The 1,153,433-nt window shown below is 38.1% G+C and overlaps 3 protein-coding genes across 5 annotated transcripts; 2 read left to right on the top strand and 1 right to left on the bottom strand.

The window, feature by feature from the left end:
• The first annotated feature begins 193,048 nt into the window (after positions 1–193,048).
• Positions 193,049–719,751, top strand: St6galnac3 (ST6 N-acetylgalactosaminide alpha-2,6-sialyltransferase 3). Of its 3 annotated transcripts, XM_047534319.1 has the most exons (5): positions 193,049–193,188; positions 420,174–420,368; positions 526,365–526,774; positions 716,005–716,112; positions 717,178–719,751. In XM_047534319.1, the coding sequence occupies exons 1-5, from the start codon at positions 193,171–193,173 to the stop codon at positions 717,362–717,364; spliced, it is 918 nt and encodes a 305-aa protein (XP_047390275.1). In that variant the 5' UTR covers positions 193,049–193,170; the 3' UTR covers positions 717,365–719,751. The 3 variants fall into 3 exon arrangements, with proteins under 3 accessions (XP_047390275.1, XP_047390357.1, XP_047390410.1); XM_047534401.1 differs by lacking the exons at positions 716,005–716,112; positions 717,178–719,751 and adding an exon at positions 543,306–543,432; XM_047534454.1 differs by lacking the exons at positions 193,049–193,188; positions 420,174–420,368 and adding an exon at positions 472,148–472,243 and having other exon boundaries at positions 717,178–719,750.
• A 265,274-nt stretch (positions 719,752–985,025) lies between these two features.
• St6galnac5 (ST6 N-acetylgalactosaminide alpha-2,6-sialyltransferase 5) lies at positions 985,026–1,152,276 on the top strand. The gene is made up of 5 exons (XM_047538833.1): positions 985,026–985,209; positions 986,019–986,249; positions 1,126,881–1,127,290; positions 1,132,587–1,132,694; positions 1,147,790–1,152,276. Exons 1-5 carry the CDS (start codon positions 985,195–985,197, stop codon positions 1,148,019–1,148,021), a joined length of 996 nt encoding a protein of 331 aa, XP_047394789.1. The 5' UTR covers positions 985,026–985,194; the 3' UTR covers positions 1,148,022–1,152,276.
• On the bottom strand, positions 1,082,472–1,082,861 carry LOC124976109 (DNA-directed RNA polymerase III subunit RPC10-like). Its single transcript, XM_047538847.1, has one exon. It carries the CDS (start codon positions 1,082,831–1,082,833, stop codon positions 1,082,507–1,082,509), a length of 327 nt encoding a protein of 108 aa, XP_047394803.1. The 5' UTR covers positions 1,082,834–1,082,861; the 3' UTR covers positions 1,082,472–1,082,506.
• Positions 1,152,277–1,153,433: the final 1,157 nt, after the last annotated feature.

The raw sequence follows: 1,153,433 nt of genomic DNA, 5'->3' as shown, positions 1-1,153,433 counted from the left end.
TTAAGCTACTCTGTATGTTTCTCAAGTCCTGAAAGCAGAGTTTATATATTACATTAAACAATATTAATCAAGCTTATTATTCTTTTTAAGACTAGGATGTAAACAAGTAGAAAATAGACTAAAAGCACATTCTATAAGTGTTAATAAACAGATCTATTGTTTTATAAGCTATCATGTCAACAAATAGACAAGTACTATTGTCTTTATGTTCTGTGTGAATACCATTTGTTCATACTTAATCTTCATAGGTTATTTCCCCTATTTTAGGGTTGAGATTGATTATTAGCTGAAGTAACTTGCTAACGTGCATATTCATTCTCAGAGCAATAGAATGAAATACAATATTAAATAAAATTCAGAAATTTTGTCTTGGATTTTATATTTATAGAGATTATTCTTCTAAAAACCAGGAGAATATATATCAATTTGTGCATTAAAGGTACTTCAAGCTTGGTATGGCATCCTTGCCCCAATAAAATAAGGGGAAATATGGTTGTTTTATTGTTGTTTAGTAGTTTATGTTTCAGCCACCTTTTTATGCCATTCACAGAGTTAGCAGTATTACATGTGACAACCTTGGGTTTATATATTACTAGCATATATGTATTAGCATTTTTGAAAGGCACTCATGTGTTCCCTTTTTCCTTTTCTGCATTGTTCTTTAAATCACACAATTGATGTCCTTTTAGTAAGAGGAAATGATAACTTTGGATTTACTATAATACACTTCTACTAATATTACATTTAATCTAATAAATTCTGAAGTCTTTTTCTCACCATGCCAACCTAATAACTACTGTCATAAAAACCAAGAGTTTAGTTGTTTTCCTCTATTTTCTTTTTCTTTATTTTCTCAAAAATGTATTTCTAAGAGAAACAACATGTATCCCATTTGTTTACAATAAAAAATGTATTTCTAAAAAAAAGTATTTCTAAATTGAACTATTTTATTGAATTCTTAATAATATACATAAAAATTATAAAAATTGAAACATAAAGTCAATGAAAATCTCCTCTTGAGATATTCATGTTAGTAAATATATATAGCCTTTTAATATTTTTATTTTTAATGTACATAATGAAATAATATATAGGCATATTATTCTATACTTCGTTAATTTATAGAAATTGGATAAAATTACACGTAGTTCTATGAGTTGCTTTTAATTTATAAAATAATATATTATGGGCACCTTTGTATGACTGTGTGTAACAATAGCTCATTTTATGTACCACTTATTATATATTAGGCACTATTTAACATACTTTAGATATTAACTCCTTTAATATTTAAAATAACTCCACAGGTAAGGAGACTGAGATATAGTGCTTCTTGAGCAAGAATGACTTGCCCAAGTTGCTGTCTAATAAGTTGTAAAACGGGTTTGATGCAGGCAGGATTATCACTCATTAGTCCTTGAGGTAATTAATTTTACTAGATAGTTAAATCTATAACCTGACTGATCTAGTGCAACTACATTTTGTTAAGTGGAAGCATATCAGGAAAATCTCAGAGTACTAACTTAAGGATTGGGAATAAAGAACTGGTACAGCACAATAATAGCACTACACAAAGAAGAGGGCATCGCCTACCTAAGGAGTAGTGTCAAGGACAAATGGCCAGCTGAGTTCTTCTACCAGAGAAGCATTTTATAAGTAAATCATAAGTGAGTGGTGTGATTGTGTAGTATTGTCACCTAGATTTGGTGTTTTTATTATATATAATCAGTTCTTTTCAGTGCTTTTAGATTGATTTTTGGTTTTGCATGAAATAGACATGTAATTTTATTTCCCAAACATTGCTCTTTGTCATCCTTTGATCACTAAAATACTCCCTATGTCACATACCATATATATATATCTAATAAATGAACATTTCCGGACTTTCTGTGCATTAGATGTAACTATTTTCTTCTTTTTGTGTCAGTATTCACAAGAATTTTCTACTTTTATGGTCTCTTCTAATAAGCGGCGGTTCAACTTTACCCTCTTTCTATGATGTATCCTTTAAGATTGTTTTTGTATCACAGTCAAATTCTCATATTTGATTGAAACTGTACTTGGTACATGAATTAACATGGGGAAAATAAATATCTTTTTAAAGATGTTTAAATGAATTTTTCCATTTAGAAATTTGAGATGTCCATTTGTTTATTTAAATCCCCCCTTTAGGCCAGTCAATAAATTTTCATTATTTTCTTTACAGAAGACCTTAATACATTTCATCATACATTTATTCCTATGTATTTTATATTTTTTTATTTGTATTCAGTGTTCATATTTTCCATTATACTTTCTTTTCCTTTTTGGGCACTGGGAATGGCACCCAATGGTGCTTTACCTCTAAACTGTATCTCCAGCCCTTCTTATTTTTGATTTTGAAGCAGGGTCTCTCTAAGTTGCTTAAGGGATTTGCTAAATTGCTAAGGCTGACTTCAAACATGCATGCTCCTGCCTCGGCCACCTGCATCACTGGTATGTTTTCTAACTGGCTATTTATTACAGGACTATAGAAAAACTTTTGAATTTTACATGCATATTTTACTATCAAAAATCTTACTAGACTATTTTATTAGTTTTACTCTTCTCCAGTTTTTGCCATGCAGCAAGACATCTTTCATTTCCATGGCAGACTATTTCTTGCTGAACCTGAAAGAAGCTTAGGAATTCTTGACAGTGTTTCAGGTAGCCTCTACAAGTCAGTTGCAGATGGCAAGGATGAAGGATCCTCTTTGTTCTCCTTTCTTCTTGTTCTGTTTTACTATTAAGTGTGATCTTAGTTATTTTTGGTTAATGAAGTATTTTTATCAGTAACATACTAAATATAATCAAATGTCCTCTTTTGTTCATCTATTGATTTTATCGTATGATTTTCTTTCCTTTGGCCTACTCATATTATAGAATGATATTTCTTAAATCTCTGCCCTCTTTGAATTAAAAAATAAGCCCCTCTTGGTCAAGGAATCTTATTCTTTTAATATTCTCCTATAACTGAGTTGATACAATTTAGTATTTTTATTGCTATATTGATAAATGAGATTGGTTTGTTAAGTCTCTTTGTATTGTATTTGTCATATCTAGTTTATTAAAGCTAGATTATACTAGTTTTATAAAATCACATTTGTTCTTTGAGTGCAGAGTGTGTGTGTATATATATATATATATATTACATTTGAAAAACTTTAAATCTTTCCCAGATTATTGAATTATTTTTTCCTGTGTAATATTTTTATGACTTAAATGTTTTCAGGAGATTATTGATTTTAGTAGAATTTTAAATTATGTCTACAGGAGATTACACATAATACTCTCTGAAAATATTTATAATCTCCTTATAACAACTGTTATTTTTCCATTCTTAACTTGGTATATTTTTTTTTATTGTAAACAAATGGGATACATGTTGTTTCTATGTCTGTACATGGCGTAAAGGTATACCATTTGTGTAATCATAAATTTACATAGGGTAATGTTGTTTGATTCATTCTGCCATTTTTTCCCTTCCCCCCCACCCCTCCCACCCCTCCCCTCCCTCTATACAGTCCTTCCTTCCTCCATTCCTGCCCCCCTCCCTAAACCCAACTCCAACCCAACACTAACCCCTCCCACCCCCCATTATGTGTCATCATCCACTTATTAGCGATATCATTCTTCCTTTGGTTTTTTGAGATTGGCTTATCTCACTTAGCATGATATTCTCCAGTTTCTCCAGTTTTCTCCATTTGCCTGCAAATGCCATAATTTTATCATTCTTTATGGCTGAGTAATATTCCATTGTATATATATACCACAGTTTCTTTATCCATTCATCAATTGAAGGACATCTAGTTTGGTTCCACAATCTGGCTATTGTGAACTGAGCAGCTATGAACATTGATGTGGCTGTATCTCTGTAATATGCTGATTTTAAGTCCTTTGGGTATAGGCCAAGGAGTGGGATAGCTGGGTCAAATGGTGGTTCCATTCCAAGTTTTCTAAGGAGTCTCCATATTGCTTTCCAGAGTGGCTGCACTAATTTGCAGCCCCACCAGCAATGTATGAGTGTACCTTTCTCCCACATCCTCGCCAAAACCTGTTGTTGCTTGTATTCTTGATAATCGCCATTCTAATTGGGGTGAGATGGAATCTTAGGGTGGTTTTGATTTGCATTTCTCTTATTACTAGAGATGTTGAACATTTTTCCATATGTTTGTTGATTGCTTGTAGATCTTCTTCTGTGAAGTGTCTATTCATTTCCTTAGCCCATTTGTCGATTGGATTATTTGCATTCTTGGTGTAGAGTTTTTTGAGTTCTTTATAGATTCTGGAGATTAGTGCTCTATCTGAAGTATGATTGGCAAAGATTTTTCTCCCATTCTGTAGGCTCTTTCTTCGCATTGCTGATAGTTTCCTTTGCTGAGAGAAAGCTTTTTAGTTTGAATCTATCCCAGTTATTAATTCTTGCTTTATTTCTTGTGCTATGGGAGTCCTGTTGAGGAAGTCTGGTCCTAAGCCGACATGTTGAAGCTCTGGACCTACTTTTTCTTCTATAAGATGCAAGGTCTCTGGTCTGATTCCGAGATCCTTAATCCATTTTGAGTTTAGTTTCGTGCATGGTGAGACATATGGGTTTAGTTTCATTCTGTTGCATATGGATTTCCAATTCTCCCAGCACCATTTGTTGAAGAGGCTATCTTTTCTCCATTGCATATTTTTGGTCCCTTTGTCTAGTATGAGAAAATTGTATTTATTTGGGTTTGTGTTCGTGTCCTCTATTCTGTACCATTGATCCACCTTTCTATTTTGGTACCAATACCATACCGTTTTTGTTACTATTGCTTTCTAGTAGAGTTGAAGATCTGGTATTGCGATACCCGCTGCTTCGCTCTTGCTACTGAGGATTGCTTTAGCTATTCTGGGTTTTTTATTCTTCCAGATGAATTTCATAAGTTCTTGCTCTATTTCTGTAAGGTACATCATTGGGATTTTAATTGGAATTGCATTGAATCTGTATAGCACTTTTGGTAGTATGGCCATTTTGACAATATTAATTCTGCCTACCCAAGAACATGGGAGATCTTTCCATCTTCTAAGGTTTTCTTTAATTTCTTTCTTTAGTGTTCTGTAGTTCTCATTGTAGAGGTCTTTCACCTCTTTTGTGAGATTGATTCCCAAGTATTTTATTTTTTTCGAAGCTATTGTGAATGGGGTAGTTTTCCTAATTTGTCTTTCTGAAGATTCATCGCTTATGTATAGAAATGCCTTAGATTTATGTGCATTGATCTTATATCCCGCTACTGTACTGAATTCACTTATGAGATCTAACAGTTTGCTGGTGGAATTTCCTGGTTCCTCTAAGTATACAATCATATCATCAGCAAATAGGGATAGTTTGAGTTCTTCTTTTCCTATGCATATCCCTTTAATTTCTTTGGTTTGTCTAATTGCTCTGGCTAGAGTTTCAAGGACGATATTGAATAGAAGTGGTGAAAGAGGGCATCCCTGCCTTGTTCCAGTTTTTAGAGGGAATGCTTTCAGTTTTTCACCATTTAGAATGATATTAGCCATGGGCTTAGCGTAGATGGCCTTTACAATGTTAAGGAATGTTCCCACTATCCCTATTTTTTCTAGTGTTTTGAGCATGAAGGGGTGCTGTATTTTATCAAATGCTTTTTCTGCATCTATTGAAATAATCATGTGATTCTTGACTTTAAGTCTATTGATATGGTGAATTACATTTATTGATTTCCTGATGTTGAACCAACCTTGCATCCCTGGGATGATATCCACTTGATCATGGTGCACTATCTTTTTAATATGTTTTTATATGCGATTTGCTAAAATTTTGTTGAGAATTTTTGCGTCAATGTTCATTAAGGATATTGGTCTGAAATTTTCTTTCCTTGATGAGTCTCTGTCTGGTTTAGGAATCAGGGTAATATTGGCTTCATAGAATGAGTTTGGGAGGGTTCCCTCCTCTTCTATTTTATGGAATACTTTGAGAAGTATTGGAATGAGCTCTTCTTTAAAGGTTTTGTAGAACTCGGCTGAGAACCCATCTGGTCCTGGACTTTTCTTTGTTGGTAGGTTTTTGATGACTTCTTCTATTTCCTTACTTGAAATTGGTCTATTTAAATTGTGTATGTCCTCCTCGTTCAGTTTAGGCAATTCATATGTCTCTAGAAACCTGTTGATGTCTTCGAAATTTTCTATTTTGTTGGAGTATAGGTTTTCAAAATAGCTTCTAATTATGTTTTGTATTTCAGTCATGTCTGTTGTGATATTTCCTTGTTCATTCCGAATTTTAGTGATTTGGGTTTTCTCTCGTCTTCTCTTTGTTAGTGTGGCTAAAGGTTTATCAATTTTGTTTATTTTTTCGAAGAACCAACTATTTACTTTGTCAATTTTTTGTATTGTTTCTTTTGTTTCAATTTCGTTGATTTCAACTCTGATTTTAACTATTTCCTGTCTTCTACTACTTTTGGTGTTGGTCTGTTCTTCTTTTTCTAGGGCTTTGAGCTGTAGTGTTACGTCATTTATTTTTGAGTTTTACTTCTTTTATTAAATGCGCTCCATGAAATAAATCTTCCTCTAAGTACTGCTTTCCTAGTGTCCCAGAGATTTTGATATGATGTTTCTTTGTTCTCGTTTACCTCTAAGAATTTTTAAATTTCCTTCCTAATATCTTCTGTTATCCATTCATCATATAATAGAATATTGTTTAAATCCAGGTGTTGGAGTAGTTTCTGTTTTTTACTCTTTCATTTATTTCTAACTTCAATCCATTATGATCTGATAGAATACAAGGTAGTGTCTCTATCTTCTCGTATTTGCTGACATTAGCTTTGTGGCATAATATATGGTCTATTTTAGAGTAGGATTCGCTCTTGCTTGGATGCTATATTCTATAAATGTCTTTTAAGTCTAAAGTATTGATTGTGTTATTGAGATCTATGGTTTCTTTGTTCAATTTTTGTTTGGAAGATCTGTCCAGTGGTGAGAGAGGCGTGTTAAAATCACCTAGTATTATTGTGTTATGGTCTATTTGGTTTCTAAAATTGAGAAGGATTTGTTTAACATACATGGATGAGCCACTGTTTGGCGCATAGATGTTTATGATTGTTTTGTCTTGCTGATTTATGCTTCCCTTAAGCAGTATGAAATGTCCTTCTTTATCCCTTCTGACTAACATTGGCTTGAAGTCCACATTATGTGAAATGAGGATGGATACTCCAGCTTTTTTGCTGAGTCCATGTGCATGGTATGTTTTTCCCCATCCTTTCACCTTTAGTCTATGGGTATCTCTTTCTATGAGGTGAGTCTCTTGCAGGCAGCATATTGTTGGATCTTTCTTTTTAATCCAATCTGCCAGTCTATGTCTTTTGATTGATGAGTTCAGGCCATTAACATTCAGGGTTATTATTGAGATATGATTTGTATTCCCAGTCATTTGGTTCATATTTAAAATTTTTGACACATCTTGGTTCCTCCTTTATTTGACAGTTCCTTTAGGATAATTCCTCCCTTTGCTGATATGCTTCTTTGTGTTTTATCTCTTCCTTGTGAAATATTTTGCTGAGAATGTTCTGTAATACTGGCTTTCTTTTTGTAAATTCTTTTAGCTTTTGTTTACCATGGAATGATTTTATTTCATCATCAAATTTGAAGGTAAGTTTTGCTGGGTATAAGATTCTTGGTTGGCATCCATTTTCTTTGAGAGCTTGAAAAATGTTGTTCCAGGCCCTTCTAGCTTTTAGGGTCTGGATTGAAAAATCTGCTGATATCCGTATTGGTTTCCCCTGAATGTAATTTGGTTCTTTTCTCTCACAGCCTTTAAAATTCTGTCTTTATTTTGTATGTTAGGTATTTTCATTATAATGTGCCTTGGTGTGGGTCTGTTGTAATTTTGTGTATTTGGAGTCCTATAAGCCTCTTGAACTTGATTTTCCATTTCATTCTTCAGATTTGGGGAATTTTCTGATATTATTTCATTGAATAGATTGTTCATTCCTTTGGTTTGTTTCTCTGAGCCTTCCTTAATCCCAATAATTCTCAAATTTGGCCTTTTCATGATATCCCATAGTTCTTGGAGATTCTGTTCATGATTTCTTACCATCTTCTCTGTTTGTTCAACTTTGTTTTCAAGGTTAAATATTTTGTCTTCAATATCTGAAGTTCTGTCTTCCAGGTGTTCTATCCTATTGGTTGTGCTTTGTATGGAGTTCTTAATTTTGTTTATTGTTTCCTTCATTTCAAGGATTTCTGTTTGGTTTTTTTTCAATATCTCTAACTCTTTATTGAAATGATCTTTTGCTTCCTGAATTTGCTCTGTGAACTGTCGATTGGTGCGATCATTCAATGCCTGCATTTGCTCTTTCATCTCATCGTTTGCTTCCCTAATCATTTTAATTATGTACATTCTGAACTCCCTTTCTGTCATTTCTTCTGCCATGCTGTCATTGGATTTTATTGATGTAACATCTAGATTTGTTTGGGGCATTTTCTTCCCTTGTTTTTCTCATATTGTTCAGGGATCAGTGGGTCATTAAGATATTGCAGATTTCCTCTATCAACTTATAATGTCCCTGAAGATTGCTAGTATATCCCCTCTTATCCTTCAGTAGCCTGAAGTCTTGGAGGAGGTTGATAATGCAAAGCTCCACGAAGAAGCTGCCTCTCTAGGTGTGGTAACCCTCAGGTGGCGTATATTCCCTGCTAGTGGGCGGAGGTGCCTCCACTTGTTGACCAATGGTCATCCAATGGGGAACTAGACTGCGGGCTGAGGCAAGTCCTGTTTGTGCCTGTGTCTCTGGTTTTACTGTCCCTGTGGGAAAACCTCACCCGGCAGGGAAGACTCACCCGGTGGGGACGTCTCGCTGGTCAGTTGCCCTCCTACAGGTTCCCCTCAATCTACAACTACCGCCTGGGCTGGGCTGTCTTCCTCTGCAATGTTCCCAGGGGCCTGGACCTACCTCCTGGGCCTGGGAGCCTCACCCTCCGCAGGCGAGTCTCCTTAGGCTGCCTCTCCCAGTGAATCTGCCCGCAGCCCTGGAACCTTCGCTCCGCCCCTAGGCGTGTCTCTGTGCGTCTCTTCCAGCAAGAAGCCACCTAGTTCCTGGGACCCTGCTCTGCACCTAATCGCCTGGCTATGCAGCCCCTCCTCTGAGCCACCACCTGGAGCCCCGTACAATAGCTCCGAGACCCAGAGACCCGCCACACACCTCCTCCTCCGGACAGCCGCCCGGTTTCCAACACAGTCACTAGGAGTCCAAGCAACTCACTTTGCGTCTCCTTCTCCCGCCAACCGTCCGTAGCCGTAGGCAGTCACTCCAAGTCCAAGTGACCCGCCCTGTTCCTCCTCCTCCTCCCTAGGCAGTTACTCCAAGTCCAAGTGACCCGCCCTGTTCCTCCTCCTCCTCCTCGGGGTAGCCCCCCGGGTGTTCAGGAGCAGTGGCTCGGAGACCAAGTGACCCACCACGCTCCTCCTCCAGGCAGGCCACCGGTGTTCAGGAGTAGTCGCTTTTAGTCCAGTCAACTCACCACTCGCCTCCTCCTCTGGCAACCGCCTGTAGCTCTGATGCAGTCACTCTTAGGTCAAGCGACCCACTGCTCTCTTCCTCCAGGCAGGCCACCGGTGTTCTGGAGCAGTCGTTCTGAGTTCAAAGAGCTCACCATGCAGCTCCTCCTCTGGCAACCGCCTGTGGCTCTGATGCAGTCACTCCTAGACCAAGCGACCTGCCGCGCTCCTCCTCTTCCTCCGGGCAACCACCCGGTGTTCAGGAGTGCTCGTTCTGAGTCCAAACAACTCGCCACGCAGCTCCTCCTCAGGCAGCCGCCTGGAGCCCCAGTGGTTGCTCAGAGTCCAAGCACTGTGCTGAGCCGCCTCCTCTACGATGATCCCAGTTGTCCGTGTTTACCGCTCCAGCGGAGGGAGGGGCGTCTCCCCGAACAACTCTACTTCACAAAGTTCCCTGCATTCCGGGGCTACCGCCCCATCCGGGACGCCTTCCCAATGGGAGAGACTCACCCAGGGGCTTTGAGTTGGTCCCAAATCTCTCACTATCTCCTCTTTTGAATCTTGCGTCCTGGAGCAACCTGAAATGCAGCCGCCCTCTACTCCGCCATCTTGAAAACTCCACTTGGTATGTTTTGGTTCTTTTTTATTTCTGTATTCAAATTTCTAGAAAATTGTCTAATTGATTTTATTTACTCCCAAGGTTTCCATTTATTTGTTTACTTATGCATTCATTTAGTACAAACCCAAGCTCCTATGCAGAGCACTCTTTTGGGCATAGAGGCCTCTGGTGAACTGGTCAGATGTGCCTGTCTTGTAGAGCTTACAGTCTAGTGAGGGAGGCAGGCTATGAGCAGGTTAAGTAAGAAAAGCACTGGGATGTAATGGAAACATACAAGGAAGGGCTAATCCAGTATCAAGGAAACCTCTCTGAAGAAATAATGTTTAAATAAGATCTCAAAGAAACTAGGAAGCGTTGTTTAGGTGAAAAAAGGGTATGAAAATACCCTGAGGCAGAAAAAGAAAACTCAAAGAATCCAGAAAGGCTGAAGCATGAAATAATACTGTCTTCTTTCACTAATATTTTGATTTTGGATTTTATTAATATTATTCTCATTTTCTATTTCCCTTATTAATAGTTTCCTGACTGCTAATTTTCCTTTTCTTTATTATGTCTTTAGTTCAGTTTAATAAAAATAGTTACACATTTTCCTTTGAGAATCACCTAGACTACAATTTAATTAATAATTTTAATTTAAAATTAAATTAATAATTTTTAATTATTAAATTAATTAATAATTTGAATTTAAAATTATTAATTAGACATGTTATTTTCTAAATTGCCTCTATCTGTAGTCTTGATTTTTCTTTTGGACTAAGAAATATTAGGCAAATAATTTAAGGCAATGTATGTGTTGTAGGAGGAAAACAGTAATATCTTTTCCTCTCCCCTTGCAGGGTTCATGACTGAGACTCATAACAAAAGATTAACAAGAGAAGATACACATGCTTATGTAATATGAGATTTATGTAACAAGGCGGCTTCTGAAATGAAAACCCAAAGAATCCATGAAATCTGTGTATTTTTGTGGATAGTCATGAAGAAATAAGTATGATTGGAAGACAAAAAGATATGATGTAATAGTAATAAATTGGGGAAAACTTAGCAAGGTCTGTGCTCAGATTCTTCATAGGTCCCTGTGTGACATTCATTCCTTCTGAGTATGCATATAGGACACCTGTCATTCTTTGGTCTTCAGGAGAGAGGGAAGGTCAGAGTGTCCTTTCTAGGTTTTGTGGCCTGCTTTAGAAAAGAAGCATGAAGGGAAGGTAAGAGTGGCCTTCCTGCTTCTCCTTACCCATATCTTGTTGCCATATTTTGGAGTGGCATGTCCTAAACTCCATCAGTATTATAAAAAACTTATGAGGAGAGAAGAGGGTGTAGTCAGAGCCCTCATGATCCAGTCACTTCCCAAGAGCCCCACCTCTGAACTTTGTTACGGGTTTGATCTGTAATGTTCCCCAAAGACTCAGAGTGTTGAAAGCTTTTTCCAGTGCAGCAATGTTCAGAGGTGGGGCTCTTGGAAAATGATTGGATCATGAGGACTCTGACATCATCAATGATTAATCCATTAATGGTTTTGAGGTTGATGGCATTATTGGGAAGTGGTAGAAACTGTAGGAGATGAGAGGTTTAGTTGGAGAAAGTAGGTCAGTAGGGGCATACCCTGGAAGAGTATTTTTTGCCTTTGCTCTTCCTCATTCTCTGTCTCTCTGCTTCCCATTTGTCATGAAGTAAGCAGCTCTGTTTTACCATGCCCTCATCACTATCATGCTCTGCCTCAGCATAGGCCTATAGCAATGAAGCCAGCTGATCATGGACTATGAAGCCCTGATCCGAAATAAATCTTTCCTCCTTTAAATTGTTCTTCTCAGAATTTTGTCACAGTGATGAAAAACCGACGAACAATGTTAGTGGCCTAAGCAGGGAATGTTAACTGGGTCTACATAAAATAGGAGAGATCTTTTTAAAACTTTTTCTGACACAATTTTACTTGTTTTTATAATTTATACTTTTAGACTTCAAAAACCTTTTGTCTTATTGTCTTATGCCCCTTGTATAATCATTAAGTATAAATCTTCATCATTAACCAAACCAAAATATTTACTGAATTAACTTTTCTATATTTTCATCACATTAATTTATATTTACACTGATATGATATCAAATTGTATGTTATTAGATAGCTTTATAATTTTCTTTTTTATTTTCCAAAGAAAAACTGTTATTATATAGAGGTGAAATTAGTGGACTGTTACATATCCATGAATCATATTTTCCAATGTTAAATAATATTAAAATTCTCCTTTTTCTGCTGTAGATGAAAAGAGATGACTTCAGTGACTTTTCTATTATAATTCAGTGTGAAGCTAGCTTTAAGCTATCTTTAAATACAACTCAATGTGATGTGCCTGCCTGAGGCAACTGACATTTCAAATTGTGATTCTTTTCAACCCAAAAGCAAGAAGGTCTGCTCTTTCCTGTAGTTAGAGCTATTTAAATGAAGTTAATTTAAGAGGTCAGAATCTAACTTGTGACTTCTCAGATTCTTCATTTGCATTACAAATCATTTAAGGGAAAGGGGAGCAACTGGCTAAAAGATATTGAAGAAAGACTAGAGTAAAACATTATTAATCTGAACTCTCTTATTTTTGGATATCTGGTCATCTAGGCAGAAGGAATTAATGTCATTGGACAAAATAATTTGCCATGAAAATCAATGAGAGTTCATGAGGGAGATAAAACTCTTCACTAAAACAACCTTTTCAATGACTATCACTATCTGAGAATACCAGTTACATGATGCCCAAATCACATTATGAGTGAGAACTCCTTCCTGTTTTCCAGTTAGGGGTAAAGAAGTAAGGCTAGTGAAGTAAGACTAGTCTATCTTTTTAGTATAGCATTCACTCTGTTGGTTAGCATCACTGGTTGAATAGAGACTTGAAACCAAATATTATATTTTATCCCTACATCAACAAAATATAAAAATCTTTAGCCAAATTTTGTTCCAAATTAAACTTTCATATTTTGTTAAAATAATCTCTAATGAACCAGTTCATATTTGAACCTTGGATTTTTCTTTTCCTATCCTGTAATAAAACACAATTGGAAATTTGGAATGTTTGCCTGTGGAATCTGGAAAAAAGACTCTCAAAGGGAAGTTAGAAAAAGTGGGTTCCAATATGCTCACTCTAAGACTTGTACTATTGTTGGATTAAGTTGTTACTTAAGACCTTTAAAACTAAACTTTCCACCACCTAACCCAGCAACCCCCTCCAAAACTTCTGGTCATTGGCAAACCAGAGTATTGGATGCTAATGACCAAAAAGGTCACTTCTAATACTAATGTCCTATGGACTACACTGAGAATGGACCCCAAGTAGAGCCTTCTTGCCAGCTCCCCACCACCCTGCAATTCCGAGTTACTAGGTTTTTATCAACTGGTCTTAAGGAAGTAGATTGGTAGACTAATCAATCCATCATTTTCCCATTTTCTCCAACTCTGAACTTGCCAAGATAGTTAATGTTAGCACAAAAAGACTGGGATGGATGCAAACTTCACGAATCAGCTTAGCACATAGCAACAGGGGTTGCAGGGATGAAATGGTGTCTGTGGGCCCGCTTCCCCAGCGGAAAATGAGCCACTGAACAAAGAAAGGGGCTGGGTTTATTTAAGTTATTTTTATTTATTTACTTATTTATTTTTACAGACTGCATTTTGATTCATTATACACAAATGGGGTACAACTTTTTGTTTCTATGGTTCTGCATGATGTAGATTCATACCATTCGTGTAATCATACATGTACATAGGGTAATGATGTCTGTCTCATTCCACCATCTTTCATATATATAACTTATTTTTTAGGGGTGGTCTAGTGAGCATATCAGTTTTTCATGGGCACTCAGGAATTGGGGGTCTGTGAGAATTTGAAAATTTGTTTTTACTGGACAATACTTTTACTTGGAGAAGAAGGTAGGGTCTGGGGTCAGCATTCAGTGTTTACCTCTTTCCCTTCAGGGTCCCATTGTATTGTCACTGGGAAAGGATTTATTTGGGGGAGGCTCAATGTTTTAACTTCCTTTCTAGGGATTGTTCTGTCATTGGAAAAGAATGTACTTGGAAAACTATCAGTGTATGACTTTCTTTTTCATTCCCTTTTCTCAGGCCTCACTGTTTTGGGTTTTTTTCATTTTCCTTATCTAATAGTTAAGTGGTTTCCTTTATCTTCATAATTCACTTACCAGGTTTAAGCTGATGATTGGTTCCATTCAATCATCCCCACATTAAAAGTTTTGTCTCTGAAGGTCCTTTTTTTTTTTTTTGTTTTTGTTTTTTTTTTTGCAGTGCTGAGGATTGAACCTAGGACCTCATGCTTGCCAAGCAAGCTCTCTACCACTGAACCATATCTTCAGCCCCCAAGAAATCTTTTGTAAATTTAAATTTATGTTTTTACTGACACATAAAACAAAATTACATATATTTTTGAGGTACACAAATGCATATGCACATATATAATGTTTATATGTAGATTATTTAAATATAATGTTATGGTACTTATATATTATATAATCTATAAATTGGATTAAATGTATCTATCTCCTCAAATATTTATCATTTCTTTATTCCCTAGACACATTAGATACAGTAAAATTTCAGACCCAAATATTTGGTCTACAGAAGTGATACTGGTGTTGAGAATCAGGATCCCTGTCCCCATTCCCCTGGTGTTGAACACCCAAGAAATGCTGAGGCAAGAGCAAAAAGTTTTATTTAGAGGATGGAACAGAGAGAGAGAGAGAAAGAGAGAGAGAGAGAAAGACTCCTCTGCAGAGGAGGGGGTCCAAGGCTTGTGCTCAAGGGAGTGGGGGTATCCTTGCCCTTTTATAAATTTCAGATTTCCTTTGTTCTCATGCCTCTTCCTCCCATCCTGCCTACAGTGACCAAAAGTGGAGTGATCCAAGGGCAAGAAAGGAGTACAGGCAGGAAGGGAGTTACCCAGGGAGTGTTCATTAACAACTCCTTTCTGGGAGAAATAATTCCCTGGAGGCAGGTAACCTTGGCAACAGGTTGGAGGAGAGGGAAGTGCTCTGGAGGTATTAGCATTTTATTTCCTTTGAATCAGTCCCCATCTTCCTGACCCAATCATTTATTATTTATACTGTCCTTTTGATCTGGCCTCATTCATACTTGAAAGTTCCAATATAACCATAAACCCAAATGTTTAAAACAGAATTCATAATATTTCTTTACCAACCTTTCTTATATTTTGAGAAACACAGATAATTTGATCAGTTGTGAATTTTTTTCCCCCAAGTATTTTATTGCTAGTGGTAGGAGAAGTACATTCAAGATAATTTACTTTTATAAAAATTAGTTGATGCATGCTCTCATTCCATAATATTGTTATGCTTTCCTGAGTAGGAAAGAAGTAGGGCTGTAGTTAAAACACTGAAAATTGAACAAAATTCTGGAAATACCCATGAAAGTGTATCACATGTGAATTTTATCCATAGTACTTTATGACACAAGAAAGAAAGTAAAATATTGATCACTCTGAGGGTTGGATATATCTGTTATTCAGAAGAGAAATCTGAGAGATTTCAATTTGGGAGAAAATATGTGTAATAGGAGGGGCTGGCAAACTTCCTACATATTCCTAATCATCCCTTGCAGTCTATACATTTATTTCAAACAACCTTCACTTTCTCTAATCTTCACCCTACAATCTACCTTATCCTCTTTCACAGTCTTTCATCCTCTCCTTCATAGTGGAAATAGAGGCAACGCTGAGAAAACTCCCTCAACTGGAAGTTCCCCCAACACTTCACCTGTATAAGTTTCCTAAGGCAGACATAACATATTACCAGTCTGGATGGCTACAAATAAAATTTATTCTCTCATAGTTAGGGAAGTCAAAAGTTTGAAATCAAGCTACAGCAGGCTTGTTTCCTTTGGGAGACTCTGAGGGACACTGTTTCATGTTTCTGTCCTAGTTCTAGGGTAGTCGCTGACCATCCTTGGCCTTCCTTGGTTTGTAGACCATCACTCTATTCTCTACCTTGTATTCACATGGACTTCTCCCTTTTGTGTCATATGAATTTGGTTTCCAACCTCTCTAATGCCACTTTTAGAAATTTCAGATTGCAGGAACTCATAGTTGGATAAAGCTGTATTCTGTCCAGAATGAATAAAATTTGAAATGCTCAAGTTTTGCTGCATCTAAATTTGGTAGAACATTGAAAAGAATCAAAAGTAGCGTATTTGGAGATTGTAGTATAAAGGTACTTTGAATGATGACATAAAGATCGTGCTATGGAAATGTTTGGGCTGAAATGTCTATATGTATTTTTGTGGTGGCCTTCAGATGTGCCCTGGAAGCACTCTAGTCTCAGTATGATACCTGTCCACCCAAACTTCTTTCCTTGGTTTTTCAATTGGTTTTATGTTAGTTTTTCATCACTGTGACCAAATACCTGACAAGAACAACTTAGAAAAGGTATAGTTTATTTTGGGTTCACTATTTCAGAGGTTCAGTCTATTATCAACTGACTCTGTCACTTTGGGGCACAGGTGAGGCAGAACATGGTGGCAGAAAGGCAGTGTGCGAGGACAGTTGCTAACCCCATAGCCACCAGGAAGCAGAGAGAAGGGGAAGATGCCACAGGGAAGATGAACTCTTACAGGGTCCATCCGCAGAAACCTATTTCCTCCAGCTATACTACCTGCCTACAGTTACCACCAGGCATAGTAGTCCTTCCACATTAATTCATCAAATGCATTAATTTGCTATTAGGTTATAGCTCTAAGAGTATGAGCGCTGGGAGGGGGGCACCTTATATCCAAACCATAACAGTGTTAGACTTGCATCACAATTTAACTCTCCCTTCTCAGAATCTCTCCCTGCTATTTCTCACAGATATTCCCTTAATAAACCCTTCTATATTTAAACCCTTATTAGCAACTGTTTCTTAGAGAAGTGGGATTAACAGAGCATTTCATTTTATAAAACGGAATTGACAATATTCTCCATTTAGTGAAATTTTCTTCTGCTTGAGTTTACCAGGTACCTCAGCATCCTTAGAGTATTTTCTCAATAAATAATATTTTGGCTTAAATAAAAAGCTGACTGAGGTGTCAACACTTCAAATTTTTTGACCATATTATGAAAATGTATCATTCAAAAGAGGATATAGTCAAGAGTGAAAGGTAGTGCTAAGTACATTTAAATTGCATAAAATTTGAGGTACTTGCTGGTGAACAGGGTCCCATTTATAACCACTTTTCAAAAGTTATTTGTAAAAGTATAAAAATATATTTATATTTATACATACATAAAACATTTAATTTTTGTATTTATACATTTTTTATTTTTATATTTATACATATATAAAACAAAATTTTATTATACAAAGGCTTTATATTATCAGATCATTAAAAATAAAATAATATATTGATATATTCTTTCATAGTTTCTGAGACTTACCTGTTTGTGATATTATGTCATGGTTGTGTTTAATCATAATTTTTTTGTTTAGTACCAAGCTCCCCAGAGCTCTAAAAGCTTCTAGTTGCACTTCAATCAATATAAGGTGAGGTAGATGGCAACCAGGATGTGTCTGGGATTGGTTCTCTCAAGCTTAATGTGCAATACCCTACTTCATGTATTTTATGTGTTGTCCTTCTATAAGGATTGTCTTCTAAAAAACAAAGTTACTAAAAATATTTAAAAACTATTGATCATGTGTTATCTTATACTGAAGAGCGAAAGAACAAGTGTCTAAAAATATTCTACCATTTAAACCTTGAACCCTTATAAGTAAAATAAGGCTTTTTGAATTCCTCAATCCCTCTCCTAAATCTGAATTAATTTTAATGATTGTTTGTATCTAGCAAAATGAGGTGAATTGGGCGGGCTGCGAAATAGCTTTTGTAGAGATGGGACTTTTAAGATAATAATGTGCATTTAAAAAATTGGAGTGTAGTAATAAGGAAAAGATAATATGTACCCATGAAAATTAGTATATAAGACTAATGGTGATATTATGCTCTGGAAAATGGCAATACTAGAAAAAAACAGACTTGTGTTTTAAAATTCTGTTAAATTCTTATTCCAAATAATGCTTAAAATAAGCAATGAGTTCTATATACAAAATATTTAATCAAAAGAGAAATATAATCACAATTAGAATTTCATAGGATGATGAGAACAAATGTGAGATTGTAATTGTTTGGGTTATTATATTTGCAAAAGCGTTTAGTCTACATAAATTATACCATAGTAGTAACTTAAAACTCTACATTAAAGGGATTTATAATAGTACCGTTTTAAAAAAAATGATATTGTTTTCTAAAAAGAGATTATTTACAGAGTGGCATTTGAATCTAAAAACAGACTTACCATGTGATTTCAAGAAATCAATATATGGTACAATGTATTTTTTAAAATGCATGTATGTATATATCAATAGAAATAAATGTATATATATGCTAATGCTATTTCTTTCTTTCTGATATGATTAATGGTGACTTTACTTTTACTTTTCTTTGTTTTCTAAGTGTTTCAAATGTTCCCAGTGCACTTGTGTTTCTTTTGTAATTAAGGATGCATACTAAATTTTTTTGAAGTCAGTATTAATTTTCTGGTCATATTATGACTTTGAAGTTATCAACAATGATATCTAGGCTGGATTTGGAAGGCAGAGAGGTCAGAAAGGGTCAAACTGAAAGAAAATGGTACTAAAATTCCCCATGACTAAAAACTAGGTGAAGCAGGAGTGAATATATGAGAAAGCTGGGAGGATAGGAAGTTATGGTCAGGGAAGAATATCAGAGGTGGAAAAGTTCTATTGAAGATAAGTTACATGCTACAAGCTAAAAGTAGAGTTAAGGTTATTGCAGTTAAAGTGCAAATTTTATGACTAAGTCATTATATGAGTTGTGTATATTGATGTTGTTATGAAGATAGCAGAACTTAGGGCAAATAAAGAATATGAATAAAATTCCAAAATCTTTATTCATAAGGGGACAGTGAGGCAGTCTATGTATGACAGCAATGAGGAGGACTAAAGAATGTTGTAGTGAAATGACTTGAATTTTAGATGAGTGAATTCTCTTTCCCTCTCTCTCTCTTTAATAGGTTTTGTTTTCTCTCTTTAACAGAGTCACTGAATTCTCATTTTATGTTTTCATGCAAAATTTGTAAATATCATTTTACTAATGTCTTGTTTACATATCAATTCATAAAATGCAAAGCATAGACAAAGGTTGTAATTGACACCAAGTCTTAAGAAAAACATGCAACAGAATGAATCTAAACCCCTATCTCTCACCCTGCACAAAAATCAACTCAAATGGATCAAGGACCTTGGAATCAGACCAGAGACCCTGCATGTTATAGAAGAAAATGTAGGTCCAAATCTTCAACATGTCGACTTAGGATCAGATTTCCTTAACATGACTCCCATAGCACAAGAAATAAAAGCGAGAATCAATAACTGGGATAGATCCAAACTAAAAAGCTTTCTCTCAGCAAAGGAAACTATCAGCAATGCGAAGAGAGCCTACCGAGTGGGAGAAAATCTTTGCCACTCATACTTCAGATAGAGCACTAATTTCCAGAATATATAAAGAACTCAAAAAACTCTACACCAAGAATACAAATAACCCAATCAACAAATGGGCTAAGGAAATGAACAGACACTTCACAGAAGAAGATCTACAAGCAATCAACAGATATATGGGAAAATGTTCAACATCTTTAGTAAGAAGAGAAATACAAATCAAAAATACACTAAGATTCCATCTCACCCCAATTAGAATGGCAATTATCAAGAATACTAGCAACAATAAGTGTTGGCGAGGATGTGGGGAAAAAGGTACACTCATACATTGCTGGTGGGGCTGCAAATTAGTGCAGCCACTCTGGAAAACAGTGTGGAGATTCCTCAGAAAACTTGAAATGGTATCACCATTTGACCCAGCTATCCCACTCCTTGGCCTATACCCAAAGGACTTAAAATCAGCATACTACAGAGATATAGCACAACAATGTTCATAGCTGCTCAATTCACAGTAACCAGATTGTGGAACCAACCTAGATGCCCTTCGATTGATGAATGGATAAAGAAACTGTGGTGTATGTATACCATGGAATATTACTCAGCCATAAAAAATAATAAAATTAGGGAGCTGACCGCCCAGTGAGAGACTTTCTACATAGAACCAGCCACAAGCCCCCGAACCAACGGAGAGCCTCGATCTGAAAACAGCCTCTGGGATCAGGGCAGGGCAGCCAGAGACCTCTTCAGGCGGCACTGCCCACTCCGGCTGCAGGCTCTCTTCTCGGGGCGATCCAAGATGGCGGCCTAGAGGGAGACTGCACCCCCTGTCGCTCCAGAACCCAGGAGTTAAGAAGGGGAGGCATTGAGAGACTCGGACTGAAATAGAACCACGGGTGAGTCTGCCCACTGGGTAAAGCTCGGCCCGGGGGGCAGGCCCAGATAGAGGTGGCTTATCGGAGCCGGGCAGGGCAGCCAGAGTCATCCACAGGCAGCCCTGCGCACTCCGGCGGTGGGCCCCGCCCACACAGCCAGCTTCTCCAGGTTCTCAGAACGGAACTGGCCCGCTAGTGAGAGCCTTTCTGACCAGAACAAGCTCCGAGTCCCGGAGCCAGTGCAGCTCAGCGTACTCTGGCACGCAAGCAGATTCAGGGTCCAGACAGGGCAGCCAGAGACTTCCCCAAGTAGTCTGGACCCCTGCGGTGGGAGGTGCCGTTCAAGGCTACCTTCTCAGAGCTGACCGCCCAGTGAGAGAATTTCTACATAGAACCAACCACAAGCCCCCGAACCAACGGAGAGCCTCGATCCGCAAACAGCCTCTGGGATCAGGGCAGGGGAGCCAGAGACCTCTTCAGGCGGCTCTGCCCACTCCGGCTGCAGGCTCTCTTCTCGGGGTGATCCAAGATGGTGGCCTAGAGGGAGACTGCACCCCCTGTCGCTCCAGAACCCAGGAGTTAAGAAGGGGAGGCATTGAGAGACTCGGACTGAAATAGAGCCACGGGCGAGTCTGCCCACTGGGTAAAGCTCGGCCCGGGGGGCAGGCCCAGATAGAGGTGGCTTATTGGGGCCGGGCAGGGCAGCTAGAGTCTTCCCAAGGTAGCCTTCCACACTCCGGCAGTGGGCTCCTCCCACACGGCCAGCTGCACGGCGCAGGCCCACAGTGAGAGCATTTCCGCACAGAGCCAGTTCCAAACCGTGGAACCAGTAGGGGGCTAGGGGCAGTTTTCTTCGGATACGCTGCTTTATCAGATTCCTCCAAGACATCAGGCTATTGAAGGCTGGGAGGTGATACACTGGAAATTTACCGGGACACTATAAACCAATAGCGGAAAACTGCAATATCTCAGGGTCCCACTGACAACTGACCAATATGAGAAAACAAGGGAAGAAAATGTCCCAAACAAACCTAGATACTACATCAATAAAACCCAATGACAGCACAGCAGAAGAAATGTCAGAAAGGGAGTTCAGAATGTACGTAATTAAAACGATTAGGGAAGCTAATGAGGAGATGAAAGAGCAAATGCAGGCATTGAAGGAGGAGATGAAAGAGCAAATGCAGGCATTAAATGATTGCACCAATCAACAGTTAAAAGAGCAAATACGGGAAGCAAGAGATCATTTCAATAAAGAGTTAGAGATACTGAAAAAAAAAACAAACTGAAATACTTGAAATGAAGGAAACAATAAACCAAGTTAAAAACTCCATAGAAAGCATAACCAATAGAATGGAGCACCTGGAAGACAGAACCTCAGACATTGAAGAAAAATTATTTAATCTTGAAAGCAAAGTATGCCAAACAGAAAAGATGGTAAGAAATCATGAACAGAATCTACAAGAATTATGGGATATCATGAAAAGGCCAACTTTAAGAATTATTGGGATTGAGGAAGGCTTAGAGAAACAAACCAAAGGAATGAACAATCTATTCAATGAAATAATATCAGAAAATTTCCCAAATCTGAAGAATGAAATGGAAAACCAAATACAAGAGGCTTATAGAACTCCAAACATACAAAATTACAACAGACCCACACCAAGGCACATTATTATGAAAATACCTAACATACAAAATAAAGACATAATTTTAAAGGCCGCGAGAGAAAAGAATCAAATTACATTCAGAGGGAAACCAATAAGAATATCAGCAGATTTTTCAATCCAGACCCTAAAAGCCAGAAGGCCCTGGAACAACATTTACCAAGCCCTGAAAGAAAATGGATGCCAACCAAGAATCTTATACCCAGCAAAACTTACCTTCAAATTTGACGATGAAATAAGATCCTTCCATGATAAACAAAAGCTAAAGGAATTACAAAAAGAAAGCCAGCATTACAGAACATTCTCAGCAAAATATTCCATGAGGAAGAGATGAAAAACAATGATGCAAATCAGCAACAGGAGGCGCTAGCCTAAAGGAATAGCCAAATAAAGGAGAAACCAAATCATGTCAAAAACAAATATGAGTCAATTGACTGGGAATACAAATCATATCACAATAATAACCCTGAATGTTAATGGCCTGAATTCATCAATCAAAAGACACAGACTGGCAGATTGGATTAAAAAGAAAACTCCAACAATATGCTGCCTGCAAGAGACTCATCTCATAGAAAGAGACACCCATAGACTAAAGGTGAAAGGATGGGGAAAAACATACCATGCACACGGACACAGCAAAAAAGCTGGAGTATCCATCCTCATCTCAGATAATGTGGACTTCAAACCAAAACTAGTCAGAAAGGATAAAGAAGGACATTACATGCTGCTTAAGGGAAGCATAAATCAGCAAGACTTAACAATCATAAATATCTATGCCCCAAACATTGGCTCATCCACGTACGTCAAACAAATCCTTCTCAATTCCAGAAATCAAATAGACCACAACACAATCATACTAGGCGATTTTAACACACCTCTCTCACCACTGGATAGATCGTCCAAACAAAAATTGAATAAAGAAACTATAGATCTCAACAACACAATCAGCAATTTAGACTTAACGGACATATATAGAATATACCATCCAACAAAGAACGAATACACTTTCTTCTCAGCAGCACATGGATCCTTCTCTAAAATAGACCATATTTTATGCCACAAAGCTACTGTTAGCAAATACAAGAAGATAGAGATACTACCTTGTACTCTATCAGATCATAATGGATTGAAATTAGAAATAAATGACAGAATAAAAAACAGAAACTTCTCCAATACTTGGAGACTTAATAATACACTATTATATGATGAATGGATAACAGAAGACATCAGGAGGGAAATAAAAAAATTCTTAGAAGTAAACGAGAACAAAGACACATCATATCAAAATCTCTGGGACACTATGAAAGCAGTACTTAGAGGAAGATTTATTTCATGGGGTGCATTCAAAAAAAGAAGTAGAAATCAACAAATAAACGACTTAACACTACAGCTCAAAGCACTAGAAAAAGAAGAGCAGACCAATACCAAAAGTAGTAGAAGACAGGAAATAGTTAAAATCAGAGCCAAAATCAACGAAATCGAAACAAAAGAAACAATTGGAAAAATTACCAAAATAAATAGTTGGTTCTTTGAAAAAATAAATAAAATTGATAAACCCTTATCCACACTAACAAAGAGAAAGAGGGAGAAAACTCAAATTACTAAAATTCGGAATGAACAAGGAAACATCACAACAGACAAGAGTGAAATACAAAACATAATTAGAAGCTATTTCGAAAATCTATACTCCAACAAAACAGAAAACCTCGAAGACATCAACAAATTTCTAGAGACATATGAATTACCTAAACTGAACGAGGAGGACATACACAACCTAAATAAACCAATTTCAAGCAATGAAATAGAAGAGGTCATCAAAAGCCTACCAACAAAGAAAAGTCCGGGACCAGATGGGTTCTCAGCCGAGTTCTACAAAACCTTTAAAGAAGAGCTCATTCCAATACTCCTCAAAGTATTCCATGAAATAGAAGAGGAGGGAACCCTCCCAAACTCGTTCTATGAAGCCAATATCACCCTGATACCTAAACCAGACAGAGACACATCGAGGAAAGAAAATTTCAGACCAATATCCTTAATGAACATCGACGCAAAAATTCTCAACAAAATTTTAGCAAATCGCATACAAATATATATTAAAAAGATAGTGCACCACGATCAAGTGGGTTTTATCCCAGGGATGCAAGGTTGGTTCAACATTCGGAAATCAATAAATGTCATTCACCATATCAACAGACTTAAAGTTAAGAATCACATGATTATTCCAATAGATGCAGAAAAAGCATTCGATAAATACAGCATCCCTTCATGCTCAAAACACTAGAAAAAATTGGGGTAGTGGGAACATTCCTAAACATTATAAAGGCAATCTACGCTAAGCCCATGGCTAACATCATTCTAAATGGTGAAAAACTGAAAGCGTTCCCCCTAAAAACTGGAACAAGGCAGGGATGCCCTCTTTCACCACTTCTATTCAACATCGTCCTTGAGACTCTAGCCAGAGCAATCAGACAAACCAAAGAAATTAAAGGGATACGAATAGGAAAAGAAGAACTCAAACTATCCCTGTTCGCTGATGACATGATTATATATTTAGAGGAACCTGGAAATTCCACCAGAAAACTTTTAGAACTCATAAGTGAATTCAGTAAAGTAGTAGGTTACAAGATCAATGCTCATAAATCCAATGCATTTTTATACATAAGTGATGAATCTTCAGAAAGAGAAATTAGGAAAACTACCCCATTCACAATAGCCTCAAAAAAAATAAAATACTTGGGAATCAATCTCACAAAAGAGGTGAAAGACCTCTACAATGAGAAGTACAGAACACTAAAGAAAGAAATTCAAGGGGGCGGGCCAAGATGGCGGACTAGAGGGCGGCTGCATTTCACGCTGCTCCAGGACGCAGGATTCAAAAGAGGAGATAGTGAGAGACTTGGGACCAACTCAAAGCTGCCGGGTGAGTCTCTCCTGTTGGGGAGGCGTCCCGGATGGGGCGGTAGCCCCGGAACGCAGGGAATTTGTGAAGTGGAGTTGCTCGGCGAGACGCCCCTCCCCCCACTGGAGCGGTAAACACGGACAACTGGGATCATCATAGAGGAGGTGGCTGAGCAGCCGCTGGGGCTGCGGGCGGCTGCCTGGGGAGGAGCTGCGTGGTGAGCTGTTTGGACCCAGAGTGACCGCTTCCGAACACCGGGGGGTTGCCCAGAGGAGGAGGAGAGGCCCGGCGGGTCGCCTGGGTCTAGGAGTGACTGCATCAGAGCCACGGGCGGTTGCCAGAGGAGGAGCTGCGTGGTGAGCTGTTTGAACTCAGAGTGGGCGCTCCTGAGCGCCGGGGGACTGCCCGGAGGAGGAGGAGGAGCGTGGCTTGTTGTTTGACCTGGGAGTGACTGCATCAGAGCTGCGGGCGGTTGCCGAAGGAGGAGCTGCGTGACGAGCTGTTTGAACTCGGAGCAGCTGCTCCAGAACACTGGTGGCCTGCCTGGAGGAGGAGAGCGGTGGGACGCTTAGTCTGTGAGTGACTGCATCAGAACCACAGGCGGTTGCCAGAGGAGGAGGCGAGTGGTGAGTTGATTGGACTAAAAGCAACCGCTCCGGAACACCGGTGGCCTGCCTGGAGAAGGAGCGTGGTGAGTCACCTGGTCTCGGAGCCACCGCTCCTGAACACCCGGGCGGCTACCCCAAGGAGGAGGAGGAGGAACAGGGCGGGTCACTTGGACTTGGAGTGACTGCCTAGGGCTACGGGTGGTTGGTGGGAGGAGGAGACCCAAAGTGAGTTGTTTGGATTCCTAGTGACTGCGTCGGAAACCGGGCGGCTGTCCGGAGGAGGAGGTGTGTGGCGGGTCTCTGTGTCTCGGAGCTATTGTACGGGGCTCCAGGTGGTGGCTCAGGGGAGGGGCTGCATAGCCAGGCGATTGGTGCAGAGCAGAGTCCCAGAAGCTAGGTGGCTTCTTGCTGGAAGAGCCGCACAGAGACACGCCTAGGGGCGGAGCGAAGTTTCCAGGGTGGCGGGCAGACTCTCTGGGAGAGGCAGCCTAAGGAGACTCGCCTGCGAAGGGTGAGGCTCCCAGGCCCAGGACGTAGGTCCGGGCCCCTGGGATCATTGCAGAAGAAGACAGCCCAGCCCAGGGGGTAGTTGTAGATTGAGGGGAACCTCTAGGAGGGCAACTGACTAGCGAGACGTCCCCACCGAGTGACTCTTCCCGGCCAGGGGAGGTTTTCCCACAGGGACAGTAAAGTCAGAGACATAGGCACAAACAGGCCTTGCCTCAGCCCGAAGCCTACTTCCCCGTTGGATGACCATTGGTCAACAAGTGGAGACACCTCTGCCCACTAGCAGGGAATATACGCCACCTGAGGGTCACCACCCTAGAGAGGCAGCTTCTTCGTGGAGCTCTGCATTATCGACCTCCTCCAAGACTTCAGGCTACTGAAGGATAAGAGGGGATATACTAACAATCTTCAGGGACATTATAAGTTGATAGAGGAAATCTGCAATATCTTAATGACCCACTGATCCCTGAACAATATGAGAAAACAAGGGAAGAAAATGCCCCAAACAAATCTAGATGTTACATCAATAAAATCCAACGACAGCATGGCAGAAGAAATGACAGAAAGGGAGTTCAGAATGTACATAATTAAAATGATTAGGGAAGCAAACGATGAGATGAAAGAGCAAATGCAGGCATTGAACGATCGCACCAATCGACAGTTAACAGAGCAAATTCAGGAAGCAAAAGATCATTTCAATAAAGAGTTAGAGATATTGAAAAAAACCAAACAGAAATCCTTGAAATGAAGGAAACAATAAACCAAATTAAGAACTCCATAGAAAGCACAACCAATAGGATAGAACAGCTGGAAGACAGAACTTCAGATATTGAAGACAAAATATTTAACCTCGAAAACAAAGTTGAACAAACAGAGAAGATGGTGAGAAATCATGAACAGAATCTCCAAGAACTATGGGATATCATGAAAAGGCCAAATTTGAGAATTATTGGGATTGAGGAAGGCTTAGAGAAACAAACCAAAGGAATGAACAATCTATTTGAAGAAATAATATCAGAAAATTTCCCCAATCTGAAGAATGAAATGGAAAATCAAGTCCAAGAGGCTTATAGGACTCCAAATACACAAAATTACAACAGACCCACACCAAGGCACATTATAATGAAAATACCTAACATACAAAATAAAGACAGAATTTTAAAGGCTGTGAGAGAAAAGAACAAAATTACATTCAGGGGGAAGCCAATACGGATATCAGCAGATTTTTCAATCCAGACCCTAAAAGCTAGAAGGGCCTGGAACAACATTTTTCAAACTCTGAAAGAAAATGGATGCCAACCAAGAATCTTATACCCAGCAAAACTTACCTTCAAGTTTGACGATGAAATAAGATCATTCCATGATAAACAAAAGCTAAAAGAATTTACAAAAAGAAAGCCAGCATTATAGAACATTCTCAGCAAAATATTCCATGAGGAAGAGATAAAAAACAAAGAAGCAAATCAGCAAAGGGAGGAATTATCCTAAAGGAACTGTCAAATAAAGGAGGAACCAAGATGTGTCAAAAATTTTAAATATGAACCAAATGACTGGGAATACAAATCATATCTCAATAATAACCCTGAATGTTAATGGCCTGAATTCATCAATCAAAAGACATAGACTGGCAGATTGGATTAAAAAGAAAGATCCAACAATATGTTGCCTGCAAGAGACTCACCTCATAGAAAGAGATACCCATAGACTAAAGGTGAAAGGATGGGGAAAAACATACCATGCACATGGGCTCAGCAAAAAAGCTGGAGTATCCATCCTCATTTCAGATAAAGTGGACTTCAAGCCAATGTTAGTTAGAAGGGATAAAGAAGGACATTTCATACTGCTTAAGGGAAGCATAAATCAGCAAGATATAACAATCATAAACATCTATGCCCCAAACAGTGACTCATCCATATATGTTAAACAAATCCTTCTCAATTTTAGAAACCAAATAGACCATAACACAATAATACTAGGTGATTTTAACACGCCTCTTTCACCACTGGACAGATCTTCCAAACAAAAATTGAACAAAGAAACCATAGATCTCAATAACACAATCAATACTTTAGACTTAAAAGACATTTATAGAATATAGCATCCAAGCAAGAGCGAATCCTACTCTAAAATAGACCATATATTATGCCACAAAGCTAATGTCAGCAAATACAAGAAGATAGAGACACTACCTTGTATTCTATCAGATCATAATGGATTGAAGTTAGAAATAAATGAAAGAGTAAAAAACAGAAACTACTCCAACACCTGGAGATTAAACAATATGCTACTATATGATGAATGGATAACAGAAGATATTAGGAAGGAAATTAAAAAATTCTTAGAGGTAAACGAGAACAAAGAAACAACATATCAAAATCTCTGGGACACTATGAAAGCGGTACTTAGAGGAAGATTTATTTCATGGAGCGCATTTAATAAAAGAAGTAAAACTCAAAAAATAAATGACCTAACACTACAGCTCAAAGCCCTAGAAAAAGAAGAACAGACCAACACCAAAAGTAGTAGAAGACAGGAAATAGTTAAACTGAGAGCTGAAATCAACGAAATTGAAACGAAAGAAACAATACAAAAAATTGACAAAATAAATAGTTGGTTCTTCGAAAAAATAAACAAAATTGATAAACCTTTAGCCACACTAACAAAGAGTAGACGAGAGAAAACCCAATCACTAAAATTCGGAATGAACAAGGAAATATCACAACAGACACGACCGAAATACAAAACATAATTAGAAGCTATTTTGAAAATCTATACTCCAACAAAATAGAAAATTTCGAAGACATCAACAGGTTTCTAGAGACATATGAATTGCCTAAACTGAACGAGGAGGACATACACAATTTAAATAGACCAATTTCAAGTAAGGAAATAGAAGAAGTCATCAAAAGCCTTCCAACAAAGAAAAGTCCAGGACCAGATGGGTTCTCAGCCGAGTTCTACAAAACTTTTAAAGAAGAACTCATTCCAATACTTCTCAAAGTATTCCAGAAAATAGAAGAGGAGGGAACTCTCCCAAACTCATTCTATGAAGCCAATATTACCCTGATTCCTAAACCAGACAGAGACACATCGAGGAAAGAAAATTTCAGACCAATATCCTTAATGAACATTGACGCAAAAATTCTCAACAAAATTTTAGCAAATCGCATACAAATATATATTAAAAGATAGTGCACCATGATCAAGTGGGTTTCATCCCAGGGATGCAAGGTTGGTTCAACATTAGGAAATCAATAAATGTCATTCACCATATCAATAGACTTAAAGTCAAGAATCACATGATTATTTCGATAGATGCAGAAAAAGCATTTGATAAAATACAGCACCCCTTCATGCTCAAAACACTAGAAAAAATAGGGATAGTGGGAACATTCCTTAACATTGTAAAGGCCATCTATGCTAAACCCATGGCTAATATCATTCTTAATGGTGAAAAACTGAAAGCATTCCCTCTAAAAACTGGAACAAGGCAGGGATGCCCTCTTTCACCACTTCTTTTCAATATCGTCCTTGAAACTCTAGCCAGAGCAATTAGACAGACCAAAGAAATTAAAGGGATACGAATAGGAAAAGAAGAACTCAAACTATCCCTATTTGCTGATGATATGATGGTATACTTAGAGGAACCAGGAAATTCCACCAGAAAACTTTTAGATCTCATAAGTGAATTCAGTAAAGTAGCGGGATATAAGATCAATGCACATAAATCGAAGGCATTTTTATATATAAGCGATGAATCTTCAGAAAGAGAAATTAGGAAAACTACCCCATTCACAATAGCTTCGAAAAAAATAAAGTATTTGGGAATCAATCTCACAAAAGATGTGAAAGACCTCTACAATGAGAACTACAGAACACTAAAGAAAGAAATTAAAGAAAACCTTAGAAGATGGAAAGATCTCCCATGTTCTTGGATAGGAAGAATTAATATTGTCAAAATGGCCATACTACCAAAAGTGCTATACAGATTCAATGCAATTCCAATTAAAATCCCAATGATGTACCTTACAGAAATAGAGCAAGAAAGTATGAAATTCATCTGGAAGAATAAAAAACCCAGAATAGCTAAAGCAATCCTTGGCAGAAAGAGTGAAGCAGGGGGTATCGCAATACCAGATCTTCAACTCTACTACAAAGCAATAGTAACAAAAACGGCATTGTATTGGTACCAAAATAGAAAGGTGGATCAATGGTACAGAATAGAGGACACGGACACAAACCCAAATAAATACAATTTTCTCATACTAGACAAAGGGGCCAAAAATATGCAATGGAGAAAAGATAGCCTCTTCAACAAATGGTGCTGGGAGAATTGGAAATCCATATGCAACAGAATGAAACTAAACCCATATCTCTCACCATGCACAAAACTAAACTCAAAATGGATTAAGGATCTCGGAATCAGACCAGAGACCTTGCATCTTATAGAAGAAAAAGTAGGTCCAGAGCTTCAACATGTCGGCTTAGGACCAGACTTCCTCAACAGGACTCCCATAGCACAAGAAATAAAAGCAAGAATTAATAACTGGGATAGATTCAAACTAAAAAGCTTTCTCTCAGCAAAGGAAACTATCAGCAATGCAAAGAAAGAGCCTACAGAGTGGGAGAAAATCTTTGCCAATCATACTTCAGATAGAGCGCTAATCTCCAGAATCTATAAAGAACTCAAAAAACTCTACACCAAGAATGTAAATTATCCAATTGACAAATGGGCTAAGGAAATGAATAGACACTTCACAGAAGAAGATGTACAAGCAATCAACAAACATATGGAAAAATGTTCAACATCTCTAGTAATAAGAGAAATGCAAATCAAAACCACCCTAAGATTCCATCTCACCCCAATTAGAATGGCAATTATCAAGAATACAACCAACAACAGGTGTTGGCGAGGATGTGGGGAGAAAGGTACACTCTTACATTGCTGGTGGGGCTGCAAATTAGTGCAGCCACTCTGGAAAGCAGTGTGGAGATTCCTTAGAAAACTTGGAATGGAAACACCATTTGACCCAGCTATCCCACTCCTTGGCCTATACCCAAAGGACTTAAAATCAGCATATTACAGAGATACAGCCACATCAATGTTCATAGCTGCTCAGTTCACAATAGCCAGATTGTGGAACCAACCTAGATGTCCTTCAATTGATGAATGGATAAAGAAAATGTGGTATATATATACAATGGAATATTACTCAGCCATAAAGAATGATAAAATTATGGCATTTGCAGGCAAATGGATGAAACTGGAGAATATCATGCTAAGTGAGATAAGCCAATCTCAAAAAACCAAAGGAAGAATGATATCGCTAATAAGTGGATGATGACACATAATGGGGGTGGGAAGGGTTAGTGTTGGGGTTGGAGTTGGGTTTAGGGAGAGGGGCAGGAATGGAGGAAGGAAGGACTGTATAGATGGAGGGGAAGGGTGGGAGGGGAGGGGGGGAAGGGAAAAAATAGCAGAATGAATCAAACAACATTACCCTATGTAAATTTATGATTACACAAATGGTATGCCTTTACGCCATGTACAAATAGAGAAACAACATGTATCCCATTTGTTTACAATAAAAAGAAAAAAAAGAAAAAAAAAAAAAAAAAAAAAAGAAAGAAATTCAAGAAAACCTTAGAAGATGGAAAGATCTCCCATGTTCCTGGATAGGCAGAATTAATATCGTCAAAATGGCTATACTACCTAAAGTGCTATACAGATTCAATGCAATTCCAATTAAAATCCCAATGATGTACCTTGCAGAAATAGAGTAAGCAATTATGAAATTCATCTGGAAGAATAAAAAACCTAGAATAGCTAAAGCAATCCTCAGTAGCAAGAGCGAAGCAGGGGGTATTGCAATACCAGATCTTCAACTCTACTACAAAGCAATAGTAACAAAAACGGCATGGTATTGGTACCAAAATAGACAGGTAGATCAATGGTACAGAATAGAGGACACGGACACAAACCCAAATAAATACAATTTTCTCATAGTAGACAAAGGGGTCAAAAATATGCAATGGAGAAAAGATAGCCTCTTCAACAAATGGTGCTGGGAAAACTGGAAAACCATATGCAATAGAATGAAATTAAACCCCTATCTCTCACCCTACACAAAACTCAAATCAAAATGGATCAAGGACCTCGGAATCAGACCAGAGACCCTGCATCTTATAGAAGAAAAAGTAGGTCCAAATCTTCAACTTTTTGGCTTAGGATCAGACTTCCTTAACAGGACTCCCATAGCACAAGAAATAAAAGCAAGAATCAACAACTGGGATAGATTCAAACTAAAAAGCTTTCTCTCAGCAAAGGAAACTATCAGAAATGTGAAGAGAGAACCTACAGAGTGGGAGGATATTTTTGCCAACCATACCTCAGATAGAGCGCTAATTTCCAGAATCTATAAAGAACTCAAAAAACTCTACACGAAGAATACAAATAATCCAATCAACAAATGGGCTAAGGAAATGAACAGACACTTCACAGAAGAAGATGTACAAGTAATCAACAAATATATGAAAAAATGTTCAACATCCCTAGTAATAAGGGAAATGCAAATCAAAACTACCCTAAGATTTCATCTCACCCCAATTAGAATGGTGATTATCAAGAATACAAGCAACAATAGGTGTTGGCGAGGATGTGGTGAAAAAGGAACACTCATACATTGCTGGTGGGGTTGCAAATTAGTGCAGCCACTCTGGAAAGCAGTATGGAGATTCCTCAGAAAGCTTGGAATGGAAACACCATTTGACCCAGCTATCCCACTCCTTGGTCTATACCCAAAGGACTTAAAATCAGCATACTACAGAGATACAGCCACATCAATGTTCATTGCTGCTCAATTCACCATAGCCAGATTGTGGAACCAACCTAGATGCCCTTCAGTTGATGAATGGATAAAGAAACTGTGGCATATTTATACAATGGAATATTACTCCACAATGAAGAATGATAAAATTATGGCATTTGTAGGCAAATGGTCGAAATTGGAGAATATCATGCTAAGTGAGATAAGCCAATCTCAAAAAACTAAAGGACGAATGATCTCCCTGATAAGCGGATGAAGACATATAATGGGGGTGGGAGGGGTTAGTGTTAGGGTTAGGGTTAGGTTTAGGGTTAGGTTTAGGGAGGGGGGCAAGAATGGAGGAAGGAAGGACTGTATAGAGGGAAAAGAGTGGTGGGAGGGGTGGGGGGGAAGGGAAAAAAATAAACATCATTACCCTATGTAAACGTAAAAAAATAAATAAAAAAATAATAATAATAAAATTATGGCATTTGCAGGCAAATGGATAAAATTGGAGAATATCATGCTAAGTGAGATAAGCCAATCTCAAAAAACTAAAGGACGAACGATATTGCTGATAAGCAGATGATGACACATAATGGGGGGTGGGAGTGGGGCAAGAATGGAGGAAGGAGGGACTGTATAGAGGAAAAGAGGGGTAGGAGGGGAGGGGGGAGAAAAAAATAACAGAATGAATCAAAAACTATTACTCTAGGTAAATATATGATTACACAAAAGTTATGCTTCTACTTCATGTACAGAGAAACAAGATGTATTCCATTTGTTTACAATAAAATAAATTTAAAAAATAAATAAAACAGCTAATCCAATCAAACCAACATATCGTGAGTACTACAAAATACCTTAGGTCCTTAGAGAACAATTACCTTACTTAAATGTTTTCTTAATCTCTGATATTAATACATATTTAAATAATTTATCTAAAGTCTATATCCAGCATATTAAAAATTAGACCTTAGTAGAAACATATCTTAACAATGTTCATCCACCATATCCTAAAGGGTTTTGTTGAATCCATGTAACATGACTATTGATGCCACTAGTCTTTCACTGTTATAAGACACCAACTTTTTATCAGACTATTATAAACAATTTCTATTTTTATATATGTTCTTTAAATCATTACTTCATTGCTTTAGGTATTAATGCTTTATTGTTATTTTTCAACAACTATGCTCTCTCTCTCTCTATATATATATATAGAGAGAGAGAAATAGATATACATATATATTATATAGAATTGGTTTCAATGCTCACTGTTTGTTTAAAAAATATTTTCTCCATCTTAGTTTCTTTATTTGAATTTTCCCTTTAGTCCCTTGAATAAAATTTTAAAGTGATTTTAAGAAGGTTACTAAAAGTTTTACGTCTGAATCTTTGTATAATTGAAAATGTCTTTCCATTTGCACCCGAACAACAACTTGGTCATGTATTGCACAATCTTTCTCTTGAAAAGCTGAAACATTGTTTTCTAATATTACTTTTATGGGACCATTTTAGGCCATATTTTTGTTTTTGTATTTTAGTTTTTCTAATACTTGTATGATTCTTTCTTTATCCTTAAAGTGTTTTAATGTCATCAAACCATGTCTAGATGGTAGTCTTTTTTCAATGTTATCTGGTACCTGATAAACCTTGTAGATCTTCGGACTTGAGACACATAAAAAAAGTGCTCTTATTACTTCTCTTTGAATTCATTTCTAGTCTCTTAATGATATCATCATATGTCTCATTTTTTTCTATAATTTTGAAGCATCTTAAGTGTTTCCTTTACTTCATATTTCATTTAATATGTATTACATGTTTACATCTATATCTACTTATCTATCTAATCTTATCTATCTGTGTCTTATCTGTCTTATGGATCTATCTATCTATCTGTCAGACTAGTGTAAGACTACTATGCTTTGGGGATGAAACGAACAAAACAAGCAAGGTATTACTCTCATGGGTCCTCCCTCCTGAAGGGGAGGTGCAGAGATGGAAGAGCAAGTTTGAGTTCTTCCTTTATGTCCTCAAATGTGCAATATCCTCTCATCATCAAAGCTGCCTTTTTGTATCAGAACACAAAATGAAATTAGTTATAATTATTTTGTAGTCTTTTTGCTTGTTTGATTGTTTTACTTCAGGACTCCAGCTGCATTTTGCTTGATGGAAATTCTTGGGTTCCAACGGAATTTGCTCTTTTATTTTTTCCACTTATTACTTCATAAAAAGTTGGAGCAAATCAGTTACTTCTGGCTAGGTTTAAATTTTGTACCTAAGTTTCCTCTTTCTCCAAAATAATGAGGCTTTGGTATATTTTAGTTCTATTGCCTAGTATTTCTGATTTCTGTACAGCTATTTGATAACTGATTTTTTATTTTTTTATTTTTTATTTTTTTTTTTTTGCCTCGGTAACAATGTTGAAGCAACTAGGACCTAATTTGGCATGACATCTACCTGGGATTCAAAGTCACATTATGATAGGCTGGACCAAAGAACAGCTTTCTGAAAAACAGGAAATTTTAAATATTTTGCAGATCTGTGAATGCCTTTCAAGGAGTTGGATATAAAGTTGTCATATTATTTAGACTTTTTTTTCCTTCATATTTCCATTTCTTCATATCACCTTTTAGAAATACCAATGTTTCTTTTTGGCAGAGAACATAAAATCAGTATGTTTAGATACTTTCTTAAAATAAATTTTGTTTTAAAAATAAAATAATTGGTCAAAAAGCATATAGAAATGAAAAGATTATTTTGTTTTGGAATAACAGTGAATTTTGTCAGTTCTTGTCATTTCAGTGCTTAAATAAAAATTGATTATATGTATTTCTAACAATTTTCTTGAAAACAAATGGAAGAACAAAAGCTTTCTTTCTCTTTCAAAATGAGCAATTAAACAAACAAAACTATAAGCCATTAACTACCAAAAACGTCTGTCTATAATTCTTAGACAATTCTAAATAAGATGAAAAAGACTTAGAGCTTTGGTAATTGTGGAAGTTTTTTTTTGTTTGTTTTTTTATCTGAGTGTGTTTGGGTAAGTCTATTATACTGTGAATAATCATTTATGTACAAATGACTATCTTTTGGTAATAAGAACAAACAAGTAAGAGCTAGGAAGGGAGATAAAAAGATAATGATGGACCCAAATCAAAGAATTTTTAAGCCCATGAATATTGTACATCTCTGTTCTCCTTCCAGCATTTTGTTACATTTGTATTTTCCTGGGAGCCAACATTCAATTTTATAATGAAGAACAAGGTAGAATCCTTTGTGCTATCTGTGGTATTTGCTCAGTTGTGTTTTTAATTATTGAACAAATAGGGAAAAAGAAGACTTTAAATAATAAAGGATTGAGATGGTCTAAGCAATATATGGATGCAAAAAATCAGGACCAAATATGCTGCTCACCTAAGAGGAACACTTGTCAACCCTCACACATCCAATGAACAAATTAAACTTTACAGGTAAAAGATAACCAAGAAGCAGCTTTTTCTTCCTTATATTTTCTATATTTTTATTTTCCCATGCAATAGACATGATTTATATAAATACCATCTGTTTCTATTAGTAAAATGAGATTTGTATTAGAAATAAGCAAAACCTGGTCTTAAACATGTGGGGAAGGGAAAAAATAACAGAATGAATCAAACAACATTACCCTATGTAAATTTATGATTACACAAATGGTATGCCTTTACTCCATGTACAAACAGAGAAACAACATGTATCCCATTTGTTTACAATAATAAATAAATAAATAAATAAATAAATAAACTTATAAAGAGAAAAAAAAAGTGTGACTTGGGCAAATCACTTGGAAACTTCTTGGACCTTAAGTTCTCTTCTGCAAAGTGAATATGTTGTATCACATTTTCTAAGCTCTCCAAATCCTCTTCAAATCATCTAATATCTAGTTCATACTCAAATTTCCCCAAATGTTCTAAGACATATCTTTAGAGTTTTAAAAACATGAAACTCACACATTGCATTTAGTTTTTTGTTTGTTTGTTTGTTTTGTTTTGTTTTGTTGACCTTGGAACAGGTCTCAATTCATTCTGTCATGATCTTGACTCCATGATGATTATGGAATATCTGACATTCTGATTGTTTCCTCTTACTGAGTTTTCAGTTCTTTATCTTTTGTATTTTGTACAATATAACCTCTTAGATTCATCATAAGCATTTTTCTTCCAAGGCTCTCTCAGAGGTGATATTGAAGTATATTTTGTATCTTACTAGAAAGTACATAATGTCAGATTGCCCAACTTTTAATAAGGAAAACTTTGATCCTTGATTAAGATAGTGACTGCCAGACCAGATCACTCCAATTTTTTCCTTCCAGTTCTTACAATTATATTTCTTTGACTTTTGATGCTCTACTCTTGAATATCCCAAATAAACATTTAGCATATTAGTAGCTGTCAAACAAATTTTCTAATAATTTTTATTATCTCCTTGAAGCAGGCATTCTCAGGTGCCTTTTAGTATCTAAAAATTCTTAACCTGTTATAATACTCCTACAATACTTAATATTTCATGGCTTCCCCCCTAACCCCTTTTAGTTCCAATTGAATTAATTTTTGTCTTCTACACATGATTTGCCATGCCTACCCTCTGCCTTTAATATCCTATCTCCTTCCTCTAAGATCTCTCTTATGATTACCCTTGGCTTATGCTTATCACTTTCTTTATGATAGATCCCATACCCCTAACATCATCCTGTATTTTCAGTTTTTCTTAGTGATCCCACATTCTATTTATGGCATATATTTTTATAATTTTCAGTATGACGTTTCTTTCAACTGAAAGTAATAGCTTTTCAATATAGGAATTACATTGATTCAAAGTTATAGTTATTGAAAAAGTTGAAATAAGCTTCAAATGTGTGATAAAATTGTTTAAAGAACTTTTTTCTTTTTATATCTATGGCTGTCATCTGCTCAGCAGGTATGTGTGTCAGCATAATGGTAATGAACGAGAGTACTGCTCTTTAAAAAGTCAAGGAAGCCACCTTGAGAGCCTAGGTGATCATTCAGCTGCCTTGTGAGTTTTCCTTCCTAATTTCAGCTTAGGTGTGATTTTTATGTGGCCTATATTTCCGGAATTGGGCAGTTTGTTCCAGATGGAGCTTTTATGGCTATGGTTTGCTAGGAAATACTGCTGTGTTTGCAGATCATTCATTCACTGATAAACTGAATTGACTTTCCCATGTACTTAACTCAGTTTTTTAGTGTGATATAGTGAGAGAAAACTGGATTTGGAGTCCAAAGACCTGGGTTTAAATATTGATTCTGCCACTTACCTTAAAGGTTACCTTGAGCAAATTCTTTAACTTCTTATAACTTTACCTCATCTGCAAAAAACAACAACAAAATTTTTGTCACAACTAGTTCATAGTATCATTGCAAGACACAAATTTGGTAGCATGGGAAAAATCTCTGTGATTTATAAAACACTATCCAAATTAAAAGATTATTTTTTTTCAACTTATAAGGAGAGTAATAGTCTCATTTGGGAAGTTTTACTACTTCAAAATTATATATTTTTCTGTTTTTTTATTAACCAGAAAAATAGTTTTAATTCATTGCTTTTTCTTTTTGTAAAGCAATCAGATTGAAAATAAAGAGGAAAAAAGAATTCATTTTTATCTGAATTCTTTTTAAGACACATATTTCACTTTTTTCTTTTATCTTTATGACTTCCTATATTATGACATTGTGGACTTTTTCTTTTCTAATATTTAATAATATCTTGCTAATTTCTTTTACAGTGATCCATCTACTGTTTTAGGGATAGCTTTACTCAGTTGAACTAATCTCTCTATATTTTTTGAAGTTCTTTTTAATATTTTGCTGTAAATTATGTTCGATCAGTCAATTACATAATCAATATTTATGGCATAACTGCTATATAAAAGTCATTCTTCTGTTATCAATGCAAAATTTTGAAATGCAAAATACCTATCCTACATTTCATTTGCTCTATGCATGGTCACATAAAAATGGTTCCTATTCTCAAAACGTCTTCAAATATTAGTCTGGGAGACAAACAGAAAAGATCTTAATAAAATTGGGAATATGGAGAGGAGATATTGTGGATATAGAGATAGGTTCATTTTCAAGTTATTTCAAATGGAGAGATCATTCATTGTAAGATGTAGTGCTTTCAATTATATCAATTGCTTTAGGAATAATATTGTGACACTATTTGGGAAGGGATTTCATGATCTATTGCTATGTAATAAAATACCCCAATATGTGGTGAAAGTCTTTCTCTTCTGCAGTGTTCTGTTGATTAGAAGTAAGTCACTAAGTTCAACCCACATACGAAAGAAGGCTATTTAGACTCTACATTTTGTAAGGAGGAGCACTAAAGAATTTCCAACATGTTTAAAATCATCACAATCTACCATCTAGCCAAAAATTATTTACATGCTTCCTACATGCAACACATACTCAATCACTTCTGAGATCCTTCCCATAAAACCTCATCCATTTCAGCATCAGTTTAAAGTTTAGGACAACATCAACTATACCAATGAACTAGGTAGGAAAAAAGAAAAAGAAAATGAAGATGAAGGTTATCGTAGTCTTTCCAGAAAAAGTTAGCCCAATCCAGTGTTTGTGCATCTAATCTTACTGTTGAGATTCTAGTCATATTTCAAATAGAATTTCTATCCTTATTTTCTCAGTAGTGCCAGTACAGGATACAATAGGACATGGCCTCTCTCCCCATGATTTCCCTTACTATCTCATATGCTTGTGCTCCTGAGGTCATAAATGGGGGTGCAGCATGGAGAGAAAGGAGGCTTCACTGGTGATTGTCTACACTTTGAACATAAGGAAGCAAACCTCTTTCTTTTGACTAAGACCACTTCTCCATCAGATGCTGGCAACATGTACAGTAGCTCCTATCTGCAGATCATTCCTCCACATGGATGCAGCAGGAAGCAGGCCCCCATATCACCTGACTGATCTTAATATAGGTGATATGTGCACTTCTGCTGTCACCTGTCCTCAGGGGAGGGAAACCCAGGAGAAACATGCTCCCATGTCACTTTGACCCCATTCAAGAGACTGTACCATGTGTTCTCTCGGGTGTGTGGCTGTCCCAAGAAGCCTAATACTTCTCTGTGTTCACCTCCAAATTCTCAGCACCAAGGGGACTAGAAACTTCTGTTTCCCGCTTTCTGGAGTCACCAAATACTCTTATTCATTTGTATTAGCTCTATAACGAGCCAACTCTCAGCAACTCTTGGCCAGAAACAGTTCTTTGCCCTACCTTCCAGAGTCTGGCATTCTGATTGATCATTCTCCTGAGCCTTCCAGCTTTCTCCAGGGTGAGAGAAGGAGATATGTGGGACATCTTTGGCTTTCCCATATCCTCCTCCACCATCAGGAAATGGCAAAATGGAGAAAAGAACAAGTGTGAAACTATGATCCATCCCCAATTCTTTCTTTTTCTCTGTCCATTTCTAGCACTCTTTATGCAGATGATAAATTAAGTAGTATTATCAAATGAATTCTGCTGGAAAATCACAATGTAACAAAGTATGTGATGAAGAGTCTAGGACCTGTAGACTAATGAACTTTGAAAAGTGACAGAAATGTCCTTTGGTCTTAGCAATGAGATGTATCAAGGTACTTGGCACTATCATATTGGATTAATATGACCCACCTAAATTCTTGGGTATGTCATTGAAGATGCCCGTTATCTGAGTACCACCTATCACTTTTATACTCTTCCCCACCTATTCCCTGCATCAGTCATAAGAAGCCACATTCTGCTCCCACCACATCATATTCTTGCTGTGCTTTTATATTTTTCCTATGCTTTCCTGCTCCAAGACCACTCTTTCTTCCCCCTTGACTTCTCTCCATCACTCTGACCATATTGTTCTCCACTCCATTCTTGTATACTGGTTGAACTGACCCCTTCTTCCTCATATCCTCATTAAACTCTACACTCCACACTTAATAGAACACAGACTGATCTTCTTGAAGTCAGAGAGCATGTTTTACTCAATTTTGTAAACCTAGCACCAAGCACAATGCCTGACATCAAATAAGTGTGTATGAGTCACAGTTCTGACTCACACATACCATATCCAACCTATTTATTGCTTTTGTAAGTATCCCTATATGTCTCCTCTTCTATATTTAGTTTAGATTCATTTTGAGAACAGGTCATTTAAAACAACTTACATCATGTTCTCTCTGCATGCTCCAATTGCGTACCTTTCACAAGAATATTTTATAGAAAGTAATTCTCTTGTCACTCTTATGATGTAGGTCAGTATTACTGTATTGATTGAATAGCTTATTTATTGAGCTGCTGCTATTCTTCTTATATACCCTTTCTTTTAGAAAAATATGACTTTAAAAGATGAAGGACCTAAAATATCTATACATAAGAAAAGAAAAGAAGTAGTTGGCTTCTAAATTCCTGACACTGTAATAAGCCAACTTTGATAGCATTGATTTAATAACTAACCCAAGATAGATCTTAAAATCACCCAATCTTTAGCTTCTTTAAAACAAATAATTCAGACAACAAAGGCACATGAAATGAATGATTAAGCAAGGGTGATCAATACTATGATATTCATTCTGTGTCTTGAGTCCAAGAGAACAATGCTGGGATATTTTCTTTTCAAAAGGAAGCTGAAACAATTTATGTTTTGTGACTATGATGAGAAAGGCAATTGCATAGTGGTTTGTCCTACTATGTGCCAGGTACCATACTCAATAAATTATTTGTTTATTTGCCTCATTTAGACCATACTACCTTAATGTATTTGGCTTCTCTAGGGAAATGAAACCAATTATCTCTATTTATCTATGTATTTACGTATCTGTCTATGTATTTATTGCTTCATTTTTGTCCTAGAGTGTTGGAAAATGATGGTAAAGGGAGCTCTAATAAATTAATAAGCCTATGTCCCCATATGTTCCAATGTATAAATAAAATATAACCTTCTAGGGAATAAATGTCCTCATAGACTAGTAGCCTCATATCTATGTATTTACGTATCTGTCTATGTATTTATCTATGTATCTAACGTAAAGGTTGACAAGTCCCAAGATATGCAGGGGGAATCAGGAGGCTGGAAATCCAAGATAAGTCAGTGATTTAGTTCCAGTTTCAAGTCCAGCAATCTTGAGACCCAAGTAAAGCATTTCCATTTGAGTCCAATGACAGGGAATGAAACTCCCAGTTCAAATGCAGTCAGACAGGATGAATTCTCTTACTTGGGTATCATTCTACTTTTTTGTTCTATTCAGACTTTCAGTTGATTGATGAAGTCCACCCACATTAGGGAGGGCAATCTACTTTACTCCGTTTATCAATTTCAATGTTAATTTCATTCAAATACACTCTCACAGAAGCATCCAGAATAATGTTTGACTAAATTTCTGGGCACCCTGTGACCCAGGTAATTTAACACATACAAGGAACCATCATCACACCTATTTGTTAGTTCCATGACTACCCCTGCTTTTTAGAGGATGAAAATAAAAAAGGTACTGTAACACCCCTGTCACACACAACTGGCAAATGGCAGATAATCTCCAACCCAGGTCTTACTGACCAAATCACCTGTTTAAAAATAATAATCAGGGTTTGAAATTTTAAAAGTTCTGGCATTTTTGTGAGAATTAATTTTTCAAATGAATATAAAGCATGTACCACTGTGCTTAGCCCATAGACTCATTATAGGTGATAATACTATTAATGGTATTAGTATAAAAAGCATTATTATTATTAGTTTGTTACTATGAACCTTTCTCTTCTTAGTATACTTGATACTTGGGATGTCAAAGTGGACTTTAAATGAAAATATATTTGACCATAATAAATTTCTATTCTATTCCTTGGTTTTGTGGTATAAAGATAAAAAAATTATAAGTCACTAGACAATTAATTTCTCCAATATATCCTTTTGCAAAGATAATATTACCTTTGGCAGAGATATACTTTATTCCTGCTGATGTGATTAGAAAAAGACAAGGTCAACCAAAATGAGAAATTGACAGCATCTCTGTCTTTCCAGTTTTTAATAAGTATTGTCAAAAGAAATAATAATCAGTTCTGAACTTGTTTGTCCTTGAAGTACCTTCTAAAAAAGCCTCCTAGCAAATCTAATGTAAGATCAAAAGCAGTTGAGAAAAAATAGAAATCTCTTAAGTGTACTTCCTTCCTCTTTTCTATGTGATAGAAAATAAAACGCTTATTCACTTGCAATGACTTAGGCACTGGGATAATTGCTTCATTTTTGTCCTAGGGTGTTGGAAAATGATGGTAAAGGGAGCTCTAATAAATTAATAAGCCTATGTCCCCATATGTTCCAATGTATAAATAAAATATAGCCTTCTAGGGAATAAATGTCCTCATAGACTAGTAGCCTCATATCTAAAGTAAGACTTCAAAAAATTGTGAAACTTGTTATATGTGTTTTCTTCTTGCTTCTATTGGGTATTACTATGATTTGGATGAGTATCCCCAAAGGCCCATATGTTAAAGACTTGATCCTCAGCCTCTGGCACTAATGGGGGTTGGTGGAATCCTTAGGAAGTGGAGCCTAGGAAAAGGGAAGTTAAGTCACTCAGGGCATGTTTTGGAAGGGGCTATTAGGACTCTGGCCCCTTCCTCTCATTTTGCTTCCCAGCTGCCATGAGAACATCTGCCTCCACCATGTGCTTCCCACCATGATATTCTGCCTTGCCACGGTCTAAAAGCAATGGGGTCAAGCAATTAAGGACTGAAATCTCTGATACCATAAGTCAAAATAAACTTTTCCTCTTTTTAAGTTCATTCATCCTGATATTTGCTATGGCAACAAACACAGGTCTCCTGTCTCTCATCCTTTTCAAGGACCAAAATCCTGTTTTATTTTATGTCCACATTTTGTGTTCTTAGCAAAGGTTGTGCTAGACTCATAGCATTGAGATACAATGACTTATAAGAATTATTTTTCTCTTTCTATCAATCCCCCTCATAATTTAACAAGCTGTATAGTTTAAGGAACTTTAACTTTAGGCATCAGTGAGATTGAGGAGAAATTTTCTGTAATCAATGAGAACTTCCTAGAATTGCTGAAATCACAACATACAAAAAAAAAAAAAAAAGGCTTTCTCTCTCTTCTTCCCAGATATCAAGGTCAAGTTTGCTCATTTTTCATTTTCAGTCTCATATAGCTCTCAATTTCAGGCATTGACTCACAATACAAATCATCTTCATGTTAAATGTACTGGTGCTTTCTTTATCCCATCTCTGTATAGTACATGAGAGCTATTATCTCCACACAGAGTGCCTTCCACTCCCCTCTTGGGCAATACATGCCCAGCTTAGTCAATATTGTCATTCCTCTGAGGCAAGTGTTTTAATTGAGGAAATGAACCAAAGAAACACCTATGGAAAAGTATAAGGTCATATATACCCACAGGTATTTGTGTATGAGCTGGTGAAAGATTCATCATTCTAATGCTCAAAGAGTTTATCTTCCTATAAGGAGCACAGAAAAAAAAATATATAACTATAAAATGATGAGGAGGACGCTGACTCCTCCATGTCATCAGGGACCAGATTTCTTCCGGCTCTCTTCTGCTGTTTTCAGAGGTCTCATTCTTATAGTACAATGTGGCTACAATGTGGAGCTCCAACACTTGCATCCATTGTTATCAAGGGATATAGCAAGAAGGTGCAACAGGCACATACCAACCAACAATATTTTAATATAGTTTTCTCAAATTTTCCAGATAGAACTGCTGTTTATAAATAATTGGTGAGAATGTAGCTGATTTGCCACATCTACATGCAAAGAATAATGAAAAATGTAGTCATTATCCCTTTAGCCAGGTGACCAGTTAAAAACCAGAGTTTCCATGACACAGGAAGAGAGAAAACAGATATTGGGATAGAAAACTAGCTACCTCTGCCCTATGTTCCCTAGGGCAAGAGCAACTTTTGGTCTATAGGAAAAAATTTTGTCAAAGTAGGCAGTGTTGCAGAACAGCTTCCCTTCTGTTTTATTCCTTTGTAATGCTGAAACTCATAAAGCAGAGATTGTCTTCCAATCACATCCTGGATAACACTCCAGAAGGCAATCTTTCTCCATAAATATGACAAAAAATTATTTCAAACCTAACGTTTTCAAAACAGAGCATCAATTGCTTTAATTGGCACATCTCCCCAACACTTTTCCTCACCAGTTTTACCTCATGAAATGGGTAAATTCCTGCCCAAGTTCTCAAATCAAAAACTTTGGCATCATTTCTTTTCATTCTTGCCTTCACTACTCCCCCGCACTCCTTGCCTTCAATGCAATATAGCTCTAACTCCAAAATGTAAAACATATAACACAACCCTGTCCACTTATCTCCATTACTGCTACCTCCAACCTTTGTCCTAACAATCATCAACTCTTCCTTTGTTGCTAACATCCCTGACCTATTCTCCCAGTTTTCAACTTTACTGCCCCATTCTCTACAGTATAGACTGAATAATTTTTTTAAAACCCATTTTCCCATTTGATATTTTTCAAATTAAAATAGTAATATTTTTTCATCAGATAAAGCACAATAGTTCAGTGTGTATAAGGACAAATCTAGTCATTCCTCTACTGACCCAAAGCCCCCTGAGGTAGCATGATATAAAGAATGGGATAGGACAAGAAGGTGCAAAAAGCACAAATCAACTAAATATATATATTTAGCAAACATATATATGTGTATGTATGTATATATATACATACATACACGCAAATATATTTTGATTTATGTTTTTTTCATCAATTTCCTTGTTGACATGGACTTCACAAATACAGAGAGAGAGAGGGATTTTATTTATGTTTTCTGAAAAACAATAAGGTACTCATTACTTAACTTGTTAACTTTTATATTTATTTTTATTTTAAATTGTATCATGTCAGATTGATATTTAAAACCACTTGAATAGAAGGTATCAGAGAAAGAGAGGGAACAATTATCTTATGTGCATGTATGAATAGAGCATAATGAATCTTACTATTATGTGAATTTATAATGCACCAATGAAAATATAAAGAGAATAAACACTTAAATGTCTCCTCATGGCATTTAATAAGTTTTTTCCCAAAGAATTGTAAAGCATCTATTTAATTTGACAAGTAAGGTGAGTCTAGGGCAAAGATATTTTCTAGCAGGGTGTGTGTGTGTGTGTGTGTGTGTGTGTGAGTGTGTGTGTGTGTGTGTGTTCTGTTCATTTAAAAGACATTTGTCAGGTTCTTATTCTGAACTGTACCTTACTAAGTGTTTCATATTCATTAGTGTGTTCAGTCCCACAATAATCTTCTGAGGCTTATGTCATCCTTTCCTCTGTTTTATAGATAAGGAAACTGGTTTCAAAATGGAGCATGACTTTCACAGGTCTGCAGATCTGTTCAACCAGAAACCAGACTTTTTGAGCCAGAATCTCATTGTGTCTGTGTTCCATTTTCTGGGCCAGACCAGGCATTCCCTTGGAGAAGAAGCTGTTTGATTTCTCTTGTGTTCTTCAGGGTTCCATCATAGTTCTTTGAAGATCTATGTATTTGTTGAAAATGAATTGGTTGATTTGTTTGTTTAAAGGGATGGAAGCCTTGAACATGTTTCAAGGAATCAAATAAGGGTTAATATAGCTATTGAAGATGCTACGGTTGAAGAAATTATCATGGTTTCAAGATTAATAATCAATAAGTTTATTGACTATATATCCTTCCTTGTGCCTTCTATATATTGAAACAAAGTAGGACAGAGTCCATAAGAAAAGTTGCCTTCAGGAAAAGTTCCCTTTAAAAAAAGTTGGTTAGTTTCTTCTCTGAAAGCACAGGGGCAAATACACACACAGAGATGAAGCAAATATGTAGAGGTATACAAAAAATAGGGGAAAGGGAATCTATCAGCAGCCAAGGAACTCCCGGCCCGACAAACCAGTCTTGTTTCATTCAGTCCTGGGCAAGTATTTCATTTCAGCTATGACCCAAAGTTGCACATATATCTTCCTATCCCTACAGTGATTACTTGCATACCACCATAACTGCCATATTATGGAAATTTTGAAATTTTACTACCATTAGCTTCTACAGTCTGTTTTCTTTACTATCACATCTCTTCCATTTATCTTACATTTCAAAAAATCTGCAGACATCAGCAAGACCAGCATATTCTCATACTTAGTATTTATTTGTGCATACTAATTTTACAGAATGGTGGGTTTCATTGTGTTGAATTTGTATGTACATAAAAAAGTAATTTGATAAATTTCTCTCCTAAATACCTCCTCCACCTTTTCCACTTCTCTCCACCTGATCTCCCTCCTCTATCTTAATAGTTTCCCTTATACTTTTATGGTGTCCCTTCTTCTTCCTCTACACTTTCATATGTGAGAGAAAATATACTTTTTTTCTGAGTCTGACTTATTTCACTCAAAATTATGTTCTCCAGTTCCATTCATTTTCCTGCAAATGACACAATTTTATTCTTCTTCATGGCCAAACTCTATTATGAATATATACCACATTTTCTTTATCCATTCATCTTTTGATGAACACCTAGGCTGGTTCAATAACTTAGTTATTATGAATTGTACTTCAGTAAAAATGTTATACATGTATCTCTAAAGTATGTTGACTTTCATTCTTTTTGGCTATATACCAAGCAATGATATAGTTGAATCATATAGTAGTTCTATTTTTAGTTTTTTAAGGAAACTACCAATTGATTTTCATAGTAACTGTATTAATTTACTTTCCCACCAATAGTGTGTCAGATCCCCCCATCCTTGCCAGCATTTATTGTTACTTGTATTCTTGACGATTGCCATTCTAACTGCAATGAAATAGAATCTCAATGTAGTTTCGATTTGTATTTCTTTGGTGACTTAAGATGTTGAACATTTTTTTTCATATAGTTGTTGGCCATTTGTACTTCTTTGAGCAGATTCTATTGAATTTATTTGCCCATTCATTGGTTGGATTATTTATATTTTTAGTGTTGAGATTTTTTAGTTCTTTATATATTCTGGATATTAATCCTTTGTTAGAAAGAGTAGCTAGCAACTTCTTGGAGCAGGGACAGGCAGCAAGAGGCTTTCATGAAGAACCAGGCTCCCCCTTCTGGGCACAGCCAGGCTGCCCCTGGACCTGGTGGCAAGTTGGGACAGCAGGCGGCTTCTCAGAGCAGGGCTGGCCAGCGAGAGGCTTCCGCACACAACTAGGCTCCCCTGGCTTGGGTGGCAGGTCAGACACAGGCCCATATCAGCCATGCCCCAGCCTGCAGTCTAGTTCCCCTTTGGCAGACCATTGATCAACAAGTGGAGGCACCTCTGCCCATAGCAGGGAATATACCCCACCTGAAGGCCACCACCCTTAGAGGGACAGCATTTTTGTGGAGTACTGCATTATCAAGTTCCTCCAAGACTTCAGCTACTGAAGGTTAGGAGGTGATATACTGGAAATATACAGGGACACTATAAGCCAATAGAGGAAATCTGCAATATCCCAGAATTTCACTGATACCTGACCAAAATGAGAAAACAAGGGAAGAAAATGTCCCAAACAAACCTAGGTGCTATATCAATAAAACCCAATGACAGCATGGCAGAAGAAATGTCAGAAAGGGAGTTCAGAATGTACATAATTAAAATGATCAGGGAAGCAAATGAGGAGATGAAAGAGCAAATGCAGGCATTGAATGATTGCACCAATCAACAGTTAAAAGAGCAAATACGGGAAGCAAAAGATCATTTCAATAAAGAGTTAGAGATACTGAAAAAAAAAAAAAAACAGAAATCCTTGAAATGAAGGAAATAGTAAACCAAATTATAAGCTCCATAAAAAGCATAACCAATAGGATAGAACACCTGGAAGACAGAACCTCAGACATTGAAGAAAAAATAGTTAATCTTGAAAACAAAATTGACCAAACAGAGAAGATGGTAAGAAATCATGAACAGAATCTACAAGAATTATGGGATATCATGAAAAGGCCAAATTTAAGAATTATTGGGATTGAGGAAGGCTTAGAGAAACAAACCAAAGGAATGAACAATCTATTCAATGAAATAATATCAGAAAGTTTCCCAAATCTGAAGAATGAAATGGAAAACCAGGTACAAGAGGCATATAAAACTCCAAATACACAAAATTACAACAGACCTATACCAAGGCACATTATTATGAAAATACCTAACATACAAAATAAAGACAGAGTTTTAAAGGCTGCAAGAGAAAAAAATCAAATTACATTCAGAGAGAAACCAATACCGTTATCAGCAGATTTTTCAGTCTAGAGCCTAAAAGCTAGAAGGGCCTGGAACAACATTTTTCGAGTCCTGAAAGAAAACGGATACCAAACAAGAATCTTATACCTAGCAAAACTTACTTTCAGATTTGACGACAAAATAAAATCCTTCCATGATAAACAAAAGCTAAAAAAATTTACAAAAAGAAAGCCGGCATTAGCAAAATATTCCATGAGGAAGAGATGAAAAACAATGATACAAATCAGCAACGGGAGGAACTAGTGTAAAGGAATAGCCAAATAAAGGAGAAACCAAGTCATGTCAAAAAACAAAAATGAGCCAAATGAACGGGAATACAAATCATATCTCAAAATAACCCTGAATGTTAATGGCCTGAATTCATCAATCGAAAGACATAGACTGGCAGATTGGATTACAAAGAAAAATCCAACAATATGCTGCCTGCAAGAGACTCACCTCACAGAAAGAGTTACCCACAGAATAAAGATGAAAGGATGGGAAAAAACATAGCATGCACATGGATCAGTAAAAAAGCCGGAGTATTCATCCTCATATCAGAAAATGTGGACTTCAAGCCAAAGGTAGTCAGAAGGGATAAAGAAGGACATTTCATACTGCTTAAGGGAAGCATAAATCAGCAATACATAACAATCATAAATATCTATGCCCCAAACAGTGGCTTATCCATGTATGTCAAACAAATCCTTCTCAATTCCAGAAATCAAATAGACCACAACACAATAATATTAGGTGTGATTTTAACACACCTCTCTCACCACTGGACAGATCTTCCAAACAAAAATTGAACGAAGAAACCAGAGATCTCAATAACAGAATCAATAATTTAGACTTAATGGACATATATAGAATATACCATCCAACCAAGAGCTAATACACTTTCTTCTCAGTAGCACATGGATCCTTCTCTAAAATAGACCATATTTTATGCCATAAAGCTACTGTTAGCAAATACAAGAAGACAGAGATAGTACTTTGTATTCTACGAGATCATAATGGGTTGAAATTAGAAATAAATGACAGAATAAAAAACAGAAACTACTCCAACACTTGGAGATTAAATAATATGCTATTGTGTGATGAATGAATAACAGAAGACATCAGGAGGGAAATAAAAAAATTGTTAGAGGTAAACGAAAACAAAGGCGCATCATATCAAAATCTCTGGGACACTATGAAAGCAGTACTTAGAGGAAAATTTATTTCATGGAGCGTATTCAATAAGAGAAGAAAAAATCAACAAATAAATGACTTAACACTACAGCTCAAAGCTCTAGAAAAAGAAGAACAGACCAACACCAAAAGTAGTAGAAGACAGGAAATAGTCAAAATCAGAGCTGAAATCAATGAAATTGAAACAAAAGAAACAATATAAAAAATGACAAAATAAATAGTTGGTTCTTTGGGAAAAAATAAACAAAATTGATAAACCTTTAGCCACACTAACAAAGAGAAAGAGGGAGAAAACTCAAATTACTAAAATTCAGAATGAACAAGGAAATATCACTACAGACACGAGTGAAATACAAAACATAATTAGAAGCTATTTTGAAAATCTATACTCCAACAAAACAGAAAACCTCGAAGACATCAACAAGTTTCTAGAGACATATGAATTACCTAAACTGAACCAGGAGGATATATACAACTTAAATAAATCAATTTCAAGCAATGAAATAGAAGAGGTCATCAAAAGCCTACCAACAAAGAAAAGTCCGGGACCAGATGGGTTGTCAGCCAAGTTCTATAAAACCTTTAAAGAAGAGCTCATTCCAATACTCCTCAAAGTATTCCATGAAATAGAAGAGGAGGGAACACCCAAACTCATTCTATGAAGCCAATATCACCCTGATACCTAAACCAGACAGAGACACATCAAGGAAAGAAAATTTCAGACCAATATCCTTAATGAACATTGATGCAAAAATTCTCAACAAAATTTTAGCAAATCGCATACAAAAATATATTAAAAAGATAGTGCACCCCATCAAGTGGGTTTTATCCCAGGGATGCAAGGTTGGTTCAACATCCAGAAATCAATAAATGTCATTCACCATATCAACAGACTTCAAGTCAAGAATCACATGATTATTTCGATAGATGCAGAAAAAGCATTTGATAAAATACAGCATCCCTTCATGCTCAAAACACTAGAAAAAATAGGGACAGTGGGAACATTCCTTAACATTGTAAAGGTCATCTATGCTAAGCCCATGGCCGATATCATTCTAAATGGTGAAAAACTGAAAGCATTCCCCCTAAAAACTGGAACAAGGTAGGGATGCCCTCTTTCACCACTTCTATTCAACATCATCCTTGAAACTCTAGTCAGAGCAATTAGACAGACCAAAGAAATTAAAGGGATATGAATAGGAAAAGAAGAACTCAAACTATCCCTATTGCTGGTGATATGATTATATATTTAGAGGAACCAGGAAATTCCACCGAAAAACTTTTAGAACTCATAAGTCAATTCAGTAAAGTAGCAGGATATAAGATCAATGCTCACAAATCCAATGCATGTTTATACATAAGTAATGAATCTTCAGAAAGAGAAGTTAGGAAAACTACCCCATTCACGATAGCATCGAAAAAAATAAAATACTTGGGAATCAATCTCACAAAAGAGGTGAAAGACCTCTACAATGAGAACTACAGAACACTAAAGAAAGAAATTAAAGAAAACCTTAGAAGATGGAAAGATCTCCCATGTTCTTGGATAGGAAGAATTAATATTGTCAAAATGGCCATACTACCTAAAGTGCTATACAGATTCAATGCAATTCCAATTAAAATCCCAATGATGTGCCCTTACAGAAATAGAGCAAGCAATTATGAAATTCATCTGGAAGAAGAAAAAAACCCAGAATAGCTAAAGCAATCCTCAGTAGAAAGAGTGAAGCAGGGGGTATCACAATACCAGAACTTCAACTCTACTACAAAGCAATAGTAACAAAAACGGCATGGTATTGGTACCAAAATAGACAGGTAGATCAATGGTACAGAATAGAGGACACGGACACAAACCCAAATAAATACAATTTTCTCATAGTAGACAAAGGGGTCAAAAATATGCAATGGAGAAAAGATAGCCTGTTCAACGAATGGTGCTGGGAAAACTGGAAATCCATATGCAGTACACCCTGCACAAAACTCAACTCAAAATGGATCAAGGACCTCAGAATCAGACCAGAGACACTGCATCTTATAGAAGAAAAAAGTAGGTCCAAATCTTCAACATGTCGTCTTAGCATTAGACTTCCTTAACATGCCTCCCATAGCACAAGAAATAAAAGCAGGAATCAATAACTGGGATAGATTCAAACTAAAAAGCTTTCTCTCAGCAAAAGAAACTATCAGCAATGTGAAGAGAGGGCCTACAGAGCGGGAGAATATCTTTGCCACTCATATTTCAGACAGAGCACTAATTTCCAGAATATATAGAGAACTCAAAAAACTCTACATAAAGAATGCAAATAACCCAATCAACAAATGGGCTAAGGAAATGAACAGACACTTCACAGAAGAAGATCTACGAGCAATCAACAGATATATGGGAAAATGTTCAACATCTCTAGTAATAAGAGAAATGCAAATCAAAACTACCCTAAGTTTCCATCTCAACCCAATTAGAATAGCGATTATCAAGAATACTAGCAACAATAGGTGTTGGCGAGGATGTGGGGAAAAAGTTACACTCATACATTGCTGGTGGGGTTGAAAATTAGTGCAGCCACTCTGGAAAGCAGTGAGGAGATTCCTCAGAAAGCTTGGAATGGAACTACCATTAGACCCAGCTATCCCACTCCTCGGTCTATACCCAAAGGACTTAAAATCAGCATACTACAGAGATGCAGCCACATCAATGTTTATAGCTGTTCAATTCACAATAGTCAGATTGTGGAACCAATCTAGACACCCCTCAATTGATGAATGGATAAAGAAACTGTGAGATATATATATATATATATATATATATATATATATATATATACCATGAAATATTACTCAGTCATAAAGAATAAGAAAATTATGGCATTTGCAGGCAAATGGATAAAATTGGAGAATATCATGCTAAGTGAGATAAGCCAATCTCAAAAAACAAAGGATGAATGATCTTGCTGATAAGTGGATAATGACACATAATGGGGGTTGGGGGGCAAGAATGGAGGAAGGAGGGACTGTATAGAGGGAAAGGACAGGTGGGAGTTGTGGGGGGAAGGAAAAAAATAACAGAATGAATCAAACACCATTACCCTATGTAAATGTATGATTACACAAATGGTATGTTTTTACTTCATGTACAGAGAAACAACATGTATCCCATTTGTTTACAATAAAAAATAAATTAAAAACAGAAAAAAAAAGAAAGAGTAGCTAGCAAAGATTTTTTTTCCTTTATGTAGATTGTCTCTTCACTCTGCTAATTATTTTCTTTGATGTGTAGAAGCTTTTAAATTTGATACTGTTCCATTTATTGGTTCTTGCTCTTACTGAGCTATTGGGATCCTATTAAAAATGTCTTTGTATGGGTCTATATGTTGAATTGTTTTCCAACTTTTTTTTCTACAAATTGCAAAGTTTCTGGGTCTTACATTTAGGTCTTTGATTCATTTTGAGTTGATTTTTGATCTAGTTTCATTCTACATATGAATGTCAGGTTTTCCTGGCCCCACTTGTTAAAGAGGCCGTCTTTTCTGTAGTGTATGTTTTTGGTACCTTTATCAAGAATCAGGTGACTATAACATGCTCAGTAAAACTCGAGTGTGTCAGTACAATAAGAGGTAAAAATTGTATACCCATGTAATGCTTAAATGTGTATTTCTCAAAGAAGTAACTACCAGTAAAAAGTGCTGTAATAATTTGTCTTTAATTTTTCAAGTAGACCAGTATAATGTAAACAGGGGTCATCATGAGTGCAATGTTTCATCCCCTTACATAATCTCCTGGAGTGAGAATTAAGGAAGGGAAAGAAATGGGTAGGATCCTGGCCTCATGAACAAACCCCAGTCTAGTTCAGCTCTTTTAACCAGACAGGAAAAGCTCGATGCACGAATGAGGAGACCTACCCAGCATTTCCTTCTGAGGGAAGAATGTTGGGGTCCTTTGCCGAACTGATAGCATCTTTATGTGACTCATTTGGGTTCAAGAGAATAGTGTGACCTGAGGTTCCTTCACCCTGCTGTTGGTACACTGCCATATTCTCAGTATATTCCTAAATCTTAAACCCAACATCTTGAGTTTGATTTTTCTATGTTATGGTTTGGCACTTATCCCTGTGGACATAAATGTCCCTCTTTGGATGTCACATTTACTAGCATCTTAGCTACAAAGCTACAAAGGGAGTTCTAGTCCCCTGGACAAGTTTTAAATGGCCCATATATTACTCTAGTGAATATTCTAATGGTTGGGAATTATTAGACTACCAAGATTTGACTATGGAAATGTATGTTGAAATTGGCCAGAAGCTTATTGGCATTGGAAAGATTTCCACTTGAAAAGGGTCAAAAGATTACAAAAGAAGAGTCTCTTATTTTCAACAAGGAAAGCTAAACCTTTTTCAATATGTATTTCGGTATTGACTAACATAGGAAGTAGGAAAGTGAGTGGCTGAATAAGGAATTAGTCGGCTAGTCTTCTGCCAAATCTCTTAATATAGGTAGACATAAATAGGAAAATGTCAACTGCACCCAAATCACTGTCTGAATCAGAAAGGAAGTTCTGCATGCATGCCACTGTATTTAAACAACTTTCTTATGTGCATACCTATGATTCCTTAAGTGCCTACTCTAAAGGTTTTGCCAACTTATATTCCCATCAGTACTTCGTGTTAATCCGTTTCCTTCATCCCTGTTAACCATTGGTGAAAGTGGTCTATCCCTTTCAATAAATTGTTCACATTTTTTAAAAAGAAGTCAGATTGCCATGGCATACACACCTCCTTATGAGGACTTAGAGAAAATAATTGGGGGAATGTTTTCTAAATTTTCAAACTTTGTCTTTACAATTTAGTAGAAACAACTGAAAAATCCTAGTTTATAAGATTTGCATTTATGGTTGAGGTCTGGGTGCAAGAATTGGCTTTAATAGGTCCCTGTTTTACTTGAACAAGGTGGTTGTTCCATATTGGAGTTCACCGTTAGGTCACATGATGATAAATCAGCCAATTCCCCAAACCTTAAAAAGGATTACTGATTTATAAATTGAAAAAGAAGTATATTTGGAAATGATTTTAAAGCCAACAGTGAGAAATATTTCGTGTCAGTTTTCAGATAAGCATGACTGTCTATTAGCTCCCCTGGTCATTTAGTGAAGCTGAGCTATTGCCCATGAAGCTTTCTGTTCAGGGTCTGTGGAGAAAGCTCTGTATGGTTGAGTGAGCTGAAGAGTAGAATGTCCATCGTCTACATGTCTCAGAATCATCTGCAATGTCCAATTTTCCACCTGACCACACAGAAAATGGGTTTGGTTATAAATTATTGTTTTAGTGTCAGCAAATAAAGTTATCATGAGTCACATTTTTGTATATATACTGGACAGAGTTTTCATTTCTTAAAAATGTTTTTGCATAGTGTATTTTCAGTTTTTTTTTCCCAGTAAATGCTAGAAGGTCAGAATTGAACAGCTTCCCTCTGTTTAGCTGCTTTTAAAAAAAAATTGCAATTTCTTGCTGCATTTCATGAGAGTCCTAATATCCTAATCTAGTCTCAGTACAATGATTTTCATTTGTAGAATGAAATTGCACTCACCATACCAAATTTAACTACCTTTTAAAATGAAATCAGTGGCTAAAAATTAAGCCCCTGAATAATAAACATGTATATCTTCAATATATGTAATAACATGTGTTTAACAGATTGTAGTTAGTTTACAGTACCTCCTTATGCATATTTTAACCACTATCACTACAGTTCTTTGAAGTTGGTGCTATTTTCTTCCATATTTTGCAGATAAGAATTGGGTCCCCAAAAAAGTAACTTATCCAAATCAGACACCAATAAATAGCTGGTGGAACTGGAACTCTCATCCATTTTTTTTCAGATACTAAATCCTGTATCTTGTCTCTTCAGAGGAAGAAGCAGCATTGATTTTCTCACTGTTCATTTATTCAAGCATTCAACAAACATTAATGAATACAGCATTGGCACTATGCTGTCTTTTGAAATAAAAGAAGCAAGAAGACATAGTCTTGCTTTGGTGAAGCTTACTGTGTAATGGGGAAAGACAGTCAAGTAAACAGGAATTAGTAACACAGGAGGTCCATGCTTTGTTAGAGAAAATACAGGGACTGATTGGATCCCAAGAGCGGCACATTGCCCAGGAGGACAAAGGAAGTATTGGGATGGTAGTAAAAGCTAAAAGAGGTAATATTTAAGATGAATCAGAATAAATAAGTAAAATTTGTGGTGACGAGCAGGGAGCAACTTTCTGGACTTAGAGGTAGGCACGTGAAAGGCTAAGACAAGTCCTGGTGTTAAATAAGCCAGCATGGCTCAGTCACAGAGTGAGGATGGGATTTAGGAGTGTGTTGGAGGAAACTGAGCAAGCTGGGCCTTGAGCTCATGCTAAGGAGGTCTCTTGTAGATTTTTAAGCTGGAGAGTGATGCATTGGCTTTACTACTTGTATTTGTCTGCTCACAGTGAAATGAAAACATCACAGTCTTAGTGGCTTAAATAATAGAAACATTTTCTCACAGTTTTGGAGACTTGGAAGTCTAAGATCAGTAGGGTGTCAGTAGGGTGGGTGTCTGGTGAGACCTCTTTCTGGCTTGTGGGTAGCTGGTCACCTTTCTGCTGTCTCTTCACATTACATTTCCTGTGTGTGTGTGTGTGTGTGTGTGTGTGTGTGTGTATGTGTGTGTGTGTGTTTATGTAGAAAGAGAGAGACAGAAGAGAGAACTGATATCTTTTCCTTTTATTATAATGTTTTAAAGACACTAATCATATATGATTAGGGCCCAATACCTATGACCTCATTTAATTATAATTACCTCCTTAGTGGCCACCTCCAAAATGCAGTCACACATTAGGGCTTCAATATATGAATTTTGGGGGACATGAATCAATCCATAACATGACTTTAAAAAGTCCTCTCTGATAGGAGCATAGAGAATGAAAGGGAGAGAAAGTTAGACTAGCATATAGAAGGGCAGGGGATTAAAAGAGGTGGTTACCAGGTGTGGTGGTGCACACCTGTAATCCCTCAGCTCGGAGGCTGAGGCAGGAGGATCTTGAGTTCACCTCAGCAAAAGTGAGGTGCTAAGCAACTCAGTGAAACCCTATCTCTAATAAAATATAAAACAGGGCTGGGAATGTGGCTCAGTGGTGGAGGACCCCTGAGTTCAGTCCCCTGTACTAAAAAGAAAAAACAAAAAAGTAGTGAATGACAATGGCCTGAACTGATGTCTAGTGACTGCATTTATTCACTGAGGTATGTGGCATTTCCATTCTGTAAACAAAAGGCAGACCTGCCTGAGCACTGTTTAAGGCAACCAAAGCAACAACAGTACTCCAAGCATTTAAAACAACCCCAACAGCAGTCATGGGGACCCCAATAGAACCAATTCTTTCCAGTAGCTCAGCCAGTTAACACAACTAATCTTTGAATTGATTTGTCCCTTGCCTTATCCAGATATTCAGAAACTCCCTCCTGGATGGTATTTTCCCCTGCTTAGATAAAAACATTCTACTAATATGTGGCAGACATCATAGCCACTCTGACTAGTTTTATTTGATTGAGTTGTAGTTATCTGAGGATTAGACATGTTCCATGTCTTGAATTCTCATCAAATCAAAACTGCCAAAACATTGTCTCCCAAATGTGAAATTGATTAGTGAATAAATTGTAATTTGAATCTTTCAGGCTAGCCATGTTTAGAAAATGAAATTTAAGTAGAAGAAATTACGAACGAGATAGGGCAAACAATTGCTCTTCTGAAATAATCATTTACACTCACCTGGTATATGGCTTTGGAGTAGCAATGTGACAAATAAAAGGAAAATGCAATTGAGAAGTTACAATATACTCAGTTAAGCAGGATAGGATATCAATCACTTTTATTTACAAGGACAAATTCTCACCTTAGAATAGTATACAGGGTCTTTCCCTCCCAGTCCTCTCAGTTTTAAATTCTTCCCATGCATATTTCCCTCTTCATGAAATATCCTCTGCTTGTTGCCTATGGGTCAAATTCTGTTTATTCTACAAAACTTTGCTTAAGCATAACTTCCTCTCTGAAAGATTTTTCTGCCTCCCTTGTATCCTCACCCACTGAATTTATTAAACTTCCTTCCCTTCCATTTTGACTGTACCTTGTTTTGCTTCTATGACAGCAGTCACCCATTATGGATGCTGTCTTGATCTATTTTGTGTTGCTATTACAAAATACCCAAGGCTGGCATTTTATAAAGAAAAAAAGGATAACTTAGCTCACAGTTCTAGTGGTTCAAGAGCATGATGCCAGTATCTGCTTGGCCCTGGTAAGACCCTTGTAGTAGATCACAATGAGAGGACAGAAGATGAGATCACATGGAAAGACAAGAAGAAAGATTCAAAGGAGATGACTCACTTGCTTGTACCTACATTAATAGGACTTCCCACAAAAGCAAGCAACATACTCCCTGGAGAAAAGCATTAATTCCTCTTAAAACCTAATCACCTCTCACCAAGCCCCACTCCTTAATGACCCCACTACTTCTCAACATCACCACACTAGGAACCAATCTTCTAGCACATTATTCTGTGGAGAACAAACTCAAGTCACATCCAAGCCATAGCATGTATGTATATATACACACACATATATATATATATTTTTTCTTATTTTATATATATATGTGTATATATATATATATATATATATATATATATCTTCCTTATTCACTGATTTTGTTTTCAAATTTGCTTACTGACTGAAATTTGTCACTGCAAAATCAATAGTTGTAGCACTTTCGCAATCATTTGTGGACATATGCACAATGGAAAAACAATTGTCACCTAGCACACATGTTTCCAATTGAGGTCAAATGATGTGACATTCTGCCTTCTTGTTTCAGCTCTTATTCTGTGAACAAGTACTTACTTGTAGTCCGTTTAGTTCCATATTTTCTCATTCTCATGTGTTTTCCTTGGTGATTTCACTATTAACATGGACTCCATGCACAGTGCTGAAGGGCTGTTTAGTGTTCCTAAAGAATACTAGAGAAAACTTTGATGTGACTTACAGAGAAAAATATGTGTTAGGTAAGATTCACTCAGGCATTAGTTATAGCACTGTTGACCAAAAGTTCAATGTTAATGAGTCAACAATATATATTTTTTGAAGGTGTCTTGGAACGCAATCACACATTAAATAAGTTTACATATTGATCAGTTGACCAAAAAATGTCATCAGAGGATATAGGAACCTAACCCTATTTTTCAGTATTTGCTAGTTCAGCATTTGGAGCAGCTTTATGAAATACACCTGTCGTTAATAACAAGAATTGTCTATATTCATTTATTTGTTTGCCTGTAGATTTTCTTGAGAGATAATACCATCATTTTTGAATACCTGATATTAGCATTTTGTTTCTTCTTCACTAAGGAGCAAGCAACAATGAGATTGACTAAGGAAGAGTTTAGGTTCATTCACACTCAGGACCTCTTTTAGGTATCTCTCATTGCCCTTATCCCATGAAATCCATTCTGATCTTCTGATTTGGGGGTTCTCCTAATGCTAAGGTTTAGGGTGTTATTAGGATAGGCTAGGCTATACTGTGGTAATAAATAAACCCTAAATTCTCTATGTTAAAAAAAATAAACAATAGTTTATTTTTTTTTTAAACCACGTGTTTCACTTGCAGTGACAGGGGACAATGTTCATTAATGTTCATACATGGACCCAGGCGGGTGGAAGCTTTATCATTTTATAACATTACTATTTCAACAGAAGGTTTCAAGGTTTTCTGTGAAAGGGGAAATAACGTTCTTTGAATCTTAAATGTATCTGGACGGAAGTGGCACATTATTTATGCTCACATTCAATTGACCAAAAAAAGGTCTTGGCTATGCCAAATTTCAAGAGATGAGGAAGTGAAATTTACCAGTATTCCTAAATGGATAGAAGAGAAATATTGGGGCCTCTTGTAACCATATTTTAGATTCATTTTCCCCCCACTTCCAGGATGTACTTCTTCCCACACTTTCAAGAGTGAGAAGATCAAATCCCCCATGAGACAATATGAACTAAAAATCAAGTTATCTGTACCTCTCATCTTTCCCTCTCAATTGAATAGGGCTAGGGTAACTTCAATAACTTCATATTTGGTAGGAGGAAGAATGGGAGACACAGCAGTAACTAGTCTGAATCAATTCTGAAAATTCCTTGGGTCAGTGGATATTTCCTACCTTGAAGACAGAAATAATTCCTTGACTAAACTTTCCCTAGGAAAATTTCCGAGTCCATCAATCTTTACAGCCCTCTAGGAGTTCCTTCCTTCTGTTGTTATCCTTGGCCTTATATTTGAAATGGTATTGAATGATGCTGCTATCTCAACATGGGGCTTTTGGTATCTTTGTGGTAGTAAAAGTGGAGAATGAATGTCACATTGGATCTTAAATACTTCTGCAACGAAGTATATTATGACATTCCATTGACCAAAGTAAATACTTCAGTGGGAAAAGTTGTATAATCCTTTCAGGACAGAAGAGCCTAAATACACTGGAGACCCGTGGTGGTGTTTCAACACTTAGTTTCTACTTACGTGTTTGCTCAAAGTACAGGGTTCCAGAAGATAAACTAGAGTTCAAGGCTGGCATTGCTATTTGCTCTTTGCTTTCCCTGAGATCTTAGTATGTTTAGTAGATCTCAGTTTTCTTCCCTACCAAATAGAGTAGATAAGAATACATCCCTCCCCATACTCAGTGGCTTTAAGGATGAATACATGTCAAGTACCTAAAAAAGTGCTTATAGTAAGTACTATCAAGTGCTAACTGTGTGATCTTCCTGATCACATCATTTTCTGTTGGAATATTCTGGAAGCAACATTCTTTTCACAGAACTGGTATTCCCTGTTGTGGGAAGCTGCAGTCCTTTCCCTGGATTATCACTAGTTGTGGTAGGATGATGAGAGAGGATTTTTAAAGTCCCTTGTTGAGCAGGTCCTTTTTTTGAGAGTCCCCACTTGTGTGGCACCATAACACTTGCTGTGCATCTCATTAAACATCTTCCTGGCATAGTAGTTAGGGAAATGTCTATTTAATTCATGTCTAGCATAGCAAGGGTCACAGGGTCCCTGTAAACACCTGTATTTTATTGCTTGTGTCATTGTGTGCAAAAGGACAATACACAAGGATTTGTAAGAAATGGGTGATATTTAGCAAATTTAATAGAAATTTTAGGAAATCAAGGGATTAATAACACTGTGAGTGAAAAAGCATTTTGTGCAGGACGTTGTCCTTTGAGTCTTCTGGATGCTGTTACTGATTTGTCTTTCTTTACTAACTGGAAACAAGATTTCATAATAAAGCGTGGTTTTTAATTCCTCTGCACAAATGAGAAGCATCCAGCTGACTCTCACAAAGCAGTTGGAACTTTGTGATGTACTAAGCATTATACTTATCACCTGGAATACAAAAACATACATGATGTGGTTCTTGCCCTTGAGGACTTCCCAATCCAATGAAGAAAAGATGAAAATTCCATACAACATACAAAATATTCCAACAGAAGAATAAACAAAATACAATGGATTCTCCAACAAGGGAGTACCTTAGGTATGCCTGTGTGTTAAGATTTACTGTACAGAACTGACTCGATCATCAAAGTAGAGTTGATATTTGTTCACTGTGACCTGTGTATGCGGCCAAACCATGTTCATTTTAGTATCTTAGGAATTAGATAAACTAGAGTTTTGGTTTTTGATTTGCCTTGGCCTTAATATATATTATAACAGCAAGAATAGTCTGTTACATTCTATCTTGTTCTTAAATGTCTCTATATAAAATAAAATACTCAATTACTTTACATATTGGTATCTGGGTGTCCCTGATAAAAGACTATTCATGATTTGCATTTCTATTCTCTTCCTCTGGAAACTCAGAGATGGATTGATTAATGTTATCTACTGTTTTACCTTTCTTTTCCTTGGAAATGTGGAAATATATATTATTTTGACATGCTGAATTTGACCTTTTCCAGACCAGTTGTTTTGTCTGTCTGGGACAAAGGAAGTAACACAGGCTGTAAAAAAGCAGGTCAGAGGGGAAAATTACTGATGAGAAAGAAAGCTTGATTCAGAAGGGAGGCAATGGCATTCACAGTGTTTCTGAAGTACTTAAGTTATTGTTCTCTCAAGAGAATCTGTCTTCAACAGGCAAAAAAGAATGTCAGGAAATTGTACAGCTCTTGAAAATAGCTCTCCATCAAGGAGTGCTAAGAGTGCTCTCTGAAAGCATGAACTTCATGGAGTAGGGAACTGGGGTGATACCATGACTGTCATCTAGCAAACTGTCTGAGACTTTGGCCATTATTTCAAAGTCGAGAAAAGGGGACTAAGTAAGTAATTCAAAATGAATGTGGGTTGAAGTTCAACTGCCAGAAAATAAGACAAATCAAACTCCAGTACTTCATTAGACAAAAGCAGTCCTAGACAGAGCAGCCACACATCAGGTGCCACCTTGAAGAGGACATCATTTACATCATTGGCATCATAGACCCGAACATTTATTATTTTCTGGCAGATGGCAGTAAAGTGTCTTGTGCTAACAAGTCCATATGCTGGGACAGTTTTCTAATAGGTATCTTTAGAAAAGTATCTTGAGAAAAGGACTACTTTTCTGATTTACACAAAAGCACCATATGGGCTAGTGGCAGCCCTGGTTCCTGCTTAGAAATAATAAGTTCAGGCACATTCTCAGCATTCTCTGATGCTGTGTCCACTATGCCAGGATCATGTCAACAGATAAATTAATTAATTAATTAATTAATTCACTATTCATTCAAACAAATAACTAATTGGACATTGCCACACACTAGTCCCTCCTGTGGGCACTGGGACACAAAGGAACACAAAACAGGCAAAACTCCCTTCCCTCATGGAGCTTTGATTCCAAAGAGAACTCTGAACTGAATAGGGGAGAATAATAGAGGACACAAGAGTGTGATGTAGAAGAAGATCAGGCTTCGAAGGGAGAAAATTCTTGCATTTAATCCCAGTTTCACAGTGTGGTGGCCTTTGGTGCTTTGATTCTTCTCTCCTTATTCCTCTATAAAAAAGGTTAGCAGTGCTTTCTTCATTGGGTTTGTTGCAAAAGTTAAAGATAAAACATTTAAAAAACTTTTAGAGTGGCTTTTACAACATAGTAAGTATACAATTGATGGTAGTAATGATTATTATGGCTGCAGTTATTATCTTAGTAATGATAATAGAGTGGACAATCAGATACTGAGTCTACTCCTATACAGCAGCATCTGATGATCCTGGGTGCCCTGAGTTGGAGGGAGGGCATTAGAGCTGGAAGTTTTATTTTATTTCTCATGAATTTATTTCTCTCCCCCACTGTGTAAAACTTGTTCTCTAAACCTCACTGAAGAAGTCTAGTATTAGTGAAAAGTGGACCTCATGACCTACATGCAAAAAGAGAAGGAATTTAGACCCTCATAACCTCGGTGGGAAATGGACGTTGAAATGAGATTCATCTGAGATGATAAGGCCATGCTTAGTTATGTTTCTCCATGTTTCCAGAGGGGATGAGTTTTATAGGCAAGAGATTGAATCAGGAGGTTGTCACAGGTCAGTTCCGAGAGACTGACTCTGAGATGGAGATTTGCATGCAGGAGGATGATAGGATGTGCTCCTGGGATCAACATCTATAGGAAGAAAAGAAAGCAGGATTGAATAGAAAGGGAATTCAACTGTGATGTACTCAAACAGAAGCTTCAGTCAAACTTACAGGAGTCATGGAGCTGGGGTGGACCTTTCAGCTTGACTAGAATTGTAAAGAGGAGGCCAGGCCTTTAATCCAAATCCCCAAGACTGAACAGTTAATGCATGCAGGCTATCCTTGAGAAGGAGAGTGACCTGAGTGAGATGGCTGTCTTTACAGGAGGGTGAGCCTTATAGAGGAACTCAGCTGAAAGCTGTGAGATGCCAGCTGTCCCCACAGCCAGGAAATAAGTGCTTCATTCCTGGAGGGGGTGTCCTGAGCTGTACATCCATGGCAGGAGTGAAGACCACATCCAAGGCAAGCCCAGCCACAGAGAATCCTGCAGACAGATGAGTTAGCAGGACTTTTTAATCTATTCCTCATTATGCTACATTTAAAATAAAAACATTTTGTGTGGTGCATTGGGGAAAACACATTAGACTACTGTGGTCAGAGGCAGCAGACTCAGGGACTCTGGCTGCCACAGGGACCCCAAACCAGACAGCTCTGAGGGCTGAGAGAATCAGGGTTTTGGCAAGCTCATTCATATAAGCTGAGTTTAACTACAATGCTTGGGAGATGATGAATTAAGGTCTTAAAGGGAAAGACTTTTTTCCCATATTTTTAAAATTGGTATATATAGTTGTACATCACGGTAGGATTATTTGTTACATATCTGTACACACACACAGAATAACAATATAATTTAGCCAATATCATTTCCCAGTATTTCCCCTTTCCCTCACCTCCCCCTGATCCTTAAAGGGTAGGTTATGGTGAATGCAAAGACATTTGGCAAAAGCGCGTGTTCACTGGCCTATAGGATCATAGTTCCTGCTGTCACATTGGTGTAAGGCTCACTCTTCGTTTAAGCTCCAACTCATAATATCTTAATTTTGAACCCACCTCCCAACCCCACCCACATCAAAGGGTTTGAGATTCATGAAACTCCCTGAACAAGAGACACAAATTAGTTTCTTTGGGCCTGCCTACTACTTTGGAACTGAATTTAGCTCATGATTATCTAGTCTGATTGAGGTATTCCTAAAATGTATTTTTTATTCCTCTTCTCTTTCCTCTTTTCTACCTATCCATGGGAAGAAAAACAAAACAGTATAGTTTCCATCTATGTTGCTCATTACAATATGACAAAAACTGGAGAGTCATACTATGGATAGCAGTCATTACCAATTGTTGCTGTCCATCACAGATTCTCAAGTCATTGTCCTGTTGACACTTGTTATTAAGTAATGGATCTGGCATCATAAACTGGCCTTACATGTGTTTTGTTGTTTGGCCCTTATAGTGTTAGTTAATAAAGTGTGTGTGTGTGTGTGTGTGTGTGTGTGTGTGTATATATATATATATATATGCATATATATGCATATATATATATACATACATGGACATATTATACATTTATATACATGTATATATAATATATGTGGGTATACATATATATACATATATATAATAAACATCTATATATGTATGTATGTATATTAATGTTAAATTAGTTTTAGTTTTCTTTTTTTATTGTAAACAAATGGGATACATGTTGTTTCTCTGTTTGTACATGAAGTCAAGGCATACCATTTGTGAAATCATAAATTTACATAGGGTAATGTTGTTTGATTCATTCTGTTATTTTTTTTCCTTCCCCCCTACCCCTCCCACCCCTCTTTTCCCTCTATACAGATCTTCCTTCCTCCATTCTTACCACCCTCCTTAACCCTAACCCAAAACCTAACAATAACCCTAACACTAAACCCTCCCACCCCCCTGTATGTCCTCATCCACTTATCAGCGAGATCATTCATCCTTTAGTTTTTTGAGATTGGCTTATCTCACTTAGCATGATATTCTCCAATTTCATCCATTGGCCTGCAAATGCCATAGTTTTATCATTCTTTAAGGTGGAGTAATCTTCCATTGTATATATATGCCACAGTTTCTTTATCCATTTATCAATTGAAGGACATCTAAGGTGGTTCCACAATCTGGCTATGGTGAATTGAGCAGCAATGAACATTGATGTGGCTGTATCTCTGTAGTATGCTGATTTTAAGTCCTTTGGGTATAGGCCAAGGAGTGGGATAGCTGGGTCAAATGGTGTTTCCATTCCAAGCTTTCTGAGGAATCTCCGTACTGCTTTCCAAGGTGGCTGCACTAATTTGCAACCCCACCAGCAATGTATGAGTGTAGCTTTTTCCCCACATCCTCTCCAACACCTGTTGTTGCTTGTATTCTTGATAATCGCCATTCTAATTGGGGTGAGATGGAATCTTAGGGTAGTTTTGATTTGCATTTCTCTTATTACTAGAGATGTTGAACATTTTTTCATATATCTGTTGATTGCTTGTACATCTTCTTCTGTGAAGTGTCTGTTCATTTCCTTAGCCCATTTGTTGACTGGATTATTTGTATTATTGGTGTAGAGTTTTTGAGTTCTTTATATATTCTGGAAATTAGAGCTCTATCTGAAGTATGAGTGGCAAGGATATTCTCCCACTCTGTAGGCTCTCTCTTCACATTACTGATAGTTTTCTTTGCTGAGAGAAACTTTTTAGTTTGAATCTATCCCAGTTATTGATTCTTGCTTTTATTTTTTGTGCTATGGGAGTCCTGTTAAGGAAGTCTGATCCTAAGCCAACAAGTTGAAGATGTGGACCTACTTTTTCTTCTATAAGATGCAGGGTCTCTGGTCTGATTCCGAGGTCTTTGATCCATTTTGAGTTGAGTTTTGTGCAGGGTGAGAGATAGGGGTTTAGTTTCATTCTGTTGCATATGGTTTTCCAGTTTTCCCAGCACCATTTGTTGAAGAGGCTATCTTTTCTCCATTGCATTTTTTGGCACCTTTGTCTAGTATGAGAAAATTGTATTTATTTGGGTTTGTGTCTGTGTCCTCTATTCTGTACCATTGATCTACCTGTCTATTTTGGTACCAATACCATGCCGTTTTTGTTACTATTACTTTGTAGTAGAGTTGAAGATCTGGTATTGTGATACCCCCTGCTTCGCTCTTTCTACTGAGGATTGCTTTAGTTATTCTGGGTTTTTTATTCTTCCAGATGAATTTCATAAATGCTTGCTTTATTTCTGTAAGGTACATCATTGGGATTTTAATTGGAATTGCATTGAATCTGTATAGCACTTTTGGTAGTATGGCCATTTTGACAATATTAATTCTGCCTATCCAAGAACATGGGAGATCTTTCCATCTTCTAAGGTTTTCTTTAATTTCTTTCTTTAGTGTTCTGTAGTTCTCATTGTAGAGGTCTTTCACCTCTTTTGTGAGATTGATTCCCAAGTATTTTATTTTTTTCGAGGCTACTGTGAATGGGGTAGTTTTCCTAACTTCTCTTTCTGAAGATTCATCACTATGTATAAAAATGCATTGAACTTATGAGCATTGATCTTTTAACCTGCTACTTTACTGAATTCACTTATAAGTTCTAACAGTTTTCTGGTGGAATTTGTAGGTTCCACTAACTATATAATCATGTCATCAAGAACAGGGATAGTTTGAGTTCTTCTTTTCCTATGCGTATCCCTTTAATTTCTTTGGATTGTCTAATTGCTCTGACTAGAGTCTCAAGGACGATGTTGAATAGAAGTGGTGAAAGAGGGCATCCCTGCCTTGTTCCAGTTTTTAGGGGGAATGCTTTCAGTTTTTCACCATTTAGAATGATATTGGCCATGGACTTAGCATAGATGGCCTTTACAATGTTAAGGAATGTTCCCACTACCCCAAATTTTTCTAGTTTTTTGAGCATGAAGGGATGCTGTATTTTATCAAATGCTTTTTCTACATCTATCAAAATAATCATGTGATTCTTAACTTTAAGTCTGTTGATATGGTGGATGACATTTATTGATTTCTGGATGTTGAACCAACCTTGCATCACTGGGATAAAACCCACTTCATCGTGGTGCACTATCTTTTTAATATATTTTTGTATGCGATTTGCTAAAATTTTGTTGAGAATTTTTGCATCGATGTTCATTAAGGATATTGGTCTGAAATTTTCTTTCCTCGATGTGTCTCTGTCTGGTTTAGGTATCAGGGTGATATTGGCTTCATAGAATGAAGTTTGGGAGGGTTCCCTCCTCTTCTATTTCATGGAACACGTTGAGGAGTATTGGAATGAGCTCTTCTTTAAAGGTTTTGTAGAACTCGGCTGAGAACCCATCTGGTCCTGGACTTTTCTTTGTTGGTAGGCTTTTGATGACCTCTTCTATTTCATTGCTTAAAATTGATTTATTTAAGTTGTGTATATCCTCCTGGTTCAGTTTAGGTAATTCATATGTCTCTAGAAACTTGTTGATGTCTTTGAGGTTTTCTGTTTTGTTGGAGTATAAATTTTCAAAATAGCTTCTAATGATGTTTTGTATTTCACTCGTTTCTGTTATGATATTTCCTTGTTCATTCCAAATTTTAGTAATTTGAGTTTTCTCCTTCTCTTTGTTAGTGTGGCTAAGGGTTTATCAATTTTGTTTATTTTTTCAAAGAACCATCTATTTATTTTGTTAATTTTTCTGATTGTTTCTTTTGTTTCAATTTCGTTGATTTCAGCTCTGATTTTAACTATTTCCTGTCTTCTACTACTTTTGGTGTTGGTCTGTTCTTCTTTTTCTAGGGCTTTGAGCTGTAGTGTTAAGTCATTTATTTGTTGATTTTTACTTCTTTTGTTGCATGCGCCCCATGAAATAAATCTTCCTCTAAGTACTGCTTTCCTAGTGTCCCAGAGATTTTGTTATGATGTGTCTTTGTTCTCATTTACTTCTAAGAATTTTTTTATTTCCTTCCTGTTGTCTTCTGTTATACATTCATCATATTATAGCGTATTATTTAATCTCCAGGTATTGGAGAAGTTTCTGTTTTCTTTTCTGTCATTTATTTCTAATTTCAATCCTTTATGATCAGATAGAATACAAGGTAGTATCTTTATCTTCTTGTATTTGCTAACAGTAGCTTTGTGGCATAAAATATGGTCTAGTTTAGAGAAGGATCCATGTGCTGCTGAGAAGAAAGTGTATTTGTACTTTGTTGGATGGTATATTCTATATATGTCTGTTAAGTCGAAATTATTGATTGTGTTATTGAGATCTATGGTTTCTCTATTCAATTTTTGTTTGGAGGATCTATCCAGTGGTGAGAGAGGTGTGTTAAAATCACCTAGTATTATTGTGTTGTGGTCTATTTGATTTCTGGAATTGAGAAGGATTTGTTTGACATATATGGATGAGCCAATGTTCAGAGCATAGATATTTATGATTGTTTTGTCTTGCTGATTTATGCTTCCCTTAAGCAGTATGTAATGTCCTTCTTTATCCCTTCTGACTAGTCTTGGCTTAAGTCCACATTATCTGAGATGAGGATGGATATTCCAGCTTTTTTGCGTGTCCATATGCATGGTATGTTTTTTCCCATCCTTTCACCTTTAGTCTATGGGTATCTCTTTCTATGAGATGAGTCTCTTGCAGGCAGCATATTGTTGGATGTTTCTTTGTAATCCAATCTGCCAATCTATGTCTTTTGATTGATGAGTTCAGGCCATTAACATTCAGGGTTATTATTGTGATATGATTTGTATTCCCAGTCATTTGACTCATTTTTGTTTTTTGACATGATTTGGTTTCTCCTTTATTTGGCTATTCCTTTAGGCTAGTTCTTCCCGTTGCTGATTTGCATCATTGTTTTTCATCTCTTCCTCATGGAATATTTTGCTGAGAATGTTCTGTAATGCTGGCTTTCTTTTTGTAAATTCCTTTAGCTTTTGTTTATCATGGAAGGATCTTATTTCGTTGTCAAATCTGAAAGTAAGTTTTGCTAGGTATATGATTCTTGGTTGGCATTCATTTTCTTTCAGGGCTTGGTAAATGTTGTTCCAGGCCCTTCTAGCTTTTAGGGTCTGGATTGAAAAATCTGCTGATATTCTTATTAGTTTCCCCCTGAATGTAATTTGAATCTTTTCTCTCGTGGCCTTTAAAATTCTGTATTTTTTTTATATGTTAGGTATTTTCATAATAATGTGCCTTGGTGTGGGTCTGTTGTAATTTTGTATATTTGGAGTTCTATAAGCCTCTTGTACTTGGTTTTCCACTTCATTCTTTAGATTTGGGAAATTTTCTGATATTATTTCATTGAATAGATTGTTCATTCCTCTGGTTTGTTTCTCTAAGCCTTCCTCAATCCCAATAATTCTTAAATTTGGCCTTTTCATGATATCCCATAATTCTTGTAGATTCTGTTCATGATTTCTTACCATCTTCTCTGTTTGTTCAACTTTGTTTTCAAGATTAAATATTTTGTCTTCAATGTCTGAGGTTCTGTCTTCCAGGTGTTCTATCCTATTGGTTATGCTTTCTATGGAGTTTTTAACTTGGTTTATTGTTTCCTTCATTTCAAGGATTTCTGTTTTTTTTTTTCAGTAACTCTAACTCTTTATTGAAATGATCTCTTGCTTCCCGTATTTGCTCTTTTAACTATTGATTGGTGCAATCATTTAATGCCTGCATTTGCTCTTTCATCTCATCCTTCAATGCCTGTATTTGCTCTTTCATCTCCTCATTTGCTTCCCTGATTGTTTTAGTTTTGTGCATTCAGAACTCCCTTTCTGACATTTCTTCTGCTGTGCTGTCATTGAGTTTTATTGATATAGTATCTAGGTTTGTTTGGGACATTTTCTTCCCTTGTTTTCTCATATTGGTCAGATATCAGTGGGACTCTGAGATATTGCAGGTTTCCTCTATTGGCTTATAGTGTCCCTGTAGATTTCCAGTATATCACCTCCCAGCCTTCAGTAGCCTGAATTCTTGGAGGAACTTGATAATGCAGTGCTTCCGAAGAAAGCTGCCCCTAGCCTGCTACTGGTTCCAGGGCTTGGAGCTGGTTCTGTGCAGAAAGGCTTTTACTGGGGGGGGCCTGCTCTGAGAAGCTGGCCGTGTGGAAGGAGCCCACTGCCGGAGGGAGCAGGGCTACCTGGGGAAGACTCTAGCTGCCCTGCCCTGCTCTGAGCAGCTGCCCCTGTCTGGGCCTGCTGCCCAGGCCGAGCTTCACCTGTTGGGGGAGACTCACCCTGTGGCTGTATTTTAGTCCGAGTCTCTCAATGCCTCCTCTTCTTGAATCCTGGCTTCTGGAGCGACAGGAGATGCAGTCACCCTCTAGTCTGCCATGTTGGATCGCACCATGGAAAGAACCTCTAGTTTTAGTTTTAAACATAAAAATATTCAGAGATTTATGTAAAGAATCTGGAATAGGTAGGCCTGGTTTGTTTCTATATGGTGACAATTGGATCAAGGTGAGTTTTATTTAGATTTTCTTAAGATGGAGTAGGGGCTCTGGTTTGATTCAGTGCCTCTCTCCCCAGTTGCTTCAATCGTTTATGTTACTTGTTGATGACTATATGCATAAGAGTTTGACGTTTGATTAGTCACTTAGCATGATATTCTCCAATTTCATCCATTTGCCTGAAAATGCCATAATTTTATCATTCTTTATGGCTGAGTAATATTCCATTGTATATATATACCACAGTTTCTTTATCCATTCATCAATTGAAGGACATCTAGTTTGGTTCCACAATCTGGCTACTGTGAACTGAGCAGCTATGAACATTGATGTGGCTGTATCTCTGTAATATGCTGATTTTAAGTCCTTTGGGTATAGGCCAAGGAGTGGGATAGCTGGGTCAAATGGTGGTTCCATTCCAGGTTTTCTAAGGAGTCTCCACACTGCTTTCCAGAGTGGCTGCACTAATTTTCAACCCCACCAGCAATGTATGAGTATACCTTTCTCCCCACATCCTCTCCAATACCTGTTGTTGCTTGTATTCTTGATAATCGCCATTCTAATTGGGGTGAGATGGAATCTTAGGGTGGTTTTGATTTGCATTTCTCTTATTACTAGAGATGTTGAACATTTTTCCATATGTTTGTTGATTGCTTGTAGATCTTCTTCTGTGAAGTGTCTGCTCATTTCCTTAGCCCATTTGTCGATTGGGTTATTTGCATTCTTGGTGTAGAGTTTTATGAGTTCTTTATAGATTCTGGAGATTAGTGCTCTATCTGAAGTATGATTGGCAAAGATTTTCTCCCACTCTGTAGGCTCTTTCTTCACATTGCTGATAGTTTCCTTTGCTGAGAGAAAGCTATTTAGTTTGAATCTATCCCAGTTGTTGATTCTTGCTTTTATTTCTTGTGCTATGGGAGTCCTGTTAAGGAAGTCTGGTCCTAAGCCGACATGTTGAAGCTCTGGACCTACTTTTTCTTCTATAAGATGCAAGGTCTCTGTTCTGATTCTGAGGTCCTTAATCCATTCTGAGTTTAGTTTCATGCATGGTGAGAGATATGAGTTTAGTTTCATTCTGTTGCATATGGACTTCCAATTCTCCCAAACCATTAGTTGAAGAGGCTATCTTTTCTCCATTGCATATTTTTGGCCCCTTTGTCTAGTATGAGAAAATTGTATTTATTTGGGTTTGTGTCCGTGTCCTCTATTCTGTACCATTGATCCACCTTTCTACTTTGGTACCAATACCATGCCGTTTTTGTTACTATTGCTTTGTAGTAGAGTTGAAGATCTGGTATTGTGATACCCCCTGCTTCACTCTTTCTGCCAAGGATTGCTTTAGCTATTCTGGGTTTTTTCTTCTTCCAGATGAATTTCATAATTGCTTGCTCTATTTCTGTAAGGTACATCATTGGGATTTTAATTGGAATTGCATTGAATCTGTATAGCACTTTTGGTAGTATGGCCATTTTGACAATATTAATTCTGCCTATCCAAGAACATGGGAGATCTTTCCATCTTCTAAGGTTTTCTTTAATTTCTTTCTTTAGTGTTCTATAGTTCTCATTATAGAAGTCTGTCACCTCTTTTGTGAGATTGATTCCCAAGTATTTTATTTTTTTCGAGGCTACTGTGAATGGGGTAGTTTTCCTAACTTCTCTTTCTGAAGATTCATCACTTGTATATAAAAATGCCTTAGATTTATGGGCATTGATCTTATATCCTGCTACTTTACTGAATTCACTTATGAGTTCTAAAAGTTTCTGGTGGAATTTCCTGGTTCCTCTAAGTATATAATCATATCATCAGCAAATAGGGATAGTTTGAGTTCTTCTTTTCCTATTCCTATCCCTTTAATTTCTTTGGTCTGTCTAATTGCTCTGGCTAGAGTTTCAAGGACGATATTGAAAAGAAGTGGTGAAAGAGGGCATCCCTGCCTTGTTCCAGTTTTTAGGGGGAATGCTTTCAGTTTTTCACCATTTAGAATGATATTAGCCATGGGCTTAGCGTAGATGGCCTTTACAATGTTAAGGAATGTTCCCACTATCCCTATTTTTTCCAGTGTTTTGAGCATGAAGGGGTGCTGTATTTTATCAAATGCTTTTTCTGCATCTATTGAAATAATCATGTGATTCTTAACTTTAAGTCTATTGATATGGTGAATGACATTTATTGATTTCCTGATATTGAACCAACCTTGCATCCCTGGGATAAAACCCACTTGATCATGGTGCACTACCTTTTTAATATATTTTTGTATGCGATTTGCTAAAATTTTGTTGAGAATTTTTTGCGTCGATGTTCATTAAGGATATTGGTCTGAAATTTTCTTTCCTCGATGTGTCTCTGTCTGGTTTAGGTATCAGGGTGATATTGGCTTCATAGAATGAAGTTTGGGAGGGTTCCCTCCTCTTCTATTTCATGGAATACGTTGAGGAATATTGGAATGAGCTCTTCTTTAAAGGTTTTGTAGAACTCGGCTGAGAACCCATCTGGTCCTGGACTTTTCTTTGTTGGTAGGCTTTTGATGACTTCTTCTATTTCATTACTTGAAATTGGTCTATTTAAATTGTGTATGTCCTCCTCGTTCAGTTTAGGTAACTCATATGTCTGTAGAAACCTGTTGATGTCTTTGAAATTTTCTATTTTGTTGGAGTATAGATTTTCGAAATAGCTTCTAATTATGTTTTGTATTTCAGTCGTGTCTGTTGTGATATTTCCTTGTTCATTCCGAATTTTAGTGATTTGGGTTTTCTCTCGTCTTCTCTTTGTTAGTGTGGCTAAAGTTTTATCAATTTTGTTTATTTTTTCGAAGAACCAACTATTTATTTTGTCAATTTTTTGTATTGTTTCTTTTGTTTCAATTTCGTTGATTTCAGTTCTGAGTTTAACTATTTCCTGTCTTCTACTACTTTGGGTGTTGGTCTGTTCTTCTTTTTCTAGGGCTTTTAGCTGTAGTGTTAAGTCGTTTATTTGTTGAGTTTTACCTCTTTTATTAAATGCGCTCCATGAAATAAATTTTCCTCTAAGTACTGCTTTCATAGTGTCCCAGAGATTTTGATATGATGTTTCTTTGTTCTCATTTACTTCTAAGAATTTTTTAATTTCCTTCCTAATATCTTCTGTTATCCATTTATCATATAATAGCATATTGTTTAATCTCCAGGTGTTGGAGTAGTTTCTGTTTTTTACTCTTTCATTTATTTCTAACTTCAATCCATTATGATCTGATAGAATACAAGGTAGTGTCTCTATCTTCTTGTATTTGCTAACATTAGCTTTGTGGCATAAAGTATGGTCTATTTTAGAGAAGGATCCATGTGCTGCTGAGAAGAAAGTGTATTTGCTCTTGGTTGGATGGTATATTCTATAAATGTCTGTTAAGTCTAAATTATTGATTGTGTTATTGAGATCTATGGTTTCTTCGTTCAATTTTTGTTTGGAAGATCTGTCCAGTGGTGAGAGGGGCATGTTAAAATCACCTAGTATTATTGTGTTATGGTGTATTTGGTTTCTAAAATTGAGAAGGATTTGTTTGACATACATGGATGAGCCACTGTTTGGGGCATAGATGTTTATGATTGTTATATCTTGCTGATTTATGGTTCCCTTAAGCAGTATGAAATGTCCTTCTTTATCCCTTCTGACTAACTTTGGCTTGAAGTCCACATTATGTGAAATGAGGATGGATACTCCAGCTTTTTTGCTGTGTCCATGTGCATGGTATGTTTTTCCCCATCGTTTCACCTTTAGTCTATGGGTACCTCTTTCTATGAGGTGAGTCTCTTGCAGGCAACGTATTGTTGTATCTTTATTTTTAATCCAATCTGCCAGTCCATGTCTTTTGATTGATGAATTCAGGCCATTAACATTCAGGGTTATTATTGAGATATGATTTGTATTCCTGGTCATTTGGTTTATTTTTAAAATTTTATTTATTTATTTATTTTTTTGACACAACTTGCTTCCTCCTTTATTTGACAGTTCCTTTAGGATAATTCCTCCCTTTGCTGATTTGCTTCTTTGTGTTTTATCTCTTCCTCATGGAATATTTTGCTGAGAATGTTCTGTAATGCTGGCTTTCTTTTTGTAAATTCTTTTAGCTTTTGTTTATTATGGAATGATTTTATTTCATCATCAACTTTGAAGGTAAGTTTTGCTGGGTATAAGACTCTTGGTTGGCATCCATTTTCTTTGAGAGCTTGAAAAATGTTGTTCCAGGCCCTTCTAGCTTTTAGGGTCTGGATTGAAAAATCTGCTGATATCCGTATTGGTTTCCCCCTGAATGTAATTTGGTTCTTTTCTCTCACAGCCTTTAAAATTCTGTCTTTATTTTGTATGTTAGGTATTTTCATTATAATGTGCCTTGGTGTGGGTCTGTTGTAATTTTGTATATTTGGAGTCCTATAAGCCTCTTGAACTTGATTTTCCATTTCATTCTTCAGATTTGGGAAATTTTCTGATATTATTTCATTGAATAGATTGTTCATTCCTTTGGTTTGTTTCCCTAAGCCTTCCTCAATCCCAATAATTCTCAGATTTGGCCTTTTCATGATATCCCATAGTTCTTGCAGATTCTGTTCATGATTTCTTACCATCTTCTCTGTTTGTTCAACTGTGTTTTCAAGGTTAAATATTTTGTCTTCAATATCTGAGGTTCTGTCTTCCAGGTGTTCTATCCTATTGGTTGTGCTTTCTATGGAGTTCTTAATTTGGTTTATTGTTTCCTTCATTTCAAGGATTTCTGTTTGGTTTTTTTTCAATATCTCTAACTCTTTATTGAAATGATCTTTTGCTTCCTGTATTTGCTCTTTTAACTGTCGATTGGTGTGATCATTCAATGCTTGCATTTGCTCTTTCATCTCATCATTCAATGCCTGCATTTGCTCTTTCATCTCATCGTTTGCTTCCCTGATCATTTTAATTATGTATATTCTGAACTCCCTTTCTGTCATTTCTTCTGCCATGCTGTCATTGGATTTTATTGATGTAACATCTAGATTTGTTTGGGGCATTTTCTTCCCTTGTTTTTTCATATTGTTCAGGAATCAGTGGGTCATTAAGATATTGCAGATTTCCTCTCTTGACTTATAATGTCCCTGAAGATTGCTAGTATATCCCCTCTTATCCTTCAGTAGCCTGAAGTCTTGGAGGAAGTTGATAATGCGGTGCTCCACAAGGAAGCTGCCTCTCTAGGGGCGGTGACCCTCAGGTGGCGTTTATTCCCTGCTAGTGGGCAGAGGTGCCTCCACTTGTTGACCAATGTTCATCCAACGGGGAACTAGGCTGCGGGCTGAGGCAAGGCCTGTTTGTGCCTGTGTCTCTGGCTTTACCGTCCCTGTGGGAAAACCTCACCCAGCAGGGAAGACTCACCTGGTGGGGACGTCTCGCTGGTCAGTTCCCCTCCTAGAGGTTCCCTTCAATCTACAACTACAGCCTGGGCTGGGCTGTCTTCCTCTGCAACATTCCCAGGGGCTCGGACCTACCTTCTGGGCCTGGGAGCCTCCCCCTTTGCAGACAAGTCTCCTTAGGCTGCCTCTCCTCAGAGAATCTTCCCGCAGTCCTGGAACCTTCGCTCCGCCCCTAGGCGTGTCTCTGTGCAGCTCTTCCAGCAAGAAGTCGCCTAGGTCCTGGGACCCTGCTCTGCACCTAATCACCTGACTATGCGGCCCCTCCTCTGAGCCGCCACCTGGAGCCCCGTACAATAGCTCCGAGACCCAGAGATCCGCCACACACCTCTTCCTCCGGACAGCTGCCCGGTGTTCCGACGCAGTTACTAGGAGTCCAAGCAACTCACTTCGCGTCTCCTCCTCCCGCCAACCGCCCGTAGCCCTAGGCAGTCACTCCAAGTCCAAGTGACCCGCCCTGTTCCTCCTCCTCCTCCTCGGGGTAGCCCCCCGGGTGTTCAGGAGTGGTGGCTCGGAGATCAAGTGACCCACCGCGCTCCTCCTCCAGGCAGGCCACCGGTGTTCAGGAGCGGTCGCTTTGAGTCCAAACAACTCACCACTCGCCTCCTCCTCTGAGCAGCCACCCGGAGCTCTGATGCAGTCACTCCTAGACCAAGGGACCCACCGCGCTCTTCCTCTTCCTCCGGATAGCCCTCCGGTGTTCAGAAGTGGTCTTTCTGAGTCTAAACAGCTCGCCACGCAGCTTCTCCTCTGGCAACCGCCTGTAGCTCTGATGCAGTCACTCCTAGACCAAGCGATGCGACGCGCTCCTCCTCTTCCTCCGGGCAACCCCCCTGTGTTCAGAAGCAATCGCTCTGAGTCCAAACAGCTCGCCACGCAGCTCCTCCTCAGGCAGCCGCCCGGAGCCCCAGTAGTTGCTCCGAGTCCAAGCGCTGTGCTGAGCGGCCTCCTCTAGGATGTTCCCAGTGGTCCGTGTGTACCGCTCCAGTGGGGGGAGGGACATCTCGCTGGGCTACTCTACTTCACAAAGTTCCCTGCGTTCCGGGGCTACCGCCCCATCCGGGACGCCTCCACAAAGGAAGAGACTCACCCGGTGGCTTTGAGTTGGTCCCAAGTCTGTCTCTATCTCTTCTTTTGAATCCTGCGTCCTGGAGCAACATGAAATGCAGCCGCCCTCTAGTCCGCCATCTTGAAAAGCTATATCTTCTTGATGAATTGACACTTTTATCAATATGTAGTGATGTTTTCTGTCTCTTTTTACAGTTTTTGATTTAAAATCTGCTTTATCGGATATGAGTTTAGCTACTCCTGTTCAAATCTGGTTTCCATTTGCATGATGTATCTTTTTCCAACCCATCATGATTAGTTTATGTGTAGTTACCAGTGAAGTAAGTTTCTCATAGGCAGTATATAATTTTTTTTTTCTTCTCTATTCAGCCAACCCTGTGATTCTGGAAAGGTCAGTTGGTGATCCTGGACAGGCAGAGCTTCTTGTGGCTTCTCTAGTTGGCCAGGTTGCTGCCTTACTTCTGATGTTGGGTGAGACTGTTATCTAGTTGCTGCTTTCTGTTGAGACCACTGGCTGGATTCTGGTATCAGATGGAGCTTCCGGGTGGGTACTATGATGGCTTCTGGTCAGGTTGCTTACAGGATGTATTCTCTGGCCAGGCAATTCTGCTTTTGGGGACCTGAAGTTGTTTAGGATCGGAGGCGGGACTCTGACATTAGGCAGAATCACTATTTAGAGTTGGTAAGGTATTATGTTCTCCAGAAATGAATGATTGAGGATTGCTTCCCTGTCAGGGTGAGCTCTAGGGTGAGATTTTGGCTACACCAAGCATCTATATGACTTCCTAGGCTAAACAGGTTTGGTTCCTGTGCTTCTCTAAAATATGTGGAGGCTAGCATCTTCCTACTTGAAAGGGGTCATTGGAGAGACCTCTGAGGCTGAACATGGAGAAGATTGGCTGGCTAGGAGTTCAAGTTAGGTTGAACTTCTCTACCATCCTTCTGAAGGCAAACAACTCAGCTTTACAAATGGGCTATAGAGTTTAATGGTATCTCCAAATCAGACACCCCTACAGGCAGGAGCACAGAGGTATCACCAAACTCTGTGTACTGATCAGGACATTTGTCTTTGCCTCCTCTTTTTTGGGGGGGGATGGTGGAGGTCAAACCAGGCCCTGTTAGCTTGTGTGCTAGGCAAGTGCTCCACCATTGAGCCACATCCTTAGCCACTAACTCCTTTCTTGGTTTCTACCTGACCCTAGGCAGTCTAACCACACTGTTACCACAGTGTCCTCCATAAGGTAGGATCAGTGTTCTAACTGAGACTTGACTTCAAGTGCTGAGGATGTTAGAGACTGCCTTGTGTTCTCTTTCCCCCTTGTAGAAATCATGGTCCCAGGGAAATATAATCTTTCTGGTATCGTACCAACTTTTGGGAAGAGGGATAACATGGTCAAAGTGAGGCCATTCTTACCCTTTTATATTTTCATTCAATTCTGTGGACCAGGTAGTTGTTTCAGGCTTGTTTTGAAGTATTAAGGCTTTCTGAAAGATGTTCCTGTCTATGGATTGTTGCTAGTTGAACTTTTGTGAGGAACAGTGGAGCCAGAGACTTCCTGTTCTGCCATCTTGCTGATACCATTAAGGAAACTTAAAGTCACTTACAAAGACTGTATCATCTTCTCAGGAAGTACATGAGAAAAGAGAATAATTATTCCTCAAGAACAAAAACAAAGTCATATTTTTTTCTTTCTAATCTTTGGTATTTCCCTTTTCACCATCAGCTTGTATGTCTCTTTCCTTCAGAACAAAACAAAATTATAAAAAGAAAAACAACTCATCTTTAACCATAACATTCCTTGCAGAGGTAGTTTTATCCCTGCCTCCTTTCCTGTACTACTGAACTTCTAGATAGTGGCATCAATACTCATTGTTTCCACTCCAACACTTCCTACTCCCTCCTCAATCTCTTGCAATCTGATTTCACTCTCACTGCTCAATCGCAACTGTTCTTTGAAAGATCAAAATGATCTAATTGCCAAATCCATAAATCACTTCTTGTCATCCTCACCTTCCTTGAAGCACTATCGAACACTGTCCTATTTAAGACTCTTTAAATTTCCTTGATGTGTTCTGCCAGTTTTCCTCTTATATCTTTCTTTTTGCCTTTTTCTTTCTCTGTGGGTTATTTTCAACTTTTGGTCCCCTGAATAGATGGTTTTAAAAGGTTATTTTATTTCATACATATGAAAAAATAATGAAGGACTAAGCATCTATCATCTATAAAGTATCATAGCTATATTATAGCTTCACCTATACTATCGCTGAAGTCCCCTATGTCCTTTCTTGATTTTTTACTTTCTTTTCCCCAAAGAGGCAACCAGAGTCCTCAACTTTGAGGCTATCATTCTCATACATGTCTTCATACTGTTACTAAGAATGTTCATTATGATATTTCATATCATATTATTTCATGGTACACTTGAACACCTTGTATTTGAATGAGTCTAGGGAGGCACTATTTACAAAGGCTACAATAGGGAAAATGTGCCCTAAAATAGCGCCATGTCCAACCTACACAAAAAGATGCAAGACCTTCATTGTTTTGCCTGGTTTTGGATCTTTATAAATGATATTATACTGTATGTACATATGTGTGTATATAACTTACTTTTTTGCCCGAATATTGTTCTAAAGCTCAGGGAAACCATACAAGACCACTCGTATTTCTGACACCAATTACAAGTTCAGGGGGTTCACAACACCCTCCCACATCTGATAATCTGCAAATAAATTCTCTTATTTCATTGAAAGCTGTCATACTCACATTTAAAGTGTTTTATAGGGAAAGATAGGATCAGCCAAGGGCAGAGTTCTGGAAACTACCGAACATAGAACTTCCTAGCATCTTCTCATGGAGTAACAGACAGTGTTTCTTTCCCAGCAACAATATATGATAGTAGTTTTACTTTCCAGCAACCAGATATGACAATACTCAAGGAGTTTAATCAACCTGGGAAGTTCATCCAAACCTTGGTGTCCAGGGTTGACTGCCCATGTAGCTGAATCCTAGTCTCAGCCCATCTGGAGGTAGAGTGGATACTGAGGAGCCCAAAACCTGCATCATAAATCACAGTATTAGACTATCTGGTGGCAAATAAAGACACTTTCCTCAGCATGATATTCTAAGTGTCTAGATTTCTATTCCTCCTAGCCAAGAGCCAAAGCCACACGTCTCTTTGGGACAAGTTAGTTCTTCACTGAACAATTATGTTGGGACATTTATTCATCAGCAAACTTCAGGTTGCTGAATTTTTTGTTTGTTTGTTTCACTCTTAAAATATTGGGTGATTTCTGGGTTTTGGCTTTTAAAAATAGTGCTGCTATAAACATGTGAATACATGTATCTTGGTGCACATATGCGAGAGTCTCAATGGGGAGAAAGTTGCTAGAGCATAGGCCGTGTGTTTATTCAGATTTACTAGACAGTGCCAAACTGTTTTCCAAAGTACATTTACCAATTTGCATGCCAGCAGTGTATAAATTTACAACTGTTCCATGCCCTCTCACAAACTTGCAATTGTCAGATTTTCTTATTTTTTAAAATTTTAATGGATTCATAATGGTATCTCATTGTTTAAATTTGCATTTCCCTGATTACTAGTGAGTTTGAATCTTTTTTTTCCTTGAGAAAAAGAACACAGTTTTATTATTGAATAAACATTAAACCAAGAATGTGATATGCATCACAGGAAATCTACTAAGAGATTGAAAAGAGAAATAAATCTCACCCTTTTATATAGTTAAGTGAATTCAATCCATTACTGTTCATATTTTCAAGATAAAATTGCTAATTTTCTTACATCTTTATGACTAGAAATAGACTGCAATTTGGAGTCAAGCAACAGCTGATGAATTTCCAAATGCCCCAGGACCAATATTGTGCCCTTTGAGGTCCACACACCTAGAAATGAAATTGCTGAGTTGACTGATGAAATCACCTTCAGCTCTATTAGAAACAACTGTATCACTTCAAGTGACCCTGCTGACTTACAAACCCACCCAGTTTATTTACTTACCATCTATTTAGATATGAGTTGCTTTATTTGTTTATTTGTTCCTGGGGGTCGAACTCAGAGGTTACCACTGAGCTACATCCCCATGTTTTTTAATTTTAAGACAGGATCTCACTGAATTCCTTAGGGCCTTGCTAAATTACTGAGACTGGCCTCAAGATTGCAATCTGCCTCAGCCTTCTAAACTACTGGGTTTACAGGTGTGCACCACTGTGCTTGGCTTGAACTACTTTTTGTAATGTTATTGGCTATTGAGTTTTCAAAGAATTGCCTGTTTGTATCATTTGTTCATGTTTCATTTGAGTTGGCTTTTTTCCTTATCATTTTTATTATGGATACTATGCTTATGAAGTTACACAAATTATAATACATGCGACTTGTACATATTTTCATTTTATTATATGTAACTTAAACTGCAAATTTTAATATACTTGAGCATATTAATATTTGCCTTCATAGTTCATGATCTTTGTGTTTCATGTAAAAATCACAAATACCTATGATTCTAATTTTGAAAAGTTTGGTTTTTCACTTTCAAGTTTATAATCCCTTGGAATTTATAGTATGAAGTACAGATACACTTTTTTTCCATGAGGAAAACATTGTTTTGGCATGACATATTGAATAGCTTTTTTCTACCCAGTGACCTATGATGCTACATATGTCTTATATCAGATTTCTAGATATGCATGGGTCAGTTTCTGGGATTTCTATTCTGTTTCATTGTTCTTTTGTTTATTTCTGGCCAGTGTCACACTGTCTTAATTACTACAGATGGATGATAAATGTCACAATTACAAAGGAAAATACCTCACATCTTGTTTTGCTCCTTCAAAATTTTTCATTTCATTTCTCATATACATTTGAAAATCAAATAGTTAAACACATGAAAACATTTGAATCTTTAATTGAAATTATAATGAATTAATAGATAAATTTTAAGAAAATTGATTTATAATATAATATTCAGGCTTATTCATAAGCATTGTGCATATCTGTATGTGGGATATCTATAGTAGCTAATAATATGTAAAATGTCTTTTGCATCTTTGGTTTGGATTTATTCCTTATTATCATATGTTTATGTGTATATATATTTGTTTATGATTTTTTACTGTTCTTATAAATGGTATCTTTTTAAAAATACAGTTTTCTATTGGTGTTTAAAATGTAATTAGTTTTTATATAATAATATTACATTCTGTAATTTTGTAGGAAAATTGTAAATTATTAGTGATTTATTAATTTTAAATTTCTTTAAAGACAGCATCATCTTACTTTTGGTTCTTCATTTTCTGTTTGTCTCACTGTTTTAGCTTGGTCCTCTATTGCAAAGTTGAATAAAAGTATGGTAAAGCGTGTTTTTGTTTAGTTTCTGATTTTAAAAGGAATACTTCTAACATTATACCAGTGAGTATAAGGTTTTCTATATATTTTGGTAGACAGTATTTTTTATTTATTCCAATTTGATAAGTTTTCATTTATTATAATGTATGGATGTTGAATTTTATTGAATTTTTTTCCTGCATCTATTGAGATGGTCATTTTTTTGTTCTCATTGTAAAAATTGATAAATTACACTAATAGACTTTCTATTATTAATCCACCATTACACTCATGTAATAAATCTTAATGGATGATGATATTCTCTCTCTCTGCATACATACATACATACATACATACATACATACATACATACATGCTTTACTAAATAAGATTTGCTAAAATTATGTTTAAGGTTTTGTTTTTCTTTTTTTCCAAAGTGAGCTTGACAATAGCGGTATTTTGTCTTCCACTCTAATATCTCTCTCAGATGAACTTTAGATCATCATCCACAGTCTTGAGATAATTCCTGATCTCCAGACCACACATTTTCACTTGAACACTTCATTTGCACATGCTCAAGAAATCATCTTTCACCACTGGTTATTTTTTCTCTCACTTCCTCAATTAAAAAAATCATCTTTGATTTTCTCCTCTTTATTATATCCCATATCCTGTCAATTTCCATTATCTATTAGCTCTGTCATGTGACATCTTGACTCCCTCCATCTCTTCATTTCCCTCCTAACTGTCAAAATGTAGGTCCTCATCACTGCTTCCCTAGATTATCGCAAGGACTGCAATTAGTCTTTCTCATCCCCATTCTCCTATTCTGTACTACAAGTTGTGCCAGGTAATCCTTTATAAGTGCATCTCGTTAGATCAGTCTCAAGGGAATGCTGTGACTGTTCTCTGTTCATAACAATAGTCATGCACTCTGTGCTCTAGACTTGACTGTGTCGTAATGATTCCCATCTGTACTCCTCAAAGCCTGTCCTCCAGCTACATGGCTTATTGCTCCTAAACACAACCTAGCATTTCCAACTTCTAAGCTTCCCACATTGTATTTCCAATGTCAATGGCTCAAAATCCCAAGTGGTGATAGTTCATAGAGAGTGTCCACTGATGATTTGCTATTTTCCAGATAATAATCTAGTTGCTTGATGGACATCTCATTGCTGCATTTACTATGTGCTTGTATGTTTCAGGCACTATTCTATCATTTTATTTAACTTACACAACAACCCTATAAGAGAGTTTCTGTTATAACTTTATTTTATAGCAGAGAAGATGAGATATAGAGAGTGAAAGTGAATTTCCCAGCATTGGTACATAGCAGAGCCAGACTTTGATGTCTCCATGGAGGTTCTGGAGTCTCTGTGCTTTACCATTACAGGTGAGGAAACTGAGGCTTGGAGGCTGTGTAACTTGTCCATCTGTGCCAGGGTGTCAGATACATTCGTTAATGACTGTTTCTCTTCTTGCCTTATTCAAACTTTCACTTTCCCAGCAATTCTCATGTTTAGTGTGAAGTCTCATTTCTATACTATAAATCCTTTATTCTTATAATGTAACAATCGAATCCTGACACACTCAGTAATTTCTGGTTTATGCATAACTCTCATAGACATGATCTCATTTATTCCAAAGCTTCTCTGGGATTCAAATAATTATTTTTCTTTATGAGTCCCCCTAAACAAGAGTGCAGATGGTAAAAGATGAGGGAAATGCTCTTCCCGTAGTGCTCTCAAAAGCCTTAAGTGAGAAAATGGATACAAAATATAGAAGTCATAGCTCACACATTTGCCATATGAAAGTAATTCTGAACTTCCAGATGCTTTTTCAAGAAAGTGGAGGTTTTCAAGTCTGGAGGACAGCTCCTGGAGAGTGAAAATAAATTCTGCCACTTTCTGGGAGAGTTTTATTTCCTCCATATGTTTATGCATTTTTCTTTCCTTATGTTTGCGATTCATCTCTGGCTCGAGAGAGATGCGTGATACTGGGAGGACTGATAGCTGGGAGGGTTGCAGGAATGGTGTGGACTGTTGTTGCAGTGATGTGATGCAATTCTTGGCATTTGCACAAGGATGGAGAGTTCAGACAGCCGCGGGTGGTGGAAATAACTCTGAGAACCCTGACTTTTGCTGGGAAATCATTTTGATTTTACATGAGAACAGGAGATCACACACACACACCCAAAAAAAAGGTTGGGAGGAAACTTTTGTAACAATTCAGAAGAGTCGTCGTGGCTATGCATGAATACCTTTACTACCAGTAACAAGGATTTTCGCCCTTGATTAGATCATCAGTGAAGACTTCTGTGCTTGCTGTTCTCTTCTGCTTTCACGCCCTGTGACTAGGAGGACAAGATGTTCCTTGGGATTAAATCTTCTTCCATCCCTAGAATACTGCACAGGTAACAGAAAGGAGAGGCAGACACCCTAGGCCTGGTCTTGATTGTTTTAGGAGGTTTCTACAGTACACAAATGTGATTGAGTGCCCACATCATTTTGCAGGTATGAAGCCACGTAAAAAATTTCGGTTTCAGCCCTGATACTTACCAGCTATGTGACCTTGGGCAAATTATTTACCCTCTTTAAGCATAATTTCATAATAGAATTTTAATGTCTCCCTCATAAGTTAAACTCATAGGTTTAATGTGTCTCTCTTGAGGTTTGGATAAAATAATCTATGCAGAGCATCTTGCATAATGCTAGATTCAGATACCTACTAAATTGTGTGTGACATAACAAACTGGTGATTCACAGCTAAGCCAGAAATAATTCTAAAGGCATCTGACTTCTATTCTAATGCCCTCTCCACAGTAACTTTTTTTTTTTTTAACAATTATGTTACACTATGATCAATTACATATTGCCTGCATAACCCCATGCGATCGAGCAGATGCACGTGTTGTAACACCTCATCTGGTTGAAGTCTGCCTTCCTGGCTCCATTCATTGCATTCCAACCTTTGCATATCCTTCAAACTTTTTTTTTTTCCCCTCTATAAATCTGTTTTCTTCCCCTCAAGGCTTTCCTTCAGCAAGGCGCCTGTTTGTTGCGCCTGTTCGATGTGGACACCAGGTGGCGCCTGGCATTAGATTTGGAGAGGCAGTTTGTCGCGGGAACTGGGCCCTGGGCCAACTCAGGAGGTAGGATGGCTTTTCTCCTTCAAAGATGCTAATCCACACCAGAGAGGTTGGCAGGGCACACGAACCTTCAAAAATTCTCCTCTTGTCATTTGGGAGGGAAAGGAATTCTAATTTTTGTAAAAGGCAAACCAATTTTACAAGAAAGTCCATCTCTAAACAAGGTCCTATCATACCCAGCTACCAACTAAAACAAAATTGATACCTTTTTAATGTTCATGCGAGGCCTTCACTGGGAAAGACTGTCCAAAAGGGACCTTTTCTGAGGCAACAGGAGAAGGAAGTGTAACGTAAGCTCTAACAAGAAAGGTAGTTACTGAGGCAGGGATAAAGAGACACAGGGAGAACTGAATTGTAGCTTCGAATGAGAAATATTGTCACATTTCATAGAAGTTTAGATGTCTACCCATTGTTTTACTTGTACTAAGAAAGAAAAAAAAATCCTGTCAATTATTGAATCATTGATTGTAATAACCAGCCTGACTTCAGAATAAAACTTTGTCTTTGAATCAATGAAATATAGTGACTTTGAGGACAATATTCAGAACCAGTAGCCTCCCAGCTGTCTTAGCCTCCCTTGTAATCCATGTCTTAGAATACCCATGAGTGTGTTTGGAAACTCTCAAGTCTACTAAAGTTCCAGGAGAATGTTCTTGTACTTAGTGAGATTAATGCAATTTACTTACTTCCACTTCTCCTTGGAAAGGTAAACAAACCCCTGTAGTCTGTGACAACTCGCTACAGCCACTAGACAGGTATTGAAGAACTATGGTCCTTGGGTCAAATTGAGTCCAATGCCTGGTTTTGTATAACCCAAGCAGAAGAAAGGTTTGTACTCATATATTTAGTTTTTAATTTGAATTTTAATAATTGTGCTTGTTCATGTGAGTGCAGTGTAACATATCAACACATGTATATAACATGCAATATAAAGTCAGGGTTATTAGTATATCCATTGCCTAAAACACTTATCATCTCTTTGTGTAGAAAATATTCACAATCCTCTCTTCTAGCTATTTTGAAATTATTGTCAGCCATAGTCATGCTACTGTACTACATAACTCTAGAATTTAATCTTTGTAACTGTATTTTTTACCTGTTTAACCAATCTTTCTTTATCCTCCTCTACTCCCTACCCTTCCCAGTCTCTGGTAACCACTATTCTACTTCCTACTCCTATGAAATCAACTCTTTTAGCTTACACAATGAGTGAGAAAATGCAACATTTATCTTTCTCTTTATCTTATTTCATTTAATATAATGACCTTCAGATTCATGCATGTTACTGCAGATGACAGTATTTCATTCTTTTATGGCTGAATAATATTCCATCGTGTATTTATACCACATTTTCTTTATCCATTTTTCCATTAATGGACACTAAAATTGATTACATATTATCTTGCATATTATGACTAGTACTGCAATAAACATGGCTGTATAGCTATCTCTTTGGCATTCTGATTTACTTTCCTTTGGATGGAATACACAGTATCTAGATTGTTGGATCATGTGGTAGTTCTGTTTTTAGGATTTGGAGGAACCTCCATATTGACCTCCAAATGACTGAACTAATTTATACTCCCACTAATAGTGTGTAAGTGTTCCACTTTCTTTGCATCCTCTCCAGCATTCTTTTTGTTTTTTTGAGGATAGCCAAAAAATAGTTTTTACAGATGAACATTTGCAGTCAACTTGATTATAGAAAGCATTACCTAAGACTCCATTTAAGTGAAATATTATCACTCCTAAATGAATCCCATTCTTGTCATAAGTACATCTGTTGTATTAAAAAAATACTCAACTATTATTGTTATATTTTGAATTTCATCAATAATACATTTTGGAGATTTGTCTTTTCTTTCATAAATATCTACATAATGTTCTCAATTTTGCTGCTTTGCCTGTAAAATCTAAAATATTTACTATCTAATCCTTTACTGAAAAAGTTTACCAACCCCTCCTCCAGACCAAGATGGAAATTACACATTAATCTGCAACAATCATTAACAGGAAAACCAGGAAATCTGAGCAGAAGTTAGATCAACTGTTGCAAATGGTTAGAACCTATCAACAGATATTCATTAGGAATGTGGCTATCAAAAATTGAGATTTAAAAAACAACACTAGAATGAACACATATAAACTTGGTGCTATTCCACCCAAAGTAGATACCTGGACGAATTCTGTGGGTTTTCTCAGACTCTCAGAAGATCTCTAGAACTTGTTTACAAACTATGAAATAAAAACCCATTATATATTCCAACCAGAACGCCTTGTGTTATAGTCAGTTTTTTCGCTGCTGTAACCAAAAGACCTGACAAGAACAATTTTCAAGTAGGAAAAGTTTATTTGGGGGCTCTTAGTTTGAGAGATTAGTCCATAGATGGTCTACTGCATACTTGGGGCATAAGGTGAGGCAGGACATCAGGGCAGAAGTGTTTAGAGGAGGAAAGCAGCTGGAAACATCCCACTAGAAAGCAGAGAAAGAGCTCTACTCACCACAGACAAAATATAAACACAAAGACGCTGCCAGCATTGATCCAGCTGCTCCAGCCACACCCTGCCTGCCTATAGTTACCACCCAGTAAATCCCTATCATGGGATGAACACACTGACTGTTTAAGCTCTCATGACCCTATTATTTCACCTCTAACTTTTTCTGCATTATCTCACACTTGAGCTTTTGGGGGTATCTAACATCTAAACCATAACATCTTGAATATGTGCTAGGTAGAGTCTTAGACATTGAAAAGGGTAAAAGATTAACAATATATCCTGACTAGAACTTTATAGTCATATTTCATTTTGACCTCAAAAGATATTCAACCAATTTTAATCACTAGATTTTACTTTAAATGACTTTGAATGGATTTAAAAAATGCAGCATCGAGAGATTTCATTTCAAACTAAAGATATTGATGTACTGCAATTCCAAAAAATAATTATAAAGAAGTTTCAAAAATATCTGGAGCACTGGCACTATTACACAGCCTCCTGAAGTGATGGGAAAGAAATACTCTCTAGAAACTCTCCAACATTCACAAGCCTGATATTCTTGGTGAAAAGTTCATTGTGAAAACCTCCTCCAGAATACTTCTAGCCCTCATCAATGAATTCAGCAAAATAGCAGGCTATAAAATCAATACACATAAATCTAAAGCATTTTTATACGCAAGCGATGAAATAGCTGAAAGGGAAATGAGGAAAACAACTCCATTTGCAATAGCCTCAAAAAAAAAAAAATACTTGGGAATCAATCTAACCAAAGAGGTAAAAGATCTCTACAATGAAAACTACAAAACATTGAAGAAAGAAATTGAGGAGGACCTTAGAAGATGGAAAGATCTCCCATGTTCTTGGATAGGCAGAATTAATATTATCAAAATGGCCGTACTTCCAAAGGTGCTATACAGATTCAATGCAATTCCAATTAAAATCCCAATGACGTACCTTACAGAAATAGAGCAAGCAATCATGAAATTCATCTGGAAGAATAAGAAACCCAGAATAGCTAAAGCAATCCTTAGCAGGAAGAATGAAACAGGGTGTATCACAATACGAGAACTTCAACTCTACTACAAAGCAATAGTAACAAAAACAGCATGGTATTGATACCAAAATAGACAGGTAGATCAATGGTACAGAATAGAGGACACGGACACAAACCCAAATAAATACAATTTTCTCATACTAGACAAAGGGGCCAAAAATGTGCAATGGAGAAAAGATAGCCTCTTAACAAATGGTGCTGGGAAAATTGGAAATCCACATGCAACAGAATGAAACTAAACCCCTATCTCTCACCCTGCACAAAATTCAACTCAAAATGGATCAAGGACCTCGGAATCAGACCAGAGACCCTGCATCTTGTAGAAGAAAAAGTAGGTCCAAATCTTCAACTTGTTGACTTAGGATCAGACTTCCTTAACAGGACTCCCAAAGCACAAGAAATAAAAGCAAGAATCAACAACTGGGATAGATTCAAACTAAATAGCTTTCTCTCAGCAAAGAAAACTATCAGCAATGCGAAGAGAGAGCCTACAGAGCGGGAGAATATCTTTGCCACTCATACTTCAGATAGAGCACTAATTTCCAGAATATATAAAGAACTCAAAAAACTCTACACCAAGAATACAAATAACCCAATCAACAAATGGGCTAAGGATATGAATAGACACTTCACAGAAGATCTACAAGCAATCAACAAACATATGAAAAAATGTTCAACATCTCTAGTAATAAGAGAAATGCAAATCAAAACTACACTAAGATTCTATCTCACCCCAATTAGAATGGCGATTATCAAGAATACAAGCAACAATAGGTGTTGGAGAGGATGTGGGGAAAAAGGTACACTCATACATTGCTGGTGGGGATGTAAATTAGTGCAGCCACTCTGGAAAGCAGTGTGGAGATTTCTTAGAAAACTTGGAATGGAACCACCATTTGACCCAGCTATCCCACTCCTCGGTCTATACCCAAAGGACTTAAAATCAGCATACTACAGAGATACAGCCACATCAATGTTCATAGTTGCTCAATTCACAATAGCCAGATGTGGAACCAACCTAGATGCCCTTTAATTGATGAATGGATGAAGAAACTGTGGTATATATATACAATGGAATATTACTCAGCTATAAAGAATAATAAAATTATGGCATTTGCAGGCAAATGGATGAAATTGGAGAATATCATGCTAAGTGAGATAAGACAATCTCAAAAATCCAAAAGACGAATGATCTCACTGAAAAGTGGATGATGACACATAATGGGGGGTGGGAGGGGGGCAAGAATGGAGGAAGGAGGGACTGTATAGAGGGAAAAGAGAGGTGGGAGGGTTTGGGGGAATGAAAAAATAATGGAATGAATCAAACATCCTTACCGTATGTAAATGTATGATTATGCAAATGGTATGCTGTTACTCCATGTACAAACAGAGAAACAATATGTATCCCATTTGTTTACACTAAAAATAAATTTTAAAAAAAAGTTCATTTTGATATTTTATGATCACGCTTCATATACTCATATACCACGACAGACTACAACTTGCTTGCAGACTACCATTGCTTGTTTCAGTTTGAAGAAGGGCTGTATATAAGGAGATGGGAGAGTTGGGGAGACAATATTTTAATTCCTGATAGAGGTTTCTAGGTGCTTTCCATTTGAATTATTGTAGTGCTTCAGAATTAATGTTCATATAACTTTAAATTCCTCCTTCCCAAAACCTGAATTTTCAGCTGGTTTCCTCACCAAAACTCATACGTTGCCTGGGAGTCATTGAATAAGTCAATTGTGACTAATTCAGACCATATTTCTGAAAAGAAAGATTGAGAATAGGAAAGGAGTGAAGAAAAGATGAAAATATACATTGAGAGAAACCAAGACACAGAGAAGGATTGAGGGATATTTAGAGAGTAAATAAAAATGCAAGAGTCTAGTGTGTTCTGCATGTGCTTGGGAGTTGGGATTGGATTTAAAGTTTGATAAAAATGGGAGGGTCACTTCACCATCCTATTTGTCCTATTTATTGAACTAGGGATACAAATAGGCAGAAGTTTACATCCCCACTTACTGCAGCTCGACCTGATATACCGTCTAAACTGATTTCATCCTTTTTAGTAATTCTCTGTCCTTAATTTCTTTCAAAATCATGTCTCTGAAGGGAACTAGGGGAATGTTACAGTCAGGGACCACTGTAAATTCACTTTCATCAATTATCAGTTAGGATCTTACAGTCAGTAAACTTGGTGGCTCGTGGCTTTAGCTCACATGGTACTGTTATTCATCTCTGAAGTCTGTTTTGGGGGCATGGAGCCAGGGGTCTTCACCAAGTTTTTCTTAAGGGCCAGATATAGGAGAACTATAAGTATAATTATATAAAAAAAGTATGACTTTCTCAGGCATTTGAAAATTATTTTATTATTTAGGACTTCAAGGATACTTGTCTCAATTAGTTTTCTTTGTTAATCAACTTGTATTAAACAAGGCCTTTCATTGCAAATGTTATGGTAATAGGTGAAAAAGACCTTAAGAAAAGGTGAAATGTTAGGGAATGTCTGTCTTCCAGATCAAGGGGTATAATGCCCGTCAGCTTACTAATGTTGTGGGGAACGTGACAAGATGTATGATGTTCAAGCTATCAAGTATCAGCTCTTTCTTGGCTTTTCAGTATGGCAGTGCTGTCAAGATGGGGATGCAAACTTGCTGAACTCCTTGTGGTTTATTTCACTAAATTGGCAAAAGATCACCTTTTGCTTGCTCCCACAGAAAGGGCCACAGTGAAATAATACTTATAATAAATGAAGTCATGAATCTTTAATGCATTGGTCTTTCTCTGTCTTAAGTACATTCATGCTAGAGTACAAAACCTCACCAGAAGCACATTTCATGTTACATAGTCACCCAAAAAGGGTTTTCTTTAGGGAGATAATGATGAGTGCTTTGTTATGTTTTTGTTTTGATGTGTATTTAAAATGTTCTGCTGCATACCTATCAGCTATTCAGGAGGCTGAGGTTGGAAGGTTGCAAGTTTGAGGCCAGCATGAGTAACTTAATAAGACCCTGTCTCAAAATAAAAATAAAGGACTGGATATTACAGTGATGCAGACACATCAATGTTTATAGCAGCTCAATTCACAATAGCTAAACTATGGAAACAACCTAGGTGCCCTTCAACAGATGAATGGCTAAAAATATGTGGTCTATATACACAGTGGAATATTACTCAGCCTTAAAGAAGAATGAAATTATGACTGCGGAATGAACAGAGCTGGAGAATATCATGCTAAGTAAAATAACCAATCCCAAAGAACCAAAGGCCGAATGTTTTCTCTGATACGTGGATGCTAAATCACAATAAGGGGGTGGGTAGGGAAGAATAAGGGTACTTTGGATTAGACAGGGGAGTGAAGGGAGGGGAATGGGTACAGAGGTGGGAAGGACAGTGGAATGAATCAGACATTATTATCCTATGGGCATGTATGATTACATGACCGGTGTAACTCTACATCATGTACAACCAGAAGAATGAGAAGTTATACTCCATTTATGTATGTGTGTCAAAATGCATTCTACTGCCATGTATAAATTAGAACAAATACAAATAAATAAAGTAGCTTAGTGTAGAGCACTTGCATAGCAAGCATGAGACTCTGGGTTCAATCCCCAACATCACCAAAAAATTAAACAAACAAACAAAAAACAGAAAAAAAAAAGTCCTGTGCACAGAGCTGTCTGAAGCTGATTATTCATTGATGAATTTAATATTTTGATATTTTAATGTTTATACAGAAGATTCAACGTCTCAATAGATAAAAATTTCATATTTTATACATTAAAGATTTTATTTTATTTTTACAGACTGCATTTTAATTCATTGTACACAAATGGGGTACATCTTTTCATTTCTATGGTTGTATATGATGTAGATTCACACCATTTGTGTAATCATACATGTGCAGAGGGTAATGATGTCTGTCTCACTCCACCATTTTTCACACCCCTCTCCCTCTCATTTCCCTCTACATAATCTAAAGTTCCTCTATTCTCCTCTCACCGCCCCCCACCCCAATTATATATCATCATCCACTTATCAGGGAAAACATTCAGCCTTTGGATTTTTAGGATTGGCTTAGTTCACTTAGCATGAATTCCACATTAAAACATTTTAATAATTATAAAATGCAGAAAAATTGAAATGCCTTCTTTAAAAATTCAGATATGTTTTTTATTTCAATTTGGGAAAGTCTTGGTTACTTTGCTTTCTACTTCCACAGAGGCTCTGCGTGATGTGTCCTCTGTACACATGGTGCACAAGGTAGCAGCCTCTGAGGGTGGGTATCACTGAGAATAGGCCACTGGGATAGTCCTTTGATACATCTCTCTCTAATAACATAAAGGAATATTACTCTAACGGATTTTACACTATCTAGATAAGGTATTTATAAAGAAATCAGCACATAAAAGGTTTAAGTGACACCTGAAAATGTTAACAGCTGTGGGAGAGATAGAACTGAAAGTATAATGGTGGTTATGATGGCCAACTTAGAATATAAGGATATGATTTATTCTTTCATAAACTCTTCATAACCTACTATATATTTAAACCTTTCCCCTAATATCACTGAATAGGAAAGAAGGCTTTGTAGTGCTTTAGGTTTCTTCCTAACTCATCTCATATCTTACAGACCATAGAACATCCTCCTATTCAATATTCATAACTATTATTAAGATTGCATATGCTTTTATAATTTAAATTATATTATTGTTTGGATATATAAAACATATTGGCTAATTACAATATTATGTTACACATAATATATTGGCTAAAAATATATATTATTTACATATTATTGCCTACATAAAATCTGTAGTCACTGTTCCAAGTACTTTCCGTGTATTAATTATTTAAATCCTCACAACAACCCTGAGTTGTATATGTCTTTTTCTTTCCAAAGGAATGGATATCACTACCTAGTCACATACTAGTAAATGCTAGTAACTTATTGATTTATTCCTGTTTTTCCTGTTTAACTTTTGAACAGGGCCCACAGTGGGTGGAAATCTTTGGTATTGTAAGATGCTAGCAGAAGCATGGCAGATGATTCATTCTGGAATGCCTGAAATTTCATCCTCCTCCCTGTCATATTGGCTGTGCACACTGGCCTGGCATGGCAAATATTTCCTGGAAGACTCACAAAATCATGAACCATGGCTAAAGTGCTTCAAGTCAAGCAGAGCGTTTTGGTTCTGAAGGATTTTTGTCGCATTGCCTATTATAGCACTAGTGCTAGATTTGAGAGATAAAGATTGCCCACTTTTGTAATTTTTTTTTATTATTGTTTGTATAAAAGGGGGCGGTGGAAGTACAAAGTGTTATATAGTAAGTATACATTTTATTTAGCTAAGGTCAATGCTAATTTTTCTGTTTGAAAATTAACTATTATTAGGGTGTCATTTGAAATTTTCTAAAGGATGAAAAACAGCCTTAATGGAGACCTCATCTGCAATCATGCTTATAAGCAAAAGCAATCTCATTCTTTGACATCTATTCACATATTTGAAAATTACATAGGTTGGCCTTAGAAATCAATTTAGTGTGTCATTGTTTGAATATGACACATATTAAGTTTTTCAAAGGAAATATAAAATCTTTCTTCTTAAACTCATATTTAATCAACATCCCTAATCTAAAAGATCAGAGAAACTGGTGAAAACCAAGCAACCACCAATTTAACAAACTGCAATAGAAAATCTTTACTCAGAAAAATTTTCTTCCTAAATAGATTAATATGTAAATAAGCCAATCAAATGGTTTGCCTTAAAGGACAGAGTCACAGCATAATTAACCCCTCTGAGGTTGTTAAAAATTCAAATTTTGTGTTCTGGAGGAATGAATGTCTCTTTTTAAAATAAGATAGAGAGGGATGCCATCTTTGAAGAAAACTCTGAAAGTGAATCTTTGGTTATTACAAAAAACCCAGTGCTCATAAATTCAGCTGAATCCTTTTTGAATTCATTTTCTCTTTACATTTGGGATCTTTTTGTTTTAATTCTTCCTTCAAACTTTGCTTCTTCCCTTCTTGCCATTGCCCTTAGAAAGGCAAATATTTAGTTTCTTTCTAATTTTAATGAGATCTTGCTTTGCCAATAACCAAGTTACTACTTATAAATACAACAATGAAAATAAGCATTTTCCCCCTCAGAGTATTTTCATTCTTTGCCTTCTCATCCTTGAGATTGTTAGTTGGATGGAACTTAATTGTAAATCAGGAAAACATTTGGTTTGTTATTAAGGAGGGTCAAACTCCCAAGAGCTGGTCTGCAGAACTTTAGAGAATCCCTGAGAGAATTCAAAGGTGGTATTTTGGGCTATGTCAAAGAGGGATAAGTGTTCCTGGAAACAGCTGTCAGGATGTTGGTCTTTGGAGCTTTAATACCTTAATTTTCTTGTCATTTTATTTCCGACTCCCTTTTGCATTGTTTTGCCTGGACAAAATTCACCCTTCAGTCAAGAAACATTTAAGATAATAGGTGTTGTCAGGAAATCAACTTGTTTCCTGGAGGTTCTTAAAGTATTTCAATTTCTTTAACTATTCTAAATTGATGGGAAATGAAGTTTTTCTGGCTACTATACAATTTATTAAAATATCTTAAATTTGCTACTAAGTATGAGGAAGCCTTATTGCCTGTGGTTTCTTAACTAGATTTTACCATTGCTTAGTCAAGAGAGAAAACTGAGAAAAGTCTTAGGAAAACACATTGTACATATATTTGTTCAAATATACAAATACATGTATTTGTATTATACATAGGTTTGTACACCTGTCATTCTATTAGGTTGTGAATAAGGATAAGGATTGTGTCACATTCATTTCTGTATTTCTAGAACTGGGTCAGGGTTTGGCACCCAATGGGCAGTTTATGAAAATTAGTGAATTCATGTGAAGAGAAAGTCCTGGGTCATGCTTTAATTCTGATTAGGACTGTACTAACGGTATCCAAAAGACATGGTTAATGCATATCTTAGACTTAAAAAGTCTTTGGAAAGAAATAGCAAAATCATATGTAATCTGTAGCATGCTTACACACTGCACTTCCCAAAGCACTTCTACTCACACCTATCCTCAGACAAGGTGACATGGTTTTGATCCTGCTGGGCCTTGCACATAGAAGATACCCAATAAATGCTTAATGAGTGAAGGTCTAAAACCTTAGTAAATGAGAGAAATGAAACAGACATTAGTTATGAATGTAACTGACTTTGGATTATAGAGCAAGTTAACATTGATTTGGAACTAAACCCCAGTCTCCTAACCTGGTCAATGTATCATACTATCTCTTAGTGCATTTCTGAACTTATAGTCAAGAGAACATTTTTCCAGATTCTTATAAATTTATAGAGTTCATTAACAGTTTAAATGAGGGAAAAGTATAAACTTAGAAGTGATATTTCTGAAAAACTAGACTTTTATATTCTTGTAAGTTGTACCATAACTTCAGAATTGACCAAAATCCACTTCTTGCTCGCCTGCATTATTGTAATAACTTCCTAATTTCACCATTCCTGCCCTGCCCAGACTCAGTCCTGGGTAGGTTCTGTGTGGCTGGGCCTCTGTGCTGGTGCTTTCTTGGTGTCTCTGTACCCTCTCTTCTTGGCAGTCAAGCAGTCTTCTATTCATGGTGTGTCCTGAGTAGAGGAGTCCCTTCCTCTCTTCCAGTGGTATGAGACTTCAACAGGGAGCTATAGGATCGTGGGCTTAGAGCTTTTCCTATTTTTTCTCCATGGATGGAGGGTTTATTCTTCTGTCCTTCCTCTGGTAGCTATGGGTCTTTACATGTGAGTTGAGGAAGTGGCAGTAGGATTTACTGTCCTTCTCCATTGGTTTAAAGCTTTTGCTTCTTATGGGATAAGGACCCAGGAAGGAATTCAGATTAGGTTCTTTTGTCCTTAGAGTGAATAAAGCCCTTTCTGCACACTTGCATTAGCTCAGCTAGCTCTCTCTAATGTTTCCTCACATTTTCATGTGGCAGTTGGGTCCATGAATCTACTAGGAGCATCAACTCCCCCATGTCTGGGGCTCTTGAGGTTCGTTCCTGTCATGCTAGCTCACACTTGGCCTTTGGCAACTTGTTAACATTTTAGTTGATTTCTTCTTGCCCAGTTGCACAGGGGCCAGTGCCTCTTCCATCCGTGCTCAGCTGTGGGATGTCAGTCTGTGAATCTTACTCTCTTTGATGGGGCCTGCCTCTATTTGGAATTAGGGTAACTGTGTTGCCTTGCTGCCTCAGTTCTCGTTATTCAAATAAGAATGACATCATGTTTCTTGTTCTTTACACACCAGGTAGAATCAGAACATGACTCATTTTTATGACGGTCATTTGATCAAAATTTTCTGGAACACTTTTTGAGAATTCTCCTCTACATTAACTATCACTGATTTGTAGTAAAAACTCTTTGACAGTGAATTTACTTTTTTAAAAAAAGCCTAAAGTAATTTTGAATGAAATTTAGCAAAAAGGGAAAAATAAAGTGTAATCATGTTGGATACTGTTGCTTTTTAATAACCACAGATTCTTATGAATTTAGTTAGCAGTGACAAGAAAGAACTTTAAGAGTGACTTAGGTCAATACAGTTTTATTTCTTCTAAACATTGCTTTGATCTAATATTGAGACAGTTGAACTGACAATTTTGAAAGATCCCTGAGATAAGAGAAGAAAATAGAGGAGAGGAGAGGAGAGGAGAGAAGTGACTAAATATCTTTTAAGGGGAAACTCCACCTACCATTTGCCAAATCAACATCATTAAAAATTCATTGAAAAATTATAACAAATTGACTTTAGTTAGACTTTAGGAGGTAGTTAAATGCCTACCTCCTTTTATAAAGTGTGATGAAATAAAAAAACAATTTGAATTTAAAGGTCATCTCTAGTACCAAAAGTTGTGCAACCTCCCAAATTTAATTTCCCATCTAAGAAAAACAGAAGCATACTATACTTACAGGATTGTTATGAGCTCTATAAAAAAAAAAAAAATATGTGGAAGTACTTTGAAAAGACCTAATCAAATGTTATTAGTTAGTAATGAAATTTTATTATTTCATTCGTGAGAGACCTATCACTATCATAATTACTTCTAATGATAAATGTTTATTGAATATCTTTTACATTAAGCTATGAGATTAATAAAATTATTTTAATGGCTCTGCTTGACACTAAGACTTTTTTTTTTTTTTTTAAAGAAAGTATTATCAGCTCACTCTCCATTGGGCTAGGTCAGGGTCTTGAAAATTCCCTTCTTACTACCATGTTATTTGTAAATTTATAATATTAACATGGAAGTTCCAGATCAGACTTTTTATGCAGTTTTACGTGTTTTATACATTGGGAAACCTTTTATTATCTCTGTATATTTCTCTGTTATTTGTTTTGTAGGACTTGAAACCTATCTTCATTTGTCAAGTACTTTTAGAGAATATGGTAGTTTAATTTAGCTTTTTGATTATTTTTATATATATCTTATTACATGTATTTAATTGCACATAATGTTCATTATAACATTTATTTAATTTTGCTTGACTTTATATATATATATATATAGTTGGAATATGTCTTCACATATGTATATGAATTATTGAATCTGTTATATATGTTGATCTTAAATGCCAAGCATTATTCCTAAGCACTTTACATATGTAAGTTAATTTAATCATCCGAAAGTAGTAGTAATGGTTGTAGTACTCCTATTTTACAAGTGAGAAAACTGAGATATAGAAAGGTTAATAATTTGCCCAAATCTTATAGCTACAGAATAGAGGAACTTGACCTTACAGGCAGCTGTAGACTCTCTGCCACTAACAAGTTTGTAAACTCCTCAGGGGCTTCACAGGTGCAAAATACTGTGACAGGTTACTCAGAATTCCTCTTGGACTTCTAATTGTAAGAAGTTATCCTCCCTGCCCCACTTCTGTTTTCAGAATAGAAGTTAGTCTCTGCCCTCCTTCCAGGTGACTGGTTTCTGTTTTTGCATCCATGACAGGCTTGCCAGTAGGTGTTCAACCAGAGATTCAAATGAATAGAGACTTCCAGGTGAGGCCCTTTATAACCAAACCATGAATAAAAGCAAGTTTTGGTAATAAATCACTATCATTTTTGTTTGTTTGTTTCAATAAATCAGGAGGAACCCGGTCCTTCCTATGCACCAGAATCGGTCTTTGTTCAGGATGCAAAATGCAATGGGGTAATGATGAGTTTCTCTTTTTTTGATGTTAACGTGAGTAGATAATAGTGACTTGGTTCCAATGCCAAACTCAGAGGCAAACTTCAAAGTTTCATTTTTTAAAAAAATATTGAAGGGTACTTCAGATAGGTAATGATAGAAGGAAAGTTATGCTGAAGCACAGTAAAAAGAGGTATTAGATTTTTCTTTTGTCCATTTTCTAAACCAGTTTGTAAAACTATTGGCTTGTCCAATTTCAAGCCTGCTCAAACACTTGTCACCAACAGGCAAAATTGATGCTGTGCAATGATACGAAGTGAAACTTCACATCAGAATATAACATCTCTTCTTGGAAAACATCTCCAGCTTTTATGCATATGTCTTTTAATCCCCCTTTTTGGCTAAGTTTTGCAAGTGGTAACTTCATCTGATGCTGCAGAAACTTTGGTTATCTCATTTTTAACAAGTTTGCTTTCAATAACTTTCATTTTTAATGACTTCCATGATCTCTGGTAATGGTATTGGCTTAAAAAAACTTCTCTGAATCCCTCTAAGGAGGTTAAGAGGAGGTTTTCTCCTCTTTTTATTAATGAATTTTCAATTTGAAATAAGAAAGTGGCTACATTTTGTAGAATTTCGCCTGTTAAATTTTATTAGTGGAGGTCCAGGAGACAGCGTTTCTGGATTTTGTTCAGTTGGTAGCTTTGTGGCATGCTAAGCCGTCATTCAGAATCTGCCCCAGGGCTGCATCATGGTTCACCTAAGAAGCCAGTATTTTCAAGTTGCAAAACGTGAGGTTTCAGAGTTGTTTACGGTGCTGATTCAGTTGATGTTTAATAACATGGTCTGGTATCCAGTCAATGATATGTTTACAGAGTCTTGAACAAATATTTGGAGCAAAGAAATCCAAAAAGAAATCTTCTAAAATCTGCATTGTTCAGACCTAAGAGAACAAAATGTCTATGAAGAACTTTATTTCATGATGAAGCCATAGCCAGAGATATAAGTAAACATTTTCTCCTTTTTCCTGGGTAAAAGAGAATACAGATAAAGTACAAACCAAGAGAGAGAGAGATCTTATTGAATTTTAAATTAGTTGTTCCTACATTAAAAAAAAGAACAGCAAGAGAAGCAAATAGCTTGTGTGAAATTCCCTGTCCATATAAGGGTATCATTGATTAGGAAGAATTATCTTTCTTCCCCAAGGAACAGAGCAGCAAAGACCTAAGAGCAACCTTGCAGCAGACATGGAGGAAGCCTCTACCAAACTGGAAGCCCACTGAAAATAGTTTGGAGTTGTTAGTTTATTTCTGTGTCAGACATTTGTGTGTACCCAGGCAATGCCCAGGTGTGACTGAAGAGGTGGTCTTCTAAATAAAACAGGCCTCATATCAGTGTAAGTTCTCCTGTGGGAGGCTGCTAGGCCATCTCAGACCTTCCAGAATATGTTTTTATGTCCAGCTCTTCCTTGGCATTCTCAGAGGTTTTCAATATCTAGATGAGCCTGATAGATTCACATAGTAAATATCCCTCGAAGTACTCATCTACACAAGTAGGATAACATGAATTGCACATTGCAATTTTTAAAAAAAATCATATCTGTAACAGAAGAAAATGAGCACAGTTTCAGTATCAAAGTGATAAAGTACATTAGTCCCCTGGAATCACTTCATGACCCCTCCAGATGCTCCATGGTCAGTGAAGGGTGAGGAATCAACACCCCACCTGTCAGGGTCACTTCAGGAGCTTAATTAATGCCTTCTTTCACACAGCCAGGGGATTGAATGAAAATGCAGCCTTTCTAGCCTTTTCTAATACAGGAACCAAAAAATATCCTCTCACTCAGTTACCCCCTAGTAAAGGGGGCCTTGGCAGAGAGAAAGGATAAGTCCAGACAAATGACAAACTGCTATAAATAGAACAATTAAAGAAGCTGAGAGGAGGGTTTACAGATCTACGGTTAAGAGTGATCATCAATCAAAAGTTGTTTTACTCTGCAGAACGAGAGACAATTACAATTACATGAGACCGTAAAAGTTCTAGTACTGCCCCGAACTTGTGTGAGCCGAGAGACTCTCCATAGTGGTCACATGGTTGTCACCTCAAATGCACTCTCTCCATTGTACTCAAGTCACAAAGTTTAGAGTGCTGTCCCCCCAGTCAGGAAAACCCCTCCTTCTTCCCATAGCTATAGGTTCAGAGACAAATTAGCCCATTTTCCCCCTGCCTTGGTTATAGTTTCAGGAACAGGGAAGTCTAAAGACAATCAGGACAATGAGACTCACTGAAAGATTTGCTAGAGGGGTCTGGGAAGGAATATCATCATTCTTGAGACAACTTCTAGAAACCACCTTCATCTGCTGCATATGAACAAAGCAATGTGTGATATTGATTACTACTAGCAGCCTTCTATGTCCGTGAGAGAAACCAGCCCTAGGAGGACATCGCCTCTGTGCAGGAGAGTGGTGTCATAGAAAAAGAGCCTGGGTCTTTGATGACATCATTAGGGTCTCTGGATAAACCAATGTGGATGCATGCCTTAATTCTGGTCTGTTTTTTACATGGGCTGTTTTACATCCTGTTTTATGTCTAGTTTGAGTTTAACTAATGAATATTGCTTCAGAAAACATCCTGATATACCCATTTTTTTTTTTTTTTTTGTCAGCCTTTTAGGCAAACACCAAGCGAAATGATGAATCTCTCTGGCTAGGTCAACAATCAAAGAAAACGATGGCTGCTCAGTGCACGTGTGAGAGAGATTTCAGAGAGGATGGTAGTACACATGGCTGAGTCACTTAGTGTTTAAACATGATCTGGTGTTCAGTCACAAAAAATATTTCTTATAATTGATTTCTGATGTGGTAGGATTTGTAGTTCAGAAACCAGACCCATCTAGATGGAATTAATGATGAAGAGAGTAGCAAAAGTCTGATGGGATATTACTAGTTTTAAAACATTCTAACAGTTTTAATTTCAAACGACTTGGAAATATTGATAGAGGTTGTCAATAGCATGGCGGTGGTTCACAGGCAGTACAGAAAATCTGTACATATTGAGGAAAGGGGCATCACTGACAGATCTCCATTAAGGGATACCATAGAAACACTAGACTCAATGCACCTCTGCTCCAAGGCAAATGATACCAGAAAGTCATCTAATATTGGAGGTGACATGAACTTATGATATGTGATGCTCTTTACTGAGAAAATGTCTATTTAAAAAAAACACTAGAAGTCTCAGTAAAGGTTATACCCTTTGTATGTGCATGCTCTCTCTCTCTCTCCCTCTCCCTCCTTTGTCTCCTTAAAATTGACTCCCTTTTCTTTGCTTCTGTTACCTATTGAAAGAACTGATTCGTGGGATCGGGAATGAACCAAGCAAACTTCTGGTTGTTTTAAGACAAAATCATTGATGGACTGCAGCTAAAGCTATAGCAAAATGAACATATTATTTGGCAAGGCCCAAATAAGATAACCTTGAAATCAACATCACTAAACATTTTCAGTTTCCTTGAACCTCCCAGTGATAGACAATCATTTTATCCTTGTTCTCTCCTATACACCTTACCTGTATCTCTGTTGTAAGATAGATTTTATTCTGATTTACATATAGACTTTGAGCTGTTCTTTATGCATCTCTGTATCCTGGCCACTGGTATAGAGCTAAGTTCACAGCACATTTTGAGTTAATATGTGACCACAAGGATATGGAGGTGTTTAGACCTCACTCACACAAGTATCTAGTTTCTGACCACCTACTCAGTGCCAAGCACCGATCTAGGCACTGGATATACTGTGATGAGTGGAATAGTCAAACTCTCTGCCCTCGTGGAGGCTTCACTGTGGTGCGGGAGACTGTCAGTGTACTGTACGTATGTCATATAGTATATATAGACGCCAGGCAGTGAAATGTTAGTAAGGAAAGAAGGAGAGACAAGAGGATAAAATGGGTGAGATGGGATGGGAATAGATCACTATTTTAGGAGAACTCAGAAAGGATGACAAGAGGTAAAGGAAGCCATGCAGATATCTGGGGGAGGAGCTCCAACTAGAAGGAATAACAAGAGTGAAAAAGAGCAAGAGACCAATTTGACCAGCAGGAATGGTCAGAGAGGAGGTTGAGAACAGCAAAATCAGCTCATGGAGGATTATAGCCCCTGCAAAGATTAATTTTTATAGTAATTACCAAGAATACAAATAATAATAAATGCTGGTGAGGATGTGGGAGAAAAGGTACACTCATGCATTGTTGGTGGAACTGCAAATTAGTACAAGTGCTCCGGAAAGCACTATGGAGATGTCTCAGAAAACTGGGAGTATATGACCCAGCTATCCCATTCCTCAGTACATACTGAGGAACTAAAATCAGCATACTAGAGTGATACAACTGCATCCATGTTTCTAGTAGCACAATTTACAATAGCCAAGTTATGGAACCAGTCCAAATACCTGTCAATAGATGAATAGATTAACAAAATGTGGTATATATTCACAGTGGAGTTTTAATAAGCCATGAAAAAGAATGAAATTGTGGCATTTTCTGGTCAATGGGTGGAAATGAAGAATATCATGCTAAATGAAATAAGCCAGACCCAGAAAGTCAAGGGTAGAATGAATGACCTCATATGTGGAAGCTAGACAAAAATAAGAAAAAAAGGGAAGTGTTAATCCTATGAAAATAGAAGAGAGATCAGTGTGACAGTGGATGGAGATTGAGGGGAAAGGAGGAGGGAAGGGAAAAGGGAGGAATAGTGGAATGAAATTGACCAAACTATCCTCTGTACATGTGTGAATATACCATAGTAAATTTCCCCTTTATGTGTATCTATGAAGCACCAATTAAAAAATTATTAAAAGATTGGTTTTTAGTATGTTGAAAAGCCAATGGAATGTTAAAAGGTCATCCTGGATGCAGTATCCCAGGAGGGATTGTAGTAGGGTGTAAGTGGTGCAAGGAAACACATTGCAAAACGTGTTTTACAGAAGTAAACTGGAGTACAGGTGATGAGGATGGTGAACTGTGGTTAGAGTTGCTACATAGTTTGGAGTTCAAACTATCAGGACTTTTTAAAATTTTTTAAATTTTATTTATTAATTTTTATTTGTCATTTTTAGATATACATGACAGTAGGGTATATTTTGACATACTCTACATACATGGGGTGCAACCCATTATAATTTTGATCCTATTCTTGTGGTTGAACATGATATGGAGTTACACTGGTTGTATATTCATATATGAGCATAGGACAGTTATGTCCCATTCATTCATTCATTCCTATTCCCATTCCCCCATCCCTTCCTTTCCTTTACATTTGTCTAATCCAATGAACTTCTATACTTCCCCTCCCTACCCTCCCTTGTAATGGGTTAGCATTCAATATCAAAGAGAACATTTGACTTTTGTTTTGGGGGGCACTGGATTTTTTTCACTTAGCACAATATTCTCCAGTTCAGTCATTTGCCAGCAAATGCCAAAATTTCATTCTTCTTTATAACTGAGTAATATTCCACTGTGTATATATACCACATTTTCTTTTTCCACTCATCTATTGAAGGGCATCTAGTTTTGTTCCATATCTTAGCTACTGTGAATTGAGTTGCTACAAACATTGATGTGACTGAGTCACTGTGCTGATTTTAAGTCCTCTAGGTATAAGCCAAGGAATGGGATAATTGGGTCAAATAGTGGTCATTCCAAGTTTTCTAAGATATCTCCATACTGCTTTCCAGAGTGTTTGCACTAATTTGCAGTCCCACCAGCAATATATGAGTTAACCTTTCTCTCCACATCTTTACCAACATTTATTGTTACTTCTATTCTTGACAATTGCCATTCTGACTGAAGTGAGATGAAATCTCAGTGTAGTTTTAATTTGCATTTCTCTAATTGCTGGAGATGTTGAACATTTTTTCATATATTTTTGACCATTTATATTTCTTCTTCTGTGAAGTGCCTGTTCAGTTCCTTTGCCCATTTATTGATTAGGTTATTTGGTGTTAAGTTTTTTCAGTTCTTTATATATCCTGGAGATTAATGCTGTATCTGAGGTGCAGGTGGTAAAGATTTTCTCCCATTTTGTATGCCCTCTGTTCAAGTTCTTGATTGTTTCCTTTGCTGTGAAGAAACCTTTTAGTTCAATTCTATCTCATTTATTGATTCTTGATTATACTTTTTTAAAAATAATTTTTAATTATAGATGGATACAGTATCTTTATTTATTTCTTATGTGGTGCTAAGGATTGAACCCAGGAACTTACACATGTGAGGCAAGCACTCTACCACTGAGCTACAGCCCTAGCCCTTGATTTTATTTCTTGTACTTTAGGAGTCTTATTGAGGAAGTCTGTTCCTGAGCTGACATGGTTGAGATTTGGGCCTATTTTTTCTTCTAGTATGTGCAGGGTCTCTAGTCTAATGCCAAGGTCCTTGATCCACTTTGGATCAAGGCTGAGATGTAGGGGTTCAATTTCAATCTACTATATATGGATTTCCAGTTTTCAGGACTTATTTTGTTCTATTAAAATATCCTGTTGTAAAGTTTGCACTTTAACTCTAAAATGAAGACCAATACTTGACTTCTTAGCTGTAATCCAACAGAGTAATTCTCAAACTTTTAGGTCTAAAGGCTGTTTACACTTTAAAAAATTAAGGACTCAGAGGGCTTTTGTTTATGTGAATTAGATCTATTGATTAACAGTCTAAAAATTTATTGATTAAGTCACTAAAAGATAATAATAACTAATAAACTCATCACATGTTAATAGAAATAATGTATTTTTATGAAACCTAACCATATTATCCAAAACAAAATATTAGAATAATGGAATTGCTTTAAATTTTTAGAAATTTCTTTAGCATTGATTAAAAGGTAACTACCTATATTCTCATATCTGCTTCTGCATTCAACCTACTGTGACATAACACATCATGTACACTCTGGAAAACTTCACTGTTCTCTGTGAAGAATGAGAGTTAAAAAGGTAAAAATATATTGGCTATTATTTTTTAAATGCTTATCTTATAGACTGCCTCTCTGAAAAAATTTCAATGTACTGCATAGTTCCTTAGGCTGCACTTTGAGAACTGTTAGTTTAAAGGAAAGATGATCTTGGTGATAAGATTATAACTCTAGCTAAAGGATAGATATAAGCATCAATCCCATTAATTAGAATGATAAAACATTGAAGGATATCTTTATTATTTATAGTTACCAACATTGGAGATCCATAGAAAACCAGGTAACAATTTAAAAGATCACTTTAAATTAGAAGCCTGTTACTATTTAGCTTCAGATAAAGTTAACAGGGTAAAGCATGAAACAGCAAATATTTAGGCAGAGAATGAAGAAAGAAGAAAAAGAAACAGTCATAGACTAATTAGAAAAAAAGAAATGACAAAAAATAAAGGAAATATATTATGGGAATTGGGGAGTAATGATAAAAATTGCCTTTGAATGGCTCAGTGCCTCTGATATCCATTATCTATTCTGATCCAACGGGTCAGCTTTGCCTAGACAGCACAGTTCCCAATGGTGTGCCCTGAGGCCTTCCCCAGAGAAGGGCCCTGAAGGAGGAGACACTCATATGTCAAAAGCCATATGTTGGTATAACATTCATTACTCCACAGGGTACAAAAATAACCTCTGCCTAAACTTTTCCAGTTCAAATGCCAACATTTCATTTCTCTAAGTGAAACTCTGACTTTAATACCATAACTGTCATAAAAATTCACTGGAGGTGAGTGTGACCAAATGTAAAATAACCCAGTACCTCATTTGCCTTGATCAGAAATTCAAGGAGAATAATGAGACAACTTCTGGAGTAAGGGAAGAGAGGAAAACATCATCCTCTCCAAACAGAGCATAAGGCCAAAGTCAGTGTTTCCTTCCAGATATATAACAAATCAGTAAACAACATTTAAAACCAAAACTACATTAATGTTCAACTTTTGCTGTAAGGAGTCACAGGAATTCACAACATTGTTTCATTGCTTTGAACTTCAAGGTGCAAAGAGACATTCCACAATAGTTTTTAAGGGGACAGGAACAGGTTTCCAAAGAAGTTTCACTGGGTTCTACTCAGCATTATAGAACAAACTCTCAATCACTGGTAAAAGTGAAGCAGCTTGAAATTTCTTTGCTCCATAAATATAAGTCCTCTTGTGCTGGTCCAAAGTTTCAGCGACCTACTTACTCCTCTTGTTGGCACGGCACTTGGTATTCTGCCATACATCTGACACCACTGAGAAGGGTTATATAAATCTGTCAGGCTGGTGGCAAAAATCTAAAGGCCTAGATTTTTTTGAGCTAGAACATGTGTATCCCAATGGTTGTCATCAGGTTGTATGGAATTAATTAGTCTATTCCTTTTCATTTGACACATGTCCTGATCTTTGTTCTCTTTTAAAAAATGCAAATGAATGTGGGACTGATGTTTCAGGGCTCCAAGAAGAGAGAAGCCTGCTGTGCAGTGATCCGGTTCAGGGCAGGCACAAAGGGTAGAGAGAGGCACAATTTCAAGAGCAAAGTGCAAATCCACAGGTTTAAGAAGGCCATGACTCCTTTTACAACTTTTTGCCACCAATGTCATTTAAGTTTTTATAGGTTTTAACAAGAGCAATGTATGTATATTGTTCTCTTTGGGAAAATAAGCATGTCTGAAACATTCCTGAGTTTCTTGTAACAGTTATCACTTTGCTTTATTTGTATTTCCAGTTTGGTACAAAATATAACCTGACTGTCCCTGTTTGAGAAGATTTTATGTTGACATGGTCATTAGATGAAATTCTGTCCTATGTTGCCAGACTGGAAGCAATTAGCCACTGGTGGTGTTGTATTAGTTCTTTTTGGTTTAGTCTAGTAGCACTGGAGACATTCATGAAATGGGTTGCCAAGGCCACTTGCAGGGAAATGTATAAAGTAGAAAGAGATTCTCTTTGACTTACTTCCTCTTAAAGACAGTGAGTATGGTTTTCATTGTGAATTATTTTTTTGTCAAAATGTTAGAATTTTAATATGTAATCAGTATAATATTTATCAAAGTATCTTACATTTGTTTTTCCAACCATATGTTTAAAATTTTGGTATGCGCTTTATAGCACAGCCTAACTCTAGTGATACGTTTTCATCAGATAGTTTATAGCACAGCCTAACTCTAGTAATACGTTTCCTATCATGGAATCAAATTTGTTCTTAAATGTGCTACTTATTTTGCAATCAGAGAGACTAGTAACCAAATTCTATCCATCCATTTATTGACTTAATAAGTATTAAGTACCTAATATGTGGTTTACTCCGACCCAGGCATTGGGATATCTGTGGAAAACACCACCAAACATTGGTGCCCACCTGCCAGTCACCACAGCAGCCAGTATCATCCAAATAACAGACTCAAAACTCAACCTTATGCTGAACCAGTTTTGAGGTTATTGCTTTTTAGATGCAAACGTGCCCTTCTATGCACAACTCCATGGGGTTGGCCTGGAATTCTAAAATCTCTCTCCTTTGCCTACAGGCTTCCCGTAAGTGTTCCCTAGTATGGATGCTAGCAGGGCTAGTAGGAAGATGGAGAAGGCACTTCCCCTCCATGTTTTCTCATTGTTCTTCTCATCCCAGCACTAGCCTCCTTGCACAGAGACCAGCTGGTTGTGGTCTCAATTCCATTGGAAGTCTTAGATCCCCCCACCTCCACCCCAAATACTCATGTTTTCAGAAGTACTAACAGTGGCTGAGTCATACACTCCTCTTCAGAGGTTTGAGCCCCAGCTCTGTAGGACACTCTGAACTTTTGATAATTCCAAACTCTTCCTTGAAATAGCAACTGCTATTTCAGAATTACCTTGGTGATTCCTTTTGCCCATTCACCATCTGGGAAGTCAATTTCCCTGTGATAAAATTCATGTTCAATGCCTCGTGCTGTTTTGTTTTCTTGCCTACACCCTGACATACACATACTATACCAGTTTATTTCAGGACAGTTAAGATTTGTAACAAGGATGTAACAAGGATAATTAGTTATGAAGAACATCATCTTGCCCCATTCACCATTTTCAATAATGAAATAAGAACAAATGAAGTTTCAGTGTCATATTTTGTGTGATTTCAAAGAGAAAGAAGTACAAATATCCATGTTTCAACAAATCAACATTACATTTTTTGCAAAATGAAACAGGAAAGGTAGCTTTTCTTATACGTGTTTAGACCTATAGAAGAAACAATTTCTTGACCTTTTATCAAAAAATAAGATATTATAAATTCATCCTCCCCCACCTTATTTTTTTCCATCTTAGGAACAAGACTCTGCTCACTGTCATTTTTCAACCTCTTTTCTTCAAATTCATTTTATTTCTATCATCTCCTTACATGATTAAATTAACCAGAATATGTGTGGAATCTCTTGTAAAGAATACACTTAGCAATGATGATTAATACACCCATTAATATACCCATATCCCCTTTTAAGTTCTGCCCTATCACTTATTAATGTTAATTGCTAAAAATTTCCCTAAATGTGATGTGGCACGTAATGCCCTGGACTTTGGAAAACCAACTTCATTTACATAGAATCAATGTCTCTGCTGTCCTGATTCTGTCGTAATCATAATTATACACTTAATAATCTTCAACTATGAAATGAAAATTATCTATCTGAATATCAAGTGTCTATCTAAATTTTAAGCAAATTTAAAAGGTCATGTCAGCTTGTCATGACCTTTTAAATTTGTTTTAATATGTTTTAATAAATGGATGTTTGACAAGAAGGTAAAGGTCTTGGTTTATATGTAATAGGAAAAGCCTGAAAAGTACAAGTTCCAGTTTTGTCTAACTTTAAAGAGGCATAAAGTGCCTCTAGTGAAAGATTATAATGAACTTAATTAATAACTAATAGTCATTTAATAAGTCTCTGTAAAGATTTTGTGGTTTGCTATGTTCCCAGAAACGCAAATTGCTATAATGACTTGACAATGTACATAAGGAGTCAGAATTTTCACTTCCTTGCTATCAACAAAATTGAAGAGAACTCTTTGATTTGTTAGATGAAATGTTATTAAAAAATAATTGTTAATGATAGATCTTTGTGTGATTTTTGGCAACCAATTTAGGAGATTAAAAGCTAAGTAACTATTGTAACTAAATTTCATCTATTTCTACTGAATGATACCTCAGTACTTATGTGTATTAAAAGATCATTCAGATTGAACTGATATTTAACTTTGGCATTAAACAATATTCACCCAAACTTTTAGGTGAACTAAGAAAAAAATCTATTGCATTAAGAGGTGGTTTCTCAGTAGCATTTTACTTTTTTTGGTCTAATAATTGCATTTCAAAACTTGAGACATAGTTATATTTCCAGTCAACCATGTATAATGAATAACTGTTAAGAATACACAATACAGAAAAATAACTTAATATTTAGAGTTTCATACTTAAAAAAGAAATAATAAAAAAGAAATAATTTTTGTCCTCTAAATTTTACAGTTTCAAAATATATTTGTAACAAAGCAATATAAGTCAATTGAAAAAAATGTTTTCAGTTATAACACTGTATTACATTAGGGCAAAATTTTGTGAGGGAAATGAAATGGAAAAACTTCACAGAAGCAGTGTATTGTGTAAAACATCCAGTCATCAAAGCACGTCCATGTATCTTTGAGATTGGCAGCAGTGGATGTCATCAGGGAGACTGAGGAGGTCCTAGAATGGGGACTTTCTCAATTCAAGACAACGAGGTCCTTGACAAATGCTGTAGAGATTTTCTAGATGTGTCAGATCTTGAGGCACTGAAATTTATTTAGGAAATCAAGGAATACACATTCAAAGAAGAATGCAGAACTTCTGAAGTGTAAGACACTTTTTGGGTACTCAGGATCATATATATGTCTTTTTTTTTTTTTGAGTTGTAGATGGACACAGTACCTTTCTTTATTTTATTTATTTATTTTCATGTGCTGCTGAGGATGGAACTAAGTGCCTCACACATGTGAGGCAAGCACTCTCCCACTGAGCTACAACTCCAGTCCACTCAGGCTCTTTTTTTTTTAAAGGAAAATTGGTGAGAGGTGAGCACAGAAAAGTATATGGGATGACATTGGTCTTATGATTACAAGATGGTTAATGGTGGTCTGAAAGTTCTCAGGTTGATGTCTCTTCATGATCTGATAGATAACATTGGGAAAGTACCCTATGTTGTAGTTTCTGGGGAAGTATCCTATAGTATAAGTTTCATATTTCCCCTTGCTCAATCTAGTCTAAAAATGTACATATCAGTGGGCTAATTAACAGTGCACAGGGCAATTTTCATAAGTGTGTAAACTTCCAGTAACTTTAAGATTATGAATGAAGATTTATAGATTTCCAAGAAATTTGGGAGTGACAGGCTTGGGGAATGACAGGCGCGGGAGGAATACTGGCTCTGAGAGTAATGGTACGAAGAACTTTAGCACAAGGCTTCCAGACCAAAGTTTATTTTCCTTGTCCTTGCTTTATTCTCCTTTCTGCCTATCTTTTTTAAAATTTCTTCTATCCAACCTCAGTGGATATCAAATCATTTTGATATTTAAATTCCATTGTATTCATCTAAAAATACAGTGAAACACTTGCTATTAATAAATAAGAATATATACAATGTGTTGGAAATTGTGTTCTTGCAACTGTTTAAACTAATATTGAAATAATTTAGTCTGTGACTATATAGAGGGGTATCTAGGTTTTTATATTTATTTTAGGGGACATATGAACAAAACAATTTGAAGAAAACTGACATAGAAAGACCAGCAAGTAGCCAGTATGGAATACCTAATTCAGTTTTTTTTTTTTAATTAATTTTTTTTTATTTTTACAGACTGCATTTTGATTCATTTTACACAAATGGGATACATCATTTCATTTCTATGGTTGTACACTATGTAGATTCATACCATTCATGTAATCATACATGTACATAGGGTAATGATGTCTGTCTCATTTCACCATTCAGTTTTTACATAGTAAATGCTACCTATGCATCAAGAGATCCTGCATTTGGCAACAAGGGATTTTTTATAGGATCTCCTGTTTTTCAGGGGTCAAAATACCATTTCTTATAGGTCGATTACCATAAAACAATGTAATTATAAAACTGAATTTAGTATTTTTCTTTGATGGTGGTGGGGGTAACTGGGAAATGAACCCAGGGGTGCTTAAGCACTAAGTCACATCCCTAGTCCTTTTTATTTGGAGACAAGGTCTTGCTACTTTGTCCAGGTTGACCTGAACTTGCAGTCCTCCTGCCTAAGCTTCCTGAGTCACCAGGACAACAGGCGTGTGCCAGCACCTCTGGCAGCACTTGGTATTTTTCTTATACATACCCATAAAAATAACTTTTATAACTTAAATATTATGTGGAATTCTATTTTTAACACTATAGCAGTGTTCCTGTCTCATACACTAATAGTCTCCCATGAATCAACATCTTGGTGTGCTATTCTGGTCTAATCCATTAGTATGCATATTATACCTTGCTTTGCGCACAGAAAATAGCCAAAGAATGTTTAGTTTAATTAACATAAAGACCAGTTCTTTATGTTTTAAATAAGGCAGGCTTTCAACTTCAATACATATATATAACTCTAAAGAGGTGTAGAAAACTGGTGCTTCATTCCATAGCTACCATAGTTTAATTAACATTTCCAACCTAGCCAAGTTGAGCTGGTCAGGAGAGGAACACTGGTCAGCTGTTACTTTTCATTCTATGCCAGAACTGAGAGGCCACAGATACTTAGTTCTGAATGGAACTTTTCATTTCTCCAAGGGTTGTACACTGCTGAACCCAACAACCTACAAACCCAGAATCCTGTAAGATCATGCCTGAATTTGCAGACTTTCATCATAACAAAATAGATTGTAAAAACCATTATCCTGGGCAGATATACAATTTTTTTTGCAATGCACATAGCAACGGAAAATTAAATTTACAAATGTTATTGGAATACAATTGACAGCATATCCTCAATTGGGTATGAGCATTCACAAACTTGTTTTCTTTTGAAAGGCAAGACCTCAACTCTAAAAGACAAACGCAAAAAATGCAAATGGTTTTGATATCTTCTATTTACAAGTGTGTTTAGCATAGATTCTGTCAAAACCCAGAATCCAACTTGAGTCATTCTGTTTAAATAAGTCATCAGTATCCTCTCTTATATGCTCTACCAAGAAGTGACTCTATCCTTGAAACTGCTGTTCCATGAGGTTTTTTTTTTTTTTTTTTTTCATTTCTTGCCTCTGGCCTCAAACATTTTTGCCTTAAAATTCATTCCAAAAAGCAGCCAGAAAACAATACTCCTGGAAAGTATATTCTGTCCCAACTCAGCCTTTCTAAAATGCCAGCAATCTTTTTGCCTTGGATTCTGCATTCCCAGAATAAACAGCCCGTTGCTGAAGGTATGATACTTCTCACTGAAACTTTGACAAGGCTGCTGGGGCCACTGTTCACCAAAAATAATTTCACCAACTAGGATAGTCACAGTGCCTGCATACATATCAGGGTTTCTGTTAGTTGTAACCAAGAATTAATTCTTTATTTCCCTAACACAACCATGAAGGGAATCAGAAGATTGAGGAGGAGGACCCAGCATGGTGGCTGGGGTCTTTTGCAAGAATGATAGGCCAGGAGTCAAACTGTGGATTTGTCTTTGTCCTTGTATGTGTTATTTGGAAGGAATTTTCTTAAAAGTATTCTTATAAACACATTCACTTCTAACGAATCTAGTTTTGGTTTCTATACTGCCCACGTTTTCCATAACCTCTGTCCTTGAGTAACACATTTCAGTAGACGTGTTTGTTAGAAGACCAGGAAAGGGCAGCATTTCCAGCCTTAAGAGGACAAAAGGAACTCATTTTTTTTTTTTTTTTTTTACAGATATGTATTAATGGCTTTGAATTCACATGTAACAGGATAGAACTCCTTCCTCAATTTACATGACCTCTCGATGGCTTCTACAAGTGTCTCTCCTTCTAAATATTTCATTAACCAAATCAGCATTCAGACACATCTTCACTTAAGAATGGATTTTAAAGTCAGAAGTTCAAAACTATTAATGAGTCTGCTTGCAATGCTCCAAAGTAATGGAAATCCTTAAAAGACCCAGCTGGTTTGGTATTGGTTAGTGTGGGCAGGTCAGATGCATCAAGTAACCCCTTCTGCAAGTGACTTAAGTAGCAGTAAGATATGCCCCTAAGGGTCTGTGTCACAGCTGTTCCTGGCCCCATAAGAGGAATCAATCCTGACTGCAAACCCTTGACACTCGCTATTTTAACCACACAATGCTCCAGGAGCAGTTTAAGCTGCTCATCCACTGTGATGAGTTTCGAGGTGCTTGAAACTTCTCAGGAGAAAGATATTTTCTGGGCATCGATCACTGCATCAGTGAAGAGGAGCACGTGGCTACGGAGGTCAGAACAGTTAATAGTCTGCTCTGCTAAGAGGGGAAGGGATAATAAATTAGAGAGCACTTAATATTGACATTACTGAAGGTGGGATGGGAAATGACAGTTCTAGGGGTGAGGGAAGATCTCGTGCCACTATTAACAAAACCTCTGAGTCCTTAAGCTCTCTTCATAGAATGTTGCTTCCTCCCTTATGTCTTGGCTGAAGCCTGCTCTGCCTCTGGTACAAGACTGTCCCTCTGTCCTTTTCATTCAGGCTATTGTTTTCCCACAGTGTGCACACCACAGGTGGAAGGAAGGGAGGGTTGTGTTCCCAGGCACCCTGCTGCTGTGGCACACATGCATGCATTAGCCTTGTGTTAATCCTATCCTTTGGGGAGGTTGATACCACTAGGCTGTACCTGGTACACTGTTGATTATGGAGCCCTAATGTCATTCTAATTCACAAAATCCCTAGCTTCCATTTTTCATAATTACAGGTATTTCAGAATCCTGGAGAACAGATGTTCGACCCCTAGTAGGGTCTCACAGTTTTGCCAAACTTTCTCTACTCGTTCTACTTCATCCCTGTAGGTGGAAGCCTGTGGGTTTTCCTGGATGTTCTCCTTTCTACATCAACTCTCCCTGATTGCCTATTGTTCTTGAATTTGTCCTTCTACTCATGCCCCAGTTCAAAGTCTTATTTTAAGTATCTCTCTACTTCCTAATATGTTGACCCAGTCCTTTTACTGCCTAGCCACCCATGTGATATATTTTGTTCAAATATAGCCATGTCAATTCTTTAAGTTCTTTAATTGTATTTTCTATCGATTTTCTTCAGGACAGATTTCAAGATCTTTACCACTAGTCAACCCCATGAGCTGCTTCCTGCTTATCTCTCTAGTTTCTATCTCCATGTTTACCCATTTGTGCCTTCGACTTGTAGGTGGCAGCATTGAATGGCCATTTTGTGGCTTGTTTCCATGCTTTTACTCATGCTGTTTCCTGTACCTAAACAGCCCCTGCACTCTCCCCTTTCCCAAACTTCCATTTGCCCTTTCTGACTTCCTGTGTGATATTCACTGGGAAGCTTCTCACAGCCCATGAGCTAGATATTCTTCCAAGCTCACAGAATATGCCAGGCATCTATCCATCATTGCCCTCACTACTTCCTGCTTATTCACTTGTTGGAATTGTCTCCTCATGTTCTCTTCCCTCATCTCGTCTTGGGAAGTGTCTTATTCTAATTCCTATTTTAGTGCTTAGCACAAGGTGATTATAAGTGAGGAATAATGATAAAAATATAATGAGATAATGATACAATATAACGAGAACTGCTTGTATAAATATGAGACACGTGTATATCTGTCTAATCATGTTTAATACTCACCACCACTCTCAAAGATAGTGTTTATTATTCTCATTTTGCAACAAGGAAACTCAAATTCAGAGAGATGGAGCACCTGGACCAAGGTCCCCAGGCCAGTGAGTGGCAGAGTTAGGATTTGAATCCATTTGTCTGACTCCAGATCACACATTCTGTTCTCTACGACCACATGTGAGGTCATCCTATAAGGAGCCTCTGCTTCCTCAAGTATGATGAGATGGAAGGCAGTGAAACCTGCTGACAAGCACAGTGAGTGTCTAGAGGTCACCATATCCTAGGGCAAGTGCACCATTCCTTCACGATGTGTGTTTTCTGCATTCTTCATCCAGGACAGGCCTGACTGAGGACACCCAAACATATTTAACAGGCTGACACTGTCAAGTTTAACTTGGCCACAAAGCCAAGAATGGCATAGAGAATAAGCCATTCAGATTTCAGTGATGTGAGGCATTACAGGAAGGGGTACTTGCACACACCATTTCACTTGGAGTTGTTTTTTCCCATGATTTGTTAATTTACTAATATGAAGAATTCTTCAATATAAAATAAAAGTTATCAAAACAATTTTTATTTGAAGAGAATAAAAATCTCTGGATTCAGGAGTGTTCCAGAAAATGGGGAAAATATGAACATTGTAACTTAAAAACCACAGTGTAGTTACAGAAAGCATTACATTGATGGAATCAATGGGTGTTTCCAAACAAAATTTCTGTAACCTAAATTAGTATCTGACATGATGACAGCTGCAAACCATTCCCCAAAGCTTCTCATCTTTATGTGGATTCTAAACCAGCCCATTAGTCAGCATAGATCAAAATCCCTCTTCATGATACTAGCAAATAGATCTAATTTAATTGAGGAAATTCAACAAATGTTTACTTAACATCTGTTGTAAGACTTGAGCTAGGCATTGCAGATGATACAAAGATAGTACATCTCTCCCTTAAGACTCTTTCAAAACAATCACAGATCAAAAGTTAACTCAGAATACAAAGTATTATATTGGAAGAGAGTGGCACAGACAGTGGATAGTACAGATTCTCCTGCCTCAGCTTTATATTTCCTCAGCACTATTTCCTAAAGTCATGCTATATAAATATAAATATTAAATCTTTGTGTGTGTATGTGTATATACACATGTATATACATATATGTATATATATATGTATTTGTTGTAATTATCATGGTCTCTCCATTTATATTTTAAGTTCAACAAGGACAGAGACTTTATGTGTCTTGATCAAAAGTATATCCACAGCAACCATAACAGTGCTGGGCACATAGTAGGTGTTCAATAAATATTTGTTGATTAGATAAGTGAATTTGGAGAAGAGAGAAATTACTGTAAACAGAACTGAATAAGGAGAAGAGGTACCTGATGAAGTTCATGATGAATGGTGACTGCTGGGTAAAAGTCAGGGAGGCACTTCAGTAGTGGGTTTAATGAGGGCAAAGATTTGGGAGTGGAATAAGTTGTGGGTAGACCTGCCAAGCTGGAGGTGTGGTTCCTGTTGTGGATTATTTAGCCATAAGATCAGTAGGAGGTAAGATGACCAAGTAAGGAGTTTCCTCTGAAGTTTAGGCATTAGAACTATTTGAGACATTGACTCCTGTCAAAGCAATTTTGTTTCCCCAAGTTGGAGGCAGTCTGTCTAAGCTCATAATTATGGTTTGTTGTACCTACCTGGGACTATGTGTTCATTGTCTTGCTGATAGTAAATGGCTAATAAGGCCTGTGTAGAGCAAGACAGTCAGCACTGAGTTACTAAATGTTCTACTCCACTGAAAAATAACATTTCTTCACCAATATATTTTTTCAGAAAAATCCTTGAGTGGTAACAGTGGTTCTTTCAGTGTGTTTTAATTCTAATAAGTTCCTCTCATGCTAGAAGATTTAGCTATCTTGATTTTTCTCCCAAAGCACCAACGATTAATACTCAGCAATTTAGAGTTCAGAGTCCCAGTGTAGCTGGGAACTTCGCTCAGGGGCAGAATGCTTGCGTAGCATGTGCAGGGCCCTGGGTTCAATCCCCATTACCACACACAGACACACACACACACACACACAGTTCATTTGAAACCCCAGTGCATCCCATACAGTCCTCCAGATATTTCTGCATGAAGATTCAGACACCTGCCTTGCAAAGTCACTGTCATGGAAGTCATCCTTAGGGGGGATTAAGTTTATATATCTCCACTTTAAATTCTAACTTTTGATGATCCAAGCATTCCATGGCTCACTTGGGGCATATGTAGAAGCTCTAATGTTATTAATTTTCTGAACTCTTTTTACATTATTCTTTGCTCCTGAAGTTTTATCAAATTTGATTTTTGGTTCATATTCTTGCCTCAAGTTTTTAAAATGAAGTACACAAAAACTTCATATTTTACTTATAATGGTAATATTACAATTACCCAACGTATATTAGGTCTTAGGTTTGTGTTTAAAAACAGACTGTTGTTTGAATGGAATCCTCTAAGCACCGGCAATATGTAGAACAACAGATCAGAAGATACTAGCTCTGGTCAGGCAAATGGGCCAGAGCGCCCCCTGGTGGTTATTGCTCTTCTTCCTCCGGAACCTCACCCCATGGCAGACACCATTCTTGAATTTCACTAAATACCGTTTGATAGCCACAGAATTAAAATGATACAATTCAAGAATACTTGTGTCACTATAAGTACGTTCGTTCATCCAGGGTAACCTCTGTAGAGTAATTGCGCCTACCATACCCTTCTCCCTTGACAAATTATGCCAAACGCTTATTCTTCTGCAAAACACCCTCCACATGTGCAGGAATTTAAGATGGGAAAGTACTTCCTGCATCATGTTCTAACCAAACTTTCAGCATCCTAGCAACAATATAAGTGATTCTTATGGATAAAAACCTTTACACTTGCAAAATTCTTTAGATTTTGCCTGAACTCTTAACATTTCGATCCTTTAGTACAAATTGATAGTCGGTCCACAAAATGGGTCATGGATCTGAGTTAGGAAATGCGACACAGCCCTTTCAGTGGCCACCAGGCCCTCTACTGTTGAGAATCTCCTGTTGGTTACTGGTGCTGTTGCTACTCCTGTATAGATGGTGCATGTGGCTAGGGAGGCTGTAGAAAGAAGACAAGTCTTAAGATAGGTACGTGGTAGAATTGAAATTAGGTTTGGCTTTTACCCTTTGATCTTCTCCAAGAGTCATGCTCCTTTCATGTCACCCACAGTGACTTTAATCACATCTAAATCATAACTCCTTATGTAAAGACACTAGTTCAAAATAATTAAATAAGAATTTACCTATTTTTTTATTAAAATATTTTTTTATTTTTACCGACTGCATTTTGATTTATTGTAGCTTCACACCATTCATGTAATCATACATATACATAGGGTAATACTGTCTGTTTCATTCTACTATCTTTCCATCCCCCACCCCCATACATAAAAAAGAAAAGAATTTACCTAAATCACACATAACTTATTAAATCAGGCAAAGGGCAGCCCTGGGTTGAGGGGTAAACAAAGGTGTTTAAACCAGGTGACCCATAGGGTTGAGAGAAGAAAATATAAGAATATATTTAAATGTTTATAGTATTTCATTTTTTTCTAATTCTTATATCTTTTATAGAATAATTATTGTTATTATAGCAGCACAAGTACATAATTTAAGGATACATGCCTATATATGTATTGAAATATGTTCTTGAAAGGTTTTAGGGATAAGAGAACTACTTCATGTGGCTCTATAGAAAAATGATTTGCCACTTTATTGTTCAGGAGTTCAGATGAATACATAGCCAAAAAGAGGGACATAAAGATACAATGAAGACTTGGCACTGCAAAAACCTGGATTCAAATCCCAACTTGACTTCTGCTGTGGTTTGTTCTGTGGGGTTTGTTTCCCAGGGTCCATATGTTGGAGGATTTGGTCTCCGTGCAGTGATGGTGTAGAGCTTCCGGGATCTTCCAGAGGTGGGGCCTAGAGGGAGGTCCTTAGGTCACTTGGAGGCATGCCCTCTTAAGAGATTGTGAGACCCCCAGACTCTCCGATTTTCTGCTTGCAATCTGTTCTTTGCCTTCCACACAAGTTCCTGTCCTTTGCCCCACCTACCCACCTTCATTTGATTCAGTGAAGCTAAGAGAGCCCTCATCAGAGGTGACACAATGCCCATGCCTTGTCCTGGCACCTTCAAAACTATGAGCCTCTTTTCTTTGTAAAGTTAGCATTCCACGGATAGTTCATTATTGTAATGAGAAATGGAAGAATGCAGCTGCTTACCACCCTGGTTATCTAGGACAATTTTATATCTTTAAACATCAATTTTCTCATCTGTAGAAAAGAGATAATAATCCCGTTATTTTAAATGGGGCATTTTATTTAAAGTGTATACTAGAATGTTTGGCACAATAAATGTTAGCTATTATCATTCGTAAAATCCACTATTCAAGTCATCATCCAATTTGCCACATTTTCATCTCTGTTCATATAATATGGTTACACTGAAAACATAAATAATGTCTATTCCCTTCGACAAGAAAGAGACATAGATTTTCTTGTCCCTTTCAACTCTGGGACCACAAAGCCTACATCCTGAACCTTTTGTGTGTGGATGGAGGAGGTCTGTTGGTTCTTGTCTTCAGTGGGCTCTGCTCTGCTGTGTCCTGGCTAGATTAATGCATGTCCACATCCACTTACAGGATTCATTAAGAAAAGAAAAGTCAGCTCACACTATGTGGTTAAAGATAATGGAAATTTGCTTATTAGAAGTCTTCCGGAGAGCAAATTTCTTAATTACTTGCTTTTGATTAAAATGAAGGTAAATAGAAGCAATTCTGAAGTGAGCCTGTGATTGTGTTTTCCTGAACATAGTGTGGGAGTCTGACAATTAGGAAGTAATTTCCTGCAGTTCTCTTACATTTGTCTGAGTCTCAGACAGTTTACAATCAAAGTAATAAACAGAGAAGTCACCTCACATACCTTTTAGAAGAAGTTGATATACAAATATAGAGTTTATCAAGAACAAATCACACCAGATCAATCTAAAACATTTTATTGGGGTTACTAGGCCAGTTAGTCAACAGAATGCTATAAGACACAATGGGTCTGATTTCAGAAAGGCAATTGCAGGCTCTATTGGTGAACTTTGTAGTCAACATGGGAAATGTGGTACTGACCATACCAGGCTTAGGTATGGTCAGCACCACAGATTCCACTTGACAAAGGACATTAAGTGATCAATTAGGTAGCAATGCCCTGAGTGATTATTTTTAGGGAGACGGTTAATGATAAAACATTTTTGCACAATAGAGGAATCTATTTTTGATATGGACTATAAGAAGAAAGTTATTCTTCTAATTTTCATGTTAAAAGTGCTTCTTAAATTACTACAGGTTTTAGAAAACTCTGATTGCTTCCAAAAAAATACAGCCACGGAAGAAAATGTAGACAGACATTCCACACAAAAAGAGATCCAATAGAATAAAACTGTGGTACCTCCAGTACACTCAGCAGTCAAAAGAAAGAACTATCAAGCCATGAGGAAAGATGGAAGAAGTTTAAATACACATCACTAAGTGAAAGAAGCCACTCTGGAAAGGTTATATACTGTGTGCTTCTAATTTTATGACATTCTGGGAAAGCTAAAACTAGGCAGATATAAAGATTAGTGGTTGTAAGGAGTTTAGAGAGGGTGAGGATGAGAAGGTAGAGTACAGGGGATTTTTAGGGTAGGGAAAGCATCTGTACGGGTGGATGCAGATACTATCATGGTGTGTACACGTCATCATACATTGGTCCAGACACAGAGTGTACGCCTGCAAGGATCTGTTGTTGATCTTTTCAACACCAAGAGTGAACTCTAATGTGAATTATGGACTTTGTGTGATCATAATGTGTACACATAGGTCCATCTTTTGTAACAAATGCCCACTCTAGAGGGGGATGTTACTTATGGGGGAGTCTAGACGTGTGGGGAAAGAATATATGGGATATCTTTGTACCTTCTGTTCAATTTTTGCTATGACCCTAAAACTTCTCTAAAAATAAGTTTATTAAAAACAAAATAAATGCATAAAAAACAAGCACAAAAGAGCTCTGAAGTGTCCTCATCATGCAGTCATTTTGTTTACAAGCAAATTAGGGATGAGATTCTCCTACAGTAACCCATTGACAAAAAATGGTTACTATGGTTGAAGGCATAAGTGAAGACTATCACCATTTTTCTCATTAGCAATCAACGTCTTGAAGAGTCGTGTGCTGGTGAATATTTAACAGCTAGATATTTGGGGAAAAGTGCATGAGTATGAATACCACAGAAGTAAATAAACTCAAAATGAAAGGGAGATAAGTAGAAGAAAGGGTCCAGGGGAGGAAGGGGTGAAGTGCTGAGAAGTGATATTGGCCAAATTATACTGTTATATTGTGTATTGTGTATGTGGGTGTGTGTACTTATATGTATACCTTTATTGCATGTAACAACAAATCCTGTCAGTATGTGCAACTATAGTGCACCAATAAAAAGTGTGGAAAGAAAAAAAAGAAGTTAATAACCTCAAATACACAGATAATAGTAAAAAAATTAAGAAGTGATGAATTTAGAGTATATATTGCTTTGAAAGTACCTTTATTTTAGACTTTTAGAACTCCGTATTTAAAAATAATTTTAGTTTTACATAAGAGGGACAAGATAGTACCAAGAGATCCCATGTACCTTTTGCCCAATTTTTCCCTATTGTTAACACGTTTATATAACCATGGTTATTTATAAAAACTAAGAGAGTAACATTGGTTTAATATGTTAAATAATCTACAGACTTTGTTTGAACTCCACAAGTCTTTCTGCCATTGTTCTTTTTCTATTCCAGGATCTCATCCAGGATACTATGCTGCATTTAGCTGTCAGGTCTCCTTATTCTTCTTTGATCTGTGATAGTTTCTTAGTTTTTCGTGACCTTTAATATAATTCACTGGCAAGTTTATTTTTTATTTGGGTACTTTATATGTTCATAACTTATGAAAGCAACAATACCCAGGAAGTGATTTCATGGATCAACATCATATAGATAGAAGTTTCTAGGAATGTGCCCATGAGGATGTTGCTGATCTTTTCCCTCCAAAACTTTTATTAATAATTTAGAAAAGACTTATCACTGGCCATGAGAATCATATTGGCAGATGATAAAGGTCTGAAAGTATAACAAATATGTTAGATAATAGTCCAGAACCATGGGGACTACAACATGATAGACAAACCTAACAATCCAAAGTTTTATAGGGGTGAATGTATTACCCAACATTTGTGTACTCAAACCACCTCTATAAATATGCATGTGGAGATGTGTTTTAATAGTGCATGCTAAAAATATGTGTAGGGCTTTTTACTCATCCATGTTCCTTTAGTGAACAGAAAAGGCACCCTGGGACCTGCCAGAAAGTAACTTCGAGGTCACTGCACAGTTCAGGAGAACTATTATTCCTGGATATGAAAAATATATTTCCAGGGACATGTCAGCCCAAAATCAGATAAGAAATCTAAAATGTGATATAATAAGAAGGATATAATTTTCCAGGGAGAGTTCAGAATCACAAACAGGTGTTTCCTAGTGTGCAGAGGACTTTGAAAGGAGAGCCCAGGCAGAGTTCCCTTCGTCAATGGCCAGGTAGCCACAGGGACCTTCCATAGGTTTCCACAGCCAGGGGCAGGGTGTGCCCCAGGGCTGGAAGGCACTCTGAATGATAAAGGCATGAGTGACTGCAAGTACCACATGAGCCATGATGGAATTTGTCAAAACCTATCCAGTCTAGTCTGCAGCGTCTAACTCGGAGGAGCTGATAGTCTCTCTGTATCTATATTCATTGGCCAAATACGAAGTATTACATCCAATAATTTTGAACCCTGAACATTTTAAAGGAAGGCAGGTTGAGCCATCAGAGACAATGCGAGGAACATATGTTAAATCAGGATTGCTTAGCCTGGTGAAGAGAAGGTGACGAGGATCAAGATGGCCATTTCTGAATATCTAAACAGCTCAGCTCTCTATCAGGTGGAAGCATGATTGGACATGGATTAATGGGTAAGCACTACAGAAAGACAAATTTTACCTCAACATACATAAGAGCTTTTAATTATGACAGCTCTTTAAAAGTTGAGTGGGCTATTTCAGACTGAAGTGTTCAAGTAGAAGCAGAATAAACACTTGGAAGAAATGCTGTCTAGAAGATTGATTTAAGTCTGTTGTGCTGTGACACATGTTACTTAAAGTGACTTAGCTCCTAGTCAGCTGGCCATCAGTTTAACATATACTTTATGCTGGATATTCAGGACTTTCCCCAGCCCTTGGATGTTTTGCACTGTGACTAAATGCAACATGCCTCACTCTGCTGAGCACAGCAAGTCATGGAAAACAGGACAACTCCCTTGCCTTCAGCCCAGGGTCCTTGGGCTCAGTTTGACCATGGATGCTTACTTAGAAGTGCTTATTGTGCAATTCTTTCCAGTCTTTGCAATTTTTAAAACTTGGTAACCTTTCTCACACTACCATAAAATAACTCTTTTCTTTCCTCCCCTCTTCCTTCTCTCCCTCCCTCCCTTTCTTCCTTCCTTCTTTCCTTCCTTTCTTTTTTTTTCATTCTCTCTCTCTCGCTCTTTTTACATTTAGCATTTTTAAAACCATGCTAGTGTTTTTCTATAACTATTTTGTTAATGCTTTTATTTCCCATTTATATATGTTTTCAGGGACCTATCCTTATGTTTATTGTGCCCACAAGCTCAGGAAGTTTTAGTGTAATTTGGATGAGCAAATGATGATAGAACAGAATTGCTGTTTTAGATGAGTGATTGGACTCAGTATTGGGTCCCAATCCTGATTGCACATTATAATCACTGAAGGAGCCTTCAGAACTTCAGACTCCTAAGGCTCACTTCAAATGTCTCAGGGGCAGGACCTATGACATTGTATTTTTAACAAGCTCCTTTGCAGCCAGCCTGGAACCAAGCATGAAGCTGCAGTTTAGAATCACTAGACAGATGATCTGTGGCTCCACAATTCAACAATGCCACCCACCTCCCTTGACATCTATTAAGATGAGACATATGCTATCCTTGAATAGTAAAGCCACAAAATAAGCACTTCAACATTGATGTTGACAGCTGCCCCGACTGTAGGGAATTTTAGGTGTCAAGCACAGTGTGCATATTAGAGCCATGGACATTTTGCAAGATAAGCATCTCTGGTTGAAACAGCCTTGAAGTCACAAAAATCTTCATGTTGTTAAATTTTAGCTCTCAAGAACATTATGTTTATTGGGCAAATTTAAAAGATGAATTTATCTTTCAGTCAGTCAGAAATTTAAACAGATGAGGAATATTCTGAGACCAGAATGGAAATTGGGAATTAGACCTCAATCTGTAACTATTTTCATCCCAGTGAATTCTCCATCAGCTTGGGCGTTTTGACATTATTGGAAATCTTTATGTGCGAGAGTTGTTAGTAGAATAGGAAGGACCGGGGGTAGAGGGGGTCAGCATGGAGGTATGTTGACTCTGCAGCTGGTCATTGGCCTGGGACTTGCTCAAGTCAATTTTATGGCCATTAATTTCAATGCCCTGCTTATAAAATTGACTTCAAAGGCCATTTGGGTGACATCTACTCCCCATTTCAATCTTGTCTTTCCCCCTCAGTAAACATATTTCCACCATGACTGCTTAACTGACAATTTAAAACCGGCAAATCTGAACTTTCCACATTAAATAGGGATCTAACTTTTTAGAAAGTTATCTATAGCAGGGAAATGTTTTCTCAGTCTTGTACTAAAGCACAACTAGCAGCCGAGCTACAAGGCTGCTGCTGTTGAATCTTGATAAGAGAAATGCCAGGAGGTTTGAAGAGGAATAAGAAAAACCTGATATAAAGCTGCGCATCAGTACTTTCAGTAAATTATAGGAGATTTATAACCCATCCCTGGTTGTCCCATATGCAGCAGGCTTATTGTAGCAGAACAGAGATTATGCTCTTCCCTGTGGACTTCAGATGTTTGGTAAAACAAATTTAAAACAGGAAACTTATCTGAAAAATCAAAGATGAAAAAGTATTCCTTCTAAACATCTTGAAATGACTAGGCCTAGTTTGACAACTGCCTCAACTGCCAAAGAATTCACCTCATGTCAAAATAACTAGTGACATGGTCCATGCTGGACTTTCAGTGACTGGCCCCAAAGTCATCAACACCAACTCTGACTTTTTGATCTCATAGTCTTTACAATAATGAATCAAACCAGAATTGTATATCTTCAGTCATTTTCTAGAATGGCATGTGCACAAAATCGTACTTTCCTGGAGACATTTCTGAAAGTAAGACAAAAAGCCAAAGATTTATTCAAATAATCAGAAATGAATGATGTAGGAAAGGAAAAGGGGTGAAAGCAAATCCCTAGTAGAAGCCAGAATCCTTGTCACCCTCTACTCTGAACAACTAAGTGAAGTTAGGTGTAGAATTTTTACTGAACCCTACGTATTTTTAAATAAGCAAAACTGAAATGGAATTTTCAGATGTCTTTAGGTTACTTCTTCCTTTATTTTTATATTATTTTATTTTTTTGAGAAGAGGTCTCACTATGTTGCCCAGGATGGCCTAAAACTCCTAGGCTCAAATGATCCTCCTATCTCAGCGTCCCTAGTAGCTGGGACTATAGGTGGGTCACCATGCCCTGCTTTCTAGACTACTTCTTCAATAAAGAAAGGATCCTTATCAGGAACAATCAACTTAAAGATTTCACAGAAAAGTTACTTAAAATATAAGGAGAGGAAGAATTGAGAAGGTAAAAAAAAGGAATAAAAGAAGAGAATGGAAAGAGAGGACTGTGTTTGACACATTGTATTTTTTTTGGTGAATTATGTACTACATTTGATACACTATATATAGAAACTTCTTGGAAACATCACTAGAAATTGACTACTCATATTCCAGGAAATAAAGTTGAACACCAAAATAATTTTGTGGTTATTTTTGTTATTCTATTTGGAGTTCCTGCTGTTGCAATTAGTTTTCTAGTGTACTACCATATACCTAGTACAGAGTATATGCTCAATAAATTAAAAGTAAGTGAGGTAGCAGGTGATATTAACTTTTTTATTTCTAACTTCATTTTATTTTATTTATTTTTTTGACCTTTTTTATTGTAAACAAATGGGATACATGTTGTTTCTCTGTACATGGAGTCAAGGCATACCATTTGTATAATCATAAATTTACATAGGGTAATGTTGTTTGATTTATTCTGTTATTTTTTCCCTCCCCCCCAACCCTCCCACCACTCTTTTCCCTCCATACAGTCCTTCCTTCCTCCATTCTTGCCCCCCTCCTTAACCCTAACCCTAAACCTAACCCTAACCCTAACACTAACCCCTCCCACCGCCCATTTTATGTCCTCGTCGACTTATCAGCGAGATCATTCGTCCTTTAGTTTTTTGAGATTGGCTTACCTCACTTAGCATGATATTCTCCAATTTCATTCATTGGCCTGCAAATGCCATAATTTTAGCATTCTTTATGGCAGAGTAATATTCCATTGTATATATATGTCACAGTTTCTTTAACCATTCATCAATTGAAGGGCATCTAGGTAGGTTCCACAATCTCGCTATGGTAAATTGAGCAGCAATGAACATTGATGTGGCTGTATCTCTGTAGTATGCTGATTTTAAGTCCTTTGGGTATAGCCAAGGAGTGGGATAGCTGGGTCAAATGGTGGTTCCATTCCAAGCTTTCTGAGGAATCTCCATACTGCTTTCCAAAATGGCTGCACTAATTTACAACCCTACCAGCAATGTATGAGTGTACCTTTTCCCCCACATCCTTGCCAACACCTATTGTTGCTAGTGTTCTTGATAATCACCATTCTAATTGGGGTGAGATGAATTCTTAGGGTAGTTTTGATTTGCATTTCTCTTGTTACTAGAGATATTGAACATTTTTTCATATATCTGTTGATTGCTTGTACATCTTCTTCTGTGAAGTGTCTATTCACATCCTTAGCCCATTTGTTGATAGGATTATTTGTATTCTTGCTGTAGAGTTTTTTGAGTTCTTTATATATTCTGGAAATTAGCGCTGTATCTGAAGTATGAGTGGCAAAGATATTCTCCCACTCTGTAGGCTCTCTCTTCACATTGCTGATAGTTTCCTTTGATGAGAGAAAGCTTTTTAGTTTGAATCTATCCCAGTTATTGATTGTTGCTTTTATTTCTTGTGCTATGGGAGTCCTATTAAGGAAGTCTGATCCTAAGCTGACATGTTGAAGATTTGAACCTACTTTTTCTTCTATAAGATGCAGGGTCTCTGGTCTGATTCCGAGGTCCTTGATCCATTTTGAGTTGAGTTTTGTGTAGGGTGAGAGATAGGGGTTTAATTTCATTCTATTGCATATGGTTTTCCAGTTTTCCCAGCACCATTTGTTGAAGAGGCTATCTTTTCTCCATTGCATATTGTTGGAACCTTTGTCTAGTATAAGAAAATTGTATTTATTTGGGTTTGTGTCCATGTCCTCTATTCTGTACCATTGATCTACCTGTCTATTTTGGTACCAATAACATGCCGTTTTTGTTACTATTGCTTTGTAGTAGAGTTGAAGATCTGGTATTGCGATACCCCCTGCTTCGCTCTTTCTACTGAGGATTGCTTTAGCTATTCTGGTTTTTTTGTTCTTCCAGTTGAATTTCATAATTGCTTGCTCTATTTCTGTAAGGTACGTCATTGGGATTTTAATTGGAATTGCATTGAATCTGTATAGCACTTTTGGTAGTTTGGCCATTTTGACAATATTAATTCTTCCTATCCAAGAACATGGGAGAACTTTCCATCTTCTGAGGTTTCTTTAATTTCTTTCTTTAGCGTTCTGTAGTTCTCATTGTGGAGGTCTTTCACCTCTTTTGTGAGATTGATTCCCAAGTATTTTATTTTTTTCGATGCTATTGTGAATGGGGTAGTTTTCCTAACTTCTCTTTCTGAAGATTCATCACTTATGTATAAAAATGCATTGGATTTATGAGCATTGATCTTGTAACCTGAATTCACTTGTACTTTACTGAATTCACTTATGAGTTCTAAAAGTTTTCTGGTGGAATTTCCAGGTTCCTCTAAATATATAATCATGTCATCAGCGAACAGGGATAGTTTGAGTTCTTCTTTTCCTATTCGTATCCCTTTAATTTCTTTGGTTTGTCTAATTGCTCTGGCTAGAGTTTCAAGGATGATGTTGAATACAAGTGGTGAAAAAGGGCATCCCTGCCTTGTTCCAGTTTTTAGGGGTAATGCTTTCAGTTTTTCACCATTTAGAATGATATTGGCCATGGGCTTAGCGTAGATGGCCTTTACAATGTTAAGGAATGTTCCCACTACCCCAATTTTTTCTAGTGTTTTGAGCATGAAGGGATGCTATATTTTATCAAATGCTTTTTCTGCATCGAAATAATCATGTGATTCTTAACTTTAAGTCTGTTGATATGGTGAATGACATTTATTGATTTCTGGATGTTGGACCAACCTTGCATCCCTGAGATAAAACTCACTTGATCGTGGTGCACTATCTTTTTAGTATATTTTTGTATGCAATTTGCTAAAATTTTGTTGAGAATTTTTGCGTCGATGTTCATTAAAGATATTGGTCTGAAATTTTCTTTCCTTGATGTGTCTCTGTCTGGTTTAGGTATCAGGGTGATATTGGCTTCATAGAATGAGTTTGGGAGGGTTCCCTCCTCTTCTATTTCATGGAATACTTTGAGGAGTATTGGAATGCGGTCTTCTTTAAAGGTTTTGTAGAACTTGGCTGAGAACCCATCTGGTCCCGGACTTTTCTTTGTTGGTAGGCTTTTGATGACCTCTTCTATTTCATTGCTTGAAATTGATTTATTTAAGTTGTGTATGTCCTCCTCGTTTAATTTAGGTAATTCATATATCTCTAGAAACTTGATGTCTTTGAGGTTTTCTGTTTTGTTGGAGTATAGATTTTCAAAATAGCTTCTAATGATGTTTTGTATTTCGCTCATGTCTGTTGTGATATTTCCTTGTTCATTCCAAATTTTAGTAATTTGAGTTTTCTCCCTCTTTCTCTTTGTTAGTGTGGCTAAGGGTTTATCAATTTTGTTTATTTTTTCAAAGAATCAACTCTTTATTTTGTTAATTTTTCCGATTGTTTCTTTTGTTTCAAATTCGTTGATTTCGGCTCTGATTTTAACACTTTCCTGTCTTCTACTACTTTTGGTGTTGATCTGCTCTTCTTTTTCTAGGGCTTTGAGCTGCCGTGTTAAGTCATTTATTTGTTATTTCTACTTCTTTTGTTGAATGCGCTCCATGAAATAAATCTTCCTCTAAGTACTGCTTTCATAGTGTCCCAGAGATTTTGATATGATGTGTCTTTGTTCTCATTTACTTCTAAGAATTTTTTTATTTCCCTCCTAATGTCTTGTGTTATCCATTCATCATATAATAGTGTATTATTTAATCTCCAGGTATTGGAGAAGTTTCTGTTTTCTATTCTGTCATTTATTTTTAATTTCAATCCATTATGATCTGATAGAATACAAGATAGTATCTTTATCTTCTTGTATTTGCTAACAGTAGCTTTGTGGCATAAAATATGGTCTAGTTTAGAGAAGGATCCATGTGCTGCTGAGGAGAAAGTGTATTCCTTCTTTGTTGGATGGTATATTCTATATATGTCCTTTAAGTCTAAATTGTTGATTGTGTTATTGAGACCGATGTTTTCCTTATTCAATTTTTGTCGGGAAGATCTATCCAGTGGTGAGAGAGGTGTGTTAAAATTGCCTAGTATTATTGTGTTGTGGTCTATTTGATTTCTGGAATTAAGAAGGATTTGTTTGACGTACATGGATGAGGCAATGTTCGGGGCATAGATATTTATGATTGTTATGTCTTGCTGATTTATGCTTCCCTTAAGCAGTATGTAATGTCCTTCTTTATCCCTTTTGACTAGTTTTGGCTTGAAGTCCACATTATGTGAAATGAGGATGGATACTCCAGCTTTTTTGCTGTGTCCATGTGCATGGTATGTTTTTTCCCATCCTTTAACCTTTAGTCTGTGGGTATCTCTTTCTATGAGATGAGTCTCTTGCAGGCAGCATATTGTTGTATGTTTCTTTTTAATGCAATCTGCCAGTCTATGTCTTTAGATTGATGAGTTCAGGCCATTAACATTCAGGGTTATTATTGTGATATGATTTGTATTCCCAGTCATTTGACTCATTTTTGGTTTTTGACATGATTTGGTTTCTCCTTTATTTGGCTATTCCTTTAGGCTAGTTCCTCCCATTGCTGATTTGCATCGTTGTTTTCATCTCTTCCTCATGGAATATTTTGCTGAGAATGTTCTGTAATGCTGGCTTTCTTTTTGTAAATTCCTTTAGCTTTTGTTTATCATGGAAGGATCTTCTTTCATCGTCAAATCTGAAAGTAAGTTTTGCTAGGTATAAGATTCTTGATTGGCATCTGTTTTCTTTCAGGGCTTGGTAAATGTTGTTCCAGGCCCTTCTTGCTTTTAGGGTCTGGATTGAAAAATCTGCTGATATTCTTATTGGTTTCCCCCTGAATGTAATTTGATTCTTTTCTCTCGGGGCCTTTAAAAGTCTGTCTTTATTTTGTATGTTAGGAATTTTCATAATAATGTGCCCTGGTGTGGGTCTGTTGTAATTTTGTATATTTGGAGTCCTATAATCCTAGTATGTGGCTTTCCATTTCATTCTTCAGATTTGGGAAATTTTCTGATATTATTTCATTGAATAGATTGTTCATTCCTTTGGTTTGTTTCTCTAAGTCTTCCTCAATCCCAATAATTCTCAAATTTGGCCTTTTCATGATATCCCATAATTCTTGTAGATTCTGTTCATGATTTCTTACCATCTTTTCTGTTTGGCCAACTTTGTTTTCAAGATTAAATAATTTGTCTTCAATGTCTGAGGTTCTGTCTTCCAGGTGTTCTATCCTATTGGTTATGCTTTCTATGGAGTTTTTAACTTGGTTTATTGTTTCCTTCATTTCAAGGATATCTGTTTTTTTTTTTTTTTTTTTTCAGTATCTCTAACTCTTTATTGAAATGATCTCTTGCTTCCCGTATTTGGTCTTTTAACTGTTGATTGGTGTGATCATTTAATGCCTGCATTTGCTCTTTCATCTCTTCCTTCAATGCCTGCATTTGCTCTTTCATTCCCTCGTTTGCTTCCCTGATTATTTTAATTATGTACATTCTGAACTCCCTTTCTGACATTTCTTCTGCTGTGCTGTCACTGGATTTTATTGATGTAGTATCTAGGTTTGTTTAGGACATTTTCTTCCCTTGTTTTCTCATATTGGTCAGATGTCAGTGGGACTCTGAGATATTGCAGGTTTCCTCTATTGGCTTATAGTGTCCCTGTAGATTTCCAGTATATCACCTCCCAGCCTTCAGTAGCCTGAATTCTTGGAGGAACTTGATAATGCAGTGCTTCCGAAGAAAGCTGCCCCTAGCCCGCTACTGGGTCCAGGGCTGGGGGTTTGTTTTGTGTGGAAATCCTCTCACTTGGCGGGCCTGCTCCTAGAAGCTGGGTATAGACAGGGTCTGCCCTTGCCTGAGGGAGCCAGGCTTTTGGGGAAAGCCTCTCATTGTCGTGCCTTGGTCCCAGAAGCCACCTGCGGGCCAGGATCCACTGCTGGGTCGGGGGTTTGGGGTTGGCTCTGTGCGGAAAAGCTCTCTCTGGTCGGGCCTGCTCTGAGAATCTGGCTGTGGACCGGGCCTGCCGTGGGAGGGAGCAGGGCTGCTTGGGGAAGACTCTCGCTGCCCTTCCCTGGTCCAAGAAGCCACCTGGGAGTCCAGGGGCCCGCCGCTGGGGTCAGGGCTTGGGGTTGGCTCTGTGTGGAAAAGCTCTCACTGGGCGGGCCTGCTCCAAGAAGCTGGCTGTGGATCGCACCTGCCACCGGAAGGAGCAGGGCTGCTTGGGGAAGACTGTTGCTGACCTGCCCTGCTCCGAGAAGCTGCCCCCAGTCCCGGCCTCCCGCCTCGGCCAAGCTTTACCTGGTGGGAGAGACTTACCCCACCACTGAGTCCGAGTCTCTCGATACCTCCCCTTCTTGATTCCTGAGTTCTGGAGCAACAGGAGATGCAGTCACCCTTTAGTCCGCCATCTTGGATCTCCCCAGGATTACATTAAATTACATATGTAGGTGTATGGCACGGTATCTAGCACACAGTGATTGTTGGATGTTGGCTCTTGTCTAGGTCACTTTCTCAACAGTTTCACTTTTGTGGATAAAGTATAACCATAGCAACTTCAAAGAGACTTTTTACAAGAGGGCTCTAAACATTTAAAATCCAAACTTCACAGCAAAGTCAACTTTCTTCCCATGAGGGTTAGTATAGCCCAGTGTTTCATTAAACACTAACTTTTATTCTTCCCTTTCATCACCAACAGCACTTGCCCTTAATGAAAACAGAAAACTGACCTCCTAATAAACATTTTCAAAAATGTGACCCTATTATGCACAATTTTTAGTCAAAACATTTAAACATTTAAGAAATAGTCTCATAGGCAGAGAACTAAAAGCGACTTTGATTTCAGTGTTGGAAGGACTAGAAGAAGGTTCTATGAGCAAAGGATTTGTCTGTCCACAGTCACTGTAGCTCGGGCTTGGCACAGGGCCTGATGTGTGCTGAGCACTCAACAGAGAATATGTAAAAGAATGCCTGGTGGAGTTTCTCTCTGCCATACCAAATTACTAAGTCTTCATCCTCCAAAGATCACATGGTGTCATGTAAAGAACCTAAACTAAACGCCTACATTCAAAACATCTTCCTAGAACTGAATTGTGATCTTCAAAAAGAGAATCCTTCCAAGCTGACCCACAGTTTCCACTTGTAGAAGGGGCAACGCTTGCAGCACTGCTGGAAGAATGGGGGATGGGAAATATAAATATATCCTGAACATAATAGCACTCAATAAGGGTACTTACTCTTTTTAATGTTAACTTCCTGAAGGTTTTACTTTGCGTGCTTTCATCTAAATTTTAGCTTAGTTTATCTAAATCATTTTTCTTCTTCCAAATACATTTTTTCTGTGTGTGAACACAGAATAAAGAATAGTGTAATGAGCCTATGTTCCAGAAATCAAAAGGCCTAGGTTCAGAACTCTCTCTGACACATAGGAAGAGGGTTTGCTCCAGGGGTAGCAAAGACAGAAAAAGGACACTGACTTATCGTTTACTAGCTTGAGTGACCCTGTGTCAGCAAGGACTTAGAATCTCTAAGCCTTGATTCTGAAACGGAAATAATAATAATGACCTTAACTCACAGGGTTGTTGTAAGGATTAGAGAAGAGTTAAGGCTTTGTTTTATCCTCCCCTCCTACAGACAACCCAACGCAGTACCTGAGGTAATCAATATGGAGGATAAATAAATGAAGGAATAAACAAATGAGAGGGAAGGGAAGGATGAAAAGAAGGAGTGAGGAGAGGAGAAGGGAAAAACAATATGTCTCCCAGATATTTCAGCACACAGTATCTTTGAGCTTTTTATTTTAAAATGTAGGGTAGTGAAATCTTGAGGGCAGATTCTGAAAGAAATCATTTGTAAAAATTAGCACCTTCTATAGGCCTGTCATCTCATCCTTACCAGACCTCATTAAGCATCCAGAATACCTTGGAAAAGCACCAAATACCAAATCATGAAAAATGGGAGAAAAAAATTCCCAAGGCAAAAGGATTGTTTTCTATCTTCCCAAGCATCTGTTCCTTCATACTGAAATATTTCATGCAAAACGTATTTCATGTAATTCAAATAATTAACAGAAACAAATATTAAACAATTAACAAAGAGCAGCAAACAACAAATCTCTTCTGATTTCATTGCCATTGTTCTAAGCCTTCAATAAGAATTAACATTCTTGTATCCAAATTGCCAGCAAAATTAAGAACACATTAACACTTTTATTATAAAGAATTATTTGGAAGGAAATACTATTTGAGGTTTTTTTTTTTCTTTTAATCATAAAACAGCAAAACAAGCAGTTAGCACTGTGTGTTCTTTAATAAAAAAAGAAAAAATCATTATCAAAATCAATTAAATTTCTTTTGGTATGAAGGGAACATCCAATATGCATTGAAAATAGTCTGTTTTAAGCAGTCATAGTTTTCAATTTTTTCTTAAATGTATCAGACATAGATTTCACAGCTCATAATTAATTCCCAGTGCCCACATCACCATTAATTTTTAATCAAAGCACAGCTGCTGTGAGTGCTACTGCTATTTCATCAAGGTTAGTAGGGGGTTGTTTCAGGCTGAAAAACCCTTGCTTGTTCAGCATAACAGAGACTGATGTCTAAAACGATGGTCAGATGCACCCTGTAATCCCAGCTAATTACCTACAGGTGATGGGGACCAAGCTCTGCATCTTGACTCACATACAAAAAAAAATTTTTTTTTTAAAAAGAAAGGAAAAAAATCTAGCTTCATAGATAATTACACATTTACACAGGCTAGAGATTTGGGATTTCATATTCTCGGCGGTGTTAAGACTTAAGAGGTATTCATTGTTAGAAAGTATTTCCTCTATATGTATATAGGGAATTCTCCACAATCAATTTACCATCCTTATGCTCATAAATGTATGTTTCCAGGAGCTCCCCAGACAGCACAGTAACACTGCACCAGGGAGCAGATGTGATACAAGTTCACAGAACTTTTTTGACATAAAAATCACCAGACAAGGAAATGATTTCGGTGTGTGTTAAGGAAGGCCTCAGGCAAGTTATTCTCCAATCCAACATCAAACAAAGAGAAGCAAAACTGGAGGACTAATCCTCAATTTCAAACCAAGTAAGTATACTGAGTACAAATAAGTACTATCAACTAAAAAAAAAAAAAAGTATTACCATTGCAAGAAAATTTCTTAGGTTTAGTAACTTCACATAAAAGATGTAACTTGACCATGCAGATTTAAATGACTATATAAAGTTACAAAGTTCATATATTTATACATGTGTGTGTATGTGTGTGTGTGTATACAATGCCATCTTTTTAAAAACCTAATAAATGTCCAATAAAAAAAGTTTAAATATGGGTAACCCAATTTAATATAAATAAAAGCTAAACTTTTTTAGCATACTTTATAAGATACACAGATAACCCACACAAAGCTTTTTAAGGTATACATGTGTACATAAGTACACAGATTTTCCAAGATAGAAGTTTTAGCGATCATTTTAATTTTAATTTTTTATTCTCTGTATCTTCCAAATTCTTAATATAAACCAATAAATTTTTATAAGAAAAAATATTCAATATTTTCAGCCTTAAAATTGCAAGCTGATTCATTCCCTCATATGCCAAAATTTGAGATGTTCTATAAAATAAAGAACTTAGTTCTTAGTAAGCTACAAAGTAAAATTAGTCTCCTTACTTAATCATACCTCTTACTATGGAACCCTCCACAACACAGTAGTAAATATTCAATAAATTACTCACATGAGCTTATACAGCAGACTTACCTTACAAAGACACCAGGAGCAGCACCAGTGAACTTTAGTCCAAAGAAAATAGCATAAATAAGACTTTAACATGGGCCATTCCACAGAATCATGTGGTTCTCAATTAAGTTTAGAGTTTAATACAAGTTCAACATTACCAAAACTTCAAATAACGTTAGTTTTGAAGTCTTGTAAATCCAGAATTTATTAAATGAAACCCTCAATTCTAACTCACTACACATTTAACCCTCTTTCCAACACCTTTCCTCCCTTCCTGCCATTCTATGTAGCTTGTCTCTCCATGCATGGATGTATAAACCATGAAAGGCACTGAAATGTTCCCTTGTTCAAAATGTCACCTCCATGGACCTGAGAGAATGGGTGAATTTCCCATTTTTCAGGGCTCTTAGCCTAGGCATGCACATCAGAAAGTAAAGAGCCAGGACTTTTTAATAGTTGGGAATAAAGGCAGATGAATTATGAGAATGAGTTAATGAAGTTAACAAACGCAGAGAAGTGGAAGAGGAGAGCAGATGTCCAGTGGAATAGTGTGGTGCCCAACTGTAGAGAAAAGTGAGCCATGTTCACAAAGACAGTTTGGGGTCATGTTGTAGAAGACTCTGAAAGTGAGTCTGTGATGACAGATTTTATTGTGAGGATAGTAATTCATTGGAGAATCTTGACCACAGGATGACTTGATCAAGGTGGTGCTTTAAACAGAGGATGAATTGGAGCAGGAATGACTACTGTAACTAAGAAGACCCTCTAGAAGGAAATGTCAGTGGTTTAGGCGAGATACAATGAGGGCATGAGCAAATGGAAAAGGTGGAGGCAAAGAAGACAAGTTGTTGGGCACAGACCAACCTTATAGGACTCACATGTGACCTGAGCAAATAAAAAGGTCAAGGGAAAGGTTTTAGTGAGATGAGGGAGACCTGAGCATGCTTTAGGTTATGGGGGAGGAGCTAGAGGAAAGGAAGAAATTGAACCAATGCTCGTGGGAATAAGGGAAACAAGGTAAAGGAAAAAGACACATTTACTAAACACTTACTTGTGTGAGACAAGGCTAGATATTGTAAATAAATATCAACTCTCTGAAAGCAAAATCTGTATCTTTTCCAAGTTGGTTCTTCCAGTATGTCACACATAGGAGGCACTCAATAAATGTTTGCTGAATGAATGGCGCAGAGGTGAAAGGAAAGATTAGCCGGGGAGACATCAAAGGACACTTTCCCAGAGGCAGGGGAGGATGAAGAGAGTGCTGAAGAAAATGGGGGCAGCAATCCCAAGGGCTTATGAGATGAAAGTCAAGGTCTGTCGTTAAAAGAGAGGACTATGATGTGGATTGTGAGAGTGAGATCAAGCCCCTCAGAATGGAAAAGGGTTTAAATGGTTATTTTAAATAGTGAAAACTGGGCTCACCTATATATGTATAAAAATTTCCAAATAGCAGTGAAGTTCTAACTAATGATAGTAAGATCTTATGAGGGTCTATTTACTGACTTCCATCAGTAACAACTCCCAAGGCAAAGATAAAGAGCCGAAGAAGCCAGATAGAGTTCATTAAGTTCTTCTGGCTTTATATTCTCTGGTGCATAACTTCATCATGAATTTGTCACATTAGTTTGAGTTATTTTCCTTTTTTGGTATCTTCCAATACATAGACGTCCTCTCAAAGATAAGAGTTGTGTTACCGGTATGATTCTACAATATGTACAACCAGAAAAATGAGAAGTTATACTCCATTTATGATAGATATGTCAAAATGTATTCTACTGCCATGTATAACTAATTAGAACAAATTTAAAAAAAAAAAATCTTGTGTCTTACCTATCTGTGTATCTCAGTCCCTAATATGGTATCCAGAACACCAGCAGTGCTTAGTCAATATCGCTGGAACTATACTCCCTCCTTCATTAATTCCATCTCTTCTTTTCTGCCACTTCCTTCCCTGTAGCCTAAAGCACACTCAGGTCTCTGTCCTCTCTCTAAAAGCTTTTCCTTGACCTTCCTATTCCCTCAAGTCATATCTGAATCCTCTTTTAATGTTAATCTGTGCCCATCAAGAGCTGTGCACCAGCAAGCAGGAACAATGGAAGTTCAATGTCAAACAGCAGACTCTGGGGTGACAAATAGCATATCAGCCTGAAGCACATACTAGATGGTGTATAAAATGAAGATAGAATGATGTAAGTAGATTATAAGGACAGGGAAGGGAGTTGCCTTCAAGGAACAAAACGGTAAACTAAAAATGTCTAATAAAATAAGGACATTTGATGAATCACATAACAAGAAGGCCAGAGCTCAGGCAGTTCCAAGGTTGTTACAGTGCTCAATAAGGTCTAGGACTCAGAATTTTCCATATTTTTTGCTCAGATTTCTGCATATCATCAGCATTCACTCTTTCTGGTTGTAAAATGGCCACAGCAGTTGTAGGCATTATATTCAGATAAAACACATTCCGGTGAAAAAGAAGAAAAGCATTTCATCTTTGTGTCAGGAAGGAATACATTTTCTAGACCTCAGGTGCAGAGGTAAAATGGCATTGACCACATTCAGATCATGTGTCTATGCTGCATCTGTAAAATGTGCTGGCAACACCAGCATTTCCAGTTTCCGTGTTGGGGGACACCTGCTCTTTCAGCAAGGAAGCAACAGGGGTGGTGTAGGTGAGAGAAGCAGCTCATGGTAGCCAACAAGTAGCATCCTCAGAGGAGCTGAAGGATGGTGCTCACAGTTTGGTTCGACAGTCTGGGAAAACCTTAGAATAACAGTCTTGCCTACTGCCCCACCCATAATCCAATGGAATTTGCCAGGAGTGTGGATCGTATAATTCAGTCTTCCATAGTGGATTGATCTAGGGGGACACCCAACCAAGAGTCAGTAACCCAGATGACATGGCTCAAACTGAGAACCAAATCAATCAGATTTCAGCTACTTATACTAAGGATATTTGTAACAAGGATGATACATTCCCAAGCATATTGATGTGCTTTGTTTCCTGCATTTTTAATTGGTTCTTTTTAGTTGTACATAATAGTAGAATTCATTTTGATATAATTATACAAGAATGGAATATATTTTATTCTAATTAGTACCCCATTCTTATGGATATACATGATGGTGGGATTCACTATGGTGTATTCACATACGTACAAAAGGAAATTACTTCAGATTCATTCCACTGTCTTTCGTTTTCCTCTGCCCTTTCCATTCCCTTCATTCCACTTTGTCTAATTTACTGAATCTCTCTTTTTCCCCCTCTCCCATCTTATTGTGGGCTGGAGATTCCTGAATTTCTTGTAGTCTTTCCCTTATTCAGCAAGAGATTTGCAATGCCTCAGGACAGTTTGTATTGTTAAAGTAGGGATGCATATGAAAAGAGAGGCATAACTTTTTGATTATCTAGACACTTTACTTAAACACTCTTTTCTTAACAAACACTCAATGAATGTCTCTCTATTCTTTGCTATTAAAATCGCCAACTATAACATGGGTTTCAAAACATGGGTTATTTGAATGCCAGCTGGATACCAAATGACTCTGCAAAGAGAGAAACATCTGAATGTCAACAACAACAATAACAAACACTTGTAAGCACTTTGCTAAGTGCAAGAATGTTATTTCATTTAAGGCACAGAACAACCCCATGAAGATGGTGTAATTTATAGGAACCTCATTTATAGCTGCAGTTTGCAAGTGGTCTGGGAAGAAGATATTTTTGACTGCTTACCCAGCATCCACCTAATTATCTTCTAACATCACTCCAATGTCCTCCATCATACTCTAGCCTGAACCTCAGGAAAAGTCCCTCATGTATCTAAGGAACAATACCACCACCACCAGTATACTCAACACAGTAATTGGTCCCAGACCTATGATGATTAGCACTGGTGTTTCCTTAAACCCAGGGATTGCATCAAGAATGGGAATATGACCTAACCTAGCCAATGAGAGGCCAAGGGCAATTTTGCCTGGAGGTCCTACAAGAGTCTCCTTGCTCTAAGAGGACAGTCCTTGTAATAATGTACCTCTCTTTCTCTCAATACAGTCATCTTCAGAAACAAAGGTTGCAGCTGCAAGAGGTTTGTGCCAAGGAATCAGGTAGAGCTACCTCTGGCAGCAAATAAGTTTTCTAAAGAAGAGCAGCATATACAATTGGGAGAATTTGTTTCATGAACAGAAGGCCAAGAGTTAAGTAGGTACTTGTGAGTTAATCTAATGGCTCAGCAATAAAATAACCAATCCATGTTTTCCCATCATTTTTCTCTATGCTTAGCATGTTGACTTGATCCTACAGTTCCAAATCACAGGTGCATGCAGCAGTGTCTTCTGAGAGAAGTATCCTGTGTATCTCCTGTGTATCTCCGTTCAATCAGGAGAAGACTTTTCAATAATATTCCAAAAGACTTTCCCTTATTTCTCATTGGCCATGGTTATATCACATGCCTATGCCTAAACCAATTTCTAGCAAGAAGAGAATTGCCATGTTTGGCTTAATTAAAATTCCACTTCAGAATGCAAAGGATCTGACTTCCCAGAGTATTTAGAAAGATAAATGCTTTTTATCAACTCTCCAGAAAATAAAAAATGCTAGAATTGGGAGGATGATATACATGTAGAATCATCAAGGAGAAACAAGCCTGGAGACAAAGACATTGGACAGAGTAAGTCAAATGAACTTCTTGAGGGAGGGAAATATTATGAAGAAAATATTCAGAGTCACTGGATTAAACCTGACCTGAAGCCATCCTCCCTTGAACTTTCAGCTATGTCAATAGATTCCCCTATTGTCTAAGCCTCTCTGAGTCACATTTTCCCTTACCTGCAGCCCAAAGCATCCCAACAAACACAGTGGCAGAGGCAGAACTCAAATCCAGACTCGATGGGTCTTTCCTCTAGGCTGCTTAATTTGTAGTTCCTCACACAGGGAATAAAGGACAGCTAGTCATTTGGGGATATGAACTTCCAGGCCCTTTCCAGGTCTGGAGCTGGGTCCCTTTTCTTCTGTGACTTTCCTCTTTACTGTTTCATTCATCCCATTTCCTTCTCCATATTTTCCAGTATCATCTGAACCCAAGTTAGGCTTTTGTTTGAGGAAACAAAGTAAAATAATTAAATGGTGTTAAAAATAATCAAGAAAAATAAAACAGATTTGGTGAAAAGGAAGATAGTAAACTATTTTCTTTAGTCACTGGGGAAAATTTGAGGTCTTAATGTCAGTAGGCTGCGGTGAAGAAAAAAAAAAAAACCCTTTCCATCATACTTTATTCTATTCAATCTATTCAGCCAATATAAATTGAACACTTATTCTGTGCCAGACATTTGCTGAGCTCTGGGAATACAAGAATGAGAAAATCTGATATCGTCTGCCTTTCTGGAGCTTACAGTCCTGCTTTAAAGATAAACATTGATTAAATAATTAAAAAATATATAACTGCACTCAATACCATGAAGGAGAAGTATATAGTGAAAAGTTATTGCAAGATGGCAGTGAAACAATGAGCCAAAGTGACATAAGGTAAAATTATTGTAATATTGTATTAGGGTTCATACGTTTCTGTGTTTTACTGCAAGAGATTGGCTCACATGATTGCAGAAGCTGGGAAGTCCCATGACCTGCCATCAGCAAGCTGGAGATTCAGGAAGCACTGGTGTAAACTCCATGCCATCTGAAGGCCTCAGAGTCAGGAGCACGGATACTGCAAGACCCAGTCCAAGGGCAGAAGACTGAGTCTGAGCTCAAGCAGTCAGGCAGAGGGAGAGAGAGAGAGGGAGGGAGGGAAAGAGACTCTGAACCTTCCTCACCTTTTTGTTCTCTTTGGACCCTCAACAGGTTGGTGAATGTCCAACCACATTGGGAAAGGCCATCTATTTTGTTCCATCCACAAATTCATATGCTTATCTCTTCTACTAACGTCCTTGTAGACAGACCCAGAAGTAATGTTTAACCAGCTACATGGGTATTCTCTGATAAATTATCCCATAAAACAAGCCATTGCAATTACCTTACAAGAAATAGAAATGATATCACCTGTCTTTTAGGATACTGTCCAGTGCATTAGACATGTACATATCCAGTGCATTAGAAGAAAAATAATTGTAAGGAACCAGTCATGGACTCCAGTTTAACTTATAATTGTCTAGCTCTTATATAAGTATCAAGGAGCTTCCATGCATATATAGTTAGAAAACACTACAATAAATGGGGAACCTGGAATCTTCTATTTATTCAGCCATAAAGAATGACTTTATGACATTTGCCACTAAATGGATGGATCTGGAGACTATCATGCTAAGTGAAATAAACCAATTCCAAAAAACCAAAGGTCAAATGTTTTCTCTGATCTGTGGAAGCTAACCCACAATAAGGGGGTGGGGAGAAGAGACGTTCAGTGGAGTAGACAAAGGGGAATGAAGGGAAAGCAGGAAAGACAGTGGAATGAACCTAAGGTAACTTTCCTCTGTACATATATGAATACACCACAATGAATTTTAATATTATGTGCAGCCACAAGAAATTAATTTAAAAAATAAAATAGCTATGGGTAAATGGCAGAAAGATCCATAGAGGGAAGAGAGCAGGAGGTAGGGGAGGGAATGGGAAGGAAATGTATTGGGGACCAAATTAGAACAAGATATATTCCATAGTTTTATAATTATGTCAAGATGTATTCTACTGTCATGTAAAACTAAAAAGAACCAATAAAAAATATGAAAACAGCATTTTTTTTTAAAAAAAAAAAAAGTGTGTCTCTCATTCTCGCTTGGCCAAGGACATTGTCAGTACTATTGCATTGTCCATCAGGGAGAAATGAAGATTCTTATTTCGTTTTGTTTTAATATTATAAAATTTCACACTAACACAACAACTACTAAAATAACAGTGAAAACTCACATTTGCTATTCAACTAGGGAAGCTAAAGCTTTCCAATATAAAGAGAAAAGTACCCATGTACATCTCCCTTTGATCCCATTTCCTTTCCTAATACCCAGTTCTCCTAAATGCAATGTTTACCATCAGCATGGGTTTCTTTATACTTGCTATAAACATGAATAGTCCAAAAATATTCTGTTACATGGTTCTATACATTATGCTAATACAATCAGATTATGTACATTCTTCTACGACTTGCCCTTTCTGTTCATTGTTATATAAGTGTGATCCATTTACATAAATGTATGAAGATTGCTTGGTAATTTTCACTGCTACATAATATTCCATTATATTCACTCTGTTGCTCATGAAAATTTAGCAAGTTTCCATTTGAATCCTTCTGTCCACAAAAAAGGTATGTTTCACCTCTTAAAATAAGTAACTGAATCTTAACTTTATTTCTTCAAACTTACTTTAAAAAACATTCTGTGGAGGTTTGCCTGATGTCACAGAATAAGCTGTCAACTAATATTCTAAAAGTCTAGCTCCGAAACTATATGCTTCATGTGTTGCTTATGTAAGGATACTTGATCTGAGTATAATGAGAATGGATCTGGGAAATACATCTCTATAATTATTTTCTCTGTGAAACCCTTAAATATTTATTTCTTTGCTAGCACTTAAATTGCAATAGCATACAAGTGTGATTACTCTGTATACACAAGTGAAAGGAAATGTTAGTAGCTTTTGTTCCTATGTGGATATAAAGAATGTCAGAAAAGGCTATCATTATTTGAATTCATGACATACCTTTCTTCTAAAAGTGCTTTAAAACCATATAATTGAATTTATCCTGAAAGCACTCCTGAGAAATAGAGGTTCTTTTCACCCAATTTATTAAGTGACACTGAAGTGTGTTGGATCACCCCAGATCACACAGACTAACTTTGATTCTTGCTCTAAAATGGTCTATACTCAACTTAGCTGTCTCATACAGCTTTCATCTTTGATAGAATAGTTAAAGGTGATGTTATTATAAGTTCTGGCACTAAAAAGCTATTTCAGCAACTGAATTGACCAAGGCTCCAAATCCCCTTGGACAGTTTTATCAGTTATGGTCCATTTGGCTGGCAGTAAAAGAAACCCAGTGATGTTAACAATAGGGAAATTTATTATCTCACAGAGAAAGAAGTGTAGAGGTACACTACACTGTGGCTCTCGGGGTCCGTGAGGAGACAGATTCTCCTTAGCTCTGCCATGCCTTCCTCAGTATCAGCGTTCTCCTCAGGCTGGTCTCAACAGAGCTGCAGTAGCTCCAGGCATCACAGCCCAGTACAACAGCATTCAGAGGAATAAGAGGCATGTATCCTTATAACTCTCTGAGGAATGCTCTTCAGAACCCATCTTCTGTTCTCGGTCAGCAGGGGATGCCTCTCTGTCACTGGTCAGAGTTGTCACATGCCCATCATTGAACCAGACATTAGCCAGGGAATGATACACATGTCTCTGCCATTCAGGACCCCTCCTAGGGCTGGGATTAGCTTCCCCTAAAACACATGACTGCATGGGGGAGGAGATACCTAAATCAGAGTTCTGTAGGAAGAGAAAAAAAGAAAGGATACAGTGTAGGCAAACTAACAGCACTCCTCAGTGTCAATCCCTGGCAAACCCCAGGCTGTCCATTGTGAATAGATTTCAGGGACAAGGAAGTAAATTGCAGCCCTGCTTCATGACAGATTTTTACAAATTCCATGTCCAGCATCCCCCAAACTCCCCTACTTCAATCCCCAAAGCCTGTAGACTTCTGATCCACAAAGCTGGTCATTAATATTTGGCAATTCATGACTGGAAATAAAGAATTTGTGCCTGGATGTTAGAGTTGATTAATAATAAGAATGACTGTCATGACTAGTCTAACCACAATCTGGTTTGAGGAGTTAAGCATATTGCTTCTAATGTTAAATGACAGACTAATATTCAATATTTGCTTGAAGAATTCTCTAATGTTCAATGTAAATTTTAAACTATATGGAATTAAGTTAAATCACTGGAACCACTTCCTTTCATTTTCCCTCCCTCCTATTCCTCAAATTGAAATGGCTTCATTTCTTGGCCAGCTTGGCAAAAATAAATCCTTCCTTAAGTAGGTAGTGGAGATGAACTTGAACATTAGTCTTTTTTTTTTTTTTTTTTTGGAGTGACAGCTAGGTATTTGCCAAATACTATAGATAGACACATGCAGACATCCTTCAGGAAACTTGCCTGATGCAGAAGTTTGCATATACACTTCTTTTCACTGTCAAATGCTCTTTTAAAAGTGAATTTTTAAAATGATACCGATGTATCCGAAGATGCCAGTTCATTTTAGACAGAAATTTAAAAGACTGCCTCAATTTGAGTGAAGCAACTGTCAAAAATACGAAGGCACCAAGAAAATCTGATGAAGTTTTAGGCAAGTTTACTATAAAATCTTCTCAACTGCTTTTACCACCAGGTTTAGTTGCTTGTTAACTAAACTACAACTCAGCCTTTAAATTATAAGAGGCCTCCAAAACTGCAAAAGTTTCCAATATAAGGAGATCTCCGATCCCTAGGTGAGTCTTCCATCAAGCTTCCATAAGGCTCAGCTACCGGCAGTGTGTTATTGCCTCTTCTCCAAGTCTCAAGAGTGTTTAAAGTTTATTTGAAAATACACACAGTCTCCTCATACTGCTTTAGCATCAGCTCCAGGACAGCTCTCTTTCCATCTTGAAACAACTGCTACCTGTCTTTCTTTTAAATAAAGGTTGATTCTCTTGAAGAATCCAGAGTATTTTCAATGTACATAGAAAGAAATGACTTCGGACTTCAAGAAATTAAACCTGTAGATTTCATCAACGTATGTGACAATTGGCAGATTGAAAGCTGTTAATTTACTTTCTTTTGGAACTATTTGGAAAAGATATGCCTGGTTGGGGAAAAAAAAAAAAAAAAAAGCCAAAGGAAGTTAGTAGATTAGGTTCCAATAGAGGAAGAGAAAATATCCATAACCTCACACCACACCACCTGCACTATGATTTAAGTCATTTTACAGGTTAATTCCTATGACTCCTTTTGCATTCAACCACTGTTTCCCCCACCATACACCTTTCCAAAAACAAATCTGTGTCATTAGTAGCACAGTGGTAAGAGACATGTATGCCACATGACCTTTGTGACAGTCACCTATGGATGAGGGTGCTGGCATACAAGGTAGGTAGGAATTGAAATGTGATGGAGATAAAAATCAGAAGGTGAAGAGAGGTTACCTGGAAGCTGAATATCTTCTCTTCATTCTCCTATTTTCTCTTACTTTTTCCACCTGTTCCTGTCCCCCTCTTGAGTCTCTGGAACATAGGCAAACACTTTATTAATAATGTCCCTTAGGTAAAAGATAATGCATCAGTTAATGTTTGTAGTCTGCTCTCTGCCACCTCTCACACCCACATCCCCATCTACTAAACACCAAAACCCAATAAATCCCTTCCTAGGCAGAGAGGCTCCTTCTCCTTCCTGGCTCCCACCCCAACAACTCCACAGGGAGGATGAGAGCTGCCCCTGGGGTCATAGACAGAAAGAGAAGCATTTTTGCTATAAAGTATTAAAAGAAGAAAAGTTCAAGAAGACCTTAAAAGGGAGGACAAGGATGTCAGGGGCCCTCTGGCTGGACCTTAGCCAGTTTGAAGTTCAGATTTGAGTGCAAGGCCTGGTCAGGAAACTTGAGAGGATGGGAGATAGGCAAGCTCAAGGGAAACTTGGTTCACTCCAGAGCATGTCTGACATGTAAGAGACATTAACAAATATTATCCAACTCATGAATTAAGAACAAGAGGAATGGAAGGGGGAAATCTAAGTACAGTGGGATTATAAATCGGATCAACATGCATATATTTAAAAGTGTGACAAAAATTTGAATTCCTTTTAGTTAGCTTTGTTTGAAGGACTGGAGTTCTTTCTTTGAAACTGCTCTTTCTTGGATTCCAGTTGCATTCACACCTTAATGCTGGGACATTTCAGGTCATTTAGGAAATTTCTGAGCCAAGGTGAAAACTGGGTTTGAGGCTATTGGAGATGAGCAGCTCAGTGACAGGATACTGTGCTTTCTACATGTAAAGATGTCTCCCCAGGAAAACCACAGGATTCTTACCACTTGAGCATACTGTTTTAGAGTGGTGGTGTTAGTGAAAAAATGCAGTATTTCAAAAGGTACTAGGCTGTAGATATCTAGATGGAATGGGACAAGGCATAACACATCTGTGATGAAGCAGTGGACAGAAGGTAGAAATGGTGACACGCATTTACACTTCCACAAACACTGCTTGAACATCTGGGTGCCAAGAGTCACCTTGCTAGGAGCAAGGTCACACGAGGAAATGTGGGCATTACATGAGAAGATGAGAAATTCTGAGTTAAATTAGGAGCATGGAAGCCTTTCTACCCCTGTGAAGATGTAAGTTGATAATCAGATGAGGAAGACCTCTTATAAAATTAGCGACAGTGAGGTCAGAGCTTTCAATTTAACATCTCACTGAAGTCTCCCAGCGTGGGAGGTCACGCCACCCTCCTTGTGCGCATGCTAACCCCTTGCTTTGTGGAAGCTTCTCTCTCCCTGATTCCAGATACAGGAAGGTTCTAAGGGAAGCTGAATGTGATAGGACCCCATTCTTTTGGACACAATCCATAAGTCCAGAGAGTATGTGATGCAAAAAACCAGGCTATCGGAGGCTTTGTTTCCCACAATGTGAATACGTTTGTCTGGGAGGAAAAACGAAAACAAAAACAAAAGCATTGAAGCTGGTGTGCAAAAAAAATAAATAAATAAAAATAAAAAAGGCAAGAGTGGACTAGCAGGGTGAGAATCCCTGGTCCTTGGGTGCATGCCCTCAGCTACTCTCAGCTTGCCTCGGCAGACAATTGAATCTAAAAAATTCCTTTTTTTTTTTTTTTTTCCTTTGAGGTGAGGTCTTTTCAATAGTGATCAAAATATTTTGAACTAACATACTTGAAAAGTTGAAAGTGGTTTATGTAAATAAGCAAAGGCCTTAGTGAAACCAAAGAATTATTTTGAGTCTTATGAAAATAGACTTTGGAAACCAAAGCTTCTGGTCCCAAGCATATCATTTATTAGATGAGTAACTTTGGGTCACTGTCCTTGAAGTGTGGTTAGCATACAACCTGTAAAAAGATAAACACATGTTAATGATATATGATCAAATGAGATAATGAGCCAAAAGAGATAGTTAACATTAAACACCATAAATGCAGTTTGCTCCATGAAAGGGGGTCATTGTTTATCAAGTGATGAACTCCAGTTAGAGGAAGCAAGAAGCAAAAGTTACAAACATGCTGTTGCTACACTGGCCGAATGCAGCCCCCAGTGATTAAGGGAGTCTAAGAACATTCCTCAGTCAGATGGAGAGAGAATTATGACTTGTTACGTGAACTCAGAAATTTCAGAGCAAACTCAGCAGAATTATTTTGTCATAAGATATTATAGATAAAAGACCCAATAGAGCAAATAGATTATTTTTATAGAGGTAATGCAAAATAATGCAAAAGTATTTGGTGTCCTGAGAAAGTGAAAGAAACAACACTTCTAGAGGTAATTAACCCTTTTCTGAAAATGTCTGGGTTTCCCCAGTGGTCTCAGGATATCAACTGAACACATTAATTAGATTGTGTATATTACTGATGTCTATGCATAATCAAGAATTAGAGAAGTTCCACTTTTAGATTGCTGAGAACTTTGCAAATAATCTTAACTATTAAATTATGCAAAGGGTTCTGGGAAGTTGTTTTAGATGAGTCTAGTGCTAAAATTGTATTTGAAATTCTCAGTTGTATGTGAACCAAATGTCATACTCTTTGGATTAATGATCTACATTTCAAAATTTGGCAAGTGGCTCAGCCATTTGCAGAGGCTATAAAGGCATCATCACGATGTTTAACCAAAGTGTAAAAGATCATCTAGACATCCCAGATTACTGCCAATTGAAAACCATAAGACTGATCTAAACAAAATTTCTAAAATGCCAACTTGAACTCCCAGAAGTCAAATACTCTACAGGAGATGGAAAATGAACAAGTAGACCTTTCTCCTCACTGCACATGTCCTCCAACTACTCCACGTGACACAAACAAGCAAATGAAACACCTCCAAACATTGGAAATCACCTCCAGCCAGAAAACAACTGTTGTCCTCTGTGTGGCTTTCCCTGAGCTTCCACTCTCCCACTCTCGCCTCCAAACCAGAGTAAGATTTTTCCCTGCATGGAGTGCCTGTGACACGGTGTTCATTACCAACTCATGTGGCCCTTGTCCTAAGGTGTCACGGGCATAAAGGGAATGTCTGTCCCCTACATGCGAAACTTCATGCAAAGTACTAGATTGCATTTACTGTGCCTTGAGACCTGGACTTGGACTCAATAAATTTGTGGAATATGCGATTTTCCTCACAGGAAGGACATCAGCTCCCTAATGAGAAGTTGAATATTAAGTTGGGGCATTTTAAAAGAACCCCACTTTCATGAGGACTTTCAAAGAAATTTTTTTTTCTCCGTGTGTGTGCGTGTGTGTGTGTGTGTGTGTGTGTGTGTGTGACTAGTGAAGATACCTAATAAGAAGACAGTGATGTTTTCAGGATAACTGATTCCCTCCAGCTACATGGAAGAAAAATCATTTAATTAAAAAAAAAAATAAGTTAGTCAGTTAAGGTGATAATCATGGAGGATGGCCTATGGCAGGCAAGATGGCTTTTCAGAGCTAAAGTGGGATGTCCCTCTTTAAGGCTATTGGTCACTCTTGAGGTAGTGCCATGGATCACTTTAATTGGACTATTACATTGGGGCATTTAAGATATCCTAAAAGTCTGATTTAATTCAACAAAGAGAATGTAACTTCCTTGTGCATATACTAGAATATTAAGAGATTTTTGTAAAACTGAAATATTTAGACTGGTCTTAAAGATTCCAGATATATTCTATATATGGAATTTATATATTCCAGATATCTTACTGTTCTTCAAAGTGTCAAATACTCTATCATAAACAGTTTGTGGGTCAGGTTTTCTTTTATTTTTTTCCCTCTTTTACTTCAATAGTTTTTAAATTTTTAAAATTAATTTATTTTTATTTTTACAGAATGCATTTTGATTCATTATACACAAATGGGGTGCAGCTTTTCATTTCTATGGTTGTACACGATGTAGAGTCACACCATTCATGTAATCATACATGTATATAAGGTAATGATGCTTGTCTCATTCCACTATCTTTTCTTCCTCTGCACCCTCCCCTCCCCTAACTTACCTCTACACAATCCAATGTCCCTCCATTCTTCCCTTACCACCCCACATTATGTATCAGCATCCACTTATCAGAGAAAACATTCCACCTTTGGTTTTTTGGGATTGGCTTATTTCACTTAGCAGTATATTCTCCAACTCCATCCATTTACCTGCAAATGCCATATTTATTCTTCTTTATAGCTGAGTAATATTCCATTGTATATATACCACAGTTTCTTTATCCATTTATTTATTGAGGGGCATCTAGGTTGGTTCCACAATCTAGTTATTGTGAATTGAGCTGCTGTAAACATTGAAGTGGTTGTGTCACTTTAGTATGCTGATTTTAAGTCCTTTGGACATAAACTGAGGAGTGGGATAGGTAGGTCAAACGGTGGATCCATTCCAAGTTTTCTGAGGAATCTCCAGATTGCTTTCCAGAGTGACTACACCAATTTGCAATTCCACCAGCAATGTATGAGTGTACCTTTCCCCCCACATCCTTGCCAACACCTAAATTGCTTGTATTCTTGATAATAGCCATTAGAGTGAGGTGAAATCTTAGGATGGTTTTGATTTGCATTTCTCTAATTACAAGAGATGTTGAACATTTTTTCAGATATCTGTTGATCAGTTGTATATCTTCTGTGAAGTGTCTGCTCATTTCCTTAGCCCATTTATTGATTGGGTTCTTTGTATTTTTGGTGTAAGGTTTTTTAAGTTCTTTATAAATTCTAGAGATTAGTGCTCTATCTGAAGTGCATGTGGGAAAGATTTTCTCTCACTCTGTAGGCTCTTTGCACATTATTGATTGTTTCCTTTGCTGGAAAAAAACTTTTTAGTTTGAATCCATCCCATTTATTGATTTCTGCTTTTATGTCTTATGCTTTGGGAGTCTTGTTAAGGAAGTCTGATCCTAAACAACATGATGAAGATTAGGGCCTACTTTTTCTTCTATTTGGTGCAGGGTATCTGGTCTAATTCCTAAGTCCTTGATCCATTTTGAGTTGAGTTTTGTACAGGGTGAGAAACAGGGGTTTAGTTTCATTTTATTGCATATGGATTTCCAGTTTTCCTAGCACCATTTGTTGAAAAGGCTATCTTTTCTCCATTGTATGTTTTTGGTTCCTTTGTCTAGTATGAGAAAATTGTATTTATTTGGGTTTGTGTCCATGTCCTCTATTCTGTACCATTGATCTACCTGTCTATTTTGGTGCCAATACCATGCCATTTTTGTTACTATTGCTCTATAGTAGAGTTTAAGTTCTGGTATTGTGATAACTCCTGCATCACTCTTCCTGATCAGGATTGCTTTGGCTATTCTGGGTCTTTTGTTCTTCCAGTTGAATTTCATGATTGCTTTCTCTATTTCTATGAGGAATGTCATTGGTATTTTAATTGGAATTGTGTTGAATCTGTATAATGCCTTTGGAAGTATGGTCATTTTGATAATATTAATTCTGCCTATTCAAGAACATGGGAGATCTTTCCATCTTCTAAGGTTTTCTTTAATTTCTTTCTTTAGCATTCTGTAGTTTTCATTGTAGAGATCTTTCACCTCTTCTGATAGATTGATTCCCAAGTATTTTGGGGGGGCTATTATGAATGGAATAGTTTTACTAATTTCTCTTTCAGAGGAGTCATCACTTATGAATAGAAATGCTGTAGATTTATGTGTTGATTTTATATCCTGCTAATTTGCCAAATTAATTTATTAGTTCTACAAGTTTTCTGGTGGAGTTTTTTGGATCCTTTAAATATAGAATAATGTCATCAGCAAATAGTGATAGTTTAAGTTCTTCTTTTCCTATTAATATCCCTTTAATTTCTCTGGTCTCTCTAATTGCTCTGGCTAGTGTTTCAAGGACACTGTTGAAAAGAAGTGGTGAAAGAGGGCATCACTGTCTTGTTCCAGTTTTTAGAGGGAATGTTTTCAGCTTTTCTCCATTTAGAATGATGTTGGCCATGGGCTTAGCATAGATAGTCTTTACAATGTTGAGATATATTCCTACTATCCCTATTTGTTCTAGTGTTTTGAGCATGAAAAGGTACTGGATTTTATCAAATGCTTTTTCTGCATCTATTGAAATAATTATATGATTCTTAACTTTAAGTCTACTGATGCAATGAATTACATTTATTGATTTTTGGATATTGAACCAATCTTGCATCCCTGGATGAACCCCACTTGTTCATGGTGCACTATCTTTTTAATATGTTTTTGTATGTGATTTGCCAGAATTTTGTTAGAATTTTTGCATCTATGTTCATCAGGGATATTGCTCTGAAGTTTTCTTTCCTCAATGTGTCTTCGTCTGGTTTTGGTATCTGGGTGATACTAGCTTCATAGAATGAGTTTGGAAGGGTTCCCTCCTTTTCTATTTCCTGGAATACTTTGAGGAGTATTGGTATTAGTTCTTTGAAGGTCTTTTAGAAATCAGCTGAGAATCTGTCTGGTCCCGGGTTTTTTTTTGGTTGGCAGACTTTTGATGGCTTCTTCTATTTCATTGCTTGAATTTGATCTGTTTAAATTGTGAATGTCCTCTTGATTCAGTTTGGGAGGATCATAGGTCTCTAGAAATTTGTTGATGTCTTTGAGATTTTCTATTTTGTTGAGTATAGATTTTCAAAATAGCTTCTAATTATGTTTTGTATTTCAGTAGTGTCTGTTGTGATATTTTCTTTTTTCTTTTTTTCTTTTTTTTTTGTGGTGCTGGGAATTGAACCCAGGGCTTTGTGTTTGCAAGGCAAGCACGCTACCAACTAAGCTATATCCCCAGCCTGATATTTTCTTTTTCATCATGAATTTTAGTAATGGGAGTTTTCTTTCTCCTCTTCATTAGTGTGGCTAAGGGTTTATCCATTTTGTTTATTTTCAAAGAGCAAACTTTTTGTTTTGTCAATTTTTTGAATTGCTTCTTTTGTTTCAATTTTATTGATTTCAGCTCTGATTTTAATTATTTCCTGTCTTCTACTACTTTTGGTGTTGATCCATTCTTCTTTTTCTAGGGTTTTGAGCTATAATGTTAGGTCATTTATTTATTTGTTGACTTTTTCTTTTTTTATTGGATGCACTCCATGTAATCAATTTTCCTCATAGTACTGCTTTCATAGTGTCCCAGAGATTTTGATATGCTGTATCATTGTTCTCGTTTATCTCTAAAATTTTTTTTTATCTACTCTCTGATGTCTTCTGCTATTCATGCATCATTCAGTAGTGTCAGGTTTTCATTTAAACCTATCATAGGATAAAACATACTGTAATCTACCTTAAAAAATGAACAAAAGAAAGATATTTGCTTCCTATTGAGACAACTTATTAAGCAATTATGGAGCTTTGATAAAATCGGGATTTACAGAACCATGATCTCTGGAGAAATAAACTGAGTTATCTGAGTCCTCACAGCTTTGGAGCAAGAAAGTGTTCCTCCCTTTCTGGAATGGGACAGAAAATTAAAGAATAGTTTTCTCCTACCTTGGAATCTATGGCAGTGATCATACACAGAGGGCAGTGGGTCCATGGGGAAAGACCCTTAGTAAATTGATACCTTTGAAAACAGGACAAGTTATGTCAAGTTTGCTTCTTTGGTTAAAGATAAACAGAACATTAAATGTATGCTTATAAGAAATTAGACATATTATTAATTAAAATGTCACCAACATGAGGAATTTAAACTGCGGGCCAATGAGTGACTAATGGCTAGACTGTTTGACCAAAGAGGAACATTCTGACTTCTAAGTAGATGGTGGTTGCCATGAGACTTGATAACCATAATGAGTAGTCATCATGGGACTTGGTCACCATGAGATCTGATTTCTAAGGAAGTGTGTAATAATTCCCAAATCTAACAATGGCTTACGTGGTGAAAATTTCATATTTGATGCCCTAAAAATCATATATACTATCAGAAAACTCAAACCTGTGTGTGTCACTTTGCTGTCCTTAGATAAATCTTTGCCTGTGCCTTGCCTTCTGATGGCTCTTGAAATTCTTTCTGTGACTAGTGTCAAGGACCTGGATGGTTCTCCAAGTTGAGGTCCCCTTCTCTGAGGATCTCCTTAGACCCCCTCTGATGACAAAAGAGTCCCTTAAAATCCCACATTCAGTCTGAGGACTGCCCACTGTGGCCCTTTCCGAGAGCATATCATGAATGTCTGGTAGAAACACTCACACCTAAGGAAGGAGGTTCTTGCTTAATTTGTCACATTTGCATCAAATAGTTTCACTGGTATATCAACTCATCTGGGAGTAAATACTGAACTGATGGCATTGAGAATAAGTGGACATTTGTGAAACTCTCAAAGACAAAGCCCTAATTCTCAGTTACAAGACAAACCAATATCACCTCCTGGCAGAGTCAGTCAATTTTAGACTGTGAAATTATGGAGGAGGATTGGTCAGTTATGAATACAAAATACTAACTGGAAATTACTTCTCTGGCAACCCCTACTCCCAGAATATAGCCAGAGACTAGAAAACAAAGGCAAAAGACTCCCAAAAAGACAAAAGAAAAATCAAAGCCCTGTGTATTTCTCGAATGAAGAAGCTTGCCTTTTCCTTAATCTTACTGACACCTATTTTATAATCAAGATTTTAAAAACTGGTCATCAACAATATTTGGAACGGATGCTAGTGGGAAGCACATTAATAGACCCAATAACTGTTGCTGACCGGGAAGGAAAGAAAATTAAAAACCATTTTAAAAATCCCCAAACTGAAAGTCACCACAGTGTGGGAGTTAAAAGGATGAAGGCTCAAACCCGCAGGCCTCACAGTTATAAGGACATAGCTGTACTACAGCTTGTTAGTTTCCATCCTGCGACCAGTAGACATACTACTCATGAGTCTCAGTGAAAATCATTCAGTAATATTCTATTCACTGTTTTTAGGTGGGCAAGGATATTATCATATGAGAAAGAGGCCAGAGTAGGAGGGAGACTTGCCACTACTACCTTTTAATCTTTGAACCATGTTGTCTTAATCTGCTTCAGCTTTCATAATAGAATACTGCAGACTGGGTGACCTAAAATGCAGAAATTGATTTTCTGACAGTTACAGAGGCCGGAAGTGCAAAACAGAGGTGCCAACAGAGTTGGTCTCTGGTGAGGGCTTCCTGTATGGCTTGCACATGGCCACCTTCTCACTGTGTCCTCATCTGGCTTTCATATACATATATGCACCATTTTTCTTGTGAGGACACAGATTAGGACCCACCTTTATGACCTCAACTAGCTTTACTTATCTCCTTAAAGTTCCTATCTCCAAATATAGTCACATTGGGGATTAAAATTTCAATATGTGGATTTGGGATGGGAGGGATACAATTCAATCCACAATACAGGTGAATACATATTTTAAAATAAATTTAAGAGGCTCCTTACACGGGGCAATCCAAGATGGCAGACTAGAGGGTGACTGCATCTCCTGTCGCTCCAGAATCCAGGATTCAAGAAGGGGAGGCATTGAGAGACTCGGACTAACATAGAGCCATGGGGTGAGTCTCCCCCACCTGGTGAAGCTTGGCCTGGGTGGCAGGCCCGGACAGGGGCAGCTTCTCAGAGCAGGGCAGGGCAGTTAGAGTATTCCCCAGGCAGCTCTGCTCGCTCCGGCAGCGGACTCCTACCACGGCTACCTTCTCAGAGCAGGCCCCCCAGTGAGAGCCTTTCTGCACAGAGCCAGTTCCAAGTCCTGGAGCCAGTGGCGAGCTCCGTCCTGCAGGCAGTCTCTGGACCAGGGCGGGGCAGCCAGAGACTTCTCTAAGCAGCCCTGCTCCCTCCGGTGGCAGGCTCCTTTCACAGCCAGCTTCTCGGAGCAGACTGCCCAGTGAGAGCATTTCTGCACAGAGCCAGCTCCAAGCCCTGGAACCAGTAGCAGGCTAGGGGCAGCTTTCTTTTAAAGCACTGCATTATCAAGTTCCTCCAAGACTTCAGGCTACTGAAGGCTGGGAGGTGATATACTGGAAATCTACAGGGACACTATAAGCCAATAGAGGAAACCTGCAATATCTCAGAATCCCACTGACATCTGACCAATATGAGAAAACAAGGGAAGAAAATGTCCTAAACAAACCTAGATACTACATCAATAAAATCCAGTGACAGCACAGCAGAAGAAATGTCAGAAAGGGAGTTCAGAATGTACATAATTAAAGCAATCAGGGAAACAAACGAGGAGATGAAAGAGCAAATGCAGGCATTGAAGGAAGAGATGAAAGAGCAAATGCAGGCATTAAATGATCACATCAATCAACAGTTAAAAGAGCAAATACAGGAAGCAAAAGATCATTTCAATAAAGAGTTAGAGATACTGAAAAACAAACAAACAGAAATCCTTGAAATGAAGGAAACAATAAACCAAGTTAAAAACTCCATAGAAAGCATAACCAGTAGGATAGAACACCTGGAAGACAGAACCTCAGACATTGAAGACAAAATATTTAATCTTGAAAACAAAGTTGAGGGGGTTTCAAGATGGTGGACTAGAGGGCAGCTGCATTTCATGTTGCTCTAGGACTCAGGATTCAAAAGAGGAGATAGTGAGTGACTTGGGACCAACTCAAAGCCACCAGGTGAGTCTCTCCCATTGGGGAGGCGTCCCGGATGGGGCGGTAGCCCCAGAACACAGGGAACTTTGTGAAGTAGAGTTGCCCGGCGAGAAACCCCTCCTCCCGCTGGAACGGGAAACACGGACAGCGGGGAACTTTGCAGAGGAGGCTGCGCAGCACAGTGCTTGGTTTCGGAGCAATCTTCCGGGGCTCCGGCGGCTGCCAGAGGAGAGCTGGGCGGCGAGTTATTTGGACTCAGCAACCGCCTGAACAACGGGGGGGGGGGGCGTCCTGAGGAGGTGGAGGTACGCAGTGAGTTGCTTGGTCTCCAAGCCCCACACAGAACACGGGGTGGCTGCCTGGAGGAAGAGGTGAGCGGCGGGTCACTGGGGCTTGGAGCATATGTATGAGGCTCCAAGTGGCTGCTCAGAGGAGGGGTCGCATAGCCAGGCGATTAGGTGCAAAGCACGGTCCAGTCCGGGGACCTAGGCGCCCTTTGTTGAAAGAGCTACACAGAGACAAGCTGAGGGGCAGAGCGAAGGTTCCAGGAATGCAGGCAGATTCTCTAAGGAGGGACAACCTAAGGAGACTCGACTGCAAAGGGTGAGGCTCCCAGGCCCAGGAGGTAGGTCCGGGCCCCTGGGAACGTTGCCTGGGAAGGCTGCCCTGCCCAGGAGGTAGTTGTGGACTGAGGGGAACCTCTAGGAGGGGAACTGACCAGCGAGACCTCCCCATCGGGTGAGTCTTCCCCGCCGGGTGAGGTTTTCCCACAAGGACGGTAAAACCAGAGACACAGGCCCAAACAGGCCTTGCCTCTGCCCGCAGCCTAGTTCCCCTTTGGATGACCATTGGTCAACAAGTAGAGGCACCTCTGCCCACTAGCAGGGACTATACCCCACCTGAAGACCATCACCCCTAGAGAGGCAGCTTCCTTGGGGAGCACTGCAGTTTCAACTTCCTGTAAGACTTCAGGCTACTGAAGGATAAGAGGGGATATACTAGCAATCTTCAGGGACATTATAAATCAAGAGAGGAAATCTGCAACATCTTAATGATCCACTGATTCCTGAACGACATGAGAAAACAAGGGAAGAAAATGCCTCAAACAAATCTGGATGTTACATCAATAAAATCCAATGACAGCATGGCAGAAGAAATGTCAGAAAGGGAGTTCAGAATGTACATAATTAACATGATAAGGGAAGCAAACGATGAAATGAAAGAGCAAATGCAGGCATTGAATGAACGCACCAATCGACAGTTAAAAGAGCAAATACAGGAAGCAAAAGATCATTTCAATAAAGAGTTAGAGATATTGAAAAAAAAACAAACAGAAATCCTTGAAATGAAGGAAACAATAAACTAAATTAAGAACTCCATAGAAAGCACAACCAATAGGATAGAACACCTGGAAGACAGAACCTCAGATATTGAAGACAAAATATTTAACCTCAAAAACAAAGTCGAACAAACAGAGAAGATGGTAAGAAATCATGAACAGAATCTCCAAGAACTATGGGATATCATGAAAAGCCCAAATCAGAGAATTATTGGGATTGAGGAAGGCTTAGAGAAACAAACCAAAGGAATGAACAATCTAATCAATGAGATAATTTCAGAAAATTTCGGAAATCTGAAGAATGAAATGGAAAATCAAGTTCAAGAGGCTTATAGGACTCCAAATAAACAAAATTACAACAGACCCACACCAAGGCACATTATAATGAAAATACCTAACATACAAAATAAAGACAGAATTTTAAAGGCTGTGAGAGAAAAGAACCAAATTACATTCAGGGGGAAACCAATACGGATATCAGCAGATTTTTCAATCCAGACCTTAAAAGCTAGAAGGGCCTGGAATAACATTTTTTAAGCCCTAAAAGAAAATGGATGCCAACCAAGAATCTTATACCCAGCAAAACTTACCTTCAGATTTGACGATGAAATAAAATCCTTCCATGATAAACAAAAGCTAAAAGAATATACAAAAAGAAAGCCAGCATTACAGAACATTCTCAGAAAAATATTCCATGATGAAGAGATGAAAAACAAAGAAGCAAATCAGCAAAGGGAGGAGCTATCCTAAAGGAACTTTCAAATAAAGAGGAACCAAGTCGTGTCAAAAATAAACAAATAAGGGAGATTCAAGATGGTGGACTGCATCAGAGCCACAGGCAGTTGCCAGAGGAGGAGCTGTGTGGCGAGCTGTTTGAACTCAGAACGACTGCTCCTGAACACCGGGGGGTTGCCCGGAGGAAGAGGAGAAGTGCGGCGGGTCCTTGGTCTAGGAGTGACTGCATCAGAGCCACAGGCGGTTGCCAGAAAAGGAGGCGAGTGGTGACTTCATTGGACTAAAAGCGACTGCTCCTGAACACTGGTGGCCTGCCTGGAGGAGGAGCGTGGTGGGTCACTTGGACTCGGAGCCACCACTCCTGAACACCCGAGGGGCTACCCCGAGGAGGAGGAGGAGGAACAGGGCGGGTCACTTGGACTTGGAGTGACTGCCTAGGGCTACGGGCAGTTGGCGGGAGGAGGAGACGAAAAGTGAATTGCTTGGGTTCCTAGTGACTGCGTAGGAAACCTGGCCGCTGTCCGGAGAAGGAGGTGTGTGGTGGGTCTCTGGGTCTCGGAGCTATTGTATGGGGCTCCAGGTGGCAGCTCAGAGGAGGGGCCACATAGCCAGGCGATTAGGTGCAGAGCAGGGTCCCAGGAGCTAGGTGGCTTCTTGCTGGAAGAGCCGCACAGAGACATGCCTAGGGGTGGAGTGAAGTTTCCAGGACTGCGGGCAGATTCTCTGGGAGAGGCAGCCTAAGGAGACTCGCCTGCAAAGGGTGAGGCTCCCAGGCCCAGGACGTAGGACCGGGCCCCTGGGAACGTTGCAGAGGAAGACAGCCCAGCCCAGGCGGTAGTTGTAGATTGAGGAGAACCTCTAGGAGGGGAACTGATCAGCAAGACGTCCCCACCGAGTGAGTCTTCCCTGCCGGGTGAGGTTTTCCCACAGGAACAGTAAAACCAGAGACACAGGCACAAACAGGACTTGCCTCAGCCGGCAGCCTAGTTCCCTGTTGGATGACCATTGGTCAACAAATGGAGGCACCTCTGCCCACTAGCAGGGAATATACGCCATCCGAGGGTCACCACCCCTAGAGAGGCAGCTTCTTTGTGGAGCTCCGCATTATCAACTTCCTCCAAGACTTCAGGCTACTGAAGGATAAGAGAGGATATACTAGCAATCTTCAGGGACATTATAAGTCGATAGAGGAAATCTGCAATATCTTAATGACCCACTGATTCCTGAACAATATGAGAAAACAAGGGAAGAAAATGCCCCAAACAAATCTAGATGTTACATCAATAAAATCCAATGACAGCATGGCAGAAGAAATGACAGAAAGGGAGTTCAGAATGTACATAATTAAAATGATTAGGGAAGCAAACGATGAGATGAAAGAGCAAATGCAGGCATTGAATGATGAGATGAAAGAGCAAATGCAGGCATTGAATGATGAGATGAAAGAGCAAATGTAGGCATTGAATGAACGCACCAATCGACAGTTAAAAGAGCAAATACAGGAAGCAAAAGATCATTTCAATAAAGAGTTAGAGATATTGAAAAAAAACCAACAGAAATCCTTGAAATGAAGGAAACAATAAACCAAATTAAGAACTCCATAAAAAGCATAACCAATAGGATAGAACACCTGGAAGACAGAACTTCAGATATTGAAGACAAAATATTTAACCTCGAAACAAAGTTGAACAAACAGAGAAGATGGTAAGAAATCATGAACAGAATCTCCAAGAACTATGGGATATCATGAAAAGCCCAAATCAGAGAATTATTGGGATTGAGGAAGGCTTAGAGAAACAAACCAAAGGAATGAACAATCTAATCAATGAGATAATTTCAGAAAATTTCGGAAATCTGAAGAATGAAATGGAAAATCAAGTCCAAAAGGCTTATAGGACTCCAAATACACAAAATTACAACAGACCCACACCAAGGCGCATTATAATGAAAATACCTAACATACAAAATAAAGACAGAATTTTAAAGGCTGTGAGAGAAAAGAACCAAATTACATTCAGGGGGAAACCAATATGGATATCAGCACATTTTTCAATCCAGACCATAAAAGCTAGAAGGGCCTGGAACAACATTTTTCAAGCTCTCAAAGAAAATGGATGCCAACCAAGAATCCTATACCCAGCAAAACTTACCTTCAGATTTGATGATGAAATAAAATCCTTCCATGATAAACAAAAGCTAAAAGAATATACAAAAAGAAAGCCAGCATTACAGAACATTCTCAGTAAAATATTTCATGAGGAAGAGATAAAAAACAAAGAAGCATATCAGCAAAGGGAGGAATTACCCTAAAGGAACTGCCAAATAAAGGAGGAACCAAGATGTGTCAAAAAATAAATAAATAAATAAATAAAATTTTAAATATGAACCAAATGACCGGGAACACAAATCATATCTCAATAATAACCCTGAATGTTAATGGCCTGAATTCATCAATCAAAAGACAAAGACGGGCAGATTGGATTAAAAAGAAAGATCCAACAATATGTTGCCTGCAAGAGACTCACCTCATAGAGATACCCATAGACTAAAGGTGAAAGGATGGGGAAATCATACCATGCACATGGACTCAGCAAAAAAGCTGGAGTATCCATCCTCATTTCACATAATGTGGACTTCAAGCCAATGTTAGTCAGAAGGGATAAGGAAGGACATTTCATACTGCTTAAGGGAAGCATAAATCAGCAAGATATAACAATCATAAACATCTATGCCCCAAACTGTGGCTCATCCATGTATGTTAAACAAATCCTTCTCAATTTTAGAAACCAAATAGACCATAACACAATAATACTAGGTGATTTTAACACGCCTCTCTCACCACTGGACAGATCTTCCAAACAAAAATTGAACAAAGAAACCATAGAAGTCAATAACACAATCAATAATTTAGACTTAACAGACATTTATAGAATATACCATCCAACCAAGAGCGAATACACTTTCTTCTCAGCAGCACAAGGATCCTTCTCTAAAATAGACCATATATTATGCCACAAAGCTAATGTCAGCAAATACAAGAAGATAGAGACACTACCTTGTATTCTATCAGATCATAATGGATTGAAGTTAGAAATAAATGAAAGAGTAAAAAACAGAAACTACTCCAACACCTGGAGATTAAACAATATGCTTTTATATGATGAATGGATAACAGAAGATATTAGGAAGGAAATTAAAAAATTCTTAGAGGTAAACGAGAACAAAGAAACATCATATCAAAATCTCTGGGACACTATGAAAGCAGTACTTAGAGGAATATTTATTTCATGGAGCGCATTTAATAAAAGAAGTAAAACTCAACAAATAAACGACCTAACACTACAGCTCAAAGCCCTAGAAAAAGAAGAACAGACCAACACCAAAAGTAGTAGAAGACAGGAAATAGTTAAACTCAGAACTGAAATCAACGAAATTGAAACAAAAGAAACAATACAAAAAATTGACAAAATAAATAGTTGGTTCTTCGAAAAAATAAACAAAATTGATAAACTTTAGCCACACTAACAAAGAGAAGACGAGAGAAAACCCAAATCACTAAAATTCGGAATGAACAAGGAAATATCACAACAGACACGACTGAAATACAAAACATAATTAGAAGCTATTTCGAAAATCTATACTCCAACAAAATAGAAAATTTCAAAGACATCAACAGGTTTCTACAGACATATGAGTTACCTAAACTGAACGAGGAGGACATACACAATTTAAATAGACCAATTTCAAGTAATGAAATAGAAGAAGTCATCAAAAGCCTACCAACAAAGAAAAGTCCAGGACCAGATGGGTTCTCAGCTGAGTTCTACAAAACCTTTAAAGAAGAGCTCATTCCAATACTTCTCAAAGTATTCCATAAAATAGAAGAGGAGGGAACCCTCCCAAACTCATTCTATGAAGCCAATATTACCCTGATACCTAAACCACACAGAGACACATCGAGGAAAGAAAATTTCAGACCAATATCCTTAATGAACATCGATGCAAAAATTTTCAACAAAATTTTAGCAAATCGCATACAAAAACATATTAAAAAGATAGTGCACCATGATCAAGTGGGTTTCATCCCAGGGATGCAAGGTTGGTTCAACATCCAGAAATCAATAAATGTCATTCACCATATCAACAGACTTAAAGTCAAGAATCACATGATTATTTCAATAGATGCAGAAAAAGCATTTGATAAAATACAGCACCCCTTCATGCTCAAAACACTGGAAAAAATAGGGATAGTGGGAATGTTCCTTAACATTGTGAAGGCCATCTACGCTAAGCCCATGGCTAATATCATTCTTAACGGTGAAAAACTGAAAGCATTCCCCCTAAAATCTGGAACAAGGCAGGGATGCTCTCTCTCACCACTCCTATTCAATATCATCCTTGAAACTGTAGCCAGAGCAATTAGGCAGACCAAAGAAATTAAAGGGATACAAATAGGAAAAGAAGAACTCAAACTATCCCTATTTGCTGATGATATGATTATATACTTAGAGGAACCAGGAAATTCCACCAGAAAACTCTTAGAACTCATAAATGAATTTAGTAAAGTAGCGGGATATAAGATCAATGCTCATAAATCTAATGCATTTTTATACATAAGTGATGAATCTTCAGAAAGAGAAGTTAGGAAAACTACCCCATTCACAATAGCCTCGAAAAAAATAAAATACTTGGGAATCAATCTCACAAAAGATGTGAAAGACCTCTACAATGAGAACTACAGAACACTAAAGAAAGAAATTAAAGAATACCTTAGAAGATGGAAAGATCTCCCATGTTCCTGGATAGGCAGAATTAATATTGTCAAAATGGCCATACTACCAAAAGTGCTATACAGATTCAATGCAATTCCAATTAAAATCCCAATGTACCTTACAGAAATAGAACAAGCAATCATGAAATTCATCTGGAAGAATAAGAAACCCAGAATTGCTAAAGCAATCCTTCGCAGGAAAAATGAAGCAGGGGGTATTGCAATACCAGAACTTCAACTATACTACAAAGCAATAGTAACAAAAACAGCATGATATTGGTACCAAAATAGACAGGTAGATCAATGGTACAGAATAGAGGACACGGACACAAACCCAAATAAATATAATTTTCTCATACTAGACAAAGGGGCCAAAAATATGCAATGGAGAAAAGATAGCCTCTTCAACAAATGGTGCTGGGACAATTGGAAATCCATATGCAACAGAATGAAATTAAACCCCTATCTCTCACCCTGCACAAAACTAAACTCAAAATGGATTAAGGACCTCGGAATCAGACCAGAGACCCTGCATGTTATAGAAGAAAATGTAGGTCCAGAGCTTCAACATGTCGGCTTAGGACCAGACTTCCTCAACAGGACTCCCATAGCACAAGAAATAAAAGCAAGAATCAATAACTGGGATAGATTCAAACTAAAAAGCTTTCTCTCAGCAAAGGAAACTATCAGCAATGCGAACAAAGAGCCGACAGAGTGGGAGAAAATCTTTGCCACTCATACTTCAGATAGAGCATGAATTTCCAGAATCTATAAAGAACTCAAAAAACTCAACACCAAGACTACAAATAACCCAATCAACAAATGGGCTAAGGAAATGAACAGACACTTCACAGAAGCAGACCTACAAACAATCAACAAACATATGGAAAAATGTTCAACATCTCTAGTAATAAGAGAAATGCAAATCAAAACCACCCTAAGATTCCATCTCACCCCAATCAGAATGGCGATTATCAAGAACACAAGCAACAATAGGTGTTGTAGAGGATGTGGGGAAAAAGGTACACTCATACATTGCTGGTGGGGTTGCAAATTAGTGCAGCCACTCTGGAGGGACTATGGAGATTCCTTAGAAAACTTGGAATGGAACTACCATTTGACCCAGCTATCCCACTCCTTGGCCTATACCCAAAGGACTTAAAATCAGCATATTACAGAGATACAGTCACATCAATGTTCATTGCTGCTCAATTCACCATAGCCAGATTGTGGAACCAACCTAGATGCCCTTCAGTTGATGAATGGATAAAGAAACTGTGGCATATATATACAATGGAATATTACTCAGCCATAAAGAATGATAAAATGATGGCATTTGCTGGCAAATGGATGAAATTGGAGAATATCATGCTAAGTGAGATAAGTCAATCTCAAAAAACCAAAGGACGAATGATCTCACTGATAAGTGAATGATGATACATAATGGGGCGTGGGAGGGGTTAGTTTTAGGGTTAGAGTGAGGGTTAGGGAGGGTGGCAAGAATGGGGGAAGGAAGGACTGTATACAGGGAAAAGAGGGATGGGAGCGGTGGGGGGAAGGGGAAAAATAACAGAATGAATCAACCAACACCACCCTATGTAAATTTATGACTACAAATGGTATGCCTTTACTCTATGTACAAACAGAGAAACAACATGTATCCTATTTGTTTACAATAAAAAAGAGAAAAAAAAAACAACAAAGTTGAACAAACAGAAAAGATGGTAAGAAATCATGAACAGAATCTACAAGAAATATGGGATATCATGAAAAGGCCAAATTTAAGAATTATTGGGGTTAAGGAAGGCTTAAAGAAACAAACCAAAGGAATGAACAATCTATTTAATGAAATAATATCAGAAAATTTCCCAAATCTGAAGAATGAAATGGAAAGCCACATACTAGGATTATAGGACTCCAAATATACAAAATTACAACAGACCCACACCAAGGCACATTATTATGAAAATTCCTAACATACAAAATAAAGACAGACTTTTAAAGGCCCCGAGAGAAAAGAATCAAATTCTATTCAGGGGGAAACCAATAAGAATATCAGCAGATTTTTCAATCCGGACACTAAAAGCTAGAAGGGCCTGGAACAACATTTACCAAGCCCTGAAAGAAAACGAATGCCAACCAAGAATCTTATACCCAGCAAAACTTACTTTCAGATTTGACGATGAAATAAAATCCTTCCATGATAAACAAAAGCTAAAGGAATTTACAAAAAGAAAGCCGGCATTACAGAACATTCTCAGCAAAATATTCCATGAGGAAGAGATGAAAAACAACCATGCAAATCAGCAATGGGAGGAACTAGCCTAAAGGAATAGCCAAATAAAGGAGAAACCACATCATGTCAAAAACCAAAAATGAGTCAAATGACTGGGAATACAAATCATATCACAATAATAACCCTGAATGTTAATGGCCTGAACTCATCAATCAAAAGACATAGACTGGCAGATTGGATTATAAAGAAACATCCAATAATATGCTGCCTGCAAGAGACTCATCTCATAGAAAGAGATACCCACAGACTAAAGGTGATAGGATGGGAAAAAACACACCATGCATACGGACACAGCAAAAATGTCGGAGTATCCATCCTCATTTCAGATAATGTGGACTTCAGCCAAAACTAGTCAGAAGGGATAAAGAAGGACATTACATATGGCTTAAGGGAAGCATAAATCAGCAAGACATAACAATCATAAATATCTATGCCCCGAACATTGGCTCATCCATGTACGTCAAACAAATCCTTCTCAATTCCAAAAATCAAATGGACCACAACACAATAATACTAGGCGATTTTAACACACATCTCTCACCACTGGATAGATCTTCCCGACAAAAATTGAATAAAGAAACCATAGATCTCAATAACACAATCAACAATTTAGACTTAACTGACATATATAGAATATACCATCCAACAAAGAGCAAATGCACTTTCTTCTCAGCCGTACATGGATCCTTCTCTAAAATAGACCATATTTTATGCCACAAAGCTACTGTTAGCAAATACAAGAAGATAGAGATTCTACCTTGTATCCTATCAGATCATAATGGATTGAAATTAGAAATAAATGACAGAATAGAAAACAGAAACTTCTCCAATACCTGGAAATTAAATAATACGCTATAATATGATGAATGGATAACAGAAGACATCAGGATGGAAATAAAAAAATTCGTAGGAGTAAATGAGAACAAAGACACATCATATCAAAATCTCTGGGACACTATGAAAGCAGTACTTAGAGGAAATTTATTTCATGGAGCGCATTCACCAAAAGAAGTACAAATCAACAAATAAGCGACTTAACACGACAGCTCAAAGTCCTAGAAAAAGAAGAGCAGACCAACACCAAAAGGAGTAGAAGACAGGAAAGAATTGAAATCAGAGTCCAAATCAACAAAATGGAAACAAAAGAAACAATCGAAAAAATCAACAAAATAAATAGATGATTCTTTGAAAAAATAAACAAAATTGATAAACCCTGAGCCACACTAACAAAGAGAAAGAGAGAGAAAACTCAAATTACTAAAATTCGGAATGAACAAGGAAATATCACAACAGACACGAGTGAAATACAAAACATAATTAGAAGCTATTTTGAAAATCTATACTCCAACAAAACAGAAAACCTCAAAGACATCAACAAGTTTCTAGAGACATATGAATTACCTAAACTGAACCAGGAGGACATACACAACTTAAATAAATTAATTTCAAGCAATGAAATAGAAGAGGTCATCAAAAGCCTACCAACAAAGAAAAGTCCGGGACCAGATGGGTTCTCAGCAGAGTTCTACAAAACCTTTAAAGAAGAGCTCATTCCAATACTCCTCAAAGTATTCCATGAAATAGAAGAGGAGGGAACCCTCCCAAACTCATTCTATGTAGCCAATATCACCCTGATACGTAAACCAGACAGAGACACATCAAGGAAAGAAAATTTCAGACCAATATCCTTAATGAACATCGACGCAAAAATTCTCAACAAAATTTTAGCAAATCGCATACAAAAATATATTAAAAAGATAGTGCACCATGATCAAGTGGGTTTTATCCCCGGGATGCAAGGTTGGTTCAACATCAGGAAATCAATAAATGTCATTCACCATATCAACAGACTTAAAGTTAAGAATCACATAATTATTTCGATAGATGCAGAAAAAGCATTTGATAAAATATAGCATCCCTTCATGCTCAAAACACTAGAAAATAGGTATAGTGGGAACATTCCTTAACATTGTGAAGGCCATCTACGCCAAGCCCATGACTAATATCATTCTTAACGGTGAAAAACTGAAAGCATTCCCTCTAAAATCTGGAACAAGGCAGGGATGCTCTCTCTCACCACTCCTATTCAATATCGTCCTTGAAACTCTAGCCAGAGCAATTAGACAGACCAAAGAAATTTAAGGGATACGAATAGGAAAAGAACTCAAACTATCCCTGTTTGCTGATGACATGATTATATATTTAGAGGAACCCGAAATTCCACCAGAAAACCTTTAGAACTCATAAGTGAATTCAGTAAAGTAGCAGGTTACAAGATCAATTCTCATAAATCCAATGCATTTTTATACATAAGTGATGAATCTTCAGAAAGAGAAGTTAGGAAAACTACCCCATTCACAGTCGTTTCGAAAAAAATACAATATTTGGGAATCAATTTCACAAAAGAGGTGAAAGACCTCTACAATAAGACCTACAGAACACTAAAGAAAGAAATTAAAGAAAACCTTAGAAGATGGAAAGATCTCCCATGTTCTTGGATAGGCAGAATTAATATTGTCAAAATGGCCATACTACCAAAAGTGCTATACAGATTCAATGCAATTCCAATTAAAATCCCAATGTACCTTACAGAAATAGAACAAGCAATCATGAAATTCATCTGGAAGAATAAGAAACCCAGAATAGCTAAAGCAATCCTTAGCAGAAAGAGTGAAGCAGGGGGTATCACAATACCAGATCTTCAACTCTACTACAAAGCAATAGTAACAAAAACGGCATGTTATTGGTACCAAAAAAACAGGTAGATCAATGGTACAGAACAGAGAACACGGACACAAACCCAAATAAATACAATTTTCTCATATTAGACAAAGGGGCCAAAAATATGCGATGGAGAAAAGATAGCCTCTTCAACAAATGGTGCTGGGAAAACTGGAAATCCATATGCAACAGAATGAAATTAAACCCCTATCTCTCACCCTGCACAAAACTTAACTCAAAATGGATCAAGTACCTTGGAATCAGACCAGAGACCCTGAATCTTATAAAAGAAAACGTAGGTCCAAATTTCAACATGTCGGCTTAGGATCAGACTTCCTTAACAGGACTCCCATAGCACAAGAAATAAAAGCAACAATCAATAACTGGGATAGATTCAAACTAAAAAGCTTTCTCTTGGCAAAGGAAACTATCAGCAATGCGAAGAGCGAACCTACAGAGTGGGAGAAAGTCTTTGCCACTCATACTTCAGATAGAGCATGAATTTCCAGAATCTATAAAGAACTCAAAAAACTCTACACCAAGAAAACTAATAACCCAGTCAACACATGGGCTAAGGAAATGAACAGACATGTCACAGAAGAAGATATACAAGCAATCAACAGACATATGGGAAAATATTCACCATCTCTAGTAATAAGAGAAATGCAAATCAAAACTACACTAAGATTCCATCTCACCCCAATTAGAATGGCGATTATCAAGAACACAAGCAACAATAAGTGTTGGCGAGGATGTGGGGAAAAAGGTACTCTCATACATTGCTGGTGGGGTTGCAAATCAGTGTAGCCACTCTGGAAAGCAGTGTGGAGATTCCTCAGAAAGCTTGGAATGGAACCACCATTTGACCCAGCTATCCTACTTCTTGGCCTATACCCAAAGGACTTAAAATCAGCATACTACAGAGATACAGTCACATCAATGTTCATAGCTGCTCAATTCACCATAGCCAGATTGTGGAATCAACCTAGATGTCCTTCAATTGATGAATGGATAAAGAAACTGTGGTATATATATATATACAATGGAATATTACTCAGTCATAAAGAATGATAAAATGATGGCATTTGCAGGCCAATGGATGAAATTGGAGAATATCATGCTAAGTGAGATAAGTCAATCTCAAAAATCCAAAGGACAAATCGTCTAGCTGATAAGCGGATGATGACACATAATGGGGGGTGGGAGGGGTTAGTGTTAGGGTTAGGGTTAGGTTTAGGGTTAGGGTTAAGGAGAGGGGCATGAATGGAGGAAGAAAGGACTGTATAGAGGGAAAAGAGGGGTGGGAGGGGTGGGGGGAAGAGAAAAAATAACAGAATGAATCAAACAACATTACCCTATGTAAATTTATGATTACACAAATGGTATGCCTTTACTCCATGTACAAACAGAGAAAGAACATCTATCCCATTTGTTTACAATGAAAAAATAAATAAATAAATTTAAAAATGTAATCCTCACAGCCCCCCCAATAGATAACCTTAAAATTCCCATTTCACAGAGGAGGAGATTGAGGCAGAGAAAAGTTAAGAAATATGCCCAACATCCAAGGGAGGAGTGGAGATTTGAAAGCCTAGGTAGTTTATGGTGCAGACTGATAAAATGTACTTAACAAGTGCTCATTTGTCCTTTGATTTTGCCAATGTATATAAACATAGCATAGCACTCATTTTGCTTAATTTAACAGTTTTGCTTCAAGTCTTCCAAAGTTGGATAATTGTCCATTTTTGTTTTGAAACATTTATTTAGCCTCAACTACGTGCCAGACCTCATACCAAGTGGTCAACACAGAGTGTTTGGCAAACACTAAGGTAATGTTTATCTTTTTTATTCAGGTCCTACAATGTTGTATCTCCTCATGATCTTTCTGCAGAAAACTACAAGCTGGCTACAGAATATCAATGAGTCATTCCTTTCAGTCCTTTTGTGTAAGACATAATTCATATTATGGAAAGGGCTGGTTTCTAAGTTTAGGTGAGGTAACATAACACATGTGGGATTTGTTCTTGGTTTAATTTTTACAACTTTCTAAAATCCATATAAGAACTCCAGTGCATGTTGCTTAAAAAAGTTTTTTTTTTTTGGGGGGGGGGGTTTGCAAGATGAGCTAGAGATGATGTACGAATGAGGTCGCAGGAAGGAAGAGTCCATAAAAATTCAGTGACTGGCTTTGGTTATTGTGGTCAGGTACAATTGGACAGCGGTTAGGGAAGGACAATGGCAGCATCCTACCTCCTTCTGCAGCAGAAAAGTCAACCCTGAGCTGCCTGTTTCAGGCCACTCCTTATGGCTTTGATGTGCTGTGTCTGCATGTCATTCCCCAGCTCCAATCTCCAGCATTTCATAGTCAGACACTCTGCTGCCTCTCACTTCCATCATAGGGCCAGCCCCAGGCAGACTGTTCAAAAAAAGAAATAAGCCCATCTTACTCCTCTGCAGATGGAATATTTGACGGGAGAACTACTCCAGCTGAGTCTTTGCTCCACAGTTTGGATAAGAATGAACCAGTCTGTGGTTTAGTAGTGATTTGGGTCAGGAATGTGCTAGGCCTGTCAGAAGAACGGAAGTTATGGTGGGAATTTGTGAACTTCTGGTTTGGGGTTGACACAATATGGTCTAGTAGTGTTGATTCTAAAGTTGAACACAAGTTCAAGTTCTCATGTTATTTACTAGACTAGCACCTCTCTTGAGCCCTGGTTTCCTCTTTCATGAATTCACTCACAAGTTGATGCAAGAAGTAAAAGATAGCTCACATAGCTCACACAGAGTTTAGTATATTGTCTGATACATGCTGAGTGGTCAATTATTATTATTATGTTATTTTGTGTTTTTTTTTTTTTTCATGAAAAAGAGTAAGTAGCCCACTTGTTTTTGAATCTTCCACAGAAGCACAGTCACCAATGTCCCAGGAAGCTGCTAAATGGTGTTCCCACCTTCACATCAGTTCTCTTACTGCTTCTGTTTTTTCTAGTGTGCTCTGCCATCAAAGCATGTAAGTGTGTGAGAGGAACTTGATCAATGGCCTTCTCAGGGACACTGCCAATGATCCTCTTATACTGTATTTCAACAGCCTTCTCCCCTGTTTTCTCTATATATTTACTCGTTTTTCTGAAAGAAGTATTTTTTAAAAATTGTACTATGATGGATTTTAAATTTTCTCCTTGTTATTTTGTCAGGTTTACTTTAAATGCTCTGTGCTTATATTGTTAGGAGAATCCAAATTCGTATTTATTTTACTCCCTTGGAGTAATTGTAATTTGCTTCTGCTCATTACGCACAGTCCCTTTTACACTTTACTATTACTTTCTAATCTAAATTTTCTTTTGTCTAAAATTAATTTTGAGGCATCAATTTTCCTTTTTTGTACAATGAACTATTTCTCAGCAATAAAAAGAAATGAATTAAGGATATGTGTAACATGGATGAATCTCAAAAACATTACACGGCATGAAAGAAACCAGACACAAAGATTACATGCAATGTAATTCCATTAAAGACATAGAAAAAATGAATCTAATTTATAGGACAAAAAGCAGATCAGTGGTTGCTTGAGGCCAAGAATGGGATGGGGAAATTGCCTGGGAAGAAACATAGGAAACCTTTCATGGTGGTGAAAATGTTCTGTATCTTGATTGCAGTGGTAGTTACAGGTTGTGTTTATTTGTCAAAACTCAACAGACAATATACTGTCAAAATGAACATAAAATAAATTTTAGCAAAGTTGAGTAGTAGAGAAAATCTGAGTTGATGCTTTCTGTCTTTTATAATGTGATTTTATTTGGCCATCTCATAAATGATATTTTTGTTATCAGATTACTAGATTAATAGCATTTTAAATGTATCATTCTCCTATCTACAGATTGTTACTGGGGAGAATCCAGTCAGTACAATTGTTAAAGTGTCTCATTTTCCTTCTTTGGTAGGTTTGAAGACTTACTTTTTGTTTTGGTTGCTGTGCATTTTATGGATTTGTTTTTTATTTATCTTGCTTATGATTTGGTATGATTCATAAATATAATGACTCCTCTATTCAGAAAGTGCTAGAAAATTCTTAGCCATTACCTCTTTGGATTTTTGGTTCTTCTTCATCTTCTCTGTCCCTTACTTTTGGAATTTCTATTAAGATGTATGTTATAACATTCATGATTCTTAATATCCCTTTAATATTTCATACTTTCAATGTTTTATCTATTTTTATTGTACTGGTGCTGAAATTATTTCCTCAGGTCTATCTTACATTTCATTAATTCAATTTTCACTATGTTGGGATTTTTATTTCAATTAATATGTTTTTTATCACTACAACTTTAATTTCATACTTTTTAAACATGCCTATTTGGGTCTTATACTGTCCAGTTTTTGCCTCATGACTTCTGTTTCTGCCTTTAGCTCTCTGCAGATTTCAAATGTATTTATCTCTAATTCTCTTTCATTTCTTCCATTTTTCCACGTTCCAGTGTGCTATGCTCGTGCTTGTGTCTATATCCCATTTTCTTATGTGGTTTCTGATTTTTGATCACAAGTTCATTTTCAATAAGGCTTGTTTACCATGTGACTTCCATAAGGTTTGAGCAACTGAAGCAGTTTTGTGTTTGTCTCTCCCAGGTTCCTAGAGGTTTTACTGATCCCTGTGCAATTTTTATATTAAATTGCTATGGTAGAATATGTTTCTAGAGAAGGCCACAACAACATCTCCCCTCCAGAAAACACTTGTGCAATTGATCTTGCCACTCCTCTGTCAAGAGGTGGAATTTATTTCTCTTTCCCTTGGTTCTTCACTGCCTGTGACTGGTTTTGACTAATAGAATGTGATACTGTGTGACTTGCAAGACTGACCTTATGAGATTTTGAAGTTTTACCCTGACCACTTGGCCCATTGCCTCTTGGAGACCAGCCATGCAGCTGGAAGTCTGATTTCTCTGAGATCACCATGCTATGAAGAAGTCCATACTGTCTACACATAGAGGGAGAGGCCAAACAGAGGTGCACCAATGCAATCAAGCCTGTGAGAGACTTCTTGGTCCTTTCACCCTCTCTCAACCCAGTTGAGCTGACTGCAGATGAGTGAATGACCCCAGATGCAAATAAACAGAAGAACTGTTCAGTCAAGCTTGGCCTGAATACTGACAGTTCATGAGCAAATAATGTGACTCACCCACACCACCTTGGGATTCTGATTCCTACTATTGGTATTTTCCCATTCAATGTGTAGGTGATGGCAAGCTGACTTGTCTCATGGGTGCAGCCTTTTAAGTCCATCTTTCCTCAAGGTCCTATGTGTCAGATCAATTTACCAAAATGACTAGAAATGCAGTTTCATTCATTAGGACCCAGCCTAATTCTTGACTTCTCTAGTATAGCTGTTATGGTTTGGATGTGAGGTATCACCCAAAAACTCATGTGTGAGACAATGCAAGAAAGTTCAAAGGAGAAATTATTGGGGGCATATCTTTGGGGTATATATTTTGTATCAGGCAAGTGGAGTGTTTCTCTGTTTTCTGATCATCGTGTGAGCCGCTTCCCTCCACCACACTCTTCTGCCATAGTGTTCTGCCTCACCTTGAGTCCCAAGGAATGGAGCCTGCTGTCGATGGACTGAGACCTCTGAAACCGTGAGCCTCCAAAATAAATTCTTCCTCTTCTACAGTTGTTCTGGTTGGCTCTTTTGGTCACAGCAGCAAAAAACTGACTAAAACAAGTTTGATCATAATAAGAACAAACGAATAATTATGTCCTCTCATGACACCCCTTTGCCCACAAATAGATATTATTTTCCAACTACCAATAAAATGGAAGTTTTATTTTTTAATTTGAGATATTTTTACCAAAAGAAAAACCATTGTTTCCTATCTCACTGTTCTTTAAATATCTGTGATTAGTCAGATTGAACCACCTCCTCTTCCTGCACATACCCTACTTCACAGTCTGCCTCCATAATTTCGTTCACATGGTTCTCTTTGCATGAAATATTCAACCCTCTGGGGATCACATCTAGACCTAACTCATATTTCAGGCACTGGCTATAATAACAAATTTTAGATCTATAACTGTCTTGTAATTTCTACCTTCTTCTGATTGTAAAGCACAGTGGTTTAGAGAAGTTGATAAATGACAGTCCACCAGATAAATCCAGCCAATGTCTGTTTTTGAGAATAAAGTTTTATTGGAAAACAGTCACATTCAGTCATTGATATATTATCTGTGGTTACTTTCCCACTACGATGGCAGTGTTGATTATTTGTGACAGAAACTATATGTTTTGTAAAGTCTTAAATATTTACTAACTGACCAATTACAGAAAAATGTTTGCTGTTCTTTGGTTTAGAGCATGAGAACTAGACTTTGCATCACTCCTTAGCTTTGACCAGCTGTGGGATCCAAGCTTGCTGTGAGGGACAAGTGATGGAATATGAATTGGCTATTTTGGGAAATTTTAAAGCATGAAAATAGAGTACTACCATTGTTGCTGCTTTTGCCCTAACTTAAAGAGTGTTGTGGTTTTCCTCTAACTGAATAAAGGACACTCATAAAGAAATCAAAGCAGATTAGAATTGTGTGGCAGGATGTTAGATGTTATTGCATGCTTTTTACAATAGCACATACATGGGTGTATATATGTGCAGTACTCTACACATAAGCTTCATTAAGCAAATACCTAGTTTAAACTTAAAGAGATGGAAGAATTTCCCCCGTAAGCTCTAACATGCACACATTTTGCACATGGTTGCTTGTGCAAAATGTCCATCTAAAGATCAGTTTTAGAAACTGAAGAAGTTGACATGGCCATGTCTATCTCAGCTTTTGTGTTTCTGCAGAGCCAGATTTTGTAAAGCGGAATGTCAAAGGTTTATCAGTATGGGTGAAATAAATGAGAGGGCACTGCTACAGACAAATAAACATTTTAAAAAAGAAAGAAACTGATTATATACCAATAACCCAGAGAGGGTGGTATATGGAGCCCTCTTTCTAACCAAATTTGCTAGCCAGTAATTTAAAAGAAGGAATTCGTGTATCATCAGGAAATCTTGCCTCCTTAGCTTTCTGGGATGCTATTAAATTTTTTTCTACCATGAAGATCCCAGCAAACTACAAGTTGTTTTCTCTACAGTTTGTGCAATGAGATGATGGGTGGGAGGAGGGTGTGCAAGGAGTCACATTCTGCAGAGCATCAAGCCCTCTTTAATTAGTGTGAAGCTGTCAGGGAAGATGGACAATGTTCCCTTTGTTAGGGCAACACAGTGTCTTTCAAAATCATATATGTTTTTAAACTTGGTGTATTTGCACATAACCACGGTGAGAAACACAGTTTACGTGGCACATAAGAATCCGCATGGGAGATGTTTGCTTTCAAAAATAAAACAAATAATGATGCAGGGTTTTAGAAATCCAGAGTTGTAATGAGTGCTGTAAAAAGTTCACTCTAACTTTGAAATTTGCTGGTAAATGAGTTATATAGGCTTGAGGGGAACCATAACACACATGGATACTTTGAATATGAAAATGGAATAGAAACTATTCTCTTCTGACAGTAGAAGTAAATTTTATGACAATAGATTCTTAGTTGCTTTTTTTCTTTCTTAGGCATCTTCAATTCTAAGCACATTTATACAACCGTAAAATGCTATAAATAGTGAAAACTTTTCAATGTCTAGAAATTTCATTGACTTGGGCAAGAATGTTAAGAAAGGTTGCTGTCTTCCAGCAGCTTAGTGATGAAAGTCACATCATCCAAGAAATTTTATTATCTACAACAAATGGTCTATTATGACTACTCAGTAATATACTGATACCTTTATTAAATTTTCTCTTAGTGAAGTTACCCAGGGGCAGAGCCAGTTGTTGAGATTCAGCCCAGGTCACTGTGCATTTAAAATGCCTTACATTGTGCTTGTTTGTTTTAATGTAATTTTATTTTATGCAATGCTGGAATAACCAATAGGCAAATTGAACTATTCTAAAAGCATCAACAAAATAGTGGTGCTAAAAACAAAACAATTGGGATGATCAAGAAATGGATAATGTGTATATATATATATATATATATATATATATATCTCATAATATACATATTTTCAATGCTTAGCGCCTTTATGAGTCACAATCAGATCTGATAACATCTTAAATTATCCTAGTCCTTTCTGAAGCAATTAAAGAAAGAAAAGACACAAATCATTCCCAAAAAGAACCTGTGACCTATGCAAGTATGAGACATACATGCAGAGAACCATTAGGGATCTAGTCAGTGTGTAATTTAGTTATAATTGTCTTTGACATATTATGTGATTTGACTATATTGTTTACTTTTATGTTGATGGTGTACTTTTTAAAATTGCTAAATACCCATTTGTTAGAAATATAGGTAATTTTCAGTTACTGATTGCATGCCCTGAGAAATGACCCACCACACTGCACTGTAAGCAGATGATCAGAGAACATCTCATGACAACAGAAGTTTGCCTGGCTGTAGCCTGGTAGCCTAATGACCTTGGAAATAAGCTACAGGGTACCAAAGTAACTGGAACCTTCAAAAATTGGATTTCCCTCCTCGTACTTTTGTTTGATGATAAAGAAACCATTGTAGTGCTCAGTGGGCTGCTCAGTGGGCTGCCCGGTGGGCGGATGCATCGTGGCAGGTCCGCAGCTGTCGTTGAAGCGCTCTGCCAATGTGAACCCTCCTGGTGTTGGCTGGCCGGGGCAGGCAGCAGGCAGGCGCTGGGTTTGCCCTGCAGTCTGGCTCTCGCCTCGGGTCCCTGGCTGCCTAAGACCAGCACACCCTATGACCTCGTGGGGCTCCTTCCTGGGCAAACCGGTGCAGGACACACCTGCAGGGAAAGGCAAGGAGGCATGACAGCACCCCCAGCTGTCAGTCTTCCATCCTAGCCTGCTATTGGTCCACCTGTCAGTTTGTACTTGGCAGCCATTGGCTTAATTCGTAGCCCACGAATTTTAACTGCTGGGCAATTGGCCCCATGGTCCTTAGCCCGGCAAATTCAACTACTTAAGCGAAGCTCCCCCGCCATGCTTTCTCTGTCTTCAGGGCGACACTGTTCATCTGATAATAAAATCTCTAATAAAATCTCTGGATGAGTTCTCGCATCCAGAGTGGTTTGTCTGGGCGCCTTTTCACTTTTCAACCATGACAAGACAATAACCAGTTGGAGGCATTTTTCAAGTGCCAAAACATGATTGATTCTAGAACAGTCTATATTAAGCCCAACTTCTTAGCTCACCTCCATCTGTAATTTGGCTTAGTGAAAACTATTATTGCTAGAGATGACCCTGAAAGACCTTAACCTTTGAAGATATATTAATTTTGTTTGCACTGTTACATTTATGAAGTAGACAAGAAGACTCAGACATTTTTTTGAACCATAATAAATGAGGCAAAAGAATTTTCTATGAAATTCTTAGTTCATTTTACTGAAAACACAGTTTTTCTGATGTTGCTTTACCCCCACCATTGAGTTTTATAGTGTCTGGCAATGTACTCTGTGGCCTGACATATTTCTCAGGATTTCCAAAGGTGGTGACATCTCTAAACAGGCCTACCAAAGAGATCCATCCATAAGCCACGAATATGCCAAAAAAGGTTCTTTTCCAGGGAAAAGTCTTTACCAATGGAAAAATCTCATTGAGTTCAAACCTGAGGTTGGATGCTGGTCTGGAAAAGAATCACAGCATGATAGGAGAAAAAGCATTTGGTAAGCACCTAGTGTTTACCCACTGATATGTCCATAGTTTTTCATTTACTTCTCACAGAAACTGTGTTTCAGAGAAGAATGCTGCAACTCTATTTTTGTTACAATATTTAATCTGAATCTAATTATAGAGAAACAATCAGACAAATTAAATTTGTGGGACATTATGCAAAATGACTTTTTCAAAAAATTGTTCAAGTCAACTCTTCAGGGCTGACAGTGTAGCTCAGTGATAGAGCACATACTTATCATGTGTGAGGCCCAGAGTTCAATACCCAGTACCCAAACAAACAAACAAACACACTCTTCAAAATTGTGAATGTCTTGAAAGACAAAATGAAGAAGCGCTATTCTAGGTTAAAGGAGATGAAAGATAAATGATAAATCAAAAGCAATACATGCCTGTCTATTTTGGTGCCAATATCTTGCTGTTTTTGTTACTATTGCTCTGTAGTATAGTTTAAGGTCTAATATGCACTCTTTTTTTGTAATATTCACTCTATTTCACTCTTTCTGCTTAGGATCGTTTTGGCTATTTGAGGTCTCTTATTCTTTCAGATGAAGTTCATGATTGCTCTCTCTATTTCTATGAGGAATGTCATTGGAATTTCAATTAGAATTGCATTGAATCTGTATAGCACCTTTGGTAGAATGACCATTTTGACAATATTAATTCTGCCTATCCAAGAACATGGGAGATCTTTCCATCTTCTAATATTTTATTCAATTTCTTTCTTTAGTGTGCTATAGTTTTCATTGTAGAGGTCTTTCACCTCTTTTGTTAGATTGACTACCAAGTAATTTTTTTTTTTGAGGCTATTGTGAACGTAGCGGTTTTCCAAATTTCTCTTTCAGAGGATTTATCACTTATGAATAGAAATGCATTAGATTTATGAGTATTGATTTTATATCCTGCTACTTTGATGAATTCATTTATTAGTTCTAAAAGTTTGCTAGTGGAGTTTTTTGGATCCTCTAAATATAGAATCATGTCATTGGCAAATAGTGATAGCTTGAGTTCTTCTTTTCCTATTTGTTTCCCTTTAATTTTTCTGATCTGTCTAATTGCTCTAGCTAGTGTTTCAAGGATGATGTTGAATAGAAGTGGTGAAAGAGGGCATCCCTGTCTTGTTCCCGTTTTTAGAGGGAATGCTTTCAGCTTTTCTCTATGTAGAATGATGTTGGCTGTGGGCTTAGCACACATAGCCAGAACAATGGTACAGAATAGAAGACACAGAGACAAACCACAAAAATACAGTTACCTCATACTAGACAAAGGAGTCAAAAACGTACAATGGTGAAAAGATAGCCTCTTTGACAAACGGTGCTGGGAAAACTGGAAATCCATATGCAGCAAAATGAAACTAAACCCCTATCTCTCACCCTGCACAAAACTCAACTCAAAATGGATCAAGGACTTAGGAATTAGACCAGAGACCCTGCACCAAAAAGAAGAAAAAGTAGATCCTAATCTTCATCATGTTGGTTTAAGATCAGACGTCCTTAACAAGACTCCCAAAGCACAATAAATCAAAGCAAGAATCAATAAATGGAATGGATTCAAACTAAAAAGCTTTTTCTCAGCAAAGGATACAATCAGTAATGTGAAAAGAGTGGGAGAAAATATTTTCCATACACACTTCAGATAGAGCACTTATCTCCAAAATTTATAAAGAACTTACAAAACTTTACACCAAAAATACAAAGAACCCAATCAATAAATGGGCCAAGGAACTGAACAGACGTTTTACAGAAGATATACAGGCGATTAATAAACATATGAAAAAGTGTTCAACATCTCTAGTAATTAGAAAAATGCAAATTAAAACAACTCTAAGATTTCATCTTACTCCAATTAGAATGGCTATTGTCAAGAACACAAACAATAATAGATGTTGGTGTGGATGTGGGGAAAAATGGCACACTTTACATTGCTGGTGGAGTTGCAAATTGCTGCAGCCACTCTGGAAAGCAGTGTGGAGATTTCTCAGAAAACTTGGAATGGGCCCACCTTTTGACCCAGTTATCCCACTCCTTGGTTTATACCCAAAGGACTTAAAAATTAGCATACTACAGTAACAAAGCCACATCAATGTTTATAGCAGCTCAGTTCACAATAGCTAGATTGTGGAACCAACCTAGATGCCCCTCAACAGATGAATGGATAAAGAAACTGGTATATATACACAATGGAATATTATTCAGCCATAGAGAATAATAATATTATGGCATTTGCAGATAAATGGATGGAATTGGAGAATGTCATGCTAAAAGCCAATCCCAAAAAACCAAAGGCTGAATGAATGTTTTCCCTGATAAGTGGATGATGATATATAATGGGAGCCTGGGGGGAGGTGGGGAGTGAGAGAAGAATGGAGGAATTTGAGATTACGTAGAGGGAAATGAGAAGGAGGAGGAGGTGGGGGTATGAAAGATGGTGGAATGAGACAGACATCATTACCCTATGTACATGTATGATTACACGAATGATATGAATCTATATCATGCACAACCATAGAAATGAAAATTTGCACCCCATTTGTGTACAATGAATCAAAATGCAGTCTATAAAAATTTAAAATATTTATAAAACAATATATGCATGATCTTTGTTAAATCCTGATTAAAAACAACAATGCAGAACATTATTGGTGCACATGAGAATGTTAAAATATGAACTTAAATGTAATAATGATGTGGGGTTATTTTCTAACATCTTTTGGATGTTAGAAGAGACATGATAAAGTATTTAGGGAAGATGTTTCTTTGTTGAATCTTTGTGAAGCTATTCCTTGTATTATTTTTTCAATTCTTCTTCCGATTTGAAGTTTCTTAACATAAAAAGCTGGAGAAACCCCAAAGAATACTGAGTTGTAGAGAGGTAAAATAATGGGCTGCTAAATCAAGATTTAAACCCAGGTATTAACATCCCACCAAAACAAAAACAAAAACAAAAAACAACTCAGATATTTCTGCTTTACCTTTGTTCTCAACTCCCTGTATTTAAGTTACCTCCATCTGGATAGTGAAATGAGTGATTACCCTAAAAAAATTGGCTCATGAGATCCACCCACTACACTTTTCTTTTTTTTTCTCTAGCTTCCACATATGTGTATTCTCCTCACAATATGAAGAGGCATACCCTCACTTCCAAATGACTTAGAGTTACAGTAAATACCCTAACAGTGCAGAAGAAGAATTGAAGGCTGTGAGTACCAGACGCCAGGAACTCTATCTGCCTTCTTCAGGGCTACATGTCCAGCTTCTTGCATAGAGTAGACACTCACAATGCATCAAATAAATATTTCCTGTTGTGGTTCTCATCATGTGCTTTATAGCTTCCAAATTAGGCATTAAAGATGAGTTGAATATTGATTATTGAAAAGGAGAAAGGAAGACCATCCAAGTAGGGAGATGGCATGTGAAAAAATGCAGAGGTGGAAAGAAAAGTGAGGAAAGAAGGGTGGGAGAGAAGACTGCGTCAATTTGGTAACATTATTTTGTGGTTTACACTTCTCTCTTAACTCATGCTTAGACTTGAGGATGATTTTAGAGAGATTTTGTGTCTAAGTTTTATTTCCTTCTACACATTATTCTTATTCCCTCTTTCTCCCCCCATTCCCTGACATACACTTTAGGAATAGGAGAAGGAGTATTGCTTACTGCTAGGGTCAACTTGGGTTTTAGCCTTAAAGCATCCTGAACAAAAATAATATCTGGGCACAGCTGTTCTCAAGTGAGAGCTAAATGAAGGCTTTGAAAGACTCCAGGAGTATTTCATTTGACAGCATATCTTTGCTTTTTTCCAAGGTGAACCCTTGGTTAAATTTTATTTTGCTATTCCTAACCCGTAAAGAAGACACTTGAGGTGCCCCTAAAGAACACTAGCATGCCAATTGTTAGCATGGCCGGGTGGGTGCATGAAGTCACTGGCACTGCATCCCCCACGGAAATGCCAACTCAAATGCATCATTTTGCTAAGCACCCCCTGCTCAATGCCAACATTGATTTGTCTTCTCAATAGGCATGCTTCCTAGAAATTCCCCTTCAGTTGACCCCACAGCACACCACACGTTACATGCCTCGTGATGTCACTCCCATTCCCTGGCTGCAGACAACAGACGCCTGAGAAGAGGAGGAAGTCTACCATTAAAGGGAAATGAAGAGTGTTTATTTGATGGCTCTCATCAGAGGCTCAGTGCCAGACACACATTTCAGGACCCAGTGCAATGCATGTGGCGGATACACAGAGACTGTGGTGAGAGTGTGGCACATTCAAGTGGAATGTGGGGCTAGAGAGAGACTGGAAACTCTGAGTTATGTGTAACATAATAGCATTAATTTGTTGCAAGAAAAAAATCTCAGGTTTCACATAGATGAGGATTTTGGAAAGATTACAACTACAGAAGCCAAGGGTTCCTAAAGAATGTTGTAAAATTTCCTCCTCAAATATGATTTGTTCTCTTCTTTCTGAGGTAGATTTAGTTAAACCATCTTGCCTAAACTCAGGAGGCTAATTTAGATATCTGCTTAAGATACTGTTAAAGTTTGGATCTGTAATGTCAAAGGCGCCATATGTTCAGGCTTGGTCCCCAGCTGGTGGTACCCTTGGAAGGTGATGGAAATTTTAGATGGTGACCTAGTTGGAAGAAGTAGGTTATTGGGATATGCCTTCGAAGGGTAGATTTTATCCCTGGGCACTTCCTCCCTTTCTCTCTCTCTCTTTGCCCTTTTCTCCTTCTTTCTCTGCTTCCTGGCCATCATGAACTGAGCAACTTTGCTTCACCATGTGCTGCCCACCAAGATATTCTGCCTTACAACAGGCTGAGAAACAACAGAGCCCAAAGATGAGCCAAATGAATCTTTCCTCCTTTAAGTTGATTTTCTCAGGTATTTTGTCACAGTGACAGAAACCTGACTAATACAGACACTAGTAACACTTGTGCAGTTACCAGATTGGTGTAACTACTACAAAAAAATAAAATAAAATAAAAAAATAAAAAAAAACGATATTTTTGCAAATAAAAGGCTGTGTTATATTTACTTTATCTGGTTCCTTCCTGGGTATGGCAAGCAAAAAAAAAATTTTTTTTTTTTTTTTTAGTTTTCTGAAAATAAGAAAAGGGGAGAAATGTAATTTAGAAGGAAAAAAATCTACCTGGGAAATATGAACACTTTTAATGTTTATAAGACTATTAACTAAGTTATTCATCGGCAATTCAATCACCATTCTCTACATAGCTAAAATTTTAGTAATATTTTATGTAATCTCTGGTCAAGAGAAAGAATGTGTATATTTTTAGTAGAAAAAAATGGAAAGAAAAGTAAAATAAAGGATGTTTTTGGAGTCAGTGGGTAAATATTTCATTTTAATGCATGAAATATTTGAATAGACTATGATGTCTGGAACTTAGAGAAATAAAATATTATGGACTTTGGGTATATTTTATAATTACTTATTATGATTGTTACTTTTTAAAATTCTGCATAATAAAATGTTATGAGGCAACTCACATATATTCAACAAACAGCACTGAATACTTCTTAAATGCTTTTCCAGTTGCTTAGATTTATTAAAAACATGTACAGAGCACATGTACATCATTAGTCACAATTCATATTGACATGTATAACGAATGTGACTTTAGTAAGAAACAGTTCACAGTGGGTTTCTTATGTTTCTGTATATCTTGTGAAGATTCTACAGAATGCCTTTGTTTTGCATTAGTTTTTCAGGGATGTTTGCATAGATACCAGTCTTAGAAGAGAGAGAATTTCTCTCAGGTGCAAAGGACCAGCAAGCCTAACCCTATTGTAAAAGGTTTGAATTCCTTAAGTTCAGGGCTTTTCTCTTCAGCACAACTCACAATGGGCTGACCTTCTTCAAGTTGCCTTGTAGGAACTAGGACTTTGGTGCAAAATGTTGATTCCCTGCAAATGAGTAACTGCTATAATAAATGGGGAATGGGTACAAAATGTTGATTCCCTGCCAATGAGTAACTGCTATAATAAATAGTCCTATGAATGTAACTCATTAATCCTACATCTCTGATCCAGGATGGAGGTCTCATATCTTTAGTCAACAACCATAAAAATGTGTAGGTTATTTCTTAGTTTGCATGTAGGATCAAATTTACACCCTTCATAAATCTTGCCAGTTGCTTTGAGTATTTGCATTTCATTCAAATAAATATTTGAACCAAGCTAGTATTTTCTTAAGGCAAACTATCCCCCATAGTATTTTTCTTGTTAAATTTCAACTGGAAAGGGTTAAAGTCAGTTGTAAAAGAAGAAAGAGGTAAAATGCAGCAATAGGGACATTAAAAATAGTGGGGAAAAACATCAAACAAAAGAGTCAAGGATAAAACATTTTTATATATTTGGACAATTTTAAACTTCATATTCATCCAATGACTATGCTAATAGGTACACTTTTATTGAAAATACAGAGAGGTTACTTTATAGAGAGAGAAGTGTTATACTATTTTTCATGTATTTTTAAATAGCAAATTTTTATTGCAATTCAAGAATGGAGACAGATGTGAATAACTGTTTTAAAATGCAAGCTGATGAGAGAAGAAGGAAATAGACATTTTTCTAATGTTCAGATCATATAGTGCTTGTTCTAAATATTGTTCAACTCACCACTTGGAAGGAAAACTAATCGTAGAACATACCATTATTTAGTATGTAATGTTTTACTATGTCTTAATTATAAAGGTGTCAGCAAAAACTGCAAACTCAGTTATTTAAATGTTTGATGCTTTTGAAAATCTAGATCTCTTCTGATATTAGACAAAATACATTTATTTTTAAGACTATTCATTTTATTTTGTTGAAAATAAAGATGAAGTGGAGGGAACTGAAAAAAAATCATAGGATAAGTCACTAAATCATGCTTAATATTGGATAAACATGATGCACTGTGACTGATTAAAAAATACTGTACAGTGATTAAAAAAACTTGGTGGAAATAGGGCAATAAGGCAGCTAACTACTTAGAAGGAAAGCATCACTGATCTCTCGATTAACTGATAAAACCCACAGGGGTAATTATAGGCCACTCTTGTCATTAAAGATGAACTGAAAAATCCATTTAAATCATGTAATCACCCTATTGATTAAAAAAATAAAAGACAAAAATGATCTGATACATGCATTATAGAGAATTGTTAGACAATCTGACAATATCATATGCAATGAGGAAATTAATAATAAATCCAAAATTCTTTACTCAAAATTTTTGAGTGGCATTTAGAATGCTAAGACAATTTGGTTTTCAATTTTATAAATTTATGGTTGCTGACATCTTGTCACCTGGCATCCTTAGTTATCTCTTCAGAGTTGAATGAATCAAATCAAATTAATCAGCATTTACTGAGCATATGAGGAATTGTATTTTCTTGCTGGGGGCACAGAGAGGTGACAAATGCAAAGGGAAAAAAAAAGGGAAAGAAGCTTGCAATTTATTTGACAAGTAAGGCCAAAAATAAAAGCAAAATGAACATGAAATAATAGGTCAAGTTAATATTAGAATGAGTGTCAGCAGATGATATGTGATTAATTGCCAGAATAATTTTGCAAAGATTAGTTATTGGAAACCAAGGAGAAGAAGCTATGTTAGAAGAGAGTGACTTAGAAAGGCATCAAGGACCAAATAAGGTTTGATTTGGACTTGAGGAATGGTGAAATCTAGCTGAATCAAGAGTGCAAAGGTAAAGCCAGGGGTTGGCAAATTTGCAGGAACCTGCAGATTGTGTACTCTGAGGAGCCAAGAATGGATTGTGTGTTTTAAATGGTTGGAAAAAAATTAAAGAATGAAATATATATTTCAGTGTCCATAAATTAAATTTTATTGGAACATAGCCATTGCTCATTTATTTATATCTGTGACTGCTTTCATACTATAGTGGCAGAGTTGAGTAGTTGTGACAGAGACCAAATGGCTTACAAAGCCTAATATTTACTATCTCTTTACTGAAAAACTTTGCCAACCCCTGTGTACGAGAATAATGGGTCATAATGGTGGGAAGGAATGTTGCAGGACTATAAATATACCAAGCTTTGGTGACGAAGTGAAGCAATTGAGATTTCAATATAGGAGAAAGCTCATTCATAGTAACAGTACTTGTGTTTAAGGACGTCTCTAAAAGTGTATTTAGATGACTCCCCCTTGGAACTTTCTTCTTTGGATTGCTCAGACACAGACACAAAAAGTGAGGATTGGAAGCGGTTTCCTAGAAGATGTTGGTATTGACACACAGGATTACCAAAAATCTTACCTCTTTCTGGTTGGATTGTGAGGCCCAGACCACTCAAGGAAAAAACAAACAAACAAACAAAAACAAAACAAAACAAAAAACTGTAGGAGGCACCCAACTGTTAGACCCACTCCTGTGAGTGTTTTAATCAGATCCACCATGGATGCATTTCAAATACCAAATTTCCACTCTAATGTTTTCAGGGACTCATTAAGAGGAGACCTCACTCAGAGGAGAAATCTTAGATGAAGGAGAGAAACACATGGGAAGAACCTCATAAGAAAAAGAAAATAAACTCTGGGAAATGTGGTTAAGAAATATCAGACTCAATTAATAATGGAGCCTTCAATAGCCTTAGAGAAATCCAATACAAACCAAATTCAAACTACATGCCAGTGCTTCTGGCCATATTTACCTTCAATTGATTATGTTCAGGGGGGATTCCTTAAGAGAAACAAAGTTGGTTAAAATCTACATTTTTCTATGTAATGACAATTAGGTAAAGAACATTAATTTTAGACTTCTCTTTAAATGAAAAACAGATTTCTTATTTTTTTCTTTATTTGGTTCATTTAAATTTTTTGAGAAAGGATGAGAACTTACAATAGGAAAGATAGAACTAAGATGAAGTTAAGGGAGACTAACTGAATGGGGAAATATATACTATTTAAAAATGCGATTTTAAGTCATGCAGAACTTGTCTTGGAGTTCATCCCAGATGAACATCAGTACAGTCAGAGATAATGGTGAAATCTGAATTAGAACCGTGTAAGGTTTGAAATAGCAGTAAGCTCAAGTTTTGGGAATGCAAACTAGATAACATTTTGGAATGAACTTCTATCCAAAATGAAGGAAATGAAACTTAACCCCATATGCCACTATACTCTCATAATATACATCTTAAAGGCACAACCACGGAGGCACTTGGATATAGATGTGGATATAGACATATATATGGGTATGGATAGATAGACACCTGCTTTAGGATATCAATAAGTTCCTAGGTCAAAGTTGTTACAGTGCATCAGTTTCTAGGAAAAAAAATCATTTCCTATTCTGGCTCAGAATATTTAAAAAATGACTTTCCCATAACATTTTCTAATGGATCTTCCAGTCGCAGTCTTCTATGGAAGTATAATTGATGTAGTGGATGACAAGAAGAGTTTTATGATATCTGGAATTCATTTAAAATCTGTAGATGGGAAAAACTGAGATCCAATTAAAACCTTAATAAATGACTGTGTTGAATATAAATATATTAAATTAATATGTGTGCAGGATGAAATTGAAAAAGTTATGGGAGTCTGCATTTTAATTCTATCGGGGAACTGTATGTTATAACTCTGGGAATTACTTGGTAATGGGAATGTTTACAATGAAACTAAAATGAATTTAAATAGCAAAATTTAGCCCATGACTTGTCATAACTCATAAGGTCTCAGTCTTAAGGCAGGTTGAGATCTCACTGATAAGATAAGACAAGAAGAGCCCTTGAGGTTGATGTAGGGATAGGGCCAGTCTGCAAGGATCTCGCCATGAAGGAAGCAAGAGCAGGCAGGTTACTATGTGGCAGACCTCACATGTAGGTAAGATAAAGCAGTGACAGTCCTGCATGGGAAGAAAGTCTCGTGGGCAGAAGGTGGTAACAGTTTGGTTGGCCGGAGACCAAGCCAGAATGTGCAGAGTTTTTGTTAAAGTATAACCCAGGGGCTAAGGGTTGAAAAATACAAGTTTATCTATCATGCACATTCAGATATGAGTGCACCTATCCTCCATATACTTACATACTAACCCTGTGTTTTCTATCTGTGTATGTATCCTAGAAATATTACATATTACCTAAATGTTCTTATGACCAAATCTAGGACAACAGACTAAATCTGAAGGGTGCTAAATGGTAGAGACTGGCCTCCTAACATACTGGAAGAAGACAGACCCAAGCTGGGCATGGTAGGGCGTGCGCCTATAATCCCTATAATCCTAATTGCTCCAGAGGCTGAAGCAGGAGGATTGTGAATTCAAGGCTAGCCTCAGCAACTTTTAACAAGATCCTAAGCAACTCAGAGAGACTCTGTCTCTAAATAAAATATTTAAAAAGGTTGAGGATGTGGCTCCGTGTTTAAATGCCTCTGGGTTCAATTCCTGGTACAAAAAAAAAAAAAAAAAAAAAAAAGAAGACAGATCCAGAAGTCCCTGGGTTCAAGCCCCTGGTCCCCCATTTACCAGCTGCACATGACATCATTTACAGATGTTAGAGGGTCCGAGGAGACATTGCATCTAACTGCAGCATTCTTTCATTTTACTATTATTATTTTTGGAGAAATCTATTAGCTTTAAATTCCACAATTTAAGAGTTGAAAATTTATTCTACACCTATGGTTTAGCCTATGCTATTCCTGTAGTTTGGCTTGTTTTAAAACAAAAATAACCTGGCCACATGCTCCTACCCTCCCACCTTCATTCCCAGGTAGATTCAGAACCTGTTTTCATTCCTATCCAAAAGCTTTTTTGAGAGGTCCATCTGAAAGTGATTGTTAATACTATTTTGTAAAATTTATAGTCCAGATTTATTCTAGAATTTATAGTTTGTTTTTGTATTTTTTATGAATGTGCCTCTATTCCTAACTATATTTGGGCATAAGTTCTGGATGTTAGTAAAAATTTGTATTTTGGGAAGTGTAGACATGGTTGGTAGGAGTTTGAGAAAGCCTGATAGAGTTAGTCCTCATCATGGTATACCCAAGTCATAATGCTAAATGTTTGCTGCATCATCATTCACCCTTCTGAAACACCCAAGGATGGTAGTCGTCATCCAATTCAGCTTCTCCCGGAAGCTATCTTTAGTGGAAGGTTTTCTTCTTTAGATAATGAACTACCATTTTTAAAAAGTTCTTATAGTGACAGGAATTGAGTGAATGCATTCACAAACATTATTTTATTTATTCTAATTAGGATATACTATTGTGTGTATATACTATTATATAAGATAAGGATGATGAGGGGTCAAGAAACTTGGTCAAGCTCCCTAGAGTCTGATGTGCTGCTTTCCAGATATGTAGGCTTTCTGAAGAGACAATGCTGTGCTCTGCCCTTGCTCTTCCTTTCTTAGACCTTTGCTTCTCCTTTGACTAAGTCCTTTACCATGTTGTGTTCTCATGAATCTTTTATCTGTCCACTTAACTGTGAGCTCACAGTTAGGATGATATTAGAGAGCATAAAAGTCTTTCTCGTCTCCCTGACAGGTCTGATAGTACTCAATAAAGATTTTTCCTCCAGTTAGTCATAACTTAAAAAAAAGTTCATTCCTCCATTTAGTTGTAACTCAAAAAAGTTTGTTAAATTACTAAAGGAATGGATGAATGAATGAATGAAATAATTGAGTTTTCCTGGCCTGCTAAAGACCATGAGCTAAAGCAACAGTTTAAAGGTTACATACAGTTCTAATGAAGAAGTTCTTGCTGAAAATACACCTGATCTCCAAGGAAGAGGGAGTGCCAGGAAGAAGGGTTGGCAGTGCAGAGTTTGGTTTCCCAGGGAGACTGAAAAGAAGAGCTTCCCTGGGAGCAGCGAGTTTGACCAGCCTGCCTCTTTTCTGTGGTTCCTCCAGCTCTCTTAGGATTTTGAATGTTCTCAACAAACTACCAAATCCCTTGGACACCTGGTTTCTGCCTGGTGGTTTGTGAACCAATCTCATGATGCCACAGTCACTGCCAGCCCACAGTGCTTTTCCTAACTCCATGTGGGCAAACTGACCAGGGTTTCTCCAAGGGAAACTTCTTTGGGGTAAATATTTTGAGCTACTTTAAGATTTCTCTGACAGATCAGGTGGTAAAATCTGTGTATACATGCAGAATGCTCTCTCTTCTGTATGCAATGTTACTTTCTTCGTGGAAATAACTGCTTCCATTCGCTGGCTCTGATTTGGGAATCTGACTTTCCTTTTTTATTGTCAAAAAGCACCTACTGAGAAGGAGTAGAGAGGATTGGGAGCATCTTTTCCCTGACCACCTGGCTCTTAGGTAGCCCTGCCATATTTTCCTTAGTTTTAGTTATAGTTCAGTTTGGAAACTTGAAAAAGGACCTTTCTGGATTTCCAAGCCTATGGAGAAAGCTTATATCTAATTTTGTTATGAAGTTGTAACAAACTTCTTTAAAATCCTAAACCTGTTGCTGGGAACAGCAAAGTCCTGTGTATGTACATATATACACACTTCATATACAATCAATCAATCAATATATATATATATATATATATACCTATGTAATACAAGATATATGTATATACAATCTGTATATAGTGTGTATTTTTGAATAAAAACTTTTTTTCATAAGCTTGTATCAGGAAAGAATAATGGCGTATGTTATATATTGCACACATATGTTATGTATGTATACATCCTATATAGAAATATGTTTACACACACACACTCTCTCACACTCACTCTGTACCAGTGTATGGTTCGTGACTTTTTTCATTGCTAGATATTGCGCTCCCTGATCAACAGCAAACACATAATTTTAGGTAAGCCTATCACAAAAGTTTTGCAGAGTGAAGCCTCTGTTCTTTAGCAGCCCAGGGAAAACTTCCGTTGCTACTTCGAAGAATCCTTTCATGTCCCTGCCCAAAGCCTGCAGAGGGGCGATGCTAAACCCATTTAACTTTTATAAAAGTGTGAAATGTCTGTTAGGAGTTCTCTGATGTGTGAGAGGAGATCGAACAGAGAAGAAAAGGCCGCTTTCTCTTCCCAGAGGGACCCAGATCCCTGCCTGCTGCAGAACATAATTTGCATACATTGATCCACACAGAACGTTTACGCGGAAAAAAGAAGAAAAGAGGTAGCAGGCACCAAGGGCTGCGGCCGCCGGCGCCGGCGCCCGGGACAGCACGTGACCCGGGGGCGGGGCCGCGCGGGCCGCGGGCCAGTGGACAGGACCGGGGGCGGGGCCGCGGCGCGGGGGGCGGGGCCTGCGGCCGCGCAGCTCGCGCCGTGGTCCCCTTATTTGGATCTGCGGGAATGTGGGCTGGAGTGGTCCTGCCACGGTACCAGTCTCCAGCCTGCCTCCGGGACTGCCCCTGACCCAGGCGCGCCCGCTGCTCGGTGGCAGGAGGGCCGGCGGAGCGCCATGGCCTGCATCCTGAAGGTAACGACTCGGATCTGTGGCTCGGACGCGTGGTTGGCCAGCCCCTTGCTGCTAAAAGGCACCGAGTCAGCCGCGGTCCCACCGCATCCTCATCTCAGTTGTCTTTTCCTGGCGTTGATTTTCTTTTTGTTCCTTTGGCAAATGCATATGGAGGGAGATTCTGAAACATGCAGCTGGCACAGCTTCTTTTCCCACCATTCCTGCCTGCTCGCGCCTGCATTGAAGGAGCTGCAGACTGTTGGCTCCAGGGGAGAACAGGGCTGTGTGCCGAATAATGGGGATGGCAGAGAGGAGGGGTTCTCCCGCGAATCCCGCAGCTCTGTTGAGCCCGAGGCCTTTCAGGGGCCACAGACAGAAGAAGAGTGCCTGGGCGTGGGTTGTTGGTGGTGAGGGGCATAGCGTTTGGAATGGGGGGAGGGAGAGCGAGGGGAGTTCTACTGAGCATTTGATCACTCGAAGACAAAAACTTCTGGGTTTACAGATAGTCCCTTAGGAATGAGTTTTCTGTGAAATCTGCTAGCCCTCTGTGACATTAGCTCTACTTTGGAAAAGTTCATAGGAAGATGTATTAATTAGAAGAGGACCTTGGACTTCTATAGGCTCATAAATTTGAATGGACCAAATGATTTTACATCCTGTCAAAAAGTTCACCCAGCCACCTCTCTTTGGTTGAGTTCCTTCTCCAAGTCTAGGTTCTTCATCTGAGCTGAGTGTCTATCTGTGTTCACAGCCTTGTGGCTTCAGGTGGAAGGACTGGTGTGGGGGCTCCCTTAAGAAGAACTTTCTCACCATCCCATTGGAAGTGCCCCCTCCCCATCCCTGCCCCATTTGTTCTGCACTACTGTTTCTACAAGTGTCTAACCTGACTGCATACTCTGAAACATTCACAGCATGAAGGTTTCCTTGACCTTGACTGGAGAATGTGAAGGCCTATTTGTTCCCAGCTTGGGGAAGCTGTGTGTGAAAAACAAACAATATCAAAAGACAATGTTTTGGTTTTTGTTGTGTCGGTGTGAAATGGCTTTTTTTGTTGTTGGTTTTCTGTTAGATGATTTGAATCACCTACTGCTGTTCTACCTGAATCATCTTCCAACATGCCTTGGTGTTAATGATGCAAATAAGAAAGTAACCTAGTAGAATTTGTGTCCCTTTCTTGGGTGTAAAGGAGATCAAACATTTCCTGTGACTTTTCTGAACTTCCTCCATTTGTTTGAGAACATTTTCTGGGACATAACAAATGGTAGGAAAATCATGAGGAAATAGTATGTGGACATTTTAATATAGGATCTTTAACCTCAAGACTCTAAAAAAATGAACAATAATAATTTCTACTATTATTTGATGTTATTTGCTGAAGGGGAAATTAAGGAACATACATTTATTGCCCTTTTTGTATGTTCCCTACCTAATTCTGTACATTGTTCTTTTTTGTTTTGAGCAAATTGCTGGGGATGGAACCCACTCACACATGCTAGTCATGTACTCTACCACTGAGCTACACCCCCAACTCTTTCCAAAAATCTGTAATTCATATCATGTTAAAAGATCTAACCTTTTATTTCTTGTACCTCATGTAGACCTTAAGTATTAGGGCATATCTGATCTTCTTTTTCTTTCCTCAAAACTAATCTGGGATGCCGATATTGCAAAGAGCAAAGACTTTGGATGCAGAAAGACATTAGTGTGCAACTTAGATGATCCTGGACAAGTTTCTAAAATGGCTTCAGAATCTGTTTTCTTAACAGAAGATCAAACTAATAGCACCCATTAGTGGGGATGAAATTAGGAGAAGTGCTTTGTAGCACAGACATTTAATATGTGCCATTTTTCCCTGACATATAGCAACTATAATTAGTACTATATCCTTAGTGTGTTTCATATAACTCTTTTATTCTTACATAAAAAAACCTGAAATGGTAAGTATTGTTTTCAATTCCATTTTATAGATCAGGAAGCTGAGGGTCCTGAGTTCAGGAGATGTGCCCAGGGTCACATAGGGTTAAAGACAGTGAACTTGGATTCAGACTGAGGAAAGTCTGCCAACTTTCCTTATACTTTAAAGCTGTTCCCTGTACTTTCCCAGATGACTCTCTAAGATGTCCTAATACCATTTAGTACTTATGGTCTTTGGGCAACCAGTTAGTTATCTTTCTGTTTGATGGTCTAGATGGTCTGTGATAGGCCTTTTCCCTTGTTGTTCTGAAGGCTGCACATGGTAGAGGGGTGAGAACAGGTTTCAGTCTAGAGACCTTGGTTCAGTGCAAGCATGACATCATGCTATGATTTTAGACAGTCACTTTCAACTTGGAGCCTTCCTTTTTCCAAGTTGTAGTATGTGTACAATCATAATAATTTCTTAAAAGGGTAGTAGTAAGGTAAAATAATTTTATTTCTTGCTATAAAACATTTTCTGCTATATTCTGACCCTAGACAGGTGTTGGTATCTGCAAGGAAGGAAGAGGAAAGACTGTCTTAGCTTCCTTGCCTGGTCCTGATAATCAAACTGACAAAAGATTAACAGAAGAAAAGCATACAATTTTTATTTGATATTAATATTTTTATGTGTGCAGAGATGTCTTCATATGTATAAGAAATGAAGACCCAAAGAAGACAATAGGCTGATAACTTATACACCATTTTAACAAAAAATGATAAACTATGGAGCTGTGAAGAGACAAAGGTAAAAGGGGGTTTGGAGATAGAAGTGGTAAATTGTAGGAAAGAGATTGGGAAATATATAGGGAAACTAATGGAAAATAAGTTTCTTTCTTAAAAATAAGTTTGTACAGATTTATCGTAGTGTTGATCTTCCACCTTTGATGATAAGAATGTTCTCCTCCTCTTTATACAGGGAAAACACTTCTGTCACGGGAAATTACATGCTCTGTTTTGGTAGACAGGGAGACATTGCATCTGCTTTTTCTCCGTTGCCTTCAGCTCAATCGGTATTCCAAAGCAGCATATTTTTGAGTGGCATGTCCTAATTCCCTTCGTATCACAAAATATATAAACCATTGACCCCATTTTCAAGTGGCTTACAGTATATAAGGGAGATGAAAAGCAAATGATTACTTGTGTTATAATGTGAAGAATAAAATGGCATCAGTCTCTGGAAATATAATGGAAGATAGAGGAGGAGAGCAGCGGATGTTGTCAGGGGTAGTCAAGACAGGGTTTGTACTGATGATATTGGAGCTGAATAGGATTTATTGTGATGGAGCTTTTGTTTTAAAAATAACTTTTGAGACAATGTCAATTTTATTCTGTGGGTGAAGATTTTAATTTTCTCAAAAAATTATCAAAGTAGATTTTACCATTCATTTTTATATGTAAGAAAACCAAGATACGGAGATATCTATTGAAGTATCATTTTGCCTGTATATGATGACTCAAAAAATACTAATCTCTTACTAACTGAAAGGAGAAGCTCATGTGGTTGCTGTTGACATTGGTCTTGTATGGGATGGAATTGTTCCCTCAAGGCATTGTGCTCACCAAGGGCCCATTCTGTCCATGCTCAGGACTGGCTCTCATAATAGAGTGGTGGTCCCCTCAGTAATTTAATTGTGGGGCCCATATTCACTTCTTATCACTTGGGCCTTCAAGCCAAAAATAATATAGGTTTTAATTATGTCTTCACCACTTTTCACCACTTAATTGTAGAACCATAGCAGGGTTTTTTGGTATGTTTTTGTTTTTCATTTCATGCCTCAGTTTAATGGCAATGATGGGTGGGTCATTGTAGGGGTTAACAATGGGTTATTGTAGTAATTAAGTGAGGTGATCTGTATATTCATAATCCTGAAGAAAACAAAACCAAAAGACTCCAAATCTCAGTAGGTTTATTTCTTGCCATACTCCTCTGGTAGCTCTGCTGTAGAGTGAACAATCAACACAAGGGCTGGTCTCTTTCCACCAAATGACTGATGTCTCCTAGCACTCCAGAGTTCTCCACTGGCTTCTATTGTCTTCAGCTGCCCTAGCAAAGAGAGAGTGCAAGGGGATCTCATGGGGATATGTTTGATTATTAGTGAACATCTTTTAAATATATATTAGCCATTTGTCTTTCTTCTGTGGCAAGTTGTAGACACTTATAATTTTATGTGATTAAAACTGTGTGTATCTTGTCTTTTATGATTTCTACATTTGGTCAGCAAGTACTTTTTGAGCACCATATCTTGATAGTTTTGATATTTAAAAAACATTTGATGAATTGTATTGAATTTTTATTTGCTACTGAAGTGAACATTGAGTGGATATGTGGATGCAAAATACTTGTGAATTATCTTCCTTAAAGAAGATTATAGTTTTGCCAGGTTGATGAGGATTATGAACATGAAGCAGTTAGAATATAATACAGTAGATGCATGACTGAGCTACTATTATCTTTTCTCCAGTCATGTGTCCTTGGCTATTTATCCTGATTGATGGGAAATTGGATCAATTGTGATCTCAAGTTATGAACTTAGTGTCTTCTCATTAACTTTTTTTCCTCCTGCCCCAGATCTAATCCTTCACCATATTGCATCAATTCTATCTCAGGAAAATCATTCAGATCTGCCCTTCCCTCTGCATCTTTAATCCCTTTGCCTCATCATATTTGGTCTGACTTTTGAAGTAGCTTCTTTTCTTGAGGCTCTTAACAAGTGTGCCCATCTTCCTTATCAGTTTCAGAGTACTGTGTTATAATGCAAGGTCAACTAAGCCCTTTTTAGGCTTAAATGCTGATCTTGGCTGCCCAGCCCCTGAGTGATAAACCTGTTTAGCATGGGTTCAAGTTCTTTCAGAGTCTGGCCCCTACCCAGGTATCTGGCCTTACCACCTACTGCTCCAGACACTTATTTAAAGGTCTAACTGTATTTCTTCCCTTCACAGCTCTTTGCTTTTGTAGTATAGCATAGGAACTTGAAGCCTGGGCTCAGGATAGACCAGTGTGTTCTAGCAGTAAACTCACTAAGTCTCAATTTGCTTAGCTATGAAATGGGAACAAAACTGGTAGTTACCAGGAATAAAAGTTAATTTCTATAGGAAAGAACCTGATGTATATTAAGTCCTTGATAATTATGAGCTATTAGTTGATATTGTATACACTGTTTTCTCTGCAGAAAAGTACCTCTGCTATCAGTTTCCACCAATGACAAAAGTTCTACTCATCTTTCAGCTCCTAGTTCAGTGTCACATCTGTAGTCAAGCCTTCCCCTGATTAGCAGGCTTCATCTGTACTCCTGTGGTATTAACTTTTATCTCTGAGGTAGCTGTTATTATCTGTACTGTCCATGAGCTGTTTGCACATCCAACTCTTATGATTATAAACGCATAGGGGTAGGAGCCTTCAGTAGGTCAATGAGACTCAGTGGGAAAGCAAATAATTCAACTAGTAATTAAGAGTATACAAAGTACTGGTACATCTAGTGGTGTGGGAGTATAAGAGTGGGTGGTGGTAGTTCATCAGATAAGTCTCAAATGAGAAGAGGCCTTGTCTTATCCAACTTGATATCCCTAAGAACTAGCCTGGCTCTCAGTAAGTGATCTCTAAATGTTTGTTAAATATATTAATAGTGTTAATTATTTTTGAAACTCCAATTACAAACATGAGATCTTCAATAGACAGCTAAATTCCTCATGGATATAGCATGGATTTTTTTTTTTAACCTTAAGAGATAGTAGCAATTTAGAGTTTATCGATTAGTTTGCTCCTTAAATTCCTTCTCAGTGTGTTTCTTGTAGATCTGTTATCACTCCTTGTAGGCAATTTGAAATTTGGTGGGAGAGGAAGAGAGAACTGGACTGGATGGAAGACTTAAGTGTAGGAGTGGTGTAACTCTTCTCATGATCATTTATTTCCCAGATTAGTAGAAACATACAATCAAAAGAACAAATCAGAGAAAAAGCAAACATTCATGACCATGGAGGAGTGTGGTTTGCAAACTATGAGATCTCAGAGCATTTGAAAACTTCCCTGATCCTGGAACATTACACAGACTTTGCAGGTACACAGATTATAACTCTGAAACTTCTGGACAACCCCAGCAGGTAGATAAGACAAAGTGCTTTGTCTAATACATCAGCGATGACATTTCTTTCCTTTTTTTTTTCCCCCTGGTGTTAACAGGCTTTATTGATTTTCCTCAAATTTTTATTCCAGCTCAGATGAGAAAAAGTATTGCAGAAAGATGCCAAAGTACACTTTAATTATAAACTAAATTTCATCTTTATTTTCACTTTTATTCTAATTATCTTTAAAATTTTTTATTTATTTATTTTTGTAGAGCAGGGGTTGAACCCAGGGCTTCCTGCATGCAACGCAGGCTCTCTACCACTGATCCCCACCCCAGCCCTAAAATTTCATTTTTTAAAGAAAGAAAAATGTTTTGTTTGTCATATATATATATACATATATATTTTTAATATATATATTATACATATATATTTATATATATACATATGTATTTTATATATATATAAATATATAAACACATATATTTATATATATATACATATATATTTATACATATATACATATACATATACATATATATGTATATATATACATATATATATTTTTAAATTATTTTTAAATATTTTACAGACTGAATTTTGATTCATTATACACAATGGGGTACATCATTTTGTGTCAATGGTTGTACTTGATGTAGATTCATACCATTCATGTAATTATACATGTACATAGGGTAATGATGTCTGTCTCATTACACCATTTTTCGTACCCCGCCTCCCTCTCATTTCCATCTAGAGAAGAATGGGGGAACTTTAGATTATGTAGACGTGATGATGTTTCTTACTGCTGCTCAAGACGTCTGAAGTCTCAGTAGCTGCCTGGCCTAATTTCCAGTCTTTTGGTGACTGAAGAGATGTTGTTGCCATGAACATTAGTTTACTTTGGGGAGTGAGTGGCTATAAAAGTAGTGCTTTGAATGAGTTGATTACCATTTATTGAACAGCTAGAGTGTTCAGACTTGGTCCTGTGCTAAGGAAACTTACTACAAATAAAAATACTGAGGTTTAGGAAAACTAAGTAACTTGTCCCAGGTCCTGTAAGTGATGGAGGTGAGGTTAAATTGACTTTCTGTGGTTATGTAGGGTGTCTTCTCCCTTCATTGTTGGTGAAGCGAATGCTGGTAGGGCCTTTGAGTTTATTTCACTATCTTTCACTCTGGGCAATGCACAGTCTAGACAGCTTCCTAACAACCTCCTGGCAGGGGTCACTTTTTGCTATGCTGTTTTTATTTGTTCCTCTGAGTTTTCTTTGTGACAAGGGGAACTATAAAGGGGCCAGAGAGACTATGGCATGAGAAGGTTTTAATTCTGTGTCTAACACTGAATAATAGCCCCTTGACTCTGGGTAAGTCACATGAATGCCCTGCCTGAAGAACCCACATGTGCTGTCAATTTGGAGGTGGGCGTGGAGGCAAGGGAAGGGGAGGCGGGAGGGAGGGGGAAGAACAGAGTTGGATTTAAGTCAGGGCCCCTCCAGGGCTCTGGGAAGAGGCCCTAGCACTTTTGTAATTATAACTTTATATTTATTTTCTTAAAGAAGCCAACAGATTGTGTTAACTTCTGGCCCTTTAACTGAATCTGTCCCTGAGGTAATGTTGACCAAAAGAGAGAGTGCTTGTGTATACATTTTGCAAATCAGGTTGTGCTTGTACACATATGTAGTGGAAATGACATGTTATTAGTAACATTATTAATAATGAAAACAGTTGGAATCAATAAAATCTATATTGGGACCAGTGGGAGAAAGAAGGGGTTTAGATCAGAGGAGAATAGGGGAAACCTACAAATGACTTCTGAAAGTATGAAATCTCCTCTTCAGGAGGAAAATTTCTATCTGTTTGTGCAAACTTACGACACACTGGTGCCTGAGGGCTGGGGGCTGGATGAGTTCTTTTTTTTTTGTTTCCTGGCTTTAGGGATAAGTGGTAGAAGGCATTTCCCCTAATTGAAGAGAGTAGATTTACAAGTACTACCAGGATCCCATTACCAAAAGCTGCAGTTTGCTCTTGATTATTAAAAGACTCATTATTCAGGTTATGGATTATCCAGACCCATTCTCCAACCATTCTGATGTACACCTTTTATGCATTTTACTGCCAATTAGCACCTCTACCCAAGCTGGTGAAGGAAGAGGCACTAAACTTCAAATTGGTTAATTCAGCTCCTTGTTAGCAGCTCTCTAAAGGTTTGTCAGTAGGAAGGTGGGCGAGGGGAAGGGATTATCAGTACTTTCACTATTGCTTTCTCTTTTAGTTCAAAACTTGAAAGTGGGCTCTGGTTCTGATTTTAAACAAACTTAATGTTACTAAGTCAGAGACCTTGACCCAGGATTTCAGGAGACTTCAATAAACAGCAGCCTCGGGGTAGGTAACATTCTTTGAGAGATCCTTTGTCCCACACTCTGTATCTCCAGCCACTTTTTCATTTCCTGTGGGATGTGGAGGGGTGGGGGTCTACAACATCTGGTCCTTGGGAGAGTCGGGGAGAAGTTAACTCCTAAAGAGAGTAATGGGCAACCAAAGAGGTACCCTGTCCTGGGGTATTTGTGTAAAAACTGTCTGTGTGTATACACAGTAAATATAAATATACATCCACATTCATAGTCTCATTTCTTAATATTTACTCAGATTTTAAAACTGTTGCATGTAAAATCCTTTTCTGGTAAATACTTCTTTCTAATTTCAAAGGCTATTTTGTTTCTTAGTGAACTTATTAACTGTGCATTCATCAGACACAAAATAAAAACTTCCTTGGCTAGTTGTAAAAACTGTATTTGAAATCTTACTCTTAGAAGATCATGATCACAAAGAAATTGGAAGTATAATTTGTTCATCCAGAGTTGAATATGAGTCATGATCTGGGATTAAAAGCTGTTCCTGGAGTTCATGTTAGATTTTAAGAACTTGAATGAGCAAATGAGTTTTGGTGTGATTCCTCTCCTTGGGACAAGTGGGAAAGACACTTGTGGAGAGTGGGGTTGAGTTACCATTCTTGGTATCACTGGTTGGCCCTAACAGTGGCTGGGCTCAAAGAACATGAAAGTCTTTCAGTGAAGGTTTGCCCTATCAGTCAGGGAAAACTGTATCTGAGAAGAGAGGGACTGTTCTCTAGGGCATCAGCAGTGAGAAGACCATGAGGTGCAAAGGTCAGAACGGAACAGACTCTGTGTCTGATTCCAGCTTTATGATAGAGGTGAGTGATAAGTTTATTTAATGTTCTGAAGTAGAGCTAACAGAAATCTAATGTAGCACTTATGCAGCCATGTTTTTCTAAGAGCCACATTGAAAAAAAAAAAAAAAAGAAACATGTAGAATTACTTTACTAGTGTATTTTTTCTAACCCAGCATGTCCAAAAAAATTATAATTAAATGTTCATATTCCCTTTTTCATAAGAGGTCTTCAAAATTTGGTGTGCCATGTACAATTATAACATATTCTCAATTCAGATGCTAAATTTTTATCAGAATTACTTGATCGGTGTTTAGATTTTACTAATTTTAAATGAAAAGTAGATTCACATATTCATGCTCCCCACATGTTTAAACCTGCTCCAAAGACTGACTGGAGCATCAGTTTTTGAATATAAATTAATTAAAATGAAACTAAATAAAAATGGTGGTTCCTTAGTTGTACCAGCTGGACTTCAGTGCTCAGTAGCCACATATGGTTAGCGACTGTTGTATTGAAGGGCATGCATGCAGGTATTCCTCCTCACCATCAGAAGAGCCTGCTGAACTCAGAGATAATGGGAGTAGTGTGAGGGGATGGGGGAAGTATTGCCCACTGGGTTGGGATCAGAAGGGGAGGACACACCTGTTGGTTAGACTCTTGGCAAATAAAAGAAGGCAAATAATGAGCACATAATGAGTGCCTGACCCTGGGACATATTTCAGCTTTTGATGAGCCCTCAGAATCTCATCTAAGGATGAAGTCCTAGGTTTCTCCATATCCGGTTCCCAATTCCCCCATTCCCAGATGTTGTGCAGCTGTGAATTCTCCCTGGGGAGCTGCAGTGTGGGATGTGTGAGTTGGCTCTTTGGTCTCAGTGTGGTGGTGTGAACTCCTGGAGGCTTTGAGGTGAGTGATGGACTTATGCACTTTTATTGGAGTTGTTTCATTGCTCCAGGAGGGTAGTGCCCATATGGGAGCAATTTAGATGTCTAAAATAAACCACATCTTCTTTTAAGTCCAGAGAGTAAGGTGTTTGAAGTTCCTTTGTATATTTTGCTTATTTTTCACTGCTTATTTATATGCATATAAATTCAGCAATATGTTAATAGATGCATTTCCAATGGTGCTTAGAGCAAATAGATTTGTAAACATACAGCTGTTTTACTTACCCTTTTGCATTGTATTTCTGTCCTGCTCCAACACTTTTCCTATATTACAGTGTTAGCAGGTTCCTTCCTTCCTTCCTTTTTTCTTTCTTTCCCCTTTCTTTCTTTCTTTCTTTCTTTCTTTCTTTCTTTCTTTCTTTCTTTCTTTCTTTCTTTCTCTTCATTATAATAATGACAGTGGGTGCCATTTGCTGAGTGCCTTCTCTGTGTCAGGCAGTTTACCAGATAGTTTAAAGATATTTTTTCTCACAACAAACCTTCAGATAGGCAGTATAACTTTCACTTGACAGATGAGAAAGCCCTGGTTCCTACAACTCCATAACTTTACTTGAATGAGAGTACCAGATCAGGGTCAGCACACTAAAGCCCCTGGGGCAACACACTCACACCCCCACACACACACAATGAATGAAATCCCATGACATATTATTATATGAAATTCAAATTTCAATATTCATAAATAATTTTATTGGAACATAGCTACATTTATTGATTTCCCAATGTCTATGTCTGCTTTCTGCCACAGTGACAGAGTTGAGAAGTTAAGATGGGGACCATATGGCCTGCAAAGCCCAGGCTACTCTTTACAGATCAAGTTTGCCAACCCTGTTCTGAGAGCCAGGGTCAAGGTCAGTGTGGGTGTCCCATAGATGGCGAGCATTAGTCCTGGTGCTTTGTGCCATGAGTGTTAGGGATATATACTGAACATAAACCAAGTATTCTGTATGAAGAAGAGACTGAAGCTTAGAGAGGACAAGTAACAAAGTCACATAGTGGAACTGGAATTCAGACCAAAAGTCTGTGCTCCTAAGAGGTGTGCTGACCATAGCATTGTTCTATTTCAACTGCATCAGGAATCCCCAAGGGCTTATTACACTAGAGATTGCTAGGACCCACTCCCAGAATTTCTCCTTCCATTTGTCTAGTGTGGGACCCAAGAATTTGCATTTCTAACAGGTCCCTAAGTGGTGGGGACGATGCCTACCTGTGGGCCATACTTTTGGTAGTCCTACCATACTACATGCTGCTCAAAAGATAGTTGTTGAGTTATGGAAGCTACAAGCAGGAAATTGAACCTATGCATCATCCAGAAGAAATTGACTATAAATTTAGGTCAATTTAGAAATTTCAGTCCTATACTTCCCAGTCAACATTTGAGACAATGTAATCATTTTATTTTAAACGATTGTTGTTTTAAAATTGTTCTTTTTAAATTGCCAGCTTTCTGATTCTCTGGGGCTCACATCACATGCGTATTGAAAAGATTGTGTCTTTGTGCCCAACAGCAAGTGGCTGGGACAGAAATTAACCCCTCACTGGTGGTATCACTTGTGCATTTCTGGAAAATCAGTTTATAATGATTTATAAATGAAGGAATTTGGTTCCTGCTGACAGCGTGTTAAATCTCATTCTGTGCTACCCCCGCCCCCCCGCATTTCTCTTCTGGCTAACAGAAAAGATTGGGGGTTCAGGAAACAGCTTCTGTAGTTAACTTGTGCTGGCTGTAGTCATAAAAGTTAATGCCCTAGTGCTAGAGTTCACTATCTTAATTATTGCCCCAGTCAGTCTCATATTTAAAAAGTCATTATCTAGGGATTGGGAATGGGGAGAGTGAAGACTGAGGAGAGATGATACCTATTTTTTTTTTCCATGTTAACAATTCATAGCTTTGTTTGGGATTTTAATAAGTAACAAAGAACAGTGGAAACTTCTGATTTAATCTCTTTCTTTAAGCTCCTATTACTGTCAAGAAGGAGAAAGATCTGTAAAGTTTTCCCCCTTGCTTTATCCTGGTTCTCTGTTTCTATGCCTCTCTCTGTTGTGCAGCCATTTTTCTGATTTTCCCCTTTCATTGCAGGCTTCCACGCCCCTTTCTAATACTGGCATCCCAGGGATCATTAATTAGCTTAAAGAGCCATCATCTGAGCCCCAGAGCTTGTAGAACTCTGTAAACAGATAGGTAAAGCCTTCCTGCAGAGTGCTAGGAAGTCATCCCATTAGGAAATCTTCTCTGGGAAATGTGCATTATTCTATGCCTGGTATAAAGTTATTGGCTTGGTGTTTGTGACAGCCTGCGGGTGTCATCTCTCATACCTATACTGTGGCCTGGAGGCTGACTTTACTACTACTTGTGTTTGCTCTGTTATTGCTGACCTTCAAAACCCTGTCGCCTTCCTTCCTCCCTCCCTATTTTTAGGAGAAAATCCATTCCCCAGAGGCAGCAAGAGCTTGAACCATTGCTGCTATAAGGTTGTAGCTTTATTGATTTTTATTTCGTCTGGGAGTTTGAGAACCTCTCTCACCTACCTTGGTTTATGTTACTTAATTATTTGTTCTTTGGCTGGTTTCATGTCTGTTTAATTCTGCCATGCTGCTTAATCTCAGCAGCCTGGTTGATGTCTGGATTTGAGCCAAGATTTCTGCATGTGCTTTCTAACTTGTTGGTAACTTAAAGATTTTTTTTTCTTATGACCTGTATTTGACCCAGGATATTAAAATCTTATGATATCCAGACCATATACAACTCTAGATTTCTCTATCAGAACAACTCAAATTTGCTATATATTCTTTCAGATACGTGGGTCAACAGGGTCTGTGTTTGAGCTCTGCCCGCCCCAACTTATCTTTAGGAAGGTAAGTGTGTGAAAAGGAAGTTTATCAGGCACTTAGAATTCACTACCTGGAGGAGAGGTAGAAAGAATGGAGATGAAAGACTAGCAGAAGATCTGATTCCTTTTTAAGGGTATTATGGCCTGTATGAGTGATACTAGTACTGGTATCATTTGCTGAGTACTTACATGTATTTGTTGTTGGGGCTTTATAATTGTGCATTAGTTCATTTAATTCTTACAAATGTTTAAGATTGGTACTATCATAAATTCCTATACAGATGAGGGAATTGAAGCTTAGAGAGGTTGGCTTCCCAGTAAAAGAGGGGCCAAGACAGACATTACCTCCTGCTACTAGAAAAGACGTGCTCGGATTAGAATCCAGGAATTTGGCTATCATAAAATACCTTTAATAGAGTATAATTTTAAGTTCATACACAGAAAAACCTATTTTCAACTTTTCCACAATAGTAATAACTTTAATTAAAAAATAACAGCAAACATTTTCTGGACACCCATTACTTGGCAGGTACTAAGTTAAGCTATATACACGATTTCCTTTCATATTCAACAGTCTATTAGATAAGTATATTTGTCATGTCTATTTTTTCTGTGAGACAACTGAGGCTTAGAGAAAACTCACAAGTGTTTTGCTCAGGGTTCCATGGTAAGTGAGTTATAACAACAGTCAGGGTTGGTAGTACGTGCCTGTAATCTCAGTTGTTTGGGAGGCTAAGGCAGGAGGATCCCAAGTTCAAAGCCAGCCTCAGCAACCTAGTGAGGATATAAGCAACTTAGTGAGACCCTGTCTCAAAATTAAAAATAAATAAATAAATAGATCTGGGGATGTGGCTCAGTGGTTGTAAAGCACCCTGGATTTAATCCCTATTACCCAACAATAACAGCAAATGTCTTCGAAGACTTTCAAATTAGATCACGTATAGGAAGATGCACCAGGGGCATATTAGACCTGGCAGAATTAATTTCCTTGCAAAGGTAGTGCAAAGTGATGTAGTTTGAACTTGAGCCCATCGTTCTGAATGGGCAGGGCATACCAGGCAGTTTTTCTGCTCCTCCTGCCTCCCTCTTCTTCCTTCCTTTCATCACTTATCCCCCCATGTAATACCACAGAACAGCCAGAATGATCTTTTAGAAGTAAATCAGATCATGGTAGTTCCTTGTTTAAATCTTTTGGTTCCTTTCTATTTCACTTTTGAAAAATCTGAATTCCTTCATGGGTGCACACTGCTCATGATCTTGTTCTCACTTAGTCTTGAGAACTCTCCTGTACCTTGGTCCCCTGCCTGTTTTCATTCCACTAGTTCCTGGGCTCTATCAGATTCCTTCCTGCTTGCTGTCCTTGCCCTCAGCTTCTTCTTCAGCCTATTTTTTCCCACCTTTGAAGTCCCCAAATGTAGTTTACTGCCTTTGCTGATTATGCTACTGAAATAGATCTCTTCTTTGTACTCCTGAAACACTTCCCTGTTTATTAGTGTCCATAGCATTTTCATAATATGTGAATACATGCATATTTGTTTGCCTGTCAGCTCCAAAACTTAAAGGGCAGTGTTCATAACTGTCTTCTGTATCACTCTGTATCTATCATCTAGCACAGTGTAGTCAACAAACAAGGGAATGATGGAATGAATTAATTTCAAGCAAATAAAATATCATATGCAAAATCAAGGTGGCATGAAGGAACAAGACATTTTGGGAAAGTGAAAAATTGTGACTGGTTGGAACTGATTTTGAGAACTGAAAGAGATAATATAGTTGAGACCAGATCCCAAAGGACCATGTGGATTCTGTGAAGAACTGGAGATTTGTCCCCTAGCCATGGGGAAAGACTGATGGTTTTTAAGCAGAACATTAAATCAGTGGAGGTGCTGAGTAGAAGAGAATACTCTATTGTCATTTCAAGTACTCAGAGTCCTTGGGTTGACTCTGGTCATTGTTCTTTGTATTTTGAAATTACTTATCTCAATTATGATTTTACTACAGTGATTACATAAGCAGAATTTCAAACAGAACACTAACAATTGAAATGTGCCAAAGATCTAAGTGTGCTTGTTTGTGGAAAAGTTTGGAGTTATATGGATCAAATTGGGCAAGCCAAAATAAAATGAACTTAAACATTTTATACAAGTAAGTTATTAGTTTTTGTTCAAATTTTTGAATTTTCTATTTAATGAAGGGAAATTTAAGATTCAACATTATTTCTTGGGCTATTATTTCTTCTGACCTGAGAGTCGTTATTTGTCTAGCAACTGTCTTTGAGCCTTGGCTTACGAGAACAATATTACTGTCTTTGCAGCAGCTACTATTTATTGGTCAGTTACTATGATAGGTGAACTAATCATCTTATATTATGTGGGCAAAATGTTACAGCATCCCTTTGAGGTACATGTATCCTCATTTTACAACGTAGAAACCGAGGTTCAGGAAATCTATGTAATTCTGCCAGTTAAGTGGCAGTACAGCCAGGGAACCTAGTTCAGATCTATCTGACTCAAAATACCTTGCTTTTAACACTTTGCTATTGTAGAGAGGGAATGGGAATCCTGCAGAATTACTGAAATGAACTCAACATTAGTATATGTTGAAGCAGCTTATGGAAATAATTTTGATCCAAGTTAAACTGAATATTAAAAAATCAAGGAATGTCTTGAATTTTTTGACTCAGAGAACTTTCAAACTGGATTACATGTGAGGAGATACTTTTTTTATTATTGAGACATTATAATAATACATATAGTGGTATTCATTGTTACATGGTATTCACTGTACATGCACTTAATATAATTTGGTCAATTTCATTCCCCAGGATCTTTCCTTCCCCTCCCCACTTTTCTCCCTGACCCCATTCCTCTACTTAGCTGGTTTCCCAGGAAAGTAGTTTATTTAACAATTAGCTCAATTCTGGTCAGTTTCACCAATAACCAGTTACTTGAACAGAATCTTGGTGGATAGGTATGAGCACGTTCATACTAACTAGGTGGGATGGCTGTGCATTATTCATATGCTGGTCTCCCCCATCACAGTTTCCTCTTCTTAGCTGGTCGCTCTTGTATCTGTTCTTAGCACAGTACCCAGAAGGAACTTTTAAAAACTGCAGATTCAATTATCTCATTTCCTCTCTTCATTGGTCATTTTCTTTCCTTTTCATTTGGAATAAATTATATTCTTTTCATCATGACCACAGGCCCACATGACACCTTATTTCACTCCTAGTCTCCTCTGAAGCACTCAACTTCTCATTATCTCTAGTCTAACTATTCTGGGAACTTTTCAGCTCTTGAATCTAAAACATGACATTTGTGGAAAACAGTGGGTACTTCTGTTTGGCTGGAGCTTAGTCTGGACTCTAGGGAGAGGTGGGGTAGATTGAGCTTGACCTTGATATTATAGGTAATGAAATGCATATGCTTTTGAGACATTTTAAGCACAGCGAGTAAATTGTGGGAGATCCATTGAGTTGGGCAGTAGAATATCCTGTTGTCTTATTGTCTTTTTAGAATGCTCAGAGACCTTGGGTTGTCCCTACTTATTCTCTTTTGTATTTGGAAATTAGTGGTGTAATTATGGCTGCCTTAGTGATAACACAGGCATAATTTCCACCAGAAAGTTATAAGTTAAAGCATGGCAGTGGCACCTGGGTACAGTGCAGTCAGGCACATTTAAGGCACAAGCTTCTTGAAATGAAAGAGCTGGGCTGAAGTCTTACATTGGCCCCAGATCAAAGTCTGCGTGACTAACGTTCAGTGAGAATGTTTCATCTGAAAAGTGAGGGTAACTAAATACATCCATCTGTTTGAAAGTACTAGTAAAGAGTATAACATTCTTGACAAATGGAGGTATTGATACAGGTGTTGAAGTTTTCATTTGGTCAGAGCAATCCCAAGTTTGGAAGTGATCTTTTATACTTGGATTCTTGATGGACAGTTGAGGTTCTTTCTCATATGGTTGAATAGTCCATGCTTGGTATCTTAGGCTGCCATTTGAGGTGAGTAGGGTATTACTGGTTCATTGTGCATTTAATGCTTACTCTTTGTATCCCAATACTGACTTAGGGCATGGTTCCACATTATTGCCCTTAAGACAACTATTTATGAGCAGTAGTATGTGCCAGACCTTGAGCTAAGCATTGCACTTAGCAGTTAAAGCTTATGAGAACCCTGTGAAACTGTTTTCAGTTACCTTTGTGAGTTTGGATAGTTAATGAGGAAATGCACATGTGTAGAAGTTAATTGTCTGAGGTCAAAGAGTTGGGGGGTCTAGAACCAGAGAATCTAATTCAATTCTGATTGACTCCAAAACTTAATCTATTAACCCCAGCCCCATCAAAGACTTAAGACCATCCTACAGATAGGCTAGAATGGCATGTATATGAACAGAGAGAGAGAGAGAGATCCTCTCCTTATAAACCAGAAATAAAAACATCTCTTAGACCATCTTGTCTGAAGCCCATCTTTCTTTCCTGGGTTTGCTGCTTTGATTAGAGTCATACTTTGTTTTGCCTGATATGTTCTTTTTTAGTAAGAGGCACAGGAATCCATCTTTTATAAACTCAGGGTTAAAAAAGGAAGTTTGCTACTTATAGGATCTTAGGGCTAATTCCTTGGTAAAGTAAAGAATTATTTTGTAATTGAATATTAATGCTTTATTTATTCTGTTTCATAGGTTGACTTTCAAAAAGTGATAATGGACAAAGTTAACATTTTTTAATATACACCAGGTGCTTTTTCTTCTAGGCTAGGGTTGAACCTAAGGCCTTGGCACATACTAGCAAGTACTCCACCCTGAGTTACACCTCAAAAACTTTAGTAAACAGTTTTGACGGGACTTTATAATCTGATCCTCCCAGCAGCCCTTTGAGATGGGTGCTATTTTGGTGTCTATTTGACAGGGGAGGAGACTAAGGTGAGGGGTGAGGTGGCATATACTCTGGAATCCCACAAGACCCTGTGCTTAGAAGTGGTCACACTTGGTATAATATTCTGTAATTTCTGCCTTAAAATTCCTTTTTTAAGTTAGAACCATGGCTTTGCATTTTATTTTGCACAAGGTCCTACAGATTGTCACCAGTCCTGCCTCGGCCAGTTGTCCAAGGTCACTGAATGGTGTGCAGCAGCTGAAATTCAGAGCCAGAGTGCCTGGTCTCAAGTGTGTCCTCTTTCCCATTGTGTCCTTCTGCTCCATGTCCTCATATTCTGAAAACAAGGTCCCTGCAGCTGCTGCTCCTTGAGGACTGTCTTTGGAGGCAGGTGGTTTGACCCTTTGATTAATTATTTTAGTTTTGGGCTTCATTGTGTGCATACATACAATTTTCCAATTAGGTTTGTAAGACAGCAGCAGTAAAGATTTGAAAATCGGCAAGTACTGTGTGAAAAATCATAGCTTAGAAAAAGATGGGAATCAATGGGAAACACTGTAATGTATTTGTTTTGAACAACTGTAATGGGGGGACATGAAAAGGAAGCAAGCCCCAATGCATAAGGAAGGCAGGCAACCACGCAGCACGGCTTAGCTGTGTGTACTGCAGACTGGTGACACTTAATTACCACATATGGTTTTATGGACTGTTTTATGAGAAGATGCTCTTTAGTCGTGTGGATTGCAGTAAAGGGAACAGAAAGGTAGATGAAGATTTCTATCACTTTGGCAAAAATTGTACTTCTGTGTCCTGTATCTAGAGCCTGAAACTGCCCAAATTCCATCCCTCCGCATGTCTCGGGAACTTTCTGGGAAGAGGCAGAGGCTAGCCAGAACGAGAGCTCAAAAGTTTAAGACAGAGAAGCAAAACAGGCATTGTCACTGTAAAACAGGTGTCTTTGGCATAAAAATTATTTTCGAGCTGAAGGTAATGAAGAAGCAACAAATGGAGGAAAAGTTCTATCTCCCCACTTTTCTGCCTAAAGACAGCACATAAATTCTTTCCTGGAGACAACTCTAGATCTCATTAACCTAGATACAGCACTAAAGGAATCTGCAAACAAACCCCATTCCATTAGTTTCCTCCCATATATTTACCTTCCCACAGTTTCTTACCCTTAGAAACTGAAAACTGCATTCTTTTGTCCTGTCATTTTTCTATGAATTTATTGTTCTTTGCAGAAGATGCTGCATGATTCCAGAGTGCTAAGTCACCACTTCCAGTTACTTTTCATGGAGGTTTCTTCCATGCAGTTTGATGTAAATTCTCTGTGTGAATAAACTTGTTTGTCTTTTTCTTGTTAGTCTTTTGTCACCCCCTAGGGTCTACCCCAATAAAGAACTCATGGGGATTGAGGGAAAAAAGTTATTTTTCTTCCTGGACAATCACCACAGTGTTACTGGGGCTCAGATAGAGGCAATGTGGCTTCAGGAGCACCAGTAAAGTTCTGATCAAGTTAAGAGGAGTCAGAATCTCTGGGGAATTATCCTGGCAGAGAAGTGGGAAAGTGTCCTGATGGAGGGCACTGGAGGAACAAAAGCAGGGAGGCCAGAGAGGGTGGCCGGGGTGAACTGCAAGCGAGTCATAGATGGTGTTTGAGGGAAGGTGGGACTAAACACTGGTGGGTTTTGTGTGCTAATTTAAGGGGTGTGGATTTATAGTTATGATGATGATCATAATAACTAATATTTGTTGACACTTAGTATTTATTGAAAACTAACATTTATTAAAGAACTAGGTACTATTTAGCTTTATAATATCTTTATTCTTAATACCCCTTTAGGGTTAGTATCTAATCTTTGCAAAAAAAGGAAACTGAGGCACAGAGACCTTTAGTAACTTCCCTAATGTCATAATGGTGTGTTTCAGTGCCAGGATTATGAATCTAAGAAGTCTGACTTTTGAGCCTGTTTTCCTAATGTAATACTCTAGTAATTCCAGTGACCAAAGAGTTTTTTATATAGGGAGAAAATGTATATAATTTACAATTGTAATGCTTGTTCATGTGGAAGTGTGTCCCATTGGACGCAGGGAGCTCAGGTCTCTGGTTCACCACCACAGGAGGAGCTACAAAGGTGTGTTCTTCAACAATGCCTTCTCTTCCTCCTTCCCACCTTGGCATGCTACTGCAGTCAGTCTGGTTTTAAACAACTTTCCCCTCTTTTTCTCAGACTTCTCCTTTTCCCTCCCTCTGTCCCTTACCCACTGCCCTTTTGGCTTCCTAACCATCATTCAGCATCATTCACCAAACCAGTGTTCTTCCTTCTTTCTCTTGATACTGCTGAGTACATTATAGATGTTCATGTGATTTCTCATCACCTGAGACGATTCGGTATCCTGGAGCCAGGATTGGAGTCCTTGTTTTGTTTTTTTACATTCATGTGATCTTTGTACTTTATACTTTAGAGATAAAACTGGCATAATAATCACATTTGCTCCACTGGTGGTTATCAGGAGCAATATGAAGTAAAATCAGATACTTGTATCACTAGTGTTCATTGGTTAATTGTCTCTAGTGAAATAAATTTTACTACTATGTATACTCTTCTTATATCAGTCATGGCAACTTTACATATTGATTGTATCATTTTAAGCTGGAAAGGGTTAGGCCGGCAGTGGCTAATTAGTTGCCTTTTAGGAAGACCTGGTAAATTATTGCCAGGATGGAGATGGGGTAGACCTGGAGGCTAACAGTTTTTTCCAGGATGGATATAGTGGTGCAGGCCTGTAATTCCAGCAACTTGGGAGACTGAGGCAGGAGGATTGCAAGTTCAAAGCCAGCCTCGTCAACTTAGTAAGGCCCTAAACAACTTAGCAAGATCCTGTCTCAAGACTATAAAAACAACAACAACAACAACAAAGAACCCCCCAAAAAAACAAAAAAACAACAAATAGGGCTGCGAATGTGGCTCAGAGGTTAGGGCCTTCTGGGTTCAATTCCTGGTACCAAACAAAACAAACGAGCAAAAAACAAAAACTGAAAAACAAAGAAACAAAAAACTGGTTTTTTCTAGGAGAAGAGCTGGTCAGATTGCTCCCGAGGTATGATGTTGGAAACATCATTGAACCTTACTGAGCTTTAGTTTTCCCCAACTTTGATGACAAAGCTGCCTACTTAAAAGAAAGATTATATATATATATATATATATATATATATATATATATATATATATAATTTTTTAAAAAATATTTTCTTTATTGTGAAAGATAATGTATATTAAGAAAAGTGCACCAATTAAATAGGGCAATGATTTATTAGATGATATATGTATGTATAATATATATATATATTCTAATGCACACACAAATATATGCACATGGCAGGTATTCAAAGAATGCTATCATATTTTTATTCTGGAAAAGGAAGGAGTTAATCTTCCTTAACTTAATCCTCCTCACATAGGAGGAGTGGGGGACAGAGCATAAGAGGCATGCCTGCACTTCTGTTCCTCTCCTCTCAGTTGTCCCCTTCACTGTCTCCATTTCCAATCTTTTTCTCCCCCAAGGTTGAATGAAATTGGATGTCTTGTAAATGTGCGCAGCCAGTTGCCATGAGGCCCTTGGGTATGCCCTACTAGCACTCTGATATAATCAAAACATGAACAGCTGAGTCTTAGTTGAATTTTTTAACTTTTCACCCACTCCTGTGCAGGAATGGTGCCCACAGTGCTGGTGAACGGGCCTGGACAGATGAAAGAGCTGGTGCTGTGGGTGCAGGGCTTGGTTACCTAGGCAGCAGTTACCTAGGCTGATGACAAAGGGGCTGTCACCGCTGCCTGATGCATGCAGAAGTATATCAAGTTACAGGGGAGATGGAAAGAAACAGTTTTCCCTTGAAATGAAGTAGATGCAGGTGTTAATTTCTTTTGAATGGCAGCTAATTTTCTGTTTTCAGAGATGGAGGATAAAGCTTACACATAAACTTCTAGCTGAAAATACTCAGTTTATGAACCTGGCAGATCTCTTAAAAAAAAAAAAAAATGTCCTGGCCCAGGATTGTTAGGCTTCCTGTCTTTTCAGCAGCTTATTGCGTTTATTTTACTGCTTTGGGGGATTAGAAAATAGTCTCTGAAGGCCATTTCTTTAATGACTTGGAATATTAATGTGGAAAACTTGCTTGTTGGATAATACAGCAAATGCTGTAGCTTTTGTCTCTAATTGGCTATCAGGTCCTTCACTCCCCGAAGACTTTTTTTAAAAAAAAATTTATTTTCTTTATTGTGAAAGATAATGTACATTAAGAAAAGTGCATCAAACAATTAAATAGGGCAATGATTTATCATGAAGTGAATATGTTTATGATCATTACTGCTATCAAGGTCAAAACAGAACACTACTGTGTTCCTGAAGGGCTCCTCCTCCTCCTTCCCAATTCTCACCTCTCATGCCCCCACATGAGGAAACCACCATGCTGACTTTGAAAAGAAGGACAAAGAAGTTCTTATGGAAGCTTTATCAACTGATTGTATGTTTCTTTTTTATAATTTTTAAAATTTGTTCTAATTAGTTGCACATGACAGAATACATTTATACATTTTGATAGATCATACATAAATAGAGTGTCATACATAAATAGAGTGTAACCTCCCATTTTTCTAATTATACATATTGCAGGATCACGTCGGTCATAGAGTCATACATGTACATGAGTTAATAATGTCTGTTTCACTCTACTATCCTTCAAGTGGTTTACTTTTGTTTCTTTTTAAAAAAATTTTTGTGTAGTATTATTTTATGTCTGGCTTCTTTTTTTCTGCATGATGTGTATGAGGTGCATTCATGTTCTAGTGAATATGCAGCTGTATTTTATTAGGAAGTATTCTACAGTGTATTTATTCACGTGACTACTAATGGGTATTTGAGGTGTTTCTGCTTCTTAGCTCTTGTAAATGGTGATGTTATAAACATTCTTGCACATGTCTCTTGGGGGCAGATATGCATGCATTTCTTTTGATTGTGTACCTAGGAGTAGAATTGCTGGGGCATAGGATATGAAATGTCTTTGGTCTCAGTATGAAAGGATTTTTTTTTTTCCAGAAAGCAAAGTCACTCCTTTCATACAAATATAAAGTGAATACATGTCAAATATTTCATTGAACTCATTAACTAATGAGGGAACCAGGAAGGTGTTATAACTTGTTCAGAGGAGTATTGAAAGACCCACATAAATACAGGCAGTAAAAGAGTAGGAAGTGAATTAAGAGAGGAGGAAGTGAATTTATGAGTAGATGAAAAGTGCTGTTACTCACAGGGCAATAATCCATTTCAGTCCACCAGACACAGTGTGTTTGCATTTCTCCTGGACAAGAAGTTTTGGCATTCTTATCAGTTTTCTGCAATTTAACTAGTTATAGAATAGCTCAAAGACAATGAAAGGAAGGATAATGCATAACAGTGCATTTGGCTGGACACGCAGTCCTCTGTTTTGCTTTCCTGTTCAAAGCCTTTCACATTTTTTCCTGATGGCAGATAATGCTAAACTCTTTCCAAAGTGATCGTATCAATTTATCCTCCCACTGGAAGTGTACAAGAGTCCCGTCTCTGTATTCTTGCTGATAGCTGACATTGTCAATCCCAACCCCTTCCTTTCTCTCTCTCTCTCTCCCTCTTTCTCTCTCTCTCTCTCTGGCACTGGGGATTGAACCCAGGAGCACTCTACCACTGAGCTACAACCTTAGCCCTTTTTTATTCTTTGAGACAGAGTCTCACTAAATTGCTGAGGTGTCCTAGAACTTGTGATCCTCCTGCCTTAGTCTCTCAGATTTCTGGGCTTATAAGCATGTTGTCTGTGCTCAGCCAAAGGTTTAAATTTTTGCCACTCAGGTAGGAATTTAATGTTGTCTTTTTATTGTTTTAATTTGCATTTCTCAGAAATTAAATACTTTTTCAGATGTTTATTAGTTATTGGGATATTTCCTCCTGGAACAGCCTGTTTCAGTGTTTTTCACATTAATAAAAACTAGTTACTTGTCCTTTTAATTACTTTTATTGGAGGGTGTAGGATTTATATATATGTTCTCTATATTACTACAGTTTATATTTTCTAGTTACATGTGCTATAAATATGTACTTCAACTTTTTAACTTGTCTGTTCATCCCCATACTGGTGTCTTTGATGAATGAAACAATTTCAATGCAGCCTATTTTATTAATCTTTTATAATGACTTTTAAAATATCTGTCTATGAATTTTTTTACCAACTTGAATACATGAAAACATTTTAGCATATTAACTTATGGAAACATTATTTTGCCTTTCAAATTTCAATCTAAAACATTTAGAATTTACTTTGTTTTTGAATGGTGTAAACTAGATTATCAGCACGCCTCTCCCCACCCCCATGCTATCTGACTTTCCTGGCACCATTCATTGAAAAGACTGTCATTTCACTATTGCTCAGCAGAGGTGCCCCAGTGTTCCTGTATGTTTGGAGCTGTTTCTGGACTTCGTTAAATTCCGTTGATCCACTACTCTATACTTCCACATTAGTCTTTTATAAGCAGTTGTATAATAAGTCTTTATTTCTAGTTTGAACCAGCCCTCCCAACTTGTTCTTCTTTTATAAGGTCATTCTGGCTCTTTACATTTTCTTTTGAATTTTTGAATTAGCTCACAAAGTGCCACAAAAGCAATGGAGTTCTGTATATTGTGTTTTAAGAGTGCACTGAATCCTCGAAAATTTTACTCCTAGGTATTTATCCAAGAGAAATGAAGACGTATGTCTACAAAAAGAATAGTACATGTATATTCATAGCAACTTTTTTCATAATTGCTCCCAACTGGAAACAATCATCATATTTATACAATGTAAAATTGCTACTAAACTATTATATACTAGTTATTGTTTATATAAGGAACAAACTTGCACCCAAGAATGAGAGGATTCTTCAAAATAGTATGTTAAGCACAAGAGGTCAGACGCAAAAGAGTACCTGTATAGGTGGGCTTCTATCTATATGAAGCTTTCCAACAGCTTTGACTACTTTCTAGTGATGACAATCAACCAGTGGTTGCCTGGAGTAGGGGATGAACTACACAGGGGCATGAGGGGATAGATTGGGTGATTATAGGAGCCATTAAGCCATATTCTAAAAATATGACTTTTTTTTGTATTTCAAAGAAGTTTTAATAAAGTTTTTTGTTTTGTTTTGTTTTTAAAGATTCCTTTAATTATAGAATTAGAAAGAACTAACATTTTTACAAATTGAGTCTTCTATTCAATGAATAAGTTACATAAGTCCAAGTATTATCTTTAAATTCCCTCCCATGATCCTTTATTGTTTTATACATATAGCTATTCCACATTTTTAAAAGAAAGATTCTTTGGCATTTATTTTGGGTATTTTTGATGTAATAACAATTTCTTTCAAAAATTTCATTTTCTTGATAGCTGGTGTATAAACAGTAGTTCATTTTTGTTTACTGATCTTTACATTTAGCAGTTTTGCCCATCATTTACTAACAATAACACTTTAATTTTTTCTATTCTAATTGTTCAATTTTTAATTTCTTTTTCTTACCTGACCACAGTGTCTAGAGCCTTTAATTTCAATGAGAAAACATTCACCATTTCATCAATATATACCAGACTTATAGTAGGATTTCTGAAGATGCATTTTAAGGACTTTCCCTTTTATTTTTCTTTTGCTAAGAGTTTTAAATCATCATTTGGAGATGAGTGTTATAAAAGATGTTCTTGCATCTACTAAAATAATTATATCCAAATGTTCTCCTTAATTATGTCAATATGGTGAATAAAGTTAACAACATTAGAGAAACATGCATTTCCAAATGGGTTAAGGTTGATTAATATTTCTTTTTTAAATTCATTCATTAATTAATATTTTGCAATATACATACTTGTTTACAAAATATACAAAGACTGGACAACTCAACAGTCAGCAAATAATACAATTAAAAATAAAACACATAAACAGGTATTTCATTGAAGAGGATAATCAAATGGTAAATAAGCATATGAAAAAATACCCAGAATTATTTGTTGTTAGAGAATTTCACATTAAAACTGTAATGGAATTCCTAAGAGATTGCCTATGGTAACACACACACACACACACACACACACACATATGTATATATTATTTTTTGTTTGCAAAATAAAATGTTTTAACAAACAATAAATCTGTAGCTTTGTACCATATGATAAATTAGAGAATGAGCAATTGCTACAAAAAGCATTCCAACAATCTTCTCTCTGAGCCTGACATCAGATCTCTTCAACCCATTTTTCAAAATATTATATCACCAAACCTATCATTTACTTCATTTCAGGTGTTTTTTTTTTTAACAATATCAATAATTACTTTAAATATAAATGAACTATACACTGTAATTAAAAGATGTAAATGTTCAAAATATGTAAAAAGCAAACAATAACTATATGCTCTATACATATGTCACAAATTAAATATCAATACACCAATAGGTTAAAAGCAAAAGATGGGGAAAATAAGCTTGAGAAATCTGAAGTAGAGCTATTACTATAAAATAAATTTCAAGTAAAAGTATTTTTATGATAAAGGGGAACATTTCATAACCATAATAGGGTAACTTTTTCAAGAAAGTATAACAATCCTAAATGTGAATGTACCTAATAACAAAATTTCCAAATACCTAAAGTAAAAATTAATAAAACTAAAAAGACAAATTCACAATCTTATTTGGAGATTTTAAACCCACTCACTTTACTGGAAGGAGTAATGACATAGAAGACTTAACATTATCAGCTACCTTGACCTATTTGTTATTTATAGAGAGCTATACGCAGAAATGGCAAGTAGAAAATTAATAAGGATAGACTATATTTTGTCATAAAATAAGCTTTGAGAAATTTTAATAATCTGAAATCAATCAGACTGTTTCTTGCATGAAGACATTAGAAATCAATCACCTTAAGATATATAGAACCCCACCCCCACATCTCAACTACTTCAAAATTAAATGGCAAACTTGTAAATACCTCACAGATCAAAGAAGAAAGCACAAGAGAATTATATAAAAAGTGCTTTGAACTAAGTGATAATAAAAGCTTAAAATATCTGAATGGGACACAATAAGTTGCACACTTATAACTTGAAGTATCAGAAAGAAGCTAGATTAACAAGCAAATTATTTTCAAATTAGGTAGTAGGAAAAAAATAAGAGTAGGAGCAGACATATGTGAAATAGAAAAGAAATACTAGAGCTAAAAGTTGATAAAAATCTAACAAGTCTCATCAAGAAGAAAGCAAGAAAAAATATCACTGGAAAGGGAGCTATCTAAACAACCCTATAGTTGCTAAAAATGTATTAAGGTAATATTACAATAGTATAATTACAATTACATAGCTTACATAACTTGGTCTATTTTAGAGGATAGAAACCACTGCTTGTTTACGTGATCCATGTGAGTGATGTTTTTCCCCAATCTTTCACCTTCAGTCTGTGGATGTCTTTGCCTATGAGGTGAGTCTCTTGGAGACAACATATTGTTGGGTCTTTTTTTTTAATCCAGTCTGCCAGTCTGTGTCATGGTTTTTTAACATCTTCTCTCTGTGGTCAACTCTATTTTCTCAAGATCATGTGTTTGTTTTTATTGCCGGATTGATGAGTTCAGGCCAGTAATGTTCAAGGTTATTATTGAGATATGATTTGTGTTCCTGGTCCTTTTGGTTTATTTCTAGTTTTTAATTTGAATTACTTTCTCCTTTGACTGACTGTTCCTTTTGTGTAGTTTCTCCCTTCACTGGTTTTCACATTTTTTTTTTTTTTTTTTTGCTTCATTTCATCTTCATGGAATATTTTGTTGAGAATGTTCTGAAGTGCAGGCTTTCTGGCTGTGAATTCTTTTAATTTTTGTTTATCATGGAAGGTTTTAATTTCATCTTCAAATCTGAAGCTTAATCTTGCTGGATATAGGATTCTTGGTTGGCATCCATTCTCTTTCAAAGCTTGGTATATGTTATTCCAGGACCTCCTAGCTTTGAAGGGCTGGGTCGAGAAATCAGCTGAGATCTGAATTGGTTTCTCCTTATATATAATCTGATACTGTTTCCTTGCAGCCTTTAAAATTTTAGCCTTCTTCTGTATGCTGGGCATTTTCATTATGATGTGCCTTGATGTGGGTCTGTTGTAATTTTGCACATTTAGGATCCTGCAAGCCTCTTGTATTTGATTTTCCATTTCATTCTTTAGTTTTGGAAATTTTCTGATGTTATTTCATTGAAAAGCTTGTGCATTCCTTTGGTTTGTATCTCTGTGCCTTCTATCCTGATAAATCTTAAATTTAGTCTTTTCATGTTATCCCATACTTCTTAGAAGTTCTCTTCATAGTTTTTTAACATCTTCTCTCTGTGGTCAACTCTATTTTCAAGATCATGTGTTTGTTTTTATTGCCTGAGATTCTGTCTTCCAAGTGGTCTAGTCTGTTGGTGATGCTTTCTACTGAATTTTTAATTTGGTTTATTGTTTCCTTCATTTCAAGGATTTCTGTTTGGATTTTTTTCAGAATCTCTTATCTCTTTATTGAAGTAATCTTTTGCTACCTGTATATGCTCTCTTACATCATCCTTTACTTTGCAGATCAGTTTATGTACATTCTAAACTCTTTCTCTGACATTTCTTCCATTATAGTATTGATGGATGCTGTTATTGGAATATCTTGGTTTGCTTGGGGGCAATTTGTTCCCTTGCTTTTTCATGTTGTTTGTCTGTCTACCCAGCTAAAAGTATGGATCTGAGGCAGTAGAGTTTCTACCCTATGGACTTACAGTGTCCCTGAAGATTTCTAGTACCTTACTGTTTAGGGGAAGACAAATAATAACACCAACCAATGCAAACAATTTATAGCATTAAACCAAATAGTTCCTACTATGATGTCTACAATGTCAGTTATCACAATAAACAGAAATGATATGATCAGTTATTCCTATAATAAAAATAGCTAATTTGCAAATGGTTTATAATTTCAAATTGTGGACAGGGGGAGAACGGAAGTGATGTAATATGTAATGATTGTGAGGGAAGAGGAGAAAAGACAGAAGTAAGAGATTAAAGGAAGAGTGAAAGGGAGAACAACAGAGATTGACTATTAGCAGAAGAAAAGAAACAATCAAGAGAAACAGGTAGGAGAAAAAATATAAGCAAAAATTTAAATACAAAAAATTAAAAATACAAAACAAAACTAAAATTTACTAATCAAACATTCCAGTTCACAAAAAACTAATCCATGCAAAATAATTGACTTCAAAAATGCTGGAGATGAGAAGGAAAAAAAAAAGCGGGGGTTGAGGGTGGGAACGGTATACATGTCCATGTACCATTAAGGTCACAATTAAACAGTGAAGAATTAAAAAAAAAAAAATCTGATGAAAAGTAAAGAAGTCTTTCCACTGGAGTTCAAAATATTCTCAGCTTCTTTTCTCAGGAGTTTTAGGTGGCATCTTCTGGAATGTGGTGCTCCACCCACTAGATTGCTGGAGTGAGAGAGGTAACCCTGTAGGTGGAGTTCCTGGAGGCAGGGCGGGCTCCTCAGCTGTATGCCAATTGGTCTGGAGATTTTAAATCAGTGCACCTCCAGCGCCCAGTACTTGCTGGTCCACACTGGAGGACTTTACCCCAGGACTTCCCTGGGTTCCACTTGTGTGGTCGGGGAGCCAATATGTCACCGGCAAACTCCAGGTTTCCTGGTCTCGGGTTCATTCTCCAATCTCTCCTGCCCCCACCTTTCCAAGTTCCCAACCAGTTGTGTCTCTCTCCCTGCCAGTCCTGCAAGCAATTGGATTTGAGGGGGAGGGTTAGAGCTGGGTGGGTTTCTGCCACCAGTTGTCCCCTGTGTAAACCTCTCTCCACATTTGATTTTCTTCTGGTCACTGAAGCACACACTGTCATACAGTGTGTTTACTGTGCCTGTATTTTGGACCAAACTGGAGTTTTGTCAGGAATCAGCTTCCTCAGTTGTTGGCCCACAAGCCACAGCTGCAGAATGTTTCCTTCCTTTGTTCTCCACACAACACCTGGAGAGATGGTGGCTTCTTTCCCACACTTGGATGTCGTGCAGCAAGTCCTTCAGGTTTGTTGGGCAAAGTCCTTGGTCTCTAAATGGCTTGGTACTCAGACATGCCTCGAAATGCAAGTTACTTTAATTCCCTTATCCCTCTACTATGCTCACAGAGGGACCTCTCTGACTGGAGATTCTGGCCTGGCTGTGGCAGTGGCTGTGACGCTGGAGATTTCTTCCATATTATATCCAACCTCCTGTGTCCCCAATCTACTTCGAATGTCCAGTTTTCCAGTAAAGTACCCCCAACACACTTTTTTTTTTTTTTTTGGTTTGCCCACCTTGTGGAGAAGCTGCCTGTTTCACCCCACAGAGTAGCCAGGAATGTGACCTCCTCTATTCCATCATCTTGGATCTCTAACATTTCTATATTTTGCTGTGTTTGGTTTCCTAGTATTTTGTTTAAGCCTCTAATATTTATGTTCATGAGCAAAGTAGACCTGAAATTTTCTTTCCTCAAAAAGTTCATGTCAGGCTTTGGTTATGATGATTATGCTTAAAGTGAATTAGGAAATGTATTTTCTTTTTCTATTCTCTGGAGGTATTGAGAATTGTCAGAATTCTTTTAATTTCTCACAGAATTTTCTGGTGAAGTCATCAGGATCTGATGACTTTGTGTGGGTTTTAAATTGGCGTTACAATTTTTTTATTTTTTTTTTATTTTTTTTATTTTTTATTTTTATTATTTTTTTTTTATTATAAAATTGTAAACAAATGGGATACATGTTGTTTCTCTGTCTGTACATGGCGTAAAGGCATACCATTTGTGTAATCATAAATCTACATAGAGTAATGTTGTTTGATTCATTCTGCCATTTTTTCCCCTTCCCCCCCTCCCCTCCCACCCTTCCCCTCCATCTATACAGTCCTTCCTTCCTCCATTCCTGCCCCCCTCCCTAAACCCAACTCCAACCCCAACACTAACCCTTCCCACCCCCCATTATGTGTCATCATCCACTTAAGAGCGATATCATTCTTCCTTTGGTTTTTTGAGATTGGCTTATCTCACTTAGCATGATATTCTCCAGTTTCATCCATTTGCCTGCAAATGCCATAATTTTATCGTTCTTTATGGCTGAGTAATATTCCATTGTATATATATACCACATTTTCTTTATCCATTCATCAATTGAAGGACATCTAGGTTGGTTCCACAATCTGGCTATTGTGAACTGAGCAGCTATGAACATTGATGTGGCTGTATCTCTGTAATATGCTGATTTTAAGTTCTTTGGGTATAGGCCAAGGAGTGGGATAGCTGGGTCAAATGGTGTTTCCATTCCAAGTTTTCTAAGGAATCTCCACACTGCTTTCCAGAGTGACTGCACTAATTTGCAGCCCCACCAGCAATGTAAGAGTGTACCTTTCTCCCCACATCCTCGCCAACACCTGTTGTTGGTTGTATTCTTGATAATTGCCATTCTGATTGGGGTGAGATGGAATCTTAGGGTGGTTTTGATTTGCATTTCTCTTATTACTAGAGATGTTGAACATTTTTCCATATGTTTGTTGATTGCTTGTATATCTTCTTCTGTGAAGTGTCTATTCATTTCGTTAGCCCATTTGTCAATTGGATTATTTACATTCTTGGTGTAGAGTTTTTTGAGTTCTTTATAGATTCTGGAGATTAGCGCTCTATCTGAAGTATGATTGGCAAAGATTTTCTCCCACTCTGTAGGCTCTTTCTTTGCATTGCTGATAGTTTCCTTTGCTGAGAGAAAGCTTTTTAGTTTGACTCTATCCTAGTTATTAATTCTTGCTTTTATTTCTTGTGCTATGGGAGTCCTGTTGAGGAAGTCTGGTCCTAAGCCGACATGTTGAAGCTCTGGACCTACTTTTTCTTCTATAAGATGCAAGGTCTCTGGTCTGATTCCGAGATCCTTAATCCATTTTGAGTTTAGTTTCGTGCATGGTGAGAGATATGGGTTTAGTTTCATTCTGTTGCATATGGATTTCCAATTCTCCCAGCACCATTTGTTGAAGAGGCTATCTTTTCTCCATTGCATATTTTTGGCCCCTTTGTCTAGTATGAGAAAATTGTATTTATTTGGGTTTGTGTCCGTGTCCGTGTCCTCTATTCTGTACCATTGATCCACCTTTCTATTTTGGTACCAATACCATGCCGTTTTTGTTACTATTGCTTTGTAGTAGAGTTGAAGATCTGGTATTGCGATACCCCCTGCTTCACTCTTTCTGCCAAGGATTGCTTTAGCTATTCTGGGTTTTTTATTCTTCCAGATGAAGTTCATAATTGCTTGCTCTATTTCTGTAAGGTACATCATTGGGATTTTAATTGGAATTGCATTGAATCTGTATAGTACTTTTGGTAGTATGGCCATTTTGACAATATTAATTCTTCCTATCCAAGAACATGGGAGATCTTTCCATCTTCTAAGGTTTTCTTGAATTTCTTTCTTTAGTGTTCTGTAGTTCTCATTGTAGAGGTCTTTCACCTCTTTTGTGAGATTGATTCCCAAGTATTTTATTTTTTTCGAAGCTATTGTGAATGGGGTAGTTTTCCTAATTTGTCTTTCTGAAGATTCATCGCTTATGTATAGAAATGCCTTAGATTTATGTGCATTGATCTTATATCCCGCTACTGTACTGAATTCACTTATGAGATCTAAAAGTTTTCTGGTGGAATTTCCTGGTTCCTCTAAGTATACCATCATATCATCAGCAAATAGGGATAGTTTGAGTTCTTCTTTTCCTATTCGTATCCCTTTAATTTCTTTGGTCTGTCTAATTGCTCTGGCTAGAGTTTCAAGGACGATATTGAATAGAAGTGGTGAAAGAGGGCATCCCTGCCTTGTTCCAGTTTTTAGAGGGAATGCTTTCAGTTTTTCACCATTTAGAATGATATTAGCAATGGGTTTAGCATAGATGGCCTTTACAATGTTAAGGAATGTTCCCACTATCCCTATTTTTTCTAGTGTTTTGAGCATGAAGGGGTGCTGTATTTTATCAAATGCTTTTTCTGCATCTATCGAAATAATCATGTGATTCTTTACTTTAAGTCTATTGATATGGTGAATGACATTTATTGATTTCCTGATGTTGAACCAACCTTGCATCCCTGGGATGAAACCCACTTGATCATGGTGCACTATCTTTTTAATATGTTTTTGTATGCGATTTGCTAAAATTTTGTTTAGAATTTTTGCGTCGATGTTCATTAAGGATATTGGTCTGAAATTTTCTTTCCTCGATGTGTCTCTGTCTGGTTTAGGAATCAGGGTAATATTGGCTTCATAGAATGAGTTTGGGAGAGTTCCCTCCTCTTCTATTTTCTGGAATACTTTGAGAAGTATTGGAATGAGTTCTTCTTTAAAAGTTTTGTAGAACTCGGCTGAGAACCCATCTGGTCCTGGACTTTTCTTTGTTGGTAGGCTTTTGATGACTTCTTCTATTTCATTACTTGAAATTGGTCTATTTAAATTGTGTATGTCCTCCTCGTTCAGTTTAGGCAATTCATATGTCTCTAGAAACCTGTTGATGTCTTCGAAATTTTCTATTTTGTTGGAGTATAGATTTTCAAAATAGCTTCTAATTATGTTTTGTATTTCGGTCGTGTCTGTTGTGATATTTCCTTGTTCATTCCGAATTTTAGTGATTTGGGTTTTCTCTCGTCTTCTCTTTGTTAGTGTGGCTAAAGGTTTATCAATTTTGTTTATTTTTTCGAAGAACCAACTATTTATTTTGTGAATTTTTTGTATTGTTTCTTTCGTTTCAATTTCGTTGATTTCAGCTCTGAGTTTAACTATTTCCTGTCTTCTACTACTTTGGGTGTTGGTCTGTTCTTCTTTTTCTAGGGCTTTTAGCTGTAGTGTTAGGTCGTTTATTTGTTGAGTTTTACTTCTTTTATTAAATGCGCTCCATGAAATAAATCTTCCTCTAAGTACCGCTTTCAGAGTGTCCCAGAGATTTTGATATGTTGTTTCTTTGTTCTCGTTTACCTCTAAGAATTTTTTAATTTCCTTCCTAATATCTTCTGTTATCCATTCATCATATAAAAGCATATTGTTTAATCTCCAGGTGTTGGAGTAGTTTCTGTTTTTTACTCTTTCATTAATTTGTAACTTCAATCCATTATGATCTGATAGAATACAAGGTAGTGTCTCTATCTTCTTGTATTTGCTGACATTAGCTTTGTGGCATAATATATGGTCTGTTTTGGAGAAGGATCCATGTGCTGCTGAGAAGAAAGTGTATTCGCTCTTGGTTGGATGGTATATTCTATAAATGTCTGTTAAGTCTAAATTATTGATTGTGTTATTGAGATCTATGGTTTCTTTGTTCAATTTTTGTTTGGAAGATCTGTCCAGTGGTGAAAGAGGCGTGTTAAAATCACCTAGTATTATTGTGTTATGGTCTATTTGGTTTCTGAAATTGAGAAGGATTTGTTTAACATACATGGATGAGCCACTGTTTGGGGCATAGATGTTTATGATTGTTATATCTTGCTGATTTATGCTTCCCTTAAGCAGTATGAAATGTCCTTCTTTGTCCCTTCTAACTAACATTGGCTTGAAGTCCACATTATGTGAAATGAGGATGGATACTCCAGCTTTTTTGCTGAGCCCATGTACATGGTATGTTTTTCCCCATCCTTTCACCTTTAGTCTATGGGTATCTCTTTGTATGAGGTGAGTCTCTTGCAGGCAACATATTGTTGGATCTTTCTTTTTAATCCAATCTGCCAGTCTATGTCTTTTGATTGATGAATTCAGGCCATTAACATTCAGGGTTATTATTGAGATATGATTTGTATTCCCAGTCATTTGGTTCATATTTAAAATTTTTGACACATCTTGGTTCCTCCTTTATTTGTCAGTTCCTTTAGGATAATTCCTCCCTTTGCTGATTTGCTTCTTTGTTTTTTATCTCTTCCTCATGAAATATTTTGCTGAGAATGTTCTGTAATGCTGGCTTTCTTTTTGTAAATTCTTTTAGCTTTTGTTTATCGTGGAATGATCTTATTTCATCGTCAAATTTGAAGGTAAGTTTTGCTGGGTATAAGATTCTTGGTTGGCATCCATTTTCTTTCAGAGCTTGAAAAATGTTGTTCCAGGCCCTTCTAGCTTTTAGGGTCTGGATTGAAAAATCTGCTGATATCCGTATTGGCTTCCCCCTGAACGTAATTTGGTTCTTTTCTCTCACAGCCTTTAAAATTCTGTCTTTATTTTGTATGTTAGGTATTTTCATTATAATGTGCCTTGGTGTGGGTCTGTTGTAATTTTGTGTATTTGGAGTCCTATAAGCCTCTTGGACTTGATTTTCCATTTCATTCTTCAGATTTGGGAAATTTTCTGATATTATTTCTTCAAATAGATTGTTCATTCCTTTGGTTTGTTTCTCTAAGCCTTCCTCAATCCCAATAATTCTCAAATTTGGCCTTTTCATGATATCCCATAGTTCTTGGAGATTCTGTTCATGATTTCTCACCATCTTCTCTGTTTGTTCAACTTTGTTTTCGAGGTTAAATATTTTGTCTTCAATATCTGAAGTTCTGTCTTCCAGCTGTTCTATCCTATTGGTTATGCTTTCTATGGAGTTCTTAATTTGGTTTATTGTTTCCTTCATTTCAAGGATTTCTGTTTGGTTTTTTTTCAATATCTCTAACTCTTTATTGAAATGATCTTTTGCTTCCTGAATTTGCTCTGTTAACTGTCGATTGGTGCGATCGTTCAATGCCTGCATTTGCTCTTTCATCTCATCGTTTGCTTCCCTAATCATTTTAATTATGTACATTCTGAACTCCCTTTCTGTCATTTCTTCTGCCATGCTGTCGTTGGATTTTATTGATGTAACATCTAGATTTGTTTGGGGCATTTTCTTCCCTTGTTTTCTCATATTGTTCAGGGATCAGTGGGTCATTAAGATATTGCAGATTTCCTCTATCAACTTATAATGTCCCTGAAGATTGCTAGTATATCCCCTCTTATCCTTCAGTAGCCTGAAGTCTTGGAGGAGGTTGATAATGCAGAGCTCCACGAAGAAGCTGCCTCTCTAGGTGTGGTAACCCTCAGGTGGCGTATATTCCCTGCTAGTGGGCGGAGGTGCCTCCACTTGTTGACCAATGGTCATCCAATGGGGAAGTAGACTGTGGGCTGAGGCAAGGCCTGTTTGTGCCTATGTCTCTGGCTTTACCGTCCCTGTGGGAAAACCTCCCCCGGCTGGGAAGAGTCACTCGGTGGGGACGTCTCGCTGGTCAGTTGCCCTCCTAGAGGTTCCCCTCAATCTACAACTACCACCTGGGCTGGGCTGTCTTCTTCTGCAACGATCCCAGGGGCCCGGACCTACGTCCTGGGCCTGGGAGCCTCACCCTTCCCAGGCGAGTCTCCTTAGGCTCCCTCTGCCAGAGAATCTGTCAGCCGCCCTGGAATCTTCGCTCCGCCCCTAGGCGTGTCTCTGTGCGGCTCTTCCAGCAAGAAGCCACCTAGCTCCTGGGATCCTGCTCTGCACCAATCGCCTGGCTATGCAGCCCCTCCCCTGAGCCACCACCTGGAGCCCCGTACAATAGCTCCGAGACACAGAGACCCGCCACACACCTCCTCCTCCGGACAGCCGCCCGGTTTCGGACGCAGTCACTAGGAATCCAAACAACTCACTTCGGGTCTCCTCCTCCCGCCAACCACCTGTAGCCCTAGGCAGTCACTCCAAGTCCAAGTGACCCGCCCTGTTCCTCCTCCTCCTCCTTGGGGTAGCCCCCCAGGTGTTCAGGAACAGTGGCTCCGAGACCAGGTGACTCACCACGCTCCTCCTCCAGGCAGGCCACCGGTGTTCAGGAGCGGTTGCTTTTAGTCCAATCAGCTCACCACTCGCCTCCTCCTCTGGCAACCGCCTGTGGTTCTGATGCATTCACTCCCAGGCTAAGCGTCCCACCGCTCTCCTCCTCCAGGCAGGCCACCAGTGTTCTGGAGCAGCTACTCCGAGTTCAAACAGCTCGTCACGCAGCTCCTCCTTTGGCAACCGCCTGCGGCTCTGATGCAGTCACTCCCAGGTCAAGCAACATGCCGCGCTCCTCCTCCTCCTCCGGGCAACCTCCCGGCACTCAGGAGCGCTCGCTCTGGGTTCAAACAGTTTACCACGCAGCTCCTCTTCTGGCAACCGCCTGTGGTTCTGATGCAGTCACTCCCAGACCAAGCGTCCCGCCGCGCTCCTCCTCTTCCTCCGGGCAGTCCCCTGGCGCTCAGGAGCGCCCACTCTGAGTTCAAACAGCTCACCACGCAGCTCCTCCTCTGGCAACCGCCCGTGGCTCTGATGCAGTCACTCCTAGACCCAAGCGACCCGCCGGGCCTCTCCTCCTCCTCCGGGCAACCCCCCGGTGTTCGGAAGCGGTCACTCTGGGTCCAAACAGCTCGCCACGCAGCTCCTCCCCAGGCAGCCACCCGGAGCCCCAGCGGCTGCTCGAGTCCAAGCGCTGTGCTGAGCCGCCTCCTCTACGATGATCCCAGTTGTCCGTGTTTACCGCTCCAGCGGGGGGAGGGGCGTCTTGCCGAGCAATTCCACTTCACAAATTCCCTGCGTTCCGGGGCTACCGCCCCATCCGGGACGCCTCCCCAACAGGAGAGACTCACCTGGCAGCTTTGAGTTGGTCCCAAGTCTCTCACTATCTCCTCTTTTGAATCTTGCGTCCTGGAGCAGCGTGAAATGCAGCCGCCCTCTAGTCCGCCATCTTGGCCCGCCTCGGCGTTACAATTTTTGATGGACTATTTTTTAGAGACTCTTTAGGTTCAGAGCAAAACTGAGAGTTCCCATACACTCTCTGCCTGCAGGCACACACAGCCTCCCCATACCAATACCACTCCATTGGAGTGGTGCATTTGTTACAGCTGGTGAACCTATGTTGACACATTGTGATCATATAAAGTCTATAGGGATTGTTCTTTTAAAAAAATGCTTTTATTAGCACAGTATAATTAAACATAGTATTAGAATTTATTATGACATATTCATACATGCACGTAACATAATTTGCTGTATTTATTTTATTTATTTCCCCAGTACCTTCCCTTTCCCTTTCCTTTACTGGTCTCCCTTCTATTTATTTTCTTTAATTGGTGCATTAAAATTATATATAAAAATGGAATTGATTGTGCTATATTCACACTTGACAATTCAGTTGATTTCATTCCCCAGGACACTTTTTCTGTCTTCTGGCTCTCCTCCTCAATTCCTTTCCTCTATTCTAATGTTCTCCCTTCTAATTTCATGGAATCCTTTTTTTGTTTGTTTATTATCTCTTTTTTTCTCTTTAACTTCTGCATATGACAGAAAATTGTAGGGTTCACTCTTGGTGTTGCACATTCGACAGGGTTGAACAAATGTATAATGACATATAACTATCATTATCATATTATACAGAGTGGTTGCACTACCCTACAAATTCTGTGTTTTGCCTATTCATCCCTCCCTTCTAATACCTGGAAACCACTGATCTTTTGACTGTCTCCATAGTTTTTGCTTTTTGGAATGCCATTTGCTTGGAGTCATGCAGTATTTGGCCTTTTCAGATTGACTTAGTAAAATGCAGTTGTCTTTGCATGGCTGGATAGTTCACTTTTTAGCACTGAATACATTCTGATGTCTGAATGTCCTGCAGTTTATTTAGCTATTCAACTACTGAAGGACATCTTGGTTACTTCCAGGTTTTGTGAATTATGAATAAAGTGTCGTAAACGTGTGTATAGGTTTTTTTGTATTGATAAATTTTCAACTTCTTTGGTTAAATACCAAGGAGTGCCAGTATTTGAATCATACGTTTAGGTTTGTAAGAAACTGCCAGACTGTTCCAATCTACAGTCCCACCAGCAATAAATGAGAGTTCCTGATGTTCCACATCCTCATCAGTATTTGGTGTTTTGAGTATTCTGGATTTTGGCCAATCTGTGTATAGGGGTATCATATTTTAATTTGCATTTCCCTGGTGACGTGATGTGGACCATCTTTTCATATACTGTGTATCTTCTTTAGTGAAATGCTTGTTAAGGTCTTTGACCAACTGGTTTTCTAATGGATTTGTTTTTGTTCTTACTTCTGAGTTTTAAGAGTTCTTTCTATATTTTGGATAATGATCCTCTACCTAATATGTCTTTTATAAACGTTTTCTCTCGGTTTGTGGCTTGTTTTTCATTCTCTTTTCAGTGTCTTTCACAGAGCTGAAATTTCTGATTTTATTAAATTCCAGCTTATCGATCCTAATGGATCAAATCTGTAGTGTTGCAATTAAAAGGTCATTGCCATACCCAAGGTCCTCTAGATTTTCTCTTATGTTATCTTTTAGGAGTCTATAGTTTTGTGTTTCATATTTAGGCCTATGGTCCATTTGAGTTAATTTTGGAGAGGAGTGGTCTATATCTAGATTTGTGGTTTTTTTATATGTATGTTACAGTTAAAATTTTTATTGGCACTTAAGAATTGTATATACCTATGGAGTGCTGTGTGATATTTCGATGCATGTGCACAACTGTGTAATGTTCAGCCCAGAGTAAGCATATTACTGTCCTCAAATACTGATCATTTTTTACTGAGAAAAATTTCAAAATCCTTTTTACCATATTTTAAAAAACAAACAGTGCATTATCATTATTAATAGTCACTCTAGCACATAATAAAACAGCAGAACTTATTTCTCCTTAGTCCTTGTTGACTAACCTTTCCTCCTTTCTATCTCCCCTCTACTTTCCCCAGACTCTGGTAGCCATTATCCTCTTAAATTCTGTGAGATCAAAATTTTTTTTTTTATTTCACATATGAGTAAAATCATGTGGTATTTGTTCTTCTATTCCTGGCGTATGTCACTTAACATAATGACTTTTGTTTTGGCCATGCAGTTACAAATGACAGAATTTAATCCTTTTTATGGTCAAATAATATTCCATTGTGCATGTATACCACATTTACTTTATCAGTCACTTGATGGACACTTGGGTTCATTCCATTTCTTGGTTACTGCATGTATTACAATTTTTCAATAGATTTAAGACTATTTGTGTTTTAAAATTTTCATTTTATATTTTGGTCTATTTTGGTGAGATTTGTTTTTTTCAAACTTTACCATTGCATTTCAGTTTTCGTGTTATTAGCATTAATTTGTTCATAATACCTTCTTATGTATTTGATGCCTGCATATTCTGTGGAGAGGTCGCCTTTGGTATTTTGAATGCTATCTTCCTGATCAGTCTTTCAAAAGGTTTAGTATTTTATTTTTAATATTTCCCTTTGTTAATTGTTAATTTTCTATATTGTGTATTTCTTTTTCATTTATGCTCGTCTTTTTTTATTTCCTCTTTTTACTTTTTTGAGACTTGTTGATATTTATAACAGTCTTAAAATGAAAGACTTGATTTGTAGATTTTCAGTTTTCATGTTATGTAATATAGATTTTAAACAATAAATGTAATATAGATTTTAAGCAATAAATTTCCAGTTAAGTACTGGTTTTGTTGTGGGATAAAACTAAGTTTTTTATGAAATCATTTATGTAACTATATAAAATTATTTTATGATTTATATGAAATCATCTTGTTGTCATTCAGCTAAGAGTATTTTCTAATTTCTGCTGACAATTTCCTAGCTATCTTTTTGCTATCCATTTTTAGCTTCATAACCTTGTGAGCAAAGAGCATACCCTGCATTGATCACTACTTTGCAATGTGTCGAGATGTGTTTGTTTTCATAGCATATGGCCTATTTTTGTACATTTCCTGTGTGCTTGGAAATAATGTATATTTTCTAGTTCTATGTGCAGAGCTGTATACAAGTTTATTTGGTCAGCTTTGCTGTTTATGGTCTCCTAATTGCCTATTTCTTTATTGATTTGTCTTTTTTTAAATAAGTTTCTGAGAGAGAGCTGTTAAAATTTCATTCTGAGGGTAGACTTGCATTTTTCTCCACTACAAAGTGACTCTCAATGTATCTTGTAAGACTTTTTTTCTTAATACCTATTTTATCTGATATTAACAAAGTCATACCAATACCAACTATCTTTTGGTTAGGATTTGCGTGGCATGTGCCTGTGTGTGCATGCATATATGTATATATGCTGTACATATTGTAAGGAAAAATGCAGCTCAGCTCGGGACTCGCGGCCATTCCAGCCCTGCCGGCGGAACTGCTGCTTCGCACGCCCGTCTCAGTTGCGGCTCGACAATAGCTCCCAGAAAAATTCATGGTGGACACAGGGCCTCACGCAAGAGACTTTATTATGTGGACGACTAGTGCGTCAGCTCTGGGGCAAAAAGAAAGGAAAAGAGAAAGTTGGTGTGGATACTTCTCCCAGATATTGGAATCTCCCAGGCTAGAAGGAACCAATAGTGGAGGAGAATACTTGCAAGCTGACTGGTGAACCAATAGCTAGCTAGCATGTTAGGACGTAACGTGGGAAGCAGGAAATGGCTGTAGCGTAGGCCGGAAATTCCTGTAACGTAAGAGGTGGGCGGAGCACAGATTGACAAGTGGTTGGGAGGCAGGGTATCGGCTTTGTATTACATTCCCCCATTTTTGATTTTATAAGAAAATCTTTTTGGGTACATGGACGAAGGTCAGTCTTCTGTAATTGCTTCCTGCTGAGTGTGGACGTAGAGCTGATTCAGGGGAGAGATATTGTCGTGGCAGGAAGGAGTTGGGGACTCAATAGTTCCTCTGGGGGCACACCTGTAGCCGGTGTCCGATTTCTGTAAGATCCTGATATTCCTGTAATACGAGCTGAATGGTTGACATGAAAGTAGCACTCCTCCTATATAAAAAGACAGGGGGCTCCCCTTTTTCGGCTGGCATTCTATTGAAAGGAAAAAAATTTAGTGGTTAGGAAATTACAAACAGGAATCCAGTCCTCATGACTGGGTGTGGTTGTCTGGTGTTTCAGTTGTCTGGTTCCCAGTCTCTGGAATGGGAGAAAGGGTGGAGGGCTTCATGATCTTCAGTCTGAGATGAAGAGGTTCCACAGGAGTGGCCGAGTATCGATTGGAGGAAGCCTGTGGATTAGGAGCTAGAGAGGGGTTAGCGGATTGAGAATAGAGCTTAACCTGAGAAATGTGTAACCATCCTGGTAGATCTTGTACCTTGACAGCTGTTGACATGGCCAGGATCACTGTATGGGGTCCCTGCCACTTGGGAGACAGAGGGACTGTGACCTCCTGAGGAGGAGAAATAAGAACTTGGTCTCCTATTTGAAGAGATTGGGTAAGGAGGCCAGATAAAGGTTTAGGTAGGGTGGAGTCAGCATAACCCCCTAGAAATGTTCGAATGTGATTTAGGAGAGGAATGAATACTTGAGAAGGAAGAAGGGAAGGAAGGGGCACTATACCAGGGAGCAGGATGGGAAGACTGTACATTAGCTCAAAAGGGGAAATATTAGCTGGTTTCCTTGGGAGTGAGCAAAGACGCAGAAGAGCAAGGGGCAGGAGTTTAACCCAGTCAAGGTGAAATTCTAAAGAGAGCTTGGTTAAGACATTTTTAAGAGTTTGGTTTGCTCTTTCTACTTTGCCTGATGACTTTGGGTGAAAGGGAATGTGGAAATGCCAAGGGACCCCCCAAGAACCTCGGCAAGTTGTTGAGTAACTTGGGAAATGAATTCAGGTCCATTATCTGACTGGAAGGAAGTAGGCACTCCAAAGCAAGGAATGATTTCACGAAGGATGAAGGTGGAGACAGTATTGCCCTTTTGTTGGAGGTGGGGATGGCTTCAATCCATTCCCAAAAGGTGTCTATCATAACCAATAGGTATTTAGACTTTCTTACTGTGGGCATGTGAGTGAAGTCAAGCTGCCAGTCTACCCCTGGAATGGTGCCACGGGCTTGGTGAGTCGGAAAAGTGGGGGGCCTGACAGCTGTAGGATTTGTTCGCAGGCAAACTTCACATGAGGAGGAGAGTTCCTTCAGAAATAAGATGTCAGAGGAGGACAGTTGCGGATGAGTTTTAGCAAATTGTAAGAGTGAAGAAAGGTTGGGGTGAAACAGATGATGGAGGTAGGAAAGTATTTCCCTTTTGGGGGGTGGTGGAGGTAAGGGATTATGGAGAGCCATAATGGGGGCTGGCATGGACGACAGGTCAGCCCTTTTAGCCTCCTCATCTGCCTTGTTATTGCCTGAAGAGATGAATGATCTGTTTGATGGGCTCTGCAATGTACAAGGCCTATAGTTTCTGGGAGGCGAACAGCCTCAAGGAGGTTTAGAATGTAACTAGAGTTGGCAATGTAGTTTCCTTTTGAAGTAAGAAGGCCCCTCTCTTTCCAAATAGCAGCATGAGAGAAGATAATGTGAAAAGCATATTTGGAGTTGGTTGTGAGGGATTCTCCCTTTGCGAGGGTGAATGCGCGGGTGAGGGCCATTAGTTCTGCCTGTTGGTTGGTGGTGTTGTTGGGTAGTGGTCCTGACTCTACCACCTTTTCAAGAGAGACAATGGCATATCCAGCTCGTTGGATCCCTTCATGGAGAAAAGAGCTTCCATCAGTGAGCCATATGAAGGTAGGGTTGTGTAGAGCCCCTTCCTGGACATTGGAGGGGCAGGAGAGTAACTCCTCCAGGGTCTCAAGGCAGCTATGGGTTGCTGAAGCATGTATGTTGGAAGGCAGGGGTAAGAGGGTGGCTGGATTTAAAGGTGAGCTTGTCTTAAAGGAAATGGAAGAGTCCTCAATAAGAGCAGTTTGCAAGGCCAACACCTGACAGGATGGCAGCGTTTGCAGACCCTTATAAGTAAGAAGCTCAGACAGATGATGAGGTGAGAGCACTTCTGTGGAAGCCCCAAAGGAAAGTTTCTTTGATTCCTGGATTAAGAGAAATGCTGCAGCTAATACTCTAAGACATGGCGCCCAGCCTCTTATGGTGGGGTCTGACCTCTTTGACAGGTATGCTATTGGTCCAAAGGTGGGACCAAACATGTGTCCTAAGACCCCCAGGGCAAACCCACTTTTCTCAGAGACAAACAGGTAGAATAATCTGGGTAAGTCAGGGAGGTGTAGGGCTGGGGCTTGAAGAAGGGCTTTCCTTAAGGTCTGGAAAGGGGCTTTTACTGTGTTGAGGAGAGGTTCAGTGGGAGTACCCTTCGAAGCCTCATATAAGGGAGCTGCCAGGATGAAAAAGTTGGGGATCCAGGATCGTAAATATCCTGCTAACCCCAAAAAGGAAAGGGTTTCTTCCTTGGTGGATGGAGTGGGCATGTCCTGCAGCAATGCTTTTCTCTCTACAGAGATGACCTTAAATCCAGGTGAGAGGCTGACTCCTAAGTAAACAACCTGAGGCTGAGAAAGTGTACTTTTGCTGGAGAAACCCTGTAACCCCTGCCAGCCAGAAAGTTTAAAAGCTTAACTGTGTCTCTTTGGGAGTCCTCAAGAGAGGGACTACATAGAAGAAGATCATCAACATAGTGTAAGAGAAAAGAGGAAATGAATGTGAGAGAGGCAAGATCCTGAGATAGCATTTGGCCAAAGAGATGAGGGCTATCTCGGAATCCCTGTGGGAGAACTGTCCAGGTCAGCTGAGAAGAAATTCGAGTGAAAGGGTCAGTCCAAGTAAAAGCAAAGAGATCCTGTGAATCAGGGTGAAGTGGGACAGTAAAAAATGCATCCTTCAAATCTAGCACTGAAAAGTATGTGGTGGAAGAAGGGATAGAGGAAAGCAGGGTGTAAGGATTGGACACAATGGGAAAGATGGGGACCACTCACTGCTGAGTTAATGATGCGCAGGTCTTGCACTAAACAGTAAGATCCATTAGGCTTCCTAACAACCAGGATGGGAGGGTTATAAGGTGAGTTGGCAGGGCGCAGGAAGCCTTTCTGCCTTAAATCCTGGATGATTGGTTGAGGTCCTATAAGGCTCCTTTGGGGAAGGGGATATTGGGCCTGGGCTGGATAGGATGTTGGGTCCTTTAAATGAATGAATACAGGTGAACATTTGGCTACAGAGGGTGTATGGGTGTCCCAGACCTTGGGGTCAACCAGGGAGGGCGGAAGGGGATATGAAGACTCTGTTTGAGCTGTATATTCCTGTTGAGTCATAAGGAGAGGAATAGCAGGAGTCTTGGCTGAGGCGCATGGTGGGTGAGAAGGAATAGAGGCACCCAATTTGGTTAGGATATCCCTTCCCAGAAGGGGAATGGGACATGAAGGAATTATCAAAAAGGAATGAGTAAAGCCAATTTGTCCTATGTGGCAGCTTATTGGAGGGGTTTGTAGGGGGTTATATGGTTTTTCCCTTTACCCCAACAATAGAGGATTTGGCAGGGGAAGTGGGTCCCCAAAACTCCTGCAGCACTGAGAAGGTGGCTCCAGTGTCTATAAGGAAAGGGATCTGCCTGCCTGCCTGCCACCGTAAGGGTCACCCTGGGCTCCTGAGTGGTGATGGTCGTCGGGCACAGAAGTCCTGAGCCCCTTCAGTCATCCATTGCCAATCCCAGCATGTTGCCGGAGGGAGGGGCCAAGGATGACCTGGTACTTCACTGAGCACCAGGGCAATCCATTGCCCAATGTCCCAGTTGGTGGCATTTTGGACAAGGACTTGGGGGCTGCCGGGGGTTGGGGCAGGCTCGTGCCCAGTGGCCCTCTTGCTTGCACTTGAGGCATGGGCTTGGAGGTCTTCTGGGAGCTTGGGCGCCCCTAGCGGTGGACAGCTGGGCAGGTCTAGCTGGCTAAAGGGCTTTGGCCAGCATTTGGTATTTTAATTTTTGTTTTTTTTCTTCCCTTGCGTTATAAACCTTGAATGCCACTGCTAGAACCTCTGGCTGTAGGGTAAGGGGCCCCCTATCCAACCGCCTCAATTTAGCCCTTATGTTAGGGTAACTTTGGGAAAAGTAATAAGTCATAAGTAGCTGCCATCCCTCCAGAGTTTCAGGATCCTGGTTAGTATACCTGAGCATGGCCTCTGTGAGGCGACTTAGAAATGCTGACGGGTTTTCAGTTCTGTCCTGTATTACTTCTTGAAGTTTGTCATAGTTAATGGTGGCTTTTCGGAGACCTGCAAGGACGCAGGTTTGAAACTCATCCCGCCGCTGACACCCAGCCTTGGTATTATAGTTCCATAGGGGCTCCCTATCTGGTACTGCTTCAGCCCCAATGGGGTGGGTTGGGGTTGATTGATGAGTCTCATCTGCATAATTGTGTGCCTGTTCCCAAACTCTCCTGTGTTCCTCAGGGGTTAGGGTGTTGGACATGATCATGGAAATGTCATGCCAGGCAAGGTTATAAGACTGGGTAAGGTACTGAAATTCCTTAATGAAGTTTGCAGGGGTGGAGGTGAAGGGGCCTAGCTACTTCTCTATTTGGGACAGATCAGACAGTGAGAAAGGAACATGAACTCTGATTACTCTGTCCGTGCCAGCCACCTCCTGTAAGGGAGCTAGAACATGTGCACAAGACTGCGTGGTGGGAGGACTTGGTGGGCTGAATGGAGGAGCAGAAGGAGAAATGGAATGAGGTAAAGGAGAGGAATGAACAGGGGTTTCTGCAGCAGGAGGCCTCTAAGGGGATGATTCATCAGCTGGATCAAACTCAGAAGAGAAGGAAGGGTTAAAAGGGGGAGGAGAAGCCAAGAGAATGTGTTCAGGTTTTTGAGGGGAGCAAAGATTGGGTTTAGTATGAAAGAAAGGAAAAACACGAAGGAGAAAAGTCTCTTTCCATTCACCAGTCGCCCACATATGTGCTTAATTATACCTAGTATAATTATACATATAATTATACCTAGTATAATGCTGGGATCTAGGATGTCATAAATAGACCATTCTGATTTACTATCTAAAGGACAGGTTGGCTCTAATTCAAGAAATAAATGGAGGTGCTTGAGATTGTCTAATAAACATCCCAAGGGCGAGTTTGCCGGGGTGGGAGTCCTAGATCCCATGGAGAAGACTGAGAAACACCTAAGTTAGTGATCAAGGAGTCCCACGACCATGTGTTAGGTAAATACCAGAAGGTAGTGCAAAGATGCGGTTGTCACACACACCAGGGCCTACCAGGCAATAGCCAGGAGGGTTTGAGGACCTGATCAGGATTTCGAGTGTGAAGAAACAAATGAGCCTCAACCCTGAGAGAGAGTCTCCACCATAAAATCAGGAATCCACCTGGAAAATAAGAGCGACTGTGGGGACCAACCGTAACTTTGAAAGTTGTGACTGGGGGTACCCCCACACCTCGGCAGCCTCGAGAGCCCCGGATATTCAACGGCCACTTCTCAGGTCAGCAGAGGTGTGTTTAAGTGGTCTAGGGGACCTGCCTAAGGGAACTCACTGATTCTAAGTCCAGTGCTGCATGCAGAAAACTGGGCGTCCAGGTAAATGAAAGGTGAGCCTGTGTCCGCGGGCACTGGGGCATTAGATGGGGTTCCGCTTGCTTAGTCAGTGGAAGGACCCATCCTGAGTCCACGGCACCAGATGTAAGGAAAAATGCAGCTCAGCTCGGGACTCGCGGCCGTCCCAACCCTGCCGGCAGAACTGCCGCTTCGCACGCCCGTCTCAGTTGCGGCTCGACAATAGCTCCCAGAAAAATTCACGGCACACACAGGGCCTCACGCAAGAGACTTTATTATGTGAACGACTAGCGCGTCTGCTCCGGTGTGAAAAGAAAAGAAAAAAGAAAGATGGCGTGGATACTTCTCCCAGATATTGGAATCTCCCGGACTGGAAGGAACCAATAGCGGAGGAGAATACTTGCAAGCTGACTGGTGAACCAATAGCTAGCTAGCATGTTAGGACGTAACGTGGGAAGCAGGAAATGGCTGTAGCGTAGGCCGGAAATTCCTGTAACGTAAGAGGTGGGCGGAGCACAGATTGACAAGTGTTTGGGAGTCAGGGTATGGGCTTTGTATTACACATATTAATATATATTAATCTTTATGTAATATATATTATTATTTATGTAAATTATAAATCTTTTTTAGTTTTCACATTTCTGTAGCCTAAGTTTTTAGATGTGTGCAGCATATAGTTCTCTTTTTTTTGAGGTGCTAGGGATTGAACCCTGGGCCTCACATATGCTGGTCAAGTGCCCTAACACTGAGCTGCACCATAGCCCGTGTTGTCTTGATTGGAACATTCAGTTCACTTACTTTTAATGTAAGCTCACACATAGTTTGGCTGAAATTTACAATCTTCTTAATTTCTTTTAGTTCTGCTTTTTCCATGTTCCTGTTTCTCCTCTTTCCCTCCCTTCTTTTGAGCTGTGGTTATAATTTTTGTAATATAGTCTCTCCACGTTTTCTCTCTATGACCTTGCAAGTTTTGCATTCTCTTATTTTGGTGCTTACCCTAGAAATTACAGTGTGCACGCTTGGTTTATGTCTTAGAATACTTCCTGACAGTTTTCTCTCTGGCTTACATGTCACTGGTGTGTGTTTTGCCCCTTTCCTTTCCAGAGGCCCCAGGCATTTTTACTCTTACACTGCTTTACTCAAGCGTAGTGCATTTGGTTTGCTTGTGTATTCCTTCTCTTTGTGCTTTGCTTCCTGCCTCTGATATTCCACCTGGGATCATTTTCTTCTTGTCTGGAGAGCACCCCTTAGTGCCTCCTCTATTGGAGGTCTGCTGCTAACAAATTCTTTCAGCTCTTGTTCATCTATAATGCTTTATTTCATGACCATTCTTAAGAGTATTTTCTCTGGGCATAGAATTCTAGACTGTTAATCATGTTCTTTCAACACTTTAAAGATTTTTTGCTTACTTTTGGTTTCCTTTATTTCTGTTGATAAGTTAGCTAGAAATGTAATTTTTGTTCCTTTCTCTCCTGTGGGCTGATTGTAGTTTTTTCTCTTTGTAGTTTTAGCAGTTTTATTATAATGAGCCTAGATGAAGTTTTCTTTTTATATATCCTGCTTGGGGTTTTTAGGGCTCCTTGTCTTGGTTTCTGTGAGACCTGATACCTTCTTCAGCTTGGGAAAGTTCTCAGCTACTTATTATCTTATCGCATGTTGCTTTGCCCACTCACTCTCCTCTTCTCCTTGCACTATAATTACATATGTGCTGTATATCTTTTCACCAAATCCAAAAATGTGTTTGATCCTATTTTTTCCCATCCCTTTGTCTTTCTGTGCTTTATTCTAGTTTTTTTTTTTTTTTCTGGTTTCTAATTCCTGCTTTGACTCTTCTATTCTTCTGGAGTTAAATTCATTCAATAAGTTATTAATTTTAGTTAATGTGTTTTTAGGTCTCAAGTTTTCATTTGACTCTCATTTTTGAGTTTACCATTTATATTGGTTTCACAGGACTGATATAACAAAATACCAAAACCACACAGCTTATACAACCAGGACTGTATTTTCTCACAGTTCTGGAGGCCTTTAAGTCAAGTCTTTAGCAGCCACACTCCTTCTGGATGCTCTGGGAAGAATGCATTTCTTGCCTCTTTCAGTGTCTGGTGGCTGTGGGCATTCATTTGTTTGTGGCCATGTCTTCACATTACTTTCTCCTCTGTGTGTCTGTCTTAAAACCCTGCCACTCTCTTATAGAGATGTGATTGCATTTATAGCTCATATTGAAAGTCCATGATCAGCTCCTTCTCTCAGCATCCCTAATTTAGCTATATGTTTTTCCATAAAAGGGTGTATTTCTATTTCTGTTATTTCTGCTGGTCTTTGTTTATATCCTCTTATCTCTCCGTGTGCTTGGGTATTTGTAATTGTGTGAGATTATATGTGTATAGTGTTTTACAGATAGAATTTGATATGTGTGGTACTAGCTTTCTGGAAGCCCTGTGCTTCAGTTTTAGAATTAGATAGAACGAAGATGGTCCTTAGTCCTCTATGAGGGCCTACTAGCCATCTGTTCTCCCTTCCTGCTGGGGTTGCAGGTCTGTGGGGATCCCAGTCCAGAACAAATGGTATGCTCAGGTCTATTCTTTATCCTCAGCAGGACTTAACCCAAATCCCCTTTTTCTTAATTCCTTAAAACTTCCATAGTGGGAAAACAGTTTCCAAATGCCATGTCCTTTCTCTGGATTTCTCCCTCCCCCTGCTCCTGGCTTGATGCTTTTACCCACCCTCCAATCTTGTTAACTTTCACATGTTTTAAAGCATTTAATAAGTATTTTGTTTCTCTTTCCTACTTGTCTTTGATGGGAAGACTTATCTGATATACCTAGTGGGTCATTGTCAAAAGCAGAAGTCTCTCTGAAGCTCTTCTCCTCTTAAATTTTTATGATTAATAATTTCAGATGTCACAAAAGCAGGGAGAATAGTGAGAGGATCCCCCCTCTCCATGTCATCACCCAAATTCAACCTTATCAAGATTTTCTTACGTTTGCATGAAAAGCTTTTGTAATGTAAAGGAAGAGAAAGTCATAAAACAGGGCAGAGTCTCTGCTCACCTCCATTTCCTTGGAGGTCTAGCATCAGACCAGGTGCTTCGACCTGGTGTCTGTGATGGCCTCTGCCCGTGACACAGGGCGTGCCTGGTGCCTGGACTGTGCTTCTTGTTCTGTTGTGGAATAAATGTAAATTCCCTGAAGAACCAAAGATTGTTGAAGCTTGAAAGGGTCTTAACTTGTCATGGTGAACCTCAGTTTACAGATGGAGATGCTGAGATGCTGAGATCTGGGATGTGCTGTAGGTTACCACGGAGTATAGTGGAATTAGGCAAAGTCCAAGCTCAGGGCCCTCTCCTCAACTTGCTAGCTTGTTTAGCCACCCCTTTTTCCTTTCTTCTGATAACACTGCAGTTTGAAAACATTTCATTTTGTGTGATGATCTAATATGGCATTAAGATGTGACAAGGCAGGTTTTATTGGCCATTACTACTTGCCATGAGTGAGTGGGAAAGCCTTTGACTACTCCAGGCATATATTAACAGCTCCATAAAATACATCCTGGATTCCTGGTGCTATTATCATCTGGCTATTATATTTCCAAAATTATTGTACAAGTACCACCTCAAACAATTTTCATTCATTCTTTTTAAACTGGAAAGATTAGCTTACTTTTATGAGAGTCAATTCTTCACATGATAGAGAAATAGAATTGTCAGGTATTGGAAAGAAGCTGAGCTTTGGAGTCAAACTGGTCTTTGTTCAAGTATTTGCTCTGCTATCTACTAGCTCTGTGGCATAAAGCAAGATTCTTAACCTCTCTGAGGCTCAGTTTTCTCCTCTGTCAAATAATGACAGTGGTATTTGACTTTCAGAATTCAAATGTACAAAAACACCTAGGCAGGAACATAATACGAGATAATTAAGTATGGTTTATTTTGTTTTGTGATAGTGATGATAATGAAAGCAAGTGGGAATTTCTTTTGATTAATTGTTTTATTTGTAAGCTTAAAAATTGTTGTTATTGTTATTATTAACAGATCATTCTCTTTCAGAGCAAAAATTCCTTGTTTTCTGTTTAACCTTCATTCCATGAATATTGAACTGAACAATGTTAATGGGTGCAAGAGGGGCTGACAGAGCAGTTTGGATAAGTTAAAATGACCTTGGAAACTGCTATTCCCCTTCCTACGTATGCTTCTTGGATGTTGTGCTTTGACTTTAGTGCTACACCTTGGACCTGGGGGCTACATGTCGTCCATGGATTTTGCTGATAACCTCCAGAGCTTTGTGCAACCCAGTTTCCCAGAGTTCACCACACTGGATGGGGAGAGGCAGAGCAGCAGCAGCAAAATACATTCTTTTTCTTTTTGAATTAAATGAACAGAAAAATCCATAGTTTGCATGTGTGAAATGTTAATTGGGGGATGGGAGAGAATAGATTTAATAAGAACAACATCAAAAATCCAAGTAAAATTTATCTAAATAAAAGACTGGTCCCATCTGGAGCGCCCACCCTGCGATGCAGACACAGGCATGTATTTCCCTTTGTCCAAGACTCGTATATTCTAAAGAGCCTGAAGAAGTTTCCTTGCTATTTGCCTGAGAACTTAGCTTCTCTCTTTTCTTTCCTGTGATCCAGGTAGTCATCATCACATGCTCCCATCATGACTTTATGGGAAGAAACACAGCTTCACTCAGGGTAGGGTTTAATTGGTCATGTAGGGAATTCTCCTTGTTGGTTTACAGCTGTAGCACATACCTTTCTTCAAGTCTGAGGTAAACTGAGCTCCACTTTCCTGACTAACTTCTTCCCTGACTAACCCAATGAGTACTATGGCCGATGGGAATGATCGCAGCTATTGGTAATAAGTACTAATCAAATACACTGTTCTTTAAATGCATCCTCATTTTATCACACAATAATCAATAATCCAATGAGATCTGACCTATATGTCCCATTTTTATTGCTATTTCACTGAGGAGTAAACAGTGGAGGATATAACTTGCCCAAATTCACACTTTTAGGAGGTGCAGCTGGCCTCATCCCCAGATGGGTCTGCCCGTTGAGTCATGTTCGTCATTCTTAACCACTATATTATTCTCTCTTGATACCATGATAGTATCGTCTAGCCTTAAAAATATTCTTGTCTGTGGTATTATCCTTGTTTTCTTAGTATGCAGGGTCTGGCATAACATAAAGCTTACATAAAACAGTTTCAGATGCATTTTAAGGGAATTCACAGATCCTTTGAAGGCCCTCAGAGGACCCCAGCTGGAGCACCTAGCTTTGTGTTGTGCCCCATCCTTGTTTAATCACATTCTAATCTCACCATCAAGACTTTTTTTCCATTATGATCAAAGATAGAAACTCAGTCCAGACTTGATGGAACTGTGCGTTTCATCAAGTTCTGTATGCTTACCACTGAAATTTTATGAGCTGGTTAAGAAAAATAAAGTAACCGTGTTAACAAGTCCTGGTCAGCAAGGTGTCCTTAGCAAAAGCTCCATCTTCATTCCAGCTACAGTCTGAGCCTTGGTGTAGAGGATGTCTAAAATATTTTATGGGACATTTAAAACCCTGATTGAAACAAATATTGTAGGAGGGAGGAAAAATAAAATATCAGTAAGCAGGTTAGGTATTTGCAAAAGTCTTGGTTATTTTGAAAAAATATCAGTACAGTGAGTTCTCAAATCTGTAGGGGCGTATGTGTGTATGTGTGTCTGTCTGTCTGTAGGGGTGTGTGTGTATGTGTGTGTGTGTGTGTGTGTGTGTGTGTGTGTGTGTGTGTTTGTCTGAAGAAAACGAAATTTTTCACATCTAAAATAAAGGAGCATTTTCCCTTTGGGGTTTCTTGTTCATAGCAATATGACAGCTAATCAGAGAGCTGCCACACTATGACTCTGTTTTCATATTATTTAATTAGGTGATTTATCGTTTCTCTGACAGATCTGGTGCAGCCTCTGTGTTCCTGGAAGGGATTGTATATAACTTGGAGTCTGAGACTATAGGGAGAGAACAATAGTCAGTAGGCCTCACTTTCTGCTGTGGTTTATGTTGTTGACTTGATAGGTGTGACTTCCACCAACAAAGATATGAGTGGGCTGATGGCAAAAAAAAGAATAGACACTTTTTGTTTTTGTTTTTGTTGTTTTTAATTTTTGCTGACTTTCCTCTTAATTGCACACCCATTCCTCACCCATGCCTCCCTCCTCAGTAAGAGTAGTGGAGAATTCCTGCACTAAAGTGGTACTGTTTTCATGTAGAAAATCAAAGCCTCCTCTAAACTGAGCTGAGGGTAGGGGGAAGGGCATGAAATCCAGCAGCAGAGAGTTGGTTTCTTATTGTTAGCAGCTGTAGCATAGTTGGTCAAGGGGACTCATTGTCTAGAGCTACCTATATGTTTTTTATGTTATTTTGGAATGCTCTGCTCAAAGGAGAAGCAGCCAATTTCTCTCTCCTCCTGCCCAAAGTCTTCAGGGGATCCTGTCCATTGGGCAGCAAGCATGTCCTGATCTATGTCTGATAGTTTTGATGTAGCATGTGGATAGCCGAGCTTCCATCTGGCCTGGTGGGTCAGTTCTCAGGCTCAGAGGCACAGCACAAAGGCTAAGCCAAATCTGCATTGCTTTCTCTTGGCATTGCCTGTCTGCCAGGGCACCACACAGAGTCTGGGCTTTCATGCACACTTCGATTGAAGTCATTCTTCCCTGAAAACCAAGATAGGAAATCATGTAGGAACTGATGAAGAAAGTTAAGCACTGCTAGCTGAGAATTAGACTGGGGAGTGTGTTCTTTCAAGCATAGGTTTAGGGAGGGATCACATTGCTCTTCTATTGTTTCCTCTACTAACAAATTATTAAGATAAATTTCCATGGAAAAAAGGCCAGTATTTGAACATGTACTAAATTGCATATCCATTTTTCAAAGGCAGACTATGAGAAGACCATGCAGTGAGCTGGGAATTGTCATGGAAGCTTAATTGTTTTTTTGTTTATTGAAATCTGGATGGAAGCCTGTAAGCTGGCTGTTCTCAGTTCCTCTTTTTCTTTCTTCTGTCCAAAGAGCTTATTCTAATTGTTTCCCATTTTTCTAGTATCCAAATATTCCTCACACCATTTCTCCCCCAGAAAACCTGTTATCAGGAAAGAAATGGATCTAAGTTACTATACCTTATATACCTTACTATTCACAAAAGGATATTGTGAAACCTGCATATTAATACTCCCAGGGTCATTTATTACTATGATATAGAGGACTTTACCTTCTTCACAAAGGATGTAGAAACTAGTACCCAAATATATTTCAAACGTAAGCATGTGCCTTTTATGCTTTGTTCTTTTTGAATTGTCTACATTAATACTGTGACTCCATGAGCTCAGAAATGCACATGAGGAACCTTTGTTAGTAGGACTGTTCTGGGAGAGATGAGGACCTGTGAAAGTCTGACTTGCCACTAACTTGCACTGTGGCTGTGGAATGTCAGTTCACTGCACTTCTGTAAAATTAGAGAGTCATGTTAGGTAATCTCTAAGTATTTATCTTTTTTTTTTTTTTTTTATTTTGATACCGGAGATTGAACTCAGGGCCATTTGACCACTGAGCTACATCCCCAGCCCTGTTTTTTGAGCTAGGGTCTCACTGAGTTGCTTAGTGCCTTGCTGTTGCTGAGACTGGCTTTGAACCCACAGTCCTCCTGCCTCAGCCTCCTGAGCCACTGGGATGATAGGTGTGCCCCACTGCACTAGGCTTTAAGTATTTTTCTAGACCTGAAAGTCCAAGGATAAAATTGAGTCCTGAAAGAGCAGGCTGTGTAGACAGATTTCAGATGTACACCAGTGGGGACTCTTAGAGTAGAAGAACTGCCTCATTGTAATTTTTGGTCCTTACAAGGCCAAAATACAAAGTAGAAAATGGTATGATTTTAACAGCTGGCACCAGACTTTTCCTGGTTTGTTTGGGAAAATACCATGATATGTTATTTGGAGTAGATGGTAAAACACTGAAAATATTGGTGTGTGGGGACCAAAGCCACAAAAAGAGATGGTTTATTTTTTGTACTTGAGAAAGTGAAGGGAATTTGTGATTTGTTCAACTCTGGACAGTGGTGGAAAAGAAAATGGAGGCGCAAAGACAAGAGAGGGAGGTGAGAGAGAATTGGGGGAAATGGCAGAAGACTTGATGCTGTGTCCTAAAAGGCCAATAAGGGACACTTAGAGATACCAGGGACTATAATGTCCAATGTGAGATTTTTCAAGTAGTTTGCTGTGTGCTGTGCTATCTGATTTATTATTATTATTATTATTATTATTATTATTATTATCATTCTTTATTAACTCTACATTTTACTCACAAAGGACTTTTGAAAGAATTATTTTTGTGGAAACTGAAGAAAATATTCAGATTTTGTGTCTTCATTAATGGGAATGGGTGAAACAGAGATAGCAAATGTGAAAGTAAAATCTTGTAGGCAGAAGTGACAGAGAACACCTCACAGACCCACCTAGAGCATGGTAGATGTCTTAGTTATTTAAATTTCCATTGAATATAGAGTTTTATACACCCTCCCAATCTTATCTAGATTTTATGGGGCCAGGCAGATTGAGGAGCTTTCCAAATGATATTGTTATGAGGTCTTATCAGCAAACCCAAACTCTGTGATAAAGTAAGGACCTTTTCAACGAATTTGCAAGACGCTGGATGAAAGAAGAATAATTGGGCATGTGTTCTTATGTACTTTCCATTGTGCCTTTGAGATGAAGTGATGACCTCATCTTGCTCACCATACTGGCCTCCTTTTGGACAGGGATTTTTCATTTGCTTCAGAAAGCTACAGAAAACACAGTTCCTTGATTTCATCTGTGGCCAATTGTAACTCAGTGAAGGTCCTCTTGCTACCCATTGTTTTCCTGGGATTTCTGAGGGAAATTCTGAGACAAGCAACTCCCTTGTTTGTGAAACAGCTTTGGAAAGGACAAATGAACTTTCTATTGCAAAGCAGTATGCACTGTCTAACCCTGCTGGGTTAAAAAATAATGTATACCCAACAGTTGCTGTGAAAAAATATAGGAAACACGACCATCAAAATATTAGCTAGAATAACAGGTCCCATCATGGTTTTCATAGCATCCTATTCTGGACTTTTACATGGTGGCATGTATGAGAATCGAAAGTCATTACTGTATGGTTGGCTATCAATTTCTTTCCTGGAATGGGGACTGTGTGTCCTGCACCAGGCCCAGAGTAGTATAAACAAAACCTCTGAGTGGTAGAATGAGAGGTGCCTATTTTCTTCTTTCTGATTTTTTCTTAGATTTAGTTTCTACAATGAATGTATTATTTTCCCTGATTACAAAATGTGAATCTTACTGAATAAAGAGTACATAAGTAGTGCTCTGTTACTTTTAAGAAATTACAGTTATGTAGTTGAACAAGAAGCCTCCGTGGAAAGAACTGGCAAAGAAAGGGGCAAATTGTGGAGTGTATAAAAATGGTAGGTTCCACTCCTGGATCCATGAGCTAGATTAGTAGAGGAGATATCCTGAAGAGAGTCCAAAGTGTACTGAGAATCAGAACAGTCCACACCCACAGTAACCAATAATCCAGGTGGCAACTTTGTCTTACCTTGAAAATAATGATAGGCTTTGTATTTTGTGTTCTTTACCCTTTAGAATGGAACTGCTACTATAGGATCACTTGTTAAGTATATTATGTTTTAGAATATATTTCCAGGCACTGGGTAAGGGAAATTTAACTGAGCTTAGGCTTATTTTTGTTACATTTTTCTACATGTCAATATATTTCAGTGCATCTCCAAGCAAACTGGGAAGAACCCAATCCTCACTATCTCACCATCTCACCACCTGGTATGATTCATGATTTTTGGGGGGTGGTGATAATTTTTTTTAAATGTCAATTTGAAGGGAAAGAATTTTATTTTAATATATGCCAACCATATTCCAAAGCCACAGTTAGTGTTAAAACCACAGAAGGAGTCATTTACATTCAGTGGGAGCCGTGGGTCTTAAGTAATGACTGTGTGGCGATATATCTTTGGATTTTATGCTAAAAAGAACTTTGATGTTTGGGGATTTCTGGTTTTCAGATGAGTGGCTAATGACCTGTTTTTGGAAAATCACTGGGATGGGAGCACGTACTTGGCCTCCTCCAGCACAGCAACTCTGCTTCTTGGTGGACCACAGTTTGACTTTGTTTTCGGGGTTGCCTTGTTGTAACAAAGCGTCCCTTATTCCTTTGGGATGGTCCTTGCCAGCTGTCACCTGCCAATTGGTTCATGTCTCTGTAAGTGTTTTGAGTCGGAAAATGAGGCGTGAGAAGTACTTTGTTGAATTCTAGACCACTTCTCCCTTTTAGGTACTATTATATTCGAAAGTTCAGGACTTGGCCTAGCTCACTTGTTCACTTTTTCACTTGAAAATATGCGTTGCATTTTTTCGAGCATTTACCATCACAGGATACTGAACTAGATACTACAGAATTAGATACAAACTGAAAAGGCAGGCTTTGCCCTCACTAGGCTTATTGTATGATAGGAAAGCAAAAGAATTCAGCTCAGAAGCTGCTGAGCCCTGTCACTGCAAGTTGTGACAGTCTGCTCTGGAAGAGTGGCCCCAGGGGGTAGAAGAAGATAGGCTGAGAGGAGGTGCGGATGGGGGCAGAGGGCAGAGGTGACCTTGTATAAGGCCTTGACTTCAAAAGAGGCTCCATCTGTGAAGAGATGAAGAGAAACTCAGTGACTGGATCCAAGTGCAGGAAGATGAGAGTGCTCTAAGGGGGCAGAGTGGAGGCCAGGGTCATATCCTGAGGCTCCTGGGCCATGGTCAGGACCTTGGATGACATGAAATAGGAGGTTTCTGCCCACTTAAGAAAAGTGTCTAACTCAGGAAGGTGTGGAGGGGACACATGTTAAGGCGCTGACCTGCAGCCTGACCACCTCTCCCTCAGCCTCCCTTCCTGTTCTGGAAATGGTGTCTGTTATTCTCTCTCTAGAGTTACCATGAAAGCAGCCACATGGCTTCAGATTGGTTTTGTCCCAACCACAGTTGATCGATCTAGGGTTTTTTCTTTCTTGGTTCCTTGGGGATTGGAACTGGAGTTGAGAAAGAGAAGATAGTTTCTTGCCTGGTGGCTAAAACACAGGACTTGCAAAGTGGAGAGCTATTGAAGTCATGTTCTGTCAAATGGCCAGAGGAGCTGAGATGGAGGAATGAAGCAAATCCATGGAGAACTTGAGAAGAAATCAGATAGAGAGAGAAAGTGTATTCCTGGGTTTTCCACGTGCTTCAGGCCCTGCTTCTAGCTCTTTCCAGCATATATTCAAGTCTTGGATTCTATAATATAATAGTATTCCTCCAAAAAATATATGTTTTCCACTTTGTGTTTATACTATTCAGTGTTAGTTTCATTACTAAGCAAAATTATTTTCTCTGTGTATGCAGATATTTGTAGACAAATATAATAATTCTGCTTCAGGTTTATATTCTGATTTTAAAGGGCCTCAAAACTTGGTTATTCATGGAAAGTCAGTTGTCTTCTACTTTAGGTTGACAATATATACAAAGGATTAGGAAAAGTTAATTTCATGTCATAGTCTCAAGAATGGAAGCATAATGGAAGGGAACTTTGCTGCATAAACAGAAACACTCGAAGAAGGTAATTTGTGGGATTGAGTATAAAAACTTAATAAGAAATGAATTTTTATCTGTAGCATTCTGAGTCTTTATAATCCACTCAAATCTTTCTTTTTTTGAAGGTGATGCAGACAGCAATAGTATCAGCATAAATGTGTGCATTTGCAAGTGTGAGCAACTTTATTTTCCTAATGCTGTCTTTGCTGCCTTGTCAGTTCTTGGAGGAAGCAGCTTTGCAAATGGCAGGGCCCCTCCTGCTGGACTGTCTTTGGGCCTCCTAGTATGAATGAACAGAATCTGCCAGTCACTACTGAGCTTTCAAAAAGTCCAGCCTATGGATGGGCAAATTAAAACCGATTCCACATTGTGGTGTGATAATCAACTAGTCCAGGTACCCAGTGTCTGAGCTAATTGGGAGTCAGTGTAATATAGAGGACAAGAGCAGGCTCTGCGGATTCAGCCCTGTGTAGAAATCCTGCCTCTGAGTGACTTGGCCAAGTTATCTGATCTTTCTGAACTTCAGCTTTCTTATTGTTAAAGTGGGACAATAATAGTATCTACTTCATGAGAATATTATGACTGAGTAAAATATTATTCATGAGGCACATAGTAAGTTTTTAAGTATCAGCAATTATTATGGATATTTGTAAAGCAGTTACTCCAGTATCTAGACTTTGATAAATGCTATGGCTCTTTTACCCTCAAAACATATATATCCATATCTTTAAAACTTCAGTGTATAAACATCTCCCCTGACTTACCTGTCTCTTGATGGCAGGTTAAGAATCCCTGGTGGGCACGTGCCTATAATCCCAGTGACTCTTGAGGCTGAGGCAGGATCACAAGTTTTAGATCAGCCTCAACAATTTAACAAGACCCTGTCTCCAAATAAAATAAAAAGGACTAGAAATGTGGTACAGTGTTACAGTGTTTGCCTAGCATGTTTGAAGCCCTGGGGTTTCAAGCCTCAGAAGTGAAGGAAAAAAAAAAAGTTGGGTTATGGGGAAAACCCTTGATACAACCCACTGTCCTCATTTTGTGGGCAGGGAGATTAAAACCCATAGAACCACAGTGTCTCAAGGTCAGGCAGTGTCTGGCAGTGTTGGGTGAGTCCAGGGGCCAGTCTTCTAATTCAGTGCTGAATTGACTACCCTGCTTATTTCCTGGGCAGAAGACCTGGATCTTTCTTTGACTTCATTCATTTGTATGCAGAGGACACATGACATTTGCAAAAGGTACAGTTAAGAGACCTTTGCCAACCTCCAAACTTGTGAATATGGAAATATTTGTATGGCTCCTTGTTTTTCCCAAATCGTTTTTCTATAAATATTCTTGTGTCTCTTGTGCAAATCCTTTTATATGAATGAAATTTTACTAAAGTATTTCCTTTGCTCAATGGCAAATTTTTGTAAGGAAGCTGAGTTTGTAATTACTTTAAGGGTGTTATTGTACCCAAGGACATGGGGGAAATCTCAAGTTTTTTTTGCCTGAAAAATGCTGGGCCCTTGGGACCTAAATAGCTATTCCAAACACTGGCTGTGTCATCTGGAGGATCCAAATTTATACTTAAGTGAAGTTTTACACTAGACTGTCATGGCTCTTTGAAATTTTCTGGTGAATAATTGAAACAATGATTGTATGCAGAGGACACATGACATTTGCTTTAATGCTAAATATTTGCTCTATAATAGTCCCAGTATACTTGACATTGATCAGACCACTGTGTTCCATCAAGGGGCATATTTTAAGAGAACTGTGTAAAACACACAAGTACACATGAGAAAATGCAATGAGAACAGGAAGGAGTTCTGAGAGTTATATGAGGGAGGGGAAGGAAATTGGCTCTGTTTGCCCTGGAAAAGAGATGAAAAGGGGTAATGAAAGTCTTCAAATATTCTAAGTTTGTTGGAGGAGGAGGGATTTGAGTTACTCTGTCATAATGGAGATTTCAGAGGGCATATTTTTGACCGATTTAAAAAAAATGGGTGAAAGTTTAAAAACAGTAATAATTATAATGATTAAGGCACCTAGTTACTGAGCTTTTAGTGAGTACCATGCACTATGTTAAGTACTCTCCAGGGATTGTAATCCTAGTTCATGGATGATAAAACTGGTTTGGTAATTGATGGACCTGCCACTTAAGGGACCCCAGCCTCATCAAGAACAAATAACTTCCTTCCTGAGTAGATGAGAAGTGGTAGGAAGAGTAGTTGCAGGGCCACAGGCCTGCCCTGTGTTCCAGGCCACATGGTGTGTCCTGCACTGGGCTCTAAGACCCAGCTCTGCAAATGGTTGCACAGTGAATGAACGAATGAATCCTATATTTTGGGGAGCTTGGGGCTTGTCTCATTGGATTCCGAGACCCTTTCAAACTCACTAATCATTTAGCAGGAAATAAAATACACATGTCCATTGCTTGGCTGTTGGATGTCAGCTTGTCACAGTTACAGTCTGGCAAGGCTGAGCTGGAGGAGAGAGTCGCTGGTGGTGAAAGCGCTGAGGGTGGAATTTTCCTTACAGTTCAATTAATTGGACATATCCGTAGTGATCAGGTGTTTCCCTGAAAATCGTAGCCATTTATTGCCCTAAGTGCTGCTCTCTACATTCTTTGGAGCTTGATGAGATGTAATGAGCTTTGTGGAGACAGAAGACTTTAAAAGATCTCTGTGAGAAATCACTACCACCGTCTTGGGTTAGAGGCTGATTTATCAGAATAACAAATGCCTTATGTTAGTGACTCATTGTGAACACTTGCATAGAAGTCTCCTTGAATCCTTGAGGTAGAGAAGGAAGATTTAACCTCCAGTTTAGGAGGACCCTGATGCTCACAGGAATGAAGGGACGTGTTCAAGGTCACGTGAAGACTTTCTCTGGCCTCCAGGGTTGGTTATCATCTGCCTACTTGGTGTCTCCACTTGGAGTGATAATGGGCCTCGAAGATCCAGCCTGACCTCAGCAGAGCTCCAGACTCCTGTTCCTTTCCCAATGCTCTCTGTCTCAATAACTGGCATTACAGGGAACCCAAGTGCAGTAGTTTCCTTTTGCTGCTGTTGCATAAAGCAATATAAATTTATTATTCCACAGTTCTGGAGGTCAGAAGTTTCCCATGGCTTGGCAGCACTGTGTTCCTTCTGAAGGCTATGGGGGAGCTGCTGTTTCCTGACTTTTCCATCTTGTAGAGCCTTCTCACACTCTAGCTCATGGTCTGCATCCCTGACTTTTGCTGTCATCAGCACATCTGGTTTTCTGACTCTGTCCCTTCTGCCTCCTTCTTTCCTTATGGGGGTCCTGTGAGGATGTTGGTCCCACCCAGCTAATCTGGCTAATCTCCCTAGGCCAGGATACTCGTCTTCATCATGCCTGTAAAGTCCCTTTTGCTGTGGAACATAACATACTCACTGGCGTTCGAGATTAGGAGGTGGGTATCTTTGGGTGAATTATTTGCTTGCTATGCTAGGTTCTAGGGCCCAAACCAAGCGTCACCCTTGGTTCTTTCATCAATCTATCAGCATATCCCGTTGGAATCCCTGTTACCACTTCCTGGCTCTCTACCCCTCTCACCTGGACTATTTATGACAAAACTTCCCATCTGCTTCCACCCTTGTCCCTCCACTGCCTGTTCTTGCAGCAGTACATTAAAGTGCTAATCAGACCACTCTACTCCCCAGCACACAGAGAGTTTTTATGTCTTACTCAGAAAGGAATACCCAATCCCTTCCCCTGGTCCTGAGACCGTTTGGCTTTGCATTTCCGCCCTCCTCTCATTCTCTCCTTGCCTCCCTCACTCTACTCCAGCAACAACAGCCTCATACTGTTTCTTAAGCATGTCTGGAACATTCTTCCTTCAGATGCTTGCATGGCTATGTCCTTTCCAGTTCTTTCATGTCTCTGCTCAGATTTAACCTCCTTAGAGTCACCTTCATGTCACCTTGCCCACCCTGGCACTCTGACACTTTGTCCTGCTTTCTTTTCCCATTGAGCACTTGGCACCCTTGTGTACATTGTGTTTCTGTTGCCTGCCAGTGCACCACCTGCTGTCCTCTCTGAGAAGGTGGTTACATGAGGGCAGGGAGTTTGCCTTTCCTCAGAACCTGAAATGATGTGTGCTCAATGAATATATGAATGATATGTAGGTAGAGTGTGCTTTCCCCTTTCCTATATTCCTCTTCCTAGGAGGTCAAGGAAAGATATGATTTTGTAACGTCAGCAAGATCTTTATTGTCCTCACACCTTCAAATATTAGTCAAATATGCCCTATGTCTGCTGGGAGGTGGACAGGTGGACAGGTGAATGACTTGCTGTTTCTCAAGCCAGTGAAGTCCTTTCCACTCTCTGGTAAAGTATTGAGCTGCTTACTGAGTATTTTCCCAAGTGAGCCTAATGGCTCCTTTTAAAGCCTCCTTTGCTGACTATGTGCCACTTACAATTGTGTGCACATGTTAGCCTCTTGTGGAAGGTACACCCAAAACACAGTGTTTTCAGACCTCAGGGTTGCTCCCTGAATAAGCATGACTTTTTGGGTGAGCTTAAGGTGGGGGTGATTATGCTTGAGAATGCTTGCTTGACTCCATAGCATCTCCCATGTTCTGGCTGTGTGGACAAGGAAGACATGAGCTCTGGGAACAGGTAGCATGATTTCCATCAGTTCAGCTGGATTATGTTGAGCATCCACTATGTATCAGGGACTGAGAGGAATACTGGAGCAGAGTGTCAATAGCTCTAGTTGTTGTTCTAGAGAAGCTTTGGTTTACCTCAGTGCCTCTTAGAGTGTGGTTTAGGGAGCTTCAGTATCCGCATCATCTGGAAATTTGTTAGAAATGCAGAATCTCAGGCCCCACCCCTGATCTTCTCAATCCAAATATGTATTTTAGCTAGATGCCCAGGTGATTCATCTGCTTGTTGATGTTTGAGAAACATTGCTATGGGGGAAGTGATAAACACATGAATGGTTTATCATGCACAATTCACTTGTGTAAAGAATGGGAGGTATTTATCCAAAAGAACTGAAATCAACATACTTTAGTGACACATTCATACCCAAGTTTATAGCAGTGCAATTCACAATAACCAAGTTATGGAACCAGCCCAGATGCCCATCAACAGATGAATAGATAAAGAAAATGTGGTATATATTTAGCCATCAAGAAGAATGAAATTATGGCATTTGCTTGTAAGTGGATAGAATTGAAGAACATCATGCTAAGTGAAATAAACCAGACTCAGAAAGTCAAAGGTTGACTGTTTTCTCTTATACGTGAAAGCTAGTGGGGGGTGCGGGGAGGAATAAAAAAACCAGAATTTCAATAAAATAGAGGAGAGACTAATAAAGTAGAGGGAGGGTGGATAGGAAGGCATGGGGAAGTACTGGGGAACACTATCTACCAAATTATGCTATGTCCACGTGTGAGCATTGTACAGTGAATCACATGTATGTATGTATATATATATATATGATGAATTAATTAATAATAATAATAGAAGTAGAAGTAGAGTAGAACAAGTAGGTCAAGGGGAGAGAAAAAGAAGGAAATATGACTGATCAAATTATGTGCATGTATGAATACAGCATATTAAATCCCATTATTATATATAATTATAATGTACCAATAGAAAGATAAAAATTAAAAAGAATGGGAGGAGTAAATGCACTCGCCCAGGGAGGGACATCAGGTCTGTGTCAGTGTGTGTGTACATTTTTTGTGTGTGGCAGGTAGGGAGTTAGTACAATGAGTGATCAGGAAATCTAGCAGAGTGAGGTAAACTTTGAAGGAAAGAGTACATATTTTAATAATATTACTAATCACAGTTTTCATTTATTGATTACTGCATAAAGGTGTAGTAAATACTAGCAATCCCTAGTGTGGTTTTCAGCATGCTTTGGGCCCAATTCTAGTCATTTTAATTTCTCATGCACCATTTTAGTGCATTAACTTATTTTAATCTCCATATCTGTGTAAGATACACATAGTCAGTCATCATCCTGGTTTCTTAGAAAAGGAAGTTCACTTACTGTGGTCAAATAACTGCCAAAGGTCACATAACTAGCAGATGTTAGCAATGGGACCTGGGTTTGTCATCAAAGCCTGGTCTGGTAACAGATGACCATTATTCTGTCATTGTTAGGGGTGTGCCTGTGTGTGTGTGCACACTCACATGTACGTGTGCCTGAGTGGGGGTGAGAGCATGAGAGGGAGGGAGTGCCCACCGGCTGCGTAGTATTACTAAAGTACAAAATAAAAGAAGGTACAGACATGTTGGCGAGGAGGTTGGAGAGGTGGACAGGAATCTGCTTCCATTTTCCAGACTTAGGGGTCAATGTTTTGCTCTTTTGTTCTCTCACAGGTGAAAGTTTCAAACAAAACAACTTTGGGGGTTATCTGAAGAGAAAAGGAATATTCTTGGTTTTGGGTGCACCTGTGAGGGGCTTAAAGCTGGAGAAGAGAGGAAGCAGACTGTAGCTGGGCTCCTGAGGGATTGCCGGAGTACCAGGTTCTCAGCAGGGTAGTCCATTTGCCTTCCTCCTCTGGAGCCTGCCTTGTCGGAGGTAGGGAACCCAAAAGCGAGTCCTACTACCATCCGCATGATGAAGAAATTACATTCATTCTTTCAAAGTCATGTGGAGATAACTAAAGGATTTCAGGCAGTGCCAGAATGAAATCTTAGGTGGCATTGATGGGCCAGTGTGGGGCCTGTTTCCTTGGGTAAGTTGCAGTCCTCCTCCACCTACCCTTGCATAAGATGGCATGTCCCTTAATGGGGACATGCAGTACCTCACCTACTCTATATATTAAAAAAATGTGTTGACTTATTTCTAACAGGAGACTGGCTCCAACTTCCATTTCACAATAGCTGATACGTGCTATACCATTCAGCAGAGAACACAGGGTCATTCTGTCCCCAACGTTTTTTAACTTTCACAACAGTTAAAAAAAAAAAATTCCCCTATATCTAGATTTGATATTCTGTGTGCCTTTCAGAGTGTTCCTGTTGATTTTGAATTCATCAGCATTTTTAAAATTTGCTTAATAAAAAATTTGAGACTAGATGAAGTGCTTGTGTAACTGTGAATCACATTGTCCAGCGAGGTAACCACTGGCAATGAGTAGCTACTGTGAGCAGTGGTAATACGGGTATTATGAACCAGATGTGTCAAAATAATAAGACATACTAGCTTACAAAGAGGATACCAGAAATGTAAAATACCATCATGTTAATATAGAGGGTAAAATATCTCAATAATTTTTATATTGATTTCCTAATCAATATTTTAGATATAGGGGTAGAGTAAAACATGTCAAAATTAATTTCACTCATTACTCATTACTTCTTGTTAATGTATCTACTAGAAAATTTAAAATCATTTGGGAAAGAGAAAATTACAGATCACATATTTCTCAACCTGTTTGGCCAGGAGCAGCCAGATAGCTTTCTGTCAACCAAAGATCAAGTAGATTTAATTCCTCATCTAGGGCATCTCCTCCCTTCTCCTTGCCAGTTCCCTGGACCCACTAATCAGATCCTGTTGAGTTTGGGGCACTGAGGCTGTTGCTCACCCAGTGGCTGCTGATTGGTGCTTTGCCTTGTCTTCCTCATCCTCTGGCCTCTCTGGGGTTCCTTGGCAGCTCCTAAGTGCGAGTGAACCTCATGGTGCTGACCTTTCCACCCTGCTTGCTCTTCGGTTCCCCTCGTGTAGTTCTGGACTCAGATTCACACTGAACCCTTTTCAGCTGGCCGTGCAAGCTCTGTGGTGCATCTGGAAAGAGCCATAAAGCATCCTTTGTCATCTTATTTTAGTACCTAGAATAGACTTGAGAAGATCAGAAGCCCTTCTCTGTATAACAAGGCATGTGTTTCCCATCAACAGACGGCAGACTCTTGTAGCTGGGTTTAGAATCTTTGTTGTTGGCTGCTTCTGGCATCTTCTCGGCTTTTGCAGATCTGGGGATGATCCCTTTTTAGTTTCTCTGCCTTTAACATCAAGATCGCCTTCATCCTGATATGTTTTAAATACCAATGAGGATATGCCACTTGTGTCCATGCCCAGTGTTCCCTGACACCCCCACACCAATCTCCTACTTTATTCCCTGCTTCTATGTTAGATCCTATTTAGATGGATGGAGCCAATTGAGCGGGCCCTGCGGAAAGCCATATTCAGTTAGTGTAAATCTTCCTGCTGCTGTTGGACATAGCAGGCTCCCCTGGGATTCTGTCTGGAAATCTTATTGGATTTGCAGGACTTAAGTTGATATAGAAACCCCCCAAATAGTATAGGGCCTCATTTCTTTGCCTTGAAAGATGTTTTTAGAGTTCTGTCTCAAGAGTCCTGCTGATAAGGAAGTTAGTTCTAATATTTCAAGAGAAACAAAGAACAAAAAGTCTTGTATTTTCTTAATACTCTTTCTCTCCATGTACCCTCCCTCTCTAGTACCTCTTTCTTGCATCTCTTCTGCATTCTTTTTCCAGTTTCTCTCACTCACACATTGACCTTATGCCCCTGTTTCAAATGGAATTAATTACCACGAAACTTGGTAAGTGACAGCTTAAGGATAAAGCCCACCCCGCTTTCTGTCTCTTTTCCCCTCTATCTCCTTCCTCCTTCTCTCCCCTCCCCCTTTCTCTCCCCCCTCCCTCCTTCTCTCCCTCTTCCTTCCTTCCTTCCTTCTTTTCTTTCTTTTTTCCTTGTTTTTCTTCTTCCTTCCTTCCTTCCTTCCTTCCTTCTTCCCTCCTCTCTCTCCACCCTTTCCTTCCTTCCTTCCTTCTAGACATATGTGAATTTGTTGTGTGGTGAAGTGTTTGTTCTTTTTCTCAATCAAGTCAGCGTCCTCCTTACTCACATGAAGGATACTGTTCACTGTCTGTTGTTCTGGGAAGAGTATGGACCTTGGATAAGAGCCATGGGTTGGAACCATAGCTCTCTCCCTTTGTCCTGGGCAAGTGATACCACTTTCTCCATTAACATGTCTGTAACACAGGGATGATAATCTCTACCTTGCATGTTGTATTAAGAATGCAAGGACACATAAAGTGCAAATACCTAGTGGACATTCAAACCATGATTCCAAACAACTCCCACAGAATCTTTGTCTTGTCTCAACCTTCTCAAGTCCAGCAAGGATGTAACCTTAATCCTGGACTCTTATTAGGCAAACACAAAAAATGACTACACTAAAGTTCAAAACTGGTGAGTGCTGTAGTGGATGTTTTGAGGTGGGAAGTAGATTTCTGAAATCATCTTTAAGATTTTTATGTATTTATTGTCATGTACGGAATTTAAGAATTCCCACCCCACAGAGGATGGCATAGAGTATAACAATGCCAACCACCTGCCCTCTAAGATGGGTGTTTGTGTAAATGAGGAAGCTGGTGGCTGGTGTCATGGCACCTGAGTGATACAGAGGGGCCCCAACCTTTGGCTGTGGAAGACTGACTGCCCTGGTGCTTTTAATCAGCATGAAAAGCCACCATGGGGCTCCAAGTCATTAGTAATATTTGTATTGGCACCAGAGAATACTGTAGATATTTGCTTAGCTTAAAAACATAAACTTCCTGCTCCTTTATGACATATGTTGGTGAGGGGTGCATGGAACTCAAGGTTATGACAAGAACTATTTTACTCAGAGTGTAGATTTTCTGAAATGGAAATAAAATCAAGGCTCTGTTTTTATTTATAATAAATTTTGTGTATTAAATGGACTTGTCTATTCTTAACATTTTACTGTGACAAAATAATAAACATTTGTTATGTGTAATGGCATTGACTGTGTTTAATATTTTACATGGATTATCTCGGCTTCTTCCTTATTCTAATTTACTATTTTCAGTAACATTGAAAGGTTGGAATAGAGTCTGCCAGGGAGCCTGGTGATACATCAGTAATGCACATCTTCTAAGGTGGCAGTGATAAAAGGGCTGACTACTGTCCATTTAGGGAGAGAGCCGTGTCTTCTGTTAGTGCCAGGAGTCATCACGTGTGCCTGGAGAGTCCATCAGCACAAGGTAGGTGACCACTTGCACATCTTCCAGTTATACTTGTCACATCAGAATAGCATCTGCAGACTTTACTCACCTTGAGGACCTTGCATGATCCAACTTCATCTTCTGTTCTCTCCATGTTCTTCTTGTTCCTTATCCTGCCTTGCGTTATTGCTCTCTGATATTACGTTATGTGCAGAGCGGGAAGGCCCAGAAATCCCATTTAAGAATTCCCACCCCACAGAGGATGGCACAGAGTATAACAATGCCAACCACCAGAAATAGGAGCCCAATAGCCTGAGCCCAATGTATTACCTGTAGGCCTGGAGACCCCAAAGAGGACTCAGCACATGGGGCACTGGGTGGAACAATGATTTATTCACAAAAAGGAGAAAAGACACAGCAAAATCAGCACTGCAACATGACTGTCTCCATGGCTAGCAGGGCCCTCCAGCTATCATAGAAAGATGGACCCACAGGTGAGCACCTCATTCCCTCCTGAGGGGGCAGGTATACAATTGGGGTAGGCCCAGTGCCAAGACATTCACTCATAAGCAATATAAGGAAATTGCACATCCAGAACAACAAAAGATTTTTTCCTAACAAGGAAAAAGAGTCTGGAAGTTAGTGGCAGCTCCAGATGAAGGACTCTTCTAGGTCCAGGGTACCAATTGGGACAACGACAGGAAATGTCTGCTTCCCCAACAATCCATTCCGTAAGCCTCATTGCAATACATGGGGAAAAAAAAAAGATAACAAAGCATGTTGCACCTGCTAGGTTCAACAGCCAACCTGAATATGGTGTACCATGGAAGATAGCAATGTCTTTGGTGTGTTTGTGAGTGATTCACATGGTTCAGAGTCTTCGTACCCAACTGAGGTGGCACTTACAGCCTGATAGGACCAGTCTGAGGAGGATGACTCCATCTCCTCTGCCTGTCTTCCCTGAATAGTGGATGTGCACACAGCAAGAAGTGTTGACTTTAACACAGATCCTGCTCTGTCCTGCCAGTGGGTACTCCGGGTCAGTTTGGTTATCCATCACTGTTTTTGTTGGCTAGTTGAGTGTGTCCTGTTGGTCCTGAATGGATCAGAGCCTTAGTGTTAACAATTTCTGCCATGGTCAATGAGAGTTTTCCTGTCATCTTTCTAGTGTCTGTATGTTTGTGTCTTTGGACAGGTGAGTGCATCCAACTGTTGGTTTTGCCCCTGGGAAGGCTATCAGGTGCCACCCTGCAAAGGACAAGCAAAGGGGTCCCCTCTCTTTCATGTGACCCTCTCTTTCATGTGGACAGTGCCCCAAGACAGCAAGACCCTTATCCAGGGGGAAGGCATTTCATTGCCCCTTGAGGTCCATAAAGAAACATATATCTTGGGAAGTTATATGTGTCTCTGTTGTGGCTTAAAGAGAAAAATGACACATTGATTGCTGCCCAAAGTGCCAGCATGAGTCAGTAATGCCTGACCCATGTGGAGTCCTTTCCATTCATATTATATCTGATAGCAGGTCACACTGGAAAAATCCTACATCTGGTCTTACATCAGTGGTGTTAGTTGGTTGGTGGATTCACTGATGGCCTGAGAAAGTGTTTTGTCATGTGTTATCCATATTGCCACAATTGAGGTCTGAGATGAAAAGGCTTCCAACTTGGGTAGCAAGCCTGGCTTTGTTTCAGGTCACCCCTCTTCACTATGGCCATGTTGATTTTGATTAGGGGTCTTGTGGGAGAAGGAAGAGGGAGAGAGATCAGCACCCTCATTCCAGCACACACACAACTGCATGATTACTTTCAAGACCAGAGAAGCTCCTGTCCCATCACTTGAGATATGCAGTGTCTGGGGATGATCACCCAGGCCACCTGTTCTAAGCCAGGGGCCACCACCTCTACAGGAACACATTAATTTTGCTGTTTGCCCAAACCTGTCATCCCTAAGCCTCCAATCCAGGCAATGAAATTTTGTCCTATACAAATTTTGCATGCTGGTAGTTACTGATGCTACCAGGAGGATTCTGCCATTGTGGTGTCCTGTGAGTCTTTCCTCCTTTCCTCTGGGATACAAAAGGAGGTAAGCACCCTGGGACAGCTTGACCTCCAGGTTAGGTTGGAGGGTGGGGAGGTCTGTGTCATGGAATGCTAACCACCCTGGGCAGAGTGTACTAGAGGGAGAAAAGCAAAAGAATGGATGGATATGCTGAGTTTGGCATTCCTCAGGCCTTGCCTAATCAGCAGACTGCCTGGTCCTCTACCCCCTCCAACTCAGTGTTCCCCAATACACATTCAGACACTGTGCTTTCCTTTGGTTGGAATGCAGTGTGGGTGTCTAAATAGCCTTAATGAGGTGAGGACACTACCCTGCTAATAATCTTTATTGATGTCTCTTTTTAATTACAGTTGATTATTCCATTTCACTATTCCATGGCCCTATTACCTTATGGAGAGTATTAAGTGTGGAGAGCCCAACATGGATTTGGGCTCATTTTTTTGAGCCTTGTGCTATAAAAGAAGTTCCCTGATCTGATTGGATTTTGGTAGGGAAGCCAAACTCATAGCAAAGATTTTTTTCTTTAGGGCAACTACGGTGATATTGTCCTCTGCTTGCTGCATGGGAATGATAGTTCTATATCCAGAGTAGGTGTCAACTGCTGTGAGAAACCAGCCAGAACCAGAGGAACCCAGACTGGGTGTTAAATGTGGTCAATCTGCCAAAACCAAGCCTGTTGGCACCCTTTTCCAGTATGTCCTAATTCTTGTCCTGCTGGGACTTTTTGGCAGGAATTACAAGACTGTACCACATTCATGGCTTCTGCAGCTTCAAGGATTAGTCCCCTGCAACAAGCCCATTTCTGCACTTGAGGTGGGCTTCCAAGAAGGGTTTGCCAGTGCACCCAGCAGATGACCATGCAACATTGTTTTGCAAGGGCTCTGTCACCTAGGGATCTCTGTTGGAAAGATCCTTTGCTGTGAGCATCCACAAGAGTGACCAAGATTGTATCTGATAAGCTATTACCATAGTCTTTGTCCTCACACAGGATTCTTAATAGCCCAGTCACTTAGTCATCAGTATCCTGACCAAATGGCTAGACTATTTGCTGGGACCCAGGTATCATAAAATAGGTTGTGGGCCGAGAAGACTTATACTGCCATCATTACCACATGAAATGCAGCCTATCAGGCCAAGCTTCTTCCTCTAGTTACAGTTAAGAAGTGGCTACCCTTGGGGTGCATGGCAATGGTGGCCTAGCAGACTTCATCAGTTTTCAGTTTTGTGGAACCATCTGTAAACAGGGTATTCCTTTAGCAGAACCTGTCTAAATTATGGCCCCAGGTGACTAGGGGAACAGGCAAGGCTCTGTAACCCCAGCAGTGCAGCCTGCTCATGGAGTTGACTGACCTCTTGACTTCCTGGCCTGGCTCAGTCTTGGATATATCATTTCCATTTGATGATGCAACTCCATTGGGCTTGTTCAGTTTTGTTAGTGAGACTGTGAGAACACAGGTAAAGATGGGCATCTCTGGTCTCAGAGTTCCATAATATGCTTTGGTGATGAGACATTTTGTCTCCACCAGAGCCCACGAGCAAGAAAAAAGCCATCAACTAAAGGGTATATGTCAGGCAGAAGCTTCAGGTAGTTTATGTGTACAGAATCAGAGAGGTGGCCCTTTAGTGGTGGTTTCCACATCTGGGGTTGCGGACAGCTGCAGTACCACTGGGTCAGCAGGCTTCAAGAGACACAACTAGAGGCAATGCCTCGCCCCTGATTTGTTGAACAGCTTCCAATTCTCAGGATTTATGGCCCAACCAGCATAAGACCTCGCACTGATGGTTGAAAATCCAAGGCCAATAGTTTCTGTCACCTAAAATCAAGATGTCATATGTATATAATGTATAAGGAAAATCTGTTGTAAGACTTGGACATGCTGCAAATTGAGTTCCTCCCTATCAATGACAAGTGGCAGGGCAGTTAAGGGATCCTGGGGGAGGACAGTGAATGTCTTGCAAGCCATTCCACTGGAATGCAAATCGGTCTTGATCTTCCTTCTGCCAGGAAATTGAGGAAAAGGCATTGGCCAAGTCCATGATCACATTCCAATCCCTGGTATGTGCTGTCCTTGATGGGGAAACAGTGATGATATCCAGCACTGAGCTGCCAAGCTGCCATTCAGCCTTTCCTTGTTTGTGGCAGCCTTCATGCCCTGGAGGCCTTTTTGATCAGACTGTTAAAATGTTACACAGTTTTCAGAAGTACTCTGCTTGCACCAGGTCAGGTATTAGAAGACTCATGTCTTTCTCCCGACCACTGTAGGGGATAGGCAATTCTGGGGAGGGGACAGGGCGTGTCTAGCCCACAGGGCTCAGGTATTGTCCTGGAGAGGTGCATATCTATGCATGTTCCATGTCCCAGGCTGTCCAAACATCAGTACCTATAATGCCTACAGTGATGGGAACTGTGGCCATCAGTGCCTGAAAGGATTCCACTCAACACATGCCTGTTTGTCCTACTAGAAGTAGGAGCCCATGGACTTCTGCCCACTGCATCTCCTGTGAGTTCAAAATCTCTAAGGACTCAGCACATAAATCTGGAACAACACTTTACTCACAGAATGAAGACAGGTACCTCCTGGTAGCCAGTGCAGCGTGATGGACTGCATGCAGGGCCCCATAGGCTGCAGGTGAAGATCCTAGTTCTCAACCCCTTTCCTTGTGTGGGCAGATATAGACGTGATGCTGTCCAGGTGCCCTTGTCCCACCACTTGAGTATACAAGGAAGTTCTTCACTGTGTGCCTACAATAAGGAACTATTTTTCCTAATAAGGAAAAAAGACTACGGGACCAAGGGATGGTTCAGCACTTGGCCTTTAGAGGAGAGAATGTTCCAGGCCTGGGGCCCTGATTGGGTGGTGGTAGGGAATGGCGGACAGGTTGCAGGATAGCTGCTTCTCCAACATCATGCATCTATATCGTTGGCTCTCCTCACTATACATCCTCCAGGTAGGCAGGGGCTTTACCCTCAGCTGGCTCACAGTTGACACCCAATTGAAATCATTGATTGAAACAAGAATAAGTGAATGTCACTGGTCTTAGGGCTTGAAGTTCCTCATCTATGAGACGAGGACATCAGAGAGATGACTCCCTCGGTTTCCTGTGATTGTCTTGCTACATCAGTCAATGGTTGAGTAGGAGATGGAGGATTTGGTTGTTTTCTGCCCCATTTCCAGAAGTTCTTTTCTTTCCCTGGTTGCTTCCTTCTTGCAAGCCCCTGGCTATGAGCTTCTCTGGGGATGGCCACTGCTTGTTCCCATCGTGCTTAGTGTATACTGGCTGCCTGGAGAATGGTGTTTGCCTTGTCTCTGTCTTGAAAACCACCCATCTTCTGCCTGTCGTTTTCATACACTCTCAGGTTTAATAACTACCAGTTACTAAAATCATACAGTTTTCTCATTATAAAAGCAGTACTTTCTTCTTAAAAGAGACATTGGAAAAGAAGAAACTAATAGCTCCTCCATATAGAGGCAACTTGGCTAAGATTTTTGTGCGTTTCCTATTCTATTTTGTATATATGGTTATTGCCAAAAGTTGTATTTGTGCTAGGTTTTTTCTTATGTTTTGGAGCTTAATATGTAAGTATTTTGCATGTTGTCACATAACTTATTTTAAAAAGGAGCCAAATATTAAGGATCAACTTACATGGTAGAAATTGAATTGGATGTGTTTACATGAATTAGCTCATTTACTATAGCACTCTAATGAGGTAGACATTATTATCCCTATTTTGCAATTGAGGAAAATAAGTCCTAAAATGTTTTTGTCATTTGCTCAGACCATATAGCTAATAATATCGACCAGAGTCAGAGTTCATCTGATTTGGGACTGACTTCAAAAACCTATGTTCTTTTGACTTTGGATTTTAATTTTATAACACATCCCATCTAATTAAGCCAAATTGTGAACTAAGCATCAGAAGAGGGGTGCAAACTGGAGCTGCCCGCCACCTAAGACAGAAGTGCTTCCTTCCAGCTGCTGTGTCTTCAAGGCCCTTGCCAGCGCACAGACACATGCGTAGAAAGGTGATTGCTTTCCCTCCTAGCATAGGTTTCCACCCATGGGCCTCGACTCTAATCTTGGGTACACATAATTGATTCCAGGTGTCACATGTGTCCTTGTGTGTGTTGTCTTGAAGGAGCCCCACAGCAGTGTGCTTGAAAGGCTGGGCACTGAGTTGTGCCCTCGAATCTGTGATTTGATTGCAAACCCCAGGCTTTTCTGCTCTAGCTGCATTAAAGACCTCTGCTCAGGATGGGGGCCCTTTTGAGGTCAGGCCTTTGTGCTTGCTCATGTGTGGTCTTCTGGAATCAGCTGCAAGGGCCAGAAAGCAGCATTGCTCACAGGCTCGAGATAGAATTTTTAACACAGGTGCTTTATTTTAGAAGTTTATACTCTTCATTGTAAATAGCTAATAAAAAGAGACAGCTACAGGCCATTTATAAATGCATTTCCAGAAACCAAATTCAGAGGGTTTTGTAAATGGCAGGAACCTGGTCAATAGTTGTTTTAAATGCATTTATTTCTGTCGGGAGACAAACTTTCTCCAAAATAGCTTTGTTGTCAATAGACTCTTTGTTCCCTGATATACAACTTACAAATAAATGCATTTATAGGACTTGCTAATGTGAGAGGGTTTTGAAATTAGTGCTAAATTTGCAGTCTGTAATGTATCATCTAGTCATCTTTGACAAACTCAATTTTAATCTCATTAAGTGCTATCTTTTGCGATTCTGTGTAGAGATCCCTAAGCTAATTCTTCCCCCACTGATTTTAATGGGAGAAAAATAAAATTCTGAAGGGTACTGATCAGCTCTGTGTGTGTGTATGTGTGTGTGTGTGTGTGTACACATGTGTATGCATGCTTTTGTGTAAATATCCTTTTTAGTGAAGCAAACCCAAAAATAACTTTCACAGTTGGCTAAGTACCAGAGTTAGGGAGGCATCTGACACCCACATTATACAGCATCTCAGTGCATGCCAATTCTAGGAAGCTTATTGTTGCTTAGAAAAGGTTTAAATGTTTGGAAAGTTATTTCTTCTTTTCACTTCCTTGGTTTGGATGATTGGGAATTGCATTCTTTGTCACTAACCCCTTTGTGAGATTTTTTTTTTTTTTCTCCCAAAATCTGCCAAATCTATAGGCTTCAGAAATGGCAGTTTCCATACAAATCCTAGCATTGATTCTAACATTATTTACTCATTGTGAGTGTCAGTTCTAAGTGCTTGAAAAAATAACATCTTATTTAATCTTTACAATAGCTTATGAAGTTGCTACTTTGAATTATTTGATATGAAAATAAAAACCCAGAATGGTTCATGAACTTGATCAGGGTGACAGAGCCAAGATATAATAGAGGAGGGATTCGAAACAGTTTCTTCCTACTTGAGAGCCCTTGCAGTTTGTGTCTTCTGCCTCCTGCTCTGCTTTGTTGCCTGTGCATGCAGAGAGGAGGTAACCACTAGGCTAAACGGCTATTTGGCAAAGAACTCCCTGGCATGGGTCCTTTTTGTTTTATCACACCTGCCTGGGATACCTGAGTACTTTCAGAGATTGTTTCTCTTTTTTCAGTCACCATCAGCCATTAAAGGCTATGCTGATCTGATGTTTGGGGGAGTTCTGGGGATCCAGTGGTGAGTTTCACTGAGATATGACTTGCTCTGAATAAACACATTCTACAGTCGGGGTATGTTGATAGAAAAAGATTTCTGAGAATCAGGTGATGCAACATAAGAAGTGTGAAATAGGTAGAGATACACAAACAAATGCAAAGAAAGTTCAGGATCTTTTGCTGTAGGCAGAAACTTCTAGTAGAGTAGAATCCTGCTCTCATTCACCCCCAATAGCTCAAAGGAGATTTTGATTTATTAGGCCGCAGTTTTTATAATGTCTTCTTCAATATTTGAGCAAAAGACTTTTCTGGCTTTCTGTCTCACTAAGTTGTAGCTGTGCCCCCAAAGGGAACTAGTTTGTGTGCAAGCTGTCATTCAGGATGCTAGTCTCTAGACTGAAAATCTTCTTTTCTTTTTTAATTTTTATTTAAAAATTTATTTTAAAATTTTATTTTAGATATACATTACAGTAGATTGTATTTTGACATATTATACATACATGGAGTATAACTTATTCTAGTTAGGATCCCATTCTTGTGGTTGAATAGGATGTGAGATACACTGGTTGTGTATTCATATATGAGCATAGCAAAGTTATGTCCCATTCATTCTACTGTCTTTCCTAGTCCTGTTCCTCCTCCTTTCACTTCATTCCCCTTTGTCTAATCCAACAAATATCTATTCTTCCTTACTCTACCCTTTTGCTGTGTTACCCCACCTATATCAGAGAGGACATTTGGCTTTGGTGTTTTGGGACTGGCTTGCTTCACTTAGCACAATAGTGTTCACTTCCATCCATTTACCAGCAAATGCCATAATTTCATTCTTCTTTATGACTGAGTAATATTCTATTGTGTACATATACCACATTTCTTTATCCATTCATCTGTTGAAGGGCATTTAGGTTGTTTCCATAACTTAGCTATTGTGAATTGAGCTGCTATAAACATTGATGTGGCTGTGTCCCTGTAGTATGCTGATTTTAAGTCCTTTTGGTGTAGACCAGGGAATGGGATAGCTGGGTCAAATGGTGGGTCCTTTCCAAGAGTTTTGAGGAATCTCCATACTGCTTTCCAGAGTGGTTGCGCCAATTTGCAGTCCTAGTAGCCTGGAAATTTTTCCAAGGAATTCACTCCTTTATCTCAAGCCAAAGTGCTTGTCTAGATGAGCATAGAATGTCTATTTGAATATAAGTTTTCTTGCTTTCAGCCATGGCTCTGAATTCACTGGTGCCCTGAGAAAGCCTTCCATAACTCCTTGATCCAAACACTCCTTGCTAAACCACTGGAATGGCCCAGGTGACTTAGAGCGTTACTCTAGATATTGCTGCATAATTGTGAGAACATACCTTCATTTTGACTTCTTTTGTGGCAAAACTTCACTCTGCATTTAGGCATATGTTAAGTCGTACCTGTATTCACTTACCCATTTGTCCCATCATCCCAGAGATGGAATACCTATAAAAACTAAAATATAGTAATATAATGTATAATATAACAATATACTAAGAATACAGTTATAATAATATTAATTAGTTATTATAATAATATATACAAACTTGAGATTTTAATTTGTAACCTTTTTTTTTTAATGTCCTGGTGTCAATTTTGTTGGAATATTTGCAGAACTTGAGGCTCAATATGTTAAACATATGCCATACTGGGAATATAGAGCTAAAATACATGGACTTTGTTCTCAAAGATCTTACAGTCTAGTGAAGAAGACCATATTCTGAAGTCTCAGAAGTTCAAAAAATGCTGGTTGAAAAGATGTCACCTTTTCTTAAACATGAGAAAAGAAAAAAATCGGTTCCAGAAGGGCTTATGGAAGGAAGATCTCTGAACCTTTAGAAAGAAAGGTCATTGAATCCCTATTGCTTTATCAAGATGACAGAGTGATGTGTCCCCTGCAAGCTTCTTCCTGAGGACATAGGGTGGGGTGCTTCCCAAGGACAATATTGATATTGCTTGCCTGAGCCTGGTGAGGTTGAGAGAAGCCAGGAAGTTCAAACAAATGCATGATTCAAGACCAATATTTAAAAGAGGCTGCATCTGCCTCAGGACCGGAGCTGTTGCTTAGATCCTTGTGTGTCACAGCTGTCCTAACACTCTTGGTGGGCACTTCCCCAATCTGGTTGTTACATGCAATTCAAGACAGCCTTCTGAATAGAATTCTTGCTGCCCAGCTCAGCAGGTATTCAGTAGCTTCTCTAAAATAGGGACAAGTGAAGCCTCCAGAGCGTTCTACTTGTGCCATCGCCTGTCACGTTACTTCAGGCCTGTTTGTTACTTGGTGTAGTACAGTGGGTTTTTTTTTTTTTTTTATCTACCAGCCACAATGAAAGGACTACAGGTAAGTAGACCCCTCCTGCCCTCCCCCATAAACTCTTCAGCACGAGGAGGCAGAGCTTTTCAAAGGCAGCCAAAAACAGTTTATGAAGATTTTATTTCTTCTTTCTTTCCCCTTCAAGAATATAAAGTTTTAATACATACACCTGCACATGTACTCAGTCACACAAATAAGCACAAATATATGCACACTTATATAAAAACCCACGCAAAGGACACTCACACACGTCACAACTCTTAGACACACATATATAGCACCTATGTGCTCTTACACATATATGTGTATACATACAAACAGGTGCACATATAAACACACACTCTCACATGTGTACTCTTTCCTGAGAAGAGTTGTTCCTTCAGTGACAGTGACTTCTGATCCTCTGCAGATTTGCTCCTTGGCCTTCATCTCTGTAGGAAGCCAGGCTGAAAGTTGTCCTGGTAGCCCTATCCTGGCAATATAGATTCTCAGAGACAGGGAGAGATATTAAAGGAAAAGGGCCTCTAAGAAAATCACAATCTTTCCTAAATAAGTATGTGTCTAGTGCCAGGTCTCTGGGCTCAGAGTAGATTAGGATTCACTGAGTGAGAATCCAGGGCCTGAGTTCTAGTTCTGGTTTTGCCATGTGACAGCTGGACAAGTCACTTACCTTCTAAGCCTCAGATTCCTCACCTATAAAATCATGCTCTTCCACATTTTAACTCTGAAATCCCGTGCGTGTCTCTTTCCCAGAGACCGAGGAAGTACAAAGCAGCACAGGGTGAGACTAACCCATGAATAAGATCTAATCTTCACCCATCCTTACCTCACCTAACTCAGGAGGAATAAAATCAATTCCAATACCCAAATGACAGAACCTCTTTATCCTCACTGTTTTGCTAAGTGCTCATCTTAGATGTCGCTATCCATCATTGCTTGATTCATATGGTGCCTCTCACTGTGAAGTTTAGGCTCTTGAACAATGTAATTAGTCTAATTTTGGTTCTCTGACTTCAGAAGCAGATGCTTCCCCTGCCTGTCTCTTGTATCAACTCTTATTGATTTTGATAGTGAAAGAGATTAATCCGAAGCTCCAGGAAAGTAGATATCAGGATCTCTTGAGCACAAAGTTTTGCATTCTGCCTGTTTGGCGTTTTCAAGGTATGTCATTAACACTGTGGGTGATTCATACCCCTTTTCTTTTGGCTGCCCTTGCAGTGCCTCTGAAGGATGGCAGGCCTTCTTTTTGCCTGATAAGGGGAAAAAAGAGTCCAAAGCCCACCTGGGGCCTGACGGGAGTTGGGCTGCTGTCTGCTGCCCCTGCTAACCAGATGGTCCCTGTTTACCTTTCTGTCTCCAGCTCTAGCTATTCCCATTCATCCCTGAACTTCTTTTAGCATAGTGTTTATCAGAATACATTGAAATTATCTGCTTATTTCTGTCTCCTACTGAATGGTGAAACCTTCAAAGATGGTCTTTGTCTTGTTTCTTTATTTAAATTTTTTTTACATGTTGATAGACCTTTATATTTATTCATTTATTTATATGTGGTGCTGAGAATCGAACCAGTGCCTCACACATGCCAGCAAGCGCTGTACTACCAAATCACATCCCCAGCCCTGTCTTGTTTCTTGCATACTTAGTAATTTGCCTACATTAGGTACTCAGTGAATATTTCTTGAAGTAATTAATGATTTGAGTTTATCTGAATGGAAGCAGGGATAGATGGCGAGTATTTTTTGGAATACTGGAGACTTGGTTTCCATGCCCCCTGCTGGGATGTTCTGGGCAGCTCGTTCTACTGAGCGGGCACCAGGTGCTTAGCAGTTTCTTTTGGGACAGGTATGGAGAGTGTTCTTGTTAGTCAGTGTGGTTTATTTTATAATGCTGAATTGCAACACTCTTCGTAGCCAGGAATTTTTATGGTGAAGACTAGTTCTAAGGACTGACTCCATTCCCAGAGTAGAGAGGTTTCCTCTTGTCCATAACCCAGAAGAGAAATGAGTTTAGATGTCCATCTGCCTGGGGTGATGCTGAGAGATGACCTTAGAAACTGGTGTGCCCAACTCAGAGAGTCTGATATTCCTCCCTGGCAACCCACAAAGCCAACTGCCCTTCCTAGGAGCCATAGGCTCCTCTGATGCTTCTCCTCAAGTGATTTGAACTCCTAAAAATCAAGATTAGAGGAAGGGAGTCAGACCCAGCCAAAGATAGCATGCATTTTAAAAGAATTGTGAAAGATTAAAGGTTACTTTTTATACAGATGGTCAGCATCATGTATACTTGTAGCAAAAAACAAACCAAAAAAACCTTACGAACCTAAAAAAAAATAAGTCACATGGGGACTTTTGCCTTTTGAAGCATTTGTTAAAACCTTTGTTTTATACCCAGATTTATAACAGATTTCAGGGGGAAATTAAAACATCCAGACTCTCCCATCCAGAAAAGAAAGGAAGAACAATAACAAAAAATATGGGTCAAGCAAGAGACTTCAGCATAATAGGGACTTTGTTTATTTTCAGTACCAGGGATTGAACCCAGGGACGCTTAACCCCTGAGCCACATTTCTAGCCCTTTTCATTATTTTTTTGAGACAGGGTCTTGCTAAGTCACTGAGGCTGACTTTAAACTTTTTGTCCTCCTTCCTTAACCTCCCCAGCCACTGAGGATTGTAGGCAAGGACCACCATGCCTGGAGGGACTTCTATTTATTTGCACTGAGATTGAATCCAGAGGCACTTTACCACTGAATTACAGCCCCAGTCCTTTTTATTTTCATTTTGAGACAGGGTCTTGCTAAGTTGATGAGTCTGGCCTCAAACTTGCCATCCTCCTGCCTCAGCTTCCTGAGTCACTGGGATTCCAGGTGCGCACCACCATGCTTAGTTTACAATAGGAATTTTAGCATGTCCTTCCGTCTCTTCACAGTAACCAAGATTTAAGAATAGGGAAAGTAAAAGGAGTCTTTTCTCCTGCTCTTTTCCAAGCCATGACTAAGCTCTGGAGTTGAGATCCAACCAAGATTCCTGCCTGGGTCTTAGACCTTCTCCCTGTATGTCTCCACCCTCCCATGAAGACCTGAAGGAGTGTGGCACTCAGAGGAGAGTCCTGCGCTTGTCAGTACCTGATCAAGGGCCAAAGCTTCAGTTTAAAAAGGCAACAGAAGCTCCCTGAGAGGGAGGGGGGAGAGCCTGGGACTTGGAAAATGGAACATTGGTCAGGAAGAGGACATCTCAGCAAGGGGCAGGTCCTCCTAAATGCAAGATATGGAGATAGCAGAGAATGCTGGGAAGGGTGGAGAAATTCTATCTTTGTTGGCATAGGAGTCGAGAAGGGGTGAATTTATCGAGGAAGAGGTTAAACTGTTATAACAGAGAGATTAAAAACACCTGTAGTTTAATTCAAACAACTCTGTTTCTCTTTCACATGACAGTGCAGGGGTAGAGGGGTCTGGACGGAGTAGTGGGCTCTGCTCCAGCTGTCTCCGGGAATCCGGGCCCCTTTCATCTTGACTGCACTGTCTCCTAGGATGTTGTCCATATCCTGTAGTCACAGCTGGTTCTCCATGGCTGCCACTAGCTAGAGGGAAGAGGAGAGAACACAGCCTTCTTTTAATAATGAAGCGTGAAGTTTCAGACGACACTGTCACGCTGCACCACCCAGAACTGAGGTGTAAGGACACCTCTACCTGCATGAGGGACAGGAATATTGCCCCGAACTAGGTGAAGTGGGAGGATTTGTTTCTAGAGAAAAAAGTGACAGACATCTCTGCCATCATGAGATGTGTAAGATGGGAATAAACCCTGTGAAAGTCCTTTGACGCTTAAGTGAGAACCTAACAGTCTTACCAGCATTGAAGAACCACCTTGTGGACCATGTCTGTCAGTGAGCGGTGGCCAACCTTGGCTATCTGGTGAAAGCAAGGAGCAGAGCTTGCTGGTGGAGGCCACGCTTCACTGTCTGCAGTGCCTGGCTCTTTTTCTTTTACATTTTGCAGGTGCTTCAGGATCACATTGCTGTGAGCCACATCGGGTCAATGCACATGGAGGATTAGATCTGGGTGCACCCTGTCTTTTACTTCTTTGACTTTATTCTGCTTGAAAATGTTGGCCTGCAGCCAGAGCAAGGAGAGGGCAAAAGAGGGATTACTTTCTTATCACAAGGAAATTAGATGCCTAAGCTAGTGATATTGTGATTTTTTTTTTAAAAAAACAATTTTTAGGAAAATTGAACTCATCCCGTTTACCCTTATGGCAGGCTTTTTGGGCAGTGGGAAGGAACCTATTTTTGCACTTAATGAAATGGATCTTGGCAGTAAAGGGTTTAAAACTAACTTTGGATTTATTTAAAAAGTAATCTCCTTACCACTAGCTTGTCGTCTGTCCTTAAAGGGAAGAGAATTTTTATAGTGCTTATAGAACATGCAATTCTTTCCAGCTATCTGACAGTCCCATTAACAAACTCATTTGTCAAAGACTTGCTAGGTGATTGCAAGGATGCTTGTCCAAGACCTAAACTGGACCTTCTACCAAGTCGTGTATGTGTGTGTGTGTGTGTGTGTGTGTGTGTGTGTGTGTGTGTCCATCTGTCCACATGTATATTTGAAATGGGGTATTTAGGGCACATTACAGTATAGACAAACTTACTTCACTTATTTATCTTCGAGTGGACCCCTATGAAAAAAGTATGTCCTGGATGAGGACTTGAAACATTGGTGGAGAAAATTCATCCAACAGTTCCTTTGGAATATAGTATCAAATGCTATTTTTTTTTTTTGCCTCTACATGTTCCATAAATATTTTTCAAACAATTCAATAAATTAGTCTTCAGCCCACTCCCATGCTGAGAGAAAAACTTTTGGAAAGAAAAATTACTACTTGATAGCAGTGTGGGGTCGTTGTTTGAAAAGAAATCAAGTCTCTTTCCTGCTGACAAGTGTGAGAACATCTCTTTACAGGCTTAGGTGCCACTTGTGTCTTGAGATGCAGGCTGTGCTTATGATGGTAGGGCAAGGATGAATGAGGGGCAGCTTGGAGCGAGGTGAGGGGACGGGCTCCGATGCCAGGTTGCCAGGTTTCAAGCCTGCATGGCCACTTCCCACATGGCTGCTGTGGACCTGTCTCTAGTCTTCCTGGGCCTCACTCTTCTCATCTGTTTGATGGTGAAATACCACCTCAATATAGTTGGAGGAATTTGGCTCAGCGGTAGAGCATGTGCTTAGCATGCACTAAAGCTCTATGAGAGAGAGAGAGAGAGAGAGAGAGAGAGAGAGAGGATTCATTGGTGCAAGAACTAAACTAAAGGAGCTAAAGGAGCTGATCCCTGTGAAGGGCTCAGAGCAGCATTGAACACATGGAAATGCTCAGTAATTGAGCCAGGTTTTCAAACTTCTGAGCCCACATTTTTCCCACTTTGACACTTAGAAACATGGACTTGGGAATAGCGGGAGGCTCTGGCACAGAAGGAGAGGAGAGGGAATCATACTTCTTGGCCTCAGTAGTAAGAGGAAAGTCAAGGAGCAAGGTCAGGAATGCCTGCTCAGAGGCCAAAGAAAGGGAAAGGAGGAGAAAGCAACCAAAACATCAAATGTTGCATGAGCAAGAAAACTTAACTTTCTTTCCAAACAATTGATTAAGAAAACAGATGCAAAGCACTTGAGGTCAGGGACTACATCTTTTTTTATTTTTACATTTATAGCCCTGGCTCCTAATAGAAGCTCAATAAAAGTTGCAGGGTGTTGGCCTATTCCTGTTCACTCATTTGCTCAGCAAGAGTTATCAGGTATCTAGCACAGGCCAGTCACTGCCCCAGGAGTTTACAATCAGCAGTGAAGGGAACAGCCATGGGGAAATCCCCATGCCCTGGCTCCAACTAGGAGGGGAGATGGACAGGGAGCCCATTCTAGCTCCTCATTCTCACCACTTCTTTTAATAAATGCAACCGCTCCCCTCATTTTTTTAAAAGTAAACTTCTCTACAATTCCTGATATCTTCCTTTGTCAAAGTTCTGATCTTGATGAGAATTGTATCCCAAAACCTGGCATCTTCTGTAAATTTCTCAAATGTTGGTTACCAGTAAAAGGTTGGGGATCACCTTGACAATAGGTGTCATTTGGGAAAATGACTCCTTTTTTGTAGTGAGAATATGTCCTGTGTTTGTACCTTAGTTCTGTGACCGGTTGAATGACCTTGGGCATCTTTTCAGTTTCTAGTTCCTATTGCAAAATGAGAAGAGTGCTTTCATTGCAGTGGCTTGTTCATAACTTGTTTGGTCCTAAGAATATGCTGGGTAGTGATGAAAATCAAAATCCTGAACCTCAACCCAGACTCACCTAAGAATCTTCCACTTTAATATTAGTATCACAGAATAGACAGCTGTTCACCAACTTGCACTGTCATTCCAATTTCCTGTTTCTCCTCACCATTTTTCCTCTACATTTTGCACATGTGATTTCAGAACCTGGGCCTTTGAGTCTTCTAGATGGCAGGGGTGATGGTGCTTTTTTGGAAAGTCCAACAGGAATCACTGTGCAAACCAAGAAAATAACTTGGTCTCTTTAAACCAATCTAATTCACCAAACCATGTGGATATCCTGAAGACCTAGAAGGTGATATGTTGCTTGGCTGCTCAAAGTGTGCGGCATGGACCAATGACCTGCCCTTGTCAGAGAAGTGAACTCCTAGGCCCCATCCTGACCCCGTATCAGCATCTAAATCTGAACAAGTTCTCAGTATGCTATCAGTGCACTGTGTGAGATACTCCAGTCTATTGAAATATCTCTACACCAGAAGACTCTTCAAGTGTGTTGCTCTTTTTAGTTATGGTTTTAATTAGTGACTTGAAACTCACCTCTGATTCAGTACTGCACAGCTATTTAAATTGACATGCATTAATGCTATGATAATGACATCACAAAATGATGGCATTTATGAAGTAGAAAGTAAATGCTGTATGTTTTGAAAAATTAGATAAATATGAATTTACATGTCAGTTCAATATTGCCTTTAGAATTTGGGGTAGAGGATTGAACCCAGGGGTGCTTAACCACCGAGCCACATCCCCAGCCCTTCTTTATACTTTATTTAGAGACAGGGCCTCTCTAAGTTGCTTAGGGCTTCACTAAGTTACTAAGACTGAATTTGAATTCACAATTCTTTCGCCTCAGCCTCCTGACTTGCTGGAATTACAGGCATGTGTCACTGTACCTGACTGACTTTAAAATTTTAACATATACAAGTCATTGTCTCTTTCTCAGTGGATTTTACCAAGCAGTGGGAACATTATAGTTTTAAAACATGGACTTCTGAGTGATTAATTTACAAATTTGCTCTCTGATTAGGAAGTGACATTGATAATCTGGGCCTGTATCTAAGACAACTTGGCAAATAAACAAAAAATGGCTTATTAGTTCTTTGCTTTTTAAAACTTACGGTCATCTGAAAGGCATAAAGGCAATTTTATAAATACAGACTACCTGCTCAACAGCCAAGGAAAAGAGGCGCTTGAATTATGAATGTCTGTGTGAGTGGACAAAGCGTACTTTTCAAGATTAATGACTTAAGATGTTCTTTACATTCTTACCCTGATTAAACAAGGCTTGAGTCTGAACAACACCTTCTCTGTGCCTTTGCTTCGTCAGAATTCACCATCCTTATCCATCCCTTCAGGATTGATTGCAGGGTGATCTAGGATGGAGCCTGTCTAAAGCCTTAACTTCTCCGTTTTTATAAAAGGAAGATTATCCCTTTCTTAATTCCTTGTTTTCATTGCTGTCAGATGGGAGGTGCTCAGAAGAGAGTTAACATTCACTGTACCTTCCCTGAAGGTGGCTCAACTTTTGATTGAGATGTTCTTGAGGATTCTGTGTCAGTGGCTCTTGGCACCCTCCCGTCCTCTCTGACTTTGACAGTTCCTCCCTCCTCCTGCCCGCCTGCCTGCACTCCTGTCCACCCTCCCCATCTAGTGCCTGCCAAAGCCTGCCATTCAGTTCTCTCTCTCATCCATCCTCCTCTCTTTCCAGTTTTTAGGATTTGATGACTTTCCCTCTTGATCAGCATTTCACAAGGTTCATGTTGCGACGTTTTAATAGATACTCTGTCTCCTCCCTCTCCTGAACAGATGAAGTAGACCAGAAAGAGTGGAGAAGGCTGGTTCAGACAGAATTAAACGTAATTTGCTTGTTGGTTTATCAGTAGGACAAATCAGAACCTTTAAAATGCTGCCAGGAAGGGGTTGGGTGGCTGTCTCTTTCTAAATTTATTCCCAGTAGGTTGGTCTCTTGAACTATCTAGCAAGACCAGTGTTTGGTGAATGTACTTTCTGACCCCCTTTTGAGTACCTCTCTGTCCTATAATGTCTAATGCTTCCACTTGCTGCTTCAAATTTAGCATCCTCGAAGGCACCCCCAAATTAAACACCACCCACAACAGCTAACTTCTACTGATCACTCACTGTCCCTGCCAAGCCTCTTAGGAGAATTTTCTCAGAAAAGCTCCTTTGGCACTTTGATGTCCATGAAGTCAGGTTCGAATGCTTTAACCTGCTATTTAAGACCATGTGTGTTCTTGGAACAACCAACTTGCAAGCTTCCTTCCACCTTCTCCCGCATTCCTTATCCTCTGTGCTTCCTTTTTCTTCCTTGGGGTAAGCATTATACCATCCCTCCTAATATACTTGCCACTTACTTATTTATTTTGTTTACTATCTGTCTTACCTCAGCTAGAACATACGCTCCGCGGGACTGGATGTCTGTTTTGTTTGTGTTGTATCCCAGGCACCTACAACAACGTCTGGCAAATAGGTGCTCAGCAGATGTTTCCAATGCAGGTTGAATGAATATGTGGGCTTTTTCCTTTCTGTCTCCTGCTGGTGCTCACTCATCCCTTGTTCCTCTGTCCTTGCCTTGTTCTTAGTCCTCAGCCTTCATTTGTCATCATCTGTCTCTACTCGGCAGAGTCTAATTCTCTAAGCGACATTTCTTACAGAGTCTTCTCTAATCTCTTTGTATGGTTTTCTTCTCTTTGGAGTGTTGTCATTCGTACCTGCCTTTATCAGGGAGAACATTCTGCCTTGTAGCAAAGTTACTTCTTAGTTGAAAAAGGATAATGGGGTATGCATGTTTGCCTCTTACATCGCTGTGGAACATGCTCAGTAGATTTACAATGAATGGAACAGCCCAGCACTGTACCTTGTCTTGTGGCCCCAGTGGTGTCTGCTCCTTTGGACCACTGCAGGATCCCGACGATCTGCTTCCTCAATTGAGCACTTAAGATGAGTGCCTGAGATCCTCAGGAGGCTTTTATTGGGGATTTCTACTTCCCTGGTGTTTCTTCTTCCTAAAAGGCATTTCATTAATAACAAAGCTCTGTTGCAAATATTTCAGCAGTTTGCCACAGAAGAACAGTCTTGGGATTCAGAGATGGAGTTTGGAGGGACTTAAGGTTCATATTTTGGGGGGTTGTTTTATATTTTATCTACTTTTTCCACTTTGGGGCAAATAGATTGCTCTCCTTTGGGAAAATCTGTTTTATTTCTCCCAGTATATGTACATATTTCTCTCTTCCTTCCTTCCTTTCTTTTTTCTTTCTTTCTTTCACTTCTCTTTCTTTTTAATTATTTGCTTTCCCTCCATTCTCTATGAGAATTCAGATACTAGCCACAGTGGATAAACAAATGCTGGGAAAAGGCAATGCTATTTTTGCACAGTAAGCCTCATGTGTATCAGGCTGCTGACACTGGATTTCCAGCCAGCCACAGGAAAGTGTGTCATTCTTTTCTTCTGTGGCAAAACTCCTGTCCCCAGGAGGCTCAGCAAAGGCCAAGCAGAAACTTGTCCTCTCTCTCATAAGCCCTCTCTAATCCCCCAGACCTTCTAGTACAGCTTTTCCATTTATTCTCATATCACCACCTGAAATTTTTTCTGTTTGAATGGGGAATTAACTAAATGAGTGAAATTATATATTTATTTGGGAGGTAGGTTAGGGAGACTGGACTGCAGTCTCAGTTCCTCCCACTCACTAGTTGCATGACCACAAGCACTTTACTACAGAGCTACATCCTCAGCCTCCTTTAAAATTTTATTTTGAGACAAGGTCTTACTAAGCTTCCCAGGCTGACCTTGAACTTGCTACCCTACTGCCTCAGCCTTCTGAGTAGCTGGAATGACCACTATGTCTGGCATCTGGCAGTATTTCCCTTTTCTAAGTCTCGGTTTCTTCATCTGTGAAATGGGAATAACAATGCCTGCCTCATAGTGTTCTTGCTAGAATAAGATTAGATAATTAATGCAAAATTTGGAAGATGGTCTATGGTAACTGGCCAACACTCTTTCAGTGACAAAGGTACCCCTAATGTTGCTGTTTTTGTGGCATGTGGGGGCCTCAGTTTCAAATTGTTTTCATTTCTGTGCATTTCTGTGTGCTTGACACATAAGAGTCAAATAATTTTTCCTTGAAAGACAAATATGCAGAGTTTTACCATAACCAGCCACTCAACCAGGTACAGTGAGCAGCTCATGGTTCTACCAGGTCTAGGCTGACACATGAAGGTTGCTCGCTGGAGTGCAGTGGGGGAGAGTGTATTCCTGGGGAGCCTGGCATTTCCTATGAGTCTATAAACACACCTGTAACAAAGGAGCAGCTCCCTGAGAGATGATTGACAATCGTATGTGTTCGTGGGGTCCACCATGGTGTTTTAATGTATGCATGCGTTGTGAAGTGATTATCACAAAGAAGCTAATTAACATGTGCATCACCTCACGTCCTTATCCTCCAGGTTAATCCCTCTAGGTGCAAATGAGAGGATTTTCTCCTTTAAAATTGAATAATACTCTACTGTGCATTTAGATCAGGTTTTCTTTAGCCATTCGTTGTCCATAGATACTTAGGTTGATTCCCTCTCTTCACTGCTGTGAACAGTGCTGCCATAAACATGGAGTGCAGACATATCTTTGACATACTGACTTCATTTCCTTAGGATGTACACTCAGAAGTGGATTGCTGGATCATATGGTAGCTGTAGGAGCTGTTTGATGTGTTGAGTGACATTTCCTGAGTTATATAGTGAGATTTTTAAGAACCAGGGGTCTCTGAGGGTTGGGGGAAGCTAACCTGAGTTTCTTCTGGGAGTGGAACATTGCCACAAAGAATGAGGTGACTTGGCCCTTCAGCGTGCTGACAGTCAGCATCACACGTATTGCATTTCCTTCTCTGCACAACGAGGAGGCTGGATCAGATTATCTCTAAGATCTTAGAGCTCTGCAGATCCTATACTTTTATTTACAGTTCCTATTTAAGAGCCTCTTTATTAAAGTTCCCAGTAAGGGCATCTTCATGAATCACTGCCCTGATGGGCTGGCTTTTACATTGAGTGTTGAGTGCTTTGGTGTGAGAGGCATTCTTTCAAGTTAACTCTAATTTTCCTCTTTGACCCTTTCTCCTTTGTTCTTGCTTACTTTCTTCTTAAATGGTGTCAGGTAAGGTCAACAGTGATAATCAGGTACACTCTTCTGTTGCATGTTGGAAACCCACCCATGGACTTGGTTTCCTCGAGGCTCAGTCTGGGTAGATGTTAGTTCCTACTAACTGCCTTCTACCTTTTTATTATTCGCATCTCCTGCTTTGGTATTTCCTTGAAGTTTTACCATATTCTCCCCTTATTACATCCTTCCCCTGTGAATTCAGGTTTTCTGTGGATAATTCCAGTTTCCTGCTGCACAGGGCCCGGTAGATTCCCTCTGAGGTGGCTCATGTGTTGGTAAGACTGGTGGCTTATGTGTTGGTAAGACTGAAACATCGCCCAGTGTGTGAGTCTGGAGGGTGATAAGCAGGGTCCACTCCCTGCTTGGGTCCCACCTCTGTGTGTCATCCAGACCATGGCAACTAAAGCATCTCCAACAGGCACAGAGATTTCTCTAGGAATAGGCTAGTGGTGGACTATGTACACAGCAGACTGGGGACAGAGGTGGCTATTTCAGAAGATTCCAGCTGCAGTTGAGCTTTTGTGCCCAAATAATGATAGTCTGGTCTCTGTGAAGCTCTGCGTTTTGCATCACTGTTGCTGACTCCTGCTCCAGTGCTCTTCCCCTTGTCTACTCACAGCAGAAATTAAAATTTGTGGTGATTCATGAGTCATTCTGTACTTGATTCATGGAACAATATTTTCCTTCCCACCATGGATTCCTTTGTCTTTCTCTGAGTGAAAAATTGTCAAAGGGATTAACTCCTCTTTGAGAGCCAGAGACAGCAAGAAATGGCTGAGTGTATAAATAAAGTCTCCCAGGAAGATCACATTTTTTGAAGGCATTTATTATTCATGTCTTTTTGTCATTGTCACGTCTTAAGTGTTTACTTGGGCTTCTAGCTTTTTGCTTTTCCAAGGACACTGCTGATCCATTCTAGAAGAGCCCTGCAGCCATTGCCTTAATGAGCGCTCATTACTGTCCAGGTTATTTGAGATGTTGAGGAAATATTTATCACAGAGGAGCAACTTCTAAACATGCCCCATCAGCTGGGTGTTGAGGTACCTACCTGCCCTGTGTGGGTCACACTTGGGAAGCTCCTTGAGATGAAGTGTCCGGGTTGTTTAGAAGGTATTGCCAGGTAAATCTGGGCTTCTTCTTAGATTGTGAGATGCCCATAGGCCTTTGGCAAAGCTCATAGTGAAGCATTTGTGGGTCCTCCATGCCTGTTGACTGTGGCCTTCTGGCAGAAACAAATGACCCCTGAAGCCCACAGTTCTTTAATTTGGAAATACAGTGCTCGTATATGATTCTGAACTTGTAAAACTACCTAGAAACCAGATAGGTCATTTGGTCTTTTGGGCAGAGATTTCCAGTGATGGGATTAGCCATATAATGTGTCTACAGATAAGTGGAAAAAGGTCTGAAGGCTCCAACAACACTTGTGTTAATTCTTTCATGCTTTTTGGTAGTTGAAATCTGTCTTTGTTTTCTTATTTATCTGGAGCCACACATTTAAATCCCATTGTTCAATCATTCATAAACTTTTGGAAGGGGGATATTCATGTTGGAAAAGACTGTTCAATTTTATTTTAGAATTCCCAAAGGGAATTGCCAGGTCTTAAGATATGCGCATTTTCTAAGGTATTGGATACATCTGGTCTCCAGAAATGGGAACCCATTTTTACTCTCCTGGTAGTAGTGAGTTCTGGTGTCTTGTTCCTCAGCTCTGTAATAATGGATATGTCAGTTTGTCATTTTTTTTTTCATTTTGCCCTTCTGATGGGTGAAAAATGATATAACATCCTTACTTTAATTAGCATTTCTTTCCTTGACTATCTTTGAGAATATTTGTGTGTGTGTGTGTGTGTGTGTGTGTGTGTGTGTGTGTAGCTACTGGCTGTTTTCATGATACGAAGTTGCCTGGAAGCATATGAGTAATGTTCCATCCCCAGACCTTTACTCTCTTGCTGCTACAGTAACCTAAACTAAGCCAGGCACTCCATTGCTTCTTTCCCTGGACTCCTAAACTTATAGGCTTGCCAGAGAGTGCGTGTGAGCCCCTGGAGAGAGGTGCCACCCCAGAGCTGCTTCAGCTCCAGGCCTCACCTATGTGTACATGCAAATTAGACCAATGGCTGTATCCAGCTAGCAAGCCTATCTGGGGGAGGGAATTTCAATCAGGCATATTTAGTATTCCTTGTCCATTTCAATAGAACCTGGAATGAATTCAGGCAAAGGAGGGCTCACTTCTTATGTTCCAAAATCAGAATTTTCTGGTTTTGCTGTTGCAACAGTTTTCCTGTGTCTTTAACTTTTAAACAATTATATTTTGTGTAATACATTTGAATGTGGCTGTTGGAGTAACTTGTTTTTGTCCTCTAATGTGGTGACTGAGACAGGGGACAGTTAGTCATTTTCTGCATCAGGCAAAGCCTCTGAACCCTCCACTTGTCATTTTCCTCTGTCTGAAATGATGCTCCTGGCTGCTGGGTTTTGGTGGTGTCCAGAGTTGAGGCTCTCGAAATGGGCAACTTTTCCTATTTCTGTGTATTCATTAAGACTCTCCCCCTGACTTAGTGTTGGCTTGGTCCTTGTGAATGGCACTGAGATGTCAGCCCTGAGATCTGCAGCAAGGATGGTTATTTTAGTGATGAGGGTGAGCTATACACCCAACCAAACACTGACTGATCAGGAGAAAAGTGAAACCACTGCCCCCAGCTCCCCCCAGTCTGCCTGAAAACGGGTCTATTCTTTTCCCACAGGAATTTTCTTGTGCTTGTGTGGGTAGACCATTCTCTCTTGGAACACCACAAGGATGATGAAGAGGAGAAAACTGAGAGCAGGAACCAACTACATGAATTTGAGGAGCCTGCCTTGACCGTGAACAGTGTGCCTGGTGGGGCACAGGTTTGCACCCTGCATGCAGGGCCCAGTCTCCCCCACAAGAGGGCACTCTCGTCACTCTCAAAGCAGCAATAGTGGGAAAAACTCCGGTTGTTTCTGGGTTGAAGTCCTTAGGAGCACACTGCATTTAAGATGCTACGTTGTGTCTCAGCTTCCACTTTCCAGGTGCTGTGAACATGAGGACACTCTCCAATCCAGCCAGGCTGGGGAAGACGAATGTCTGGAAACTCCTGTTGTAAATTAAGCAGTCCCTGCTTATTTGTGTTTCATTAATGAAATGTGATTGTAACCCTGGGGCTTTCTGCACTTGCAGGAGCATCCACATTTAGCATGCTCCCACCGTCTGCTCTTCTCTTTCCCTCTTCCCACGCTCCTGGTTTAAACGTGGCAGTAGCATGCTGGTACGGAGATCTGACAGGAGATGAGTACTCAGTGTGTTGTTCTTGCTCATTTTGGGAGAACCGGAGTGCCCATGGTTGGTGTGATCAGCTTCCCAGGAGATTTCCCACTTAAAAGGGAATTTAGACTTCAGCTGAGGTAAATATAAGCTGTGATGCACTCACTGGGTACAGTAGGAGTGCTGTTCTTGAATGAAACCATCACTTTGACTCAGGGTTTCTAGGTCATCTGGCAGTGTCCTGTGGGGTCAGTTCCTTGATGCTTGTTCCTTCTGCCTGCAAAGCATCTCTTGATTGAAATTTGTAAATTTCCACTTTTACGGGAAGGAGATCAACGCTTCCAGTTCTTTTGCCTTAGAGGATGTGGGGGTGATCTTTCCTCAATTCGTGGAGATGGGGAGTGCCCTGCTCCCTAGAAAGGCTCCAGTGTTGATCCATAACTTTGCTGGCGACCCTGCCATTCCTGGTGCAGGGTTTGCGATCCGTTGTCCTGTGGTGGCTTCACAGTAACTGCTTTTTTCCCAGGTGTTTGAACCTAAATTTCCATGGAAGAAATTAAAGGATTCATTTAGCAAGTCCTCTCCACCCCAGCCATGAATACCACCACCATTGCTATGGTTTAGATGTGCTGTCCCTCAAAAGTTGACATGTAAGACAATGCAGGAAGGTTTGGAGGAGAAATGATTGGGTTACAGCTTTAACCTAATCAGTGAATGAATCCTGGATGGGATTAACTGAGTGGTAACAAGAGGCAGGTAAGGTGTGGCTGAAGGAAGTGGTTCACTGGGGGCATGGCTATGGGGTATATCTTTATATCTGGCAAGTGCTTTCTGATCACGATGTGAGCTGCTGCCCTCTGCCCCACTCTTCCACCATGATGTTCAGCCTCACCTTGAGCCCTGAGGAATGAAGTCAGCTGTCTGTGGACTGAGACCTCTGAAACTGAAGACCCTCAAATAACTTTTTCCTCCTTTAAAATTGTTCTGGTCAGACAGATCTTTTAGTCACAGCACCAAAAAAACTGACTAAAACCATCACTACCAGATAATAATATATGGAAGTTCTATGTGCCAGGGATGGTTTATTTTTGCTTGTTTAAGAAACTTTGTGTTTTAAAACCGTTTTAGATTTACAGAAGACCTGTGCAGACAGTGGAGTTTCCCATTTTCTCTATTAACATCTTACATTAGTGCAACAAATTTGTTACAATTAGTGAACCAATATTAACTTCATTAATAACACTCTAGATTCAAAGATACCAAGCTGCATTAGTTATCATGTCTCCTTAGGATCCTCTTGGCTGTGATGGTTTCTCAGGTTTTCCTGGTTTGACCTCCTTGATAGTTTTGAGGCACACAGGTCAAGATATTCTGTAGAATTTTTCTCTGTTGGAATCTGTCTGAGGTTTTCTCATGATTAGACTGGGTGAATGGATTTTTGAGGAGAGGTTCACAGAGATAAAATGACATCCTTAACACATTATAGTAGGGAACATGTCATCAACATGACTTACGTTGTTGGTGTCCCCCTGTAGAGTTGCTGTGTCCCCACTGACCCTTTTTACTCTGTACTTCCAGAAGAAAGTTGCCATGTGTTGTCCAAACTCAGTGCACAGGGAGTTATTCCCCACCTTCTTGAGGGCAGAGTATCTGCACAAGTTCTTTGGAATTCCTTGGCACAGGAAATTTATCTCCTCTCCCTCATTTATTGACTTAGTCAATTGCTTATTCTATCAGAATGGATTCATGGAGAATTATAATAATCAGATGCTAATTTGTATTATCAAAATATTATAATTTAATATTTTGGGTTTTAATCATATATAACTTTATTTTGTTAATTTTGTTCCAGCTTTAGCCACCGAGAGGTTTTTCAATCGGCTCCTGTGTCCCTTTGACATGCTGCCATCATTGTGGGATTTTATTTGGTTTTGAACACTTTCTTACTTTCTGGCCACTCCAGGCTCATCTGACAAGTGCATCTCCTGCCCTAGTCCAAGGAGTCTTGGCTTCTTTAATTAGATGACAGTAACAAAGATATGGGGTCTTGGTGGCTTGTTGGTACTGGGGTGATATTGTTTATGAGCCCTGAGAGAACAAGGAAATATACATGTGCATATCAATCTACAGATGCATGTAGAAAACATGAGTTCATACGCATATCTCCGACTCTAATCCATGTATCATACATCATTCCAGCTTCTCCTCTTGCTTCTCTGTAATCTCCTACTCCCAAATGATAAACTCAACTCCCTGCAACTGTCATGCATGTATGTAATTTTTCAATTTCAGTATACATGTTTACCAGTATCAGAATTGTTAGCTCACACCCCTGTGGGAAATAGCTTTGTCAACTGGAGTACAGTGCTTATGTGCAGTTTATTTTGCTTTTGGTTTTACAGATTCCACTCATTTCCAAAGCTACTTACATAGCACCTTTCCCTGCACCTCATTTAGTGAGGGTAGCCTCCTAATTTGTAATACAGTTAGATTGCATTTCATTCTTGGGTTCTCCTGACCCTCTAAGTATTTTTTTTAATCTTACATATATTAAGGTTTACTCTTTGGGCTGTGGATTTCAGTGGGTTTTGACAAATGCATAGTGTCATGCAGCCACAATTGTGGTAATAGGCAGAATGCTACGCCACTTTAAACTTTCTCTGTGTTACATCTCCTCACCTGTTCATTCAGCTCTCCTCCAACAGTAACCACGTGCCTTTTCACTGTCTCTATGGTTTTGCCTTTTCCAGAAAGTCATGTAACTGGAATTGTATAGTATGTAGCCTTTCCAAACGGACTTCTTTCACTTAGCAATATACATTTAAGATGTATCCATGTCTTTTCATGCTTGTTATGCCTGAATCATGTTCCATTGAATGTATATACCCAATTTGTTTATCTCTTCTCTCATTTAAGGACTTTTGTTGCTTCCAATTTTAGTGATTCTGAATAAAACTGTTGTAACATTTGCAGGCAGGTTTTTGTGTGGACATAGTTCTAAAATTTTATGGGTAAATAGAGGTGCAATTCCTTTATAAGGAACTGCCAAACTATTTCCAAATGCCTGTACTATTTTGCATTCCCATCATGATGAATGAGGTTCCTGTGACTCCATTTCTTTTCTAGCAATAGGTATTTTCAGTGTTTTAGCTATTCTACTAGGCATGTGGTAGTATTTCATAGTTATTTTCTTTCAAAATTCCCTGTGACAAATGAACCTCAACATTCTTTCATTTGCTTATTTGTCACCTACATTTGTTCTTTGGTGAGTCTCTGCTTAGATCTTTTGTCCATTATTGATTTTCTTATAGTTGAATTTATGAGTTCTTTGGATATAAGTCAGTTATCAGATACCTGTTTGCAAATATTTTCTCTGGGTCTATAACTGTTAATTATTTTAACAGTATCTCTTGTAACATGGATGTTTTTCATTTTAATAAAGTCCAACCTAACAATTTTTTTTTCTTAAACGGATCCTGCTTTTGGTATCATATCTAAAAACTCATCTCCAAATTAAAGGTCACCTGTATTTTCTCCTTTGTTCTCTTCTAGAATTTTATAGTTGCATTTTACCTTTAAGGCTATGATACAGTTTGAGCAATTTTTGTGAGATGTAAGGTCTGTATTAGATTGTTTATTTATTTTGTGCATATGGATGCCTGAGTGTTTGAGTACATTTTTGTTAAAAGGACATTTCTCCAGGAATTGCCTTTGGTCCTTTGCCAACAGGCTGGTGCCTTTGTGTGACTCTGTTCCTGGGCTCACTATTCTGTCCCATTGATCCATACATTTATTCTTTTATCAAAACCAGACTGTTTGAGTACAGTAACTTCATTATCAGTTTCCAAACTGAGTAGTGTTGTTTCTTCAGCTTAGTTCTTCTTCAGGGTTATGTTGACTGCTGTGGGTCTTTTGCTCCAGGCATGGTTTTAAGTCCTTTAACTGTATTGAAAAGAGTCCCAAGAAGTTAAACAAACTGCTCAATCACAATACTAGTGAATGGAGCAGGAAGGGCCTAGGCCTAGCAGGGTGGCTGCAGCTGGTTCACAGCCACCCACGGATGTCCTCTGAAGGTCATACAGGTGGCGTGTTACACTTTGACAACTTAGTGAAAATATTTATGGGATGATTTCCTGGACCCATCTCTTTGGCAAGTAAGCAGCATAGTGGGGAGATTCCAAGTTCTTGCTTTAATACTAGTGACTTGGCTTGTCACCTGGCTTCACAATTACAAGCTGTGGAATCTTGGGCAAAAATGGGTTCTAAGGTCAGATCTTCACCTGTAAAGTGGGAATGGAATAGATCCTTCTAATGGTGTCTTTTTGGTTCACTAGACAATCCGTTTTCATAAATACAGTGTAGTTCTCTTCCTGCTTGTCAATTGACTTCTCTAGCCTAGGGATTTGAAAGCATGAGATTGGGCTCTATCTCACTAGTGACACTCCTCAACTTGAAAACTTACAATGAAGCTACAATACTCAAAACATTGGCAGGAGGTGTTTTTTAAGTCCACAGTCTGGAGGGTGGGACCACTTGCACCTGCTGCTGCAGCTCCTGGGACCACCTGGAGTTATTAGTTCTTCGAGCAACTCCAGCATCTTTAAAAAGTTCATCCTCTCTCCCTCTCCTTGTCCTTGCTTTGGCTGCTGTGTTGTTCTTCTACTTTTGTTCCTCCTCTCTCCCTCTCCTTGTCCTTGCTTTGGCTGCTGTGTTGTTCTTCTACTTTTGTTCCTCCTCTTCCTCCTCCTCTTTCTTCTTCCTTTAGCTTAAGCCAGGCAGAATCAGCCTCTCTTGGTCATGGTTAACTTAATTACTGTGGGAGATGATGGCAGCTCCTCCGTTGGTTATAGGATTAACTAAGATAAAGCACAAAGCACTTAGCTTAGTGCTTGTCAGTGAACAAGTACCTGGTAATTAATAGCTTCTACCGACATCTAGTAATAGCTCTTGCTGTTCACTTAGTGCTTTGTAATATGAACTACCTATTCCTGTGTTGCGGGCTTATCCCTGTAACATGTGGATGGAAATGCTTCCCATGTCACCGATGAGGAAATGGTGATATTCAGGGCTTTGCCCCAGATCACAAAGCTGGTCAGTGGATGAGCCAGGAATGCTGCCAAGGCCCTTTGCTGGTGAGTCCAGGGCTCTCGCCACTGCGCCGGGCTCCCATGTGTTTGAAGCAGTGTCTGAGAGATGATGGTCAGGAAGCGCAGGCAACTTTCTTTTGCATTTTCTGGGACAACAGTGAAGGTGGAAAAGCACAGATGCTTTCCAGGGGACAGAGAAGAGAATAGTCTGAGTTGAGGGTGGTGGCTGTTTAGATATGTGGCTTAAGGTGGGGGATGTAGGCCTGGAGTCAATTTCCGAAGGACCTCAGATGGTGCCTGGAGTCACTCAGTTCCTGGTTCCACCCACCTGTATCCTGCTGCATTTCTTGTGCAAACATTTTATTTAGTGCCTTTGCACCAGACACTGTGCCAGGGTTAGATATGAAAGGTCTACCTTCTAAAAAGCTTACAATGTGTTAGATAAAACAGACATGAAAACAAGTAAAATGCACTATAATATCAGAGATGTGGTATTCACTGTTTTGGGACACAGTAGCTTAAAGAATACTCACTATATGTTGGACACTGTTCAAACACTTTACATAGATTCAATTAATCCTCACATCAATCCTACAAAGGAAGTACTGTTATTGTTACCATTTTACAGAAAGAGGAACTGATAGATGTTAAATAACTTGCCCAAGGATGTAGAGATAGGAGTTGTGAAGTTCTGGAATTAATAATGTTAATAATGATGTCACTGACATGCTGCCCTGCAAGGATCTGGACAAAGTCCATTTTGGGATAGTTGGTGAAACTTTCAAAGTCATTATCTGAATGGGTAAAGGATGAATTCAGTGGACAGAAAGGAAAGAATATTTGAAGTAGAGGAGCAACGTGAGGTAAAGCACAGAGAGATTCAAGAATGTGATGTGTTCGGGGAGTGCCTGATAATCCCAGGGGTGAAAGGGGGCAGAAAATAATTGGTGACCAAACTCAAAGGGTTAGGGTTAGACACTGGGGCAATCTCAGAGGATTTCAAGCAGGGAAGTGAGTGTTTAGAAATGTTTCAAAAAGATGCTTGGAGCAGTGGAGGCTGACTTGGGTTAGGTTGGAGTCCAGGGGCCCACTAGAGAGTGCTGCAGTAGATTAGGTGAGGCTGGGCATCAGCTTCTGTCTGTGACAGTGGGTCTCTTCTGGGTGGTTTTGTGGGTTGAAGCTTCAGGTGTGAAGAAAGAAGTGTTAAATGGTCATTGGATCCTATGTGCCTATCTATGTAGAAAACCCAATTTGCTGGGCAAGTGGAGCATGCTTGTAATCCCAGCAGCTCGGGAGGCTGAGGCAGGAGGATCATGAGTTCAAAACCAGCCTCAGCAACTTAGTGAGGCTCTGAGCAATTTAGTGAGAACCTGTCTCAAAATAAAACACCAAAAGGACTGGTGATGTAATGGTGTGGTTCGGTGATTAAGCACCCCTGAGTTCAATCCCTGGCATAAAAATAAATAAATAAAAAGAAAAGAAAAAAGAAAACACCCAATTTATTATTTTCTAACAGTGCTGCACAAAGTGACCTTTCTATAAACCCTTTATTGCCATTTGGATTAGGAGGGTCTTGCACCAGAATGTAAATCAGTGTGCTGCTTCTTTCACTGAGCGTCTATTGCGTGCGAGTGCCTGCTCACACCCACGTGCACACAACCTACTGAAGTGAACTGTGTGCTAAGCGACACACGGGCTTTAGATCCTAGAGCAAGCTCCTCTCTCCCTGCAGACTAATGACAATTTGTGGCTCTTCACCAGTCCAGAGCCAAAATTAAATAACACTGCTATGTAATCAATTCATTTTATTTGTCACATGGAAGCCATATACTTTAAATATCCTTTTCTTTAAATCTGAATTCAGTATATGAAAGCTTTGTTTTAAAGTCTCAAAATTTAAGTTTTCCTTTCACTCCAGGCAAGTTGTTTATGTCAGGGATTTATCTTTTAAATTTTGTTTGTAACCTTACATGACCACTTAACCTTGATTAAAAATGGACAGCGCTTTCCACGGAGATGGGCAGTGACCTCTCTCTCCTCTCGTATTGTTAAGATTGTTAAGAACTGATGCCTGTCAGACTTCAGGCTTTTTCCAAACTCCAATCATCAGGTTTTGATGATTCTTTCTCCAAGGTTCTCAGAGGTACTAGAGCACTGGAGAGGGAATGGAAGTAATGATTTTTTTCTAGCACTTGAGTGTAAAGTGTAAACTCAATTGTCACTTGGCAGTCATGCTATGAAAGTGATTCGGCCATCAGTTAAGTGTCTGGACTAATAAACCTTAAATATTCTTTGCCACCCTGACATTCTCTGAGTTGTCTGAGGTCATTGAGCTAGTGAACAGCAGAATGGGGTGGGCATCTAGGTTTCTTGCCTCTCTGTCACACTGTCCAGTATTGCTTCCCAGGTCCCCACCCTTGTTCCTTTTTTGAGAGCTGCAGGACAAGTGACAGTTTCCCCAGAGGATGGAACAGTTGGTGTGGGTCTTCATTTAATGATGGGAACTTCAGAGGTTTTTCTCTTTGCTAATGATCATAGCTTTAAGATTTCTTTGCATCCAGAATTGAAAGCTAAACTTACTTTGCGGGTGGGCAGAAACTCACGTTCCAAAGTGCATGCTGGGAAGATAATCCCTGATCTCCTGAGGAAAGAGTTATGAAATTCAGTTTTACTGGGAAGCTAATCCATAACTTGGCTCTTACAACCCTGGCTTGCCCTAGCATTGAGCCATATAATTTGCCTTGAAAGGCCACTCTTGAGTTGGACATAGTCTGAACATACCCCAGTTCCACAGAGTGACTATTGCTGTGTCTTTGCATTTCTATTGGTCTACCTTTTCTAAATGGTGTTTAATTCTAGCAGTGTCCATTAGTGTTTCAGTTAAATATTATCAGGGTTTGGTCAAAAAACATTCCCTGAAGATTGGGGTTGGTCAGAAAAAGTTGTTGGAAATTGACATTTCTCATTGTCAATTTGACCAAAGAGTCAGCACTCACATTGGGGAATAGCGCTGAGGAGGGAAATCTTCTAAAATCCACTGTTGGTGCATAGTTGCTCAATTTATAGTTCACCATATTGTCTTTGCTGCTTATCAGCTGTGTGAGTGATCTTGGTACTTAGCTTCTCTATTTCTCCATCAATAAGGTAGAAAGAATAAGTTCAAACCTGGAGTGATTGTGAGAATAAATAAAATAACCTATGTAGGTGCTTAGCCTAGCGCATGGCACATGGTAGGTACCCAAACAATGTTCAGTTTGAATCTGCTGCATATGCGTTGTCCATGGCAGCCAGATAAGCCTCCTTGCACCTGGAAATGTCCCTTCCCCTCTACTCGCTGTGTTTGTCTACTAGCTGGAGGACTGGAGGCTGTGACCTAAATGGTTAACAATATGGTCTTTGGTGGTAGGCACACCTGGCTGGAGTCTTACCTTTTCTCTTGTGGGACTTGGGTAAGTTAATTAGCCTCTTTAAGCCTCAGTTTCTTCAATTCAAATAATGGGGGAAATAATGGATTTGGGTTTGTCATACTGAGGATCAAATGAGATAAGGCTTGTGAATGTTTAGTCCCGATAATCAAAAGCCAACTTGCAGGGCTCCTGTTATGTGGCAGCTCTGGAGGCACAATGGTGAGCAAATGGGACAGTCCCTGTCTTTATAGAGTGGCCGGCTCTAATAGATGTATAACTGTGAGCAGTTACAAGCCTTGAAGTAAATAATTATAAGAATTACAAAGTGACAAAGCTTTGAAGTGCTATGGCATCATTTAACCAGGAGCTCATTCTTTTCTGGGGATCACATAAGGCTGCACAGAGAATGTGGTATTGAAGGTTGATGTCAGGAACAAAGAGGAGGGAACAGGACCCAGAGCTGGGGGAAGGGGAAGGCTGCGGCAGGCAGGGGGAACAGTACCTGCTTAGAAGTACTGTTGTGCTGTGCTTTAAAGAGCATGAGGCTGGTAGGTGTGGGTTATTATTCTAGATCCCCTCTTGGGCTACTGCAGCCTAACTGAATGGGGGGGGGGTGGGTTTCCATAATCTCCTTGTTTTCCCTGTTTAAGGAAGATTTCTTTGACTTGCTCAGAACTGATTCTACTCTACTTTAAAACCCTATGGCATTCTTCTCATTCCAGTCAGGATGGCAATTATAAGAACACAAATAATAATAAATGCTGGTGAGGATGTGGAGGAAAAGGCATGCTGATACATTGTTAGTAGGACTGCAAATTAGTACAACTGCTCTGGAAAGCAGTGTGGAGATTCCTTAGTAAACTAGGAATGGAACCACCATATGACCCAGCTATCCCACTCCTTGGTATATATCCAAAAGGTCTAAAATCAGCATACTGTAGTGATACAGCCACATCAATGTTTATAGCAGCACAATTCACTATAGCCAAATTATGGAATCAGCCCAGGTGCCTGTCAACAGATGAATGGGTAGAGAAATGTGGTATATATACACAGTGGAGCTTTACTTAGCCATAAAGAACAATGAAATTATAGCATTTACTAGTAAATGGATGGAAATGGAGAATATCATGCTAAGTGAAATTAGCCAGACTCAGAAAATCAAGGATCAATTTTTTTTCTCATATGTGGAGCAAAATAAGGGAAAGAAGGTGGGCAGGGGTCAGGGCTGGGGAATGGGATATCATAAATATATAGGGAAGATCAGTAGAGTAGAAGGAGGAGATCCAGAGGGAGGGAGGAGGGATGGCAAAGGAGAGGAAATACAGAGTGAAATCACATTATATACATACATAAATATACCATGAGAAATTTCACCTTTATGTATGTATAGGTGATATACATAAAGTGCCATCAAAAATAAATAAATAAATGCCTGTAAAAAAATAAATAAATGAGGAGAATAAAGATCAGTAAAGGAAGGAGAATAGGGAGAGGGTAGAGGGGAGGGAAAGAGGGAGAGGAATGGGGGTTGAAATCAAATTCCTTCAAAGTATTGTTTTGTTAAAATGAACCCAATTACTATATATAGCTATAATGCACTAGAAAAAAACTTATGGAATTTATGTCTGTGGTACATATGTGGTACAATTTTAAAATCGTTCACAATGTTTTATATATTTTTCTTGAGTCGTAAAATTGGTAAAGATTGTCAGTGGGAACTTTCATGTTTTGCAAGTCTCCAGAAGCCTTAGCACAATGCAGAATCTGCAGTGACCAACCAATATGCAATGTAAGATGTTCAAAATAGATCATCTACCTAAAACCTTGTAGTATACCCTGGGCAGTGTTGGGAGGTTGTGTCCTTGGGATCCAGGTCAACGATGTCACCATTTTCTGTGGGTATAATTTTCATAAGTCACTCTTTTCAAGCTTCAGTTTCCTTGGGAAAAAAAAAAAAAAAAAGAAGATACTACCATAGTTCATTGACTGCAAGGTTCATTCTTTTTTCTTCACATTTTGACATCTCTAAAACTTGGATGTGTCTTATAAGGAAAGACATGTTATAGATGACAGTGTTTTTTATTATTTCTTGGGGATATGTAAAATTATGCTGTCTTACATTTACTGGCATTTTAGATTTGATGAAATATAATAACCTTTATACTTTAGGGTTGTTGTGAATGTGCTCAATTCTTCTGCCCCCAATTCATTTACATGATGTTGCCATAATAGTTTAAAGGTAGCTATAGACTATAAAAACCAATCCCATGACCAGTACAAGCTTGTAACCTGCCAAAGTTAAAAACTGTTATGGCATGTTCTTAGTAAAGCATGCCAAAGCTCCAAGCTACCGCACTTAACCTCAATCCCTAAAAATGTTTTTGCCAGTTTTGCATATTGTTAAGGTTCATGGCAGAATGTTTGAATTTGGGGGGCGTTGGAAAAACTCTTACCCTCCTACCAAATTGAGAAATGAGATGAAAGAACCAGCAGATGGAGTATCAAAATCTCACCATTGCAGATTGGAGTGAGTAGCTTATACTCATGGTTCAGTGGGTTTCCTGGTACTGTAGTCCAGGATTACCTATGCAGTCACTGGTATGCTGAAAGATCAGTCAAATGGATGAAAAAAATTAGCCTGTCAGCAATCTTTACATAGTCTATTCAAATTGTGTAGTTTCATCAAGCTCATAATAATCTGGCATTGCAAACATAGGGATTGCTATTGTAATCTTAAAAATAGAAATAGTGGGAGCAAATAGATTAGGAAAGAGAAAGAGTGATGATAGTCAATGCCAAGGATGTTTTTTGTAGAATCAGAATAAACAATATATTAGATTGAAAACTGGGCACATCTTTTTCCAGTGCAAAAAAACACAGATAATGGTTATTAACTGCATTCCTGGAGGAAACAAAAGCATTTTAAAAAGAAATTGTTTCAAAGGTCTATGTAAAGCTTTGGATTCTGTAAAGCCCAGTTTATTACTGGCTTATTTATCTCTGCACCAGCCAGGGTTTGGCATGGGACGAAAGACCAGTGGTCCTTAGAATAAGCCACAAGTATGGTATGCATTGCACATGGTTTAGCTGTGTTCCTGTATCACACAAGCTCGTCTAATTTACAAATGGAGTTTTGATCCACTCAGGATTGTGAGTAAGTGTTGGGGTGGGTGTCTGGGGGAAGCAGACAAGCCACAGTAGCTCATTTCCTTTTATTGATCTGAGCACAAAGCATTGCTCTTGCATCTTAGAAATTAAAATCCTTGATTCACAGAATAGTCTGCTGCAATCTGGAAAGATGTTGTGGTCTCTCAGGAGTAAATAACATGAATTTTTAAACATTCCCCAGGAATAATTTACATGATTTCGAGTGTTCTAAAGCAACAGGATATGTAATATTTCTTACAGTAGAGCAAACAGCCAAATGCTTTGGAAAAATAGGAAGGTAGAATTGTATGTTTGTAGGAATGCCTTTTCAAGTACTTTTGTTGTTCTTAATCAAACAGTTATTTGTGAGGTAGGGGTGTGTGTGTATGTGTGTGTGTGTGTGTGTGTGTGTGTGTCCATGTGTGCTTTGGGGAGAGCATTACCCCAAAAAACATCATATAGAGGAAGCTACAATTCACACTTGCACACTCTCCACCCTTCCACATGAGGACTTGTGTCTCCCACCCTGTCCTGCTATTTCTCTATTGGACTTATTGGTATTTTTGTTTTTAGTGTTCTGTATTAAATTTTTTAAATAACCTTTTCTAAGTAATTACAGAATGTCCTGGTTAATTTTGTGTTTAGTACAGAAATCCTACAAATCATAGAAAGCACACACACACAAATAAAAACCCAGAGTTAATCACTGTTCACATTTTATGAATATTTTGAAGATTTTATATATTTTGTAAATATATAATCAAAGACATTATATTGCTTATAATATGTTTTACACATATGTTTCCTGTTCTTCCCCCTGACTTTTTTTTTTTTTTTTAGCATAAACCATGAAGATGATATTTTTCTATGCTGTATTACTTAACAGTACTTTGTATATTTGGGAAGTTCTTTTATTTACTTAACAATCTGGTCTTGCTGGACATTTAATTTTCAGGTTTCTTTATTATAAATATGACACCTTAACATCTTTACACATTCATCTTTGTGCATATTTTCGATTGTTTGCTTTGGTTCTTAGTAGTCAATGAGTCAATGTTACACTCACATTTTTTTTTTTAAGATTTTGGATGTGGATAAGTGAAGTTCCTCCAGAGAGGTTGAACCAGTTCACACTGCCTCCAGGAGTTTTTTTTTTTTTGCCTCCAGGAGTAATTTTCCATACCCTGTCACACTGCATAATGTTATTCTTTGTGTTACCATTTTTAGCTCATTGGATGACAATGTATTTTCATATTTTTATTTGCATTTCTTTGACTTTTTGAGGCTAAATATTTCAAAGTTATTATTATAGATCCAAACAGAGAATATGATATCTTGATTGTTCTGTATCCTGGTCTGATGCATTTACTTTGAAGGCCCTGAGCTTGGCTGCCCTGAAGGATGACAGGTCACTGGGGGGGGGCTTGACCAAGGCGGGAACCCAGTTAGAAAAGAAGTGAAATTATGGTAGTTTGAGAGTATCATGTCCTTCTGATGGAAGTACCAGAAAGGGGGAGAGAAATACAAAATGCAAAAACAAATAAATCAAACTTTTTTTTTTCCTTTAAAAATTTCCCCTAGGTTAAGGCTTTGTCATGAAAAGGAGGAAGGAAACTTCTTTCTAGTTCTAAGGGGCATTAGCCCTTGACCACTACTCCAGAGGTCAGGACAGACCATTTTTCCTTTACTTTGGCTACTTATGGATGAAATTTTTGTGTGCTCTTTTTTTAGGAGTAAAGATCCCAGTTACAGTTTTAACATGGGTGTTCAAAAAAAAAATATTTCTATGTTACTAACTTTGGGAACATAAGTTATTGATCATTTGACATACCCTCTTATTTTTCTAAATTAAACTTTAACGAAGGCAATCTGAGCTTTGCCTTTTTAAAAAATTCTTTTGGGTAACTTGATTCCCCAATTATAAATAATGATTATTTAATGTCTGTTAATTCTTTCACAGTTTAGGGTGAATTCTAATTAGCTATCTCCTTAAGATATGTGGTTTGTGGCTTGAAAGGTTTTCTAATGCCTTCCCTCCCTAGAACTAATGACTCAGAACCGAGAAAGACTGACAAGAGCTTCATCTTGTGCTGGGCCTGCAAATGCTCCAGAGAGCACCCACGCCCTCCTGCAGGCTTGCTGTTGGATGAAGACAGAAACCCACCACCTAGCCTGCCTCTGTACTGCACCTACTCAGTTCTTGAATAGAAAAGCCCTGGTTTGACTTATGGTGTGCTCATTCACGGGAGCCCACAAACCCTTTTTGGGATGGAGATTTGGGTGGTCATTTTTCCTAGTGCTTTTAAAGAGATTAAAATATGGTTTTATGGTTATTCATCTCCCAGATACTTGTGAAAACAGCTCTAATCCTAATTGATGATGGAAACTGATTCACAGAGCCAGTATAGAAAGATTTTCGTTTGCAGCTTCTAATTCATAATCGGCTAACTGTATTGATTGGTCACTCGTCAACATTGGCTTCTAGAAATCTGAGGATTAAACATGACTTTCTGGAACAAAATCATAGTCTTTCCTAAGCATAGTTTATAAATCAGACAAATATGAAGTAAAACCATAAAAGAAGATAGGCCTAATTTAACCCTAGTAAGAAAAAAAACAAAAGGAAAACTCAGCCATTTTCTTTAGAATGAGGATTTCTATTTAGTGGAATTTTCTAATAAAGAGTAAGAAAGAGGGGAAATGGTAAGTTACTGTTTATGGTACAGAATTTGAGTTTTGCAAGATGAAAAGAATTCTTGAGGTAGATGTAGTGATGGTTATGCAGTATTGCAAATGTTTTGTGTTTTGTGTGTTTTAGCACAATTTTATAAAAAGGGGTCAAATGGGGACCTCTATTATAGAACTTTTTGGTCTGAACTTTGACTAAGTATATTGTACATTTGTTGGATGTTTGAGAGTCATTATTCTGGATGCCTGTTCTCATTTCATAAAACCAGAGAAGACAAAATATGTTTTAGACTCAGAATGTGATTCAGAAAGAGCTAAAAATTTCTTTTTTGTTGTAATGCATTCCTGTGATACATCCTTCTCTGAACTATACAGGGAGGAAAGTAATTTGGATCTTAATTAATTGGATTCCAATTTATCTGGGTACCCAATTTAAGGTATATATTAAAAGATCAGTGACCTAACGTAGTATTTCATTTTAACGGGTGTTAAATACAGTAACGGGTGTTACTGTACAGGAGAAAAAGGGCTTACAAGCGGCTTCTTTCGTCTCCATGTCTTCCCTCAGCCTCTGTGCTTCACGTTCTCAAGACTTAGTAAATGTTTTTGAAGGTCAGCTCTGGTGCAGAGGAGAATTAATATTAAAATGCATTTAATAAATAAGCTGTCAGATGATTCCCTAAGATACCGTAAGCAGCAGAAAGTCTTCTTTCCTTTTCTTCCAGGTCCTTGTGTGCAGAGGGAGTGATGGTTGATGTGGAGTTGCTGGCTTCTAAAGGGGCCTTCAGTAATCATTTCTAGCCCAGCTCTGCTCTGCTGATTTCATCCCTCTTGAGTGATGGAGCCATTTTCTCACAGTATACGTCCCCTCCCTGGGAAAGAGGGAGCTGAAATAGTCATCCAGAGTGTAACAGTGGAGAATAAAAGGAAAATAATGGATTCAGCAGAGAAGGCCAGCACAAAGTGACTCAGTGTCCCTTGAAGTCTGAGTGGAGTGTTGGGTTTTGGTCTTTTCCCTGAATTATTGTTATTTAATGTCAAACCTGTGGAGGATCATGAGCCTGTGATTTTTAACTCTGCCTTTCATAGGCTCTGCCTCAAGGCACAAACAGGAAGATTAAACATTAATTAAAGTATCTACACAGGGGAATAAACAATACAAAGAAATAGAAAAATATCTGGCTCCCCTCAGGGACAGCAATTTTGAAAGAGTGGTCTTGTATTGGACACTGGAGACGGATGGAACAGGGCTTCCCTAGACCCAAGGGCGGGAGTGATTTCTTGGAAAGTATTCAGCCTCTGATTCCTCAAAGAAAAATTGGAAAACTCAGCAGATGTTGGACCAGCTCAGAAGCTCCCATGGTACAGACAGGAAGGAAACCTGACCACGCTCAAGCTACCAGCTGTCCTTGCAAAATCACTGGGTGTTTCCAAACCCGAGTTCCTTCCCTCCCTTTAGGTTTTAATTCAGTATATCTGATTAGTCCTGATAGGTTTTCTGCAGACTTCACATTAAATGGTCCCTGTGCTTCCATTTGCTAAGGTAAAAATCTTCAGAGTCATTCTTACCCATCTTTTACTCCCACATTTACATAGTACATTCTTCACAATTTACCAGAAGCCCTCTATTTTCATAACCTCCATTTTTAGCATCCTGGTCTGAGCCACCCTCCTTCATTGTCAGTGCCCTGACTCAACTACCAGCTTCTACCCTTGTTCCTTGAGACTTTCCCCAGCATAATCATATGATCCTTTTACAACATAACTCAGGTCTCTTGCATCTTTGCTCAGAACTCTTGTCTCTTAGACTCCCAACCAAGGCCTTTATAACTGAGTCCTCTAAAGCCCATATCGCAGAGTCCTTTTAGGACTCCATTGTAAAGTCCCCCAGCCTGATCTCTCTCACCTCCTCTCTGACCTACTGGTCCTTGATCACTCTGCTCTTGACATAAATTCCTCCTTGCTATTTCTCCCTGGGCCAAACCAGCTCTGGACCACTTCCTGTATTTTCTCTGCCAAAGGATTTTTTAAAAAATCAGGTATTTGTGTGGTTCCCTTACTTTTCTTCAAGTGTGACTAATTTTGCCTTATTAGAAAATTGGTTCCAGACCTGCTTATGTGAAATTGGAACTCCCTGTTAATTTAATATTTTGTCTTTCCCTTACTGTTTTATTTTTCCGCATGGCATATTCATCATCTGACATTCTGTTTGTTTTTATTGGCTTATTATTTACAAAGTACTAACAAAAACATTAATACGAGCTCTGTGAAGACAGGGTCCATACTTTCTTCGTTGAAGACCCCTCGTATCTGGAAAAGTATCTAGCACATAGTAGGTGTTCAGAAAGTATTTATAATTGAATGTATTATTAGTAAATTTGGGTTTTAAATTCAGTTTTGTCAATTAATTACATGATACTTGGCATTCTCAGAGTTCATGTTTTGTCATTTATAAAATAAAGATAGCTGTATTTTGTGGAATCGTTGCAGAATAGAATGTATGCTTGTTTCCCAACTAAGTGTTAAATTAAGTTTGTACTAAAAATACTGTAGCTATTATTACTGTTGTTATTGTTAGTACTGACTGAGCTTTGATTTAAGTCTGAATTTATTTGGGCATGAGAGCTTCCCTGGAAGTGGAATCCAGGAACTGGCTCTAATCCTGTGTGACTTTTCTGGAAAGTTTCAGTTGCTTCTGCTTTATCTGAGAAGAGTGTGGGCTGCCTGTTAATGGTTCCTGGGTTTCTGCTTGAGTGGTCTTTGACTCCATAAGGGCTGAAGTATAAATTTTTCCATTATTCTTAGGCAAGTCATTAAAATTAAATAACGACAGAATGGAGAATAGTCTGTTCTTTCAATTACATAGGATTTGTTAAGACATTCTTTGTCTTCTTTTATTTAATCAATATGCAATATTTTATGTACTTTTATCATTCTTGTGTTAAGAAGGTAATATTCACATTAAGTGACTGTGTTTTACATTAGCAAAATAAATGTGGGTTAGGGCTCAATTCTGTAAAGAACATGCATGCAGGTACTTTGCTTGTTAACCAGATTTGGTGTCAGCCACACACTTATAATACTAATAATTGCTAGCTATTAATATTGTAAATTTAGTTCAAATATTTTAAATGTCTCTTCTTCTAAGACTGAATGTTAAGATTAGAATTTAGAATTGAGTACAAGTATGTATAAATCATTTTGAACAGAAAAAATGAATGCAAATCAGAGACCAGCTGGAGGCAGATTTGCATGATTATTTTAATGCTATGACAGGACACGAACACTCAGAAATTCGAATTAGAATTCTTATTTCTCATGCCTTTAAGGGTCACTGAAACTTTCTTACAATGTGGCCAGTATCACCCTGCTATCAGCACACCCTACTGATAACAATTTGAAAGTCCAGTATGAAACTTACTCTGCCTATTTGTTTTCTCTGCTCCCTGAGTTTGAAGGCTGAAATGAAATAAGCATTTTCACTATAGCGAGCTCTGCTTATCATGTACATTATTGGTATTCCTTAGAGATTGCCCCAGGGTTTTTCAATAGATAAAATGGCATCTGATTATCAGCAATCACTTGTCCTAGCAGAATCTAAATACAGAATATCCACTGCACTGGCCAGCCACTCTGAAGAGAGGATAAAAAAGTAACAACAAGGTCATTTTTGCAGACAAGTCTAGACATAGTCTCTTCTGCAGCATGAAACTAATATCTGACTGATTGAATCTTGCTGCATGATCGTTTCTCATACATGTACTAAATCCTTTAGTGCTATTCATAAAACTGTTCATAATGAAGACTTTATAAGAGATTTTTTTCTTTTTAGAGATTTTTTCTGCTTTCAGATTACCCTATTGTGCTTATAGTATGTGGTATGAGTGCACATGACTGAATGCATGCAAATCGTGTGTGTGTGTGGGGGTATACTCTTGTCTTTTGCAATTATTTTCATCTTAGTTACTCAAATGAATGGCTGATTAAAAATAAAATTTGATAGTCAGGTGAATTGGAGCTGATTCTGGTTTAAAAGAATAACTAGGCAGGTATTTCTGAGAAATAAATAAATAAAGCAATCATGCTGTAAAAAATAAACTGATATTTTTAAGGAATAGAACAACTGATGCATTGGTTGATGCTTCAGTCTGATATGGTATTTGAAGAACATAAAGTTGTAACATAGATTTTCATTTTAATGGAAGTGGTGTAATACCCTCATAATTTTTTTCACTTCTCATTAGTTTTTACAACCTATGAATTACCTAAAACAACTTCAGTCATTTGAATTTTGACTTACCACTTCTTTTACTATGTGAAAAATTGTCATTTGAGAAATGGAGTATGTATTTATGGTATTGGTGTCTAAGGCTAGATGTTAGGCCTATTACAGAGTTTGCAGACGCTGCCTGTATAATGCAGTTCTGTTTGGGGGGTCTGTTCAGTGATTATGGAGAATAGAAAAGAGTGACATTGAAGGAGTAGTTAAGGCAAATCTCATGGTATTATAATGAGAATTCAGGAGATTTTTCTGTATATCAGTTTAGTTCTACTGTTTTTAGTCTTACCTGGAGAAGATCTATATAGTATATATTAAGCTTATTTTTCCAACTCATTCATTCATTGGTATATTATTACATTATTATTGACTTGGAAAATGACCCAGACCATAAGACTTGAAGCCTTAATATCCTCTTTTCTACTATTGTTGATTTCCACACTTAATTTCAGAACTGCCTTTCTTTTTTCCTGTTGGGTGTGTGGAGGCAGATAATGACTACACAGTCTGCTCTCTATCTCTCCATATCTATGAGCTCCACACCCAAGGATTCAACCAACCATGAAACAAAAATATTCAAAAAATTGTACCTGTACTGAACATGCACAGAATTTTTCTTATAGTTTTCCCATAAATAATACAGTGTAACTACTATTTACATAGCATTTATATTATGTTAGCTATTATAAGTAATATAGTGATGATTTAAAGTATATGGGAGGATATGCAAAGGTTACATGCAAATACTATATCACTTAATAGAAGGGATTTGAGCATCCATTGTTCTGGTGTCTGTGGGTGGTCTTGAAACCATGCCCCTGTGGATACTGAGGGATGACTATATGTGTGATTGTATGTATCTCACACATATGAATTATTGAAATATATGTGAATTATTAAGTACATAAGTGTGTGTTCGAGTGGATGGAGGTATGTAACAACTATATGTTACATATATGTTTTATCTATCTTATTGAAACCTCAGTTCATTGCAGTATATACACATATATGTAAATATATGGTTCTACTTATGCATTCAGGTAAAACTAGACCTACTGATTTTTGTGTTAGTCTCTCTTGTATCTGCTTGCCACTTCTTTCTCTACCCTGAGCCCATTAATGTAACCCACTTTAATAACTACTTATATATTCTTCTATAATTTTCTCCCTTTCAGTTTATTTGCAGCCACTATAATTATTGATCACATCTCATGTGAACGAAAATCATCTCAATGGGGATGTTTCACTGAGAGAATCATTTCTGCCTTGTTGTAGCCTTATCAGCTTATCCAAGTTACCAGAACGAGTCAAGAAAGTGCAGACTTCCCAGAGGGTTCTAGCTCTTCAGAATTTGTCCACACCTAAAAAATAACAGAAGTGTAGAGTTGAGCATTGACCATTTTAGAATGGTCACCAGGAGCACACACCAATAATGAGGATGAGCAATGGGAGCTGATACAGTTCAGATTTGGGCTTGAAATCAGGACTCACTCCAGAGTGGATATTGCGACTGTCACACAAAATAGATTCTGCCACCCTGGATGTGTGTGTGTCTTCGTTTAGACATGGAAATCAGTGGGGGAAATTCTTACGTATTAAACTGTCTTATTTTGAGTTAAAAGTTTTACAGGTGAGGATTTGCTCTAATTTTCTGCTCACACTGTCCTACTGAGCAGTCATCTGTGCTCTTGTCTGATGAGGAATAATAGTGATAATGATCATGAGAGTATCAAGTACCATTTATTGACCACCTAGTGCCCTTCTCTGTACTAATTATGTTAAAGGAAGCCCCTCTTTTAACCCCCTCTTGAACTCAATGCCACCATTTACACTTTACAGATAAGGAAACTGAGGGTCAAAGTGGAAAAGTAACTTGCCCAAGGTCACCAAGCTGCTTAGTATTAGCTCTGAGACCCAAGTCAAGGCCCACAGTACTTCCTGTCTCAAGTCAATGTGCTTCCTGACCTTTTGAGTTTAGTTAAAAAATTATTGTATTCTTCCTGTGGGCCTACAGGCACTATGACCAGCACTGAAGATGCCAGCTGACCAAGACATAGGCTCTGCCTGGAGAAATTCCCAGGTGAATGGGGAGACAGACACATATACCATTTAATGTAATGTAGATGAATGTCCCCAGAATGTAAGCTCTAGATGATGAGAACTTTGTTTTGTTCTGAAGCACTTTACCCAATTTCAGTAATGTAGTAGATGCTTAATAAATCTTTGCAAAATGTATGTGTGAGCATGCCATGAATTCCTGTTCTGAGGTGCAGCAGTTTTGGCTTTACCTGTGGTTTTTGTTTGTGTGTTCACTCTGAACCCAACTCCTGGCAGGATCCTGATCCCTACCTAGATGACTGCCAGTAGCTCCTAGAACACTCTGATATATTTCCACAAGTATTCTGTGGAGCACATCTGTGTTCCAGGCATCATCCTGGAAGTAGGAACTCAGAAATGGACCAGACTGGACACAGTCCCTGCCCTTATGTAGAAATACTTTTATGCTTGGTTCTCCTTCAGAGTTCCTGATTCAATCTTGCTTCTCACCCACACATATGATCTGCTGCCGTCCCTGGCCTATCATTAGCCTCGTTGCTTCCTAGGTGTCTGAATGGCAGTGACAACCCATGAACCCCAACTCTGACTTGACCAGATAGCACACCCAGGAGTTCTTTATCTAGAACTCCTGCCATAGATTACAAATCTGCTTCTTGTTTACATAGGATGCCCGCAGTGGAAAGAAGCACACAGGTCAAAATACATCCAGTGACTACTCAGAAGAGAAAGGATATTAACTCATGTGAGCCACCTCCTCTGTGGCAGGCAGTGTTCTGGGGCTTTTCCTCCTTTATTCAACTCTCAGGCTAAACCTGAGAAGGAAGTGGTGTTTTATTTGTTTTTCTGGGTGACACCCCATGAGGTTAGTAGGGTGTCAAACTTAGCTAGTAAATGGTAGAGCCAGGTTAAGAAATGTAGGTTGATCTTCCTGCAAGCATGCTTACCTGGGACTGAGGTGTATTCTCAAGGCCAGAGGAAGGGACCAAGGAAGGTGGGAGAGTGAGCTGCCTTGTGGTGCCTATTTATATCTATGCCCTGGAAATTGTACACGTAACTCATTACAGCAGTCGTCTGCTTTCCGCACCCTCTTGGGGGGCCTTTCTCGTGTTCCTCTGCAGATTTATGAGCTCGTACGTGGCACCTCCACTCCGCAGCAGTCTTTAGAGTTCCCTGAGGATTCTCGTAGAGATCACAATTATTTAGGTTCTCAATTACCCTTGTCCAGCTTTAAGCAGATGAACAGTATTTTCACCCCCTAAACAATGATTCCTGAGGCTTATTGCTGCAATAATATCACATTTAGTTTCCAAGGAAACTGCTTCTCTGTCCCTTTTCCCCCACCCCTCCCACTTCCTCAAGCCTGAGTTTTTTAAAACTCAAAATGTGCCATTTCAACCTCTTTGCCATTGTTAAAGTTTTAATTCTGGCACCCGTTCCTAGGAAATTACAGTTTTCCTTCTGATCTTCTTCTTAATGTTTTGGATGCTTTTCTGCAGAATAGCTGTGCATTCTAAATGGCATTGAAATAAATTACTGCCTTCATTATGACACACAATAGATGAATGTATCATGCTTCAGAGTCACAGCTTCTTTAACCAAAATACCCTGGTTGTTTTCCATCCTGTAGTTCTATAATTACTTACTTGATATTTCATTGTGTGGCCTGGGAATAAAGTAAAGGGTAGACTACAGTGTATATGCATATTTTACTCTCAGTATGTATGTGCATTCCAGTTAACTGGATAGGTTCAATAACTTATAACCTCTAGGTAAGTTGATTACTGAATCCAAGCATCATTTCTGTAGATTATCCTACTGGTGACTAAAACTATTTTTGGGCATTGCGTAAAACACTCAATACAGGCAGCCATGTTTAAGGCAACAGGCAATGAAGTGTTTACTTACTCTAAAGCATTGTGTTGTATTTTGTACTCCTGCTGGGAGCCAGGGGGAGATTTATGGCCTAGCCATGTGACGTCATAGGATGTCAACATGCAGTCCCACTGCTTAGGCCATTGGACTTAGGCATTGACTCTCTTCAGTCCTCAGTTTCCCCACCCTACACACACCTACGCATACCTACACACACATGCACACATACACACATACTTCCTGTTTTCTTTACTGGGACCAAAAGATCTGACAAGAATAATTTTAGAGGAGTTAAAATTTATTTGGTGCTCGAGGTTTCAGAGCCTCAGTCCATAGATGGCTGGCACCATTGCTCTGGGCCCAAGATGAGGTACAATGTCATGGCAGAGGTGTGTGGTAGAGGAATGCAGTTCAGGACATGGTCATCAGGAAGCAGAGAAAGAACTGTGTTCACCAGGGACAAAATATAAATACCAAAAGCAAACGCTCAGTGAGCTACCTCCTCCAGCCATACCCTACTATAGTTACTGCCAAGTTAATTCCTATCAGTGGATTAATGCACTGACTAGGTGAAGGCAGTAATGACCCAATCATTTCCTCTCAAAACTTTCTTGCATCATCTCACACATGAGCTTTTGGGGGACGCTTCATGTCTAAGCCATAGCACTTCTCATCTCAGACAATGGTGGTTAGCCACCCTGGCAATGTCTGTGCAGCTCATTTGTGATCGCTGTGTTCATTCCAGAGTTGCTGTGAGCCTCCAGGCCTCCCTAGCCTCTGAGCTTTTGATATAGAGACCTAACTTTAGTCCCTGCCTGCCTCATAAAATGTCTCTGAGACTACTCTTAAGGAATGTAGAGCTTGGGATCTAATTTGTTTTCAAAGAAAGGAATATTGGACAACCTGTGAATAGATAGACTTAGGTTCAGAAACAAAGTTATGCATTTGTAGATTAGGGTTAGAACAATAATTTGGGTGCACGTGGAAGGAGGAGGGAATTAGCACATGTGGGATTAGATTTGTGAGATCTGTTATGGGAAACTGATCTACAGTCTCCTTGTCTTTTAAGCATGTGGGCCTGGCTAGGATTCTTACCAGAGACTAGCTGCTGGTGGGCAGCAGGCATGGAGCCAGTCTCTCCTGTACAGCTGGATGGTGGCAAGAACATATGACTCTTACTCTCCATCCTTCCCAAGGAGAATGGGAAAGGGAGCTTCCTTCAGTTATCCTATCCTGCCACACTGTATGAACCTGCAGGAGAGTGTGGGCTACTGGGAGAATACAGTGGCTATGTCTGTATTTGTGCAGGAAAATTCCTAAGTTGTTTTCTACAGTAACATGATTTGTATCCTTGCCTGTGAGTACCAACATCCCTTCTGTGATAAGTGTACAGCTCCTCAAACCCCAGGGCAGGAGGACCTTGCTGCTTTTTTTGTGTGTGTCCTCTGTATGCAGTCACTCTGGACTTCTTGGTGTCCCTCACTTGGCCTGAGCTGAAGCCAACACAACAATAGATAGTGGAGTGAAATATGGATGGACTCGAGATCACTTAAGTCACAAGTCACTGATTCGTCAAATGTTGTATTCTGAGACAAATATACCCTTGGAAGGGCAGTGAGCAGAATGAGTAATAAGAGATCAGAAGCCTGCAAAGAGTAAATCTAGTAAGAAGAGTCAAGAGTGAAATTTCCTAAGCTTAAATGGGAATGCTAGCTTGTTTTGCAAATAGGTTTGTCTTCTTCTGCCCTCTCCTGCCCTCCCAGATCCCTTGTGGAGGGGGAGGAGGGAAGACTCTTGAAAGAAGTGTCAGTTGTGCAAGCAGGAAGTGAAAGGGCCACATTTCTAGAGACAGGTGGGCCAGGTTCACCTACAGCTCCAGAAGGATCTTATCGTCTAGGCTACAGTGTTTATGCCTTATCTTGAAGGACCCCTCAAGGCCATTAAGTGGGGACTGACATTGTGAGACCCCAACTCTGGCTGGGGATATGAGTTTCTTCTAGTCATTCAAACCCAGTGAATTGTGACTTCTGAGAGCTCAGTGGCACATTAAGGAAAGTCCATCAGATGGGTACTTATTTCCTTGTGAGATGGGGTAGAGTTGAACAAACCTCCTTTTAAAACAATTCATTGTCTAATTGGTAATTAATGCAACAAAAACAATGTAGTATATGACACACATGACATTTCACCAATAAGGTCATTCATTGTTCTATGATAAACTGATTGGATGCCGGGTCTGTTTTACCTGACATTCGCACTAATACATTGGAGGTTAGAGTCGGTGAGAGGCAGACTGAGAGATGGGAAGGAAAGATTTTTGCATGGCAAAAATTGTTAGTAAAGTGCATGGGGCCTGGAGCGGTGGCCCATACCTCTAATCCCAGTGACTTGGGAGGCTGAGGCAGGAGGATGACGAGTTCATAGCCAGCCTCAGCAACAGTGAGGTGCTAAGCAACTCAGTGAGACCCTGTCTCTACATAAAATACAAAATAGGGCTGGGGTGGTGACTCAATGGTCAAGTGCCCCTGAGTTCAGTCCCTGGGTACCTGCCCATCCCACCTCCCCAAAAAAAAAGAAAGTGCACGGGACTCCAGCCTTTCAGTCTAGTGTCTTCTTGCTGCTTTTGAAATGGTTGATATTTCCTTCTTTGCAAGCTTTGTGATATGATGCCTAGACGCTGGAAGGATTTGGTTTACATTGTACTGAAAAATAAAACAAGACAAGCAAAGTAAAATAAAACAACATTAAAAAGTAAAATCCATAAGCAAGCACAAATAAAATGATTTGGTGTAGTAATTTCTAGGAATTTTCAGACTTTTCCACAAATGTACAGAAATGATTTTTGCCTGTGGTCCACAAAGGCTTTGAGACTTTAACCTACCCTTACTGACCAGATTTGTAACCAAATGGTTACATGGTTTGTTGGAAACACTCCAGTTGCTGGATTTCTGGAGTATTTTGTTGACCCACAGTGATCTACTCTGTGACATAAAATGGGCTCACCATCCAGTCCCAACCCTAGAACTGAAATGCTGTTTATCATTGCTCTTAAGGACATGAGATCAGTAATATTTATTTAATATTTATATTCCCATTTCTAGAAGCCCATTTAAAAAGCGATATTAGTTTCAGTAGCAGAAATAAGGAAAGCAAAATTAGAACGCAGAAACTTAACCAAGTGAGGTCTGCAAAAAGCAGGTAGTGTCATTATCTTCCTGGAGTTTGTTAGGAGTTTGGAATCTCTGGCCTGCCCCAGATTTCCTGAATTAGAACCTGCATTTGACTGTGGTCCTATATGATATGGTTACCCTAAAGTTTGAAAACCATGCTGTCGGCCAGGCATCGTGGCTTACCCTGTAATCCAAGCAACTTGGGAGGTTGAGGCAGGAAAATCACAAGTTCAAAGCCAGCCTCAGCAACTTAGAAAGGCCCTAAGTAACTCAGTGAGACCCTGTCTCAAAATGAAATATAAAATGTGCTGGGAATGTGACTCAATGGTTAAGTGCCCCAGGGTTCAATCCCCACTACAAATTAAAGAAAGGGGAGGAGAGGAAAGGAAAGGAAAACTGTGGAACCATGGTGTGGACTGTCCTTTGAAGAAGGCTGCTGCACAAAAAGTGGGATGGGTGTGGAGGAAGTCCTAGCTGGCAGTGGGGCACAAATCAGGGCACAGGGACATGTTCGTCCTTATAAATGAAACCTTTGGCTCTAAGAAGTTGAAGGAGAAAAGAAGAGGTGACTGAGGTCCCTGTGGAGCTGGAGGGACTGAGATGCAGGTGCAGGAGGGAGATTAGGTTAAACTGGGTGAGTGGCACTTGTTCTTCTGAGGTGGCCAGGAAGGATGGAAGGGTGGAGCTACCTGTAATTTAGTGTGTGTGCTGAGGTTGGAAAACTGAGAATAGTAAAAGATAAGGGCTTATTTTACTGACAAAGTGTTGTCATTTCCTGAGTGTAAAGAGCAGACCTGGTCATGAGACGTAAGTGCAGGAGGTCCTGTAGGAACACAGCGACAAAGGACCTAAGAGTAGAGAAGAGTTACGCCTTCATTGGTCACACTCTTAGACCATTCAGAATGTCTTCTAGATCTCTAGAATGTAAGCGGTCCCCTTCATCTATGTATATCGAACTCCAGCTTTGAATGTCAGGTAATTGAAGAAGCCAATGTAATACTGGTGCCTCTTTTGATTGTTGTAATAATACTTTTTCTAAAAAGTCAGAGTTTCTTTGCAGATGAAATAATTTTCTTCAAAGGCCATCATCCTTGTGTGAGACCTGGAAAACTCTGGATATTAGAAACAGCAAATTTTCCCCATGCTCATGAACTGAGATTGCTGCCAGGCTCTGCTGAACCCTGACTGCAGGTTCCTTCTACCAGGCTGCTGACCTATCATGATTTGTCAAGAACCTGCACTCTACTAGACTTGGAAAAAGAATTTTTGAAGAATCCTGCTCTCACAGGACATCTGTGGGAATGTGGAAGGAAAAGGTAAAGAGAGACACTTTAATATTTTATTTTCTTGACATGGAGCTGCCGAGGTCCCCTCCATCATCTCTGCCGGCAGGAATGCATGGCTGCTTTCATCTCTCTGTTGTCCCCTTGTTGCTGGGGCCTGTTTTGGTGAGAAGACGTTTTGTTACTGAGGACAGGTAGCTAAAATACCCTGCTTTAACTGGAATAGTTGCAGTTATGTACTCTCAGTCCTGTGGATCATTTTTCAAAGCTTTCCATTGCTTCTGCTCTTTGATCAGGAAAAATCACTTAACAGTGAGACTGGAATCCACTTTCATAGACTCCCGTGTGTCCTTGTTCTCACCTACTGGTCTTTTCTTCTCTGAAGAGTCTGACCTTACGAATTTAATTTTTTTCTGATTGTAACATTAGTCAGGTGAATTGGGAAACTGGGGACTTTTGTTTATTGATCCTTTTATCTTGAGCCTTTTTTGCCTGTAAAGGTCATTTTTCAATTTCCCCAGAAGGTAATTCTACTTCTCTTAGTAATTCTCAACCAACATTGAGCATAAGACATTTCTACAAAAGCCAGAATAAACATTAAGTTTAAAAGTGTCATATAAAAACTAAAAACAAGCTTTTTGTGGTTCTGAATGCAACTTAAATTAGGTAGAAAAAACTATCTCATAATGGAAATAGTCAATTCTTCCACCCGTGAGGGGTCCATGAAGCGAGAGGTGCCTCTTTTCTTTGGGAGTCTAGACATGAAAGATGTCTATTCATCTTTTTGTGACGGCATAAATGCCACTTTCTCAAAGATGCCTTCCTTGATGTGTAACACCCAGTGTAAATTAGTCTCCCTTTTCTTTGAAAAAATTGCTTAGTTTTAATTAAATATTATATATATTGATCATGTATGATAGATTATTTTGAAGGATACATATGCTATGCAATGTCTAAATTAAGCTATTAGCATACACATACCTCACCTTAGGTCTCCCTTATTTTTCTTTTTCTCTTAGTGTCTTTGATTTCTTCCCCAACGTTTGATACCATTATAGGTGTATACTTACTTGAATATTCACTTGTTTAAACATCCATTGATCTAGACTATGTACTCCATGATGACAGGAGCCTATAACTATAGTAGATAATAAACATTTGTTGAATGAATAATAATAATAGCAGAATATTTGTTGTGCTCACTGTGTACCAGGAACTGTGCTAAATGCTGTATCCATCTTACCTTACTAATTCTTAGTTTGCTTTGACTGCCATAACAAAATACCAAGGACTAGGTGGCTTGAACAAGATACATTAATTTTCTTACAGTTCTGGAATTTAGAATCCAGAATCAGGGATCTGGCAATAGTTATAGTAAGGGACCTCTTCATGGCTGCCTTCCTGTTGCATCATGTGGTGGAAAGAAAGAGAGAATGAACTCTTTCTGGTGTCTCTTTTAGACATGGATGCTAATCCCAGTAGATCAGGGACCCACATTTATGACCTCATTTATACTTAATTACTTCCATACTCTAAATATAGCCATACTTGTGACTAGAATATCAGTATATGAATTGGTAGAACCCTATGTATGTATGTATGTATGTATGTATGTATCTATCTATCTATCTATCTATCTAACACAATATATTATAACATTCCATACCTGACAACCCAAAATTCATGTCCTTATACACAAAATACATTTATTCCATTCCATTAGTATCAGAAGTCTTAACTCATACCAGCATCACTCTAAAGTCCAAAATCTCATCTAAATATCAGATATGGGTGAATTTAAGATACACCATCTTGAGGCAAAATTCCTTTCCAGCTCTGAGCCTGAAGTCAAACAAGTTATGTGCTTCCAAAGTATAGTGGTGGGATATACATTGGATAGCCATTCCCATTTCAGAAAGGAGAAATTAGAAAGAATCAAAGAATGATGTGTTCCAAGAAAGTCCCAGACCTAGCAAAGAAGATTCTACTAGTTCTTAAGGCTCAGGTATGAATGTCTTTGGTTTGATACTTTGCTCTTGGACCCATGAGCTGTCTGCCTTCTCGTACCTAGGTGGTAATAGCCTGGCTTGTTGAAACCCCTGCTGCTGCTGGTGTCTCCACCTTGTGAAACTGAGGTGGAGACAGTTCTGATGATCTTTGAATCTTTCTCTTTCTTGAAGGATAGTTCAGGTTCACAGCTTAACAGCTCTATGGTCTTGTTCTCTTCAATCCCAAAGTTTGACAGCCTTCCTTTCATCTCATCTCTATTCCTTTCAGTTCAAATTGTCATTGTTTCTGCTCACAGTATCCCTTAGCCTCTTTATACAGAGTCTAGCTGCACCGTGGATGTTATGTTCCCTATGAGCAGGTTGATAATATTTCAAATCTTTAACTTCTGATTCCTTTTGGCTTAATAATTCCATTTTCCATTTATCTTTCTCCTCTCACTCTTTGTCAGAAGCAGTCAGGAGGACTAAACTGCTCTTTGAAAATTTTGCTTAGACATTTCCTCAGCTGAGTATACAATTTTGTTTAAAAATTCTACCTTTCACAAGAAACTATAACACAGTTTAAACAACTTCTTTGCCTCTTTATAATGAAGACTACTTGTCTTCCAGTTTTCAATAATATGTTCCTTTTCTGTTTGAAACCTCACCATATTTGGTCTTCAGTGTTCATATTTCCATCAGCATTCATGGTTATTATGTGTTCTTGACAAGATGGATACTTTATCACCAGCTCTCCTCTTTTCTTTTTGATCCCTCACCAGAATCATCTTTTTTTTTTTTTTTGGGGGGGTGCTGGGGATTGAACCCAAGGACTTGTGCTTGCAAGGCAAGCACTCTACCGACTGAGCTATCTCCCCAGCCCCCAGAATCATCTTTAATGTCTATATTCCTACTAACACTTCCTTCACAGTAATCTGGCCTTTTTCTAGTATGGACCTAGAAACTCTTTCAGCCTCTACCCACCACCCAGTTCCAAAACTATTTCCATATTTTTAGGTACTTATAGAAGCAGCATCCATTTCTTGGTACCCAAATATGTGACAAGGACTGCTATAATAAAATACCATAGACTGAGTGACTTAAAAGTAGAAATTTGTTTTTTTACAAAAGTCCAAGATCAAGGTTCTGACTGATTCATTTTCTGGCAAGAGCTTTACTTCTGACTTGTAGATATCTCACTGTGTCCTCATATGGTGAAAAGAGAGAGTTCTATGGTGTCTCTTCTTACATGCACCTTAATCCTGCATCAGAGCTCCACCCTGATGACCTCATTTAACCCTAATTGCTTCCATACTCCTAATACAGTCATGCTAGAATTCAGCATATGAATTTTGGTGGTGGTAGGGGGGCCACATGCATCAGTAGACAACCTGTTCCCTATAGCTCTAAAGAAGTAGGCACTATAATTATCTTTGTTTTGTAAATGGATATTCTAATGCTTAGAGCAAAGAGTTTTCCCAAGACCACCATAGTAAATGAACAAGCTGGACAATACAGGTCATGAGTATTCAAACTTGGGCTTATAAATATGTGAAGATCTGAATTATGTTTCATGTGCTATGAAGGATTACAGAGTAAAGAAGTTCCTTGAGTGGAAATCAGGGAAGACTTGGAAGAGAAATAATTGGAGCTACTGAGTAAGAGCATAAGGAGGTATATTCAAAGAAGAAGGTCTACAGGTTAATAACAGTAGTTCTTGAACACTCTGTGTTAGGAAATCTTTACAGTTTAAAAAAAATATTGAACCTGGCATGGTGTCACATACCTATAATCCCAGTAACTCAAGAGGCTGAAGCAGGAGGATCACAAGTTCGAGGCCAGTCTCAGTAAACTGGTGAGAGCCCATGCAACTTATTGAGACCCTGTCTCAAAAAATAAAAAGGATTAGGGATGTGGCTCAGTTGTGAAATTCCCCAGTATCAAGAAAAAAAAATATTGAAAATCTCAATACTTTATATGAACTTCTGTTTTTATGAGTCATATCCGTTGATATTTATAGTATTAGAAATTAAAAATGGGAAGATTTTAAAATATTTATTAGTACATTTAATAGTAATAATAATAAACCCATTATATGTTATCACAAATAATATATATTAATGAGAAATAATTATATTTTCCAAAATAAAAAAAAATTAGCAAGAGTGTTAGCATTTAAAACATTTTTGCAAATTTAATGTCTTCCGGTATGGAAGACAGCTGGATTCTCATATTGCTTCTGCATTCAATCTGTTGCAATATGTTGTGTTGGTGGAAATAGATGGAAAAAATTCAGCTTCACATGGAAATGTAGTTGGAAAAAGGAAGTATTTGAATTGCCTTTTCAGATTATTGTGGACATTCTGCTTTTTACTACAGCATGGCTCCACTTGGTAGTTTGTTAAAGGTTAGTTGCAATGTGGAATCTGAAAGCAAATCAATGAACTTTTCATTTTCTGTCACTTTAAAATCCATTGGTCTAGCTTGCACTTTGGGTTTTTCACCCATGTATGATTTGGTAGCGTCTTGCATGGTCATATGAAAATACTGGCTCACTGAGTTAATGTAGATCTTTCAAATGTTGACACATTTCATTCTATGCTCTCTCTCTATATATATCACATCCCTTAATATCACTATTCAAGTATCTCATCGGAAAAGAATTTAAGTTCTGAAAAGTTGCCAAGCTCATGATGGCAGATACAAGCTTTATAAAATCCTAATTTTCATTTGAAAACTTGATATTTTTCATTGGCATCAAATTCTATTAGTTGTTTTTCTTAAAGTAATGGGATTACTTCATTCATTTCCAAGTAAACATCTGCCAAAAGGCCCAAGTCTAAGTAACTTTACTTCATTAGTTTTCCTTTCAGTAAAAATTATGTTCAATAAAAAGCAACTAGTTGAACTTGTGACTCAAACAATTATATGAGAGTGTTTCTTTGTGACAGTTTTATTTATGTATGCAATAGAAGTAGTTTATGCATTTTCCCATTTCATCACGCAGAATATTAAAAGCATGTGTACTCAAGGTTTAATAAAATTAATAATTCTTACTACTGCATCAAGAACATCTTAATTGAAACCAGTACTTATTTTATTGAGAGTACATGACCATGAGGAACACAATGGCTACGAGTGTAGTTTGGAGCTGCTGTAGTAATTCAGGCCGAGGTGCTGGTACTTCTACCCACCATTGTTTTGTATCCTTCATACAGATTTCAGCATAGCAACAAACGCAAATAAACCTTTGTGTTATCACAAAAACGTTTTGACCTTGTGGTCCCCTTGCAGGGTCTTAAGGATCCCCCTGCTTTCCTCAGGGATGCATTTGAGAAATGTTGGGCTAAAGAAAGTAGGTCATGGGATGAGTTCTCTACAGGAATTAAGAAACAGGCATGTATTTGGTGTGACTGTAAATTTCAAGGGTCAGGAAATCTGAAATGAATATGGGGTGAGGGACAGAGAAGCCATAACTGAGGTTGGTAAGAGGGAGAAAGATTTTGCAAGGAGTCCTACTGCTCAGAAGGCCAGATTCTGGCTAATTTATCTTCATGGGAAATCAGGAGTTTCTATAATTTGTTGAGAAGAATAACACTGTGTTTCCTCATCAGTGAAATAGGAGTGTCATAACATTATTTTTGTGTGATTTAATGTATAAACAACTCAGAATGGGGTTTGGCACATAGTAGGTCTTATATAATGCTATTATTTATGAACATGGAACTTTGCACTTGTTGTCTGATGTTCTCACACTTCAGCCAGTAGCAGGATGCTCTGGAAAGCTTGTTAAAACAGATAGCCGGGTCCTGCCTTTGGAGTTCCTGATTAAGAAGGTTTTAGACAGGGCCATGAATCTACATGCCCCTCAAGTTCCTGGGTGATACTTATTCTGTTCCTCTGGGTAGCACATGATAAGAAACTGAGTCATAGGAATTCATATGGCATCATTTTATGTCTGTTATTCATGTCCATGGATGGAAAGTAATGTCCACTGATTCTTTCTGTTTCACTTGATTGATTTTTCTCAAGAACTGAAAATTTCCCTGTGTTTTATTTTTATTGGAGCAATAAGTTGGGACAGTAACTGATTCAAAATTTGTATTTTTTCTAACATGTTCTATTTCGTTGTGCTTAATTGCCATTATAGCCAGATGACTGAATTCCAAAAATGTGCCTGACTGACCACAGTTTTACTCACCAGCATGATTTTTACCCGCCTTCAGCTTCCTCAATGTCACAGGGCATCTTTGCCACTTTCTGAATTTATTCCAGCTTACTTTCTTGTGGAGCCTGGGATACATACTAGTTTTCAACATTGCTGAAACAGTTGTGCTAAATGGAAAATGTTGGTACTTTGAGGAAGTTGATTTCAAATCATACATTCATTGAACAAATATGTGAGTGCCAGTTCTGTGTAAAACTTTGTTCAGGAAACTGAGAACCAAATAGAGTACAAGATAGGTAGGGTTTCTTATTTGTAATCTGGGGAGACGCTGATAAGTCAACAGGCAATTATAAAACAGTATGATGACAAGGGAAGGGCAGAGAGCTAACTGGGCTGATGGGGCATCTAAATCATGGGGCAGGGTCAGGTTCCCAGGGTAAGTGATGTCTGAGCTGAAAGTTTAAGGGAGAATTTTAATTAGGTAAAGAAAGCAGTATGAGCAGTATTCCAGGCTGCATGGGCAGTATGTGATGAGACAGAGAGAAGGAGAACACAATGTCTTTGAGAAGGTTAATTTGGCTCATGGAGTTCAGCTGAAGGTGGAGATGTAGAAGGGAGGGAATGATAAGAAGGTAGAAAGATCAGGCAGCACCTCCTCTGCCTTTTGGGTTTCTCATTCTCAGTACCATTGGCATTTTAGGATGGATAATTCTTTACTGAAGTTGAGGTGGGGGCTGTCCTATTCATTGTGGGATATTTAGCAGTATCCCTGGGATCTGTCTTAGATGTCAGTAACAACTCCCACCCCTTCAGTTTTGATAAGTAAAAATGTCTTCAGATATGTCCACATATCCCTTGGGGAAATAACATTGCCCCTGGTGAGGATCATTATTAAATAAATTTGTGTTTATTTTGAGAACAATGGAGGGCAATTTTAAGGTTTGTTCAGATGAGTGACATAACCAGATTTACATCTTTGGAAAGTTACTATGGTTGGTAGCAGTGTGGAGGATAAATTGGAAGTAGGCAGGATTCAAGTTAGGGAAACTTATTAGGAGATTTTTGCAGTTGGGTGGAAAAAATCAGCCTGGTGTAAGGAAGTAGCTGTGGAATGGAAAGAACTGTTAGGCCTCAGGACAATGAGACTTAATAAGGTTTTGGTGTCTAATTGGATGAACTGGTAAGGAAAGAGGGTAGCAAGGCTGACCTAAGGTTTCTGGCTCAGGCACTAAAGTAGATGGTGGTGCTGTTCACTGATGCAGGGAGCACAGGGGGAAGACTAGAATTATTTGGAAGGATCAGATGAGTATGGCTTAGGTTTTAAATATGTAAAATTAGAGGTGTCTCCCGAGAGCCAGCGGGAGATCTTCATCTATTGGTCAAGTTCTGGTTCAGGAACTTAGAAGTCAGATCTAACTCAACCGGCAACTAGATGGTTGAACTCTGAACAAGACTGAGAGAGATGCTTTGAGTGGGAAGGGCCAGAAATTAAGGGTAGGTGCTGGCTGACACCAGGTAGAGTCTGGCAAGAGTAAGAGGGGCTGGCAGTGAGAGGGTAGTGTCGAAGAGCCAGCTCAGTGAAGAGAAGCACACTTTCCATGCATGGTTCAGAGTCCTTCCTTTCCTTCAATGGATGAAAGTTTCTTGGGTCCCAGTTGCTTATTGGGATCATTTTGAAGTCACTGGACCCCCGAGAAGGGTATGACTGGTTGCAGAGATTGCCACATTTATCTCTGGTATAACCCAAGTGGAAGCTCTGATTATAAAATCTAGAGCTGGAGGACAGATGCTGTGCCACCACAGGATTGATGCTGAGCCATGATGATGAATTATGTGGGGGACTTTGTAATGGAGATGTATCACACCAACAAAAAAATCACTTGCCACTTCTTAAAGAGAATTCCTTTTGAGTTGATAAATGGTGGACTGTGTTTCTGATTAATAAAAACTACTTCTGATGAAAAACTAATAATTTTAATTTAAGATTGTATAACTATTGCTAAAGGGTTGTGATGTCATATAACTAAGTCTCAGATATCAGTGTTGTACAGTATTGTATAACTTTTTTCCTGAGTTGTATGTGCTCCAGACACTTGACCTTTGAAGGTACTAATGTATTATTTACATGAAACTAAGATCCAGTGCATTCTAAATGACTGTGATTTATCAAGACTATTTCAGAATTGGGTCCTGTGGCCATATGCTAATTTGACTTCAAGGAAATTCTGTGCGGTGTGCTTGAATTTCATGCTTAAAAATTTCAGCAATAGTTTCAATGCTCCATTAATTAAAGTAAAATGCTTCATAAGTTTTTCTGCATAATATGGAATGCATTCATAGCTCATACTTGAATTAAAACCCTTAGAAGCCTTACATTTTCTGGTCTGGCAACCTTTGTTTTTCTAATTTATGTTTCCCATTTGTCCTGAAGGAGTTGGGAAGTTGAGATTTACAGTCATCCCAACTGGGAGAGTTAAAATTCTTGATTAAATGAGAGCTTGTTTGTGTATTCAAATGGAAAAATGTGACTGAACCAAATAAAATTCACATTAAATCTGTTGTGGATTATCTCCTGAACTTAATGCAGTTTTCCGTTTTCTGATCCTGTACCTGAATAGCCATGTGGTAGGTATGGGAAAAAACATTTTCGTATAATGCAACTTTTTTTTTTTTTTAAACAGTTATGGATTGGATTCAGGTTATTGTAAGGAGCTCATCCATCTGGGGCTTTGTCATTGGTTATACCAGATTCCCAGTATGTCTTTCTGTTATGGCCATTTTCTGCCATAAGAGTAAAGAAACTACCAGGTGCAGTGGCATATGCCTGTAATCCCAGAGGCTCGGGAGGCTGGGGCAGGAGGATAGCAACCTAGTGAGGCCCTAAGCAATTCAGTGAGAGCCTGTCTCTAAATAAAATATAAAAAAGGGCTGGGGATGTGACTCAGTGGTTTAGTGGCTAAGTGCTCCAGGGTTTAATCACTGGTACCAAAATGAATAGAGAAACTGAGAGATCATGTCTGCAGAAATAGAAGAATGAATGGAGAGAAGGAGAGATAAATGAGAGAGAAAGAAAGAGGGAGAGGATTCTCAGGGAGTTCTCTGTGACTAGAAAAAAAATGATATCTCCAGGATAGGAAGCCAGGATGTGGTGATGGAGAAAAAAGACCACAAAGAAAAAGACATTTCTACTATATTTCTGTAGAGTCACTAAATTAAAATAATAGGTGGGGGTGGGGGTAGGGGGAAGGAGAAAAAATCAGAAGGAAAAGGGAAAAATTCTGTAGAGAGGAAGTGTTAAAGTGCCTTTTGTATTGTTCTTGGATTCTGATGGGAAGATACTTAAAGGACAAGATCTCCTTTGAAGCAGAGTGGCAATCTCACATTTATAATTACTAACAACCCCCACGTACATAGCATTCTACATGTGCAAAACATATTGGTAAATTCATTAGTAAAATTTAACTATCCTAAAGCCTCTGGGAGCATTGGCTTGGTAAAATAATGGAATCTGCATTAAAGCAAAAGTAATGAACTGACTCAGCACTCCCGAGTAAAGTGACCCGATGTCAGAGGTACCACTGAAGGATATGAAGAACAAATCAGGTGAATTTTCTGGTTACAATGGAAAGGGTAACACACAAAGCCAAAACTATGCACACGATTTTGACTTTGAGTTAACTGAAAGAGCAGAGAGGAACATCATTGATGTTTCCAAAGGGATCCTTTAAAAGAGCAGGGGTGGTGCTTATATATTGTGGGGTGTGTGTGTGTGTGTGTGTGTGTGTGTACACACACATATATATGCATATGATTAGTTTCAAGATATTTAAGGTACTTACTGTGAACTTTAATTGTGCAAGTTTCTGAGGGGATTCACACATAGTAAAGCCTTAAGCCTTGCTGAGAGTCATGTGAGAATACAGTGTGCCCCCACCACCACCCCAGTCTCTCTTCCCAGGAAACCCTGCAGTTGGAACTGATGAATGCTAAGTTATTGGAACAGGAAGTAGAGGTAATGTTTAGGCAACATGGAATGAGAGGTGCAAAGTGTCAAGTGTTTGCAATCAGAGATTTCTTGTCAAGTCTTAGAAGCTGAGATTTACTTTTTTTCAGAGAAGAATCTGCATACAGTCTTAAAATTCAGACAATTCATCTATATGTGACCTTAGAGCATTGCATTTTCAATATACTGATTTATTAGGTATATATTTATGTGATTTTTAGCTCCTTGATATTAAAGATGGAGATCCAAATGTTCTTCAGTTCTTCTTAATTAATTAATTCCTGTCAAGGAAGTAAATACTTTAGAAATAATCACTCTGCAGCTTATAAGGATCCAAGTATGGTAACTTTTAACATACAATTAGACATTATTGGTTCTGATTAATTTGTGTGAAATTGGAATTAGGGTTTAGAATATTTTAAATGAAATTGTTTTATTATATATTAGAAAAAAACTTATGACATCCATTATGTATGAATGCTGGGCTAGGTCCTAGGGTATATGCCAGAGAAATGTAGGGATATTCTCAATCTTCATGTTAGAGTCACTTGGAACACTTCAGAATTTTGAGATCCAGGCAACACTCAGATCAATGGAAGAGGCACTCAGATCAGTGATGGCCACATTCAGATAAATGAAAGTGGCACTCAACTTATTAAATCAGAATCTCTGCCAGGGGACCCAGGCATTGCTGTCTGATAAAGCCCCCACATGATTCCCCTGTTCAGTTGAATGTGAGAGAACTAGAACACCATTCTGGGAAGCTTTAAAAACCACCCCAAATCAATCTACATAGAAATTTTGGGGGATTTGGTTTAAGTTGACAAATTTTACAGGTTCTGTGGGTGATTCTTATGCACCTGGGTGGTTCAGAATCAGCGATGTGACCTTGCCCTCCAGATGATTACAGTCAATAAGGGAAAACAATGACTCATGTGTACTTTGTTGAAGAAAAGTACATGAAAAAAGTACATGAAAGTCTATGCTTGAATGCCAAAAAATGAACCAAACACTACAAAGAATAAGAAAATATAAGTGGTAAATATTTAATGAATAAATTGAAATAAGTTGTATTTAGCATGTCAATTCAGGTAGAAGTTGTTTTTTAAGTATAGGAATTCTTGGAAATACTTTTATCCAGTATACATTTTCACCATGCATTCTGTCTTAAAGAGGAAAATGCAATTCTCTTAAATGTCAGAATTACTTGAAATTCTAAAGTGGAAGCATTGGAAATGAGAACCAGGTACTTCAACTGACCTCTCTGAAAGCCTGGTGTCTGTTTGCAGAGGGGAGCAACATGGAACTGGGTGCTCTGGGGGACTGTGATGGAGCAGTAGGGTGAACATTTGCAGCATTATTGCTGGGGTGTCCAGGAGTTATGTGTCCTATTGCAGTGTGTATATCATAATGCAAAAATCAGGTAATTGCAGATTTTTTCTATGTGGTATAGGGAGATTTGACAGAAATCTGGAAAGAATTTCTCTCATCTTAAATTTTACTTCCATAAGCTTCTTCTTGCCCTAGGCAACAATTGCTTCTGGTAGTTTCTTAAGAAAATTGAGTGAGAGATGCTATGGGAAAAGTCCTTGACTTTTCATAGCACTTCATCTGAGTCTTGATAGCCTTGAATTCTTATAAAAGACAGTACTCTACCTCATACTTAGTTGACTTGATATATGCTGACTCAGATAAATTGATACATGAAAATGTGGAGCACACACTGAGCACTCAGTGAATGTGAGCAGTTCTACAACTTCCCACCGCTGCTGTTCTTCCCACCATAATTTGCTTCCTGAACTGCAGGGTCTTTGGGGGCAGGCAAGAGCTTCTCCTTGTCTTTATTTTCCAGTCCCCTTACATGAAGCTTGACCCAGATTTAGCACTCTTCAGTGTGTGCCTAGAGCAGAAGTAAGATCAGATTTAGCCCCCAAGACACTTATGAAATTATTTTAAGTGTAGTCTATCAATATTAATGATTTATAGCTGAGTGAAGAATTCCATATCTTCCAAATGCTCTGTCGTGTGAACTCTAGAGAATGGCTGCTTTAGAAGAAAGGGCCCATCATATACTTGGGTGTCCACAGCCTCCCTTTGACCATCCTCATGTAAGCAGGCCACTACATCTCCCCATCTATATCCCTGCCTGCTCAGAGGTCCCCAAAGCACAGGTCAGGAGACTCACTGTTCCCTGCAGAAGAACTGACCTCAGGACCAAAAGAGTGATATATATGATAGAGGAGAAGGGGAGAGGGAGAGTACTAGTGATGTGCTAGCCATCGCTAAGCCCCATTTCAAAAGAACATTTGTTTGGTCCCATCAGGCAACCTCAGAGGAAAAGTTAGTGTGCATTATGAATGGGACCCTTGTTGCTGCTTTTATGTTATAAAGGAGGAGAGAAATCTAAAATGGCATTGAGAAATAATGAAAGTACATATATTTTTTTTCTCCCAAAGAAGCCAAAAGCATTTCCACAGCTATATTATCCAATGCTGCTGAGTTTATGCTTCAAATAATTGAGAATGAATACCTGGCAGTAAGTACTAAATCTGTGTGTGGTGACTGACAGATTAAGCATTAGGGATGTTAAAGGAGATTAGACCATGGATTCCCCAACAGTCAATGTCAGTGTTATTTTCCATCTTAGAATTGAATGAAATTGCCTTTATGTTTTTCACTATACTGTCGTCATTATCTCCTCCCAGTTTGGTTCTTACATTACTTCTCTCTTTAGAACATCATTCATTTATTAAAATAATCTTTCTTGAGTTCCTTCCATGTATGAGTTGCCAAGAAGGATATCACAAAGTGGGAAACCTGGTCTTTAAAACCTAGAAGCTTGTATTTCAAGAAACAGAAAAATGAGACCATAACATAATTCCAGCAGGCCTATGTGATGAAGTGCTATGTTGCCTTGGTGAAAGGATCCTTTGAAGTGAGGGGAACAGCACATAAAATAATGCCACTTTTCAGGATGAGCACAGCTGTGCCTCTTCTGTTGTCAGTCTGAGACTGCAGAGGCTGGTGACTTTTAATTCTCTAGGTTGTGGAGGCCAGCAGAGGGGGTGGAAGGAGTATGGTCGTGAGAGTTATTTCTGGATTCGAATCCTGACCCTGCTGCTTCCTAGCTGTAGGATGTTAGGCAGGTGACTTGATATTTCTGAACAAAACTACATGTACAACTTTCAGAGATGTGAAAGAATGTCATTTAAAAGGCCCTCAATATGTGGTGACTGTTAACCATAACTGATAACTGTAAAGATATTTCTTTTGGGCCATTAAGCTCCCACTTAAATGGGAACTTGCAGCAAAACAACTCCATTCACCTTGCTCAGATCCAGCTGTCTTTCTTTATATTAGTGATTAGTACCAATCTGGGGGTTGCACTTCCTCAGTGACTATCTCTGCTCCTGCCTGTATGGAATTTAGCACTATTTGGGAGAATATACATTAAAGGTGGTCCCCACCCACTTCCAAATCAATGTTAAAGAATGGATGTTAAATTCGTCTTGTCTCCAATGTTGATTCTCCACAGTCCCTATTCTGTTGAATTTTCACCTTACATGCTCCAGTTTGCCTAAAATAGAAAATGACCTTAAAAGCTTCTTCAAGAAGGTGCTGCACCATCTTTACACAAGGGCAAAAGGAGCCAGGGCCTTTGCCCTTGTCTGTGCTGCAGAGCTACCTGTATTAGTCATCTTTTGGCTGCTCCATTCATGAATGATCCTCCTCCCTAGGGCCAAGGAAATGGCTTACCTGTGTCCATGTACCATGGGAGCTGGACCCAGAACTCGCCACTTAAATAGCCTTTACTCAACTCAGTACTTGCAGGGTCCTTTCCCTGGGTCCACCCTCCTATAGTGTGACCAGGCAACACTGGTGGGAGCACCCCTTGCCTGAGGGGTACAGGTAGCTATTGGGATAGTGCTATAGCATCAGACTGTCCTGATGATCATGAAGAAAATGATTCTGTATGACAATGCTTTGCAAATGATAAGGTATCATACAAAGTTAGTCCATTCGTTAATTCCTACTTTATCCACAAAAATTCATGTTTATAACCAACAAACATTTTGTTGGAGAATTAGTCAATGAAAGGATGGGGTCTAGTAGGCTGCAACCTACTAGAAGCAGAACAAAGTCTCAGACCATGCATTTCTCCTTCCAGAGTCTGCCTCTTAACATAAAGTTGATGTTCTAGATGAAAACCGAGGGATTTTCAGGCTGACTTTCTGAGGGAGGCATTCAGGGGATGTTTTAGTGTTAGTCTTAGCATAAATAATAACTCCTGTCCTGTATCCAGAATGACTACTTCCCACGTCACTTGTGACCTGAACATCTCACTTCGCAAACACTAATTTGAAGACACATCCCGAGAGTGGGGCTGGATGTGGTTCTGATTGGTCATCATCACATAGGAAATCAACTTAACATCAAGCCATTGGTTCACACCTCAGAATGCCGAGAGTGGGCCCAAGTGAGTCTACCATATGAGGGTCTGCAAAGATCAGTGGGTTACCTCACCTCTCTCCAAACTCTTATGTTCAGGTGGGATCTGAGCCCCACTGCATTGTATAGAGCAGGATCCTCTTTCCATTATGATGATACGTTTCTAAAGGAGTGATTTTTTTAACATTTGCCTCCACCATCTCCAGTCACAGTTCACCTGGAGTCTCTGGTGTCATAAATATCATAACTATTTTTCACATTAAACAGCCTCTTCTATTGGTTTTACCTAAATTCTATAGGTCTTGTTTTTTTTTTTTTTTTAAATATTTCTCTGGAGTTAATTAGTGCTGATAAGGATTTTATGAGTGTTCTCTCTCTCTCTCTCTTTCTCTCTCATGCTTTTAAATCTTCTTGACTCAGTTTCAACATTCTTTGGTCTCCAGAAAGCGTCCATGCTTCACTTTGAGAGGTAAATTTATCTTTTGTAGTTCTCCTCTCATAGCTTTTGCATTACTGGTTCATTTTGCTGGAGCTTTCTCAGGCCTTTTATTGTTTGGCCTTGCTATTCTCAGAGATTTCTTAGAATGTGCAGGCTTTTACTATAATGTTTACTTGGTAAATTGCTATGTTACTTTGTCTTGAGAATAGGTTCGTGATGCAGGGCCAGTTAGAATGGCTGCTTTCATTCAGGTCCGTGTGCTGTGATAAAAGCACAGGTGTTTTACTGTCTCATCACACGATGGCTCACAAAGCTGAACAGGCTCAGGTTTTTACATTAGTTTCTCCTACAGTTGTGCAGATTGCATCCTGTTCAAGCTTGTTGGGCCTCGGGGCCAAGTGGGAGCTGAGAGCCAAGCCTTGCACCTGGTGCAGGGCTGCATCTTTACGGGGACACCTTTGCCTGATACTCATGAAGGTGTTGTCATGTGGCTAGTAGCTGTCCTCCCCTAACTTAACCATGGACCCTAAGGGGAGAAGACTGAGGAAATGGTGGTGTTTCTCCTGGTGTGGTGTTCCTCCAAGCTCTGCTTCCTCACCAGGAATCTTGGAAGATGAAGTTATTAGAGACAAAACAGCAAACAACAAAAACCAAAATCTAAAGCCAATACAAACAAACAAAACCTTTAAAGAAGGTTTGAAGAACTGGCATAGCATTTGCCAGCATTTTATATACCCAGGATGATTTATCAGGTTCCATCAGCTATTCTTTGCTTTGTGGGGAACTTGTAGGCACAACTGCAGCTCTGATCTCAGCCTGTGTAGCCCCTGGGTCACTCTTGATACTAAATCAGGGTCACACTCTCTCTAGGGAATTATCCTGGGGTTTATTTTGGCTTCTGGCCCTGAGTCAGAATTGCTGCCCCTCACATTATAATCAAACAACTCCATTTCTATAACTATGTTCTTAGGGGCTCTGACCAGCCACCTCTATTTTCCAACCTGTTTGGTCAGTCAGTGCCCAGAGCAAGCCCACTTACAATTAGGATAGCATTTTCTAGAAGCCAGCAATGGGTGATTTGACAGCCTTCTTTGGCACTCCATAGTTGTAGCTGAGATCTGTATCATGTATCTTAGTTTTTTGTTTTTGTTTTCCTCACGTGAGATGCAAATACCTTTTCTATGACTAGTGTGCCAAAACGATAGTACACTAGCTTTTGGAAGATGCTTCCTGGTGGTGCCCTTCATTCTGAGATCTATGACTTGAACCTTATCTATATTAAACTGAGTTTGATATGTGCTCACTGGACACTTGTGCTAACATAGTTGTCTTTATGTATTCACCTTTATGTTAATGTGGTAGGGATCATAGAAACCCACTGCATAGACCAGGCATCCTAAACAACAGAAATTTATTTCTCACTGTTCTGGAGGCTAGAAGTTAAAGTTGAAGGTGTTGGCAGGCTTGGTTTCTCCTGAGTCTTCTCTCCTTGGCCTGCCAAGGACTGTGTTCTCTCTATATTCTCACATGACCTTTCCTCTGTGCATATGGATTCCCAATGTCTCCTCCTCTTCTTATAAGGCCACTGCCTCTATTGCATTGGGGCCCCAAGTCTAAAACCTCAGTTAATTTTAATTAATTCTTTAAAGGTCCCATCTCCAAATACAGGTACATTGGGAATTAGCTTCAACATAGGAATTTGGGGGAGGGGACATAATTCAGTCCTTAACAACCTTTGCTTGCTGGGCTTGCTCATTTAAACTTGTCCAGTAGGTATTAAAACAGCAGCAACACTTCTGTTTCACCCTTTCTGACCATTTGGGCTCGGCAGCCATGTTGAACAGTTTATTTCCACTCCCAGAAAAACACTCCATTTAGTAATAATTATACTTTGGATCCTGCCCCCTAGACAGCTTCCTAATTGTTATATCCAGAAACCTAAGCCTCATTTCTGGAAACTGCTCCCCTATGTTAAATGTAGTGAAATGCTTGCAGACAATCTCATTTTGTTGAAATTAAATTGGTGTTTTCTGGACCGCGTTTGTCCCATAAGAAGCATTCTCAAAGGGTTCAGCAGGCTGGTGCCCCAAGCCTGTGCTTTCAGTAATCACGTTGATTTTTAATCAAGAGCCTTCTTTTGGCAGGTTCTCTTTTTTTGATTGCTTGAAAAATACTTTTTGATGGCTTGGAGTTTAGCATCTCGGGTGTTAGATCACAAAGAGGTTGAAGCTTTATTTTTTTCAGGAAAAGCACCCAACTGGTACAAAATATTAATGTGCAATTTTGGTAATGATGATAATGAAGATGATTTGATTATCAACCCCAAACCTCTAAATATTTAGGGAGCATCAGGATGTTTTTCCACTTTAGCATCCAATATTAAAGAAATTTCAGCAATTGAATTTTTTTCCATATGAGGATATTTTTCGGGTCACTTTGGAATTGCAGGGTCTTCATTAAAAACTGCATATTATTTGAGGATTAGTCATGACATGTTTCAGAGTTTTTATGAGGAAGCTCCTCAGTCTAGTGAAATAAGGACTACTCTTTCGATCTATTTATACTACTTTGTATACATATATTGCTCACTAGATAGCATTTGTGGGTACCAGTAGCAGGTTTAAGACACAGAAGAAAGACAGCTAAGGTTTATGTATTAAAGTTAACACATTCTGTGCTGGAAATAGTTAAATTTACTTCCTATGCTTCAGAGGAATAATTGAATGAATACATTGATGATTTCATTAATTCAGGCTGGCCTGTTTTCCAAATAATTCAAATTAGTGATAATGGCAGAGACAATGCTGCATGTTCCCTTTCCTCCCAGGCACACTGCTGGAATTGCATAACCCACTCTCCTGTGTCATCGGGTAGGGCCATGGGATTGAATTCTGATCAACTTCAAAATCTAAAAATCTACTTCATGACCCTCCGCATCTTCTCTTTTCCCTTATCTTCCAAATGGATGCAGAAGGCGCAGTGGTAGAGCTATAAGATGGAAGCTTCCTGGGTCCCTGGAAGCACAGCATGGAACAGAGGATCTATCTACCTACAGAGGCTTTGATGTGATTTGACTAAGAAATAAATTTTTTGAGGGGGAGGTTAAGCCACCAACACTTGACATGGGGGTTGTTAAAATAGGTTGCATTGCTTATGAAAAGTTTCATTATATTTCAGTTTTCCAGTATCATTATGCTGTAAAATATTGAACCCAAAGACAAAGAATGCTACAACCACATCTAACTATGCCTCTTTCTGTTCCATTATAAAACAAATGTCTTTTGCTTAACTTATTATTTCTAGTATAATCAGGAGGGTGTACTAATTTACAGGCCAACTGAGCATTTGTCACAAGCACACATTGAAACGAACACACTGGGCACAGTGACTCACGCTTGTAATCGTGCAACTAGACAGGGTGAGGCAGGAGGATGGCAAGTTTAAGGCCATCCTGGGCAACTTAGTGAGATCCTGTTTCTAAATAAAATCAAAAGGGTTGGGAATGTAGCTCCGTGGTTGAGCACCCTGGGTTCAATACCCAGTACTGTAAAAAGAAACAAACATACTCATACTCTTAGAGAGGTACATGTGCCAGATGTCTGTTCTGATTGAAATATGTCCAGGAACTTGCCTTCCCCAGGGACAGCCCAGGAGATGAAGTCATCTACCTCTGGTGGTCACTACCATCTCATTAAGGAAAGGTAGGAACCAGTTCAGACACCTTCTCTTAGATTGAAAACCAGAGGCAGATTTTCAGAGGCAAAGTTCGTGAATTCCATGTATGACCATGCCTGCATCATTTTAGGTCCCAAGTGAAAGCTTATGATTATGATTATACTAATGGCCTACCAGTTTCTTAGAATGTTTTTGGGAAAGAGAATTCAGTGTCATTGAAAGAAATCTTAGAAAAAGCAATGACCAAAAGCCATAGCAAATGGATTTATACAGTTTTGTTTTTTTCTTCCTTTTAGAGTGTTAATTTAGTAGATTCCTCCAGTGCTGTGAAACCCAGTATGACAGTCACTCATCAGATGTGACAGATAATTTTAGATTAATTAAAATTAAATGCAATTAAAGCTTTATCTTCCCAGTCACTCTAGTCACATTTCAAGTGCACAGTAGTTACATGTGGCTAGTGGCTACCATAATGACAGCACAGACATGAAACATTTCTATTGTTTCTGGAAGTTGTTAAGACAGCGCTGCCCTAAAAAGCTGGTTTTGGTATTTTCATCTTTTCATGATGCAAGCAAATTCCCGGAATTTCTCACTTCCCAGATTCTTAAGAGCACTATGTTGTTTACTTAAAGCAGGTGAGATGGTATTCAGATTGTTGCAATACAAATTCTGGAAAAGGTTCTGAAACAAATTATAAAAGGTTGATTTCTGAGTACTTACAAAAGGAAGTTGTGATAAATAGAAGCCACCAAGAGTTCACTGAGATTAAGATATGACAAATTTACTTCATTTCCTTCTGTGATTGGCATAACAATGTAAGCTTCAGTGAAAGAGGGATTTTTTTTTTCATGTTTTCTTCTTCATTGCTGAGTCCTTAATATTTGCAATGCAGGCATGCATTAGATCCTTAATAAATATTTTCTGAAGGACTATCAGAGAAATAAAATTGATGTGGTTGGTTTCAATTTTATCAGTTAAAAGGGAAAAGCTCTCATGCTATCCTTGACAAGATGACTGCTGGGTAAGAGGGCAGTTGGATGAGTTGTTGATTAATTAACCAACGATGAGAAGCAGCTAATGAAGAAAGCATGAGACTTGGACTCAGATATAGACTTCTCTTCAATTCTTGGCTTGTGCTTAATTTGTGTGATCCCAGGCAGTCATTTCACTTCTCTGAATCATTTTTTCCTTCTCTTCAAATTGGACGTTAACAATATCTGCCTCAAAAGGCACTTGTATCAAGTATGGTGATGTGGAAGGCTAAGCATGAGCACGGTCCAGAAGGAAGTCTGTGGAGTTCTGTGGTATGGCCCTACACTCTGGCCTAGCCAATGTGTACCTCTCCGATGTCAACAATAATATACAGACTGACTTTGTGGATAACTCAAGTTGAAGAAAGAGTCAGAATTCAGAAGGACCTCAGTAGGCTAAATTAAATCCTTTTATGTTGCTTTTGATTCAAAAGCAGAAATATGATGATTGCTTTTGATTCAAAAGAAGTTGTAACAGTAGTGGACAGAGGACACATGGCTTAACCTCAGTGTATATTAAATTGGGGCTGAAAAAAAAATTGCATCATTCACCCTGTGAATGTGTGGCTCTCAGAACTTAAGCTTTAGCAATGGAAATAGGGCAATCCAGAGTTACCTATTGGAACTCATGGGATGTTAAAATCATGATGGCTAGGTCATTGACAGAGATTCTGAATTAGGTGGTATGGGTATGGTTAATTTAGTTTGGCATGGGAGTTTTTAATGCCCCCTCCCCATCCTAAGTGATTCTACTGTGCTCCTAAATTTGAGAACTAGTGATTTAGGCTGAGGGAGACCCTTCCTACTTTTGTTCACTTCATATCTGTGCAGTCTATAAGTGTTACTTTCATGGAAAAATGCATGCTATCTAATTTCTGAATGCCCCACCCTAGCCTTGGAATATATTTAGGAATTGTGAGGAGAGTGTGGACTGGCAACTCTAACATTTGAAGGAAAGAGTTGAAGAAAACAGAGATTTGTCTTGGAGAACAATAGAAAGAGGTACAGTCTTGACTCTCACTTACTTGGATTGTTTTAGGAAGCCAGATTTAGTTCTTCACTCTGACTGTTCCAGAGTAGAAAGGGATCTATGCAGCAGAAGCCTCAGGAGATGGATGTGGGGAAGTACTTGCTGGCGATAGTGCTTTCTGGAGATGGTGGGACTGCCAGGCCCTGGGAGTTTACGGAATCCCACAGACTTATTCATTCAAAGGAACTTTAAATTCTTCCCTTGCCTTAGCCACTGTGGTCTCCTGGATGTTATTTGAGACCTCCAAGTACCATTTCAGGATCTTCTAAGTTGTTTGGTTATCTTAGGTCCTTTCTAGTTACTACTCTTCCTCCAGATACCTGCTCAGTTGATCCTCAACTCCTTCCAATTTTTGCTCATATTACAATCTCTCCCTCAATTCCTTGTCCTCCCTACCTTTTTTATTTTTCTCTATCATCATTTGAAATTACACACACATGCACACACACACACACACACACACACACACACACACAAATATGTATTCACTTGTGTGTCTTCCACTAATAGAATTCATGCCCCACATTGGTGAGCACTTTTTTCTGATGTGTTTGTAGATGTATCCAGGCTGTACTGGGGTTTTGGAGGTGCTCAAGAAGTATTTGTTGTTGAAGATCTACTTTTATGGAATCTCACCAGTTAGCTTAAATTCCCTGTTCTGGTCTGGGTAAGGTTCCTATTCAGGAGGTCACCTGATCTGTATCTTCAAAGATGAATTTAATAATATGTGGGTAGAATGACCACTGTCTAGCCTTTCTCCTTTCTTCTTTTCTCTCCCCACATTAAGGCAGGGACAGTCTCTTCTAAAGACAAAAACTTCATTCACTGTTAGCAGTTTTCAGGCAGCCATTGAATGAAATCCAATGTGGAAAGGAAATTCAGAACTTTACTGCAGTGTAATTTGTTTCTTCTGAGCTGCTTTGTGTACAGTAAAGGTCAATAATGCACAGGAAAGCTGGGTTTAATTTCTTTGATGTGTAAAAATTAGTGCTTCATCATCAATTACAGTTTCAGGAGGACAAATCACTGGCACATTAAGTTGTTCCTGCTACATAAATTACAAATCTTGTTAGGAAAAAAATATTGGCATCATCCTTTGTTATTTTAGAAATGCCAGCTCTGATAAACAGTCAGCCTTGGGCATATATTAAAATCCTTGAATTGTACTAAAATAAATTTAGCCTTTTAAGATAACACCTCATTTTAATTTCATACATGATTAAATCCATCAATTCAAAGGTCTTTTAAGATATAAGTTTTGAAATCATAATAGTACCCTTTACCCTTTAACTCACTGTGGGAAAAATTTAAAACCTCCCTCTACTTCTTTAATAACAGTCTTTATTGACAGAAATGTTTAAGAAATCCTCAGTTACTTTGTTTTGTGTTCCTGTGTGTTTTTCTCAAGGAGAAGAGGAAATTAAATTGTGATCCTAAATCCCTTTCATTTTTAGAAGTAGGTTTTTCTTTTAATCATAGTCCAGAAGGAGGGTGAAGAAGCTTTGTGAATCAAATATTTTATCTCTCACATGATGGGGTAGTGTAAATTGTTGTTCCAATCCAGCAATATCTTTATTCCTACACCTGGTAGAACTTGTGAGTTTTTCAGGCCTAGCGTAGTAGTGCCTCTTTTATATCCAGGGTGACTGCTCCTCAGCTCCATTGTAACCTGTAATTTGAAAAGGCAAAATTGGTGAGACCACTAAAGGTTGGAGTTGGATATGATTCAGATGCCCCCCTCCTCACCTGGGAGGCCATGGTGGACCAATAGCTCTGAAGCCCAGCTGGGAGGAGGCAGCCTCCTGCCTGTATCGGAGACCATGCAGGCTGGAGTAGCTGTTTTTAGGTTCTAACCAAAATCTCCTGCTGAAGCTCAATCGATAAATCTTTATATTGAGTACCTTGAGCACATCAGATTCTGTGCTGGGGGCCAGAGATACAGTGGCAAGGAAAGCGATATCTTCAATAAATACCAGACCTAAAGAACCAATGCAACGTTGCATTACTATTTCTGGAGAAAGAAAATTGTTTACCATTCTGCAGAAAAATCACACACATATATATTCCTTTAGTTTCATATATATCAGTATTTATCAAATATTTATTTATCTTGTTCTTTCCCTGCTTCCTCTCTTTTTTCCTACATCCTTCACTTCCTTCTTCTTTCTCTTCTTCCTTCCTCCCCTGAATTAATCCATTCCTGCATTAATAATCTTATTAACCAGATAGTGTTATTTGCAGATGTATGGGTCAAGAGCAAAGACTTTTGAGTTGAGCATACCTGTGTTTGAATCTTTTCTCTATCACTCCATAATAATGTATTTGTTACTACACTATTATCATTATTGTTTTTATTTTTATTATAGACAACAGTTACTTCTGCTATGTATATTTATTAGTCACCATATCAGGCATTAAGGGATTTGTATGTATTTTACATTTAATCCACACAATAATCATTTGATGTAGGTAATATTTTATCCCCATTTTTGGCTTAGGAAACTGTGCCTTGAGATTTTATGAAAAATGTTTGCCAAGGCCACATAGTTAAGTAAGTAAAGGAACTTAGTGGCTAACTTGGGGTTTAGACTATTCTAAGATTTGCTTCTTCCTCTCTAAAATGGAGATACTCACTCCTGTCATAGGAATTGGCTGGACGAATTTGATGAGATAAAATAATTTGCATCTGCAGTTTGATTCCTGCTACACAACATGTGCTCACAGTATATGACTGATCCTGCTTCACTTCACCTGAAAGCTTTAAGGTGGAATGATCTGCTCCCTCTCTTCTCAACTATTTTCTTTCACTTAAGTTTGAAATTATTCTTTTTGTTACTATAGAGAGTTAAATGGAGCCAGATGTATTGAGGACTCCTCAGATGTTTTCAGGGTTCCTCTGGTTCTGTGACCAAGATGGAGGGAGAACAAAGTTAGACCTCTGTGTTCCTAGATGTGAAATTTGGGTCAGGTGCTTTCTCAAGTCTGTATCTGCAGCAGAGCAGGGGCTGGGGCCCAAGCCGTTCCTTCATGCCAGCAGTCCTCTGTGTACAGAAGTAAGCTCTCTCTGGATGCATTGTGTGGGCTTCTCCTGTGACCAAGGGCCCTGAAGCATGAAAGGGTTTCACCACATGCAGCTAACTGTATTTTGGTAAGTAACATGCTGCAGCCGTGGGTTGGATATGGTGGACATTTCATGACATATGAAGTAGTCTTATTTGATAATGTGCCAGTGTCCTTCTGTAACTGAATCAAATTCCATAGTGGAAAATGACCCATGCATAGACTTGATCTCTAACCTAGTTATAATTCAAGTTGGGTTTGGAGAGTTGGATTTCTAGAGGACAGGAAAGTGGTTCTGGAACTTTCTATGAATTTCTGAGTTGATGCGCATCCCAGCCCTGAGAAATTCCTGCAATGCTTGACAATTGTTACAGAAAAGGTACCCCAAAATATTTCCTACATGCACTTCAGATAGAACACTTATCTCCAAAATTTATAAAGAACTTACGAAATTTTACACCAAAAATACAAAGAGCCCAGTCAGCAAATGGGTCAAGGAACTGGACAGACACTTCACAGAAAAAGACATAGACATACAGGTGATAAATAAATATATGAAAAAGTGTTAAACATCTCTAGTAATTAGAGAAATGCAAATTAAAACAACTCTAAGATTTCATCTTACTCCAATTAGAATGGCTATTATCAAGAACACGAACAATAATAGATGTTGGCATGGATGTGGGGAAAAAGGCACACTTTTACATTGCAAATGACATTTTTGATTAAAAATTTAAGCAAATGGATGAAGTATAAATGATTTTCCTCATTATTTGCTTTTTTGGTCATAATTTTATTTTGGGGGGATTTTTAACATTTTACAAGGTCTCATCTAATAATCTTGTAAAGTTCATCAGAAGTATAAAAGTAGAGTAAAACTTTCTGAAAAATTTTCCCTGCAACTGAATAGTCTGTTTATGGAGGATTTCTTAAATAACTATCTGCCCTAATTTTGTATTTTTTTGTGAGACATTAGAGATAGAAGAAAAATAGTTTTGAAAACCTGCTTATTATATAAGGAAATGTTTGTTGTTTACAGTTATTCTTTTGAAAGCAAGCATTTTATACAGAATAAAAGCCTTTCAGCAGTTTGGTTCATTTTTTTTTTCAAAATATATCATGCCTGGATGCTTGATTGGGTCATTCATAACACTTAGCTATTATTTGAGTGTCTACCATCATACTGGATAGTAGGACTACTCAGGTCTCACATTTTTTGTAATCTATCTATGTTAATCAGGTGATTATAGTTTTGGGGAAAGCATTGTGAGAGTACATGTTGGGTTGGTCTGACTCTGACTTGGAAGAGGGGAAAGACTTCCTCCTGGAAGCAGTGAGGTTTGAGCTAAGTTCTGAGGGAGAAGTAGGAAATAACTCTTAGGGTAGAAAAGGAGTTTGGATCTAAAAGAGTAGCTCATGAGGATACCTGGAAGTGGAGCAAATCTTTATGTCATTGGGGTCTTCTCTGAGATGTTTAATAGAGCAAGAACTTCAGGTCATTCTTATTTTAATTTTTTAATTTGTTCTAATTGGTTTTACATGAGAGTAGAATGCATTTTGACACATTGTACACAAATGGAGCACAACTTCTCAATCCTCTGGCTGTACATGGTGCTGAGTCACACCAGTAGTGTAATCATACATGTATATAGGGTAATAATGTCTCTCATTGTACCATCCTACCCATCCCACCACCTTCCCCTCCCCTCACTCCCTATGCACAAACCAAAGTTCCTTCATTCTTCCCTATACTCTCCTCCCACCACCAACCAACTATGGATCAGCATCCACTTATCAGAGAAAATATTCTGCCTTTGTTTTCTTTGGGACTGGCTTATTTCACTTAGCATGATATTCTCTAGTTCCATCCATTTACCTGAAAATACCATAATTTCATTCTTTTTAAGGCTGAGTAATATTCCATTGTGTATATGTACCACATTTTCTTTATCCATTGATCTGTTGAAGGGCATCTAGGTTGGTTCCACAGTTTAGCTATTGTGAATTGAGCTTCTATAAATATTGAAGTGGCTACATCCCTGTAGTATGCTGATTTTAAGTCCTTTGGGTATAAATGGAGGAGTACTATAGCTGGGTCAAATGGTGGTTCTATTCAAAATTTTCTGAGGAATCTCCATACTTCTTTCCAGAGTGGTTGCATCAATTTGCAGTCCCACCAGCAATGTATTAGTGTACCTTTTCCCCCACATCCTCACCAACACTTGCTATTGTTTGTATTCTTGTTACTTGCCATTCTGATTGGAGTGACATGAAATCATAGAGTAGTTTTGATTTGCATTTCTCTTATTGCTAGAGATGTTGAACATTTTTTTCATATATTTGTTGATTGATTGTATTTCTTTTCCTGTGAAGTGTCTGTTCCATTCCTTAGCCCATTTATTGACTGGGCTATCTTTTTTTGTTGTTAAGTTTTTTGAGTTCTTTATATATCCTAGAGATTAGTGCTCTATTTGATGTGTGTGTGGTAAAGAGTTTTTCCCATTCTGTAGGCTCTCTCTTTACATTATTGATTGTTTCCTTTGCTAAGAAGAAACTTTTTAGTTTGAATCCATCCCATTGTTTTGATTTTTAATTTTACTTCTTGTGCTTTAGGATATTGTCAAAATGACTATACTACCAAAAGTGTTATACAGATTTAATGCAATTCCTATTAATATCCCAATGATATTCTTCATAGAACTTGAAAAAGCAATCATGAAATTCATCTGGAAAAATAAGAGACCCAGAATAGCCAAAGCAATCCTTAGCAAAAAGAGTGAAGCAGGAGGCATCACAATACCAGACCTTAAACTATACTACAGAGCAATAGTTGCAAAAACTGCATGGTATTGGCACCAAAATAGATATGTAGATCAATGGTACAAAATAGAAGACAGAGACAAACCCACATAAATATGGTTAATTCATTCTAGACAAAGGTATCAAAAACATCCATTGAAGAAAAGATAGTCTATTCAGCAAAGGTGCTGGGAAACCGGAAACTGGAAACCATTCTAGTTTCGACAGATGCAAAGTCTGATTATGTCCAAAGTAGAACTTGTCACACAGGTGGTCCCTATATATAACAAAAAAACCCATTAAGCAGCTCATTACCACCCATTGACCAGGTTGGTTTTGGTGCAATTGAGGCAGAGGGGAGTAGCCATAATTAGCATAGTTTAATGAATTTCCCAAGAAACCTTAAAACTATAGTTATATTGCATCATAAAATCATATTTTTGTTTGTTTGTTTGGTTTGTTTTGACCAAAGAAGCCTGGGAGTATGAAAAGTCTGAAAGGCATGGGTTCAGTTCCAACCACATGCCCTGGGGAGATTATTTAATAAGCTGTTGTGAAGCTCTTATTGTACACCATAATAGGTTTGGTTGTACTGAGGTCGGCTGTTGGAGATTAGATACCTTAAAATGATGTTGGAAAAAACTGACTCACTCAGCTCGAGTCTGTTCCTGGGTTTCATAGCTTCTCTTCCCCAGTGTTCCCTGGAATATGTCATTCAGGTCATTATCCATCCATCATTCCAAGTCACAGTCCCTTGTCTAAGAGATTCTATAACCAGGACTGTTACCCTATTTTTGCCTGCTTTCTCTCTTCCTTTCATTTTAGCAACTCAAAATAAAATGGGTAAAATGTCTGATATACATTTCTTGTCACACTTGAATACAAACTTTGGAAAGATTGCCTTTGTTTTTGTTTGTTCCCCCAAATAAGTGATAGAATCCTGACAATTTTACCTAAGTGCAAAGATTACTATTAAGCATCATTAAAATAAAAATACTTTAAAATCTCTGCTATTTCATATTCTCTTTAAAACTTTATTATCCAACTTTGATGTGTTGAAAGAGTAAACTTGTTTTTTGGCTCCATAATATGAGTGAAGGGGAAATGATCTCTCTGTTGTTGGGAGGCCATCTTCTTGAAGAGATTCTGAAATTTTCTTTTTATCCCAGTGTATGTGTTATTGTTTTGTTTTGTTTTCTGCTTTTGGTTGTAGTAAAAACTCTACCTCTGAGTTTTAAAAATTAAACATATGAAATGTGCTTTTGGAAGTATCCAGGCCAGGTCAGAGCTTATATAAATCCATGTTACTGTCTTGCAATTGTCAGTGCAATTAAGAACCTGTGCAATGGTCTTTTCTGGAATATTCCAACAACTTTCTGTCTTCCTGACTACCAATTAATCTTTTCATTCTCTCCTTAATGTGGTATGATTTTTTTCCAAAAGAATTTTTATTATGCAGTCCTTGCTGGCTAAAACCTCTCTACCTTTATTATTGCCACTAGCAGCAGGAATTTGCGAACTTCGGTCTATGAATAACAGTCAAAAAAATTGGTGTAAAATTTTATGTGAAGAGAATCCAGAGTTAGGATCAGTGTCTCCAAGCCCTCCTGGACTTACTCTAGAATATCTTAAAATTTTAGTGCAAAGCTCAGCTCTCCAGCTTCACAGTACCATCAGCCATCATACGATGCTCCCTGCACACTGACCATTGTACAACACTTCCTATTTTGTCCTTCCATACCTCTGCCTTTGAACCTGATGCCGATTCTTCTTGTAACATCCTTTCCTCCTCAATGGCTTTGCCTGTTGAACTCCTATTTTATCTTCAAATTTTCACTGCGGGCTGCCTTGTCTGGAGAGATTTTACCTACTTTGTCAGAAAGTGTTGCTCTCTCTTCTTTTTACCTTATTTAGGGCACTCATTACATCTCCATGCTAAGTATGAGAACAAGAATGCATTTAGTTGATCTTTATATCCCTAGTCCACAGGATGATGATGTTGGTCCAAAGTAAATGTTCATTAAATATTTGTTGAGCATATAGGGAAAAGGATAGAAGACACATTCTTCACTCAGATGGAGTTAAAGTAGACTTGGCCAGAATCAACCTGGTCTTGTTGCAGATGAGCACTTTGTGAAATCTGGACATTGGTTGCCTGTGCCCTGGATGAAGTATTTTGGTCCCTTATATTAAATAATAGCACATCGATTCTCTGCTCAACACAAACAAATTATAACAAATACCTCTAAGTTTTATGAAACAAAAGATTTCTGGTGCTAGAGATTGATTTTGGTAGTTATAAGCTTCTCAGTAAATCTCTAAAGGGATGAAAGGCCTATGTGGATAGAAAGATTTAACCTAAATCAGCCTGATAAAAAGTTCTGCATGGCAAGATGACTTTGCCTTGTATTAAAATGCAGTTTTCTCACCAAGTGATTCAGGCAGGATGGTGAATCCCTTAAGAATAGAGAGATCTGGTCAGGAGTTGCAGTCCCCTGGAGATTTAGTTGATATTTCTAGGCATCTGATGACAGCAGAAGACCCAGGAGTGGTTTATTTCAGGCTGTGTGGATGTCAACCTGGTGTTAAGACAGGGCCCTGCCTGGGCAGATGGCTGCTTCCTGCCTTGTGGCTTGGGGATGCAGGCTGAAGAAAGGCCAACACAATGACACTTCTAACACTTTTATGAAGCTCTTTTTTGTTTTTGTTTTTGTTCTACAGAGAAATGGTACCCAACTGTCTATCCAAAGGCAAAGTCATCTTATTTCAAAGTATATTTGATGCAATCAAAATTCATTATGCTGGAAGACTTTAAAAGGTCTCTAAATTTCCTGAAATGGGATTTAATCTGATGTTTGAATCTTATGCCTTCTATCCAAAGAACGATTCCTGCTCAGACTCCATTCCTGTATATGGATGCCAGAAATTTCATAATTACAACCTCGTAACTTTAACTTAGGCTTGGTCCCCTGTGAAGAGTGCATTATGCTTTTTAAGTGATACATGTATTAGTCCAGATGAGTCTGTAAGTTCCTTTACTGAGATTAGCCTTTGATGGATGCAAGAAAGCTGGTACAGAAATGGGAGCGGGGAGAGAACCATTAAGGAAGGGAAGAACCCCCTCCCCTTCCCTGCCCAGTGGCATTTAAGGTCACCCAAACCAGCATTTGACTATGTCACTGTTTGTTCTGGAGGCAGTTTCTAACCTGCCATATGCTTCACTGGATTTAGAGCGCCTAGTTAATGTTCTCTCATTTTGTAAGGAAATAATATTACTTAGATAATAGCTTGTGGAGAAGTAGGGAAAATAGTTTGCTAATAAGTTGTATGTGTCTATGAATTGCACAATGGAGAGGAAATGATGACAAATTGGGATGAGAGGACAGTGAGTTTTATATGGGAGCAGGCAAGATTTAAGGTCTGATAGGAGCCATTTTATTTTAAGAGCCCACTTCCTCTTCCTGTACCCACCATCCTTGAGTGGGGGCTGTATTTACCCATCTTAGGGTAAATACACTACTTACTTGTCTCATTCCACCCCATTCTACCCACCCACACACCCATCGCCAGGAATATCACTAAGTGTTTCCCTTTAACGTTATTTTTGTATTTAATCCTCATGAAGGTTAATAAAGTCCTCTCTCTCTATGTGGTATGAAAGCATAACTGATGACTTTATTGGTGCAAATATATTATGGCCGCTTTGACATTTATGTTTTCAGCCCTGATAGATGAATGATTCCAATGAAAGTAAATCAATTGCACCCAGACTGTGGGTATAAAACACCACGTTCAGGGTTTTGCTTCTTGTCTGGCAGATAGTAGAGGGTGTGAAATATTGAAATTTGACTTAATGCTGTGTGTTTCTTCTGAAAAAAGGAATTCACTTTGTCTCCTAGAATACATCTATGATCAGTGTTTGGACTGGCATTTTGTGCCAACCCAGGAACAGGATGCCTCTCTTAAACAAGGAGCTTGTTTACTCTCCAGGGGAGCCTCTGTGGCTTCCTGTGGCCTAGTTGGAATGACTTCTTTTTTTTTTTTTTTTTTTTTTTTTGAAGAGGCTTGCCTTGTATCAAAAGTGATTACAGATATACTTATTAGGAATGTTGTTGGGGACAGTGAATTGAATTTTACTGCATTCCCAACAACTGGAAAACCCAGAGAATGATTCTAGTTCCTAGGCTAGGTGGGATTTAACTGACATTCATGATAAAAAGAGAAATCTTTTTTTTTTTTTTTTTTTTTCCTTTTGCATTGCTGGGGATCAAACCCAGAGTTTTGCACATGCTAGGCAAGAGCTCTGCCACAAAACCACATCCCAACCCTGAGAAATATTTCTTGATCATGCAGAAATACAGTATTTGTTGTTGCATCCCACCCACCAAAAAAAAAAAAAAAAGATTTGAGTGCACAGTGAAGTCAAAACCTGATGCAACTGTAAATATCAACTGATGGTTCAGACAGACAGGTAAACTCAGGGACTTTATCCCTATTTTTAAAAATTCTATATGCTGGAAGACCCACCTTTATGGGCCTTCCACATCTGCATTCAGGATGCTATGACCCGATGAATCAAAATGGATGTTGGCTGTAAACAAGGCCTGTGGTGGTGGTTCCATGGTTAAATGTCAGCCTTCCCTTGACCTTCCTGGAAGAATTAATTGAATTTTCATTTGTGAAGTCTGAGACCTTCAAGATCATTTTCTCTTGTGGCAGTTATCACATTGTATTAAAGCTATTTGTTTGTCATGCTTACTGTGCCTCTAGACAGTGAAGCACTTGAGGGCAGGGACAGTATTCACCCATCTTTGTATCTTTATCAATGACCTGGTGCCCAGGATAGACAGCATGCAGTAAATATTTGTAAAAATAAATTAAAACTGTAGAGGATATTTAGTAATTTTATTCTAAGATAATGCAGGCATGCCAGTGTGTCTTGAACATATCTGTATTTAAATTCCACTTAGTGAAATGTATTGTAGCAGAAATTGAGTCTGCTACCCTAGTATTGATTGGGTATATATCTTATATTTCAAAAATCCCTAGGGAAAATTCTAAAACCTCCTTGTTGCTCTTTTTAAATGTTCAGTGACAGTAATAATCAGCATGTACTAACTCAATGGGCTGTTTTTACTATTATTTGTTCTTGAGAGACCATATATTATAGTATATATCTAAAGTGTTGCAAGAGATTTAAAGCTGTGACTATATGGAAAACTTGGGAAATATTGTGCTGAGTTTCTTTTGAAAGGGATGTGCTTTCTAAAATTTGTTTGGTGGGAAGGAAAAAAAAAAAAAAAAAAACCTAAAACCTGCAAGTACTCATTTGTGGAACATTTAATTTCATTACTTTGTTAACAAAGTGTGTATCTGGAGGTAAACACCAATCAGCTGCAATTATGCTTCAGGCCCGAGAGAATTGAGGTTAGGATGTCAAGGCAGAAAGATGTCTATTGTAGCAAAATACTTTGCTCTAGACGAGGATGGATTTTCCTATTGAAGTGTGGCAATGGACCATTTTATAGAACTTTGCCTACCACTTAGGAATTTTTAAGAACATTATGGTTCAGGGGTGCCAAATTTTAAGCAAAGCCCTGTAGTTTCAGTAATACTATGAATAAAATCATGGAACAATCTCTACCTCTAAAATATAACTCTCACACATGCAGATTCTCATATTCTAGCTCTGTCTTCCGTTAAACTAAAAACTTATGGCACAAATATGATTCTTTTCCTCAAACATTTGTATTAATTAGATTAATTAGTAGTTGATCCAGTAACCTTAGGAAGAAAGGTCATTTTGAGGTGAAACTATCTGAAGTCCTCTTATAGATTCATTTTTGGTCTCCTTCAGGTCTGACACTCTACTACATTTCCTGGTCTACTCTGCTCTCTGGGTCAAACCACAGCAGCACATTTTAAAACTCAGTAGGAAGTGGGTCTCAGAGCTCCGGAGGTACTATTATGTCAGTCTTACAAATTATTTTTTAATTATCTGTTCCTCAGACATCCCATTGGTTTCCTTTTAAGAAAAATGTTACCTCTGTAAATGAGAAGTGCTTTCTCCAGTCAAGAAACATGAAATGTTTAGCTGAAAGTAGATTTTGATTCAAATTGTTTGCCATGTGTAAGTTTAAAGCAACATAAATAATGGTTTCTGCTCAGAGGGGCTCACACAAGTCAGGATAAAAACCCTGTGCATTGATGATCATCCTCAGAAGATAAATGTTGATAGGCACCTGAACAGATATAGAGGCAGGATGGGGAAGGGAGCCATCCTCCAACAGGCTTTATCAAATTCAAATTAGATTCACCAGGTTAATGCTCACTGCTTCTCTGGTTTCGTTGAATGCCGAGAGGCTAAATATACAATGTCCAGACCATGTATAATAACAGAACTTGACGCACTACTGCAGCATCCTGTCCAGGACATCAGCCCCTTATCCACAGTCAACTGCCCAGGAAACTAGCCTGCTATAAGCTAGTCATTAGGAATTCAGACTGCCATCTCGAGTAACAATGCTGGTAGCTATACAATAACTTCTGTAATGATTGGTCCCAAATGGCCAGAATTTGATTAACAACTGGCAACTCCCCTAATTTTTCTCTCCACATTCAGCTTAGGACCAGCCAGAGAAAGCCTAACCCATCACACAGGACGCCCCCCTGCCCACCTGTAACTTCCCTTTGTCAGCAGCCTCCAATCAGGGCACACTGGGAGCTTTCTTTTTTCAGGATAAAGCTTTCCAACTTTCCTGGCTAATTCCCTGGCTACAGTGAGCTCTGAATTATTTTGCTTGTTCTCATTTGGTTGGTTTTCATTTACTTCTGCAGGGCCTTGCTGGGTGGGCAATGATATTGTCCAGGAGCACTTTTTAATTTTGTGGTTTCTGTATGTGAACAATTTCATGTCCTATTGTTCCTTTGGTTACATTAGCATATCCTAGCTCTGGAGGGGAGCTGTGACTGGCCGGAGAGAGATGCACCAGGGGCTTCCACTTGCCATTCCCAGTGTGAAAAGGTCTAAGCAGTGAAGTGCATTAATAAATGTCAGTGCATGCATTAGGCATTGCTGTCTGACCCTGAACCCATTCTCATGCTACTGAGTAGGGAGGGGCACCAGGCCTCTTTGTGACAGAAATCAATGGCCAATGGCTCCCCCGCTCCCCGCCCCCTTTTAATGTAATTGTATAAAGGAAAACCTTTTCAAACTTTATCCTCAAAAGATTTGGAAAAATGATGTCTGTCTCATTAGAAATGAAAAGTTGTACCCTATTTGTGTACAGTGAATCAAAATGCAGTCTGTAAAAATAAAAAAATAAATAAATAAATGAAAACAAAAAAGATTTGGAAATAGGAGAGCTGAGCTTAACAGGTCATCAAAAGGTTAGGGCATGCTTATCTATGTGTTGACCTAGAAGTTCCAACTGTCCCATGCCTTTGTTGTATGGGTAATAAGACCTGGTACAACAGGAGTGAGAAACAGTTGTTCTTTTATCTTTTTCTAATGAAAATTCAATGACATTTCAGCAATGACTTCTCTCAAACCTTAAAGACTATGTATAAATGTTAAGATGAGAAGTTGAACCAAGTGCCTAAAAACAGTCTGAAATCACATTGCACCTTATTTTAGTATATTTGGTTTCTTCTGCATTGAGTTATTATCTGTATTCACTCTGCAATTTCTATACTTAAAAACTGTAATTATGGAGCTTTAATAGGATGAAAGAAAAGAAGGAATCAAAAATACTTATACATGGTTAATAAGCAAAGATCTACATTATTTTTGAATAATCTTTTCTTTTATTAGTTGAGCCTTTAGAATCCTCTGGACCCTCTAGGGTCTAAGTATTTTTTCAAATTAATTTAGTATATGTGTTTATGATTAGGTGAACCTACTGAATTGAATCAGTTTATGGAAAAAGTATGTGATTAGCATTATTAAATTTCATTTTATGGCATTTGGTTTGCATTTTATTTGTTTAGAATTTAGTTTGTGAAATACAGACCCCTAATTGTAACTAATGCCTTTTCTTCCTCTCTGATCAGAAGAAATATATTGGAATGTCTCAGAATCAGTCTGTCAATTTGGCAGACATTTCTGGAATTTTAAGAATTGTAAAAACAACAACAGAAGCAAATAAATCTTACTAAGTGCTCACCTTGTGTCAGTCACTGTTCTTAATGCCCTAAGTGGTAGTTTATTTGTGAAGAGTTCTGTAATAATTTCTTCCCACATTTATGCACGCACATTTGCAATGTAAATTTACTCTCTGCCCTTCTCCTCTTCTTGAGGGAAATCTGTTTCGCCCCCTCCTTGAGTTTGAACTGGCCTTGTGACATTCTTTGACCCACAGACTGTGGTGAACCTGACATTTTGCAACTTGTAAGACACGGCCTCAAGAGACCTTGCTGCTTCCTCTCTCTCCCTTTTGGAACACAGATCTGGAATGAAAGACTATGTGGAAGTGGAGGCCTAGCTACCAGCTAGCACCAAGCCCCTGCTATGCAAGAGAGGCTGTCTTGAACAACCCAGGTCCAGCTGAGCTACCAGATGGTTGTGGGCAAGGAAGAGCTTAAATTGTTTTCCACAGAATTAGGAGTCAAGAAAACTGTTGCTTTTTAATTTAAATTTTTATTGTTATTTTATTTTTACACTTTGGTAAAATATACAGAATGTGAAATTTACCACGTTAATCATTTTAAGTGTATAATTCAGTAGTGTTAAGTCCCTTCACATTGCAGTGCAACCAAGCTCCAAAGCTTTTTCATCTTACAAAATTGAAATCCTAGCTGTTAAATAACTCCTATCTTCTCCCTCCTACCAGTCCCTGGCTACAACCATTCTACTTTCTGTTTCTATGAATTTGACTGCTATAGATGCCCCACATGAGTGAAATCATGCTAGAATGACTGCCTTATTTCACTTAGCTTAATGTTCCTTAATATTCATCCATGTCGTAGCATGTATCAGAATTTCCTTCATTTTTAAGGTGGAGTAACATTCCATTGTGTGTATATATCACTTTTTATTTTTCTATTCAACTGTCAAAGGACATTTGGGTTGCTTCCACCCAGATGGTTATGGGGAATAAAATTTCTATGAACCTGGGTATACAAATATTTCTTTGAGAACTTCTTTCAGTTCTTTTGGACATATATTATAGAAGTTCAATCAATGGGTCATATGGAAATTCTATTTTTAATTTTTCGAAGCTGTTGTTTTAAGCCATTAACACTCAGGCTGGTTTGTTGTATGTGAAAGCTGAAACATCTAATTGAATCTTGACAATCCTTATATGTTGATACTCTCATCATTCCCATTTTACAAGGGAAAACTTGACTTATCCAAGGTTTTATGCTTTATACAGAATAGGGCCAGGCTTTGATGCTATGAAGTATGGTACCAGAACCTAATTCTTTACCACCTTGTATTATTTTACAAAAAAGCATGCTCAGCATTGCTTAACCTATAGTGGTCAACACTGTACAGAGAGAAGCATTAGCAACCAGAAATATTGAGAAGATGTCCGTGTGTGACTGATGTGGTTTAAGGAAGCATCTTATCCATCATATGTGAACTTGAGTTCATTTCTGTGTTGTCAGCAGCTTTACATTGTTGCAGGTAGGAATGATACTGCATGATCTTCTGGGAGATTCATTTACTCTCCTCTAGGGCTGCTGGATATAGTTGGGCAGGTTGTGCCTGAACCAAGGCCTTTATAGTAGGGAGCATAAATGGGCTCAGAATCCCAGCCCACATTCTACTCAGATGGGACCAAACCTGTGGCCTGGTCATCTGAGTGTACGGGGCCCTTTTTTGATTGGGCTTCTATAATTTGTGTAGTTCATCTATCAGAGGAGCTCCTTTAACTATGTCCCTCTAATGTCCTGCTTCAAGTCACTCTTGCTCAGGATATCAGGGCTGTAGTTGGATGTGAATAAATTGTTTCATAACTTGTTCTCCCCTCCACTAAAAAGTCCCTGTATTCCAACATAGGGTAACTGTTGTTCCCCCTCCATCATGAGGAGTGTCTGCATATAGGATCAGACAATGAAGTCTCAACAGGATTGGAAGACTACCTACTGCACAATACATGTTTGCTATTGCCTCACTCATTCCTCCTGGTGCCTTCCCTCCCTCACCTCCTTTCATACTCCTCTCCATTAATAATATTAATACTGCAACAGTTACGGCTAAAGCCCCTCCTACTAATTCTTATAATGTGAACATTGGATGAGGCCAATTACATCTAGTGGTATCCAGTATAATTAAAGAGAGTTATAAATAAGGATCTGCTTTTGATTCCAAAGATTCACCCAAATAAGCATAAAATGCATGAGATGAGGACTAACCTCATCTATATATAAAATACTTGTAAGATTTAATTGAGAATCATCTAACAGGCATTGGCCAAAGAAAGCACACAAGCAAGTGAAAAAAATGAAAGTGGTGAAGGGCATCCACCAACCAGAAGAACAAGTAAGATGCGGGTATATAATGCCTCCACAGGAGAGTGAAGAATTGTGACCTGTAGTTTAGTCTGCCTCATGGGATATGCACTGCTATGGTTGACCAGTTGTTTAAGGTGTTTATCCCTTCTAAGTGGGCAGTACCTGTGTGATCAGTAAGACCAAGGTAGAGACTATTGTTAAATATTTTATGTGTTGTTCCTGCTGCCAAGCTGTGTGCTAAAAGTTCCATTTACAGTGTATCATTTACTTTTAACAACAACCATATATAGTGTGCATTCTCAGTGGGGTAATACTGCCCTTGAGGTCAAAAATGATTCCTCAGAGCAAACAAGTATACTTTTTAACGTATAAAACACAGATAAAAATATAGTATGTAAACAGGTCAATGTTTTATCTGTAGCATTAAAATTTAATGAGGGGGCAATTAAAAATATGTCTAAAGGGCTCCTTAGGGGGGATAATAAGCAGTCTAAAATATTATTATTTTTATCAAATGGATGTGAAAATGTAGACTGAGAGCTTAAATAATTTGTCAAAGAACATAAAATTATCCGATGGGAAAGCTCAGACTCCGATGTGGGTCTGTGTGATGCCAAAGCGTGTGTTTTATCCAGGGACCATGTTCCCTCCTGGGAGCTTGCTGTTCCTTCTGCTCTCTGATCTTCCTTGTCCCTCCAGGTGGTTTTCTGTTTTCTTTCCTCCCAAATTGCTCTGCACCCTCCCTTAGAAGTGGACTGGGTCCTTCTAAACTGCTATTTCCCAGTGTAGGCTCTGAGACTCTATGTAGTTAGCTTCATTTTCAACTGAGGAATGCTCCTATTATGGTTTAGATATGAGGTATCCCTCTAAATCTCATGTGTGAGCCAATACTAGAACATTCAGAGGTGAAACGATTGGGGTATGAGAACATTAACCTAATCCGTGTGTTAACCCACTGATAGGAATTAACGGGGTGGTAACTGTAGGCAGGTAGGCAGGAAGAGGTGGGTCACTAGGGGCATGCCTATTTTGTCCTTGGTGAAGGGAGTCTCTCTGCTTCCTGGTGGCCATGTTCCTAGCTGCTTTCCTCCACCACACTCTTCTGCCAGGATGTTCTGCCTCACCTCAGACCCAGAACTATGGAGGTGGACATCTATGGACTGAGACATCTGAAATGGTAAGCCCCCAATAAACTTTTCCTCCTCTAAAATTGTTCTTGTCCGGTATATTTGTCACAATAGAGAAATTGCTAACTAAAACAGTTCCCAGGGTAAATTTTGTTCCTTAGCATAGTTGAGACCCTGGATTCAATCCCCAGTACCAAGAAAAAAAAAATTAAGCTGTTAGGTTGGAAGAATTAGTGTTTACATTTTAATGCCCATATAGAGGAATTATCAAAGAACCGTGTTTTCCTAGTGGGATTTCAGGGTCGCTCTCAGGCTGGTTGGAAGCACTTTAGAACTGTGTGCTTTGTACACCCATGAAAATCATAGCAAGAAGGCAGATTCCTATCTGTACTGAAGCCCTGTATGCTCCTGTATCTTCATCTGACCTCTTTTCTAGCATCCCCTGCTGTTATTCTATAAACTGGGCTCTACACCTGAGTTTCTCTGTGTAGCAATTCCAAGAAAATTCAATCTTCAAAACACATTTTGTAGTAAACAGAGGCAGTCATGAGAAACACTTTGTTGTTGCTTTTAAAGGTTATTGTTTGAAAGAACTGAATAGTCAGTCTCAGTTTCTTAACTAGGTTTTCTAGGACCAATTTATCAGAAAGGAATGGATTCCTTTCTCTTCTTTCCAAAGGATCCTTGGAAGATGAAGAATTTGAATAATAGCAAACAATCAAATTTACATTGAAAAGCATCCTTCCAAAGAGTAGCTTGAAGGTCTCTATACAATCAGATCTGATGTCTCCCACCACCCAAATCCAGCTGGACCAATCAGAAAGAGTCAGGCTTGAGCTTCTCCACAGAGATTCAGGTGCTTAAACCCCAGTTAGTAGGGCGTGACACTTGGGCACTTCCTTGCAGGATGCCAACAGTCAGTCACTCGTCGGATGGTTTTTGGCTTTCAAGGGAAAAGTAAAACCTGTTTGGAGCTATTGTTCAAAAGGGAAGAAGATTACCTCACAAATTTCATTGCTCAGATGCACATAGGTGAGTGTCAAGTGATAAAACTGGCCTGCACTGGTTGCCTTAAAAGCAAGGATTTTTTTTTTTTTTTTTTTTTTAGAACTTTAAGTAAGTAGGTATCTCTCACTGAATATAATGGATAAATCCCTGTGCCTCAGTTTCCCCAAGTTGATAATGGGGTTTGTGTGAATACCTACTTTACGAGGGCTGTTGTGACAAAGTACTATAAATAGGTGACTGAATGAGAAGTTGATTGTGTTACAGTTGTTGAGGTAAGTCCGAGGTCAGAGTGTTGGCAGGGCTGGTGTTTTCTGAGGTCTTTTCAGAGATCTGGTGTCCTGATCTCTGCCTTCATCTTCACATGGTATTCTCCCACTGTACCAGTCTGTCTCCTAATTTCCCCTTTTTATAAGGAAACCAGTCATATTGGATTAGGGGTTCATTTTAGTCCAGTATGACTTCATTTTGATTTAACTAATTACACTCTAATGTCCTAATTTCCAAACAGAGTCACATTCTGAGGTCTTTGGATTTAGGATTTCAACATTTGAATTTTGAGAGATATAATTGATTCCGTGATACCACCTCACAGGGTGAGGTTTGAATTACATGAGTATAATAAGCCCTGTGTAAGTTTGCACTAGTTACTGTTGGTGAGGAGAAACCTTGAAGGAAAACAGCGTCCATGATTATCGTTGCTACTTTAGGACTACTGTTGGACACTGGATCGATCTTCTCTCCTCTGACCCTCACAGAAACCTTCGGAGGACATTCTTTATCCTAGTGTCCCCAGTTTACAGATTCCTCAACTGATGCTTAGAGAGGTGGGATGATTTTGGTATGGCAAAGCCTTCACAGTTTCTTTTTTGATTATAAAGAAGACTGTTTACAGGTTGTATTCTGACTTGAAACTCTTCTAATGATGGCAGACTATTTCACAAATTCATAACTCTCTACTTTAGCTTTTGTATGTAAATGCAATTTTCCGAATAATGTATTGAGTTTGTATAATCAAGGTTCTACCATAATTTTGAGATAGGAAGTTCAGTTGTTGCATAAAAACTGTTAATTAAACAGACATAAAGTAGTCACTGTGATCTACTAAGTAATGTCTTTAAAACAGTGACAAGTTCCTGATTCAGTTAACATGCAGTGATCAGAGTCCCAAATCCTTTGTTAAGAATGCCCAGACCAATAAAAGCTGACTCCTGTCTTCAGAGAACTTGAGTTTCGGTTCAGGAGTGCCCTGAAAGGAAGGGCCCCGGCCAGGTGAGCATCTGTGAGACATATGGAAGCAACTGGGTGCAGCAGGGCTGGAACACAGGAAGAAGAGCCAAATTAATGGCATCTGGGAGGTGTGCTGAGGCTCACGTGGAGTCAATGAACCACTTCAGACATTCTTATTTTAAGGAGTATCTTATTTTCAATGCAGCAGAAGGAGGTGAGGGCCCATTTAGGCTCATTAAAGGAACTATTCAACAAAGCCAAAAAGTTCAAGGTATACTTAACAGTATCCATCCATGACTGCTTTTCCAGAATTATGGTGGAAGTTAAATGTGTGTCATAGGCTAAGAATTCCTTAAGCTAATGATTGTAAATGGAAGAAAGAAAACCAGTTTTCTCTTGGGGCTGTCCCATGGAAATTCAGACTAGAATGGAATGAAGTATGAGGATATTAAATTTACAATCTCCCACTAGGATTCCAGATAGAATGAATATGCTTCTGGAGATGGGAATGCAGGATTTGATGTCATTTGAAAAATTCTGTTGGGGACCTAGCATGTGTGAGAAATGAATACAGTGTGGTTCTTACTTTGGGAGAACCTATATTTCAGCAGAGGAAGATGTATACTCTGAACTTTCCACCTCACTTGCCTACATATGAAATACTTCCTGCTTCTGAATGAATTATATTAATGTTGATTAACGATAATGGAATAATATTACTTTGCATTTGTAGTATGCTTTTATCTTTTCAAAGTGCTTTTCATACTGCTTCTCCTGTCAGACTGTCAGACAAGCCTGGCGAGGACGGAGACTGGGCTGAGGCCAGAAATGACACGGGCTCCCAGGAGCCTGACCTGGCTGCTACTTCTCTAAGGACGATGGCTCTGCTTTGCAAATCCTTCCCGGCCTGCATCATCTCACCCTTGTCTCCATTTCCCACACTGTGCTTTCTTTGTTCTGGTCTTCCTTGCTGTTGCCTAGGAGTCTCTACATATCCCACTGTGCTCTTTGGAACAAAGCTATTACAGAAATCTAATAAATAATAAATTTCATCACTCAGACAGATCAATAAAATGCATGAAAAGAAGAGGCCATTATGGAAAATGAAAAATGCACGGGAAGATGCCCCCAGCCTGAGGCAACCTTCAGCCAGGAGAAGCTGAGCCTCCTGAAACACCGGCAACCAAGCAGGCAATCCTGGGGCATTCCCGGGCCTTCATTGGTTTGTTCATCCACAGATGTTGGTGGAGGGTTTGTTCCATGCCAGGTAGGTGCTGGGCACTGGGCAGAGCTATCCTGTGTCCAGGAGCTCAACAGTGTAGATGAGGAGATGGATGCTGCTGCTAAACTTGTTGTGAGGCTGTATCGCAGCCTCTATAGACAAAAAACAAAGAGCCCTTAGAGTTCAGAGGAGGAGGAACCAACCACAGAGTGCAGGGAGAGGGTTTCATTATAGCCACTGCTTTGGACTTCAGCCACAAAGGATGAGTAGGATTTTTTCAAGTGCAAGAGTTGAAGTAGGTATGAGAGGAAGATATTCGAAGGGCAGAAAATAGCACATGCAGACTTGATAACAAGTCTAGGGATCTTTTTGTACAGATTTATCAGGTATTTCAAGTCTTTTCAATCTGGGGTATTTTAGGTAACTAACTTTACTTTCTCACTAATACTACTCCTGTATCTTGGAATTTTACTGTTCAAAAAGAAATAAGGAAGAATTGAGCACAAGAACTGGGGATTCTGGGCTTCGATGGCATTGGCACAGCTATCCTGGTCACAGTATCCTAGGGTTTTCTGGGCTAGAGCCCAGGGACAGCCCTCTGTCCTTCTGCCTTCACTGACCTCCTAGAAAGAAAAATCTGAAGTTCTGACCTTATCATTACTCAGGCCACATGGAACAGCAGAACAAAGGGACACTTTGCCTCAATAATGATTTTTTTTTTTCTATCTTCTGAATTTCTGAGTATGTGGCCCAAATCAGCACCATGAAACTTAAGCAGCCAATGGTAATACTCCTTTCCATGGGGTAGGAAGGGAAGAGGAGAAAAGAGGGATCCTGAATTCTCCATAAGGAAACATCAGCTTCCAACCACAACTTCGTTGGGCAACCTGATGCAGGGCTGAGATGAGATGCAAAGAAGCCCTGTGCTAATAGGAGGTTCTTCTATCACCACCTTCCATCTTCCTCTTCTGTATTCTGCTTCCTTGTTTTGCTGACTATTTCTACTTCTCAGGCACAGGGCCTCATGTCTGCCTGTGGCTAATAGGGTGGCCATTGATAAATTAATTCTGGAGGAGGAGCATGCACTTTGGAGTCATGTGAATTCAAATCTGGGAACTACTGCTGGCTTAGCTACATGACCTTGGGAAAGTTACTTAACCTCTCTAGTTCTTAGTTTCCTTAAATGTAAATTGAGAAATAAATTTGTGTCTTTAGATTTTTCTAGGAAGATTAAATAACATATCTATGTGTGTGCGTGCATGTGTGTGTGTGTATATGTATAGTATATATAGCCTTATAGTCCAGACATTCAACAAATGGCAACTACATATATATTATTTTATATATATATTTTTTTCATTGCTAGTTCTTTATTATTGGTGTGGTATGCTGGATAAAGCTTTAAACTGAGAGGCCGATTCTGAAAGTTATTAGCTGTTTGTCCTTGGACAACGTCTTTATCCTTTACCAGTTTTAGGGTCTTTTCTCCTCTCTCTCTCTCTCTCTCTCTCTCTTTCTCTCTCCCTCCCTCCCTCCCTTCCTCTTTTATGTAAAAAGTGCTTTAAAATTTGAGCCCCCTCCTCTTCTTTCAGGCCTATGTGAAGTTTCTAGCTTACATGTTTAACCAGCAATTCTCTCAGTTCTTGGCAGGATTGTATCTAGTTAGCCAACGTTGAGCACAAACTGCTGGCTGTCCACCCCAATCCATTCTCTTGTTCTTTGGTCTGACCATCTTCACTCCATTTCTGAGCCTTTATCGTCCAGTGTGGTAGCCTGAAGACCCATCACCAACTGAATGGGAATGGGAGTGATGTGTGCCACCTCCACACTTGGCCACTACCTTCCTGCCTGCAGTCCTTGGCGCACTTATCTTCCTCCTGGCAGCTGGGATGGGGGTGCCTAGAACAACCTTGGGAGTCAGCCAGTTGAGCTGCCTCCTCAGCCAGAGGCTCTGAGTAATTGGTGAGCCAAGTCCCCTCTGCCACCACTAATGTATAAACATATGTGTGGGCTAGTGTGTGCATGTGGAAATGGAATATTTGGAAATAAACCATTTCCTTTAAGTCATGTAATTTTGGGTCTTTCTGTTCTGGCAGTTTAATCTTCCCTTCATACTCTTTTTTTCCCTTCTGTCTTCAAGTTTGACTGAGATAACTGGGAAAACTCACACTATAAAGCACTTTTGAAAGATTACTGAATTCAGAAGCGGAACTAGGTTTACGATGGTTTTGTACCCAACAGCTGTATGATCTTCCTGTTTATTAGTCAACCTTCTCTGTATTAAAAAGAAAGAAGGTGCTATTCTATGTGATTTTAGTGATCCACTTAACTTCTGGGGCCTCAGATTACTCACCTGCAAAATTCATCATAGAGTTGTCATGTATACAAATTAGGATGATGCATGTCTTCATTTAACGTTTGTAGAATGCCACAGAGTTCACCATCCAAAATGGTAGCCACTATATGTTGCTATTGTACACAAACACACAGACACACACACACACATACACAAAGTTTAAGGCATGTTGAACATTTTAAAATTAACTACCAATTTAAATGAAAATATTTTGGATATATTGGATTAAATAAAATCAATTGTTGAAATGACTTCCCCCTTTTTCATTTCTAATGTGAATACTAGAAACATTTAAGATTACTACTGCATCTCATTGTATTTCTATTGGACAGCCTTTTGGCGAACACTAAGTTTTACTATTTAGTGCAAGCTGATGTCCTATAATACCTCTGAATGTGGGTTCTGGGTCATGGGGATTGAGAAGCAAGATGTATTTAAATGGAAATGATAGTTTTCATCTTGCAGGGTGGTTATTGGGATTCAGGATCTTACACGTGCAGTGCCTGGTACACAGAAACTGCTCAGCAAATGGCAGCTGCTTTGATTCTCCCACCCTTTTCTTTCATCCCAAAGCAGCTTCCACAATCAGAGGCTACAGTGGCTTTGAATTTTCTCTTTAAGGAAAACATTCTTTTATTTCCTCTTTAAAAAAAAAAAAAAAACCTTCAAAATGTGTTTGCAATATCAGAGCTGAGACTGGTTTTGTTTCTCTTTTCAGCTTTTGTGATGCATGCAGTTATACCAGCTAACCTCTCTTTGTATCTAATCTTAGGAAACTGAGAGCAATTAGCTTCTTTGGTACTAGGGAAATGGGTTTCGAGTCTAGCAATCTCTACTTAAAGCCCTTTGCTTAGCTAATGCTTTTCTTTAATCAAATCACTGCCCCTTAGGTTCTAAAGTAGTGGGGGTGGAACTAAACAGTGATTATCTCAGATTGAAGAATGTGTGATTTTTCTTTGTTTTTGGTTGAAGATCCATAATTTTGATTGTCTACGTGAAGCATGGATTTTTGAGAACTGTTGTCTCAGAACTGAATAAGCCTTTCCCTCTTTAACCTTGTGTTCCCTCCTCACTCCTTTCCCTTCTCCCCTTCCTCTTCCTCTACCCTGTTCTCCCCTTCCCTCTTCTCTCTTCCATTCATGCCTTTTCCTTTGTTCGGAAAGACAAGAATGGAAAGAGAATGACACATTAGAAAGCTTAAAACCGCCCTATGTGAGGCCACCTGGAAACCTGGAGCCACCAAGACCCCACACTAACAGTGGCTTCTCAGGGGTTGTCTTGCTTCTACTGATGTGACTGTCTAGGTTCTTTCGAGGCTGGTGTCCCCTCTTATGTCCTGAAAGGAGACTATTCATGTTTTTATGTGCAGGGGTGACCCTGAGAGAGTAGGGCATTTAAAAAAAAAATAGCTTTCTTGAGATAGAATTCACTTTATATAAAATCCACCAGTTTAAATTTACCACTTAATGAGCTTTAGTATTCTCACAGTTTTGCAGCCATCTCTAATATCTAAAGACCAAGCAGCTATCAGCAGTCATTTCCTAATCCCCTCCTCCCCCAGCCCCACACAACTACTTATCTACTCTCTGACTCATGGATTTGCCTATTCTGGACATTTTCTATAAATAAGATCATTTAATAAAAGATCTTTTTTGACTAGTTTCTTTCACTTAGCATATTTTGAGGTTTATACATCTTATAGTTTGTATCAATACTTCATTATTTTTATTGTCAAATGTATTCCACTGGATGAATTTACCACCTTTGTTTATCCATTCACCTGGTCTTAGTCACTTCTAGGATATAATAATGATGCTGCCACAAACATTTGTGTGGATGTAGGTTTTTAGTTCTCTTGGGCATATATTTAGGATTGGGATGCTGCATCATTTGGGAGCTTGATGTTTAATTGCTAAACTGTTTTCAGAAGGGGCTACATCCTTTTACAATTCTTCCAGAAATATTTGAGGTATACAGTTTCTCCACATACTTGCCAAAACTTGTTATTGTCTATTCTTTTAATGTTAGCTCTCCTAGTGAGTGTGAAATGGTGTCTTGTGGGTTTGATTTGCACTTTTCTGTTGATTACTTATACCTTCTCATGTTTATTAGTCATTTTTATATCTTTAGAGAAATAACTATTCAAATCTTTTCCACATTTAAAAAAATTGAATTGTGTTTTTGTTGTTGGGTTGTAAGAGTACTCTATATTTTATATACAAGTCCCACATTAGATATAAGATTTGCAAATATTCTTTCCCATTCTATGAATTGTCTTTTTACCTTCTTGATATTTTTGAAGCATACTTTTTTAAAAAAACATTTCGATGAAGCCTACTTTATTTTTCTTTTGCTGTTTGTGCTTTGGGTATCACATCTAAGGAATCATAACCTAATTCAGAGAAGTCTCAGATCTTTAATAACAGATACACAAAATGGGATGGTTTGTAATGTCTAACCAGCTCTTGTCAGGCCTCAATGGCTCCCAGACCAAGTTTGGCTGTGCTATCAAGGAAGTGTTAAAATCTTATTTTCATAGCTCGCTGGTGGTGTGAGGATGGCACAGCTGCTAGGCATTTGGACACTGCAGCAATCGCTTTAATTGGACATTCCTCAACCCTCTCGTCTGACTTGTTAATGGCTTTTTAAGTGAGACACACCAGCCAAGTGAATTAGACTACTTGGCAAGTCAATTCCTGCTCACTTGGAAGCGTTAATCCATGGAAAATAAGCAGAGGCCTTCATCCAGGAGGAAACCTGAATTGTATTTGCCGAGGTGAAAGAGAAAGAGCTGTTGTCTCTTTCCAGCAGTTTCCAAGTGCACTTCCAAAAGCTGTGTAGAGGAGGCAGAGCTTCTTAGCCCTAGCTGCTCTCTTGATCTCCCTTTCTTCAGTTCAGTTCTGTTTCTGAGTGTCTATAAGCCACCAGCTTGAGGGCTGTCCTGGAGTCTGCCTTGAGGAGCTTCTATTCAGTGGAAGAAATAGAATATACACAGATGAAGCAATTGGAAGTAATTTGCTGATGATGTAAAATATTGTACCCACTTCTCTGTTTAGTGTATTCCAACATCAGTCAACCACTTGAATTGTTCTCTCAAAGAACGGTGACAGTCACCAAAAAACTCTTAGGTGCCAAACTTGATGATTTTCCAAGTCTGTGCATATAGCCTGACCTTCCTTCTGGACTCCACCCTGAATTTCCACCTTCCTCTCTCACATCTTTACACAGAAATCTTGGCAGTGCTAATTCACATACCTAAAATCAAATTTCTTTTCTCTCTTCTTTCCGACTCTTCTACTGCCATCCATCTGTTCTCCTCTGATCATGGCCTAACCACCTCCCTCAATGACCGTGTCCTCCCACTTTCAGTCTCACATCACTGCTGTAGTTATGTATGCTATTCAGTTCAATTCCCACTTTATATCTTTCCTGAATATTATGATATAGGGTGACTTCTTACAGTATAAGTCTTCTTTCACATCCAGTTTCTTCCCTAATCCTTTGTCTACATTTCTGCCAAAATTATTTCCAAACCATGATTCTCACCCTACCAGTCCTTTTTTAATGCATCTTTGTTACTTTCCAGTGTCTGAATTTTGTACAGCTTATGTAGACCACCACTTCTTGCCTCAACCTCCCTTCCTAGCCATGTCTACCTCGTTCATATCCTTCACTGTTCTTTCATCACTCATTGGTACAGTGCCTCTTTCAGAAGGGATGTTCCACAAAGGTCCTTAGGGATGGACTCGCTGAACCAAGTATGATTCAAACAACTCTCCTCACCCACCTAAAGGCAAACGTGTCCAATTTTCAAATTAATCTACAGTGTGGTTTAGGTACTTTTAATGTGATGATCTATTGTCATTTGTTGGTGGAGGGAGTGGTTATGGCAGGAACAGAAACCAGAGGACTCAATGGTTAGAAATGAAGTGATACTGAACTGCCCGCTGAGGCCCCTGCCAAACCTGGAGTGGCTCATCTGATGTTGTGTGCGGTGCCCATCAGGGTGGATGGCATTGTAATATGGTGGACACTGGCTTTAGAGTCAAAAGAATTTTGAATCCATGTTTATTGGTCTCATATGAGAACATCTGACTAGCTTATCTGAACCACAGTATCTGCCCGGTGATAAGAGACAAACACTCCCCACAGGGTTTTGTAGGGATAAATAGGATAACAAGTGTGCTGTATTTAGCCAAGCCCTGTGTGTGGCAAGTGCTTATCAAATAGAGCTGTACCCTGCTTATGTGTAAGGGAATGTGTTTATGTATGTGGGGGTGTTTGTGTGTGTGTATAATATAACTAGTTTTGGGGGAAAAGATGATATTTCTGATATATCTAGCCAGTTCCCTTGAGGACAGTCCTTTTTCTTTATTTCTTAGGCTGGGGTCTGAGATTTCCTTATGCTACTAGTGCTGTGAGGGACGTGCTGTTAAAGCCAGTGAATTGAAATTGTACAAAGTGAAATTCTTCCTCGAATTTATCTTTGAGGGTATTTAAATAGCAATGTCCAAGGCTGTAAACACAGCTGAGAAATGCTGTTATTGCATTTAAGACTCTCTTTTCTGTAGTATTAAGACATCTTGATTTAATTGGTAAGCTGCTCTGTGATAGCGTTCAATTTAAATGAGGTTTGTGGAATGGAGAATCATAAGGCAATCTCTCATGGAGCAAAGATTGCTGATGAAGTCTACCTTATTGCCGTGTGTCAGAAATTAAATCACTGTCTATTGTCATGAAGCGATCGATCAGATTCTCTTTTTGATGGTATAACGCTAGTGGGGAAGATAGAAAAAGTAAGGATATAAAATAGACTTTTACCACTTTTGTATTGTGCTGCTTACTTTATGGTAGTGGGAATGCTCTTGGCTTGCTATACTGGAATATAAGTCAGTATTTTCATAGGACACAAAAAGATAGACACACACAAACATACTAAAAGCTCAGAAAAGTGAAGGAATTGTAGTATGGAGAAAAGTACAATTCTGTATTTTAAAATATCCTAGCAGCCTTGGAATTCTATGACTAGAATCATTTTTGATTTACACAGTTTTCTGCATCATTCTTCCTGTAGTAAATTGGGAATAAAGAATCTGCCTTTTTTTTTTTTTTTTTTTTCCCTGAAGAAGTAAGTGGAAATGAGTGTTCACTGAGAACCATGAAGTCCTGGACAAGAAAATACTGTCATTACTGTCTTTGGCTTGCACAAAGATGAAGGTGCTTATTTAAAATGTGAAGCCATTTGCCATTAAAGCTTCCCATGAACCTGAACTGATATAGAATCAAAGGTTTTTCAAGAGTATAATGGAGAGACTGCCTGTGTCAACACTGTAGGTCTGGAAAATGTTGCGAAGCACTAGACATCTTAGGATATTCCAGTGCACTTGTAGGGTGTTTTCATATTTGCTCAAATTATAGAATTCTTTCATTGTTTCTTCATTAAGATGGGCTCAATTGGAGCATTCCTTGCAAGGAAAAATTATCCATTAAGCCACATTAACCCTGACCACCGTGGTGCTGTCTAACTTGCTCTGTGCTCAGCAGAAAGCACTGTAAGGCAGTGAAGCCATGCATCCTCAACTCTTCCAGCACAGGCAATCCTCTCTGCACTTCCCAGTGTTTGAGCAGATGGCCTGGGTATGATCAGCTCCCTATGTACTGACTGACTCACATCTTCCCATGGGATTCTGTGAGTGAAACACAGACCTTGGGATTCCTCAAATTCTCAAAGTCCCTCAGTGACCAATCAGCAGCTTAGAGAGAAATGGTGGTAAATGAGGTAGAAGCCCTCTGTGAATGGAGCAATGGTCTGGAAGGGGCTATAACTTTGGATTCTCTTTCTAATAATTTTCTCTATGACCTTGGTAAATGACTTTATTTCTCTGCCTTTGCAGATGGAAGGAATCATGAAAATGCTTCTATGAAATCTTGAATCCATAAAATGCTCTAGAGATGTTAAATATACACCATTTATTATGCAGTTTCCTGTGTTCTTAGGACAGTTACTATTTCTAGACCTAAGTGGATCAGAGGAGGATAGTGCTCTAATGCTCTAAGAAAATGAATGTTAAGCTGGATACTGGTGTGCTTAGCTGCAATTAAGGAAGCTGCTGTGGAATTAGTGACTCACCCTTCATCAGAATGGCAAAGCTGTCTCGTGCCATGTTTTTGATTTTTCTCCCCCGTTCAGTTTGTTAGAAATCTCTCCTTTGTGATAGGAGAAAATGACAATTATCATCTCCTTGTATTGTTTCCATTTTTGGTAAGCAGTGGGCAGAGTTGACATTGAATAAAATTTCAAAGACTGTTTTGTGAAAAATCATTCCCTCCTGACAATGGCAAAATGGTAGGGGAGAGACAATTGCTGCTTTTATTTTACCATGTTCAATTTTCTGCAAAGGTTATATTCAAGACTGTCCCATAGACCTTGGGAATCTGGTTATTGTCACTACCTGCATGTGAATTTATGGCCTTAAAACTGTTGACTTGTGATGTGTCAGAAAACAACATTTGAATACATTGAGTTGAAAGATCTAATTGACTTTGATTAGCAATGCTTGAATCCATACCTTGTATGAAATGGAAAAGTGTTGCCCTGGGTGTGGTAGAAGGGACAGTTTTTGAAAATGGTTTGATCCAAAACAAGGAGAGAACACAGTGCAGAAAAGCAAACAAAACAACAACAACAAAAACCCCAGATTGACTAACATCATGATATTTCATGTTGCTTTCTTTTCATAGGTTAAAGCGGAGGCAGCTTCCTTATCATGCTGACTCAGGTGACTTGGCCCTTTCTGATTGCTTGCTGTGAATCTGCTTTTTGGAAAACTGGCTTGTTTTTGAGTTGAGTTTGATTGCATGGCAGCTAGTATGAATGATTCCATTCTGGAAGGATCTGGTCTGTAGGGGCCTCATACAGGAACTCACTCCAACGCAATGACCACCTGTAACTTTCATTTCCCAGATGTTGCCTATACCCCTGTGTCAATTGCATCATTTAAGTCTATTCATCACCCCGCCTCCCATCTCCCATAACTCAAAGAGTTGTTTGTGCTTTGGAGGAATCCATTTTAAATACAGGGTTAATATGAACAAATTTTAGTTAAATGATAAATTTTATAGAAGAAGCAGAGCATGCTGAGGCCATCTGCATGCAAATTTTGGATTATCTGCTCTTTTGTGTTATCTATGCTATAATACTTTTGCATTGGTGCAGATAAAAATGAGTCCATTGAACTCCCTCTTTGGAGAGAGAGATAAAATGAGAATGGGAGTAAAATCTTGCAGAGGTTGCAAACTAGTCTGGCAAAGCTAGACCCTTGTATGTGTTTTATTCACTTGGTACAAATTTAAATATAAATGCCTTTAAGAGGCTTTCAGATTCAGTTTGCTACAGTCCTCCTTGTTCCTTAATGTCTTACATGCTGCCTGTTTCTTTGCTTTACTACATGCCTGGTCCTCAAATGTTATTGAGTTTGTAATTTCTAGTTTAAAGATTTGTTCCTATCATGAAAATGTGGGTGCTTAGGCTAATGACTTAATTTTTCTCTTTTTCATGGCAAGAAAGTTTATCTATACAAGTACAATATAATTAGAAAGTAAAAGGGTCAGAAGAATGAGAAATTACACTCCACTTATGTATTTATCAAAATGCATAAATGCATTCTACTGTCATGTATAACTAATTAGAACAATTTAAAAAATTAAAATATAAAAATATAGTGGAAGGAAAAGAGGGATAAAACCAAAAAACAGTACAAAAGGTAGGCAATAATGAAATGAGGAAAATATAATAAAGATTCAACTCACTTTTTATTATGAGAACATCTATAAAGGAAATGGAAAAAAAAGAAGTAGAGTGATACAAGGTAACGTTAAAATTAGAGAACTATTAAGACAGTCAATGGCAACACATGCAAAAGTACAATTAGGAAAAGCTACAGAGGAGTAGCCAGTCTAAACTGAAAGTACGCAATATTTTAGCAATAAAAATTAAGGTACATTATACTAGTTTAAAAATGTATTTCTACTTTGTGTACAGCTGCACTGTTTGACTTGTTATAACAAGTATTAAATTACCTGTGTAATTTAAAAAAGAAACGAAATAGGTAATGGTCTTCCCTCCCACCAATTCTATTTCAGAAGAGCCATTGTTAAATAGATTGCAAATCTGTGCACTTTTCAAAATTGTAGTAATTTCAAAAGACAATCCTCATGTAAGAGAAGGCCAGGTATTTGGAATATTCCTTGATCATAACAAAAAGGCACTGAAACTTAGAGGCAGCAAGAGACCCCATTCTGGGCGCAAAGAGTAGCAATGGAAATAAAAGTGGATTACTGAACGAGTTGCCTTCCAACAGGGTAGGTGTATGTTAAAGTAGCATCGTAAGTGGCATCCCACTGCTTAGTGAGTTTAGACTACATCAACCAAATATAAAATACAAGCCAATTTAAAAAATGAGAATTTGGAGGATACACATGTTTAAGTTAGAGGGTTTTTGTTCTTTTGTTTTTTAAGTAATATTTTAAAATCTCTTGGTATTTATTTTGGTTTTGTTTGATGGTGGCAGACACCTTCAAGGAATGATGTGGTTGGAGTACATCAAGTTCTGAGCACATGAAAATACTTGGAATTAAAAAAAAAAAAAACCTCCAGGAGATTTGAGAAAATAAAAATAAGTGCTGTGTAAGTTATAAATGAAACACACTGAATAATGTTTTCACAGGAACAGGAATACTTTCCCAATCACAAAAGTTAAAAATTAGTGTAACACAAGGCATTGACAGCATTTTGAATAGCCTGTCCATATTCAGGTTTATTGATTATATTATCTAAGTTTTTTGACTGACAGTTGGTTTTGATGAACCTCCAAATCTCAGCAATGAGGAAATTTGACAACTGTCAGAAACCAGTTAGGTGTTTCAAGCAAGCCAGGGAATTTTCTTATCCACTGCAAGGGTAGTAAGGTATTGCACAATAATGTCATGTTTATAAGGAAGGTTTCAGAGCATATGGTTTAATCCCCCAGTTTTTAAAAATGACAGTTCATTTTCTTGGATGTTGAAAGGTGCTTTACTACTTATGTGAATATGGTTTTATTATCACCAACCAAAATGTCTTGTTATTTCTTAATTTAAAGAAATTCATTTTATAGGAATTCCATCACCAAGAATTCACACTGTGACATGGGTGTGGCTTAGTAGTGGCTTTAAAATTTGGATGTACATCAGAGTAATTTGGGGGGACTTATTAAATAAGAAGTTTCTGGGTACCTCTCCAGCCCCTTGTGATTCTGGATTTAGTAAATCTAGAGTGGAATCCAGGCATCTGTTTTTTAATAAGCACCATGACCATTCTGCAGCATGTCAGGTTTAAAGAGTACTGATTTAAGCAGAACTGATTTATTTAAAAGAATCTTCAAGCGTCCTGAGTTGTGCTTTTCAGTAATAGTAGCTCCTCATACTACCAGGTGTATTCCATTAAATCTCTTCACCATGTAGTCTTTCATTGTCCCACTTTCGATTCTTCTGCTCGGTCCCTATCTTTTTTAGTCTATACCCACTGTTCACTAATGAAAGCCGGTAGCTTCTAAAATGAGCTGAGATTCACAGTAGATACAAATTGAGAAAGAGTGACAGGTTATTCTGCTGAATGATATTGGAAAAAAAGAGAGTGTGATAGAAGCCTAATGATGTTATTTTATTTTTCCCAGTATCTTTTACACTCTCGGTTGCTTTTCCTTTCACCAAATAGCATCTTATGCAGAAACCCACTCTATAAAGTAGACAAAAGAACACAGAGCTGCTTGGCTGTCAGCCCTGCCCTATTGGCCTCTTCTGATTCAGGCACTGCTATCCCCAGGATCCTCTGCCTCATGTGAACCTGAAAACTGCTGTGACTTTTAATTAAGCTTTTGTGTCTCGTTAAAGGCAATAAGCATATTGCAGTGGCCTTTTCATGTTTAAGTAGTGTAGAATCACTGTTATGTTCTCAGTGTAGAGTTGGTTGTTAATTTAAATGATTCATGTGTAATTTAAAGTGTTTTCATCATAAACCTATCTCTGACTTTTATGGGGAATTTCAATTGTAAAATAAGATTAGGTGTTAAGTTTAATTTTTTTAGAAGGAAATATTCAATAACTACTAAGCACCTTCAAATTCAGGTTATAAAGTACAATATACCTTCTTGTAGAATTGCCTGATCTTTAAACTAGAAGGCAGGCCATTCTCATCAAATATTGCTTTTTCTGGTCCTTGTTTCCTTAGCTCTTTAAAGAATTGGGCACCTTTAGCACGGATGGGTTTATATCCAGATGATAATTCCAGAGCCATCAGGCCTTCAGGTTTGGCCAGGGAAAGAAATCAATTTTACTGTCACTTGAAGGCTCCCCTGGGATGTAGCAGTATTGAAGAAAGCAGCGTATTCTAGAATGTCAACTTTTTGGAGGTTTGGAGTTTGCTTAAAAAGTAAATGATGTTTGACTTAATTAAACTTTGAGTCCCTACTATATACAGGTGCTGTGCAAGGCCTGGGCCATCATGACATTGTAGCGTGTGACTTCGACCCTCAGGGCCTTTGCAGTCTAGCTGGAAAGAATATTCTGGCAGGAGGAAAACCCAGTGGTGCCCAAAGGAAGGGGTCAGACTGTGCACTACAAAATGCATACTGTAATTGAAGTAATTGAAATCACCAGGTTGTATCACAAACTTAAAAAATCCAGCAAGTCTTTCTGTATATACTTGTGATCCTCAAAATTTACTTCCTTCCAAATTTTCTGGTGAAGTCAGGGCATCAAAGAACTCTAAACTCTTTCAAATGTGGTGAGAGTGTTTGTCTTGTTTCTAGGAAAAGATTTATATTCTCCCTGTCTTTTCAATCCTGTTTTCCTTATATGCTATAAACCAAACTTCATTCAGGAAAATAAAAGATGAATGCATGTTCTGAAAGAATACAGAATTATGATGCTCAGCTGAAATGGCCATGATTTCTTTTAGGAGATGAAAAAATTAAGCATGTGGGTGAGAAGCATAAGAATGAAATTCTCTAGGTTGCCATGTGCTTAAAAAAAAAAAATCAAAGGCAGCTGCAGCGATGGCAGAAGAAACCAAATGCCATATGCAGGAGGGGGAAAGACTTTGGAGACCTAAATGGATGGTAATGAAGGGGAGAACGTATACACTCTGAGGAGAGAGAGCCTGAATAGACATCCTGGTCCCATCACTGACTGGAAATGTTACATGACCTCTCTGTGTCCCCATTTCACGTGACAATATCTATCACATGCGTTGTTGGGTAAAGCACTTAGCATAATGCTTGGCGTCTAGTCATTATTCAACAAATGTTAACTGTTCTCATCATCACCACCAACGCCATCATTCTCTAATAAAAATTAAGCCCTTCTCTCTTAGATAAGCCCATAATTTAATACCATTGCCTTCTTTTAAACAGTTTAAAAGCACCAGCACTTTATAGATTGCAGTGGGGAAAATGGTAAGAGAAATGGGTGCCATGACCTATCTGGAGCTGAAAACAACACCTCTCTCTATTAGTACATAAAGACTGGTGCTGAGTACATATACTCCAAAGTTGAATTCACTTGAATTTGGGGCAGTAGCATTTTCAGTGCTAATGAACTTTTACTTATTTGCTCGAGTGTACAAGGGTGCTGGGATTGTCTTCCCAAATTTAAAACGATATCCTTCCTTCTGTCTAGAACCCTGGGCAGAGGGTGAATGGAGATGGATCCTCATCTTCTTTTCCTCCTTCTTGCCCTAGTTTTGCTTCTTCCTACCTTTATTTTCTGACTGAAACATAGAATATCTGGACTGTGTTTTTTGAGCTAATTAACCTCACTGGCTTCAGGGCCTTGGGGGCCTAAAGACCTGTGGGTGATCTGTGATAGTCCAGGCACGATGCTCGGGGGAATATGCTTCACATTTGGAAAAATCCTGGTTTGAAAATGTGGGAGGGAAGCTGGGCAGCTTGAGAGCACCATGTGGCTGCCTAATCAGAAAATGTTGAAATGGAAAGATGTTGGAATAGAAAATCAAATGTCATTTATTCATCGGCCCACGCTTTCACAAGTACCTTCCTGGAAGCTTAAGCATATTCTTTGTGGTGGTGGCCTTTTAAATGTCAGACTGCAGAAGGATTTCTGTTTTTAGTAAAGGCTGATCTCTAAGGCAATTAGATAATGGTTAAAGTAATAGCCTCCCCATATTGAGCACTTGCTATGTGCCAATTCTGTGCTCAGCACTTTTTTTACCCTGTTTCATTCAATCAGGACAATATTCCTGTGAGAAGTAGGACATTATTGTCATTTTGTAGTAGAGGAAACTGAGGTTTAGAGATGGGTAAAGTGTCCAAGGTCATAGGAAAGAAGTCTCTGAGATGAGACATGAACCTGGGTCTGTCTGACTTCAAAGCTTGTGCCCTTAAACACTTTGCTGTATTTCATGTACATATCATGGGGTGCAGTTTTACTGAAAGGATGTTTTAGTTTGAAGATAAATCAGGCCAGGCTGAAAGATAATTAAGTGTGGACTCAGATTAAATTTAATATATTTGCCTTTTTCTTATGCTCATTTATTAAAAAATATTTTCTAAGGCGTTCTTTTGTTTTTTATCTTGATGATATACTGTGGCCATCCATCAAGGTTAATTTGTATGTGACTTTACAATTTTTTAAAAAGGCTTAAAAATTTTTTCGTTGTTGTTGTAGATGGACAGCTTGTCTTTGTTTATTTTTATGTGGTGCTAAGGATTGAACCCAGTGCCTCACACATGCCAGGCGAGCACTCTGCCACTGAGCTACATCCCCAGCCCCTAAAAAGGTTTATAATTGACAAGTAAATTGTATATATTTATGTTCAACATGACATTTTGATATTAGTATGCATTGTGGAATGGCTAAGTCAATATAATCAACATATGCATTACCTCAGTTACTTTTATTTTTGTGATGAGATCACTTAAAATCTAACCACTTTACAATTTTCACATATACAGTATATACTTGTTATGTAATGTTATGAACTATTGTCCCTTCATTGTACAGTAGACCTCTTGAACTTACTCCTCCTAACTGGAATTTTGTGTCTTTTGACTAATATCTCCCAAGTTCTTGTGTTTTTTTTTTATTTTTTTTTCTCTTTTTTCTCCAGTGCTTGGGATAGAATCCAGGGCCTGGTAAGTGCTAGGCAAGTGATCTATTAATAAACTACAGCCCCAGCCCAGGGTCTCTGTCTTTTAATGGTTCTGTAGAACATGGTCTGGTTATACTCATATTTATCTAATTATTCTTATATTGGTTTGGATGCATTTGTCCTATTCCTCTGGAGAACCCTGACTAATACAATGATTAATCCTGAAACTCTGGGAAAAATGACAAAATATTTATATTCTGCAAAACCAGATACCTTTGTGGCAATGGAATTGGTTTAGGTTCTCAGCTCCAGAGTTTCATTCTTTTGGCAGTTGCTGGGTAAACACATTTTGCCTCTCTGAACACCACCTTTCCTTCTCTGTTGTTCAACCTAGCAGTTGACATGCTGTCTCTGTTGACATGGTAGACTTACTTGTTACCTCAGTCAGGGTCACCCTTTGTGTGGGCCTGGGAAGGACTCTTCTTCACCTCCCATCTGTTGATGAGCCTTTGTGCCTTAGTGGCATCTTGCAAAGAATGACTTTTAGTCTGGGTAGAAAGAGGTTTGAACTGAAACAGCAACTGAGAGGCATTGGATGGACAAGTTATATTAAATGTAACTGCTGCAATCAGGGTAGCTGAAGTGGGAAGATAAGAGGAGGTTGCCAAAAGTCCTGTGTCGAGTTGGATAAGATGTTATTTTGCACAACATACGGGAACCAGTGTGTACTCATACAGATGGGAGGAGCCTTTACTCCCCGCCCCTCATTTTACAGATAAGGAAACTTCTTAGCAAGTCAGTAACAGTCTGAAATTCTGTTACCTAGAGCAAGCAGGGAGGTATCAGGAAAGAGTTGGGGTTACCTTCAGGCAGCCACATCTGCAGAGTACTGGTAACTTGAATTTTTTTTCTTATTACTGCCCTGGCTTCATTTATTGTAATGGACCTATCTATCTCTCTATATTATAGTCATCAAATTATCTTAGTAACTATATAGGTGTTATTAGTTTAAACCTTTAAGACCCATGAAAATACTTCAGTTCACCAAGCACGTTCGCCATGTGCACTTAAGGAGATTCATCACTGAATAGTAATCGTGGTTGCCGCTGCCATCCTCTTGTAATACCTCCTATAGAAATAATAATTTGCGCTTCAAATGTCTCTTTCTGTGAGTTGTTCAAAGTACCTTGCAGGAATCACTTACTTAAATCCGTCTTTCTAGATGGTACGTGGAATAGCTTCCAGGGGAGCGGCTCAGTCAGAGCTGGGATGAGTGCCAGGAGTGCCTGGAATCTAAAGCTAAGCCTGGTTTTGCTCAGACGTGATCCTTACTCATCACTTAGAATAACAACTTCTGTGGTCAAGCTCTTGTGTTTATTGTCTTAACTCATGGAACCCTGCCCCCAATTGTAGATATTATGACCAATGATTAAAAAAAGATGAGCAAGTCATTTTTGGACCCCACACCAAACCAATTGGTGATGGAACCTTACCTGCAGACTCTTGACTGTAAATGTAAGTCAGTGCTTTTCTACTGGATTTCAGTCGTATCTTTAAGGAATGGTCTTCATCCCTCTGGTTTACAAAACATCAGTTATCTATTCCTACTTATATGAAGCCAGTTAACAGTTTCAGGAGCATCAGGACACAATTCACACATCCAGCAATAGAACTCAATACCATTTTGCTCTAGGAGTGCTTATACAGGGTGACATTTGACAGTGACAACTGCCTTGAAGAGGAAAAATAGGACAATTTTTTACTAGAGTAAATATAATTAAAAAATTGGTTTGGTAGCTTCTGTGAGTCTGTATGTGTGTGTGTGTGTGTGTGTGTGTGTGTGTGTGTGTGTACATATGTATGTGCATACATCTGTTTTAGCACAATTCAGTATTTTGAGACCAACTGTGGCTATACTGGCCATGGAAGTTATCCGTATGGGCAATGGTTATGTGGGATTGTACTTCTGGTACAGTATCACGTCCTAAGTGTGTTTGGGGGAAATAGCACAGTCTTGCTAAATATTTTCGATCAAGTCTACAAAATTCAGTTGTAAAATTTCACTTTGGTGAGCAAACATTGTACTCCTGCATGTTGCCATTCTCCTCTGTTTTTTTTTTTCTCCCTTACTGCCCCTCATATTGACAGGCTGTGAGAATACACATGTCCACTAAATGCAACCTTATTTCCTCTCAGTTCTTCACTACAAGCATATACTTTAAGCAAAATTAAAGAAAAATAAGACTGAAAATGAGACACAAAATATTGCACTTAGTATAGGATCTGTAACTGGCATTCACTTAATTCATTCCAGTTTGTAAGAGTAGGGTTTTGAGCTTAGGCAGACCTGGGATGGATCCTGGCTCAGCTGCTTACTGGCCATTGTGATCTTATTTATGTCAGTTTCCTTATCTATGAAATAAGGAGGCTTATTCTTGCCTCCTAGGGTGGTTGTAAGGACTCTCTGAGACTATGCATGAAGTCTCATGCTTAGTGTTAGAAATGTACTATTTTTCAATAACTGTTAAGTCTCAGTGTTTCTCACATTGTGGCATGTTTGAGTATCACCTGCACTGCTTGTGAGAACTTCTGATTCTTATGCTTACTCCTGCCACATACACACATACACCCAGAGACTTTGGTGCAGTAGGTCCCATGAGGTCCCAGGAATCTGCAGTCTTACCGGTGAATGGTCTGAGGATCATAGTCAGGAACACCATGCTTTTGGTTCTAAGCAAATGGGCTGTAAAATGAATTCTTCAAATTTTTCTGGATCATGGTCAAATTCCACAAATTTTTGCAGAGGAAGAAATTGTAACATTTACCAACTATAAATAGATAGTAGTAGAAAACTGAATGTTGTAGAATTCATTCATTCATTCATTCACCAGGTATCATTGGGCACCTTCTCTCTGGCAAATGCTCTCACTGCATGGAATACCCTGATAAAGAAAGCAGCCCAGGAGGCAAAGGACTAAACAGGCTTCCTATCCTGGGAACCCTCACCTTTATTTCCCAGGACATGCTATCTTCCTCAGCTTAAGGATGAGTCTCTCAAGTAGTCCTGTAGACACTCCCAAGTCTCCACTGTCAGAACTCTTGCCGTTGCTTCAGAAAGGTGGTGGGTCTCAAAGGAAATTGTCTCAGGAAGGCTGAAGCCCTGTATTTTGGGTGCCAAACCCTGCATCCTGGCTGAACCCAGCTGTACTTGTATACACATGGAGTACAGGCTCCTGGGACAGCAGATGTGCTTTCCTGCCTGTATAGACAAGGTCCTCTAAAGCCTAGATGATGAGACTTGGTCCCTCGGGATTAAAGAGCAGCGGATGCTCCTAGAACATCATCTAGCAATTGGCTCAGTGGGTCCTATATACAGTTCTCATCCATCTGCTCCATCTTCTTCTAGTTACCCTTCTAAGCCTCCTGCTGCCATCCTTCCAGTGAGTATCCCAGTCACCGACTGTGTTCCCTTCTGTCCTACTCGGGGCACAGATAATCCAGACTAGAAAATTTAAAACTAACTGATTTCTCAGTCACACATCTCTCCATCCATGGATTAGGTTTTGTGGCAGCACATAATCTCAGTTTCAGCTGCTTATCAGCCCCAGGGAAGTGACCCAGGGAAGAATTTTCTTTGAGTTGTTTCCAATGTAAGTCCAGGTTCAGGTCTTGTTGAAAGGCAGCATGTGAATGGTAAGCTGGCAATACAAACATGAAAGTCCCTCTGTTCTAATTTACTTCCCAATCTTGTCTGGGTACCAAGTCATGCAAAAGCATCCCAACTTTCCTTCCAGTAGTACTCCAGATCATGACAACCGGTGTCCACTGGGATCTCTTTCCTCTATTCTGGTGATTCTGACCCAGGTCTCTGATTCCTTCCCCAGTTATCTTCCTCACGTTATGGATCCTCAAGGTCCAACTTCTCCATCGTGATCCCTTGCTTGTGCCTCCTTCCAGGTCTCACTGACCTTTCTGGACTTGGTCATTAGTACACTTAGGATTTTGTTAGGTTGCCTCCTCTGTCACCTCCCTTCCCATCCTGTCTAAGATCCATCCAAAGTCAGATGAAGCAGAGCTGTGTCCATCACTGAATTTTTCCTTCTACTTTGCTTTTTCCTTCTCCTTGCTATAGAAGAGCACCTATAACCATTTTTGCTGTATTTCGTCAGCACCCACATGAAAATACAATACAGATTTTTGAAGAAAAATATGTTAGCACTGAGGCTGAATAAGAATCTGATCTTCATAATCCTTACATTTGAAAAGAATACACATTTTCTAAAGAAAAGTAGACTGTTATCTTAATTATCACCTCTGTAAAATTGTGAACGGTCAGAAACCCAAGAAATAGCTTTGCTCTGACTATGTGTAATATGCAAATGAAATGAATTCAAGGCAACTGAGACCCCAGCTTTAAAACCAGCTCTTTGTGAATCAAAAGCAGCCAATATTCTGTAAATCCTCCCTAGATAGGATTTCTTACAGAAAGACTGGCTGACTCTGTAATGACTGTGGCTGCTTTGATATGAGGATGTAGTCAATATCTCATGAAAAAAGATTTCAACTTTCTACTTTCAGCAGTATAAGGGAGAAGGGAAGTATGTGATGTTCTCATGTCCACCTGACTCAGCGACCAAAATGCTTTATAATTTTTTAATTGATTAATCTGAAAAGTCTACTCCCAGTAGCACTCACAGATCTCCATTTATGTGGGGAAGAAAATTGTAGTCCCGTCCCCACAGCTGCTTGAAATTCCATTATTGATGTGATGAGCTCTTTGTTCCTCATTTTGATACAGATAAGATATTGAACTGAAGAAAATGCACGAAATACATCTTTCTCCACTAATAAACCAAGAAGTGGTAGCAGTGCTGTTTGTTAATTCAAGATTTGTTTTGCTTTGCTAAATGGATTTGCCATTAATTTCACTGAGGCCACACAAAACTCTCCATCAGTGACATGGAGAAATAGAGGTGGGATTGTTGAGCAGTTGCTGAATCTGTCTTGATGATGCTTGATGGAGATTCAAGAGCAACGGAGAGTAAAAGCAATCCATTCCACCAGGGTGCTGAGGCTGGGAGGACAGGCTGGTGCTGTGAGCCCTGCTGGGGAGCAGTCAGTCTTACCTTCAGTATTTCATGAAACAAGTGGGGTCACCCATGCACCAGTGATCTTGATTGGAAGGGAGAAAAATGAATTGAATCCCAATATCTCAAAGCTGCCATCCTTATGCACTAAGTTCTAAGGGGACATTTTATTCTTAACTAGCTTAATATTTCCCATAGTAGTTTGACAACAATCCAAATTAAGAAAATACCTAGGAAGCAAAATAGACTTGCTAGAAATTAAGGGCATTATCTGATGACTGAATAAATTTTACCCCCTTTTCTCCTATGGTTTTTGACAAAGTCCTGTGTTCTTTCAGGCAGTCTGTGGGCTGCTCTGCCTAAGCCTGAGGCACCTGTCTTATGAGGCTTGGTTGAGGGACGCTTTGTCAGACCTCTGTATCTTAACATCTTTCTCATTGCTCCTTGATGCCACTCTCCCACCTGGATCAATCACTCTTATCACTAGAACCTCACATTTGGCACTGTATGCTGCCTTGGATCATTCTATGTTACATGTTTAATTGCTTCATGGGATTTAATGTTATTAATAGAGTAAAACTATTTTAGGATGAAAATTTGACCTTTGGTTGTCGTTGTTGTTCTTAGACTATAAACTATGGTGATCTGTTAAGAAGCCCAAAACCAATTTTACAACTAGAGAGCAAAGCATGCAGACCTGTGTGATGAACTATGGATCATGACTCCATTCCTGGCTTCATCTGATTATTTCTTCTCCATCTTCCCCCTTTTTCTTTGCTGTTGATCTTTTCTGAGCTTCTTTCCATCTGGTTAGAAATTGGGAAGAGCCTTCAGATGCCAGTCAGGTGGCGTCATGTTCAGCCCAGGGAAGAGGGCCTGGCTCTCCGCCCAGCTGCACTCACTGGTGTTCACACTGGAATGAAGGTCACCTCATCTACACACTTTTTTGGTACCCCCTCCAACTGGAAGAAAATATTGGAGGGCCATTTTTAGCTTGTATGTCAGAGAAATTTGGAGTGTATCTTCAGATTTAAAGTTTTAGTTGGTAGCTAACTAGTTATAGTGGAATTTGCCATTCTACCATGACTCCTTTAATACAAGACCATGCATATTCAGTCACTTACCAGGTGCCATTTGCTGATCAGCAAAAGCTATTGAAGGATTCTGAAAGTAATAGAAAAAAATGATAGCTAGTTACCTCGTTCTCTAGAGACCCTGGACTGGGTCACATCCACTTGGAAGACACCTTCCAAAATTCAAGACCTTGATAATGAGTCTTTCTTTTCTCCTAGATCCTAAGCGCTCTGGAGTACTGACTTAGAGGGGACATCGTAATGCATGTGTGCCTGACATCTGGGGGGTGGGGGGAGAGAGAGAGACTCAGACTCTCTTGTGCTCTAATGTGAAGTGTCCCGTTAGAATCACATTCCGTCTTCCCAGTGGAGCATCACACTGAGATCTCGTCATACCAGAGAAGAGATTCAGAGACACTGACATCAATGCTTCCCAGTCACTGGTTCCCAAGGAAATTTCTATGACATACAACAAACAAGACTTTTGTAAAATTAAAATTATTAGGCTCATTTTGAGATTATGTACCTTTATATTTTTTTTTTCTTGTGAGTGTGCCAAAATATGCCATCAGTGTATTTGAAATTGACAGGATAGAAAGTTGGCAGCCATCTCTCTTTATCCATTTTATTTCTAGATGGTGTTGGTCTGTGAAATATATGTCTGTGACCAGACTTGAGCCAGATTTGAGTCAAAGGCAGGTTGGAAAGCTGGAGGGAAGGGTGGGAATGGCCAGGGGCAGCAGGTGCAGGTGAGAATGTCCTGTCTCAATGAGATTGGTCACCTTTGCAAGGGCTGTGTGTCCTCATTCAGCCCACATTTGAAAGAGATTTATCCAAGAACTATTGCAAGCAGCTCAGGTTTGAGGGGATTTGACCTTTTGTAGTCTTTGGGAGAGAATGTATTACTCTTGAGAAACAAAAGATCTTATTGTCTGTGTATTTGAATTCAGCAAACAAACCTGGAGATGGCCTCAAGGGATGAAGGACTTAAAGAACATAGATGATACCATGTAACTTTGACCTATTTCATAGGAGCATGCCCAGTCTGCTCTTGGACCTGGCTGCCTTGTTTGTTTTATAAAATTGATTCTTGTATCTATTCCTTATTTGATGGCTGAGGAAAAGAAGTCTCCCTCCTATTTCAACTTGGGTCTTTGTAGACTTGTCACATAAAATTCTCTCCAACCCTTGCTGGGAATTTTGCAGGCTGTTGAGAGGGTATAGAGCAGTTGCCTGGAATGGGAGAAGAATTTCTATCTCCATTTTGAGATGCAGCTTCACTGATTTAACTTCTTAGAACCAGAAGAATTTATTGTAGGAGAGAGAGAAAAATCTTATTTACAGATTTGAATTATTCTGTTATTTGTTGAGGGAGCACTCTGTGCCATGGGCCATAGTAACCTCTTAACAAAATAGACAAAAATGCCTGTCCTCAGTGATTTTACACTCTTGTGGACTGAAAGGATCCAAAACAACTCAAAACTCACAGCATAAAAGAACATCACATAATATTTAAAAAAAATTTTTTTAGATGTTGTTAGACCTTTATTTTATTCATTTATGTGGTGCTGAGAATCGAACCCAGTGCCTCACATATGCTAGGCAAGCGCTTTACCACTGAGCCACAACCCCAGCCCCACATAATATTTGAGAAGGGGACTTTTCTATCTGGAAATGGGGTCAGGCAAATGTGATTGGGAGTATGGAAAACATGCTATTTCAACAGGGAGACCAGACCAGAGTAATAGTCTCTTATTAGGTGAAATTTGCATGACAACTTTATGCTTTAAAAGACCATTCTGGGCTGGGGATATAGCTCAGTTGCCTCGCAAGCACAAGGCCCTGGGTTCAAATCCCTAGCACCACAAAAAAAAAAAAAAAAAAAAAAAAAAAAAAAGACCATTCTGGCACTTTCTGATGGAAAAGACTGTGGCATAGCTAGGGTGGAAGACCCATTAGGGACCCACTGCAGTGATCCTGGCCATGGCTGGGAGCAGGGTGGTAGCTGTGGGGTCCTGAGAAGTGTTCAGATTTCAGGTGTACTTTGAAAGGAGAGCCAGTGTGGATTTTGGAGAGACTGAATACATTGATAACATTGGGAGGGACTTTAGAGATCATTTAGACCCTTCTGAGACCAAGTAAGTAGCACAAGTGAGTGAAACCAGCTGCATGACAACAATAGGGACTTCTAGAAACCAAGTGCAATTTCCTATTATGTTAAAAAGTTAAAACGCCATTCAAGCCCAACTAAATATCTTGGCATGATTTGCTTGTGAAGTTCCAAACTGTATTCTCCACTAGTCAGGCTCATTCATTTTACAGATAAGACACTCAAGATGCCATTAATTTCAATGACATCTCCAAGGTCATTTGAGGCTAAATCAGGATGGAAGCCTCAGGCTTCCTCATGAAGAGTCCAGTGTTCTTTCATTACACCTGTACTTGAACCTTGAATAGCTTTCCTACCTTAGTGACACTCTCTGAAGGAGTGCCAGAATGTTCTTTTTTCCCCACTGGGGCAGAATGATGAGTCCATTTTCATCAGGTGCCATCCTCTTAAATGGCGAGCCCTTGGCTGTCCCAGGAATCCCACAGAATGTCTTGAAACTGACTGACCTGATGTTTGTGCCCTAGGAATTGTGAACAGTAGGAGGATAGGGGGAATTCAATGGCCTCACAAGTTTGATGGGTCACTGCAGTGATAGAATAACAGAGAAAGCCTATATAAAACAGGAGCTGAGAGCTATGCCTGACTTTAGACAACTTGATCGGTGGATCACTATTCACATAATGTAGCAAGGGTAGGTGTGAGGAGAGGAGTGGCCATTTAAAAAAGCAACAAAAGGGTTCAGTTTGTAGTCCTTTCAGTGACAAGATTTTCATTACATTTATAACCTTAAAAATAACAATTTTCTCTTATAAAAAAATACCCTGGTATATAGAATAATTTAGTCTATTCAATAAAGAAGATATTGCCAGAAAAAAAATGTTGAGAAAATTAGATATCTGGGGAAACATCAAGTTGTATTTTCATCTCATTTCATTGACAGAAATAAAAATCTACATGGATTAGAATTTAAATGGAAAAAAAATCATAAAAACCTCCAAGGAAATTTAGTGAATATTTATTTGATCTCTGAATAGGAAGGGACTTTGAAAGTTTAAAAGCAAAGAAGAAATAGGAAAAGTCAGATAACATTTATCATATTCAAAATTAACATGCAAACCAGAAAAATATTCACAATAAATATTGGTTAGTAACCTTAATGTAGACAGTTTATGTATATATAAACTTAAAGATATCTATATATGTATCTATATATTTTTATCTAGTTGAAGAAAAATACCAGAACATAATAGAGCAGAAAGGAATAATTCATAAAATAAGAAATTCTAATATGGTAAATAAAATTATAGCAAAAGGTAAAACCCTTCCTAGCAATCAAAGAAGACAGAAATTAAAAATGATGACCATTTTTGTTTGTTAAATCAGTAAAGATTAAATAGAATAAAATAAAATATAATGCTTCAAGTTAGAAAGTTCAGATGCACCTTTTATGAGTTCTTGGTATGAATATTTGCCAGAATAGCAATATGGAAAGCAAAACCACAACAAACATAGGAACTATAAGATACTGATATTACTGATCCATTGACCTAACTTTGGGACATTATTTTTAAAAATAAAAAAGTAAAATTTGAGCAAAAATATTTATAGCCTTATACATAACAGGGAAAACTGAAAACAATTCATAGATCCACTCTTCAGATATGTGAGTAAATTCTGCTACACTTCTGTGATAGAATGATGTATGTAGAAGTTCATCTTCCTCATAGACCATGTACTGTCTATGCCATCCTGTGCTTCATGTTCTGTGCAAGGCTATTGCTAAACTCTCTGGCTGCCTTGTCACTGCTTCATTCAGCAGTAACGTATTATATGGCCTGGAGGCAAGAGCCCCATTTATCACAGGATCTTTGAAACATACATAAAACTAAAAGGAAGAAAAAGACCAACTTATAATCTTGACATTCAAAGTCAGACATAGTTAATATTTTACTATTTTCCTTTCTAATTTTTTTTTTGCAAAATATGTTCATAGTTCTAGGGGGTTTTGCTTAGTTGTTATCTCTGAATAATGTAAAACTCCTTCAAACTATTCATTGATTATACATGTTTGCATGTGTGGGTAAATTACGTGTATATATAAAATACATAATATATGCACGTATAAGCAAGTTTACATCCTTATTTTCCAATTTAATATTAGATTCTGACTGAACCTATTCCAACTCATCTTAAATTTTTAAAGGTTTTATAAAAATTCTAAATTACCCACTTTTAAAAATGTACTTGCTGTGCAAAGGTAAGATATAGGACCACGCTGTGAAGTCTGTCTCTGTAACTATTTTAACAGCACAGTGGCTGGAGCAAACCTGGGGCAGTCTTTTATGAGTTTGCCTCCATCCTCCCCGAGTCCTAGTATTTTGGGCATTTCACTTTGCTCCACCTTATCTCTGATCAGCTTCCTCTCCCATTTCTCATCATTCCCTATCAGGAATCCACAAGTAAGCAATTCCAGAATCTTGAGTGGAACATGAGTGAAAGCTATTTCTGTAGCCCAAACCTCTTCAATCAATAGAAGAATGTCAGCAGTTCTCTAGTCTGAACTTATTACATTCTGATATTATTCTGATATTATTTTTAAAATGCTAGCACCAGTCTTCTGGGTCTGATTTCTAATCTCTGAAGGAAACGGTAAATGCAAACAAGGGTATTTTAAAGGATGGGAGTGGAGAGGGGGTGCTTTCCCATGGTGCTTTCTGAACCTTTTCCTAACAAACTCTTGTGATTTAAAGTTTCTGGTAAAACCTGTGACCAATGTTTGTTACTATGACAGCAGAAGTGCTCAAATTCAGGGAATGTTGAACTTCATCTTGGGGTCAGTTCAAACCTGGCAGAAGTCCATTGTTTCACGAGAAGATGAAAAAATGCCACACTCTCTGAGGCCTCAAGAAAAGCAGCCTAAGGCCCTGCTTTCTCTGCTGGTGAGAGAATGATGCTATGGCATCCCTGTAGACAGAAGCTGACTGTGCTATCTGGAGACGGTGTTTTCCAACCTTCATGACTTCTGACAGATATTCCTCTGGAATGTTCATTGCTCAAAGGCATTTAGGAAAAGATTTAGCTACAAGACTTTAATATGCTAAAGCGTATTATCAATCAAGTAACACAGATTGCAATACGCAACAGTGAAACCTATGTGATCATGAACCCTTCTTCAAGGAAGATGAGTGCCTTCCAAGGTCTACTTCAGGAAAATTCATGGTTAGGGCTCTGCCTATGTAGTGGATTTGAATATTGGTTCAGTTATGCAAGAAATAGCACATTTTTTGAAATATTGAATTATTTTAATGCCCCCATCCCTCCCACATGGCAGAAAACAACCTTGACCTTTCTTGGTGTTCTACCCTCACCTGGTAGTACAAAGTTCTGGTCGTTATTCTTTTGTCCACACTTGACCAGCTATCCCTTGTCTCGGACAGTGCCCAGGACCCATGAGCAATACCTGAATTTTTTTTCTTTTTTTACTCTTTCCATGAGTTTGCTTCTTCTCTTCTTGAGTAGGCCAGGCACTAACTGTATTGCTTTGTTTTCTTCTTAGTTGACGGTTTTCTTAGTGTTTAAGAAACTTGCTTACCTTTAGTACTTATACATTTTAGACAATAAGGAGGTTTACTGATCCATGTGTTTCGGTAGACAACAGGTAGTGTGAGCTTCAGGTTTGGTTTGGTTTGGTTCCTCGGTTTAGCATTCTTCCTCTATGCTTTGTTGACTGTAATATGACATTAAAACTAAGAGCTTTTCCTTTATAAGAAAGAAATGGCAAAAACATTTCCAGGCATTATGTTTTTATATCATATCTTTGCAAAGTAGAGAGACACAGTACGTTTGGTTACCTTTTCAGAATGTGAAGAATCCTCTGAAAATGACTCCCATCAAACCTCTCCTAACATCTTATTGGCTTTTGCTGCATCCTGTAAGTCCATCAAAATTATTTGTGAATATTTTTATGCATATAAAATAATATGCACAATATACAGTGTATGTGAAGGATATGTAATGCAAACTCGTGAGGCTACTACACACATTAGGAAATGGAGTCTTACCATTTCTTTGGGAAACTCCTTTCAGAGCTCCATAGCTTAGTTTCCTGTTTTCACTGCCAGGGGAACGATTTCTTCATGTTTTTTAGTTTTCTGAATAGTTTTACCCCATATGTATATACTTCTAAATAGGGTGTTTATTAATGTCTCATGGTTTTGAATTTTGTATTAGTGGTATCATTTATGTTTATTCTTCTGAAAGTCACCTTTTTCATTCCACAAGGTTTGTGATATTTGTCCACGCTGGTGCATGAATCGGTTTTTCAGTTTTACTGTGGTACAGTATTCCATTGTGTGATTAAGTCACAGTGGATTTGTTTATCTACTGTTGGTAGACCTCGAGGTTAGTTCCAGTTTTGGACTATTCTGAATAATGCTGTAGAATATCTCTTGTAGTTCTAGTGTCTGCATAAAAGGGAGGTCCCAAATGTATATTCAAGAATGACATTGTTGAATGAGATTATGCACAATTTTAATGTTACTATTTAATGCAAAATTATTTTCTTAAATACAATACAATTCCCTTTTTCAAGAATATGATTCTTATTAATATAAGCAGACTATAAGAAATCCTGGTCCACATCTTTGCTAATACTTGCTTTTGTCAGCATTTAAAAAAACTGTCAACTTGGTGTGTATGAAATTATACTTTGGTTCAACTTAGCTTTTCGTCAAATTAATTAAGCTTGGGAGATTTTCATTTGTTTATTGATATTTCTGTTTCATCTATTGTGAAATGTCTATTCATAACTTTTACCTAGATACGATATCTTCTCTCAGTTTGTGTTTTATATTTTCACTTTTAAAGTAATGTCTTTTAATAAATTAAAACATTTAAGCTGGTAAAATTATTAAACTATTCCTATGGTTTATATTTTGGTGTCTTACTAAAAAAATATTTTGTACTGAAATTTAACATGTGTGTTTGTCTATGTGTTTGTGTACATATATATGTTGGCAATGTGGTACTGGTACAAAGACAGATAAACAGACCAATGGAACACAGCAGAGAGGCCAGAAATGAATCCATGCATATATGGAAACTTGGTAGATGACAGAGGATCATTATAAATCCCTGGGAAAGGATAAATAATGCTGAGATAACTAATGGCCATATTCAAGATACAGATAAATAGGACCCCTCGTTCATGACAGGTTTATTAAGGACATGTGTGTATGTATGTGTGTGTGTGTGTGTGTGTGTGTGTGTGTGTAGATATATATATATGTGTGTGTGTGTGTGTGTATATATGCATATATGCATGCATGTCTGTATACACACAGGTATATATATGTTTGTGTGTATATATATTTATATCTGTGTATGTAACAATATATTCTATACCTTTAAACTTTAAATAAGCTTTTAATAAGCTTTAAATCTGATGAGATAGGTTTCCTTCCATGCCTTTACCCCCTTCACCTTGTTCTTCAGGAATGTCATGCACATCTGTTTACTTTTCTATGTAATTTTAAAATTGGGTTAGAAATTTCTAATATTTTTTATTGAATTACATTAAATTTGTAGATATAGAGAATGAATGATGAGCGATAGATAGCCTCTTCAACAAATGGTGCTGGGAGAATTGGAAATCCATATGCAACAGAATGAAACTAAACCCATATCTCTCACCATGCACAAAACTAAACTCAAAATGGATTAAGGATCTCGGAATCAGACCAGAAACCTTGCATCTTATAGAAGAAAAAGTAGGTCCAGAGCTTCAACATGTCGGCTTAGGACCAGACTTCCTCAACAGGACTCCCATAGCACAAGAAATAAAAGCAAGAATTAATAACTGGGATAGATTCAAACTAAAAAGCTTTCTCTCAGCAAAGGAAACTATCAGCAATGCAAAGAAAGAGCCTACAGAGTGGGAGAAAATCTTTGCCAATCATACTTCAGATAGAGCGCTAATCTCCAGAATCTATAAAGAACTCAAAAAACTCTACACCAAGAATGTAAATAATCCAATTGACAAATGGGCTAAGGAAATGAATAGACACTTCACAGAAGAAGATGTACAAGCAATCAACAAACATATGGAAAAATGTTCAACATCTCTAGTAATAAGAGAAATGCAAATCAAAACCACCCTAAGATTCCATCTCACCCCAATTAGAATGGCAATTATCAAGAATACAACCAACAACAGGTGTTGGCGAGGATGTGGGGAGAAAGGTACACTCTTACATTGCTGGTGGGGCTGCAAATTAGTGCAGCCACTCTGGAAAGCAGTGTGGAGATTCCTTAGAAAACTTGGAATGGAAACACCATTTGACCCAGCTATCCCACTCCTTGGCCTATACCCAAAGGACTTAAAATCAGCATATTACAGAGATACAGCCACATTAATGTTCATAGCTGCTCAGTTCACAATAGCCAGATTGTGGAACCAACCTAGATGTCCTTCAATTGATGAATGGATAAAGAAAATGTGGTATATATATACAATGGAATATTACTCAGCCATAAAGAATGATAAAATTATGGCATTTGCAGGCAAATGGATGAAACTGGACAATATCATGCTAAGTGAGATAAGCCAATCTCAAAAAACCAAAGGAAGAATGATATCGCTAATAAGTGGATGATGACACATAATGGGGGGTGGGAAGGGTTAGTGTTGGGGTTGGAGTTGGGTTTAGGGAGGGGGGCAGGAATGGAGGAAGGAAGGACTGTATAGATGGAGGGGAAGGGTGGGAGGGGAGGGGGGGAAGGGAAAAAATGGCAGAATGAATCAAACAACATTACCCTATGTAAATGTATGATTACACAAATGGTATGCCTTTACGCCATGTACAGACAGAGAAAAAACATGTATCCCATTTGTTTACAATAAAAAGAAAAAAAAAAAAAAAAGAGAATGAATGATGATGTCTTTATAACATTATAATATTGAGTCTTCTGTCTGTATCTCTATCCGCATCTACTCACTTAAGTCTTTAATATTTTTAGTTGCTATTGTAAGTGGTGTCTTTCAGCATCACTACTCTGTTTTCAATGGACTTTAGTGTTTACTTAAGTCAAGAAGAGTTGTTGACATCTGGTTACTTCTTTCTGAAGGGCCCAAATTGTGCAGACAAAGAATGATAGGGTTTTCTTACCTACTTGAAAGGAAAAGAAAGAACAAGGAAAAGAAAGAACAAAGAAAATGGGTGGGGGGTAGAATAATGTGATTTTAAGGTAATTTTAGTCAATTTGCTTGCCACACCTATGAGCTCCTATTTAATCCTCACCACAGCCTTTCATGTTAGCTGATATTTCTTTTATTCTGTCCCCCATCCTCCATTTTTTTTTTTTTTTTTGTGCCAGTGATTGAACCCATGGGTACTTAACCACTGAGTCACATCCCTGGCCATTTTTATATTTTATTTAGGGATAGAGTCTCACTAAGTTGCTTAGGGCCTCACTAAATTGCTGAGGCTGGCTTTGAACTTATGATCTTCCTGCCTCAGCCTCTCGAGGGAGTCTCACACTGCACCCAGCTAAGTGTTATTTCTTCTATTTTCATGAAAGGAAACCAAGGTTTAGAAAAGTCAAGTAACCTGATATAAGTCACAGAGCTAATGTATTTATGGTAAACCCAGATATTAAAACCAGGTGCATTTTGCTCCAAAATGTTTCTGTTTATCACACTGTGCTTTCCCTCAGGCAAAAGGAATGTTTAGATTTTTCTAAGCATTGAAGTCAGTGTCTAGAATGGCTAATCCATTCTGTATCCCAATTATATAACTTTCTCCTCCCACTTCTAAAATCAGCTGAGATTTAATAACTACTTTATCCATCCACTTGTCACTGTCACTGGCTGAGGAGACCAGGTGGTCCCCAAGGAGGGTTTTGTACAACTGAGGCTTTTCCTAGACTGCATTTTGATGCACACAGCCAAACCAGAAAATGGAATTGTAAAACCACAGTCTATGTGAAGTCCTTTAATATTTACTTAAACAGTGAGCAATGGAAAACTGATAACAACAAAAGTGAAAAAGTTTGGCAGTGAACAGGCTTCTCTGTGGATTTGCCAGGAAGGAACTCTCTGCTGAATGTGGCTCTGATGCCTGAGCCCAGTGTTCTTTCATGAGAAAATTGCCTCAAGTCATCTCCTGTCTGCAATCCTCAAGGGTGGAATCTGCTGGAAGACATGCTTGCTATCAGTCAGCCTGCACTTCCCAACAACCTCAAGAGCTTGGAAGGATAACAGTGGGTGTTGCTGTAGAAGAAATGGGGGAAAAAGAGCCTTTTGTGGGAAAGGAAGACCTGCATTCTTCATGGCTCGTCAGAGGCAGTAGTGGCCACAGTCAAGTAAGCACTGCATTTTGAGCTGGTTTCAGAGTCACAGTGCCCAGAGTCATGTCCTAGGCAGAAGTGGAGTCCACATAGACACTTTCCAGGTGGCCTCTTCACTTTCTAGGACTGGAACACAGTTACTGTACCAGGCAGATAGGACATCAGGAGCCTCCCTGATTCTCTGCAGAGTTCAAAAATAAAATAGCAAGTCTTAGGAAGAAGTGTGTAAAACACAATAGAGATCTTCACAGATGCCATTTGATATGGGTTACTCAGCTGGGTGAGTTCTGTTTGCCTGTCATTAAGAGTTTTTAGAAATGGGTGCTCAGTAAACACGGTTCTGTCTCTTCTTTCTTTACTCTCATCTTGTGCATTCTCTATTTCCCCTCTCCTTTCTCATATTTTGTTCTTATTCATTCTTCCCTTTATCCCTCCCCTATGCTTACTTCTTCCCTCTCTTGCTTCTTTTTCTGCTTTTCTATTTCTCCCTCCTTTTCCCCCTTTTCCATCTCTCCATTAACTATATTCTGAATCAATGATTCCTAAGTAGAAAGTGGGAAGCAATTTCAGAACTCCTATTTATATTTTATTTCATCTGTTGTAAATGTTTATTTTTTGTTTGAGTAATATGGAGGTATGGAGTTATGGTCTCAAAAATGTGTTGTTACTAAGTAAAGAATCACTGGAGAGTGATGCTCTCAAATGCCTCTATTTTCATCCCAGGGCTGTTATACCCTTTCCTGTTTGGTTGATGAATTATATTTCTTGTCTAGTACTTTCAGCGTTTATTATTATTTTTTAAAATTTTATTAATTTTATTTTTACAGACTGCGTTTTGATTCACTGTACACAAATGGGGTACACCTTTTTGTTTCTATGGTTGTACATGATGTAGATTCACACCATTCATGTAATCATACATATATATAGGGTAATGATGTCTGTCTCATTCCACCATCTTTCATACCCCTGCATGGCTCCTCTCTCTCATTTCCCTCTGTGTAATCTAAAGTTCCTCCATTCTTCTCTTACCCCCGCCGTCCCACCCCTATTATGTGTCATCATCCACTTATCAGAGAAAACATTCAGCCTTTGATTTTTTGGGATTGGCTTATTTCTCTTAGCATAATATTCTCCAACTCCATCCATTTAGCATTTATTATTTTTTTTAAAATATTTTTTAGTTGTAGATGTATACAATATCTTTATTTACTTATTTATTTTTATGTGGTGCTGAGGATTGAACCCAGTACCTCACACATGCAAGGTAAGCACTCTACCACTGAGCTACAACCGCAGCCCCAGCATTTATTATTTTTAATAAATGAATACCTAATGTGCTATTTGGGGAGCTCTATTCATGCCTGTTACTTTCAGGAGGATGATGACCTTCTGCTCCACATCCCTGTTCTGGCCACTGGAGACAGAGGGTTGGGTTGAATGCACTATGGGATGTGACAGAAGTGGTTTTACTGTGAATACCATCATTAATATGTGCATTGTATGGTACAAAGATTTGAATTCAGATAGATTTCTGCCCAGATTCCAGCTCAGTAACTTACTAGCTATGTAAACTTGGGCAAGTCTCTTTTTATTCTATTTGAGCCTTGGTTTTCTTTTCTATAAAATGGGATAAGTAATATCTGTTTACCTGTTGGTCATAAAGGTGAATAAGATAATATATGAAATCACTTCACAGACTAGATGCTCCCTGAATATTGCCTTCCTACCCTCCAGTGAGTCTTTTCTTGGGTCCAATGGTGTGTATATTTATATTTATATTTATATTTATATTTATGAAACACTAATCTAATGCTTACTTTGTGCCATGTACTGATCTAAGCAATTTATAAATTTGATCTGTAATATCAAATAAATCTTGCAGTACTTTTTATTATTATCCCATGTAGCAGATAGGGAAGCTGAAGCACAGAGGCTGGATCACATGTCCAAAGCCATGTGAGCAGTACGTAGCAAGGCCACTAACTGATATGCGTGTGATACCTTAATTCCAGTTTTTTTTTTTTCTTTTTTCCTCTTCTAACTGAGGGTATCATTGCCCTGAGAAATTGCCTTGAAATCAATATGGATTTTTCTCTTGGGTCTGCAAATTTTCTGTCTTCGAAGCCTTAGGAAAAAACAACATTAAGTGAAAGCACACTTACTTATGAGTTCATTTTCTGTGTTAGTAAAGTGGTGAATAAATGGCATAAAATATATCCTCCTTGGGCTGCTGTCTGAGGAAGGTGTCGGATTGCAGCCCTGGCTGTGTCTCAGCAGGGAAGCTGGCCAGAGATGCTTGCAGCCTGCAGCAGGCTGTGGCCAGCACCCAGCAGTATGCCTGTGCTCCTCATCTGCACAGAGCACACAGTGTTCAAAGGCACACAGATGGGAATTCAAGTGGGGTCAAGTTCCCTGGGAAAACTGTTGGAAAATGAAATCTGACCAACAGACAGCGCCCTTCTGTTCAACCAGAACACTAGAGCAGGTCTAAAGAATAATGACTACAAACTGGTTGTGGCTTGGCCTTATTCAGCATCTTGTTTTCATTTTCAAATGTTTGATCCTTGGGAAGGTCCCAAACCTCACTGTGCTACACAATTACAGTGCCTGTTTAGGAGTTTTCAAGAAAAAGTTAATAGACGTGGCCTGGATCCATTATTATTTAAGATCCTTAACACAATTTTAGACACAATGGACAGCAAGGAAAGGGAGGAAGGGAACATGTGATGAGACTATACCAGGGAAGGGGCTGTAGGGGGCACTGCTACAACTGTTAGCTTAACCAGTGATGGGAACAAAACGGAAATGTCTTCAGACTGTAATGGAAAAGGTAGGAAAGGACTAATGGAGAAGGTAGGATCCATCTGAATTGTTTTAATTCCAAAACCACTGCCTCAAGTCACCTAAGGGGATTAGAAATAATTTATAATTACCCTGGATTTGAGAATACAAAAATTATGCGTTTCTCATCTTTTTTCTCCTTCTACCTACTGAATGAGTTCTTGCTACACTTGTTCAGTTCATTTCCGTCCTTTTGTCCTATCTTGAGAGACCGATTATATTAAATTTTTGTGATGAATCTTGAGAGAGAGGAAAAGAGGGAAAAAGAAACGTACGGAAACATACATATTCATGTATGTATGTGTGTATGTGTGTAATAAATATGATATCATATACATGAAAAATGCATAATTGCATAATGCAATTGAACCTTAATCTTTTATCATCTGTTTAAAGTGTATTATGAACATTTTCCCACATGAAATCTTTTAAAATCACAGTATTATTTTTAGTATTGCCTAAAACTTTATATTGAGTATTCGCCAATATTGATAATCAGGTGTTTAGGTGGTTTCCAGTTTTAAGCTTTGTCAATAATGCTGTAAGAATTTATTTTTAAATGGTGCAAAATTCCTATTTCTCAGGAAATAAGTTTTACTAAGGTTTTTCTAAGGTCAGAGGAATTACCTATATTTCCAAACCAATTTTTTTTAAGCACTGGACACATTCTTACAAAACTCTCTTGTGGAGAAACCTCTATATGAAACCCCTAATAGTGGTATTTTCCTACTTTGTTTCCCCTCACCCCACACCCCAGTGACCTCTGGGCTTCCACACTGTTCCAGAGTGTTCCAGGACACTGGCAAGACCTTTGAGCTAGATTCTAACTTTTTACTCCCTTTGATATTATTACTTAATGATGTTATAGAGATTTGAAAATTTGGTTTTTCCTATAAAAGAGAAAACTACCCTTTCTTTTTAAAATTCATATTGAACTCTGATGTACTACTTTGTCAACTGAATTGATAATAGTATTTCTTGTTCTTTTTCTATCAATTTAATGTTATAATGGAAACTTTCTATTTAAATGAACTCAAATACACTCAGGTACTCTGGTCTAGAGCTCACTGAGGTATACACATCTGAGCCGCACTACGAAGTCCAATCAATGTCTTTTATCCCATCAACTTAGGGGAAGGCACAGTAGGTCAAGACCTACTGTATTTTCTGGAAATTAGGAATAAAAGGAAGATCTAGCCTGGTTGGTACAACTGTACTTCTCTGTATCTTGCCATTTTTGATTTCCTGCTTAAGTTTAAGTTTGAGAGGTCAACTTTCCACATCTTGTAATGAATTTAAATGGTCAGATTCTTTTCTAATGCAAGAAAACTCCTTTTCTCCCTGGTTTTCTGTTTCTTCAGTGCTCCTGAGGCAGGAGGAGGAGTGAAATAGAAGCACAGGAGTCAGCCTCAGTGTTTCTGTTATAGACTTTCGTTTGTGTTCCCCAAGGTGAACTTCTCTGAATAAGTCTGGTCATATCTATCCAATAAATAAATGTGTGGGTGTCTTTTCTTCAGGTATTGGGATTCAAATTGTTTGGAAATTTCACAGATCGAGCCTAATTTATAGACTTCATGTGACCATGTATAAGGAACCTTCATGAATATGTTATTAGGAACCTAATCTCTTTGTCATTCATTCTTTCTGTGCCCTTGCCTCTTGGAAGATGAGAATTTTATGATTGGTTCAAACCAATGGAAAGGCCAGAGAACTGAGTTAGATATGCATAGGATGTTGAAAGGACAGAAATTTATGCTTTAAAGTATTACCATTATTAGATTTATAATTTTAATTTTTTCCTCTGGTCTTAGATAAGGTGAATTGTTCACAAGTCTCTGAGACCAGAAGGAAATTAGGAGGTAAATGTGTGCAGGTAACACCAAAGGATCAGAGAGGGAAAATCCATTAACAAATGAAAGGAAATAGGAAGAGCACATCACTGTAGGCAGAAAGTGGCAAAAAGGAAAGTTTGGGGCCAGAAACACCCAAATAATCTTTCCAAAAGTAAAATCTTTTTAAAAAACACATTGGACATTTTTCTATTTTATTGGGGTAAAGGGAGATAGATAAAGTATTAACAGGTGGGATTTACTTGTTTTTCAAAGGTTTAATAAGAAAAAAAAAAGACTTTTTTAGGTCCAATTAGCAACATTAAGATAAGTTTAATGTGCTGGCTTCCTGGGATTTGCGCCTTCAATTTACAAGCTTTGCTGATAAAGAAGAAAATCAATTTCATTTTATTCTATTTCCCAGGGAGATAGCAAAAGGCTTGGGGATTTTTTTGGGGGGGGAGAGACTTTTTAATTAGAACTATTATAAAAACAAGTTTAAAAACTGAATATCAAACCTAGAAACTATCTCTGGAGGATATGGTGTGGATGACAGTTGGGTTTGGAGGCAAACTATTGTTAAGAATTCCACTAAGTTTTCTTTGTCTTCACAGGCACAGGTGATCAAATCCAGTTGCTTGTGACTCACACCATGTGTCCTTGTCCTGTCAGTCCTCCAACCAGACAAGCCCAGCGATATTGCATATGAGACTCCAGGGCCTCCTTAGAGAAATGGTACAGCCATGGCGGGCCTCCATCATGTGTTTGGACAGTCCTGCTGCCTTCACCCAGGTAGCTTCCTGGGCAGGAAGGCAGGGAACAAGACGGGAAGGAGATTGGGATACTTCTTGGGTTTTCAGCTGCCTTCTAAGGCAGATGTTTGGAGGACTAGACCTGGTCACAGGAGACTTTATACCTGACCAGAACCTATAGTATCCAGGAACACACTTAGCTGATTTCCATCCTGAAGCTCTAACCACCTTAGATCTTAACTTTCCAATATAAGGAAGGGATAAGGGTTACCACCATAACCTGTGAGAAATAAAAGAATGTGTAGGGAAAAATTAGCATTAGCTCTGAAGCCCAGAGCAAAAGTGGACTAGCTGACCTTGCATACAGTTTTCTAGGCTGGGTCAGCAGACCAGTGTTCTGGTTGAGAGAGAGAGAGAGAGAGAAGAAGAAGAAGAGAGAGGGAGACTGACTTTTCACAGGCACGATGCCTTGGACCCACAGCATTTTTTGGGTTCCCTTGAAATGTTCTAATTTTAATTTTTTTTTATTGAAACAGGAGGGAAAAATGAATATACATTAATGAATCCAGCCTGAGTTATATTTGTCTTATACTGATATAGTCATAAACTATATTTTAATATTCTCTTCTATGATGGAAGGGGCTCATGGAAGCAATAGTGCCCAGAGCCAGAAAAGTCATCATGTGGCACTGCTTGCTGAATGACCACGAGGAAGGCACTGACAGACGAACTGAGAGAGGTGGAGAGGTGCAGAGAGGCACACACAGGAGAACAGAGCCAGGAAGGTGCACGTAGAGTAAAAGAGAATAATAGAAACAGCAGGAAATAAAGACAGACTTACCTGGAGGGAATCAGACACACACAATCACACACATACTTCCTAACAGAAACAGACAGGCAGAGAGGGACCCAAAGAGATGAAGTGGTAAGAGAGAGATCCAGAAGTAGACAGACACCAGCAGAGATTTCTCAGGGAGCATTCTTCATAGAGGCAACCATCAACTCTATATGATTTGGTTCCACCGTCCCAGGATCAAGCATGTCTGAAGGGCCACAGGGCTCTCCAACCGCTCACTGTTCCCAGGCATGGAGAAAAAAATGAGAGCAAAGAGAGAGGGTCAGCCTCCATCCCAAGGCCTTTGTTTTCTTTGCTCCCAGATCCATGTGAGTCAGAGGCAGGTTTGATGTCAGTCCCTGCCCTCAACCTTGGGCAACACTCCCCCATTTTGTGAGTGAAATGAGATGCAGTGACTTGTCCCCTTTTTCATGAAGTGCCTTAGCTGTTGCTATGAAGTCACTGACCTTGTAGCCATGCTTCAGCCAGGCCAGCTTGAAATCAGGAAGTAGAAATGGACTTGGGAAGGAATTGCCCAGACCCGAGCGCCAGGAGGGCTGTCTCGATTGTGTGTGCCCCAGAAAAGGAGGACAATTGGAACGTGCAGACCTTGTCATTTAATTGAAAGTCACACAGTTTCTTTTAACCTTATTGTCTCTGGAAAAGTGGGGTTGGGTAGATGGGGGATTGTTTTTAAGAGACCCAGAGAGCTACGCTCTATTTTAAATGCCCTACAAGAACCCAGTGAAATGAAACAATTTATACTAAAAAGTATATGTACTTCAATCTACTCTAAATTCCGAATTCTGGTCTTCTAGCCTTGCCAGAGATGTTTGTAGAAATAAATCAATAATAGTTTTTTTTTTAAAGAAAAACATTACATTAGAGCTAACTCAGCTTTCCCAACTTTCAGGGACAGAGAAGAAGCAATAGGCAGCACATTCTGGGGAAAAATGTACCAGTGTTGAGAAAGTAGCATGCTTGTACATCCTTGGTCATGGAAAGTGTTTTTAGGTGAAGTGATTTCTCATTTTGCATAAATGATCACAGCATGTGTCTGCCTGCAAAGTTAGACATAGTCCTCATCCAGCATCATTAGGAAGATAATTTGCTCAGTTAGGGTAGTTGAAGTTATTTATTACTTTGCTTTTTGTCATTTGCAAGTCATTTTTCTGCGGTTTGTTGACACCAGTATAGTGTGGGGTGGTACATAAATCCCATCACAAATAGAGTTATCTGGTCACAGTAAACTGGGGCCTCCCCGCCCCCAACAAATAACAGCAATTACTTGGGATTCATTTTAGCAGGTGAGAGAAGCTCATCTGTTTAGAAAATGAGAAGTTTATTTAGGATCCTCTGGTGGCAGCAGGTTAATTAAAGAGGGACTCTCTTTTTTAGCCCAAATCACAGGCATTATAAAGGCAAGCTCATGTGATGAGTGTTGTTTGAGAAATATGTCACTGATATCCAAAGAACTAAAGCATTGTTAAAAGTTAGACCATTGCGTGGGTTTGTTCTTCCTCAACATTATGCATACATAAAAAGCATTGGCTAGTTCCTTCTTTTCTGATTTTATGCACTTTTGCAAACAGTAATGTAGCTAGCAACATTGTTCTGTGTGCCACATTTAATTATTCTTACAACTTATGAGGTAGGAATACTATCATTATCCCATTTTACAGATGAAGAAATCGAGGCACAAAGTTAAGTAACTTGTTCAAGGTCACATGGCTTGTGAACAGCAGAGCTGGGTTTAGCAGTCAACCTGCTGTGGAATCATTGTCAATGCCTGTGCTCCATTGCCCAGCTACAAGTGGCATGGGAAATTACATCTCCTGCTCTGCTTTGGGATATTGATTCATTTTTGGCCTGTTGGGCAAACTCTTCTGCTTATGGAGATTTGAATCTGCAACTTTGATGACTTATGGTCTGAGCTCTGACTGTGTCTAGAATTTTAGGAGGAAAGATAACATAACAATGTAAAATCATTGTGGAAACTGTGTAGAAATGTTGATCATTTGATCAACTCTAACATTATATCCCTTATAATTATTTTAATCCAGTGGGCTGGTTTCTGCTTGCAGAGAGAACATCTGGTGGGAGAGGAGCACATCCTAAACAACAGACCAAGTCAGACATCAGTCCCCCAAACATGGCATCTGCTGGGGAGTCACTCTGTATGCTGGGTCTGAGGAGAGTTCTCAGATGTGTAGATTCTACCAAGGACCTTGTAGTCTAAGAGAGGAAGTGGCACACAGAATTATCAAATCAACCTATATAGCAAAAAGATTCAGATGAATGGGGGACACAATTAATTCTGTAGAAGGTGGGATGAAGGACAAAGTGGAGCTGGCTTAGTCGGCAAGGTCTATATGAAGGAGCAGGATGTGAGCTTGTCTGAGGTTGGGATGAGATTCAATTTGAGATAGATTCTCAAAAACAGGTCTCACTTGAATTACTGGAGAGAAGCATATTCCTTATGCAGTCGCTTGTGAGCAAGACTCTGGGAATAAAAAGATTAGGCCGAACTGGGGAGGTGAGCGCTATTTTGGGGGTACTGGGCCATGAGTTGGAAACATACTAGTTGACACAGACTCTACTATGGGGAGCAGAAAAATGAAAGTGTTGTACTTTTGTCACTTGGTATACGAAGATGTGGGGCTCAGAGTTTTTGTGTGTGGCATGTAGAAACAGCCTTCACTATCCCAAGTGTATCCTGAGCTATTGTATATGCTCATCTTGTCTAAGAAGCTATATTTTTCAGTGCCATAAACCCCAATAAAAGCAGGGTTGCTTTTATTATGTTTACAGGACCCTGTGTTACTTACACTCTGGTGTGTTACCTTTAATCTCAACCTCTATTTCTACAAACACCACCAAAAACTGACAGTTTCATTTGGGATAAACTCCATTGATCTCTCTCTATGAGACAAGATATTTTTCTCAAGTGTTCTTGGGCACATTTTCTTTGAGGCAGCATAGGGTAGTGTTCATGGGCACAGATAGAAGCCAGACTGTCTAGGTCTGGATCCTTGCTCAGGCGCTTAGTTTTGGAGAATTTGGAGTGAGCACCTACCTTCTTTGTGCATCAGTTGCTCTTGTTTTTGAAGTTTAAACATGTTGATTCAGATGTAATGCTTTAAGTCATACCTGACATGTAGTAAGAAAACATTAACACAAATCATGTGTTCTCAGTGGGGTTGGTGTCACCCACAAGGGGACAAAACTAAATTTTGTGATTAGTATGACTAGGAAAACATTAACTAAAGAGGTTTTATGGGGAGAGTGTGCAAAAAATTGGTTGGGAAATGCTGGATTAAACTACATTAGATCCAGTGTAGTCCTGATAGAAAGAATCCCCAAAGAGGTTCAGATCTCCTATTCTGAGGTCCAACATCCAACAGCCATTTACCAAGGGCCTGTTGTAGACTCAGCCATGAAGTCACTACATTCACTTTTTGGTCACCTGCACAGTGAGGTAGGTGTTGGAAGCACACATCCCCTTCTAAAGGTTCTTCCTTGTAGCCTGTGGTGGGATAATGACTGGGGTGGGGCTGAGTTGCTTTGCCTCCCTTGTCTGCATGGGTGTGTGTGGTTCGGCCTGGGAGGGCTATGGGAAAAGTTTACATCTGCCCAGCATTTTCTACTTTGCAGAGTAGTTTCACACACATTATCTCAAAAGCACACTTTTCCTTTTAAAATGATTTTAATTATACATTTAGTAAAGAAATACATAATTTCGTAAGAAAATTGGAATATTACAGATAAAAGTAAAAATTCTCTTTGAGTAGCACTTCCATTTCCAATTTCCTGCTCTTCTCCACAGGGCTAATCACTGAGAATAGTGTGTGTGTCCAGCACTTTTTTCTATTCATTTATATACAGGTAAATCTGTAGGGAAAAAAAGGTACAGTGTATTGCTTTGTAGATCTTTTCACACTGACAATAACATTATAAATAACTTTTTACTACAAGCCCGCATGTCTGCCTCCCCTTCCTCTGCTCTCCTCCCTCCCTCCTTCCCTCTTTTCCTTCCCTTGTATCTTTCTTCTCTTATATATCTTAGAACTCATTCCATCATAAAAACACAGATCTACTCCTCCCCATTAAACTGCCACAAGCCTACAGAATGAATACCCATGATACAGTTAGCTATTTCACCTTCTGGTAGATACTTATGGTGTTTTCATTTTCCACCAGCTAAAGTGCTGCCTCTTTAGGTTTGTGGCTATGTTTCTACAACCACCCCTTAAAACATATTATTATCTTACAGCAGGGGACACTGAGGCCCAGGATGTGCCACAGGCAGTGAGCAGTAGGTCCAGGACCAGATTTTTTAGGCCAGGATCCAGGCTTGATGGGTTTTATTCCCCTCCCCTCCCACAGCTCATCCCAGGCTGTGTCACTGGTGGTTGGCAGCCTGTTTCCTGATAGTAACATCCCAGGTCTTCCGAGGCATTGCTGCTTCTCAGATCACTTCTGAGGATAGATGAGCTTGAGTGCCCTCCTAGAAGGAGGTGGATACCACATGTGAGTCAGTGGAGCGGGTGGGAGTAGGGGTGGGGATCTCACAGGTGTCTGACCTAGCCTATTTATCACACTGTTGTGCAGCACTGTCTTCCCCACTTATGGCTGAAGTTTGAAAGGTTCAACTGAGAAATGTCAAGAGGAAGTAACACTTAAATTATTAAAGGAAGAAGGTCATAAAGTGGATGGAGAATAATAGCCCATGAGACTGACTTGTTTTCAACAGGAAAGGAGGAGATGGATGTCTAAATGAACATCATACTTTAAAATAAGAGGGGTTCCTGGGGCCCTAAAAGTTTAAATTTCAGACACTCCAAGCTCCTTTTTGATGAGTCTTCTTCAATATCTTGCAATGGCATGTTGAAAGAATTTCTTACTTAATTAAAATCCTTAGCACATCTTCGTGGTGGACTATTGGGATAGCAGTGCCCAGGGTCAGAGGCCCCACCTCTTTGACTATCCCGCTGAGGGGGTAGCCCTGCAACCCTGTCAGAGGAGATTCCTGCTAGAGCAGATGCTTGTGACAGCATGGGTCCCAGCCAGTTCAATGTGGCCTCACTGTCCCTGCCCAGCCAGGGCACTCCCCAGGACCCAATTAGCAGCTTGGAAATAGCATCCAAGTGTGTTGCAACCACTAAGTTAAAGAGTAATAACACTCATGAAAGATTCAAATGGGAAAAGAACATTTTGGATCCTGAAAGAGCAAGTTGCTTGTCAGAGATCTAACGAACCGAAACAAAATAAGTTGCTGCTCCTTAAGCCTCTTTCTAATACTGCTAGAATTGGTTAGCTTAGGCGAAAGTACCAAATTGCAAAAAAGGAATAAAAAAGAAATACTTATTGTTCCCCAAATACTTACTGTTCCCATGTTCAATTTCTTATTTAATAACTTTGTGTTTTTTTGTTTTTGAAAGGATTTAATAAAAAAAAGGGAGGGCATCATTAATTTTAGAGTCTGCAAGAAAATGAAAAATGATCTGCTGATTAGTGATATGCAATTTGTTCCTTGAATGTCTTCAATAATGTGTGAATGTCACATTACATAACACTTATAATGATTAAGCCAGAAGATGAAATAAGATAGGATAGATCTTGTGTTCTTCCCTTGACTAGTGGACAACTCATCTCATTAATCTCTCTTGGGCTTGCAGCCTTAAATTGAATAAGCAGTGTTGTTGGGTGAGATTTATAGCCAAAAGACTTAGCAGCCTCACTGAGGAAATCTTACAACACTATTTTGAGAACCCTCCAAGATAATTCTTGGGATTTGTATTCATTGTAGCCTGTCATAAAACATTGCCCTAACCAGTAATGAGCAGTGAACCTTCTCAGGAACTTAATATTCTGACAGCAACATTAAAAATGGGCAATTGTTGATGCTCCATCTCATGGGAAGTTGAAACATTCTCAGTCCCAATTTTAAATTATTTTGTTAGAAATGGTGGTTCCAGTATAGTGGGAAAAGAAACACTGGTATGATTTGGCTTTCTAGGTCTCCTAAAAAGCTCATGTGGCAATGCAGGAATGTTCAGAGGTGAAATGGTTAGATTATTAGACTATGATCAGTGGCTTCTTCATTTGATGGATTAATAACTTGATCTATGGGGTGGAAATTATGGGCAGGTGGGGCATGACTGGAGGACAAAGGTCACTGGACACATGCCCTTGGGGATTATTTCTTGTCCACCATGAGTTGACAGCTCTTTTCTGCTATGCCCTTCCACCATGATGCTGTGCCTTACCTCAGAATCAGAGCAATGGGGTTGGCCAACCAAGGACTTAACCTCTGAATCCATGAACCCAAAATAAACTTTCCTCCTCAGAGTTGTTCTTGTTGTGTATTTTGGAAAAGTTGACTGACATGGCCATTCTTACACCTGGGCACTGAGGAATGCTCATGAAAACAGTGAGTTTTCCACATCACAAGGGCAAGGCTGCCTGCAGCAGGTGTGAGGAGGCCCTTACAAAACATTTGCTGAAAGAATGAATGAACAGGTAACAATAATCCTCCTTTATCACTTTAGTTCTCCTTATGACCTGACACCTCCTGTCTAAGTACCTTTAAGTAAGATTGGCTCATTTTATGCAACTTTTAAAGGAAGTGCCTTCCCACATCTTAGACCAGTAGCCTAGAATAAAAGTTGAAAAAAGAGATTGAATTTAACAACTCACCCCAAATAAAATTTCCCTTTAAAAGTCATTAGTAAACCTTGATAATTTTCTCCTTTGGGGTGTTCACTATCTCTCAAAGTAGTGTGTTTATTATTGAAACCTAGGCTCCTTGAATGCAGGTCTGTAGCCCCACACCTCAGTTATACCTGGGACCTATTAAACATGCTATAAATGTTTTCTGATATGTGAAACCAAAGTTATTATTAATATAAAGTTAAAATTCACATCCTTGAACTTTTATTCTACTTCGAAGGCCTATTTCTACCGTTCAGGTACTAATCAGGTCAGACCCAGAGATCAGAGGAGATCTGGCGTGTTCAGGGTGGTATGGCTGTAGACTGGTAGACCTATTTCTATCATCTACACAAAAGAGGAATACATCAGCTGTCATTTCTTTGATATTTCATCATTCTAGGTCTTGGAGGAATGATTACTTCCTAGTCCCCTAAATTAATTATTATTATTATTATTTTTTGCAGCTATGTCAAATCAGTTTGCACTTCTTGGTCAACTAAACCTCAGTTCTTTCTTCTCTCAAGTGATATCAAAGCAGTATCAGGGAAACATTTCTACCCCTCTTTCCACCTATCTTTTATTGGAGCAAATTTTCTTTTTTTGGTGGTGGTGGTGGTTCTGGAAATTGAATTCATGGACTCATGCATATAAGGCAAGTTCTGTACCACTGAGCTACACCCCCATCCCAGAGCAATGGTCTTAAAAAATGTTTTCAAATACTGACTTATCAATTAGTTATTGCCATAGTGTTGTATTTTTTGCAGATTTAATCAACAGAGTTAGTAACAAAAATGTGGATGGTTTGATAGATGCTGCTGGGGTCTTTTCTCCCCTGATGGGAGCATTGATCTATCATGTTATGTGATCATTAGGCTGGCACACATTTCCATATGGGGCTAGAAGTGACTTAAGGAAATATTAGTTCCATTTGTCCTCTCTACTGATTTTATATCTGAGGAACTTGAGTCCAAAAGGGCCCATGGCCACATTGCTGGTTAATAGAAAAACCCAGACTAGAACTAAAGCCAAATGACAGGGAAGGCAGGTTGCCTTTCCTCTATATCACAGCTGCCACTCTTCATGTCATTTGCAAGGTCAATTCAATAAATGATTTTGTTGAAATCCCAACCTACTCTGGTGAATTTCCTAGTCTTTTATATGAAGACTAGCAATTATATGCTAAATTGAAGGTGAAGGAAAAGTAGTGGCCTTTTCTGTATTCTTCTAAGACTGCCAATAAAATTTCTTTTGTTTCTAAGCACACTGTTTTCAAACAGGATGGGGTGGTGTTTCCTAAGGGAAGCACAGGAAGTACAAATATGTGCTTGTGCATATGTGTGTGAAGGGTGTGTAAATGCATAGGTGGATGTGCAGGATGATATTTGGGTCAGTGAAAACTTTTAACAGGAAGGCAAATTGGTCACTTTTTTGAGACTATTTTGGGGCACATAGTCTTGCTTTGTGTTCACTCAGAAAACTCTGTTTTGATGAGGGACTGTACATTTGTTCAATGAAAAGAAAAGCACTCTTTGTACATTGCTAACAGAATTGCTAACCATTCCTCAGTCAAAAATCTCATTCTTCTCATTATTCAGTATTTAAATATACATAATGTCATGTCTTTACTGCCATTAGTCAGTGTTTTCAAAAAGCTATTTTCCTGAATTTCTGAAACCCAGGACCCAGGAACATTTTTCTCTTGGGAGTATATTATTATTGGTTAGAATAGAAACAGTCAGTACCATTTCCATGTCAAAAAGCACTGAGACAAAGAAAGTTTCCCTTACTTCTTAGAACTTTAGTATGAGAGTAAGTTTTCTTATGAACAAAAAAAAAAAAAAAAAAAAAAAAGAAAGAAAGAAAGAAAGAAAGAAAACCCAACCCTTTAAAAAATCTATTGTTTCATCAGAATTGTTTGTAGGGAAAATGTAAACCTCAGTATCATTTAACTGTGGTCCAACAGAGGACTATCATACTGCACTTCTAATCAAAAAATAAATTGAACATAGTGGTAGGCTTACAGAGAAAGAGAGAATTAGATTTGATTAGATTAGCTTTAACCTGCCTGGAATAAAACTGTCTGCCTTTCCTGTTATTTGTCAGTGTTTATAGCAGATTTCGTCTACAATGCTTTCACTATTATTTCCAGGCGGTAAAAGGCAGTCAAGCAGAAAAGACACTCATAAATGTCAGAAAAGAGTAAGTTTTTTTGCATTTCAAGGGCTTCGAAGGTCAAGTTCAACCCACTTATGGGAGGCAGAGTGATGGGTATGTGGTAGTGTGTTGTTAGCTGGTTTATTTAGGCATATAACTTATGTGAAGTTAATGTACTTGTCTATCACTCTAAGGAAGCAAAATGTCCTGGGAAGATTCTATTTACTTGGTATATTTTGTTTGCCTTTTACATGTAAAATAATTCACATTTCCATAATTTGTGATGAGCAAGGGAAGACGTTCAGCTTACTAAGAACTGATCAGGTTATGGAGTACTGTCATTCTACTTCCTCTTGTTATAATTTGGATCTTCTGTCTGGCAGCTACTCCTATCCATGTTATGCAAAGGAAGAGCTCTGTTAAGAACTTTTGCAAATCAGTGAGAGCCCCCCTCCACCTCTGTAAGCCTTTATTGAAATGTTTTCTTCTTCTTTTTCTTTATGAGTCTTTATTTTTTTTCCCCACTAGGGAGCCTGAGCAATTATAGTTTAAAGCTACCAAAAATAGGTTTGTTCTTTGATATCAAAGAGCTTCTTGAAGATTTTTCAAACTAAAGAGACCCAAAGGTTGCATTTCAAGGTGCTGCTAGCATGGTCCTTTGTAGTTAAAAAGTCTGAATGTTCTACCAAGTGTATTATTCTTTGTTTGGAGATATTGTCTTTAGTATTTAGCACTTCATAAAAGGTAGGATGTTCGTGTATACATGTGAATGTGTGTGTGTGTGTGTGTGTGTGTTTCTGCCTTGGCTCAACTAAGTCTCAGTTATAAATTATTTTCATCGTGATGGAGGATGAATGCAGAAAAGATAGGGAGTAGTGAATGAAATGGACATGTATTGAGTACTCACTACATGCTAGATATATAATGTATGTAGGGAAGGCAAAAATTTATCTCTATCACTGTGATTTTTATTTTCTGCTGGTTCTGAGAATCAAATTGACACAAGATGGATCAACAGGAAAAAAAATGTATTTAATTCAGGTTTTATGTGGCACAGGAGCCTTTATGAAGAAATGACCTGGACACACAAAGTTGAACACATATATTAATTGGACAAATAACAGTAAATGGTGGTAAAAGCAAATTGCTATGAAGGGAAGGCTCAAAGTTAAAATTTATTTTAATGAGATGTATAGATGTTCTTTCAGTCTGGACTTGCCATTCTTGAGAAGAACCGGGTACCTGGCATTCACAAGGGAATCTCACATCCTGCTTCTAAAAAAACAGAAGGAAGTGCATGTGATCTCCTTGCATGTGCTGGTTTCTTTAATTGTGTTCAGCTCAAAATCATTTATGTGCCTAAATGGCATGTTTGGGGGTGCTTTGCTCAGAACTCTGTCATGTATAGGACTTCATTTAGTCCTCACTTTAGTCTAAAAGTGGCAGGTTTACTATCCTCATGTTCCAATTAGAGGTTCAGGGAGGACAATTTGCTTGTCTAGGGGTCAGACCCAGGATTCTCTGACATCCTTATCTACCCCACCAGGGTAACATCTAGAGAGGAGGGATTAGAGAAAGAGAAAGAACATTTGGAGAGCAGAGCAGACTCCTTGGGAAAAGTATGTGGGGGAGGTGGGAGGAAGAAAGGCATCCTCATGCATGGAAATGCTTTGGGAATTGTAAAACCCCTAGATGTAACAGTCCAGATGGTCCCCCACCTTTTTTTTTTTTTTTTCAAGGAAATGTGTTTGAGTTTCTTCAATTCACTTGCTACTTTCTTGGATGTCATTTCTTTTATTGACTCTTTTTCTCCTATTTGCTAGTTTTTAATTTGTAGATTTCTGTTCCTCATCATCAGTAGAAAATGCAGTTCTTTTCCTTTTTGTCCTCCATTTCCAGAACATACCTTATCCTAGCAACCCAAAGTGCCCATGGTATTTTACTAAATAATGATCCCTGAACGTGTAGTCAAGACGGGTGAGTGGAGCCACCGGCAGATCAGATGTCCTGCTAGGGTGATGCAGAAGCAGCCCAGACAGTTCCAGCCCCTGTGATTCCAGCCCCGAGGAGGACAAAAGGCATTGCATTATTGTATAATAAATACCTGCTATTTTTTATCCTTTATATTTCCTACTACTCTCATTCAAACTCAGACCCTGTGAACTCAAACCTACACTTTCATAGTGTAGACACTCAATAAATGTATGCTGATTGGTAGAAAATACAAAATCTCTTTAACTCTCATGTTTTCTTCTTTTAAAAGTACAGTGATGTTTTGAAATAAATGCTCTTAGAAATATCACCAGGTGTGGTTAACCATCAACATCAGTCTAGAATTTCAGAGTTAATGATGAAAGGGATTTTTATAGATTACATCAGGGTCATGTCACATAAATCTGTGAGGAAGGACTCTTATCTCCATTTTTAGAGTTGAGAAATCTGTAGATAGGACCTTATTTGTTCAGTGTGGAGATGAGATTGGAATATAGTTTCTCTTATCCAAATTTTCTTTCCTTTTGACTATATTGCCTCATGAAAATGATTAAAATGAGACATCAAAAGATATACCAACATATCCATTTTTACTCACAATAATGATAAACACAAAGCAAATTATTGTCTTCATTCAATTTATTGATTTTCTATGTGCCTGGTATGTGCCAAAGAATGAGTTTTCAGGGCCAGGGATAGAAGATGTAGACCTTATCTCAAGGCATTACACAGTATTGGAGCAGGCAGATGTAAGACTAGATAAATACAGGATAAGGTATCCTTAAGATATAATTGGGGGGATCACAAGCTTTTTAGATGGTTTGAATCTTGACATCATTACTTTCCAGTTGCTATCCTGAGCAAATCATGTATCCTCTTTGACTAATAGTTTCCTCAACTGTAAAATAAGGGTCAAGGATATTTACATGCATTATAAGGATTAGAGATGATATGTGTAACGAGTCCCACATAATTCATGAAACGTAGTAGGTGTTCACTTAATGACACTACCATTATAATCTGAAATAGTGCAGATTTATATGTGTGTGTATATATATCAGATTTCTTTTATACTTTTATCCTCTCTTTACTGATTTAGTCAGCTTTTTCATCACTGTGACATAAAGATCTGACAAGAACAACATAGAGGAGGAAAAGTTTATTTGGCTCATTTATTTGGTTTATTTTAGAGGTCTCAAGCCATAGAGAGTTGTCTCCATTGCTGTGGACCCAAGGTGAAGCAGAATATCATGGAGGAAGGGTGTGGAGGAGGAAGGCTGGTCAGGACATGACAATCAGGAAGCAGAGAGAGAGGTACCTAATCAGGGACAAAATACAAACCCCAAAGGCATGCCCCCAGTGACCTACCTCCTCCAGCCACACCCTACCTGCCCTCTGTTACCCCTCAGTGAATCCATATCAGTGGATCAATCTACTGGTTACGTTAAAGCTCTTATAACCCAATAATTTTACCTCTAAACTTTGTTGCATTATCTTACTCATGAGCTTTTGGGGGGATATTCCATATCTGAACTATAGTACCCACCATCTCTGTTGCTGTTATCAACTCTTCACCTGACTATGGACTCCTCAAGAACCTAGGAACTAATTTCCTGATTATAAATAGAAAAGCTAGAAGAACAATCAGAGGTTTAAAAATATGGAGTCTAAAGACAGTATTTTCTCCTCCAGCTGAAATTTTGCATAGAAAAACAATTATACAGGTTGAGTAACCCCAATTCAAAAAATTGAAATCCCAAATATACTGAAATACAAAAATTATTTGAACATCAATATGAAGCTTAAAAACGTTGAGATTTTGGAGCATTTTGGATCAAATTTTTGGATTAGAGATGTGTAACAAGTAAAGTCTATGTAAATATTCCACTCCAAAAAACTCTGCAATCTGAAACACTTCTAGTCCTAGGCATTTCTGATACTCTACTAATATGCATGGAGATCAAAAAACAGGGAGTTTACTGAGAGTCTCAAGAAGCTTACTATGGCTAAAGTGTGGGGTTTGAGTTGGGGGAAGCTGAGAGATGTGGCTGGATGGAGTCAGAGGTCAGGTCACAGAGGAACATTTTTTGTATCATTCAAAGACACTCCGACTTTACCATACAGACAACTTCCTCTCACTTGAAGACAAAATGGCAAACTGGGAATTGAAATACTTGAAACAGTATATCATGGTTTGTGAGATTGTTTCATGGAAAGAAGAGGAAGTTTACTGAAAATTCATCCCCAACCCCCCCCCAAAAAAAGATATATATTGAAAAAGAATCCTTATGATTGATGGACAGTGGAGAGATGAGATCGTTATTAAAATATGCTATCATTAGGAAATATCTTAAACTGAATCCCGGAAGGAGTGTGCAGTGCCGAAATGTCCAGGCCAAAGCACCCTGGGGCAAATTTTGTCCTTTACACAGCAAGTTCTGAAAAGACAGGAATAGGACCCTGAGTGCCTGAACCCCAGATGGAACACTTGCAGTTTTTCTCTGAAAGTCAGCATAAATATTTGATATTGTCTCCCTTCCTGTGAAGGGGCCCTCTCTCAGTGGGGGTGGTGTCTGGCATCCCTTAGCAGAATTATTTGTTTTTTTAAGCTTTTCTTTATGTCTTAGAGGTAGACTCTAAAAGCTCTTAAAGTATTTTGATTTTGAATCCTCACAAAAGTATTTTTTCTTTCACAGTAATTCAATATAAAAGGCAATAAAAGTGATATATTCAGAAGTATTCAGGACCTGCTATCAGCGCCACATGGGAATAAACTATCTTGCCACTTGCACATCCCATGGGAAAAAAAGAAGCACAATTCACATATAGGAAATATTGTGTGTGTTTGCCTCCGTTTTGCTCATATTGTCTGCTCTGCTGAAAGGCAGATTTTTTGCAGATAAAAGCTGCCCTGTCTTGCTGAACTTCTCATCTATTTTACTCAGGAAGAAAAGGCTTTGTCAAAACAGGAGCAAAGCCTGATTTGCAGAATATCACCTAAAAATAAAACACATAAAAATGTCAAAATATGCTAAGAATATGGGCCAGACGTCATGCTTTGGAAAATTACCTAATGACTTTGGTGAACACAGTTTGTAAGTGAATGTGAATTACATGTTTTCTAAGCATCATTGCGTGAAGTGGTGGTTAGACGCTAGAGAGGAGACAGGGTGTGGAGGTGGCTGTTCTTACTGCACCAAAGAGATAGATCTGTGGTTAACACACACTGTGCAGGTAACACTCAGGCCTAGAAACTGCTTCCATATCTGGTGTGTTTTCTAGGTTTGTATACTTGTGGCTTTGGCTTGATTGTTTTACCCATGAAGAGGCACCAGTGAGGAAAACATACAACTTCAGTTCTTGACCAACTCATAGCCCAGCTGATCATTGCAGTGGTAATGAGAATGTGTGTCAGTGGTTCAGGGTGCTGGTGGTTGGTCCCCTGGGGGGATTGTAGAAGTTCAGTCATTGTGACCTAACTCTGCAAAAAAGAATTTCCACCAAGCCTGGACACATTGAGAGTATTGAGTACCAGAGTTCATGTTTTAGTTAAAATATTAAGATCCAGCACAAACTAAATTCTCACTAATTCAGTCTGTTTTCCAAATTTGGAGAAATGGACTTTGTTTCTTCAGAACTATTTTTTGGTAATTCCTTCCTTGGGAACTAGCTTCATGTATATTTTCAAGATAATGTTTACTGAATAAATCTGAATATTTGGCTTATGGAATCAACAGATAATCTCCAGAGAAACTTCCATTTTTATGCAGTCTTCTACAAAATACAAAACTAGCTTTCCTTCCTTATTTTAAGAAATAAGCATAGAATGGAAATTCTGAGGCTCTTTTTGCTTTATGTAGCTCCATTTCCATGAAGATTGCAAGCTTTCACCAAACTGGCTCAGTGAACATTTAAAGTTCCCACTGTGATTGCCAGGGCTTAGTGGAAGTTGTTTGGCCATGTGTTTTAACCCATAAGTGTCCACCCACATATGAGAGAATGAACCCAATATCTAGTCTGTATAACTGGGCAAAAAAAAAAAAAAAAATAGAGACTTGCTCTCAGCCAAGGGTTAAAAAAGAAAATAATCTCTTCTGCTGCAAACTTTTTCTCAGCAGGTGCAAAATAGCTGCAATCAGGTAGGCTTTGGTAAGTGGCAGCTGCTATCTGCTAAGTTGAAAGATCACAAATTCTTACCCCGTTTCTATTTCAATTACGTAGACACCTAGACACCAGCTTCAATTTGCAAGTGTCTGTAGGCATGCCTAACTCTGTGATAAGAAATGAACCTGGACTCAGAGTGGGAACCATGTGCAGAGCTATGCTGTGAACTTTCCTTGTTAGTGACAGCTCTGGACAATCAGGGTGGGTCTTTATTACAGAGTCATTAGAATTGGGAGCCTGCAGAATTCTTAAAAATATGTGTATTGATGAGGAAATCTAGACCCAGAGATACTTATGGTTAAACTTGTGATCACATGGATTACAGACTTATTAACGTACAACCTCTGGCCTTAAGCTGCTACCTGTTTAATGCTGAATGGTAACTTGGTTAGTACCACTAGTGATTTGGAGCCTTGTGTTTGTTGAAAGGATTCTGAAATTGTATCCTGACTGCGGGGAAATGGTGCTGTGGTTGATTAGCAATGTCTGTCCGAGGAGAAGGAGGGGACATGGAGTGCTGTAGATTTGCTGAATTTGGTTGAATGAAGGTTGATTGGTAATTGGATAATTACAACATGATGTGAAGTATGTTTTGGTCAGAACAAAGTGCTTTGAAATCTTCCTGGAGGGGCAGGCCAGTTTCTAAAATGACATTTGGATTTAGCCTTGAAAAATAAATAACAGTTTTCCTGAAAGAGAGGAGGAAGAAAAGGAAAGAATATGTTCCATGAAGAAAGAACAGCTTGTGTAGGGAACATGATATGTGAATTTAAAAAAGAAAATTAATGATCATTAATTGCCTGCCTTGTGCTTGGCAGTAAGCGAGGTCCATTCTGTGTTCTCATTATTTAATTTTCATATGATTTTACAGATGAGGAACCAGAGACAAAGAAAATTAAGATGTCCAAGGTTATATAGCTATTAAGTAGAGTTGAGATTTTAATTCTTGGGGCTCCAAAGTAACTTCTACAGGAGTTACTCAGAGGGAACATTATGGGTAAAGAATATTGGACTGGGGGTGGGCAGATCATTGGTTTGGATTTGGACTATTGAATTGGAGTTGTTCCAGGACATCCAGATTAAGGTAGGTTAAAAAACTACCTTAATATAGCACTGATAGATTTGGCGGTGATAAAAAAAAAAAAAATCAAAGGCTTGCTGGTAACAGACCTTTTTCTTATAAGCCCCAGTTTAATAGTGGAAATCTTTTTGACTTTGCTATTCTAGCACAGGAGACTGTTAGTAATAAACTAATATGCTTTATGCTGTATGAACAATTCAAATTACTGCCAATGCAATATTAAATCCAGAATTGATAGGAAAACTGTCCTACTTAGAAATTCAAGTGTTCTTGGCATAATAGTATTTATCATCACCATGAGACCTGTGCTCTAGCAAAACTCTGCTTGTGTTTAAATGCAAGACTGTTTAATATGTATGCTTTACTAAGGTTCAACTTTGACCTACAAGAGGACAGTGCATATTCCTTAGAGAGATACTGGGAGGTGCCACAGTTGACTTCTATACATAGGGGTGGGGTAGGATATGCCTGCATATGCAGGAGAAGGACAGAAGGAGAGTTTAAACCATGCTCAGAAACAGTTTTTTTTTTTAATTCTTTTTTTTTTTTCAGGTGCAATCTCAACAAGAAGAAAAAATACCCCAGTGGCTATTTCACATTGATGAATTCCAGTGTCTCAGATAGCTTTAGGACTCTTTGTTATTCTTTCCATATTATGCATCCTTTAGGATATGGGATGAGGGATAATGTTTAAAGTAATCCAGGCACCATCCCTGATTCTCTTTGTTCCTTAGGGGGTTGATGATAATGATGATGCTGATTATAACTTCACAACCATGATAACTGCTGCCATATTTCATTGATTCTTAAGATGTTCTCCCACATTTTCACGTATCTGGGAGTGGAGTGTGTCTTATCTCAATACCACCTTGCAGTCCTTATCAGCCGGCAACAAAGTTTAATTCTTCCAGAATTCTTCCTCAAACAGCATTGGTGTTGTAAACAGGTGGTGGCTTGGTGTCACAACCCATCTGAGACCATTTAAAAATCATATTGGTAATATAAACGTATCAAAAACCTGCGTGAGTAACTGTTTGTGATTCAAATTCTTGGGGGAGATTAATTTTTCTCTTTCTCTTCTTCTGCCTCTTGGAATGGCAGGTTTATTCTGGAATATTCTAACTCTAAAGGAATAGCCATTTGATATTATAGCTTTTTGCCGAGGTCTCCTCTCAGACTCTCCATGATATTTTTCTTACTGTGTTAAAAGTAACAATGTGACCAACAATTAATAGTGTCGCCGGCTGATGAAATATGGTAATAGAAGCTTATATTTGCTGAGCACATTCCTTTTTGCCAGTAACTCATTTAAATAGTTAATAATCAAATAATATATACTGGTATTTTCTCCAATTTCAGGTAAGAAACCAAAGGTGCTATGGGGCTAAGCCATATGACCAAGGTTACAGGTATTGATCATTTAGTTTCACTTGGCCACCCAGAGTTCACAGGAGTCTCCTGGTGAAAATCCATATTTATCCCTATAAAGAGTACTTGGCATGGTACCTGATACTTCGTGAGCACATAGCATACTACTGCAAGTCTCTCCCCTTAGAAAATGGGCCGTTGTCCTTGTCAGAAGGACAGGATATTCTTTTGTTATCCATTTCTCATTCTATGATATGAGGTTCTAGTTTTAAGTGTTATCACCCTCAGACAAGAGTTGATTTTCTAAAAAATATGTATTCTTGTAAGTCTTTTCATTATATGCCATATAAAGAATGTTGCTGTAAGCAGGTTTACTAGTTTGCTGCCATTCAGATTTACAAGTTCTTTCAGGAACTTCAAAGCAGTTTCTCAGTGAAAAGTCCAGTTTAGCAAATACTCAAATTTTTATTCACTTTATATTCCATATCCTAAAGCTCCCCTGACCCTGACCTTCCTACCACAGTCATATCACATGCACACAGAAATTGCCAAAAAAGGAGAAAAAGAAAAAAATAATTAGCATTTTTTCTCTTTATACAAAACACTCTTTTTTTCCTAATAATATTGTAATGTGAAGCATTTCGGGTAATTTAGCACTTATGTTAGAAGAGAATAACCTTTAGTCCCTCCATCCTTCCTTCTTTCTCTTCCTTCTTTCATTATTTCCCAGGTATTTGCTACCTTCTAAGTTCGAGACATCGTGCTTGGTGCTGTCATTTAGGAGATGTTTCTCAGACTTTGTTTATTTCAAGGAATTTTCAAAGACAAAATTAAATGGCAATCTTTCTGTGCTAGTTTTCTCCTCCTTCCTTCTCCATTCCCCCCATGACCCCCCACTCTCACGCATGCACCGGGAGCCTGTGGGGGGAATGAAGAAGACTCCGAGGAGGAAACTATTTGAGCTGAGTTATGTTTGACCTTGTAGAGCTGAGGATGGTGGAAAACAGCAGCAGGCAGGGAGAAACGAGAAGAACAAAAGCCCAGGATGTATGGGCAGTGGGGCTCCGGAGAAGGTGACAAGTCCAGTAAGAAACATGGAGTGCATGGAAGGGAGAGGGGAGAGATTTTTTCAGCACTTCTTATTTCACTGGTGATTGAGACTTACGTAAGGTGACAGTTTTGAACGTGTTTGAGAAGATAAATGCTGTATAATGTAAAGGTCATGTAGATTCATATTAAAATAAGAGTTCTTGGTTGATGTCCTCCTCATTGTCCCATTGAAGTCATTGTCATCATTATGATGGTTCTGGGCAGCACTCCTTCTCTAATGACACAGGGCTACCAGAATTAATGCCTAGGATTCCCCTTCTGTGTCCTGAACACCTTGAAGTAAGAATTGGATTCTAAGAGGTAAACTTATCTCTTAAAGAGAAAAAGATGCCAAGCAGATATTTGCATAAGCCAGAACAAGCCAATAAAAACTGTAAGGTGGTTGAGAATTAAACCAAGGCCTGGGTCTGATCACCTTATTACCTTCGTCCTCCCTGGTTACTCAGCACCTCTTTTCCCTCAGCAGAACACCAGGGGCACAGAGAGTTGCTCAGTGTGGTAGCAGGTTCTCAATGTGGAACAGGATTTAAGGAAAAGAAAAGTAACTCTGGGGTCATCTGCCCTGTTTCTGCTGTTCTTCTCAACACTGGAACTAACGCTTTGGGTTAAATTTCTGTGTGTCTTTTTGTCCAACCACACCAGGAGACTTTCCCTTCTGGGTGCTTCATACGGTGCATTTGGTATTGATCTTTGGTTCTATCCTCTGTTTTTGATGAATTTTGATTTCTTCCTGCTATATAAAAGAACATATACTGAGGCATTAGGATAAAGATAAACAGGCATAGTGAAATAAACTGGTTTCTTATCATTTTACTAAGTAAAACAAACTCAGTGAATGTGATCATGATGATTTTCATGTGGTATTTTTTTTTTCATTATGGTTTTAACATAGGTGTCAGAAAATTCAGTGTGGCCTCTTACGATGTCATCTGACAAACTCGTAATGCTCATGTCAACTTGATGTTTGTAGTCACGGGAAGTCTTTGGGAAAGAAAAATCTCTGAGGAAATTCGGTCCATCTTTGTGTTTTCTCTAGGACTAGTTTCTGCACAGAAGAGTTGATGCCAGTGGTGCCCAAGAGATTGCTGTTGTCTTGGTTTTTGTTGGATTGGTAATTTTTACTGACTGTACCCATGATGGAAGGTGACATGTTGACATGTGTTCCCAATTCTTAAAGTAGATTGCCAAGTTGCAGATGTTCTATTGCTTTTAAACTTTTTTCTTATAAAACCACCAAAAATTTTATTGTTTACCTATTTATTTAAATAAAAGGGTGATAGAACTGAGAAAGGAAGACACCCATGCCCTTAGTTAGAGACCTACAAACTGCCCACAATAAGACAGAGAGTACCTAGTGTTCTCCAATAGAAGTGGAAGCATAATTGCTACATTTTCCCTGAGTGTTAACCGAGGGTAACCTGTAGTTGTCTTTTTAATTCTGGGAATAAAGCCAGATTTAGGCAAAATGAATTAAATTTGTCCACAATTACTGATTTTGAAGTAAGTGTAATTACCGTGTTTCACATCGGCCTCTTAATTTTCCATATGAATTAGGTATTGTGTTTATTGACAAACTACATTACCAAATCTACTTAGGGCTGGTACCAGCTCTTAAAATTTCTGAATTGGTTCTTTAAGAGCATTCCCATTGGTATGAATAACAATCAACAACTTAGTCATTTCACACACTAGAGCATGGTTCTGGAGTTAGAATATCTGAGCTCAAGTCCTGTTTTTACATTTCTGTGATCTGTGACCTTGGACAAGTCACTCAACTTCTCTCTACTTTTTTTTCTTTGCCTGGGAGAAGGGGATTATATAACTATTTCTATACTGGATAACACTTATTAAATATTATCTTCTGTTAATCCTGTGATAATTATTCATATATTTATACTCTATTTCAACTTATTCCACTGCAGGATACCCCTACCTGGGAGAAGAAAAGTCAATCTCTGAAAGTAATAATTGCTGGTTTTCATGCTGATAATTTCATGATGGTTGGTGGTTTCTAACACAGTATCCTCCCCACAGCCCTCTACATTGAAATTTCCAAAGTCAGACCTGATCTTGTCTATATCACAATCAGGCCCCTTCGGATTCTACCTTGTAAATTCTGACTTTTGGCATGACACATGAGACCTTCCAGGATCACATCTCTTCCTCACTCTCTAGCAACATTTCTTCTGCCTTCTTCAAAGCCTACCCTCAAAATCTGTTTACCATACTGCATCCTGTCCATCAGCCTACTGCTCTCTCACATGCTATTAATTATCTATTGCTCTTTTTTGACATTCAAGCTTTCTTGTTGATAACCTGTGCCACCTGAGGCTGCCCGCATAAGCCCTGCATGGGCTTGACCATCAGGACCTCTGCCTTTTTAGTACCCTCCTTTCTTGACCTCTACCCCACAACAAATGAGTGAGATTTTCCCCAGAGTTCACTATAGTTTAATAAGCAGGATCCTAACTGATTGTTGATTCAACAAATAAAACAAAACAAAGGGTAACCCTGTTTATATACTCTGAGCTTTGTTAATTTATCTTTGTGCAAATGGCAGGAAGCCTTATGGTATTTGGGGAGAACCAGATTTAGAACTTGAGCAAAGGTACAAGGTTGAACTATATTGATGACATGATTTTTTAGATAGGAGAAGAATTGACATTTGAAAAGATCAAAAATAAGCAATGTGTAGGGATGCTCCAATATGTAGGGTGACTGAGCACTGCTATAAATAATCCAGTTGACATTGTATCTAAAATTTATTGGATAAATGACAGCAAATAAACAAAATTAACTCCATTTTACCCTGGTAAGTAACTACTTCAAGTTATTCGATATTATCTAAATACAAAAATATACCTTTATATTGTTGGTTATCATTTATGGAAAAGCAAATTTTAAAAAAATCTAACAACTGACTAGATTAATAGTTAAAGAATATTCTGTAACAAATGATTAATCCTGTGGTAGGAAGAATAAAAACATCAACAAGTCAATATAGTTTGCAAATTTGCTAGTTTTACATCTCTGCAATTGTCTTCTGTCCCAAATCATGAACTCTCTATAGCAGAAATAGGCCTTTTTTCCTATAAAGTATGATAAGTTATATTCTAACTCTTAAGGAGCAAGCAACTAGAATGTCACATTTTTGATGCATATTTTTGCTGGTCAAAGGGGATTAAATTCTAAATGTCTCAGCTGTTAAGGGCCCCTTCAGATTTGCCCCAAGTGAAGAACAAAGAAGGAGAAAGCTTTCCCTAAAGCAATTCATCAAATCTATTTGGGTGTAGTGACATTCTCCAGGAGCTTGCATGGATACATTACACTGAATAGTTCAAGGGTTTGCAGCTGCTTGGAATATTTGAGAAGAGATTTCTCTAGTTCTTATCATGCAGTTCACATGACCCAACCAGTGCTTGCCAACTGGCTGCTACCCATCAAGGATCTAACAACTAACAATTGTATCATGATAGCATCTTCCATTTCTTGAGTGCTAACTTTGCGCTTCAAATATGCTCTGTGCTTTCCACTCAGTGTGTTATTTAATGTTCATACTTCTGATCTTAGGGGAATGGTTGCTTATTAAGTTTATGTCTGCTTTTTGCAGTTTGAAAAATTTGTTAAACCAAGTCTGAACCTTTATAAGCTGACAAGTACTAACTGTTTCCTCTAACCTAACTGGTGGCTATTGAATCTGAAGGATGTTCTGATGACTTCCATAAAGGCAACACTGATCACTTCCACAAACAAATTGTTAGACACAGTTCACAGGTCTAAATAAGTGGAGGCTTCCAATTTTCTGGGCATTGATGGACTCAAAACTATTACTAGAATGAGCTGTTGATGATGTACATTTATTGATGGAATAAGTCAAACAACTGGAAACAGGGCATTATGTTGTGTTGATCTGGTGCATTTTCACTTGACTGGAAAAGGGAAGATATTTTAGAATTATAAAACAGCACTTTCATGTATTCATTTTTTCATTATCTGAATATAAAGTAGATAGACTAGATAAATGCATCCCCTTTAATATATTTGGCTGATTGTTTTTTTTTTTTTTTTTAATTTGAAGTATATTTAGTATCATCTCCTGCCACATGGTATCTATGTAGCCTTCTTACCAAATGACTTGGAGGTGTCTTTCTTTCTTTTTTTTTTTTTTTTTTGGTACTAGGGATTGAACCTAGGAACCCAGGGGCACTTGAACATCCAGCCACATCTCCAGCCGTTTATGTTTGATTTTGAGACAGGGTCTTTCTGAGTTGCTTAGGGCCTTGCTATGTTGTTGAGGCTGGCTTTGAACTTGCCATCCTCATGCCTCAGCCTCCGAGCTGCTGGGAATACAGGTGTGTACTGCCACACCTAGCTGACTTGGAGTTTTCTGATCAATTATGAACTTTCAAACCACCGTTCCTGTGCCTGGAATGCTCTTCCTGTCTTCACACTGCTGCCCCCTTCCCCCGCCGCCGCACACACACTACAGGCAAGCATTTCCAGAATTCTCCCTCTCACAGCACTTCCCTGGAGATCCCCAGTATCTTGTGTATATCTCCCTGTACCTCATTTGACACATGATATTTTACCAAGTCACTAAAAGTCACTAAGTGATTCTTGGGAAGCATGGACTGTCTGTTATAGTTCTATTTCTGTTTTTCAGTACCTGGCCTCGTCTACACAGAGTATGGATCCAATGAACAACTGTGACTGAAGATGTAAATACACTCATGTAGATCATGTGTATTAGTACTTTGTCCACTTCCCCACCTCCTGCATCACACACACACACACACACACACACACATAGAGTACCAAGCTATGTTTAGATTTCAAAGTGCCTTATCCATGGTTTTCACTGTAATTGCTGAAGCTCAAGGTCACTATCAGACCTAGGAGAATGCAAATTTGTATTGGGTTCTGTTAACCTTGCCATCTGGAGCATAGAATGTGCCTCAAGTTCCCCCTCTTCTAGTGGAGTTTCAGGGTGGTTTTGTGGCAGCACCGTGAGAATGCTTTCAGATTACACAAGGATATCGAAACACGAACCAAGGTGAATACTAAGGTCCAGGCAACACAGGGAGGCTGGCTGGGCTGGAGGTCTGAACTGGGAAAGGAACACCTCTGTCCTCCGTAGAGTGCCATTCCAGGGAGAGCACAGAGGGGCTGGTGCCTGAATCCTACTCAGCTGCTTCCCCACCTTCTCCATGCTCATTACTTGGTTCCCTTTGAGAGAACACAGGAGGAGGACGTGGATTGCCAGGGAGCAGGCTTTTACCACTGTGATTTCATTCTATTTTGAAGTTTCTCTCAAAATGGTTGATTTATTTTCCTCTCACATATGCATTGCGTGTGTGTTACTACTCGCAGTCAGCAGATTCATAAAGGCATGCCTTTGTCCCCAAACCCCCAGTCATGCAATGCAATATAGTAACTAAAAGAACCAGAGAGCCATGCTGGGCTCCAGAATAGACAAAAGCACAGATCCCATCTGGGTCTCCTTCAAAGCAAGCTGCTGTTTTGTAACAAGCTACTGGATGGCGATTGGGAAAAAAAAAGGGTTCTTACCTGTTTACTTAATGGGTGACTGGCCTCTTTGCTTTTATTTAGCCATCTGTTCTGGTCTATGTCCCTTTAAACTTGTAAGATCCATCACCTCATTTAAGCTGTTACCTTGACACATTGCAATGTTGTGGACATAATGATTCCACAGAGGAGCAAATTAAAACGGTTTTTCATGATTAGAAGGTTAAATGAGGTAAGGCTGTGGTAGTTAGTGGTGAGATAAGGGGTTTTGAGGAGGCAGAGCTCAAGGGACTTTCAGGTGATTAGAAAATTAGGCTGGCTAGACAGAGGAATGTGGGTTTTACAAATTACAGAAGCCAAACAAGAATGAAGACTTTCTTTGGGCGTCTCTGACTTCAGGTATTGCTGCCCAGATAGAGTCTGTGACCCTGGGTCCTTGGAGGATACAGGGGCTATCTTTGAGTTTCTTTACTTCCTTGGGAGATTCTGTGAGGAAAAAAAAATGAAGTTAATTACACCCAGAAGTGGCAAACTCAAAACACAATCACAACAACAAATAGTCATTCTCAAAAAGTTATTTGGCTTTCCTTAAGTTTGAAGAGAAATGAGAGGCCAAGTCTAACTTCATGAGGGGATATTTCACTGTGTCTTTGCCCTGCACTCTGTGGCAGAGATGTTCCTGAGGTCTGCTCTCAGCTCATCTTTCTTCTTGCTCTAGCATTGACCTTCCCCCTGACTCTGACGATTTCATGAGGATGATCTACCAGACCCTGAAAATTAGCAACTAGAAAGCTAAGGTCATTGATAAATTCCCACTCTGGCCACTCTGGTGTCTCTTGATATGACTAGTATTATTGCAGTCCCTTAGGCTCAAAGTCTTAGACATGTCTGAGTTTTGTGTCTGCCACGTATGTCTCATTCATAGCCAAGTTCTATTCCTTCTGTCTAAATTGAGTCTTTCATGTCTTTTTTCACCTTTTTGTTTCCTCTGCCTCTGCCCTAGTGTCCATCTCTCATTACCTCTGCCCTGACCAAAGAGAACAGCCTCCTAACTCTCCGTACCTTTATTCTCTTCTTGCTCCAAAGCATCTTAAACACTGGTGTTTGATTATAAGTGTTACCGTTAGCAAAGTTATAAATAAACCAAAAAAAAAAAAAAAAAAAATCTCGTTTGGACTTTCCATTGCCTGGCAAACTCAGCACAGGTTTCTTAGCTTGGTGTCTGAGGCAGTCCACCATAAGGTTATCATTTGTATTTCAAGCTTTTTCTCCTTTGTATTGTACAGTTAAGACTGCTCTGTGCCTACAAATTACCCCATGTTTTCTAGTCTGTTCTGTTCCCTCTACCTCGGTGCCTACACATCCCTACCAGTTAAAGCTCCTTTATTTTATCAAGTTCAATCTCAAATACATCTCTACTTTCTCCCACCTTGATAAGACATTGGCCTCAGCATTTATTCCATGACAGAATGTTGAGCAGAATGTTCTTATGCTGCTTGCCCTGAAATTTTTCCTCCTTTTGTGGTTATCATTTTGATGTTTAGTTTTGCACAAGCTTTATTTAGCACAGATTGTTTCCTGCACGTGGAGGATTCTAGATAAAAACAAACAAACAAAAAAAAAAAAAAACAGAAGAGTGAACCATAATGAGACTGTGTACAAGAATGTGAAAAAATGCATTAATTCATTCATTTCACTCAGGTGTTTGTTGAGTGCCTGCAGCATTGAGGTCCTGCATTAAGGACCTGGCATACAGAGAGTTAGATGGCAGAGTACAACCCAGTTCTCCAGGAACTCACAATCACGTGGAGGGAGAATTCCATAAACACACAGTGTTGTGCAGTGAAAACAGAAATGCCTTTAAAGAAAGCAGGGGAGTGACGGGCCTCCTTCCTCTGTTAGTGGGGAGGTAGGAGTAAAAGGCTGTGGGTGGGAGGGATGGAGCGATTAGGAAAGGCTTCCTGCAGGTGGAAATGTCTGATTTGGGTTTTGCAAACTGAATAGGAGTGTGCAAGGAAGATAAGAAGGTAAAGAGGAGCAGGGACAGAAGGAAAGAGCACAAGAAAACTGCTCTGCTTGCTCTCAGAGACCCAGCTCACAAAGGCGACCTGGTCACCAAGTCATTATTTTCTATCTCTGAGTGAAATATCCTAAATGATAGAATCCTTTGATCCTTATGAAAGAAAAAGAGAGAGGAATAAAGGAATCTCCCTCTGTGACTGCTTTTAGTTGAAAGTCATTCACTCTTTTTTTTTAATGTTTTGTAGAGAAAGTCTGTGATTGCGGTGAGCTTCATAGGTGCGTTCCTCTTCCTGCTGGTCGTTCGCCTTGTAAATGAAGTGACTTTCCCATTGCTACTAAACTGCTTTGGACAACCTGGTACAAAATGGATACCATTCTCCTACACACACAGACGGCCCCTTCGAACTCACTATGGATACATAAATGTGCGGACACAAGAGGTAAGACCCCAGAGGTTACCTAGGATTCTGCTTGTATCCATGGTAACAGCTTTTCTTTAGGAGCAAGGTAGCTTCCAACTCACTGAATTACTCCCTCTGTCCCAGAGAGCTTATGTGGGCCCTTGACATCTTTTTCCTCATTCTTAGACACTTCTGACACGTGTCTAAAATCTGCCCCCCTCCTATATCAGATCTTCCAATTCACTGGCTTCATATGGAGTTGAGGAAGCAATTACCTGTTTTCCTGGTGGTTTGTGGCATAACATATATGTCTTTCCATTTAGAAACTCTGATCAGCACTAACCAGCTGGAGGACTGGCTGGCTTTATTTCCTCTAGGCCCACTGGTTGGGGACAGCTCTTTATAGAACTTCAGAAAAGCATTTGTACTCTTTAAAACTCTGTAATCCTTAGACCTGGAGCTAGAAAAAGCCAAGCTAATTTCGAAATTCTCAGTGGCTGCAGAGATAATGAGATTTAAAGAGTTTCCAAATTTAAAGGGGTTAAAATCATTTAAATCCTATAATCACTGAAGCTTTAAATCTTTGTAGTCAACTGGTGGCACAGGAGAGATGGCTGTATGTTGACAACTAGAAAGTGCACTCTATGCTAGCAATTTTGCCAGTAAATATTTGTCTCATAAAATATGACAAAGAGTATCAAACATCAAAAAAATGTGTGAAGAATATAGAAGTGGTTAATAAAATTGTTTTCACTGTTCATTTCTGTGGAGTGGGATAAATGTGAGGCTAATATCCATAGATGCAAAGTTCAAGCCTGTTTGATAGGTAACAAAGAAGCAGACCACTGGTGTGTATATATTCCTCTGGGGAGAGGTTTTGGATCAGATCCTTTGAAAGGTCATTTTATGAAGATAGTAGGGAGGAGAGTGGCATGCAGGAGGCTGCTCCTCCTGAGAGTTATTCTTAGCATCCTGTGAGCAATGTTGCAAACTGGCTTGGTCTGTCCCTTTTGTTGGCAATATCATACCCGAGTCATTGCTTCTGGCTAATTTGATTCTTTGAAAATTGTTCCTGTATCTACAGGATTTACAGGCTTTTTATTAGACCTTTATAGTTGGGGGGAAAAGTACCATTAATAACACATAAATTCTTAGGAGCCTTGCTTGATGTTTATCCTTTAATTGGTTTTAAATTAATTTTTTAAAAGTGTCTATTGCTTAAATTTGTTGAGTGTCCTAATAAATTGATTACCTATATAAAATGTATCTCATAGAGAATAGTTTGTATCACTCTCATTTTTTTGTTACTTTTATTTCTGGCTGTCATTTAATGTTCTACAACTCCTCAGGATGGTGTTACTCATTTCACAAGTGCCTGTCACAGGCTGAAAATGAAACATGTGACTAAAGTGCTCCGTGAATTACTCTCATAAGGGAAATCCCACCACATATCAAAGACCCTTTCATTTGTTTAAATATTTGTGAATTGGATTTTGAAGTGTCAAAAGAAAAATGAACCTAGGGATTTGGTTATTTAATTAGTTATATTAATCAGGCTACCTTTGAACTTCTTTTGATATAGTTTTTAATACAATGACCTTACCAAAGAATATCGAGCATCATTTTGCCCCTGTATGGGTTTTTTCTTGTGAGGAAACATGATTACTGAAAACATCTCAGGCTTTGGAGGCACACAGGCACGGTTTGAGTTTTCACACTGAGGTGTACATACAAAAGCAGTATGTTTGTTTTTGGGTAAATTTCTTAACCTTCAAGTCTCAATTTCTTTATTTGCAAAATTTGGATAACAGCATCCAAATTTGGATGCATTTGTTTATTAGGAGGCTTCAGTAGAACAAAGTGCATGAGTACACAGCTCCAAAGTGACGTTCAATGAATGGGTGTCCTTTGCTTCCCTTGAACATACCATTATGACATGAAGTGTTCAGAATGATTCCTGTCCAAATACCAAAGTCCAGAGTACCAGAATTTATATTCACATTTCACAGACCCTGGACTCAGGTCAATGAACCTGAGTAGTCTGCATACTGGAAATTAAAATCACAAAGAAAAAAAAATAATAAAGCACAAAGAAATACCCCTGTGCTCTAAATACCAAATTGGTTAAAAAAAAAAAAAATCAGAAGTCTGACAATATTGAGTGTTGGTGAGGATGTGGAACAAAAGGAACTCTTATACATTATTAGATGGAGAATGAACCAGAACAACCACTTTTGGCAAAGCCACATTCACATTATAAAGTAAAGTTGAAGGTCTGCATTCTCTATGAGACAGCATTTCCAGTAATCAGTATGTCTCTACACTAGAGATGTTCATGAACTCAGGCCTGGGAGGCATAGGCAGCACATATGGCACAATGGCCAGAACCTAGAGTATACTCAGCTAGCTATCAACAGAAGAACAGATTAAAATTCTGCTACATACACTGGAATACCATACAACAATGACAATGGAGACACTGAGGCTGTATGTGACAAGTTGGAGGGTAAGATTGTGCACATGGACTGATTCCATTTGTAGCTCACAGGAAGAAGCAAAACTAAATGACTTAGGGACACATAGAAAAAGGAAAAATAAAACAGGCAGGGAAATTATCATTAAAGAGGTGAGAGCAATTACCTCTGAGAGGAATGCGTGCTTTGTGGTCGGGCTGGGTTTCTGGGGCATCAGCAATGTGCAATCTCTTGATCCTGTTGGAGGTTACATATGTGTCCACATCCAAATTATTTGTTAAGCATGCAATTATGTTCTTTGCATGCAAATATCATAATAAAAGATTAAAAATATCTCTGAGCCCAGGTAGGATTCTTATCAGCCACTTGCTATGGACCATGAATCCCACAAAGCATTTCATCTAATGCTAATGCAACAGCAAGAAATTGCCAAAAAGAAGCAATAGGATTATTAAGCTACTCAAAGCAAATCAGAATTATTGAAAGAAGAAATTTCAGTTCTCATAAAGACAGCATATTGCACAACTTATTCCTCTAGTTCTGGTCTATGCATGATAGACTAGGAGGCCTCATATTCTTGTTATAGATGAGTGCAAATGATGAGGGGAAAATTTTACATTAGAGTTAAAAAACAAAACATGAACACTTGAGAGAATGGCAAATTTTGTCCTGAACTCAAACAGTGCCAGGCTAAATGGGGAGTTTGGCGACTTTCTGACCACCTCCCTTCTCACTGATTTCATCTTTCTTCTTGACAGTCCTACCACACATACCCCCATGTCTGGGCTCCACTCTCCTAAAAGTTTGTGCGTTGGTCCTTTCCAAATAGTGGTCTGAGGGGCAATTCTTTTCTTTCTTTTTTTTTTTAATTGGGTATGTGCTTTTTATTTGTTATTGTGAAATGCATGTAGTTTCAGAGAGTGGTGGTCAATTTTTTCTAAAAGGAAGCAAACAAGATATGTGAAAGAGATTATCCTTGAAAATAACAAAAGTTATTGAAAATAAGGGTTAAATAATATGGGTTCAAACAAATAGTAATTCAGTCAAATGAGTGATGAATTGGAATAAAAATTGAAAAATAATCTAATGCTACAATATGGCACTAATGATAAAAAGTTAGAATGTAATATAGCAGCATACATTGCTGGTAGAGTTGCAAACTGGTGCAGCCACTCTGGAAAGCAGTATGGAGATCCCTCAGAAAATTTGGAATGGACCCACCATTTGATCCAGTTATCCCACTCCTCGGTTTATACCCAAAGGACTTAAAATCAGCACACTAGAGTAAGACAGCCACATTACTGTTTATAGCAGCTCAATTCACAATAGCTAGATTCTTAGAACCAACTAGATGCCCTTCAATAGATGAATGGATAAAGAAACTGTGGTATATGTACACAATGGAATATTATTCAGCAATAAAGAAAAATAAAATTATGGCATTTGCAGGTAAATGGATGGAGTTGGAGAATACCATGTGAAAGTAAAATAAACCAATCCACTAAAACCAAAGGCTGAATGTTTTTCTCTGATAAGTGGATGATGATACCTAACAGGGCTCATGTGGCAGGCGGGGATAAGAAAAGAATGGAGAAACTTTGGATTGTGTAGATGGAAATGAGGGGAGGCCAGGGGTGGAGGAAGGAAAGATAGTGGAATGAGACAAACATCATTACCCTATGTATATGTATAATTACATGAATGGTGTGAATATACATCGTGTACAACCCTAGAAATGAAAAGTTGTACCCCATTTGTGTACAATGAATCAAAATGCAGTCTATAAAAATAAAAATAAATAAAATTTTTTAAAAAATTCATCCATTTATATGCAAATGCCATGATATTATTCTTCTTTATGGCTGAATAGTATTCCATTGTGTATATATACCAGTGTTTCTTTATCCATTCATCTGTTGAAGGGCATCTAGGTTGGTTCCACAATCTAGCTATTGTGAACTGAGCTGCTATAAACATTGACGTGGCTGTGTTACTGCATTGTGCTGATTTTAAGTCCTTTGGGTATAAAACTGGGAGTGGGATAACTGGGCCAAAACGTGGGTCCATTCCAAGTTTTCTGAGGATTCTCCATACTGCTTTCCAGAGTGGCTGCACCAATTTGCATCTCCACCAGCAATGTAAAAATGTGCATTTTCCCCCACATACATGCCAACAAAGAATAATATCATGGCATTTGCAAATAAATGGATGGAATTGGGGAATATCATGCTAAGTGAAATAAGCCAAGCCCAAAAAACCAAAGGCTGAATGTTTTCCCTGATTTAGTGGAGAATGATATATAATGGGGGTGGGGAGTGGGGAGTGAGAGAAGAATGGGGGAACTTTAGATTATGTAAAGGGAAATGAGAGGGAGGGGGTATGAAAAATGGTGGAGTGAGACAGACATCATTACCCTGTGTACATTTATGATTACACGAATGTATGAATCTGCATTGTGTACAACCATAGAAACTAAATGATGCACCCCATTTGTGTACAATGAATCAAAATGCAGTCTGTAAAAAATTAAAAGATAAATAAAAAAAAATTCCAGGCAAATCTTTTTCAGAGAAGGTTTAAATAAAATATTCAGAATGGAAAAGCAAGAGTCAAAGTTATATAAGTAAAATTGTTGGTGGTAAATTCAACATTTTGGGGCACATAGCTTCAATATTGACATTCAAACCATGCTTCTATAGGGATGGAAAAGGCGGGCATCCATTTTCTTCTCATCATTAAGATCATGGGCAACATCCAATAGTCAAAGACAGGTTAGCAAGAGAAAAACACAGTATATTTATTTGATCATATTTTATGTGGCATGGGAGCCTTTAGAGTGATGATCTAAAGACCCAGGGTGGACTCTGCATTTTTATCTTTGGGTTTGATGGACATACAGGTAGAAATATGATTGGAAAGAAAGTGTGATCCAATAGTAACAGACTGCAGAGGGAAGTTCAGTAAGGCTTGACTTTCAGGTTCTTCTTGGTCCCTTGGGTATAGCATTTCTTCCTCTTTGGTATGGGGCAGGACCCTTCCTGAAATGGGGAGCTAATGACTTGCCAAACAAGGTGGGTCAGAAAATTTCTTTACGGTCAATTTTTATACCAAAAGGCAGGGTGAGTTATAGTAATATTTTTAGGTTTTATGGCTGACTTTGGGGAAAAGCGGTTCTGGTTTCTATGGCCCGCTTTAGGGGAACGCTATAGTTTCTATTCCTTGCTTGAGGGAGAAGAGGTGAGAGAGAGAGGTGCAGGAGAAGGTCGGAGAGAAGCTTTGCTGCTGGGACCTTCACTTTGAGCTGCACACCTCAAAGGCAGCTGCATACTCCTGTGCCCGGTTCTCTCTACTCTGATTCAGAGAGGTGTCAGTAGCCTTAGCTGGACTGATACAGGTACACTGATCTACTTACTCCAAGGTCTTGATCCTTAAGGTTTTCTCAGAAGTTTTTTTCTTCTGTAATATATATTTACTGGTTTTCTAGAAACTACTCAACTTCCCAGAGTTGTTGTTTATTATTGTTTTTTTCATCTGCACACGTTAGTGGAAGATGTCTTTATAGCAGATGCTTCATCTTGGCCAGACATTGCTGGGACTGGACATAGATGTTTATGCGCTGAAATGATTACAAGAAGGAATATCTCTTCAGTACTGTCTAAAACAAGGTGGCAAAATTAGATCAAAGATTTAGTGTACACTGTGGAAACTTGGGCTACCCTAGAGCAACATTTGATTCTTTGATTATCTATAATCAAAATTCTTTGTCTATAATCCCTTTGGATCCTCCCAACTGGAGATATAGGCTGTCTGTGAATCTATGACTCTGTCCTGAAGATCTCACATATAGTAAATTATGCTCAGTTAGAGCTCCACTTCATTGTATCAATTCATCTGGTTTTTGAATAATTTTCTTCCAAGGGACATGGAAAAGGTAAAAGTACAAGGAACACAGGAAAGATAAATGTGTGCTTTGCTTATATTTCAAATTGAATATATGAATCCAGACTCATAAAAAGCGGTGTGTTGTGAAGACTATAAGAAATGAAAGAATTAAAATAGTCCCACTGTACTAATGACAATCCAAATGCAGTTGGTGATTGGTTCCCCTGCTTTACCCAGTACCTGTTTGCTTTGTCAATCAATGCAAGCTATAGTTCTTCTCCTGGGGGGAGGAGAAATCTTGAGAAGCAAAATGAGTGCAACAAACTAGGTGAGTGCTTGAACCTTTGAAACTCTGCTGGTCACAAAACCCAGAATTCCTCATTGGTACTTATGTTTGAGCTAACAACAACAACAAAGTGTTACCAAACTGAAACTTGGACCAGGAACAATATTGATTTTGCAATGATTACCCTTGCACCCTACCTCTCCTTAATTTCTGACCCATTAGGGGCTCAGGCTTGCCCTGCCATTTCATTCTTATATCAATAATGCGACCCCCTATTTCTAACAGTACTGAATGTAGAGACCCCACCTTAGTATTATGGCAGAGTTACTGTATTGTCAATTGACCTTGGACGGGGCAAAAAGTATGTCATCCTCATGTGGTTAAGAAGCAAACAAAAAACTCAAAGCAATCCTTGAAAATATATTGTGAACTCACTTTTCTCCTTAACACAAATTTTAACTATTCATTTTAAATTAAAACTGATAGGGAAGGTATAATGGATTTAGGTACCCTGGGGCTTGGTTCAAGGTATCATTGTTTCACCCTGTTGAGATCATGGCAGATTTGGGGAAAAAGAGGAAGAAATGAACTTCAGGCTAGGTTATATCTGTAGCTTCCCATCATGAACTCAAGTCATTGTGTTGTGCTTTTCTGTTGTGTGACATGGAGGGGAGACATTGCTCAGAGCAATCAGCTTGCGACTTGCTTGCATTTACTTTTAGAAAAGAGAATCAAGCTCTGATGATCAATGGGGTGCCACATCCAGTTCTTTCTGGTGATCAGTGGGGGTGACAGATGTCCCCCTCAGATCTGATAGGAGAACCATAGACTGCTGAAGCTGTGAGGGATTTCTGGTAGTAGGGGAAGGGCACACTCTCACACCTAAATATGTGCTGAGTGGAGAAGCACAGGATTTCCAGAACACAGCATTCAAGTGTAGGGCTTCGTTTTCATTTGCTTAGCAATTTAATGAGCTGAAGCATGCCTCTTTTAAAAATGAGGACATTATAAAGCCTCAAGTAGACTAAATAAGAATATTTAGGATCAGTTGGTGTGACAGACAGGCCACACTAGCCTAATTAAAGATGTGCATAACATATTGATGTTGCAATAGAATTTCCCAAATTATGGTTATAGTAACAATTAAGAAATAGAACTGACTTTCTTGGCCATAAAACCACACATTACACACATTCAAATAAATGTATACATGTAACTAATGCTGACATAAATGAGTCTTCTATATTTGGGAATATAAGCTTTGGCTTTTACGTAAGTATGTGGAGAGCAATTATATGCAAATGTATGTTCCAAAAATTTTTAATGGATCAATTTAATTGTTAGTTAAAATCTGAATATTTTCATTTGTGTAATTTTAAAGCAAAAAAATTTCAACTATTAAATTGCTTTAGAAAAAGAAACAACTAAATTAACATATAGTAAAGATTACTTATTTGACATGGGCGTTAATTGATTCATCATTTTAAAGATTCATCATTTTTCTAACTACATGAGGGCATATATTTGTGAGTGGAGAAAAGTTGATTATATTTCTCCATCTAGTTATGAGATAACAACTCTCAATCAATGGCCACATCTCAAGACAATGTATAAATGTGTACCAAATGGGAGGGACAGAATGTGGGTTGGAATAATCCTAGGAAGCTTTCATGGGAGAGATAAGATGCATGCTTAGGAAAAGATTTTCCTGGGACACAAAGAGAAAGTGTATAGTTGGAGAAAAGAGCAAAAGAGTTCAGAATACACACTGTACGTTTTCCCTGAGCTCTGTCACTCCCAATGGGCCAAGGGCTCTACACCAAAAGTCACAAACTAATACCTGTACTGGTAATCAGATTGCCTCACAACCCACAGATCCATTTCTCACCTTTCTCTAGATTAACTACTTTTAATTCTAATCTTATGGCTCTTTGCTTGTTTGACTGGCTACCCAGTCTTGGAGTATCCCACCCTGGTCTAGATGCAAGCAACAGAGGGACCACTTTTAACAAGACTCACTCTGTATCCCTGTGGACACAGTGCCCTGTGTGCGAGAGTTCCTGAGGCTCTGCCTCAGGACTACATGACGCTCTGATTTTCCAGAGAAGGAAATCAGACACATAGGGGTCATAAGTAGGTCAATTCGGCTAGAATTAAACTTGCTGTGGGGTATGAAGAAGATAGAAAATGCATTCTTTGAGTAATTATTCTCTAGGATGTGAATGAACTCCACGGAAAAGAAAAGACCACACTCATACGTGCAAAGAGAATAATCCAAGCATACATGCAATATGTACATACAATCTACGTTCATGAACCAGTATATGCACAAATACAGAAAATTCATGTGTGCAGTATACACATGTGCACATATTCCCTGAAAATTTCTACTTTTTTAAGTACAAACATATATAGAATATATGCATACACACTACATTACATAATAAAGTGGCTGCTGTATAGAAGTAGTGAGGTAGGTAGATAGAGTGCCTTTTATGCTTATTTACTCTCTACTTCCTGTTTATTAGAGAAAATGGTCTCTCTCTTCTGACTATGAGGGTGAGCAGAAAGACTCATAATGGGCTATTCTCAGCCCTTCTGGGATGGTATTGTTTGTTTGCTTGTTTCTTTTTCTTTTCAGTCACATTGGTAGGAGGGACCCTCTTTTCTTGGGTAGTAGACTTATCAAGAGGCAATTCTCTGGATCCCAGTGGCTGTATTCCTGGGAAAGAACGAGACCAAGATGCTGAGAGGAGCAGAAACAAGATACACACAGCTATCCTGAGGTCCTAGACTATATTCCAGATCCTAAGCCCAGCTATTTTTATAATCAGCCTCCCCACCTCTTTGGTTTGTGTATATAAACCCATGCATTCTTCTTTTTCTTTTCTTACTTTTGCTGTTTTGAACTGTGTTTTTGACGGTTGAAACCAAAAGAGTCCAGACTGATACACCATAGTCATTTACAACAACTGCCAAACATTTTGTACCTAATCTTTCAGCAAGTTGCCACCTGCAGACAGGAGTGGCTACCTCTCCAGATCTGTACTCTCAGACCTGGGAGTCTAATACTGCAGTCACATTCGTCAGTCAGCTTAGGCGTCCACAAGGGGTAAACACTGTATCTTTCTGCTGTGGAACACATTGCCTAGTAAACTAGATTATCCTTTTGAGGGAGGAGAATGAAGGTCACAATTTCCCAAGGTCACACCACCAGCAAATGACTGGATGAGACTGATTACTTACTGAACTCTACTGATGAATCACTTAGTTTTAATATAATTATCAGATAAAATTTTACTATTGCTAACAGGCATTAGCAATCAAAGGAGATTGATTTTCACTTTATGCATCATATCTGTTATTGATGAAAGATTCATTATTATCATAGTTCTTAATGTAGTAATTGCTTCCCCTGGAAGATATAAGGGAATTTTATTCATAGAAGAACCTTGGGTAGAAAAATGCCCATTTGCCAACTGCAGTGTTAACATTCTTGAAAGGAGCCTATTAGAAATGCAAATATCAAATTACATCATTTGAGGCAAGCAAAAGAAACCAAAGTAGTGTATCTATTGCACATAAACTCAACTGAAGGGGTGTAAAGAACAGAACTAGGGTTCTGACGGTAAAAGTTTTTGTTTAGCGTTTCTCAAGCTGATAGCCTGGCAAAATAACTAGTAAAAAGAGCATTCATCTAGTGGCAGTTAGTATTAACTGTGAATATTAGTAAATGACCAAATATTTAACAAGTGCTTACTCTCCTCCAGACTATGTGCTAAGGACCAGCAATGAACTCTACTTTATAAAAATAAAATTGGGGTTCACCAAGGAAGAGAACATATGGATTAGGTTACACAGTCTCCTGGAACAATACCACCTAGTGGGCACTGACATTTCAGCATAGAATTATGAAGTCTGAATCACAGTGATCTTACATAACAGATTCATTCTGCTGCTGCTGAGAATAGTGAACATTCAAATGATTTCAATTAAACAATTGTACTCAGTGTCTGGAAGATAATTTGTCACTAAGTAGATGGCATCAAATTGTGATTTCTCATTTTTCAGAATAAGCTGTACAAAGGATTACTCACAAAAGAAAAACATTCATTGCTGAATATTTTATTTCAAAAATAACTTTATAAAGTCAGACTCAGAAGTACATGCTTGCAATTCCAGCCTCTTGGGAGGCTGAGGCAGGAGGATTGCAAGTTTGAGGCCAGACCCAGCAACTTGGCAAGACCCTGTCTCAAGATTAAAAAAATAAATAAATAAAGAGGACTGGCGGTGTAGCTCAATGATAGAGCAGTCTTGCGTGACCCTCAGTACCAGAGGAAAAAATGTAACTATATAACTTCTATATCAAGTATTATCAACAAAGCTTAGGAAATGATATATCTGATTTATTGAGCCCTCTGATAGTATACATTTTCCAAGTGCTATAGTGTAAATGAATGTACCCTAAATGTCTATGTATTAAAGGCTTGTTCCTATTGGGCACTATTGGGAGGTGCTGTGGATCTTCAGGAAGTGAGATCTAGTGGAGATCTTTGGGTCATTGGGGCTATGCCCTCAAAGGGGATTATGGAACCTGGGTCTGTCTCTCTTTCTCTTTAGCTTCCTGGCCATGAGGTGAGCAGTTGGCTCTACCACGCAGTCACACTATGATACCCTGCCTTACCACAGGCCTGCCCAAACTTGTACTGGAACCTATGAAACTATAAGCCAAAATAAATGATTTTTCTTTGTAAGTTATTTATCTCAAGTATTTTGTTATACTAACATGAAACTGACTAGCCCATCAAGTATTTAATAAATAGATTATTGACTTAAAAGGAGAATGAAATTAAGAGTCCTAGTCTGGCAATACATGATCTAAGATGATCTGACAACCCACCTGCTATAACAGATAAAACAGATAATAGCTAGCCTTGCCAGAAAGCAAGAACATCTTTGTGTTTCAGAAACTGAGAAGGAAGGAAGGAAAGAGAGGCAAGCATAGACACAAACAATGTGGCTTCCTGAGGGTTGGTTTATCAGTATCCGAAACTAAGGGAATTGGCTCCTATCAACCCTCCAGGACAGGAAGTGAGGCCTGAGTTCAGGAAAGAAAAAAATAAAAATGAGTTCCCTCTTATACCTACCAACCTAAAGCAGAGCCTTCAGAAGCTAGAAACAGCAGAGTAGCACAGAGAACAAATGAGGAAGCTCATTTGTTTATTTGGTCTCTGAATAACAAAAAAAATTATCCCTGGGAATTCAAAATACTAGGCCTGTATTGTAGTGTGTGCCTAGATCGAATTTTGCTACTTGAATTTTTAGAAACCTAGCAAACTGAGAAATACACCAAAAAGAGATCCCAGCAAGTGATGAACTTAGGCTAGAGGCATTGAAAACTCCTCTAATGAGGACAGTGTTCCCAGACTCAGGGATTCTTAAAGTGCACCATCCAAAATTAGAGCATGACTAGAAAGCAGTGTATTTATTGTGATTAGGCATTTTTGCTGCAGAAAATTTTATGGTTTGATGGCAACATGTTTCCCCATACTCTACCTTAATGTTTTATAATATGCTGTATCTTTGCTCTATTGTCTTCTCCAAATCTGAAAAAAATTTGAAATCTAAAATGCACCTGGTCCAGATGATTTAGGATAAAGGAATGTGGACCTGTGCCACAAACTCTAAAATAATTAAGAATGAATTTAGAAAAACCTGGGAAGCAAATATCTAGTAAAAGAATCACATAACTTTCAAAAATAATTGAATGTGCCTAGAAATAAATAAATGAATTAATGTATAAAAAGATGGATAAATAAATGAAAATGTTCCATTGATGAGTTAAATGACAGTCACTGCATTAAACAATTTACATGCATTTTTCTTTCAACCCTTACAGGCATGTCCTATATCACTGATGGGACTAATTTTCCAAGACCCCAAAGTAACATTTCTATGCCAGTGACTCTGGTCGTCCTGTGTGGGCAAAGAAAGAGTCTGAGATTGTCTTGCTCTGTTTTAAATGGTTCCTCTGGATATGTTCACAGAGTCCTCATCAGATCATGAAGTCATTAAGTTCATGGAGTCACGTTTGCTAGGCACTGTGCTAGGTTCTATAATTGTAAAGAGTAAACATGTTGTCTAAAAGTACGTAACAGTTTTTCATAATATTAAGTGGTAAATAATAGAGTCATACATCTAAAGGATTATGCAATTCTTTAAATTTAGTCACAGAAGGAAGGTTTGGAGAGAATACTTCAGAAATGAACTGTGGTGGTCCATGGGCTATGAATTTTAGGTGATCTCTCTCTTAAATATGTTATCCAATTTTTCCACAATGAATATATATTGTATTTATTACTAGAAAAATATTTTTAAAGCAACGTCTATCTCTGAAATACTCTGGAGCTGTTCCTGTCTTCAGAAAAATGTAACCTAAACTGTCTAGATAGACATAATTTGGAATGCTTTTAAAAGTGGGTATTCTCCCACTCCTTAAGTGTGAGTTGTTCATAGCAACTCCCTGGCAAAGAGAACACTATGAGATGGCAAAAGTAATAAGCTTACAGTGGGACACCTGAAAATACTACCCCACAGGTGACGGAGGTCAGCATCAACAGCAACAACTGTGTTGGCAGGATGCACTGTTGGTCTGATGTGATGGAAACGTTGCTTTACCTCTATAGCATTCTTTCTCAAAACCCATAAACCTGCCAAATCATAATGAAGATGCCACACAAATCCAAATGAGGGACATTCTACCAAACATCTGACCTGTACCACTCAAAACTGTTAGGGTCATCAAAAGCAAGGATTCCGGAAGCTGCAAACTGCAGCTGAGAGGATCCTAAGGAGACATGACCACTGACTATAATGTGGTGTCATGGGTGGACTGCTGGAACAAAAGAAGGATATTAGGTCAAAACCAAGAAATCTGCCATGTGTAGTAGTACTTGCTTATAATCCCAGTGACTTGGGAGGCTGAGGCAGGAGGATCACAAGTTCAACGCCAGCCTCAGCAATTTATCAAGGCCCTAAACAACTTAGACCCTGCCTTAAAAAATAAATAAATAAATAAATAAATAAATAAAAAGTAAAAGGGACTGGGAATGTGGCTCAGTGGTTAAGCACCTCTGAGTTCAATCCCTGGTACCAAAAAACAAACAAAAACAAAACTAAGGAATCTGAATCATGCTTTGACTTCAGTTAATAAGTTTATTAATACTGGTTCATTAATTGCAACAAATGTGTCAGACCAATACAAGACGATGATGATAAGGGAGACAAGGTGGGGTATATGATAACTGTATGCTATCTTCTCAATTTTTCTGTAAATCTAAAACTGCTTTAAAATAAAGTTTATTTTTAAAAAATGACTTTAGGTTTTTGAAAGATGGAAATGGCATTGAATAAGATAAAGAAGACCACAGAAGGAGATGACTGGAAATAGTGTGAACTATTTTAGGCTAATTCTCTAGGAAAGGGGTACATGAGACAAATGTATTATGAATACTTATCATTGTCTCAATTTTCCATACTGAATAGTTGTGGGGAAAAATGTTAGTATTCTAAAAATAATTGCCACCTGGCTTGTGAAATACAGGTTCTTCAAAGAACCCCCAATAACACAAATGGAAGTTTGTGAGAACTTTTAACTCGTTCTTGTCTATACTCATACACTATGACAGTTTCTTGAACTAAAATGTAACCCATATTTTTGTACTGTAAATCATTTGTGAAATTACTAGGAAGGAAAGGTACAAAGTAAATAACTTTTTGATGGCTCAGTATTGTATTTTGCCAGTAACTGTATCTTTGTAATAAAGTTCAAGGTAATTTATTGGATTGAGGACTCTAAACTGTCTTTCAGGTATTTTCAGGTATCTTTTCCAAAGTTCACAGAGTATTTTCAGCATGTCCCAGAAAATGCATTCCTATACATCAGTGACAAATCTACTGAAAGAGAAATTAGGAAAACTACCCCATTCATGATATCTTCAAAAAATAAAAATAAAATACTTGGGAATCAATCTAACAAAAGAGATAAAAGACCTCACAATGAAAACTACAGAACAGAAATTGAAAAAGAAAGGAACTGAAGAAAGAAATTGAAGACCTTAGAAGATGGAAAGACATGCCATGCTCCTGGATAGCAGAATTAGCATTGTCAAAATGACCATACTACCAAAAGTGTTATACAGATTTAATACAATTCCAATTAAAATCCCTATGACATTCTTCATGCAACTAGCAAAAGCAATCATGAAATTCATTTAGAAAAATTAAAAACCAAGAATAGCCAAAGCAATCCTTACCAAGAAAAGTGAAGCAGGAAGCATCACAATATCAGAACTTAAACTATACTACAGAGCCATAGTAACAAAAATGGCATGATATTGCCATCAAAATAGAGAGGTAGACGATTGGCACAGAATAGAAAACAGGGACAAGCCCACATAAATGCAGTTATCTCATACTAGACAAAGGTGCCAAAAACATATATTGGAGAAAAGATAGCCTCTTCAATAAGTGCTGGGAAAATTGGGAATTCACATGTAACAGAATGATATTAAACCCCTATCTCTCACTCTGCATAAAACTCAACTCAAAGTGGATCAAAGACTTAGGCACTAGAGCAGAGACCCTGCTTCTAATAGAAGAAAAAGTAGGCCCAAATCACCATCATGTCAGCTTAGGATCTGACTTCCTTAATAAGACTCCCAAAGCACAAGAAGTAATATCAAGAATCAATAAATGGGATGGATTCAAACTGAAAGCTTCTTCTCAGCAAAGGAAACAATAACATGAAGAGAGAGCCTACAGAATGGGAGAAAACTTTACCACATGCACCTCAGATAGAGCATTAATCTCCAGGATATATAAAGAACTCAAAACACTTAACACCAAAAGTAAACAACCCAATCAATATGGGTTAAGGAACCGAACAGACACTTCACAGAAGAAGAAATACAGTCAATCAACAAATATAAGAAAAAAATGTTCAACATCCTTAGCAATTAGAGAAATGCAAATCAAAACTACTCTTAGATTTCATCTCACCCCACTCAGAATGGCAGGTTTCAAGAATACAAGCAATAATAAGTGTTGGTGAGGATGTGAAGAAAAAGGTACTCTCATACATTGCTGGCGAGACTGCAAATTGATGCAACCACTCTGGAAAAGCAGTATTAAGATCCCTCAGAAAACTTGGAATGGTATCACCATTTGACCTAGCTATCCCACTTCTGCATTTATACCCAAAGGACTTAAAATCAGCATATTACAGTGATGCAGCCACATCAATGTTTATAGAAGTTCAATTCACAATAGCTAAACTATGGAACCAAAGTAGGTGCCCTTCAACAGATGAATGGATAAAAAAAATGATGGAATATTACTTAATCAGAAAGAAGAATTAAATTATGGTCTTTGTGGTTAAATGGATGGAACTGGAGAATATTATGCTTATTGAAATAAGTCAATTCCAAAAAACCAAAAGCCGAATGTTTTCTATGATGTATGGATGCTTATTCACAATGGGGGTGCTGCTGGGGAAGAATAGAGTTACTTTAGATAGAGGGATTGGAGAGAGTGGAGAGAGTATGAGGATAGGAAGGATAGTAGAATGAATTGGGCATTATTACCCTGTGTACATTATCTAACTATACAACCAGTGGGATTCTACATCATGTATAACCAGAAACCATACTCCATTATATGTGATGTATCAAAGTGCATTCTACTGTCATGTATAACTAATTAAAACAACATTTTAAAAAATTGAAAAAATAAATAAATACTAGTTTTTAATCACTGCTGCTTGTGAGCTAGATCTGCTTCCTCTTTGCTCATCTTCCTTCGGGAGTCTCTAATAGGTTCACTTCTGTATTAATTTTAGCATCATTTTGTTAAATAAAATAGGAAACCTTGGGCCTAGGGATAAACTCAGTGGTAGTGTTTATCTTGCTTATGTGAGGCCTTGGGTTTGCTCCCTAGCAGTACCAAGAAATAAGTAATGATAATAAATGATACAAAATGAAAAATCTTGGTTGTATTGAACAACTCTCTGCATAACGGTGCAGAAAAACAAATCACCCCAACTTGGTGACTTACACAGCAATCAGCTGGAATAGGGCCAACACAATCTATGCCAACTGGACTCAATCCAGAGCTGCAAGTTGGTTCCAGTTCTGCTTCATGTGTCTGTATTCACTGTTGACCTTTGGGCTACCTGAAGCATACTCTTCTCATGGTGAAGGCAAAAGTCCAAGAGATTAAGCCCCACTTTAAAAGCATATCACAAGCTTCTGGTGGTCTGATGTTTGCTAACATTCCTTCACCAAACTAAGCCCAAAAGGGTCAGAAGAGCACATACTACCCATCTTGATGCCAAGGCAAGTGATAAAACCACATCCAATATCAATGGAGTGGAAAGTGCACCCCTCCTATGGAGTTCAGCATGGAGAGAGTGAATATTTGCCAAAAATAATATCACCTACAATACTGGTAGAAGTTAACATAAAAATAGACATTGCTATAACAATTTATCCTTCTATTAAGACTGTATTATTTATACAAGTAATTGTTATTTGCTGGAAAATGATCATAAGTCTACATTTTAAGCACAGTTCAATTGGGGATTGAACCCAGGGGTGCTTTATCACTGAACTTCAACCTCAGTCCTTTTTAGGTTTTTATTTATTTATTTTTTTATTTTGAAAGAGGGTCTTGCTAAGATGCTGAGAGCCTTGCTAAGTTACCCAGGCTGGCCTTCAACTTGTGATCCTCTTGCCTTAGCCTCCCCCATCAATAACTTTACAAGTGAGCACCACCCAGGCATAAATGATGGTAGTTTTATGTTTTTCTTGCATTTGGGCATGTGAGTTTCTAATGAAGTTTTTCTAAGTTTAGTTTAGATTGTTTAGGTGTGCAATCTCAATTTTAAATTATATTTTTCTCATTTCCTTTCAATATAATTTATCAAATGATAATAACAAACAACAGCACAAGATATTTAAAGAGAGTGCTTCTAATGTTTCATTTCTCATTTGACCTGACTTAGTTTTCTTTTTTTTTTTTTTTTGCGGTACTGGGGATCGAACTCAGGGCCTTGTGCTTGCAAGGCAAGCACTCTACCAGCTGAGCTATCTCCCCAGTCCCTGACTTAGTTTTCTTTACCACATTAAGGAAGAATCCAAATGTTTAAAAGATCACTTCCCTAAAATACCTATGCCTATACATGTTTAATTTTATCAAGTGACTTTTGGCATCTATTGAAATGACCATATAATTTTTCTCTTAAAACTTATCAAGGTGGCACTTCCTTATTTTGAATCACTTTTGCCAAATAATTTCTTTATTTTTTCATAGGGTATGTGTTAGGGTGCTCCAGAGAAATGGAATCAACAGGATGTGGTGTGTATATGTGTGTGTGTGTGTGTGTGTGTGTGTGTGTGTGTGTGTGTGTGCTTGTAAAGAGAGAGAGATTCAGAATTGGTTAATGAGACTATGGAGAACTGGTGAGTTAGTATTTGATGGGGTCGGCCAGCAAGGTGCAGACTCAGGAAGACTTGTGCTTTCAGTCCAAATTCAGTCTGCCTGCAGAATTCCTTCCTGCTAAGGGAGACCAGTCTTTGTTCTTGTAGGCCTTTACATAATTAGAGGAGGACTACCTGCTTTATGGAATGTGAATGGATATACTCAACGTCTACCAATTCAAATGTTACTTTCATCTAAAAACTTCTTCATAGACCATCCAAAATAATCTTTGACCAAATATCTGAGCACCATGGCCTATTCAAATTTACATGTAAAATAAACCATCACAGCTACATAATTCTTTTATTGAATCATTGAGTTTGAAAATTTCTCACAAATCCTCTTTGGGTTGTGTAAAATTGACATTCCAGATTATAGATGAGGAAATTGAGGCTAGGACAAGTTCTCGAACTCACTCAGAATCATACACGCTCGATCAAAGTGGCAGTGATTGAGTTTTGAACCCTGACTGCAGAATCCCAGGTTTTAGATTCATGATCAACTGCAGAGAAAGAGCATCCAGTGTTCAGGCACGTTATTCTCTCGATGATCCTCCTTCCTTTGCTCAGGATTCAACTGCCTGTGACTCATATTTGGTTTAATCTTGATTGCTTTTGTTGAATCAGGGAACTTCATGGACGATGAGCACAGGAGTTGAGGTTTTTACTTTCTGATGTGAGCTTCTGTTAAGTCGGTTATCTTACTGCAGTCCACAGCTGGACGGAGTACAAAAGCTGAGCTCTCCTTCTGCCTTTGTACTGTATTGTACTGGTAGGAATAACAACCACAACAACACCATTCTTGGCATCTTGCTGATGAATTGACCTCATATTTCTCTCCCTACATTTTTCAAAAGAAATGGTGCTGTTCTGAGTTACTTAAGCCCTGTTTCAAAAGCAGTGTGGTTGATAACTCTGTTTTATCCCTGGCTGCACTGAGCCTTTTAACCCTGTATTCTTGAAATAATATGAGCTTTCAGACAGGATGTGTTCAGGACAGCATTTCAGAGTGAAAATGTTGGCTTTCCTAAATTAAAGAACTAGTGGGATATGGTAATATATGCTCTTGATTTTAAATTAGGTGGAAATTGACATCATTTGTCAGAAATCCACTGAGGATAAAAATGAGGCAAAGTTTTAGGTGCTGAGCTGTGTGCCAAATAGCCCTTGTGTTTCTTTCTTGAACATCTACTTCAAAGAGGCAGCTTTGTCTTTGATATCCATCAGAGCCACATGAATATGAACTGACTCCAATTGCCTTCATCATTTCCAGAACTTATTTATTTTTTTTTTAGTGCAAAGGCCCATGGTCAATTTGCTTACTTGCTTCTCAGACCAGCATGATCATTATAATTCCCTTTTTCATTAATAACTTAAGCCTGTTGTTATTATCCCTATGTGGAGTTTGGAAATGGACTCACCTAACACGAGGTCATTCTTCTCTTCAGTGAGTGATGTGTCTGTGTCAAAAATTCTTATGTTGACAAAAACACAGGAATTGTGGCAACAGAATAATATTCACCATCTGAGCCACCTTGACATTTTCCTGCTGGTAGGAAGCGTTCTTTTTTCTCTTTTTCTTTTAACACAGAAAAATGCATCTTGAATTCTGTAGGCTACATAATCATGCCCACGAGCCTTCTCTTTTCAATACATCCTGCCCCCATAACCATTTTTCTCTGTAAGTGATGTTAACTATGCAGAAAGTCAATTAGGAGATTTCACTTAGCATCCCTTTCCTTAACTGTTTCTCAAAGCACATGTGGCATAAATGCTAGACAGAAATGTTAGAAAATAATAATATATCATATGTTGACCCTTCAGTTCCTCACTGTTGTGTCTTAGTTCAAACTGGTGATTTTCTATATGACATTTTTACATGTAGAATATATACTCATTCCTAAAACCCAGTAGAGATCATCATCTTTGTCCATGGTGGTTGGCAATTATTATTATTATTATTATTATTATTATTATTTTATTTTTTTTTTTTTTGGTCAGCTTTTTCATTGCTATGACCAAAAGTCCTGGCAAGAAAAATAGAAGGAGCAAAAGTTTATTTGGCACTCATAGTTTCTGAGGTCTTGGTCCATAGATGACTGACTCCATACTCTGGGCCTGAGGTGAAGTAGAACATCATGGCAGAAGGGTGGAGTGGAGAAAAGCAGCTCAATACATGGACACCAGGAAGCAGAGAGCATGAGCTCTGCTCACCAGGGACAAGATACACACCCCAAAGGCACGCCCCCAGTGAGCTACCTCCTCAGCCACACCCTACCTGCCTACAGTTACCACCTGGTTAACCCATATCAGTGAATTAAGCCCAAGGTTAAGGCTTTCATAATTCAATCATTTCACCTCTAAACTTTCTTGCATTGTCTCACACATGGGCTTTTGGGGTCACCTCATATCTAAACCATACCACTGATTCTCCTACTTAGCAGTCATGGCTTTCTCCTGTGAACTGTTTGGCACTTTTTATTATAATTAATAATTATACACACTTGTACAGTTCTTTGTGTTTTCTAAAGTCCATAGACATTATTATCACATTTATTAAATAATCACATGGTCTTGATTATATGACTGTGTCCTCCAATTTCAATCACAAATATTAAATAAACGAAGACCAAAGAAATTAAGCAATTCAAAAATGCCACATAACTGTCTTCTGCTTCTGACATTAAATTTCTTCCTTTAGTAGCTAGACCCTATTAGTCTCCAATTATTACTATCTTAACTAACCCTTCCTGAATACTTCTCTGTGTCAGGCACTCTTCCAAGTGGTTTATATGGAGATGCTAGTAATAGGTAACATCTTGCCAGATATGCAGACTTCAAAGCAACGCTATGCAATAAGTACCATTATTATCACACAATTTATAGATGACAAATCCAAGAGACCAAACAATTAAGCCACTTATTCAAGGTAGTAATGGCAAGAGGTTCCTGAGAGTGTCAGTTTTTCGTACATCACAATTGTGGCGTCTAGTCAGTGAAAATGCTGCAAAATCTTACAATTGCCAGAAGCCGTCCTTCAGCCATCATTCTGCAGGAAGATTGATTCTATCTCCTGCATTTCAAATTTTGCAGTATTACATTCCATTGGCAAAATCTAAACAGCACCAAATACTCTACTGGCAAGAAAGTCTAGGATATGTAGTTGTTAGATTCCTATTGCTATGCAGAATCAGAGGAGGAGTAGAGAAAGTAAAAGTGGAGATTGTGTACCAGTAGATGATACCTAGCATAGCTGTGACAATGATCGGACTCTGCTGGCAGGAGACCCTGTTAATTTGACCACTGAAGTTGTCATTCAGTTATGCAGTGGTATCACCTGATCACTAGGGGGCGATGAACAACTACATAGTTTGATACTTTAAAGAAAGATTACTTGTTAATGAGTAGTGGAAAAGGAATGAAAAAGATGTGGATGGTGTCTGTGGTTTATGAGAATTTTTCTTATGCTAAGAAAAATTAATTGGACCAACGCCCAGAGGGCTGAATCTAGATGTGTTTCAACTTTCTACCACTAAGTGGATGTGCAACCACCCAAATATTTCCATAATCCTTCAACTAAGAAATGATTGAATAGAACCTTTGTTCCCCCTTTCCTGTTCAAATGTTACTTCATTAGAATTATTTCGTATTCGTAAGCACCATTTACTAAGTGCTCCGCAAATTGATTATTTAAATTCTGGGTAGACTGCTATCAGTTCCTCATCTGACCAAGTCGTTCTTTTCACCCATTGCTTGCAGTTCTGTATTCTGGTAACAGTTCTTGTATGAAAAGTTTCCTGCTCTGCATTTTTTCTTCCATCTTCAACTGATTAGGGCAGAATTTGCTCTGCTGAGCTTGTATCTCCAGTGGGCCTTTGCTCCAAAGACTCCTGTTATGGTGAATGAATATAAATGTAAATGTAGATATTTATTTACCAAAAAGAGTGGTAAACTTAATATTTACTAGGTAATAATCACTCTGTTTGTCAGCGCATTGTGTCTTTTTTGATTATTCCTCTGTTTTTCTGAAGAGAGCTGCCTCGACTCTATCATGGATTTTTCTCCCGTTAAGTGTGCTTTCTTGAAGTTTCCTGGACGATTGATTGGAACACAAGGATTTAAGTTTATGGCACCCTGTTCATCAGCTCAGATTTGTTAAAGTCATTAATGTTATAAATTTCCTTGTACTCACAACATCTCTTACCCAGAGTTAATTCTATGGCAATGTGTTGGTGTGGGCTGAATATCTTCCACCAACTCTGTGTTTTTAATGTAGCTTACTAAGGTTAATGACAATAGGGATCCCCAAAAGGGACCACACACTTGGTTCAGATGTCTTGTGAGAGCTGAACCTGCTAGAATGCTCTTTTGGGCTTTCATCCCTAATGTGCCAACAACTGAAGTCTGCTTTCCATTAATTCCTCTTCACTGAAGCTGTGAGATGTGTTGCACTTTCTTTATCTAACAATTCCTTTTTTTTCTGGTTTTCTAATTTGGGAAAGGGACATGGAAACATTTAGAAAAGTTGGAGCTTGGCAAATTGTGAGATTGATTTTCCCAGGTGCATCCATAGTGCTCAGATTGAGATAAGGTACTTAACTTCACTGAGCTCTAAGTTACCTTCTATAGAACAATATCGATAGCACTTTTTTGGAAAGAAATAAGGCTGTGATGAGCCAGGGTTTTACCATGCAGAGGCTGCACTAAGTGTTTCAGGGCTAATGGCATTCCACAAGGTCGTGGAAGTTGGTTACAAGATAGAGCCTGTGTTGTGAGTCTATCCACATATGGTCTTTGAGACTGTTCATTCTGCAGATATCTGCCCACATTTCCAGACTCATCTCTTCTTTGTACTCTCCCTGTGGTGCTCAATGTTTGGACTGTTTTGAATCACTTTGAATTTTAAAATTCACAAAATGCTTCATACCTTTCTAAATTTTCAAATGCTTGTTCTTCCCCTCATTTGCCTGTTGAACTATTTACCTAATAGGCCTTTTCTAATTGCCTTATTTTGGGGTTCTAAGTTCTTAGTATAGCCCTGTTTCTAGAACAGCAATGGGTATATACAGACATAAATATATTATTATTATTTTGCCATTCCTCGTGCATAGATTGTCTCCCTGTATATAACCATAAGTTCTTGAGAGTTCAGACCCTCTTTGTATCTTACGTTCCTTTCCTCATATCCTTCCTTCCAATGGTGCCTCCACTTGGGATGAGCACATCCCAAAATACTCTGGGATGTGTGCATTTCATTGCAGTATTTATTTCAATCCTAAGAGAAACTAAGATGAGTTTTATCTTAGGATTCTTCTAAGTTATGGTATGTGACTCTCCTAAGTTATGGTGTGTCTGATGGGTAAGAATGCCTTAGCATGATTTACATTTTATAAAAACCACAGGAAGTAGGCTAGTGATTAGAAGGTACAAAGGCAGATTTGAACTTAATATAAGTAATAACTTTATGGTCATTAAAACTCAGAATATGCATCACAATCAGAATATACTATCATGTCAGATAGTACCCATGACTGGAAATATTTGCACCAAGTCTCACAGGAATGCTATCATATGTGTTTTCAAGTTGGTGTGGGTTAAGTGCTTGCCAAGATCCTTTCTAATCTTAAGATTCTATTTTTATGTCTATAATCCAGTTCAAATATCACTACCCTCTTATAATTATAATTATAGTTTTGATAGACATCAATTTATCTCTGCTATCACTTGAAATATTTTTAATAATCAAAGCAAATGAAAGCAATTATATTTTGCCTCATTTCCCAGTGAACCTGGAGGTCCTTGTTTACCCATGCTTTCTGTCACTTCTCTCTTTGTATCATAGGGTTTATAAGATTTTCAAAACTATCTATCAATATGTGTCAAGAAATACTTGAACCATGGACTGCATGCAATATGTGATTGCAAATATATATATACAGAAGCTATGATAATAATTTTGGTAGTTCAGTGGTATCAAGTGCTCACTGGCTTTTTCTTTTTTTTTATTTATGAACTCATGTTTTTCACAAAAATAGTTTATGGTAGGTACTGTTTTCCATGGTAGGTACTGTGTACAAAGACTAAGTAATTTCCCCAAGGTTACTGCCACTAGGTGGAAGAACATAAGCAATCTGATCTAAAATCTGAACTATTAACCATTAAACATTATTGCCTCTTGATGAATTAATTTAATAAGAAGCTCTCTTTCCATCAAAGATGATTCCATCTGGTGGAATTGCATGTGTTTAAAACCAGTCTTATTCCAGCACTGGGTGACCAAATCCATGTTTATCTCGTCTGCACCATTACTGATGTTCTAAGCTTATCTAAATACACATCTTAATTTTGAACTCATAGGATTATGTTAATTATCCATCCCTGAGACTTCTCCATTCATATTTTACTTTCATGGAAACCATAATACCATACAATAACGAATGGTTTCTTAGTTTGGATATAGTTGTTTTTCCATGTTACTGCAATAGATGTTACTTTTCTATGTTACTGGAATACATGAAGAATGTATTCCAGGAGGAAGTAGAAGATGTATACATCCAACAAAGGGTGCTATGTGAGAAGTATAAATCAATATTGGACAAATGAAGGAAAATAGCCAATCACAAAAGTGAGCTTCACTAATATGCTTTATGAGTCTCCACTGGTATTCATTTAGAACTGCTCATCATGTTGGTAATCTCACAACTGGCAAATAATAAATTATAATAATTCTTTTCAATGTTGACTGATAGACTCCTATAAGAACACTTGAATTCTTGTAAAATATAATTTAGAGGAGTGATTTTTCAAGTTTTAACATGTTCAGATTCCCCTGAAGATTTAATAAAAACACTTTTTGCTGGCTTCAGCCTCAGGGTTTCAGATTCAGTAGGTCTGAGGTCACTGTTGAGAGTCTACATTTGTAACATGTCCCCAGATCATGTTGCTGCTTCTGGTTCTGTGATATACTCTGAGAACTGTAGATTCACAAGCTGGTCTGGGTCCCTGGAATCAATATATTTAAAAAGATGCACAAACATTCTAATGCACATGCAGGAGTTTTCTATATTTGTAGTATTATTCCAAACCTTTCAAAGTGCTTAAATGAATCTCCTACAATTCTCTACTGACTGTTTGGTCTAGAACATTCTGTTTTTCACTATTTGATAAAGTGCCTGCATCTACTTGCTTTAAAAAATCATTTGGGAGTTGAACTCTGCCTGAAACTTATATAACAAAGACCAAGCAAGCAATTAGTTGAGGGTTTTAGAACTTCCTTTTCCAGTTGTGTTTTCCACTTAAAAACATTGTGTGGCACATAGTAGATGCTCAAGTAATTTTGTTACAATAAAATTTAAAAAAATATTCCACCAGGCTAAGTTGACTGACCACATATCTGTAACAATGTTGGAATAGGAGTAACTTGTTCCTGGTAAATGTTATTAATTTTATTGATCCAAAAAGAGCCATGTAAAATTGTTTTCTCTTCTTGCTTGCTATTTTCATTTTTCCAATTTGGGCTCAGCCAGCAGTGCCAGAGCTGCACAGACTACATGGATTTTAATAAGGACTCATATTTCTGGGAAGGATAATAAGCAAGTCTAGAGGGCAGGTCACATTCTCAGAGCCTTTCTGACAGGAGGCAAAGATTAAAATGCGTGAGCAGGCTGAGAAGGCCGGAGGAAGCTGCAGTTTCTCACTGTGGATTTCCTCAGAGTGCCATTAGCTTACCAAGAAGAACACAAGGTAGATTGCATTTACATGAGGGAAGCAAGGTAGAGCATGGTGATCTTGAATTTTTTTGGCATCGTTTCAATTACTTGTTGGAAAATAGAACTTTGACCCGAAACATGTTTCTTCGTATCATGTTGATTTGCTTTTCCTTAATGATTGTCAAGGAATGCTCTTGAATTTAGTGTGTAAGTGAATCCCAAGACAGCAGCCTAGAAGTCTCCAATTCCAAGTCCCTGTATACATTTGTGATCTAAACCATGCTTACAATATTCATATGATTCCTTATCATTGATGAGATTTCAGGACATTGCACCGTTTATAACACAGTCATATACTTATCTGATCTTCATTAGAAATTCATGAGATAATCATTGAGATATTAACCCCATAATATAGGTGAGGAAGTTAAGTCACTAGAAGTTTAAATGGCTTGGTCTAAAATAAAACAGCTCATGAGTAGTGAGGGCTGTGGCAACATCTCAAGTTTTCCCCCTTGCTAAACACCCTGTTTTGATACAGAACAAGTTCCCCCAGCATCTTGATTAGGAGGACCTCTTTTATCACTAGTTATTTGACAAGAAAAATATGAGACAGGGGCAGCTGAGTGACATGGTCAAGGCCAGAAAGGGAGACCTTGTGACAGCTGATTCAGGAATTACATCTCCCGATCTAGGCAGAATCTCCCTGGCATTGCCATACCAATGGATTTCTTAGTTATCCCCCCTCTTCTTTTGGTCTGTGGAGTGTTTGTGAACAGCAGCTGCATTAGCAAATAGCCAGGGCTTCCTCCAGATGAGCTAATGTGCTGGCAGAGTGGAGCCAGGCAGGGCTCACTTCAGAGGCCCAAGAGGACATCTGCATTTGCCTCTCAGCCCCAATTATTCAAATCTGCTCAGACTGGAGGGATGACAGGTCCCTCATGCAGAGCCCAGCCTCTAATTTCTGGGCTCTCTGTTCTCCCAGATCCATCCCCTCCTGTTGCTTAAGCAAAGGCCAAGCTGAGCCCCCTTGGACTTGAGCACATTCCCCAAGTGCTCTCTGGCTGCTGTGTCAGCAACTGGATGCTGGCCCAGGCCCTCCAGTATTCTAGAGTCTGGAGCTGCTGGCCTGGAGGCAAGAGGACAGCCAGGTGTGCCTGCTAACAAATGGCAGGAGCTACTGTGTAATCAGAGTGACACAGAAAGAAGTCAGAAATTATCTCTTCACTGGATATGGAATCCAAGGTAACCGAGGCAACACAAAAACTTATGTTGCGGTGCAAGGTGCAGCCAGTGAACCAGTGGCCTGCATTCAGAGGTGGTCTCCTGTTGGAAAGAGGCCTTTCTGAGCAGTCTAAAGGGTAAGGCGGTTAAAAGCAGGTTGTCTAATACTATAGCGTGCCCTGTGAGCCACCATCACCTGGTACCTGATGGAAATGTGGCATCCCAGGGTCCATCCCAGATCTACCAAGTCAAAATCTGCATTTTAACAAGATTGCTGGAGGATTTATTTGTGTTTGAAAAGGCCCACAATACTAATGAGCCTATTGACAGAGACAGGAGACCCTTGGGTCTGGGACACTTCCTATATACTTTTGTAGTACACACTTCTGACACTTCTAGTGGGCATCTCCCCCTAGAATCTGAGGTAGGGTGTTATTAACCCTCTTGTCTCCTCTGGTCCAGACTCACATATTCAAAGGGGAGAGTTGGGTGGTACATGTTCAGACAAGAATCAGCAGTCACAAAAGCGTGACAAAGCTTTTCCTGGCAGTGCCTGAGCCACATGGTCCTCAATGGAGCTGCTGTGTACTGTATTGCACCTTATAGTTAGAAAAGCCAACAGCTGCCCTGCATGGGGAACCAGCATAGCTAATAAAGGAACAGCATACTGAAAATGATGTTGTGGCTATTAACATTTTTATGGGTGGACTGCTTTGCAAAGCCAAAGGAAAGTATTACTCTTCTAGGATTAATATATTTAACAAAAAGTGTGCCAGGAGAGGAGGCTTTTGCTGATAAATATAATTCAGCTGTTGATTTATCTAGTAATAGAGACTTGAAATTACAGGAATCAATGTGTATGTGAAAGCCATTGTCATTTGGTTAATTATGTTTTGCCAGCAGGATGGGAAAGCACTTTATGCTTGGTGCCGCCAAACGTCTTTTAGCCTGAATCCTATATTGTAAATGACAGGCACCTAAATGTAGAAAAAGACAAAGACTCTGATAATGCCAGATTCTTGAACAGTGATGCCTCCAGAGGGTTGACTGCCCCGCCTCCTGGAACATTTGGCAAGGGTGGATCTGATTCCTCTATAGCAGTGGTTTTTACTGGAGTGATTATGCCCCCCATGGGACTTTTATAAATGTCTGGGGACATTTTAGTTGTCATAACTCAGGAAGAAAAAATGGGCACCAAAGATGATGCCAATTCTAAATTTCCTAAAATTCATAGAATATCCCACAACAAATAATTATCTGGCTCAAAGTGTCAATAGTGCTGAGGTTGAGAAACCCTATTCTTTAGCACTCCTGCTTGTGAGTCTGATCCAAAGAAATGGACCAGGTCTGGATTCTGTTTGTCAACAGATAAATAAATTAGGTGTTGGAATCACATCTGGTTATCTAGTATTATCTTTTGGGATATATGCCCAGGATAGGAATAAGATGAGTTTATAATACAAGAGACTAGAATGGTGTCCATCCACTGTCATCTGCATGGAGAAGTCTGACATTGTCCTTGGTTGCCATTCTGCCATTAGGGTCATCCTAGCCTTCATTTCCCTTTATTCTGATGAACTGGCCATGGGTTAGAAACCTAACCCACACTATGGGCTCAGTTTTGCTATTTATTATGTCTACTGTTCAACCTTGAGGGTGGTAGACAGAGTAATGGTTCCCAAATATGTTCATATTCTAATCCCTGGAGCCTGTGAATATGTTACCTTTCATGGTAAAAGGGATTTTCATATGTTATAAAGTCAAGGATATTGAGAAGCAAAGATCATCCTGGATTAGCCAAATGGGTCCTTATTAGTGGAAACAGGAAGATCAGGGTCAGCGAGGCTATGATGCTATTTCTGAAGATGGAATGAAGATGGAGGAATGGGCCTTGCTTGAGCCATGAAACATGAGAAACTTCTAGAAACTGGAAGAGGCAAGGAGAGAACTTGTTCCTAGAGCCCCCAGAAAGAACACAGTCACCTGATACCTTGATTTCAGTCCATTTCATACTTCTGACCTCTGTAATTATGAGATTAATATTTGTATTGTTTTAAGTCATTGAGTTTATTGTACTAAGTTATAGCAAAAATAGAAAACTAATACACTGAGAAAATAATTTTTTCTCTTGAATTTGCCACTGTAAAATAAGACTTGGCCCACTATAAAATGAGCCTTGAGCATTCCTTCATTCCTTCATTCAACAAACATTTGCTGAGTGCCAACTATGTTTCCCTCATTCTAGACACTTTGGATAGATTAGTGAACACAGACCAAGTTCCTCTTCTAATCTAGTGGCAGGAGACTGATAATAAGCTACCAAAAACATGTAGATAAATATGACATATAAGTGATAAATGTTGTGAAAAAAGAAATGAAGCATGGTAAGGAAGCTGGATTCTGTGACTATTTCTTATGAGGCATTTGAGGATTGTGGAATAAGGTACCATTTAGTAAAAGCTGGAAAGAAATGAGAAATATAGAGATGTGAATATCTGAAGGAAGAGTGTTCTCCTCAGAGGCAACAGCAAGGGCATATGCCTTGAGCTAGGAGGGGCTTCAGAGACTCAAAGAATAGAGAGGGCCCTACTGTGGATAATGATAAGTAAGAATTGCCTCGCTAGGCTATGGTGAGAATTTGGGGAAATATACATAAAACCCTTGCATGAACCTCAAAGCACTATGCTATTATTAGTTGTCATTGCTGTGGTCCCTGAGAGTACATGTGTGGGCCTGACAAGTAACCTGTAGGATGACTTTTTTTTTTTTTAATCTACAGTAAAGTGAAGAGAAATGAGCTGCTTGGCCAAGGGCCCTGGAAATTGTGCACAGAGCCCAGAAATCAGAGTTTTTTTTTCCCAGCATGGAGCTGATGATGACTCTATATGTACCTTTCACATAGCCATCTTCAGGTGGTGCTGACGGGAGAGGGCTGGCTTTGTGGCACTCACACCTCCATGTCCAGCAGGGCACTCCCCACCGGTCAGGTGGGCTCAGAGAAGGTCTCTCACAGGAGCGTACAGCCATTCCAAGAGACAAATCATCAAGGAATTCAAGACCTCAGCCTTTCTTGGCCAAGACCCAGTGAGAAGCACTTAGGATGGCCTCTGGTCCAGCCTTGCCAGTAACTGATCTCCCAGAAGAAATCAAAGCTCTGCCAAAGGATGAAATTGAAGTATTTGAAATTTAATCCATATGCTACTTTTTCTAAGGCAGGTGTGAAATGGTCTGAGTTTTTTTTGTTTTTGTTTTTGTTTTTGTTTTTAAAGGCCGAGAAAATTAAAATGCTAAATTTTTGTGTATGGCTTTTGTGTTCAAGAGCAGAACTTTCTTGCAAAACTGTGGTGGGATTAGAGGAGGCTCAGACTGTGGGGCACCCAGAGGGCTCTCAAGGCCAAGAGCTGGCCTATCTACACACCCATTAACACTTCAGTTTTAGGAACTCTTTCAATGCCTTCTGCACCTCTAAGAATGACGAAGGCCAGGCAAGGCCAGGGAAGAGGTGTGCATACTCTTTCCTTTATGCTGGAATATTCATTTTTAGATGAAAGCCTTTTTTTCTCATTAATTTGATTATCATAGGAGACCTTTTTTGTTCCTAAATGAGTTTCTCTAAACTTTCTCTACTTTTTGATAAGATGAATGAAATATTTCCAGAACTGTTAGAGTGGGAAAGCTTTCCCTTTCTATATACATAGTAATGAAAGCAAAATGGACATCTTTAGCTCTACCACTGCTTCAGCAACAGAACCTCCCTAAGTAACCTGCACTTCAGTATCAATTGCCTCTGCAGCCTGGAGGCGCCACAAGAGGAAAGTACATGAAGACCAAGCAAGATGGGAAATTCCAAATCTGCAGAAAGGAAAATAGAAAGAGGGTCAGATCAGTATGTTCTGTGAGTTCCGTGGGAGTTGAATCTGTATCCTAGAAAGCTCAGGAAAGTAGTCCAAACCAGAAATAAACCAGGCATGCAGCCAGGATGAACAGCTAGAGACACTCTTTGGAACTGTGGCCTGTCAATTGCTGGTGCACATGCAGCCTCCCCTGCCCGCAAGGTCAGAACAAACTCCTACGGTACTTCTCCTTTCTTCTCCTTCACATCGAAAGCAAAACCCTACAGAGTACAAAGGGGGAGTGAGGACCAAACACGGCCTTCTAGCTCCGAAGTGCTTTGATAATCTTTGCCTTTTATTTTTTTAAAGCCTCAAAAGTGTGTTAATGGCATGGAATAGCAGGATTCCCTAGTTTTGTATGATAAATGTGCTACTGAAAAGCAACTGTAAGACAAGTCTTTACAGAGGAATTAAGACAACTAGGAGAATTGCTTCAGATGGTGTATTCATTCATTTATTCATCAAAGTGTTGTGGCATCCACTAGGTGCCCGGCCTTGAGCTGAGCATTGGATGCGGAATGAATGTGAGACAAGACCCTCTCCTGGGACTTGTGGAATTCATAATGTAAATGGTGGGGAAGACAAATATGCAAATTAAATTGCACATTGTTGAAAGTGCTCTGAAGGAAACAGGCATAATATTAAGCTAGAGAGTTAAGACCGGCAGACAGAGGATGAGGGAATCAACTTTAGATAGAATAGCCAGGGAAGACCTTCCTGAAATTTAATCTGAGACCTGATGGGCAAGATGGAACTAGGTGTATTATTATAGGTCAGAAATGGAGACAGTTTTCACTCTGGCTATCCTGGGAAGACACAAAAGCATGTGTTTACAAAGAGAGATTTTGATTTACAAGTTCACCTCATCTAAAGAGGAGATTTTCACTCCTATGCTTCTGAAGAGAACTTTCCTGGTTCTCTTGCCTCTCTGCCTACATTTCATGTTTCTTTTCCCTGCGTTATTTTTTCTTCCTTGATGTTACTAATATCTGACATACTCTCTAATTTACTTATTTATCTGGTTTGTCTCCTTATATTAGTCCATTGTGTTGCTATAACAAAATGCCTGAGGCTGGGTAAGTTATCAAGAGGTTTATTTGGCTCACAATTCTGTTGGCTGGAGGGTCCAAACAGCACAATGCTGGCATAACATGGCAGAGAAGCAGAAAGAGAATATGCTGTGTGGCCTAGGAGTCAAGCTCACACAGTGGCCTTGCTTTATAAAGACCTGCTCTTTTGATAAATTCATATCATGAGACCAGCACCTTGGCAGTGCTCCCATCACCTAAGCATCTTCCAGTGGGCACTGCCTCTTAAACTTCCTCAACTGCCACACTGATTACTAAACTTCCAGTGATGAACCTGAAGGGAACACACTCAGAGCACATCCAAACCCCTGCACCCCACCCGTGGACTGTGAGCTCTTTGAGGAGCTGAATTCATCTGTTCTGTTGGTAAGGACTATGTTGTAAGACTGGAAGAGTAATTGGCACAAAGCAGGTGCTCAGTGAATGCCATTTCTACTCTTCTAAGCTATTTCTGTTGGTCCCCCACCTCCCAAGAGGAGAGTGATATAGAAGAAAGATTACGAATTTTGAAAATGGCCATATCTGGAAGAACATGCTATGCCTTACAGAGTTCTTAGATTAAAATGAGAAAATGTACAGAAGAAATGAGTTTCATGCTGGTATAAAAGAGGGCTAACTAGATATCATTTTTGGAGGTTTCCCATTTGTTTCTTTTCCAGCACAAACTGTGAGAGTGAGAGTAATAAGACCCCTTGTTGGGGTCCTCCTTTCAGTGTCTTCCTGCAGCCTCCGTCTGTCACACAGACCACCCCATCTCTTCTCTTTCCTCATGCTGCACCACATCCTACCTGTCTGTCTTCGTAATTCCTCAGGATCCTTGGCTCTGGTTGACAAGGGAAAGCTGATTAATCTGCAACCAGTTTGTGCTAAACCCTGAGTTTGTTTGCTGGTCCTTGGTCCTGCATGAACAAGACGGATGCAGCATGGATTGGCACCACCCTGCTGCTCACGGGCTCCGGCTCCTGTTCTGCTGGGTGTGAGGAGACACTGCAGGTGTGTGTTTGCCTCATGACTTTACTGTTTTTCAACTTGACTGACTAACCTCAAGAGCTTTTTGAATTCCTTTTCCTCAGGAAAGGAAAAGGAAGAAAGCAAAGCTAGCGACTATGGAGGAGTAGAGAGAGCACAGAGAGCTGAGAGGAAGTGGGGGAGAAAGGAGATAAAGGAATGAATGAAACAAAAAAAAAAGAAGAAGTAGAAAAGCGGAGAGTAAACAGAATCTCTTAGGTGGTGGCTTAGCTTTTATCTTAGAGATGTTGACAGCAAGTTCCATGGAAACCCTAGTGTGGTACAATAAATTGCTCTACTTTATAATAGCATTTCTAATGATAAAAGTAATAGCACAATATCTTTCATCAAACACCATGCCAAGAGTTTTGTGTAAGTTATCTTCATCAAATGTTCCTTTCCTTTGAAGGCAAATCCAACCATGCTTCTGCTTAAAATTCTTTAATCTGCCCCATCTTACTGAGAGTGAAAGCCAACATCCTAGTGGTACCTGTCTCTGACCCCACCTCATGCCCTTTCTCTGCCTTCCTTCCTTCCAGGCACACTGGCCCCCTTGCTATTGTTGAGCAAACTAATTGTCCTGCTACAGGACCTTTGAACTGGTTGTTCTTTGGCCTGAAATAGTCCTCTCCTAGATGTAGTCATGACTTTCTCCTTTGCTCTTTTTAGAGGAATCCTTTTCCTTCACTTCTAAACAAAAATTCCCTGGACACACCTCATAAAAGTCTGCTCCCCCTACTGTCCTTTCCTACTTTTTCTGTCTCCTTACTTTGCTTTAATGTCCTCTGTATTTCTTAGCACCACCAAACATACTATATTATTTTACACAGTTGTTTCTCTTTGTCCTCTGAATGAGTACAGTGACTATGACAGATTTCTTTGTGATTCACTCACTATTTCCTAGGGTAGTAGAAAAGAAAAATTAAGCCCACATCAGGCAGTCAAGTTTTCAAGGTCATTGATAAGAGGTGGCAAAGCCAGGCTTCCAGTAGAGCTCAGCCTGTGTCCAGAGTCCCTACTCTTCACCCCTGTCCTAGAGAGCTCACCAGGGGCTTTCCATACTGTCAGGACCCCTGACCCAAGGGACAGGTTGGTATTAGGATATCCTGTTCACAGTTAAATGTGATTGTGTAAATCAAAACAGGAGGAAGAGACAGAAAAACCTGGATGGTGAGGCAGGGTGTGTGGCAGCACACATGGTAAAGCTTTGCCTGTCTGATTTATTTCAGTCATAAACCAGGGAGGCAATGGTGTGTGGCAGGTAGTGATGTGGGGAGATAGAAGTCATGGATTCAAATTCTTACTGTTCTATTTCTTAGTTTTGAGACTTTGGCCATGTTATCCAATACTCCTGAGCATCCATTTTTCTAACTCCATGTGCAGAGGCAGATAAAAAGGAATAATGCCCACACTTAGGATGAATTTAAGGATTAAACAGGACATGACACACTGTTCTCAGCACAGTACCTGGCTTATGTAGGGCTCAGTGAGTATTACAGTTTAGATATTAGGTGTTCCTCAAAAGTTAATGTATGAGACTATGCAAGAAGGTTTAGAGATGGAATAATTGGGATATGAGAGCCTTACCCCAATGAGTGAATTAATCCCACGATAGGGATTAAGTGGGTAGTAACTGAAGGCCTATAGAGTGTGGCTGAAGGAGGTGGGTTATTGAGGAAGTGCATTTGGGGTATATATTTTGTCCTTGGGAAGTAGAGTCTCTCTCTCTCTCTCCTCCCTGATTATCATGTCCTGAGCCACTTTCCTCCACCACACTCTTCCACCATGATGCTCTGCCTTACCTCGAGCCCTGAGGAATGGAGTCCACTGTCTATGAACTAAGACCTCTAAAACCATGAGCCCCCAGATAAAATTTTCCTCCTCTTAAATTGTTCATGGTTGCAGCAGTAAATAAGATGACGAAATAGTAAACACTCAAGAAGCAACTGTTGTTATAATCATTATTGAATTTATTTACTACCAATATACTAAGAAAGTCTGGTTGTATGTACATGCGTATGTGTGTAGGTGTATGTAGTGTGTGTTTGTGTGCAGAGGCAGAGAGAAAGAGACAGAGGGAAAAGAGAAAAAAGGAAAAGAAAAGAAAGGAAAGAGGAGAAGGCAAAGGAGAGGAGAAGAAAGAATAACGGTTGTTTAATATAGAATGATCTACTAGGAAGAAATTGGTTAGTATATTTAAACCTTGGTGAACTATACCAGATACCTAGTTTCTATGCTGCTACTCCTGATTTAATTGAATGCTTATAGTAGAATTTATTTTTGCTTACTACATAGGAGACAGTATATCACAGTGGTTAAGAAGTATGACCCTGGAACCTGTATACCTGGGTCTAAGTGTTTGCTCTGCTCTTATTAACTCTGTGATCTGGGACAAGTTTCTTAATCATATCAACAAAATATTATTTTGAGCAATAAGTGAAATAACACATATACAGATGCTCCTCAATTTATGATGGGGATAAATTCTGATAAGCCTATTGCAAGTTGAAAACTTCAAGTCAAAAATGGATTGGATCACCTAACCCACCCAATAGCATTGCTTAGCCTGGCCTACCTTAAAACCTGCTCTGAACACTTACCATAACCCCCAATTGGGCAAAGTCATTTAACAGAAGCCTATTTTGTAATAAAGTGTTGAATATTTTATGTAATTTATTGAACAGTGTACTGAAAATGAAAAACAGATTGGCAGTCCAGTTGCACTTTCTCATCATCATACAGTAAAGCAATTTTAAGTAAAACTATCATAAGTTGGGGACCTTCTCTAAAGTGCTCAGCATGGGATCTGATCCACGATGTTTAACAGATGTTACTTATGAATTGTGCTTGATTTTTATTTTAGGAACTGAATGAAGGAACTTTGAAAATTTATTAATCTTGATTTTAATACTCTCTCTGCAAATTCTTGCAATAATTGTACAATAAGACAACATTCTTCCTGCTTTACATAGAAGCCTGCCAATGAGAATCTCTGGAAGCAAGTGTTTACCATGAAGGATATTTGGTTCTTAAAGAACCCTACAAATTAAAAATAACCCATGCAGAATGAATTTGAAAAATGGCCTCCACAATTTATTTTCTAACTTTCTATACTGTGTGGCTGGCAGAGATAACTTATTATTTAGCAGTGACTGGTCTAGTCTGTAGTTTTATTGTCTTGTGCACTTTCTGACCCTATTGATTTACCCTGAAAGTCTAATTTAGTGTGAGAGACCACCTGTGATTTTTGTACATTTCAAAATGTGGAAGTATCTTTCCCAGCAACTTGTACATTCTGGTTTTCTTTGCACATGAGAGTTGATGTAGAAAAGGCAGCTGAGCAGAGGTTGGCAACCTTTTAGAAGTGCTATGCCAAGTCTCCATTTATTCACTCTAATTTAAGGTTTTCAGTGCCAGGATGAACCTCCTCTCTTCCAAACCGCTGGAGACTGAGGACTCCCAAGACAGAGGGAGGCTACAGAAATTGAAATTATCATTGTGTGATGGCTTTTCTAATTTCTTTTCTTTCCTGAAAACCAAAAATTTTGAAAGCATTGATGCCAATTTTATGCCTTCTAGGCAGAATGATGGCAAGGTGACTGGAGGAGATTGTAGTTCTGAAACCTCTTGAAGTTTTGCAAGCAACATTTATGCACTCATTTAATAGTCCACTGATTAAATCGATGTTGATCTCCTGATAATATGCCAGCCTCTGTGGTTATGGCATTACATATTCAATACGTAATTCTTGAAAGATAAGTAAGACAGTGTATTTAATGCAGCCAGCATAATGCTGGCTCATAGTAGGTATTCAGTAATGAAAGCTCTTAGTTTTAATCTCTCTCTCCAATTTTACATAAGTAATAAATGTATATAGTAAATGGTACAGAAGGGTTGTTGGGGAAGAAAGCAACAATTCCTTATGCTACTTCTACTTTCTCCTAGTCAGAGTCTCCAGATTCTTAACTTTAAAATAAAAAAAAAAAAAAAAAAGAATTATTCAGTTCTTCTGATACTCTGCACTAAATAGTACAAGCACCAGTGGTGGGGCACCTTCTCCTGGACTCTCCTAGGGAAATTCCCTGCTGGTCCAGTCTAGGTTCATCTTGGCCAGGGGTGAAGTTCCCTTTTTCAGGTGGGATTCTCACAGGCCTGCATGACTGCCGGATGCCAGAACATTTGCCTAAGGAAATGATTTGGCATGGGAAGTGCACAGGGGAGGACCACCCATCTTCCAAGTCCATTCTGCACTGCTTTCCAAACTTGCTCAGGCAATCTCCTTTTGTCCCTCTGGTATGCCATCCCTTGCCTTTTGTTTTGCTTCCCCTTGTCTTCTCTCACACCTTTCTTTATGTTCTGGGGTCTCCAACAAGAGAAATCCTTAGACTTCCTGGTCTGCCTCTTTAATATGGTTTCCCCTTTGATATGAACTAGGAGAAGATGCATGGGGAAGAAAATAGCTTTTGGGTACAGATGACACAAAAGCTCTGGAGGGAAATGCAGAGAACAGCTAGATCAATATTTCAAGATAGGACAATCCTGCTAGCCCAGTCCCCACTTATCCACAGGAGATATATTGCAAGACCACCAGTGGGGTCTGAAACCAGATAGTCTGAACCCCATATATAGTGTTTTTTTTTTTTTCATTTTGTTTTTTGTTCATTTGTTTGTTTCTGTCTTCCCTGTAGTGTCACTACAGAGGACCAGAACTCTTACATGTTATATGCACTGGTGCTTCCTTTGCGGCACTGCTCTTTTGCATTGGAGTATTATGAAGTAAAACAGGTGTTACTTGAACACAAGCACTGAGATAGGGCAACAGTAGATCTGGTAAAGGAGATGCCACTGAGGTGTTTAGCTATGCTGCAAGGATGCTCCAGGCACAGGGCTGAATCACATCCGGGGTGGGGCAGTCAGACCTCCTGAGGTTTCATCCTGGTCACTCAGAATGGTACATAATTTAAAAATCCATGAATTGTTTATCTCTGTGTTTTTTTCATTTAATATTTCAAACCATTCTGTTGACGGTAGGTGACTGAAACTGTGGAAGGTGAAACCTCAGTGTTAGAGGGATGGCTGTATTCTCTTATTTTACTGCTTATTGATTTATCAACTTTAGACCTATATATGTTGATGCCTCTAAAAAAGGGGGATTCAGTTCATACTTTCTTCCTAACTTCCTTTACCTTCTCTTCCCAAAGTTTGATAATGATAGTAGTGTTTTGATTTTGATGTTTTCCTTTGTAGCTTTTAGTGATGAACTGAGATCTCGTGTCGAATCACCTAAGGCAGCCTCTCCAGAGTGTCCACCTCATGGACATTAGCTTACTATTCTGCAGTTTTCTTGTTTTTCATTGTAAAGCTCACCAATGTTGAGTTAGGGTTGTGGCTTGTGTGTGTTGGGCCTGGATTCCATCCTCAGTACCACATAAAAATAGAATAAAGGTATTGTGTCCACCTACAACTAAAACAAAATATTTTTTTAAAAAGATCAGTAATGTTCTGTTGTACAATGATATTTAAAGTTTATAAGTTTTATAACAGCTTTATATGAAAGGTGAAAAATAGGAAATGGGATTTATATTGTTGTTTTGATTCGCAAAATTTGAAAATGGACTGTATATTAGAAAATATTATTTCATTTGATTTTTCTGAATTTGTTAAGTGTATTGTACTTATGTAAAGGGCTATCATTAGGGTTATGATGTGCCTCCTGAAAGATCATGAGGTCTGCAGTATATTTTCAAGTAGTTTAGCAAAATATGTTTATATAAAAGATAAGAAAAGATCAAGTAAAGTAAATGTGGCAAAACATTAATTCTTGGTGAATCTAGGTGTAAGGGGTACCTGTGTATCACTCTCTTATTCTTATCCCTTTTCAATTGGCTTAACTTCTTCAAAAAAAATGAAAAAGAAAACCTAATCCATTTCAAACTACAGATGTTTGAACAAGTTTAAAATAAATGAATGTAAACAGGCTTATATCCCCTTTACACAATTTACTAAGTACTGGAATCAAAGGGGAATATTTAAGGTTTAACTTTTTAAAAGTATAACTATCAATAGTTATAAGATTAAGAAAAAAGAATGTTGAAGTGTCCTTTGAATGACACATTTTAAAACATTAGCTTGAATTAGATTTCTTCAGCCCAAGTGCAATTAATAATCTAGGAATCATGATTTAGATGGGTAAAATGTGAATCATGTCTTAGAATTTTAAACCAAGACAGGTTTGAAAATAAACATGTTTTCTAGCTTCTTGGATAATCTTTCTATTATACCAGCCCTGACATGGGTTGCATTTGTGATAATGGATTAAAATAATTGGTTTTTCTCATCTAAAACATGAAATATTAGTGCCATCATATCTTTTAGGGTGTGTGCTATTATAAGTCCTCATGGTTGTGGAGAAAATACTAGAGTCTTAGAGCTTTCCTAAGCATTATTATACTGATAAATGATCAGACTGTTTTCAGCACATCTCAATTTTCTTTATTTATTTCTGTGGCACTGGGTATTGAACCCAGGGCTTTGCCTGTGCTAGGCAATCGCTCTACTGCTGAACTATACTCCCAGCCCCACATCTCAATTTTCAGTTACATTTTTTCACTTTCATAATTTGAAGGATTTTTAGCATCACATTCTTCTCTCACTCTTTGCTCATGTGACTGAGAAGAGTGTTAAAACTGAGTACAAAAGACCAGAGTGTAGGTTAGTGTTGAGAAGCAAGGCAGATTTCATCCTCAATCTTATATACTAAATAACTTGTGCTGAGGTGTTAATTCACTAAATTTTCTTTAGGATGACTATATTCGTACATGAGACTGGGTGAGCATTTTCTGTATTGTGTATTAGCTTTGTCAAGTTTGGCATCAGCTTTATGTTGGTTTCATAAAATGAATGAAATAACTCTATCTTTTCAGCTTGGGAACAGACCATGTTGCATAGTTGCATTATGTGTTTTTAAGGATTTAAAAGAATTCTTTTTCAAGGGAATGTATAGGTCTAAATTTCTTTTTGAAAATATTTCATTGAAAATACTTTCAACTTCTTTCATGATTGTCTAACTATTATTTTTCACTTTTCAAGTCAGTTTTAAAAATGTACACATTCCTAGAAAATTATCTTTTTATCTAGGTTTTCAAATTTCTGAGTATAAAGTGTTATAGGATTCTATGATACATTTTAAGCCCATTGTTTCTGTTTTCATATTATTATTATAACTTCTGATTTGCTTATTTTCAGTTTTTCTCTCTTTATTAGATTTTCCACATTCACCCATTTTGTTCTTTTTTTCTGACAAACCAAGACTTATATTTGTCTGTCCATTTTGGAATCATATTGTCAATTTTCTCTTTAACATTTTCTTTATTTCTTTCCAGAGTTCATGATGAGTACCCATCCCACTTGGCTGGGGTATTCTAGTGTATTCCTCTGACCCAAGGTCATGACCAGTAGCACCACCTTTCTTCTAAAAAAAATTGTCAGTTGGAAAACAAACTAGATGGTCCATCTAATGACAAGTGAAGTGTATAATTTCCCCTAAACACGTGTTAGGCTTTGGTTATTAGTTATCCCCCAAGAGCTTATCAGAGCTATAACCTAATAAGTGGATTAACCCATTTGATGGATTAATAATTTGAAAGGACTACTGTACTGGGTGGCAACTGTAAGCAGGTGGGGTATGCCTGGAGGAGATTGGTCCTTGGGTGTGCCTTGCCTGTGGTCCCTTCCCCACTTCCTCTCTGTTTCCTAGCTGCTGTGTCCTGAGCTGCTTCCCTGGGCCATGCTCTTGTACTCTGATGCTCCTTCTCATCTCAGTCCAGAGCAATGGACTCTGCTGACCATGCACTGAATCTCTGAAACCATGAGCCCCCCAATAAACTTTTCCTCCTCTAAGTTGTTCTGGTCAGATATTTTTGGTCACAGGAATACAAAACTGACTATCACGCAGAGCAATGGCCTATAATTATAATGCATGCATTCTCTACCTGGGTGATGTCACATCCATAGGGGAGGGAAAATTGACTCCCAGGAGGTTGGGGGGATGAGTTACAAGGTTTTTGATATTATACTTTGTGCCATATAAAGGGCAATAATACATAAATAGATACATAGTTAGCAGCATACACAGATTTAACCAACCATCAATTGAAAATATTTGAAAAAAATTTCATCTGTATTGAATCGTTACAGTTTTTTCCTTGTCATTATTTTCTAAACAATACAGGATAACAACAATTTACATAGCATTTACATCATATTATGTATCATAAATAATCAGGAGATGATTTAAAGTATGCAGGAGGATGTGGGTAGGTTATATGCAAATATTACATGATTTTATATAAGACATTTGAGCATCCCAGATTTAGGTGTCCATGAGGGGACCAGTTCTCTGGCAATGTAAACCGTATGGTTTATCTATGATATTAATATTTCATGAGGGTGGGGGAAAGGTGGCCTAAATCAGGCCCTTGAGAGGGACAAAAGTGAAAGGAAAGTTGAGAAACATTGTCATAAAGCTGTCTTTAATTAATTCATTTCTTTTCTTTTTAAAAAACTTAACTGGTATTTAGGCATTTTATAATTTGTAGGTAACTGTAACTTTTTTAAAGAAATGTTTGTTTTATTTTGTGGTAGTAGGGTCAAACCCTGGGGCCTTCTCATACAAAGCATATGCTCTACCACTGCGCTGTATCTCCAAACTCCAAAAGGCTTATGTCTCAACACTGAAACACCCTTGTGGACATCTTCAGTGACACCATCATTGCCCACACAATTGTCCCTTCTGCATCCTTGACTGACTTCTCCTTTCTAGAATATCTGACCAAATTGACTACTTCCTCCCATGAATAATACCTACCTCATAGGATAAGGTGAATTTAAACAATGAAGTGCTTAGAATTGTGCTTGCGTCTTGGTTTTCCCTCTGCCTAACTGACTATTTTCAGACCTGGCTTGCTTTTCCTCCTCTGGCTAATACCTAACTGCTGATATGCTGAAAGCCTGAGCCTTCTTTTCTCTACATTCCATTCCTAGGTGATCTCATCTGATTTCATGCTTTATATCCTTCTATATAACTTTATATCTCCAGCCATGATGAAACCCAGGGAAAACCTGACTAAACCCTCTAGACTTAACCCATTTCACCTGCTCGTAGTTCCTGACTAAGCCCTGTAGACTTAATCCGCTCTTAGTTAACCTCCAATCACCTTTCCCCAACCTCCGCCCAGAAATATCCTTAAACCTTATCTTTGGGGAGGTGAATTTAAGCCTAGCTCTTCCATCTTCACATGCTTGGCTGCCTTGTGAATAAAGTCTCTTTTGCAAAACTCGTTGCTTCAGTGATTGCATGCTGTGTGATGGGCAGAGCCGGTCTGGCTGGTAACACTTGACACCTGTCATGAGCTCGTGACTCGCACATCCCATTGCCTGCTGGGCATCCCCATGTGGATGTATGATAGTTCCTTAATTAGGTATATTCAAAACACAATGTTCTCTTCACAACTGCTCTTCTCCATGCCTCCTCATCTCAGTAAATATTACTGACACCTACTGAGTTTCTCAAGCCAGGCACTAAAATGCATCCTAGAAAGTTTGCTGCCCAGGCTTCCTCCACATCCCATCCATCGGCATGCCAGCCACTTATATCTCCAGACCTGTGTTCTCTTGATTTTCCATGTTCCCTCTAATCCACAGCACCTTCAACTTTCACCTAGGTACCTGACTAGACTCCTGATTCCACTCTCATCTCCCAGCCCATCCTCATAACGGATTCCCCACTGAGCCATCCAAGAGACCTTTGAAGGCTATGAAATATAAAGATTACTTGACTCCCCTCAAAATTTCTACTGCCCTTTCACTGCAGTCAGAATAAAGGTGGAGCTTCTTAACATGGCTATTAAGGAACCTGCCTGCACCTCCCTTCCAGCCTCACTGGCCTCTGTCTGCTCCCAGAACGTGACATGCCAGTGTCTGCCATGGAGTTGCTGGCTGTTACTTCCATCCAGACACTTTAGGCCCCCTTCTCCAAGGGGCTGGCCATTCTTGTCTGAGAAACTTCAATTTATACATCATTCCCTCAGAGACTGGAGCTACCGCTAATGTCATTTATTCTCCTCCAGTGACTAAGTTACTCTGTCCAGTGTGTTTGTTTGTTTTGAATAAGAGTATTTATTGAAGAAATTTGCCCACAGTTCTAGCTGGGTGGCCCAGCTGAGGTTGATCTGGGCCCCTGCACAGGGCAGGGCAGTTAGTCAGGATAGGGCGAAAGGAGCGGACTGAGTCTGGGTCTGAGTTTTGAGATGGTGTTTGAGGAGAGGCCTGTGTGGTCAGGCCCACTCAGGGCCTGCACTATATGCTGCCCTCCATCACTCTGGAGAAGCTTGTGAGCCTTCATCCCAAAGAGTATAGGCAACAAAATCATCTAGTCATAAAACTATCTCCTTCCCAAAGGCCTCAGTGGGGTCAGCCTCAAGATGAACTTTGCCTTATGTATTATGGGCTTATCCCTACTAGCCAGTCATAAGAACACATATCCAACATGGACCTGAACCCCCCAGTCTTCAAAGGCCTAGACTACTCCAAAATCCTAGCAGGTGTATTTTAAACAGTCAGGGGAATGCCTCAGGGACTCCAAACAACACACCTTTATTGCCCTGATACAGCTTTATCAGATTCACCTGGTCACCAGACTCCTCTTCAAATACCACCAATACCAGTGGGGCTTATCCCCACCATTATAGAGGCCATGGCTAGGGGGGCACTACTGAAACTGAGCATACCAGATATCTGCCTGACTTTTCCCAGTAACTGTCCCCTTCCTGCCAACCACCTCTGCTATGACTCCACGATGGTGGTCCCAGTGAGGACCATGCCAATTCCACATCTCAGAGCAGGTATTCCCACTAGCTTCAGTTGGACCCTGAAGCCCACTGTTGTGCCCGCTTGGCCAGGTACAGCCTGTCCAGTATGGTCTTCTTAGAATTGCCTTAATTTTTGGTATAGCTCCATCTTTTTTTCTTGGCCTCCCACTGTGTTATGTCAGCTTCTTGAAGGGGCTTGTTTCTGCATGTACAGCACTTTTTTTTTTTTTTTTTTTCTTAGTATCTCAAACAGTGCCTGTATACCTACTTGTGTGTACTTTTTATTTTATGGACTTTGGGCTTAATTCTCATAGTCAGATGATGACTAGGAGATCATTCAATGCTGAGAGTTTACTGTATTTAGAGAGTTTTGTTGATTGATGGATGTGTTGGTTTTAAAATCAAGTAATCTATCATTTATATGAAATTTTGTGGAATTTGGTGAGGTGTGTGCTGGTGTTGGTGAATATATAGGAGAGAGGTTTCTTTTTTACATGCTTTCGGATGACTAGTTATGCTTTGCCAGTAGTGCCCAAGACCTTTGAGGAATGTTGGTTTAGGGAAATGTATCTAATATAGACAATTCTATGTTTATTTATTCAGATATCAGGTTGGTTATTAACCTCTAAGCAAATCTGCTATTTTTCTTTTTTATTATGGTCCTTTAAAACAAAGCAAAGCAAAGTTGGGCGTGGTGGCGAATGCCTGTAATCCTATAGACTAGGGAGACTGAGGCAGGAGGATCAAAAGTTCAAGGCCAGCTTAGGCAACTTAGCAAGACACTGTCTCAAAATAAAAATAAATAATAAAGGACTGGGGATGTAGCTCAGTGGTAAAGTACTCCTTGTGTTCAATCTTCAGTACAAAACAAAACAAAACAAAACAAAAACAAAACTGTTTGGGAGATAGTCATTGAGATAAGAAGGGAAATTTTAAAGAGGTTAAAACACATGAAACAATTTGAAATAATTTTTGCATGCAGAGTTTGACTTTATTGACTTAAACAGAATTCAAGAAGTATCTATGAATTTGATGTTATGTACTTAGCGTCACATCTGGGTGATTAGAATTGCCTGTGCTTTAGTTGTTTCCAAACCAATCATAGATTCCTTTTTGCTTAAATTCAAAATGATTTAGAATGAAAGGCATCTCCCCCACCCCATGGATTAATTTCTTCTCTCAGTGGAGATGTAATGTTGTCAGAATTTCTTAAAAACAACCCACAAGCTTATCCCCAAGCAGCTTTGGACCAGTGAACATTCATTAAAGAGAACCTTTTATTTTTTATTCTAATTGGAGAATAATATATATTCATTGTAAAGAAATAAAATAGAAATTATGTATATTCCTATGAAAGATAATTTCCATTTTAGTGTATTTCCTTTCAGTTATTTTTCTGATGTATGATCATTTTGAGATATGCATTGTGATTTCCCTGTGTGATAAAGAGGATAAATCTGCTGGCTCATTTCCTTTTATAGACTGCCACCTTCTCTACCAAGCAAGAAAAAGTGAATTCTGGATTTTGCTTGGTTTGAAGCAATTTATGCTGGAAGAATTATAAAACGTAGAATCTGTAATGTGAATTTGGCTCACTATGTATCAGAAAAAATAACATTCACCACAGCCAGAGAGGAAACTTTACATATCACCCATAGAGCCAATGCTTTTGATACATATTTCATGATCACGACTGAGACTTTTCCAAATGCATAGTGCTGTATCATTCATTCACTCTTTTAAACTACAAGATTATTTTTGGCTCTTCTTGTTGGCACGTAGGCCTTCCCGTTACTGATCTGCATGAACCATTTATCAAGTCGAGGGTTTAATCTATCAAAGTCAGAGTTTCTTTGTTCTGCCTCTCTCTGTCTCGCCTGCCCATATGCTATTGTCTCACATGTGTACACTGTTGGCTTAAAAAAGGTTATTTGGAATGCAGAGGTTTACCAAGTTTCTTCACTTTTTCAAAGCAATACATTATGGAGAGAAGTGCTATTTTATAGGAAATGATATTATAAAGTTGATTAGTTTCTAGAACATTAGTTTATGCCATTCCAAGTCTGCTTCTTTGCTAGAATTCATGGCTCTATTTTTGCCAGTAGCTCTTATTTGTCCAAGTCATTCAGTATGAAACCCTGAATCATCTTTGAGTTCCTTCTCTCTCCTCTTCCAAACATTCATTGGACAGTCAGTTCCTTTGGATTCTGTCTCCTGCCTATTTCTTGAGTCCACCCTCTGTTGCCTTTGTTTCCTGGACTCACGATGTTGCCTGCTGTCCTCGTGGAAGGAAGGCAATCTACTAGGATGCTTTTGGTGGGATCCATTATAAAGACCAAACGAATTAAATAATTAATAACACTGACTGCCTGACCAGTGCTAAACTCTTATCTAGACTCTGGGGATATAACAGTGAGCAACAGAGTTAAACAAATAATAAAATTACCTAATGGGGTTTATATCCTAGAATCGAGAGAGAGATAAGAGAGAAACAAAAAGGAAAGAAAATATAGTATTTGGATGATGTTAAGAGGATGAAGAAAAGAAAAGCAGTGAAGAACCATAGGGAGAGGGGCCGGGCGGGGGCAGCGTGATGGACAGGGAAGGTATGGATCAAAAGCAGGTCATGGGAACGACAATGAAAAGTTAGAGAAAACTCAAAGGAGTGTTGTGAGCAAAAAGAATACATCAAAAAGCATCCTGATTCTATCACTCAGTTTCTTGAATCTCCATGTCCTGATACCAAACTACAGAGATCACCTTTGCCCAAGCATAATGCAATAGAAACTACAAATGCTCCTTGACTTGTGAAGGGAACAGCTGATAAACCTACTGTAAATTCCACATACCCTAAGCTGAAGAGGCATTTCATGCACCTGACCCACCAGACGTCTTAGCCTAGCAGTGTGGCACTGGAGGGAGGAGGGTGAGAAGGAGAACGGCAAAAGATGAACTGTAGGGAAAACTAGGGGCCAGACTCTGAAGAATCTAGTAAACTGGGTTAAGATAGGCATGGTGGAGCACAAATGTAATCTCAGTGGCTCAGGAGGCTGAGGCAGGAGGATCGTAAGTTCAAAGCCAGCCTCAGCAACATAGTTAGCAACTTAGTTCCTAAGTAACTTAGCAAGACCCTGTTTCAAAATAAAAAATACAAGCTCAGGAATGTATGAGAGAGAGAGAGAGAGAGAGAGAGAGAGAGAGAGAGAGAGAGAGAGAGGGAGGGAAATGTAGTAAACCATGTTTAAAACGTTTTGGAATTTGTGCTGGAGACAGTGAGGAACCTTTAGATTATTTTAAGAGGAAATGACAGGATCATGTTTACATTTCGCAAGTGTTATGGGTTGAATTATGTTCCCTCATAATTTGTTTTTTAAAGTGTTAACCCCAATACTTTGAAAAGTAACCTTATTTAGCAACAGGTCACTGCAAATATAATGAGTAAAACAAGATCATGCTGGAATAGGGTGGACACCTATACCAATGAGTCTGGTGTCTGTATTTTTTAAAATGCTGTGTGGGAGAGAGAAAAATGCACACGAGGAGAATACCATGTGAAGATAGGGTTATGATGCAACAAGCCACAGCCCCATCAGAAGCTGTGAGGGAGGTCTAGAACCGTCCTTCACTAGCACCCACAGAGGTAGCTTGCTCTGCCGGCATGTTCATCTCAAACTTCTAGATTCTCAGAACTGTGAGACAGCACGTTTATGGTCCTTTGGTAGAGCAGCTCTGGCAATCTCATGCATTAAGGACAATTCAGAGCAGGCAAATGACTTGAAAGTGGGCAAACTGGATATAAGGAGATGATCCGAGGCTATTAAAATAAGACATGACAGTGACTGTGGGGAAGTCACTGTCTAATTAGAAAGCTAATTAGAAAGAAGAATCAACAAGGTGGGGGAATGATTCAACTTGCAGAGAGAAGTGACTTGAGGAGGATAGAGGATTTCAACTCTCATTTATTAACTGATGACTTCCAGATGTCCACCTTTAGTTTCGACTTCTCTCTAGTCCTCCACATTTTCATATCTGAACGCTAATGCAACTCTACTTGGATTATCCATAGTCACTGTGATAATTAATGACTAATAATAAGGGTTACCATGTAGATGAGAAGACTTACACTTAACTTCTCTAAGTAATTGTATGTTAAAGGGAGGCATGCATTCGTTCTACTTAAAAAAGAAATTTTAATCAACCACAGCTCCCAAAAATGAAATGGACTCCCTTGGAGTGTAGATTTCTATCTCTGATGTCAGTTCTGAATAACCATGAGTCCAAGATTTTAGTCTGTTTATCCTTGTCTTTTGCATTCTGATAGCTCTTTGTTTATCGTTCTCATATTGTTCTGTTTACATTCTGATTATATAAAGGCCTAGTGATCTTCTTCATTTTGTGGCCGAATTTCTAAGAGCAAAGACCAAGTTTTGTTAATTTTCCCAGCACCCAGAGCCTAATGCAAGCTTTATACATAATTGCTTAATAACTGCTGCTGTTGAGAATGCACAAGTTTGAACCTCAATTTCAAATATTCTCTACCTCAGCTATTTCATTCAATATTTTACTAATAAATATGCCTGTCCATTTCCTTGCTTAATAATGAAAATACAAAGTGTTGAGATAAAATATTTCTGCTAGCTAATCAATATTCTTGTTATCAATTATCCATGTGAAATCATATTATGCATTAATTTGGTTCCATGCTCTGTAGTATATGGTCTATGTGTTATGCAAAGGCATAATTGCTTATGTTCATACATAATAAGTAGATTGGGGAATTCTTCTGAAGGTATATCTCAGTTATTAATAGTGATCGTCAAGTGTACATTTCAAGTTTAGAACCTCATTGGTCTTCTGGGAGTTTGTGCCTCAATTTCAAGGAAAATTTAAACCTTTCCTTTCATGTGCTCCTGTTCATTTAATCCTGTCAAAATACAAGATTTTTGTGTCTAAGAAAAAAGAGCTAGAGGCTAATTAAAAGACTGAAGGCAAAGGTTTCATAGCCTTCTGCATCCTCGGCAAACAAGCGATAAATGTAAATGAGTCAGAAACATACCTTAGGTTTTTTTTTTTTTAATTGGTTTAAAAACTTGTAATACAAAACTTACCATCTTAACCATTTTTATATGCACAGTTTAGTGGTGTTAAGTATATTCACATTGTTGAACTGATCTCCAGGACCTTCTCATCTTGCAGAGCCATTAAACAGCAACTCCCACTTCCCCTCTCCATGCCCAGTAACTGTTGTCTGCAGTGTTTGCTTGAGATGCCTCTTCCATGTGGAATCATGTAGTATGTGTTTTTTGATGACTAGATTTTTTCACTTAACGTGAAGTCCTCAAGGCTCATTCATTTCCCTCCGTGTGACAGAATTTCCTTCCCTTTTTTTTTTTTTTTTTTTAGCAGTAGATCCAACACACATTTAATGAGCACCAACTGTGTACTAGGGACACAAAGCTAAGACTGAGGTCCCTGCCCTAGAGGTTCATAGTCTGCTGGGAGATACAAGTAATTTACATCATTGGGGTTTTAAATGTTGAATCAGCAACATGCAAGAGTACATGGCGGGAGGGCATGGACTGCTTTAGAAAAGGGGTGGGGAGGATTTCCTTCCTTTTTAAGTCTGAGTAGTATTTCATTTTGTGCATTCTTCTGCCTACAGGTATTTGAGGTGTTTCTACCTCTTGGCTATTGTGACTTTTTTTCAGCTAAGTGTGCTTGAAAATATAAAGTTCCATTTCTATTTCAATCCATTTTCAATTTCTCCTTTATAAAAAGGAAAGAAGAATATTTCAATATACTTGAAAAATTTCTAAAACTGTTTGTCACTTAACACTTCTTATTCTAAATTGTTATCCTCTGGTAAAAAGGGTACCATACATTTATTTAGGCAGAATAATATTGTGAAAATTAGTATAAGAAATATTTAAAACTCAGAAAAATAGATATTAAGTATGGTTGTCAGATAGACAAATAGATTGTGGAAATGAATACTTTTAAGCTCTTGAAGGACCAAGGACACTTGGAACAGATTTTTTTAAAGATAAACCTATCCTTTAAAAAGAACTCCTTGAAATTCAGTTTCTTTTCATACTTGTGGAAGGTAAGGACCTTACTTTTGCCTTAATACAACAGTGAGTATAATTTTCTGTGATATCTTAGCTAATTCCATGAGCCAAGTGACTGTACACAGAGACCTGTGCCGTGGAAATCAATGCCTTGTCACATAATCATGATCTTTTCTAAGAATTCACAAGGGTTTTATGTATGTAAAAATAAGCCCTATCATTCTTTTATAATAATTACAAGCACAATCTTTCAATTTTTCATCTTCTGAAAATTGATAAGCTAACAGCACCATTTACCTAGTCTCTAATCTTCTGAAGATTGGTTTCATTAATTTAATTCATGGTTATAGCTCTTGTGTCAACTGTTTTGATGTGGCATCAGTAAGCATAATCTTCCACTTACCCTCACTCTTCCATCTCTACTCTCTCCCTCAGTCCCTTATATTATCCACAGTTCATGTCAGTATGGATGTTGGGTATGAAGACTGGGAATTACTATTGCCTCGCTAATTCAAGCTGAGTTTCTCCCTTTTCGCTTTTTAAATTGAATTCTTTTTTCACTTAAAAAATTAATGTCTTGAATTCATTTTCATTGAATTCATTTCAGAATCCCTTGCCCCTATGTCATGTTTCTTTATAAATCAACCTATGCATAAAATATTCAACATTCAACCCAGTTTAATTTTGTCCAATGACCTTTTTTTGCTTCCAAGGCAGTTAAGAACTCTCTGAATTCAAGCCCATGATCTTCTTTTAAAAACTTGATCTGATTGACCCTCCAAATTCAATCTTTTTTTCCTGGCTCTTAATTTAGCCAAAAAATGAATTGTCTACTTTTTTTGTTGTTAGAAGTTTGAAAGTAGATCTTAAGTGCAAAAAATTTGCCTAGTCAATTCTAGTTTATTTCTGATTTGTTGAAAGAATAACTCTGATATCTTCCCCCAATGAAGTCTTTACCCAAAGCATTAAATGACAAGAAAAAGAATAAACATAAGGCTACTGTTTGCAGACTGCTGTGTGCTGTCTTTCTCCCATTTTGAACATTTTTTTTTTCTGACAAGTTTCCTTTCCTATTTGGCTTGATTTCTATATAATCATTGTATAATGACAAAACAGGAAGTTCCTACCCAGCAAGTGTGAAGGTGCCCTGATATCGTAACTTGAAATCAATCAATAAACCACTTTCTCTACTGAGCAAAAATTGTCTTCTGTTCTCCCTGGCCTGGCAAAAAACACAGGTCCTGAAAACATAAAATGATAAAATCAGCTAAATACTGCCATTGCCAGGAATAAAATTTGGAAGCCAGCACACTGCAGGGCAAATTAGAGTAAATTAACTTCCATAGAAATATTGTAGTTAAAGCTCTATAATATAAATTATGAACCAAAGCTTATATAACAGAGAGATTGAAAAGGCTTCATAGTAAGTACTGGAGATTCTGACATAAGGAAGTGACCATGCTAGCGGGTCAACATTAAAACACAACAGCATTGACTTCCAAGGTAACACTAGGTAGGGCTGCAAAAGCTGGGTAAAGAAAGACAGAACTAGATGACACCAGCAAACATCAGGGGTGCCACCAGGCCCATTCCTTGGTGTGCAGGAAATGGGAGTTGATACCAGAAACATATGGCTTATTATTCATGTAATTATGTTGGTTAACTATTAACTATATACAGAATTCTCATTCTGAAGTATAAAACAGATCATGATTAGTTTTTCCTTTTTTCTTAATAGATTAAGTAAATATACAAGGCAAACATCAGGCTTGGAGCAACAGTGGTGAAAAGAATGTCGCCTTCCTCTCAAGGATCTTGCAGGAATGGGGCAGACAGGGACACTATGTGGGAAACAGAGTGCCCTGTGAGAGCAGCAGGTGGGTCACCAGTGTGAATCTGTGGGCAGAGGCAATACACCGGAACCAAGACCAAAGTATGGGAGTGTTCCAGGAGAACAGAGGAGAGGGTTCCAGGTAGAAGCTGGTGCTAAATTTTGAATGGGGCAAAAGTTCACTGAACCTTTTGTTGTTATCATAAAACTCTGAAGTACACATTATAGATTGCTCTCAAAACTAGATGAATGTCAACAGTGATTTCAGTCACAGCTGATGTTGGGGCCAGACAGAGTAAACCATCCCCTTCAGCATTTTGTTTAAGAGGTCTGGTGATGCAGGTCATCAGATAGTGTACTTATTCTGCATGTTGCTAGAAATTTGAGCCTACCAACTAGAAACAGATCTCAGTCTTAGTGGCATGCAGTAAGTTAGTGCCCCCCCAGTACCTTGGATAAAAATATTTTCTACAAACAGTTTTCATGAAGTGCAAACATAAAATCGTGCTACGAAAACACCTCTTCCTTTCCTAGTGCCATGGGGGCAATTGCTGCAAATCTGACTTGTAAAGTGTGCAGAAAAGTGAAACTGTCGATTCATCCATTTTACTTTATACTACTGTCACCCAGCACTTGAGTGATGTTGAAGGAGCTGTGCCAAGAGGTTGCTCACTGCCCCCAATGCTCTAGCCCAGGGTAGGTGGTATTTTCTACAAAGAGCAAGTGCAGCTAGTAAATATTTTAGGTTTTGTTGACCTCCTGGTCTGTCACAGCTATTCAATTCTGTCATTGTAGCACAAAACCAGCTATAGTACAGACTGTATGCAAATGAATGGACACAGTTGTGTCTCCATAAAACTAAGTCCAACAAGGTCTAGTTTATTGATCCTGTCTAATAGCAGTCTTTTAAGGCACCATGTCTGAACCCTAGCATACACTGTTTTCATGGTTTGGAGGGCTCCTCCCTCTCTCTGTCTAGCTAAATTTTAGTCATTCTTCAGCTCTTGGTGGAAATCACTTTTTGAAGGTAGAATCTGCGCTGATGCTCAGATATGGTGGTAAGCCCCTGCCCCAGATCACGACAAGATTCCTGGCTGACTGACTGGGGACTCGTCTCTCTCTGAGCCCCAAGAGGGCATAAATCTGCTTGCTTTTTCTCCTCCCTGTGTCCCTGGCACCTAATGTGTCCAGTGGCTGGAACACAGGAGAGGCTTAATAGATATTTGTTTAATGCTTAATAAATGGAAATTTATTAAGCAGGTGAAATTTATGTACAGCTCTACAGTTTAAGAGCCACATTGCCATTTGACTAAACTGCAACAAAACAAAGGCTTGCATTCAGTAGCATTCAGAAGGCTGTGGAAATCATTCACTTTAGCACTCTATAGCCAAGTTAAGACTGCCCTTCTGGCAAATGACTTTGCCCCCTACTCAGACAACCCTGTTCTGCGGCTTTGCTCTCTCTGGTGGAGAAAGCACTCTCTGTTCCTTTCAGTGTGACTTTCGCTCTTTTTACAGGGGGCCCAGCTTAGAGCAGTCTGTGCTCTGGTGTTCTACAGAATGTTTAGAGAAATATCTGTTCTTTTTAACGTACCTTCACTATCATCCTGGTACCCAGACAAGTACTTTTGATCAGCCTGCAACCAGAATTAGATGTCAGAAGAAAAACAATTCCCTCCACCCAGTGCTTTTTTACTGGGCCAAACCATTGCCTGGGCCCTTGGGAAGTGCTATTCCTAGGAAACTTCTCCAACCTTCTGGGGCACACACTTCCAGGTCCTGCCCCCCAAATGTTAACATGCCTAACCACCATTCTGAATCCTAATGAGCTAGCTGGAATCTTGGCCACTCTTTTTTTCCTCTCCCTCTTGCAGGGGGAACAACAAGTAATAATAAAAGCTTCATTTATTCAGAAATTTACTATCTGTAAGGGATTTATTTCACCCTCATGGAAACTCTGTCACATTGTTTTTATTTTATCAAAGAGGAAATTAAGGCACAGAGAGGTTAGTCATAGTGCCTTAAGACACTCAGCTAGTAATTATGGAGCTAGGAACTGAACTTGAACAATCTAATTCTGAGTTGGTGCACTAAACCCATGCTGGCTGTCACAGTGATTGCTGACTGATGGCCCCCTCCTCTACCCACAGAGCATACCCAGCCTATAGTCTACAATTTTTGAGGATCTCAGAAAATAGGAATGAAGGAGGGGCAGAAAAAACTTATGAGCATTACTTACATTAAGAGGCTGAAACTTAACTGGAAATGTTCAGAGGCCACATTGGATATTAGGCAATGCAATGTCCATAACAGGTGGACAGTTCCAAGCCCAGGATATTCTAAGCTTTGCAAATCACTAGGGAGATGGAAATGCCCATGACTGGCTGTGCAGTTGTTTTCTTTTCAAAGAATGAGCTTGGAACACCAACAGGGTATTCTTATTCAAAAAGTGCTTCTTACTATTAGAGACTGAAGGAGAGTTTTCACTACATATAAATGTGTTGCCTAAAATTGAAATCAATTTGTGAAATAATGTAGAAAATATAGTGCTGGCAGGGACCAATCATGAGAAGCAAGCCCCCCACCCCTCACCGTTGGGCTTCACACTGGGTGCACTCTTCCTTCCAGACAGGGAGATATGAAGCAAGTCTCACTAATCCATGCTGCAGATGAAAATGAGTAAGTGGGTATTGAGAGGTTTCATGAGCTAAACTGTCACCCAGGAACTGGCCACTTTGAGTCTGAAGATACCACATTCCTGTTGCTTAGTGAAAACCATCTTCATTTCAGACTTGATTGGAGGGAATCAGGTAACTCATCCATCCACAACTTAAATGGCTTCCTTCCCCTGCAACCCCCAAATTTTTCCTTCTCACAGTTCCATCTTCGATTGTTTATTCTCATTCTCTTTGTAGGAGTATCCCCAAACTAAGATATGCTCTCTCTGACCCAAAGAGACTGTTTCTTCACAAACTCTTAGGAATTAACATATTTTTTGCATGGTCATCAAGAGTGACTTATTTAGGGGCATCTGAAGTCAGTATGGCAATAAATTGAGAGTTCAGATTCTTTGACCTTTATTTTTCTAAGATTATTATGGATGAGATGAACCATCACCTTTTGGCCTCTGAAGGTGATTTATATATAGAATAGATAATGGTCTTAGGAGGTTTATTATCCCACCAAAAAAAAAAAACAGTTTTTTTTTTTTTTTAACAGTGTAATGAATCCATTCACCAAGTCATCTACTCATCCATTCATCCATCCATCCACCCATCCAATCTAATTATTCTGGCCCTTTCTATATTCCTACTCTGCTTTATTTTTCCTCCTTGCACTTACCATCTTCTGCTATTTATACAACTTTTTAAATTTTGTTTATAGTCTACTTCACACTTTGGAATGTCATTCCATTAGATCAGGAATACCAGTTCGTCTTGTTCATGACATATCCTCAGTGCCTAGAATAGTACTAGGAAATTAATGATAACAAATTTGAGGAATATTGAGTGAATTTTTGTTAGATAAATATTTCTTTAGCATCCACTTCTTTTAAGGCACTGGATTGAGTGCCAATAAGGGTCTAAGATAAAGTAGACATGGATCCCTGTCATGGTGATTCTAGACCAGGAATGTCATCTCTAAAATTAATCTTTTTAATGGCATCACTATGCAGGAGAAAGATGTTTGCATTTGAGAAATATAGTAGAAGTATTATTCTATACTTCTACCAGAGAGAAAACCTTCCCTGAAGAAGTGGCATGAGACAGATATTGAACAAAGGGAAGGAACTGAAATTGGGGACTTGCAGTGGAATGACTTTCTAGAAAAAAGTTTCAATAGGAATTAACAAGAGTAGGTGGGAATGCAGGGTATGTAGCAGGTGGAAAAGCAATTGTTTCAGTTTAAAGTAAGCCTAGAAACCTTGCAGATTGTAATGCAAGATCTACTGGAAAGAGCAGTTGGACCAGACTATGGAGGATTTTGATGCTACCTGTTGGAGAAGGTGAATTCAACCTCTTAGTCTCCCCTACATCATAACTTCTGAGTGACAATATTTTCCACTTCCTGTTTTGGGTTTCAAAGCAGCCACTTGGGCAACCCAGTTTGCTAGAGCCTGGAAGGAATCTTATGTGAAATGCAGATTTGGTCTTTGATCTACATTTTGTAGGTCAACAAGCTCAGTTACTTGGCAGTAATTACAGGGCTCACAAGGATGTTGCTCTTGAATAATTTATCTAATATATTAGCCACAAACAAACTCTCATTGCTGAGCATCTCACTTCCTTGCTCCAGCTTATCCTTGGGGAGCAATGAATTGTCCCCAGTTCCTAGAGATTTGTGCGAAGTTGATATTGACTACTGATTCCTACCTTCACAGACATTTAGCTTGCAGCCCTAGGGCTGTGTCATAACAGAGAGTGTTTTCCACGGCTAGCCTCATTTAGGGAGGACACCAAAGGAGTGCTTCTATTTTGGCACGTGAGCCTGTTGAGTGCGGCCTTGTTTCATAAGTGTACTTTGGCACCAGGAAGCAAAGACAGCGGCTTTCAGAGTGATGGGGAAAGCAGGCGATTAAGAGCTCTGCACAGGCGGACAGTACTAAAGCTGTTTGCATCGTCCTTGCGGAAATCACTTTAGTTTGGGCTTATTTTTCTTTAAACTTAATTTTTTATTTTTAATTGACAAAAGATAATTGTATATATTTCTGGGGTACAATGTAAATTTTTGATACATGTATACATTGTGTTGTGGCATTATTCCCAGTAACCAAGACAGTTTGAAGGTTTTAAGGGAAAAATTTCCAACTTGGGATCGTTTGATAATTTTATCATTTCCCCCTTTCCAGTTCCTTTCCCTCTTGGTTTCATTACCTGTCCTAGCTTTATAAGGATACTTCACATTTGACACAAATGTCAGTGTGAAAAACTGACATAATAGCATAATTTATTTTAAATAAATTTAAGTAATTTATTTACTTAAAAGTAAATAAGAACGAAAGACCAGCATTAATTTCCACTGCAAGGATTTTGATTTTTTTTTTTTCAGTTCATCTTTTTCCATTCTTTTCATTTCTATTTCTTGAACAAATTCTGTAGGGGAATAATATCCATAGTAATCAGAGAGTGCTCGCTTCTTACACTCTGCTAGATGTAGTAAATCTATCTCCTCACAAAGACCCTCAAATTCATTTCATCATGACTTCCCTATCAACAGCCACATGAGCTCTTTGCCTCCTCTCCACCAGCACATCCTAACAGGAAGGATGCTGTGTTTGTTTTGCACTGCTCTTGCTGATCTGACGACAAGGGTTTTAAAATATCATCCTTGTTGAAAGAGCTCAGTTCTGTGGCCAGACATACCTGGGTCCAAAGGATGGCTCTACTACCTACCTGGTAGCTTGGGACATGCCACTTGACCTCCGTGGGACATTTTCTAATACTTAAGATGAAAATAATAATAGTCTTCTTTGGGGGATGTTGTGGAAAGTAAATGATACACAAAGGCACGTGCCCATAGTATGGGACCTGGTAAATAAGTGGAAGCTTTTACTGTTGTGTTGTTATTTTACTAGTACTAGAATGGAAGATTCCTCAGGGGCAGAAACTGCACCTTATACACCCTGAAAGGTAATTTTTTTGATAAGCAGAGCTGAGCAGCAAGGGTACAGTGTGACCACTAGCTGTTGAGTTTTCTTAGCCTCTGCTTTTCATTTTCTAGTCGATTCTTAGTACTTTGCCTCCTGGCAATGAGGAGGGGGAGAAGGCAACTCAGATGAATTTGGTTCAGGTAAATCGTTTTTCATCTCTGGACCATGGATGTCTATTTGCAGAGACACAGTATGTGAGAGCTAAACATTTGCCTTGTTTTCCAAAAGGAAGCTAAAAGAAACAAGGTCTCTTTAGGTTTGACATCTGAAAAGCCTTTTCACGAAAGAGGGTGCTATAAGTATTTTCATTTCCTTTTAAACATCCTAGAGGCTGAAAATGTGTTTTCTAACCACCTCCCAGCACCAGAATTCCTTTCTTTTGGTGCCTGTAGAAGATTACATTAGGGCAGGAAGGAACACTCCAGGGTGCCCAATTGCCTGCTTTCAGGGGCCACAGCTGAATTTCTAAATTCTTTCTTCTGTGATTTATGTTGCCTATAGTTTGACTACTGCTAGTTAGAGAGAAGGAAAGCTCACACATTTCTCAGTGAGCCAAGGTAAAAGAGAACTCTTTTGTCAAGGTAATAATAACACTTAGCACTTATATAGGGTTTTTTATCTTCAAAGGGCTTTCCAAACATTAGCTAATTAAGAAGTCTGCTCAATGTGCAGCAGCTGTTGAAAAAATAAATGTGATGCTTGGGTGTATTAAAAACGGGAGCAAAAACATGAGGACATCCTATATCAAGCAGCTGTGGTGTTCTGTCTAATTTGTTTGCTTCACCTGGTGGAATAGATCAGACGTTAAAATGGTCCTGCTGCGCAGAGTCATAATGGTGAGGGTAAGGCAGAGCTTGCACATAATGGAATATTGCAAGGGTTACAGAATATTTACCCAATGAAGAAAAGTCAAAGAGAAGCTTCACCTCCTAATTTTTATTAAATTTTCATAACCATGGACACATGCAAAACTAATGAAATAGACACATTGGCACAGGGCTCTAAGAAGAACCCATTATCAAGGAACAGGTATTCTCATGTATTTACTCAAATTCATTCAATCAATATGTACTGGCCACTTACTAGACACTGGAGATGTATCTTTAAAAATTACATAGGGACTATTGTAAAATGATTGTGCATACATCATGGTGCATGTACCTTAACTTTACAAAAATATCAACACACATGCAGGCGTGCACACACGTACATAATCACGTGAAATCCAATCAACATTTTTCTTTGTTGATTAATTGGCAGAAATGAGCTAACATCCTAGGGCAAAAGTTGAGCTGCACCTATGTAATGAAAACTAAATTAAAAAAAAAATGCTTTTTTTAAGCATTGTAGCTTTCTGCAATGGGCATTGAGAAGTGGACAGCTTTTCTTTTCCTCTTTCTTGTTTTTTAGAGCAGTCTTTATTGATCTATACCTGATATTCTGTTTAAAGTGTAAATTCCACAGAGATGAGAGAAGGTAGTACATGAAAAGAGAGAGAAGGATCATATGATGCAATAATCTAAGTGCCTGCACCCCATTCGTGTGTACACCATATTATTAATACATGTTTATGCATCTGCAAGACGTATTAGAACACCTTCCTTCCATTATATTGAAGAAGAGAATTATACTTTGATTTAGCTGCTTGTCAAAATGGGGTTTGTGGACTGGGGATATAGTTCAGTTGGTAGAGTTCTTGCCTCGCAGGCAAGAGGCCCTGGGTTCAATCCCCAGCACCGCAAAAAAAAAAAATGGGGTTTGTTATGCTTTGGGTCTAGACTGTCCCCCAAAGTCTCATGTGTTCAGAGGCTGGACTTTTGGGAAGTGACTGGATCATTTGGAATCAGAAGTTAGTGGATTAATTCACTGATGACTAAATGAACTACTCAGAGGTGGGATCTGGTGGCAGGAAGTAGGTCACTGGGGTGTTCAACAGTGGAGCTGCAAAAGCCCCACTGTACTGTTTACTGATCCCAGAAAAAGAACTTGGAGAACTCCATGGAGATGGTTTGGACATTTTATTACTCATGTGTTCCTCAGTGACAGCAGGCTGGGACAAAATAGAAGGCTACACTGAGCCTACAAAGCAGGAGCAATGTATAGGACAGGTCACATGCCACTGAGCAGATGAATTTCTTCAGATGTTTTATGATTACATTTTCTTACTTTTCAAACAAGTTTGTTCTGCTTTGATCCCCACCTAATATTGGAGATCAGCAAAGTGACCAGTATCCTCTCTCCATTTCCTTCAACATCACATTCTTTGGAGTCCTTCTTATTTTAGCACCAAGAACAATAGGCCTTCCTAGGCACGGATTTGTGTCTATTTGAACATGGGGTGTGCTTATCTTCTCTCCACCTTTCCCGCCTCTCCCTCCTGTTCTGTCTCTCTCTCTCTTTCTCTCTCTCTCTCACTCGCTCTCACTCTCTCTGTTCATTTCTTGACTGTCATGAGCTAAGCAGCTTTCCTCTACCATGCTCTTTCCACCAGGATACTCTACCTCACCTCAGGTTCAAAGAAATGGAGTCTGCTGACCAGGGACTCAAGCCTCTGAAACCATGAGCCACAATAAATCTTTTCTCCTCTAAGTTGTTCTTGGCAGGTATTTTGATCACAGCAACAAAACGTTGACTAACACCAGATTTTTCTTATAGAACATTTATTTCCCCATTCAAAGAGGACGAGTCATAAACGAGGTGGTAGGGAGGTGATAAAGACCAGAATGTAGTCTAGGTACTGGGAGAGAATTCAGACTGAAAATGTTCCTACTTTGGAGAAAAATGTCTGACAGAAATCCTAAGTAGGTTCACTTTTTTTTTTTTTCTTTTCTTGTCTTTCTTTCTTTCTTTCTTTTTTTGTGGTACAGGGCATTGAACCCAGGGCTGCTTAATCACTGAGCCACATGCTGCCAAGCCCTTTTTTATATTTTTTTTAGAGGCAGGGTCTTGCTGCCTTCAAGGGGCTTAGGATCCTTCTGCCTCCTCCTCCTGAGCTGCTGAGATTTCAGGCATACCTCACCGTACCCAGGTAATAGGTTCACTTTTGCTAAGGAAAAGTTAGAGTACTAAAATAAAGTAAAATAACAACAACAAGATGCCAGGTGATGTAGAGCCTTGGCCATAATCATGAAGACAAAGAAGAATCAGCTTAGCAACTCCTAAGTAAACAGCATGGCACCCTGTGAAGTGATTGGAAAGCCTAGACCTGGCTCCCAGGAGCCCAAGACTAACCATTGTGATGTGAAGACACTTGGATGGGATGGGCTGACATGGTTAGAAAAAAACCAATTCAGTGATCACTGGTTTACACTGGAACATTGTTTATAATAGGAAATATTGAGAAATAAACCAAATGTCTCTTTTGTATTGGATTATGATTTTCTGTGGAGAAAGGGTTGAACAAATAAATCAAGATTTATCCATATATTGGAACACTATGCAGCTAATAAAAACAAAGAGCTTTGTCACTGCTGAAATATCAAATGTGAATTAATTTAAAGAAGGTGGGAGAAAGTGTTGTTATGGTTTAGATATTAGGTGTCCCCCAAAAGCTTATGTGTGAGACCATGCAATAAAACTTAGAGGTGAAATGATTAGCTTATAAGAGCCTTAACCCAATCAGTGAATTAATCCCCTGATGGGATTAACTGGGTGGTATCTGAAGGCAGGAATGGTGTGGTTGGAGCAGGTAGGTCATTGGGGGTGTGCCTTTAGGGTATATATTTTGTATCTGGAGAGTGGAATCTCTCTCTGATTACTAATCATCATGTAAGCCACTTTCCTCCACCACACTCTTCCTCCATGATGTCCTGTCTCACCTTGAGCCCTGAGGAATGGAGCCAGCTGTCTATGGACTGAGACCTCTGAAACTGTGAGCCCCCAAATAAACTTTTCCTCCTCTAAAATAGTTCTTATCAGGTCTTTTAGTCATTGCAGTGAAAAAACTGACAAAAAAGTGCACATAGTGTTAGATTTTCTGTAAAAACTATAAATCTATGAGTGTGTACATCCATGCATGTTGATATGTAAAGAGAGTATATCTGTGGAAGAATATGTAAGAAAATGGTCAGTGGTCACTACTGGGAGAAGAATGGAAGGATTAGGAGACTTGTCAATGGGAAATATGCTTTTCAGTATGCATTTCCTCCTCCAACCTTAAAAAAGAAAAAGAAACTTTCTAATTTTAGATAATTACAGATCCCCATGCTGTTATAAGAAATAATAGAGAGGACTGGGCATTGTAGCTCAGGGGTAGAGCATGTGCCTAGTATGCATGGGGTCAATTCAATCAGAAAGGAAGAGAAGAAAAGAGAAGAGAAGGAAAAGGAGAAGGGAGGAAGGAAAGAAAAAGAAAGAAAGAGAAGGAGGGGAAAAAGGGAGTGAGTGAGTGAGGAAGGAAGGAAGGAAGGAATGAAGGAAGGGAGAAGAGAAGAGAAATAATACAGAGATCTGATACATCTTTCATCCAATTTCCTCCAAAAGTAATATCTCGCATACCTTCAGTTTAGTATAACTAGAAAGATGACAATGATACTATCTACCTCACTTGAGTTTTATCAGTTTTATATGCATTTGTGTTTGTGTTTAGTGTCTGCAAACGTGTCATGTGTTTGTGTAACCAATAACATAATCAAGCTAGAAAACAGTTTCATCACAAGTTTACCTTGAGCTACACCTTCAGAGTCAAAGTCAACTCCCTCCTTCTCTCCCTACCTCACCCTTGGCAACCACTGATGTATTCTCTATAGCCCACAATTTTTGTCCTTTCAAAAATGCCTTATAAATGGAATCATACACAATGTGACTTTCTGAAATTAACTTTTTAAACTCTGCAAAATTCCCTTGACATTCATCCCAGTTGTTAGATGTATCAATTCTTATAGATAGAATATTGTTGGAGTGTTGTTTTTATTCATTCTGAAAATCTGAATTTTAAAGGGGTAGACCATTTACATGAGGTAATTATTAACTTGTTAGGACTTCAGTCTGCCATTTAATTGTTTTCTGTTCATCATTATCATCTCCATTTCTCATGTTTCTGTTTTTCTTTTCCCCATCTGTTTGAGGGTTGCTTGAACATTTTCTTAGGATTCTTTCTTTATTTATTTATAGTGTTTTTAAATCTATATCTTTGAATAGTTTTCTTGGTGGTTCCTCTAGGTATTATAATATACATTTACAAATTAGCAAATTCTACTAGTATTACATTCCCTTTTTTACCTTTTGGTTTATATTTTATTACCTACAAGTTAAATATTAGAAAATAAATAAAACTAGCAAGCCAAAACACTCCCCCATACATACTCACTCAAAATAAATGAAAGAAACAAAAACTCACCTAGGTACAGTCAGGCTGTAGACAAGGAAGATAAGTGAAGATCAAGCATTTCAGAAGGAATGTCTCAAACAAATCCTGATTAAGAAGAAAGCATTAGAGAGATTTTTCCAGGGGATGCTTGAGAAACAAAATCAAGGGCTACCCAGGATCTCTGAGGCATGGAGCTGAGTACCAGGCCTTGGGTCCTTAGGACCTACCACTTACTATCTGGGTGATCTCACTCCATTCCTTAAACCCCAATTATAATAATGGAACTTACCCCATAGAATTGCTGTGAGGATTCACTGAGGAGATGTATGTAAAGTTCTTTGTGTCTTGTCTGTCAATGGATAGACTCAAACATATTATTGTTGTTATACAACTGATCCCTGGGGCCCCCAGGTCGCAGGTACACGGGGACATGTGCCATTCCTCAGCAGGGGAAGACAGCATCCCCAGACATGCATTAAAACACTGGTCATTCCTCTGACTGTGTGGATGGCATCCTCTCTCCAGTATTTCCCATGAAGACCAGATTTTACCATATCATATGCTTGGAGTGAAGAAGGATTACTCTAGGCCTTTTGACCCATTTCCCTACTCTTAGATTAATAGCTTTGATAGTTGATATGTGAAATAGTAGTTTTGATATGAAAAGAAAGAGTCAAAAAAAGTTTGATATGAACTCATATTTTGTTACCTTGGGAGGATGAGAAGAATTTGTCAGAAATTTTTAACCTTGTCCCTAGCAATAAGAAGTCTGATCAGTCTTTTCCATCTTCCCATGCATCCTTGTTGACAGATTGTTGGAAAAAATCTCTTGCAGAAAATATGCAATGTTTACCTATTTTCTACAGGACCCTGGATATATACAAATAATTCTTTGAGTTTTTTTAAATTTGTTTTAATTTTTTTTTTTTTTTTGGTGTGGTATAAAAAATGGCACTTTAGTCAGAATAGTTATCCTAGTCTCCTTTGATGACAAGAAGGCACTTCCTTGAATGGTCTTTCTTTTATTCCCCTCATTTCTTACTTGATACACAACTTTCATGGTGTGAAGTCCTGACTCATTTCAGACCAGCAAAAAAAATCATCATTGGGCTTAAGACTATTTTTCTCTCTTTGGGCCTTTTCCCCTTATGGGCCTTTATCCTTTTTTTAAACAATTCTAATTAATTTTATCTATCTACACATTTTCTTTCCAGGGCTGTTCGTCCATACATCTTTCCAAAATCTCTAATCCCATCTCACTCTCCACCAGACCCTGCTAAATCTCCTACCATGAATTTTATTCCCAGGTTAGAGGTTTGGCCCCATCTTTCATGTTACTGAGCAAACTGCAGAAAGATTAATACTAAGGGCAGTTTAGAGTCAACAAGAACTGAAGAAACTTGCAGCTGGTGGTACCATCTGTGCCTGTCAAACTGTGGCCAAGTAGTTTTCCATGGTGGAAAAAGGCAGAGAATCTGATAATGGCTTTTGCTTTGGGGTTGCTGAGAAATGAGCCTATTCTGGAGGAAGTTTGGGAAGCTGGGAGGCAAAGTGTGGCTCATCTCCCAGAAAAACAAGCTTCTCCTGGCAAATGGTCAAATTTGGTATCTGAGACCTAAAAGTGGCCCCCTGGGGGTATCCTCTCTCTCCTAGTCCATCTGCAGAATTCAGTCCATGCCAGGTGCCCAACATGGCATAGGAGATTGGTAGAGTCATGAAAAGGAATTTTTTAAAAACTCAAAGAATGTACACGAATGTCTGAAGGAAGCTTCCCAGGCTTTGGTGATGCAGACACAGGACAATGGTAGACAGCAGTAGTAGGGGAGGGAAGAATACCTGATGGCCGCCTCAGTTCCTAAGCTCTCTTTTATCAGAGAGAATCTGAATATTGGAAGAAGCAAAGAGATAAAGAGTAAAGTATGGTATCCAAGCCATGTCACTCTACATTAAGAAAAACAAATGAGAGAAATTTGAGTGAACAGTGGAAGAGCAGAAGGGATTATTAAGAAGTGTTCTTAGAATGGGCAAGAAATGTGAACAGGTACTTCACAAAAATAGAGAGTGAAATGAACAAAAAATAAATAAATGGGTACTCACTGATACTACTAATCAAGGGAATGCAAGTTAAAAGTCTAATGGGATAGAACTACTCCCATAATTGCTAAGCCAGGCATGACTGACAAAATCACGGGTTGGTAAGGATATACAGGAACTCTTTAGCACTGGTGGTATGAGTATAACCAGTATGACCCCTGTGGTCAATATTTTTCCATCTGTTAAAATTGAACCTATGCATATCTTACAACCTAGCAATGTTACTTCTATGTGTATATTCAAACACAGTGAGTATAATACATAAATTGTTTTAGTAGCTTTATTCATTATAGCCATATTTAGAAATCATAAACGTTTTCATTGACAGTGAAATGGATAATCTGCATATCTGTATCATGAAACTCTATGTAGTAAAAAATACAGACCAGTTTCACAATGATAAGAATACAAAAGGTCAGGTGTTTAAAGTGAATGCTGTATGATTCCATTTATACAGAATTCAAAAACAGACAGAGCTATTCTGTGTTTGGGATAATTGTTACCTTTGGGGAACAGGGAGAGGGTAGTAACTGGGAAAGGGCCTATGGGGTTTCTGCAGACCTCAGAGCATTCTGTTTAAAAAATTGGGGTGGTGGTTGCATACCTGTGATCAATTGAAATGATCCATTAAACTATACACTTATGACTTCTTTTTCTGGATTGTATACTTCAGCTTTATCAAGGGAAGGAAAGGATGAAATTGTGGATTAGATTTCTTTTTATTTATTTGTATATTTATTTTTGAGATACTGTACTTAGAATGGGATTGTTTTAATCATGTATTTGTCAAACTCTATTCCTTGCAATCCAATATCCCATGGGACCTAGAAGGTCCACCCTTCTGTTCAGCATGTTGGCTTGTTGGTCTTTTCCCTCCCTTTTCCTGTCCTTGCATTTTCACACTGCACATTTCTGGATCCTTCTCTTCAACTGTGAAGAGCATCCTGAATCAGAGCTTTTTGTGAGTGTACAAGATGACTCTGCTGTTTTATCTGTTGCTGGTTAATTCTGGAGGATAAATAGGGTCAGTATTTGGGGCATTACATGTGTTGAGCACATTACTGAGGTAGTATAATAACTTGGATTCTGGTGAGCACTAAAGAGATGGGAGTGATGTGTAAAAATCACCAGATATTTGGTTGAACCATTCTGGACCTTTGTATAATGGGACCTAAACAGGATAAAACACTGGGTAATGTTTCTCAAATTATGGCATTAATGTTTATTATTTTTCTCTAAGGGATGTGGTGTTCTGAAATTTGTCACTATTTTGACAACAGTTTTCTTAATATAGATTACACAGTGCTCTTGGGCTCCATGAGTAAAACTCAGGAGTGTTTATCTGTTATTCTGTCAGTTTATCTATCTATCCATCTGCTATAGGGAAGGTTGGGATAGAAGTGAACAAAATAGGCATCTTTGGATTCATTTCTTGGGGATCTGCACAAAATATTTCTTGAAAATAGTTTGGGCTGCTAACATAAGACATTAAAAGATTACAAGGCAGCAGGAAAATCTGCCATATAAGGCCAGCTAACTTAAAGCAACATCTGTATACTGCAGTCCCAGGACAAGTGCTGAAATAAAGAGCATTGGAATTGGGATTTGGAGTAATGACAAAGATATCCCTGACATAATTCACTAAAAGATAGTAACAACAATAATATCAGTAAATCTTTATTGACAATTTACTATCATTTAGTAGAGTTTGCTATTTCTTATGCATTATTTAATCCTAACAAGATCACAGTGCTTGTAGTCATGATGGAGTAGCTGTTATCAGACTAACCTTCCCACCAGGAAACTGGATAAGCTACCATTTGAAGCGATCAGAGGGCACCAAAAGGGCTAGACTTGGAAAGTCATGACCACTGAGAGAAGGAAATGCACTAAGATGAGGAAGATCTCTGTGATTTTTTTTCCTAAGATACATTTGCAATACATAAAAGGGGTAAAAAGACCTGAACAGAAAGTAGTGGCCTAGATATGCAGGAATTCTAGCGGGATTAGTAGACAACATGAGGGTCCAAATCCTTAGAAAAGGGAACCACAGAGATCTGAGGCAGCATTCTGCACTTGACTTCCCTGAGGAATCTGCCAACTTCTGCCTTATGCAGGAGCAGACAAAGACACTGAGAAACCAAGAAGATGCAGCAGTTAAAAACCCAAAATTCTAAGCAGAGAACTGCAAAATTCTATGCAATCCCGTAGAACTGAAGGGAAAGAAATTGCAGTCCAGAGTCCCCAAGGTAGAAGGGTACCAGTAAATGTCACCAACTCTCAACTGAAATCCTGAAGAGCCAAAATCTAATAGTAAGGGCAAACTGGAAACAGACCATTTTCTACTGAATCAAGATAACTTGCTATGCTATGGATTCCAGAAAAAAAAAAGGGAACCATTCCTGTAGGAGGGTAACATTATCCAGAAAATACAAAACTGTTTTACAACATACAATAGTCAGTAGACAATTACCAGGCATGTCAGATAACAGGACCAAATAACTGAATTTCTAAAAGAAAATAGAAATAAATTATAGATTATTGATAAAGTGAGATTACCAGATAGATTTTAAAATAACTCTAATTAATATGTTTAAGAAAATAGATGTAAAGATTGATTTCCTTCACAGTTGGAACCCATGGACATCCTAGAATTAAAAATTTTAATAAAGAACATAAGAGATGTGTTTAGTATCAGATTACACATAATAGAATCAATGAAGAGTAAAGCTGAAGATGTTAATAAAAATAACAAATTGAAGAATCAAGAGTAAAAGGATGAAAGATAAAGTACAATAGACTTATGAGAAAAACAACGGTAAAAAATCTGACACGGAACTTCTTAAGGTGTGATCCTGAGACCATTTCTAGTACTAAGAAAGATAAGAAAATAGGTAAATGTGTTTTTAAACAGCAAATGATTGTGCCACATGTTTAACAAATGTTATGACATAATTAGTTGACAAAGGACTGTAGATAAATGGAAAAACCATTTGTCACAAATTGTTTGAGAATCAGTACATCATCATTATATTTGGAGTCCCAGAAATCAGAGAGCAAAAGAGTGAGGCAGAAGTAGCATCTGAAACTGAATTGACTGAGGATTTTTCAAGACTGATAAAAGGTACAACTTCAGAATCTCCATGAATCCTAAGCAGCATAAATACAAATGAAACAACACCTTGGCACATCAGAACAAAATTGCTAAAAATATGGAAGAATGATAAAAATTTTAAAGTCTGCCAGAAAAACAAAACATCGTCAAAGGAATAATAGTAAGACTGAAACAGTATGATCCAGAAGTCATTGGAATAGCATCTTAAAAGGGCTGAGAGGAAATAACTGCCAATCTAATTCTACATCAACTGAAAATATCCTTCAAAAAGAAGAAAAAAATAGAGACATATGCAAACAAACAAAAGCAGAGAGTTTACTGCAGACCTGCCCTAAAATATTAAAAGGACTTGATCAGGCAAAAAGAAATGATCTCACATAGAAGTCCCGAAATGGCAAAAGCATTGAAGAGCAAGAGACTGGGTTGGTATAAAAGAAAACAGATGGGCATTGTGCAAGACAAAAATGATAATGTCTGGTGAAATTAAATAATGCAATAGTAACCAAAATGCAGGAGCAGGGTAAGGTGTGGAAGTGTTATTGGTCCCTGCAATGTTTGGGTATTGGTGAAAGTACTGAATTATACAGCAAACCAAGATGAACATGCAGTTTCTAGTGTAATCACTGAAAATAATTTGAAAAAAGAGGGTAGAAGTAACAAAAATGGCAAAATTTATTTAAAGATACTTGATTAATTTTTTAAAAGAGAAAACATACGAATAAAGAACAAATAGAAGTAGAAAATGAAGAGGAATGTGGTAGATTCCAATCTGAATCTATCATATATACATTCAATATTTACATGAAATGCCCTAAGTATTCTCATTACAAGACATATTGCTCAACTACATAAAAATAACTTAGGGTATCTAATGAGATACACTCTTAAATACTAGGACACATAAAGGTTGAAAGCAAAAGAATGGAAAAAGATATGCCATGCAGACATTAATCAAAGAAAGCTGGCTTACCTACACTGGTATTAGGCATTGCAAATTTTAAGGAAGGAAGTCATACTAAAAATGAAAGAAGCCCTGTCACAGTAACACAATGAGCAATTTGACAGGATTATCCAATAGCACAAAATGCTTAAAGCAAAAAATGACAAGACTCAGAAGACAAGTAGGCCATGTGGTAACCATAATTGGAGATTTTAAAGTACCTTTCCCTCTTTAACTGCTAGCATTAGCAGACATATTATGAATAAGGATAGAGTAGATTTTAACAGCACAATTTTAAAAGTTCACCAAAATGATATATCTGCACCCAAAAGCTGCAAAATATGCATTCTTTTCAAGTAAATATAAAATGCTTAACAAAATTGATTATATACTGGTCAATAAATTGTCTTTAGAAAAATTCATTGGATTTAGACTGCACCCTGATCACAATGGAATTAAGCTAAAAATCAATAACAAAAAAGATAACAAGAACATATACATATCCTTTGACCCAGTAATTCCATTCCTAGGTACCTAGCACACATGGGTACATTTGACATGAAAGGAAATGTACAATGATGTTCATAAAAACTGAAAATAACATTGTGCACATCAGCAGTGGAAGGGAAAATTTGTACATCATATTCACATGGTGGAAAAATGAATGAACTACAACTACACACAGCAGCTTGTGTGAGTCTTGCAGATCCAATGATGAGCAAAGCCAGACACAGAAAATACATCCTGTATTAATTCATTTACAAATTCTAAAACAGGTAAATTGAACTATCGTGAGATAAGTCAGAATAGCCTTTTGTTTTCTCTGTATACATGTTATTGTTCATTAAAATATAGTTTTTAAAAACTCAAACCAAAATATCTCAAGATTTCAAAAATGCAGAAATGTTTTCAAGTGAAGAAAGATGGCAAAAACTACAAATAGGAAATTTTGTGGGTGCAAGTTATATATACTCCACCCCATAATATTCTTAGCTATTATATGCTATAGAAATCAATATACCTGCTAATGGTATTATTTCAAATATTTTTTCTCCCCATCTAGATTACATGTGGGGTAGCACAGGGAACAGTTAAGGGCATAGCCTTGGAGACAGACTATGTGGATTAATCTCAGTTCTGACATTAAGGCAAATCCCTTAAACTCTGTGTCTCAGTTTCCTCACTGCAAAATAGAAGTAATAGCAATAGCAATGTCCTAGTGTTGTTTTAAGAGTTAAGTGAATCAATAATTATTTAAAACAGTATCTGGCACAAGCACTCTCTAAATGTTTGTGATTGTTGCTATAATTACCTTGGCAGATTGGATCATTTCTTATATTTGTTTTTAATCCCTCTAATCCCTAGAACTATACTGAGCAATCAGGATGGGCTTTCTGGAGAGCTGGAGACAAAGATATTTTGGGAACTGACTGTTTTCTCGCTGTGGATGAGGATGAGTTTACACTGATGACAAGTTTGGCTCATGAACCAGGAGCTTACATAGAGCTGCATAAATTGGTGTAAGTGTTAGGAATAAGATGTGAAGAATTTGTTTTCTCAACCTTGGCTGACCCCTGGGATGCTGGAGAGGGTCCTGAGCAGCTTAGTAATGTTCTGCTAAGGTAACCAAATGGTGACTGTCAGGGAGGTGTGGCCCCAGAGCCTCCCTACACAGTCACTTCCTGTCACCACACTCTTCATTCATGACTGAGCTAGGTAGAAACATCTAGAAAGGGTATGTGTGTCATTTCTGAAAATATTCAGGCTACCTGGACCATGAAAAAAGTCTGTGGACTGAATTGAATCGAATTGAATTGTACTGATTGGGACTGAAGTGAATCTTGAGAGATGAGAGAGAGAAAGACTTAGTAGTTCAATTCATAGGCTTTGGAGTCCAGATAGCTTTGAGTTTGACTAACCACATACGTGAATTTTCACAAAACACTTTAAATTCTCAGGACCTGTTTTCCTCATCTGTAATATGTAGCTAATAATCATAGGAACCCCACAGGAATTTTGTAAGGGTTAAATAGGAAATGTGTTTGGTATGTTTAAGTATTTGGTAAATCATAGCGATTACTATTACTGTTCATGCTGTTCTTTTTATTTCTCTCAATCAAGAGGGTCAGATCAGGTTGAATGCAATTGTGAAAATTAACTAGGTAAGCTTTCAAATGTGTCCCTTTCTTTAAAAAATAGTGCAATTTAATTATACAAAACAATGTATTTCATTGTGGCATATTCATACAGGCAAATAATATCTGTATTTGTTTCCCTGACAAAGCTGGGGAGAGGGTAGATATGTTATGTGCAATGAGCCTCTCAGACAACAGAGACAAAGATAAAGGGGTTTGCCTAAAATCTCCTGACTATTGATGTTATAGATGAACCTAGAGCCCAAGGGTCCTCGATGCCAACTTTGAGATTTTTATTCCTTTCTGTACTATCAACACTCTAATTTCCTAATACAGCTAGTAAGAGACTATTCATCACCTCTATGTGGACAATTCCCGAAAGAGGGGTATCATCCTAAATTACTAGCAAAAGGAAATCTTATTTATTTAGATGTGGTAGTTATGTATTTGTTTTAGGTTAGTAGAGCTTCTTAAGAGGTCTGAGAGGCTTGGTGTCCAAGTCCCCTTTAAGGACCTGCTGTTCTCAACCTGCTGCACTTGGGCTCATTTTGGCTTTAACCTCTTCCCAGCAGGACCTTTCATCTTGTTGTATTCTTCTCACACCTAGGTGGGCTTCGGGTTCTCTCCCTATCTGACTGAAGACTATTATGTTACATTTCCCAAGACAGCTCCTCTTCATTTCAAGCCATCAGTTGAGACTCAGCAATGATTTTTTTACACTGGGGACTGAAACTTTCCTTGAAGAAACTTTAAGTCAGTAACACACACTCTGTATTCTTTCACAATAGACTCTGGAGCTACAGGAAGTGTTCTTCAATCTTCCCTTTAGCATTAAATGTAAGCTCCATAAGGACAGGGACATTGTTTTCTGTCTTCCAGCAGAATCTCCCAGGATACGAAACAATGAGGGCTCATTAGATATTTGCTGAATGAAGGAATGAAGTTCCAACTCAGAAATCCCTCACAGGTTAATTGCATATGTTTTTTTAATCATATACATTTCAGATATCCTGATTAAATTCCATTTAGGTGCTTTTTGGTTTGTTTCTGGTATAGCTTGGGGTGGCTATAGAATTACTCTGAGTTTGATTTGGATTTTAAAATCCCTAGCTTCCCAATACATTTTCTTTACTATCCCTTGGTCCAAGTGTTCATGAGCACAAAATTACCACTTTGGAAGATTGGATTTTGTAGTACATAAATTAGAAATAATTATTACTTCATCTACTTCTAATACTAAGTTATTTTAAAAAATTGCAGATACTGAGTATTCTGTTGACTAAAGTAATAGGATATTCTTAATTTGTTTTATGTGTAGCTGCTGAGTTGCTACATTCTGTTATTCTTCCCAAATCATATAGAACAGCACTTGCTACTATTAGATGTATTTGATTTTCCCTGACAGCACATTTGGCAGAAGCAGACTTTCTGGCCAAATAAATAGATAAGCCTAAACAAACAAACCAATGAGAGAAGTAGTGAGCCAGCTTGCCCTAAGTCTCCAGGCAAGTCTCTGGTGGATTCTGGACCAGAAATCACAAGTCTCTTCTGAATCCTTTGCCACCTGACACCCTCAGAGGTACAAGGGGAGATTTGCTCTATTTTCCTCCTGTGTCAAGGCAGTCTGAGAAGCTTTTAATCCACTCTATTTTAAACAGTTGCAAGTAGAGAAAAAAAAATGTCATGGGAATATCCCGACTTGGGCAGATAACAACCCTACTCTTTACATCCCACTTATTAATCCATAGGAAGGAAGGGGGAAATGGTCTTTGGACGTTAGCTATCCACACACAGTGGTCGGATGCTGAGCCCTTTTCAAATGTACTCAGAATAAAAATGAAACCCTACTACTTGTTTTGCCATTAGATACCATTATCTCCATGGAACACCAATTCATATCTCTTTGTGCTGTGTGTGATTCTCACATATGGGATTTTAATAACCTCCATGCTGTGCTATGAATTTATAAGCAGAGCTGATAGAGGAAAAGCACCACAGGATTTTATTTTTTCATTATTACTCTTTTGAAAAACAGAGTCTGCCTCATTTCTATAAGGTTCCTCTGACAGCACTGGCGATGTTGTGGCTAGAGGTATAGTTGTTACTATGGAAAGGAATAAGCACTTTATTTGCTATATATTTTTTCCTGACTCCCTTTCTCACCCCATCCTGCCTTTAGCCACCTCCATAATATCCTATGGCATTGTGCTTGCAGCTTCAGTGAACTGATTGAACAGAAATAGGCCCTGTTCTGCTGCTCTGCAGTTCATCTTATTTTCTGATTTCTTTTCCTGCACATCCTTTTAAATGTGGTCACATTTCTCTTCTGTGTAGTTCTGCATGTTCCAGAAGCCTGTTTAGTGCAGCAATTAAGAAAACAGGCTCATCTGGTCCTAGATGTGAAGACTGGCTTTGCCCTCTGATCCTTAAGAAATTATTTGGATTTTGTCAACATTATACCTTTATATTGGTAATGACAAAACTTCCTCTAAGGTTGGAGTGATTGTTAATTGGTTTATTTTCTATGAGCTATTTAGCACAGTATTTGACATTGTTAATGGTCATTATTATTAGTCATTCAACAAATATTTATGAAGTGCCTACTAGATGTCAGACAGTATTCTGAGTGGTGGAATTGTACAGAAAAAATAATTTCCTTGCATTTATAAAACTTACTAATTATTATTATCATTAAAATTGCAATTGAAAGTGACTTTGTGCCTTTTTCAAATAACACTTAAAAATCTCCCTTTAGTCCTTATTTTTTGGCCTTGAAACCCTTCTTCTCTTTTCATGTTGCCCATTTGGACTAACCTGCTCAAATAAGAAATATTCTGTGATCCTGGCCTCTCCAGTTATCATAGCCTTTTTATTACAAAATGAAGTCTGTGATAAATTCACTCCCTGTAACTCAATATTGTCCTTTATCTGAAATTTCATATTAGGTCTCTTGGATGTTAAAGGAAAATGCAGGTTATGAAAACAATTTTTGAAAATTTTAGGGTAAGAAAGGACTTGGATGCTAAGTCCTCACATATCTACTTCAGGACAGTCTGTCTAGCAGGGGCCCCTGACTAGGAATTAGTTTATAGGTGTGTTTTGATATGTGTGCTCATATGCTCATATACATGTAGACGTGTATCTTGTGGCTTAGTCACTGACTATACTGAAGATATTTTATGCTATTTCTCAGTTCAATAGGAAGTTGATAAACTGGATGGCCTAATGGTAGCAGACATATCCCTATTCTTGGAGGCCTCAGAATTCACTGTACTTGAAAAACAAAACAAAACAAAAAATTTAAATCATATGATCTGAAAGATATCACATACTGTGCCAATAAAGTGGTACTTTACTTAACACCGATGTTGGGTAATGGTGTTAAAAGCACTCTATTGGTAAATACATCTGATCTTTTAACCAGAGTGATATTTACAGTGCATCGGACTCTGCTCTTATTCATTCAGAAATACTTAGTGAACATCTGCTTTGAGCCAGACATTTGGTTAGTGTTGTTGATACAGTGGGAAATGAAATGTTCTCTTCTAAGAAATCTGATGCCTAATGGGAGAGACTGGCCATAGACAACTGAATGCAACAATAAGAATTTGATTATAATTACAATAAATATCTCCAAGGATGAAACCGAGTTCTATGCAAGGGCCTAACTCTGAGCACTTACCCTGAACTTCATTGGACAATTGGGAAAAAGCTTCTTGGAGAAGCTGATGTTTTAACTGTGTCCTGGAAAATGGGATGGGGAATAGAAGAAAAAGAACTCCAGAAAAATAGACAGAATGTGCTAAGTTCTTAGACTGAGGCAACAACAGGGCATGACTGAGAAACCTCAAGAATTACGTGTCCTGGTTCACTGTGACTGAGAGGGCCAGAGTCTCGGACTCCTGAAAGCACATGAAGGGTTTGGAGTTCATTGGACACACCTTGAAAATCTTGTTGATTTTGGAGTTAACATGAGTAACACAGCGGTTTCCTTGAGATTTTTTCCCCCTACCAAAAAATGCCGGAGAGCTGTGTCTTGCTTTGTGTGGTTAGTGTTTTGATTCATTTACTTTTATGGACAGATAAGCCTTATGAGAGTAAGAGATGTGAATTCCAGAGTTTAAAATCTTCACATTTATTTTGAAAGCTAATTACCACAAATATGTTTTTAATTGGTAACTGTGTATCTCAGACACACTTCATTACATTTAATCTTTCATATCACTTTAACTTCATCTTCTTAAAAGAAGTTCTCTTTTAAGAAAGTATGGCACACATCAATGACATTGTAATTAATTTCTTCTGGAAGATTTTTGTATTGGACACAATTTATCTGTCAAGGAGAAAAGTGAAAAAGAATTATCATACTTTGGGAAAAGAACGCATAGTAAGGCCAAGTGCCAAATAGCTCAGTGCATTTGTTTTCTGGATGATTTAGAATTCGACAGCATTTATACACTCAGCCTTAGCTTTTGGGTACCATTTATTAAGAATGTACATAGCTTAATTTTTCATAATAGCCAACATTTAAAGCAACTGGATATTTGCTTTCTCCCCTATGAATAATCTGCTACCACTTCCTATCATTGTATCACACTGACCTTTAATCCAGTTCCTACATGCAAACTCAGTTATTTATATGTGTAAATATATATAAATGTATATATATGATTCTTGTTTTAATGGGTTTTGATAGATTTCCCTGTGATCATTTCTTGATAGAAACGATTTATTATTTATTTTGGTTTCATGGTGCTTTTATTTATGTGGGTTTTTTTGTTGGTTTGGTGGAGCCTTTTCATATTTTAACAACTATTTCTTCATTGCATATGCATGGATTCTGGATAAGCTGTTCCATATAATTAATGTTCATAATTCTTTCTTCTATTATCTGCAGCTATTATCTTTAATCTCCAGGTTTCTTTACTTTTGAAAGGAATGTATTGAGTCAGTGAGAGGGATGTTGGTATTAACTAAATAGAGATGATTGCCCCTCTCTGACATCTACATTATTAAAATGTAATTGACTACCAAACTCACGTGACACTATGATTCTTCAAATTTCAAAGTGTAGCTACAGTTGACTAAAACCTCTACTCCTGGTAATCAGCTTTTTACCTAATGAAGCGTATATTGAGTTTTTGCACAGAGGATGGTTCCCTCCCAAGGGCTCTTGGCTCTGAAGTCTAAGTGTTGCTTGGTGGCTTTGGCAGGACTCAGAGGAGCCTGGCTGCTGGGAACTGAAGTGCTGAGTGCTTGCCAACCTGAAGCCATTGTATGCCTCACAACTCCCCCAGTGCCAGGAGTTTCTATGCCAAGGAAACAGAAACCTGTCTAGAAAATAAACTGTTTTCTCTTGGACTTGTCCTCTAGGAAAAGTAGGAGAGGGTGAGCCTCTAAATTGTTTTATGGTTAGGAAATAATTTAGGACTTCACATTGGAAGTTTGGTGCTGTGACTTCACACATAAAACCAAATGGTGTATTAGTTTGCTCTCCAAATCATTTTACTTCCAATTACCAAAATGTCTACTGATTTTTTTAAATGACCATTGTAGTTGTTGTGATGACAGTCATTTCGGCCCTTGAACAAAGGCCATCTCTGTGTGTGAAGCTCTTCTGGTGTGCGTGTGTGCCGAGTTTGTAGCAAGGGATGGAGTAAACAGTAAATTCATGAGCTAACACAACTTTTGTAGAATTGAAAATTCTTTAGAATAGGTTGTAAAGCTATTAGGAGCATCCATCTTTCTCCCTCCCTCCTTCTCTTTCTTTCTTTTTCTTCTTGACCCATAACATTAGAATTGACTCTACTCACTTTCATTCAACCATCCTATCTCCCTTTCTTATTTGTCCTAGGTTTCTCTACTTTTTCCTGTTTCTCCACCGGTACATATTTTTCTCCTTCCAGTTTTCATTACAAGAAAAAATGTTCTACTTAACACAAAACTGAGATATAAATTTCTGATCATATGAAATTAAGACGACCTATCTTTAGTACAATTAGTATTATTCTCAGAAGGTAAATTCTTGTGGGGAAAAAAAAAAAAGTCAACAAAACTTGGATCAAAAAGAGGTTGATTTCATGGCACTTAGGTAGTCTAAGTTCATTACACAGATTGCCAAGTTACTTATGAGGATTCCTTTCTTTTGAACCTGGGTTTCCTAGCATCAGCACTGTTGATGCTTTGAAGTGGATAACTCTTTTTTGGAGGATTGGTGACATGCTCTTTATTGTAGAGTGTTCAGCAGCATCTTTGGCTTTTACTCATTAGATGCAAGTTAGTATCCCCCAATTTTAATGCTCAAAAAGTCTGCAGACATTGTCCAATGTCCCTGCAGGGACAAAATCACTCCCAGGTGAGAACAGCTATTTCAGATCTGGGTACTTGGACAAATGATAACATAAACCAATAAATTAAGAATAAATTTTATTTTAACAAGTCATATTTTTTAAAATATTTTTTACTTGTAGATTGACACAGCACATTTATTTTACTTATTTATTTTTATGTGGTGCTGAGGATCGAACCCAGTGCCTCACACATGCTGGGCAACCACTGAACCACTGAGCCACAACCCCAGCCCAACAAGTCATATTTTAAAGACTGAATTTGCCCCATCTTTGCTTATTATTTCCAACAGCATTCAAATTCAAAAGCAGATGTCCAATGCTAGTAAAGTCTGAATAGATAGAAAGTAAACATCTTCCTTATTAGATAAGATGTCCAGCAATGAAAATCCCTGGATTTAAAGAGCTTGTTAAGATGTGTTATGTCAGATGAAATGTGCTATTTTAATAACTCATTGTTATTCTTAGCATGGACCTTTTATTTTAGAAAAATGGATAATTAGCATTTTGGCTTATCACTTTCTCTCCATGAATACAAATAATTTGATAGACAGACAACTAAGGGAAGCTTCATTAAATAATAGGTCTAATCAGCCTGGACTGGAGTAAATTAGAGGTGAGACTTCCAGCCGGAGAGCTGGAACTTAGGGTTTGGTATTAACGTCATCTCATTCATTCAGGATATTTTTGTTGATTGAACTAATGTTGCAGTAAAAAAAGCAGAACACAAGTCAATTGATGAGAAATACAAGTCAAAATTCAGCTTGGGACATTATAGGCTACACTGTGCTTAACTTGCAGCTGGATAATTGCAAGAGCCCATTCAAAACATAACTACAAGATGGGTAGTGTTCGGACTTAGCTGCTTCAATTTCTAGATAATGGCCCACTATTAATGTGGAAGTATTAGAAAGTTTTCCAGGGAAAAAAATATCAGCTGGGAACCATTCCTCTTTGCATACATTATAAATTTCACTGCCATCTGTAGCTATCTATAATACCCATAACACCCTACCAGTTTTCCAAAAAGGACCACAAATAACAGTTTATATTTTGAGAACAGTCTTCCTTCCCAACACCCAGCCAGGAAATCTATTTTAAAATTAATTTTCTTTAAAAAAAATTGAGGGTAATGTATCATTTTATATTTAAGAAACAACACCCAGTGCTCTGTTTGGGCAGTGATTTGTAACTATCTTCTTGTCATGCAGTGGAGACAGGTAACAGTTAGTGGAGTCTTCCAGGCCTTGGTTGTCTTTTGAAACTTTTTGTGCAATCTTAACTACGGATCAGTATTCTTATTTAGGATTTCCTCTGTAGGGCAATGGGAGAATTTAGATCTGACGAATTATTCCCATCATGAATTGGAGGAATGATTTCATTCACAATTCGTACTCAACATTCATTATCCAACTCACGTAAAAGCCTTCATTCTGTGTATCCTTAAGCTGCAGCTGACATTTTATCTCCCAAGTAGCATTTTTCTACCAAGCAGACTATGTGTAAAAAATGAAGGTATCAAGTATATTGTGTGTTCTGAAACACATTTAACTTTATTACTAGCATCTTCTAAGAAAAATAAGAGTGATAAAACAAAAACAAAATGATTTTATAAGTCCTGAAGGGATCCTCATGTGATAACAATGCAGGAAATTGAAGGGACATACTTCCTCTTGTAGAATGTGTATGACTGCACTTTTATTTATGAATCATATGATTTGTTATTGACAAACCCTAGTGTCGCCTAAGAAGGGTGGGTCCTGGTTACTAGGGAGTCTTTAGTATGCTGAATAACTGACAGCTGTGAGGTTACAAACTTGGGAGAAATCAGGAGAACTAAATGAGTTTATAAAGAAATGGAGAGGGCTGGGTTGTAGCTCAGTGGTAGAGCACTTGCCTAGCATGTGTGAGGCACTAGGTTTGATCCTCAGCATCACATAAAAATAAAGAAATAAAAATAAAAGTATTGTGTCCATCTACAACGAAAAAATTTATTTTACCTGGAAAGAAATAGAATATAGGATGTGTGGCTTAGAAGAAATGAAGATCTGGGAGGACAGGTCCTTTTCCATATCCCCACAAAATCTTCAGCAAAATTTATACCATCTACCATCTACCAAAATTTATACCATCTCAGTGGGTTGGTTTTCCTGTTGAGGGGGATGAGTAGTAGTAGTGACTGTTCCTCATGGTTACTGTGGGGCAAGTGCAGAAGCTGCTCATGGGTTACAAATAAATGTGTTGCAGAACTTAGGCAATAGAGGTGGTGTGAACTCAGTGTGAAAGCACAGAGCCTGACAGTGCCAGAGTGGTACTTGAACATGTCTGATGACAGAACCAATGCTTATTTTTGTTCTTCTATACTGCTAGACACTAATTGTGTTCGTCAGCTTTGTGTCATTATGTCCCTTTAAGAAATATGGGAGATAATCTACTTCTCTGGAGAAAAGGTTTGTGTTGGCCCACTGGCCCTTTGAGCATGTGGCACCATATCATGGTGATAGTGTGTGCAGAACAAAATAGCTCACCTCCTGGCTGGAAGTGGAGAGAGGAGGAGGAGGCATTGGGTTCCCACAGTCCCCTTCGAGGGCAACCCCTGGTGACCTGAAGGCCTTCCACTAGGCCTGCCCCTTAAAGTTCCCGCCACCTCCCAATAGCACCACTCTGGGGACCAAGCTTTTAGCAAGTACATGGGTCTTTGGGGAACATTTAAGATCCAAACTGTGGCACTGCTTCTAAGATCGTTTTCTCAAAACCTCAAATCCTTGAGATAGGAGAGAAGTGGAGTATGATGAAATGTTCAAAGTTGTATTGAAATTATTCTATATATATTGCATATTTCTTTCACATTAAATTTTCAAAGCCCTGGTATTAACAGCTATTTTAAAGTATATCTTCATTGTTTAATCCATACTGGCAATATGGCTTATGAGCAAATATATGCTCTTGCCTCTCAAAAGATAGAGAAAAGGTGTGGCCATACTATCTTAATTTTTTTTCTTCTCTACTAAGAAATGCACACTTATTTGAAATAAGTCTCAGTGTTTGAGGTGTTACCTCTACTCTGCCTAAAACTCTACGCTTGATAATTAGTCATAGTCATTTGTAACAAACAACCAACAAGCACTTATTCATTTACAGTAGTTATATACACACACAAGTTTTAATAAAAATTACAACTTATTTTTCCCAGAAAAATTATTTGACTTGTCACAACTCACCACTTCACTTCCCCCAAGGAAATAAAAATAAAAGTTAATTTACATTTTGGATTGACTATGCTTTAACATTTTATGGTAATTGATCTGGTTTACCTTAAGGCCCCTTTTTTCTTCATCTTTCAACTTGAAGTGACTACAGTATTCAGTTAGGAGATCCCACTATTATCCTTTATAAAAATTATCCTGGGTGAGTCATAAATTTGAGTTCTATAACATTTATATGAGGCCATTATTTTGGACTGAAACTACACTAGGCTTCAATAGTCACTTGTGCTAGGTGTCAAATTCAAACCGAACTCAGAAACAGGCCAATTTTCCAAAACTTTGGAGTTTTAAAGCAGCCAAACCAAAGGGGGCCAGTCAACCTGAGCAGGCATGATAAGGAAGTCCCCTTTATTTTAATCCTGAAGGAAACTGACTTTGAAACCGTAATTTGCTTCTTGTTGTTTCCTCTTCTGTCAACCCTATTTTACCTATAAAACCCAACCTTTCTGCTCAGCTCGCTGGAACATCTTTCCGTTTTGCAGATGAAGATTACTTGGTTCATGAGTAACTAATGAAAGCCATTTTAGATCTTTGAAACTAAATTTGTTGAAATTTTATTCTTTGACACTGCCATTACTCTTTGACAAAATTATCCCATGGAGAGATATCAATTTGAGGTTCATAGATTTGAGAGAATATACCAAGAAAGTCTCCTGCTGTGGTTTGAATGTGTCTCCCAAAGTTGGAAACTTAATCCCCAAAGCAAGAGTGCTATCATTGTGGAAATTGGGTAGTTACTTCCAGAGTGGTATCTGATATAAAGGATGAGTTGGGCCCCTGTCTCTCTCTCTCTCTCTCTGATTCATGCGTGCACATGTTGTGTTGGCCTTCTGCCTTTTGCTTTCTGCGTGGGATGACACAAGCAAGAAGGTCCTTACTAGAGGCAGGCCATTTACCTTGGACTTTCTAGACTCTAGACCGTCAGAAATGAATTTGTTTTTTTTGTTTTTTTTTATAATTATACAATATCAGATATTCTGTTATAGCTGTACAACACAGATTAAGACATCTCCTAAGTATGAAATCTGTTTTTTTTTTTTTTCTTTTGTCGGGGGAGGTACCTGGGATTGAACTCAAGGGCACTCGACCACTGAGCCACATCCCCAGCCCTTTTTTGTGTTTTATTTAGAGACAGGGTCTCACTGGGTTGCTTGGTGCTTTGTTTCTGCTGAGGCTGGCTTTCAACTCATGATTCACTTGCCTCAGCCTCCCAAGCCACTGGGATTACAAGCAGGTGCTACTGCACCCAGCTGAAATCTGCTCTTAAGCCTCTGGCAAGTATGCACCACAGCATTGGACTCAGCCCTTTGGCTCAATCATCCTGTGAATGATCATTCATTAATTGTATGTTCTTGATCTTCTAAACTCTGAGTGTAGTTATAGTTTGTGTAGTTTCAGCAATCTTGGGTAGTAGAAGGATGGCCATTTTCAGTTTTAGCTAATAACTATGCTTTACATGGTCATAGGGACTGAGCATTTTAGAATGCTACTCCATTAAAGCACTAAAAACACTGTGGGCTCAGTAATTTCATTTACTGGGTCAATAACCCATGATATCTAGAAGGAGATTTAACGTAGTTTAAAAATTAATTATTCAAACAAGAAAGGAATTTCAAACTATAATTACCATGGCAGCAAAGGAAGAGGAGATGACAAAGCAAGCATAAATATTACACGTAAATCTTAATGTCTGATTCTTTTTTTTAAATATTTTTTCAGCTATAAATTGACCTTTATTTTATTTATTTATATGTGGTGCAGAGAATCAAACCCAATGCCTTACATAGGCTAGGCAAGCACTCTACCACTGATTCACAACCCCAGCCCTTCAATGCCTGATTCCCATAACTCAACAGGTTAAAGCTCTTCCACATGTAAAGATCACAAAATCTTAAACCTGAAATAAACTTCAACAAACATCTAGTCTGGGTATAGAGATTAAATTTTTTGCTTAAAACCCTTTAAAAATTAAATATCCAGACTGATACCCTGTTGTAACTTGTTCTTATGTAAGGTGCTCATTTTTCGTAGAGCATTATAGAGCATTTGCACATTTCTTATTCAGTTTGTCCCCCTGTGGTTTGCATTTTTGTTTCCCATAATGTACACTGGATTTTTCTTTTTTTTTCTTAATTTTGTTGAAGTTCTGTTAGTGGTTTTGTGTACCCATATCATAGCTGATCACCATTTTTTATGTTCTATTAATTATAATGATTTTCTTCTGACTTGCTATATTTGCAACGAAAACTATCATATTATCCATAAATGACAATGACGTTTTCCTCCTTTTTCTTGTATTAATACCTCCTTTCTGCCCACTATTGGATTTTTGTTAGTACATTGAGTAGAACTTCTAGAACAATGTTAAATAATTTCAGTATCAGTGGGCATTCATGTCTCATTCCCAGCCCTAATAAGAATATGTCTAGCTCAGAATTTCCAGTTTATGATCCAAACCATTATCTCACAAAATGGTAATTGGTTTCTTAGTAGGTGCGGGAGGATGAGGTTTCCAAATAATTTTCGGAAACTGAATTAACCAAAATGAGACCAATTTCTTCAGTGCATGAGCTTTTTAGTTTTTAGCATTTAATATATATTGTTAAATCTTATTGAGAAGGAGAAAGTATTCACCTTTTCCCAACATATTTATCCAAAGAACATCATTTTTTTTTTTTTTTATGGTACTGAGGATTGAACTCAGGCACTCACCCACCACTGAGCCACATCCTCAGCCCTATTTTGTAGTTTATTTAGAGACAGGGTCTCACTGAGTTGCTTAGCACCTCATTTTTACTGAGGCTGGCTTTGAACTCAAGATCCTCCTTCTTTGGCCTCTCAAGCCACTGGGATTACAGGTGTGCACCGGCAAAGACCATCATATTTGAAAAAAACAACTACTAACGTCTTAGAAAATAATATACCAGTACTGCTCTGGTACTGTTAATTGTGATTTTGGTTTTGATTTCAAAATGATATTCTTTAATGTGTGAAGAAAATATCCTGCTCTTAGCTACTACTATAGTTATATAAATAGTACCTTCTACTATGTGCACTTTTGTATCTGGCTTTTGCTCAACATGATGTTTTTAAGATTTATCCATGTTTATTTTCAATGCAGGATAGTATTTCCTTGCATAAGTACATTGATAAAAATTTGAGGTGTTTGTGATTTGAGAATGCTATCAATGATATTGCTCTGAATATTCTTGTACACAAATTCTGGCACATAAAAGAATGGATTTTAATAGGATAGCACACTGCAAAATTCCTGGGTCACGGTGTGTGTGTGGTAGGAGGCAAAGTATAAAGCCACAATTTTCTGAAATGTTAATGGAAAATTAGTGCTTCCACCAGACATTGCACTAGACCTCTGGTCTCTGTTCTGTTAGCCTTCCGTGTCATCAGACATTTTATTTTCAGGCTACCTGTAGATGTGCAGTGCCATCTCATTGTTTTAGTTTGCTTTTTCCTGGGTACCAATGATTACACACCTTTTCTCATGCTTATTTGCCATTTGAATTTCCTCTTTAGGAAATGATTGAAATTTTTTCCTCTTTTCTACTGTTTTGACCTTGTACCATCTGTAGGGATTTATTATACACACACACACACACACACACACATATACATGTACATATATGTATATATATATTTTTGTATGTATATATTTTTTCTCATATATATGTCATTATATATATGTCATATCATGTATGTATATATATTTAAATTTTGCTTATTTGTTCTTTTAGATGAAAGTAGAGTATGTTTTGACATGTTAAACATAAATGGACTACATTTTGTATATCTGTCCTTTCTAGACTGTGTCTTCTCCCTCCCCCAGTCTACTTTTTCATTCTTTTAATGATTCGTGAAGGACAGTTATTCTTAAATTTAAAAATGTTCCTTTTATCAATGTTTTCATTTACTGTAAGTGCTTTTGTATTTTGTTTAAGAAAAAATTTTCCCTACTCTGAAATTATGAAAATCTCCTATATTTTCTCCTCAAAGTTTTATTCTATTACCTTTCAATCATAGTTTCCAGTTTGCCTGAAACTGTGTGTAAGTGAAATTGATTTATTTTTTTCCATGAGATTATCCCACATTTCAACTCCACATTTTGAACAGATTGACTTTTTTCCCCACTCTTTTGCTTGACACCTTTGTCACAAATTATCTGGGCTCATTATTATGTCTCTCCGGGTCTCTGCATCTGTCCTTTTGCCTGTACCATCTTGTTCTTCTTGATTAAGGCTGATTTAGCTTTCTTGGCTCTTTGCATTTCCATAAAAATGTTAGAATCAGCTTGCAGAGTTCCATGGGAGAAATTTGGTGCGACTTGGGGATTTAGATTGAGATCACCTCGAATCTATAGGTCACTTTGAAAGTTTATATGCTTACATTATTGAGTTTTCTATTCTATGTATATATTATATATCTTCATTTATGTAGATCTGTTTTAATATTTCTCAATATAGCTTTCCTATTTTCTCCACAAAGATCTTGTGCATGCTTTATTAGATATATTCCAGGGTATTTTCTATTTTGAGGTAATTATAAATGATATCTTTAAATTTTTATTGTTATCAGTATATTAAAATACAAATGATTTATGCTCTGATTTGGATGTAGAAACCTTCTGTTTCTAATAAAAATTATAACATTATATGTGAGTTTTTTGGTGCCAGCATATCATCTGTGGATAATTATATTTTGTTTCTTCTTTCCCAATCCTTACTCCTCCTTCCCCTACTCCCAGGGCCTCAATATAATATTGCACAGTGGAAATTATTGTTTTTTTCCTGATTTCAAAGAAACAGATTTCAATATTTTAACATTAAATGTTCGGTATAATGTTTTCTATAGAATTTTTGTGTTTTAGAAACATTATATTAGATTAATAAAGTTCCTTGTTGCTATCCAATAGTTTTTTTAACCATGATTTTCCTTTTATTTATTATTTTTATTATTTTTTATTTTTTTATTATTATTGTATACAAATGGGATACATGTTGTTTCTCTATTTGTACATGGAGTCAAGGCATACCATTTCTGTAATCGTACGTTTACATAGGGCAATGATGTTTGATTCATTATTTTTTTTCCATTCCCCCCACCCCTCCCACCCCTCTTTTCCCTCTATACAGTCCTTCTTTCCTTCATTCTTACCACACTCCTTATCCCTAACCCTAAACCTAACCCTAACCCTAAGGCTAACCCCTCCCACCCCCCATTATACGTCCTCATCCACTTATGAGCAAGATCATTCGTCCTTTAGTTTTTTGAGATTGACTTATCTCACTTAGCATGATATTCTCCAATTCATCCATTGCCTGCAAATGCCATAATTTTATCATTCTTCATTGTGGAGTAATATTCCATTGTATATATATGCCACAGTTTCTTTATCCATTCATCAACTGAAGGGCATCTAGGTTGGTTCCACAATCTGGCTATGGTGAATTGAGCAGCAATGAACATTGATGTGGCTGTATCTCTGTAGTATGCTCATTTTAAGTCCTTTGGGTATAGGCCAAGGAGTGGGATAGCTGGGTCAAATGGTGGTTCCATCCCAAGCTTTCTGAGGAATCTCCATACTGCTTTCCAGAGTGGCTGCACTAATTTGCAACCCCACCAGCAATGTATGAGTGTTCCTTTTCACCAAATCCTCACCAACACCTATTGTTGTTTGTGTTCTTGATAATTGCCATTCTGATTAGGGTGAGATGAATTCTTAGGGTAGTTTTGATTTGCATTTCCCTTATTACTAGAGATGTTGAACATTTTTTCATATATCTGTTGATTGCTTGTACATCTTCTTCTGTGAAGTGTCTGTTCATTTCCTTAGCCATTTGTTGATTGGATTATTTGTATTCTTGGTGTAGAGTTTTTTGAGTTCTTTATAGATTCTGGAAATTAGCGCTCTATCTGAAGTATGAGTGGCAAAGATATTCTCCCACTCTGTAGACTCTCTCTTCACATTGCTGATAGTTTCCTTTGCTGAGAGAAAGCTTTTTAGTTTGAATCTATCCCAGTTGTTGATTCTTGCTTTTATTTCTTGTGCTATGGGAGTCCTGTTAAGGAAGTCTGATCCTAAGCCAACAAGTTGAAGATTTGGACCTACTTTTTCTTCTATAAGATGCAGGGTCTCTGGTCTGATTCCGAAGTCCTTGATCCATTTTGAGTTGAGTTTTGTGTAGGGTGAGAGATAGGGGTTTAATTTCATTCTGTTGCATATGGTTTTCCAGTTTTCCCAGCACCATTTGTTGAAGAGGCTATCTTTTCTCCATTGCATATTTTTGGACCCTTTGTCTAGTATGAAAAAATTGTATTTATTTGGGTTTGTGTCCATGTCCTCTATTCTGTACCATTGATCTACCTGTCTATTTTGGTACCAATACCATGCCGTTTTTGTTACTATTGCTTTGTAGTAGAGTTGAAGATCTGGTATTGTGATACCCCCTGCTTCGCTCTTGCTACTGAGGATTGCTTTAGCTATTCTAGGTTTTTTATTCTTCCAGATGAATTTCATAATTTCTTGCTCTATTTCTGCAAGGTACATCAGTGGGATTTTAATTGGAATTGCATTGAATCTGTATAGCACTTTAGGTAGTATGGCCATTTTGACAAGATTAATTCTGCCTATCCAGGAACATGGGAGATCTTTCCATCTTCTAAGGTTTCCTTTAATTTCTTTCTTTAGTGTTCTGTAGTTCTCATTTTAGAGGTCTTTCACCTCTTTTGTGAGATTGATTCCCAAGTATTTTATTTTTTTCGATGCTATTGTGAATGGGGTAGTTTTCCTAATCTCTCTTTCTGAAGATTCATCACTTATGTATAAAAATGCATTGGATTTATGAGCATTGATCTTGTAACCTGCTACTTTACTGAATTCACTTATGAGTTCTAAAAGTTTTCTGGTGGAATTTCCAGGTTCCTCTAAATATATAATCATGTCATCGGCGAACAGGGATAGTTTGAGTTCTTCTTTTCCAATTCATATCCCTTTAATTTCTTTGGTTGTCTAATTGCTCTGGCTAGAGTCTCAAGGACGATGTTGAATAGAAGTGGTGAAAGAGGGCATCCCTGCCTTGTTCCAGTTTTTAGGGGGAACACTTTCAGTTTTTCACCATTTAGAATGATATTGGCCATGGGCTTAGTGTAGATTGCCTTTATAATGTTAAGGAATGTTCCCACTACCCCAATTTTTTCTAGTGTTTTGAGCATGAAGGGATGCTGTATTTTATCGAATGCTTTTTCTGCATCTATTGAAATAATCATGTGATTCTTAACTTTAAGTCTGTTGATATGGTGAATGACATTTATTGATTTCCGAATGTTGAACCAACCTGCATCCCTGGGATAAAACCCACTTGATCGTGGTGCACTATCTTTTAATATATTTTGTATGCGATTTGCTAAAATTTTGTTGAGAATTTTTGCGTCAATGTTCATTAAGGATATTGGTCTGAAATTTTCTTTCCTTGATGTGTCTCTGTCTGGTTTAGGTATCAGGGTGTTATTGGCTTCATAGAACGAATTTGGGAGGGTTCCCTCCTCTTCTATTTCATGGAATACTTTGAGGAGTATTAGAATGAGCTCTTCTTTAAAGGTTTTGTAGAACTCTGCTGAGAACCCATCTGGTCCCGGACTTTTCTTTGTTGGTAGGCTTTTGATGACCTCTTCTATTTATTGCTTGAAATTGATTTATTTAAGTTGTGTATGTCCTCCTCGTTCAGTTTAGGTAATTCATATGTCTCTAGAAATTTGTTGTTGTCTTCGAGGTTTTCTGTTTGTTGGAGTATAGATTTTCAAAATAGCTTCTAATTATGTTTGTATTTCACTCGTGTCTATTGTGATGTTTCCTTGTTCATTCCGAATTTTAGTAATTTGAGTTTTCTCCCTCTTTCTCTTGTTAGTGTGGCTAAGGGTTTATCAATTTTGTTTATTTTTTCAAAGAACCAACTATTTATTTTGTTAATTTTTCCAATTGTTTCTTTTGTTTCAATTTCGTTGATTTCAGCTCTGATTTTAACTATTTCCTGTCTTCTACTACTTTTGGTATTGGTCTGCTCTTCTTTTTCTAGGGCTTTGAGCTGTAGTGTTAAGTTGTTTATTTGTTGATTTCTACTTCTTTTGTTGAATGCGCCCCATGAAATAAATCTTCCTCTAAGTACTGCTTTCATAGTGTCCCAGAGATTTTGATATGATGTGTCTTTGTTCTTGTTTACTTCTAAGAATTTTTTTTATTTCCCTCCTGATGTCTTCTGTTATCCATTCATCATATAATAGTGTATTATTTAATCTCCAGGTATTGGAGAAGTTTCTGTTTTTTATTCTGTCATTTATTTCTAATTTCAATCCATTATGATCTGATAAGAGTACAAGGTAGTATCTCCATCTTCTTGTATTTGCTAACAGTGGCTTTGTGGCATAAGATATGGTCTATTTTAGAGAAGGATCCATGTGCTGCTGAGAAGAAGGTGTATTCATTCTTTGTTGGATGGTATATTCCATATATGTCAGTTAAGTCTAAATTGTTGATAATGTTATTGAGATCTATGGTTTCTTTATTCAATTTTTGTTTGGACGATCTATCCAGTGGTGAGAGAGGTGTGTTAAAATCGCCTAGTATTATTGTGTTGTGTCTATTTGATTTCTGGAATTGAGAAGGATTTGTTTGACGTATGTGGATGAGTCAATGTTCGGGGCATAGATATTTATGATTGTTATGTCTTGCTGATTATGCTTCCCTGAAGCAGCATGTAATGTCCTTCTTTATCCCTTCTGACTAGTTTTGGCTTGAAGTCCACATTATCTGAAATGAGGATGGATACTCCAGCTTTTTTGCTGTGTCCATGTGCATGGTATGTTTTTTCCCATCCTTTCACCTTTAGTCTATGGGTATCTCTTTCTATGAGATGAGTCTCTTGCAGGCAGCATATTGTTGGATTTTTCTTTTTAATCCAATCTTCCAGTCTATGTCTTTTGATTGATGAGTTCAGGCCATTAACATTCAGGGTTATTATTGAGATATGATTTGTATTCCCGGTCCTTTGGTTCATTTTTAAAATTTTATTTATTTATTTATTTTTTTGACACAACTTGGTTCCTCCTTTATTTGACAGTTCCTTTAGGATAATTCCTCCCTTTGCTGATTTGCTTCTTTGTTTTTCATCTCTTCCTCATGGAATATTTTGCTGAGAATGTTCTGTAATGCTGGCTTTCTTTTTGTAAATTCCTTTAGCTTTTGTTTATCATGGAAGGCTCTTATTTCGTCATCAAATTTGAAGGTAAGTTTTGCTGGGTATAAGATTCTTGGTTGGCATCCATTTTCTTTCAGGGCTTGGTAAATGTTGTTCCAGGCCCTTCTAGCTTTTAGGGTCTGGATTGAAAAATCAGCTGATATTCTTATTGGTTTCCCTCTGCATGTAATTTGATTCTTTTCTCTTGCAGCCTTTAAAATTCTGTCTTTATTTTGTATGTTAGGTATTTTCATAATAATGTGCCTTGGTGTGGGTCTGTTGTAAATTTGTGTATTTGGAATCTTATAAGCCTCTTGTACTTGGTTTTCCATTTCATTCTTCAGATTTGGGGAATTTTCTGATATTATTTCATTGAATAGATTGTTCATTCCTTTGGTTTGTTTCTCTAAGCCTTCCTCAATTCCAATAATTCTTAAATTTTGCCTTTCATGATATCCCATAATTCTTGTAGATTCTGTTCATGATTTCTTACCATCTTCTCTGTTTGGCCAACTTTGTTTTCAAGATTAAATATTTTGTCTTCAATGTCTGAGGTTCTGTCTTCCAGGTGTTCTATCCTATTGGTTATGCTTTCTATGGAGTTTTTAACTTGGTTTATAGTTTCCTTCATTTCAAGGATTTCAGTTTGTTTTTTTTTTTCAGTATCTCTAACTCTTTATTGAAATGATCTCTTGCTTCCCGTATTTGGTCTTTTAACTGTTGATTGGTATGATCATTTAATGCCTGCATTTGCTCTTTCATCTTCTCCTTCAATGCCTGCATTTGCTCTTTCATCTCCTCATTTGCTTCTCTGATTGTTTTAATTATGTACATTCTGAACTCCTTTCTGACATTTCTACTGCTGTGCTGTTGTTGGGTTTTATTGATGTAGTATCTAGGTTTCTTTGGGACATTTTCTTCCCTTGTTTTGTCATATTGGTCAGCTGTCAGTGGGACCCTGAGATATTGCAGATTTCCTCTATTGGCTTATAGTGTCCCTGTAGATTTCCAGTGTATCACCTCCAGCCTTCAGTAGCCTGAAGTCTTGGAGGAACTTGATAATACAGTGCTTCCGAAGAAGCTGTCCCTAGCCCCTCTAGGGCTAGGAGCTGGCTCTGTGCGGAAAGGCTCTCACTGGGGGCCTGCACCGTGCAGCTGGCCGTGTGGGAGGAACCCACCGCCGGACTGTGGAAGGCTTCCTGGGGAAGACTCTAGCTGCCCTGCCCTGCTCTGATAAGCCACCCCTATCTGTGCCTGCCACCCAGGCCAAGTTTCACCCAGTGGGGGAGACTCACCCCGTGACTCTATTTTTGTCCAAGTTTCTCAATGCCTCCCCTTCTTGAGTCCTGGGTTCTGGAGCGACTGGAGATGCAGCCACCCTCTAGTCTGCCATCTTAGATCACCCCCATGGAAAGAGCCTGCGGTCGGAGTGGGCAGAGCCGCCTGGAGAAGTCTCTGGCTGCCCTGCCCTGATCCCAGAGGCTGCTTGCAGATAGAAGCTCTCCATTGGCTCGGGACTTGTGGCTGGCTCTATGTAGAAAGGCTCTCATTGGGCGGTCTGCTCCGAGAAGCTAGCCTTGAAAGGCGCCTCCCATCGCAGGGGGCCGGGCTGCTTGGGGAAGTCTCTGGCTGCCCTGTCCTTTTCCCTGAAGCCGCTTGTGGGCCAGAGCACGCTGCACTGGCTCCGGGACTTGGAGCTTGTTCTGATCAGAAAGGCTCTCACTAGGGGGCCTCTTCCGAGAAGCTGGAGAAGCTGGCTGTGTGGGAGGGGCCCACTGCCAGAGTGCGCAGGGCTGCCTGTGGAAGACTCTAGCTGCCCTGTCCTGCTCCAATAAGCCACCTCTACCTGGGCCTGCCACCCGGGCCGAGCTTTACCCAGTGGGCAGACTCACCCGTGACTCTATTTTAGTCCGAGTCTCTCAATGCCTCCCCTTCTTAACTCCTGGGTTCTGGAGCGACTGGAGATGCAGTCACCCTCTAGTCCGTCATCTTGGATCCCACTAATAGTTTTTAATCACCAGTCAACATTAACTTTTATCAGTCCTTATACTTCATTTTTAGAAGATCATATGATTTTATTTTTCAGAAGGTCATATGATAATATTGTTGATATTGCAAGTCACACTGATTTATTTTTTTCTCCCCAACTTTTTTATTTTGAAAATTCATGATGAATTTCAAGTTTCATTGAACACCACTTTCACTTGAAAGAACAGCCATGGGACAAACTGCAAAGATTCAGATTTAGGTAGTTGGCAGACATTTTCTCAAAATAAGTGAAGTGAACATGTTAATGCTACTTATTAACAAGTATATAATAGGCAGCATATTTTACCTTTAACACAAAATTAGCACTTTGGATAACTTTGTTTCATCAGCTTGCTATTTTCTCAAAACTTAAAGACTTATCTGATGAGATTGGTGATAATATCAATGAATATGTTTAATATTGCTAGACCCTGAATGTTTTATCTCCCCCACCCCTGCCAAATTTCATATGTTGAAATCCTTATTCCTCTGTTGATGGTATTAAGAGATGGCACGTTCTAGCAGGTGATTAGGGTATGGGGGCAGATCCCTGGTGATTGGGACTAGTGCCCTTGCAAAGAAGGCTCAGACAGCAAACTAGCCTCCACCACGTGAGGACACAGCTAAAAAGTCTCATCTGAGAGACAGCAGGCCCTCACCAGACACAAATCCAATACTTTGATCTTGGACTCCCTGCTTCCAGAACTGTGAGAAATAAATTTTTGTTGTTTTTAAGCTAGCCAACTTATGGTATTTAGTTATAGCAACCTAAACAGACAAGACTGAAAAATGAAATAAAATAGAGTTTCAACCCTTAGGATACCTGCATAACTCAGTGGACTTAGCATTTTTCAAATGACCAACGTGTGATATTACAAAATCATACATTAGTAAAAGACTCATTCAAAAAGTATAAGGCAGACCAATGGATTTTAATGTAACAATAGAACATTTTACTGATATCATTTCAGATTCCACATTATAAATAAACTTCAAGAAACTGCCACTTGTCAAAATTTGGCATAAATTTAAGAAGAATATCCAGAGTTATCTCCCTGTTTCTACTACATATTTATGTAAAACTGGATTTTCTTCATCTACTTTAAAATGACATGTCACAATGGAGTGAAAGCAAAAATAGAGCATTCAGTTGATTTCAATGAAGCTAGATAAATAAATTTGCAAAAAATATAATACAAATAATGCAATTTTTCCACTGTTTTGGAAAATACGGTTACTTTTATAAAATCATTATGCTAACATGAAGTGGGAATATTATTGTTATTTTTAAATGAATTAACATATTCTATTTTTTTCACATTCAAATTGTTAAATATCAATGTATAGTGAAGTCATAACCACAAAAAGGTCTTTAGAGCCCTCAGTAATTTTAAGAGTATATGTGGGATCTGAGACCAAAAGTCTGAGAACTAAGCTCCATTGTCTTCTTCCCATGACAATGTAAGAACCTTAAAATAAAGTATTACCCTTCCTAAATTAAAGCCTTTTTAAAAACAATTTAAGTTCCAAAATCTCCTCTTTGTTTTTGTCTTTATGAGTCTTCACTGTGATATGTTTAGATGTGGTTTTATCTTTATTTATTTTGTCAGGGAGTCAGTGAGCTTTTTAAATTCTTGGACCCTCAGAAATTCTGGAAAATTGTCTGTCACTGTCCTCTATCTATTGTATCTCTCCTCTTCTTCTGAGAGTTCAAATTGAAATCTCATTGTATTCTCTGTTTCCTACCTTTTTTTAAAATCCCATGTTCCTTGCTTTTACCTTCTACTCTATTAATTCTTTCTTTAACTTTATCTAGTTTGTTGTAAATTTGTTTATTGAATTCTACATTTCATGTACACTTACCAGTTCTATAACTTCTAAGTATCTTTTTTACACATATGTTCAATTGCTTTTTATAATTTTTATTTCCCTGCTATAATATTCATTTGAATTTTATCACCTTCAACATGGTGAACAGTTATTTTAGTCTATTCTGTAATCCTATATGTGGCACTCTCCTGAGACTGCTTTGGTTGCTTTTTCCCAATTATTTTTTTTCTCATTTGTCTAATATTTTTGTGCATCAGGCATTGTACTTGAAAAATTATTTGTAGCAAAACTTTATGCCTGGGACAACATTATGTTCCTACTGAGCAGATTTTTCTTCACTTGTGACAGTTGTCTAAAGTCATTAGAAGTCCAGAACCATGTAATATGATTTCTAAAACAGGTTTTCAAAGACAACAAGAAATGTATAATGAAGTGGCAAAGTTTGTAAGACTTGTTTATTTCCAGTTCAGTCTTAATTTTAGAACACATCTTACAATTCCAGGAATCCTAGTACAAAGTGGATGTTTATTTACCCTTCTTGGATTCTAGATTCTGTCTAGATTTCTGTCTCTTGGACTGTAGATTCTAATTCCTGTGTTCCCACTAAGATATTCATACTTCCTCTCCTTTCCATATATACATTTTGCCACCATTTTCTTCTACTTTCAGTTTTAAATTCATATTTGCTAGTGCCCATGACTATATGTAAGATTCAAACTTTGAGTACAGGAATTGCCATAATCTTCAGACCTAGATCAAGCTGGGTAGCTTTATTCCTGTTTCTGTGCTCCTGAGCACTATTGGAAAAAATACATATCACAGGAGGTTCATCACACTTCTATAACTTCTAAGTCCCAGCTGAGACATTGCTTACAGTCCTTTTTATTCTTAACACCCTTACTCAAAATATTCTTTCTCAAAAGCTCATCCTTCCAAAGCCTGTTAACCTTGCTTCTAAATACACCCTTTCTCAATATTTAATCCTTACTTGCTTTATAGGAATATAAGGGAATCAGGAGTAAAATCTAATAGCAGTCATCTCTTGTAAAATCATCTATTTCTCCTCACTTTTCTAGTTGTTTTTATTTTCCTGTCTTATCAAAAGAAGCAAGTCTTCCTTTTTAAAGGTTATCTATCCAACTATGATCTTAAATTATCAAGTCTTATCTACCATGTTCTTATCCCACTGGTGTACTCTATAAATCACTACATCTCTACAGGCCCCTTTGACTCAAATTCCAAACCCAAAAATGTATCTTCCAACTAAAAACAAAACAAAATGAACCAAAGATTCAGATCTAATGAATGTCCATGAATGCATAAGTTACCACTAGTTTCATATGCTGAAGGAATGGAACATGACAGTTAAGAGAATTTATAAAATAACGTGATTCTTCTCATTTCCAAAGGAAATTCTAGCCAGAACATAAAATGAAACTCTAGTGACATATAAACAACAATGATCTTGTGGGAAATAAAAGTTCTTAGACTTAGTGATACATGTTAGTTTCCAATATCTTCTCCTTTTGCTCTTCAGAATGTCTGAGTGATAAGCACTGATTCTACATGTAGCAGCTGCTCACCAATTTTGTTGTATTTGAGGTATAATTAGAAGGATTTCCTACCCAAGCATCTTCCCCATATAGGGATGCACATTTACCTTTTTTACTTTTCTATCCCTTTGATAACATAGTATGGTTTCCTCATTTCATTGCAATTCCTCTAGGAAACTGTTCCTGAAACCCAAATGCCCATAGGAATTATGTGGAACTTTTAAGGAAAACACTAATGGGCAGGTGCCAACCACAACATTTGTCTATGTCATTTTGCCTGAGATGGATTCCAGCCATTATCATTTATAAAGGATCTCCTGATCATTATACTGTGCAGCCAGTTGAGAACCATGTCCCTAGTTGAATGACATGTTATGACACTAATACCATAGCAAAGCATCAGTTTTCTTACTTTCTTTACATAATGTACTTGGATCATACGTTAGCAGCAGTTTCTGAGTTTTCTTCCTGAAAGAAGAGAAAAATAATACAGAGATAAGCTGGCCACTAAGCTACCCAACTTTTAATATGTCCTGATTGTGACAGTAGAATATCAGGTGCTTCTGTTATTCAAGGCAATAGGAGAAAATTTCTTTCTGGTTTGAGAAGCCTTGTTTATGCCTCTCAGTCTGGAGGAAGCAAGCTGTTTGCCTTTGGCACACCTCCATGATTACACAGATCCATTCCCTCAAGGAACTTCCAAATAAAGGGAGCATATCAACTATGGCAACTGAGAAACATAGTTTTATGTTTCCTGTTGTAGAATTATTTCTTGGCATTAACATTTTTATGCACCCCCATATTAAGTTTTATGCTTTGGATATAATGCCACCAGGTAGAAACCAAGGTAAATGCCATATCCCAAATCCATAGGGAGTCGGAGCCAAACAGTGGGTTATCAAATCTGTATTTTTATATGCTGTTTCTTGTACTGTGTGATTTATACACACTGTTTTTGAAAGCTGTATTAACTGGAAGATGCTGGTTTGTGGAGGGGCAAAGAAGTACATTTATAGGCTGGCTTGGCTGAACTGTGTTGATTTCTCTCTAGAACAGTCTTCACAATTCTTTGCTCACAGTTAGAGGTCTGCTGAAAGTGACTCAGTGTAGATGAAAACAGCTTGCTTAATCATTCCTGAAACACGGGAAAAATTAAAATACATTTTTTTCTTTGTTAAGCAATAAAAACAATGCCAGATTGTTAATGCCTCTTTTGTACCTTTCACTTGAAAGACCTCAAAAGAACATCAAGGAGAATAAAGGCAAAATCTATTCCCCAATGGCATCATTATACATGTTGAAGCCTCTAAAACTAAAACTCTGAAGACATTCAGGAAGAGTCGAGGAATAAATGACAGCAAACTGAAGAGTGTCTCTGGAGCTTTGTTCAACCTGCTTTGTTCGAATTCATTCAAATTGGATGATGAAAAGTAAAGATCTCATTTGTTCCAACATTAAAGTAGTAAATTAGTGAGTGGCGAGCTGCTAATTGTCCTGTAAGGCATTAAGGTGCCATGAGTGCCCCATCTCCCGTTTTTTAAATTGCATTCTTACGGTTGAAATGAAAGCAACCATTAGAGTTGTGTAAAACAATGTTTTTAATAATTTAGGCTGGTTCGATTCAAACATGATTCTTGTTCTGAAATATTTATTGAAGCTCCTGTTTTTATTTGAGATGAGCAAGTTTCATTTTAGATTTCAAGACATCAAATGGAAATTCATTTTCAGTATGGGGCTAAAGTAGAGGAAAGATTAGAGCTATCCAGCATTGACTTCCACCCTGGCTATTTCTGCTTTTTATGAGGGTATAGAATTAGCAGGTTTGGTTAAATTTTGCTTAGATTTGGGTGACCTTTTCTAATCCTGACTGTTTCATAATTTAATGTCTTGACCTTCATTTTCCATAGAGCCACCTTAATGATAAATGCAGAGATTTAATAACTAGAACTAGTTGACAGGTGACCTTTTACACGTGGCCATTCTTTTTTTGCTGGGGAAACCACACTGTTTTGTAGGTTTATTCCACAGATTTTAAATTGTCTATTCTGTTGTCTATAAGCTTATTCAGAGAGGAAAAAAGTAAAGGTTAAATATTTCATTCTTCTTAATGATTAAAATGTAAACTGTTTGACAATTGTCCCAATATTTCATTCAAAAAGGATAGGGCAATTGTCAGCTTCATACCCCAGGAAGAGACAGGAGCATTTTCCCAGGTTTGTTGGTGAGGAGCAGGATGAAGAGTGAGCTATCCCTTCAGCTGAATCAAGATGTATCATTTTGTACCCACATGTGTGTGCAAATTTAGAACAGGGAAAGAAAAGAGTTACTTAACTATATGTGTACCAAATTGAAGAAAGTGATTGAGAGGTGAAACTTGCCAATTAGAGTGAATGATCTGTTAGTTTGAACCCTGATCTCTTCTTTACTTCTTCTTCTTTTTTTTTTTTTTTTTAATCAGGCAAGGATACATTGTGAATATTATGGTAAATTTATTTCTGTCTGGAGTCTACATGCAAATATTGTTTAAACACAAGGAAATAAAGCTGACTGATTATAAAAATTCCATGGACTGTTACAAAAAGGATCTATATATTTATACCTTTCCTCCCACCCATGGTATCAGGAACATAAGACTTTCATAGGGTATCACTTCCCTAGTGCATACATTCTTAAGCATTTTAAAAAAATAGAATTTATTTTTATACCCAAGACTCATAATAAAATAAAAATTAAAATATGCATGGTGCAGAATAATCTGTAGTGTGAGCAGATGATCCCAGTGACCCTGTTCCTCATAAGTATAGAGTAGAAAGCAATTAGCTCATGAGTTAGAGGAACGGTTGAGAATCTCCAACTACCATGAATTCCTAAGGACTTGAAATAGGCAGCGAGGGTGTCTAAAGAGAACACCTCAGGGAGGTTTTTGAGCAAGGAGAGGCATTTGCTTTAACCATGGGGACCAGCCTCAAAAACATCATCTGCCAAGATCTGTTGTTCCCCTCAGACATTGATGGTAATCATTTATTGCTTGAGAATGAAAAACAACTCACTGCTGTTGTGAAAGAAACATTTTGAAAAGCAAATTGAGTAAGCAGATGTGAAGGACCATTTTAAAACTAATAAAATTGGTCATGATTAGTTTATCTCAGACTGAAATTTCAGCCATATTAGAAACTGAAAATATTGAGGAAAAAAATACTCACATAATTTCTTATACCATGCTAGTATTATTGCCAGAAAAGAGAGGTTGTTTTGCTTATGAACAAACCCTAGCCTGCCTGCGGAGTTGTTCATCAGCAGAGGGACTTTGTTCTGTTCTGGTGAAATCCTTGGCTAGCAGCATGTTTAAAAGAATTAATTTATAATTTATTATAAGTAGTTTTAAGTGATACTGGCTAATATTTCAGGTGCTTTCATACATGTATATTAAGCATAAGGCTAATTGGACTGAGGTATAGTTCAGTGGTAGAGCAATCACCTAGCACATGCAAGACCTGGTTCCATTCCCAGCTTTGCAAAAAGAAAGAATATCGTAAATTAATAATAGCTATATCTTTAATATCCCCCGCTTCTTAACGCTGCTGCAAATTCATGTCATAAATGATAACACATACTATCATATTTTTCATATGAAAGATCTAGTGTCCACAGGATGTCATATTTACCTTAATTTCTCTAACTCTATAATGGGAAATAAAAAATAAAAACAAACTAACTTAAAAAATCTATTTTTGAAAATTAAGTGGGATGATATAATAAAATGCTGAGAAGAATGACTATCCCATAATAAGCACTCAATCACATGTATATCAATAAATATGATACACTATACTTTTATGTCTGTCTCATACCATTTCTTCTCTTCCTTCCTTACCCTCCTCCTGTGCTCCAACCAACAATCAAGAAGTTCTTCCCCCATACCCGTTCCCCTCCCTTCGCTTATTACCTCATGTACATATATATGACTGCATGACCAATGTAATCCTACAATATGTATAATCAGAAAAATGAGAAATTACACTCCATTTATGTATGATCTATCAAAATGTATAAATGTGTTTGTTCTACTGTCATACACAACAAATTAGAACAAATAAAAAAATTTAAAAATAAGTAAATAAAGAAGTTCTCTTTTCTTGTAATAAGGCAAAATGTCAGTTTTCATTTTACAGGGAAATGCCTTGTTTTTCAAGGCAATTCCTTAGGCCTTTAAAACAGCACAGGGGTTAACCCTAGTTGGTGACAGAATGTCTCCCTCACATCTCAGAGCTGTTCACTGAGATTAAATTTTACCTTGATTAGAATTTTAAAATTATTTTACCCTTCATAGAGCCTTGTGCACAATAAGAAGTAGATAAAAATTATTTGATTATTCAATAGATGTCACCAATTTTTCAACTCTTCCCAAAGTGTTTGTAACCAATATGTTAGTATCCAGTTAGTATACTTTCACCAAGGAAGAAAATATCTAAAACAAATATAGTGCTGTTACCATTTAAAAGATCAGTATTCTAGATCTAAAATAAAGTGAAGTGTTGACATTTTTGGACTTCCTTTACCAGGGATATAGTTCCTCAGACAGGATTCATTGAATATTTGTGGTGCTCTTGGTTTATAGACACAGTTCAAGCCCAACCAAAGTATCTTGAATGACATTTTGAGTGTACAAGAGACAAGATAAAAGTGACAAGTTTTTTTTTTTTTAATGAAAATAAACAAGAATAGGAATAATTCAGTTGAAAAGGAGAGTTCAAAGTTAAGGTGAAGCTTGATAAATTGGAACCAGATAAATCTTAAAGGTCTGAGAAAATTCATGTCCTCAATCTGGGGAGATGCAGGGGGGAGGGAGGGAGAGAGAGAGAGAGAGAGAAGAGAAGAGAAGAGAAACTTACTGAGGCAGAACTGAGCTAGTAGAAACATATGGAATAAACTTTCTAGTAAGGCCCCCAAATTAAATAATATGAGTGAGTTCAAGAAATAGCAGTACATTTCACAAAGAAAGTTGAGATCAAAAGATGAAACAATAAAGCTGATAAAAGAAATAGATAACTATATAATGTAGCTCTTGGGTCAGACCATCCATTCGTACCAGGTATTTCTTTTTATCATAGGTTACTGTACTTTGAAGGTGCCTTCAAATTTATAAATATATCCATTTGTGTGCTCTTTGTGAGGCCTAAAGCTTCTGATTATGATTAGGGAGGTTTTGTTTATGGGGCCCTGCACTCTTACCATGCTTTAAAAATGGTTCCTGCAACCAAGTGGTAAATAAAGCAGTTATCATATTCAGTCATGTCTCCTGGTACCTCATGCAGGAAGTCAGATGACTAGGCAGGACTATGACCAAATACACACATGTGAGTCTCGTAAGACTCTAGCCATGGTGACCATGTGGTCCAGTGAATAGTAAAAAAGATGGGCACAATTTAAAGATCATCATCAACCCCCTAAGTCATTGCATTTATGGTGTTCTTCCCAATTACATATTTATCACATAAACAAGAAACTGTTCCCAGTATTTGCCCTCAAGTTGTTAGTCAGCTGCTGACCTCATAATCTGCACAGCTGTGGTATCCCAATATGTTGTCATGGAACAGATTGTGATGTCTTAATTGATCACTTTCAGAGGTTGCAATTGTCAAGTGAGACCAGTATGCTGATTCTTATTAGTTAAATTAAGCCTTGTTACGGCAGAACTGGCTAATTCACTCTAATGACTGGGAAATCCAACACAAATTGCTGCATTTTATAGAACACATCCAAGGCTTTTTCTTTCTCCTTTTTGATTTTTTAAAAAATTTTGTGGAGTCTCTACTCCAAACATGTTTTTATTATACAATGAAGGTACTTGTTGGAATAGTAAGTGGAACATAACCTCCCTACACCATATGCATCTTGGTGATAAGTTGGAGTGTGCCATATGACACACAGAGTTTAAATTAGACATTGATTTGCGTGACTCTGAGTGAGCTTGGGGGACTTGGTTATGTGTGATGAGTGTCAGGCCCTGCCACAAATTGCCTGACCAGAATATTGTGTTCTTCCTTGATGTCCCCCAAAACCTAGGCTCCTAAATGAATGAAGGAAAGTACTAGATCAACTCCTGGTCCTAAGAGGCATGTTCTTGGGCCTCCGTCTGGCCATTAGTGAAGTCTTCACTATGGCCCCAACCTATAAAACCCCACTTCCAAGTCCTAATATACTCACCCACTCTGAATGGCCTATTCTGACCTAGTGCTTGGACTGCCAGCGTCTTATAGCAGCAGAGGCACCAGGCAGCCCCTTTTGTAGCAGAGTCTTAAGACGCCTCATAAAGGGACGTTTGTGGGTTCTGCAAGTCATGTTTTTTGAAATTCTTCTTTTTGACAAATCAACAGATGTCTTTGTCAGTCTAGTATATTTTTTAGGGACACAATAAAACTAAATTAAAGAAGCAAGTCTAAATTAACATGTTAGGATCCAAAATACAGAAGGAAGCACAGGGATGTTTATCAAAGCATTTTTTATAGTAGGATAAAATTAGATAATAGCTAAATACCCAGCAGTATTAAATGAATTAAATGAAACACTGGTGCTGCCAAAAAGGATAAATGATATTTCTCAACCTATCTAAGGTAATAGAAAGAGGAAAATATAAGAAATATTTGTGGTGGTTGTCAAGTTATAAAACTTTGGGAAGTTTTTATTCTTTCGTCTATTCCTTTTTAATTTTTCAAATTTTCTACAATGAGCCCATATTACTTTAATAATCTGGTCAGGAAAGTTTTTGAAAGCAGTGTAAGTAGTTTTGTGATAGTACTTGCAACAGACTGTGGCAGGTGTCTCAGATTTTTACTGAGCTGGGGAAGAGGCCCTCACTTTTCTTTCTAGTCCTCTTCCTGAAGCCTTCCCTTCCCCTTCGCAGTTAAAGGTGGCTTCGGGCCTCCAGTTGCTTAGGCTAATCCCTAAAGTTGTTCTTTTTTTTTTTTTCCTTTAGGGAACTGACTTGGCTTCTTCTTCTTTTTTTTTTTTTTTTATTGTATACAAATGGGATACATGTTGTTTCTCTATTTGTACATGGAGTCAAGGCATACCATTTGTGTAATCATACGTTTACATAGGGCAATGATGTTTGATTCATTATTTTTTTTCCTTCCCCCTCCCCTCCCACCCCTCTTTTCCCTTTATACAGTCCTTCTTTTCTTCATTCTTACCAAATAAATGACAGAATAAAAAACAGAAACTTCTCCAATACCTGGAGATTAAATAATACACTATTATATGATGAATGGATAACAGAAGACATGAGGGAAATAAAAAAATTCTTAGAAGTAAACGAGAACAAAGACACATCATATCAAAATCTCTGGGACACTATGAAAGCAGTACTTAGAGGAAGATTTATTTCATGGGGCGCATTCAACAAAAGAAGTAGAAATCAACAAATAAACGACTTAACACTATAGCTCAAAGGCCTAGAAAAAGAAGAGCAGACCAACACCAAAAGTAGTAGAAGACAGGAAATAGTTAAAATCAGAGCCGAAATCAACAAAATTGAAACAAAAGAAACAATTGGAAAAATTAACAAAATAAATAGTTGGTTCTTTGAAAAAATAAACAAAATTGATAAACCCGTAGCCACATTAACAAAGAGAAAGAGGGAGAAAACTCAGATTACTAAAATTCGGAATGAACAAGGAAACATCACAACAGACACAAGTGAAATACAAAACATAATTAGAAGCTATTCTGACTTGGCTTCTTGAAGCCTTAACCTCATCTCATGTAAAATGCGGATAATAATAGTATCAACCTCATAAGGCTAGTATCATAATCTTAAGAGAGGATATTAATATATGTAAATAAATACAATGAGTGAATTGTAGTTTTGTTCTGATAAATGGATTAGTTTTCTTACTATTCATATCTATGCATATGAAACCATCAATAGGACAAAAAAAGAAAAAAGTGTGAAATGTCACACATTATCTTTGAATACCATTCCAAATTCTTTAGAAGCAGGAAACGACATTGAGATTTCTGCAGAACACTAAAATCACAAAAGTATCCATATAAAGGATAAACCTGGCTTATAGTCAGTGTTCAACTAATTTGGAATAAACCAATTTAAAGAACTCCTTAGCTATTGGGTATCTTCATGAAGTTTATCAAACCATTATATTAGTTTATCAAACCATTATATTAGTTTATCAAACCATTATATTACACTGTATTAGTTTCCTGAAGCTGTTATAAAAAAACACACACACACACACACACACAGAAAATAATTTTATCACAGATCTGGAGGCCAGAAATCTGAAATCTTGCAGATTACTACAGATTATCAGAGGAAATAAGCTAACCAAAATGCTTGATTTTATGTAGAATTCTAAACTGATAGACTTGACCTGAGGACATTGGCTCCTTGCATTTCTTTTCTTTTTTTTTTTTATTGTAAACAAATGGGATACATGTTGTTTCTCTGTTTGTACATGGAGTCAAGGTAAAGTTGTTCTTGATCCCACATTTTCCTTCATACCCCACACTCACACATCCAGCCTGTGAGTCAGTTCAGTGGGTGGTACAGTATGTCCAAATGTGTCCAGCTTCTCTCCACCTCCTTTGCTGCTCACCACATTCCCAGCCACCATGCCATCTCATACCCTCGCCTCCTTTTCATCAGTGTTCCACACAGCAGCCAAAATCATTCAAATACGACTCAGGTTGGTCACTCTGTTTAGAGTCCCCCACATTGCACAGGAAGTCAACGGTGCAAAAAAGTTCCTAACTGATTCTCATCCTCCATGCCTGGCCCCAAGGCCTACTCACTGTCCTCTCTGCCCTGCCAGGTCACAGCCCTCTTCCTTATTCCTGTTCTACCTCAGGGTATTTGCATAAGCATTCACATGGCCAGCCCTTTCTCCTCATTCATATTTTTCCTCAAGTATTTTCTCAGTAAGCCTTTTTTTATTTTTAATCAAATCTCTCCTTCCTTCCCTTCCTCGCTCTCTCCCTGCCCCCTTCCTCTCTCTCTCTTCCTGTCACACACACAAACATCCACACCCACACACACACACACATACACACACAAACTTACACACACATACTTTCTAACTTCCTTCTTTGTTTAAATTTTCTCTAGTTAGAACTGATCACTCTTGAATATATCTTACAGAAGGCTGATTTATTTATTTTTCCCATCCCCAAATTGAATATAAGTTCTATTATGTCAGGAATTTTCCTAGCTCAATTCTAACTCTTAGAATTGAACTATGCCTGATGCATAGTAGGTGCCCAATAATTACTGCAAGTACCTACCATGGCTATGAAAGGTGACTTGCTTCAATTGTAGGGTGATTGTCAGATGATTTTGCTGAGGATCTTACCTCTCTGTTGAACCACCTGGGTTATGACACCTGGATTAAGTCTGATATGTTCTGGTATGTTGATAAGTTTCTAAATCAACAAGTCTAAAATAATTGGAAAAGCCCATTTCTTCACTGGTATTAACTTCAGTGTTCAGACTCCTAATAAATTATTTTAACTCAATTTCTTTCATTTCTTAACTTCACCAAACACATACTATATTCCAGAGTCTTCTGGGAAGTGAGGTTAAAATGAAGAATATATACATTGTTCTTAGAGAATTTATCTAGAAGACAGACATAATTAAATAATATAGTACAATATCAAGTAAAATAAGAACCCTATATGAGAGTGCTATTCCCAAGTAGGCACAATAAAAATTCAGGATCAAATTCAGGATCAAAATGTGAACTCTCATAGAAGGGAGAAAAGGAAGATGAGTATCAACAAAGTATGTTTATTTATCAGTGTTGAAGATACTGTGAGTTTTTCATGTGGGAGAGAGGCAGCAAAAGTAATATATGAACTGTATTAGGAGGAAATAAGGCAGGGGATAATGGAATGAGCAATGGGCTTAGAGTTAGAAGACTTGCATTTAAATCTGCCACTGCAACTTTATCATTTCTAAGTCCTGAAAGCCAATGCTTCACTTCACTGAGTCTCTGTTACCTCCATGGTTAAATAAAAGATGGGAGAATGAGACAGACTCTAGAGACTATTTGTGTACATGCTTTTCCATTATTTTTAAAAGAGGACTTTCCTATCCATCTAGAATAATTAACATGGTGACATGAAGGAATTTTTTTGAGACTGTGCAATATTTTTGCCAGTGTTGTCTTACGTAGTTATGACTTCTGAAAGTCTTTAAAACCTCATCACATGCTATTTTTATATATCTAGCTAAAATGCAGAATTGATACCTGGATATGTTTCATTTGCATTTCTTTTATAGCCACCAACCACCTTATTACTGAGATCAAATTTTTCCATATTTCTTTATTTCATTTGAAATTGCAGTTCTGAATTTAAAAATTCATCATTTAGAGTGGAAAACAAATGAATATTTTTCCACGATTTTAAAGCAACATGTAAGGATACCAAAACTTAAATTATTTTAAGAGTATACATTTTCTTTTTTAATGGAAATATTCTGCTAACCTCTAGCAGAGACTGTAAGATTGGTGTATGTATTTCAGAAATATTTACATATTCATAAATTATGATGTATCTGAAATTTTTGTCTTCCCAAAAGGACTTATTTGACTAGGTGAATTTACCACCTGCTTTCTTTCTCTTTCTGTTTTTCAGCCTTTGCAATTGGACTGTGACCTTTGCGCCATAGTGTCAAACTCAGGTCAGATGGTTGGACAGAAGGTGGGAAGAGAGATAGATCGATCTTCCTGCATTTGGAGAATGAACAATGCTCCCACTAAGGGTTACGAAGAAGACGTTGGCCGTATGACCATGATTCGAGTTGTGTCCCATACCAGTGTTCCTCTTTTGCTAAAAAATCCTGATTATTTTTTTAAGGAAGCAAACACTACTATTTATGTTATTTGGGGCCCTTTCCGCAATATGAGGAAAGATGGCAATGGCATCGTTTACAACATGCTGAAAAAGACTGTTGATGTCTATCCGAATGCCCAAATTTATGTGACCACAGAGAAGCGCATGAGTTATTGTGATGGCATTTTTAAGAAGGAAACTGGGAAAGATAGGTGAGTCGCCTCTGAAGCAACCTTATTTTCTTTTATGTTAAATCTTTTCTGAGTCCTTTTGCCAGCTATCAAATGAACAGAGTTATTTTTTTAAGCTGATCGTTGCGTGTTTTTGACTATTATGATTACTTGATGAGCCAGCAGCCAGGTCCCATTAATTCCACCTACACTACCTTCTGTTCTCTCCATTTTAATTGGCTTGATGCTCCTAGAAATGCTGGATGCTTCTCCAAGATAGCTTTAGATCTTTTTATAATGTGGCTCCATTTGCTATTGATTAAGTTGGATTTCAGCTGAAAGAGGAAGTCGACACATTTCTGTTTCAAAACATAAAAATATCAAGGAACTTCAGGAATATGCATTGACCTAAATGCCTCTAGAAATTGTGGCAAAATTTTTACCTACACCATAAAAAGAACAGGCTATTGATTCTCAATAGATTGCAAAGGGCTGGAGATGTAGCCCCGTGGTGGAGTGTTTGCCCAGCATGTGTGAGGCCCTGGGTTGATCCCCAGCAATGGAAAAAAAAATTGCAAAGCTTCATGCATGCAAATAAATTCTGTGATCTTGAATACCATAACTTGGTATCTAGCACGTTAAGCAAAATACCATATTGAAATTATGCATTACTTAAAATCATTAGCAGTTGGATTCCTGAAGAGAAATGAGGTATAAATATCCTTCACTCAATTATCCTAAAACCAATTTGCATTTTTTTTATTACTTCCATTTTTTCTGCAGCATGCTGTAAACCGTCTTTTCCTTTTTTTCCTTAGGTCCTACTTACCTCATTCTTCTTCCATCCCCGCCTTCTCCTATTTCCTCGTTGCTCCCCTTTCAGCCCCTTCATCATGTGCCTTTTTTTCTTCCTTTTCAGAAAGATAACCAGTAAAAGGGAGAGAAGCAGAATTACAAATTAATATGATCTTGGTTCATATGTTTAGCTTTAATAAAGAACTATAAAGGGAAACTATTGAGTGGCTAAAGTTTTAAAGTATCTGTGAATTTCTCTTATTTGTGACATGGCATCAACTGTAATTCCAATATTAACATTCTGATTTCCTCAAAATGTGTATCTTTCCTTATTCAGTATTGTCAAATTTACAGTTTTAACTATATTAGGGTATGTTCTTGAGGATGGCAAGTTCCAGTATCTCTAGATGTAATTTCAATGCTGTTAAGTATTTTAAAATCTTAGATAGATCAACTCTCCTGTTGATAATGTGGGTTGATTTGAATTTAACATTTTATGCTTCTAAGCACTAAAATGCACAATTTCATGTGGTGCAAGACAGAAAAAAGTATGATACAGGTCCCTTCTACTGGGTAAGTTTGGAAAGAACAATCCTAAAGGTTAGGTGTGAATCAGCATAGCATAAACTGTCCAAAGAGACAGGCAGGAGAGATAAAAAGAGTGAGTCTGGTTGCTTCAAAAAAATGCACTCATGTTAGCACCATCCGGTATAAATATGACCATTCTCAAGAGGTTTTGGAAACCTCTGGTCTCTCACTAGCCTGGAGCAATGCAATTAATTAGATATATTTGGTTTTTCATTAGAGTAAGTCCTCAGGGTATCCTCCAGTCATAGCTCCAAGCTCTAGAATCATTTGTGGGTACCAGAGAAGAGCTTAGTACGGTGCTTGTTTCTATGTGTTTGTGTCATGTTGGTTTTTGCTGTGAGCTTTAAGCAAGGCAACATTGTCACAGATGTGTGGATTGTACAATAAGAACTGGGAGACAACAGAGTGGGAGATTGTTTTTCTACTGACTATGATGAGAAAACTGTTGTTATAGTGAGCAAATTACTTGGCAATATTACTTGCTTGGTAAATTAATTTTCAGGTATTATTCAATTGGTAGAATTACCAAAATAAGTTTTTTAAAAGGCCAAAACAGTTTTATGATACATTCTTGCTGTTGTTTTTCATTGAGTCTGTTGCTGTATGGTTGCTTTGCTGGGTACTGCAACCAGATAGAAGTCAACTATGTGAGTGTTTTAGCAAAAGGTGGAATGGATGATTTGAATTAGAATCTGGTCAGACAATATATGGTTGACCAAAGTAACCTCAAAGTCTACTCTCCCCACTTTTATTTAAATCTACATGCTAACGATATGCTGGAGACATATGTCTAAGGCTTTCCCATGGAATTTTGAAATTGACAAATTTCAACCAACAATATCTACAAAAGTTTTAATGAAGGAAAGCATTGAACTTATAAAGCAGAGAGACTAGGATTACAGTGATCTTCTGTTTAGCAATCACTTAGCTTGATAATTATCAACTCATGCCTGATGATATTCCATCTATTCTGTATATACTTTCTCCCTCTCCAAGCTTTTTGAGGCAAATCTCAGATATATAATTTCATTCATAAATATCTTAGTGTATATCTGTAAATGTTAATAAAAATTTCAATGTGACTGTCCTACTTAAAAATTAACAATATTTTCTTATTATCTGTTTAGTCAGTTTGAAGATTTCTTCACTTGTCTCATTAATAAATTTTTAACTGTTAGTCTGAGTCAAGATTAGAACAAGGTTCACAACTTGTGATTGACTGATATGTTTCCTGCATTTCTCTTAACCTATATGGCTCTTTTCTCCACATTCTTTTTTGGTTATTAGACATCAGCCTTAGGTCTTCCACAATCTAAATTTGCTAATTGTACCTCATGGTATGTCTTCTGCATTAATATTTCTATATTGGGACTTGATTGGATTCAGATTCATGTTTTCTGCCAAGACCATTAGTGGTACTTCTATCAGTAGTAATACTTTCTTACTATGTTAGAAGTCATTAATGATCATTGACTAGACCCAATAATTTATTAGGGTGGCAAAATGGTGACACTTCATCATAACTTTTCACTTATTATATGATATACTTTATAAAGAGAAGGGTGCCCTAATTAGCCATTTGGTTACCATGAGAAGAAGACAGTACCAATCTCTTTATTTACTGGTTTTGATGCACCAGTTTCTTAGCATCTCTCAAACTCCACCTGGGATTTGTTATTGTTAATATTTATGTATTGACTGACAGACTTAAACATATTTGAAGTACAGCATTTCAGTTCATTAAAATTATATCCTTATGCTCAAATTGTCCTACTTTGGCCTATAGCAACCTTTTCAAATTGACTTTGAGTCTTTTCCATGTCCCTAAGTAATTTTGGATCTCTGCTTCCTGGTGTTAGTTTCTGCTGTTCCTGAATATATCCTGAAGCAGACCTGCATTCAGACATTTTTACAAAGGACACCAGTTTCTTTCAGTCATTCAAAAAGTATGATTTTGACACTTTTGGTGTTCATTATTACTGGGTTGGTATTTATTCCATAGTCCTTACAGTAGATGAAGCTATAATATAAACAACATATGCTTTGTATATTGTTTACATGTAAGATAATTATGAGCTCAAATTAAAATTTTCTATTCAAATTCTGGGCCACCAGGTTTTTTATTCATCTGTCTTTTTCATCTTTCCATCATACCAACAATCACAGGTCCAAGAGACCATACTGTAAGTTTTCATCTACTTCATCCTGCAACCCATGCCCTATAATAATCTTAGAAAAGAACAACAGCACAACATGCTATAGGATTATTACAAACACTTCAAGACTATTGTGCATCAAAGAGGATGTTTTAATGTCAGGCATTCAAGTAGGGCTATACTTCCAGGGTATGTGTTGGTTATAACTCAAAAAAAAGTTCCTAATTTTTTTTTCCTAAGTAACTGGGAGCAAATCAAGTGGTCTGTATCATTGCAGGAAGGAGGGGGTCAGGAAAAAGAGGTGTCCATTCGATTTTACTTTTGTTGTAAAGCGTTTTTGCTTGGTTAGCCTGAACTTATTAGAACTTGTCAGCAAGTTCTCATTTTTATCATTGTTTTCTATGGAGAGATCATGTCACCATTATGTATAATTTATACAATTTAAAAAAATTTATGTCACTAGTAAAGTGATTCATGATAGAAAAATTAGTAGATGGAATTTCTCAAAGAAAAATATTCTTCTTAGCGTCTTCAAATTGTCAAAGTCCTTTTAGAAAAAACAACTTTCCCATCTAAGGTGGGCATCTTTTCACTTTTCCAGTGGTTTTATTTTTGTCTTGAGGGATTCCTCACTAAGGAAACACAGAAATACTAGAGGAAATGCATACACTGTTGAATTTCTTAGAATAAATCTAGACCAAGCATGGTGAAATTCTTTTTCAAACCAGATGAATCTTAATTTGTTTTCTTTTTAGTTCTGCCTACAATTATCTGGCTTGTCAATTAGGGAGAGTGGCTTTATAGGGAAGGCTGGCAGAGTAAAAACAGCAGGGCACTTGCCCTTTATATTTTAGGACTCAGTTTTCTTTGGAATTCTAGGTTTTCTGGGCAGTGGTCACCTTTATAATTTCACTTACCAAATGTATTTCTGGAAAACTAGAATTGTAATTTCTATAGAACTTTCATTCCTTCAGAAAGTTTTGGAATTAAAGGTCTTATATTCAAGACAATCTAACCAAAATGGATCTTTCTTTCCCTTTGAATATTTGTATGCATAAATAATATTAGCCTGCTGAAATTTATACATTTGCATTAATACATCTTAAGACAGAAACACCCTAGAGGTGCTGGAAGGGCTGACAGCTGCACATGGTGCCACACTCAACATTGAAGAATGTGATTATGTGCCCAGCATGTGCGGATGCAAAAGGAATGTTAACTTTTCTAGAAAGGCAATAGAGAGCCAACGTGAGGTATTTTGCTTACCTATAGCAGGTGGGCAATTTCAACTCACATTGCACTTTAGGAATTCGTTGGCAAATGTAGGCACATTATTTAATTAGGTAATAATTGAGAAAACTATAGTCCCTATTAAAAGAGGAAAGCTAATTCTAGGCTGATAAAGGACTCTGCACTGCCCTAAATAGGTCTTAATTAGCTGGCACCAATGTGGCTCCGCCTTCAGGGATGGATGAAATTAATGAAAGCTAGCAGCAAATAGATCAAGGTTTCAAGATGTTCCTGCCTTAGGTGAAGTGGGTAAGAAGAGAGGGAATCACTTTTAAGGATTGTTTAGGAAGCAAGATGCACAAGTCACTTTTGGAAAACTCAGACAAAATGGGACGATGATTCAAACATATCAAGCTTTCTACCTGGCTCCTCTTTGCCAGCATGCTCTATCCATTCCCACTCAATCTTGAGGAGAAAAAAAGAAATCAGTGATGTGTCATTCCTCACTGCTGTTTATGGTGACAGTTTTATAATCTAGCAAGGGTTTGAAGTGCAGCCCAGGTTTCGCTATTTCAGCTTGGCCATTTTGAAAGTTTCTTGTGCCATTGCGTTGATTGACTGTGGAATTAAATTGGCTCACATCCCTTAGGTTGGCAAACTCATAGTAGTTTCTAGAGTGGGAAGGGGTTTCAAGTCTTCTCCCCTGAGAACCTGGGAGCCCTTCTGAGTTCCTCTATCAGCACATGAGGCAAGCTGTCTCCACAAGCACAATGGAGCAAGTAGGAAGAATAAAAAACAGACAAACAACAACAACTGTGTCAGCCCTGAGAGTCCACCACAGGCACAGACATGTGCCAAGTTTATGCAAAGGAATATTAATACTGGACCTGGACTCTGAATACAAACATGTAGTTATTCCAACTTCAAATAAATAGCCCCTAACCCTAGGAAAACCTGGACCAAGAGAAAACAAAGTAGGAAAAATCTTGGATTTGAAGACAGGACACAGTGCTAAAAATAGTATCCTTTTTTTCTTCTTTTTTTCATTTTGAAGACTGTCTTTGCAAATATAGCATCTCAGCACTTTTTTAGGAGCATTGTTGACACTCCTCTGTTAAAATGAATTAATGTTCCCACCCCAACGGATATATTTGGCAGGAGCAATAAGTTCACATAGCAGTTGTGGACAGACCCATAAGACTCCTGAGTCAAAAACCATACTAAGGCATCTAGGACTGTGTTCTCATTGCTAACAAACATTGGGGAATAGGGGACTTCCTTTTTCCCATTATTCATGATGATATTCAGTGACCTATATTGAGCCTCCTCTGTAATACACATGTGTTAGAAATTAAAAATTCAATAAATAGCAAAGGTCTGTTTTAACAGTAGGAAGATAGAAGGGATGGTTGTGATTTATCAAGGCATCAGTACCAACCTTTCATGTTTAAAAACATACATATACTTGTGCACATGCACGTGTACATGCACACTGGTTGAAGCTACATTTGACAAGACATTCATTCAAGATTACGACAAATTCAATGAGTATATTTTTAAAAGGAAGACTGGGCAGACCACCAATAGTTGTGGAAATCAAGACTTGCAACCAGTCCACTTAGGGAAATAAGGTTCTTCCAGGCCAGATGATATGCCTTGACAGCCAACTGAACACACAGACAGATAATACTGCATAGAAAGCCTCAACAGACACCCGTGCTAAACAGTCCCCTCCGTATAAAGACTTTTCCCCCCCTTTTCTTCTTTTTATTGGATAGAAAATCAAGTGTAAAATACAAATGAATATATATTTGAACATTGCCAAGAATGTGACGCTCAAAGACAAATATGCCTTAAATTGAAAATCTCATTAAAATATATCCAAACTTTTAAATTTTATACAAACTTCAATCATTAATTTTCTGTCACGAGATATACCTGTTCAGTTGACTTACCTTCCTTTTTCTATAATTTGGATTTCTCCTTTCCTTTATTTAATGATTTTCTTTCCTTGGACCATTTTCTGTCTTCAAGATTAGATCAACATTTAAAAAACTAAAAATGGTATATACTTTTTAAAATAATGCATGAGCCAGAAACAATCTATTTCTTTCCCTTTCTAATCTTGTAAATCTTGACTTTTTTAAAGAAAGAGATGTTTTGAGTACTTTCATTTTATATTATATATTATGTCCATCTATACTACAATATTTTTAATTGCTTAGACAAACATTCAAAATATTCCAAAATAGACTTCCCTACTTAACTTTTTTTTAATGAAGAATATGTCCTTTTAGATCATAATAGTATTTTTCAAGCCTTAATGTACATCACATTACCTGTTGATTCAGGTGATCTGGGACAGGGCCTGGGAGTTGGCAATTTTAACAAGATCCATGACCAGTCCAGTGCTGCTAATTAGCAGTTACTGTGTTAATTCTGCTATTTTAGATTGCTTTGAACAAAGAGACAAGACAGTATTTTATTGTTTCTTAGAGAAATACATAAATCAAGCATAGCTGTTTTGCAAATAGGCTTGGTAATCTGAAATTGAATTCCAATTTGTGACCCTGTCCTATTCCTAAGTCACTTAATGATGAGGCTCAGAAATTCTTAAACATTCAACCAGGGACTTACTTATCAGACTTCTTATGTTACTTTTCCATTTCTTTCATGGGACTATACACTTCTTAAGGTTGGTGACTGTGCCTACCTCCATCTTATTCTTAGACCTAGCATAGGACCTATGCCTCCAATATGCAAAAAAAAAAAAAAAAAGGGGGGGGGAGGGGGCGGTTTTCCTCTGCTTTGTTTACCTAAGTGACCCACAGTTTTTTCAAAGTTACTTCACTCTGCCTAAATTGTACTTCCTCTATCATGATAATGCAAATATAGCCCAGACTTTGTGAACAAGATCTGAGGCCACATCAAATGTTAGTTCTTTCATGAAATCTTTTGTAATATCCCTAAATAGAACTCATATCCTTTGAAAACCTCTAGCACTATCAACCTGTATTTTTATAGGAAAATTACTTTTTACCATGCATTATTTCTATCTATGTCTAATCTCTTCAGGTGATCTATAAACTTCTTAAGAGAATGCTAACTTTTATATCTTTGTTACCCCAAGTTCTATGACATGATGCTTGACTGTAACAGGCTTTCAGGAAACATTTGATGGATGAATGAGGAAAAGAAATACCACCTGATAGTTTTTCAAGTTTAAGAATCTCTTTGTCATTTGGTGAAATACTTGTGAATTTCAAAACACTTTAATTCAGTAAAGAAGAGTCACGCAATGCAACAAATTCTAAGATTTGACTTTGGTAGAAAAGTTTCCACTGTTTTTATCAGAGAGATCACCCTTGCCCTATCTTGCCCAAAGGTTGTCAAATCCATTACCTTCTCCAGGATTTTTGTGACTGGGCACTGGGTTTTTAATAAGTCACTGACAGAGCCATTCCTCAAATACAGGTTTCCATTTTAGTTTCACTTCAATACTGAAGCAGTTCCCAAAACTTCGTTCATAATTCTGTTAGCTATCAGTTGCCTACTAAAAACACAAGTCATAGAGCCAAACTCAAAGTTACACTCTTGGGTCTTGAGAGGTAAATAAAACTACCACTTCAGAAGGCAAAATCAGAAGGCCCATATGGAAAAGAACTGAGAACTACAGTAAAAACAATCTGAACTTCACTTCCCAATTTTATCTTTTAATTGTCCCCAAAAAAAAAAAAACCAATGAAATATTCTTTGATAACAAAGAATGTGAATTGCCCTAGTGAGAACCCTTTTAAAAAACTTCATGATGAATGTAAAGAAAGGAGAAAAATGGAAATGGAGTTTTCCAACCCCTGTAATAAATGGCTAATGAATTTGTACATAGACTTAGAGAAAAATTAGTGAAAGCATTTTTCACATAATTCAGATTATGTCATGTTTCCTCAAAACCCTTCAGTAGTCCCCTTTTTTCTTAAAATAAAAGCACAAGGTTTTTAAGGCTTACAATGACTACCCTGGTGATCAAGCCCTCTGTTTCCTCTGACCTGTGTTTGTGCACATGTACTAATGTCCTCCAGCCGCTGGAGGACATTGGGCAAGCTCTTTTGGGGACCTTTAACCTGCTCACTGTCATACACTGTTCCTCCCATGTGCTGCATGACCAACTTCTCTAGCCTTTGGTATTTTCACCTGCTCAATAAGTCTACCACCATACTACTTAAAATTGAAATCTTGCCTCACATATCCAGCATTCCCAATTCTCCCTTACCTTATTCTGCATTTCCTTTTGTTCTTCATGGCATTGTTTACTTTGTAATACTTCATATAATATACTTACTTATTTTATTGTTTATTGCTTTTTATGTGTCTCTTCCACTAAGTAGAAGTTCCTTAAGAGAAGAGATCATCACCTGTTTTGTTCAGCAACATAGCATAAGCATCTAGAATGGTATACAGTAGGTACTCAGTATTTGCAAATGGAATGACCTGGATATGGAAAACAATTAAGAACTAAGGAATGCAGGCAAACTTGCAAAACTTGTCATGCAGGCTCTAACAAAGCAACTTAAAGAAAGAAAGAAATTGTATATTTTCATGAATAGTGCCATTAAGTTACAGGTTTAAAGCAATTTGTTCTGTTCTTGTTCTACAAAGGAGTACTAGAAAGGGAGCTCTTCTATTCAAAGATAACATCATCTCACTCAAGGAACTGGACTCACTGATTTTTATTCTTTGGTGTTTGAACCAGTTTAAAGAATTGACCAAATTAATTTATTTGTTATCCAATAGAAACAGAAAAACTCTCTCATTTTTATTTGGATTGGTACAGCAATGGTTTTACATGAGCCTGCACCAGAATCAGCAGAAAAGCTGATTAAACACAGATCACTGGGCTTACCCCTAATTTCTGAGTTGGCGTCTCTTTGCTAAGGCCCAATAATTATGCATTTGTAACAAATTTCCAGGTAATGCTGTTTCTGCTAGTCCTGGGGCCACACTTTGTGGACCAATGTGATAGAGGCAGACTTTAAGATATCAGGAATCACATTCACTTATTTTGAAAGCATTTGGTCCTATAATATTTTTTACTATTGGTATATTGTGTAAACATCTACAGTTGTTTTTTGCTATAATTTTAATGACAAGACATTTTTAACCTCCAGTGAATATCCTCTGGTAGCTTTGTCATTGTATCCCTCACTTTCTTAAGATCTTGCTCCTCTGTAATCATGCCAGATGGTGCTGTTCATTAGCTTATAAGGAAGTGATGCTTTATCATTCTGGATAGAGATACAAATCATTCTGTTCTCTGACTTTTGAGTAAAGAACCAACATTTGGGTGTATGTTCAGCCTACTATTTGCTTTCCAATTTTGCTCATTAGGTATTTATTACCCTGACAATGTATGAGCTTGTCATTTTCCCTCTGTCATGTACTTCCTTTAAATTATATTCATTTAAAGTTCAGATTGACAACTGCCATCATCACAGCATTACCTCCACTAATATGTAATTTCTATTTTGCCTGAATGATCTGGGTGAGGTGGTTATCTAGAAAGTATATCCACAAATTTAAGACATTCTCTGACTCATTTGTTACAAGTGGATCTTGGGGGCCATTCCCCTGGAGCTTTCCCCTCTGGGGTTGCATTCCTGACTTATGAGAAATAGTGAAAACCAAGGACAAAAAGCCTTATGAAAAGTCAAGCATTCTTTGACATTTGTTATATGTTTTCCTTATGGGGAAGATGGAATGAGGGAAGTATATGATTTAATGAAAAGCATTTGAGAAAAACTGAAACCCTTAGACACTGGCAAAGTGGATGTGAATGGGAAGCATTTTCCAGAGGCATGGAAACCATGTGAAGTAGAGAATTGATTAGAATTCAGGACATGGTGAAACAATCCTGTATGAGATATTCCATCATTGGAGCAAAACACATTTTCTTTTTTTTTATAATGTGCACTAAAAGGAAAATTAAAATTATTACTAGATAATTCATGCAGAGACACTATCATAGTCATAGATGTACAAAGTTTTAAAATTGAACTTGTGAAATTTTCTTGGTAGAAATGTGAAGAGAATTGAATTGGGGGCTTCCAGGAAGGGTTACCAATCTGGCTTAATTTTTCTAGTTGAGAGTAGATCTTCGACCATGAGACCTTTCTTAACAATATGTTATCATTATAATGAAATGAGTGTCCCAAGGAATTGTGGAGACACCTAAGTTCTGAGGGTAAATTCAAAACAAAGAATAGTTGTTATTTCAAGGTGACTTTTCTGCTCCATGTTTGTCATTTCTGATATGATTCCATAGTCCCAATCTGTCTGCATGTAACAAATATAGTTAGTTTTTATTTAGGAGTGCATTAATTTTTCTTCCATCAATGGAGTGTATTTCGCTTATGCTCCATGGTGACTGTAATTGATTTGCCCTTTATCGTCTCTTTGTCTTCATCATAACTCATCTGCTAGCTCACCATCCTGCCTTAATTAGGAAAGAAGACCCTTCCAAAAGTGAACCATTTGCAACTCTGTCACCTGGAAAGAAATACCTGAAATATGTTAAAAACAGAAATGACTATAAAAGTGGCTCATCACATTTCCTTAGCAGGTGGATTCTTGGTGGGTAGAGTGTTTTTCTGGTGTTTTTGATGCCAAACACATTGTGGGTGTTCAATAAATATTAAATAATAAGAAGAATTTCCTAATTAAGATGAACATTTCTCTCTATTAAGCAGATGGTACTCAATAGGAGTTGCCCATTATTTACAAGTATGACACAAGGTGCTGGTGATCATCTGTGAAATGTGGCTCTCACTTCAGATGCTGATTATCTGTTAAAGCAAACTTTTGTGTCAAACAGCTTGATCAATATTAGTTAGTGTTTGTGATAAAAACTGTGAAGAGAGATGGACTTTGTGTGTATATGTCTGTAATCCTGCTGTTTTTGATTATTAATATTGGCTTCAACTATAAAGTCTTTCTTGCTATTTGAAGCAAAACGAGTTTTGGCAGAGCAGTGTATACCTGGTTTTATACCATAGGCTCTCCATTTGATTTGAATTCTCATCATTGCCTGATTTATAGCGACATTTTCCGTTCAAGTCTTTTGAGCATCTCTGCGGTTACCAAAGCTACATGGGAACACCTCTATGATATTTGCAATGCTTATAGCCATAGCTGAAACCTCGGTGGAACTAAGGAAAGTTAATTAGGTGTTCCCAAAATACACATCATTTTATGATTTTGCAGATCACCCCGATGAAAATAACGGTCTAATTTCGTCAAGTCATGTAAATTACAGTGAGAGGGATGATGAGAGTAGGCAATTCTCAGTTCTTTGGAGGAGTTAATTTTGTTGTCAGCACATCCACATTTCCAAAAATCACAAACCATAGGCAGAACTTTCTAGCACAAGTGAGATTTGGTGATCAGATACTATTTCCATTTCTAACGTCTGTCTTCTATAAAGGGTCTATGCAAATAGGGGCTTTCAAGAATGTAAAACTAACAGCTTCCCCTATTAGGAGCTTAGCAAGCAGCTGCCATGCTTTCTCATAAAAGATAGAAAACATCCTGTTTACTAACATAACGCCCATATGCCCTCTCCCACACACACTCACACCAAGCTCTTCTATTTAGGGGGAGTTTTTATTTTGGCTTGAGACAGGCAGCACAGAAATGTAGCTTCATTCAAGTCTTTTGCAAACATTCTTTGAGCATATACTCCCTGGGTGCTAAGTAGGTGTCAGACATTGTCCTAGATGGGAAGAATCCACTGATATTTGAGGCATATTCTCTGGCTTTACTGGGAATCTCTTGGAGGTTCTGGAAGTGTTGGCAGGTTCTTTGCAGCCAGTCTCACCTCCTTATTTTTAATATTTATAAACTATGCTCATCAGGATGTCAGTAGGTAGGAAATGAAAGTAGCTGAGAAGCCCTGCCAAGGCAGAACAAATCCCAGAGTGAGCTAAAAATATGCAGCCCACAAGGACATGCAGCAAACCACGATATGCTCTTGAAGCCAAAAACTAAGTATTGTGCCAAATTCCAGGTTCTGACCTCATTGTCAGACAATCAGTGGGCTACAGATTTCACCTGCGTTCCCCACAGACCTGTTAAGAAATCAAGACCATGTTCTTTTTCTATAAGCCTGGAATCTGCCCAGAATATGAGCTCATTCATATGTTAGCTTAAGTAAAGCTCATGATAATGCAGAAGATGAATCATCTTCCTATTTTGAAATGCATATATTCTATAACTCATATATTTCTGGAGTCCCTCCAGATATCTACATGAGTTTTCTCCTTTGTTTCCTTTAGGTCTTGACTCAAATGTCACTGTATTGGAGAGTCCTCTCTTGACAACAACTTCCACTAATCCACCCACAACCTGTTTACCAAACTGCACATTTTTTCACATCACTTATCATGGTCAGATATGTTCTGGTGTGCTCTTGTCAGTCTTCCCTCTAAGACTGTAAGAGTCCTGTGAGCCAGACTTTGTCACCTAGTACTGTATCCCTGTACCCTCAAAGAGCACCTGCCACATAGGTGTCACCCATTACCCAGTTTTTGAGGGGATAACTGGGGTGGCTGTTTGGATTGTTAGTTCACTAATTTAAGAAGCAACACTAGTCAAGAACTCGTAGGGTTAGATCAGAATTTAGGAATCTCTACATCCCTGTGTTCCAATATCTTTGCCTCCAGTATTCCTTTATATGATTTTACCACTGTGATCTTTATACTTTGAAAGGTGTAACCTGGACACTACATTTGTTAAGTAGCATTTAATTCTTTCTCCATTTTTATAAATTTGACACAAATTTGACTGCTGTTAGAGTTCTGATACCGAGGGACCACATGGAAGTGATGTGGTTCTAGCCCCAAATGAAAGTGCACATATTTCAGTAAGTTTTTCTTTTTTTTTCCTTAAGTTTTGTTAGATCTCTATGGTCATACTTAGTAGTTGAGCTCATCCTGACAAACTCAGACATGGATGGAAATGGATTTCAGTTCATGATTGTGCCTTTTTCTCTTCCCCTTTTCCCTTCCAGCCTCCCCATCGCCTTCTCTTTACTCTACTATTAGACTTATTTTTGCTTTTCTATTAATTTGTGATTTGATTGATTCTTTATGTAATCTTATCCTTCCCTCCCCTTTCTTTTATTTTACTCTAGCTTCCACATGTGAGAGAAAACATTCAACCTTTGAGTTTCTGAGTTTGGCTAATTTCACTTAGCATGATCAACCCAGATGCCCATCAAAGATGAACAGATTAAGAAATTGTGGTATCTATATACAATGGAGTTCTACTCAGTCATTAAAAGAATGAAATGATGGCATTTGCCAGTAAATGGGTGAAAATGGAAACTGTCAAGAAGTTTTTTTATTGGGTAAATAAATGACAACATTTATCTTGCTTGATTGTGTGAGATTTCAGATATAGCTTAAGAATCTCTATTGCCAGCTTCTTGGGCCCTTGGTCATAGAGACATCTTGGTAAAGAAACTGGAAATTGAGCCCAACACACTCATTTGATGGGATAGAAAACCTAAGACCAGGCAAATTTAGTGACTTGCTCAAAGTCCCTCGTTGTGAGGCTTCACTGACAGGGTCTTCTGAATCCTAGGCAGGAGCTGTGTTTATGGGTCCGCGTGTCTCTCAGCTATCCAACTAAGCACCAGCTTCAGTGTTTCTCAAGGTGCTCTGTGGACCACCTATTTCAGAATCTTCTGGAAGGTCTTGCATAGCCTTTTGGCCCTGCAGATTCAGAATTTCTGGGAAGAGGACCTGAAACTGTCTTTTATCAGTTTTGTAGGTATGTCTTACGCATACCAGAGTTTGAAAAAAAAAATCACTTATTTATTGTGTGCAAGGATTCTTGATTTTTCTCCACTGGGATGAAAATTTAAAAATTTTTAATCATATCACCAAATAATATTAATGCATATTTGTTGAGCACTTTGAGCCACAACTTTTCTCAGGAAGGGAAAATAGCATGTCAAAATCTGGTTATCATCAAATTAGGTGATATGACTAGTTCATTAATCTTGGTAGCTCATTAATTTCTTCTTCAGAACTTGTAGGGTGCAGAGTGCCAGGGATTCACAGATATTTTTCCCCTAGCATAGTTGGTGGAGAGAGGCCTGAGTTCCCAGGGCTACAGGATAAAGTAGTACAACTAGCAAAGGCTGGGTGTTTCTTCACATACTCTAACATCTCCTCAGATCCACCAAATAGTCTGTCTTTACCCAAAGAATAGGGATGAAGTCTTCTATTTAAAAACAAAACTATTCATTGTGTTTTTGTTACTACTATTACTTTGCAGAAGCCATTTCCAGTCCCTTGGTGCCATAATCACTGTCTGGTTGTATCACCCCCTGCCTTTGTCCTAATAAATTTCCCCCACTCTTCATTGTCTTGGGGGTGAATCATACAGTTCGTCAGCATTTCACTTCTTGACATACAAGCCTGAAATTGAACAATTCAAAAAATTTTCCAAAAATGGCCTTTGTAGGATTTTAATTTAATTCTCTGCATGGTGAAAACCGCTGAAGACATTTTTCAAAGCCTAGGCTTTTGAATATTTTATACCGTGGAAACTGTCTTAGGAAAGAGTTGGGGACTTAAGGCCACAAAAAATGAGGGAAAATATACTTGAGGGAACCTTGTAAACTAGAACTTCTCATAAGAATATTAATATCTCATTTTCCCCATCTTGAAATTTCCTCAGGCAGGTGCTGAATGAGCTGCTTCATGGTTGTAGTTTTGTTGTTCTTTCCATGTTACTTTGAAATTCTCCCTGTGGCCATCATATTGATTTCAACACTGTGGTCATCATTATAGGAAAATGGAGGCATTAATAACTTGGTCTCTATGGACAGATTGTAATAGAAAACCTTATAAATAATTGCCCACTAATGGGAAAATTGAAAATATGCACTGTATTATATTGGTCATAATGTAATCATTAAAATTACAATTATGTGACAATGAAAGAACTCATTATGCATTAGTTTATCTTTACATAATGTTAATAGCTAATGAAAGTGTGACAATTACATCTAATTAAGCTTAACAACATTTCTGTACTTCTTATAAACTGGCTATATTTTTCTCGAAATAGTTTATGTGGAGACATTAGTGAAGCTGAGGTCTATCTCCAATATGAGTTTTGTAACGTAACCATAGGTCCCAGGAAACACTGTAACTTGGTGCTTTTTTATCAAATGAACTGAAAATGTGAGTTCTTACCATTGATAACTTATACAAAGATTTCTCCAATTGTGTCATTATAGTTTAAATATCCATTAGCCTTTTCCCTTCCACTAATCTGTCTGTGTACTTGAATCATCTTGCTTCTGTTTTTAGCAATAGATTTGTTAAACCAAATTCTGAGATTAGAGGAGGTTTACCTAAATTAAGGTTAGTGTTACAAGGGGCAGTGTTGGTTCTTGCTGTAGATTCTGGGGGACCACTTTTCACCACATCCTGTACGATCCAGACCAAGGGTAAACTTAGCGTTTGTGTGCTTAAAGTGAGGATGGCAGTAATGCTATCTGGTGTTAGCATGTTTTTAATCATACTAAATATTTGTAAATTTCATAGCCACTTCCTGGTATGTGATAAGCATTAGTAAACAGTATTATTACGAATTAGTATGTCCATATTATAATATTGCATCCATATTATAGTATCAAAAGTACAATTCCTAACTACTGTCACATTTTACTGTAATATTTCATAGCATATTAATCACTATGATTTTTATTTTTCTCTCCTTTAAAAATTCATCAGATATGTAATAATGGAAACAGCACAGAGTCCCTCAATCTACAACTGGCATTTGTGTTCTTCAGAATGGGTTTTGAAGATTTGAACTCTGAAAGGCATTGGCCAAGTCACCAAGTTTTCCAACAGCTCAAGTCTCACTTTGAAGATGGGTAGACTATGGGGCTCCTTCGGGACAGAGGGATAACCTGTGGCCACTAGCATTAGTCTTGTATCATCAGATCGTTCAGAAAATCCAAATAGAAGTTTGCAAACTTAATTGGTTTCCTCTATCCTTCCAAGAAGCCCTGATACTGGTCTTTATTTTTCTTTTGTTCCCTTTAAATGTTCATCCCAAATAAAACATTCGCTGCTCAGGAGGACTCATTCACTCCCATGGTGTCAAGGGCTAATATTATCTCCCTCTCTGATATGCTCCTAAACATTGGTGTCTTCTACTAGGTTGGCTGTTGGGCATTTTCTATGTGGAACATAATCTTTCTAAGCTTGGATCATCTTTCCAAGTCTACTCCAATTGAGTTACCAGGTCCACAACCACTTGCTTCATAATTTCCTATGATTATAGGCTTTATTTGTATTTCAAGGGTCTTATCTCACACCTAACTTGTCATACTATTCTCAACCTTTACTCATTTCTCATCTTTTGACTTTCAATCCACATTTTATACACCTACCAGAATAATCTTCCTAAATCTCTTTTCAATCCACATTTTATACACCTACCAGAATAATCTTCCTAATCTCATTCACCTACCCACAACACTTTGATGGCTTCTCATTGCCTATAATCTTTCAACTGGCATTCTTGTCCTTATGCAAATTTTACTCAACCATCTCTCTAAGTTTATGACCATCCAGTCCCTACAATAGTCTGTAGCCTGAAAAATTGTGCCTGCTCATGATTCCCCAGGACACAGTCTGAGCCTGGATCATGGCTGGTTGCATTTCCCCAACTGAAATGCCCTGCCTTCTGTATTCTTGTCATATAAATCTTTTAGGGCACAGCTCAAGAATCAACCCTTCCATGCAGCTATCTCTAACAGCCCCATTCATCTCTCCTTCCTATGAATGCTTCAACACTTCTTTTTCCTGCCCTGTATCTTGTACCTTGTACAGACTTGTTTTGCTGTCCATCTTTTATAATTCTGACTGGCCAAAAATTTTGACAAAATTGAAAGTCCCCAAGGCCGTCTTTCAGAATACCTGGTGTATATTAGTTCCTCAACAAATATTTGTTGATGAGAATGTCAATTTTTCAAGCACTTGGAAGCAATACTCAAAAGCCTTTTTGCAACTAGTAGAATCTGCCTGAAGCTGATTTTATACTGAGAAGTAATGTTTTCTGAGCCTTGTTCTTACAGAAGTCTTGTAAAACCTCTTGGTAGAATCAAGCACAATCCCCTTTGCCCTGAACTCAAAGACCTTCTCCTTGGGGAAGTATCATTTTAGCTGAGACTTTATGGGTAAGGACAGACAAGAAGGGATCAGCATCACAGCCTGACAATCTCTCTCCTTCTGAGGATAGCTATCTCAATCACCCATGCTAGGAAGGTCCTTAGCTTCCCTGGTTTCTGCTAGAAGCAGGTGGTTTGTAGGTCATTTGTTGCTGATGCTACTTAGTGAATCCCAGAAATAAATACAAGGGAACACTAAGAATGCTTGCCTCTATGAGCTAAGATTGGACAGGTCACATCACACAGCTTCAAGGTTTCATTTCTACTACTTCAAAATGGGCAAAGAGTTCCAGAATTAAAACTCAATGATTAAGAAAAAAAAAAATCACAGCCTGGATAGATTCAACTAAAATGAAAATGGCATTTTGTTAAAAATATAAAATTCAAGGCAAATCCACTTGATTTTTTTATTATTTTTACAGACTGCATTCTGATTCGTTGTACACAAATGGGGTACAACTTCATTTCTATGGTTGTACACAATGTAGATTCACACCATTCATGTAATCATACATATACACATGGTAATACTGTCTGTTTCATTCTACTATTTTTCTGTCCCCCACCCGCTCCCACCCCATTTTCCTCTACACCATCCAAAGTTCCTTCATTCTTCTTTCCCCCCGCAACCCCCACCTGCCACCTCCCCTCATTATATATCGTCATCCACTTATCAGAGAAATCATTCGGCCTTTGGTTTTTTTGGGCTTGGCATATTTCACTTAGCATAATATTTTCCAACTTCATCCATTTACCAGAAAATGCCATAATTTTATTCTTCTTTTTCACTGAGTAATATTCCATTGTATATACATACCACAGTTTCTTTACCCATTCATTAATTAAAGGGCATCTCGGTTGGCTCCACAATCTAGCTATTGTGAATTGAACTGCTATGAACATTGATGTGGCTGCATCTCTGTAGTATGCTGATTTTAAGTCCTTTGGGTATAAACCAAGGAGTGGGATAGCTGGGTCAAATGGTGGGTTCCAAGTTTTCTGAGGAATCTCCATACTGCTTTCCAGAGTTGCTGCACCAATTTGCAACTCCACCAACAATGTGTGAATGTGCCTTTTTCCCCACATCCACGTCAACACTTATTATTGCTTGTGTTCTTCATAATACCCATTCTAATTGGAGTTAGATAAATCTGAGGGTGGTTTTAATTTGCATTTCTTTAATTACTAGGGATGATGAGCACTTTTTCATATATTTGTTGATCACCTGTTTATTTTCTTCTGTTTCTTATGGGCAGACACCTGATTTTTTGGGGGGTGTGCTTGTTATTTCATAGAGGTAAACCATTACAAATTCGCCCTCTTACTCCCCTCCCCCACAAATACAACATACAAAATTTTCTACCAAATCAGTTTTTCCCAGCAATTTCTTCCATTCTGTGCTTTCATCTGTGAGGAAAGAGTTACAAATGAAATAGAACATAGAGATAGGAAAAGAGGCTGACCTCCTTTTAAAATGTGTTATGTATTTATTGGAGGGTCTGCTTTTTCTAAGACTTTATTTTCTAGAGCAGCTCATGCAAAATTAAGTGGAAGGTACCGAGATGCCGCATATGCCCCCTGTCCCTACACATGCTCACCCTCCCTCATTGTCTACAACCTCACCACAATGGTACATTTATCACATCAGCCTGCGTTGACACACCATGATCTCCCAAAGTCAACAGTTTATATTAAGATTCACTCCTGGTGTTGTATATTCTGGGTTTGGACAAATGCATAAAAAGGTATCCACCCCTCCAGGACCCAAAGAGTATTTTCCCTACCCTAAAACTACTCTGTGCTTTTATCTGTTCATCCTTTGCTCTCTTCCAATCCTGAGCAACTTCTGATCTTTTTATGTTCTATAGTTTTGCCTTTTTTAGGTTGTCACATAGTTGGTATCATTTAGTGTACATACTTTTCAGATTGCCATCTTTCACATAGCAATATGTGTTTAACATTCCTCCATGTTTTTTCATGACTGGAAATCTCATTTAGTTGAAGTATTGAATAATATTCCACGGTCAATACCACAGTTTATCTACTCATCACTGAAGGGCATCGTGGTTGCTTCCAAATGTTGTCAACTGTGAATAAACATTCCTCTGCAGATTTTTGTGAGGACACCACTGTTCAACTCCTTTAGGTAAAAATATTTTATACACTGAAAAATTTCAGCTGACCTATGTGGCTAAATGGCCTTCTTTGATTTTTTTTCTTTTAGAATGCTGAAAAATCATTCAGCATTTACCTTTATATACCTTTATTTGACTGGAGGATAACAAATATAACCATCTTTTCCTTCATTCGTACCATCAAATATGTTTTTTTTTGTTTAATGAAAATTTTTTAAAACAGGAATCTAGCATTCCCCAAGCTTCCGTAGCTCATCCTAGAAGCTATGGGGTATCTTTCTTCTCCTGCTGCTTTCCTTCTTATGGCAAAGATCTTTTGCCATCTCTCCTGCTTCTACCTCTCATGCTTTGTCTTTTCTCTCCTCTTTCTTTCCAGTACCTGCTCACTCTGCCCCTCTGTATCTCTGTTCCTCCTCCGAGTTCTTGCCTCTGCCACTTAGGCTGCTTCGTGCCATCATTTTTGGAGATGGGCAGAGTTGATTCGTTTTTTTCTAACTCCCTTTGAAATCTTTCTCTGTCATGAGTATCTTTTAGATTCCTGGTGATACTTGTCTTTCTTACTAGATTTTGTTCATGTGTTTATTTCATTTTTCTTTAAGTTTTTTTGTTTGGTTGGTTTCCTGGTTTTTGTTGTTGTTTTGGTTTTTTGTTTGCTTGTTTTTCTAGCTGTAGTAGAGAGAAGGAGATTCTATCCCCATCCTTTCTCCAGGTTTTCCTTCATTGTATTTTGTAATGTGGGTATATAATATGTTTCAAATCCAAAAGAATAACTATAGGTGGTGGGGTTAAGCATGATTTCTGCTTTCTTTGTCACAGGATTCTATGTTGTCTGAAATTGTTTGGTGGTACATGTATATAAATATAGGTAGCTAGAAAACACAGCCAAATTATTTCTATTTTGTCCAGGGGAAATTTAAAAAAAATTATTGATGATACTGGGGATTGAACCCTGGGTCTTGTGCATGCTAAGCAAGTGCTCTACCACTGAGCTACACCCCAGCCTCAGGGAAACAATCTTAATGAGCACTTGGCTTGGGTCTTGCTTCTAGCTCTCCCTCAAACCTCCTTTTTCTTATCTGCCTTCACCACCAAACACAACCAATGACTGGCCAAGCTGGATATGGACAGCAGTCCTTGGGAATTGTGGAAGTTATCTGATGGTTAGCAGGAAACTACAAAATGGCAAGTCATGGATCACTTCTGTTGATTCCCCAAGGTTCAGCTCCAGCTGCCAGTTGTTCCTAACTGGAAGAAACACAGGGAAATAGCACAGACTGTCTTATGAAATCCGGGACTCTTAATCCAATTTGACAATTATTTATAAAACTGCAGGTGATAGCAGATAGGGGTGAAACAGTATGATGCTTATGCATTAGAAGTTGTCACACTGTGATTGCAGAGTTTATTTTTATTTTATTTATTCATTTATTTAGTTTAGCATTCTTATTAACTGCTCTTATTGACTACTGCATGCTTATTTAGTTGCACGATGAGTGTTGCAATTGCACTCCTCACAGAGAGTGAATAGTGAATAGTTCACCTCAAATAGTGAACCATGGCCAATCACCCAGGAACTACAGGGCCTTGAATAAAATGTAGGTTCCCAATTTTCCTTCCAAAGGGTGGAATCATTAACATTGGTTAGCTCTTTTCCAAGGAGGCAGGAATCAGAGACAGAGGTACCTTGGCCAGGGAGCAGGTCCACTTCAACATGCTTACAAAAGTGATTGTCACTCCTTGTACCCAAACTCCATTATGAATGTGGCCTGGTATTTCATGACAACCAACTATCCTGTTCTAAGAACTTTGACTGGTTGGAGTGTTAAATAAAAGTAGACTTCTGTCCACAAGAATCAACTCACATATTCTCACAAATCAACATTTCATTTATTTATGCAACAAGCATTTATTGAGCATTTACTATGTACTAAAAATCCTGAAATAATGAGTAACATGGAAATTTCCTTAAAAAACTTCTTTCACTGAGGAATGCAGACACATTAGTGAATAAAAGGAAAGCAGAGTTATAAAACAGTATTTTAGAAAAGGTAGCTATTTATAGGAAGGAGTGGGAGAGGTTAGAGTTAAAAGGCTATATAAAGCTTTCTTACATTGTATGAACAATATCATCTTTATATTGAACTCGCTACATTTGACTAATATATGTACGTATCATGAGCTATCACTGGAAGATACCTTTTTTATTGACATTTCATATTTTGCTAATTCATATTTAGTACTCCTGATCACTTTGTTTCTCAATATCTTAGTCCCCTTATCTTTGAAGTTAATAATTTATTCAATATTTTACAAATATGTAGATTAGGTAAATTTTAAGTATATACATATATATCAAAGAGGTAATTGAAAATATCAAGTAAGACTATGAATCTAAAAAAAATTGAGAATAGTATAAAATGAAAGGTACATATTATAATTATTAACTTGTATGTGAGGGGGAAAAATGATAAAATCAATATACACATAAAAGAAAAACTTATGAAGTGGATATATACATAAGACAAATAGTGAAAAAAAAATCTAGTGTCTCTATTTTCAGAAATAAGGAAAACTCTTATCCATTTGCTACACCAGGGCTAAAGGAAGTTTTAGAGCTTTTAACATTTCAAAGTCTGAATAGTAGATCGTAGATAATGACTATCCTGGATGCTGGGTAAATAATTGAATAAATCTAAAAATGAGAAATGCATTATCCCAAGGCCCTGGTAATACTCTCCCTAAATAACGTTACTTAGCCAAAGCTAACAAGACTTAATTTTAATTCCCCCCAAATTAATATTTTTCTCCCTTCTGAAAAAGTAGTTTCCAGATAATTCAGGTCAATAGAGCAGTATAACTTCAAAATAATAATTGTTTTGATGTGTTCACAGTTATATTGGTAAATTATTTTCATTGGTGGCTAAATTTCTGTGAAACATAGGAAATATAGATTAATAACCACCTTGTTGTTACCGTATGCTTCACCTTTTTCTAAAAATCCTCAATATGGAATAAAACCCAAAAATCCTTTTTTTCATTTTAAAAACTCCTTTGAATGAAACTTATAACCTATTCTCTGTTGCATTAAACATTTGAATGAAAAATATAATTTTTTTCTGTCAATATGCAATCTTCTAAACTCACTTAAGCTGCAACTGCTAATAATCACATGAGATCCCGGTCGTAAGTAGATTAAAGGACAACTGATTGAAGAGGGCAGCAATTCCTGAAGGACCTGAAGTTCCATCAGAATGTCACATTTAGGAAATTGCTGGCCATTAAGCCATTGAGTTATGAATTCAAGCTTAAAGGGACATTGCTTTCTTTTAGAATAAATTAACCATTATTATTATTGAGGTACTCTCAGTCCCAGTTTTTTAATTCAGTGAAAGCTATGCAACTCTTAAGAAATCAAAGTCAATATTTTTATGTCTTACCCATTTGTGGTACACCAGTCATCATTTAAAGTGTTAAATATTGGAAATAAACTCTTAACCAGTACTATGGTTATATGAGTATTAGGGATTTTTAGAAGCATTTAGTGAATCCTTGACTTTATAGTTCCAATTATTTTCTTACATTATTTCATTTAATTCTTATAGTAACTTCACAAGGGGAAAAAAATCCTTCTTTCGTCACAGATGAGGGAATGAGATATAATGACATTGTCCTGGATGCTGGCTAAGTAATCGAATAAAACTATGCTAAGTACTTAACTTTTTCTAAGGTGTGATATACAGCATAATCAGAGATTCCTTTTCTTTTCCTTTTCTCTTTTTATTTTTGTTTTTGCAGCTCTGAGGACTGAACCCAGGGCCTCATGAGTCCTAGGCAAGTGCTCTATTACAGAGGATCACCTTCAACCCTAAGGATGCCTTCTCTTAGTTAACAGTTGTCCCCATTGTAAAAACTGAAAGAACTTTGATTATGTCAGCATCTTTATTAGAAACTGAATTTTTGCATGTACTAGGAATTTTATCCCAACCTCCAAAATTCAAGTGGCCTGTTAGAAAGCCAACTCTTATTCTGAACAAACCGTTAGCCCAGATGAGCTTAGATGAACACTCTTATTATTGTCAACACATGTTTTATTTATTTATTTATTTATTTATTTATTTATTTATTTATTTAGTACCAGGAAATAAACCCAGGGGTGCTTAACCACTAAGCCACAACCCCAGCCTCTTTTTTTTTTTTTTTTTTTTTTTTTAAATAGGATCTCACGGGGCTGGGGAGATAGCTCAGTCGGTAGAGTGCTTGCCTTGTAAGCACAAGGCCCTGGGTTCGATCCCCAGCACCCAAAAAAAAAAAAAAAAAAAAAAAAATAGGATCTCACTAAGTTGCTTAGGGCTTTGATAAGTGGCTGAGGCTGGCTTTGAACTTGAGATCTTCCTGCCTCAGCCTCCTGAGCCTCTGAGATTACTGGTAGGTACTACCACACTCAGCTAAACACAGTTTTTAAAAACTCTTTTTTAAATCTAAAATCCCATGCAACTCTGGGTGTACATAGCTAACTGAGTGCATAGGGCTTCAAAATGAGAGAATTTTCTTTCTGATACTTGTTTCATTATTTTTCCTGAAGTCTTCACTTATGGGATGTATTTCATAAAATCAAGTCTGAAGGAAAAAGCACAATCCCACGTACTGGAAGAAAGGACTATGTACATGGAAGGTGGCTTCTTCAGTCCAGCTTTCTCAGTACTCTCAAGATGGTGTTTATAACCCTTTGTCTGAAACTCCTCACCCTCAATTGGAGCATCTCTGTCAGATTTCATGTCCTTGCCTCTTAGTTACCTTGTTCAATAGGATTTTTGGTTGTCTGATTGTTCACATGATCAAATATGTTTTTCTGATTTCCAAGTGAATATTTTTCTCTGATTAATACAACATTCTTTGGTTTGCATTTAGTATCTAATGAAGTCTTTTTTTTTTTTACTTGCCAAATCACTTATTACAGAAAAATACATATGATTTCTATGTGAAAATAATATTTTGTTTCATTTGGAACTCTCATTTTTGTATTTTTTCAATTTCTTAAAATAAATTCTATGAATTTACTTAGTAAATAATAGATTGTTAATTATTTACTTAAAAAATTAAGCTCAAAATGTGAAGACCTAAGTACATTAGGTGTGACAGAATCTTAATTCAAACTTATTTTTGTCTAAGATCATCATTCCTCTAAATATTTTGAATGAAATATTGATATCAATTTTTTATTTATTAGCTATACATGATAGTAGAATGTATTTTGACATATTATACATATATGGGGTATAACTTTTCATTCTTCTGGTTGTACATGATGTAAATTACATTGGTTGTGTAATCATATATGTATACAGAATAGTAGTATCCAATTCATTCTACTATCTTTCCTATTCCCATTCCTCTTCCCTTCCCTTCATTCCCCTTTGTCTAATCCAAAGTACTTCTACTCTTCTCTAACTATCCCCAGCCATTATTGTGAATTAGCATCTGCATATCAGAATAAACATTCAGCCTTTATTTTGGGGGGAACTGGTTGTTTCACTTAGCATGATGTTCTCTAGTTCCATTCATTTACTGGCAATTATCATAATTTCATTCTTCTTCATGGTGAATAATATTCCATTGTGTACATAGACCACATTTTCTTTATCCATTCATCTCTTGAAGGGCATCTAGGTTGGTTCCATAGTTTAGCTATTGTGAACTGAGCTGCTGTAAACATTGATGTGACTTTGTCACTGTAGTATGCTGATTTTAAGTCCTTTGGGTATAAACTGAGGAGTGAGATAACTGGGTCAACTGGTGGTCCCATTCAAAGTTTTCTGAAGAATCTCCATACTGCTTTCCATGCTGGTTGTACCACTTTGTAGTCCCACCAGCAATGTATGAATGTACCTTTTTCTCCACAACCTCACCAACATTTATTGTTGCCTGTATTCTTGATGATTCTGACTGTAGTGAGATGAACTCTTAGAGTAGTTTTGATTTGCATTCTCTAATTGCTAGAGATGTTGAACATTTTTTCATATATTTGTTGATCAATTGTATTTCTTCTGTGAAGTGTCTGTTCAGTTCCTTAGCCCATTTATTGATTGTTATTTCGTTTTTTTTTTTTGCTGTTGAGTTTCTTAAGTTCTTTATATATCCTGGGGATTAATGCTCTGAGGTGCATGTGGTAAAGATTTTCTCCCACTCTGTAACCTCTCCATGTTCATGATTGTTTCCTTTCCTGTGAAGAAGCTTTTTAGTTTGATTCCATCCCATTCATTGATTCTGGATTTTACTTCTTGCACTTTTGGAGTCTTGTTAAGGAAGTCATGAAATTCATTTGGTAAAAGAAGAGACCAAGAATAGCCAAAGCAATCCTTAGCAAGAAAAGTGAAGCAGGGGGCCTCACAATACCAGACCTTAAATTATACTGCAGAGCTATAGTAACAAAAACAGCATGGTATTGGCAACAAAACAGATACCTAGACCAATGGTATAGAATAGAAGACCCAGAGATAAACCCACATAAATAGGTTGTCTCATACTAGACAAAGGCACCAAAAACATACATTGGAGAAAATATACCCTCTATAAGAAATGGACCTGGGAAACTTGGAAATCCACAAGTAGCAAAATGAAATCAAACCCCTCTCTCCTACCATGCACAAAGCTCAGATCGATGTGGATCAAGGACTTAGGCATTAGAACAGAGACCCTGAACCTAACAGAAGATAAAGTAGAACCAACTCTCCTTCATGTTGTCTTAGGAATTGATATTAATTTTTCAAATGCTGATAAACTGTGGTCCATTTAGGAAGCTTAAATTTTTTCTTAATTCATTCTGAAATCATTAAATGAAATGTTACCAAACAGCATTCTTATCTTTCTAATAAAATATTTACTTTCATTTAACTCCTATAGTCATCTACTTTTCTCCTCCTTGGCATTATTTATAACCCATGGCTATAGGCTCTACCTTTCCTATGTAAGGTAGGACAATTTTTTTTTCTTTCTCTTCCATACTTTCTCTTCCTTTTAAGTCATGAATCTTCCTGTGCTCCAATGTAGCAATGTTTTAAGTTTCTCTTCTTCCCTTTCTGCACATGAATATTTTTTCTTCTGCCTGTACTTCCCATTCCCACCTCACCAACGCCTTTCCTCTCCACCTACCCAACTCCAGTGTTTCCTTGATGCCTCAAAGTGGCTCTGCTGCCGTAGATCCTGCCTGCCGTGTCTGTGTCTAGGCAGAATGGTTCTTTCTTTCATCTGGGCTATCACATTTCTTGAGTACTGACTGAACATATTGTAGAATAGGATAATAATTTGAATGAATGTCCTCATGACCAGTTTGAATAAGAGGCTTCTGGAAAGCAAGTGGCAGAAGTTATTCTTTTTGTATCTGTAACATCATACTCAATAAATATCAGCTTGGGAATCATAAGAGTGATATTATGATGAGTTCAATGCTTCATGGTTCACTTTTTAATTTTTGAAATACTCAATTGTTCGTTGCTGCATACTTTTCTTGAAGACTGAAGTGGATATTGAGATGTTATGTTTGAAGATATCTGATAATTTTTCCATAGCAACATGAAGACTCTACCTAAACCATTGGTCATTTTTAGTTTTCTTCAGGGGAGGGCATCCACTGTCCTATATCCTTTGTTTTCCTGTGACAGCCAAATGGAGTGGAGGGTCCTGGAGGAATTGTACAGTAAACAGTCTTTGTGAGAGTTACTGTCAAAACTGAACTAAGCTGTTTTGAGAGGCTATTAACCCTCCTAATATGTATGGCCTAAAAGAAAATGTAACATATAAAAAATGAAGAAAGGAAGTTTGTTTTGAAGGTTCGGGACTTTGAAAAGCTGTGTGTTATGTTTTCAGTCTCTCCTTGTATGCTTCAGTAACTCTTCAGGATTTAGAAGTGTGTAAGGCATTTGGTTATTGCATGGGTTGAAGGATGCACTTTTACAAAAGAGTGCCATCTCTAAAACAGTTTACGTCCTTTCGTCTGCCCACTCTCATTTCGATTCTGTTGCTATTGCACTCCTGTTTTGTAGCCAACTGAAGACACAGGAGCATACATGATGTTAGGAAAATCTGCAGAGAATGTAGCTATATTTTTCTTTCATGAATTCATGCAGTTAAGACACCAGCCAATTATGAGGTTCAGTGCTAGGCACTGAGGATTCAAAGGCAAATGAGAGAAAGAACTCATAACACATCAGACTGTAACAAGCACAAAAATGGCAATATAAACAAGATTCTGTGCCAGAGGAGAGAACAGAACTAATTCTGACAGACGAAAGCAGCTTCCACTTACCCTCAGAGTGACTATGGCACATTTCTTAATGTCTATGTGACTCACTTTTTTCTTCTGTAAATAGAGATGATAATAATACCACCCCACAGAATTATAGTAGAAATTAAATTAGTCTATGTGTTGTAAGTGCCTAGGCTAGTATGTTCTTAATATGTACTCAATAGAACATAACCACGATAAGTTTTACAAAGGATACTGTGCACTCTAGGAGGAAAATGGGAAAGGACTTTCTCCACAGAGCTTAATAACCTGAGTAAAACACAAAAGCATGGATGTATGGAGTGTGCTGGAAGAGCTGGGTCAGTGGAAATGTCTTCAATGGAAAAGACTGGAAAGATGTCCTGGAAATGAAGGTGGACATCAGGAAGTACATTGTTTGATGGATCAAGAATGTGTGACCCTGGTTCAGGTACAGTGGCACATGGCTATAATTCCAGTGGCTCAGGAGGCTGAGACAGGAGGATTTTGAGTTCAAAGCCAGCCTCAGCAACTTAGCAAGGCCCTGAGCAACTTAGCAAGACCCTGGCTCAAAATTAAATAAATAAATAAATAAAATAAATTAAATGAGCTAGGGGTGTGGCTCAGTGGTTACTTGCCTCTGGGTTCAATCCCTGGTACAAAAAAATAAATATCTGTGACCCCAATGTTTATTATTTTTAAAAACTGAGCTTTCCGGTCAATAAAACAATATAATGTTGTGACAAGGCAAGTCAAGTCACAAAGCCCAGAAGGGATGATGTTAGAGTTGAGTGGGCCAGAGGGGGACATGCAGTCATAATTACAAACATGAACTAGGATTTTGAAGCATAAACTATGCTATGGCCAAAATCCTCGCTATAGGTGTATCCTTTCTCTTTTCTAGAAAATAGAATTTTATTTGATAGAATCTTATTGTTTTTTAGCAAATTCTATTTTAGACTTTTACCTTCAAACCACCCAGGAGCATTATAGCCTCATAAACTATAATTGATTAATTTTATGATTCACTATTTAAAGTAAATGGAAATTTCAAACACATTTTTATCATAAGAGTCCTGTCTGGCAGGAACTAGGCAGAGAAAAGAAGATGAGAGAGAGACTTTTTTCAGAATCTGCAAGTAAAATGAGAAGCAAAAACCACGTAGCCTAAGACTTTAAGAAAACGTGAAAGACGGTAGGTTTGCTCAACAACTACTGACTTATGTGTGCAACACATAATTATTATTGCTTTTATCACAAACACCATTTACTGAAGCCATGACAAATACTGGGTCATGGTTATATGCTTTAGCTCATTTGATCCTCTAAATTACCTGAGAGGCAGGTGCAACTATTATATTTATTTTATAGCAAATGAGCCACAGAAAGACTATGTTCCTTGCCTAAGCTACCAAAAGAGCAACTATAGGAAGAAGGTTGGTCAAGGCAGGATTCAAATGCATTCTGATCATAGCACACATATTTAACTGTCCTATACTGAAAGCCCCCAAAACACTCGCATCAAATCCAGTTCTTTCTCTCATCAGGCTCCCTGAGGATCCACTTTGAAACAGTAAGCTTCTCCTAATGTTAATCACAATCTTCAAAGCATTTTAATTTCTGTAAACAACACTTCGAAAGTGTCTTGCTCATCAATTTTCAGGGCCTTTTGTGGGCTTATTTGTGTTCTTCCAGTCCCTGGTGGTAAGTGCATTTGCATGGGACAAGTGATATAACTGGTGAGAAATCAGAATCAGAGGTATTGGCCAAGTGTGGCGATGCACACCTGTAATCCCAGCAGCTTGGGAAGCTGAGGAAGGAGGATTGTGGGTTCAAAGCCAAACTCCACAATTTAGAAAGGTCCTATGCAACTAGTGAGATCCTGTCTCTAGATAAAGTATTTTTTTTAAAAAAGGCTGGGGATGTGGCTCAGTGGTTAAGCACCCCTAGGTTCAATCTCCCTTCCCTGCAAAAAATGAATCAGAGGTATTGTGTGTCCTGGGTTAGGTAAATTAACTTCAGTTGTTCTTTCCTCTTCTGTTAAATGATTTTATGTCTTTCCCCCTTCACAGTTTAATGATTAGCCAACTCTAAACTTTCCACATGGAATTTATCTACAGAAATATTCCATTCTAGTTTAATGTATCCCTCCTACCCTAAATTTTTCCTCTATCAGTTGATATATACATAGGAGCTACACACTAACTTCCACATTCCCATAACCAAAGAACACAGGTACACTGATACCTCTCAACTAATACTAAATATTCTATAATCAAAAACAAGTGATTTTCTGAGTTTGCACTCAGAGAACATCTACATCACTGTTTGCATTCATTAGCCTGACAGTTTGGAGTTGATTCTATTAGATTTATTCCAAATATGTCCAAGTGACAGTATGCTGTGATATACTTAACCCATTTCAGAGTTTAATGAGTCGTGGTGTGGACGAGGGAAAGAAATATGAGGTACTTCTTTCTTGACCATGAGCATGCCATGCTTTTTTCCAAGTGTTCCCAACAGTTGATCTGGCATTCGATAAGAATCCCTGATTCGCACCCAGCCTAGTGTTTGTCTCTTACTGCTGAGCGAGATGCCTGACTTAGTGGAGCACCTTGACATTATCCTTTTCAGAACCCCCTTTTTTTAGTTTGACTGACCCAAAATGACTGAAAATCAGAATATGTATTTCTTTAATGGAATTTAAAATTCAAAAATTTTAGTTGAAAGAGCTTAGCTATTCCTCCTCCATCAGACTCCTGCTGAATTCAGCCCTCATTTTTTCATACCTAAGACAGATAACAAAGATCAAAATGATCTCCTACTGTGTTTAAGAGTTTTACTTTTTTCTCTTTAAAGTACTGGCTTTCTGTAACTTCATTCTCTGATCTCTGACATCTATAGTATCACAATTATGATTACTCAAGATTTCTTGTCCTTGAAGTCTCATGGCTAATGTCTTGAGAGTGCCGGTCTTGGTTTATTCCAGCATATTAACTAATACACGTTTTAATTGTAAGATCCAAGTGATTTGAGGAAACCAAAGTCAAAGACAGACCTGTCATTATTTATTCAGAAGTTTCTGGGACAGGTAAAGGCAGTAGCATCCAACTTGGCTTAAAAAGTGAGGCCACCATCAGTTAACTCAGTCTGGAGTTGGGAGGAGTCGATTTCCTGTCTGAGCATTCTTTGGCAGGGAACAAGGTGGGACAGTCAGAAGTGCTGACAGGCACAGGGGACCCGTGACCCCTGTAATTCCTAGGTATCTTTTCCCTTCTCTGCTTACTCTCACCAAGAATTCTAGCACCAAAAAGGATTTTGCTTTCTGTTTACATTATCTTTGACTAAAGTGTGAGGGAGAATGTGATTCAGCTCTCTTGAACTTATCACATCTTAAAACACTCAGTCTGATGCTCTGTAAAAATTATTTTGTGAATCTTGAAATAAAATTATTTTAAAATTAAAATATTATGATAGAAAGTAGCCTTCTAGTTTTGTCTTATGCATGACAAAGAGGTCAAGTTCCCACCCAAGAGAGATGGCAAGAGAATTTTATTTCCCATAATTACTGTTTAACTCTTGAGAGATTCTGTAATGGTATTTAATGAAATCTGGCATCTTAATAAATGTAGACGTGCAGAAAAGAGCATTTCTAACTATTTCTCAATAGAAATTTTTGTTAGAGTAGTTGGGGTCACTGTTACAGGTAAGTGGAACTGATCTAATTCTTTTTCCATCAGAAGCAAAGAAGTTGGCACCTTTCTAGAGAAGGAGGGTCATTGCTTAATTAGTGAGAGACTTGACCAACTATTGGCCTTCACTGAGTCCACACTCAGGGTTTTTCCTCTCCTGAGGAATCACTGATAAATACTAGCATGGTAGCCAGCCTTTTACATTTACCTCTCTAAAAATGGACCTGGTTATAGACCTTTAGAGTTAGAATAAGGACTATCAGAAGATTATTTTTCAACTTGCTAATGCTGTAGGAAAGAACATCTCTTGTGTCCTTTAGACACAAGTTGCCCAACCTGATTGTGGCTACACGTATTTGACAATTGTTACTCAATACTGATTTCAGACCAGACTCTATGGTAACCATACAGTCCAGGGAGGCACAGACAAGTCCAGGAAACACTGATGAAACCTGGAGGACAGCCTGTTCTGTTTTTGTCCATAAGGAAAATTTTAAAAGGTTAGAGTAAGAGAGAAACTAACTGGTTAACACATGAGCGGAGATTCATTTTTCTATTTCCTTAACATATTATGTACCTAGGGGTGCTTTAAATGTTGCAGGGGCTGTCTAGTGTGTGGCTCAGTGTGTGGACTCTGGTGTGGGGCTACTAATGTTCCTTCTCCTCTTTCCACTTTTGCCTCTCCTCTGGAGAAATGAACAGCGGAACATCATCACATAGTCAGCAGGGAGCTGCCCTGGCTGTCTTGTAACCATCTGGCAAGTGTGTGCCTTCTATTGGACTGAGTCAGTACTCCCTCTCATCAAAGATCACAAACTTACTATGAACACTCCCAGGCATTTTTAGCTTGGAAGATTCTGTTTGTCAAATTTCTATTCTTAAGAATAACTTTTTCATGAGTCCATTTCCTTCTCCTATAAAAGTGCTAAACACTGACACTGATTTGTCTGAAATATTCAGTGCTGAGTAGAAAATTCCAGTCCACAGCAAGAAAATGTTGTGTTCAGAGTCAGTGTGGGCAACCTTCTCATTGACAAATCAGAGATTTCCTTTAAGATCTGTCAGAAGCTTTCCAAATTTGTGAGAACTGTTCAGAGACTACTAAGAAACCCTAAAGATGTAACGGGAACATCTCCAGCAGGAAGCCTTGCCTCGCCTCCATGCTGAGAAGGTGTTATCTGAGGCCCCTGTAGGTAACCATCTCCATGTGTAAAGTGGAGTCCTAGCCCAACTGCAGCTACAGCCCCAGGAATGTGTTGAAATTGAAAATTATTAGGCTCTAACCCAAAACTGCTAAATCAGAAACTCTGGGATGCAGCCCCTGAATCTTTGTTTAAACAAGTCCAACAACTGATTCTGAAGCACACACAAGTTCAAGAATCCCTGCATCAGATTAACAAATTCATCCTATTAAAACTATCAGTTTTGTATGTGGCTTCATACTGGATTGGAAGTTTTTTGAGGGAAACGAACATTAATTTTTGTATTCACTATATATACAAATTGTGTGTATATGTGTTAAAAATGGAATTACACAATATCTATACTCTTTTTACTCCCTTTTATTTTTCTGGTGACAATATATTGTGGACATTCTTTCTTTTGGATGCAGATATTTTTCAATGTTATTTGATGAATATGTTGTATCTTAGTTCATTATTTATTTCACTAATTTCTGAATTCTCTATTACAGGACACCATTAAGTTATTTATTTATTTATTTTATTCATTCATTCATTCATTCATTTATTTTTGCTGGGCTGGGAATTGAACCCAGACCCTCTTGCATGCTAGACAAGTGCTTTACCACCGTGTTATCTCCCCAGCCCTGAACTTATTTTTTTAATTTAACATTTTTTAATGAAAATAATGCATGCACACACTTAAAAGTATGTTTAAAAATAGCAGCCTTCTGCAACTCATCTTTCTTTCTTTTAGTGGCAATCACTTCTCAGACCTTTGGCTGATGCTATTTATCTCCATTTTTCTAAGTGGCATGCATATACTTCTTTTGTGTCTCAATTTTAGATATTATCTATGAAATTTCTTTGATGGCATTTGAAAATTGATCTCTCATGTCCCCACACACATTATTCTCTCCTTTTCCCAATATAGCTTTATCATAATTTTCAGTTAAAGCAACAGTTCAGTGTTTATAACTGTGTAAATGTTATTCATTGAAAGAAGCAGGCAATATGCTATGGTTATATTCTTTTCTTGAAAAACTTTCTTTGCGTGATATTAGTTGTTTGTTTGTTGGTTCTTTTTAAGATAGGGTTCATCTTTTACAGCCATTTTAGGTTCACAGAAAAACTGAGAGGAAGACACAGAGATATCCCGTATACCCCTTGTCCCACACATGTTCAGCCTCCCACAATATTCCCACCAGATTTGTGACAGCTGATTGACCTACATTGACACATCACTGTCACACAAAGTCCATAGTTTACATTTGAGTTTCACTCCTGGTGTACCTTCTGTGGGCTTATATAATGACATGTACCTATCATTATAATATCATATGGAATGGTTTCACTGCCCTAGACATCCTTTGTTTTCCTTCTGTTCATCCCATCTTCCCACAAACCCCTAGCAACCACAGATCTTTACTGTCTCCATAGTTCTTCCTTTCCCAGAATGGCATGTATTTGGAATCATTCAGTGTGTAGCCTCTTCAGACTGGCTTCTTATTTTAGTCAGCTTTTTTCACTGCTGAGACTAAAAGATCTGACAAGAACAATTTTAGAGGAAAAGTTTACTTGAGAGTTTATGTCATTTCAGAGGTTTCAGTCTGTGAATATTCAACTCCATTGCCCTGGGCCCAAGGTGAGGCAGAACATCATAGCAGAATAGTAAACTGGAAGAAAACAGCTCAGATCATGGAACCAGGAATCAGAGAGAGAGAGAGATTTCACTCACTATGGACAAAATATATACCCCAAAGTCACATTCCCAATGACCCACCTCCTCCAGCCACACCCTACTTGCCTACACTTAACTCTCAGTTAATTCCTAGCAGGAGATTAAGTCATTGATTCAGTTAAGACACTCACAACTCAATCAATTCACCTCTAAACTTTCTCACATTATCTCACACATGAGCTTTTTGGAGGGATACCTCATATCCAAACCAAAACATTACTTAGTGTTGTGCATTTAAGCTTCCACATGTCTTTTCATGGCCTGATAGCTGATTTCTTTTTAGTACTGAATAATATTTCATTGTTTGGATGTTGTACCACTGTTCATTTATGCATTCACCTACTAAAGAACATCTTGAGTGCTCCAATGTTTTGGCAAGTATGTATAAATCAACCTCCTTGTACAGATTTTTGGGTGTTTTTAAGTTTTAAACTCTTTTGCCAAAGTATCAAAGAGCACAATTGCTAGAATCTGTTTAATTTCATAAGAAATCTCTAAACTGTCTTCCAGAATGGCCATACCATTTTACATTGACTGAGTCATTTTTTAGTAACTGAGTTTGTCTTACTGCACAACCTCACTAGCAATTTGTGTTATCAGTCTTTGGGATTTTGGCAATCTGATAGATGTGTGGTGTGATCTCAATGTTGCTTTAATTTGAAATTCCTTAATTACATGATTGTGAACATCTTTTCATAGCTTATTTACCTCCTGTATATCTTCTTTGGTGTTTAGATAATTAGACTGAATTTTCTTATTGTTAAGTTTTGTAAGTCTTTAATATGTTTTTGATAACAGTCTTTTTTCAGATTTTTTTTTCAAAACTGCTTTATTGAGGTATAATGGACATATACAGATGTATCTTTTGTAAGCATTTTCTCCCAGTCTGTGGGCTTCTTCTCATCTTCTTGGTAATGTGTATAGTATATATATATATATATATATATATATATATATATATATATATATATATAAAGTGAAAGCTTTTAGTCTTAATGAAATCCAGCTTGTTGATTATTTATCTTAAGCATTGTGCCTTTGATGTTGTATCTAAAAAGTTTTCACCATACCCAAATCATCATGGTGTTCTCCTATGTTAACTTATCATAGTTTAATAATTTTGCATTTTAAATCCATTTTGAGTTAATTTTTGTGAATGTTGTAAGCTCTCTTTCTACATTTGTTTTTTGGGGTAGATTTCCCAGTTGTTCCAACAATCTGTTAAGAGGCTATCTTTGTTCCATTGTATTGCCTTTGCTTTTTGTCAAAGGTCAGTTGACTATATTTGTTTGAGTCTATTTCTGAACTCTCTATTCTCTTCTGCTGATCTATTCCTTCATCAATACCACACTATCTCGGGCTGGGAATATAGCTCAGTTGGCAGAGTGGGTTCAATCCCCAGCACCGCAAACAAACAAACAAACAAAAACACACACTCACACACACACACACAAAAAAAAACCACTGTCTCAACTACTGAAGCATTATAGCAAGTCTTAAAGCTGGGTAGTATCTGGTAGTCCTTTTTGACTTTGTTCACTACTGAGTTGGTTCTTCCGTGTCTTTTGCTTCTTCTGTTTCCCTGTATTGCCATGCATGCTATTATTTCCCATTTCCTTATTTTATGTATATTTGGATTTTTGGCTTTCATTTTGGCAGATTTCCTCAATTTATGGTCATTTTCTGCTGCTGATTTATATTTAGGAATAAAACAAGGAATAAAAGTTGCTTAAAAGCTGTATGATGAGTGGAGGGTTTTGTGTTCCTTGCAGTTTGGTCTTGCTGAGTTAGCTCCTTTAGAGGACTCCTAATTTAGTCTATGTAGATTTTACTCCAGGGGGACATTGAACTTATTCAGAAAACACCACAATCTCCTGCATGTAGGCATAACCCTGGCTGTTCGGATGCCATGATCTTTCCATTCACTGTGCAGATTTGGAGGTTTCTGCTGCAAGGTTTCACCCCTATCCTTGGTTGTGCCCACTGTTCTCTTTATTTGTTATTTTGCAGAGGAACCCTTTGCTTCCTCTCCGGAGTTATAGAACATCAGTGAGTATTCTCTATGTTACAACCTTCAACCAATACCCCACCCCTCTCCGAACCCAGCATTTTGCTTTGCCTTTTAGGGTAGCTTTGACTCTGAGTCAGACTCTTCGTATCTCTATAAATGAAAATTGCTTAAATTTTCTGATCCTTCTCACACTCATCTGTGAAATCACAACCCCACAAGGACATCAGCAGTATGGAATGAAAATAAGGTGTAAAAATACTTTGGCAAGTAACTCTAAAGCACAATACACAGATTGCAACTTCTAGGTGACATTAGACAGGACACTAGAAATTTTCCACCAGCAATGCTAGTGTCACATGACTGCAAATTTGTGTGATCTGTTGCAGTTCACAACAGAGACATGTAAGAACATGTCTGTAAAGGCAGAGGAGAATGTACTAGTCCTTTCAGAGTCTGGAGGTTAATGAGAAATTTCTTTTGAACCTTATATAATATTAAAAATTCACATGGATCTTGCATTTTACTCCGTAATGAGTCTGTTTTAAGGTGAAAATGATGTTTTTTACATCCTCTATTGTGGAGTGAGACTGATGATTCAGGAAAATAAGTAATGATCATTTTCCCTAAAATCTATATACCATCTAGCATGTTTGTCCATATCCCTGTGAATTCATATACCTCTAAGTTGTAAAGAAAAAAAAACTTCTAAGGCTTCAGTTCTGAGAAATTTGGCTCCTTTCATTACCATATTTTTAAACTTAGATCCAGGATGGACTGACAAATTAAAAATAGTGTCCTTGGACACTAAGACATCACTGCTTAATATAGAGAGAAATATGGGGATAGAATGGAATTCACTGTGGGCTGCTGAGAGTCATAGCTGATTACAAGTGTGTAAGAATGCTTGCTCCTCTGTTGTTAAACAGAACAATAAAAATTGATAGGGGAGTAGAGAAGAAAATGAACAGTGTCTCCATACTGTAGAGGAGAAAAGTGAGGAGGCAAGGAACAGAAATTGAAGGCTAGCTATGCTCATTTAAATGGAGATTATGAAACACAAATCTGTTGAGTACACAAAGTCTATTATATTCTCAGTGCATCTACTACAAGGAATAATATTCCATATTGATTACTTTACATTTTAAATCTGGCTGTCTCTATAAGGTGTTTTTTAACATTGGTGGGGACATGGGGTGATTTCCTTATTTTGCCTTTCCTTTGTTTTCATCCCCAGATTTTCAAGTTTTATTTTATCATTTTAAATTTTTTTTCTCTAGACCCCTTTCAAACAGGTGCTACCTTACCTGCTTCCTTCAGTTTTTAATAGAATTTCTGGAGCTGCCATAGGGCTGTGTGTGTGTGTGTGTGTGTGTGTGTGTGTGTCTGTGAGCTTTTCATCACTGTGAGCAAAATACCTGATCAAGAACTACTTAGAGGAAGAAAGATTTATTTTGACTCCCAGTTTCAGAGGATTCAGTCCATGGCCATCCTACTCCGCTGCTTTGGGCCTGAAGTGAGGCAGAACATCATAGTGGAAGTGCATGGTGAAGGAAAGCTCCTCAGGTCATGGCAGCCAGAAACCATAGAGAGCATGGGAAGCAGGGGTGTCAGGGAAGAAGGAAGGAACTGAGTGACTGGGGAGAAGGTAAACCCTTCCGGAATATTGGACCATGACCCACTTTGTCCAACTAGGTCCCACCTCCCTATCATCCATTCAACTATGAATAGATTGATCCACACATGAAGTCAGAACCCATGTGATCCAATCATTGCCAAAAGCCCCACTTCTGAACCTTGCTGCATTGAGAACTGTGCTTCAGTATGAGGCTTTGAGAGCATTCCAGATCCAAACCATAACAATGTGTATGTTAAAATGCAAATGCTATAAAATGTACTATTTTAAAGTGTACTATTCCATAGCATTTAGTACATTAATAGTATTGTGTAACCATCATCATGATCTGATTTCAGTGCAGTTTCATCACCCCAAAAGAAAATGTCACACCCACTAGGGGGTTGTTCCCCATGTCCCTTCCCTTTGGCCCAGGCCATCAACTCATTAATCTGCCTTCTGTCTCAGTGAATTTGGCTGTTCTGGATAGTCCCTAAGAATGGAATCATAATACTCCATTATATATATATATATATATATATATATATATATATATATATATATATAAAACATGATATACATATATATAACATGATATATATATATAATATATATATATATATTATATATATATCACTTTTTTACTGAGCCATGAAGAAGAATGACATTATGGCATTTGCTGGTAAATGGATGGAACTGGAGACTGTCATGCTAACTGAAATAAGCCAGCCCCCAAAAGTCAAAAGTTGAATGTTTTCTCTGATATGTGGAAGCTAATCCGAAATAAGGGCAGAGGATTAAAAAAAAAATTGAAGAAAGATCAGTGGAGTAGATGAAGAAGATTTAAGGGGAGGCAGGAGGGATGGGATAAAGAAAGAATAGTGGACTGAATCACACCTAACTTTCATATGTACATATATGAATATGCCACAGTTAAACTCACCATCATGTACATCCATAAGACACTAATTTACTATATAATATATATATATATATGAATAAGTAAGTAGCAGAAGATCAGTAGAGTAGAAGAAAGGTAATGGTGGGAGGAAGGGTGAGGAAGGAGAAACACTGGAGACTGAATTATAAAAAATTATATTCCATGCTTTTATAATTATATCAAAATAAATCCTAATATTATATATAACTAAAATGAACCAATAGAAAGAAAAAAAATAGAACAGATCAAGGAACATGAAAGATGGCCTTGTAAGCCTAATGAATGTCAATTATAAGCAAAAAAAAAGGAATCATAAATATCGGCCTTTTGTGTCTGACCTTACTTAGCAGGCTGCTTTCAAAGTTCATTCATATTTTAGCACATATCAGTATTTCATTCCTTTTTATGGGCAAATAATAGTCCATCATATTGATATGCCACATTTTGCTTATTCACTCACTAGTTGATAGACATTTAAGTTGTTTCTTCCTTTTGACTATTGTGAAGAGTGCTGCTGTGAACATTCTTGCACAAGCTTTTGTTTCCAATTCTTTTGGATGTACACCTGGGAGTGGAATTGCCAGACAATATGGTAATTGTATGTTTAACTTATTGAGAAAATACCAAACTATTTTCTGCCATGATTGCCCCATTTTACAGTCCTTCTAACAGTGTAGGAAAGCTCCAATTCTTCCACACCCTTGCCAAAACTTGTTATTTTTCACTTTGTTTATTTTTAATAGCCATCCTAATTAGCATCTTGTGGTGGTTTTGATTTGCATTCCCCTAATTACTAGTGACACTGGACATTTTTTCATGTGCTCATTTATCATTTGTGTATCTTCTTTGGAGACATGTCAAATCCTTTGCCCATTTTTTAATTGGGTTGTTTGTCTTTGTGTCATAGTGTTTTAAACATAAAACTTTAGACAAAATAGGAGTTACTCACTGGTAATTTTTTTAGAAATCATACAACTTGAACAAGTCTGAGGGGTAAAGTTTCCCAAATTTTTGTCCACTATTCACTAAGAGATCCCTTTCCTAATCATTTCTCTTTGATCATTGGTCCTCTAGTTTCACCTGTCAAGAAACAAGGCAGTCTTTGATTCTAGCAAATAAATGAAACACTACAGAACTGAGTCCCATTATTGCCTCTGAAACGTCTCTCACTGTGGGTTTCCAGGAGTCAGCATTGCCATCAAAGACAATTGCTAAATGGCCCTGAGTTCATTATTCTTCATTTGCATTAGCAATTGCTCTAAGCAGTAACAAGATTATAACCCAAACCCTCAGCCCGTTATCTATCATTTATTTGATTTAATACGTAGAAATGGATGTCTTTTAAAGAGCATTTACTTTTCTTCTTCACATTCTCTTCCAAAATCATTCTCAATGGAAACATTTAGCTTGATAATACGGACGAATTCCTTTTTTATGTCCAACAACTAGGTGGTAGACTCAGAATTTCTGATTTTTTAAAGCATTTTGAGTAAATGGGCAAGAGGGAAATGGTGACAGGTTTTACAATGGTTGGGTTAGACTTCTATAGGTTTCGGGTGAGGTGAGTGGAAGTAATATTTGTGATCATTTTATTTGAATGTCTTATTTATTAAAGTAAGTTCATAGCATGAAAAGATCCAGCTTAGGAAAGCTGGAGGCAGAAATTGCAATCTGGGAGTCAAGATTGGTCATTGTCTTATTTAATCTAAGTCTGCTTTATTCTTCTTACTATAAAATTGTTCTTTATGATACTCTGTATCTGTTGGTAGTTCATATCCTTCACAGAATCCTCTAAATATTCAAAACACATAGTGATCAGCGATCAGTTATCATTTGGATCTTTGTGCAACTTTAATAAGCTGTGTTTTATATTTAAGCAGTTTCTCCCCTAGTGGTTGCTCACGGCAGACTTTGGAATCCGATAGCTCTTCACTCCTTCTTTTTTATATTTCATCTCTAAGTAATTATAGCCTCTGCCATTTAAGCCTCAAAAGCATCAAAATATTTAAAACCACAGTTAGGTACTTTAGGTGACAATGTTAGAACTTCAGGAAAAGACTTTCACTTGAAAACAGTGGTACTCCCTACTGGACACTTAATTCCACTTCCTTCCCAGAAGACTTGGAGCTGAGGTTTCTGTCTCCACATGGACATCTGTGGGACTTGTTAGAAGCTCAAGGTGACCCTGTCTAATAATGTGGGATGCTGATGTGCAAAGGAGCTCTTGCCACCAGCTCTGAGAGTGTAACCAGATGATCTTGGTGTTGACAGCAGTCGTATAACAGCAGTGACCATGTGTTGTGTGCCTGGTGTTGTGCTAGACTCTTCATGTACGTGGTCCTGCCTGATCCCCATTGAAACCCCATAGGTGGTGTTGTTACCCTTTTGTTTTACAGATGGAAAGACAGAGGCTCCAAAGGTTGTTCAGGAGCATTCAGGTAGTTCACCATCAGAATAAGGATTCAGACCTAGGTTAAGGTTATCTGACTGCAGCCCTGAAAAAGACAGTTTGGCAGGTTCTTGAAGGTCCCTCTACTGTCATGTCCTCTGGATGGGGTACCTGACTTTCCCTGTCAGACTGGTTGGGTGGCCGTCTGTTGCCTCAGCACCCTTGCACATGCCCCTGAGAAGCTGTTGTCATCAGCATAGTAGCCAGCTCCAAACTCACCTTCATTTTCCCAGACCATGGACTTGTGAGCATGACCCTGTCTTTTACCTCCACACCTTCAAGACCCAACAAAGGATGGCAGCCTGAAAGTCTGACATGAATGGGTAAAATATATAAAGATGTGCATGTGTAAATTAATAGGTGTTTCTTACCATCTCTCCCAACTCTTCATATAGAAAGGGTACAACCATTTCCATGGGTCCCACAATAAATGACTACCTTATTTCCCCTCTTTAATTCATGCAGTCCCCATTGTTTTTCTTTTTTTCTTCCGGACTACCTTGTGCTTTCTTATTTCCTACAGTTGGTACTTACAGATGAACTAAAACAAAGCAAACCTTTTGAAACTATAGGATCCTAGCTGTTAGTAACTCTTAAAAAATTAATTTAGTGGATGATGGAATTTTTCTTAAAGGAAGCAAGTAGAAAAGAATACAAGTTATCGGCATGCACTGCACTTAAAAAGACATAGTGTTTGTTTCAGATGGATAATTAAATAGCACTGATTAAATATAATTCATTATGGCAAGTTTTTAAGCAGGGTAAATGTCACTTGGGAAGTTTATTTAAGATAGAGTTTTTTGAAATGTTTGATCACTAAAAACATATTTGATAGTGAAGGGCTGGGAGTGTAGCTTGGTGGTAGAGAGCATGGGTAGCATGCACCATTGTGACTCAGTACATATCTGAGTATATACTAAATTGCTATGTGAACTATATTGCTTATTAGTTGAAATTCACTGCCTTAACTGACATCCCAATGTTTGACTTATGGTTAAACAGCACTTGCCCTGCTTCAACAGTTTCTAAAGTCTTATAGTTCATCAAAACTATCGTAAAACTTATCATCAAAGTTTTAAAAGTTTAATCCAAGTGCAATTATTTCAATGATGTTAAAATATAAATACTGCAGAGAAACTAATAGGAAAAAAAAACACTATGGAAAGTTCTAAAAATTTTAATAGTGAGAGCTTAACTTTGCAATTTGCAGAATTATTTCATTTTGTACTCTTCTTTAAATTTGCTCTTCCAAATGTTAACCTAAAAGCCCTACTGCTTTAGGTAAATTGTGGGGGCTCCATTTATATCAGCCAATGGAATTAGGAGAGGATTTAAACTTTAACTTGCTGTGAAGGAGCCAGACTTTTCTAGGGAATGCATTCATGTGCAGAGCCTCCTTGCACAGCTCATTGGAGATAAGACAGTTTTGACTTCACATGCCAAACTTTTGTCACTTTGTCTATTTTCATATTTCTCTATGACTCTGCAGAGACATGCTTTTGATCGGTTGAGCAGCAAATTGAAAATGCTCTTCTTAAAAAAATCTAATACTGAAGTGAATACCAAACAATGCTGCCTGTCCTGGACCAGATATTTGTTGAGTGCTTACTCTAAGCTGAGCAATTGCTGGACACTTGGGTTACAAAAGTGAACAAGATTCATTCTCTGCTCTAATAGATATTTTGGTCCAGGGCTTTCCCACAATAGGGTGTAGACTCATCTTGTCTGGGTATATAGGTATAATGAAGATTTTCTGTTTGCCCTCCCAGGCCCACTCTGGGTGTCTCTACCTTCCTCTCTTCCTAAGACATTGACCCCCCCATGGATGGGATGCATCCAAGAGCTCTCTTCTGTCTGGCTTCTAGTTGGGTTTAACAAGTGGGAACATGATTTAGTTCATTTTCTGTTGCTATAACAGAACAAATGAAGTTGATAATTTATAAAGCAAAGATGCTTACAAGGGCACACAGTTCTGGAAGTCCAGAGCATGGCACTAACATCTACTGAGTCTAGTGAGGGCCCCCATGGCTTCAACTCATGGCAGAAAGTGGAAGGATAGAAGTCACCTGAGAAAGAGATGAAACAGGATGGGCAACCTTTTATTGTAACAACCAGATCTCATGATCCATTTCTAAGAGTGAGAATTCACTGGTCTTTGTGAGACAGCACTAATTTATACATGAGTGCTCCTAACCCATGACCCAAGCACCTCCGATTAAGCCCCACTCCCAAAGCCACTGCTTTGGGGAATTAAGCCTTAGCATGGGTTTTAGTAGTAGAACATAAGCAGGAGAGAAAGGGAAGAAAAGTAAGATTGGAATATGTACTCTCCCAAATCCCTCCTTGCAGGGTCACTGCAGGCTGGCTCTGTCTCTCTATGGGTACCCTCTCCATGCAGTCGTTTCTGTCTCTGTGTCCCAGTGACTGTCCCACTCTTCCTTTTGACCTTCTGCCCCACACTGCTGCTAGGCCTGGAGTACTGTACCACCCCTCATGGTTTTGCTACACCTGGTCACACCTTGCTAAATTACCCCTTTGGCAGGGACTGACACCTCTCTGAGCATCACTTAAACTCTAAGCCCAGGACTTAAGCCTTAGCTCATCTTTTTGACAACACAGTTGAAACAATTTCAAAAGACTTATTTATTTGTATATGTTTCCAGGAAACCAGCTCATTAATCAATATGGGAAGGTATTTAAAACCACAACCTCTGGTTTCTCAAAATATGCTTTGTCTCTAGCCAATTGATACATGGAAAGCTCAATAATTATTTGCCATTGTGGGTGATGGTGATCATGACCCAAGAAGAGGTCAGATCCTTCATTGCTAATTACCCGGTTCACTGGGCTTTGTGGACAGGCTGGAAGTAAATGTCCTCGGAGGAAGAGTCTTGCAGAAGAGTAATGGAACTCAGCACCTTGCTGACAACTGACTGCTAGCCTCCACTCTGTGAGTCCTATTTTAAGTGTGGCCATCTGATCTCAGGGAAGAGTGGAAAGAAAGAGGAAATGATTTAAACCTCTAGCTACAGAAATAGCAGAGTTAGTGGCCATTTATTTATTCATTGTCTTCTATATGTCAGACATTGGATTTGATAGGTACATTAGTCAGTTTTGCATTGCTATTACCAAAGGACCCAACAGAAGCAACTTAAAGAAGGACTGACTCTCAGTTTCAGAGGTTCAATCCATGATCATCCAACTCTGTAGCTATGGGCCTGAGGTGAGTCAGAACAACATGGCAGAAGGGCGTAACATAAGGAAGCAACTCAGGACGTGACAACCAGAAAAGAGAGAGCTTTGATCACCTTGGACAAAATATAAACCCCAAGGGCACACCCTCAGTGACCTACTTCTTCCAGTCACACTCTATCTGCCTAAAGTTACCACCCAGTTTATCCATAGCCAAGGATTAATCCATCAATTAGATTAAGGCTGTCATAACACAATCTTTTCAACTCTGAAAATTCTTTCATTGCCTCACACGTGAACTTTGGTATCTAAACCATACCAACAAGCTTCACACTAAAATCTTTAAATTATTATCATATGTAATATTGATAATACTCTATAAAGTAACTCAATTTTATTTTATAGAAGAAGAAACAGGGAATGATAAGGATACATTTTAGGCACACACATCTAAGATTTTTCAGGGTCAAGATTTGAACCCAGCACCATCTAACTCAGAAGGGTTTCTTCCACTCATTCAGCTTCTATAGCCTGTTTGGGGCATCAACTTTGTGTCATGTTTGGCATCATGTTTGTGCTTATCAAGTCTTCAAACACATTTTTAAAAATGAAGCATACTATAAATTAAAAAAGAAAAAAAAATCCTTCTCTTCCAGTGGAAAAGAAGTAGAGGGCATGAAATTGAGGAAGAAGGAGGAAGAATAAATGAACTGCATATTAGTTAAAAAGAGAAAAAAAAAAAAAAACTTCAGAAACCCACAGTGAATAACAGTCAGAAATTGAATTTTCTGCGTTTTAGATTTTGAGTCATTTGCTCTAGGACCCAGCAAGCCTGTCTTCTGATTCCAGATTTTAACTTGTGTCCTGAGGGAATAAGAGGAATTACCATTGCCTGGCCGAGTTACTTCTATGTGGTTTTAGAAAAACTCTACCTAACTTTATTCCCTTGACATAAGTATTTCGTACAGTTCCTGTACTAGAGGAAGGACTGGGGCTACAGAAAAAGAGAAAGCCAAGGCATCTATCTGCAAACTGTCACCTCATCTCAATGGGGAGTAATGATGTTTTGACTTCCCTGAGAAAGCAAAAGAAAGCAATCCAATCTCTTATAAATTTAATTTATGAAAATAATACCACAGACCTCAAGGCATTCAACAGCATAGTCATTGATTCCTTTCTCTAGTTCCTGGGAGAGCAGTTACTGTATTTGATGTGGTGGACTTCAAATTGTCTTACTTTATCTTTTAAATGTCATATCAGCCGAACACTGAGGGGTTGCAAATGTACTGGGAAAAGACGGGAGAACATTTCTCATTTCTTTGAAGGGAAAACAAAAAACAAAAAAAACTTGCTTGTTTGACAGATTTTCCCTATTGGTGCAGATTGATTCTTTTTTCCTAATTCTTTTCCTCTCCTTTGTTTTCACCACAAAATTGCATTTCCTTGGTTCTGGGCGAGGCATTAGAAAAGGGTAAAACGTGATGTTCCGGGTCCATGGTCTTTCTTAACCTGTGGGATTATTGTCTTTAACAGAATTGTTGGAAAGTCTGCTGTTACCTGCCAGAAAATAAAACAACCACTTTTTCATCACAACTTAAATAAACATTGAAAAATCAGCATTCTACAAGGACCATTAGCTTATGTATTACTGTAAAATATTTTATGACTCTTGGTATAAAGGATGCTCATATAAAAATAAATTGTGTTGTAACAAACATGTCTCCCTGTCATGGTTTGTAATAGCCCTAATCTCAAATAAATCTAGGTTGAATGTTGTTAGTCTCCAGAAAAACTGACCTTCAGTTTCAAATAGTTGGATTAAATCATTGTGATGATGGCACAGTCTCAAATATAAGGAGATACAAACTCATCAACTCCCTGGATCATCTTTTATTTAGTAGAGATGTCTCAATGAACTGGAATTGCTCTTGAGTGACCCATTTTACTTCTATATCTGTTTATTCTAGCTACCAGTTCACACACAGAGCCAAGGAGAATTTTGCATATAGCTCTCCGGAGTTCTTGAGAGAGCAACCCATAGATATACATAGATTAAAAACCTTGAGCAATTACCATTTTACATCTGTCAAATGAGAAAACATTTTAAAAGTGTAATACTTCCTGATGGTACAATATTGGTGAAGCTTCTGGACTCATATACTATTGTTGGCAAAGTAATTGCTTTGGAGAAAGTATTTGGCAATACATGAAAGTGTCCATATCCTTCAATGTTATAAGTATACTTCTAGGAATTTCACATTAGGAAATCACTTAAAATAATTTAAAAAGCTAAGATGTTCATTGCAGAATTTTTTACATAGTGAACTGTTAGAAATAACATAAATACTCAGCAATGGAGATGTTTTTGGTCAATTTTGTAAAACCTATTGTGTTATTCCATGAAGTTTAACTGGTGATGTATAAAATATCATGACAGGGTTAGTTAAAAAGTATGAGTACAGTTATGTAAAATTATTGCATACACATGAGGAATGAAATTTGCTAAACTATATTTAACATGTGTATTAAATATATATTTAGCATTTCAATTTCATTTTACTGTTATTTTCTATTTAACAATAATTAGGATCTAAAAACTATTTGACTATGAAGAGTAATAGCAATGGAAATTGTTTTTTTTAACTGAAGCTTTACTTAGATGAACTTTTGAAGCCAAAACTTGTCAAGGACTTGGAGAATTAACATTTAAATAATTAAATTTACAAAAAAAGGATAAAAAGAAATCAAATAAATGAATAGAAGACGGAGATGTTCTTTCAAAATAATCAAACCTCTTATTTGTTTTTTTGTGGGGTTTTAGTGTTGGCACCTGGAATCATCAGATAATTTAGACTGAAGTCATTTCCTTTAACATGTTGAAACAGTATAGCTTGTGGTCATGAACTTTGAAGTGTCTTGATATTAATGGGGTAAATAAGCTTTGTGGGATGAAATGTATCCCAAAGAACTATTAGACAGAAAGGAAAAATGAGTATAGGTGATCTTTTCCTGACCGTCTTGAATCAGACTTGTAAAAATCTCATAGGAAAAAAAATCTTTCAGAAATAATCTAAATACACAACAACAGGAGTTCGGTCAAGTAAAGCATGCTCTACTCATATGGTGACCTATTAAGGAGGCGTTAGAAATAAAATAAACAAATATATTAATTCGAATAAATGTCTATAGTGAAGTTATGTGAAAGGGGAATATAAAACTATAGAATAAGTTTCTAGTTTGTATATCCTCACTTAAAGAAAAAAATTAAAATGACGTAAACTTGTCAATAATGGTCATGTGAACATTGGGTAGCAGAAAACTAATTCTCTATTCATGTGTTCATCCTCCAAATTTTTTCTTCTACACATGTGCATTTTTAAAAGAATTAGAAGAAAATCGTTTGTAATAATTGGTTCTTGAACAAAATTTAATACCGATTCCCAAAAACATAATGAATGAACTGTTGCTTAAAATAAATTTAGAAAGAGGCAGCATAAAAATTACAATAAAATGAAATACAATTTTAATTCCATTAGTTGAATAAAAGTCTATAGCAGTGTTCAGGTATGGGTTTTCCTTGTACTATAACTCCACTGGTGAGTAGCTTGCATTGAAATGTCAAATATTGATATTTTTTAATATACAAGCTCTTCCTGACAATCTATTTTTAAAAGTTTTCTAGCAAAAAAAAAAGTTATGTTTTATATATACACCAAATAATTTTTCTTTCCTTTCTTCCTTTCTCCCTTCCATCCTTTTTTCCATCCTTTTTTCTTCCAGTTTTACAATTATAGGCAGAGTGAGTGGGGTGAGTTTATCTCATTTTTTAAAGGTCTTGGGTTCATAAAATCCTGGGGAGGAAAAATGATGTAGCAGGCAGCAAAGACCCTCATTTAAGTACTTACTGGCTAGCAACTAGATCAGTCTTTGCCCCTAAATGCCTAAATATAGTGCTTGTGATTTAAATGATTATTTGGGGTGCATTTTCATTAGACTTCTGTCACTGTGATCATAAGACCTGGCAAGAATAACACAGAGGAGCAAAAGTTCATTTTGGTGCAGTTTCAGAGGTTCAGTCCATGGCTGGTCAACTCTGCTCTCTGGGTCTGAGTAGAGGCAGAGTCTCATGGCAGAAGGGCAAGGCAAAGGAAACCAACCAGGAAGCAGACTGCTCGGCTCACCAGGGACAAAATATAAACCCTAAAGACACACCCAGGCGACCTAACTCCTGTAGCCACACCATATCTACCTACACCCTACCTACCTACAGCTACCACCCATATCAGTGGATTATTGAACCCAGGGGCACTTTATCATTGAGCAGTGTCCACAGTGCTTTTTATATTTTATTTTGTGACAGGATCTTGCTAAGTTGCTTAGGACCTCACTAAATTGCTGAGGCTAGCCTCAAACTTGCCATCCTCCTACCTCAGCCTCTTCGGTTACTGGGATTACAGGTGTGCGCCACCAAACCCAGCAAGCTTGCCTTTTTTGTTTGTGAAGCTCAAACATTTATTGAAGGATACTAGCCTCCAAATTTGTCAGTTTATCATCACCAAATATGCCACCCCTGAAGTTAATGAAATGATACAAATTCTAAAGGCTGCCTTCACACACTCCTCTGAACATACTGATAAGTAGGGAAGTTTAGTTATGGTTCTGTGCCTGTGCTTTACTCAGTTTTTACCAAAAGATATTTGTTTTTCCTTATAATATTAAGAATCTAAATTTCTGTTATCCCAATTGAGGATAAAGAACTTTAGGATTCCCTGGTTCAGGGCGTGATGGGCCAGTGTACTTAATCATTAGAAAAAATTTATAACCAATATAATTTGACCATAGCAACACCTATGGAAATTCCTTCTTAACTCTTTGTTGGTTGGAGGTAAATATTTACGAAACAAAGGAAGGAAGGGAAGAAGGAAGAAGGAAAGGAGGCAAGGACGAAAACATTTTAGAGTCACACATGAAAATATAAGCCTTTGCTGGGTGCAGTGGTACACATCCATAATCCCATCTACTCTGGAGGTTGAGGCAGGAGGATCACAAGTTTGAGGCCATATTGGGCAACTTAGTGTCCCAAAATAAAATATAAAAAAGGCTGGGAATGTAGTTCAAGGGTGGAGTGGCCCTGGTTTCAATCCCCAGTAGTGGGGGAGGGAGGGTCTTTCCTTTCCGCTGTGTGTGCTGATGTAGACTTATTTGCTTTTTCTACCTTGGTTGTTTAAAAAAAAGAAAGCCTCAAAAATGTACCTTATGGATTATTATAATATCGTTTTCTTGATTGGAAAAGATAGTTACTTGTACAGATGGCAATTATCGTGTCTGGTTTTTTTGTTTGTTTGTTTTTAATTCTCTGATTATGTGTTGCAATGCTTTAGATTAGAGGTGAGCCAAAAATGATTTTTTCTCCCTAATAAAAGACTTGATGAAAGGCTTCTTTCCCCCTATTTAAAGCTATCCTCATACAGCTCACCTCCCCCTGTTTTTTCCTTCATGCCCTCAGCAATTGCAGTTTTGTTGCTTCCTTGTGGATTTGAAGGATTATCTAACAGTACAAAATGTGGGATTGCCCCGGGACCTAAGTGCCTTGCATAGTGTAGGTGTTCAGTAAATACGGAATTAATTAAAGTCAGAACCCTGAAGAAAAAAGTCACACATGTATCAAATAAATCACAAAGAGACATTCCCCTGACAGCTAATCCAGTTAACTGTATTAAGGTAAACTGAATCCAGAACAAGTTTCAATCCATTTCTCTTCTTATAAGAATTCTGTTTAGTTGCTGGAACACTTGTTTCTCAGTATGTTGATCGAATGTGACTTGTGCCAGAAAGATTCACAATAAATAACACCAGGAGGTTTATGAATGATGTATAAAGCCCACAAATATAACAATAGGTAAGGCAGAGATGAGCAGTTACTTTATTTCAGAACAGCCAAAGTCTTGGAAACGTAATGCACCCAGGAGAATACTGAGTGGCTGTGACCAGCTTGTAGTTAGCCCCTAGAATGAAACACGTTTGATGGGTATTTGATGTTTTGCATTAATGGAGCCCTTGCTTCAGGTAAGCACAAATGAAAATCACTCCTCTTGCTCCTCTAGCCCTTGCTCAGTGGAGGTTATTTGGGTCAGCTGAGTGGTATTTACAGTATTGGACATTTTTTACTTGCAGTGAAACTCTATTCCTTCTATGTTTAGCAACATTAATATACTAAGATTTTAACTACTAACAAAATATCTTCGTTATTGTTATTATCACTGTAATTTAAGACTAGATGTCACCATCTGGAAGAAAAGGGTGAAAGTTAACTTTCTACTCCATGTAGATAGGAGCCCAGATTAATGGTCTGTTGACAACAGTGATCCAGATCCTACAGCTAATACTTTTTTTTTTCTTTTACCAACAGGATCCTTTATGACCTGTTTTCACTCTAAAATCTAGGTTCTGCAACAAATTGTCCAAAGGATTTAGTGCATGCTTCTGTGTGCCTAGCTCTGTGTGCCTAGCTCTGTGATTCTCTGTGACTTGCCCATTGAAATATAGGTCATCATTTCAGGAGATGAATCATGGCTTGTGGGTGAACAGGATTCCACAGGAAACTGTTTGCTGATGTCTGAAGATGGAAACAATATGGTAGATAGGCAATCCAAAGACTGGGTTCTCTCCTACTGGACCATGCTGTTTCTGTGTAGAAAACCAATTGCCTGTTTTTATGTTTATTCATTAAATAAATTTCTTATTGTATCAGTCAGGATCCTTTTCGGTTGGAAGTTAGAAGTGAAGAAGATATTGTGTCACAAACATGACATATGTTTTCTCCTCTTTTGCCTCCATTTTCAAACAGTGTTTCTCTTAAGGCTCTTTAAATTCAATGGGGAAAAATTACGGGTTTTTCTTCCCCAAAGAGTTTGAATTAAAACCTCAACACCTGATCTCAGTCCAAATTGGGTTATAGTCCATCCTAACAGCCATCACTGAGGCTAAGGGACTGCCTGGGCCACAGTCCTCTGGACTCATCTGAAATGAGGGTCAGCTCTACATGAACAGGGCAGACATGACTGTGCCAGGTGCTTTTAGCAGAAGCAGAGGCTGGAGACTGTATGTCAATGACAGAGATACTGTATACTTGCCAAAGTCTGCAGATCATTAATACAGAGGCAGACATGACTTGATCTCCTCCCCTCTTGGAATCTCACCCCATAGATAACTATTGCCCAGTTACCTGCTTATGTCAGAATTCTAACCCTGTCCTACTACTCTTCAATAATGTTGCTGCTTCCTTATTACCTATTAATCGAAACACTAACTCCTTGGTTAACCTCCTTTTTAACCTACCTACCAATCCTGGAAAAAGCAACTGGTAATGTATCTTTGGGGATCTCCTGCATCTGTGACTTTGTCCTGGAGCATCTTTCTCCATGCCTATCACCAGTACTCTGAATCTCTTTAAGGTCCAGTTTAGATATTGTTTTCATGAAACATCCACTTCTTTCTGTCTAATGTCTGCAGCACTTAGCATGAATCTATCTTATAATGCTTAGTGTTTATTTAGCAAATATTTGGGAAATGCTGACTATGTACTTACTGCTGTTCTAAGTGCTTAAAAGTATGTTTTCTACTTTGTATTATTGATCATGATGTCTTTGTCCCCCACACCCTTAAGATACAAGCTCATTGAAGGAGGGGGCCTTAAAAGCAGTGACTTCTGACCCATGGTGGACACTCAGCATCTGCCTCATGAATGTACAAATGTTCATCCAATTCACACATTTAAAGAGCAACTAGCATTTAAGGCCTAAGAGAGCAGAGCTCTCTTCTCAAATCTCTCTGCACATAATGTGGTGACATGACTGTGGTCAGCATACAATAAACATTTGCTGATGCCCCAAGTGAGTTAGAAATGTAACAGATTCAAATATCTAAGAATAAACTATTTCCCTTCACTTTTCATTTTTTAGTTTTTTGGCATAATTTTTGAAACTCTGGTCATTATACTTTTCTAAGCAACTTTCACAAGGAGGTCTATTTTCTGCTTTTTAACTTGGGCAGAATTTGACCTTTTTATTTTTTCTGAACAATGGTACTTCTCCCAATAATTGTACATGCCAGTCTGTTGACCCATTATTAAAAGACTTGGTTTTATAAAGTGCATCTCATAGCCAAAGGGTTTTCTAAGTCCATATTCTGTGATATTATTGAGTTAAGAATTCAGCAGCCCTAGAATATGGCCATTAATGAGGTAAGCATTGGGTTTGTAAGGTCACTTGTGAGTATAATTGGGAGACTTGCCTTCATTTGTGAGTTTGTGACTGGAATTGACTAACATTTCAGGTGTAGAAGTTTGGTTTAAAATACCTGAAGCATGGGTAAGAAAAAAAAGATTCATTTTCTTGGTCTTCACCATCCTGGACAGGACAATTTCCCTGTACAAGAGACTAGAAACTTCTTTCTTCTTTTTATTTCTTTCTTTCAAATCTCTCTGTTGTTCCTCTTCACCCAGATTTTTCGACAGCATTAGATGAGGACCAATTGATATTAATTGATATTGGCAACTAGCATGGAGCTGGTGACCTGGAGAGCAATTCCAGTGGGGAAAGCAGAAGGCAGACTGCAGTGGACTGAACAGCATTTAAGTTAATAATTTGGTGAAGGAGTCATAAGGCTCTGGAGCCAGGACACTCAGGTCAAAACCCAAACTCAAACTCTCACTCCTTAGTTGTTGATTATCAGCAATATACTAATGTCTGTCTCTGTCTCCTTGTCTTTCTCTCTCTGACTCTGATTCTCTCTCTCTTGTCCTCCTTTTTATTCTAAAATGGCAATAAAAATAGCACCATCTCAAGATTGTTATGAGTAGCAAATAAATTAATGTGAGGAAATGCTTAGAACAGTGCCCAATTATGGATCCTCAGTAAGTGCTAACCATTGCCTTTGATGAATATGATAAACTTGCAAGGTAAGACCACTTTGGAAGCTTGATTATAAAGATTGGAGAGAAAATGAGGGCCAAGTTGGGTAGTGGGCAAGGATTAGGAAGTTAGTACTCCTGAGAGGTGAAGGATGAATGTTTCTTTTTCTGGAGGAAAAGTGACTCTCATGGAGTGGAAGGTTGACCATGAAGCCCGGAGAGAGATTAATGAATAAAGTAAGATGACTGAGAGGTGAGGAGGATGGAACTCAGAGAGAAGATAGATGGATAGGTGGGTGAACTTTGGGTAGGAGTGGCTTTTTTCCCTAAGGCTAGGGTGAGGGTAATAGAGAAGGAAAGCTAAGAATGCATGTCCAGTGAGTAGTGAGCAGAGAGTTGGAAGCAATCCACACCAACAACTTGTCGTCCTTGTAAAATAGTATTGAGCTCATCTGGTGGGAGACAAGAGGTAACAGGAGGGAGGAATAGGGTAGGACTGATAAATGAAGAAGTTATACAGCAGTCATTGCCGGAGACAGGATGACACTAGCCAGAATGTGTAGTCTGACAAGAGGAGTGAGAATTCTGGTTTGATAAGAAACTCCTCACAAGGTGAGACACTGGTGTGTTCCCACAGGTGGCACATTTCTGGGTGATGACAAGTCTAAAACCATTTGACAATGTTTGCAATCTGCAGTGTGAGGTTGGAATCAAGTACTAACATTTCTTTAACCATAGATAAATGATTGTTATTTCTTGATTTCTTGATTTCTCTCTCTCCTACAAATTTGCAATACTATTAGGATGGTAGACATTAAAGTTGAATTAAATCCTATCTCTATTCCTCCCAATTCATCCTTGAAAATGCTCATAGACAGGAAGTTCACCTTTTATTGAGTGGGTCATCTATTTTTAAGTAGACTGGAATCCATTCATAATAGAAAAACATATGATTTTATCTTGCAGTGATCATACAAAAAGCCCTCTCATCCTATATGCCCTCTTGAAAAGCTGTTTTGTCACTCTTTCTTTCCATCAGGAAGTGGAGTCTGTGTCCTTTCCCCTTGAACCTCAACTAGGTTTATGAACTGGTTTGATCAAGATGAGGCAAAAGTGACAAATCATGACTTCTGTTCCTGGGCCTTGAGGGACATTGCAGTTTCTGTTCTTGCCCTCCTGGAATCCTGAGCTATGTAAAACTTCCTGAACTTCCTGGAGAGAAAGAGCAGCCAGACAGAGGCCCTGGTGGATGCAGCATGGAGAGAGAGAGGGCAAGGAAGTTCCAGCAGGTTCAGTTACACCCTAGCAGAGAGGCCAGATGCATTAGCACCAGCTCAATTCCCACAGAGCCAAGTCCAGTTGCCCCAACCAACGATCTCGGTTCATCATGCAGAACAGTGAGCCAGTAAGTAGTGGCTGTTGCTTTGATCTGAAGAGTTTTGAGACCTTCATTATGCTGCAATGGGATGTGAAGGGAAAGAGTCTCCAGGGAAGGTGGAAAATTAAAGGACTACTGACATAAGCCAGACTGCCAAATAAGTGAAAAGTACAGAAAGAGAGGTAGAGGAGGTGGCAAGGTTCAGCATGATCTGGTGATGGAATCAGGGGCAAGGAATAGGCAAAATAAAGATCATTATGAAACTCTGTGACTAGGAAAATAATGTTGTCATGGATGGACAGCAATATAGCCTAGTAAAGACCTGAATTTTTGAGGAAGATACCTCCAGGGGGCAGTTGTTATTTCTTGATGTGATAGCACAAACACAAAAAAACATGGAAAAAAATGCTGCTTCAGCAGTTGAAGGGGCAGGCTGGGGGCAGAGGGTGGAGTAGGGACTGGGCTGTTAGAGGCCTCAGACAAAAAAATGCAGCTGGCTCTTCTTCCCTGTTGTAGTAGCCTAAGACTTTCTAGTTCCCTTTGAACTCCTATTCAGTAGTAAAAGTCGAGGTAAAAATGAAGGTGGATGGAAGGGAGAAAGAAAGAGAGGGAGAAGGACTCAAGTGAAGAGAAAAAGCCAATCTGCCACCTCTTGGCAGGCATCATTGCTGAGGCAAAAATAAGGAAAGCACACACACACTCTCAACTAAAATTATCATTACTCAAAGGTTTGCCCTTTAAATAGAACCCAATGAAAATAAGAAATCCTAACCTCAGCTTTTTAATTCACAATGAAAGAATAAAAGACACTTTCTCTTTATGGATTTTAGAATCTTTAAAAAGATCCTTTTGTTCTGGGTGTGCACAAGGCGGGTGGCAGATGCAGAGGTGGTGATGTTGCACCCACCCACTCCCCAAATGGTGCAATATTTGCAAAAAGAGTGAAGATTAAAATACACCCTGTCTCTGTAGAGGGAGACACTGCAGTGTACAGACCACACTGTTGTCCAGCTGCTCATGCTGTGAGATCAGACCAGCTAGACCCGAGTTCAAGTCTTTGTCCTATTGCTTAGTAACTGTGAGACCTCAGATACGATCTTCATTCCTCTGAGTCTTAGTCACTTTCTCTGTGAAATGGGAAGAATGTACTATCTGTCTTGTGGTTGTTTTAAAGGCTGAAGGAGGTACTGTATAAGAAGCACTTAATCTGAGATGAGAATAACACTTTGTAACGATAGTCATTGAAATTAGTCACAATTTGAGACTTCCATGTATTGGGATTACCATGGAGACCATTTTTCAGTACTGTTTAGAACATAGTGAAGTCCAGCTGCATTTTGTTCAATGATTTCAATGTGATCGATGTTTAATAAAATATGAGGAATATAATATTACATGGCAACAAGCCATTTTGCAATTTATAAGTGTCATAAGATTTCCCTCTTGGAGGACCAATTGTTTCACTGAATTTTTGTAAATCTTCAGGCAAACTGAAACTGACATACTGGCTACTCCTGTTCATTTTTTTTTTTTTTCATAATTTTAAACAACTAAAAGTTGTAAGAAGAAATAGTGTTTTAATCCAAGAGTCAGCAAACTTTTTCTGTGAAAGACCAGATAGTCAATAATTTAGCCTGGTAGGCCACAAATGATCACTATTGCATATTATTCTTTGTAATTTTTCCAAACCCTTTAAAAATGTAAAAACTACTCATAGCTCTTAGCTCAAAAGAAGCCACTGGTTGAATTTGACCCACAGGCTACATAGTTTGCTGATCCCTGCTCTAGTGTGAATTTATCTTGTACTAAGGTGCTTACGCCAAGAAGTATTTTAAAAGAGGGAATGAGAAAATACATTAAATAACATTTAAGAGATTCAGACATATGCTGAACTGAAATGAGACCGTGGAGTGTTTTCCTTGATGGGATAGGACCATCTTCACTGAAATGCAATGCGATTAGGTATGATTTTTGAGGTGTGGGGACCGCTCACCATATTAGTTCTAAACAATATCCTTGCACTTTGCACAGATTTCTTTCTCTTCCTCAGAGGAGCAGTTTGGATGCAGGGCTTTATGGCATGAGGCAGAGGCTGCCATTAAAACCCTAAAGCGAAAATCACACTGCCCTTTATGCAAATGAGCAGCTGGTCGGCCCCAGCCCACTGCCCACCCTCAGCTCTGCTTGTGTTTTGTGCAAGTAGCTTGAACATCCCTTCACAATCAGGAGTTTTTAGGACATTTTTCTATCATCCATTCGGAAGACATTCCTCACCCACTAGCTCGCATCTGTTTCGTTCCCTGCCCTTGCCTTGCCACTGTCCCTCAGTGGACCCAGGAGTGCAATATAGTCCTGGAAGCCATGATCCAGGATTGCTTTCCTTCCTTTCTTCCTTCCTTTCTTTCTCTTTCTTTCTTTCCTTCCTCCTTCCTTCCTTCCTCCCTCCCTCCCTCCCTCCCTCCTTCCCTCTTTTCTTTCTCTTTCTTTCTTTCTTTCTTTCTTTCTTTCTTTTTTAGGACTGGGGATTGAACCTAGAGGGCTACACTACTGAGCTATATCCCAACCCTTTTTATATTTTATTTTGAGACAGGGTCTTGCTAACTTGTCCAGGCTGACCTTAAACTTCTGATTCTCCTGTTTCAACCTCCTGAGTACCTGGATTTAACTGGTGCAACACTATATCTAACCAAGATTCTGTGATCTTTATTTTCTTTCTGACTCCTGTCCCAAAATACTTCCCTGGGGTACTGGTAGGACCACACCTACCCTGCCTTTACTCTTTTTCTGCCTTTTCCTCTATTTTCTATTGACTACAAAGATACGTAGAAAGAAGAAATAATTTTAAAGCACATCAAGTACTCCAAAATATTTATCCCTGGACATGCTGAAATAAGATTAGACTCTTATCTTTTAATCCAGCACACTTTTGATGAATGCTGTATTTTATGTTTAAAAAGACAATGGAACCATGACTCACAATCTGCATCTTCTGATCCTGCCCAGAACAGGCAGGCAACGGGATACCTTGGCTGATGAATTGGCTCCTTGCCTGAATGCAGGCCTCTGTGAGCCAGGCTGGACCTGGAGAATCTGGGTGGATTGGTTTTAATAGAAGGTAGCTGGAACAAAGTAGGTCACACAGGCTTCTGGTCCCTTTTGCCCTCAGTCTACACTGGAGCCTGGCTTTTGGCATCTTACCAACCCAGTAGTGAAGGAATACTGTCTCAGGAAAAGCACTGTCAAGAAGAGAAGCATCTCAGTACCAAGTGAGCCTAAGAATGTCTATCCCTGTGCCTAGCACAAAGCTGGCCTGGTCTGTCACACTCCACCTTCTTGGGGCTTTTCACCCCAGGTGTTCTGGAAGTGAGGGGGACACCAAGGGACAAGGCACCCTCCTGGTTCCTCTCACTGATGCATTCGGTTGTTCATTCACTCAATACAGATTTGATGGGTATCTGTCATGTGCCAGATTCTGTGGTAAGTACTAGTGAGTAAGCAGTGAACTTGAGGGACAAGGTATCTGGTAATTTTATTTCATACCTTATTCTGAAGATACTGCTTTTCCATAGACTATCCTTGATCACTTTTGTTCAGCATTATAAAATATCTGAACCTGTGGCCAAGAAAATGGTCTTTGAACTGGACATATTTGTGGCCTGGCCATCTTTGGAAGGGTAGGTAATGCCAAGTAGAGAGAAGAGAGCCATGAGCTACTCCTGTATAGAGACCTCACTTCTTAACCCTGGCTATGCGAGCTCTCATTTCTACTGCCTCCAGGTCTGGAGAACCTGTGCCCTCCTGTGTTTTTCCTCTCCTAATCTCCTCTGCTCGCCTGGTTGTGGACTAATTGCCCTTTTTGTCTGCATTATGATTTTTGAATTAGGTCTCAGCCTTTGTAGGCCTAGGCTGTCTCCTAATAGCAGTGGCCATCTTCACCATGATCTGGCAGCCCAAGGCTGTTTCCTTTGAGTCAGGGAAGTTACTTTACTGGATGGGATACCACCTGTCCTCCTCTTTAAAATATTTCCTTTTCTATTTTGTGGAGTTTCTTCTTCTTTTTTTTTTTCTCAATGAAATTCTGTTGACTCAGAAGCTAAACCAACACTTGACCTGTTTGCTGTATCCACGCTTTGCTCTTCCAGGTGATTTATTATAGCTAATTTCAAGACAGACTTCAATTGCTCAGTGAAGTCAGGTTCCTTACCATCAGACCGGGTTCCTCTAACTTCCATTCAGACAGAGACTGGATTTTACTCCACAAGAGAAAATGTCTTAGTTTTCCAGTTCTAAAATCTAGATACCCTCAGGACTATCATTTTTTCCAGTCATGTGCATCTAGATGCTTTTTCTCTGATTGACCTTCTTCTTCCTAGTCAGATTTATAGCTATAGCCCTGCCCCTAGTCCATCAATTCTAATACCTTCCCCAGAACAGTATTGACATGCTTAAAATGGTACTGTGGAGACATAAAGCAGAACTGAAATGCTTTCCATTCCACAGGAGGAAAGAGTATTTTGGTCTACATACTTCTTCACATCACTAGAAAAAGTTACTTCAGGAAGCAGGTTGTGGGGAGGGACCATTGGACTATAGAGAAAGACAAAAATCAAAACGCCTCCCTCCTCCCCAAGACTCATATAGAATCATACAGTTAATCAAGATCTTGGTGACCTTTTGCCAAACTTATCTCTTTGGCTGGTCAATCCACACATAAAAATTTCACATTTTCAAACCATAACATACTAACCTGAACATAGTAAAGTTATGTGTAACTCTTTATTGATAAAGGCAGCTGAACTGACAGTTCCCCTGTATGTAACTGAGTCAAACTAACAAATAGAAATAATAGAGAAAGATTTCTTTTTCTTTACCAATCATGTTGTGACATCAATTTGTATTAATTGAGAGAATGAGAACTTAGGGGATTTGCTTTTCATTCTAGTGCAACTTAACATTCAACTACCAAACTGAAATTGATTTGCATAAGAGATACCACTACCAATAATCATTTGGAATTCATTTTACCCAGATAAATTAGAATCTCCAGTGATATCAGCAAAGACTCATCTTTGGCATTTCTGAAAAAAGTTAAAATGATAGCAATTTCTAATGACTGGATCTTGAGGTTTGACATATAAACCACATGTGACTTTCCTTATCTGATCTTAAATTTCCTTTAAGTGTAAACATAAGTAAATGCCACATGAAACAAAATGTGAAAATGATGTTAGATAGACAAAAGCCAGAATATCACAGATGTGAAGGAGATGGAAATGTCACCTAGCCCAGTCTCCTGGTAGGGACACAGTACTTCTAGCTGCTATCAACACTTGCTCTCCAGGAACAAGAAAGAAAAAAACCCTTCACTAATCAGTAGTAGGACTCCTCTCATCCCTGCCTGAATACTAGTCTTCCATACTGTCTTTATAGCAGTAATTTTTATGTATATTTATATCTTAAAGTAACCTATTTGCTAGAGATGATAAAGGTGGTAATAGTGAGCATTCACTATCTTTTTTATTATCCTGAAAATGTTATATATAAGAAGAAAACCAACCACAATGAGAACACCATATATGGAGTGTTTCAGTAGGTAAGATACTCTTGGGTCCTTGTTTAGCAATTCTATTAGTACCCATGGCCAATATCCAAGAGCATGTAGAGAATTAGAGAAGATAAGTGATTTGCCCAGTTCCAGTTTGTAAGAGACAGAGCTGGAGTTCAGGCTCAGAGCGCACATACCAATCCCTTCTACTCCTGCTTCTTGGTAGAATAACAGCCTCCACTGGAAAACTCAGGTAATGTCCCCTGTGAGTTTTCTGATCTCGGAATGATTCTGCATACCTAATGTGGTGTCACAGTGCTATGTTCTAGCATTAATCATTTACAGAGGTGCATGGTGTGCATTTACTTTAATTCTGTCAGGAAAATGGGCCTAATAGGTGGAAATTAGGGTAATTGCAATTCCCTGATAATTAAGCACTAGATATGTTACTTAGGAAAGTTTTAGAGTTTTCTTTTCTGAAAGTCTGAAAGAAAATACAAATAGAGTTTGAATGAACTCCAAGTAAGTCCTCAATTTCTTTATTTGTAATATGAAATGTTTGGCATAGGTGATCTCCTCTGAGTCTCCCCCAGCCCTACAGAACTGTAACTTTAAGTAGGGATTGTGTGATATAACCTTTCAAGGTCCTTTTTAGACTTCTGTTTTTATGCTTGAATGATTTTTTACTTTTCATTGGTTCAGGTCCACATTTTTAAGTTTCTTTCAAATGGAGATCTCCTAAGAGCCATTATTTAACACTGTCCCAAATGTGCAATGTAGAGAATTAAATGTAACTTGTATTTTGGACTTCAACAGTCATAGCTCATCAGCACTCTCTGTTCATTCTCCTATGTGATTGAGGTTAAACAACAAAATGGTATTTCCTCATCAGGTTGCATTTTAAAGTGCATTGTGTATGTGACAGATGGGATCTTATAAATGTATTAGGCTTGCTAATTTTAATATCTAAGCATATGCAAAAGTTCTAGAAATATTTTACATGCAAATGTCTGGGGCTCCACAAGGGCCTATAATAGAAATCCATGCTCTGTGACTTCAAAGCCTTAGTCTCAACACCTAATCACTTGACTATTTCCAAATCAAATTTCTTCAAACAAATCAAAGGCATTTGTCCTACCCAAGAACTAAGTTTGGTGGCACGTTTGACATTTGAAAATCAAGCTGCTTATTGAGATATTCATGTACTGAAAAAGGCACCCAAAATTTCTTTCAAGGGAAGAGAAACACCTTTTTTTTTTTCATGCTCCAGTGACTCAGACATTTGTCAAAGAGAATTTTATCAAATTTTCTTCATACAAAAACCTCACCTTTGCAGTAAGATTCAGCATTTGGAATGTTAGCCCAAGAGATTTTTCATTTTCTGAAAGGTTATGAGCCCCTGAGATTTCACTCCTTTTGGAGTTATAATCACCATGTTGCTTCTGAGTTGTTAACAATAACACTGATTAAGAGCAGAAAAAAAAAAAAGAAAAGATATTTCACATCCTGATATTAAGCAGGTTCACCAAGGAGAAATATTTCAAACACTATAGCATTTGTGCTGAGTAGAATAAAGTGTCTGATTTCCCAGGAAGCACAGCAGAAAAGAAAAGAGGAGAAAATAATAACAAATAACTAACCTGTACCCAGGGCTTCCTATGCACAAGATCCTGGCCAAGGGCTCCACATGCATTGCTTTGTGTCATCTACCCAGCAGTCACCTGGTAAGGCGCATTTCTTCCCCGGAAACCGAAGTTCAGAGACAGAAAAGTATACTACTGGAGTCACACAGACCAAACCCAGATAGGGCAGATCCAAAGTCTTGTTCTTAATTGCTCAGCTACCCTACCATCTTCTCCATAAGAATAGAATAGGAAGCCTAGGGAGGAACAGGTACCTAAGATCCACAGGACCAGGGTATGCTTCCACTGGATAATTCCCTAGTGCCCTGATTGACCCTCTAGTTATAATGGTCAGCTCAGAGTCGACACTTAATAAATATTTGTTGAGTGAATGACCATATGGATGAAAGCAAGATAATTTAAGACAACTTAAAGAACAGGCATTCAGGTCCTTCAGTTCCCACAAGTCATCCTTTCTAGCCCATTTGAGCATTCATCTATTGTCCATGATTCTATAATACAGTTTGGCTTACACTCCCAGCAACACTTGCACAAATATATAAAGAGCAAAATGCTTGTTTGGCATCCTCTGCCCTCTCTCATTCTTTACTAGAATTGCTGTTTTCTGAGCCCATGCTGTCCTTCATGCTGGCCACTGGTCGACCAGAATTCAGCAGGCACAGGGAAAATCCCACTTGTGAAAAATCTATGGTCATCTTTCTTCTCCCCGACTCAAAATTTTAGCCTTTCTGGAAGCAATTGCTTGTTTTCTGGTCTGCCTTCCCCTTTGAACAGTAAGATCTGTGAAGACAGGAGTTTCATCATTGTTGTATCTCCAGTGCCCAGCATGGTACCTGGAAAAGTTTTTGTTTAGTGAACATTTATTGCACGAATTAGTGGATGAATGAGTGAATGCAAACCTTGCTTATGAAGATGGTAGGTAATTAGATACAATTGCCATGAATAATTGCTAGCATAATATCTTCATTTGGAAGTATCATTTAAGAAGCTTTATAGATTCCAGAGTTGTAGGGTGTGTGTGTGTGTGTGTGTAACATGCTATTCATTTATTTAGGAAATCTTTTTTGAGTACCCACTTTGTGCCAGGACTCTTTTGGGCATTGATGTAAATTATTGTTGACTTTTATCAGTTGACAGACAACTTTCATCTCCCACCATTCCTTTCAATATTTTGGGGAAGGTGTTTTCATTCCCTGCTCTTGGATTAAATCCTAGTAGGCTGTATTATTTCTGTGCTCACTCATGGAGAATAGACATCCTAAAATGCCCCGAAGTCTCAAATGTGGTCTCAATTCCATTAACTGTCATTATTATCAGTTCTGTGGAATAACGAAAATTTGAACTTGAGATAACATTATGTCTTCTTTCCTCCCCAAAGTAGGGCCTAGATTCTCTTGGTCCTCTCCTTGTTCACTTCTTTTCTCACCGATAGCTGCTGTTCCAGAGTCCCCCAAAACAGTGTTGGAAAAGGCAGGATAGAAAAGACAGTAAGTAATACCTTAGTCTCAGTTATTACTTGACTGAGTCTGGCAGATGTTTCAGACTGATGTGCCTGACTGGGGAAACGTTCATGGGCTCTTCAGAGATTCTCCTACTGTGTCCCTTCTTTTGAGGGCTCATATCCTAAGCATCTGTTCTAGTCTAAAAGGTCTCTGTTGGCTCTTCAATCACCACCTATGAGGTAGAGGACACATATTTGGTCTTCCAAGCAGGATTTTATGGATGATATTTTTTAAATTCCTTATTTGTTGTCTCCTACTTGATTTATTTCTGCTCCATGTGAAAAGTTCACATCTTGCATACAGCCTCTGGGGGGACAGGCTGATTAGTCTGAGGCTGGTTGGGCATCAGTCTGCTCTGTCCCCTGACCATGAATAGTGGTCTACTGGTCTCCCAATGACCCCTGGAAGATCCCCTTACCATACTTGGGGAGGTGGAGATTGTCAGCAAGGCAAGAGCTTTATGATGAGATCCTTCACCTGGCTCCCTCTTACCACACTCTCCACTCACTTGGGTTCTCAAATAGAGAAGTTAGTTCTAGGATTTGGGAACTTTTTTTTTAAATCTATATATGGTGGATCAGTCTTAGAAATTCTCATTTTTGTTGACACTTCGATTTTTTAGCAGACCATTGTACTGTAAACACACATACACACACTATGCAGGTATGTATGTGTTTCAATTGTGTTGAACACAAACAACTTATTTTGTCACCTTTCCCTTTAGAATATATTTAATTCTTTCTCTGCTGCTGAATGAAAGTTTAACTTGGGTATTTCTGTGGCGTTTCTGATCTTTTTCCAGGTAATAAAAAGTATTCTTGTTACTTTAAATTAAAAAAAAATACTTTTACAGTTTGGTACCTTAAATATCCAATCCCTTGTCATAGTGAAACCTTCCAAGTACGTTCAAAATTGCAGCTACTTTCTATTCTCCCAGTGGGCCCACAGCCTGGGAGTGTGATGCCTTTGGTTTCTTTTTTCTCTTTCTTGCTAGCTGCTAGCTGGTAGCTGCTATTTATAGACCATTTGGAGTTGAAGCAAGAGGTAAGGATGAGAGGCGAGTTCTTACATCAGTGGTTCCGCTCTAAGCTGGCCTGGTGCCCTCTGGACCAGGCCAGTATTAAACCTGTTTCTCATGGGTTCTTTGGGATCCTCCTCCCATCCTAAAGCTGGGGACTTCTCAGGTGCACAGTTCTGATTCAGGTAACCCATTTTCTTGTGACTCATTCCTTGCTCATCAACAGTCCCTAGGAATTATCTGGGGGCAGCTATTCACCTCCAGCTTCTAGCTGCTGAATTTTCAGTTTCTATCTCAAGGCCTCTCTTGAACAGAATGGCATTAGCACAACCTCATTCTTGTTCCCTCATTTACTTGACCAATGCTTAATCTAAGGAAACACATATATCAGGAGCCTCTAGGAGACACTTTGTCATTGTTGCCAGTGGTGATGAGATGCCAGGTCACTGTGTCTCCCCAGCTGCAGGGGAGAGATAGTGCATTTCCAGTTGGTCCTGTTGAGCCAGTTCACTAGAGCGGAAGCAAGGAGACAAGTACCACCTTTGGGAAGGGACCTCAAGGCACAGCTCTTGCCAAAGAAATTCTCCCTTGAATTCTTTCCTCTCTCAAAACTTTTACGTCTTCATTGTGGCTGAATTACTTATGAACCATGTAATTAGTTTAGTTTTCTCCTTTTCAGTCCTGCAGGCTAATCTTTTCATAAATCACTTTGATACTAAATGTTTGTGTGAGCTGAGTGTTCAGTCAAAACTTTCAGTTTAACACCCTGATGTACCTATGCAGTTAGATGCACATAGCTATCCTGGGTCATCAATAGCATATATCATCATTTTTATTTCTTACCCATGACTACCCCCTACCTGCCTATAAGTTAATTCATTGCCCTTCTGAGAATGAACTGGAGGCTCTATGAGAAGGTAAAGATGTGTAACCATAAAGGTGTCATATAGGCCTGCATAAATACTAGGAGGACATAATATCAAATAAATAAAACCCCTAAGAAATTGGAAGTAAAGTAAAACAAAATAGTAGACTCAATGATGGTTTATAATTAATAGACTTAAATGAAAAAAACAGGCTTATATGAAAAAGAAACAAAACTACAGACTTAAGAATATAAGAAAAATCAAAATTAAAAAATCACCTATTAGTGAAAACAAAACAGCTGATTATTTGATAATAAAATCTTAATTGGGTTTGTTGTTTAAAATAAATGATGATGATGATGATGATGATCAATAGCTTATCATCAATAATCGATTCTACTCATGCCATAAGAAGTATTTGGGGACATCAAACTCCCCCATATGTTATAACACCATGGTAATACAAAGAAGTATATGTGTGTGTTAGTCAGCTTTCCATCACTATAACAAATACTTGATATGATCAACTTAAAAAGAGGAAAGGTTTATTTTGGCTTACAGTCTTGGAGGCTCTAGTCCATGATGGATGGACTCCTTGCTTTTAAGCCTTTATTAGGGAGGTGGCACATCATGGAGGGAGTGCATAGTGCAGCATAACCCCTCCCCTTGCAACAGAAGAACAAAAGTGAGAAAGAGCACAAGAAATAAAAGCAAGAATTAATAACTGGGATAGAGTCAAACTAAAAAGCTTTCTCTCAGCAAAGGAAACTATCAACAATGCAAAGAAAGAGCCTACGGAGTGGGAGAAAATCTTTGCCAATCATACTTCAGATAGAGCACTAATCTCCAGAATCTATAAAGAACTCAAAAAACTCTACACCAAGAATGCAAATAATCCAATCGACAAATGGGCTAAGGAAATGAATAGACACTTCACAGAAGAAGATCTACAAGCAATCAACAAACATATGGAAAAATGTTCAACATCTCTAGTAATAAGAGAAATGCAAATCAAAACCACCCTAAGATTCCATCTCACCCCAATTAGAATGGCGATTATCAAGAATACAAGCAACAACAGGTGTTGGCGAGGATGTGGGAGAAAGGTACACTCATACATTGCTGGTGGGGCTGCAAATTAGTGCAGCCACTCTGGAAAGCAGTGTGGAGACTCCTTAGAAAACTTGGAATGGAACCACCATTTAACCCAGCTATCCCACTCCTTGGCCTATACCCAAAGGACTTAAAATCAGCATATTACAGAGATACAGCCACATCAATGTTCATAGCTGCTCAGTTCACAATAGCCAGATTGTGGAACCAACCTAGATGTCCTTCAATTGATGAATGGATAAAGAAAATGTGGTATATATATATATATATATATATATATATATATATATACACAATGGAATATTACTCAGTCATAAAGAATGATAAAATTCTGGCATTTGCAGGCAAATGGATGAAACTGGAGAATATCATGCTAAGTGAGATAAGCCAATCCCAAAAAACCAAAGGACAAATGATCTCGCTGATAAGCGGATGATGACACATAATGGGTGGGAGGGGTTAGTGTTAGGGTTAGAGTTAGGGTTAGGGAGGGGGACAAGAATGGAGGAAGGAAGGACTGTATAGAGGGAAAAGAGGGGTGGGGGGGGGAAGGGAAAAAAATAACAGAATGAATCAAACAGCATTACCCTATGTAAATTTATGATTATACAAATGGTATGCCTTTACGCCATGTACAAACAGAGAATCAACATGTATCCCATTTGTTTACAATAAAAAAAAAAGTGAGAAAGAGGGAGGGAATGGGGCCCACTCTTCTTTAAAAGGCATGCCCCAATGACCTGACTCTCAACTCTTACAGGCTCCACTCTTACAGGTACCTGCCATTAGTGCTATGGGTGGGGATCAATTCTTTAACATGTACCTTTGGGGGACATTCCAGATACAATCTGGAAGCAATGTGCAAACCTAACTTGAATATAGAACTAGGCCATGGTGTAGTACTACCCAACATACACATAAAACATTCAAGGAAAGTGCTGAGCAAGAATATAGCTGTACTCCAGCTAAAAGAATGACAAAAGAGGGTTTAAGTAGGAATTAAATAAATATGTACAATTAAGCTCATGGTTGGAGAAGTTTCAGGGTCCTGCAAGTCTGTCACAGGGTAATGTCAATAATGTCATTCGTGAATAAACTTTCTTCATCTGTTCTACCAACTAGCTGATTTTCTCAAATGCAAAGGTCATTTCTGGGTACCCTGGGATTGGAGCAGAGTTTTCTAATCCTACAAGCTTACACCACCTTGAGGCTTGGATCGGGGGAAACAGAGTAGACATCTTCTGATGCTTGTTGACATATTTTGTTTTTCTTTTTCCACATTTAAAAAAAATTGTTACATTATAGTTGTACATATTGATGGAATTTGTTGTTACATATGTATACATACACAAAATATAATGATATAATTTGTCCAATATCACTCTCCAGCACTTCCCCCACCCTCCTCTCCTCCCTCCTCTTGGTTCTTTTCTTCTGCTGATCTCCTTTTGTTTTTCATGAGATCCCTCCCCCTTCGTTTTCTTTCTTCCTCTCGGCTTCCACATATGAGAGAAAACATAGGACCCTTAACATTCTGAATTTGACTTATTCTGCTTAACATGATGGTCTCAAGTTCCATCCATTTTCCTGAAAATGCCATAATTTCCTTTTTCTTTATGGGTGAATATAACTCCATTGTGTACTCATACCACATTTTCTTTATCCGTTCATTCACTGATGAACACCTAGATTGGTTCCATATTTTGGCTTATTTTTAAAATATCATTAGACTTATTTTATTTCAATGTTAGGTTTCTTATTCATTTGATTATATTATTCAGCAGTCTTTCAAAATCAAATGCTGTCTTTTGAAGTAAATAACATCTACAACAAAACTACTTTTGTTGAAGATTTTTCAAGTAGCTAAAGTAGAAGATGCTGCTGTGAAGCATTGGCAAAATCCAAAAGACGGGAACTATGGGCACACCAGACCTGGAGAAACCAGAGAGATGGTACTACAAAATAACCTTTGAAGGGAGATTTATGGGCAAGAGAGATTTAGGAGATAGCAGAAGTAACAATGTGATCCTAGTATGAAAGAAAGGCAAAGAACCTACAGCTCTAATCCCTTCAGTCTGCAGTCTCCTGTCTCAAGTCTGCCCTTTGCTCCTGATATTTTGCTCTGATCTGAAAGCACTAATTGCTGATTTTGATTAGCCATTTCTCAAAATGTTCTCCTCTTATTTCAAAATCTTTTTGCTTTCTAAAATGTGCTATTCTGGGCCATTCAAAGGGAATGCTTGCTTATCTCTCTGCTTCAAATGGGATAACAGATACAGACATGTTTTTAGTTCTTCAGAGTTTTTATTTTATTTTATGGAGACAATGACAAAGCAGAAAGCCCTGCTAAGTAAATACTGGGTGTGATTTCTATTTTTTATTATTCAGTCCTGTCTGACTTTAGTACATATGGAACATGTATTGATTATTTACTTGGCCCACTTTGTCATTTTTAGCATTGTACTAACGAAGAGATGTTGTTTTCAGTCATTCAGAATGTTTTAAAGTGGATATCAACAAACATATCGAGACCCTTCACAGCTGGACCGTGTCATGTATGCCTGGCCATTTCCTTGGGGACTCTGAGCAGATTCTTGCAGAGGTCCCACACCTCCATATAGTTGTTCCTTTTCTCGTCAGGACTCCTTTTCCATCCCTGCCCAGCCCTTCGCAGGGCTCTCTGCTCTGTCAGTGTCTCCATAAGCTTCTGCACTGTGTCTCATCACCAACTTGACTCAGTCTTGGCAGCAAGATTTCTGGTGCCATTTTCGTAATGTTTCTTGTCCATTTTGAGAACTAAAGGACATCCTGACCACATCTCCACGCTTTCTGAAATCGGAACCACCTGATCCTCTGGCAGTCTCATTTCTGACATTCTACTAGGGGAAGCCCTGTTTTTAAGCTGCTTTTCTTTCTTGGAGTAAAGCTTAGTCTTCTCATCACAGTACTTTTGCATATGAATTAGGATGATAAGATTTCTTGTTCTCGTTGGAAAAATTACACTATGACTTCCTTTGTGACCTTTGACTGGTGTGAACATGCTCAAGTATTGGGGTAAGTAATGCTAGGTACTCTAATAATCACTCCCTAGTTTAATAAAAATTTATTTCTTACTTTCTTCACAGTCTAATAAAGGTCAAGAAACCTTATTATGTAGCTTTACTTCCAGTTGGAATTTCAGGTCCCTTCCCCATTTTTATGTATAAGCTTTTAAATCAATGAGTATTTTGTAGTACCTTGAACCTCAAAATCACATTATTTAGTTGATGACTGGCTCCTATAATTTAGAAATTGCTGATGTTGGACAAATCGTTTTAATTCCCTGATGATTTCTTAGGAACCCATTAGGAAGAGACTACAGATTGAAATAGTAATTTCAACATTCAAGAACCTTTGTTACTTGGAGTATCTTCCTTAATGGAGAACTTTGGAAATACAGACTTGTTATTCCAGTATAGCTGAGGAAACCCTCCAATCGTGTTTTGGGTTCAAGTACCAAATTTACATCATCAAGCTAAGTAATCTGGACAAATAAATAAAACACGCTGGGCCTTATTTTCCTCATTTGAAACTTAGGATGCTAGCCATATTTTTTTTCCAAGTTCACCTCAAAATCAAAATTGCAATTATCCTAATTGGACACACCTCCCTTTAGATTTGGTTCAAAGGCAGTCTACTTGAAGCTATGAGACACAGTGAGAGGATGGTATATGGTTCCTCCATTTGTATGACAATTCATCTGGGATGTAGACAGGTTCATTCAAAACAGTAAGTCCCCTGAGCAGAAATCATGGTCCAAAAAGTGCCCTGTAAGATCAATGCTAAGTTCCCAGGTCTCATTTACGTAGTATTGGCGGCTTGTCAGTCATCAGGTGCCAGAGATTCAGCTGGAAAGCTGAGGCAGAAGGCGATTCTGTAACCCCATCCCTGTTACAGAGCTGCATGGGGGAGGCATTTGAATCCACTCCAGGCATTCTGGATTCTGGTTATATTTTAGTGCTGGATTAGATGTCATTTTAATCTTTATCTTTTTCAATCTATTGGCATTGTTATATTTCTGAGCTCCACACAGAATACAGATTCACTCAAAAGAATCCTAAGAACTTGCAGCAGGAGCGCTGAGGGCTGACATAGTGACAGGCCCTTGCTGTACCTTATGCACAATGCTCTGGAGGAGTCCTATGGACACTGCTGAGGAGCCTCCCACCTGCTCGTGCTTTGCTGCAACCCCAAGGGAAGCCACCCATCTCGACAGGTTTCCTTTCCTGTAGAGCGACAGGTATAATTAAATTGTGTCCCAGCAGTGAAGGTTCCTTAATGATGATGAGCCACATCTAATTGTATTGATTTGTTTATCACTGGCTTAGGAGGCCCATCAAACAAATGGACTGAGACTATTTCCATATTCTTATCTGTTGGGTAAATGAGGAACAAATGACCTCTCCATATGTCTGCATCCAAAGTCCCTGCTCTCTAAGACTGACTGCTCAATGGCCTCTGGTGGGAGTGTTCTTCAGTGTTGGGGCCACTGTGTTGTCTTGCTTCTTCAGATGGATGAAGAAACTGAGAAGCTTGGTATCCATTCTTTTATTTTTCACTTATTTGGGGGAATTAGTTTTTAATAAGAATAAGTTGGATTATTGCCAAAAGTGCCAGATGGTCTGCTTTCTTCAGGAGACCTGGTCATGAGTATTAATAACCCTAATTAGGGATTCTCTAAGGAAGCAGGAACCACAATTTCTGGAATGACAGGAAATAAGGAATCATTGAAATCAAATGAAGTCAGAGAAAGGAATTCTCCATTCCTGGCCAGAAAAGTATTACTATGGGCAGGCATTTTTGTGGGAACCACAAGAAGAAAAGAACCTGCACCTATGTACCCAGGCTGTTGCTCCACAAATTAAGAAAAATGGAAAGGACTAGAGGAGGAGTCTGAAGAGGACCGTGGTAAAGTCCAGGATTAGATTGTTGGGTTTAGGAGAAATAGCATAAAAGAAATAATAAAATTATCCCCCCTTGCCCAAAGGGGATATGTTTTAAGAACCCCAGTGTATGCCCAAAACTGAAGATAGCCCTGAACCCTATACAGTTGTACCTCAGTTTCCATGGGGGATTGATTTTAGGATTCCCAAAGAATATAAAAGTTCATCAATGTTCAAGTACCTTCATAAAATGGTATAGTATTTGCATATAACCTGTGCACATTTTCCAGTATATTTTAAACCATCAAAGATTACTTATAACACCTAATACAATGTAAATGCTATATAAGCAGTTGATGTACTATATCATCTAGAGAATAACATCAAGAAAAACAGTCAGGGGGCTGGGGTTGTGCCTCAGTAGTAGAACACTTGCCCAGCGTGTGTGAGGTACTGGGTTTGAACCTCAGCACCACCTTAAAAATATACAAATAAGATAAAGATACTGTGTCCATCTATAACTAAAACATATTTAAAAAAAATAAAAAGTTAGTACATGTTCAGTACAGATGCATTTTAAAAAACTAGTTTTGATCCATGGTTGGTTGAATCCATACTTACGAAACCTACAGCTACAAGGGCCAACTGCATATACTGTGTCTTTTCCTATACATGCATATCTACAATAATGTTTAATTTACAAAATTGGCACAGTAAGAGATTAACAACAACAATAATAAAATGGAGCAATTATAATAATGTACTGCAATTAAAGTCATTTAAAAGGCATCAATTATTTATCTCTAGAATTTTCCATTTAATATGTTTGGACCTTGGTTGACCATGGGTAACTGAAGCTGTGGAAAGTGAAACCACAGATCAGGGGACAACCACTGTATTTAGCTTCAAAAATGTGAATCTAAATAGCAAATGGAGGGTTGATCTGCAATTTAGGTTTCGAGAAGATGAAAGTTTTCCACGTTCCCTAATGCCTCTTATAATCAATAAAGCTGGTACTCTATTTTGATCGTCAATTGACTTCTCCATCCCTCAATTGGTTAGTCCCTAGAGAGGAGGAATGAGTGCTTAGGTTTTTTTCCTAATCACCAATCTGTATTACTAATGAGACATTTGGAGGAACTTCCTGAATGTGCAGATCATTTGTGTGGCCCAATGGCTTAAGGTGTCTGGAATGGTTTAGGGGAGTTTTGATGCTAACAGTTTTAGAGAAACCTCTCTTAACCTTACTTTAAAGCCTAAGTAGTTGTTTCCCTAAATTTGCATTACTTTTTACCTAATTCAAGGGAGGTATTCATTATATAAAAACACTTTACATTTTATCATCCACTTATAGATCTGAACTACTTTACTATTTATATAGACCATGTGGATCAAGAGTCTTTGATAAACTTTGCCTCATTCAGTTATCAAGACAGCAAAAAGAAACAGAAAGAGGAGGGAAAAGTTTCCTCTTTGTAGAGGAGGAAAAATATGGAAGTTTAAATGACTTTTCCAAGGTCACTTGACTGGTGAGTGGCTAGGATGGAAGAGTTTTCTCTATTCATTCTGTATGCATTAACCAACTAGCCTTCATCTACAACAATACTTCACAAACTCCAGAAAATGTATTTTTAAAAAATGATAGATTTGATGACATCAGAATATAAATCTGAAGAGCCATAAGTATTAAGTAATTAAATAACCTAAAGTGATAAATAACAAACTGAGTAGTAATTTGCCCCATTTGACTAAGAGTTAGTTTGCTAATATATCAAGCTTTTTATAATATCAATTAGAAAAATATAAACAACCAAATATGAAATAGGCAAAGAAGAAAACATATCATTGGTCAGAGACCATGAAAAGATGCTTAAACTTACATAATTAAATTGAAATATTTTTTGCTAATTGGCAATAATTAAGAAGCTTAATGATATGAAATGTTGGTGAGGCTATGGGGGAAAAAACATTGGCAAGTATAATTTGAGATAGCTTTTCTGCAAGGGAAATGGCAGTGTTTATTTTAAAGTCTTAGTAATGCCCACATTATCTGGTAGGATGTGAAAGTCAAGTACCATCACCAGAAATAAAATATTCATGGAGCTTAGAGGAGGGAGCAAAACACATTTTCCTCTTCCCTTTGGGACATTTATCAGACTACACAGAGTCTAACTCAGATGAAAATAAGGAAGCCTCTTCTCTAATCTCTTTTTTTATTTCCTCTCTTTCCAGTGTCTCTCCCTTCCCAGTTGGTCTTTTTAATCCTTCAACAATTCCCCTGGGTTTGCTCAGTTCTCTTCAGTTATTCCCTGATGGGATACTGTTGTGCTCTTTGGGTCCTAAGCTTTAGTGGAGGGGAAGGGTCCCTATGGCCTTATAAGTGAAAATACATAAGAAAATAAATCATTTCCTCTGCTGATAATGACGACCACTCACAATGTGACTCCAATACACTTTACTTACAGCACCAACATTTTGGTGCACAAGAAAGAAAATAAAGGAGTGGAAAATTCTAGTCCACTACAATATGAATTGACCCAAAAATGACCCTTGGAGGCACTTTTTCCGTAGACATCCTTGCAAGAGCACCTGAAACACATCTGAGGAAAGTAATTACAATCTTGATGGTAACTATAGACATGAAATGTAAAAGGTCATCAATAAACTGACAAAATAAAGCATGGTGCATCTCTGTGATGGAATACAATGCAGTCAGAAAATATGGCAAACATTCCCTTCTGTTTTAACAGAATGCTGCTTAGAATATAGAATAGTCTCATATTTTTCATCGTGGAGATTTTTTTAAAAAGGCTTTAACCAACTGAAATACAAATGCTTTTGAAGTTGTACATGAATTTATCAAATATGTATTTATATTTAATTTATCAATCTAGTCATACATTCAAGGTTATACTTAGCTATCCACTTAGTATACAGTTATACATCTGTGCATACGTAGTTTTACATTTAAGGTCACATGTGATATATTACTTTAGAAATATTTCTACTTGATTCAGTATTATGGCTATACTTCAATGCATCTTTGACATTAGTCTCTTACAAACTGGAGCTGCTTTCTGAATCATCTGACATTTTTCAGAGTACATTTGCCTATTTCCCTCTGTTACTTGAAATGCACCATTCATGGGTACACATACAAGTGTCTCCCTAGAAATTTTATCCCAAACTACAAGTAACATTCATATTAATAGCAGAAAATTGTTTTATTATAATTCTTTCTGTAGGTGTGTATGCAGAATTTCACAATACAACTACTTATTTTATTGCTTATTAAATGATCTTTAGAATTCTTGTTGCAGTCTTAAATTTTTGACTTCTTAATCCCAGCAGTAAAAACTAATCTATGATACATTGTTTGTCCCCTTTTAATCAATGTTATCAAGCATTCCTAATAAGTGTCAAAACATATTGCTTGAAGTTTTTTCAGACTAACACATCTTTCCCAGACAACAACCTTTTCTTCAAAATTAAATAATGAAGAAATCTTCCTATAATCTCAGAGACTCTGAAATGATTCAAAGATGATTACCTTTCCTTTGTGAAGAACAGTTTTAGGAAAGTAACTTCACTTTTTACAATTATGGAATTATATAGAAGTGAAAAAAGCATCAAGATATATTCTCAAGTAGAAGAACAGATTGCAGAATATTTACAGTGAACCCATTTATACAAAATTAAGAGGCCATGCCAGTAAATGTTACCTGTGATTATATGTGACCACATATTCACAGACCTTTTCTGGAATATTGCATTACACAGTGAGGGGAAGACCTCTGGAGGAGGTAAACCCTTGTTCCAGTGTTTGCAGTGATGTGTTCAATGAAAATTAGTTTAGATACACTCCTTTCCTTCCCTTCTCTCCCCTCTTTCCTCCTACACTCCATTTCTCATTTTGGAGATTTGCTTGCTATTACCTTGAGTCAAATTAAGCCACTGACCTCCTGGTGGAAAGGCCAGAGCCTGTTCAGTGACTCTAGCCTCCCTCCCATTCATTCTCTGCTACAGCCATTCACCAAAGCTCTGGTCACACTCCATCTAATCTGCAAATTCCCAAATGTATACACCATGGCTTAGGAGGCAAATGATTCAAAAGGCAAGGTCCTTATCCCAAGAGCTTACACACTCCAAGTCTCACACAAACAAACACTGGGGAAGAAGAAATCATTTTGTTGAGCTGAAACAGCAAGAGAGCAAGTCAGTTTGTGGAAAATGGACTGAAGGAAGCAAATTTTATGAGGCAGGTCAAAGAAAAAGAACATGCCTGATGGGCAAGCAGACTGCAGTGTTCCCAAATAAATGAAAGCAAAGGTGGAGAAGCAGGATATCAAGGCAGCCTAAATGAGCATGCATCAAAAGGAAGAATGTGGACCAAAGCTACAGAAGCTGTGCCCTGAGAACAAAGGGGCAAAGGACCCGGTGTTGACTGAGTGCTCACCGTGGAGCAGCCGCCTTCAGCTCACTCTGAGGACCCCTGACCAATAGTGCACAGGCAATAGACATCTGTCTCTCTCTCTCTCTCTTTCTTTTTCTTTTTCTTTCTTTCTTTCTTTCTTTTTTTTTTTTTTTTTTTTTTTCATTATTCAAGCCATCCGGATGCAGGCAGTCACTGGTATCGATTCAGCAAATCAATGAAATCAGAGCTCCCGATCGGTTCAGCATTTCTGTGATAGTTTCGGCCTCTTCCATGTCCACACGTTCTGAGGCAGCTGCAGCAGCATCAGGCACTGCATCCTCCCACAATCCACTTCGAAGCTTGAGATGAAGGGCGACAAAGGGCAGCGCAGCTCCTCCGGTGCCCCTCTTATCAGGGGAAAAAATATCTTCCTCAGAATCCCCAGCAGCTTCCCTGTACATCTCTTCAGCCACCACAGGGTCATGTGCTCATCCCATTTCAGGGATAGCATCGACCTTTTCTAAGATCAAGGAATCTCTTCCTGATACCTAAAGAAAGATCAGAGCTCTGTTAGCAAGTAAGAAGCAGTGGTGGGCTTGGAGAAAACTCTCAGTCTTTGGAGGCATTACTATTGCCATTTGTATTAGTTTGGTAGGCCTGCCATTGAAAAATACCACAAACTAGGTGACTTAACCATCAGAACTTTACTTCTCATAGTTCTGAAGGCTTAAATTTCAAAATTAAGGTGTCAGCAAGGTTTATTCCTTCTGAGGGCTGTGAGAGAAAGATGTGTTCTACAACTTACTCCTTGACTTGTGGGTAGGAGACTTTTCCTACCCATGCCACTTTTCATTCTCTTTCATTTCTGCATGTCTCTGTGTTCAAATTTTCCTCTTTTATAAGGACCCCTTCATATTGGATTAAGGACCACTGCAACAATTTCATTTTTACTCCATTACCTTGTTAAACTCTGTCTCCAAATGAGGTTACATGCTGAGGTATTGAGGTTGTAGATCAATATATAAATTTTGGAGGAAAAAATTCAACCTAAAACACTATCGCACAAAAGAAATTGAGGCTAGTAAAGATTTAGATAATCTGCTCAAGACCACTATGGTCTCTAAACTAGCTATGCCTTACTACTAGCTTGTGTTCATTTCTCTGGAACACATTAAAACAAGTCAATGCATGAGAAACGGAGTGAGTGAACAGAATTACAATATTTCTAATACGTGTGACTGAATGACTGTTGGAATATTATAGGAATGTGTGGCAAAAAACTAAAAACATTTGAATTAATATCTCAGTGTAGATACAGTTCAAATTATAGTTGTAGATCAGATAACTTGAAACATAATTTAAAACTTGTATGCTTTGAGCTCTATATTCTAAAATAAATTAAACTAGTGAAAAAAAATTGAAGGAAGTAGAAGCAGGAAAATAATTGGCCCACAAGACACCATGAGCAAGCTGGATTTGCCAAAGATGAAGAATCCAGTGCTGAAAACTCTCTTAGAGCTCATTGTCCTTTACTTGTTTGGTTGGGTTTTTTTTTTGTTTTGTTTTGTTTTTTCCCCAAACTTGTGTGTCACTGATCATCTCATCCCACCCACTCTCACCCTGCAGCTCCCCTGTACTTGGTTTAGCTCTGCTTCAGCCAGACAGGGCAGGCACCACACTGTGGCCTGTCCATTTGCTTTCACACCACTGTCACTTAATATGCCTCTCTTTCCTACCACCAAATTACTGGGTGTTTTAGTCTGTTTTTTTAGCTGATGTAACTAAAAGACCTGAACAGAACAACTGTAGAGGGGGGAAAGTTTATTTGAGGGCTCATGGTTTCAGAGGTCTCAGTTCGTAGGCAGCAGGCTCCATTCCTCAGTGGGCTCAGGTGAGACAGGACATCATGGCAGAAGAATGTGGTAGAGGGAAGCAGCTCACATGATGATCAGATAGCAGAGAGACCCACTAACTAGATACAAAATATATACCCCAAAGGTATGCTCCCAGTGATCTACCTCCTCCAGCCACACCCTATCCATCTTTGGTTACCACTCAGTTAATCCCATTAGGGAATTAATTCACTGATTGAGTTAAGACTCTCATAACCCAATCATTTCTCCTCTGAACCTTCTTGCATTGTCTCACACGTGAGTTTTTGGCATTCCCACAGTTCCTAGCCATCACAGTAGCTTCATAGGTTATTCCTCCCAATGTGACCACAAACTCTCAGAAGAAGGAACTGAGGGTTTTCATTTCCGTATGCTCAGCACCTGGCACATTGCTGATATTTGTATTAGGTTTCTGGGTTGCCATAATAAATTACCACAAAGTTGGTGGCTTAAAACAACAGAAATTTATTCTCTCATCATTCTGGAGATTCTAAGTCTGAAATCAAGGTGTCTGTAATATTGGTTTCTTTTGGAGGCTCTGAAAAGCAATTTATTCCATGACTGTCTCCTAGCTTTGCAGGCTCCTGGAAATCCTTGCATGCCTGACTTGCAGCGGCATAAACCCTGCCTCTACCTCCATCTTCATGTGGCATTTTCCTCTTCTCTGTGTGTGTTTCTTCCTCTCTTATAAGAACTTGTCATTGGATTTCAGGCTCACTTAATGCAAGATGATATTGTCTTAAGATTCCTACCTTAATTACACCTGCAAAGACCTTTGTTTCTTGTAAACATATTTTTGGGGAAGGCAAAATTCAATCCACTATAATATTAAATAAACATCTGAGGAAAAAAATGAATGAATAGTCAATATGGATTTAATACATAATGCGAAGAAATGTACTATATGAAAGTAACATGCACTGAAAAGTATACAAAAAATTAAATACAAATCAAATATACAAGTAGCATAGAACACCCAATGGGTGCTCAAAGAACATTTAGATGCTTGTGTTAGAGGATACCACCATGCTATTTTATTTTAAGTCTTCACTGCATGGAGTGATATGTTTGAAAGAGCTTAATGTAATTTGTGACCCAATAATATGATGGATCGTATTAAAATGAGGTTTTACAATTGCTAAAGATATATTATTTGCCACTTGAGCTTTTTTAAACTACTAAGTACTAACTGAGTGTACCTGGGAGGGTGAGACAGGAAAATGGCAAGTTCAAGGTCAACCTCATCAATTTATTGAGATCCTTAGCAACTTAGCGAGACCCTGTCTCAAAATCAAAAACAAAAGGAAATGAGCATGTGACTCAGTGGTAAAGCACCCCTGGGTTTAATTCCCAGTACCAGAAATAATTTTTTTTAAAAAAGAACTAATAAATAGTACTCTCACTAGTATGATACCAGATATTTAGTTATTTTTTAAAGTTTTAGATTATAGAAAGGCATTCTAATGAATGGAAGCATTTTAATAGGATCATGTCCATTGTAATTTTTTTTTCTAGTTTACTTCAGGTGTGGCCCCATTCAAGGACAGAGAGGTTAGGGGCTCTAGCCCATCTTCTCTGTACTGTAGTTTCACATATGAACCCCAACACATGCAATTAAGAGACAGGTATCTTTACATCATAGTCCTAATAGACAGAAAACTGTGTTCTATTGAGTAACATGGTAGATATTTTTCAGGTACCTATGAAGTGTTAATATTTTCATTAATCATATGCTACTTAGGATACTTAGAGAAGAAATGAGCAGCCAAAACTATTATTGGAAAACTCAGGGTAATACGTCAGAGCATTTCTAGACATGTAATCAAACTCGAGCTTGTCCTACATCAATTATTGACATTACAGGGAATGATTGTTCTTCACTTTATTAACAGAACCAAGCAAAACTCAGACTGAGTCCCAGATTGGCAAGACTTAGTCTGTTTAACTTAAGAATTTAATTCCAAGGAAGTAAGGTCTTCAATAAGTGTAGAAGTAGAATAACCTCTGCATCCCTAGAGGAGCAGATCTAGTCCCTCTGACTGGACATTTGTTTGAAATGCAGCATAGTCTATTAAAGGAACTGAAACTAAAGCTCAGAATGGAAGACCTTAGACTACCCTATTGTGATCTTCCACCTTTGCCAATATTAACAGTCAAAAATTAATTTTATGTACACATGTAAAATGGTATGTGTGCAGGGGAAGGATTTATCACTTAGTTTCAGTGCCAAGCATTGTTGATTTTACTGTTCCTACTTGTCCGTAGTTGCTGATGTGAACCTCCTTATTGAAGGACACAGGAAAAGAAATAGTTCAACTCCTACCTGGAGACATGATCTTCGTTTCATAAAGTGCTATATAAGAAACTTGAGGATTATTTAACACATCATATGTTAATTACCTCTAAAATGTTGCTGAGGCTCTTTGCAGTGGAGCCTGTGAGATAGTAATGGGATTCTGCTGAGTTGACACATAGTCCCCTTCACACTTTTGAATCCTGGGGTTCTCACAAGTTTTTATTAGCTGCTGTAAACCTAGGGTGGAGGAGGTAGAAACCACTTCTAGTACCACTGAACTATAACAGAAGTTCAATTGTACTAGAGTGATACTGCATTAACATGGAAGAAAGACAGTATTCATGTCCTAGAAAGGAAGGAATCTGGTCACAACTGTGAATTAAGAGAAAGATCTCTTACATCAAAACCTTGTATCTTCTTTAACAGTTCCTTTTTCTCTCCCACTTACACAAATTGCAGTTGCCTTGAAGTTTCCCTGACTCTGCATCTTCTAAGTCAACTTTGCTGAGATTATGAATATAGCAAAACCCTGCCTAGGTTGTGCCACATGCTTCAAATTTCCCTAACCCACTCCTAAAAATATTATTTAATAAGTATTGTGTTGGACTTGATATTAGGAGATACACCTAGGGTATATCAATATTCTTTCCTTTCCTTCCCAGATCACATTAATATTTAGAAAAGGTTTTGTTTTGTTTTTTTTGTTTTGTTTTGTTTTGTTTTTGTTTGTAATGGGGATTGAATCCAGGGGAATTTTACTATTGAGCTACATCCTTAGCCCTATTTATATTTTGAGACAGGATCTAAGTTGCTTAGAGCCTCTCTAAGTTGCTCAGGCTGGCTTTGAGTCACCAAGATTACAGGTGAGCACCACCTGGTCAATTCTACTTATTCTAAAGTAGAGATTAATAATGGGGGTTTGGCATCTGAGGCAGGTGATTTGGCTATTGAAAACTGTAATCTTCAGATAATTTGTCTTAGATCAGAAGACAACAATCAGATCAGGTCATGGCTTTATGTAGGTCATGGCCATGGAGAAATGACTAAAAGTCAGAAGAAGTAAATACATATGGATATTGACATAGTGGAGTGTAGCCTTAGAGCATGAGTGGAAAGAAACAGAAATAAATATTTAAGGTGAACATTTCTAAGACAATAATGAAAAATGGCATGCAGTCGACTTTGACAGGAGTTTCAGGAAGAAGTCAGCAGAGTCAAACAAATGCTTCTGATATTTAGTATTTCACAAACTAAACAAAACAAATAAAATTCTGGCCAGTCTAGAACTGGATCTCTCATGAACTGATGCTGGTTTTGATCCTGTCAACCCTAAGTAAAACTAGGTGGGGCTGGAGGTAGAGGTGGCTGGAGGAGGCCATATGAACAGTTAACCATTGACAGCTCAGAAAGTAAGATTGTGTGAAACATCCATTCCTTCTCCTTCCTATTAAGACATAATTTACATGCAACATAATTCTCCCATCTGAAGTTCAGAATCCAATAACTTTTGATATTTCCAGAGTTGTAAAATCATCACCATAATCAGTTTTGGAACTTTTGCATCCAAAATGAAACCCCATGCCCTTTGTCCATCCTTCCTCGGTAGCTCTGCTTCCAGCACCTTCTAGCCTTAGGTAGTCACTCATCTGCTTTCTCTGTATAGATTTGGCTACTCTCAATATCCCATACAAATCTCCTTTGTGTATAGTTTCTGTCAGTTGGCATAATATTTAAAGGTTCATCTATATCATAGCTTATGTGAGTGCTGCATTCCTTTTATGGCTGAATAATATTCCACTATGTGGATATACCACATTTTATTTATAATCTCATCTGTTGAGGGACATTCGGGTTGTTTCTATTTTCATCTGCTATTAATAATGTTATTATGAAACTCTATGTACAAGGATTTTCTGTGGACTCAAGTTTTCATTTTCTTGAGTAAGTATTAAGGAATAGAATTGCTAAGTCATATGGCAACTGTAGACTTTTGAGAAAGCGCTAAACTGTTTTTTAAAACAGCACCATTTGACATTCCCAGTTAGCAGTGTATGAGGGTTCCAATTTCTCCACATTCTCATCAGTACTTGTTTTCTCTTTTTGATTTTAGCCATCATGGTAGGCATAAAGCAGTACCTCACTGTGGTTTTGATTTGGATTTTCCTGATGGCTTATAATACTTATTGGATTCTTCTATTTCCTTATCGTAGTTAGTAGACCTGTGTTAGAGGGACTTGACCCAGCACAATGGAGATGTAATGACAGGAAATTTTCAATCTTCTAATCTCTACAACAGCTCTAGGGTCTCTGCAGAAAGACCTAGGAAAGTTATGTCATCTTTGCAGTTTGCCACCTGGCCCCACTATTGCTGAGTAAGGTAGGACCTGAAGAAGTCTGCTCCTGTGCGTTAGAGTTGTTGGGAGGCACCTAAAAGAGACTCCAGAGAGGGTAGGGAGTAGGGCTTGCCAGCAAGCATCAACCAAGGGCTGAAGCAGATCCCAGACTCCTGGGCGAATATCAGGTAGCTTGTACCCCATGATCACCTTTCATCCTCCTTTTATACTCTAAAATTTAACAGCTACTCAAACACACTGACACTTTTATGTTATGGAAATGTTGAAATTTTTCAACTGATTTCGGAGACACTGGGCATATTTCTCATTTAAGAACCAATAAGAAAGTTTTCTGTCACATAAAAATACATGTAAATTGCCCAGATAAACCAGATGGCAAGCTTAGAGTGTCAACTTATTAAGGACAATATACATTTAGAATAAATACCTTAAGTAGGACAGAATTTTCTAGATCTGGAAAGCTTCTAATATAAGAGTCTAAGAGTTGAACAGCTTGTCATCTTTAAACTTAGTGGAGAAATGGGATGGAATTGTTTATTCTAGAAAGACCAAGAGAGTTTTTCTTCAAGTTTTGATTTAGTGTAAAAAGATTTGAATGCTGGTGATCCAAGGAGGTATTTTTATAACTCAATGCTGCCCGCCCCACCAAAAAAATAGTCAAACAGAGAAACACAAAATGAAAGGTACAGAAAGGGGGTGCGGAGCAGTGAGGGTACTTGCCATACAATTTGCATTCAGGAATGGTTCATTAAAGAGAGAGAGAGAATATACTGGCAGGAATTCAGAGAATCAATATGAATCAAATTGAGTTTAATATTAAAAATGGGAAATTTATAATATTGGGATTGTTTTGGTTTATACTACAGTCATATCTTGTTTAGAATCATAAAAAAATTAAAAAAAGCCATGCTAATTCTGACACTTCAAAAGGTAAGAGCAGTTCTTGAGGGATTGGAGCTTCACCCACAGGAACAAAGAAACTGGGAAACGATCTGCGCTGAGTATGTGTGACTTGGGTAAAGCGTTATTTTCCCATTGCTGTGGTAACAAATTATCATGAACTTCATGACTTAAAACAGTACAAATTTATTTTCCTGCCATTCTGAAACTAGAAGGTAGTTCTGAAGTTCTGAAGCCTAAATGGGGTTGGCAGGGCTGCGTGCCTTATGGAAGCTGTGAGGGAGAATCTGTTTCCTTTCCTTTTTCCAGCAAAAAGATCATAACTGTCCACTTTACCTGGTTCATGGCCCCATTTCACTGTGACCTCTGCTTCCATCTCCACATCTCCTTTTCTGACTTTCCTGTCTCCCTCTTCCTCTTTTAGAGACCCCTGTGATTAGGCTTCAATAATCCAGTATAATATCTGCAGCTCAAGATCCTTAGTTTAAATCCAACTATAAAGTCCTTTTTGCTATGCAGGGTAACATTCACAGGTTTCAAGGGTTATGGTGGGAACATCTTCAGGGGGCCATTATTCTACCCACCGCAGGGAGCAGGGATTTTCTCAGTCTGTTTGAAGGTGTTTTTTGAGGACTGAACTGGACTCTACAGGGACAGTTAAAACATAGCAAGCTGCCCTGAAGTGTCATCTGCTGCTGATGAAGGCAAAGGCTTGACTGGCATAGGCTTTCTATGTTACAGTAAAAGGTCACAATATAAATATGGGCATGATTTAACCTGCAGCACACTAGGAGCTGTGGACAAGAACTTTAGAATGGATGTTCACACTAAGTTTAATTACTTTACATTTTAAGGCCTTAAGCTAAAAATAGTATGTGTAAATATTTCAGCCTTTGATTCATGCTTTCACCAAAAATATCTTGAGCCCCTTGTGTGAAGTGATGTGCTGGGTAGGGGGAAGGAAATACAAATGAAATACTGGACACCACAGTCTGGAAACCTGCAGCCAGAGATGCACATACAATATCAGAATACGTTAAGACTGGAACAATAGAGTGAGCTGTGGGACCAGAGGAGGTACATTAGGGGGAGGATGGTCCTACAAGTGGAAGCAGAAAATATAAAGAGACAGAGAGACAGTATGGTGAATGCAATGATAATAGCTACAGTTACACAATGTTTCCTACATGCCGCATGCTCTAGGATCTTTCTTTATGTTAGCTCATAAAATCCTCCCAGCCCAAGTCCGGTGAACTGACTTCCTAGAGAGGTTTCTCAAACACCTCTCCACTTTCCCACCCTAATGTTGCCACTGTAGTTCAGAACATCCGTCTTTTGCCACGTTCCTAACTGATGTCCTTACCGCCTTCTTCTAACCCACACCAGAGTGATCCATTTATAAAGTAAATCTAACACTGCAACTTAAAACCTTTCTAATCTTGCCCAGAATAGAGCCTAAAGCCTTTAACTTTCCATCTGAAGCCTACAAGAGTCAGACCTTGGTCCACCTCTCTGGCCTCACTTTCAGCCCTCCCTTTCCCACCTGTGTCACCAAGTACAAATCAGAGCAGGCTCTGCCTCCCTGCAAGCAGTCCTGCTGTTGCATGCCCATGTACCTGCCCTCCACCTTCCACCTTTTCACCCTAGCTGAATCCTGCAGCTGTCCACTTCCCCAGCCTGCCTGCCTGCCCCTCCCTTTTCCCCACAATGTCCTGAATGCAGCTCAGATGTTTCCCCAGGATTTGAAGATTCTCCAGGTGAGGACATGGAATTTTTTTCTGCCCTTCTCCAGGCCTCAGACAGGACTCGGCACACAAAAGCCATACAGCCAACATTTGCTGGATTCAACTACACCCAGCAGGAAAATGTCGTCCTTTAGTGTGACTGTGCTTTTTGCCAGAGTGGTGGTACAGTCGTGGGTGATTTGAGGACACTTATAAATGGAAGGTTCCACATTGAAGACCTCTCAAATGTCATGAAATGGATTCCAAAATCAATATGCTGCTCAGTTTAGGGATATGAATAAATGATTTCAAATGAATTGAATTTTCCTCTCAACATTAAGTGGTAGAACAAAATGAATTATTAGATAACATATCTGAAGTAATAGCTCTCTGCTGGCTTCCCTGACAATTTGTTTTTACTTCTTTCATAGACCTCTATATTGTGTGTCATGGCAATCCGAGAAACATTTCTCTCTCCTAACCTCCTAAGGGCGAGCTCTGCAACTTAGGCTCCATCTTGGCATTAGTCTCTTCTTTCCTTGTGCTTACAGAAAATAGTTCCTTCTTCTTTAGTTTTTTTTTTTTTTTCTTTTTGTAACATGGAAAACATCGTACTTGAATATTTTGATTTTTGCGGGGAAGGAGTACTACTCTGAAAAATAGAATAAAAAACATGAAAGTCTATCTCCAGTTCTTCAAACCCATGCTGCTGCGTACAGGTCACCCCTGGCAAGACTCTAGCACTGCTTCTGTGCACATGCACACACATGCACACTCAAGGCACTTACATGTGCTGTTTGTTCCTTCTGCTGCTTCTGCTATTCTGCCATTTGAATACATTTACATATTTGTTTAGATATTACTATATTTTAAATATTTTAAAATGTTATTTTAACTATGTCTTGGACATTACATAGAGCTAACCACATATATAAATAGACAGAAATAATGATTATATATACATGCATTATATATATATATATACACAGACATATTTCTTTTTCTCTTCTATTTCTTTTTAATAAGTATGTGGTTTTTCTGACTTTGTTTTTGCTTAAATTATTGGAATTTGTTTTCTATAACTAGTGACTAAAAAAAATCCTCTCTACATTTTTTGCTATTACTGAGAATGTATGACTTTTGGATCGCTGCAAGATTTTTGATGGGAAACATTCCTAGAAGTGAGATTGCTAGATCAGGGAGTATGTGCATTTTATATTTTGATAGCTAGACCCTGACAGATTTCTTCTAAAGGAACTGTGCCGGGATGGTATTTGATCTTGCTGTTTTTGTCACATTTTTAAAAAACTTGAGCAATTTTTCTTTTACATTCTCAATCTACTGAGCAAGTTACTCTCTTTCTTATTGTGATTTTATTCCCCTGTACTAGTGACCTTAACAAGCAAGGCACAATTTTTAGCCCACGTACTTATTTTCTTGTCTTTTGTTCAGATTTCCATTTGCTTGTCTCTATATTTTTTAAGAACTCTTGAAAGTGAATATTAAAGTTTTATGTCATACGTGCTATAGCCTTTTCCTTCTAGTTATCTTTTAACATTCATTCATTGTTCATTGTAGCTTTCTCAATATAGAAATTTTTAATATTTGTATTATAAAAGCTTTCAGGCTTTTCCTTTGTTTGTTTTAAGTCTTTTTATCATTCTGTTTTAAAATTTGATTTCTACTGAGGCAGATCCTGATGAATTATGTTTTAATCTCAAAATTTTCCTCTGAATTCTTACACATTTTATTTTTTCAAATAAACTAAAATACTACTGTTTAAGTTGATTAATAATCACAGGATTTAGATTGAGATTTTATTGACTCTATTGCTTTATATCAGGAGAATCAACACATTTAAGATATGGAGACTTCTCCCTCAAGAACATTGCTTCATTTATCCAAATCTCCTTTTATGTCTCATAGTAAAATTTCATCATTTTCTTCATGTAGGTCTTTCACATTTCTGGTAGCTTCATAGTTTTAGTGTTATAGTGACTATGCCTTTTTAAGTGTGCTTTCAAAGTTTTATTTTTGGCACATAGAAAAGCTAATTATTTTTAATTTTGCTGTACTTATAGTTTTTCATTGACTTGTCAATTTTTTGAAGATATTATTTATTCTTGCAGTGTCACTTTTTGCTGTGATTAATCAAATCTATCATTTTAAGATTTATCATCAATCATGGCTATGTTTACTTTCAAACCTTATAAATTATTTTCATTTGCTTATTTGATCAAAACATAAAGTTGATTATTTTTTAAGATTTTTCCTTATTATTAATCAGTGCATTTTAAGGTTATGCTTTTTCTTCTAAGTTTATCTTTGGGGTAGCCCACTTTGATATATATTCACTTCTAAACAAACTGTGATTTTAATTGTGATTTCCACCTTAATTTATATTAGCTTCCATTATTCTGAAAAAGACCTGAGATAAACCAATTGAAAAGAGAAAAGGCTTATTTTGGCTCACAATTTCAGAAGTTTCAGTCCATGGTCAGTTGGCCTGTTGTTTCTGGGCTATGGTGAGGCAGGAGCATGTGGTGGTGGAACAAGCTGCTGCCCTGCCTGCAGCCGGAAGGTTCCAATATCACCCTCCAAGATCTCCAGTGACACACTTCCTCTCACAGGGCCCCACCTCCTACAGGTCCCACCATCTCCTAATGGCACCACAGGCTAAGGACCAAGCCTCAAGACATGGGCCTTTGGAGGAAATTCCAGATCAAAACTACAGCAAGCATGATTTAGTGTATATATATATATATATATATATATATATATATATAGAGAGAGAGAGAGAGAGAGAGAGAGAGAGAGAGAGAGAAAGAGAGAGAGAGAGAGAAGAGGGAGAGAGAGAGAGAGAGAGAGAGAGAGAGAGAGAGAGTCATAAAATGTAGGCCTTATTTTCTACTGTTTAAATTGTATGAGATTCTTTTGTGACCTTATAGAATAAGTTTCTATAAGTAATTTGTGGATATTAGAAATAAGTCATTTGTGTTGATAGGGCATAATTTTTATTACTGAATAATCTATAATACTATTTATTTCTGACTACTTCATTTTTCATCTTTGAGAGAGGTACAGTTGCAGTATCCAAATATAATTATAAATTTGTTTAAGTTTTCTTATAGAATTCTGCTAGGTTTACCTTATTTTTGATGCATGTTGCTAAGTACAGTCAGGCCTCTGTATCCACAGATTCTGCATCCTTTAATTCAACCAACCACATTTCAAGTGAATTTGAAGAAAAATTGTGTCTATGCTGAATACATACAGACTTTTTTCTTGTCATTAAATCCCTAAAATATACATTATAAAACATAGTTATATATAATATGGAATAAAAAATATACGAGAGGGTATACATAGATTATATACAAATACTAGGTCAGCTTATATGAGATTGACAAGACGTCTTCATTAATTAGTGAAACTTTATGTTCAACTATTGTGTGCCATTTTAACATAAGTATGACTATAATAAAAGACATATAAGTGAAATTATTTTGTGTATCCTAAAAGTCTCCTATTTTAAATGAAGCATTCTATTTAATTTACATTTTTCATACTAACTGAAATATTTAATTTTATTCATTGTTTCATTTTCCTCCTTTTTTATATTATCTTGGTTTCATCGCACTTTCTTTTTCTTATTCCTTGTTTGATAGTTATATATTTCATTTTTTCACATAGTATACACTTGCTTGTTTATTTATTCACTTATTTGTTTACTTATTTCAGTGCTAGGAATTGACCCAGGGCACCATTCCTACCAGACAAGTGCTTTCTCACTGAATTTTATCTTCAGTCTCCTTGTGTTTAAATACACTGTATAATCTTAAAATTTTCATTTTTATGTTGACATTAAGTACTTTCTTCAACTGCTCCCTCTGAATTAGACCCTTAATACATTTTCACTTCCCTTCCACCTTCCTTCTCTTTCCTGTGTTTTGGTGAAATGATTAGAGATTACATGTTCAGTTTGTTTGTTCTTCCAAAAAACATTTTAGGAATTATTTTAGAGAAATGCCTTCAGTATTATAGTCTTATTATTACCCATTCTTTTTAGGACTCCAAGTACATTCTGATTAAATTATTACTCATCTTTAATTGTATCTCACAACTTCGTCCTTTTCAGATTCTTTTCATTTTTGGCAATATTGTTGTTTTTGTTTTTCCTTGAATGTATCTTCAAGTTCTCCCTTCAGAAAGATCCTATGGGATAAAACATCTTGAGATCTTGCATTTGAAAATGTCAGTTCTATCTTCACACATTAAAGATGATGTAAAATTCTAGGATGAAAATCATGATCATCAGAACTTTGAAAACATTCTGCATCCAAATTTTCTGATGAAAAGAATGATGTCAGTCAGTTCCCTGTTTCTTTATAAGTAATCTCTTCTCACTGCACTGTCCAAAATGGCAGCCACCTATCACATGTGACTCTTGAGCCTTTGAAATGTGGGTAGTAGATTGAGGAACTGAAGTTTTAAAACTGATTAAACATAATTGATTTTAAAAACCATGTGTAGCTAGTAACTATTACATTAGTGCATCTTTATAATCATGGAGATGTATTGTGCTGCTTATTAAATTTTACTGATGTTCAGTATTGGCTTTCATTTTCCATGAGTTTTATCTTCTTTCAATTCTTCAACCCTTTTCCATTTATACTTTTTTCTAGAGGAGTCTCTCATTTTGAACTTCTAGTTCATTATTCAATTTCCAACTCTTCTGCTGATTTATCCAGTTTATGCTAATTATGTCTTTGATTTCTGAGACTCTTCCCATTTATTTTTGATTGAAGCCAGTTGCTTTTATCATAGATATTTATTAACTTTTAAAGTATATAAATATATATGTATCTGTAGTCTCTCTCTCTCTCTCTCTCTCTCTCTCTCTCTCTCTCTCTCTCTCTCTCACACACACACACACACACACACATACTGTTTCCTCTATTAACTTCTTTTCCTTGATTAATTCTTCTTTTTATTGAGTCAATGACTATTTTTTCATTCTGTAGTTCCCTCAATTGTTTAGCAATTCATGGATGTTTGCTTATATTTGTATATGAGAATCTTGATTGAAAAGTATTGATAGTGACATCTTATTTACTCAGCACAGATGAAAATCCCTATTGAACTAGTAGCAAATATAAACTCCAATAAGCCCTTGTTGTAAGGATTAGGCAAAGGAAAAGAGATACATAATGAGAAAAGTTCTTTAAGGAGATTTCATAGCCTCTCATTTTAGCACAGGAGAGCATAACTTATCAGAAGAACTTTTCAGAATTCCCACTTATAAAATCATATTTACAGTATAGTTCTAGAAGCATACATGGAAGTCAGCTGCTCTGAGAGTAGGAGATTAGCACAGTACATATATACACACACTCACACATGCACACCCAACCTACTACTTGTAGCCTTCACTACTACTGCTGATCTTGTAATTACTTAAGAGTTTTGTTTTCATTTGGTTTGGATTTTGGAAAAATTCACTTAATCTAAAGACTGTCTATATAGTATGGCTTTTAGAATCCAGAATCTTACTAAGGATTTTTTTTAATTGAATATATCTACAGTTATTATATCTTCCTGGTATTCTGACACTATTTTATAATAGTTCTAGTAATACTTTTTGTTTTAATTTTGACTAACATCACTACAGTTTAACTTGTTTAGATTAGTAGTTTCATGATACATTATACCCCCTTACTGTTGTGAACACATTATTTTAAAAAATTTTAGCCTTAAATTATTCATCTTTCATTTGGATCATTTTGTTTATTATTGTACTTATCGATCTGTTTGGGTTTCTATCCAATCATTATTATTTTCTTACTATTTGGTCTATCTGTTTTTTGGGGGGGATAAAGTACTGGGGATTTAACCTGGGGCAATTTACCACTGAGTTATATCCCCAACATTTTTTATTTTTTATTTTGAGACACAGTCTCCCTAAATTTCTTAGGGTCTCCCTAAATTTCTGAGGCTGGTCATGAACTTGCTATATTCCTGTCTCAGCCTCCCCAGCTGCAGGGATTAGAGACATGCACCACCAAGCCCAGCCTATCTAGAGTTTTTTGTTTTTTGTTTTTTATTAAATGTCCTTTGCTTTCTTGCTTTCTTTTGGATTAATCAAGTGATTTTTATCATTTTTTTCATTCCCTTATTAGGTTTATATTTTAACAACTCTTGAAATGGTTTAGAGGTCAAAATGTGCACCCATGACTTATTATAGCCTAAAGCAAATGATTACTTTTACCTCTTTTACAGTAATGATAGAACCTGACAACACTTTAACTTCATTTATCCCTAGGGTTTATTGTTATCAAGCATTTTAATTCCCTCTATATTTTAAATTCACCAGACATAACCATTGTATTATTTTATGCCACTAATATTTAGGTATATTTTGCATATTTATTTTTGTGTTCCTCTTTATTTATTCCTCCATTTCTACATTTTCCTCTATGGTTAGCTTCTTTCTGCCTGAAGAATTCCCTTTACTATTTCCTTTCTTAGCTCTTTAGCTCTCTCTACTATGCACACCTTCAGCATTTGGTGAACATCTTGAGGTGAGTCAGTGGCATCCTTGGGCTCCTCGGTGTTTAATTTCGTGACTTCATTCCATTTAGATACCAGAATGTCTACTGTTTCCTCTTTCTCTGACAGTGACCCTCCTCTAGGTGAAGGCCCAATTTCCCAGGCGACTGATGGCAAGTATAAGCCTAAGCTTTTAGGAAAAATGAAACTAGAAATCATGATCACTCTTTTCCAAGAACCTCCCTTTCCCATTATTTTAGCCTCTTTCATCCTTATTTCCTCAACCATTTTTAAAAATATACACATATACATTTATATTTAAAAATATACACATATATATTTAAAAATATACACATATACATATATATTTAGTTTTAGATGGACACAATACCTTTATTTTATTTATTTATTCAGTTTATGTGGTGCTGAGAATCAAACCCAGCGCCTCACACATGCTAGGCAAGTGCTCTACCACTGAACTACAACCCCAGCCCAACCTCAACCACTTATAATATAATTTAAACATGATTTTTGTGTTTATCTTAGTTGGTTTTTTCCTTCTTAAAATTCTTCTCAGCAGGTAAATTGACCTAAAGAAAACTACCTTAGTCTTCATGGAATTAGTAAGCTCATCAATCTATTGCGTCTTTCCCAAAGTCCTATCCATATGTGCTCTACTTCAGAGTAACCAGTTTTCCAGTCTTGCCATGGTGTTTACAATGGTTTGTTAAAAGGTCTTATCAGTGATAACTTGAGAGGGAAGACAGGTAAACATGACAAGTAAACATGACTCTCAGCAAGCCACATTGAGATACAAATCCCATAGCATTTTGAATCTTTTGCCCTATTTTACAGTACCTGATAATATCTGTCTCTACAGCTATATTATAAATTTGTTAATGGCAAAAAAATTTTTAAATGTTAATGACAAAAACTACATGTCATGCCAGGCACAGTGGTGCACGCCTGTAATCCCAATGACCTGGGAGGCTGAGGCAGGAGGATAGCAAGTTCAAAGCCAACCTCAACACTTAACAAGACCCTTAGCAACTTAGCAAGACCCTGTCTCAGAATAAAAAAAATAAAAACAAAAAGGACTGGGGAAGTGGTTCCATGGTTGATTGCCCCTGGAATCAATTCCTGTTAACAACAACAAAAATGCTATGCTATTCATGTTTATTCTTACCATAACTCTTTATCAAATGTAGTCATATATAGTAGGTGTCCATCATTTATTTATTTATTTATTTAATAATTATGAAATAAGAAATAAATGCCTACATTTATGCCTACATTTATAGTCAATGGTTTGGTATTTTTCATAGAGTGAAAAGTATTACTTTTAACAGTTCATAATATTATATATAACATTAGAAAAATGGGAACAAATATTTTGATTCATTACAGACCTAATATATTCTGTCCCTAACAAAACTTAAGCAATAATGAAATATATCTCTAGCTTCTGAGATTTCTCAAAGCAAGTTCTTTAAAAATGAAGGACTTTAATCATCTGATCCCTCCAGATTTTTTAGTAGTTCAAGAAATATATATATAGATGTGTGTGTATGTATATATAAAATGTGTTATATATATGCATAATCTTATCTATTTCAGTTCTCTCCTATCACTTATATTTCCCTTTAGAAAATAAAAAACAATCACATGAAAGAAGAAATTGAAGAGAGATGTTACCTAACACATAAAAAGTCATGCTTTTCAAAGATTATATTCCCATTTCTACATAATATACTCTCATTATGAAATCATCAGTGCATTTTTTTGCCATAAACAAGGCACTGAAAAGAAAATGAGTAACAATGTAAATGACTTTCTGGAAAATGACATCTACTCCAATTTCAGAAAAAAAGTTAACTGTCTAAAATATTAATTGATCAAAATGAGGAGTCCAAAACTTTATCTGTACAGAAGAGCCAGGGAGCACTTTCCCCAGGTGTGTAGCTTGTTATGAAGGTACTTCAGAACTCTGACTTTGAATTTAAGTTGAAAAGTAAATAAAAATAGATCAGAATATCAGCCTGCCCACTTTTGAAGAACTTCAACAAAGAATGCAATGTCTGTTCCTTTGCAATTCAAACAGAGGAAGAAGAAACACAATTCTGTTAGGAAATGAAATTGTCCACGTTCCTGGACAAAAGGAAGGAATCCCAGAAGGGTCATAATGCCTCTTTCCTCTTCCTAACTTGGAAATGAGTCACTAACAGATCATTGTAGGAGTCAAGGAACAAATCTCCATTTTTCTTTCCTTTTCTTTTTAGCAGTATTCCAACGCTAAGGACATTTTTTTGTTTGTTTGTTTTTGTTTTTGTTTTTTTGGTGGGTAGGGGGATACTGGAGATTGAACTCAGGGGCACTTGACCACTGAGTCACATCCCCAGTCCTATTTTATATTTTATTTAGAGGCAGGTTCTTACTGAGTTGCTTAAGGCCTCTATTTTACTGAGGCTGGCTTTGACTCATGATTCTCCTGTCACAGCCTCCTAAGCTGCTGGGATTACAGGTATGAGCCACTACACCCAGCTAGGAGATGCTCCTAATCTAATGTCTCTCTCACAAATGGTTCAAGAAGAACCACTACTATCTACAAACTTTCCTGCTCCTTTCAATCCTTGCATTCTGTATTTCTCTGATTTTTCCACACAAATATATCATTTTTCATGAAACAATTATTTTTGTCACTTGTTTTCAAGGATCAAGACACTTCACAGTATATTCAGCGTAGTTCCTCCAAACACCAAATTTGGGTTTCCAGAGAGTTCAAATGGACACCTCTCTCAAGTGAGCCTAATATGTGAAGGTCTTAATGATGGACAAATTCCAAGCTCAAAAGCAAAAGCTGTGGACTTCACAGCATTCCTAAAGAGATGGCTGAGCTCTCTTCATCTTTCATTCTCTTCTGAATTCACTACCATTATATTTCGGACTATAAACTTAGTGGAAGGAAGGCCTGTCTTCTCCCTTCCTTTGCTGTCTCACCATGGTGATAGAATTTTCCTTTCTCTTCACTGCTTACCCTGACTTTATCATTCACAGCACTCGTAGATCAATTGACTAGTGGGTACACAGTTTCATTCCCAGCCCTGCTTAACAGGCAGTGAGCTACAGAATCAAAGGGGGACAATTTTTTTTTTTTTTTTTTTTTTTTTTTTTTTTTTTTAGAATCTAATCCAAGAAACATGAAATCCTTGTGGTTACAGCTTCAGGTGGTTTTAAATCCAAAAAGTAAGTTACAGCTCTCTCTAAATATTCATGCATGAAACTCATTAATAATTTTCTTCTCTCAGTAACTGAAGATGAATCCTTTAATTTGAAGTGGCCTTAACACTAATGAGTCATGTCATTACTCTGGAATCCTTTAAGTTGATTTTTTTCTCATTGACTCAGTGAGGTAGAAATTAAAGACAACTCCCATTAGCTCTATATATTTTCTGAAGCATCTGCTCATGGTTGCAAATTGATCCATCCTAAATATTTATTTGTCTGAAAATGCCATTGAGTCAATTCTTCACTTTAGACTTGTCTCTTTCTTTTTTTTACCCAAACACAAATTTTCTTTTAAAAGTTCCATCAATAACATCATTTGCAATTTAAATGCCTTAAAAATATAATCCTTCCTGCTGTGTTTTCAAATACTTCCTTCATATTTAATTGCTGTAGACACTTTAGTTCCTAATTAAACTTTATTGTTTATGATGTTACAGTCATTAATAGATAAGATAGCAAAAAAAAAAAATCTAATTCCAGCCAATTCTTAATACTTCCCATAGTCACAATGAACTCATGGGGCTGAGAGGAGGATGGGTAGATAGTGAGACACAAAACAAGTACACAATTCATGTTTCTGAGGATTTACTAGATGTTCTGGAAGACGAGCTTGAATTGGACTTGAATTGAATTGGACTCCTTGATTTGTAGGGGAGATTAGCTTAGAAATAGCATCTCAAACAGTTGCAAGATGAATATCCTCATTTTTCAAGGTTCTTTTTTTTTTTTTTTTTTGTGCTCATCCCCAGGTTTTGCATTGGTGACAGAGAGAAGCATATATTGCACACACAAAGCTTGCTTCATCCTTAGAGTCTTAAAAGACTTTTATTGTGAGGGAATGAAGACACTTGATGAATCTGATGAGTTTTGGTCATGGAACGATTCACTATGAACCATTGCATCAAGGTTGAAATGCCCAAGAGGCTGACAAGCTTATTGCCCATTTCAGAGATTAAATAGTTTTGAAAAAATTTTATCCCCTGGCAGTTGTAATTGTGTCTGTAAAATAAGTGTTCATCCTGCTCAGCACTATGCTTTGAATGCTTCCCTCTCTTTTTTCTTCCAGTGGACAAATTCTTAAAAAAAAAAAGCCTACTTTTTTAGATGTGGAAAATTAACCCATGAACTTGACACCACCTTCCCCAACTCCTAATAGCCTTGCACGTCCCCTGCCAAAAGGAAATCAGAGACATTGCTATGCCCCTTTATCATGTATTATCTTAGTAGCTGTTTGAAGTGGTTGGTGGGGGGAAGGAGCTGAAAAATCACTCTTCCAAGTTAATAATGTGGTTATAGGAAACAGGCAAAAGCAAACATTAGGAACCTTTGGAGTCTTATGCTGCCAGAGTAGCACTCATGAGTAGGTAAAGTGACCATTTATTTGTTGGATCTTCCAAGGCATCTGAAAAGCCCTCAATTGCCCCCAAATAAATAAAATGAGGATAGCTTCCCAAGAAGAGGGAACAGGGCAAAAGGAGAAAAATGTAGGCTCATCATAGACAAATCATCTATTGCCTGACTTTGCCCAGGGTCGACGTTGCATATTAGTCTGCTAACTGCTGACAAGTATCTGACCTTTTGGGTGATTTAGAGCACTTCTGTTGCCAGCCTGGTTGGATAAAGATCCTTATGTGTTAATGCAAACCACAGTGTATTCCTGTTTCACAGGCAATCATAGTTAGAATTCCTGGGTTTATCATTTTCAGGTAGTTTGAATATCAGACCTTAAAATGGAATGTGAGACTATCAAAGATACCTGGAGATAGTAAATCATATTTACTTCTGAGTATTCACTATATCCCCCACCTGTGCTAAGCCTATGAATGATTATTTAATCTTGCAACAATTCTAGAAGTAGGTTCTGAGATTATTCTGTAGAAACATGCTCAGAGAGAGCAACTTGCCTAAGGTTGCACAGTTAGTCATTAATTTAATCAGTTTAAGCTCAGGTCTTCCTGATCCTAGAATATGAGTTTATCAGTATTGTCCTTTGCTGCCTTCCCTTTAATCTTTAGCATCCTGAGAAAGCAGAATGAGCTGATGCTAGAAAGAAGATGTTTCTTCACTAACTAGACATATGCACTGTATGTCAGTCTGATTTAGGTTTGATTTTAATGTCTTTCTATTAATGGGAATGCCTCCAAATGACAAGGAAACAGAAATCTATACTGAGCACAGCTAAAAACATACCAGATGTTAACATAAGGTCAATTTGTGTTGTCGTTGTTGTTTTGTTTGTTTGTTTGTTTGTTTTTTAGAAAAGTAGGAGTTGGGGTGGGAACCAGGACTTGAAATGTAAGTATGCAAATAAGAGGAAAATTTATAACCAGAGCACTTCTTAATCAGTAGAAATGGCCATTGATAGGGTCAAGTGATTGAGGTGCAGGCATTTGATGTTGAAGATGCAGCTTGGTTGCTGTTTAATTGTAATTTAACCAATCAGAGGTGAATACCTATCATTATGTAGACATTGCATGTTGAAAGTTTACGTGTCACAGACAAACCTCTCCAAAGTCAGAAGATGCTCCCTTCACATTCTCTCCCTCCAAGTCTCTGTCATTCTTGTCTGCATGTTGCCTTGCTTGGTTTATTCAATTCTTTCCTTCCTTCCTTAGATGGCCAAGTGTTTAGATACCAGATGGTAGAGAGGTCAGAGGTAGGATCAGGAATCTTTCCTGTCTGACATGGAAGTTGTCGGGATTAATGAACTAACATATTCTAAAATGATTTTAAAAGGTGAAGTGCAATATAAGTGTCAAACATGATTAACTAGCAGCCAAGTTATTAGGCACCTGAATATTATGCATCTTTTCTGAATTTCAGAAAAATGGATGTACATATTCATTTTCAACAGCACTATTATTTGAATGATATTCAGACACTCAACTAAAAGTCTAGCCTGATCCTAATTATCTCTACTCTTCATATCAGTCATGTAAACCATAAGATGGCATATTTATGCAACTATGAGTAAGATCCAATTACCAATCTTGTAGAGTTTTAAGTGCATCAAGGAAAGATGCAGAGTACAGCGCAAAATATGAGTTGCTTTTTGACAGATAGCCCGTACTTCTGGTGCAGGCAAAATGGAAAGGCAGCTTGGCTTGGTGGTTGGCATTAGGAACTCTGGCCCAACCCTACCACTAGTTATGTGACTTTGGGAAAGTTGATTTTCTTGCTCTGCATCATTTCACTTACCTGAAAACCGGAGATAATGATAGTACCTATTTCACAGTCCATATGTATGAAATGTTAAGAAAGCAGTTTATGACATAAAGTAATCAATCGCTCCTTCAGTGTTAAGTATTATCATTATAGTTGTCATTGATACTAGACTCAGCAATTTTTACTCTAAAATCGAGAAATAATAAATAGAATTTGATAGATTTTTTTTTTTTTTTTTTTTAGGATTCATATATAATTTTTGAAGTTTTACAAAACACAGTCAGCACTACTACATACCAGGACCTGCATACCTAGGTGTGACAGGTCAGTAGAGGGATAGTTTTATTTGCATCTTATTTTTCTCAGCAAGGATTTTGTTCCTATTTTTCTGCTAACTCACTCTGGCCACTATCTTTCACATGTTGTGGTGGACATGACTCTATGTCTGATTTTCCTATTTTATCCATCATCCCAGATGTGGAACACCTATAAATACTTTAACTGAGCAATAAATGTACCACTTACTGTAATTTTGAAATAATAATTATGTTTTAAAGGAGGAAAGTAGTAAGTGAATGATCAGATAATTTGAAAATATACATGTGTACATATATTTTGTTTAGATATGAAAATTTATATGAAGGATACATAAGCTATAGATTATGATTTTTCATCTATTTTTAAAGGACTTTTGTCAATTTTGTTGAAATATTCACAGAATTGAAAACTTGGGACTTATGGTATCAGGGCCCTATTATCCTACAATAAACATGTAAACCAATAGGGCCAACCTGGAACACTTTAAATAAGCATTGGATTTGAATGCAAAGAATGAGCACCTTTATCAGTGGGTTTATTATGCTGCAGGAATATGATATTGAGACTAAAAGAGACCCAGTGCACAGCTAAGTGAAGAAGGTATAGCTGCAGTGGATGAGTGTGAAGTCAAGCGGAGATGAGCTGAGTGAGACACGAAGGAAGAAGTGAATTCTGGTGGCTTTACTTTGATCCTAGCACTTGAGGCCTTGGTACCCATACTTTGATTTGTTCAGATAGCTCAATAACCCTCCTAGCCACGTGGACCAATAAAGATATTCTTTGTGTTTCTCTTAAAATAGTTTGGAGTGAGTTTCTGTCTCTTACGACTTAAAAAATCTTTAGAAGACACCCATTTTATAGATGAGCAGATAAAGGTCCAAACAGGTCAAGTGACTTGTTCATGATCATATTACAAGTGATTTTTCAGAGCCAGAACTTCATATCCTATGTGATGACCTCAAAGATTCCAGTCAAGAAAGGAGTGTCAGACTGCAGGAAGAGGGCACTGGTTTTTAATGAAACAAATAGAAAACTATAGGGCACCATCAAGTCATGGCTAGTCTCAGCTAATTTGTTCACTGGTTTGTCAAATATTTTGGGGGGCACTAAGAAAAAAAATTAGGCAAGTTGTTTAGAAAGTGAGTCGTCTGCAAGTACCACCAGCCCTTAAGGGTGGTGGTCTGCTCAATGATACCATGCACCCAGTAAGAGGTGAGAGGCTGCAGAGTCAGCCTATCCTGCTGTTCATGGTGCTATTGCAGTGAATGCAATATTTGCAGAACATGCCAAATACCTGGGCCTTTCAGAAAATTGATTATGGAGCTCACTCCTTCCTTAAAAAGCAAGCTTTTGTTTTTATTAGCATGAGTAAATATGGAATAACTTTCTAATGCAAATATGGACATTTTATTTTTCTGACATGTTTGAAAGCAGCCCGGGGCAGGGTGGCAGCGAATCAGTAAACATCACGGGTACTACACTGGGAATTCATCAACTGTGCACAGTATTAATGGGCTTATGCCATATGTTCCATAATAGCATGTTTGCTAACATGGGATTGGGCTGCCTAGTTGTATGACAAAGCTGCCATGTCAGTTTCTTGATGTATAGAAACAGGCTCTGTTAGCCAGACATAGAAATTTAGCAAGGTCATTTTCGGAGTAATTTCCATTTTGTGTGCTTTTTTTCCCCCTCATTGACTGTAAGAGAATGTGATCTGCTTCATTACAATGTGATTCCAGGTGCAAAACACAATAATGACCTTTATGCCAAAGGCAGAAGTTCACAAAATTGATAAGATAGATTCAATTCAGCAATGTTGGAAACTTAGCTGGAAGCAGGAGCCGTGTTAACTCCTTGCCATCAGAGGTCAAAGGTCAAGGGGAGGGCCTGGGCCACAGCCTGAACTCGGGTAGAAAGAGGAAAACAGTACTGCCCAGCAGCATTGGAGTTTGCAGCCCTCCCTGGGAAAGTCAGAGGGATGCTGGGCCATGTGGAGGGCTGAGAGGACCTTTATCAGCCAATTCCCACTCCACAGTGAGCTTGAACCACAGCCTCTCCAGGCAGGGATGCCGTGATGACCATCACCTGTTTCTCTTTCCACATCCTTACTGATTTCCTCTGCCTCACTTCTAACCCCAAATTGAAGCACTGATTCTCTTTCCTCTGGATTCTTGATCATTGGTGCTCAAGTGGGAAGTCAGGAATTTGTTGTAAACTCTTTACAATAACTTGGGAAACTTGAGGATTCCATTTCCACTTACCCAGGCAAGAGTTTCCTGCTAAAACCAGGGGGTGGTTTGATGTCAGTCTTCTTGAACATGCACTTACAAGAGGCATCTGAATACTAATGCTGGGCCAGATCTTACAGCCCTTCCACAGCAGCTTTGCTGGAGTTACGTAAGGCCAGCTCTTGAGTCCCCTTTACTCAATTGCAGTTTGAGAACAGAGTTTTGTATCCCACACACACTGCAAGAACCCAGCCCTAACAGGAAAATGGGCAGTGAAGGGAGAAAGTAAAAAGTCACACATTATTTGAAAACTGGAACTTATAAGTAAAAAAGGAAGTAAAAAAGAACTAGAATGTATTTGGCAAGAAGGAAAGAAGTGTGAATTTGAGAGTAGTAGGTGGAAGAAGAAAAGCGATGAGAATCATGAAATTGTTTCATCCCTAGCATTATAAGTATCTCCGTTCTGACCTTGGGTTCAAGATATCAAGGCGGGGAACTATAGGGTATGTCTACCAATGTTTAATTTCCAGAGTTTCTAGCCCAATGAAGGACAAAGGCTCTATGTTCTATGGATGCTCATAGATTAATAATGCCTTTTAAAAATATTACCAATTCTGCTGTCATTTCAGGACCCTAGAGACTCTGCTTATTAGGATGGCAGGCAAGCGAAGAAATGAGGTGGGCATAGAGGTGGCAGGGGTTAATTTCATATTTATCATGAGATCTTGCATGATTTCCCTAAAAGATATTTAATTTCCACTGGGCATAATAACTTGCAGCTGCTGGATTGTGCTGTGTACCAGTGGTGAGTTCTTGTCTTTGGAGATTTATGCAAGTCATTATTTAAAAATAGAGATCCGGGAGTTACAGCTGGCTAATTAATCTACCACTAAGGAAAGCTAAGCAAGTGACCCACTTAACTGCTTTTGGGAACCATGGCTACTCAGAAGCAAACTTTTTAAAATGTCCTGAACAAAAAATCAAACTAATACATCCCTATAGCATCATGATCTTCTCAGGGACTGCATCTGTCCTATCTGTTTTTGGTTGCTATAACATAATACCTGAGACTGGTAATTTAAAAGGAAGGAAGTTTATTTAGTTCATGGTTCTGAAGGCTAGGAAGTCCAAGGACATGGCAATAGCATGGTGAGGGCTTTTTTAAAAAATTTTTTTTATTTGTTCTAATTTGTTGTATATGACAGTAGAATGCATTTATACACTTTGATAAATCATAAATGAAGTGTAATTTCTCATTTCCCTGATTGTGCATATTGTAAGATCACATTAGTCATATAGACATACATACATAGGAGGTAATAGTGTCTGTATCACTCTACTATCCTTCCTACCCTCATACTCCTTCCCCTTCCTTCAATTCCCTTTACTTAGTATAAAGTAACTCTATTCTTCCCTTGTGCCCCCCTTCTTCCCTTATTGTGAATTACCATCCACATATCAGAGGAAACAGTCATTCTTTGGTTTTTTGGGTTTGGTTTATTTTGCTTAGCTTGATATTATCCAACTCCATCCATTTACCAGCAAATGCCATAATTTCTTCTTCTTTAAGGCTGAGTAATATTCCATCATGTATATATATATACCACCACAGTTTATTTATCCATTCATCTGTTGAAGGGCACCTAGGTGGGTTTCATATTTTAGCTATTGTGAGTTGAGCTGCTATAAACATTAATGTGTCTGCATCATGGTAGTATGCTAATTTTATGTCCTTTGGGTATAAACCAAGGAGTGGGATTGCTGGGTCAAATGGTGGTTTCATTCCAGATTTTCTGAGGAATCTCCCTACTGCTTTCCATAATGGCTGCACCATTTTGCATTCCCACCAGTAATGTATGTGTGTACCTTTTTCTCTACATCCTGACCAACATTTATTATTGCTTGTTTTCTTGATAATTGCCATTCTGATTGGAGTGAGATGAAATCTTAGAGTAGTTTTGATTTGCATTTCTCTAATTGCTAGAGATGTTGAATAATTTTTCATATATTTGTTGATTGATTGTATATCTTCTGTGAAGTATCTGTTCAGTTCCTTAGCCCATTTATTGATTGGGTTATTTGGGTTTTTTTGGTGTTAAGTTCTTTGAGTTCTTTATATATCCTGGAGATTAATTCTTTATCTGAGGTGCATGTGGTAAAGATTTTCTCTGATTCTTTAGGCTCTCTCTTCACATTATTGATTGTTTCTTTTGCTGAGAAGAAGCTTTTTAGTTTGAATCCATCTCATTTATTGATTCTTTTGATTTAACTTCTTGTGCTTTAGGGGTCTTGTTAAGGAAGTAGGATCCTAGGCTGACATGGTGAAGATTTGGGTCTACTTTTTCTTCTAGAAGTAGCAGAGTCTAGTACCTAAGTCTTTGATCCACTTTGAGTTGAGTTTTGTGCAGGGTGAGAGATGAAGGTTTAATTTCATTTTGTTACATGTGTTTAAAAGCCCTCACCAAGGACTGCAGTTGGTGAGGGCTTTAATACAGCATCACAGCATGGAAAAGGAGAAAAGGCAAGCAAGTACCCACAGAAGAGAAAACATGAGGGACATTCTCACCTTACAATATCTTGCTCTCCAAATACCTAATTCAGTCCTGTGAGAGTGAGAACTCACTCCCATGAGAAAAAAGTTATTCTACTCAACGACTTAATTACTTCCTAAAGGCCGCATATTCAATATTGCCACAATGGCAATCAAATTTCAACATGAATCTCAGAGAGAACAAACCAGATTCAGACCACAGCAATGCCCCTTGTTCATCTTTCTCACTACTAATTTAGGCCCTCGTCTGTACACAGTTAAAGGTACACAGCTCAGGTTCCTAGATGCCTTGCCATCTTGGTCTTTCTTCCTGAGAATACTGCCAGACTCCTCTTTATCTCTGCACCACCCACCTGCTTTGGAACTCTACTTGAGTTCATGTTTTCTTCCACATCCTCTCAGGCCTCTGTCTGGCTTCTGAAGATTCTTCTAAGAGGTCTAAGCCTCATATTCATCCACCTACCTCCTCCACCGTCTCCATCACAATTCCTTCTCCAAGGACAGCAGGTCCCTGTCATCTCATCCTGTGCCCTCATCCTGAGGGCCTTTCTCATTCTTCTCTTAGCCTGAATATGGTCCATACATCCTTCCAATTTCTACCATGTCTATTCCAGACCACCTCGAGTTTTTTTCCTTGGACTTGATGACAGACAGTTGACATAATCAGGTCAGGAAACCTAGGTCTGCAAGGATCCTGATTTTGTTTTTCAGTGAATTGATTAATTATGGCACTGATTATATTTATTCCTATTCCTTTACCCCCTCTCTGCATAAGCAAGCATTCCATTATATTTCTTATTCTTTCTCCTCTCCTTCCCCTTCTCTTTCTCCTTGTGCTGAGGATTGAGTCCAGGACCTCATTCTACTATGTTTTATGTGCATGATTTTTATTGCATACATTCTTCCCCCAAAAAAGCATTTTGTTAAATGCACATTTGTGTTAATTTACATAAGTGACATGTTAAAATTCATCTGTTTATTCACTCATCCCTATGCATTTAAAGTACACCCCTGTCTCTGCATCTGCAGCTGAGGCATGCTCCATGGAGGCGACCATCACACTCACCTCTACTCTCTCCACAATGCACACACTCAGATTTAGCCCACTTCCTGGATGTCCCTGTCTTAGTCCATTTTCTGCTGTATTCACAGAATTGCAGACTTGGTAATTTATAAAGAATAGAGATCTGCTTGACTCACAATTCTGGAGGCTGGGAGTCCAAGAGGATGGTGCCAGAGTCTGGTGAGGGTCTCTGTGGTGCTTCACAACATTGCAGAAGGGCAAGCAAGCAAGCATCACACATACTGCAAGGAAATCAGATGAAATTTGCTTTTTTAACAAACCCAGTCTGTCTCCTGACGACCATTCCCTCAATACATCCATTCGTGAGGGTGGATCCTCCTGACCTCATCATCTTTTAAAGATTCCAACTCTCAATTCTGTTAGGATGGCAATTAAATTTGAGCATGAGTTTGGGAGGGGACATTCAAACCATAGCATAGCACTCCCTTTCTCTGAAGTCACTTGGTATTTATTGACTGCACAATTAAGTTCATAATGGTATTTCATGTTTTCCTATGAGTATTTCATGCCTCTCCTGTCTTTTATGTACCACCTTTGAGATCAAGGATAATTCTTTATACCTCTCTCCCCCCTACTTCAATGAACACTACCTCTGAAGAACTTCTCTGAAGCTCAGTAATACATGGGCTCAATATATCCCTATTTACTTAGTGATTTGAATAGCATGACTCAATAAGACTGAGTGTATTCTGTCTTTATAACCATATCCCCAGTGTATAAAATGCCTGGCAGGCCCTAGGTAGTCAGGAAACAGGTTTGAAGAAAATGTTTCTCATCTTTCACATAAGAAAAGGATTATGAAATAAGCAAGTTATATAGGGGGTCAGGATACTTGTGTTCTAGATTCTGATTTGCCACCAGTGAGATGTGTGACACTGATACTTCAGGGAGCTTCTTTGGGTCTTGGTTAGAACATGTATTCTCAGATCCTTGTCCAAGACTGTGACTTCCTAAGAACTTTTTCAACATGAAGCAGGACCATCTACAATATGAAATCATCTCTATGGAATACCGATGAACAACACTTAAGGCAGCAGGCTATGGGAGAGGCAGTATGTTCCACCATAGAACATGCTCTCAGAATGGCTGAGGGAACAGAACAAGCTATAAAATGCTTAGAAAAATTTCTGGCACACAGTAAGTGCTGTGGAAGTGTTTACCAATATTTTTATGCATAAAGAAATTCTGTGATATTCTTTGTGATATTTCTCACCTGGCATTTGAAGACACGATTATATATAAACCAGGACACCAAAAATTCTAGCATCACGGTTGAACTTTATAAGTGTCTTTTACAGAACGACACTCATCAGACAACAGAATAACTTATTTTAGGTCCTGACTATTTTCTTTCTGGTAATAGACGAATTCAATTTCCATGACTTTTGCAAAGTGAAGGAAAAGAAAGAATATTGTCCTTCACAGTTGCAGAGAAACTAAGAAAGATGTTGGAACCAGAGTGCTGAGCTCTGTATCTACCCCAAAATGACCGTTTCTTCCACATAGCAGTCACTTAGAAATGGAAATGGAATAAAACTGTGAATTTATTGATATTGTATGCAGATGATATTTTTCCCTTTAGTAAGGAAGTACTAACTAAATAATATAATTTGCTTTCTCTTATCCTTAGGGAATTGAATCCAAATATTGAACAAACCATTATTAAAATTCTGAACAGCATTTAAAGCATGAGCTTGTTTGTTGCTATAAGGCTTCTTTTTTCTCTAGGTCAAAAGGTAAAACTATTTGTCTCAAAGAAAACACATTAACTGTATTGATAATGGGCTGCAGGTTTTATAACTTAACTGTATTTGCTTCATGAGCAAAAATAGCATTTGATAACCACTATTCTACTGGGCAAAAGAAGTCTTAATCAAACATCATTTCAGTTTAATGTTTTTACATACAAAATCCAATTTGTGAATTCATCTGCCATCTAAAAGTTAATCAAAAAATCAGATAAAAATACAAAATGAGAATTGGCAACTCCATATGGACTAGAAATTTTTGGATGAAGGAAAGATTAAAACTTCTACTGAAAAGATTATAGAAATAGATAAAATACTCCGTTATCAAGAACAACACAGGAAAATGACCACAAACTATTTTAGAGCTCAGAAACACTGGAGCAAACTATAAGACTTCAACATGGTGAATTAGGATTTCTTGTTTTTTAATTCCTGAGCTTAATTTTGGAGAGTCCCATAATTCCTTATTAAAATAATGATGGGCTGTGTTCTGATAGTCTTTGTGCTGTGTTGCTCAGATGGTTCTCAGCTGAAGCTTCCCTTTTTTAATAAATTAAAATATGCAGTTTACTATGTGTTAAAGGAGATGTTAAGTAGAAAGGCAATTTGAAAAATTTCAAATCCTATACTCATATTTGTTTATGTTAGTTTTTTATTACATAAAAATCAGAAGAGTGCCTATTATGTCCCAGAATCTGCTTCAGGGATTCATTGAGAAATAATAATATAGATCTTTGTCCTTAAAGATTTCATACTTATATTGGAGAAACAGATGCATAAACAGGATGTTCATGAAGTGTGGTAAGCACAACTATAAAAGACATGGCAAGGTGCTTGGTGGCATAGAAACTGACCCCACTAAATTTTAGAGTCAAGGAGTTCAGAGGAAGTTAGGAGAAATGGGGGAAGGGAATCAGGATAGGAGGGAGGTGGCAAAAGTGTACCTTTGAGGTTAAAAAGAGCATGGTGTATTCTGAGTCATTAAACCCATCAGTGTTACTAGAGCTTAAAATGTCAAGTAGAGAACAACAGAGGATGAGTCTCTAGAGGTCAGATTATAGGAGGTCTGTATCTTAGGTTAAAAGTTCAGATTTTATCCTATTGGTGATGGAAATTCAATGAAACAATAATGATGGTTATTCAGTGATAATGTGGTCTCTCTGGGGGAATATGGAAGGTGGATTAAAGGGTCAGGAAGAATATAGTGAGGAAGGTATTGCTATAGTGTAGGTGAAAGAGCCTGAATTAGGAAGAGATCGTTGAATGAAGCAGAGATGGCTAATTTAAAAAATAGCTTAAGAAAGCCATGCATGGTGACTGATTTTATGAGCAGAAGTTGTCAGTACCATTTCTTTCCCCTAAAACTAAACGCAGTGATTACACAGGGGGACCCCATTTTGAGCAGTGTCTTACCATCCTTTTCAAGATTCTTTCTCACCAGCTGTTTTAGTCAGTTTTTTAATTGCTGTGACCAAAAGACCTGATAGGAACAATTGGAGGAGGAAAAGTATATTTTGGCTCATAGCTTCAGAGGTCTCTGTCCATAGTCAACTGACTCCTTAGCTCTGGGACCAAGGTGAAGCAGAACATCATGGTGGAAGGGCATGGCAGAGGAAAGAAGCTCTGGGCATGGAAACAGAGCTCTGCTCACCAGAGACTTATATTTTTATAAAACCCAAAGGCACAGCCCCAGGGTCCTACTTCTTCTAGCCATACCCTACCTGTCAACAGTTACCACCTAGTTAATTTATATCAGTGGATTAACCCACTGATTGGGTTAAAGCTCTCATAACATAATCATTTCACCTCTGAACATTCTTGCATTGTCTCACACATCAGCTTTTGAGGACACCACATATCCCAACCATAACTCCAGCCATTAGAGCATTCTCCATCATTCACTCATATTTCCATGCTACTTCCTAGAGTCTCCACCCAAGCATTTGGTCCTCTCTCCCATCTCATGCAAAAGTTTTACTCCAGCAGTGCTGGAGACCCTTTGCCCCCACCATCCTCCTGTTAAAATAGTCACTAAATGCAATATTACTCAGCCATAAAGAATAATAAAATTATGGCACTTGCAGGAAAATGGACGAAATTGGAGAATATCATGCTAAGTGAGATAAGCCAATCTCAAAAAACCAAAGGACGAATGGTCTCGCTGATAAGCGGATGATGACAACTAATGGGAGGTGGGAGGGAGGCAAGAATGGAGGAAGGAGGGACTGTATAGAGGGAAAAGAGGGGTGGGAGGGTTGCGGGGGGAGGAAAAAAAATAACAGAATGAATCAAACACCATTAGTCTATGTAAATATATGATTACACAAATGGTATACCTCTACTTCATGTACAGAGAAACAAGATGTATCACATTTGTTTACAATAAAAATAAATTTTAAAATAAAATAAAATAAGAGCTCACATCATTCAAAAACAAAAGCCACTGATTTCATTATAAACTATTTCATTTTAAAATATCAGTATCTGTTACCCCACCAACAGGGTCAATCTCCTTAGGAGCATCTGCTTTTTCCACTGGCTTTCAGGACCCTTGCCTTATCATACCCACCCCCTCTATTCAACCAGTCTCTCCTTTACTCCATCAATACATCCTCTTGCACTGGTCATGCAAAACTTTTCACTTTTCCAAAAAGTGAAGCACATGGTGTGAAAATCAAATGCCTGGAATAATTATAAGGACAATCAAGATTTTCTAAGGTGTTCCCATTGTCACATCTGATGGAGAATTCCACAGACAGTTTTGTGCAGCGGATGCTACTGTTTCTGAGATGGCATACTTCAGTACACATTACCTTGATTCGTCATGAGTTTTCAGATAAAGATGAGGCGTATTAGACACCTCTTTTCCTTAAAAGAGTTAGGAAATTTTGACTCAGTGCTACTTTTCAGTCTTTACAGTTATTTGCAGATTACTGTTAACAATCACAGGCATAAAGGCAAAGCCATTTCATCCTAAAAATAATAGTGTTTTCCATTATGTCCAAACAAAATACAAACAAATATAATATTCAATAAATATTCATCCAAATGAATACCTGGAGGCCTTAAACTAAGAGGTACAACTATGTCCAGTCTGATAGAATGGGCTAGTGCTAAAAATGCTCTGTTGTGTCTGGACCTAAAATGTACAGGTTTATGATTAAGGGTACTAGTTTTAGAATCAAACTGATTTGCTTCCTGATTATCACTTGCAAGTTGTGAGACATTGGTTATTATTGTAAGGATTAAATGAGATTGTGAATTTAAAGAACTCAACCCCATTGCCGATACGTAGTAAGTGTTCAATAAATGAAGACTGTTTTTGAATTTATACTACTACTAATTTATGTCCTAATTTAAGAATTGCCCGGTTTAACCAGCTTCAGGCAGAGGTGGGGCTGCTTTCTCATCCAGCCTCAGCTATGCTCGTGTGAAATGGAGTTTCCTGTTCAGATACACATCTATTCGCTTCTCTCTCGTCACTGATGCCCACTCCTCGGCAGTCAATTAATATGACCAGCCACTTAGGCTAATCATTTCCCTAAGAACCAAATGCGCTTATATTTAGTGGCACCCCCTATAATGCAATTAATTTTTCCCAGTAATATCCTTCTGATAGATAGGCACATTATAAATGAGAGCTGTAATGGTAAGCTACCTCCTGTTTGCTCATTTTGAAGAGATTCATTAGGGACAGTGGTCCTCAATGTTAATGAAATGGCACAATCCAATTAGAGAACTGCAGTTGCATGCAGTAGTGCTGGAACGAGAGGAATTTCTACCTCTCCAGGAAGGTCTGTCTGTGCCGTCCTCTTGCCTTCCTTTATGTTGCCTTTACCCTGGTCCACGTCTCTGCCTTTCCTTGGGCCTCTTTTGGGATTCAGCCCTCCTCTGAATGCTGGTGAATGCCTCAGCTATAAATGGCTTGCTTTTCTGTAGAGCAAATTCATGCCAAAAAAGTTGATAATGAATTCAAAATTTCTTTTAATGGAATTTTTTTTTACAACACAGATAGCAAATACCCCAGTCATACGTAACTTTGACAAAGATGACAAGCAATTTTATATTATTTGGAGAACATTTGACAAGTGTGGGACCCTCCAGTTAAGTATGACTGCTTTGCTTTTGAACAGAAGTACCTGTCAGCCACTTACTAAGGGGAGGTTGGGGACCGGAACATCCGGATCCCAATAAAATGTGTGATACAACAATCCAAGTGCTAGAATGCAAGCTGCTGCTGAGAATGTCAATCTGATTGGCTGGTTTAGAATCTTGCTTTTTCTAATCAATAACCCAATATTATGAATTGGAATACTATACAGTCAAATACGATATGGGCACAGTTTCACTGTAAATAAACCTTTCTATCTCTAGAATTTACCAGCAATCAGACAAAATTATGCAACTAAATTCCTCCAAAATGCAAAACTTAAATTTGACATGGATACTATATATATATATATTTTTTTTTTCATTTGTGCACACTTAAGAGTTTTAGAGACATGCCCAGAATGCAGAGCTCTGGAAGTTCTAGAGCTTTAATTAAATTAAAAAAAAATCCATCCCAGAAAGCAGAGATTCAGCCCACTATTAGCTTTTTCTACTAGCACCTCCCACAAGCTCTAAAGGACCATTTTTTTTAACAGTTTTTTTTTTTTTTTTACTCATTTGGTATTTGTTTTAGTTAGCTTTTTGTTGCTATGACCAAAATACCTTACAAGAACAATACAGAGAAGGAAAAGTTTATTTTGGTTCAAGGTTTTAGAGGTTCAGTCCGTGGTACCCCAAAGGCACACCTCCAGTGACCTATGTCCTCCATCTACAATCTACCTGCCTACAGTTACCACCCAGTTCATTCAGATCAGTGAATTAATCCACCAATCAGTTTACAACTCCCATAATGTAATCATCTCACCTCTGAAAGTTCTTGCATTGTCTCGCACCTGAGCTTTTGGGGGATACCTCATATATAAACCACAAAAATATTGCAGTATTTACAGGACACGTACTATCTGTAGCTACTAAAATGTGCCCTGGGAATGCAATGAAAAACAAGCTAAATACAAATTCTAAAGTATCATACAGTCTGATGGGGGAGATAATCTCAATCAATTATATTAATATATATATGTATTATATATATATATATTTTATATATATATATATATTTGTACATAATATTGAGATACGTTCCCTAATAAAAATAAACATCATGCTCCATAAGCACGCAACACATCAATTTTATATGGACAGAGAGCGTTAGGGAAATCTTCCCCTTTAGAATTGATGCTTGTAGTTAACAAACCTGAGATGATGCAGGGCCTTGTAGGCAGTGGTAGGGATTGCGAACTTTATGCTTAGAGTAATAGAAGGTCATTAAAGAATTTTAAGCAAGATTAATGTTTTTAAAAATTCCTCCAGATGCAATTAGAGAATGGATTGAAAATAAGCAAGTGTACAAGAATCAATTGGGATGAAATTTCAGTGACCTAGATATTACTGGTATGGTGACCATGGTGCTAGTCATTGGCTGGATTGGAAACATATTTTGTAACTAAAATCACTGAACCTCATTGATAGAGGGAGGAGGAAGAAAGAAGTGTACAAACAGAGAAACAACATGTATCCCATTTGTTTACAATAAAAAAAAAAAGGATACTTCCTATACACCTGGAGTCCAGAGCAACTTGCCATTTAATATACCAGTTGCTGACACTGAAAACCAAGAGGGGAACAAGTTAAGGAAGAAAGTGTGAGTTAAAGATTCCTTTCGGGATTTGATAAATTTAAGGTGCCTGTGAGATATGGAAGGCAGGAGGGTGTTCCTGTGGGAGGTCTAAGGGAGCATCTTGCTGCTAGACATACTTTTAGGAGTTATCGGCATTATCAATGGTATTTAAAGCTATGGAAGATAAACTTTCACAGCAATACGCACTATGGAATTTATTTCAAGACCCAATCTAAGAGGGGATATCATCAGAGCATCTTTTTATGAAAGAGATGACATTTTAACACCCACAAAATTGAAAGAGCACAATATCAGTCCTTTAAGTTAAGAACTCTTGGTTGCATGAAATCCTGTCTCCACTGGCATTATTCTCATTTTGCTACAGATAAGTGAAAACTTTGTCATGGGACAGCAGATGCTTACCACTACCGTGGAGTTTCTGCAGCTACCCTAGGCAGAAATTACCTCATTTTGGTAGCAGAAAATCTTATCCACACCCAGCTTTACCTGACCTCTTAGACTCCAAGCTTAAAATGCACCTGGAGTTTCTGAATCAATTTAGTATGAAATCAAATGTCAAGAATGGTATAGCTCCTACAACAGGACATTGGATTCTTCCTATCCTACAACACAGTCTATTACCTCCTATGCACTTCATGCCACTCCCAAGTCAGAAGACCACACTGCACACTTAGCTTAGTCATGTGTATTTAGCAGGGTCAATAATCACTTGTATAAATATCTCCTCTTCCTGTCCACCTATGATATTGGCATTCATCACAGTATTCTTTTATACTGAACCTACTATAGGTTTCTGAATTCTCCTGTAATAGTGCCCAACATAGCCCTGGTGAATCAGATTGAATATGGGAGATTATAGTAATTAATAATAATAATAATGATTTCATTATTATACTTACAGTTACTATTATTAATGACAACATTCTCTGAGTTGTACACTGCAATAAATGTTGTTTAGCCTCTAACTTAGAACACTGGTGCCAATTTACAGATGAAGAAAGTGATGCTGAAAGATTGATATTCCAGGTATATATTTCCTTACTCTTCTTACATTTTATTAAAATCATATGCCATCACCTGTTACAATGGAAATTCGTTGAAGACTAGAACACTCCATTTTTCCTGTTCAGAATCTCTACCTAACAAGGCTGGGATCATTGAAGATGCTTATTAAATATCAAATTATGAAAAACTTTACTCTGTAGAGAGAGAAGCCTTTTGAAGGGCAGTAAGTGTGTCTTACATGATTGGGATTCTCTTAGAGTACCTGGCATGATACTCCGTAAGTATTTGGAAGGTTGAATATGTGGATTTAAAGTTGGCTGGAAAACTCTAGTAAACTAAGAAGTTTCAGAGCAATGATGCTAGTGGAGGGATTACTATTCAAAGAGGATTAAGATGTGCCACCTAATATATTGTTGCCACAACTGTGGTTCTGACTGTTATTTAAGCATTCTTATTCATGACCTGGATGGAAAAAAGGAAGAAGCTGCTGTTTTTTGGAATTCACTAATGATCCCAATTTGGAAAGTATTGCAAACAGCTCAGGCAACAGAAATAAAATGTAAACGACCTTTGAGACTTGAGGTATGTAGGCTGGGAATAATAACTCTGTGAGCATTTGAAAAAAGGCAAGGCAGTGAATACACCTGGGGAAAGAGAATCCAAACACAGAGCTGTTCTCTGGGAAGCAGACGCCAGATCGCAGAGATGCCAAAGTAGGCCCGGGAGGCACAGTGGTCTGCAAATTAAATTCAGGCCAGCCATGCAGTCTGGCAGGATGGAAGAGAAGTCCAGGTTGAGGCTGGCTGTGCAGAAGGACGCAGGATAACAGTTCCTCTGTGGACAGTTCTAGCTGAGCGGCACCTGGCACCACACATTGTGTTCCCACCACTTCATTACTAGGGACGCTCAAGCAATTTGGAGGAAGTGCAGAGAATAGCAACAAGAGTGAAAAAATTCAGGAGCCTGAGGAAAGAATGCCCATGAAAGATTAAAAGGATTAGATAGCTATAGTTTAGCAGCAGAAAGCTAAGGGGAAGAAAAAGGAGAGGCCTGGAAACTAATACAAAAAATCCAGGTCTGTTCCAAACTAGCCAGTAGAAACTTGCAGAATACCCATCAAATTAAGATTTTTTTTTTCAGATGAAAATGGACATTTCCTTCCAAGCAATAGGCTTCTTGCGGGCATCGGCACTCTGCCTACCCAGGTGTTCAGTAAATACTATCTTATCAAATCACCTTCTTTTGCCAAAAGAGTACAGGTTCCAAGAACTAGATCAATTGGAAGCACATTAAAAAATCAGCCAACCCATTCCTTAGTGCCCAGTGAGGACAGGATTAAAGGAACTAGATTTTCGTTGTGCTATTCAGGTCAGGCTCTTCAACAGTGAAGTTGCCTCTTCCCATTCAGACAAATAACAGCACAAAATAGAAACCTTTGTAACACAGGGAATGCCTCAGATACGGTTGGCTAGGCTGTGTTTAAATCCTATCATTGCAATTTACTTTATGTCAAAGAGAACAAGATGCTAATCCCCCACCTACCACCCCACCCTAGGCAGTTGGGAGGGAGTGGAGAAGGTTGTACTTCCAGACTCAAGTAGGGCTTGGCAGACTTCACTTTCAAAAGATCAACCCGCAAATATCCAAGTAGACAATTAAGAATTAAGGGTAATTCTTTGTTTCATAGAAAGGAGTCTAAAAACAGTAACTCCCCTTGGTGCTATTGAATGGGTCTTTGTTTACAGATCATTAACTGTACTGTTCTTAACCTAACACCTCAGAGAGTCAAATATCCAGCTTCCCAGCCAATTACAAAGCACTCACAGTGCCATTATTAAGCACCTGGCTCAGTGGGCTTCCTTGAGTTCTTCAAACGTGCCAAGTCTCTGAAACATTCTGTTCCTCTCTCTGCTGGTGTTCCCTCCCACCTTCTTGTTCCTTTCCTGCTTTCTGCATGGTTAGCTCTCTCCCTTCTTGCCTCTCAACTTAAATGTCACCTCTTCTAAAAGCCTACCCTATTTTTGTGTATGTTTGGGATAATTTGAACTGCAAATAAGAGAAAACTGTACTAAGAGAGGCTAAGTCAGTAGATATTAATTTACTTGACTGAAAAGAGTCCAAAAGTGGTACCACAACTCATCAGTCACCCAGGACCTAGTGCCCATCTATTTCCTGTTCTACTCCCACACTAGTAGCTTCCAACTTTATTAATTCTTCCAGTGGGTCTTTGCTTTTGTATTTAAGAAGGGGCATTGTAGGGCTGGGGAGATAGCTCAGCTGGTAGAGTGCTTGCCTTGCAAGCACAAGGCCCTGAGTTCGATCCCCAGTACCGCCAAAAAAAAAAAAAAAAAAAAAAAAAAAAAAAAAAAAAAAAGGGGCATTGTCCCCAGAGATACTGAACTCTAGGTAATTGGTTAGAACTATATCACTTACAAGGAATCTGCAAAGTCATGTTTAGCTTTCCAGTCTCCCTGGTGGAGACAGGCAGAGAAGGGTATGCGAATCGCTTTCAGACCCCCAAACCTCAGTGTCTTCCAAGGAACATGCCTCCCCCACTTCCCATCCCACGGTCATTGTTCCCTACCTCTTCTCTTCATGGCATCTATCATGATTTGTTGTTGCACATTTATAATTTGGAATTATAAGTGCACAAGAACAAATCATGATAGATACAGATATAGATTTATAGACATACTCTACATCAACAGCTGGTTCTGTCGCCACTGTATCCCTAAAACCTAGCTGCTAGGTCAGACTTGGATGAACATTCCCCAAAGGTCCTCGTGTTAAAGCTTGGTCCTCAGGGTGGTGGTATTGGGAATGCTATAGACCTCTAAGATTAGGGTCCCGGTGGGAGGCCCTTAGGTCATTGAGGATAATTCCTTGAAGAGGATTGTGGGATCCTGCTATAGCACCTGTCTATCTCTACTTCCTGGCTCATGACCTAAGCAGTTTGCTTTGACACATGCTCCTACAATGATGTACCACCCCTGCCAGAGGTTCAAAGCAAAGGGGCCACCCGATCTTAGCTTTAAACCTTCAGAACTAAAGTAAACTTTTCTTTTTAGAGGTAATTGTGTCGGTTATTTTTTATAGTAATGCAAAGCTGACTAATACACCTGTTTTGTGCTGATGTGTGGCAGGCATTGAACATTGCATCATTTGTGGACTAGGTGACATCTAGATGATAAAAGGAGGGAAAGCTACCTCTGAAATTATCATACAATCACAACCACCGGAGAGAATGGGAATCTACTAATTAAAATTTGGAGACACATTCTTCTTTTGTATTTGTCATAAGACATTTCAAACATAAAAGAGACATATATATGAAATAAAATAATGAGCATTAAAATATCCACTGCTCAGCTATATCAAATTCACAGATTTTACCCCAGACGCTTTGGTGTTGGCATCGTATTTTAATAAATGAAATACTTCAAATGCAATTCAAGTCCTGGATCCCTTTCCCTAGTTCCATATCCCTGTCTTTCCTTCTGGAAGTAACCAACACCCTTAAGTCGAATCAGTGTACTATGTGCTTTTGTACTACGACAATCTGTGTAAATATCCAAAAGCCATGTGAAATGTCAAGATACGATTTTGCACATTTTCAAGTGGTATGTAAATATTATGTCACATAAACACTATAAAATAAATAAATATTAAAAGTCTTATCCTTTTAGTCTAACTTGATACAGATGTTTAATGATAATTTTGCATGTTTCTGTGTAGTGTTTTATTGTGATTATACTGCCATTTATTTTTCCATTTTTGTATTGATAAACATTTTGATTGTTTATAGTCATTCCCTATTGCAAATAATATGACATGCAATTAACATTCTTTTAAATATTTCCCTGCCACACCTGTGAGGGTTTCTTAGTGGATGGTATGTACCTATAAATAAATTTACAGGGCAAGAAAGAGACTTCTTCAATTTTCTTTGATTTTGCCCAAAGTGTTCTATAAAACAGTTGTTCTAATTGATACTCCCACAAGCACTGGATGAGAGGAACTTGTTTCTATCCTCAAAAGCTCCTATTATCAAATAGATTTTTTGTCAATCTATCAGTGTAAAATAACATAACATTGGTTTCTATTTTGTATTTCCCTGAAAAGGGGGAAGATTGAATAGCTTTCAACAGCTATGTTGACCAATTAGTTTTCGTTGCATGAAAGTTACTTGTTTCATTGCCCTTCTTGAGGGAATGGAGGATTTTTTCTCTTATGGATTCATAAGTTCTTTATATATTCTGGATAGTGACCCTTTGTTGTTCAGACACATTTTCAGATGTCTTTTCCCAGACTGTATCTAGGTTTTTCATTTGTTGCTAGGTTTTGCTTTATGAATTGGAGTATTAGATTTTAATATAGCAAAATTTATCAGCCTTACTCCATAGTTTCGGTTTCTATTATATCTTTATTTATATTGACACTTAGTAACTGTACATATTTGTGGGATACAGGATGGCATTTCAGTGCATATATAAAATGTGCAATGATCAGATCAGGGTAATTGGCATTATCTATCACCTCAAACTTTTATCATGTCTTTATGTTGGGAATAGTCAAAATCCTGACTACTAGCAATTTTGAAATATTCAATTTATTTTTGTCAACCATAATTATTTGCTGTGCTGCAGAATGGAGAAGTAATTCCTCTTATCCAATCATACTTCTCTATCTGTTAATCATCCTCTCTTCCCTACCTACTAATTTCCCAGACTTTGGTAACCAGTCTATCTGCTTTTTTAAGATCAATATTTTAGTGTCTGTATATAAGTGAGAACTTGGGTGTTCATCTTTCTGTGCCTGACTTTGTGTCACTTAACATGATATCCTACATTTCCATCTAGGTTGCTGCAAATGACAGAATTTCACTCATTTTTATAGCTGAAAAACATTGTGTACATATGCTGCATATTTTTATCCCTTTATTGATAGGTACCTAGGTTGAATTCATATTTTGGCTATTGTGAATAGTGATGCAATGAACATGCAAGAGCAGATGTCTCTTCAACATAATGATTTCAATTCCTTTGGATACGTACTGAGTAGTGGGATTGTTGGATCATTTGGTTGTTCTATTCATTCTATTTCTGGATTTTTGAGGAACTTCCATACTATTTACCAGCATAGGTGTACAAGTTAACATCCCGTCAATGGTGTGTGAAAGGTCCCCTTTCCTCACATCCTTGCCAACATTTGTTATATTTTTTTGTCTTTTTGATAATAGTCATTCTATCTGGGGTGAGATAATAACTCAGGGGGATTTTCATTTGTATTTCCCTAATAAGCTCAAATACGTGATATATATTTGAGTTTCTTATATATTCTGGGACTAAATCCCTTGTCAGATGAACAGTTTGCAAATATTTCCTCCCATTCTTAGGTTTCCCCCTTCACTTTGTTGGTTCCCTTTGTTGTACAGAAGCCTATTAGTTTGATGTAATACCATTTGTAAATTTTTACTTTTGTTGCCTGTGCTTTGGGGTTCATACCCCCTCCCCAAAATTATTTGTCTAAACCAATGTCCTGAAGCATTTCCCTTGTATTTTCTTTTAGCAGTTTCATAACTTTGGGTCTTACATTTAACTCTTTGATCCATTTTGAGTCCCTTTTATACATGATAAAAGAAAGGGATTTCATTTTTTTCATCTACACATAGAAATCCAGTTTCCCCAGAACTATTTATTGAAGAGACTTTCCTTTCTCCTGTGCATGTTCTTACTGCCTTTGTTGGAAATCAGTTGGCTGTACATATGTGTATTTATTTGTAAGTCCTTTATTCTGTTCCATTGTCCTATGTGTCTGTTTTTATGCCAGTAGCAGGCCATTTTGATAGTATATTTTGAAGTCAGATATTGCTTCTTGTTTTGTTCTTTTTGCTCAGGATTGGATTTAGATACTTGAGGTCTTGTGTAATCCATATAAATTTCAGGAGTGTTTTTCTTTTTTCTATTTCTGCAAAGAATGCTATTGGTATTTTGATAAGAATTGCACAGAATCCGTAGATTGCTTTGGGTAGTATGAACTTTTTAGCAATGTTAATTCCTCTGATCCATGAACATGGTGCACACATGTGTGTGCTTGTGTTTGTGTTCTTCAGTTTCTTTCATCAGTGTGTTGGAATTTTCATTATAGAGATCATTCACTTCTTTGGTTAAGTTTACTTTCTATGTTCTCTTGTTGTAACTATTGGGAATGAGATTGCTTTCTTGATTTTTTCTCAGCAATTTCCTTGTTGCTGTATTTTTAAAAAGCTACTGATTTTATGTTGACTTTGTATCTAAAACCCCACTGAATTCATTTATCAATTCCAACAGTTTTTTGGTGGAGTCATTAGGTTTTTCTACATATAAATCATCTTGTCTTCAAACAGGGATAATTTGTTATTTTAGGTAGCTTTTTCATCACTGTGGCCAAAAGAATTGATGGAAAAAATTAGAGGTGGAAAAGTTTATTTGACAAATGTTTTCAGAGCTCTCAGTCCAAACACTCTGGGCCCAAGATGAGGCAGAATATCATGGCGGAAGGTTGTGGCAGAGGAAGAGAACTCAGGACATGGCCACCAAGAAGCAGAGAGAGTTCTGCCACCAGTGACCTTCCTCTTGCAGTCACACGATACCTGCCTATAGTTATCACCCAGTTAATCCATTAGGTCATGAATCTCACAATCTAATCATTTTTGCCTCTAAACATTCTTGCATTATCTCACACATGAGATTTTGAGGGACACTACATATTCAAACTATAAAATTTGTATTTCTTTTCTATTTGATGCACTTTATTTTTTCTCTCTTGTTTTGTTGTCATGGGTAAGACTTTAAATAAGAATGGTGAAAGTGGATTTCCTTGTTTTCTTCCTGATCTTAAAGCAATTTCAGTTTCTCTCCATTTGGTATAAAGTTAGCTATGGACTAGTCATATGTAGCATTGATTGTGTTGAGGTATGTTCCTTCTATGCCTAATTCTTTAAAGTTTTTAGTTAGAAGCATTGCTGGGTTTTATAACATGATTTTTCTATATTTATTTTTCTTGTCTTATGTTTACAGAGGTCTTCTATTTTTAGAGGAGTAGCAATAGCTTTTAAAAAATGGAACTTTTAAAAAATGGGACACTTAAAGCTTGTATAATACTACCAAAAGGTATGAACAAAGGGAAATGAGGAAGGTGGAAATGTCTGCTTATTTGGGGCCATGGTAGTGAAGGGTGAGTAGTACCTTCTCAGCAATTCTTCTGAGACCTCAATATCTATCAGTCAAGGAATTCTGGAGTAACTTGGTCCAGTGCCATAATTACCCTATTTGCTGATGAGGTGAATTATGCTGGCACCTGCTGATAAATGCATGCAGAATCATTTAGTATATAAACCCTTGCTCAAGGTGATTAGGTTCTGTTTGTGAACTGGGTGGGCATGTCTTCTTAGAAGTTGTCCTGGGTGGCGTTGGTGATAGCTTGCAATGGAGAGTGGCTCTGCTCTTATTTTATATACTTATATACACATAAAATCTTTTGTAGTTTGCATGCAACTACAGCACAGCAACTATGTTCTGCTCAATAATTAGAACTTCAGTATTACAAAATTATTTCAGTGTAATTGCTCTTGGTGGTAAAATGCCAAGCCAATGTAGAAATATGGTTTTGATGGTTGCTGAGCAGTTCTGTTTCTGAATATCTGTCCTAATTACATGCACATATTCATACAATTACTGAGAAATTACTGTACCAAAAGAACTGTGTACACAGTGATAATAATGTGATGACCTGGTCTGTTGACTTTAAAAAAGATTTCAGAAATTGATTAGAACATTTAATACCATTCCTTCATTCAAGAATTTGTGAACCAAAGACCTTATTCCAATTGAAAACATGTTGCAAAGAGAATATTCTTTTCTCCTTCCCCCTCATCATGTAGAACATAGGGAGAAAGATACCAAACTCCTGGGAGTTATCTCCTTGATTAACTGTGAAGTAATAAACATAGAAAAGCAGCAACAATTCATGCAGTTGGGTACTAAATCTCCACCTTTATGGCCTGCATTTGCCAACTGTCTCCATATTTGACAGATAAAGTGCATCTGTGAATTTTAAGCTTCCCAGGTTACAGTTAAGATATGTAATTAGATTTCCAGATATACATCTTCCCCAAAACTTCTGCTACAGGGGGGAAAAGCCAATTAAGCCAGCTTTACTAGGCTTCAAGAAAAAAATACTGCAACCTGAAAATTGATGGAAGAGCTTAGCTAATGAGGATGCTTTACGTGGGTCATGTTATTTCTTGAGAGGAAGTATGCTCTGGGACATAGGCTCTTCCTTCTCTGGAGACTGCAGTCAGGAGATTTACTTGGTTAATAAAACCAGCTCCTTTAGACATGTGGCTTGATGTGGAGGTAGGTGGAAATTAGTGTTTTCTAACATTTGTTGCATATACTTTTCTAAGCATTTATACTTATTGGAAGAAAGTTAGCAATCTGGTAAACTCTATTAACTCAAAGGCTAATGAAGAGCTACTTCAGTGCCCTGGAGCAAAAATACATTCCATTCTTTGGACTGCTGAGAACTAATTCCAGCCTAGAACACTTCCAACATCCATAATGACTATGATGATAAAATTAACTAATATTTTCCTGGGAAGATATGACATGCAAGCACTCACTAAACACTAAATGAGTATTAACTTATTTAATACTTAAGAAAACATGCAGGGTAGGTACTAAGTTATTTTACAGTTAGAAACTGAAGTTCAAAAAGTTGAGTAATTTGCTCTAGGATACCTAAATGTCTCCTTGAGCAGATTAAATCCTTTCTCTTCTGTAAATTGGAAACAGACCAGTTCATTACTGTCATTCATAAAATAGCCTAAATGCTCTTAAAAGTAAAAGCTTCCTTGAATAATATAAGGAGACAATTCAGGAAAGCACTAGAAATGTAAGCTTATTAGAGTTAAGTACGTATTTTATTGTTAACAGGCACCAAAAATAATCACATGAAATGAAGTTACTATAGATCTTCAAGAAGATTATTATCTAATCAGACAGAAAAAAAAAAAACAAATGCAGGAGGAATTATTTGAAATAATTAAAGAACAAAATGTCAACAAATGCAACGTAGGTAAATACTAGGAATTGAAGTGTAATTTCTCTAGACTTCATTATTATGAGCAATAAAATGATGGGGGTGGGACGGGAAGCTACTTTCCTTAAAGATTCTTTCTTCTCTCAAACCTCAGTTCATTACTCCAATGAGTCCAGATGAACAAATCAATAGAAGAATACCCAGCAAGTGCTGAATGGTTAAAATAAAGTGAGTCTGGTTATTACACTTCTCCTGGAGATGAGGTTCATGGATCCAAATGTAAAAGCCACAGCTATAGGTGGTAGTCAACTGCTGAAGAATTTTGAATGTGAAGTGTGATGAACTCTTAGATTTGTGTAAGAAAAAACACTCTTTCAACAAAATGTTGTTAGGGCAACTGCATATACATGTGATACAACGAAATTGGACCCTTATCTCACACAATACACAAAAAATTAACAAAGGGACCCATCAACTTATGTAGGAACTCAAATTATAAAATTCCTAGAAGAAAATACAAGAGTAAGTTTTCATGGGTTAGGCACTGATTTCCTACATTTAACACTAGAAGTGAAAGCAACAACAGTTTAAGAAATAGATTAACAAGACTTTATTAAAATTAAAATATTTTATGCTTAAAAAAACACCATCAAGAAAGTGAAAAGACAACTCAGAATGGGAGTAAATATTGTCAGATTATGCATCAGATTAGAGCCCTGCATTGATAATATATAAAGGATTATTGCAACATAATTTTTAAAATGGTTCTAAGATATACAAGTAACCAATTCACACATGAAAAGATGCTCAACATTATTAGGCATCCCAAAAATGCAAATCAGACCACAATGAGACACCTCTCCACACCCACTACATAATAGGTAGCAGCAAATATTGGCAAGGACGGAGAACCTGGAGCCTTCATATGCTGCTGGTAGAGATGCAAAATACCACAGCTGCTTTGAAACAGTCTGAGCATTCTTCCAAATGTTATGCATAGGATTTCACCCATGATGTATTAATTCTTTTTTCAGGAAACAATAGAAACATGCCCGCACAAAAACTTGTAGATGAATGCTCATAGCAGCATTATTCTTCATAGCCGAAAGGTATAAACATGTCCATCAACTCTTGAATGGATAAAAAAATGAAGCATACCCATATAATACAATAGTCTTCAACAATAAAAGTTACTGATACATGCTAAAAACATAGATGAATCTTGAAAATATTATTCTGAGTGAAGCAAGCTGGTCACAAAAGACTACATAGCATGTGATTCTATTTACAGAACAGACAATTCTATAGACACTCAGGAGGCTGAAAAGGGAGGATTGTGAGTTCAAGTCCAGCTAGGATAACATAGTGAGAACCCATCTTAAAAACCAAAACAAAGCTGGCCATGGTGGCTCACACCTGTAAGCCCAGAAGCTCATGAGGCTAAGGCAGAAGGATCACAGGTTTGATGGCAGCCTCAGCAACTTAGCCATGCTGTAAACAACCTAGTAAGACCCTGTCTCCAAGTAAAAATATTTTTTAAAAGGGATGGGGATGTAGTTTAGTGATTAGGTACCCTTAAGTTAATCCCTGGCCCAAAAACGAAAACAAAAACAAAAGAACAACAAACAAAATAAATAAATAAGATTAGATTGCGGTGATAAAGGTGCAATTGGGTGAATATACTAACATTTACTAATGCATTTTAAATGGGAAATTATATGGTGTGAGAGTTATATGAGAATGAGACTGTTAAAAGGAAAAATAATCACTAAGTATTCCTAGTGGAGGGCAGGACCTAGGAATCATAGACAAAGAAATGAGCAAAGAAAAAATGTGGGCATAATCCAGGGCCCAAGTTAGCATAATCGCAGTGGGAATGATAGAGTAGAAACAAATACAGGTTTATGTGGAAGTAACTAGGCAGACTGTCTCAACATCATCAACCTCAACACCATCTCTGTTGGGCACTAACCACCACTTTATCAAAAACACCCAGAGCCAGTGTCTCTCCACCCCCACCTGAGTTAGCCTACCTAGCTAGAGGATCATTTTAACTGATCTTGAGACAAAATTCTGTAATAACCACCCATTATCTTTAATTCTGCCTTGTTAAAATAGACATTTTATTACGATCACATTTGAAAACTTTTGTTAGTTTAATAAGTGATGGAGATCTGTTGCGGATTAGAGAATGAATAAATCTTTGCACACTAAAGGTCAGAGAGACAAATTCTCCAATTAGCATTCTATTTTTGAAAATCTAAACTGTTAGTCAGATGTGCAGATGAAGGAATGGAGCCACATGTGGGGTTGGACTCCGGGTTGTGCATAAAAGGAGGAGTCACCTCAGTGCTCTGTGGGGTTTTCACTCATGGCAGCCTTGTGGAGTACTGAGAAGGTACTATCGATACTCCTGCCATTCAGCCTAACCAAGATGTGACCCTTTCAGGCAACCTAACAATATGTTTACATTACACAGACAGAATTTTTCTCTTCAGATTCCATTAAATATTTAACTAACACCACTAAAGAATAATACAACCAGCAATGGAGCTGTAACAAAATGGGAGATCAATCAGTTTTCAATCTTGTTTGGCAACTTCTCCCTAAACCAGGTGGGCAGGAGACCTGGAAAACAGGAGGATGGGATGTTAGGCCTTGAGCCAGTGATGAAATTAAACCTTTGTTGATGCATCTGTTTTGAAGTCTGCATCCCTTTCCATGTGCTGATAAAAGGACAAACTTGGAGAGGCCAGTGCCTGATGTCTCTTATCACAGAGATATCTCAAGAAGTCATAGTAATTGTTTCTGGAACTTTCTTTCACCCATACAATTTTCTTCATTATTCCCCAAAGAAAGATAATACTTGGATTTTCAAGTCTCAGCAACACTCTGATGGCAAAGTCAAGCATATTTAGAAACCAATTTAGCTTTCATGCCCCAAAGCAGTAGAAATAATAACAACAATAACAGTAATAAAATAGTTTTACATTTATTTAGCAGGGTATTATTACAAAGGAGTTCATACATACTGTCTTATTCATTTACCCCATGGAGAAAACTGTGTTGTTTTGCTGTTCAGGATAGGTTTTGTTTGATTTTATTATGGAAAAATACGAAGCAAAAAATTCTTCTCCATAGAAAAACCAAACTCCTAGAATGGTTATTGGCATGGCTTCTGAGAGAATGCTCAGCAAATTCTCCCTTTTGCCCCTTGAAAGATACTTTGATAGGAAATGTTCCTAATACTACTTCAGCATTACAAAATAGTTATTATTTGCTCCAGTTTGTGCAAGAAAGATCCATCCAGCACTCCAAGTCCAGGAAGGAGAAAAGGGTGCCAAGAAGTAGAGAAAGGTACAGGAGTGAGTTCTTGATGAACTTGACCCCATGCCCCTGTCTCCAACAAGGACAGTCATGCAAAGGAAGCAGCTATGCTCTTCTGGTCTGTGTTTGCTCTAATAAGACCATAGACTTAACCTTGTGGCACTGGTTCCTGTTGAAAACAGGATAACCTACAGAGATCCAGAGATTAAATGTGAAGCTGATGTAGTTTCAGCATCAGTGCCCCTCACTTGCAAGGGTCCCATGGGAAGAAAAGAGATCTCAGAAGAAAAAGAACTGAATCTCCAAGTCTCCAGTAACGTTCTAGGATTTATTATTTAACTCTAAATATTGTCATCTATACCTAATTTTCACTTGTAGTTGTTTCTCTAATGACCTTCACTTCCCCCATCATATAGACTTTAGGTCCCCCACAAACTGAATCTACCCCTGCAGGGGACTTAAGGCCAAAGAATACCCAGAAAATGTCTTTAGCCTTGACTGCAAGACCAGACTCAGGATTCAATGCTAGCCCTGTGATGGACCCACTGACAACGCCAAACTGGTAAGATAAAAAAATAATTCACCAGACCCAAATACACAAAGTCAATGCCATTTCTTCATTTTCCTGGAACTGATCCCATTTTCATGAGCATTCATCTACTTCCTAGATAATAGAGAAACTTCAACATGGTGGTTGTCTTTGTTTTCTTTCCATTTAAAATACTTATCTGCAGGAAAATTCAAAGCCTTTTCAGAATTCTTCTCACCCTTCCAAAAGATGGTGTCTCAGTATGGTAGGCATGGTTCTGGGTCCAGGGGACAGGTACCCCTCATTGATGGTGCTGGTGTGCTTTTCTGGATTCCCATTGGCTAAGCAAGCTCTAAAGAGTGAGGCCATGCTGGGAACAACTGAAGGGAAGTTCCCTCAAAGCTCAGCAGACACGCTACACCTGTGCTTTGGTTCCCTAGAGTACAGAAGGATGCTTCTGGTAGCTGGTACATTGACAGGAGTTGAAGAAGACTTTGAAGATCTAATCTCAGTCCATTTCACTTAGCTAGGGCCACTATTGTAGTCTCCACCCACAGCACAATGGCCCTCTTTCCCAGATAACAAGAGGACAGGTATTCTCTAGACTCCTACCTCACTCTTTCTGCTTATTCCCACAGAGAAATTCCTCAGGGAAAGAGGAGCTCCTTTACTTTCTCTTTCTCTCTTGAATGGACCTCTAAGTTATATCCTTCTTCTCAGGACACCAACCCTTACAGCTCAGCTGAAGTGGCAGAAAAGGTGTTCTTTCCACTTTATAGAAAGGACACAAACATGTCTGATTTGTGTTTATGTCCTAGTTCTTAATATGTATGTTAGCCAGATTTCCATCACTGTGACAAATTACCTATGATAATCAACTTCTAAGGAGGAAGGGTTTATTTGGGCTCAGTGTTAGAGGTTTCAGTGCATGGTCTCTTGGCCCTGTTGCATTAGGCCTGCGGTGGCATAGTACATCAAGGTGGGAGCACATGGAAGAGGAGATCTATTCACCTTATGGCAAGCAAATACAGAAAGGAAAAGGAGAGGCCAGGGCCCCATACCCCTGTCAAGGGCATGCTCCTAAAGTCCTAACTTCCATTCACCAGTCCTTTTCTCATAAAGATTCTACCCAGTAGTGCCCCAGGCTAGAACCAGGCCTTTTAACAAAGCTTGGCTTTATATAATATGTTTGACTTGGTGACATTCAAGTTCGAAACCAAAGCAGTCTGTTAACTGAAACCAACAGATCCTGGGCAGTCCTGGTCATTTCCAACAGAATAGGTTGTTTAAAACTATTGTCTTGTTGCCAGTGCCAAAAATCTGAATGTCCAAACCCACAAACCAACTCCCCTTTTACCTTTGTACTCCTGCCCAACATGCCTAATGCCCCCTGGGTTTAGCAGCTGGAACAACATGGGGGCATGCACAAAGACATTCAGAACAAAAAGAGCACATTAATATAATTCAAAATTATTTTCTCTACCATAACACTAGTCAGAAGGCTTTTTTCAAGTTTTCTTTTGAAATTGTTTCTGTTTTGAACAGTGCTTTATTTTAATTTCAGTTATTGTTCCAAGTGACAGTTTGGTATTCTGATATCACTTAGAGACTAGATCAGGAAAATCTCATTTTTTTATTTGGTTAACAAAGATTTTGTTTCTGAACATTTTGTTTTGTAGTGGATATTAGGTAGCAGTGAATGGGGGTGCCCTCTGAATCCCTGAAGCAAAGGAAAATCCCAAACAGCAAGTATCCCCCAGATTTTATTCTGAAATAGTAACATATCCCAGTATACAGAGTAGCTTGTAAGGGGGCCTGGCTCAACAATTAGAAGATTAAAAGAAATTTATGACTCAACACGGTGGCACATACCTGAAATCTCAGTGGTTCTGGAGGCTAAGGCAGGAGGATCATGAGTTCAAAGCCAGCCTTAGCAACTTAGTGAGGCGCTAAGCAACTCAATACACTCTAAATAAAATACAAAATAGGGCTGGAGATGTGACTCAGTGGCCTAGTGCCCCTGAGTTCAATCTCTAGTACCATAAAAAAAAAAGCAATTTATGTTCAGAGGAATATGACACACTACTAATTAATTTCCCTGCTTCTATTCTTCCTCCTGGTTTATTCTCTCCACAACCAAAATATCTCCCACAATGATGTTAACCCTCCAGTGGTTTCCTACAGGACTAAGAAGGAGGGCTCTAGCTCTGCACAGTGACTGGCAGGTGCTGTATCCTACCTCCAACCACCCCTCACTCTACTCCAGCCACATTGGCCTTCTTCCTCTTCCTTCAGACTTCTAGCACACTCCTGCCTCAGAGTCCTTCACGACAAGTGGACGTTTCCCTGTGCTGCCCTTTGTCTCATCCCTTCTCTTCCTCCACACCTGCTTAATGCCACCTAACCAGAAAACTCTGATCATACCACCCAGAATAATAAAATTTTCTTGCCTTACCCATCACTCTCTTCCTCTTATCCTGTTTTATTCTTCTTCATTGCACTTATATTGTTAGAGTTTCTTTTCTTTCCTGGTTGGAAAGTATCCTACATGATGAGAGAGGGTCTGCTTTATTCATTGCTGAATGTCCAGCTTCTAGAATAATACCTGGTACATAATATGTCCTTGTCCATCCATCTCATCCCAGTTTGCCCAAGAATTTCTAGGTTTTAGCAGGGAAAATTCCACATCCTAGCAACCCACTTCAGACAATCCCAGAGTTGCCGCCCAACTCTCAATAAGGATATTGAGTGAAAGAAAAAAAAAAAAAGGAGGAGGCCAGGAAAGGAGGGAGACGGGGAAGCCAGAGAGGACAAGGGGGAGAGAGCAAGGGCATTAACATTTTACTGTTATACGTGAGGAAAGTAAGAGATATTTGTTACTTTATTTTCAGGGTATGCCTGGATCAAATTAAATATGTTGTTTATAGCTATAAGATCTTCTTATTCTTGGTTTTGATGTTTCATAGTACCATAACACATCTGATTGGAATTTCAATACCAGGTTTAATATACCATGAAAACTGGAGTAGGTTCTAAAATTATGCATATTCATGAGATCAATCACACCCTTACATTTGAGATGACTGGCAAGGTAAGGTACCAGCAAGAGAGCAATAATCAAAGAAACAGGGGGGAGTATCAATTGTTATTTACTTATGACATTTTAGTAGAAAAACAAGCAAAATGGAAGATCATTTCTAATGATATACTAAAACTAACAAAACATGTTTTAAAATGTCACATTTTCTTTCCTTTTATGCAATAAAGCATTTTAAAGCAGCACCATGAGGCAGACACTCCACCAGATGCAATAATATCCACACGTGAAGGTAGTTAATAATATTGCAGTTTTAATACCTTTGGTATTTTCAAAGACATCTTTTGAACAGCCCAAATCAAATCAAACTGATACTTATGGGAAATAGATATCTCTCATGGATATGTCTTTATATTTTGGTTCCCAACAACCCACTGTGCACTTGGGTTAAGTACCTTGACTGCAGTTTGTCCAGAGTGTGCACGATGTGATAAGGGAGAACCTGCCTTTCCAAACTCCCAAGCTTGGAACTATCAATTTGGTGTCAGGACCACAGGTTCTCAGATGAGTAAATGTTCTATTTGTTCTGAGCAAATAATTCTATATCTCTGTGCCTCAGTACTTCCATCTGTATGGTAAAAGTTAGATTATTGCCACCTTGAATTCTTATGACAATGGAAGAAGAGGCTTTAGAAATTGAGGAAAGAAAACTATTTAAACACAAGACAGGTATCCTATCTTACTCCACCGTGCCTGGAGGAATACCCAGTTGACTCTCTGTGGATGTGAGGAGGTTCCTTATCTATTATGTAGCTACATCTTCTGAGCCACCTTGTGAAGCAGGTGTCATTGTACCCTATTTGCAAAGTTCATTAAGGTCTAGTGTCTTATCCAAGATCAGACCACAAGTACACAGTAGGGGTCTGATTTGAATGCTGCCCTCTAACTACAGTCTGTCACTCTTTCCAGTCATTTAACTGATCTGTATGTTAAGCATTTCACATTGTTTTAACACACCAAACCTATCTGCAGAAATGTTCTGGAAGGTTTGTGCACAAACCGGTTTCTGTGTCATGTGTATACTTTCTTCCTGGCACTCTCTTTGCGGACCATCTCTGTCTCAGCATGAGAGCTGTCTATAAACCCTGTGCAGTCGCATCGTAATTTGGAATCTCTACAGGAGCCCAATGACACTGAACCAATGCATGGATTAACACCTACTTCAACACCCACAACCATTCCCCATGCTCACTAGCAGTTTTTACCCAAAAAAAAAAAAACGATAGCAGACTGAGGTTCTACATTGTAGAGAAGAGGCGATGGAAAGGCACCGTGGAAACATTGACACATGGTACATTCCTTAGCGTGCAGGTGCATTAATGAGCTGTTGCCTCAAATCCCAGGTTTGCCAAGACTGTCACTGCCCATGCATCAAAGCAGTCATCTCAGGTGTGAGTGAAAATATTAGTCATATCCCTGCCTGCACTAAACATTTCCTAGGACCCATTACAAAAGGTTCATTTTCCAAATGGATTTCGTTAATTTAATTTATTTTGTTCTTTTTGCGGCTAGAAACCTAGAGGAAAATTGAGAAGAATAAATGGGGTTAAGGTGCCCCAGGGGATGGCTTGCCTGCAAAACCATCCCCAGCATTCAAAACTGCGTACAGAACAGACCTTAATGACTACTGCTTGTCAGAGGATCTGATATGCGTTTTGCAGGAAAAAAATAACTCCTTTTACAGCAGTTGATAAACCATTCTCTAGGGAAATGAGTGAAAGGCCATATACTCCTGTCTCTGCTGCCTAAACATATACTTGTTTGAAATAAAGACAACAAAAACAAAGCAAAACAAAAACCCTGCTGGTTTCTCTACTTTTAAGTTATGTTCTCTTCCTAAGACTTATTTTGTTGGATTGGTACAAAATGAGTTCAGTGAATGCAAAGTTGGAGGAAATATTCCAGCCCAAGTATGAATTTTGACTTGGCAAAACTGAGGTAATTGAAACATGGCAGGTCACTTATTTAACCAAGGATAGGGGTTGCAAGATGAGCCTTGTGTGAGCTGAGACAACTAAAGAACATTCTGTGTTTGTCCTGCTGCAAAATTAGCCCAGGCAAATCAAAACAAGACTCCTAGGCAAATCAAAATGACATGTTCAAAATAAAATCATGTTAATGCCAGTTGCAAATGCAACTTTATTAGCAAGTCAACTTTAGAAGAAGTGCTGCCTGGATATGAAAATCTGATTGCCTGAAAAACACACACATTCATTCCCTTCCTAAATAATTACTCTCCTATTAGGACTACAATTAAGAACACGTAGGGCTGCACATAAGAAGCTTCTACCTACTTCTTTATATAATTTTGTATATTATTTACAGTGAGAGGTTTGGTCATACCCCCACATGCCATATTGCTGAATAGAAACAACGCTGAGTAATTGGGTGCTGTAGGGTCTACCGATTAATATTGAGTCATTTTGATTAGGTATATATTTTATCACTTGTGCTATTAGCATCAGAGAATTTTCCTAAGCTATGAAACTCTTGTGTTTTTGAACTTGATGTTCAAAAAATTACAGAAATCAGTTTCTATCATCTTCCTTTTAAGAATGGAGTGACTTGACATCTCATCCATGTCAAGGCGGTCTAAATCAAAGACCATTTCTGTCTGAGGCAGGGTATGAAACTGATCCATTTTCTGTAATAAGGCAGCAAAGTTAAAAAAGGGGCCACGCCATGCACTGAATATGGAAGGAAGGGATCTAATTTAGAGAGTTAATCCAGCCATTTATGAGTAGTGTGCACTCAGGTTGGTTGAGCTAATAATGTCCATCTTAAATCAATAAGAATTTAAACCTTTATAAAATATCTTTATAAAATATCTTTGTAAAATAGAAAGCTTTATGGAATATCATTAAAAATGTATGTATAGTAATGGGTGATTCTTCACCTGCACTGCAGATCATCTGCCCTTAGACCAAGGGGCCTTATTTTATCTCCCTTCTCCCTTTCTTTCTTCAGTTACTTCTCTGTACTATTGACTTTTTTACCTCTTGCTTCATAAAAAGTTCCTTGATTCCATCTATCTTTGTTAATTTTTATTTTCCCAATAATGCATTATCCTCTGTTTACCATGATAAAACTACTTCATACTTCAAAGCAAGCTACTTAAAGAAGTTTATGAAGTATGTACCTCCAGTCTCCTTTCCTAAATATTCAGTCACTTTCAATCCATACAACTGGATTTTCATACTGCCACAATAAGTTTATCAATGACATGGACATGAACATTTTGGTTTGTTTGTTTGTTGTGGGTGTTTGCTTTTTCTTATCTTTTGAGGGCATTTGGCCCACCTCCCTTTATCAGAATGCTCTCTTCTCTTGCCTTGAGGAATACCAGTCCGATTGTCTTCATCTCTCTCTCTCTCTCTCTTTTTATTCTTCCTCTTAATCCAGAAATATCATTCACAGGGTTTTCTTTGGCTTCTCTCCTTTTCTATTCTGTACCAATCTGTGGATGACTTCAAGCAGGCTGTGGTTGCAGGTACTATTCATCCCTTCATGTTCTAACCTAAGCCCACTTGCATTGCAACCCAAATATCAGTGATCTACCTTATACTAGGGATGTGCCTTATAGGCAACTAAAATTAGAGCTGTCCAAAGGTGAACACATGTTCTCCTCTTCCAAAACTGCTCATTGTCTTATTTTCCTAAACTTGCTGATGGGAGAGGCTTCTATCCAGGCCAAAAGCCAGAATCTCAGTTCTCCAAATTTCTTCTAAGTTTTATCTTCTACATTCTATTTTAGATCATATCTTATTTATACTTCCTCATATCTGTATACTTTCCTCCTACTCTCCCACTTTCTCTCTTGTGTGTGTGTGTGTGTGTGTGTGTGTGTGTGTGTGTAATTAAGATCAAAGCCCAGGTGTGATCTACTACTGAGCTACATCCCCAGCCCCTTTTATTATTTTTTTTATTTTGAGACAGGGTCTTGCAGATGACCCTGCACCTATGATCCTCCTGCCTCAGCCTCCCTGGAATTATAGGCATGTGCCTTTCTTGTTGCTGATGGTGGTGGTGGTGGGTTTTCCCTTTTGTTGTTTTTGTTTGTTTTTTGTGGTGCTGGGGATTGAACCTGGGGCCTCAGACACGCTAGGCCAGAGCTCTACCACTGAGCCACATTCCAGCCCCGCCCACTACCTTTTCATTGCATTTCTCCACTGAATTCTACAATATATTCTGAAACATTACTCTTGATTCTGGTATGCCCACCGCCAAAGTACAAACCCAATCGCATCACACCCTGTGTTAAAACTCTCTCAATGGTTCCCTATTATTCCTAGACCTTATTTTAGCATGTGAGACTTTTTTTAAAAAAACTCATCCTGAACTTATCTCCTGGCCCCCTCGCTCTTTCCCCTATCCCTGCAGCTGCACCAACTACTTTTATGTTCACAAGTATGTTTTGTTTTTAATCACACTGTCTCCTTTTGCTGCAAGGTAACTTATGTACTTCAACCTTTTTTATCTCTCTTCTACTTCTTAGATCTGCCATCACTTTTACTGAGAAATCTGGTTTAGCGCCCCCTCTGCTGTTCACATACCCCTCTTAGCACTCTGAACTTCCTGCAGTCCTTAACAGGAGAATGTCCTTCGCCTTCATATCCTTTCATCTCCGACAGCTAGCTCCTCTAATATGTTTAGTGAGTGTTTTTAGAACAAAGGAACACATTAATGAAAGACTGAATAAATGACTGAGACTGTCTTTAACCCTTTTACCAAAAATATCAGCTACTCTGTATCCATCTACTTTTAAAAGGGATAATTTCCACATCTGTAAAGGCCAGTAGACCTTGCTCCAGTCCAAGAACTTTCAAAGCCAGGATTTTATCACAGGTTGTAGAAACTGGATCTTCTTTCTTTTAGAAATCATGTTTTGTTAAATTCTTCACCTTCATTAACCTTTGTTTTAAACCTTCAGAGCCCTAGAAGTATTTACTATCTTATAAATGCAAACATTTTTTTCCTAGATAAAAAGAATACAAAGATAACTAGGATCATAAATAGGAAAAAAGGGTTCACTGTGCCTGAGCAAAATGATGTTTTTATTTGTCATATATAGAGTGCACTCATTACCACCCTGCTAGATATGTGTTAATTTAAAACTCTTGTGGTTTGCACTGCACTTTGGACTATTTGGTTCTAATGGTTTGTAATGTAATGATTTATTCAACAACTGGACAGGCTTACCTATTCCAGTAATATCTCAGCATCTAATTTATTCTGTAAACTAAATATAGATACTTACTTAATCCCATAGCATTCCCTTTTCTCATTTATAATGAAAGAAGAGAGTTGATTTGGGTGACTGAAACAGTACCTGCCATGTATTGAGGTGCTTATTAAGTGCACAATAACTGTTTCATGAATGAATGATCTCAAGCCATGTGTATCATAAGGACAGAACAAAATTAAGAGTGAGACCATGAGTGGTGGTTTTTTTCCCTTGGTTTCCATCATCTCTTGGTAGTCTCCCCAAGAATAGTTAAATTGTCCATATGACAAGGACTTTATATCCTTGTGTCACCTGCTTCTACTCCCTTCCCCCACCAGTTTTGGAAGAATTTTTCCAGATCACCAGATGCACACTGTTAGCTACTGAAGAATCTCTTGTCTATCTCTTTAGTTTCTCCATAAATACACACATTTCTTCATTTGTTTTTAAGGCAATGCTGTATGTGTAATCATGTGTGAATCTTTATTGAACACTTATGGAATGAGCCACCTGTTCTCACAAATTAGTTGCGTTCTCAAGAAGACCCAAATTAGTGAATTAGTTGATGAAGGAAATTTGTTGCAGAGACAGCAGACAACTAAGGAATTTCTCTGCTTGTCAAAAGCATTGTTAGTCTCACAGCTTGGCAAGGAGACAAGAAGATACCATCATGAACAATTGTAGGTAGTGACTGAGTACCTTAAACTCACTAGGAGAAGAAAATGAAATTGCTCGCCTTATCATTTAAAGAGAAGTTTTACTGATCTCAGGCCACAGATCAGAACGTTAACCAAGTTTTGTAGAAGTGATCATTTTTCCTCCGCAATCTTGTGGCTTGATTAGCAATGAGTCACCAGGGGACTTTTGGGAAACAGGTTCCCTCCTGCAGTTGTGCTCCTGACTGAGGGTGATGCTGAACCAACCTGAGAGGTCACTTGGCCATGTCTCATCCAGGAATTGGGCAAGGTGTCTTTTGATTCCCACCGACACTTTTCAAGTGATTGCCACTACCAGTGAGTGGAACCACCTTTCAGGTCTGAAATGTCCAAGGCAACATAAACCTGCTGATAGGTCATGGTGTCACCTGCCCCCTCCTTCCACACGAGAAATTCCATTGTTGGTTGTCATACAGCAATGTGTGTCACATAAACGTCAACATAGAGTGGTGTTCTTCTGAGGGAGCAGGGCTCTGTGTGTGCCTTCTACAGTGGAGTGGGGGTCAATTCATGAAGGGGCCCTAAGTGCTTAGCTCCCACTGTGTCTAGATCACTGTGTGATTCTGTGACCTAGGTCACTTTGCTTGTGCTTCACCTATGCAGGAAAAAGGAAAAATATCTCTTGATTCCATCTTTCCAGAGACAATGACCCAGTTTGTGTGACAGCATTGCAAAGACAGCATCTTCCCCTTTCCTTTCCTTTTATTTTTGTATCATACAGGTAATAAAATTTCATTTCATAAAGGAATTATTAAAAATGGGAAGACGCAAAGAAAAACATGACTGAATTTTGTATATACACACATGCATATGCATATATATGTTTGTGGATATATAGATATATGTCATTAACATTTTTAATTTATCTTCGGGTCTTGTACTTTTGAGAGATTTTTAGTAGTCTAGTCACATTCTAGGATTCCTTAGAGCAATTTTGAGTGGGCATGGGTGGATGGCAAAGGCAGTGGAGAAAACTCCAAGAGAGATATTTGCTCTGGATAGATACCTTTATCTTTTTCATTCAATCTTGTGGGTAAGAAAATTCTCATAATTCAATAAATATTCATTGAATACCTACTGTATGCCAAGGACTGTGTAGATACTAGAAATACTGCAATGAATAATGCAAGATTGCCTTGGTGGAGGATATAGTCTATGGAAAGTGGAAGAGAGAGGGGAGAAGAACAAAATTTGACAATCTGATAAAAATTTTGTAGCCAAATTGCTTTAGATAAGCACTTACAGGACCTGGTATCTGGCACAGTTTTGAATGATTAAGTGTTAAATTCAGAATCAGGAATTTTTATCTAAACTATATGTCTAAAATAGTAGATTACATAAAGATGAGACAGTCATATCAGTCTTATTTCTAGATGATATTTTACAGCTTTTGACAATAATTTAAGTCTACACAGAGAATTTATCACCAATTGAATAGAATCTATTAGGATCACAGAATCTCAGGGATGAACTTATGTGGTGCACCCTCCCTATTCCTACCTACCCTACACTCTTACTCCCTGTGGCTGTCCTTTCCCTAACCTATTAACCTGCAATTATCAGCCTATTCTTGAAATCTTAGCACAGGAAGCTCTCTACTTCTTTAGGCAGCCCATTCTTCCAGGCAGTAGCTCCAGTTTTTTAAATGCTTTTCCTATATTAATCTGAAATCCACAGGCCCATAGTTTCTTTGACTGAAAGTAATATACAGGTCCCTGGGATCTGTCTCTGACAGCAGAACTGGGGATTGATTGCACATATTTTCTTCCCAATCTTCCAAGTTTAAATAGCCAAGAAGAGCTCCTATACCCTTATAAGATGCTAAATACTTCCATAAAACTAGTGATGAAAATAATAGAGTATACCAATGAACACCAGTGTCACATGGAAGGACTGGTGATGATATCAGTCATTGGTTATGGCCAGACCAGCTGAATCACTTGGCTAGTTGAGAAGGTGACCTCTTTCTCCCTTGTTTTCTGGGTGATGCTAAGGCAAAGAAGTTCTGGACTCTTCCATTGGTAAAGGATATTTGAACAGCTGAATCATTTTAGTAGAAACTCTGAATATTCAATTGCACTTAAAGCAGCCAAAATACCTATTTATATGTCTGGATAAAGACTCTTAAAATGCAGAACATATTATCATGGAGAAGCCAGGGGTGAAATGTCTTGATTTGAGTCATAGAAAAAGTTTATCTTTATTTGCAAAGAAAATGGAAATCCATTTTAATTACCAATGGAAAGATAATCATTCTTAGGTGCCTTACCAACATCCATTTCAAATGTACTAACAGTTTCATTGTTTCAAAAAAAAGAAAGAAAGGTTCTCACTCAATTGTACAGTCTCCAGTAGCACCTAAAAACTAGAATAATATAATTTTTTGCTTTAAATGACCAATGAGGAGAAAAACATACTTTATTCAAAATTTGCACAATTGATTTATTCACCAAATGTACTTTGAGAACCTAGTCTGTGTCACACACTGTCATCCATACTGAGGATTCACAGACAAATAAGACAAAGCAGTACCAATCTCAACCTCCAAAGGAGCCCATGGAAAAGTCAAGTAAAGAGTTATTTTAGAGGTTAGCACAGGAGAGGCAAGGCCTCTACAAGATGTGTGCACAAGGACAAGCCAGGGTAACTAAGAAGGGAGTGGCATTGGAAAAAGCTCTTGCATCATCTGAAAGCCTACAGTTACTGAAGGGTCTGGAGGATGGGAATCACAATGGTGGGTTTGTATTTCACAGCAATCATTTGTACTAGAGAATCTAAAGACAATTAAAAGGAAGTAAGGTAAAGGCAGGGAGAGCAGGTACAACTAAGAATAAATTGCTATTTTCTGTTATCCAAAGGAAAATTACAAGCCTAAAATAAAATAGTAGAGGGTAGGTGGATTAGAACAGACAGGGTTAGAAGACAATGAGGAGGATATTTGATGGTAACTAATATTGGCATGATAGAGGTTCAGGGAAAATGTGCAGGCTTTTCAGAGGGGAGGTGGGAGATGAAGGTAGCCACCCAAACAGGTAAGAGGTTGTGTTGTGAAGGAGTAACATACTGAAGGAATTCTGCAGGAGGTGACCAGTGATTTGGATAACAATGATGGTGTTGGTGCCTTAGGGTCCAGTAACTTCTCTTTAGTTGTGAAAGCCCAGGCTTAATGGTGGAACAGACTGCCTAGTAGGGGACTAGAATATTTTCTTTGAAGCATCCACCTTCCTTTTTTAAATAAGAGCTCCTGGTTAAAAGCTGTGTGTCAGATCCCATATGGGGGCTCTAAGATCTAATTTTACTTAAGGGTCCCAAGGCACAGAGGCTAGCCAAGATTCTGAGAAGATATCAAATAAAAATCTTGGAACCAATGGAAAGCAATTTTCATAATTAGGAGGAACACAGCACCCCATATATCATCGTTAGTCTGAGACAAGGAACAGAAGGTTGGTGGGGGGAAAGGATGGTTTTTCTAAACAGGGAACAGGTGGCCAGTGCAGTCAGGGCCAGCTAGGGAAACCTTAGGCATCTCTGCTCAAAGAATTTCTCTGCTACTCCCCTGGGGACTGTCAAATGCAGCAGAGAAAAGGATTATTAGTTATTTGGTGATGGGCATTTCTGATCATGATGGTGCTTTTATTCTTATAGAAGCACAGGAAAAGATCAAGGAATAGAACTTAATGGCACCCATAGACATTATGGAAAATGAAGTGTTTTTGCATCTCTTGATAAACCCAAGTTTCGATATCACAGAATGTCCAAAAACAAATTTGGCTTTCATTGAATTGCTTCCTGCAAACTTAATTGTTTACTCCCAATCCATAATTGATGATAGCTTTTCCCCTGCTGCCATTAGACCAAGGAATCTTGGCAGCCAAGTGCTATAGAAGCCAAACACAAACAGGTAGTAACACCCCAAGAATAGCTGAAATATTCGTTTCCCAGGACTCAGGCTTGCAAATTTCTCTGGTTTACAAAAAAGATATCCATTACATCTCAGAACCTATCTCATAGACTTAGTTTTGTAAGATCCAGTAGGATCTCTTGCCAAGAGAGGCCCCTCCTTCTCTTGTAAAACTGTCAAAATTCTATTGTCTTCAGTGCCCTGCGCAAGCCTTAAGTCTTCATTTCTTCACTGAGCCCTTCCTGACTGCTGTGGATGTCCTTGGTTTCCTTCTCCCTGAACTATTTAGACTCTGCATGTCAACACATACGACATCCACTTGGAGAGCTTGTTCTGTCAGGATTACTTTCCCTTCCCCACCTACACTGGGAGGCCAAAACCAGCTCTGATGTTACTTCTCCAACCCAGTCTAGAGGTCTAGCAGGGAGTGAGCATGCAGTGTTGAATGACTGAGCAACAGCCACCATGCACCTTTTGCACCCCCCAACCCTTGACAAAAAAAAAAAGAAGAAGAAAAAGAAGAAGGAAAAAAAACAGAAACTAACCAAGACAATACAAAATACCCATTTCTGTGGCTCAAAGATTAAGATCCTGGCTTTATGCCAAGTTCTTTGCATCTGTGGACTTTCTGCATAATGAATGTGATATAATGGCAACAAAAAGGGGGGGGAGTTGTGCTAAGTAAATATTTTTAAATGTTTTCACTTCTTAAATTTGTTTTGCTTTTTCTAATTTGTGCTCGTTAAGTCTTATCCAAGAACTTGTTTGTCTTCCCATTGCTCTGATTTTGATTACAAGACTCTAGAGTGCAGAATTTTTTGATTCCTCCAACTGAATGGTTTTGTAGAAAATGACAGTGCTAGGTTTCTTTCTCCCCTGCCTCCTTCTGCAGGGAAGGTAACCTTTAGCAAGAGCTATGGCCCCTTAATCCTTTAGTGGAAATTGCTCTTGTGAAAACGAGGCCCGATAGTATCTTGGCTCACTAATTCATGCCATGTGGGCCAAAATTAAAGCATTAAAATTTCATAGATATAATATCATTTATAAATCATGTCATAAAAACATTCATTTTCCCACAGACCTTGAAAACTGGCATGTCTTCTTCCCCCAGCTGTTGCTTAAAGTTCATTACAGCACAGCAGTATTTGTTGAAAATAAAACAGTAGTACAATGGGGAAATATTTAGCATCAGCTCCCTCAGAACACCCAGGCATTGTCCTCCCATCTCTGTCAACCTGCACACCTTGTCCCTGATAGCAGTGGTGCAAACTGCAAGCACACTGTGCAAGGAGAACCCCAGCAGACCTGTATTAACAGAGCTAGCAGCTCTGTGAGGACAGATGTCTCATTATTTTTATGCCCTATTCTTTTTGGTTGGAGGAAGAGACTGTTTACCATTTTCTCCAAGTTTCTCCCCTATAAAATTTCAATATGTTTAGTGGCTGAGGACAGCAGACTAATGAAGTAGATGGTCAACATTTGCCACGTTTCAAAAAATGACAATGACAGACCATTCTTTTCTAATACCCTTAGATAGCAGATGGGGAGTTGATAATTGTTTAAGTGACAGAAATAACTTGCCCTAGTTTACTACCCAGTTTTGTGAAAGTTGTCATTGGCTCCGCTTGGATAAAAATCCTTTTGTGTGCTTGAAATAGTGAAAATTAGACCATCCTCATGGAGGAGTTTCTGGAAGGTATGTGACATATCTGTTTGGCTTGCTGATGCTAATGGATATATAATCACATTTGCCAACCATAAAATCCCTGTTTGTTAAACACTTTCATCTGCAATAATCCAGGACTGTCATGAAACGTTCTAATTTGCTCTAATAATGCAGGAACCCATAAGGGTTCCTGTGTTGTGTAAACAGCTAGATGTGGCAAACAAAAGGAAGGAAGCTATTATATCATAATCATATCATATATCATATCATATTATATCATAATATTGCTTTTCAGGAGTTTAGGGCTTTTCATTTGCTTGCATTTTCTTGCTTTAATTTCATTGTGCCAGCATTTTATAGTGTACTATGAAGATGGTGCTTTGACCTTTAATATGAAAAGTAGGCGAACCATCTTTTTATTGCCCGATTTGTTGAATTGTAGAAGGTTCTACATACTCAGCATCAAAGTGTAAACCCAGGAAGCTTAGAGCTAGTCTAAGGTGTAGAATTCCTGGATCCAGTGCATTTTCTCCAGGCTGAAATTGACCTAGACACAGCCATTTTATAGAACTCCCTTAATCTTTGAGACACAGTGTCTGCATGCCTATTCACATGGACACATTGTATAAACACTAGCTGCCCGTGCCACCAAGATCATTTGTCTGGTACATAATTCGGAGAGTGTTTTTGTGCTAATTGAAATATTGGTTCATTTGTTGTTAGTCTGAGATGCCTTCTCTGACAAGGTTAAAAATGTTTTCAAGCAGAATATCAATATTATGCATCTGGGGATGAATCTATGCATACATAAATTTGTGTGTATATGGACATACATATATTCTGCACAAAAGCATGAGGAGAGTGTGTGCATTCCCACTTGCTTTTTATCATGCTTACGAATTCAATGTAGATTCTTCCACATTAAATATAGCTATGAATCTGTGAAAATCAAACCATTTGTAGGTAACTTCACTGGAAAATCTGAAAGAGCATAAGTTAGACAGTTCTTGCTGGTCTTTTGCTTATAAAAGTGTATACCACCATTAATTTTTCCCTTTATTATGGAGGAATTCCAAACATACACCCATGTAAACAGAATAATATATAATGAACCTTCACATGTTTATCACCAGCTCCAACTAACATTAACTCACTCATCAGTGTCCCTGCCCATCAGTCACATCTCCCAACCCTCATCCCACTCATTGTTTGGAGGCAAATCCCAGATCATATTAGTCAAGCATCACTTAGTAGCAAGGATGCTTTCTTATTTAAAAAAAAAAAATTATTTGTTCTTTTTAGTTATACATGACAGTAAAATGTATTTGTATATACATTTGTAAAATTTTATTTGTGTGTACATGGAGTATAACTTCCCATTTTTGTGGTTGTACATGATGTGGAGTTATGCTGGTCATATATTCATATATGAACCTGGGAAAGTTATGTACAATTCATTCTACTGTCTTTCCCATTCCCATCCTCTCTCCCTTCCCCTCACTCCACCCTGTCCAATCTGGTGAACCTCCACTCCTCCCACCACCCCCCATTGTAAGTCAGCATTTGCATATCAGAGAATATTGGCCTTTGTTTTTTGAGATCAGTTTATTTCACTTAGCAGTATAGTCTCCAGTTCCATAAAAAGGATGTTCTCTGAGAGATTCATTGTCAGGCAACTTTGTCATTGTCCCAACATCATAGAGTATGCTATGGCTGTGATGTCACTGGGAAATACAATCTTATAGGACTGACATCACAGATGCACTCTGTCATGACCAAAATGTCCTTATGCAGCTCATGACTGGAATTAATAGTTAGATCTGGAGTTTTGATAATATTCAGATTTGATTGTTTTGAAAAGACACCTACATATTCATATTCATATTAATCATCAGATTAATAGGAAACACCTAATACCTGTGCCCTGTTTGGAGAGGTTAACTGTTGACATTCAGTGCCTAGATCCATTAGTTCAATAAAGATTACAACATGGTGATATTAATTTCTTGGATTTTCCTCATGTAATATTTTTATAATAAAAACTTCCTATATCTACTTTTTGATTAACAGTGGTATAATTAGTGTAAAAAAGGGAAAGTAAATTCTCAATTCTGTATTTTACAGTTTTGTGTTAGTTCCCTAGCAGTCTCCAACAGTACACAGTAATTTTTATAATGAAAAAATGGATTTAAAATTTATCAAGATATTTCGGTCTCTTATGCCTATGCTCTCTGTTGCTTCCCAAATTATTCCATCTTCACCTAGTTAGGAGAGCTTTTATATTTTTCCTTTTTGCATTGCTGGGATTAAAGTCAGGGCCTTGGTATCTCCAGGTAAGTGCTCCACCTGAGCTGCATCCCCAGCCTGAGAGGGCTCTTCACTTAGCTGCTGAATCCTTTTGACACATTCACGTGTACTCTTAACTGTCTTGGATATCATATCCCAGGGGCTTTGGAAGTGGCTGCTATTCTCTCCCTTCCACTCAGCCTCCTCCTCTGTCTCTTGCTCTTTGCAGGTGTTCTGTCACATGATTTTAACTTTGGGATAGCTCCTGCGGGAGTTAGTTTTAAAATGTAAATTATTGAGATACACAAAAGGGCCAGCACGCATTAGTTTTTAACAACCTGTTTTATTCTTCTCACATTTTACCTTATCTTAGGGAACCAAATTTGCCTGGTGTTTGGAATTCTAATTTTTGGTGGTCCCTTAGCTCCAGGTTGCAAATTGCTGCCTCTTCTGGACTTTTGTATCTTCATCATTGCCTGACAGGGTAGTCACTTAATACTTGCCGAATGAATCAGTGACTGAAAGAACAAATGAATAAACCAATCCTTGATCTCCTTTTAGTTTGAGGCATAAATCTACTTTTGCATATTGTGCTGAGACTGAGAACCAATTTAGCTGGACTAAGACTTCAGATTGCAGGAGCAGGTTGAGAGTTCATTTCCTGTGACATTTGGGAGGAAGTCTGCAGAAAACTTTCCCTTATGGTAAAGCATTCCCTGTGTGGTCATTAGGACACAAATTTTGACAAGAACCAAAGCAAGACACATGCTTTGGAGTGTTAGAAATTTTGTGCCAGGAGGTTGAAATAATTTAATGAACCTGAAGAGAATGGAGGTGGCATAGGATTATGGTTGCTTATCCATTTTTTTCTGATCTGTTTAAGTGATTTATCTATTCAGATTTCCCTGAATTGTTTAGTGCTGAGATTTCATGGAAATAGGTGCTCTAAAAGCCACTAAATATTGTTTTTTAATTACCTCACGGCCTCAAAGGAACAAGTAATCCTCATCTTCTTTTTATTGGCACTAAAATTCTCTATAACCACCAACTCCCATAAAGATCATTCTTTTTAAAGCCTTGTTTTTTTCCTAAGGAATGTTGATTTTCTAGATAGATCACTGCAGAATGGAGTCAAGCAAAGAATAATCATCGTCATTCAAGTCAGTGTTTCATAGTCTACCAGGGCACTAAGAACCACCCTGATTGGAAAGGGTCCATGCATTATAGTAGAATTATTTATGTCTCAGACAAAGAAAGCAATGATTTTGTAACATGTCATGTATCAGTTTTCTCAAATACACAAGAGATAGGGTTGGAAACAATGATGCATATTTTCCTGTGTACTTAAAATAAATCCATGTTTATCAGGTGTCATTCTTTGAACCAGTTGTCTATCTGCTTTTCTTTTTTTTTAACTACATTCACCCTAAAGATAAATAATTTTTCAGCATTTAAGCTCAATGAATGATGCTGACCCATATGAAATTGACATTTTGAGGGTCAAAAATAGTTGAACAGGGCACTTTCACATTTTTGTGAACTTCTGTTCTTATTTATTATTTATTAATATGCATAGATATTCTACTATAACTAATTAATATACCCAAGCACAATAACACTTCAGGTGAGAAACAAGCAGATAGTGAATATAAATCTGTATTTCAGATAATTTCTAGGGGAATTTTCAGATTGTTCTGATCCAATCAGATCATTACAGCTTTGACTTTGGCACTGTGACTAGCTAGAAGCTTGACTAAAGACTCCTGTCAGCTCAGCTGGTTTCTTCTTGTGTCCATGAGCTTGCATTGTTACTTTATTTTGTCAATCTGTGGGTTCTTTGTAGGAATCTCTTTAAGTTCATTGTTTATTTTGAAAGAAGGGCAAATTAATGTCGAAACTAAGTAATATAATAAATATATAAGCAAGTTTGACTAGACCCCCTAAATCAGAATATGCTGTAATATACTCAAAGAGAAATGTTAAGCATGTTTACTCTGATGTGCAGATGAATGATGGCACCACAGTCAATTGGGATATTAAATTTTAGTAGAACTTAATTTATTTCTAATTTTCCAAATGACAAAATGAATATAAATGAATCTGTACACTTAATTTCAATTATCTTGCCCACACGTGATCTTTGCATGCTCCAATTTTTCACAGTATGGTGGCTCAGTTCAGAGATGGAGACTATCATAAAAGTCTTCAAGAAAACCAGGTGGATATTATCGTGGCTCCTATGATCTAGACTTGGAAGTCACATAGTGTCACTGTCACATCCTTAATTAATGAAATCAATTACAAACCCACCCAGATTCAAGGAGAGGGGATTCTTTATGGAAGGAATGTCAAAGAAGGTGTGGCCTTGATTTATAAACCAATATCCTACTCATATACAGAGAGCACCATTAAAAAAGGTCATTCAATTTTCACCTCCAGAGATGCAGAGCTCATTATAATGGAATATAAACTATTTCTTTGCTAGTCATTAAGTATTAGAAAATCTCATCTCAAATGGGACAAAATATGCTTCCTTATCATCTCTAATTTTTGTTCCTTCTGGAATAGGACAGAGCAAGTTTCCCCTTTATGCTTGAAGACAGCTTTGAAGTGAACTGTGTTTTTTTGGGGAGCTTCACATCCCTCCTTTCTCTGACCAAGTTTACTACATCCCTCATCACCTGGTTATCTTCTCAGCAAGCAATAGCTTATCATTATCTGCTTTGAAGTGCTACTAAATTTGAACACATGTTCCATTTAAAACTGCCCCTTGCTGCCTGAGTTATTTCAATAGTATTTGTATTTGAAGTAGTTTTCCCCAAAGAAATATCTATGTATTTATAGAATATTCATTAGACCATATTATTATTAATACATAATTTTTCAGATCCGCAGAGTGCCAGCATGCTCTGAGCCAATGAGAGCTGATATGGTAGACTGTACTAGATGCTTTCCGGCAGCAAATGTCTATGCCCCATATGGCAAATGTTCTCAGCCAGTGAACACTCTACTGCACCATACTGAGTTGAAAGTGTTCATCAATGTGTTATATACCCTCAGGAGCCCTCTCTTTCTGCCATATATTTTTGTGTTCTGGTGAACTGTTTGAAGCCATAATGGAAGACAAAATTTATGCAAGTGGTAGTGCTGGGGCTGAGGCAAAGTGCAGGGAGAATATCACACTGCGTGTTAGCATGTGGGGCTTCCAGCAGCTTGAGGAGCCTTTGATGGAAAGGTCAAGGCAACAGATGGTAAAGATCAGCAGGAAATTAGGGATTGGTATAAGTCCTTTTGACATTCTGAAGGGCATTGTAAAGCATCCCTGTAGTATTGGCCAACATTTATCAGAAAAAATTCGTAGAAGAAACTAAGGCTAGCACATGCCATGACTTCTAGAGATTTAACAAAAATGGAAGAGTGACTGACACTGTGATGCTAGGAACTCGATTTCACAGAGACTGTGTGCTTGGGACCACGTGTCAGGCAGGGGCAGCAGGTACACCTTTTCCCAAAATGAGTGTTCCACACCAAAAAGAACATTTCTCTGTTCTAGGTAAGTTTTGACCAGGGAAAACTGAAGTAGAATTAATTATTTTGCAAGATATAATTTTCCCTCTATTATTTAAGTTGACTTTAGCTCTTCAAGTAACTACATCACACTATGGATCCATCTTAAACTTCTTCAATGAAGACCACAGTTTCAGATGCAACTGTCCAAAGCCTGGTTCCCTTCCTCAGTACCACTCTGAGGTATGCCCTGGTTGTGGTGGTGATGAGGACTACGATTAGTGTTTACTGGGCACTTGCTATGCTCCAGGAACAATTCAGTGCTTTTTTTTATTATTATTATTATCTCAAGAAGTCTTCACAGCAATCCTGTGAGGTAGTTACTTATATTCTCCCCAATTTATGTCTGGGGAGGAGAATAGAAACTGCATAATTTACCTAAGGTGTCAGTAAATGGGAGATCTGGGATCATGTAGCAGTTGGGATGATGTTAGATGTTGAATATACTATTTAGGATGCCAGTTATCCCACACAGGAGGTCTTTGAAAATTTCATGAGAGCAGGATTCAATATGGTACAGTGCTTACTTGGTTCATAGTAGATAATGATGAATGAATGATTTTTCTAGAAACAAATCATGTCTATCTTTTTTTTTTTTTTTTTTTTGGCACTGGGAGTTTAACCCAGGGACACTTTACATTGATCTACATCCCCAGCCCTTTTTATTTTTCATTTTGAGACAGGCTTTCACAAAGTTGCTAAAAGGCCTTGCTAAGTTATCCAGGCTGGTCTCAAACTTATGATACTCCTTTCTCAGCCTCCTGAGTTGCTGAGATTGCAGGTGAGCACTACTATGTCTGCCTAAATCTGTCATTCTTAATGTATGCTGCAAATGTTTTTCTGAAATTAATCTCATAATTGTGAGATCCTGGGAGGGCCAAAAGCACCAAGGCATGTGATCCTTCTGTTCAAGACATGTTAGGTATTTCTGCTTTCCAAATATCTAAAAAGCTAACAATTAAAGCTAAATTAAATTATTTAGCAGTGATTTCTAAAAGGAGGAAAACCTGTTTTAAAAGAACATACAAGAAATCCTACTTCTCGTTCTCAGTGGAAATCACTTTGATTCATGTCATCTCCACAGAAATATGGTATCCATCACTGAAATCACATGACAAAACAAACTGAACTGAGATAGTTGAGTTGAGCTTTCTTAAAGGACAATTGACTTATTTTGTCCAATGGCATGAGAACAGAAGTGATGTGTGCTACTTCCAAGTAAAATCTTTCAGAGGCCTTTTAATACATTGCCAAATGGTTTTTCTTTGCAATAATGCCAACAAGGTGCCAAATATGAATATTCCATTAGCTCAGAGCCCAGAGTGTGATTGACATCTAGCGAACCCATTATTATCTTGTAAAAATAGCAAGAAATAAGTTGTTATAAGTTATTGAGGACTTGGGGTATTTGTTACCACAGCATGCTTAACCTAAACTGACTAATAAACTATGAATATACTTGAGGAAATCTAGGCTACTGCTAGAGAAACGTGAGGCCTAAGAGCAGGTCGCAGTCCCAGAAACTTCCAGCAGTGGGAAAGCCTGAGTACAGACAGGCACAGTCTGAGCATAGCTGGACAAACAGGTTGGAGGCAGAAAGAGAGGATGCAGTCTATGCAGGAATAGGAACAAAATCCGAGTCCTGAACATAATATGAAAAAAGATGGTATCTTCCTTCTTGTGACAGAAAGTATATAACATTTACTTCCGTTCTTATTGCTTCTTTCCTATCATAACTAATTTCACAGGACTTTCTTTCCAAAATGCTTAGCTCTCTACCACCTGTCAGTACCTTAAAATCATTACAGTATCTGAAAGTTAATAAAACACTAAATGGATTTTTATTTTACTTATTGATGTGTTAAGATAGTAGTTTTATGTTGTGTGTTGCAAAGTCTACTGTGCCATTGAGAAATTGGGTCTAGCTCACCCTGCCTCCCTGTGTAAGTTAACTGACCTATTCCACTTCAATTTATTTCAAATATTTGGCCTCTAATTAGATTTTCTTTATACAAAGGTCTCTGCAACCAAAAATGCGGGAAAATCACTGCCTTAGAGGAGGCCATGAGAGTATTTTAACTATTTTGAATGGTTATCATCAAATTCTGTGGACTCTGCCTTGGTCTGTCCTAATCTCAACCCTTGTTTTCTGAGCATGTGGCAGAAGAATCTTTGCTACATAGATAAATATTCATGTGCATTGCATTTTGCTCACAGGCACTGTATAAACTATATTTAGAACTCTGAATGTTGAGATGTACTGTGTCAACATTGAAATTTAATTACTGTGATGGACTTTAAATCCATGTACCTCCTTGCACTGTAGAGTGAATATTACCTCCTGTGTTTGTTCTTTTTCCTTTACGCTTCTATAGGAGAAGGTTGCAATCTGTTTAACCAGAACACCCACCTGCCCTTCTCCTCCAAATGAATGAAACGAACTTGCAGTTTTACGACTGTTTTATCTTCATATTGTGAAAAAGAAATATTGTCTTGCTAAACTCTTTGGACACTTCCCAATATGTGCTATCTCTCTGCTACTCCTATTATCACTCATTCTGGTAATAAATGATAATGTTCATTGCTAGGATTTGTAAAGTGCTGTCAAGTTAGCCTATTATTTTAAACTCAGGTTAAGGTAAGGAACTTAGATTTATATAAGCCCAGTGCTGTTTCATTAAGAACCAAAGACATTTTAATTTTTCTCTGTCTTTAGGCAAGGATTTTACATTTCTTAAATGTTACATTAATCAGTGTTTTAATATTTCTTCAAAATGTATCTATTCTCTATATGCTATTTACTATCTTTGTCAAAGTCAATGAACAGGAATAAAAAGTATCTACATGATATAGAAACTGCTGCCTTTTTTGCCCTGTGTAATAGTTAAGTGGATGCTGTTAAAATGAATCTATCCATGGTGTTTTTTTTCCCGATTTCTGTGTAGGATTTTGATTTCATTTAAAATGAACAGCATAAATCCCTAGCCTGAAAACTAATAGAATTTCTGCATTTACCTACTGATCCATAACCTTTAGGTTAGATTATGTGTCAGTTTGCAGTCAGTTAGTTGGATGAAGCAATGCTTTCAAACTGAAATGAAAAGATTTCTGTTATATTCCAGACACCAGATATGAAGGCCAGTTTGGGTGGATTATTATTAGAATGATTTTATATTAGTCCTGATAAATGATACAAAATAAGCTGTGCGAAGTAGATACAGTCCCCTAGATGAGAGGAGACAAGGAAAGAAATATGTTTGATTACCTGACATGGATTTGTTCTGTGAGATGGAAGGCTAATGAGAAGCCCAGGGACTGGGCAGCATGTTGTGAGTCCTGGTCAGTACACAGTGTGTGTCTGCTCATGAAGATGTTCCTGCCCATCCAGTTCTCCTCGGGTTGTGTGTCCACAAATCTGACTCTGGCTTTACACGGTTAAAGGACAAAGTTCTCCAGATGCAGAGAGCTTGATACAAATAAAGAGGAACCTGCAGAATTGCTGCTGTGTCCTGGTCCTGGGCTGCTGGAGACAGTATAATGTGCACATGCACACAAAGAACACAGTTCAAATTCCACTCTGACTTACTGGTCAGAGACTCTAAGCAGCTTAATCTCAAATCCATCTCTGCCACTGTAAACTGCTATTTGTGTGAAGATTACGTGAAATCATCTGAATAAATTGTCAAAGTGCTGGGCACATCATGGCTCTTGGTATGGAAATTCTAAAGCAAGCCTGACCTTCAGGTGGTCCTAGTTAGATTTAATGAGCTCCAACAGGACAGGAGAAATGGCACATGGGTGGCAAAGCCTGGAGGCTGGGATTGGTGAGAGGCAGGTTCACAGCATTGCATCACTGGATGCAGACAGATCTCACTACTGCTGCGGCAGCACAGCTCCTGGGGAGCACCTGCCAGGGAGCATCTGCCAAGGCCTCAATGACCCTGAGGAGGGCACTAGGGGAGCTATGCCTGGGAAACCTGGCATGAACCAAAACGAGACAGAGGATAATGAACACCTGCAGTATACTCTACTCCTTTTCCCTTTCTACCACAGACACTCTGCTCATTGCCAGAGCAGACCTAGCCTAGAGCCTGTTTCTCTCCATTCTCTGTGCAGCCCTAACACCACCTAAAAATGAATGATGGACCCAGTGAATGCACAATAGTCGCACGTATTTTCCTTTCTTTTACTTTCTTCTTTTCCTTTCCTTTTCCTCCCCTCCTCACTTCTTTCCCATCTTCTTTCCTTCCCTCCCTTGCTCCCTTTCTTTTTTTCTGTTTCTTCCTCCCTCCCTCTCTCTTTCCTTCCTTCCTTCTTTCCTTCCTTCCTTTCTTCCTTCCTTCCTCTCTCTCTCTCTCTCTCTCTCTCTCTCTCTCTCTCTCTCTCTCTCTTTCTTTCTTTCTTTCTTTCTCTCTCCTCCCTGAATCTAGAGTCTGTCAAAAGAAATATAACTTTACAAAGAAATAGAGCATCCTGCCTAGGTTATTTGTTTATTTATTAAATGAAGCCCTATCCAAATAAAATGCACAACACCTTCTCCATCTATCTCCCTTAGTTCATCCTCCAGATCTCTGCTTTTCTACCAGAGCAAACTTCAGCTTCTGTGTGTTATACAGGGCACACAGGACGTATCAATAAAAGTCACTAAGAAACCAAAACAAAGCAAAGAGAAAGTGAACTGAGTTTCCAAGCTTATAGCACAAAAGTAGTGGGACTCTGTGCTCAGCCTGTGTCTGGACAATTGCCAGCGTGTCCTTAGACTCATTTCCCACTCTTTCTCCACTCTCCTATTAATCATGGCAAATACCATTTGTCAGGTTCTCTTGACAGCCAGTTTCCAGGTGGTTCTGACCATAATAGGATATGTCTTAGTCTGTTTTGTGCTGCTAAACAGAACACCTGAAGCTAGATACTTTATAAAGAAAAGAGGTTTACTTTACTTTATAGTTCTGAAGATGAAGAGCATCCTACACCATCTGCTCCACTCTGGTGAGGGCCTCATGGTGGATGGTTTCACAATGGCAGGGATGTATGCAAGAGAGGTGAATGTTACATGCAAACGAGAGACTTAGGGGGAGGTGCCAGGTCTGCTTACAACAACCCATTCTCAAAAGAACTACTACAGCGCACTAGACCTGCCTTAATCCTTTTCAGAGGAAGTGGTCCCATGGCCTAATTACCGTCCACTAGGCCCCATTTCTTAAAGGTCCCACCATCTCAATACCACCACACTGGGGAACAAATCTGCAGCACATGAACCTCAGGGGACCAACTGTAGCAGGGTACTAGCAAAGCATGCTAGGAGAGGAGAAGTTGAAGTAATTCTCCCGCTGCCTTGGAGAAGCATCTCCAGCAGAAGCTATGTCTCTTCTGGCTTCACCCACACTGGACCTTGCATCCATAGCCCAGCTTCTGCTGGGCAGTCTCCAGTCTCCACCACGGTACTTGTTCCAACTTGATCATACCAGTTGATGAATATGCCACTTCCTTTGGGGGTGGCTTCCTGCTGTTTCATGCCTTTAAGTTGCCCCATCTTCTCTGATTAGCTTTTCTGGCTTTCTATTATCTATGCAACTAATTCCAGGTATTAAATTTTCTCTACCTGAAGTACTTATGGTAGTTTCTATGTCCTGTCTATATACTCATTACGCAAGTGATTTGAATCTATTTCTGCCCATTGAGTCTATATAATGGGAGAGTCAATATATCTAAGTGGATATGTGTCTTTACAGCTCTGAATAAATAAAAACAAGAATACACAAGTAATGTACCAAAACATTCCATCATAGCAAAGCACTGCTTTGTTCTTTAATATTTCATGCCATTTATAAATATCTCCCTTTTTGTTATTCTGGAGATTTTCATTCGGACTAAACTACTTCATGTGACAGTTGAGTATTTTTACAATAGTTTGCAAGAGTTCTACATTTTCTCTGGTTACAAGAACGGCTCTGAACTGAATTTTCTCTTCACTCTGTGCTTCCGTTTCTTATCCCTAGAAGGTCTTCCCATTGCCCCGGTGTAAAGAAATTTCCCTAGCCCATAGGAAAAATGTACCCTGGCCTGTTTTCCATCATCTTCAAGTCAGAAACCTAGAGAGAATTTTTATTAAGAATAAAACTTGCTAATTCTTGTAAGAATCCAGACAATGGATGACTTATAAAATGGACCATTGAAATAATTCATGTCTGAAATTTAGCATTGATATGATGCAACAAGTCAGGTGGGGAAATTGACTCATCAGAGCTCTACTCCTGACTGCTCAGCTTCAGGAGTAATATTGGAAGAGCACATCTGAAAGCAGGGAATAGAAATAAATTAGTTTGAAAATAGTAAAACCCCACCAAAAATAGATGAATTGGGCATTGAAATACCCAGTGAGTTAGAAACCAATCGTTCCATGCAACTGGTACCCTTTCGTGCACACAGGTTCTTTTACCTATCAAACTTGGGAAGTAGGAAGCAACTGTAGTTCTTACTCTCTCCTGGAGAGGTGAGAGGTGGACTGTAGTTCTGTCCTTTTAGTTCATTTTGTATTCCACTTCCACTTCACCTTTCTTTTCACCCTACAACTGAGTGCATTTCAGTCAACTCCAGCTGAGTCCAATGGCAGTAAATGGTCTTGGAAGACATGCTCCATGTCGCCATGCTGCACCCCTGTGGTCTTTCTGTCTTCAAGATGCACCTGGGCTCTGCTCCCCATTAACTGAATCTGTAGAGCTCTCTGCATAATCAAGACCCAGACTCTACTAAACAGCTACCCAGCATGGCCACACTTCATCTGCCATTGCTTTTCAGTGTCTCTAATCAGAAAGAATACATCCATTCTGTAGGAGAAATAGGATTAGGATTTTAAGAAGCCTATAAAATAATGTTACAGGAAATTCTTCAATACCCAGTTGTCAGATATGTTTCATTAAATTGCAAATATCAGATTACTTTTTTAATTATTTCAAACTCATACCAGGAATTATGCAAGAATCTTATATTTGATAAAAAGCTAGGCTTGCATTTTCTATTGTTAGACTCCAGGCACCCCCATGGATCTTCAGTAGAAATTTCAGCAACACTGTCGATACTGACTTATTTCCAATCAGAGCTAAAAGATCAAAAAAGACAAACCCTCTGTGGATCCACTCATATTTTTTTAACTCATGTTTAAAATTGATAATTTTCTTAGGCATTCAACAGTGAATAATAAAGCTGAGTTCATTTATTTAAAGTTTTTAAATTAGCTGTAGATACAGCTGTGATACAGGAAGCAGAAATCCAGTAACCATCCCAGAGTTTCATCCCTGACTGTATAACCTTGGGCAAGTTACCTAATAATACTCAGTATCCATTTTCTCTGAAAATGCATGTAATAACAATGTTTACCTTGGCTAGTTGTTATGAGGATTAGATCATTCACTCATTTATTATTCAAGACATACGAACCTCCTATCTAACAGATATGAGCATACTCTGTTAAAATTATGGTTTGAAAGGGAAGCTAGAAGTTAATCATGTGATTGTATACAAATATAATTATAGATGGATAAAGTCTATCAAAGGGAGATATTTGAAGCTAAATGAATACGTGACAGAGGAACTTCACTTAATCTGGGTGAGGTCCAGGGAAGGTTCTCTGAAGAAATGCAAATGAGATATGAAAGATTCGGAAGAGCTAACTAGGCAGGAAGTGTGTGTGGGTGTGTGCACGCGCTAGCACATGCTCCAGTTCCCTATGGAAGCCACAACACTGAGGCAACCATTACCCCCCTTTCCAGTTATGTTTAGTTTTATTTTTTAGCAAGATGAATTTTATTTCGATCAAGAAATTTGTGACGTTCCCTTGACATTAGGTGTGTGTGTGAGGGGGACAAGTTGTTGCCTGGAGATGTGCCTGCATTTTCTTGAGAGTACAGGGCAAGTGTGTATAAAGCAAATGTATCCTGAACACATATGATGAGCACAGGTTATCATTCATTCAGAAAATATTTATCACTGCATGCCAAGAACTACCCTAAACACTGAGGCTGCACAGATAAACAAAACCATGGTCTGTCTTTAAAAACTTAATCCTTATTTTAGTGAGAGGAAGAAATACCAATGCATCTATTTATACAGTGTCTTATCAGAGCTGAGCATGTGAGATCAGGAAATTCTGGTTGCATGGAAAATGGCGTGGCCACCTCTCACCAGGAGGGTCAGTGAAGACTGCACAGAGGAGGTGATGTGTGAACAGAATTTAAAAGAAAGCCTGAGAAGGGCATTCCAGAAAAGCATGTGCAAGGATTCTGCACCTGTATGGTCCTAGAAGAATGCTTGGCACTTAGTATCTAAAGAACAAGCATCTCTTTTAATTCATAAATGGCATCGTAAGGAGTGCTACACACTATTCCCAAAGGATCAAACGTACCATGAAGTTGGAGGAACAACCTGCAGATAGGAGGCCAGAAGTATCAGCCGGGATGAAATTCTAAACATTTTCTTGCACAACATGAAGGACACTGGCTCATATTCTGTAGCCTAGGTGGTAGAAAGCAATCGAAGCATTTGAAGTGGAGGATGTCATAAACAGACCTGTATTTCAGAAAAGTCACGGAGGCAGCAGCTTATAAATTAGGTAAGTGGAAGAAGAGGCCATCTCGAAGTGATTATAGTTGTCCAGAACAGAGGCAATGAGGTTCCAAGTAAAAGAAGTTGGAAGGAATGAATTTAAGAAACATTTTAAAGTAAAATCTAGCAGTAATGTAGGGGAATTAGGGAGAACAAATATGATGATGAAGAAATGTTTCTGGCCTACAGGACTCTGATGTCATGTTTTGGGATGAAAACACAGAAATTGGGAAATGGTTGAAGAAACAGGCAAAGGTCCATTTGGGGCATGTTGTAGATGAGGCACTGGTGTGTACATGAGGGAAGTGCCCAGGTGGAGGACGCATCCAGATATCTGTTGGGGGCTGGGAACAGAGTCCAGTGGTGGAGAAAATGCTTAGTATGCCAAAACCCTGGGTTCAATCTCAGCACCAAAAAAATGAAAACAGAAAGAAAGACCCTTTGGAACCCAACTCCTGCTCTGTCATCCCCGACCTGTCTTCATCCTGGGCTCCTGGACATTCCTTTTTACTCTCTGAAGATCTTGTAAACTGGCTCACATCCCCCTCTGTCCAAATGCCTGCCCTTGCCCAGCATTCTCCTTGGACAGATTAGCTATCATGTGTTGACCTTTTAAGGACAAGAGAGCCAGTAAAAATGCTGAGGCATCTTGCCTTTCTGCACAGCTGCTGGGGATAGAGAGGAGAGGAAGTTGCACCTTATGTAACTTGGACTGGCAAGGATTGGAGAACCTGACAAAGAAGCCAAAGAACATTTTGTAGCACCCATCTATTTTTAAAATGGCAATTCTTTTCCATGCTCAAAGACACAAAGATCACAAAATATTTTGTTTTGTTCCCTTCCTTGTTTTAATGCATATCCACTCACAGTTGCTAAGAATTAAAATTGTCAACATGATTTCTCCTAAATAATTCCTTAGGAAAGTACTTAAGGCTTCCCATTTATTTTTCCAAATGTAACTTGAGGACAGGAACAGAAGAATTATTTCAGAAAGAAAATAATCAATGAATCATTTATCAGTTTTCCTGCCCTTTGTATAACAAACTGTAATTAGTATGATGTCTTTGTTGGCAAGTGCTTATCAGACAGAGTGCAGTATAGAAGCAAAAGAAGGTTCTGTAAGGAACTGTGTTGTTTCCCAGACCTAATTGTGATGCTATCACTGGAATTTTGTGTGGCTGCTTTGTTAATTTTTAATTTGCTATCCTTAATAACAACAAGGTTATTAGCACCTACCTAGAGCTCTGAGTGCCCACACTAGATAACAAAATTTTGGCATGGTGAATATGTGGAAATAAGCATTTGTCTAAAATCAAAAAGGGACCCAGAGGCTCCAATGGCCTTGGATAGGACATGATTTTGAGAAACTGAACTTGACCAAATCAGAAAAGGCTTTATCCAGAATCTTTCTACATGATTTGTATATTTCCCCCTTTGGTAAAAAGTATCAAACCCTGTCTAGGGTTTTACAATCATCTCCCAGACACTCTCTGAGACCATTTGCTCTCCTTCCCCAAAAGTTCATTTTCCTTCCAAGAATTAGTCATTAAATGCCTACTAGTTCTAAGACTTGGGAAATCAAAAATAAATGAAACCCAGTCCCTATTCTCAAAGTACTTGCATGGGAATCCAGGTCTGTAAACAAGTGGTTTCTGTGTTATGCAGTGAGCATGCTGATGTGGTGGGTGGTGGGGACAAAGCTGGCAAAGGAAAGGGGCCAACTCATCTGGAAGAAGCCACCTAGTCACCGTGGAAATCTCCAGATCCTTACAGAGCCTGTCACAAAGAGCACAGGAAACAGCACAGGAAGTGGGGGGGCCTCACACTGCCACTTCCTCCCTAGTTCATCCATAAGAAGCCCATAGACTAGCTCTAAACACGGAGTAGTTTTCAGTGGTTACTGAAATTCAGTCATATGACCACATGAGTTTAGTTGTGGCTCTTAGGAAAAACATACTTTTCTGAGAATTATAAAGAATGAAAAAATACTAACATAAAATGAAGCTATTTTAAAAAATGAAGCTATTTCTACACATCCAGAACTAATTTTTAAAAATTTAAACAGGTAGCAATCTTGTCAATCACTATTAAAAATTAGATATCTTATGATTTCCATCTGTAATATTATTCATGATAAACAGAAATGAACACACCTCATCTACCCAACTCTAAAGGTTATATACCCTTTTCTTAGAAAGAAATATGTTAAATTTATCCCTTATCTCAATAGCTGTATTAACTTTTTGGACTTTCAAAAAATACTAGAGATCTCAAATACCCTCTTTTTACTTCTGATTTTTCAGAGGATCTTCATTACCAAATCAAATTCTAATACAATATTCTTAACAGCATTCTAATATTTCCCTCCCATGAAGGAGAATCTCAGTAACAATAGATAAATAGATGGGCAGATGAATCCATGGAGAGATCCATAGATAAATTAGATAGATATATGATAGATAGGTAGATGATAGATAGATAGGTAGGTAGGTAAGTAGATAGATGAAGATAGAGACAGACCAAGAGACAAATGCAAGCAATAGAGAAAGTTGCCCCTTTGGGCTCTTTGATCATCTTAGAATAAACTATGATACCACTGAATTAACCCAACAAATACCTATGCCACCACTGATACTTAAACTAATTTAGGAGACCACTCAATTGCTATGCCTGACTGTATAATGACTTGTCATCTGTCTACACCTTCCCAAGAAGGTCATGCTGCAATGGTCAATATCCATCAGGTGGCAGTCTTACAACAGACTCACAGTTCTCCCATTGCCACATGTAAAATCCTGGGGACTGGACACTCTAGCACAGGACATTCAGCCTGCCAGCCCAGCAAGGCAGCACCAGGCTCTCCTCTTGGGGGATCACCTTGAAGAAGCCACATGGCCTTCCTTCCAGGAGCAGTTCTCTTGGCTTCTCGTTGACTGCTTAAGTGTAAAGAAGTGAACCCCATGTCAGGCAGGTATGGGAGCTTCCTTGGTTGAAAGCAACATGCCTTTTTGGAGCCCATATCTCTTGGCAACTCTCAGGGATAACTTTTATGGCCTCCCTCCCAAGGATCATGCTGGTTAGAAGTGGTCCCTACATTCAAGGAAGCTCAGGCCTTGACTTCCTATCAGATGTTTATAGTCCTCCCAGCTCAGATGCAATTTATCAACCCGGTGTCATTTTATCATAAGCAATGTTGGTCTAGCAACATAGTTGATATTCTGTCTTATTAGGTTATGGGGGAGAGAGCTATGATGTTAACTGAAGGTCAAAATCTTACATAGTGGAAAGGTGCCACTGAAGGATATATGTCATCTTTAAAGATAGAAAAGGGAGATTTTTAAAGAGAAACTGAAAATGTTCATCAGTCTTGGATTTACAATATAGTGAGAACACTGTAATACAGTTTTTATCCCACACCTAGTTTTCTCCCACACCTTTATCCCACACCTAGTTTCCCCTATTGTTAGTGTCTTATATTTTTGTCATAGTTAATGACCCAGTATTTACATATTATATTATTATTACTTCCACACTTTATTTAGATTACCTCAGGATTTTTTAAAGGGGTATTTTAACTGGTAATTTAATGCACTGCACATTTAAAATGTTCAGATGCCTCTCAGGATAGTTGAAGGCAGGAATCATTTCAAGTACTTAGAACCCTGAAGTCTTTAGCATATGAGTCTTCAGGTCTACATACTGATGTGTAACTCTTAAAGTCCAGCCAGCAACAGTCAATAAACATCATTTATGACTATCAATAATCAAACCTCAAATAGGCATTAACAATTGATTTTACCTTGACTGCAGTTAGGTCTATAAAAGTAAATTTGTGAATTTTAAACCTTTGTGTATACTTTCTTTTCAAGGATACAAATAGTTCTGCTCCATCTTTTACTTCCCCCACCGAAAAAAAAAAAGTTCCCCTAATAGGGCATAGACAGTGTTTATAGTACTGGAAAGTTTTTCTCAATACCAGTGACACAATTAGAATCACCTGGGAAATATTTTTATCATGCTGGTGACTGAGGCTCACTCCAAGGATTCTGGTTTAATTGATCTGTGTAATCCCTTCATCCCCATTTTTTAAAAGGTCCCCAGATGACTAACATGCAGTCAAGGCCGGGCACCACTGCATTGGAAAATTCACATTTATCTTTCCAAGCCAGATAAACATGCAAACTGTGGGCCCTGTTTATTTACATGAAGCCTGGAAGACTCCTGGAATGCTCTTCAAGGACCTCTGCTTCAGCTTTTGTTTCTCCTTTGCTGCCCAAGCATAATTAATTACTTCCTCCTTAATGATTTATTCATGCCTCTTTTCTTTTGCTCATCATGTGGAATTATAATCATTTTTTCAGTGCTTGTCTCCCCATTAGACAGTCAGTTTCTAGGATAGAGACCATGTCTTGTTAATGTGAGATAGTCCACTCTTCAACACAATTCTGGCACATAGTAGTTGCTCGGGAAGTGTCCCAGGAAGGGTAAGTGAACTTGTGTTCTGAGAAAAGATACTTAGTTTTGTATTAACTGAAAAAATTCTTCTTGGAAAAACACTTCTAATTCTAAGATATCATCAAAGACATATTTGTATACTCTTATACTGTTACTGATATTTGTCAGAAATATAACAACTATCAAATTTTTGATTTAAAGAGTTTAGCCCAGTAAATTAATTCTGAAAGCAAAGCTGACTGGGGTCATCTGGGGTTCCACACACAGGGAGATAGATGAAATGCCATTACTTAGTCTTTTTAGGATCCCATTCAATTTTGAATGGACATGTTTACACTTGTGAACCCATAATTATCCTTGACTTCATTTTAAGAGATAATTTCAAAGGTTTCCCTTTCCCATCTTACTACTATGATGTTTTCAGAGAGATTTACTAGCCTGAAAGATTTCAGAGGACATTAATAAAAGATAAGACCCAAAGTTTAGTCTGAAAGCATAAGGCAGGGGAGTGCCGATTTGTTTTTCACTGATTACTTTCCCCATCTGAACCTGAAGGAGGCCTGCTAAACAGCAAAGAGAAGTAGAGAGAAGCTCCAACATGGTCACAGAGAGCCAGGTGTCCCCATTTGGCCAACTGGTCATTTAGAATCATATTATTCATCCAGTGAAAACATGCTGCTTGCTTATCATGTGCTGGGCCTGGTGACAGTGGTTGTACTTCCTTCCCTTTCTAGTGGGAAGCTGTAACTACATGGTAATGGAAGTTCTCCCACATATGGCCCAGGCATGCACACAATGTCCAAATGTTTGCCTCCCCACAAAATTCACAAGGTGAAATCCTAACCCTTAAGGCGATGGTATTAGGAGAGGGGGCCTTGGAGGAAAATGGGTGCTCTTAAAAAAGAGACTTACATAAACCCCTGATCTCTTGAGCCATGTAGAAGACCACCATCTTTGAGGAAGAGGTCCCTCATCACTGAATCTGTGGGAATCTTGATCTTGGGTTCCCAGTCTCTGAAATGGTGAGAAACAAATTTCTGTTGTTTATAAGCCACCCAGCCTGTGGTATTTTGTTATATGAGCCTGAACAGATGAAGAAAGCACATGCACACGCACCCCACTTCGCCTCACTGTGCCTTACAGAGCACATGGATGACCAACTTGTCTAAACCATCTGGTTTCACCCTCAGAGGAGAAAGGCATAGGAGCCAGGATCTTTGTCTTTTCATGACACTTTTTCCAAAATATGATGTTTGTCTCCAACCTGCTTCTGTCTCTCTTTATCTATGTGTCTCTGCAAAGGATACCAGAACTCTTGAAGGATCCAGAATGCCCTTAACCCCTCCCACACACATGCTTTTTTTCTTATCGTGGATCATATTTTACACACAGATCGATGTCTGTCACTGCCTACCTCACTTCCCAAGCAAGCTGATTTGTCCTTTCTACTATTTCCTTGGAACTTGTCTTAGAATATGATTCATCTAATAATTGCCCGAAGATAAAAAATAAGGGGCAAAACCTTATCTGCTATTTTGTAGGTACTTCTCTAATTTAATTTATCTTCATGCTAACCTTATGTCCCTACTTGGCTATTATTATTAGAATGCCTGTTTACAGATGAAGAAACTGAGGCACAGAGAGGCCATCACCACACAAATTAGTAAAGGGCAGAGCTGGGATTTGAGCCCACACAGTCTCTGATCCAAAGTCTATGCTAAATGAACTGACTCTCCTAGAAGGCAAATTAACAAGGAATTCTTGAAATGTAATACTTGATCCTGTTCAAATGAACCAGGGAATGTAATCAGCTAGGGAGTGAGAAATCAGTGCAGGCCACTTCTATGACATCAGTAAACAACCCCTACTATATGTGGATAATGGCAACATTGGAGAGTGCAAGAGGGACATTCATTACTCTAACCTTCCTAAGCAGATTACCAGAAAAAACTAGGAAAAGGAATGCTTCAATCACTTTGCAGCAAACATACTGATAAGAACTTGAAAATAATAGCAACCTTGGATGAAAGGAATGAATTGGTGGAGAACCCCCGGCAGGCTTGTAGGCCCCTCTGCTCTCCATTTGGTAGGAGAAGTAACCTCTTCTTCCCCATGAACACAAGATAGGCTTGAGAAAAAGACAGGATGCTGTTTTGTTGTTGTTGCTTATTTTTTTATTTAACATGGATTACATGGATCAGTGATCAGACACCCATTGACGATAGGGATATCTGGGTGGACACCAGCATAAAGGTGATCAGGACCAAGAATCAGACACCACTGCATAAACCTCAGAAACAAATATGAGGCATGGGGTGATGACAGGTTGAATGAAAAGCCCCTGAATTGATTGTGATTGCATTTGTTTCCTGGAAAAATGTTAGTTTAACATAAAAATTAAGACATGTATTTCTTAGACGTCTGATTTTGTGTTCTGAAAATCAGACACACTGTACATTAACCTAGGAATGGCCAAGCATGGTTTAAGAAACTTGAAGAAATAGCTGTTTTCCTGTGCCAGGGATGATTCCATGGTTCAAAGACTGCTCATCTCTGCACCATATGAAAAGATGGAGTAGGCACTGAGAGAAGAAACTTTAGATGGTTGCACCCTCTTGGAACATTGTGATCATAGTTAGTGGTGAGATGACATGAGTGGGATTGTTTACCTTTTTCCTCAGAGTTTTCATGAACAAAGGAACACTATTTTGAATACGGTGACTCTCAAATGACATGTATAAATACAGAAGAGAGAGTTTTCCTGATTTTAGACTTTGAAGAGTCTGTTTAGATGACCATTTGAAATAAATTTAAAAATTGTATATTTTGAATTTAAGCAAATGAATCTCTGAATGACTTGAAAACCAAAAATATTAACAAGTAGAGGATTTAGGTATTTTTATTTGCTTTTACTAAAGAAGCAATTGAGCTCAAAGAGGTTCAGTGAGGAGCTCAAATACCTGCCAATAAAATGTCGGTGCTGGGATTGGAATGGGGGTCTGTGGTCTTCCCACTGAGCCATTCCTAATGTGATTCTTAATGTCAATGATGGTGTTCTTTGCTGGGCATGCCTCCTCTCCAGGTCCTGGTTTTAGTCTTCCAGATGCAGTTAACATGCACCTAATTGTTTTAGTCCATTTTTGGTGCTAAAACAAAACCACTACAGACTGGATGTCTTAAAAAACAGAAATTTGTTTCTTACAGCTCTAGAAGCTGAAAAATTCAAGATCAAGTCTCCTGCAGATTTCTGTGTGACTAGGGCAAACAGACAGCATCTTCCCACTGTGTCCTCAGATGGTGGGAAGGGGTGAGAGAGCTCTCTAGACTCTCCTTTAAGAGGGCATTAATCCACCCTAGTGCCCTAATCACATCCCAAAGGCCCCGCCTCCTAATTCCATCACAGTGGGGATTAAGTTTCCACAAATGAATTTTTCGGGGACATAAATATTCAGTGTACAGTCATAACCAAATGATTTCTCAATCAAGATGGCAGATTCTTCTTGAGCAAGTGCTTTTCAGACTCCAGCGAAGCAGTGATTCCAAACCATCGCATGCTTCTGTCCATCCCACAGCATCCATAGCTGATGACGGGTTAAGCTGTGCTCAGATACCAAAAGAAGGTCTGGGATCCAATTGACAGAAATATTTTACAAAATGCTGCTCAGATTCAGAATTTAAACTGATGATGAGGACTTAGGAAAGAAATATGAATTTTAATCCTATTTTGATATTTCTGGACCAAAAACCCATTTTGAATGATTCCACTGTATTCAGTGATGGGAGAAAGTAAAAGACCTTCTCAAACACCACTAATCCTTTTACAGATTTCTTCCATACTCATGATTCAGGTTTTCTTTATAGACAAGCATAGATCTTCATTGCTCATTCCTGCCTAAATGCTTCACAAACTATAAAATAAGTGCTAAGCCTCTATTAGATCTGTGACAGAGAAGGATTCTTTTCACCAAGTGTTTAAGCAAGAACTGATTAGAGCATATCTTCAATAGCATTCATTTCTACCGTGTATCTCTTCCTGTACCTATATAAAAAATAAATTTCTGACAAAAATATAGGAAGTCTAACAATTGTAGCAAAATATATGAGAATCTAACAGTTCTCACTGTGTTTCTGTTTTTTATGCAAAGAGAAAATAACTTGATAAAACTTTGGTATTGAAATATATACTTTCAAAAGTAATCTAGCTTTATTAGTATTATTTGCTTCTGTTTTTTTTTTTTTTTTTTCACGGTTATAGGTTCATTGTATTGCTTTTTTTCTTCTGGGTATTTTTATGATTGTTTATTTCCATAAATTTAATAGAAGAAATATCATTAATACTTCTCATTTATTTTTCATTAGCTGTTCACATTAAAATAAATTATCTTTTGTAATTCTCTTATGCATACAAATAATTGAAAGGTTTATATAAGATTTCTTGGTAATTTTTTCAGCTTTAGAGTATGGGCTTAGTGTAAAGGAACTATTATAAACTTTTCATGGTGAAAAGCAGCTAAGTGTTATATTTACATCTGAAAAATAAATATCCTTCTACCTTGAAGGATGAATTAGCTACACTATTCAAGTAATTATAATAAAATGTATTGTTTATTTTATTACTCCTCTCATTTTTAAGCCCTTTTTTATGGGAGGGAGGAATGTAGCTTAGACAATGGAATAAATTCTTCATTATATTTTCTTATTTTGGGTGCTATACATCAATGAGATTATGATCATTGACACACAATTTTCAGAACATACAATTTTATGTTCTATATGTTTTGTTTATTGTCTGAAGCTAGAAAATTGATAGGGTGGCAAGAGAGAAACAGGTAGGCATTAAAATCTACTTTAGAACAAAGTTCATTTTTAAGGTAGATGTTATAGACCAAATATTTGTATAGCTTCCAATTCTTATGATGAAATTCTATCTCCCAAGTGTGGTTAATACCTAATGGAAGTAGGGCCTTTGGGAAGTAATTGGGATTAGATGAGCTCATAAGGGTGGAGCCCTCATAAAGAAGATTAATGCTCTAATGATTCAAGAGAGTTTGCTTCCACTCTCTGCTTTCTGGCACCAGAGGAGAAAATGAAATAAAAAGTGAGTCCAACACCTAAGAGGGCCTTTGCCAACACTCAACCATACTGGCATCTTGATCTCAGACTTGCAGCCTCCAGAACTATCAGACATAAATTTTTGTTGCTTATATGACACAAAGTTAATGTTATTTTGTTACAGCAGCCTACCTGACTAATACAGATTAGTCTAGAAATAAGATCAAATGAAAAGTCATATTTCATTTCCATTCTCATACTTAGTCCAATTCTCTCTAAGTACATACATTTTGCTGGGAACTAGGAACACAAGAACTGATAAGACAGGATCTTTGCTCACTTTGCTCTGCCCCTTTCCTTCCAAAAAATCTTGAATCTGAGTCTATGCCAGTCTCTACTTCATCTAGTATATAAATTTGTTCTGACCCTGCAGCTATTTCACTGTTCTGTGAGTGCATTGTGCTGCATCTTGAAGATGTCTGGTACATTCTAAAACATGTCAAGGTTATTATAAAACAAATGCATCAAAGAAATACTTTTGCCAGCTTTCAGCTTATGCATATGGATTGGTTTTAATAATTGGATTAGAACAATACTTAGAACAGTACTTCAGAAGCCATTTATCTAATGTATTTTTCCAAATGCCATTTCACTGAAAAATTTCCTGGAAATGGTTATCTGCAAAATGGACAAGACATATCAAGACCAACATACCACTTAAAATGTCTTCTTTCTCAGAAAAACAGAATATTCAAGTTCACTAATTTTAGTTTTATTTTCTACTTGTCTTCAGAACACAACTGATAAATAGTAAGAATTACATGAAATGAATAAGGTTATTTGAGGGATGTATATGGTTATTTTCAGATCAAATAAAAGAATTAGGACATTGGAACTTGGTTTCAAAAGATATAATTATAGAATAGAAGTATCTAAATCGTTAACTTAAGAAGCAAAATAAATTTATTTTTCAAAATTCAAAAAGATTAAAGAAGAGGAAGTTACATTAGAGGATTTAAAAAAAAGCAAACTTACCCATATAGAACTCCTACCATGTGCCACTATGAAGCTTAGTTTCAAACATCATGTTGTATGTAACCTGGCAACAATCTTATGGGGTAGGGGTCATTTTTTCCCCTCCATTTACAAGGACACTTGACTGAGAGATTCCTTGTCTTTCTTGCTAACACTGGAACAACCAGTCAGTAGTCACGCCAGAATTCCAACCTACGTCTCCTAAGAAAGGCGGTTTGGAATCTGTTATCTAGAAACTGAGAAGTATGAAGCTAGTAAGGAAGGAATTGGAAAGGAAATAGAGATGATCACAGTGATGAAAGTGACTAGCTAAATATATACTGAAAATAGTAAGGAGTGGAGAGATTTCCAAACAAGAAGAGAAAGTCAAGTTGGAAGTAGGGGCCTCAGATATGATCTTCTAACTTCTAGAAGGTGTCTTTCTACCCAAAATGAGTGAAAACAAATAACAGATGCAGAAAGTTGGAAATGTGGGAAGTCAGGGAGGAATACATTATAGAGCCTTTTAATTTGTCTCTGATGACTTTGCAAAGTAAGAGATGAGGTCATCATGAGAGAGATAACCTTTATTGATGGGGCTTCAGGAAAGAGAAAAAGGATTTGAGAAAAAGAAGAGAGAGCTAGGCTAAGGATTATTCATAGCAAGCTGAAGTGTGGAAGTTTGATGATACCAGTTCACTTTACTTGGGAGGCAGAACTGGAGACAAGTTTGATTGGGAAAAAAAGAACCGGGACACATACAATGCATGTGTGTGCCTGTGGGCATGTGTGTACGTGCACGTGCACATAGAAGGAAATCATGAGTGTTTACAGGTTGGGGAGAGAAAGTGTTCAAGTGGATAAATCTAAGGAGGGACAGGAAGGGTAACAGCAGTAGGAAAAAACAAGAGTAAACCTGAGACCTCCCAAGCCTTTTTATTTGTAAATTGTTAGCGTGATAATATTAAGTTGGTAAAGTAATAGATTTGTGATTTTAAGTTACAGGACAAGCAAAGCAAATGTGCTATAAAAAAATCTTACACAATGTGTGTGTATATATATAGATCCTGATATATATACACACACATATATATATATCACATCATATATGTATATAGATATATATATATCACATCATACCCCATAAATATATACAATTGTAATGTGTTGATTAAAAATAAAATGATTTTTTAAAAAATCTTAAATTAGATGTCAGATTAGACGTGAATTTCTTAAAAACAGCACCCATGCATAAACTGCACAGGAAAAGACCAATACATGGGGTTACTTTTGTAAATTTATTTTTATTAGTTTTATTAAGACATTATGTAATGTTTTATTTTTATTTAATCATTTCGACTAATTTTTAAGATGTAAAGTTTCAAAGAAAAAAAGAAGACAAACTATACGGAGAGAAGATTTATAACACACTCAAACAGGAGTAGCACAAAGCACAACTAAAAACAAACAATCCATTTGAAAACAATAAACTGAACTGGCATTTCTCAGAAGAAACATGAATTGCTAAAAAACATGTGAAAAGATTTTCAACCACATTAGTAATAAGGGCAATGAAAATTCAAACCAAAATCAAATATAATTTTATACCCACCAGATTGGCAAAAATTTAAAGTTTGAAAATACATATTTACTGAAGATGAAGAACAGCAGGAGTTTATATATGCTGTTGATGGGAGTATAAATTGGTCCCGTCCCTTGGAAAACAATTATCTTGTAGTTGAACATTTGCTTACCCTTCCTCCTAACAATTCTACTCCTGGATATTTCTCTAGAGAAACACTTGTACAGGTGTGTGAATGTTCATAGTGGTAATGTTTGCAAGAGGGGAAAGAAACAGAAAGCCTCTCAAATATCCATTCACAGAAAAATGGGCAAATAAATTGTTATGTACTCATATGAATTTAGTGTGATACTTAAAAAAATGAATGAAATATGGCCATGAGCATTAACAGAGATCAAGCTCACAAATACTAAATGAAAAAAGACAAATCATAAGCATACACACAAAATTATGTCATATATGCAATGATGAAAAACAAAACTAAGTAATATTTAGCTCACAAACACATTCATCTATAATAAAACTATGCAGGGAAAATATGAATGATAGATCCTGAAACTAAAATAGCGATTACTTCTGCCAGGGATATTGGATAGAATCATAAATGTCTGAATTGATAATTTCTTAAGCTTGAGTGTTTATTGCTTTATGGACCCATGAACACATTATGTATGCATGTTGTTTAAATGTAAAAAATATTTCACGATAACAATAAATGCAGATCTAGGCAAAAATTAAATGGGAGATGAAAAGTCACCCATGTAAAAGAAAATGTGGTGATCGTCTGTGTACATACTCTGGTTCAAGGATATAAACCTATGTGTGTCTCACTTTACAGTACATAAAGTACTGGTTGAACCTTGGAAAGTCTCAGTTCTTTGAAATAAGGGTTGAATATTTGACCACTAAGGTCAAATCCTCTCCGTGTTTCGTTTTTATGAATTCAGAAATACTTTATCTGTCAATTTAGCTTCTTTAACAAAAGATTACCAAAAGAGTAGTTTAGTATTTTTCTAAACTATGTTCTATGAAACACCAGATGTTAAAGATTCTATAAACAAATTTGTTCTGGAAATGCTGGAAACTGTAGACACTGTTAGAAATTCATTAAGCACCTATTATGCCTACTGTATTAGTTTCCTTTTTATTTTAAAAAAATTAATGAAAACTCATAGTGTTTATGAGAGAAGATGAGTCTATAAATGTAATTTCTAGCAAAGCAAAGAGAACCATTCATCAAATGACATTTCTACCTTTGTCTTCTCCATCTATTCTTTGACTTTTTGCCTGCTCACACATCATATGCTTGTGTCCCCTTAAAGACTGATTTCTTGTTCCTCTTCTCTTCTTGATCTTTATTCCTCCACATCCATAATCTAAACATATCAAGATCTTTCTCTATTCAGGCTTGACTTGTCCAGATGCATATTCTTAAGTTCATCTTGGAATTTCCCAAGCTGTGATCCCAGACATATCTCAAAGTAAACACTAGACTCCCAGTGTTTTCTCATATTCTAAAATAACTAAAGTCTACATTTCCATTGTGGGGTCATTATCTCACCAGGATTTCAAACTGGAAATCACTTCAGCTTAACTCTGCTGCATTCAATTTGCTATTTTTTTCAGGAATGTTCTGTGACCTGGCCCTCTTTTCTCTCTAATTCTTTTCACAACTTATTTCCCGTTTTTATACTATCTTAATTGGGCCTTCTATCTTGTCATTGTGTCACCAATGTTTCCCAAATGCAGCTCATAATCCACATGGATTATCATAAAAGTCTAATCATGTTATTCCCTGTTAACATGAAATAACATGTTATGTTATTCGTCCTCTAATGGAGTGCCTAGCTCTCCCTTGCTTAAAAGATATAATTCAAACACACAAGCTTAGCACAGAAGACTCTTGTGTAGTTCAACATTTCAAAATCTTTCTCTACCCTCATTTCCTGCTACTCCATCATATATATAGCATATGGTGTGGTTAGGTGAAACTCCTCATCGTCCCTCGAATGTGCCACAGTTTAAACTTCTCTGTCTTTTAATCATATGCTCATTCCTCTTTTGGGAATGCTCTTTCTTCAACCACTAGGAAAACTTCTACTCATACTTTAATACCCCAAATTATCAGTGTCAAACACCTCTCCAATATGTCCAAAAAAAAGATGATCGCTTCCTTTTCTAAACTACTAAAATCCTGTTGTATCCTGCACATATCATCTAACACACAGTATAGCCTCATATTTCCCCATAACCTACTGGCACTTGGGAGTATCTCATTAAATGTGTCAATTCACAAATAGAAAAATCGATGGTACTTCTGTAACATTTTTATTATCAATCTCAGTGAACTTTGGGTTTAAACTTATTCAGTCATTCTTAAGGTTATAATCCCAAGATTGAGCTCACTTTGATATCTTTGTTCAGAAAAGTTCTATATTTTATTAGGCTTATTGAGATCTATTAGAATGAGATTTATCTATCTTAACTGTGCTTTAGGAGTGGCTCTTCTCAGGACCTTTCCTTTTCCCTCCCAGACAACAAATGTTCTAGCTGTTGAATTGCTGATGATTTCCTTTTGTCTCTACCTTCTGAAATAACTTACTCAAGAAAATCTTGATAATGAGCAGGCCCAACTCTATCACATCCCTAGTCTTTTTGTACAAATGAAAAAGATACCCTTCCAAGCAAGAGATTAGTCAAAGACACCTAAAGGAAAAAATTGTTTCTCTAGACGTAAAGACACTTTTTCTGATGGCAAATGTGTGAGATCTTTTTGCACACTCAACCAATTCTCAAACACCAGCCAGGTATCCTACAATGTTATTCAATTCTGAATCTACCTACCAAAAGTTTGTATAGATCCCCACCAAGGTCTCAGTCCCACAAAACTGAAATGCCAATTGCAATTTCTTGTGCTTCTGACCAGCATCTATAAACTGGGGTTGTCTATCTATTAGTAGGTTTAATGATTTACTAGAATGGCTCATAGAACTGAGGAAAACCATTTTCTTGTTATTACCTGTGTATTATAAAGGGTAGAACTCAGGAAGAACCAAATGGAAGAGATGCACAGGGCAAGGTATGTGAGGAGGGGCATGGATTTTCCACCTTCCCATCACCTCCATGTGCTCACCAACCCAAAAGCTGTCTGAACCCCTTTGTTTATAGATTTTATGGTGATTCTGTTATGTAGGCATGGTTGATCAAACCATTGCCCATTGGTAACTGAGTTCAATCTTGTACTCTTCTGATTAGGGAATGAGGTTTTAAATTGAAACCCTCTAATCACATGATTGCTTCCTCTAGCAACCAGCCCCCATCCTGAGGTTTTCTAGGGTCCCCAATCACCAGTCATGTCATTAACATACCAAAAGGCACTCATACCACTCTGAAGATTCCAAGGCTTTTGAAACTGTTATGTCAGGAATCAAGAACTAAAACCAAATATTACAACAAAAGATGCTCCTATCATCCTACACTCAAGAAATCACTTGAACTTGAACTTGAACTTGAACTTGAACTCTATGCCAGGAACTGGGGGAAAATCTGAAATATTTATTTCTTATTTCATCATAATATTATGGCATTTCTTCCTCTGGGTTGATGCAGCCAGAATGAAGGAGCAAATCTTGGCAGAGTACAGGCAGGATTTTAAGACACATATGTGTCTAGCCTCTGTCCTGGTCTGTACCTTTATGTAGGGGACAAGCTGCCCAGTCAAAATCTGTGGCTCTGATTCTGACTCTGCAGTCCTGTACCTTATATGGTCCTAAGACTGCCCCAACCAAACCTAGGATGGGCAACAACTCCTCTTAAACTACCAAGATGAGATAGATAGTCTGTCCAAATGTTTTTTTTTTTGGATAGGTGTATGATGGATTCCCATTAAATGTGGTGTTTACCTGAACTTTAAAGTTCTGCTTCATATAAAATTAATTCCAATACAAAATAGCAAGTTCATTCCAACACAAATAAAGTATTTTTAAATACACGAATTTAAGGCATGAACATGCTGATATGAATGAAAAAGACTGTCACACTAATACATTAGTCAAAGTGTCCAATGAATGTAGGAAATACTTAGAATTATTAAAGGAGAGTACATGGTATTCATTCACTTAATCAAAACATATTTATTGAACTTCTATTATATGATGATTTTTACTCTAGATCGCAGGAAAACACACATTGACCAAATAAATGACACTCATGAACTCTGTAGTCTAATGAGAGGAGAAAAACAAATGATTTAAAACCTCTCTACTACATCAGGTGTTGATGAATAGTTTGGTGAAAAATGAAGTCAGATGAAAAAACCGGAGCAGCCACCCTAGTGGGTATGGTTGGTATCTGATGTAGGGGTCAGGAGAATACTTACCAAGAAAGTACACTTGTCAGAGTAAAACCAAAGGTCCTGAACTGGAAGTGCCAGGTGGGTACACAAGCCCACTCCTACAGTGTATGTCCCCTTTCATTCACTTAATAAAGCAACTTTTATGTTAAAAGCATTAACCCCTCCAATTCCATGTGTTAACAACATTTTCTCTTCATTTTATCAACGTGTTTTCCTTTTTTATGACTACTTTCATATCAGTGGAATTTTGATCAGAATTGCATTTAAACTTATTAATTTAAGAAGAATTAACATATCTTCCAATTCAGCAAAATTTGGTAGTTCAGTCTTGAAAGTCCTGCAAAGTTTTATTAAGATTATTCCTCAATACTTTTCATTATTGTGCTATTATTATAAATTTAAGGTTATTTTGGCACATTCTATTTCTAACTATTGATTCTGGTTATAAGAGAAAACTATCAGTTTTTAAATATATATTTTGTATTCAAGTTATCTAACTCTCTTGTTCTAATAGTGTTTAGTTTCCTTCTTATTTTAGTTGGTGCATTATAGTTGTACGTAAGCTGTAATTTGTTGTTACATTTTACATGCACACAGTGTAACGGTATCTTTTGGCCCATGTCATTCCCCAGGATTTCCCCTTTCCCTTCCATCCTCCTTCTGTCTAGTCCATTTCCTCTAATCTACTAATCTTGCTTCAATTTTCATGAGATCCCTCATGCACACATTTCCTTTCCTTTTTCCTCTCTAACTCGCACATATGAGAGAAAACATATGACCCTAGACCTTCTGAGTTTGGCTTATTTTGCTTAACCTGATCTTCTCGAGTTCCATCCATTTTCCTTCCTTTTACTATTTTTCATTTAGATAGAATTATTTCATTCAGATTGAAGATTCATTCAGATAGACGATTTGTTTCTTTCTATTGTAAACAATTATGTGTTAATTCCATTCACTAAAGTTTCCAGAATGTTAAAGAGTAAAACAACAGTATACATATTTCTTGTTCCTGACTCTTAATGACCTATCTCTAACATTTAACCATGACTTACAATGCTGGCCTTTATTTTAATAGAGGTGTTCTTTATTGAGAATTAATGAAAACATTTTAGTCAAATACTAAAACATTTTTATTTGGGTTAAATACTGAGTTTTATCAAATTCTTTCTGTCATCTGTTGAGGAAATGATGTGGTATTTCTTCGTTAAATGAATAATGAATACAGGATCCATCAAAAAATGTTTGCCAGAGACATTCATTCCACAGACTGGTCCATGAAAAAAATTGGGGGAAGGAATCTATTGTCTGGACTGAATAAGTTAGGGATATGCTACTTAATATATTCTCTTCTTATAGATTGCATTAGCTCATAATATGTATATGAAAGCTGTTGGAGATATCCAGCAGCCAAGAAATCCAGTTAATGTTGTTAAACTCTTCATTTTTAAACATTTTGTGTTTCTCCCTCCTTTATATAAGGCCTATTGGCATCCCATTGACAGGGTTCAACCTACCACATGTGGGAAGTGTTAATAGCTTTCCTTGTATTAAATCTTCCTGGCATTCCTGGAGTAGACACTGCTTGGTCATAGAGTATGACCTTTTAATTTAGTGCTAAAACCAGTTAGTTAGGTTTTAATTGAGGATTTTTGAGTCTGTAATCATAAATGAGATTGTACTGTCATTTTTTTCCCTCTACCCCCTTTTGGCTCTTTCTTGGATTTTAGTATCAGTGGGATGCTGGATTGGTAATATGAATTGGGAAATGCTCCATATTTTTCTGGGCTCTGTAACAACTTAGGCAGCATGGGAATTATCACAGGATTTTATTTTCTTAATTTGAAATATTTTCTATAAAATAGCCAAGAGAGAAATGAACCCAAACACAATGCTAACTGGTTGTCAGTGAGCTTGTAATTAAATTCCCCTGTTAGCTTTATTTTCTTTACTGATGAGGCTTCAAGTGTCTCCATTTTTCCTCACTTTAGTAAACACACATGCTCTTTGCTCCAAGGGCTAACCGTGCGGACAGCCTACTCTGCTTAGAAGCAATAACTCCTTGCTCTTGTTACTCCAGTTCAGCACAGAGCAGGGAAGCATCAAAGTCGGGTCAGGGAAGCAGAAAATGATAGAATCCCAGGCAGGAGAAGCTTGATTCTCCGTGGGCATGCTGTCCCCGATGCTGGGAACAAAGTGAGGTGACAAGTTTGCAGGCCTGAAGGGAGGGAGGCAGCAGAGCCAGGTGAATCGTGAGGCCTAGAATCCCAAGAAGAAGGTCGAAGAATATTGATCCTGTTTTTTAAAACACTTTCTTTGAAGCGGCATTGAGAGGATGTTGGACATTTGTGGCCTGTAAGAGGAGAGAGAGGGTGTTAATGCCACTTTTGAGACCAATTCCTCCCTAAGTCACAGAACCCTTTATTCAGAGAGATGTCATATTATTATAGACAAAGTGCTTCATGGATCTGCTAAAGGCCCAACACAAAGATGTTCACGCGCTTTCTTTCCCGATGCGGGAATTACTCCACACTGTAAAGCAAAATACCTTAGCCATGCGGTGCCTGACTCACAGCAGGCTCCTTGCTATGTGCTTGCTGTCTGTTGAATAAGGGCATCGTGTTTGCTAAATAAATACATGTGCTTTCATCCTTCAATTTTGTGCAATATTTGTGTTCCTAATATGTAGGGTGCAAATTAAATTGAGAGGAGTGAATCCTATTCTTCAGGTGATTATACCATATAAATGTATAAATATAAATACTATAATTACACATATAAACTATATATTACTATAGCATATATTATACTATACAAATATGTAAATATATATATATATATCTATATAAAATGCCTGAACCATTAAATATATTTTTGATCCTATTTTAGTTGTTGTGTTTTTTAGCATGAAACTTTTTCACTTCTTATCACAGAACTCTCAATGTATAATGGTCTTCAATATTCAACATACTCAGTAATATTAAATTTTGAATATGAATATTTTTTCTATTTATTTCTTCATATGCTGGGTAGGCTACAAATACAAATAACATACCTCCCTCTAAAACATAAGTTGTCCATGAAACAATTCTTTAATCAAAACGATGTATTGCTTTTAAGACAAAAAAGAAGAAACTGCTGAGATTACATATCTCTGAGTTACTCCCAAAATAAGAAACATGTATGTTTGAGAAAAATAACAGTTATCAGTAGGAAAGTGGTTCCCTGTCCACCCTTCTCCACTCTTCAAGGAAGCAAGTGAATTGTTGGGAGCAACTAATGGTCCACCTATCCACCCAGGGATCCTTCATTAGTAGTTTTGGGGCTATGTTTCACATACTTATTAAGTGGTACTGCTTTTCTAATAGTGTATAAAGTAAAAAAAAAAAAAAATTAATTATAATCAAACGCAGATTTTTGTGGCATGTTGCAATATGAAATTGGGATTTGAATGACTTTAATAGTTTAACCAACACTGAATTCTTTGAAATTCCTTGATTATCACAAAGCTAAAAATCATTCCTCACCCTTGATTAGAGAAAAATCCGATTTTCCTCTTGCATTGCCTTCTTGAAAGAGATGATGTGGGAAAGTACCATGATGAATTGTCGAGGCTGAATCAAACAATATTGATTTTGTGTCTAACCCAGCATGTAGTCTCTCAGTTCTAACACCTCACCTGGAAACACATTGAGGCGGTTTCCACAATAAAGTCACCTGTGACTGCAAAAAAATTACTGGGGAAAGAGATAGGAGAACACATCTTTCTCCATAGTAATGCTCAAGTGTAATTCTTTCTTTTTCAAAAATGTACCTCTTTCCCCACCTTCAATTTTTGTGATTTTTAAAGACTGTGCCACAACTGCAGAGGAACTCTGTGGGAGAAGATGGCTCCCTGGGACCTGATTCACTGTTGTCACCAGTTCAGTCCCACCTTGTTCCCCAGTTAAAGGTGACTGTAGATTCCATTATGCACCACAGTGGGCAGAGGCACTAATCTGAGGCCTAACCCAGCCTCCCTGTTACCAGGGTTTTAAAGTAGCAGTGTAAAGCAAAGAGAGAAACTGAAGCCAATGACATGAAGAAAGAATTTGAAGCACCAAGAAGAAAGAAGGTAAAGTCAGGGTTACATCCATATCCTGGAAATGATGATGCCACAGCTAAGCAGACTAATGGATTAGTAAAATCGCCCAGAGAAACTCAGGGACTGAGTCACTTATAACCTAACATGTTTTTCGGCTGCTCTGACACCATATTTCATTCCTGAAGTGGCAGCAAAAGGAAACAGCGCTCATTCACACCACGATTGTGAGCGCTTAGTGTTTCTTCTCTCACATTGTGCAAACTAGCAGTTGAACTCTTAAAAAATCTCTTCAGCAAATCCAGTAACAATCTCAAATGCATTAGTCCTATTAACAGAAGGTTTATATTGAAAAGTTGTTGCAAGTTCAGCCTGAGAAGAATAGCAACTGCTCTCATGGTCAGGGTTTTGAAAAAAAGTGGCAGGTCCAAAGCCATTTAAAACTGTAAAGTGGCCTTCTGATGAATAAAATGACATTTCTGAGCTGGACATAATTGAAAGAGCTTTGTACTAACAGAAAAGCTAAGGAAGCTTTCCTATGGGAAGCTGGTGTGCAAAAGTCATTTCTGGCCAGTGTGAAACTGAAGGCCTCAGCAGCAAGAGGCCAGCACAGAGGCAGCAAGGGTAGAGAGGAGCGAGCTTCTCCTTTGTGTGTGGAATGACCTAAGATCAACTGCCACGAGACCCCATTGGGTGTGTGCTTTCCTACTCCAGGATGGGACAAAAGGCACTACTAATTTTCTGAGAGTTTTCTTTGCAGTGAAGATTAAATTGAGTTAAATTGATATTTTACCTCATCATCTCAGGGATTCTGCAGTGATTAAGCTTTGTGATGTTGACATATCTTCTGTGAGTGAAACTAACTGTGGAAACACATCTTCATCTGGAGCCTCATCTTTGCTTCTTCTTTCTATTATATATACAGTATGTGATCAATCCTTCACTACAATTTCTTATTTATAAAGAAGTGGAGAGCAAATTTCAATCCTAATAAAATCGTGTCTGAGCTATGGGTCAACTGACTAAAAAAAAGGAGAGTTTAGAACTTGATTCTGGAGGTAAATGAGGACAAGAGCTGCATATGAGGCTTATGGGACTTAGAGTGCTGACTTGGCCTGTAGCACTGGCATATCCCTGATATATCCTCAGACATATCTGACATATCAGTATCTGTTACACCATCGTTGAGACAATATCAGAAAAATGTTTTAAAATCTTTAGGGAAAAATATGTTGACAACTTCCTACTTGGAACAGGCTACTGTCCCAAATATTATTCAACTGAGCTGGACAAATTGAGTGACTGCTATATGCTAGAGATGGCTGACTCAATAGATGGGGCACCTTTGCCACCAGCATCCCTCCACTGGCAAGCTTCCAGTCAGGTTGCAGCCTGGCCATTTATAAACTGAGACACATTTTCCTAAAGAAACCACTTTTAAAGTAGTGGCTAGATTCTCAGGCCAATTCTCAGAAGCTAATTTAACTCATAATAAAGTGGAACTCAACTTCTAATAGAATCTTCAAACCTAGCTACCATTTACATCAGTGATTCTCAGCCCTGGCTGCTATGCACCATGCTATAATCACCTAGGAAGTTTTTTTTTTTTTTTTTTTCAAATATTTTAATAAGTACCAATATCCAGTCTATGCTGCCAGGACAATAAAATCTATTATCACTAGCAGTTGTGGGAAGTACAACTGGGGAAAAGGAGAGAGGACTCAGAAACAGTACCTCCAGGGAGATGGGGGCTGTCACCAGGAGGTAGAGGCCAAGGATCCAGGGACTGAAGGGTGAGGTCTGAAGGGGGAGCTAGTTAAACCTCCTTGGTCAGCACCCCTCTCCACTTCCTTTGTCAGGCTCATGAGGAATGAAAGAAGCTACCTTTAATCCATGTTCTTACTTTGGGGTAAGACTTTCATAAAATGTTGTCTCCTGTTTCACCCCTATGTAGCTCTTTTCATTTTTTTTTTCTTTGATTATAGCAGAAGTAAGGGGAAGGAGAGGCGAAAGGAGGGAATACAATAAGAGGGCTCCGAATATAGTTATCCAACAGCTTTCAGAGTTCAGTAGTTCTCCTGGTTACTTCCCTGCAACCCCTTTAGACAGAATTTTAGAGTGCAGAAACATGAGCATAAAGCCAGACGGAGGATCTCCTTCCCTGTTTTATTGAGTCTTCCTCATTTTTATAGTTGGGCATGGAGATTTCTTTTTCTGACATTCTGTGACTGTTGCAATATAGGAAAATCTGTGGCCATACAACATTCTTGCATTTTAATCAGTTGCTTTCACATAAGGAGCATTTTCTAAGTTCCATTTTGTATTTTCCCCCCCTTGGCATTTCCTAGGATATACTGCTTTGGCTCAGCGTTCTAGTTTCCTCTTTATAGCATTTTGGCTACTCTGGATCAACAAAAATATAGCACTTGAAGAATTTCAGAGACACTTGAAAACTATATCTTCAGTGTGAAGAATTATGGCTCTCATCTTCCTCTGGCAGAGAAGTGAAGGACTGTACCTTCTTAACATTTCTATAGTTCTAATTTTTCCCCTGATTTGGGCAGAATAAATTATTGTGAAAAGGGGAAGGTCGCCTACATTTCTGGAGGTTCTGGTGGTTGCCAGGGTGTGTACATAAGAAAATCTTCTCAAGTACATTTACTGTAGGGAACAAACACAGGACTTTCCCAACTGGTGGTCAGCTGAGCCGTGGGACGGACACTACCTCCACCAGAGATTCTTCCCTTCACCCAACAAGAAATTTAGATCAACAGGAAAATTTGGATGGATCACAAATGAAACATTTTCTGCTCTTAAGGCTCATTTCAACAGGCATCTAAAAGATAGAAGGGAAATTTTTTTAATTGAAATTTCTGGCAAATTTTAATTGAAATAGCATTCTGGTATGGTGGAAGAGTAGTTTGTTTTAATAGGTGAGAATCAATTACCCTGGACAATTTCAAGGAACGTTCCATCACTAAACTTGTTTAACTTCAGGTATTCAGATGGAACAGCCAAGCCGGAGTAGAATGGTTAGACCAGCACCTGCTTTGATCAGCTCATGATACCTTAACATTTGGCAAAGATCTTACACATAAGATAGTCAATTAATGTCAGCATATGGGGAAAATGACAGACTTTAAAGCCTCTTCTTTAGGTTAGAGGCTCTAAAATTCTAAATGCCTGAAGACTCATATGTCAGTTGTTGCTTCTGACCTTTTTGAATTGAATTATCTTCCTTTAGTGAGCCAGATAAAAACAATTTTAATAGACGGTGGAAATGGGGACTTAGCTTAGAGTTTCCCATTGAAAATAAATATTACCTTCAAAATAATTGGTTCCAGGACTTATTGAGCCATGTAACTCAGTCATAAATATGACAATAGCTTTGGATAAGCAAGAAGTGACTGCAAAATTAGTCTTTTTCAATCAAAGGAAGGTCTGACCTGCTTCGTATTTTTTAATCTCATTGTTAGGTGTGGCTGATCGCTTTGGCTCTAGCTGAGGTCGGTTTAATAGTGATCTTAGAGGTACTGGAGAAACTAGCAAGACTTGGACCCCCAGTTTCCTCTCTGGGGTAAAACAACCTCAAACCACTGTTACAGATTCTTGTTTAAATTTTTAGTAATTTAAAAGTTGTTTTTTAAATGTAAATTTTCATCTTAAAAGAGAATAGAAACTCAGAAAACATTTTTGTCAGGAGGAAGTTTCAGTCTTTTTCTCTGCTAGAACAATTTATGGAGGAAAAGCTTGGTTTAACTCAAGCTCTGGTTATGTCACAAAGTTAGGGGAAAGTAAGTCATTTTATTTCTCTTCCAAAGGAGGAAAAAGGGAGGAAAAGTTCTTTTATCTGTTTAGACATATACCTCCCTGATTATAATCTCTCTCTTTTTTTTCTTAAGTCATAAGGAAAATATATGCAGAAGGTATGGCTGATAGGAGAGCTGCAAGAGAAAGACCAACCCTTCCTTTAATTACATTTATCAGGTTAGCAGAGAACAGGCACCTGTGCCTTAGGTAGAGAAGCTGATTAGCATTCAGAGTACTGAAGCCTACATCAATTTAGGAAGGGCATGATTTCAAGATAAGTTGAAGGGTAAGTTAGGAAGAAGCAACTATTTTAAGCCTAAGTATAAAAGTAGGATCAGATCAAAGAAGGGTTGCTAATAAGAGTCAAGGATTAGTTGAAAGTAAAGTCCCTAATTATACCTAAAATATTCTATGGACTCAGTTGTGCTGGAAAAGATCTTAGAGGTCAACCGATCCAACTTCAATCTTTAGTTGCAAAGAAGAGACTCCTTCTTCAGCTGACACCAACCAAAGAGGGGGATTTATTAAATGTTGATAGAAACAAAGAACTGGAAGGAAGTCAGGGGTGGGGAGCGAAGTGGGTCCAGGAACTTCATCTTTACTTCAGGACTTACCTCTTTATCTCTTTTAGTAGATGTACATATCCACATCAGTGGCATAAAACTGTTGTGTGAACAAGTCTAAAGCTAAAATTCTAAAAGTGCTTTGAACTGAAGTTACAAGCACGAATCTATGAAGTGGTGATACAGCTCTGTACTAAAAATAAACTATATATTTACAATTTCTCTAACATGACTTTTATAGAATTGCACCTAATGATGAAAGACCCTAAGCAGATCTTCTAATTCTACTATCAGAGAAGCCATAGTCCAGGAAGAAGTGATATATCTAAGAATTCTCTAAGGGTTAATAGTGGAGCCAGAAGGACTGAGATCCTTTGCTGGCTGCTGTATCAGACATGCAATGCCTCATACAACACTAAGAACAGTGACCAAGAAAGAACTTATTTAAGAACCTGAGTTTAGATTATCCTTGGGCAAATATAATACTTTGTACAACCTTGGATGTTTATTTGTTTAATGGGAATACTAATATTCTCTAGAGGGTGGGGTTTTAGAGTATTACTTCTGGAGAATAATGCATAGTTATGACAGTTATAGGTCTGGTATATATCAATTCTCTGTAAATAATAGAAATTATCAGTTGAAATATCTGAATCAGCTTTTAGTGCCTGACAGATAACTCTAAAACTCAATGACTAATAAGAATAGTTCTATTGCCTACTCATACATCCCTGAGCAGCTCTACCTCCGCTAAGCTCAGCTGGATTTGGTTTTGATTTCAGCTCATGTCTGTACCATGAGGTTCTTCATTCCAGGACTGAGGCTAAAGAAACACTTACCTTAGATGTGTTGTTCTCATGATGGAGCAAAGAGTATAAGAAATGGGAACCATGTGATGCATCTTAAAATCCCTACAGGGAATTATCACGGTATTTGTTTCTGCTCATCTTCCAGTCTGAGAGAGTCATTTGACCATGCCCAGAGGCAGTGAGGAAGGGCTACTGCACTCAAAAGCAAGCTATGCTCAGAGAGAGGACTGCCAATACCACCTTGCAGAGGAAGAAAGCACTAAAACCTTTGGTCATTGTGATAGGGTCTGTAGAGTAGCCTGAGTACTATGCAACTCATACCCACACCAACTAAATGAATGCTGTGAATCTTCAAAGTCTGGGATCATGAGGGAAATCAGAGATCCAGGGAAGATAACAAAGTTATTTAGGATAGAGATTGGGTATGAAAGTACATAGCATCATTCCTTCTCCTAGAAACTTTACTAGGTGGATGAGATATTTACAGGTCATTAAATTAAATATTTCCAGGCCCGAAAGATACTACGAGGCATTTACATGCTTAGAGGAGGAGGCACATACCTTCATTTCCATATAAGTAAAGTAAGAGTTTATGTAAGAACTGTTTCCTTTGCCAACGCAACAGGTCATGAGCTTCCAGGTATGTACTGAGGAAGCCTTCCTGGTGATAAGTGGAGATTAGATGAGTTTGCTAATGATTTGTAACTTAGTTTATAACACAGATGATCACTACTAGGTGCATCCATCACCACACATTTTGAATTGTTTTTATTCTTCGTCATATGTTGTTTACATTTGTTCTCAATTCTGAATTAATGAGAAATTTAATGAGGAAGAGAAAACATAATTCTGCCAATTTTCTTCTGGATACTTTTCTCCAGATCCATAAATTTCCTACATTTGAAAAAAAAACTGTAAAAAACATCAAGATATTTCTAATATTTCAAAACATAATGTAACACAGAAAAATAAATCAGGTCTTCTTATGCATCCTGTCTCTAGCCCACAATGTAGTATGGAAATAAACACTGAAGGTATTTTGAGGTTCATTTCAGATTAGGAGACAGATCCTCACTAACCTATATTCCTGTTATTTTGTATGGACCCTCCCCTTAGCCTGGGAGACCTGCTTTCTTCTCTTTTACTGCCTACTTTCTACTTGATCTTCATCTCTAGTTCAGCCCCTACCTCCTGTTAAAGAAGGAATTCCACAACTCCCCCATTGTATTTCTTGCTCTTCCCTTGATACTCCCATAGCACTTACAGAATTACACACTTGATAGCCCTAGTTTTGAAAAGTCTTCAAGTCTGCCTCCCTGACATGAGCCTGAGTTGAGATGGGTAGGGGCAACTTGTTATTTCTATGTACCCAGTAATCTTTTGGATGTGTGAGAGCAGGCAGATTTGAAGCTCAATCAATTAGAAACTGGAGAGGTCATTTCAGGAAGAGGAAAAGCATACACAAAGATTAAGAGCCAGAGGTTAGCATGCACTAGGTATGTTTAAGGAGCCATAAGTGGGCCCAAATGACTGGAGTAGAGAGTTCAGGAAAAAGAGTCCTGGAAAAAACAATGCAAGTTTAGATTTGTTGGGAAAGGGCCTTGCAGGATACCCACTGTCTTGATTTGCTCTGGCTGTCATATGTCAAATTACCATAAACTTCATGACTTAAACTACACAAATTTATTTTCTTATAGTTTTGAAGGCTGGAAGTCCAAGCTCAGGGTACCAGTACTATTGATTTCTGGTGATGGCTTTCTTCCTAAATGTAGATGGCTGCCTTTTTGCTGTCCTTCATGTGGTGGAAAGAGGCAGAACTCCAGTGTTTCCTCTTCTCCTTACAAGGAAACAAATATCATCATGACACCCTCATAACCTCACCTAAAGTTATTTATCTCCCAAAGGTGCTATCACCAAATATTAAATATATCACACTTGGGGGTTAGGATTTCAAAGTAGGATTTGATGGAACGCAGTTCAGTCCATAGCACTCATCCATTCTGAGTGGCTGAGGAAATGGTCACCAGTAAATGAAATGGACCAAGGAGATCTCCATCAGCCATCCCTGCCTTTCCTGGGGTTCCATTGTTCATTTAAGAAATCCCAGAAATCAGCATCTCCAATTGAAAGGGCATTAAAGCCCCAGGGCAAGAATGAAATAACCTTTTAATTTTTGAGATGAATGAAAAAAGTAATTTTTGTGAGTGGTATCTTCTTTTTTTTACAGTAGCCATAAATCATACCTTTGGGAGCTGTGCTATTTTACTTTTAAATGTACATTTTGAAAAGAACACAGTCATTTCTTATTACTCTTCTTTTGTACAATTTCATTGCATTCATCACTAGTCAGAGGGTCCTGTTGATTCTGTGGCAGGAAAACTATTTACTATATTCCCAGTGCAAATGCCTATTGATTAGCACAGGCCTTCTGCATCAGCTGAGGGGGACAGCAGTATAGTCTTCCTCTAAGATCTACTGCTTTCTCCTTTTATCCATGGTAATTCTGATTGTTTCCCAGGCCTGAATTTTCTTAGCGTGGTACCTTCTCTTAAGAAATACCACCATAGTATGATGTTTTTATCCATTTGAAAATTTTATGTCCATTTGCAAATGATCCAAGCTGAGACTGAGAATTCTGGTGCCTGAATTGCAGAAAGTTGTTGGTGCCTAAAAAATTTGCTGGGCATGTCCCATTGATAGATAGTACAAATACACAGTGTTAATATAATGGGCAAACTCTGGAGCATTTCCATAGCTTTTGACTGTTGAATAATATACAAAAATATATGACTTGGGGACAGCTGATATTGTTTCCACACTTTGAGCTCTGCTTCCATTAGACTGGTTCACAATATTAGATTGAATCCCAAGGTACTACTGATAATCATCAGCTGTTTTTCTTGCCTAGTCTCTTTGTTTAAATGTGTTCTTTCATTATCCATGTGCTTTTGAAAAGAGTGGAGGAAAGAATGATTTTAATTGAATAATCTGTATTCTGCCAAGTATTCCTTCTTCCTAGGAAGGTATCTGGAAACTTACTTTGCTATTTTTATTTATCCTGCCAGTGTAGTATATTGATGAGAGAACTGAGGTCCAATAATGTTAAAATAAGACATGAAATATTGATTAATTCTTTTTTTAAATTCCCTTTTTACTCCAGAGTATTGCAGATTTCAGAAGCTACTGCCAATACTGTGCTCTCCAATAAACCTCCATTATTGGGAGGGTCTTGATCTCCTTCAGGCCTTGATAAATGCTTATTATGCTTCTTATGTGTTAGCTCTGAGTCTCCAGGCTTGACTTTCATTGGTTCCTGGAACAAATGAGAAATGGCAGAACTGACATTGCAAAGCTTGAGTCAGAGACCCCCAAAGGAACCATTCCATAAAGGGAGGCAGCCACAGAGACAGAGGCTCCCACCTGAAGCTGCTTTCCTTTCCCTAGTGTGCATCCTCCATTGCAGATCAAGACTGGCCCTTTGTTCTGATCCAACACTAGGATTGCTCATTCCTAGTGTTGTGTGAAAAGATAATGGGTCAGGATGGGTCAATCCTGAATGGTTTAAGAAAGACTTATAAAAGAAAGAAGGAAGAAAGATGCCAGTCTGGATGAGGAAAGTCTGAAGGACAGTGAGAAGACAGAATAAGAACCATAGCTAAGGAGAACTTGACTTTTCAGGGTCAGGGAACCCTCAGAGGAAACCACACTTTAAGAGGAACAGGCATGGGAGTCACAGGCAAGAGATCTACTATCCTATTAGAACCCAGGTGAGCTTGGAAAAGAGGGGAATCTGGAAAAATGAGAGAACTGCACAGGAAAACCTCCCACAACAAAGAATTATCTTATCCAAAATGCCAAAAGTGTTGAGACTTGAGAAACCTTGAACTAGAGAAAGTGCTATCATTTTACCCATCAAAGTAAAAGCTTCTAGAGTTCAAAACCCAAGTTGTGGAAGAGACAGTTTTGAATAATTAGCAGAGCATCCTGTGAACAAATAATAAATTTAGCATGATCCAGTTTTATTTTGAAGAGTAACCTTTGCAGAGTACTCAGTTCCTCCTCTAAAAGTATCCAAAACAAAAAAGTTACTCTGTAGAGTTTCTGGTTTTCCAGGGAATAGGAAAAAAGTGCTTCACATTGTTTCCAGAAATAAGAAGAGGTGTATGCTTAAAAGCAGGCAAAGGAAAGATGCTGACAGCCAGTATTGTGATTGGTAAAAATTAGGATAGTTTGACAGACAACAAATCCTTGTATTCAGGTGATGGCCTTAAGTTATCACGGAATAAGGGTAAACATCAAGGAGTAAAGTTGCTTATATTTTATCAGTAATAAACTAGATGAAAGATCATATTTTAAAAGATATGCCTTCAAGCATGTGCTACATCAAGGTGTTGACAGCATCATTTTTCCAAGGGATGCACAGGTATATTTAAGTGGTTTCCAGGTTATAAGTATCTTGATTACCAAGGAGCAGTGGGAGGCAGAGCTGGCCGGTGGAAGCAAATGATTGATAACTTCCTGGTAACTCTTCTGCCTTTATTTTCCCCTGCCTGGCTCACTAGCTCATTATTCCACTGCATTAATTTAAGCTTTTCTATTGTACTGAATTAGGAGCTTAAATTCTCTTATCATCCCTATGGGAGTCTTGATTGCTTATTTGTGGATGATAATAATTGCTTTTATTGATCCTTAAATGTGGAAGGTATAAAAAGTAGTATGGTTGATGGCCAGCTGGTACATAGTGCTGTGGGCATGACAAATTACAATATTTGGCCCCAGGATACACTCCTTAAGAATTTTAAACCATTTGATAGTGATCGCTAGGTCTCTTCAAACTGAAAAATATAAACAAATTCATGTACATCAGTTCAAGTCTTTTTGTGTTGTTTTATTGAATCCTGAAAGGTTTACTTGGGTATAGTTTATAATCCTTTGTAACACACCCACACAACAACACAGGAGAGTTTGCATATGGTACAACTACAAGAATTCCCAGAGCCAGGGCCATCCAGACCAGTGCATTCCTCCAGGGACTCAAAACACCAGCTATTTGTTTGGAAGAATTCTAGCATTTGCTAGAATACTAGCAGTTGCTAGTATTCCATTCAAGAATCTTTGTGAGGACATTAGCTTTGAGCATTTTGAGAACAAAGCACTCTGAAGGTCTCAGCATGTACTGTAGATAGGAAACCTCATGCCATTTCATATCCCAAATATATCAGAGGCATTAGGGGGAAAAATGCAACTGTCTAATTAAGTGCTGTTTTTTAGGACAGGACACTTGGGCAGTATGAGCCTCCTGCGTCTGAATCAAATGCAACACACATTGTTGGAAGAGCTTTTGGGCTAATTAGCATGAACTGTCTACTCAGAAACAATATAAATCAGGTTAGACCTAAAAGGAATCAAGTAACATAAATACCATAAAATTTCCTTATTAGGTGGTAAGGTGGAAAGATATTTGACCAGATGCCAAAGCCTGCAATTCCTGACCCCTTATCCTGTGGTCAAGTGAAGACAGATAGAGGAGCCACTGAAAGAGGTGTGTCCTATTACCCTTTGAGGGCTCCACCCCAAATGCTTACTGTTGAACTCTCAGAAGTGACTATCTGGTCTGGACCAGAATAAGTCAGGAGAGCTTCTTTTGCACAGTTGTGGTCCATATGTCCCACAAAGGATCCCCCTTTATCTTGGACCTGGAATGCCATATGGATCCTTGACTGTTGACAATTTTGGGGAGGCACGATGTCAAAGGAATGACCATTTACCCTGACTTATATTTATCCTCATTCAAATTAAGCTTCACCCTCAGCACTATGGTCTAGTTAAGTCCTCAGCCTTGGACAGTCATTTTGCACTTTCTGTGAATGGCAATGTGAACAGGCAAACACAAAGTTCCTCCCCTAAAACTTTTAGTGATTACCATTGCAAGGAAAAACTTTCTAGACACTTTATTTTACATCTATCCCATGCATTTTGTGTCATACCCAGCACATAAGTGAGCACTAAATGTGATCTGACTAATGCAATTGCTAATTGCAACATCCAGCATGCAGAGAGCATGGTACTGCCCAATGGTTAATGCTTAATCACAGATTGATGATGGAGGGTGACAATCACAGAATCATCTATTTTAAAACTGGAGGAAACTTTACTTATGACTTAGTTCAATCATCTCATTTTAGAAACAAGGATACTGAGACTCAAAGAGGCTAGCTGTCCACAGCCTCTCATTCAAGTAGTGACAGAGCTGGAACGTGAGATCAGGCAACTTCACTTCAGTTCTGTACTCCACTCTGTACTGACTCTGAAATAAATGGGCCTGTGCTTTATTGTATTGTATTGTGATCAATTGTATTAATGTGTGTTCCTCCTCCATTAGATCATGTGCTCCTTAGGAAAATATTTATCAACAGCTTCTAGCACAGTCAGTGACACTTAATAGGATACCAATAAATATTTGTTGGAAAAATAAAATAAGTGGGTGAAGAAGTGAGACATATTTTTCTCATTATGTTCAAGCAAATGCTGTAATTTTCAGCGATCTCTACCAGCGCTTATGTAGACTAGTAATGAAGAAGGATAAGAGGATATAAAGGGAGTAAAATGTGGAAAAAGTAGCATGAGAAAGCAAGAAGAGAAGTTATACAGTACATAGATAAAATGCCTGCATTCACTTTGGAAGTATTTATTTATTTGTACAGGGGATTGAACATGGGGCACTTAACCACGGAAGCACATTCCAACCCTGTTTTTGTATTTTTTTTTAGAGACAAGGTATCACTGAGTTGCTTAGCACCCACTAAGTTGCTGAGACTGGCTTTGAACTCATGATCCTCCTGACTCAGCCTCCTGAGCCTCTGAGATTACAGGCATGTGTTACCTCGCCTGGCCACTTTGGGAGATTTTTGTCAAGACATTTGCCTCTTCTGACCTCTCCCACTTTTCAAATTAGCAGATCCTATCATTGCTGCTCCTTCTCAGACCCTAGACTGCAGAATGAGAGCAGGCTAAGTCACAGAGTAAGCAAAGCTGCCCCATGGTCTGTCTTACCTTTCTCTGGAACCTCTTCCCACCCACATAGCACATACTACTGACTTGTGTTGGTGCTCCTATTCTTATCACAAAGGAAAGTGCATATAACTCAATGTGGTCCAATTTCTGGAAATCAGTGTCCCCAGTCAGTGCTACATCTAGAGGCATTGGCTGCCCTTCCACTTCAACAACTGTGCTTCCCAACTCCTCATTGGACATACCAAGCACACTTTCATTTTTGTTATTTTGCCCTTGTTGGTTCCTCTTCCTGAAATACTTTTCTCTGGTATGGTCCACATGACTTCTCATCTGCCAAACACTCCTAACCCCACCTCCACTCACAAACCTTAATTTTTTTTTTTTTTTTTTTTTTTTACATTTTTACCCCCATTATCAAAAGAGCCTCCCCTGACCAATGTTTATAGCACAGTTGCCTTTAAACCTATTCCTCCATGCTCCATAAAGGCATTAATTTGGTGTTTGGACAACTGCTATATTTCTAGCCTCTAGAATAGTGATTAATGCATAGTAAGGATCCGATAAAAATGTGTTGATGAGGTTGGTAACATAGGTCTTACAAGGGAAAAGTCCTATCTTACATACCTGAAAGACGGTTTAGAGAAACTTTGGATGCTTTCATAGATTAAGCCACTCACCTACACTGCACCCTATTGACACTTAAAAACCCAAGAAGCCTTCAAGAAAGTGATCTGTCCAGGTAAGCAAGGCAACACCATTATCATTCAGTTCCCATCTGGGCTCCACACAACTTTTAGAAAACTCTGTTCTCTGATAGAGAGCACTAATTTGTGTCTTATGGAAAATCAAATAAATTATTTTTCACCTGAAGGGAGCAGGATTATTTGACTTCAGATATTTGCCATATGGCTTCTCTATCACATAACATAGCTTTGAGGCTTAAGGTAGTAAGAGCAAGAGCATGTCTATAAATTATTCAGAGATAATTCAAAATAAGTGTGCATCCTTGACAGATTGTCAAGTTTCTTAATGCTTCTTGGTAACAAGTGCTATGTTTCTGATAAAGTGTTGCTTGTTTCTCACCACACTTCATTTTTGTTCTGTGTATGTTTTCTGTGTTGTTTTGTTTGTTGTTTTTATTCCCCACAGAGTCCAGTCTGGCTCCTACCTCAGCACGGGGTGGTTTACCTTCCTTCTGGCCATGGATGCCTGTTACGGCATCCACGTCTACGGGATGATAAATGACACCTACTGCAAGTAAGATCACAGGAAATTATTTTTATGCAGCTCCAATTCTGATATCTTGTCAAAATATCACAATTCATTTTAATGTCATAAATCTGAGAAACAGATAAAGCAACAATTATTTCCTGGTGTTCTTTGCTGACATGACATTTTATTGTCAGTGCATCAAGTTGTGACTTTTAGGGGTGATAAAAAGAAAAATATTTACCACAGACTAATGTCAAATGTCAGAAGGAACACTTTTCCCTTAATCAGTGGCGTGTCAGGGACTTGTAGCTTGGAAATTTGGAACAAGTTTAGTGGCAATTTAATTTGCAAAAGTGAGTTTGTCATCTCTGTGCTCTAATGGCTTGATGGATGGCTATCCACTCAATAGTTATATTTGATCATGAAGGACAAAATGTCCTGAAGCCTCAGAGAAACTGACAGCTTAATAAGAATGACTGGAAATTATATTTCACTAATAAGTGAGTAATCTGCTAGATCCTTATTTAAAATGAATGTGTTTATCCATAGTATATCCTAGCTGGGGCATAGTTTCTAATTAGATAATAAAACAAACCCTCCATGCTTCATCAGGGTAATGAAATATATTCTCTACCAACAATTGACACAAAATAACTCAGAGACTGTTTTAATCATATTGTCAAAATGGTAATACTCAGCCACAATCTTCATGAAAAAATATTTCTAACCTAACTGTATACATATAGTGGAGCACAGATGAACCCAAAGTTTTACTGTTGAAACATCACAAAATTTCTTTAAATTCTGTAAGAGCATCAGTCTGGCCAAGTTTGCTTCCATTATACACCATTTCCTCTTTCAAAGGACAGCCATATGTTTGAATGTAATTGGTGTGATGTATAAATTTTCCTCGATCTATGAAAGCACTAAAAACCTGGTACATCTTCCTAAAAGCTTTCATACATAATAGCTTTTAACTGAGTTCATCAACAAGAATCATCTATGGGTTTTCAAGTAAATGCATTTACTGGGCACCTAATGGATTCTTGTAAGTGAATGCTTCATTCTTCATCTCAATCTTTCTCTCCCTTTCCTTTTTTTCTTTTTTAGGACAGAAGGGTATAGAAAAGTCCCCTATCATTACTATGAACAAGGAAGAGATGAGTGTGATGAGTATTTTCTTCATGAACATGCCCCATATGGGGGACACAGGTTTATCACTGAAAAGAAAGTGTTTGCTAAATGGGCCAAGAAACACAGAATAATATTTACACACCCAAACTGGACAGTGTCTTGATGTTGATTTTTCTGATCTTGCCACATCACTTGTCCTGATCGTGATATAACAACTGTGATGCTGGTGATGCCAATGACCATGAAGGTGATGATAAAGACGACAGCAACAATGCTCAAGTCCCTGTACATTCTTCGATATGGATGGTGACTCTGCTAGAAATTTGAACCTGGGATTCCGTGGAGGGTGGTGGTACACATTATGTTCTTTATGAAGGTTCAACACTACATACTGCACTTTATAATTTAACTGGAATCGAAATGAAGGCCAGTGATATGATAACTGTGACTTAAGAAATGGAAGATTACCCTTCAAGATAGCTGCCCAGAATTGTTAAACAGTAACTTTCAAAAGTTATAGAATTTGGCCTCATGAGGAGGGGTTACTGAGTCTATGGGCAGCAACACCCTCTTGAAGAATGGTTAACTGTCAAACACTGTCCCAAGAAATGCTATCAGGGTACAAGTATCTTATCACAGTTTACTAATTAACCTGAGGAAGGGAAGGTATCTCTCTGATATGCCATCTTCCCTCTTCCTGTGGTCCTTCCAATAGCTGAAGCCTCAGGCCATCACCTAATTAGCAATGAAGACATCATGGAAGTCCTACAGATCAGGGTCACTTGACTATCTCAACACGTAATCCAAAATGTACCAAGTAGCAAATCTTGATGAATCTCCTCTCTGACCACTTCATGCTTACTACTCAAAACATCATAACTAAACATAGTATCGGAATAATGTTTAGTTATTTTGACTGAGTCCTAAATACTTCTGAAGACTATTTAACATGTAAGATACCAACTTCAACACTGTAATAACATATACTGTGAAACTTTCCTAAAACATAACCAAAGGGTTTCCTAACTCTGCTTCAACATCCAGCAACACAAAATTACATGCTTTTTAAAATCATGAAACAGGGAAAGCAAAGCATATTTTTACATCAATTTGTATCCTATCATACTTCATAGTATATATTTGTATATTAAAATTTCTATTTTATAGGCCCAAGATGTGTCTTTCCATACATTACAGTATCATTGCCAAGTGCCGACTGTTAGACATGAGTGATTCCTTATATTACTTCTGAACAGAACTTTTGCCTTCTTGGGGTTAATTTTCCCCATAGTTTATCAGTTGTTATACCATAATAACAATAATAATGACCTTAATGTCCAAAGTGCTTTGTCATTTAGAGTCCTTTCACATGCCCTATATCATGTGATGCCCGTGACCACCTCATTGAACTATTGCCTGCATATTCTGCCATCTCTTTAGTAGTTGATCTATAATTTGTTGATTGTTCTGATATACACCATATTTCTTTTCACTTGCTAATATTTGCATAGACTAGCATTTATATAGATTAGTAACCAATTGATTGCAATGCCAAATACAATATATTATATCAAGGTAATACAAAAAGTATCATAAAGATGGTCTTGGCCATTGGCTAGGACCCCCATGAACTTAAGTACTTTTGATTATTTTTCTTTTGTTCATTTGTTTGTTTTTGTTAATTGCTCTATTTAGATAGGGAAAAGATAGGGAAGTAGGGACAATAGGAATGAATGAAGGTAGAGAAATACTTTCCTGTCCTAGGCTTAAGCAACTGTTTTCTGTATCCTCATTGCTCATTAAACATTAGAGGGTTCATTTGCTGAGAGGGTAGCTAGGAGTCCAGGTACTTCCTTGCAGAATGATTTAAAAGTCAAAAGCCAGGCTCGACTTAAAGAATATTTAAGAGGCTGGAAGTGATGATGCATTGCACCTCAGGAAGAGTTGGCATGTATTTACCAGTACTAAGTATCAAGATGAATTATCATTAAAATGTGCTGATCTGGGTAAAAGCCTCTCTCCTGCTCCTCTTCTGCCCATTTGATACCCATGTCCATAAAAATTCCCAAGGTCCAGTTTCATCATTGAAGTGAGTTGGTCTTATTTCGTTGTTTCCTTGTGTGATTTTCAGATCTCTGAATATTTTTTTGAGCTAATGATGAATCGAAATGTCCACGCAAAAATCAACAGATACAAATGTTAAAATTGTAATACAGTGTTTTTCTCCCTGTTGTGATACAGAAATTCCACTTTTAAATAAAAAGGAATCCTTGATTAATCAGAAAGCTTTGGGGAATGCCATGACCTAATTTATTTAATTTCCTAATAAATGGAGGGTCAACTCTTATTTGGTTTTGCTCTTACTGATGAAAACCTTTTGAAAATATGGTTGCTCTCTGGCCTCATTCTATGGTTCCCTGATGAAGGAGGCCCCAGTGCTCCGTCTCCTCACTCCACGTGTGCAGAAAAGGCAGACACCAGACTTGCAGTGCGGAGATTGCTCCTCTCTTCTGCTCTTCCTTCCCTACTCCCTTTCTCCCTCTTCTCTTCCTTTCCTTTCTTTTTCTTTCTTTTGTTTTTAAACAAAATTCCTACTCTGCATTTTTCATTGTTGTTGTCTTTCATCTCTTTTTTTTTCCCCCCTAAAATCAGAAACAGAAAAATTTTATTCTCAACTTGGAGACCCAGTTGAATTATCTCCAGTGTAATTGCGATTTTGGTAGAAACTCTTGACTTCCTTTCCTCTGTAGTCTTAATTTTCTGTGCTACCATTTCCTAATTCTTATTCCAGCTTTCTAATTTTAGTGGAAATGCAGTTGAATTTCTCCCATGTTTGGAAGAAATTTTTCATCTCAGATTTGCTGATAGAGAAGTATGAGGCAATTTCTAGACATTTCCACAGGTTGTGGTCAACTGAAAAGGATTTCATCCAGCATCTAAACACTGGAATATGTAAATGAACTCACTCATCACTGATGTGCACCTATCCTGGACATTAATTAATATCTGTGAAAAATAAAAGTGTTTTAATATGACCCAAGGCTCTAGGCAAAACTATGAAAAATGCCGTTATTTTCTGAAATCAGTATAAAAGCATGTGTTAAAATAATAATAATATTATTAAAATAATATCATTAAAATAATAATAATATTTCTAGTTCTGCAGAAACCTAGTAAAAGCAAGTTTAAAAACAATTTTACAATGAATGTTTGAATCCTTTCTAAGTTAACCTAGTGTCAAGTAGTGATGATTTTTATTACGATGCTCGCACAGTTTTACCAGAACTATCAAATAAAATAAAATTTGGTAAGATTTGGGGTGATGTTTGAACATTTGGACATAGAGTCCATTTGTGTATGAATATAATTATTTGCATATATATATACTTATATACTTATAACTATGTAACTATATATGAAAGCATACATGTGATCCTATATTCTTCACTGATGTATGAATCACAAAAAAACCCTATTTTAGACTCCATCTGAAATTTGTTGGGTTTCATTTTGAATCCTATGAAAAAAGCAGAAATTCAAAGTAAAAGTACTGATTGCTGAGAGTACATAAAATCATATTCAATAGCTGGCCAGAAGGATAAAGCTAGATAAGACGCTAAATCTAGAACCGGGAACACAATTAGATGCCACAGTTGTCACAAATCAGACTTGTAAGTATAGCAATCTGTATCGTAAGACTCTGCCGATTGCAGCTTAGCTAAAATCACATTGAAAAACATTGCATCAGGCTTCATTCATGCAGAAGTAAATGAACACTGGTCCCCCTATTCAAATAAGGCAGTCTTTAGCATAAGCAGGACTCAGATTTGCATGATTTTTATTATATAGCTAGAGAACTGTGACCATTGTGAAAAAAGGAAATTATATAAGGAGATTGCTCTTTGAGGATTGGGTATGAATCAGCTGGTCTGGGAACAAAAGTATGAATTGGGGACCTGTTGACCTTCCAAGAAATATAAAGCCATCAGAAGAGAATCATTCATGGCTTCCTTAGAATAAAGACAACACTTGAGTACTTCACCTGGTGGTGTTAATTGGATGCTAATTATGAGATGAGTTTAATTTTGATAGGCAGAAAAATATAGACAGATGACTTACTTTTTTAAAAAACATACCCATCTAAGCTTTAACATGGCATGTCAAAGGCAAAGAATCAACTTTGTTGTCCAGTTTCAATTTGCATGTCTTAGCATAGCAAATGAATTAATGTCCCTGGAACACAAGGGAAGAAATGCTTTGAACTTAACTCCATTTGTAAATGGCAGGATCTCATTATTTTGATAGTGTATTGAAGAAACCAATGACTGAAGAAACCAGTGCCAGGCTTTCCAAGTAGTCTGGACTTTTAGAGCTGAAAATTCTTTAAAGACCCTCCAGTCTATTTCCTCCACCTTAGAGTGAGGACCAGACCCATATAGAGTGAAGCGATTATCTATGACTATGAAACAGACTGTTGGCAGTGCTGAGACCCAAGCTTTCATCTCCTGCCTCCTTCTCTAATACTTTTTCTACTACATTTTTTTTCCTTCAGTAATAGGGATGGATCCCAGGGCATTGTATCACTGAGCTATATTCCCAGTCACTCCCACATCTACCCCACCATCACATTTTTTTTTTTTTTTTTTTGAGACAGGATCTTGCTAAGTAGCCCAGACTGGCCTCAAACTTATGATTTCTTGCTTCAGAATCCAAAGTTGCTGGAATCACAGGTGTGCATTATCACACCCAACTCCATTGTATATTTTCAAAGTACAGAATAGCAGCTGGAAAAAAAATGCATATGGGTACATTAAAAGAATCTATATTCATGGAAACAATGTACTCCAGTTAGTGTTGATTCTACTCAGAATCAGAGAATCCCCTCAATGAAGTATATGAATATTTGCATAATTGAAGGAACATCTCCTAGTAATTGTCTATATTCTCCATTCTCTATGTTTGTTGCTAAGACTAGGCCATGTTCTCATATCAAGAAATTCTAGCTAGGCATGGTAGCACATGCCTGTAATCCCAGAAATGCAGGAGGCTGAGGCAAGAGGATGGTGAGTTCAAAGCCAGCCTTAGCAATTCAGGAAGCCCTAAGCAACTTAGAGATACCCTGTCTCTAAATAAACTATTAAAATGGGCTGACAAATGTGGCTCAGTGTTTATGTGCCCCTTGGGTTCAACCCCCAGTACCTAAATAAATGAATGAATAAATAAATAAATAGAGAAGAAATTTTAAGACCAGTGTTAAAAATACAAAGATGGCATTGAAGACATTTAAGCCATGGGTGCACCGTGTTATGGTCTGGATATGAGGTGTCCCCCCATATGGAGGTGAAAAGATTGGATGGTGAGAGCTGTAATCTAATCAGGTCATTCCAGTTTGAAGGGACTAGGTGGTAACTGTAGGCAAGTGAGACATGGGAGGAGGTGGGCCATTGTGTGCATGCCCTGGAATGATTAGACTTCTTACCTGCCAACTCTCTCCTCTCTCCTCTCTTCTCTCTCTCTCTCTCTCTCTCTCTTTCTCTCTCTCTCTCTCCCTGCTCTCACTCCTTCATGAGCAGAGCAACTTCCACCCCACATGCCTTTCCTTCATGATGTTCTGGCTCACCTTGGATTCAGAGCAACGATGTTGGCAGACCATGGACTAAATCTCTGAAACCATGATCTCAAATCTGAAAGTAAACTTTTCTTCCTCTAAGTAGTTCTGATCAGGTATTTTGGTCACAGAGATGAAAAACTGACTAACACACACCAAGAGCAGTTGGGTGATGAAGGTTACCTGATGAAACTGTCAGGTGCTACTGTTGACTATTCACCAGAGTAGAAGAGTCACTCTCAAACCACTTCAGCTGCTTGGGTTAGTAAAATTGGGCATCAGCAGTGGCCAGTGAAATACTTCTCTTTGGTTTCATTGCTCATCATTGCAATGCACACACTCTCTGTGTCCACATACCCTTCAGAAAGGTAAATACCAGCCCTAAATGTCCCACAATGTCCCACAAGACTTAATCAGCATGCAAGACTGAAAGGGCCTTCTGAAGTATGTTTATATATAAGTATATTTAATATACATACTGATAAAATTATTTATATATCAATAGATAAACATTATATATCAAGAATATTTCTCTTTATATATAACACAATTATATATGTTTTTTACTAATATGATACTGCTAGGAGTGAAGAATTTTGAAATTATATGCACTGGGGCCTGAAAATGGTTCCTGTGGCTCAGAAATAGTGTATTGTTCTGGTGCTTGTTTTTGCTGAACCTTAGAGATACCACCAGAATAAAATTGCATGTAAATTGCTAAGGCACCGAATTGGAACTGTCCTTGGGCATTGTAACACTGCAGAAAACCTCACTTAGCTGTTTTTAAGTTCTCTCCCCATCTATTTACTTTTTCTTTTCAGAATATACACAACTTGTTTTTGAGGTAGAAAAGCTCTTCTTTCTCCATATGTACGTCTCCTTTTGTTCATGCATTGGAGACTTCAGAAAATTAGAAGCTCACTTTCATAAAGGTAGAGAAGATCTTGATTAATAAATAGCCAACTTCCAAATTGAAGCATTTGCCTACAGAGAGCAGTTTCTTCTAAGAAACTCCCAGGGACCAGAACCAAGGCATTTTATGGTTCCTCGTTACCCAACCTAAAGCACTAATTTCCTTGTGTTTAACTTTGTTGTCACTGCTACGGAGTAAATACCCATTTCTATTACACATAGTATATTTTATGCTTCACTCATTTTTCTGAGTTCACACATTTTTGCTGTAGTCTCTCATTCACTTTTAAAACCAGTAATCTTCGTCTATTTACAGAGGAGACTGTAAATGCACAGCTGTACATTAGGTGAGGGATTTTTTTTTTCTGGGATCATATTGCTTTCTTTATAGGCACTTGTCTTAGAATACAGCTTTCCAAGTGTCAAAGGGCTGTGAGCATTTTTCAGGGTTTTTTTTTTTTTTCTTTTACAACAGGACAAGTAAGGATATGTAAACAAAGCCAGAGACTATTTGTCATTGAAAGAAAAAAGGGTGAAAATATTCAGTATGTTCAGTATTTAATGTAGAAAGGTATCCAAAATTCTATTCTGGACAATAACAAGAGTTCTCAGAATTTTTTTTAGTCCACATTAGCTATCTTAGGCTGAGAGAAATTTCCTTCCAAAGTCAGGTTAGTACATAAGCCACTTAAACTCCCCACTTCTATCTCTCCATTTAACTATTCTTTATTTATATTTGCATAGTTCCTCATTTAAAAAATCAGTTTCTATTACTTGCTCCAACTCACCACGTATTTGGATGAGGTATCAAAATAAGAGTATTTGGGGGTTTATGTTCTTTTGCAGGGGCAGGAGCAGGTACTGAGGATAAAGCCCTGATCTACATAACTCCAAGTCCTAAAGAGTCTTCTTTGGAAATAAATAATAGTAACTTATATGCCAGGTTGACTAAAGGACTATACACCTCATCCAACCCCCCCACCAAATTTTATGAAGTACATATTGTTATGGTCATCATTTCACATATAAAGAAATCAAAGCACAGAAAGGTGAAGTAGTTAGCCCAGTGTCACACAGCTATTAATGGATTGAGGTTTGAACAAAAGCAGTTTGGCCTAAAGTCTATGTCCTATTGGGATATGCTAATAGATGTAACCCAGAACTCCAAAATTTTAGCAGCCCAACTAAAGAAGATTTGCTTGTTTTTAAAGCCTGTGTTCCACATGGGGGGTCCTCTCCAGTCAATCAGTTGCCCTCCAAAGGCAACTCAGAGATGAAGGCACATTCATCATGTGGCTTTGCCCTCTTTTTGGCCTTTCAAGTTCTCTCTATTTGACCTGTTAATGCAGAAAAGCAAAATGGATCTGACGTTGGAGGGTCTCATGCACGAGCCTGTAGGTACTGAACATCACCCCCTCTGCATTCCATGTGCCAGATTCAGAAACATGGTCTAGCACTTAGGTGGGTTGTGTTGTCTAATTGCAGGCCCAGTAGGAATAGGAAAAGGATTTGATGAAGATGTAACAATCTCTGCCACAGTATTCTTGTTCATGAAGACATACAGCCAAAAAAGAAATAAAAAATCATTCAGTTTTGTGGACCTGTTGCAAAGAGTTGTTTGCATTAGTATTTCTCTGCATGGATGTCAGTACCCACACCTGAGACAGAATAACCCAGGGAACAAAATATCAATCTAGGTTTCATTATGCCAAAAAGAGAGATATGATTTCTTTTTCAGAGGAAGCAAAGAAAGAAACTGATAAGCAGGAAACATTTTTAAGTGATTATAGCAGACCAACAATAGAGGACACAACTTTTAATGTCTTAATGATCTGTGGTTAAGGTGGGGCAGATCCACTCTCATCTCTGACGAACTTCTTCTGTCTATCTCTTCCTTTGCAAGATGACACAAACAATGGCCTACTCTACTTCTACTCTACTTCAGGTCTATGCAGTGCCACAATAATTTTTTTAAGTAAAAAGTGCAATTGCTGGTTCTCAAATTTTAACATTGTAAATATCCCTTTCTCGCCCCTCTTTCTGTGCTCTCATTGGCATATGAACTTGCTCAAAAAAGAAAAATTACCAGTGTGCCATAAATTAATGGGCCATTATCAAAACATAAGGTACATGCTTAAGAAAAGAGGTGCCAATGCTTTCTCTCTCCCCTACACTTTCTACCAGTTGACATAATTTTCTTCAATATATCTAGAAATCTTTTTCCCTTAACACAAACAGAACTTGGCATCCTAAAGTTCTTTTTTGCCTAATAGGAAACTATTTGCTGTCTTGGGAAAAAGTGCTTTGCATGTTAGCATATAAATTTTCTTAGTTTGCCCATGAGAGAGATTAGCTGCAAGTCTAAAAGCAAAATAATTAGAAAAAGGAATCTGCCAGTGTTTACCTTCTTCAGATCAATGAGAAATTCCTTGTAAGGACAAGAAAGTACAGTGCTTGGTGTTGGTAAATGACAAGTTTGACTATTTCTAGGACTTATAATTAGTGATAAGAATATATTATTCTTTTTTTTTTTTTTCTTTTTATTGTAAACAAATTGGATACATGTTGTTTCTCTATTTGTACATGGCGTAAAGGCATACCATTTGTGTAATCATAAATTTACATAGGGTAATGTTGTTTGATTCATTCTGCCATTTTTTCCCTTCCCTTCCCCCCTTCCCATTTTTTCCCTTCCCCCCCTCCATATTATTCTTTACAGGGATAAATTATTCAGTTTTATCAGAGTGGTATCATCACTATCCCTATGCCCATAGTTAAAATTCTTGAGTAATACAATGTATACCAGTAGAAAATTGCATTATGCTTTGAGAGTTCTTGAATTTATAATTGATAAAACTTTTCAAATATACAATTTTCCATGCTTACGAAATCACTTAAAAAATCTGTATAATCATCCAAAAATTTCTACCAAATGCCTAAATATCTCTAGAAGTATAACACATACAATGAATGTACATAGAATGGTCTTTCATCTTCAGTGGCAGTTTTACTTCAAATTAGAACAGTTTAGCCAACACATCATTTGCCAACACTGATTATGATGGGTTTCCTCCCTAGTGAAAAAAGAATATACTTCACCCTCTTTGATAGAGAAAAGGGCATTAGTGCTGGATAAGGACATTAATGTAATGCAGATGGAGCTGTGAATCATGTCGAACCGCGAGGGGCTGCTGCATATGGGCGGCTGCATATGGAGAAACAGAAATAAACTAAACAGTGTTCTATTGCACAATATAAGAATTCAGGGAAACTCGATGATACTTGATAGGAACAAATATAAATCTGGGACACTTTAGTTAAAAAAAAAAAAACAGGAGCATGACTTAATAGCAATAGTTACGAAAAACGTTTAGAGATTTTAGAATACTCCATTAGGAGAAAAAACAATTTAAAATGTCAGATACCCTCTTAATACCCTCAGATATTAAGATCAGGATATTAGCATCACCAAGGATAGGAATGATCAGACCATTTCTCAGTATATTTTTAAAATTAACTTAAATTTTTGATTTGAAAGTAAGATATTAGAATCTGCAAGAAACAAAAAGGCTATAATGTCCATGTTCTCTGTCCAGTATTCATCTAATATTTTTCTATAGATATTATTAATAAAATTTACATGTATAGGTAGTTTATAGCTTTCTTTGTCTCCTTAATAAAAAAAATTACAAACATTTTCCCTATGTCATCAGATTATCCCAAAACATTCTCAATAGCTACATTGTGCCATAATCTATTTGACTATTTCTCCCTTCTTACTCTTCCCTATGTGGTAAATAACTGTGTTCATGAATTTTTGAACACTTCTCTGATTTTTTTTCCTTTTATTTTACTAGCATATAGTGGTGACTGCTGTCCTGAACTCTTGCCAAAAACAGTAGGATTTTTATTCTTGCCAACTTCATATGTACCGGCCGAGGGGGTGGGGGGGCAGTAGTTTATAGTCTTTTAATTAGCATTTAACTGATTACCATGGAAATTAAGTTTTTGCATATTTATTGGCAATTTACATTTTTTTTCATGAATTAGCTCTTCCTCTATGTTTGGTCCATTTTTCAATTGCAGAGGGAGTCACCACACTTTAAAGATGCAGACAAATGAGAATCATTCAAAAGAGAGGAATAAGGTTGAGAACAACCAGGATCCCATGAGGGAACTGAAATTTCATTGCACCAAGAGTTAGAAACACGTGATCAGCTTAATAGAATGTTTTAGAGAGAACTAAATTCAAATATTTAAAAACATTAATTCAGGTGCAGAATTAAATTCTGTGGCTTTACTGGATAGAATTAGAACCAATCAATAAAATTTCAGATTTTGTCCCAGGAGGACATTTAGAGGAGGAGTCCAAAATTAGGGTGTGGATTTTTAGAATGGGTGAAATTGTGTGAAGTGTTTGTGGATAGATCAGATGACACCATTTTCAGTGATTGCATTGATTAGAGAGTTGGACTCAATAGCCACTAAAATTCCTTGTACAAGCCACCAAAATGGTATGAAACAGGATGAAACTCCCATGTGTAAAGGCCACCAAAGCTCTGAAAATTGTGCCCAAGACATATAGGCTTTGGGAGACCCTCATCTTAGCAGCAACATATTCAGAAGCTATCTCTTAAAACAGGTCATTTGCTGATGACAGGTTTTACTCAGTTCATGTTTAGAGTTGGTTTCCCAAGTTTGGGAGTACCTTTGATTAAAGGTAGGTAAACACACACACACACACACACACACACACACACACTCCCAAGAATGCACACACCTCACACTACCACCATCTTTACAGCTCCATGACTGCCTATCACTGACATCATTCTCAAGAAGGTATAAATTCCTTCACTTCCCACGGAGGAAATTCATTCACAGTTCATACTTCCGTATTTTTATAAAATTACTACTATGATATGTCTTTGAAATATAATGACTCAAGAAAATTGCATTTAGTATCACAGCGTTCCTCATGTTGGTAATTTATGATAATGGATGTCACTGTAGATTTAGGAATCATTTATATTTTCCACCTTTGCCTATTTCTATTAGAATAAATAAATTCTTCATATTGAGTTTCACTGCATTTTTCAGTTTTCTAGTCTGTACCACTCACTTTCAGTATATTTATAATCCTTTTATCTGGTCTTTGTAGTTTCAAAATGATGCCTTGGATATTTGAAGTTTTAAGCAATCAATGGCCTTTTCAAATTGCCCTCTTAAGGTTTTTGTAAAATAATATTTTCCATAATACAACTTTAAATTACCTGCCTTTTCCTTTGCTAAACTTAATCCAAGAAAGCTAATTGAACATTAAGCATTTTAATCATCACACAGTGTCAACCTGTCTTCTCAGTATGGAGAATTGGAGAGGCCATGAGCTTAACGGTATTCCTAGCAACGCAAACATAGTGAAAGTCTGATAATATGCTCAGTGTATAACTGGGGGGTTAGTCCCAGTCTCTATCATATCAAGAAATATCCAATGGATATAATCAAATTCATAGTACTGCATTAGCGCTTTGGAGGATACAGAGATGGGTAGGCTGCTGTATTTATCTTTATGAAGTTTTACTAAAGAGTTAAAGAAAGTCAAAATTCTAAATTACTGCAAGGTGACTCAGAATAAGGTAATGCACAGAACAGTGATGCAACCAAAAAGTATCATGTGTAATACAGAAACATAAGAGGCATAAGGAAATGATGATTCAGATATAAAAATTGTCATTGCATCAGGTATATGTTCAGGTAATGTTCCAATATACCTATAGGGTGATTCAGACTCTCAGGATGACACAGTACATGCTGGGTCTCAGGAAGTACATCTTGAACTTCTATTAGCAATGCCTTATTGAAATGGCTAATATAGGAGACAGCTGCCAAGACATAAAAACACTTTCATCTAACACAAGATGAGGCTTTCTGACAGCAGTGTCTTGTAGAAGAGCAATGTTTATTTGAAAATGTAGAGGTTATTTTTGAAAAATTAAATGAAAACATCCATAGTATAGTAAAATGCTAAGAATTCTTTCCCATCTTCTCTGGAATTTGCTAGGGGGGCCAGGGTTCAGTTAAGGCTCTGGTACTATTTTTACATGTATTCATTGAACAAATAGCACCTTTCAAAGCATTTCAAAGTAAGCTGTGAATTCAAATAGCACAGGATGTGGAACCAATTTAGGTGTAAATATGGATCCATTTTATCCCTTTTATCCATGTAGATCAATTAGTCTTGTGTTATTATTCTTGATATGCATTCACTCTCAGCTTTAGGAGTTACCATGAATGTGAATTATCCTGATTATGCTTTTCTTATGATGGTTTCATCTATACTTATCTACAGAGCTTGAATGAAAATTTCCTAATGTAATGATAGCTGTATGCATCTAATTGGAGACTTCAGCAGAACTTAGAAACAAATTGGGAAGGCAAAAATCATAATATGTCCCTAACCCAACTTTTATCTGTCACCAAAGAAAATCTAATGGAGAAATTACCTTCTTTTATTTAATTAAGTGGATTGCATGTTCTAAATAACCTACTTCTAATCTTCTTTTAAGTGACCTTTTAGGTCCCAGGAAAAATTAATAATTCACTATGAGTGGAGAAGAAGAGGAAGGGAAAGGAGATAGTTACTTGAAAGATCATAAATCGATATCTTTCTATGCCTTTTCTGAATTTCTGCTGACCTCTTCTATTCTTCCTAAAGATCCTTCTCTACTCCATGTCAGTTAAAGGGCCACCCAGCTGATTTCATGAACTCTGACCATTGCTGTACCCTGGAGTCCAGAAATAGATCCACATATATTTGGTCAAATGATTTCCTATAAAGATGCCAAGGCAATTCAATGGAAGAAAATGTCTTTTCAACATCTGGTGCAGAAACAAACAGATATCCATATGGAAATGAATGAATATCAAATTCTTACCCTATGCCATATGGAAAAAATTAACCTGAAGTGGATGATTAACCTGAACATAAAAGACAAAACTCTAAAATTTCTAGAAGAAAACAAAGGATAAAATCTTCATGCTTTGGAAATAGGGAAAGATTTTCTAACACACACACACACACACACATACACACAAACACAGAAAACAGAAATTATGAAAGAAAAACATCGATAAATAAACTTAACCAAATTTAAAAACTCACTTTTGAAAGACACTCTTAAGAAAATAAAAAGACAAGCCGTAGACTGAAGAAAATATTTGTAATACGCATATCTACATCCATCTAAGAACTCTTAGAACTCAATAATAAAATGATAATGTCTCAGCTAAAAGTAGGCAAACAATTTGAATGAAAACTATTCAAGAGAAGAACTATAAATGGCCAATAAGCACATGAAAAGATGTTCAACACCAGAGTGAACAGGAAATACAAAAGGAAACTGAACACTCTAATAGGCATAGAGGATCTACGGGTGAACACTTTCAGCCTTTCAGCGTAGTTTCTGCTTTTACAGAGTTTACAGTGCAGTGAGTGATTCCACAAGTAGGCAGCTCTAAACAATGGCTTCAGTACTTAACCGGGAGAAATGCAGGTGCTTTGGGAGTGTTTGCCTAATGTAGGAAGTCTTCACGTGGACAAGAGGGTGGGTATGCAGACCACCCAAGATGATTAAGACAGACTTCCTGAGGAAAGTGGTTTCAAACTGAGACCAGGATGATAAGCAGGAGTGAATCCAGCAAGGGGAATGTGAAGAGGCAAGCATGGACAAGAAACAGCATGATGCCAGGAAGTTGGGATGAAGAGAAAAGTGTGACATGTTCCAGAATCTGAAAGAAGTTTAGGATGGCTGGTTGGAGGAAAACCTCAGAGGTGAGAGGAGGAGGGTGTTAGAGATAAATGAGCAATGTGATCAGAGTCCAGATCATCCAAGTCTTACAGGCTGCAGTGTGAATGTTTAACTTTAAGAGCACTGCATGCAAAGTGTGGAAAGTTTCCAAATAAAGGAATCTTATATCTTAACTATTGTTAAAATCAGCATATTACAGAGATACAGCCACATCAATGTTCATAGCTGCTCAGTTCACAATAGCCAGATTGTGGAACCAACCTAGATGTCCTTCAATTGATGAATGGATAAAGAAAATGTGGTATATATATACAATGGAATATTACTCAGCCATAAAGAACGATAAAATTATGGCATTTGCAGGCAAATGGATGAAACTGGAGAATATCATGCTAACTGAGATAAGCCAATCTCAAAAAACCAAAGGAAGAATGATATCGCTAATAAGTGGATGATGACACATAAGGGGGGGTGGGAAGGGTTAGTGTTGGGGTTGGAGTTGGGTTTAGGGAGGGGGGCAGGAATGGAGGAAGGAAGGACTGTATAGATGGAGGGGAAGGGTGGGAGGGGAGGGGGGGAAGGGAAGAAATGGCAGAATGAATCAAACAACATTACCCTATGTAAATTTATGATTACACAAATGGTATGCCTTTACGCCATGTACAGACAGAGAAACAACATGTATCCCATTTGTTTACAATAAAAAAAAAAAAAAAAGGATTACACAGAGTGGGGAAAGAAACCAAGGGTAGTTTACAACTGTGTATGGGGCTTAAACATTGGGAGGATGCTGATATCACAACCTGAAATAGGAAACAGAGGAGAAGATACTGTTTTAGACATGGTCAGTAGTTTGAGGAGCATAAAGGACACTGAAGTGAAGATTTACATACAAAGATCAGGAGGCAGGACCAGCCGCCCACCTCTCTGTCTCTCTGTCTCTGTCTCTGTCTCTCTGTCTCTCTCTGTTTCTCTCTCTCTCCATATATATATATGCTTAGTGTATAATTGGGGGGTTAGTCCCAGTCTCTATCATATCAAGAAATATCCAATGGATATAATCAAATTCATAGTACTGCAATAGAGCAGTACTATGGAGGATACAGAGATGGGTAGGCTGCAGTATTTATCTTTATGAAGTTTTACTATATATATATATATATATATTTTACTATATATATTTTTTACTATATATATAGTTTTATATATATATATATATATATATATATATATATATGGTTCCTCTGCACAGTAGAGAATAGGTTCTGAAAATTCTGTGATAGAAATATGTACAGAAATGTCATAAAAGTACAAAGGATAGAGTGGACATTTCAATTAATTATCTATCTATTGCTATGCAACAAATTACCACAAACTTGATTGTTTAAAACAACATGTATTTATTATAGCACAGCCTCTCTGGGCCAGAAACACTAGCATGGTACATATGAATCCCCTTCCTTAGTGGCTCTCACAAATCTACATCGAAAATGCCAACAAGAGCAGATATTTAGTCTGAAAGCTCAACTGTAGAGGGATCCTTTTCCAAACTCACGTGGCAGCTAGCCATGGTCAGTTCCTCAAGGGTTGTTGGTGGGTGCTACTCTACCTCCTTGCCATGTGTACCTCTGCTAGGACAGCTCACACCCTCAACACATGAAAATCAACAAAGGAGAGTGTCTGCTGATAAAATAACAGTCACAATCCCTTATAATCTTATCTCAGACACGACACCCCCTTAGTGTTGTATTCTACTGGATAGAGGCAAGCTCTTTAAAAGAAGGAGATTGCATGAAACCAGAAAGCAGAATCATTGGAAGTCCCCATGGAAGTTACCTAACATGTCATGTATATCTAGACAAGGTTAAAAAAAAAAAAGCCTCCACCCTAAGGATGACACTTTAATCTGAGAGAAGATATGAACTAGTCAGTAAAATATGAAAGGTAAGAAAAATGAAGGCTTCATTACCCATTGACATCGATTAGTAAAATTTCCATATTTCTTTATGTCCGTAATGATGATAAAGCAAATTTACCAAAATATACAAAGCTGGAGTAAATCTAGTGGTTTAGTCAGCTTTTTCACTGCTATGACCAAAAGACCCAACCAGAACAACTGTAGAGGAGGAGAGGTTTATTTAGGGTTCAAGGCTTCAGAGTTCTTAGTCCAAAGAAGGTTGGGTCCATTCCTCAGGGCTTGAAGTGAGGTTGAACATCATGGCAGAAGAGTGTGGCAGAGGGAAGCAGCTCACATGGTGATCAGAAAGCAGAGACAGTCTCCGCTTGCCAGATACAAATATATACCCCAAAGCCACGTCACAATTCCTACCTCCTCCCAGCCATACCATAGCACCTCAGTTAGCACTCAGTCAATCCCAATCAGAGAATTAATTCACTGATTAAGACTCTTACAACCCATCATTTCTTCTCTGAACCTTCTCACATTGTCTCACATTTGAACTTTTGATACACCACATCTAAACCAGAACATCTAGTATGTATCTTTTTGAGGGGGAGGGTACCAGGGGCAGTTAACCACTGAGCAACATCCCAACCCTTTATATTTTTTATTTTGAGACATGGTCGCATTAGTTGCTTAGGGCCTTGCTAAATTGCTGAGGCTGCTTTTGAATCCACAGTCCTCCTGCCTCAGCCTCCCAAGTTGCTGGTATTACAGGTGTGTGTCATCACACCCAACCCAGTATATATCTTGAGAGAATGAATCCAGTGAGAAATAATCCCATGGAGTTGACTTACAAGGAAAACAAATATCAAAAGGGGGAAAAGGACTTTTGAGAAGCTTCCCCATTTACAAAAGTATAAATGATAGTCGAAGAGAATGCTGCATATTTTAAATGGAGATTTGTGCAGTCCACAGGGGTCTTAGTGAAGAGTGTAGGTAAGAATGAAGAGTAGTAGTTTAGAATGTATCAAAAGTTAGAGGAGATTCCAATTATGGATTGTTTGTGATCTGGCTTCCTAAACAAGAGCAATCACATTGTGAATTGAAAATCCCCAGCACACTGGCACTGGGTGTTTTTTGAGATGATGGAAAGACAGGAAGAATGAGAAATGCATTCAAGTTTTTAAAATTGATGTGATGTCAAGAATGTTGTTTCCAGAAATGCATGAGCCACAGGCCAGAAAAAAAAAATAAAATGCTGAAATAGCATTTTAAAATTAGAGCGAAACATGCATATAATGTTGTATATAGAGGGGAAATTGCAAGATCTTCAAAAAAGATGAAGCAAATCTTTGGTATTTGATATTCTGAATGAATAATATTTATCAGGGACCAATTATTCCTTTATTCACCTAACAAATATTTACTAAGTGTCAGTTAAAAGTTTAAGTAAAAATAGTTTGAGACATTTTTTTGAAGAAAGAAACTATAACATTTCATATTAACACTCAGGCCTGGTGCTAGGTTATCTATATCACAGCTGGAATGTGGCAAAGGGATGGAGAAAAAATGAAATAAAGAGTTTTCAGATCTCCACCACCTATGGCTAAAATGAAGTTGAGATTTCCTTTTTGGCTCTAATGATAGAAAATATTCCTGACTTGGGGACACAAAGTGACAATTCAGAACTCCTGACAAAAAGAAGACAGTTAAGTTTAGAATATACTGTAAGTAATAATTTCAGAAACTTCTCTGATTGTGACCTTTCTCAAAGGAAAAACTTAGTGGCTGATATAAGTATGGAACTGAATTTTTAATATATCAGATACTCAACCACAAGATAATATAGGAAAATAAACTAGGGTATAAGACTTCCACTTGTACCCAATATTAATTTGTAGTAGCCATTATTTTCTTTAACAGCACAAAATTTTTTTTTTTAATTTTCCCTCTCTGTTCATCTACTAACAAACCATAAGGAAGGTCCCTAATCCAGGATAGGTCAATCTTTGAATCATATCATAGTTACCATGGTGATTGCTTCAGAATGGGCATCTATCCCAAGTATGGATAATTGGAACCCTTCCCTTCGATCAATGTATAGATTCTAGGAGAAAGGAACTGTCTCTTCCCAGGGATGTTGTTATAAAGGAAAATTGATAGCCTGTCTGGCCAACTGTTATCTTCCCCTTACTGAGAAATGTCCATGCTGCATGGTAAGTGAAGAGACAAAAAGCTAGTTGGGTTATTTTGAACCCCCACCACCACCCCACCAATACCACCACCAAACTGTCATTGATGCCTATTATAGTATATTTTCCCCAATTACACAAGCAAATAAATGTTCTCCCCCCATGACATACTGTCTAAAACATGAAATGAATTTTTTTAATTTTGCTATTTGCTGTTCAAAATAACCTAAACTAAGAAAATCTTCCAATACCATCAACACTTTGTGTTTTGAAAGATAATGTCTGCTGTATTGCATTTATTAAGTTAAAAGTAATTTGTTTTACATTTTTAATAACTGAGAAATTCTACAACTATTATAAACTTGTAGTCAGGATGGGAACACTAGAATTACTAATTGACTTTAATCCCAACTAAAAGGAAAGAAGTCCCATGCTTTGTTAACTTAATTGAAGGGAAACTTAAGACTTCTTTGAAGTTTCTTGAAATATTACAATAGTTTTAAGACCTACATGACTTTCTGTAGCTCACTAAAAATTTCAGAGACCTCAGTATTGGAAACCAAGCTCATAAGGGCAAATGTCTCATATTGCACTTTCAACATTTTAGTAATAGATGTTTTACATGCCTGTCTCTTTTATTAAACCTAAAGATTTTTTTGAGCTAACAGGAGTGTGATATCTACTTTTTCCATTCTTTCTTGATTACAAAGCCTTTTTTGGCTAGCTATAATATCATTTACCCTCATGGTTGTATGTGGCCATATTATTAATTTCTGGTCAATGAGATGTAAGCACAAGTGTTGTATAGCATGAACTGGGAATTTTCTTAAGAAATAGCTGACAATTTGGGCTTCCATTTAAGAAGTGAGTACAATCCACTCTCTCCCATTAATTACAACTAAAATTCCAAGACACAAGCATATAAAGGAGCTACCTGAGAACTTTGAAAAATCATTGATGACATTAGATTCAGGATGGAAACAATAATTCGAAGACTATTCCATATATCAATGAATTTCTCCTTCTTGTTTTTCTGTGAAATTTTTCTTCTCCTATCTGCTGAATTTCACTTGAGGGTAGCAAACTCCAAAATAGTATATCATACAAGGCTGGAAATATCTGTGAGAAAGATAGTCTCTCTCCAATCAGAGGACCAGAAAGGCAGGCTCCGATAGGAAAAAGACTGAATTTTTCATTTTGAGGTGAACCCAACTAGAGGAAGTAAACAATAACACAGGGAGGCTGAAGGTCTGGATCTCTAGACAAAGCACCAGAAAAGGTCCCCTGGACACAAGAGTGTGTGGAAGAAATCAGAGAGAGGAAGGAGGTGGAAAACGGAAACCTTTAAATGTTGTAAGGAAAAGAGCATATACCCAAGACATACAACCGAATATCATGTTGACTGCTGAAAGACTGAGTGCTTTTCTCCTATATTTGCTAGCAAGGCAAGGATGTCTGCTTTCACTTTTTCTATTTGTCATTATACTAGAGGTCCTCACCAGTGTGATAAGGCAAGAAATGGAAATACATGACATAAGAAGGAAATAGGAGAATAAAACTCTCCTTTATTCTCAGACAACAGGTTTTTTATGTACCAAATTAAAAAAAAAAAAACATCTTATTTAAAAAAAAAAAAAAAAAAAACCTCTAGAATTCACTAGTGACTTTACTAACATTTTTTTTGGGGGGGAGGGCAGTAACCAGGGATAAACTTAGGGGCATTTGACTACTGAGCCACATCCCCAACCCTATTTTGTATTTTTTCAATTTAGAGATAGTTACTTAGTGCCTCACCATTTTTAAGGCTCGCTTTGCACTTGCAATCCTCCTGCCTCAGTCTCCCAAGCCGCACGGATTACAGGCAGGCACCACTACACCTGGTGACTTTAGCAATATTGCAGGAAAGAAGATCAACATACAGAAACCAGTCATATTTTAAACATTGACAATAAAACTTTTAAAACTGAAGAGAAAAATGATCATTTACAACACTCACAAAAATGTTTAAATATACTTAAGGCATAAGTTTTTGGAGGCAATTCTTTACAAACATCTTGCAGTTTTTAGTATCTTGCAAGCCAGGCACCGGCTGCCCTTTATTCCAACCTATCCTTTCAAAGGCATTTATATATTTAAATAGATATAAATTTAAATACCAGGGTTTTTGTACATACAGACAAACTAATTCTAACATTTTATGGAAAGGCAAAGAAACCATAATAAGTAAAATAATTTAGATAGAGAAGAAAGTTGGAGGACTCAAACTACTACTTACTACATTTCAAAACTTACTATGCAGCTACAACAATCAAGATAGTATGGTATTAGTTAAAGGAGAGAAACAAATCAATGGAATGGAATTGACAGTCTAGAAATAAACCCATACAAATATGTTGAATTGAGTTTTGTCATAGATGATAGATGGAGCGACAATTTAATGAAGAAAGGATAGTCTTTCAAATAAATGATTCTAGAATAGCTTTTCATCACAATACAAAGGCAAAACAAAGAACTTTTTTTAAATTTCTCAAATGGTATACAAAACAATTCTAAATGAATTACAGGCTTAAACCTGTAAAACTCTCAGAAGAAAATCATCATGTCCTTGGGTTGAACAAATAGTTCTTATATTTGACACCAAAAGCACAATTTGTTGTACAAAAATTTGAAAACTACACAGGTACAACCATCATAAAGTGGACATCATAAAAATGGGAAAATTTTGCTCTGAGAAAGACATTCTTAAGAGCAGTCTAAAAATGATTCACAGTTTAAGAAAAATACTTGCATATCACACATCTAACAAAAAGATTTTTATCCAGAATATATAAAGACTTTTCAAAATTCAAGAAGGCACAAAACATTCAATGTAAAATTGGGTAAAGGAGTTATTCAAGGTTTTCCAGAGAAACGGAACCAATAGAATCTCTCAAAGAATTGACTCATCTGATTATCAAGGATGATAAGTGCAAAATTTGTAGGGTAGGTTGTCAAGTTAGAGACACAGGGAAGAGTTGATGCTGCAGTTCAAGTCTGAAGGCAGCCTACTGGCAGGATTCCCTCTTAAGTTTTTTCTTAAGGCCTTCAATGGATTGGAGGAAGCGCAGTCACAATTATGGAGGATAAACTTCTTACTCAAAGTCTACTGATATAAATGTTAACCCTCGTAAAAAAAGAAAAAATCTTCACAGCAACATCCAGATGTGTTTGATGTACCAAGTAATTGGATACCACAGCCTAGCCAAATTGAAACATAAAATTAACCACCATAGGCAGATATTTCTCCAATGAAGATATATGGCATGAAATAAGCACTTGTAAAGATGCTCAACTTCATTAGACATTAGAGAAATGCAAATTAAAACTACAATGAACCACCACCACATACATACCTATTAGAATGGTTAAGAAAAAATACAACAACAAAAACAAAGCAACAAAATATCACAGTATTATGTGCTAATGAGAGTATGAAGCAACCTGAACACTCATACACTGAAGAAGGGAATGAAAAATAGTACAGACACTCTGGAAATAGGTTAGCCATTTTATAACATTAAGCACATACACTTAGTCTATGACCAAATGCATTAGGGAAATACTTTATCAATAGAAGGAAAATATGTACATGAACATTTATATCAAGAATACTCATAATTATCCCAAACCGGAAGTAACCCAAATGCCTGTCAATGGGTGAATAAATTAATTATGGCATTTTCACTCAATAAAATATTGCCCTTCAATGAGAAGAAAACTATCCTTCACACAACATGAAGAACTCTTAAGTACTTAATGCTGTATTTAGAAGATAATACTAAAAGGTTACGTAGATATGATTCCATTTGCATGACATTCTCTAAAAGGCAAAACTATAAGGGTAGAGGTGAGGTGAGTTGTTGCTAGGGGTTGAGTTAGGTAGGTGGAAACTACTGGGGCAGCATGATTAATTTGGGAGATAATGGTATTGTTCTAAATTATCTTTATGGTGGAGGTCACACAAATTTATATGTGTATTGAAACTCAAAACCATGTGCAAAAACTAAATTGTATTATATAAACTAAAATAATCATATTTAAAAGTTTAAACTTGACAGATGACACCCACCTTTGCATGTCTACTTTGTCTAGGTTTGTGAATGTCTGTTGGGCCATGAAAACATTTTTTTAAAAATCTCTGGAATTGAACATATTTTCCCTGGGCTGCCTATTTCTTGGGGATTTTTTATACTATCAGTGAAAACTATTCTAAGTAACAGTCGCTATTGTTCATTTATCATTTCCCAAGAATTTTGTAATAGTAGTAGTCACGTTGGATTACCAAATAAATCACAGGACAAAGAAATATTAATATAATGAAATTTTACCTCTTAATTATCAAAACAGCATATTTCTCAGTTTGGCCTGATATAAAATATTATTAAAACCATTTCACCAGTGAATTGAAAGAGAAATGTTTACCACCATCAATTTTTCCTGGTAAAATGAAGGGCTTGGTTGAGCTCATCTTGTATCTGTGGACTGAGCACGCCAAATAATTCACTAAACTTGTTTAAAACCATTCCATCAAAGGCAGTCAGATGCTCTACTGGCTCAGGTTTCCTGGACTGACTTGTAAGCTGATTGGTCAATGTGCCGAACCTTCTTTACTGAACCTGGAAGCAAATTTATATCCCCCAAATAGAATCCCCCTGCCCATGTTTTTGTGGGCTATTTAAATTAGATCAAAACTCCCTTTCAGAGAGACCATGAGTTCCCAAATCTTGAATAATTTTTTTCTTTTTGATGTAAATAGGCAAAAATTCAGAGGTGCTTTTAATTTTATAAATCTTATAAACCTATAGGATGATGTATATATCATTTTTTATTTGCAACGTATAAATATTAGGAAGCAATAATATATATCTGGTATATATCATATGATAAATGAGAGAATAAACAATTACAACAAAAGCATCCCAACAATCTTCTCTCTGAGCCTGACAGCAGAATCATTCACCCTGGGTTCCAAAATATTACATCATCAAACATACCATTTACCCAATTTTCCACTGACCTTCGAGTCAGGTGTTCTTTTTTTTTTTTTTTTTTCCTATCAATGTCGATAATTAATTTAAATATAAATGAACTAGATGTTGTAATTAAAAGGTATAAATGTTCAACATGTGTAAAAAACGAACAATAACTATAAGCTCTATACATATGTCACACTTTAAATATCAATACACCAATAGGTCAAAAGCAAAAGAAGGGGGAAATAAGCATAAGAAATCTGAAGTAGAGCTATTCATATAAAATAAATTTCAAGAAAAAGTATTTTCATGATAAAGGGGAACATTTCATAACCATACTAGGGTAACTTCTTCAAGAAAGTATAACAATCCTGAATGTGTGTGTACCCAATAACAAAATTTCAAACACATTAAGTGAAAATTAACAAAACTAGAAAGACAAATTCACAATCATATTTGGAGATTTTAAGCCCCCTTACTTTGCTGGAAGGAGTAATGCTATAGAAAGTTTAACAACATTATCAGTCACCTGGACATATTTGTTATTTATAGAGAACTATATGTAAAAATGACAAGTAGAAAGTAAGGATAGACTACATTCTGTCATAAAATAACCTTTGAGAAATTTTTAAAATTTGAAATCATGCAGACTGTGTTTCCTGCATGATTTATTATATTTGAAATCAATCACCTTAAGATATATAGAACCCCATCCCCACGTCTCAACTACTTCAAAATTAAGTGGCACACTTATACATATCTCACAGATCAAAGAAGAAAGCACAAGAAAAGTAAATAAAAGGAGCTTTGAACTAAGAGATAATAAGAGCTTAAAATATCTGAATCTCTGGGACAAAATAGTACTCAGGTGCACTTATAACTTAAAGTATTTGTAACAGAAAGAAGCTAGATTAACAATCAAATCATTTTCAAATTAGGTAGCAGGAAGGAAAAAATAAGAGTAGGAGCAAAAATATGTGAAATAGAAAAGAAATAACATAGCTAAAAGTCAATAAAAATCTAACAAACCTAATCAAGAAAAAAGCAAGAACAAATATCAACGGAAATGAAAGGGAGCTATCAAAACAACCCTACAGATACTAAAAAGTATTAAGGTGGTATATTACAATTGTACAATTACAATTATATAGCTTACATAACTTGGCCTATTTTAGAGGATAGAACCCCTGCTAGTTTACACAATCCAAGTGAGTGATGTTTTTTCTGATCCTTTCACCTTCATCTGTGGGTGTCTTTGCCTATGAGGTGAATCTCTTGGAGACAGCATATTGTTGGGTCTTGTTATTTAATCCAATCTGCCAGTCTATGTCTTTTGATTGATGAGTTTAAGCCATTAATGTTCAAGGTTATTATTGAGATATGAAATACGTTCCTGGTCATTTTGCCTTATTTCTAGATTTTAATTTGAATTAGTTTATCCTTTGATTGAATATCTTTTGCTGTAGTTTCTCTCTTTGATGGTTTTCACTTTTTTTTTTCCATTTCATCTTCATGGAATATTTTGTTGAGAATATTCTAAAGTGCAGGCTTTCTGGTTGTGGATTTTTGTTTATCATGGGAGGTTTTTATTTTCATTTTCAAATCTGAAGCTAATTTTGCTGAATATAGAATTCTTGCTTGGCATATATTTTCTTTCAGAGTTTGGTAGATGTTATTCCAGGATCTCTGAGCTTTGAGGATCTGGGTTGAGACATCAGTTGAGATCCAAATTGGTTTCCCCTATATGTAATCTGATACTTTTCTCTAGCAGACTTTAAATTTTTGTCCTCATTCTGTATCCTAGGCATTTTCATTATAATGTGCCTTGATGTGAGTCTGATGTAATTTTGCACATTTGAGGTCCTGTAAGCCTCTTGATTTGCTTTTCCATTTCATTATTTAGCTTTAGGAAATTATCTCATATTATTTCATTGAAAAGATTGTGCCTTCCTTTTGCTTGTATCTCCATGCCTTCATTTATCCCAATAAATCTTAAATTTGGTCTTTTCATTTTACCCCATAATTCTTGGAAGATCTGTTTATGGTTTTTTAACATCTTTTCTCTGTGATCAACTCTATTTTCAATATTATATATTTTGTCTTATTGCCTGAGATTCTGTCTTCCAAGTGGTCTAGTCTGTTATTATCTTTCCTTCCCTGCTCCCCAATCATCATTTCCCTCTACACAATTCATCCTTTCTCCATTCTTCCTTACCTCCTGCCCCCGCCCCCATTTTGTATCATCATCCACTTATCAGAGAAAGCATTCGGCCTTTGGTGTTTTTGGAATTGACTTATTTCACTTAGCATTATATTCTCCAACTCCATCCATTTACCTGCAAATGCCATAATTTTATTCTTCTTTATGGCTGAGTAATATTCCATTGTGTATATACTACAGTTCCTTTATCTATTCATTGATTGAAGGGCATGTAGGTTGGTTCCACAGTCTAGCTATTGTGACTTGAGCTGCTATAAACATTGATGTAGCTGCGTCACTGTAATATGTTGATTTTACGTTCTTTGGGTATAGGCCAGGAGTGGGATAGCTGGGTCAAATGGTGGTTCCATTCCACGTTTCCTAAGGAATCTCCATACTGCTTTCCAGAGTGGTTGCACCAATTTGCAACCCCACCAGCAATGTATGAGTGTTCCTTTTCCCCCACATCCTCGCCAACACCTATTGTTGCTTGTATGCTTGATAATTGCCATTCTAATTGGGGTGAGATGGAGTCTTAGGGTAGTTTGATTTGCATTTCTCTAATTACTAGAGATGATGAGCACTTTTTCATATATCTGTTGATGCTTGTATATCTTCTGTGAAGTGTCTGCTGATTTCCTTGGCCCATTTAGTGATTGAGTTATTCGTATTCTTGGTGTAAAGTTTTTTGAGTTCTTTATAGATTCTGGAGATTGGTGCTCTTTTTTGAAATGATCTTTTGCTACCTGTATTTGCTCTCTTACAGCATCCTTTACTTCACAGATCAATTTAACCATGGACATTCTAAACTCCTTCTTGGACATTTCTTCCACTGTGGTATCTATGAATTCTGCTATTGGACTATCTTGGTTTGCCTGGGATAATTTGGTCCCTTGCTTTTTCATGTTGTTTGTTTCTACCCACCTAACAGTATGGATCTGAGGCAGTAGAGTTTCTACCCTGTGGACTTATAGTGTCCCTGAAGTTTTCTAGCATCTCATTATAGAGAAGCTGCCTGTCTGCTTTCTTGATTTCACACCATGAAGCAACCAGGAATGAGACAGCCTCTATTCTACCATCTTGGACATTCCTTAACTTACCATCTCAATGTGACTTCAGATGAAACACTAAGCACTATCTGCAGCAATTCAAAATTATACTCCAACAATATTCTAGAAATCCATTTGTTCATCCAGTAAGCACACTTTTCTAAAAGGCTTCTATATGGAATTCACAAGTTGGCTCTGGTTTTACCCTCTTTAGGCTGTTTACTCTTCATTCTGTGTATCATCATCATCATCATCACGTGCACACACACACACACATACACACACACACATCTCCCCTATTTTGGGAACAAAGATTCTATTACTATTTTTCACGTTCCTCTCTGCATGCATTTTCATGGTAGTTAGACCAAGATAAACATTAAGTATGTTCCTTAAATGAACAATGATAGCAAAAACTGTAATTCAAAGACTTAAATATTGTTTCTGAACAATAGAAAATCACTAAGTTATGCCAAGTAACAAAAGAAATGGAAGAAGGAAGTGGACAAACATTTTCAGCAACACATCTATCGTTGTCTGCCCCTTGCTGGGCCTTTGGTCTATGCATAATGATTCCTCTGGTTCCATGGCTGCTGTTGGACTCTAGAGATTAGGCCTCTTTCTGAAATGGATCAAAACCTGATTATGGTTTTGGATAAAAATCAGAGGAGCACTTTGAGGCCTTAAGGTTTCTGCACTCCAACAACATGAGAACGTTGGATCAAAGTGTCACTAGGAGAACTCCTATTTCATGTAGAATGAATAAATCCTGGAGAGTTAAAGGTTTTCAGAATTTCTGTGTCTGACTCTCTGACATTATTTTAAAACTTTGATGTAGTTTAACTGGTTCACTTTTCTGAGTCTATATTCATTTATCACAATGACTCTCTTAACTCATTTTATATGAAATTTTAACTCCCGAATAAAATGAGTTCAGCATTATTCTTTCATGGGGGACTCCCAATTAAAAATTCATTTATTCAATCAGTCTGTATGAATATCCACTGTATGTAGGTCAAGGTATTACAAGTACAAAGTATACCTACCTTCTAGGAATTTACCACCTAGTAGTAAAGATAAACTGTCTACATCAAAAATTTCAATTTGAGAAGCATGAGAAGAGTTTCCAATTCCAGTGATGGCATATTAACTTGCACAAGACTAACCTTTACTGCCAAGAACAACTGGGAGGGCTGGATAAAATATGAACAAAAAAAAATCTGTTGGGAAACACCAGGGAGCTATCAAGGAACAAAGATATTAACAGCAAAGTTTCTAAGAGACAGAAAGTGCAAAGAGGTAGGCCTGACATTCAGTTCAGCTTTTCCCTTGAAAGCATTTGCTCATTACTAGGCTGGGAAGCTAAGTAAAATTGTCAGCAGTATCGTAGAACTGGGGAGCAAAATATTTCAAGTTCAGGTCCTGACAAAGAAAAGGGGTTCTAGCAAACATCTGAGGCCCGGAAGGACTACTCACTAGAAGAAAGGCTAACAAGAAACAGATCAGTCCATTGGAAACAAAATTCTAATCATCTCATTCTCAAATTTAATTAAAGCGATCTGCTGCCAGCCTAACTGTCTGCCAAGAAAAAATGAATCCTCTCTGAAGGAAAATAATATGATCCAGAATCAAATTATTTCTATATATTTTCATATGCAAAAGTTAAAAAATTAAATTAAAATTGGTCAGGCAAGCCAGTGGAAGGGAACAACAAGAGAAATAACAATGAAAGTGAACTTATGATAATACAAATATTAGACTTATCATACAACAAAAATAACTGTCTAATATTGTCAAGAAAAATATGGGAAAATGAACAATTCACTGGATAACTAAAAAAATGAAATGGAAATTACACAACAGAAACTTCAAAACTAAAAATAACTCACTAGATAGGCTTCACAGAAGGTTAGACATTGCTGAAGAGAGAACAAGAAAACTAACAGATAGGTCAGTGGTAAACATTTAGGCTTCAGCAAAGTTAAAAATTTAGTATATACAAAACTGAAGTCCTAGATGGGAAACACAGAATACTGGATAGTAAGTAATCAATTTTTTTTTCTAAAACAAGAAAGACATCAAACCACAGATTCAAGAAGTAGACTAAATTCCAAGAAAGATAAATACAGAGAAGAAAACCACTCAGGCACCTCATACTATCACTGGGGAAGGGAAAGGGTAATGAAGGCAAAGAGAAAAATCTTAAAAGAAGTCAGAGGGAAAAAAAGACACATTAATTTCCAAGCAGCAATAAGCATACTGACAGTTGACATCTCATTAGAAATGATGAAATCAGGACAAAATGTAAAACCATTTCTGAAGGTGCCAGCCTTAAATTTTTATAGCCAGTGCTAATATTCTATATATATGGAGTCAAAAACAAAGACATTTTCCCCCAAAGAATTTCTCACCAATAAACCTGGGCTAAAATAAATAGCAAAAATTTCTTAAAACAAAAGTAAAGGGCTGGGTCCAGCTCAATGGCAGAGCACTTGCCCAGCATATGTAAGGCCCCAGGTTCAACCCCCAGCACCACCCAAAGGGGGGGAAAAAAAGACAGGACATAAAATACCTGACAGGAAACAGGAATGAAAGAATACATATGTTTAAAAAGTGAATGTTGATGGCATAAAACAATAATAATAATAAGTTTGTAGAATTTTAAATATATGTTAAACAGAAATGCATGCACAATAGCTAGTAGGCTTGAGTAAAGGAAATAAAATTTCTAAGTTCCTAAATTTAAGGAAAAGGTAAAAGTACAAATTTATACTAGATTTTAAGAAGTCAAGATTGAATTGCAATCGTGAGACAACTACTTAAAAATAAAAATAAAAGATTATAAAATTAACAGACTAACAGAGATGGTAAGATATTACTTTAAAAATGTAAAAAATGAAAAGTTAATGATAGATGAAGAAAGGACAAAAGGAACAAATGTAATTCAAATAGTAAGCTGATAGGTTAAAACTCCAGTATATCAGTAAATAAATTGAATAGACTAAATGACAAGGAAAGAATATGCACAGGAAAACATACCTTTTATAAGAGATACATCTTAAATATAAGCATGTGACTAGCTAGTTATAAAAACATAAAAACAAATATACCGAGCTGAGCATAACACTTGTTTCGAGAGCACTGATATATCCAGTCCAGTAGCAAGGTAGTATACTTAAAGGCAAAGAATAAAAGTATATAGAGATAAAGAGGACATTTCATGACAAAATGATTAATTCAACAAACAGAACTGTTTTAGATTTGTATTCACTTAATAACAGAACCTCAAAATAAAGAGAAAAAGCTAACAGAAAATGATAAGTGAACAAGTCTATAACCACACTTGGATAATTTGACAAACTGTGCTTGGCAACTAATAGAAAAAGCAATTTAAAAATCAGCAAGATTCATAATTTTTGAACAATATAACTAACAAAATTATCAGAATTGAAATATATAGAGCCTTGTATCTCAAAATAACAAAATATATTTTCTTATAAAGTATACAAGTAAGTTTCCAAAGCATATAATAAACCATGATACAAGTCTTTAAATATTTCAAATGATTAAAATTATAGGGTAGTGTTGTCAGAGTGGAATAATGCTCTAAATGAAAAATAACAAAGATAACTAGAGAATCACTAAATATTGAAAATTTTACATATATACATATATATGTGTGTATATATACATATGTATATATTTAATTTCCAAATAACCCATGAGTTAATGAGAACATTCACAATGGAAAATGGAAAATAATTTAATATGTGATATTGGAGATATGACATATTAATATGCATGTGAACTAGCAAAAGATATTCATAGAAGGAAGTGTATTTCAAATGCATATGTTAGTAAAGAATAAAACCTAAGAAGCTGTGGACTAAACATCCATCTCTAAAAGAGAGAAAAAGAATAACAAATAAACCACAAGGGAAGGATGAGAACAGCTTTTAAGAAAAGAAATAACATAATAAGTAAATTGAAAGTAGAAAAAGAATAAATACAAACCAAGATAGTCAAAAGTTGATTATTTGAAAAGACAAATAATATTGGTAGGCACTTTTGATTTGTGAGAATTACCAAGAAACAGAGAGAAGAACCAAATTACCAGCATCAAGAATAAAAAAGGGCATATCTTACAGATAGTAGGGAGTTAATTAAAGGATATTATGAACAACTTAACGCTTAAATGTTAGGCACTGAAGATGAACTAGATTAATTTCTACCAAAAGGTTTAAGGAATCCTAAACCCCCTCACCCACTCTGAGAATGTAGAAGAGGGGTTGATGGATGAAAAAAAGAATCTTGTGTAGGAAATTAGTTAATAAATGTCTTTCTTATCATTGTGTTTGCCTCTCTACCCTCTTTTTCCCCCATGGTGGATGGTTTCTGTCTTTCAATCCCAAATCCAGTAAGAAGGACATTAGGAGAGTTCTGAAATCTATTTCCTGAAGTTAAGAAAAACAGATCTGGTGCCTATCCAACCTAAGACTGCCAAAGCAGAGACTGCACTGGAGCCCAATTTCTAGTGGAAAACTGGAGGATGAAAGACTTCCTGTCTTCTTTGGTGGCACAGCCATGCAAATAAATCTGTATGGTGATATGCACCCACTCTCATAGCTTCTCAGAGCAAGGGGACCATATCACAGAGATTCATCAGTCAGGTTAAGATAACCACAGGAAACCAGAATCCTGTGGGAACCTTTGGAAAGCTCCATAAAAAGAGAATCAGTTAGTTAACATCTTCCAAGCCAATGGACCTGGAAGCCAACCAGCCAAATATAAGCAGGTGCATTCTGTTTGCAAATGATATAATTCTATATTTAGAAGACCCAAAATCTCCAACAGAAGACTTTTAGGACTTATTAACCAATTCATCAAAATGGTATGTACAAAATCAACATACAGAAACAGTAGCTTTCCTATTCACCAATAATAAATCCACTGAAAAAGAAATCAGGTAAACAATCCCATTCATACTAACCTTAGGAAAAAAAATTAAGTTACCTAGGCGTAAATTTATTCAAGGAGGTAACAAACCTCTACAATAAAATTAGAGAATTCCAAAAGAAGAAATTGAAGAAGAACATAAGAATGTGGAAAGACCTCCCATGTTCATGAATAGGCAGAATTAATATTGTTAAAATGGTCATATTTCTAAAGAGATATACATATTCAATGCAATCCCCATCACAATACTAAGGAAAATCTTCATAGAACTAGAAAATCCAGTCCTAAAATTTACATGTAAGAATAAGGGACCTACAATAGCTATTGAAGTTCTAAGCAAAAAATGTTATATGAGGTATCACAATACCCAACTTCAATTATGCTACAGAGCTATAGTATCATAAACTGCATGACACTGGCATAAAAACAGACATAAAAATAGACCGTTGGAACAGAAGACACAGAGACAAACCCACACAGATACAATCATCCAATCCTTGATAAAGTTGCCAAAAACAATAGTGGGGAAAATGTAGCCTTATGTAAAGCAATAAAACTATATTGCTATCTCTCACCCTGCACAAAAGTCAACTCAAAATAAGGCCTAGGAATTAGACAAGAAACTACAAGTATAGAAGAAAATGTATGCTCAACACTCTAACAAAGAAATATAGGCAATGACTTCCTGAATAGGACACCTAAAACTCAAGAAATAGTACCAAAATTTAATAAATGGTACAGCCATCAAATTAAAAGCTTCTGCACAGCAAAGAAAACAAAGCACAAAGAGGAAATCTACAGAATGGGAGAAAATATTTGCCAGATACTCTTCTGAGAGTGAGTTGATATCTAGAATATATAAATAACTCAGTAAACTGACTGCCCAAAACCCAAATAACCCAATCAATAAATAGGCAATGAACTAAACAGACCCTTCTAAGAAGAAGAAATGCAAATGACAAGCAACTATATGAAAAAATATTCAACATCCTTAGCAATCAAGGAAATACAAATCAAAACTGTACTCACTCCAGTTAAAATGGCAATCATCAAGAATACAACTTCAATAAATGCTAGCAAGGATGTGGGAGGAAAGGAGCACTTATACACTGGTGATACAATTGATTATAAATTAGTACAACCCTTATGAAGATCAGTATGGAGACTCCTCAAAGACTAGGCATGGAAGCACCACATGACCTTCCTCAGTATTTACCCAAAAGAATTAAAGTCAGCATACCAATGGCAATATAGACATAACCATGTATATAGCCACACAATTCACAATAGTCACAACCAGCCTAGGAGTCTACCACAAAATGATAAAAATTATAAAAAAGTGCATATATGCATAATGGAGTTTTATTCAGTCATAAAGAATAATGAAATTATATCATTTGCAGGAAAATGGATGGAACTTGAGAACATTATGATCAATGAAATAAGCCAAGCTCAGAAAGTCAAAGGTCATGTGTTTTTTTCTCATTCATAAAAGCTAGAAAGAATAAAAGAGAAGAAAACGAGGGAGATCTCATGATAAGAGAAGACCAGGAGAGTAGCAGAAGGGGACCAGAGGGAGGGATGAAGGGGAAGTAAAAGGGAGGTAATGGAGAAGAACATTAATCAAATTATGGTGTGTCATGCATGAATATGTGACAACAAATCCCACTACTATATAAAAATATAATGTAGCAATAAGATTGTTTAAAACAGAAAAACCAAACCAAAAAACATGCAGAACAGAGTCCAAATATATCAATAATCACAATAAACATACATGAATCTGGAAAAAATGCCCTACTGTATTACCTTACCCCTGCCCTGTTCACACAACCAACCCATGACTTAGCGGAGAGTCAAACCACATAGCAAATGGGAGAGGAAGTTAGCAGCAGAACAGGATGAAAAAGAAACTAGCCTGAAGCAAGGAAGATCTGGGGAAGGGAAAAACACTTGAACGCTAATTCATATTCAAATATTGACTGACTCATAGAACAAAAATAATTTTAATTTCTGAATTTGGGCTTGTTTTTCATGATTTAAGTTTTCAGATTATAATACCTGAAAGGGACTAGAAAATTATTTCCTGTCTTAATCATCATCCTAGGGCAAAGGAAAAAGTCACTCTCATTCAACAAAGTTTAAAGGGACTATAGAAGACACAAAATTGTATGTTTACCATAATATCGAAGTGCTTTTTCAGTCTACTGGTTACTTCTAGATCACAAAGAATGATGACAACAGCTAAGATGGTAGAAAACATAGGAGCCTCAATGCTCTGTGAATGATGAGGAGTTACCTTAAGTCAAAAGATTAAAAAAACAAAAAAAAAAGAATTAAAAGAAATGGTCATGGATAGAGTCAAATGGCAAAAATTTCATAGGAAGAAGGATACAAGGGTCTAAATGTTGAAGACTTGTAGGATGGTCCTTATAGAGCCAGTTCTACTTCTTAGTCATAAGTGTAAAACAGGATAAGGGACACATAGAAAGAGAGATGGAATGAGCAATATCCAGCGGTCCCTGACTACATTTTAGCTCCATTGTTGGATTCAGAAGACTTTAGCCTTTAGTCTAAAATTGAAATCTGAATAACTCATGGCTGGGTTGAATTTAGCAATGTGAGGTTGAGAAACAAGATCCCAGTAGGAACTTCTTAGTCTAAAGCCCAACTCCATTAGCCTGATGTTTTACCCAGGCCTCACATCCCCACTCACTTACCCATTCTGAAATGCAGCCCGTATGTAAATTCCCCTTTAGGCATTACCTTGGAGCTCTTTTCAGCAGCCCTCACTTCTTTAGAAAGATACCTCTTACATACAACTCAGATATCTACTGGATACTGGCACAGTGAGAAAGCCCTACTATCAGACCCTGAGTTCTTAACAGATGGAACTCCTTGGAAAATGACATTGCCTCAGATCAGTTAGTTTTGCACATGTTCTGGACTTATCTTAAAGAGTCTTTCTCTTTGGTCAATTTTACTTGCTTTCTCCTGCCCCATGTCAGTCACCATGTCACCCCATGTCAGGTATTCAGACCCACAAAGCAAGTTTCATGGCTCCAGCAGTTGAAAGAAGATGTGGAACAGAGTTAGGATAGTAGGCATGCTTTATTTGGAGATGGGAGCAGCTTGTAGCTAGCTCCCCCCCATACACATTCCAAACCATTTTCATAGACCTTTTTAAATATGCAGGCCACACAAAGAAGGCACATTGCCAACAGTTTACATAAGTGAGTGCATGCTCACAAGCAAATGTTTATGACCTTGAGTACATACACTAAATCAGGGTGTCTATGACCTTGGCTACATATTAAAAAACATAGCCACCAGAAGCCTCAGCAAGGAAGCCTAACAATAGCCATCTTGGGCTGGCCCAACACACTCCTATTCCTCACTCTGTCAGTCCTGGCACACAACCAAGTACTATGATTTCCAGGCAGAAAACTATAAGGAAATCTGTGCAGACAAGGAAGAAGTGTCTACAGTTAATGTAAGAAAGTGATGGAAGATCTCTAAGAAAAAGTGAAGAGCACAGAAGGCTTTAAAATACAAGCTCCTAGGAGGTTTCAAGATGGCGGACTAGAGGGCGGCTGCATTTCATGTTGCTCCAGGATGCAGGATTCAAAAGAGGAGATAGTGAGAGACTTGGGACCAACTCAAAGCCGCCAGGTGAGTCTCTCCCGTTGGGGAGGCATCCCGGATGGGGCGGTAGCCCCGGAACGCAGGGAACTTTGTGAAGTAGAGTTGCCGGGCGAGACACCCCTCCCCCCACTGGAGTGGTGAACACGGACAACTGGGAACATCGTAGAGGTGGCGGCTCAGCACAGCACTTGGACTCGGAGCAACCACTGGGGCTCCAGGCGGCTGCCTGAGGAGGAGCTGCGTGGTGAGCTGTTTGGACTCAGAGTGATCGCTTCTGAACACCGGGGGGCTGCCTGGAGGAAGAGGAGAAGCGCGGCGGGTCACTTGGTCTAGGAGTGACTGCATCAGAGTTACAGGTGGTTGCCAGAGGAGGAGCTGCGCGGCGAGCCATTTGGACTCAGAACGACCGCTTCTGAACACCGGGGGGCTGCCCGGAGGAAGAGGAGGAACGTGGCAGGTCACTTGGTCTAGGAGTGACTGCGTCAGAGCTCCGGGTGGCTGCTCAGAGGAGGAGGCGAGTGGTGAGTTGTTTGGACTCAAAGCGACCACTCCCGAACACCAGTGGCCGGCCGGAGGAGGAGCCCAGCGGGTTGCTTGGTCTCGGAGCAACCACTCCTGAACACCCGGGGGGGGGCTGCCCCGAGGAGGAGGAGGAACAGGGCGGGTCACTTGGACTCGGAGTGACTGCCTAGGGCTATGGGCGGTTGGCGGGAGGAGGAGACAGGAAGGGAGTTGCTTGGACTCCTAGTGACTGCGTCGGAACACTGGGCGGCTGTCCGGAGGAAGAGGTGTGTGGTGGGTCTCTGGGACTTGGAGCTATTGTACGGGCTCCAGGTGGCAGCTCAGAGGAGGGGCCGCAGAGCCAGGCAATTAGGTGCAGAGCAGGGTCCCAGGACCTAGGCGGCTTCTTGGTGGAAGAGCCACACAGAGACACGCTTAGGGGCGGAGCGAAGTTTCCAGGACTGCGGGCAGATTCTCTGAGGAGAGGCAGCCTAAGGAGACTCGCCTGCAAAGGGTGAGGCTCCCAGGCCCAGGAGGTAGGTCCGGGCCCCTGGGAACGTTGCAGAGGAAGGCAGCCCAGCCCAGGAAGTAGCTGTAGATTGAGGGGAACCTCTAGGAGGGGAACTGACCAGCGAGACCTCCCCACCAGGTGAGTCTTCCCCGCCGGGTGAGGTTTTCCCACAAGGACGGTAAAACCAGAGACACAGGCACAAACAGGCCTTGCCTCAGCCCGCAGCCTAGTTCCCCTTTGGATGACCATTGCTCAACAAGTGGAGGCACCTCTGCCCACTATCAGGGAATATAACCCACCTGAGGGTCACCACCCCTAGAGAGGCAGCTTCCTTGTGGAGCACCGCTTTATCAACTTCCTCCAAGACTTCAGGCTACTGAAGGATAAGAGGGGATATACTAGCAATCTTCAGGGACATTATAAGTCAATAGAGGAAATCTGCAATATCTTAATGACCCACTGATTCCGGAACAATATGAGAAAACAAGGGAAGAAAATGCCCCAAACAAATCTAGATGTTACATCAATAAAATCCAACGACAGCATGGCAGAAGAAATGACAAAAAGGGAGTTCAGAATATACATAATTAAAATGATCAGGGAAGCAAATGATGAGATGAAAGAGCAAATGCAGGCATTGAATGATGAGATGAAAGACCAAATGCAGGCATTGAATGATAGCACCAATCGACAGTTAAAAGAGCAAATACAGGAAGCAAAAGATCATTTCAATAAAGAGTTACAGATATTGAAAAAAAAACAAACAGAAATCCTTGAAATGAAGGAAACAATAAACCAAATTAAGAACTCCATAGAAAGCATAACCAATAGGATAGAACACCTGGAAGACAGAACTTCAGATATTGAAGACAAAATATTTAACCTTGAAAACAAAGTTGAACAAACAGAGAAGATGGTAAGAAATCATGAACAGAATCTCCAAGAACTATGGGATATCATGAAAAGGCCAAATTTGATATTATTGGGATTGAGGAAGGCTTAGAGAAACAAACCAAAGGAATGAACAATCTATTCAACGAAATAATATTAGAAAATTTCCCAAATCTGAAGAAGAAAATGGAAAATCAAGTTCAAGAGGCTTATAGGACTCCAAATACACAAAATTACAACAGACCCACACCAAGGCACATTATAATGAAAATACCTAACATACAAAATAAAGACAGAATTTTAAAGGCTGTGAGAGAAAAGAACCAAATTACATTCAGGGGGAAAAATACGGATATCAGCAGATTTTTCAATCCAGACCCTAAAAGCTAGAAGGGCCTGGAACAACATTTTTCAAGCTCTGAAAGAAAATGGATGCCAACCAAGAACCTTATACCCAGCAAAACTTACCTTCAAATTTGACGATGAAATAAAATCATTCCATGATAAACAAAAGCTAAAGGAATTTACAAAAAGAAAGCCAGCATTACAGAACATTCTCAGCAAAATATTCCATGAGGAAGAGATGAAAAACAAAGAAGCAAATCAGCAAAGGGAGGAATTATCCTAAAGGAACTGTCAAATAAAGGAGGAACCAAGTTGTGTCAAAAAAATAAATAAATAAATAAAATTTTAAAAATGAACCAAAGGACCGGGAATACAAATCATATCTCAATAATAACCCTGAATGTTAATGGCCTGAATTCATCAATCAAAAGACATAGACTGGCAGATTGGATTATAAAGAAAGATCCAACAATATGTTGCCTACAAGAGACTCACCTCATAGAAAGAGATACCCATAGACTAAAGGTGAAAGGATGGGGAAAAACATACCATGCACATGGACTCAGCAAAAAAGCTGGAGTATCCATCCTCATTTCAGATAATGTGGACTTCAAGCCAAAGTTAGTCAGAAGGGATAAAGAAGGACATTTCATACTGCTTAAGGGAACCATAAATCAGCAAGATATAACAATCATAAACATCTATGCCCCAAACAGTGGCTGATCCATGTATGTCAAACAAATCCTTCTCAATTTTAGAAACCAAATAGACCATAGCACAATAATAGTAGGTGATTTTAACATGCCTCTCTCACCACTGGACAGATCTTCCAAACAAAAATTGAACAAAGAAACCATAGATCTCAATAACACAATCAATAATTTAGACTTAACAGACATTTATAGAATATACCATCCAACCAAGAGCGAATACACGTTCTTCTCAGCAGCACATGGATCCTTCTCTAAAATCCACCATATATTATGCCACAAAGCTAACGTCAGCAAATACAAGAAGATAGAGACACTACCTTGTATTCTATCAGATCATAATGGATTGAAGTTAGAAATAAATGAAAGAGTAAAAAACAGAAACTACTCCAAAACCTGGAGATTAAACAATATGCTATTATATGATGAATGGATAACAGAAGATATTAGGAAGGAAATTAAAAAATTCTTAGAAGTAAATGAGAACAAAGAAACATCATATCAAAATCTCTGGGACACTATGAAAGCAGTACTTAGAGGAAAGTTTATTTCATGGAGCGCATTTAATAAAAGATATAAAACTCAACAAATAAACGACCTAACACTACAGCTCAAAGCCCTAGAAAAAGAAGAACAGACCAACACCAAAAGTAGTAGAACACAGGAAATAGTTAAACTCAGAGCTGAAATCAACGAAATTGAAACAAAAGAAACAATACAAAAAATTGACAAAATAAATAGTTGGTTCTTCTAAAAAATAAACAAAATTGATAAACCCTTGGCCACACTAACAAAGAGAAGACGAGAGAAAACCTAAATCACTAAAATTCGGAATGAACAAGGAAATATCACAACAGACACCATTGAAATACAAAACATAATTAGAAACTATTTTGAAAATCTATACTCCAACAAAATAGAAAATTTTGAAGACATCAACAGGTTTCTAGAGACATATGAATTGCCTAAACTGAACGAGGAGGACATACACAATTTAAATAGACCAATTTCAAGTAATGAAATAGAAGAAGTCATCAAAAGCCTACCAACAAAGAAAAGTCCAGAACCAGATGGGTTCTCAGCCCAGTTCTACAAAACCTTTAAAGAAGAGCTCATTCCAATACTTCTCAAAGTATTCCATAAAATAGAAGAGGAGGGAACCCTCCCAAACTCATTCTATGAAGCCAATATTACCCTGATACCTAAACCAGACAGAGACACATCGAGGAAAGAAAATTTCAGACCAATATCCTTAATGAACATCGATGCAAAAATTCTCAACAAAATTTTAGCAAATGGCATACAAAAACATATTAAAAAGATAGTGCACCATGATCAAGTGGGTTTCATCCCAGGGATGCAAGGTTGGTTCAACATCAGGAAATCAATAAATGAAATTCACCATATCAATAGACTTAAAGTCAAGAATCACATGATTATTTCAATAGATGCAGAAAAAGCATTTGATAAAATACAGCACCCCTTCATGCTCAAAACACTAGAAAAAATAGGGATAGTGGGAACATTCCTTAACATTGTAAAGGCCATCTATGCTAAGCCCATGGCTAATATCATTCTAAATGGTGAAAAACTGAAAGCATTCCCCCTAAAAACTGGAACAAGGCAGGGATGCCCTCTTTCACCGCTTCTTTTCAATATCGTCCTTGAAACTCTAGCCAGAGCAATTAGACAGACCAAAGAAATTAAAGGGATACGAATAGGAAAAGAAGAACTCAAACTATCCCTATTTGCTGGTGATATGATTATATACTTAGAAGAACCAGGAAATTATACCAGAAAACTTTTAGAACTCATAAGTGAATTCAGTAAAGTAGCGGGATATAAGATCAATGCACATAAATCTAATGCATTTTTATACATAAGTGATGAATCTTCAGAAAGAGAAATTAGGAAAACTACCTGATTCACAATAGCATCAAAAAAAATAAAATACTTGGGAATCAATCTCACAAAAGAGGTGAAAGACCTCTACAATGAGAACTACAGAACACTAAAGAAAGAAATTCAAGAAAACCTTAGAAGATGGGAAGATCTCCCATGTTCTTGAATAGGAAGAATTAATATTGTCAAAATGGCTATACTACCAAAAGTGCTATACAGATTCAATGCAATTCCAATTAAAATCCCAATGATGTACCTTACAGAAATAGAGCAAGCAATTATGAAATTCATCTGGAAGAATAAAAAACCCAGAATAGCTAAAGCAATCCTTGGCAGAAAGAGTGAAGCAGGGGGTATCGCAATACCAGATCTTCAACTCTACTACAATTCAATAGTAACAAAAACGGCATGGTATTGGTACCAAAATAGAAAGATGGATCAATGGTACAGAATAGAGGACATGGACACAAACCCAAATAAATAATTTTCTCATACTAGACAAAGGGGCCAAAAATATGCAATGGAGAAAAGATAGCCTCTTCAACAAATGGTGCTGGGAGAATTGGAAATCCATATGCAACAGAATAAAACTAAACACATATCTCTCACCCTGCACAAAACTAAACTCAAAATGGATTAAGGACCTCGGAATCAGACCAGAGACCTTGCATCTTATAGAAGAAAAAGTAGGTCCAGAGCTTCAACATGTCGGCTTAGGACCAGACTTCCTCAACAGGACTCCCATAGCACAAGAAATAAAAACAAGAATCAATAACTGGGATAGAGTCAAACTAAAAAGCTTTCTCTCAGCAAAGGAAACTATCAGCAATGCGAAGAAAGAGCCTATAGAGAGGGAGAAAATCTTTGCCAATCATACTTCAGATAGAGCGCTAATCTCCAGAATCTATAAAGAACTCAAAAAATTCTACACCAAGAATGCAAATAATCCAATCGACAAATGAGCTAAGGAAATGAATAGACACTTCACAGAAGAAGATCTACAAGCAATCAACAAACATATGGAAAAATGTTCAACATCTCTCGTAATAAGAGAAATGCAAATCAAAACTACACTAAGATTCCATCTCACCCCAATTAGAATGGCAAGTATCAAGAATACAAGCAACAACAGGTGTTGGCGAGGATGTGGGGAGAAAGGTACACTCATATGTTGCTGGTGGGGCTGCAAATTAGTGCAGCCACTCTGGAAAGCAGTGTGGAGACTCCTTAGAAAACTTGGAATGGAACCACCATTTGACCCAGCTATCCCATTCCTTGGCCTATACCCAAAGGACTTAAAATCAGCATACTACAGAGATACAGCCACATCAATGTTCATAGTTGCTCAGTTCACAGTAGCCAGATTGTGGAACCAACCTAGATGTCCTTCAATTGATGAATGGATAAAGAAACTGTGGTATATATATAGAATGGAATATTACTCAGCCATAAAGAATGATAAAATTATGGCATTTGCAGGCAAATGTATGAAATTGGAGAATATCATGCTAAGTGAGATAAGCCAATTACAAAATTCCAAAGGACGAATGATATCGCTAATAAGTGGATGATGACACATAATGGGGGGTGGGAGTGGTTAGTGTTAGGGTTAGAGTTAGGTTTAGGGAGGGGGACAAGAATGCAGGAAGGAAGGACTGTATAGAGGGAAAAGAGGGGTAGGAGGGATGGGGGGGAAGGGGAAAAACAACAGAATGAATCAAACAACATTACCCTATGTAAATTTATGATTACACAAATGGTATGCCTTTACGCCATGTACAAACAGAGAAACAACATGTATCCCATTTGTTTACAATAAAAAAAAAGAAAAAAAATACAAACTCCTAGGAGGGATTATATAGGCATTAACTTGGTAGTTTATTAAACTATTTTTCTTCCTTCAATTGTGTATGTATTGTCTTTAACAATAAAATGCATTTTTAAAATACAGTTTAGGGAAATTTTGACAATCATCTACATATAGTAAAAAGGAAGATTGGGGAAATAGGAAATTTGCTGAAAGTGAGGGAAGGGCAAAATAGGTGATGAGTTTGGGCAAGAGAAATTACTATTAGCAGGTTAACACTAAGGGGAACAGTGACTTAAAGAGTATCTATTATTTAAATCACAAGACTAACAGCAGTCTTTGTTTTTATCCTTAAATCAACTCAATGAAGTAAATGCTATTATTATTATTCCCCCTTTACAGATGAAGAAAGTTAGTCCAGCAAGTTAAGTTGCTCAAGGTTACACTTAGTTGTTAATCAGCAACTAAGCAAAATTTTATCCCAATTCTGGCTGATATCAGAGAATGGACATTTACCAAATTATCAAGTAGTTGAGCAGGGGATGTGGCTCAGTAGTACACCATATGCCTAGTATGTAAAAGTACTTGAGTTCAACCCCTAGTGGCCACAGACAAATTATCAAGAAGTATAAGTTTAGAAAGTGACATGAGAAAGCACCTTGAGGTCCATAAGAAAACTGAGTTAAAAAGTTGGTGCAAAATTGTTTGGAAAGCCCCATCATCATATTCTGATCCTGTCTGGTTCCACGGCATCCTGAGGGCCCTGATTATGTCAGGTACTGGTGCTCTTGCTCTGAAGGCTCCATCTTGCCATAATCTGAGAGCTCTTCCACTATATGATCATGGGAACATTTGTCATATGTAAGACGTGGGTGAAGCAGAAAAGGGGATGGGAAATTACAGTCCTTCTAAGGATAATAACCAATAGGTAAGCAAACTAAAACATATACTAAGGAAGATCATGGAAAGTCAAAGAAATTAGAATATAGGAAGTAATACTTAGGTATAAATCTAACAAAATATGTATAAAATCTATAGAGGAAAAGTATACAACTGTAATGAAAGACATCAAAAAAAGTCTAAATAAATGGAGTGATAGTCCATGTTTATGGATAGGAAGACACAATTGGTCAAAATATAACTTCTTCTCAATTTGGCTTATAGATTTAATGCAATCCTAATCAAAACATCAACAAGTTATTTTGTGAATATTGGCAAAGTAATTATAAAGTTGAAGAGAGACAAACAAACTTAGAAGAGCCAACAGTTTTGAACAAAAAGAACAAAGTCAGAGGACTGACAGTACCAGTCTTTAAGATTTACTATAAAGCTACAATATTTAAAAGTGTGAAACTGATGAAAGAATAGAAAAATAGATAAATAGAACAGAATAGAGAGTCCAGAAAGGATCCACATAAGTACAGTAAACATGTCCATGATAAAGTATCAAAGGTAACACAAAGGAGCAAGGAGAATATTTTGAACAAATGATACTGAAAAAACTAGCCATCCACATGAGGGGAGAAAGGAAGGAAGGAAGGAAGAAGAAAGAATGAAATTAAAGAAGGAAGAAAAGGGGCTTAAACTATCTGCAAAAAGTAATTAAAATGAATCACAGATCTAAATGTATGATGCAAACTACAAATTCCTAGAACATAATAGAAGAGAAAATGTAGATGACCTTGGGTTTGGCAATGACTTTTTAGATACACCACTGGAAGTAAAATCTGTGAAAGAGAAACTTGTTAGATACACCACCAAAAGTATAGTCTGTGAAAGAGAAACTTGATAAACTGGGTTTCATTAAAATTTAAATTATCTCTTCTGTGAAATTCACTGCCAAGAAAATGAAAAGATAAGCCACAAAATGGGAGAAAATATTTGCTAAAGATATAATATGAAGTACTATTATCCAAAATACACAAAAAAAGTAGAAATCAATAGCATGATAACAAACATCCAGATTTTAAAAAGAACCAAAGATCTTAACAGGTATCTCACCAAAGAAGATATATAGATAAAAAATAAGGATATAAAGCAATGCTCCACATCTTATATCATCAAATAAATGCAAATTAAAACAATGATATGCCTATTAAAATAGCCAAAATCTTGAACACCAAATGCTGGCTTTTGGTATTCAAGGCTATGGAACAAGAAAAACCCTCACTTGTTCTTGGTGAAAATGCAAAATATTAGCAGCACTTTGGAAGACAGTTTGAAGGTTTCTTATAAAACTAAACATACTGCTATAGTTTAAATGTTAGGTATCCCCCTAAAGTTCACATATGAGGCAATGAAAGAAAGTTTAGAGGTGAATTGATTGGATTATGAGGAGCTTAACCTAATCAGTGTTTTAAGCCCTGATAGGGATTAAATGGGTGATAACTGTAGGCAGGGAGGGTGCGACTGGAAGAAGTGGGTCATTGGGGGCAGGCCTTTGAGATATATATTTTGTTCTCATTAAGCAGCTCTCTCTCTCTCTCTCTCTCTCTCTCTCTCTCTCTCTCTCTGTCTCTCTCTCTGTCTCTCTCTCTCTGTCTCTCTGTCTCTCTCTCTCTCTCTCTCTCTCTCTCTCTCTCTCTCTCTCTCCTTCCTGGTTCCATGTCCGAGCAACTTTTCTCCACCACACTAAACTCTTTTGCCACAATGTTCTGCCTCACTTTGGGCACAAAGCAATGGAGTCAGACATCTATGGACTGAGTCCTCTGGATTCATGAACCGCCAAATAAACTTGCTCTCCTCTACTTGTTCTTGTCAGGTCTTTAGGTCACAGCAGCATTTGTATTCATAATTGGTCAAACTTGGAAGCACCCAAGATGTCCTTCAATAGTTAAGTGGATAAATAAATTATGACAATGAAAAAATCAAGCCAAGAAAAAACATGAAGCAAGCTTAAAGGCATATTAATAAGCAAAAGAAGCCAACCTGAAAAGGGTGTAAACTATACGATTCCAACCATGTGACATACGTAAAAGCAACATGATGAAGATAGCAGAAAGATCAGTGGTCACCAAGTTAGGGAAGAGGCATGGATGAATATGAGGAGTACAGAGGATTTGGGGGCCATAAAATTACTCTGTAAAATACTATAATGGTAGATACATGTCATTATAAACTTGTACAGATGTATATAATATACAACACTGAGAATGAATCTTGATGTAAACTATGGACTCTTGGTAATAATGATGTAACAAATGTCCCACTATGTTGGGCAGCATTTATAATGAAATATGTTATGCATGTGTTGGGGTAGGGGTTGAATGAGAAATCTTTACCTTCAGCTCACTTTCGTTTTGAAACTAAAACTTTCAAAAATTAAGTATGTAGAAGAAGAGGAAAAAAGAATGAGGAAGAGAGTATAAGAATTCCAGCAGTGAAGTGGGAGGGAAAACTCAGATCATTCCTTAAGTGGCAGCAGCATCAGCCCTTGGGTGCAGCCTGGAGGAGCTAGTCTGTAAAGGATAAGGGTTCAAGCGTAACAGCTCCAACCATTGTTGCTTTGGTTTCTGCTCCTGTCTGCCTGTCTTTTTCTCTCTCTCTCTTTCTCTTCTCATCCTGGCTTGATGCATTATTGTATTCAGTGTTATGTTTCTTTTGTTCTCCTATTTTTTTTGTTCTGTGATCCTTGAAGTCATCAGGAAACTTTAAGAAATTCCACCCATGCATAGCAGGGTCTATGACCTTTCTGGACATATCTCTCTTCTTGGTCTTGCTGACTATATCATCTGCTCCCTGAACTGATCAGCTAATGGTCATGGAAGACTACTCACTACATTCTAGTCATTACATTTCCAATCAGACTAATATCCACAAGAATTTCTGATGGCATCCCATGGATTCCTCTTTAGTTGGAATGTCATCTGCTGGTCTGCTCTTAGCACAATATCTTTTCTCACATTCAAGGTACAAAGGAAAAGTTTCTGGTGAACCTTTTATGAAAGAGCTTGCTCCTTCTTGAAGCCATGGATTCCCTCTCCTATAATTTTATTTTGCTTCATTCATCTTCTAAATTTTCCTATTTGTCAGATCTTTCTGCCAAAAATTGAAGCCATGCCTCTAATCACATCAAAGCTTGTATGAAATAAAGAAAATGGTAATACACTGTATCAGATAGGTAATAGATTTAACACTTTCAAAATTATACCAGAATATCAGTGGTTAAAAACAAAGGCTCTAGATTCAGAAGGCATAACTTGTAAATCCTGGTTCCAATTTACTGTGTGACCTTAACAAAAACACCGATGATAACAAAGGTGGTGCTTATACACCATGGGTTTGCTTATCTACCATTGGTGCTTCCTTTGGGCTAGGCACTGTTAACTATGAACTTCTTACACAATATCTCATTTAGCGCAAACAATCAAAGGTAGCTCTTTAGCTCCCACATTTTCAGGTGAGAAAACTGAGACTTTTTATATTTATTAATTGTAAAATACACAACTTTTCTTAGTGAATCTTATCTCTCTAAGCCTCATCTACAGTATCTAATTTCTGTAGCTATTGAAATGATTAAAGAGTAGATGAACATAATAATTTTGCTCTTACTGAGCCCTCCAAATTTATCTGCCAATACTATTATTACCCTTCCTTTCCTCATATGTGAATTACTTATGTATGATATAAAGAAACAAAAAATTATCAATTTGATGGATCCAAGAAACACAACCAAATTGAACTAGTTCAACCAAAATATCATTTTGATGTAGATTTTATCCATTTTAATTTCCAATATAAAAGCAGAATCAATCAAAGGTACAAATATAGGTGTCAAGTTATAGATGGGCAAATATTCTAAGATCTCTTATAAAATGTCCCTGGCTTGCCTATAATAATTAGGCAGAGACAACCCTTTCCACTTGCTTCCTCATTCCCACTTCCATCCTATCTGAGGAAATTCCAGGTGCCCCAACCCTTAGCCCACTTCATATCCTGTACTGTATTACATCAAGCAACTCTTCAGCTTTCTCACTGAGGACCAAACAAATGGAGCCACCCTCTCCTAGTCCTTTTGTTGTCACTTTGGCTATCTTTGGTCTCCAAACTCCAGAGAAAAGAATCAACACAATCACTACTCATTTTCATCTATCATGACACCTCAAAGAGCTGTCCTTCAAAATGACACTGTCTTATTTTAATGCTTCACCCTATGTATTCTTTTGTCTCACTAATAATTTTACTGATGATGATAAAGTATGTTCAACTTGCCTGTCTGTGGTGCTGATTTCTAGTGATTCCAATTATGAGCAGATGTTTTCATAACCTCTTCAACCCCAGACATTTGTGAAGGAAAAGAAACATTCTTGATTTCACTTCTTGTTGCTGATAGTGTGCTATTTATGGGAAAGATGATTAGTTCCATTTTTCTATGTGGCTACATGTTTCATATTTCTGGTTCTAAATTTTTTTAAATTTAGCTGTTAAATGATCAAATAGTATTGGCCAGCACACATGCCAAAAGTACCTTTTATCTATCAATAAATTACATAAGTTCAAGCTCTCTTACCTTTATATATACATAAGTTTATATTTTCAAAAAAGTAAATTTAAAAAAAAAGGAATCTTTAAAGACTTATGTTCTAACCAAGATAATAGGAGTCTCGGTTTGATTTTCTGCCTGAAGCAACTAAAAAAATAAAACTTCAACATAAAATATTTGTGTTCAGACTCTGGATGCCAGGCAACAAAGGACAGTGATCTCTCAGAAGTGGAAACAAACAAGGTGAGCCTTGTTACCTTGAAAGAGTTTTCGGACCACATCTTGGGGATGGAAGCCCAGGCAGAGTCTGGTGGACACCCTGAATAGGGAGAGGAAGCTGAGAGTCCAGAAAAACAAGGCCACCACCAGGGATGGCAACAGAATAAAGGTGGAGAGACTGGTAAAAGGAGCAAGGTGGCAGATGGGAGAAAGATGCAGGCAGAGAACTGTGGAGATTTGCAGAGGGTCCCTAGCCCTCAGTTGTGTGTTCATCAGCACATACATGAGAGCTCAGGGAATTAACCAGCAAAAAGGATCGGAGGGAACCATTGCCAACGTTCATGCAGGGCTGGGAAAAATGCCCATTCTCACCAGCAGCTAGAAAGTCTCATAATTTATAGGGCATTAAGTAAATAGCTCAGAAATTTCTTAACTGAGTAATGGGAAACGATTAACCCTAGGTTTAGTAGTGCCCTGGTTCCACCTATGAAACCTTAAGAGCAAAATCCAACATATGAAACTGCTTCCTAGTAATTTAAGCACATCCAAAAATAAGACTTAAGAATACTTAAAGAGTTACAAAGATGTCCAGTACCCAAAAAAGTAAAGTTAACAAGGTCTGGAATTTTTTTAAAAATGCTAATTATTCAAAAGCAGCAAGAAAATATAAAGAAAAAACAATTTTGAAAGACCCGTAATTGATACAGATGTGAGAATTAGCAGAAAAGGACATTAGAACAATTGTTCTAAGTATTTTCCATATGTTCAAAAAGCTAAGTAAAGACATGAAAGATATTTCAAAAGTCCTATATAAATTTGCAGGAATGAAAATTACTATGCATGAGATTCAAAATACCCTGGATAGAATTAATAGATTATACTAACAACAGAAAGAAAAGAAAAGAAAAAAAAAACAGTGAACTTGAAGATAAACTCATAGAACCTATCAAAGCCAAACACAGAAATAAAAATAAATAGATGGTGGTCAGAGTAGATTTCACTGAGAAGACAACTTTTAAGCAAAGATTTGAAGGAGACAGGGATGTTTGGCATGTGGACTTCTGAAAGAAGAATGTTCCAGATACTAGTGAAAACAGTGGGGCCAGGGATAATTACTGTGAAGTATCCACATAGTTGTTAGCCTTTAATACTCAATTTAAGGACAAAATTTTTCATAGATATAATCACTTGTAATTCTCACCAAAGTCCTGTAAAGAGGATAATCCCAACTTGTAAAGAAGAGAGCAGGGATTTGAGTAGTTGAGATATTGATGGAACATCACCCAGAGAACAAAATGAGACCCAGTTTTCTCTGAGTTCAAATCTTAGACACTTTCCATTAGTCCACAGTCCTCATAAAGAATCTGGAAACTTGAAAAGTTAAATAAAAGTTCCAAGCTCCCGCACAGCCCTGTTTTGCTCAGAAGTCACAAATTCAAGTGGCGCTACCATGACAAAAGTTGTAGGCGGGAGAGAAGAGGGGTGAGAAGCTATTAGTCAATTCTTAGTTGAGATTGACATGATTGGAGACAGGCCCAGGGTTGTTTGGACTTCACAATATTTCCCAAGAAAAATAAGAAACCTATACAATTTCTTTATTTTTAAATTGTTTGTGAAATTTCTTTATTCTTATAATTTTTCTGTTGTTAGTCATTTGAAAGATATAACCTATGGTCCTAAATCTGGACTTAGAACCATGCATTTACCACCTCTGGCTTAGATAATTCACTAATTACATAAATATAAACTTACTATTCTAATTTTAATAAAATAATCAAAAATATTCAAAAAACACATGAGTATAAAACTTATAGGAAAACTTACTAGAATTTCTACAAGTAATAATGACTATATCCTTTTAAAGTATATTTTTTCAGGGATAATATATATTGTATTAATTAGTTATTGCTGATCTTAAAATAAAAGAACTTGAACAGACACTTCTTGAAAGAAAGAAGATATTCAAATGCCCAAGAAGCAAATGAAAAAGGTATTCATTATGTTCACTATCACAAGTCAAAGGGAAATGTGAATCAAAACCCCACTGAGATATGACTTCACACCCAAGAAGATGACAATTATTAAGAAAGAAAGAAGAAGAAACAAGGAAATGACAAATGTTGACGGGAATGTGAAGGAATTGAGAGTCTAGTGCTTTGCTGGTGGGAATGTAAAATGCTGTAGCCACTGTGGGAAACAGTATGAGTATGCCTCAAATATTCAACATAAAATCACCATATGTTCCAGGAATTCCACATCTGAATATATACTCAAAAGAAAGTGAAAGAAGGGACTCAAACAGAATTGTACACTCATGTTCATAGCCTCTTTATTCATAATGGCCAAATGGCTTAAGTAATCCAAGTGTGCATTGACAGATGAATAGATGAAAAAAATGTGGTACACACATACACTGGAATGTTATTATTCAGTCTTAAAAAAAAAAAAAAAAGGGCAATTCTGGGGCATGTTACGACATGATCCAACTTTGAAGACATTATACGTAAAATAAGCAAGCCACATGAAGGACTTCCCTTAGGTGGGGTTCATAAAGTAAATGGTGGTTGGCAGGAGCTGGAAGGAGGGAGCTGGAGGGAGAGAGACACAAGGGGAGTTAGTGTTTAATTGGTACAGTTTCAATTATGGAAGATGAAAAAGTACTAGAGATGAATAGTGCTGATGGCCACACAACAAATTGAATGTACTCAATGACACAGTACTATATACTTGTAAGTGGTTACGAGGGTAAATTTTATGTTGTGTTTATTTAGTACAATAAACACAAATACACACACATGTGCATGTGCACATGCACACCCCAAACCCAGTGACCTATCACAGCATTTGTGTTCATCCTTATAGGTCTGATGGTAGGCTGGGGTGTGGAGTAGCTGCACTACCCTGGGCTTGGCTCCAGCCTTGGGGTTGGAATCAGGTCAGCTCTGTGTTTCTTTTATACCACAGGATTAGCAGCTCACTGGGGCATGCTCTTCTCATGGTGAGTGACAGAAGCATAAGAGAATGAGCACAAGCACATGATGCCTTTTAAAGCCTTGTCTTTGAGCTGGACCCCTTTCACTTCAGCCAGCATTTCGTGGGCCAAAACAAGTTAGACGGCCAAGTCCCCCATCAGTGGAGCAGAGAAACTTTCTGACCACTCTTAGGAGATGTGTTGTAAAAACTGCATGACATAAGTTGTGGTTTTAAGATTATAACACGGAGAAGTAAAAAACTGAGAACAATAATTCAATCTATATGAAGATATATTTATACATTTATATAGATATAGATAAATAGATATATTTATGTAGAGTCACATACAAGGCATCCTGTGTGTCTAATACATTCTTAATAAGCTACACAATTGGAAAAATTTGATTCCCATCTTTAAAACTCCCAAACACTATAAAGTTTACTAATAAACTTGGAAAGATACAAAAAGGAATAAAAATCACAGCTTCTTTGATTTTTGCTAAAAATATGAATTTTTTATTTGCTACCTTGCACTTGTGGGTTTCCTTAGAGAACAAAAATAACAAACAGGAATCAAAATAAACAGTGGGGCAAGTAACCTAGATAGTAAGGAGGAAATATTATGCATGGGTAGCTTTAACTTTCCAGAACCTACCAAGATACACTACTCTTTAGGAAGAGAAGTGAAAACTGTATATGGTACTAGATCAGATGGGTTTCTGGAAGGAAAATGGACTGTATTTTCACGATATCCTAAACCCAAGGGGCTCAACCTCAAATGAAAGGACTGAGCTTAAGACATAAAAAAAAGAAGGGATGGAGAAAAGGAGGTAGAAACATGAAATTTTCTTCTTCAAGGGAGACTTTTAGAAAATGCTTCCATTTGCCCAAGGTCAGAAACCAACAAAAGAGAATTTCAGATCTAGTATATTCAGGTCAAGTAAGAGTTTCTTCATGCCTAAAATATTTATTTCCCATCTAGATTGTCAGACAGCAGGAGTAGGAAATATAAATCTTGAGCCGTCAGATAGCCTAGTTCCTATTAAAATAAAATATAAACTATTGATAAAATTAAGCTCAGTTTGGGGTCCATTGGGGGCCTAACCTTTGTCCTGAGGGGAATTTTAGAGAATGGTATCAGTTTATAACAGTGATGGTACAACCCTTTATCTTCTCAACACTCTGGACACAAAGACCATGGCATTAATTACATACTGTGAGCAACAATTCATGAATATTTAACATACTCATCTATACTTAATGAATAAATTTGCATTTTGACACTATTATTTAATGTGCTTTAAGGAAATACTGCTCATTACCTTTCAATTTTGCAGATTAGTTGAATGTAATCGGAATGATAAGGCAGGCAAGATATAGTATTATTTAAATAACATTGTTTTTTATGACTGCTTCTGCTTCCATGAGTTTTTTTCTCCCCTTTCTTTTAAGCAACTGGGTTTATTTCATTCCATTCTGGCCATTCTGTCTTAATCATTTTGCCTCTGCACTCCTTGCAGAAGGGAGTTTCTTTATATTCATGGAAAAACAATGCAAATTAAATAATCAGTGTTTTGCTTCCCTCTGTGTGTTCTATAACAGGGCATTCTCTCACACAAACACCCCAATGCAATTGGCAGTAATTGCATCCTGGGCTGGCTGTCCAGCAAGGCTGCCACAACCTGCTCAGCAAGCAGGGGGAGCTGCATAATCAGTGGCAATGAGCAAGGGTCTGACTTCCCCTACCAGCCTGAAAAAAACTGGCAAGGATTGTCAAAGATAAGCTTTTGTGATTGCCTTTTGATCTTTGGCTTATTGTGGGGGCTTTTTTTCTCATAAGCAATGGGTCTTCTGTTTGTGAACTGGGCATATCCACTTAGGGTGTTGGGCATGAAAACTTGTCTCCAGGAATGCTAATTGCATGAAGGTTCCCTGCTTTTTGAACTAGATGGCCATGCTTTTAAGAATCAGAATTAAGACTTCCTATTATGGTTTGATCTGGAATGTCCCCCTGAAAGTTTCATGTGTTAAAGGTTTGGTCCACAGAGTAGCAATGTTCAAAGGTAGGATTTCAGGAAATGATTGGATTTTAGGGCTGTGATCTCATAAATGAGTTCATCCATTAATGGGTTCATAGCTGAATGGACTATTGTCAAGTGATGTAAACTGTAGGAAGTGAACCTAACGTAAGAGAGTGTATCCTGAGGGCATGTTCTTGGGAACAGTATCTTGTCTTGGGTTCCTTCCTCCCTGTTGCTTCCCATCTGCTTTGAGGTGAGCAACTCTGCTCCACCACACACTAACCACCATGATGTTCTGCCTCACCACAGACCTGTATTAATGGTGCCAGCCAACCAAGGATGGAAATTTCTGAAACTGTGAACCAAAATAAATCTTTCCTCCTCTAAGTTGATTTTCTCAGTATTTTGTCACAGCAATGAAAAGCTGACTAACACATTTCCTAACAAATATCAAGGACAAAATAGGACAAAAGCAAGAGGAAGGCAAAAGGAAGTGAAATCTAGATGACAGACATTGCATCAAATGCTTACATATATCATCTAATTTAATTCTTATCTGTGAGTTTTCTGTACTTGTCACTGTTGTCATAATCATCACCATTAATGCCATGTTACAAATGAGAAAACTGAGGATCAGAAAGGATAACATGGATAATAAAAATTAAAACTAGGATTTGAATCCAGGTCTGTTGAAACCTAAAATTCACACACTTTCAACAGTTTTCTACCAATGGAATCTTCAAAGAATTTTGCTTTCAAACCTAGTCAGTCACCTTGGTTTAATTAGGCTCTTAGAACAGAATGCCAATTAGACCAAGTGGCTTATAAATAACAGAAATTTATTTCTCACAGTTTTTAGAGTTTGTGTAGTCCAAGATCAAGTTGGAAGAGGTGAATGAGTCATCTGGGGCCTCATTTACAGAGATACTACTTCATTCATGAGGGCTCCACTCTCAACCCAGCCACCTCCCAATGACCCCACCTCCAAATACCATCCCACTGGGACTTGGAATTTCAACGTGAATTTGAAGGGGACACAAACATTCAGTCTGTAGCAAAAATCTCATTTCTTCAGAGAAGATTCAGTGAAGAAAACCATAATGCAATCAAACCCTGGATGGAGCAATGCTTTGCTCATACAGAGAAGAGACGATCAAGAACAGCTTCACTAGTGGCTGTTGGTCCCCTATGGCCATCAGCCACAGGGCAGTTGGCATGCATGTACCTCTCTTGTACTGCAGCAGAAGAACCCACTTCTCACCTCAGAGGAGAAGAAATAATCGGGTACAGTATCAGTGTTCACCAGGTGCTATACGATACACATATGAAAAAGGAATATGAAATTGACAAGTAAAATGTGGTATAGACATTAAAAGAAACATTACTCAGCCTTAAAAAGGAAGGAAATTCTGGTGCATGCTACAACATGGCAGAACTCTGAAGACATTACAGGTGAAGTAAACCAGTCACATTCTGCTTAAGCAGAGTGAAGGGGTACACATTGAGTCTGAAACAGGGAAAGATATTTCCACACAGTATGACAGCTCAGCACAGACTGTGAGGACTCTACAGTTCTTCATAAGGAAGTGTTACAGGCTTGAAGCCCATTTTTATACAGCCTGGTAGAATCGAAAACTGCATGCAGGAGATTGCCTTTCACAACAGAAGTCATCTGGTATCTGAATGAAAACAAGGTTTCTGTGCCCCAAGTAACATGAAAAAAATTGAGACAGGACTAGTTTTTATAAAGAACTAAATATATACACATTTGCTTCAAAAAAAAAGTCATAGGTGAATGCATCCCATTTATCTCCCCTTATAGTCTCAAAATCTTTCACAGTAAGAAAATTTAGCATCTCTGTTTTGGTGTGGAGATGAGGTGTCCCCCAAAAGCTCTTGTGTTAATACAGGAATATTCAGAGGTAGAGTGATTAGATTATGAGACCTATAATCTGATCAATCCATCCTGGGTTGAATGGACTAACTGGGTGGTTACTGGAGGCAGATGGGTTGTGACTGAAGGAGGAGGATCAGTGGGGCTATGCCCAGGAAAGGACCATCTTCCCTGCAGTCCTTCCCCTTTTCTATCTCTGCTTCCCAGCTGCTGTGAGTTGAGCAGCTTTCCTTCACTGCTGCCCTTCTGTCCTGATACTCTGCCTCACCTAAAGCCCAAAGTGATGGAGCTGACCAACCAAGGACAAAGACCTCTGAAACTGTGAACTCGGAGGAAACCTTTATTCTTCTAAGTTGTTCTGGTCAGGGATTTTTGTTACAGTAATGAAAAGCTGACTAACATAATTCCTAAACAGACAAAACTATCCCACAACTGGATAAGTGTCTTACCTTGGAAAAAATTGGAAATAAATACAACCTTGAATAACTCAAACCTATTGTATAAATGTTGTTGTATTAAAATAAATACATTTCTCTATGTAAATTGCTTATGATTATCTTGGCATATCGTATCGAAAAATCTGAAAAAATTAAACTTCCAGTGTCAAATTTAAATCAGGAATTGATTGTAGGTTTACGATTTAAGTTGAAAACTCTATAAGAGTTTGACTAGGTTCATAAACAAATTGGAATGTTCGTGTGAATTTGAAATTTCCTATTTACATAAATTTAGCTTATTAGATTTCTAAGGATTACATAAGTATTAAGATATTTTGTTTACTATGACTTTAAGTTTGCTCTTTTGGACATTTTAAGTCCTTAACAGGAAATAATTGCATTAAGTACATAGATGAAGTTAAAAAAAAAAAACCTAAGCATATCATCTAAGGAATTAGTTCTGTAAAGGAGACTGTTTAACCTACGTGGTATCATATGGTCTACCAGTGAGGGTCCAATTGCCACCTCCTGGAGGGCATTCAGGATGCAATTCAAAGTTTGATTAAATGAGTTACTACCTATAATAAGGGATGGAGCAATAAGAGAAGTTTAGATAGAAGCAAAAAAAACTATAAATATATAGGAATTGCGGATGAAAGAAAGAGTCTTACCTTAGGTGAGATCCAGCACGTAGGAAAAGGAAAATTCCATCCTGAGGCCGAGATCTTGCTTGTGGACATGACCATAGCTTACTGGACAGCAGAAAAGTCAGTGTAGAGGTCTACTGGTGGAACTTTCTGGAAATCTGCCCTCTGGAACTTTCCAGAAACCCACTCTCTAAGATGCCAGCTGTTTATGAAGCATCTTGCCAGAAGCATGGAGCGATAGAACCTCCCAAGAGGATGCTGGGGAAGCCACTGTCTGCCAGGTGCGTCTGGCTGCTGTGCACTGTGGGGGTCTGGAGGTGGAAAAGCCACCTGTACCAAGAGTTCTAGACTGGAGTAGGAAACCATCCCACAGTAGCTGGGCACTTAGAGAAGCCACACCTGCTGCAAGAGGCTTCCAAGAGGAACACACTGGAACCAGAGAGAAAAGCCCTCTCCTGCTGCAGCCACTCCAGTGCACACTTCTGACAAAGTTCAACATCATTCCAGTTGGCAAAGGAAAAGGTACTCACAGAGCTCATTTAGGATGGATTTCTGAAAAACAAGAAATGAAGGTTGAGGGTGGAATGGTCCAATTGGTCACAGTCACAGTGATTTAATTTGTTAACTTGAATTAGTCAACATTAATAATTTTTAAAAAATTTTATGCCAAAATCAGTAAATTCATAAACAGAATAACAAGACTTGAAGTTCAATTTAAAGGCTTAAAGAATGGTTTGAATACTTTAAATTATACTAATTTAATTCAAATAATATTAATTTAAAACCCAGGTAATCATAAATAAAATCGAGTTCTTTCTATGCTAAAATGATACCTTTGTATATAAAAAAGTTTCTATTGACACAGAGATTTCACTTATTCTGAAGAGACCTTATAGGTCAAGGCAGTGGGTAGCCAGGGGCAGGGCAGTGGACAAAGCAGATGTGTAAAGAGAGAAGAATGGGGGAGGAGAAAGCAAAACATAAATCATTATAGTGGTGATGAGAATGACCAAGTTTTGAGCAGAAGGCTCAGCAAGCAACCAAGGGTGTGAAAAAAATTGAAGAACAAGAAGGGAATTTTGATAAGTGTTTCTGTTTTGAATAGGATCCCTTTTACTGTGCTTTAGACAATGCAAGTAAAAATCAGAACACTTAAAGTACTTTTTAGCCATTTTGGTTGCTGGATTGTGTTTACATGAAACACTGGTGAAACTGAGTTATGTGAAACTCCAGAATCTATCTAATATAATTTTAAAAATTAATTCTGACTAATTATTTATTTGAAAAGCAAAGTCACTGCAGAAACCCTTCCCAAGATGGCGACTTCAGCTCCCTGAGGGCTGTATCACTGACAGCATCTACCATTGAGGGTGTGGCTTCTGGACCCCCATTTATATATCATGTGATACAGCATAAGCTAATGGAGTGAGAAAAAGTCACTCTCCTCTTGTCCATGAGGATTGCTTGAAAGGACCAAGGAAGAAGTTCAGAACCGAGGAAGAAGATGACCCAGGGATCAGATTATTGATGAGATTAGTGATTTAGGACTACTTATTCTGGGAGCATAGGAATCCTTGCACAGATTTAAATAGATGTGGCTATCCACTCACTGGAAGTGCTGAATAGTCATAGGCTTCCCCTGGAAAGGAGAAGCAAAGCAGAGCACAATATATACTTTTTGTTAACAACCGTCTCTGTCTTCCAGAGAGAGGAAGGTGCTGAGTCATGGCACCATGCAATGCCACCAAATACATCAATTATTTGATATTCCTTCAGAAGGCAACATGAAGCTGGAGAAATGAGGTTCTGTTCAGATATTCCCTAATCTAAGGGTCAATGGGGAGAGTGACTATTCCTTGGGAAAAGAAATGGCCCTTTACTAACCATAGCGGGTAATTTAGACTTTTTCCCCGGGAAGACTCTGACTGGGGTCAGTAAGGGAAGGAAAGTACAAGGTCATTCTACACTGACATCTGAAAATCCACTCTCCTCCTTTATTCCCCACCCTAAATCATGTCTGGTCACAGTGTCTGATTTAGCAATTCTGCAATGAGGTTACATGACCTAAAGATGTTCCAGTAACAACAGAACTGCAACCTATTTGAGTTTAAACCTCTTCCTTTATGAAATTCCCAAGAAGAAATTAAATTCCAAAAACTAGAAGTCCCAAAGAATCAAGGGCTGTGCAGAAAACTAAGGACTCTTGTCCTCCATTGGGCCCCTGCAAAACATCTGCCCAGAAAAGACAGGAAGAACCGAGTCATATCTGTTCTGATCCTTCTTCCCAATTCATCAACCACAAAACTCTAGTGGGGGTCCCCAAAGGATAGCCCCTCCACCAAACACACACAAACCATGTGCGTAGGGTAGCCCAACCACCTTCTCCAAAATTATTATACCAAGTCTGATATTTTATAAATAGGCAATTTAAAAAGATAATCATTTGCATAGAGTTTTGCATACATTCTCCTTAGATCGTCCTGTGTTCTATTCAGCTACCCTATTCCTGCTTTCCTTAAACCTAGGAATCCCCAACTAGGACTGCCCTTGCCTTCCCTGTCCTGTTCCTGAATTTGGATGCTAATTATCACTCTCACCAAATCTCTCAGTCTGATCAGCCCACTACCAGATCTCAACTTCTAATAAAATTAACCAACAATGCTAGATGCAATTACATGCTGTGAATTACACTAGATACGTAGTTTCAAAGTTTTTCCTAAACCCCAATCTTTTTCCATAATGAAGGGAAATACCAAAACCTGTATAGGCACAAAATTCTATGTTTTGATTTTAAAATAACTTATAATGTGACCTATAAACCTTTTTATTTCTCTTTGAACAGACTACCTTAGCAAAAAGAAAAAAGAGGGGTGTTGATTAACCTACAACAATGATTCCAGATTCTAGGACCCTGGGTCCCAGGGACAGCAACATGCACTCTAAGCTGCAGTGAGTGTTTCAGGCAGCAGTAGCTCCCCTAGAGCTCTTGAAGAACTCTTTTAAGAATCATTGTAATGCTCTCCTAGTACCTATTCCAGTAATCCTTCTGACAATAGTGAAAGCAATCCAGTCCCCCATCATCAACTCTGTTTCATTTTAAGTATTCAGATTGGTTCTGTTTCCCAGATGAATCTTTGATCAACTCATCATCCTTAGCTCTAAAACCACATAGCCTATCCAGCTGCTAACTCCCTTAATACTAATTCAGTCACCCATTCTTCTCTTAGAACTTCGCTTCTATTTTTGGAATTGATGTTGCGCACTCTTTATCATCCAGGTTTATTCAAGGCTTTGGGACAATGATATTTCTTTGTTACCACCTACTTCATCTTAGTGAAAGAGGACAACATCTAAAGTGACTTTGCCATCAATACTATTCAAAGCAGTAGTGTGGTTCCCACTATACTAAGCAGCCAGGGTGGGTCTAGAAACTCTTTAACCTTCACAGATATTTAAAAACTGATCCTTTAAAGAATTTAACTTCCAATAAAGAACTACTCTTCAGCAAATGTTTACTGCACATTTTTAAAAACTAATTAGTTGAATCATATTCATAAAACAACCCAGGTGTCCATTAAGAATGAAAGGATGAACAGAATGTGGTCTTTACACACCATGGAATATTATTCAGCTATGAAAAAGAATGACTTTCCATATATCCTACACATGGATTATTCTTGAGAAAAACTGTGCTAAGTTGGAATAAGCCAGACATAAATGGACAGGTGGTATAGAATTCTGCTTACGTGAAATATCCCTAGTAGGTATATTCATAGGGACAGAAAGTAGACTCAAGGTTAACAGACTGAGAGGTAGGAAAGATGATGAGTCATTGTTTGATAGTCTGTAGGGTGATGAAAAAATTTTGGAAATAGTAGAGATGATTATGCAATATTGTGAAAGTAACTAATGCTACTTAATTTAATTGAAAACTGAAAAAATAGCTAAAAGAACAAATTTTTGGAAATAGTAGGGATAATAATCTTACCAACAGCACAACAACAAAAGACTAAGTAAATGGTAATTATGGGTCAAAGCAGCATTTAATTCCCTAAGGTTTCTGGTAACAGCTCTGGAGCATAATGATGATAAAATGCATTTTTCACCAAAGACACAGCTTCGTAGGTGGAGAACATCTCTGTAAAAGGTGATGGTAGAAGTCAGTCTTACCTAGTAAAACCCAGCCCATTAGAAACTTAAAATCAGCAGCCAAAATAGTCTTCAAAATGTGGGAGGAGGACAATTTACTTAAACAAAAGGAACTTAGAAAAATTCTTTGCCTTGGAAAATGTCTTTCAATCTCTCTCAGATCAAAATACAAAGCTTGATTTGCTTACCCGCCCACATATTTTTCCTTTTTTAATCTTAATATCAGGATAGCATAATAGCCCTCAGATAAATCTCTCCCTGACAAAGAAGCTTTGTCATTATATATGCCAGTGCTGGACCAAACCATAGTTCCTGTAATGTCAGAATCTCAAGGTTAAGTAGGTTGTTAGTCATTGCATTCTAAAAATAAAAATGATATTTCTTGAAATTCATCATGCTTTTCATGCAGCTGAAGGTAATTTTCTCCAGATTTGTAAGGTTCTTTAGATTGGTATTCTAATCACTGACCTTAAGCCCCACAGGTGATCTCTGGGCTGGAGGATTTGTTGTTTAAACTATGCAACTGGCTGCTACCAAGATGATATTTTTTCCATGTGACCTATTAATGTGGGATATGACGGAAAATACATCATCCACAAGCTGCAGGATTAATAGGGGTGCTTCTGCCTGGTACCAAGGGGACTCTAGTTTGCACCCAGCCCCCCAAGTTCATTTACAAAGGAAGACTACCTGAGTGTGGCTATTGGATCATTATTGTGAAATCTACAATTTGTAAAATTTACTAAGCCCCTAACAAAGGGGAAATCTTATAAAGTAAGTCCCTTCCCAAAAGCATTTTTTTCTATTTAAAATATTTAAAAAACATTTCTCATTCTCTCCACCTTCTTCACAACCCCCAACACACACACACAAGCACACACACACACACACACACACACACACACACACACACAGTAATGACCTAAACTAATTAAGGAATTATTCTACAACCTGCTCCTTTGAGTGGACTAAGTGCTTTTGTATGACAGAGACACTATTCAAAGTGATATGTGACAACCCTACTCCATTTTAAGTTGCTGAATTTTAGGGGGGTGGTTAGGATAACAAATATATCCAAGGGACTATCAGAGGTGATGTGCTGGTGACAAACCCTAGGTGAACAGAATAATATCGTACTTCAGACTCAATAAGTTATTGCAGAGGTAGAAAGACCTTGGAGAGCAGTTTGCACTTCATGTTAATTTCTCATTTTGAAGAAGTTGAATAGTGTATACTTTGGATGTGGACTGTCCCCCAAAGGCTCCTGTGTTAAAAGACTTGGTCCTCAGCTTGGTGCTGTTGGAAGGTGGTGGAATCTTTAAGAGGTAGGGCCTAGTAGGAGGTTTTATGTTGTTGGGATTATACTCTAAATAGGATTGTGGGACACTAGTCTCTTTCTCTCTGTTTTGCTTCCAGGCCACCCTGAGTGAGCCCACCATGGGCTCCTGCCATGATGTGCTCACTTGTTACAGGCCCAAAAGCAATGGGGCAAAGACCATGGACTGAAATCTCTGAAACTGTAAGCTAAAATAAAAGTTCCTCTTTTTAAATTGATTATCTCAAGTATTGGTTACCTTAATGGAAAGCTGACTAAAATAATGAGGCTTAAAGAAGTGGAAAGGCTCCAGTTCAGGCCAGAGCACTGACTCCCCGTGAGGAGCCCCTTCATAGATTTGAGATGCTGTAGATGGTGTGTCACTTGTTCCTGGATGCCATCCATGGGCAGCCAAATGTTGACTATGTGGCACTATAAGGAAAGGATGACGGAATGAGACAGAGGCAGAACAGGCATGCGCCAGTCCCTTGTCCTCACAGGCAAACAGACCACTGTAGAGGTGCGATGTCCTCTTGCGTACCTACACAGTTTATGAATTCTGACCTGGTGGGCAGAAAGTATAGATTCTAACCTTGGTTAATACTCCTTGCCTGTCCTTCCTTATTCCCTGTTCTAGAGTTCTCCCATCTTCAACACCCAACATCCATAGCAGGCAAAAAAAGAGAATAGATTCCTAGCTAACCTTCATCTGGTAAGCAGCAAAGCACTTCATGCATGAGAAAAAGAATTAAAATTCACTCTGTCATTTAACAGGATGAAGAGAAAAGAGATTTCTTCTGGAGCAATACAGTGGGGGGCGGTATTTCATACTGTGTACAAGGGCTCCCTTTCTTGAGTTTACGAAATTTACTGAATTCAAGAAAGAAGAGAAAGGAGAGGATAAAGGATTGGTGAGAAAGTGTGTGTGTGTGTGTGTGTGTGTGTGTGTGTGTGAGAGAGAGAGAGAGAGAGAGAGAGGGACAGACCAAGAATTGCTAAGATTTTTAATCCAAAAGAAACTTTATTAAATAATTTTATTCTGCTAAATACTAAATCGAGTGCTCAACCCATGCTATCCCCACCCATGCTATGAACCTGCCCTGCTTGTAAAATTTCTCAGGATGTTTGTGTGTGTGTGTGTGTGTGTGTGTGTGTGTGTGTGTGCGCGCGCGCGTGTGCTGTGTATGATAACTCCCTTGGAGAGGTCATTTAACTTTACATTGAGTTCCAAGCCGTGCCAGGTGGCATTACTGTGACATTGCACAGTGATCATTGTCATTTGAAGCAGTCCTGCATTAACTGCCCTGATGAATCTCGGGGAAGGACCCTCAGGTCTGAGTGATGCTATCTCCATCTGATCACTCTGCTCTTGTCAGCAAAGGAGACTGACACCTTGGTCTGTACATCATCCTCACAGGAACACAATCATCTCAAGTGGGATTCTTTTCTTCCAGTATTCATTGAAACTAATTTTAGACTCACTTAGTATTCCATCTCCAAACACAAAGGAAATGCCAGGCAGACTGTGGTCTGCTGTTTACCCACGACAAGGAGGCTGGTCAGAAAGACGAAATTCCTACCATCTTCCTACCAGCACTGCTCCAATGGGATTGCTCAATATCATACGTGACATTTCTGTTTCAGAGAGAAATGTGAAGTTAAAAAAGCTTTTTCTTTCAGTGCTAATTAGTGAAAGATGTTTAAAATGGGAGCAGACTTCAAATAACAAACTACATTTCCTTAGAATGAAATCTGGGTTCCATTCATTCAATAACTAGTTACTGGCAGCCCACGATTTTTCAGGCCCTGTTCTGGGAGTTCTCTCACTTCCCAGTTCTGTGACCTGGACATGTTATTCAATATGTTCACACTTCATTTAGACCAAACCTCTTTGCAGTGACAAACTGTCCATGGCAGCCCAGTCTCAGCACCCCTGGTGCCATCCTTCTTCCAAAGATCCTTGGCCATTGTCCCTGTGTGAAAAGTAAACAGAGGCACAGGTCAGCTCCCTAGGGCAATTCCTGCTACTGACTCTCCTTCCCAACCCCCCTAACACCCTGCCTAGGAAGACAGACGGCACAGTAAGATGGAAACAGGGACAGAGACCCTACGTATGTAAAGTCTGGGTCAATAGTTCCACTTTTACAAGTTAGTCAGAAAGGTAACTGGACTGGAGAAATTGGGAATGAATTCATCTATGCATATATAAAACTCCAAGATCTGTATATTTAGCCTTACTAAAGAAATCTGTCTCTCCAGTACTGGGGTCGCTTACTACATATATGACCCTACCTAAGTTATTTAATATCCACAGACATCCATGGGGCTTATTGATGTTTTCATCATCATCATTTTTATCATCCTTATTGAACTTTCTGGTAAAAGAAACAAAACAAAACATAATTTGAAAACTGTACCTCTGGGTTCTCCACCTTTTCTGGGTGGTCAGATTACCTTGGTGTGGTGTGAGATTCCATTCTCTTCTTGGATACCTCAAACATGGAAAGACTGTCTGCCTATCAGAAATCTATTTTGTGGATACCTTCTTTGAACAGATGCAAAAATTTAGGAATTAATGGGGGTCATAGCAATGAGTCCCAAGCAGAGCTCCTCATTCTTCTTTTCAACAGACAACAACTGGCCTGGTCACTGGGTATGACAAATACTAAGAAAACCACAGGAGCCCCCACTTTAGGATAGTCCCCAAGGATCTGTGCTCTGACTCTAACACTGGAGGTGCACGAGGGTTTCACTGTACTTTACATCCTGGAGTGAAACTGAGAGGAGACTTCCCAGTCCAACTCCTGCTCTGACAAGATCTTTTGAGACACATGATTGTCCAACTCCTACACCAAATGTGCCCTCCAGGAGTGCTGATAGCTAAGGAAAAGAGCATTTTCAGTTCCTGTCTCTATACTGATAGTCCCCAAAATTAATTTCTACAGGAAGATGGTGTCAGGGGCATTGGCACTAGGAGCAGGAACCTCTGATCTCCTCCTGCTGGCCAATGAACCCTGTATTTTTAAACTCATGTGTGAAAGTGCTATTGTACATCACCCCCATTACAGTGAATGCTTGTTTGAGTTTTTATAACCAAAAGGACAATCCTGGGACCATGAGGGTATGGTCTGATGTCGAAGTCCCACCACTGGGGGAACTGAGTCCAAGTTGGGTAGTGGGGGATCCAAGGTGGGTACAGTGTAGGATTGAGGTTGTACCACACTGTGAAGGTTCACACAGTGGGTGGCCTAAGCCTGCTATAATAAAAGTTTGTATAGTGAAACAAGTATTGCTACTTACTGGGATTTAGTGTTTAGGCCTCTTTTTTAGCATATTAGAAACCAGTTTGTTATCCTTGAAAATTAATAACACTGATGTAAGTAGCTTAGATTGATAGAAAAGATGAGAAGGAAGAAAACAAAGAACTGCAAGGAGGAGATTTGGTCTCTTTGAATAACAGCTTCTTCTCTGTGACTAATAAGTCACTCTGCAAGACGCTATAGAGGCTTTCCACCCCCATGACATGCCCTCACCTAAGCAAGGTGTCATTTCAAATGTCTGTGCTCCCTATTCCCCTTCTCAAGGAATCTGCCCAAGTCCATGGTTTCTGTCAATGATACTGCCATGCTAAATGCCACATGACCTCACTGTGTCGCAGTGGATGATCCAGAGGTGGGCATTTCTCTCAAAGGTGGTCCAAACTGAAAAGACCATTGACCCAAGATTTCTGGGACCAGGTTCCAAATGTGGAAGACTGGATCAATAAGATTCCTCTGTAAATAATGGAACTGGGTAACTGGAGGCTACTGATACTTACCAGGAAATAGAATAATGCAAGTCCAAGGTGACCCCAATAGATTAGGTGTAGAGTGAAGTAATGGGGTGGATACAGGACCATGAGTAAACAGAGGAAAGGTGATGATGGAAAGAGGGACAAGGAGTAGGAAAAGGTAGAAAGAAACCATGCCAGAAGGGAAAGAGGAAGAGAGACTCCTGGGCTCTCCCTAAGCCCATGTTGTTCCCAGCTTTCACCTTCCAGGCACCTCCTCTCTGCTTGCAGCTAATACACACATGCTGTATGTAAAGCACCACCTCTGGCCACTCCAGGGACAGGCTGGCATGTGGCAGGTGATGCATCAGGGCAGCCCCTTGGAGGCATGCCTGTCAGCTCCCTGCTAGATGGGGATGTCTGGTCTCTTACATGACATGGTTTTATTTTCTGTTCTTCACCGGCAGAAAGTGCTTATGCTTGCACACTCTTGACATTAAATATATGGTGCAGGCTTCCAGGTCAGTTGGTGGAAAGTGGTGGCCTTTACCCCAAAAGCTGATTGTTTGATCACAGACTTATTAGAGTTGGAAAATATCACTTTTGAAATGATTCTTTGCTGCAGTCTCGACAACAATCTCATTTTTCTTCCTGAGGGACACATTTTTAAAAGCCAGATGCTGCATATGCCGCATCGGAACACTCTGTTCTCTCTCATCCCCATGGGTGAGTCTTGCTTTCTTTCATCCAGAGAAATATTCATGTGCATTTGTTTAGCACTATTCCAAATATCTCACTTGGCCCTCAAGCAAGGAGGTGGTGGAAGCTGATGAGGTATTCCTTCTCACAAATTGAAAACTAGGGACCCAAGGCAGAGAAATACAGGGACTTACAGAAAGTCACATAGTGCTAACAAGTAGCAGAACGGACTTGAACCCACTCCTTCTAATGAATATTCAGTGTTCTTAGCACTTCTATTTTAGTTACCATTTTTGCTGCTGTGACTAAATGATCTGACCAGCACAATTATAGAGGAGGAAAAGTTTATTTGAGGGTTCACCTTTCAGAGGTCTTAGTCCATAGAAGGCTGGCTCCATTCCTCAGGGCTCAAGGTGAGGCAGAACATCATGGCAGAAGAGAGTGGCAGAGGGAAGCAGTTCACATAATCAGGAAGAAAAGGGAGAGAGTCCACTTTCCAGTACAAGTATATATACCCCAAAGTCACGTCCCAATTCCTACCTCCTCCAGACACACCCTACCTATATCCAGTTACCACTCAGTTAATCCCATCAAGGATCAATTCACTGATTAAGTTAAGATTCTCAAAACCCAATCATTTCTTTTTTTATTTTTATTTTTATTTTTATAGACTGCATTTTGATTCATTACACACAAATGGGGTACAACATTTTCATTTCTGTGGCTGTACACAATGTAGATTCACACCATTCATGTAATCATATATGTACGTAGGGTAATAATGTCTATCTCAGTCCACTATCTTTCCTTCCCTCATCCCTCCCACCCCGTTTTCCTCTACACAATCCAAAGTTCCTCCATTCTTCTCTTGCCCCTCCCACCACCCCTCCTTTGTTATGTATCATTATCCACTTATCAGAGAAAGCATTCGACCTTTGGTTTTTGGGACCTGGCTTATTTCACTTAGCATGATATTCTCCAACTCCATTCATTTACCAGCAAATTCCATAATTTTATTCTTCTTTATGGCTGAATAATATTCCAAAACCCCAATCATTTCTCCTCTGAACCTTCTTACATTGTCTCATAAGTGCGCTTTTGGGGGACACCTCACATCCAAACCATAACAACTACAATGGCAGGTGTTACTGGTTTGATTTTCTACCAGATGTTCTTCAATAAATTAAAGACCCTAAAGTATGATTAGGTTGACCCAAAGTCCTTTTACCTTTGGATAGAATATCTTTAAACATAGGTATATGTTGAAGAGTACAGGAACTCCTCTCTACTCATCTCTAGAGGCCAAACAGAACTCAAACCCACGATCCTTAGTTGACAATATATGAAAAAGCATTTGTATGCATAGCGTTAATTGTAGCATTCTTTCTCTTATTCATGCATTAATTCATTTAAATAATTCTTATAGGGTGCTTTCTACATACCAGGCATTATTGTATGAGCTATGGGTAAACATGTGAATTGAGACAGTGTCTTTATCTTTACAGAACTACATTTTGTGGGGAGAGAGACAGTTAAAATAATCACTGGATTTGATATTATAGTGATGAAAAAGCATTTAATGAAATAGAGAGTACCAGGATGATCATAAGGTGGTCAGGTGAGGACTAAGGAGGTGATGTTTGAGTAGAAACCCGAGAGAAGTGAGGAAGAAACATGTGCAAGCATATGGAGAAGAGAGGTCAGGAGGAGCGAGCACAGAATCCCTGAGCAGGGAGACTGCTTGGTGTGTTGGAGGAAGCACAGGAAGCCAGCAAGGCTGGGTCTGCCCATTGCAGAGGACAAGTGGCAGGAAATCTGGAAAAAGAGTAAGCCAGTGAGATCTTCTAAGTCAAACAAAGGATTTTGGATATTGTTTCAGTGTTATGGGGAGAGACCATGACATGATTTGAGTTATGATTTATGAAAGTCGCACTCAAGGAATATTTGGAGAAAAGATTGGAGGATGCAAGTGAATTTAAGGAAACAATTGAGAAAAGCCCTCAGGCAAGAGAGGGCGATGGTGTGATCACCCCCATTAGCATACAAGCACACTGGCATCCTTCTGTCTCTCATGGCCCTTGTTTCCCCCAGATACTGCCTTATTTCTGGGCCCCTCTTTGAAGCACATCTCCTCCAAAGAGCTGTCTATATTCAAAGTCTACTATTCCTGTGAGCTCAATCCCTTCGACTCTCAACATTCATGTGTTGGTGACCACTCTTCCTACAAAATGCCTCCTGTGCAGGTAATTAATGGCATCCACATTGCTACATTCAATGATCAATTCTTAGTCTTTATCTTATCATCACCTCTGAGGAGTCTCGTGTTTAATTGTGCTGACCCTGTCTGCAGAGGGGCTCCAAAATAGGGGAGATGTGGGGAGGGGGAATTTAGGACACGATGCATTTGCTGAGTAGCAGGTTTGAAGGATCCCGTCTACCAGAAGAGGGTGTCTTCTCCTTTACGTGAGGCACTGTCTGGATGAGCAGCAGCGGTATATTAGCAGCTCTTGGCAGAGCTACCTCTTCCTTCTTCCTTAATACACTGTCTTTACCCAGCTTCCAGAGCCCAGCACACTTGGTTTTCCTCCCAATTTACTGGTTGCACTTCTCAGTATTTTTCACTGGTTCCTTGGTGGACATATTGAAGTAGGAATGTGTCAGCACTTCGGAATCTCCTTTCTCACACATTCACATTTATACCTATGTGGTCTCCCTGTTCCTTCACTTTCATGACATTTTTACCCCATGATCCCCAAAATTTTATCTCCAGCCCAGGACCATATTTTTGGGCCTCTCTCTGAACAAGCTCTTAAATCCAACTGAATTCTCAACAGCATATGCCAGGGGACTACCTTCGAGATCTCCACTCGGATGTTTAATAGAGATCTTGAACTCAGTGTGACACAAAGTGAATCCTGATCTTTGCCTCCCGACATCTACTCCACCCGAGTCTTCCCATCACAACAAAGCTCGAGTTTTCCGGATGCTCCTCCCTTTCCGGATGCTCGAGTTCCCTTTCACTCTTTTCTTTCTCTTGCACACCACGTCCATTCAAAAGCACATACCTTTGGGACTACCTTCAAAATCCACATAGAATCTATCTTCTGCCCACCTTCATGATCTTGCTCTGGTTTGAGCCATCGTCACTCTTGCTACTTCACTTGCTACCTCACTGGTCTCCTGTCTCTGCTCCCACCTTTTCTCCTTGTGTCTATTACTGATCTTGCCCTCAGGCAGATCCTGTGGAAACAGGATGGTGTCACTCTGCTCAGAACACTCCAGGGCTCCCAGATCTCTTTATGAGGTCTTCTTATTCTCCCCCAATCTTCCCTCATTGCTTCTCTGACCTTCTCCTACTCTTCTCATTCTACCATGCCTGGTCTGGTCACCTTTCCATTCCTCCAACATATCCATGATACCCTGACTTTACCGCCATTGCCCTGAGTGATTCCGCTGCCAGAAACTCTCTCTCCAAAATGTCTATGTGGTGATATCCTCTTTTCCTTCATGCTTTAAAACCACTGTACTGTTCCCTATTTCCCTATTACTCTCTGTCCCCTTTATCCAGTCTCACTCTCTTCCATGGTGCTGTCAGCTCCAAACATTTATTTATTGTGCTTGATTTTGTGGTCTGTTTCCCTCACTGCAATTCAAGGTTTTTGAAGACGATCATTTTGTTTGTTCCTTGATGGAGTAGAAGTATCTAGAATAGAGTCTAGCACATAGTAATTGTTCAAGAATAATTATTGAATGAGTGAAAGAACGAGAATTTGTTACTAAGTGCCATATAATTTTTACTCTGATGTATCAAAAAATGTAATGCCAAGCCCTCATGTAAATTGTAAGAACATTTAATCGTTTGGAATGCTGTTAACAATCTAGTGCTGAAGTTTTTACAATAAAATTTCAGGAAAGTAAGTACAATATGATCAAATTGTTATTTAAACAATGCATTCACTTGGATTAAAAATTATGAAAGAAAATACGTATGTGACAAATATTTTTAAGTGCCTATCATGCATCAGGCACTGTTGCCAATTCACTCTCCCCCTGGCATGAGATTATAAATTGTTATTATTTCTCCCTCTTGTCATCTCTTAATTTTATAATAAAAATCATTATACTGCATGCTTTTATTTTCTTATGTACTTTTTAGTGGTCTGTCTTTGGGCAGCACATTTTCATATCACTGAATGGTCCTACCAGATAGTAGTTTACTGAGTATTAATGACATTCCCTACTAAATTCCACTAATTAGAGAGAATCCCAAATCTCATTGCTCATTCAGGCAAATGTAGAGACAGCTATGACATCAGCAACCAACACTCCTCCAGCAAGCCGGGAGGTGTCCTAGGCAATTTATAAACCACAAGGATCAGAGTAGACATTTTGCCATTGCCCACCCATTTTGGTCTCTCTGCAATTTAATTGCTTGTTAGTAAGACTCTTAGGAAAGCCTTGAACATGAGGAAGACAATACACAGTAAATTCAGTATAATTTCCTTGTATTCATTAAATCATCACCAATTTCAACATGATTTCCTCTGCACAGAGTTGCTCTATCATTTCTAAGAGTAAATTCTATGCAGAGGTTCGAAGAGCAAACTTTGTCTGGAGTTTATTCCCTGGTGTATTTCTATAACATGCTATTTGAAGATTCCTCTCTTTCAATTTTTAAAGACTCCATCTGCAGATGCTGTCCTAGACTGTGAAATCCTCAGCATTAGAGTGGGACAGATGTTTCTCAATGCTGACTTTTTTTTCACTGTCACTTTGTGCTTTGTTATATCAGTCAGATAATGAAATGCTTAATTAGCTCTTTTCTTTGCCACAAGATCATTTTATAAAATAGTAAATTAAGAGCTTTGAAAATGAGACATCTCATTTAGCACTCAGGTTTCTAAGTCCAGGTGTGTCCCCTAGCTATTTTTTGTCTAATTAAAGTACTCATGTGGGGTCTCTTCTGGTTAGGCATCAGACACATCTATATAGGTAGGTACCAGTTGCTGGGGATGATGGCCATACCAACTCTTCTTCCTGAGCAGCACAAATATTTCTCTTCTTTTCTTTTCTTTTTAATAACCAACTGGGGGAAATTAGCAAGAATGATTCTAGTAGTTGAGCAACCACTTCCACTGAAGCTCACTCTAGAAGCTTTGGCTTTCCTAAGACGTTAGCAGTATAAGTTCTCACCCATCTGTGAAACTGTGTTGAACAATCCAATGGAAGAGTCTGTAGCCCTTTTCAGGGGGTTCTTGTGCCTCAATCGAAACTCACAGGTACAATCTAGTCCCTCGATTACTCTAACCTTAAAAAGGAGAAATTATTTTTCTTCTCTCACCCCACCTGTCACTATGGTACCCACCTTTGCCCTTGTTATTATGCAGACAATGTGCTCAGCCAACCACCTGTCTGTGCTTCCTTTTGCACTTAGCCTTTTTGGCCCTGGGAGTGAACAAGGGTATGCCCTGAACAGGTGATTATTTTCTCTCTGATCACGCTGGGACTTCTGGTATGAGATTTTTCGTCCCCTGCCTCTCAGCTACCAGATATTTGTTGGGCAGAGTTAGTGGGCAAATCAGCTGACATATTGCCTGAGGTGACCAGTCTAAACAGGAGGCCTTCTCAAGGTGTTGCTATAGCTACTGTTTTAAGCTAGAGGAAACATTCCCTCTGATATCAAATAATGGTAATTTGGTTGGGTTAGGTAGCTCCACAGGAAGCAGAGGCACAACACTGATCACCATTAAGCAGTCCTAGGATGATGGTACATGCGGTGATCAGCAGATTACATTAATGTATCAGCACATTCATTTAATGTAGTCAAGGTCAAGGAGGTCTTCTTCTCTGTGGCACAAGACAGGAAACTCAAAATATTATGTATGCCAGCAACAAGTGCCATGATTGATTTTTGTTATGAAATTAATTTGTCAAGAGTTGCAGCTTCAGGAATGCTGCCATGAATTATATCTCCTGTTTGGCTGGAAGACAGAGAAAAGGGCTAAGCGATCACTGGCTACCTGCCTTAGTCAGAGCTCGGTTAAGTGCTGTTTCTGCTGCTGCTGTTAAGGGGAAATAGGTGTGAGGGCTGGAGCTAAACATTATTCCATTTAAAACGCAATGAAAAAAGACCACCCCACTCCCCCCTCCTCCCTATAGTGACAGCCAGGCCAAATGTGGATGAAATATGGGATTTAGTTTCTTAACTTCTGAGTTCTAGCTTCAGAGACTAACTTAATACATGTGAGTTGAGCAGGTTTTTATTGTTGGTGTTTTTATTTTGAGACAGGGTATTGCCAAGTTGCTTAGGGCCTCACTAATTTGCTGAGGCTGTCTTTGAATCTGTGATCCCAGTGCTTCAATCCCCACCCAGCCTCTGGCATTACAGGCCTGCGCCACCACACCTGGCTGAGATGTGCTTTTTTTGTTGTTGTTTTTTTAAAGTTGCAGAACTTTTGTTTATTCCATTTAGTTTATATTAAGATGGGAGTTTCATTTCAAAATTTTATGTTGGTTGCAAAATTGATTAAAAGGAAGTGAAAGAATTTTCTTTATCTTGTGCTCCTCCCCTTATATACATGTAATTGAATTTCTATTTTGTGTTTAAATTTTTCATATGTAGAACTCTCCTGGTATGAATTAACTGAGTGCCATATTAAAAAAGTGTGGATACATCTGATAATAGGGCTTTTTTTTAATTGTAAACAAATGGAATGCATTTTGATTAACAAGCATCTCAGGTAGTCAACAGCTTTGCTTAGCAGTAGGTGTAAGGCATTGGGACTTCAGCATGGTTAATGGTGACTGATAGAGTTTGCATGTCATACTGTAGACTTGTGGGGGCTCTTGAGGGGCATCAGGCCAGGGGGAATAGGCATTCTAGAAGAAGCATTCAGGCAACAGTACACAAATGGGTTGGACTGTGGGAAGGCTAAGGCAGTGAGAGCGGCAAGGAACTGCCATGAAACCTCTCTCCTTTCTCCCGCCTGACCCCAATGAGGCTCAGTGTTCATAGCAAAGGAAGGTGGTTCACTGCTACCTCAAATGTTGCCCATTATTTCTGGTCTCATGTTATTCAAAACTATAATGAAACATGAAGAAATCAAGGCTCAGAGAGGTTAAGTTGTCAAAGTCATAGCCTTGGAGGACACTTAAAGTCATTTTATAGACTGATGCCCCCAAAATGAATTTAATTTTGATTGGCATTCCTCTCTCCTTTCCACTTCTATCCCTACTGTTCCTAGATGCCAAATATTGAGTTTGGAGGTAGTCAATTTCTTTGGGGAGTCAGAGTAATTATTCAAATGATTGTTCAAGTATGCTTTTAATTACTACTAAAAAAGGTGTTCAAAGATTATTTTAGAAAAACATGGTTTGCTGTTTTGTTTTTAAGAATATCTTATTCAGTGATCAACTGGAAATTTTCATCCAGTTTGAGGAAGGATATAGAAAAACATGATCATCAGATCTCAAGAGGAAGATCCAGTATTGATCACCTAAACAAACTCATGGAAAGTAGGAACATCTACAGCAACCCCTCCAAAAATTACTACCACTAATGTCTAAAACATACAAAGCAGCTGGGCGTGGTGGTGCACACCTGTAATCCTGGTGGGCTCAGGAGGCTGAGGCAGGAGGACCGTGAGTTCAAAGCGAGTTTCAGCAATTTAGCAATGCCCTAAGCAACTCAGCAAGACCCTGTCTTTAAATAAAATATAAGAAAGGGCTGGGGATGTGGATTAGTGGTTAAGGCCTCTGGGTTTAATCCCTGATAACACACCCCGCCCCCACAAAAAAAAAAAAACTGTACAAATTACTAAAGCAAATTACATTTGTTAATTATTTAATCCTCACAACAACCATGTGAGATAGGCACTACTCTTGCTCCCATTTTAAAGGTGGGGAAACAGAAACAAAAGGCACAGCTTGTAATGGGCAGAGTTGGGATTTCCAATGCAGGCAGTTTGTCTCCTTAATGATTATGCCACCCTGCTGTAAATGCAGCAATGCAGGTGTTGCTTGAATACACTCCATCCCAGCACAGGGTACTTCCAGTTGACCACTGTTACCTGACTCTGAAATAGCATTCTTGTCAGTTCTGCTGCCTAGACATGTCTTCCGATGACCTAAGGTCTTCTTCTTGAATATTTCTGCACAAGGAGCTTTGCCAAAAATATTTTTTTCTGGAAAATCAAACTTGTCCCCCAAGATCTAATTCATATGTCATTTCCTTTGTAAAACTTGTGTGGTGACAGTTAAAAACAGGTGCATTTTTTTTTTCTAAGAAGTTCTGTCGGCCCCACTCTGAGTGTGTATGTAATCACCACTGCATTTGCATGTGTGATGATGGGGTTTCTTATTTTTGAATCCTAACAGTAGAACTTTAAACATTTCTTTGTTAAATTTCCATCAAAGTGGAGCCTATTTGCTGCAACCTATTGAGATATTTCTCTCTCTGTTACACACACACACATGCACACACACACACATACACATGCATACTCCTATCTCAAATATTGCCCATTAGTTCTGGTTTCATGTTATCCAAAAATATAATGAAACATAAAGAAATCGAGGTTCAGAGAGGTTAAGTTTTCAAGGTCTTAGAAGAATTTGCACCCCATTATCTGATTTAAAAATGCAAGTGAATCCCATTGCATGCTCTCACTAACAGTTGTTTTTCATGACATCTGTTTCCAACTCCCTACACGCCAGCCTTGTCCCTTCCTGCTAGTAGAAAGGGGCTGACTGGCAGATTTCCTCTTTTCAGCAGCCACCTCACTCTCCATTCCTCATTTTTATTTGACTTGAATTGTGAGAAGAGGTGTTGTCCTGATATATTGCCTCATCACAGTGTAGTTTTTGGCTTGATACTGACTCTTTTAGCCATCTCAACTGTATTATCTGTGATTATGCATTTTTTAAAAAACTTAATTAAATTCAAAATGAAATTAATTCACTGCTAGGCTAGTATTCAGAAAAAGTTATTCCAAAGACCAAAGTGAATTAGGAGGAGGGTTTTTAAAGCTCTATTATTGGTGTGGGGGATAATACAGTCAAACTGCCAGCATTATTTTTTCAAGGCAAAGTGATGCTTAGGAAGGTATTTGCAAGTTGTATAAACTAGATAGAAATATGCAACTGTCAAGCAGCATGACAGCCTGTACTAAGAGGAAAGGGTGCAGTGACAATGGAGATCACCTCCAAGATCACTTTGAATCCTAAAAATAAGGACAAGGATAGGAAAGAGAAAATAGAATTCTCACTGCAGGATCTTGAGGTAATTTCCAATCTTCTCCAATTTTTCTCTTCCTTCCCCATCACTAACATGCATCTGTGAACTTAGGACATTCTTTACCATTGTTTTAGAGCTGCTGGTTACCATTTTCATCTTAAATATTTCTTTACATCCTTTCTTCTCTAACCACCTTATCAAGGTTTGATCTGTACCAATCTTACAACTGTGCTAGTGACTCTAAATAGAGAGTTTATAGAAATATAACTGTAATACCTTTCTCAGAATTTTAAATCAACTGCTAAGACAGAGTATGAGAAAGGAAACAGCCCACCTACCTGCTTATATTTGGTATATCATACCAGGCTGAACTCATCATGCCAGATATATAGGTAATGAGAATTCATTTTTCCTAAAGACATTTAATGAATTCCTGCATGTATAGGATTCTGGCAGAGGCCTGCAAAAGCTAGTGGGACAACTACAGCATAGATGATCAGAAACGACCACAAGTTGGGCTTTGCATTGGACCTTGAAAGACAGTAGGATTTTCCTATATGGACAGTAGAAGAGAGCTAGTAAAATATCATATTTCTGCACAGCAGGAGAACAAGAGAAATACAGGAGGGTGATAAGGCACATCTCCTTGTTTTATTAAAGGGGGATTGCAATGTAGTGAGAAAACCAGCCTGGTTAATAGGACCCTTTGGCTGAGGCAGTGTGGTCACTAGGATCTTATGTTCTGGAAAAGGTACAGCAAAACACTGAGCCTTACTACAAGGGAAACCTAGAGCATTTATTTATTTTTATGCCTTGGATTTTACATATACATGCATTTTGTGACATTATTTTATATACATTTGAGTCTTAATAGAGTCCACCCACCTCCCATATGCCATCATAATATCTAGGACCCAGAGTAAAACATTTAAATATGTACAGTTTATAAATCATCTAATAAAATGTTAAATGAAAACTGTTATAACATCCTACCTTTAAAAATATACCTTCATAACACCTTGGAAGACCAGTTTTGAGTTTAAGAGTTCTTAGAATCTTCTGAGTTCCATGTTGGAATATGGTAGTTTAGAGAAATCCCATCAACAATCCTCTGCCTGCTCTTCCCACTCCTGATTTCTTCCTACACAGTGGGATGTTCAAACACATCTGGACTCTTAACCACCTGCCTAGTTCCATCACACCAGCTACCCACTTACTTATCCATAGGGTGCAGAGGGATGCTCATTTGAGGTAAAGTCTACTCTTGGGAAGATAGAGTCAGAAGAGAGCTTTGGTATAAACCTTTATAATGGGCTTTGAACCATGGGTCTTGGGTACCCAGAATGTGGCCTAGAAGATGACAATGGTGGGATGGGGGAGATGCAGGTTCTTAGGGGTCTGAACATTTCCCTTGGGACCCCTAAACCAGTAAAGAAGGTATAGACAAAGAAGGGTATAGACTTTAGGGGCCAGTTAGATCTTCTGAAGTTCAGGATACAGAACAAGAGCATCTCTCACCTAAATCTGAGGGTAATACCTCCCCCATCTCTTTGTACTGGTTTCAGGAAAGCCCTGATAGAACTAAGGACTCTTCATAGTGGATATTCCCAAAGTTTCCAAAAAGAGGGCACTTTCACCTATCTATGACCTTTTCATTACCTCCTGCAATTGCATCCAGCTTCTTCCATAGCACTGCTAAGAACCCATTTATACATGTGGGAGGGAAGAGTCAGGTAAGAATTCACCTTTTTTTATTTTTTTACAGGCATTGTGTTTCATTAATTATCAAACATTAAATTCTTTTCAAACTTCTTTAGTTTGTATTTCATCACATGATTCGCCATCACTGTGGAGAAGAATATCTTTTTTTCCCCAGTGATAGCCATCAAACCCAAGGTCTTGCATATACTAGGCAAGTGGCCTACCAATGAGTTGCAGCCCCAGCCCTCAGAATAAGTCTTTTTGCCATTGAGACTGCAAAAGTAGTAAAATAATACAGTTTAGTCAAAGAACAAACAAAAGAAAACTCTGTCCCTTCTGGCTTCAAGAAAATGTGAGCATTTTCTTGAAATGTTTCACCCAAGGAAAGAAGGGGTGGTGTGAGAGCACTTTGCCTTGAGGTGCATCCTGGGAGGAGGAGGGTCTTTAGATTATGGACCAGAATTGTGAGGGCACAAGGTCTTTGGCTCCACTCTCTTTGCAGGCTTCACAGGTTTTTGCAAACCAGCGTGGGCACCACGTCAGAGGAAAGGTGAATGTGCAGCAAGGTTAGCAGAGGAGGAGAGCCTGAGCACAATTATCATTCCCCCTTCTTTACAGCTTTTTTATGACAAATGCAGAACTCAGCACCCTGAATTCTAGCAACTAGCAAAAGCTACCGTCTGGCACCACTGATTCATAGTCTTAAACTTCCATCAATGGAAGTCTTTTTTGTCTGTTCCTGTCTTTCCAACCTATAAATTCTGGAGTGTTTTATGACTCAATCCTCAGACTTCTTTATTATTTTCAGTCTTGGTGTTATCACATCCAGTCTCGTGGTCTGAAAGATTATCTAAATGCAATGATTCCAAGATTTGCTCTTCCATGTTGGATCACTCCTCTCATCTCCAGACTCATAAGTTCATTTGCATATGCGCATTTGCTTACCTAAGAGTTTGTTTGGAGGTCTATTATTAAACTAAAACTGATATTGGCAATCTACTATCATAATGAGGTGTTTAAACATAAAGTTATTGATAAGTGTTAGCATAATTAGTCAAAACTGAGGAAGGAGAGATGAAACAGGACAAAGAATGTTTTAGAAATAGCAAGAAAATTGTACCCCTAAACTCCAGAGCACATATTCTTTTCTGGTACACATGGAATATTCATGAAAACGAATGATGTTTTGGGCCATAAAGTGAGCCTCAATAAATTTCAAAGGATTAATACCAACCATAACTTATTTTCTAATCACAATGCATATATTAGTTAGAAATCAATTTTTTTAAAAAAACTAGAAAACCCTAAGTGCTTGGAATTTAAAATCATACTTCAAACAACTCATACTTCAAAAAAAATTACAAAGGAAATTAAAAATATTTACAACTAAACAATAGTTGAAGCAGCATTTATCAAGACTCCTGGTATATAGCCAGAGCATTAGTTAGAAGAGAATTTGTAACTCTAAATGCTTACATTTATAAAATAAGGACAGCTAAAAATTAATAAATTTATATTTAAACAATTTATTTAGAACACCAAGATACACCTAAAAAATGCAGAAGGAAATTTCTATGAAGAGAATGAGAAAATCAAATATTGATTCTTTTTTTAGTTTGACTTTTTAAATCTTTTTTACTGGTCCTTTTATTTATACATGACTGTATAATTCATCATGAAATAAATATATAGTCATGGGATATATATTATTATAATTAGAACCCAATTTTTAATGATGTACATGATGGTGGGATTAACTCTGGTGTATTCATAAAGGTACATAGGAAAATTATTTCAGATTCATTCCACACTTTAGAAAAGTTAGGTTTCTGCAAATTAGGCAAAGCTTTGGAAAAATAATTACAAAAGGAAAGTCACAACTGAGTAATTTGAGGAGGCAAAAGCATGATACACATACCCCTGAGAAGAGAGGTTAAGAAACAAAAAGAGAAATGTATAATCAAATTTGTGCCAAAAAGTCTGAAAACTGAGATGAGATGGTAAAATTCCTAGGCAAATATGTTATCAAAATTGACTTACAAATAAATGAGAAAATTGAATAATCACATAATGAAACTAAACCAGAAATTTTTTTGCACCATTAAATACTCAAAAGACAAATTTTTCTCATCTTATAGAAAATATTCTTAGAGTAGAGGAAAAAATAGGACACTCTGTTTATTGAATCTGGATAATTTGGATAACAAAATTTGACAATGATAATACAAAAGGAAAATGTTACAGTTCAATATCTCTTATGAACATAAATGTAAAAATGTTGTTACAAGCAACAAATTTCAGACCATGATTAGATATAATATTCATAACCAAGATGAATTTATCTAAACTATTCAAGATTGGCTTACCTTTGGAAAAAGCCAGAAAAAAATTCACTTACTAACAGATAAAAGAGAAAAATTGGTATGATCATCTCAATGACTGCAGAAAATACATTTGATGATTTTCAACAAAGCAAGAAACAAGATCGTAATCACATATATAGACAAAAGATTCTAAGTTATTAAAGTATTTTCAGCATTTCTATACATCAGTAAAAGCTGGCTAGAAAATATAATTTTACATATATATTTATAATGCTGAGAAATATATATACTAATTAGTAGAAATTTAAGATAATATATAAAATATTTTCAAGGATGAAATTGTAAACTTTTATTGAAAGTCTTAATTTATACAAAGTAAATGGAGAACTTACTATGTCCATGGATAAGAGATTTCAAAATCATAGAATTGCTTTTTTTCCAAAATAGGAAATTAGAAAGTTTCCCCACAGGGTATTTAACAGAATTATAAAGCTACAGGCATTACTAGCTTTGTGTTGACTCAGAAGCAGATAACCCCAGAGAATAGCAAGAGTGTCTATAAACAAATCCACTTCATTCAGAAACCTGATATATGAGAAAATTGGCATTGAAGGCTAGTGGAGCAATGATGGATTATTAATAAAAGACATTTGGAAAATTGGTTATTCATGCAATAATAAATTCAGTTGGGCACTTAACACAAAGCAGAAACAAAAATAAATTTCAGATAATTTAAATATTTACATGCTAAATGAGAATTTCAAAACTTAACAGAAGATAGGAGAATACCTTTATGACTTTTGCTAACAGGGATTTCTTAAGACAGACATAGAAATTCAATTTGCAAAATAAAGAACAATCAACTTGGTTACATGGAAATACTTCAAATTCCTTTTCACCAAAAGACACAATGAGGAGAATGAAATGAGAATCTAGAAACTGACCAAAAGACATTTACTACATTTATCTCACAATGAATTAGTATCCCCAATAAACAATAGGAAAATATCCTATTGGTAATTATGGGAACAATGAGAACTGTCAAATACAGCTGGTAGAAATGTAAATTGCTATGACCTTTTTGGAAAACTGGCATTACACAGTAAATTTGAACATGCCCATTATCTATGATCCAGTATTTTGACTCCTGTCTATAGCCAAAACCAATTTGCATCTGTATTTTAAAAGGAACATACAAGGAAACTATGGTAGCAAAACCCAGAAACAATCCAGTCTCCATCAATAGTAGAATGAATGAATTGTAACACATTCAAAATATGGAATAATATAAAGCAGTGAAATGAATGGACAAGAGAAATGCACTTCATATGAATGACTTTCGAAAAAATTTTGAGCAAAAAATGTCATTGATATGCTATATGACTACAATATATGAATTATTAAAAATAGCAAAATAAAAGAATATATTTCTTCAGAGATATAATCTATTACCATCTAGTAAAACTATTTGGAGGCAAAGGAAATGACTAACATAAAGTTCAAAGTTCAAGATGGAAGTTACCTGTGGAGGAAGTAGATAGCATGGTGAGAAGGGGAACACACTGGTGCTTCTAGCGTACGAGTGATCCATCTCTAAAGCTGAGTAATCGGTTCATAGTTCTTCATTGTAGATATGTATTTTGATTTGTTTGGTATAATTCATCATTAAAAATGAATAACGATGTCTTGAAAAACTGGGTCAAAATAAGTCACTTCATATCCATACTCCTTGTTCAATGCAGTATTATTCACAATAGCCAAGATAGGGAATCAACTTAAGTGTCTATCAACAGATGCTTGAATAAAGAAAATGTGGTGCACATACACGACAGAAGACTATTCAGCCTTTAAAAAGGAAGTTCTGCAGTATGTGACATTAATGAACCTAAATGTCATGATAAGTGAAATAAGTTAGACACAGAGAAAGAGAAATACCACAGAATCTAACTTCATTGTGGATTTCAAAAAAGCTGACGTCATAAGAGCAGAGTAAAATGATAGGTAGCAAAATGTTGGGGGTGAGGCAGTTGGAGAGATATTGGTCAAGGAATTCAAAATCCCATTTAGGAGGAATAAGTTCACGGGACCTATTGCACAATGTGGCAACAACAGCCATGCTAAGAACAATGTGTTCTATTCTTGGAAATATCTAAGAAAGTATATTTTAAGTGTTCTAAATAAAAATAAATAAATAAATGCAGAAATGCGTATATTAATTTGCTCAATCTATCCCTTCTTCAAAGCATACATATTTGAAAATGTCATGTTGGAATCATGATAAATATGTATGCTTCATTGACTCAAAAATGAGTAAGTAAATTTTAAAAAGGAAAGAACAAAAGCAACAAAAAAGGAATGTAATTAAACAAACTGTGAAAAAAGTATTAGATGTTTATCTAATTACCTTTTTGCTAATACTGGGCATGTATAAACAACACAAACATTCAACAGCACAGGTTTGGTTTAAAAGATGACAGAATAATCAAATCCATAGTAACAGAAAGTAGACTAGTGGTTTCCAGGAGCTGGGGGAAATGGGGAGTGGCTGCTAAGGCATGCAAGGTTTCTTTTGGGAGTGAGAAGTGTTCTAAAATTAGATTGTAGTGATGGTTGCACAATTGTGTGAATATATTAAAACCATCAAATTGTATACTTTTTAAAAACGACTGTCAAATTGGATGGGGAAGAGACAATTTTAAAAGATAGTTGGAAATTTGCTTCTCTATTTTAAGAAAAGAGAGGCTGAAATGATTGTAGAAAACACATGGTGGATATAGTTTATGCAAGAAAGATAGGAAGTACTTTAATCGATACATCAATATACAAATGAAAGTATAATCTTTGAATTTATATTAAAAGTTAAAAAAACAATGTATATGCATGTGTTTTAAGTTAAAATACTGTCTATATTTTTATGATTTCCTGCCTTGCTAAACTTTTTCAAATAATTATCAAATATTGATAAGGATCACATCATTTTAAAGAGATATATTAATCAGTGATTTTCACGTTTACTTCTATTTTACTTATAATCTTTATACTTAAAAATAATCCTTTGTCAAAAGGAGATAGTCTCTAAAACTTAAAACAGAAAGTGTTGGAAAAGCCAGCCCCATGATGGCACCACATGGGCCACCAACCACAAATGCCCTTCACCTGTCCTTTGTCCAACTCTCGAATTGGATCCCAGGTTAGCACTCTCAGATAGAAGCAAAAATTAATCTATCATTTATAAAGTTTAAACAACAAGTAGATAAAATTTATATCACTATAATAAAGTATTTACATAACAGATAAAAGAGCAGATGTCTTTTACTCTTTTCTCTCTCATTTTTTTTATAATCTAAAACCTTTGATGTAAAAAATAGCCAACAAATGAAAATTAGAATGTCTTTGCCTCAATATAATAGAGACTATGTTTTAAAAATACACAGCTAATTAACTTTTCATTGCTTTGATGAAATACTTGAGACAGACTAACTTTATAAAGAAAAAAGTCTGACTTAGTTCACAGTATTGGAGATTTCAGGTCATGGCACTGGCATTGACTCAGTTATAGTGTGGACCCTCCTGGTTGCATCACATCATAGTGAATGGCAGAGGCCACAGGGACCACCTGTGGGAGGCAGAATCATACCGCCAGAGAGGAAGCAGGGAAGGACTAGAAGGAGCCAGTTCAGGATTTTGTAACAATCTTCATGAGAACTAGCCAGCATCCTACAAGAAATATCTTATTCCCTTTTGAGGATCTGCCCCCAATTGAACACCACCACTGACTAGCTCCTATCCCTTAAAGAATCTATCACCTCCCAACACTGCCACCCTGGGGACCAATGTTTGTGTTTGAGGGCACAAACCATATCCAAACCATAGCAGAAGGTTCTGTGGAATTGCACCACTAAGTTGAACTGAAACCTCATTTCATTTTTTTTCCTATTACCCAGTGAGTGGCAACTGGTGAAAAAGAGTGAATTGAATATAGTTAAAACATTTATCTGTAAACAATGTGATTGAAAATGTTAAATTTTGTTTGTGTAAGTACTTTCTGTTTTCTGGGACTGCATATCTAACTTGAATACCATGTCTATTTAATCATTGTTGACTATTATGACAGAAATCACCTGCTTTTCTCCTAAAATGACTTCTAGAAAACACTTCCCAATTCCTTACAGCTGGATATATTCACATGACTAAGTTTTGATCAGAAGAATAGAGGTGTAGATCATGTACACAACTTCTGATCCTATAAAACACCTACCACCAAACTTCACATATAGGATCTTCTGTGATAACCCTCTCCTTCCTTCTGACTCAGAAGGAGATGACCCTACAGTGTAACCTGGGAGCCCAAGTAAAGGCAGTGGAGTTTTAAGATGAAAGAATCCTTAGTCACAGACATAACTTGCCTAAGAACCGGCCTGAGCAGGCACATCTACACTAAACAATGCTACAAGGAAGGAATAAATTCTGCAATAAGGTGCCTCAGAGGTGTTGGGGGTTGTCTGTAACAGACATTACAATTCACTCTAGCCAAAATGAGAAATGCTATTTCTTTTTTTTAAAGAGCAAGAATGAGACTACAATTGATGTCTTTCTCTTCTCCATACAGACCATGTCTGGGGAAGTTCCATATCTACCATCTGGTTGGACAGAGCCAGGAAAGGAAGAGGGCAACTCTGCTCATTTGCTGCCCAGTGATCTTTATGAACTGTAGCAAAGTCATCTGTAACAAAATTATATTGTTACCATGGGCCCCATCAGTCAACCAGTGATGTGACACAGGGCTATTAGATGTTTGAACTTAATTGACATGTCTTCTTTAATTCAACAAATATTTATTGAGGAACAACATTTACCTGTCAGAAACTGGAAGTTTCTGAGGATACACTACTGTAAAAGTGCTTTCCAGAGTGGAAATACCCATATAAATATGGCACCAGTATGTGTAATGTCAGAAATATTGATAGTATCAGATTTAGAATTCATCAATCCCCAAGCACTACATACTTTTGGGTGAAAGAATGATTTCTTTATTTTCTTTAGGTACACTTTGGACTTTGCTCCTCCCCACACCCATTAGAAATACGTAATTCTAATCTTTCTTAAGATATGACTGAGAATGCTACTACTAACAAAGTATCCATAAACTTCACTGAATTTTTCTACCCAGATGCCCCTAGGTGGTGTCATGTGACTAATCCCTGCTACTGAAGGAAGTCTGCATCCTAATGTGATGGCAACAAAAGTGGACTGTCTTCCTCACATGCACTCTTTCTGTATTCTAGTCAAAAGGTTGAATGCAAAGGATTCTGAGATTCCTGAGTTGCAAGATGGAAATCAGTTGGTCCCCAAGTCACAGCTTGGATGAGAGCCATTCAGGATTGTCACCTGGCTCCCATTGGACTGTGTCCTGAGAGCAATAAACATGGATTGTATTAATTTAAAGAGACTTGGGGCTTTATTTAGTGTAGCAGGATTCTGATAAATACAAATGACTGTGCTATGGACTAAGATAAAGAACAGCAGTAAACAATGAGTGGGATTTATAAAAGGACTAGAAAAGAAACTAAAGAAAAAAGTACAATCTCAACCCCACTTGTATGTTGCTGAAGAAGCCTTTGCTGAAATTGGCAAATGAAGGTGCAAACTTAGCCCCTTCTAACACCTGAGGAACCTAAAGAGCTTCCTCTTCCTTTTCTTATGTCTGATCATAACGCTGCACGTAGAAACTGAAATGGAAAGGTTTGCATCACCACATTCAAAGGCCTTATTTATTTACCATGTCTCTGTGGAAGTGTGAAAATTCAGCATTGAAATAATTGAAAAATTTCGCGAGTCGATGTGGAATTACTAATGATTTCTTTTTAGCACAAGGGAATTGATTTAACTGCAAAAGAGAATTAAAATCCTTTATTAATGTTACTAATATAATTATCATTAAATATTATTAATACACCAGTAGTGATATATGCAGTGATATTCTATAGGGAGAGTAAATGGGGAAAAAATAAAGGCCTTACTTAATTTGTTAGTTTGAAAGGGCATAGCTATTCCTCAGTGCAGGAGTTTTTGTATTATATTTATAAAAGAAATATGTTCTTTTCTCAAAGTCTGCTAAAGATAAAGGAAGCCAAGAAAGGGTACATTGGATGCAAACAGCTACTTTCCTCACCATGAACACTGAATGCAAGCAAAGAAAATATTGAAAAGATGATGCTGCATATTAATAGAGTTTCTCTGCTTCCCTTTTCTGTAAGCAGTTTACTTAAATCAGTGCCATAGGCTTGAAGGAGTCTTCTGAATGGTTTTCCCTTACAATTTTTTAAATTTTTCTGTCAATAATCAATAAATCTTCACTATTTATTCACAAACAGCTACATTTGTTATTTTTAAAATATGTGATTTCTCTAAGAATTATGCTGATATCACTCTATTGATAGCTGTATTTGTGAGCCAATTCAACATCCAAAATATTTACCTTGAATATTAGCTACAGGGCATATGCATTCACAAAGGTATGTAGTTGCAATATAATCTCCTGTTTCTTATTTATCACCTTTCTGAGCTCCTCATTTGCCAGCATTTTACTTTATTTCTGCACTTTCTAATCCACAAAATACACTTCCTAAAGGGAACAGCTTGTGCCTTTGCTTCATGACAGCAAGTCAAGTGCAAGCAAGCACAGTTGCTGGGTACTTTCAACCAACTCCTACTGTGATATGATAAAATGTGTCTAAACATGGAATCATGATCTGCAGAGGTAGGCTAGGGCTAGCTTCGCACTTCCAAAAATCTCATCATAACAACCTAGGATGGGACTGAGTTCTGTTGAACAAAAATTTGCCTAAGTTCCTCAATAATCACAAACCTTATCTTACTTCTTCAAATGTTCCTCAGGCTAAGTTCCTACTACTCTGTGCTGACGTGCCAAGTGAAAACAAGCTTTTGGTGTATTCAGAAAATCAAGGATTTCATTGTTGTACTTAGATATTAATTTGCCTTAAACGCGTAGATACAGTGTGCTCAGGCAACAAAACATGTCAGATTGAGGTGTTGGGTTTTATTTTTTTTGCATTATATGGCATAAACAGCATTGTATTGTTCAATAATTAAACCCACAGGATCATAAACCTTTAGATCTATAAATATCTTCATACTATTATAATTGAATTCCTATATTTTATGAGTGGAGGGGGGCAGCCCAGGAGGGCTCAGTGACTTACTCAAGACTACTTAGTTCAAAATGGAGCCGGGACTAGAAACACAGTCTCCTTGACTATGACATTTCTATGATGCATTCATTGCACAAAGTTGACCAGCTGAGTCCTGAGTGAAGAAAAGTCAGTTCACAGGGATACCTGCAATCAGCACTAATGGTTGATTTGCCATGGGCGTTTGGAAAAGAACTTAAAGATGTACTTGTCTTTCAAAACTCACTGACTTGTATTCAATTAAACATGCTTATCAAGACTACATAGCCAGGTACAGTGGCACACAGCAATTTAGGGGGCAGGAAGGAGGATTACACGTTTGAGGCCAGCTTTGATAACTGTTTTGTTTTCGATCTGAGGTGTTCCCCAAAAGCTTATGTATGAGACAATGCAAGTAAGTTTAGAGCTGAAATGATTGGGTAAGAGAGCCTTAACATAATCAGTGCTTTAATACCCCTAATAAGGATTAACTGGACACTAACTCCAGACAGGAAGAATGTGAGGAAGAATGTGGGTAGAGGAAGTGGGTCATTGAGGGTGTGCCTTTGGGGTCTATATCTTGTCCCTGGTAAGTGGAGCGCTCTCTCTCTCTCTCTCTCTCTCTCTCTCTCTCTCTCTCTCTCTTTCTCTCTCTCTCTCTGCTTCCTGGTGGTCATGTCCTGAGTTGCTTTCCTTCACCACACCCTTCCACCATCTGGATGCTCTGCCTCATCCAGGACCAGAACAATGGTATCGACTGAGACCTCTGAAATTGTGAGCCCAAATAAACTTTTCCCCCTCTATGTTCTTCTTGTCAAGTCTTTCGGTCAGAGCAACTAAAAAATTGACTAAAATAGCAATTTAGTGAGAATTTGTCCCAAGTTCTCTCACTGGCAGAGCAACCCTGAGAATCCCAGTACTAAAATATATATATATATTTTTTTATATAAATATAAATATATATTTATTTTATTATATATTTATATAATATATATTTATATATATTTTTATATATTTATATATTTATATATATTTATATAATATATTTATATATATATTTATATATATATGGTATAATATTATACTAGGTGAAATCACAGAATCAGGGAATTTTGACACTTTCTATTTATTATTGAATAAAGCACTTTAGAACACTGTCATGAAAACCACACTATGTCCTCTGCATATTTTAATTTGCATATGTTCCTCCAGTTACAATTGAGCAATAGAAAGCAAAAGGACATTTTAGTTTTTGAGAAGAGGAGAAGATAGCAAAGGGGTGGTGAAGGAAGACCAGCCTCTTCATGGATACCTAGATAGAAGGCCTGTTCCTTTATCTTTTTTAATCCCCCCTCCTTTTTTTTTTAATCCTCCTTCCTCTCTCTTTTTCTTTCCCCAGGGCATCCCAGAAATAAGTGGAGGTCTAGAATAGTTTCTTTTTTTTTTTTTTCTTTTCTTTTTCAAGGCTCCAGGTATATGCAAATAACAAAGCAACAAATCAGGAGATATATACACACACACACACACACACACACACACACATATATACATATACACATATATATAAAATGCTGATATTTAACAAATTGACAATTTTAATACACACACAATGCAATATAATTATACCATTCATAAGATAATTATGATATTTGAAAAGAATTACTGTATTTCATTGCACAATAGGCACTAGGATCTGAAACTATGCACAAGTCTCAAATTGTAGGATGGATGCCCTCTTTTTAACCTGAATTTCTAACCTCCTTCTGTACTGTCTCTGTGATCAGATTAAAGAAGCCAGAAGATTAAATTTTAGTACTTTTGTGAACAGGCTGACCAAGTACCCCTTTTTCCTCTCCTAACCCACCTTAGGCCTCATTCTCTTTTCCTTTCCTTCCATTACCTCTTCCCAGGATACCAGAATGCAGTCTCAAAATCACAACCGTTCCTAGGTCCCTTCTCTGAGTTTCAGCATCTAGCAGGGGAGCCGGGGTAGATATTGTTTGGGCAATTAAAAACTAAAAAGAAGGATCAAGAGAGAGTAAATAGCTATTCAGGGGAATAATATCTAAGAGAAAACTGGGTCGGAATTGTTGGAATTGGAGAATATCATGCTAAGTGAAATAAGCCAATCCCCCAAAAATACAAAGGCCAAATATTTTCCCTGGTAAGTGGATGATGATACATAATGGGGGAGGGGTAAGAGAAGAATGGAGGAACATTAGATTACTTAGAGGGAAATGAGAGGGGAGAGGGGGCAGGGGTATGAAAGATGATGGAATGAGACAGGTATCATTACTCTATGTGCATTTATGATTACGCGAATGGTATGAACCTACTCGTGAACAACCACAGAAACGAAAAGTTGTACCCCATTTTTGTACAATGAATCAAAATGCAGTCTGTAAAAATATAATAAAATGATGCCTCCAGGATTGTGAAAAAAAGAAAGAAAAGAAAAGGAAAGAAAGAAAGAAAGAAGAAAGAGATAAGCAATATTTTGATTTCAAGAGCAGACCTAAAGTCCAAGGAGAAACCTGAACAATGAAGAGTGGAGGAATTGGGCAGCAGGATGGACATTGAAATCAGAGCAGAGCAGACGCAACAATGCAGTGCACCATGGAGACCCCCAATGGGACTGGCCTTTTCCACCCATTTTTATTGGCCTCTCTGAAATAAGGATGTCTCATTTTTTTCCCATCATCTTCAACTTGGATGAAGAGAAGTTTGGTTCAGAGGTCAGACAACGGTTGTAGAAAAAATGGACAAAACCATTCTCTAATCTTTCATTTCTTCCTTCTCTCAAGACTAATAGTCAACTTTCATTACTAGAACTGGTCATCCACAGACCTCTCTCTTTGTCCACTGACTGGACATTCTGATCTCCAATTCTCTCTCTACCTGTGTAAACATGGGAAAAAAGAGAGGGTGAAATTCAAACCAGCCAGAATCTGACTTGGTAGGAAGGCTAGGAAAACTATTTAGATCTAATCATATGTTTTAACTATACAAATGTAATTCCCCACTCCCATTAGCCTTATTAATCAAACCTTTGAGAACTGGCAGTTGCAGAAGCTTTATTTGGACAAAGGACTATAAAATTTGATATTGCTACTTCCTATATAAGTTTCAGTCTAGGACTACAGACTTCCTACTAGGTTTCTAGCACTGGAATTTCATGTAAAACCAGTATATATGTGCATTTGGGGGAGGGGTGATTATCTACAGAGTCTGTTGGATCTCCAAAACAAGTCTATGACCCTAAAATTATAAAAATATCTTATTTTAGAGCCTCATATTCATTGTCTGCCCCAAGCAACTTCTTTCCAGATTAAAAGATAATTTACTTTGTTCTTTTTACATATGTCAGACATCAAAATATCCTAGACCAGACAGAACACACTATTTAAAACAGCCTCCTCCCACATTAGCTTGTTATGTGGGGCATACTGAGCACAACAGGCTTCAAGCTCCAAGCAGGTGATGGGACTGCAGCATAATGCACACTGCAGTAGGTAGGACTTCCACACACAAGAGTGTTCCAGGCAAGTGGAGTTTCAAGTCTGTTACCATGCTTTAATCATGTCCCATAAAATTAGAGTATAGTAATAGGAAAAGGGAGAGACCTGAGCTCAAGTTTCAGGTAGACTTTTCCCACAGAAACAAATGGACCGAATAAACACTGAGCCTTCCATATTGAAAGAATTAAAATAAAGGCATCTCTCCCCTATTCTAGATAGCTTGAGAATGGTCCTGCCAGGGAGTAGGAGGCGAGATCAGAGGACCTCCTCAAGGGTCTCTGAATTCCCAGTATTCTGTGCAGTTCAGGCATTTAGTGTACATCACTCCAGTCTACCTTGGAAATGACTAGAGATGACACTTGATTATGAGAACATAGCTTCCCTTTCAAAACCAATCTCTGGACAGGTGTTGAGATCTTGAGGGACTAAGGTACTTAGGACAGTTTTCTTATACTTCATCTCCACCTTAGTGCTCAATCCCTTGTCTAGATTATTGTTTTCAAGCAGCCTCATGTTTGACGGTCTCCTAGGGTTCTGATGACTACATTTGGAAGGAGATAGCTGAAAGTGGAAAGGGCTATATAAATTGCACTTAGAAGTGTATGTATACATTTGAGAATGCAATGGGACACATCCATCACTCCCAGACACTGAAATGATGATTTCATAGATCATGTAATTGTTCTGAACACCTTTTCTTGACATCCCACATCTCTGAACTTGTAGATGTTTCATTTATTGCAGCTATTTGAATCAGTTAAAATTTAGCTCACTTTTCTTCAGGTGATTTATTTAGTGCTTATAAGGCCATTTTGACACATCTTCTTCCATTTCTTCCACCAAAAAGATCTCACCCTTATGGTCGTAGTGGAGACATCATTTACAGCTAGAGAGGCATATCTGAAAACGCATTACCTTTAAATAGTAGGATTCATCATATCTGAGTTCATATGTCTGATAGCCAAAAAGTGTCATTTCATTTCAGAAGAAAAATTGCTTCTGTCAGTGTAAACAGAATGCATTATCCCCTTTTAATAACCATTCTTAAGTATGCTGCTGTATTACTTTTTCACAGCTGTATTCCAATAAGCTGTAGAGTAATTGCCAGTTCTCCTGTCTAATAGGTTCATTATTCTTTTGCCATAATTGCAGCCATTAAATGTTCAATTGTTAAATTTCCACTCCTACGTTTACTTAGTGTTACATTTTATAATGGGGCATGTCATTACAGCACCCCAGTGGCCATGGCTATTGTTCAAAGCATTTCAAAAAGTCAATGAGATCCCCATGAAATATGTCTTTGTTTTGTATTTGTTCAGATATCCACCTGTTCTCTCAAACTGCCCTTCCCTTTTTAGAACTTCTAGAAACAGATTCTCACAAATTGATAGATTTTACTAGATATCTGAGACCATGATCAAGGCTAAGAGTCATAAAGCTGAGTCCTGGATGTCTCTAAGCACTGCTTTCTCACTTCAATGCAATGATTCATATATAACAAGGTGATGTGGAATATTTCACTAAGGAAATTAACACTGAAGAGTTGAGGTTTTTCAAGAGCTCTGATTTATCTTTTGTCATGTTAAATTTGTGGGGCTTTTTCCACAAATGGAAGACATATCACAAATGGGTTGCAGGATTGCTAACCCAAGGTCAATGATGTTCATGATAATCAAGTGAAGTCCTTCCCTTTATTGCTTGACATTTCTGCATTATGTCTCTTCCTATGGTCTAATTTCACCTATTCTGTCTGATGCAGCAGATTGTACTACACTGGGAGGTTATATCAATGAAGATGGATAGGGAAATATTAAGAGACTTGAACTTTTTGTATGTAGTTGAATTTCTGTTTGCTTGGTTTTGTTTCATTTGCTTGTGGGTCTCAGTGTAAGTGTGAAATGTTTTTTATAGGACATTTAGTATTTCTTAAGTACTCAAACATTAACAACATTAACCAAAAGCTTTGATCTAGGTCCTATTTCATTTTTAAAGAGTTTTCTAATCATCTGTTCATCAGTTAATCATCACTTCCAAGGTTATTTTATTTCACTTCCATTCATTGCATCAGCTTTTATTTCCTTCTGAAGATGAAAATAAATTTTACAGTTAATGGATTAGCATTATAATTTTGTCCAACTAATTTCAGCCCTATGTTCCTTTGGGAATCTTCTATACTTTGGATTTAATTTTTTGGTATGCATAATAGAAGCCTTTTTAATAACAAGTTTCATGGTATCAGATGTAGCAAACCTCAAGTTTTATCCTTTACACCATAACTACCATTACACACATCCAATCCTCTGCTCATTTGCCCTGATGTTATTAACAATAATAGCAAATATTTCTTGAGTATTTACTCTTTTCCTGACTTTGTACTAGATGATTATCTGTATTTTCTCACATAATCCCTAAGAGGTAGGTACATTTATTATTCCCACTGTATAGATAAGGAAACTGAGACTAACTTGCAAAAAGTCATAGCTAATAACTCTTCAGTCCAGAACCAACACTGACTTCTCTTTGACACTGTTGTAACTGGGTTACTGTTATGAACAGTGAAAGGAGCTTAAATGTATTTATAAAATAGAAAATGTTAAATAACTTTGAGGAATTCTGCCACTTGCCTGGGCAGACAGATGGGGAAAACAACTTGCCACAGCTCACTAGGCAAAGCTCACACCCAGGAAAGAATTCTTCCACTGTCAGCTTCCATCCACAAAACCCTACTCACAAAATAGGCTTTTGTGAGTTTATACTTTATTGACCACAATAACCTTCCTATAAAGAAAAACAAATTGACAAACATATTTAACACATATATGTCTTATCAAACCTGTCAAATTGTCCCATCCCCAAATCTCTACCATATCAAAAACTCTGTCGAAATGTCAGGGTATTCCTGTCATTAATATTTTGGTAATACAAATCTTACTGGTATGATTTAATGGCTGATGATGAACACTAAATGATGCTTCTTTTACTCTCCCTTGACTGTATTAACTTTGCACCATTACCAAGAATGAACACTTGCTGTTGCCAACAAAGCAGGCAGTTGTGTCACTTTGGAAAGAGATACATGGAGTAGGATAGTGTTACTCTGACAATCATTTTCTTCCAAAGCAACACCGCAAATGCATCTTATTTTACCGGTCTACCCACAACACCAAAACAAAGATGGGAGAAGAAAGCACAGCAGAGGTGTAGGGTCGATAAGAAAGCCATACTGTGTGATTAACAAAAAGAGGGACATTACCTGATGAAGTCAAAGGAACCACCCAGAGAAAATGCGACTGAAATGACTGCAGAAATAATTGGAGAAAGAGCGAAATGATGAGCATTCACACGTCTGAAGGCCGTTTTCCTACCTGTCTCATTACATAGGTGATCTTTTGGTGATAATGCATTTTAGAAAATGGTCAGCCACCAAAGTAGCAAAAGATTTGTCAATCAGAGAATAGCTATCATTAGAGTTTGTACAGTGAAAGAGAAAATTAGCTAATCAACTCAAGTTTTCTGAAAGGATTTTTGCATAAAGTAGCTATAGAAAAGGGTCTTCTCTGTTCAAATTCTCTTTATCATTTGAGATGTCATAGAGAACTGAAACAAGTAAAAGAATATATACACAAGACCCATCAATATAATGTACTTAGTACATTCAAAACCTTTCATCAGATCTCTGAGAGAGCTCCAGTAACAAACATTGTGATGATTTGTTTAAACTAAATATTCTAAATGGCAGGTGTTGGTAAAAGTACTTATTTCAGATAAATACATAGGGAAATTATAAATGATGAAACTGAGAAAGGAATCCTTTGGTGATCTCACCCCCTTCCCATTTTATAGCAACACTGAGTGATTTAAATCCTTCTCATATCCTTGTTTCTTAAAAGATAAACAAATACATTCACGTTAAATAGGAGAGATTAAAGAGGTTTTGAAAATTCTAATGTGATTTTTCTATTAGAAGAAAAACTTTACCCACAATTGATTCATTTTCCAAGTTCAAACCTGGAGAGATCCAGAAACCACAGAAGATTCATAGTCCCCAAATGTTACAAAAGCAATGTGAGAAATTTCTGGAGAGATGGGAAATAGCTGGTTCCTGATGGGTGTTGGGGTGGGACGGGATGGAGAAGTACCTAGAGTAGAAGACAAGAGAAGACGTGTGAGAAGTTTTGTGGAGTTTATTTTACCCCACCTTACATTGCCCTAAATAGGGCAGAAAAGCAGCAGCTCTAAAGTAACTGAGGATTCCATTGCTGGTAAAGAAATGCAATTTTTTTTCCTATATTGATCTTATATCCTGCTGACTTGCCAAAAATGTCTTTTTTTTTTCTTCCTAAAGGTTGTTTTATTGTAAAACCATAAATACAACACTGACATGAACTCATTTAAGCAACCAATTCTCTCAAACCATGAAAATGATGCTTTGCCTTGGTTTCAACCAACCCAGTAGAACGTGGTGAGAATTCGGGGGTGGGGGAGGTACTGAATCCTGGGCTGGGGTTTCTGGTGACTTAAGGAACCTGATAGAACCTTCCTCTTCTCCCTGGGAGTTCCACTTTCAGACAAGAACAGACAGGTAAAAACAGCAAAAAGTCTTATTTTTAAACAATGCCACGGTGTACCTTTTTACACATTTGAACATCTCTGAAGTTGAAATGAATCTTAGAACCTGAATTATAATCATTACTTTTAAGATAACAGTCATCATCGCCTACAGATGAGTGAACGTGGTCATAGTAACTTGTGCTAAGTGTAACTGTCGATTAAAATGTCTTTATGACAAGTACCCTATTATTAGGTTTTGGAAAGAAAATTTATTGAGAATATGAAAAAGCATAGAAACAGAGCAACAGAGCATAAACTAGATATTAATTTTCATTTTGGAAGTAAAAATTGAAATATATTCACTTATAAAATAATAATCAAATATCCAAAAAGAAAGAATAATACCCGTAAGTGGTGAAAGTTGTGTGACGTTATTACTGCCATGAGAGCAGACTAATTATCTACCACATTCAAGTAATAAAACTAAGGTCAGGAGAACTTTCCTGAACCCTACAATGACCAGAGAAACTGATGAATCTCTCTCTACAGAAGAAAAACTAAATCACACAACTTGCAGGACAATTGCCAAAGCAGTTTCAGAATTTAATTGGTATTTTTTCTTTTTTAGTTGTAGAAAATATGATGAGTTTTAATTATTGATTTAAAAAATTATAGACTCAGAAATGATGAATTCTAATAGTGTTTTTTATCATAGTTGGAAAATGACAGCTGTGTTTTCTTTATTTCCTTTTCCTACCTTATTGTACTAGCTGGGATCTCCAACAAGTATTAAAAAAAGAGAAAATGAGAACCTGTTTCCTTTTGTTGGTTTCAAGGCAAAGCTTTCAACATTTCACTTTAAACATGAGGTTTGGTAAAATTTTTCATAAATACTTTTGTGTGTTAGAAGCTTCCCTAGGAATAATAGAATCTATTGGATTAGACAAAGGGAAGGGAAGGAAGGGAGGAGGGAAATAGGAAAGACAGTAGAATTATCTGTCATAACTTTCCTAACCTTGTATTTGTATGCACAATCAAAGTAACTCTACATCATGTACAACCACAAGAGTGGAGTCCTAAATAGAATAAATTACACTTTGTATATGTATAATCTGCCAGAATACATTCTATTGTCATGTATAACTGAAAAGAACAAATTTTTTTTAAAAAAAGAGAAACTTGCCTTGTGTTATGTTTTGAATCTGAACCGCTTCCACAAAGGCTCATGTGTTGAAGTCTTGTTCTCTAATGCAGCAATGTTCAGAGATGGGCTTTGGGGAAGTGATTGGATGGGGGAGGGGAGGGGTTCCAACCTTGTCAGTGGGTTAATCTATTAAGGGATTCATATTTGATAGCACTATTGGGAGAAGGTGGAAACTGTATGTAGTGGGGCCTAGTTGGAAGTAGTGGATCACTTGGGCCATGCCCTGGAGAGTTTATCTTGTCCCCAGTCACTTTCTCCTTTCCTCACCCCCTTCCTTCCTTCTTCTTTCTCTCTCTTTCCCTCTCTCTCCGTACCCATTCTCCTTCTTCTTTCCCAGTTGTCATGAGCTGAACAGCTTTGTACCATCGAGCCCTTCCACCCTGATGTTCTGCTTTACTTCTGGCCCAAAACAATGGAGTTAGTTGACCTTGGATTTAAATCTCTGAAACCATGAGCCCAAACACCTCATTACTTTCTTAAGTTGTTCATGTCAGTTATTTAATCACAGCAACAAAAGCTAACATATCTAATTTGCTCAGTTTAAATCAGAAAAAGATGTCAGGTTTTGTCAAACAATTTTTACGCATATGTGGCAATAATCAAGTGGGGTTTTGTTCTTTGTCTGATGATATAATGAATCACTTTAATTAATTTTTCTAAAGTTAAATCAGTCTTGAATTCTTGGGTCAAACCCACAGCAGTGATGATGTACCTTCTTATGTATTGCTGGATTCAATTGTTAAAATGTTGTTTAAAGTTTTTCATCTGTGCTTATAAGTGTTCTTTCTCCTTTCTTGAATAATCCTTTTCCATTTTTAGTATGAAGCTTAAGTTAGATTGAGTTTGAGAGCGTTCATTCCTCTTTATAGTTCATGAATGGTTTGTGATTGTGATTGGAAATACCTTTTCCTTGAATGCTTGGTGAAACTTGCCAGTATAAAGCCATCCAGTCCTTGAGTTGCATTGTGGGAAGAATTTTGATTACTAATACAACTCCTTTGATATTTACAGTTCACATTTCCTCTTTCTTCTTGAGTCAGATTTGATCAGTTATGTTTTTCTAGAACAGTGCCTATTAAATGTCTATTTTTATACTATTCATATTGTACCTTATCTTCTTAGTAGAACATAAGCTATATCATCTATATTTTCTAATTTATTTTCATGAAACTGCCTGCAAGTTAATTAATAAAAATTCTCTTTCATGTGTATAGTTTCTGTGTTTATTCCCTTTATATTCTTAAATATAGTTTGTGTCATTTCTTCTTGTTTCTTCACTCCTACTTACAAGTCAACTGTCTTACTTACAAGTCAACTTACTTACAAGTCAACTGTTTTAATCTTTTCAAAGAATCTTTTGTCTTATTTAATAATACAAAAGACATAAATTTTAATTATATTTATTAATTTCTGCTCTTATGTGTTTTTGTTATTTGAGTTTATTTTGCTATTATTTTCTATTTTTAATTCAGTTTATTGATTTTTTTTTAGTTTTTCTTCTTTTCAAATTTCAGAATCTTTAGACTTTAAGGCTATACATCTCACTCAAAATAATTTTTATTGAATGCTAACATGATTTCTTTTTGAAACATGGGTTTATTTAGAAGTGTTTATTTTTAAATTTTAAAATACTATACATATTTTTAAAACTATTGATTCCCAGGTTAATTTTATTGTGATCATAGGATGTCTGTATGATTCAGATCCTTAACTACCTGTTGAGACTTGTTTTCCCAAACGAGAAAATTTTGAAATTTTTCTTGTGTTTGAAAGAGTTTGTTTCATGTAATGATTGGACATGGTGCTCTCTATACATGTCCACTGTATGAATTTTGTCAATCCTTTTGCTTAACTCCAGGAAAAATCAGCCAATCTAAGTGTAACTCTGTTGTCCTCATTGATGAACTGTATGGCAAAGACGGGGACTGGGTTAGAAGTTACTCGCAGGAACTGTCTTTTACACCCTCCAGCAGCGTGTTCAGGCCTCACCAGTAATGTTGCAGAATTATGGTCATAAACAATGTAGACCTACTTCCAACTGTTCTTCTCCCGCCGCAGTCAATCTCCATGGCAAGAGATTTTAGAACAGCATTATGTTGTCCTGACACAAGAATTTTTTTTGAAACATGAGAAAAGCAGCTAGTACATGTTAATTAAAAAGACTTTAACATCATACATTGCTGTGAACAATACCAATAAAGCAAGATGTGATACAACACAATGAAATGCCATATTTTGCTATAAGCTGTTTCAGAAACAACCAAACTAAAGTACCTTGAGAATGCAAGTATTTCCCACCTGACACCTGCTGAAAACACATTCTCCCATCATTCCAATCTGAGGAAGAATCTGAAATTATTGTGCAAGAAATGAAAGCTGAGTTGCAGATGAAATTTTCATGTGACTTTTCTTTTCATCTTGAAAGCTAATCACATTGTTGCATTGCCTCATTCCTAAACCAAAGTTTAAAAACAAATGTTTTTTTTTTTCTCAATTTTACAGATGTAGAAAAAAGTAAAGGCAAAAATATTAGAAGGTTAAAATACATCAGTAAGGATGTTAACTTAAGTCTACTTTTGGAAACGGTCAAACATAATCTTTTTTCAGCAGTACCCCAAAGCTTTAGTTTCCCTCACTGAAACTGCATCATCGCTAGAACGAATTTTCAAGTCTGTGAGTTGAAGTGAAACTTTGTCTTTATAGTAGTGCATTGCCATTAGAAAGGAAGGAGGGCATGACAAAATTGGCTCCAACATTTCAATCAGAGAATATAATATGTTCCCTATGGTACTGGCAGATTAGCAAAATGATATCTTGCATCTCATCTGACCCTAATTCAAAGTGTCTATTGTAAAGATGTAAAATGGTGACTGTAGTGTCACCCACAGAACTGATAGTAATCAATGCACCAAGAAATGTGTGCCATTTCAAATGTTTAAAAGTTGGTCCCTTAAATTTGTAATAGTTAAATTATGATAATTACATTTTTATATGCAATTTCAGATTTTATTCCCATGTAATAGAATTGATTGTATTCTGATGGCATTTATGTTTGGTTACAACTTTGGTTGAATATTGATTTCAAAACCCTGCCAAATGTACATTTACTGTGCCTCCAGAATGTAAACTAGAGAAATACCTGTTTGTGTGCATCCAAGGTCACGTTCAAGATGGCTCTTAACAGCACTGCTCATAATGCTAAAAACATGAAAATACAAATGCCAATCAATATGAAATTAAATAAATAAGCTGTATATTCATATAATCAAATACTACTTAGAATTGAACGCAAACTATAGATATACACAATAATAGGAAGGAAGCTTATAAACAGTTTAGTGGGAAAAAAAAGTTGCCAAGGAATACTTGTATAATCCATCCATATAAATTCAAAACCAAACAAAATTAGATATATATTGTCTGAACATACATATGTAGTTGGTAAAGCTATTTCTAAAAAGAGGACAGAAAGAATAATACAACTCAGGATCCTGAATAATACACAACTCAGGATACCTGTGTGAAGGAGGCAGTAGACTGGAGCAGTTGAGGAGCACATGAGTTAGGCATTGCATCCATAAGTTTCATCAAATCAGTATGAAATGAAATGAAAATAGAGGCCTATGTGTGCCTAAGTATGGTAGAGTACCATAAACCAAATATGATTAACACAATTCTGTGTACCTGGGACCCGTAGGAAACACAAGAAAAATGGGGAATGATTATTAAGATCAGAACTGGTATGTTAGCCAGCTTCTCATTACTACAAACACCTGACTAGACCAAAGAGAAAAAGTGTATTTGGGGCTCACAGATTCAGAAGGTCAGTCCATAGTTAGCAGACTCCATCACTCTGGGACTCAGGTAAGAAGGGAACATCACAGTGGAAGGGAATGACAGAGAAAAGCTGCTCAGTTCTTGGCTGCCTGGAAGCAGAGAGAGAGAAAGAGAAACCACATATAAGGCATAGCCTAAGGCCATACTCTCAGTGACCTACTTCCTCCAGGCACACCCCATTTACCAACCCATAGTCCATTCAAATTATTAATCCATCAAATGGATAAATCCACTGATGAGATTACCTTTGAACAGTGCTACATTGCCTAATACATGAGCTCTTTAGGGGACATGATAATAGGGCTTCCCAATCATGGCTACTACTAATGGATGAGAGAAGGGGCCATGATTGACAGTTTAGGGGATTGGCAATATTCCAGTTCTTAGTCTAGATGGTGTGCAAGGTTTCACATAGTAATATGGGTTAAATTTGCCTGTATGTTTTACATATTTTCTTGTGTGCATAAAGTTCCATAACTTTGAAAGGTAAAAACACACACTGAGGTATGCATTCAAACACAAGGACACATGGATAGTGTTTTTTCAGTTGTATATGTTAAATACACTGGAGTAAGTTTTGTTGGAAATGGACATGGCAGGAGTCAGGAGTCTGCAATTTTGTGTTATGCAATAAGCTAGTGACTTTGTCAATTTCCATTTATGTTCCATCTCTGTAACTGGTGACTATATGAAGACAATTTTACACTTAATGCTCAGACTTAGAACAGTTCCATTGAACTCATATAATCAATGTGACCACTCTTATTATAAAAGATAATTTATTTTAGACATATTTATGATGATTCCCAAGCTAAAGCAACAAAATTTTCAAAAGTACTAGATAGCATTCCCTCATATATATTCTCTTTACCCATTATTTACTAGTTTTATATTCCTTGACAAGTTATGTTTCCATTACATTTTATTTAAACATGTTTATTGTTTATAAAACTCAATTTTGAAAACTAAAAAAAAAAATATTCACAAGTCTTACAAACTAACATAACTATATATGGTTTTGTACATTTTCTTTCCAATTTCATGCACATTTTAAACAGATGCAATTATAATTTACATAATATCTTAATTCCACTATTTCCTTTTAACATCATAACAGAAGCATTTTTCCTTATCTTTCTTGGTCTTTATAATTTTAATGGCTGAATAATATTCCATAGGCTACATGTTTCATAATTTACTAAACAATTTCACAACTGTTTTCTACAGATATTGTTTCTCAGAGACTTTTGTAGTTGTTGTTATAAAGCTGCTGCAATGAATACTTTCCTACATAAAGATTTTCTGCTTCTGTGGAATTATTCTTTAGGATACATTCCCCAGGGTGACATTGTTGGGGTGAGGCTATGACCATCTCTACAGTTCTTACTTTGTGTTGCCATATTACTTTCAAGAGGATTATAGTAGTTTAAAATTGTCACCATCAATATAGAAAAGTGCCAATTTAAATGTAACCAGCTGCCATTTGTGAGATTAATCATCTCTGCTGTCCTATATTTTTTTTCTCCCAAGATAGTTTTTGAATTTGCTTTTCTCCCCTTTTGTAAAATTAAAACTTGCCTGAATCCGGTTTGTCCAAAGTTTTTCACCAATTATATTGACTGACAGCACTATAGTTGTTTTTCTTTTCTTTTCTTTCTTGATTTCAGTAAGGTTTATTATACATTGATATGACATCATATTTGTGTATGACAATGACCTCACAGCTATACATAGCAGTTATGTTCATCCTGACAAATCATGCAGCAGTTTTGATATGGCCTAACCAAAACCATGTCGTTTCCCACCTCCCCACTCCCCCATCTCCACTAGGTGCTGTTCTTCTGTGGTCAGAGCTCATACCAGATGCCAAGAGGCATTTGTTATCATGAATTCACATTGCACAGAATTCCTCCCTCATCTAACTGTATCTGAACAGTTTTTAGCAAGATTTTTCAAAAACCTTCACTCCCAAATGGACTTTCTTCATTGACTAAAGTGCTTGGTTTTCTATCTTAAATCTTGGACCTTCACCTCTCTCTACACCACCTTTAGCTTATACTATTGAAAAATATATTTCTTTTCAAAGGTACTCTCCTTTTTCTACCAGTCTTTCCACATGCTCAGGGGTTATTTGAAGCTAGCACCTGACCATTGTCACTTTCTGACATCCTCATTTTGAAATATCACACAGCACTAGAGGTCAGAACCACAGTGCATGGTGCGCTGACTAAGCCCATGCTGAGCTTCTTTGTTCCAGTGACAACTCCATCCATAAGCATTCTGGTGGCATTGACTCCCTGTTTCTTGGGCCCACCCAAAGTACCTCAAACATACACCTGCTAGTAAAACTCAAATGCAAAAATATGCATAGCTAGTGGAAGTTTAGAGAAGGCAACAAAAATGACATCAGAAATTTGGAGGTGATTTTATCATTTTCTAAGGATAATTCCTAACTACATTAATTCCTAAATACTCTCATATTTTATTCCATTGTGCTCTTCCAACCTTTTTTGTGTTTTCTCTACTTCTCAACAATACAGTTGAATTCTGCCACTTTTTCAGAGCTCCCGAAGTAAACAGAATCCCTAATAAACTCTTTTCAGTCTAAAGACTCATGGCACTGAAAACAGGTCATGTGGCAGCCAGAGAGAGGGACACCAAAAAATATTGCTGATCAAAGTATTTAAAAGAATGTTTCATTGTACATGATGTTAAAATTCCAAGAGAAGATGACTTATCCTTTTTTTTTCACATTCCATGTGTCAGATCAAACATCTGTCAGAATATGCTATAGTAGAAGGATGTTGTAACTTGCATATAGAAAGCAGATTCTTACAAAAAACATGTACCCCAGATTAGTTATCTTTTTTCCTCACTCCTGTTCAATCTTTGGGAAGTGAATAACCACACCTTATTCTCAGCATACTAGGTTAATACACACACACACACACACACACACACACACACAAAGTCACCTTAACTGCTTTTAATCAACAACTGTGGCCTTTTATAGGATGACTGCAGTTTTGATAATATTACATAATTTGAGAACAACTCACAAAATGAAAATGGGCATAATAATGCTCCCTTTGACACCATTATCACCCTCTAATATCATTCCTCTGTGTCTGTTTAAACCTCAGATTAATTTTTATAGACTATAACATTTACCAGTAAGTATATGTCATTTCTAGTTTGGAACTGTGTTTCCTACCTGAAACATTTTTCTTTTAGAACTAGCTGTAAAATTGATATGTGATTTCAGATCATTTGTATACTGAACTGCAAAAACCTATAAATTATAGTGGATAGCTCTCTGACAACTCTAATACTTTATAAGGAAGTTTAAGCCTATTTTTCTATGTAGAGCAGAAATTATTGTTAATAAGTTAATACATTGTTAAACATAGTATTATTAAATATGTTAAATATTGTTAAATAACATAAAATTGTTATTTGTTGCAGGGCTCAACACCCTGCAAAAGTAGGTAAGAACCATTATCAGACTGGAAGAGGAAGTTCAAAATGCCATAGCAAGGAGGATCCAAGTAGAAATAGGAGGGATGGAGGCAGGCTGGGACATCAGAGAAATTCTATGTGTGACCAGGACACACTCAGAAAGATCTGAGGGGAATCTGTTTTCCATTGTTTTTCTTTTTTTTTTTTTTTTCCATAACACTAGAATTTTTAAAATGTATTTCTCCATCCTCTCCCATCAAAACAATTTCATTTTGGTTCATGAAATACATGCATTTCTGAGTTCCAAGAGAAACAGAAAATGCTAAATGTTTCTAAAGAGGTAAAAACAGACTGTCAACAAATTGCTACTAGAAATCTCATACAAACACTAGATTCTGAAAAACAATAGAGTGCTATCTTTGAGAGATATCTCTGTTGAACATAAATTTGTTTGCCAAGCCAACAAATGGAAAAAGGAAAGATGGGATAGTTTCAGACATGTGAAGATTTGGAAAGCATACCTCCCCAGAACCATACCTGACAAAATAAACTTCAGCAAAATAAGAGTATATCCAAGCAGAAGGAAGGCATGGGGAAATGGGAAAAAATGTTGACCAAAAGGTCAATAAAATAGAATGGCCTACATATGTGTTAATTAAGGCATTCTGAAGCTTTCTGGGTAGGTGATGACTGGATAACAGTTTTATCTTAATTAACTGGAAAACCAGGTAAAATATACAAAACATCAGTTTTCAGTCACTGGAAAGGAGGCGGTAGAGGTTAGTACTGGCTAAGAGTAAAAGGAGGGAAAAAATGAACAAGTCTTAGAATTTCCTAGTTTATGCATGGGGTGAGTTTCCAGGCTCAGTCAGCAAGGGAGAAGCAAAATATCTCAGTTGTTTTGCTGAACTGGAGAGACATTTCATGATTCAGACTTGCCAAATGGCAAGAATTTGTGAAGCAGAATAGCAGAGAGGAGAGACTCACAAAGCACAGCATCAAGAGATCTGCAGAGAGGTTCCATATCTTTGTCTGAGTACCAAGACAGTCATGCATAGGAAAAAGCAAATTTCTAAATCTGGAGAAGTAACAATGGAAAGGAGTAGATGGAACAATCCTAGAGTCTCACAGGACTAGGAATAGTTTGGTTCTAACCAGTCAGAGGGGAACCCTGTAATACCTGGGGCATTGGGTAGAACCCTCAGGACCACCTGAGTAATGAATGGAGTCATCTGTGATTAAAGACCATTCTGGAACTACAGTCACAGAGCTTAAGGGTAAGTCCAACAAAATGTAAGGGAACTCAGCAGAATCCAGCACCTAACATTATAAAATTCAAAATACCTAGTTCTAATCAGAAATCATGAGGCATTCAAAGAATCGGGAAAATATAACATTTAGCAAGAGAAAGATCATTAAGGGAATGACATAAAAAACAATAGAGTAAAAAAATTCAAATTTCACCTCTCCATAAAAGCAATAATAACAACAAAAAAAGAGACTGGCAAAAACTTTCAGAATTAACTTTTCAAGAACTCTGGGAATTAACTTACAAAGACTTACGGCAACCTGGGGATAAAGGTAGGACATCTCCCAACTTCACTTCTGGGCAATTCTGAAACTGGCTGAGTCAACACTAACTTTTCTGTTTCTCTGATGATGCAGTGTTTAATTGTAATTAAAAGTGCACTGCCTTTTCTCAACACCATCAGGAAGAAAGTGGGATTGTGACCACCTTTGTTCTTTAGCAAGACATCCCAGCATAGTGCTTTGTGCTAGCCTAGCTCTTGGTGTGTAATTACCTGTCACCTGCAGGAGCTATTAGTTTCCCTTTCCTTCCTCAAAGGACAAATGTGAAACACAGAAGCATCCATCAAAATGAGGGATTAAAAATATTTTAAGAGATGTCATTATTTACATACCACATGGCCCTCAACCAGGATGACGGATCCAAATAGTAGCCTAGTGAATTCACGGCTTGAAATCTCAAAGCTTTATCCACCAAAGACTGACAGTAGCATTTAGTGGACAGAAGGACAGGTGACAATAGAGAAAGAAACCTTGAAATATTTTGGCCTCTACCCACGTAGATATGCCCATGTAGAAATAGGCTTCAGGGCAAGAGTGTTAGACTGGTTATGTACACCAATCAATGAAAGCAATGGAGAGAAGAAAATGAATGTTCAATGGGTGTAAGGCACTTTTCAGAATGATCACATCTGTTCTTTACAACAGCTCTGTAAGGTAGGTAAACCTACCTCCATTCTGCAGATAACAAAACTGAGATCCTGGGAGAGACAAGGTGACAGGATTCAAAATCATTTCTTTCAGACCCAGGATTCAAATCATTTTTTCCTTTCCACAACTCCTACTCTCTCTTAACATTCAGCACTTATTCAGTATGTACAAGTTTTTCCCAGTTACTATCTAGATATTTCAGGCAAAACAAGGTTCCCACATACTCCTCATCCTGAAGATATTTGTCTGAGTGAAAAGGTGATGACTTAGATTCTGAATATCACTCTCTCTCTCTTTCTCTCGTTCATCACTAGTCGACAATATATGAGGAGAGATGAAGGGAGTAATCAGAAGAAAGGGTGGAAATAAACTATGAGAAGGCATGGAAGTCAGATTCTGTACTTATAATTGGTCTCAATTGAGAGTTAAGTGCATGCGAGGAAGTGTGGACCAAGCCCTTTATGTATAATTATCAGGAAACTAATTTCTTCAAGAGGACACCTGGTTACTCTGTGTCATTGCTCCTGCCTGAAACCCAGTGCTGCTTATTTTCATATTTTAATAAGATTTCACCACAGTTCAGACAACATAACCCTTACATCTATGAATAAACCACTGAATTCCAGACTCTACTGCACATTTCCAATAATTAGCTAATTCCTACTACTGACACAATCCTGGGGGAGGTAAGTGATTTTTGTCACTGGTGCTAGCAAGTAGAAATGTTAAATAGCATTACCACACACCACAAACTACTTGGTAGCTGTTTTTCTAGTTTATCTCTTGGCCTTTCCTTTTTCTTTTTCCTTTTCCTTTCCTTTTTCTTTCTCATTCTCTCTTGTTTCTTTCCTTTCTCTCTCTCTCTCTCTCTCTCTCTCTCTCTCTCTCTCTCTCTCTCTCTCTCTCTCTCTCTCTCTCTCTCTCTTTCTCTCTCTCTCTCTTTCTTTCTTTCTTTCTCTGTCTTCCTTATTTTCTGCTCACACTGTCTTTTTGGTCTCTCCCTCTCTCTTTCCAACATCAACCCTGCTAGTGGTTAATAGAGTTTTCTCATTTCTGATTTAAAAAATCCAAAAGTTCATATGGGTTTTCTTCTTCCCAAGAGCCCATTGCTAGATTCTGCCCATACATTGCTTACCTTGGAATAAGTTAACACCTCAAGCTGATCTGAATAAACTTTTGCTAGGGTAATGGTTTGAACTCCCTGGCTCAAGTCATTATCATCTGTCTCAAGGACCACTTTAATGAACTCTTTAGTGGCATCCCTAGTTACACTGCTCGCCCCTGCAATCAATTCTCACTCAGCAGCAAGAGTTTGGGGTTTTTTAAATATAAAAATCCATTCTTGTTATTTCCCTACTTAAAACACTGCAGTGGCTTTGACCACACATAGAAAGAACTGCGGAGAACAGCTAGCCCTTTTTCTCCCCCTCCAACCTCATCCCATATTTCTCTCCCTGTCCCATTCACTGCAGCTGAGGCCATTTCAGTTCCTGCAGCCCACCACCCTGGTCCTCGCCAAACATTTGCATTAGCTGGTATCTCTGCCAGGAATGCTCTTCCCAAAATCTTCCCGTGACTGTTTTTTTTTTGTTGTTGTTGTTGTTTTTGTCATTCAATCCACTGTTTAGTGGTATTTTGTGAAAGAGGTCCCCTCTGTCCATTCAAACAAAAGTATCTCTCAAGCTTCGTCCATCACATCAGCCTGCAATGCTTTCTTCATATTTTCTTGATTCTTTATTTTCTCTCCTCTTTTCCCCCTCTCCCACTGGAAAGAGTGCCTCAAAGAAGTCTGAAATTTGTCTTTTTTTGTCCACAACTTATGCCTAGAACAGTGCCTGACACATAATAGGTGCTTAATATGCAACAGATGAATACACATCCATGATATCATTTTATAGGCCACAAAATAGTATATCTTCATTTTCTAACTGTAACCATGCAACCATGTTGTATGCCTGTGTGTAGCATGTATATGTACAGAGAAAATATTAAAATAGCAAAAATGGTAACAGTGGTTAGTATCTCTAGATAATTACAAACACTTCTCTTTTTAGTCTTTTGTATAATGTTTTAATTTCTAAATGTTCTTCAATTTCAATTACCTTGTATTACCAAGTCAGGTCTTACTCCCTAATATTTCTGTCTTATTTTTTTTTTCAGTGTTAGTAATGGAACCCAGAGCCTCATACATGCTGCCACTGGGCTATCCCAGAACCGCCCCCAATATTTTTGCTGAATTCACCTAGTGGTTCAAAGCAAGAGCCAGTCTGGCTCTAAAGTCCAGTGGCGTCCCCCCCACAGGAAGATTATGGCACCTGAAAGACCAGTCATTAAGTGACTCTCCTCAGTGTGGCTTGTGGGAGAGCACAGATGACACAGTAACACACTATGACAACCACAGATTCAAGCAGAAATCTAGCTGACAGTGAAATGCCTACCCCAGGAAATATCCCAGTGGGCTTTCAAGCACAAACAGAAACAAGGTGTATACAAATCACACAAACCAGAGCCCCTAGCAGAGAGCTTGAAGCGTGCATGCACTCAATAAACCTCTGTTGAATAGAATGGAATATTACAGGGTTTATTGTCCACAATAAAATAAGAGACAGAACACACAGCTTGATGTCCCTGTCTTGGAACAGCTCCAAGGTCTGTGCCCTTGGCAAAATGACCTCATCAACTGGTAAACTTTTGTGATTTGAAGAGGATGGAAATTGTGCAATGAAAGTAAAGGTAGCCATGGCCCTGGTGTCATTTTGCTGTCACTTCCAAGATACCTACTTCTCACTTCGCAAAGAGGAGCTGGCAAGACAGCTCAACTGGAAAGAAAAATTAGATGCTTTTGAGTTTTGTCTTTCTTAACAGTTCTTCAGGGGCCCATGGCATTCAGCTGCGACCACTGTCATTTTCCCTTTCCCAGTAATGACAGCCAAATCAGCTCTGGTTATGCAGTTATGCAAAATCAATTGTTCAATACCATAATTATCAGCCATACTGGAGAAATTGAATTTAACGATGAGCGTCAGCAAGCCCAATGCATATGATATATTGGGGAGAAAAGCATGAGTTGTTAACTGTTCAATGAACATACTCAGGCCTCTGCAATTTTCATTATGATGAATTGTTGACCCAGGAGAGATTTTCTGGCCTGCCCGCTATCATATCGTTCTGCTAGGGCAATTCCAGAGTAGGCGATGGTGGCTGTTACTGAAACCTGAAGGGGGAAAATGAAGCTAAACATTACCAAGCTAAGGCACAGCCTGTTTTCAGATCAATAATCAGCACTTGTGCAAGTGATGTTGGAATATATAGAATGAGTCTCTCTGGCTCATTTTTATTAAGGTGAAGTGGATTTTATTGCAGCTGTTATGATCAATTGATGGCAAATAAGGAGAGGGAACCTCCACAGAGGAGAGGGGGGCTCCTCTCAAGGGCAGCTCGGAATCCATCACATCAGCCGGATCACTAGGATCCTGGGAATTCTTGCACCAGTGGGTTTCCATCTGGACAGGAGCAAAGGGAAGAGCGTAAACTTCAAAACTGCAAAAAGTTCCCTGTGAATTTCTCATTCCACAATCTTACTTAAAAGCATTGTGTGAGATAACACAGTGAACGTTGTTATGGCTGAAGTTGGAATCATAATCACACGTTTTCCACTCAAGTTCAGCATAATTATACACAACTCTACCCCATTGGGTCGGGGTGAGTCTGTAAACAAAACAATACAGATTCTTGGAGAGAAATTGAAGCAGATGGGAAATGTATGATTGCTTCTACAAACACGACAATGAGGAACCGATAGGACACGGGACTCAAGCTCTCTCACCTTTGTGCCACCTCAGCTTTAACTTGTCTGCAGAGGACATAAATGATCCTGATCACAACAGCTTCCGGCGAAGCCTCATTAAATCCATCATCACTTATTTCAAGTTTACCGAATTTGGAAGTGTTCTGTATTTGACATTCTCTTGCTTCCTGCTGGGCTACAGTGCACATGCCCCAGCACCACCCTGAGGATGCACCTCCTGCCTCATCCACCTGCTGCTGTCCGCCTTCACTGTTGGCTTCATGCCTTTCATGCACCTTGAGATGGCTCTTGCTGGGCTCTATCAGAACTTCTCTCCCATTTCCCTGTCCCTAGTATTACTCCTTGCCCAGTAACCCTCCAGAGTCTACCCTGCCACTCACAAGCCATGTAAGCATAAGAAATGACTTAACCTCTCAGAGTTTGAGTAATATAGGAATAATTACAGTACTGCTCTCACCAGGTTTCATGAAAATTAAATTAGATAATATAAAACACTTAGCACCATGACTTATGAACATTAGTTTTTTTTTTTCAATACATATTACTATTGCTCTCTTTCTTTTTTCATCATAGAATACAATTTTCTTTTAGGAAACCAATTTCCTCTACTGTTCAATTCATTGGCTCAGGAAGGATTGACAGAGAACCCCATGACTCCGTTCCTTCTCTCTGGCACGTGACAAGCCAGGTTGAATGGGAGCATCCCGCCTGAAGGATTTAAGGATTGTTGCATCATTGCAATTCATGGGGGACAATTGGGAAAAAGAAGGTTTCTTTCCACTGAATTTTCTGAGTAGTAAGATGTAAGTTTGAACCTGTTGATTGCTATCAAAAAGAGCTCTTTCTAGAAATGAAGACAGCACACCTAAAATCATTGGGAAAGAGAGGGCATGCAACAAAGTCTGGATCACATGGTTTGAACACCTTGTCCATTTGTGCCTAAAAATAATCACTCTAAGAGATTGGCAATAGAAAAAATTCTGATTGTCAAGCTGCTCTCCTTCTTGCATCTCCAGGACATTAATGGGCAAAGTGTGACAGCATCCACTATGATTAATTATGCAAAAGAACTGCTCATTGTCTTAACTTGTTTTTAAGACCCCCCAAACTCAAATGCTTCCAGTACCTGCAGCAGCATGTCCTCAGTTGTCCTGGTGCTTTCCAACCAGATTTGCCCTATGATGAGGCAGCCCCTCCTTGCAAGGTAGACAGTGGCCTGATGGTCACATCTTCTCCCATTTCCAATAAGAAGCCCCTCCGCCACTCATGAAACTACGCTGGACAGTGAGTTCCCACTGTAGAGCCCCTTAACCATCCTCTAGACCCACATACCATCCCGCAAGACGGAAGTGAAGAGCTGCCTTATAATCTGAACCATCAAGCTTTCACTGACCACTTTCCTTCCAGAGACAATGAGCACTGCTCCAAGTGTACCTCACATCTCTGACTTCCTCCCACACCAGCTGATAACCAAGTTGATCATTTTCATTCATCTCACCACTTACTCCCTTTTCTCCTAAAATGTTCACAGTGCCCTCTAGCATCCAGACTATCAACAATCTCCCCATACCTCAACTTCTTCTCTGAAACTTCTGGCTCTAAGTCACTGGTCATCAGAGCAGGGTCCATGAATCAGCAGCATCAGCAGCATCTGGGAACGTTGTAGAAATGCACATTGTCTGGTCCTACCCCCAAACCTGCTGAATCAGAAACTCTGGGATGGGGCCCAGCAATCTGTGTTTTAATTAGTTCTGCAGAGAATTCTGATGCTCTGCATGAATCAGGATCCCCCCTGAAGATGATGCTTTCCTATCAACTCTCCCAAGATTGGAGTTTCTCCCCTTTACCTACCTTACCCTGTATCTTGGGCATAGGAGTAGGTGTCCTGATTGCTCCACTTTGCAATTCCCAAACCAATTGTTTCCCTTTTCCCCAGACCCTTTAAAGCACAAGTCATCCAAATCTGGCACCTTCTATTCTTCCTGGGTGCCACCATCTACCAACATCCATGTCCCTGCTCCTTAGTCATGGTGGCTATAACATCTTAATGTCTGTCTTCATCCGCACCTCTGATCCTAAAGTCATTCTAATGAACTTTATTATCCCCAAGGAGGATCAGTAGCAATTCCCTATCCTAATATCCTCCGCCCTCCACTTCAGCACTTCCTTTCCTCCTTTGACCCTATAGGAATGACCCCACACCTACACTTTTTCACTTTCCTCATGATTTTCATATCTCTATCCTCAATCCTGATCCTGCCATGAGTCACATAAAGTTAAGACTACCTATGAAATAGCTCAAACTTAGTATGTTTTAAACTAAACTTTTTTTTCCTCAGTGTTCCTTAAACTTAGTAAGTAGCACCACCATCTAGTAAATTCAAACACAAAACCCCAATGCCATTGTCTTCCATTTTTCTCTTTTTGACATATTCTTCATTCAATCCTCAGTAAGTACTGCAGACCTGACTGTTGGTGCACATTCCAACCCAAACAGTACTCACCATCTCCAGCTTCTAATCTTCTGTTTGCTCTTATTTAGATAAATGCATTGGTTCTGAATTGTTTCCCTGCTTCCTTTTTAGCCACCCCAATTCCATCCTCCAGACTGCATGTCCCTACTGCTTACATTAAGTCACATCATCCACCACTGTCTTTCCATTGCAAGGGTATTAGGGAAGGCTTAATCTCCTGCCAACCTCATCTCCTCATTCTCTTTCTCACTTAATATATTCTAGCCACACAGGCCTCCTTTCTGTCCCTTGAACACATCATTATCTCTATCATGCCTCAAGGTCTTTGCACGCGTTGTCCTCTCTGCCCAGAGTCCTCCATCTGCCAAATATTAGTTTGACAATCCTCTTGTCAGTGTTCAGATCTTAGATCAAATCCCATCATCTCAAAGAGTCCTTTGCTAATACTCTAGAGAATCTTCATTCCTCTAGGTACTTCCCATTCTAACTCCCTATCTGGTATATTTTTAGTATTTAGTGAAACAAAAATGTGTTGTTACAATAAATCTTCTAAACCATCCCCACATATCAAAATAATGAAAACTCTATGAGGTCAGGAACTTAGAATGTGTAGTTCCTCCTTTTCCCAAACCTAGAACAGTACTGAATGCAAAGCAGATTCTCAATAAGTATTTGTTGAAAATGAAATCAATAAAATTAAATTGAGAAAATGGCCTGCAATTTAACACTGTACTGACAGGTAAAGTGGTGTGCTTCCAGAAAATGAAATACATACATTAAATTTCAAAGAGGATATTTGGGTGCATGATAGAGCAAGTTTTGGAACACTTTTGAAGCACCCATTTCCATATAAACTTTGTGATGGTCTAAATGGTTATGATATTTCAGTTTAATAGCTATAAAGAACTTGTTTATTTCTTTGTTATGGCAGGACAGCTATCCAACAGCATATTCTGATGTAACCCAGAGCTAGCATAGTGACATTTGTAATTGTTTGGAGAGACTCAGAGTTCAGACATTTTACTAATCATTCCCAACTGGAAGTTTTACTGGACATGATCCTTGTACTATATGTCAATATGACAAGGCTTATTTTAAATACTTAACACTGGGACATTTAAATGAATATTTCAAGGATGCACATGCCACCAAGGTGGTCAAGGATAGCATGCCAAATATTGGTTGGCAGCCTCCACAATTTTAATCTGTCATTTTTTTTCAGTACATGTTTATAGAGACATAAAAAAATGACTGATGAATTGTTGAAAATCATTAGCTAACAATTGACAGAGCTTGCCTGGAGCTGTGCATAGACTGAAATTGTAATGTCTTTTTAATCAATGTTTAAATGTACCCTGTACCACGAGTGTTTAGATGGTACAAGGACATGTTTGACCGTATTCATTTTTGTTTAGAACCTGAGGAAAATATGAAAACACTGAGCAGAAGGGAATTTCTGTTTATAGTCAGAAACAAAGATTAGTTCTTAAAATGATATCCTGTAAAAAAAAAAAATAGGGTAAATCTCCCATCATAGCCTCTCCTCGTCCTTCCATAACTCCCTCTCTTCGTACAGTTGACCACCCTCAACTCACCCAGGCTGAAGCATTGTCATTCATCAGCATTCAGCTCTCTCCCGCCCTCTGAGTGCCCCTTAAGCTGAGATTTCTTCCACTTCATTGGTTCTTACCTGAGTTTTTCTCTAGCATTGTGCAGATTACCTAATTAAATTAACTGTCTGCCTTCTGTACCCAATTCTCCATATCCAGGCATGGAGGTTGGCAGTGGGAGGTGATGTGTGGCAGAGAGACAGGACTGAGTTCCTAAAGGCATGCCTAACACCTCAGTAGCCTCATTAAACTTGCAGGTAGAAGGACCCAGTGAAGAGGGCCCTTGCCCTTGCCCTGTGAAATTCCTCAGTGAATGGTGAGATCATCCAAGTCAGGTAATCTCCATTTAAAAAGAAAAAAAAAAAAAAACTTTTCACACAACGGAGCAGAAGCTTCTCCTGACGCGCACTCCCCTCTCCTATGGGAAGTTAGGTCCCACTACCCTCTCCCATGCAGCATCTGGGTGCAGCTTTGCCAGGGAGTTGCCTGCCACATTTATGGAATTAATGTAATTAAAACTTTGTCTGAGTTAGATGAGCCCCAAGGCCAAATTCTTTATCATCATTTTATCCCCAGTGCATATACAATGCCTGCCTAATGCCCGATAAGAACATAGGTTAACACCTGATATGTAACAGGCATGCAATGATGACTTAATCAACTAGTGATTGCATGAGTTATTAATTAATCAAATTGTTCATGAGATAGGAGATGGCATTAGGGATTTAAAACCTGCTTTTTCAAACACACAGAAGATGTGATGTCAAGAGTTCCAAAAAAGAACACAAATAGTCAAAAATCTGGAGTTTCTTATGAAATAAAAACACTAATGGTTTAAAGAACTTCATTTTTATATATTAGGACATACACACTGTCTAAAGTATATGTTTCCTGCACTATTTTTTTAAAATACATTTTTATTAGAGCATCATAATTATACACAGTAATGGGTTTATTTTGACAAAATAATATATGAAAGGAATTTGACTTGGAACCCCATTCCCCCTTTTCCTCTACCCTATTAATCTTTCTTTCTTCTACATATACTTAAAAGTGAAGGGCTGGGGAGATAGCTCAGTTGGTAGAGTACTTGCCTCACAAGCACAAGGCCCTGGGTTCAATCCCTAGTACCACAAAAAAAAAAAAAAAAAAAAAAAAAAAAAAAAGTGAAATTCCCTTTGGTGTCTTTATAAATGAACATGACATGATTTGCTAAATCCATTCCCTTATCATTCCCTCTCCCTTCTTTTCTCCCTCCTTCTCCTTCTACTTCTCTGCACCCTTAGTTGGATGCATTCATTCCATGCTTCTTCAGAGCTCAGTGAATGGTTGATTCCAGACAAATGCCTTTAAATACTCAAGGTTCTCTAATGATTCAACAAATCTCACCACTTCCACTCATTGCTTTTTCTCTCTAACACACGTCTTATTCATCAATCCATTCATGCATTTGTATACTTTTTAAATAAATGTCATTGCTCTTTTGAGAATTCTTTTCATCAGATAGTAAGATCTCAGTATCAATTCAGAATTTTCTCTAGCAATTGATTTCATCTTTTTGTGGTAAGAATGTGTAGTATGAGATATACCTCCTTAACACATTTTTAAGTGTTCAATACATTGCCATTGATCATAGGTATGATGTTGTGTAGCACATCTCTATAGTTTGTTTATCTCACTTCATGGAAACTTTATGGCTTCCAATTAGCAGTTCCCCATGTCCCTCTTCCCTTGGCACTTGGTAACCACCATTCCACCCTGAGTCTATGAATTTGACCATGTTAGAAATCTCACAAAGAGTTTCATCATGAGTATTTGTCTTAGTCTGTGTCTGGTTTATTTCACTTTACATAATGTACCCAAAGTTCATCCTTGTTGGTACATATTACAGAATTCCCTTCTTTTTTGAGGTTGAAGAGTATTCTGTTTTTGTGTGTGTGTGTGTGTGTGTGTGTGTGTGTGTACACATGTGTGTGCATGCATGCTACAGTTTCTTTATCCATTCATCCTTCTGACTGTTTGGTTTGTTTGCATTTCTTGGCAATTATGAATAGTGCAGCAATGAACATAGTACGAATATCCCTTCAAGGTCCTGATTTTAATATCTTTGTAAATACCTAAACATGGAATTGCCAGATCATATGGTTGCTCTATTTTTAATTTTTTGATGGATTGCCATACTATTTTCCATAGTAGTGTACCATTTTGCACTCCTACCAATAGTGTGAAAGGGGTTCAATATCCACCACATCCCCAATAACATGCAGGGTCTTTTTGTAGTTGTTGCTCTTATTTTTATATAAACAACCATCCTGATGGGTGTGAGGTAATATCCAGTTGTAGTTTGATTTGCATTTCCCTGATGATGAAGGACCTTGTTTTCTTGTATACCTGTTGGCCATTTGTATATCTTCTTTGAAAAACACATGTGCCTGGTTGTTAGCCCATTTTTAATTGGGTTTTGAAATTACTCTTAGTTTTCATTTTATTAGATTCTTTAAACTTTAAATGTTACAGGATTTCCTTAAATACTTTAGAGTTTAACCTTTTATTAGTTATATGGTTCCAAATATTTTCTCTCATTATGTAGGTCACCTTTTCACTTTGTTGGTAATTTCCTTTACTGTGCAGAAGATTTTCAGTTTGAAATAACCCCTCTTGTTCTATGTTTGCTTTTGTTGCCTGTAATTTTGGTGTCATGTCCATGAAATCACTGCCAAGACCAATGTCATGAAGTTTTTCCCTTGCGTTTTCTTCAAGGAATTTTATGATTTCAAGTCTTGCCTTTAAATCTTTTGTCTATGTTATTTGACTTTTGTTTTCATGGTATAAAATAAAGTCTAACTTCTTTCTCTTGTATGTAGATATCCAGTTTTTTGAACACAATTTCTTGATAAGCCTATCCTTTCTCCCTTGTGTATTCTCAACACTTTTGTCAAAGATCAGTTGATCTTATGTGTATGGATTTATTTTTGAGCTTTCTATTCTGTTTCATTGGTCTATATGGGTGTCCTTATGCCAGCACCATACCATCCTGATTCATGTAGCTTTATAAAACATTTTGAAATGAGAATATGTGATACCTTCAGCTATGTTCTTCTTCCTCAAGACTGACTTTCATACTTATATTTTTGTGGATCTATGTGAATTTTAGAGTTGTTTTGAAGATTTCTATAAAAATATTTGAGTTTGCTAACAATGGTATTGAATTTATGAATTTCTTTGTGTATTACCTGAGTCTATTCTGAATGCAGTCACAAAATACCATAGACTGATTTACAAACAACAGAAATTTATTTCTTAGTTCCGCAGGCCGAAAGTTCAAGATCAAGGTGCCAGCATCTTGAATGTCTGTTCAAAACTCAGTTACTCATAGAAAGTCCACCTGTCACTGTAACCTCACTGGCAGAAGGGGTGAGGGATCTTTATATGGTCTCTTTCATGAGGTTACTAATCCCATTAATCAGGGCTCCCTCTCTTTATTGTCCAATCACCGCCTAAGACCATCCATCTTGAGGTTAGGATTTTAACATGAATTTGGGGGCAGGTTATATAAATATTCAGACCCTCTTAGGCAATTTGGAATTTGCAAAACTTCTTTACCTTTCAATCCATGAACATGAGAGGTTTTTTTCATTTATTTGTGGCTCATGTAATTTCTTCCATCTATATTTTGTAGTTTTCAGTGTACAAGATTTTAACTTCTTATATAAGTTTATTCCCAAATATTTTATTCTTTTTGTTAGTATTCTGAATGAGAATGCTTGCCTAATTTCCTTTTCAGGCAGTTAATTGCTAGTGTATAAACTGACTTTGTAAAAAAAAAAAAAAAAGTTGGTTGAGTTTATAAAGTTTTCTACATTTAAGATCATGTCATCTGCAAAGAGGGTTTTTTTTTCCTTCTCTTCTGATTTTACTTCCTTTTTTCCTTTATTTTAACTAATTGCTTTGACTAGGAATTCCAGTATTATGTTAAGTAGAAGTAACAAGAATGGGCACCCTTGCCATGTTCTTGCTTTTAGAGGAAAGCTTTTAGTTTTAACCACTCAGCATATTAGTTATGGACTTTCCATATGTGACTTTTATTATGTAGAGATAATTTCCTTCAATTCCTAGTTCACTGAGTTTTTTTTTGTTTTGTTTTGTTTTAATTTATTTGTATTGCAAACAAATGGAATACATCTTGTTTCTCTGTTTGTACATGAAGTAGAGGCATAACATTTGTGTAATCATACATTTACATAGGGTAATGGTGTTTGATTCATTCTGTTATTTTTTTTTCCTTACCCCCACCCCTCCCACCCCTCTTTTTCCTCTATACAATCCTTCCTTCCTCCGTTCTTGCCTCTCTCCCACCCCCCATTATGTATCATCATCCGCTTATCAGTGAGATCATTTCTTCTTTGGTTTTATGAGATTGGTTTATCTCAATTAGCATGATATTCTCCAACTTCATCCATTTGCCTGCAAATGCCATAATTTTATTCTTATTTATGACTGAGTAATATTCCATTGTATATATATACCACAGTTTCTCTATCCATTCATCAACTGAAGGGCATCTAGGTTGGTTCCACAAACTGGCTATTGTGAATTGAGCAGCTATGAACATTGTTGTGGCTATATCTCTGTAGTATGCTGATTTTAAGTCCTTTGGGTATAGGCCAAGGAGTGGGATAGCTGGGTCAAATGGTGATTGCATTCCAAGTTTTCTAAGGAATCTCCACACTTCTTTCCAGAGTGGCTGCACTAATTTGCAACCCCACCAGCAATGTATGAGTGTACCTTTTTCCCCACATCCTCGCCAACACCTATCATTGCTTGTACTCTTGATAATCGACATTCTAATTGGGGTGAGATGGAATCTTAGGGTAGTTTTGACTTGCATTTCTCTTATTACTAAAGATGTTGAACATTTTTTCATATATCTGTTGATTGCTTGTAGATCTTCTTCTATGAAGTGTCTGCCCATTTCCTTAGCCCATTTGTTGATTGGGTTATTTGTATTCTTGGTGTAAAGTTTTTTGAGTTCTTTATAGATTCTGGAAATTAGCACTCTATCTGAAGTATGAGTGGCAAAGATTTTCTCCCACTCTGTAGGCTCACTCTTCACATTACTGTTAGTTTCCTTTACTGAGAGAAAGCTTTTTAGTTTGAATCTATCCCAGTTGTTGATTCTTGCTTTTATTTCTTGTGCTTTGGGAGTCATGTTAAGGAAGTCTGATCCTAAGCTGACATGATGAAGATTTGGACCTACATTTTCTTCTATAAGATGCAGGGTCTCTGGTCTGATTCCAAGGTCCTTGATCCATTTTGAGTTGAGTTTTGTGCAGGGTGAGAGATAGGGGTTTAGTTTCATTCTGTTGCATATGGATTTCCAGTTTTCCTAGCACCATTTGTTGAAGAGGCTATCTTTTCTCCATTGCATATTTTTGGCCCCTTTGTCTAGTAGGAGAAAACTGTATTTATTTGGATTTGTGTCCATGTCCTCTATTCTGTACCATTGATCTACCTGTCTATTTTGGTGCCAATACCATGCCATTTTTGTTACTATTGCTTTGTAGTATAGTTGAAGGTCTGGTATTGTGATACCCCCTGCTCCACTCTTCCTGCTAAGGATTTCTTTAACTACTCTGGGTTTCTTATTCTTCCAGATGAATTTCATGATTGCTTGCTCTATTTCTATGAGGTACATCATTAGGATTTTAATTGGAATTGCACTGAATCTGTATAGCACTTTTGGTAGTATGGCCATTTTGATAATATTAGTTCTGCCTATCCAAGAACATGGGAGATCTTTCCATCTTCTAAGGTTTTCTATAATTTCTTTCTTTAGTATTCTGTAGTTCTCATTGTAGAGGTCTTTCACCTCTTTTGTGAGATTGATTCCCAAGTATTTTATTTTTTTGAAGCTATTGTGAATGGGGTAGTTTTCCTAACTTCTCTTTCTGAAAATTCATCACTTATGTATAAAAATGCATTGGATTTATGAGCATTGATCTTGTAACCTGCTACTTTACTGAATTCACTTATGAGTTCTAAAGGTTTTCTGGTGGAATTTCTGGGTTCCTCTAAATATATAATCATGTCATCAGCAAATAGGGATAGTTTGAGTTCTTCTTTTCCTATTCATATCACTTTAATTTCCTTGGTCTGTCTAATTGCTATGGCTAGAGTTTCAAGGATGATGTTGAATTGAAGTGGTGAAAGAGGGCATCCCTGCCTTGTTCCAGTGTTTAGGGGGAATGCTTTCAGTTTTTCACCATTTAGAATGATATTGTCCATGGGCTTAGCATCACAGAGAATGTTGAATTTCGTCAAATGCTTTTATTCTGCATCCATTGAGATGATGGTGTGATTTCATTTTTTTATTCTGGTAATATAGTATATCACATATATTGATTTTCATATGTTGAACCATCTTTGCCTCCCAAAGATAAATTCCATTTTCTTATGATGTATGATACTTCTAATGTGCTACTGAATTTGTTTTGTTAGGATTTTATTGAGAATAGTTATATCTATCTTCATCAGGAAGTTGACCTTTCTTGTTTGTTCTTTCTTTCTTTGCTTTGATATTGTTGCTGTTGTTGCGTTGCAATAATGCTGGGGACCAAGTCCAAGGTCTCATATATGCTAGACAAGTGCTTCACCACTGAGCTACACTACCAGCCTCTTAGATTTCTTTTCTTATGATCTATTTCTGGCTTTGGTACTAGGGTAATGTTGGCCTGTAAACTGAGTTTGGAAGAGTTCCCTCCTGAGTTTTTTGGAAGACATTGAAAAGAATTGGTGTTAGTTCTTTAAATGATTGGTAGAATTCTCCAGTGAAGCCATCTGTTCCTGGATTTTTCTTTGTCGGGAAGTTTTTTTTTTTTTTTATTATGAAGGCAATTTCCATTTTATTTATAGGTCTTTCAGATTTTCAAGTCCTGATTTAAGACTGATATGTTGTTTGTTCTAGAAATTTTTCTATAGTTTCTAATGTATTCAGTTGGTTGGCATTTAATTGTTTATAGTAGTCTCTCATATCCTTTTTATTTCTGTGGTATTTGTTGCAGTCTCCTCTTTGGTTTCTGTTTTTATTTGTTTGAATATTTTCTTTTCCTTTTTCTTAGTGTAGCTAAGAGTTTGTGCTATGATTTAAATGTATTCCCCCAAAGTTTATGTTTTGGAAATTTAATCCCCCAAACAATAATTTTGATAGATGGGACCTTTAAGAGGTGGTTAGATCATTAGGGATCTGTCTTCATGAGTGAATAAGGCCATTATCAAGGGAGTGGTCAGTTACTATAGGAGTGGCTTCCTCATAAAAGGATGTTTGGCCTTCTCCCTTTCTCCTCTCTCTCTCTCTCTCTCTCTCTCTCTCTCTCTCTCTCTCTCTCTCTCTCTCTTGCATGTACTCTCCTGCCTTTCCTCTTCCCCCAAGAGAAGAATACAGCAAGATGTTCCTTGTCAGGTGTGGGGCCCTGGACCTTGGACTTCACCACTTCTAGAACTATAAGAAATAAATCTGTTCTTTATAAATTATCCTGCCTCAGGAATTCTGTGATAGTAGCCCCAAATGGACTTAAACCATTTACCAATTGTGTTTATCTTTAAAAAAAAAAAAAAAAAAAAAAAAAAAAAAAAAAAAAAACTTCTAGTTTCATTGGTTATTTTCTGCTGTTTTTCTATTTCATTTATTTCTACACTACTCTTTATTTCCTTCATTCTTCTAACTTTGGGTTTATTTTATCCTTTCATCTTTTTTAATTTAGCTGTTGATCTCTATGAACCTCCCTCTTGACACTGTTTTACTGTGTCCATTTTTGATGGTTTTGATTTGTTGTAGTTTTTGTTTCCATTGTCTCATATATTTTCTAATTGACTTTTTGATTTCTTCTTTAATACAATGAATATTCAAGAGTATGGTGTTTAATTGTCACATATTTGTGAATTTTCTAATTTTCCGTCTGCTATTCATTCCATTGTGGATTATATATTTGATTTCAATCTTCTTAAATGTGTTTAGTCTTGTGTTGTGACCTAACACGTGATCTATCCTGAAGAAAGATTCATGTGTACTTGAGAAGGATGTGTATTCTGCTGCTTTTGGGTAGGATGCTCAGCATTTACCTTAGATTCATTCACCTTACAGTATTCTTCAAACATTCTGTTTAGTTATTGATCTTCTGCCTGGGTATTCTGGTCCATTACTGAAACTGAAGTATTAAAGTCTCCGATTATTACTATGTTGCTCTCTATTCTTCCAGTTGTTTCAGTGTTTGCTTTATGCTTTATATATTTAGATGATCTCATCTTAAGTGTATAGGTTCTATCTTCCCAGTGGATTGACACTTTTATTATTATAAAACATGTAACAGCCACCTCTTCTGTCTTTTGGTTACCATTTGCATGAAATATCTGTTTCCATCCCTTTACTTTCAGACTGTGTGTCCTTAAAACTAAAGCAACTTTCTTGTATATAGTATATTGTTGGGTCTTTTATTTTATTTTTTTTAATTTATCTATTTTGATTCATTGTAAACAAATGGGGTAAAACTTATTTCTCTGGTTGTACATGAAGTAGAGTCATACCATTTGTGTAATCATACATGTACATAGGGTAATGATGTTTGTCTCAATCTGTTATTTGTCCCTTCCCCCTACCCCTCCCACCCCTCTTTCCTCTATACAATCCATCCTACCTCCATTCTTGCCTCCCTCCCACCCCCCATTATGTATCACCATCCGCTTATCAAAGAGTTCATTCGACCTTTGGCTTTTTGGGATTGGCTTATCTCACTTAGCATGATATTCTCCAACTTCATCCATTTGCCTGCAAATGCCATAATTTTATTCTTATTTATGACTCAGTAATATTCCATTGTGTATATATACCACAATTTCTTTATCTATTCATCAATTGAAGAGCATCTAGGTTGGTTCCACAATCTGGCTATTGTGAATTGAGCAGCTATGAACATTGATGTGGCTGTATCTCTGTAGTATGCTGATTTTAAGTCCTTTGGGTATAGGCCAAGGAGTGGGATAGCTGGATCAAATGGTGGTTCCATTACAAGTTTTCTGAGGAATCTTCACACTTCTTTCCAGAGTGGCTGCACTAATTTGCATCCCCACCAGCAATGCATGAGTGTACTTTTTCCTCACATCCTTGCCAACACCTATTGTTGCTTGTATTCTTGAAAATCGCCATTCTAATTGGGGTGAGATGAAATCTTAGGGTAGTTTTGATTTGATTTCTCTTATTACTAGAGATGTTGAACACTTTTTCATTTATCTGTTGATTGTTTGTAGATCTTCTTCTGTGAAGCGTCTGCCCATTTCCTTAGCCCATTTGTTGACTGGGTTATTTGTATTCTTGGTGTAAAGTTTTTTGAGTTCTTTATAGATTCTGGAAATTAGCACTCTATCTGAAGTGTGAGTGGTAAAGATTTTCTCCCACTCTGTAGGCTCTCTCTTCACATTACTGATAGTTTCCTTTGCTGAGAGAAAGCTTTTTAGTTTGAATCTATCCCAGTTGTTGATTCTTGCTTTTTATTTCTTGTGCTTTGGGAGTCATGTTAAGAAAGTCTGATCCTAAGCTGACATGATGAAGATTTGGACCTACATTTTCTTCTATAAGATGCAGGGTCTCTGGTCTGATTCCAAGGTCCTTGATCCATTTTGAGTTGAGTTTTGTGCAGGGTGAGAGATAGGGGTTTAGTTTCATTCTGTTGCATATGGATTTCCAGTTTTCCTAGCACCATTTGTTGAAGAGGCTATCTTTTCTCCATTGTATGTTTTTGGCCCCTTTGTCTAGTAGGAGAAAACTGTATTTATTTGGATTTGTGTCCATGTCCTCTATTCTGTACCATTGATCTACCTGTCTATTTTGGTGCCAATACCATGCCATTTTTGTTACTATTGCTTTGTAGTATAGTTGAAGGTCTGGTATTGCAATACCCCCTGCTTCACTCTTCCTGCTAAGGATTTCTTTAACTACTCTGGGTTTCTTATTCTTCCAGATGAATTTCATGATTGCTTGCTCTATTTCTATGAGGTATGTCATTGGGATTTTAATTGGAATTGTACTGAATCTGTATAGCACTTATGGTAGTATGGCCATTTTGACAGTATTAATTCTTCCTATCCAAGAACATGGAAGATCTTTCCATCGTCTAAGGTTTTCTTTAATTTCTTTCTTTAAAGTTCTGTAGTTCTCATTGGTCTTTCGCCTCTTTTGTTAGATTAATTCCCAAGTTTTGTTTTTTTTTTTTTTTTTTTTTGAAGCTATTGTGAATGGGGTAGTTTTCCTAAATTCTCTTTCAGAGGATTCATCACTTATGAATAGAAGTGCATTAGATTTATGTGTGTTGATTTTATCCTGTTATTTTGCTGAATTCACTTATTAGTTCTAGAAGTTTTCTGGTGGAGTTTTTTGGATCCTCTAAATATAGAAACATGTCAATTGCAAATAGTGACAGCTTGAGTTCTTCTTTTCCTATTCGTATCCCTTTAATTTCTTTGGTCAGTCTAATTGCTCTGGCTAGAATTTCAAGGATGATGTTGAATAGAAGTGGTGAAAGAGGGCATCCCTGCCTTGTTCCTGTTTTTAGTGGGAATGCTTTCAGGTTTTCTCCATTTAGAATGATATTGGCCATAGGCTTAGCATAGATGGCCTTTCCAATGTTGAGGAATTTTCCTACTATCCCTATTTTTTCTAGAGTTTTGAGCATGAAAAGGTTCTGTACTTTATCAAATGCTTTTTCTGCATCTATTGAAATAATCACGTGATTCTTAACTTTAAGTCTATTGATATGGTGAATTACATTATTGCTCTCTGGATGTTGAACCAACCTTGCATCCGTGGGATAAAACCCACTTGATTGTGGTGCACTATCTTTTTAATATGCTTGTGTATGCAATTTGCTAAAATTTTGTTAAAAATTTTTGCATCTATGTTCATTAGGGATATTGGTCTGAAATTTTCTTTTCTTGATGTATCTCTGTCTGGTTTTGGTATCAGGGTGATATTAGTTTCATTGAATGAGTTTAGAAGGGTTCCCTCCTCTTCTATTTCATGGAATACTTTGAGAAGTATTGGAATGAGCTCTTCTTTAAAGGTTTTGTAGAACTGTGCTGAGAACCCATCTGGTCCCAGACTTTTCTTTGTTTGTAGGCTTTTGATGGCTTCTTCTATTTCATTACTTGAAATTGATCTATTTAAATTGTGTATGTCCTCATGGTTCAGTTTAGGTAATTCATACGTCTCTAGAAACCTGTTGTTGTCTTTGAGATTTTTCTATTTTGTTGGAGTATAGATTTTCAAAATAGCTTCTAATTATGTTTTGTATTTCAATCGTGTCTGTTGTGATATTTCCTTGTTCATTCTGAATTTTAGTAATTTGAGTTTTCACTCTCCTCTTTGTTATTGTGGCTAAGAGTTTATCAATTTAGTTTATGTTTTTTAAAGAACCAATTATTTATTTTGTCAATATTTTCAATTGTTTATTTTGTTTCAATTTCATTGACTTCAACTCTGATTTTAACTATTTCCTGTCTTCTACTACTTTTGGTGTTCCTCTGTTCTTCTTGTTCTAGGACTTTGAGCTGTAGTTTTAGGTCATTTATTTATTGATTTTTTCTTCTTTTATTGAATGAGCTCCATGAAATGAATTTTCCTCTAAGAACTGCTTTCATAGAGATTTTGATATGTTGTACCTTTGTTCTCGTTTACATGTAAGAATTTTTTTATTTTCCCTCTGATATCTTCTGTTATCCATTCATCATTCAATAGCATATTATTTAATCTCCAGGTGTTGGAGTAGTTTCTGTTTTTTATTTTCTCATTGATTTCTAATTTCATTCCATTATGATCTGATAGAATACAAGGTAGTGTCTCTTTCTTTTTGCATTTTGCTATGAGTAGCTTTGTGGCATAACATATGGTCTATTTTAGAGAAAGATCCATGTGCTGTTGAGAAGAAAGTGTATTTGCTCATTGAATGGATGAAATATTCTATATATGTCTGTTAAGTCTAAATTTTCGTGTTATTGAGATCTATGGTTCCTTTGTTCAATTTTTGTTTGGAAGATCTGTCCAGTGGTGAGAGAGGTGTGTTAAAGTCACCTAGTATTATGTGCTGTGGACTATTTGGTTCCTGGAATTGAGAAGGATTTGTTTGACATACATGGATGAACCACTGTTTGGGGCATAGATTCTTATGATTGTTATGTCTTTTTGATTTATGCTTCCCTTAAGCAGTATGAAATGTTCTTCTTTATCCCTTCTGACTAACTTTGGCTTGAAGTGCACTTTATCTGATATGAGAATGGATACCCCCACTTTTTTGCTGAGTCCATGTGAGTGGTATGTTTTTTCTCACCCTTTCACCTTTAGTCTATGGGTATCTCTTTCTATGAGATGAGTCTCTTGAAGGCAGCATATTGTTGGATCTTTCTTTTTAATCCAATCTGCCAGTCTGTGTCTTTTGATTGATGAGTTCAGGCCATTAATATTCAGGGTTATTATTGAGATATTGAGATGTGATTTGTATTCCTGATCATTTTGGTTTATTTTGTGTTTTTAACTTGACTTGGTTTCTCCTTTATTTGGCTATTCCTTTTGGGTAGTTCCTCCCTTTGCTGACTTATATCATTGTTTTTCATTTCTTCCTCATGAAATATTTTGCTGATAATGTTATGTATTGCTAGCTTTCTATTTGTAAATTTTTTTAGTTTTTGTTTATCATGGAAGGATTTATTTTGTCGTCAACTCAGAATGTAAGTTTTGCTGGGTATAAGATTCTTGGTTGGCATCCATTTTCTTTCAGAGCTTGAAAAATGCGGTTCTAAGCCCTTCTATCTTTTAGGGTCTGGGCTGAGAAATGTGCTTATATCCATATTGGTTTCCCCCTGAATGCAATTTGATTTTTTTCCTCTCACAGATTTTAAAATTCAATCTTTATTTTGGATCTTAGGCATTTTTCTTATAATGGGCCTCAATGCGGATCTGTTGTAATTTTGTACATTTGATGTTCTGTAACCTTCTTGTAGTTGATTTTCCATATCATTCTTCAGGTTTGGGAAATAGTCTGATATTATTTCATTGCATAGGTTGTTCATTTCTTTCGTTTGTATCTCTGTGCCTTCCTCAATCCTGATGATTCTTAAATTTGGTCTTTTCATGGTATCCCATAGTATTAGAGGTTCTGTTCATGATTTCTTACCATCTTCTCTGTTTGGTCAACTTTATTTTCAAGATTAAATATTTTGTCTTCATTGTCTGAGGTTGTCTTTCAAGTGATTTAATCTGTTGGTGATGCTTTCCACTGTTTTTTAATTTTGTTTATTTTTTCCTTCATTTCAAGGATTTCTGTGTGTTTTTTTTTTCCAGAATCCCTATCTCTGTTGAAATGATCTTTTGCTTCCTGCAATTGCTCTTTTAACTGATTATTGGATCATTGCCTGCATTTGCTCTCTTATCTCATCCTTTGCTTCGTGAATCATTTTAATTATGTATAATCTGAGCTCCTTTACAGACATTTCTTCTACAATGCTGTCATTGGATTTTATTAATATAGCATCTTGGTTTGTTTAGAACACTTTCTTTTCTTGTTTTTTCATGTTGTTCACGTATCTTCCCCTCTAGCAGTGTGGATCTCTGGTATTGCAATTTCCCCCCATAGACTTACAGTGACACTGCATGTTTCCAAAACCTCTTCTTTAAGGGGGAGATCAATATTAGCAGCATCCAGTATGGACAATATGCAGTCCTAAACCAAATAGTCCCTATGAAGATATTAACAGTATTGTCCTAATAAACAGGATGAGTTTGATTATTATCTGCAGTATAACCAATAGATTTGCAAGAGGTTTAAAGTTTCTAATGGTGGATGAAGAGGATGGGGAGGGGTGTAGGATGTAACTGCTAATGGGATAAGAATAGGGCATATAAAAGTACTAGACTGTAGGAAGAGTGAAAGTGGAATCAAAAGAAGTTGGTCATTAGCATGAGAAAAGGGAGAAAGAGACTCTGAGGAAACAGGTAAACAAAAGGAAAATAAAGCAAGCAAGAAAAATAAAGAAATAAAAAGTTAAAATTTTTTCAAAAATGAGAACAAAAAATCTACACTATAACAGTCATATACTATTCAAACCTCCCAGTATTCAGTAACCTGATGTATGCGAGGTACCTGACAATGAGCTTCTGATCTCCAGCAGGTTTCTAAGGATAGGATTTGCCCCACCTAAAAATAGCAGCTTCCACTTTTAGGATTCCATTTCCAAGATTGTTGCACTGGCTTCCAAATGTGTTGGCAAATGGGGAGCTGCACAGATGCTGAGTTTGCGTGGGGCACAGTCCATTGGGTCCTTCAGGTCCTGGTTGTTGTCCCAAAATGGTGGTAGCCATGTGTAACCAAACCTATGGGTACTATGACAATGGACTTCCAGGCAAGAGTGGGCAGCCGCAGTCTGCAGGCTACTGGTGGATGATTGGCAGGTGGACCTCAGGTGGTGGGTGATGGGAAGTGAAAGGCAGGTGATGGGCAGGCAAGAGGCAGGCAAATGGGCAAATAGTGAATGTTAAGTGGCAGTGAGCCATCCGCACTCAAAAAGTAGGTGATATGCTGGCAGATGGTGGGTGATTGTGGTGGACAAATGGGGTAAGCAGGAGGGGATCGATGAGCAGCAAAGACTGCTTTACAGAGAAACAGAATTTCCTCTGCTTGAAACCTTAGTTACAGAGTGACAAAAAAAGCAGCCTCCCCCTAGATCACCATCTTGGATCTCCCTCTTCTTTTGAGTTTTATTAATTTTTTTAACATGGTCATGCTTTGATTCCTTTCTTTTTTTCTTGTGTACCTTCTATGAGTGTGTGTGTGTGGTGTGTGTGTGTCCATATTAGTGTATGTATGTGTGTTTGTAGCTACTATGGGGCTTACACAAAATATCTTTTAGTTGTAACATTTCATTTTATGGTGATAACAACTGAAGTTCAATCTCATACATAAATTCTATACTTCAACTTCTCCCCTTTCCACTGTATGTTATTGGTATGACAATTTACATCTATCCATACATACACATTGTGTATTCTCAGCATAATTTGTCTTTTAGTTTTTATACTATAATTAAAATTAATTTAGCCACCAACATTACAGTAATATAGTATTCTGTATGTATATGTGTGTGCCTCTTTGTGTGTTTGCACACTTATTTATTAATATGTTTCATGCCATTTTATACTATGGTATTATTGTATAACATTCTTTCACTTCAACTTTTAGAACACCCTTTAGCATTTCTTGTAAGGTATATCTAGTGGTGATGAACTTCTTCAGCTTTTGTTTCTCTTTGAAAAACACATCTCTTCTATTTTTGAAGAAGAGTTGTTTTCTTGTTTCTGACATTATGATTTTGGTAGCAATTGTTTTTTCTTTTATTAGTTTGAATATTTGATACTATTTCCTTCTGGGCTGTAAAGTTTCTGCTGAAAATCTTCTGATTATCTTACAGAGATTCCCTTGTATGTGAAAAATCACTTTTGCTGCTTACAAATTTCTCTTTAATCTTTCATAATTTGATTATGTGTCTCCGTGTCAATTTCTTTGTGTTCAACTTATTTGGGTGTGTGGTGGACTTCTTGGATCTGAGTTTTTCATTCACTTCCCAGACTTGAGAAATTTCCAGTCCTTATTTCTTTGAATAAGCTTTCTGTCCCTAACTTTTCCTTCTGCTTCTATAATGCTTATATGTCCATTTGATTGTGCCCTTTGGTTTTCTTCCCTCTTTTTATTTCTTTTTCCTTTCTATTCCCCTGATTGAATTTCAGTTACCTGTCTTCAAGTTTCCTGATCCTTTCCTCTGTTTAATCTGATCTGCCATTGAATCTTTGTAGTGAATTTTTCAGTCCACATATGGTGTTTCTCCAGGTTCATGATTTCTTTTTGGTACTTTACAATATTTTCTATAATTTGCTGAAAGTGTCACTTTCCTAATATATGGTTCTTTTAAAACCTCAGCACTCTTGTGACATTATTAATTCTCTGACAGGTAAATTATGTAACTTCATTTCATCAAGATTATTTTCTGGAGTCATATTTTTCCTTTATTTGAAATATTTTTGATTGGTTCTTTGTTTTTCTTTTTTTTCTGTGTTAGTGTCCACATGTTAGATAAGTGAGCTCTTCTTCTAGTCTTCAAAGACTGAACTTGTGGAGAAGAAGATCCACCAATAAACCCATTGAGGTCATGAGAACTTCTGTTAATTCTTTTCCTAAGGAAGAAGGAGGTTGCTGTGATTTTGTTGGTTTGCTCCATAATGAAACAAAGGGGGAGTTATGCAATCTACCAATCCAAGCTGTCATGTCTATTTTAACACCAGAAAACTAGAATGTAAGGCTTATTGAAGACTCATAGCTGGTGAGATAGATGTTAGTTTTTTTAGGTAGTCCTAGAGAAGTTGAATTACTACATATGTGGATCAATGCCTTCTCTTTCCAGGGCATGTATGAGACCTGAATTTCCAACCACTCACTCTTTGCTAAGCAGGAGAGAGTTTAATATCATTTACTGGTTGAAATTTACTGAGCTTCTCCAGGTAGTTCTTCTGTACAATCACCATCAAGTCTCTAAGACTGTCAAAAAAGAGAAGCCAGGCATCTAAAAAGTCTTGCCAGGGTTGAAATGCTAAGCATGTTAACCAAGTTCCTACCTCCCCTTGGTGAAACTCCAGGCTACATAGCCTTTCCTCGTCATATAGTACTATACTGGATACAGAGGTCAGAGGGTACCCCAAATTTCCTTACTGGCTTTGGGGAGTCTTATTTTACTTTAACTTAAATTTCACAGCTTTTCAATTAGTTTCTGATTTCTCACAAAGGTAATTTGCCCATGAATTGTAGCTGAATTAGTGTTCTGTGGTAGCAAAGAGGGTCCAGGTCTTCCTGTTTCATCTTGTTACTGAAATCACTCCCAGGACATTTATAACAAGCACATACTGCAAGCCCGGCATGATAGTCATCATTTTAGATGCATCATTGCATTTGATCATCACAATGTTCTCACAGGTGGGGCTTTTATTATCATCCAGATTTTGCAGACAAGGAAATTTAGGTTTAGGAAAGTTGAATAATTTGTTCAAGATCACAAAATTAGCAAGTGACAGCAGGAATTCTAATCCAAATCTGTCTAACTACTAAGCCATGTCTAAATCCCCATGATATTCTGCTTCTGCACAGAAGGTAAAGAAAAGTACAGAAAAGAGAAGGGAGATAATCCATCAATTCTACAGAGCACTTCTCTGATGCCTTGGGTTAGTACCAATATTACCAATCAGGTAAGGGTTAAATTTGATATTACAGATAGGACAAATCCCCCTATAGATAACGTGGAGCCCCAACATGGATTCTGTTGATAAGAAATTTCCCTACTCCGAGTATGTCATATACATACCATGCGTATATGCCTTGAAGTGTGTTATATGCTGCAAGAAACAGGACCATACGTAGTACTTGCACTGGAGAGTGACTTAATTGAAAATAAGTATATATTTAGAATTCTCAAGAAATACTGGGAACAGTCATTTGATACAGTATGGAGTCTAGAAAGTCTTCCTAAAGAAGCTAATGTGTAGGAGTTAGGTATCAGAATAAAATTGATAATGGATTTCTAAGCTTAAAGAACAGGATGTACAAAAACTCAAAGACTTGAAATTATATTGTGGGTACAAAAACCTAAAAATACTTATGTATTGCTCAAGTCTTTAAATTAGAAATTAGACTGAGTAGATCAATAGGAAGAGCATATGTCTAGGTTCTCCTGAGATGGTCTAGTTTTATTTCTGTTATTCCAGCTCAGTTATCAATAGCACCTCCCTCCACGTCATACTAAAAAGTATCTTGGTTTGAGTTATAAATTATACAGTCAACATATGATCACCCTGTAGAAGAGATTACCTAGTGAAACAAAAGTCAGATCACAGAGACATTTACATTATACTAAGCAGTTTCTAGAAGTGTGCAAGATTTACCACTGATAAAGGAGAGATGATTTTAGGTAATATAAATAACTTTTTAAATATTAATAGTTAACATATAAATTTTAATGGATATTAGGGAGAAACATAGCTAACATTCAACTCATGATTTCACCAATTTTCTAGTCCCAGATAGACTAAAATACTTATTGTACTCATAATGCATCCTCTCCAAACCCATGAATTTCAGACTTAGGAGTCTGAGAGGAAATCTTGAAACCAAGTGATATTTCTCTCACAAGTCTTTGGAAGGCTGAAAAGAACACATGCTCTGACTTGGTTGTATAGAGTGTCCTATGTTGAATGTCTGTGTATATCGATATACTATTTTCAAGAAGACACTGAAGATGACTTTCAGTAGTATAAGATGGCGGTGACATAAAGAAGAATGAAATTATGGCATTTACTGGTAAATGGATGAAACTGGAGACTATCATGATAAGTGAAATAAGTCAATTCCCAAAAACCAAAGGCCAGATGTTCTCTCTGATATGTGGATGCTAACACACAATAAGGGGGAGGGAAGAATAGAAGTTTATTGGATTATACAAAGGGGAGTGAAGGGAAGGGAGGAGAGATGGGATTGCGAAAGACAATAGAATGAATCGGACATAACTTCCCTATGTTCATGTATGAATACGTGACCAGTGAAACTCCACATCATGTACAACCACAAGAATGGAATCATAATTAAAATAAATTATATTCTATGTATGTATGACCTGTCAAAATACACTCTACGATCATGTATATCTAAAAAGAACAAATTTCAAAAATTAGAAAGAAGACACTATAGCAACAAAATGCAAAGATGATGGAAATAACTGAACTCTATCTAGGAAGCACTGCAGTTGGAGGCAGGGAGCTGTGGAAGGGTTCTAACAGGGATTTCCATGGTTATCTCTTGACTTTACTCTCCTGATTAAAGTTCTTCATGTTGGTCCTAGGTTGGCAATAAGGAGGAAATACTGAGGGGAGAAAATCTGGGAAATAAATTATATTAATAATTCAGGTAAAAATATGAAAAAATGTTTTAAGCCAAAAAAGTGGTGGTGAGCTGAAAAGAAGAAAAATCTTTTAGATATAATTGAAAGGAAAAAATCAATAGAACATGACACGTGAGAGAGAAAGGAGTAGTATAATTTGAGTCCTAAGTCTCTGACTTAGACAACTGAGCAGAAAGTGGTCCACCAACCAAGACTGGGACTGTAGTCTGTGGACTATAGAAGCAGCAGGTTTAAACTGGAAGACAGTGAACTCACCAGCTCTCCAGGCACAACATGACCACATAGAAAGAGGAAGCAGATGAGTTGTCTAGAAAAGAACATAAGATTTAGACTCAGTACAATTTGGTTCAAATTTTAGTTTTGCCACCTACTCTGAGAAAAATGTGCATAATATATTAGAAGGTTGTTGTGAGAATTAAATGAGAGGCTATGTGTAAAAGCACTTGTAAATTGTGAAGTGTCAGTTGTTATTTTGAAGTAAATAAACAGAAGTGATAATGAATTCTAAGAGTTTGGAGATTATAAGGCTCAAAGGCACACTTAGGGAGGCAGACCACATGGTCTATTCTTACTGTGCTGTACTTAAACTACCTCCCACCGATGAGAATCTGTTTTTTTAACTCCATAGAGAAAGTAACCTTTTTAACACATTTTAGAGTTTTAAAATTCTCACTATTTAACAATATGTTGCCTAATTTTATGGTGTTTCAACTCCTTTTATTCCAAATTCTTGGGCCCTTTGTGACCTTTACTTCAGGGACCAAATGAGACTTTATCTTGTAAGCAATCTATAAACTATTGCATGTATGTGTTTCTCAGAGTAGTCAGATTTAAGAATTAAGAATTCCTCACCACCCTAAGTCCTTTATGGAAAAAAAAAAAAGCAGCTTCTGAATAAGGAAAACTTACTGCATACTGTTTTTTTTTCCCCAAACCTAAATATCAAACTTTGCCACCTATACTTTATGTGAAGTCAGATCAGTTGTAAACCATCAAGCTTAAGATTCTTAATCCACTAGAAGTGGACTCGGTGATGTCTGCTATCACTCTATCACAGGTCAATGGTGGTGCTGGGGTAAAAAGAACTAAAAAGAGGAACGAAGGAAATGAAGGCACTTGGTAAATTGTAAATACCTACACTGTGCAAGAAATGTTTATCATGCATTATCTTCCCTGACCTTCTCTACAGCCTCAGGAGGCACATTTGCACCTATAATGTCACCATTTCAGAGTTAGGAAAAAACAGACATGAAAAGGTCAAATCATATGCTCAAGATCTTATAGCCAATCAGTGATGGTGCCAAATCCCAAATCTTCTCGCTCTTATTCATGCATTCACTCATTAAATGTGCTCTTTTGAGCTCTTGCTATATGTGATACATTAGATGCTTGGGAAAAAATAAAGACCCTGCCCTCCCTGCTGACTCCCCACCCCTCACCAATTCTCACTGGCTAGTAGGAAAAAGAAATATATAAGACCCTTGAGATTTAGGAATAATTTCCATACCAGCAAGTTTGTTAGAATCTGGTTATCTGTATGCTTTATATATCAGAAGCTTGAAATAACTTCTGCAATGAATCATTTGGAACATCAAAAAATTTTAATGAATTTGGAAGAAAATTGTATCCCAAGTTATAACTTGAGAAAAGTACAAGTTGCCTGACCAATACCCTCACCAATAGAGCCAAGAAGATGGCCATTTGCTCCTGTTTTGACTGAAGATAAGGAAATAGAAATCTACTCGGTTTAAGATTTTAGGAAAATTTGTGTTTTCCTGATAGAAAAGGAAAGACTTCACCAGCATATCTCTCTTCTTTCCTTTATCTCCCCTCAATTACCCCACCCCAGCATGGTTTCATCTTGGAATTGAATGTGATGCCCAGAAGGAAAAAAAAAAAAAATCTGTTGAGCATAAGGAAGAAAGTCAAGCAGTGGGGATGTCAAATCAGAAAGGTGGGCAGAGCCTGGGTTCTAGATGACATCATCTAGATGCTTCAGCACCAGCATATCTGCCTCAAAACTTCAGTACATAAGAAAAACAAAGCACTGTTCGGTTAAACGAGTGAGGTCAGGCTTTTGTTACATACAGCCAGACACAATTGCCCGTATAAAAGCTACCCTTGTTTGATTAGCAATGAGGGGACTAACCAGCATTCTCTGACATTAAAGAACATTGACAAATGAATTTTGATTTTATTTCTGTACTATGTTGGCAATTTAGGAGAATAATCTATGATGATAAATGTTCTTCAATGAGAACTTTATAATTTCAATTGATAGGGCTGCTAGATCACAATTCAACCAGAAATGGTGTAACTACCTCAAGGGTGATTGGCTGGTGTTCGTGAAGAACTATTCCCTGTGTGGCTTCCCCCTATTTGTGTGACGCTCCACTGATGTGACACTCCACTGATGTGACGCACAGAGTGTCTTTATTTACTTCTGGGTGTATATAGATATTAAGAGACCCAGTATCTCGGAACAGATGCCTATGTAGTCTGATGATAGGGATGCAAGACAGGTTTTCTCCAAGATTAGTCTATTTACATGGAGTTATAGATTCACACCATCTGGATTCAAATACAAGCATGCTTTAATGTCTTGGTCCTGCTGAGATCCAGTAGAAAAGAGAATGAAGGATCCCTGCCAAGAAAGAGATTAAGGTTTCAAGTTTCTCACCACTCCAGGCAGGGTGTGGAGCATCCTGCTGGTGGGTGATAACCATAGTCCTCTGAGATCTGAACCACTTTTTCAGTGGGTCCTATCTGGTAGAGAACAGAGAATGGGCTAGCTGAGTGTCTGCTGCCTCAGGCTCTCCTGGTGAGTTGGCCATAGCACCCTCCTCTAATGAGGCTCACTGAAGGTAGCGCTGCCCCTTGTCAGAAGTGGCCAGGGTGAACAGAGAATGGGTGTCTAGTTTCATCAGCAGAAGCTAAGTACTCATATGTTGTACTGACATGTCTCGAAAGTGGCCAACTATTCTAGGACAAGAGGACTTGACCTAAGTAACTCATTCTCCAAGCTTTTAAAAACATATCCCTAAAAGTCAACCATACCTTGCTTTTCAAAAATAGAGTGGCGACCAAAGTTCAAACTGATGTATTACATTCTGATGGCAATAGTTGGTTTTATACTCAAGACCAAAATTGTATTAGTTTTACACCATTTTAGGGTTCAGTCTGATTAGGGGAAGGAAAAAAAAAGAAGATTTCTGTGCCTTCTTACCCAGACAGTGCCCAATAAAAAAAAAAAAAAAAAAAAAAAAAGCTAAATTAACCTTTTGCAGATTTTCAGTGAAATAAGGAATCCTTACTTAAATACAGAGAAAAAATCATTTTATTTAATAAATATTTTTGAATGCTGATTCTATTGGACCTGGTGCTTTCAATTTTATCATCAGATTATATGGTTCATTCTTCACTGTGTCCATGAGAATTTTGCATCATAGAGGTTGTGATTGGCAAGTTTTAAACCCTGACCTGAATCTCTAACCAGGCAACATGCTGCCTGGCTGCTTCTTTTCCCCTATATTTTTTCTTTCCCTTTCTCCTACATTCTTTCCATCTAATCCACCTGCTGCCAAATATCTTTTAAATGCAGAAGGAATACACTCTAATTTTACTATTAGCTTAAGCAAAGCAAATAAGATGAAAATCCTCTACCAAAGAAGTCATACAGTGCATTCCAAGTCCCAGTTACATGTGCAATTTTAAAATGATGTACTATTTGGTGTGATTCATGGCTCTGTTCTCTTTCCATTAATTCAGAGTTAATTATATAACCTCTTCATTTCCACACCTAAGATTCTAGAATTGAATCCAGCCTGCTCAGGGACCCTGTTGTTCTTTGCTACTGTCAACAGCCACTATCATTGTACTAAAATACACAGGAAGTCAAATTGTTGGCAGCCCATCCCCAGTTCCACAAGCAGTTTGTTTGGTGTTTGTATATGACCTTCAAGAACTAAGTTGAATTCACAAGATACAGGCAACTCCCCAGATCACCAAGTTCATGTGTCAGTACAAAATTTCATAACGACCAGATAAAAAGATGATGGAATCTCTCTGAAAACAACATATAAAGGCCCAAACTGATCTCCAGAGATAGAGCATCTCATAACCCAAAGTTTGTACCTAGGAATTCTTTGAATGCAATTAGTCTTCACTGACTCTCCAAGTCTCTCCCTCTCATTCTGGTATCTGTTTTGGTTGTCTGGGTTAATGTTCTCAGGCATTTTTCATTCATCTTTATCTTTTCTTCTGCTTTTTCTCCTCCTTCTCCCCTTTCTTCTTTCTCTTTTACTTCTTTCATCCTTCTATTCCCAATTTCTTCAAGTCCTATGACTTTTTTTTGCCTCAAATGATATTTGTGAGTGCTTTCAATTTAAGTCCAAAATTTAATAGTTTGGCTGCATATGGAGATGGTATGCATACAATGTTGGCCAGTGCCTTTCTAATATGTAAATCTGATCATATCACACTGCTGCACAAAATTCTTCAATTGCTGTTATTATGCACTTTAAATAAAATCAGGTTCCTTAGCATGGACTACATGTATCCACTCAATCAAACAAATGCATTTTTACTGAGAGAATGTTATGTGTCAGACAGGATTCTAGCACTCAGAGATATAATATTAAGCAAAACATCCCATTTCTTCACGGAATTTATACTGCAATAGAAGACAGACAGATAAGCAATAAAAATATATGAGTAATACAATTTCTGATATGAAGAATGAAAAAATAAAGAAGTTACAAGGGAAGAGAGTGACTGGGGTGGGCCCTCTGTAGTTTGAATGGTTAAGGGAAGACGTCTTGGAGGCAGTGACTCATGATCTGCCTGAGAATAAACGCTTAAGATCAAATTGTTAACTACCTGTGAAATCCAGTTGTGTGAATGAACTCGGTGCTTTAGGATATGAACTTTACTTTGTAAGAATTGTTTTGAGCAGCAATCTAACTTGTTCATTTCTATATACTGCTTCTTGTAGACAAAATTTTTGTATTTGTGTGTCCTTTAAATTAATAGAATCTTAACAGTCTGAGAGAGAAAATTCTCCCTCCTCCTTGCAGTAAGTCCTGCTACTCAAAGTGTGGGCCTATTGGGCTTGAAATCTCTAAGTGTTATGAGACCTGGTGTGGCTGGATTTTCTTTTCAAGTAGAAAATGAAAGAATCTAATGTGTAAGACCCCTTCTCAATCTAAAACGTATAAAATGTCATCATTTCATTTTGAGTCATATGGTTGCTATCTACAGAAAACTAGCACCTAAGTAGATAAAAATATATATTAGCTAAGGAAATAATGTCTTAAGATCATGGAAGCTATTGAGCTTCTTAATTAATAGCATATTAATTAATAATGTATTAATAATACTTGAATTTACGAAGTTTCAAAAATTAATTTGTGGCTTAACTTATTCTAGGTTATCTATGCTAAGAGACTTAATGCTTCAATGTTTTAGTATTTTGGTTCTTTATGAATTTCAGTGGTGATATTTTTAGAGAAACTGAAAGAATGATCTTAACTTTGAATTTGCAAATGAAATAAATAAGGGAATAACAATATGAATAATGATAGCTAGCAGTGAATAAGATCTTATGAAGAAGTCTCTGTTCAAAGTTTCTATATGTGAAAATTACTTTATCAACAACATTAGGGTAGATAATCATGCCCTTATTACATGTCAATAAATCAAAGTTTGAGATTTTAGTAGTCCAAAACTATTCAATAGAAAATCCAGGACTGATACTCAGCATTCTGATGTTGGAGGTTATACTTTAATTACTATACAATAGTATACTTTCAGGCACTAAAGAACCTAGCTAGACGAAGGCAAGTTCACACTTAATAGAGCTATGCAAAAGAAAGGAATTATAAAAGTTCTTACTTTTATAGAAGTTTTTATTTTAAGATAAAAGTATCTCTACACCAGCAGTATTTACTTTATAGTATGAGCTAAGTACCTGATAAAATACCCTTTTTACATATACAGATAAAATAAGAGAAAAATGAAATTCAATAACTCTTCAAGACCTTAGTACAGAAAAGATCAAATCACAACTGAAAATGACAAAGCAATAATTAACTTCAAAGATAGGGGTAAAAAGAGGAATTCACATCCATGCTAAAATGAGTTATATCTAGGGTCAGTTTCTGGTTCGATGGGTATAACTTAGTAAAGGTGTGATCAGTAGACTCACACCAAAGAGCAGTGAAATGTTATTACAGGTACCATATTACATGTGTCCAGTGAGTGTCATGAAATATTAGGCTGAAGCACAATTGTGTATAAGAAATAGATGCCAATTTCACACAGGGTTGTTGTCTTTTATACCCATTAAAGGAAGGTGAGACCCTAAGAAATAAAGGGTATGATATAGAGCATATGCTACTGGTTCTAGGAAATACTTAAAAAAAAAAAAAAAAAAAAAAAAAAAAAAACAGGGAAAGAAGCTTCTATCTACCCTGATGAAAAGGGGAAATTGCACTGGGTCCACTACAATAACTCACCAGAAGAAGAGAAGACCCAGCAGGCACTGAAATCCAGACTATTATTGCTCAGCGAATAGACCCTGATGGCTGATGCTTAGAGGAGGGATTACTGCCATCACTCTGGCTATTACTGACCAGTGGTCTGGACCAAACAGGCAAATCCTCATGGGGAACATCTCCCTGCCTAAGTCCTCACAATAAAAGGATACCTATTGACTGTTCCCCCCAGTGTTTTTCACAGATCCACAGTCCACAATCAGCTTAGTCCATGTTGTTTTCTTGCAGCCAGCTAGAAAGGTCTATTTACATCCTACTCAAGTCAGTTTTATAATCTTTACTACGTCCAAGGCATTTGATAGTGGACATTAGCAGTAGGATGCAAAGATAAATAAAATAGTCTCTGTTCTTAAAAATATGATCGAAATATATAAGCATAATATAAGACAAAGTGAAATTCATTCTAATGGCATTCCTACAGAGAAGCTATAGGACAGAGTGCTGGGATCCTTTAAATTTCATGTGTCACATGGAATTAGAATGCATCACTCAGCTGCATCGGACAGTTGACAGACAACTCTGGCAACTGTGAGCAGAAAAAGAATTTAATAAAAGGATATTGGGCAGCTTACAAAATATCTAGGAGAGTCAGGCATGGCAGCTCTTCAGACAAAAGCAGTGTCCAAAATCACATGCTGCAAAGCTGGTCTGCAAAACTGATTCCATGATGTGTTCTTCCAACCCAGGGGTGGCAGATACAGCATTCAATCCACAGAACCATTTTCTGCTGCTTCTGGAAACTGGACGTTGCCTCTGCCACTCTCACCAGAGTAGTCTGTGCAGTCCCTGCCTCTCCCCTCAGGAGCATCCAGAAACAAACCTGAAGTAACTATCTGTCTAGGACAGCGACTGGGTCATGTGCCCACACCTTAGCATCCAGGGTCTGGGAAAACAATCAGATTGGCTGTCTCTCTAGTAAGAACCAGTTTTTCACAATTTGATTGCAGTTTCACACACACACACAAAACATGAAGAATATTCAGACACTGAGAGGTCAAAATTCATTGCAATAGTTCACTACATTGAGTTGGACACCCCACTTCAGGGGAGGAGACCTGTAGGAAAACTTTTGGTTTGCCTGTTCTTTTTCTTTTGTTGCATGAGATGATACTTTATATCGTATGTTGCTACTTTTTATTTCCTTTTATCCTGGAGTATTTTCAGTGTCCTTTGGCGAAATAATCTGAGCTGGAACTCTCAGATTTATTTAATTATGCTATTTTCATTTGTGCTAAGAATGATAAGTGAGACTATACTGAAGGGCCAAATATTTAATTAGAGGAAAAAATAGTATTTTTTTTAAATTAGAAGAGAGTATGGAAGAAAAGTAGATATGTATTTTCAAATTAACAGTTGAAAATGATTTATAGAGGTAGATACTTCATCTCCCAACCAAGATGCATTTGAGGCTATAGATGTAGAGGTGACACAGCTATTTGTTTCCTGGGAAAGAAATATAAAATATGAATATATAATAAACATAAGGAGGTAGAATTATTTCAGGTAATGGGAAAGTGCAATAACAGGGAAAACTCACCTATGCATTTAATAAGATAGTATGGACCAGTTTTCCCTAACAGGCTCTGAGTCACTAATAAACACTCCCTTGATGTCCATTAAGTGGAAAACTTTCACTAACTAAAAGAATTTAAATCAAATGATCACAGAGCACAAAGGATGATATAGAAGAGTCAAGGCATTCCCTCTGAATTTCAGACTCATACATAAAAAAAGTCCTAGAAATTGTTCTTGGATAACCCCAGTGCATAACTCAACACCCCCTTAACTGAATTTGTTATCTTCCTCCCAATCCCTGCTTTCTTTGTAATGTTTCCTTGGATGTCTGCATGTTCCCAGGCAACCAATCAGGTACTCGCAGGTTACCAGCAGGTCTCCCTTGTCTAATCTGTCACAACTCTCCTCAAATTTTATGCCCAAATATGTTTTTTCTCTCTGCCCTCCTCACCACACCCACTCAAGTCCCGGTCCCAGCCATCAGGACTCGTGCTCATCCTCGCCTCTCCAGCTCTGGACTTGGTGCTCGCAGAGCCATCTCCACCCAGCAGTCAGAAGCATTAAACAGATCTGATCATGGGTCCTCCCTCTGTGTGTTTGTGGATTCAGATGAATCTGGTTTTGAATGCTGACTTCTCCACTGAGTAAGATGGTCTTGGGCAAGTTACTCAACCTCTCTAGGCCTCAGCACCTACATTTTAAGATGAAAAATGAGGCTTTTCAAAATAGAGATTAAGGATTAACTGAGGAAAATGTGTTAAAAGTGCCTAGTCAATTAGCCGGCATAAAGCAAATCCTTTGGTGAAATTTTTCATAATCATTATCAAAAATTAAAGTCTGGTGTGAATTCTCAATCAGAGGAAAATTCTAATACACAGGTTCTTTTTTTTTTTTCTAATAAAGGAACAGAAAGGACAGTGAATAAAGGATTATTTACATGCCATAAGGAGTGCCTTGTAACTAATGACACCCTTGGAATCTCCTAAGGGAAAAGGGGGCTGTTTACTCCTTAGAGGGAACAGTGTGCCAATGCAAAAAAAAAAAAAAAAGGGAAAGAAAAAAAAATCCACTGAGATACATGAGGAGTGACAGCAGCAACAGCTGCAGCACCATTAAATGTTTTACAGGTATTCATTCATTTATGTATTCATCAAACATTTATTAAGCACCTACCATGTGCTCCGTGCTTCTTGATAAGAATACCAAGACTGGAATTTAAAGCTTGCTCTTAGAAGAGCTGATAGTTTGGTGGGGAAAATCACCATTTAATGTGCTTCATATGACAAGAGAAATATGTCTCACATCCTTTGAGACCTTCCCTAGGGAGGGGAAGGAACTGACGGGAGTGACAAGAGCATGAGGAAGGTGGAAGGGAAGGAAGGACACCCAAGATAGCAGCCCACTGGCAGACCCAGATATGGGAGAAGTTCTGGTGGACAAGACAGCAATGGGTCAAAGGTGATGTGGCTCAGGCAGTGCACCCCACTGTCACAAGCCCCTGGTTATACTGGGACACCAGTCTGGGGCAGTGTTTAGTACTAGTGCCTCTGGAATGCAGGTTCATCTGAGGTGCCCTCTGGATCATCCAAGCTTGGTTCTCTCCAGCATCCAAGCTTGGTTCATTCAAAAGACTAATGTTCTTGTAACCCCTTTGTCACCAAAATGCACAAGAGGGGTGAAATTAGCCCTTTTTGAGGGCTGCTCTAAGAATCTGTTTCCACCTGACCAAACTCCCCAAAAGACTGAGCACAGTGAGTTGTTGGAGGGATAGCAGAGGCCAGGAAGAAGGGATTTATAAAGGGTCACATTTCAATCAATTGAGTTATATCCTTCTGCCAAACAATGGGAGAATTTTCCAGACTGTCTCAGTGCCTTCCAGGGATTCTCATTCCATTTGTATCTGAGATCTTTCTCTGTCTCCTTCTGCTCCCTTTCTTTCTTCTTTCCCTACCCACTCTTCTCCACATCATTTCCCATATCTCTGTTCAGTTACCCAGATGATTGTTTAAGAAGTAACCTACTCCCCATCAAACTTCCTCCTGTATGTTCTTGCTCCAGTTACTTACAGCATTCTTTTAGCCCAGACATTGAAAGTCTCAGAAAAAAAAAAAAAAAAAAAGGAGGGAATATGATTCCCTCAATTCCAATCTTTCCTCCTTCTCAATGAGAACTGCAGGTCCCCTGATTTTTTATATCACAGTAATAATAGCTAAATTTTAATTCCAAATTCGCCTCTACCTGTAAGAACTTCAGAAACTTACTTAATCTCTCTGCACCCCAGTTTCTTCATACATAATGTGAAGAGAATCATACTATCTACTTGACATTGTTACTGGATTGAATAAATGAATACATATAAAGTACTTGGAATAATACCCAGCATATGGTGGATGGTAAATATTATCATTATTTCCTATGAAGTAAGCACACTTCAAAGAAAAACAATTATTAATTTTTATCAGAAAAAAAAATCCATATTTTTGGAGGAAAGAACACTTGGATTCACCCCCTAGGTTCCCTGTTGTAACCATCACCGCACCTCGCACTGAGAAGCCCTTGGGCTGTCCCTACTCTGCCAGACCCTGGCTGAGGTGTGAGGCAGACCAACATCTGGACATTCTCCTTGTTGCCCAGGAGGAAAGACTATAGCTGAGATGCTACAATTCACATTAAATGCTTTGTTCTCTTAGAGCCAGTTTATAATATCTTAAGACCATCATGAGGGCCTATGGACCATAATAGGGAACTCAGATTTTAATCCAGAAATAGTAGGTACACCAAGATTCTTGAAAGAGAAAATGATGATCAAAGTTTCATTTCAGAAAAGGAATTCTGGCAGCATTTGATACAGAATTGAAATGAAGGTAAGAGAAGCTGGAGGCAGGGAGGCAGCATATAAATTACTTCTGGAATACTCCAGGCAACAGATGATGAGATCTGGCTCAAAATGGCAAAAGAAATGGATTTCTTCTGAAGTTTACATAATAGAACTTAGATATGTAAAGGAAAAGCAGGAAATTCTCAGCTTAGCAGAGTGGATAGTAGTGCTTTCAATTGGAACAGGAATTAAAAGTATGTGAAGGATGGATAACTAGCCCTCCTTTCCTCATGTTGAGTTTGACGTATCTGTACATGGAGATATTGGAAATATGTATCTGCCCTTTTGAAAGATCCAGGGCAGAAAGATGTAAAAGGTATCACCATATAAGGGAGGGTCAATGTTACCAAAATGAATGAGATTGCCCAAGAGCTAGATGCAAAGTTGGAGAGAAAAAGGACCAAGGATGAAATTCTTATGTTCCAGGTATATGAAGTAGATCAAGTGCAAGTAAGAGAAGGTTTGGTCAGGAAGAAAGTAGGAGAATCAGAAAGGGTGGAGTTATAGAAGCTAAGAGATAAGGGACATTCAAATTCATTCATTCAACCCAGTATTTACAGAACTACTATGAGCAAGTGCTACTAGAGCTACTAAAACTACACCTGCAGACAAAGAGAATGAGTCCCTGCTCTCTTGAAATTATATCCTGGGGGAGACAGATAAGGGATGAGTTGATACATGCTTCAAAAACATCCAAAGCAAGCAAGGAGATTGAAAATGATGGGAAAAGCTGGTTCCATTTTAGATAGCAGTGTTCAGAGAGGGCTACTTCAAGAAGTGATGTTTCATAGAGATCTGAATGAAGAAAGAGCCATGCAAATATCTGGGAGAATAATGTTCAAGGGGCAAGGGTAACAGCATATGCAAATATCATGGAGTAGCACTTCTGTTTGCAGAACAGTAGGTAGGCCAGTGGAGTCAGGCAAAAAGTAAGGGAGATGGAAAAGGAAATGAGACAAGAGAGTTGGCCTTCGGCCAGACCATGCAGGGTCTCCATGAGAGGTCAAGTACAATGACTGAGAAGATGCCATTGTATTCAACAGTTAACAGAGCATTGATGACCACCAGGAGAGCCATTCAGACAAGTGTTGTGGAAAGAAGCCAAATCAATGCAGGAATTGAACAGTGGATTGCACAAGAGAAAGGAGAAAGGCTCCTACACACTCTCCTTCAAGATGTGTCACCACCCAAAGAAGAAAAGGCAGAGCCTAGTGGGAGTGCAGCCTGAAGACACGGCTGGCAAAGTCCTTGCTAAGAGCAAAATGACTGGGTACGAGAGGTAAAGTGAGGGGAAAAGAAAAAAGGGGAATTGGCCTGAAATGAAGGAAGGGGCTGGGAAAGTGGCAGCCCACACCTCAGGCAGAAAGCCTATGAGAGAGTCTGAGAGTCTCTGCATCCAGTAAGGGCGGAGGCAGAAACTTGGGAACTGGTCAGGCCAGAAAGGACATCATATAGTAAATGGGAAGAGACAAGAAAGGAATAAGTGACATCTGGAGAGCTGATGCCCAAGCACTACTGAGAACCTCTGGTGTGAAGAAATTGGTGGTTAACAGGGAATCCCACCCTGTAAAATCTGTATGCGTTTAACCTTGTATATTCACAACCAATTAAATCTATGCACAAATTGTCCACATCCAACTATTTCCTTTGTGTCTGGAGTTCTGGTAAAGCAGCTCTTTCAAACACAGTTGACTGATAAATACTTAAAATTGAAAGTATTTCAGCTTCAGTTATCAGGATGTTATAGAATCAAAACTAAGAAACTCTGGCACCGGACTGCCTAGGTTTGAACCCTCTAACATTTACCAGCTTTCTGGCCCTTGAATAAGTTATTTAACCTCTCTCTGCCTCATTTTTTCCTCACTATAAAATGGGAATAATTATTATTATCTTAGTATTATATCTACCCTCATTGAATTGTTATGAATATTTATAAATCACTTAGAAAAGGATCTGTCACTATCATTGCTATATAAATGTTTGTTAAAAAATAAAATTCTCCTCTTGCTGGGTTTGACCCTCAGTACCACAAATTTTTTTTTTTAATTCTCTTTTGGACATTAATTTGCCTAATTCTCATTAAAAAGCTATACAAAAGGTTTTACTCTTCCCAAATAAAAATTAATGAAGCAGAATGGATAAGTAAGTGACTACTATAGTCTGAATGTTTGTGTCCTCCCAGGTTTCACGTGTTGAAAACTAATCCCCAGTGGGGTAGTATCAGAGTATGAGAGGAGGCTTTGGTTGTGATTAGGTCAGGAAGGCAGAGCCCTTGTGGGTGGGATGAGTACCCTGGGGCCTGAGGGAGCAAATGCTCCCCTTTCACCACATGAGACACAATGAGAAGGTGCCATCTGTGAGGAACAGGCCCTCACCAGACACTGAACATGAAAGTGTTTCCCTCCTGGACTTCCCAGCCTTGAGAACCAGGAGAGGTAAACGTTTGTTTTTCTTAAGTCACCCAGTTCATGATAGTTTTGTTGCAGCACCCTGAGTGGACTGCAACATTGAATTTTCCAAGATCCCACAGCAACAAAGAATGGGAGTTGGGATTTGAACCCATGTTTTACCTGCTCTTAAAGCAAGTCCTTTACTAAATCCTGCTGCACTACAAAGCTTTCCCTTGCAAAAGCTACATCTATGTGGTAAATTCCAGATACAGAAGGTCATTTATGTGCTTAATGCTATTTCCTTTTGAGTGGTCTATGTGATGTTTCCATGTACATCCTGGCTATCAAATCCAAATCACAATATACACACATACACACTTGCATGAACACACACACACACACACACTGAGTTCCACACTGAATCACAGCTCAGGTTTTGAGGTTAAGTTTACAGTATTTTAGTTTTGGTTTGGTTGCTTTAAACCTTTAATGGTATTTGATACATTAACTTTCTGCAACCCTGCAGTATTTTCAAAATGTCAGCTGAAATGATTGATTTGTACTCACCTTTTAGAAGGCTGCTCAAGCCCTACCACAAAACATAGATGACTGATGAGAAAAATGAGCCAATTCCCCTACCTACCTTCGGAATTCCCTCCATAAACACACAGCACATTTTCGTTCTGGACCTCTTGCTGGCATATGGGTCTGCAGCTACAGTCTGGGCTTCCTAAATCTAGTCCAGACTGCCCCAAGGATGTTATCACAGATCTGCATCAAAGGAGGAGAAGTAGGATAAAAACATCTACACACACTCACTCCCAGACACATCTAAGTAAGTTATATGAGGTTTCCTTATAGGAAAGAATTATCTAATCAGAAATTTGAGATCATATGATGTTCAGAATCACAACATCATACAGTCTCCAGAGGCCTGGCTTGTGGATTTAATACCCAGCCCCAACACCTAACAGCAGATAAACCCTGTCAACTTTTAAACCCAGTACTTCAGTTTCCTTGCCTATGAAATAAAGATTGTTTCAATCTTACAGTCTTTTGTGAGGAGTAATTGAATTTATACATATAAAATATTTACAACATGTCTGGCACATAACACTCCAGACACATACCCCACTAGGGCACCATGACAGTTTTCTCTTTCTATCCTTTTGATTTTGGAAATATCCTTTACTTTCAGATACGATCAGATTAATGTATGGCTATTAAAGTTGTTTATATTTTTTGGTATGTTTAGTCATTTGTTTTCATATTCCTACTTGTAAATTTAAAAGTTTAAATGATGTATCTAGCATATGGTAGTTGTTGATTCTTGTTCGTTTTCTCAATTGCTATTGTTTTAATTTGCTTACTCAACAAAAGGAAAGTTTACACATCTCTGTCAGTCTACAAATTAATTTTTAATATTTATTAGACCATAAAATCCCCAAGTTTGGGTTATCACTATTCAACCTTGGAAATTCCTTCAATAAAATAGCTGTACTGACTGCTCATGTGCGGCCATGAGTTGCAGGACATTCAATTTAATTCAAGCCAGTGGGATAGAGGAATACAATACAGACAGGCTAGGGTAACTCCTGGGACAATTTTGCCAACCCATGTAATTAAAGGCTGAAGCAGTTATTCGGGCAAGCAGAAAGATTATCATGAGCTTAAGTAATGAAAGTAGTTTAATAATTTGAGTATTTGAGAATGCAAGAAAGCAGTGTGTCCATTTGCTTTAGAAAATATATGGTTGGCCTAAGAATTTTCTTTTAAATGCAAATGAACATCATGGTTGTCTGAATTAACTCTACCCAGAAAAATATAGAAAATCTTCTATTGAACACTAAACTTCTTAAAATCTTAAACTTCTGTGAATATGTTCATTGTCTGCTATAACTACTATTATGGTAAAACTGTTAAATAGTATTTGTTCCTCAAACAGTATTCCCTTGAATACTGTTAGTTTCCTGGGGCAACAATAACAAAAGTAGCTTAAACAGACAGACCCTGCCTGGTTCCGTAGACTGGCAGTCTGAGATCAAGGTGACAGCTGACTATGCTCCCTCTAAAGGCCTGAAGACCTTTCTCCAAGCTTCTGGAGTTTCCTTGGTCTATAATAGAATAACTTCAATTTTCCCATGGCATTCTTCCTATGTCTGTACCTGTCTCTGCGTCCAAATTTTCACCTTTGAAAGGATGCTGTCACATTGCATTAGTTTACCCTACTCCAGTATGACCTTGTCTCAACTTACTGTATATATACATGCAACATCCCTATTTCCAAAGAAGACCACATTCTGAGGTACTGGGGGTTAGGGCTTCAATACATGAATTTTAATTCAACCAACACCAAATACTCTTGCAAAACAGGGTTCTAAGGACAACATTATCGGAAATTTTTGTAAATTCTAATTCATTACCCATCCACAAAGTAGATATATCAAGTCACTTACAATAAAATACTTTGTACAAAAAAAAAAAAAAAAAAAAAAAAAAAAAAAAAAAAAAAAAACTATAAAACTCAGTGATTCTCAAATTTAGTTGACTTGGGAATCTATGTTCCTAAGGGATACTCATTTAAATCCCACTAGTGTTCCGTGGAATTCTTCTCAAAAGACACAGATTTCAAGTAGCCCAAGATGAGAGCCCCCTATGACTTAAACCATGCTCACTGTCTATAACAGCAAAAATAAATTCCAGGCAAGCCAACAAGCCTATGACAATCCATAACCCTCTCGCCTACTCTGGTCTCTTTGGGAGGACAGTGAAAGTGTTACAAAGTCCTGGACATAGAAGCTCTTCGAGGCAATTACGACAGATTCAAAATCAAGTGGCAAAGAGAGACGCCATCATTAAACGAGGAAGAGAAAAACATGACGCTGACATTCCGCCAAAGCTCTTTAAATGAGGTCGTGCACTCGAGTGCAGACTGTTGCTGATTACTGGCAGTGCAGGAAGAATTGGTAGGAAACAATAGAGCCCGGTGGTAGCTGTTTCATAAGTGGAAGGAAAATGAGAGGCGGAGGGCTCCAGAGCTGCCCTTGCTGCTGCCGCTAATCAGATCCACAGCTGGCTGCCTCGGGCAGGCGCAGCAGCAGGTCCCGGGGCCCCAGGCACAGGCGGACCAGAGCCCGCTGCCGCCCTGGCAGCCGCAGCGCTGTGGGTTGTCGCCCGGCTAATCCTGCTCTGCACATCCCCCTGCTTGACGGAGCAGGAGAGAAGTCACTGTGCAGTGGCTGTTGTGCTTTCCTTTTCAAGCAGCTGCTGCTTTATTGGACGCCTGACTTTGCGATTAACTTTGGCTTATTTTTTTGCCATATGCCTTTCCCAAAGCTGCTTTAGTTCCGGGTGCAAGCTGAGCGCGTGCGATTTCATTAATCCGGTACTGTCTGCTCTCAGCAGCTCGGTTCACCACTGCGTCTGCAATTGGCATTTTGCTCGCCTCCTTTGGCCTGGCTAGAACAATTGCTGGCCTATTTGTCTCGACAGGCTCATTATCGATTTAGCCCATGGACTCATATCAGACTCTGCAGAGGCACCGTCTTCCTCTGACCTGACAGAAAAATATGCTAAATATGACAACACCTGTGGAGTCTTCTTTGGTCCTGATGTGGAAGGGGGAGAAATGAACAATTGCAGTGCAGAGAAGAGAGCCAAACAGGGACATTTAATTGAAAAACACTAGCCTCAGGTTTGTGAAGATGTGGGAAGTGATATTCGAATTTTGATGAGAAACAAATATTGAATAAATCATTTGTGAACAGATGGGGAAAGAATAAAGTCTTTGTTAAAAAAAAAAAAAAGAAAACACTCAACTAAGCTTTTCCAGGTACACATAAAAGGGGATATGATCCTATAATTGGCATCCTCTGGTTAAAAATGAGGCTTTGTGAGCAAACTTCTGGGGCATTCAATTCCTCCTCTAAACCCCAAACATATCCAGATGAAACAGCTGCTTACCAGGTTAAACTATTAGCTGAGCAAAAATGTGATCAAAGATTGTGATGCCAATAAAATGTGTCATGAAACTCAAGCAAGCAGCATCTGTAAGATAAGACTGAGCTCCCACTTGCCATTATTTGAAGCCATACAAGGTCCATTTGCTTCTCCAATCATGCACCCCGAAGACTCTCAAGTGCACACACCCATATATACACACACATACATATGCATGCACACACACACACACACACACACACACACACAAAGAGAGTAACACAGTTGGGATTTCTACTGCCCCATTAAGAAAAAGAAGGAAAAACATGTGCTGCTTTTGCAAATGAGTGTGCATGTCCCTGTCTCCCCCATTCATTACACCTTAAGGGAGGATATGGACCAAAATAAACATGGAACATATTGGGAGAAACTATGGAAAAATGTTACTTGGTCCTTCTGGTGAGCAAGACCATTGCATAAAATTGAATTGTTCTTCGGTCAGCAACATATTGTAAATTCTGCCTAAGAAACCAAACCAATGTATTGCAGAAAGCTCAGAGACCAGGAAAGAAAACAAAACACAGGAGGGTGGTTAGTGATTCCCTCCAACTGGTCTAGGGTGTTCTTTAAAACAACATCATTACGACAGCCTCCCTGCAGGGCTTTTTCTAAGCAATTCCTTCTAAATGCCTCAGAGTCGAAACATCTTTTCAGTTCAAGGAAGAATGAATATCTGAAATGGAATACAGAAACTCTTTGGGATCTATGAACCAGAGGGTGGTGCAGGAGGACATTTGATACTAGGCATTTGAATTACTTCAAGAGATGAAATATGGTGGAAATTCAATTTTGTTTTGGCAAAGTTTGCAATATTTTGTAAAGTTTTAAAAGCAAAGAGAAAAAAATTATTTCTAACTGCATGTCTCCTTCCTGCCACAAAGTCACCCATTTTGTTGTTGTTGTTGCCACTAAAAAGACACAACAGCACAGAAGAGCTGAGATGGTGCATTTTGTTACTGAGACTAAAAAGTAAGTGTGTCATGCTATGGGCCCCTCTGATGGCTTTCAGAAGGCAGTATTCTCTAATCCAATGGTTTTCAGTCTTGGCTGATCATTGGTGTCACCTAGGAAGTTTTATTTAAAAAATAATAATAATGTGACTGTATCCTTCCAACCAGAAGGATACAGGATATTGTGGTTTATAATTGATCTGGCACTGGGAATTTTTTAAGCTCCTAGGTGATTCTAATTTTCAGTCAAGGCTGAGAACCAATTCGAGTCTAACCCCTAGCATTTGGGTTTATAATTCTTTCAGTTATAATCTTCTAGTATCCTATTCTAGCCCTTCCCCATCCCTGCTCCCAGGATTCCACATGACCCTCTCTCCTAAACCACCTCCAAATCAAGAGCCTCTGAGTTGAAACACAGCGAATGATCTGACACACTTTACAACATGAACAGATCCTGTTTTCTACTACCTGATCTCTCAGTCTCCCCAAATTCAATACACCAATCTGTGTACCAGACAGACTGAAATTTGACAGAAGAGTTAGGGCAGTTTCAGAGAGCAGTTACAAATCTAGAAAAGAATAGAAGGTTCACTAAAGCAGGCTTTCCTGATCCTTGAGGAGGGTATCCCTCCTGGGTGCTTTCCCCCACTATTTACCAGAGCTCCCCAACATCATGTAGCAAGCTCCTTCCCCGAAGGCCTGCCTCTAACACCTCTCAGTAGAGATCTCTGTCTTCTCCAGGAAAACTCAACCTCCTCCCACTCGCAGATCCTCCCCATGCCCATCTCATGTATCATAGCCCAAACAGGATTCCTGCACTTCCTTGAGAAATAGCCATCTGTGTACACCAGGGGAGGAGTGAGGCTCTTAGCCTTCTGGCTTCTTTACTTGTCAGGGGAGAACTGGGGCCTAGTCACACAAACAGGGAAGGTTCTGGATGGTCCAGCTGTTTTTTTTTGGGGGGCAGTGCTGGGGATCGAACCCAGGGCCTTGTGCTTACAAGGCAAGCACTCTACCGACTGAGCTATCTCCCCAGCCCCCAGCTGGGTTTTTTTTTACCTGTAACTCATCACTACAGATATGGTTGTACAGTGACCTCAACTAGAGCTTCTCAATTAGGCAATTTATCCCAGTGGAGACTATTTGTCTCTCCCTACTCCCTACACATCCCAGGACAGTCTTAGGCAGGGCTCTCAAACATAAGTGACTTCAGAGTTGCCTTCAGAATGACAGGGAGATAAGAAATGAGTTGATGATGAAAATTACTGTGGCATTCAAATAAGGCACAGTTTATAATGTCATCACACTGTACCCAGCTTTTGAACTCTGATCTACATATGTAGTGAAAAAAAAAGTGTATTTCCTCATTCGACCTTCAAGGCATATGTCCTAGACTTGGAGGCCATAGGAGTTGCTACTGAGCTCAGAAAGGTGTTTTCTTGCTCCTGCAGAAGGAGACGAGGACACCTGAATCATCAAAGGGTTATACCAGCATGGGTACTCTCTGTCCTCTACTCAATGGCTCTACATTTATCTTCAATTTCTGCTCCTTGATTCATCAAACTCCCCACCTCCCCTCCCCTAACACCGATTTGTACATCAGGTCCCCAATTTAAGTGCTATTTTTTACACCATATCCTCTCTGCCACACTTTCAGGTTAGTTTGGACCTCTCATGACACTTTGTATTTATGGGTTCATAGGACACTTCATAATTTCAAATATCAGCTCTAGGTACACTGATCAGTATAGAAACAATTCAAAAGTCAGATGATACTGTCTGTCAGTGAGGTCGTATAACAAGATAAACTGTTCAAAACTGTTGGACATAGTAATAACATAGAAGTTCAATTATGTGGTATAAACCACAGAGAAATTATTTCAAATATGTGCAATTAAACTGATAAGAATGTGCATAGCTGTATCATTATTATGTACATCACAGGTATACATGGATAATTAAATCATATTAATTACAGTATATTCATAAAATGACCTATTATATAACACTAATAAAGAAAGCGTCAAAGCTACATATACTAAAGGATAAATCTTGTAAGCAACTCTAAGAAAAAAAGTAAAGTCTTAGAAAACTATTTGCAGCAAGATATAATTTATATTTTTATTTTTACAGACTGCATTTTGATTCATTGTACACAAATGGGGTACATCTTTTCATTTCTATGGTTGTGCATGATGTAGAGTCATACCATTTGTGGAATCATGCATGTACATGGGGTAATGATGTTTGTCTCATTCCACCATTTTTCATACCCCACTCCCTCTCATTTCCCTCTATGTAATCTAAAGTCCCTCCATTCTTCTCTCATCCCCATTGTATATCAGGGAAAACATTTAGCCTTTGGTTTTTTGGGATTGGCTTATTTCACTTAGCATGATATTTTCCAATTCCATCCATTTATCTGCAAATGCCATATTATTCTTCTTTATGGCTGAGTAATATTCCATTGTATATATGCCATAGTTTCTTTATCTATTCATCTGTTGAAGGGCATCTAGGTTGGTTCCACAATCTAGCTATTGTGAATTGAGCTGCTATAAACATTGATGTGGCTGTGTTACTGTAGTAAGTTTAAGTCCTTTTTATATAAAGTTTTAGTATACGTAAAAAATTTCCGCTTGTTTAGGAACATATACAGACATAGTAAGTTGTTTTACTTTGCTAGGGCAGCTGTAACAAAAAGTACTATGAATGGTTGACTTAAACAACAGAAATCTATTGTCTCACAATAATGGAGACTAGAAATCCAAGACCAAGTTATCAGTAGGATTGGCTTTTTCTTAGGTTGCAAGGAAAAATCTCTTTGCATTTCTTCTAGCTTTGGTAGTTTTCTGATAATCTTTGCTATTTTTTGGTTTGTAAGTGCATCAGCTCAACATCTTCCTTCATTTCCACGTTATTGTTATTCTCCCTCTGTGTGTGTGTGTATGTCCAAATTTCCCATTTTCATAAGATCACAGTTATACTGGTTTGGGCACGTGCTAATGATTGAGTCTTAATTTGATCATTTGCAAAGAACTTGTTTCTAAAAAGATCACATTCAAGAGATAGGATTTAAACATCTGAAAGGGGGTGCATTTCAACTCCCAACATAAATGTATAAAGAAATGCATGACTACTTGGGGTGTAGCTCAGTGGAAGAGTGCTTGCCTACCATATATAAGACCCTAAGTTCCAACCTCAGTACTACAGAAAAATTATGGTAGAGATAAATGGCAAATTAAGGGAATTAGTTACTTCATGGGAGAAGGAAAAATAGGTGTTCAGAAAGAAGTTAACAGGATCTTCAACTGCAATGGAGATATTTTATTTTTAAAAAAAACTGTCCATGGGACTAGGGTTGTGGCTCAGTGGTGGAATGCTTGCCTAGCATGTGTAAGGTCTTGGTTCGATTCTCAGCACCACACAATAAATAAATAAAATAAAGGTCCATCTACAATTAAAAAAAAAAAAAAAACAGCTGGCCATGACTACATAAGTGTTCCCACTATTATTCTTTATAGTTCTTTTTTAAATCAAAAATTCATCAAGTTTATTATAAAATATGTACTTCATGACAATTCAACTACATCATACTGTAAAATATGTGAGGGTAGGGTCATAGTATCAGAGGCCCATTGCAATGCCTGGTGCATAGGAGGCATATGTGTTGGTCAGCTTCTGCCATCATGACCAAAATACCCAACAAGGACAACTTAGAAAAGGAAAAGGTTATTTTTCTCATGGTTTTAAAGGTTTCAGTCCATGGTCAGCTGGCTCCATTGCCCTGCATCTGAGGTGAGGCAGAATATCATGACAAAAGGGCATAGCAGAAGAAAGTTATTTTACCTCATGGCAACCAAGAAGCAGAGAGAAAATACAGGAGCCAGAGACAAAATATATAAACCCAAGTCTTGCCTTCAGTGACCCCTTCTTCCAGCCATTCTCCACCTGCCTACAGTTACCACTCAGTAATACATTCAAACTATTAATTCACCAAATGGATTAATGCACTGTTAGGTTATGGCTCTCATATTCTAACCATTTCACCTTCTGCATTAGCACAGGAACCTTTACAGGACACCTCATATCCAAACCATAACATTCTGTACCTGGTTCCCAAAAGTGCATGTGCTTCTCACAGTGCAAAATGTATTTAATCCATCTCCAACATTCCCCACAGTCTTAGCAGTTCCAGAATTATCCAAAAGTCTAAGTCCAAGTCCAAATCCATTGTAAAAGCTCCTCTGAGACTCAAGGTAAACTCTTGGCTGTGAGCCGTGTGTGTGTGTGTGTGTGTGTGGCAGGGGGTGTGTGGCTTGCACACACACACACACACACACACACACACACACACAAAAAAAAAAAAAAAATATATATATATATATATATATACCATCACACAGAGTAAATATTCCTATTTCAAATGGAAGGAATAGGAGGATAGAAAGAAGAGATGGGAGCAAAATAAGATCGAAGCCCAGTCAGGAAAACAGTAGGTCCTGTAGTTCTATGTCCAGCATCTGGGACACATGGAGGCAAACTGTGAGTTCCAAATGGCTTGTGTAGTTCCATCCCTATGGCCTGGCTCATTTCAGTGCACCTGGCCCCTCTCTTAGCCTGTTCAGTCAGAAGCTTTCCTCAGAAGATGTTCCGTGTTACTGGCATCTCTTAATCTGGGAGGTTTCCACTGCAACTTCAGCTTCCCTCAGAGTTTTATGCATCATTCTCTCAGGAGCTGCCTGTAGGGATTTCAATCCTGCTACACTTTGCCTGTTTTCCAAGGTATTCCTTCGAAAACTTGATGGAAGTCTCTTTGACCCCCTAACTCCAGCATCCTGCATTCCTGACAGTTCAGGACCACATGGATGAAACCATGGTCAGCCACCAATTTGAGTAGTGGTGGAGTTCCCTTGGACCATGACTGCAATGGTCTCTAAGAAGTGCCTGGGTATCTGAGCATGGTGAATTGAATCCTAGGGAAACAACTTTTGGGATGCCCTTGTGTGAACAGGATGTCTCTTCTCAGGAGTTTTACAGTTTACATCCTTGATCCTGTGGCATGTTCTTGCTGATTTCTGAGGTGCCCCCAATGCATCTTTCCTAACATCTCTGTGTAAAATAGTTAGCTTCTCTGTGAAAGTGGTAATCTCTTCAACAACCACACCTTCCTTGGTACAATTTTACATGCACTTTTCTGTCCAAATTTAAGTTTCTAAAAATTTTGCTCTCTGCTTTTTGTTCCTGATTCTCCCAGTAAACCTGACTCAAAATTACCAGCAATACTCAGGCCCCTGCCTAAATGCTGGGCTGCCTTAAGACTGCCACTAGATTAATTACTCTATCATCTTTAAATTCAGCATAATACAATGTCTCAGGACATGGGGAAAATGCAGACAATTTCAATGCCAATTTCTTGTAACCTGTCATCCAATTCCCAATTGAGTCCTCATTTCCCTCTGAAATCTGATGAGCACAGTCTTTATTGTCCATATTCCTAGTGGCATTCTGCTCTTCTGAGTTCACACCAGAATCACCATTAAGCTCCACTTAAAACATTCTAATACTTCTCTGTCCTGCATTTCCAAACTTTTCCAAATTTCTCTGAAAAACCAATCCCAAAAGCTTGTAAGTCACATGATTATGTATGTCACAGTAACAATTCCTGCATTAATCAGCTTTTCATATCTGTGACTAAGATATCTGACCAGAGCAATTTAGAGGAATAAAAGTTTATTTTGAGCTGATGGTTTCAGAAGTTCAGTCCATGGTCAGCCAACTCCTTCAATCTGGACCCAACGCACACAAGAGAAAAGTTGCTCACCTCATGATAACCAGAAAGAAGAGACAGAAATAGAAGCTTCAGCAACAACATATATAATCCCCAAGGCATGCCTCTAGTGACTCATTTTCTCTAGCCATGCCCCATCTGCCTACAGTTACCACCCAATTTATCCATTTAAGTTATCAGTCCATGAAATTCATTTAGGTTACAGCTCTCATAATCTAATCATTTCATCTTTGAACATTTCTGAATTAACACAGAAACTTTTATGAGACACCTCACATCCAAAACATAGAGGAATATAACAAATCTTCAAATTAATTAAGGACATCATTATCACTACCTATATATAAGGAAACTGAGGAATAAATGAGGAATCAGATTAGGGCATCATTATTGCACAGGTGGTCAGCTGAGTTCGAACTTTAACTCCAGTGGTCTAACCTTCCAAATATCATCATCCCTATTTCTTGGTATGTAGGAGAAAAACTTAAGTCTCCATAAACCTGAAAAGACATTGCTTATTTATTCTTTTCACTGGATACTCAGTTATTTGGGCAGAGATACACAGACATCCACAGGTCTTGGCCTCTTACTGACAAACCTATTATTCAAGGAAGTTAGAGACCAAGATATTAATATGTCAAAATCCATAGCTACCCTAATCACAGTGCTTGTTCCCATATGAATCTGGTCTGGGTGCAGGTAGGCAGCCTTAAATAATTACAGTGATCACATCTTTCTTATAACAAAAGCATATAAATAATTTACTGGAGGTATCTAGAAGGAAGAAAAAGGTATCATATAGCACATCACTAGGAATGAGGTAGCTAGTAAGCGTTTAATTATATCTTCACATTTGGAAATTGTCTCTTGGTCCACAGAAGTAACTTTTCTCATCAAGTTTATACTATGTGTCTTAAATGCCTCTGATTTGGTTGATTAGACCAGGAATGGACACCAGACCAAAGCTTACCTAGTAGATGTAGAAGAGAATCTGGGTCTGAGAAGTATCAGTCTCTGAAGCTGGATTGAACTGCAGTATCTGAATTATAGATACTCTGGGGTATCTAGATTCTACCTGTTGTATAGAAAGTATAGAAAAAGGGTCTTCAAAGAGAAAGAGAATGAGAGCAGGCATGCCAATGACTCATGATAAGATAAGAGATAGAAAAAGGAGAGATGCAAAGACTTCAAGTGCTCATTCTAGGTCCTTCCTCACCATTCTAGGTATTTCTTTTCATGGTGCTATTAAAGATACCCATATCCTTATAAATTTTACTTGAGCAAGATCAAGTTAGTTCCTGTTACTTAAGCTCTTTGGTTAAAGAGACCTCACTAATATAGCTTGGCAGATGGTGGTAACAAAGCACAAAAGAGAAAGAAACTGACTTTTGCAGTTAGCAGGTGGTGGGAGGGATGCACCCCATCTCATTCTTTCAGCCTCGCCCACTCACTACCTTTACATCCCACTCAGCAGACAAATTTCCATTTTTTTCAATGCAGAGTGAGAAACAAATGAAAGAAACAAATCCTTCTAAATTATTAGTCTAAGCCAAATGGAGCTGGACAGCCTCCAGCTACCCACTCAGCCACCTTCAAGCAGCTGTCCCCCAGAGCTATATGGGAACAAATAAGCCAGTAAGAATTTTACTTTGGGTGCACACAGGATCCACAGAAATGGGAAACAGAAGCAGTCAAGGAAGTGCAAAGAGTTTTAGGTTAGAATGGCAAAGGTAGGAACTGGCAAAGAGAGGCAGGAGTGGGCAGAACCACCAAATATCTTCTTTAACTTCATTAAGGGTCATATTAGTCACTATTGAATGAGTCAGTGAGAGTTTTCAGCCAAAAAAGAAAAAAAGCCAAATGCATTTATTGGTGTATTTCCACATCTACCAAGTACCCCACTCATACTGGCAACAGGCTTATTGATAAGCAGTGTTGTCTTTAAGGAATTACACAGAACTAAACTATGTTGGAATGACGAATACCTATAATCTTCAATTTTGTACTACAGTTACTAGTCTGATGTCTGGTTTAGATTTGGTACTTAGTACCTGCTTGCTGAATGTAACTAAACCAAACTGAATGTGCTATTAGGATGTTCAGTTTAGACATGTCCTCTTGACTTAGCCACTAAAGGTGAATGTTTAATATTGATAGACAAAGCCCATGTTTCCCCAAAAAAGAGGAAAAAACAGAAAGCTACTTTTCTACCCCAAATATTCAAAATGCTGTTCCCTACACTGTAGCATAACTAGAAGACAAAAATATAGAAAGATGTCCTGAACCACCCAGATTATAAAGAGACTGCTTCAGCACTGAGCGAAGTAAGACAAAAAAGCATTCCCTACAAAAAATGGGAACACAGTGCTTCTGCACTATGCAATCCACCCAGGCTCCCTTCCACACTCTCCATGCATGTGCCAGCATCAAAAATTCTCATTGTTTGGTTAAGAGAGCTTGTGAGGGGTGGAAGTGTAGCTCAGTGATAGACCACTTATTTAGCATGTGCAAAGCCCTGGGTTCAATCCCCAGTACCCACACATACAAAAAAAAAAAAAAAAAGAGGGCTTGTGAGAGCCCCAGAGGTTTGAGACGTGGGGGGAATGCCCAGTGGAACACTTCAGAGGAAGCTCAGCAAAGCTGCACTTCTGACAGAAAACCCACCAATGGTAGGTGGGCTGGAAACCATTACCAAACAGACCTCACCAGAAATCAAGGACAATAAAAGGACTAACATGACCGTAGCCAAGATGATGAGCAGTGCTTCCCAGAATCCTGGTGGATGGTCTGCATGATTGGTCTTGCTTACCTGAGACCCCATTCCATTGTTGGGGGCAGCATTAGGCTTTTGTTGCTGTCTCCATTTCCCTACCTGTGGCTTCCTTAGTAGGGACCCTCCCCCAGCTCCTTCTCTAAGCCTACATCCAATTCCATTTTCTATTCCTCTCCAGATCTCACTAACCCTTACTTCAAGCCAGTATGGTCAGGACCATCTGATCTTTTTGCTTCGCTTTCCAGTATGACATTTGGGATTCTGGAATAATCTTTATGTCCTGCATGTTTGAGAGCTTTCCTTGTAATTCCCAGCATTTTCTACTTACTCATCCATCATATCTCTGTATTTCTCTCCCTCAGTACTGAGCATGGATCCATGGCTCAGGCATGCAGAGGGCAAACGCTCTACCACTGAACTGCACCTCCAGTCCTCTTAATTAATCTCTAGTATCTCAAAAATAAATTTGCCTTTCAACATGTTTCAACATGTTTCTGCCATGGACTCCAGTAGCCTCTTTTGTAAGTTAAAAACCTCCAATTGACCCTTTTCACTCTTTGCATTTCTGCTATAACAATTCTCATTTTTTTTTCAAGGTAGTATAGATGCCTCCAACACCCTAAAGTACATTTCATTCATTTTCAAGGAAATTCTAAAGACAAAAGTAAACATTTCTTGACGTTATCTTCACATAACATCGTAACAGGAATCAGGACACTAGCATTTTGTGAGATATTTTGAAGGAAGAAACCTTAGTAATATTATTTCTATAAGATTATACCTAAAGGGATTTCAGAGCAGCGCTGTAAACAGGAATTTTAAAAGGCTGTAGTCTCTGCTAACACTTCGTAAACAGGATCTGAAGTCCCTGGATCGCAGGTCCTTTTTAGACTTCTAAGTTACAGAGAGACTCAGGAGAGGCCTCAAAAAGGAAGGCCTTAGTCACTTGCTGGATTTTTGCTCCACTTTTTTACTCTCACACATCTTCTAATAATGTGAACTAATAATGTGAGCTAATATGTATGAAAACTGCAAGAATAAATTTTCAGGCAAAAGTCAAGGATAGATGTTAGGGTCACACCTTCACCTGACAGCCTTTAACTCCTCAGGCTTCCAAATGATGATCAGCCTAATAAATGAGGTATCCTCCAGTATCAGTGGAGACAGAAGGAATGGGAATGAAAGAGAAGAACAGGGGAGAGAGAAATGAGGAAAAGACAACTTTTATGTCCCCTTCTGTCCTCCAACTGAGTTACATCCTTATCAGAGAAACCCCACTGTGTTTGACTTGAATGTTCTATGTTGTCCTTTATCAAACTAAACTTCCTTTTCCTTGAACTGCCCACTGGGGTTGCCCCTAGCCACCTGTGGCTATTTAAATTCAAATTTCAACTAAAACTAAATTTAAAAATTCAGTTACTTGATCACACTAGCCACATTTCAAGAAGTCAGAGGCTACATGTGACTAATGGCTACTCTTGTAAAGCACAGATACAGAACATCTCCATCATTACAGAAAATACTAACAAACAGTGGTGTAATTTAAGCAATAGAGATAAGAAAAGGGTGGAGTTCTGTACAGTATAGTAAGTATGACTAGGAAGGTTTCATCACAAAGCTGATTCAGTGTTGGTGGTAGTGGTCGTCATAGCCTGTCATTTATTGAGCACCTATAAGTAGATACAGGGGTTGTTTCCATTTTACAAACAGGAACAGAAAAGTTATATAATATCCCCAAGCTTACACAGCTAAGAGTAGTAGAGCCAAGTTTGAATTCAGGCCATTGAGGTCCAAGAGCGCATTCTCTTAACCACTATGCTCTAGTGTGTGACATAGAAAAGGATCCATAGAACCAGAAAGAAGAGTTACTTATACCAATTCAGACACAGTCTATTACAGTGGTATTTTAAAAACAAGGGCTAGGCTTTTCCAAACGTTAGCTACAAGTTTCCATCACCTACTTAGAGGGAAGGGTTCAAATACAAGGACCAACACCCAGCAGTATGTCTTTTATGCATGTGTTTTCAGATGTCAGTATGTTATAAAATGCATGTTCATTAATTTTCCATAATCTCCAATAATCCTTTAACTGTCATCCCAGACTTCCTAAATTTTAAACTCTGTGGAGATGGGGATTAGGTACTCTTTGACATGACTGTATCATCATATTTAAGCCAGTATTTAATGGTGTATAGAATAGGTAGTAATCTCTTTAATTACATTTTTGCAAGAACAATAAAGGAAAAAGTAACACTAATCTCACCAAATTTTGTTATGCATAGATATGTGATAGTGAGATTCACCTAATTATTTAAGTCAGATGGTGGTGTGTACTACAGGCAAAACCATGCATTTAGTACCATATTCAGAATATCTTTTAACTTAATGGATATTTATTGATTAGGCAATTCTGTCTGCATTCCCCTTCCTATGGTAAAGCAGTCCAGTTCCTATTTGAGAAATGACTTCTTCCACATTGACAGACTCGAATTACTGTCAGTCAAGGAAATGTATGTGTCCTCTTCTAGTTGAATAGCAAACCAACTTGGACTAGTCAAACTCTCAGACTGAGAGTGCTGAGTAGAGTAGCACACACATAGATAAGCATTTGAAACAGATTCACTGTAGCTATGAAGCCTCTAAGATTATTCTTTGGTTACCATTCCTGGATCCCTGGTGATTTCTTCATTTCTGCCTTTTCTGAAACTGTTTTCTCAGTTTTTCCTTCAGTTCCATGAGTTCCCTGTATCTTGCCTAAACAAAACAAAGCAAAAGAAAATAAAATAATTTTCTAATTAGCCAAGTTGATTTTACTTTCCTTATACCAGAAAATTCAACCAGTGCCTCTATGGAGACTTTTCCCTATTCGCATGTGCTCAGCATATCAGCACCAGCACACCACCTAGGGCTGACTATGTAATTTGAGGAGTCCAGTGCAAAATGAAAGTGGGGGCTACTTATACAAGTCAGAGGAAGAGTATTATTTAAGATACTGAAACATAAACCTATTTTTCTTCGATGATCTCTCTGAGCACTCGTCATGGGGTTTTTTCCTTTTCTATTTAATGTTCCAAGTAAAGAAAAATCATGATCTTAAATAAATTTTATCATTTATATTTATTGTACAATGTCTTTTTAAGGCAAATATCAGAACATTTAACCCATATGCAAAATTACAAAAATTATACAACTCTTATTCCATGGCTCATACATGTATCAGAATAATGGAAACATGGTAGATCCACCCTAATTCTATCCTGGTGATGTATTAGAAAGGCTACGTGTGGAGGGAGTGGCATAGAACAATAGAAAACACATACTTCCTTCATTTTCTCTGCTCACACATCTACACCAATATCCTACTGAATTTAGTGAAAAAAAATTATGTCCAAAGATAAAATTATTGAGAATTTCAGGACAGTAACAGCAGACTCTAACTTCTTCTAGGCATATGACTGTAGGGTAAATACTATAAAAGTCAACCCTAATATTAATATTTTCATTTGATGTAATAGAAGTCAAGCCACCTATCTTCCCATTGGCTTCTGTCATAACAACTGTTTGACCTGTGATCACATCATTGCAAGGAGGTGTCTCTGTCTGGTGGTTCACTCCAGTATTCTTTTTACAGAATTCAGGAAGAGTAAAAGGAGATGGGGTTTCAAAGAAAGGTTATCTGTTTTTCCTACTTAGGTGAGTTGCAGGGATGTTTCTATAACCCCACTTAAGAAGAAATGGGGAGGAAAAAAAATCCCTGAATATTCTTCTGCTTTCTATAACTGCAAATGAGGAGTGATTTTGTATGGCAGGAAAGGATCCAGCTGTGGCTTGCTACTAAAAAAGATAAGATCATTTCAGAAAGCAAACTCTGCCAAAAGGCCAGAGAGCAACACTCTTCATTCCCAAAGCCTCAGCTCTGCCCTCTAATGGCAATTTAGAGTCACTTAAGGTGCATTTAAATCCCAGAATTACATGATTTTCAATTGGAAGGGAACTTGGAAGTATCAGCTCTATCATTTTGCAGATGAGGTGAGGTAATTTTCCTGACAGCAGGTGCTATTTAATAGCAGTGTCAGGCAAAGACCCTCATTCTTAACTTTTACCTCATCATTAGCCATGGCATTCTTTCTCCTGAGGATAAAAATTATGATTTTATTTATACAATATTCTTGACATGATAAAATTATAGAAATATAGGACAGATTAGTGATTAGTACTACAGTTATAAAGGACATTTGTTGGAAAAACCTGGGCAAAGTATACTACTGGGTTTTTTTTATATCTTACTACTACATTTGTGTCCATAATTATCTCAAAATTAAAAGTTTAATCTGAAAAACTTAAGGGTACATTTACGGTTTGACTTCATTCATTTAAGATAAATAATAATGGAATTCAGATACTAAATTGTTGATAATTTAAATATTTTATTAGCCCTATTCTTTTACATGAGTCACTTGGGGTTATATTTGGACCGTAATTTTGTGTGCTATTCCTGAGTTTCATATCATTATTATTAAGACTTGTCCTTCACAGTTATTTTGCTTTGTAAGCTATCAGACAACATAATTCCCAAAAGGCAAGAAATCCTAGACCCAGATTATACACAATGGAGGTGACCTCACTATCTCTAGTGACCAAGAATGTTTATATTGTGTCAAATCCAGAGAGATGGCAAACATCAGGCAGCACATGTAGATAACATTGTTTCATCTCTTCAGGTGTCTCAGTACAGGAGAAGATAAAATTTTAAAGAATATCCATTGAATACAAAATCACCTAACAAAGTTTATTAAGGCCATTTGGGGCTGTTAGAACACATCCCCAAAGAGGAGAGAATAATATTAGAGTGTCCCAAATTTGTCAGAGTATTAGTCCATTTTCCTTTGCCCTAACAAAATACCTAAGGCTGGGTAATGTATAAAGAAATGATTTATTTAACTCAGTTTTGGAGAAAGAAAGTCCAATATCAAGCAGCCCCATTTGTTCAGTTTCTGATAAGGGCTTCATGACAGATGGCATCGTTTTAGGAACAGAAATGAGAAGGATCACCTGGTAAGACAGGATTCTAGGGATTGGGGACAGGTGAGTCCTGCTCTATTATAGCAACCTCTCTTGAGGGAACTAACTGGGATCCCACGAGAACTATGCTAATCTTTTCCAAAGGCTGCATCCCCAATGACCTAATTACCTAACTGCACTAAGCCCTGCATTGGGAGGTTCCATCACCTCCCAAAGTCACATTACTGAGGACCAGTCTTCCAACACATGAACCACTGAGGAACAGACTCAAACCACAGTAATCAGTCTCCCCTCACATTAAACAAATCATGATGGTGCCATTTCCCTGAGTGAAAATAGTCTCAAGTCAGCCATCTGTACCAACTACCACCAGAGAAGAATTATTCATTCCTTGATCAGATACATCCTCCATAATAGGCATTTTAGAATGTAACTTTAAAGAAAGAGAGAAAGAATGGAGACATTAAAATTCACAACAAGAATAATGAATTGGCTTCAAAGGAAGTTCTAAACAGAGAAGCTCTTTGTTCTACAGAATTCCCAGTGGGTCAACTTTGATTCCATCTGGAGGTAGAGCTACAGCATATTCACTAAGAGGCAGAATATATTCAAGGATGACTGTGAACTGCCTTTTCACAGACAGGATTGCATTATCAACAATCATGAAGCAGAGGTTACCTATGTTATTAAAATTATTGGGAGCATGACTACATGAACAAAAAGTATCAGTGCACCACTTGGGCATTTTTCCTAATTTTTATTTTATTCTAGCGTTTGGGACAAAATAAGGATTGTTCGGCAAATTGGGATCACTTAAGGAAAATGAAAAAAACCTTTTCCTCCTAAAAGGAAAAGGAAACAAAACATTTGACTTACATATCCATTTGTTCTGTTTTTACCAAACTACTCTACATAAGCACTCTACTAAGCGATGGGCTACAGTTGTAAAGAATAATAATAGCATCAGAAACTCACCTAGTTTACATGGGCATCAGGTGCTATTCTAACAAATACTAAATCCTGCAGTTCTTCCCACAGCCCCGTGAAGCAGCTATTACTATCATCCTTGCCATATGGCTCAGGAGACTGAACTTCCCCAAGGTTACAGAGCAACCAGGTAGTGAAGCTGAAATTTGACACTGTAATCCTAGCTTCAGAGCCAAATTCTTGACTACTACACTTCCTCAGAGATTGACTGGAACAGTCTCAACCTCATGAAGTTTGCAGTTTATCAAGGGAGACAGACATTAAACAAATCACGTTAATAGATATTAAGCTCTGAATATTCAGTGTATGATGAGAATGAGCCAAGGGGATTAATCCTCTCTCTTTCTCTTTTCCCAGAAAATCTTGGCCCTCCTCTTTGGTACAAAGTCCCTCTTGCATTCATGATTTGTTTTTGTTTTTGTTTTTTCACCGATTAAACTGAACATGGAGCAGGTATTTGCCTTGTGTTGGATCTAAGCTGTCTTTAGCATGATACAACTGGAAGTTCATACAGTCTCCACAAGAAAAAATTATCTCTGGTCCATGTAAATAGCAAAACTGTGAATGTGCCTAGAAATCGGGTATTTGTTTCCTAGCTACTTCTTGTGGGCATTTTTAAATTTTTCTGTTAGTATTTTATATTTTCTTGCTGCTGCTATTTCCCTGGAAAACTGTTTTATTAATGTGAGAATTCAAAATGACAATGAGAAAGGAGAATTATTTAGTTAGCTTTTTCATATTATAAAAACCTTCATGTGGAAGTGATGGTTAGAACTCAATCTCCATGACTCATTGTGGATTCACAAGTCTAATTAACACTGGCTTGTAATCAAGGCTATTCTTCTAGTGGCTACTTTCTCCATGGGTCTGCAATACAGCACTTCTGACCCTGCTTCATGTTTTCAAGTTCACACAATAGATCTTTTCTAAAATGTCTCTTTTTCCCCTATGAGAATAAACCAGTGGTATTAGCCATCTCCCCCACTGATTTTCTTTGCACATTCTTTTTTTTCCTTTTCTTTCTTTCTTTTTTTTTTTTTTTTTATTCCTAGGACTCTCTCTGGAATGAAAGTACTTTTTCTATTTTGCAAAGGCTTCCTTTCACACTGGAAAAATTGGAGTTTGGTACTAAGTAAAGTGGAGGCCCTCTGACAGTAAAATGATTAGAAAGCACTTTGTTCAGAATTCTAATCCCCTGCCCCACTGTGAGCACAGGATTACTCCCCAGAACACGTTCAAGGGGCCCTGCAGGGAAGTGGAAGGACACAGGGCTCAGAGTGAGATGGATTTAATGTCAAATTCTAAATCTAGCACTTTTCAGCTTGTGACCTTGGAAAAGTAAGCTGAAAGAGCAAAGCCTCAGTTTCCTCATCTGTAAGATAGAGATACTAATGTCTACTTTGAAGAATTGTTTTTAAAATTTGGTGGGTACAGACAGTGCCTCCTGCAAGTGCATTCTTTTCTTTTTGTGAAAGCAAGGGAAAGGTCAAGGTCAGGGTATTGGGTATCAGGTAGAGAGTTGAAGCAAGAGTGCATTACAAAGAGCAGGAGTCTGGGAGTCTGGGTGTCAGTGACCACGGGAAACATGGTCACAGCACAAGCACCAATGGAGGTCTGGGGCAAGGCTTTGTGAGGAAAGTCACCCCTGGGATCCGAAGCAGACATACCTGGGTTCCGTCAAGTCTCTGCCCTTTACTGGTTGTATGCTCTTTTCTTCTCCAATAGTTTGGGGGAATTGGTTCTGTTTCAAAGGGTTATTATGAGAATTAAATTGGATATGTGCAACGTGCTTAATGCAGTGTGTGGCACATTAGTAAGCTCTCAAAAACTGATAACTCCTTCTACTCCTTTTGGAAGCAATTAGATATCAGTTTTATCATAAAATTTCTAAATCTTCTCAAGCTTTAATTTTCTTATCTATAAAATGGGTGTAGTAGGAGCTGTCTCATTGCTATTGTCAAACTTGAGATAACTCATTTAAAAACTGATGACATTGTACTTGACACCTGGTGGGTAGTGAATAATTGTGTCCCCTCTTTCTCACTCTGAGTCACAATACACCTACAGGCTTCCCTTTTGACTTCATGAAAACGTGCCTGCATGAATGAATGTCACTTACACCCATGTCTCACAAATTCTCGTTCGATATTTCTCTCTGCCTCTTAGAACCTCTGTTTTCTTCCTCTGTTATTCTCAGAACATGGAAGATGTGCCTGAAGTTTTCCAGAAAGATGGTCCTTTCCAAAACCACGTATCCTGCACTTCTGTTAGGAATTTCCTCGCCATGTTCTCTACAGGATAAAAATTCATTTCAATACTTCCATTGCAATGAGTTTTATCAGAAGACTTTTCTTCTTGACAGGAAAACTCAGGATTCTAGTAGATACTGGATGCTGCAGTAAACAAAGGGTTTGAAAGAAGAAATTTCACAAGGAAATGCAGGAGGGGAAATTTCCTAAAGGACCCAAACGTTAGGAACTTTAAAAAATGGGCAAAGTCCTTCCAGATGTAACTTCTGTACTTCTCCCTCTGTTTCTGTCTCTCTCTCCTCCCCCACCTTTCTTTCCTCTTTTCTCCCTCCTCCCTATTTCTTTCCCTCCCTTCCCTCTTTTCCTTCCCATTCTGATTGTTTTTCTCTATTCAAACGACTACTGCTGTCTTTTTGAACTCAGAGTGTTTTCGACCGCTTCCCATTTCCCCTCCTTAGTTCAGGTGTAGTTTTTATTGCCTTTGCAATTCAGGTGCTGACACAGCATCACCCCCTCCTCCATTTCCCAGTTATTTCAAATACTATGCAGAAAACTCATCCCACTCAGTGCCAAATGCCACAACCACTTTGGATGTGCATTACTTTTGTTCAGGATAGCTTTCACTCTTTCCCATCATCATAAACCCCCCCCACCACATTACCTGATCAGTAAATCGAGAAACTGCCTATTCTCCGTACCCTTTAGAGATGCATGGAAATATTATATGGTAAAAGCTACAAGAGTTCAGGGTGAATCAGTGCTCAAAAGCTAGGAAGAATGGAAGCTTTTCTAATCAGATTTTTTTCCCTGAAACTTATCCCAGTATTTGAATTTTTTAAGTGAATGAATAATTTGGTAAGAAACAGATTTCTCGGAAGATTTTCATAGTCCCCAGCCTCTCTTTAGGTTGAATTTTTCAACGTAGAACAATCTTTCCTTCTGGCAGTTGTAGATTCAGGTCCAGGGAAACAGAATAGACTCACTACAGAATAAGAATGCACACATAGCTGAAGGAAACACATGGACTTGCAGAAATATTCAGGGAGTCTGTAGTCACCTCCATTTAAGCCCAGTACAGAGATCTTGTGTTAATTGTCACTGGATTGAGGAGCTAATTTGTAATCTATGACCAAAATTATTACAGAATCTACCTGTAAAAGTTTCCCCACACTCTGATCCCAAACAATAATTCTTCGGAGACACTTTGATGGGCTGACAGATCTGGCTCCATGAGAATGGTATAGGCCAGACTCTAAGGGAAATGACTAAACAGACTCCATTTTGCTCTGAGACTCCATGTTATGTAGGAAATAAGTTTCTCCCATGGGAACACCCTACCTCTGTACCCATCATCAGTTACTTGGTGTGACATGTTTAATAATATACAATGGCAACTCCTAGGTAGTAAAGAATTGCTCTCTTTTCATTCCTATTGCTCCTAAACAATGTACCATGTGAACAGTGATTGTGTGGATGTTAGTAATCGTTCTTTAGTTTGTACCTAGGTAAGGGTCATTTTGACCCACTTCCCCCTCTGTCAATGATCTCATGATGTTAATGTGTAATTTCAAATCATAGCAACAGACATTTATGATTGATGTGGTTTTTGGTATAAGAACTCCCACAACCCTATGGATGGGGCTGTTCTCCCAATAGCCATTTTTTGGGGCTTTGTGTGAGACAGTCAGTCGGCCGGCTTAATAAAGACTCTCAAATTTGGACTTCTCAGTGGTGATCGGTCTGTTCTTAAGTTGCACCCCATAACAACACCAAGAGTGAAGTGAATTAGTATATAATAACTATATTTCTGTGCCTCTGTACATATACTTGCTGGCATTTAGTCTCCTTGCAGGTAGTTTGTGTGTTACTAACATTCATCATCTCTGAATCCCTAGCCCAGTGCACACAGGATAGCCTCAATAAGTGCTTTTTCAGGTAAACTAAACTAAGTGGAAGTTAACTGAGCCAATCTTAATGAGTGACACTCAAGATGAATTGATTAAAGGTTCAAGTTGCAACAAGTCTTGTCATATTCCGCCATATACTCCTGCCTTCTTTTCCCCCCTTTTGTAACAATACCATGCATGTTACATCTATTTGGTCTGTTGCTTCACTGAATTGGGCATGCAATGCAATATCAGCAGACTGTGAATTCAGACGGTCAATTTATGTGCAAGCTGGAAAGATCCTGGGAAGCATTCATGTTGCACTGAAACAGTTTTGTACTAAGAGGACATTTGTAATGAGCTCCATCATTCCCAGCAAGACTGGCCTTTCTGAGTCCAGAACATGGCTATTCTTTGGAGCATCATTTCTTATAGGAAATGAAGGAAAATTGAGAATCTTGGTTTCCACTTCTGTCTCTTCCCACACTTGACTTTTGAACCTTGAGCAAATCATTAAACCACTATGGACTTATCCAGTGATACCTCAAATCTGTGTCTTTACACGTTGTCTTTTGTTTCCCTTAATGAAATTCCTTAAATGAGATGTTGCTATTCTTGTCTAGAGATTCTTCAGCAGCACACATTTCTTGAGTTCAGCCATGAGCATGGCACTGTTCCAGGTGCAGGGAGGGTCAAATTGAAGACGAGAAGTTTTGTAGTAAGGCCACCACCTAAAAACTTCTTCCATTGTTAATGATCTAAGATTTTTAGTTAACCTTTTCACTGAAAACAACAAAAAGTTGGGATGATATATAAAAAGCATCTTTTTAAAGTGCCTAAGAGTTAACACCCCAAGAATGACTCAGTCACAATCTAGAAGGAGCTGAAGATTCAGAGAAGTAAATCCGGCACTCAAAGTTGCTTTTGTCTTCAGCACTTGGATGACAGAGCTGCAAAGACAAATTGTGGTTCTGATGGCCTGGAAAGATGGGAGGAAAAATGAGACTCCCATGCTTACCCAGCCTGGGAAGTCTGACAATCTTCCACATTAACATGGGAACCCAAAGAGCTCTAGCCTCAAGAGTGAGCTAGAAATAAACCAACCCTTGCTGAACTTGCAGCCCAGGTGTTTAGCAACTAGGAGAACCATGGAGCCTCAAAATTTAAATTCCAATTAATGTTATTCAAGATCAATATTGCCCCAGGCCTCACGATGAGGTCAACAAAAATTCTCTTTGGAGGAAAATATTATTTTCCTAGATATTCAGCAACGTATAAATATTTCCTTAAATATAAGATGCAGTTCAGAAATATAATTAGGCAATAAGGAAACAAGGCACTATAAGCAAGACAAGCAGCAGAAAGAAAAAATAAACAACAGAAAGACTCACCATTTTAATGTGGGATTCAGAAGTCAGGATTTGAGTGGAAGTAGCCTGCGGGGAAGCTGAGAAGAGATGCAGGGAAGGGGAGGGAAGGAAAGGCAGCCAGCAATGGTTATACTGTCAAGCTAGTTACCTCTAGCGGGGGTTGGAGTCAGTTCTGCTGGAACACTCCAGGGTCAGGAAAAACACAAGCCACAGATTCATCTACCTTAGGGAAAAGACAGCAGAGGCAAAGTGAATGAAGGTGATGATAGCTGTCCAGAACTCATGGGTTAGGGTATTAGGGAAAACATTCAAACAGATGCAGATGTTGGGAGTGAGAGGTTTGGACTGGTGTCCACTGAAATGGTAAGGTCTGCAGGAATAGGGAAGGGGCAACAAGGGTGTCTTCTCTACTCTCAAAGAATTGATATGCCTAAATTATCAGAGATAAATGATGAAACAACACCTTATGCTTACTGTATTTAAAGAAATAAAAGGCATGCTAGAAAATAACTATAAGAAAAAGAAGCTATAAAAAGATTTGAGAAGAACCAAATAGAACTGCTAAAATTTTAATTATAAAAACCAAAATTAAGAGCCAAGTTGTTGTATATAAACTATGTTAAATCCAGCTGAAGAAAGTATTAGTGAACCAGAGGAGGGATCAGAAAATATTGTACAAAATGTAGCACAAAGAAGCCAAAGTACCATGGTCTAGGAACAGATAAAATACATAGGAACTACAGTGAGATCATCCAGCAGACATTTAAATCAGATTCCCAGAAGGATAAAAGAGGGAGAATGGAAGAAATATTTGAAGACAATGGCAGCTGATTTTCCAAAAATGGGGAATTAAACTCAAGGCCTGTGGCTCCAAATTGTATGTGCCTTTTTTGTATCTGGAAGAAACTTAGATATCTTCACCATGGGCTTCTTTATTTGACTTTCCCTTATCTTTTCCTTCATTTATAATCCGTATTGCCTTCTAAAAAGTCTGTAACATCCTGATCCTCAGAAGAATGGAGATGACGCAGCTCCTCAGACCCTTTTAGAAAGAAATGAGGTGGAGAACTTAGTGAGTGACTCAGCACAGGCTCACTGTGGTCAATGCCAAGAGACAGACGCTTTAATAAAGTGTCTTTTTAAATAGTGCTGTAGAGGACATAGATCAGGAAGCAAACCAACTCTGCTTTGGGAGCTTGAAAAGCCTTCATTGGGAGGTGAGATTTCAACTGTTCACGCAGAGTCAAAGAATTATCTGCCTAATAAGGTGGAATGGACATCCTAGGCATTCTAGGCAGAAAGAAGATGGGTGTTGACATCAAGACATTATCATTCATGAATTGGAGAATATCATGTAAGTGAGATAAACCAACCTCAAAAAACCAAAGGATGAATGAACTTGCTGATAAGCGGATGATAACACATAATGGGCAGTGGGAGGGGGGCAAGAATGGAGGAAGGAGGGACTGTATAGGGGGAAAAGAGGGGTAGGAGGTGTGGGGGAGAGGAAAAAATAACAGAATGAATCAGACACTATTACCCTATGTAAATGTATGATTACACAAATGGTATGCCTCTACTTCATGTACAACCAGAGAAACAAGATGTATCCCATTTGTTTACAATAAAAATAAATTTTAAAAAATACATTACCATTCATGGAATGTTTAAGGAAAGAGAAGCAATTCATGTGGCTAGAGGATAGATTACATATAGGCGAGGGGATATGTCTGCCAAGAAAGTAATGTGACATTTAATGTCGTGGCCACCCCTTTAAGGAATTAAAGTATTAATTCTGCTAATACTCAAGACCCTTAAGGAAAGATCCTTGAGTTAGAGAAAACTCATGGGATGAAAAAGTTCTCAGAAAACATTGATGTAGCTGTGTCACTGTAGTATGCTGATTTTAAGTCCTTTGGGAGTAGACTGAGTGGGATAACTGAGTCAAATGGTGGTTCCATTCCAAGTTTTCTGAGGAATCTCTATACTTACTTCCAGAAAATTGGTTGCCCCAATTTTCATTCCCACCAACAATGTATGAGTGAACCTTGCCAAGATTTATTGTTACGTATATTCTTAAAAATCGCCATTCTGACTGGAGTGAGATGGAATCTGTGTAGTTTTTAATTTGCATTTCTCTAATTACTAGAGATATTGAACATTTTTTATATGTTTTCTGGCCATTCATATTTCTTCTGTGAAGTGTCTGTTCAGTTCCTTTGCCCATTTATTGTTTTTGTTGTTGTTGTTGTTTTTGCACTAAGTTTCTTGAGTTCTTTCTATATCCTGGAGATTAATGTTCTACTAAACTGCAGTGGTAAAGATTTTCTCCCATTTTGTATGCTTTCTGTTCATGTTCTTGAACATGAAAAGAGTTTGCTGTAAAGAAGCTTTTTAGTTTGATGCCATCCCATTTATTGGCACATCAATGTTTGTAGCAGCTCAAATCACAATAGCCAAGCTATGGAACCAACATAGGTGCCCTTCAACAGATGAATGTGGTAATAAAGAACATGTGGTATATATACACAATGGAATATTACTCAGTCACAAAGAAGAATGAAATTATGGCATTTGTCAATAAATGGGTAGAACTGGAGAATATCATGCTAAGTAAAATAAGCCAGGTCTATAAAAACCAAAGCCAAATATTCTCTCTGATATGTGGATGCTAACCCATAACAAGGAATGGTAGGGAGGGGATTGTAGAAGTTCACTGGATTAGACAAAGGGGAATGAAGTGAAGGGAGGGGAATGGGAATAGGAAAGACAGTAAAATGAATCAGACATAAGTTTCCTATGCTCATACATGACCAGTGTCACTCCACATAATGTTTAATCACAAGAATGGAATCAAAATTGTAATGGGTTGCACTCCATGTATGTATAATGTCAAAATACAACCTACTCTTGTGTATATTTAAAAATAAGAAATTTTTTAAAATTCTCAGAAAAGGTTTTCCTTCACATTTTGATGAGAATCTAAATAAAAGAAAACAAAAACACACAAATGAATACACATATGCATTAGATCATTTAATTACTGCCATATTTGGTGTCCATGGTTACATCATGGTCACCTGGGATGTAATGTGGGGGTTGACTACACAGTAGATTTCATTTGTAAATAAGTGATCATGTTTGCTAAAATAGTCAAGAGTGGTGGGACCCACATATTCAAGAGATTCCGTGCCTCAGCATAAAATATTCAAATGTGGTTTCAAAAAGTGTAACTATGCAGTCCGAACAAAATACTGCCCCACCAGCTTGCAGCCCTGACCTAAAGTGACAGTCTTTAACTGTTAATGGGTTAGTAAATGTCCTTGATTGTATGGGGTGAGATCAACATGTCCAAATGGCAAAATGATCTTAGTCCTATACTGAATTCATTGTATTTGTGTGTAATTATTTTACCAGTTTAAATGACACTGATAAATAAAATAAGACACGTTTTCCTAGAATGCGATTTTGTCTCTTCAGGTAGACAATAAATGGGGACTTTAATGTGAAATTGTGATAGCAACTCTGCACAAGGAATGACTCATTTTAAGTGTTTCTGGTTTATAACAAAGGAACAGAGAAAAATTCATGAAGTTAAATGCTTATTTATGCCAACTAAAGGCCAAATTATATCCTTGGACACTATATAAAGGAAGTTTTCTCTGGTTTGAATATGCTTTCCTCCAAATTTCAGACACAATGGAAATAGTGACAGAAAATCTGATTTATGGTCAAGTCATGCCAACGCGTTCTGAACAGGACACTTATAGTATTTACTGACATCTTTCCTCTGGCTCTGTGCTGGGGCCATAAATATCTTCTCAACAAGTATAAGAAACAAAAAATAACTTGAAATATTATTTTTCTGTTCATAAATCTTATAATATTGGATTAGGTAATCATTTAGTACAGACTTAAATATGCCATAATGATAACCTTATCTTCAAGCAAACAAGGTAGTCTCACAGGGATCAAGGGACAGCTCATTAAAATTGGAAATGATTGCTCTACAGTCAGAAATAGAATAAGAATGTGGTCTGAAAATGCTAAAATAGTAAGCAAAACTGTAATGATGCTTAACACCACCGTGAACAATCTTCTTCAGTAAACAGCATTGCTCTCTTTAGTATTTTAAATTAAAGATACAGAAACAAAGATACAACATGTAAGTATACAAAAATTTTCTTTTCTTTCTACTATTAATCTTTCACACTAATGTTAATTAAAATTTTATCAGTTTTGTCACTTTACTTATATCTAATTGTATGCATTCATACACCACATGCCATTTTGATCAATATTAGACCCACCTAACACAGTAGTCCCTTAAGATTATATCACCTAGTGACTTAGCTATCTTAGTTTGTATTCTGTTATATTCACAAAATGGTGAAATTGTCTAATGATACACTTCTCAGAATGTATGTCCATCAATAAGCAACACATGATTATATTTATTTTTGGACTTAGATTTGTATATCACCTCTGAGAAATAAAAATTGTTGCACGTAGTCTTACATCCTTATAGATTTCATTAATGTTGTAATGAATAATTTAAGTCCACTGAGAATCCGAAAATTTTTTTTTCCTTTAGAGACACTAGTATAGGTTAATTGAAAGATTTAAAGTGGGGAACATATAGGTGATCTGACTTTTATTTTAAACTTACCTTCAGAAAGTATGTGAAGGTCAGAATGCAGACAGGCACACCATGAGGCAGCAGTTCGGTTAGGAAGCTGTTGCAGTTTTCCTGTTGAGAGGTAATGAGATGTTAACAAAAGATGTTGCTTTGAGATACAGAGGGTAGGCAAGGAATGTGACATGCCAGGTGGGTCCCTTGTGGCTCACCTCCTGCTATGTACAATGAGTTGAGACATAGTTTGCAAGGGCACATGGCAAAGAATAAGGAATAAACTTTACTGGGAACACAATAACTTACAAACTGGGATAAGAAGTCAAGAAACGAAAGGGTCTCTGCATCTTAATACTGTTCCACAGAGGATTATGCTAGGGACTAATCTCTGCCAGATATGCATTTTGGGTTTATGTTCCAGTGGAAATATGCCCCTAATTTCCATGAGTCTCTCTCCTTATGGAAAATCTTGAGAAAACAAACTTGCCACTAGAGGAATATACAAGGTACCTGGTACAAGACTGCCTGGAAGTGCCAGTAGTTTAGCAATTGACTGGAAATGCCAACTCTTGAGAATCTGGAAGGCTGGAAGCAACACATGGTGCAATTGACCCAAATGAAGAGAAGAAACCTCTTGATCTAAGGGAACTAAAGCTTGGGAGAAGAACCACTGGTTCCAACTAACTCGTTGTTCAAATAAAGGTGAATTTCAGGCATTACTGTTGGGCAGTTCTGTTCATTACACTACAATTCAGAAGGTTTTACATAGAAACAATTAGGCAGACTTGGTTATTAATTTGGGGTGTCTGTGAGACAGGGGAAGAGGAGTGGAGAATTACTTTGAAGTTTGCACTTTGGCTAATTGAGTGTATGATGACTTCATTCACCGAAATAAGAGATACAGGAGAATAGGCTTCATGGGAGGAGAGATGACACATTCACTTTTGTATATGCTGAGTTTGAGGTTTCTATGAGACATTTCATTTGAAAGACATGGAGGCCAGGGGATACCAATTTGAAAGTCAGACATATTAGTCACAATTGAACTAATTAGTTACAGTTGGAAGGAGAATGACAATGACTTCATTCTACATAGATGGGGAAGCAAAGGGAATTTTAACATTTAAAAGGCAATTTTAGTGAAGTAGATCAGCTGTTGAGTGGGGAGGAGGTGGGGCATGAAAAAGGAAAAAACACAATAAAGATTTTAGATTTGGGAAAAAACATTATTTTAGAAGCCAAAGAACTGTCAACAAAATGAACCATTTAGACAATGTGAGAATTTTCAGGAAAGTAATGAAAGCATGTTCTGCCATTGTTTGAGAAATGGCTGAGTTGGAATGGAGATGACTTCTTTTCAGGAAGTTTGCTGATGAAGAGGAGAGAAAGAGGGAAGATGAGCTAGGAACCAAAGGGGAGGGAAATATGTCACTTATGTTTCCTTTATTTATGAGACTCTGGGGTTCACAGTATGTCAGAAATATGGATGAAAGTTAAATCATGTTTGCCTGCCTCCAGCTTTTTATTTTAATGATAATTATTTTTCAGACACCAAAAAAAGTTTACTTCACATGTAAGACAGATCTTCAAAATAGTTTCTCTATTTCAGTACTCTTCTACCGATCTCCTTGACTTCATTTCAATCTATCTAAATCAGTCCTCCCCTAATTTTACCAAGACCATGACAATCTATTAAAAGTAAAAATCTAGCCACCCTATTCAGGTTTTCCATGACCTGGTCCTGGCTCAGATTCAAATATCCACTCATCCTTGTGCAGTGCAGGGTGAGAGAAGAGAACTGAATGAGCATTTGTACCACAGCGTGGTGCAGCTACCACAGGGAGGAGCCTCGCAAATCAGGCCTACAGAGTCCTTCAGCATGGTGTTGACTGAACTGAGATCCAAGGGAGTGTCAGGAATTGCCTGCATCTTCTGTAAAATACCTCCATTCTACTTTGGACTTTTACTTTCAGATTTCCATGCCTTTGTATGTATTGTGCCTTCCAGTTGAAATCTCTGCCCTTATCCCCATCAGTCTGAAGAACTCTTACTTATCTTCAAGACATCACACACCACCTTTTCCTTGAAATCTTCTCTTACACCTACACTTCTAAGCTGTATTCAGTGCCCCAACTTTGTGGTCCCAGCAGAGGCTGCAGCTCCTTCTGCATGGACCTTGTCACCACATATATCTATGTGTATGCTCTCCAGGGCAGGGTATGTCTCTCATCTCTAACAGCTCCCTGCTAGTGTGATGCCTGGAATACGGTAAATGTTCAGTAAATGACCAAATGAATACAAGTGGCTTGACAAGTCTATTCTAGAACATTTTAGGATTTGGGACAAAGGAGTGATGTGACCCTTGGAAAGTTTATTAATCTCGCTGATCTTCTCTAGCTCTGTGCTTGACTATGGATTACTAAGATCCTTTACCACAATAAAATCTTTTTACTATTTGATTCTGTGTCTATGAACACACATAATATCTGATTGCTGAAACACATCTTCTATGGCCGAGTCTGATGACTTAATTTATTTGACAGTCAACTAACATGAATATTAATAAATTAAAAGTTAGAATCTGTGCTTAGTGTATCGGTCAAGGAGATAAAGGACGTATCCTCATGGAGTTCATGATCTAGGGAGGGAAAGAGAAAAGACATAAGCTTATACAGGTATGTGATTTGGGATAAGAGTTAGAGAAGAAAAAAAACATGGTGTGGGAGGAGAGATTAACAGAAGAGACCTAATTAAGATTATGGGGTCAGAGTAGGCCTCTTTGGGAAAATGGTTTAAACTAAGACCTAGTGTGATAAATACAGGAAGTAAGGAGAGACCAAAATCTTTTCTTGCTAGGGGAAGAATTTGAGGAGACCCTTGACGGGAAAGTTGGTGCATTCAGAGCCTGGTGAAGGAGGGGCAGTTTCCGTTGGATGAAATTGAAGAGGTTCTCAGAGGGTGTTGTGATTTATGGGCTAGGCTAATGATTGAGAGATTATTGAAGGGCTTTGAATAAGAAAATTATATAACCTTTTTCTGTTTGAAGGATCACTTGCAAACGGTGTAGAAAATGGATGTGGAGAAGCAAGAGGGAATATGAGAGCCTGATTAGATTTATTGGTTAGGAATTTGGGTTTGGTTGCTTATAATAGAAAATCCCAGAGAAGAATGGAAGAATATACAGTTAGGAGCTTGTTCTCCTTTCCTGTAAGCAAAGCCTAGAAAAGGTCACCTAGGGCTGTGGATATGTGGGCATGAAAGGGTTCAGAGGCTTCCTTGATCATCTGAGCCAATCTCCTATGGGATGGCTATCCCACCAGATAATGCATCTGCCAGTCCAAGTACCTTCCAGACAGGAAGAAAGAGAAAGTGTTAAGGGCAACAGTAGAGCATATCAGCACCTATCCTTACAATGACCTTCCCAGAAGCCTATCTAAGAATTTTTACTCGCATTTCACTGCTCAGAACTATGTGACATGGCCTCCTCTATTTGCCAGAGAATCTGAGAAAAGTGAATTTTTCTTTTAAAATTAAGTCTATTACCAGCCCCCCAAAAATCAGGCTTTGTAGGGAAGAAAAGTGAATATTTGGTGGGCAGCAAGTTGTCTTTGCCCCTGTCCATTCCTTTTCATCTTTTGGAAGGGAGGGTAAGCATGGTTCACTCTTATGAGGGACAGCTGTGCTGTGTTAACGGAAGCATACTGTTGTTTCTAAGATTAATCATGGGCAGAGAAATGTACTTGAATACAAAAGGAGGCCTAACCACACTGTAAATTGGCTCCCTCAAAACCCATCCAGCCACCTTGTAACCTGCTTTCCTGAGCTAGACTCCTTTTCAGCTGAGATAATGGCTTATCTTTCAGTTAACACCTATCATAGAGTCACCCACATTTTGGATGCAGAAGTGAGCAAAGTGTAAGGGCTTATCTATATTTGTAGGGATCAATAAGGGCTTATCAGCTTTTCTGGCAAGTGAGTGGCAGAGATGTCTCGTCCTTCTGCTACTGTAAGAGTTCTGTCCTCAATCTTAAACTCAATAGGTGCCAAACAATCCAGGGTGTGGTTTGGCATTTTTCCTGTAGGTTGTCCCAGCTGTGTTGTTCATGGTTATGAAATATCCAAAGAAGGTCCTGTAGCTCTATTATAGATTATTTGAATTAAACAGTTTTCTCCAATACTGCAGTGTTAAAAACAGAGTGGATTCAGTTGTCTACAATTGATCAGTATCCTGATCAGTATAGGAAGTACTAGCCTATGGAAGAACATATAGACAGTTTCTTGTATTGTGAACATAAAATGATTATACAATATGATGAAGAAATGTTATTTTATTAAAGACTGCAAGCCAACTACTTGTTTAATTAATTCCCTTTTTTCTTTTATTTAATTTGTTCTAATTAGTTATATGTGACCATAGAATGCATTTTGACACATCATACATAAATGGAGTACAGCTTCTCACTCTTCTGGTAGTACATGATGTAGAACTACACCACTCATATAATCATACATGCTCATAGAGTAATAGTGTCTGATTCATTCTACTATCCTTCTTACCCTCTCATCCCCTCCCTTCTCTCCCCTCTGTCTAACCCCAAGTACATGTATTCTTCTCTAGTCCCCACCTCCTTATTGTGATTAGCCTCCATACATCCAAAAAAACATTTGGCCTTTGTTTTTTCTGGGATTGGCTTATTTCACTTAGCATGATATTCTCCAGCTCCATCCATTTACCTGCAAATGCCATAATTTCATTCTTCTTTAAGGTTAAGGAATATTCCATTGGTTTTATATATATATATATATATATATATATATATATATATATATATATATATATAAAACATTTTCTTTATCCAATCAGCTGTTGAAGGGCATTGAGGTTGGTTCCATAGTTTAGTTATTGTGAACTGAGCTATAAACATTGATGTGGCTGCATCACTGCAGTATGCTGATTTTAAGTCCTTTGGTATAAACCAAGCAGTGGGATAGCTGGTCAAATGGTGGGTCCGTTCCAAGTTTTCTGAGGAATCTCCATACTGCTTTCCAGAGTGGTTGCACCAATTTGCAGTCCCACCAACAGTGTATGAGTGTACCGTTTTCCCCACTTCCTAGCTAACATTTTTTATTGCTTGTATTCTTGAAAATTGCCTTTGTGACTGGAGTGAGATGAAATCATAGTTTTTATTTGCATTTCTCTAATTGTTAGAGATGTTGAACCTTTTTTTCATATATTTGTTGATCAATAGTATTTCTTCTTCTGTGAATTGTCTGTTCAGTTCCTTAGTCTATTTATCAATTGCATTATTCATTTTTGTGGTATTAAGGTTTTGAGCTCTTTAAATATCCAGAAGATTAATGCTATATCTGAGGTGCATGTGGCAAAGATTTTCTCCCATTCTGTAGGTTCTCTCTTTGCTCTTATTGATTGTTTCCTTAACTCCCTTCTTGCTGTCTCAAAGATACCTCAAACTCAACATGTCCACACTAGAAACTCTTGATCTTTGCCATTCAACATTGTTTTTGTCTTTGGACTATGTAATTCAGAAATTTGGAAGGTTTTGTAGACATTCTTCTCCCACACATTTGTTTCATAATCAAGTTCTATTTTGCTCCTAAATATCTCTGAATTCCATACACTTTTTTTTGGTTTGCTTAATTTTTAAATTGTATTGTTTCTTTTTAGTTATATGTGACAGTAGAATTCATTTTGATATTTAATTATACAAGCATGGACTACATCTTATTCTAATTAAAACCCCATTCTCATTGATATAATTGATGGTGAGATTCACTATGGTGTATTCATATATGTACATATGAAAATTATTTCTGATTCATTCTACTCTCTTTCCCTTCCCTTCATTACCCTTTGTCTAATCTACTGAATATTTATTCTTCCCCTCTCCTACTTTATTGTGGGTTGGTTTCCACATATCAGCAAAAACATTCAACCTTTGGCTTTTGGGAATTGACATTTCATTTACCATGATAGTCTCCAGTTTTATCCACTTACTTGCAAATGTCTTAAAGTCATTCTTCTTTATGGCTGAGTAATACTCCATTGTATATATATGTACATGCAAATATATATATTATATATTTTTATATATACATATATATATCATATTCTGCACTTTCACCATCACCATCTTAATCCAAACTACCACAATGTCTCTTCTGAACTCTACATTAGTCTCTTAACTGATCAAATTATATCTTCTCCAGACTTCCTCTAATCTAGTTTTTACAGTTTTGTCCAAATTTTCAACATGAAATATAATCCTATTCCCAAATACTTAAAATCCTCACTGATTTCACATTGTCTATGGGATAATTGCCACCTCTCCTTACCCAGACAGGTGGTATTGCTCATTGACTCAACCAAGAATCCCTGCTCAGTGTGGCCCTTGTGCTCCCTTCCAAACACCTGTCTCTCTGTTTCTTGTTCCCCATGTGTACACTGACTTGCCACATTTCCAGCCCTTGCACGTGACTTCTCCTCTTCTGGAGTGTTCTACTTACCTTCTTTCCCTGGGGGAACTTGTTTATATCCTTCAGATCTCAGCATAAGCACAACTTCCTACATACCAAGGACTAATTACTTAACTAGAAAGTCATCTTTTATAGAATTTATCATAAGTGACAATTTTAATTTATTTGCTATTTGGTGAATACCTAACTAAACCAGCTAGACTATAGGTTCTATGTAAGAAGGAATAATGATTGATTTGGTTCTCTATCTAATAAATACTGTTTTAATTTTTATTTCTTAGGTTACTGATATTGACCAAATGCAAATCCTTTTGAATAGTGAGTAAAAGAGTGAAAAACCAGGTAATTGCATACGTAATTGATAACCTTTTTTTAAAACTCCCAAATGCAGGATCTTCTTTAATTATCTCAATATCCCTAGAAAGAAGGTAAGACTGATATTATCATTTCTCAAATACAAATGAATTAGAGACAGATGAAGGCTAAGTAATTTCACATCTATCACATCACGTGGTATTTCAATTATCTATGGATCAATAACAAATCACCAAATTAAGTCCCAAAACTCAGTGCCTTAAACAAAAATGTTTTCTTCCTCCCATGATCCTGTGATTTCCCTGCACGTTTCTCCTGGCTTACTCAGGCAGCCACAACCACTTGGTGGGTCATGAGAGATGGATGATACAGCCCACGTGACCAGGTCCTTTCACTCCTGCATGGTTCTTTTTTTAATTAACTTTTTATTTGTTGTAATTAGTTATACATGACAGTGGGATGAATTTATGCATTTTGATGAATCATACATAAATGGAGTATAATTTCTCATTTTTGTGATTGTACATATTATAGGATCACATTGGTGATGCAGTTATATATGTACATGAGGCAATAATGTCTGTTTCACTTTACTATCCTTCCTACCCCCATATACCCTCCCCTCTCTTTATTCCCCTCTACCTCATATAAAGTAACTCTATTCTTCCCTAGTGAACCCCTCCTTTTGTGTGTGTGTGTGTGTGTGTGGTGCTGGGGATCGAACCCAAGGCCTTGTGCTTGTGAGGCAAACACTCTACTAACTGAGCTATATCTCCAGCCCTAGTGACCCTTTTATTATGAATTAGTAATTGATAATCTCTGTATCAAATTTGCAAAGCAGGCATTATTTCCAAATTTACAGATTGGTTCCACAAAGAGTACATGGTATATAGGTGGGACTTGGGTCCAGGTGTGTCTGAATCCAAAGCCTGAATTCCTCCCACTTCACCATGCTGACTTTCTCTCTTAAATGAGACAGTGCATGTGGGAGCACTTTGTAAAATATATCACTCAGTGTTGGGTATTTACATCCTTCTCATCTAAGGTGGTAGAATAAGCAAGGGGCAGTCCTGAACAAAGGACCCACTATCAGAATGAAGTACCAAATAATCAGAGAAGCCTCCTGCCTCCCATAAGCATGGCACCTCACTGTCAAGCATCCTTGCATTTTGCTGGTTGTCTCCAGAATGGAGTATTTTATTAGGTGTCCTGTGAAAGCAGCCATTCAAAACACAATTCATCTTTATTATTAATGTCTCTTGAGTATTTCTATAATAAATATAGTGTTCTGATCCAAAAACAGATAAAACCAAGACTTGATTCAAGTCTCCCCATGTCAGAAATCCATAAGTCATCAAGGATGTAATGTTAGCAACAACAAACCAAGGGGCGGGATCATGAGTACGGATGCAACCAACTCATCATTTTCTTGTTTCTGAGCTATGTGCCCTTCCTGTATTTCTGATGAACTTCAGCCAATTACTTTGATTTGTAACTGGGAGTTGGCAGCCTCCAGATAAACACATAGCCTACTCCTTCTACTTAGCGGAGTAGCAGGAGGGAAAACATGGAGTTTCTTTGGGTCTCAAGAGGCCTCCAGTCCTGAGGGCAGGAATAAAAGCAGACTGGGATTTGAGGGCTGCTGCCAAGGCCAGGAGGAGCAGGGACTCTGAGGACTATAAATGTCATGGCTTATTGATGGCCAGCTACTCCAGTCCTTCATCTCAAATGAGGACAGGAAAGAAACAAAATCAGGACAGTTTTTCTAAAATACACGACATGACCAAAACAACTTGTTAAGAGGTGACAAATAGTAAGACGAATGTCTGGAAGGTTACTTTAAAAAAAATAATGTTTATTATTTTGCATTTAAGAATTTAAAAGAAAGGATAATAGAAGAAGTAGAAAGACATCATCAAAAATCAGTTTATCATGATGGATTAGACATAGTCACCTCACATATTTTATATGACTATCTTCACATAGCTGTTAATAATCTAAATACACAATCTAAATGATAAGATATAATCTTTTTTAATCATTTTACCATGTCAGTAAAGATTCTTTATAAATATAACTTTAATAATACAATATTTCATTATAAAGATAAATATATTCTACTTAACTGTAACCCTAATTCAAGATGCTTTCCTTTTATTAAATAATGCCATAATAAACATTTTTGTTGCTTTGCCTATATATGTCATTATTTCCTTATTCTGAAAGGGAGATTTTTACATCAAAGAATATGAAGAATAAGGTTTTCAATACAAATTTCCAAATTTCTTTCCACTGAAGCATAAGCTTGTCTTTTGTCATATGTTCATTTGTTTTAAATATCAATTTTTAATATTCCATTTAGTAACTGTCTTATTTATTTTTCTTTGATTATAAGCACAAGTTAATTAGAATATTATATCTGATGTTTTTATTTTTCTTTTTGGGCCTCCCTATATTGGGCACTGCTCATTTTCTTAAAAATTCATGTGAGCCCTTTATATACTTATCTTTATATTTTTAATTTATTAATATTTATTGAGATGAATACAGTTTTGAAAGCAAAGCAGTAAACACTTTTACAAAGTCAGCATAGTTCTTTTGATGCCTTTCTGAGCCCTTTTCGATACCATCTTTCTTTTGGTAGATTTCCAATCATATTCAAAATACTCAGCCCCAGCCATTTTCCTTATATCCTTGAGAAGTGCATAGCTTCATGAAGCTGAGCTATGTGTTTCCAGAAGTCAGTAGAGTTTGGAGATATATTTGGCTCTAATTTACCACTAACATTTGAGAAGATGACCAAAAAGGGCATGGAGATTGAGAAGACTAATCAAGCAAGCCTAAAAGTTTTTATCTGGAACCAGTGATTTTTACCAGGATACCAAAAAGTAGGCTAAGAAGGCTTCTTCTTCTTCTTCTTCTTCCAGGAGGAGAAGAATGACAAAGACTCTCAAGGTCTGAAGGGAATTATAATAGTTGCCTTCAAGGCAACCTCCAATTTTGGCCAATTATGAATGTCAGAAATGCAAACAGATCAGCAGGTAAGCAAATTAAGATGAGAAAAGGAAGAATGCCTTCTATGTTGTTTCGTATTGCTAGGATGATGGGTTCCTAGACAAAATATATTACCCAGACACCAAACAATAAAAAAATACTCCAGAGGTGCAGAAAGCAATAAAAATCAAATATTAAAACTGAACTGGAAGGTAGGAATTGTGTGTGTTTTATTTCCATTCTTATCCTTTTTCCCCCCAGTAAATGTGTACTACTTAAATCAGATAAAACAATAAAACTATCAAAAAAGAGGCCTGGACCATTGTCAAGTTCGACAAATTTAACACAATTAAAATAAGGTAATAATAAAACCATGAGAACTATAACAAATACGTGTAATTGTATATGAAGGGAAATTTGGAAACTGCCTCACTTCTGACACCAAAGAGACATGCATTAAGTGATCAGATAACCTTGCAGTTTCCAGAAGAAATAGCTAAGGGTGTGAAATATGAATAAGACAAACCTAGACCCAGAACTCCACTTGTTAGCTGGGCATGTCTTATTGAAACCCCTTAATCTCTGGACCTCAGTCTCCTTATATGCAAAACAGGCTAATATCTACCTGGAGGATAACTGTGAAATTAGTGATGGTAAGTGCAACACATTTAGCAAAAGATGGCACCGAGTAAATGAATAAATACTACTTTTATCTTTTATTGCTGTCATTTTGACATGGACATGGCAAAATTTGTCCTGACAAAATGAACCTGGAAAGTATCCACTGACTTTTTGGAAAGAAATTCAAAATATGTATCAAGACACTAGTACAGCGCCTAGGAAGTCTTTGTAGAAATATTATTTCAAGTCACTCCTCCTTATTCAGTGCTATGACCAGGCATTGACCTAAGTGCTTTATATGTAACATCTCATTTCAGTCCTCAGATCGGCATTTGAAATATTTTTTGGGCCCACTTTATCAGTGTCCGATAAAGACCCTGACACTCAGAGAACTTAAATAACTTACACAAGAGTTGGTAAGTTGTGGAATGGGATTCAATCAATATACATTTGACTTCATAGCTGTGCACAGAACCACTGAGGTGTTCAATACATGATACCTGAATGAATTAATAAACACTGAATGCAATGAGAATACCCCCAAAGCCAGTGGTGTAGCCAACCAAGAGAAACCAGGATCTTATCCCTGGTGAATTTGAAATTCTAGTTGGGAAACAGGATAACTTGGGAACCTGTGTGCATTTTAAGGCATTCTTTCAATAAGCATTTCTGTCCATGTACAAGAAAGAGCACATTGAGTCAAATACCTTTATACAGGGTAATCATGTGAACAGAATTTAGCTATTGGCTGCAACTTCTGACGAGAGACAAAATGCATACCATAAAAGTTATGATATGTTTGGAAGATATGATAAAGATAAAGATATGTTTGGAAGGAGACCCAGTAAACTGTCCAAAAGTGGTTTGAACCTGAGATGTGGGTAAGAGAAACTAAAATAAACCCACCAAGCCACATTCAACAGAAGACAGCAGATACAACAAATAAAGGTGCCACATTGATGGTACACCTAACAGTTCACAAGAAAAGACTGAGGAAGTGGACCAGTCACAGCCTCACAGCACTGAGCATCCTGATATGCTCCAGGGGAAGTAGTGACATGTGTCAGGAAAGATGAACACCTAATGAAGGGAACTGAGGGCATGCCATAGCAAGGAACTATAAGTGATTCAGTACAACTAAGATGCAGGACATACACAGGGAATTATGACAGGGGTCTGGGGAGACTGACAAGATCCAGGCTAGCATAGCTAGTGTTCTAGTCTAAGCTGTTCGAGTTTTATATATATTGAAAAAGAAGAGGAGCTACTTTCAAATTTTAACAAGGGCAATATGACCAATTTTGAGTATTTTTATGGTGGTGGAATGGAAAAAAGTTAAGATAGTTGGTCATAGTAGTGGTTAGGAAGCATGAAGTCATTAATACAAAGAAAGCATAATGACTTAAATACAAGTCCATGCAAAGCAACTGAAGAAGGGAAGCAGACTCATGAGTTGTTTAGGAAATAGAAGCCATAGACCTGGGTTGTGTGGGATGTAGGCAGCTGAGGCATTGCAAATGACTCATCAAACATGAAATATCTGCATTTGCTCTTCTCTCTTCATGTCTCAGTTAGAAAGTCATTTCATCAGAGAACTAGTTCCTAACCACCTTATTAAAATTAAATCCCTTCCTCAATTTCTATCACATCACCCTGTTGATGTTTTTCATAATAATAATCTTAACTTGGAATTATTTACCTGTTTGTTTATTAGCTCTTGCCTGTTGCTCTCATAAGTCATAAATTCAATGAAGAAGAAGACTGTTTATCTTACACATCACTACAGAGCCAGATGTGCACCATGGAATTGCATTCATATTTCTATCCTGGGCAAAGGAGAGATGGCAGTGCCAATGGTTGAGTTATACAATACCAAAAAACAGATTTTCATGGGGGTGAGGAGATAAATGAGGAATTCTTTGGAAGTGAACCATTTTAGGTGTCTGTAGAAATTACAGATTGGAATATATAGTGGCTAATTAATTCAGCATGTAGAAAACTCAGGGCACAGTTGTGGGCTAATATGGGAATTTAAAACAAACTTTCTTAAACAGTAGCAATGGAACCATTCATCTGACAAGGTGCTGTGCAGTCACTGATCCAAGGGGATAAGTAGAGGCTGAAAGTTAGACTGAGTGTGACTTGTCAAGCCTTATGTCCTGTAATAGACCTGAGGTCCCTACAGAAAAGGATGTTTTATTCTTCACCAGAAAGGACTATTTGCTGGACAAGAAAAATGCCTGAGAAACCATGACACCAAAGAAAAGGGAAACACTATTTTTCTAATTTGTACAAAAAGCACAGTATAGGCAAACAACATGCCTCAATGTGAATGCAGAATACCCAAGGAATATGGGCTGGCATGTAACTCAGAGGTACAGAACTTGTCTAGGATGCACAAGGCCCTGTGTTTGATCCCCAGCACCACTAAGCAAATTAGATAGATAGATGATAGATAGATAGATAGATAGATAGATAGATAGATAGATAGATAGATAGATAGATAGCATAAAAATGCCCAAAGGAGAATGTAGAATGGGCATCAAGGGACTTCGTTCAATTCTCACTACACTGGGCTCAATTCCAATGCATAGATGACAATTTAAGCTGAGCTGAGGAAAGCTGAATGTAAGTTCCTGGGTGTAAGCTCAAACCCCAGTTTCTGTATTCTTTACCTGTCACCCCAGAAAATCCACTTTACCTCTCCAGTTTTCATTTTTCTCATTTTTAAAATTGGAAAAATAACAGTAGACATAAGATTCTAGAGATTATTAGATGAAATAATGTCAATAATGCACACAGCACTATTCTTAGTAAAGACAAAGCTCTGGAAAATACTGATTATCATTTTTAAAATTGTGGTGGACCCTGATGTAACTCCAGGCAGGCACTTCAGAAAGTGTCTTATTCCCAGTAAAAAGTGCTACTGATAGAAAGGTCTTAGCTGTTAGCTTCTATGGAGACAGACATATAAATAGAGTCACTTTTCTGTAGTCACAACTTCTGTCTCAGAGCAACTAACATCCAAGGACAAATTCATATGGAATATAAAGGTCCAGCTCTTCACCCCATTTGAGACAACTCTGAATGTTTGTTCCAACTTTAGAACTCTCCTTAGGGTCAGTTTGACTTCCACCGAGATTGTATTTCAGTTCAATTTCTGCCTCTGCTCCACCAGGTTTCCTTCCAGAGTAGATAGCATCCTCAATAACAATTATGAACACTAATCTCCACTTCAGAATATGCTTCCCAGGACACCAACCTGAAACAGTTGGTGCTGGGGATGATTGGAAGAAGAGGTACTGGAACAGAATCTTGGAGTTTGATCACCCACCACATACCGGCACTGGTGAAGATGGAGCACAGATAGTCCCTGGTACATGATGAATTTTTAAAATGATTGCCAGTGGCAAGGGGAAGGTAAGATCAGTGAAAGATAATGCCAAGTTCTTGAGAGATATGAGAGAAATAATACCTAAGTAGAATAGAATTGGGTAGCTATTACTAAGCTGAACTGACTTCAGGAGAAAAAGAACAAAAAGTTATGAGTGCTTAATCATCAATTAAAAGGTTAGTGTGAAAGCCAGAGGATTTGTTGGGAAGCAAATAGGCATGCTCCCACCCTCTGCAGTGAGAAGCCAGAGATGTCTGAGGACTAATCCCAGGACTTCAATGGAAAAGCAGAAGAACTCCAAAGAAAGTTGATTTCCCAATCAAGGAAGGACTAATGTGCCAAGTTGGGAATCCTATTGATAAAGAATCACCTTAATATTTAGAATGGGGATATCTGATTGATACATCTGACAATGTTGAATCCCAGATCACCACAACCCTCTGAACCTGCAGTAGTAGCTGAGTCTTTTTAAGAACTAGCAGTCCTCCCTTGCTGAGGGATGATACAGAAGTCACTCTCCAATACAAAATGTGTGTCTCTTCAGCAATGCCCCCACCTTCCTTCTGGTCAAATAACTAGGTAAATAATACAGGTAAAATTATGACATAATCCAGCTAGAGTCATGTTGATGAGGAGGAAAGAAAGCATACCTTAAAGGAGCTGCAAGACAGAGCTAGCATGTGGTGTAAGGCCTGGGAGAATGCACACGGACTGGATTCTGAGGATGTTTCATCCAGTAAGTTGAACATACTGTTCGATAAGGAAGAGCTTAGGAATTTGAAAGCTCTCTCCAAGGATATAAGATTTAACACCCTGGCAAGGATTTTGGAAGATGATGTGCGTATGCTACTAAGATAACACCTAGAAGATGATAAAAACGATGATCCACTCGAAGAGAGCCAGAATAACTATGGTAGATGGTAAAATAAAGGAATAAGAGACTTATAAAAAGTGGGCTATAATAAAGCAGATAAACTATATAAGGCCAAACAACTACGGACTATGGTCCATGGGAAAGTCCAAATGATACAACATTCACCAAAGTAGCAAGGAATGCACTGGCAAAATGAGCACCAGAATCACTTAGGGGTTTACAGTGACTCTCCTCTGTAACACAAAACTAACAGATGAAGTTTCCATTATAGTACTGGGCTCACCAATGGCATGGGGAAGACAGGACCCTGAAACATTAAAGTCCACATGAATTTAATTATGGTGAATGACAAAATCGGGAAGACTGCCAAGGGGGCCTCCCCTTCAGAGAATATGGAGATTGTATGTTACATTCCTGAGGGGAAAATTGATGAGCAACCAAAACAAAATGATAGCAGTCAATACACATAATCAAAACAAATCAAGGAAAAATAAGGTGATACTTCGCAAAGATGAGAATCAAGGAAGAGGGAAGCCACTTCAGTAAAATTTACAGTTCTGTACTCAGTTTCCAGGCCTGAGTCTGGTTGCAGATCCAAAAATCTATTGATTGAAAGAGATGATGAACCACAGGAAGGGTGACCTTATAAAGCCATACATAATAATGATTTCCCCTCATAAAATGTTTTAACTCAAAACATTTCCAACTCTGAATCTGTAGGGTTCCCTCCTCTCTGTCTTTCTCTGTCTCTCTCTGTTTCTCTGTCTCTCTCTGTCTCTGTCTCTGTCTCTGTCTCTGTCTCTCTGTCTCTCTCTCTCTCTCTCTCTCTCACACACACACACACACACACACACAGAGAGAGAGAGAGAGAGAGAGAGAGAGAGAGAGAGAGAGAGAGAGAGAGAGAAACCAATCAACAAATTCTCCAACATTAGTTGGATGTCCTATAACTCAATTCAATTCTGACACTATGTACCGGAAATTAGTATCATATCCCACAATTAAGGGCTTAGTCCCACAACACTTTCCAACTTCCATTGAAAATTCCAAGTCCAGGGCTTCCCATACTTCTGATCAATCAGTTAGAAATGGAGAGTTCCCATGACCCCCTCACTGGGAGTTTTAAAATTTTGCTAAATGGTTCACAGAACTCAAGAATATAGTTTACTTACTATTACCAGCTAATTATACAGGATACAACTTATGAATAACTTAATGGAAGAGATTCACAGGACCAGGTATGAGGAGAGGAGTGTGGAGAGCTTCCACACCAACTCTGGGCCAACCTTCCCAGCACCTCTGTGTTTACCAACTCAAAATCTCTCAGTACCCTATTGTTTGGGGTTTCTATGGAGTTCTGTTACACTGACATGATTGTTCAAATCATTGAACATTCATGATTGAACTCTAACTCCAACCCCTTTCCTTTCCCTAGAAACTGGGGAATAAAGATGAAAAATTCACCTTAGGAGTTCTGTTCTAGGAACCAGGGATAATAACCAAATATATATTTCTTATTATATCATAATATCACACTTCCAAAGTAACCTATAGCACTTTAATAACTATACACTGAAGAAAGGATATTACCCATCTATTGAGAGGACTTTTAGATGCAGGGTCTGTGTTAACATAATACCTGGAGACCCAAGGTGACATCATGGTCCCCCATTAGCACAAGGATATAGAGGCATCAGGCAATAAATGGAGCCCTGGCCCTGGTTTAGGTCACAGTGGATCCATGAAGTCCATTACCCATCTAGTAGTCCGTTCCTCAGTCCCCAAACCTATAATTAGTATGAACACACCCAGTAGTTGGCACAATTGATACAGGGAGTGCTTAACCTATAGGGCAAGAGCTATCATAGTAAGGAAGACCAGAGGGAAGTGTCTGAAATCTTTCCACACTCCAAGCCCAACAGGAAATTAGAAATGCTTAACACATCTCAAGAACTGCAGCAATTAGCTCCACTCCTAGACCTAAAGGTTGTAGTTATAGTGATTCCCATAATAACAACATTTAATTCATAAGTTTGGCCTCTACAGTGAAGCAGATGGATTCTGTACTGAAAAGTCACAAAGCAGGAGCCCCAATAGCAGCTGCTATGCTAGGTACTTTATCTATTCTAGAACAGAATAACACAACCTCAGATATACGTTGTAGAGCTAGTAATCTGGTAAATGAATTCTTTTCCATACCTATCAGAAAAGAGAATCAGAAATAACTGCACTCACTTAAACAGACAGTACATACATGCTCTTGCAGTCTTGTCCTGTGGCTCTGTGGAAGAGACAGACCACAGGACATCAAATGGCTATGCAGCCAGAACTCTCCATCATGACCCGATTTCTCTCAGACTCACTAGCTCATAAAATTGGATGGGCCCAGCAGCAATTCATCTTAAATTAGAAGTGGTACATCCAAGCAATTCTTGAGCATGAGTAATTCTTCAGTGCACAAAATACAAGAGGAGTTAGGACAGATCCAAATGCCATCCACCACTTTTTGCACTAGCACATCTCCCTTACCTACCCTTTGACACGAAGGAACTCTTGGGAGATCCTTCAAAGCCCATTCATAGATTTGGGAAAGACTCCCAACCTTGATTCACATGTAGGTCACTTTGGTACAGGACTGAGATCTGAAAGGAAACACAGACAGCATAAACCTCACTCAGGGATGTCCCTGATAGATTGGTCATGGGTGGAAATCCTATCAGTGGGTAGAGCTTTGGGAAGATTACTGGGGCATCCAATTTGTATCAGAAGAAAAGGGGTTCAAGATGATAACATAGTGGATGTGCTGACAGTTGTGAATGGCTTAACTGGTTAGCAGAGGACCTGGAAGGATAAAGTCAAGAATATCAGGAACAAGAGGTTCTAGAGAAGAGGGCTTTGAATAGTGAACACTGAGTGATTATAATCCACCAAGATTATAGTGCAGCTCACTCACCCCCACACAATCCTTTTTCTACCTTTCATGTCCCCATATGTTTAACTTGGGAATGCACCCTAATAAATCTCCAGCATGGAAACTGCTGGGAAACCAACCCATAAAAATTACCTAAAATATTGTAATCCTATTTCTGTTCTCTGCTGTATTCCTAGTACCTACTTCTGCCAGACACATATAAATAAGGTTCTTAATAAATACTTGTTGAATAAATGATTGAATCTAAGGAGGCTGATTTGACAGGGCCCACAGCAGAACAATTTCAGAGTTCTGTACCCAAATGTAAATTTTTACATTCTTGGCTATACTGCAGGTCAGCAGCCTAAGAAGAACATTAAATAAGAGTAAGAGAATCATCCTTGCTGTATTTTCTCTCTCTCTCTCTCTCTCTCTCTCTCTCTCTCTCTCTCACACACACACACACACACACACGCACACACATACACACACACACACACACACACACAGTTCAACAGATATGCCAAAACATACATTTATGTCCACATTCTAGACATTAAGGTAACAGTAAGAATTTGTAGCTGGCGTGGTGGTGCACACCTGTAACCACAGCATCAGGAGACTGAGGCAAGAGCATTGCAATTTGAGGCCAACCTCAGCAACTTAGTGAGGCCCTAAGCAACTTAGTGAGACCCTGCCTCAAAATAAAAAAATAAAAAGGACCGGGGATGTGGCTCAGTGATTAAGAGCCCCTGAGTTCAATTCCTCATACCAAAAAATAATAATCAATAACACGCAGTATGATTATAAAAGAATAGTTATGGAACTTCTATTTCAGTAAATTGTCTTACAGAAAAACAACACCATTTAATAAATAACTAAATTTTTAAACAGAAAAAGAAATTATTTTGTTGTCACTCAATGTGCCCGCCTTAAAATTTTCTCATGGACTCTCAAATGCAGTGTATTAGTACAGTAAGAAATGCCTTACATCTTGTAAAACCATTTGATTTTCAAATTTTCAAAATAATAGAAGTATAAATTTTGTTTATGTGTAGTGTTAGTTGCAAGGTCATACACTAAAGACAAAACTGGAAGGGAGCATGAAAAATGTCCTTGGTATTTTAAATGTCATGCATAAAAGCATCCTTCCTCAAATGTGAGGAACTGGCCATCTGCTTTTGGTCAGGCTGTTCCCCCTAATTTGCCCTCATACTCCACTTGCGTGAAAAGAGAAAGAACTGGAGGTTCTCTTTCCCTACACTATGTGGGATAATATGAAGTCTAATTTATATAAAAAGCATTTCCTGTATAGACAGGCCAAAAGGATTGGATGAAAGTGAGGTTCTTACATAATTTGATAGAAATGTGATTACCCAATCTAGGTGTAGGAAGTGATAATTATTTCTTGTGTCCCATATCTGGTGACAGAAGTGGTGGTATCCTACCATTCTATTCTAACTGTGCAATATCTGGGACATTGAGGAAAACACATTTTAATAGGTAATAGTAAGTGGAAAGTAGTAATTCATATATACCCAGGTTTTTTAAATGAATTTTTTGGTCTTATAAACTCTATTGCTGGTTTATTTTTGTATGTGTGTATGTGTTATACTTTTTTATTGTTCTTTTTAAATGTACATTTAAAAACACATACCTAAGGACAAATACAGAAAAATATAATAAAACCCTAAGTACCCATTTCCTATCTTTAACAATTATCAATATTTTATTATTTTTTAAATTTTTTATTTGTTTTAATTAGTTGTACATGACAGTGGATACTCCATTATATATAAGGTATTAAAGTGCATTCTGCTGGACTATTTTTGTTTATTTAATTTTTTAAGGATTTTATTATGATTACTCTTTTATAAAAGCAATACTTTGCATTAAGAAAGTGCTAGGAGTATGATTATAGTTTTCCCCTTCCCTTCCTAATTCCATCCATATTTTATCATTATAAAATAGGTAACATGGGAAAGCTCTATAAATATTTAATATGCATTCACTTTGGGGGAAATGTGATCATGAAATCATCCTAATTTTCATGACTTTTCAATCTTTTGCTAGATGGTTTGAATTTGGGTTCTATATTGTTTTGCAGATTTTTATTTCTGATCTTCTGTTAGTTCTACCTGAGTTACTTTTGTAACTATGCGAAATGCACATATGCCTCTATCTCTTGGTTAATGATTTTGTACTGAATCTTCCCTTTATTCCTCCCCCAGTCCCCACCACCACATTGGGGTTTGCAGTTGCATTATTACTTTTACTTTGTCAAGTATAAGATCATTTACATTTTAGCCTGCAATCATAACAGTTTACTAGTCTGCCTTTATTTGCTATGACTTCCCAAGAAATTTTCATTTTGATTTTCATGATTGGCTTGATTTCTCCATTGATTGTAGCTAAAATATTTTAGAATATATATTTTCTGTCTTTATTCATGAATAACTTGGGTTGACACAAAATCTTGCATCAAGACTGTATTCTCTTTTTCTGTATCTCTAAAATTATGGCTTCAATGTCTCCAAAATTTAAGGCCAATTTGGTTTTTCTGTCCTGAATATCATCTTTTCTTTCTTCTTGGATATCAGAAGAACATTTTTTGTTTTTCTTTATGTTCACTGCTTCAGCAGGCTATTCCTTGAGCTTATCAATTCTTTATTTTTATTTATTTTTATTATTTGGGGGGTGGTATTTCTGAAACAACCTGATATGAGAGCATGAAATACTCTCTTCGAGGTCAGAAGACTTGGCAGTAGAACTTAACATGAATGGATGGTTTTGGATAAGTTATTGAAGCTCCCTGAGACTTAGTTTTCAAATAATAATATATTAGGAAAGAGTACATTATCTCTAAAGAATCTTCTAGCTCTCAAAGCTCATGATACCCATTCAGATGCATGACTTTATACAATATTTATTCAGCATTGCAATCCTTGCTACACTGAGTATTATAAGAATTTTAAGTTCCTTATAATGAAGAAAAGAGAATAGATATGCATATCTCTTTAGCTCTTCCTTCTAGCTATTTATTCAATGGGTTATACTTAATATAAATAAATGTTCTTATGTGGGTTATTATCGAGATATGGAGAGATGGTGGGGTGGAAAAGGCCTCTGGATTTTTCTTAGGGTCAAGATCCATCCTTTCTTAGAGGTATCACAGTGAGTGTGAATAACGCTGGTTAGAGTCAGGAAGTCTGGGTTCTGATCTTATTCATGTGATAACTCATTGGTATAAGTTGCGGCAGTAGAACCAGATAAACCTAGGGTTGACTCCTGACCTCCCCTTTTCCTAACTCTGTGACGTTGGGCAAATTACAAAGCTTCTCTGAGCCTCCATTTCCTCATATTCCAATAGTTATTCCAACTTCCTAAAGATATTGTAAGTACTAAATGAGGCACATTTGTTTAAGTGGATGTTTAGTTCTCTACTTTCAGATGCTTTTGCTCTGAACTCTCTTCCCATTTTAACATTCTTATGAGTCTAATTAAAATTGGGATAATATAGTATATAATTCATTTCTCCCTATTTCTCTGTAATATTTTTGTAAAGCACTTGCCATTATAGCTTGGGTGTAATATTTTTCTATTACTTGGGAATCTCATTTTTAATGAAATATTTGCCAAAGACCATTTATAGTTCCTAATTAGGCATGACAGATGGGTGGCCCTGAGACCACCATTTAGTAATTGCAAACCAGATACCATAAAAATACATAAAAAGGAAGAAAACTGCCTGATAGCAGTTGATCTTTCTCATTCCCCTACCTAGGAGTTTCATTAGATTTGAGGAATTCTCTGAGGTCAAAAAGAAATTAGATGTGTGAATAAGAAACTTGACATTTTATTTCTAAACAATCCATTCTCAGAATCTGAATTTGACATGAAATCTTGCCTAATTAAAGAAAATAACAAGTTAAATATAGTATATTGCAAACAATAAACAGGTGTTGGTGAATGTACCATATTCTGGTTCTATTGGAAATGCAAAAGGGGAATTAAATATATATTTAACTGCTTTAACTTTTAATTTTGTTTCCTAAAGCCATATATCATCTGGTTAGGTGATTGATGATATCATTTAAATTCAATTCTCAAAAAAATTAGTTCATTAGATTGCAAATAAATTGTCATATTTTCCATTTACAGAAAAAGAAAAGGTAGGCAATAGATAGATTAGTAGCCTGCTATCTCCCCTAAGGGAATCTTGCAGTAAGTCTTTTTAAAGTAAAGGGTAGTGTGCTGGAATCAGCATTGGATCAGCTCTATTTACTAGCAGTGTGACCTCAGGCAAATCGCTCACCCTCCTTGGGCTTCCTTGTTCTCTTCATCTGTAAAGTGGGAGCAAAAATAACAAGAACAACAAAAATCTCTAAGGGTTTTTTTAAAGACCAGATTAAGGCTGCAAACTTGAAAGGGAATTTTAAAACAAAGTGACATCATTACTAATGACTGATAATTAAAATAAAATCTGGCATCCTTTTTGGTTTTTTATTTCATTTCTTGACAACCCCCAGATTAGAATATTTTTATATCTTCTCTTTCTCTCAATTTGGAGGGAGAAGTATGAATTTAGAGAAACTGTCATGATTTTAGCTTCAAATGTAAATCTTTAATTAATATCCATCTAATCGAATCAACACATTTTCATTGAGCCTGTCATGTGTGCAAGGTGGTGTGTTAGGCTCTGGAAAGGGAGAAAGAACAGAGAGGCATATTAATTTATGGGACGTTATGACATAGAATTACAAGAAGCAAAGTGCTTGATATAGATGTGTAGAGATACAGACACAGATGGTGCTGAAACTTGAGTCATCCTTTTATAAGGACTTCATTCCTAACCTTCTCTTCTCCCCTAACCCCCTGTGCTAGGTATCTTCCTTTACCTTCTACAGATCCACGGCCCTGCTTTACCATCTTGTTCTCTGTCCCTGGAGGCTGACATGTCTGCCTACAATAGATCCCCTTGTCTGGGTTGAGTTTAGTCAGTGATAGCTGGGAGAAGAAAGGTGGCTAAATGAGTGAGGGGTATTTCCAAGTCCCCACCCGGGGACTGACTGTGTCCCCTGATGAAGGTCATGACTTCTTCTCTGCTCTCTTCTACTGATGTATTCTTCCTCCATTTTTGCTAAGCTAGGGGTATTAATGGTGTCTGGATGCCATACTACCCTTTAGGGTTTACAACCCCTGTGGATTTTTGCAAAAGTCCCTTTAGGACAACTCCTCAAATCATTTCATTTGGCAGTCCTATTCTCTGTCAAAACTCTGATCAGATAGAATACAAGGTAGTGTCTCTATCTTCTTGTATTTGCTAACATTAGCTTTGTGGCATAATATATGGTCGATTTTAGAGAAGGATCCATGTGCTGCTGAGAAGAAAGTGTATTCGCTCTTGGTTGGATGGTATATTCTATAAATGTCTGTTAAGTCTAAATTATTGATTGTGTTATTGAGATCTATGGTTTCTTTGTTCAATTTTTGTTTGGAAGATCTGTCCAGTGGTGAGAGAGGCATGTTAAAATCACCTAGTATTATTGTGTTACGGTCTATTTGGTTTCTAAAATTGAGAAGGATTTGTTTGACATACATGGATGAGACACTGTTTGGGGCATAGATGTTTACGATTGTTATATCTTGCTGATTTATGGTTCCCTTAAGCAGTATGAAATGTCCTTCTTTATCCCTTCTGACTAACTTTGGCTTGAAGTCCACATTATCTGAAATGAGGATGGATACTCCAGCTTTTTTGCTGAGTCCATGTGCATCGTATGTTTTTCCCCATCCTTTCACCTTTAGTCTATGGGTATCTCTTTCTATGAGGTGAGTCTCTTGCAGGCAACATATTGTTGGATCTTTCTTTTTAATCCAATCTGCCAGTCTATGTCTTTTGATTGATGAATTCAGGCCATTAACATTCAGGGTTATTATTGAGAAATGATTTGTATTCCCAGTCATTTGGTTCATTTTTTAAATTTTATTTATTTATTTATTTTTTTGACACAACTTGGTTCCTCCTTTATTTGACAGTTCCTTTAGGATAATTCCTCCCTTTGCTGATTTGCTTCTTTATTTTTTATCTCTTCCTCATGGAATATTTTGCTGAGAATGTTCTGTAATGCTGGCTTTCTTTTTGTAAATTCTTTTAGCTAAAAAAAAAAACTCTGATCAGTATACCGACTACCTCCTACTTGCTGCCCACCTCTACCTCTCATTCATCCACTTCAATTCTAGGTCCTTATAGGAAAGGCAATGTTTCTCTTCTGTCCTCTTTGAATCTCTAGCTATGCCTAAGAATTAAGATAACCTAAGACAATATAAAATCACACCAAGTTTCAAGTTTTTACTTGTACATGAGAGTCTTCACAAGAAAAATAAGCCCCAAAGAAGCAAAGTTGAATGCTGATACGCTGTTAGACAAAGAGTAATAAACGGGGAAAATACAACAAGGCAAAGGGACTCAAACTAGAGAGTTAATCTTGAAGAAATAACTAGGAAGATAGGGTTCATCTACCAAGCTTGGTTCATATAGACCTCTCTTGGTATCAATTTTCCATCCTTGGTGATGAGAAGGCTTCTTTCCACCTGTTATAGAGACAGCATCTTTCTCATGAGAGTTTTGCCTTTTTCTTTTGGGAAGAAAAAGGAAGTTCAAAGTGTTCTTCTGCATCTGTTGATTGTCAAGTGTTTTTAACTTAAAATAGTCAATATACTAGAGTGGAATATTTTGGGGTGGCATGTTCTTCTTCATTCCGTTTGGTTTCATGCAGACTTAGGAAGTTGCAGGCCCATAGCAATGTAGTTAGGTCCTCTAAGGAGCCTATGGATACCATTTTGTGAAGTATTGTTTTACACAGTATGCCATTCACACTTCTCAACACAAGAGCCCCATGGGTTCTTTTTCTATTTCAAGAAATCTGACCTTATTAAAAAGAAGTCAAAACAATAATTATATGTTTTGCTGTTTTAATTTCATAACATTATATTTTTTATATTCTGGTAATCTGTAAGACCTTAAATTTTAGGACTAAGAAAAAATAAATAAATAAATCAGTGTTTCATTTTATAAATGAATGAACTAAGATAAATGATTTACTCAGTGATGTACAGCTCTTTATTGAAGCTGTGTAATATTTATTACTTTTGAGACTATAAGTATTTGAATTCCTTTCCTTAGAGCAGTGGAAATGTAGTTTTTACCAGCTCTTTTTCTGAACATGTGTTAATTGTAAGATTAGTGGGTGTCTCTGTGTCATTTCCATATATGCATATATCATGCATCGATCATGTCCACTCTCCTTTTCACCCTCTCCTACAATCTGCTCCCTAAGTACTGATCCACTGTGGTATATCTCTCCAACATTACAACCAGCTCAAACTACCTTATTTAGAAAATGAGAAAATAAGGTGTGCCTGAATAGGAAGAATTTTCTAAGAATCTGTTCCTAAAAGGCAGAGAGATATTTTAGATTTATGAGATAGTAGGGCTAAAAGATATTTTCAGAGTTTATACACAGGGAATCTGATCCTCAGGAAAGATCACTGCCTATACCTTGTGTTCCCATACCTTGTGTTCTGGAGTATCACCTAGTATATTCTCTGTCATTTTCAGAATCTCCAGGGGAACTCTAAATAATTTCAAAACCAGAGTGTGCTATCTATCATTTTTCTTGATGGTAAGATTTTTCAGGCTCAAGGAGGTACAATGGTAAGCACAGAATGAAAAAAAGTGAAATATGCCATTCGATGGACAGGATCACAAAACTGACCTGTGAACCGAAATGTGAATTAGTTAGCAGTTCCCTTTCTATCAGCTTGATGACGACTGATGAAGCCTTCTAAAATAGGACACCCTTGGCTGGTGAGCCCACGAAGTCAAGGTACCTGTGGAAATGCACTCTTCCATTGGTGTGCACTCTGCTGCTGATGTTTGCATGGGCTGCCATCACCAGTGCAAGACATTCGAGATGAAGTTTTCAATCTCCATCTGCAGGAGCAACTGCCATTCAGTCCACAGGAGCACTTTCTCAGCACCGAAAGATGCTATTAACTCTGGGCAGGCATCATTTTTCATCTTAAAGGGGATATTAAATAAGCACAGTAAATTCATACAGGTGAACCTACATGTACTAGCCATAAAACAGCACATTGTTCAGGTTGAATTCTTTTATTAATGCTTTTTCTTTGAGTAAATTGCCAATAACTTTGCCCAGTTGTTGATATCTGTATGGAAGAATACCATGAATTTGAGGCTTGTGGCCCCACTTTGTGATAATCAGTTCTTATAATCTTCTTTTCCCATAATCAGTGGGTATGTTGGAATTTGGGCAAAGACTCTTGAATTTTGTCCTTAGTTGTCCCTTTCAGACAACACAAGGCTACCACTCATCCCTGGTATCTGGTCACCTCTGGAACAGAAAGACCTTTTTGCCAGGGGGTTAAACTTCTCTATTAGAACATGAGACAGTAGGAAGAAAAAAGAGGTGAAATGTCTTCATATCAGAGATTGTCTTCAGGAAATTCATAGATTATGAAGATGAGTAAATTAGATGATCCCCAAGTTTCCTTAAAATTCTCTAATTCTCTGGTGTAGAGCTAGGCTACAGCCTGTGTTGGAAATTGATAATTCATAGCAGTAGCTTTAGGGTAACCCAGACCCCCATGGACTTCCCTGTCAAACATTTTAGTCCCCTTCCCCCACTCTACTCTCCATCCTAAATGGCAGTGGACTCTAGGCAAAAGAGGGTCCTCTTAGGGTTGCAGAGGATTTCCTGGGTCTGTGCAATTGTTTGAGACTCCTAAACTGGCTGTGAAGCAAAAGAGTCCAGGAGTGCAACCCACGAAGACTGAGAGAAAGCTTAACTCTGTTTAGCGCAGAGTGAGGTCCCTGGATTCGTAATTTTAGGTCTGAATCCTGACACAACCTTGGTCCAGTGGATCCTCTGTGAGGATCAATGGTGTCATTTATCAAACTGAATACAGGTATTTACGCAGAGGGACATATGGAAGGGTTAAAAGAAATAGTACTTGAGTCTTTCACTGAAGTTCAACTTCAGCCCTGGGGTTTAGCCAAAATCTGGAACTTGCTTCCAGTTTGGCCTTGATCTTTGGAAGGCATAATGCACAGTTTGAGTGCTCCATCTTCACGTCTGGCAACCCCACCTTGAGTGCTCAACGACAGTGTGCTCTCATCACTTACACAAGATGGATGCAACATGCAGGACGGGTATTAACAGCAAGGGGTTCTATTCAGACTCATGATCAGTATCTATATATTCATCTCCTAGTGTGGGTAAGGTATTCCTGACCCTGCTTTATTTTTCTACCTAGTCATTAACAGTACCTCATCTAATAACTTAATAATATTAATGTATTTTCTGTAAATTTCTATGTTCTTAGCTTCATTTAAACTATATGCCATGGCAGGCATTTCATCTGTTTGTTTCTTCTGGTATTCCAAGCCTAGAGACAGCACCAGTCACTTCATAGGCACTCAACAAATTATACTGTTGAAAGAATAAATAAATGAATAAATGAATCAGCAGTGGATCCTGATCTCTATTCTCACACTCTGGTCTATGGCAGGGATCTCTTTTCTTCCCCCTACAACTGAACCAACCTGCTCTTTAACATTGCTCGTGTGGAATTCTGCCCTTCTCTATGGTAGGGTTGTCACACATAAGCCCTGGGGAGGTACACAGTACCGAGGGTCGGGAGGTGGGCACCAAGTGTGCACTGTCATCTTTCATGCAGACACCCACAGAGATGCCTTTCTTGGTCACTGCTGAGTCGTTTCTCCTACTTCAAAACATGTCGGGGGAGTAGTAGCTCTCTTTCTCTGCTATTTCTAGGGCACTGCTAGATCCCCAGTGATCCTGTTGCAGTTTTCACCACACTGGCATTCAGGGGCATTCTGAGTACCTGAGGTGCTATCTGCCGGGACTCCACACACTCACTTCTCTTCTGGAACCTCTCAGCTGCCTGGGCTCCACCTAGGAAAGAACTGAGAGACCCTGCTTCAGATCTCAGTGGCCTCATCAGCAGTGGCCTGGGACGGGACCTAGGGAGCAGGACACACAGCACTTCTTTCTCAGGGACTCATCAGAGGTGCCTCTCTGACATCTGTCCCTGGTGAGAGAATGCCTGTTCAGTCTTTTTTAGCAGTTGAGGGATTTCCTTTTCTCTTTTCTATATGGCTATTTTGGGGTGGGGGAGGGACAGTGAACACCAAATGATAAGTGTAGCTGGTCAAATGTGGGAGAAGGGTCAAGAAGTAAAAGGAAATGAGGAGAAAAACATTAATTAGTATTTCTGAAGTATTTCTCTCTCCCCTCTCTCTCTCTCTCTCTCTCTCTCTCTCTCTCTCTCTCACACACACACACACACACACACACACACACACACACCTGAGTAAATTACAAAATACCAGTCCAGCTGTTTCAGCCTTTCTGTGAAAACTCTCTTATTTAGGAAATGGCAGAACAATTTATGTAAGAGCTCTCAAACCCTCCTTCTAATAAACTTGTCTAGGCATTGCACACTGCGTCTGTAATTACAATACAAACTCCTAATGGAGCACCACACCAGGCGGCAGACGCATCCCCCTCAACCTGCCTACCCATCACCTCCTCTAAGAAGCCTTTCTGTTGCCCTAATTCAAAGGTCTCCAGTCCCAACCTTGTGTCCCTCACTGTATCCTGTTACATTAATTCAATTAAGGTAGGCTGCAAATTGCAGACAATTCTGAAGAACAGTGACTTTGTCAAAAGATATGCTTATTTTTCTCTCATATGAATGAAATTTGAAGATAAGAAGCCCAAGCCAGAGTCTGGCCTCGTGGTCACCAAGGACCTGGATTTGGTGGTAACTTTCTCTGCAAGACTCTACCTCAGGTTGAAGATGTTGAATATGGCTGCTTAAGCTCCAGTTATCGTGTCCACACTTCAGATACCAGAAAAAGAAAAAGAGGCAATAAGGAAGCACCCCTCTAACATGGGAAACAACTCAGATGTTACACACAGAATTTGTGCTTTTTTTTTTTTTTCACTTTGGCTATAAATTAATTGTAAGGTCATATCTAGCTGTAAAATGGCCTTTGGAGAATAGTAATTTAGCCAAAGCACAATGTTTCAATAAAATTTTGGGGTTCTTATTTGTAAGAAAGAAGAGAAGATAAATACTAGAAATCATATAGCACTTTCTTCTATTCTTCTTTATAAATTGGTTCCCACATTTGTGTAACTCACTATACTCCCAACCAGGTAGCATGTTCCTTGACCCTCACCCCGCAAAAAAGTATCTTTTTTATCTTTCATTCCCAGATTCCAGCATAGGGCCTAAGTAAAGGAACACTCAGTAAACATTCCTTAGTAAAAGAGAATTTGGAGTGTCTGCAATGTACCAGCATCTGATAAATAATCTCTAATTCTTCATTAAGATATTATATCCAAGCGTAGTGGTGCATGCCTGCAATCCCAGCAACTCAGCAGGCTGATACAGGAGGATTGCAAGTTCAAGGCCAGCCTCAGCAACTTAGTGAGGCCCTGCCTCAAAATAAAAAATAAAAAGTGCTGGGAATTTTGCACAGTGGTAAAGTGCCCCTGGGTTCAATCCCCAGTACCAAAAACAAAACAAGCTAAAAAGAAATTTTTCCATTCTATTTCATAAAAAAAATTAGAAAATCAAGCAGAAATATTAAGTCATGTAGGCAAGATGTCATGTGCTATGAGTGGCAGAGCTTGGACTTAAAGCACTTTCTGGCTCTAAAGTCATACTCTTTCTACTATGTGAGACCCCACCCTCTACTGCTAGGGTTTCCTTCCCCACCACAATGGTGACAATGTCCAGGAAAGAACAGGGATTTTTAAACCTTGGTTTAATAACCATGACCATGACCACTCCTGTGGGCAGAATAACTGGGACGAGTAGGGCTTTCAGACTTTTGAAGGTGTACACTTAGTACATTCCTTTTTTTAGTGCATGTTAATTGTACAGAGTAGTGGGTTTCATTATGGCATATTCATACATGTGCAAAACTGAATTGAGCAATTTCAGCTTCCCAGTACTTCCCATACTATCCCCTCCTTCCTCCAGCCCCACCCCCGCCCGTTTCCTTCCTCTTCTCTAATAGGCTCCCTTCAGTTTTTATACCATCATTTATCTCTCTCTCTCTCTCTCTCTCTCTCTCTCTCTCTCTCTCTCTCTCTCTCTCTCTGGCTTCTATATGGGAGAGAGAATATATAACACTGTCCTTTCTGTGTCTGGCTTATTTCACTTAACTTGATGCTCTTCAGTTCCTTCCATTTTCCAGCATGTGATATACTTTCACTCTTCTTAATGGCTGAATAAACTCCCTTGTGTATACATAACCACATTTTCTTTATCTATCCTTCTGGACACCTAGGCTGATTCCATAACTTGGCTATTGTAATTGTACTTCTTTTGAGGTGTGCCTATTTTGTTCATTTGCTCATTTTTGATTGGGGTTTTTTGTGGTTCTTTTTTTTTTTTTTGCTATAGCTGGCAAAGATTTTCTCCCGTTCTCTAGGCTGTCTTTTCATGCTGTTGTTTCCTTTGCTGTGCAGCAGCTTTTTAATTTTTAATTTATCAATACTCAGGAAAAGTCATTGCCTGAAACTATAAGTTAAAGTATTTCCTGTTTTTTGTTGTTGTTTGTTTGTTTGTTTCTAATCATTGCAAAGTTTTTAATCTTACACCTAGGTCTTTTGATCAAATTTGTGTTGACTTTTATACAGGGTGAGAGATAGGAATCTGGTTTCATTCTTCTACATATGAATACCCAGTTTTCCCATTACCATGTGTTAAGGAATCTTTTCTCCAACAGGTGTTTTTGTCTCTTTTGTCATGAATCAGATGTGGGTTTGTCTCCATGTTTTCTGTTCTGTTTCATTGGTCTACATGTCTGTCTTTATGCCAGTAGTACCATGCTGTTTTTGCTACTATGGCTCTGTAGTATAATTTGAAATCAGGTATTGTGATGCTGCCAACATTTCTATTTTCTTAGAAGTGATTTGGTTATTCTGGGCCATTTTTTTCTTCCATATAAATTTTAGGATTGTTTTCTCTAGTTCTGTGATGAAAGTCATTGGTATTTTCATCAAACTCACATTGAATCTATAAATTGCTTTTAGTAATATAACTTTTTAAAGAATATTTATTCTGCTCATCTATGAATATGGGAGGGTTTTCCATCTTCTAGTGTCTTCTTGATTTCTTTTTTCAGCATTGTTAATTTCCTTGTATAAATCTTTTACTTCATTGATTAGATTTATTCCTAGGTAGTCTACAACTATACTACCCTGAATGTGCCTGATCTTGTCTGTTCTTGGAAGCTAAGCAGGTTGACCCTGAATGGAAGATTTATTCCTAGATATTTTTATTTATTTATTTATTTATTGAAGCTGCTGTGAATAGAATTGTTTTTCCTGATTTCTTTTTCAGCAGGTTCATTACTGGTGTATAGAAAGGCTATTGATTTTGATGTTAATTTGGTATCCTACTACTTTGCTGAATTTGTCAAATTTAAAAGTCTTCTGGTGGAGCCTTTAGGATCTGCTAAGTATAGGATCATACCATCTGCAAATGAGGATAATTTGACATCCTCCTTTCCTGTTTGCATCCCTTTTACTTCTTTCTCTTACCTAATTGCTCTAGTTAAAATTTCAAGTACTATATTGAATAAATCTGGTGAAAATAGATATCTTTGTTTTTTTCTTGATTCTAAAGGAAATGCTTTCAGTTTTTCCCTTTCAATATGATGTTGGCTTTGGGTTTGTCAAATATAGTTTTTATTATGTTGAGGTAAGTTCCTTCTATACCTCATTTCTTCTGGATTTTTATCATGAAGGGCTTTTGAGGTTTGTCAAAGGCATTTTCTGCATCTGCTGAGATGATTATATAATTTTTGTTCTTGATTCTATGTACTGTAAATATCAATATGCACATATTTATTGTGGTATATTTATTGATTTGCATATGTTGAACCATCCTTGCATCCCTAAAATGAAATCAACTTCATCATGGTATGTGATTTTTAAAAAAATTGTTGTTGAATACAGTATGTAAGTATTTTATAAAGGATATCACATTCATGTTCATCAATTATACTCATCTGAATTACTTTCCTTGATGGGTTCTTACCTGGTTTTGGAATCAGGGTGATACTGGCTTTGCAGAATGTGTTTGGGACCATTCCTACCCAATTATTTCTATTTCATGGAATAATTTGAGGTACATTGGTACTGATTCTTCTTTAAAGAGTTGGTAAAATTCAGCTGATAATCCATCTGGTCCTGTACATTTTTTTGTTAGGAGGTTTCTATTACTGTTTTGATCCTATTGTTTGCTATAGATCTTTTTAAGATATCTACAACTTCTTGTGGAAATCTAGTAGATTGTATATGTCCAAATATCTATCCATTTCTTCTGCATTTTCCAATTTATTGGAATATACGTTTTGAAAATAGTGCCTAGTGATCCTCTGGATGTCAGTGGTATCTATAGTAATATCCCTTTTTTAATCTCTAATCTTGTTTAGCTCTTCTCTTTTTCTTTTGGTTGTTTGTCAAGGGTTTACAAATCTTGTTTATCTTTCCAAAGAATCAACTTTTTGCTTCATTGATACTTTGTATATTATTATTTTATTCCCTTTCATTAATTTCAGACCTAATGTTTATTATCTGTCTCCTTCGACTTGTTTGTTATTGTTTTTCTAAGACCTTGAGATGCATCATTAGGTTGTTTGCTATATACCTTTTGATTTTTCTTTTATGTGGGCACTCACAAGCTATAAACTTAGAACTACCTTTTCTGTATCCCACAGATTATCATATGTTTTGAAATTTCTTCCCTGATTTCTTTCATGGCCCACTCATCATTCCAAAGTATATTATTCAGAACTGAAGATGTGGCTCAGTGGTAGTGCTTGCCTAGCATGCATGAGGCCCAGGGTTCAACCTCCAGGACCACAGGGCAAAAAAAGTATATTGTTAAATCTTCATGTGTTTATGTAGTTTCTGTATTTTTCTTGCTGTACATCTCTAATTTCATTACATTATGATCACATAAGATGCAAAGATTTCTCTCTTTTATGTATTTGCTAAGATATGTTTTTTGGTCTAATATACGGTCTATGTTAAAGAAATTTCCACAACAGCTAAAAGAAGGTGCATTCAGCTGTTGTTGGATAAAGTATTCTGGAGATGTTAAGTCCATTTGATCTACAATATAGTTTAACTCTGTAGAATCTTTGTGACTGTACTTCTGGATGACCTACCTATTAGTAAGAATGGTGTATTGAAGTCACCACTATTATTATATTGGAATTTATCTGTCCCACTATGCCAAGTAGTGTTTGTTTTATTTAATTGGATGCATCAATGATTGGGGAATAAAAATTTATAATCATTATATTTTCTTGTCATATTGTTGCTTTTACCATCTTTGTCTCTTCTAATTTTGGCTTGAAGTCAGCTTCCTCAGTTATAAAAATAGCTACTCCAGCTTTCTTTCAGATTCCATTTGCATGAAATGTTACTTTCCATCCTTTCATTTATAGTCTGTGAATATCTTAACTATTAAGATATGTTTCTTATAGACAATATACATTTGGGTCATTTGTGTCTTCTTTTTAATCCAATTGGCCTGTCTAGTTGTCTTAATTAAAGAATTAAAACATTTATACTCAGTGATATTATAGAGAGGTACCTATTAATTCCTGTCATTTTGTTTTATTTCTAATGTTTGATTCATTCTTTGTTCTCTTTTATTTATTCACTCTTCTAATAAGATTTATTCTTTCTCAGGGTGTCTTGGTTGTTTTTATGTTCTTCTGTACATATAATTCCTTTAACTATCTTCAGCAATTTCAGTTTTTTAGTCATGAATTTCTTTATGCTTGAAAGTTTTTTAAAATTTATTTTTCAATTCTCACTTTTGTTGAATAGTGTAATATAAGTAGGCAGTTATTTTTCTTTCAGGGCTTGAAGTGCATTATTACATGCCCTCCTGATGTTCAGTTTCTGCTAAGAAATCTGTTATTCCAATTGGTTTGCTTTTAAGAGTGACTATTATTTCACCAAATAAATTTTCTATGCCATTATATGGATCTCCATTCCTTCCTTGAGATCTATGAGTCATAAATTTAGTCTTTTAATATTGTCTCAGAGCTATCGTATATTCCATTCTTAGTTTCTTACTTTTCTCTTTATTACTGACTGAAGCTCTAGTTCATCTACATTGTCTCCCAGACCTCACATTCTTTCTTTTACTTGACTTAGTCTATTGTAGAAACATTGAACTAAGTTTTTTATTTGACTTATAGTGTCTTTCATTTCCAAGATTTCTGTTGGTTCCTTTTCAGAATCTCTGTCTTTATCAAAATAGTCTTTCATATCCTGCATTGTCTTCTTTAGTTCATTTTTAATTCTTTTAATGATTGATCATTTTAAGCATCATTTTTTTAACTCTTTGGCATTTCGTTCACTTTAATATTTATCAATTCAGTTGTTGGGGAGCTTTGAACTTTTGGAGGCATCTTAGTGCATTGCTTTGTTATCTATACTTACATGCTCAAATTTATTCTTCTGTTGGGATTGGTATCTCTACCACTATTGTGTGAAGATCTTTTTAATAAGCTACTTTCTCTTTATGTTGTGCCCCAGAGTAGGGGTTTACCTCAGTCTCAAAGCACCCACTCAGTGTGTTAAAAGTGTTGCATTCAAAGTGTTATATTCAATCCCAGACACTACTTTGAGTGGAGACAAAAACATCAGTAACCTCTAGAGCTTAAAAGCTCTCTACAACCTCATTAACCAAAAAGAAGAAATAGGGAACAATGTAAAGAATAGCCTGAAAAATTAGTATAAAGAAAGTAAAATTAATATTAAGCTCTATAAAATGTGGGGAAAAAAGGAATTGAAAGAAAAAGGAACTAAAACTCTTCAAGAATGTGGAGGAGAGAAAAGAGAAAAACTAGATGAAAAATAAAGGGGAGAGAAGAAAAGAAAGGAAAAAATCTGATTAATTTTTTAATTCATAATATTAGATAAAAGTATGAAATAACAAGTAGTGACAGGAAACCAAACCAATCAATACGGAATACAATACAGGCAAAATCAAAACAAGTATGAAAAGATTAAAATGCTCCCTCCTGAGGTGTTTCAGATGCAGAAACTTCTTTTAGGTACTTCCAGTTTTGAAATACACCAGATGTCAGGGACATGGCCAATACCCAAGCCCCTGCAATATCCTAGACTGTCTCTGGGTAAGGAGATCATGATTGATCCATTTGTTTCCATGTCAGATAGGGATTTATGTACTTATTTTTTCCCATGACTTGATCATCCCCTGACTTCAAAAACTGCTTGGAGCTCAGTCACCATAATCTATTCACCCTGTCTTTACTTTGACCTCCCTGGATGTTCAGTTGTGGTCCTGTGAGCTGGAAGGAGGTTCCTTGTGGACTGTACCAGGGCATCCCTAGCCCAGAAGCTAGATCCCTCCCTGACCAGTGTTGGTTTCATGTGCTCACAGGGAATTTATTGGTGCATGGGGAAAAGCACCATGCTCTGGGTTGATTATGAAAACTTCACCCCACTATCCTCCAGCAAAGACTTAGGTGACTCTAGAAACTCTACAGATGGTCTCAGAACCTGTGGACTCCCTGGTGCTGTAGAGGGGCTTGGCACATCCTTTTTATCCACCTCAAAAAAAAAAAATCCTCCTCCACTTTACATTTTACCATCTTCTCCAACCATTCCTGCACTCTATCCCAAGCTCTTCTCCTAGCTCCAGATGAGAAGACTACATTCTTCCCTGCCTTGGTGACTTCATTTGCATGTAGTTCTATACCTCTCTACTTTGAAGGTGCCTTAAAGTACTTTACTATATAAAATCTATTCCTCAAAATCCAATAATTTATTATATTCTAGTTCCAATAATAAAACACAAATTATTTCCACATATATAGAACCACATAATCTTTTAAAATGTCTAACCAAATGCATTTTATATGCTTAGTAATCAATCTAATTCCCAATAAAGTTTCTTACTGATCTGTATTACATATCACATCACAGTCTCTTACCTCTCAAATAGAGAAATCCTTAAACACTTTTACCTCATAACTTACATAACTACAATCAGTAGGAAATCAAGATTAGAGTGTAAACTCTTCAGAAGCATGGATTAACTGTACATCCATTTCCTATTCTCTGGATGGAACCTCACCATACATCATATCAGCTATCATTTATTTCTCAGGTTGGTACACATGGAATAGCAAAATCTACAGTCAGTGAACCAGGTCCAGCTCTGAATGTTCTTTGCCTTTTCTTCAAAGTAGATATTTTGAAAGAATAAATTACATTTAGGAAAACCAAATTTTGTTCATGTTCAGGTCCTGCATTTTCTGACTAAGAAAGTGGTAATCAAGAGCAAAAGTTTTCATCCAGAATAGCAAACTGCCCAATCAAGGGTAGTCATTTCTCTTTTTCCTCTGGGATTATGTCTGAGTATTCTGTCATAATTCCAATGTTAAATAAAAATTAAAGGAGATACTAGCCTCCCAAAACAAGACCAAAAACCAAAACCAAAAACCAAAACTAATACTAAAGTTCCATGCCACCAAACTGGAATTTAGTTTGTTATCTGACCTTCCAAGTAATCAAAAGAAAGAAGATCAATTTCCCAAATAGACCACTTTTGGCTAACATGACAATAAAGTTCCCTCTGATTCAATTCTTACAAAAACAAAAATAATCTATTGTTAACCCATCAGTTACTTTTCTATCATTCTATCTCCTGTTCCCACCTTGCAAAGAAAGTAGCTTTCAGATGACCAAACCACTCTTTGTTTTTTGTTTCTGCTTTCTTCAGTCCTTTTCTGTCTATAAATCAACCTCCTCTGTTCAGCTCATTGAAACAGTATTCTGCTCTATGGAAAAAGCATTGCCTAACTCAAGAATTGCAAATAGAGTTAATTAAGATATTTAAATTGTAATTTTGTCTTTGGCATCAGTAAGTCTCTGATTATATCCAACAAGGGATAAGAAAGCAACAGAGGGACAGAGTAGGACATGCATTTTAGAAGTTTTCAAGGGATTAGAACCTGGAAGAAATCTGAAACTCCAAAAGAACATAAAGCCATAAGAACAATTTTAAACTCAATTCAAGAAATGCGTATTGAGTGTCTACTACACAATAGGAACAATAGTAGGCACATGGGACAAATAGATAAATAAGACATCCCATCCTCATCAAGTTTACAAAATACCGACAGAGACATGATAGAAACAATTAGCTGATGCATGTCACACTGTGACAGGAATTCTAATAGAGGCATAAGAATACGGATGATGATAATAATAATGTAAATAACATACAGACATAAGAATGGCTGATTTTTATGAGTGCTTACTGTGAGCTCTAAATACATTATTGCATTTATCCTTCACAGAAAGCTAGAAGGTAGATGTCACTGCTCACAATTTTGCAAACAAGGAAATGCTATTGGGATGAGCTGAAGGAAATAACAAAATCTGCCTTCAGGCTTTAGGAATGGCTTCACTGAGGAAGTAACATTTGTTGGGATCATCAAATCAGGTTTCTGGTACAGCCCTCAGCAGGCAGCAATAGAATTTCATAATAAAGTCACTAATAGAAATTACATACTGGGGGATTTCCAATGAAATTGCTAATGGGGAAACTGCCTATATTAGATGACTAAATATGTTGTTCTGGGTCATTAAAATTGTATTATGCATATGCTGAGGTTGGGATTGGCTAATACAGTACAGAAAGCTGCTAATCTGATCACTGGACCATGTTCTATAAATTTGTTCAGGCATGAGCCAGAGTTAAAAGTATAAATCCAGCTGTAAATAAGGAAATAATTAGACAGTATGAATCAGCTGATGGGCGTCTGTAGCCAGCTGGAAACTTTTTAAAAATTTATTTTTCATGGAATATTTCATATGTTCATAAAAGCACATCTAGTGAATAGCTAAGATATAAAGAATAACAAAGTGAATATTCATGTGCCCAAAACCAGCTTAACAAATAGAAAATTGCTAATTCTGGCAAAGCTATTGAATACTTCTCCCTCAGTTTTTTTTCCCTCCTTCCACCAAGAATTATGGCTATTAGACATAGTTTTATAACCTATGTATGCAGCTCAGAAATATAAATTCCTCATTTTGTATATTTGAACTTTATTGGTGTGGAATTATACTCTAAGTATTCCTTTATGATTTGCTTTCTTCACATTGTTTTCAATTCTTACCTATGCTGAAGCATTTAATTGTATTAAATCATCTTCACTACTATAGAGTATGCAATTTATTGATCAATTCTCCTATGGATGAACATTTAGCTGAACATTTGAGTAAATATGGTATGACTATTTTTATAAATTGTGCACATGAGCAAGAACTTCTCTATAATACAGATCTATGAATGAAATTTCTAGGTCATAGAATGTGCTTTTCTTCACATTTAAAAAATTATTCCATCTAAGTGTAGAATAGTGATTAGATAGAGGGAGGATGGATAATGGGCACCAAAACACAGTTAGGTAAAAGTAATAACTTCTAGTGTTCTATATAGTACAGCATAATTCACAATAGCCTAATATATATTTTATGAATAACTAGAAACAGGAGATCAAGGGCTCTAAATGTAAAGTAATAAGGAAATTGAAATGTCAGTTACCCTATTTTTTCAGTACACCTTGTATGTACGTATCAAATTAGAACAGTGTATTCCACAAATATGTGCAATTAAAAAATGCCAAATACTTTTCCAAAGTGGTTGTATGATTTACAGTCCACAAGAGCTATGGTCACATTCTCACTGATATTAATATTGTCCAACGTTGTCAGTCTGAAGGGTATGTTAATTCATTGCCATTTTAATTTGCATTTTCCTGATTACTAATTAGTTTGAATATTTTCCTCATATGCTTATAAGAATGAAAACTTTTACTGTGACTTATATTTTTCTGTATTGTGTCCATTTCTCACTTAGTTTTTCTTTCTGTCTTCTGGGAAACACATAATCTTCTGTTAATGTGATCAAATTTATTACTTTTAAATCTGTGGTCTAAGTGTCATGTGAATTGTTGAGAAATGCATCCCTACCATGATGTAACTATTTTATTTTATGTTCTTCTTTGAAACCATAAGACTTATATTCACTTTTAAACTGTTTATTACCTGAAATAAACAGTTCACAATGTAGGGCAGAGTTCCAGTTCTACTTGTTTGCACAGAGACAAGTCATTGGTCCAACACCATTGATGACATCACCCATTTTCCCTTTTGATGTATAGTGCAAGCTCTGTGTGTTCCAGGCTTCTGTAAATGAGTGGGTCTATTTCTGATTCTTCATTCTGCCTAGGTGTTCTCTTTATGTACCCAAATACACAGCTAAAACTCTGTGTAGCTGGCAGGTAAAGTTTTTCTCTTTTCAGGATGTTCCTGTTTGTTGTTTGCTCTTTTCTTTTCCATTTATACTTTACATACTTCATAAAGAATTCAATAAATATTTTGGGGTGGGGGTTGTGGTTTAGTGGTAGAATACTCACCTAGCATGTGTGAGGCTCTGGGTTTGAACCTCAGCACCACGTAAAAATAAAACAAAGGTATTGTGTTCACCTACAACTGAAAAAAAATATTTTTAACAAAGAGAAGACGAGAGAAAACCCAAATCACTAAAATTCGGAATGAACAAGGAAATACCACAACAAGACACGATTGAAATACAAAACATAATTAGAGGCTATTTTGAAAATCTATACTCCAACAAAATAGAAAATTTCGAAGACATCAACAGGTTTCTAGAGACATATGAATTGCCTAAACTGAACGAGGAGGACATACACAATTTAAATAGACCAATTTCAAGTAATGAAATAGAAGTCATCATCAAAAGCCTTCCAACAAAGAAAAGTCCAGGACCAGATGGGTTCTCAGCCGAGTTCTACAAAACCTTTAAAGAAGAGCTCATTCCAATACTCCTCAAAGTATTCCATAAAATAGAAGAGGAGGGAACCCTCCCAAACTCATTCTATGAAGCCAATATTACTCTGATACCTAAACCAGACAGAGACACATCGAGGAAAGAAAATTTCAGACCAATATCCTTAATGAACATTGATGCAAAAATTCTCAACAAAATTTTAGCAAATGGCATACAGAAACATATTAAAAAGATAGTGCACCATGATCAAGTGGGTTTTATCCCAGGGATGCAAGGTTGGTTCAACATCAGGAAATCAATAAACGTAATTCACCATATCAATAGACTTAAAGTCAAGAATCACATGATTATTTCAATAGATGCAGAAAAAGCATTTGATAAAATACAGCACTCCTTCATGCTCAAAACACTAGAAAAAATAGGGATAGTGGGAACATTCCTTAACATTGTAAAGGCCATCTATGCTAAGCCCATGGCTAATATCATTCTAAATGGTGAAAAACTGAAAGCATTCCCCCTAAAAACTGGAACAAGGCAGGGATGCCCTCTTTCACCACTTCTATTCAATATCATCCTTGAAACTCTAGCCAGAGCAATTAGACAGACCAAAGAAATTAAAGGGATATGAATAGGAAAAGAAGAACTCAAACTATCCCTATTTGCTGATGATATGATTATATACTTAGAGGAACCTGGAAATTTCACCAAAAAACTTTCAGAACTCATAAGTGAATTCAGTAAAGTAGCGGGATATAAGATCAATGCACATAAATCTAAGGCATTTTTATACATAAGTGATGAATCTTTGGAAGGAATAATTAGGAAAACTACCCCATTCACAATAGCCTCGAAAAAAATAAAATACTTGGGAATCAATCTCACAAAAGAGGTGAAAGACCTCTACAATGAGAACTACAGAACACTAAAGAAAGAAATTCAAGAAAACCTTAGAAGATAGAAAGATGTCCCATGTTCTTGGATAGGAAGAATTAATATTGTCAAAATGGCCATACTATCAAAAGTGCTATGCAGATTCAATGCAATTCCAATTAAAATCCCAATGATGTACCTTACAGAAATAGAGCAAGCAATTATGAAATTCATCTGGAAGAATAAGAAACCCAGAATAGCTAAAGCAATCCTTAGCAGAAAGAGTGAAGCAGGGGTATCGCAATACCAGATCTTCAACTATACTACAAAGCAATAGTAACAAAAACAGCATGGTATTGGTACCAAAATAGAAAGGTAGAACAATGGTACAGAATAGAGGACACGGACACAAACCCAAATAAATACAATTTTCTCATACTAGACAAAAGGGCCAAAAATATGCAATGGAGAAAAGATAGCCTCTTCAACAAATGGTGCTGGGAGAATTGGAAATCCATATGCAACAGAATGAAACTAAACCCATATCTCTCACCCTGCACAAAACTAAACTCAAAATGGATTAAGGACCTTGGAATCAGACCAGAGACCCTGCATCTTATAGAAGAAAAAGTAGGTCCAGATCTTCAACATGTCGACTTAGGACCAGACTTCCTCAACAGGACTCCCAAAGCACAAGAAATAAAAGCAAGAATCAATAACTGGGATAGATTCAAACTAAAAGGCTTTCTCTCAGCAAAGGAAACTATCAGCAATGCGAAGAAAGAGCCTACAGAGTGGGAGAAAATCTTTGCCAATCATACTTCAGATAGAGCACTAATCTCTAAAATCTACAAAGAACTCAAAAAACTCTACACCAAGAATGCAAACAATCCAATCGACAAATGGGCTAAGGAAATGAATAGACACTTCACAGAAGATCTACAAGCAATCAACAAACATATGGAAAAATGTTCAACATCTCTAGTAATAAGAGAAATGCAAATCAAAACCACCCTAAGATTCCATCTCACCCCAATTAGAATGGCTATTATCAAGAATACAAGCATCAGGCTACTGAAGGCTGGGAGGTGATACACTGGAAATCTACTGGGACACTATAAGCCAATAGTGGAAAACTGCAATATCTCAGGGTCCCACTGACAACTGACTATTATGAGAAAACAAGGGAAGAAAATGTCCCAAACAATCCTAGATACTACATCAATAAAACCCAATGACAGCACAGCAGAAGAAATGTCAGAAAGGGAGTTCAGAATGTACGTAATTAAAACGATCAGGGAAGCTAATGAGGAGATGAAAGAGCAAATGCAGGCATTGAAGGAGGAGATGAAAGAGCAAATGCAGGCATTAAATGATCGCACCAATCAACAGTTAAAAGACCAAATACGGGAAGCAAGAGATCATTTCAATAAAGAGTTAGAGATACTGAAAAAAAACCAAACTGAAATCCTGGAAATGAAGGAAACAATAAACCAAGTTAAAAACTCCATAGAAAGCATAACCAATAGGATAGAACACCTGGAAGACAGAACCTCAGACACTGAAGACAAAGTATTTAACCTTGAAAACAAAGTTGAACAAACAGAGAAGATGGTAAGAAATCATGAACAGAATCTCCAAGAACTATGGGATATCATGAAAAGGCCAAATTTGAGAATTATTGGGATTGAGGAAGGCTTAGAGAAACAAACCAAAGGAATGAACAATCTATTCAATGAAATAATAACAGAAAATTTCCCAAATCTGAAGAACGAAATGGAAAACCAAGTACAAGAGGCTTATAGAACTCCAAACATACAAAATTACAACAGACCCACACCAAGGCACATTATTATGAAAATACCTAACATACAAAATAAAGACAGAATTTTAAAGGCCGCGAGAGAAAAGAATCAAATTACATTCAGAGGGAAACCAATAAGAATATCAGCAGATTTTTCAATCCAGACCCTAAAAGCTAGAAGGGCCTGGAACAACATATACCAAGCCCTGAAAGAAAATGGATGCCAACCAAGAATCTTATACCCAGCAAAACTTACCTTCAAATTTGACGATGAAATAAGATCCTTCCATGATAAACAAAAGCTAAAGGAATTTACAAAAAGAAAGCCAGCATTACAGAACATTCTCAGCAAAATATTCCATGAGGAAGAGATGAAAAACAACGATGCAAATCAGCAACAGGAGGCGCTAGCCTAAAGGAATAGCCAAATAAAGGAGAAACCAAATCATGTCAAAAACAAATATGAGTCAATTGACTGGGAATACAAATCATATCACAATAATAACCCTGAATGTTAATGGCCTGAATTCATCAATCAAAAGACACAGACTGGCAGATTGGATTAAAAAGAAAAATCCAACAATATGCTGCCTGCAAGAGACTCATCTCATAGAAAGAGACACCCATAGACTAAAGGTGAAAGGATGGGGACAAACATACCATGCACACGGACACAGCAAAAAAGCTGGAGTATCCATCCTCATCTCAGATAATGTGGACTTCAAACCAAAACTATTCAGAAGGGATAAAGAAGGACATTACATGCTGCTTAAGGGAAGCATAAATCAGCAAGACATAACAATCATAAATATCTATGCCCCGAACATTGGCTCATCCACGTACGTCAAACAAATCCTTCTCAATTCCAGAAATCAAATAGACCACAACACAATAATACTAGGCGATTTTAACACACCTCTCTCACCACTGGATAGATCGTCCAAACAAAAATTGAATAAAGAAACTATAGATCTCAACAACACAATCAGCAATTTAGACTTAACGGACATATATAGAATATACCATCCAACAAAGAATGAATACACTTTCTTCTCAGCAGCACATGGATCCTTCTCTAAAATAGACCATATTTTATGCCACAAAGCTACTGTTAGTAAATACAAGAAGATAGAGATACTACCTTGTACTCTATCAGATCATAATGGATTGAAACTAGAAATAAATGACAGAATAAAAAACAGAAACTTCTCCAATACCTGGAGACTAAATAATACACTATTATATGATGAATGGATAACAGAAGACATCAGGAGGGAAATAAAAAAATTCTTAGAAGTAAACGAGAACAAAGACACATCATATCAAAATCTCTGGGACACTATGAAAGCAGTACTTAGAGGAAGATTTATTTCATGGGGTGCATTCAAAAAAAGAAGTAGAAATCAACAAATAAACGAGTTAACACTACAGCTCAAAGCACTAGAAAAAGAAGAGCAGACCAATACCAAAAGTAGTAGAAGACAGGAAATAGATAAAATCAGAGCCGAAATCAACGAAATCGAAACAAAAGAAACAATCGGAAAAATTAATAAAATAAATAGTTGGTTCTTTGAAAAAATAAATAAAATTGATAAACCCTTAGCCACACTAACAAAGAGAAAGAGGGAGAAAACTCAAATTACTAAAATTCGGAATGAACAAGGAAACATCACAACAGACACGAGTGAAATACAAAACATAATTAGAAGCTATTTCGAAAATCTATACTCCAACAAAACAGAAAACCTTGAAGACATCAACAAATTTCTAGAGACATATGAACTACCTAAACTGAACGAGGAGGACATACACAACTTAAATAAACCAATTTCAAGCAATGAAATAGAAGAGGTCATCAAAAGCCTACCAACAAAGAAAAGTCCAGGACCAGATGGGTTCTCAGCCGAGTTCTACAAAACCTTTAAAGAAGAGCTCATTCCAATACTCCTCAAACTATTCCATGAAATAGAAGAGGAGGGAACCCTACCAAACTCGTTCTATGAAGCCAATATCACCCTGATACCTAAACCAGACAGAGACACATCAAGGAAAGAAAATTTCAGACCAATATCCTTAATGAACATCGATGCAAAAATTCTCAACAAAATTTTAGCAAATCGCATACAAATATATATTAAAAAGATAGTGCACCACGATCAAGTGGGTTTTATCCCAGGGATGCAAGGTTGGTTCAACATTCGGAAATCAATAAATGTCATTCACCATATCAACAGACTTAAAGTTAAGAATCACATGATTATTTCAATAGATGCAGAAAAAGCATTTGATAAAATACAGCATCCCTTCATGCTCAAAACACTAGAAAAAATTGGGGTAATGGGAACATTCCTAAACATTATAAAGGCCATCTACGCTAAGCCCATGGCTAATATCATTCTAAATGGTGAAAAACTGAAAGCGTTCCCCCTAAAAACTGGAACAAGGCAGGGATGCCCTCTTTCACCGCTTCTATTCAACATTGTCCTTGAGACTCTAGCCAGAGCAATCAGACAAACCAAAGAAATTAAAGGGATACGAATAGGAAAAGAAGAACTCAAACTATCCCTGTTCGCTGATGACATGATTATATATTTAGAGGAACCTGGAAATTCCACCAGAAAACTTTTAGAACTCATAAGTGAATTCAGTAAAGTAGCAGGTTACAAGATCAATGCTCATAAATCCAATGCATTTTTATACATAAGTGATGAATCTTCAGAAAGAGAAGTTAGGAAAACTACCCCATTCACAATAGCATCGAAAAAAATAAAATACTTGGGAATCAATCTCACAAAAGAGGTGAAAGACCTCTACAATGAGAACTACAGAACACTAAAGAAAGAAATTCAAGAAAACCTTAGAAGATGGAAAGATCTCCCATGTTCCTGGATAGGCAGAATTAATATCGTCAAAATGGCTATACTACCTAAAGTTCTATACAGATTCAATGCAATTCCAATTAAAATCCCAATGATGTACCTCGCAGAAATAGAGCAAGCAATTATGAAATTCATCTGGAAGAATAAAAAACCTAGAATAGCTAAAGCAATCCTCAGTAGCAAGAGCGAAGCAGGGGGTATTGCAATACCAGACCTTCAACTCTACTACAAAGCAATAGTAACAAAAACGGCATGGTATTGGTACCAAAATAGACAGGTAGATCAATGGTACAGAATAGAGGACATGGACACAAACCCAAATAAATACAATTTTCTCATACTAGACAAAGGTTCCAACAATATGCAATGGAGAAAAGATAGCCTCTTCAACAAATGGTGCTGGGAAAACTGGAAAACTATATGCAATAGAATGAAACTAAACCCTTATCTCTCACCCTACACAAAACTCAACTCAAAATGGATCAAGGACCTCGGAATCAGACCAGAGACCCTGCATCTTATAGAAGAAAAAGTAGGTCCAAATCTTCAACTTGTTGGCTCAGGATCAGATTTCCTTAACAGGACTCCCATAGCACAAGAAATAAAAGCAAGAATAAACAACTGGGATAGATTCAAACTAAAAAGCTTTCTCTCAGCAAAGGAAACTATCAGAAATGTGAAGAGAGAGCCTACAGAGTGGGAGAATATCTTTGCCAACCATACCTCAGATAGAGCGCTAATTTCCAGAATCTATAAAGAACTCAAAAAACTCTACACGAAGAATACAAATAATCCAATCAACAAATGGGCTAAGGAAATGAACAGACACTTCACAGAAGAAGATGTACAAGTAATCACCAGATATATGAAAAAATGTTCAACATCCCTAGTAATAAGGGAAATGCAAATCAAAACTACCCTAAGATTTCATCTCACCCCAATTAGAATGGCGATTATCAAGAATACAAGCAACAATAGGTGTTGGCGAGGATGTGGTGAAAAAGGAACACTCATACATTGCTGGTGGGGTTGCAAATTAGTGCAGCCACTCTGGAAAGCAGTGTGGAGATTCCTCAGAAAGCTTGGAATGGAAACACCATTTGACCCAGCTATCCCACTCCTTGGCCTATACCCAAAGGACTTAAAATCAGCATACTACAGAGATACAGCCACATCAATGTTCATTGCTGCTCAATTCACCATAGCCAGATTGTGGAACCAACCTAGATGCCCTTCAGTTGATGAATGGATAAAGAAACTGTGGCATATTTATACAATGGAATATTACTCCGCAATGAAGAATGATAAAATTATGGCATTTGTAGGCAAATGGTCGAAATTGGAGAATATCATGCTAAGTGAGATAAGCCAATCTCAAAAAACTAAAGGACGAATGATCTCGCTGATAAGCGGATGAGGACATATAATGGGGGGTGGGACGAGCTAGCATTAGGTTTAGGGTTAGGTTTAGAGTTAGGCTAAGGAGAGCAGTAAGAATGAAGGAAAGAAGGACTGTGTAGAGGGAAAAGAGGGGTGGGAGGGGTGGGAGGGGTGGGAGGGGTGAGGGGGAGGGGAAAATATAATAAACATCATTACCCTATGTAAATGTAAAAAAAATAAATAAATAAATAAATAAATAAAAATAAAAAAAAAAAAAAAGAATACAAGCAACAACAGGTGTTGGCGAGGATGTGGGGAGAAAGGTACACTCGTACATTGCTGGTGGGGCTGCAAATTAGTGCAGCCACTCTGGAAAGCAGTGTGGAGACTCCTTAAAAAACTTGGAATGGAACCACCATTTGACCCAGCTATCCCACTCCTTGGTCTATACCCAAAGGACTTAAAATCAGCATACTACAGAGATACAGCCACATCAATGTTCATAGATGCTCAATTCACAATAGCCAGATTGTGGAACCAACCTAGATGCCCTTCAATTGATGAATGGATAAAGAAACTGTGGTATATATGTACAATGGAATATTACTCAGCCATAAAGAATGATAAAATTATGGCATTTGCAGGCAAATGGATGAAATTGGAGAATATCATGCTAAGTGAGATAAGCCAATCTCAAAAAAACCAAAGAATGAATGATATCACTAATAAGTGGATTAATACACATAATGGGCGGTGGGAGGGGTTAATGTAGGGTTAGAGTTAGGGTTAGGGAGGGGGGCAAGAATGGAGGAAGGAAGGAAGGAAGGACTATATAGAGGGATAAGAGGGGTGGGAGGGGTGGGGGGAAGGGAAAAAATAACTGAATGAATCAAACAACATTACCCTATGTAAATTTATGATTACACAAATGGTATGCCTTTATGCCATGTACAAACAGAGAAACAACATGTATCCCATTTGTTTACAATAAAAAAAAAGAAAAAGAAAAAGAATTCAATTAATGTTTTAGCAGATCAACTATGGGAGACCTGGTCACCATATCTAGAAACATGTCATACCACCATTTACTTAGGTCTTCTTTTCAGTAATAGTGTAAAATAGCATTTCAGTGAAATTTCTACACAAAGGACATGGATATATGTTTAAATTGATTCCTTATGCCACATTTTGTTTATTTTAAAACATATTCTACTTAAAATTAACACTTTGTAACTATTGGTTGTTACTATATAGCAGTGCAAATGACTTTTTAAAACTGATCCTTTATCTAGTAATCTTATTAAACTCTCCTAGTGGGTCTGTGTGCATATTATGTCTATATATTTTGGGTCTTTCATTTGCATATTTCTCATATCATCTCTGAATAATCAGTTCTGCTTATTTATTTTCATTCCTGGCAACTTTTCTTTTCTTTTCTTGTTATACACCAATGACTGGGTCCTCTAGTACACAGTTGGATAAAATTAATAACTTTTGGCTTGAAAAAATACCAGAATGTTTCAATGATAATTTTAAATAGGAGCAATGCTAGTAGTCTTGGATTCGTTTTATTGTTAGCACACGTAACATCAAAGGGAGACATATACAAGTTCTCTCCTGGTGGTAGTTGGCCTCTCCTGGGTAGACATTCAGGGACCTAAGGAAATTGCACAGGAGGAGTCTACTTTCTGAAAAGAGAGAAATTGCTTCCTTCTAGGACAACAAGTTCCAGTCCTTAGACTAGAATCTACTCTTCGACTAAATCTCCCTCTTGCCCATTTCCTTGAAAAAACTCTTCATCTTAGAAGTAACCATAAGATTTATCTTGTATTCTCTTACTTTAACTACCTTAAAGATTGAGCAACATTTCCTCCTCTCTACATGAGCAGGAGAGCACAGGTAAACAGATGATCAGTCCTCCAAAGGACAAATTTGCATTAGGTACACACATGCTTGATTATCTTGCCAGCCCTCCTTGTGTGGTCTTTATTATCCAAGTAACCAAATAAAAGTACCTGGAGTTTTGAGGAGGAAGTCTCTTGCATTTCCTTCTAAATCTCTACTCTGCAACTCAGAATATCAACAACTGGGGGCAGGCTTTGATCCATGCTACTGTTTCCTGGCATATGGTTGTAAAATTGAGTATTTTAGTTCAACTCTAGTAGCTATAAACCAGGACACTTTTGAGAGTGGAAATAGTTGCTAAATAGGTAAGGGACCTAAACATGGGCATAAACTGGGACTCTCCAGAGAAAACCTGCATAGATAACCCCTCCAACTAAAATACTTTCATAAATGCTATTTCTTTCTCTAGTTGCTCTCCCCCATGATGTTTCTTCTTGCTATGTTTCATCCCTAGTTCAAACATGTTTCAGTTCTCTTTTGTAAGGGATTCACCCAACCACTGTCTGACCTACCAGTCCACTTGGAAACTGTGAAACCACAAATGAGGTGTAGCTTAAGTACCTCCTGTAAAGTGATTTCGCAGAACCTCTGATTGACCTCAAATGCTGTCTCACATTCTTTATAGTGTTGCAAAAGATAATGCTCTAATCTTCTCATCTGCACTTTTCATTCCAATAACACCATCCACATTTCCTGTTACAATGGATGGCATACATTACTTAAACCCACATGCACTCATATAAAATAAAACATAAATGAAGGTTTTGTCTCTAATCGGGGAAATTTGCTGCAAACAGCACTGCATCAATATGCTCTTTTGGTTATGCTTTTTGTACTTTATTGGTGACACTCAGAGGAAAGCATTTCAGTTGTTTTCAAAGAATACAGAAGTGGTTTTCCAGCTTATTCTGCCAACATGACAGGCCTGCTGAGCTGCTTCTCTCTGAATGCCTCTGACATAAGCCAACATCATTCTATTCCGGAGTTATCACTTATTAATTGCATTTTAATTGGTCTCAACTATTGCCAGCTCACAAGAGGAGATGACCATCAAGTGTGATATATGCAAACTTGAAAGAGTGGAGTAGAGATACACAGAAGTGGCCAATTGGAGAACTGGCTTATCTGAAAAAGGTAATATAACTTCCACAACCGCATTTCCTGATACTCCAAATGGTCTCCTGATGGTCTCCAGTTTCATATTTGCATAAAATTATAATTGTTTATCTGCCAAGAAGGATGAATCCAAAGAACTAGATTCAAAACTAACACTGAGTCTAGAGTTTTACTGGTACGTGGAGAATAACAAGCTCACAAAATAGAAAATGATAATAGTTAACAGTCATTGAATTCTTACCATGTACCAAGTAGTAATCATGTTAAGGGTTTAATATTTATTATCTCGTTTAGTCCTCAGGATCCTGAGATGTAGATACTCTTATTATGTCCATTTTACAGATAGAAAGCTGAATAACCTGCTTGAGGTCATACAGTAAAGTGATGGAGCTAGAACCTGATTCCAGAAGTACCAATCTACTGATGCTTGTCTTCAGAACTTCTTACCACCTTATTTTACAGACTCATCCAGTATGCCTGAGGCATATTTTTACCCTTGTCCTATGGTAAGATAAAAGTTCACTTAATCATTCAAACAATCATTAATTCACCAAAAATGCTGTGGCTGTGTAAAGAAGGGAAGCCTGCTTATAGATCGTGATATAAAGCAAGATTTCATAGGTGAGGTTATAGTTAATTTATTTCTTCTAACAATAAGAATGGTAATATTTCCAAGTGGAAGAAATATAATTACACAACATAGAAATAGGAAAGCACAGGATTGCTTGGAAAACATGGTGGTTCAGTGGGGACAGAGCATAATGTACTGTGATGGGAAATTCATTTGGAAAGGTGGTTTGGGGCCAGATCACAGAAATTATCAGACTAAGCCAGGCAGCTATGCACACCCAGAATGACTCATAGTTCCTTAGGGTTATGAACCATGACATTTATTTTAGTGATTCCCTACCTCCATTGGGACATTGCATGCTGTCTGGCTCATTGCAGGCATTTATAAATATGCTAAACATCTAAAGGAACGAAGTGTCAGTCTTCCCAAGGCAATGTGCTTTTTAAAATGTGATTCAGAGCCATAAAGGAAAAACATTCAAGTAGTGTAGTTGAAGTATTATAAGAAGATAGAGAAGAATTTAAAGAGTTAGCAGCATTTCACTAGAATTTCTAAAACTGCATGAATTAATAATAACTAACATTTTCTGTGCTTGTGCTGTGTGCTAGCCAATGTCCTCACTGTTACATTTAGCATCTTATTTAATCTCTACAAACTGTACAAATCCATGCAATTATTACACCCACTGTCCATTCACAGATACTAGTGAACCATTAGTAATCTTTGTCACATTAAACTAAAATTAGTGTGTAACTAATTTTAACTAGATTTTACAGATGCTTCTAATTTAGGATTCAACTAAATATGTCCCTCGAGACTTGGCAACATGGAAACATTTCACTGCATGGACCTACAGTAATTAAAATTCGAAGTTTGCAGGAAGAAAACTTGTAATGAGAGAACAATTGGTATTGTCTTGATTGATCAGGGTTTTCAACAGGTGCTATTCTTGGTTTTAAAGTAATATTATTACTTTGCCCTCATTGATTTTACTTCAATTTTTTATGGGCTAATTAAGTCTAAAATTGGTAATAGTTTTTTGGCTTATATTTTTCAGTAACTGTCATGGGAGAATTTAAGTATGGTTTTCATCATTTCATTCTCCAATTTTGTGTCATCATAGGGCATTTTTTTTACATTGGAATGTGGGAATGAGTAAGACAGATGAGTCCAAGAAAGAAAGAAGGAAGGAAGATGGAGGAGAGGAGAAGGGAAGAGAGAAGAGGAAAGGAGGGAGGAAATCTAGAAGAAAGCAACTAAATAATTGCCATCCATCACCACATCCTGCCCCCACAGCTGACATTTCTCTCTATGGCACTCTCTCCCAGTGATCTAAGATGCAACCTTCAGAGACCCTCTTAGCCCAGTACCCTAGATACCGTGTGAATGGGCTTAAGGCCCTTTTTGAAATCTCTCTCCTAAAGCTGTTAACAACTCTAATTTTCTTTTTTTAGTTTATTTTTATTGTAAACAAATGGGATACATGTTGATTCTCTGTACATGAATTTTTGATTAGGAAAAAATCCACAACATACTTACTGCTTATAAATTACTATTTTTTCCTGGCACTCTTAGGACTAGTCAACATAATCAACATCACTACTCACACGGCCATGTTGAGGCATTCATGCTAACAACTTCCTGCATTATCTCCTCAAATCTTCACAATAACCATATAAGGCAAGTACAACCCACCTCCACTATGTGATAGTTTCATAGTTTAATCCTCAGAGACGAATCTTATTTCTTAGCTGTTTACTCCAGTATAGTCCCCAAATCCTAACAACTAAAGGCATAGCATTTTGTGGGCAAAAAAAGGAATTCCTAAAAGAATAGACTAGAAAAACTTCAGAAAGCAAATGTCTCAGCAATCCTGAAGAAATGAATACAGATGTGATGAATAAAGAATATGTATAAAAGACAAGGAAGCTATGCAGTGGAAGTTTTTCAAGGAAGACTAGGTTAGAACTGAAATTAAGCTTTCAGATTCACAGAGATAAAGAACAAATATTCTGCACTAGCCTACATTGTCATCACACTTTATCTCCACAACCTCCTACAAAGAAGAAAAACAAAATTCAGTGAGATTCAGTCACCTTGCAATGTCTCACCAAAAGGAACCAGGATTTAAACCTGGATACCTGAACCCAAAGTCTTTACCTGTCCAACAAGGAAACCTGAGCGATGAGTGAGTGCCAGTCCTAAGTGATTTTGACTGGCTTCAGACAGCAGTCCCTATCATTCAGAGCCATTGGGTCCCAAGGTTTGGAAAGGTTGAAGTTTGTAGCAGACTGAAAACAAGATCTAAGCAACCTTATTAGGGTTAAGTATAGAGGAGGGAAAAAAAAAAAAAAACAAACAAACAGTGATCCCACATTTGAACACGGTCTTATCCAAGTCTTTTATTTTAATCGAATACTTCTCCCTTCTAGAGCAAACTCTTATCCTTTTTCCCCCAAAATACAAGTGCCAAGGGCTGTCATCATTCATTTTACTCCATTGTATTGTCATCAGACAAATAATGCTGGTGATTATTTCTGCTCAAGACTTGCCTCTGAAGATGCATCTGAAAATGTCAACCTTCCATTTCTCATCTTAAAGACAGCAACATTAAATAAGAACAGAAATTCACACAGGTGAACCCATCTGTGCTAAGCATAAAATCACACAATCTTCAGCATGAATCATCTCAGCGTTTGAGCTTTTTAAGTCAGATGGCCAACTTTGCCAAATTATTAATGTGTGGGGTGTTTATATCTTTTCTCAGGAAGCGACTGAATTCAGAAGGAAGTTCTCACTCACACCCCCTTAGAATCTGAAATTTAAATACACATTTTCAATGGCTTGGATTTTCCTGACATTTTGAAAGCAATCTGGGTTTAGAGAGATTGCACCCTTTTCTCTTCTTATGCTTCATTAGTAATATATGTCTCCTGCTCACCCACTCACCAATGGGTGGCTTCTAAATGTAATGCGCTTTCTCATCTTTCTGCATCCCCCAGGATAATAACATCAGTCAAAGTCCATTCAAATCTCTGTTGATGTTACAGACAATGCAGGGATGCAAAAGCTTCTATGGGGACCAGGACTATTAGGTCTGTTACTTTTCCCTATGGCTCACTTTATCTTAATTTTCATTAATTGAGGGCAAATATCTTTCTTTTCATAGACATTTCTCTAGATGGGTATGACTTGGTACACCAATAAAAAGTTCATATATTCTTTCCCTTAGAAAGCTGATTAAGATAAAGTTACAAGTGTACTTAAAGAGCAGATTGGTCTATTTTAACTTTAGTATTATAGTCACAATAATGAAGGCCAGTCTTTTCTGAATTGTCATCTTTCATTTTGTGTTGTGTATCATAAGGCTTACAATTTGGAGCGTAAATGGAAAAATTCAGATTAAACATTATTACCAAATGTCTGATCACCTCAATAAATATCTTTGTTAATTCTTTTTCTTATCCCAAGAGCAATACATGCTTCTTGGGAAGATTTTGTCACAAACAAAAGGTAAAAGTCAAATTCACTGTAGTCCACTATCCAAAGTTAAGCTTTACTGATATTTTAGCATAGGTCTCCTGCCTTTCATCACTTCCTATGAATTAATATACAGATAATGAATTCATTGGATGTGGGCAGAGGAAGCCTAATTGAAGTAATTAAAGTAAAAGGGGGATTTATAAAAAGGATAAAAGGATGTCTTCCTGAACTCATAAGCAGAAATGCACCAGGCCTTAGAAACAGACTAAAATGCTGCAGGGAATTGGAACAATCTGCTTTCTGCATCCTTCACCTCTATTTCCTCATCCTGTGACAGAAAATGGCCAGTACCAGCATCTTGTGGTTTTATATTTCCTCTATCCAACATAGCAGCCAGACTAAGACTATATACACTTATCCACAATACCAAAACCCTCCAGGAGGAAATTAAGTATTCATCAAAGACCCCATTCCACATGTATGAACAGGGGCATGGACATGTTCTATAAGCATAACTGCTTCTATTGTCACCGTATGTTTGGATTGAAGAGGGACAATACACAGAAGTGAGAAATCACTGCCAAGTGGGGAGACAGCCACACATACCCAGTCAAGGTAGTTTTATATTTTTGTTTTGTAAAAGTGAAAATAAACCATACATACTGTTTTACAGTTTCCCCCTTCACTTAATTTATAATGGTTAGTTCAAATGAATATCCTTTGTTCCCCTTTATTTTTGTGATGGATGTAACTTTTCTAAGCATATTTATTTTCCTAATGCAGTGTTTCCTAACTTCTTTTAGTTTATAGCACAAATACATAGAAAATAATACTTGGGTTGGGTTGCCCACACCCTGAGTAAACTAGAGGAAATATGAGTATTTCTAGTGTCAAATATATTATAAAATTATGATTAAAGTGTAAAACAGTAAGAAAAATAAAATACATTAAATATTGAATTTATGTAAATTTTTCAATTAAAATTTTCTCAAGATGTTTAATGCTTCCACAGCTCTAGCTTTTCTTTATATTAGGTTTTATGTTTGAAACAACTACACAGAATTCTTGATGAAGAATTTTTCATGATGATATTTTCAAGTTCTCATAATGAGAATGAGAATTTGAGGGACTTCGTTTGCACAGGTGGGTGATAAAAATTATAAAGCATTTTTATAATAATTCAAAAAGGTACATGTTTAAATTATATATAAAGAAACTAACAGCTCTTCCTTTTCTTTTATCTCTTAATGTAATGTTGAAATTTCTTGTGATAATGTGAATGGATTCTGAACTCATTGAATTTTTTTTTGGATTAAGTAGCTAAAAATAATGGTAATGCTCTCATTTTCAGAATAAGCATATATTCTTAAGCCATCCTGAAGCTACCTAAATTGCCACTACAAAGACACTCTGCCAAAAATGGACAGAAGTTTTAGATACATGTGAATATTGAGGTCAGGGCTATTGCAGGGAGCTGTATGCATCTGGAAATTCCACCTCCCCTCTTCCCCTGCACAGGACCAAAGCCACCTAGGACTTGTGTCATACCTGCCCCCGACACATACACATGAACACACATCTTACTAACATTGACTGCTGAAAGATCTGTTCAGGTAATGAGAAGACGTCTGTGGTGACTGAGGGGCACAATAACAGACTGCTCCACTCTTCAAGGAGCCCTGGATAAGGAGCTCCAAATCAAAAATAATTGGACTTCAAATGCTCCAGGCCTGCACAGCCACCCCAGTGTCAGAGTTCAGTATTTCCTACATGTCTGTAATCCAATCATACACAGCACACTGGCGAAAGTTGTGGCTTAATGTAACAGAAGTTTTACTCAATGTTTTATTATAGCAATAATTTTCAAATTTTATACAATAAGTTTCAGAATTTGGTCACAGGACCTCAGAGCCCTCATGTAAGTAAAGGGGAAGCCCAGGGGTCAGAGTCTTAGGTTGGCTGTTCTTTTTCAGAGCAGTCTTCATTGTTATGTCTTTTATATTCAGGTATGTAGGTGGGTTTGGGTGGGTGTGGGTGAGTTAAGGAGAATTTCATCTGGTAAAAACTAAATGATTTTAACCTTGCCATTGTTGCATCTTTAAAGCTTTTTAATCATATACATAAACACATACTTATATATGTATATATACATATATTTCTATCAACATCAAGTATGACGCACACACCCCACCACTCAGTTTTTGTTTAAATTATCTAAGATTTAGATCTCAATTCTTTTTATGACATTATTATGTATCTTCTCTTCTCCTTTATTTTTGACATTTGCGGTAAGCTTCATATTTACATTAGCAATAGTAATCTAAATTTGATGCTATTTCACTTGTTCCATCTCTCACATTTTCTTTGATAAATCTTCTGATTTCTAAATTCTTTATTATGATTAATTTCTTGGCTCACTGAAGCACTTATTCAAGTAATTTTTTCAGGAAGAATGCACTAACATATGCTTTCTGAAGCCTTACACATTGGAGATTGTCTTTCCTCCACTCTCCTATGTGAAGACAAGTGTGGGTAGGACTGGATTCTGGGAGCATAATATTTTGCCTCTTAAAATTATGTGGATGATACCCCATTATTTTCTGCCAGTGTTCATTTTAAGGAGAATAATTCTGATGTCAAGAGGATTATTTGCCTTTAAAATCAATCAATTCATTTCTCTTGAATCTGCATGTTTTAAATTGTTAAGGAATCATTGAAATTTTATAAACTTTGCCCTGATGTATCCATAATTTTGATTATTTCAACCCTAATATTCAGGTTTTAACTTAAAATATTTTTTTTTACTATTTCTCTAATTGTTATTTTCCTACACTTATTCAGTCCTCTTCTAAATGTGTTCTAAATTATGTGATGTCAGATCACAAAGATCAGACCTGTGTCTCCTTTTTCTGTTTCCACTCCTTTATGCTTTCTTTACTGTCAACTTTATTTCTCATGCAACAATTCAGTTTTCTAATATGCTCCATTATCTGCCTATTTCCTCCATTGCATAAATTGAGAATTCATGTTTTTCATGTCCAAGAAATAATTTTGGACTCTCTTTTAGGATTGTTCACATCTTCTTCACAAACACAATATTCTCTGATTGAAACTGCTAATGAGAAATTATTTGAGAGTTTTCTTCTCATGACTTGATGGGTAAATTTGCCTCCATCTTTTGAGCTGCTGCTGCTTCTGTCATATCCAGTAAGTTTTGTTTGCAACTCTGCAGAGGGACAGTTATGTTTGCCCAACATCAACAGTTCAGGCAGATTCTGCCACAGAGAATATGGGTCCCTGATCAAATAGTTCAGGCTCAAGACAAACACAAAAAGAGGAAGATTCAGATTTACTATAGTTTCACTTCACAAGATGAGACATCTGGCCACCCCCAGAAAATTGGGGGAGGCTGCAGCCCCAGGGCAGTCACCTCAAGGGACCTCATGTCTGCAGCAGCTCTGGTTCTTTTCCATGTTATGTCAGCTACCAGAATGAGTGGGGGCTCCTGTTTCTCTTCTCTACCTGGCACAACTGACTTCAGTAGTAGGCTCACAGTATATCTGAACAACTGAGTCAATTACAAACCCTGAGCAAATACTGAGAGGAGTGAGTCTCCTCATCTGTACAGGAATGTGGTGATACGTACCTCATGATTGTATTATGATAATGAAATGAGTGATGATGTGTAAATGCTGAAGACTACTTCGTGTGGAGTAAGTGCTATGTCAGAGTTAGCTGTTTCCATATTGGTCTCACTCTGCGAATTCCAATACTGGCTACCTTCTTCAGCAAATTTAGTTTGGATCTGGAATGATCCCCAAAGACTTATGTGTTAAAGACTCCGTCCCAGCCAATGGTGCTATTGGGAGGTGGTAGAAACTTTAGGAGGTGGGACCTAGTTGGAGGAAGCAGGTCATTGGGAGCACGCCTCTGAATGGTGTATGGGGGACCCAGCCCTTTCTCTTTCTTGTTTCCTGGAAGCCATTAGGTGAGAGTTTCCTCTAACACATGCTCTCCAATGTGATGTTCTGTCCCGCCACAGGCCAAAAGCAATAAGTCCAAGTGACCATGGACTGAGACCTCTGGAACTATGAGCCAAAATAAGTAATCCTTTCTTCAATTAAGTTGTGTATCTCAGGTGTTTTGTCACAGAGACAGAAACTTGACTAACACAGAGGTACAAGTGGAAAAGCCGCCCCCCCTTCTCCTCTCTCTCTCTCTCTCATACACACACACACACACACACACACACACACACACACACCTGTCATGTGGACTGCCTACTGATAGGCTAGAGGCTGTCGTGGGCTTCCACTATGTCTCCTCTTCTTCACCCACAAATGTGCTTTTCCTCCAGTCACAGTGATTTCAACGCTGGGCAGCATTTTGCTTATTCTGCATTTACCATCTTTTCCAATTACATTAATTTGCTCTTTCCCATGAAAATTTGGAAGAGGGAGTAAGTTTTTACCCCACACTGACAGTATCTGGCACATAGTCAGTTCTTAATTTAGGTCTGTTGAATGAAAGATTATTCATAGCATCAACCCCCCTCTTAATTCTAAAACTTTCCTGTTTATAAGTGTGAGGAGGTGACCTAATGTCACCTCTAGAATGTCAAGGCTTACTGAAAACAGTTTTATCACAGTTGGCAGCAGCTGACACCAATCAAAGTCCAATTAGTGGATGAGAATGTCAGAGAAATGATTTTAGACTCCTTTAGGGCTGGGAGTTGGAAAGGCAATCGGTCAGTTGTGTTAGACAAGAGGCTTGGAAATTTACTGAAGAGTTTTTAAAAGAGTTGGAACACCTAAATGAACATATCCTAATCAAAGATAGACTGAGGTGCTAAAATCTGTTCAAAGGTTTTTAAAGCTTCGGCACTAAGCTAATTTTAATCACCATCTTTAGAAAAGAGTGAAATAAGCAGGTCCTTTGGACCATTTAGAAATGCTATATGAAGTTTAAGACTGAGAGGAGCTAGAATACTTTTTCCAAACCTTCCCTCTTACACCAAGGTTGGAGAGACCTAAGTAGCTCTTGCATTGTAAGACCAATATTCCCCTGCAGTTTCTGGAATAAGTTCAAAAGAATATTGAATTTGGAAAATAGAAAGGGATTTATTTTGGAGCAACCAAAGTAATTCTTCTTTAATGATTAGAAAGATGGTACAAGCCAGGTGCAGTGGTACAACTCAGGAGACATGAGGCAGGAGGATCACAGGTTTGAGACCAACCAAGGCAAGTTAGCAAGATCCTGTCTCAAAATAAAAAATAAAAAGGGCTGAAGATGTAGTTCAGTGGTAAAGTGCCCTTGGGTTCAATCCAGGACTATTAAAAAAGAAAAAAAAAGTCTCATCGAAAATCAAAGCAAATCTGAAAATGGCAAAAGTCAAACTATATTTAAAAAAAAAAAATCCTCTGTGAGAATGGAGGAACAGGGAGTAAAGGAATGAGGAGTTGATGTACAAAAAAAATAAAAATCATAATTCAGACCTTCATGAGGTCCCATCCCAGTGGATTTGGTTAAATGTGGTACAAACAGAAGTTGGTCAGTAAGTTCAAAGCTATAGCTGTTCATGACCATTGATTTAGCAAATGCCACAAAGGAGGCTATATCCTAGAGAAACGGAGTTCCACCTACCCTAACTTAATCAAGAACATTAAACTCTTTTGTGCTAAGCCACTGAGATTTGGGGATTTATGCATTACTACAGTACACTCTAGCCATTCCAGTCAGCTTTCACTAAGTTTAATGCTATGAAAACAAAAGCCACAAGTATCAGTGGCATGTAAAACTATAAGATGAGCTCACATCAGATGTGGCTGGGGATTGGCTGTGTGTCTTCTCTATGGGTTGTCTGCACTCTAGAATACTTACCCTGAATTACTTCAGGGTAAAGAAGCAGCTCCTATCCCAAACAGCACTGATCTGATGGAGTGGCAGGAGAGCTGGTGGAACTACACAGTGGCTTCTAAACCTTCTGTTCAGAAGTGGCACATCACACTGCTGCTCCCATCTCATTGTTCATAGTAAGTCACATAGTAACTACAGTAGGGCACAAAACTGCAGGTCTTTCACAGGAAAGAGTGACAAATAATTGGAAACAATAACACAATCTACATGGTCTCACTTTGACTAATGCACATATTTTAGAACAGAATTGATGAACTGTCACCAGATAATAAAACAAAAACAAGCCCCCCAAAAAGCCCTGTACTGTGACATTGGCCTAGTACTAAAGTGTCGAGGAAACTACTAAATGAGGTTGGTGGGAGGAGAGCGATGTGATGTATCTAATAAAATCATCTCTGAGGCAACCTGGAAGGCAGGTCATGTGTCTTCTGACCAGGCATCGTAAGAAAAGAGGATGAAAATCTGAAATTGGCAGTATTACAAGACAAATAATACCTCAGGAAAGAATTGGGCAATTTGTAGCAGAAATAAAATGAATAGAAAGTCTGGAAGTCCAGAAATGTAGAATCTTGTAAGATCAGATAAACTGGATGCTTTCAGGCCCCAAACTATTCAGAGGGAAAAACAACCTCCAGTAACAAACCAAAAGGGAACTTCAATTATTTTTTTGAGAACTGCCTGTTCACCTTGGCCCATTGACCCATCTACTTAGTGACTATTACATAAAAAATAGTCACTTATCCTATTAGAGCTACTGTGTTCAGGATCTCTTTGTTACAGCAGCCTAGCTTGTGTCCTGAAGAACACATAACCCTAAAGTCACTCTAAGTACCATTTTTTCCAAGATTGAGTTTTGGAGCCCAGAACAATCATCTGGCCTTGTTTAACATCTAATCCAACCATAAGAAGCTTCTTGTTCATTTAGACTCCCCAAAGAGAGGATCTTATCTAATTTGTTTTCCTATTATGAGACGTCACTCTGAGAGAAATATCAAGGAATTTAAAGGCAAGTTCACAACTCAGAGGGAAATTATAATCTGGTATAGAATTTATATTGAATTTGAGAAAATCAGTGGAAATGGACGGTCAAATCTAGGCACTGAAATCATCACCAATTTAGTTTAGTTCTTCAAACGTTTATTGCAAATCAGAGAAGTAGACAGATATGCAGGTTTTACCCTCAAGAAGGCTACAATTGACAAAGGAAACATCACCTCACATACAGCTCTGATATAGTTCAATAAATTGCATTTCAGAGCAAAGTTAAACAGGGTTCTGTGGGAGAACAGCTGTGGATGCTTATCTCAGTTGGAGGCAAGTACTGAGGGCAGGTTTTGCAGGGGAAGTATCCTAACAGAGTCCTCAAGGAAAAAATGAAGGAATTATCTTAGAAAAGAGGGAAAGAATAGTGAGAGGGAGCCAAGTGGCATAAGTCAGTCTATGATGGAGACAGGTCTACCCCTACCCCAGGGTCTCCAGTTGAATATTTTATCCAAATCTGTCATTCTGTGAGCCCTAGGCCACTGAGACTCCAGAAGGTGCCTACTGTGTTTGCCTTTCTTTTCTTGGGGAGCCACTGCCAGAAGGCCAACCTTAGAAAGTGATGTTAGTTATGCCTTGTCGTGTGTGTAAAGTTGCTAAAGGCTTCATGTTCTTTCCTTCACATATTGATTCACAATTCTCCATAATGTTTCTGTTATGTCTTCTATCAACTTTTGTCAGATGATCTTTTCAAGGATATTTGTGCAAGAGACAGCCTTGGAAGATAGAATAGTGTCTCCCCCTGAAAAACAGAAAGCATAGTTGTTCCATGATCCAGAATAAGAACATTGGAAGATAAAGTCTCCTGGGGGAAAGGGTGGGCAGGTTTACCAGAAGCTCTCCATAAAAGATAGTGGTTTCCTCATCTGTAATGCAACATCACTGTCGCAAGGCATCTCCTAGGCCTGCCTCCACATCTCTGTGGGACATAAGAGCAACAAGAGCCAATATGAACATAAAACTTGTGCTACTTCTTGTGGAATCTGTCATGAAGCCTTTTGTCTCTGACCCAAGACTCTCAAGTCTTCTGCCCTCCTCTAAGAAATTGTGGCAAGCTAATTGGCTAGCTTGCAGTTGAGTAAAATTTCAGAATCCTTGCAGTTCCTGGCATTTCAGAGATATTTTCTTTCTGGGAACAGAAAACATTTCCTTAAAGTGATGAATTTTTGTTGAAGAATTTAAACACTAGCTGAAATATTTTTTTAAGCAATGAATTATTTCAAGGCATCATCACCTTGTCCAGCTGTGTGTTCGGACAGCTTTGGCTGAGTGCTTCAGCACTTGCTCACCATCTGAAATGAAGGGTTGGGGAATCAGGGTGAGGGGAACCTTTAAAAGAAAATTACTGATTCTCTCAATGTATTGAAAAAGCACCCTGGAAGCCTGGAAATATTCAAATGTGTGTTAATATCTTTCGTATTGCTGCATGGATTTGTGTCATGCTCTGGTTTGTGGATCTATATAGTTACATCAATTCTGTGGGAAGCCCTATATGTCAAACTCCCTACCTCCTTTTTTTTTTATTGCTCACATTATTATCATGACTTTAATTTATATTCACATAAACCTTTACTAGATTTTTTTGTTCAAATTAATTATACATGACAGTAGAATGCATTTTGACACATTGTACAGAAACAAAGCAAAACTTCTTTTTCCTCTGGCTTAACATGGTGAAGAGTCACACGGGTTGTGTAATCATACATGTACACAGAGTAATAATGTCTGTCTCATTTCACCATCTTTCACATCCCCAAACCCTCTCCTCTCCACAGTCAAAACTTCCTTCATTCTTCCCCATTATGGATTAGCATCTGCGTATCAGAAAAAATATTCTTCAACCTTTGGTTTTGGGGGATTGGCTTATTTCACTAAGCATGATATTCCCTAGTTCCATCCATTTACTGCAAATGCTATAATTTCATTCCTCTTTAAGGAAGAGTAATGTTCCATTGTGTATATGTACCACATTTTCTTTATCCATTCATCTGTCAAGGGCATCTAGATTGGTTCCATAGTTTGGCTATTGTGAATTGAACTGTTATAAACATGGATGTGGCTGCATCACTATAGTATGCTGATTTTAAGTCCTTTGAGTATAAACCAAGAAGTGGGATAACTGGGTCAAATGGTGGTTCCATTCCAAGTTTTCTGAGGAATCTCCATACTGCTTTCCAGAGTGATTGCACCAATTTGCAGCTCCACCAACAATGTATGATGTACCTTTCCCCCCACATCCTTGCCAACACTTATTGTTGCTTATATTCTTGATACATTCTGGCTGGAGTAAGATGAAATCTTAGAGTAGTTTTTGATTTGCATTACTCTAATCTCTAGAAATGAACATGTTTTTCATATGTTTGTTGATTGATTGTATTTCTTCTGTGAAGTGTCTGTTCAGTTCCTTAGCCCATTTATAAATTGGGTTATTTGAGTTTTTTGGTGTTAAGTTTTTGGGTTCTTTGTATATCCTGGAGATTAGTGTTCTATCTGAGGTGCATTTGATAAAGATTTTCTCTCATTCTGTAGGCTCTCTGTTCACATTATTGATTGTGTCTTTGCTGAGAAGAAGTTTTCAGTTTGAGTCCATCCCATTTACTGATTTTTGATTTTACTTTTTATGCTTTAGGAGTCTGGTTAAGGAAGTCATTTCCTAAGCCAACATGGTGGAGATTTGGTCCTACTTTTTCTTCTACTAAGCACAGGGTCTCTGTTCTGTTGCCTACGTCTTTAATCTATTTTGAGTTTATTTTTGTGCAGGATAAGTGATAGAGGCTTAATTTCATTTTGCTACATATGTATCTCCAGTTTTCCCAGCATCCATTTGTTGAATAGGCTATATTTTCTCCAATGTATGTTTGTTACCCCTTTGTCTAGTATGAGATAACCACTATTTATGTGGGTTTGTCTCTGTATCTTCTATTCTGTACCATTGGTCTACGTGTCTATTTTGGTACCAATACCGTGCCATTTTTGTTATTATTGCTTTGTAGCACAGTTTAAGGTCTGGTATTGTGATGCCTCCTGCTTCACTCTTCTGACTAAGGATTGTCTTGGCTGTTCAGGTTCTCTTATTTTTCCAAATAAATTTCACAATTGCTTTTTCTAGTTCTATGAAAAATGTCATTGGGATTTTAATAGGAATTGCATCAAATCTATATAACGGTTTTGGTAGTATCGCCATTTTGATAATATTAATTCTGCCTATCCAAAAGCATGGAAGATCTTTCCATCTTCTAAGGTCCTCTTCAACTTCTTTTTTTTGTAGTCTATAGTTTTCATTGTAGAGGTTTTTCGCCTCTTTTGTTATATTGATTCCCAGGTTTTTTTGTTTTGTTTTGTTTTCTGTTTTTTTTGTTTTTTTTTTTTTTGTTGTTGTTGTTTTTTTTTTTTTTTTTGAGGCTATTGTGAATGGGGTAGTTTTCCTAATTTCTCTTGCAGTGGGTTCATCACTGATGTATAGAAATACATTTGATTTATGGGTATTGATTTAATATCCTACTACTTTGCTGAAAATCATTTATTAGTTCTATAAGTTTTCTGGTGGAATTTTTTGGATCCTCTAAATATAGAATCATGTCATCAGCAAACAGTGATAGTATGAGTTCTTTTCCTATTCATATCCCTTTAATTTCTTTCATCTGTCTAATTGCTCTGGCTAGAGTTTCAAGGAGGATGTTAAATAGAAGTGGTGAAAGAGGGCATCCTTGTCCCAGTTTTTAGGGGGAATGTTCAATTTTTCTCCATTTTAGAATAATGTCGACCTTGGGCTTAGCACAAATAGTTTTTAGAATGTTGAGGTATGTTCTCCTACTATCCCTATTTTTCCTAGTGTTTTGAACATGAAGGCATGCTATATTTTATCAAATGCTTTTTCTGCATCTATTGAGATGATCATATGATTCTTGTCTTTAAGTCTACTGACATGATGAATTATGTTTATTGATTTCTGTATGTTGAACCAAGCTTGCATCCCTGGGATGAACCCCACTTGATTGTTGTGCACTATCTTAATATGTTTTGTATGTGATTTGCCAGAAGTTTATTGAGAATTTTTGCATCTATGTTCATCAGGGATATTGATCTGAAGTTTTCTTTCGTTGATGTGTCTTTGTCTATAAAAAAAATAGCTTCTATTTTTTATTTTATCATTGATTTCTAGTTTAATTCCATCATAATCTGATAGAATGCCTGATAGTATTTCTATTCTTTTGTATTTGCTAGGAATTGCTCTGTGGCATAGCATATGGTCTATTTTAGAGAGTGATCCACATGCTGCTAAGTGATACTAGCCTCATAGAATAAGTTTGGAAGGGTTTCCTCCCTTTCTATTTCATGGAATAATTTGAGGAGTATTACTGTTAACTCTTCTTTGAACGTCTTGTAGAACACAGATGAGAATCTGTCTGTCTGGTCCTGGGCTTTTCTTGGTTGGTAGGCTTTTGATGTTGTCTTTAATTTCATTGTTTGAAAATGATCTGTTTAAATTGTGTATGTCCTCTTGATTCAGTTTGGGTAGTTCATATGTCTCTAGACATTTGTCAATGTCTTTGAGATCTTCTATTTTATTGGAGTATAAATTTTTAAAATAGTTTCTAATTATCTTCTGTATTTCTGAGTGTCCATTGTGATATTTCCTTTTTCATCACAAATTTTATTAATTTGGGTTTTCTCTCTTTCTCTTCATTAGTGTAGCTAAGGGTTTATCAATTTTATTTATTTTTTCTGAGGAACCAACTTTTCATTTTGTCAAATTTTAAATTGTTTCTCTTGTTTCAATTTAATTGATTTCAGCTCTGATTTTAATTGCTTCCTGTCTTCTACTGTTTTTGGTGTTCATTTTTTCTTCTTTTTCTAGGGTCTTGAGATGTAATGTTAGGTCTTTTATTTGTTTACTTTTTATTTTTTTTTTAATGAAAGAGCTCAATGCAATGAACTTTCCTCTTAGCACTGCCTTTATAGTGTCCCAGAGATTTTGATATGTTGTATCAGTATTCTCACTTACTTCTAAGGTACTTTTTTATTTCCTCCCAGATTTTTACTGCTATCTGTTTATAATTCAATAGCATGTTATTTAGTCCCAGGTGTTAAAGCAGCTTCTATTTTTTATTTTAACATTGATTTCTAGTTTTATTCTGTCATAATCTGATAGAATGCATGGTAGTATTTCCATTCTTTTGTATTTGCTAGGAGTTGCTTTGTGGGATAACATATGGTCTATTTTAGAGAATGATCCATGTGCTGCTGAGAGGAAAGTGTATTCACTCAATGACTGATGAAATATTCTGTGTTCATTTAGTCTAAATTATTGATTGTATTATTTAGTTCTAGAGTTTCTTTGTTTAGTTTTTGTTTGGAAGATCTATCCAGTGTGAGGGAGGTGTGTTAAAGTCACCCAGTATTAGGTTGTGGTCCATTTGCTTCTTGATATTGAGAAGGGTTTGTTTGATGTACATAGATGCTCCATTGTTTGGGGCATATACATTTACAATCATTATGTCTTGTTGATATGTGATCAACAAGACATATGAAATATGAAATATGAGCAATATGAAAGCAATATGAAATGTCCTTCTGTATCCTTTCTAACTAACTTTGGCTTGAAGTCCACTTTATCCAATATGAGTATGGAAACCCCTGCTTATTTATGCAGTCCATGTGAGTGATATGTTTTTTTTTTAACATTTTTATTTTATTTTATTTTATTTTTTATTGTAAACAAATGGGATACATGATGTTTCTCTGTTTGTACATGGCATAAAGGCATACCATTTGTGTAATCATAAATTTACATAGGGTAATGTTGTTTGATTCATTCTGTTATTTTTTTCCCTTCCCCTCCACCCCTCGAGTGATATGTTTTTTCCCAACCTTTCACCTTCAGTCTGCAGATGTCTTTTCCTAAGAGGTGAGTATCTTGAAGATAGCATATTGTTGGACCTTTTTTTTTTTTTTAATTCAATCTGCCAGTCTATGTCTTTTGATTGATAAGTTCAGGCCATTAACATTCAAGGTTATTGAGATATGATTTATATTCCCAGTCGTTTTTGTTTATTTTTGGTGTTTAACTTGACTTGGTTTCTTCTTTGATTGACCTTTACTTTGGTGTAGTTCCTCCCTTTGCTAGTTTTCATTTTTTTTTTTTTCATTTCCCCCTCATGGAATATTTTGCTGAAAATGATCTATAATGTAGGCTTTCTAGTTTTGAATTCTTTTAACTTGTTTATCCTGGAAGGATTTTATTTCATCTTCAAATCTGAAGCTTAGTTTTGCTGGATATAAAATTCTCAGTTGGCATTCATTTTGTTTCAGAGTTTGATATATGTTGCTCCAGGACCTTCTTGTGTCAAGGGTCTGGGTTGAGAAATCAGCTGAAATCCAAATTGGTTTCCACCTATATGTAATTTGATTTATTTCTCTCACAGTCTTAAACTTCTATTCTTATTGAGTATGTTAGTCATTCTCACTATAATGTGCCTTGGTGTGGGTCTGCTATAATTTTGTACAGTTGGGGTCCTGTAAGCCTCTTGTAATTGATTTTTCACTTTATTCTCTAGATTTAGGAAATTTTCTGTTATGTCATTGAAAAGATTGTTCATTCCTTCAGTTTGTATCACCACTCCTTCAAAATACTTGCTATATTTTCTCTTTGATTTCATTCCTTATACTCTCCTTTACTTTGCATATCAGCTTAACCATGTACATTCTAAACTCCTTCTCTGACATTTCTCTTACTGTGTTGTCTATGGATTCTATTGTTGGAACATCTTGGTTTGCTTGAGGCACTTTGTTCCCTTGTTTTTTCAGGTTGTGTGTGTCTTCCCATCTGGTGGTATGGATCTGAGGCAGTACAGTTTATGCCACATAATCTTATAGTGTCCCTGAAAGTTTCCAGTACCTCACCTTTAAGGGGGAGACCAATATTAACAGCATCCAATACAAACAATATACTACCTTAAACTAAATGGCTCCTATTAAAACATCTCCAAGTTTTGTCCCAATAAACAGAAATGAAGTGTTCAATTTTTGTCTACAATATAAACAGTAAGTTTGCTAACAGAGTTTACCATTTCAAATGATGTACAAAGAGGAAACATATGTAGTATAAGATGCTATGTTTATGAGGGAGAAGGAGATTAGATAGAGGAGAGTAAAAATTTATAGTAAGAGCAAAGGAAGAATTAATAGATCTTGGCTGTAAGCATGAGAGAAGTGAGAAAGAGAATCCAGGTAGACAGATAAGTTAGATAAAAAAAATATATACAGACTTTTTTAAGTAAACCTATAAGGATATACAACCAAACTGTGGTATACTATTCAGACATCCCACTCCAATAAATTGATGCATGAAAAATATTTGAACTCAAAGGTGGTACAGATGTGAGAGACGGGGCAAAAAAAGAGAAAAAAAAAAAAGAGGAAAGTCTCTATGGAATATTGAGCATTGCTTCTGTTGGCTTTTAACATTTTTCTCAGCTTCCCTTCTCCAATAGGTGGGGTTGTCGAAGTTTGATATCAGCTTCAGTCCTGTGGGTGTCAGATCAATTGGGTAGGTTAGCAGATAGCAAAATGCCCCCACACTCTCTTCCAGTCTTCCCACCCACTGTAGCTGGCCCCTTTAGTCCCTGCACACTTCAGGACTCACTGAGCGGGAGGGAGCCTGTTTTTTTACAGTTTCTCCAACCTGTGCTCCCCCAGGGAACTGCCTCCAGTCTCTGGCTTTTTATAACTTTGTCAGGCCCAGAGTGACCCACACAGAACCAGCTGCAATCTGACCGATCTGGGCTTCAGATCCCCAGGCTCTGCCTTGCCACAGTCTCAAGATCTCAATGCCATTCGACTTGAAGAGAGACCACCAGGAAGGCACTCACACAAAGGAGTGACCCTGCAAAGAGGCAGCCAAATGACACCCATTAGCACACCCAGAAGGAAGACCTCAGGTGCAACCAGACCTGCAAGTACCCCTACAATATATTTCCAGCCTGACCAGTGTCCCAGACTAAAGCAGCTGTGCTCTGAGATGGTGGGAATGGTGGTACCAAACCTGAAAACCCCTATGCCCTGATCGTCCAGGCCCTGAACAATGTCCCAAGATGGTGGTGGCCACGTGTAATCAAACCTGCAGGTACCCTGACAATGGACTTCCAGGCAGCAATGGGCATCATGCTCCACAGGCAGTCTGTGGGTGGTCTGCTGGCAAATGGCAGGCACTCATTGGGTGGATATCAGGTAAAAGGAAAGGTGCAGCCTAAAGGTGGGCAATGGGCAACCAAAAGGCAGGCAAACAGTCAACCAGTGGGCGGTTAACTAACCTACCCAATTGATCTGACACCCACAGGACTGAAGTTGATATCAAACTTCAGACAACCCCACCTATTGGAGAAGGGAAACTGAGAAAAATTTTAAAAGCCAACAGAAGCAATGCTCAATATTCTGTAGAGACTTTCCTTTTTTTTTTTTTTTTCCTCTCTCTTTTTTTGCTCCTTCTCGCACATCTGTACCACCTTTGAGTCCAAATATTTTTCATGCATCTTTTGCATGCAAAAGATGGGCAATATACTGGCGAAGGGCTCGTGATTGCAGTGGGCAAATGGGGGTGGGGACAAAGAGCAGGGGAGCAGTGGGCAGGGAGGGCTGTCTCTCAGGGAAACAGTATTTCCTCTGCTTGAGTCCTGAGTCACAGAACAACAAGGAGTGCAGCTTCCTCTAGTTAGCCACCTGGGATCCCCAAACTCCCTACCTTCTGAACTATAAGGGGTCTGCCATCTCTCAGGAAGTGGCCCTGGTCATGCCATCACAGGTATCTCAGCAGCACAATGCTTATTTTCAGTCTGTGGGAAAGCAGAAAGAGAACACACAGAAGACAAACAAACATCTCTAAGGAAAATACCATGAAGTCACATCCTTCCCTTCTGTTCGTACTCTTGGATTTGATCACACATGGTTGCCAGGGGTCTGGGAATGTAGGCTGTAGTTGTGTGTCCAGCTGAGATTTAGAGATTTGTACAAATACAGAAAGGTGGAGAGAGAGAGAAAGAGAGCACCAAAGAAGTTAGGTATCTCTTTCATGGACTGAAAATGCAATAATCCACTCTACTACGTCCTTGCTAAAAAACCCAAGTGTTAAAGGTAATCTTAAAGATAATCAAAGTCCATTCCATAAAAAGTCCAACCAATACACGTGTAGGTCCTCAACAGGTGCTTCTTTCTCTTTTCATATGCAGAGTGATTATGACAGCCCCTATGAGTGTCTATGTAGCTCCAGGGAGCTGGTGGATATCCACATAGACATGAAAAACCCCTGGAGTGCCTGGCTGCCTAGGCTAGCTAGCTTGACAAATAGAACTCCCTCTGCTCCTGTTGCTGAGAAGAAAACACTTCTGTCTCACCACATTACCATAGACTAAAAGCCACTGGTGGCGGAGGTGGCAGGGAGAGGGGAGTTAATTTCGGCCTGTGTGAGCTTGCATAAGGAAGACCATGAGAACAGGAAAGAAGGGAAGGTCTTTCTTCCCCAGAGTTTGTTCTAGAACAAAGAGAGGCATTGTTCAAATAGAACCGGTCTGTCCTTTCTCAGGTAATTATCTAAATAATTCAGCAACATATATTTTTGCTTGATGCAGAAGACGCAATTTAAAAAGTGCCAAGAAGTATTTGATTTAAGTATTTGAAAGAATTTTGAAGTTAGGTACTAAATTGATTTGGGTCTCGAGAGTGATTCAAATTCAAGTTAAAATAATAAATAAAAACCGACAAGCCCAAGCTCTGGATAGGTGTTTATATGTGTTAAGTGGAAACACATTCCACTAAATAGAAACTAAGTTAGGAGCCTAGTGCCATCAGCACAATTCTCATTAGCAGCTCTTATCCTGAGGGAAAGTCACCTCTAACAGTTCAGCCCTTCCACAGACAGTACATGTGCCACTAGAATCTGAAATATGCCGCTTTCAGAGTGGATCCTTACTTGTGCCTCTTTAGGTCATTGGCAGGTTTTGCTCTGTGCTGTCAATTCTAAAGCACCTCTCCTTCCTGCACTCTCCTTACCTCTGCATTCTCTGCTTATATGTTCCTTTTTCCTCTGATTCCTTCACATGGTGGCCAGTATAATCCTTCTAAAAGACAAATCTCACTCTCTCACCTGATTATATTCAGTGGCTTCTCATAGCCAAGGATGGTGGTTATCAGTGGTTTCCCCAATGTGATGCACAGAACTAATGTCATTTAGATACACAAACCCACCATTTGCTGACCCAGGCCCACTCCTCACATTTTGAGAAAGAAAACAAATACTTGTCAGAAATATTTTTCAGGAGATACTTAAGTAGCTGAGGACTGAAAGTCAGGCAGCCGGGTTTGGGAGAGGACTATGGGGTAGTCAAGGAGGGTAGGGGAATGCAGGGGAGATGGCAGGGGGACCATGAAGGCAGCAGAGGGGGAAGAAAGGTGGCAACAGATCAGAGGATAAAGAAACAGCAGGATCCAAAGATTGGTGACAAGTAGAAGGACTGAATACATACTATAAAATATAATAATGGAAGTCAAGGTTCTCACTGTCAACATAGAGGACTTAAAATACAATAAGGTCACCCACTTGGTGATGGTATAGTATTCTTGAATGTGACTTGCTAATATTTTATTAAAAATTTTTGCATCTATGTTCATCAGGGATGTAGTTTTCTTTCCTTGATTTGTCTTTGTTTGGTTTTGTTATCAGGGTTATACCATCCTCATAGAATGTATTTGAGAGTGTTCTCTCTTTTTCTATTTCATGGAATAATTTGAGATAGACCAGTGTTATTTCTTCTTTAAAGGTCTGGTAGAACTTGACTGAGAATCCACCTGGTCCTGGGCTATTTTTTGTTCGAATGATTTTTTAATTGCTGCTTCAATCTTATTGCTTGATATTGGTCTATGTAAGCTTTCTATATATTCCTGGTTCTATTTGGACAGGGCACATGTACCTAGAAATTTGTTAATATCTTCTAGATTTCCTAATTTGTTGGAGTATTAATTTCCAAAATAGTTTCTAATGATCCTCTGGATTTCAGAACTGTCTATGATGATATTTCCTTTTTCATCTCTAATTTTGTTGATTTGGGTCTTCTCTCTTTCCTTTGGTTAGTATGCATTAGAGTTTATCAATCTGGTTTATCTTTTCAAAGAACCAACTCTTTGTTGAATGGACCTTTTGAATCATTTTTTATTCTCAATTTTATTAATTCCTTCTCTGATCTTAATTTTTCCCATCTTCTACTATTTTGATCTTGAGGTGCAGCCTTACATTATTTATTTCGGATCTTTCTGCTCATTTTTTCAATGTAGGCACTCAGTGCTATAAACTTTCCTCTTGGAACTGCCTTCATACTGTCTCAGAGTTGTGATAAGTTTCATCTTTGTTCTAATTTGTCTCTAAGAATTTCTTGATTTCTTCTCTCACTTCTTTTATTATCCATTCCTCACTTTAAAAGTAGTGTTTGAGCTCCTTGTGATTATGTGATCTGTAAGTTTTCTTGCTGTTGATTTCTAGTTTCATTTCATTATGATGTACAGAATTATATCAATTTTTTTATTTGTTAAGACTTACATTATGACCTAGAATATGGTCTATTTTGGAAAGGGTTCCATGAGCTGCTGAGAAGAAAGTGAATTCAGCTGGTTTTGGTTGAAATATTTTACATATGTCTATTAGGTCCATTGATTTATATTATTATTTTGGTTGGAAATATCTTTATTGGTTTTATGTCTAAATGACCTGTCTATTGGTGATAGGAGTGAGTTGAAATCATCAGTACTAGTGTACTGGGATCTATCTGGAATTTAATGTCAAGAAGTAACTTTTTTAATGTAATTAGGTGAACTAACATTTGGGGCATAAATATTTATTACCATTGTATCTTGTTGGATTTTTCCCTTTGTCAGTATATAGTGGCATTCTTTGTCTCTTAATTTTTGCTAGAAATCTGCTTTGTCAGAGATGGGAATGGCCACTACTGCTTGCTTTTAGAGTTCATTTGCATTGAATATTTTTCCATCATTTCACTTTCAGCCTGACTGTCTTTGCTTATGAAATGAATCTCTTGCAAATCACGTAATAGTTCAATCTTGGTTTTTAATCCATTCTGCCAATCCATCTTTTAATTGGGAAATTGAGTGTTATTATGAACAGATGTTGTTATTTCTTATCATTTTGGTTTGTTTGCTATATTTTAGTCTTGATTTTCATTTAATCAGTTGCTATTCTAGAAAACTTCATCAATGTGGGAGCTTCAGGGTTAGTTTTTGAGTCCTCCTATATGTAGTAAATTCTTAAGTATTTTTGGTAGTCCTGGCTTAATGACTATGAATTACTTTAGTTTACACATATCGTGGAAAGGTTTTTATTTCACTATTTATTCTGAAAGACAGCTTTGCTGGATAATGCAATCTTGACTGTGAATTGTTTTCTTTTAGAACTTGAAATATCTCATTCCAAGCCTTTTTGATTTTAGGATCTGATTGGAGAAGTCAGAAGTGAGTCTTATTAATTTACCTCTAAATGTGACATTACATTTTTCTTTTGCAACTTTTCATATTCTTTCTTTATTTTCTATATTAGGCATTTGATTATGATGTCTTGGAAAGGGTCTTCTTTTATCTTGTCTATTTTGTGTTCTTTATGTTTCCTGTATGTGTATTTCCATGTCATTTCTAAGATTAGATTTTTCTATTATTTCACTGAAGAGGTTCTTAATGCCTTTAGCATCTCCATGTTCTCTTCTACCGCAATGACGCTCATATTTGATTTCTTGCTCTATTTTCTTTGTGATACAATCTGTTCTTGATGCTTTCAAGTGAATTTTTAATTTAATTCACTGTGTCTTTCATTTCCAAGAGTTCTGATTGGTTTCTTTTCATTATCTCTACTTCTTTATTGAAATGGTCTTTGACCTCCTGTATTTGCCCTCTTAATTTGTTCCTTGGATTTTTCTTTCAGTTCATTGAACATTTTAATAATCAGTTTTATAGTCTTTCTCTGGAATTTCATCCACTTCCATAACTGTGAGTTCCTTTGTTGAGGGAGTGCGCATTTTGGGGGGAGTCTTATTTGCATGTTTCTTCATGATTTCAGAGACCTTGGACTTATATATCTATTGAGATGTATTACTCTTCCTCTTTTATACATATGTCCTTTGGTGTGTAGTTATCTTTTTGTCCTAGGATCTTCTATTTTTGCTATAAGAATAGATGTCAGGAGTGGAATCTGAGGTCTCCCTTTAGTTGTTCCTCCTTAGGGTCTGATCATTGATCATTGGTTTGGATTTTTTTCCCTCCCCTATTCTGTGTGCTCAATGGTGAATTAGATCAGATATTAAAAATCAAGTGTTCACTCCATCGTTCACTGTAAGAATGATCGTAATAACTTGAATGGGGTAGGAATTACATAAACTATGTAATTCTATCAGATAGTGAAATGGCAATTCCTTAAGTTAAGAGATAATAGGGTGGGGAAGCAAGAAAAATTTTGAAAAACTTAAGAAATGAACAGAGAAGAAGCAGAGGAAAGATAGCATATGATGACTGAAAAGAGGACTACAAAATAAAGTTATAAGAGAGAAAGAGAGGGGAAAGGAAATAAGAAAATTTGGCTATTAGTAGGGAAAGAGGGTGAAGAAGAAGTAAAAAGAGGAGCAAAAACCAAGGTATAAACAAATAAAAACTCAAGTCAAACCAACATAAAATTTTACCCCACCAAAGGAAAAACAAGGCTAAATACTAGGTAGGTAAAGTTAAAACAAAATGAAAGAAAAGTTATATATATTTTTCTTTCATTTTAATTTATATATTTATTTTATATATTCATTTAATTGTGTCACAGACACACAAACACACACACACACACACACACACACACATTCTCAAACCTAGCAGCACAGCAAGAATAAGCATATATAAAGTATACAGAATGGAAGAAAGTAAAAACATATAAAAATATAAAAATAAAAATAAATAAATTTTTTAAAACAGAAAAGGAGAATAGGAAAAAAATTCTTAGTGAAAAATAAAGAGCTTGTTTCCACTGAAGTGGTCAAAACTGTTGGCAAGGATGTTTGTTCATTGCTTTTGCTGTTGTGTCATTCTTTGTATTTCTTTTGGGGCTCTGTAACCCTTGTGCCAATGGCTAAGGGCGGTTGAATTCCATTAATTTATGTTACTCACCAAGTTGCCAGCCACTGTCCTGGAGCCAAAGCTGGTTGTAGTAAGTCTCATCTCACAGTGTAAGATAGGATAGACTGGGGAATATTGGAAAGTGCAGGACTGACACGGAGGTCTAAAGTGGAAGTTCAGCAGTTGTGTTTTAGCCTTGACTGTCCCTTAGAAGTCTCTTGGAGGGTACTTGAGATTGCATCCATACTCCCTGTTTCTGGGCAGATGCCAATTTCTGCTGAATGTCTAGTTCTCAGGGAACTCCCAAAAATCTCACCCTTAGAGAGAGGGGTCCCAACTTCTGCAGCTCTCACATACTCCCCTGTCATGGATGTGAATTACCCATGACTGAACCTGGAGTGCAGACATGTCTGTCTGACCAGTTGCTGGCATCTTCCACTTGCTCAGATGAGGTGCCAGCAACGAAGGAGGCTCTTTCCCCCCAGTTGCCCTATCCTGCATTGCCCTAGGCACAATCCTTTCTGCACCTGGTCCAGGGACAATCTGAACCCCACAACATGCAAGTGCTGGGTCAGGCTGGAGATTTCATTTATAAACTCTTGGACCTCAGACCTCTATTTGATTCTCCATGACCACTTAAAGATGCTTGCCATCATGACTCAGGTTCCTGTCATGACTCTTCACCTGTCAGCTCAGTGATTTAGATCACTTTTCACTTAACAATTTCCTCCACCATTTCTTCAGTTAAGACCAGCCTCCCTCTCTAATCCTCAGGTTCCCTCAAGCCAATTTTATTCACTGTGCTTTCCTCTCTCTACCTGTGCTCCCCTTCTGCTCTGCAGGGGTTAGGGTTAGGGTGTGATGCTGCCACTGCCAAGCAAGCTGACACACCATTAACGTTATTTCTTATTTTATTTTCAAAGCTTCCAACTTTCAGTGTCTATGATTATTTTATTGTCTGAAGTTGAATTTCAATGAATTCCCTAATTCACCCACCTCACTGAAGAGCAATCTTCCCAATGTTTGAATCTTGGGCTAAGGAGCAGCTTGAGAATATACCCTCCCTGTAATCTACCATGTTACTCTTCATTTTTTAATTTTCAATCCATTCATTCACCGTACACCTTTTAATTACATAATTTAGTCCATATACATTTAAAGTAATCATTGATAGATAAGGACTTATTCTTGCCACTCGGTTAATTGCTTTAAGGTATTTTGCACTTCTTTTGTTTCTTTTGTCCTCTTTTACATCTTCCTTTGAGACTTGATGATTTTTTTTTTTTGCAGCAGTACCATTTGATTCCTTTATCTTATAGTTATCACAGTCTATTTTAACATGATTACAACTTAACCTCAACCACTTATAAAAATGTCACACTTTTAGTTCCCACCCCTCCCCTCACATTTTATGCTATTGATTTCACATTTCACATCATTTTATATTAGGAATACATTAAAAATTATTTGCTATTTTACCTATAGTTATTTTAAGTTTCATACTAAAGTTATAAGTATTTTATGACCACCATTACAGCTTTACATTACTCTGAATTAGACTATATACTTACCCTCACCAGTGAGCTGTATACTTTCATATGTTTTCATGCTGCTAGTTAGCAGCCTTTTGTTTCAACTCGTAGAGTTCCATTTGCCATTTCTTATAAAGCAGGTCTATTGGTGATTGACTCACTCAGCTTTAGTTTGAGAATGTCTTTATCTCCCCTTCATTTCTGAAGGACAGCTTTGTGGAGCACAGTTCTTGGTTGGCAGTTTGTTTTCTTCTTTCAGCACCTTAAATATGCCACCTTGCTCCCTCCTAGTCTGCAAGTTTTCTGCTGAGAAATCTCTAGATAGTTTTTTGGAGTTTCCCTTTGTGTTGGTTATATTTTCAAATGATCACATTTTAAATATAATGGTTTAAGTAAGGATATTGTATCTATTGATTTCACCTGATTCTTCTTGATTTTTATAATGTATCTACTGGAGTAAAGCTCTCTCAAAGAATGAAAGTTCTGTACTATTTAAAACTATCACGGATGTCAAAACAGAAAAAGACTAAAGAACTGTTCCAGACTGAACAAAAATAAAAACAAAAGAGTAAAAAGGCACAGAACCACAGTTTGTGTTTATCCAGTGTTTTCTCATAACCAGACTCATGCATGCATTCTTTACAAAAATAATATGGAAATAAATTGTATATATCATATATGATATGTACATAGTATATATTGTAATAACAACACATATTATTGTGTTTTATGTTATATAGTTTGTGTGATATACTTCAAATTATAACTTATGAGAGGAACAGGGTAAATGTGATAAAATGCTCACAACTGGGAGATTTAGGTGAAGAAAATTTGAAAATTTTACTGTTTTGTTAACTTTTGTGTAGGTTTATATTTTTTAAAATTAAATAAAAAATGTGCCCATAGATAAAATGAAAAAATAGTAAGTAATGATAGAACTACAACTCACAAAATAAAATCCACCATAAAAGTATATTGCCACTAACATCATCAATGCCACATCAAAGACCAGTGACTCACCATGCTTTGTGATTGAGATAGCATGGTTAGCAATTTGTGTGCAATTCTTAGAGTAGCAGTTAAAATTCTACTCCATTCTCCTCCATTCAAGAAGGCAAATAAGAATGCAAGTAGACAGAACAGATTTATAGAAAGGACAGCTTGAATCTGCTCTAATTTACAAAAGAAGCAATGTGCCTATAAACCTTGACATTTCAACTAATATTAGTATCAAATTCCACTCTGATAGACAAGCATGTTAACCACTTTACACCTGAGAATTGCTGACTTAGACCAGTTGCTCCCTAATATTTTGATGGTAAAACCTCTTGTACTTTTAATTTTTTTACAGTGCCTCATGAGAGTGATTCCACAGGTTTTTATACAATCTATAGATCAGGTTTGGTCACATATGGATTCTGATAGACCTTGGTTTTAGATCATGTAACACACTAGGGATCCATGACCTACATACTGGAATCCACCAAATAAGAATAAAAGCTGCTTCATTGTTAATTTTGTGCTGACTCTACTGTGAGTTACTTGGGGTTATTCATACTCATTGTACTATAGGAGACCATTTTCACTTTGCTCACATCCTCCTATCCCAGGAATGCCAGGGTCTCCCCTCTGAAGGGGTATAAGAAGAACTAGGCTCAGAAAAGGTAAGTACAAGAAAAACTCCTGAGATCCTGGTGAAAGAAGACAGTAGTGGGTACTACCACTACAGGGAGGAATCCACTGCAGCCAGATTTTGTTTCCAGATTTTCCACTATCTGTAAAAACTCTCAAGTCCTGGGAGGGAAAGTCTGGTTGACCGTGACACATGGGCCAGGCCTTGAACTCACTCATTGGCTAGAGGAGAACAGAGTCCCTTGGTTGAGGATGTCAACTCAATAACAAAAATGGGAAAGAAGAATTTTGCAAAAGAAAACAAGAAGAATGGATTCTGAGCAGCCATAAAACTATCAAAACTTAATTCTATAGTATTTAAGACTTAATCCAAGTCTTTATCTTTCTCAGTAAAAAATGAAACCATAGTAAACCAAAAGTGGACCTACCCCTCCACCCACAAAAAGGAAGAGTACATCAACATAACATGATTTGATTTTTTATTGATTCTCGTGCTACACCCAGGTTGTATTCTAAAATGGGTAAAGATCAAATTTCTTATCTTTTTGAGAAACCAAAATAAAGGTCAAATTAGAGAGTGACTGTCTCACCTCACATTCGTTTGAAACTTGATTGGCTCAGGACATATTCTGTTTGTAAGAGTTGGTGCATTTTCTGCGTGACTAATAACTGAAAGCATTTCCTACTATTTTATAGCAACTAAAACAACAAGAAGTATATATTATTTTTTCATTGACCTTATAATATCACAACTATGTTTTTAAGTTTTGATCTCCACTTTTTATATTATAAAGTTTTATCATGTATACATGTATATAAGGAAATACAGATCAAAGCTATACATCTGTGTTCCCTTGCTTGAACCATCAACTCAATCCAGCTTCTTTACCCAGTTTATCAAGGGATTTGAGCACTTGGTGGATCTGCCTATGAAGACTTCTAAGAGTTAAGAGTCCATGCAGCATCTTCTGTTTTCATGCCTGCTTTTCATTACGCTCATTGTATAAATAGCAACTCTATTTTGCCTTGCTACTCCCAGTCAACCAGTCCAACTGAAGTATAACTTCTTTTTGTGTGATTTCCTAACAGTATGAAGAACCTGAAAGGGCAAGGCAGCAATGGCAGCTTTTAATTCAAAGAAAAAAAAAAAACAAAAAAATAAATAAATAAACAACAGAACCCAGAGTCATAAGGACAGGCAGCACAAATGTTGCTGGAAGGCCATTAGCAGCAACTATGCAAGTCACCCCCCACCCCATAGGTGCTGGTTCCTAGATGTCTGTCTTATTCTTGGGGAGGAGAAGGAGGAAAATAGGCCACATATTGATCTCTAATTTATATCAACATATAGAGCACACCAACTCTAGAGGGTGTTGGAATCAACCAAAAACAATAGTCTTCAATCTCCACTCCTCTTCTGTAGAAGAGACTCTGCTCCCAAGTATTGGGTTATGTGATAGTGCCAGTGATTTCCATAAGCATCCTGTTTCCCTTTATTTTGTTCTGATGTGTATTCTTGGGTCTAACATTGCATACTACTGAATCACCGTATAAAGCATTGATATGACCGGAGTTGGTGCTGGCAGATGCATGAAAGTTATGGAAAAATTCCAAATCCTCTTATCAATACTATGATACAAATATTCTTAATATTACCATTAAGTATATGAGGAAACTGAGACAGAAGTTAACTTGCCTCTGGTCACACAGTAAGTCTCAAAGTCAGAATTTACACATGTTGTCTCCAGGGAAAGGCCTAACCCACTAGCTCTTCCCTTGGAGAAATTAAGTGATTCAATTTATGCAATAACCAGGATGCTGGTCTTCTAATTCCGCCTTATTGTTCTGTACTCTTGCTGTACTGCTTGTCTACTGGGTGGGACTGGAAAAGAGAACACCAAAGATTTATAATCCCTAGGAAAGAAAGAGTAAACATTCTTTACATAACCACTGAAGGTACTAAACATATCATGTTGTTTATTTTACAAAGATGAAATGTGAAACCTCATTAATTTTTAAATAGCATAGATTTAGTAGCATAGATTTTCATCAAACAGAAGTAAACTAAAATCATTGTCATCTTCCTCCTTAGCTATTCCTACAGTCTTTAAAATAAAGTACCAATTTCTTAACCAGGCACACTTCATGAACTGGCCCCTGCTCCATCACACACACTTCCACTCCCACCTTCCTGCTCAGGCTAATCCACATCTAAACTACGGATTCCAAACACGTTGAAGTATAACCGATCTTCTCCATGCACCTGGGTATTTGCATAAGATGAACCATCTGCCCAGAAGGCACTTTTCCATCTGCTTTAGGCCTTTCCTCCTGGCTGCCCTGACTCCACATGGTTGTATTAACTATAGATTTTATTTTGTATATTTTGATGCTTTGACATCTTAGGCCATGCTGCCTCAAGGGTTAGTTAATTCCTAGAGAGAGCAAACAGTTGAAATGGGAGCACATCTTTGAAACACAACCTCACCAATCCAGAGCACAAACCTGCAACTGAGTTCTTTATCAGTGCTCACCTACCTGCCTAACACTCCAGGGCCAAGTAGCAGACAACAGCTCTTGTGCTGCACAGTGACTGAAATTACTAAAACTGTTCAGTCCTGAACCTGCTTATTCTGCCTCTCACAACCACAAGGAGGGCTCTTGCCCACATTGCCTCTTTCACCACCACCTGCACCCCCACCTCCTGCCCAACCCTCTTTACCCTGGTGGCACCCCCAGAGCATGATATGTCCCTCTTCTTGGAATCTCTGAATATAACAGACTGTTCTTCTATGTCAATCACCTCTGGATCTATTGGCCTCATCATACCCAAATAATAACAAACCCTGGATTTTACAACACGTGGGTCGATTGCTCCCGCCTTTTTGCTACCGACAGGCCGTGAACACACTGCTCTTGTGGAACTTTCCCATACTGTATGCAGTCCTTCATGAACCAGTCTCTGCTGATAGCCTGAGGAACTCTCACCTTTGTATTATCAGCACCTTGCCTGTGGTCAGCCACAGTGCAGGGTCTCAATGCACGCTTGATAGGTGAAATAATTAGTTAATTAATTAGTTAATCCTAGAAACTACCACATGTCAAGTCACCTCAATTTACATCTCATCGCATTTCAATTGACCTTTCCACTTATGGCACACATAAATCCAGGCACCAGATTTATATGTGGAAGATGAAAAGTACTCATCGGTACACATAACTAGCTAATTACATATAAAACAATGTCAACCATAGCAGCAAATGTCCAAGAAGAAAATAACTTCTACAAGTGTGAATATTATAAGGTTACAAAAATGTGCATGAAAGAAGTTCTGAGCAAAAGTATGGGATAGAGCTTTATTGCCTCAATTTTATACTATTCATCCCAACCCCATGAATCTGAGGGTTCATAAATTCTCTTTGATGATAACTTACAAAAGGAAGAAATGACCTCCATATAGTTAAGGCCTTGATGTATAACAATACATAAATTGTAAATGATCAGACAGTATTTCATTCCAGGTACTATGTTCTTAAGGAAGAGGGGAAATGGCTTGTAACCAAGGGCTGGTGTGTGCCAGGACGGTGCCTGGTGTGAAATGAGTTATTGAGGTTGAGCCTCAGGATAATCTAGCAAGTGGGGTGTTACAGTAGCCCTGTCCCTTTAGAGTCATCCTGTTAAAAGAGATCCCAGCCTTCTCTTTGACTTGAAAGAGAAATAAATTCACAAGAGAAGTCAGCCCTTGCAGGAAAGTAGTGGAGGAAGATTCTGAAAATAGGGAATGAATCAAGGGATGGTCTCCTGGAAGAGAAGACAGGAACATTACGGAACATGTAAGGAGAAGGGGAAACGATGTCAGTGTCTGGGTTAAGATGGTGCAACATCAAAGTGGGCATCCAGACAGGGCACTAAGGGACATTATCAGGCAGTGGGCTGCCCACAGGTGACTGAGGAGTGAGGTGATTGAGGGCAAGGAGGTATAAGGGTACATGACCAGACTTCTGCCTCAGTGTCTCCCACCCATGCTACAACCATGCCCGATTCAAACTTTGTACTCCATCAATATTTGCTGAATGAATGAACAAATGAATTAACATTTTTTTTCAAATAGTTTGTTGTTTAAGTATAAATTTAATGGTTGTGCCATTGATACCCCCAAGTTTGGGCCTGTTAAAAACAAACCCAAGGAAACTATCTAAGAAGACTCATAAGGCACTACAAACAGAATATATGGTATAGGGATTTGTCAGTCTGCCTTTATTTTTTTTTTAATGTTTGCTTTTCTCTATCAGCTGCAGTAAGGCCAATAGTTTCCATGTTATGTTTGTTTTTCAAGGAACTACCTCAGTGGCTACCTCAGGGAGCAGGAAGAGATCTGGGTTTCCCACTTCTAAGTCAGCCAGAGCAGTTCCAATTTAATTCATAGGAGGAGAACTCCAGGTAAAATTTTATTGTAATGGAAATAGTAATTAATGAAGATTTCCTTAAAGGTTTTTTTAAGGTGCCAAGATTCAAATACCAAAACTAACCATTATTTAACCTTGAACAAGGTATTGTACCTATCTCTGCCTCAGTTTCCTTAAGTGTAAAAGGGAGACAATAACTGTATATAACTGATAAGATTATTATGAAGATTAAAGCTACATTTTGGATATGGTTTGAGTTTCCCCTAAAGGTTCACATGCGGCAGGCTTTGTTCCCAGGTAACAGTTTTGAGAGATGGGGTGGACCTTTAAGAAGCAGGACCAGTGGGAGGTCCTTATGTCACTGGAGGCACTGCCTTCCAAAGGGAATGCTATTCTCCTGAAGTGAGTTGTTGCAAGAGCAGGTTGTTATTAAAGCTTGAGCCTGACCCCTGAGTCTCTCTCTGGCTTCTTGTTTCAAGAAGTAATCTCTTCCTCACACATGCACTTCCACTGCTATGACTCCACCATGAGTATGTAGTCATTCACCATGAGGTTCTCACCAGATCTGAGTCAATCAGCATTTGTACTTTGCCCTTGAATATCCACAACTGTGAGCTAAATAAACTTCTTTTCTTTATAAAGCTAGACTGTCTCAGGTATTTTGTTATAGTAACAACAAATGGACCAATTCAATTGAATACATGGAAAACACTATATACATGTTAGGTATTCTTATCATTATCTTATTTGATTCTTCAAATGACCATTCTAAGGAAGGCAATATTTTTTACCATCTAACTTACATGAAGGAGACAAGTGGAATATATAGAGATTTAATATCTTATTCAAGGTCACAGTCAATAGGTGGTAGAACTAGGACTGAAACACAGATCTAAGGAGCCTGTATCCTTACCCTCACACAGAAGTGAAGTGTAGGTTCCACAAATGAAAAGGAATTTCAGAATCACTAATTTAAGTCTTATGATGAGGAGGCAAGATTTGAATTAAAAAAAAATTGACTTTTTAAACTTTAACATTTCAATGTTGTTTAAATAAAATTAACTTTTAAAAATTGAATATACAACATTTCCAAACAAAAGTTAAGAAGACACGAGAATGATATAAATAGCAAATAGCAGAGAAAGAGCAGCTTGTGAATCAATCATACCTTTTATATTCCAAAAATACAGCAAGGACAGACAAGAATTCATTTTAACTCATTCTGAAAGCCCTCAGGGATCTCCCCTGTTGCAACTGCTCTCCTTCGATTGCATGCTGTATTAGAAGCACAAGGAAGCCTTCCTCCTCCATGGGCCAGCACTACCCTTGACTTCTGGTTCAGCCAGGGTGCAGGGAGCTGGAGCTCAGCTCCAGCTTCAGATTGCTACCGTGGGCCCATAAGGGTGGTCCTTTGATATTTGGAGAGGGGAAAAAAAAAAAACAACTTTTTTTTTATGAAGGGCCATGGTGCTACCCCTATTTGTTTTTCTCTCTTTTATTTTGAGACCGTATAAATATTTTTTAAAATCAATTCCTAAGTTGGAAAGCTCCCTCCACTGAATTTCCTGGTCATTGGTCTACCCTCAACTATTCCCTTCATGTTGTGCCATGAATATATTTGTATAGTTTAACTAGTGTCTTTTCCCTTCCTCTCCATTTCCCCTATTTTTTATCAGTAGAATATTAATGTAATTTCATAATAGAACTAAAGAATAACAGACATCGTACATTGATCCTGCCTCCAAGATGGATTAGTAATTAAGGAGACTGAGTTATTTCTCTTGGGGAAGTGGGTGTATTCACGGGCATATTCACACTGTGTCCAGGGGCTTTATAACCCCCCAACAAAGATTAGCCCTGTCACCTTGCTGAGCTGTATTGCAGTTCAAGAGGCCTCCAGAGGAAGGCAGAAGAGATGAGCCCTGTCACCATTAACCGGTTGTTTGTGTAATTTTGGAAGGTTGCTTAGTTCTCCCAGTGCCGACAAAATTTTCCTTCAGGGTTCCATTTACTAAGCACCCAGCACCTGCAGGCACTGGCCAACAAAGGTGACTAATAGGAAGTTTCTCGATTCAGTTACTCACAATCGAGATGAGGAGATAGATATCTAAATAAATCAGTAGTAAGAAAAAGAAGAGAGACCTTAACAAGAAACGCTTCTGTTTGGAACAGCGGCTGTGGAAGCAGGAGGAACTGGTCATTCATAAGAGCTGCCCAGCCTCACACTTTTCTGTTTCACAAGATTGTGGGAGGTTCGAATGACATAACGAATTTGAATCCTTTGAAAACCCGGAAGAGCAACTCGCAAGTGCAGCAGATGCTGTCGTGCGCCTCCTGTGTTCCCATGCCTGTGCCACTTCAGTGCAAACTGGGTACTGGAAACCTCCAGCACCTGCAGGACTTTCCAGCCTCCAGAGCCCGCAGGCTCCACCACCTGTGCGGCGCAGTGCTTGCCAAGCAATCAACGCCCACCGCCCCGCGCCCAAAGCAGCCCGCAGCCGCGTAGATCCCAACGCTCTCTCACCCTCGCGGGGAATAACTGAGACCCGAGTTCTACACTGGCTGCCAGAATTTTCTCCGCAGCATTGGGCTCCATTTGCCTACAGTAGTAACTTGTTGATAACGCACTGTTATTGGCTGCCTTTCCTCCTGTGTTACTTCCCTACTCCCCCAGTGGGGGTTTCTTTACCTGCCAAGTAAATACTTGCAAGTGGAATCTTTATCCCAGGGTAGGCTTCTGAGAGAACTCCAACTAAGATACAAACCATTTATTTATTTTTTTAAATTTTATTTTTACAGACTGTATTTTGATTCATTGTATTATTATTATTCTATATCACTCTGAAATGTGGCCACAATTATACACACTAGTTTGCATGGGAAAAGCAATGCTTCATCTTTATATACCTACTTATGAAATATTAGGATTTCCTTCACTCTAGCCATTTTAATACCTAAGAAATTCTTGAATCCATCCTGAACAACAGTGCTCTGGCCAAAACCTTCCTCTCTCACTGGAACTTCTGCACCAGTCATCTAACTGCTCTCTGGTTCCAGTCTCTTTCTCCACAAGTGCATTCTTCTTGCCATCTACAGGGACATCTACCTACAAAGTAAGTCTGAGCAAACTACTCCCAGCCCAAACAACACTTTTGTGCAAATTTATAAAAACTCCAGTTACTTTTGTAACACTGTGTGTTTATCTACTGGAAAAATAATTGTAAATGTTCAATATTTATAAAGTAAAATACTTCAGGGAAATTGACTAAATAAATATACAGATCTGCACTTCTGTGATGAGTGAGGCCTATTTAGATGTATATCCTTGTACATTGCACAACCTGTACAACTGTGTGGAGCTATCCTGGTTCTTACATCTCCCTGCCTGTTCACACGTGGCTTGTCTGTTCCTAGCACCTAACATGAGGTTCCAGGCTTCCATGCCTTTGTTCTTGCTGTCCTGCTGTTCCAGGCCTATTTCTAATGATCCTTTAAAACCTACTAAGTGTTCTCCCTTTGCCAGAAATTAGATTTGAAATGCCTGTGTTCGTCTTCTGTGTGCCTTCTACTTCTTGGTTCATAACTCAACTTTTACACTTAGTACATTGGATTGTAATTATCTGCTTACAGGTTTGTCTTCTGCAGTGAGGGCTGCCTTGCTTATCAGTGTACCTCCAGCATCTTGTAGGGGGTCAGATCTAAGGCCAGAGCAAATAGGAGGTTGTGAGAGATGACTCTGCAGTCAGACAGACCTGGTCAAATGTTGAGGTCTGTCACTTTCTAGCAATGTGACCTTGGACAAATGGCCTCACATCTCTACTTCTCAGTTTCCTTGTTGGTAAATGGAGATGTTGCCATCACTTACGTCAGTCATCGTGAGGATTAAAAAAGCTCTCCCTATAATGAACACAGTGCCCAACAGCAGGCACAAATATGTATTAACTATTACTTTTATTGTAAGCTCAATAAACATTTGAAGGATGAATGTGTCTCCATCTATACCAAACAGGCAGTCCTCTATGAAAAATGTACCTTTAGATTGATCCATCTGTATACCCAGAAGAGTGATGGATACACTTTACATAATTAGTGTATTTTGTCTACACAACCAGTCTGCCAGAAAGGTTCGACTACCCACCTGTTATGAATGAGGAAATTGAGAACAGTGATCAATGGCTTCTCTTGGTCAAATGAGAGTTAAGTGTCAGAGGCTGGGCCAAACCTGATCTGTGTGATTCCAGGCTTGTGCCTGAAGCATACAAAAGGAGCCTTGCTTCTATCTGGAGGTTCAGGAAGCAAAGCTGTTAGGCAGGAGGAGGTACAGGCTGTTAGGTGAAGGAGAAGGCGGCACAGGGGCTTCTCTAAAGCATTAACAAGGGACAGTCATTATAGAAAATTCGAAAAACAGATTTTTATGGCTAGTTCCAAGTGTTCCTCTGCAGAGGATCAGGAGATGAGCTCAAAGGAGAATGGTAAGCACACAGTTTGGAAGGATTCTGGATGGTAATGCAAGGATTTTCACTTCTTCTCAACAACGGTAGAAATCCTTTGAAAAGCAAGAAGACATTAAAAAGACTGGCCACACCAAGTGCTGAAGACAGTGTGCAGCAACATAAACCACCGTCATTGTTGGCAGGTTTATAAATCATGTCGAAAAACATTTTATCGATTTCTTCTCAGGTTAACTGTTCACCTCTCACCTGTCCCAACCATTGCACTGCTAGGTATTCACCCATGAAAAATGAAAGCATACAGCTATAAAAAGACGTGCATGAGAATGTTCTCAACAGCTTTATTCATAAGAACCTCAAACTGGCATCAACCCAAATGTTCATTAACAGGAGAATGGATTTAAAAATTGTGCTGTATTCACACAATAGAATAGTACTCGATAATAAGAAAGAACAAGGTATTAATATATTCAACAACATGAATAAACCTCAAAAATATTATGCTAAATGGAAGAAGTCAAACCCAAGGATATATACATATGGTTTCATCTATGTACAGGCAAGGCTAATGTATAAAAATCAGAGCAGTGTTTCATTGCTGGCTTATGGGGTGGGGTTGGTGGAACGGCAAGGAAGCATGAAGGTGCTTTCTGGGGTGATGAGAATGGTCTCTGTGGGTTAGCAGGTGTATGTTTCTGTTAAAACTCATCAAGTTGTATATTAAAATTTAACTGTATGTATGTATTTAACTGTATGTATATATCTTGAAAAATAAAAGAAGCAGAAGTATCACGAAATGAGAAACTGCCTTTACTTATATGATCTAAAGATTGGGTTTTAAACACAGTCTTGTAAATCAGACCAATTTAGAGTTTGGTAGAAAAATTTGGTTGTGAGAACTCTTACAAAGCTTCTGTTCATTCATTCCTAAACAGATATTTGTTTTAACAAATATTTATTAAGCCTAATGCTTAACGAGATCTGGGTAACGACTCTCTGACTTGGGGTTCACTCATTTGGGAAATGAAGATAGTAATAACGCCTACCCCATGCAATTGCTGTGGGCCCTGGATGAGTTAATATATGTGAAGCTCTCAGAAAAAAATGCTGGCACACAGTAAGGGCTAGATAAATGTTAGTGATTAATATTATCATCCTCAGTTTGTGCCAGGCTTGGTGGATATAAACAGTAATAGGACATAGTCCCAGTTCTCAAAAATTTATAGGTTAGAAGGAAGGATCAACAATAAATACAAAAACAAACATGACTAAACCTGCTTGGTACGATAATAGAATTTAAAAAGTGCTTTGCGAACATAAATGACTAACTGCCTTGGCATGGAAAAACCATTCAAAATGAAAATAATCAGCCACCTACATCATATCAGGTTTGGATAGTCATTTTTTTTTTCAGTGTTATGGCTACTATTCAGGAGATCTCTTTTTCTTGGCATCTGAAATTTGAAGCACCCAGAACTCAGGCCTGTGACTTCTCTTCTGCATTCTAGCTTACTTGGGGAGTTCACGTCCATTCATGTTCATGATGTCCAGGGCTTGCATCTCAACCCAGCATCATGCCTGGTCTCTGACTGTGGTGCAATATCACACATGGAGGTGTCCCTTCTAAATGATGTTAATTCTAAAACCAAATTCCCCATCTCTGGACCCTGACACCTGCTTCTCCTATAGCACTCCCCACCTCAGAAATACAGCTATGTCATGTCCTTCCGGTTGCCCATTCTGAAAACTTTGCACTTTTCTTTGCCTCCTTTCTTCTTGTAGCTCAATAATCAGCAAATAGTGAATGAAAGTCATTTTTTAAAGCGTGATGACCTCTTCTTGCCTATATTACAGCAGTAGCCTCATTGGTCTCCCTTTGCCACTCTTGCTTTCCCTAAAGCTAATTTTAGTACAGTAGCCATGTGACCTCTCCAAAACAGCATTAAACCCTCCATTGGGTTTCCTTCGCACTGTTTGTTTCATGGCCTACAAGGTCCAAACCATCTGGATCTAGACCATTTCTCCATCCCTCTTCCCTTCCACTCTCCCTCCTGATCCATCTATTCCAGCCATACCAACCTCTTTCCTGCCTCCCCACCATGCCCAGAAAGCTCTTCCTTATGTCATGGACTTTGCACAGCTGTTCCCTTTGCATAGAATGCCCTTCCTCAAGATAGGTTCACATCTCTGCTCAATTGTTATCATCCTAGATAAAAATGTATATAATGCCCCAATATCTACATCAACATCCTAATTAAAACACCACACACACCAGAATCCCTAACTATTTCTCTACTTTCTTTCTTGTGCCTGACATCTATTACATTAGACTTTTGCCCTCAGGGGAAGAGTCCTTGAATGTCTTTCACATCTCTAAGACTTAAAAGAATGCCTGGCACATAGTAGACGGCTAACAAATATTTGTCAAATGAATGAATGAGTCACTATTTGTGATAATTAGCTTTTCATCACTGTAACAAAATACCTGAGACAGGTAACTTTGTAAGAAAAGAGGTTTATTCAGCTCACAGTTTTGAAGGCTCAAGGGCATGGCACCTATATCCACTCAGTTCTGGTGAGGATCTTATGGAGGATGGCAGATGGTTGGGTGTGTAGGGAGAAAGGACCACACGGTAAGCCAAGAAGCGGAGAACTTGGGTCTCAAATCCCTTTTGAAGGCCTGCACCCAACTCTTAAAAGGTCCACACCTTCCAAAACCATCACCCTGTGGACCAAGTTCTCTACACGTCAGTCCATGGTGGAGGTGGTGGGGACACAAACCATATTCAAAGCATAGCACTTTGACCTTAGTTTGTGCAAAACTTCATTTTGCAAAGCAATCACATAAACAAGACCTTAATAAGCAAACAATCTGTGGGATAGATTTTGCTATATCCATTTTATAGAAGAGTTAACAATGATGAATATATTTATAAGTCCCTTGCTCTAAGTAAGCTCAAACCCTGGTGTTTTGCCTTGAAGCACAATTTATAAATGGTACCCTTAAGATACTATTAACAATCTATTAGTGTCACCCCAGACGCCTCACCTGTAGTATATCATTTAACCTTCCCAACAATGCTTTGAAGTAGGTACTATTTTGTACATGAACACTAAGGCACAGCTAAGTGAGATACCCAAGGTCACAGAGCTAAAAAGTGGTAAGGTCAGAATCTGATTCTGGAAGCCTGATTCTAGGAACTTATTCCCAACCAACCAGTCCACTGGGCCTCAACTCAAATAAAGAGTTAAGTAAACTTCAGGACACAAAAAAACAAGAATTAAACTTGTATTAGGATTTTCTATAATTATTAAATGTTATGCTTGTGTTGCATTTAAAAGAACTTCCTTCTTTTTCTTTACAACTATAAGGTGAAAAATAATGGTATCTCAAATTCAATTAACATTGTGTTGTTTTCTGCTTTCCATCCATCTTTGAAATATGTAATATGCATGTTTCTGAGTTATTAGTCAATCCAGAATTAAGGCAGGGCTTCTGGATTTCCAGCACTCCCTTTCTTCTTCCTTTGGTAGCTCTGGCTGTGTGCAAAGACCAGTCTTCCTTCTGAGCTGCAGATTCCACCTGCTCCCTCATCGCCCCACGACATGCCTTGTTTCATAAATTCTCAGCTTCATTTTATCACATAACCTACATTGTGGAACACTCAATTTCTTTTCAATTCCACTCTTTCTTTTTTTTTTTTTTTTCAAAAATAGGAATCTATTTGATTGGATGTGATAGCACCAGAGGCAGAAATGTGGCAAAATTTTAAATGGTGAGAAATCCATTTCAGCTACCTGGGTTTTGAGAAGTAAATTGTGATTCCTCCACTCATTTTGTATTGAACTGTGCAAGTTAGATGAACTAAAAATGCTTCATTGACTTGTCTACCTGTCTGCTTGTCTCCAAGTCAATCAAGTATTTGTGAATGCTGCCTATGTATTTTCTGCTGTTTCTGGCTATTTGGATTATTATTAAATTAAAGGTGTGTATAAAGTTGCATAAATATAGATGGATGCCCTTGAAATCTCAAACCTCTCAGATCTTAAATAAGCAGGCAGTCAAAAGTTGAAAAACAAACCACGTAGTTGATTGATCCTAGTTCTTCATAATATAAACGCTCACAGTGCTTATCTGGGAACAGACAATGAATTCCTTAGAGAGAGCAGTTCCCAATGCCTGGCACATAGTAGGTGCTCAACAGAGTAGGTGCTTAACCCAGTAGGTACTTGATAAATATATGTTGAATCTATGGTACTCTTTCTTATGTTGCCTATTCATGGACTTGTTTCATTAGGCACACACAGACAGAGAGTAGAAAATGTTTGTGTTTTATTCCTCTTTGCATTCCCTAATACAGAACCATCAGGTAACAGGTGATCATTAAATCATCATCAAATTGAATTAACTTGTCTTATTCTTTTTCTTTATTTGCCCTCCCCTCCACCCGACCTTGCCCATTTGGCTCTCAGGTCAGAATGCCTAAAATAGTCACAACAATCTAATCTAATATTTGAAGTCATTCAAAGGAAGCTCAGAGTTAAAGTTTTAAATTTATCCTGGCCATTTCATAAGTAGATTTTGCAAGTAACTAACTGCTATCCCAGGAGGGGGAAAAAAAAGCATAAGCTTAATGAATTTGGTCAAACATACCGTGTAACAGATGTCCAACGTGCTGCCATGAGTTTAAATCATAAGTATGATGGCTCTGTTTGGCATGGCAAAATGTATTAGAAGTGTTTTATTGGTCACTGGGCAACTTGCTAGATGGAGGGAGAACAGTCCTGAAAAATGCAAGAGCTGGGTCTAGTAACATCTCAAAAAGAGCCCTGGAGAAACACAGATAATCTGCTTGCAATGATTCATCAAGTTGGTCCTTTGTTTCATTAATTTGAGTGTCAAGTGCAACCATACAATAAAGAATTGCCAAGACTCGATAAGATTCTCCTCTGGCTGCTGCTTTTCCTGCCCTAACAACTGGTACTATTCATGCCTAAAGCACAAATTGAATAAATAGCTTCAAGGCTGGCAATGTTGGACAGTGTTTCCAATTTTTTGCTTTTCCTTGAAAGGCAAAATCGCATGGGTTTTTTGTCCTCTCACTAACAAGTTGCACTGATATTCATTATAGAACCAATCATTTTAGCTTTCTTAATATGAAGTATGGAAGGATGCCTCATAAGTTAAAAATAGTTCCTGTTGTATCATCAGTCCAGCAGTAGATTAGTGAAGATTAAAAAAGGATTGTAATGCCTTTTTTGGCCTTGAGAAAGCTCTTATTGTGCCCATGGTTCAGTTGGCCTGTTGATCATTTCCATCTTAATGTAATCTTTAGCATTACACTGCTACAGGTGAAGTGTTAAGTAATACATTAAGACAACTATTTTCACTGAGCAATTTAACAAGAAATATGTTTTTAGCTAAATTAAACATTTAACAAATGCCATTTGTAATTTAATATAGGAAAGGGAGTATCCTTAAACAGGCTATTGTGAATTGCCCAACACAGAACAATAATGTTTTTAATTTTAATTGAAGTTCTGAATGTGATATAATGCCCTTTCAGGTCAGTATACAACATAAGGAAAGCACCAAAGGTCTTAGAATTCTTATGAAATAAGCCATAAACAGTTTCATCTCTAGAAACCAGAAATTCTTCATTGAAATTAGGAAGAATCTACAGGTTCAGTTAATCACATGAATATGATGTGCCAAATGTTTTTTAAACTTTAAAATCATTTAGATGAACATTAGGAACCTCAAAGATCAGGTGGAAATATAAATGTTAATCTTTGAAGCAAATAATGAATGACATAATTTAAATGATATATTATGATCTAAAGATTGTGTGAGAGTAACTGAATTTGGAAAAGTAAAACTAAGGGGGACAGGTAAATTGAAAAGCTTACAATTGAAAAACTGAAATAATACAATGGTTTAGGAAAAATAATTTCATGATAGATTTCTCCAGGCCGTGAACATAAAATGTAAAAGCTATATAAATAGGGCTTTGACTTGTTTTTATCAAAACCACAAAACATAAAATTTAGTTTGCAAATTTTCAGATCGCTATCACATTCAAGATCCAGTTGGATTCTCCTTCCTTTTTGTTTGATGACTTCATAAAAGATAAATAAGTCCTTGAACCAAGAAGTGGGCACACCGACACAATTAACTCTCTCGCCCCAGAAATTTCACTCAGCTGAAAAGATTACTATTTGGGGGCGGGGAGGGGGTATGCTGAGGCCTTTAGGACCCAGCAGGCGGCGGCAGGCGGCAGTTGTGTAGATCACTGAGAGACTACGAGGGTCCGGTTCAGTTTTAATTCTGTCTCTAATCTCTGCAACAGCGGCGCTTCCTGGGTCCCGCGGCTCCGGCTCTCGCTCAGCCGCGGCCAGCAGCCCAGCGAAAATCGGATCCGCTTCTGCTCCATCACCCACCATGGAAACCCTCCAAGAAAAAGTGGCCCCGGACGCGCGTGCCTGAGGATTCCGCACAAAAGAGGTGCCCAAAATGAAGACCCTGATGGTGAGTCAGTTGTTGCAACTCTGCTGGGCAAAAGCGAGAACCCTCCAGCTCAGCATCTCCAGGGCGCACCGGCGTGGCTCTAGGGGTGCCTAACCCTGTGTCGCGAGGTCGCCTGTTACAAAGGGACAACTTTCCACCTGCTCCGCGCCCCCTCCGGATTCCCTGGCTTTGCCTGGCTCAGAATCCGGGATGAGTACTCGGGTTGCCTCGGCTCCTGAATCTCCAGCGAGTGGTCCGAGGGGCCGGCGGAAAGCGGGAGGAGCAGTGAAGGAGTGGGCAGATTGCTCTGGGGCAGGGGGATACCCGAAAGCAACAGTCTGACAAATACGGAGAAGGGCGGGGAGGGGGGACCTTTGCAGACTTTCTTGGTTTCCTTGCCGGATTTCAAACTTGCAGGGATCGCCCCGGTAGAGCCCCAGGGGCCCAGGAAAGAGGGCGTGCAAGACTAAAGATTCCAGCCGTCTGGCTGGGACAGAGGGCCCCCTCCCCAAAGTGCGAAGCCACCCCTGTCCTCGCTGCGGGCGCGCTCTCCCTCCCTCAGCTGGGCGCCGCGCACTACCTGCCCTCTACCGAGAGATCTGGGCGGCAGCGGTGGCGAGAGCAGCGACGCGCGGGGAGCATCCTCTGCTGTACTCGCGGGTACGGTGTCTCCTCTGCCCCGGCTGCGCGCAGTGGGGCTGGGACCCGGGCCACACGCGCGAACCGAGCTCCCCCGCCGGCCTGACCGCTGTGCCCGTATCCCCGCGGGGCACGTTCTTCCCGGGTCTACACTCAGCTGCTCTCTTTTCCTCTCTCCCGCCCGCCCGCAGCGCCATGGTCTGGCAGTGTGTTTAGCGCTCACCACCATGTGCACCAGCTTGTTGCTCGTGTACAGCAGCCTCGGCGGCCAGAAGGAGCGGCCCCCGCAGCAGCAGCAGCAACAACAGGCGCCCGCGACCGGCAGCGCGCAGCCTGCGGCGGAGAGCAGCCCCCAGCCGCGCCTTGCAGCCCCCGCGGGACCGCGGCCGCTGGACGGATACCTTGGCGTGGCGGACCACAAGGTGACTGCTTGCCCGCCGGCCAGCCCGCCACTCAGCTTGGGGATCCGCACACCTGAGCCTTCCCCTTTCTGGGCTGGGAGGCGCCGTGAGTAGGTGCCCTTCGGAGGCTGGAAGGGGGAGTGGACCAGCTGGGTGGGGTGGGCTACTTCCTACTTGGTATGAATTCCTATTTGGAAAAGGATGCAAAGTTTTTCAGGGAATAGGGATGCGTGAGTGGATCCCAAAGCCTAATTCCCTAGCAGGAACCAGCCCTGAAACTAGAATCCTCTGAGCCCCAAGATTGCAGTTGATGGTGGATGTCCGGTCGCTTAAGCCTTAGGTTTGGCAGCCAAGTCTCGCCCTGGTGGGAGGAAACCTTGGAGGGTACGAGGAGCAGCCCCAGAGTTCCTCCGATCAAACCAGAGGGTTAGACGCAGCCAGCCCAGCCGGCGGTCGCTGCTTAGTCTCGCAGGTTCCCCTCTGATCTTTCCTCCGGATTGCTGTGGGCTGAATTACCTCAGCCCTGGGGAGCGGTGCCCAGGCAGGCGCGGAAGACTTGAGGCACAAACTCAGCTTCTATTGGCTTGAAAGCCTGTTTTCCTTTGCCTTCCGGGAAGCTACTGCATGGTTTGGCTAATAATTAATAAGATGAATTTTTTAAAATTGAGCCTTCTTTCCTTGGAATAATAAATCTCTGGTTTCAGTGTATGAAGCCTTTGGGAGAATCGTAATTAAGTTTCCTGATTTTGAAGATATTTTAATGCAGTTTAAGTGCATCCTCATAATTTGAAGATGATAATATGTTTTTATTAAAGGTCGCTTCCACTCTGTATCTACTCTACAAAGTTGCAGAATTTCTTGAAATGTTCCAACTCTTTTACTTTTTATGTTACCAAATTTTGTAGTTGTGAATCAAAGTAATATTTCACAGATGCTCCTTTTGTATAAAAACAATTCTTAGCTTACATGATAAAGTCAAACTTTTTAACAGTGACAGTAAAAATATTGCCACTCACCTGTGCAATGAATAGTGCCAAGGATTTGGTGGGTTCCAAGAATTCCAGGCAAAACCCAGTCATTTGGGGTCTTTGAATTCCTTGAGGGGCAGGTGGGGGAGACAACATGTCCTGAAATGTGTATAAACAGATATAAATGTATAGTAAATGTTATTTATAAATAGTACTGTGGGGTGCAGAAAGGAGAAAGACTACATTCCTCAGAAGAAGCAAGAGAAGTTTAATAAGGTGGAACTTGTACTGAAATTTCAGGGAAGCAGAAAGGAGAAGGCAATTTGAGTAGAAAGTGATTATTTTGTGTGAGTAGGGGGATTTGGTTGATTTAAAATCCAAAAGCAGAGGGCCACAGATTTTATAATCACAGCTTCAGCTAGCTAGCTTTCTTTCTTTCTTTCTTTTCTACTTTTTGCTTCTTTTCAGCTTTATTTCTTGGTTGTCAATTGATTACATACTTTGGATCTGCTTGTGCAAGCAACAGATGAGGACTGAAGTTCTAGGAAAGTTTTGACATTGGCTTCTGACTATGGATGTATGTAATGTTTATGTGTAACTGGTGTCTGATGAATACATTGAACTCATAGGTTTTTATGTCTATTGTTGAGTGGAAATGTCTATCTAAAATTTGTGAAGTTTTGATTAACAGGGATGCCAAAGATCAATTTACTGAAAGCTTTGATCTGCTTTTGGAAAGAAATTCCTAATACTTTCCTTTTTGTATTCTACTGCTAGACAGATACCAGCTAAGAATATTGATAGTTTAAGACAAAGAATGATGCCCTTACTCTCCTTTTCAAAATAATGTTTATTCACACAGATGTTCAATTCTATCTATTTCCAATGTGTCAGACCTTGTACAGTTAAAATTAAGAACATTCCTTTCCTACTTTGGAAGAAATGTTTAAACTTTATTTGAAAAACAGAAATAATATCTAGTAAAAGAATTTTATAAACTGTGAAATGCTTTGTGAATGGTAAATACTGTGTGAAAATCTTTGGAATTCTTGGCAAGAAAAAGATCATCTTTGCAAATAATTATCAATATCAATGGGAGAATTCTTTCATAGAAAACCAACATATCACAAAATTGCATATCCAAGATCTTAAGGAAGTTTACCCACTCCAAGCAAAGGAACAAATGCAAATTTAAAATCCATACTTTCTTTTTATTCAACATCCCAAATTTTCCCACAGAACTAAATATAACTTCTGCTCAAAATGTATTCACTGAACCTCTTTACTGCTACTATTTAGCTGGCTGGAAACTAGGCAGAGTTCCATTTCTATTGCCCATCTGAAGGTGCATATGTAAAATGTTTATGTCCTCTCCAAAACTTAGCATTTAATTAGGTTTTGTTTGATATCTTCTTATAGTCTTTCTTTGGCAGAGGTGGAAATCATTTGTTAAAATATTGCTAAGAATTGTTTTCCACGATTAACACCAGGGAGGGTAAGAAATGAAAGCCTTCATATTCTTATTATGTTGCCAGATGATACTCAGATTGCTTTTTTTTTTTTTCACTCTCACATCAGGCCCCAGAAAAATTATAGGATCTGCTGAATGTGATGACCACAAAGCCATATGCTGCTGCATATTGAATCAGAATTCCAACAGACTTTTTATTTGCCATTGATTTACAGAGTCTGGAGAGAGTTACACATACTGTTTAGGAAACTGTTCACATCTCCATAGCTGGAGGTCCCAAAGACTGATAAATATGTAGTGTTTATGTTCAGTTACACGGTGGTATTAACATTATAACTCCAAGATTAAATTCAACAGGTGGTCCTAATCCCCAGCACCTGAATTTTACAAATTACAGCCTGTCTGCAATGATAGTCTTGTCTCATATGGCTGCAGACTAAATTACTGTTGAGATTAAATCACTATGTGCTTTTGTTGAAAGATACCCTGCAAGTCAAGTCAGTGATGAGCTATATGTGTTGGAGCTTAAAATATCACTTTCCATGGTCACATTCCCTATTTCCTCTTTCACAAATGATGTGAGCTGCAATTGTAATTCCAGTATGACTAAAAGAAGGTTACTGAGAGTTTCTTGTGATAATGAAGACATTTTGCTTTCTATTAGACAGTCTTTCTCAGTCCTCTTCTCAGACCGTTTTCCACAAATATTCCACCAACTCATTTTTATCTTGTTGGATGTCCATCACTGCAGCTACTGCATCTGTGTTCTGCCATTACTGTCCTAGTTCCTATTTTTTGGACGCCATTGATTTCTAACCAGATTGGCCAGATATAATTGGAGAAAACCAATTTTCATGGCTGTGAGAAACTTCTGCATTTACAACTGCATAATGGATAACCAAACTCTCTCTCTCTCTCTCTCTCTCTCTCTCTCTCTCTCTCTCTCACACACACACACACACACACACACACACAAACACACATTTAACCAAGCAACCATCAAAAAACAGATCCAAGTCTTGCAGCAGAGTGCACCAGGACATAGAATGCAATTCAGTTTCCAGTCTGGATCTGGTCGGGGTAGATAAAGACATTTGCCATCTGGTGGACCCTGCAAAATGAAATTGTGAGCAGATTCCCCTTTCCAGTGGACAGGCCCTTATCACAGAAGGCCCACAGTCACATGGACTGCCCTTTTCTGAGATGGCTTATGAAAGGGCGGTGAGTGATCAATGGGGGCTGAAGTTGAGCAGCTATCTCCCCACCTCAGGAGTAGCCCCCAGCAGTGGACTTCACACATATCAATACCATGCTTGCCCTTGGCTCTTTCCTTTCTTAGGCACTCAGTTATTACGACAAATCAAAGCTGCTCAGAGGTAATGGTACTAGTACAATTACTATTCGTTGTGGATCCAGTTAGAGAGATAAAACAAATCAATGCAAGAATTTTTTTTTAATTATCCAAAACCAAAATAAAGGAGCATGTTATATATCCTTTTTAGAATTGTGGAATAAGAATTTCTCTTGTAGAAAATTCTTAAAGACAAGTTTATATCAATCATTAGACCCTATTTGATGGCACTGAAGTAATCCAATGCATGATAAATCATTTGGATCTTAATGAAATTCAAAGTGAGTTAATTTTCAGTGAGCAGGTATTACAAAATGTGATCTGATGATGATAAAGCTATTGCCACAAATGAGCAAGCAAAAAAAAATTGAAAACTGTACTATTTTTTCTGGATAAAGAGTTGCAGTGAGGTGGTTACTTTTAACAAGAGAAGTGTTTGAATAATTTTATAATATAAAGCCTTCTTTAATTCCTTGACAACTCGGAGCACATTTCCAGCTTCCCTTAATAGTGGTCCCAGGACATTTCACCCTCCTGTTCCTAGTTTGACCTGGCTCCCTCTCAAGTTCCAAGAATGTTGGTTTTCTTGCTGATTCTTTCTTGCCTCAGGACCTTTGCACACTGCTGCACCCTTTTCCTGGAAAAGGTACTGTACCCTTTCCAAGGTTTTATTGCATGGTTAATTCTGATTATTCAGTCCTCAGATCACATGTCATCTTCTTGTGAAGCACTTTCTTCAATCCCTTCCTCAACGGTCATTCTCTATCACATTAGCCTGTTTTATTTTCCTTTTAGCATAGAATATCCAGAAAAATCTTAATATTTGTTGCCTGCCCTCCCCTAACTAAAGTTTAAGTGCTATGACAGCCAAGTCTTTGTATATCTTGTTGATCAGTTCAATTCCAGGACCTAGACTAGTACCTGGCACTTAGTAGGTACATAATAAATATTTATTGATAGATGCCAGCAAGGGTGGAGAGAAGTACAGAGCTACTTCACTTTATATCTCTGCAAGAAACATCAGTGTGATCCTAAAGCTCTAGATGTCTCATTTCTCCTAAATTTGTTTTGAAAAAATAAAGAGTAATAATGATAATATAAATTATGGGGTGGAATGATTTAAAACAAAAGCATGTTGGAGAATAAGATGTGGGAATCTATATTTTAATGAACTTCTCTTGCAATTCTTGTACATGTTGAAGTCTGAGAATCACTATTTGAAATTTTGCTTTTTTATATTCTATTGCTATTGCAGATTAAACCAAAGGATACTTTACCACAGAGCTAGATCCTTGGCCCTTTCCATCTTTCAGTTTGAGACAGAGTCTCACTAAGTTGCTGAGGCTGGCTTCGAACATGCAGCCTTCCTGCCTGGACTTCCTGAGTCATGGGGATTACAGGCTACACCGCCACTCCTGGCTGTTTAAACTTTTTTAGTCATCACAATGAGTAGTTCTGTATCTTACTCATTTTGAGCTTGTTGAACTAATCATACCTGTTAATAAATATTCATCAAAAGCCTAATAGTTTTTAAATTGGGCATTCTAAGGAAAGAACACAGTTCCTACCCTCAAAAACCTTTGATCTAATTGGATAGAAAAGGCAAAGAAGTAAGAAAAATTAAATGTAAAGCAAGTGTTGAATAATAATATGAAACCAGGAAACAATAAATCAAGGCACTGAGACTAAAAATGAGGCAATTTTTGTGATCTTTCTCCAACTGTACACTAAGTTAGATACTGTTAAACAAGGTAAATACTATTATTACCTTAGAAGTTTGTAAAGTTTTCAAATTAGTAGCATTCCATTATTTATTAGCCCCTTATATGAATTTGTGTGTATACAACATCCAGTGAATGGTTGGGTATCAAAGCAACTTCAAACGGGATTGATTTTACATTCAAAATATTCTCTTTATGATTTTCCTTTGGCATGGCATAGGGTTTCCTGGACTCTTGGAAGGGACTAACCTGGTCTGACCATCTCTGTAACAAATGGTAGACACCATATCCAAGCTAAATTTCATCATTTGTGCTATGATGAATGTGAATATAATTGTATTGGTCGCAAGACAGAATATTTACAACCAGGTCCCCTGGAAACATGGTACCTGATTTTAGAGGTGAATTTTCAAAGCCTCTAGGGTCAGGTGGCCATGAAATATAATTCCTGTCTTGCAAGTATTAGGATAAGGGGAGATTAAAATGAGAAGAGCCTTTGAAAAGTTAAAACATATCATCCATCAACATGTATACCTATTATATACTCTTTGAGCAGCTGTGTAGGATCTTAAGTACAGAAAGACAGTGAATGATCATCTCTTAAATAATATTATTACCCATACCCTTGAACTTGATCCAAGAGAAGAATTCCCTTGGGAGTCAGTGAATTTATGATCAAATGATTGCTAAAACTTGGGGACAGGGGCATTTATGAGATGTACTCTGATTCTTTTTCACAAGCTCTTTTATTCTTAAATGCTTATTCTGGGCCTGGGACAAATAAACATTTTTATTGCATACTCTATTTTTCCCAGATAAAAATCACAGGGATGTATGTTCTCAGCTTAGACAGCTCAGCCACAGGGAAGCCTTCCCTGACATGTAGCCCAGGTTAGATCTGAGTTGTGTGTTTTGTCTTCATAGCTGGAATCCCATGATAATACTTATTCTGGTTTATTGTTATTTCTTGTCTAAAATTGTCTGCCTTCCCTGCTAGACAGGCAGCTTTTGGAACCCGGCAATTTTTTTTCCCTTTTTCTTGCCATTGTATTCCCAGACTTTAACAGAGTGTCTTAGCCTTCAATAAATATTTGTCAAGTGAATGAGTATTATCTATGTAAGGATTTTAAATTTCTTCTAACATAAGCATACCTCAAGAGTTTCTGACCACTTGGAGTTACTGAAAAGGAACGGCTTCAAATCACAAATATCAATTTCTTCTGCCACAATTTGTAGTTCTACCTTCTTGCCCTAATCAGATCTCTTAAAACATGCTCAGAATTTTTGAGCTACATGGAACACTTAAAAATCATCAAAAGGAATTCATGAGTGGTTGTATGATTTGCCCAAGGTCATGGGTTAGTGGAAGAGCTAGGGATAAAATGTGAGTCTCTTACATGAACATCACTACCATAGGGAAATTCAGTGTCACTATCTTTTAAGCAGTGACTCAATGTTATTTGGACAGAATTTATTAAAATGAAGAGCCCAGGCCTACCCAGTTATTGGAAAGAAATAAATATTTGAAGATCTTATTATTCTGAAATGAATATGAGAATATGCTTCTAGATAGTTAAAAAATTCCTTCCACCAACGACCCTTTGCAATGGGTACTCTAAAGGTGGCATAAAATGCATGGTACTAATGTAATTTGAGCAATTTGCAAATCAGGATGGATTTTGCCTTTAAAAGTCCACTGAACCAAAAGGAGTGTCATGTTTAATTATTTGCAGAAAATGCCATGGCCATACCACTCATTTAGCTGAATTACCTTCTCCACAGTGGGGAGGAAAACATCATCAGGAGACTCAGTTAACCAACTGTTTGAGGAACTGCCATTCTGCAAATATCATTGACTCCCCCTAAATTCTGAGATAGAATACTTACTCTGAATTACTTCAGGCAAATAAAAAACCACTTTATCTATAGTAGGGAAAATTAACCTTGATAGTTGTTGTAGCTCAGTATGAAAAGGAAATTTTTTTTATTATATTCGCTCTTCATGGGTAGGGAGGTGTCTGTAGAGTTCCGGGGAACCTCACAGAGTCTGAGTATACTCTGACAGCCTAAAATGCAGAGTTAAACAATTATTTTTTATAAGGAAGCATATTCTGGAAATTAATTGCACATATGGGACATCTCCACTGACTGAACTGCAAGCTTTGTTGCATTTCTACTCACAGATCTGCTTATGTTCCTTGAATGCTTCCAGTGGCTTCCCATTGCCTAGAGGATTAAGTTCAGACACCTTAGGAAGGCTCGACAGGTCTGCCTGTCCTATTTTCCAACCTCACCTCCCATAGCTCCCCTCAGCCCAGGTTCCACATGCCCTGGAAACACAGCTTGCTATTTCACACTTATCAGCTTTTCCTTCAGCAAGAGGTACCTGTTCCTCCTTTAATTTTCCAGGTAGAGAACTAATCATTCATTAAGATCCAGCTAAAGTATTTCCGTTCTAAAGTTTTTCCACGTACAACTTCCACATAGAGTAGATACTCTTAGGCCACCCATGCATCAGTCAATCAACCATGTATTGCCTGAGCATTGACTATGTGTTAATATGATGGGGGAGAGGGAAACAAGACAAAGAATCTAATCCCTGTCCACAGGTAAACCACTGAAGGAAATACATACAGTCATGGCACTTAACCGCAAGGACTATTCTTAGAAATGCATCAATAGGCTATTTCATTGTTATGCAAACATCATAGAATATACTTACACAAACTAAGATGGCTATGACATCACTTGGTGACATATCCTTATGAGACCACTGTCATATAAGTAGTCTGTCATTGACCAAAATGTCATTTTATTGTGCATTACTGTATTATAATTAGAATGCTTTGGCAAGTCCTGAAATATTCTTGGCATCCTGTACATGCCTCTAATCATCCAATATTGCAATTATTTGTTCTTACACATATCTCCTGGACTAGACTACCTTCTTGAAGCCAAGAATGTAATTTATCCATGCTGGTATCTCCATGACCTAGAACTATTTCTCATATGTGTCAAAGTTCAATTAGTTTTTGTACTATATTGGGTAGTCCTATTGTGATTATACATTCTATCAAGAAATTTGAGCAAATCTGACTCATAGACTTATTTAAATCATGGGACTGGACAGAAATGATAAATTGGGACAGAAGAACTTTGCATATGTGGCATACATAACTTCAATTTCTGCTGTCCCTTTAAAATAGAGCAGCACTTGATGAACCTTCCAGAATGGTAGAACAGATGTTGAGATGCAATGATACCCATATTTGAGAACAGTTTCTTATCCTGGGAGGCAGGGCAACATACCCAAGCTTTTAACTTGTAAATCACATTACTTCTAGGCCTGATCTAGTCTGAAGAGGAAGTTGAACAATATGCACTCATTCCCTCCTTTGTTAAATAATTTCTTGTGGCTGGCACTGTGTCCAGGGCCCGGAGGCAACAGATGATGAATAAGATGGAATCCCTGACTCAGTGGAACTTAAATCTTTTGGAGAGGTAGAGAAATAGAATCACAGTGCAGATTTGGGTAGGAATCTTTACATGCTACAGAGATTGAATTTTATCCTGAGAGCTTTGGAGGAATCTCTAAAGAGTAAAGTGTATGAGTAACTCCATCAGATGTGTATTTCAATGGGTCAACTTGTCTTTGGCATTGCACAGATTGGAATAGTTGTAAGAAGTGGGACCAAGTAAAAGACTTGTGGTCTGTGTGAGTGAGTGATCCTGGTGACCAGAGGATGAAGACTCCTCAGGTCCCTGCCTGCCCTAAGTTTCTGTGGTTGCCCACTCCACAGTGTCCATGCACACAGTCAGAATGAGGCTGCTCCAATAGCAGAAGGTTTGTGGTTCAAGATTGTCTCTCAATATAACCACATCAATGTTCATAGCTGCTCAATTCACAATAGCCAGATTGTGGAACCAACCTAGATGTCCTGCAATTGATGAATGGATAAAGAAACTGTGGTATATATATACAATGGAATATTACTCTGCCATAAAGAATGATAAAATTATGGCATTTGCAGGCAAATGGATGAAATTGGAGAATATCATGCTAAGTGAGATAAGCCAATCTCAAAAAAACCAAAGGACGGATGATCTCACTGATAAGCGAATGATGACACATAATGGGGGGTGGGAGGGGTTAGTGTTAGGGTTAGGGTTAAGTTTAGGGTTAGGGTTAGAGAGGGGGGCAATAATGGAGGAAGGAAGGACTGTATAGAGGGAAAAGAGGGGTGGGAGGGGTGGAGGGGAAGGGAAAAAATAACAGAATGAATCAAACAATATTACCCCATGTAAATTTATGATTACACAAATGGTATGCCTTTACTCCATGTACAGAGAAATAGCATGTATCCCATTTGTTTACAATAAAAAAAAAAAAGAAAGAAAAAAGAAAAAAAGATTGTCTCTCAGTAGTTGGTGAAAGAGTTTGAGGATGATCCCAGATGGCACTTTAACTTTGCCTAATTTCAAACCTTGCTGTGCATCTTAATACCACATACTGACTTGAGCAAAACAGGAAGTGGTGTTATGGTTAGGACTGAAATGAGCTATTCATGGAGACTCCATAATGTATGCTGAAGACAACAGGAATTAAACCCTCCACCTGCAGCAGAGCCAGTGGGATGTGAAATAAGTGTGCTGGCAAGAACTTGACTATGTAACAATTCTGCAGTGGGGTGGGTAGACTTTATTCTAGAATAATTTTGTCAGGGGAGTTTTTGTGACATAATAAATCTTACCAGGTGTAGATCCATTGGAAGTATGGGTAGTGGTTTCCTCTCCTTTCATTTCCCACATTGCTATAGAGAGAGCAATTACCATTCTTTTAAATCACTTAAGTTTGTTAACAACTTTTAAGGAAAGTTTCCATTCCACTTGCATCAGAAGGAAATTGGCCATAAAGTAATGTAAAACTTGTCAAGAGGGAGTCTGGTTCCTAATTCATTCAAAAGCATTTGATTGGGAACAAAAATGTATACTGTACATCTAAATGAAGTTCAGGTTTATGGGACCATATCTGGAGTTCTTGGCATCGTTGCGCCTGCCAGACTGCTGTCAGAGATGGATCCAAGTTGTCTGACGTTACCTGAAGTGGTATATGTTCCACCTTGTGTTGAAAATCACAAAGCTGATTCATTTCATTTTTATTCCACTTATACAATTTTTGAACAATGAAAACACAGAAAATGATAACATGCTGCTTATATTCCAGTACACAGAGACGAGAAAAGGGAGTAGAAACTTGTGGGTAGTCCTCACTCCCAAGGCTCCAGCCGCACAGAGAAGCTTTGCCTTGGTGCCCCAGGCATCACGAATTCCTTGAAGAACCATGCTCACTACTCTCATCAACAATTGTGTGTGGGTTTGGGCTCAGTTTGAAATGTGATGGGTTTTTAATTCAAAAATTCAGAAACAAACATGAGAGAAAGATACCATGAGGAATAGGGTATCCCCACTAATGAGCCTGCAGTGGCAAAGGTTGTCTTGGTCTGTTTTATGCTGCTATAACAGAACTACAAAGGCTGGAAATTTTTAAAGAACAGAAATTTATTTCTTATCATTCTGGAATCTGGAAGTCCATGATCAAGCCACAGGTATTTGATATCTGGTGAGGCTGCATTTTGCAGGGATATAAAGGGAGACCATGTCCTCACATGGCTGAAGGTGGAAGGGCTCCCTCTGTGCAATTCCCTCGTGAGGGCATCTAATCCCATTCATGAGCGAGAATTCCTCATGGCCTGATTCCTCTTAAAGTCACACCTCTTAATACTGTCACTGTGCCAAGACCTAAAGTTTATAGGGGTCACATTAAAATCATAGCAGATAAGGATAATATAATTAGACCCAGAACCAAGAATAAGGACTAGTGACAAATAACACCTTTGCTTCTTCCCTATTTTATCAGATGGTCTCTGAAATCCTACAGACATGAAATGTTGGTTGGGTTCCAGAATGGCGAGTAGGGGTGGTGTGTCATGGGCTCTGCAGTGTCTAGAAAGGCTCACCGCTATTTAATGTTATTACATTTAAATGTGATCTGATGTCATGTTTGATAAAAGAACATCAAAGCATAAAAGAATAACTTAGTCAAAAATCAGTTTCTCTGACTAGAACCCATGACGAGAAGAGTAGCAACTGGCTTTTTTCCGGACTGAGCATCATAGTGGTGCTATATGAGGAGCAGGTTCTGGCCCTCTAGGGAGTTATGAATCTCAATATTGACTAGTCTGCAAGTGAAGGACTGTTCTTAATGGCCCCATGGAGCATCCAAGCCTTTGGAAGGTTTGAAGGATGGAAAGGGATCAGAAGTTCCTTTATCAGTCTTCTGGGATTTTGTGCCAACCTCTGAACACCAAAACTTAGCAGTATTTCATGCAAACTGTGCCTGTAGACCATCTTAGAGAATAGGAAATGTCTTCTGTCTTCTGTCTGGGAAAATCTCCTCTGGCTCATCCCCACTGTAGCAGGTCAAAACAGAAATAAGGAAGAGCAGAGCCAGAATGCTAGTTTTGAAAGACAAAGGTTACCCCTCCCAGCTATAAATGCATATATATTATTGTCTTCTCAAAATGGCAGAAGGCAAAAAGAGGAAAGTAGCAATTATTCATAAACCTACCACTAAAACATAATTACTGTTGATACATTTTCATACATATGTATGAAAAACATTTTCATACATATCAAGATGCATTTATATAAAACCTTCCCATTGGTGTACATCCATGCTAGTTATATGGTGTCTCTGTATATGTCGATTTGCCAGTATGATGTGATTGGTGGCATAAAGCAGGGTGGGTATAAGTTTTACTCTTAGATCCTAGTTATAAAGACTTTGCTTGTTTAATACTTAAAACCGAAGTATACTCCATTAGAGTTGGAATTATTGGGAAACATGTTGTGGTCCTTGTGCTCAAGTGTCCGCATGCTGATCCTGAGGGTACATGCATCCTGCCTCCTGCTTACACCCCTCACCCCTTCTCCCTTGCAGCTTACACACACGCTCCCGCCTTTTCCAGTGTGGTGGTGCATCCAGCTCCCTCCCTCACTCCAGCCAGTTTGCCCAGCTGCAGAATGTGTTCCAACAATTTTTAAGTTTTATTCATCATTCCTAATAGTCCCTTAATTCTTCTTGCTACTTTTCTCTAAATTTCCTCTAACCTGTCAGTAACTGCTTCAGGATGTGGCCCGTGGTGGCACTTCACAATACTGTTATAGGTGATCACCAGCATCTTGGTCAGTGGGATAGGCCCTTCGCATATATACAGTCTCGCATTTGCCTTTATTTTCTGGACTTCTGCTCTGTGATTTAATTCCCTGTTCATAAATAGTGAAGATTCAGTCCCTTATCCATATGTAGGGTAGGTTTGCTTTGACATAACTCTCTTCTAAGAAATATTTAAAGCACAATTAAAAGTATCTCCTTCATCTTAATTAGTAACCTTGTTCATATTTCTTTTTCATCTTCTAGTTTTATAAAACACTTTAATTCCTTTACTTATTTTAACCCAACTTATTGAATTCTATGACTATTTTTCCTTACTTTATTTATTTATTTAATAAGGTATCCAAGCCACTCTTTATTTCTTATGATTTTCAAAATGTGCTCATATACCTTAATTTTGTCATAATTTCAGAACTCATTTTTCTTCCAGTCCATGGATAGAATAATTCTGTCATTAGAGACACTGGGCCCTCCCTCTCCCACAATGGTCAACTGGCAGGAGATATTTGTATGTCTTGGTTGGTGGCTTCCAAAATGTTGAGTCTGAAAAACACCAGAGAGCTTCGTCAGCAAGCTCTTTATCAAATCAGCCCTTTGCTTCACTGTTCAAGTCCTCATTTATACTCTAGATTGAAGAATCACTTATTCTTTAATAATTCTTCTCCTCTTCTCCTCCTCCTTCCCCTCCAGAATGCTTTTAGTGTGTGTGTGTGTGTGTGTGTGTGTGTGTGAAAGAGAGATAAAATTTGACATTTTAATCATTTATAAATGTTCCATTTATTGACTTTATTCACACTCAATCTTATGCAACAATCACTCTTACTTGTTTCCAAAACTTTTTTTTACCACCCCTAACAGAGATGCTGTAAATATTAAGCAGCAACTCATTTTCCCTCCCCCAGTTCCTGGTAACCTGAATTTGACTAGACTAAATATTTCCTGTAAGGGTAATCATCTACTGTTTGTCACACAAGAGGGCTGTGGCCTCATCTGACTGAAGGTAGGAGAGCAAGAGAGATCCAACTCCTCCATCAAGCCCCTTTGTAAGGGCACCTAATCCCATCTGTGTCTGATGAACACAGGTTAGCACAGTATTTTCAGGGTTCATCCATGTTGTAGCAGGTGTCAGTACTTCATATCATTTTAGGACCGAATGAGAGTCCCTTGTATGGCTATACCACAGTGTGTATTTCTGGTCATGGTGAACTCCTGGGTCATGTCCACCTTTTGGCAACTGAGAATAACACTGCAGGGAACCTGGTGGTCCCATTTGCTTTCTGCAGGATCTCCCTCCTTTTCCTCCTTTTTCCTTTCCTTCAACTCCATGGTAGCACCTGAGTCTTGGTTCTCACACCTGTGGGGCTACTCTACTTCCCTCTGCACCACACATATACTCCAACTGAAATAGAAAATTAAAAATAAAGGGAAGTCAATTATTGAACTAACTATAATTCTTTGTCTAAAAATTATGTAAAATTTTTTATGAAAAGCTGTAGAAAAATTAGAAGAGGGGAAATGTTTCCACAATTCTATCATTTTCATATAAGTAATGATATAATTTTGATTCATTTGTGCCAAATTTTATATTGAATTCTTTTAAAAACCTTTTTGTGAGCAGATTAAATTGCTTTTAAAATTCTTTATGAGTTGAAGTCTGTTTTTGTTTTTCTGATATTAAAATAACTGTTAAGGTTTCCTTTGATAGTGCTTACCTTTTATATCGTTTCAATCCTATAATTTTCAGTCTTTCTGTGTACTTCCATTTCTTCAATATCCAGGCCTGCCCCTAATATTTTCAAGGCTTACCAAGAGCACAAATGGAGGCCCATGTGCATACTAATTGCTTTATTCAGTAATTATGTCCTCACTGAGGAAAGATTTTCAAATTCCACAGGTTTCATTTGACCTATTCCAGTTATGATTCGATCAGAATAATTCTCTTGCTCAGTTTTATTGTTTTAATTAGTAACTGAATCTTCATTCAATGAAAATGTAATAATATGCTACTTGACAATTTTTATAGGTATTGCTTAACTAAAGTCCATCCATTTTCATTATTTTCAGTTTCCAAAGTGTAAACGGACTACCTATTTATCTATCTTTTCAATTTATCTTTCTGAGATTCCTTTTAGTGCTATTTTACCACAACCTCAAATTCTGCTCATTCTTTTCCCTCTGCCCCCTCCCCCACACTGTGAAGCAGTGACCAGCTTCTTAGCAGCAGCACTACCCACAAGTCAGGGCCTTTGGACAATGGTGGTCTTTTGTTTCAGGGATATGTGGAGAAGCACTGTTTTTGGACACAGCAGTGGATGTTTGTGATTATAGATGATGCTGTGACAGAATGACAGAAGTGCTCTGTCGAATTTGATAAAATTCATGTATCTGGGATGAAGCACTTCAGCAGTGCTTCTCAAACATTAATGTACACAGGAATCACCTGTAGGTTTTTTTTAAATGCAGATTCTGAAAGTCTAGGTCTGAAGTGGGTCTTGAGAGTCAGCATTTTTAATAGGTGCCTAAGCAATGCTGCTTCTGCTGTTCCATGATTCATGTTTTAGGTAGAATTACTCAAGCATGGATCCCAGATCAGGGAACACAGCCACTCGCCCCCAATCTGATTAAGAAAAACACTGTTTATGTCCTACATGAATTGTATGTAATTGGAATTTTTAAATTTAAATTTTTAAGCACTGTATTTAAGGTTATATTTAGGGGCTGGGGATATAGCTCAGTTGGTAGAGTGCTTTCCTTGCAAGCACAAAGGCCCTGGCTTCAATCCTCAGCACTGCAAAAAAAAAAAAAAAAAAAAAGATTATATTTAACTCATTTACATTTATTGTGGGGTTTTCTTGCCACATAATGCTGATATGTTGAGGTTTCTCCTATCATTAAAACATTGTTTTTGAATTTGCTGCTTTCTTCTCTTTTATTTATTTAAGTCTCCTTTTCCTCCTTCCTCTGGGTTTATGCATTTTATTATTGTTGTCCTCACTTATTCTATTATTTAACCTGCACTGGTTTGGATGTTAAATTCTTGATTTCTACTCATTTTATGTCATTCTTAAAAAATTTAACATGCATATTTACCAAAGTCTTAAGTTACTTAACATATTTTAATTTATTCCTTTAAATTTACAAATAAAAATTATATTTATTGTGTACAACATGATGTTTCAATATATATACATATTGTAAAAAGGCTAAACCAAGCTAAATAACATATAGATCAACATGTATATCTCTTATATGGTGAAAACTTGTAAAATCTACTCCATTACCAATTTTCAAGTGCATGATAGATTGTTATTAACTATACAGCTGTCACCACATTTTAACCCATTTATATGTGGAATCTAAAAAATTGAACTCATAGAAGTGGAGAGCAGAATGGTGTTTACCAAAGGTTGACTTGGTTTAGAAGGAAGAGGGGAGGAAGTTGGTCAAAGGAGACGACATTTCAGTTAGGAGGAATAAGTTCAAGAGATGTTCGCTCCATTTCTTCTTCCTCCTCTCTTCCTTCTAAACCAAGTCAACCTTTGGAAAACACCATTCTGCTGTCTACTTCTATGAGTCCAATTTTCTAGATTCCACATATAAATGGGTTAATTAATATCTTTATCCCCCTTCCAGATAACCCACGGACTTTAGCACTTTAACTCTGGCCACTGACTTTTATGCCAGTGTGTTGTCATATTTTAGTTGTCTTCTATTAAGCCTAACCAATTGGATGAATACAAGCACTATTATTGTTGTTATTCCAGATAACAATTATTTATATAGATTCACCTGCCTATTACCCATTTCTTTGCTTATTATTCCTTCTTGCAAGTTAGTTCTCCCTTATCCTTCTTCCTGAAATAGAGTTTTTGAATACTCCACTGAAGAAGTTCTATTGGTGGTAAACACAATTTTAGTTTATCTAAAAATATCTTTATTTTGTCCACATCAATTATTTTCTGTCTCAGCATTTTGAAAACCTAATTGCTGTGTTTCCTTCCTGTCATTGTTGAAGTTGCATGATTTACTGGGAGGCTATTGTCATTACTTTTTAGTTATACTAAGCCATATTCTCTTGTAATATTGTGCCTCTCCCTGTTCTGTCCTCTTCATGTTTGTCTCACTATGCTACATTCTGGACATTTTCTTCTGATTTTTCTTTCAGTTTGCTAATTCTCTAATCAACTGTGTCTTATGTGCTGTTTAACTCATCCATCAAGTATTTTTCCCAAGTATTTTATTTTAATAATTCTGTTTACCATGTCTACATTTTTTTCCCCACAAATTGTCCTGGTCTATTTTTTTTTTTTTGTAGTGTCTTCTTCCTTATGTACATTTAATTCTCGGGTCTGGTAACTTTAATATCTTAAATCTTTGCAAGTCTGATTTTTGCTTTTGTGCTGACTTCATTCAAAGTCATCCTGTGTTGTGTTTGTGCACGTGTGGGTGTGAATGTTATTGTGACTCCATGTTCATCTGGACTGTTTTAGGAAGTCCTTAGTGACCTGAAACTCATTCTTGAAAGGAAGATTGCATTTGCTGCTGCCAGACTCCCAGGGGCAAGACCCACCATCCAGGACCTACTACTGGAAAAGTAGCCCACATTTTCTGCACACGTGCCAATTGTATACATGTAAAACATGAATTCACATGGTTTTCATGAATTCTCAATTTTTATAAAGAGAGGAAGATATTGTGTCTTCTTCATTTAGAGCCAAGAACCAAACTGACAGGTTTTCTTTTACTATGCTTGTGCTTGATTTTCTTTTTATAGTTCTCTCTCTCTCTCCTTTCTCTCTCTCTCTCTCTCTCTCTCTCTCTCTCTCTCTCTCTCTCTCTCTCCCTCCCTCCCTCCCTCCCTCCCTCTCTCTCTCTCTACCAGGGATTGAACCCAGGGGTGCTTGACCCCTGAGCAACATCCCCAGCCCTTTTTTTATTTTTTCTTTTGAGACAGGGTCTCCATAAGTAACTGAGTCTGACTTTGAACTTGTGATTCTCCTGCCTCAACTGCACAAGTCCCTGGGTTCACAGGCCTGTGCCATCATGCCCAGTGCAGGTTTTCTCTTTCTGTGGGTCATGGTCCTCCCAGTCTCCCCTTCACTGCTCATGCTCAAGACTCTGCCTCCCATCCCTCCACTGGCTATGGCAATGCAAGGCTCTAGGCTAAAGGATCATCAGTTACCCTTAGATTAGCCATTATTAAATCAGCCACTGCTCACTTTGCTGGGTGTATACTCCAAGTTCAGTTCTGGAAATCTGTGGATCTTCCTTACTTAACTGTTAACTCAGCATAACTTGTAAAAATTTAGGGATGTTTTCTTAAGATTATTTTTCTCCTTATAATGTTACATAGATGAGATCACACCATACATATTAATTTAAGCATCCTTAAAGGATTTCACAAGTGGGGAAAGTGGAGAATTATATAGACAGACTGGCAGCAATAATATTGTCTTTCCAAATGAAAACCTCAATCCTCATATAATCCAATCTGAAACTTCATAATGTAGTAATAATGTATGTTTTCAACAACAGACTGTTTATTATACAGATGTCTATTTGTGGAAGTAAAGCTTTTTGTGCGGGATACCAGTTTTCATTCTTCTTGGGTGGAAGTTGCTGAATTGTATTGTAACCTGAGGCTCAGTCTTTTGAAGATCTACCAAACGGTTTTCCAAACAGGCTGCACCATTTACAATTCCACCAGCAATGCGTTAAAATTGATCTGCATCATTGCCAACACGTGTTACCATGTCTTTTTTTTTTTTTTTTTTTTTCTTTTAGCCATTCTAATGGGTGTAAATGTGTCTCACAGTGGCTTTGGTTTGCATTTCTCCAATGAATAAAGATGTTGAGCATCTTTTCATGTGCTTATTGTCCACTAGTATATATTTTCTGGAGAGATTTCTGTTCAGATCCTTTGCCCATTTTTAATTTGAATTGTCTTTTTATTGTTGAATTGTAAGTATTCTTTATATGCTTTTGGTACAAATCCTACATGAAATACACAATTTGAAAATTATTTTCTCTTATTCTGGGAATTGTCTTTTCACTTTCTTTCTCTACCCCATCTCCCCAGTACTGGGAATTGAATCCAGGCATGCTCTTAGAATTTTTATTTTAAGACAGCGTCTTGCTAAATTGCTCCAATTTGTGATCCTCTGGCCTCAGCCTTCTGAGTAGCTGAGATGACAGGCACACACCACTATACTTGGTTCAGTATCTTGGTCGTGTCTTTTGGAGCACGAATGTTTTTAATTTTGATGATGCTACTTGATCTATTTTCTTTCCTCACTTGTGATTTTGGTGTCATATTTAAGAAACTATCACCTAACCCAAGATCATGAAGAGTTGTTCCTATGTTTTCTTCTAAGAGTTTAATAAGAGTTTAATGATTTAGCTCATATATTTAGGTCCATAGTCTGATTTGAATTAATTTTGCATATGATGTGGCATAGAGTTTCAACTTTATCTTTTGCAAATGAATATTCAGGTGCCCCAGCAGTATTTGTTGAAAAGACTCTTTACTCCCCTATTCAATTGTTTTGGCACTCTGGTCAAAAATAAATTGGAAAAAGGTATATATATTCGTGTGTGTGTGTGTGTGTGTGTGTGTGTGTGTGTACATACATACCAGCATGGACAATGATTATCCCTGACCATGGAGAAGAATAATGATCAAAATTATTCTATGAGGATGCCTTTGCAGTTAAGAGTTTGTTTAGTTTATAAAAGCTAAGATAAGAACAGGCCTACTTTGTACACTATTGAATAAGTAGTTAAAAGGCTGTAAAACTTCTCAAGTCTTCTCTCAGAGCTCACATTTGGAGGAAGTTTGATTTCACAACTTGTACATGACAGTTTCAAATAAAAGCACTCCCATGAGAGTGTTACTATGGACAGGGAAAAAGACTACTGTGTTTGTGGCTGCTATTGTTTTTTAGGGATTCTTTGTTTTTTGCTGTTGCTATTTCAAAAGATTGCACTTTGCAAAATTAGCAGCAACACCTTAAGATAAATCTTAAGTAGGGAGAGCCCATGTTTAGTACTCTTTTCCCTTTCAGTCAGCACTCGCCATTGTTTATAAACAATGAAGACAACTGTGGTTTCTGATGCTCATCTTCATGAATAGTCTATATGTTTATGAATAGGAATAGAACAGAGACATCTTCTCAAACTTTTCTTTCCATCCTAGGGACATCTAGATATATTTTATATATTCCGCCCAGATTAATTTCACTTCTAAATAAAACATTATGTGTCTGAAGTGAGAGCATGGAAGACTCTTTGGCAATCTCACACATGGCTTATTTGTTAAAGAAGTCACGTGTGGCTGACATACAGGAAATTTAGGAAAGAAGAAAAACATCGACCTTCCTTCACCTGGAGTTCTTTAAGCAATGAACAAAGGAACCAACATAAAGTGCTCATGGTGAGCCCAGCACACATAATTGAATCTTTTTTAGAAATTTTAGACCTCAGTCTGTCCAGTTGTACCAGAAAAAGAGGATTAAATGTGCACTTTAGTAACAAGTGCCTCTAGCTGCTTCTTAGGCAGCTTCCCCAAATAAATGAATGCATGCCCCTGGCTCACCATAACTTGTTTGTTCTCACCAACAAGTATCATGTACTGTGGAGACCAAATTTATTGCTGTAGCCTCAAGCATGCAAGGTTCCTGGACAGGAGGATTTTGTTCTAAACATCATTCATGCATTAATTCTCCAGTTTATACCTGTAGTGTTGGAAGGCATAAGGAATATCACAATTTAAAAAAAAAAATAGTCTACCCTCAGAATGGCAGAAGTCTTGGAGACCCAGCACTCAGAAGATAGCTTGGCATCATTGTGTGAAAATTTGTTAATAGGGAAGAAAAGAAAAGAGAGGGAAGGAGAGAGAAATTGATGTACTTGGATTATATCCTTCATACCAAAGAAGATGAAAACAGCCTACTGAGACATGGAGGTGGTGTAAGAAACAGGAAGATGCCTTAGAGAAGGCATAAGAACCGGAAGAAGAAAAGTAAGATCTGATGCTGAACTGCACTGATTAGGGTCAGACCAGGTTTGAATTATAGATCTGTAATTCACCGTCTGGAGTTTTGGGCAATTCACTTAATTATTCTAGAACCTCATTTACCTCTATAACATATGAGAAGTAACCATACCTATCTCATTGGATTATTGGGAGGACTTAAGAAGAAAATAAATATTACTTCTTTAGTACAATACCCAGAACATAAGAAGATGTCAGGAAATGTTAGCCACTAATAGAAGATACTACTTGCATTCAGCTTCTTTTAACTCTGAAATGTGGCCATGGTCAAAAATGTAAACATTTTCAAACCCTTCCTGAGTTGTAGGCATTTAGATTTTTCTTTACCTTTAAAATAGGCTTAAGATAATGCTGTCATGGAAAGCCTCTGTAGAAAAATATATATGTGTGTGTATATATATACACACACATATACATACACATACATACATACATACATACATATACATACACATTTGCCTTCCTACATAATATATATGGTAATATACACATACATATATATAGTAATACACACACACACACACACACACTACCATTGGCCTTTCTGAAAATCTATCAAATTTCTAGAGTTTATCCCTTGACCTTCCTGGAAGTTTGAATAGAAACAGAATCATCACAAAACTTTTTGAAGCTGACTTTGACTCTTTTTTGGAGCTGCCTGAGTGAGGTCTCTTGGTGGCTGACCTCTTATCAACCCAGACAGGGCCACTCCAATGTACTGACTGTCCATTTTCCCTCTTCTGCTGGCACAGTGGCAGCAGTGTTAGGTTCCTAAGGAGTTTTGTGTAGGGAGTTGTGACCAAAGTCAGCCCAGTGTATGTAATATCAAGTGACCTAGGAGTTTGGAACATAGAAGAGACAGAGGGACTTCAAGCCAGGAAATGTTGTATCCACCTGTGTTCAATGGGCCTTCCCTGTGAACTTGGTAGGCACCTGTTGTCACTTGTCACTCTATAACTGAGGTCACATTCAAGGAGAAAACAAAACTTTTTCTGTCATGAGGCCATCTTTCAGCAATTCAACTGCATGAGCAAAGATGGTGATAGTTCAGCTGTTAATCCAAACCCTTTAAAATGCCACCAAACAGGTGGTAGGTGTGCAATACAAGCAGGAGCAGTAGGTATTGGGATTTGTTCGAGAAGTGACATTACAGAAGTAAGGTTTTTTGTTTTCACCCCAATCATTAGTAATAACCAGGATTTTAGATTCCTAACTACATTTATTAATGGTTGCATAGGCCACAACATACTGGTGCTGTTCATTCTCAAACAAACCTTTAGTGTTTGTCCAGAGTAGTAGGACATATACTGAATTAAATGAAAGTAGGAAAGTGGCCACTCTGACTCAAAAGTGAAAACTTATAAAGATAAGTATCATTTCAAATCTTTCATTTTTTATACTTTGCACATAGGAATAGCTATATATTTCTCATTTCTTCAGTGATTAAAATCACAGATAGCTACATTTATTACTAATAAATATTTTTCTTAGTTTAATCACTGGTTTGTTGGGAATTATCAAAGCATGTACTTAATTTCAAGTGATGAATTGTGAGCATTCTTATGGATTAATTTTTGCTCACAACATCAGTGTTTTAGCAAATAAGATGATAGTTATAGTGTTATAGTCAGCATTTTATTAGCTTCATTAGATGTCAATGTGGTTCTCACTTAAATATTTAATAAATCTCCTCAGTTTTCTTGAATAAAAAAATGTTCTGTTTTAGAGCATAGAGGTTGAGAAAATACAATAGTTGAAATAAATATTTGTGGTACATTAATCTCAATTTCTTCCTCTGATAAAAAATTCATAATTGGTGAATTGTTTACATCAACAACTGGATCACAAAATATTCCCAGGATGTAAAGAATTATGGATGCATTTTGATTCCTTAGTCCTCAGTGTTCTTTAGGTGGGTAAAATGTCATAGTGTATATCATGATGTACTGGCCATTTTTTTAGGACATTGCCCAATTAGGCTTTTGATCCCCCAGTTGTGTTGGTGTGCTTTAATTTAACCAATCCCTATTTTTTTTTTTCCATTTTGCTACTACAATAGGATTTTGGTAAATGTCCTGATACATACATTTTTACATACTTTTCTGTTCCCTTAGAATAAAGTTCCATAAATGAAATCGGTTGGTCAAAGGGTATGTGGGGAAAAGAGTAAACCAATTAGGACTTTAAAAAAGAAGCCTGGTTACTCTACTGCTGTCTATCCGTGCCCTCTCTCGGCATCTGCCACGAGAGGGCAGCACTGAGACTATCTCCTACCCGGACTCCGTGGGCTGTGGTAAGTGTGGTTAAAATCTGAGCCGTTATGTGCAGAATCCGAGTCAGACTATAGTGATATATGTTCTCATAGTCTACTGAAGTATCATTTTAGCACTTTTATTACAAGTCATCAAACACCGTATCTGAGAAACATGAGGATAAATTATGGTGTGTTCAAAAACTGCTGATAAAATAACAAGAAAACAAGAGAACAGGGCATTTTGGGAATATAAGGCCTTTTGAATGAGAAATGTTTTGTGCTGGCTTTGCGTGATTTTTGTGCTTGGAGAGAAGTTCCATCGCATTGTTTTTCTAAACTAGTTAACATTTTCCTGATCGTTTGCCTAGTGTAGCTAATAAAAATACTGCTTAGTCCTTTGGGGAGTTCCCAAAATGTCTTTATTGATTTGAATTTTGCTCTCTCACCTTGACTTAGCTGATTTTAAATTTCTTTGGGGTGTTGATAGGTACCCATATAAAACGAAGCACATAAATGGAACCTATTTCTACATGTAATTATTACACATGTTGTTTTGGGTTTTGTTCTGCCAGAGGAGTTGTACAGTCAATTGAGAAGGTAGAATGCTTGACATCTGTCCTGCATGTCTTTCCAGATATTCCTTCAGGGTCAGAGGATGCTATCTTCCCCTCTCCCAAAAATTAATGTAAAATGATACTTTTGAAATAATTAGATTCCTCTTTTATTGTGGTTACATTTCTTTTTTAAAGGGCAGGGCATGAACTTATGAAAACAATCTTAAAGAATGCACAAAAAACTGCGAAAACAATAAATGAATTCGCAAGGTTGCAGAATACAAGATCAATATACAAAAATCAATTGTATTTCTATAAACTCACAATGAAGAAAATGAAGGAAACAATTCCATTTACAGTAGAATCAAAAAAGATTAAATATTTAGAAATAAATGTAACAAAAGTACAAAATCTGTAATTATAAAACATTATAGAAAGAAATCAAAGATTTAAATAAGTGGGAAAACAGCCTGTATTCATGGATCAGAAGACTTCTTATTTTTAGGATGACAGTACTCCCCAAACTCATTTACAGATTCAACACAAAACCTATTGGAATCATATAAGGTTGCAAGAAAAAGAGCAAAGTTAGGGGACTTTCAAATTTCAAAATTTCCCAATTTCAAACATATAACAGAGATGGTAATCAAGACACACATTATTAATATAGGAATAGACATGTGAACCAGTGGAATAGAACTGGGAATCCAGAAATAAGCACATGTCCATGTCAACTGAGTTCAACAAGGGGATCAAGACTCTTCAGTGGAGAAGGAATGATCTTTCCAAGAAATGGTGCTAAGACCAGACATCCACATGAAAAAGAAATGAAGTCAGGACCTTACCTCTTGCCGTATACAAAAATTAACTCAAATGGATCAAAGACGTAAATGTGAGATGTAGATAAATATAAGTCTATAAAAGACTGAGAAGAAAACTTAAAAATAAATCTACATGACCTGAGATTTAGCAATGAATTCTTAGGTAGATATAAAACATATGAGAAACAAAAGAAAAAATACATTGGTTTCTATCAAAATTTAAATTTTCTGTGCTTCAAAAGACACTATCAAGAAAGTGAAAAGGCAATCCAGAATGAGAGACAATATTTGGAAATCATGTATTCATATGAGACCTTTATCTGGAATATGTAAAGAACTTTTACAATTCAATAATCAAAAGAAGTAATCCAGTTTAAAAATGAGCAAAAGATCAGTACAGACATTTCCCCAATAAAGATAAACAAATGGATTGTAAGCACATGAAAAGATTCTCAACATCATTAGTGATCAGAGAAATGCAAATCAAAGTCACAGTAAGATATCACTTCACTCCCCCTCAGATGGATGTATTCAAAAGATATAAAAGTGCATATTGGCAAGGATAAAAAGAAATTGGATCCCAGGCTGGGGGTATAGTTCAGTGATAGAATATTTGCCTAGCATGCATAAGGCCCTGGGTTCAGTCCCAACACTACAAAAACAAATAAGCAACAATTGGTTCCATCATCTACTGCTAATGGGAATATGATTCAGTGCTGCCAGTTTGGAATACAGTCTGACATTCCTTCAAATGTTACACATAGAGTTACCATATGTCTCAGCAGTTCCACTCCCAGGTATGCACCAAAATGAAAGACAGTATCTAATTAAACAAAGACTTGTGCACAACTGTTCCTACCAGCGTTATGTCCATCAGTTGTTGAAAGGTCAACAACATATGGTATAGCCTGAAAATCGAATATTATTTGATCATAAAGTGAAGCAGTACTAGTAAATGCTACAATATGGATGAATCATGAGACCCTGATGCCAAGTTTAAAATGATGGTCACAAAAGACCACATATTATGTGATCCCATTTGTATAAAATGTCTAAAAAAAGGCAAATCCATGGAAACAGAAAGTGGACTCATGATTGCTTAGGGCTGGTGGGGATGGGTAGATAGGAAGGTGATAGCTTAAAGGGCAAGGGGTTTCTTTTTGAGTTGTTGAAAATGTCCTAAAATCAGCTGTGGGGACAGTTTCTTACCTCTCTCAATTGGCTGGAACACTACTCCATGAAACAAGTTAGTGGGCGAATTATATCTCAATAAAGCTGTTGTAAAAATAAAACAAAACAAGAACGTGATACTCTAAGTGCCTTAGTCCAGGCAGTGTGTTCCTTGTCTCTTCCAAGGAAGGAGTCCCCTGATTGCAAGGACTACAAATGAACTGAACGTTATTTTCCTGGTAAAAGATAAATAGATGCCAGAGGTGAAGAGCAAGTCTACTACACACATCCTTGAGTGGTTAAGAATGCTGATCTTTACAAAGGGAGGGTGAGGTTACAGTGTTGAAATAACTGGAAAAGGGAAGCGAAGGATCTCAATTTCACTGTTCAGGTGCTATAACAAGCACCCCCACATTCATTAAAATACTCATACAGGAATTGCCACAGCAAGGTCAGTAATTAGCCCCAAATATCCATCAGTGTTTGAGCCAATAAACGGTGGTGTATTCAAAGGAATGCCATGTGTCGGCAAGAATGAAGGAACTTCAAAGCACATAATATGAATTAATCTTACAAACCCAATGTTGAACGAAAAGAGCTGTTCATGAAAATACAAACTCCGTGACTTCATTTACATGAAGCTCAGGAGTAGGGTAAATAACAGGCTAACCGAATGCTCGATAAGAAGACAGATCAGTGTCCATCTTCAGGGGGTGCTATGGGTGGAGGCCTGGAGGAGAGGAAGGACTGTGGGTGCTGACCCATGTCCCAGCCCTTGATCCAGGTGCTGTTTGCCTGAGGTGTTCACTTCATGAAAATTCACTGAGAGGTTCCTTTTTTATGTCCCTTTCTCTAAGTATGTTATACTCTGATAAAAGGGGAGGGGAGTATAAAGATTTGTTTACTCTCTGCAGAGATAAGCAGCAAGTCATGCTTATCTCCAATGCAAGGGTAGATATTTTGTCCCAGGGAGGCCTGGAGGGATAATCACTTACAGGGATCAGAGTTATGGGGTGTTTGCTGAGCATGGAAAGAACAGAGCGCCTTCCAGCTCAGCCATTCCTGTCTCATTGTCTTGGAGGCAAACTGTCCAGCAGTGCTTCCAGATGTCAGGTTAACAATGGTTGTGGTCATCTCTTGCCGTATTGGTCAGGCCGCACTGAAATCCTCCCTCTCAGATTTACATAGAGATCACAGGTTTAGACAAGGGTGCAAAATGGGGTAGGGAATAGAGCATTTTTCTGTACTGTGGGCTTATGTCCAAATGAAAAAATTGCTCATTAATTATTAAGAAATAGAGTTGTCAACTCTCGGGGCACTCTTCAAAGCGTGACTGGGAGGAAGGGGTATTTCTTTGAATTCTGTCCAACATTAAAAATTCTGTGCATTGATAATGAGCATAATTTCTCCACTTGTAAAGACAAAACTTCTGTATTTCAAAGTTATTTTCATAGACGAAAGCCTTAGTTTCTTAAGTAAGTCTTTTGCAAATTGAGTTCATGTACAGATTATTAAGAAAGCCTTCCCAAGAGATGCAGTAGGGTAAGTTTAGATCTGTTTGTTACACAGGGAGCATTTGGGCACGGAGAGTGACACAGTCATCTCTTGCATGTGCCGCAGTGTCAGCTGGTGTTAGGTTGAGAAAGGTCCCTTCTCGTGCTCATCAGAACCACCTTCTGCTCATCAGTATGCAGAAAGTTAGCATGGCCTACCTGCTTGAAAGCAAGCAGAGTGCTCTGATCTCATATAGATTCGTCATTTGTGGGGAGGAAAAGTCATAAGGAGTTCTTCCTCTCTCATTTTCTTAACTGATGAGTACCAAATGGTTTTTAAGCTGTTGTCTAGCAACAAAAAATCCAAGCTAATGTGAAATAAAAAAATAAAAGTGCCTGCAAAAATTCCTTTCTACTGGGCTGTCTTATGGCCAAGAAAAAAGCTGTTTCAAGATGGAGACTATGACAAGAAAAGTGGCACACCCCCAACCAAACCAGGCTTTCCAAGAGCTTCCACAATAAAGGCATTCGCAAGTTTTTCACAGAGGTGTTTGTTGGCAGCATTTTTTGGGAATTGTTTCCTCCGTGGGGGAAATAAAGTGGCAGTGTCTTTTATGACTGTTGGGAAAGGTGCAGGAAGAATTTGAATTAAGAAAGGCAGTTAAAATAATATCTGAACTTTTGAACTTCCTGATCGGGTAATTATTCTTGAGAGTCTGTATAAGATGGGAGAAAGGAGTTAATACCACTTAATATGTTGAATTTTAGAGAAATACCATCATTAAAGATCGTACTCTGCCGATAATTTTTTGATCGTTGAGTACAGGCATGACAGGGATTTTAAGAAGACACTTTTGATTGATAAGAGAGAGCATAAACAGAACACTCTCAAATACGAAGGTGTATGTGCTTGGAAATTGCACTTGCCTCTTTGGCTTAGAAGCTTACACAGTGAATGCAAGACATCTGTCCACATCACCACTCCAGGGCTCTCTCCTGAGCTGCAAATTTGCATACCTAACTACTTAATACGTCCCCTCAAATGCCGCATAGGTATCCTGATTCAATATATTCAAAATAAAACTCACCAACTCAACCTTCACCTGCCCAATAAAATTGTCCCTTTACTAGTGTTTCCTATTTTATTTTCTGTTAATCATTGTTAAACTGGTTTCTAAAAGCATGTATCCAGGCATCATCCCGGGGTTCTGTCATCTCCAGTGCCACACATCCCAACCAGGCACCTTCTATTTGTCTCCAGGACCCACCCACTTTCTACTTCCTCACTCTTCTATCTAGAGGTCACTATCATTCCTTCACCACTCCTCCACCACTCCTAAGTAATCTTCATATGACCATCCACCCCTCAGCTACCTTTAATCCATTATCATTAGAGGGATTCTTCTGAAATTCCACTTTCATAAGATGCCCTTCAACAGATGAATGGATAAAGAAACTGTGGCATATATACACGATGGAATATTATTCAGCCATAAAGAAGAATAATATTATGGCACTTGCAAATAAATGAATGGAATTGGAGAATGTCATGCTAAGTGAAATAAGCCAATAACAAAACAAAAAAAAAAAAAACAAGGGCCAAATGTTTTCCCTGATGAGTGGAGGATGATATATAATGGGGGTGGGGGGTGGGGAGTGAGAGAAGAATGTAGAAGGAAATGAGGGAGGGTACGAAAAATCGTGAAATGAGACAGATCCTATGTACATGTATGATTACACAAATGGTATGAATCTACATTGTGTACAACCCTAGAAATCAAAAGTTGTACCCCATTTGTGTACAATGAATCAAAATGCAGCCTGTAAAACATAAAAAATAAATAAATAATTTTTTAAAAAGTCAGCCTCAGCAATTTAGCAAGACCCTAAGCAATTTAGCAAGATCATGTCTCTAAATAAAAAATTTTTTAAAGGAAAAAAAATAACATTTCTCTATCTAAAACCATTCATTCATTTCTGTCACCCTTAGGATCACATCCTTACTGTGGTTTCTGTCATGATCTTGTCCCTGCTTACTGCTCCAGCCACTGCGGACTCCCCTGTTCCTGTTGACTCTGAGCAGGCCCAGCCCCCTTTGGTGGCAGCTGGGAACAGAGAGAGTAATTGGGGTAGCATGCCTTGAGATTAGCCTAAAGTTATTACAGGCTAAAAACGACAGAAGCCAACAAGTCCAAGACATGTGCACTTTCTGTGAAGTGATGGTGACAAGTAGGACAGATATTTACTTGATTTTCTGTGGTTGCCCTAGTGAGAAAAAACCCTTCTCCACAATTTCTTATATCACCAGACTCTAGGAGGCCCTTTAATTTACTCATGTGCTTCCCCACATTAACTCACTCTGTCCTGAGTTCAAATTCTTCCAGCTCCAGTGGAGGGTCCACATGACTATCCCTGGTTGTCTGTGCTTCATTTACATGAGGTGTGTTCCTTATCAAGCACCAGGAGAGAGGTCCCCTAATCAGGACCATGGAGACAAGTGCTTGAACTTAAAGTCTTTGCCTCTGTTTCACTTTGTGTTTTTGACTACATCCTTCACTCACTTTAGCTTTAGTTCCAAGATCATCCCCAGCCCTTTCTTTTCATTTGGTTTATGTTCTCATATGTCTTATTAACCAGGAATGCTAAAAACATTAATTTAGTCCATTTCTATACATGACATGTTTGTAGCATGCAAGACCAACTGCAGAACCTCTGGAAGGGTTTGTTTCTCTGTGCCCAATTTTAATTTTCGATGCGATGGTGTCTTTCTGTTCCACCATTACTTGCCTCTCACCGTCTTCTCTTTCCTACCCATGGGCCCAAGCAGACTGAATTTCTCTCATGTTCTTAATCTTGCTGTGCTTTCTCTCTTGGTCTGTTTGGTTTTTGTCTCTATTTTCTGTTACTAATAACACGATGCCAGAGACTAAGTAAGTTTTAAAGAAAATAGGTTTATTTTAGTTCATGGTTCTGGTGGTCCAGGGTCCACATCTGGTCTTCCTGCTAGCAGAGTCCTGAGGTGGAGGAGAACATCGCACAGTGTGAGAGACAGTGCACGTGTGCTGTGATCTCTCTTTCTATACAGCCCCCCGTATTGAATCATGGGGCTCCACCAGATAACATCACCTAATCCTAATCACTTCCAAATGCCCCACCTCCAGATGCTGTGGTTGGATTGCTTCCATCTTCTTAATACTTCACAGTGGAGATTAAGTTCCAACATGAGTTTTACAGGAGACAAACCTTATTCAAACCATAGCAGGCTGATTTAACAAAGTACATCACACAGGATTGGCGATGAACAACATAAAATTGTTTCTAACAGTGATGGAGCCTGAGAGGTCTAAGATCAGTGTGCCAGAGATTCTTTGTGTGGTGAGGGTCCACTTACAGTGGTCTTTTCACCATAACCTTTCATGGTAGAAAGGGACAAGGGATCTCTCTTGGCCTCTTTTACAAAAGTGCTTATCCAGTCACCTCCCAAGACCTCACCTCCTAACACCGTTACACTGGTAATTAGGTTTCAGCAGATGACTTGGGGAGACATAGCCTTCAGAGCACAGAGCAGCCTTTCCTCTGGAGACTTTTATACAGTTACTTTTAGACACTAAGATCTTAGCCCTCTTCTTTGCTCAACTCCTTTTTTTTTTTTTTAGAGTAGCCTCTATTTTTTATTGTATTATTAATTCCTTTTTTAAATTTTTATTTTTACAGACTGCATTTTGACTCATTGTACACAAATGGGGAACAACTTTTGATTTCTAAGGTTGTACATGATGTAGATTCACACCACTTGTGAAATCATACATGTACATAGGGTAATGATGTCTGTCTTAGTCCATTATCTTTCCTTCTCCTGCCCCCTCCCTCCCTCATTTCCCTCTATATAATCCAGAGTTCCTCCATTCTTGTCTTACCACACCCCCCATTATGTATCATCATCCACTTATCAGAGAAAACATTTGGTCTTTGGGTTTTGGGGATTGGCTCATTTCACTTAGCATGCTATTCTCCAACTTCATGTATTTACCTGCAAATGCCATAATTTTATTCTTCTTTATGACTGAGTAATAGTCCATTGTGTATATACACCACAGTTTCTTTACCCATTCATCTGTTGAGGGCATCTAGGATGGTTCCACAATCTAGCGATTGTGAATTGAGCTGCTATAAACATTGATGTGACTGTGTCACTGTAGTATGCTGATTTTAAGTCCTTTAGTGTATAAACCAAGGAATGGGATAACTGGGCCAAATGGTGGGTCCATTCCAACTTTTATGAGGAACCTCCTTACTGCTTTCCAGAGTGGCTGCACCAATTTGCAACTCCACCAGCAATGTATGAGTGTGCCTTTTCCCCCACATCCACATCAATACCTATTGTTGCTTGTGTTCTTGAAAAGAGCCGTTCTAATTGGTTGATTGCTTCTTAATGTCCACTCACACATCTCTTCCTCCAGGAGTCTGGATTAGAGCTTTCCTGTGGGCCTCCAAGGCCCCTTTCCCTCCTTTCACATGACACCAGCAGAGGCTATTGGGCTGTTTTGAGGGGAATGAGCCCCATAATGGCCAGGTTCTTATCTTTCTTGCATGCTCTAAGCCTGCTGCAGTCCCTGACTCAGAGCAAGTACTTAATGAATTTTTGTTCATGAACAAATGTAATCAGTGAATCAATAAATTTATAATTCCATCAATTCATTAATGCTCTATGAAGTTGAAATTTTGTTTTTAAAAGTATATATAAGTATCATTTCTCTTAAGGAATCAAATTTATTCCCTACTTTAAATCATCCTACCCAATATTTGTTGAAGCTATGATGCTGTAAAGTAAAATACTTGAAGCATCTAGCGCCAATGTAAGAAAACATCTAATGCTGCATTCTTTTCATAGTAAAAACTCTTCAGACCTCTCAGCACCTCCACTTTATACAGAAATCATTGGTGTTTGTGTCTTTCTTACCTGCAAAACATTAAGTGCCACAAAATGTCCCTCCTTGTAGCCTCACAACCTCAGATCTAGTGCAGTATTAGAAGTCAATAAACCTTTATATAAATGCTTATGACAGACTAGTTCACATCTTGGCTCAACTACTTTGTAATCTCTGACACGTATCTCTGTACTTATGCTCTCAAAGCCTCTGTTTTCACATCTGTATAATGGGAATTCTGGTAAAACAAATATCATCTTGAAGGGTTGTCATGAAGTAGTACATAAAATATAATGTAAATAAGCAACGCAGCACAGTGCCTGGGACATATAGGAATTACAAATAAGCTATTCTAAGTTCCTTTGTGAAGAATTCTGGTATAATGGAATGTTTATTTTTCACTGTCACAGGCTAGCAAGACATGGTCTCAGACTTAATAAAATAATTGCCAAAAGAAATCAAAGAGACAAACTCCACAGTTTTTATATTAATGATATTTGTCTGAAATACAAAACAAAGTGAGAAATTGGGATATAAATAAAAGACAAGAGAGGACAATTTATACAGAACTCAAAGGTATGAATCACATAATTTGTCTTGTGAATGTTCTCAGGCTATGTATTTGTGAAAGTGAGATGTACACTGGAGGCAGATTACAAGGAAAAGGACAAGAAAATCAAACCAGGACCTGCTCCTTTCTAATTAAAATTCCATAGAGTTGTGTGTTATTACTCTAGTAATTATCTTTCCTCTTTTCTTTGAAATAACAATCAGAAATCATGAAGGAAAAAGTTCTCTAGTCATAATATGTTTAGGAAAGTCAAGATGTTAAACGATCACATTATAGGCCTAGGAAACAAATTTAAATGAAACAAAACTGTATCCTTAAACCCTGGGCCTCAACTTTTCCAGTATAACATATTTCAGTTTGCTAGGGCTAAGGTGTTTTTCTAGATAGTCGTTTTATGGTTGGGTTCATCTTAAAACACGTTACCTTCTCATATTGGTTTGTCTGATGATTTTCATATCATTTAGTCTTATTTTAGTGGGAATTTGTAATTTTTTTCAATTGTTGCCTATTCCTCTGTAATTATTGTAATTGCATCTTATTATATAATTTGTGTAAATATATGCAATCATGGAATTAGAACATGAGGGTAGTGATATGCAGTGTCACAATTGCCGTGGTTAAAGATGTATAATTTTTTTTCATCTTTGAAAAAAAATAAAAGCATGTTAATAGAGTAATTTAAGGGGAATGCATTTAACTGTCTAAATTGATTGCCCAAAGAAATCAACCAAACACTTATTTAGACATAGATAAGTGGTTTTTGTTTTTGCCTGTTCTTACCACTTAGAGATCTGGAAATCTTAGTTTTAAATAATCAGTTTGGTGTCTGGTGAAACACAGAGTTTTAATATTAATTTTAAAACAAAATACTGAGGATTGTATGCTCTTAATCATACTTTTATTGTAGGTTGTTCTCGATGCAAATTTCAGGAAGTGTTTGTTAATCTATGGAACTATCTGTATGCTATCAATATTGACACATATTCATAACATATTTATGTTGATATAGATGAAGATACAGACAGTACTGATTTATATGCTTTCAAAATCCCAGTGACTATAAAATCCTATTCCTTTGATTGCACATTAGGTAACTAGTACATTTAAATAAGTGGTCAAGGCCAAAACAAACAGCATGGCTCAAGTTCAGTACCCACTGGAATCCTAGTTGATTAAAACCAGGCTTTAATCAAACTAACCCCTTATGCTCTAGAATTCCACATGCACCAAGAGGAGTCCATCAAGCCACGTTCATCTTTAATTAAAGAACTGCTCTTACTGTCTGTCGGAAGAGCCTAGATGCTCACTCAGGGAAGCTGAAGATGGTGTAAGTCTCTGTTAAAGATTTTAACACGTTTATAAAACTTTCTTGGTGGTAACAATCATTTTGTGTATTTGAGAACTTGGAAGGTAAAAAGAAAGTATATTTTTTACCAAAGTAAAGGCAAGCTTGATCTAGAGATCTGCATAAAAACAAAAATGGACTTGCTGAAGTGCTCCTGTAGAATAGATCACCTACTGATTTGCTGCATTGAGAGTTTGTAGGAGAAAAGTATCTTTTACTTTTGAGTCAATAAGGGAATTCAAATTTTGGTGAAAACACTCCTGTGCCTATGCTCAAAATAACTCTGAGACACAGAGTCTCCAGGTGGGAACCTGGAACATAGAACACATCAGGGAGGGACGGGATTAGGGCCAGTCTCACAAAGCTGGGCACAAACAAGTCATCCCTTGTTCAGCGTATCAAAACAGCTGTGCATTTCCAGAGAGACCCTCATCTTCTTGTTTTCTCTTTAAAAGAAAATAAGAACAATAACAACTCTGTATGCCCTGTAAATGCCATATATTGGTCTTAGGAACTGAACTAAAAACTTTCATAATCAAGAAATTGTCTCTTCCATTTGTGATCTTGTTCTAAATTTTATTCTCCAGTGAATGGAAGTTTCCTTAAACATTGAGATTTTGGTATTCATGGGAAGTGAATGATTTATTGTAAGGAATTGGCTCATGTAAATATGGAGTCTGAGGAGTCCCAAGACCTACAGTCAGTAAGTTGGAGGCCCAGGCAAATTAATAGTGTAAGTTCTAGATCAGAAACTCTTCAGTGCGAGACTGAAGAAACGACAGTTTTTCATTTTGAGACCAAAGGCAGAAAAAGATCTCTCAAACATCAGCAGGAGTCCCCTCTTATGGGCTTCTTGTTCTGTGCAGGTCTTCAACTGATTGAAGGAGCTCCACCCACATTAAGGAGGGCAATTTGCTTTAGTCAGTTGATTCAAGTGTCAATCAATCTCATCCAGAAACAGCCTCACGGATACACATAGAATAATGTTTGATCACACATCTGAGCACTCCATGGTCCAGTGAGTTGATACAGAATTAATCATCACACTATACCTACAAAAATTTACTGGAAGGAAAGAAGGAAGGAAGGAAGGAAGGAAGGAAGGAAGGAAGGAAGGAAATCAATTAGGTAGAAATTATTACCTTTCTAGAAAACAAAGTCATAGATGAGGATCAAGCTGACAAGGTGCCTGAAATCTCTTTCCTGGCTTCTATGTCAGTTTGATAAGAAGGAAGAAATCTCATAAAATACATCTAAGGTATGGGTCATTTTCACTGCAAAATCATCGTTGGAGAGGAAAGACAGGAAACCCCAAGCAGGGCACCAATAACTCCTCATCCTTCTCTCTGCTTTAGTGTTTGCCAAATTTTGGTACTTGTGGACAAATTCTCTCCTGAGCTGGACAGCAACATAAAGACCTCTGTTAAATGAACTGTATAAATCATGCACACATACACAAACACACACACAGGTGCACACACACACACACACACACACAGATTTAAAAAGAGGTTTGTTTACTTGAACTGACCTCTATAACTGAAGGATCATAAGGATTATATTCTACCCAGTTCCTGGTTTCTTATAGGTTAAGTTTACTGGAAGATCATCAGGATATTATAAAATAGGATCAAAATCCTTCCTTTTAATTTTCTCAGGTAAAACCCTTTCTACTCCTTTACTAGTGCATGGTTATTGGGCCTTAATTTTAAATGCAGAGTTCACTGCCTCTGGTTTTGCCCCTGCAAATCCATCTTCTGTGCAATTGACTAAGTGATCCCTCTGAGGAACCAATAAGACCACGACTCCCTCAACTTAAATGGCTCCCAGACTTCCTCAGCAACTGAGGATTGAGTGAAAGCTCCTCAGCTTGGCTTGGACGACCCCTTCCATCTTCTCCTGCTCTCCTCTCAGCTCTTCTCCCAGCAAGTTATTCTCCAGAAGCATATACAGTTTGCAGTTTTTCACGGACTCAAGGAAGTTCTGCACCATTGTTCTTGGTATTTATTTCCACTCCTGGATTTCTCCTGACATCCCCCAAATCCCCATCTTCTTTCCTTAGTGAGTTTCTATTCCTCAAGGTGTGACTTGGGCATCTTGTCCGAAAATTTTTCTCAGACACTCTCCTTCCCTCTGTCATCTGTGAGAAAATTTGCCAGTGCCACATCTACCAGTCTACATGTTCTTTGATTTTAAAACCCATATTAATTCATCTTACATCCCCAGTGCCTCACAGAGTGTAAGCACTGAGTAAATTTAGCTAAATTAAGTTAAATTCCCAAAGATGAAGTCAAGAGTTCTTAGTTAATTTTTCTTAAAAAATTAACTTCTGATCTTTCTTCATTATTATCTTGGCAAACTCAGAATGCCTTTGCCTTAAAATAACTCTGTAATCAGGGAGTTAAAGTTAGAGTGGGAATGAGAACTGTAGTGTTCCTGAATGAATTTGTTAGCAATGTACAAGAAATAATAGAAAAGTCCCATAACTGGTTTCATGGAGGTCTGCTAATAAAAATGAAAGAAAACACCATAAATATGGCATTAAATAAGGTAGAAAGCTAGCTATGCTGAAGCTTGAAGATGGAAATATTTGTGAAAAATAAGACAGTGAGGAATAATATCCTGTATCATGTTTTGACATGCTGTACTCATCTCTCTGGTGATGACTTTATTTTACATGTAAATTAGAAAAGGGTGGGGGAGGCATGGATGCACACCATTCATGTCCAAGAAAGGACAGTCAACTATCTTAGAACAACTTCTTGAGTCAGTTCTACATATAAGGGATTGTGAAGTGCCAGTGATTTTTTTTTAATCCTGCCTTCTACAAAGAAATAACAAAATTTAGAAATTTAAAAATTCACCTATTATAAATTCAGTGACTTTCCATGAATTAATCTCATTATTTTTGACATCTTAAAAAAATAAGCCATATGACTGATAATCTTTGGTGAATTTCAGATGTGCATGCCACAGAAACTGTGAAGAAATTTAAACATAAAAGTATTAATATTTAGTCTTTTTAAAAAACCTGCCAATTCAGATTTAATGTCTGTCATCCAATAATCTGCTTATTTCCTTTACTAAAAATAGCCAGATCTGAAACTCACATCATAAATATACCCAATCTGAAATTTTAATTTGTCCTTTACTTGAGTGCTTCATAGAACCCCCACCCCAACCGCACCCAGACCCTCTGACAAGTTTCTTACCCCTAGTTATCAAGCTAGTTTCTTTCCTGGGCTGGCCACAGTGATTAGATGAGAGAGCAGAAGCAGGCCCAAAGTCAGCCTATGGACTAGTCTTACAAAGAGATGTGGCCAATCAGGCATGTGCAGTAGAAAGTGGCTAGCCAACCAATCAGATGTGTCATGTGCTAAAACACAAATAATAGAGTGATGTCAAACCCAGATACAAGCAGGGAACAGACAGGCTGTGGGCAGAAGACACAGAAAACAAGACACGGAGAGAAAGAAGAGAGAGCTCAGTGGGTTGGAGCAGTATAAACCATCATTTAGTGGACACTTAATGTCAGAAGAAGTAAAAGGTGACAAGCAGAATCCTAAGTTAACTGAGTCACGGTCAAGACAGTCATGAGAAGAGCCAAAATGAAGGAGAGGTACAGTGCTCGTGGCAGACAATGGAGACGACCCCCTAGAGAAGTTTGGTGGTAGGGGAAAAGAAATAATATTTGGAATTGTGCCTGAGGGATTTTATTCAGGGTAGAATGGAGGTAGAAACGAATTTATGGTTGAAGAAGTAGGTTAAAGATAAAAGAAAAAGCAAAGTTACTGAATGTGACATGACCCCCAAGGAGAAAACTGAAACCTGGGAAAGAAGAGTTTGGTCTTGGAAAGGAGGAGAAAGCAGCTTTCCTCTAACGCAAATAGGATGAAGAAAAGATGGGAAAAGAAACCAAGAAAGAAAATGAGAGCAAAAGAGCTCCTCTTTTCCTGTCTTGAGGAACTGGTCTTCAATACAGAGTATGAGAAATAGAAAACAAAAAAACAACAGAGAAAAATCAATGAAACAAAAAGCTAGGTTCTCCAACAAAAAATCAATAAAATTGATAAACTTCCAGCAAAACTGATGAAGATATAAAGAAAGAAGACACAAATTACCATTATCGAGAATAAAATAGGGATATCATTACAAATTCTGCAGCCGTTAAAAGGATAATAATGGGATACTGTGAGTAATTTTACCTTCATAAATTTGACAACTTCAAAGAAATAGACCAATTTCTTAAAAACCACCAAATTCAAGCCTTTATCTGAAAAGTCCTATCACTATTAATGAAATTCAATTTGTAATTAAAAAGCTCCAGAAGTGTGCAAAACTAATTCACCGCTTGAAAGCCATTCAATCACCATATTAGCAGGCTAATAGAGAAAAACATGATCCTATCAATTGACAGAGAAAGCATTTGACAAATCCCAGCATCCATTCATGATAAAGGCTCTCAGCAAACTATGAGGAGAAGTCACCAGCTGGATAAATAATATCTACTAAACAAAAACAATAGCCCTACAGTTATTATCATTCTTCCAGTAAATCACTGATTGCTTCCCCTTTGAGATCAGGAACAAAGAAAGGATGTGTATTATCCTTCTTATTACTAAGCCTAGTACCCAAAGCTCCAGCCTCTGAAATAAGGTAAGAAAAAGAAAATTAAAAAGCACATGTATTGAACACAAAGGAATGAAACTCCCTTTATTTTCAGATGACATGATTATCATGTAGAAAACTAACAAATAGGTTGACTGGGTTGTAGTGTGTTCATGGGATAAAAGACAAACATACACAAAACAACTTTAATTCTATTTATTTGTAATGAGCATATGAAAAATGAAATTTAAAGCTCAAAAATATTTATGAATCACTCCAAAGTAAGTGCATAATTAAGTATAAACTTAACAAAAGCATGTATAGAATCTGTATGCTAAAACCCACAAAATACAATAAATGTTAAGAGACTTAAATAAAAGGAAAGACATATTGTATTCCTGGGTTGAGTCAACACAGTAAAATGTCAATTTTCACCAACTGATCATGGATTTAACACAACTCCTATCAAAGTAAAACAAGGTTTTTGCAGCCATAGGCAAGCATATTTTAAAATTTATATGCAAAGGCTCAGACCCTAGAATAGCTAGAACAATTTTTTAAAAGAAGAACAAAGCCAGGAATGATGGTGCACACCTGTAATCCCAGTGGTTCCAGAGTCTGAAGCAGGAAGATCAAGAGTTCAAAGCCACTCTCAACAACTTAGTGGGGCACTAAGCAACTCAGTGAGACCCTGTCTCTAAATAAAATACAAAAAAGGGCTGGGGATGTGACTCAGTGGTTAAGTACTCCTGGGTTCAATCCCCAGTACCAAAAATAAATAAACAAACAAAAAAGAAGAAGAAGAACAAAGTGGGAGTAATTTTCCTACTTGATAATAGCTACAGTAATCACGGTGGTATGGTATTGCCAGAGAGGTAGACATAGGTTAATGGAGAACCCAAAAACTGGCCCACACAAATGTGTCCAAATAATTTTCAAAAAAGATGCAAATACTATTGTACATTCAAAGGCAAAAAAAAAAAAAAAGGTGAACCTATGAAAGGACAGCATCAGGGATCCACGTGTTATATCTTGATGGCATCAGCGTGGCTAACCTGGCTGTGATATTGTCCTATACTTTTGCAGGGTGTTACAGTTGGGGAATATTGATACAAGGCAATATAACTGCATGTGCATCTACTGTTACTTCCCTACAAAAGGATTTTTTTTTATTTAAAAGCTAATACATAAAAGAAAAAGAGTGAAGGCTCAGGGAAGGAGATTGGAGACTTACAGCCATAAGACAGGATTTGGAGCAGCCCGCATCAAGGAACTTTTTTGTCAATTGGAGATGAATATAAGGATTACCCAATTTGGTCACTTGCAGCAGAACAATAGACATATTTCTGTGTATTTGCAAAAGCATGATCCCAAGATGTGACTATCCCCTATCTCATCTACTAAATACCAATCAGATAGTCACAGAAATTATAATGTATCAGCTTTGACACTAAAAATTAATGTGCCATTCCAAAAGAACTACTGCATGCTGCACTCCAGGGCTTTTGCAAATGCATCAAATGGAAGTCCTATTGAAAACATGGTCAAATAAACACAGCACGATGGTACTAAAATGAGCATTAGAGCTGAGTGGGGGGAACTCAGCCCTGCTGTGATACCACAGAGTGGGAGAGACAGATTGCTGTGGGGTTGTCTTAATTTAAGTGTGGGTGGGTACATGCCAGGCTTGAATTAAGGACCTTTACTTCCAAATAAAAGAAGTTTTATTTATATCTTCAAAGCACACAAACCAGGGTCTGTTCTGTGGCTTTGCTCTCTCTCTCCACTAAGACCTTCCATTCAAATTTCAGCAGTGAGCAGCCAAAAACAGGACATTGAAGGGACAGTTCGTTATCCTATTCTAGATACAATGTTTCTGTTTAGGAAGTTTCTTCAAATCAAGTTTCTTGAGGGCCAGTCCATCTCATGCATCTTGATAGTCACAACCAGAGTTACTTTTATAGAGGCACACAAGTATTTGTTGAGTGATTGGGGGATCCACACATTAGTGAGATCAAGCTTTTTCTAACATTTATTGGACTTTACCAAAACATTTTTTCCTGTGTGGTACTGGGGATTGAACCCAGGGCCTTGTGCGTTGGAGACAAGCACTCTACCGACTGAGCTGTATCCCCCACCCTAACCAAAACTTTTAACACACTGTCCTTTTCCTCAAATGTTCACAACCAGAATTTTGCCTGTCTCCTTTTCTCTACAATGACAGCATCACTGATGGACTATTTCAAACACTCTTGTCTGACTTTCTCACATACTTTGACACACATAGTCATGTTCCTCTATGCCCTATCCCTAGGGTATAACAATGGCTAGAGCATCTACAGTTCTATGAGCTCAAAACCCCAGAGTTTCAGGCCATAGGTGATTTCAGGAAAGAAACCAAGAAGGTCCAAGAAATCTTGCAGGATTAAGAAATGTGTGGTGCTTGAGTTCAAACACTCCTAACTAGTACAGACCCACAGGCAGTAATTGAACCCAGGGGCATTCAACCACTGAGCCATACCCCCAACCTTTTGTTTGCTTGTTTGTTCTTAGTTATAGATGGACACAATACCTTTATTTTATTTATTTATTTTTATGTGATGCTGAGGATTGAACCCAGTGCTTCACATGTGCTAGGCAAGTGCTCTACCACTGAGCCACAACCCCAGTCCCCAGTCTTTTTGTATTTTATTTAGAAACAGGATCTCACTAAATTGCTTAGGGCCTCGAGAAATTGCTGAGGCTGGTTTGGAACTCACGATCCTCCTGCCTCAGCCCCTACCAAGCTCCTGGGATTACAGGCACCCAATCTTATAGGCTTTTTTTAAAATTTTTTAACTAAAAAGAGTAAGCAATTCTAGACAGCCTGGTTTCCTTAAAAATCCCAGTAGTCTATTTGAATTGGCCAACTCAAAACCAGACATTTTTCTGTTTGCCATCAGAGTAACTCAGCTGAAGATCAGAGGACTGAATGGGCTAGAGCAGAGTCCTTTTTTCTGCTGTCAGTCAATACTATACACAAATTAATTCCCAAAAAGAGCAGTCTGACCTTTGCTTTAAATTTTAAGGTGACAGAACCTCTCATGGAAATTCATTCAGGAGTTTTAAACCTACATCATTATGTATCATCACTCAAGCCAAATATTTGATAGATAAAGAAAAAAAGCAATTAAAGAAGCATGGGTGTTCCACATGATACATTCCATCATTGGTGATGCATTTAAAAACAAGTGTAGAAATATAAACCTAAATTCTTTTTTGTTGTTTTCTTTTTTCAGGAGTTCTGTTAATAAATGTAAACATTTTTTTTCCATTCTTGAACCTGTGAGAGATACAAATTGCCACTTCAAAATCTGCTTGTTTTGCATGTGTTACTTTAGATAGACAATATTTAAAGACATAAGCAACAAAACTGTTTGGAAAAGATGGCTGAGACTCAGGCTGACACCTTTTAATCTATAACCCAGAGCTTTTAACCCACACGCATCTCTTCAGGGTACCACAAGCAGGTTTTATGGGCTTTCAGTTATTGATACCTGACCAAGTCAACAGAACACTGACATCTCTGTACCTCCCATTCTGACTGACACATTTGTGGGAAAACTAAGCAAATGGATCTGCCATGTAGCATCTGGGGAAATAGACACCCATAATTCCATGGTCTTGTTATTTTATTTCTGCTGTTATAAATAGTAAAATTTTAGAAAATATTGAGAGTGCGAAAAGAAAAAATGTAATCTATCAAGTGAAAATCACCTTTATCTTTGCATAGAAATATTTTTCAAAAAATTAAAGTACTTATTTACAAAATCCAAGCAATATAAACAAAAATATGTATTTCATCACCCAGAGGCAAGCATAATTAATAAACCAGTGAATACCAGTCATCTTTTTATCATACCTGCACACAGACTTATCCCCATAATTTGTAGAAGGCATTATCTTCTATACCATGCCCTGTATCTTGTATTTTTTATTCAGTTGAATTTCAGGGAACTCTTTCTACTCCAGAAAAATATAGAAAAACATTCCTTTTAATGATTGCAAATAATTCCATTAAATGGATGGTATGTGTTTTAGAATGTTATGCAGTTAATCCCTTATTTTTGAGTATGTAGGTTATTTCTGTTCTCTGAAAAAATTCTCCAGTGAAATTTCCTGTGCTTAATCTAACTCAACTTGAGATAAGCTTCTAGAAAAGGAATTACTGGGTAAATTTTGATATTTATTTCAGGACTGTCAAAAGTTGTGAGAATTTATACTCTCACTAGCATTACATTTTTATAAAAGTGGATTCTGCAAATCCTTATCAGTATTACCAATATTTTCCCAATTTTCTAGGAGAAAATGAACTATTTACTTCATTTGTTAGATTAAAGTGATGTGTTATTTTTACTAGTGGTTTTTAATTAACACTACAGTCAAGTCAAATATCTTTTCATATATTCATTGACTTTTTTTTTTTTTCAAACTTCCCATTTTCAATCTGGGATTTCTGTCTTGTTTAAAATTGCTTTGTGAAGTTTTATTTTGTATTATGAATACATATTTTGTGTCTATTGTCTATTGCAAATATATTCCCAATTTGTTGTTTAGCTTTCCACTCGTTTATAATGTTCTTGCTGCCCAAAAATTTTTAAATTATGTATGTATTTGACTACCTTCTCATGATACCTAATATATAATTTCATAACTGGCATTTGTCTTTTTGCTTTTGTTTTCCGTGCTTAAAATTCTAACAAAATATTTCTAATAAAATGATATTTTAGGAATGTACTACTGTTCCTTGCTCTTAGCTTTTTTGTTGATAGTGGTGGTGGTAGTGGGTTTTTTGTTTGTTTGTTTGTTTGTTTGTTGTTTCTTACCATTATAAATAGTGCTGCATTTGGGAGGTAGTGAGGTGATGAGCAGAGGGAAAGAATGAAGTAGTTGTGATCTTCAAAATTCTAATAAGAAAAGAGATTGAAAGAAAACCAAAACTGTTTTCCCCTCTCCCCACTGGGGATTCAGCAAAGGCCCAATTATGATATCTTGAAAAAGAATATGTTCATTAAGAAAAAGTGGCTCTGGAGAAAAAGAGATAGTCTTGTGTATGTGAGTGACAGAGAGCTATAGCACATTTAATTTGTGTGTTTTAGTAGACATGATTTTAATTGGGCCTCCAGGTTTTTCTTTTGTGCTGGTCCCTTTTGTTTTAATGGGATATGAGGCCTTTTTATCCTTAAATGTGGAGTCCCTAATGATCTCTATCTCATTTTGTTACTCTTGGCAACAATAAAATGTATCCATTCTCTTTATGCTTGTCTAATAAATAGCATTATTGCATTACTCATGCATTTAAATTTGATTGATGAGTTTATACATAGAGGTTGTTCATAAATCTGTTAAAGTCATTTATTTGTGATTCTAGTATAATTGTGCATGCCAGTATTAATGCTGCTTTCCAGAAGATTAACCATATGTTGTAGGGCCCAATTTGGGGTTCAAAGTGGAAAGTGCTGATCTTTTCAATGTGTGATTTATTGGAGAAAAGTGAAGCCTGATGGGGACAATATGGAAACATGCAGTTGGGAGGGAGCCCCCAGATAGGCCTCATATTACTTTGCTGTTATTCATCAGTTTCTATTGTGGGACTGCAGCACCAAATAGGGTGAAATTTAGGCTTGCATTTTACCATTAGCTCTGTGGTTTCTCTCTCTTCTCTTCTAAGACTAGGGAATAGACCATAAAGGTCAGTAGCTTTATCCTGATCTGAATTGATTTGAATACTGAATTGTTTTAAGTATTTACATCCTTCATTGATTTTTAACATGATATGAAACATTACAGCAGTACACATTAAAGTAAGCCACACCAAAATTATGCTTTTGGTTGTGTGACTTTTGCTTAAAGGAAATACTTACAATTATTTGTACCATATCAGCTCTTTCACATCAAGTCCTTAATATACCTAATTTGGTAGGGGTGATTTTTTTTTCTAATTTCATAACAATAAATGCAGCACACTGGTTCCATTGCTTTACCTTGGTTTCAAAGTTGTTTTGAAACTGAGGACTTTGCTTATAGTTTCTGTGGCATTTCACCTACATCAGCAGGGTGAGTCTACCCCAACTAGTAAGGGTCAGTTATGTAGTTAGATAGCTATAGTAAATGAGAAAGGTGCCTTAGTTTGCAGAAGTTCATGTCTTACCTAGCCTTATTATTTATCTTCTTTACTCTTCAGAACATGGCTTCCTGCCATCCATAGTCCTTACACTGTCCCTCTGTCTGAGTCCATTAATCCTTCCCCAGACTGTCCAGGTTCTATTCCATATCCACACTGTAGTAATCATTAAATTGTCTGTCTCCCTTGTGCACATCTTAAGGGTAAGGTCTGGGCCTGCCATCTGTGCATCCTCAGGATTCTGTGTCTTCATAGTCTTCAGCACAAGGTGACATTTGATGAATTCAACTGAGTGAAACCAATCTCCTCATCTTAACATGTTGAGCAATTAATGAATACTGTTGATGGTGAAAATAAAAAATCCAGCTTCCTTCAAGTTGTCCTTTCTTCCTTTCACAACTATTTGTGGAGTGCATGCTATTTGGTGAATATTGTTCTTGGCATGGAGAACATAGTGGTGAAAATGGTAGAGAAAAGCCCCGCCTTCAGAGAGTTAAAATGGAATGGAATAGCTCAATGGTCTCATTTGTCCAATAATGCATTTCGAGTTTCAGTTTGGATGAACAAATCAAGTATTCTCTCATATTAAAGAAATAAACTTCAAAACTGCATCTGGTGTTTTGCTACCAATGACATACTATAGTAGAAAAGCATGGTATGGAGCTGTGCTACCATTGCAGCAGCCACTAGCCATGTGTGGCTGTAAAACACACAGCAGACTTTGAAGATTTAGTATTGTTTTAACACGTAAAATATCTCAATAATTTGTAGATAGATTACTTGTTTTGATAATATTTTTGGTGTTTTAGGCTTCATGAAATGTTATTAAGTTAATTGCACCTTGTTCTTTTAATTTTTATATGCCTACTACACAATTTAAAATTACAGATGTAGCTTGTGTTTGTGGCTTGCATTATATTGCCATTGAGTCCTGCAAGTATAGGCTGGAGGCAACTACTTCACTTCAAATACTGATCTTTCCCCTCTCCTGGTGTTACAGCCTCTGGAGATTTACTTAATCTGTCTTTAATTCTTCTGCCTTATCAACTTGTAAAATCAAGATAACAATAGTACCTAACTGTTAAGTATTATTATGAGGATAAGTTATAGATGTAAATCTTTTAGAATTCTCTGACTGATACAGAGTACACCATCTTCAAGTATTTGTGGAGTAAGTAAATAAATCCACTAGTCAACTTGCATTTTCACCCGAGTAGGTAGAATTATTAAAGAAGTAATCAGGCACAGTGACACACACCTCTAATCCCAGCAACTGTAATCCCTGGTAGGAGGACTACAAGTTTGAAATCAACCCTGCAATTTAGTGAGACCCTCAGCAATTTAGCAAGCCCCTGTCTGAACAAAATAATAATAAAATAAAATTTTAAAATAATATAGGTTTTTAAATAGCAGCTTTATGAATAACCTGACATTTTTCTGGGAGCAACAGTGGCAACTGTAGACTGGTACAGTGAAGAATTTTGATGGTTTATTAGTTCAATTCCCTTCTCCCCACCCTCATCTGTCCCCCAGAACAGATGGAGGGGAAGGAGTAAAATGCAAATGAATTAATTACATTACTCTCTAGCAGACTCTTTGGGAGAAGGATGCTGAAATGAATGACAAATCTACAAAATTTTTTCTTCACAATATTGTAGCTCTCTATTATTTTGTATAGGTAGCTTGAAAGAAATCTAAACTATGAAATTCCAAGCTTCTAATTTAGGAAATGGATTCTTTACAAAACAAACTCACTAAAGAACACTGTTGGCTGTCACTCACAAACTTATGTATTCCTTAATTAGCTGGAGAAAGCACAACTTAAGGTCAGTCAAATTTAAGATATTTAGGAAATCATACAGGAAAAATATAATATGCTCACAGCATAAAGATTCTTAAGGTGGCCCTGATTCCTGCCTCTTGGACCTCACCCTGTGTGGTACCCTCCTCTCAAGTGCACACAAGAACTATGACTTGCTTCTAACCAACAGCGAAAGTGCTAGGTGTTCTCCATTACACATAAGTAATAACATGACGTAAAATGCAGCACTTTTTTCACTGGTATTCCTCCTTTACCAGTGAAGTGAATTAGGCAACTTTGCTAAAGAATTCCCAAAGCAAGAATTGCTCGAAGCTTCTGTTAGTGAGGAACAGGCTCCACCATCAGTGAGCAAGCACTGCAAGAACCAAGTTCTGCCAATAACAACTGCATTTAGCAGTGGCTTCTTCCACATTGAGTCTTTTATGAAACCACAAGCCCAGCGAACACCTTGATTTCAGCCTTGTGAGACCTCACTCACAGGTCTCAGTAAAACAGTGCCAAACTCCTGATCACAGAAATTGTAGGACAATGGGTGTGTGTTCTTGTAAGTCACATATCTGTGGTAATATTGCTATTCCCACATAAACTAAAATACTGGTACTTTCAGTTCCCCAAAGTTAACCTCTAAATGTATTGTGTGGGTAAAGCAAGGTATACACACTCAAATTATTAGATCAGAGATGCCAAGCATTTCAAGATGAAGAGAATACCAAAACAGAAAAGCATGGTGAGACTGGAGTTGACTAGAATTAGGATTTAGGTACTGACTAAGCAAGGGGGAGTGGAAGCTACATTCCAGTGAGCTACTAAATAAGTTAGGATGAGGAAGTAGAGGTAAATATTCACTTAGGTGACAGCTAAGGGGAAACTTTGAGTCCAGGACAGAGGTATCTTTAAATAATGGAAAAGATATTTGTGGTTTGTTGTTCTTGAAGGGTTACTAGAAGAGAAGTTGTCTGTGTGAGATAGGAAAGGCATGACTGTTAAAGTGGGGTGCAGGAGTGGGTGAGAGCACACTCTAAGGGGTCAGTGAAGAATTGGTCTTAGAGGGGAGAGAGCACATCTTTCAGAACAGAGGGAAGGAAACAAGCCTCCATAGGTAGTAGCAGATCCATCCATAGGTGTGTGGTAGGGATCAGAGAACACACAGGACCTTAACTTTCCCATCTGTTGAGGGCAAGTGGGTAAGAGTTAAGCAGAAGTTTAAAAAGTGGGTACATTGCTGATGGGAATTAGAGGAAGCCGGCCACACATGAATGGAAACCTAGGTGAGTACAGCTGAACTTCTAAGAGTAAAGAATCTCACAAATCTGAAATTAATCCACTATGTAATCTCTGAATTAAAGGCGAAGAGATTTTGGTTTGTCTCTCAGAGTGAGAAACCTGAACTTGGGGAATTACTTCCAATATAGCTTCCAAGGCTATTGCCAAGGTCATGTCTTCTGCACTAATGCAGACTCTCTGCATCTTCACTGACAAACTAGGCTCTTTCTGTCTTGTTTCATTTTGCTTTGCTTTGTTCTAAGAAGGAAAGAAGTTGCAAGAAGTAAAAACTATAGGTCTTCAGGTTGAAAGTGAGGAATTCCATTTGTAGGCAATGCTTGTTGGAGCCCAGTAGGATGCCCACTTTCTCATTGGAAGTGTTTTTAGTCCACATTCTTTCTTCTCCCAATGTAAGGGAAATGGGGTAAGAGTCATCCTCATCTTTCTCTGGGACTGACTCTCTGGAAACTGCATGCATTTTAACTCTTTAGATGTAACTTGCTTTATTTTTAGAAGTCTAAAACCATGACTCAGGAATTGTCTTCATTTCATTTTTTAACAGAATCCTTAAACTTCCTCTCTAATGAAAACATTCTCCATACCTAGATCCTCTATCTCTATATATATACTGTTCTAGTAATGCCTTTTGCCAGAGCCAACATCCAGATTTTATGAAATTGTAGCAGGTTATTCTTTTGCATAACATAATTATTACCTGCTTTTCTTTCTGGTGCCATTCTGGTTTCCTGATAAGGACTCCTGCTTCAGGCAGTTAATATTCTTGTGTGCATTTTATGGGGAGAGGATTGAAACTGAAAATAAATATTTAGACAAGTAGGTAATAGAAAAAAAGATATGTCAGGTAGTGGTGAATGATGAGTCTGAACAAATTAACAGAGGGAGAAGTGATGGACAGACTGGGAAGAGGCTGGCTTGCACATCCAGAACCTTCAGAATTCAGGAGATTTTCAGGTTGCAACCAGGTAGCAAAACAGTCTTTCAGTGACTAGCTGAGAAAATAAATGGCATAATGCTTGCTGTGTCTGTATGTTGGGAAAGCTAAGCTAATTCAGAAGACAAAAATCTCTCTGTGAACCCAAAAGCAGAGACACATCCTGACATCAGTTGTGGTTAGTATGTTCCAGAAAACCAGGAAAAAAGATGGAAGGAAGGCTTTTGGATGATGAAAATTATTTCTTTAACACTCAGGCTCTTGCCAGTAAAGAGACCTCTCAGCTTACTGGGGATTTCTACTTTGTCTTGCATTTTTAATCAGTTGATTACATAATGCTAATTATGCACATAATGCTACCTCCTCTTTTCCCAGTCCTTACATAGATGACCTCAAACTCCCATCTTTTCTTGTTTAGGTTTGGGTTCTTTAACTACACTCAGACTCTGGAAAATGAAGGTTTCTGAGGTTACATTTGAAAGATCTTTGAGTGACAGACTCCTTTTGGCCACACAGAATTTCCAAAGTGGAATTTTTTTTAAATGTGGATTTAGTTCAAACTCCTGCAGCTTTTTCACCTCAGAAATGGAATCTGGCTGTGGCGAGCCCCAGGGAATGTCAACAGAACCTACCTGTAATTAACCCTGGGCATCTCTTGTTCTCCATGCAAATGGAGTTATAATTGTATTTCCTTCAGTAGAACAGAAAGCCTGTGTTTCAGAGGGGAGCTGGCAGTTGAATAGAGGACAAGCTCTCTGTCTACTGTGACAGCTCTTTCCTATCTCCTTCTAGAAAACGTGAATGATAATAAAACTGGAGCTGCATTTGATGTAAGACATATGGTAATTACTATAATAATATTATCACCAAGCTTTTGCAATGGCTTTGTCAGTGAGGTGCAATTTCACATATTGTCTGCGATAAAATCCCCGTTTTTTTGGTTATTGATAGCAATGCCTTCCTAAAATGGTATAGGTATTTTGTGACAGCTGCGAAGTTCCAGCTTCATATCCAGGTAATTGGGTTGAGAATAAGGCCTGCATGCTAAAACTCAACGATGTGAGAAGTGCAAAAGCCCAGGGAATACTGTGAATATTTTGGTGGTTATTAACAGGCTAAACGGGAAGCCTTTCTAGCCAGTTCAGCTGAAGTGATCTTGAGGAGCAAAAAAGAGAAAAAAAATGAAAGGAAAGCAGCCCCCTTTAGAAGGCCTCTGTGGGGTCTTCAGTTACGAGTTTGGCATTCTGAGCTAATCAATTGTATTATGAATTTATAGGTAATATTTAAAATCTATATATAGTTTTCACAAATTAGACTTTAATTACTTACATCTCATTGTGCTGTTGGTTGTTTCATAAGTCCGATTTTATTTTGCTTAATTGCTGATTTAATGGAAGTTATTTCAGCATAATAAGTATGTGGGCATGTAATAAACACTTTTATTTATTTGTCACAGAAGGAATTGGTTCTATAATATGTTAGCCAGAGCTTAGCTATGTATATTCAATTTCACGGCTGTTTCCAGGGAACCGAATTTCGAAGACTCTAACAGCATGTTAAAATGGGCTACTCTAAATCCTTTTTTCAGAAATATGCAGAAAATAAATAATAAATAATGACAGTGTGTCAAAGTGATTTTATTGCTTAGCTTAATAAAAGGAAACTAATACAAAGTCTGCATAGGGGAAAAATCAGATTATGGTTTTTTACCTTTTTAATGTCATCCCTTGTGCAGAATTTATTTTTTTTAAATCCCACCAAAGACCCATAAAACAGTGAGTTCTATTCAGGAGTTATTATTTAGGCACAAATCATCAGTAGTGGCAATATTCAATGAGTGTGGCAGAGCATACTCTTGTTGAATTGAATAAATATGTATATGTAAAGTATAGGTTGGCAAGGTACTTCTACTAGAAAGTGCTAAATAACTAGAAGTAATGTTATTAATTTGGGAATGAAATTGGCATTTTTTTTAAGTTGGTTGTTGATTTAAATTCCTTAGTTAATGCCATTTTTTTTCCTTGTAAAGGGGAAATGGCCCAGAATATCAAACAATTGAACTGCACAGTTAACACAAAAACTATAAGACTATTGGTCCTGACATTTATATCAAAACTTTTGGGGTGTGTATAAAAGACCTTTGGCAAGGCAGTAGTAATTCTAATCATTTTTGATGCAATTTAATTCAAGAGTTATGATTATTATTAAATGTCTTCAAAGCCCTTTCTGGCCCCTGAGGATGGAGCCATAAACAAAAGTAAATCCTACTTCCAAGAGCTGACATTGTTTGGCATGACTTCTGGCCAGAACCTGTGTATAACATCGCAAGTATACTTGCCGGTCACTCTTTGAAGTATTAGATCAATTTCTTACCAGAGAAGTTTAGATTCTGAGTTGTCATGTGCTTTTAAGGGGGAAAAAACAACAGGAATTTGTTTCTGTCAGACTCCCCAAGAACTCTGAACTATCTTCTAGGGTAGCCCAGGGGTTATCTTCTACAGAAATAAGGATGTTCTTAGTTTTCCAAAGAAGTTTGCTCGTATAAAAGCAATGAAGATACCTCTAGTTGGTTTATGCATTTTGCACATATTCATTTGTTTTATTGTTTATAGGACTTTTCCAATAGTCCTGAAATTGCATTTATTGTTTATAGTCCTAAAATAAAAAGTTTATTTTATTCCTTTTGTAAATTGACCTTTGACTCTTTTCCAGGAGTTTTAGTATTTTTATATTCATATTTGCTTTTTTTACACCCTATAGTGTCTGTCACTTTATTTTGTTGGTATACAGCTTGTTAAAGCAAATGTCTGACTCATTGTCTTTAATTGGAAACAACATAACTAACTTCAGATTGTAGTAAGAGCCAAATTTGTAATTTAATTGGTTGTCCAGAGTCTAAAATATACTAAGAAAAAGCCACACACCAAAAATAGTGGCTGCTTTCATCTTGTGAGTGAGCCTTTCCATTGGAGCAAAGTTCATGAGTAGTTTCCACTGAAGGACATTCTCTCAGACTTTCTGTGCAATTGGAAGTTAAGGGATAAGGAATCCTTTGCATGGGGTAATTCACTTTGTGGAATCAGTTCTTAATTTAGGGAACATTATTATAAGGTTATTCAATAGTGTTTGTAAGGTTGTCCAAGTGCAGTAAATTTCAGAATCACTTATATTTTGAAACTGCATTAATCGTTCAACTACTAATAATGAATCTTAAAGATCAAAGATTTTTCTAAGACCTAGAGCAGAAGTCACATGGTAATGTAAAAGAAGCACCAGACCCTGTACCAGAAGATGAGGGTTTTCATCTACAAATGAGGATATGGACTGGATGATACTAAGAAGTATCTTTGCAATTTTAGGACGGTTGGAAAGTTTTCTCTTTTCTAAATGTCAGTTATTTTTCTCTCTTTTAAGACTTATTCTTTTCCTCCTGCCTCAACTATTTAGAGTTGAAACATTCAATTGTACATGTTGATTCTTAGATATTCTGAGCTCCGTGTGTTTAAAGTTCATATGAACAATGAAAACTGAAGATATATATTTGAAGTCACTAGTAGAAAAATGTATTTTAAAACCATGAAAATGGAATACTGGATGGACCCCTGACAAGCACCAACATAGTGGTTCTATAGAAGAAGAGCTGGAAAGGGAGAAAGAGAACCATGTCACAGATTCAGAAATACCACCTGGTTGTTCTAAGGGATGTGAAATGGAGAAAAACATCATGGTCAGTGTCAAGAAATTAACAGAGGTAACAAATCAAGAACAAATGACTGTAGTCTAAAGTGGTAGAATAACCAAGGTATTAAGATCACCATGTAATATGACTTTATAGATATAACTACTATCTGAATTCCAATGTAATTTGGTATTTGGGGAAAGAGTCCTCATATTTACTTTTTTAATTAATGCATTATGGTTACACATAATGTTGGGCTTTATTTTGACACAATCATACAAAAATGGAATATAATTTGCTCCACTTCAGTCCCCAGTACTTCATTTTTCCCTCTCCTCCTCCCTCCCCCTGTTCCCTTTCCTCTTTTCTGTTGGTATTCCTTCTACTTATTTATAATTTTTTTAGTTAGTGCTTTAGAGATATACATAAAGGTGAAATTTACTGTGATATATTCATACATGTATGTAGGATAGTTTGGTTATTTTCATCCCACCATTTCTCCCTTTTCCCATCCCTGCTCCCTCTCAATCCCCTTCCTCCACTCCACTGATGTCTCTTCTATTTGAAGCTTATATTTGGTTTTAAAGAGAAGGGGCATCAGGAAAGTCTTCCAGAAGGAAGAAATAATTAATCTGCGCTTTGAAGAATGATGGAAAAGCCAAAGGAGAAGACATACCAGAGAGAGGGAAACAACTAAGCCAGAATAGGAAAGGGTATAAATAGGATGTACTCAGGAAGCAGCACAGGCTGAAAGCGCTCGCGCCATCCTTACAAAAGAGAACCAGGGCTGAAGTGGACAGGTAGGAGGGCCCTGTTATAAGGAGTCTTATATGCCTACGCAAGGAGGCTATTCGTAACTACAGAGATAATTAGACATTCACAATGAATCTGAAGTTGAGAAATGTGTTCTACATAATCATTTAAATTAAGACTTTAAAAACATAGAAGTAGAGAAACCATTTCCAATTATTAATTAAACATAATGAACGAACACTTGAACACCTTCAGACTCAGAGAGCTTCCATTGACTAGAAGCAGAAAATATGAAAAAAACAAAGAAAGTCTCTCCATGTGTTCTCAAGGCCAAGCCCACCCCAGACTCCATAATCAGTTCTTAGGCACCTCTGAGAAGGCAGAGATCTTCCAAATTCAATCTAGTGTTCATTCATTAAGGAAACATAATTAACATCTGACCAACTGCCAGATAGCTCACCCTTTCTTTTATTGATGGAAAGATTTTAAGTCCGAATCAAATCAGAGTGGTGTGGGGGAGATTGTTGGAGAGTGCCCTGATTTCCTGAGATATTCATGGTGTGTGTTTCATCCTTCATGAAACAAGTATCCTGATCCAAATGCCAAATGGCCAGAAAGTCAGCCTCATACTATTGACAATCATCAGTGGAGCCACTAGATGATTCTCGGGATAGTCTGATTTTTGTTTTCCTGACCTACCTGACCAATAACATTTATCCCCACCATGCAACTCATTCTTCTTTTTAAGGACTCCAAAGAGCTAAGGCTGATTCTGACAGAATAGAGGGTGAGGACTGTTGATTTTTCTCCCTCAGTCCCCCTTATTCTACATCTTTCCATCTATCTGAAAATTCATCATGGATGATACATTGTAGCAAAGAAGGAGTGGAGTCAGAGAAACAATCCAAGGTTGGTGGATTACTTCAGCCAAAAGATGAGTTCTTCATTGAGGGCCATGACTACAGAATTAGGTACTGAAGGGCCAGATGTGAATGCTATTTCTGAGGGAGAATGGATAGGCCCACTGAAAGTAAATGGTGAGAGTGGAAAGACTCAAAACTGACTAAAGTAAAAATCCAAGTCATGAGAAGACAGGGAGAGAAGCAGAGAAAGTGTGTATCTGAGTGCGTGAGTGTTGGTAGGACAGAAAGTGGAGCTATAAGAAACTCATTTTGGACATGTTCCTTGGAGATGCAATGTTGAGATGTATCATAGAAAATGAATGTCATCTACCTCCCAAGAGCACAGTCTGGGCTGGAGGATTTAGGTCTCAGCTCAGAAACAGCAGAAGTAATAGAAGCCAAGAAGAAAAATAAGATCATCTGAGAGAGGATACAGAACAGAGTTCCTAAACTGGCCCTTCAGTTTTTGCTGAACTTGTTTGGGTTTTTGCTTGTCATTTCTTTTAGTTTGTATTTTGTTCACTTGATTGACTGGTTGGTTGGTTGGTTGATGTTCATCTATACAGGCTTTTCTGAAAGACAAAGTTTTTGCAAAAATCATACACTAAAATTAATAGGACTTTTGAAAAATGTAAGGATGTGGCAGACCACTCAAAACTCAGAGGTTTGTAACCCTAACACTAGCAAAAATAGCAACAATATTATTATATTGTCAGTACAGTTAAAATATATCATTTCTAATAAACTTTTTCAAAGAAGAAAGAAAATGATTGATAGTTTGATGGAAGGTGGTGGAAGAAAGAGTCAAGGCCTCTGAGTTGCAAAGGAAAGACAAACATCCGAGTCAGAATTTTGGAAACTTAAAGGGAGAACAGGGGATGAATGCATTCAGTGTATTCAGGGACAGAGTGCACCTGTGCTCAGCTGCTTACAACATTAAGATGGCATGAAAGACCAATGTGAACCTGTACCTGAAACTAACAGCCCCATCAGTACCAGAGGAGCACATGGAAGAAACAGGTTTCCTTTTTCTTCTCTGACCTACGGGCCAATAATACTTAGGTTTATAATTCATTGCCCTCAGTAAGGTCCCTGAAGAGATCAGAACTGTCTATATTCCAATCTGAATGCCATTAGGAATAAGGTATTTCGTATCCATTGACCACAGGCCCCACCATTCCCTTTTGATTATACCACATTCATCCCCTATGCATTTCATACATTTATGTTTCCTGCCTTGTCTCTGTTGGATTTTCCTTCACAGGCCCATGTGTAGGGAAGAAAACAGTTTAGGGGGAAAGCTCACATTTAAGGCCAGGAACTAAGAACTGGTCCTTAGAAAGGTAGAAAGGGCATTAGGTAAAGATTTTAGAACTGAAATCAAAGAAGGAGAGAATTTCAGAATAGAGCTGCAAGTATAAGATCCTGCAGAAAGGTCAAAGGAGGTCATTGGATTTGTGTGGGAGGATGGCATTAGTGACTCTGGAAAGAGCCGTGTTTGCCTGGTGGCGGCAGAGCCAGGCTGCCACACCAGGGCAAGGAAGCTGCGGAGAGTGAGTGAGGGAATGTACTCACTCTTTCAAGAAGTTGACGAGTGAAGAAAGGAGAGAGAAAGAATGACTCCTTTTGTGGGAGAAATGCTGAAAGAATTCTCTTTGTAAGATGGGGAACACTTGAACATACTAATTTTAGACTGAAGAGAAACAGCTACTGGGGAGGAAAAGGGAAATGACTGAAGATGAGAGCACAAGAGCAAAAGAAAAGAATAAATGGAACAACTCTCTCCAGAGAGCCTATTCCCTTACATCACTCACTAAACAAACGTGGATTCATCTTTGTTTCATTTCTAGCGCCTTCCAAGGGGAAGTGTGATTTCTAGCAATATATTTATAGAATCTCCTCTGCCCTCTTTCAAATAAAGCCAATAAATGTTCTCTGTAGCTCATTTGTAAAGATACCTGTTCTGTAGTAGTTTCTACCAGAAGACATCTGCAGATCATGCTTTCTGCCCAGTCGGCATAAAGAGTTGGATCCCTGGAACAACTGGGAAGAGTTATAGGCCATTTCTTCAGTGACACAGCCCTGAAGGTGCTTAGCAGATATTCAGCATAAGTGGACCCCTTTATTACTGATATATCGCCTGCCTAATTATGCTTAACATTTCAAACACTATTAATTTTTAATTGTTTACATTTAATTATCTGCATTACTTAAGCATCCAAATTCCAATGCTAATGTTCTTGATGAAATATTTACTAAACAATCAACCCTCTTGGATTCCACAGAGCTAAATGTTTTTGATTTGCCGCAAATTTTTCCTCTGGGAGTCTTCTTTTACACACTGGTGTCCTGGAGGTGACTGAAGTCTGGCGGCCTTCCTTTCATCTCAGGGACACTGTCAACTCTGATGGGATGGATTGCTGTGTGGCATTAGCAAGTTCAGTGTCATTGGGACACTAATGGCATCTCTTTTCCCATTTTTTCTTCTGTTAGGCCTGGAAAGCACATTAACAAGGAGCTAGTTCTGGTGATTGGAAAGCCAAACAATATTAGTTGTGGTCAAAAGGCAGAGGCAGGATAAAAACTAATCGTAACTGTTACAAGAGATAGACGCTTACACAACTGATGGACCAGCAAGCTTCACCAAAGCAAAATCAGAACTGCCAATGGGAATGTCTTTTCCAGAACAGAGGCTGAGGGAACAGGCTAATCCTCTGACACAAATACCTTTCAGCTCCATCATACTTTGAGCAGAAGGAGGGGGCCGTGGTCAACAAAATGTGAATTGGTTTCAGTGGTTTCCAGGTGTGGAAATAAGAGGAGTTAACCTACCTATGCTCACTGGAGCTGTCCCCCTTGTCACCAATTAAAAGATCACTTAGAGTGTTGATTAATCTATATGGCTTATAGTAGTCATGATGAGGGATATGAATTAGACCCTTATTCATTCCATAGTACTTATTGATCACCTGCTGTGTGCCAGGCACTGGGCTAGGCACCTGAGAAAGAGAGACATGCAAACAAGTGGAACATGTTGCTACACCTTAATGAAACTTACAGTCCAGTTAGTGCAAAACTCCCCAGACTGAAGTCACAACAGCTACCTACCAGCTAAATGACTTTGGGGAAGTTACTTAACCACCGCAGGTCTCAATTTCCTTATCTGAAAAATGAGAATCATCATGGTACCTTCCTCAAAGGATAGTTGTGATTATTTAATTATTTATATGTGAATACACATAAAACTCAGAAATTATAAGACTGGCACTTGTTTCTCTCTGTCTTCCCTAGGCTGGCTTAGATTAGTTATGCATGCATAATTTTACTAAACATTTGTATTTGAAGTCTAACAAAAATTAGCATTTTAACTAGAAATACTAAATAAAAATTATTTATACTGGACAAAATTTTAGCAGAAGAAAACAAGAGCAGAAGATACAACTTAAGTGACCAGGTGTTAGAGTATACAACTTCCCAAGTTTGGGTCAAGAGCCCAACACACTATTATTATACTTGATATAAAATAAGTATTCAATAATGATGGCCATCATTATTGTCATTAGTAAGCCCTGAAGCCTTCACATTAACCTAAATTTATGACATACTTGTGCTAGGTAAGTAAAACTGACAAAGGAGCACTAGTGTGGTTCTTGTACATATCAAGTAATTAATAAATGCGAGCTGGCACACAGGTCAAATCCACAGCCACATCCCCAGCCACACATACATCAGTGTGCATGTCTATGACAGGCTGTTTACAGCATGTGTTGAATGAAAGGGACCTTAGAAATGATGCAGTGGGTATCTCCCATAATAATGGACCTTGAGACTGGAGAAATGAAATCACTTGTCAGGCTACATAGTGAGTGGTGAACCAAAAGCTAAAATCTGGACCTGTGCTCCAGCTAAGAAAGGTCAGCTGCCTCTCTACCTGCTTCATCTCAGGTGGGTTGGCATCAACCATGAGCAGTATCCACACCACTGTGGTGGATTACACATGCTTTTCTCTTTCATGTGAAGGTTAGTTAGAAGTTTGAATGCACCCATTGCCTCCCCATCTTCCTGCCACCTGTCTTTTTGGGTTCCTAATGAAAATAAAACACAAACATAAAAATTACAGGTCTGGAGATCCTAGTTTGTTGCACTGGATGGCTTCAGCTTAATTATGCCTGCGCAGATTCACTGAAAACTTTTGTTCAGAGCCTCACAAAATTAGCATTTTAATTGGGAGCATTAAATAAAAATTGTCATTACTGGTCAAAGCTCTAGTTAAGTAGCAGTTGGAGACAAGATATAGAAGATGTGGCAGTGCTAACCAGATGTCAGGATTGGCAGCTCTGTGGGCTGGGGTATGGGTCAGACATTGGAAATTTCTTATACATGAAGGTCCCTTAAATGCTGCCCTTGTGCCTTCTTAAATATCTAATGTGCTCAGCTGTTCGCACTGAACATGTGACAGGCAGTAGGCAGGAAAGTCAATAGGCAGTGCCTTCTGAAGTGAACCTGGATTTATTTCTTCAACAAATACTTTCCCATGCTAAGGAGTTCACATTATAGCCAGCATAATGGGCATTTCACCACTGTCTTTATGTGAGGAAATGCAGGGTCCTGATTGACTCCCACAGTTGTATGAAGAGAACTGGCAGCTACGCTCACTCGTTATGGTGGGTTGAACAGTGATGCTCAAAAAGATATTCCAATTTCTAATCCCTGGACCATTTTATTTGGAAAAAAAAAAGCCATTGCAGATATAATAAAGTTATGAATCTTGAAGTGAGATCATCAGGATTACCCAGGTAGGCTCAAAATCCAATGACAAGTGTCCATATTGGAGACAGAAGAGAAGACACAGAGAGAAGAGGAGAAGACCTTGTGAAGACAGAGTCAGAGATTTGAGTGGTACCAGGAACACCTGGAGCCACCAGAAGCTGGAAGAGGCTTGGGAAGGAGTGGGAGGCCATCCTGACACCTTGATTTCTGACATCTGTCCTTCAGGATTATGAAAGAAGACATTTCTGTTGTTTCATGTCACCAAGTTAGTGGTGACTATATCAGCCCCAGGAAATGGAGACACTTGCCAACTGCTTGTTGGCTCTCCTCTGAAGGAAAGTGTTAGAGGGAGCAGGGTCTCACTGGTTTTGTGGGTGAGGAGGTAGGGGGCCTGAAGGGGTAGGACTGAGTGGGATGAAGCATGCAGAGGCCAGGCACTGAGACTGGAGGAAACATTGGCATGTTCTCCCACACAGGTGCTTCGCTTCTAAAGGGGCAGTTGACTTGCCTGTTCATACAAATGCTTCTGTTTTGTCCCCTCATCACCTGTATATGGTGGAATAACACCCAAAATTGGCCCTTTTCTTCTAACTCCTTAATGTAAGAACACTGGGATACCCAGATACCTTAACCAGTAACATCTGGAACAGCTTGCCCCAACCCCAGATCTAGACAGAACTTGACTCAAGCTCCACAGCAGCTGATTTGCACTGGATTTGTCACAGATCCTTAGCAATCTGACAAACCATCCTGCTAAAACACATTTTGAGTCATCATAAATTCCAAAAGCAACAACCCTTATTTCATTCTAAAGTAATAACTACATTGAGTAGACATAGTTGTTCACAGAGAGCTTGATGAGCGGGTACAGTTGTTTTTCATAAGCAATCTCTAGCCACAACTGATGATTATTGAGTCATACTGCTCTAAACATATTAGGTGTATTAATTTATTTGTTTCTCACATCAGCCTAAGATTGGTGCTATTATTCCCATTTGACAGATGAAGGAGCTGAGTTAAAGAGAAGTTAAGTAACTTTTCCAATCCTCAAGGCAATGAAGGGGCAGAGCTGGAGTGAAATCCAGATAGCCTGACTCTGAATCCACCATCTAAACCATCACACTAGACCACTATTACACCACCACACCAACATGCATTGTTAGCCAATCTGCAACTCAAATAGTAGCCAAACTGCAAAGAACTCAGGTTCTCTGACTACAGGTATTGATCTCTCTCTGCTCAGGGTTATATTTTTAAAGTTATAGAAATGAGAGCAATTGAATAGTAAAGAACCAAGGCATGACATTGAAATCATCCATTTGAGGGTTCAAAGTACCCCTGATCAGAGAACCTCCTTTTCCAAGCACGCACTCCATGGCCTGAAGGATGAGACCTAGCTGCACCAGTTTCTGCAATGGGGTCTGCAATCCTGAAGCATTTCCAAGGGTCACTAGGCTGCACCCACCCCAATAGTCCTTCCTAACAGTTTGGGGAAGGAGCTATCTAATTCTTTATCTTAATGATCAGAGATACAAGTAGCATGAGAGTTTAACCAGAATCTTTTTTTTCCCCTAACATCTCAATATATAATTTGTGGTTTTAGATCAGTATTGTGGCAAGGCGATGTGTTTCATTCATGGAAGTTATTTGTAAACAATGAAGGCATGTTAGTAAACAAGATTCAGTAGAACCTGGTCCAAATGGTGTGAGGTTTCTTTAGACTGCAATAATACTTCAAAATTAAATCCTTTAAGAAAAGTTAGCACAGATGGGGTTTGCACAGATAGGGTGCAGGAAAGTTAGGCACCCAGCAGGTAATTTATTTGGTGGTCATGTGCTAAGTAGCACAAGGGCTCAAATGTAGGCAGATCAAAAGAGGGGAGAACAGTGTGTCCCTGGTGTTGCTTCTCTCACCCCAAGGCTGCCCAAGGCAATAGTTTTCATCCTGGTAGGACGCACAAGTGCTTCTCCTGATATACAGAGCCAGAAATCTAGGGGAAAACGTGTCCCGGTTCTGTCTGAGAACACTGGCAACAATTCCTTTGGAATTGCTTTCATTTTTTAAAAGAGAAGGAGATGGCTATTATATCACTTCTGCAGCTAATAGTTTGTAGGTCAAGATGATCTGGAGCTAAAAAATGTGATATGCATTATGATACAGCACAAAACAGAGTTTTGTTTGGTAAAGAATTTTTGTTTAAACACAGCCCCAGGGGGATGAGTACAGGGAGTTATTTAGGGTTCTGAGAATAGATGAGATTGTATCCTCTCTGTCCCCTTTCTTATACCAATAATTATTTGCCCCCTCCCCCAACCCCCTTCCAAGAATGGAAGGCACAGGAGAGCAGATATTTCTGTCCATTTTTGTTTGTCCTGGTATCCCCAGTGCCTTGAACAGGGTCTGGGGTAGTCTGTAATCAACATACATTTGTTGATAAGTGAATGAATGAATGAATGAATCATAATCTGAAGAATTATCCTTCCAAAAGAATTCATTTGTTAAAATTAACTGGTACATTGTTTCCAAAGCAGCTTGCTTGATTAGGGAACAGGCTCTAAAGTTAACATGAGAGTTTGCAATTTCAGCATCCACTGCTTTTCCATGGAAACCTCTTTCTGCTTCCCTCTACCAGTTGTTCTTTCCCAGTATTTGTTTTGATCTATTGTTACAACTTTTTCTACCCAGAATTCACCTGAGGAAAAATGTGTTTTCCTTACATTCGATGTTTAGCAAATTAAGCAGCCAAGTTAAGCAAAAGTCTGGCCATCTTTTGAGATGTAAAATGTCTGGAAATTGAAGACAGATGAGACACTGCTGCCTTGGGTACAACAGGCAGGTTGAACCCAGCTTGGAGTGGTTCTCTGGGGAAGTCAGGGATGCCTCTGGATTCGGTTCTGACCCAGCAGAACTGCCAGGACAATGTCAGTGTCATTGGGTCAAATGGCCTCTGGTAGTCCATACGTAGTGAGGGTCTGTGTAACGCTCCCTCTGACCTGAGCCAGCCTGGCTCGCTAAGATTCTAAGATTCATCTATACCAGATCAAAGGTGTGCAGAGGGCTCTGAGAGGAGGTTGGTTGTTCTTCAAGTACAAGATCAGAGTTGCCAACAAATCGCACTTAAGATGCCTGAGATGATGTTTGTAGGAGCAAAGGAAAAAAAAGGAAGATTAAAAATGCCGTGTCAAAACAGTGTTTTGATTAGAGCAGAAGAATAATTTTAGAAAATGGAAAATAGAGGAGATGTGGTAGAAACCATGCTTGCAGACTGCCCTCTGGGAATGAACCAAGGTCATAAATCATCCCTTTCTATTGCTGATTTTTCAAGGGCAATGTTTCTATATTTTGTAGACTTTCATTTCCTGCATTGTGGAAATAATGACACACAGCCCCATATGTTTAAGCTTCTATTATTATATTTGCCATCTTTTTAATTTGTGGAGGATATTTAATTTCTCCTTTTCAGGGATGTGTGATGACCCTCCTTTACTCTCCTATAAAGGAAAGCAAGTCGAACAACACGTGCCTCGGTTTAGGAAGAACTAATTGGTAAATTTCTCCCCTGTTCTCAGGCCTGTGGCAAATAACTTTCTTCCTGACAACTGAACTTTGCATCCCAGCCTCCATTCATCTTAATAGAAGCCTTACATTCTCTCCCCCTTGCTGTGATATCAGAATAATTTTTCCTCTGAGTGGAATAATGGTTGCAAAGTCATTTAGGTATTCACAGAAAAAAAATAGCCTTTCACTGTTGTTTTTTATTGATTCCGAGAATGAGGCTAAGAGAAACCCTGCTCCATTTTACTGTAAATACTATTAATCCAGAGATGAGTTCTTAGTGTACAGAAATGATTGATTTGAATTTAAATGAGTTAATATTCAGAGTTTCCATCTAGACTCAGAAGAACAACAAAATTATTCAGTGACTGTGGCTAGATTTTAGAGTTGCTACTACGAATGCCTAAACAAAAGCTTGTATTTGCAGTGCACCACATGAAAAAAAGACTAAAAGCTATGCTCCACCATTCTGATTAGACACAGAAAGTATGTACTTCACCTACAACATTATTGATTTATTCATTTATGACCTCATTCCCTGAGCAACTCACCCATTTCCTCCACCGGGTCCAGGACAAATATCTTGTTTTAAGTAAAAATTTGTTCTCAGAAAAAAATCAGATTGACTTTTCTATTTGACAAAGTAGGGAATAGAGTTATGAAGCTGTTTTTAGAGAAAAATTTGAGAGGTTTGATTTCCGATCTACGTAATAATTCAATAGAATTTAAGGCTGTCGTTAGTGCTTTGCATTAGCAGCAAGTAATTACCTCCAACTAGAATGAAATAAGGGTCCAGAATGGTTCCAAGTAATCCAATGGAAGTGTTACTTGCTTTACTTAACATACTAATACAAAGCTGTATTTGGAGGAATCAAAGAAGAAAAATGCCTCCAATCCTAATTACCTTGTGAGTTTTTTGGTAAGAGTGGTCCAAAGTGGTTGGCAGATGAAAAAAACAAAAAACAAAAAAACTCAAGTTTAGTTTTAGCACTTTAAATAAATTCACCTAAGAATTTAAATGATTTTGAATTTGTTCTTTTTGTCTCAATTTGATGATGCATTCTGGATATATCAGGATAAGCACACACATTTTTTGTACATGTAACTTACGTACTTTCAAATGGGTATGCCTATTACTAAATGAATAAGTTGTCATCCTAGGAGATTACAAAATTAAGAATGGTGGTTCACTACATGTAATCCCAGTGACTCAGGAGGCTGAGGCAGGAGGATCCTGAGTTCAAAGCCAGCCTCAGCAACTTAGCAAGGTCCTAAGCAATTTAGCGAGACCCTATATCCAAATAAAATATTTTTAAAGGACTGGAGATGTGGCTCAGTGGTTAAGAGCCTCGGGGTTCAATCCCCAGTACCAAAAAGAAGATTATAAATTATATGGTTTTAGTATGTGAACATATAACTGAGACCAATTTCCTGTTGTGAAATACTATGCTTATAAAACATGCTTATCAAAACTCAAACACATTTGTATTGACTCATAGTCATCCACAGTTCTAATCTGCATGGGCAACAATTCAAACTCATAGCAATAATTTATTAGCAGCAGATTAGTTTTGAGAAAAAATGAAACCAGAATTCATGAATTTGCCTTTTTGTAATTAGACATTAATCAAGGTTTAAGATGAATATATTTTATACACCCAGATTGATGAGAAGGTAAATAATGCTTTCTAACACCAAGAACTTGTAGTTTTCTTTAAAATTACCTTCACCATACAGCAGGAAATAACTTGAAATGCTAAACCATTCAGGTTATTCGATCAGGATTATTGACAAGTTTCAAAAGTATTGAAAGTTTCAGTGTGAAACCATCTGAAATATATAATTTACCATACATGTTTTATTTCTCATCTTACAGGCTTTTTCTATTTTTTTATATTTTTTATTTGTTCTAATTAGTTATACATAATTGTAGAATGCATTTATGCATTTTGATAAATCATACATAAATGGAGCTTAATTTCTCATTTTTCTGATTATACATATTGTAGGATCACATCAGTCATACAGTCATATGAGGTATATGTACATGAGTACATATATGCATATGTACATGAGTATATGTACTATCTTTCCTATCCCCACACCCCTTCCCCTCCCTTCAATCCCCTCTACCTAATCTAGTACCCTCTTAAACAAAGCAGGAACAATTAAGGAAAACTAGGAGTCTAGGAAAGTGTTAAGGGAGAAGAGAAAAAAAGGGCATTCACAAACTTCCCCTCAAATCCCTCTATCTAGGAAAGCATACCCATATTCCTAAGCAAAATAGCAGGAGAAGAGCTCCAGACCAACATAAAGTTTACAATCCTGCTGAAGTCTCCCGCCCTGCATGCTGACCTCCTTTTCATCCTCAGATAAGAAATGTGGGCTTGACAGATCAGAAGAAAAAGTTAAGATAGGATAGGCTATGCTTCAGTGACAAATAAACCCCTAAGAGTGACATATTTAGTACATGACTTTACTTTCACTCAAATCCCAGAATGCATTAGATGACCCTTTTCCATCTTGTAGCCTGCAAAGTTGCTGTGAAAGAGTGCTAAAAATTCACACCAGACCTATATGCAAGGGTCAGATTTAGAAGTTCCTTATGATCAGAGCTCAGTCATGTGATCCCATTCAAGGTAAGGGGGTTGGGAAGGGTGTGGTCAGCAAAAGGACCTGAAGTGGGACTTAGCACTGTCTTCTCTGTCATAGGAAACTTTCTAACTCTTTAAACTCATCTAGCCTTAGTAGGCACCTCTTTGCATTCTCTCCTCAGGGCTGCAACGTGAGCTCCCAGTTCACTAGAACCAACTCTAAAGAAAGAAAATTTCCAGTGAGAGAAATAGACGGAATGAGAGCACTGGTATTCATCTGAGGCCCCAAACATAGATGTACAGATAGGAATTCATCCTGTACATCGTGTTCCTAAAGAGTAAAAAGATAGACACACAGAAAGAGAGACAGAACTATTGAAATAAGAATGTACACTTAAATTCTTTAAATAATAACATAAGTGAGAACACATTTCTCACCTTACTTTCTTTGCTCCCATTTAACTACTCCCACCATAGTGAATATAATAAAGCATATGTCCCATTTCCTTACTCCAAATACATATCAAGAACCTTAAGCTTCCTTCCTGAGTCACTCACTACCAACCTCATCACTATTTCTTAAAGGGAAACTACTACTGAGCCATTGCATAGATTACTGCATATTCTGTGACACTGTGTTCACCACTATGAGGGACACATTCTGGACTCACCCAATCAAATTTTGAATGTCTGCCAAGGGCCAGACCTTACGCCATGTGATCCTGAGGCTCTGCTCCTCCCAAGGAGCTCATGGCTAGCTGTCAACTTTCAAGTCCTGGCAGATACATTTCAGTAAACAACCACTGTTTCTTGTCGATCTCGCCCTAAACAATGCTGCTGGGCAGGTGCTCAGTCAAAATGAAAAGGCTTCAGAGGCACCAATTGCTTACTGCTCCAGAACAATCACATTCAGGATCCAGTGGCACATGTTGAAGACAAGGACCACTATTCTAACAGGAGTTAAGAATTGGAAATTAGTTTTTTCCCAAGATCAACTTCAGTTCTCTCCCATGCTCTTGATCTATCAGACTTTTTTTGAGAATTTGGAGCAGGGAGAAGGACAATGTTCTGAACATAGCCTATCTGTGCCTGTTTGAGGCTCACTTTTGCCATCAGAGATATTCCTGTCCCTCAATGGCTGTGACTGCTGGGAGTAAGAGAATCTATAAGCCAGTACTCAAGGATGTGTGCCCTACACCTCTGCCACTAACTCACTCAGCGACCTTGGGAGTGTCCTCTGGCCTCTTTGAGCTCCAGGTTCCTCATGTGTAAAATCGAATGTTTGGACTAGACAATGGCTCTCCCAGCTGTGACACTCTGTTGCTCTGGGCATCTGTGTTTCTGCTTCTGTAATTGAGGTCACCAGTCCTATGGCCTACAGGGTCTGTGGGGAAGATGAATTGGAAGACTGTCACCAGGTTAATCAACTCAAGAGGCTTCCCTCCCACAGGACCTACCAAGAGAAAAACCACTAGATGCGTCACCTCTGGAATTCACTGGCATTGATTTTTTTCTTCTATAACTTCCAAATGGTCACAGTGGTCATAAACTGAAGATGGCAATAATCCTTCTTCAGTCAGTACAGACACCAAAGTAGAGTATTAAGTATCTTTGCCCCATAATATACCACCAAGACAGTCTTAGTCCATTGGTGAGGGGAGAGTCCATGGGTTTGGAGAAAGTTGTAGCAGGCAAAGAACTGGCTGTCACTGGGAGCCCAGCGCAGCCTGAAGGGACTTATCACACAGCATTGTGCAATGACAGACCTTTAGAGTTACAAAGAGGCTCAGCCTTCTCCCCACATTCATGCACATTTTCCATACAAGGGAACTGAAGCCCAGAGAGGCTGACAAATCCAAGTCCATGCACAATAATAACATGAGAACTTGGATCTTCCAATTTCTGACTTTCCGGCCAGTGTTCTTGTACTACACTGCACTAGTTAATTCATGGATACACACTGAAATCTGAATCTGTATCAACCCTAGTAATATGATGATAGTGCCACTAATGCTAACTGTATGTATCATAATTATGTTAAAAGTATATTGTATGTGTTGTATTACACATTGCATATTTATAATCTCTTATCATTCTTCCTGGCTTAGAGATAAGAGAACTGAGGCCTAGAGTAATAATCTAACTTATTTACCTGGTGACTTGTAGCCCATTCATTCCACTGAACCAACTTTTAAAAGGTTTCTACAAAGTACAGAGATATTAAATGAGTCACTGCAATGGAATTTAAAGCTAAATTAGGAAGGATACAAGCCACTGACATCTGTAACAGTAACACAAGAGAGAAATAGGACTGACTGATGTCAGAAGAGGTATTTGGCAAGATTCACAGGAAATTCAGGGAAAGCATTGTATTTTTCTATACCAAGTGGATTAGGGAAGGAAAGACACAGGAAGAAGCAACTGAACTGAATCTCCAAAGAAGAATTAGTCCTGGGTAGTAGAATTGGAGATGAAAAGCCAGAATAAACCTGAAAATTGCTAACCATACATGGAGCCAAACAGCAAGTCAATTGAGAAATTTGATCTTTGATCAGTTCATGGTCACAACAAAGGGATGGTGAGTGTAAAACATTTAGTATTATTAGGTAAAGACCTAATACAACTAATCTCATGAACCACCTTGCTTTAAAGAAATCTTGCTTTCTGATTTTGTTATATCAAAAGAAATAGAAAAACCATTAGAACACTCATAAACTGATATGTAAACTAAAAGTCAATTGGAACTGACCCAGCTCCCTGTTATAGTGAGGGGAAACTGAACATTTTCCTATAAAGTCAGTGGGGTCTGGAGTTGTAATAGGTTGTTGATTCTGAACACACAAATCTGAACATGCCATGGGTCAAATCAGTCTCCCTGAAACATGGCATTTGCAAAAGGTGAAAGTCAGATGTAGAACAATTAACCTACATCACCACTTTAAAGAGAGCAGAGTTGTGATTGCCTCCACTGAGAGAAGAACAAAAAGAGAAGATTGCATTTAAAACAGTGTTGTGTTGGTAAATGTTTGAACACTAGCTCTCTTTAAAATGCGAATATATGCAAAGTTGAGTTATTATTTTTAATTTTTAGTAACAAAAAGTCACATGCGATTTACAAATAACAGTAAAATGTATAGTATTCTTTGTGATAAATTTCAAACAGTCAATGGGTTCTAGAAGGATTTTTTTTTTAAACCAAATATCTGCAACCAATTTGTGGGTGCAATTGATGATTGAATATAATTCCAACATGAATATGGTTGATATTTCTGGTTACTTTGCTGAGTTAAATCAAAGTGCAACAAAAACATCTGTGTTGGAAATTTACTCACTCATTAATAACTTCTTTTACTGAATCGAATAACTGTATTCAAATATTAGAAGACTGTTTTTCCAAATTTATACTATTCATAATGCAATGGTTGCAAACAGGACAACCTTTAAGTGTAATGTATAATATTTATGTTTTCTCCATCACTTTCTATTTGTTTTCACTTTGTACTTTTTGATTAATGTAGTGATTGCATATATCTATGGGGTGCAATGTGATATTTCAGTACATGTACACATTGTATGTGATGATTGTATCGATATTATTAGTATATGCAGCACCTTAAACATCACTTCTTTGTTGTGAGAGCATTCAAAATCTTCTAGATATTTTGAAATATATAATCTTATTACTAACACAGTCACCCTGTTTGTTGTACAATAGGCCACCAGAACACGCTCCTCCTGTCTCACTATAACATTTTACCTGTTTACTCACCTATCAATTTAGTAACAATCAACAGTAGAGAAAATACATCAACTTCTGATTCATGGTGTTTGTTTATTTCTGTGATTTAAGTACTCTGTGGCTGGTTTCCAGCTACAAATATTACTGAATGCAGATTTGGGAAAGGCACAGTAACAGACCTTATAAAATATTTCCAATATTATGAATTGAATGTTTGTATCTCCCATCCCAAATTTGTATGAAGAAGTCCTGATCATTAATGTGATGGTATCTGGAGGTGGAACATTTGGTAGGTAGTTAGGTTTTGATGAGGTCATAAGGATGAGATTCCACATGATAGAATTGGTGTCCTGATAAGACCAGAGAGTTTGAGCACTCTCTCACTCTCTCTTTTCCTCTTCTTCCCTCTCTTTCTCCCTTCCTCCTCTTTTCCAACAAAATAGAATACAGTGAGAAGGTAGTTGTCTGCAAGATAGGAAGGGGCCCCTGACCAGGAACTAAACCTGCTATCACCTTGTTCTGGAGACTTCCCAGACTCCAGTACCGTGAAAAATAAATGTGGTTTATGCCATCCAGTCAATGGTATTTTGTTACAGCAGCCTAAGCTGACTAGTACGTCCACCATGCAGACGCTATAAATAATCTTGTGGCATAGTTAATAGTAAAAAATAGTAGAAAAATTGGAAAGTGATGAGTTTTTCAGTTCTCTTTCTGTTTTCATTTACTTTTAATTTTGAAACAATGATAGGTACACAAGAAGTTGCAAAAGTAGAACACAGAGTACCATATACCTTCCACCTTGCTTCCCCCAATGCTGACAGTTTATATGTCTTCGGTACAGTATCATAACAAGGAAATTGAAACTGGTATACTACTACTAGACTATGACCTTAATCAGTTATCACCATTCTTATATGTATTCTTTTGAGTGGTGTGTGTGTGTGTGTGTGTGTGTGTCTGTCTGTCTATGCTGTTGCATGCCATGGAGAGATTCATGTAACCAGAAGCACACTCAGGATAAAGACTATCCATTAACCACATAGGAACTCTCTCATGCTTTTTCTTTATGTCACCTCAATCTCCTCATCCTCTGACACCACTTATGTGCTCCTGAGTTCTATAATTTTGTTATTTCTAGAATTTTATGACTATAGAACCACACACTACGTATGCCCTTGAAACTAACTTTTTTCACTAAGCATAATTCCCTGGACTTTCACCTACATCACTGCACATATCCTTCCCTTGTGTAGCGATCAGAGCGTGTATCACTATTTGCCCTTTGATGGGTATTTGGGTTGTTGCCACTTTTTGGCTATTATGGATAGAGCTGCCATAAACATTTGTGTACAGGTTTTGTGAGAGTCTGATTTTTCATTTTCTGGGATAAGTGCCCAAGAGTGATTGCTGGGATTCTACGATTAGCACAAGAAACTCCCAAACTGTTTCCCAGAGGAGTTGTGCGTTTTCTTTTCCACCAGCACACGTGAGAAATCAAGCTTCCCTGCATCCTGGCCAGCATTTTGTGTCACTGTTTTTCATTTTAGGTGTTCTAATAGGTATGTGCTGACATCTCCCCGTGGTTTTAATTTGCATTCCCTAATGGCTAATGCTGGACATCTTTTCATATGCTTATTTGTCATCTCCATCACCTCTTTGGTGAAATGTCTCTTCAGACCTCTTGCTGATTTTCTAAGTGGATTGTTTATTTCTTTACAATTGAGTTTTAAGAGTTCTACCTGTAAGATATTTGTCCAGTATGTGGTTCGCAAGTTTTTTTTTTCTCCCAGTCTGTAACTTCTCTTTTCATCCTCTTAAAAGGATTTTTTGCAGCACAAAAGCTTTTAATTTCAATAAAGTACAGCTTATCCATCTTTTCTTTTATGGATCATGCTTTTGGTGTCATGTCTGAGAACTCTCCACCTAGTTTTAGACCTTGAATACTTTCTTCTATGTTTCCTTATAAAAATTTTACAGTTCTACATTTACATTTAGATCCATTTTGAATTAATTTTTATATGGTGTGAAGTTTTAAATCAAGGTTCATTTTTTTCCCTTTTTTGCCCATGGATATCCAATTGTTCCAGTTCTGTTTGTTGAAAAGATTATCCTTTCTCCACTGAAATTTCCTTTGCTTCTAAGATAATTTATTTCTTTTTAAGTTTAATTTTTAATTAAACAACTACCTCACAAAATTCCTAAAAATTTATCAGTCTCTCTGGGAAGACGGTACCGGCTGGTCTCAGCATAATGTTGGTTGAAACTCTGATGTATGTTATGAATTCAGAGAGAAAAAATAGTTATAGAAATGATTATGGGTGGTAAGTGTTTGCAAATGCAAATATTGAAATCTGTAAAGCCATATATTATAAAAACATCAAGGCCCAGAGGTGGCTTTACTATTATCTTGTAGAAAACTCAAATGCAGGTTTGAAATTCACTGTATTTGTCTTAGGGATAGAGGGCAGGAATTAAATGTAATTTGTGCTATTAATTTGAAATTGCTTGATAAACAGATTTCCTTCTAACTAATTGCAGAGCCAGGAAGCTTAGTCTATCAGGAACTATCATGGTCTCTGAAGTCAAATGCAGCTGGGTCTGAATCTTGGTTCTTACATTTACCAACTTTGAGGAAACATTTCATTCACCCTTAATTTCCCTTAGTTTAAAATAGGGAGGACATCAAGAATCAAAAGCTGTGTTCACTGATTTAATGAATACTTAGTGAGTTCCAGAGTACATGGTAAGGCACTGAGGAAACAGTAGTGAGGAAAGTAGTGGCGATTTTTGCCCTCAAAGAGTTATGATCTGGGGCTGGGGTTGTGGCTCAGCGGTAGAGTGCTTGCTTGCCTGGCATGTGCAAGGCCCTGGGTTCGATCCTCGGCACCACATATAAATAAATAAATAAAATAAAAGCTCTGTTGACAACTAAAAAAAAAAAAAAGAGAGAGAGTTAAGGTCCAGTGAAGAAGCAGACAGTGACCCTATGAGCACACTAGTAAAATGGTATTACAGTTGTGACCAGTGGCATCAAGGAAGAAAAGCAGGTGTTATGACAAACAAAAAGTTCAGCGCTGTTCCTAGTGCACAGAGGTTGCAAAGTGGCAGCTATTTTTATTACAGATTAGGGCAAGATCAGCGTGGTGCAGACAGAGGTTTGGAGGTTTTGTCTGGGGACCTGATACCTGCCATTTATGTTACGTATTATAATAATCTACTTTACATATAAAACTGAATGGAATTCTAAGATTCTGACCATCAGATATAATGTGATGGTCAGATTCATTGAATTCACTGAAGTAAAAATGCAGGTAAATTCAGCAGTCAGTATGGTAGTCACTGGACCAGAACTTGTACATATTCACATTTTTAATAATATCATTCCACTATATTTCTTACTCATTGTACCTTTTCCAAAATGGGCTAAATTATGATACAAGACCTGGGGAACTAGAATTCTGAAAGCTAGGCCTCTAAGAGGAGTGCTGAAGTATTTACCAGTTTTATTTTCAGCTATGGGTACACATCATTTTGTTAGGACATAAGTTATTGTTAATCAGTGTGGGGTTTTTTTGTTTTTGTTTTGGTAATGCAGTCCATAAATCCAAATTAAATAAACATCTAAACTTATTGATGTACTTTTTCACTTTCTTGCTTCTTTCTGTATTTTTGTCAGAATAATCCACTACACTTGAAGTCTTTTTTATTTTGTTTTATTGTTTTATGTTTTGCTGGTTTTGCACCAAGTCTTTTCCAACAAACTGGGCACCCAGCTGCAGCATGGGCTGTCTGGGCAGGGAGGGTAAGAGCAGGGTCTGTGCAGGAATCAAGTACTTCTGCTTCCTGGCTAACCTTCTTATTGCTTAAAATAAAAGAAATAATCTTTCTTTCTTACCACAATCTCCAGTACCTCTATTTTTCAGTTGGAAAATAAGGAAGGGGGGAGGCATGGTTAGCTCTTTTCTATGTCCCTTTTTTATTTTTTTCTACAAATCAGTACTGCCTTATAAGAAGTCTGGAAAATAATAACTACAAGGGGAAAATTTTTAAATGCCCATAGTGGACCTGTTAGCAGTCTCCTCCTTAAAACTGAGTGTGATGATTCCAAAATTTCAGGGTTAAACTCGGCTAAAATAACCACTTCTGCCTGCAAGGCAGTTTGGAGCTTGTAGGGGAAGCCATACACCTAATTTAGGTCTAAGATCCAAAAAGAAAACATAGGTAATGCCTACAGTGTTGTAGGAGCTACTCTAAAATGCATTGCAAATATATTTCTCACACCAACCCTATATGGTTGCTATTTTTACCTCCATTTTTCTAAAGTCACAATGGCAATAAGAAGCAGAACCTAAATTCAGACCCAGTGAGAGTGGATCCAGAGCCCACAGTCAAACAGACGAAGCAGAGTAGCCAATTCCAACCTCTTCCCCAACTGGCACATGCCCTCCTGTGTGTAGCCAGTCTTTGTCTCAAGCCAGATTCAATGTTGGCTTTGTTCATATTTTGACTGGTTATGTGATATTCCCTATCACTCTTGTGAATGAGGATCTGTTTTGTCCTTTTATCTTCTTTGCAGGACCCTCCCTCCACTCCCCTCTACTGAAGACCAGTTGCCTTTCCATGAACCAGCAATATAATTCCAAACTATTACCCCAGTTCTCAACATCTGGAAGTTTTACACAATAATCAGTCACACCTGGGAGCATAGGTCTGGGGAGGAAGGAGGGAGATGATTGAGTGCACTTGTTAACTAACAGGGGTTGAAGAGGTTTTCTGAGGTTCCTGGGGGGCTGAGGACTCCTTGAAACCACCAGGAAAAGAGCTTCCATTGATCGGTCTATTGCTTTTTGCTTTTTTTTCCCCCTATGGATACAGTTTTTAAAGATTGAGGTTTTTTTTTTTTCCTATGCAACTTGTGATTTAGAAGCAACTCAAACCTACAGCAAATATGAAAGTATTTTTGCAGAACTCTTTTTATCTTTACCTACTGTATCAGTTTCCTAGGTTTTCTGTAACAATTTAGCACAAATTGGTTGACTTGAAACAACAGAAGTTCATTCTTTTATAATTTTGGAGATGAGAAGTCTGAAGTTGAAGTATTGGCAGGTCTGTGCTCCTTTTGAAAGCCTAAGGGAAAAATCCATCCTTTCTTGTTTATGATGGTTGCTGGAAGTTCCACTTCCTAATTTTTCCTCCCAGTACTGGGGATTGAACACAGAACCTCACCCCTGCTAGCAACTGCTCTACTTCTGAGCTACCTCTCCAGTCCTTTTTATTTTATTTTGAAATAGGGTCTCATTCAATTGCTGAGGCTGGCCTCAAACTTATGATCCTCCTGCCTCAGCCTCCTGAGTAGCTGGGATTCCAAGTGTGCACTACCATGTCTAACTCTCTCTCCAACTTCTGATGGTTGCTGGAAGTCACTCCTTGCTCGTAGATGCATCCCTCCAATCTACCTCCATCCATCACAAGGCCTTCTTCTCCAGCTGTCTCTCTGTGTCTTTTCTCCCCTTCCAGTAAGGAATGCATATTGGATTTAGGACCCATCCTAATCCTATGTCCTCATCTTAATTTAATTACATCTGCAAAGACCCTATTCCATATAAGGTCATGTTCTGTATTGTAGTTGAACATGAATTTTGGAGGTACACTATAAAACTGTTTACACCTACAGCCATGAATCATTAACATTTTGATACATTTGTTTTATCTTTGACTCCATCCATTCATCCATCTATTCATTCATACACACAGGTTTTGACACATCTGAAAGTACTAGACATGACACTTCACCCCTAAATACTTCAGCCAGCTAATGTCTCATAAAAAAGGACATTTTTTCTATATAACCACAGTATAATTATCACAACATAAGAAATTTTAACTTTGACACCATAATATTATCTGATACAGAGATAATACTCAGATGTCCTCATTTGTCCCAAAAATAGTCTTTACATCAGATGTGATATTTTTCACCAAGTCAGGATTAAATAAAGAACAGATATTCCGCTTATTCATTATTTCTCTTTAGTCTCCTAAAAGAAGATTTCTACTCATCCCCCTGCTTTTTTTCCTTTTCTGAGTCCATATCAGTTGTTTTTGAGACATATTCTGGATTTGTCTGATTTTTTCTTCATTAGTATATTCAGACTCCACATTTTAGGAAGGAACACAACATTGGCGACCCTGAGCTCCTCTGACATCACATCATGGGGCTCATGCTGCCCGTCTGCTCCATTGTCAGCAATGCTGTGTGTGATGCGGGCTCAGGTGCAGCAGTCCCTTCTCTATTGGAATGCACATTGTTTCCTGGTTCTTTCCACTCTGTTTTCCTGTGCTCTTTTTATTTGTATTTTTCTTTCCTGAGCATTTGGGCTTCTAGTTAGAAGTATTCTTAAAATACCTTTAAGTGCTTTTGTACGGACACTTAATTCAGGGTGGGGGATTGTGATACAGTTTTCTTTTGTTATGTGGTACTTCAAGGGGAAGAATTTTCACCCACTGAAACTCTTTGATTTTCATTTTCCCTGGTCTTATTGTGGCTTTGTGCGGTGTTATCTGCTGTTAGCTTTGTCCTGGATTTTCCTGAACTAGCAAAAACAGACAATGCCATAGTTTTAGGGAGGCCACTTGACTTTCTATGCCAGGTGCCTGTCTTCTGTTGATATAGCAAAGTACACATTTTGTGTGGTGGTGGGGGCAGGTGGTGCCCTCTCTTTCTTTCTGAAGGACCTGTAATTTCAAACTTTTGCTTCCATCCTCTATTGCCCACCTGGGCTCCAAGGGCACCTCTTCTCCCAAAAGCGATCCCTTTACTAGACTGCCATCTTTGGACCTGTGCAATTTCAAGCCCCTCTTTTTGAGTCCTAGTAGCACTTTCTATGATCCATCAGGTCACACACATTTCTCAGTATTTATGCTCTCAGAGTGTGATGGTTTCTGCAGGAGATGAGTTTAATCTGTTTTGTGCCACTGCCAGGCCCTGCTGCCTTCTCTTTTCCTGAACATTCACTGACTCTCAGCTCCAGCAACAGCTTTAGGTTTCAGATTATTTCCCTACTTATGTCTAAAGTAAGATTCATAGTAGATTCTGTCTTCTAGTTATGTGCAGGTAGCAGTTACAAGTGGTTTTATTTGTTCTTCTTGTCCATCTCTGTAGGTTTCCCATGTCACTAAAGATCCATATTTCGTTAACATTTAGATACTCCAAACCTGCATATATTCATTTGCACTTTTTTTGATGTTTTAATGTAAATACAGTTTTCACATTTTAAAAATCGACTACGATAATACAGTTATCTCTGTCTTTCTCTCTCTTTTTCATGTTTTGTTTCTATACTTAACTCTTAATTCCCCTGGAATGATTCCTTGCTTTTGGCTTGTTTCTCCAGACCTTCTGCTATAGCCTGTGGGCACAGCAGAACATAAGGAATCATGGCCTCATTTGCTTAGAAATGGACAGATGCTTAGAGAAATGAGGAGCAAGCCAGGGCCTTGTTCAAATGTGGTCCAAATGTGGCTGATGCTTTCTGAAGCACAAAACGGACAAGGGCAGAAGAAGGCTTGATTGCAAATTTCTTAGAAATGTTGAGCTGCCAGCCACTTGGTACTTGAGGCTCTCAGTCCTGCTGAGTTTTTTAAGGACCAACTGCCCTTCAAGTCTGGCTGCTCATCAGATTCCTCAGATCAGCTTTATGGATTGTAACACTCTTGTCACTTTATGTTTCAAGTTCTCTATTTAAGGTTTCTTCTCATGAGCAACTACCACATCTTTCTCTCCAAGGGTTTCAGGCTATTCAGTCCCCTCCAGAAGCCTCAATCTTGAGATTACAAGAGGTGTTACATCAAAAGCTCTTTATTTTTCCTTGGAGACTGATTAAAAAAGAAAAGCACCTGAGCAGACATGAGCACAGGAGGACCAGTGTGCAATGCAGCCTCTGCAAAGCCTACTCTGTAACTTCTTCAGGCCACTTCATTTTGTTCAAGAAGTGGTGGAAAAGGAAGGCTGCCAATGTCCTCCTTTTAAATACATATTTTATGGGTATATTTAACAACAGTCACTTAAATATCTTCTGAGGCATTGCCCATAAAGTTCTTTGCAAGAGGCTATGTTATGAAACCAATTAAGAATCTCTGCATTTCAAATTCAGAAGGTCTTATCTGAAGTTCTCAGAGTTATCCTGTTTATAATTGTCATTCAGAGTACACACATGTCCCTGGAATAAAAGAAATAAAACAAAAAGAAAGACAGGGGAACATGAAAATTAAGTGAAGGCCATCAGTGGTTTCCCCTGTCTTGGAATGAGGATCAGATCCTTAACAGAACCTACTAAAAGATCCTCCAGGATCTGACCCATGCAAACTCCCTTCAGCAGCAGCTGCCAACCCCAGGTCCAGTCACACTGACCTCCTTTCAATTCCCACCAAAGGATGTTTTGTACCTGCTGCTCCTGCTCCCTTGAATGCACCTGGTCTATCTCTTTTCTTAGTGCTTGGGTATCGCTCAGATCCAGGTCATCTATCACTTCTTCAGAGAAGTTTCTTTAAATGCTCCTGTTATACATCCTTATAATAACTGGTTATTTCAGAGTAGTTCTTGCACTTGAAATTTTGCATCTTTTGCGTGACTTTGCACTGATAATTTTCTCTTCCCTCCCCCACGAGATGATAATCTCCAGGAACAGAGTTTATTTTTGCCCCACATGGAATTCCATGTGCGTAGAACCAAGACCTACCCAAAGAAGGTACTAAATAAAGTTTGTGTTGTATGCTTGAAGGAATGAATTGCCATCAATCTAGTAATAAGGGTTTAATCTCCAAAATGAAACAAACAGAACAACCATTAAGGCAGATAATCCATTGGCTGATTTTTTAAAAGTCATTATTGGATAATCTCAGACAAGCAGCTGAACATATACTTAGCCTGAGAAACAGATGGAATAACTGAGAGTGAAAGCTGAAGAAGAAGGTTGAAAAAACATGATAAAAAATTCAGAGCTACTCCCTGGTTGTGTCTGAAAGCAGTGTTCATTTCTAGTCACATCACTGCCACAAGAAGTTGAAAGACAGTGAAAAGAAGAGCCTGGGAGGGCAGCCTGGATGATCCCAAATCAAATGTCAAGCAGCTCACAGAAAGTTTAGAGACTGAGAGCAGAGAGTCAAGAGGACGTGAAGGAGATGGAATGACATGTTTGATGCTCAAAGGCTGCATAGGATAAGGTCACCTCTTTCATTTTAACAAATGCCTGTTTACATAACAGATCCTAAAGTGGAGGTCTGGGAAATTCTAAGCAAATCTATGAATTATTTTTATTTTCAATAGCATCTAAAGGACATAAAGGCAAAGGGTAATGTGGGGCACTCAAGTTGCAATTTAAAGAGAAAGCCTGGTTGAATCTGTGAATGAATTCTCCTCTTATGCATGCTCACAATACTCATTTGTTTCAAGAAAAGCATTTTTTTTTAAAGAATATAATGAAAAGATAGTTTTACTTTGGAGCTTTTAAAGCAAGATACTACAAATTTGTCTTGCATTTTAATCAGTCTTTTGTTTTCTGAAAGAAACAGAAATATGACTGTTGTTTTCCACTCATTAGTGTGTTCTATTGACTACAAAAGTGAAGGGAGATTTATAATTCCTTACTGTTTACTAAGAGCTTTGAAGGAAATAGCTAAACATTGACTTTTTTATAGAGTTATTTACATTATACGTCATACTAGTGTGGAGATAGAACTGGCTTCTCACTGCATCATTCTTGAAATATTATCTTTTCCACTCTGTGGAAATATTGTGCATAGGATTATTAAGAACATTTGTGAAAGACCTGGTGAAAATAGAAAGGGGATTTGGAAGGATGATTGGGAACAGACAGAGCAAAGGGGGTGATTTTGGCAGGATTTTGGTCATAGAGATCGTGCATTAGCTAAAACTTATCTAAATACTTGTAACTTTACAGAATGTGCCTGAAGGCTCAAATAGTGATGTAGTTTTTTTCCAGCTAGAAAATAAATCAAATTGAACATGACTAGTGAATACACTGTTGGCAATAGGCTAAGATCATACACAGATGCTCTGAGTAACAAGATGCCATGCAGTTATACAACCAGTGCTTATAAAGCACACAGTTCTGCCTGCAAAACCACCAAGCTATTGGCATGACCAGAAAAGTGCCTTTGAGTAGAGGCAATAAGTGGGATTGAGTAAGATGGGGAGTAAGAACAGGCCTAAACTGGAGAAGGCCTGGTGTGGGTGATTATCATGTACAGGGTAGATCAGGAATGTCGTTCAGTAGGAAGGTAAAGGTTAGTGGAGGCTTCCAGATTGCCTCTCAAGGGCAGGTGATTACTTTTCTCTCCCCTTCCTCTGTGGGAAGCAGGATAAAAGCACACAGAGATGTCTGAGTCTCAATCCCCAGAACCTGTGAGTAGGTTACTGTACAATTCCTTGCCTTACCTTACCGAAATGCCCTTTGCAGATACGATTAAGGCTAGGGACTTTGACCCAGGGAGATTATCTTCTGTAATTCAAGAGAACTCAACCTACTCATATCTTAAAAGAGGAACACTTTCCCAGCTGAAGTCAGAGTCACAGAGAGATGTGGCTACAGAGGAGTGGTGAGTTGTGCAGTGTTGCTGTTTTTGAAGTCAAAGGAGGAGACCATGAGCCAAGAAATGTATGTGGTCTTTAGAAATTGGAAAGGCAAAGAAGTGGATTACTAATTAGAGTTCCTGGGAAGGAACATGGCCTGCCGATACTTTGGTTTTAGTGAGATCTGTGTCCAGCCTATAATGTACAGAACTGTAAAATAAATTGTGCTTTTTAAGCCCCTAAGCTTGTGGTAATACGTTACATCATCAATAAAAAACCAACACAAGCCCTTAATCCAAGCCACCAGCGTTACCCATCTGAGCTTGCTGCAACAGCCCCCTAACTGGTTTCCCTGTTTCCTCTTCTGTCCTTCCAGAACCCACAAGTGTTCAGAGTTGTCCTCTTGAAAAACACAGGTCAGTTGTGTTTGCTGGCTTAAAACTGCTCAACAAGTGCATTGTCCATGGGAAAAAACCCAGAATTCTTAATGGCCTCAGCCTCAGATCACCTCCAACCTCATATCATGCTGCTCCCTCCCCACCCCCATGGGCCCACAAGTTGCCCTCAGAGGTGACTCTGTCTTTTATAATTGAGTCCTTGCTTTCTTCACAATGTACTTTCCTATGTATATGTCATTCTATTATCTAATTTAGTTTTTTCAATTTCTTGAACATTATATAAATGGAATAATAATAAGTATTCCTTTGAATACGACTTCTCTTCAATACTATCTTTGGAAAGCATATTTTGCATGTAGCCAGATTTTCTCCTTTTTTATTTTGATAACTTATATTTAATTATTTTGATAACTCATTTAATTATTTTGGAATAATCACAACATGGATAAACAAGGAAATTTTGTTTCTTCCTGATACAATTTGAATGTACCCCAAAATTTCATGTGTTGGAAACTTAGTTCCCAAATTCATTTTAATTTGGAGATGGGGCTTTGAGAATTAGAACTAGATGAGATAATGAGGACAGGGACCCCATTTTGGCATTGCTGGCTTTACAAAAAGAGGAAGAGATGACCTTGTCACCAAGCAGCAAGAAAGCTCACCAAATGCTAAGCAGTTGCCTGCTCATGCACTTGGACTGGAGCATGGGCCCAATAAACTTCAATTCTTCATCAATTTCTCAGTCTTAGAATATTTTGTTATAGCAATAGAAAATAGACTAAGACACTTTTCAAAACTGCTTTTTTGGTCTTTATTGACTGCACTGTTAGGACCTCCAGAATTAAAGTGATGTCTGTGCGTGTGTGTCTCTTGTCTGTCTTTCCTATTGTTCATGGTTAGGATTTTTACAACCATCATAAATGAACTTGTCTCATAATTCTCCTTTCTCATAATGTTCTTATAAGATTTTACATCAAAGTAATGCTGCTTTTATAAAGGAGGTTGCAGATTTACCCTCTTTTTCTGCTCTCTGTAAGATAAGAGAGTAATTTCTTCCTTAAATGTTTAATGAAAATCACCAGAGAAATAATCTAGGCCTGCAGTTTCATTATTGGAAAAATTTTCACTGAAAACTTTTCAGGTTCTCAATTTCTTCTTGTGTCAGTTTTGGTAAATAATATTTTTTCTAAGAATCTGTTCATAGGCTATTTAACAATAACCTTAATTACCTTTTTATCCTGTATAGTTAACTTGAACTTTCTTTCCTGGATTTATCAATTTGATTAGTCCTTTTAGAGAACAAATTTCTGGTTCTCTCTGTTGTATATTGGTTTACGGTTTCCTTAATTTCTGCTCTTTGCTATTTCCTTTATTTTATTTTATTTTGGTTTAATTTGCAATTCTTTGAAAATATTAAAATGGATAATGTGAAGTCATACTTTTTTCTCAAAGTATGGGTTTAACTATGTCTTATAAGTTATATTTTTATTTTCACTTGAACTATTTCCTAATTTTCAATATGATTTCTATTTTGGGCCATGTATTATTTAGAATAATACTTTTAAATTTCTGAACATGTAGTATTTTCTCATCATTTTTTGTTACTAATTTTTTGGCTGAATTGTTTTAAGGTCAAAGAAAATGTACTGTGTTTTGGTCATTTATGACCCAGTATATGGTTGATACTTATAATTTCTTGTATGTTCTTATATAAAATGCACATATTACAGTTACTGTGTTTATAATTATCAGTTATAAAAGTTACCATATCATTTTATTCAAATCTTCTATGAATTTGAGTAAATTTTTGTTCAATTTTTCTGTTACCAAGAAACTAATATTATAATCTTTTACTACATTACCAGACTAGTATTAAAATCTTTCACTGGGTTTATTGATTTATTTTTTTTTTTTTGCTTTGTATTTTAAAATATGCTATTTGAGGGAAAAATCAAATTCAGAATGGTATCTCCCTAGTAGATCGATCCTTTTATCATCTAGTAATGCTTCTTATTCTCTACTTTGTCCCATGTTAATTATAGCTACACTAGATTTCTTTCAATTATTGTCCCACAATATGCTTTTTTCCATCTTTTGCTTTATCAGATTTCTGTCTCTATATATTTTAGATGTGTCTCCTCTTGGAATATTTTTTTTAACTCAGTGTGCCAATTATTGCCTTTTAATTGGAGAATTTAGTGCTTTTCAATTTAACAGAATTGATGATATTCTTGGATTTAGTTCTATGGTCTTTAAAAATGCCTTCTGTTTGTTTTTTCCAATTACATATTCCTTTTTCTCTGTTTTTGTTTTTTGTTTGCTTTTGTTTTTATTTTCTTTGGGATCAATTGCATAGTTACTACTATTCCATTTGATTCCTCTGTTAACTTATAAATTATACACTCTTTCATTATTCTTTGAGTGGTTATCCTAAAACAGAAATTCTAAAACTTTAACACACATTAGAGTTCCATGGAGGGCTTATTAAAATACAGATGTCTGGGTTCATCCCTGGAGTACTTGATTCCATAAGAGAGTCTGATAATTTCAAGTTCCCAGGCAATGCAGATATAACTACTCAGAGATCACACTTTGAGACCTTCTTTTTATAAGAGAGATTAAAACTTGCATCGTTCAACTGATTGAAGCCTAGTACCAATTGGCACTTTAACTTCTTTCTGGAAATATAAACGTCTTTTAACTCTGTTACCCCAGACCAGAATTATGTGTAATTGCTATCATACAGCATAAAGCTCTAGAAATTTTTAAATCCCCCATTGTTATTATTTTATACAGCTAATATTCATTTAGATTTACTCAAACAGTTTCATTGCATTTACTTTTTATTGTTCTCTGTTGCTTTCTACATTTCTAGCCTTCCATCTGGGATCATTTCCTTATACTTGAAGAATCTTTTCATATTTTTAGAGTCACTCTGCCAAATGACAAATATGCTTCATTTTCAATTGTCTGGAAATATCTTCATTTCACTTTCATTCTTAAAAGAGATTTCCTCTGGGTGTAGAATTCTAGGTTGACAGATATTTTTGTTATCATCCTAACGATATCATCCTGTATGAAGTCTTCTGGTTCTCTCTCTCTCTCTCTCTCTCTCTCTCTCTCTCTCTCTCTCTCTCTCTCTCTCTCTCTGTGTGTGTGTGTGTGTGTGTGTGTGTGTGTGTGTGTGTTTAATGGAGAAGTGAACTGTCAATTTCATTGTTGCTCCTCTGAAGATAGATACTGTGTAATTTTTCTCTGGTTGCTTCCTTTTTCTTCTTTTCTTTCTTTCTTATTTCCCCCCCACTCTTGACAGTTCTAGGGATCAAAACAAGGGCTGCTTCTGCTCAGCCAGTGCTCTACCACTGAGCTACATCCTGACTGTGCCTTCTAATTTTTTTTACCTTTATTTATTTATTTGTTTATTTGCCATAATAATTTACATAATGTGCCTAAACGGGACTGTTGTTTTTATTACTATTCTGCTTTGTATTTTAAGAAACTTTATAGTCTGTGGCTTAATTTTTTTGGGGGGGGCAGGGGGAAGGATGGATTTCAGCCATTATCTCTTCCAACATGGCTTTTACCCTATTCTCATCCTTCAGGGATTCTGATTGCATGTCTGTTAAACCTTCTCAGTGTAGCTACTACATCTCTTGCTCTAGCCTCTGTGTCGTTAGTCCTTTTTTCTCTTAGTGCTTTACTCTGGATATTTTCTTTGATTTGTAATTCATTGTCTTGCCAAATTATGTAACCTTTTGTTAAATTTAATTATTCATTTCATAATTTTGATTATTGTAACTTTTTATTTCTATAGTCTACCTTTTTCTTTATTTTTCCAGTTTTGTATAAAAATTCTCAACCTTGTCTTTTTTTCATCCACAAAATAGCTACAGCTATTTCAAATTCTGCATCAGATTTCAGGATCTAAGGTCACCTATCTTTCTAGCTGTTGTGCTAGGTCATCTCAGTTGCCACTCCAAAATTGGCAAAGGCTCTAGAGGAAAGTAACCCTAAAAACCCAGGTTCTCCCTTCCTGAGCTCTAGATCTCCTCAATATCTTCATTGGTGAGCTTTACTACTTTGTTAGCTCTCCAATACTTCAAGAAACCTTTAATTTTTTTTAAGGCTTTCTAATTGTCCTTAGTGAGTAAATTGGCCTAAATTACCTAATTCTCATTGTTGGGTCTAATTCAGTTATGAAATGGACTCCTGTTGTGTTTCAAATAAGTTCAATATGTATATTGCTCAAACATCAGAAAGGATAAAACACAGACTGAAAAGTTTCCTTCCTAATACAGACCTTCATCCACCCCACTTCCATTCCTGTCTCCATAAATGTATAATCTTTTAAGGTTTTGTATTCCTTCAGAGATATTTTATACAAGTCAAAAAGATATTTTACTACCCCTCCATTTTTACACAAGTGATGCATACTTCACAAATTATTCTGAAGCTTCCTTTTAAAAAATCTTGCATCTTTAAAAGTTTTTCATATCTGTATATTAAATTCCTCATTTTTTTAGTAATGTATCAATTTCTCTTGTATGTATGTGCCAAACTTTATTCAATCAATTCTTTATTCTGAAATTGGGATTATTTCAGATAATTTGTATTTATAAATCTACAAGCATAGTATGTACATATGTCATGAGAATATATTACCTATAGAATAAATTTCCAGAGTACATTTGTCATCCTGATAGATAATGCGAGTTGCCTTCCATGTGAATTATACCATTTTGTGCTCCCATTGTTAATAACTCAGATGGTCTGTTTCCACCTGTTCTCATCCTTTGTGGCTCATACTTTTAAATTTTTGTCAATCTGTAGCTAGTAATGGTAGTTCTATGTGGCTTTTTGTTGTTGTTGTTGTTGTTTTCTAATTACAAGTGAGAATGATCACCTTTTCAGAAGTTCAAGAGCTGTATAAGACAGTTCATAACTTGCCCATTTTCCATTGGTCCTTTGGTCTTTATTGACTAAGAGGAACTCATTCTCTATGAAGGACATTAATCATTTGTCCAAACAAATATTTTCTCTAATTGGTGAAATGTACTTTGACTTTGCTAATGGGGAGGGGGTTGTTTGGTTTGGGTTTGGTTTGCCTGCTTCTGGTTTTGTTTGACAACAGATCATTTTTCTTTATATATACTAGATCTTTTTCAGGTTTTTCTGTACTGGTCATGATTCTGTTCAGAAACAGAACCAATAAGATGTGTAGAATTACAGAGAGAGACTTATTGAGAAGGAATTGACTCACACAAGTATGGAGGCTAGCAAACCCAAAGTCTGTAGGGGAGGCTGGCAGACTAGAGAGCTAATGTGGCAGTTCAGGTCCAAAGATAAAATGCTGGAAGAATTCTCTCTTTTTTAGAGGTAGCCAATCTTCTTTTCTGTTGAGGCCATCAACAAAGAGGATGAGGCCTAACTACCTTATGGAGGGCAATCTGCTTTACTCAAAATCCACCAATTTGAAGGATAATCTCATCCAAAAATACCCTTACAGAAATATCCAGAGTAATGTTTGACCAGAGATATCTGGGCATCAGAGCCCAGTCACATTGACACATAAAATCAACTAGATTTTGGGGTCATATTTAGAAAGTCCTCTTCCACTCCAGAGTTGTAAAAGAAACTACATTTTTACCTCTACTGCATTTAAGAGTTCATTTTTTAAAAATATTGTTTTAGTTGTTGATGGACCTTTATTTGTTTCATTTATTTATATGCAGTGCTGAAAATCAAACCCAGCGCCTCACACATGCTAGATAAGTGCTCAACACTGAGTCACAACCCCAGCCCTATGAGTTCATTTTTATGTATCTTTAATTTTCTTGAAATTTTTCTTCCGTGTGAATAAACAAAAGGTATCCAATTGTTCTAACATCAGGTATTAAGTATAATCACAATCATTTTCCCTGTCTGATTTAAGATGCCAACCTTTTACTAAATTTCCCTGTGTGTTTAAATCTTTCTGAGCTTTATGCTCTGATTGGATTGATTTATCTGCCTTATTATGTTGCCTAATTATGCAACAGAACTGGACTGCTTTAATTACCAAAGCATTATGGAATATTTTAGCTTCTGAAACGCTAGTTCTTCCTCTTATTTGTTTTCTTAACTATTCTAAATTTTAAAAGGGAAAAATCAACTGATCTTATTACAGAAAAAATAGTTGGTGTTTTTATTAGATTAAATTAAAATTACCTTTGTGATTTTCAAATCATCCTTTTAATGATGTAGTATGCCTTTTCATTTGTTAAAATCTTCATTTGTATTCTTTACTGTTTTTGAGACTATTTCTCCCCTAATATAAACCTGCAAATTTTCTTCATAAATTGATTCATAGGTATTTTATTGTTTTTGTGGCTGTTGTAAATGGGGTCTGGTATGAAGATTAGTGATTTCTGAATGTTTATAACCTGATATATTATTGCATTTCTTATTACATTATAGGTTCTTGCATATAAAATCTTATCATTTCTTCTCCTTTCCAGTGTTTATGCCACCAATTATTCTATCATTATAATTTCCTGAGATTGTAAAGCTAGCATATTGTTAAAGAGTTGTTAATACTTGGTATCCTTTCCTTGTGAAACTACTTCTAGTGCTTGTCCATTAAGAATGACACTAGCTTTGGGACAGAGTGTATGCATTATCTCTTATTAAGCACCATATTCATTAGTTACTGCTTTATTGAGTGTTTACCAAGCATATTTCGATTTTTCAAATTGTTTTCTATATTTGTGGAAATTATTACATTATCTTCCCTCTTGACGTATTAAAATGATAAATTATACCTATACATCTCCTAATTTTGAACCATCTTTGTATATGTAAAATAAAGTGCTCTTGTTTGTGATAACATTTTTAATTCTGCAGGGCAAGAATATTTAATACAACATTATTTATAACATTTGGAGACTGGAAATAACCCATTTGTTTATCAGCAAAAATAATAGACAAATTGGGGTATTTTCATGTGTGAAATATTTTACATGAATGGAAATCTTCTAGTTTCTCATCCTCTACCTCCCCCTCCCCCCAAGGGGAAAAAACAGAACTCAAAAGAATACATATGGCAAGATTTTATTTATATGAAGTGCAAATATGGGAAAATTGAACTTTAATATTTAGGACTGTATGTTTTAAGGAAACAGTATAAAATGAGGATAGTAGCTACTTTTAAAGACAGAGAAGGGTGATTAGTAAGAGGTGCTGGTATGTTTGAGTTCTCAACCTGGTAGTATTTGCATAAGCATGTGACTAATAATTCATGGATCTTTACATTCATATTTAATGTAGCTTTTTCCATGTGTGTATATTATATGTTGAAAACTTTTTTCAAATTATTTACTAATAATTTATGTAAGGTTTTTGTATCACTATTCAGAAGTAAAGATGTCTATATTTCCTCTTGCTTTTATTTATTTATTTTTTTGGAAGTTTAATGTGTTGATCACATAAAAAGGACATGGAGATTTCCCTTATTTGTCTTGATTAAGCAATTAAAATCACCTACTCTTTAAAGATTTAGTAGAAGCGTCCTGTGTATCTACCTCAGCCTGTTGTTTTTCTTGTTGAAGAAGAGGTAGTTCTTTAATAGCTTTATATATTCTTTCTATAAAAGTTCATCTGCTCAAGTTTTCTCAATATTCTGGGTCACATTTGATAAATGCAAGTTTCCTAGAAAATTATCCATTTTATCTATTTTTATCAAAATAAAGTTGTCCCTACATACTTTAAGTTTCCTCTATTTTTAATTTTTCCACTGTGTCATTTTCCAGTTGTTGAATTTGTGCTTTCTCCTCTTTTTCTCCTCTCAATTAATAAAACTTAACAGTTTCAGAGGTTTGGGTTTTCTTAAAACCAGCATTGGGCTTTCTTTATTAATTTATCTAATTATTCTGGTGTCTAAGTTAGTCCTTTGATTTCTATATATATCACCAGGAGATCATGTTAAAATGCTGATTCTGATTCATTAGGTCTGGATTAGGGCCTGAGATTCTGCACTGGTAACAAATTCCCAGTTATACCAAAGTTGCTCAGCCATGACCACATGACTGAACTTTGAATAACAAGATTCTAGTGTATCTATTCATCTTTTACATGTTTTTATTTATATTAATTTTTTCTTCTACTTTTTCTTGAAATAGATATTTAATAAAGTAATTTGTGGTTCATTTTACTTATCACTAAGTAAAACTAATTTTAAAATTATTTAAGTAAAATTAATAAATTTATTAATATAAATATTTCTATGAATTTCTATGATAATTGCATTAGTAATAGATTTTGATGTGTGATATTTTTAATAGGTCTTTTTCTAGATTTTTGAATTTTTCAATATTTGTACCCTCTCTAGCATATGAATGTATAAGGGAGAAGTTTTAACAGCTAAGTGGCATTGCTATCTGTTTTCTGAATTGTATTATTTTCCAATTTTTTGCATTGGAATAAGACATGGTGACCATACTGTTTCTCCTTTTTAAAATTTATTCAGTCTTCCTTTGAGGTCTAGTATGAAGTTTGTTTCTGATACTATTATACAAAAAAGATGTAATCTTCATTTTTATTGTTCAGAGTTTGAAGCATCTTAACTCTAGATCATATGTTATTTAGTACTTTATATTTTTATTTAAGTACTTTTATGCCTTGTCTAGTCTTTCCCACTTATGTGTTATAAACAGAAATAAGCCAACTAGTCTCCTTTAAATTGAGAAAGACTAGTTTTTCAAAAAATGATGTGAAACAACTGGTATCAATATAAAAGAAGAAAGTTGGATCCTTACCCTATACCAAACAAAGAAATTGACTAAAATTGAATGAAAGATCTAAAAACAAGATTTAGGGTATAAAATTCTTAAAAGAAAATATAGGTAATGAATTCTTAGATGTGACACAAGAAATATACACAATTAAAAAAAAAAAAGATAAACTGTAAATCACCAAAATGAAAAACTTTTTGCTTCAAAGGACACAATCAAGAAAGTGAAGACAACTCAAAGATTGGGAATAAAAATTTAGCAAATCTTATATATGACATGGAATTTATGTCTTCAATACATTAAAAAACTTTTGTAACTCCATAAAAAAAGACAACTCGATTTTAAATGAGCAAGGGATCTTTTCCAGAGAAGCTATACAAATGGCCAACAAATACATAGGCAGACATTGGTTTTCATTCATCATTAGGAAAATGCAAACCCAAATCACAAGGCTACCACTTGGCACTCACGAGGCAAGCTGCATTCAAAAAGACATACAATAACAAGTGTTGATGGGAATGTGGAAAAATTGGAACCCTCATACATTGTTGGTAAATTTGAAATAGTACAACAACTTCGGAAAATAATTTGAGAATTTCTCAAATTATTGAGCATAAAGTTTTCACATGATCCAATAATTTCACCCAAAAGAAATGAAATATGTCCACACAAAAGTCTATGTGTGAATGTTCATAGCAGCATTATACATCAGAGCTAAAAAGTGGAAACAACCAAAATGTCCATCAACTGGTGAATGAATGAATACATCATGGTATATTCAAACAAGGGAATATTAGTCAGCAATGGAATTGAAGTAGGGATAAACACCACAACATGAATGACTTTTGGAACCTTATGGAAGAACATGGTCAAAAATGATCACTCATAATATAACTCCATTTATGTGAAAAGACCGGAACAGGCAAATCTACACTGGTGTGTTCCAGACTTCTTTTTAGGGTAATGAAAATATCCCTAAAATTGATTGCAGTGATGGATGCACAGCTCTATGAACACACCAAAAAACATTGAGTTGTTCACTTTAAATGGGTAAAATGTATATTATATGAATTATATCCCAATATAACTGCTAAAAATATTAGTCTCCTTTACTAAGGTTTTCCTGCTTATTTTTCTTTTTAAATATCTCTTTTAGCCATTAATCTGCCAATCTTTTTCTCATTTAATGCTTTTTGCCTGGATATACAAAAAATATTGTCTTTAATCACAAAATCTAGATTGACCAGATTCAAATTCTGACATTTCCATTTACTGCTTTTGTGTCTTTGTGCAAGCTTATTTATCTGAAAAAAAAATGGACATAATGAGAATAACTGTCATTTGATTTGGGGAAAGATTACCTAAGTTTGTATTTATAAATCATTTACAATAGTGCCTGGAATATAGTATGAGCCACATAAATTTTAGACTAAATATTGCCTTATTGAGCTCTACTAAGACCATGAGTTCTGCTATCTTTTTATTCACATTCACCAGATAATCTTCTATCTATTCTTTAATTTTTCTACTTTTCTAAATCACTTTATTTTAAATACTATGTCTCTTTTATACTAAATGCCACATCTGAAATTCACTTTTATGCCCTAAATAGATTGAGACCAGTTAGGTATTTTGTATGAGTTTCATCATTCCATCTCTGGTGTTTTTGTTTGTTTGTTTTAATTTTTAGTTGTAGATGGACACAATATCTTTATTTTATTTATTTATTTTTATGTGGTGCTAAGGATCAAACCCAGTGCCTCAGGCATGCTAGGCAAGTGCTCTACCACTGAGCTGTAACCCCAGCCCTTATCGCAGGTGTTTTTAATCAAATTTTTAAAATTAAATTGTGCACTCTGTGATCTGTTTTCTTCATTTTGTTTTCTTTGTGAAGTTTTGGTGGGTTTCTTGTAGTTGGTTTGTGTTTATTAGAGCATTTACGTTTTGTTCTCTTAGGTATCTTTATAAATTACTCTTAGCCCTCTACTTAGTGATTGTCTATTCTTATTAGTTATAAATCCTAAAAGTTAAGCAACCAATGTATATACTCCTCTTCCCTTTTATCTCTCCTATGGCATATTTATTGTAGCAAACATTATTTTTCTTGGTGTTTGCCTAGACATATTAAGTGCATGTATGATTTATTTCTTGGTTTGTCAACTTTAAATGAAATCTTTTTGCTTCCAGCTGTTATAGACAGAACAACAAACACTCCTTCCAATTTGCTCCCTCTTCCCCTCCCCATCTGCCTTGCTGTATCTAAGGCACATTTTTTGTATTTGTTCTAATTAGTATACTTGGCAGTAGAATGCATTTTGACACCTCATACATAAATGGAATATAACTTCTCATTCTTCTGGTTGTACATGGTATAGAGTTACATGGGTCATGTAATCATACATGCACATAGGGTAATAATATCCTATTCATTCTACTATCATTCCTACCACAATACCCTTTCAGCTCCCTTCACTCACCTCTGTCTAAACCAAAGTACTTCTGTTCTTCCCTAGGCACCCTACTTACTGTGAATTAGCATCCATGTATCAGAGAAAACATTTGGCCTTTGGTTTTTTGGGGATTGGCTTACTTCACTTAGCATGCTGTTCTCCAGTTCCATCCATTTACCAGCAAATGCCATAATTTCATTCTTTTTTAAGGCTGAATAATATTCCATTGTGTATATATTCCACAATTTCTTTATTCATTCATCTATTGAAGGGCACCTAGGTTGGTTCAATAGCCTAACTATTGTGAATTGAGCTGCTATAAACATTAATGTGACTCTATCACTGTAGAGGGCTGATTATAAGTCATTTAAGTCTGGATCAATTGGTGGTTCTATTCCAAGTTTTCTGAGGAATCTGCTTTCTAGAGAAGTTGCACCAATTTACATTCCCACCAGCAATGTACAAGTGTACTTTTTCTCCACATCCTCACCAACTTTTAATTGCTTGTATTCTTAATAATTGCCATTCTGACTGGAGTGAGATGGAATCTCAGTGTAGATTTGATTTGCATTTCTCTAATTGCTAGAGATGTTGAACATTTTTCATATATTTGTTGATCGATTATATTTCTTCTTCTGTGAAGTGTCTGTTTAGTTCCTTAGCCCATTTATTGATTGAGTTATGTGTTTTTTTGGTGTAAGTTTTTTGAATCCTTTAATATATCCTGGAGATTAATGCTCTATCTGAGGTGTGTCTAACACACATTTCTTATAGTTTTAATGGAATTGTTAAATATATTCAGTCTCTACCAAATTTTCCCCTAAACTGTTGATTGACTGAATTTATCCCTCATTGATTTTCATAAAAAGAGATCAACAAAATAATATCCCTCACATTTCTGCACTTTTAAAGTTTGTACCCTTTTTTCTTGAAGAGTTTGTATATATCACAACCCTTATCTCATATTCTCCCTCTTTATGTATTGTATCTGGTGTTATATCTGGTGTTCAATATTACTATATAAAAGCATGAGGCCAGTTTGATTTTTATTTCTCCTTATAAAATTGACTTGATCTTAGCCAGGTGTAGTGGCACACGCCTGTAATCCCAGCAGCTCAGGAGGCTGAGGCAAGAGAATTGTGAGTTCAAAGCCAGCCTCAGCAAAAGCAAGCCCCTAAGCAACTCAGTGAGACCCTGTCTCTAAATAAAATACAAAATATGACTGGGGATGTGGCTGAGTGGTCAAGTGCCCCTAAGTTCAATCCCCAGTACTCAAAATAAAAACAAACAAACAAAATTGGTTTGACTTTTTCACCTGTCTATCCAAGAGATTTTTTTTCTTTGTCTTAGAAACCCAATACATGACTCATTGGTCATTCTGGGTCTGTCCTGATTTCTATCTCATTTTATTACTTTTTTCATTTCTATCCTCTATGAACCTACTGTTTATAGTGTCTATTCACTTTTATGCTCCTTTTGTCTTCATTTCTTTAATTCCTCTACTTTTTCTTATCTACCTTTTCTTTTTAGTGTTTTTATTAGTACATTATAGTTATACATAGTAGTGGGATCCATTGTGACATACTCATACATACATGGAATATAATTTGCTCCACTTCAGTCCCCAGTGCTCCATCTTTCCCTCTCCTTCTCCCTCCCCAACTTGCCTTCCTCATCTCTACCAGTCTTCTATTTAGTTATTGCTTTTTGATTGGTGCCTTATAGATATCCATAAAGGTAAAATTCACTGCATGTGAATTCATATATGTACATAGCATAATTTAGTGAACTTCATTCCACAGTCCCTCCCTTTTCCTGTCCCTTCTCCCACCCCCTCTACTCCCTTCCTCTACTCCACTGAGCTCCCATTTATTTTCAGTTTCTCACACACACACATCTTTTTTTCTTCTTCTTTATTTTTTTCTAATTTCTGCGTATGAGAAAAAACATTCCACCCTTGACCTTCTGGGTCTGGCTTATTTTATTTAGAATGAATGTTCTCCAGTTCCATCCATTTACCAACAAATACCATAATTGCATTCTTCTTAATGGCTGAATAAAACTCCATTGTGTATATATGCCACATTTTCTTTATCCATTCATCTGTACACCTTTTCAAAGCTCTGTCAGCTCATGTCTTGTCTTTCACTATTTAACCCTGTTGCCCTGTTCTTCCGTTACAGTGTTACTGTCTACCTTCCAGGTGATCACCTCATTTTTTTCCCTCTAAATTCATGGCAAAACATTTCTTCACAACCTTCATCTACCATAGATAATATTTTACAGAAAGATATAGTTTGTTCATAAATTTCACCCCTTTTATTCTCTTTTTTCTTAGAAGTGTCTTTGAATAGTTGGCATGATAGCTTCTTTTTCATTCTTCATCTCTGGATGAGTTTCCTCTTCCTAGCCCAGGTGTTCCGGGCAGAAGGGTGTCCTTGAGGCAGGGCCAGGTCAGCATGTGTGCCTCACCTGGTCGCACAATACCCAGGATCTCTTCTGACTCTTCATTTGCTCTTGCTGCTACTTTTTCATTGAACTCACTGTGGTCCTACTCGGCTGGGAAGTGACCTGTTTTTGCCACCCTTTTGCCAGCAGAGAGAAGAGCTCTGCCTCTCAAGGAGCATGCCTGTCTCCTTCTGAAGTGACTGTGGGGTGTCCTGAGAAATGGCAGGGCTGGGCTCCTACCACTGAGACTTTGAGATCTCTCTACTTCCTCCTGGGAGAACACAGTTGCTTCTAGGCAATCTTAAAAACATATTAGACTCTGTAGATGTTTTATTAAAAATCTCATTTTTTGCTTTGAGTATTTCCATTTTGCATTTGCTTTAGGGAGTTTCTAGGCAGAGAAGACTGGGGAAAGCTATTACACAGCCAGGTGAATATACTGGGAGTTTCCTTTCTGTTTCCAACCTCCACAAAAAGATAGTCTTGTATACTGTTGAATATTCATTCTCTGGCCACTTTAGTGTCTTTGTACAGTGGCCAAAAATAGTACAAGAATATCTTCTTTGCAACTGCAGGCATCGCTCATTATGTGGCAAGCTGATTTGTAGAACTTCACCACAAAATTGATGGTTCTGAGCATGAACTCAAACAGCAGTTACCTGAAAATCTAGACACATGAGGTTTCGTCCCCCCATCTGTCAGTTCTGTCAGGGTGGAATGTGTGCCTTCGAAGCCTCCTGCTGTCTCTGTTGCTCATTGCTAAGTGGCTGAGTAGAAATGTCTCAGAGGAATGATCTTGGAGCTGGCTCCAAGACTCTGCAGACAGCTGGACTCTCAAAGAAGGCAACCTGTGCCTTCCTCTGGCACATTTCTGCTCCCTGTGCCACCTAATCCTCTCAAACACACTCCTCCTTCAGAGCTAGTCATGGAAAAATGGGTCACTGACAACAAATTATTGTGTGAACTAATCTCTTCCTGGCAGCAAACCAGTTTGATAGCACACTCAATCTGGGTGATTAGAAAGTTTAATAAAGGGACTCTTCATTAACCCTGTGAGCCTACGAACCCTCTTTCAGGGTGTAGAAAAAGCCGACAAAGGATGATACGGTACTTTGGATTTTGGAAATGACAGGGAGCCTTTACCATCTCTGGGACTGAAGGGGCCAAGAGTAGGAATGGTACAGGATCCTGCAGAGGATATTGTATACACAGGGCATCCAGAAAAGAGTTGTGGCCTTTGGTAGAGCAGTGTAGACCATAAAAAGCGAGGTGGGGGTAGATTTCAACTTCTCTGGCTCGAACTTTCTCAGCTCTTGCCGGTGCCTCCCACTAGCCAAACCCTACTGAAAGCCAGATGGCAAATGAAGCTGCTGGATCGATTCATAAAGGTTAGCTTCCCAGGACACCAGGGAAGAGAGCAGGAAAAGGCTCAGGGAAGACAAACAGCACTCCAGGGATCTGCCAATCCACAAAACAAAATTTGAAAAGAATTTTCTTCCATAACAAACATGTTGCAAAATTGTTGGCTTGCAGAAAGCAAATAGAATATTATCCGCTCCCGCCCCCAGTATGGGGGATCAAACTCAGGACCTTACACTTGTTAGGCAAGCACTCTACCACTGAGCAACATCCTCAGCCCTAAATTATTCTAAAGAAAATGTAAGTCAGAAACCCTATATACGTTTCAAGGTGAATTTTAGAGCTCAAAAGAGTTCTATATCATTAACTCTATCATTCTGTTCAAGTAAGAAAACACCACGTTTGAAAATTAAGGATTTGATTTATGTAAAGCCATATCCATGGAGCACTATCTGAAAATCATCAAGGTGTTTTTGTTGTTTATTGGTTGTTTTTTTCCCATTTTATCAAGAATCCCCCTTCTCATTCAATTTCTATAAACAATCCTCCTCTTTCCACCCTTATTTTAATCCCTGGGTTTCCTGCCCCTCTGACAATTCCACTCTTTCTCCTGGGAAGGATTTTTTTTTTTCAATTCTTGAACATTAAATTCCACATCTTCCCTAGTGAGAATCCTAACTATTTCTGCAGCTCAGTTTCTGTCTTGTGAACTCCTAGCCCAAAGACTTTGCTGCCTACTGGGCATTTTCACCTGGAAGGTTTTTTTTTGTTTTTTGTTTTTTGTTTTTCTCAATACACAACAGGGTCTCTTCACACACATTAAAACTGAAAATGGGGGCAGCTCGTGGTAGAGCAACCTGGGTTCCACGCCAGTGCTAACAAGTAAAGTGAGCGAAACTCCGAGGGCAAAGCCATGTGTTTGGGCGTGATGACAGCAGTGTCCACGTTATCAGACAGCAGCCAAGAAGGGGATGTGCCCAGCACAGAAAAGTCAGTCAGGAAACTCAGAAGTTGAATAGAAAATCTCACTGCAGTGGAACATGTTCACATGTGAAGAGTGGACACGGCTGCAAGCCAGTGATGTTTCCCAGTGGCTCGTTTGTCAGTCAAGCAAGGAAAGCCATTTACTGACTGTGGCTTAGTGAGGCCACAGGAGGCTGCAGCTGAAGAAGCAGGCCTGAGGAAGCAAGTCTAGGACCACCGGCCTTTCGGTGAAAAAGTGTTCTGAGAGAGGAAGACACTGGGAACCATGTCGACAGTTCATCAAAGCCAGAGAATGGTGGGAAGTCATTTTCCTGGGCTCTTGCTGAGCAGACAACGCTACTGCTGATCTGAGGAGTCACCCCCTGGAGTCTGAGCTGGGCAGTGGAAATCAGCCCCAAGCAAAGTCTGCAGTGAACTACAGCTGCAGGTAGGAGTATCTTCACGGTCAGCAAGACACACTCTGTAGAATCTTCTACTAGCATGCACAAGGCCCTGGGTTCAATCCTTCATATCCCACTGGACGTCACTGCGCAGCTGGGCCGGTTCTAGTCCCTCCAGCGGTGTCCACACTGAGCACTGCAGCACTTGTAGAAGGTGGTCATGGGCTCGTCTGCAGAGCGGGTCTGGAGCTGCATGAAGTAAGCTCGGGGGTGCTCGCACTTGGGACATGGCTCTGCCGTAGAGTCAACGTTTTCCCAGGCAGCTGCTCCCCCAAGCACATCATCCACTTCTTTCAGTTTTGGATACTTCCGGTTCGTGACCTTGCGGGTGACGTTGTGCATGTAGGGGCAAGTGTTGCAGGCGAAGCGGTGGCAGCGCTGGCCCTCCTCCACGATCAGCCCGTTCCCGCACCCGGGGCAGAAGAGCAGCATGGCTCCGACTCCGCCGCCAGCTCCGCGCCGGCGCGTTCCCAGCGGCAGGCAGCCTCACTCTGGAAGTTTTAATAGACATCTTAAATTTACCTGTGGAAAACCTAACTCCTTATCTTAAGCCTTCTCTCCTCTCCCCCATACACCTGCCATGCTTGCTGCTGAATTCTCAAACTCAATATTTTGTAGACTTAATTATAGTTTTCCAACAAAAACAAATAAATACTTGAAGGAAAAAAATTGGGGGTGGATAAATAGGTGAAGATGCACAATTTTTCATCAGTACTTCCTACAATAAGGGGAAAACCAGCAATTTCTATAGTCTGTATGGGAGTCAGTTTCTCAAAAGTATATCCCAGTAGTAATCCTCAACCCCTTCTTGGTGTTCCATATCTGGGTGTCCATAAGTCCATGGTGAAAACATGTAGCCCCATCTTCACACCCTGGCTCTGTATCCTCAGTGCCTGGCATTGCAATGGCCATTTCTTGAATGGATGGCTCTGTCTTCCAGCTCTTCTAACTTTCTCTGCTCCAGCCCTTCTTCATCCCTGCTGCTAACACCTTGACATAGGCCCTCATCATCTTTTTCCCAGATCACTCAAGAACCTTCCAGGGTCCTTCCTGCCTCCAAATATTCTCCCTCTAAACCTCTCCCTTCGCTGTAGCCAATTAACATTTCTAAAATGCAACTGTGGTCCTACCATCCTTTATTTGGCCAATAAAATAAGGCTCTCACTGCCTTTTCCCTGCTTTTCCTTGCTGCCTCCCTGCCACCAAAGCTCCTGTGTGTTTGCCCCACTGAGTGGCAATTTGTGTTCTTGGAGCAGTTGTGCCTTCTCTAGTTACCAGCAGGCCCCTGAGCTGCCTTCCAGTTTGCTGCCTCTCACAGACCTGCTCCTTAACCTGGTCATCCGCTTGCCTCTGTAGCCTCATCTCCCTCCTCCCCACTTCCCTCAGAAACTGGACACCCGGATCTCTCACGGTTGCCTTCACAGTCTTGTACCATGCCGCCTCCCCTTCCTGCAGGGGGTCCTACTTATGCTTTAAGAAGCACCTCCTAGCACACCCCACACAGGGCCTTTGTGAACTCTGTAGCTTAGGTGTACGTCTTCATTGACTTTGTAGCACTTTGTCTATCTCTGTGCTGCACAGTAATTACATCCTTATATTCCTGTCTGGCCAGCATAAGCCCCAAAGGCCCAGACTGAATTGCAGTTTTTCTTCATCATCCCACCCTCAGTGCAAAATTGGAAACATAGCAAGAGCTCAATCAATGGATGCTAAGTTAATGAACACTTTATTAGCCTACATTTATGGTGCTTTCTTAGTACCCATTAAATGGTTCCATCTCTCCCATGTCTCAAAGTTGTTGCACTGCAGCTTTCTCTAATGGATTTTGTGAGAAATATGGAATATACTGCTATCCTATTCTTTGGTCCCATGAGGGCTTAATTCCTATTTATGCTTTTCTTGTATTACTAGAAATAATGACTGTAACTACTTATCTAGCAAATCTCTGAGATTTCTGTTTAAGGAACTTGTTAAATGTTGGAGAAATATGCAAAGCCTGACTGCCAGGGCCCTACTCCTCGTATCTAAGCAGTTAATTCTCCACTGTGTTATGTTTAGCTTTCAACTCTGGAAAGCGCTTGTTGTACGCCTCCTTTGTGCAGATTTATCCAACTGTCTCCTCTTTCTTTCATAAAGCATGCCCAGTAAAGCCATATTCCTTCTGTTTTCAATTGTGAATTTCTCTCCAATGAAACTTCTTGACAGAATCTATTTGAGGAAACTCTGTTTGAAAAAGAGAAAGAGAGGAAAATGAACTCTTCTAAAAATTTCCCTCTTTCACTTAATACTGGAATTTTTTTTTTACAATTAAAGAAATTGGTTATAAAATAGTATATACTATGAAATACACATGGAACCACAATGTGGTTATAAATATATTTTTCTTATCAGAGAAGGCAACAGGCAAATCATCCACTCTTGCGAGGTCATATTTCACAAAGACAGCTGAATTCACCCAGAGTTGAATTATGTTATGAAGCCAGTGATTTAGCATTGTCATCTATTTTGATTGACACCAAGAGCCTTCCAGGACAGTAAATGTAAAGACGTTAGAAAAAAATCACTTAAAAAATGGCTTGATAGATCCTGTTAATGAGTTTTAAAAGGTAGTATAACAACTTAATCAAATCCGACAGCTCCATAAAAGAATTAATTTGGTCATTGGCTCTCTTTCCAAAATGACTTTGTTGTACTCGTGAAGGTGAGTTTTTCTGTGGCCAAAGTATTCACAACTAAATTCAGAATGACATGTCCTACGGTAGGCTATACACTTCCCAAAGCTTCTCAGGAGCTGTTGTGACCAGTTGAATGAGATATACACCTTTTCTTAAGTTTCATTTAGCAAAAGAGAACATGAATGATAAGTATTAAAAATCATGAACCCACACTTAGGGCCCCCATATTGGAAGTGTGGAGCAAACCACCATTGCTCCATCTCTGAGACTATTGGTTTCATGAGGGAAGAGCCCTTGCTTCTTTGCTTCACCATGTCATTCTCAGCAACCAGCATGAAGCCCAGGAGGAATTGAATACATCTTGATTAGATTAAGTAATTAATTATTTAATTGATTGGTTAATGAGAGAAACCATTAGATGTCACTGTCTTTGAAAGTTCTGCTTTTAGAAAATGTGGCTCAATCATGTCCTGTGTAGTGTGTGACTTTATAATTTACAAAGAGTTTTCACAAACGTGGTCTTATTATAAAGATGGCATGATTGATCCCCTGCTCCATTTTAGAAAAGAAACTGGGTCTTGGAAAGGCTAAATTATTTGCCAAACATTGCACAGTTAACTTGTGGCAGAACCAGGCTTGAACTTCCATCCTCTAACCCTGAACCTAGACCACTTGAAGTTCCCCATTCCAGGGAGCCTCTCCTACACTTCTGGCAACTCCTCTATATCACAGTGTATGAACTCTGTGCCCATGTAAGTCATGATCACGTCATCCTTCGCTCAACAGAGGTGTGTTAAATGCATACTCTATTCCAGACATTACATAAATCTTCCAGGTGGTAAACATGGATGGGTTATGGTCCTTGCCCTCAAAAACACTCACCATCAAATGCCAAAAGAATATTTTGAACATGTAAGTTTCTAACTTATACCATTGAATATTTTTGTGGTTGAAATCCTTCCCTGCCTGCAGTTACAATCGCATGCGGGTTAAATGGGAGGAAAAGCAGAGATTGGTGGCTTGCACATACATTAACCACTATTGCTTCAGGCTTAAAACAAGATTTTAACTATTCTACCCATGTGTTTGGAGACCTCACCACAGTGTATTTCTGCAAAACTGAAACCAGGAGTCTTAAATTTTTGGAAACATCTGTGGAATTTCTTTCAGCATGTACAGTTGGAACGAGGCTGGCATTGTTGAGGAGTTACTCTGGAGAAAGCAGGCAGCAAGCACATTATGTCTTTTCTCTTATTCCAGTGTTAGGGTCTCCACAGAATTCCAAGTGAGAAAAGAACTTGTAAATGTGTGAGGTGGAAATCATATTACATTTGAGCAGGTGAGATTGTCAGAGATGACAGGAAAGAAAGTGACACTTTCAGGCACAAGAGTAATCTTCCAGGATTTGTACCAGGATGTGTTAGATTTTAATAGAAAGAGTTCCTAGAAGGGTCAGTTCCAGGAATGTCACGTGAGTGCCAGGAGAAGGAGACGTGGTTAATCAGCTGTCACACTCGCAGCTTGGGCACATAAGGTAAAGAGTGAGAAAGCCAAAAGGTCCCACAAAGTGCAGATTACAAAGCTAATGCATTTTTTTGTTTGTTTCACAATAGATGACTTTGAAACAAAAAGACAGAAATAGCTCTGTAAGTACATAGAAATTCAAGAAGTAACACTGAGGGATAGAAGTTCATCTTTACAGTAGAAGATACACAGAGGATTTATATAGTTTCCTAGTTTGAAGAAAAGGTAGAAGAATGGAGAGGAGATCATTGTAAAGAATGGCACATGTCAGGAGGGAACATGACAAAGTCGTGAGGGTCTGTGGGCAGTGATGTCATGAAGTGGAGTACCAGGCTAGCTTTGGTTGGAAACAACCTGAGAACTTTCTACAGACTGTTTACAACCAAGCAGTGCTATGTTGTGGAAGACCCTGCCATGTAGATTGAAGCTTTTCGGACATTGAACAGTTGATCTCTCATAAACAGGATCCAGGCAACTAGATGACCTGTCACTGGAAACTACAGTGGGGATTATGTCAAGATTCCTTTTTCTTTCCATCTTATACTAAAGAAATTAAGTGTCTACAATTAGAGTTATATTTGAAACTAATAATTTTAATTTGTACCTAGCAAAGAAAGCACTCTGTAAATGACAGTTTAAAGGAAAAAATGTTGAGGACAATTATATTGTGTACTTGAATAAAATGTGTTCTTATTTTATATCCAATGACAAACTGTAATGACTGTGGACAAAGAGATAAATCATGTTCATTGCTGAGCAAAATGAAGGGCATTCTTTGCAGGAGAAAAGAAAACCTGGTTTCCTTTACATGCCACTTGCATATAGTTTTTTTTTCCTCATTAGTAGAACTTAAATTTTTAAAATTTAGAGTGTTAAACTTCCCCAGAGACTCCTGCCAAACCTGAACCATCATTGAGTAATCCATCAAAACTCCAGAGGCATTGAAAGTTCCATGACTAATATGTGTGAAATGTCTGAAGATGAAACTCTCTTTTGTAATTATACACTGCAGAATATGGAATAGTTTCTGCCGTGTGAATTACCTACCTGAGGATACTATTTGAAAGTTCTATCTTGCGTAAGTAACAGTCTGTCTCTTATAGAAGAGAGACAGTGTTTTCATATCTGGAATGGAAATTATTTTAGAATCATTTCCATGCAACATTTTTCATTGCTACTTAGATCTAGTGACTATAAAAGGGAAGTAAACTCACACAGCTGGCTCTTTTCAGACAGTGATTCAATTTATTCATGTTCCAATATTGTAAGAAAATAAAAAGGTTAGAATTACCTTTTGGATTCAGTGTGGTATTTCCCATGAATACCTAAACACATGGAAGTCAGGTGGCTTTCCCAGCTTTGAACTGGAAGACAGTAAGGAATTTTCCCTTATAGTTATGTTTTATCTGAAATTCAGTGCTTTTCCATAATTAAGTGAGGTTTTTACATATGGAATTTAATCCTATAACACAGCCTTTATCTTGTGACTTTTCCAGATCTTTCCCTGGTTCATAAAGAGGCAAGACTTAATTTTGATCCATTGTGTACATGGGTTTGAATTATACACAAAAGCAGTATGGGAGATGGGATGGTCTAGCATAGACTTGTTTGTGCCCTGGAGATGGTGACTTCATTAAGTTGGGGTCAAGTCTAGGAACGTGTATGTTTGTTTGTTTATGTAACTGTGGTTAAAAACATACAACATAAAATGTACTATTTCAATCACTTTTAAGTATACAATTCAGTGGCATTCCGTATATTTGCACTGTTATACAATCAACATCACTCTCACATACGGAACTTTATCATTAGCACCTACAAACCACTTTTATACCATCTGTTTCTATGAATCTGACTATTCTAAGCACTTCATGTAAGTGAAATCATACAGCATTTGTCCTTTTGTATTAGGATTATTTTATTTAGACATTTTCAAGGTTTTGTACATGTTATAGAATGTATCAGATTTCATTTCTTTTTGAGGCTTATTATGTTCCATTGTGTGTATATACACATTTAGTTTATCCATCCTTCTCTCAGTGAACATTTGAGTTGATGCCACCATTTGGACATTGAGAAGAAAGCTGCTATTGACAGTGGCATATATCACTTCAAGTCTCTCCTCTCAATTTTTTTGAATATGAATATGGTGTATAGGTGTACAGATCTAGAAGTGAAATTTCTGAATCATGTGGAAATTCTACATCTAATGTTTTGAGTAACCACCATACTAAAGGAATGGATGGTTTTTAACCAGTACTCCTGCTGGTCTTAAGATCAGTAACTTTATAAACACTTTTTTATCAGTTACTTCTTGCTTATAAAACAAAACACATTGAGTCATTAGTAGCTAAAAATGACATCCATTTATGTACTTTACAGCTATCCTGGATGACTAGCTATGCTGGATGACTCCTCTTTCCTGGGCTGGGCTTTCTGATTTTGGTTGTTCATACTTTTGTGGCTAGTTGTGGCCAGTGCATTCATTCATTCACTTAATAAATACTTCCTGTGAATCTCCTGTGTCTAAAACCCTTCCAGGTCCTGGAGATGTAATTTTCAACAAAATAGTCCAAGCTTCTGTTGTCTCAAGACTAACCTTCTATGGTGGATGGAAAAGTTTGGAGAGTAAGAATAAATGTTCAGATCCCCATCTCTACCACTGCTCGTATTCAGAAAGATGGTGTTTTTGCTTTGGTTTTGTTTGGTTTAGGAATAAGATAATCTCCTATTCATCACTTCTTTGTGCTTTTATTAATATTTTAGTGTAAGAAAATTGCTGGGTTAATTAGAAGTTCCAGGTATTTGAATGCCAGGAAGGAGATGTCAAACTGTGTTAGGACTTGAGAACTGGCTTTTAGCTTGTAGTCTTTGTCTAAGATGGGCTTGTTTCTCAGCTTCTTTATGCTTCTGCAAGGTTTAGTGGCTAAAACGTTGAGCCCCACAGGAGCCTGAGAGAAGGCAGCAGGTCTTCACAGCTCAAAGGGCACTGAGGAGTCACGCACAGATGAAGAATGATGGATGTCTAGAACAGACATTTTCTTTGGACACTTCTTTCTTGGTTTTATTATTTTGTGTGTGTTTAGTCCCATGGGAGTAGAGTGAAATTCTGTATTTTTAAAGTAGCACTACTTTGTTGGAAATTTTGATTTTTATAAACTGACAGTGTGTGTCAGCACCTGGAGATGAGCTCAGTTTGGTGCCCAGCTGGTGGTCCAGTGGTGCTGTGCCACTCGGCACAGTTAACTTGGTAGACCAAAACTCCTTCATGCACAGAAGCTTTCTTTGGATACCAGTCAAATCTCATGTTTCGGTGTGAGTGGACATCTAGTAGGGGAGAAAGAAGGTGGTGGTCTGAGAGGTATTAGAAGCACACACTTTAGACTGGCACAGATGTGCCAGCTACCAGCATCAACCTTGGGCAGATGACTTAACCTCTTTGAGTCTTAGTTTCTTTATCTATAAAATGGGATAATAACACTAACTTCCTCAAGAAATTGAAAATGGTAAGAGAACACACAGAGAGTGCTTAGCAGAGTGTCTGTAGTAGGCACTTAACAAAAACATTAATCAAAGACTGTCTTAATAAATGCTGTTCTGACCTATAGTTTCATAACCATAGTTCAAAAACTATACATTTCTTTGGTTTGGTGGTTACTCAAAAAATTAAACAAGGGACTTCAGACCCAGTTCTCAGTGCCAGAATCTAAGATACAGGGAAGGTACTCTGCGCACCACCCTAGTACCCTTCAAGCTGAGATAAAAACACATATGAAACTAAATTTCATTCTATGTATGAAACCAAGCAGGGATTCCTATTTGGGCCGCTGTCCACTATTTGAGCAATTTTTCTGTGACATGGAGCTGGCATTAAAGCAGTCCCTCCAAAACAACTACAAAAAAATAGCACTTCACACACTAGTACTTTGCCTGGAATGACTTTAGGAATGTTAAAGACCTCCAAAATATCTCCTTTGTGACTTCCCACTGGATTTCCTGGAGGAGCCCACTACCAAAAGGTAAATTGATCAATTTCTTCTTTGGAATTAGCTGGAAGTAGCAGCTGGACCAGGTAAGAGTTTAGATGAGAGTATACTTGGATGGATGGAAATAGAAGTTTTGCAAACCGAACAATGAGAGAAAATGTTGGATCGTGGGTACAAAACCATGCAACTTGGGTGATTTCACGTAAACCTGATTCACAAGAGGAGGTTCAAATGCCACCACTAGGTGGTCAGGCAAAATGACAAGGATTTGGTGCTAAGGAGAGAAGGGAAATGAGAAATTAGTGCTAGAAGATACATCCAGAGGGAAAACGAAGGAGGGTGAGAGGCAAGCTTTTCAGCTGAGTTATATGAGCAACATTAACTGTAACACGATGTGGAAAAATACCATCTTCCTGTCCTCCCCCATATGACAGGAAGTTGATCTGCCTGCCTGGATTTATTTTCCCTCTGGGGCTGTATTTCTCTCCTTGATTTTTGCCTCACCTCCTATCTTGTTATAGGTAATCTTTTCCCCTGGAGGAAATCATAATTCTATCACAGTGAAAATTGAGGTCCTTCAAGTTTCTGACTACTTATAGAGTATTTTCTTAGAACAAATTGCCAATTTCCTTTTTTATAGAAAATACTAAAATACATTTTTTAATAGAATGAACTTGATCCCTTTCTATTTGCTGTTCTTTCTAATTTCCAAACTGAAGCTAGAAAAGGTGAATGAAAGGTTGGCAGCTTAGTGGCAACAACCACATTTAGGATATTGAGATGCTTGTTCCAGAGTCTTTGGAGCAGAGTCCTTGAGTGGACACCAAGCTTCATTGTTATCTGTCCTATCTGGGCCCCAACTCAGGACTTGGTGCACAGTCAGTACTCAAAAAACATTTACCCTGTGATTGGACAGATGGTTTATGATTTTAAATGACAACTTTTTCAAGTGTGCTTGTAAACCACCAGGTTCGCACTTCCAAGAAGAAGCACTTGGCAGTTTCAGGAAGTGTTTCTCTCCTTCCTTGAAATCTGAGATCCCATCCAATTAAACATGCAGATCGCAGCCTCCATCCTTGGAAGGTTCAGTGTGTGACAATCATTGCGCCATGGCTCCAGGACACCTGGGCATTCTGGGCTGAATGCTCGGCTGCTCTTCACCTTAAAGATGTTAAAGATCATGCTCTAATTAGTCTAGAAATGGAATTTTTTCAGCTATTTCTTAAAGCAATTGCAGCCTGAAGACAAATTGATTCAATTCATCAGTTCTCCTGAAAATGATATTTGAAAGGAAAGTTGAGCTTTCTATCTTCACAAAAAATTATCTACGTACCATTTAGATGTTGGGGACCCTCAAAAGGCAGAGACTTCTTCACCCTCTGATGTTTCAGTGCTGATTAGAACCTTGGATCATTTTCCTTGAAGCCTGAGACTACCACTTATGACCTCTGAAAAAAGGAAGACAGAACACTCTAGCACTTTCCAGCGGGTCGACGGCTCCCTCCTGGGAATAAGCTTTGGCAGGTCTGCCAGTGACATGGGAGTGGCTCTCAGTAGGACAATGACAATTAGAGCTAATGAGAGCCTCTTTGCTGTGGGAAGGTCTCACTCCCCAAGCAGAATTAAGGAACACAGACACATATTTGTCTTATGTGCTTGGTTCATACATTCAAACTGGAGAGAAGACTTGGGGACACAAGAGTGTGATTGGTAGAGAGAGCACCATGTTAACCCCTGGAGTAATAAAGGGCTCATTTGCTGCAAGAGAACAGAAAAGCCATTAGAGACATTCCCTGGCTGTGTAGCCTAGTTATTTTTGTAACAAATACCCCAAGACATTCTAGAACATTACAAGGTTTGAGAATTACTGTCCTCGAGAGGAATCTCCCGTTTGCAACTTACATAGTTGTACCTTAGACAAATTGAACTTACTTTAGTTTTATTTTTTATATAAATAATACTTTTATATACTTTGGTTTCATCTTATATATAAAATAACTTTATTTTTCTAATTTTTATAGGTAGCATATAATACAATGTACAGTTAGTCCTCCATATATGCTGGGTTTTGCATCTGCAGATTCAATAAACTGTGAATTTAAAAATTGGGGATAATTGATCTGTAGGAACATATACAGATTTCTTTTCCTTGTCATTATTCCCTAACAATATAGCATAACAACTATCTATACAGGATTTACATACTATCACAAGGTATTATAAATAATCTAGAGATAAAGTATATGGGAAGATGTGCATAAGTCATATGCAAATATTATACTATTTTATGTAAGAAACTTGAATATCTGTGGATTTTGATATCCTTATGAAGTCCTGGAATCAATTCCCCACAGATTCTGAGGGATGACTATAATTATTTTGTATCTAATGGTCTTATTTTGTAATAGATAGATAATTACAATATATTAACTATACACATAATAAGTACGACTTATATACAAGATGTTGTTCTAAGACTTTTATGTAATTTAGCTTAGTTAATCCTCACAGTGACTTTTTGATGGAGGTGGTATTTATTATTACCGTTTTACAGATGAGAAAAGAGAGGCCCAAAGAAGCTAGGTGACTTGTCCCATAACTGGCTGGTGGTGAAACCGGGACTGTCACCCAAATCTGGAGACTCTGGTGCCTGAGACTTTTAAATACCACCTTGCACTGATTCAAGTGACCAGATGGTTTTGGAAATTTGATTGGACAGAATTGAATCATTAGGCAATAGAGAGGTACAACAAATCTGTAGGAAGGGAAAAAAATGCCTTCTCTGCAGAAATAATGTGTAGAAGTTTTTTGAGCCATCAATAAATTAGGCCATCTATTTGTGGCCAGCAGTGTACTCAGTTGATTAATGTCAAGCCTATAGAAAATAAGACTTTGAAAAACCTCAGCAGTCAGTTGCCAAGAGAAGCATCAGATCTACAGGAATTCCAGGTCAGTTCTTGCTCTGGAAATGAAGAAGGAAACACATCAGAATGAAGCAGCTCCTGGGCTTCACCAGTCTGGGATTGAGAGGAGGATTTTCCTCCAAACACCAGTTAAAACTAGGGACAGAAAAAAGGCTACAAAACACAATGAGATCCCTTGCCTCCCTGATTAAAGGTCCTAGGAGGCTTTTCTGTTGTGCTGTATTGATAGGGAAAAGCTTTGATGAGTCCTAATTGAATTGACTGGGCCTTCTCTTGGTGGGCCCTGGGCCATTGTGAGCAAGAATAGGCCTTTTTAGCTGAAGATGGTCCAGATGCATTATAGCTGAAACTCCAGAAGGTTTTGTGGGAGTTTTAGAATAGAGTTTAGGGTTAAATTTTCCATTCATAAACTTTCACTGAATGTTTCTGATGAACCAGACAGTATTTCCAGGAGATACAGAAAGAGAAATGGTGGAAGGGAACAGAAATGAAGGGAAAAGCCTTTCTTTCGCCCAAGAATCTTACAATTGAATGAGTGAAAGGACAAGAAATTCAGCAGCAACTCAGTGAGGTGTTCACATAGACACAGGGTCACTGTGGTATCTAGGAGGCAAAGGCACTTAAAATTTCTTAGTGATGGGAAAATCAGGTCCAAGGAAGCCCCCTTAGGGAAGGAAACCTTGAATTACACCAAGAAGTGTTTGCAGTCACCCAGCTGCTGGGGAAGGGCGTGCAGGGGCACTGTGTGCACAGGTCAGAAGGCAAGGGCAGCCCCACAGGCCTGCAGCTGCACTGTGAGCAACCACAGCTAGCCAGCTGGTCACCCCAATCTATGTGATCTTTGGGTGGAGTGCTTAAACCCAGATCCAGAGCCTCCTCTATGAATCTTTGTAAATATAAATACATTTGGATTTTGGATGGCATAAAAAGCCATTCAACCCCTTTTGTGGAATTAGACTTCTCAGGGGGACAGCAGCTATTATTTCTTGAACAGCCAACTATATTATTGGCAAAGGGTAGGTGTTTTTTGTTTTTTAGGTCTTTGGGGTTTTGTTTATTTGGGGGCTTGTTGGTGGTGTTTGTTTTTTTGTTTCCAGCAGCTCTCACCAGCTGCCATCACTAGTCTTAATCCGTCATGGAGAAGGATCCTCTCCTAAGCCACAGACAAGTCTTGACTTGTGTTCTTACATTTGCATTTGGATACATCTCCTTGTGACATAAGGAGAAGCTTCCCTAAATCCTAAGGTTACATTGTTTCTTCAAGTGGCTGGCCTCACTCTCAGCTGCCATTCATCCCTTTGGGGACTATTCCATTTATTTACATTGACATGGTGGCTCACCGCCTTAAGTGAAAGGATAAACAATTAACATTCCAGCTCCTGGCAGTAAGCTGGCCTTTCTGGGATGCCATTAGGACTTGTCTGGGAGAGGGCTGTGCAAAATAGCTGCTCAGACTGAACTTTAACTAATTATTCAATCAACAATTTGGCAGGTCAGTCAATGGGAAACGATGTACAGTCGGCTGAAATTGATCACACTTCATTTCCCATCAATTGTCAAGCCAAATTGTGGGTAAAGTCATAAGTAAAGGATCATTGCCTGTCATTCTTGGGACTATATTTCCTCATCCCCTCCACTTACTTAGACCCCAGGCTGATGTGTAAAAGCAAGAGTCATTTGCTCTTCCAGAGGAAAGCTGAATAAAATGTTTACCGCCCTCTGAGATGGAAGGGGAAGGGAGAGTATTTTCTATTTCATAATTGATGTGGCCACAGCCATATAATCCCCTAACCTTTTCAGGCAACTCAGATGTGGAGGTTGGTTTTAAATCCCATGATCCATTATGCATCACTTACTTCCACATCTATTACTCTTCCATCGGCCAAATGACAGGTTTCCCCATCAGGGCCTTTGACTGTGTGGGGCTCTTCAACTTTATGCCGGTGGATAGGCATGTAGAACTTCACACATGGGTGATTTACAGGCAATTAGCAGGAGGCAATGGCAGATTTAGTGTCACTTTTCTGAAAAGTTATGAATAAAGAATGTAGGGAGATTCTCCCCCCTCCCCAAAAAGAGGCTTAGAATTTTGTGACATCGACTACTCCCTCTCAGATGTTATAAAATGCAACGTATTCTTGATTAAGTTGACTGGCAGCTTCTAAAACCCACCACTTGCCCAGATTGATAGAGCTGTACTGGGTGGGTCAGCTGATCACAGAGAAAGCAGGACACACACTCAGATTTACATGCACAATTCCCCAACCCCTGCGTGCTCCTAAACCAATGGTCTATTTCCTTGCACTCAGGCCTGATGGAGTCTTGTGCAAAGGCCTCTAGGACCTAGGCATAAGCCATAAGGAAATAACCATATTGGAATATTTTAGGAAACAGGCTGCATGCAAATGATTATTTTTTTTTTCTTGCAATGATATGTAAGGTGGAAGGGGAAGGTTTTTAAATCTGTATTGTAGTAGCTTAGGAAACTAAGGTCTAGAAATTCGAGTGACCTCACCAAGTTCCTATAGCTAATTAATGGCAAAGCTGGGTTTATATTCTAGGTCTCCAGGGACAGATACTTTTTTCCCCTAATTATATTTCCTCACTCAGTAGATTGGGATATACCCATTTGCTCATGCATATGCATGCCTTTCATTCTTTCAACAAATACTTATTGATAGCTTACTCTGTCCTAGGCCTAGCATTAGGTACTTGAGCCAGTGGGTACCTGACTAATCTTTATTAGTCAGGAGTCTCCAGGGAAACAGAACTGAAAGAAGAAAGAAAGAAAGACAAAAAAAGAAAGAAAGGAAGAGAGAGAAAGAAAGAAAAAGAAGGAAGGAAGAAAGGAAGGAAGGAAGGAAGGAAGGAAGGAAGGAAGGAAGGAAGGAAGGAAGGAAGGAAGGAAGGAGAAAGAAAGAAAGAAAGAAAGAAAGAAAGAAAGAAAGAAAGAAAGAAAGAAAGAAAGAAAGAAAGAAAGAAAAAGAATTTTTTATAAGGAACTGGCTCAAGCAACTTTGGAGGCTGAGCCGTCCCACAATCTGCAGACTGCAATTTAAAGACTCCAGAAAGCCAGTGGTGTAAATTAATCCAAGGCCTGAGAACCAGGGGAGCTGAAGGCTTAAATCCCAGTCCAAGAGCAAGAGATGAGATGAGACATCCCATCCAAAGCAATGAGACAGAAAAAGGGCAGTAGGGCCAATTCCTCCTTCCTCTGCCTTTTGTTCTATTCAGGCCCTCAATGGATCAAATGATACCAACTGAAGAACACAGAGTCCACCAACAGGTTCAGATACTGATCCCATCTGGAAATACCCTCACAGATACAACCAGAAATGATGTATCCTCTGGGGCACCCAGTGGCTCAATCACACCCACCTACAAGAAGCCCAGTCTCGTGGTGGAGATTGGCCAGCAATCCCTCAAGGGTTTGAAGTGAGGGTGCTTTAGGAGTGTGGAGAACGGGCAGTACTTTAATCTGGGGGAGAGAAGGGATCCTGCAAAGTCTTTTCTGAGGAAGTGATATAAGGTCTCAAGGACAAGCAGGGAGCGAACCAGATGGAGAGAACTTCTTAGGCAGAGGGAAGAGTACGCACAAATCCCAGAGACAAGAGAGTTCAGCAGGCAAATGGGTGGAGCTTAGGATACAAGGTTGAAAAGGGAGAAGGGGGCTGGAGAGCCTCAGGGGCAGGTTCATGGAAGAGCTTGTAAGCTCACAAGTGGCTTCTGTGTCTGGGCATTCCTGAAAGGCACTCCAACCCAGCTCAGCCTCTTTTTTCGCCTCCTTGCCCGAGGAAAGCAGATCCACTTCGGGTGGCCATCCAGCACTTCTCAAGGCAATGCCTCGACTGCGAAGCGCACAATAGTGGTTGCTCACTCACACACCGCGACCAAAAAGGTGATGCAAGTGAAGGAATTTTAGTACAATCACTTCTGTAATCAGAGTCAAACTGGGACTGGAGGCCAGGCTTCCCGTCCTAGAGCTTTCATGGCAGTATTTAAATACGTCCTCTCTCCATTCAAAACACTCACTACAGTGTACATTCTTTTAAATTATTTTTCTTTCCCACATTGTTTCCTATTGGAGTCAATAGCATGATCTTCAAGCCTTTGAACTGTCCTCCTCCCATAAAAGGAAGGAGGGACATTGCACTGAAATTAGTATCTTCAACTTCTTAAATGTTTTCTTTCTAATGGATGAAAGCAATAGATGTATAATTATTCTGAAAACAATGTGGTAAACCTCATTATTAAGACTTCTTGTTTCTGAGTGACATGAGGGATTAAAAGGAAGGAGAATTAGCAAGAGCATATGTGAACAGTACATTATGTGCAAGCCTGGGTATAATCTCTGAACAAAGAGACAGAGATAGAGAGACAGAGCGAGACAGAGATTGAAGGCTCACTATAATATTTCAGAGTTAGTGCACAGGAAGGGAGCAAGAAGCCCAGTCCAACGTTGTGTTACATGCTCTCTAACCAGGAAAAGGCAAAAAGAACAAAAAAGAAAAGTAGAGATGAAATAGCTGCCCACTTCCTCCTGAGCTGTAAACACTGGGGGGCACTTGTACTGAGACACATTCTGACATCAATTTTTATTTCCTTCAGCATCAGAATGTCAATGAAGTCGAACACAGATGTTTCCACGAGATATTAAAATGACAGAGTCTTACTTTCTGTTCACTGGAGAGCAGAGTCAGTAGCTCTTCAATCAGTATGGCTTTAGGGGGTACAAATACAGATGCCTATGGGAGCCAGGAAGGAGCTATCAGTGGGTCAGGCTGGCCTGGGGCAGTGTCAAGGGCACAGGGGCAAATGCCTTCCCTACATCTTGGGCTGCTGCTCTACCCCACATGACTATGAGCCCAGGGGAAGTGGACCCAGTGGCCCAGAGCCTCTGAGTTCTTGAGGGAAGCTAAAATTCTGGGTTTTGTTTGTTTGTTATATTTTTAAATAAGAAAACTCCTCATTTTTAAAAGTTGCAATATTTTGAAATTTACTAAGTAAGGCTTATATCCTTATTTAGTAGGAAGAAAAGAAATGGTTGACTGTGTATCATGGGAAGTTCTTATGAAAGACTTTGGAAAACTTCAATAGTATCAGAAGTAAAGAATGTGGGATAAGAATTTGGTATTAAATATTGAAAACTAGTCTTCTTCAAATTATAGAAGTCATACTGCAGAGACAATATGTAAAGAGAGATAATACAATACAGGGAAGGAGCACGGGACATGGTAGGTCCATAGGCAAAGACTTAGCCCTGTTTCAGGCTTTTCATCTGAAAAATTGAAAAGATCTAATTCGAATTCTATCTAAGCTTTCTTTTAACTTTAACCTTGGTGAACTCTACACATATACACACAGTGTAATCCATGTGATGCCTCATCAGTTATCCCCCACCCTCAAGCAATCTTAGTTTCGTTTTGTATGATAGGGTTCCCTTTTATTATACAATTTCAAACAATAAGAAGGCTCTATCAGAGTGTATTAGCCATGTTTCTATTACTGTATCAAAATACCTGATAAAATCAACTTCAAAAGAAGAAAGATTCATTTGTCTCACAGTTTTGGAAGTTTCAATCTATGATTTGCTATCCTCATTGCTTTTGAGATTGTGGTGAGGCAGACATCATGGCAGAAGTGTGTGGAGGAAGATGTTCACCTATTCATAGCAGACAGAAAACAAAGAGAGAAACAAGAAAAGGGACTGGATCCCAATACCCCATCAGGGGCACACCTTCCATGACCTAACTTCTTCCCATTAGGACCCACCTCCTGAAGGTTCCACCACCTTCCAATAGCTCCACAGGCTGGGAACAAACCTTCAACACATGTGCCTTTAGGGAACACTCAAGAGTTAAGCTATAGCATAGAGGTTCACAGAATAAAGAAAAAAGAAAGGTGGAAAGAAAGTTCAAGAAAGAGCCACCACTTTGAAAACTTCCAATGCACCTTTATCCTCCTGCCATCAGGATTGCCCATTTTCTGGTACTGGATCTAATCATAAATCAGTCTCCTATCAACAGTTAAGAACCCTAACAACACTTAGGAATTCAGAACCCTAGCAGCAGCTTGCCATCCTGTCAAGCAGGAGAGCAAGGAAATCACTTAAAAGATGAACATGACATTTCACAAGAGAGGCAGGGATGGGACTGAGAAAGGACCAGGGCAGCCTCAGCTCTGCCAACTGGCCAGATTGCCTCCTCAAAGCCCCAGGGAAGCAATGAAACTACATTAATCCCCCTGAGCTTCAGGGAGGGGAGAAAGGCCATCCCTGCTTAAACCGTTCCCTGCATAGAAATCACATCCTTTAGCTGACAGGGCAGAGGAAAAGCACCCCTGGGTCTTCTGTTACAGGCAGAAGTAGTCAATGTTTCCTACAGCTCGGGAACATTGGAAAACATGTCTTTTCTTCAGACAGGACCTGTGAAAGGAAGAGGAGGGCCCCTCTTGCCAGTTGAGTGAAGGCTAGTATAATGCACTTTGCTGTCACCACCAAAATGCCTATGGGCACAGGTGGCATTGGACAGGAGAAAGGCCTTCTGCCCCGGTTCTGTTTTCACTGCTGTGTTCTCATCACATTGAGATGCGAGATGCTCAGACCTCCAGGAGTCCTCTTCACCAGAGCCTGCATCTTTGTAGCTCAAGGGAAGTAGAAAGATTGAAAGCAGTTCAGGCAGCAATTCCTGCAGAAAGCTCCCCCGACTATCTGAGCACTATCTCAATTCTCCACTTCAAGTTAATTCTAAAGGCTGGCCTGGAGGAACTTCTGCACAGAATTTATAATTAGCCTGGCTTTGTGGAAAAGTCAGACCTGGATCCTTTGTTCTTAATGCTATAAGTAGCAAAAGGATTCCTGAAAGTTCTGCCCAGTTGGAATTGTCATGTTTAGAAGGCCCATTCTCTTGCACTAGAAAACCACCTTGGGATGTGCTTACATCCCTGGGACATGTTTTCTAAATTGTACTTTGAGCCAGGCATGGTGGTGCATACTTGTAGTTCCAGTTACTCAGGAGGCTGAGGTGTGCAGATGGCTTGAGCCAAGGACTTCAAGGCAAATCTGGGCAACATAGTGAGACACTATCTCAAAAAAAAAAAAAAAAAAAAAAAAAAAAAAGTCCTTGTCACATTTAAAGATCACTGTTTTGCTCACATTTATGGGAACATAGGAGTATCTGATATTTCATTTCACCTGCCCAAATTCCTGACAACTGAAAGGAGTTAGAATCAAACCACAGATAACCAGACATGTTGCCCAACACTGTTTTATCAAAAGACCCAGACCGTATTCTACACAAAAATCTCCTCAGATTAAGTCCATAACCATCAAAATAGTACAAAAAAAAATTGAGCCACATATTAGTCTGATGATGAAGAAAACTAGTTGAACCAATAACACTGAGTGAAGACTCCATCAATAACTCTGAATTGTGAGTTGGGGTGTTTTTCAACTTTGGAAACTGAGCCAGGTGAGGATAACTAACATCTGGGGATCCTCACATTTAATTCACATTTTTAAGTACCTAGAATATGGCACGGAGAGGCATTGGAGGCTGTGTTCTCTCACTCAGGTAGCAGTCCCTCAGTATTTTCAGCTTCCTTCTCATTGCAGACCTGCAGTTTCAGGGGGCAAGAGTTGAAATGGTGTCTATGCCACGCCTCCTGTTAAATGTAGGAAACCCCAAATGGTGCTAAACCACGGGAATCCTTTATTATGATCTCTCAGAGTCCTAAGAGCTGACCAAACCCAGTGAGGCAGGTTTCCCTCTAGGTCTCATACGGCTGCAGTTAGTCAGGGGCAAGGGATGGAGTCATTGCTTCTCCCTTACATCTCTGAGGGCTGAGGCTGGCCGCTGGCTGGGGCCTCAGCAGGAGCTTTGGACCTGAACACTTGCAGATAGCCTCAGCAGTGTCTGGGCTTCCTCACTGCATGGCTGCTGGGTGCCAGAGTTGAGCATCCAAGACAGAGGAGGCAGGCAGAAGCCATCCTCCTAGCCTCAGAAGTCACACAGAGACATATACCCTGCCATTCTTTTCATTAAAAGGGCAGGGCTAGTGTCGGCTTGCATTCAAGGGAAGGGGAATTAGACTCCATCTTGATGGGAGGAATGTCATAAAGAAGAATAGTATTATGGCATTTGCAAATAAATGGATGGAATTGGAGAATATCATGCTAAGTGTTATAAATAAGCCAGTCCCAAAAAACCAAAGGCAGAATGTTTTCCCTGATAAGTGGATGATGATATATAATGGGGATTGAGGGGTGGGGAGTGAGAGAGGAATGGAGGAACTTTAGATTACGTAGATGGAAATGAGAGGTGGGGGTATGAAAAATGGTGGAATGAGACAGACGTCATTACCCTATGTACCTGTATGATTACACGAATGGTATGAATCTACATCGTGTACAACCATAGAAATGAAATGCTGTACCCCATTTGTGCACAATGAATCAAAATGCAGTCTGTAAAAATAAAAAAAAATTAAAATTTTTTTAAAATGACATGAAAAACTTCAAATTGAACTTTTCTGAAAAAGTAGGCAAACCTGCCTCCCTTTAAAAAGTAGTTGGATCTTTCCTCCATCTCCTGCTTATCTACTCACATCCAGAGGAATAACGCCTCAAATAATTCTTCCAGACTCCCACAAATCAAATTGGTTGGGCTCAGGTCTGTTGTTTTTATTGTTTCCAAGATGAAGTTGTCTGGAAAACTAGAGTGCCAGCTCCTCTTTTAGAAGCCTCTGGAATTAGCAAATGATTCTCAAGCACTATAGGTAAGACTCTGAAGCCCGCTGCTGTAATGACTTCATTATACTTTGGTGCCACCATATCTACAGTCAGGCTGCTTGATGTGATATGTCTGTCTCCTCCCATTCTCCTTAAGATAAGCAATAGGCAATACCCATTGTGTGAGAACCCACATTGTTCACACAAGCCTTTGTCCTGGCTAACAGCTCCTGTTCATCAATGTGATACATTGCACTCTGATTTTCTACTTCTGTCTTTCTTTGTGGATATTCCTTTCTCCTCTCTGATTGCTTTTTCTTCTTAGACCATTACTCTAGTTGATAGTGCCAGGTTATCATTGGATCCCATCTCCCTCTCCAATAAGCCTGTGATTGATACTAATCTTCCTCATGGGACACATTTTATAGGATGCACAGTGGAAACCACTCTCTAAATCTTAGCTTTCTATGTCCTGACAATTTACAAGGTTGCACCTCACACACATCTCAGGAGACTTAAGGGGAAATTTGAGAACCGTGTAATCAGACCTCCTAATAAGAATAGAAATGCCTTTCATACCCAGACACTGCTGTGCTATTCAGCAGTCAATGCTATACCCCATTTGTATTTTTTTTAGCCAACAAAATGCTCATCTAGTAAGTGCTACTTGGGATGTGACCAGTTCCTAGAAGCCCAGCATGCATCACTTCTCTCTTCTGAAAAGAGTGGTATTTTAATCATTCTAATGAAAACTTTCAATTGCCATCTAGTCCAAAAAACAGAAAATTAAGGTGGTTGCAGACACCTCATTGAAACAGAAGCCTTATTTTATGATATATCTGCCCTTTTCCTAAAAAAAAATAAATAAAACTGAGTTACTGATAAATTTGTAGACACCAGCTATTATCCTCTCAGTGTAATATGTGCTTCTGGGTTGGAATTTTATTTTTTCAGACCAAGAAAGTACTTTGTGAAAAGTTTTGTCTACTCATGTAAAGTCTGTAACCTAAAACATGCAGGCCAAGAAAGCATTTGCATGCAGTATTTGCATGCGGTAGTATAGGATTCCATGTGCTCTTTAATGAAGACATGTATCTAGAAAAAACAGGGACTTATATGGCTCAAAAACCTTTAAACAACTCAGGCCATATTCACTAAAGTTTCTTTCTTATACCACAATATGGTCACATTGTGGACCAGTAAAACCTGAAGTTATCTGGGTTTCTTTTATATATTTTAACTTAAAGATTGGATCAAGTTCTATCTATTATGCAAGACAAATATGCCAAAAAACTTGCTGTTTAATAGCTAGAGTTCACTCAGCCTTGTTCTGTATCTCAAAGTTGGAAAGCCTGTCTCTCAGAAATTGTTTTTCTTCCTTTAATGTCTTTTTCTTTATAGATCAGTATTTCTGGATAAACTGGGTGTTACTAACTGAATTGTGGCCCCCAAAATTTGTATGTTGAGGCTTAATTCCCATAATCTCCGAATTTGACTGTACTTGTAAGGCTTTAAGTAGATAACTGAGTTCAAACAGTGTTTTTCAGAGGTCTTAGTCCAACATGACTGGTGTTCTTAGAGAGGTTTGTGACATAGCACAGAGAAGTGACCACGTCAGGACACAGTGAGAAGGTGATCATCTCCAAGCCCAAGGGAAAAAAAACTCAGAAAACACTAACACTACCAGTGCCTTGAACTTGGCCTTCCAGCCTGCAGAGCTGTAGAAAAATAAATTTCTGTCTAGTGTTTTATTATGGCAACCCTAGCAAACATTTATTGGGAGTTTGTTCCTACGTGCAACAGAAATTCATTTTTCTGAGTAACCAACTAAAAGTGCCTTGTGCATTTCTCAGTACAGTTCTGTTCTGAGAAGAGTGGTATTTTAATTATTCTAATGAATAATTAAAATTTTTCATTTTAATTATGAATAATGGTAGGCCCCATCTACCCTTTTGGAACCAAGGCCACGGCAGTCCTCCACAACAGCCTCAGAGCCCCTGAAGTCAGGCAGAGCCTGTGCTTTGACAAATGCCACTGCAGCCCTTCCAGCCCAGGCTCCCACCAAGAGGGGGGAAGAGCAGCTGGAGATTTGGAGTGCCACTGCGGCAGCAAGCAGTAGAGCCCAGAGCCATCCCGAATTGTGGCATGACATGAGTGGTGGAGGAAGCTCCATAAGAGCAGACCTGAAATCTAGGACAGTCTCAGAAATTGTGGGCAGAGAGGGAGGTGGGAGCTTTCAACTTAGAGTTTAGGGTTGGCATTCTTTTCTGTATCCAGTGCACTTCATTATACTATATCTACACCGTGCAGCCAGAGAAGCACGAGGCTGAGCACGGGGTTTGGTGGAACTGGGCCACTGTAGAGTCAGCTAGTGGAGCAGAGCATGAGCTACAAAGTAGGTGGAACTGTTTCAAAGAGGCTGGCCAGGAAGCCACGTGGGTGCCATAGGCAGGTGTCCTGTGCTGAGGCTGGCAATTTCAGTCCGCACAAGCTGGTTTTATAGTTTAACTTCAAAATTCAGATCGAGTTATATGTATTGGAGAAAATAGACATGGAAAAAGGGGGTCACCGTCAGAGAGAGAATGCTGAGAGACCAGGCAGCAAGCCACAGCCCAGGCCCAAGGCAGCAGGGGAAGGAGCTGCCTGATTTGTGTGTGCTTAGAAGTTTGGGAGTTCTCAAAACCAAGAACCCAACTTTATTCTTCATTTAGCCAACCGCTTGAATCGGCTCCCCCTAAAACCTTCTCATAACAGTCTGTATTCTTCTTTTATAGCATTTATTGCTGCTTGTAATTTTGTATTTGTGCAATTATTTTATTATATCCATCTTTCCCACCAAACCGTACGTTAATAAAGACAGCTGTGGCTATTTTACTCTTCATTGTATTCCCAATCCCTAATGTGGTCTCTGGCAAGAGTTGATAATCAAGAAATATGTGTGTGTGTGTGTGTGTGTGTGTGTGTGTGTGTATACTGGGAGTTTAAACAGGAACATTTAACCTCTGAGCTACATTCCCCAGCCCTTTTTATTTTTATTTTCTTTAATTTCGAGCTAGAGTCTCTCTAAGTTGCTTAAGACCTCACTAAATTGCTGAGGTTGACTTTGAACTTGTAGTCCTCCTGCCTCAGCCTTCTGAGCCATTGGAATTATAGGCCTGCTCCATGCCGCTCGATCCCAGCTTAGAAATAATTCTTGATTGAATGAATGAATTGATTAATGTTGACATCACCTTCCCCTTCCAAGTGGTCAGAGCCTTGCCACAGGTAAGGAGCACTGGAGGGTTCATGGAAGGGCAAGGACAGGGGCAGGGTCCTCCCAGGGGTAAGCTGAGAAACCTGTGCCTCACACAGCTTCGGGACCCCAGAGGATGGGAACCGCATGCAGAATAGGAGAGCATCTCACTCCTGGATAGTATAGTGGGCTATGCAAGGTCTTAATAGTAGGTTCTTATTTTGAAGATTTCAGAAAGGACTGACATGTGAGGCCCAGAAACACGGCAGAGGAGAAAGGGGCAGAGGACCTGCCTGAGGAACCCAGGCCAAAATACGATCTAGGCAGGAAGAGATGTCATGCACATGGCTATTCGACAGCCTCCAAGCCTGACTTGGGGCAAACTCCAGATCACTGGAGTCCCCAACTGGTCTGTTCAGGAATTCAGAGAATCTTCTTATCTCCTAATTCCACCTGCCATGACCCACCTTCCTGTGTCACCACAACACTAGGCAGGATATCACCCTGCCCTCTGGCCCTTCTAATTTTTCCTGCATCCCTGAGTCCTAGTTGTAATTTTTTTATGTGTAATTATGTATTTATTAGAATCAAACCTTACTTGCAACATTGCCTCCTGTGTTTACTTACTGCATTTACCTTACAATTGTAGTAACAGTGCTTGACATGTTTTAGGACCCCAGATGCAATTCTAGGTGTTTTCATTCATTTTGCATTGTGAAGTCTATGCGAACTTTGCTCCTTCAAGGACAGGTATCTTTGTGAATGGTGGTTAGGCATTGAGAGGTGCAGAAAAAGCCCCACTGATTCTGAAGCTTTTAACACCACCCCTCATCCCACTAGAGATGCTAAAATACTTGATATTCCACCACAATCACTCCTTTGGCTTAAGGAATTGAATTCTCATACCTGGCCATGATTTGCTTTGTGAGAATCAGTATCTCTAGGTACCTGAAATAATCTTTAAAAATGGGTCATGGAATAGATAAATTTTGATCAGAAACTGGGGCTAAGAAAGGTCTGGAGCATGGGGAGTATCTGTAGCCACAGTTGGATCCTGGGGAGGCAGGCAACATGCTCATGCTGACTTTGTGGTGGTATGAATAGGGGGTAAAGAGGAAGTGATGCACAAAGGAGAGTGGGAGAAAGTGTCAAAGGAAAGACAGGTCTGCTGGATCAGAGCTTGCCCATGTGTCAAGGCCTCAGCCCCACCTCAACCTCTCTCCTCCCCACAGGCTTCTCTTCCTTTCCAAATGCAGAACCCTGCCTTCAGGGCTGTGGGCCAACCGTCTAACTGCCCTTAGCAGGCAGGGAACAGAAATACATTCTGGTCAGTAGCTTGTATGCATAGGGAGTCTTGAACTTATCCAAAACTGATTTCAGGAAAGAATATTACTCCCCAAGATATTCTGTTAGGAGGCAGCATCACATAATGGGAAGGGAACTGATTGCAAACTTTATCTCAAATTCTAGTCCTGGTTTTGGTCCTGACTCACCAGGTGACTTTGGCAAGTTCCTTCACTTCCAAGGGCTGCTCTTTCTTCCCTGGTTCTTAGTGTGGTTTATTTTAAAGGCCATGTGTGCCACCTTTGACCTGTTTGCTGCCATTTTCATGGGTAAAAGAGCTCTGGGACATCTTATTAAGGAAAGGTTTCTGGCTATCAGCCAGGGGAGAGGACCTTCCTGCTTAGAACCTATGAGCACCTTGGATCAGCCTCAGCAACTCTCCTGCAAATCTCTTCCTCTTCCTCACCAGTCCTGCTGTCTTTGTATAAGGGCACAGCATGGCCGACTGCATTTACAATTGCTTTCTGAAAGGCACAAACATGCATCCTGGCAGGGCTGCCTTTGTGTGGAGCTGGAACTGATTTATCTCAGGGGCCTAATTCCGGTCTTGGCATTGGCTTGAGAAGGTGCCATTGAGAGGGGCTCAGAGGGCTAAACTTAGCAACTCTCCAGGGCAGGGAAAATAGAGCCCTGACTCCATGTACTAAAGAGCAGTATAATGTGCAGGGCTCTGTGTTTTGGTCAGCTTTTGCATTGCTGTGACCAAAAAGCCAGCAAATGTTTACTTTGGCTCACAGTTCAAGGTCAGCTGAGTCCTAGCTCAGGGCCCAGGATGAGGCAGCACATCATGGCAGAAGGGCATGGCAGAGGAAAACAGCTCAGAACATGACTACGGGAAGCAGAGAGCTCTGCTCACCAAGGACAAAATATATACCCCAAAGTCATGCCCCATGAGACCTACCTCCTCCAGCCATACCCTACCTGCCATCAGTTACCACCCAGTTAATCCACATCAGTGGGTTGATACACTGATTAAGTTAAGGTTTTCATAACCTAATCATTTTGCCTCAGAACACTCTTGGCATTGTCTCACACTTGAACTTTAGGAGGACATTCCATATCCAACCCATAACACTCTGCAGAACCAGAAGAGAAATGACAGCAAGTATTAACATTTGGACCTGTAATTATTTACCCAAATACTGTCCATCTCCCCAGTGTGTATGTAAGCCTCCATGTCGGTAGAGATTCTGTCTGGTTAGTTGACTTTTCTAGCCTTAACGTAGTAGACTACTAAGAAATAATTTTTTGAAGGGTTGAATGGGAATGTGTTAAATATAAGTGGGGTCTGCTCCCCACCCCAATGCCTGCCCTTAAATTTATGAAGAGCAAGGCAGGTAGAGGTCCCAGGTCACACAAGTTGTGGCTTGGGTCATCAGCTGCCCGAGAACCCTTCACTCCAGTGTGAATGTCCCCTTAGGTGGTGGAGCAGGCTGGAAGGGGTGGTGCTGACAGAAGGGTTCCTTCACCTCCACTGCAAAGACAGAAAGAAACGAACGCCAACGACACAGAGCAAGCAGCCAGTGCCAGGGCACAGTGCTTACCAGTCCTTTCAAGATGTAATTAACCCCAAAAGATAGAGCCCCTGCTCCTTAATCACTTTCAACAAAGATAAGAGTTGTCCTTTACACTTGATGTGGGTTGAGACGTGTTTTTATACATCCTTTTTTGTTTAACGTGGGGCTGATGACCCAATCTCAGGGAACCTACCCTTAGGAGCAGGGACTACTTTCTCTTTGGTCTCTTCCTATTGCTGAAGCTTAAGCTTGAAATGGATTAGCATTATTATTGGACACTGCTAAGCACGGTGGATCAGATATTATCCCTAGATTGTCTGGAACCTAGTGAGGAATGCCAGCAAATAAATCACCACTGCAAAAGAGTTAGAATAATTCAGCTGAGCCAGGTGGGAGAGCTAAACTGAGGTGTTGGCAATGGAAATGGAGAAAAGTGAACGGAGTTGAGGGAAACTGAGGATGGAGGCTAACAGGACTTAATGATTGTTTGGTGGAGAAGGAAAGGGAAGAACCCTGAGCTCTGGCTTGTGCAGACAGCTGGGATGAGACCTTCACAGTATGGAAGGAAGAGAGGCAAATTCAAGGAACCTGAAGATGAGTTCAGCTAGAGGTGTGGATGATGAGGTTCCCATGTGCCAGCCAAAGGGCATCCATCAGGAAGTGGGAGGATTTATGTCAGATACCATTTAAAGAGTAGGGAAGTTTCATGGTTTTAATATTTTAAAAATTTTAATATAGTTAAGAGACATGTCATCCTGTGTTTGGCAAAAGTCTGATTGACAGTTCTGAAATCCCTCCTAAGTCCTATTTTTTAACCAAACACCACATCAGCCCTGAGTGCAAATGAAAATGAGCCAGGCCAGGCCAATGGGGAATGCGGTCTGTCAGGCTCCGTATTTAACCAGTGCTTCCTCACGGCCTCTGCCCTGCACCTCCGCACTGTCAGCTCTAAAGGACATTTAGTCCTTGCAGCCTCAAATTATTTAACCCTCTGTGGCCTCACAATTCAAATCCTACCTCTAAAACCTCAGGCACATCCAGGAATAAGCACAAAAGAAGAAAGGGTCCAGCCCTGCTCAACCTCGCCAGAGTGACTCTCAGTCGGTGCCTCTGGAATTGAAAGGAAGCTTCTTAGTAAATCAGGTCCCTACCACCAAGGGGTAAACAATTCCCTAGGAGGTTGGAAAAATGACCACAGCCTCTTCAAAGTGTCAGGATTAATAAGGTCTTATTGCTCTCCAATTAGAATTCAAACTGGTGGGAAAAAAAAATTCAAGTCCTCTGATCAAAGCTCGAGTGAATGGAAAGATGAACCCGCCTCTTGCCCCTGTAGGAATTCATACATTCATTCATTCAAACAACGTTTATTGGACCTCTTCTCTATTTAGGCCATTTTGTGAGCCAGTGGGGACACAAAGGTGAAAAATGACTGTGCCCCCCCCACCACCAAGGAGGTGGCACACGAATGGCTGAGACTGTGAGGAAGTGACTGCAGTGTGAGATGGGACCCACTGGCGGCAGATGAGCAAGCGGAAACTCCACTGTGGATTGGCTCTTGGGGCCCCCAAAGCCTATAAGGCACTCACTGTCTCGTTACCACTATTGTATTAGACAAGGACACAAAGACCCAGGAAGTTAAGAAATTTCTCCCAGGTCAATAGTTGGTAAGCCATGGGATTTGAACCCAAGCAATCTTTATTACAGAGGACTCTGTTGGGCAGACACCTGGCCTTTCCACGGGTCCTACACTGGGGAGTAGGCTCTCAGTGGTGGGGCCAGGAGAGCTACTGCATTCCCAGCCAAGTCTCCTCTGCAGGCAAAGGCAAGGACAGGGCGCATGTGGAGGCAGGTGGTGCGCAAGTTTGCAGGAGTTCAGAGTTCTTGAAATGGGCCAATGAAAAATAAGCTATGAAGAGCTACTTTTAGCACTGCAGACGTCCCTCTGTAGGTAGCAGGAGTTACAGAAGATCTTTGAGTGAGAATGATGTGATCAGGACTGGAACTGAGAAAGAAAATAGGCGTCTGCACTCCAACCTCTCACTACAGTGAGTACAAAACAGAATGCGTCCTGGCTGCCTGACATCATAATTACGGGTGAACTGCCCGTGGTCACAAACACATCCCCCCAAAGGTAAAAGAGTTGAAAAGCGACAGCATTTTTTTTGTTCACATAGTCAAAAAAAAAAAAAAAAAGGTAGGCACTCTTAGTACCTCTCATCAAAGCAGTGGTCACAGACTTAGTCCCCTTTCACTCTTTGGCTCTGCCACTTTGGGCATGAGGCTTCCAGCTCATGATGCCATGTTAATAGAAGCATCAGGAGGGGAAAGAGTTGGGGAGGTGTCTACTTCTTCAGTTTTCCAGGAATCTCTGCTCCAACTCCATTGGAGGCACATGACTCTCCCTGGAGTCATGGGGACTGGAAACATAGTCCCTGGCTGAGCAACCCCTTCCATCTGACTCTACATGGAAGGGAAGCATGATTTTGTGAAAAGTCAGCCATCACTATCATACGTGAGTGAAGAAAGAAATGTTTGTTTTCCCTTCAGCAATAACTTCAAATCGTCCAGCACCTCATTTTGAAGCATGGTCGAGGAATGAGTTTTACGAGCAAATGAGGCTTAAAATAATATAAGCCCAGTCCCTTTTAGCACCAAATCTTATTTGTCTAAATTATTTTTGAAGGTTCCAAATTGATTTTATACTTTCCTACCTAAGTGAACAAAGCTTAACTTAATTTAAGCTTTTCTTGATGACTCGGGATCCCCATGATGAATACCACTTATCGGGATGCAGTGTGCTGTATACCAATGGCCTTGGAGTGGGGAAGAGCTGTTTGTTCTTGCACTGAAGGCCTCCTGCAATCTGTACTGTTCTGCTGAGTTTTCTCTTTAACCTTGCTAATCTCTCAGAATTTTTATACTATTTCTTCTCAATGCTTCTAATTTCTACATTTCTCCATGCTAATTTCTCCTGCCGTATCTGTCACAGACTTATCCCTTTCCTCTGCAGGTTGTCCTTCGTCTTCTTTTAAGGTTTTCCAATCTTCTTTTCTCCAGTCCTGCCACTCATTCCTCTTTGCCTGTGGTGGAGGAAAGCACATGAAGACCTTAGAAGTAGCATTTACCTAGCTGTCAGAAGCCCTGACCTTGAGCGACTTCACCTCAGCCCATTTCCTCATGTGTAAACAAAAGTGGTAATACAGGTTTACCTAATGTCTAACTAAAATAGCAGTAATTGTGTGAAAATTTCTCTGTAAAAATGGATAGTCATTGTTCTGCTGTGTGGGCATTTATGGGACTGTTTTTCATTGCCATCATCAATAGAAAGGAGAAAAGCTCACAGGATCCCCAAGAGCTGAAATACAGGCACAGGCAGAGGAAAAGCTGGAATAAGAGACAACTCCATGGAGTGAACAGCAGAAGGCACGAGTCTGACTCCTAAAGTCTCACAGGAGTTATGAATCCACTACTATGCTGAGCAAACTCTACTGAAAGCTCCAATATAAATGGTTGAAGCCAAAAGAGGAGTCAGAAGCAGAGAATCTCTCTGTTTCTTAAAAGGAAAAAGAAACTTTTCTAAACCAAGAAACTCTCTTAAGCTGTCGATCTGCCTGCATCCATTCATTCTGAGGCTTCTTGAAGGAGCAGAGATGTCCACCTCTTCTTGCCAGTAATCTGTTTCGTAGTATTATACAGCCCTCACCAAGTCTGGGTGAAGCCAGAAGAGTGAAGACAGTTGTGTACTGGGCATCCTGCCTAAGAGTTTCCATTACATAAACAGTAGGTACTTAATAACTACATGTTGAACAAATGAAAAGGAAAAAGAAGAAAATGTGATTTTTCTCTAACACAGAGCAAGCCATTGTGTAGCTCAGAGGACACATCACATTTAACAAGATTAAAGCAGGTGGCCAAGCACCTCGTCAGTGTGTCCATCACAGCTAACGTCCATCCACGGTCAGTAAATGAGAAGACCGTGCCTGCCCAGTAATCCTGTCAGAGCCTCATGCTTTATTTATTTAACTAATGTCTGCCTTGCTAGTAGCTCATCAAGATGGTGTTTACTGAGCTTGGCAAAGTGAAAAATTATGAATTTGTTTACTCATATGTTTCCAGATGGGGTGCTGAGTTGTTACCCAGGCTGCTGATGACCATTCCGGCACTCTCTGAGCCTCCGAAGTAGGCAGTTCAGTAAACAAACCATCAGCTTGAGAGCCACAGAGTCAACACAGACACAATCTGGTTATTTGCTGTTTGGCGGTAGTCAGTTTCAGAACCTCACAGCATGATTCATTTTGGAAACCACTTTATGCTTAGATGATAGAAAGACCTAGAGTCTGGTTACATTGTATTGGTTTAGTTTGTGTTACTATGTATTCTTTGAGAAAAAAGAGTATTGACTCCAAATTAAATATTCTACTTTGGACATATTGTCTCTTTGTCTATGTTCAAACAGTTGATTAGAATGGAAAATGGAAATGGGAGAGGCTATAACTTGGAGTGATCCTCTCTCACTTGTATTAACTAATTTAGTTACCTGTACAGCAGATGTTTAGTGAGGATCTATGTGTGGTAGGTCCTGGAGATATTATGGTGACCTAAACCCACATAGACATGAACCCAGTTCGTAAAAACTTTGCAGTTTTGTGAGAAAGAGAGACACTGAGTCAGCGATTATAGATACAATAATTACAGAGGGAGAAACAGAGTATTAAGCTAGTCTTAGAGTTTAGAGGTTTTCTAAGGAAGTGATGCTTTGAGAGATGAAGGAGTTATGTGGGGAAAGGAGGCAGGGAGAAATTTTTAAATATCATTATTCTACCAAGTTAGTGGCAAAATAACTCTGCAAAATAACTCAGTAGGTATTATTGTTCTAGTTTATAATTGAGGAAACTCAGATTCTGGAAAAAGCAGGTGCAAAAGCCCCGTAGCAAAGCTTTACGAATGGCACCACACTTAGCGCTATAAAGAACTGCAAGGTCAAAGTCAGTGTAGCTGGAATGTAGAGTGCCAAGAGAAAGTGGGACAAGAGGGACTTGGCAAGGTATCAGGGCCTAGCAAGTCACTGAAAGAACCTCAACCTCAAAGCAACAGGAGGTCACTTAGAGATTCAAAACCAAGGGAAGTCCTAGTCAGATGTGCCTTCTAGAAAGGTCAGTCTGGCTCACGTGGAGAATCAACAGAAATGGCTGTGAGAGGAGGTGTGGCAGTGGTGGAGTAAAGAGGAAAGAAGGAAAGAAGTAAAGGTGGAGTAAAGAGGAAAGAAGCCATGCACAGGTGGACGGAAATGACTAAATTCAACAGAGACAGAAGGTGGAGTCAGCAGGGTCAATGAGGGGCTGCATGTGAGGTGAGAGGGCACGGAAGGCTGTTCAGGAGGGCTCTCTTTTTAAGCATAAGCCATAGTAACCCTAATAGCTACTGGTCAGTAAGTGTCTACCACGGCCATCTTACAGACAAGAAAGCTGGGAGCAGGGAATTTCCAACAAGTGACTGAACTGATTTGTACCTAAGCCTGACTCCCAAGCCGGTGTTCTTTCTACTTTAACACTATAAATTTATTGTCCTGTTCACTTAGTTTTTTTCTCATTTGGTCAACTGAACTCTCAGCTACCCCCTCTCCCATTTAATTCAGCTATACATGGAACTCCAAGTTCTCATATTTCTCTTTCCTTTCTCAGTTGTCATCCCAGGTTTAGAACCGTGCTATGTTTATCTTAGGCCCCTTTCAAATGAAGCAGAGTTCAAAGAAGCCAGTTTTGTAGAATCAGGGTTGTCTGGTCACATTAAATACCACCTTACTCTAATAAAAATGTAATTGTTTGCTTTAAGGAGCACATGGGGCCTTTATATCGGCTCTTCTCTCAGAGGAAGTAATTGCACACAAGTGACCTTTGAACAGGAAGTTATTTGAAGGTGTCAAAGTGACTCAGTGCATGCCATTAACCAGTATACAAGCATTCAGAGAAGCTGGCTCTACAAATTGGTGCATCCCATGAACAGCACCCCTGTGGGACAGAGGAAAATCATCTACTGCCTGCCAAGAAAGTAACAGACTAAGGAAGCATGAAATTTCTATCTCTTGAGCACCATGCACCACACACCATCCCTCCTTCATAGAACTCAGGTTTTTAGTGATGGGAGACAGAAAAATGAAGAAATAGAAAATTTAATCATTGAAGATTATGACAAGTATCATGAATAAATAGGATCATGACAGAGGATTACTTGTGCTTCTACTTTGACACCTGATAAAATAAAGAAATTGGTAGAACTTACCTCTTTGGGCTATTTTCAGGATTAGATTAGATACTTTACATTTTGTGCTCATAACTGCACCTGACACATTAGTTGAACATTTTATAGCATTATGAATGATATCTTTGTTATAGAATAAGTGGGGTAGGCAGTCAGGGAGGCCTTCCTGGAGGAGGTGACTTTTAAACTGAAACCTGAGCATTAAGAAAGGGCCAAGCATGTGAACAACTGGGGACACAAAGGCCAGGGACCAGAGTAGGAACCACTTCTCTCAGGAAGAGAAAGGAGTTGGGCCATCAGGGGCCTAGAGGATAGCAGGTGAGAGGGGAAGTGAAATGAGGTAAGAGCCCTGAAGCAAACAAGACCCCAACCAGGTAAAGCACTTGGATTTTATTCTTTAAGCAGGGCAGGTACGTGGTGTCAATCTAGCTTCCAAATACCACTGTGGCAGCTGTGCACCAAATGAACTGTCCAGGGGAAAGTTGCAAATGAGGGAGGAAGACTGGTAGGTGGGAGTGCTGGAGGGAGACTGTTAGGCAGAGGGCCACCATTTGTGGCAAAGTATTAGTTTCCTAGGACTACCAAAACAAATTACCCCAAACTAGGTGTCTTAAAACAACAGAAATATATTGTCTCACAGTTCTGGAGACTTCAAATCTGCAACTAAGGTGTTGTTTCCTAGCTTTAGGAAAGAATCCTTCATGGTGTCTTGTGGTTGACAGGGAATGACTCCTTGGCTAGTAGATACATTACCCCACCTTTCTGTGTCTCTTCTCATAACTTCACCAGTGACTGGACTGAGGGCCTGCCCTAATCCTGTGTGGCCTCATCTTGATTCACATCCTGATTACATTTGCAAAAACCCTATTTCCAAATAAGTTCACACAGGTAGTGAGGTTTAGGGCTTCAACATATCCCTCCACAACAGAGAGGGGGTTCCTAACTAGCCAAACCTCAGAGGGTCTGTGCTGGCCCAAGAGAAGCCCCAGTAGCCCAATATTTGGGGCAAGAGCAGCCCCAACCATGCACAGAGGCATTTGGGTCTTCCCTGCTATCAAGGCTCTCTAGCTATTCCTGGCTACTTACTCCAAAGGAAGCAGCAGGCGGTACCAAGGCAGGCATCTGCCAGTGAGGGCAGCATGTCAGAGCAGGGGTGTTCCTTCTAATTCGTCTATCTCCATAACTCTTCTTCCATTCTTAAGTTTAAATGTACTATTAATTCATGATTTCTTTTCAGTGAGTACCCAGTGACTTTAAATAGCCAGCCTATGAACGTAAGTGGATTTTCATAGATTTTTAGGAGTAAGGAGACCTAGTGTTCATACCAGGTGCTGCCATTAGCACATGACCTTGAATGAATCCCAAATTCCTTGAGCTTCAGCTTCTTCTGTGCTAGCTTGTCCCAGTGGTTCTCAACACTGAGGATGGATCAGAATCACCTGCAAGGTTTAAAACACAGACTGCTGGGCCCCATCCCAGAGTATCTGGTTCAACAGGTCTAGGGTGAGGCCCAGGAATTTGTATCTCTACCAAGATTGTGGGCTTCATTGTTGCTGTTGTCCTGGGAGCCACACTGTGGGAGCTACTGGCCTAGATCATCACTGAGCTTTCTGCGGGACATAGTGTTCTAAGATTCCATGAAACACATTTTAATGTAAAGGACTAGGTGAAATGAATTGTCTAAATTTGGTTAGTAAAATTTGATTTCAATGTAAAAATATATCCCAGTCACTGTTCATCTTACCTTTCACTTTGGATTTCTCTCTCCAGTGTTAAGGGTATTGATTAAATGGCTCCTCTTTCTTTTCTCTGGTATAGACCATTCACCTTCCTCTGGCTATTGTATTCAACACACACAACTCCTATAGAGGTCAGCTGAATGTTGACTCAAGTGTAATAGAATCACCTCTCTCAATAGCACTTATTCAGGGTGGAAAGTGGGGCTCAGAAGATGGAATAGAAGCCTCAAAATCGTGGCATAAGTAAACCCATAAAAAGATGCTCAACATCATCTGTCATTTGGAAAATGCAAATTAAAAGCACAATGAGATATTTTCTCTCATCAGTTAGACTGACTGTAATAAAAGAGACAATATTAAGTGTTGACAAGGATATAGAGATTGGACTCCTTATACATTGTAGGTGGGAATGTAAGGTGGTTGTGATACTGTTTTCAGTGACAAGTTCTGCTTCCTCAAATGTTAAAGTTTGAACATTAGAGAAGCGCGCTGTGGCAAGCATAGAAAGTAGGTTTTATTTTAAAAATAAATACCATTTTTAAAATAAATACTATTTAAAAAATAGTAACACAGACTTCTTCTGGGAGGGAGAAGGGGGGCCATGGCTGGTGTTCTGCTATCCCAAGAAGTAGAAGCATGCTGACCCTTTTATACATTTTAGACTTCTTTGTTCTCCTGCCCTCTTCCCCCCTATCTCTCTCCTTTCTGCTTAAGTGACTAGGCCCAAGAGATACCAATGGGGTGGCCAAAAGGTAAGAAGCAGATGGGCAGGGGGAAGGGCCAAATGGAGTGATCCAGGCAGGTAACAGCCCAAGGGACATTAATTAGCAGCTCCCTGTCTTCTTAGGGGGTGCTTCATTAACAACCTTCTGGGAGGGGCAGTATAGGCAGGTAATCTTGGTAATCAAAGGGCTCTGGCTGGCTGAGACAGGAGAATTGCGAGTTCAAAGCCAGCCTCAGCAAAAAGCAAGGTGCTAAGCAACTCAGTGAGACCCTGTCTTTAAATAAAATACAAAATAGGGCTGGGGATGTAGCTCAGTCTGGGTCAAGTGCCCCAGAGTTTGGTACTCCCCCCACCAAAAAAAAAAAAAAAATAGAAAAATAAGACTCTGGAGACATGAACATTTCAATCTCCCAGGGGTGGTCTCCAACTTCCTGGACCCAAACCAGAGGCCTCCATCTTCAGAACCCCACCCAATTACCTATCTACGCTGACTGCCTGTCTTTAACTCTTGCTTCAGTTGAACTACTTTGGAAAGCAGTTTGGCAGTTTCTCAAAATGTTAAACAAAATTATCATATGAACCAGAAATTCAACTCTAGAAATGAAAATGTATACCCATATAAGGGTCTGTATGTGAATGTTCATAATATCATTATTCATAACAACTAAAAAATAGAAGCAACCCTAATGTCTATCAACTCATGAATGGATAAACAAAATGTGGCATATTCATATAATAGAATATTATAGCAATTAAAAGAAACAAAGTACCAATGCATGCTACCGCATAGGTGAACCTCAGAATCATTATGCTAAGTGAAAGAATCCAGACACAAAAGACTGTACGATTGTCCACCATTCTTCTTGGGGTACACATTCCAAAACACCCAGTGGATATCCAAAACCATGGAGAGTACAGAGCCCATATATACTATGTTTTTTCCTATACCTATGACCATAATAAAGTTTAATTTATAAATTAAGCACAGTAAGAAATTAACAATAAGAAGAAAAATTATAGCAATATATTGTAATGAAAGTTATATGAATGTGATCTTCCCCTCCATAACATCTTCCAGTCCTGTTCTCACTCTTCTTGTGATGCGTGAGTGGTGAAAGGAAGTGAGGAGCATGACATAGGAATTGTAGCTAAAGCTTCTAAGGAGGGGTCACTTGGACACAAACACTGCCATAGCATAACAAGCTGAAAACCAAGACCACTACCAAGGGACTAATGGCCAGGCAGTGTGTATCAGCGTGGATGCCTGAGCAGAGGCATTTCCTTTCTTTAGCAAGTTGAAACAGGCCAGCACGAGGTTTCACCACAAGGCTCAGAATGGCAAATAATTATGAACTGTTATTTCTAAAACTTTCCACAGTTGACCAGGGTAACGAGAGCTTCAGAAAATGAAACCACCAATAAGGGAGAAAATTTTATATCATACACTTCTATTTACCTGAAATGTTTGCTAAAGGCCCATCTGCAGACAGAAAAAATAGATCAGTGGTCACCTAGGGCTGGGCAGAATGGAGAGTGACTATAAATGACTATGAGGTCTTTTTTGGGGATGATGGAAATATTCTAAAACCAGATCATGATGATGGTTGTCCAATTCATGTTTAAATTGGGTGAGTTTATGGTATCAAATTATATCCCAGTAAAACTGTTAAAACACATTTAAAAAATAGAATGCAATTAAATTTTAAAAACTAATGGGATTTCCTGGGCCTCGCTTTGAAGGTCATTTAGTGATGAGGTGGTTATGAAGTATACACAAAATCCAAATACTGAAAATAAAAACTAGTTACTCAGTCAGAAAGTATCAGGAATTGATAACCAGCGGAATGGTGATCCTTTAATACATTGAACACACACATTTCACATTCTTTGGGTGCAAGGCACTGCAGTAAGTGCTTCATAGGCCTTATTATTCAATTATTTGTTCACATTTATTTGTCGAACATCTCTGTGCTGACACTGTTCTTAGTGCTGACAACACTGTGAATAAGGTAATGCCTGCCTTTTGTGAAGTTTAAATATTAGGAAAGGGAGAAAGGTGAGAATGTACGGACACAAAAAACAACAGTTAAGATTATTTTAGTTAGTGACACCTGAGTTTAAAAAATAAAAACCTCCATCATGGGAGAGAGTGACAGGAGATCGGAAAAGTGTCTGGTTTAGATTGAGAGGTAGGGAAGCCTTCCTGGCAGGGAGGCGGTTTGAGGTAACACCTGAAGGGAATAAAGGAAGTGTCATGCAGAGATCAGAAGAGTGGCTTGGGTGGGGGGGAATGGCCACCATAAAGCATACCAGACAGCAAGCGATGGGGAGATAGCAGTGTAATCACGGCAGAATGTTATACAAGTTGATGCTGGAGGAATCATGGGGCTGTGGTATCAAATGTGATTTTGAGTTTGGTTTCTTATTCCTAGTGCAAAAAGAAGTCATTGGAAGAGTTAAGCAGGTGAGTGACATAATGTGATTTACATCTTAAAGGTGACCCCAGGCTTCTAAGAAACACAGAGAGAGAGGAGAGGAAGAGGAGAATGAAGTAAAATTCAGAGCTCAGAATGCTACCGAGCTAAGGAGAGGTGGTGTTGGCTGAGATGAAGGTAGTGGCAGTAGGTGATAGGATTGGGGATGTGCATGTAGGAGAATAAATAGTTCCAGTGGGACTGAGGGAGTTGTAGGGGCTAGAGAAAGAGGGGTATCAAAAATGACCCTTGCATTTTGGCTTGACCAGCTGAGTGGAAGGAGCACTATTAATTGAGATGACAAACCTGCCCTTTGGGGATTGGCTTTACTATGTTCATGTCATAGATGAAAAAAATGTGTTTCGGAAAAGCTAAGCAACTTTGCCCCAAATTACCCTCTGGGAAGGCAAGAAGCAGATTCAAAGCTAGTGACAACAAAGAGCATATTTTAAACATTGCGAGGTACTGCCTTCTTCCTGGGGAGGCTTGTCCATCCTTAGTCAGTCAGAGGATGGAAATCAAATAAGGTGGCATTGGATAGAGCGAGGAGGGCTTCCTGGCCCTGATGGCTGGGTGGGTGGGCTTGTCATTCATTAAAAGGGAAAAGAGCTTCTTGGAAGAGTAACATTTTTCTAGTAAATCACATCAAATAATCAGCATGACTTACACCCAGTGTCAGCCTGGACTGAGACTGACAGCTAATAAAAGCCTAGTAATTACAGGAAAACATCAGATTGGAAAATGCAGGGATTCTAGAAACACCTGAAGCCTTTTAATATATCTTATGTTTGCTCCAGACCAACAGGCAGCTCCCAGAGCTCGACCAGTCTCATTACTGAGCTAATGGGCATTATGTGCTGAGGTACCTTTCCCTCTGCCAAATAAATCAGAATTTTAAAAAGTGGAGCCTAATATTGCTGTGCTGCAAATGTTTGCAAGGACATCACCAAGTGTTTTAGGTGTCAAGTTTAATTTGACTTGGCCTGGTCTAGTCTCTTAAGAAAGGTTTCAGAGGCATCAGCTGGGTCACAGAGAGAATTCCAGCTGCTTTTGCTTCTCAGGATGTGAAAGAACCTTGATTTCCTGAGCATATTTCCCTAAGAAGGGATTGCTCCTGTCACCGCAGCCCAACGGGGTTAGTTGTAATGAAAGTTGTCATGCTTTTCTATTCCCTGAGTTTGGAGATTTGTTTTTGTCTTTGGTTTGGTGTTTTGTTTGTTTTGTTTTGTTGGAGGCAGGAAGATGAAGTGGTGAGAGACTCATTCACACATTTTAAAATGCTCTAAAACATTCATGAACCTTGGTCTACGTTTTAGACACTGTCATAGGTTCTAGGATGATGGCAAATGTTTACAAACTATCAAAATGCTAAAGGGATAGCAAAAATAAAATTATAAGCTCTGCATGTGCATGCACGTGTGTCTGTGAATCCACACTCCCTCTGGAGGACCATCGCCTGCCTTGGACAGACTGCTGTGCAGCACACCCACCTGCTTGCGGGGGCCTGGACTGCAGCTCAGCGCCCCAGCGGCCTGGAGAACGGGTAACTCCTCCATGCGCTGTGGATTTTTCTGGGCATTTTTCACCTCACAACAGCTCTAATGACCTTGGCATCAAGCTCTTACTGGGGATTAATAACTGGCTGGGCTTAATGGCCCTTACTGTGTCCTGGGCCATTTTCCCAGCCAGCCATTAATTCCAGGCAGTGCCCTGAGCTCTGGCCATTATGGCTCCCTGGGCCGAGAAGCTGCCTGAGGCAACTGGCCACAGCCTCCTCTGCAGACAGAAGTTTCCATGGCCCACTCCTTTTCCCCATGGCTTCAGTACTAAGGGCTGGGCTTATAGACAAACTGTTGAGGCATCACATTACATCTACTTTTTATGTCTCAGGAAGCAGGTTTTCTCAGAGAACAGAGAAGACATGAGATTGGTTTTCATTCCCTCATTTGTCCATTCCTCTGTCTATTCAGTATTAATTAAATGATTTTTATGGATCAGGATGGAAGAGAGATTTCCAAGATCAGAGAGACCTAATATGGGTGACTTTGTTTTCTACCAATGGATGAAATTCCTCACCAAATGGGACCTTAAGGAAAATGTTCCAAAGGATCTGGGAGGTTAAATACTATGAGGAAGAAGCCAGAGAGAAGGCGGAGAATCCACTGGGGAGCCACCTACCTCCTGTGCCCTCCTTGGTGACACTTCATCTGCTAGGCTGACAGCAGAGCCTCTAGGGCTCACCTCCCCACACTCTACTCAGTGATTGGTCAGCCCAGCATCCTAGTGCCTAAGGAAGGAACATGTAAGCATTGCATCGGGACTCTTAACTCACCACCGCATGGGTACTTCCACCAATGCCATCAAGACACTAAGGCTTCTGCTGATACTTAGACATGGAAGAATGTGGCTCTCTCTGAAAACGAACACATCCTAAGAAACAGGGTCACACAATTTGTATGATTTTTAATCATTCTGCTTCCAAGACATCATTAGTCCCTCTGAATGCAGAAAATAGACTTCACTTCCTCCTTTGGAAGTGGTTCTGCCTTGGGTACATGCTCTTCTCAGCAGATGGGAGCACAGCATTATGTTTAGAACAGCTATTGTCATTTTATTGGCATCACTCACCAAAAGGCACTTAAGGCGTGATTCAGACTTCAGTCTTTCTGCATTGTTTGGTACAACTGCACAGCTCAGAGAATGGGTGCAGTACACAGGGCAATTGGTAACACAGAGCTCAGGCCAGTGGGCAGGAAAGATGAGGGAGGATTGTCTGGGATCAGGTCAACCCCGGCATGCTCTGGTGGCATCTGGTAATCACGGAAGGTCAGTGTGGCACATCAGGAAACTTGGCCTGCTCTGAAAGGCAGGTTTCAGCCTCTACTGCTCACATCTAACCACAGACTGTCACCTCTGTTCAACTAAGACTATCTTAGTCAAAATCATCAAGTCCAAAGAACACTTCTGAGGTCTTGTCCTAGTGTGGCTCGTGCTACCATTGACTACTCCCTCCCTTCTAATCATCCCCTGTGTTCATTTCCATGGCACATTCCTTCCTGTTGTGTTCCCACCACTCTGGTTCTTCTAGACAGGCTCAGATGCTCCCTTATCTTTGATCCAGTGGCCTCTTGTGCCTGATGAGTTATGGTGCTTACTGTGTGATCTCGTTAATTGTTTGTCTGGGAATGCCCTCCTCCTGTATTGTGCACTCCTTGAGAAGGAGGTCTCATTGATCATTTTATCTATAGAGCCAAGTGCAGTGCCTGGCACATAGTAGAAATGCTATCATTGAATAAATCACCCTCATCATTATATGTGCACAGAATGTTTAGGCAAAATGAGGAAGGGGAGAGTGAAGTATTTCCTCCTTCCTTTGGCCACTTAAACTGCCCCTCATGCCAGCTGTTCACCCAAGGGATTCAGAAGGACTCCTCCCTCCATGTTCTAGCAGTTTCCTGAGGGGAATAGGGGTCACTTTCTTGGCATCTGGAATCTGGCTCTTCCTCAAGAGGCAAGTCAGGCCTTCACCATGTTTTGCCATCATGACCTTAAGGTCCAGCTGGCCAAGTCTGCTGTGCATGATCCTCCAAGGAGTACAGGTATTGGATAGAAGACCTCTGCCACTTACTGCATCCATCCGGCCCAGTTCCCTCAGAGCAATAACACTGCGGATTAAGAAATGGCATAACTGGGTTTCTGGGAGGGAGGAAAGGAGACAGGCAATGAGCTAAGGAAACATCCTGGGACCCCTACTTTTTCTACTGCACTGCAGTGCATGATGCTCCATCCCATTAGCTCTTAAGTCAGATTTTCCGAGTTGTAATCCCAACTCTCCCACTTCCTAATTGTGCAATCTTGAGCAAATTTCTTTACATTTTTATTCTTTGACATTCTCATTTGTAAAGTGAGAGTGATAATACAGTATCTACCTTATAAAATTATTTGAAGGATTAATATACTATATAAAAAGCTCAGAACAGCCTGGCATGTGAAAAGCACCCAATAAATATCAGCTACTTGACTCTTTATACTCCCAGCTTTGCTGTGCTCTAAACAACCCTATCACTCATACTTCCAGCGGAGCCCCCTCCTGGTGCCCTATCACACATTTATGCACTCTCACTGACCCACTGTCCCTCACTAAAATGCAAGCTTTCAAGGATTTTCTTCTCCCCATCTTTGCATTCTGATTGCCAACCACAGAGCCTGTCATCTCAGAGCAATTGGATGTTGTATGAATGATGAGAATTTGCAATGGTCGGCTCTCCATTTCACAAGCCCATGTGTCAATTACAAACCCAAAGTGTTCAGCACTGATTTAGTGAGTACTTACAATGTGTTCCACACTAACTGATAATTCTAAGAGCCCCTGTCATTTATGGAATGATCACTGTGCCAAATCCTATGCTAAGGATTGGATTCAACCACATGCAATTTCTATTTTTGCAGATCAAATATTGGCAATCAAATGACTCATTCTAATACTATATATATATATATATGTGTGTGTGTGTGTGTGTGTGTGTGTGTGTGTGTGTGTGTATATATATATATATATATATATATATATATATATATAAAATTTTGCTAATTCTACCAAGGTAGAGTGAGCTGTTTTCCTCAGTAGAGATGAAGCAACAGGTTTGTGAAGGTTAGTGACTTACCAAGGCTCTATAGTTAATAGGTGGTGGAAACAGGCTGGACCCTCCTGCCACAGCTAAGAGCCTATGCTCTTAGGTTCCATGCAGTAAGAGAAAGCAACTGCCCTCAGGTGCTCTCGGTCAGGTTCTGAAGTCAGAGCCATGGCTCTGGGAAACTTCCAGAGTAAATATAAGACTGAATATATGTAGTACTAAGTTGGGTCTGATTTCCCAAAACTGTGCATCCAGTGTGTCCTGCTCAAAGCCAGAGAAGTTAGAAGGGCAGAGACTCTGCAGAAAATACAACAGGTAGCTTTCCTTTGGAGTGTCTTGATTGTCGTTTCCTTTTGCACTTATTGGCCTTTGCCTCAGGCTCTAATTTCATTATCTTCTAAAAGCAACTAAGAGATAGTTCTCATTAAAGATGAACAAGGGGGCTGTTTAATTTGTTAGAACATAGGTGTTCAGAAAGTAAATCACTAGTTCGAGATGTTGAACTGAACATTGCTATTGGAGTTGTCCCTGGCAGGCCACTACAGCCAAGACTTCCCCATTTGTGAAAACTCTACCATAGAGCAATAGTAACAAAAACAGCTTGGTACTAGCACCAAAACAGACAGGTAGATCAATGGTACAGGATAGAAGACACAGAGACATACCCACATAAGTACAGCAACCTCATGGTAGACAAGGGTGCCAAAAACTTACAATGGAGAAAACATAGCCTCTTCAACAAATGGTGCTGGGAAAACTGGAAATCCATATGCAGTAAAATGAAACTAAACCCCAATTTCTCACCCTGTACAAAACTCAATTCAAAATGGATCAAGGATCTAGGAATTAGACCTGAGACCCTTCACCAAATAGAAGAAAAAATAGGCCCAAATCTCCATCATGTTGGCTTAGGACCAGACTTCCTTAACAATACCCCCATAGCTCAAGAAATAAAAGCAAGAATCAATAAATGGGATAGATTCAAACTAAAAAGTTTTTTCTCAGCAAAGGAAACAATCAATAATGTGAAAAGAGAGCCTACAAAGTGGGGTGGGAGAAAATCTTTTACACACACACTTCAGACAGAGCACTCATCTTCAAAGTTTATAAAGAACTTAAAAAACTTTACACCCAAAATACAAAGAACCCAATCAATAAATGGGCTAAGGAAATGGGCAGACACTTCACAGAAGAAGATATACAGGTAATCAACAAATATATGAAAAAGTGCTCTCATCATCCCTGGTAATTAGAGAAATGCAAATTAAAACCACCCTAAGATTTCATCTAACTCCAATTAGAATGGCTATTATCAAGAACACAAGCAATAATAAGTGTTGGTGTGGATGTGGGGAAAAGACACATTCATACATTGCTGGTGGAGTTGCAAATTGGTGCAGCCACTCTGGAAAGCAGTATGGAGATTCCTCAGAAAGTTTGGAATGGACCCACCATTTGACCCAGCTATCTCATTTCTCGGTTTATACCCAAAGGACTTAAAATCAGCATACTACAGAGATACAGCCACATCAATGTTCATAGCAGTTCAGTTCACAATAGCTAAATTGTGGAACCAACCTAGATGCCCTCAATAGATAAATGGATAAAGAAACTGTGGTATATATACACAATGGAATATTATTCAGCCATAAAGAAGAATAAAATTATGGCATTTGCTGGTAAATGGATGAAGTTGGAAAATATCATGCTAAGTGAAATAGGCCAAGCCCAAAAAACCAAAGGCTGAATGATTTCTCTGATAAGTGCATGACAATATATAAAGATGGGGGGGTGGGGGAGGGGGAGAGAAGAATGAAGGAACTTTGGATAGTATAGAGGAAAAAGGAGTAGGAGGGGGTGGAAATGGAAAAACAGTAGAATGAAACAGACAGTATTACCCTATATATATGTATGATTACATGAATGGCGTGAATATACATTGTGTAAAACAAAAGAAATGAAAATCTGTACCCCATTTGTGTTCAATGAATCAAAATGTGTCTGTAAAAATAAAAAAAGAAGAAAAAAATAGAAAAAAGAAAATGGACCAATTCAGCTTCCCTCTCTGCTTCCCTGCCTTTTAAATGGGAGAAATGATCCTAATTGTCATTTCAAAATTATGGCATTGAAGGGGTTACAATTTGCATGACATCTTCATGTGATTCTTAGGTAATGTTTATTTAGGGTAAGCATATTTGTACAGCATCCAAAAATATTAGTAAATGCTTAACTTTTCAATAAGATCATCAAGACCAGTGTCAGAGCAATTTGCAGTATCATCTTCTCTTCTGCTTGGGGGTAACTTTGAATTCAGAAAAACCTAGTTTTGAACATTTGCCTTCATTACTCCATAGTTACTCATCTTTGGAAAAATTTCTTAACATCTCTAAGCTTGAGTTACCCTCCTCTGTAAAATGACCATGACGGCAGCCCCACTGGGTTCATGTGTCAGTGTGGTTACTTAACATCAAGAAAGCTTCTCGTCGATGTTGAGCAGATCAGCATACCAGCTCTTTCTCTCTTGTCCAACCTTCCCTGTCTCCAGTTCAGAAGAGACTGTTAGGATTCATGAATTCATAGCAGATGGGGTACAATATGGCATAGGAGGGAGGAGAAGGGAGATGGACGCCATTACCCTGAGGCAGGGAAGTAACCTGCTGGTGTCAAGTAAAGGTTAAGTTCGTTGTCCTAACAGTGTCCTTCTCTCCCCTGCCTTCCAGCCACTGAAAATGCACTGCAGAGACTGTGCTCTGGTGACCAGCTCAGGGCATCTGCTGCATAGTCGACAAGGTCCCCAGATTGACCAGACAGAGTGTGTCATCCGTATGAATGATGCCCCCACTCGTGGCTATGGGCGCGACGTAGGCAATCGCACCAGCCTGAGGGTCATTGCTCATTCCAGCATCCAGAGGATCCTCCGCAACCGCCATGACCTGCTCAATGTGAGCCAGGGCACTGTGTTCATCTTCTGGGGTCCTAGCAGCTACATGAGGCGAGATGGCAAGGGACAGGTGTACAACAACCTGCAGCTCTTGAGCCAGGTGTTGCCCCGGCTAAAGTCCTTCATGATCACACGCCATAAGATGTTGCATTTTGACGAGCTGTTCAAGCAGGAGACCGGCAAAGACAGGTACAGGGGCTCAGGTGGAGGGAGGCTGAGGGTGCAGGGATGGAGCACGTTGGTGTTGACTGAGTACCAGAAGCAAAGCTTTTGCTCAGGGTCTGTGTCGTGGGCCCCGCTGCTCATGTCATTGAGAGAGCTTATCCTTAGGGTTTTCCTGGAGACTGGGATGCTCAAAATCTTTCTCAGAAAGTATACTCAGGCTGAGACCCAGACCAATCAGGATTTATTCAAGTAAGGAAGGAGCTGGGGTTGGGGTAGCCTCCCCATGGGTCCAGGGGATCAGTTGTGAGAGAACAGGTAGGAGGTTGGAGAAAAGTCCCCCATGACTGCACTCAGGAGAGCTGAGGGGAGGCGCACAAGACAAGGTCAAGATATGAAGCATCACACATGAATTAGCCAGATCTAGATGGAACAAAAGTCAGAGAGGCATCCAGGGCTCTGGTGCAGTGTGGTACAGATTCACAGCGCTGGGCTGGAAGTCTGGCGTTATCGTGTGGCCTTGGACGTGTTATCTATTATTTTACAGACTCAGTGAACTTACATGTGAAAATGACTTCCAATCCCAGACTGGTCTACTGATTAAATTTCCATGGTTCCTTAATTCTAAAACATGTACTTGTGTAGTTAATATACATTTAGTGATGTGATTTACTCTGCTTATAAAAATTGTTATTGAGTCAGTTTCTTATCTTAAAAGTACAGAGATAAGTGAAATAAAGAATATAAATTACCGAATTCGTTATTTGGTCACATAGTCAGCATATTATTAGAGAACAGTCTTAAAGAAATACTAAAGTACACACTACCCTAAGTATTTGTGTGGAAGAGTTACCTTCGTAAATCCTGGAAGACTTTTGACTGTTTGAGGGCTGACACTGGCAGGAGTGGGCCTGGGGTCCAGGAGGGGGTGGAGAGGCATTGCTGCTAGTAACCACATGGCCCCCATCCTGGAAAGACCCAGCAGCCCCATGGTTAGACCACTGAGTCTCCTGACCATCATTCCAAGCAGCCACAAAACCCAGTTATGTAATTCCCTTTAATCCCCACAAATAAGAGAGACTGCTACTCGTGTGAATGAGTTATTTAATTAAGAAAGTATTTTATAAAAGATGAAGAAGGAAGGAGCTAGGTATGTATAGCTCACTTTTACTGCTTGGAAATTTTGAAAATAAGTAGAAACTCTTCACTAGAAAACACTTAGGTCTTTTTCATTGAATGATTTTTTGGTACAGTTAAGTATTCCTGAAACTGTGCCACAGAGCTAGCTATTGAGGATACAAGCACATTGCTCTGGATTTCCTTAAGGGATCATGTTAAGTAGATAACTTGGAGACAACCATCCCACCCTTTGCCACTTAGGATCTTCGGGAAACAATCTCACACCAAGGTACATCCTGCTTATCACTGAATTCTAACCAGTGAAAACTTTCTGCTCACTGCTTCTACCTCCCTGGTCATCCCAGCACAAATCTTTGCAGATAAGCTCCTGAGTCTGTTTCTACAAACATCATCTACTAGGACCCATTCAATCCTAGTTGGGGAGGATCACACTTATGAATTTGTAGTGACCCTTCTAGAAGCTTCTTACCTGTAGGAAACTGTTCTTACAAAAAATTTGGGGGGAGGTACTGGGGATTGAACCCAGAGGCACTTAACCACTGAGCTACATCCCCAGCCCTTTTTATTTTTTTTAATTTGGAGACAGGGTCCTGTTAAGTTGCTTAGGGCCTCACTAAGTTGCTGAGGCTGACTTTGAACCTGTGATCCTCCTGCCTCAGCCTCATGTGTCACTGGGATTACAGGTGTGCACCACTACACCTGACTAGGAAACTGCTTTTAAAAAGCTAATATTGTTGACTCAATATTTTTCTATGTCTATATTCTTAACGTGCAGCCTTCTCCAAGCTAAAAGAACCAAGTCAGAAATGGTCTTTCAGGACAAAACTATTTCTGTAAATTGAAACACAAAACATTTAGGGTGTAACAATATTTCCTCTGCGTATGCATTTCTTGAAACCCAATAAAACAGTAGCATGTACTGAAGGTATGTAAAATATGGAATATCTAATTTGCAAATCTCATGATCAGGACATTTATTTCAGGTTAATATTTTGAAAAAATATTAACCTGAAAAAATATTTAAAAATTCAATAGACTTTGATTTATAGAAGTTTCACCCTACTTAAAAGTGGAGGGAAAAATGGCTCAGGAACAATCTACAATTAAGAAGCATGACAAATGACATAGATGGCCAAGTAGTATTCTTTGATATTAGAAAGTAACTGTACTTGAAAATAACTTTATAATTGAATAAGGGTACATTAGGAAAATATGATTCAGAACCAATATTATAGTAATTAGATAAAGGAAGCATAAATGAAATAACTGCAGGAAGAATATTTCCATAGAGATTATAAATGAGATTCTGGTGGAGCAGAAAGGCCTTTAATTGTAATTTAGTGTGCACTATAGAATTATCAGCTCAGTGTGTTACTTCATCATATAAAAGAATATCTGATAATTTCCCCTAATAAGCACATGACAGCTCTTCATATTCTTTCATTACAGCTGATTAAGTGTAAAAACAGTAGATATTCCTTTGTTGGAAAAAAAAGAGTTGAAATCTTTTTAGAAAGACAGTACAAAGCAGTTGTATTTCTATAACACGTGATCCCAAAAGGCTATCATTTGGGAAGTCTGGGGAATTTTAAGTGGCATTTAAAGAACTCTCACTGTAGTTTCTTTACTCCTCTTCTTTATGTTCTCCCTGTTTTTACCCATGAAGCCTTTTTTCTGTAGAGCCACATCTTCCTGTGTTGAAGACTGTGGTTTGTGATCTCTACTACATCACACAAGAGAACGAAAATTATGGGAGAGCCTCTACCCCTGTTGGAAAAGTCCTCTTTGGTGCTTCCAGTAGCTCTAAAACCATAGGGGATATAGGCGTGATTCCCAGATCAAGACTCCACGATGTAAGGGAGTGTCAGCCTACTCTAGGGCTCCACATCCTCCCAGTTATTATTCACCCAAATTAGGTCAAGAAGAACTGACCAAGGCATTATCAGTTCAGTGAATTCTGCTCCAATGCAATCTCTTTCAGCCTCCAAGTCTTTGTGAATATAAGCCCTGGTGAGAAGAGAGGGAGATTGTTAGTTCCTATGTGGGTTGGAAGCTTCCGAATTTTATTTTATTTATTTGTTCTACTTAGTTATACATGACAGCAGAATGCATTTCAATTGGTTGTACACAAATGGAGTACAACTTTTCATTGCTTTGTTGTACATGATGTAAAGTCACACCATTTGTGCAATCATACATGTACATAGGGTAATGATGTCTGTCTATCTCATTCCACCATCTTTCCTACATCTTTTCCTACATCTCATTTTCCATCTTTCCTGCTGCCCCCTCCCCTACCCTCATTCTCCTCTGCCCAATCCGAAGTTCCTTCATTCTTCCCTTACCCGCCTTCCCCCCATTATGTATCAGCACCCACTTATCAGAGAAAACATTTGGCCTTTGGTTTTTTGGGATTGTCTGAATTCTATAATTGCTACTCTGACTACTGATGATGACTCCTACATAAGACCCCAGTAGCAGAGTATTGGAAGGATTTTCTTCATGGATACTAAAAGCACTGAGAGGAATCGTTGAATTATTTACTTCTTTTGCTCAATCTAGCAACCAAAAGAGAAAGAAGGGATCTTGTTGAATCAACACACTACACTGGACACTTCATGAGTGTTCTCTCATTTAGTTCTTAAAAAGTCCAGAGGACAGAGCTTCCCATGTCTGTCTTATAGATAAGAAATCAAGGGTTAGAAATCAGCAACAAACTGCATCAGATCATCCAGTTGGTTATGATAGAAATAGGAGAGATTCAAGCCTGTGTTGTTCCCATTTTTAAATGCACTTCCTGGAACATTACTGGTTGGAATGGAATGGAGAAAAAAAATAAGCAAAGGGCTTAAGAACTAGAAAGTTGAAACCACAATTTGGGAATAACTGAATCATCCATGCCTGCCAGGTATTTGATAAAATAAAGGACTGCTTAAAAAATGTTTTAGTCCTTATTTGAAATGGAAATAATGCAGACTACTTAACAAAAGTCTTCCTTCTTCTCAAGGAGGGGTGCTACACAAGGCAAATAAAAAAGCCTTTTTGCAACTCTGTTATTCACATCACATCTGGTGCTGTGGCTGGTCAAAGTCAGACAGTCTGACCTTGGGGATAAGGTGTTTGAAACTGGCTAATGAGGCATGCCATAAGCACTGGAAAAAAAGTAAAAGTGGCAACCCCCAAAGAATTGAAATTAATATCTATAGCAGTGTAGCATGGGAGACCGAGTCATCTCACAGGGTCAAATTAGACCTTGGTATTACGTCTCTGCAGTTATCCTTAGGCTTGGCATATTGCTCAATGCAGATGTGTGACTGGGCAAATTAGTGAATGTGGAATACATAAATTCATTCCTTAAATTTGTTAATTTTTGACTTCCAATAAAAGTTTTCAGAGGGCCTTGAGTGTTCTAAGGTAAAATAAAGCAAAGGCTCAGTTAAATATAAGCACTCCTATGGCCCTTTTCCTCTGGTCATTAACTCCTTCCTAAATAAGTATGTTTGTCCTAAGATGTTCAGTCCCAATGTTGGTCTACTTGAAGACAAACTTTGACCTTGAGATTGATCAATTGATCGATAGATCAATAGACACATCCACATGTTTGTTCATATTTGAATTATTCATTATCATGACTGGGGACAGAGTCAGTGGTAGAGCGCTTGCCTCACCTGCATGCACAAGGCCCTGGGTTCCATCCCCAGCACTGGAAATTAATTAATTCTTCATTATCTAGCCTGCTTGGGGTATAGGAACATTTCTACTTAGACTCAAATAATCTAGTAAATAAAAACATTGTCCCCACAGACATTGCCATCTTACAAGAAATTGAGTTGTGATAACACATATGTAAATGTTGAAACATTGATCATTTTCTTTGGTGATACAGAAGTCCTCTGAGCATCCTTTAGTGTCACAAACGCACCATGATAGAGTATCGACATTAGTTATGATTATACCATGTCATCTGGTGCTGTTGATAAGAGAGATCAATTTGGTAAATTTCCACGTATTTACTAAGTGGACAGAGTATATGTATGTATGTGTGTGTGCGTGCGTGTGTGTATCTGTATCTGTCTGTCTGTCTGTCTGACTATGGTCCGCCTTGCCCCAGAAAGAATTTAAGGTGGTAATGGATATGATGACTGCTTTACCAGCTTGCAGACTTAATCACTGTTCCTTCCAGGAAGATCTCCAATACTTGGCTCAGCACTGGCTGGTTCACAATGACGATTGCTCTGGAGCTGTGTGACAGGATCAATGTTTATGGCATGGTGCCCCCAGACTTCTGCAGGTAGGATTTATTCTGCAAGTGTAATTTGTCAGCAGTGTTGTACAGGGTTTATAAATATTCTGCTTCTGAATATCAACCACGAAACATGTCTGTCTTCTTGAAGCAATTAATTAGCATGTCCCAAGTTCTGGTTCTAGAAACAACAAACAGCATTTAATTATGTGATATAAAATATTGAAAGTTTTTGTTTGTACTCCTAGAGAATTAATCCATCTTATGGGCTTCATTTATCCTCTGAATATTTATCAGCCAAAAGTAATGCAATAATTGGCATAATATTAACAATGAACAAGCATTAAGAAATATTAGTTTTATTCTCATTTGAAAGGAATGTCATATTTTTAAATGAATTAAAGAGGGAAATTCCTTTAACAGTGAAGCCTGTTTTCTAAAATTAAAATATCCCTTTGAGCCTCTTTCTCTTACCACATCAGCAGGCTCAGTTTGCAGTTCTAAGGCCAGAAAGCACAAGCACAATTATTTTGATGTATCATTTTAAAGGCAGCACGTGCACATGTCTGTGGCTGCCTTGAGCTCCCTGCTGGCACGTGCCAGGCAGTGTGTGTGACCAGCAAAAGCCTCACAGTATGCAGGGTCTGATTTGTGGAAGCCCATTTGAAAACTTACTTGTAATTTTAAGTACTCAGGTCAATACATTCTGAAAGCACCTTAGTTTTCAGGAATGCCCAATAGTCTGCACATGGTCTCACTCCTGCTCTTCAAATGGTCAAACCTGGGGCTGTTGTATTTTAAACTTGCTGGTTAAAATTTATGCTTGCCTATGCCTTCATGAGTTTTAAACCTAAGAATGGCTCAAAGGCCATAGATCTTTAGGCACAAGCTATAATTCGGAAGTTTAAAGCAAGGATAAAAAAGAATATTTAATCGTGCCTGGAAATTAATAATGCTAGTCAACTTTCTGTTGCTATAACTGAATACTACAAACTAAGTAATTTATAAAGAATTAAGTTTTCTTTAAATCAGGGTTCTGGAGGCAGGGAGGTACAAGGTCGAAAGGGTGCATATGGTAAAGGCCTTCTTGCTGGTAGGGCTCTGCAGAGTTCGGGGACAGTGCAGGGCAGCCCATGGTGAGAGGGACACACACAAAACAGAAACAAACTGGCTTTCGTAACAGACCCACTAGAAAACCCACTAATACATTAATCCATATATCCATTAATCCATTCATGGGTGTAGAATCTTCCTGAACCAATCACCTCTTCCAGGACCCACCTAGTCTCCCTTCTTAATATCTCACTATAAGGATTAAATTTCATCCCAAGTTTTGGTGGGTACATTCAAAAACCGTAGCAATGCCATTACCATTTTGCCACTCTTCTACCATTTTAAATGAAAAGTTCAGCACAATAAAAGATGGCGAGTATGACAGAGTCAGGTTACAAAGAAGGAAGGTTGATGCAAGGGTGTCCTGTGCAGGGCCAGACTGCAGAGGTAAAGCCCAACTTCACATGTGCCAACCTAGGGTGACCATGACAAGGCACTTCCTCTCCCTATGTCTCAGCTTCCAGACCTGTAGAAGTGGATGGGATGATGATAACAGACTGCCTCCGAGAGTCGTGGGTGGATTAAATAAGTTAATACATGTGAAGTGCTTGGAACTGCGCCTGGTACGTGGCAAGCATGAGGCAAGTTAGCTTGGATCCTCACCCAGTTCCTCATCACTTAATTCACTGGCATTGTTTCCCTGTTTAACAACTTAGGTGCAAAAAGTAGGGAGGATGGTATGAAAGAGCAAACTGCCTCCTCAAACCAACGACCTAACAAAGGCAGTGAGAACAGCACTACAGACACGCAAAGAGTCGTCAAAGTTAATGGTTATACGGCAGATATAATTATGTAATATCGCCATCAGGGTGCTGGAAAGAAAAAGCATGAATAAGTTGAAATGTTAATGCCTTAGAGTGTTCAAGGAAATATTCCATTTATTATGGAAAACAAATGAAAGTCAAGTTAACCTGACATTTCCCTTACTCAGTTCATCACAACTTCACGTACAGTAGGATGGAAACGATTCATGGAATGATACTTACAAGGAAATTAAGATAATATCAGTGCACCATATGCTGCCACTGGCTCTGGGTTTCTATTCCTCAGCTGCTATTGGAAAGGTTCGGCAGTTGTCTGCATGAGATACTTTCAGCAAGGACTCTGCAAAAGGATCCCTATGCTTGGGGTCCTGTCAGAGAACATGGAGAAGTGTTGGGCATCACCTGGAAGCGAAGGGCTGGAGAGAGCACCCTGCTGTCAATCATCATTGTGCCTGTTAGGCAAGGGTGAAAGGGAAGGCCAGGAGTGGCACAGACGGATTCGGGAGATCCTTTCTTCTTCATTTCCAGGCCATGTTGGTTGAATTACCATACAGCAGCCCCTATGTGACCTTGAGTTTTGTTTTTCTTATTTGTAAAATTGGGATAAGAAAATGATGATAAAAACAAGCAGGTCACAGTGAGGATAAAATGAGATAGTGGATGTATAGTATTTGGTGCAATGCCCCATACAGTGCTTAGGAAATATCATTTAATACCACGAATATTGCTAACATATTAATATTATGCTGAAAGATACTTAAAATAATTAATATTATCCCAAACATTATTTTAGAGTTGCACCCAAAGATACAAAGAATTTAGGAGGGAGAGTTCCAAGAATAAGACACAGCCTTCACAGCCTAAGAGTTTATGAATATCTTTCTGCTTATAGTGAAATAATAACAGACATGGCAAGCCACATACCATGAAACTATTTTTGCAATAGACAGCTTTCGCAAACCTCGCCAAACGAGATAAATGACTTTTGCAAACAGTATCTGCCTAAGAGAATGAAAAAAAAAAACACTTGAAAGTTAGTCCTGCCCCTGATATGGCAGACCTCAACTGGTTGGGTCCACCAGAATGTAACTTTTTGTGGGCAGAGTTTTGCATGCTTGATTCAGTGTTTAGAGTTCTAGTGGACAAGATAGTAGATATTTACTACCTAGTATACAGGAGATGCCTTGTCAATATCAAGTGAATAATGACCCTGTCCTCTGCTCTCTCCTGAATGCTATAGAAAAGGTGTTGTGTATGGATGAAAATAAGGAACTCTGTAAGAAGCTGTGTGACACTGAGAAAGTTATTTAACTACACTGAGCCCTAGAAATCTTGGGCAAGTTACTCAGTGACTCTCTCAGAAGTCTTAGCTTTTGCATCTGTAAAATGGTTATGAGAACAGTAGTGGCCTTGGGAGATTACATGATAATTCCATTAGGTAACAAATGAGGGATGTTTAGCACAGTCCTGGGGAATGTTCAGCACACAGAAGGTTACCAGGGGAAGGGTTTCAGCAGTGAGCCTGTGTGACTGTCCATTGGCACATCTTAGGAAGATACCCCAAAAGTATGATGCCTGGTGCTCAGTTGGTGAGGGAGCCTGATTCCTGGAAATGGAGGGACACTGGTGGCCTTCTTTGTGAAATGGATCTCACTTTTGTTCACTGCTGAGAAAGGGTTTCAAGTGGTCTCCTCTTGCAACATCGCATGGGTTACTTGAGTGAGCCATTCAACAGCCTTCCTAAGCTTCCTATCTCTCAGTCACAAGAGCCAGATCTTAGCAAACAAAGGGAAAGCCAGCAGTAAATTAACTATTTCATACCTTAAGATGCAATTCGTACTCTCAAATGAAATCGTTAACTGAATAAACCAAAGAGACTTTCATTGATTCAACTTGCTCAGGTTGGATTCTAGGAAATAAGTGTGGATGAATGAGACAGGGTCTCTGCCTTCAGTTTCCTGACTCTCACTTGATCACAACTCAGTCATGAGGCCCAGAAAGGTAACACAAGGTGACAAAATGTCCACTGTCTCTCTGTCAGTGCATTGAGCCCCTGCGCTTTATTAAAACATCTACCTCTGATTTTCAGACTGAACTCAGAGAAGCCCTTGCATTGCCGAGGCAAGGAGTCAAGATGACAGAGCACTGGACTATCCCACCCCACTCAGAGCAGACCCACTTGGATCTGTTTGTACACGTGGGCTCTCGCATAGGATTTCTTTTCAACAAGAGCCCTTGACAAACAGGCAACTTGGCAACCTCTGGTCTAAGATAACAATCGTGCTACTTTCCAGTCTAAATCTAACTCTCACACACTTTGCAGGAGAGTTTGACCATCGCCTTTTTATTTCTAGGAAAGCTGAGGAATAGAAAGTCAATGCACTGAACTCACTCCCATTGTGACATCTAACATGGGGTGGGGGTGACTCAAAGGGTACATCAGCAGCCATACGGATGGTGTGAGGGAGGGGATGCAGTGGGAGAGGAAGTGTGGCCTAGATTGTATCTCAGAGAAGCAAACAGCTAAGCAATGTGTGAGCTCCAAGTTAAGGGTGGGTAGGATATTTGCCCCTACAAACCTGAAGCTGCCATTTTCTATCCAGCTCTCCTGGAACTGTGGCCTTCTCTTTCCAACCGGCCTGAATTACTTTCAGGATCACTCATTAGAAAGAAAATGTCTAGTAGCCCCTAAAATTATTCCAAACAGGCTTTGGGGTAAGCCTCATATTTGTATTTAAAACTACTGGGGAAGGTGGTGATATGTAAATGCCCACGGTGGTAGGTGATATTCAAGACCTACAAGAATCCAACACTGACTAAAAGTCATCTGAGTGGCCAGAAACCTTTCCTTCTTGGATTTGCTTAGCACCACAGCCTCCTGACTGCTACTCTCCATCCCTGGTCTTTTTCCTCTGCAAACATCACTGTGCAGCCAGATAACACCACAAATCTGACCTCGCCACTTGAAACTGTTCAGTAGCCCATCCCTCAAAGCTTTTAAAACAAGAGTCCGTACTTCCAAGCTCAGCACACATGAGCCCCTCAGAATCAAGCTTTTACAAACCCCTGTAGTCATGTCTCCTCCACTAACAGATACATTTGAACCCCACTGAAAATCTTGTCGAGGAAATCACCCTGCAGACACCTGTCCCTACACTCCCAGCTGGGAAGGCCCCTCCCCTAACTTTCTTAATCTGACTGATTACTATTGGTTCTTTACTAATAATATTAATGACTGATACTTTGTGTGCAGTTGACTCACCCCAGCACTGCGCCTAGCATGAACATGTGTTATTCTATTGAGCCTTATAATAATCTGATAAGGTGAACAGCATTAGTATCACAACTTTACACAAAGACTGAAGTGGCTGGCCAAGGGGCAGAGGACTTGAATCCTGGTCTCTTGGGCGCAGGGGCCCAAGTTTTTAACCCTCTACTGCCCTGTTGCACATAGAGCAGCCCACTTCCTCAAACCCACCTCGACATGTGAGTCAGATCTTGGGGACCCACTGGCCTTCTACCTCTATGCTGCCCTACCTCAGTGACCGATTGGTCCACTGCCCTCATTTGTTTCTTGGCTTCTTAAGAAGAAGGCTCATGATTCAGTCCCCATTTGTATCTGTAGCACTTGCCATTGTGCCTGGCACATATTATGTGTTCAGTACAAACTGGTTCAATGATAAACAAAAAGACCTTTCCTTGAGGATATTTTGTTGCAAGACAAAAAGTGCCAGGTAATTGAAAAGTATAATTAGCAAATGGCAAATTTGGATTTTGAGGGAGACCCAGAAGTCAATGGTGGCCCTAATGTCTCATTCTCAGCCAGAGCCAGCATTGTGTCCTCAAAGGAGAACTCACGTATCAGCCCCGACCCTTCCCCCATTGCCAGACTTCATGCTCATCAGTGTTCAGAAAGCTGGAGAAAATAAATGCCATGTTGCACCAGAGACAGCATCAAAATATATTATTCTGTGGACAGTAGACACTTAAATCATGCCACATCTACGAAGGAAGCCAGATCCTTTCTCCTTGAATGGACTATAAATTGCACTGTAAAGACCTGTTATCATTGCTTTCTAAACTAAGTTATGATGAGTATTTTTAACCTCATTTTCCATTGTAAATTATTTGCGATAATAATGGGCCAAGCATTTAAATTCTACCTAATAGTCTTATTTCTGGTTATACTTAGCACATTACCAAGTTTACAACTCTCTGTTACCCATCATTTCTTGAGTATTAATTAGCGGGGTAATGATTCAGAGTGATCACTGTCATGGAACTAAATTAATATCTCATCCATAATGTGAAGGACATCTCAAAGGTATCGTGAATACCAGAGAGTTGATTCTGCTAGAATTATTAGCTAGCGAACATTAATAAAGCTGCCAGCAATAAGTACCAGGGGAAGTTCCTACTTGGAGGTAGTCCACCATGCAGAATCAGACACTTACGGTGGACAGGTGTGCCACCCATGTGGTTCGTTTTATGAAGTAGAATTAAAGCATATTGTTGTATTTCCTCCTGGAAGCTCATTGTTTCCTCCAACTTTGCCATGATTTGACCAACTCTTACCAGTCACTGGGTGTTTTTATTACCTTCCTCTGTCTCCCTGATCCATTCTGAGATGTTATGGCACTACCCAAAGAGCCTAAGTTACGGGGGCCAATGTGGAGTTCAGGTGACTCATCTTGGCTCTTTGTCCCATGAAAGGATAAGCAGCTGCAGGTTCTTTTTGTTTTACGTGCTCCAGACACGTGGTATTACTGACACAGACTTGCAAATGTGCAACCAATTTCCTTCCAAAGAGGTTCCAAAGTCAAGAAATCAAGGCAGCAGAGTACGTATGATCTGGTTTGTCTTCTGAACTTAGAGCAGATATTTTTAATGGTTTTTTGTAATTTGTTCTTTTTATGTATACATGACAGTAGAGTGTATTTTCACATATTATACATACATGGAGCATAACATTCTAATTAGGATCCCATTCTCGTGGTTTTACATGATGTGGAGTTTCACTGGTGGTATATTCATATATGAACATAGGAGAGTTATGTCTGATTCATGGCACCTTCTTTCCTATTCCTATTTAGGAAAGGATGTAGATACATTTTCTTTTGAATACTACAGGGTGACCCCAACAGCTTCTGACAAGCCAATTGAAGAGCAACCTAGACACTTGACAGCTATTAGTTCAACTGTACTCTTCTGAGTACCAACTATATGCCATGCACCACATCAAAAATAGAACGTATTTAAAGAGAGTGAACACTCTAGAAAATGACAAAAACATTATTCTTTCCTTGGGACAAATGCAGCCCCAAACCCAGTGAGCAGGGGCAACCGAGATGGTAGATGAGAAAAAGTCATTTCCTTTCCTCATTCATCACATGGTTCTTGACTGAGACTCCTGTAACAGAAGACAAATTGACAACAATAGAAAGCATACACATTTATTTAATGTAAGTTTTGGGTGGGGAGCCTTCAGAAATGAAGACCCAATGAAAGGGAGGAACCTGCATGTTTTTATATTAAGTTTGAAGAAGAGGACAGTAGTGGAGAAATAGATAGGGCAAAAAGGGTATGATCTAATGAGGACACATTGGGTGGGAGTTAGCAGGTCCTAACTCAGATTCCTCTCTGCATCTCTGAGTCTTTGAGGATGAAGATATTCCTCTCCTCTGAGTGTGTGTGTGTGGGGGGGGGTACTTCTGAATAAAGGCTTTATAATCTACTTTAGAGGAAGGTCCTTTAAGACCTACTTTGGGGAGGAAGGGTGAGAGGAAGATGGGAGTGATTTTCCTGCTTCTGCTGCTTCTTCAAATATTTTGGGGTAGCATATGCTAAATCTCATCTGTACCCCAAATTGAGTATCCTCCCTTGCTTGTTAATATTGTGAGGTTTCCTCCCAATTGTACAACTTGCTTTGGAAGATTAAAAACAGGGCACTGCAAACCCATGCTGCCATTAACAGTAGTGAGCAGAATCATAAACAAGCCTGAGGCTTCTGCTTACCATCGTGCACAAAGCAAGCACCCCACAAGGGGCACCTTGGTAGCAGGGGTTCTGGAATACTGCAGCCAGCTCCCAGTCATGTGCCACTGATCCCAACAGAAACCCTGTGACCTTAGTACAGCTCTCCCACCTAGGGACAGGAGCTTCTCCAAGACATAGAACCTCACTCTGAGTCCATGGTCAACCAGCTTGGGTCTAAATCTGGACTCTGAAATCTCTTTGGTTTTTCTGGGCATGAATTTTCTCATCTGTAAAATATGCATGATGACAGTATATCTTTTTGGGGAGGGTATTGTGTGTGTTACATAAGTTAGTATGTGTAGAGTGCTGAGCACTGTGGTCTGGGTTGAAGTGCTCCAGTATTGCAGCTGATGGTCCATGAGTAAGGCTGTGCCTGAAGCCAGACACAGGATCTCTACCTGGGTGCCACGTGCTCAGATGGAAAGGGATTCACATTATTTAAACACTGAAGCTTGGCAGGTACCTACAAATTCAGTCTTCTCAAACCTGTTTGCATATTAGAAACTCCTAAGGAGCTTTTTAACATTAGAACCTCCTGAGGAGCTTCTTTTTAAATTAAAAAAAATACACACACACACACACACACACACACACACACACACATTAAGGTATATGTTATTCCCAGTGGTTCCAAAGGTTGAGGCAGGAGGATGGAGAGTTCAAAGCCAGCCTCAGCAAAAGTGAAGTGCTAAGCAACTCAGTGAGATCCTGTCTCTAAATGAAATACAAAATAGGTTAGGGATGTGGCTCAGTGGTTGAGTGCCCCTGAGTTCAATCCCTGGTACTCCCCGCCCTCCAAAAAAGATATATATTACTTATATAGTAACATTTGTTTTAAATAATTTAGAATTACCAAAAGGTTGAGTTCACATACCCTTTATCCAGCTTCCCCTAATAATGATATTTTTCCTAACTATGGTCCAATGTTCAAAACTAAGAAATCAACCTCAGTACAACGCTTAATTGAACTGCAGCCTCTTTTGAAATTTTACCAGTTTCTCTGATAATATAATTTATCTCCTCCAAAATCTAGCCCAAGATTCCCTTGGATTTACTTATCTTCTTTCTTTAGTCTCCTCAAATATTTTTCTTTCATGAACTTGACACCCTTGAAAAGTACTGGTCAGGCATTTTGTACGATGTTCCCCACTGTAGGTTTTTCTGATATTTTCCCCATTATAAAGTTGTGGTTATATATTCCTGGGAAGGATACCACTGAAGTGCTAAGTCCTTCACAGCTCTCCTATGAGGAGGTACATGATAGCAATATCTTCTTTTTGGCCATGTTAACCTTGATCATTTGGTTAAGGCGATGTCTACTGGGTTTACCCATTGTAAAGTTACTATTTTCCCCTTGGTCATTAGTAAATAACTTGGGGGAAATAAGTTTAAGACTATGCAAATAACCTATTTCCTCTCCTTTTCCCCACTAATGTTCCATTCATTGATATATCTTGCCTATAATAATTGTTGCACTGTTTTAGGGTTTTAGGGTGGTTTTCTATTCCCTCATTCTTTTTTTTTTAATATATGAAATGGTTTCTTTTTTACTAGTTCTTTAGTTGTACATAACAGTAGAATCCATTTTGATATAATTATACAAGCATTGAATATATTTTATTCTAATTCACACTCCAGTATCTCTGCTTCCCATTCCCTTTCCCCACCTGAAATAGTTTCTCATTTATTCAGTTAATAAGTTCTTGATTAGGGTCTACTATATGCTGGTTACTCCTGAAGGTGCAGGGGACATGCATCGAATAAAACAGTCCTAAATTCACAAAGCTTACATTCTAGTGAAGAAGTCAATAAACAAGTAAACAAGTGTGTGTATGTGTGTTACATATTGACCAGTACTGCTATGGAGAGGAATGGAATGCCAGTGGTGTGCTGCTGACTGTATGTTGGTAAGACAAGTGACACTGAAGCAGAAGCTTGAGGTAGTGAGCCATGAGAATGGATATCCTGAGGAAAAGCATTCTGCACAGAGGGCAGAGCCAGGCCAAAGCAATTACAGTGGAGTGAGGAGGGTGGTGGGGTCTGGTGAAAGCAGGTGTCTGCGCAGAGGCTGGATGTGAAACTGGGTTGGGTTTGTGCTCTTATGCTCATGCTACCACCACCAGAACCACGTGTTCCCTGAGCCACTGCCCTTCCTGCCTGAACTCTAGAATGGAGAATGGACCATGGTTGCATGCCATTGAGATTTTCTTATGCAGCATTTTTGTGGCTATAACTGACTGGTACACTTCTATTACATTTTCTCTCCCCTCCCGATTTCTTAGTTTATCGTGTTTTTTTCCTTCCAGACTTCTTTTTTGTTTAATTTTGATTCATTGTACACAAATGGGGTACAACTATCATTTCTCTGGTTGTACATGAAGTAGAGTTGCACCATTTGTGTAATCATACATGTATATAGGGTAATGATGTTTGTCTCATTCTATTATCTTTCCTTCCCCCCACCCCTCTCAACCCCTCATTTCCCTCTACACAATCCATCCTTCTTCCATTCTTCCCTTACCCCTGCCCCCATTATGTATCATCATCCACTTATCAGAGAAATCATTCGGCCTTTGGTTTTTTGGGATTGGCTTATTTCACATAGTATGATATTCTCCAATTCCATCAATTTACCTGCAAATGCCATAATTTTATTCTTCTTTATGGCTGAATAATATTCCATTGTGTATATATACCACAGTTTCTTTATCCATTCATCTATTGAAGGATATCTAGATTGGTTCCACAATCTAGTTATTGTGAATTTAGTTGCTATAAACATTGATGTAGCTGCATCACTGTGGTATGTTGATTTTAATTCCTTTGGGTATAGGCCAAGGAGTGGGATAGTGGGTCAAATGGTAGTTCCATTCCAAGTTTCCTAAGGAATCTCCATACTGCTTTCCAGAGTGACTACACCAATTTGCAACCCTACCAGCAATGTATGAGTGTACCTTTCTCCCCACATACTCGCCAACAACTATTGTTGCTTGTATTCTTGATAATAGACATTATAATTGGGGTGAGAAGGAATCTTAGGGTAATTTTGATTTGCATTTCTCTTATTACTAGAGATGTTGAACATTTTTTCATATATCTGTTGATTGCTTGTAGATCTTCTGTGAAGTGTCTTCTCATTTCCTTAGCCCATTTATTGATTGGGTTATTTGTGTTCTTCATGTAAAGTTTTTTGAGTTCTTTATAGATTCTGAAGATTAGTGCTCTATCTGAAGTGTGTGTGTGGCAAAGATTTTCTCCCACCCTGTGGGCTTTCTCTGCACATTGTTGTTTCCTTTGCTAAGAAAAAGCTTTTTAGTTTGAATCTATCCCAATTATTGATTCCTGCTTTTATTTCTTGTGCTTTGGGAGTCATGGAAGTCTGGTCCTAGACATAATGAAGATTTGGACCTACTTTTTCTTCTATTAGGAGCAGGGTCTCTGATCTAATTCCTAGGTCCTTGATCCATTTTGAGTTGAGTTTTCTGCAGGGTGAGATAGGGATTTGGTTTCATTTTGCTGCATATGGATTTCCAGTTTTGCCAGCACCATTTGTTGAAGAGGCTATCTTTTCTCTATTGTTCATTTTCGGCACCTTTGTCTAGTATGAGATAACTGTATTCATGTGAGTTTGTCTCTGTGTCCTCTATTCTGTACCATTGGTCTACCTGTCTATTTTGGTGCCAATACCATGCTGTTTTTGTTACTATTGCTCTGTTTTATGCATTTTTATTCATAAGCGATGAACCCTCTGAAAGAGAAATTAGGAAACTACCCCATTCACAATAGCCTCAAAAAACAATACATGGGAATCAATCTAACAAAAGAGGTGAAAGACCTCTACAATGAGAACTACAGAACACTAAAGAAAGAAAACCTTAGAAGATGGAAAGATCTCCCATGTTCTTGGATAGGCAGAATTAATATTGTCAAAATGGTCATACTAACAAAAGCGCTATACAAATTCAATGCATTTCCAATTAAAATACCAATGATGCACCTCATAGAAATAGAGCAAGCAATCATGAAATTCATTTGGAAGAATAAGAGGCCCAAAATAGCTAAAGCAGTCTTTAGCAGGAAGAGCGAAGCAGGTAGTATCACAATACCAGGCCTTCAACTATACTTCCCTCATTCTTTCTACATTTATTATTTGGAATTCATTTGCAATGAAATGCTATTGCTTATCCCATTTATTTATTCAGCTATTTATTATAATCATCACAGACTCATGGGTATTTATTTCATTTTATGGATTTTATTATCCAATACTGTCATTATTTATTTTGATGCTCAAACCTAAGGCACTTCAAAAAATACCTGTGTCTGGGATCTCTCCAAATCTTTTAATCCAGAAGCTATGAGAACTGTAAACTGGTAAGAGTATTTCTTTAAAACTCCCCAGGTACACTAAATGTTAGTTCCTTCACTCTCCCCACCTGCTCCCTCTAAAAAAGAAAAAGGGGGGGAAAACAAACAAACAAATTTAAAAAACCTTCTTTTTATTGTTCTGCAGGACTTGTGCCCACATTGACTGTTAAGAGTAAGCTACTCAGAGAACTGACTCTGTAACTATCTCCCCACCTCAACTCATTCAGCTTCACTCTTCCCCAAACAAGAACTGGGGCACTAGAATCCTTCCTTTTACAATAGCCTCTGAACCTGGAAATTATGCTGATGTTCATGACTCTTTTCACTGGGGTCAGTAAGGGAATAAAAAGTTACGTTAGCCTTTAGAAAGTCAGGTTTGAGAAGAGACCTCAGTAATTACGACCCTAAGCTAGGAAGAGCTTTCTAAACCAAAAGGCGGGAGATCTCTTACGGCAGGAGAGCTGCTTCTTCCCTCCTGCAGATCTGCCTTCCCAAATCCTGAAAAGCACTTTTCTGCTGTTTGGACAGAGTGTTCAAGTGTGGAAACAGCTCTCACTTACATGAATGGCCCATTTGGACACCTCTGAAATCATGATTCCCAAATACATGCATTTAATTCGCCCTTTAGGTGATCAATGTGGAGGCAGATAAGTTTTCATTCAAAGAGATGGTCTTCCTGAATAAGGAAATTGATCACATAGCATCCTTTAGCTGGTTTCCAATTACCCTCTATTCCTAGGTGCCAAATCAATCTCATGATATTTTTAGAAACCTAATTGTTTCTTTAGTCAGATTGATGCCAATAAAATGTCCAAAAAGTAGATGAATCAGATTTAAAACCCGATTTGAGATGGAAAAAGCTTAACTCCAAGTATACTGTGGCTATGACTTGGGCACGGTTTCTGAAATTATGCCATGTGAATCTGTGGAGGCTTAACTCATGAGTTTCTCCTCTTTTTTGTTCACTTTTTCTTCATGTGGTCACTTCCAATCTGAATTTTCCCTGGTATGCATTTTCTATATTGAAAATACCCTCTATTAAAATTTTAAAGGAATTCCAATGTCCAGGGGAAATAAATCTGTAAAATCTGAAATAAGACAAGAAAGGATTCAGAGTTTCACTATACTTCCAATTCAGGCATTCTAGAGATGCAAAGTGTTAATTCAACACAGCATCCGAGCCGGGATGAGCAATGTTTAGATGCTGCATGACAAAAATAAATCTTTCTTCCTGGAAGAACTTTAACCTAAGAGGAGAAGCTGCTCAAAGGTTTATTGTTGTCAGAGCCACAAACTCGACACCTCTCTTGATAAAAGACTTCGATCCCTGACCCCAGTAAAGTTGCTACTCTAAAAGCCATTTGTGTATTGATCTCCTCTGAAGAAAACAAATAGGTGGCTAGCAGGATGAGCATCTTTGGGAAACCAAGCTCCTGTCCTTTAGTGCAGAGCCCAGTGATTGGAGGGGGACCCCAGGGCATGGGACTCTGAAAGGCCATTGGCAAGAAGCTGGGAGCATGGGCCTTTTCTCCTCTTAGTCTCTCGCCAAGGCCTGTTGGTAAGTGTAGTTCAAGATAGAAAAGTTTGTCTGCTAGAAAACTTTGACTGATTTTATCATCTGCTCTTCAAGAGACAGAAGAGGTGAGGAGGACTGGTTGAAAATGGAGACTAATCTGCAAATAGCAAACCCACAATGAGACACAAACCTCCCCATGTGTTAATCCTATGCATACCATCTTGAAATAAGTCAGCGTTTCTTGTTTGAGGCTGAGACAAGGACACAGAGGCAAAACCATGCTAACTGTCAAGTCACCCATCAGGGATTAAGGACTTGGAATTTACAGACCAAGAGACCCTCATCCTTGAGTATATGGGACATTGAAAGGGACAAGACAAAGAAGGTGGCATCTTGCTTGCTCTCCTCCTTTCTCTCCCACAGGATCAATCTAGGATCAGCTTGCATACTTGAAGGAGAAACTTTCTTTGGAGGCTTCAGATTCAGCTGCTAATTGTTCCTTCAACAACAGAAATTAAAAAATTATTTATTGCCTCCCTATAAGACACTGTTCTGGGAATAAGACAAATTCCTTTCCTAATGAGCAGACAAGAAACAAGTAAATGACAACAGCAATTTCAAAGAGAGATTAACACTAAAAAGGAAATAAAAGTGAGATGGAGTGAAGGGAGGAGGGGTCAGGTCTGGCCTCCAAAGAGGATACACTTGAGTCGATACCCAGTAGTGAAAGGGAGGGAACTTATGGGGGCCAGTATTCCAGGCAGGTGACCATTCTCAAGTGCAGAGACCCTGAGTGAGGACAAATTTGGTGGAGTTAACAATCAGGAAGCCCAGTGTGCCTGCAGCAGAGAGGGCAAGGCTGGATGGGTTAGGAGAAGATTCTGGAGAGGAATCATATCATAAAACACCCTACAGGCCATAATCTCACTATAACCAGAAGCATCTGGAGGGTTTGGGAGGTTGCAGTACATATAGGGAAAGGTCTGTTTTTGTTTCATAAATATATCAATAGCTATTTGTACTGAATCAACTATATGGGGCCAAGAATGGAAACAAGAACTGTAATTGTGACTATGAATATATCATACCTAAATCCCAGAAGCTGAACATCCTGTCACGCATTTTTTAATCTCTTTGTTTGACAATGATGGCCCCTGCCTTTATTTCACAAACTGAAACCTCTCCACTTGCTTATTGCTTAAACATCAGAAAACCCATTTACTAAAATATATTTGACTAGAAAACATGATCTGTGCTTATCAGCTTACTAAAGATAACATCTTGCCTGTATCAGTCAGCAAATTTTTTTTTTTGCTCTAATCAATTGTCTAATTTTCCTCCTACAGGGATCCCAATCACCCTTCAGTACCTTATCATTATTATGAGCCCTTTGGACCTGATGAATGCACAATGTACCTTTCCCATGAGCGGGGACGGAAGGGCAGTCATCACCGCTTCATCACAGAGAAACGAGTGTTTAAGAACTGGGCACGGACATTCAATATTCACTTTTATCAACCAGACTGGGAACCAGAATCACCTGCTATAAATCATCCTGAGAATAAGCCTGTGTTATGAGGAGTGAGCATGCCAGACCATAAGGCCAGGTACCCACTGTGTTAGACACAGGGCACTGAACTTCTTGAGCCACCAGCCAGCAAAGGGGAACAGAATTGGTAACTTTGACTCAAGTACCATGGACAGATGACCACAAGGCAGTGTGGCTGGTTTGTAAGAACAAATTGCAGAATTAATACATCCTAATGAATGCTGTCCCTTTGAAAGGGGTCACCTTAGGAACCGAACACTCATTTCAGTGATGCCACCGTGGCTAAAAACATTTGGATCTTTTTAAGTATTGCCTTTGAAACTGATACCTGAGCAACTCAACAACATTAGTTGCATTCCTTTATAGAAGTACCATGTCAAAAGACATTTTTCTATCAAGTTGTATTCTCACCTGACCTATAACCTTTGTCATATGTCAGACTCTGTTTGTGTGATTTGTAAAAAGCAGCCTGAAAGTATGGACATGATTTCTGAAGAGCACATCTCCACTGACTTTCATAAAGCAAATATCCAATATTTATTTATTGAGAGTTTTTTAGTGTACTCTAGGCCAGTATTTTTATAGATTATAATTATGTGGTAATTTATTCCTCATAACTCTTTAATGATGGTTGGAAATGGCCTAGAATAGGGTTGATGAGTTACTGTGTTCACAAAGCTCATTGTTAGCATGCGATTGGTATTTGACTTGAAAATGTTGTGTTGCATTTTTTGAACCCCTAGGTTCCAGGAAAATTGTTCTTTCATAGCAAGAACAGCTATAACATTTTCTAATGTACAGAAATGTTCCAAAAGGACAAATTTGATAACCAAAAATTATTATTAAAACAAAAAGATGCTAACAAGAGAAACTTAAAGAGGGTTTTTCTTCAGTGGCAGTTGATATAAGTAGCTTCTCTTAAGCCCTAGTTTCCTTTTCTTCAGAATGATGTCACTGATCCAGAAGCATTCTTAGGTTCTATTCCAAATCTGAAACCCTATGAGCTTCTTACTGACACACCTGAAGACTTTACACTTGGAATGATGGGCTTCAATTGTAGCAGGAACCTTATTTGAGGAGGTATTTTATATTCCTGTATGAGTTATCTCCCTCTGTAGTTGAAAACAAATTCCCTCCTGGGTCAGCACTGGCTACCCCCTGCTTCTCTGGAAGCAACACATGCATACACACACTTCTGAGATGTTCCCCGGCTACAAGTGCAAAGTCTACTCTCCTGTGAAGAGAGGACCACACAGGAGACGCCCTCCCATCAACTCATTAGCCCATGAACCATCCCAACTCTCACCGGGCATCTTCTTAGATTACATTTACTATATGTATTCCTTGGTCTGAAGGAATATGAAGAATTCAATTCATTCAAAGCCAAGATCAATTAGTATAACAGATTTTCACTTAAATAAGTAATATTGTTCAAAAAATAGTCTTTTAGCATTCTAATGTTTTCTTTATAAATTGCATAGGTGGCATTAGTTTCTCTAACGCCAAATTTGAAGGCACCAGCAAGCATTATGTATGGCAACTGACACCATTTTACCAATGAAGACTTGACTTGTAATTAAGGCAGGTCTCTCAAATAACCATTTCTTTTCCTTCTTCTAATTAGTAATAAGATTCCATTCCCTTCCACTCTTACTATTAATAGTATTCCGCTAATACTATTAATTATATGGAGCACAGTTGTTGAAATGCAAACACAGTCCAAGTGTTCACACAGCAAAAACCAAGTTAGTATTACTGTGGTGTGGCTTGAGCTGTCAAAAGCAAGTAAAAAATTGAAATGGCTGTCCAAAGCATACTGAATTCGTTCTTTAAAATTTCCCATAGTTTTTAAAGGGACTATGAATTTTATTGGCACACAATCTCTTCGGCAGCACAGACTCTGAACACACCATGCTTTTATGAATATATAAAAAGTGTATGATTTTATACAATTGATTTATGGCCACCATTTACAATCACTTGAAGAGATTGTGTTGCTCATACGTAAGCAGCTCCTCTAACAACTCCTATATTTATGAAAATTTGGAAGAGCATGGTTGCCAGGCTAAAACCATATTACCTGATCTAATAGTACCTCACATGTCTGTGTACCTTTGGGTTTTAGGTTTTTCTTTTTTAAAAAATCAAGTTTGTTTCATCTCTTTTGTTAATTTCTCCCTCTGAAATACTACAAAGAGAGAAAAGCAACCAAATTCTGAATGTCCTATTTTCACTGGGAAATGTTTTAAATCTACGTGTAGCTAGAACACGTGAGTGCATACTTTGTTTAAAATATGATATAAATAGGTATAAGAAATTACCCCTTGGGTAGTGGTTTTATTGCAGCATTAAAGAAAATGCCTAGAATTCTGATGGATTGGGCTGATGGACCCGGTTGTGGGCAATTGAACTCTTGTCTTGCCACTATCATTTCACAACTGTCAGACTTAACACCATTCAACACCATTAAACATAAACTCTGATATAAAAGACGACTACAGAACCAAGTTTACAGACCTCAGTGGTTTCAGTTGTTTGAAGCCTACATCGTACTTGTTATGCTACATACCTTTCTCTTCCCTCCCCAGCTGTGTCATCAGCATCCTCCTAGCTTTTAAGACCACAGTAATACAATGCCACAGCTGGCCGATCCATGGCTTCTGTTATTTCAACGCAAGAACATTTGGCAGAGGCCATTACAATAGATAGCCATTATGGGCAAAGAAACAGGAATTCACAAACAAAATCAATCACTTCAAATGGCCCATAAAAAGAGGAATCTCACATTTAATATTCTACAGTAAATATTCACCCAAGAAAGCGTACATTAAAAGAACATTAGGAGGTAAATATTCAGTGTGCTGCGTGGGGACTTAGCTGTGTGATTTCCATTACCGTTAATGGGTGTTTGGCAACTCAGTCCCTGAGCTTCACTAACCCTGGTATGCACTCCGGAGGGCTAGACATAAAACCGGAGCAATTCAGGAACTCCGAGGTCCTAGGGTTCCAGAGTTCAACCCTTTCTTCCAAAAACTAGCTGAAAGCAAAACACAAAGTACTATACCAAAAAGAGAAATTTGGGAAGCCTTTCAGAATCCTTAGGTTACTACCACATTTTTATATCAGATTCCAAACATCACCTCCTCTCAACACAGATTACCTTTGTTTTCTGCAAGTTCACTGCATCACAGATCTGTTTGAATTACATTAGAATGGAGGGAACAATCTCATTGTGAAATAAACATTCCCTTCAAAAATCAAAATTATTGATTTGTAAGCTCAATGAATGTGAGGTCAAAGTGGAAGCAACAAGTAGAAATTAAGAGAGTGCTCTTTAAATGCATATGTACATATTTAGTAGCTGCCCAAATATTTGCCCTTGTGTAAGAGCAATCTTGTTTAAAAAATATACTCTGGATTCTGCCAGAGTGATGATTCGAGTTGTAAATAGACCTACTGAGAGAAGGCCGGTCTTCTTCTTCTGTCTGCGTGTTTCATGCCTGACCCAATCTCTTCTTCCCTCCTCGTGGCTTCTCTCTTGAGCCTCATTCTGTCCCTCTGCCATTATTCTCTCCTGGTTTTCTTCTGTGTTCTGTGTACTCTCAAACCAGCAGTCTTGGGGCTGTTAAGGTCTTCCTTATATGTTTTCAGCTAGAACCCCGTCTGGGAAACAGACTTGGGGTAGGTCCTGCCAGAGCAATGACCACAGTACGTGGGAAGAGTGGGTCAGGCTACAGGACAGCATATTTCAGAAGTAGCCTCCAGTTTGGCCCAGGGTGGGAGGCGGGGAGGAAGAGAGTTCCAAAAGGCGGGCTTTCAGTTCTAAAACCAGGGCTGTCCTGCACACACTGGGACAGTGGGTCACCCACTCAGAAGCCTCCTCAAGGGGACTGTCATAATAAGGCTGGGGGTGGGGCCGGAGGAGTGAACAGATTGCCTAGGTTTTAGCATGTACCAGAAGATGCTTTGGAATGGAAGAAGGTGACAGAGTGTCTATGAGGCTTAAAACTGAACAGGAGTAACCCCTCTATTCTAGCTCACTCACCCCCACCTACTCAGGGTATTGAAATGCAAATGCAAAAAAGGCTGAAATCCTGTTTGTTTCTACTTGGTGCCCAAATATTTATTATATGCTACCTTGGATTGTCCTTTGTCTTTATATGTATGTGTCCTGTTAGACTAGACTGTAAGCTCCTTGAGGGCAGGGACTGTTTCTTCTATGTCTTTGTAGCCCCATACCTAGTACAGTGCCTTGCACACAATAGGCGCTCAATAAATGTCTGTTGTTGATGATGACCTCTTTAATGTTCACCCATTGGATTGGCATTTGCGTACAAATATATCCTTCTATTGAAAAAGTACAAGCGGTATAACAAGTAATGATACAGTTAAATTTTATGTGGGTTTTTATAGGGTCAGTTCCTAAACCTATAACATGTTTAATCAACAGAGCTGACCTAGATTTGAGTAGAATAATGTTGCTGAATTTATTAAGTTTGCTAACGTTGGCTGTACTGAACACACAGGCGAAGTAAAGTTCAGCAAGCTTTGTGTTTTCACTGTTAGTGAACTGCTCTTAGCACAAATTAAATTTAATATTGACAAATGCTACCCTATATGCAGAAAGACAGAAAAGCAGCCTGCGCTCGGACTTTGTGGTTGGACTGCAAAAGGAAGGCTAAAATGAGACAAGGATAACCTGTCTGCAATTGACCACTTCCAAAAGCTGCTGGGAATCCAACTGGTTATTGAGATCTATCAAAATTAAGTTCACATTTGTCTTATTTATCTTAAAAACAAAATGAAACAAAGACAGAAACTTTTGTTTCCTTGAAGCAGATCCAAAATGGTTTTATTCCCTACCAGGAAGTGAGGGAAAAGAGAACTCTTAGAAAAGGTGTCCTTGGGTGGAGCGTCCCAGACTCCTGAATCCTCAGCTGGTAGCACCTGGTGTCTGGTTACCTCCCAGACACAACAGAGGGAAGAAGGCAGCATGCGTACAGGGGAGTTAGCTGCCACTGGCACCTGGGCAAGGGACAATAATCACCACCTTCTTGAGCATGTGCACATTCTGCTATTGCCCTCTTTTATTGCCTACTTTTCCACATACTTATTTAATCATGTGGTTTCCATTTCATTTGTCAAAGAACAAGAGCTAAAACTCATATATTAAACTGACAAGAGTGCTTATTTCTGAATGTATAGAATTCTAAATTTTCCCACATTTAAAAAAATTTTACTACAATCATAAAATGTTATTTCATAAAACATTAAGGATATTGTAACCGGATTTCAGAATCCCAACAAAGATCACTGAGTTAGAGACCCAGCCCTTTTTATGGTTTCTTTACTGAATCCACTATACTTTGCATGTCATTTATGATACATATTTCACCATAATTCTATTATCTCATGTTGCAAATAAGTAAACTAAGGCTAAA

This window comes from Sciurus carolinensis, chromosome 1 (assembly GCF_902686445.1).
Source record: "Sciurus carolinensis chromosome 1, mSciCar1.2, whole genome shotgun sequence".
NCBI classification, from domain to species: Eukaryota; Metazoa; Chordata; class Mammalia; order Rodentia; family Sciuridae; genus Sciurus; species Sciurus carolinensis.
Note: the sequence above shows the minus strand (reverse complement) of the source record. Positions and strands in the feature narration are given on the sequence as shown.

Excerpts from the sequence above, each read along its gene's own strand:
- LOC124976109 (XM_047538847.1), bottom strand. The coding sequence starts at position 1,082,833 with ATGCTGCTCTTCTGCCCCGGGTGCGGGAACGGGCTGATCGTGGAGGAG.
- St6galnac3 (XM_047534319.1), top strand. Across the intron at positions 420,369-526,364 it reads TAAATGTGCGGACACAAGAG|CCTTTGCAATTGGACTGTGA; the intron begins GTAAGACCCCAG and ends TCTGTTTTTCAG. Across the intron at positions 526,775-716,004 it reads AAGGAAACTGGGAAAGATAG|AGTCCAGTCTGGCTCCTACC; the intron begins GTGAGTCGCCTC and ends TATTCCCCACAG.
- St6galnac5 (XM_047538833.1), top strand. Across the intron at positions 986,250-1,126,880 it reads TTGGCGTGGCGGACCACAAG|CCACTGAAAATGCACTGCAG; the intron begins GTGACTGCTTGC and ends CCTGCCTTCCAG. Across the intron at positions 1,127,291-1,132,586 it reads CAGGAGACCGGCAAAGACAG|GAAGATCTCCAATACTTGGC; the intron begins GTACAGGGGCTC and ends TGTTCCTTCCAG.